Source organism: Rhinatrema bivittatum, chromosome 11 (assembly GCF_901001135.1).
Source record: "Rhinatrema bivittatum chromosome 11, aRhiBiv1.1, whole genome shotgun sequence".
In the NCBI taxonomy this organism is placed as follows: Eukaryota; Metazoa; Chordata; class Amphibia; order Gymnophiona; family Rhinatrematidae; genus Rhinatrema; species Rhinatrema bivittatum.
The window spans coordinates 45,004,917-46,127,592 of NC_042625.1; the positions used below are offsets into that span (position 1 = coordinate 45,004,917).

At 45.8% G+C, this 1,122,676-nt stretch overlaps 4 protein-coding genes and 1 long non-coding RNA gene across 18 annotated transcripts; 3 read left to right on the forward strand and 2 right to left on the reverse strand.

Annotated features, from left to right (window-relative positions):
- Positions 1–35,802: 35,802 nt before the first annotated feature.
- On the reverse strand, positions 35,803–52,967 carry LOC115100595. The gene is made up of 4 exons (XR_003859142.1): positions 52,851–52,967; positions 48,796–48,940; positions 38,806–38,905; positions 35,803–36,027 (listed from the first exon to the last, which is right to left on the reverse strand). It is a non-coding gene; the product is annotated as an uncharacterized LOC115100595 (long non-coding RNA).
- A 118,227-nt stretch (positions 52,968–171,194) lies between these two features.
- FBRSL1 (fibrosin like 1) lies at positions 171,195–865,680 on the forward strand. Of its 11 annotated transcripts, none has more exons than XM_029619457.1 (19): positions 171,195–171,314; positions 379,245–379,436; positions 473,133–473,228; positions 495,624–495,659; positions 665,417–665,446; positions 811,521–811,569; positions 836,586–836,967; positions 838,274–838,542; positions 841,294–841,508; positions 844,930–844,980; positions 846,099–846,194; positions 848,228–848,299; positions 848,629–848,658; positions 849,957–850,028; positions 857,952–858,084; positions 859,406–859,489; positions 860,808–860,891; positions 862,616–862,850; positions 864,327–865,680. In XM_029619457.1, the coding sequence occupies exons 3-19, from the start codon at positions 473,133–473,135 to the stop codon at positions 865,573–865,575; spliced, it is 3,183 nt and encodes a 1,060-aa protein (XP_029475317.1). In that variant the 5' UTR covers positions 171,195–171,314; positions 379,245–379,436; the 3' UTR covers positions 865,576–865,680. The 11 variants fall into 11 exon arrangements, with proteins under 11 accessions (XP_029475317.1, XP_029475307.1, XP_029475310.1 ...); XM_029619447.1 differs by lacking the exon at positions 171,195–171,314 and adding an exon at positions 194,364–195,448; XM_029619450.1 differs by lacking the exon at positions 171,195–171,314 and adding an exon at positions 194,364–195,448 and having other exon boundaries at positions 859,406–859,483.
- A 45,153-nt stretch (positions 865,681–910,833) lies between these two features.
- On the forward strand, positions 910,834–945,692 carry CHFR (checkpoint with forkhead and ring finger domains). Its single transcript, XM_029571085.1, has 17 exons — positions 910,834–911,187; positions 915,515–915,614; positions 916,344–916,453; positions 917,546–917,605; positions 920,570–920,773; positions 921,303–921,473; positions 922,618–922,759; positions 923,136–923,290; positions 924,207–924,369; positions 925,619–925,758; positions 926,098–926,217; positions 939,920–940,003; positions 940,540–940,610; positions 940,966–941,053; positions 942,190–942,297; positions 942,837–942,909; positions 943,284–945,692. Exons 1-17 carry the CDS (start codon positions 911,079–911,081, stop codon positions 943,324–943,326), a joined length of 1,941 nt encoding a protein of 646 aa, XP_029426945.1. The 5' UTR covers positions 910,834–911,078; the 3' UTR covers positions 943,327–945,692.
- Positions 945,693–946,667: 975 nt separating this feature from the next.
- LOC115073368 lies at positions 946,668–990,634 on the reverse strand. Its single transcript, XM_029571734.1, has 7 exons — positions 990,476–990,634; positions 959,233–960,260; positions 953,970–954,018; positions 953,754–953,847; positions 953,008–953,165; positions 950,190–950,435; positions 946,668–949,691 (listed from the first exon to the last, which is right to left on the reverse strand). The coding sequence occupies exons 1-7, from the start codon at positions 990,560–990,562 to the stop codon at positions 948,963–948,965; spliced, it is 2,391 nt and encodes a 796-aa protein (XP_029427594.1). The 5' UTR covers positions 990,563–990,634; the 3' UTR covers positions 946,668–948,962.
- A 34,067-nt stretch (positions 990,635–1,024,701) lies between these two features.
- GOLGA3 (golgin A3) lies at positions 1,024,702–1,111,987 on the forward strand. 4 transcript variants are annotated; one of them, XM_029619693.1, is made up of 24 exons: positions 1,024,702–1,025,001; positions 1,033,695–1,034,057; positions 1,043,157–1,043,405; positions 1,049,924–1,050,036; positions 1,059,678–1,060,366; positions 1,060,634–1,060,745; positions 1,067,119–1,067,425; positions 1,068,151–1,068,353; positions 1,069,383–1,069,520; positions 1,070,509–1,070,670; positions 1,071,563–1,071,931; positions 1,072,099–1,072,176; positions 1,085,136–1,085,399; positions 1,085,986–1,086,080; positions 1,099,136–1,099,352; positions 1,099,686–1,099,829; positions 1,100,431–1,100,628; positions 1,101,627–1,101,743; positions 1,102,158–1,102,297; positions 1,102,680–1,102,812; positions 1,103,283–1,103,405; positions 1,104,657–1,104,821; positions 1,105,735–1,105,898; positions 1,107,519–1,111,987. In XM_029619693.1, the coding sequence occupies exons 2-24, from the start codon at positions 1,033,925–1,033,927 to the stop codon at positions 1,107,691–1,107,693; spliced, it is 4,488 nt and encodes a 1,495-aa protein (XP_029475553.1). In that variant the 5' UTR covers positions 1,024,702–1,025,001; positions 1,033,695–1,033,924; the 3' UTR covers positions 1,107,694–1,111,987. The 4 variants fall into 4 exon arrangements, with proteins under 4 accessions (XP_029475553.1, XP_029475555.1, XP_029475556.1 ...); XM_029619695.1 differs by having other exon boundaries at positions 1,043,157–1,043,282; XM_029619694.1 differs by lacking the exon at positions 1,024,702–1,025,001 and adding an exon at positions 1,025,013–1,025,236.
- The last annotated feature ends 10,689 nt before the right edge of the window (positions 1,111,988–1,122,676 follow it).

A 1,122,676-nucleotide genomic window follows, 5' to 3' on the forward strand; every position in this document is an offset into this window, starting at 1 on the left:
CAGGCATAGCAGAGGTCTGGTCTGGAGATAGACTGAAGTTTAGTCAAGCAAAGCTAAGTCGATATCCATAGAGTCAGTCCAAAATATAGACAGGGCAGAAACGAAGAAGAAAGGAACTGGGAATAACGAAGGTCGGGAATGAAGAGTAGAGAGGATTCTCTAGCAGCAATGAGTACTTGAGTAGCGAGGAGACCTGTTGCAAAGGCAACACTATGGAGCGAGGCCTGAGCTTAAATACACTGAAGAGTTTGATGTCATCATCTGGGGCTGTGTCCAGATTCCCGCCGCAGGCCCTTCATAAGGATCAGTGATGCGTGCGCGTGTGCGTGCGCCTAGGGAGGGGCACAGTGTGGGTAGTGACATCTCTCCATGGACCATGTGGAGAGGCCCAACGAGCAATGGCATCTTGACCTGCAACACTGGGGCCCATGGCAGAGCTGGAGGCACTGGGGGTGGCCTGAGGTCGGAGCCGGCGGCCCACTGCCGCTAGCGAAGAGGAACCAGGAGCTGGAGTCTGTGTAAGGTGAGGGGGCCGCGCCGCGGGTCTGCCGTGGACGGCACGCATAACATTTAAAGTCTGCTGATCTGCAAATCTCAGCGGAGCCCATACAAACATACATAATAAAAGTATGGGGCATTGTTTCTGGGTTTGTGATGTCATCCAGGCTTTCTGGGAGAGGATTCACAAATATCTATCTTTCTTGCTTAAACAAACAGTGGTTTTTACGCCAGAGGGTGTAATTTTTGATATAGCTTCTTCTTTTCAGGACCGAAGCAAGGATAAGTGCCTTTTGATCCATAAGGCTTGTCTTGTTGCCAAGTGGACCATACTTATGCAATGGTGCGAGCAGGAGCCTCCTAGCTTTTGGCTGTGGAGGAACAAGATTCACATGGTAATGCAATTGGAGAATCAAACAAGATCGTTTAAAAGCAAATGCACTTTTATTAATGTTTGGCATCCCTACTACAAAAATTATCCCCTAGGGCTAGAAATGAATTGATTAATTATCCATGAACATATCAGTTGAGTGGGTTCCTCCGTTCTGGTCTCCTTTCTAGCTGTTGGGGGGGGGGGGGGGGGACTGGGGTAATTGTTCTGTTGCGTACTTGTAACATTTAGGGTGTATCAGAAACAAATGCACCCTGTTGTTTTTCCTGTATTGTTAATGACCTTTGAATCAATAAAATAGATTTGAAAAAAAAGTATAAAACATAAAACATCATTAAAACAAATTTTAAATCACACAAAAAATAAACACATATTGTTACCAATGGCCTTTCCAACATAATAAACTCTGCCATTGCTATTTATCCAACAACCATCCCCATGCGTATATAAAATTTGACAGCAATAAGCAAAGGCAGTAGAAAAAAGATAGGTTTTCAGAAGCTTCCTGAATTGTGTTAGCTCACATTTTAATTTTATTCTGGGAATTCATTCCAATAAATACACCCAACCACCTAAAAAAATGCACTCACGGGATTCCTTTAACCGAAGGAACAACAAGTAGATGCATAAAAAAAGAGTGCAGTGATCAAGAAGGGTGATATTAAATTTGGCAGCCAAACAGTCAGGAGCAAGACTGTTTAGAGTCTTGAAAACCAAGGTTAGAATCTTAAATTAAATATGCCATTGGATAGGCAGCCAGTGTTAGAGTGGAAGCATGCATGCATATTGTTTCTAGGCTGTCCCAAAGTTTGCTTGTTCCACGTGCAGGCTGCCAGTCACTCCTAATTTGGGTCAGATCACTTGCGGTGAAGTGGAGGTTTAAATGAAACAATGAAACTCCTTCCAATGTTGTGCATTTCTGCCTGGAAGTGGAATTTAATTACAAGCAAACTATGCCTTGCATGGGGCCCCACAGTTTGAAGAATGAGTTTAGCAAACGTTATAATAATCCAGATTATTGAGCCTGCCTCAGTCCCAATTTAAAAGCACAACTAATAATGCAACTGCTCTTCTTCTCTTCACCCCCAGCATAAATGGATCACAGTTTTTGCGTCCTTTGCAATCTTGTCTTGATGGCTTATTTTAAAAAAAGGCCAATATTCAAATACTGCTGAGTGCCTCAAGTTAGGCAATTATTTTCAAAAAAACCTAAGGCACTTTAAATTAGGACTGACTATAACCACCTATTTTTAAACCTTAGGTGCCTTAAACTGCGGTCCCCAAACTTAGGACAGCTATTGCCTAACCTTATTTTTCCCAGGAATATATCTGTGTTTATTAGAACAAAAATTATATTTATCTATAAAAATGGCAAGTCATTATTTTTCCTCTGATCTCCCATTTTTGTTCTCGTAATAAACAGATACATTCCCAGGAGAAATAATATAAAAACAGAAAACAAAGATCCCTATAAATAATACAGCAAACCATCTACTTACTGCAAAATAAACAAAAAAAAATTCCTTTACGTCTTCCCTGTATTTTTATGCCAAGCTATTATTCACATGATATATCCAGTTATTAAAAATTAACATCGCTTTGTCTTTGCTTCCAGGTCGGCCCTTCCTCTCTTGGCCTGTGCTTTTAGCACTGCCAATCTCCTGTAGATCTCAGTAGGAGGCTCTCAGCAGGCAGTAGAAGCCTGCTAGAAAGAAACAGTCACTCCCTGAAACTCACTTCCCAAACCCTTAGCAAGAGCCAACAATAAAACATGCAGGCTTGACTCTTGTATCAACTCTCCCTGCAACCCCTTACCCATGTCAGTAAATCACCTCTAGGTGTGGGTACAAGGCAATCACTAGACAAAGCAGTGCCAAGGGTTCCTTTCTGTACTCCCCTTCCCTATTGGGCTCACATGCTCGCAGATTCACAGACTGCCTCGAAAAGACGCACACACTTCATACCTCTCCAACCCGCTTGCAATGACCCTGCCTGGGTGCTGATATTGTATAGTAGACTTGGCTCAGAAGTAATATAGAGGGGCAAAGGAACACTAAGCAGATTGGCCTTTTCACAGATACATGCTCTTCAGATGTCAAAAGATAAATATTCATTCTTCTTTCGGTGACAAATGAGATGAGCAGAGGCTACAACATGCACTCCAGTATCAAGTGCATTGAACTTCACATCAGGAGAAATCTCGGGATTCAGATCCTCTTTATCTTATCACCACTGATTCTGTAGGTTATCTTGTGCATGCCAGTTTACCACCCAGTTCTGTGTTCATCACACCAACTTAGATCAATGCCTTCACACAGTTCTTTAATGGTGCTTAATTCGTCAACTGTGCACTGCTCCTCTAACAAGACAACCGTGACTAATGGGATAATAATAGCAAGACTGTTCCCTTTGCCCTTTCTCTTTTGATAAACTACTATGCAAGCTGAGCACCGCTAATGTAATCCACCCCAGAGATGGCTGCATGTAATTTACAATATCAAATATGATTGCAGGTTATGGGTCGCCCTGTTAGGTGTAGCAGAACTCTTCACTTGTAACAGGAGTCACTGCATGCTGAAAATACAAGCTTGTCTTAGATATTTTTCTCAACCTGGGACTTTATAGGTGACTTGTTAGTTTCTTCCTTCAGCCTGCACCACAACTTTTCTTTCAAGAAGAGATATTTCTTAACTTTTAAGGATTTGCACATGGACACTCGAAATTCACAGCATATTCCCTTAGTGCCACAGATGATGAGGGATAAAGGTCTCAGCCTTCCAGAGGAGGTTATATGGAGAGTGCATTGTTGCAAAGCTTCCAGCATGGGGAAGCCATCATAGAGCAATGCAAAAGCAGCAGCTGTCTGTACTCAGGATGGGGACACAATCCTGTGCCAGCACAGAAAGGAAGATATGCATCTGACAAGCCAGCTTGCTGCTTTCCAAAACACAGGAACTTGAGCATGCATTACAAATCCCCAGAGCTCGAAGACAGTCTTGAAGAGTGAAAGACTCCTAATGAATATCTCTAAGCCCCTTTACAAATCTGATATAGCCTCTATTCATATAACCTGAACATTCAAGACAAAGTGATTTTGGGGGACCTTCTGCCTATATTTTCTATGACACAATTCAGATCTAATAGTTTCTTTTATTTTCAATTGTTGTTTTAATCATTTAAAAGACAGCAGGCTAGCTCGGTCCCTGATTTGATCCCTGCATTGGCTGTGGATGCTGCAGAACAGTGTTCTCTCTAATTTTTTTGTGAGTGTGCACTGCTGCTGCCATCAGGAACCTAAGCTCTGGCTTTCTCTTCTAATCTTCCATCTCACGCCTCCTTAGCTTTTCTTACATCTTACAGCTCCCTTGCCTACCCCTCCTACACTTCCATTGCTTTTCTCTGTCTCCCATCCCCTCCACCTCGTCCCTCTTCCCTATAATGCATCCTTTCATCTCCCTCCACATTTCTTACACCTTCACTTACCCTCTATTTTTTCCCACCCTCAGCCCCAGTCAACCTGAAGAGCAGAAAACCCAATTTGTGGATCAAACCCGGGACCTTTCATACGAAAGTGCAGGGCACTTGCCACCCGAGCCACTGACCAACCTTATTCCCCACCTCCCTCTTAGCACTTAGGGCACTGCAATTCCTTTCCTATTCTACCCAATACCTGACAGAAAGAGGCACTTCGATTACATTCATGCAGCAAGCTCCACTGGCTTCCTCCCATCTTACTGCCCTGACTACTCCATATTCTACGGCAGAGACTTACCACTGGAGGGCCATTACAAGGGCCACGAATCAATTCTCACACTGCCATTCACTTGAGAACACGGAGCTACCTCTCAGTCTGCCATACATGTTTGAACTTGGACCTCTTTGGATCACAGTTTTTGCGTCCTTTGCAATCATGGCTTATTTTTTTAAAAAAAGGCCAATATTCAAATACTGCTGAGCGCCTCAAGTTAGGCATTTATTTTCAAAAAATTCTAAGGCACTTTAAATTAGGGATGAATATAACCACCTATTTTTAAACCTTAGGTGCCTTAAACTGAGGTCCCCAAACTTAGGACAGCTATTGCCTAACCTTAGTTAAGCAACCAGCATTGGATTTCAGCACCAAGTGCTGAACTTCGTTCCTCCTGGCTTGACCCACCTTTGGCCCTGTCCACTTTTAAGATGCATAAATTTAGATGCTGGGAAAAGAAGAATGTGTATTTAGGAAGATCTAGGCACTTTATCTTTTCCAAGTTTTCCTCTCCTCCTACAGTGTAATCTTTAGAGATTTTCTGGAGAACATCCCCTGGTTTTAGGATTCGCACAGTCAGATCATATCCAATTTCATGGCACCTGGGGACACTGCTGAGAAGAGACTGAAGGGTAAAGATTAAAAGGTAGATATTCAGACATTTTCAATTGAGTAAGTTAGCAAGATAAGTCTTATCCGGCAAACTTAAGCAGGATATTCAGTGGTGCAGTTGTGCCACTGAATATACCCAGATAAGTTTAAAATTAGCTGGATAAGATAACCAACTAACTTTAGACCAGCTCATTGGCTAACTTTAGACCTGCTAATGGCTTTTACCTTAGCCAGATAAGTTTGAATATCGCTACTTATCTAGCTAAGTTATCTGGATAAGTAGCTCCTCCCAGTTATGCCCTCAGAACACTTCTTTTTTATTCGGCTAGATTTGAGATGGATAATGACATCTGGCTACAATCTAGATGGATAAGAGACTGGATATACCAGAACTTGCCATTTTGAATATCTACCTCTAGGTGTTCTGTACTGTGGCATTTCCTTTTTATTTTGACAAATAACATTTGCCAGAAACAAGAAAAGCAAGTTTGCTTACCTTAAATGGTTTTTTCCGTAGATAGCAGGATGAATTAGCCATGCTGCATGGGTGACATTGTCAAATGGCACTAGACGGAGCTATCTCTCAAAGCTTATAACCTGCCTCCTACATACAGTGTCCGGTGTGGGTAACAAGTTTTATATTCATAATACATACAACAATACACTCATTACTTAAAATATTCTAAAACAGTACCTAGATTATTCATTAAAAGCAACAGTAAAATAGAATGCCTTGACCTGTTTCCTGTATAACTTGATGTCAGATAGTACTCGAAGGTCAAGGGGCAAGGCATTCCAAATAGCTGGAGCTATATACATAAATGCCCTTGATCTGGTAGCTTTTAATTTACATAAATGCACTGCTTTCAGCTACACATGAGCTTTCAGCTCTGCTGGGCTTGCAAGGTTCTTCCCACGCTAAACAGCATTCCAGAAGTCTCCTCAGTCCATATCCAAGCAATAGTATAGAAGATCTGATGTCCAGGAAGGAGGGTGAGAATGCATAGCTAATTCATCTCTCTATCTAAGGAAAACACCGTTTACGATAAGCAAACTTGCTTTTTTCTGTCGATAAGCAGTCTGAATTAACCATGCTGCATGGGAAGTGCCAAGCTAAGGGTTGCTGTAGAGAAATAGTTCCTCTTTAATGTTTTATTCTTTTTATTTATTTATTTATTTATTTATTTTGGGGGGTAACCCAGACTCCTCTGTGGTCAGCAGTCTACTTAGATGCAAAATGATTCAGTACCGCTTGGCCCACTGTGCTATCCGCACTCGCCAGTTCATCCAAGCAATAGTGCTATGTGAAGGTGTGAACAAATAATCAGGTCGCCACTTTACAGATGTCTCAATGGGCACTTTGTGTAAGTGGGCTATTGAAGCTGGAGTGGCTTACACTTGGTGTGCTTTTATTAGATGAGAAAGAGAGAGTGGTTTTGAAACCTTCTGTACAAAATGTAATCCAGTTTGAGAGAGTTTTTTTCACGACTGAGTTCCTAGTCTATTGGGATCATACGATACGAAAAGTTTTGATGAGCATCTATGCCGTTGTGTTATGCATTTGTAATAGGCTAAGGCTTTCTTGCAATCCAGGGAATGGAGTTGCTTTTCTCTGTCTTGTTTGTGTGGTTTTGGAAAATATGTTTGCAGCGTCATTGCTTGGTTAAGATGAAAAAAGGACACCACTTTTGGTAGGAATTTTAGATGTGTACATAGTACCACTTTGTCATGATAGAATTGGAGGTAGGGAGGAAAATGAACTAAGGCCTGTAGTCCACTGATTCTACGTGTGGAAGTAATTGCTATCAAAAGACTATTAAATATTTAAGTTCCGCTGTGTCCAAAGGCTCATATGGGGCTTCCATCAGGGCTGCTAGGACAACATTTATGTCCCAGGGAACCGGAGGTTTACAAGCAGGGGCACAGAGATTTAGAAAGCCCCTTATGAATTTTGAGATCAGCGGATGTACGGAGATTGGGGATCCTTTTTCTATTTGTGATAGGCTGCAATAGCACTGATATGTACTCTAATTGAAGAAGCTGTGAGACCCAGTTTAGCTAGGTAATATAAATATTCTCCTACCTGCTGTGGAGTACAGGTGATGGGATCAATTAGATGGTCCTTGTACCATTTGTTATATCGGTTCCATTTTAAGGAGTAATTTTTTCTTGATGAAGGCTTTTGAGCGGATAACAGTGCGCTATAGCTGTGTGTTCAATATCCATGCTGTGTAGTGGAGAGAAGCTTGTAGAGAATGTAGGAGAGAGCCGTCCTCTTGGATCCGGCGGGTTGGTCTGCTCCCCAAGATTTCTGGAGGACTTGCTAAAAATTGTATGAGATACATATACCATGGTTTTCTTGGCCAAGTTGGAGCTATTAGTATCATCTTAGCCTGATCCTGCATGTATTTCTGGATTGTTTTGGAGATCAATGGAATCAGGGAAAAGGCATAGAGAAGACCCTTGTTCCATGAAATTAAGAAGCTGCCCAGTGCTTCTCTGTATCGGCTGGGACAAATGGAGCAGAAAGTTCCACTTTTCTGTTGCCCTTTATCACAAAGAGATCTATCCATGGTCATCCCCATCGAAGGAAGAGACTGCCTGCAACTTCCTGTGTCAAGGCCCTATGAAAGGTGGCCTAAAGTGATAGTATATTACGACATAGAATACACACACACAATCTTGTAAAAGCAAAACTTAGTTTACTAAATATGGTAAAAATTGGTAGAAAATTGTATAATCAGCAAAGATAAACAATATCAATATCAATAACAATAACAATATCAATAATAATTACACAGCATCACAATAAGTATTACATAGATTAATCAAGGCAAATAGTTATTGCAATAACAAAGATAGAAATAAAGAAAAGAGTCTATTTAGGAAATACTTCCCTCATAGGCCTTCCTTTCTATGAGAGTATATTCTTGAAAATAAAAGGCTGTATGAGATCTGGAATTCCATAAACGAGCTGCATGCCCTTTGTCCATGGGCCATTCAAAGAACACTGTCAAATGCAGTTCTTTATATTCTCATTTTCTGGCTTCAATCCAGTATCTGCAAGTGTTAGGTGTTCTGACTTGCACTCATCTCTAATATTAGCCAGCCATAGCTCATTAAGCTATGGCTAATTAAAACTCATAGTTGCCATAAGATTTATGGACTGACTATGGCTATTAGGGAGGCATCCTAGCTCGACTCTGAATACTGGCCTTCACCAGCCCTATCTCTTAGAAAAACAGATGTCTCTTTCTTTATCTTTTAGCTCATTAGTACTAGGTAATCTAAAAAGAAAAACAAAAGACAGCATGCCACAGTTTCAGGCCTTCCTTATGCTCAAGCTATGTGCAATGTACATATAGGGGCGTGTCACGGCGGCGCATCATCGTGGGTGTTCCAGGGAGCTACCACCCAGGAAAAAGGTCTAGGCATCATAGTGGTTAATACATTGAAATCATCGGCTCAGTGTGCTACGGCAGTCAAAAAAGCAAGCAGAATGTTAGGAATTATTAGAAAGGGAATGGTGAATAAAATGGAAAATGCCATAATGCCTCTGTATCGCTCCATGGTGAGACCGCACCTTGAGTACTGTGTACAATTCTGGTCGCCGCATCTCAAAAAAGATATTATTGCTATAGAGAAGGTACAGAGAAGGGCAACCAAAATGATAAAGGGGCTAGAACAGCTCTCCTATGAGGAAAGGCTAAAGAGGTTAGGGCTGTTCAGCTTGGAAAAGAGACGGCTGAGGGGGGATATGATAGAGGTCTTTAAAATCATGAGCGGTCTAGAATGGGTAAATGTGAATTGGTTATTTACTCTTTCAGATAATAGAAGGACTAGGGGGCACTCCATGAAGTTAGCAAGTAGCACATTTAAAACTAATGAGAAAATTCTTTTTCACTCAATGTACAATTAAGCCCTGGAATTTGTTGCCAGAGGATGTGATTAGTGCAATTAGTGTAGCTGGGTTTAAAAAAGGTTTAGATAAGGGGGTGGGTTAAGAGTGGGGAGGAAGAAAAGGGAAGAACTGATAACGATGCACAACTCGAGAATATCTGGTAAAGTTATAATCATGTGTATTGGAAAACTTTGTACAGTGCTTGCTTTACTTTGAAATCTGAATGCTTGTAAAGTTTTTGGTGTTTAACATTGTGTATCAATAAAAATTACAATTTGGAAAAAAAATGCTTTAGATAAGTTCATGGATGAGAAGTCCATTAACTGCTATTAGAGAATAGCCACTGCTATTACTGGCATCAGTAGTATGGGATCTACTTAGTGTTTGGGTTCTTGCCAGGTACTTATAGTGTGGATTGGCCACTGTTGGAAACAGGATGCTGGGCTTGATGGAGCCTCAGTCTGACCCAGTATGGCAATTTCTTATGTTCTTATGAGCCGTTGCGGAGTTCTTGTGGCTCAATGTGTCGCCAAGCGATGGAGGAATATAGCTCTGTCTTTGGAGAGAAAAGCTCTGGCTTGAGCTATGTCTATTCAGGCTCCTATGAATTGCAGCATCTGAGCTGGTTGTAGGTTTGACTTTTCATAGTTTATCAGGAAACCTAGTTGCTCTAGGCACATTATGGTCTTTTATGTATCTGGCCATAGAGTTTCCTTTGAAGAAACTGGGAGTAACCAATTATCTAAGTTACAGGAATATCCATATTCCCGATTGTCACAAGTGTGCCACTGCCACCTATGCATTTGGCGAAGACTCTGGGGGCAGATGAGAGTTCGAATGGGAGAACATTGTATTGTTAATGTATGTCCCCTAGTTTGAAGCAGAGGTACCACCAACACAATGGGTGTATGGGAATGTGAGCATATGCATCCCTGAGGATCAGAAAGCACATCCAATGTTGAGGATGGATGAATGGTAATATTGTCTCCAGCAGGCCCGGTGTGACTGGGAGTATATACCGTCTTTCTGCACAAGGCGGCACTCCTGGGGGGAGGGGGAGCGGCGGTCCGGCAGCAACAGGAGAGGCCACGGAGCCACCGGCGGAGTTCAACCCATCCAGTGGACGGCCGGAAAAGGGAGGATTGAGCTGCCAGATTTTGGTGCCAGCGAGGGGTCCCTTGAAGGGACAAACAATGAAGGAAGTTTTTCTCTATTCTCTTCTGAAGGAGATGAAGGCAGAGGCCATGGTGCTCCCAGCATTGCTGCCTCTGTAGTTACTGGAAGGTTAAGATACGGTGGTGGAAAACTGGCGGTGGTATCTGCGGAAACAGAGAAGAGAAGAAATTCCTTCCAATATCAGTAATTTGTTCCCCTGCTGATTGTGATTTAACACTTGAAGAATGAGGTAGAGCATCTTCCTCTGGTACCAATATTTATTCCTGTTCCTTGGTTATCACAGTTCCTAATGGAAGAATGGAACAGATAGTGCCTGGAGACAAAGTCTTTGCTGCCACATGCTGGAGGCGTGAAATGAATTTGGACTTCTTGCTGATAGTTGAAAGGAAATCTCATAGGAAGCATAAATTCCATGAGGGAATCTTGGAGGAGGAATTGCTGCACCAACAATGTCATAAGCCAGGTGATCTGGAAGTCCCGGTATAGGTAATGGCCATTTGGGGATGCGGAGTATCCTTCCCTAGTAAGTGGGTCAGATGAACTTGATGTCCACTGGTTCTCAATGACTTTGATGGCGTTCAGGATTTATGTGCCCTTTAGTTAGTTTTGATTTTTCCTTAGAGATATGGTTTCTCTTTTTCTTTGCTTGTACCGTTGTGTCATCTGACACCGGTCTTTTTGCTTTTCTGTTTTGATCCTTTGCTCCGTTGGTATTGGATTGGTGCAACTCTTTCACTGTCAGTGCCTATTGCATCGTACTATGCACGGTTTGGGGAGTGCCATGCATCGTGTCGCATCTTCTACCATGAGATGTTGTGCCATGCAGAGCATTATTTTGTGCTCTGTGTGTCATTCGCAGTGCTTCGGATGCAACATGTGTCAGCTGTTTTTGCTTTGGCACAGACCTTTGCTTCTATGGCACCGATGTGGTTTTAAGTGATGCTTTCGATGTGTGCACCATTTTCACAGAGATTCTCCAAACCCATTAAACTCTCCAGGACAGAAATGAGAGGATCTCCTACCTTCGCAGCCTGTATTTGAGGACATACTGTCCAAGGCTGATGCCAAGGAGACTCCTGCTGGTGAAGAGGATGCACCTTCTGTCCGAAGGCATGCTATTTTCTCTGCTCTCTGACGCTGGGCCCTAAGTGACATTCTGTCACAGTCTCAGCAGTTTGCCTGGTCATGGTCTGGGTCTAAACACAAATAATGATTGTGGCCGTCGGTCACTGACTTGATGTGGCCACAGGAGCAGTACTTAAAGCCAGATATCTTTTTCTGGGCCATAGTAGCACTGAAAGTGCTTTTTGGGGAGTCACTTAAGTGAATCTTTTGAGGAGACAAAAAATTATCTCGAGAGAGACTGAATCCACCGTCCGTGCTGCACGCGGCAAAAACAGACAGAAGGGACTTCTGGAATGCTGATTAGTGTTTGAAGAACCGCACATCCCCAGTAGAGCTGAAAGCTCTACAAGCTTTGAGAGACAGCACCGCCTAGTGCCACTTGGTGATGTCACCCACACAGCATGGCTAATTCAGACTGCATATCAACGGAAGAAAGGGCGAGAAGGGACTGCCCCATGTACTATCTGTTTATCAAAGACTGAGTATACATGACTGGGCCTTTAAACATGACTCTGGTTACATAGCTGATGTTTTGAGCCCGTGAGCCTCATGGCCCCTTTATTTGTGTTCATTTTTCTCCCCAAAATATGTCCCTGAAACAATGTCACCATGAGAATTTTCTCTAAACAGCCCAAACAGCATCCAGAGGTTTAAGAAAGCTAAACTTAGCAGCTGGTGCTTTGGTTCTCCTCCCTATCCTTGCACAGCTTGGGATGTGAAACATTCCTGAACTGGTTTGTCATAGCTGCTTGTGTAATTTTATACAGCAGGCACTACTTTTATATTGGCTGGGAAGTAGGGGATAATTAATCTCTGACAATAAACAAGACTGCCAAAAGAATGTTGTGGTTTGGATTTGATGTGTGAAGAGTAGTTTGCCTTTTCTCAGTGGGATTCCTGGGTGTGGTACTTCACAGTGAAGCCACAGAGATTTCTTTCCTGTGCTTACATTCCTTTATCACATGTGGACATCTCTTTTGCGTTAGGATGGAAGGTAACAAGTGCTGATGCTTTGGTTTAGAAGAGGTTAGGGCTGTTCAGCTTGGAGAAGAGATGGCTGAGGGGGGATATGATAGAGGTCTTTAAGATCATGAGAGGTCTTGAATGAGTAGATGTGACTCGGTTCTTTTCACTTTCGAATAATAGAAGGACTAGGGGGCATTCCATGAAGTTAGCAAGTAGCACATTTAAGACTAGTCGGGAAGGGGGCGGGTCCGGGGGGCATGACAGCAGTTCGGGGGCAGGTCAGAGGCGGTCTGGGAGTGGGTCTGGGGGTGTGGCAGCAGTCCAGGGGCGGTCCAGGGGCGGTCCCGAGGCCTCCTTCGTTGCGGCCGTGACGGAGGTTCGCACGCCGGCAGCCAGCCAGCGCGCGCAAGATACGCGTAAGAAATAAAATAAGGTAGGGTGGATTTAGGTAAGGCTGGGGGGTGGGTTAGATAGGTGAAGGTGGGGGGAGACCAAAAAAAAAGTTCCCTCCAAGGCCGCTCCGATTTCGGATTTCGGTTTCGATTTCAGATTTCGGTTTCGATTTCGGAGCGGCCTCGGAGGGAATGGGGAAAGCCATCGGGGCTCCCCTAGGGCTCTGCGTGTGCAAGGTGCACAAGTGTGCACCCCCTTGCATGCGCTGACCCTGGATTTTATAACATGCGCACAGCTGCGCGCACATGTTATAAAATCGGGCGTAGATTTGTGCGCATCAGGTTGCACGCACAAATCTACGCCCACGCATACGTTTTAAAATCTGGCCCACAGGGAATAGCCACTGCTATTAATTGCATCAGTAGCATGGGATCTTCTTAGTGTTTGGGTAATTGCCAGATTCTTGTGGCCTGGTTTGGCCTCTGTTGGAAACAGGATGCTGGGCTTGATGGACCCTTGGTCTGACCCAGCATGGCAATTTCTTATGTTCTTATTGGCTTCCCCACTGTAGGCATGAAACTGCACTAAGTGGACCTTGGAACGGGGCATGGTCCCTCATGAAGGGCCAAACTTTATAAAGCTTGCATAGCCAATTAAATGCCTCACTGTGCAATAGAGATGTCCAGTGGGACCAGTTACATAACAGATAAACTTTCATAGCAGTCAGTTAGGCATCTAAGTGGAGATTAAATGTAGATATAAAATAGTGACTGATCTAGTACATTTTCAGTAAACTTAGATGTCTAAATCACCCATCCCTTTTTATCCCAGACATTTAGGCATCTAGTTAGAATGACCCCCGTTTTATTGTAACTTTTTCTTCCATGCACTTGTTTTACTGTATACTCTTATGTTATTAGTTATTTACGTTATAATGTATTTCTCACCCCTTGTTTTATGTAAACCGACATGATACGAACTCCGTGAATGCCGGTATAGAAAAATACAAATAAATAAAAATAAATAAATAAAATTTTGTAAGCCTATCGCACGCGAAAAGGGACTGATGATGTTACCCATGCAGCAACAATAGAAAATGCAGGCCTAAATGAGCACCATGTTTGGGCATTCAATTTGATCTTGAGATGCCATTTTAGGCATCTAATAGCCAATTCAAAATCTGCCTGATTTTATTTTATTAGTATTATTTTAAATATGTATAACCTACACCATCCAAAGTTCAGGGACGGGTACAAAATAATACACATGAAAGAATATACACAAATAAAAACAGACAATAAAACATCACGTATATGAGCTCAACAATAGACTGAAATAGACAAACCAAAACCTAACCCAAAAAGAACAAACGTTAAACATCTGACTTGAAGGCTGCTTTAAATAGGAAGTTCTTTAGGGTCTTCTTAAATGCTTTTGGATCTTTTAATTGTTGCAAGTAGAGAGGCAAAGAATTCCATATTGTCAGTCCTGCTATTGAAAAAGATCTTTTCTGCCTTTCATCTAAACGAGTATCTCATGGAGAAGGCATAATTAATAGCTCTTGAGAGGGGAGCAGCATGTCCAGATAGGAGCATAAACTCTGAGGACAGCATTGATCCAGGGCAAAGTGATATTATTTAAGATATAGGTGATGGTAGCTGTCTTGTACTCAATACGCCGTTGGACTGGAAGCCAGTGAAGTGATTTTAATACGGGGGTGATATGTTCCCAAACACACACATCGGTTAGGTCTCGTGCTGTGGCATTTTGAACTACTTGAAGTGATCTCAAATTATTAGATGGGAGACCGAGGTTAAGGGAATTGCAGTAATCTAGGCTAGTGAGGACTAGAGACTGCCAAACAATGTGAAAGTCCCTCGGCTCTAGTAAGGTCTTAATGCGCCTTAAAAATCATAATTTTGAGAATGAGCACTGGACTACCGACTTTATACGAGAGTACCCTGGCAGTGCAGAGCAGAGGATCACTCTTTGGGGCAGATTTTAAAACCTGCGCGCAGGCGCAGATTTGTTCGTGCAACCCGGCTCAAACAAATCTACGCCCGATTTTATAACACGCGCGCACAGCCGCTAGGGACGATTATAGGCCCCTAGCGCCTCCTTGGCCCAGGAGAGGTGTTTGTCGGCAGGTTTGGAAAACGGACGCTCCTAAAAATTGAGCATCTGTTTCCCTAACCTGACCCGCCGGCACATATTTAAAAAAAAAATTTTTTTAATCTTTTTTTTTTTTACCTTTTGGTTTCTCTGACAAACAAGACAGCTTTTCAGGATATCCACAATGAATATATATGAGATAGATCTGCTTACAATGAAAGCATACTTTGAAACATGATGCATTTCAATTTCGTGTTGATTTTCACCATTTCATTAGGAATCTCAAGACCAAGATATATTTTTCTGAGCATCCGTCATCCATTACCAATTTGTCATTAATTCAAAATCGCTCTACATGGGTACCACCTGGCCCGATATAACCCCTTATACATACATTTCAACAACTGGAATTGAAAGAAGTCACTGTTATAGAGCAAGATATCAAACTTCATAATAATTTGAATAGGGATGAGTGCAATATTATTTCTTTATTATCCGAGGATAAAAAAATAGTAATAAAACCTGCGGATAAAGGAGGTTCAAGTGTTATTATGAACAAGGAGGACTATATACAAAAAAATCACAAGACAATTAGACAACTGCACAAATTACAAACTTTTGCCTTTTGATCCTACATGTCAGTTACAAACCATCATTAAGAAAATCACCACAGTGGGAAAAGAACAACGATTTCTAACATCAAAAGAATTTATTTTCTTGAATCCGAAATTTCCACGTATCTTTACAATTTATGTGTTGCCTAAAGTACACAAGACACTTGAAAAACTGCAGAGGAGACCGATAATATCATCTAATGATTCTGTCTTTAAATCATTATCTCAATATGTAGATTGTTTTTTGCATGAATATGTTGTTAGATGTCCTTCATATGTTCAAGACTGCTCATTTTTTAAGGATGTTTAATTCCATTGCATATCAAATAAAAACGTTTTTTTCTAGAAACTATGGATATTACTTCTTTGTATACATCTATTCCACAAGACTCCGCGTTGGAGGTTATTTCAGAAATTTTGGAAGCAAAAGAACGTCCTCACATTGTTCCAACTGAGTTTATTTTACAACTAACTAGATTAGCTTTGAAAAGAAATTATTTTGTTTTTCAAAAACAAGTTTCCCAACAGATATCGGGTACAGCAATGGGTGCCACGATGACCCCCATTACTGATCAATTTATTTGAAGAACAATTGATTAGCTGCTCTCCCTTTTCTACATACATTTTCTTTTACAAGAGTTACATTGACGATATTTTTATAATATGGTCTGGCAAAGAAATCATGCTGAAAGAATTTGGTAAATGGATCAATACATGTGATGAAAATATACACTTTACGATGAAATATTTTCAAAATATTTCATTCTTGGATTTAGAGATCTATAAAACAAATCACGGTGAAACAGAAACTACAATCTTTCGGAAAAGATTAGCCAAGAACACCTTCCACATTTCAAGAGTGCACACCCAAAACCACTGAAGAAGAGTTTACCTGAAGTTTGGACTATTAAAGACCTGAAGGGATACATACATATGTAGGATCTTGCCCTAACAAGCTCCCATTTAGGCACATGTATAAACTGAATGCTAGCATATAATTGCCCTACAAATGATTACACTGAGTGGTTGCAGCTTTGGTTTATCATAGCTGGAGCTTCAAAGCACTTCAACAGTTTAATAACCATAGAGCTAGTCAGCCATGACAGCTCCTTAAGCTTCAGCTCAGCAGAAGTAAGTAATAATAACGGTGTTACATGCTTTCTGCCATTGGCATGTGCATTCTTGGCGCTTGATCTAAAATAAATTCCGCAGTTGTAAAGATGGATATTACATATGACTCATGTCATATACTTAATACAGTATTGGCCTGTGGATTTACCCACTCACATTTCATCCTTGGCATAGCTAATGCGATACCTAATTAATAGATATTATTAATAAAAGTAAGTACATTTATTAACTAACAGGTAAATTTTAAAAGGAGCATGTGTGCATCCATACAAAGATACATTTAATTTTATATCATGCAAGTACATATGTATCACTGAAAATATCCCTGCCTTAGTCCAGATTAGTAGCCGTATAACTTTAGCTGAATGTTCAGCAGGACAAGTCTCCTGCTGAATATACTCAGCTATAATTATCTGGATACAGGCTACATGCCTGAACCCCCACTTCCCAATCCCCCCCCCCCCCAAAAAAAATGTTTGGAGCATAGCACCTAATCCTCAACTCAGAGGTCCGAGGCCCTCTCTCACGTAAAATAAAAGGGCTGGCTCCAGGTCCCCTCATGCCCCCCCACCCACCCCACTCAGAACCCTTACTCTCCGGGCTCACTGGGACATCCCCAAGGCCAAACTGTGAGGCAGTATAGTCTCACTTTGCTCCTGGACACAGCTGTGCGAGTCTTACATTACAGCAACTTTAGTAGGGTGCACTAGTAACATTGCTTTTAGAGTAACACTGGATACAGCTGGGGGTGCAATAAAACTACCACCTCCTAGCTCGACTTTGGGGGCTTGGAGGTTTTCCAGGTGCAGCAGGGGGGCAGGAGGAGGTGGGATGTCAACCTTTTAAAATGTTAATATGTTGGGCTGATGTCCTTGGGCGACTATGGCCTGCAATTTCTTTAAAATATTTGAAGGGGTTGAAGGGAAGTTCAGGTACTATGCCTTGACATTTACTAAAGTATTTTGGGGGAGGGTGGAAGATTGGACCTGTTTCCTGCAAGTATTGTTATTGTTTTTTTTCTTAACCAGTTATATGTTGAATATAGCAAGTTAGGTTTAAAGTTACATTCTTCCTGTCCCCCCCTCATTCCTTTTAGAGTCACACTCATCCTCAGCACCCAGCCAGACAGTGCTGGATGGGGTAAGACAGGGCCACAGATTTATTGGTAATGAAATATCTGAACAGAGATATCATCAACTAGAAAGAAAAAATCTTATTAGGGACCCATGCAGATCAAGGCAGGAAAGCAAAAGACCGACAACTCAAGCGTTCCTTCCTTGAACTTGTACAAACAATCCTGACCCCGCTCCCACTACAGGCAGCAGGAAACCGTATCCAGTCCTCCGCCGTGCAATTTCAGTCCCTCTTGCGAGGGACCCTCGATGCAGATGCAACATTGTGGCAGGAAGCATTTTTAAGGTGACCCGCCTCCATTCAAGCTACCTGAAAATCAGCAGTAGGAGGTCTCAGAGTCTGAGAAAGCAGGGGTCAGGGCGCTGTCTCTGCTTTCCCAAGGACAGGCGTGCTTCTCTCACAGTACAGTTATATTTGAATACCATTAGTTTGCAGAAGGGCAATTACACAGACAAGGTATGCAGTATTTCTCTGAGATTCTGCCGCTTGGAAAAAAAGAAAAAGTTAAAGCTACTAATTGCTCTCTGGGTGATACTAGTGTTTTTGCTTAATTAAAGCCCTTTAGCATTTCCCCCCTTCTTTTCCCACTACAAGACACATTGGACTCAGAGATGGAAGATTAAACACATTTTTATAAGTGCTTTCGTGCTCCCCAGAATCAATGGAAAAGTAACTAAAATGTGGTTCCCGTGTAGCACAGTAGGCCACAGACAGCTGCACTGAGATGCATCTGGGATATGTATAGGGAGGGTAATTTTCAAAAACACTTCTGCTGGTAAACCCGCAAAAATGGCCTGTTATGTGGGTAAATTAATGCACGCATAGCCTGATCAGACTGATTGGAAGCCTTCCCAGGCGTGTGGCTGGAGAGGGATTTGCACTTACACGCATACTTTTGCATTTTCAAAAGAATCCGGGCATCATAGTGGGCAATATGTTAAAATTCTTGGCTTGGTGTGTGGTGGCGGTCAAAAAGTCGAGGCCCAGCATTGGCATCATCTGAATCCAAATTCCCTTTTTGCCCCCACCGTCAAAGTGGAGAGCAATGTTGCAGTTGCTTCAAAAGCATCAGGACTGGCTGGTTAAGGATAGTAATCCCCTCGTCTTCTGTTACAGATAGTAACTGCCGCTCTCTGCAGGTTACCCCCATGCATCCTTTTCTTCATTTCCAACCTCTAATCTTTAGGGATCCACAGCTTTTATCCCATGCTACTTTGAATTAGTTTACTGTTTTCATCTTCATCACCTCTTCTAGAAGGGCATTCCAAGCATCCACCACTCTCTCCGTGAAGAAATATTTCCTGAGGTTGGGTCTGAGTTGTCCTCTCTGGAGTTTCATTACGTGACCCCTGGTTCTACAGTTTCCTTTCCAACAGAAAAGGTTTGACGATTATGCATCATTAAAACCTTTCAGGTATCTGAGGGTCTGTATCATATCTTCCCTGCACCTCCTCTCTTCCAAGGTAATCATATTCAGATCCTTCAGCCTCTCCTCATAAATCTTCCGATACTGACTCCACACCATTTTGGTCTCCCTTCTTGGACCACCTCTATCCTGTCTTTATCTTTTTTGAGATACAGGCTCTAGAACTGAACACAGTGCAGGTGAGGCCTCACCAAGGACCTGTACAAGGGATTATCACCTCCTTTTTCCTACTGGTTATTCCTCTCTCTATGCAGCCCAGCATTCTTCTGGCTTTATACTATTGCCTTGTCACATTGCTTCGCTGCCTTCCGATCACTAGACACTATCACCCCAAGGTCCCTCTCTCAGTCAGTGCACAATCTTTCACCCCATCACATACAGCTCTTTTGGATTACCACACTCCAGATGCATGACTCTGCACTTCTTGGCATTGAATCCCAGCTGCCAACCACTCTTCCAGCTTTCTTAAATCACTTTTCATTCTCCCTACTCCTTCAGGCATGTCCACTCTGTTGCAGATCTTAGTATCATCTGCCAATAGACAAACTTTACCTTCTATCCCATCTGCAATGTTGCTTACAAAGATATTGAACAGAGTCAGTCCCAAAACTGATCCCTGTGGCACTCCACTTAACACGGTTCTCTCTTCAGAGTCGATTCAATTTACCATTAAACGCTGTCTCCTATCAGTCAACCAGTTTGTAATCCACTCCACCAGCTTTGCGCCCACTCCCAAGCTTCTCATTTTATTCACAAGCCTTCTATGTGGGACCGTATCAAAAGCTTTCCTGAAATCCAAGTAAATCACATTCAGCGCTCCTCCTTCAACCAGTTCTCTAGTTACCCAATCAAAAAAAATCAATCAGATTTCTCTGACAGGACTTTCTCCTGGTGAGTCCATGCTGCCTTGGGTCCAGCAATTTATGAGATTGTAGATACTGAACTATTCTTTAATGATGATCACAACCCCTGCTTCTTTCAGTTTTCTCCTGGTAACACTACGGTAAGCTTTGTCCTGACTGGGTAATATTTAGCTTATATTGTCTAACAGAAGCTTATATATCACTATATTATAAAGTGGTAGGTTCTATAATTCTGCTAGTCTGAGTTCTACTAGAATTAATTTCCTGACCGTGTGATTATTTCCTGGGGTCCTGACTCCTGTTTCCTTCTAAGGCAGACACCCTGTTACAGCAAAGGAGCAGGGAATGACAGCTATTATCGGAGTCTTGTGTAGACTGATGCTCGCCTCGCATTATATGTGAAGAAAGCACATCAGTCATGAATATGCCTTACCAAAATAGGATCTAAATCCCATTATTATTATTATGTCATATGCATCTGCTATTTTTTCATACAGAGACCCAGAGAAATGTGCTCTCTCTTGATAGTAGTCCAGAAAAAAATAGGCAATTAGAATAAAAAATTCTTACTTACTTTATATGAAAAAAAAAATCTGTGTTCTTCTAGCCATTCACTGGAGAATGAAAGATTGATTGATTAATCAATCTTTTTCCCCTGCAGTTTTTCAGTTTGTGTTCATTAATTTCTAAGTTGTTTCCACAATCACGTCCACAAGCTGACAGTCCATCATATACATAGATTTATTTATTTATGAACATTTGATAATCCACTTTTCCCATAGTTGGTCTCAAGGCGGATTACAATAAATTTAAATGAAGAGACACTAAAACCGCTTAAGGTCAAATTGGAATTTGCAATTAATGAAGCTTGGGGATCCAGCATAGGAAATCCCATTGTTAATAGTTTCAAGACCCAGTTGTGTATAATAGTCCTTTGTAGAGAACTTAAGAAGTTGGGCCAAAGACAGCGGCGGACTCACGATGGCGGACCGGCCCGGGTATTCGCCACCCAGGACACGTCACGTGGTCTGCCAAGCGCGGCTCTGTCACGGCCGCGCACGGCAGACCATGTGACTGGAGCAATCAGCCCACGGGGGGGATGCCCGATCCCCCAATAGGCCAATCCGCCCCTGGCCAAAGATATGGATCTTAGGTGAAGACCTGGCTGAAAAGATATGCCTTAGCTTTTTTCCTGAACTTAAGGGAACATAGCTCCAGGTGGAGGGCTTATGGTTCTTTGTTCCAAATTTTGAAGGCATAACTGCTGAAAGCACAGAGTCTCATGCAGGACAATCTGGCAGCAGTAAGGCGAGGAAAGAAGAGTTATTTTGGTGGACTGGCATTCCCTTGAGGGCATGTAAGGGGAGAGAAGTTGAGAGAAGTATTTAGCAGCTTGTTTATTCAAGCTTTTGCAGACAAAGCAGAGTTTTACATTTTAGCCTACTTTGTTTCTACTGGGAGCCAGTGAAGATGATGTAGAATAGGCTTGATACGATCAGTTGGTTTTGTACTTGCCAAAATTAGGGCAGCAGTACTTTGTAGGAGCTGGAGACACTTCAAACTTTATTGTGAGATGCCATCATATAATAATGAATTGCAGTAAGTGATTCAGATGGTGATTCACACATTGATTATATAGCAAGATTGCAATTATTAAGGAAATTTCATAGTTGGCAGATTTGATGCGGATACATGAAGGAGGACCTTCTATTTTTGAAATCTGGGTTTCCATTGTGAGATTTTGGTCAAGTTGAACCCCTAGGCTTCATATCGACTCCTTAGGATATAAGGCGCTACCTGCTAGTGAGGAAAACAATTTTAGGGGGTGACCTTGGTGGCTGAACCAGAGGAGTTTCAGTTTAGATGGACTTAATCTGAGTTTGTCTTTAGTAAGCCATTGGGCAAGCTCTGTAATACAGTTATTGAGATTAGTAATGGATGAAATTTGATAGTTTCCCTTTTTGATGCAGAATTGAATGACATCTGCAAATAGGTGGCTCTTGATATTGAAGGAATGGATAAGGTCACAGGATGCATATACATATTGAAAAGTATTGGGGAAAGGACCAAGCTCTGAGACACTCCACAGGTGAGCTCTCTAGGGCAAGACAGTTTCCTGGCCCACAAACGATTGCATTCTGTTGACAAGAAATTATTCAAATCACTTTAGCACAGTGCCATGAATGCCAATGTCCTGAACCCACTGGAAAAGGAGATGGTGATCAACTGTATCAAAGGCGGCTGAGACATCAAGTAGGAAAATAAGGGAGTCACTACCTTGATCCATATGGTGATTGGGTCCTGTTTGCGATGGTCAACAGAACGAATTTTGTTCTATGACCTTTCTTGAACCTGGATTGGTACTGATGTAGAATACTGTGCTCCTCTAGGAAATATATTATTTATTAAAATATTTATTATCTGCCTGTAGCAAGCAAACTGTGCTAGGTGAATTACAATGCATAAAATCATAATTCAAATTAAATAAAACAAGTCAGATAAAAAAATACCAATGGCTGAAGCAATATAAAACTCTTCTTTAACAACTTTAACCAAAAGCCTCTTGAACGAGAAAGACTTTTAGATGCTTTCTAAAGATTATAAGATCGTCCAATCTCCTCAGTACCTGAGGAAGACTATTCCAAGATGGAGGTAAACTTTTTCCATCACCTTGGATAAGAAGGAGAGTCTAGAGTCTGGGCAATAATTGTTGATTATTTTAGGATCAGTACCAGGATTTTTTTAGGATGGGTTTCATACAACCTTTAGGAGCAAGCTGGGTAGTAAGCCTTGGGTTAGAATACATTTATTATATTATTGGTTAGCTAGGGGGCTAGGTCATGTTTCAGGTTACAGATGAATCTTGAGGGAATTGGATCTAATGGGCTCGCAGACTGATTGATTCATTGGAGTATCGTTACTACTTCTCGTGGAGTGATTGTCCTGAAGTTGGACAACGGGATCAAATTTGGAGGGAATTGAACAGAATTTGCATGTGTGATTGTTGCATTAATGGGTTGGCTGGTGCCAGAAGTTTGTGAGGTGGAGGAGGAACACACAGTTTGTATTTTTTCAGTGAAGAATTTGGCAGGCTTCAGCTGTGTGGATTTCTGTGTTCATAGAAGGAGTTTGTGTTTCCAGTTTGGAGAGTTTCCGTACCAAGTCAAAAAGTTTACTTGAGTGGTTCATGAACTTTTCTTCCATTGCCCGAATACTGTTCCTTTTGCTGGACCTCTGAAAAACAGACTTCTTCATGAGTTTATTGGAAGACTCAACAAATGCTTTTAGTGTTGTCTAGCTTACCCAGATCCAGTCCATGGCCTGGTCTTGCCATAGTTGTAAGAGCATGTTTAATAACAAAACCAACTGGATCTTTATTCAAGAAAAAATGTGCAATGAGATGAGGAAATTGCACCTCCGACATTAATATCAGGACAGAATTTATTTAATGTATTTATTTAAACAGTAGCAGTGTTATACACTGTCTAGAGTAGAGTTCACTGTTAGAGGCACTCAAATTCAGTCTGCTCTGTCATTATCCAAGAATCCATTTTTTAGCTGTAGTCTGTCCTTGTCCCCCATATGTTGTATGGTGTAAATGTTTTATAGTATACGAGTGCTATTATGTGAATATTACTCTCCAATATGATTCAATGTTTTTCTGACTTCAGACTAATCTATCTATTCTTCTTATTAGTGTGTCTGGGTGAACTGGCCATCTCGACTGGTTGTATTATTTCTAAGAATACAAACATCTGGCAATTCGTTAAAACAATAGCATTTGTTCTAAATGTTTATTCAGGGCAAGCTGAGCATTGTTGGTGGTTTTACGGCCTTTGGGATCTGTGGAGTATGTAAACATTACAAGGACAATAGGCAGATAATGAGCCAAACCACTGACAATACATAAGTAGATAGGAAATACAAGTTCTGAGTGGCTGGCAAACCACAGTCTGACAGGCTAGAAAAGCCAAGTATTGGTTGGTCACAAAACCAAAACAATGCAAGGCTCTGTGATTTGTTTCTGATGTATTGGTGTATGTAGCGCAAGACATTTTTGCCCTTTAATTAATTGCTTTCACACAGGGAATGGTATCATCTACTTCACCCTATAACACATCTCATCCAGTAGGACTGGATGTGGATGCTCTGGGAAGAAAACTGTGACAGAAAAGGAAAAGCATTATAATAGACTGGAGAAATGTTGCCGATTATGGTGAAAGAATACCAGAGGAAGCCACCTATGCCTGTTTGCTAAATGGTATCCATCAAGGAATGACCCTTAAATGCAAGATCAGACATTAGATCTCTGGCCACAGACTCAGCTACGTGGTATAATGCATTCTATAGTATCTGCATCAGCGGATCACATGAGTAGAAGGAACGTGTATCTTGGCACCCCAGAACTACCTGAAAGAGTTCTGATATGGGACTATAGTGACTGCCCTAAACTGCCCTAAGATGTTGGCTTGGTGGGGATGGAACTGCAATTTACTTTTAGACCTTACCAAATGGGCCAGTAAATGCTGAGAATTATCTCTAGAAATATTCCCTGTAAGCTAAAAAGCTCTGTGGCCAAGCATCAATACAGAAATAAAGGTTAATAAATCAATACAGAAATAAAGGTTAACAAATAAAAACAAAACATGGATACATACCCATTAATTTCCTTTCCTTTAGTCCTAGCAGACCAGTCCATACAGGTGGGATGCGTCCCCTGGTCAGCAGATGGAGAAAGAGACAAAGTTTTCAAGAGTTGACTTCACTCTCTATAAAAGGCCTGGTGCTGCCTCAGTTCCTCAGTAAGTTTTGCCAAAGCTACAAACCAACCAGGAGCTATGGTTCTTCTGATTTCCCCAATTGCCATTATAACAAGAACTTACTCCCATCACTAGTGTCTCCTTCTTGGATACTAGCCCTAGAACCCAAATAGCAATTCCAAGTTCACAATCAGGACTACTACATTCCACATGGACAATGGTGTACTTGCCATTGGTTCTGCTGAGTGTAAGGTTCCCCTGGAACTGCAAAGAGAAAAGAAAACAGAACATTACTCTGCAAGAATAGTTTTCTTAGTCAAACCACAAAGGTCATGGACTGAGGATACCCTCATCTTCCCTTTCCCTGGACTAAATTTTTCTGCTGGAAGAAAGGCCCCCTTTTTGCTAAATTCTATCCGTATGTCTATGTATATCTATATGTATGTATGTGTATATGTATATATACACATACATACATACATATATGTATATGTCCACTCACCCCCTTTCTTTTCTTTATTTTACAACAGTTGTTTTCTTGGAGTGGGTCCTGGACTCGTCTGCTGGGACTAAAGGAAAGGAAATTAATGGGTAAGTATAAATTTCACCTTCCTTTTCATCCTGCAGACTAGTCCATACAGGTGGGATGTACCTGAGCAGTTCCTAGTCCAGGTGGGAAATACTTAGATCTACTTCCAGGATTCTCATAGTAAATGCCGTGTCTCCCCCCACCCCCCCTTTTAAAAGAACTAATCTCTAATATTCTGTCAATGTATACTGAGATGCCCTTGGAGCTGCCCTATAGATTTCTCCTAGAGTCACTGGTCTGCCCAGTGCAGAGAACCCCGCCTGGCTTTCGCCAAGTATACTTTTAGGCTCCAAACCCTGGCTTTGCACTTGCACTTGCTGCCTTTGAAGTCACTTCTTTTACTTGCAGGCCACTTTAGCCAAATATAACCATCCGCTTGAGTTCCTGCACTCATTAGTGAATTGCAGATAACCTTGAGGAGCCTTAAGCTATCTCGTGATCTGAGCTTCCAATTCTGACCTTATCTTTTCACATTCATAAAAAAAACTTGAATGACATGTCCAATTATTGTCAAAACAACAGGGGGGCATATTGGGCACTATGATCGCTTTTTTTTTTTTTTTTTTTTTAAGGATTGCTCAAGAACACTCAGGAGATGGACTCCCAACATGTCCATATGATGCTTCTCTACAGTGCTTGAAAGGAACTGATGGTACATCTCTTCCACAAAAAGCTCCTTACCAAGTTGAGGAGACTTCCCTCAGTGGGAAAATTGTGATCTTAACTCCTCAAAAGAACTATATTTTAACACGCAAGTGGAATGAGGTAGATTTACTTCATCTGTTCCTTGCAACAAACCTGCATTTTACAGAAAGTATTTTCCTTGTATTGCTCTTATGAGTTCACTCACTCAGCCACCCTGCACATCACTAATGTTTTCAGAAAGAAATGCTCAACTGAAATTTATCCTCCTAAGTCAGCCATCAGCCATCAGTTCTCCCAGGAAACTTGAACCTCCTGGTTCCTGCTCTCCCTTTTGTTAGCAAGTTGTTTGCTTGACCCAATACACCTCTCACAGGGGGTCAACTCACTTGCTTTCTCGTAGGGTCACAGCTCCTTCTGCAAGACCTTGCCCACTCAAGGCCTTGGGTATGTTCAATTTAATATACAATTGCAAGATACTGATGTTAGCCCTGGGCACTACTGGATTTCTACATCTGCATCGAACAACTACAGATCAGGCACTAGTTCCTGATTTTTAGAATGCCTAATTTGCAGCCAAATATTTGGAATTTTAGCCAGCTGGCCTTTGACATCTACCTGGACCCAGTCCCTTTGGTCCTCTATCAGGACTCCTAGCCAGTTTCTGTTGATCCTGACCCCACTCTCCTCTTGATCTATAAGGTTTATGCCAACAGACCAACTCTCTGAGGGACAGTCAAGATCTGTTCCTCCTTAGAGGCAAGGATGAGGCCTTCCCCATTCATAAAAAAAATAATGCTATCTAAAAACAGCATATGTTGGCATAGGGCTACTCTTCGAAACACCATTAAGCAGTTTGCTTAAAAGGAGGGGCCAGTTTTCCTCCCTGTATGGGGGATGGGGCTTATTGCTCCTTGCCCCACCAATTATCTGGAATGCCTGCTAACCCAAGGGGGGAGCCTCATTGCTGTCCTCGAGGGATCCAGAAACAGATGTTTGATCCATGTCTGGTCATAGAGCTTGGAGAAAATATGCAGAAATGCTTTTGAATTACAAATCCTGAGCTTTATTTATTTATCTATTTATTTGTAGGCAGCCCAATGCTTTGAACAGTCTTATAAAAGATTTTTTTTTTAACTGCACTTCAAATGAGCCAAATTTTGCTTGTATGGTGTGCCGGATCTACTGGCTGTCTGGGGCAGCGGAGATCAAGGTTACACCTCTGGGTGTTCAAAGCCTGGAGAATTTGCCATGGAGCCTCATAGATTCTGCTGGCCTGAACCGGGAGGGCCTTCTGCTAATCTCCCCTCTACTAGGACCAGGCCATACTACCATTCTCATCCAGAGGGAAAAAAAGAAACTGTACCACAAACCTAGATTGTACTGATCCCCCTGAAGAGAGAGTACCCAAGAGACTCTGTGTATACTCCATGGTCCGTCTTGAACTTGCAAGGACCAGCACAGATGGGGGCCCTCACCAAAGGGAATCCACCCCCTCCCCCTCCCCCTTGCTTACCTTACCTTCTTCTAACCTCACCAGCCACGAATCTGCCTGGGTCCTTATGTCCAGCAGATTCTTTACCTGTGAGAAACGGCCAGCATGGCCTCCACTGAGGGACGCTAGCCTCCCCAAGGAGGTCTTGAAACACAAGTGATCACACAGAGCAGCCTGGGAAAAGAAAGGAAAAACCTGAGCTGAGGCTTTCCTCCTCTTCGCCTGGGAGTTTTGAGCTATAGACTTCGTAGCTGAAGGCAACTCCCACTTATCTGCTCCAGTGTCCCACCCTGAGTAGTTCTTTTCCTTCCTATGGGAACATGACCACTATTTGGTTGTAGATGGGCTAACAGGCCAGAAGAGTTACCAATGCTATCTCACATTGCTTTAAGTAAGGTACATCCAAACTGATTACACTTTTTTTTGGGGGGGGGGGGAGGGAAACATTTTTATAATGGTCTGCCATCATCTTCAGCTTAACTTGTTTTTACCAACCGCATTGTAGAGTTAAAATTTAAATGAGGGAAAGGGAAGGGGTTAAGGTGAGGTTTGGGCAGGGTTTGGACGGGGATAGGACATTTTTTTCTCTGGTACCATTATCACCGGCAGTAGCACCAGAAATAACACCATCTTTCACGGTGGCGCTATGGGGGCAATAGTGTGTGTTGCAGCAGGCAAACCCGCATTGCCGCAGTGCGGCTGGGTGCACACTATTGCCCCCCCACACACACACACACACTCCTTTTTTCTTCATGAATCTCCCAATAGGAGATATTTTTTTTAAACAAAGTACTGAGCCTTCTAAAAACCAGAACCTGGCCAGCAGCTGGAGTAAGTAAGGGCACTGGAACTTGGATTTCACAACCAGGTTCCAGGATTATAATCTGCAGCTCTGCATCTGAGTCCAGCTCAGGGGGTTACTAGAGTTCCTGGGAGGTAATCAACTAACTGCAATCAACTGCCCAGCCTGCTCATTAGCACTTCTGCTACTCCTAATTGGCTTTGCCTGCTTGTTGATAAAACACCCTCACAGACATTTTTCACAGCTGAGAACTTGTTACTTCAATTACTGAGCATAGCTGCCCTTACCTGAAGCTGGCTCCCAAAGCTAGATGGGTACAATAGCCCAGGTAAAACATACCAGCATTCTCTCATTTAAGCAGACATGCTGATTTCCTCAGCCTTACCTATGGTGTCACCTTCTTCTTCGATTCCTGCTCATACCAGGGACAAATCAGGCCCTATGCCTGCTGTCCTGGGAGCCCACTCAACCAGGGAAATAAGGCCCTACGCCTGCCATCCTGGGAGTCTGTGTTTACCAGGACATTCAGGCCCCTTGCCTCTTATCTGGGAGCCTCCTTCCACAAAGACCCGTTTCCTCCTTCCAGCAGGAACCTTTACTTGAATTGAGGGCTCTTTGACTGTTCTCCTGGGTTTTTTGCTTCTACCAGGATATTTCATGGTTCTTGCCTGTTTTCGTGGAAGCCCGAATTACAGCTCCTGCTGCTGAAGACACCTGTTACGATCCTGTCCGCGGACCTCATCCCGCAGACAGGCTCTCACCTCTCCTCCTCATTGTAGCCCGGACCGCTGCTGAGCCGCACCTCTCTTCGCGGCCTTGCCGCCACTATCACTGCTCCTGCTGTCGCTCTCTCGCTTTGCAGCAGGGAGCTGTGCCATTGAGGCCATCCTCGGCGGGTGGGGAGGTCCCCGCTGGGATCCCCTGCCTGAGGCATGAAGCCGCTGTTGCTCTCCTCTTCTTCGGGTCTGGACTCCGCCCCAGCGTAGCTCCTCTTCACGGCAGGAAGCCGTCGCCAGCCTTCCTCCTTTTCCTCCATGCAGCAGAACGCTGCTGCAGGCCTCGGCTCCACCCACCTGCCTCCGGGGCTCCCTCTAGGCGTGGGCGCGCGCCTCTTCTCTTCTTTTAATGGGCCAGAGACAGGAAGCATTCTTCTGCCCTCTGGATAATGTCTTCAGGGCTCTTCCTGGTCCTGCCCTATTAAAAGGCCCTCCTTCAGTTCCTCAGGGCCTTCGGATGGAGTTACACACTCTATGAAGCTTCTCCTTCGTCCATGGAGTTCCACCCCTTCCATCGTGGTCCATCTTGCTGCTCCTGTCTGGAAGACTTCATGTTCCATGTCTTCTTGTTCCTGATGTCTCCGTCTGACGGTCCAAGTTTCGTCCCTCGTCGGATCATCCTCGTGGTATGTTCCAGCCCTCGGCTTCCCTTCCTGTCAGCCTCGGGGTTCCTCATCTATACCTAGATGTCCTAGATGTTCCTGATGTCCCAATGCCCAGATGTCCAGATGCCACTCATTCAGAGATCCAGATGTTCAGGTGTCCAGACGTCCTTCGTCCTGATGTCCGTTCATCCTCTTGTCCAAGACTTCCAGATCTTTCCTCGTCCAGAAGTTCACCCTTTCTGTTGTCCATCTGTCCAGATGCCCAGATGTCCAGATGTCTACTCGTTCTGAGATCCAGATGTCCAGGTTTCCAGATGTCTACTCGTTCTGAGATCCAGATGTCCAGGTTTCCAGATGTCCAGATGGCTTGCGCCTGAGGTACCTTCACTCCTCATCTCGATCTTGAAGAATCCGTCAGCAGCCTTGCCATCCACCCAGACTTCGTCTCCAGCTGACCTTCTAGGAGCAAATCCGTCTCACTCGGTGTCCGTCTTCGGGTGACTGGAATCCTCTTCTAGCTGGACTTCTCTCAAGCACTGCCTGCACTCTCTTCTCCATTTTGTGCATATCCCACTCTCTGTGTGGTCCGTGGCCAGCCTTCCAGGTTGTGTAGGGTGTGCAGCGGGACAGGGATGTTCCATGACCAGTCCACACTGGGCTGTGTAGGGCGCCCTGAGGGACAGCACCTTCCAACTCCAAGAGCCTCGTCTCTCCTACATATCCAAGAGTCTCGTCTCTTCTTTATCTCCAAGAGCCTAATCTCTCCTACATCTCCAAGAGTCTCATCTCTTCCTCGTCTCCAACAGTCTCGTCTCGTCCAAGTCTCCAAGAGTTTCATCTTGTCTAAGTCCCCAAGAGTTTCATCTCGTCTCATCCAAGTCCAGAAGTCCTTGTCTCGTCCAAGTTCCAGGAGTCCTCGTTTCCACTATGTGGTCTGACTCTTTTACACTCTTGGATCCAGAGTCCCATACTCCGGTTCCTTGCCTCATAGTTTCCAGCCCTCTGCCTCCGTTTGTCTTCATTGGTACGTGTTGGCTCAGCGAGAGGTTGACCCCGCTTTGTCCTCCTCCTGTGTTCTTGCTCTGCTCATGCCTGTACTTGCTCATCTCCCTCGGGGGGTGTCTTGGGGCTCCTCCCTGAGTCGCCTCATGGGCCAGGGGCTCACTCTCTCTCAGGAGCAAGTGATCACGCCTCCACGCCCCTTCCCAGGGCTCGCTGGGCATGTTTGTAACAACACCACAGGAATAAGTTATTAAGAATCCATCTATCTGTTACAACACCAGGCCACAAGTCTGCATATCTGCTGAGGCAGAGACATATTGAGGAGCTGAGGCAGCACCAAGCCTTTTATAGGGAGTGAAGTCAGCAAATTTTTGTCTCTGCCTCCAAATGCTGGCCAGGGGACACATACCACCTGTATGAACTAGTTTGCAAGACAAAAAGGAAAATATTTATGTGTGTGTGTGTGTGTGTGATAGTCCAATAAAAAATGTATCACCTTAGATATATATAGATATAGATATAGATATATACTTTTTTATTTGTTAATCTTTATTTTTCTGCATTCAAATGGACTATCTACTTCACCCATCAGTAGAAAGCCTGATACACCCCCACAGCAGAGGAACTGGAGGGGGAGGAAAGAAGAGAGAAAGGCATGACGATTGCACCAAATCTACCAAACCAGTAATCAAAAGCAATGTTAAAAGTCAAACTCTACATTTAGCTATCTACCTCAGAAGAAGACCTTTGAGAACAACCATCTGGTTTACTAAAGTGAATTTGTACTACCTCTCATTATTCCCTGCCATCAAGGGTCCATCTCACTAACTACAGTGACCCCTAAATGGGACTCACCCCTCCCATCCCTGTGGCTTGAACAAGGCAGCTTACATTAGTAATTGATGGCACTGTACTTATATTTGTTAAATCCTTTGTAAACAGATCTTGACTTCTCTGTTTAACTCTAACTGAATATATTTTCTTTTTCTAGGAAAAAGGCCAGTGTTTGTGTTTTTGCTTGCCAGAAGCAGCTATGGGGACAGTCCCATGGTTACTCCAGGTTCCCACTGCAGGACAGGATTATACTGGGCCAGACTCAAGAATTGTGACAGTCTGCATTGATTTTTTTTTTTCCATCTGCCTATCTGTAGATCTCTTTTTATCTTGTTTTGGCTGCTCCCTCCTGTATTTCCCACTCCTCTCTGTCTCACTTCCTTCTGTGATTTCATAAAACTTTCACTGGAAGCAAAAAAAGGACAAGAAAAAGGTTTGATTTGTAGCCCTTATCGCTCTTGTGAGCTGGCAGGCAATAGTTTTTGAAGCGCCGTTGCTTTACCCTGAAAGTCTCCTGTTAAGAGTGTTGTGAAAGGGAGGCGCTAGTTTCAGGAATTTCATTTTCAGGCAGGCTTCCCAGGTTTTCCTTTCTTTGCAGTTTGTTCTGAAAAGTGACAAGCTGTTGTGTCTCCTCTCCAAGTGCAGCTCTTGCTTTGACAAGCGACATATCAGCAGCGACACAAACACTAAAGGCTGTGCTATGATTCTCCAGTGGCCTTTCCCAAGTGAATGATGTCCATCAGCACCAGGCTTCCAAGTGTGACTTTGATTCTGGCCAAAAAAAAAAAACCATATAAATATATATCTACATTCAGCAGCTCGACTGCTCTACGATTGGCTAAACTTTTCAGCTGCTTTCTGGAGAATGATGTTCAAAAGGACTCCTGCAGGAACAGTGTTGCTTTAACTGCAGACATGGCCCTTTAGAAAATTGTGTCACCAAGTCTATTGCGTGTTGATAAGCTGTGTGCATGCACTTTTACACACAAGGGGAGAGAGGTGCAAGGGGGTGGAGTCTGTGCTAGGCTGGGAGTTATGCACATACCTTTTGATTCTAAAATGCATGCACATAAAGTCTCTTGGCAAAACTACGCACATTGAAGGTGTAATTGGGTGCACGCAACTTTGCCAGGATAATTTTCAAAGCGAACATATACCAGTTTTCAAGGTGAATTTGCATGTGTACTGGCCCACAAATGTATGCAGTCTGTTATAAAATGAGCCCCATAACGACCCATGGGAACCAATCAGCCAGGGAGGCACCAGAAAGAGAGAGATAAAATGAAAGGCCCCTGAGCTAGTCCAATTGAGGCGACCCACAGATTAGCAAATAATATTTATTCTTTGTTGAGCACTGTCACTATGCACAGTATGCTACTGCCCCATAGTTACAAGTTCATTTCCTTATTTCCCTATAAAGTCCACAATTAGATACACAGTAGGAGACAATCTTTGGTTTCATTACACATAGTACAAATTAAAAGAAGTATTTCAGTAATTGTATTTGCTTTCTGTACAGATATTTAGACACTGGGTATTAATTTTATAGAGAACCATGGTTTTAATAATCACAACAGCATAATAATAACAGATAAGGCTTCATGACCAGAATAATTATTAGGTCTTAGTAAATTGCACCTTTTCTTGACCACCTCCCTTTTGTTTCTGGTGCGGTTCCAGGCGTTCCAGAGGCCAGGATTTCTCCAGCTAGCCACATACGTTTAGTGAAGGTTGGAGATTTGATTGTGTCTACCAAGCATTGCGGGTAGATGAACTGAACTGCTTTAGGGATCTCCATGCACTCTGCAGAGCCCCAACAACAAATAGATCGGCCATCTTTAGTCCTTGCCTAGGGCATAACTCCACACCTCATCCAGTGTGACAAGAGCACTAAACTAACCCGGCCTACTCTAGCTTCAGTTTGTCCCTGGGGAGGGGAAGAAAAGAGAAAGAAAAATTACAAATGCTACAGTTTTTCACAACAAAGAAAAGAGAACCAGGAACAAGACCAAGAGAGAGCAGAAATAAGCCATGAAACAAGGTAACCAGATACAGTGGAAAGCTGGCAGCATTGCTGCTTTCAGAAACATGAACTTTGTTTCCTGAGGGGGCAGCTTTAGGGTGGTTCTCACAGCCTCCCAAGGGTATGGGGATACTCTCTGCACACGTTTCATGCTCCGTGGCACATGTGAAGGGAAGATGCAACTTTCAACAGTGAAAGGTTCAGATTTAACAAGAAGTTGTCAGGCTCCAATTGCAGTCAATAAAGCTAAGCCCACAGCAGAACAGCAAAAACTGCCACCTTACAGAGAGCCTGATGTAATTAGGCATGTGTGCTCAACTTCAGTGCACATTTGCTTTATTTGTGCACTAAAATTAAAAGAGTTCCCATGCAGTAAGCTATGGTATATTAATGGGTATATTAATGCATCAGAGTGTTAAAAAGCATGCTAACCCAAAAATGTGCATACCAAAATATGCTTAGTGCACATAAAACATGAATTATGCACTGAAAACACAATTTGTGCACAAAGCATGCTCTCTGCACATAAATCCTGAGTACAGGAGCTCCGCACCACAAACCTCAGGCTCAGCCCCATTGACTATAACACTAGGCCCAGAAACTCTTCTCTACTTGTAATATAGTAAATGACCCAAATGCTCTATCTTGGCTGCCCAGGAAATTGCTTAGGGTAGTAACTACTGCTCTGTGCAGGTTACCCCCATGCAGAAAAGTTGCACTTGAATTTAACTAGGTTACCCCATTCCTTCATTTCCATCCTCACCTCTAGGGATCCACGGTGTTTATGCTCTTTTGAATTAAATTAATGTTCTTGTCTTTACCACCTTTCCCAGGAGGATATTCCATGCATCCACCACCCTTTCCATGAAGAAATATTTCCTGACATTTGTTCTGAGGCAACCCCCTTGGAATTTCATATCATGACCCCCTACACTTTCTTTTCCATTGAAAAAGGCTTGATTCTTGTTCATCATTAATACCTTTCAGGTATTTAAAAGTCTGTATCATTTCTCCCCATCCTTCCTCCTCTTCAGGGTATACATATTTAGGTCCTCCAGCTGTTTCTAGAGATGTGAATCGGAACCGGACTCGGTTCTGATTCCGGTTCTGATTCACATCGTGTTTTTTTTTTTTCGTCCGGCCCGATCGCAGTTTTGTTTATCGGCTGCGCCCGAGCCGATAAACAAAAAACCCACCCCGACCCTTTAAAACTAATCCCTTAGCTTCTCCCACCCTTCCGACCTCCCCCCAAAAACTTTTTACAGGTACCTGGTGGTCCAGTGGGGGTCCTGGGAGCGATCTCCCGCTCTCGGGCCGTCGGCTGCCACTAATAAAAATGGCGCCGATGGCCTTTGCCCTTACCATGTGACAGGGTTTCCGTGCCAGTGGCCGGCCCCTGTCACATGGTAGGAGCACTGGATGGCCCGCGCCATTTTTAAAGATGGCGCCGGCCATCCAGTGCTCCCTCCATGTGACAGGGGCCGGCCTGTTGTGTGCCGTTTTTCCCGCCCTCCCCCAAAACGATAAGAGAACCCCCACGAACAATTTCGTGGGGTTTTCCTATCGTTTTGGGGGAGCCCCCGATTTCTGACTATTTTGAAAATATCGTACGATATTTTCAATCGTCCGAAGCCCAATTCACATCCCTAGTTGTTTCTCGTACTGCAGACCTCACACCATTATAGTTGCCTCTCTCTCTGGATTGCTTTCATCCTGTCTCTATCCTTTTTGAGATACGGTCTCCAGAACCAAAGACAGTCCTCCATATGAGGCCTCATCAAAGATCTGTATAGGGCATTCTTGCCTTTTTCCTGCTAGTTATGCTTTTCTCTGTGCAACCCATCATCCCTCTGGCCTTAACCACTGCCTTGTCACATTGCTTCGCTACCTTCGGATTATCGGATGCTATCACCCCAAGGTCTTGGTCCTTGCACATCAGTCTTTTGCTCCTCATCACATACAGCTCATTTGAATTTCAGCACCCCAAATGCATGACACTTCACTTCTTGGCATTGAATGGTAGCCCAGATAAATGAGTCAATTCAATAAACGCAACTTCTGTAAATATATCAAGATAAGCATTCATGAACTAATAAACAATTATTTATGTCACAAGTGAAGGACCATCATATCACTCATGCATGTAACACCAAAATTAGGCTTACATACGTTTATACAGGGTCACAAATAATCATCCGTCCAAAGTGTAGATTTGTGCTCAACTCTTTTTAAAATATTTTTCTCTTTGTTATGCATTTAAAATTATAATCCAGACATCAAGATTACTTCTCTTCACACAGCTTCAACTTGCTTGTTTGTGGGACATCTGACCTGACACAGTACTATGTTTTGTAGTCCTGCATCAGGGGTCTAAGCAGCACTTGATAGCACTTCTCCGGCTTACTTGCACTAAAAATAAAACACATGGTCAGGAACCTAGAGTCACAACAGCCATTTAAAAACAAGCATCAGCACTTACAGGCATCTTTGTTATCAATCCGAAATGTCCGTTACTTTCAAGACGTCCACTGCATGCTGGCATTGAATGCGTTTTAAAGTGATTGGTAGAGTGATTGCTCATGTGATTACGTAAAAGGTGTACAATCAAATGACAGCTGTCAGTGATGTCATTCAATGTGTCATCTAATGGACCTAATGAAGACATCTCTTAACAAATAAGTCAACAATTAGAAAAAATAACTCCATTCAATGTCTCCATTGAGATCGTTTGGTGTAACTACTTTTTCTCTGAGGCATAAAAGAAGACTGCAGTCTCTGTTCTTGTTAGATGCACCATTACGGTCACAGTAGTAAGGGAACAAAGAAAGCTATGCTATTTCTACCCATTCCTACTTCAATTAGGTCTATGAACTAGTGAAGTCTGTGCTGCATTATCTGCCTGTTTATAGCATAATCATTGTACTTTACATCTCCGGCAAAGAAAGGCCACTGCCAGAGGACATTATCTGACTATGGGTCGTACATCAGGGCAGATAACATCCTTACTCATGTCAAGAGGGATGATCAAGGTCTTCCTGTTGTATCAACGATTAGCTAGGAAAGAGCAACTTGTTTAGGGCTTGGCAGCATGCCAAGAGCTGTATGTGTATTACGGAATGAATGAGTGTGGTTAATGGAGGAGGGGCCGGGGAAGAAAGCAGAGCGCTGTTTGGACACAAACAGACCACTTCTAGCTGATCTTTCTGGTTTTTAAGACATTACAGCCCTGGCTGACAGGGAAAGCTGAAACATAATTAGATGACGATAGCACCAGATGCCCTCTTGTACTTCTGGCCTACCCTCCTAGATCTAATAATCTAACACAAACTGTAACGCAATAATATGCAAAGATAAAAAGGGCAGGAAGAACATTTTTATTGTACATGAATTATCCATAATGATGTAAGCTGTCTTGAGTATTATTTAGAAAGGCAGACTAAAATCCAATTATTATTATGCATCTCGCAGAAACTGCCTTAAGATTTGGCATATAGATAGATAAAGTCATATTAGACATAGTAGATCTATATTTCTCCAAGTCCCATCAAATGAATAAACTCATACCTGCCTAACCTAGACAAGATCCTGTTGCTGCTGCCGCTGCTGCCTCATGAACTTAGCTATCAGATCACCTTGGACATCTTAATCATGACCTAAAGTGCATTATATATATCATATCAGTACTGCTGCATGACCTCCCTATCACCCCCAATATCTCTCTTATTAGGGTGCTATCCTATTCTATTGACTTATGCACATTTTCTGTTTACAATACCGAGTAGGTTCTTGAGGGAACTGCAGTCTGTAATCCCCGGCCAAGGACTGTTGCTGCAATGGCAGGGTTGGGCGTGTGGAGACTTTCAAAAATATTGTAACAACTCCGGACAGTTTGAATACAAAAAAGCAATTCCATTAGCAAAATTCACAAAATCCTCCCTAGTGAATCAGCAGGCTGGTACATGTGGCTACACGCAATGGTAATCTATTAACAAAGGGGTTGTGGACACAATGCTGATTTTTAATTTGCTGCATAAATACTGAAATATAATTATTTTGCACTATGCTATTAAGTTAATTGACAGAGCTCCATAAATATTGCCTATCTAGTGCTTTATGTCAGTTTAGTTAAAAAAACACTTATGGTTCATTACAAAACTAAGCATTTCCACCAGTCACTGAATGTCACGCCGGGGTGGGGGAGGGAACCTTTTGCCTATCTTGCAAGCACAAGATAGGCCTTAACAGGTGGCAGCTGACACACCACGGGAGTAGGGCTTCTGTCTCGCCAACCACCTCCCTCTTGGGTTGAGTCCTCAGGTTCTGGCAGTCGGCAGGACTTTCCTTTTATGATGCAAAGGTGGTGACAGAGGCTACACAGCTGACCAAGCTAGGTCGAGACAAAAAAACACAGGAACAAGCACCAAGGCAGGTGAGGACAACCGAGAGTGGAACAGGGAACCACAGGACTCACAAGGAGGACACCAGGAGCAAGAGCAGGAACGCCAGGAATGCAGAAGAACATGCTGGGCAACTAGCACTGCTAAGGAAGCCAGGAGACCTATTACGAAGGCACTGAGTAGTAGTTCTGAGCCTCCCTTTATACTAGGCAAGATGTGACATCATCTAAGCATTTCACAGGAAGTTCTGCCATCAGGACTTATGAAAGGGCTCAAGAGCTGCAGAAAGTTCAGTCATGTTCTTTGGATGCAACACGCTACCGGAGGCTCTTCAGACCAGAGATGAAGCACGTTACACTCAATAACCAAACTCAACAGGCATTAATTAGAGTAGAAGATGGAATGTCAATGCTGGCCTTTCAGTGGCCACATTCCATGGGAGTTAACTTATAGTACAACAAGGAATGTTAATGGTTTCATGCTGCACATAACAGTGTGGCTCATTTTATTTATTATTTTAAAGAATTTGTTTTGTTAATTTAGTTTGGGAACATCCATTTTCTAACAGTGACATTGCTCTTGGCAGTAGGTATTATTGTTCTTGTTTATTTATTTGTCCTAATGGACACTTTGGGAGGAGATTGGAGGAGAAAAAAAGGCCTTTTAACTCCTCCTGGGAATGCACTGGAGTAGACAAATTTAATAGAAGCAAAGTCAGAAAATTAACATCTTGGGGGCCAGATGAGAGAACTGGGTCCCCTAAGGATTCACTCAACAGCTCCTCCGTCACCTGCTGGGTCCCTGCTCCTTTTGAACTTAGACTGGTTCGGTCTCCAGGAATGATTCAGAGGCTTTGGAATTCCAGCCAGACTGTCAAACGCACCATTACCCTGGAAATCAAAACAAGATACAGCATTGTAAAGCTCTGTATTATCTCAGCAGTCAGCATAAAATAAGAAAAGTTGCCAACAGTCCTAGTCCTTCATTACATGATTATTTGATCTCAATCATTAAAGATATCATGGTCCACACTGCTTGCACAACACAGCTCTCCTTGATGTGGCTGGTGATGGTGCCCAGTGATTTAATAAGTAATTGACCAAAATCTGAATGCTGAAGGTGCAGCAGCAAAGGCTGTGGTTCAAACAGCATAAAAGCAAAAGCTCTTAATCTGCTTCTGTGAAACAGGGGACAAAAAACGAAGAAGCTGTTCCAGTTCGACTCTATCAGCTGGGAGAATGCACAATGTCTTGGTAGTAAGACTGGTTGACCTATTCTGATTGCTTAATTTCTTATCTTTATGCTATTTGTTCCTCTTAATTGGTTTTTTTTTAAGTGCTTATATACCCCTTATTTTGAAAGTACAATCCTAAATAGTGTACAAAAAACATAGATAATATAGCAAACAATAAAGCAAAACATAAGTACATTGAATACAACATAAACACTTTACCAAGACAAAAAAATTGAGAGCCCTCTATGAAATAAAGGCTACAGCAATCTTGCTTCATTGCAGCCCATACCTATGATCCATTAATTTATTTGACCTGGCAGGTTCCTCCTGCTGCTTTGGGCTTTCAGGTCAATCAGAGCAAGCCTTTGTTGTACTATGATGCCAAGAGCCTTCAATCACAGCTACCTGGGATGTTTCCCTGAATTTATTTCCCACCCATCCATGCTTCAGCCCAGCCATCACAGCAAACCTGCTCAGCCAAGAGCCACAGGATACAGTTGACTCTGGAACCCTGCTAATGTGGACCCTAAGTCTGCCACTAGGTGTCACCACAGGGATCTAGCGAAGTTCCAGGAATGGTCTAAGGTCTGGCAGCTAAGATTTAATGCTAAAAAATGCAGAGTAATATATTTAGGATGCAAAAACCCAAGGGAAAGGTACAGTATTGGAGGTGAAATTCTTCTGAGCACAAAGGAAAAGCGGAATCTGGGAGTAATTGTATCTGATGATCTTAAGGTGGCCAAACAGGTGGATAAAGCGACAGTAAAAGCCAGAAAGATATTTGACTGCATAGGGAAAAAGCATGTTTGCTTACCGTAAACGGTGTTTCTGTAGATAGCAGGATGAATTAGCCATGTTGTCATGGGAACTGTCCATCAGGGCCCAGGAGGCGGAGCTTCTTAGTAGAATACAGAGCTTTGCTCTGTGCGGCTTCACGTGCCTTCCCGCGCAGAAAAACAGTCTCTCCTCAGTCTGTGATGTAGCAGTTCATGAATAATGTGCAGACTATCCAGGGAGGTGGGTGGGTCAGCATGGCTAATTCATCCTGCTATCTACGGAAACACCGTTTACGGTAAGCAAACTTGCTTTTTCCCGTTGATAGCAGAGCTGAATTAGCCATGCTGTCATGGGAGTCTTAAGCTCCCGATCACGCTTCAATAGTTTCTAGCTTGATTGGTTTGTTTGGGTTTTTTTTTGGGGGGGGGGGGGGGTTGCGTGATCAAAGGTGTGGATAGTCAGTTGTAACTCAGATGGATTTTGCTTGTAATACAACTCTTCCCAGCTTAGCATCTTACGATATCTGTTGGTCCAGACAGTATTGAGACATAAACGTATGTAAGGAAGACTACGTTGCTGCCTTACAGATGTCTATGGGTAGTACTTGAGAGAGGTGGGCTAGTGAGGTGGACACTGCCCTTACTTGGTGTGCATTCGGGCGAGAAGCTAAGGATAGTTCCTCTTAGTGTAGCAAAATTGAATACATTGGGTGATCCAGCTGGATATAGTCTGTTTTGCCACCAGAAGCCCAGGAGCGTTCGGGTTGAAAGAAACAAATAATTGGGACACCCATGTCTCCAAATGTGTACGTCACTTATAATACGCCAACGCTCTCTTGCAGTCTAATGTATGCAGTAATCGGTCCCTATCGTTCTGATGTGGTTTGGGAAAGAACGTTGGTAACTCGAGGGATTGGCTCAGGTGGAACTGGGTGACTACTTTTGGTAGGAAAGAGGGGTGTGTTTGCAACACTACTTTGTTATGGAAGAATTGTAGGTATGGACTGTAGTGCACCAACGCTTGAAGCTCACTGACGTCAGTGTGATGAGGAATACTACTTTCCATGTGAGATATTTGATGTGGGCCTCATCCATTGGCTCAAAGGGCGCCACCATCAATTGTTCCAGTACTAAATTGAGATTCCATGGCACCGGAGGCTTTGAGATTGGAGGTCGTAGATGAGTGAGGCCTTTCAGAAATCTTGAAATGAAAGGATGGACGGAGACGGGTTGTCCTTTATACGGTCGGTGGTAAGCGGCTATTGCACTGAGATGTACTCGAATCGACAAGGTTGCGAGTCCCGTAAGATACAAGGAATGCAGATAATCCAGTAACTTTTCAGATGAGCATTCCAAGGGATGTAGTCCCTCAGAGGAGCACCATGCTGTATACCGCTTCCATTTGAAGCTATAATTCCGATGGGTAGAGGGTTTTCTCGAGGCCAGGAGAACAGCCTGCATGGACAGTGATATTCCTTGTTCCGTCAAGAGGAGCCACTCAATTTCCATGCTGTCAAGTGTAGGGAGCTGTGCATGGGATGTAGCAGGGTTCCCTTGTCTTGTATCAAGAGATCTTCGTGACATGGTAGCAAGATTGGGTCCGCTACTGACAGGTATGGTAGATGAGTGTACCACAGTTGGCATGGCCACGCTGGTGCTATCAAGATTAATTGAGCTGCGTCTCTTATGCATTTCTGTAATGTCCTTATTATGAGGGGTATCAGAGGGAATGCATACATGAGAGGTTCTGTCCATGGTAGGAGGAACGCATCCTGTGTTGTCCGGCCTTGGCTGGGCCAAACTGAACAAAAACGAGGGAGTCTCGCATTGAATTCTGTCGTGAAGAGGTCCATGGTCGGCTGTCCCCAGTCTTCGAACAAAGTATCCACTACTTGTTGGTTGAGTGTCCATTCGTGAGGGTAAAATATCCTGCTGAGGTGGTCAGCTTGAGTGTTGATGGCTCCCAGCAGGTACATCGCTTGTAGGTGTATGGAGTGACGAGCTGATGATCTAGAATTTTCAGGGTTTCCCTGCACAAGGACCAGGAACCTGACCCTCCTTGCTTGTTGATGTAGAACATCACCACTTGATTGTCGGTGTAGACCATGGCCCTTTGGCCTTTTAAGTGCAGAAGGAACGTGTGGAGTTCCTTCCACACTCAAAGCATTCTTTATCGCTTTGAGTTCCAATAGGTTGATCTGCAGGCATTGTTCCTGGGTGGACCATAGTCCCTGGGTTTGCAGGTGGTCCAGATGTGACCCCTAGCCTATGCGGGAGGCATCTGTAGTCAGCACTGCATTGTGCATTGTGCGAGGGGGTGTAGAACAGCGCCCCTGTTTTTAGATTCTTGTTCTTGAGCCACCACTGTATATCCTGTAGCATTGCCTGAGTTAAAATTCACTCTTGTCGTTAATGGCTGTGAGTGCTGTTTCCATTGTCGTTTGAGTCCCCACTGTAGATGACACATGTGTAGTCTTGTATTGGGAACTGTATAAATGGCTGCCACCATGTGACCCACGATGGTGAGGATTTGTCTTGCCGAAGGCTTCTTGAGTACTCAGATGGCTCGAAAGAGACAGTGCATCTCTAGTCTCCTTTCTGTCGGTAGGAAAGCTCTGGCGCGGATGGTATCGAGATGCGCTCCAATGAATTGAAGGGATTGCGTTGGAGTGAGAATAGATTTCTGGTATGATTCCTAAACTGTTCAAACATTGAAAGATCTGGTGGATGCAGTCGTTGAGAATCTGTGGTTCAGATGCTACTATGAGCCAGTCGTCCAGATAGGGAAAGATTTTGATGCTCCGTTGACGGAGATGTGCCACCACCACTGCCATGCATTTGATGAAGACCCTGGGGGCTGCTGAAAGGCCAAAGGGTAGTACCTGGTATTGATAATGCTGTTTCTGAAAGTGGAAGGATAGGTACTGCCACGAAGAGTGGTGTATAGGAATGTGGGTGTAGGCATCTTTCAAATCTATTGAGCACATCCAGTCCTTGGGTTGGAGAAGTAGTAAGATAGTTTTTAGGGACACCATTTTGAATTTCTCTTTGACTAAATGTTTGTTCAACTCCCTGAGATCTAAGATCGGTCTCTGTCCTCCAGTTTTCTTGGGAATTAGGAAATACGGTGAGTAAAACCCCTTGTTGCGAGCATGTGATGGAATGTGACAGACCGCTCGCTGTTGGAGGAGGGATGCGATTTCCTGTTGCAATTGATTCTGCTGCCCTAGAGTTCGGTGGGGCAGTAGATGTGGCAGAGTGGGTTTGGTGTTGAAACGGAGTTGATATCCCTGTCTTACTATTTCTAGAACTCATAGATCTGTGGTGATGGCTTCCCAGTATGGTAGGCATAAGGAAATCATGCCTGGTGGGTACAGTGGCAGTGATGATGGCAGCTGTACTAAAAAGAGGGGGTTGATTTAGCTGCCGCTTGAGACTGCTATGTCGTCGGTCGCTGTCGTCTTAGTCTACCTCTTCTAGGTTGAAGAGGTTGAGGTGTCGCCCGCTGCGGTGGATTATAAGGAGCAGAGCAAAATTGTTGATAGTGTCGGAAAGGCCAACGGGTATATGGTTGCCTGCGGGTGGGTGTGTAATACCTACGTGGCATGCCGAAGGAGGGGTTTTGGGTCAGCGATTGAACCACAACTGCCTGGTCTTTCAAGTTGGTGACCGTCTCTTGGACTTTTTCGCCAAAGAGATTGTCCCCTTTGCATGGTATATTCCCTATCTGCTTGTGTAGCTCTTCCCGAATGGCACTGGATTGGAGCCAGGCCATTCTGCATGCGGCAATTGCCGAGGCTGATGTGTGAGCCGACTATTCAAACCCTTCGTACACCATGCAAAGGAGGTGTCTGATGCCCTCTTCCAGGTCCTGAATCGGTTGAGTTATTGAAGACGATGAGGAGTCTGGATTGGGCAGCGCGGTTTTCAGGGTTTGTAGAATTTCATATAAGTCCTTGACCAGATAGAACTGGTGTTGACTAATCCAGGAAGAAAGCATGGAGGACTGATATGCTCTTTTCCCAAAGTTATCTAGGAGTTGTTGCTCCTTCCCTGGAGGCGCCGATCCATGTAATTTAGACCATTTGGCTTTCTGCATCGCCGATTCTACAACTAGTGAAGAGTGTGGGAGTTGTGGCGTGGAGTAGAACTGAGATTTTTACATTCTAAATTTAAGATCCATTTTCCTGGACACCGGTGTGGTAGTGTAGGGAGACTCCCACATCTTTTCTAGGATGGAATCCAACACCTTGTGGGACGGAAGGGAGGAGGGTTCCGCTAGGATATCAAATATTTTAAGGATACCAAGTATTTCCGCCCGAGGATCCAGTAGCTTTTGAACCTCTAGGTTAAGAATAGCCCCCATCTTATCCAAGAATTTTGGATAAGAGAGATCTTCTGGGGGCAAGTAGGGTTCCGGTGTGTCCTCCGGCGGGTCGGAGGGATATCCAGTAGATGATGAGGAAGATGAAGAAGTTGAATCTGAATCTACCACTGTCGGGGACCTGTCCTTCCTCGGGGGTAGAGTCGCCAGCTGAGATGGACCTGGTGGGGAGAGATCCCTTGGATCCTGCGGGGAGGGTTCTCCCGGTCGTTCTGATAACAAGCGTGGTTGAGGCGAAGGTGATGTACTGCCCGTAGGAGACGGAGGGAGTTGAAACGTGGATTGTAATGTGTCAAATAATCCTGCTAGAGCAGATGAGAGCTGTGAAAACGCCTTTTGTGTCTTCGGAGACATCCTTGGTTTCCACGGCATCTCGCTAAGAAGTGGGGCAGTGTATTCCATATCTAACACTGATCTCCTTCTCTTCCAAACTGCTTCTCATAGATCTGTTCCCTCAGTCTCCTGGTTAGAACCAGGTGAATGAGGGGGAGATGTCTGACATGGGGAGGAGGAGGAAGACAATGTAATCCTTACATACTCCTCTTCCGAATGTGTTGTCGACCTAGCATACCCCTTACTCCTTGGGGATATGGATCGTTCGGAAACCCGAGGGCTAGGGAGATGTATGTCCCTATGGTGCGAGGCGTTGGCAGATCTCCCCTCGAGGGATGGGGACGACTGTGAATGGCTTTCCGTCACCCTTGCTTTTCTCTTCTCTTTCCATCTCCTATGTTCTGATTGGGCATCACTGGTATGAGGAGTCAACCCCTGCATCGACGGTATCTCGGCATGCGTCGAATATTTGGACCCAAACGTCGGTCCGGACGCAGCATGCGTCGGTTTTGACCTTCCCTGTGCCGGTTGTCCTGCCATGAATGATCTTGGTTGTCCATGCTTCGAGCTGTGTATTGAATGCGTCAACTTAGACGGTTCTTGCATTGTTCCCGACGCAGCCTGCGTCGTTTTTTGGCTTCATGGGTTCTCTTTGACACACCTTGCGTCACTATCAACGCTACGTGCGTTGAGATTGACGCTCCTTGCGTCATTACCGGCGCTCTTCCAGTCGATGCGTCGGCCCTCGACGCATGCGCTGTGGACTGCGCTGATCCCGTGCCGCTGAGGGGTTAGGACTCGGCGCCTTCAGCTTGTGCCTCGTTGGCATCAATGCTGACGATGCACCTGTGGAGCCTCTCAACACCGGCCGGTGCAAATCACCTCTGCCGTGCGTCTTGGCCTCTTTTTGCCGGTGCTGCCGCTTTGAGCAGTACCGTTCCTGGCTTCGACTCTGGGCGCGATGCCTCCAATGGATCCCCCAGTCCTGGAAGTGGAAGGGCCTACGGACACCACCCGTCTTACCGTCTGGGTCCTTGGCTGCTCCGGACCCGGCAATGAGTGAGCCTCGGATGGCAGGGCATACGTGCCCGATTGCTCCGCCTGGATGGCTTGGATTTTCTGGGCCCTCTGATGGCGGACCCGTGGCGACATCCTGCCGCAGTGCTTACAGGAGGCCTCCTGATGATCGGGTCTGAGGCACCGATAACAGCGATCATGTCCATCTGTGATGGACATGATCTTGCCGCAAGTGCAGGGTTTGAACCCTGAGGGCCTCGGTTCTGGCTAATTTGACATTTTTTCTTCTGTTTTTAAAACTTGGCTTAGGAGAAGCTCCCGTGTGCACTCCCACGCACAGAAAAACAGACTGAGGAGAGACTGTTTTTCTGCGCGGGAAGTGCGGCTGCACAGAGCAAAGCTCTGTATTCTACTAAGAAGCTCCGCCTCCTGGGCCCTGATGGACAGTTCCCATGACAGCATGGCTAATTCAGCCCTGTTATCAATGGGAAAAGAATGGTCATCAGAAAAAAGGAGGAGATATTGTCTCTGTATAAGTCACTGGTGAGACCTTACTTGGAATACTGTGTACAGTTCTGGAGACCACACCTTCAAAGGTCAGTGGTCTTTGTTCTAAAGCATATGGGAATAGACTGAAAAATATAAACATGTATACCTTGGAGGAAAGGCAAGACAGAGGAGATATAATAGAGACATTCAAATTTCTCAAGGGTTTCCATGCACAGGAGGGGAGCCTTTTTCCAATGGAAAGGAAGCTCTAGAACAAGGGGTCATGTGATGAGGTTGAAAGGAGGTAGATTCAGAAGTAATCTTCATGAAATATTTCTTTACAGAGAGGGTGGTGGATGTGAGGAACAGTCTCCCAGTGGAAGTGGTGGAGTCAAAAGCAGTATCTGAATTCAAGAGAGCATGGGATAATTTCAGGGGATCTCTAAGGAAGTGATGACAAATATAATGCTAAATTAGTTGGATGGATAGGCAGACTAGATGGGCCATATGGTCTTTTTCTGCTGTCATGTTTCTATGTTTCTATGTACGATGAACAAGACTCCCTGCTCTTAGATGCACATGACCCTACAACTAAGATTATTGTTATTGTACCTGTAAATTAAATTCTAAAATTGATTGTGATCTGCCTTGAGGCCTTTATTGGAAAAGGGAAGAATATCAAAGATTTGTAAATAAATAAATAATAGGAACTTGCCTCCACAGTATCCCCAGCCCCGCTCATCCCAGGGAAGCAGGGGACCTGACCAGCAAATTGAATTCAGGAGTCCTCTGCATGGCAGTGTACAGAACTGACAACGAGCTGGTCCCCTGGCATCAATTTTCCCCTACAATACCTCTCTTTCTTTCAGTCTCAGCTCCAGTCAGCCTCAGGAGCAGGAAGTAGATACTAAATCCATTTGTTAAGCCAAAGCAGGAAGCCCTAAACCAAAATGTTTGAGAGTTTCTTTACAGTTCTGCAAGTTGTGGATCATTGTTATTTTTATAAAATGCATTGCTTTCAATTGAATTGGGGCAATTAAAGTGTCTCTTTTCCAAGTGCAGAAGAATTGATTCTCACTGCACTCTACCTAAGTGCACTTATCCTCCATTATGAATCTTTCTCCGGAAGAATCAAGGGCATGCATTTTTTTTCCATTTTTTAAGAGCATAAGAATGTATTAATATAAGAGGTGCCAGGCTGGGTCAGACTGATGGTCCATCAAGTCTAGCATCTCTGACACTGGCCAGTCTGGATCACTTGGAAGCATCCAGAAAATCAGAACTGGAAAGACTGCCCCTATATGCTTCACTCCCAGAAGTGAGAGGTGGCGACAAAGTCTATCTGACTAATAATTATTTAGGTTTAGATTATTTATATACTGCTTATGCAAAATGCCCAAGTGGCTTGCATAAAGAACATTCATAATATTTTACAGATTAATAGGTACTCTAGGAGAACTGGAGATTTCACAGGGTAAGAGCTGCAGGGGATAATCTGAGGGGAACCTGACCATCACGGTAACAGTAGCCATGTGCCCAGATGAATAGTGAGGAGGCATGATGGATGGCTGCTAGATAAGGAATAGAGACTACATGGAAGTTAGCACCAACAGTCCAACGTTAAGTGGGATACAGCAGCAATCAAAAGGTTAAAACAATTGTGTTAGGAAACAAGGCCAAGGCATCAGAGGCATATGTTATAGTGAATGGGGCTTTCACAGATCCAGTAATTAGCTTTCGTTGTTTGAATATCTGATTTATCTGTTTTTTGGGTTGTTGTTTTTTTAATTTGGGAGAATTACATTAGTTGTATCCTAGCAACTATAATTCCACATTTCAGAATTTTTCAGTCTCAGGGCTGTGTATGTTTTGCAGTGAGTGAGACAGCCCCACTGCCCAGAGTTATAACCCAACAATTATTACTGCTCTTAGTCAAACGACAAGCCTGGGAGGTTACAGGATCACTGATGGAATTACTGAGGTTCTATTCAGGAGACCTGGTTTATTCAGAAACATATTGCCACTGTGTTCAAGTGTGTCTGTGTGTGGTAGAAATACAGCAGTTTGAAAAGCCCCAATCAAAAGGAGGTCCTGTATGATTTTCGTGAGACAGCTCAGCTATTCTTCCCCAGCATCCCACAAAGCATCACAGGAAGTGAGGTGCTCACGTCCCATAGCTTTCTGTGCCTTGTGGCATGAACATTGATTCCCCACTAGGAAACATCTAAATCGTGACTTACAAGATGCCAAGAAGAAAATGGCTGTCACTAATCCACAGTTTTCCTTCCTCAATGCCCTTCACTTTTGACCTGAGGCTTAATCATAAATACACCTCTCCCACATTCCCGAATGTGAATGTTATTCAATTTTTGGGGATTTTTTTGTCCAAGTCTCTTGACATAGTAAGGCCAGGATAATGTTGCCACTGTAACTGGATTTTCACCTATTCTTTGCCCAGTCACATGTGACTCCAAGTCATATGATAAAGCACACTAGTCCAAATTGGCTGCTTGGCTGTTTTCAAAACAGGCTTTCAGTTATGCTGACCTGTGTGCATGACAAATATTCACTATGGAATGGGAACTGGTATCTTCTCTTCCAAATATGACCATATCACTCTTCAAACATGGATAGGAAGTATGTCCCTTACAGTTTTGGCTTGATTTGTTTTTTTGTCTTTAATATTCAGTACCTGTAAACAAAAGAGAGAAAAAAAAACCCATTAAGGAGAATTCCCCACCTGCTAGCACTTGTTTTCTCAAATTTGTTTTACTACTGATGACAGAAACCTGATTCCATGCACCAGACTTTGAAGATAAAAGCATCATTTCCAAGATTACTGCCTCCTCCGGGTCTCTGGTATCTGCTGTGTTGAATGAACACTAGATTAAAAAGTTCCTTATTTATCTTTCCACCAATATAAAACAGGCAGAAATGGATTCTCCCTCCCACCAGGTACTCTGGGAAAACATATGGTTTCTCAGTTAATTGTGAACCGACATGATGTGTCCTACGAATGCCGGTATATAAAAATGTTAAATAAATAAATAAATAAATAAATATGGTCAGCTCAAACTGCATACAAGCAGGATGTGCTTAGCTTTTATCTGTAATAGCAGAGTAAGAGGAGGTTAGTCATCGGCCATATCTACCCTTCTTCAGGGTATTCCAAGATCTAGCCTTCTGGATCATATTGTGTCATATAGTTAAAATTAAATACAAAACAGTCATATTTTGGTAATCCACCATGAGTTGGACACCCTTGGAAGTGAAAAGTAGACTTATGGATTCAACCTATACTTCATAGTTCCCTAGATGATGAGTTAAAAGAAGAGGACCATCAAATTCAGCAGTCACCTCAATTGTAACTCTTTCTACACGATAATCTAGGGAAAGGCTAAAAAAAAACCCCACTGTGTATCTGTAGTCAATTTTGCAGCAATGAAAAAAAATCCCTGATGACCCCATTATCATGAACAGAGAAAATAAAAATACACCCTCATCTGTAGTATTTCAAAGATGGAAGAAGTCAATTGTCCCAATTCAGCATAAACATGTATACTGTATATAAAGAAAAAAAAAAACAATGGGCTGGAGGCACTAAGGAGTTTTGTTCTTTGGATGACTGAGAAAAACTAGATTTTTTAAAATATGTGCATATATATATATTCACTATGCATTCATGAAAACCCTGAGTGGGCCAATTGGACCTCATTGGCCATCATCTACCATGTTGCATATTCCTCCGACCCCAAGGTAATTAAAGATCCATACTGTGTTACAAGCCTTATTTCTCATTGGCATTGATTACTGCAATGTTGTTTAGCTGGGCCTTCCTTCATCATTTGCATGCTTTGCAGGTTATACAAAACTCTGCAGCTGGTATCTTGATTAGTACTTCTCAGTTTGATCATATTACACCTATTCTTGCTACACTTCATTGGTTACCAGTTGAGGCGAGGATTTCCTATAAAATCATAACTCTAATCCAAAAGGCAATGAACAACAAGGCCCTACAATATGCAAGTTCTCTTTTAAAAATCTATAGGCCACAAAGAAGTCTCCATTCATGTGGGCAATGTTTATTGGACATCCCGACAGTTTGCCAAGTTTGGCTTGCGGAGTCCCATAAAAAGTTGTTTGCTATAGTAGGGCCAGGTCTGTAGAATGGTTTGCCAGTTTTGTTAAGGAAAGTGTCTTGTTTTAAGACTTAAGAACTGAAGACCTTTCTTTGTATTTATTTTTTTAACTTTATTTTTATTTAGCATTTAAATTCATTTACATGAAATAATGCCAAGCAAAAATGAAGTATAACGAGAATAAATCTTGAAATACACTGCAGGAAATAACCATTATAATACATTACAAGTCCCCATAAAGAAGCAATCAAGAAAGGGGATAACAAAAGAAAATACAACAAAGGAAAAAACAATCATATTGTCAAATGCAACTCAAGCGTTAAACTAATTCCATACCCCATAGACCTTTCTTTTTAGGAGATCCTTTTGCCAGTACATGTCATAATGTCTGAGTAGGCAGTGTTTGTATTATTATTTGGTTTAAGCTGTGTTGATAACTGTCAAGATCCTCAATCTTGTGGAAAGTCTTTTTCAAATCCTACTAATAAATTCACTCAATCTTTTCAATTAATTCTCATGCACTCTTTAAAACAAGGGTAGGAACAACTTGATTTTGGCCAAAGTCCTATTTTATAATCGCAGTCCCATGCATTACCATAAATATAGATATAGTTTTCTTTAAGGGAGTCCTTCCTTCACCTCTCACACTTGAATTCAGAATTAACCCTGATTTTGAACTGGTTTCATCCAGTATCCCAAGTGGGAGGAACTGGAATTTATGCCTCTTGTCCTTATTTGATGTGAAGAACCCCAATTGCCACAAGTCAGAACATACTGCCACTTCTAAGTCAGGTGTTTGCAGATGAACCTGGGCACATATGGGATTTGCAGATTATATTGTCAAGACCCTGCTTGTGTTAAGGATGTGGAAAGGAACATTCAGTTTGAAGGATTTGAGACTCTTAGAATTAGACTATGCTGATAAGAAGGGTCCACCCATTCTGGCCATTTGTACCTTCTTGGTTAATCTTGTTGCGCCACTCGGCCCAGCTAGATGCGACAAGCTTGCTCACCTGCCGGCTGGCCATCTCCTTGGCCGCGCCACGGAGAGGAGGGGCACCTTCCGGCATTTTGCGGTGTTTCATGGCCTGTCCCGCGGACGGGAGGCCTGGTTGCGCCGCCACCGTCACTCTGAGCTCCACCCCCTGGACATCCCTATGTGCGCTATCGGCAAGGATTTAAAGAAGCCAGAGCGGGAAGCCCTGATCCCGCCCCGTGGATAATGTCAAGGCGGGATATTTAAGGCTTCTTCCGACCTTCACTCCCTGAGTTAGCTAGGAGCCGGTCTGCTGTTTCCTAGCTTCTCTGAATCTTCTTGTTTCACAGATTTTCTTTTCATTGGATCCTGCTCCTATTCCCTCCGGATAACCTACCCCTGGATACTGATCCTTCCTCCAGCTCATCGCTTCACCGAAGGATGATCAGCCTATCTTCTACCTCCAGCTGGTGACTTCCTCTTTTCCCAGTCCGGTCTAAGCTGCTCTGCTGCTTCCTAGCTGCTGCAGGAAGCTCTCGCTGCCCTTCGGGGTAATTCTACCTTAACTTGGGTACCCCTTCTCAGGGGCCCTTCTACTTTCTTTCAGGTGCCTATCCTGTGATACCAGGTACTCGCTCCTCGAGGGCCTGCTCTCCCTAATCTGGTGCCTGCCAGATTTCCAAAGATACAGCTTCTGTTTCAGTGAGTACTAACCTATCAGTCTATCTCACTCACAGCTGCAGCGCTCTACATCCGGGATTTGTTCCTATTCAATGCGCTGTCTTCACCAACTCAAGAGTGAGACGGGTCCTCTCTTTTGAGGATTCCTAGACTACTACTGCTGGAGCTACCTTTCACTGCTGTCCACTTCCCAGGCAGTGCCACCGTGCTGTACAATAAAGACATCTCCTCTATGTTTGCGTGTAGAGAGTCTAGCCTGGTACTGCGGTTCCTCACGAGGCTCCTCCCTGTGGGAGCGGCCATCACCGCAATATCTAAGAATCCACTCCAACACCTCATAACCACAACAAATCTGACTGCAAATATAATTTTTCTAGGAAAAATAGAGAAAATAAATGGGAGAAGTGTATGCTTCTAGAGTAACACATCCAGATATGTTTCATCATGTACTTGGCATTGCACTCCCAGAGCAACTCTCAGGAACCCTACCCATACATAGATGTGGCCCAGATTGATGGTGTACTGAAATACTGGTGATATACTTGTCTACAAAATTTCAGGCATATCTGTACGAGGGGACATCCTTGGATCTACAGTATGTATATGCTTGTATAGGCAGACATGGAACCACCATTCAATTATCATACTGCTAGAAGAACTTGAGGAATAGAAGGACAACATGTGGAGACAGGTGGTAAACTTACAAAATAACAGAATTATATTATGTAAGTCTATTAATTACAACACTGTAACATAGAGTAGATGAACTAAGCATTTCCCCATAGACATAAACTATATTTACCTACCATACACTGTACAATATTTCAAGAGTCCATAGGACAATAAAATCAAATCCTTACTGCTTGAATTGAAATAAATTACTTTTCAGCTGTTCTGTTTTTAATTCTTTAAGCTGCAGTGCCCCAGAAAGAATCTGAGAGCAGTATCAACACTAGCCTCACACACACACACACACACACACACACAGGATCCAATTGGTCAACAATGGGTATGAGCTCACAAATGACATCACACACACACACACATAGCATAAACCAATAAGACAGCTGCATTAAGGGTGATATCACTAGGGATATCCTTGCCAATGGTTACTCTCATCAGAACTGCAAAATAAAAGAAAAACGAACTAAAGAATTTCAAGAGCTGAGGGTGAGTCAGCAGGAAACAAAGCTCATTCCCCTTTCATTTCATCAATCCTTCTCTCGGGGTACTCCAAGCCATCATCCACTTTTCTGTTAAGGAAAATTGAAATAGAAATCAAAGATAAAAAAGCAACCCTTCCGTTTGTTAAAGTCCAACTGGGGCTGTCGCTCACAGCGCTTTAAATTGCAGTTCTGCCAGCACATGATTGCACCGGCAGAGAAAATCTTTTTCTCCAGTATGAAAACATATGTAATAAGGTGACTGGAAGGTACAGACAGTGCCAATGAAATCTGTGAGCTGCTGATTAAAGAGGAGTCCCTGTTCAGCCCAGCCCTGGGCAGCAAAGGCAGAAGCGACTGTGCAGGGATGGAGGAGTACCCAGGGCAATTAACTAGCCAGCAAGGAAAAGTGATTCTTGCAGGCACTGATAGGTAACAAATAAGGAGGTCAGTAACTTGTAAAATAACACAGAAATTGGTATAGACTTTGAACAATAATCAACTTTTTTCCTTATTCTGTTGAAGACATGCATACATATTATAATACTATAATAGCACAGGAGAATAAAGAAAGATTATAGATGCACATACACTTAATGGGGGAGGTAAGCAATAAGTACATTTAAACTGTTTTCATGCTGTGCTTAAATTCACCTTATTTATTTCCTCCTCTTTATAGATAAATATCTTAAGATTTCTGGCCTTCTGAATCTTATTGTTTCATCTAGCTATAGTGTCCCATTGTGTAATTCATTGTAATTTTCATTTGGTTTGTTAATCCACCATGAGCTGGGCACCCCTGCAGGTAAGAGGTAGACTTATGGGTACAACCTACATTTCATAAGGGTCATGAGTTCTTGTTCATTGTGGGAACAAGCGTTGATTCCCACAGGCCTGGAGACAAAGTAGTCTGATTCTAGCCTTGCTTAAAACAGTATATCTTTATTACAGCTTCACACATACACAGCAGTAGATTGTCTTCCCTTCAGAACAGTGAACTCTCTTACTTGCAGTTCAGTATTTCTTCCCTCGATACTCACAGTTCAGCTTCATCTCAGCTCAGTGTTAGGACAGTGGTACATTACAGGAGCTGCCTTCCTCCTGGAGACCTGGGTCTAGTCTAGTTATCTCCACCTGGACCCCAGCTCTTATTCCACAATCTCTGGTTACACCTTCTGAGTCTCACCTGCCCCATAGGATCCTGTCCTTAGAGCCTTCTCTCCTTAAGGAATTTAATGTGGACCAGGTGTCTAGCCTGGTCCTGCACAGGTAAATAGGGGTACAATAGGGGCATTGCCTCACATACCCCTCCCTTCCACTTGGACCTATTGGGTCAAGCATCCCTACATCCTCCTGGATCCCTTCCAGGAGAATCCAAGACATCCCATTCCTCTTCTGGTTTCTCACCAGCTGTGCTTGGGAATGAGGACCTAGTGATATCCTCATGCCCATCTCTTAGGGTTACCCTCAACAGAGTCATGATCATCACCCAGCGTGCCATTCGCACAGTGCACATCTCCAGATTTTAACTAAGTCCTTTGCTGGCTCTGGGTTCAAATTCCACCCCAATGGAGCTTTATGGACTGACTGGATAAACACTGTGGATCCATCAAGTCTAGAGGGCGTGAATAAAGTGGAGGCATTCAAACACTACACAGAGCGGCAGTAGCCACAGCGGCATTCAAACACTGCATGGAGCAGCAGTAGCCACAGAGGCATTCACGGAGCGGCAGTAGCCACAGAGGCATTCACGGAGCGGGATGCCAGTGGCCAGTAGTTGGTGTTCCACCTTCACGGAGCGGAAAGATGGAGGGCTGCTATTTCCAAAAAATAAATAAATAAATAAAACAAAACAAAAAAATAAAAACAGGGGTGGGTAAGAGTATGGGGCAAGGGGGTGGCCTGCTTGTTACAGCGGTTGCTACCCCTAATTGAGCTGGATGTCAATTGGATGCAGATACAGAGCTGCTCTCTAAATTGGGGGGGAGGGGAATTAGGGCTGGAGGGTACTGAAAGCCAATAGTAACAGGTGGGAGAGAGAAAAAGGGAAAAAAATGGATAAAGTGCGTAGATTGCTGGGCAGACTTGATGGGCCGTTTGGTCTTCTTCTGCCGTCATTTCTATGTTTCTTTGTTTCTATGACTGGGGAACCACCAGTGCTGGTTCCTCATAATCAGCAGTGCCTGCTTCCTGGCATCTGGTATCTCTAATGTAGAGCCCCTCCTTGGCTCCTCTGTATCCTCAGTTGATGGAGTCTCCACAGCGCCATCCTCTGGGCTCTCTGTGGACTCTTCCTCCAGGTTCTCTAAGCGCTTCCCTCTGGGATTTCTGCAGATTCCTCCTTTGTACACTCTACAACTCCTCCCCATGAGCTCTCCGCAGTTTCCACTTCAGTATACTCTGACCACTCACTCATGCTAGTCGCTGGCTCCTCGTCAGCCTCATTCACTGGGGTCTCTACATTGCCACCCTCTGGGCTCTCCATAAGAACATAAGAACATGCCATACTGGGTCAGACCAAGGGTCCATCAAGCCCAGCATCCTGTTTCCAACAGTGGCCAATCCAGGCCATAAGAACCTGGCAAGTACCCAAAAACTAAGTCTATTTCATGTTACCGTTGCTAGTAATAGCAGTGGCTATTTTCTAAGTCAACTTATCCAATCCTTTTTTAAACACAGCTATACTAACTGAACTAACCACATCCTCTGGCAACAAATTCCAGAGTTTAATTGTGCGTTGAGTGAAGAAGAACTTTCTCCATGGCATCTTTCGCTTGTCTTTCTGTGCCTTTTCTCGCTGGGCTTCTCACTGGAGTTATCTCTGGACTCCCGGTAATGCTTGGAAACCATACAGGGTCTTCTTGGGACCTCCTGTAGCGCTGACTTCCAACTTCTCAATACTGCCTCCTCCTGGCAGTCTGTGTTGCCCTCTCCAGGACTCTCTGTGACCCCCCATTCAGGGTTCTTTACTGCCCCCTTTTCAGGGCTTCTCAGGGAGTAGTCTCTGGACTCCCAATAGAGTTTGTGTACCCTATGAGGTCTTCCTCAGGACCACCTGTAGCGCCATCCTCTGGCTAATCAGTGTTGCAGTCCACTGGCCACTCTGTAGTGTTCCCTCTTGGGCACTCTGTGCTGCCACTTTTTGACAAGGCCACAAGGCTCCACTCCAAATAGAAATTAACCATGGCTCTGTGTGCTTCCTGGTTACATTTTTGCTCAGCCCAGGCCTGCTGACTCCTTGCAAGGCTCTCTTGTAACTTTCTTTCTCCCTCCTGGAGATTCTGGATCAGTGCTTGCCAGTTCCTTCAGTCATGCTTTCAGCTTGCTGCATGCTGGTTTTGCAATACCCTGGCTGCTTCACTACAAATTTTCTTGTGGCTGCACATCTTCCCTGCAGCGTGGCTTGCTTGCTGGAAGAGGGCCCTGCCCTGTTTCCATTCACCGCACTCACAGCCCACTCTGGCAGCTTTTCCAGGACCATACCCTGAATATCACAGCCCTGCTACTCCAGTATTCCTGTCTCTTTTCTTTTTTCAAGGCAAAAAAAAGTTTAATAAAAAGCCTGCATAGCCAGCAATAACTAAATCACTTTTAATTCCCTATATAACTCCAGCTGGGCTTCTCCCATTAGCCAGTACAAACCCACCACTTCCTGGCTGTCCCTGCAACCAGGCCCACTCACAGTTTCTTCTCTACCTGAAACATTTGAACTTGGGGGGGAGGGGTTCTTCAGTGCAGATGCTGAGCCACACCCTTTCACAAGCTACCGTGCTCTGTGCACCCCTGTACTCTGTACTTTGTTTTAGAGCCACAGGGCCCCTGGATTCAGTACTGGTCCTCTTCACAACCACAGGTCCTCTTCACAACTCTCTGTACTCCCAATGGACACTTTCTTGGAGGCTGGGTGTTTTTTTCTTTTTAGAAAATTTCCATGCATGACACCAGATGTGGGAAAGAGCTGTGATTCCTACAGGCCTGATTCCTACAGTCTGATTCCAGCCTTGCTTAAAACAGTATATCTTTATTACAGCTTCACAAATGCACAACAGTAGACTGCATTCCCTTCAGAACAGTGTACTCTCTTGCATACAGTTCAGTACTGCTTTCCTCAGTACTCATAGTTCAGTTTTATGTCAGCTCAGTGTTTGGACAGTGTTACATTACAGGAGCTGCCTTCCTCCTGGAGACCTGGGCCTGGTCAGGCAATCCCCACTTGGACCCCACCTCTTATTTCCTAGCCTCTGGTTATGCCCTCTGAGCCCCACCTGCCCTGCAATTTCCTGCCCATAGATCATAATCTTCTTAAGGAATTTAAGGTAGACCAGGCAAATAGGGGAACACTAGGGTCAGTACCTCACATTTGTTGTATCACAAGTTCAGTCATGGGATTTACTATGAACTTAGTTGTAGTTAGCAGACTTTGACCAAGAAAAGTCTCATTGCATAGCTACCTAAATGGTGAGATTAAAAGAAGATATCCATCAATTCTAGCTGCCACCTTTAAATATCTAGCAACTCTTTTTACATGGCAGAGGAAATTTTAAAAACATTTAACAATATCTCCCAGTGGTGCAGACATGATCACATGATCAAATAAACTAAAGCACTGATCATCAATGATATCATAAACTCTCTTTTTCTCAATTTGATGAGTAGTATCAGAAATAAAGCCTATACATGTGTCTCTGCTTGTTCAATAATGGAAGACATTGGCCTTCCAGAAGCAATGTTGACTTCAACCTACGGTTTCTAGTCTCTGTTCCCTCCCTTGCAGTTAATATTTTCCCATCCTGATGTCACTGGCAGCTCATATTTCTCAAAGGTTCTAAGATGAGATAACACCATTGTACAAGAGGTGCCCAACCCAGTCCTTGAGCCCTACCCAGCCTGTCTGATTTAAAAAAATATTCACAATAAATATGTATTAGATGTAATTATATGCACCGGGTCCCCAATATCCTGCAAACCAGAGTATCTAGCTAGGCCTCAAGGATGGGGAACTACTGTCGGTCCTGGTTTTACCACTTTGCATCTTTTTATGGACTTGTGGATCTGCTGGTTAAGAATAATTAGAACTACAAGTTCCTGCATGCAATGGAGCAAAAACCAGGATCAGCCTCTGCCTTATGAGTCAACAGGTCATTCTAATATATCCATATACCATGTCAAATGCTGAGATCTATTATTTTTAATAGTATAAATATTTAGGGCATTTCTGTACAAAGTGGCAGTGCAACAGCATATTCATGCAAATATATCTGTTATCCCATTGTAAGGTGATTAACAAACACCATCCACAAAATTATTCTCGAGTACCCAGAATTGCAAGAGAAGGTTGGGAGTGGTTTTAAAACTTATCAATGCATTTGTTTTATATACGCTACCACCCAGCAGGATGATGTCTGGATAAAGACATCTCAAGAGAACACATTTGAGAATTTGGAAGCATATAATGTGCAGAAGAATAGTTTGTATTTGAGTCCGAAAGGGGACAAATCAAGCTATTGTGAAGTCAAGAGCTAGGAGCTGAGGCCTGGAAAACAGAAGCAGCACAACTGATGCTTGCTAACAGAGGCTCTTCTCTAGCCCAAGAGGTAGATAGATTTTGTATCTTTTGACATCATCATTCAGGTTAAGATAATGTTTGTCCCTTGTGTTGGATAACCAGAGAAGCCAGGATTGAAATCCCACTGGTATTCCTTGTGATCTTGGACAAGTCACTTCACCCTCCATTGCCTCAGGTACAACTTAGGGTAAGAAAATAACACTACCTGTGGCCGGGGAGCAGCTGAATGAGGTGAGGGGATGACCCTGTGAAAGAAGAATCCCTTACTTCCCTCTTCCCTCACCTGAGGTTGTTTCTAAATTTAGTGCCTGTGAGTGCTAAAACCTTAAATCTGACCCTGTTCAGACTGCAAATCTGTGGGCCTCTCCCTTTCCCAGTTCAGTCCCTGCCATATCTGTGACTCGTCTAGGGCTCAGAGGTAGCCGCCTTTGATCAGCTGAATAACCTCGCAAGGTGCTTGATAATACAGTACAAGCATACAGAGATGGATATTGGGGTTTGGTGGAGCTTTACAGGAGACAGAGCCCTATAAAGAAGGCCCAGTGTATGTTTTAAAAGCGATGTGCCCCCAGTGTTGGCCCATGGAGGGGGAGGAAAGGGAGATGATTTCCACAGATGGGTCTAGAGAAATCAGGGGATGGAAAATCAATTCTGGCAGCCAGGATAGAAGCTCGGTCTGCAGGAAACGTACAGCAGAGGCGTTTGTAGGAGGGGACCCTTCCGTGCCTTTCAATCGATCATAGCAGCAACAAAATCTGAACCGTACATTGGAAAGCTGTGTTGCAGGAGCTCCTGGAGGACAGGAGCCTGGTATCTTTAAATCACGTGTAACAACCTCTGTTTTGCCTTTTCTCCAGCAGTGTGCTTGTAGATATATTGTCTGTGCTGGTACAGCTCCATCCCCAGTGGGTGCGAATGACTAATGTATTCATTACTATCCAATTCAGGCTCAAACAGCAGAGGAAGCAGGAGGGAGAGGTCAGGGGGAAATTATTTCTCCTGCCGCCGCTAACCTCCAGCATTTTGTAACATGTGCAGGTGTGGTGTTCCGGAATGGGCAATATCTTTAAAAATATATATATATATGCCATCATGTCCCGTGCATAAGTTTGCTGGGGCCTAAAGAAATATAGATTTGCCAAGAATAGATAAGTCTGGATCGTATTTGTAACCTGCTGATTATGATGCACTTGCATTGACCAGAGCTATAAACCCCAGCGGTGACAAAGACAAGCCTGCAGCAGCTATGGGTCCAATAAGAAGGAGCAGAGCCGCGGAGCAGGGCCCAGAGCTACTTAATACCAAAAGCCCGTTCATTGTCCTACATGGAGAATTTAATGTGCAAAGGAATTTGTGCAGCCATCCCTGAAAACAGCTTCTTTCAGTCCATCTGTCCAGAGATAATTGAGAAGGAGCTTGCACTTAAGTAAAGGAGTTTAATATATCCTAACGATATTAAGTCAGAGGAACCAAAAATGTTTTAAAAAATAATAATAAAAAATAATGTGCCGGCCAGTCAACGGATGCTCAGTTTTACCGGCGTCCATTTCCCTAACCCATGGCTGTCAGCTGGAAGCTTCGGTTTCCCGAACCCGCTGACAGCCACCTCTCCTGGGTTTCTGCTGATAAGGAGGTGCCAGGGACGCGCTATTGTCCCTAGCGCCTCCTTTTTAGCACAACCCCCGATTTAAATACAGGATTGAGCTCCCAGGAGAGGTGGCTGGGTGCGCGTTGGGAGTTTCCCCGCACACTTATGGTATCGGCCTGTGTCTGTGCGGAAACCCATCAGGGGAGCTCCACTTTGTGCAAACATACACACGTGCTCACAAACACATAGACACATGCTTTCTCTCACACACACTCCCTCTCGCTTGCACACACATGCTCTCACTCACATACTCCCTCTCACATACACACATGCTCAGTCACACACACATAGACACATGCTTTCTCTCACACTCACTCCCTCTCGCTTGCACACACATGTTCTTAATCACATACTCCCTCTCACACACACACACATGCTCACACACATAGGCAAATGCTTTCTCTCACACACACTCCTTCTCGCTTGCCCACATGCTCTCACTCACATACTAACTCTCACATACACACATGCTCTCACTCACATACTCTCTCTTGCACACATGCACACTCACACACACACACACATGCTCATGTTCTCTCTCTCGTACTGTGGGCCTCTCTCCTCATTTCTTCAGCCTTCAGTGGGATGGGCTTCACTGGTGGCCCTGCCAGGCCTCTGTTTCACCTTTCTTTGGCTACCGGTGGGATGTGCTCTGCCAGCGGCCCTACTAGGCCTCTTTTCTCAAATCTCTGGAATGATAGGCTCCACCAATAGCTGTACCAGCGATCCCACTGGACTTCTATTTCTCCTTTCTTTGGCTGATGGTGGAATGGGCTTTTCCAGTGATCCTGCTGGCCCCGTTCTCTCTTTTTTCCTTTGACTGCCGGTAAGATGGGCTCTGCCAGCATCCCTGCCAGGCCTCTCTCCTCATTTCTTTGGCTACCAGCGTGTTGCGGATCTTGCTAGGGAGTTATCAATCTGCTGAGGAACTGCTCCTGTGGAAGGAGGAGTTAGCATTCCTGTTATGTGCAAGCTCCTCTGGAGGGAGGAGCTAGCTATCTGTGATGGTCAATTCCTATGAAGGGGAGGAGTTAGCAATCTTGTTAGGAAAGCTCCGTGATAGAGCTAGGAGTAGCAATCTGTTGTGTACTAGCTCCAGAAGGAGGTGGAGTTAGCAAGCTGTTATGAATCCGTTGCTGAAGACTCCTGGTAGGAAATGAGTAGCCATCTGTACCAGCGGAGTGCTTGGAGAGGCCACTCAGCTGTAGAGGAATGTAGATAGGTGAATCCTTGGGCTGATGGCAGATGACAGCGACCCCAGGAGGATATCCTGAGAGGGACCACCGGCTAGGCTTGAGTATGGAGACAGACACAGAATTCTTTTATTAGACAGGTTAGTAGAACCACCAGAGGTGGCAGTAGTGAGCTGCTACGCCCGGCAGGGCTGAAGTTCCTCAGGTACTGGAACCACATCCCAGGGTAGCTGAGCTGTAGAGAAACTATAGATAATGAGTAGACAGGTATACTGTGTTCATAGCCAGAACTGGATGACAGATCTCACAAAAGGTCTTTAGAAAGCTCAGTAGCTGGAAAGGGTTAGGCCCTCGAGGAGCGAGTACCTGGTTCCAGGGAAAGCTCTGAGAGCACGATGGTAACTCACAAATGTCTGTATCTGCGATAGCTTCCAGGCAGTAGAGAATTTTTAGAGTGTTCAGGAACATGGGCCCTCGAGGAGCGAGTACCGGTTCCTATCGGCAATCTAAAATAGAGAAAAGAGAGCAAGGCCCCCAAGGAGCGGGCACCCCTGGTAAATCCGAGGAAGCAGAGTAGCATAGGTAGCGAAACCCTTTGCTAACTCAATCCATTAACAATTTCTGAGACCTTTTATAATGGAAGCAGATGACGTCAGTTCAGGGGAACGCCCCCGAGGTTCGCGCCCTTGCTGGTACATCATTCGGAGCGCAGGCGCACCCTACATCATCAGGAACATGGCAGATCCACAGCGTCGTGCCGCTCCGGGGACGCCGGAGGAAGACGGCAAGAAGACGCTGCGGCAGCAAACCGTCCATCAGGCCCAGAGGGAGTTGCCACAGTGGTAAGGAGGGCTGAGTGAGGGCATCGAGCAGCGACGGACGCAACACAGTGGATGGGTTTCACCGCCAGCCCTGCTCTCTCTCCTCTTTTCTTCTGCTGCTCGGCAGGATGGGCTATGCTGGCGGGCAGGAGCTTGCACGAGCAATTTTGCTGCCCCACAAGGGTGCGGCAGCATTGTTCACCTAATGGCAGCGCTGGCCCTCTCAGAAACGAAATAAAAATCTGAACTAAAGATGTTTCTCTTTGTTTAAAGGGGGTGTTTCATACCTGCAGGCCCTTGGCACTCACTGAATGCTCACTCACAGGGAAGATACCTTTTATTTTACAGTGCTTACATGTTAGTGCTCCAAACCCTCAGGGTGTGATCTGAAATGCTTCTAATTACCACAGCAACAGATAAAGATAATAATTTGCTAATACCACTGCATGAACTAAACAGAAGAACCAATACGTTACAAACACAACAAATTTTGTGTTTCTGGAAAAAAAAAAATAAGGCTCAGACGAGACAAAAATAATCCTACTTTAAAAATGATTTGCATTGGAAAGCTGGCCAAAAAATCTAGAAATGTGCCAGAAATCCTTCACTTTCAGTTTTAAAACAGCACAAGTGGTACCCAAGACATAACTCTCACTGTATGTTGTTCTTATGTTGCTGTTTTAGGTTAGTTGTGGACGTAAAGTTGTAACCCACTTAGCAATATAGATACGCGGGCTATAAGTATTTTAAATAAAATAAATAAACTAGGGCAAAAAGATTGTTACCTAGTTGGCTTCACAGTCCTGGTTTTTATCTGTGTTGAATCTATGGCTCTGTAGATTTAGTGGCCTAGTGACTGGAGCAGGGCTTCCCAGACCTGTTCACACATTGTGGATATCCCGAAAACCCAGGACAGGTTTGAGAAGCCTTGGATTAGGGAAATGGCCTTTGAATCAGAGAAACCAGGGTTCAAATCTTGCTTTTCCCAATGACATGCTCGTACTCATGGGAAAATCATTTTATTTCCTATTGTAAGCTCTTTGGGAGCAGGGTAAAATATTGGAAACCTCTTTGAACTAAAATTGGAAAGAGCCTTTAGAAACACAAAAATTATTATTGTTAAATTGTATTTATTAAAACTTGTCTCGCTTCCTCAAGCAGTACAGTGCTTGAGGTGAGTTGCAATGTCTAAAAATGAAAGCGTTGTGGGTATAGACCCTTAGGCCAAGGTGGAGTTGGCACAACCTGCAAGGAGGAGCCCTGTAGGTCCCCACCATTGGCAGGCAGGGCTGGCAGAAGAAGAGGCCCAACTGGAGCTTCACCAATACCAGCCCTCATTCCCTTTAGGTTGAGTCCTCGGGGGCCGGGGGCCGGCTGGACAGGTGCGGGCCTCTGCAGAGTTGAAGATCCATCGAGATGAAGATGTCCCAGGCCAGCACTAAGAAGAGAAGCGAAGTTTGAGTCTAGCAGCAATCAGGGCTGGCGGCAAGCGATCAATGTCAGGTTCAGGCTGTGGTCCAAGAGGCGGGCAGACTGCACTCGGAGTCGAGGTTCGGGCAGTGGTCGGTGATAGGTGGAGGTCAAGCAGTGTCAATGTCCAATCCATAGTCAAAGCCTGAAGTCCACCCACAGAGACGAAGAATGAAGGGAAGGATAAGAACATAAGAACATAAGAAAATGCCATACTGGGTCAGACCAAGGGTCCATCAAGCCCAGCATCCTGTTTCCAACAGTAGCCAATCCAGGCCATAAGAACCTGGCAAGTACCCAAAAACTAAGTCTATTCCATGTAACCATTGCTAAGTCTATTCCATGTAACCATTGCTAAGGATGGAGGTTGAGGAACCACATAGGAGGACGAAGACACTGAAGACTAACGAGGAGAAGACTGGCCATGAGGAAGATGAGAACTCGGGAACACGGACCAGATTGCCAACACAGGAACCAAGAACTGATACAGGAACTCAGGAACACAAGCAGGAACCAAGGAACGCTGAAACACTGAGGCGATGCCTACTTCCGGAGAAGACGACCTATTACTGAGGCAAGGAGCAAGTGCAGCACTGGCCTTTAAGTAGACCCCCAGGTAGAGATGTCACCAATCGACGCCGCTTGTCTGTTCCCACCACTGGCCCTTTAAGAAGGGCAAGGTCGGGCACGCGCGCACCTAGGGAGGGCCCAGGACAGTTGCGGCATCGGAGGCTGGCTGAGCGTGGCGGCTTGCCGCAAGCAAGGAGGAGGCAGTATCGGCATCCAGCAAAACGGCAGAAGCAGGGGGATTGCGGCGATCTACCGCATCTCTCTTTGGGGGTCTCCCCCAGCATCTGGCAGCGTCGGCATAGGCTCGGGGCCGGACCGCCGAACGCAACAGAAAGAACAATATTTAGAAACACAGATAGCTCCTAAACGCAGCCCTACAAGCCCATAGAAGCCATGTGATAAAACCAAGACTGGTTCAGCCCTTTCATGATGTCCTGCAGCTCTCTGGTCACCTGATGCTGCCAGCTCTACAGATAGCGCACTCCTACATTTGCCCTGGCCCTAGGAGAGCACTGCTTGCTTCGCTCCTGGCAGGCAGCTCTTTGTGGTCTCAGCTGTGGAAGACAGCCAGCTGCCACCTCCAGGCAGTGCAGAGAGCTTAGCGGGGTCCTCTCTCCTCCTCTGTGCCTGGAGGCAATGTTTCAGGCAGTCTGCTGAGCTGAGCCTCCTCCACAGGCATCCAAATAAAGGATGGGAGGAAACCAAGAGACACTTTTCTCAGCACAGAGTAAGGACTTTAAAATCTGACATGCACAAAAAGATGGAATCAGAGAGAAATTTAGGTCTGTATAATATGTTGTAGACATCTAATCAGATTACAATAAAATTTCCATCATCTTTACAAAAAAAAACCAAAACCCCAATGTATATAAATAACACAAATAAATAAAAGAAAAACCTTTCCAAAAAGACTGCAGAAGAACAATAGATCTATCCACCCTCCACATAGAAATCTAATGTAAACATGCTCTATCCTACTGCATCCTGGCCAGTTTACTACTGAGAATACCTGAATGAACAAATCTGCCTTCAGAGTTTCCGAAAGCACAGGAAATTCAACTCCTTGGTAGTTCCTGAAGCACCGAGTTCCAAAGAATCAGACCAAAATAGCCCAATGCCGACCTTCTCCAAAAGAGAAGGAATAACCAGAACTCCTGACCAGCAGATGAAGACTGCAGGGCCTGCTTAGGTTATCCCTTTCCCCTTCCTGCTTAGGGACAGCTCACCCTGAGGCAGCACGCTCAGCTCAGTGCACCCCCATAAGGGGTTCAGCGCGTCCAAAGCAAGTGTCCAACCCTCCCCCACCCCCCTGAAACTAATAGCACTCACTCATCACATGCAAATGCATGTTGATGAGGCTATTAACTATTCGCCCCAAATAAAAAAAAAAAAAAAGTGTGCCCGAACCGCACATTTGTACACTCAGAAATTAATGCCTGCCCAGAGCAGACGTTAATTTCTGAGAGGCCCAAAAATGTGTACAGAAAAGTAGAAAATACTGCTTTTCTGTACATCCTCCAACTTAATATCGTGGCGATATTAAGTCGGAGGAACCAAAAGGTTTAAAAAAAAAAAAGTGCCGGCAGTCAGGTTAGGAAAAGGGAGGCTGTGCACAGGTCAGGAAAACGGATGCTGGTAAAATCGCGTGCCCGTTTTCTTAACCCGCTGACAGCCACCTCTCCCGGGTGCCCGATGCCAAGGAGGTGCCAGGGGCGTGCAATTGTCCCTAGCGCCTCTTTTGAGCACGACCCCTCGTTTAAATATTGCATCGCGCGCCCAGGAGAGGTGGCCGGGTGCACGTTAGGAAGGCGGGCACTGAACACTGAGCACCTGTTTTCCGCGCGACTTTACTGTATCGGCCTGCCTACTCGGTATTGGCTCTACCCCTCTTCTTTCCTACCAGGTAATCTTCTCTGCTTGTTCCAGGCTTCCTTGAATTCCGCTATCGTTTTTGCCTGCTTTTTCTTTATTCACACTGAATCTCGAGCAGTTTTTTCAAATGTTTACATTCCCAGTGTGAACTTTGCCTTCCCCGTATTCATCCCCAGGGCCAGAATACCATGATTACCATTCATGTATTACGTTCCATGAGAAGTCAGTGCAGCAGGAGAATAGATGAGCAACACAAGTTGTCCAGGTTCCCTGGGGGGAGAGTAAGATTCCTTCCCCCGAGAGCTTACACTGTGCATGAGTGGAAAGAGGAACACAAGACACACAGCTGGAATGGTGCAGATCAACACTAGATCGTAGAGTTAGGTTACTGGAGCTTGTAGGCCCAACACAGGCTAATGATATAACAGAATTATAACGATATTAATTTGGGGCCCTCATTAAATCATTCTGAAATTTGCTCAGTAGATAAGTGGCTAGGTGTCATTTAACTTGTCTTGGTGGCATAGTTTGTGTCAACACTAACACAGTATGGGGTGGGTCAGGTCAGACGCCCTCTGCAGTAGTGGAGGAGAAGTTGCAGCACTCTGTGGAGACTTGCCCTGCAGCTCCCAGAGCATCCTCTCTCTCTCTCTCTGCATTTCATACCGGTTAGTGGCAGGCACTTCATTTCATTCTCTTGTTTTCCTAGTGATGGATGTGACTCTGTTGGCCCTTCTTCCTGCCCTGTTCTTCCAAGTCTGAAGAATCACTGGCGTGAGATAATTACGACAAGCTGTAAGTGTAGCAGCAGAAAGCAGAAGCTTTGCAGCACCCTCTAAACTCTCACTCTGTCTTCCCACCTTGCAGCCCAGGTGACCCTCTTTTCAGCTTTAAACCAAAGCTGCAGAAACAGGCTTCTGCCCAGGCTGCATCTTTCTGATCCTGAACAGCAGGAAAATAGCAAAATGTGCGACTTTTAGTTTATTGTATTGTTTTGCTTGGAAGACTAGCAGCCTCCCTGGACATCTGATCCAGGTTCTCTTTCTCCTGTCTCACAGCATTCTGGGGTTTAATGTTTCAGATTCCTGGTCCTAATAGTTTTGTTTTTTGTTCTTTCCCAATAACATATCCAGATGGCTCCATATCACCTAGGATAGGTGGAGCCCCTTGCATTCATTGAGATGTAGTTCCTTCTTTATCATGGAAGTCAGAAATACAACTCCATACACCCAGTGAGGGAATACCAGCACTGGCTGAGGTGTTATGGCATCATCAGGTGATCCGTAGCCATCTAAACCAGCGTCCACTCTTCCAAGCTTCTGGGTGAGTGTACTAATTTAAGCTGTTACAGGAAGGAAAGCTGATCTTATGCACAGCTGAGAACACGCTGACATGTGTGACTGTCAAAAAAACAGATTTACTTTATAGCTGTACTTAAGATAAACTAGTGTGGCTGTGGAAGGATAAGCTTAAAAAAAAAAAAAGAGTTGTAAACTCGAATTCCAATTTCAGGCAGATTCATATTTCATTTGTGAAAATCTATGTAGACATTTCTGTGAATTCCCCACAGGCAAACACTGTTGAAATAGATTTGTCAAGTGCATTGAATAGGATCTGGGAAAAGATTCAAAGGTGAAGAAAATCCACAAATTTCTGCAGCCATCGGAAGAAGCAAGTCCACATCATGGGGGAAGCCATTAGATGAGGTTTTTTTTAGGGCTGAATGGTGCCCTTATTCCATTTTCGTGGAACCAGTTGTCCAAACTTCAAGGAATTCGGTTGAAAAAAAAATTGTTTCCCATGTTTTGTGCCAGAAAAGGTTTCTGATGATGAACAGCATTACCATACCCCTCCCCTAAAAAAAAAAAAAAGAAACGTTTTTCTTAGCTCTTGACAGGAAGGGCTAAATTACAGGAGCTTGCTTAATGCATTTTGTACCTCGTTTACATTGCAGATCAAAACATAAAGACACAACCCAAATTCTCCCCCAGTTGCTCTAACCATTCGCTTTTCTCTACTCAGATGGGTGTGTTGGACATGCCTGGCTGAGCATGTGTGCACAGTGTGTGCATTATGCCACACTGCAGCTGCACAGACACTGCTCACTTAATCCTCTCATTTCCAGCCTGCCTAGCAGAATATGCCTGCCCACTCGCACGAACAAGGAGCAGACTCCGACCTGCAGTATCATGTGGCTCATTTATTACTGCTTTGAAGTATTATAACATTGAAGCATCAGCATGCGTAAGTGCACATGTGCCCCATGCTGCCAGATTTTATTTAATTACTGCTGTTCAATACATAAACATCTGCTGCCTTCTGATTGAGTCACACGTCTTCTCTCTGGGACCCTTGTTCTCTTCGGGTTACATTGGTGTTTTTTGTAAGAGTGGTCTATCCTGGAGGCTGGCAGAAGGGCCTATAAAAAACCCCAAAAAGTCATTCCAGATACAAGTTTGCCTCCTATAGTGCTCTCACTTGCCTTAGAACAAATCTTGGTTCCATTACAAACTTAAGTCCAGTGTAAATCTTGCCCATTCGTACTGGAAGAGTTGGATTCTGCTAACAAACCCGCTTTCTAACAATTTTGAGGGAACTGGAGCAGAGAGAGGCTGCTGAGGAGCTGGCGGGGGTGAAAGAAGCAGATTAAAGCAGTAATCCACGTGGTCGAGATGACATTTCAGCCAACATGGGCGCTACATTGAATCCTAAATCAGGAAGTACAGGTCAGATGGAGGCAGCCCAATTGCACAGAGAACTATCGGTCCTTACAATTTTTCCAAATGTTAGACGAAAAAACACCAAGAACAACTTTCTTATGGAAATAAGTTAAGACTTTTGTATAATAGTACTGTGGACTACCAGTCTCTTCTATGAACTTGGATTTTTACTCATCTTTCCAAATCCAAGTTCAAATTTCCCTGTTCCTAGAGAGCTGACCATCTAAGGGCCTCATTTACGAACCCCTTTTCCCCTAGACACAGAATGGGAGAAAAGCCTCAGTAAATCAGGCCCTACTTTTGTCCCTGAGGGAGTGAAGGGTGAAGTGACTTGCCCGAGCTCACAAGGAGCAGCCGTGGGATGTGAATGCTGGGCTCCCTTGCTGGTAGCCCGCTGCTCTAATCACTAGGCTACATCTCCACTCCAATTTAATAAGAAGAATGAGGCAAACGCCTCCTTTCTCTTGGCACAGCCTCTCCACCCCCGATTTGTTTTAAAGGGAGGAGAAACAGTGAGGAGAAGGGCACCACAGTGCCTTGCATCCCTGGCGTAAAGGCGTCCTTAATAAGGAGAAGCCGAAATGAACCACTGGCAAAGCTCTGTCCCCGGTACTCATGGGCTGAATAACAGAGCTTCAGGTCCCTGGGGTGGTGGGGCGGCAAGTAAAGAGAGAACACGTCAGGCAATTAGTATGTTGCAAATAAACGACAGCTCCATGTCTGTATCAATGCGCTTTTAGCACTGACAGATTTATTGCTGCCACCAAAGAGAATAAATAAGTATAAATGGATATGTCACCCATGTGATAAATTAATGCTAGTCATCTCTGACTAAATGCATATGTTCAACCTGCCTTCGTTGAATGTCTCCATTCAAATTAACGTAATCACCATGAAAACTCATGTAATTGTCAAACCCATTTACTCTTCTTCATCTTTCTTGTATCAGAAGGATCGTGACTAAGAGACTGAAGAGAGACTCCCAAGCTCTTGCAAGGAAACGAAAACAGTCACTCCCTTCTCCATCATAAGAACATAAGATATGCCATACTGGGTCAGACTGTCAAGCCCAGTATCCTGTTTCCAACAGTGACCAATCCAAGTCACAAGTCACATTAACTAGATCCCTCGCTACTAATGCTGGCAACAAGCAGTGGCTATTCCCTATTGATTAATAGCAGTTTAGGGACTTCTCCTCCAAGAACTTATCCAAACCTTTTTTAAACCCAGCTACAATAGCTGCCTTAACCACATACTCTGGCAATGAATTCCAGAGCATAATTGTGCACTGAATGAAAGAATTTTCTCTGATTTGTTTTAAATGTGCTACTTGCTAACTTCACGGAGTGCACCCTAGTCCTTGTAGTAAACAATTTCACATTTACTCATTCAAGTCCTTTCATAATTTTGTAGACATATCCCCCCTCCAAGATGAACAGTCATAACCTTTCTTCATAGGTGAGCCTTTCCATGACCTTTATCATTTTGGTCATCCTTCTCTGTACGTTCTCCAGTGCAGCTATATCTTTTTTGAGATGTGGTGACCAGAATTGCACACAGTATTCAAGGTATAGTCTACCCATTGAGCGATACAGAGGCATTATGATATCCTCCATTTTATTTGCCATTCCCTTCCTAATAATTCCTACATTCTGTTTGCTTTTTTGACCTCCACAGCATACTGAGCTGATGATTTCAATGTAATATCAACTTTGACACCAAAATCTTTTTCCTGGGTGGTAGCTCCTAAAATGGAACCTTACATCAATTAACTACAGCATGGGTTATTTTTCCCTATATGCATTACCTTGCACTTGTTCACATTATATTTCATCTGCCATATGGATGCCCAATTTTCCAGTCTCGGTCCTCCTGCAATTTATCACAATCTGCTTGTGATTTAACTACTCTATAAATGATCTGGAAAGGGGTATGATGAGTGAGATGATCAAATTTGCAGATGACACAAAAATATTCAAACATATTAAAAAGCACTGGTCCACTCTAAATCAACTTCAGCTGCCTTGGGAGGCAGGGGGCATGGCGTGTCCAAATTAATCACAATATATCTGTTATCATTTTGAGGTGTTGGAGTGGATTCTTGGGCACTGCGGTGATGGCCGCTTCCACGGGGAGGAGCCCCATGGGGAACCGCAGTACTAGGCTAGACTCTATACACGCAGACACAGAGAATTTGTATTTATTATACAGCTCGATGGTACTGCCCGGGTTGGACAGTAGTGAAGGCAACTCAGTAGAAGCAGTCCAGGGGTCCTCGGCAGAGGAGACCAGTCCCGCACTTAGGTAGCTGAAAGGCAGCGCAGGGTAGTAGGGGCAGAACCCGGATGTAGACTCCAAGCGCTGAAGCTGAAGGTGAGACAGACTGAGCTTGTTAGTACTCACTGAGCAGTTAGCTGTATTGATGAAGATCCTGGCAGGCAGAAGCAGATCGGATACAGGCATCATGTTAGGGAATGCAGGCCCTCGAGGAGTGAGTACCCGGTTTCCCAGATAGGCACCTGAAAGAGAGAAGAAGGGCCCCCGAGGAGCGGATATCCAGGTTAGTGATGAATTACCCCGAAGGGCAGAGAGAGAGCTTCCAGCGGCTGCTGGGAAGCGGCAGAGCAGCTTAGACCAGAGCAAATCCAATCCTTGCTAACTCGATTTGTTAGCAAACGAAGGGCAGGCTAAATACCAGGATGTGCTGACGTCACTCGGAGGGGACGCCCCCGAAGTTCCCACCATGACGTGGGATAAAGATGTGGGTGGCGTGTGCGCGCGCACCCTAGGAGGCCCTCAGGAGAAACATGGCGAACGCCATCACCGTTGCCGATCCGGGGATGCCGGAGAGAGCGGCATGAGGACGCGGTGGCAGCCATTTTCCCAAGGCTAGAGGAGAGAGAAGGAAGACAAGTGAGGCACAGAGGTCGAAGCCGTCTGAGACCAACGGACGCAACAATAACTTAGCTAGCTTACTGAGACATGATTTTGATTGGTTATATGTGTTTGAGTTGTACTCCCCCACATCCTCTTTGCAAAGCTGGTGCTACCCATTAAATTTGGGTAACTTGCTTCATGTTCCAAATAGTCAATTGCCTGGCTACATCCAATACAATCCCATGGTGACCTCCTTTTGCAAGCATGAAAGTCTCTTTGTCAAAAACTGGGCATATCCTGGGAAGTTTCTCCAGCTCTTGCCATGGTTGGCCATCCTAGATTCTCTCCTTTGAAAACAAGATCATTCAGGATTGGGCAAGGAAGGGCCTATTAACACTTAAGCAGTACTTAAGCAAAACTGTTGGAGAGATTCAGAGTTTTGCTGACTTATGGAATGAGTATAACCTTTTGCATAGTTTTATGTATATCTCCAAACTAGACATTTTATTGTGACCAATCTTTTCAAAAGATCTAGAACCAGCCTTTATGTCCTAGACAAATTCTTTGTCACGCCTCTGGGGAGGAGGTTATCTATGGCATCCATAACTAAAGCTCTTATAAAATTGGATCGTTCTAATGCCTGGTAGTTAGTGGCCGACTCATGGAATAAAAAGCTGGAGCACCCCATTACCCCTAGGATATTAAAAAGATGTTTTAGTAGCATAACAGGCATTTCTGAAAATATGATTTTACGTGAGACACAGTATATGTTTTTGCACAGGATGTATGTTCCTATTACTTGGGCTTATAAAGCAAAATTGGTAAATTCCAATCTGTGTTTGAAATGTAAACAAACCTCAGGTACGCTGTACCATGGATTTTGGGATTGTCCACAAATTAAAAGATGCTGGTAGAAGATTCTTGGCTTTTTAGGAAGGATCCTAAAATGCAAGATGCCCAGGTCCCATAAAGTCTGCCTTTTTGGTACAACAGAGGGCTTGGAGTGTGCGTTAAAGACCACGCAAAAGCCAGTTTTGGCCTACTGGATGAAAGCAGAGATGCTGTCAGTTACTTATTGGAGAATTAAACTTCAGAAGTTAGCAACTTTTGAACACTTGACAGTTTGCAGATCAAAGACACTGGACTTTCTAAATCCTATGCTAAATTTATGGCTTTATGGAGCGACTACCTTATGTCTTTGTCAACCAAAGCCCACAATGACATTTTAGCAATGCGTTAACCAATATTGGACAATAGTCTCGCTGGGTTAGAAGAAGACTTAAGTCCCTTGTAATAGGTGCCACTGTTCGGGTGTAACAGCGGGGAGGGATGGGGGGGGAGGGAGGGAGGGACTGGGAGTTAATTGTTGAGCAACACTTGTAATTTCATATGGTTGACTTATGTTTTCGTTGAAATTGATAAATAACATTTTTTAAAAAGCACTGGTCCATGTACAAATCCCTGAGGCACTTCACTGTTTCTTTTTCTACTGTGAAAACAGACCATTTAATCCTACTCTCTATTTCCTGGCTTTTAAGCAGCTTCCAATGCACAAAGGAACATCTCCTCTTATCCTATGACTTTTTAGTTTTCTTAGAAGCCTCTCATAAGGGACTTTATCAAACGCCTTCTGTAAATCCAAATATACTACATCTACAGGTTCACATTTATCTACATGTTTATTTGCTCCTTAAAAACAATGTAGCAGATTTGTGAGGAAAGACTTCCCTTGGGTAAATCCATGCTGGCTGTGTCCCATTAAATCATGTCTGTCTGTATGTTCTGTGATTTCATTCTTTATATTAGTTTCCATGAATTTTCCTGGCACTGAAGTCAGGCTCCCTGGTCTATAGTTTCCCAGATCACCTCTGGAGCCCTTTTTATATATCAGAGTTATATTGGTCACCTTCCAGTCGTCAGGGACAAAAGATGATTTTAATGATAGGTTGCAAATTATTTGTAATAGGTCTGACATTTCATTTTTTAATTCTTTCAGAACCCTGGAGTGTATACTATACGGTCTAAGGGATTTGCTACTCTTCAGTTTGTCAATCCGGCCTATTACATCTTCCAGGATCACCGTGATTTGGATCAGAAAATCTGAATTGTCACCCTTGAAAACTGTCTTCGGAACAGGTAATGTCCTCAACATCTTCAGTAAACCCTGAAGCAAAACTCAACTCCCCATGATTCCTTCAGTGGTCCTCATCTTTCCCCGGTGGTCCTAGGGCCCCCAGATCTCTCCCCCAATCCCTGGTGGTCCTTGAGCCACTCTCTTTTCAGAAAACAATCCTCTTTAACTCTCTTCTCCTTCCTTGAGCCAGAATCAGCTGCTCTGCCTTGGAAGGTGGGGCAGACTAGTATGCACCATCTACTCTCCTCAGCCTCTTCAGACAGGATGGGAGGGCCAAGAGTTCAAAAGTGCATCCTGCTATTTCTCTTCTCACTCACTCTCTCCTTGCTCCCTCCCTCAGCACACATCCTCCTACGTCTTTTCCTATTTTCATTCATTCTTTCCCTGACCCCTTTAATCGACTCACTCACAAACTACTCTCCCCACTTCTGTCTCACTCACACCTCACAGTCCCTCCAATCCTCTCTCTCACAACATTCAATGTCTTTGCTTCCCCTCACTTACTCCCTATCCCCATGCCCCTCCAATCTCCTCAAGTATTCTTTTGCCCCTGCAACTCTCCTCACTCACTTGCCTTCCCTTCTTTCTGATCCCCTCACTGACTTTCTTGCCCTTCCCCCTGTGCTCACTCTGCTTTCCTCTGATCCCTTCATTCAGTCCTTCACCCCTCACGCTCTTGCCCCTCTGCGGTCACCAGCAACAGAGGCGATGGGGCTGGGAAGCCGGCGTGGTAAGCAGCAACCTGGCCGCACCCAGAAAGCAGCACACCCCAAGAATCAGCAAAAGCAATGGAACTGACAGGCATTCACCTCATGTCTCTTGGGCCTGGGCCATTATCCCTCATGACTTCCTTCATTCTGCCAGTAAAGGGCATAAAAACAAAGGCCATATGGTTGCACTGTGCCATGTAAGCAGCTACAACACACAGTGTTCTGCTCTGTTTGCCTCCTCTGAGCCTGGGGCACCAGAAATGATACTTACGTGCTACCAGTGGCTCTGCTTCATTTCTGCTGGGGAGCTGGAAGACATTTACACCACCAGCTCTGCTTTCCTGCCTTGCGTCCTGGAAAAAGAAAGGTTGCAAAATGCCATGCTGGGTTGTTCCATCAGATTGAATTAGCACAAGTTTGAAACTTGTGAGCTGTAGTGATACATCAGGACTGAAGCCTGGATAACTGGCACTGCTGCTCATAAATCTCAGACGTGTGCTCATTCAAACCCTTTTTGTGCAGTGGGGGGGAAAAGGCTGAGTTAGGGAAGAGAGGGGTTGTTTTCTACTCCAACTGTTCCAGCTCCCCTGCACTCCTCCTTTTCCCTGCGGGCTGCCTGGAGGAGAGGGGCTGGAGCAGAATATCCGTGCTGCTCTGCCTCTTAAGTCTAAAAAAGAAATGGTGGAACTGCGCTCCGGGCCGTTCCCACACAAATTAAGGCTGGTCAGATCCCGTCCTTGTTTCAGATAGAGCTGGCAGTACAAAGCTGCAGGAGGAACCTGCAGGGTTCCAAAGAGAAAAAAATACAAGACAGGTTGGATGTCAGTGCTGACAAGCTGGGCTGCACCTTCCCTGGCCGACAAGGTTTTTTTTCTCATCAAGCAAGTGAAGATACGGTTTGGAATGAATCTGAGCCAGCTTTGATCTGAATAGGGCGGGAAGATCAACTGGGCTCTCCCAGCTTTGTCCTGGAGGCAGACCTAAACACAGGTTTTCAGGCTCCATGTAATGGATTTGCATGTGGTGTCATATTTACATATACTGAAGCTCCAGCGTATGCAAATGTGTCTAAATGCATGCTCATCGTGGTTCTCCAGAAAATCAGACTGCTTAGGTGTGCCACAGTAATTGGGCTGGGAGATACTTAATGTCTCACCCAGCAAACATCAGGAAAAACTATCACAAACCTCAGCTTCTGCTCGGAAGAATGAGGATGCCTGTCCCAGAATATGGGGTAATTTTATCCCCACTCCTACATACACGCACGCACACACATACACACACACACACACACACACACACACATGCATATAATTCCTCACCTCAGACACATCCTTGTAGAGCCGTAGTGTGCATATGGCCATGGCCATAGGCGCCACTACCAAAAGGCGCCATAGCACTGACATGATGTCATTCAGGCACCAGCAGCCGGAAGGGGAGAAGCAGCCCGCGCCGCAAGGCAGCAATCCTTCGATTGTTCAGGAGCAGGGAGGGTGAGTGAGGGGGATCGTGGTAGCACCACGGGGGTGAGCTGCATCCACTGAAATCATGCCACATGAGCTGAGTAAGAGGATTGTGGGAGAGAAGGTGTAGGAGGGGGGACAGACTGCTGGGGACTGGGAGGGGAGAGGAGACTACAGAACAAGATTTCTGGGGAGTAGGGGGGCTGGGAGGGGAAAGGGGGTTGGGGAGCAAGACTGCTGGGAAGTGGAGGACTGGCAGTGAGGGGGACTGTTGAGCAAGACTGCTGGGGAGTGGGGTTTCTGGGATGGGAGGGGGTCTGAAGAGCAAGACTGCTGAGGAGTGTGGGATCTGGAAAAAGAGAAGAGGCTGGGGAATAAGACTCCTGGAGAGTGAGGTGTCTGGGAGAGGAGAGAGGAGAGGAGAGGGGAGCAAGACTGTTGGGGGTCTAAGAGGGGAAAGGGGGTTGGGACCAAAGGTGCTGGGGGAGAAGGGGAGCAAAACTGTTGGGGAGAGGGGCTTGGGAGTAAGAATGCTAGGGAGTGGGGGTCTAAAAGGAGAAAGGGGACTTGGGAGAAAGACTGCTGAGGATTGGGGGTCCAGGAGGGAAGCAGGGGCTAGGGAATAAGTCTGCTGGGGGCTGATAAGCAAGACTGCTGAGGATGGGTGTATGAGAGCCAGAGAGTCTGTGCTTCTGTATATGCATATGAGAAGCAGAGAGCCTGTATGTGTGTGTGTGTATGAGAGCCAGAGAGTCTGTGCTTCTGTGTATGCGTATGAGAGGCAGAGAGCCTGTACGTGTGTGTGTCTATGCGAGCCAGAGAGTCTGTGCTTCTGTGTATGCATATGAGAGGCAGAAAGCCTGTACATGTGTGTGTGTATGAGAGCCAGAGAGTCTGTGCTTCTGTGTATGCGTATGAGAAGCAGAGAGCCTGTATGTGTGTGTGTGTGTGTATGCGAGCCAGAGAGTCTGTGCTTCTGTGTATGCATATGAGAGGCAGAAAGCCTGTACATGTGTGTGTGTGTATGAGAGCCAGAGAGTCTGTGCTTCTGTGTATGCGTATGAGAAGCAGAGAGCCTGTACATGTGTGTGTATGCGAGCCAGAGAGTCTGTGCTTCTGTGTATGCGTATGAGAGGCAGAAAGCCTGTACATGTGTGTGTGTATGAGAGCCAGAGAATCTGTGCTTCTGTGTAGGTGTATGAGAAGCAGAGAGCCTGTACATGTTTGTGTGTATGAGAGCCAGAGAGTCTGTGCTTCTGTGTATGCGTATGAGAGGCAGAGAGACTGCATGTGTGTGTGTGTATGAGAGCCAGAGAGTCTGTGCTTCTGTATATGCGTATGAGAGGCAGAGAGCCTGTACATGTGTGTGTGTGTGTGTATGAGAGCCAGAGAGTCTGTGCTTCTGTGTATGCGTATGAGAGGCAGAGAGCCTGCACGTGTGTGTGAGTGTGTGTATGAGAGCCAGAGAGTCTGTGCTTCTGTGAATGCGTATGAGAGGCAGAGAGCCTGCACGTGTGTGTGAGTGTGTGTATGAGAGCCAGAGAGTCTGTGCTTCTGTGTATGCATATGAGAGGCAGAGAGCCTGCACGTGTGTGTGAGTGTGCATGAGAGTCAGAGAGTCTGTGCTTCTGTGTATGCATATGAGAGGCAGAGAGCGTGTACATGTGTGTGTGTATGAGAGCCAGAGAGTGTGCTTCTGTGTATGTGTATGAGAAGCAGAGAGCCTGTACGTGTGTGTAAGAGAGCCAGAAGCCTGTGAGTGAGGAAGAGAGAGCTTATGTGTATGAAACAGAGCCTGTGTGTGTATGTGTGAGAGAGAAAGGGGGTATGAATGAGAGTCTGTGTGCGAGAAAGGGTCTGTGGAATTTCCATTTATTAAAGCTCCGCCGACCACGCTGTCAATTTCGGAGGAGCCAAGCTGCTTCAGAGGAAGAGAAGGTGCATGCCCTGCCCTGCCGGAAGGTGCCCAAAGTCAGAGCTAGGTCGGCCCCCATGGCTGGAAGTTGTTCCCTTGGCAGTGGAAGCTAAAGAAGGAAACTGCTGCTGCCTGCTGCTTCAGTGGAGAATGAGAGAAAGAGCATGTGTGTGGGAGAGTGAGTGAGCATGTGTGTGGGAGAGTGAGAGAGGGAGCATGTGTTTGGGAGACTGACTGACCCTACTTCCTCTCTGCTTGCTAATCCATGGCAATTTTAGGGCACCTGGAAATCAAAAGTTCCCAGGTATGAATAACGGGGAATTTTAAAAAATCCTTATTAGTTTTAGTTATTGGGTATTATTTGATGTGTTATTTAAAATATTTTATTGATGTTTGGCAGATTTTTATGTGATTTTAATTATTGAATGTTATTCTGTTCATTAATTGATTTGAATTCTTTTTTTTTGTATGATTTTACTAATTTTGTTTTATGAGGAATGGTAATGTTTGTTTTTTACATTTTTGCAGTGCATACAGAATTTGGCTTGTTGTGGTTTCCAGTTCAGTTTCTGTCTGTATATTTCTATTTATACTGTATGGTCTCTTTATTCTGTACTTGAGGGTCTGTTTGTGTTTTGCATATGTGACTGAAGTGAGTTATTCTGTTAGTGTGTAGTTTTTATACAGAGATTTATAGCAGCTTGAATTTGACTGTTTTCCTAATAGGGGGTTTATAACTATTGATGCCTGATGAAATATTTATAGTATTAACTTTCATAGCTGTTTGAGTGGCTCTCTGAGGGTCATACCCAAGCCCAAGATGCATTTACAGTAGGCCTAATCCCATATAGGTTCCAAGTGTCTCTTGCTTTTTTGCAGGGTTTTCTGGTTGGAATCAAAGCAGTGCACGTAAATATAGTATAATATATATATATTGTAAGTGATATTTTTACCCAGAAGAATGTGCTTTGAATGTTCTTTTTCATGTAAAATCTGTTATTATAGATGCATGTTTTAATTGTGAGTGAGGAGGGTGTGATGGGGTGGGAGTGCAAGGCTGTAAGGTTTTCCTGGGGCACCTAATACCCTTGCACTAGCCATGGGCACTGCTGTACAAACATTGAAGAGTCTCCCAACTCGCGGTGTCATGTGTTGCGTAATGGGCGAGGGCGCAGTTTTTCACTTGGCCATAGGTGCCACATTGCCTGGCTACAGCTCTGCATCCTTATGCCTTGTGATTTACTTCAGGATACCAAGTAGGTCCAAGCCATTAGGGGCAGGATAAACCAGCCCTGCCTTTGGCCCTGCTGTAGCTCCAATTTCCCTAAGAAAATCAGGTTTAAAAGTTTCCATACTGCGGTGTTTTTCCAGCCCCAGTGAATATACATGAGAGAGATTTGCATATGCTGCTGGGTCTCCAAAGTTATGCAAACATATCTTTCCGGATATCCTGAAAAGCAGACGGTTAGGCATTGCCTCCAGGGCAGAGCTGGGAAGCAGCAATTTACAGAAAGAGAGGGGGGGGGGGGGGGATGTTGACTGTGCTGTTTGTATGGCTGGGTGCGGATCCGTGACTTAGTATGAGTGGGGGGGCGGGGAGGTTGAAAGAGGGAGGGGAGGAGATGGTTTTTTTCAATTGGCCGAGAAGATTCTCATGTTTTGCTCTGTTTGATGGGGGGGGGGGGGGGGGGGTAATATGCAAATAAAGGGTTGCAGTGAAGCTGGGGGTGGGGATGAATGGGGGGATAAAATATTAAAATTATTGGACTGCAGCAAACTGTTGGTCTGTTTGATGCTTGGTAAGCAAAAGAAACAAATATACATTAGGCAATTGTTTTCTATTGGGGTTGTTTTTTTTTCCAATAAATAGTTTAAGCATAAAGGGAGTGGGATAAAACCCTTGGCTGTCACGAGACCAGGAGCCTGCCGGATCTAGAAGGGCACGGCCTAAGGTGTTCTGATGAATATTAGAAGACGCCAGGAGCAGAGGGGACAAAGATGTTTCCTGGTTCACTTGCTGCTCTCCCTTGTAAGCTCAGGTTTTGTGAAAGTGTGCGTAACCTGCTGAAGTATATTAAAACTCTCTTGACTAACCCCAGTTTATTGTAAATATTACAGCAAATCCATTGTAAACAGCAGCAAGAGGCCTTTGGGAGCCCATTAATCAAAATAAACTGCTCTGGAAACTGCTTGAGCTCAGCTTGTTTAAATAGCACCAGCGATGCACAGCACACAGCTACTTTCACACAATACGATTTATGGCCTTAGATGGCTGTGTTCTCAGCTGCATTGAAATTCCTTTGGGGTCCGCTACCATGTAGTTAATCAAAGCCCAACACCACTCCTATCATATTTACAGTCTGCCAGCCAATTAGTCAATAATAAAGAAAACGCCTTAGCAAGACAAATGACAAAACAAAATCCATATCAACAGGGCTTGGCGAGGGCTGGGAAGGATTTATCAGTGCGGGCCGGTGGTGAAAATAAAGATGTATAGAGGGGTATGTCACTCAGTCGCTCTAAAGGAGCTCTGATCATCCCAAAATAGATTAAAAAGGAGATTGGTTAATTAATAGATCATGGAAACTCAACAATCACTTCCCAAAGGTGTTTTTTTTTGTTAATTTTATTAAACACATCTTGAATATAGTCAAGTGGTTGTCATGTTAATCCATTAGAAGTGTAAAAACAAGGGATAACCAACAAGGTGTAGGCAACACCATTTTATTGGATTAACTGGATGTTGATTGACACTATTTAGACCTAAGGGGGTCATTTATCAAAATGTGATAAGGCATTTTTGCATGCGAAAAGCCCCCTTAATGCATCATATCGTAATTAATTTAATCTGTATTTTGTCTAACCAGTTAGACAAAATTAATTAATTAATCTGTATTTTGTCTAACCAGTTATTCTTTCCTATCTCTTCCTTCTCCTCCAAGTTCTGTGACCCTTGTTAATTGTAACTGTTTCCTTCGATCACCACAGTTTTAGTTTGATGTATTTAATGCACCCCGTTTCATGTAAACCAGCAAGATATGTCCTCATGATTGCCGGTATATAAAAACCTTAAATAAATAAATAAAATAAAATAAATAAATAAATGGTGCGATGCAAATAGGAGGAGTTAGGGGCGGAGAGTGGGCTGGGTTAGTGAAGAGCTATCGCACAGCCATAATTCTGATTTTAACTACACCTCTTGGGGAATTGAGAGAGAGAGAGAGAGAGAGAGAGCGAGCACCTGGCCATATTGTCATGGCCCATAGGTAGGTATTTGTACCCCTATGGTAGGCCCACCTAGTAACTCGAGGGGGTTAGGGGCCACTTTGACATTCTACGTGACGCCTACGAACAGAACAGTGGTCTCTTGTGAAGATTTGCTGGCCTTCGGAGTGAGGAAACTCACTCCAAGATGAGATTTGGGCAATGTTCTCTCAACCTAGCTTGATGGGTGGGCCTACCATAGGGATACAAATACCTACCTATGGGCCATGACAGTATGGCCAGGTGCTCGCTCTCTCTCTCTCTCTCTCCCTCCACAGAATCTAAAATGGTATTGCTCTTTACACAGGTAATTAGCACAAATTGTGATAAATGCTATATTAGCATAAAACACACCCCTTTTGCTATCGCATGCAGTACTTACCGCATTTTGATAAATCCACCCCTTAGTTTGAGGGTAGGCAGTGGAGTATGGATTGCAATATAAATATGTGGATCTGTGAGATTATTGTTCACTGATGCAATGTAGTAGATGTAGATTTATTTTATGAAATGACTGTAATTGGTTGTTTTAATATGTATGTGTGTTTAAATTGATGTGGGATTTTAATATTGTATTTTTGAGGAAATAGTGTTTATTTTATGTTGTGAATCACCATGAGCATTATTTTTGGATGACAGTAAATACATGACTACTACTACTACTTAACATTTCTTTAGCGCTACATGACATACGCAGCACTGTATAGACACACAAAAAAGACAGACCCTGCTTGATAAGAGTTTACAATCTAATAAGACAAACATACAGAACAAGACACCTGGGGCATTTCATAAAGTAAGACAATGGATAAAAATTAAAAGAAAAGAAGATTAGTTAATGAGGCTAAAAGCAGACAGTCAGGTCTAAGATTTAAAAGCATACTCAAAAAGGTTTATTTATTTGAAATAAATAAATTGTTCAGATAAAAAAGGCACTGTGTAGCCTACCAGCTACACTGGGGCCAGCTTAATGTTTTGATTAGTGTTAATTAAGACCCAAGCACTCCAATAAAATGGTCTCACCTGCAGCTTGTTCATGTTTATTTCAACGTAATAAATGCATTTAACAAGCACGAAAAGCCTCCTCTGGCAACAGCATATTGTAGCTGTCGTCCATATTTCGTACTCACATACACCTTTTCTAGCCCTGCATAAATTAAAGCTGCACTTACCACAGTGGCAGGCATGAAATGTAAAAATGTAAAGCTTGGATTTTTAGAATAGCATTTTAATATTTTTTGATAATGACAATGCTGATTAATCTGATTCTTAGTATAATGTAATTTTTATTGATTTTTGGTTACTATTTTCTGGTTTGGTATTTTATTTGTTATATGCTTTATGTTATTGTTGGCTTGTTTTATGTATGTCTTTATTGGAAATCTTATATTTGAATTGTAAATTGCTCATTTTAATCTGTAAGTGAGCATGCAAGAAATTGAAGTAAATAAATAAATGCTCCTCTGTGCCAGCAGAAGGTTATTTTATTGTACTGTAAACCAAGAGAAGAAAAATAACTTTTTAATAACGTTTTTTCCCTGTGATTGTGTTGGATTGTAGGAGTGCTGTGATGAATGGATGTTCTTTGAACCCTGTCTGACCCACAGCAGGGAACAGATCCTACAGTGAGCCCCGCCTCCGATTGGTCCAGCAAGGGATTACAATAATAGAGGTGGAATAATATGTTATCACACAGGTATGTATCCTATCTCCCTCCGCTCCCTAGCCTCAACTCTCCTTTTTCAAACAATTTGCTATTATAATCCATAAAATGGAGAAAAGTAGGAGGGTAATTAATGCACTTCAATAGTTTTTTGTTTGTTTGTTTACTAAGGGCAACAGACAGATGACTGGTTAAATCAACAAAAAGACAGCACCCCCCATGATTGTGGTGGTCATGCCATGGTCAGGATATAGGATTTCACGGGCTTTTGTACCTAATAACTAGTGCTATAATGCACAGGATTAAAATTGTGTGTTGAAAGACTTGCACTATGGAGTGAGTTCATGATGGCAGGAACTAAGAAACCTAGACATTAGTAATTTGTCCTATGTAGTCACTATCAAATTATTGTTGATTCATAGTGGTTACTGGTTATTGTTGGGTGCTATGGTGGTCATTGCTGATTGTTGTGTGTTGGTGGAGGTTGCTGTTTGTTGTTGGGTACCAGTAGTATGAGTTATTTCTTTTGGGTTAGTAGGTTGAGTGCTGCTCACTATTATTTGTTGTTGTTCTAGAGGTGAGTGATGGATGCTGTTTTTGTTTGGTGATGGTTTATAGTTGCTGCTTTTGGTTATTTGTAAGGTGCCAGTGATGATGATTTCTTGCTCTCGGTTATTAGGTGCTGTTGCTGGTGATGGTTGCTGTTTGTTGCTGGGTGCCATAGTTGGTTATTTGTTATTGAGTAGAGATGGTGTTGGCTGGTGGTTTTAATCTACTGGCATTTCCCAATTAGAAATCTCAGAATGATGCCACCTTGCAAACCAGTAATGAGCACACAATATTTTCTGTGCCAGTAAGCAGGAGGAATCAGCACAGGCAGGCAGCTTGATCATAATCCCCAGGAAGGAGAAAGCTTTCATTATGAAATGTTATTGGGGGTTCAGTGACAGATGGGAACCAAGACATAGAAATGATTGTTCAGTTAAAGTCTTCTCAACAGAGAATGACTGTTGAATAAACCAGTATCTGAATTCAGAAGGACATTTGAAGGAGCTGAATTCCTTTAGGTCTTGTTCTCTCCAGCTATTATTTTGTTTTTGCTTCGAACAGTGGAACAAAATTGCAAACAGCTGGTAGGTTGTTTGAAGATTTTTTTTTTAAACAACTCTCTGGAAGGTATTTTTTTTACCATTTAAAAAACAAACAATCTGTAAGTAGTGAACTTGCATTCTCACAGGTTTTTCACAAAACAAACTGAAGAAATGCAGAGATCTAGGAAAAATCTGCAGGAAAATTATTTAAGGAACTGGACAGAAAAGAACTGCAGACTATTATATGACAATATTATCATAACAATAACTCATTGTATATAATGTCAGACATTTACCCCACTGTACATCAGCAGCGCTTAAAGCAGAGGAACAGCAGGGATACAAGAGTTCAAGAAAGCACAGGGTAAGCACAGAGGATCTTCAGTGGTAAGAAAGTGAGGATAAAGCCAGAGGTCAAGTAGCATCAGCAATCTTGTTGTAGGCAGGGAAAATGAGAAGACAAGATAGGCCTGGTGGTCTTTACCTTCATTTTCCCTGTTTCTATATAGAGCAGTAAAAATTGACCTGTGGCTTCAGGGCCATGTGTGAAATCTTCAGTCTGGCTGTCTTTTATACCACAGCAGTTTAAATACAGAGCCGAAAAGAACGGATTTACACCTTACATTTTAAGCTTAAAAGAATAAGTATGTGACTTTTTGAGACAGTTTGCTGCCAGAATGTCTTGATGAATGATTTAAGATTGAGTATCACTTACAAATAACATGAAAATCTGCAAAATGCAACTCAAGGACAGTGTAGAAGAGATGAAAGATTAGTGAGCGCTAGGGTGCCAAATGTGGAAGGCATTGAAATGCCAGGCGTCCTCCGCCAGGACAGACACAAAAGGGTTGAGCAAGCAGGATGATTGCCCCAGGTGCCAAGCCAGAGAGGGGGGCGGGCAGGCCACCCTTTTGAATCAGTCTGCGAATCTACACTTTCGAGCCCCACTAGGGAAGGGGGAGTTGTTTTGTCTAAGCGACTGTCACCGAGGAGCGAATCCTGTGGGTTCTGAGAAAGCGGTAAACTCTCATGTGTGTCCCATTTCAAGAGATTTGTGGGGGGGGGGGGGAGTGCATTGAAGACTTGAGCAGGAAGAGAATATCTGAGTCCGGCTGCCCCACGTTCATGACTGTACTCAACAGTTAGGGGATCCTCCCGCCCCGTGGTGTGGTTCTCTGTGCAACCAATGCAGCTTAGAGAAGAATGGAATTAAAAATGGACTCCCCCGCTCCCCCCCCCAGGTACCTCCCCTGGGAAACCCTTGCATGTGATAAACTCAGGACACACCAACGCTTCAGGGACAGACCTAAAACACTGAACATTATTTTATGGAAGATGCAGGATATAAGAATTTATTAGGGGTGTGCATTCGTTTGCAACGTATTGGCAATCCGCAACGTATATGCCATATTTGTTGTATTGGTGGGAGTCACGAAACGTATGGCAAACCCCCACGAATACAATGTATCACTAACGAATAAACCCCCACCCTCCTGACCCCCCCAAGACTTGCCAAAAGTCCCTGGTGGACCAGCGGGGGTCCTGGCGCGATCTCCTGCACTCGGGCTGTCGGCTGCCGGTATTCAAAATGGCGCCGATAGCCTTTGCCCTTACTATATCACAGGGGCTACTGGTGTCATTGGTCGGCCCTTGTCACATGGTAGGAGCAATGGACGGCCGGCGCCATCTTGTGCTCCTACCATGTGACAGGGGCCGACCAATGGCACCGGTAGCCCTGTGATATAGTAAGGGCAAAGGCTATCGGCACCATTTTGAATACCGGCAGCCGACGGCCCGAGTGCACGAGATGGCTCCCGGACCACCAGGGAGTTTTGGCAAGTCTTGGGGGGGTCAGGAGGGTGGGGGGTTGTAGTAAATTAAATTTAAAGGGTTGGGATGGGGGTTTTTTTTGGGAAACGAATACATATGTAACTAATGAACGGATCGGGGTCCCCTGAGAATGGATGCAACGGATTTGGGTCCCGACGAATCCGAATACCGAATGGGACGAATCCGTCCCTGCTGCACATCCCTAGAATTTATAAAATAAAACATAACCAACTTTAAATTGCTACATTTGGGTATTTTGGCATTGCTTTACAAGGGACCACAATCAGCCAGTGATTCTTAGAGCATTTGTGCACCCCCATCCATCCCCCACAGCTGCTCCTCGCCTAATTCTCAGAAATACAGATTTCTCAGACTGTCAGGAAACTTGTGAGCGTAGCCACAGACCTTTCAGTTTCTTCTGCTGTCTGCACTGAAATACTGTAAATGACCTATTGCTTGTTCCCTATTCTGCTATACACGTTCTGCGTTGGAGAAGTCCAGGTTTCATTTCTACATAAATGTTTAAAGTTCTTTTGTAGAATTTGCATAAAAACATCTAATTAAAATGAAAGACGAGCCGCTGAAACTGATGGTTCAAGAAAAGGAAAAAAGTAACCGTAACTGACTTCAGAGAAATACATGAAGAAAGGCAGCATCTACGAAATGATTCATTTTTTTCATGGAAAAAGTGCTGCACCATATTAAAAACAAAGAATGTTTTTGCTCTAGGATGGAAATGAGTTTCTGTTTTAGAAGCAAGAAATACCTGAAGAGACAAATAAAGGGAAGGATGGTCTGAACAATTATTATTATTTTGTTTTTTTCTTTGCAGGATTACTCTTTCTGCTCTGACAATGGTCATAACATTGTCCTGTCCCCAGTGGAGTCAGGTGGCAGGGAATTAAACTCCAGCCTCCTCTGTCCATATTTTACAGGGGCTCCTTCTCAACCAAAAAAACCAGAGAAGGGAAGTCCTCAGCTCATAGCTCAGACCCTGCAGCTGATCTTAGTCAAAAAGAGAAATCCGCAGAGGAAAAGAAAGCTTCCGCTGCTGGCCCTCCATCCCTTGCCTTTCATCTACTATTCTCCGGCCCCCTCCACACCGTAAACCGAATCTTAAACCTATTCTATCTCCTTTCATGCTTTCCACCCCTTTGTGGCTGTATATTTTTTGATGTAGGATGCTCCCTTTCCCGTGAACATGTATGGCTTGTCTTGAACTTTGGATTGACGTCTCCAGATATTCTATGCTATTCCTTTAAAGATTACTCATAGAAAAATCATAGGAGAGGCAGAGAAAGATCAGAAGACAGGACAGAAGGAAGATGGGGGGGAGGCGAAGAGTGCGAGAAATGCGAGAGAAAGTAGAGGAGAACAGATGAGTCTTTGCCGTCATTTACAATATTTCTATGAGAATGAGAGGAATAAGAGAAGAATGAGAAATGAGCAAAGGAGCGGAAAAACAAGAGAGAGATTTAAAAATAAAGTGACGAGAAATAGGAAAGCAAATATTTATTTATTCACTTATTTTGTAACTCACGTTTTATGCTGCCCATTGTGTACAACACCATAAAACAGCAATATAAACATCACAATATACAAACAATAATAAAAACAGTTAAAAGCATTTAAAAAAAACACAGGAAAAGCCAAAACAGCAGTTGAAAACCAATATATGTATACTGTACCCCCCCAGCACATCTTCGGAGGGATAAACTAAAGAGAACATCCATGCTTCAAAAAGCATCCTAAATGACAAATAATTCAAGTCCTTTAAGCATGGTGTTCCAAAGTGTGCAGCTAACTACTGCAAAACTACTTTCTTCCAAGTTTCAGCTTAATCTCTGCCATAACTAGCAATTTTAATAAAAGCTCTTGGCTTGAACTCAGCAAACGCCCAGAAGAATAAACAGTCACTCAGTCAGCCAAGTAAGGCAGGTTCCCCTGATAAATAGCCTTATGGATTAAAACCAGTATTTTAAATATAAATCTATACTGTAAAGGCAGCTAATATAGGTTAGGAAGATGAGGGCTAATGTGATCACTGATTTTAACCCCTATTAGTAAATGAGCTGCAGTATATCATGGCAATGTAATAGAAGATGACGGATAAAGACCATTTGCCTTGGCCCATCTGGTCTACCCAGCTATTTGGGTGTACAGTTGCCAGCTGTAGAAAGTGTGGGTGATTGTAGGATCTCATTCCTAATCTAAGTCCTTGGTTCTCAATCACATGGTTTTCCAACCAGTGTGCCTTCAGACCTGATAAGTCACCATTGCTTGAAGCTCAGATCCAGGCCAGCACCTGGGCTCTGCTCTCAGAACCTCACAGCAAAAAGAGAAACCAGCAGTGGCTCTTTAAATGTGCAAGATCTACTTTCTGAGAACATGTGCAATTCTGCATGCCTCTACTTCCTAGCTACAGCATGAATCCCAGAGTGTGATAATTGTTATTCTATTTAAAAAGATATTTATACCGCTACTCAGTAAGTCATTACGGTTTATAAACATGCTATACATAACAAAAATATACTTATGAATATACAAAATCAAAGAAAAACAAAACAAGAAATAACAAAAACTTAGGGTGGGTAATATGATGTTATCTGCTTGTGGTTTACTCTTATGCCATTCTTCATTTTACAGCTGTGTTGTCTACTATAAATTCCTGTGTGTACAGCCAGGCTTTTACACCTCTCTTAAGTACCTTTGCATCACTTTGCATTCTAAGCTGCTCCGGTCCCACTTCATGCACAGTGTGCACAGAACCTCCTCATCATCCTCATTCTGAGCTTCCTCCTTTGAGTTCTTCCAGCCTCTGTCCTAGATCCAGGCTGAGTGAGATGGGGAGAGCGTACACAGAGCATGGGCTGTGACTTGCTCTGAGGGTTGAAAATTGCAGAAGTAAGTGAGCTCTGGCAGCCATATACAAAAGCCGAGGCAACTGAGTCAGCTGCCTGCACCACAGCAACATCTCCCTTATTCTGCACTTGTATATAGAGAGAGCTTCTCCATTGTGTCTTTGCCCCCTCTCTCCCTTTGTTTACATATCGGTAAGAGAGATTGGTGGGGCATTCAGTGTTTCTCTAGCTCTTCTTTTGCCCATATGAGTCCACACTGCCTACCACATGGAGGTTAATGTGCCACTAAATATTTTTCTTAGTGTATGCATGCCTCAGGCTTGAAAAGGTTGAGAAACGCTGCTCTATCATTTTGGATAGATGGACATGCAAGTTTCCATAAGAACATAAGGGTTGCCATAGTGGGTCAGACCAAGGGTCTATCAAGCCCAGTATCCTGTTTCCAACAGTGGCCAACCCAGTCACAAGTACCTGGCAGGATCCCAAGGGGTAGATAGATTCCAAGCTGCTTATCCCAAGAATAAGCAGCAGATTTCTGCAACTCTCCGTTAATGATTAATGTACTTTTCCTCCAGGAACTTGTCCAAACCTTTTTTTAAACAGCTATACTAATAGCTTTCACCACATCCTATGGCAATGAATTCCAGGGCTTAATTATTCCTTGAGCCAAAAAAATATTTCCTTTTATTAGTTTTAAAAGTATTACCCAGTAACTCTTTTGTGTGTCCCCTGGTCTTTGTACTTTTCAAAAGAGTAAACAACTGATTGACATTTACTTGTTCCACTGCACTCATTTTATAGACCTCTATCATATCTCCCCTCAGCCTTCTCTTCTCCAAACTGAAGAGTCCTAACCTCTTTAGGCTTTCTTCATAGGGGAATTGTACCATCCCCTTTATCATCTTGGTTACCCTTCTCTGTTCCTTTTCTAATTCTGCTATATCTTTTTTGGGATGTGACCAGAACTGCACACAATACTCAAGATGAGGTTGCACCATGGAGTGATACAGAGGCATTATGATATTCTCTGTTTTATTCTCCATTCCTTTTCTAATAATCCCTGGCATTCTATTTGCTTTCTTGGCTGCTGATGCACACTGAGCAGAATTTTTCAACTTATTTTCAACGATGGCACCTAGATCCTTTTCCTGAGTGGTGACTCCCAATGTGGAACCTTGCATTTTGTAGCTATACTTTGGGTTACTCTTCCCTAAGTGCATCACTTAGCACTTGTTTACATTAAATCTCATTTGCATGCCCAGTCTCCCAGTTTTGCAAGGTCCTCTTGCAATTTCTCACAATCCTCTTGCGATTTGACAACTTTAAATAATTTTGTGTCCTCGGCAAATTTGATCACCCCACTTGTTGTTCCCATTTCCAGGTCATTTATAAACATCTTTAAAAGCATCAGTCCCAGAACAGATACCTGGGGCACTCCACTATGCACCTTTTCCCATATTTAATGCAACACTCAGCCCCTACTTCTTACCACCAAACCTTTTCTAAAGAAAAGAGAAAAAGAAAGAGAGAGGTTTCAAGTACCACTGGAATTAGCAGGGCTGCCTTTCAACTGCTTGGTTCAGAGAGAGAATGAAGCATATCAAAATGACAGATTTGATGTGGCTTGTAGCTATTAACACAGAGCGACAACCCTGTGTTTTCCCCGAGGCGCGTACACAAGAGTTTCTTGATCTTATCTCTGTGTTTTGGGAAATCATCTGTAGAGAGCCTTACAGGGTATTTATGTTTTGAGAAAGGCACAAAACGGTTGGGGAGGAAAGAAAACCATAAAGAAGATTCAAAGGGTTTATCAGGATGCAGCCAGCCAGGCACGGCGAGCAAACTTGCATTGCAGCAACCTCCAGAATGTACAGATTGATCTTCTGATTTCCAGAGCAGCGTTGCACAGGAATGGAAGGAAGATGGATGTGCACAATAAGAAATGCCGTTGCTAATAATAATATGTAGATTCGTTGTAATTCAAAGTTAGGGTGAATTGAAACTTTAAAGCTTAGTTACAATAGATATTGACAGGAAAAAAAAAAAGATTATCTCTGGCCTATCTAGTCTGCCCAGGATATTTACCCCCATCTGCCGGCCATAGGTTGTGACTTGTGGGATATAGCTTCTTATCCAAGACAATTTTTGTCATTTTCCTCCTTGTGACTTAATGTTAAGTCAGTTCCGTATCCTATCAGAGTCCTGTCATTTGGCACTCATACATCAACGCATTGGGAACGCTCTTACAGTCACCACATCCAAGATATGTATGGAAAGTTTAAATATGCAAAGAATTAACATGGATATACACTTCAGTCTTGTCTGCGAGTAGCCTGCGGTTACTTATTTTAAGCAGCATTATAAATCTGCATGGCCTAGACAGCATCTGCCACTGGGCTACAACGCCATGCCACCAATTATTTATTTATTTATTTATTTATTTAAAATTTTTATATACCGACATTCATCCAGGATATCATATCGGTTCACATTGTAACGCAAAAAACAAACGCACGGCATGGCGCTTTACATTGAACAGTAAAAAACATGATAACAAGGCATTAACGAGAGGGGGGAACAATAATATGGGAAGTTTTGCAATAAAATTATATACAAGAATTGCAATTATATACATATGTACAAAAGAAAGAAAACTATGAGGTTAATTTTAATCAGGCTAGGAGATAAGATGGGGAAGAGAAGGGAGGAGAGCAAGGAAAGAGGGGGGCAGAGAGAAAGAAAAGAAGGTGGCGGAGAAGAGGGAGGGGAGAGTGGGGCGGTAGAATGGGAAACAGGGGAGGAGTGTGGAGAGTGGGAACAGTGGTGAGGTATAGTGAAAAATTAAGTGTATGCTTTTGCAAAGAGCCAGGTCTTGAGCTTCCGCTTGAAAGATTTGAGGCATTCTTCTTGCCGTAGTTCAACAGGCATTTTGTTCCAGAGGGTCGGCCCGGCTATCGATAGTGCACGGGCTCTTGTGGAAGTGAGTTTATAGAGTTTAGGAGAGGGGATAGGCATGGTTGCTAGATGTGCTAGTCTGGTGGGCTTATTAGACTGGTGTAAACGGAAGGATTCATTGAACCAGTTCAATTATGCCATGTGACCCGCATGCAAACTTCCAAAGGGCATCAGGGAGAAGGCACCATATTGTTTTTTTTTTTAACAATTACAGTTGGAGAGACTGAAGCATGGGGAGATTAAGTGTCTTGCCTAGGGTCACACAGCGGGCCAGTGGCAGAGCTGGGGATTATAACTGAGCCAGCAGTGTCTTTTTCTGAATTGCCAAAAAAAAAAAATCTCTCTGAGCAGTCTGAGGGAGAAAACCTGTCATATGATGCCAGTCGATCTCAGAGGCTCAATTTTAATTTTCCTTCTTTCTGTCTTAAGTAGGCTGGACAAGAAAAGTCTTGTCTGCTTTCTAAAGAGCGCAGGCAGTGCATCTGGCGAGGACACAGGGCTCTCTAAGCGCCTTGTTACTTTGGGTGGGGGGAGTGAAATACTACATGCAGTAACCAAAAAAAAAAAAGGAAAAACCCCCAAACCTGAAAACGTCCCCAGTGTTCTGTGTGCTCTTTGGCTCAAGATGGGCCATGATGGGTTTTAGCTGCGTTTACTCTACTGTTCCTGCCTTGTGTATATGTGCTCCCTGCCAACTGCAAGACTTTTCCTAGTCTCAGTTGGGTGATCTTTAAATGCAAATGGTTCTGTTTTCAAGGTATGAATACAGTTACAGTGGCAGACGACATAATGGCGGGATGTGCATTTACGAAAGTTTTGCTCAGGCACGAAAGCATGCACCAGGGCTTCGCCATTCCTTTCGCTCCTTGGGATATTTTCCGTTGTTTGGCCCTTGGCAATATTTTTACCTCCCCCCGTGCTAAACCCAGGGCAAACCCGTGACAGATCCCTCTGCTCTCACAGTGGCTTCTCGTCTCTAAGGTCCTGGGATCAAGTCAGGTTCAGCTCTCATCCAGGTGAAATGAATTGGCCAGTGATCTGATGTTCACTTCTTCTCACAGGAGTCTGGCAACTCTGCTGCACCGCCGAGATGCATCTCACTTTCAGAAACAAAGGGACCCCTGAGAGCCGCTCAGAGCCTCCTCCAGTACATCACTGGCATGGGCTTAGTCCATGCTGTCAGTCCCTGCTCATGAACAAATTAATGAAGGCTTTCTAGCTTCGATTGCTGGAGCTCCATGTGGCTATTTTTCACAAATACTGCCCCTTCAGATTAGTCTTTAGCGTATTAAAATATCTCTTTTTACAAACCACCCTCATGGGATCTAAACACCGCGCAGGTCACACCAGATTTTGCGTGTTTCTTCCCATCCCCCACCCCTTTCACCGACCCTTTAATTGCAGCTCTGTTTATGTGTTGAGAGGGGGGGGGGGGAGGTCCATTCACAACCATCTCCTGTCATAGCAGAAAGGCTGTTCCAGCCATGGCTTTACAGTCCTGCCCGAGAAAAGCAAAGATTCAGTCTTTCCCTCATGACTTGGGATTGTTGTGAATCCTACAGACTTAACTGTCTGTGGGTACCTAGATTCTTCTGCAGCTCCACGTTTTGTTTCTTTTCAACAGCTTCTATTTAAAAAAAATTGGCCCTTTTAACATTCAAATCCCATTCAGCCTTAGTCTGTAGGCAGAAGAAACTGGGACAAAGAGTACAGCAGGAAAGAGTCTGCCCTATATGTGATCAGAGAAAAAACAGCACAATATTCAAGTGGTAACCTTGAGATGCTATATTCCTGGACCCCATATCCGTTTTTATTTTTTGGTAAATAAAATGTGTCTGAATATTAGTTTCTGGTTTTACATAATGCCAGAGGTCCATCAAGCCCAGCATCCTGTCTGACATTGCCAGTCATAAGTCCTCAGCAGGATTCCAATCAACATGTTCAATCCTTTTTGCTCATAACCAGGGGAAAACAGTGACTTTCCCAAGTCTACATGACTAATAGTAGTTTATGCACTTTTCTCCAGGAGCTTGTCCAAACCCTTTTTAAAATCAGCTATGCTAACTGCTTTCATCACATCCTCTGGCAACGAATTCTATAGTTTAATTATGTATGGCATGAAAAAATACTTTCTTCAGTTTGTTTTAAATGTGCTACCTATTATTTTCATGGTGTCTACTAGTCTTGATGCTATTTAAAAGGGTAAGCAACTGTTCTCTGTTTTAACCTTACCACCCCACTAAAGATTTTATAGATCTCTATATCTCCTCTCAGCCGTCTCTTCTCCAGGCTGAAGAGCCCTAACCAGTTTACACTTTCTTCATAGGGCAATCATTCCACCCCCTTTATCATTTTGGTTGCCCTTCTCTGCCCCTTTTCTAGTTCTGCCATATCTTTTTTTTTAAATGGGGCAACCAGAATTGATAATCTGAATGTCCTTTTGAATCTTGCAGTTTTAGAATTCTGGCATTATGGGATGAAATATAATTTTATAAATGGCAAACGTGTTTTATGTGAGCTAAATAACTCAAATTGGGAATATTAATGGAAGTAAATAAGAAAAGAGAATAAATATAAGACATTTGTACTTTTCTCCTCCGAGTACAAGCAGGATGTTAGTCCTCACACATGGGTGACATCATTAGATGGAGGCCCAACACGGAAAATTTATGTCAAAGTTTCTAGAACTTCTAGGGAAGGATCACAGGGCAATGGATGCTCTTGAGAGAAAGGTGTTTCAGGGGGCCATGCTCACTGCCCACATAGTTTCCTTTCAGCTCTATATGAGCCAGTACTCGTGGGACATCTGGAAGCAGGTGCAAGAGGTGGCCGAGCAGCTGCCTCAGCAGCAAGACACCCTCATGTTGCTGATGAATAAGGGCCTGGAGTGCAGAAAACACAAGGTCTGAGTGTCCTATGATGTTTGAGACAGCAGCGAGGGACTCTGCAGTGGGAATCAGTGCCCACAGAATGGCATGGCTGCGGGTCTCAGATCTCCAACCATAGGTTCAGCAATGACTCACTGACGTGCCGTGTACTGGGGAGAATCTCTTCAGAGATTCATGGTGGCCCAACTCCAGAACTACCATGAAACCCTCCAACAACTCTCCACCAGCACTCCGGAACCAACCTCCTCCTCTACGAGGTCTGTGAAATCAGGGTAGAGGAAATCTTTCTTTCACCAAAGGAAGTACTATCCTCCACCCCCTCATTCCTGTCAACAGCATCAGGGTTCCCGTGGCCATCCCAGGCAGCAGAGAGCCCCTAAGCCCAGCTGGTGCCTCAGTCAACTCCAGGCACGGGGTTTTGACTGGGTCATAGGGAATGTAGACCAGTCGCCCATACCCGGAACATTGGACCTTTCGTTCGGATGCAGGCTGCTGTTCTTCGCTAACCAGTGGCCCAGTATAATATTGTACCAGTGGTTTCTTTTCATTGTCCATTAAGCGTACCAATTGAACCTATTGTGTATCCCAGCAAATTGCCCTTTGAGTCCGTTTTGGGGGCCAGTAGAGCATCAAGAGGTACTTTTAATGGAGTTCTCCTCCCTCTTAACAGCCAGAGTGATCTAGCCTGTCCCACCATGGCAAAGGGGACAGGGATATTACTCCAGGTACTTCCTGATTCCAAAGAAGTCCCAGCCTAGACCTAAGGGCCTTGAACAATTTATCAAAAAAAATTTCAAGATGGTTTCCTTGGGCACCATGATCCCCCTTTTGCAAAAAGGGAACTGGTTCAGCATACCCTCGTATCAAGATCTTCCCCAGTCACTGGACGTATCTCTGATTTTTGGTGTGAAAACAGTACTTCCAGTACAACTGTTGCCGTAATGGACTAGTGTCAGCCCCACGAGTCTTCACAAAATGTCTGGTCTTAGTGGCAGCGCACCTCCCCAAGCTGGGGATGCATGTTTTCCACACTTTCATATCTCACTATTGCTTGGTTAGGGATCGCCAACGCAACAGTAGGTTTGGCCAATCTGTCCTTCGAAATCTGTATGAGGTGTAGAATCTAACTTTCTCCCACCTAGGGCCCATTGTTTGGGTTCAGGCTGTCTCCCTCTCTGTTACAACAGCATCTTTGTTGTTTTGCCCGTTGGCACCTGGTTTGGGTGTCTATTGGTCCCCTTTTATGTTGGGGAGCAGCCTATAGCTAGGGATTAACCCATGTGTGAGGACTACCATCCTGCTTGTCCTCAGAGAATGCAGAGTTGCTTACTTGTAACAGGTGTTCTCAGAGGACAGCAGGATGTTAGTCCTCATGAAACCCACCCGCCACCCCGCAGAGTTGGATTTCTCCTATTTTTGTTTTTATATATAATTCTATATTATAAGACTGGAGAGGGAGCTCACATGGATGCATTGTATAGGGCATGCTCAATGTACCAAGTCAAAGTTCTAGAAACTCTGACATAAGTTTTCCATGTCGGGCTCCATCTGATGATGTCACTCATGTGTGAAGACTAACATCCTGCTGTCCTCAGAGAACACTTGTTACAGGTAAGTAGCTCTGTTTTCCATTTGAGTGATGTGAAAAAAGTATTGCATCTCACTGAGATTACATAGAAAATGTGCATTTAATGAGAAGAGCATGCATCAAGAACAAAGCATTAGAAGGACAAAAGGGTAACATTACAGGAATGGTCATAGAACAGGTGTCTTGGAGAGAAATCCACTATAACAAGCTTGAAGTCCTATAGTCTCTAAATTGTTCATTCTGTCCTTATGCTCTCTATAAAAGATGTACCCTAATTGGTATTTCTATGTGTGTTTAAAAACCGTTAAGAGTTTGCATGCCAAGTGAAGCTCCCTTGATAATAAAACTGGTATAAAGTGTTATGCTGGAGACAATCCGGATGTGGATCCTTGGGCCGACTGGCCCGAGGGAACAGTCGGTAGGCAGAACTCCCACTGGGCAACAGGATCTTCACCTGGAAACCCGAGACTCCTCCAGAGGAGCTGTGGGAGCCCGGGTTGCTAGGACTTAGGAGACTTCGCCCTGGAAGCCCGAGGTCCCCCCAGGAGGAGCCCGTAGGGACCCGGACCGCTGGGACTTAGGCGAGGCCGAAGAAACCCAGGAGTGGAATCCGGACCGGAGTCTGGGCCGGCAGCGGGCGAGCAGAAGTCGGTGTCACGAACCGAGGTCAGGGCAGGCTGAAGAAGCAGGAGTCGGAGTCACGAACCGGAGTCAAGGCAGGCTGAAGACAAGCAGGAGTCGGAGTCACGGACCGGAGTCAAGGCAGGCTGAAGACAAGCAGGAGTCAGGCAAACCGTGGTCAAGGCAGGTAGCAGGCAAGCGGAGTCAGGCGGAGCGGAGTCAGGCAGGTAGCAGGCAAGCGGAGTCAGGCGGAGCGGAGTCAGGCAGGTAACAGGCAATCCAGAACGCAACTTCGAACTACAGGAAGTAGTGAACCTCGTTGCAGGGCAAAGAAGGGAAGGGACTGCAGGGCTTAAATAGCCCTGCAGCGTCTGACGTCATAGAAGGGAGGAGCCGGGTTTTCCCGCGCTGGTCCCTTTAAAAGTGGAGGACAGTCGCGCGCGCCTGGGGGCGGGACTGGCCGTGAGGCCACGCCAGCGGCAGCGTGAGAGCCGGCGCATGGCGCCCGGAGGCACTGCAGGCCCGCGGAACGCGGCAGCTCCCCGGAAAGCAGCGGCCGGGGTCCTGAGGCCGCGGAACGCGGCAGCTCCCCGGGACTCGGGAGGAAGGTAAGGCCTCGGGCGCCAGCGTGGCGACCGAGACCGCAACATAAAGATGTTACTATACATGAAGAAATTTGGGATTTTTCTAGTGCAGTCATGTGAACTTTCCCTCGATAGCAGAAAGACTTTTCCTATTTTCCAAACTTACTCTCCGTCTAAATGTCTTTTTTTTTCATAAGTTCCCAGGTTCCAATGTGTTTCAATAGGGGGTTAGCACCCTCCCACTTTTCCTCCACAAATCTCACTTTTTGGAGCTGTTAAATACCAGCATTCATTTATGCTGGTAGGGTTGTGGGATGAGGGGAGATTATTTACATATGTGGTGGAATTACTTAATGATGGAGAGTTTCTGGGACCAAATTTTGAGTATTTTAGGTCAAATTTGTGGTCGGTCTCCCCTGAGAGACCCTAATATCTGTCTGTTGGGTCACTGGGAGGATAGCAGAAGTATGAGGTGATTCAAAAATTGAATAACTACTTCATGCTGCTCGACTTACCATAGCACATATGTGGAAACAAGAACTTACACTTGAATGTCGGGAGGCTAAAGTTATTAATACTGCAAGTTTGGAAAAAATGAGTTATTCGTTTAGAGAGCAGAGTGATGTCTATGAGGTAATATGGTCTCCATACTGGAAATGGCGTACCACGCGATCTGAGTGTTAATAAATGCTGAGATATTGGATTGTAACTTAGAGATATGGTATATTGTCTATGTTGTAATGTACCTGCATAATTTTCCCATGCCTTGTTAAATAAAGAGTTTTAAAAAAAAATACTGGCATTCAGGTTCCCAAACAATCCCTGCTCTGACTCTACCCCACTGCCCATGTAGTTTTGCATTCTGTGAGACCAGCAGGATTTCATGCCCATGCATGCAATGGAGTAAAACCAGGGCTGAAGTGACCTGTTGATAAAATAAGTAAAATAATATACAAAAATAAAAAAAATAGGGAGCCGGCTGGCAGCTGTAGTTGGTATACCTGCCAGCTCTAAATTAGACTCCGGGGTTCTTGGTGGTTTCCAGTCTCTCTCAAGCTCATTTCAAAACAACAGCATTCATTACTAGAGCAAACTGCAGCTCCATTGCAGGGACCAACATGGGACAGCTGCTCTGCCTCTGGAGAGAGGAAGCCATGCACTGCCTGTGCTGCACTGCATTCAGTCACCTCAGAAGAGTTACCACGGAGGCTAATTAAAAGAAAGAGGGTGCATTAGGCAGATTTAACACAGAGAAAGCAGACACCTTTGATTCCCAGCCCAGGACTTTAATCTCCTGCCTTACTCCGCCACCTAAAGTGCTCCTCCCCCTCAACCTGCCTCCTGCCCTGCTGATCTTCCCTGAAACCTGGGGTGGATCAAGCCGACTGGCAGCACAGGTCGTAGGGAAGACCTGGCCAGGATTCCATCTGCGCACTGCCCTTGCTGCACAGCAGAGAGATAAAGGTGCTGCCCTAAAGCAGAAGAGCAAAACATCCCTCCTGTTTCCCTGTGGATTCAGTACATGACGGAATTAAAAGAGAGCTGTCAGTCTGTTTCCCAACGGCATTTCTGCCCATTTAGAATAGAATTTTGCAAGGAAACAGTGCCTAATGTTGAAAACAATACAAAAACTGTAGCAGAGCTGACAAGCAGCTACAAGATGAGCAACACTGAGAGCCAGCCCTGGCATTATAGATTGCTCCTTCTCTAAGCATGTCCCTGTACAAAGGGTGGGAAAATCCCACAATGCTCAGGGAGAAGAGGGAGAATAAAAAACAAAAATTAGACTGGATCTATATGCCACTTGTGGCCGAGCTGTCCCGCTACCTAGTGATTGTCCCGCTACCTAGTGATGTGGCTGAGCTGTCCCACCACCTAGTGATTGTCCCGCTAACTAGTGATGACATTGTCCCACTACCTAGTGATGTGGCTGAGCTGTCCCGCTACCTAGTGATTGTCCTGCTACCTAGTGATGACATTGTCCCGCTACCTAGTGATTGTCCCGCCACCTAGTGATGACATTGTCCCGCTACCTAGTGATGTGGCTGAGCTGTCCCGCTACCTAGTGATTGTCCCGCCACCTAGTGATGACATTGTCCCGCTACCTAGTGATGTGGCTGAGCTGTCCCGCTACCTAGTGATTGTCCCGCCACCTAGTGATGACATTGTCCCGCTACCTAGTGATGTGGCTGAGCTGTCCCGCTACCTAGTGATTGTCCCGCCACCTAGTGATGACATTGTCCCGCTACCTAGTGATGTGGCTGAGCTGTCCCGCTACCTAGTGATTGTCCCGCTACCTAGTGATGACATTGTCCCGCTACCTAGTGATGTGGCTGAGCTGTCCCGCTACCTAGTGATTGTCCCGCCACCTAGTGATGCCATTGTCCCGCTACCTAGTGATGTGGCTGAGCTGTCCCGCTACCTAGTGATTGTCCCGCCACCTAGTGATGACATTGTCCCGCTACCTAGTGATGTGGCTGAGCTGTCCCGCTACCTAGTGATTGTCCCGCCACCTAGTGATGACATTGTCCCGCTACCTAGTGATGTGGCTGAGCTGTCCCGCTACCTAGTGATTGCCCCGCCACCTAGTGATGACATTGTCCCGCTACCTAGTGATGTGGCTGAGCTGTCCCGCTACCTAGTGATTGTCCCGCTACCTAGTGATGACATTGTCCCGCTACCTAGTGATGTGGCTGAGCTGTCTCGCCACCTAGTGATGACATTGTTTGCTTTCCTGCATGAAAACTGTGATGTCATGCTCTGTGTGAGTCTATCCAGTTATTACTGCGCGGGCATTCACCTATAAGATGTATCCAACTTTATGACTGACTCAGTGTGAGCTAGAGATAAAAAAAATACCAGTGTGATCTAGTCAATTTGTCATGTAGAGCTAAGCATCAGAAAGGCACTGGTTGCAGCAGTCCAGGTTAACTCCCATCATAAGGCACTCTGGAGATTAGTGGAGGAGTAGCCTAGTGGTTAGAGTAGCAGCCTTTAAGCTAGGGTTCAAATCCCAGTGCTGCTCCTTGTGACCTTGGGCAAGTCACTTCACCCTTTGTCCAAACTAAAGGTCCGATGCCCTGCCCATAGGGGAAAAAAAATAGGTCCAAAGACCTGGGTCTTATGTACTCATGGTTTCCCTTTGAAAATTAGGTTTCTTTCACTTCCTACAGACCAGTCCATGCATGTGGATGCATCCTCTGGCCAGCAGATGGAGACAGAGACAAAAATTCAAAAGCTGACTTCTCTCTCTATAAAAAGTCTGGTGCTGCTTCAGCTCCTCAGTATGCTATGCCGAAGCTAGAAACCAACCAGGAGCCATTGTCAGTTCTGGTTCACCAATTACCATTATAACAATAATCTACTACAATTGTGAGCATCTCCTTCCTGGGTACTAGCCCTGGGACCCGAAAACCAAGCCCAAGTTTGCACTCAGGGATGCCACATTCATTATGGACAACCTCACACTTGCTATTGGTTCTCCTGAATATAAGGTTCCCCTGGAACTACAGTGAGAGAAGAGGGAAAAAAGACATTAGGACACAAGAATAATTTTCTAATTAAACTGCAAAGGTCAGGGACTGAGGATGCCATCTGCTCCCCTCTCCCTGGGCTATGTTTTGCTGTTTGGCTACAGGTCATCGTTTCACTGGCTGTCCATATGTCTACCTATATCTATAGCATCTATGTGACTATAACTATCTTCCTATCTATATAATTGTATATTTTCTTATCTATAAGTCCATTTATCCCCTTTTTTTTATTGCTGTTTCCCTCTCAGAGTGGGTTCTGGACTGGTCTGTTAGGACTAAAGGAAAGGAAATTAAAGGACAAGTTTAAATTTCACCTTCCTGCTCATCCTACAAACCAATCCACATTTTATTTATTTATTTATTTAGAAGTTTTTATATACCGATGAACGTTGGGAACATCTCATCGGTTCACATTAGAACAAAACTCAGCATAAAGCACTTTACAGTGTAACAATGAACTGTTGTACATAAGATAAGGGGAATTTTCAACAATTTACACATAAAAAGGTGTAGCGTGTATAATATGAGGCTTAACAAAGTCATTAATTACAAGATGCCATTTTTACAAGAGAATCACTATTTACAAGCAGATCATGGAGGATAATGGTTAATGGGGAGAGGGTGTTAGTGATCTGAGCTCCTGCTTCGGACTTTAACCTTTCAGATTCATAAGCCCTCATCCCACATGGATTGCTCTAGTAAGACTAAAGGAAAGGAAATTAACGGGTAAGTATAAATTTCACAATGAGATCCACAGGTACAGTCTTCCATGTACTATTTGTAAATTACCCTATTTATATACAAATGTATTATAAATCTACAGCAGGAGGAAACATGAAAGAAACCGTCTCTCCTGGGGCTACCGCAGTCCACCTGGGGCTACCGCAGTCCTCCTGGGGCTACCGCAGTCCACCTGGGGCTACCGCAGTCCACCTCCAAAAAGCCACTTTGTAGTGACTCACATCATAGACACAGTAAATCAGGCCTTTAGATGGTTAATCCTCTGGGGATATGTGGGATGTACCAGGGCAGTCCCTATTCCAGGTGGGAGTTACTTAAACCTGCTTCTAGGATTCTCATATTAGATGCTGTGTCTTTTTTCTTAACTGTAATGACCCCTAGAATTCTATAAAAGTATACTGAGATGCCCTTGTAGCTGTCCTACAGATTTCCTCTAGGATCCCTGGTCTGCCCAGTGCCTAAGACATGGTCTGAGCCTTCTCCCATTGTACTTTTAGACTCACGAACTTTGGCCTTGCTTTAATTACACATGCTGCTGTAATTGCTTCCTTACTCCATTGCACCCTTGCTACCTTTGAGGTCACTTCCCTATTATAGGACTCTGCAGCCAAATACAACAGTCTGCTTGAGTTCCTTAACTCATTTGTGTATTCCAGATATCTTCAAAGGAATCTTATATCTATCTAGTGATCTGAGCTCTTGCTTCCGACTTTAACCTTTCAGATTCATAAGCCCTCATCCCACATGGACTGGTCTAGTAAGACTAAAGGAAAGGAAATTAACGGGTAAGTGTAAATTTCACAATGAGATCCACAGGTACAGACTTCCATGTGCTATTTGTGAATTACCCTATTTATATACAAATATATTATAAATCTACAGCAGGAGGAAACATGAAACCGTCTCTCTTGGGCCTACCGCAGTTTGCTGTTTTAAGTCTTTTTACTGTCCTCCTCCAAAAAGCCACTTTGTAGTGACTCACATCATAGACACAGTAAATCAGGCCTTTAGATGGTTAATCCTCTGGGGATAGGGAAACACCTATGGTACCTGAATGTAATCTGCTTTGAAGTGGCTGACCAGTCATGAAAGGCAGAATATAAATCAAAAATTAAATGAAATTTCCCAAAGCAGACATACAGTATGTACCAGGTAAAGTCATTCTCATTCTTACGGGTGACAGCTATAAGGTTTATCTTCTGCCTTGCACCATTCGCCTTAATGACATTCTACCTATGAAATCCCATGCCCCAACTACAATTTGCACAGTTTGCATCACCTGGATCCTGTTTGTGGGCAGATAAACCACAGAACTGTGTAATCTTGTGCACAGGCATAATTCCCCAGGCCAAACCACCATCTCCTTTGTGGCTCATGAGAAAGATAAATGCAGCTGCAACATGACTGACAGAGAACAGTAAACTTTGATGAGTAAGAATGAATGCATACAAATATAAGAAGGGCCATGCTGGATCAGACCAGCGGTCCAGCAAGCCCAGCATTTCGTCTCTGACAGAGGCCAATTGTGGATCACTTGGAAGTAGCCAGCAGATCCTACTAGGGGGAGCCATTCTCTGTTGATCATTCCCAGAAGTAAGACGTGGTGATCCCCACAGTTGTCCGCATAATAATTGTTAATGAGCCTTGTCTCCAGAAACTTGTGTAAAACATTTTAAACCAAGCTTTACTACTGGTCTTCACCACATCTTCTGGCAATAAATTCTACAGAGACAGGATAGAGGTGGTCCAGAGAAGGGCGACCAAAAAGGTGGATGGTCTTCATCGAATGACTTATGAGGAGAGATTGAAGAATCTAAATATGTACACCCTGGAGGAAAGGAGGAACAGAGATAATATGCTACAGACTTTCAGATACTTGAAAGGTTTTAATGATCCAAAGACAATGATAAACCTCTTCCATTGGAAAAAAATCAGCAGAACCAGGGGTCACGATTTGAAGCTCCAAGGAGGAAGACTCAGAACCAATGTCAGGAAGTATTTCTCACGGAGAGGGTGGTGGATGCCTGGAACGCCCTTCCGGAGGAAGTGGTGAAGACCAAAACTGTAAAGGACTTCAAAGGGGCTGGGATAAACACTGTGGATCCATAAAGTCTAGAGGATGCGAATGAAGAGAGGGTGGCTTGCGGGAAAGACGGCTACTACCTGGAGATAATACCCTTATTCAATAGACATACACACAGTTAATGCAACTCCGACAGTGCTCTATTCTTCAACGGCAAGAGGAAATGTGGAAAAAAGGATTTGTATTCACAAAAAAGCGGGGAGTAGCTTGCTTGTTACGGCAGTTACTACCCCAAAACAAACAAGTCTGATACTTCACTTTCAGTGCACATCCAGTGTAGCTCTCTGCTTCAACGGCAGGGAGGAATGAAAAATAAGATGATTTTATATTCAGACAACAACCAATAACGACTGAATTACACAGTCTGGGTAAACAAATAAGCACGGGTATAGGTTGCTTGTTATGGCGGTTACTACCCCGAATCAATTAAGCCTGATACTTCACTTTCAATACATATCCAGAGTAGCTCTCTGCTTCAACGGCAGGTGGAATGAAGAAAAGTGGATTTATATTCAGATAACAACCAACAAGGACTGAATTACACAGGCTCGGTAAACAAATAAGCATGGGAGTAGCTTGCTTATTATGTCGGTTACTACCCCTAACCAATTAAGCTAGATACTTCACTTAGAAGCAGTTCCAGCACTGCTCTCTACATTAATGGTGGAGGTGGAAAGGAAATAAAACCAAAAGGTTACATTAATGGTGAGGGTGGAAGGGAAATAGAACCAAAAGGTTACTAAAGGCCAAGAGTAACAGATAAGTATGAGAAAAAAAAAAGTGTGAAAGCTTGCTGGGCAGACTGGATAGGCCATTTGGTCTTCTTCTGCCCTCATTTCTATGTTTCTATATGTAATTGTGCGTTGACTGAAAAAAATATTTCTTTATATTATAAAAATATTAGGGGCTCCGGGTGATCACTTCAGCATGACAGCACGTATGCCCGCACGACTGCATGTATGGATCTGGAATAACAGTAACAGGGCAAAACCCAGTAGCAGAAACAGGCGCAAAAACCCAGAGGCTGCGATGTTGCAGTAGTTTTGAAATAAACACCCGCAAGTCACTGACCTGGCCAGCAGGGAGAGCAGGCACCAAGGTTACACAAGGAGCCAGAAAACAAACTCCAGCCCTGACTCTGCAACACCTGGGAAATCAGTAACAGGGCAGCTGGTTGGGAGAAGAAGCCTCATGAAAACTGCTGGTCACATGGTCAAGGGATTAGAGGGAGGGATGGAGCTGGAGAACAAGGGATTAGAGGGAGGGATGGAGCTGGAGAACAAGTGCAGCGGGTCTGCATGAGGCCTGCAGAAAAGGTGGGGAAGTAGAGGGACAGTAGGAAGGATGACAAAGTGGAGAGCAGGACAAGAAAGAGGTGTCTGCACCTCCAAGGCATGCAAGCCACAAATACACCTCTGCCCCCACCCAGCACTATTCTCTTAGACCCAGTGGGCTCAAGGCTCTGCATGGTCAGATCAGCATAAAGCAGAGCTCTATCAGAAGCTTCATTCTAGCCTGTCAGCCCAGATCCTTTCCTGTGTGTGGACCTGCTAAAGGGATGTTGGGGAGAGAAGGAGCAAATCATAATTTTCTACAAAAAAAAACCCACCACAACATAGGACAAGTTGGAACCTCAGAATAATTTGAAAAGAAAATACCTCTTGTCACCCCAGCTTGCATGAATCCCACACCAACGGGACACTAGCAGCAGCCAAGCATGGCTGTTTTTACCACTGCCTTCAGAATCAATGATTCCCTTCAGCCATAATTGTTAGGAGCCAAGCAGACTGATTTCCCGTGAATGAAGCAATCAAAGTCTATTGCCAAATGTTGCAGTGGAATTAACTGTAGGAATGCCTCTAGTCAAATTCTCAGATAGATATGTGCTTCTTCTGTCTGGCATCATTCAGGTACAAAAATACTCAAAGAAGGTGCCCTTGAACGCTCTTCTTTTGACCCCTATATATAATATGTCAGTATCCCTGTGCTGTCATTTTAAAATGTCATGCAAAAATCGATATTTGTTTTGTGCTGTTTCCCATCTGAAACGACATAAAAAAATAACATTCTGTTAGTGCATGCCCTATTCACAGAATTTAGTACAACAGAGCATGTTCTAAAAATAGAGCATACGCTATTCACAAGAAGTAGTTTGTTATAGTGCACGCTGTTTCTAAAATTTAGAAAATATAGGGGCAGATTTTCAAAGGGTTACATACGTAAGATACGCGTGTAACCCCCGTAAAGCTGCCCCTGCGCGCGCAAACCCCGGGACGCGCGTATGTCCCGAGGCTTGCAAAAATGGGCGGGGCCTGGGCAGTCCAGGGCGTGGCCTGAGCCTCCAGGCACAGCGGCCATTTGCCGCTGTGCCCGGGATCGCGGGCCGGCCGTCAGCCGGCACACGTAACTTCTTCAACAAAGGTGATGGGGGTTCTAGGTAGGGCTGGGGGGCGGCTTAGGTAGGGGAAGGGAGGGGAAGGTGCGGGGGGGCAGAAGGAAAGTTTCCTCCGAGGCCTCTCCGATTTTGGAGCGGCCTCAGAGGGAACAGAGGCAGGCTGCGCGGCTCGGCGCGCGGAAGTTGCACAATTGTGCACCCCCTTGCGCGCGCCGACCCTGGATTTTATAACATGCACGCGGCTGCGCGCGCATGTTATTAAATCGGGCGTAGATTTGTTCGCGCCGGGTTGCGCGAACAAATCTGCGCCCACGTGCAAGTTTTAAAATCTGCCCCCCCTGTGCGCACTAAAACGGAATGGATAAATGAGATCATATAAACAGCCTAAAAATGAAATGCAGTGACATAACCACATGAAACATTTTTTTCCCTCCCATGTAGAGTGTGCTACAGCACCCCTGGCATCCCTTTCCATCGTCCCTGGGTAAGTTTGATCTTGCTCACCTACCTGCACCGTGTCTGACAGCAGAGAGAGCTAGAACACGTTACATACATCTCTCCTTCATTAGAAGTTAATTCTAATTGTAACATAAACTGTTGTTTGCCTCCCATTGGATGTTAACGCATTAAATATTGACGTTTGTGAGCCTGTTATGTCATGCGCGGAGAGTACAATCTGCTATTAGGATGCCACCCACAGGTTTATAAGGAGCAAATGTGAAGTAAGACAACGCACAGAGAGCATATAGATGTTTGCTCCTAAAAGCTATCTAGTTCCATGTCACCCTGAAGTGCCAGGCAAGGTGTGCCGCACTAGACATGCTGCCAAGGCACATAAACCCCCCACAAAAGTGCCACAGTGTGAAATTAAAAGCCCGAGGGATAGTTCTGCTAGAGTATCTGCAACATATCCGTACATGATGTTGAATACACCTGAGGTTCCTAGGTTCAAATTCTGGCAGCTCTGTTTCTCTGAGGCAGCTAGGACTGGTTGTAACCAGATAATAATAAGAAAGCGTTTTGAGGCCTTCGGATACCGGGCACAATAGAAATACAGCATTACATAACATTGTATAATTATGTGGACATTATTTTGAGGAATATTTATATGGATTGTGGCAATTAAGGATGGAGATATTTTCACACCCATCAAAATTAGTTAGATGAAAAATAATTTCATGTTTAAACCTTTTTAGTATTATTGTTATTAATATTACAACAAATACAGAAGACATAGTAATGTATGGTTCTGTATCCACCATATAAAACTATCAATTAGTCATTATCAAATAACTCCCACTACCTCCCCCAACTCCATAATCTACTATCAACCAATAAGCGTAATAAAGCATCTTCAGATGCTCAACAAATAAAATGATCATAAACATTACTGAGAGACTGAACAACAATACAAAGAAAAAATAAAAACAGCTAAAGATCATTTAGAATGAAACTTCTGACTGAATGAGGCAGAGAGTCCAAATATGAGGTCCCTATCTTTAAAATCAGCAGATAGAAAGCTTTAGCACTTAGCTTTTCCATAAGAGCAAGATTATGGAGCATATTCCTCCAATGTATAAAAATAGTGGGTTCAGACTCCCTCCAGTGATGTAAAATTGCTTTCTTCCTAAGCAAAAACATTTTTTTTTTGTTTTAAGCAGAGTTTGATAAATTTATTTTGAAGCGGAAAAGTGGAAAAATCATTAAACAAAATGGTCTCTGGTATCTCAGGACTAACTATATCAGACATATATGATAATATTTTATGCCAAAACTGTAGAACTGGTGCACAGGACCGAAAAGAATGACCTAAAGTCCCCACTACAACTATAAATAATTATTTTGAAAGGGGAGAACATGAAAACGAGGAAAAATAGGTGGTGTATGTATCCAGAAATGAAGAACAATGCCTTGGAAGCAAATACAGTAGCAGAGTTTGAGAGGGAATGAGATAAGTGCAGAGGATCCTTAATCGTAAAGAGGTGAAGACAAAGCCAGAGATCAGCTGGGATCTGTGACCTTGCACCAGGAAGTGGCTTGAGTAGAGACTGCCCAGCTCACCTCATCTTCTGTCACATTCTTTGTTTCTCTGGTTGGCCTCACATAGGTGAAGTAGGTGATCTTGGAAACAAGCAAATCATTCACCCCTGACAGGGATTTATCCAAGAAAAAGGAGAGGGGGAGAGAGAGAGGAAAAGGTACCAAGAGAGAGAGAGAGTGGGCAGAGAATAAGAACTGATATAAAATCAGGAAGAAGAAAAGCCACCAGTATGTTTCATCTTCATGTAACTTTTATTCATTGTTACTTAAATGTATTTTGATGTGAAATTCGCCTCTGTTCATTTGACATTGATTAAATATTGTAGTGGGTTTGTTTTACATCGACAAAAAGAATTAAAGTCTGAATAAAAGGAGAGCGAGAAAATGCAATGAGAAAAAGGGTGCGGAGAATGAAAAGTGAGAGATCAAAGAATGAAAGAAAAGCGGGGGAAAAAACCCCAGAAAAGCGAGACCCAGAGGAAGAGCTGAAACAAGTGAGTTGCACGTGTCCTCGCTCCCAGGAGCACCCTCTTTTTTTTTTTTACCTTCTGAGAAATTGTTTCCAGCTCGTGTGACGATGCATCAGGATCTGCTTTTTGTTTAAATAGCTGTGAACAGCGATGTGTGTGTTCACCGTAGATCCATTACACGTGATTTAGGAGGACTGCTGGAGAGATGCATTGTACAGGGGGGGGGGGAGGGGGGACACGGCTGCAGCCCTCTCCTCACCACCAGGCAGCCCCATTCAGGAGAAAGATTAACTGCCCCCTGCAACTACCCTGCCAGCGGGGCAGCTGCTGGGCAAAACAGTGCCTGCTTTCCAGGCCTCCCTTTTGGGCCCGGGTGCTCGCAGACTCACAGATTGACTCAAAACGGCAGGCATGGCGCCCTTCCATGGCTTGATGCCATGGGCAGTCGCCCTGCTTGCCTACCCCTTGTGACGGCCCTGCCTGCCAGAATGCTTCATTGCAACAGTCACAAAACAAAGTAAACAGTGACATTAAACCAGTTGTTTCCAGATACATAATTGATTTCTTGTGTTGACTTTCTCTCTTTTTTTTTTTTCTTAAGTGCATGATTAATTTTCTAGCAGGGTTACTTTAGTTCCTTCCATCTTGCTGTTTCTTTTTAGGATAAATCACTACTGCTTAGAATCCTCGTGTAGAAAAGGCATGAAAAGGAGATTGGGTGAGTAGAAGTGGGGGGGACCGAGAGCTTCTGAATCTCCCATTGAAATTCACTAGGGTCGGGGAATTTTTCGGGGCAGGCAAGATGCCCTTTATTTAAGCGATAAGAAGAGAAGAGTTGATCCGGCTGATGTACTTGCATCGAAATCCCCACCATGACTTCTCACAGGGGATCTCTCCAGTGGTTTAGATGGATGAACTCTGATCATCCTTGCATCTTCCAGCTCTGTCCATCACATCCAATATATAATTATGTGCTAGGCTTGGCGCTGTTTGTGTCTGTTTTGGAGGTTCTGGGTGCCCCATTACTGTATCCAGCAAGGTCTAACTGTTTCTCCGTGACACTTCATAAGCGTCTGTTATCTTTTCACTAATTAAGGAGCTGATGTAATATGACAGTAGTCAAAAAAAAAAAATCTGTGCAAACATTTAAGGCATGTATTTTGTAACTGCCATGTGAAAAATTTGTTTTACTGCCACGCATGGTGGTTTAAAAAAGTGCACTAAAACGGAGTAAAATTTAAATGTGCACTACAACAATAGTTAATTTTAACTTTACTACTGTTTTTAACTTCAGTGATTAGAGATGGAATTCCAAACTCAAGATCTTCCAACTCAAGACCTCTGGACTCCAGGGCCTCCGTCCCAGAAACCCTCTAACTCGGGAGCCTTGAACCAGAGATGGTGCCCTTCCAGGCCAGAGATCCTCTGCCCTGAGATTGCCACAGGTCACAGGGCCTCACCCCACCCACTCTGCCCTCTTGCAGGGTTTCCAGGCGGGGGATGTTGATTCTAGAGCTCCTAAGATTTGAGAACCCTGGAGCCAACCCCCCTCAGGCCTGGGAATCCGGGGTCGCTGACTCAGGGCTCTGGGATCAGAGAGTATTTGAGCAAGGTTTCCCTGACCGTAAATGGAAGTAAAAAACTTAACTTCATTTAAAACCCTGAATGAAAAATGCTGCATTAAAGGGGAAGTAAAAAGTCAGCTAATTTTAGCACACTTCTCTGCACTTAATGCAGTCATTTAACATGCTATTTGCATGAAAAGTGTGCTGCAATTAGATCACTGTTTTAGTCCCCTTTTTACGCATATTCTTTGTGTATTTGAATGTGTGTCATATCGCCACCCCATCTCCTCTATCTCATCTCAGATGGCTTTTGATTAGGGCCTGTGCAAGGGTATTAGGTGCCCTAGGCAAAACTTTTGCCTTGCACAAGATCCAGCCCCCATAATTATCTTCACCCCCTCTCCCCACTCCATATTTATCACCAGCCCCACCTCCTCTAGCATCATTATCTCCACCAGCCCACCAGTGTAGTTAACTCCATCTCCCCATCCTCCCTCAGTGGGCTGAGACCCGGGGAAGCCAGGCTGCCAGTCCCACTGCCGCTCCTCGTGACACAAAACTGGAGAAAATCTTTAGTAAATGACCCCCTTAGATTGTGAGCCCTCTGGGAACAGAGAAATAACCTCCCTGTACCTGAATGTAATTTGCCTTCAGCTCCCAGTGAAAAGGCGAGAGCTAAATCTAAAAATTAAAAAAAACCCAAACAAACCACCTAAAATTCTCTCCCCCCCCCCATTCTGCCCAGCAGGAAGAATCTCAGGAGCTGCTGCCGCTGCTGCTACTTCCCTGAAAAGTTGGAACCAGGCTAGCAGGGCTGACCCTGGGCCTGTGTGGAGCCCCCAGGGAAAATCCTTTCCTCCTTGGGATGAAATGGCAAGGAGGGGAAGCCAGTCCACAACTGGGCCACCACTGGCCCTCCATGCAAGACACGGCAGACCCCAGCGAGCCCTCTCCCCTCCCCCGCAGGCCCCAGCAAGCATTATCCCCAGCCCCTAAACCGCTCGGGCATCTGCCTTCTGATGGCCCCCACCCTCCTCTTCAAGTCCTATGCTGGCTGTGAGGTTGCTTCAGGGCCATTGTGCTGCATGTTTTGAGGAGGGGGTGGGGGGAGGGAGAGAGAGAGAAGCGTGGCGCCATTTGATATTGCCACCTCTTCTGGGCAGACGTGAATAAGGGCATTTTTCTCCCTTCCTCCGCAGGGTCCCTCAAAGGGCAGGGTCTGGGGCATTTGCCTTGCACACAGGGCCCCATAGTCTTGTGAGATCTGCTGGCCCCATTGCTTTCCGACTTCAGAGGAGGAGGCAGCAGCATCAGCAGCAGGTAAGAAGCTCTGCCCGCTGACGCCTTCTGCTGGCCGGACAAGATGGTGCAAGGAGCAGGGAGGAAACACCTTGCTTCAGGTGGCAGCGCCGTAGGCCGCCTTCCCATGCTCATCTCTTCGCATTATCAGCTGTTTCCAAAGGTAGCTCCCCCTCTTCTGCACTTGCACTGCAATTAGCCTGCTCTTCGGGTCCTTCGTGCAGCAGGTAGGTAGGTGGGCCTGGCTTCTTGGGCAGCAGACATCCCAGTTATTTTCCAGTGGCTGCCGCTGCCCTAGATTTTGGCACTCTAGACAGCCGCCTGCTTCGTGTTTGCATGCAGACATTTCGGTAACCCTTCTGTGATTTATCTTCAGCCTGCTTCTGTCTTTTTCGGGGTTTGGACACAATGCTCCAGGTGAAGTCTCACCTGGAATATTCTTTCTTCCCTCAGCTCGGCAACCGGGCTGGAAGGTTGTAGTGATCAAATTTTGACTGAACAGCCAGCCGAAAAACACAGCACATGGACTGACACAGACATGCCTGGACAGAAAGGGATTTTCAGTGCTGTCCATAGCTTAGGTCTTCAAAGTAAGCTTTACTGTAGCCTGAAAAGGTCATTGTTTGCATGTTGTAGGGATATCACAAGGGAGGGGGAGGAAACAGAGTATATCTGAAAAGGTTAAGCTGCTGGTGCACATTGCAGTGAGCAAATACTTGAATTGCTTCTGCAAAAGAGGGCTGTAAGAAGCGAGTGGGGTGTTAAGTGACACCTGGGCTGGCCTCTTTGTGCAAGGCCATTAGAAGCCATTGATCAGCTGCTCTGCCCTGCATGTCTAGTGACAAGAAGGAAATAGGGAAGCTTTGTTAGGCTTAATAGAATAAGTAGGTTGCAGCCTTGTTCTGCTAGGGAGGCCCAAGCTCAGAATCAATCAATAGAAAGCTCTGATGGACTAGCATGTATCTATAATTGATGTTTAACTGTTATAATAAATACAATTTAGTGGCTGGACCGGGATGGCTGTGACAACAGAGTCTATCGAACAAAGTCACGGTCGGAGGCCAGACGCCTCCACTGTTTGAAGTCTTAATATCGAGTGAAGAGACACAGTCTGCTAGCAGCAGCACACAGAGGACCATGTGGCAATTTCCTTTCTGTGGCTTTGCTTGCTGGAAATTATGGAGGAGTCTGCCGTTTTGTGGAGCCTGTGATTTTCCCCCCTGTGTCCCAGTCCACAGATACCCAAAATTGCTCTCTCTTTTTTTTTCACAAGAAACAGCCAAGGTACCCGGAAGATGTGGGGAGAGGGTCTCGTCCTTGCCCATCAGCCAGCCCAGTTTCCTTGGTATCTTTTTCGACCTTGGCCTTGTGATAGGGCAGGAAGGCGCTGCTTGCCCTTTCTTTGCTGAGTAATGCTAAGCATTGAGAAGGTAGCTTAGATCAATTCGCCACTTCCTCTCTGCTACTCAACTTTTGCTGCTCATTGTAGAAACTAGTCAAAGCTTTAAAGAGCTGAATGTGACTTAGCCTTTTCTTTATGTTACAAAACAAACACATTAACGCCATTTTACTGGGCAGTCTGTTAAGGCGCTGTAGCACTTGTGGCTAGATTAGAGAAAAGGCTTTGTAATTATACAGGGTCCATGAAATGGAATAAGATAAGTAAGCAAAGGCTTTCCAATGCACCAGCGAAGAAAGGGAACCAGGCACATATCTTGTCTCTATGCTGCTACTGTCTTCAATGGTAAGAGCAGGGCTGGGGAGAGGTTGTATAAAGGTATCAAAGCCTATTTACTCATCTACCTGGAAAAGTAGAGGACCAAAAAGGAGAGATAACAAAACTGATTTGGATAAGGAATGATCTTGAAAAGGCTTCTTGCTTTCCGCTTAGGGTGCCAGTTCATATTGTAATTGCAATGCTCAAACAGGTCCTCTCCTTTCTCCCCCCATGATTAAGCCCCCTCACCCTGTTATTTCATGCTTCCCATTCTCAGTCATTAAAGCTCATGGTTATTGCCTCTAATGCATCCCCAAACAGATCTTTAGGCTAGGCTCCGAAGCATCAAATTGAATATTAAAGCTGCTTTGCCCTGCTGTAAGCATATCTTCTTGTTATGACCGCTACTACTCACTTCATGTCTCATTGCTTTCTCTCTCTCCGGAAGACTTGTGGCAGTAGCAAGCCGTCTCCGACCCTCAGGGCTCCATTCCAGGACTTCCCAGGTGTCGAGGATGCGCCGACCGCCATGTCCAACCCGGGCCCTCCTAGGCGCGCGCGTCACGACCCTTCTTCAGGACATCAGGGTGGGAACCTCAGGGGCGGCTCCCCTTGATGACATCACTAACCTTGGACTCTTAAGCACCATTGGGGCCTGTCACAAATCGACTTGGCAAAGAGTTCCCTTTGCTGAATCCTCCTCTCTCGCTTCGGATGTGTTCCCTGTTCCTGCTACAGCTGGCGTGAGACATTCTCGGGTACCTGCTCCTCGGGGGCCCTTCCCTGTCTCTGGCTATCCGCTCCTCGGAGGGCTTCCGCCTTGCTGTACTTTTGCTTCCTTGCAACTTGGGAATACCACCGCGCTTCTCTCCAGGGATTGCTACAATGGAACTTCACGCTGCGGACCTTACCGGGCTTCCCTCCACCAACCACCTCCATGGCGTACCCTGCTCCAAGGCCACTACCATGCCTCTCTCCAGGGATCGCAACCAAGGTACCTCACGCTATGGGCCTTCATCATGTTTCCTTCCAGCAACCACCGCCACGACGTACCCTGCTCCGTGGGCCACTACCATGTTTCTCTCCAAGGACTACTACCGCAGCGTGAGGTGAAGACCTCACGCTGCGGGTCTTCACCGCGCCTCCCTTCAGCAACTATCTCCACGGCGTACCCCACGCTGCGGGCCACTACTGTGCTTCTCTCCAAGGACTATGACGACGGTACCTCGTCCTACAGACTATCTCGTGCAACTCTCCCGATATTGCTGCTACCAAGCACCTCGCGGTACGGACCTCTGCTGTGCTACTCTCCTGTGCTCTCCACACAGATGTCCCCCATTCAGCGAACAGGCTCTGGCACGAGAGAGATAGACTGTGCTATACTTCCTCGCTCCTCGGGGTAGAGTCCTCCATCACTTCTTGTGACTCCCAGGCCTCCCCGATCCTCGGGCAGCCTACGCCCCTCTGTACTGGACTCTTGAGGTTCCCTTCCTTTAGGGGGCTCCCCTGCTCACTGAATCTCTCTCTGCTCTCCTACATTCCCTCCTTGGGAACTTCTAGTCCTCCACCTCTAGGGGGATCTCTCATCTCCTCAGTCTCTACTCCTCCTGGCTACTGGACTACTGCCAAGACCTCGCCTGCCGACGGCGAGTCGCTTGGGCTCCTCCCTGTGGGTGGTCTCATCTCTTGTCTCGTCCCAAAGGCCCACTAACCCACATATCCTAACACTTCTGAAGTGACTTCTTTATTCTATGTCCTGCCAGTTCTTCCTCGAAAATTCCAAGGGCAAAGTGACGTGTAGTGGCAGTCTCTGAGAAACGCCCTACCATCTCTGCCAATAACCACTCCATATCTCCGACCAGGTGCTGCATGACACCTTTCAGCCAAGGTTTGTTCCCTGTATTGATAGCTTGTCCATTCTTTTTTCATTAGAATTGAAAGCCTAAGGTATTTTTTAATTTCATTGGTAAAACTGAAAAAGGTGAGGAAGGAGGGAACATGGAGACAAGGAAAGAAGAAAAGACTGAAAACTACCCTTGTACACTTATGAAATCGAAAGGAAGAGAGAGGAGCATGCTGGAACCAGCTTTTGACTTGATGATAAGGAGAGGAAAAGAAGTGGTCCTTGCTGTTTCCTGTGGGGGATGTGACTGTTCAGTCAGCTCTAATACATCCACTATAGTGGAAGTCATCATTCAGTGTTAGTTCAGTGCTGGCTGTTATGACACTGATAAGGATGCAATGCAGCAATGCTCCTTAGTAGGGAATCCACAGTGCAGAGCACTGGGCTGACACTAAAACATCTGCTGGAGGGAGGAAAAGCTCACTCACTGATAAAACTGAAAAGGGGCTGATTTACCAAAGAAGGGAACACTGCACTGATAACACTGAAAAGAAGTCGATTCACAAATAATAATATATTCTCCATACAAGGGGGAATCCCTTTAACATCTGTCTGTTAGTCTCTCTCCTTGTCATTCAGCCTCACATCTGGCTGATCTTTCCATAATGACTGTATTAGGCTTGCTGACACAGACATTACATGAATGATGACGTCTTCTGATAATCACCCTAGACTGAGAAGACAGACTCCAAGGGCAGCCAGAGTTGTTACAGCTTTGCAAATAGAGCTTTAGGATTAAAATGTGGCATCGCCCATTCATTAGCAGGGTGTTTCAGTTCACTTAATTTTCTCTTGACACAAGTTGTATACATTTGGGAATGAGACATGAAGACAGGCGTATGCGTGTAAGAATTTGCTGTCTGTCTATAAGAGCCTACTTCTCTGAGCTCCTGGGGAGCCAAAGAGACATCCCAGTGCAAATCTAGCTCAGCATTCGGTGTGACTGCACTGCTAGCTGGAGGCACAGGCTGCTCTGGCGCTCAGAGAAAGTATTTTTTCTTCCCTACCCTCATTGTGCATCCACCTAATAATGTAACAAGGTTTTCTGCAGTCAGTCACACCGGTCTCAAAACAGCAGAAATCCTTGCCACCTAGTACAGTAAAAGTCTCTTCTCCGAGCACAGGCAGGATGGCAGTCCTTACATGGGTGACATCGGCTGGAACCCAGCATGGAAAACTTATAATAAAAATTCCTAGAACTTTGTCTGAGCATTACTGAGCTTGCTCACATAGGTGTACTCTGCCTTGGGGCATTAAACAACGTCATGGGTTGCACTTACAATTGGTGCTTTCACCTCTGACCAGGGATCAAGTGCTCAAGACCCCATCACCAATCGAAGGCACCTATTGAAGCCTGGGTGGGGGGGGGGGAGTGATTCCTCCGACATTTTTGACAACACTTTGGATAGTCTCCACTCAGAACCATAGCCCCAGAAGAGCGAAGGGAGTCTCCGCTAGAAGACCTCTCCTTCGCAGGATTTGTCCAGGTGATGGCGGAGGCCATCCCATTTCAATTGCAGACTGAAGAGAATACCAGATACAAAATGCTAGATATCCTCCAGTATGTGGAGCCTCCCAAGGAGATTGTGGCAGTCCCAGTGCACAAAATCCTTGTGGAGTCACTGATGAGGATGTAGAAACACCCCCTCATTGTGCCTCCTGTTAACAGGAATGCGGATGTGATTTATTTTGTCCAAAAGGCTCTTGGATTTGACAAACGTCAGCTGCCCCACCAAGCAGTGGTCATTGCATCTACTCTCAAGAAGACCAAGCGCTCTCTTGTACCTATTCTTTGGGGAAGGATCAGAGAGTGATGGATGCTCTTAGGAGGACGGTGTTCTAGAGCACTATGCTCATTGCCCACATAATGGCCTACCAGCTCTATATAAGCCAGTACATGTGTGACATCCTGAAGCAGGTGCAGGGGATTGCCGAGCAACTGCCTCAGTATCAGCAAGATATCTTTCAGTCGCTGGTGCATAATGGTGTAAAGTATGGAATGCACGGGGGTCCGTTCGACCCAGCTTGCAGACTCGCATGGCTGTGGGCCTCGAATCTCAGACCGCAGGTGCAGGAGCATGTACAGGGAGTATCTCTTTGGAGATAAAGTGAAGGACATGGTGGCCTAGATCAGGGATCACCTTGTGACACTCCAACAGCTCTCCACTGGTACTCAGGACCCACCCTCCTCAGCCAGGTTGTCGAGGTTTGGGCCCAGGAAGACTTTCTTCCATCCGAAGAAGTACTAGCCTCCACCCCCTCACTCCCATCAGCAACACCAGGCCCTTCATAACTGCCCCAGACAACTAGCCAGTGCCACAGTCTCTCTAGGGATGGGGTTTTGACTGAATCCAAGGATCATAGCCAAGTTGCCCGTATCCAGGGTGATGGGCCTGCCAGTCAGGGAAAAGCTACAATTCTCTGTGAACTGCTGGCCCAGGGTAACTTCAGACCAGTGGGTTCTTTCCATTGTTTGTGAAGGGTACAAAATAAACTTATTGGGTGCCCCACCAGATTGCCCCCGAGTCTATTTTGGGGCCCGGGAGCATATTAGGAGACAACTAGTAGTGGAGCTCTCCTCCCTCTTAATGGCCAGGGTGGTCAAGCCCATCCCATCAGGGCAATAAAGGTGGGGATTTTGCTCACAGTACTTCCTGATACCAAAAAAAAAAACACAAAAAAAGGAGGACTCAGTCCCATCCTAAACCTAAGGGCCTTAAACAGGTTCATCAAAAGAGAATAGTTCAAGTGGTTTCCCTGGGCACCCTGATCCCCTTCTTGTAGAAAGGGGACTAGTTATGCTCCCAAAAGACCCCTACACCCACATCAAGATCTTAGCAGGTCACCGGAAGTATCTCCAATTTGTGGAGGGAAACCAGCAGTTCCAGTATCATTTTCTGCCATTCGGGCTCGCGTCAGCCCTACATTTCTTTACAAAATACTTAGCTGTATGACGGCATACTTTTGCAGACTGGGAGTTCAAGTTTTCCTGAATATGGATGATTAGCTGGTCAAGAACACCTCTTGGATGGGTGCCAAAGAGTCCATATGCTCGACCATCTGAGTGCTGGAATTACTAGAATTCGTTGTCAACGACCCCAAATTCTAACTCAGCCTTTACCACAACTAAACTTCATTGGTGCCCTGCTAGACATGGCTCAGGCCAAAGCCTTCTTACCCCAGCAGCAGGCCATCAATCTGATGACCACTGCAGTGAGAATTCAACAGAGCCAGCAGGTATCAGCATGGCACATGTTGAGGCTGTTGGGCCACATGGCTGTTACAGTACATGTCTTTCTTGGCATGTTTGCATATGCAAAAATCCCAGTGGACCTTAAGGATACAGTGGAGTCTCAGGACCTCCAGGATCACATCTGAGTCACACCATCCCTCCATGCCTCTTTGTCATGGTGGCAGGACATCTCAAATCTGGAACGGGTAGGGGGTGACCTTCCAAAGTCCTCACCCAAATTGTCCTTACCATGGTTGTGTCCACTCTCGGCTGAGGAGCTCATATAGATGAACTAAGCACCCAGGGGTAGATTTAAAAAAAAAGCGCGATCGCGTACTTTTGTTCACACAGCAGGCGCAAACAAAAGTACGCTGGATTTATAAGATACGCGCATAGCTGCGCGTATCTTATAAAATCCTGGATCGGCGCGCGCAAGGCTGCCGATTTTGGGCAGCCTGCGCGCGCCGAGCCACGCAGCCTGCCTCCGTTCTCTCCGAGGCCGCTCCCAAATCGGAGCGGCCTCGGAGGGAACTTTCTTTCGCCCTCCCCTCCCCTCACCTTCCCCTCCCTTCCCCCCCCTAACCCCCCCCCCCCCCCCCCCCCGGCCCCTATCTAAACCCCCCCCTTACCTTTGTCCTCTGATTTACGCCTGCTAGAAGCAGACGTAAATCTACGCGCGCCAGCAGACTGCTGGCGCGCCGTCATCCGACCCGGGGGCTGGTCTGGAGGCCTGGACCACGCCCCCGGGCCGGCGCCATGCCCCCGGTCCCGCTCCCGAAACACCACATCCCGCCCCCGAAACGCCGCGTCATTCGGCCCCGCCCCCTTAAAAAAACCCCAGGACTTACGTGCGTCCTGGGGCTCTGCGCGCGCCGGCGGCCTATGCAAAATAGGCGCGCCGGTGCGCAAGGGCCCTGCTCGCGTAAATCCGGGCGGATTTACGCGAGCAGGGCTTTTAAAATCCGCCCGCCAGTGTTTATGGTCCGCCCAAGAACATCTCTGCCAAACTAATTTCCTGGAGCTCCAGGAGATCAAGTACCTGCTGTGGGCTTTCAGAGATCAGCTGTCCAACAAAATGGTGCTGATACAGACCGAAAACCAAGTAGCCATGTGGTATGTCAACAAGCTGGGGGGTACGGGATCATGCTTCCTGTGTCAGGAAACAGTCAAGATCTTGTGTTAGGCCATTTTCCATAGGATAGTGCTCAGGGCCCTGTATCTGGTTGGAACAGAGAATGTGATAGTGGACAGACTGAGTTGTGCCTTCAGACCCCACATATAGTCTTTAGACCAAGAGGTCGTGAATCAGATCTTCTGCCTCTGGGGAATCCCAGACATGGATTTCCTCTCCCTATACAGGACATGCGGCAAACCTGTCTCAGATGTCTTCATCTGTCATTGGGGCAAGGGTCTTCTGTATACATATCCTCCAGCTCCACTGGTAGCAAAGACTCTCTTGAAGCTTCATGAGGACAAAGGGACTATGATCCTCATAGCCCTACATTGGCCAAGACAAGTTTGGTTTCCAGTCCTCCAGGAGATGTTTATCTGGAAACCAATTAGGCTGGGGACTTTCCCAGATCTCATAACCCAGGATCGAGGCAGGTTGCACCATCCCAACTTCCAGACTCTGTTGCTCACAGCCTGGATGTTGAGAGGATGATTTTGAAACCACTCAATCTCTCCGAATATGTGTCTCTGGTCCTGGTGGCTTCTAGAAATTCTTCCACTAGGAAGTCCTATGGACTACAATGGAGGAGGTTTTCCATGTGGAGTGAGCAGAAGGCCCTAGATTTTTCTCATGCTCTCCACAAAAACTGCTTGACTACCTTCTATATCTTTTAGAAGCTAGTTTGAAGACCAACTCAATTAGAGTTCATCTGAGTGCGATTGGTGCATATCACTGTGGTGTAGATGGTAAGCCCATCTCTGTACAGCCTATAGTTGTATGTTTTATACGAGGCCTCCTTCAACTGAAGCCTCCCCTAAGGACTCCCACTGTGTCTTTGGACCTCAATGTGGCATTGACTCAGCTGATAAAAGCTCCTTTTGAGCCACTGCACTCCTGTGACCTGAAAGGTCATATTTTTGGTGGCGATCACTTCAGCATGCAGGGTCAGCGAACTCCAGGCCTTAGTGACTTATCCACCTTACACTAAGGGGCCAGTATTCAGCCGTGGGGCGGCTAGTTAAGTTAGTTGGATAAGATTCTGGTTCTGGAAAAGGTATGCAGTGGTAACCAATAGTTTCGTTAGGTGTAGATAAGAGGTTTGTGTAAAAGCAATGGCTCCTGCCTAACTTTGGGTATTTTTATTTCTTTTAAATGGTGCCCCTAATAGCGTATTCCCAGATGTGAACAAAAACCTGCCAACTCCAGCACATAGCGCTTACCATAGCAGCTAAAGAAGTGTTGACTAAGCTGTTTATTTTTTGAGGGCTTTGTGATGTGCTGCTGCAGAATTGGAGATAGAGAGAGATCGAGTGATGTAATCCCATGAAACCAGTTATTCTGAAGGCATGTCACGGCCAATTTCATCCGAGCCCTAGTCAACCTTCAGTCAGCTGATGTCTCTATAAAAGTTCTACGTCTGATTTCCTTTTCCAAGTTGTTGCTTTGCTAGCAATGCGAATTTGCTTAGAGTTAATTTTTTTTTTGCAAAACGGTTTTTATTAGTTTCCAATAACCACAGTACAAATAACAGGGGTATATCAGCAAACAGAGAATATCAGGAGAATTTTGATGTTTGTTTATTTTTTTCCACCATTTGTATTTTAGAAATATTTGTCAATAGGGTTTACAAATAGAGGTGGTAATATGTATCTTATCCATTTCCATAGTCCTTAATCACACACTCAAGCACAAGATTGCGGCTGGAGGATGCTGCAATGGTTTTGCCATCACCTTCTGTAGCCCACAGTATCTGCTTTTCCCCTCTGGCCTCCCAGCCAGATCTGAATCTTCTTAACTTCCAAGATGTGTGATGTTCAGTATCTCTCAGGGTAATGTAGGTGGGGTAGAAATAAGGTACCAAGAGGCTTATTTCTGAGGGGAAAAGCCAGGTGGCCAGTGAGGCGCCAATAATAAACAGCTCTGGCATTTTTATGAGGACGGAGGTATATAAGTTATTAAAGTAAATACAATTTTAAAAAAGAACACAAAATGGAACAGAGTTGGGGGGGGGGGGGGAGGAAAATTATTGACCAGAACAAGTAGGTTCTGCTTCAGGTTGGGCCAGAGTGCAAGGGCTGGATCTCAGTCATCTAGACAGGAAACTTGGAAGGGAGATGATAGAGATTTCAGCAGGGTCAGGGTTGCGATCTCTAATGAACTGCAAGTGGGGTGTCATTTGAGAGGTAGTTACTCTAACTAGGTTTATACCAGTGATGTCTCTCTCCCTTCTATGTATATAGGTAAATAGAGATAAGATGATACATATTTAGGGACTAACATCATCTATAACAACTGCAGTCTGGCTTTTGGAAAGGTGAGACTGACAGTCTTCGAGTGGTAATTAAATGAAACAGCCCAGAAAGATTGTCTGATCACATAACTTGTTTAGGAGATAAAAGAGGAATAATTGGTTTTGGTAAGGTTCTGGTTCTGAAAAAGCTATGCAGTGGTAACCAATAGTTTCTTTAGGTGTAGATAAGAGGTTTATGTAAATGAAATGGCTCCTGCCTAACTTTGGGGTTTTTTGTTGTTTTTTTTTAAATGCTGCCCCTAATAACATGCATCTGATTAATCCCACATTATTGTTGGAAGGCCTCAGCATACCAAGTATACATTTATGATCTAATCAATCAGCCATAGCCAATATTTTTAAGACTCTCTTTAGGTTTGGAACCCTTTATCATATCCGTGTATTCAGGTAAACATTCCTCTGACTGTGCACTCCACCCAGCTTGTAAACATTAGCTGCAGGCCCTCTTCCCCGGTTTCACCCAGACCAGCCTGCATCTGATGGCCTTGCAGTGCTGCAGGGGAGCAGTCTCTCTGTGACAGTGCAAGCACCACCTGCACTCCTTCAGCTCCTGGGGAAGGCTGCATGATTTACCCCTGCTCTGGGCAACCACACAGCAATAATCACTTGGGGCTGAGCTATCACCGCCCTCAGGATGCATTAACTGACTAAATATTGAAAGATAAACATTGCTGTGCAGTACTAACGTGTTTGGCACTTGCAGCCAACTGTTTCAGGAGTATGTGAAGGTCTCTGAATAGCAGATATTGAAATTAGATCTCCTTAACAAAAAAATGCATGCAATATATGGACTCCAGTCCATACAAACCTATACTGGAAATGCATTAAAAGGGAGTTAAAGAGTTTGGCCTAGTGACTCTGTACGAATGATCCTGGATTTGATTCCTGGGGCAGGCCCTCCACTGCTCGAAGCCCTGGGAAAGGGGAGGCAGGGGGAGTTGGTCATTGCACAGCGGTGACATCCAGTACCTGGATTCGGGGGCCTATGACCTCAGGAGTTGGGAGAGAATATAAAATAAAGGAAAAATCCCGGAGGAGTTGCAAACGAAGCCTCACAGTGCCAGATCCCAGCCCTGCTTCCAGCTGAGTTGAAAGCCCAGAGGAGGAGGAAGCTGCCCGGTGGATAAAAAGTGGCTTCCAGACAGTGCATGTGGGTGGATAAGCAATAATACATGTGCTGAATGCCAGATGTGCTCCCAAAATAAGGCTGCTTTAGACCTCACAGTGCAGCCCTCTGCCTGATCTGCAAACTCTAGTCATGTTCCATTCACTAAAACTCCTGCTTTTCCTCACCTTCCAGCAAGAAGGGCGTCCATTGGTCACATACACCAATGATCTCTCCCGCTAAAGCCTTAGGGCCTTCTTTTGAGCCTCCTTGGTCAGTTCAAAGAACATACTGGCACTTTGGTTCATGTGAGGCCTTTTTTCCAAAGCTGGTTTACAGTGACCAGGGGACTCCATTAAATACTGGGACAGAATCGCTCTGCCTGGGATTCCTTTCAGATTCTTTCCCAAAGCATTCTGGGATTCAGAGTCCTAGTTTACCTAATAAGAGGGGAAAAAAAACAAACAAGGAGGAGGTCAGAATGGATTAAACACAGAACGGTTTGAGAAGGGAGTTACACACCACAGGCTGTGCAAAACGTTCGTTCACTGGACTCTCCGGCAAGCCCCGAGGTCTCCCCATTTTTAGTAGGAAAAATTAACATCTGAAAAGATTGGGGGCCATTCACCTTGCCCATTTTGAGATTAAATAGTTTCCCACCCTCTCCCCCCAATGATTAAATATTTGTTCCCTCTGTTCTGTTAGTGTCGTGGACACAGTTCACAGCAGAGAAACAAAACAAAAAAAAAAAAAATATATATATATATTTAAGAAAATGTATTTTTTTATTTTTTTTGGTGGCAAAGACAAGGATGTCTTCATCTGGGCGTGCTGAACATCCCTTCTTATTTAATGAAGATCTGCAGCCCATAAAAAGAAAGGGAAATAGCTGTTTCAGCCTCAGGGTTTCCCTACATTAAGTTCACTCATTTTCACTCCTGTTAGGAAACATTTTGGTTCCTTTTGGATGCTTTGTTCCCTGCTATTCAATAATCTCTTTAAACTGTATTTCAAGGAGAAAAAATATTGCGAATAAAGTAATTTCTCCTCTTCCTTCCTCTCCCCCCCCCCCCCCCCCACTCGTAGGAATCACGGGAGTGCCAGCGGAAATTAAGTGGGGTTACCCGTTGGCTCCATTTCCCCAGCACAGACTGATCCAAGCCTACGAAAGTATTTTTGTTGGCCTTTCATACAAAGGAAGGTGAAGGTTAGCCTCAAAGCAGATTACATTCAGGTACTCAGAAATTAAATTAAATTTGAAAAATAATAAACCTGATAAAATAGCCCGATACCAGCACAGTACGCGTGTCGGCTGCTTTCCTAACGCTTCAGTGTCATTCCAGTCAGTTATAATATATATTTATTTCATTTCACCTTTACTGTGTGTTTTTTTTTTTGGGGGGGGGGGGTTATGGTTGCATGATCAGATTTTTTCTCAATTACCTCAACTGTTTTATTTTCAGAGAAGCTAATATATGTCAGGTCTACAGTGCTCACAAAATCCCCGCTGTTTGTGAGGTCAAAAATACCAATCCACAACAACTCAATTTACCCCACTCATAGAGAAAAAAATGTTTTAAGTAAGATGAGGAAGGTTTCATACGTATTTCTGCAACCTGCCCCCTCGGCCTTGTACAGAGAATTCTGTGTTTTATAATCATAAACCAACCTCCATCCTACCTTGGAATATTTTTTGAAAAATTCTTTGGTGGAAAACAAATTGTGTAAAATGTGTTCAAAAACGGCTAAAAAAGCTCAATGTTATTCAAATTCCATTCGAATTTTTAGTCTTCTTCAGATTGTTATAATGGGTGTTAACCTCTTCAATGCTTCCTGTGTCTAAATGGCAATTGGTCACTTCTGACCCTCTCAGCGTCTCTGTACTGATTTTTCTTGACAATTATTTTACACACCACTTACGCTTGCCACGTCTAAATCTTTATTTCTTGTAACACCCTCAATCACAATTCTTTTCTTTCTCAGCCACAGTTTTTTTTGTATATATATATATGCGCCACCTATGTGTTCTTTTACACGCCCCCTTATTCCTACCGTTGGGACCTCTCATCCCATTCGGCTGGCGTCTAAGGCTGGTTTATGATTATAAAACATAGAATTCTGTGTACAAGGCCGAGGGGGGCAGGTTGCAGAAATAAGTATGAAACCTTCCTCATCTTACTTAAAAAAAACTTTTTCCATATGAGTGGGGTAAATTGAGTTGTTGAGGTCTACAGTGCTGGCAGCTGGCTGGCATTGCAAGTCTTGGCAAACAGAGCTGGGCCACATAGGATCCTCGGGAAATCCAAGAGCATTCAGACCTTTAGAGTTCTCAATCTCTGTTTCTCTAGGGCCATAACATGTTCAGGTAATCACAAAATGCAAATCCCCCCGCCACCTGACCCAGGTATAAGCAAATGTATGTCATGAATATTCATTATGGATAATCTGAAGACTAGGACCAGTCTGCAGCCCTCCAGGTATAGTGTCCTTTTTTATTATTATTATTATTATTATTATTATTGTTCCTCAAAGCTCTCATGGCCCCTAATGATGTGGACATGGTAGCCAACTGCCAGTACATTTACTGACAATCAGTTAAAAGAAATCAAACAAAAATGGCTTGTCCATACTAATAGGTTAATTTCAGTAAAATCATCCTGAGTGACAGGGCCTGTGCTTCCAGTGCAGAGCCAGACTACAGCACTCCAGACTTGGGGACTGGGTCCCCAGTGTGCAAAGGGGTGAATCTTGGCAGAGCAACTCCAGCTGTGCACAAAATGACAACAAAAGAATGTGAATCCACGGGAAAAAAAAATGTTAGGCTGTCAGTAAACATATTTTCATGAGTTGGTGGCCATGGTTCTGCAGATATAGCCTTGGGAAAGGAGTGCAGTGCTATTTTCCCCTGCTAATTTAATCTCTTTGTTGAAGTCCAGCAAAGATGTCTTCAAGTGAATATAATCTGTGCTGCAGTAATGGTGATGTATACCCATGAATGAGTTTCAAAATGAACCACCACTGTTACTGTAAAAAAAAACAAAAAACACCCTCCAAAATTACTGGGGCATTCAGAGTATCTCATGGCACAGTGAACCGAAGCAACACGGATGTGGTTTTCCTCCATGTGAGAAGAGCCTGGTGGCATTCTAAAAAAAACCCCCAAAAAGCTGAAAAGGACTGGCAGCTAACTCTGCTTTATTCCTCGCCTGTGCAAACAAAGTGCTTGCATGGATAATCAGCTTGGTAAGCTTTCAGGCGAAAGTCATTCTACGGTGCAATGATTTAAGAGCGCAGAGCTGTGTGTGCAGACCCAGCCTGGGTCCGGTTCTGTTCTGGCGCCAGGACCTTGCTCAATCTAGCCTGAGCGCAAATTTACACGTGGGAGATTTCCAGCTGGAAAAAGTACTCCAACGGCGTGAATGACCACCTGCGGCACGGTGCACACTGACACTGCTGGCTTTGTAAAAAAAAACCAAAACAATGGAGCGTGAAATGTTTTGTTGAAAAACAAAAAAAAAAAAGGCGATGTAAACGAGTTTTATTTTCAATGATTGCACTGTTAGAGGAATGATGGATATTTGGCCAAGATCCTGTGTTTACTTTTTAAAGCACTCAGGAGTCTTCTAGCACTGGGTCACCTTTCAGATTTTTTATGTGCACGAACAACTTAGGGTAGGGGAGAGGAGGATTGCAGGAAATATTAGCCAAGCAGCTTGGGTGTCCACTGGTGACCTAAGGCTGCACTGGCGACTAGCCTTGGAAGGGCTGAAAGTTACTTAGAAATTGGCTACTGCAAACCTTCAAAAAGGGTGGGAGAAAAAAAAAAAAACCCAGTGGGTAAAAAAAGCAAGCTGCGGAGCACCACTTCCTCTGAGTCCATCTGTGATAACCACTAGGGACATTCTGTGCCAGCATGGGTACTTTGGCATTGCATCATGAATAGCCTTCTAACAGCACTTAGGCACTTGCTGGAAGGAGAAAAGGTGATCAGAGAGTACACACAGGTCCTGACTTAGCAAAGCTTTTTTTCCCCATATTTTGTCCATGGGAAAGAAGCTTAGGAAATCTGGCCCATAGTGAGAACGTGGAAGAAGCACCAAGTCCTGTAAAAACTGCAACACAGCAACAGCTGAGGCTCAGAACATTCTAGGGTGGGAGGCCTGGCCTACTACCGTGCTGGACAATGTGTGTCGGGGAGGAATGTGTTATTATCATCAATAACTTCTGACTCGTTCCACTACTGAAGTACTCAGAGCAAGGCACAGAATAATTAACTGTCACAGCAGCCCCACATCGGCAGGGATAAAATTAGATCCAAGGTAAGAGAAACTGACAAGTATATACCTACGCACCAATAAGAAGATAAGAGTGAAAGCATTATAGGATAAATACAAAAGTAGGCATTGTACAATAACAAAAAAAAAATGTAAGAGCAGATATCGGGATAAGGTGAGAGCATCACTAACACATCGATGGGGGTGCAGGCTGAGATGTACTGGAAGTAATATTGATTGAACAAAGCGGATTAGTAGATCCCTGAAAACAGAGGTTTATTAGAGCTTTTGTGGTCATATCAGGAAGATGTGCATATCCAGTGATACAGAGCCATATTTTTGCTATTTTATTTCTTAATACACTTAGGCAGTGGGGTCTGTCAGTAACCAGCAGGGTAAGCACGCACAGCCTGCTGAAGGGTTTTTACCATTTCAGTTCAGAAAACAAGGCAAACTGAAAATTTGTTTTAAAAACCCAAAACAAAAAATGTAATGGTTGCAAATCCCTATCTGATAGTACTAAGCTGTGTGATCTACTGTATTGTATCATCATAAGCTCACTTTATAACTCCTTTCCGATCATTACCCTTACACTTCTGAGCTGTATGATCTGAACTAGATTTGATAACCCAACTTTGTAACTCACTTTGAACTCCTTGCCTGAAAAAGCACGATAATGATGATGACGGAGTGCGAGGCTGCTGCGGCTGCTGCAGCATCCCCGCAGGCTGGAACACAAAGAGCGTGGCATGGTCCAAGCCAGCACAGCCACGGCAGGGGCGCGGTGGGTCAGGCGGGAAAGCACGGCTGGGTGGTCCTCACTGCAGGTATCCTCTAATAAGGGCGAGCTCTAAAGGGCGATGGTCAAAAAGGGCGCGCCACAAAAAGGCGCAGCGAAAAAAGGCACACCTTAATAGAGGGGAGGATTGATAAGAGCGTGCCCGTCACCCTTTACTGCTCTCCGCCTTTCCTGAAAGACCCCCTCCCCCCCCCCCCCCCCCGGCACTCCCTCTAGCAGCTCTGTGGCACACCCCCCCCCCCCCACCCTCTGCCACTCGGCCTTCCTGGATCCGGGAGTAGGGGGTGCGGGGGAGGGGGTGTCCTGGCTCGCTGAGTGGGGGTGTGGGTGTCCTGGCTCGCCGAGTTGGGGGGGGGGGTGTCGGGAATGGCGGCGAGCAGTGAAGGGGCGATGGGCGCACCCTTATCAATCCTCCCTTCTATTAAGGTGTACCTTTTTGTGGTGTGCCCTCATAAATCGTGCCCCTTTTTGACACGTCCTTATTGAAGTAAACCCTCACTGCACAGTTAGGAGGAGGGAAGGGGAAACAGGGCTGAGGTTGGGGGAGGAAGGGAGAATCTTTGGATCTGCGGGTGGATCAACAGGTGTTAGCTAGTGGATAGATATATATATATTTTTTTTTTTGGGGGGGGTTCTTTTTCTCCAGGAACTAGAAATTGATTCCCCCAGTGATGCAAAAGCCACCACACCATTTAAAATTCACTGTCCTCAGTATAAAACATCGAGGGTCATTTACCAATCATTTTTCCCATAAGGCACTTGGGTGACTGTGATGTCAGCCAACATGGGCCAAAGCCTTGCCTTGCCGTTGGCTGTCTCCATGATGGATATGTGAATGAGTTTCCCCATTGACTTTGCCAGCTCACCAGCCTGGATCGGTCCATGGGAATTTCTCTGTGTTGGTTTACAAATCAGAAGGCTCCAGCAGCCCACAAGGCTGAAAACTGAAGTCCTTGCGAGGCAGATTAGCTGCCACTTATCTGGGTGGGGAAGGGGATTTCAAGTAATTGTTACCAGAGCCTGAAATGATAAAAGATGAGCAGCAGAGCCAAACTGACAGAGGCACAGGAGAACCAAGTCAAAGCATGAGTCTAAATGAGATTTCTCCCACTGTTGAGATGCCAGGCTGTCGTCCAACAGGACCAAATGTACCTCTCTGGGCCCATTCATAAAGAAACAAGCTGTTAATATGATTCCACTACTTACCGTTCTATTGGGCACAAAGGCTCCCTAATGAAGTCTATGCAGCTGGGCGACCAGCTTTGAAAAGTCCCTGGCTTGCCGCAGCGCAGTCAACAGCTACAATGCTAGCCTTTTAATTCAAAAATGTTAATCCACAAATGTGGGGGTATATCCAATATTTAATGTGTCCAAAAACCCGCACACAAACCCAAACTTTCTTTTTTCTTTTTTATATATTCATTGTGAATGTTTTCTTTTTGTGCTAAAATATTCTACATTCAACCATGTGACTCTCACTTACATATATATGAACAATTTTGAAATTGCTATGTTTTTGTTTCTAAAATATTTAATAGGTGTATAGTGATGCTTCATAAAACTTCAAGAGCACCTAGCTTCAGTGCCTTGCTTAATTTATTGTTTAATCATGAGCACCACCGTCCACCCTTTAGTCCTTTAATCAATTGTTCAAAAACATATTTTATTATGTATTTTTTAATTTTTTAATTATTTAATATATATATATATTTTTTTTTTTTAAACGTGTTTTAAAAAGTAAGTGTAGAGCACTAATGTCAAACAGAGGATTGCAGGTCACCAATCATTTAAAACCGGAGCACAAAATCCAAAATGACACTTATCTTTCGATTGAGATCTTCAGGTTCCGGTGTAGTTTTTAAGCGGCACTTGCCCCAACAAGGCCAAGTTTCAAATACTCTTCATCAGGGGAAGCCACTCCAACACTGCACACCCCAGCTCTGTTTTATCCGTTCTTTTAAATCCATAAAAAGCTCGCAACGGCGCTGCTCACTCCTCCCCTGATGAAGAGTATTTGAAACTTGGCCTTGTTGGGGCAAGTGCCGCTTAAAAACTACACCGGAACCTGAAGATCTCAATCGAAAGATAAGTGTCATTTTGGATTTTGTGCTCCGGTTTTAAATGATTGGTGACCTGCAATCCTCTGTTTGACATTAGTGCCCTACACTTACTTTTTAAAACACGTTTTAAAAAAAATATATATATATATTAAATAATTAAAAAATACATAACAAAATATGTTTTTGAACAGTTGATTAAAGGACTAGAGGGTGGACGGTGGTGCTCATGATTAAACAATAAATTAAGCAAGGCACTGAGGCTAGGTGCTCTTGAAGTTTTATGAAGCATCACTATACACCTATTAAATATTTTAGAAACAAAAACATAGCAATTTCAAAATTGTTCATATATATGTAAGTGAGAGTCACATGGTTGAATGTAGAATATTTTAGCACAAAAAGAAAAAATTCACAATGAATATATAAAAAAGAAAAAAGAAAGTTTGGGTTTGTGTGCGGGTTTTTGGGCACATTAAGGGGCGGATTTTCAGAGCCCTGCTCGCCTAAATCCGCCCAAAACCGGGCGGATTTAGGCGAGCAGGGCCCTGCGCGCCGGTGAGCCTATTTTACATAGGCCTACCGGCGCGCGCAGAGCCCCGGGACTCGCGTAAGTCCCGGGGTTTTCGGAGGGGGGCGTGTCGGGGGCGTGACCGAGCGCAGCGGCGTTTTCGGGGCGTGTCGGAAGCGTTCCGGGGGCGGGCTCGGGGGCATGGCTACGGCCCGGGGCAGTCCGGGGGCGTGGCCGCGCCCTCCGGACCCGCCCCCAGGTCGCGTCCCGGCGCGCAACAGGCCCGCTGGCGCGCGGGGATTTACTTCTCCCTCCGGGAGGCGTAAATTCCCGGAGAAAGGTAAGGGGGGGGGGGGTGTAGACAGGGCCGGGCGGGGTGGGTTAGGTAGAGGAAGGGAGGGGAAGGTGAGGGGAGGGCGTTAGAGGATTCCCTCCAAGGCCACTCCGATTTCGGAGCGGCCTCGGAGGGAACGGGGGTAGGCTGCGCGGCTCGGCGCACGCCGGCTATACAAAATTGGCAGCCTTGCACGCGCCGATCCCGGATTTTAGCGGATACGCGCGGCTCCGCGCGTATCTACTAAAATCCAGCGTACTTTTGTTGGCGCCTGGAGCCTATTCGCGGTATTTGAAAATCTACCCCTAAGTCTTTTAATTCAGGCATTTGATTTTCAACGAACTGTGCTCCTTTTCGCAGCCAATGCCTGCTCACGACGACGCTGACTCCCTGCAAGCAACTTGGCAAATCCATTAAGGATATTACAGAGCTTTGCATATAATTAAGATGCTAGGTGTGGGATTTCTATGTTAATATGTGGAAAAAAAGTTCTATACACAAGTTGTAGGTGTCACCTTTTAACTAAACAAAGAACATAAGAAGTGCCAGTGGTCCGTCAAGCCCAGCATCCTGTCTCTGGTAGTGGCCAGTCCGGGTCACTTTATGGGAGATACATTCTGGGTTGTTCCCAGAAGTAGGCGGTGGAGATTCCCTGTGGCTGCCTGACTCATAACTGTTAATGGATTTGCCCTCTGAAATTGACCAAACCTTTTTAGAAACCCAACTGTACTAACTTGTACTATATCCTCCAGCAACAAATGACAGAGCTTATTTGTGTATTGACTGGAAACATACAGCACTTTCTTAATTTTAAAACTGCTACTTGTTAGTTTCATGGCATGTCCCCTAGTCTTATTTGAAGTGATAAATAATTGTTTCCTATTTGCATATTTCACCCCACTCATGATTAGATAAATCTCTATCATGTCCTCTCTGTCGCCTCTTCAAAACCCTTAGAGGCAGATTTTCAAAGGGTTACGTGTGTAACATACGCGTGTAACCCCTGAAAAGCTGCCCCTGCGCGTGCCGAGACTATCTTGCATAGGCTCGGCGGAGCGCGCTCAAGCCCCGGGATGCACATATGTCCTGGGGCTTGAAAAAGGGGGCGGGGTGGGGGCAGGGCCGGAACCTCCAGGCACAGCGGCCATTTGCTGCTGTGTCCGGGATCACGGGCTGGTCGGCGCTGGTGCACATAACCTACGCTTGCCTGGAGGCAGGCGCAACTTCGCAAACAAAGGTAAGGGGGTGGTTTTAGATAGGGCTGGGGGGCGGGTTAGGTAGGGGAAAGGATGGGAAGGTGGGGGGTGGCGGAAAGAAAGTTCCCTCCGAGGCCACTGAGGAAACAGGGAAAGCCATCGGGGCTCCCCTAGGGCTCGGCACGCGCAAGGTACACAAGTGTGCACCCCCTTGCGTGCGCTGACCCCGGATTTTATAACATGCGCGCGGCTGATGGTAGGTGACTTTGCCAATATGTTGAAGGACTGGGAATGGTCCCACGTAGCGAGGAGCAAACTGAGAGGAGGGTAGTTTAAGTCTGAGGTGCTTGGTTGACAACCAGACCTTGTCTCCTGGCTTGAAGACTGGAGCTTGCGAATGGTGCGCATCGTAGTACTTCTTAGCACAATCACTCGCTTTGATTAGCATGTCCTTTGTCTGAACCCACATATTATGGATATCATCAGCAGTGGATTGAGCTGCTGGGGACATCACTGAGAGCTTTAGTGGAAGTGGCAGTGTTGGGGAACGTCCAAAATCCACTTCAAAGGTGACAATCCAGTAGATGTTGCTGGATGAGAGTTGATGGCGAATTCAGCCCATAGAAGCAATTCGGTCCAGTTATTCTGTCGGGTCGTGACATAAGCTCGAATAAACTGCTTCATTGTTTGATTCATCCGTTCCGTCTGGCCATTCGACTGCGGGTGATAGGCTGAGGTGTAGTCTAGAGAGATGTCAAACAACTTGCACAAGGCCCTCCAGAATCGTGCCGTGAATTGGGATCCACAGTCGGATATGATGTGAGAAGGTAGTCCGTGGAGGCGGAATATGTGCGTTATGAAGAGCTTTGCAAGCTCCAAGGCTGAAGATATGCCAGGGAGTGCCACGAAGTGTGCCATCTTGCTAAATCGATCCACCGTCACCCAGATGGTATTCATTCCTCCGGAAGTGAGTAAATCAACTACAAAGTCAGTAGCCAATGATTTCAATGTATTTTCCACTATGACGCCCAGATCTTTTTCCTGAGTGGTAACTCCTAATACAAAACCTAACTGTATCTACAGCATGGGTTATTTTTCCCTATATACATCACTTTGCATTTATCCACATTAAATTTCATCTGCCATTTGAATGCCCAGTCTTCCAGTTTTGCAAAGTCCTCCTGCAATTTATCATAATTCGCTTGTGATTTAACTACTCTGAATAATTTGGTGTTATCTGAAAATTTGATCTCCTCACTCATGGTATCACTTTCCAGATCATTTATAAATATATTGAAAAGGACCGGTCCAAGTACAGATCCCTGAGGCACTCCACTGTTTACCCTTTTCCACTGAGAAAATTGACCATTTAATCCTACTCTCTGTTTCCTCTCTTTTAACCACTTTGCAAGCCACAAAAGGACATCACCTCCTATTCAATCATAGCCGGTGCAAGGGGGTTAGGCACCCTGGGCACCTTCTGCCTTGTACCCACCTTGTCACGCCACCCCCCCCCCCCCCGGTCACGCTGCCACCCCCATTAGGGGGTGCAAGCCATGTGGGGCTGCAAGCGGCAGTGCCAAAGAGGAGTGGAGATTCGGCTAGCGGCCCCACATGGCTTGCACCCCCTAATGGTCAGGACTCTAGGCCCGGGTCTAGTTCACCTAGTAGTTCCACTGGCCCTGTAGTCAATGACTTTTTAGTTTTCTTAGAAGCCTCTCAGGAGGGACTGTCAAATGCCTTCTGAAAATCCAAATGCACCACATCTACCGTAGGTTCACCTTTATCCCCATGTTTATTAACCCCCCTCAAAAACCTTTAGCAGATTTGTGAGGCAAGACTTCCCTTGGGTAAATCTCATTCTGACTCTGGCACACTGCCAGCCTATTTTTATTGCCTGGGCATTCCTGTTACCAAGTATTGGATCTCGGTGTTATAAACGTAATAGTGGAGTTTCCTGCCTTTGGGAAATGAAGTACCAACCTTTAGGGAGAGGACCAGAAAAGGTTTTGAATCCGGATTTACAGTCAGTTTGATGTCAACTGGGATAAAATTACAACCCACTTACAACCCACTTGTAGTGAAAGCCACCTCATCTGGACAACCCACTTACAACACACCTGTAGGGAAAGCCTCCCGCGTGGATGCACTAATTCTTTAGTTCATGCATTACTGATATCTAAACACATAAACATTGGTCACTGTTCAGCTCATCATTTATTTTTAGTTATCTCCACATGAATCCACGTTATTTGACAGCCCACCTGTTTGATTGTTCCACTTGTGGATGCATTAATTCTTTAGCCCATGCATTACTCATAACCAGGCCCATAAACATTGGTCCCTGATACCTGTATATCCCAAATTAACACATCATTTATTCTTAGTTATTCTCTACATGTTTCACGTATCATAACGAGTTACTGTTGTCTTTACATATATATTTTATACTATTCTATTTATTATTTATTTTATTTCAAGTTAGTTATTTACACCATTATCTATTTTATTACATGTTATTTACTATATAGATTCTCGTCATTTGATGAGTCACTGTTGTTTATTTAATATTTATTCTCATGTTCTGAAACTCCGTTTATTGTAACGCCTCACCGCGATTGTTTTGTTTTATGTAAACCAACCTGATTTGATATTTGTATCGAGAACGTCGGTATATAAAAATGCTAAATAAATAAATAAATAAATAAAATGTACCCCTGAGCTCACCACTCCTTAAAACAGTAGATAAACTGCTTGCTACGTTTGGCTCTGGAAGTATTTCTCATTAAGTTGATATGTGGTTAAGACAGGGTGAAGAAGAAATCAGGCAGAGGTCAAAGGTCTGCTTTTTGTGGTCAGCTACAGCCATGGGCTTTTGAATGAATGATTGGATTACACACAGCCTTAGCAGGAGAAGCCTAAAGAACAGGTTTCTAAAGGTTAAATGATAAGCTTTGTAGGATGTCCTTGTTAAAACAAATTACAATTTAAAAAAAAATGCAACAGAATCCACTTCTAGTGATCTAACTGCAATGGGTTCTTACTATTGCTTCTAACATCTGGATACGTAATAAACATATTTATTTAGTTAGTTTAAAACATATTTTATCCTAATAGCTTTTTAAAAATGTTGTTAGTGAGGGACTCCCTCCAGTCCCAGCAAGTGCAGAGATGCGAGAGGTTGTACCACGGGCTTCTGTTTAGGGTTGTGACTGCTGTTCCATGCAGGAAAGTTACCACAGATTACCCTGCTTCTTAACTTCCATTCTTTTGCCACCGGGGCTCCTCTGTATTTATCCCATGCCCTTCTAAATTCCGCTACCATTTTTGGTTTCATCACTTCCTCCGTGAAGGTGGGGAAAAACATCGCGCGCAGCAAGCCCTTGCCCTCCCTCCAGCCCCCTCCCTATACAAAAGGTGTCTTGGGTGGTAGTTTAGGAAACAGCCAGGGGGAGAAAGGAGGCAGGCTCTGGCTCTTCCTTACATGCAATTTGATTTACAAAAGCAGAAAAAAAATAAACCGCTTCCAAAAGCTGCTTACCTCGGTCATCCTTTCTTGCATATCCAAAAGGGATACGAATACTTAAGTTTTAGTGTGTTATTTATTGTGATTATTATTATGTAAAATTATATTTTAAATGAGATGTTTGGCACCTGATCTAATTTTTATTTCTTTTATACATGCTGCTGTGGCGTTCCGTTTCGGGTATCAGCGGAAAGGTGACATCAGTTTACATACTTTTTAAGGGACATGAGCTGTCAATCAAACGCCGACATGATAGACAACTGCTTGGTCGAAAAAAGTGAATAGTCCTCCTTTCATTATTTGTTTGATATTTTGTGCCTCTTGTGAACCGTTGTGAAGGAATTGCTCTAAATGACGGTATAGAAAAGTCACTAAATAAATCAATAAAAGCATCTAAGCATAAGTCATCTGGCTGTACTCTGGCTTCCTGCCTGTTCCCCGGGGTCTCTCTAACCCTTCTGGGCCCTGACTCCTTATAGTGGGGTAAGGGGGGGGGGGGGCCTCCCTTCATCCAGAGTCCCTTGCGGCAGGGTTGCCAACTGGCTCCAGATTTTCAGGACAGGTCGAGCCAGTCCTGGTTTTACTCCATTACACGCAGGTACTTATAGTCTTGATTTTTCTGAGAGAATGCAATAGGTGAATCAGAATAAGTCCCAGCATGCACTGGGGGTAAAACCAGGACTGGATCAACCTGTCCTGAAAATCTGGAGGCGGTTGGCAACCCTACCTTGTGGGGCTGACCTTAAAGAGGACCGGGCTAGATAACTGTGGCCAGTCCCTTCAGGTGGTTTGAGGGCGTTTCCTGTACACTCGCTCACGGTTTGCTTATGGAGATAGTGCAAATATTGTTATTTTATGCACAAAACATTATATGTTGTGTACAAAGCATGATTTATGCCAAAACATGCAAGAGGCCTTTATGCAAGAGGCTGAGTGCAAAATTGAGTAAGCGCCACAAACCTCAATATTGAAGATCCCAAATAGAGTAGATGAAGTGAGCAAAATCAGGGGACTGGGGAGGGAGAAGAGAAGAAGAGGAGAGAGTACAGAAATGCCCTTCCTATTCTCCAGAATACCCTCATGCATTTAAGAAAATACATTTTGCAAGGAGCACAACCTCGGAATTTACAGAACCTTCTAAGCCAAAGTCCTGTTGCTTGGCCCCATGACCTGTACCTGAGCGGCAGAAGCACTGCCAGGAGATCCCGATTGTCATGAAGGGTGCGGTGGTGAGGGGCGTGGCAGCAGCTCCTTCCCACAAGGACTCTGCAGTGGCAAATCCAGTACTCGGCTCACTTACCGATCATCCTCATGGCATGACAAGAGGTTTATGATTTGGGTAAGGCCTGGGGAACCATAAAACGTGGCGGCAGATGAAGACCGTTCGGCACATCTGTTCTGACTGAATGGTTTTATCTGTTCTTTATTCCCTGCAGCTGGCGGGTAAAAGGGTTGTACCCGATGGAGGTAGGGAGACCGCAAAAGCCCCAAGGAAGGTCTGTCCCTTGGCTGACTGCTTACGGTCTGCATCACTTGCGGCCGGATGGGAACACGGAACTGCACTTGCCTCTCACTCACTTCGGCAGATACCTGATCCATTTAATTAAATAACTGCTATGTGATCCAAAAATAAGCATGCTCAGCTCTTCGGCATGAGCTGTCGTGTGGTGGGGGGTATCATTTACGCCGATTTACATTCACATCATGTTGGTTTATTGCTGTGATGAACTACAGCAAGGTAAGCAGTGTAATGGGACCTGACAGCTGAAATGGAAGGGAGAGGGAGCTCACATTCAGCTCATCTCAGGCGGCAGCTCCTCAGCTGGAAGGGAATGGAGTGTGTCAGAGTGAAATATAAATTGCCCACGGCGTCTATCACGCAGCCGGAGCCCCAGGGCTGTCAGCGTTCAGAACTGTCAAACACCGAAGGCCCTAGCGCAGGCCTCAGTTCCAGGGCATTCTCTCCCTGGCTGCGGTTTTTCCTTTGGCAGAGCACCCTCCGATCCCCGAAGGATCGCCCTGCACTGAGATCTCAAATTAAATAATTAATGCACAGAAATAAAAAGGTTAACAAAAACAACAACAAAAATATATATATAAAAGGTGATGCTTTCTTATTAGACTAACTTAATAGATTTCTTGCCCAGCTCTCGAGAGTTGCCTGGTTTCCGAACTATAGTCTGACAGGGAGGTGGTTGGGAGGGAGAGATTGTGTTTTTGGGTTTCTGTCAGTAGACAGGTTAAAAATTGAAAGAATTGTTTTGGCCACTGCCATAAGAACATAAGAAGTTGCCATACTGGACCAGACCAAGGGTCCATCAAGCCCAGCATCCTGTTTCCAGGTTACAAGTACCTGGCAAATAACAAAACATGAAACAGGTCACATGCTACTAATGCCAGTAATATCCGTGGCTATTCACTAGGGGGCAGATTTTTAATCTTAAGTGCGCGGGGTACATTTGAGCGCGCTAAATGTTCACCCGCGTGCACGTTATAAAATCCAGGGTCGGCGCGCGCAAGGGGGTGCACACTTGTGCACCTTGCGCGCGTCGAGCCCTAGGGGAGGCCTCCTTTCGCTCCCCTCCACCTTCCCCTATCTACACACCCCCCTGCCCTATCTAAATCCCCCCCCCCTACCTTTATTGCAGGAGTTACGCCTGCCTCTGGCCAGCTGCTGGCGCGCCAACCCCCGGTACAGCCACTGTGCCGGAGGACTCGGGACCGCCCCGGGACCGCCGCCCCGCCCCCGGACTGCCCCTTTTTCAAAGCCCCGGGATATATGCGCGTCCCGGGGCTTGCGCACGCAGGGGTAGGTTCTAAAGGGTTACGCATGTAACTCTTTGAAAATCTACCCCTAAGACAACTAGATTAATAACAGTTTATGGACTTCTGCAAACCTATTTTAAACCCAGCTACACTAACTTCCCTAACCATATCCTCCGGCAACGAATTCCAGAGCTTAATTGTGAGTTGAGTGAAAAATAATTTTCTCCAATTTGGTTTAATTGTGCTACTTGCTAACTTCATGGAGTTCCCCCTAGTCGTTTTATCTGAAGAGTAAATAACCGATTCACATTTACCTGTTCTAGTCCTCTCATGATTTTATAGGCTTCTATTATATCCCCCCTCAGCTGTCTCTTCTCCAGACTGAACAGCCCTAACCTCTTCAGCCTTTCCTCATAGGGGAGCTGTTCCATTCCCCTTATCATTTTGGTTGCCCTTCTCTGTACCTTCTCCATCGCAACTATATCTTTTTTGAGATGTGGCGACCAGAATTGTACACAGGACTCAAGGTGCGGTCTCACCATGGAGTGATACAGAAGCATTATCATATTCTCTATTTTATTCACCATTCCCCTCCTAATAATTCCCAACATTCTGTTTGCTTTCTTGACTGCCGCAGCACACTGAGCCGTCGATGTCAGTGTGTTATCCACTATGGGGATAATACATTGAAACATTTAGAAAGAGTAATGTTCTCTCCTGACCAGTAATGTGATGCCTTTGTGAAAGAGGGGGAGGCAAGGGCAAGAGAATCTTCTCGGCCCTTGTAGTGTTACAACCACCGGCCGCGGCAACCTGCGGCTGGCACAACTCACTCCATGCCTTGCCTTGTTCCTTGCTCCTGGTGCTCTCGCGGCCACTGCCGCCGTGCCCCACCGCGCCTCCTGGACTCCACGTGGCGACCAGGACGCCGCCGAACCGCGCTCTGCCAGTCCTCCTTTTAAAGGGCCAATAGCGGGAACCTCTGGGCCGTCCCCTGCTGATGACATCAAACCCCCGGGATATTTAAGGACGACATCTCTCCTCCACTAACTGACTTGGCAACGAGGTCCTTGGTTCCTGCTTTGGTGCCTTTGCCTTAGCGTTCCTGACTTGTTGTTCCTGTTCTGCGGGTTCCTGCTTCTGCTTCCCGCTCTACGGAATCCAACTACTGCGCTCCTGCTCCACAGGGTCTGTGCTGCGCTCCTAAACCATGGGATCCTGCTACTGCACTCCTGCTCCACAGGGCCTGCCTCAGCGCTCCTAAACCATGGGATCCTGCTACTGCGCTCCTGCTCCACAGGGTCTGCCTCAGCGCTCCTAAACCATGGGATCCTGCTACTGCGCTCCTGCTCCACAGGGTCTGCCTCAGCGCTCCTAAACCATGGGATCCTGCTACTGCGCTCCTGCTCCACAGGATCTGTGCTGCGCTCCTAAACCATGGGATCCTGCTACTGCACTCCTGCTCCACAGGGTCTGTGCTGCGCTCCTAAACCATGGGATCCTGCTACTGCACTCCTGCTCCACAGGGTCTGCCTCAGTGCTCCTAAACCATGGGATCCTGCTACTGCGCTCCTGCTCCACAGGGTCTGCCTCAGCGCTCCTAAACCATGGGATCCTGCTACTGCGCTCCTGCTCCACAGGATCTGTGCTGCGCTCCTAAACCATGGGATCCTGCTACTGCGCTCCTGCTCCACAGGGTCTGCCTCAGTGCTCCTAAACCATGGGATCCTGCTACTGCGCTCCTGCTCCACAGGGTCTGCCTCAGTGCTCCTAAACCATGGGATCCTGCTACTGCGCTCCTGCTCCACAGGGTCTGCCTCAGTGCTCCTAAACCATGGGATCCTGCTACTGCACTCCTGCTCCACAGGGCCTGCCTCAGCGCTCCTAAACCATGGGATCCTGCTACTGCACTCCTGCTCCACAGGGTCTGCCTCAGTGCTCCTAAACCATGGGATCCTGCTACTGCACTCCTGCTCCACAGGGTCTGCCTCAGTGCTCCTAAACCATGGGATCCTGCTACTGCACTCCTGCTCCACAGGATCTGTGCTGCGCTCCTAAACCATGGGATCCTGCTACTGCACTCCTGCTCCACAGGGTCTGCCTCAGTGCTCCTAAACCATGGGATCCTGCTACTGCACTCCTGCTCCACAGGGTCTATGCTGCGCTCCTAAACCATGGGATCCTGCTACTGCACTCCTGCTCCACAGGGCCTGCCTCAGCGCTCCTAAACCATGGGATCCTGCTACTGCACTCCTGCTCCACAGGGTCTGCCTCAGCGCTCCTAAACCATGGGATCCTGCTACTGCGCTCCTGCTCCACAGGGTCTGCCTCAGCGCTCCTAAACCATGGGATCCTGCTACTGCACTCCTGCTCCACAGGGCCTGCCTCAGCGCTCCTAAACCATGGGATCCTGCTACTGCGCTCCTGCTCCACAGGGCCTGCCTCAGCGCTCCTAAACCATGGGATCCTGCTACTGCACTCCTGCTCCACAGGGTCTGCCTCAGCGCTCCTAAACCATGGGATCCTGCTACTGCACTCCTGCTCCACAGGGTCTGCCTCAGCGCTCCTAAACCATGGGATCCTGCTACTGCACTCCTGCTCCACAGGGCCTGCCTCAGCGCTCCTAAACCATGGGATCCTGCTACTGCGCTCCTGCTCCACAGGGTCTGCCTCAGCGCTCCTAAACCATGGGATCCTGCTACTGCGCTCCTGCTCCACAGGGTCTGCCTCAGCGCTCCTAAACCATGGGATCCTGCTACTGCGCTCCTGCTCCACAGGGTCTGCCTCAGCGCTCCTAAACCATGGGATCCTGCTACTGCGCTCCTGCTCCACAGGATCTGTGCTGCGCTCCTAAACCATGGGATCCTGCTACTGCACTCCTGCTCCACAGGGTCTGCCTCAGTGCTCCTAAACCATGGGATCCTGCTACTGCGCTCCTGCTCCACAGGGTCTGCCTCAGTGCTCCTAAACCATGGGATCCTGCTACTGCGCTCCTGCTCCACAGGGTCTGCCTCAGTGCTCCTAAACCATGGGATCCTGCTACTGCACTCCTGCTCCACAGGATCTGTGCTGCGCTCCTAAACCATGGGATCCTGCTACTGCACTCCTGCTCCACAGGGTCTGCCTCAGTGCTCCTAAACCATGGGATCCTGCTACTGCACTCCTGCTCCACAGGGTCTATGCTGCGCTCCTAAACCATGGGATCCTGCTACTGCACTCCTGCTCCACAGGGCCTGCCTCAGCGCTCCTAAACCATGGGATCCTGCTACTGCACTCCTGCTCCACAGGGTCTGCCTCAGCGCTCCTAAACCATGGGATCCTGCTACTGCACTCCTGCTCCACAGGGTCTGTGCTGCGCTCCTAAACCATGGGATCCTGCTACTGCGCTCCTGCTCCACAGGGCCTGCCTCAGCGCTCCTAAACCATGGGATCCGGCTACTGCACTCCTGCTCCACAGGGTCTGCCTCAGCGCTCCTAAACCATGGGATCCTGCTACTGCGCTCCTGCTCCACAGGGTCTGCCTCAGCGCTCCTAAACCATGGGATCCTGCTACTGCGCTCCTGCTCCACAGGGTCTGCCTCAGCGCTCCTAAACCATGGGATCCTGCTACTGCGCTCCTGCTCCACGGGGTCTGCCTCAGCGCTCCTAAACCATGGGATCCTGCTACTGCGCTCCTGCTCCACAGGGCCTGCCTCAGCGCTCCTAAACCATGGGATCCTGCTACTGCGCTCCTGCTCCACGGGGTCTGCCTCAGCGCTCCTAAACCATGGGATCCTGCTACTGCGCTCCTGCTCCACGGGGCCTGCCTCAGCGCTCCTAAACCATGGGATCCTGCTACTGCGCTCCTGCTCCACGGGGTCTGCCTCAGCGCTCCTAAACCATGGGATCCTGCTACTGCGCTCCTGCTCCATGGGGCCTGCCTCAGCGCTCCTAAACCATGGGATCCTGCTACTGCGCTCCTGCTCCACGGGGTCTGCCTCAGCGCTCCTAAACCATGGGATCCTGCTACTGCGCTCCTGCTCCACAGGGTCTGCCTCAGCGCTTCTACATCACGGGATCCTGCTTCTGCCCTCTTACTCCACGAGGCCTGTCTCATCGTGCCTACACCACGTGATCCTGCTACAGTACTCCTGCCCCATGGAGACCTCTTCAGCACTCTAACCCCCGGGGACTGCTGCAGCGCCCTTCTCCTCGGTGCCTGCTTCTCGTTCGCGAGGGCACCATGACCTCGGACTGAATTCAACCCTCGCTTCTTGCTGCCTGCCTTCGACCTCGGACCGGACCTGACTTCCCAGATTCTCCCTGCCTTCATCCGGGCCGTCTCTCCGGCACCTGCCACGCAGAGGCCCACCTAAGACCAGCCGGCCCCGGCACCCAAGGACTCGACCTGCGGGGGACGTGGGCTGGTACCGGCGAAGTTCCTGCCAGCCTGTGCTCCCAGGCCGGCCTCGCCTCTCGACGGTGGGCACCTGCGGGGCTCCAGCCCCGCAGATAGCGCCAACCCCACCTCAGGTCAAGGGTCCACAATTCCTAACTCGTAGAAAGGGAGCCACAGGATATGACCTATGTCATTGGTTCAGGTGCTACCAGGTTTAGTGCTCGTGCACTGGTGTCTGATGTCAAGGGCACGGGGCGGTTAAAGCGTGTGTGTGTGCGTGCGTGTGCGTGTGTGCACGCGTGGGCGTGTGCGTGGAGTGGAAAGGGGAGCATCATGAGAACCACTGGAGGAAGTCCAAGGTAAGCCACAGCAGCTATTAAATGATTCCTCGCTGCAGGAGTTCTACAGGAGAAGATTACTACAAAGCCAAACAAGGAACAAAGTGCATCCAATTGATTTTTCATTGGATTATAGAACCAGCAGCTCCTTAAAATATGGAACAAAGTGGCTGGGCTATACAGGAGCATCAGTGAATCCTTCAGCTTAACTGCACAATAGAGCTAAAAAAAAAACAAAACCCAACACCCCCCTCTGCGTGCCCTCTCTTGGGAAGAATTAAAATAAAAACAAAAAAACCCCTGTGGCTCTGTAAACTGAAAGTATAATAAAGGCAGGCCGGGGCGTGCAGAAAGTGTTCAGTTTGATCCCTGGGTTGTCTGGTGCCGGGGATGCTGTGGATGCAGCGTTCACAGCTCCTGGGAGGGGACTCCTGGTCATTTCTGAAGCGCGGCTGGATTCAGAGCCCCCCCCCGGTACATGGCTCACGGCCCAGCACTGTCACGTTAATGAGCAGATGAGATTTGTTGGGAATCAGATCCAGCCCTGGCTCTGACTGAGCTGGAAGCTCACAATTATTTTGCAGGAGCAGGCCTGGATTTAGGCACAGGCCTTCCCAAACTATGGCCCGCAGGCCACATCTGACCCACCAATCTAATCTTGCTGCCCGCCATGCTCTTCCTTAGCGTGGCCAGATCCAGCCTGTCAACAAAATGTTGTTGTTTTTTTTTTTGTTTAAGGCATCGCTGTGCAGAAAAGCTGAAGGAAACCGCACTGGCGGGGAAGCCAAGCCCTTCGAACAGGAGAACGAAGACCCACAGCTCCGAGAGCCGCTGGTAAGGAGGCCGGGCCCCCCACCAGCCAGAGAAGAAAACCGGGACCAGCGGCGTCGACGAGAGTCGCTGGCGGGGAAGCCGGGAAGAAGAAGTGGGAACCACGGTGTCAAGCAGAGCCACTGGCGGGGGTGGCCAGGCCCCGCCAGCCAGAGAAGAAGAGGTGGGAACCGAGGTGCCGAAGAAAGCTACTGGCGGGGAGGCAATAAAAACATTGTGCTAAAATCACTGCAGAGCTTTTACCTGAAAGTTGATTTTAAGAACCGGATTAAAGTTTATGCTGCCTTTTTTTTTTTTTTTCCTAATCTACAGTTTCCTCCTGGTCTTATGCACTTCCAGCTCAGTCAGAGCCAGGAGTGAGATCTGGCACAACCACCTAGAGATGTTTCTCCTTCACAGCCCCACTCAGAACAAGTTGTGGAAAGTAAATTACGTGGCAAAGTGGTCAGCAGTTTAAATACTGCAAGCAAACAGACGTGCAAAGCTTTTGCACTTCTCTTTTGCCTTGTTATTGCCCAAAACTTAAGTCTGGCACTTAAATGGTTATTTCTAAAGAGAAAAATGAAAGTAACACCTGGGCTAATGTCTCCTTATGAGACCCCAATGAGCACATCCCAATTATGGGCCTTATGTTTTTTATGTGCCCTGTCCTGATGTTAAGCCCCTCTGAAGTCCAAGATTTCCTACCCAGAGAAGGGGAGGGGAACAGCTCCACAGCCCTGAGCATTGTGTTCAGTAGCCACTCAAGCATCTCAGTCTCTTGTATACTGTGCTTATGAGCATGCAGGACACAAGGGATGGTTTCTAACTTAACTTTTACTGTTGGAATATGGAAAAATGATGAAAATGTCCAGTTACAAGGTCTTGTTCTCGCCAGTCCATCTCCAACTTTTAAAACATATGTGATTTAATACTTCCAATTAATGTATTCGGTTGATGATGTTAATTGGTGCTCTTGTTCCTGATCCTTCCCAATTAATGGGGTAGTTTTAATGCTTCCTCCCGATTTTGGTGGATCGGACGATTACTCACAATTTAGCTGTCTTAAAGTCCCATATCTCATACCCTTCGTCCAGTTGTTTAGAATACATATTCTTACTCCTGCTGCCCCTCACTTCCCTGTTGGTACCTGGAGAGGATCGTGGGTAACACCGTATGGCTGCCAAGGTCTCCTCTGTACTCCTCATTCTTCCTTCTTCCCTAGGAACGTTCCCCTACAAAACTTCCAATAGTCCATGGGACCTCTCTGGTTGTCAGACTCCAAACTCCTTAAGATGTCACTCCCCTCGGTCCCTGGTACCTAAGGTGGCAAAAAAAAAAAATCTTGAAAAAAAAACAGGAAAACCCAAAAGGGAGAAAGGAAAGATTGAAAACCTTCTTTTAGCTCAACTCAAAAGGACAAAAGTGATTTCTCTCAAAAGGGGAAAAAAAGGCACCCTTTCCTCTACTCCATACCCAGGCTTCATCCCTAGAAGCGCAAGGGTCCTTTCCCCAGGACACCAACAAAAACAGGAGCAGACACAGAGACATCCTACCTCCTGAACGGGCTAACTCTGTCCACACCCTAAAACAGTGGCTACGGGTTTTACAGTCTGCAGATTTCACCATTTCAGTCTCCCACATGGGGGAGCTAAACACGGCCATCTATTATTTCTATTCCCCCCCTACTCTAATGGGACTAACCTCTTATTAGAGATCCTTTCTGTTCTCTGCATGAAGAATACAGGGTTCAGTTTCCCAAACTACTTCACAAGGCTTGTGTCAAAACTCTTTTGATTACAGCATAGGTGTCGGAAAGGGGTTGGCCACAGGGGCCATGGTCCCACCAAAATCTGACCCTTCCTACACTATCATCACCTGAAGCTGGGTCAGCAGGCAGCAGCTGTTTGGCCACAGGAAAGGCAGAGTTGTGATGACCTCAGCTACATCTTTCACCTCCGCAGCTCTGGGTCCGACTGCTTTGAACTGCACTGGACTCTGTACAGTTGCATGGTTCAAAGCAGCAGTCAGGCCAGGCGGCATAGGAGGAGGAGGAGGATGTGGTTGAGGCACTACCACTCTCCTCTTCCTGGTGGTGATCAATGGGGAAGGGGGATCCTAGGTGGAGAGAGAAAAAGAGGTAGGGCAGGGCAAAAGAGAGACAGAGTGAGGAAGGTGGGCAGGGGGGGATTGCAGGAAAATATTGGCCCGGGGATTTTTTTCAAAGTTGGCTCATAGGGTATCTGACGCCCTCATGCACTTTTCCCGCAGCACGTGTGTCAACAGCTCCCAAAAGCACACCAAGTCAACCCTGGAACCTGGCAGAATTGAGTCAAAATATCTCCAAACTCTTTCTAAATAACTAGGAAGTTGAGGACATTCTAGGCCAGGGGTGAGCAGAGCCGCGACTCCCATTCCATCCATACAAACTGGTTGGGTGCCATGCACATTTGCTTATCTCTCTTACAGAGATACATCCTGGATCCCCGGTCTGGCTCTCAAACCAATTGCAAGTAATGACACTGCCAGCCAGTGTCAGTCACACACCCACATTTTTAGATCACAGAAACTTTATTGACACATTTACACTAACACACACAAAGACACATACTCTCTCTCAGACATAAAGACACACCCACACAGACTGAGAATGTGTGTGTGTGATTGTGTCAGAGATAAAGATACCCACATACATACTCTCTCTCACAGACAAAAGTGTGTATGGGTATATGTTCCTCACTCTGGCTAATACAGACCCACAAACACTCTTTCTGACATGCTACTGTTGTACTGCTGCTTATGTGCTCACAAAATGTGTACCCCAAGTTCAACACTGCTGCCTCATGCTGTAAAGTTCTTGCTTGCTGCCAACCCTTCCCCATTCTGCAACAGACCCTCCCTTTCCCAGTCCCTTTCTCTAGGACCTGGTTCCAGGGCCAGCTGCTTCTCTCAGAGCTCAGCACAGTCACCTGAGACAGAAGCCTCCCCAACACTGCACAGGCACTTCCTCCTGGCTTACTCCCTTCCTTCCTGTGCCTGTAGCTTGCCTCCACTTCTCCGCAACCCTCCCACCACTCCAGTGCATTCCCAGTTACTGCAGGCTACACAGTCTGCTGCTTTTACGGTTCTCCAGTCTCTGCTCTGCCTCCCGACTCCAGAAGTAAGCCATACTGTTCCCTGGGCTTATAAAAAGAAACACTTTAGCTCTGGCCAAGACTGGGGAGGGCCACTAACCCAAAGTAGCACAGCTCCAGATGGAATCCTGCTTTTTGTTGTGGAGCCAGTGCAGCCAGGGCTGGTGCAAGGGTATTAGGTGTCATAGGCGAGCCTTACAGCCTTGCACAGACTCCTAGCCCCACCCTTCCCACAAATAATTTAAAAACTTGCATTTATAGTAGCAGATTTTGCATGAAAAAGAGTATTCAGAGTTTTAAGGTAAAAATATCACTTACAATGTGTATTATTTATATGCACTGCTGTGCAAAAAAAAGAGACCTGCAGCCATGTTATTGGGACTATTGTAAAAGCATGTCGGCTCTCAGAAAGCTTTAAGCAAACTGAATTACAATATAGTAAACCTCCCTTATGAAAACAGCACTAACTGCCAGCAATCAAACAGTAACAACCGTACAGTCCCTGGTGTTCCCGGTCCTGCTACCACTTCTCGTCGGGCCTCTCTGTGTGGCCTGCGGAGAGACACTGCTACTTGCACCGTGCCCCTCCCTAGGCACGCGCACCATTGATTCTAAAGTAGGGACCGCGGCGGGAACCTAGATGTGGCCCCGGACGATGACGTCAACTTAACTACAGCATTTAAGCTCAGGCTCCGCTCCCTAGCATTGCCTTTGCAACAGGTCTCCTCGCTGGTCGAGTACTGGTTGCCTCCTAGAGATTCGTCTCACCCCTGCGTTCCTGTTCCTCGTTGTTCCTGTCTCTTCGTTCCTACCTCACTTCATTCCTCGGATTGACTACACAGACTTTGACTTCGCTTTGCCTGACCACGCCATTGACTCTCTCCAAGCCCGGACCTTCGCTTCACCTGTCTACACTACTGCCTATCTCCAGACCCAGATCTTTGCTTTGTCCGACTACGCTATTGCCTATCTCCAGACCCAGACCTCTGCTTCGACCGACTACGTTATTGCCTATCTCCAGACCCAGACCTCTGCTTTGTTTGACTACGCTTTGACTATCTCCGTGATCAGACCTCCGCCTTGCCTGACTATGCTCTTGACTACCTCTGTGATCAGACCTCCACCTTGCCTGACTACACTCTTGACTACCACCATGATCAGACCTCAGCCTTGCTTGCCACTGCCTTTGGATTGCCGCCAGCCCTGACTCAAGCCTGCCCTTGGATTCCTCTTCAGCTTACTCCTTGGATGTGTTTTTTTCAGGCTTCGGCCTGCTTTTGCTCAAGCGTCCTCTGTCTGCCCCCATTCCATTGGCGCCCGAGCTTCCAGGACATTACCCAGTCCAGAGTAAGACTGTACCATCTCTCACCTGCTGTCTCTGGGCTGAACCAACTCTTACTTCGACTACACACAGAGGCCCACCTAAATCCTGCAGGCCCCGGCACCCAAAGACTCAACCCACAGGGAAAGAGGGCTGGTATAGGTGAAGCTCCAGCGGCCTCTGTCTATCAGCCCACTCCGCCTGCCGACAGTGGGGACCTGTAGGTCCTTACCTACGGGTTGCGCCAACCCCACCTTGGCCCAAGGGTCCACCTCTGATGCAACATCAAGGATAGGAGGTTTGCACAAACTTTCTCCTCTCCTTCATATATATATATATATATATATATATACTCTCTAGCATACATTCTTACACAAATTCCCTTATGGTTCTGTCATACACATGCTCAATCTCACTCACTCTCGCTCACACATAAAGTCAAGAAATATAAAACATCATTCATAATACTAAAACTGTACTAATAAAAAGAATAAATGTCAAGCAGACAACAGCCAACAAACATCCAGTAATTAAAATGACTCCTATTTCACAAACATCAAATATTTCAAATATCAGACTCATGAAATAACACCCAAAATTTTCAAATAATAGGATTAAAAATCTCCAGCTTTCCATACTTGAGATCTTTTGATTTCCAGTCATCCACAGATTGTTGTGGATTGGGGGAGGGGGACCCCCTCAATCTTTATCCTCTCTCTTACTCACATAAGTGCTGGCACATACACAGGCTCTCTTGCTCTCACACACATGCAATCTCTCACATAAACAGACTCTCACAGACACATTCAAGCTCTCTCATACATACGCAGTCTCTCACGCATACGCAGGCTTACTCTCATACACAGTCTCTCACATATACACAGGCTCTATCGCTCTCTTATGCACACGCAGGCTCTGACACACACATGCAGACTCGCTCGCTCTCTCATGCACACATGCAGGCTCTCTCGCTGTCTTGTACAAATGCAGCCTCTCACATACACACACACATGCAGGCTGTCTCATACATACATGCAGGCTCTCTCTCTCTCACCCACACACACAGGCACATACACACGCTAGTATACACACCTACAGCTTTCAGGCCTTCCCCTTTCTTCTGGGCCTTATCTTTGACCGCTGTTGGATGGCAACACTGCTCCTCACTTTCGGAAGGGAGGTGGAAGGAAGCCACTTCTACTGCACTGCTCCTTCAAAGTTGGGGAGAGTGTTATGCAGCCTTACAGGCTACTCTCCCGGCTGGGGCAGAATAGGCTCTGCCATGGCCCTGCATGGCTGTCTTCAGACTGTGGCAATGACCTCGCGGGCCTCTCTGCTGTGGCCCCACATGACTGTCTTCAGACCACGGCAGTGGCCTCCCAGGCTTCTTTGCCGCAGACTCACATGGCTCTCTTCTGGCCGTAGTTTTGCAGGCCTCTCTGCCACAGCTCCGCAGCTCGGCAGATTCCTCTTCGGGCCGTAGTAGCCCCTCTTCTTTTCTTTGACCGGAATCTGGAAGCTAAAAAAAAACGTGATGGAGCAACCGGCCCACAAGGGGAAGCTCGATCCCCCGATAGGCCAATCCACCCCTGAAGGAGGGATAGAGAAAGACAGCAAGAAGGGATAGAACAGGAGAAAGAGAGAGGGAGTGGAAGTTGGTTGGCTTGCCCCTCCACCAAAAAGTCTTTCTGGTGCCCCTGGATTAGAGTCTCTGTGAAGATTCTCATCCTGTCGGTTCTAGATGCAGACATAGTATCCCATAGACTAGCTTGGGGAGCAGAAAGCAGGTTTATTGCCTCAGCCAACTGGACTGTGTAGATCCCTCTTCCCAGCTCTGGCAGTCCCTCTGACTATTTCTGATATAAAAATTTAAATCTTATTACAAAAAAAATAAATTAACATTCCAGAATACAAATTAATGTAACACAATCAGATGAACAGTGTACATATTTATCGGAAGGATCAAACGTTTTGAAAAAGAGTATTGTCTTTCATAGACCTGTAAAAATGTTTTTCAAAATGAATTTGGTTATCTTTTGAGTGTCTGAGAACTAGCTTTGCTTCGCTTTGAAAGCACTACCTGTCATGAAGTTTGACAAAGTGTAAGTGATTAATCTGACTGCACTGCAATAATGTTAAGTACCAAACCAAGTCAATAATGATTTACAGGGGTTGTGGGAATTCCGAACGCAGCAAGAGCCCCAGCGTTGTAGAGCAGGAGCATGGCAGTTCAATCGCATGTATTTTTAGGACTGACAGCAAAGGAAAATGCATTTCAGGGACCAAGGAACAAATGTTAACTAAATAATTAAGGGGAAATTAGATCATGCTGCTGGAATAGGCCTGACTGCTGCAGACTAACCAAGGAAATATAAGAGGGAAAGAAAGCAACCTTAAATACTATACAAATTACCAGAATGAATGGGATCGTGATTAAGTTCGATATTTTCATTTTGCACAATGGAACTCAGTTGATAAAAGTACATGTAGACAGCTTCTTTCTGGTTACCAGAATATTAATATACAAGGATGAAGAGGTCCACGTTGTTGTGCTAATGGGCTTTTATTTTGGAGGACAAAGAGCCTATTGCATTTTCCTTCAATCCGGGGGAGGTCCTTGTTTGCTCCCCCCATACATGCAGCAGGCACCTAGGGTTACCACCTACCCCAGGTCAATAAATCGCGCTGATCCAGGCCTGCTTTTGCCCCAGTGAATGGGGAGATTCGTGGTTCCGAAGTTCTCAGCGAAAGCAATGGGAAAAATCAGGGACATGTATTCGTGCTAGGAAGGAATGAGGTGGCGGAATTGGAGGTGCGGTAGTAAAGCGTTACATCCCTGCTCCTCCTCCGACTGCGCGGTGACGCGCGTGTGTGAGTGACTCTTCACCCGCCACGTGCGCGCACTGGGCCAGGAACCCTTTCCGCGCGCCAAGGAAGACGTGCGGCATGCCTACCGCGCGGACTTTGCGCCCTCCTCCCCCACGTTTCCAAATAATTTCGGACACGATTCACAGGTACATTAGTGCTTTGAAGTTCATGCTCTTTGTGCCTTGTTAAAGCCTTGGTAGACGAACGAGAGAATTGCTGCAGTGCGGGTTTACTGTACAAGTTTTGAATTGGCTCCCCTGCTCCGTCTCAGCCCAAGTCATCTTCAGATAAGAATGAGATAATTCCCGAAGTGGGAATTAACCTGTGAGCTTTTTTTAAGCCTCTCTCTCTCTCTCTCTATATATATATATACTTTTTTTTTAATATCTGTATAATGTGTTTTATTTTCTCTTTAGTTATATTTCAGGTAAAGTTGTATGAAGTGTAATGCAGTGCTTGTTCTTTTGTGAGTTATATGATTTTTCTTAAGTATGGTGATAGACTGACAGTAGTATTGCAGTCCATTTGTTCAAAATCTTGGGTGTTATTGGATTATAGTGGTACCAGTGCTCATTTAATTGATTTTCTAATATTGTTCTTACATGAACCAAGATTATGATATAGAAACTCGTGTCCGTCTGGTTAAGATTAAAATTTTAGGCCATCACAACATTTTGACTCACCTATATTTTATTGTACACATCATTTTCACCCAGCTGTAATGGGGTTCATTTCAGAATGGGAAACTGATGCTCGAGTGCAGAACTGTAGAGTGAGCCTGTTTTCCTGATTAATAGTTTGTATCCAATGTATTAAAAGAACAAATCCCAAAGAAATCAAGTGAAGCAGGACTGAGCATTTAATTGTGCAGATATCTCCAGTGGGCCATAGAACAGGTGCGTCTGTAAGACCGGAAGGCTCACCTGAATCCCTTACCCAGCAGTCGCAGGAGAGGAATCCAGAGGTCACCACAGCCCCGGCTTCCAGAGGCTGGGCATTCTTTGCATCAGAAGAGAACCGGAATGCACATGCTGTGCCTCAAAACCCCTTATTATAAATTTATTACAGATTTGATACAGAAGGAATTTAATTCAAAACAAGAGTCAATAAGGTGGGTGACTACGTAGTTAAAAGTAAATTAATTGTAGCATTTGGAGTGTCACTGTTAGACAAATATAAAACAAATCAGTAGACTAAAAGTACTTTAGATTAGTTTTATATTCCTAGTTCCTTAGAAATTTTAACTTGAAAAAATCAACAAAATTAAGATGCAGATAGTAGTCCAGCAGCGAGAAGGAGGCTACCCAGTCTTGCACTGAGTGCCACGTGTATGATTATCTCCCAATTGGCAACAGGTTGTATGTGTGCACTAGGTGCAAAGAGCTCCTAGGCGTCAGAGAACAAATCTAATCTCTGGAGGCTAGAGTGGCAGACCTGGAGTTGCTATGGGAGACAGAGGTATATAGAGGAGACACTTCAGGAATATAATAAAGCAGGTCCACCTCCAATCTGGCAGCCCCTGTGCTACCTTGAAAGAGAAAGGACACCTGGAATAAGGTAGGAAGCAGTCCTGTAGCTAGGACCTGCCCCCAAGGTGATGCACTGTCCTCCCACACCAAGGATAGGTCTCCAGGGGCACATGCCCAGGAGGGAAGGGTTAGGATGGCCATTCTAAGTGGTGATTCGATTATTAGCTGGGTGGCTTGTCGACGTGAGGATCGCTTGGTAACTTGCCTGCCTGGTGCAAAGGTGTCACATAGATAGGATTTTAGATGGTGCAGGGAAGAGGGTTTTAGGTTTGTTAGGAACTGGGCTTCATTTTGGGGAAGGGGATGCCTTTTCTGAAAGGATGAGCTCCACTTCAACCAGCGAGGAGCAGGCTGCTGGCACTAACTTTTAAAAAGAAGATAGCGCAGTTTTTAAACTAGATAATGGGGGAAAGCTGACAGTCACTCAGAAGCACATGGTTTGGAGGAATGTATCTTGGAAAGATAAAGAACAAAATTACCGAACATATAGAAAGGCATAGTTTAATGCAGTGGTCCCCAAACCTGTCCTGGAGGGCCACCAGCCAGTCAGGTTTTTGGGATATCCTCAATGAATATGCATGAGAGAAAATTTACATGTTATGGAGGCAGTGCATGCAAATTTTCTCTCATGCATATTCATTGAGGATATCCCAAAAACCCTCCAGGACAGGTTTGGGGACCACTGGTTTAATGGGACAAAGCCAACATGGATTTAGCCAAGGGAAGTCTTGCCTCACCAATCAGTTTTTTTGAGGGTGTAAATAAACGTGGGTAACGATGAGCCAGTTGATGTAGAGTATCTGGATTACAAAAAAGCATTTGACAGAGTCCCCCATGAGAGACTGCTTAGGAAACTAAAAAGTAGTTTTCTATTGTGGATTGGGAACTGGTTAAAAGATAGAAAACAGAGTAGGGCTAAATGGTAAATTTTCTCAATGAAGAAAAGGTGAATAGAGGAGTGCCCCGGGGATGTATTCTGAGACCACTGGCGTTTAACATATTTATAAATGTCTTGGAAATGGGAAGAACGAGTTAGGTGATCAGATTTGCCAATGACACAGAATTATTCAAAGTTGTTAAATCACAAGAGGATTGTAAGAAATTGCAAGATGACCTTGCAAAACTGGCAGATAGGCATGCAAATGGCAAATGAGATTTAATGAGGACAAGTGCAAAGTGATGCACTTAGGGAAGAGTAACCCAAATTATTGCTACAAAATGCAAGGTTCCACATTAGGAGTCCCCACTCATGGAAAGGATCTAGGTGCCATCATTGAAAATACTTTGAAATCTTCTGCTCAGTATGCAGTAGCAGCAGCAGCCAAAAAAGCAAATAGATTGCTAGGGATTATTAGAAAAGGAATGGAGAATAAAACAGAGAATATCATAATGCATCTGTATCGCTCCATGGTGCAACCTCATCTTGAGTATTGTGTGCAGTTCTGGTCACCACATCTCAAGAAAGATATAGCAGAATTAGAAAAGGCACAGAGAAGAGTGACTAAAATGATAAAGGGGATGGTACAATTCCCCTAGGAAGAAAGGATAAAGAGGTTAGGACTCTTCAGCTTGGAGAAGCAGTGGCTGAGGGGAGATATGATAGAGGTCTATATAATAACGAGTGGAGTGGAATGAGTAAAAGTTAATTGGTTGTTTACTCTTTCGAAAAGTACAAAGACCAGGGGACACACAATGAAGTTACTAAGTTGTATATTTAAAACTAATAAGAGAAAATATTTTTTTTACTCAACGCATAATTTTTGGAATTCATTGCCAGAGGATGTGGTGAAAGCTATTAGTGTAGCTGCATTTAAAAAAAGGTTTGGACAAGTTGCTGAAAGAAAAGTCCATTAACCATTATTACGGTAGAGTTGCAAAATCCACTGCTATTCTTGGGATAAGCAGCCTGGAATCTATCTATCCCTTGGGATCCTGCCAGGTACTTGTGACCTGGATTGGCCACTGCTGGAAACAGGATACTGGGCTTGATGGACCTTTGCCCTGACTCAGTGTGGTAAATGTTATGTTTTTATGCATCATTATTGGAAAGGTTCATTATTGGCTGAGACTCATATTTTATTCTGAAGCGGAGTCCTCCTTCTTCCTTCTGAGAGAGAGCAGTTTAAACTGGGCTAGCAGTTAGGACCATCGATATAACGTAACACATTCTCCCTATGCTGAACTCTCCTTAACCCTCAGAAGAGAACAGGACGCTTAACTCAAGCCCTCATGGCAGGGAGGAAAGAAAAATATATATCTGAAATGAATTATATCCCTGGAGGCTTTACAGGGAGCATCTGAAGTACTGAAATGACAATTTTTAAAGGTTACAAAGGCATCTGACTTATCTGGTCCTCAAGGATCACTGCGCCAGTCTTGGGCCAGCGGTGTAAGCTGCCCAGGGAGAGATGATTTGTAAGAAATAACTTGCAGTGAAGAGAAGGGGGGGTTCTCATATCTTGGTCCGTAAAGGCCATGAATAGTCCCAGAGAGCTTCGATTGATTATAGAGTGTTGCTCTGCTTGCAGCTCAGCCCCAGGAGCGAATCGGACCCGTTAGTGGCCCTTGAGGACCGGAGTTCAGCCTTGCACCCCTTTAAACATGTCTTCAACTAAAAAGGGACACTTCAGTTTTCTCTTCCCGATTTCCGATCAGACACATCCCTTCAGTGCTCAAAGGGCAACCCAGCCCTGTGTATGAGAATGACCTTGGCGCTGATGTAATATCCTCTTTGAAGTGTCAGAAAGCGGAATATAAATAAACACAGCTGCGCTAAAAGCCGCCGCAGGTTTTGGTTTTTTTTTTTGCACGCGCTTTCCCCGCACTAGTCTTACACGTGTATGGAGTAACGTGGCCAGTATAGGAAAAATGCGTGCATAAACCCGCTTAAAAACCCGCGGCCGTTTTTTTGCGAATGCATGCAAAGCAGACAGTTGGCCATTTACGGGCTCTGTAGGGAGCTGTGCGTCGGGTTAGTGCGGGTTATTTAACGCCATGGGTCAAGGCAGGAGTTAAGTTAAAGCGCTTGTCTAGAGGCTGGTCGTGTGTCCGTGCAGCTCTGGGATAATCATGGATTAACCTTCACTTTTTCCGGTCGCTATGGTACATTTTGGAGAAATCCGTGCTTACTGGTGTCCGACGGTGCAGCTGCCGCACGATCAGACACGGAGCAGGAAGGGCTAGACATTGCGCTGCTCGCTTTCAAGTCCCACTCCTGGACCACTAACTTCGCTGCTTTATGAAAGGGAAAGGCTTTCGCCCTGTGAAATCGCTCGCTGGGCACCACATTAATGCAGGTTTCGGTGGGGTTTATTACATAGGGCCTTGACCGTGCATATTTGCTTGTGCTTTCGCCCGCGTTATACTTTTGCACGGATTTTCTGCATGCACCTCATTTGCATACCTGTCCTTTATTACGTCTCGTGGAGGAGCCTGCTTTTGCCGCACGCGCTAAAAAAATATATACGTGCGGTAAACTAGCCACCAATTTCACCATGGGTCTTTTATGTAAAACTGTTTATTAAAGTACTCAAGCACTACCAGAGTGCAAGATACATGGTATGGAAACAGAGCAAGCAGTAAGTTGAGAACATTCAACAGGTAATCCGAAATGTTTGCGATTTTTTTTTTTTTAACATTTTCCCCCACTATGCCACATACTCCCCCCCCATTCCCCAGCCCGCTTGCCCAGGCAAGCAGGCTTATACTCTTGCAATGGTGTGAGCAGGAGCCTCCCCATCCTTTTGGTTATGGAAGAATCAGTTCACTGTGGGTCTTATTACCTCTGACCCCTTGAAAGGTCAAAGCACCTCCGAGCTCCTAAAATTGTATTCTACTTTGATGGAGGGATTCGTCCTTGCCCCCAAGAAATATCTCTTCTCTCCTTTGCATCTCGCCTCCCTCTTCTGTTTTGGGTAAAGATTGAGTAAATAGCAAACGCAATGAGCATTATTCCTGTTTATAAGGTATAATTTAAAAAAATCCAAACAAACCCCCCAGATCCTGTTTCTCTTTATTTTTTTTTTTAATGATGACATTGCTAGGTCATAGCAGCAGCAGCAGCAGCAGCAGTAAAGCTGTACCTGCGCCTGCCTTTCAGTCCAAGTTCTGTTTTGGGGCAGGAGATCCTTTTGTTAGGTTAAGTTCTGGCTATCCCTTCAGAGTGCAGGGGAAGGCAGGCAGGTATAAGTACCTGCACTGGACTTTATCCCAGATCCTTGCACAATAAAGACTGTGTTCTGCTTTTTTTTTTTTCACAGCCCTCCCAGGGGGTGAGGGCTGGGAAGCCGTTTTGCTGTGGTGTGCTGGAGTGCAGTTGAATGTGTGTGTGCTTTTTTTTTTTTGGTTTGTTTGTTTTGGCTGGGATCCCTGAGGGTGGTAGGAAGCCTATTGCGGTTCATGTTAGGATCTGCTTGTTTGTAGAAGACTGGCCTATTGTCTTTCCCCCCCCCCCGCAGAGCCCCTAGGTAGAAGTTCAGCATGGGGGAAGCAGATTGAAAGTATGTGCACTGGGGGGGGGGGGGGGGAGCTCTAAGGATGAGGAGGAGATGGAGAGGACTGGGGAGGGCGCCACCGATTCCCCCGGAGAAGAGCAAAGCTTGTACCTAGGCTTTGTGCGCAGCTCCCTCAGGGCTTTCTGCTGTGCGCCGTCCTGGAGCTGGGACATAAACTGGCTTTCAGCTGATGAAAGAAGCACATTATTATCCTTGCCAATGAGAAGATGAGTAAACAGACCCTCTGAAGCATTAATTTCATTATAAGGCAGTAGGGCAGTTAATCATTATGCCAGAGAGAGGTGGGGGCAGGGCTTAAAACTGTTTCTATCTAGTCAGATGATCATTTATATTTCTTATTTTTTACTTTTGTACAGAAAATCAATTCCTTGCTAGCTTGTGCTGCGCATTCCCTTGTCTTGTGATTATAATGCACACCAAATATTATTGCCCTGTTGCTTAATATCTGTGAGGCACAGGTTTTAACGTCAGCCAGCTATTCTATAAAAACTGTTTTCCAAATTGTAAAGCTCTACTGCCTAAAATAAAAGAACAAAAACATAAGATACCGCCATTAGCTGCTTCTTGGGACAAACTGGTGATAAAATGTGGAATGATTGAGAGACTGCTCTGTAAATTAAATTGACACCCTTACAGGCCATTAAACATTAGTGGGTAGTTGCCGATATATTTAAAGTTTTATGCAGAGGGAAGCTCCTCAATCACATTTTGCCTCGATGGTTGTGTGGTTTCCGGAGACGCCAGGCCTTCGAGTGTGGTTCCTTTTTCAATTGGTCTACAGTTTTGCAGCTGTTATGACCTGGGAGAAACTGAATTACAGACAGGTCTTCAAGGGCAAAGGGCGAGAAGGATGTGTCTTTTTTTTTTAATTCTGTCACGTTCACAGGTGTATCAGGAATTACATGCAGGAATAAATCTCCGTTGGATAGAGCCAAGTATTGCCCACTTCCCACCGCCAGCTTGGCCTGAATATCTCTTTCACAGCTTGAGAAAAAGTTCTGCGAAATGGACATCTCCGGATATTTTTGTCATGAATATGGTTTGGAAGCTTTGCATCCACTTTTCGAGACAAAATCGGCCAGCAGTGTCTGGGGCACCAGTGGTCACATACCCTGCTCTTGTACTAGTGCAGAGGCCCTGGGTGAATTCTGTGTTTGCACATCAGTAGCACTGTGGAATGCAGTGAGATTTTGCTGCAGTGTTCTTTCTGATGTGGCGATCTTTTATATTTTTCTGACATCCTCTCTCCCTATGTACCCTGATTTAGTAACATGGTAGATGACAGCAGATAAAGACCAATTAACCCAGCCAGTCTGCCCAGTTCCCTGCTGAAAACTGTTTGGCCAGTTCAGTTTGCTTTATTAAACTTGTCACCTTTGCTTTCATTTTGCGATGCAATAAAATGTCCAAGAATAACAAACACACCTTGATAAAAGCATAAGAAGTTATTATACAAGTGCCTAGACTATAATAGACTATAAACATGTAGCAACGATTCCCATACTCTTTTCGTAAGTATTTTTTAAAATTGCTTTCCTTTTACTCCATTTTACAAATAAACTTTCCAAAATATGAAAAATGAAATACAACAGGAGTCCCAAGAAAACAAATATTCATAATTATTAACAATTAATAAAACATCAACTGTTGTAAAATACCATCAGTTCCAGGGGGAATGAAATTAGCCCAAAAAGAAAAATCCTCAAAGAAAAGCAACAATACAGAACAGCTGCAAGCTATCAAACACATAATAATCCTAAACCACAAAACATTCAGAGGAAACTCCATCAGTAAGTAACAGAAAAAAACTAAAAGCTAAGGATATTAGAAAGAAAGCTGGAGTTTTGACTTCTGAATTATTCTGCAAGAAAAGCTATCAAATGTTCAGATTTGGTGAAAACATAAATCTTATCTTTCAGTGTTGTTAAAGCTTCTACAGAGGTATTTCAGCAGGCATGGTGTCCCAGATTGCAAAACCTCATCTTACTTAGGAATTGCTCTCGCCATGATTGTGTAGGATGCACAACATCTGGAAACATTCATGTTTTATGCTCTAAAAAATGATTTATCACACTTCTGCATACAGTTTCAAAACCCTGCTTCAATCTGGAGTTAATCTAAAAGGCACACAATCAACATTGTCTTGTCTCTATGTGCTCTTCCAGATTTCCTAATTGTTGCGTTTCACTCCAGATACACATCACCAGTTTGATTTTCATCTAGTTTCTATAAAGTAAGAAATATGGCAATAGTAACAGAGGAAATGCCTCTTTTAGAAATAGCGAGAATCTACATCTTATAATGTTTACACAGTTCAGTGGGAGACATTTTCTAATTGTTAAACCTTCACATTATTCTGCCAGGTATCTCCACCCTCTTTTGTATAACTATCTTCTTTAATGCTTTCTCTCATCACAGTCCCGGACATTGCAGATTTGTTTTCCAAAAAGACCATTCTCTTGTCTTGTTCCATGGTTTTCCTGTATTCTGTGACTTTAAAATACAATTTTTCCACTTAAACTTTAATCTGGTCCACTTTTGCTGAGACTACTGCCTCTATGCTATGTGTAACATTTTTCCAAATTTCCTACAGCATTTTGGGGCAGAGTAGTCTGATAATAAATCATTCCCAACCTGGAGATGAGCAACATCCAGACCAGAACCTAACTTCAAACCCCTTTCTTATTTATTTATTTGATTCATATTCCGCTTTTCGGCACTTTAAAGCGGATTACATTCAGGTACCGTAGGTATTTCCCTGTCCCCATACGGCTGACAAATCTAAGTTTGTACCTGAGGCAATGGAGGGTGAAGTGACTTGCCCAAGGTCACAAGGAGTGTCGGTGGAATTTGAGCACTGGTTTCCCTGGTTCACAGCCCCGCTGCTCTAACTACTAGGTTACTCCTCCTCCCCTCCTTCCTCTTCCCAAGCAAGGAACCTTAGGCTGTTCTCTGACACCACCTGGAAACCACAGGACAACAGCGGGCCCGAGTCTTCTGCATGCGACAAAGTTGCTGGAGTCTCCAATGGAACACCAATTGCTAAGATGCAGAACTCTACAAGGCAAAGGGGGTGATCGTAAAATTGCTTACGTTGACCGAAGCCGTTTGGAAGAGTGAGGGAGTTCATCGGGCTAAAGGATGCCTCATCCAAAGAGGAGGCTGGCCAGACATCTGGTGAAACTGAGCATGGGGCCGATGCAATGCCGCCTGGCTCCAGTACTGAGACGACAAAGCGCTCCATTAGGACCTATGCAAGCCCCACTTGCTTACTACACCGTAGGGTAAATATGAGCTTTCTAATTCCTTTTTCCCCAAAAGTACACTTGAAAAAAATTGGGCTGACTCGCACAGGCTGGATCCACAGAGGATCCAAAGAGCTCAGCCTTTTAAAGAATATATTTTATAATTACTAGCGGTCATCCTAATCTCATTTCTGTACATAAGATAGCATGTCTCCTCGCTGTCTCCTCGCTGTCTCCTCTGCTTCTCTTTCTAACTCCCGACCTGACTGCATATTGTTGAATGCGGCCTTTGGACGTAACACTTTAGAAGTACATAAATAATTATGATCCCGGCATGCCTGAACTTGGGACTGACTTACCTGCAGGAACTACCTTGTTGAGAATTATGCAATTACTGATAATAAGTATTTCTTATATCCCTGTTTTCTTCCTATAAAGCTGCATAACAAGAGGAGATGACAGCTGAGCAACAAGCAAGGGGAGGCCCAGCAGAGCCCCACTGATGTGTGGAGCCATTCATTTTTGCCCCATGTATAATTAATGTTTACAAATGCAGCATTGAATTTGTTCCTAATAGCTAGCAAACGAAACGTGTTTATGGTGAAATACTGAAGAGTAGCATCAATGGTATTTATGAGCCCATCACTTTAAATCTTTTTCACTATTTTCACAGGCTGATTATGCATGCAAAAAATGTTTATTTCAAAGATTTCCATGCAGCATTTTCCAATAATTCAGTTACATTATTAGCAAGTAAGAGAGAGGTGTCGCAACCGTCTTTCCTTTGGTGGCGAGTGAAGTAGAGCACATTATAATGCTATAAGAGGGTTTCCGTGCGCGGAATAGATTACATAACGGAGGGGGTGTGGTTAGAATGTTGAGACAGGAATCCCATAAGAGATTGGCTGAACGATTCAGAAAATAGGCTGAGATAATTATTGCAGTTCTGTGCAAGGGGAAGAGAGAGAAGAGTAGACACGTTCTGTAGGGAGACAGCTGAGGGAGACAGAGAGGTATATAGATGAGACCTTCAGGGACATAGTAGTCCAGTCCCAACTTCAGACTGGCAGCCCTGGTGCTGCCTTGGAGGAAGAAGGTCTCATAATGGGAGAGCACCAACCAGGTGTAGCAGGAAAGGATCCTGTAGCAAGGACCTGCTCTCTAGGTGATGCATTGTCCTTTCGCACTGAGGATATCTCCCCAAGGCCTACTGCCCAGGAGGGAAGGGTTAGGTCGGCCGTCATAGTTGGTGATTCGATTATTAGGAATGTAGATAGCTGGGTGGCGGGTGGGCGTGAGGATCGCTTGGTAACATGCCTACCTGGTGCGAAGGTGGCGGACCTCACGCGTCACCTAGATAGAATTTTAGACAGTGCTGGGGAGGAGCCGGCTGTCGTGGTACACGTGGGCACCAACGACATAGGAAAATGTGGGAGGGAGGTTCTGGAAGCCAAATTTAGGCTCTTAGGTAGAAAGATTAAATCCAGAACCTCCAGGGTAGCATTCTCTGAAATGCTCCCTGTTCCACGCGCAGGTCAGCAGAGGCAGGCAGAGCTCCGGAGTCTCAATGCGTGGATGAGACGATGGTGCAAGGAAGAGGGATTCAGTTTTGTTAGGAACTGGGGAACCTTTTGGGGAAGGGGGAGTCTCTTCCGAAGGGATGGGCTCCACCTTAACCAGGGTGGAACCAGACTGCTGGCGCTAACCTTTAAAAAGAAGATAGAGCAGCTTTTAAACTAGAACAAAGGGGAAAGCTGACAGTCGCTCAGCAGCGCATGGTTCGGAGAGATGTATCTTTAAAGGATACTAATGATGCATTAGAATTAGGGCATCCCGACAGTGAGGTTCCAATAATTAGAAAAGTGCCTGTAACTAAAAACTCACCTGAGCTAAAAAATTCTAACTTATCCCTATCAATTAAAAAGCAGAATAAAAATACAAACAAAAAACAAACTTTGAAATGTTTGTATGCTAATGCCAGAAGTCTAAGAAGTAAGATGGGAGAATTAGAATGTATAGCAGTAAATGATGACATAGACTTAATTGGCATCTCAGAGACATGGTGGAAAGAGGATAACCAATGGGACAGTGCTATACCGGGGTACAAATTATATCGCAATGACAGAGAGGAGCAGTCGGGAGGAGGTGTGGCGCTTTATGTCCGGGATGGCATAGAGTCCAACAGGATAAACATCCTGCATGAGACTAAATACAAAATTGAATCTTTATGGGTAGAAATCCCTTGTGTATCAGGGAAGACTACAGTGATAGGGGTATACTACCGTCCACCTGGTCAAGATGGTGAGATGGACAGTGAAATGCTAAGAGAAATTAGGGAAGCTAACCAAATTGGTAGTGCAGTAATAATGGGAGACTTCAATTACCCCAATATAGACTGGGTAAATGTATCATCGGGTCACGCTAGAGAGAGAACGTTCCTGGATGGAATAAATGATAGCTTTATGGAGCAATTGGTTCAGGAACCGACGAGAGAGGGAGCAATTTTAGATCTAATTCTCAGTGGAGCACAGGACTTGGTGAGAGAGGTAACGGTGGTGGGGCCGCTTGGCAATAGTGATCATAATATGATCAAATTTGGTTTAATGACTGGAAAAGGAACAGTGTGCAAATCCAAGGCTCTCGTGCTAAACTTTCAAAAGGGAAACTTTGATAAAATGAGAAAAATTGTTAGAAAAAAACTGAAAGGAGCAGCTACAAAAGTAAAAAATGTCCAAGAGGCGTGGTCATTGTTAAAAAATACCATTCTAGAAGCACAGTCCAGATGTATTCCACACATTAAGAAAGGTGGAAAGAAGGCAAAACGATTACCGGCATGGTTAAAAGGGGAGGTGAAAGAAGCTATTTTAGCCAAAAGATCTTTTTTTTTTATTTATTTATTTGTATTTTTCTATACCGGCATTCACGGAGTTCGTATCATGTCGGTTTACATAAAACAAGGGGTGAGAAATACATTATAACGTAAATAACTAATAACATAAGAGTATACATTAAAAGGTAAAACAAGTGCATGGAAGAAAAAAAGTTACAATAAAACGGGGTCATTCTAACTGGGATTAGAGTTAGAGGAAAGATAAACAGTTTAACGAGAAGTAAAACATTGTAATGATTGGTAGATAGAGACTTCATTCAAAAATTGGAAGAAGGATCCAACAGAAGAAAATAGGATAAAGCATAAACATTGGCAAGTTAAATGTAAGACATTGATAAGACAGGCTAAGAGAGAATTTGAAAAGAAGTTGGCTGTAGAGGCAAAAACTCACAGTAAAAACTTTTTTAAATATATCCGAAGCAGAAAGCCTGTGAGGGAGTCAGTTGGACCGTTAGATGATCGAGGGGTTAAAGGGGCACTTAGAGAAGATAAGGCCATCGCGGAAAGATTAAATGATTTCTTTGCTTCGGTGTTTACTGAAGAGGATGTTGGGGAGGTACCCGTAATGGAGAAGGTTTTCATGGGTAATGATTCAGATGGACTGAATCAAATCACGGTGAACCTAGAAGATGTGCTAGGCCTGATTGACAAACAGAAGAGTAGTAAATCACCTGGACCGGATGGTATACACCCCAGAGTTCTGAAGGAACTAAAAAATGAAATTTCAGACCTATTAGTAAAAATTTGTAACTTATCATTAAAATCATCCATTGTACCTGAAGACTGGAGGATAGCAAATGTAACCCCAATATTTAAAAAGGGCTCCAGGGGCGATCCGGGAAACTACAGACCGGTTAGCCTGACTTCAGTGCCAGGAAAAATAGTGGAAAGTGTTCTAAACATCAAAATCACAGAACATATAGAAAGACATGGTTTAATGGAACAAAGTCAGCATGGCTTTACCCAGGGCAAGTCTTGCCTCACAAATCTGCTTCACTTTTTTGAAGGAGTTAATAAACATGTGGATAAAGGTGAACCGGTAGATATAGTATACTTGGATTTTCAGAAGGCGTTTGACAGAGTTCCTCATGAGAGGCTTCTAGGAAAAGTAAAAAGTCATGGGATAGGTGGCGATGTCCTTTCGTGGATTGCAAACTGGCTAAAAGACAGGAAACAGAGAGTAGGATTAAATGGGCAATTTTCTCAGTGGAAGGGAGTGGACAGTGGAGTGCCTCAGGGATCTGTATTGGGACCCTTACTGTTCAATATATTTATAAATGATCTGGAAAGAAATACGACGAGTGAGATAATCAAATTTGCAGATGACACAAAATTGTTCAGAGTAGTTAAATCACAAGCAGATTGTGATAAATTGCAGGAAGACCTTGTGAGACTGGAAAATTGGGCATCCAAATGGCAGATGAAATTTAATGTGGATAAGTGCAAGGTGATGCATATAGGGAAAAATAACCCATGCTATAATTACACGATGTTGGGTTCCATATTAGGTGCTACAACCCAAGAAAGAGATCTAGGTGTCATAGTGGATAACACATTGAAATCGTCGGTTCAGTGTGCTGCAGCAGTCAAAAAAGCAAACAGAATGTTGGGAATTATTAGAAAAGGAATGATGAATAAAACGGAAAATGTCATAATGCCTCTGTATCGCTCCATGGTGAGACCGCACCTTGAATACTGTGTACAATTCTGGTCGCCACATCTCAAAAAAGATATAATTGCGATGGAGAAGGTACAGAGAAGGGCTACCAAAATGATAAGGGGAATGGAACAACTCCCCTATGAGGAAAGACTAAAGAGGTTAGGACTTTTCAGCTTGGAGAAGAGACGACTGAGGGGGGATATGATAGAGGTGTTTAAAATCATGAGAGGTCTAGAACGGGTAGATGTGAATCGGTTATTTACTCTTTCGGATAGTAGAAAGACTAGGGGACACTCCATGAAGTTAGCATGGGGCACATTTAAAACTAATCGGAGAAAGTTCTTTTTTACTCAACGCACAATTAAACTCTGGAATTTGTTGCCAGAGAATGTGGTTCGTGCAGTAAGTATACCTGTGTTTAAAAAAGGATTGGATAAGTTCTTGGAGGAGAAGTCCATTACCTGCTATTAAGTTCACTTAGAGAATAGCCACTGCCATTAGCAATGGTTACATGGAATAGACTTAGTTTTTGGGTACTTGCCAGGTTCTTATGGCCTGGATTGGCCACTGTTGGAAACAGGATGCTGGGCTTGATGGACCCTTGGTCTGACCCAGTATGGCATTTTCTTATGTTCTTATGTTCTTATGTAGACGGTGCAAGGATCACCAGAAAGGAATTTTTTTTTTTTTTAAACGCCCATTTTTTTTTTCTCTTGCAGAGCCTTAATTTTCCAGCCATAGATGAGATACATGAGGGTAGTGATGTGAAGTGAGGCAAGGGTTGGGGTAGAGGGGAGAAGTGTGTTAAATGTTGCAGGACCGGATATGCCCATTGCCCCTATAAGCTGATCTTTCTCTGAGGAGAAAAGAGCCCTGCTGTCTGAAGTGGATGGTTTTGGGGCGTTATACCCTGTTTTTATTTAACGATAGACACAGAACAGCTGTCACCACTTTGTGCAAACTCTGGCTGTGGTCTGCCATTTCTCTCTGTGCTCCACTTTTCCATTTACTTCCTGCTCTTGGCTGGTTTTTTTTGTTGTTGTTTTTTTTTAGGTCCTTTCCTTGGTCCGCTCTTTGTTTCCCTTTGTCTCTCTTGCCTCTATCCTGCCCTCCAGCTTTAAATTTACCAGTTTGCCACCAGAACCTCTGGTTGCATGATGCCACAAATTTCATTTTTCGGGTCTTCTCTTACAAATAATAATAAAAAAGATTTGTCTGTGTCCCTTCTAATGATTTAACCACAAGTTACTGGTGGCCTAATTAACTCTCAGGCTACAGTTCACAGTGTGGTTAGTGAAAGGGTTACATGTTTCCTGTAGTTCTACAATTGCACTGAACTCCTGCTTTCTCCCTTTTCCCCTAAAAAAAAAATAAAAAAATCCAAAACACAAACCCTCCATTTGTCCTCTTTTTTTTTTTTTTAATACACATTAAGGTTGTTCTTGGGCAGAGATCTGACAACAGATTACCCCCCCCCCCCCCCCCGGCTTGCCATAAGCAGGAACTCTGGGCTCTGCTGTATGGGTCAAAGGCCCATGGTGGACACGTTTGTCCCCCCCCCACCCCGTGTGTCATTACTCGTCACTAGTTTGGACGCAGTTTGTGGTGCAGCTTCGCTTTTTGGGGAGGGCTGTGCAGGAAAGAGATATTATTTGTGTCACTCAGTCAGCTTGGGGACTGTGTCCTTTTAGCCAAAACTGTGTGATCTGTGGGAGGTTGGTCAGCCTGTGATTTCATTCCTCCTGGGAGCTCTTATCTTGATAAGATTGTGGTATGTATGTGTGTGTTGTTTTTTTTAATGTTAATGTGTTCGATAAGATTGCTGTCTGCCGTGGCAGGAGAACATGCATGAAATACAAATCATGAAAAAAAAAATGTTGCTTTTCTAGGCAGCATGTCGGATCTGAAAATATTCTCCAGTTTCTGGGTGGAGGGAGGGCAGAGTTTTAGGAAATGTATTGTTCCTGGAGAGAAAAAAGGTCTTAGCAAGCTGCCCTATGTATTATAGGACCGGCATAAGAATTATTTGGAGAGGATATTGTACGTGAGCTTTTCAGACGCACAGGTCCCAGCTTCAGTAAAAGGTAACCAATAATATGATGATTTTGCACCACTGGAAGAGAGTCATGGCTACTGAAGCGCCCTATGAAATCTGGTACCGCTCGCTGTGGGAACTTAAACTACTGAATGCCCTTTTTGCTTAAAGACAGATTGTAAGTAAGCTCTGTGATGTACCTAGCGTGGCCCTGTGTGCACGTGACAGAGAGAGATTGGTCAGGAGGCTTTCTCAATATTATTCCGCCCGTGTAGTCAGCACTACTATTTTCTGCAGCATTTTAGGTCAGCATAGCATTTTATCTTGATTTGACATTTGTCTAGTTGCGATGGAGAAGGTACAAAGAAGGGCAACCAAAATGATAAGGGGGATGGAACAGCTCCCCTATGATGAAAGGTTGAAGAGGTTAGGGCTGTTCAGCTTGGAGAAGAGACGGCTGAGGGGGGATATGATAGAGGTCTTTAAGATCATGAGAGGTCTTGAACGAGTAGATGTGACTTGGTTATTTACACTTTCGAATAATAGAAGGACTAGGGGGCATTCCATGAAGTTAGCAAGTAGCACATTTAAGACTAATCGGAGAAAATTCTTTTTCACTCAATGCAGAATAAAGCTCTGGAATTTGTTGCCAGAGGATGTGGTTAGTGCAATTAGTGTAGCTGGGTTCAAAAAAGGTTTGGATAAGTTCTTGGAGGAGAAGTTCATTAATGGCTATTAATCAAGTTTACTTAGGGAATAGCCACTGCTATTAATTGCATCAGTAGCATGGGATCTTCTTAGTGTTTGGGTAATTGCCAGGTTCTTGTGGCCTGGTTTGGCCTCTGTTGGAAACAGGATGCTGGGCTTGATGGACCCTTGGTCTGACCCAGCATGGCAATTTCTTATGGTCTTATGTTCTTAAGAAGTGTGGCCAAGCTTACTTGGGTGACCAGCTCCATTGCACATTCACAGGATGCCTGCTGTCCAGTGCTGTGCTTCTGTCAGATCAAACGTGCAAAGGATTATTCACGTGCACTCACAGACTCGCTTACTTTTAGTGTGTTGTGCAGTAAGCATGGTTGGTTAAATCCTCTATAATCCTGTTACATCAAGGCTTTTCCCCTTTTGTTTGACTGTTTTTGCATCGATACAGAGTGCGTTAAACTTTCAAAGCGTGAAAAAGTATCATTTTATTCTGCTCTGGTCTGATGTATCCTGTAAATGCCATTCATTGGGACATGGACTCTGTATGTGGGACAACAGAAAAAAAAATCACCTGTTTCTCGTCTGCTAAATTATGGTAAGAGTAACAAAGAAGAGGATGCTTGGGTGACGCAGGTGGGGGGTTTATATGACAAGCGTACGTGGTTTACGCGTGCACTGATATTAAGAGGAACTAATTATGTTCAGGGTACAGGCTGGCAATAGATCCTCCTATCTATGGTAGTTTCGGCGACCTTTAATTGTTCTGCCGAGTTGAAGCCCGCACTGGGAAGCACGCTTGGCGGCACGGGACACTTTCACCTGTGTAGGGACTCCGAGCTATTTTTTTTTTCTCCCCCAAACATTGTCTGTGAGTGAAGGAGGGTGGGGTTTGAAAGGTCTGTGCTGCCACCTGCATGGTGTTTCCAGGAGACATTTCCACACGTCATGGGAAATGCCCACCTCTCCCCCTCCCCCCCCACCCTTTCCTGGTACATGACCCTTAATTATTTGTCAGGCTAAGCCTAGGCTTCATCCTTCTTTGTGGTTTTGCAGAGCAGAGTAAGAAGCTCCTTATCGAGAGTAAGTGGATGATAAACTGTAGGGATATGACTGAAGTGCACCTCGTTAAAGAATGGTATAATCCGATCTCCTCTATGGCATTATATGGACGCTTGTAGGCAAAAAAACCCGACTGATTTGGGTGAAACGTTTGAGAAGGTATGCGGATGAATGAAGTAACGATCTTGTGCGTATCATTGAAGGGGCTTGGTATGGAGCTGCTCCTGTGTATTGATGGGGGCTGTGCCTTCAACATTGGACAACATTTGCTTGGACTCTAGGGTGTACCGTTTCAGTGGTTTTCCTGTTCCAGGTAAATGCCGCTGAGATTGAAAGGAAAGCAGCTGCACTTACAGCGAGCCCTTGGTGCCTGGCCGCTATGCAGTCGGCTGCTTCCCACTGTTTCACTTTTAGTCCTCTAGGGCATCGGTGAATGAGGCGAAGGGAAAGAAAGGAAGGAAGGGGATTTAGCCTTGACCTGTCTGTGGAAGTGGGCAGTCGTTTTCTGCATGTAGCCTCTTATTTGGGAATAAGGAGTATTGCTGTCATTTTTCATCCATGGTACCCTGGTTTGTGGTGAACACAGTAACAGAAAGGATGACAGACAAAGACTGAATTGCCCATCCAGCCTGCTCCATTGAGATTCTTCCACTTTGTGTAGACGCGCCTACAAATTTCCATATTTAACCCAATGCCAGCTCCCCCCCCCCCCCCTCTCAACACGTTTCCTGTTACTGTCGTCCCTGTCTGTCCCAAGTATGCTCAAAATCTGTTACACGTGCTGGCCTTCACCACCTCCGTTGCTAGGCCATTGCAGGCTTTGTCATCTGCAGCTTTGATTCCTACAAGACCACTTCTTAATCCAACACCCAAGCCTCCCTAACATATCTTATTACCAAGGTGAGTTTACTTGATCTTTTCTTTTGCTACTTGGACTTTTGTTCCCCACCGTGCATGGCCCCGGGGATATGGGTCCCTTTTCCAATGGCCTGTAACTGGGAAGTTGGCTCATTTTGGAACGGGGGGGGCTCGGGAGGCAAGTACCACAGTCTCTCTCTGCTTCTTTGGCCAGAAGAGCATCAGTCCTAATGGTTGCAGGGCGACCCCCGGCTGAAGCCAGGGTCTGAACTCCAGCCCTCAGAGGCGGCGTCCTTGGCTTCAGAAAGTAACGGCATCCTGAAAGCCTAAGCATTCAGATCGGATCGTTCTTATCCAGAACGCTGTGGATTTATTTTTCCCTTGCATGCGTCTGTAAAAGAGAGCACACCTTTCAGCTGGTGTTATGCTGGCTACTGGAGAGAGACTGTAGGCTCTTGGTGGTTTTCTAGATTACATGCACACTTGTAAGAGTAATTCATGTTGGCCAACGGGCCGGCTTTCTAAGCCCTAGGATAAATAACCATCCTTCTGATACTAAGCCTTCTGTCTGAAGTTTCTTTCTGTCTCTAAGTCAAACAAAGCCTACCGCCTGGGTCCAGGTAATACCTTTTATTGGACTTAGTGTATAGAATTTGTAAACTGGCTTTCAGTCTGTAGAAATTTCTGCTGTCAGTGGAATAAAGCAGCATTTCTCTTTATGAAAGGCAGTTTATCAGATGTGCATGTTAGCTTGATAAAAGAGATAATTTGAATCTTGGCTGTGCTTGTTGTGCAAATGGATGCCTTACCAATTTATCGTTACCTTATGATGCAGTTATTGATCAGTTCCATTCCTGCTCGTCAGACTCATCCAGTCCAACTCCCCCTCCCCCCTTGCAGACTGGAACTTGCAGTGGTGATATTCCTAAGAGAAGCCCCTGTGCAAGGAGAAGACAACCAGGATTGGATTAAGCTGACTAAAAGTTATTAGGACATAGCTTATGATAGTTTGAGATGCATAAAATATCTCACTGTAGAAAGGATGCTACATTACTGTAAACATCTGTGCTGTCTCTCTGGCCATCTCTTTTCACACCTTGCCACTAAGAACCGGCCATCCTCTTCCGATATTGTCCTTGAATACACAGGTTGTGCGTTTACTTTTTATCACAAGACTGTGGCACTGAGTCTGACAGCACTAGTGTTTTCTGTTTTCAGAGACGGCAGTGCAGAATCGGTGGAATACAAGCATTTTCTTCTCCGCATGTGAAGGGGTGGATCACAGGTGAGGTTTGCACCAGCCTACCCCCTCCAGTTCCGGCTCCGAAGGGGACAGCCCCCTAGCTCAGGGACCCAGCTGCAGTCTGGAATCCCGGCGGTTTCTGCAAAGAGGAAATTCCTAGAAGAAGAAAACTGTGTATAAAGGCTACAGTAAGCATTCCCTTTGATTTTACTGTGACTGCCAAGAATTCCCCTCCTGTCTCAGTAGCTGAAATGAATTAAGAATGACTGTGATTTAAGAGCGTAATGAGTGGGCTGATTGCATGGCCCTCCCCAACCATTCCTTTTGTTCCCAGTCTCCTCAAAAGCAGGCAAAATATTTGTCCTGTGACTCCCAAAGCCTTGCCTCTTAAACGTGCTTTGGAGGGTTAAAACTTGTTAATCATGTCTAGAGTGTGTCTGCACTCTTGTTAGAGGGGGGTGCCCCTTAAATAATGCGGTTTCAGGACATGTTTGGAGGCAGCCACAAAAAAGGACCCATGGGGCTGTAGCATGGATGGGGCTGTTTCCCTTTCCAGCCGGATTTCATTCTGCTAAACTAGTTTAGATTTCAGGAAAAGCAATGGCAGATATACTAAATTGGGATTTTGAAAACAAACCCGATATTTTTTTAAACAGGTGCATGGATAACACTGAGCTGTGGGGGGACACGTTTGTCATTCCTACATCCCCCTTCTGATGCGCACTTCTGGCTCCATCTCTGAGTGAAAGGATTACACTGAAAGCAAGTGGATCTGGGAAAGGTGGAGTTCTGTGTTTGACAGAAATGTTGCCCTCCAACTTTGGAAATCTATGAAGCAGGGTTGGTATGCAGAAGAATTTTAAGGGAGATGAAAAAAGGAAGTACAATTGCTAGAGAGGAGATGGAGGAAAAATGGTTCACTTGTTGTTAGAAGTAAATGGAGGAAATTGGCAAATCAATATCACCGTGCTGTGTTAAAAGAGAAAAGAAAAGGTTATGCCGATAAGATCGGCAAGTTTTAATGTAAAATGGCTTTTCCAAGTGGTAAATAATTTATTGGGAGAAAAGGTGATGCATTCTTTTGATTCTAATTTAAGCCCCAATGATGATACATTTGCACTGTTTTTTTCATTCCAAAATCTTGAAAACGAGAATTGAATCACTGAGGGATGATGCTGGGAGTTTGAGTAGTGGTAGGTAGGATGATGAACAGTTTATTGAGCAGGACTGTCAAGTTATGGTTGCCTCTGAGCTCTCATGTTTAATAGAGCTCAAGCAAAGTATAACATAGAAACATAGAAACATAGAAATGACGGCAGAAGAAGACCAAATGGCCCATCCAGTCTGCCCAGCAAGCTTCACACATATTTTCTCTCATACTTATCTATACTTATATAAGTAGTATAAAGGCTACTTTTTCTATTCTGGACCCTTGTCCAGTGTATTTGATGACGTCTTTGACGGATGTTGGTTGTGAATATCTGAGACAGATGATTAATGATTTGTTAGATAAGGGTAGGGTACTAAATCTGTAATTACACCTATTTTAAAGAATTAGATGGGATAGAATGTAGTTATCAGCCCATTGCATCAATTCCTTTTGTAGCAAAAATGATAGAGAAAGTTGTGACCAATCCAGTTGTATCCTATTTGGAGGAAAATAATCTGCTGGATAGTTGTCAAAGTGGTTTTCGCAAACAGTATAGCATGGAGACCATTTTGGTCTTCAAGGAATGGTGTCATAGTGGCTGGCATCATTTTTTAATGGTAGATCCTATCAGGCGTAAATGAAAGGAAAATTTACAAATATGCAAAAACTTGATTGTGGAGTTCAGCAAGAATCTCCAGTTTTTGCTGGTGTTTAACTTTTTTTTGTAGCCTTTGGGATAGTTGATTTGCTTATTAGATATAGTTGGTTATCTATATGCAGACATTATTGATTTGGCGTAACTGAGAAGATCAGAGATTTGGGGGTATACTTCGATGGGAAATTTAATGGAGAGGTCCACGTTTCCAGGGTGATACAACAAGTATTTGGAAAGTTAAGAGTGGTTAGAAAATTAAAACCTTTCTTAGATACAGTTAGCTTTAAGACTATGATACTTTGGTTTGTAGAGTCCCACTTGGATTATTGTAATGGTGGATGACTGGGGTCCCTAAAAGGATACTTCAGAGCAGATCTGCCCAAACCTGTCCTGGGGACCCTCAGCCAATCGAGTTTTTGTGCTTTCCACGGTGAATATGTATAAGCAAATTTATCTTGCATATTCATTGTACATATTAGGAAGGTGCACTTGTTTCATTCATTTTGTTATTCATGCACATAAATCATGGACTTGATAGTATGCGTGTACTTCCAATAACTTGAGTTGTGTGCATTCTGTCCATTTTTACGTGTGTACTATAAAGTCCGTGAGTTATACGCTAACTCAGAAACAAATGCACGTTCTTACCGGATATCCTGAAAACCCGACTGACTGTGGGGTCCTCAGAGCAGTTTTGAGAATCCCTATTTCAGGGACTGCAACTGACACAGAATGCGATTGCAAGAACAGTTTTGGGCTGTTCTAGGAGGAACCTAGTTTTGAGGATGCACTAGCTACCTATAGAAGCGAGGGTTGGATTTAAAATTCTAATTTTGGCCTTTAAAGGGAAATGGGTTGGAATACCTCAAAGTAGTTATTAAGATCTAGCCAGGGAGCATTACTTAAGGTCTCATCAATTAAAGACATCAGAGAGGCTCAAATGTTCTCTGTGGTGGTGCCACTTTATTGGAATCAACTACCAGTGAAGTTGAAGTTAGAGCAAGATTTACGTTTCCCTAAACAGCTGAAAACATGGCTTTTCCCTGGCTAGTGGGATATTTGGAGGTTCTGTGCTACAGAAATGGATGCAGTATTGCATTTTTATGATTTGTGTTGTTTTAATATGATGTAATGTTTTTATGTATTGCACACCACTTTGACTGACCTTTGGCCAGAAGGTGGCTTATACATTTTTTATAAATACATAAAAATAAACTTTGCAATTAAATAATTTTTGCAGTGACGTTCTCACTGACCGGCTATCACACTGCAGCTGTTCCTTTCCCCCAGCACAAAGTAAGCAGAAGCGGCGGCAGCAGCCAAGCCTCTGCCTGTAGCTTGGAATGTCTGAACCAAGCTCCAGATGTTAAGCAGTGGCAATAGGTGCTGGGTCCAGTGGAGAGCAAACAGAATAGTGAAAGAACAAACAGGCCTGCCAAGACAGCAGAGATTTGCAGCGAGTGATGGCCCTGTGCTGTTAAGTTGCAGGTGCACACCGGGGGGTCACAGCAAGCAGGAAGTGAATGCCTGCCTTTATTGTGGGGAAAATAGCAGAACTAAACGTGAAGTATAAAGGCAGAAAGAGAGAGAGAGAGAGGCCTCGGGGACGTGTAGGATTAACTGTTTGGGGTTTTTGCAGGGTACAGGATTTGGGTTTGCCATCAATTCTGTATCATAAGGGACAACCTGGTTTTACCCCATTGAATGCAGGGAGGTGTAGTTCCTGCTTTTCTTAAGGAGATCAAGTAGTGGATGCCCTGAGAGAGAACCAGGAAAGGATTAACTTGTTTCCTGTTACCAGCTGATTCCATGTTTGGACAGGATGACGTTGTTTTATGCAGTGGGATAAAACCGGGCTTGACTCTCCAGGTGATACAGAGCCAGTTGGTAACCCCACTTGGGTGGCCTGTGGCGTTTTTACCTTTGGGCTCTGGGCTGCTAGGTCTGCATACCTGTTGTCGGCTGTAATGTTTCTGGATCTCCTCCTACTTGACCATTCATCACGTTTCACTCAGACTGCTGATACACGCAGAAGTGACCCGGGTCTTTGTCTTGCTGCTCATTTCATCAGATTCGGCATGGCTGGTGACGCTTTTTGAAACTGGAAAACTAAAAAAAATTGCAAAGCAAGCCCTGAAGTCCTTTTTAGGGAACAGCAGGAGGTTTCAAAGCTTCACGGGGACCTTTGTGTGGTCTCCAGAGCTCATTCACTACAGCAGTGTTTTAGTTGGTCTGATAAAAAGTGTGCACAGCCTCCTAAGGCACCGGTTTTCCTTCAGGAGCAATACAGTTAGGAGAGCGCCTCACTGTGCCACTGCTGCAAACAGGAGACACCCAAGAGAAAGAAAAAAAAAGAGACTGGACAGTGTGTCCCCAGCCTTCTGTCTGCTTCCATATGACAGATGATATAACACTGGTACATGCGTGTCGCACAGGGACAAGAAATGAAGGAAGACTTTAATCATATGAATGTCAAGGTCTTGGCTGCGGAATGAACATGAACCAACATGTATCGCTCTCAGGGATCTCCTAGACTTTTCTTTCCTGCTGTCTAAAAACAGTGACACTGGGCCATTTTTGTTTCTCTTCAGTGGACAGGTGAATCTCAAAGATCCACATTCAGATGCTGGTTGGGGGGGGGGGGGGGGGACCCAGGAACCCCCTTGTTAAATTGTTTTATGAAAGCAAGAGAAACAGAGCTGGTAGAGGCCCATGAATGAGAGACTGATGGTGCATCACTTCTCTTCTTTTTAATGTTCAGATGCAAGCATTATGTCCTGCTGATCCTGTGGTGTGAGATTGAGGACCAGTGGCCCAGCACGATGGACAGTTTCAGGACGATGCTAACAGGTTAGCAGCAGGTTGGCCGGCGTTCCTGCTAGGATAGTATAATGCTGTGTACATATAGCTGTGAAGTTGGGCATCATCGGTTCATCCCCTCTTTCTTTCTTTCCATTCACTGCTTAACCTTCAGCAAGCCTCTTCCCTCTATACTCGGATGTTGGTGGTCAGCTTTGTGTAAACCCTTTGGTGTTATTTTGTGCGACATGGAGGACATCATCAGTGCCGTGTGAGCGAGTCGAAGCCTCCCTTGTTCCGCAGCAAACGGAAGTCACTTGGTGAAGAATATTCACTGTAAAACAATAGTAAGCCTAAAATAAACCCCGTTGCCAAGTGCTATTAATCCAGCACAAGAGTTCCCTTCCTACAATATCGCGGGAAGGAAATGGGATGCCAGTAGAGGTTCTGTACTGGGAGCCACCCTGTGATGGGCTTCCCTGTGACAGTGTTGCACTGTGCTGCTGCACCTCACTCTTTGCTGACGCACGTTTTTGTGCGCCGGCACTGATGTTCCAATTTTCGTTGCACCAGAGATATGCAATATATCCAATCAGCCAGAGTGGCAGATTGTGCAGATGCCCCTGAGGATGAAGCAGTGTGGGGGTTGCAGGTGCTGAGGTTTGCTGTAGATTCAGAAGGCGTATTCACCTGTTTGGACTATAGCAGCTATATTTTTTTTCCTGCGTGTTTGAGTATGTTTTGAGCTAAATTTATTTAGCTTTTCTTGCCAAATGAACAGCAAGAATTTCTCTTCTAATAGAGGCTGTTCAAGTTTTGCACAAAAGAATATCTGGATTAAAATGTTTGTTGATGTACCGGTCCCAGGAAAGCGGGGATACTTTGGAGTGAGTGGAAATCCTTTCGTGACATACCCATAATTAATGAAACCTAAGAAGAAAGGGTCAGGATTTAACGTGTCAAGACTTTTGAATTCAGTGGCGCTGTTACCACCCAACTGTGTGGGAATGTGTGGTGCAGAACCAATAAAATCTATTGCAATGTTTTTAAGAGTTAAATGCAGACCTTGGCTTCATGCACTGCAGGTCAGGAAGGCCCAGATTATTATTGATCTAATTCTGTGGCAAACGTGTGCCGTAGAAAAACCCTTCAGAAGATTAATGTTGGAGCTAAGTACAGGATGATTCCAGGACAGAGCTTAGTAGGTAGATTTATCTGCCTCATTAGAATGAGGCATTGCTGGAATTACTCGTTTTGCTGTGTGAATTCCACCATCTTACCCTCTCTCATCCATAATTCCTTATATTTTTTGCCAGTTCTCCCCGTCTGTAAAAACTTGCAACAGTACTAACCTACTGAGGTAGCGCCTGTTGCTGTCTAATCTCAGAATGCACAATAATTACTACCCAATTACCTTACACTTATCTAGCTATTTGGGACAGACAGACATGTTTGGGTAGTGAGCCTGTGATTCTGGTGATTACAGAGTGTAAAGGTGGATGCCTGCACATTTCTATGATAACCTTCATTCAGACAGAATCCCGACATCCTTTGCGATCACACCGTGCAATGAGCTCTGGGTTTCTTCCTGCATGACCCTTGCTGCTTGCTGAAAGGGGAGCTGGGAGCAATGCAGTTGAGCGTAGCTAAGAGCACCGCTAGGATAGCTTGCATTTTGATTTTTGCTTAGTGGAAACAGTGGTTTTGTGACAGTGTTTTGGGGCATTCTAGGATATTTGTGTAACTAAATCTAATGTTCTTTGCTTTTATAAATGGAGGACTGCAGAAGCAAGCTCAGTTGACGGGTGCAATAAAAGACGCGACAAGATATGCATTCCTGGTTGGGTAACTAGATGCCCTGATTGCATTCTGAGGCATCCGAGAAAGCCAAGAACCTCAAGTTACCCAAGATGTGGTTATCCTAATATGAACATGCCACTGATCCTGCATTTTATTATTGCATTTATAAAATTACTCTTTCTACGTGATCCACCCTCTGGGAGAAGAAATAGTTACGGGCCTGATTGTCTTCATCTGGTCAGGTTGGAATGTTCATTTACATATCAGCTTTCTCCCTATCTCCAAGCTGCGTTTTAATTAAGCATTAAGACACAACACAGAAAGCTTCACCTGGCTACTATAACCTGCTTTTTCCTGCTCTTCCACTTGTGCGATTAGCTGAAGAGACTTTTTTTTTCATTTGCTGGATGAATGTTAACCATGTATTTTCCTTTTCTCCCCTCAATCTGCTTCTGCCCTGTATCTGCACATTTTTTTTTTTGCCAGTCTTTGACTGAGGCTTACGGAAACGAATAGAAATACAGGGAAGGAAGGCACCGTAAAGTTCACAAGTCTGTCCACCAGCAGCAGATCTTTTTCTAGGGTTCAGCACTTGATCCACTTGATCCCAAGATCATGGTCACTTTGAACATTTGGATGGAGAAGGGGAAGATTTCTTTCTGGAGCACTTTACAGGCAGCTGAAATGGCAAGCTGGTGGAGCAGCAGCCACGTGGTCAGAGCAGCAGCCTGAGAACCAGGAAAGCTAGGGTTCACATCTCACTAATGCTCCTTGTGACCTTGGGCAAGTCATTTCACCCTCCATTGCCTCAATTATGAACTTGTAAGGCCTCTGGGGCAGCAAACTATCTGATTTGTAATTTGCCTTGAGCTTGGATTTAGGAACATGAGTAATTAAATCCAAATGCCTTTCCAGTGGTGATCAGGGAAGAGGCTGATTATCTAGCGTGCAACATTATTTTTTCTCCAGGCTTTTAACTCTGAAATATAGTCTGTATTGTTTTAAGTTAACAGCTTGTACTAGTTTCATTGTCTAATGAGATTGTCAGGTAAAATTGAATTTCTAAGGGGACATGGGCTGGAATCATTGATTTTGTTTTATTTATTTCCTATTTTTGTTTTTAGATTGTTTGATACTTTTGTCCTCTTGTTTATTTTAATGGATTTATGTTGTTTATTTGTACTCTGCTTACAATAAAATCTTTGAATTAATGGACTGGAAGAAACTTGAAATAAATAAACAAATCCCAATGGGTAGCTGTTGACTTCTTCCTGCCACCCTAGTGCAGAGAAACATTAAATCACAGGAGACAATTGCTCAGGGTACCAGGGATTTAAAATTTGATATGACTGTTTTGTCTCCTGTGCCACTAAGCTTTTATATAAGATGGGGAGCAGGGGAGGGGGACCCTGACTTTTTCCCCCCTCAATCCTACCCTTCTACAGGCTTACTTAAAATAGGGGTAATCCTATCCTGTCAATGAGACTCCCAGAGGTTGCGGGATGGGCTAAGATGTAAAATGCCAAATAATCAAGTTGATATCTGATAAGAGAACTTAATTTTTAAAGTCACAAAATTACGGCTAAGGTAAAACAATTTTATTGTTGACAGGAACACTTCTTCAGTGTCTTAAAAGAAGTTTTGCAACATTAAACACAGGTAGATTTGAAACACCATTTCAGCACAATTTTCATACATTTATTTTTTGTATTAATGCTTTGTATTTCTTCCTTCCAGATTTGTTTAAAAGGCACAGACCAGAGCCATAGCTAGGCAACCGCGCCTATGGCCAAGTGAAAAATTGCACCCTCACCTTTTACAGGACACATGACACCAGAGTAGGGAGACTCTGTTAAATGTTTGCACAACGACGCCAAAGGCTGGTGCATGGGTGTTTTGTGCCCAAAGCAAACCTTAAGCCTTGTACCCTGACACACCCTTCCTACATACCATTAAAAGTTATGCATTTATAATAGATTTTATGTGAAAAAGGATATTCAAAGTATAGTCTTCTGAGGTAAAATTTTACTTACAATATGTATATTTACATGCAAAGCTTTGGTGCCAACCAGAAGACCCTGCAAAAAAGCAAAACAGACACTTGGAACCCATATCACATCAGGCCTACTGTACAGCACCATGGGCATGGGCATGGGCTTGGCCCTCAGAAAGCCAGGAGAAAACAGAATTTTCCTGCAGATAAGCAGGCTGAATTAGCCATGCTGTCTGGGGACGTCCTTTTGGGATGGCTCAGTGGAGCTTAACCAAGCTTACAGAGCTTTGCTCTGTGTACGGCTGTGCGTCCTTTCCCACACGGTGCCAACCTTCAGTCTTTTTCTTCCGTGCTGCAAGCGGAGCTTCGTTCTCTCCTCAGCGAATCGATTTTTTTAATGAAGAAATAAAAAAGAGATCGTGATCATGCTGCCGCGGCCACCTGGCTTTAAATTCTGCCAGTGCGGCAAAATAATGTCGGCAATGGATGAGCACAACCATTGTTACTTGTGCCTCGGCCTGGATTACGACCAGGCGGCCTGCCGGGACTGCGGCTGCATGTCCCGCTGCGCCCAGTGCCAATGTTTCGCCAAAATCCCGAAGGTAATTCAGGGTCCTATGCCCCCAGCTCGGAGCTGGGGGCATAGGAACCCCGAGGCCCGATCTGGACCGCCCCAAAATGTCAGAGGACCTCCTCCGTGGGACCACCGGAGAACCGGTGGAGCCAAGGGGGGAACCCCCCCCCCGACTCTCAGCACTTTCAGCCAGCGCAGAAGGCGTCAGAAGATGCATCGACGCATCCGCCACGGTGCTCTGAGTCGTCCGGTGCGGAACCACCAATGCACCCGCTCGATGCTTTATGCCGCCCCAGTGTGACGATGGGTATGAAGCAGCATACGCCTCAAGCTCAGTCAGCGCATACATCGAAATCGAAGCGCAAGGAGGATTTGGAGCTCGACGCTTCGACGCACCGTCATAGTAAAATGACGGTCTCTACTGAACTCGACTGATCAGCAAGAACGTCGACGCAAGCCCATGCTGCACCACGCAGCTCGACGCAAAAAACACCCATGCATCACAGGAATCCGAAATCATCCCAGGATCCAGCCCTGATGAGATCCACAAGGGGCCATCCTCCCTGACTTGGATCTGGTCTTCTCAGACGAGGAACAATTGTCAGTCTTGGTGTTCATGAGCTTCTCTCGCTCCTCAAACTGAGTGTACTCAGACTTATCTTTGGTCTCCAGGCACAAAAGATCAGCACCACGTCTGCAGGACCCACTCCGAAAGCGTCATAGACGAGCTGATTCATCGGAACAGGTAAAGGTCCAACTCCGAGGTCCTGATTTGGACATCCTTTTGGCAGCGCTGCCACCAAGGAACCCGCTGGCAGAGGATTCGTCACCGGTGCGGGGGAAAGGGACCTTGGTATCTCAAGCAAATTCACAGATTTCTAAGATCCTCACCCAGTTCCTCGCCTCTGTAGAGGATCAAGGGAGCGACAAGTCTCGCCCTCTTCCACAAGAGGACTCCTCCCACCCATGGCGGGCCAACTTTGCCTCTGCGAGAGGACATAAGTCCCGACCACTGGGGTCCAGCAGTCCAGCTCCGGGACACTCCCTCTCTTCCCCCATTTCACCTGGTTCCTCGACAAGGGTACCCATCAAACCCTCCGGAAGGGCAGCCTGAGCCTGCTTCCCTGCCAGAGGAACTCTTCTATTCAAAGTTTGTGGAAAAGGTGGGCTCCAAATTGAATATCGAAACATGAAAAATACCAGACCCCCATGCAGAGATCTTGGGAATTCTAAAGATCTTTGAAACATCGGCCGAGTCAACTGCCTTGCCTTCACACGCTGTTCTAGATGTGGTCATGACAAGGGCTTGGGAATTTCTGTTCTCGGGGCTGGCGATCTCTAACAAGACGGACTTTAAGTTCAGGATGAGGCAATCTCCATTCTACAGCACAGTCCAGTTTCCACATGTGTCCGTGGTGGTTGAATTGACCATGAAGATGGCCAAAAAAATCACACCTACTTTCCAGTACTTCTCCATGGTGCGACTCGATGTACCTGGTTGGTGATTTCGGCAGAAGGGCGTTCCAGGCGGGGATGCTGAACGTCAAAATCTACAGCATCAATTTTATATCACCCAGTATCTCTGAGTGTCTTTGGTTGCTCAAGTCTTTCGTTGCTGCTGCTGCTTCACTGGAAGAGGCCCTGCCACAACAGTTACACGACCTAGAGGAAGATCTAAGGCATTTGCTACATACCATCTACGAGGCCTTTGAGACATCAGCTCATACCACAGCAGGAGGCATAGCCGCTCGTCGAATGGTGTGGCTTAGGGCAGGGCCATCTGTGAAGATGTTCACGAAAAGTTGGCAGACCTCCCCTGTCTACCAGACAACCTCTTTGGGGACAAGCTCTGTGAGACGGTGGCACAGTTAAAGGAACAAAACATTGCGGTGTTGTCACTGGCGTTCCTGGAGGAGCAATCGGTGACAAAGTACTATCTGAACTACAGAAAGGCCTAATTCCAGAGATGGCCATATAGGCCATATTCTGCATACCGCTCGCCTGCTTACCCTCCAGCATGGCCTCAACCGCCAAAGCTGCAACAGACCCGAGGCAGGCACAGGAACCAAAGACAACAACGACTGCCGCTGACTAACAGCAGCACAAAACCCCAGCAGGGTTTTTAGGGACACCAGAATGCTTTTACCGCTACGTTTAGGGGGAGGATTTCCCATTTCTACCATTCTTCGGAAGCTATCACCTCTGACCGTTGGGTTCTCTCCATTGTCAATGAAGGCTATTCCCTCCATTTCAAGACCTTGCTGACTTCCCCACTGGGTGAGCCCACATCGGTCCAACTCAGGGGAACCTTTGCTTGCTGCAAGAGGAAGTCTCTACACTGCTTCAGCTCGCAGCAGAATCAGGGATTCTAGTCCCAGTACTTCCTCATTCCCAAAAAATTGGGAGGACTCCGCCCGATCTTGGACCTAAGAGCTCTCGACAAGTTCCTCGAGAAAGAGAAATTCAAGAATACATCCCTCAAGTCCATCCTTCCTTTCCTACAGCCCAATGATTGGATTTGCTTGCTGGACCTCAAGGATGCTTACTCCCAAATTCCTATGCACCATTCCTCTTAGCGGTACCTGTGCTTTCAGGTAAACAGTCGCCACTATCAGTACAGGGTACTCCCCTTTGGTCTCTTGTCTGCCCTGAGAGTCTTCACCAAATGCTTAGCGGTAGCAGTGGCCCACCTCAGGAAGCAGGGAATACCTCGACAACTGGTTGCTTGTGGCATCAACACCAACCACCCTTCAGAGCAACCTATGGACTACGATTCAGTGCCTGGAAGGGCTTGGATTAATAATCAACTACGAGAAATCCAGCTCCAACCAACTCAGAATCTGCAGTTCATCAGTGCCTGCATCAATACAGCTTAAGGAAGAACCTTCCTTCCAGTGGACAGGGCCCACATGCTGCTCACCCTGGCCATACAGCTGAAAGACTCTACGCACACTTCGACCCGCCAGCACTTGACCCTTCTGGGTCACATGGCAGCAGCCATCTACTGTACATGTTTGCACATACGTCACCTACAATGGGGGCTCAAGTCTCAATGGACACAGTACTTACACCTGCTGTCACGGAGACTATGTCTGACCCCAAGTATGATAACAGACCTGGACTGGTGGCTATGCCCCTCAGCTCTATCCGTTGGGGCCCCACTTCGCCCACCAGTTCATCAGCTGATCCTCACAACGGACACCTTGAGCAAAGGCTGGGGAGCCCATTTGCATCACATGCGTCACAAGGACTCTGGTCCTGCTGGGAGAGTTTCCAGCAGATAAATCTCCTGGACCTCTGGGCGATTGGAAATGCAGTGCACACGTTCAAGAGATTCCTACGAGGGAGAACCATCATGGTCCACATGGACAATCAGGTTACGATGTTCTACATAAGCAAAGGAGGAGGATCCGGGTCCTGGATGTTGTGCAGGGAAGCGGTGCACATCCTAGAGTGGGCAGAGGAGTGCTCCATCAGCCTTCAAGCAACCTACCTACCCAGAGTGAAGAACTCCACAGCGGATAGGTTGAGCAGGATTTTCCATTCGCACGAGTGGGAACTTCGCCAAGACCTAGTGGAGTCTCTCTTCCAAACCTGGGGCTTCCCATGCATAGATCTTTTTGTTACGGAGGACAACAGGAAGCTGCAGACATTCTGTTCAGTTTACCAGAAATGTCTAGCGCTGGATGTGTTTCTCATATCATGGGTGGCGGGGCTTCTCTACATTTATCCTCCGATTCCACTCATTTTGAGAACCATTCAGAAGTTGTTAATCTGGATTAACAAAGTGTATGGTGGACATCGCTGACCTCAACCTGATCACTCCTGCTTGGGCCAGACAACTGTGGTAAGCCTATTTTGTGTGTTTCTCCGTCGAATCACCCATTCCCGTAGGACACATTGCAGATCTACTGTCGTAGGATGGGGGCACCCTGCTTCACCTGATGCACTCCTCGCTGCATCTCACAGCGTGGAGGTTGAAAGGACAGTATTAAATCACCTGAGTTTGCCTTCAGAAGTCCAAGACGTGCTGTTATCTTCCAGAAAATTCTCCACCAGGTGTAACTATCAGGGCAAATGATTGAGAAATGTGGCATGGTGTGATATCAAGGGCATAGACCCCTTCTCCTGCTCACCAGAACAACTTTTGGATATCTCCACTCCCTTTATCAGGCGGGACTGGCGACGGCTTCGGTGAGGGTTCATGTAGTGCGATTGCTGCCTATCATCATCCCCCCCAATGGCCTACCTATATCCAGTCATCTCCTGGTCTCCAGCTTCATGAAAGGCATTCTGCAACTGCGACCACCGGTGCACAAGCCCCCAGTCTCGTGGGATCTAAACCTAGTTCTGGAGCAGCTAACGCTTCTGCCCTTCGAACTTCTGGAGACTACTCACATGAGATATCTCTCTTGGAAAGTTATTTTCTTGGTTGCCCTGACCTCTGCAAGAAGTCAGTGAGCTACAGGCGCTGGTTCACTACTCGCCATACCTGGAATTTCATCACGACAAAGTGACCTTACGGACTCACCCTTCATTCTTGTCCAAGGTGGTCTCCATTTTCCACATAAACCAAACTATCACCCTGCTGACTTTCCCGAAGCCACACAAAAATGAGGGGGAGAGAGGCGGCTCCACACACTGGACTGCAAATGAGCCTTGGCCTACTATAAATGTAGAATGCCCTCTGAGGCTAGAGCATCACAGCTGTTCATTTCCATCAACCCTTCAACTTGGATTTCACAATGCATTTAGTACTGTTACAGTAAAAGATCAGAGACTCTGGCCAGTCTGCCAAAGGCACATCAAGTAAGAGCGATGGCAGCATCAGTATCCCATCTATGTGAGGTTCCAAACATGGACACATGCAAGGCTGCCACATGGTCCTCGCTCCACACTTTCACTTCCCATTACTGTCTCGACCAGCAAGCAGCTGCTGATGCGGTGATGGGCAGGCCCATTCTCCAGTCTGGAACACAGTAAGGAGACTGTCTGCAGCTCTGGACCAGGTTGAAGCTGAGATCTCATTCATCCTTGGGAACTACGCAATGTTCTGGCAAGGACCCATCTTACTGTGCTTACAATATTGCACTTCAGCTGTGGCACACCTGTGATTACTGCAGTGCTGCGGTGCTCTTCCTCCTTCTCAGAGCAGCTCTGCCAGTGATTCCAGAGAGGCTGCAGCACTCCTCTTCCTCTTAAGGCCCTGCCAGTGATTCTGGCGAGGCCGTGTTGCTTCCAGTGACAGCGATAGTTTGCACTAGGGCACCCTTCCAGTAGCAGCGCCTATGGTCTGGCACAGACATTTAGGTAAGCATTCCTACATTTTATATGATTCAGTACTATACAGTGCTAACAACTAAATGACACTCTCCCCTTTTAAAAAAAAAAAAATCTAAACTAAATTGGCTCTGATGTGTTTCATACACAGAGTGCCTCAGTGTTCACGCATTTAAAGAGCCAACAATTAAAATAAATGGAAAGCTTTCATTAGAATATTCTAACAGGCCTGTCACACCGGGAGAGCAAGAAGGGTAGCTGCCCTGCCTGCTAAACCAGAAGGGAGGGAAGGCACCACGCTGCCCTTCTGAGCAGTTGGTGAACACATGAACCTGAAAGGAAAGGGAGGTGCAGAAAGCAGCCCTTACCCCGGGCTCTGTTTTGTCCAGCAACTTCCCTTGGGTATCTTTCTCCTCCTGCACATTTTAAACATATGAGTTCAGTGATTTCCTATTAGAAGTATTTACTGCAAATTATTTGAAACAGGTGAGCTTCGGTATACTCTCCCTGCTGTATTTTGCTTTTCTTTTTATGTAGTTTTTTTCCTCTTGTGGCACTAGGTATAGTGTAGCTTACTGTTCTCATTAATCAGTATAAGAGCTGGTGGCTCAGTCCTGGCCAGAACTGGATTTTGTGTTTGTGTTATAGAGTGCGCTGATGATAAAATGGACACGTTCACCTGTATGAGAGTCCAGATGTTCTAAACTAAGGTGATGCGATGACCTGAAGCAAGAGTTGTCCCCACCCCCGTGGTAGCTGTTCACTGGCCCTTTTGCCTCACATGCTAACCAGTTTGGAAGCTGCCGACTCTACAGGACTGTTTCTCAGTGTATAAATAAAAGGAAAACTTCTGTGAGGACAAACAGGATGGTAGTCCTCACACATGGGTGAAATCATCAGATGGAGCCTCGATGCGGAAAACATATTCAAAGTTTCTAGAACTTTGACTAGGCACACTGAGCATGCCCAGTACACCTTACACCATGCATTCACACAAGGTCCCTCTCCAGTCTCTTTTTTTGTGTGGAGCTGTAAGCACTGCGGTGTGCGTGAGCTCACTTTGGCTGTTTTTTGGCCTTGTGGAAAACTTCATTTCTCGTGCATTTTTCACAGGGTTTTTCTCGTTGTCCCATCGCCGGTTCCCTCTTGGTGCATTCCAGTAGTGTCTCCTAGTCAGTGTTTTTGGTGATACGGGTAAGTTTCCTAATAAGGTCGATTGATTGCATGCCGGCCATTGCCGCCCCGCCGCCATCGTCTTCCATAGTACCCTTTTGTTTCATCTGTCAAGGCCATGTCTGGTTTTCGGCGATGGCCCTGGTGCCAGAGGACCATGTCCATTATAGATCCACATGAGACATGTGTCCTCTGCTTAGGGGCATCGCATGACATCCGGGGTTGCCGCTTATGCACCCAGTGACCCTGAAGGGACGTCAACTTTGACTCGACAAGATGGAGCAACACTTCAGGTCAAAGAAGTTCAAACCATCGGCATCAAAGGACCAAGGAGCTGCACTGATGGATACCGAGCCATCGAAATCGGCAAGACTGTCCATTTCATTGATGTCACCGGCAGACAGGACCATCATCATTCACCTCCAGGCTGAGGACATCTGGTTCCTTGTTTTTGGCCTAGGCACTGGGTAAGGACCAGGCCTAGTATTGAGGGAAGCTGAAGAAGCATCGACACCGGTCTCTGTTAAGGCACAGTGCCGGGCATGGGGATGCACTGGCTTTTGCTGCGATACCCCTGATGTGACACCGTGGCAAGGAGTGCCACACCTCCATTGGTGCTGAAGGTCCACAACGGTCTCCACTGGTCCTGATGCCAGTCACTGATCCACCTTGAAGGTCCAAGGAAGATCTGGCTACTCCTCCTTCCTCCCAGTCGGTCTTGGCATTGGCAACGTTCGAGGAGGAGCTGGAGTGTCGAGTTCAGATAGTGGTGGTCTGGGCACTGCAGGGTTTCGGTCCTGTGACACCAATGGCACTGGACTCTGTGCCGCCCATCCTTGTAGTGCTTCTGGAGAAGCTCAGTGTGATCACTTGTTCAATACCGACCCAGTTGGTGCTGGTTCCCAGGACAGCAGGGTTGCCCAGCGGGACACCTAGGCCTCCTCCTACTGATTCAGTGGTCATCACTAGTTCCTCTGAGGAGGAAAATCCACAGAGGCTGGGGGAGACGCCGAGACCTGCCACTCCCTGACCAGTTCTACCAGTGCCTGCATCTCTGGACATAGGCCGAGCACCTAGGGACCTATCGCCTGTCGTTTTCAGTTAGGATAAGGAACCCTATGATCCCTGGGGGGATGATGTTTCAGAGTCCTCCTCAGATGGCTCCGAGGGTCTTCCTTCAGACTCTTCTCCTCCAGAGAACTGAAGGAACTTGCCGTCAGATGGCGGAAGCTATTCCGTTCCAGTTGTTGATGGAGGAGGATGCCAGGTACAAAATGCTTGGGATCCTCCAGTTCGTGAAGCTTCCTAAGGAGATCGTGGCGGTCCCGGTACATGAGATCTTTAAGGAGCTGCTGCTGAGGATATGGGAACACCTCTTTACAGTGCCTCCCATCAGTAAGAAGACAGACAGAAGGCTGCCGGATTCGATAAGCATCAGCTGCCTTACCAGTTGGTGGAGGTTGAATCCACCCTCAAGAGGACCAAGCACTCTCAGACTTATTCCTTGGCGCCCTCAGGGAAGGACCATAGAGAGATGGATGCTTTTGGGAGGAATTTTTTCAAAGCACATTGCTTATTGCCCACATTGCTGCCTACCAGCCCTACATGAGCCAGAACTCGTGGGACATCTGGAAGCAGGTGCAGGATGTGGCTGAGTAGGTGCCTCAACAGCAGCAGGACACCCTCATGTTGCTGGTGTATAAGGGCCCGGAGTATGGAAAACGTGAGGTCCGGCGACCTACAATGTTTTCAAAATGGTATCGAGAGTCTCTGCAGCGGGAATTGGCACCCGCAGAATGGCATGGCTGTGGGCCTTGGATCTCCATCCAGAGGTACAGAAATGATTCGCTGACGTGCCATGTACTGGGGATAATCTCTTTGGAATAGGGTGAGGGATGCTGTGGCCCAACTTTGGGCCCACCACAAGGTCTTCCAACGACTCTATGCCAGTACTCTGGACACGTCTTCCTCATAAGAACATAAGAAAATGCCATACTGGGTCAGACCAAGGGTCCATCAAGCCCAGCATCCTGTTTCCAACAGTGGCCAATCCAGGCCATAAGAACCTGGCAAGTACCCAAAAACTAAGTCTATTCCATGTAACCATTGCTAATGGCAGTGGCTATTCTCTAAGTGAACTTAATAGCAGGTAATGGACTTCTCCTCCAAGAACCTATCCAATCCTTTTTTAAACACAGCTATACTAACTGCACTAACTACATCCTCTGGCAACAAATTCCAGAGTTTAATTGTGCGTTGAGTAAAAAAGAACTTTCGACGATTAGTTTTAAATGTGCCCCATGCTAACTTCATGGAGTGCCCCCTAGTCTTTCTACTATCCGAAAGAGTAAATAACCGATTCACATCTACCCGTTCTAGACCTCTCATGATTTTAAACACCTCTATCATATCCCCCCTCAGTCGTCTCTTCTCCAAGCTGAAAAGTCCTAACCTCTTTAGTCTTTCCTCATAGGGGAGTTGTTCCATTCCCCTTATCATTTTGGTAACCCTTCTCTGTACCTTCTCCATCGCAATTATATCTTTTTTGAGATGCGGCGACCAGAATTGTACACAATATTCAAGGTGCGGTCTCACCATGGAGCGATACAGAGGCATTATGACATTTTCCATTTTATTCACCATTCCCTTTCTAATAATTCCCAACATTCTGTTTGCTTTTTTGACTGCCGCAGCACACTGTACCGACGATTTCAATGTGTTATCCACTATGACACCTAGGAGGCTGTTGAGACTGGGGCCAAGCAAGTCTTTCTTTCGCCAAAGGACGTACTATCCTCTGCCTCCTCGCTCCCATCAACACCATCAGGGCTCCCGCAGCAGGCCCAGGCAGCAGAGAGCCCCCAAACCCCAATCGGCTGCTCAGTCAACTCCGGGGATGTGGTTTTGACTGGGTCATAGGGAAGGTAAGCCAGTTGCCTGTTCCCGGGACAATGGACCCGCCAGTCGGGGAAAGGCTGTGGTTCTTTACGAGCTGGTGGCCCAATATAACCTTGGACCAGTGGGTTCTGTCCATTGTTTGTTAGGTGTACCAATTGAACCATTGGGTGTCCCTCCAAATTGCCTTCCCTGCCAGTTTTGGGGACCGGTAGCGCATAGGAGGTGCTAGTAGTGGAGCTTTCCTTCCTCTTAACAGCCAGAGCAGTGAAGTTTGTACCACCAGGGAAAAGAGGGTGGGGATTCTACTCCATGTACTTCCTGATTCCAAAGAGAACAGGAGGACTCCATCCCATCCTAGACCTAAGGGCCTTGAACAAGTTTCTAAAAAAAAGAAAAGTTCAAGATTGTTTCGCTGTGCATCTTGATCCCTCTTTTGCAAAAAGGGGACTGGCTATGCTCCCTCAGTCTAAAGGATGCATACACGCATATCGAGATCTTCCATGGTCACAGGAAGTATCTCCGATTTGTTATGGGGAAAACAGCACTTCCAGTACCAGGTGTTGCTGTTTGGGTTTGCTTCAGCCCCATGGATCTTTACAAAATGCCCAGCCATGGTGGCATGTTTTCCCATATCTGGACAATTGGCTGGTCAAGAGCATGTCTCAGGCAGGGGCCACCAGGTCCTTGTGTTTGACCATTTGGGGATGGAGTCACTAGGGTTCTTTCTCAACTACCCAAAGTCTCATCTCATCCGTCACTTCAATTGGACTTCATAGGAACCCTGCTAGACACAGCTCAGACCAAGGCCTTCCTGCCTTGCCAAAGGGCAGGCATATTTACGACCATCGAGGCAAAGATTCAACAAAGCCAGCAGGTGTCAGTTTTGCACATACTGAGGTTATTGGACTACATGACCACAACCGTCCATGTTACTCCCTTAACACATTTGCACATGTGCAGAACCCAGTGGACCATGAGGTCACAGTGGCGCCTGGCCATTCAGAGCCTCTAGGATTGCATTTGAATCAACCCATCTCTCCTGGACTCATTGTCCTGCTGGCGGGTACTTTCAAATCTGGAACGGGGGATCTCGTTTTGAAGTCCCCTTACCCAAATTGTCCTATGAACGCATCCATCCTGGGGTGGAGAGCTCATGTAGATGGGCTCAGTACCCAGGGTCTGTGTTCCGCTCAGGAATGCTCTTGTCAAACCAACTTCCTGGAGCTTCAGGCGAGCAGAGATCAGCTGTCCAACAAAGTTGTCTTGATCCACACCGACAACCAAGCAGCTACTTTATATGTCAACAAACTGGGAGGCACGAGATTGTACCTTCTGTGTCAGGAATCGGTCCAAATCTGGTCATGGGCCCTGTCCCACGGGATGTGTTCAGGGCCATGTACCTGGCCAGGAGAGAGAACGTGGTAGCGGACAGGCTGAGTCTTCATATCCCATGAGTGGTCCCTGAATCAAAGGGTAGCAAATCGGATATTTCGCCTCTGGGGGAGCCCGGACGAAGATCTGTTCATGTCCTCCTGCAACAGGAAGGTGCCTCGGTTCTGCTCCCTGTACAGGCCAGAAGGCAAACCAGCCTCGGCTGCCAATGCCCTTATCCATCATTGAGGCAAGGGTCTTCTGTATACGTATCCTGTGATTCCCTTAGTGGCGAAGACTTTCTTGAAGCTTCGTGAGGACAGGGAATCTGTGATCCTCATAGCCCTTCACTGGCCAAGACAGGTCTAGTTTCCACTCCTATGGGAGTTGTCTATCCGGAGACCACCTTAGGTGGGACTTCCCCAGATCTCATCACTCAAGATTTGATTCAAAATTTGAAATATTTTTCTAAACAGTTACCAACAAGGGCCCTGAACTTGGTGGTCAGTGAAACAGATAAGTATGGGAAAATAAGTGTGGGAGCTTGCTGAGCAGACTAGATGGGCCGTTTGGTCTTTTTCTGCCGTCATTTCTATGTTTCTATGTAAGATCAAGGCAGGTTGCAGCATTCCAACCTCCAGGCCCTGTCGCTCACAGCCTGGATGTAGAGAGGTTAATTCTGCAACCACTTGATCTCTCAGAGGATGTGTCTCAGGTCTTGGTAGCTTCTAGAAAGCCTTCCACTAGAAAGTCTTATGGACTGAAGTGGAGGAGGTTTCCCTGTGGTGTGAGCAGAAGACCCTAGATCCATTTTCCTGCCCCACAAAAACTGATTACCTTCTCCACACATCGGAAGCTGGCTTAAAACAAATACTCCGTTAGAGTTCATCTTAGTGCAATTGGCGCATACTCCCAAGATGTAGATGGTACACCCATCTCTGTACAGCCTACAGTTGTATGCTTCATTTGGGGCCTGCTTCAGTTGAAGCCTCCCCTAAAGCCTCCTGCTGTGTCTTGGGACCTCAACATGGTGTTAGCTCAGCTGCGCACCTGTGACCTGAAGTACCTGACCTGGAAGGTCATATTTTTGGTGGCGATCACTTCAGTGCGCAGGGTCAGTAAGCTCCAGGCCTTAGTGACTTAACCACCTTATACTAAGTTTTACCATGACAAGGTGGTCTTGCATATGCACCCTAAGTTCCTACCTAAGATGGTGACGGATTTCCATCTTACAATCAATCATTCTACCAATATTCTTTCCCAAGCCCCATTTGCACAAAGGTGAGCATGCACTGCACAGTTTGGACTGCAAACGAGCCTTAGCCTTCTACCTGGAGCAGACAGAAGCCCATAGACAGTCCACGCAATTTTTTTATTTGACAAGAATAGGTTAGGCATTGCCATTGCCAGACAATATCCAATTGACTAACAAATTGCATCTCCTTCTGTTATGCCCAGGCATCTTGGGGGTCATGTCAAGGCTCTTTCTGTCAGAGCCATGGCAGCATTGGTGGCCCACTTGCAAGCAGTTCCCATGGAGGAGATCTGCAAGGCTGCGATGTGGAGTTCTCTTCACACAATCACATCCCACGCATGGCCGATGCGACAGTACGTTTGGCTCATCTATTCTTCGGAACCTGTTTGAGGTGTAGAACCCAACTCTCCTGTCTAGGGCCTGTTGTTTGGGTTCAGGCTGTCTCCACCTCTATTACCAACAGCACTGTTTTTTGCCCGTTGGCACCTAGTTAGGTGTCTGTTAGTCCCCTTTTGTGTTGGGGAGCAGCCTGTAGCTAGGGATTCACCCATGTGTGAGGATTACCATCCTGCTTGTCCTTGGAGAAAGCAGAGTTGCTTACCTGTAATAGGTGTTCTCCAAGGACAGGAGGATGTTAATCCTCACCAAACCAGCCTGCCACCTTGTGGAGTTGGGTTCCTTCTATTTTTTTTTTTTTTTTAATTATAATTCTGTTACAAGACTGGAGAGGGACCCCGCGTGGACACGTGGTATAGGGCATGCATTGGGTTCCATCTGATGATGTCCTCCATGTATGAGGATTAACATCATACCGTCCTCGGAGAACACCTGTTACAGGTAAGCAACTCTGCTTTCTCACTGCAGCAGTGCACCCGTCCATCTTCAGTGATTTCACATAACCATCAGCCTAACCTGTGTATTTTAACTGAAAATAAATAGCAAATTAACCTGGCTACCTAGTTCTGAGTTCTATTAATTTTTTTTTCTTGGAATCTTAAGGCCCTGCCTCTATCTAGCATGAAATAGACTTAGTTTTTGGGTACTTGCCAAGTTCTTATGGCCTGGATTGGCCACTGTTGGAAATAGGATGCTGGGCTTGATGGACCCTTGGTCTGACCCAGTATGACATGTTCTTATCCTAGAGCGGCTGCTGCCTAAGTAGAGCGCAGTGAAGCATGTGTGTGTGTGTGAGTGAATCTTGTTATAGGTACCATAATCCCTAGACTCAAAGAAATCATTTATATTTAGATGTACAGTAATTACCGTACACATGCCTTACTTTTACTGATCTTGCACACTTGTCCCAGGCTGCTGATATACTGAAAAAGGGTACCTGTTTTCTGATTCACTTATTAGCCAGGTATAGCTGGGGAAAGTCACAGCTTATTTCTGGGAGTGGGTAACAAGAAATGGATCTACTCTTTGGGACGTGTTAGCATTCCCTAATTATCCAGATTGGCCACCACAGTCAGACAGACTACTGGGCTGAATAGACTCTTGGGTCTGATCCGGCAAGGGGCTTCTTGTGTTCCTCTGTTTTATATTCACATTCTAAAGAAAATCCTTTCAGCTCCACATATTTGCCCACAGACTTTAACAAAACTCTCTCTTACCTCATCGCACTCCCTTCTGTTAGCGCTACCTCATCCCACCTTCTGGAAGCATTTCTACAGTCCTAGCTTTCAGACTGTCACCTGTACAGCTCTTATTAATTTTAGGGTGCTTGCTTTATTTGTATTTGATTATTTTGTATATATATTTTACAATAGCTTCCTCCTTTTTGTTATGCCCCCCCCCCCCCCTTCCCTGTTCTGGGATAGCCGAAAGCACAGGACTCCAGTGCCACCAAAGTATCCGAAAGAGACAATGTCCCCTAAACAAAAAGTAACCCAAAAACCCCAAACCCTTGAAATCCTAACTTGCTCCATTAAGCTTGTCCTTCGTTTATTAAGTGAAGGGAGAGTCCACTTAAAATGAAAATAAAATTTAAAAAAAAATGACACGTACTCGTGCATCTCAGATAAAAATTAAAATGAAAGTAAAAAAAAATAAATGTTAACGTGAAAGCAGAGTTGATATATATATACTCCAGTATGCTGCTGCTTTCAGGGGGGATCCCTGGGCAGGATGCATCCCCTTCTCCGCTCCCTTCTGGTCCGATGCACTGGAGCAGGAGGGAGCGAGCCAAATGCAAACTCTTTAATAAAGTGGCTCACTTCCTCTGGTAATTACAGGCTGGCGGAAGTACGTCAGTTGTTATCTGCTTTGGGCTTTGCTGCACTGTACGATTCAGACAGCGAGCGGCTGCCCCCCCCCTCCCCCGCCCCCACCCTCTCCTCTCCTCCTGCTCCGGCTCTTTAAGAGCTCCGATCACGCCTCTAACCCCGCCGTTTTTCTGCCCTTTCAGGCTCGGACGGAGGATCGGGCACCGGAGGAAAGCTGGGCCGAGGATCGGGGCTGCGGGAGGAGGCGGCTGGGCTTCCCCAGTCATGGCAAAGAAGCCTGAAGGGAGCAGACTGGGAAGCGTCTAGTGCCTCTGCTCTCTGCTGGTGGGGAGATTGACAAGCTTCTCCCTGATGAAACTTACAAATATCTGAGGGTGGACCCCCTTCCCTTCTCCCCCCACCCCTCCCCGGGATTTTAATCTGCAAACATGCCAGGGATGTGCCTCGGAGCCAGGATGCAGCCGGGGGTTTGAACCCGCCGAGGTGGGCTTCGAAGCCATGCATTTGGGAAAATTGGCTCTCTTCATTGCAACAAAGTTGCAAAGCAAGTGATATTTTCTTGGAATTCGCTACCTTGGGGAGACAAACCCCCTCCCGATATTTCCTCTTTGGAATCGTGCAGTTCGGTTTTGTGGATTATTTTAAAGGGTCGGTTTCCTCTGGATTATTCCTTTTTACATTTTTTTTTCAGAAAGGTGGTTTTTAATTTCTTGATTTTGCTTTTTATAACATTATTTTGGGATTCAAGTCAAGGTCATTTTGTGGAATTTTCTGTGGATTTATAAATTTCCTGGATCAGAGGGCTTTTCCACGCCTCCCCCACCCTAGAAGGGTGGATTTTTAAAGGATTTGGAAATGGATGTGAAAATAAGGCAGAGCAGGAGATCAAGGTCCCAGAGGGACAGGGTGAGGAGAAGGGAAGCTTCAGCCAGGGATACCAGAAATCACAGCCCTTCCTCCGCTTCCGAGAGGGAAGGAAGCCCTGGGAAGGAAAATGCAAACCAAAACTGCACAAATTCTAAAAATCCTGCTGCTTCAGCCAGAAGTGCCAGACCTCCCAGGCGCAGGAGACGAGAATCCAGCTCCCAGGAAGAGGATTTAATTGATGGATTTGCTATAGCTAGTTTCAATTCCTTGGAAGCCTTAGAGGTAGGAATCAGATTTTTTTAATGTACTAATAATGATTATTTTTGTATTGGTTTTGGAGGAGCTGAGCAAGGTGTGGTACTATATGTTTTGACAGAGAGGGGAAATCCTTCTGGAGGCTAGACTTGCATTTATTTTTCTTGGGTTCCAGTTAATTAACTTTAAAACAAAATTTTAAATAACTAATACAATCTTTATCTATTTTTAATGCTGGCATTTAAATGGCAGAGATCCCCCAGGGGCTCATAAACAGTGCATTTATTTGACAGTTGAATATTGTACTGATATCAGGAAAAAAAAGATAAAATTGTGATTTTTGTTTGTTTTTTTTAAACATTCATGGCTTTAGTTGTAAGACTTGATGTTGACACATGGGCCTGTGAGGACATTGAAGGCATACAGGATGGGTTATCTGGCCGGGATGTTTCCTGGTCTACTGTAGCCAGACTTCAAACTATTGAAAATGTTTGTTTTTAAGTAATCCTACCTAACCTACATAATGCAAACTTTGTTACACTGGAAAGACATTTAATAGCTGCTGTTAAGTTTGTGAACATTTTGCAGGTATTTCTGCTTCTCAGCTGTTGGGATGTTGCCCTTTGTTTATTTACAAATGGAGTAGGCTGGTGTCCTCTGCAGGAATGCTGATCTAGTTTCAGATGATGCTCTTGGTGGTGGGAAACACCTGTGGTCATGGTACTTACTTGTAATCATTTTTTTTTTTTCTGTTTGAGGATGGGGCAAAGCAACACACAACCAGTTTCATTTCACACTGGCCTTTATACACATCCCCCCCCCCCTGTTATTATCACAGCATTACTGCATCTGTATGAAAAGGTAATTGGGGCAGTGGGTAATGTCTGACCCATGTTGTGATTCTATCTATGTTGTGTTCTGGAAAATGTCTCTGTCCTAGTGCTATTAGTCTGGCAGCAGCACTGCTGGTCTCAGTAACCCGGTGCAAATAATAGCTAAACAAGTACTAGATGGCACATGGAAGTTTTTCTTGAATGCAGAACATGTTTGATATTTCTGTGTGGTGGGGGCCTTGAACTGAAGTTTCTTTTCATTTCCTCAGTGTGAAATAATACTCCTAAATAAAGGGGTGTCTTTATTTGAGTCTCGTGCCGAAGAATCTTTTTAATGTTAACGGTGATCGTGTAGGGCATACTGCTGTCACCAAACCCGCTGCACATCTGTTGGACACTTTATTATTAAAATTTGCTAATCACTTAATGCACCGGCGTAAGTGATGTACATAACGTGCATATTTCGTTATTTATTTATTTACATACTTTTAATATACCAACGTTCAGGACAAAAGTCTTATAATACAAACATGGTACCGGAGACACACACAGAGCTTGCATCAGCACAAGCTTGAAACTTGACAGCAGTAGTGCCAGTCGTCAAGGCTTCAGTGCCAGCCTTGATGATCGGCGCTACTGCTCATGCGTTTTAGACATGTGCAGATTCACTTCTTTTTTTGGTGCTTGTTTTTCTGCCAAAAATACTGTAAAATGGGGGGAAAAACATCAAAACGCCCAACTCCCAGTTTTTCTTTCTGTCTTGTAAGGAGGGTGTGCATTGATCTTGGGGTGATTTTTCAGTGTTCCTTGCTCATGATAATAATTTGGCAAAAATCATCAAGGCTGTTCCAGTAAAACAGGAAGGTGCCAACCTCCTAAGCAGTGTTGTGTTTTTTTGTTTTTTTTTCTTTGGTTGACTCTGTGTTACTAGGCATAGTATGATCTGTGTTATTTCTGTAGGATGTGCCTTAAGGCGACCAGAAGCTGTCCACATGACCCTTCTCTCACCATGGCCCTTGCTACAGTAGGCGTTAAGGGTTCCTCGTGTCTAGAGACGTCAGCTTCCCCCCCCCCCCCCCCCCCCCAGGTAGAATGCTCAGTGTTCAGGAAGCCGGGGTCAACCACAAAAGTTATTGAGTCACCTGTGTTTTATTTGTGAGTGAACTGTGGGCCAGCCGGGATTTCCGAGAAGGCCGTACTCTGCCTTGCCCTGCCATGGTCTGCTGTTGGTCGGATCATAGCCAGCTTGGCATCAGGAGCACGGAGAGACAGCTTGTTTGGAAGCATTGAACTTGTATGGGCAGTTGGTTGCTTGCTTGCTTGAAGCTGGCCAAGACCTAGATCCGAGATCCCATTGCCATACCGGCATTGGTGACCCCATTGTCTTAAGTGTGTCGCCTTTAAAATTTGAAAGATGATTCATGGCATTTAATCCGACCTGATTGTTGGGTGGGGACTGCTATGAGCTGTGTTCTTTGGTCTGTGGTAAATCCTATTGAGGGGTGTCAGCTTGGCATCTGAGCAGACTAATAAGTCTTCCATAAAAAATGAGTGCGATTATATGTGGTATTTTTATATCTGCGTCCTGCTTCCTAACAGAGGCCATGCCTTGTCATTTAATTGTGTTGTTATTTTTGCTAAGGTTGGTGTTGTCGAGCACCCTTCATTGAGAAGGTTCCTCTGATCCGTCAGGGCAGAATTAGTCCCCTTTAGAGAGATTTTCTGCAATGATGGGTGCACAGTCAGCAAACACATACATACGCCTCCCTCCTCCCCCTAGCATGATCCCTGGAGGAGTGGGGGGGGGGGGAAAAGAAAAGGACATGAGGATCAGAAGCCCTAAGCTATTTTCCCATAGACACAAAGTGGCAGAAAACCTTTAGTACACAGGCCCTTAATCTGACCATTCTGAACCGGAGTAACTAAAAAGAAAAATATATTTTTGGTCATAAAATTCATGCAGGAGGGTTGCTGTAATTTTCAATAATAATTGCTCTGCATTGGGGGGGGAGGAAGGATAAGGGGCCAGATGTGCTGCAGCACTGGTCCCGTTAAAGTTAGAACTAATCACTTCTGAAAAATTGGGATGAAGTGACTTTCTGCAGCTCTGCTCCTGCGTTTTCCCTCGGATCATGAGAACAAGTGGCGTATGCAGAATTCTGCTGTCTCTTTTTTTTTTTTTGTAATCACGTTTTGGGTTTTTTTTTTATATAGATATGTTCTTTGACGAAAATCTCATCTGCTTTAGCTGCCTTTAGGAAAAGCCCGCAGAACGGGCATGATTGGTGACCACAGAACACGGGAGAACCTGTCCTGTTGCCATTGAATGCGATATTGTCTCCCACCTCCCTGAATCCCTCTGTGTTTCCGATACATCCTGGCAGGGCACCCTGATCCCCGTGCAGGAGTGTTCATGCTGGAGCACCGGTTCTGTACCCCTGATGCTGACGCGGGTCTCGGTGAGGGGGGAGCACTGGCTCGGGGTGTTGATTGCTCTACCATTTTCACCCCTGTGGCAGCAGAAGGAAGGCTGGAGAACCACGTCCCCCGGGCCGGTTAAAATTAGTATGTGCTAAAAGCAGGGCCTTACAGAATCTTTCCCAGGCCTTTGAGCACACACCACAAAATATTCACCCAAACTCCTGGACAGAAAAGAAAAACTTACCTGTTCAGTTCTGTGGTGAGCTGGCAGTGCGCTTCCTTTTTTTTTTTTTTTTGCTGTGTGTGTGCTCTGTCGTATTTCAGACCTATGCGGAGCGAATGCCTGTTGTGGCACTAGTGGTTGTTAAGTGTTCATTTCCAGCCGGCTGCTCTTCCTCGTGGTGCTTCATTCAGATTGAAGGTAACCTGTGATTTTAAAAGGAATGGGTTAGCTAGACTGAGGGCTTTCCCCACAATAATTAAACTGCTTTAAGTGTAGAAGAGAATTATGTGCTCAGAGACAAGTTACTTCTCCCCCCCATGATGATGGTTTTTTTTTTTTTTAAGATGAAGGCTGGTCTGATGATTCAGTGGCTGGTGCTGGGCACTGCCGCGAGGAACATCCCCCCCCCCAGTTCGATCACAGAGTCGGGTCTTCAGGGCTGGGGATGCCGCAGAGGTAGCCATCCAAAGGGCCAGGGTTGTATTTGCTTTTGTTTTTTTTAATTTTCATGTGCGTTTTATGGTTTACTGGTGAGGTGGAGGAACAGCAGATGTTGCTCGGTTCCCTCCTTTGTCAGAGACAACCACAGATCTGCCATCTCCATTGTCTCCTTGGTTCTTTTCTTTTGTAAACCAGGAAAATCCTATTTAGACAAATGCCTTGTTTTCAGTCGGATCCTGGAGGCACATGGAGAGAGGGGGCGTATTAGGGCAGCCTGAGGCCCTGAGCAGTGTCAACTTTAAGAGGTTACATGGCATTAACCAAAAAATATTAAATCTTGAAATAAAGTAATATTTTTGTATTTCGAGGCTTCTCCTACATACCTCCTGTAGCTTAGTTAGCTTGTGTCTAAATTTTGTCATGGGATGAAGTAACTTCCCAAGGTTACACAGAGGGAAGCCTTGAAGGCATGGACCAGCACTTCTCCTGACTCATAGTCCAGTACTCTCAGGAGTCGGACTGCTCCTCGTCCCTAGTTTACAGCAGCAGGGGCATACACTGGCTCTGATTCCTTTGGGTGCAAATCGTCCTTAGCTTTTGCAGTGGGGAATTCTCAGTTTGTGGTTTTGCCAACCATTTTATTAGTTATTTTATTTTGACTTGTAAAACGCACAGTAAAACATTAAAGGATCCCTTTTTTTGCGTGTGACCCAAGCCAGGTTATTCTTTCTTACTGAAAATGCAAGGAAAAGAGGAAGCGCCATGGCCAGCCTGACTGACTTGCTCATGGACGGGATCTGTGTCGGGGAGCCTGTGATATGACATGAAAAAAAAAAAAAAGTTGAGAACGTTTTGGACTACTTTTGAAAGTTTCTTGTGTTTTCTTTAGGAGGCAATTTAATGCCTGAGCGCTTCTGCTCCATTGTAATGTTCGCACTGGGCAGGAGCCAGGTACAGGGCCGAATCTGGCCTCTTTATCAGGTAAAACCACAAGATCCCGACACAACAGGTTTCAACTCTGAGACCTGTACGAGTTGCACCACAAATGAGAGAGCAAGGTTTTTTTTGTTTTTTAATTCACTCACCATGGGGAATTCTTGGCATGTAAAAAAGTGAGACAAGTCCACATGAGGAAAAAAAAATAAATATATATATATATATATATATATTTTTTTTTTTTTATGTCAGATATGGCACGTCTGATTAAGCCGGGACACTGCCTGAATAAGAGATGGTATTTGAAACCCTGTGAGCAAGCACAGAGTCTGAAACATCTGCTCTCTGCGGTGTCTCTCTTACATTCAGATGAAATTGGTAATTTGTCTTGGGGGCGGATAGTGAATCACCCAGCAATAAACAAAAGATCTCTCTGATGGTGTGTAAGATCTTGCTCATCCTGTGTCACGTATTAGAGCCCTGCACTCAGAAAGTGGAACCTGTAGCAAGATATTAAAGGGTCACGTCCAGTCTCTACCTCAAAGCTTTGTCACTTTTTTTTTTTTTTTTTAAATAGGTTCAGTCTGGGGTCTGTTTCTCAAGACTTCAGCAAGAATGCTAAAGGGTCAGTTTCCTACTCTGGTTTTTCCATGGCCGCGTAGAGAGCACCTTGGGTGTCAGAAATGCGGCTCTGCTTGGTCTTCCTGCCCCATGCACCCTTTTTCACCACCCCACCTTTCTAAAATTCTCCTTCCCTGGCTCCCTTTACTGGCTGCTGGGGCAGTAGCCTTGCCCTGTACCTGTGCGCTGCCTGGAAGGGGGTTCTGATGATGAACAGCGCAGCAGAACGCTCCCTCTCCACACTTCTTTACTTTTTTATTTGGTTGGATTCCGAATTATTTCCCCCAGAGATGTTTGAGGCAACGCGCAGCAGCAATCGAACATCAAATAAGTACGGATGCTTAATAAAACTAATACAACAAAAAAGGTTACACTAACATAATAAATGACGCTCACATCTGCCAATAAATAAACACGGATAAAACGAATCGCCAGAGTGAGGGATGTATTTAAAATCCTTTTTAAACACCAGAATTTCAGGAATTCAAGTGCATATTAGAACAAGAAAAGGGGAGCTTAGTGGATTTTGTTTATTTTAAAATTCACAACAAAGTAAGACATTCCAATACCAAGCAAGATGTGCCGTCTGTTTTTAGAATGCCACTGTTTCCATTACAGCTAATTTTATACAAATAAAGGCTGCTAAAATGAAGCTGCTAGACACAGTGCTATGAGCCACGTTTTCCAATGTTTCCTGAACGATAGATACTCTTGTGATTAGACCAGTCTCCTTGGGCAGAGAAGGCCTTTCACGGTGTTTCAACCCGCCTGACTTTGGAGAAGGCAATCTTCGCTCAAGCAGAGTGTGCTCCCTGGAATATATATCTAGAAGTGGTCAAACGATCACACAGATTTTCTTTCCCCCCCCCCCCCCCCCCCCCCTCCATAGATAGCTTTATGGACCTGAGCAAGGAATTTAAACTCAAGTCTATACTGTATTGGAAGCCAATGAAGGGTGGGTTTTTTTTTAATGTTGGAGTGACATGGTCCCTATGTTTCACCCCTATCAACACCAGAGCTCCTGTATTTAGCACTAATTGCAGCCAGTTTCCTGTTTTTTTTTTTTTTTAAATGCAAACCCACAAAGAATGAATTGCAGTAATCTTAAGAATGTAGTTACAGGGCATGGATTTCGTAGCCGAGTCATCTTTTCCTAAGGGTTGACAGGGCTACTGTATGGTTCTAGGCGTCCTGTCCAGGCTGCATTATCTTTTCTTGCTAGAGGGGAGTGTAAGAATGATCCTGAGTCAGGAGCTTTAAAAGAACACATTGCATACGTCTCTTCTGCCGATTGGAACCAGTGCTTCTCTCTGAGAATCCATACTGCTGGTGGTGTCACTTTGGGCCAGCTGTTGTCCGGTTTTGACACACTGTAGCTGGTTCTGTTAACTTCTCAACCTTTGGGAATAGATCTGTTTCAGCAGCAGCAGAAGACCAATGTAAGACACTAGAGCAGGTATATTTCTAGGCCCATACGGCTTTGTTTGCCCTCGGCCAGGGTTGTCACAGATAGAACACAAAGCTCTGATGATGGCTTAATAAGAGCCTGCAAAGGACTTCTAATTACCAGAACAACAGCTGAAGTGCAGCAACATACGGTATATACACTTAAGGACATCTTTTTTTTTTTTTTTAAATTAAAAAAACAACAACTTTCCTTTAAAAAAAAACCCCCCAGTTTTGTATTTTAATAGCCTTATTGCATTCTGTCCCGAAAATGTATCAGGAGAGAAAGGGACCTGAGGCCTCCAACTCCCAGGCTGAGGTGCTAAGGTTCAGCATGCTGATGTGTCCCTCAGCGACGATTGCTATAATTGATAATCGATATCTTGCGTCCCAGCATGTGAAAGCTCTTAAAAAAAAAAAAAAAAGAGAAGCCAGATTTAAAGAAACACCTTCTTTTCCCCTGGGTTCTGGAAGCTGATGGAAGTAAGGTGACTTGCCCCAGGGTCACACGCAGTCCCGGCGGCAGAGCCGGGGATTAGATCTGAGGCACAGGGAGAGGCAGCGGCTTGCCCAGAGAGTGGCACATTGGCGCGGGGGGGGGGGGGGGGGGGGGGGACGACACTCCATTGCCTCTCCTAGGACTTTCCAAGCCCTCCGCAAAAATGGAGACTTGAAGAGGGAGGGAGGATAAGATGGGGGGAAAAGGAAATATCTTCACCTATTCTTCTGCACACGCAGGGAATTTTATATGGGAGACAGTGGAAAGGAGCTTTTTTTATTATATTTTATATATATATATATATTTTCATTTTACATTTCATGATGCTAGTCTCAGATATATTAAGTTAGTCCATTGAAAAGGTCTCCCTGCCAATTTGTTTTGTTGAGCCTTATTTCTGCATAAAGCTAGGAGATGTGGTTGTTTTTTTTGTGTGTGGGCCTGTCATCTTGGTGTGCTGCCAGCAGGGCACAGCAGACAGACGTAGGCTCTGTATAGAGCCATAGCAGTATATTGCTAATCTTAAAAACGCGATTTCCCTGGGACAGTTTGCAGTGATCCGAGGGAGGGAGGCCTGCCAGTCTGTGTACATATAGTAGGGGGGGTGGGGGTGATCAGGGCACTGACTTAGCCCAGTACAGAAGTCCTCCCCATGCAGCTTGCTGGAGCCGTCCTTGCTTGGGACAGGTGGGTGGGCGAGCGAGTGAGTCTGGGAATGCTGGTGTTTTGTTGGTCCTAGAAACAGAAATCGCTGGATTTCAGGGGTGTGTGTGTCGCCTGATCCAGAATCTGCCGGTTGCTGGACCTCCCTCGCCTTGCTCTCTTCAGCCTGGCCCTGCCTGAACTTGCCCCATTGTTACTGTGGCTCTGATGTCTGATCTTTCTCTTGATAAGAAGCTTTAGGTTTACATTGCAGCTTCCTTTTGCAAAGGTTTGTGCTAGCTGACTGACTAGTCTACACCGTGGGGTCTTTGATTCACTGCTGTTAGCTTTGTTTTTATTTTATTTTAATATGTCATGTTCTTTAAGTAGGGAGTAAGGAGCTTTGGCACAAACAGGCCCGAAGAGGAATCAGAGGGGAGATGAGTAGAGGAAGAGATTTTGAATTTTGCACACATTTAACATCTTTAGTCCAAGTAATTCCTTCTCAACCCTTTCTCCTCTCCCTTTTTCTAGAAAAATTGCTGTTCACTAATTCTCCATATTTGCACGAGGCTCACCTGACATTAAAAGTGGGGAGGGCTGTGCATGCCCGGCCTGCGTTGGCTCTGAAGGCGCGGGCATTGCCGCCCATAACTGATACAGGGATAGTTGGTGAGCATTTTTGCCTTTGCCACACCCGATTTCACGCTTTCTTTCTGGTGCACGTGACGAGTCCGTCTCAGCGCCCACAAGCCGCTAAGTGAACCCCTCGAGATGGCTCCAGAGTTACCGCCTGCCAGCCCGAGCCCTTCAGAGAGGCTTTCTGCTCTCTGGAAGGGGAATTTTTCCCTTTTCCATCTGCATGGCAGCTTTTTGTGGAGGACAAAGCTTACTTTTTTTTTTTCAATTCTTTATTTTTCAAGTTTTTTCAAAACTAATTTCCAGGAAAACTCCTTACAGAAAATTCAATGTCATTACAAGAAAAAAAAAAAGAAATCTATCAAGTTATACATAATTCATCATATATATCACTGACATTTAAATTATAAGAAATACTTTAAGCAATTAGGAGGCAGAAGGAGCAACATTTTGTCAAAAGAAATTAAATTACATTTCCAGTAGTACAAATGGCACGACTTGGAATCCGCATCTTTTTTTTCTCTTTTCACACCAGTCCTGTTGGAGCTTCAATAGGGACTTTTCCAGCTAAGAATGTTTTCAATTGATCTGGTTCAAGAAAACTATAATTCATATTTTGATACCTGATGCAAGCTTTCTTTTTAAGGTGCATGAGAATTTGGCTCTCTGCTTCTTGATCCGGTGCGACAGCATGCCCCGCTAGAACAGCCTGGCAAAACAGTTTGCGTTCCTGTGAAAATGGAAGATCTGGGGATTGGGGCTCATCTGCCTCTCCAGTGGCTGCAGACTTTTGCAGGCCTGCACCTTTTTAGCGGCTCGCATGCCTACCACAAGAATAAGCAAAGCCGTTCCAGACACCTCAGAAACAGATCATTATGTTCAAAGTTTTAGGATTACACTTAAACAGAAAATACTTCAAACAGCGTCTGTACTTAGTGCACATTATCCTGGGCTGTACGTGTAAAGAGCATTAAAAAGCCGATAGACGGATTTGATGGATCCTTTTTGGTTTCTCAGAAGGAGGGACTCGCATGAGAAAAGGCAAGTAATTAAATCTAAAATCTAAAATCCACACCCCGAACACTGCGTTCCACCGCGGTTTGGTTTATGATTGAACAGCATTGGGTTTGTGCACCATTTGGAGGCTGAAAATATTTGATGAAAGTAAAGGTTATGAAATGTGGATAAAGCGGCTGTAAGCTCGTGTGTGTGGTTTGCTCTGTCAGAATGAAGCGTGACCCCGGCCTTGCAGGAACATGTTAGCCAGCATTATTTATTTTATTTATTTATTTAAAATTTTTATATACCGACATTCATCCAGGATATCATATCGGTTCACATTGTAACGCAAAAACAAACGCACGGCATGGCGCTTTACATTGAACAGTAAAAAACATGATAACAAGGCATTAACGAGAGGGGGGAACAATAATATGGGAAGTTTTGCAAAAAAATTATAAACAAAATTTGCAATTATATACATATGTACAAAAGAAAGAAAACTATGAGGTCAGGCACTGCCTGCCCCCTTCATGTACTGTAGCTTCCTTTTCCTGGCCTTCACTCACTGGGCGGTGATGGTGCACAGTGTACCGTGCTGTGGTATTAGCAGCTCCTGACGTCCTGTGACCATGCTCCTTCTAAAGTGGGCTGGGGGGGCGGGGGCGTCTCTTTACCCCTTGGTTGCTGGCCCGCATCTGTCTCTGATCGGCAGTGAGTAAAAGTCACAAGATGACTTCTAGTGGCCAGCCCGCTGCGAGTCCTTCTTCATTTGCCCACGTTTAATGGGGAAGTTGCCAAGCTGCTCGTCATTTCTACCTGGCAGGCTCAGCAGGAAGGTTAAACATTGACGGTGGACAGAAGTAATATGGAGGCAACGATGATAGAGCAGCATGAGGAGAGGCTGCACTGCTGCTGCCCACGCTGTGTCTGTTCTGTGTGTGTGTGTGTGTGTCGGGGGGGGGGTGACACGTTGTGTGTCTGCGGGAAGCTTGCCACTGCTGCTTCCCGTGCTAGGCCTGTTCTGTGTTGAACGTGTGCAAAGCTTTTTACTGCTGCTGCCTGTGCTGTGCCTGTTTTGTGGCCAGGATGTATGTGTGTGAGTGTGTGCAGCTTGCACTGCCTCTGCCCGTATGGTATCTGTTCTGGGAGGAGGCTTTCTGTGCAGGCGTAAGGGAAGATTGCACTTCTGCTTGTCTGGGGTGGGGGATGGGTGGGGGGAGAAGCAATGGCAAGGAAGCTGGAAAAGTTTATGGTAAAATGTTGAGATGTATGTTGTGGCCTTTGGCTAAGAGGCATCTTCTTTCTCCTCTTTTTGTCACCTAATTATCTGATTAGACAGGTTTTTACTGGCCCTGTTCCAGGGTAGTCAAGTGATTGCAGGTAATTAGTAAGGCTTTTCTTAAGTATCTATTGTTCAAGATGAATCATTTTCACGGGGATTTTTTTTAACATCTCAGCCAGCACCATATCCATCCTTCCTCAGCAAGATTTCGTGTTCAGTCCATTTAGCAAAGTCTGTGAGTCTGGTCTGGAAATCTGGATGAAGGCTGGTGGGAGAACTCCCCAGGAGCTCAAGGTGCTGCGGGATGTGGCCCAGTAGCTCAGAAGGGGGGGGGGGGTCACTCTCTTTTTTTTTTTTTTTTTATGTCCGAGCCAGTGCACTGCCCTGTGTGGAGCGATGCTGTGTTGCGAGCTCTGTCCCGGATAAGCTGGGAGACAGGTCGTACAGTGTGTGATACCCTGTGAAAAGAGGGAAGAGAAATGCATCACTCGAGTTCAGATCCTGCTGACGCTCCTTGTGACCTTGGGTACAAACAGGGCCGGTGGAAGCAATAGGCGGACTTGGGCGGCTGCCGAGAGAGCAAGAACTTCGTGGGCGGTGGGCTCTGCGCAGCATCTCCCCTTCGGGGTTGGGAGAGAGAGAACTGGAGACGGGCTGGTGCGATCTGAAGGAGTGTTGACTGGGGCCTTGGTGCTGGAAGGAGGCAGAGCAATGGTGACTGGGCCCATGCGTGCCGGCAGAGCAGCGTGGGCCAGAATGCCCCTCTCTATCTATGCCTAGGGTGCCTAATACGGAAGGGTATTAGGCGCCCTAGGCATAGTGGAAGGACTGGCCCTGGGTGCAAACTTAAGACTGTAAACCCTCTGGTGACACTGAAATGCCTTCTGTACCTGAATGCAACTCAACTTGAGCTACCAATGAAAAGCTGTGAGCTAAATGCACAAATAAATACAATAATGATTATGGCTGTGTTTAAGACACCTGGGCTGCTGTACTTTTTATGATATTTTTCCTTCTCTGGTCTACAAACTTGATGGAAATGCTAATCCTTCCACAGCAGCTCCCCGGGCCGCCCATGCATGTGTTGTGCATTCCTTTCAGTGGCTGTAAGTCTGTGACTGGCCGTCCTTCTTCTTCCAAAGACCCCCCCCCCCCCCCCCCCCCCCCGAGAGAAGCAGCTGGACTGACACTGAAGAGTTCAGTCCAGAAGGATCAGCGTGCAGCAGAGATTCAGTGGGTGCCGGGCGGTACTGAGAAAGCAAATGGCAGTAGCAGTTGTACTTCGGTTTTTATTTCATAATGCAGTCTCTTGTACTTTTTGGCAGAGGACGCTGGTACCGCGGAGATTTATTCTCTCTGTGGAGCTACGAGATCTTCTCTGCCGTTGCCATCTTGTCTCCTTTTTTTTTTCTTCCTCCATTCTAGGCTGCTTTACAGCCTTTGCAGTAGGTGGCTGAAATTTTCAGTATTATTTGAAAAAGAAGTTCTTACCATTTATTTAAAAAAAACAAAAAAAACAAACAAACTGAGACACTGTTTATGTCCGTTATTTGTTTGGGTTAGTGGTCCGTCGCGGTGGGACCTACACAAGAACCGGGCCCTAGAACTATTATGTTAAGAATGTTAACAACCTGCTGTTCAGAGAATGAATTGCATGTTTAACTTTGATATCAGATGGTGTTTACTTTTGATGACTGTATTTATTGACTTGGTTAAAAAAAAAAATGCGAAAATCATTTCCCACCTCCTTATCCTTGTGAATAATGACTTTGCACTGGTGTATGAAAGTATGTGCCTGTGTTTGTGGAAGGAGAGATGTTAGAAACTGAGAAACAGCAGATAGAGGCTAGGGGAGCATCGGAAGGTAAAGCACATTTTTTTTTTTCAGACCACAGGAGCTTAGTGGGACCACAGAAGGTGAAGCAGCCTTAGACTTCACAGTGGAGCAGTGGGAAGGGGTGAGTGCCAGCCTTGGGGTGCTGCTCCCACCCCACTCCGAGCATGCCTTCCAAGCTTCATTCTGCTACAAACTCCTGTCATCCTTCTGACAAGAAGGACAAACTGGAGCCCATAATCCTTGTGAGCTTTCTCGTTAGTGGGATGTAATTTTCGCTTTTTTTTTTTTCCAGTTTTTCTATGTTTCTATTGGACAGGACTGTGTGTGTGTGTGTGTGTGTATGTGTGTGTTTAGCATTGTAAACCCAGCCCCCGGGATTTTCAGATGAGAGGGTTGTGCATGTGTTAGTCAAAAGCTGAAACTTTCTGTGGAGGATCTCCCTGTGGTGCCTCTGGTGGGAAGGGTTCACCCTGGCAGAGACCAGTGCACCATACAGCAGCCAAGCCTTTAGCAAATGCATAGATCTCTACCTCTTGTCCTAACCGGTGAGGAAAGGGACCCTATGCAAAAGTCTGACAAAAATCATGTGACATGCCACAAGGATTTAGGCCAAATCAACAATTTATTAATAAATAGTTCAACTTCAGTGCTATTTATGGCACGAAAGCAGTTAACTAGAAACGCTCGGACATTCAGGTCATGCACGAAATTTTTGGCTGACAGATTACCTTGTTTCCAAGGCAGAATTGGGGTGCAGAAATGGCCATCTCACTTTCAACACCTCACCTCCCTAAGCAGGGGGGTTCACCCCCCCCCCCCCCACCACGGTTTTTGGTTGTTTTTTTTTGGGGGGGGGGTTTCACGTCGACCTTGACATCTGCATGCTGCTCTCCTTCATCTGGCACGAGACAAAGGCTAGAAAACTCTGCACTTTCAGGCCTTGTTGCTCCTGCCAGGCAGTTCTCCTCCCCCCCCCCCCCCCCCACAATACCACTCTGGGAACAGCGGTTTATTAAATCCAGACAAATAGATAAATAAACCAGTGGCTGGCCCTGTCTGAGCTGCAGTGTTGTCGGCATTTGTTATGTTCCCCCGAACTGCTGTAGAACAGAGAACACTTTCTTTGAACAGATTGAGGGCGGGAGGGTGCCGTCGACCTTGCGGGGCTTCTCAACGTTCCAGTCTTTTTTTTATTCGCCGCTGCCTCTCGCCCCGCAGCCGGGACGTTTGTCCGGGCCACTCGCCGGCGGGGGGGGGGGGGGGGCGCAGCAGGGCGCAGTGTTCAGCTGCCCTTTCTTCCCTGGGCATTGGCAGGATTGATCTGAGGGGAACTCTTTGCTAAGCTGGCTGATCAAGAAGAATTGAAAGTACCTCTGGGTGTTTAAATGCACGACGGCCCAGCGCTGTTGTCTTCTGATTTTTTACAGTCGACGGCAGTTCAAATGTTCCTTTTTAGAAAAATGTCCCTCTTGCCTGCCAAGTCACAGAGCCAAGTGAAAAGAGGGATCCTGCTGATACAAGAGGCTGCTGCAATGCAACATGAGCAGCAGAAGAGCATTTAAAAAGCTTCAGCTCTTTCTGAGCTCCGCGGAGCCCACTGGAACATGAATAGCAGGTTAAAAGAATTATTGCACTGCCATATTAATATCCCAGTGGGCAGGACCAGACACTCTCTACTCCTTGGTGTCTATTCAGACTACGGCGGTCAGTGATTGTTCTCTAGTGCATGTCTTTCTCCATGAGGAATAACATGCAGGGGTGGCTAAATGGAAACCTTACATGCCAGCCAAAACCTTTTTAGAAGCCAGGGAAAATGTATTGCTCTATGTGCAGTGCATCATTCCTGGCTAGATTTATCAAATGGGCTGCCTGACCCAGTTAAATCAGCATTTTAATGATCAACATGTTCCAGATCCTTGCCAGTCAAGGTTCTCTGTGGATCACAGAAGCAAACCTCTGCTTGTTGGACTAATGGATGAGCTCTTAAGGATCGTAGAGAGGGATCACTATGAGGTATTAGTGTTTCTTGATTTCTCAACGGCCTTTGACTTTGTGGATGATCAGATGCTCCTAGATGGGTTATCATGCTTGGGTTTATGAGGGACAGTACCAAACCAAGGTTGCCGCCTTTCTAGAGAACCAAGCTCAGAAAGTTATCATGGGTGATTTTTGCACTTCATCTGTCCCTTTGGTTTGTGGTGTTGGGGGGGGGTGTCCCAACAAAGGTTCTTGTTGTCCCCTGTATTATTTAACATGTTCTTGCAGCCGATAACCTTTGCCCCAAAATGCCAGATTATGGTGGCTAACATCTGTGCCGATGGCATGCAGTTAGTTGTGACGATGGAGTCAGATGATAGTAAGTTCAGGAATAGTTTTAATACAGCGATGCGGTACCAGGCTATGACCTACAAACTTAAGACTGAGGTTCTGCTAGCAGGTTTGTTCCTTTGGTTCAGCTCTTTAGGAAAGAGACCTGCCTTCCAGTTAAGGAGGAGATTCGTAATCTAGGCATGTTTCTTCAGGAGAATTTAAAGTTGCATTTGCACATATTAAAGGTTACCAGCTGTGCTTTCTCTTTTTTCCCCATCTGCACCTAATCTGGAAGTGGTAAACTTGGTTTAATAAGAACAATGTCGTCATGCCACATACATTTTAGATGGTTGCAGTTACTCCAGAATGTTGATGCTCGGTTTCTGCTAGATTATAGTCCCTAGGATCGCATTACTTCTCTTTTAAGATTGTTACCTTGGCTCCCCGTTTGCAGCAGAGTTAAAACTTTTAAGATTCTGTGTTTGACATACAGAACCTTGGAGGAGTCTGACCCAGTTTATTTTGGGGAGCAGCTAACCTTTAATGACCACTTGGGCCCCATGGAGAGCATCTGCTAAGATTTCCATTGTTTGGACAAGCCAGGCCAACTACCACAGGCAGGTAGCACTTTCTCCTGCATTGCTCCTCTCTTCTGGAACAAACTCTCCCGAGAGATACGCCTTGCTGACGATTACCTTCGCTTTCATAAGCAGCTTGAGGCATGGCTGTTCCAATAAATCTTAGCCCTGATTTACGATCCTTGAATTGTGGAGGGGTTTAATTCATCGTATACAGAGCCGGCTTTTTTGCTGTCAGCAGTGTGGTGTGCTGTTGTATGCACTATCTGGCGAATCAGTCTGAGGTATTTTCTGGATTTAATTTGGGACTGGGTTGTGATCAGTGTTTGTTTTGATGGTAGGTATAGTTTGGACAGATGCTGCATGCACACACTGGAATTCTGGAGTGTGGTCTTGGCCCAGGATGGTTCAGCAGCCCCTGCATTCTTTTATGTTTTTATTTTTATTGCTTGACTGCCCTGTGTTTAATTTGCTATTTATTTTATATTTGTATTTTGTGTGTATGTTATGATGTTACATTATTACCAGTTTGCGGAATTGTTTTTGATGTTATGATGAGCCTTATTGATCATTTACCCTGCCTATCAGATTAGGTTTTGAGGCTTAATTTTTATTGTTAACAGCTTTGGCTGCCTCTCTTTAGCCTGGGCCCCACCCGTCTCTCTTCCATTGGGCACCAGGTCCTGTATTTTAGGCCCCTGGGACATTTCTAGCCCTGAACACGCAGGACTGCCTCAGGTCCTGGAAATGCCTCCAGTGGCTGGCATGGGAAACCCAAGGTCAAAATCAAGCCAAGATCTCCCACGTGGCAGCTCAGACTCTCACCTTTTTATTTCTTTCATAACCTTGATAATTCCTATAATAATAACAACCACCAGACATGGCGCATTGCAAAGCCTTCCTCTTGGAAGTCCATCATGAACTCTTTCTCAGAAGAGCACCGTACGCTGATATCCTGCTTTCAACCCTAAACAGCAGCGTGCTATGATTTAATTTTAATAATGCCAGGCTACTTGAAAATAACAATGGGGTTTCCAAGCTGTTAGATCACAGAAACACACTTCCTTTCAGCCCCTTCATCCATCTGGACAGATGTCTGAAGGTTAATTGTGAGGAGCACTTGTTTGTGCTTTCTTGCCTGCATCAGACTGATTAATAACAACAAAACCCAAAACAATTTTTTAAATCACGAGTATTTCACAAAATGCTACAAAAATGTTTTATAAAATCCAAACTTCATCTTTAATAAAGAGCTATTCAGAATAATGCATATCTAAAGGACTGTAATACCAGTATTGATAATACTACTCTATATTGTACAAAATTGAAATTAAATACATACAATCAAAAAAACTTTCTTAGAAATACTAGAAGTAAATATATAGTTGTATACTATAGCACTACATTCACCCATTAAGTCTATCTGGTTCATATTTTTACTATATCTATATATATATATATAACATGGGACTGTGTGATGAGTGATTTTCACATATGACTGTCCCTTGATTTCATATTAGGAGTTACCACTTAAGAAAAGGATCTAGGCATCATTGTGGACAATACTTTGAAATCCTCTACTCAGTCTGTGGTGGTAGTCAAAAAAGCAAACTGTGTTATGAATTATTAGGAAAGGAATGGAGAATAAAATGGAGAATGTTATAATGCTTATGTATCGCTCTATGGTGAGACTGCACCTTGAGTACTGGGTGCAATTCTGGTCACCGCATCTCAAAAAAGATACAGCAGAACTGGAAAAGGTATAGAGAAGGGAGATCAAAATGATAAAGGGGAAGGTACGGCTAAAGAGGTTAGGGCTGTTCAGCTTGGAGAAGAGACAGCTGAAGGGAGATATGATAGAGGTCTATAAAAGATCTATAAAAGTGGAATTGAGCGGGTAAATGTGTATTGGTTATTTATGCTTTCAAATAATACAAAAACTAAGGGTCACTCTATGAATTTAATAAGTAGCGCATTTAAAACAAAATGGAAGAAAATTTCTTTTTCGCTGAACGCATAAATTCTAGAATTCATTGCTGGAGGATGTGCTAAAGGCAACTAATATAGCTGGATTTTAAAAAAAAGTTTTGGATACATTTTTGAAGGAGAAGTCCATAAATTGCTATTAACCAGGTTTGTGAAAAGCCACTATTTATCCCCGTGTTTTAGCAGCATGGGATTCATCTACTGTTTTTGGATCCTGCCAGGTACTGGTATCCTGGATTGGCCACTGTTGGAAAAAGGATATTGCGCTTGATGGACTCTGTCTGACCCAGTATGGAAATTCTTATGTTTAATGAATTTAAATGATTTAAATGAATTAGGTGGTGGTATTGTTTGTCTGTAGCTGGTTATAATTTCACTTAGCTGTTTGGGATTAATTTAGTGTATATGAATATTTGTACCATCTTTGCCAGTGAGAGAAGATGTTTGACTGAGAAATGGGATAAAAATGGAAGTGTGAAACATCTTTCATATTGGCAACTCGGGTGGCAGGCTGCTCTTCGGTGGTGAGATTCATCCTTACCCATTCCTCAGAGGCATTTATTTAAGATACTCTCATTGTGCATGCCCAAGAAGTGCAAAGGGGACATGAGGAGTAAATGGTCTTTTCCTTGGTGAGATTACAGTCTCAGCTTCCTGCTTCCCCTGGGAGCCAATAGTTGCAGTAACTCAAAGTAGAAAGTAATTTTAAATGTAATTCCAATTTGTGGAGGCCTTTTTACATTGTATTACATTTTAAAGTGCCATAGTGGCTAGTCCTGTAATAAATACAATACATTTTTCCCTTGTGTTGCTAGGTTTTGGAGTGAATGCACTCCCCACTGCAGACTTTTATAGGTTTACATTTTATGCTTGGATACAAGTCTCTCTTCTCAGGACAGAACCCACCTTCCCTTTGAACCCAATATTTTATTTGTTTAGAAATTCTATAAAACCATGGCTATTTTGAATGGCTTTTCCAGTAGGGTAACCAAACTGCAAAGAAAATGGATATTGAAAAATATATTTTTTAGACAATATTCTGTATCTTTTCAACAGCCATCATAATAGGCAAATTAGGCATTACCAATCAAAAGACCTTTATTTGCCTTACATGTAATCATTGGTCTTAATGTCTGTGTAAACTTTTTATGCATTTTTAAATTTTTTGCAAATAAACGTATTTGCGTATCTCTTGTCATCTTAAATATTTCTCTTATTAAATATCACAAAAAATCCCGACACAGGCCGTGTTTTGAAGCAGATTCTTAATCAGAAGAACCTTGTTGTAAACTTCATAATCGGTAATCTTTATCCTCCTTCAACATTGTATTAATATGCTGCATTAGAAGAAAGAGGAATTGCTATAATATATTCTTTAAGAAAAACAGCATATTGCACCTATGTTAGCTCAGTATAACAGACTTTTAGCTTGATTAGCGCTCTTGGCACCAAAATCGTATATGAAATGGAAGTGAGCACATAGCATATCTATAAAAAAATCTCCTCTGATGGACTTTACAACTGGCCAATCTGCCTTGGAGAGTCCTTTATCATAATGATGTTACATCTTTCACAAAATCCAATTAGATTACTGAGTACCACTCTCTCCTGATTTAAGCCTCTTGAGGCTACTGTTTTGTAACTTGTATTTCCAAAACTGTCCCCATAAGTTGAGAAAAGATTACCGGTCTCCAGCTTAACCTGATCAGTAATACACCAGTACAAATATATGAACAAATGAGAATGTTTGATGCAATGTTGTACAATCAGAGCCTGTGTTTTTCTTTATAGAAAGACAGCTCTAATGTTCTGTTAAGTGTGTCTTTATCATGCGCTTTTGCACATGGGTAGATAATAACTTATATCACTTCTTTAGAAGAGGAAGTGCAGTTAGTCATATTCATCAATTTGTATACAATTCCAGGTGATGGACCTTGCCATGTATCTCCATTAACCGTCAATATACAGAAATCACATTCACTGCGTGTAGAATGATCTGCAGAGAATGAACTGTTTGCCATCACAGAGGCAAATCTGATTTTACCAATAAGTCTTTTAGATTGTGGTCTTGGGTGTATGCAATTAGTGGCGGAATTTGAAACACAGAATGTTATAAACACTGGCATGTTTTTTTGAAATTACAAAGCCACCGCTTTTGCTTCTGCTGAGTATCTTAATGTGCATACTAAGCGTGTTGAAGACGAAGTCTCTACATCCATAAGCAACCAGTCTCTGTGTGCATTTGACGCACATTTGTATACTGTTTTTATTACTCTCACTAAATACATATTTTGTAACAGCCTGACGCAAAGATCTTTTATGTGAACCAAAAACTGTTCTTTTTCTGAACACAACTACCAAAGACGTAAAAATTGTCCTACTGCAAAGTTACTGCTCGGGGGAGAGGCAAGATGGCAGCATAGTGAGGCTGTGAGCATCTGCTGCCCTAGCTGTTTCTCTTCTAACCTGGTTTTTCACTTGAGATGCCTTCCAAGCATAAGGGAAAGGTTAGGGTCTTCCCTTTAGACCCCTCATTCGGACAACAGTCTTCTATTATCCGCTTCATGTCCTCGCTAGGGGTGAATTTGGGAATCGAGGACACTGATGAGCAGCGTGGGGAGGGAGAACCACAATCGCCTGCAGAAGAGGCATCCCTTAGCCCTGATTTTCACCAGCCTCCGGCACATACAGATCCCTTGGAGAGTGCCTCAGTAGCGTGCAGCGATGACGTGCCGTCTGCGCCCTTGGCGGAAGGAGCGCTTCTCCGAGATTCACCGGCAGGACTGGCTTCATCTTTCCTGCTTGATAGTAGTGAAGCCTTCCTTGAACAGGACGCGGCAGTCAGCTGGGTGATGGATTCATCAGGGTTAAGGCCGGTGTTAGGACCTTCTTTGCTTTCTTCACCTCCGGAAGCTCTGGTCATCGAACGCGGTGAGCTCTTTGTCGTTCTATCTCGCCCTGAGGTGGCGACACTTGAGGCTTTGTGGGACTTAGTTGGCTTCGAGAGCTCTCTTAAATTGCTTAACCCAAAGGTGGACCTTTTTTTCTTCTAATTTCCATCAAAAAGTGTCTGACTTTCAGGAACAAGTTAATTCTACTGTTTCCAGACTTTCCAAAGTTGAAGATATGCTTAAATCTACTCAGGAACTTAACGTTGTTACTGGGAAAGATTGTATGGCTCTTTCTAGATATATTGAATTCCTAGAAAGCAACGTAAAACGTCTTAATTTGCAATTTCTGAATTTCCCCAGGGTTGTCGGGGAAATTCGTTTCTCAACGTTGAAGAGGTTTCTTCAGGATGTTTTAGGATTTTCATCTGAAAATAAGCCATCTATTAATGCCTGCTATTTTCTTCTCAATAGGTCAGTTTCTGGATCAGTAGCTAATACTATTTTTCAAGACAATTTAGCTAATTTTCTTGAAAATTCCTCATTGGAAATGTTGGATAGGTCTACTTTATTAGTTTCTTTTATTTCTACTGCAGATTTAAATAATGTAATGCCAGTATATTTTAGGAAGTTTCCTACTTTGTTTTTCGGCCAGCCGATGTGGATTTTTCCAGATTTAGTGCAATAAATCACTTCCCTTGGGTTTGCCTTTGTGCTTCGTTACCCGTGTAAGTGTGTTATTAAAAAAGGGGATGAATGTTTTATCTTCTTTTTGCCTGAGCAATTAAAATCTTTTGTAGAGGCCCGTAGGCCACTTACTACTTCTCCCGCACCTCAGGTATTTTAGAGCTTTAATTGTTATACCGCTGGTTAATACTATGTTATTGCTCTTTCCTATGATTATGGTTTCCTTTGTATTCTCCATTAATTATTTCTCTCCTCTCTCCAGATAAATTTATCACAAGTGGATATTTTCATTGTAGTTCTCTAGTCCTATGTGTATTTTGATTGCTATGGCTGGAATCCATGTGTTTCTGTAACAAGCAATTTATTTTGTTTGTAATCTAAAATTCTCATAAATTAAAAAAAAAAATTGTCCTACTGCTAAATTTGCAGGGTAGGTTGTTTCTGTCCATCGATTTCCTGTACAACGATGTCTCTAACTTATACTTAGATCAAAATGTACAAAAATGTTGTATGAGAATCATGATGTTCCATCGAAAAATTCAGATAGCGATCAACAGAATTGAGCCATGTTATATAAATCTGTAAAGTATTCAATGTAGATGTCCCCAGAAAGAAGATGCCTTCTTTTCATCAGGACCACCATAACCATATATTTTGAAAAAAAAACTTGAAATGATTAAGTACATTTCCTCAAATTCAGTGAGGAAATGCTAGTTTCATAATGAATTCCATCGATATTCAATGAGGTCTGGGATTCGTCCACAACGTGGGTTTTATTATTTTTAAGGCTTCTTCTTATTTATTTATTTATTTATTTTAATTTTTATATACCAATGTTCCTGTAAAGAATACATATCGCACCGGTTTACAAGGAACTGAACAGTCGCCTCCAGGGCGGAAATACATTAAAACAGTCGCCTCAAGGCAGAATACATTAACACAAGTATACAGGAAAACTATTAAAAAAGAACTTTCATAAACTCAATTAAATGTAACTGTGAACCATAAATCAGGAACCATAAATCAGGAACATATGTACAGAGGTAGGTATGTTGGTATATAGAGACTGGATGTCAAGAGCCATCAAAATCAGACAATGTCAAAATGAACCTTTTCAGTTTTTCTCAACATGTGTTTTGTATACTGAATGTATGATCTAGCCAGTAGCACTATCGGTTTAAAATATTTGTCAACAAAAAGAGACTGTGGTTCTAAAACAGAGTTTAATTGAAGAAACAGATTAGTCTTCCTGGAGGGGGATTTATACTTTTATGAATTTTGGGAACCATGTATATTACAGGCGCTCTTGGATTTATTTGAACTAAAAAACTTAGTTGTCACCTTGTAAGAAAACCTTGTTCTTTCACTCCATCTAATTCTGTCTTGATTGATTGAGTCAATGCTGGAGGCTGTTTAATCTCTGCTATGTAATCTGTATCGTCTTTTAAAGCTACTGAGCCTGTTTTATCTGCAAGGCAGATTGGTCATTTATAAAGTCATTCAGATGAGATGTTTTATAGATGTATGAACCGGACGTGAGCACATAGCATAAGATTTTGGCGTCAAGAATATATAATGCCGATCAAGCTAAAGGTCTGTTATACTGCGTTTAACATAGATGCCATATGCTGTTTTTCTTAAAGAATATATTGTGGTAATTCCTCTTTCTTTTAATATAGCATATTAATACAAGGTTGAAGGGAGATAAAGATGTCCCTCTTGTTAAATATCACAAAACGTCCCGACATAAGCCATCTTTGGAAGCGGATTATGTATCAGGAGAATCTTATGTAAACCTTATAATCTGTATTTATTCAATACATGAAAAATATTTAAGAAAACAAGAGAGACACAGAATTTTCTTATTTGCAAAAAAAATTAACAAAAATAAAAAGTTTAAATAGACATTGAGAGCAGTGATTAAATACAAATGAAGGTCATTGAAAAGATACAGGATATTGTCTAAAAAATACATTTTTCAATACTCATTTTCTTTGCAGTTTGATTTAGTCCCTGGCAAATGAAACCCAATTTTTGTTGTATTTGTTTTCCAATAGGGTAATATTGGTATGTGAGCAAGAGATGTTTTTAGAGCGATGGAGGAGTGGATTTAGAATAGGATGGCTGTGGGACTGGAGGAGTGGATTTTTAAAATTGATTTACTATGTATGGTTTGATTTTGGTGTGTTTGTGTTGTTTTTGATATTATGATGCTGTTATTGATAGGCATTTTAAATATTGGTTTTTGTTTTGTTATGATTTGAGTGGCTGCTAGAAGCGATTAATAAATGTGATATATATTTGTCCTAGTCGCATTTATTATCTCCAGATACTTGATCATTTATAGAGCCCAGGAGTTCTGGAGAACTGTCACATTATAATGGGTTTCTCCCAACTCCCCCCACATCACGAAATATTCTCCCTATGGTACTGTGCAGTGATGTACTGTTGATAGGATAGAGACAGGCTGAAAACCAGCCTCACTCTACTGGTGTGAGGAGCAGGAATTCGGTAGGGCTCTAGTTGAATTTTCAAATGGTAAATATGCTGAGATATCTAATGAGATCTCAGAGGACCGTCCCTGAACTCTGCGTTTTAGAAGAAATCATTTATCCACATAACTTCCAATCTCTCCGTTTAGTATAAACGCCTCTCTGCTGCCTCTTTTTCTGCCAGCCAAGTGATAAATTCACAGTTTACAAGGTCCTCTCAAATGTTTACAATCCTTTGGGGTTTTTTTCCTGTTCTGAAGAATAGGAGCTGCCCTGCTTCCTGAGTCCCTCTTCTGGGCACTTGTTAGTGGCATAAGCAGGGTAGATTGTGCAGTTTTTACCACACGATGAACCTGAATTAAGTCACATTAGATCATCTTGCCTAGTGTGTGGAGCTAGGCAGGGACAATGTTTTCCCCATAAAACCTTTTCACAATGCTACTCCGTACACGATGTGGAATATATGATTTGCCTGAGATACAGAAGCCCGACTGGCGCATTCATGGGAATGCAATAAGGCAGCGGCATTCTGGCAAAATGCATTAGACGCCATCATCAAAATACTGAATGTGAGGTCCATGTCTCTCTTGAAATCTTAGTCCCGATAACAGATAAGGAGTTCATATAAGTATAAGAACATAAGACTTGCCATACTAAGCCAGGCCAAAGGTCCACCAAGCCCAGTATTCTGTTTTCAACAGAGGCCGATCCAGGTCACAAGTATTTGGCAGGATCCTGAAAAGACGATATATTCCAAACTGGTTAATCCTAGGGATAAGCATTGGATTTCCCCTCCACCTTAATAATGGTTTATGGATTTTTTTTCCCCAGGAACTTGCACTACTGGGGGTAAGAAACGTATTTGAGGTGGTATTTTATCATGCACGTGTTTAGCAGGGAAAAGTTTCATAGTGAATGACAAGAGCCTCTCCTCTGTCAGTGCATTTGAAACAGGTTTGAAGTCTGTTTTAAATGCATTTCATGATGATTGAAGACGGATTTTTGCAGACTAAAACATTTTTTAAAAACGTTTTAGGGGAAGGAAGTGACGCGAGGAGGATCCTGCGGATATGAATGGTGATGGCACAGAATTAAACTTCAAGGGTAGAAAGATGGTTACTGCTGATGGATATTCAGAGCTCTTTGACTAAAACGTGAAATGTCTTATTCCTTTGGATTGATGCTTCTAAAATCTGAGTTCGGAAGTGGAGCTTTTTTCAGTAAAATGTGCAGAAAAGGCTAACGTTGCAGGACTTGCATGTTTTGAGTTGTGCTTCATGCTGGATGCGAGGAGGAGAGAATAAAGGAGGTCAGAGGGGACTGTGATGCCTGGCAAGTGGCCGGGCAGGGCCAGCCTTCCGGTAGCTGGGGCAGCTTCTCTGCTGTGCAGGCTAGAAGCTTCCTTCCAGGCTGAAACTTGTAGCCGTGCCAGAGAGGGAACCTGCCCATAGTAAGCAGCCGATCGCTGTCTGTGAAACAGCAGATGTCCTCCCGTTCAGAAGCACCCAACCAGCAAATGGATGGAAACCCAGGAATAGCCTGTTGCAGAGAGGCTGCATGAATTCATGGCGATGGTGAGCAGAAACGAGGAATGCATTACAACTGGGGGCCAAGCAGGAACCAGGTTCTGCAGAGCAGGCATCAGCAAACCACCTTCTTCTTTTTTTTTTTTTTCTGTTCACAAACGGCACCAGAAGAAATGAGTGATTGGGATCATGGTGAGATGGCAGAAAATCATATACTTGCTGTACAATGAGGTTAGTACATTTTAAACAAATTTCTGCATTCTTTCTGGGTACTTCTCGCCTCCTTCTCACACCGGCCATGTCTGTGTAGTTATGTGGCTTTATAATAGCAATACTTATTTTTAATAGTGCTACTGGATGTGCAGTACTGTACAGTGGTGACAAGTATTCAGATGTGGTAAGTGCTTTCCCCAGAGAACGTGCATTCTAAGTGGGTACCTGAGGCAAATTGGAGTTAGTGACTTGCTTGAATTCATAGGGCGTGTCGGAGGAAGAAGTGGAATCTGACCCCCGGCTTCTCTGATTCTCAGCAAACTGGGAAAACAAAACAAGTTGGACTGCTACAGATCCCTATACTGAAAATGCACGCTAGCAGAATACCTTACCTCCGTCGCCCATGCAGAAAACAAGGAGACCCTCGCCAAAAACACAGGATAAGTGACTGGACTAGAAATAGAAAGAAGCAGACAAAAGCTGAACTGGAAACCCCATGAAGCCAGGCAAAGCATGCAACACTGGAGAAAGAGAACCAGAAATGTATTTCCTCCTGTGCTATTCAAAATACAAAGAGACCAGAGATAAATTTCTCAAAGATGACAGAGGAAAAAATCCAAGACTTCCCCCAAAAGAATGAGCAAGAAACACTCTTTATAATCCCGGGGGGAGGAAAGAGGCAAAACAGCGGCTATAGCAGCAGGATCTGTGGCAACCTGCCACCAGGCCAGAAATGAAACTGGACCAGCACCAGCACCTGAGGCATGACCCTGATGCTGCACTTCCTGCAGCCTGGACCTTTACTTGACTTATTACCAGTTTGTGACTTTTCTCCTTCTTTTCCTGCCCTTTTTATTTTCATGAGTCTGTCTATAACTTTGGCAACGCATGGAAAATTGCCCTGCCAATAGTGGGGCTGATGTAATATTTGAGCGCAGAAAATGGGCGCTCGGTGTTGAGCACCCGTATTCCTAACGCGCGCCCAGCCACCTCTCCTGGGCGCGTGATGCGATATTTAAATTAGTGGGGGGGGGGGGGGGGGGGGGGTCATGCAAACAAGGAGGCGCTAGGGAAAATGTGAGAGTCCCTAGCGCCTCCTCGGCATCGGGCGCCCAGGAGAGGTGACTGGAAAATGGACGCGCAATACCATGTATCTTGTTTGTGTATATTGGGCACCCCAGAATTTTCTTTTTTTTTTTTTCCCAAAAACGTTTTTTCTTTTTTCTAATTAAATCCTCTTTCCTCCTACTTAGTATTGCTAGGATACTAAGCAGGAGCTTTCTTTTTCTTTTTTCAATGCGCCCTTGAGGCTCAAAGACCTCCACTGGCTCCGCATCCCATCACACATCCTATTCAAAGCTCTCACTATCAGACACAAATCCATCCACATAAATAATTCCTCTTGGCTCAGCAAACCGCTCCGATCCACCCGCCCCACTAGAGCAAATCTCAAAGGCACCCTACAAGTCCCACCCCTCAAGAAGGCCCGACTCACAGCTTCTCTCAATTGCTGGCCCAACTCGCTGGAATGCCCTACCCACAAACCTGCGCCTGGAGCCCTGCCATACTAAATCCAGGAAAACGCTAAAGACTTGGCTCTTCCACCAGGCATTTCCAGACTAACTCCACGCACCTCTCTCACCCTCTTCTCCTGCTTCTCTGTTATCTTTGACTCGCTCCAAGTAATTTGCATCATGTAAATATGTTACCTCTCCAGTTATTGTGACTTCTCTAGTTCAATTTTCAGGCTCCCCCCCTAGAGCCTCCTGCCCTCGCGTTTCTACTGTTGTCCCTCTCCCGCCCCTGTTCATTGTATTTTTCCACCTACTGTTGAGATGTGAACCGATATGATGTGCATTCTAATGTCGGTACAGAAAAGCTGTTAAATAAATAAATAAAATAAAATAATACTTGCCGCATTGCAATGAGCGCGTTGGCCGCGCGGGAGATGTCTTTGCATTGCGGGATTAGCTAGTGGCGCTCATCACCTGTAAATTCCATGTAGACGAGGCCGTTGGCGACGCAATGACTTGGACGCGCGCCGATCCTGTGTTGCATCGGGGGTTATGGACGCGCCTCCAGTCGCCTGTTAAACCCTGTGCTAGCCGCTGTGCACGGCATTGCATCGGCCCCAGAGCGATCTGAATCTGCTCTACCCACTAGGATCCTCTCTCTCCCCCCCCCCCCCCCCCCAAGTTTTCCGGTCACTTTACCTGCGATTGCAGGATTCCCCTTCCCCTCTCCGAGGGCAGGAGCCTTCCACGTCTACCGCATCGTAAAACCTCACAGATCAGTTCTGCATGATATTTTTTGGTTTTATTCATTTATGGAGCCACTTTTAGAAATCCATAAAATCCAAAAGTGTTTGGGTACTTGCCAGGTTCTTGTGGCCTGGATTGGCCACTGTTGGAAACAGGATGCTGGGCTTGATGGACCCTTGGTCTGACCCAGCATGGCAATTTCTTATGTTCTTATGTTCTTAATCCTAAAAACACCGATGAGACACTACCTCAGTATATAAAATCAAAACCTTTATGCCTCTTCTGTCTGCAGTGGTCAGGGATGGTGGAGGTGCATTTGCACTTAGGTGACTGAAGATGCTTTTACCCCTGGTAGAAGCCGGTCTTACTCTTTCTTGAACGAGGGTGTGCTGACAGGAGAATGTGGCCATTAAACACCCAGATTTCCAATTTAGGGCAACCTTCTATCATGGAGCAAACATCTGGCCTCTCCTCTGTTGCGGGGCAGCTGTGTGCTGTTTACGTTTTATTTTTCCCGCCTCAGGTGTATGGGAAGAGGGAATCCTGCCTCAGGCAGTTGGGAGCTTTGATTTTTGTCAGCACGGAAACCGTTCTGCTTTGCTTGACTTAGCAGAGGTCACGGTTTAGCTTGCGATATCTGATAATATTTACGCCTGCTGAAAGCGTCGTGGGAGAATAGCAAAGCTGATTTTTATCTGCGTCTTTTTTTCTTTTTCTTTGTCCGAGTTTTGTGGAGCTGGAAACGTTTCTATTTAAGGGGGGGAGGGGGGGTCACAGATTTCCAGCGTGGCGTTCGTGGACCCGAACTTCTCTCACACTGGACATCAAATACGCTGCCGTTAGATGATAAGCACAGGAAAGAAGTTCGGATTAGCATGCAGCAGGAATCATATGCAGCCGAAAAGGCTGGCCAGGGGTTGTGCACGGCTAGAAACGCATCAGGGACTTACAGTAACCGGTCAGAAATCTGTTTTATTCCAGGTCCAATAGAGCTGCTGAAATTCTTGTTAAAGAAAGTATTTGGGGTTTTGTTTTTTTTGTTTCTTTTGGATGTTCAGGGTTTGTGTGCTCCATGGCTTTGCTTTGTTTTGTTTTGTTCCCCCCTTCTTCCTCCACGGACCTAGGCGGGGTCCCTGGTATTTGATTTAAGGTGCAGCAGGGGCCATGGAGCAGAGCGCCCATCACCGAATAAGCCCTCCGTATCCAAAGGAAAAAGATCTTTTCCAGAAACGAAGCTCTTTCTTCTTTTAATGGTGTATAGTGCTACACCCCCTCAGAAAACAGTTTCAGCATGGTCAGCCTCACTTTAAACTTTTATTCATGTGTAGAAGGCCTGGCTCCCCCCCCCCCCCCCCCCCCCCCCCGATTCTGCAAATCTGGCTTCCTCTGTGATTGCTAATATCACAGCTTTCAATTTCCCCTTCCTGCTGTTATCAGCGCGCAGCGAACAGAGACATTTCTCTTTTTACACTGAGCTGCTCTAATACCCTCTAACTCGTCTCCACTCATCCAAGCAGGCTTCGCTTTGCCAGTGCCCACTCTCGATGACTGGGGGTCTGCTCTGCTTAGCAGCGGAGTGGCTCCTCTCTGAAGGCCCTGGGGCTTATATGCTGAGCACATAGGGGAGGGAAGGTGGAAATGTAAGGGGGAAAGCCACATTTAAATACCCCCAGCCAGGAGGATTGTTTTTATTTGGTGTGGGTTTTTTTTTATTTGTTAGCATTTGCAGTAAATCTCCTGGGATCTAGTGCGACTTCCCCAGCTATTTCATGTTGTCTTGCAGGACTTGGCGGCCCGGGCCCTTTCTCTGACCACAGCCTCTGGCCTCTTGCAAGTGAGAGACACCCCTTGGTCTCCCGTGCCCCGTATGCCAGCTTTTCCATTGTCAGAGCCAGCTGAGACTAAAGAGGCAGAAATCTTGAGCTGTTCCTTCAGAGGTGAATGGGGACGTAAGATACTATACTATCGATTGTATTGTAAATTTTTCAGAATGATCGTTTCTCTGTCCCGGAGCTGTTTTGGGACAGAGAGGGCGAGGCAGATTCATCATGGTGCTGGACATCTGGCCTTATCAGGAGTCTCTTGATTGATTTATTTATTTAGAGATTTTTTTTATATACCGCGGCACGTTAAGAACATCACCTCGGTTTACAATAAATCAGCAACAAGCTTTACAATCTATTTACCATCGAACAGAACATGTATCAAAGTAACTCAATGCAAAATAGTAGAAACATATAACACAGTTAATACAAGCTTAACATGGAAGTTATATAAAACTAGGTATTATCAAATAACTATGATGCTTTCTCTTCAGCCCTGGGTTTGCAGGCTGTACTCGTCTCACAGTAATGCAAAGACGGAAGGAGAAGAGGGGGCTGGGTTCTCGCCTGCCTTGCTGCTTTGACTAGTGGGGGTTTATTTGACCTGCTCTTTGCTTAACCAGGGACAGCTGCAGGGATTATACTGTATGACCCTCCTAACCTCCAGCAATTACCTTGTAGATCTGTTCCTCCGAGTGGATCCCCTTGAGGGCTGTGGTTAGAGATGTGGATAGGTGGTATCCTCTCCGTGGGACCAGCGAGCTGCATTTTGAGATAATTTTGCTGGGAAGGCACTTGCAATTTGAAAATGGGACTGTTGAAGAGCAATTTCTGTTCAGGGGAGAATCCTTGCACGTATCTTGGACACAGAAAAGGGGAGTGGATCAGTGCCGCGACTCACAAAATGTGAACTTGCACTGATTTGCACCCTTTTTTTTTGCGTTGTTTCACAGGAGAAAGTTTAGACTTCATAGTATTAACAGGGTTTGTAATAAAGGGGGGAGGGGATCCTCACTGCTGTGCAATGTTTTCTCTTGGGGGGGGTCCCTTTTTGTCAAAGAGCCAGCATGTGATGTAATTACACTATTAACTGGCAGGGCCTGCCAGGCGCGACACTAACCTGAGATGCTGGGCCAGACGTTTAGCCCTGCGTTTTTTTTGACGCTTCGCTAGTAATTTTACAGATACACGCGCGCACACACATCAGGAACTGGTCGTTTGCTGGCGTCGCTCTCTGGCTCTTGTAATGTTGTTTACATATGGACAGGGAATAGAATTGCGTCTTTAATAGCATCTCTTTAAATTACTTAGACATCGCCTACAACTTCACAGAATTGTACTAAATAAGAGAGACAAATCAAAACCTTAGTAAAAGGAAAATGTTCCCAGGCTTGACTGGGTCGTATGTTTGAGGCTCAGCTAAGGGCTCCGAGTGCCCTTGCAGCTGCCCATGCACAATAGGGGGGGGTGGGTGTTGGAAAGGTGGGGAGCTGCATGTTAAAAGATTTACCCGTGTAGCCTGAATTTTTGTAAAGATCTGCAGGCTGGAATAAACCCTGGTGGTAGGTGACCGGGGTGCCTAGAATCCAGTGACAAATGCCTGCCAGCAGGAACAGGAGCTTAAGCTGGGAGGGGGGAGGCAACAGGAGAGAGAGAGGCTGAGGGGGGAGGAAAGAGAAAAGATCCAAAGAAAGCCGCAAAACCAAATAGATAACATGAGGATGGCCCCTCCCCCAGAATGGGTTTAAATTTAAAAAAAGAGAGATTTCCCCCTGGCACCTAAGTTTGCCTATAATCATTTTTCCGCCCCCGGCTGCTTTGTGTAAATAGCGTAGTGTTTTGTGTGCATAGCTCTGCACTTAGGCATGCTCTCCACTAAACATTTACCCCGGGGTGGCTGAAGCAGGAGGCAGCCTGTGGGATTCCTGCCCCAGCTCTTTCCTGTAAAAATTGAATCTCTGTGGCCGTTACCACTGGGACCTGTGCCATCGTGCGCTGCCCTAACATAATGGCAATCTCTTGCCTTCGAGGAGTCGCAGCCTGAGCACTGTTATTGCTAAATTACCCAGAGAACTGCTGATCCAGAGGCTCCTGCTGCAGAGCGGGCTGAAGACAGAGAGCGTGCAAGAGTTGGGGTTTTTTTTCGTGATTGGGTCCGTCTGTCGTCGTCCCCCCCCCCCTGTCATTTTTATCTTTCCTGGATCGCCATCAAGAGTTAGATGTCAAGCCATCGGAAGAAGGCTGGACTCGATGGGCCTCTGGCTTGACAACTAAACCAGTGACGATGTCAGGAAACAGCCGACCAGTGGGGGATGGCTGTGACTTTTTTTCTCAGGCCATCAGAATTCAGTGGCAGAGCTGAACCTAGACCTCATCACATTACATCCATCAAAAGATTTCTCCAGTGTTGTGCATGTGGGTAGAGCGCCCTGGAGCATGCATTGAAGGCCTGAGTCCCAGCACCCCCCCAGGTATGGCTGTGAGATCCTACATCTCTGATAACTTACACACTTGTCCGTGAAGTACTGAGCTCCAGCTTCCTGCCACGGCTCTGAGATTGTAACTCTCTTAACGCTTGCGCAGTGTCCACGAGCTTCGGATTCCTGATTTGGTAGGGTCACATCTTTCTGTTTATTTATATTCCACCATTCGGTTTCTGAAGGTCCGACCAATGTGCCTTCAGAGCCGGTCAGATGTGCAGCAGGAAAGTCACCACTGCCTGATGCTCCGATGCAGACTCAGATGCTCTCGGCACCTGACAGCAGAAAAGACGCACCAACAGTGGCTGTCAAATGTGTAGGAGCGCTTTTCTGAGAGAGTGGTTGTAATCGTGCACGGCTCTTCTTCCCAGCGATGGCATCAACTCTGGTGTGTGTGGCAATTAATGGGGAGCACGCAGGGCACGGATTGCTCACTTTCCCATTTTTTGCAGCACACACATTGCACAGTGCACCTCCTGGTCTTTCCTCTATTGAGCCTCCTTTGCGTCCTTCCAGGCTCTCTTATCCCCCGGCTGAGTGACATGGGGGACAGCGTGCACTGAGCATTAGACGTGGCTCACTCTGAGTACTGGGAGCAGCAGTGGTGGAGGAGATTTAGAGGCCAAGGTAACTAACTGAACCTGTTGCCCGCCCTGCCCTGACATCTCCCTTCTCCTGCACGTGTGAGTAGAGGGAGCTGGTCCCTTGTGAAGAATTCTTGTGCATCTCTAGCCCCTCTCCCCCTTTGTTTTACAGTTTGGGAGAGAGGCTGGTGGGGCTTTCAGTGTGTCCATAATGCTTCTTTTGCCCATATGAGGTCTCTCTTTTCTGTGCTGCTTGTTCGTGAAGGTTGTTTTTTGTTCGTATAGCTGTGCCTTGGGCTTGAAAAGGTTGGGGAAACACTGCTGTAGGTAAAACACCCTGGGAATGTGCATTTCCAAGGCATCAAGATTGCAATACCTAAAACAGAAGGTTGCTCCAACAAGGACAATGTTTCCATAAAACTATTAAAAGGAACGTACTCTATATGTACTTTTTATGTTATGAAGACGGTGGGAAAGAAAACTGAAAAGAAGATGAGGTTTGTGTTTCGTGTGGAACAGCCTCCCTCACACAGCTGCTGGAAGAACTGATTTACCCAGCCAGGATCATGGACCCTGAAGCTCGGGAGCTGGCTGGTGCGGGAATGAACCGTATCCTCTGCTGGGCTGTGGAAGTCCACTTCCCTGCAAGGCTTTGCACCCACGCCAGGGTCCCCCACTGCGTAACTTTGCTTCCGCTACGGACGGCGTTGTGAGATATAAAAAGAAGAAATAGGGTAGTCAGTGGGGTTTTAAGGATTAAGGTTAAATAGGGTTAGCTAGGGGGGTTAGGAAGTCCTCTCCTTTACTGGGAAAAGAGGTAATTGCGTTGGCGCACGCGTCCTAGTAAAATCCCCCCCCCCCCCCCCCCACTTATGTGAGTGAGGCAGTATTTGCGTGCACATCAGTATGAAATTATGCGCGCGTGTTACGCGTGAATAGCCGATTTTAAAACATGTGCACGTACGCGTGCATATATGTACGCGTACGTATTCATCGCTGCGTCCATGTACGCAAGCCAGCAGACGCGCGCACATGTGCACGCGGTTCTTAAAATGTACCTCGTAATGTTTTCACCTGACAGATCGGATTTCCATCTGCTAGATTCATCTGGCAAGGGAAATCCTCCTAGATCAAGCTTGGTCACATGATGCCATCCCAAGAGGGAGGGGGCCTGGTGCTGCCAGACCTCCAGGTGTAACCCTGCCACGGCCTGGTGGCCTTTGGAGAATGGCGCAACGGATGGTATAGACTTGGGCAGCTTGCTTCTTCTCCCTTCCACCTCTGTTAGGGTTTGGAAGGTGTCTTGTTCCAAACCGACTACAACGCATGCTTTGCGAGTGTGGAAGGAGGTATGAAGGAGTTTACAGCTCTCGTAGGGAGTGCTGTCGCCTTTGTCTCTGCTTTGTAATAACCCTGACCTCTCCATTCATACTTTTAATGCAGATGTGCTTGTCTGGTAGGATTTGGGACTGAGATATTTGGGGCCATTATGGGATGAAGATGGATGGGTCGGATTACGATATTAATCCTGTCTCTAGAACACTGAATGACTGGATACTGACAGTCGTCCAGCAACTAGAGGGCACGGGCTGGATGGACTAGGAGACTTCCTGCTAAATTGGAAAAGGCCCTTATGGATGAAGATGTGAAAAGAAAGACAAGTCAAGATTTTTTTTACAAGGCCATACAGGGTCATAGGTTTACCCCGCTCCCCCTGATAGCAAAATGAAATAATGACCTGGGACTTGATCTAGATCAGGTGACATGCAAAAAAAAAAATTTGGAAAAGAACGTCTAAGATATCTCCGTGCAGCAGGCAGGTGGAACTGATGTACAAACTCCTTCATAAGACTTACAGGTCCCTGGGTGTTTTTTTTGTTCGTTCTTCACCCTCTTCTTCGAGGGCCTGCTGGCGGGGCTGTGGCCAGGACTGCCCATACTCCCAGATGTGGTGGGCCTGTTCTTACGTACACATTTTCTGGAGGGAAGCACAAAGTGAGATTTCTAGATGCTTAGCTATGCCGGTACAGTTCACACAACGTGGGTGTTTATTAGGGGACGTGGGGGACTGCCACCTTAGCATTGCAACTTTTTTGGAAGACCGTCCCCTTGCTGTCGCACTGGTGCAAACAGCTCTAAGGTATTGCTGTAATGGAAAAGCTTACTTATTCATTGCCTCCAGGGTATGACAGAATTTGGGACCCCTACTTGGGCAACGCATCCTGTTCAGCGATGAACACAATGTTATATAGTTAAATAGACGTGTTGCTGTATAGATGGCTTATACACTTTGTGTTGTAATTGGATATATTTTCCTACATTAAATTGTATATATGCCTGTTATTTCTCAAAGTGTCTGTTCTTGACATAAACAGTTAAAAAAAGAAAAAAGAAAATCACCTGTAGTGTTGCCACTTAAAGCTAGGTTTTTACTGTTTTCTGAGGACTTCCATAGAGCCAAAGCCCTTCTAATTTTTTTTTTTTTTTTGTAGGACTACAAGGATGTCCTAGAATAGGCTGTGTTGGTGTCAATAGGGGCAGAGAAACAAGGGGTATCTGGTACTGATGGGGTTAGGAGCGGTACCAGAACTGAGGCTGGCAGAACCAGATGCTCTGCACGGGACCCCCTAGGATATGCCTGCTCCTTGATCCCAACAGCCACTTCAGCTAAGCAGGGCAAAGCTTTTTTTTTCTGCGGCTCCGACCATGATACTTAAACAGGTGGGGAGCCTTCCAAACAGAGGGTCTGGATTCACTCCGTGAGGTGGCTGTCCGCAGGCCCGGAAACACAGGACGGATAAATAGCAAAGAACCTCTGACAGATTGGTGCTGTGTGAGCCACCAGATAAAACTGGCGCAGGAGAGAGAAAGTCCCGGCAGTGTAAGTGGCTGCCTCCGCTGAATAACAAAACCCACTTATCTCCCTCAGTTCTCTTGTAAGACATCTTATGAAACAGGATTGTGTTCTCAGCTCTGATTGTGTTGTGAGTTCTTTCACAATCTCACGCCTTCTCCATCAAAGGAAGGTAAAGAGGGAGGTTGCAGAGATTTACGGCCGCCCACCCTACCCCCACTATCTGGTCCTGTGACCTTCATGTCACCTCTCTTGGTTCAGGAAGCTTCTGCCCAAGGCCTGCAGTCTTTCTGCTTTTTTTTTTGTAGAACAAAATAAAACAAGACCCTGCAGCAGCAACAGACCGTAAAGCGAGGAGTTCCTTCTGGATGGTCTCAGGTCTGTCCGTTAGTATAAAATCGGTGAACCGGAGGTAAATGCAAGGGAAAGGAGTGCTGGCCTGGTGCCGTTGTATCTGTGCACATTGCTTGTCTGCACTTGGGTTCCGAGCAGTGCAGCCCCATTCTGTATATTTGCGAAGTTGGGGAGCGGTGAGTGGTGCCTCCCTCGTTAGGGTGCACGCCGCGTGTTTGCGCCTGTCGCTGGTGGCTCTGATCGCTCACACTGTCGCACAGCTGGGACGCAGTCAGTGTCTTTTGTTGCATTGTTTGCTGCATGTTCTCATGACTGTGGTGTCATCTGTACGAGACAAATGAGAACCTGATGTGTGCTGGTGGCTTTTTTTTTTTTTTCAGTGTTAGAATAAGGAAGATTGGGCATCCAAATGACAGATTAAATTTAATGTGGATAAGTGCAAGGTGATGCATGTAGGGAAAAATAACCCTTGCTGTGGTTACACAATGTTAGGTTCTGGATGTCATAGTGGATAATACATTGAAATTGTCGGCTCAGTGTCCTGCAGCAGTCAAAGAAAGCAAACAATGTTAGGAATTATTAGGAAGGGAATGGTGAATAAAACAGAAATTGTCATAATGCCTCTGTATCGCTCCATGGTGAGACCGCACCTTGAATACTGTGTACGATTCTGGTCGCCGCATCTCAAAAAAGATATAGTTGCGATGGAGAAGGTACAGAGAAGGGCGACCAAAATGATAAAGGGGATGGAACAGCTTCTCTATAAGGAAAGGCTGAAGAGGTTAGGGCTGTTCAGCTTGGAGAAGAGACGGCTGAGGGGGGATATGATAGAGGTCTATAAACTCATGAGAGATCTAGAACGGTTAATTGTGAATCTGTTATTTACTCTTTCGGATAATAGATGGACTAAGGGGTACTTCATGAAGTTAGCAAGTACCATATTTAAAAGAATTTGGGAGAAAATTATTTTTCACTCAACACACAATTAAGTTCTGGAATTTGTTGTCAAACAATGTGGTTAGGGCAGTTACGGTAGTATAGCTGACTGCTATTAATCAAATTGACATTAGTAGCATGGGATCTACTTAGTGTTTGAGTACTTGCCAGGTACTTGTAACCTGGATTGGCCACTGTTGGAAACAGGATACTGGGCTTGATGGACCCTTGGTCTGACCCAGTATGGCAACTTCTTCTTATGTTCTTAAGGCTGTCTAAGAGCATTTGATAAGGTGTGTAAACAGCAATATATTTATTTAGAAAACGCAAAGAGAATCTGCATTTAACATCCATTAAAGGCTGTTATTGTTTTTAATTTTTATTTTATTTCGGGTATGTCGCATTTCATAAATGTGTTCTTTTGTAACTATTCTGATTTATTTTTAATGCTTTTTGTGTATGTTACTTTGTAGTTAGCTTTGATCTTTGGAATATATGAATTAAAATTTAAAAATACAAAACAAATTGTGATAATTAAAAGTCAGAAATGTGCTTTATCAATGAGACAGATACAAGAACATTTATGTATGAAATACACATGGGGCAGTATAGTTATGTATATACTTCTCTCAGATATTTATTTATTTATTTTATTTTATTTATTGTTTTTGTTATACCGAGTTTCATGATAGGCATCACATCAACCCGGTTTACAAATAACAAGGAGTGTAAAGCATAACGTAACGTAAAAAACAATATTTTCAATAAGAACCTTGAACTTTAAATACAGTGAATCAGAAAAAGGGAGAGGGAAAGTTACAAAAAAACAAGGAAAATAAACTTGGGATGGAAGGGGAGAAATTGAACAGCACAATATTTACATTTCAGCCTATTGATACATTAGAATAGCAAGTGAAAAAATAAGACTATGAAAAAGATATATATATAGAACATAGAGAGTGTGTATGTACATATAGATAGATGAGAACATACACACGGGCATGAGTGTCTGATGCTGTTCTCCCTTTGTTTATGGGAAGGAAGCTGAATGTGTCAGGCTGACAGATGGATATATAGGTGGGTACGGAGGCATATGGATAGCTGGATTATATAGGCAGATACGGAGGCCTATGGATAGCTGGATTATATAGGCAGATACGGAGGCCTATGGATAGCTGGATATACAGGTAGATACGGAGGCATATGGATAGCTGGATTATATAGGCAGATACGGAGGCCTATGGATAGCTGGATTTACAGGCAGATACGGAGGCCTATGGATAGCTGGATATACAGGTAGATACGGAGGCATATGGATAGCTGGATTATTTAGGCAGATACAGAGGCCTATGGATAGCTGGATATACAGGCAGATACGGAGGCCTATGGATAGCTGGATATACAGGTAGATACGGAGGCATATGGATAGCTGGATTATATAGGCACATACGGAGGCCTATGGATAGCTGGATATACAGGCAGATACGGAGGCCTATGGATAGCTGGATTATATAGGCAGATACAGAGGCATATGGATAGCTGGATTATATAGGCAGATACAGAGGCCTATGGATAGCTGGATATACAGGCAGATACGGAGGCCTATGGATAGCTGGATTATATAGGCAGATACGGAGGCCTGTGGATAGCTGGATGTAGAGGGAGGTTTATCTTTTTCATTTGATAGTGTCATGAAAGAAAACTAACAGAAAACGTAATCTCTGCGCAGGTCTGATCTTGGGGCCCTGGCGCAGGTATTTCTTGACCACAAAAACTGCTGTACTTTTGCCAAGAATTTATTTTTTGGCAAAAGTATGGTGCCAGGTCTTTGCTGTGTAAAAGCTTGAAAAATTCAGCCACGCTCAACAGGGGAGCGTCGCTGGTGACAGTGATCTGGACCCCCCCCCCCCCCCCCCCCCCGGGCAGTATGGGTCACTGACCCCCCCCCCCCAACCACCCATGCGAGACTAGGGGAGAGTGCTATAGGCCCTGGGGCACCGTCCTGTTGCAGGAATGGTCAGTCCACCCCTGCGCGTATGTGCGCACGTTTCCCGACAAAGAATGCATCTTTGCTTACCGCATTGAAGATTTACAGAGTCCATCAGGTAAGAAGCGGTACGGCATTCTCCCGCACGCCTGCTACCCTTCAGGCTTTATGCATTTAATCTTATTTTTCTTTTTACGCTTAGAGCAGAAGTGACTTCCCTCCGCCCTGGCACCGTTGTTGGATGTGAGCGCCTGTTTGCCGTTGGAGCTGATGGATTTGAGAGCTGTTTGATTGATCGCTTGGTGCTTTTGGAAAGATAAAGGAATAGACTGAAACCGAGGAAGTTCTTTGAGACAAAAACAAACAAAAAACCCCAACAACAAGTTTTAGAGTGCTTTCCGACTCGCACACCTGTGTTACGGCCAGCAGGACCTCTGTCCTGGGTGTGTTTGTGTATTCAAAGCACGAGTGTATTGAAATTACTATGGGAAGGAGAGAGAAACTTTGATCGAACAAATTTGGTGGGCGAGCTGGGAAAACTGAGTGCATGTGATTATTAAGAGGGCATGTGAGACCCAATCATATCACAGTGAAGAGGATCTCTTGGACTCCCTTCTACGACGCTGCCAATTATGGGAGGTAAAGAAATGGCAACGTTTTCTGGAAATGGGGAAGGAAGGGACAATTTCTCAAGTGAGTGACTAGTTGTGGCATCAGTAACCTGCATGTAGTGGAGCCAGCCTGTCTAATCGAAAACTGACAGTATGCGGCGTGCGCAGTGCGTCTAGCCTCCTCAGTCCCGTAATTCGCGTCTCTGGTGCATCACGCCCTGAAACTGAATCTTTCCCCCAGGTCTGGCTTATGATACGTGTTTTACGTTGAACAGGTTGGGGATGTGCATGATGGCTGTGTTGCAGGAATGAGGTGCATTTCAGCTTGTTCAGGATTTGTGCAATATCTTGCCCTCCTGGGTACATGCATTACTCCTGGACTTCATTGCATATATCTGTCCATCCATCCTTCTGTACACGTGTGCCTGATAATGTGTACGGTCGGACACTGTGAAGACTATGGGGCATTTCCATCAGTCTGAAACGCACCTAAAATAACCCAGACTTGAGGAGGGTGATGAGATCAGCAGTATCCTTGATGTACAGTGATGGATACTGTAAAGCAAAATATTCTTCTTTTTGAACCTTTTAGGTGTGGTAGGAGGATATCCTTGACGGCCTTTATTATTTTAAGGGAAGACGTGTGTATTCCAAATCATTCAAGTCTCTGGAAGGGGACATTTCGAGGAACCGATGTCTCTAGTTCTAGCTGAATGGATTGCTAGGAGTGAAGCCAGACATTTGATGTAGCTGTAATGGTCTATAAATAAAGAATTTGAGGTATCAGTTGACATAGTGGTAGATATATTCTGTAAGTTGTGGCTGGCTGCAGGTCAGTATATATCTTGAGCGCTGGGACTGAAACTTCTAAGTGTCTTGGCTTGATGAAGCGGGCCCAAGCTGTAGAACGTTCAGAGGGAAGGAGCTGAACTCGGCCTCCTGACTTGCGAGCATAATGCCGGGATAGCTGTCAACAGATAAAGAGCTCTCGTTCCCGCTGCCACTACTCCTGTCTCTGGCCATCTCCCTGCCTCCACCTTCTGTATTTTGTAATCATTTTTTATTGTTATTGATGAGTGGATTTTGCTAATGCTCTGGGTTGGAAAAATTATATTACACATGATTACATTGTAGCATACTCAGACTTTATTGTAAATTAAGCGTGTAATAAGTGTTTTAAATAAACATTTAGCACAATTCTCAATAATGGACTTTTCCTCCAGGAACTTGTCTAAACCCCATTTAAACCCTGCTATGCTAGATGCCTTGACGTGTCCGCTGGTAGCACATTCCACAGCTTGATTGTGCCTTGAGTGAAAACATTACTTTCTCCAATTTGTTTTAATTCTGTCTGCTGGTTTCATAGAGAATCCCCTAGTCCTAGTATGATTTGAAACAGTAAATAACCATTCCCTATTTATTGTTCCGCTCCACTCATTATTTTGTAGACCTCTATCATAGTTCTTCTCAGTTGTCTCTTCTCCAAATTTCAGAGCCCTAACTTGTTTAGCCTTTCCTCTTAGGGGAGCTCTTCCATCCACTTTAACAGTTTTATTTTTTGATAGCTTTAATAATGTTTTAATGATGATATTGACTTGAAGTATTGTTGGCTGTATTGCATCATTGTAAGATGTATTTAGTTCGCTAAGCATGATTCATTATAGGCAGATTATAAGCACTGTAAATAAATAAATAAATAAAATATTGCCCTTCTCTGCAGTTTTTCTAATCCGCTGCATCTTTCTTGAGATGGGGCAACCAATGTTAATCTGGTTGTGCCAAAGCACAGTCCTAAAGATATCTGGAAAATTTGGACTTTTTGAGGGTGCTTTTAAATTTTTATCCTGATTCTCATGATCACAGCCTTGTTGATTTTAACAAATAAAAAAATTATTCAAGTCCTGTATGTTTGCCTTGACGAGACTGTCAGCTCTATGGAGTGGGAATTGTCTCATGTATTTGTGCAGCGCTGATATGTCTAGAGGCATTATTGAAATGTTAAGTACTAGTAAATAGTAGTAGTAAAAAAAAAAATGGGCAAGCTAGAGGGCGCATGCAAAACCAGGCCCCCTGTCCCTGAGGCAGCTTCAGGCTTCACCGGGCCTCTTCTGCTCTTGGCTGCCTGCGTTCCATCTCCCCTCGGTCGGTCACTGCTTCTTTGCTTCTCCTTTAAGTAAGCTCTCCCAGCCCAGAGCTTCACCTGAAAGAAGAAATTGATTCTTCCCGGTCCCGCAGACAGGTTGCCTGCCCTGGATCACAAGCCCTGTTTCCTTTCTTCCACAGAACCTCACTTCCCTGTCACTAGGGATCTTCTCTGCCTGTCCCAGGCTTTCTTGAATTCTGATAACAGTTTTTTTTTTTTCCTTCCCTGGCAGAAGGAACATGCATCTTTTTCCCCCACCAGTGTGATTCTTGGATTTTATCCATAGTAGCAGCCATGGCTTCCTCTTAAGTTCTCTCTATAGCATTTTGTTGCATGACTGTCAGGTTTCTTGGTAGAAAATGGACCATTGTCATGGTGTTCTTTAGGAAGCTGTGCTTTTAAAAGTGCCTTAAGAAATCATGTTGATTTCTGCATCACTCGCATACAAATAGGATTCCATTATGCTTTTCAGTCATTCCACTGCATGCAGCCACCATTGTAGTGGATGTTTTGGCTAGCAGTTTTGTCTTCTGAACTGCTTTGTTTTAATTTGTTCTGCTTTATTTCTGTGGTGTTATGCTTGATGTGTTGCGTTTGTGCCTGTTCTCGCCCTCGCTCCACCCTCTCTACCTTAGTGGCGACTCCCTTCGGTTCTGACGGACAGATGCTGCCGCGGCTTCTCCTCGCCGTTCTTCCTGCAATCCCCGGGCTGGCCTGACGCTGCGGATCCGCCATGTTCCTGATGACATAAGGGCGCGTGCGCGTGCTCCAGAGATGTACCGGAAAGGGCGCGAACCTCGGGGGCGTCCCCCCCCCCCGTAGTGACGTCATCCGCTTCCAACTTAAAAGTTCTTCGTTTGCTACTTCGAATTGAGTTAGCAAGGAGGAAACTTCTCTGCTGCTCTGCCTCCACAAACTTACCAAGGGGTTCCCGCTCCTCGGGGGCCCTGCTCTCTCTTCTTGATTTCAGACTGCTAGACTGGATCTGGTACTCGCTCCTCAAGGGCCTACGTCCCTGAATGCTCAGAAGACTCCTTACTACCAGGAAGCGATCGCAGACGGGAACACTGTGAGTTCTATTACAGATAGGAACCGGTACTTGCTCCTCAAGGGCCTATGTTCCTAATCTCTGAAGACTCCCTTCTGTCTAAGACGTTATCGCAGGTATGGAGATAGTGAATTACTATTGCAGATAGGAACCAATACTACCTCCACGAGGGCCCATGTTCCTAAAACCCTTCACACACTCTCTTCTATCTCAGAAGCTATCGCATACCTATATCTGGTGCATTACTATTTCATATTGCAGATAGGAACCGGTACTCGCTCCACGAGGGCCTATGTTCCTAAGTCTCTCCAAAGACTTTCTTCTATTCCAGAAGCTATCGCATACACAGATACTGTGAGTTCTTATTCCAGACTGCATATAGGAACCAGAACTCGCCCACTGCTCCTTTTCCTGAATATACTGAAGACTCTCTGTTGCATAGAAGCCATTACAGATATCTACAATTGTGAGTGTATCATCTACTACTGGTTATGTATTCTGCATACCCTGTCTACTCACTACCTATAGTCTCTCTCTACAGCTCAGCAACCCAGAGACCGCAATTCCAGTATCTGAGGGACTTCAGCCCTGCCAGGCATATCAGCTCTCTACTGCCACCTCTGGTGGTTCTACTTCCTGTCTAATAAAGAACTATCTGTGTCTGTCTCCATACTCAAGCCTAGCCGGTGGTCCCTCTCAGGATATCCTCCTGGGGGCACTGTCATCTGCTATCGGCCCAAGGATTCACCAATTTCCACTAAGTGTTTATTCTTTATACTGCTAGAGCAGTATCATACAGACTGACACACTGTGGGAGCCAACCCACAAATGATCATTGACCCCGCCTACGGAGTATTACAGTTTGCTAGCTCCTCCCCTTGAGGGAGCAGCATTGATCAGATTACTCACTCCTCTCCTCTGGAGGATGTGATCCATTACAGATTTCTAACTCCGCCCCCCTGGCGGCGTGATCACTAACAGATTGCTAACTCCTCCCCTCGGGGGAGCTGGTCACTAACATGATGATGATATGCTGCTGGTTCGATTACGTTCACTGCTTTGGGCAGTCAAGTATTGACTGCGGAAGCAGTTAGTAAATATGTTAAAATAAATAACAGCCCCGTTTGGGAACTTTCTCTTGCCCCCCGCCCCCCCCCCCCCCCCCGGGGTGGGGGGAGGGAATTGGATTCCAATGATAGCTACTGCTGGGCCCTGACTTTCACAGTCCAGGGTACTGATATGCAAGTATTAGGGGGAAAAGCAAAATGTTGCAGGGTCCTTCCTTTTCCTCTCCCCCAGGTGCTCTGCATTGAATGGCCCTAATAATGCAAACAGAAAGACGGGATGTGTACTGCTATACTCCCTCCTCCACTCGTTTTTTGTTTTTTTTGCTTTTGGGTGTTTTATGTAAATATTTCAATTGACCAAAGAAGGCTTAAAATCATTTGCAATTGCTGAAGGTCTTGGGTTTTGTGAACTTTATTTTGTTAAAGCCATTTTATGAGTGGGTAACATTATACCAGCTAGAGGTTTGTGCCAGGCAATTCCAACAGAACGAGCTATTGGAAGGAGGATGATATAATGATTGCTTTGTTTGAGGAGGCATCATGTGAGTAGTGTAAGAAGTCACTGTAGAACTGAGGCCTGTACAGGATGTACATGGACTGCATCTGGGGTAAGGGGATGGGTTGGGGCCTCTTGAAAGTGCGCACAACAACACGGAATTTAGGTGATGGAAAGCTCCCATTGAAAGAAATTTCTCTGTCCAAGGACAGCAGGATGTTAGTCCTCACACATGGGTGACATCATTACATGGAGCTCCGACACAGAGAACTTTGACTTAGGCATGCCCAGCACGCATCCATGCAGGGTCCCTCTTCAGTGTCTCTTTTTCCATGGAGCTGCAGCATTGCAGTTGGTGAACTCGCTTTTGGCCTTTTTGGCCTCTTTTGGAAAACTTTCCAGTTTTCGCTTTAGCGCAATTTTTTTTTTTTCATCTGTGCTCGAAGCCAGGTCCCTCTTGGTCCTCCCCGTAGTCATGGGTCTCATCGTTTATTGGTAAGTTTCCTTTCATGGTCGATTCCCCACGGTGATGATGCCTCACTGCCTGCCGGCCTTCAGTGCCTGCTGCCATCGATTTTGATCTTGCTTCCCATTTATTTCATTCTCTCAAGGTCGCGTTTGGTTTCAACCAATGCCCTTGGTGCCTGAGGACCATGTCCATCACAGACCCACATGATGAATGTGTTCTGTGCCTGGGGGTGTCGCATGACATCAGGGTTGCCACAAATGCACCCAGATAACCCCAAAGGAACGTCATCTTCAGCTCATTAAGATGGAATATCTCTTCAGGTCAGAGAAGACTGAGCCTTCAGCATTGGTGACATCGGCATCAAAGGACCAAGGAGCAGCACCCATGTACACAGAGCCATCAACATCGGCAGAACCGTCAGTTCCGCTGGTGCCGGCGGCTGACAGGGGCACATGAGATCGGCCACCATTGAGCAACTCCAGACTGAGGACATTGGGTTCCTCATCATTGGTCTCTGCACTGGGGAAAGACCATGCCGAGAATCAAGGGAAGCCGAAGAAGCATCGGTCTCCATTGATGCATGGGGATGTGCCAGTTCATGCTGTGATATCCCTGAAGCGATCCTGCAATGAGGAGCGCCAGTCCTTCATCAGCACTCGGGGTCCACAACTGTCTCCACCGGTCCTGATGCCAGCCACCGATCTTCCTTTCAGTTCCGAAGAGGATCTGGCCACTCCTCTTTCCTCCCAGTCTGTGTTGGTATTGGCAGTATTTGAGGAGGAGCTTGAGTGGTGAGTTAAACTGGTGGTCGAGTGGGCGATGTGGGACATCTGAGCCAGCACCATCCATCTTAGAGCTGCTGTTGGAGAAGCTCCATAGCTCATTGGCGCATTACTGACCAAACTGGCATCTGTTCCCAGGTTGGCGTCTGTGCTCGTCGCTGTACCACAGCTTCCTCCTGCTAATACCCTGTCATTGCCGGTTCTTTGGAAGAGGAAGCTCCACCTAGGCCAGTTAGACACCGAGGCCTGCAGCCCCTGTTCAGCTCTGTCAGTGCCTGCATCTCTGGACGAAGGCCAAGCACATAGGGCTCGTTCCCCTGCTGATTTCAGTGAGGATGAAGGCACCTATGACCCCTGGTCGGATGACACCATGGAATTCTCCTGTGCTTCAGAAGAGCACAGGAAGTCTCCACCTTTGGACTTAACCTTTGCAGGGTTTGTGAGGGTGATGGCGGAGGCCAGCCTATTTCAGTTACTGACAGAGGAAGATACCAGGGACAAAATGCTTGAAATCCTCCAGTTTGTGGAGCCTCCTAAGGACAACATGGCGGTCCCTGTACATAATATCCTTAAGGACTTATGCTGAGGATATGGGCACACACCCTCACAGTGCCTCCTGTGAATAAGAAGGCTGACTGGGTTTACCTCGGCCAGAAGGCTCGCGTGTTCGATAAGCGACAGCTTCCCTACCAGTCGGTGGTGGTAGAATCTGTTTCAAGAGAACCAAGCGGTATTGGACCCATTCCTCGGAACCCCTAGGGAAGGATCACAGAGCAGTGGACGCTTTTGGGAGAGAGGTTATTCAGGGAGCCATGCTCATTACCCACATAACGTTCTACCAGCTCTACATGAGCCAGTACTCGCAGGACAGCTGGAAGTAGGTGCAGGAGGTGACTGAGCAGCAGGTCACCATCATGTCACTGGTGCATAAGGGCCTGGAGTATGGGAACCACTATGTCTGAGTGACCTATGATGTTTTCAAGACTGCATCCAGAGTCTCTCCATGCGGGAATTGGCACCTGCAGAAGGGCATAGCTGTGGGCTTTGGATCTTGGAGCAGAGGTACAGGAAAGACTTGCTAACATGCCGTGTACTGAGTAGAATGTCTTCGGAGATAGGGGAGGGATGCGGTGGCTCATCTCTGGGACCACCATGAAACTCTCCAACAAATCTCCGCCAACACTCTGGACCCGTCCTCCTCGGCCAGGAGGTCGGCAAGATTGGGACAGAGGAAGTCTTTCTTTTGTCAGAGGAAGTATTATCCTCTGACCCCTCACTCCTGTCAGCAGTATCAGGGCTCTGGCAGTCATCCCAGACAGCAGAGAGCCCCCAAAGCTCAGCCAGTGCCTCAGTCAACTCCAGGAACAGGGTTTTGACTTGGTCGTAGGGAGCATAGGTAGTTACCCGCACCCGGGGCGATGGACCCACTGGTTGGGGGCAGGCTGCAGTTATTTGCAAACCAGTGGTTCTTCCATTGTCCATCAAGGGTACCAATTGAAGCTCTTCAGTGTCCCGCCCTCCGAGCCCATTTTGGGGGCCGTAGCATATCAGCTCTCCACCCTCTTAATAGCCAGGGCAATCAAGCCTGTTCCACCAGGACAAAGAGGGCAGGGATTTTACTCCAGATACTTTCTGATTCTAAAGAAAACAAGAGGATTCTGTCCCATCCTAGATCTAAGGGCCTTGAACAGATTTATTGGAAAGGAAAAGTTCAAGATGGTTTCCCTGGGCACCTTGACACCCCCCCCCCCTTTTTTTTACAAAAAAGGGGACAGGCTATGATCACTCAATCTAAAGGACACGTACACACACCTCAAGATCTTCCCAAGTCACTGGAACTATCTCCGATTCATGGTGGAAAACAGCACTTCCAGTATTGGGTATTTGCAGTTAGGACTAGTGTCAGCCCCATGGGTCTTTAAAAAATGCCTGGCTGAGGTGGCAGCGCACCTCCACAGGCTGGGGGTGCATGTTTTCCTTTATATGGACAGTTGGCTGGTCAAGAGCACATCTCAGGCAGAGGCCGTCAGGTCCATGCGCTTGACCATCCACGTGTTGGAGTCACTAGGGTTCGTCATCAACTACCTGAAGTCCCATCTCAGCCCATCACTTCAGTTGGACTTCATTGGAACCCTGCAAGACATGGCTCAGGCCAAGGCCTTCCTGCCTCGTCAAAGGGCTATCACTTTAATGACCGTCACGGTAGAGATTCAGCAGAGCCAGCAGGGGTCAGCATGGCACATGTTGAAGTTGTTGGGCCATATGGCCGCAGGCTCCATATCACTCCCTTGGCATGATTACACATGCACAAGGCTCGTTGGTCTTTGAGGTCACAGTGCACCAGGCCAGGCAGAACCTCCAGGATCGCATTTGAGTCACCTCACCCTTCCAGGACTCATTGTCCGGGTGGCAGGTACTTTCAAATCTGGAACAGAGATCTCTTTCCAAAGACCTCCTACCCAAATTGTCATAACTATGGATGCGGCCACCCTAGGCTGGGGAGCTCATGTAGATGGGATCAGCACCCAGGGTCTCTGGTCTGCTCAAGAAAGTTTTGTCAAATCAATTTCCTGGAGCTCTGAATGATTGGGTACGTGCTGTAGGCTTTCAAAAATTGGCTGTTCAACAGAGTTGTCATGATCCAAACCGACAACCAGTCAGCGATGTGGTATGTCGTCAAGTAGGGAGGTATGGACTCGTGTCTCCTGTGTCAGGAACTGGTTCAGATCTGGTCATGGGCCCTGTCCCGTGGGATGGTGCTCAGGGCCATGTACCTGACTGGGACAGAGAAAGTGTTAGTGGACAGGCTGAGTCATGCCTTCAGACTTCATGAGTGTTCCCTGGACCAGGGAGTTACAAATCAGATATTCTGCCTCTGGGGGAGCCCAGACATGGATCTCTTTACATCCCCTTGCAATTGAAAGGTGCCTCTGTTTTGCTCCTTGTACAGGACAGATAGCAAACCAGCCTTGGACGCCATTGCAAAAGTTTTCTGTATGCTTATCCTCCAATTCCCTTAGTAGTGAAGACTCTCTTGAAGCTTTGCGAGGACAAAGGGACTGTAATCCTCATAGCCCCTTATTGGCCAAGACAGGTCTGGTTTCCACTCCTACAGGAGTTGTCCATCTGGAGAATGATCAGTCTGGGGACTTTCCAAGATCTCATCATGCAAGATTGAGGCAGGTTGAGACATCACAACCTCCAGGCCCTGTCGTTCGCAGCTTGGATGTTGAGAAGTTAGTTCTGCAACTACTCGATCTTTCAGAGGATGTGTCTCGGGTCCTTGTGGCTTCTAGAAAGTCTTCTACTAGAAAGACCTATTGGCTGAAGTGGAGGAGGTTTTCCATGTGGTGTGAGTAGAAGGCCCTAGATTTGTTCTCCTGCCTCACCCAAAAACTGCTTGAATACCTTCGACACCTATCTGAATCTGGCTTGAAAATCAATTCTGTTAGTTTATCTGAGTTCATTTGGCGCATACCACCATGGTGTAGATAGTACGCCCATCTCTGTACAGCCTATAGTTGTACGTTTCATCCAGGGCCTGCTTCAACTGAAGCCTCTCCTAATGCCTCCTGCTGTTTCTTGGGACGTGAACATGGTGTTAGCTCAGCTGATGAAAGGTCCTTTTGAGCCGTTGTGCAACGGTGACCTGAAGTACCTGTTCTGGAAGGTGATATTTTTGGTAGCAGTCACCTTAGCACGCAGGGTCAGTGAGCTCCAGGTCTTAGTGACTTATCTACCTTAACACTAAGTTTTAGCATGATGGGGTGGTCTTGTGTATGCACCCTAAGTTCCTGCTTAAGGTGGTGCTGGATTTCCATCTTAACCAGTCCATCGTCCTGCCAACATTCTTTCCCAGGCCCCATTGCACCAAGTTGAAAGAGGCCTGCACATTTTGGACTGCAAGTGAGCCTTAGACTTCTATCCGGAGTGGATAGAAGCCCATAGACAGTCCACCCAACTGCTTCTTTTGATAGGAATAGGTTGGTCAATGCCATTGCCAAACAGACATTATCGAATTGGCTAGCAGATTGAATCTCCTTCTGTTACGCACAGACGGGACTGCATCTTGGGGGGCCATGTTAAGGCTCATTCTGTCCGAGCCATGGCCCACTTGCCAGCAGTTCCCATGGAGGAGATCTGCAAGGCTGTGATGTGGAGTTCTCTCCTCATATTCTATTCACATCTCACTATTGCTTGGATAGGGATGGCCGACGCTACAGAATGTTTGGCCAATCTGTCCTTCAGAATCTGTTTGAGGTGTAGAACCCAACTGTCTCCCACCAAGGGCCCATTGTTTGGGTTCAGGCTGTCTCTCCTTCTGTTACCACAGTACTGTTGTGTTGGTACCTTGTTTGGGTGTCTCTTGGTCCCCTTTTATGTTGGGGAGCAGCCTATAGCTAGGAATTCACCCATGTGTGAGGACAGGCAGGATGGTAGTAGTTGATTCAGGGCTATAATAGTTGAGCATTGTTTAATTAAGCAGCCACCCAGTAGAGTTTTCAAGTCCGCATAGGTGAGTGGGATAGAAGCAGGCTTAGCCTGCCTGTGTTCTGAAGGGTGAGGACTCTCAGAGTGGTTGACCCAGTGAGAGAGGCAAAAGCAATGACTCCAGAGCCAGCTTAGAGCAGTCATCTCAGGGCTTTATGTGCAGATTTCCAGCAGGTAATAATCACCTGGTATGGGAAAGCAGAAGCAAAGCTCTCACCCAGGAGGAAACAAAAAAAAGCAAATAGCAACAGAGGAGATAAAACAATTAAAGCAGGGTCTGGGGAGAGCCCCTTTTTTGTTGGAGAAATTCAGGTTGTGCATATAAGAGAAGCAACATGCGGAAAGAGCTTCCCAAGTGGGATTGACCTCCATCCAGATACTCAAGATCTCCTCCCTGCATAGGAGAGAACAAGAAGTTCAGTGGTATGCGCAGTAAGGCTGGGTTCTGGATTTTGCCTGTGCAGCAGATGTTAACTCTTTAGTGGCGGCAGGCTGGACCTCTCACCATTGTAGATCTCTAATTTGTCATGGAACCTTTTTTGCCTTGAGAAAATGTGAACTCCTGGTTTGAAAATTGTTCTGTGTTATGGATCTTATCGTAGTGAAGTATCCCAGATTTAAAGGTCAAATACAGTCCTTAAAGAAAATAGTATTATCTCCACCTCCAGTGCAAAGCCATACAGCAGGAGGGTTTGGCTTGTGGTACATGTATGTTCCAAAAGCTTGTATGTGCTCTTCAGAGATGGCGAAAAGGCTATGAGAATTGATTGCATCAAACATTTAAAAAAAAAAAACCAAAAAACTTTGTCAAGAAGTTTTTTCCTTCTTTTGGGCTTCCAGCTGAATCAGAAATAGCCTCCGTCAGGCTACAGCATGATGAGCCTTTTACTCCCAGCTACCCCACCTAGCCCCAGCAATTGCAGTGACAGTTCTTGGCCAAGGGGCCGAGTCCGTGCATCCCCTACGTCCGGCCCGTAGATGGGTGACCATTGAGTGATGGATGAGACTCCTCTCTCTCCCCGTCCCCCAGGGGTCGTGAACACTGCCTGGCCCAGGAATTCAGCTGGAGCAGCATATGGCACTGGTCCGGCCCAACTGAACTCACTCTTCGGTGAGTTTGGTGGTAAAGCTGCTCCCTTACTGCTCTGTTCAGTTCTGTACTATCCTCTTATGAAGGCTTTGCATCCTTCTGCCCCCTCTAGCTTCTTTCTCCTTTTCTCTGGGTCAATAACCAGACTGCTCTTTGAGTCTCTAGAAGGAGAAAGGCAGGCAGTATCACACATCATCTCTGTGCTGTAGCCTGCTTTGTATTGCTTTTTAATTTTCTCAGTTGCTGCCTGCACTGAAGGCTTGTGTTAACAAGATGATGACTTATTACCAGTTTAATTAAATGTTATTGTGTGCAGTGGGAGGTTGTTCTGTCATGGGTAGTATTGTTACCAGTTTTCAATATGCTGTGATTATCTGATCAGCCTGTGTGCTTTACAATAGGTCAAGATTGATTTTTTTTTTTTTTTTTTTTTTGGCAGCTTAACATCAAAAGCAGCCTGCTATCCAACTTTGCCTGGATTTCCCTGGGGAAACCAAGCAGAGGCATTGCTAGATACCTAAAAGATCCAGGACACGAGCCCATAAGCTTTCTCCTTCCCTCCCCCCTGAGGTTTTGATAATTAACTCAACATGATAAACAGCTTCCCCAGAACAATCCTGTAACACTTTTTTAAATGTTCAATTTTAAGAGATCTCTGATCTACATTCCCATGCAGCTGTCATTAGGGAACCATCCTGTATGACCTGTGACAGGGAAATCACCCAGATCTAGTCAGGCGGGGATCCCATGTCTTTGCCCATACCTACCTCTTACCTCTGACCTTATGGACTATTGTACATTTCTCCATTGGGAGGAATGACCCGTTTCCTATCCTTTTTAGCCAGTTACCAGTCTACAATAGCACATTTCCTCCTATCCCCATGACTTTTTTTCATTTCCTGATGGGCCCTCTCATGAGGACTTAGTGAAATGCTATTTAAAAATCCAGGTACACTATATAAACAGATTCACCCTTGCAAATATGTTTAACTCCTCGTAACAGATTTGTAAGACAAAATCTCCTCCCTTTCCTAAATCCCTGTTGGCTCTGCCCCATTAAGCTGTGTTTATCCAGATGGCAAATAATTTTATTCAGAATGGTGTCTTCCATTTTTCCTGCATCAATGTTAGGTTCACTGGTTTCTAGTATCTGAGACTATCCTTGGAACCCCTTTTTAAAAATGGGCATTACATTGGCTACGCTCCAATCCTAAGATAAAGTAGCTGATTTGAATGAGAGGTTGGAGATGACTAGTTTGCTATTTATTGTATTTTTCTTATGTTTTGTGAACTGCTTTGTGTTGGACTATGTTCAAGGAAGGCGGAATGCGAGTATAACATATCAGGTAATAATTCTGCAATTTAATTTTACGTTCTTTCAGAACTGTGGGGTTTATACTATCTGGTCCCGGTGATTTGTTAGTCTTTAGTTTGTCGATTTTTTTTGCTCCATTACATCTTTATTTAATCATTTTATTTTCGGCACTTCAAAGTGGATTACATTCAGGTACTGTAGCTCTTTCTCTGTCCCCAGAGGGCTCGTAATCTTAAATTTGTACCTGAGGCAACGGAAGGTAAAGTGACTTGCCCAAAGTTTCCCAGGTTCAGAGCCCACTGCTCTAACCACTAGGCTGCTACTGCATTCTTCCTGGTTCGCTGTGATTTGATTCAGTTCTTCTGATTAGACGCCCTCCAAAAATGTTTCCAGAGTAGATATCGCCCCTAAACCCTTCTCAATAAAGACCAAAGCAAAGGATCAATTTAGTTATTTTGCTATGGCTTTGTCTTCCCTGAGTGCCCCTTTTTATGTACCCCTCGGTAATTTAGTGGTCCAGTTGACTCTTTCACAAGCTTTTTTTCTTCAAATATACTTAGTTTTTATTGTGATTTTTATTCCGTCTAAGGCAGTTTGCAGATAGGGGACAGGTGTTGGGAAGGAAACAGTCTGGTACAGCCCATTCATCTTGGAATCATTTCATGGTACTCTTGCTTGTTAGATGTAGTTATAGGTGGTAGAGGGAGCTGGGGGGGACCCTCAGTGCCCTTGAAAGAAATAGCAAACCATTTTGCTTGGGAAGGCCCTAGGCGAGGCAGGGCTCCTGAATGCTCACAGATTCCAGTCTGGACTCAATGCCACTCCCAGGAGAACTCAAAAGGACCATTTCTGTGTCCTGTGTAGAAAATGGAGGCTGAAGAGGTGTGCTGACGGCTGAGCCCACGGGCAGAATTGTCATCTGAAAATGGACTTGTCTTGGCAGTGGCGTGCACTAGTTCTGCACTGTATAGTGCCCAGCCTGGAGATTTTCCAGCACTGCCAGGCCAGTAAGTGAGCTACATAGGGGTCACTACATAAGGGGGACAGAGAGTACAGTGACTGTTGTGGTTTCCACAAATTAATGCCTCCATATCCCCAGACACCGCCCCCCCCCCCTGCCATGAACCAAAGGAAAAAAAAAATCCATAAGCAAACTCTCACACACAGCAGCCAGAAAAAGCGGGGTATGTTTATTCTTAGCAAGTGCTTCTGTTTATCGTTCAGGTCCTCTGTGGAAGCCGGGGGACAGGGGTCAGATTACAGCTCAGTCAATGGCCGCTTCTGTGTGGCTTTCCTTTTCATGGAACTGTGACCACAGACCTTTCCCACCCCCTCCCACCTTGGAATCTGCCCTCTGGCCCTGTCCCTATAAGCCCTGGAGAGCCAGGAGTAAGCATGAGCAGCAGCTTTTGTCAGGGCTGCTGGATGAAACAAGCACGCTGTTTCCAGAATCCGTCTCAATGCTTTCTCTCTTTCTCCCCTGCCTGTTTATTAAATTGTGCAGCGGTGTAGCTGGGCGATGTGCGGCACCCGTCTCTATGCCTGTACTACGCAGGACTTGGCACACAGCATGCTTGTTTCCTTTCCTGGTTTACCTGTGGAGAGGATAAGGGCTACGGCAAAATGAATTTTTCCTGTCCCCCCCCCTGGGGCAACGGAGGGTAGAGTGACTTGGCTTAAGGTCACAAGGAGCGGCAGTGGGATTTGTTCGTAGCCCCTAGGCTGCTCCTCCGCTCCATAGCGTTGGGTGTAGATAGAGCCACCTCTGGTGCAGATATCCTGATATCTCATTCTTGTTGCTCTGGCAGTGGTGCAGTCTTCCAAAGAGGAGTGGGCAAAACGCGTAACGCTACTAGAGTGCAATCAAAACCATGCAAACTGAGGTTCAGGAAAATAAAAACACGAGAGAGGATCCAGGGACCAAACACAACATTTTTAAAGAATCCATGCAGGAATAAATCACTGGTGAAACGCCAAGCGTATTTTATTTATGAGCATTTTAACTCTGCCTCTTCCTACTGTAAGTTAATCACAACTCTCTGTAAGGCAGCGGCAGGGCTGGGACTGGAAGTAGCCACAATTTCTCTTGAGAGTCCTGGCACGTGACTGAATACTGTAAGCCCTTGACGACACCTCTTCCTACCTCTGCGCTTACAGCAGTTTGGTTCCTGAGAGACCCGCACCTCTGCATGGCCCTACCAATCCTCCGTCATCCACTAAGCCAGCGGTTTAGGCCCCAGCAACTCCTGACATAACAGTGAGGGATATTCAGCATAATTTCGCTGTTGGTAAGACTTGGTATGACTGGCAGAAGCTGAATGATCACCCCAGGGATGCCCAAGACTGGGGGGAGAAAGACGATTTATTTTGAATGTAATATGCCTTGGGATTAACTTACAGTAGGAAAAGGCAGAAGTTAAAATGTTCATAAATAAAAAAAAAAAAAAGGTTTGTGCTTCACCAGTGATTTATTCCTGCATAGATTCTTTAAAAATGATGGTCTTGGTCACTGGATTATTTCTGCTGTTAACTGATAGGTTGATACTAAAGTTTTGAGCTGAAAATTCAACTACGTTTAGGCTCCTGAAACTTAGGCTGTGTGTGTGTGTGTGTGTGTGTGTGTGTGTGTGTGTGTGTGTGTGTGTAAGCGTGCATGCCTCCTCTTCCCAGCGATGGCGTGAGTTCTGCACGAGCTCCGGAGTGAACATAAGAACATAAAAAATTGCCATGCTGGGTCAGACCAAGGGTCCATCAAGCCCAGCATCCTGTTTCCAACAGAGGCCAAAAACCAGGCCACAAGAACCTGGCAATTACCCAAACACTAAGAAGATCCCATGCCACTGATGCAATTAATAGCAGTGGCTGTTCCCTAAGTAAAATTGATTAATAGCCATTAATGGACTTCTCCTCCAAGAACTTAACCAAACCTTTTTTGAACCCAACTGCACTAACCACATCCTCTGGCAACAAATTCCAGAGCTTTATTGTGCGTTGAGTGAAAAATAATTTTCTCCGATTAGTCTTAAATGTGCTACTTGCTAACTTCATGGAATGCCCCCTAGTCCTTCTATTATTCGAAAGTGAAAATAACCGAGTCACATCTACTCGTTCAAGACCTCTCATGATCTTAAAGACCTCTATCATATAGAGTGTGGCAGTTAATGGGTAGCATGCAGGCCACGGATAGCTGGGCAGTGCAGGAGACGTGGCAGCCAAGGCCACTAACCGAGCCGGTGCCTCGCACCACACTGTCTCCTTTCTCCTGCACTTGTGAATGGAGGGAGCTGGTCTGTCGTGACGAGTTCATGGGCACTACTTGGCCCCTCCTCTCCCTTTCTTTTAAAATCTGTTAAGAGAGGCTGCTGGGGCTTCTTGTGGTCACGAGTTCTCTCCTTTCCATGCTACTGCCTGTTGTACGGAGGTTGGTTTTTGTTCACGTAGCTGTGCCTTGGGCTTGAAAAGACGCAGGGGAGGCGCAGGCCTTGATGTAGAAACCTTAAGTTAGGATGAAGAAAACAAGCATTCAGCAGCAGGCACCTAACTCCACCCCCGTAGCCATCCACTTTGTAGGCCCTTAATTTGCAGAGAGAGAGAGAGCAAGAGTTAAAGGTTTTCCCTGGCAGATGTGGACGTTTGAGTGTTATGCCTTGGCCATGGTGTGAGGGCTGCAGTAATTAAGGCTCGTTCTTTTTCAGGCTGCACTTGCTTTTCTCCTGGCTGTGACTTCTAGCATTGGCATCTTTGCAGCAGGTGTGTTTTTCAGCCAAGCCCCCTTGCAACCTCCCTCTGTCATTGATCGGAAGGATTTGGATGTTTTCCTGAACAACACAGTCTTTGGAAGGGAGACTTTTTGGCCTTTCCTCTGTGATGGTAAGGGCTTGACCTGCTGCGCTGAAGCCTCTGGTGTCCGAGAGGCACGCTGCCTAACATTTCCAGCCGCCGAAGACGGCCGTTATTCTTACTTTGTGCTATATGAGAGGAGTGCGAGCCATTTAAGGTCCCTGAATGATGTGGGGGAAGAGACTTGTAAGTGAGGTGATGGTGTGCTCAAGGAGATGATTTGTTTTTCTATAAGGCTATGGCTCTTTACAGAGAAGGCAAGATGAGAAATGTAAAATATTGTGGTACCAACCTTTAGAATGAGATGTTAGGCCGAGGCTCCTCCTGCTCTTTCAGATTAAATATCCCATGGCATTTTCACAAGAGTACTGACCTTAAGGCCTCAGTCAGGGCTAATTTCAAATACAGGTGGTACCATGCGGTGCCTGCCATCATATCTCCTCTATTAAATCACTCTACAAATGAATAATAACTTTAATGTTAGTCTTCGCACACATAGAAACAGCAGTGCAGATCTAGCTGCAATCAACAGCTGTCTTCAAGAGACGGGCACTCCCCTTCCTCCTCCCACGGTCACCCGTTGCTGCTTTTCATCTCCTCATATTTACATGTTACTGCCTCTCAGCAGCCAGATTGTTCTTTTGTGTTTAATTAGACTCCATGGCCTCTCTCTAGTCTGTGAAATTCTGGTGTGTGCAAACAGTACTGCACAGAAGTAAACCTCTGCGGGACAGAGCTGACTAACACAGCCCCCACACCCCCGTGCCCTGAGCTGGCCTGGACATCTGTTTTGCAGTATGAGCAGAAATGTCGCAGGTTGAATATCTCCAGATGTTCGGCCCTTTTACGCAGCTTAGGAATGTTGCAGAGCGCAGAGGCTAATATTGCTGGTCTGTGTGTGGGCATATGGGTCTCAGAGTTGTGTGTGTGTGTGTGTGTGTGTGTGTATAAGCTGAGGCTGGAAGCTGCTCTGTCTCACTGACTCCAGCCAGCTGAAAAGCACATGTCACGCCCGAACTAGTAGGGGCCTGGCTTGGAGTAGTGATGAGCCCTTGGGAGTTCTTTAAGTGAGGATTGCTTATGCACTCTTCAGCTTTTTTTAAGTTTATTGCCTTGTTTGTCAGGCAGACAAGAGGCGACACAAGGATGATGAGTCTGAATGATCTGCCTGAAGAATGATGAAGTATCCCTGTGTTCTACCCTGGCTGAAGCACAGCACAGCTGGGCCCCTGCTTGGTTGCTTTATTTGTATAAAACCATGTTATTAACAGATACAATCAATACATTAACGTTCTAATACTAAGATTCAAACCACCCCACTCATTAGGGTTGAGAAGGCCATAATCCATTAAAAAATGAATATAACAAGCACAGCCAAGGCCACCCACGTTAATAAGCCCTCATAACCCATACTCAAATAATAAATCAACAGCCCCCGAGTCCTAGGTCCTCCGTTCTCCCTTCTTATTTTCTCCTCTGCTCGTTTTCCCACACCGAGGACTGCACACAGTATGCACTTGCCCTGGGGATGGCCATCCTTTTCCATTCTCTTGGTCTAGGCAAGTGTAGGAGATCCGTGCTCAGATGTTCTACGCTTTTGGCCGAGGATGGTCCCTTGAGGGTATCCGGCACAGTTTCATAGAGCTGTAGGGCACAGGGCGGCCTGGAATTCATTTTCACTGTTCCCCCTATCGTCCCCTAGGGCTGTGAAGTGCTGCTTGTCCCCCCTCACCTTGGCATTGTAGAAATTGGTTTTCTGACTGGGCTCAGCAGGGTCATTGGGGTAATGGTGGGGTTGGGTGAGCATTGCTTTTACAGGTTTGAAAGAACTATGATTTAAGAGAGCTTGAAGAGTGGCATGTGTATTGCACACATCCAGCTTGTTTAGTTCCTTCCAAGCACCCTAGAATAAGGTTTTCCTAGCAAGGTAACTGCACTATTAGATAATGATGAGTACAGGGAGCAATGATATTGACCAACACTGATGCTACACGGCGGAGGGAAGGGGAAGACAAATGGATACTGTAAGTTCAGAATCAGGAAGAACCCCTTTTAATGCACAGTGGACTCTGTCAATTTTTGGATATTGAGTTAATGGGAAATTAGAATTTAGGCTCTGTGCAATGAAAAGCAGCCTGTAGTTTCCTTACCTCTCTTGCATGGGGTTTTCTGGGACATCTTCCTGTTCCCCCCCCCCCCCCCCCACAAGAGAAACAGTAGTACTGGTGTCGGCAGTCAGCAGCTTGATGCATTTAAATTAAAGTGAAAAGCTAGGCAGTGCTTGGCGTGGCCTGGCCGGACCTGCAGCTTCCTGGTACCCTCTGTTTCTGGACACGATAGATCTTCTGCTGAAAACTGTGCATTGGCCGACAGGCTCTGTCCAGTCTTGATCAAGGGCCCTTCTTTCTTGTTTGTTCATAGGCTTTCAGGGTCTTGGTAAAAGCTGTGAAGTCTGTTTCCCAGGGTTCGGGTATTGGGTGTTGTTTAAGCTGAGTTACAGGAATTGTTAGGAGATGTGCATTTGGTTCACTATGGCATCGGCAGTTCTGGTTGTGGACTTGGATTTTCCTGCATTCACATTCCTGTATTGCAGGGTGGCCTCCTCCTTATACAGCTTTTACTCCTCCATAACCAAAAAACACCTCCGCAGACATTATAAATCAGAATTCAGCATTTCATAGCTTATTTTTTAAATAAAACTAGCTTTTTTTAAATTTTTTACAGGGAATAAATCTATCTATTCTGTAATCTTAATGAATGCAATCTGAAAATATAAGTTGGCTTTGTTATGGTATTATACTGGCCTCCCGCCTTTCCTGGAAGGGAGCAACAGTTAATGGTTTCTTTAGCAAAACCCTAACTGTGGTCACAGAGTCGGGCTGGCTCCATTTTTCTTCTGTTTTTATGTCCAGGCCATTTCTTCCTGTTCTCTTGCTCTTTCAGTTCAGTTGCAGCCGGGACTGGAATGCTGCACCATGAACGATAACTTCTCCCCGCCCACCCACCCCATTTTGTATTCTTCTCCAAACTCACTTAGCCCAGTCAGGGCACCGATGGCACTCAGCCAGGGGGCCACATGCCAGGGCTCCTTCCAAAGCCGGTGATCCATGGGCCCTAAATCCAGCTACTAGGTGTCACCGTTGTGCAGTGAGTTGGACTCCCCCCCCCCCCCCCCTTCCACCACAGGGCTGTGGGTGCTACCCACTAACAACCCCGGTCCCAACTGAGCCGGGGAGAAAAGTCTCGGCCCGGGAATAGAACCCTCTTCCCTCTTCCTAGCAGTGAGCAGCCTTGCTGCTGAGCCACTGGATCGGCCCAGTCCATCTTGATTCTGTTAACCTTTGTTGATTGGAAGACATGTTTGGAGTTCTTGTCTTGACAGGAGCTGCAGAGTCTCTTCTTTTTTTTTTTTTTTTTTTTGCTGGGCTTGAGCTGCAGTCTCTGAGGGTAGTGGGGCCCCTGTGACCTGCTCTCTGCACAGTCTGCTCGTTGGCCTGCTTTCTGTAGGCAGGGACTAACTGCATACACCCCCCACCTGCACTGTTAGGGGCTCTCCCTGTAAGAGGTCCTATCATGCCTGATCCTCTCTACCCGCAGGAATGTGCTGAGAGGGTGAAAAGAAGATGTCGTAACTATGGAAACAGACCTTGACCCAGCCGCAGGCGCTGATAAAACTGTCTCATGATGGTGTGCCGGGCTGGTGAGTGGTTTAAAGCCAGTGACTTGTTCAGGCTGTAAGGCGGCAGCACCTCCTATTGATTGCAAACATCAATTTTGCAGTGACAAGGAGGCTGGTTGGATAATGGGGAAATGAAAATAATTCCTGGTCCGGTTTTTTTTTGGGTTTTTTTTTTCCGTCCAAAAATGGACCAGTATAAGCAATCCATTAGACTCTGAGAAGGTGTTGACAGTGGATTTAATTCCTTTCACTTTGAGTTCATTGACTGCTCAAGGAGGCCATTGTTGGCTGTGTAAGTTGATATGAACTGGTGGGGGAAACATTTTAGGTTGAAGGTGTAACACTGATGGTGCTGTCCTGACATGAGGCCTTAAGAGTCTCTCTCTCTCTCTCTCTCTCTCTCATGCAGTCTTTCTGGCCCTCTGCTGCATTCCCTTCCCCTCATCAGGGGCCCATCTCTTAAGCAGAATCTCTGTAGATCAGCCAGACGGAGGGGGTGTGCTGGGGGGAAGGCCCTTTTGAAGCAGCAGTGTCACCTCATACAAACTGGATCACTGTCCCTGGGTTTCTCCTCCTTAGCTAATGAAATTGTGAAAAGCAGTGCAAGTCTTGAGAAAAGTCTGTCATAAAAGAAACCGGGATACACCGGGCACTTCTGGCTGAGGTTGCATTTTATAGGGTTGTGGAGCTGGTCTGTTTGGCCTGCAGTAATCTCTGTCCTCCTTCCCCTCATCCTGTGTGCTTCCGCTGTTCTCCTGGATGTCAGTAAAATACTATAAATAATACCTGCATACAGATATACAGACAGTTCATTTCTTTGAAGCGCTCTCTGCCTGTGTCTCCTGCTTCTGTTTTGTTACCTGTCTAGGTGCTCGCGTAGGTTATAAAAGTTGTATTTGCAGAAGAGGGGGGGTCACTTACGTTCTTTAAAGTTTTACCGTAGTGTGGTGGTGTTAGAAGAAATAAGAGTCAGAAGACGAGCTGTGTGACACCGCTTTATTGGAGTGACTCGGTAGATTTGCCACTATCTTCTTATTGCTATGTTTCTTTCATCATGTTCATGTTTAAAAAATAAATACATTTGAGCCTGGAGCAGAGAAGGTCCTTTCTTGGGCGTCTGACCCCAATGATATTGTAGTGTTTTTTTTTAAGGTGTAGTGTTTCTGGCCGGTTTCCCAGCTTTGGGAGCAGCCTGTTACGCTGACGTGTGTTTCACTGCTGCTAATATAAACCCTGTTAATGAGACAAAATGAGCAGCTGGAATGTAGTGGGTTATGTGGCGCAGGCTTGGTGGTTTCCTAGCGACGCTCTAGGACTGGGCCTACAGCGTCTTGCCATGTAGCTTTTGTCCTTTCTTTTGTCCATGTATCCTGCCTTCTCCATCCTTGCTGGTTTAGTTTGCAGCCTCTCACCTTCAAGATCTGGTCAAGGTCATGTGCAAATCCACCTTTGTCTCCCCCCCCCCTGTACTCTCAGCATGCGAAAGAGAAAAAAAAAAGTGGGAATGGCTTTGCCTTTCCAGCACTTGACTTGAGATGAGCGACCTAACCTCCAAACTCATCTGTCCAATATGCAGCAAGTGCAAGTCTTGCTTTCTCATCTTTGTAATGGCACCAGTATGGTGTCAGAAACTGGGATCCCATCGCCTCCTTGTCTCAGGTTTCATCTTAGTGAGTCAAACAACTGGCCCTTGGTTCACATTCTCACCCCCTCAGGCCAGAATACAGCATGGCTTCCCAAGCCTGTCCTGGGAACCCCTCCAGGATATCCACAATGAATATGCATGAGATTTATTCGTGGGGTTCCCAGGACAGGTTTGGGAAGCCATGCTGTATTCTGGCCTGAGGGGGTGAGAATGTGAACCAAGGGCCAGTTGTTTGGCTCACTAAGATGAAGCCTGAGACAAGGAGGCGATGGGATCCCAGTTTCTGACACCTTACTGGTGCCATTACAAAGATGAGAAAGCAAGACTTGCACTTGCTGCATATTGGACAGATGAGTTTGGAGGTTGGGTTGCTCATCTCAAGTCACGTGCTGGAAAGGCAAAGCCATTCCCACTTTTTCTTTTCCTCTTTCGCATGCTGAGAGTACAGGGGGGGGAGACAAAGGTGGATTGCACATGAATGTGAATATGTATGAGAAAAATGAATATGCATGCAAATTTTGACTAAACACTTATGCAAATCTCATGCATATTCATTGTGGATATCCTGCAAACCCGGCTGGCTGTAGGGTCCCCAGGACAGGTTTGGGAAGCCCTGGTATCCAGGGCTTCCCAAGACACCCTTTTTCCCAGGGTTCACACACATAATCCCCCGTTTCATTGGGTCATGCCTCTAGTGCAGGTGCATTCACCAGAGATTTAACAGCGCTCTATAATTGTGCCAGCTGGCGGTCTGGAGCAGGTATTCAGCTAATATCACTTGTGTGATAACAGGGATTAAAGGCCCCAGGATGTAGGATGAGTGATTTTTCTCATTACAACTGAATAAACCTTTTTGTAAAGAATGCTTAAAGAATCATCAGAATGTCACATTTTGACATTGTATGTGTGTGTTTATATAATGTTCTTTTTCCATGCTTCCTTTTGAAAGCTTTTGTGCATTCCTGAAGCCTGCCACCAGCTCATATCATGACTTTGTTTTTTTGTTTTTGTTTGCTGGGGAATAATTGCATTTTCCATTATTATCCTATTGTATTTCCTACCTGGAGTGCTGTAATCGCCCTGGGGATGGTGAGGATCATTTGCTGGTAACCAAAACGGTGAATGTAAGCACGTTTGAGATGGCTACAGAAGGCAGTGATATAAGAACTCCCTGCGATGCCATTCTGCTGAAATGATTAATTGATGACATCTGTACCCCCTTGGCCTATTTGGTTAACTTATCGCTTATTGAAGGTAATTTTCCAATGCCATTGACACAAGCGTCGGTTTGACTGGTACGGAAAAATACTGCAGCTGGACCAAACAGATCCCAGTAATTATCTAATCTCGATTTTCCTCCATTTCCTTTGTGGCAAAAGTCATTGAAACTGTAGTGTTTAAGCAATTACATGATTTCCTAGACAAATATAACATCTTAGGCCACTTTGTACATTCATCCCTTAACCAAAGTCTAGATATCAGACCTGCAAAAAAGTAAATTCCCTTTACTCAATAAACGGCAGCTGAAACAAAAAAATTCTTTAGGAAAATGATAAACATCTTTGTACACGTAAGAAAGATTCAGCACTTCCAATAGCGAGTTCCATAGACAAGGTCCAGCTACCGAGAACGCCCTTTCTCGAGTCTCTGCCGGACGCCCGTGGCGAATAGAAGGGACATCCAACAGCCCTTTCTGGGACAACTTAAATCTATATGTGGGATTATAGATGCGAAGCACTGAATTCATCCAAGTGCATGTGTCTTCACTAAGCCCGTTACGGAGAAGTGTGGTAGTCCTACATTTAACATGCTAGTCTGTAGGCAGCCAGTGTAGATCCTTCAGAACAGGAGTGATGTGCGATCTTATGTCTTTTCTTGAAATCAGATGTGGTGTGCAGCAGAATTCTGGAGAATCTGGAGAGCCCATACAGTAAGTAGTTCCTAGAAAGCCAATGAGAAACAAATTATAATAGTCTAGGGTAGTATTAATGCTTGCAGCACCGACTGAATGATCCAGCGAGGGTTTCAAAGGTTGCATTAAAAAAAACCAAACAACCTTCACAGTTGTTTTAATATGGTCTTGCATGTGCAGATTCTTTTACTCCTTGCACCTAGATTTCTAGAATGCATTCCCACTGGGATGTCTAGATTCTCAAAGCAAGAAAGGAATAGGAACAGTATCTAATTTCTGCAGCACAGCCATTTCAGGTTCAGTGCCAGCTTATTGTGTGGCATCCATTGCTTTATGGCACAAATATAGGTGGAAACTTCTTCAAAGATATCAGGCCATATTGATGAAACAGGGACAAAAAACTATGTATCGTCCATATATGATAGAACTGATATTTTTACCTCAGACAACTGTACTTTGAATGTCCTTTTCATGGAAAATCTATTATAAATGCATAATTTTTAATTGTGAATGAGTTAAGTAGGGGAGGGTGCAAGACTGAAGATTCGCCTAGGGTGCCTTAAATATCCTTGGACAGAGCTTTGTACTGAAAAGAGTGGCAGAGAGTGAGGAACCCCAGTAAAATGTGGGAAACCAATCTGAAACGCAGGAATTATAAAAGTGCCAGCTGCGAGACGTCAGACAGACCGGATTTAAACCAGACAAAGCAATCCCAAATTTCATTCAAATGGGCTAACAGAACATCATTATCGAAGGAACGGAAAGCGGACGAGATGTCAGATATTATTAAGATGAAACTGGTGCCAGAATCAAAACTTCAGCAAAAAATATGAAGAGTAGATAGGATATAGAATATATTATATTTACATGCACTGATGTATACCAACCAGCAGTTAAACAGTAAAAACCCCCACATATGAAAAGGGAACGCTGTAAATATTGAAACAAGCCCTAAAACGCCAGTATACTTCCTATTAGAAAAACAGAACAAGCCAGTCCTACACAGAAACAACACGCTAGCAGAATACCTCTCCTCAGTCACAGAACGTCACCAAATACAGAATAAATAGACCATAAAGTATAAATAGAAATGTGCAGACAAAAACTGAACTGGAAACCATAACAAGCCAGACTCCATATGCAGTGCAATAATAGATAAACAGAAACATCACAATTCTCCGAGGACAAGCAGGATGTTAGTCCTCCCACATGGGTGATATCATCAGATGGAGCCTGATGCGGAAAACGTATGTCAAAGTTTCTAGAAATTATTTCTAGGCACACTGAGCATGCCCAGCATGCTGTATACCATGTGTCCATGCGGGGTCCTTCTTCAGTCTCCTTTTTTCCAACGGAGCTGTGAGCCTTGTGGTTTGATTGAACTCCAGCAGGTTATCAGCCTGGCACATGTTAGGGCAGGTGGGCCATATGGCTGCGACCATCCATGAAACTCCCTTGGCTCGCTTCCACAAGCACAAAGCCCAATGGACCCTGAGGTCACAGTGGTGCCAGGCCACTCAGAGCCTCCAGGATTACATACGAGTCACCCCATCTTGCAGGGACTCCTTGTCCTGAACATAAGATATGCCATACTGGGTCAGACCAAGGGTCTATCAAGCCCAGTATCCTGTTTCCAACAGTGGCCAGTCCAAGTGACAAATACCTGGCAAGTACCCAAACATTAAATAAATCACAAGCTTCTATTGGTTATTAATTGCTGTAATAGCAGTTTATGGATTTTTCCTCTAGGTACTTATCCAAACCTTTTTTAAACACAGTTACACTAACTGCTGTAACTACATCCTCTGGCAATGAATTCCAGAGCTTAACTATGCGCTGAGTGAAAAAGAATTTTCTTCGATTTTGTTTTAATTGAGCTACTTGCTAACCTCATGGAGTGCCCCTTGGTCCTTCTATTATCTGAGAGAGTAAATAACAGATTTATATTAACTTGTTCAAGTTCTTTCATGATTTTGTAGACTTCTATAATATCCCCCCTCAGTCGTCTCTTCTCCAAACTGAACAGCCCTAATTTCTTTAGCCTTTCCTCATAGGACATCCTCTTCAGTAAACACCGAAGCAAAGAAATTGTTTAAACTTTCCGTGATGCCTTATCTTCTCTGGTGGCCGGGTACTCTCCAATATGAAATGGGGAATTTCCTTTCAGAGTCTCTCAACTCAAACTGCGTTAACTACGGATGCATCCACCCTAGGGAGGGGAGTTCATGTGGATGGCCTCGACTCCCAGAGTCTGTGGTCCGCTCAGGAACATTCTTGTCAAATCAACTTCCTGGAGCTCTGGATGATCAGGTACACACTATGGGATTTCAGAGTTCGGTTGTCCTGATTCAGACTGACAACTAAATAGCCATGTGGTATATCAGCAAGCAGGGAGGCACAGGATCATCGTACCTCCTGTGTCAGTAGGTGGTCCAGATTTGATCTTGGGCCCTGTCTCACAGGGTGATGCTCAGGGCCATGTACCTGGCCAGGACAGAGAACTTGGTGGCGGACAGGCTGAGTCAAGCCTTCCACTAGAAAGTTTTATGGAATGAAGTGGAAGAGGTTTTCCGTGAGGTGTAAGCAGAAGGCCCTAGATCCATTCTCCTGCCCCACACAAAAACTGCTTGATTACCTTCTACACCTTTTGGAGACTGGCTTAAAAACCAACTCCGTCAGAGTTCATCTTAGTGCAACTGGCACATATCACCACAGTGTAGATGGTACGTCCTTCTCTGTACATCCTATAGTTGTACGATTCATATGGGGCCTGCTTCAGCTGAAGCCTCCCCTAAGGCCTCCCGCTGTGTCTTGGGACCTCAACGTAGTATTAGCTCAGCTGATGAAAGCTCCTTTTGAGCTGCTGTACACACCTGTGACCTGAAGTACCTGACCTGGAAGTTCATATTTTTGCTGGGGTCACTTCAGCATGCAGGGTAAACGTGCTCCAGGTCTTAGTGACTTATCTACCTTACACTAAGTTTTATCATGACAGAGTGGTCTTACGTACGCACCCTAACTTCCTGTCTAATGTGGTGACGGATTTTAATCTTAACCAGTCCATCGTCCTACCAACATTCTTTCCCAGGCCCCATTCGCACCAAGGCAAATCAGCACTGCACAGTTTGGACTGCAAACGAGCCTTAGCCTTCTGTCTGGACTGGACAGAAGCCCATAGACAGTCCACCCATTTTTTTTTTTTTTTAATAAGAATAAGTTGGGCGTTGCCCTTGCCAAACAGACATTATCCAGTTGGCTAGCAGATTGCATCTCCTTCTGTTATGCCCAGGTGGGACTGCATCTTGGAGGTCATGTCAAGGCTCATTCTGTCAGAGCGTCAGTGGCCCAGTTGCCAGCAGTTCCCATGGAGGAGATCTGCAAGGCTGCGACGTGGAGTTCTCTCCACACATTCACATCACATTAGTGTCTGAATTGGGATGGCTGACGCAACAGTAGGTTTGGCCAGTCTATCCTTCGGAACCTGTTTGAGGTGTAGAACCCAACTTTCCCAACCTAGGGCCCGTTGTTTGGGTTCAAGCTGTCTCCCCCGCTGTTACCAACGGCATCAGTGTTGTGCCCATTGACACCTGGTTGGGTGTCTTTTGGTCCCCTTTTGTGTTGGGGAGCAGCCTGTAGCTAGGGATTCCACCCATATGTGAGGAGTGCCATCCTGCTTGTCTTAGAGAAAGCAGAGTTGCTTACCTGTAATAGGTATTCTCCGAGGACAGCAGGATGTTAGTCTTCACAAAACCCGCTCACCTCCCTGCGGATTGGGTTTCACCTATATTTATTATTGTAATTCTATGTTATGAGACTGAAGAGGGGACCCCATGTGGACGAGTGGTGTAGGGCATGCAGGGCACGTTCAGTGTGCCTAGTCAAAGCTTTGCATCAGGCTCCATCTGATGATGTCACCCATGTGTTTTTGTCTCTAGAACCTCGGTATATAAAAAATGTTAAATAATAAATAAATAATAAATGTGTAAGGCTAATATCCTTCTGCCCTCGGAGAACACCTGTTACAGGTAAACAACTCTGCTTTCCTCATAAAATATCAAACAAAATCAAGAAATGTAAACAATAATAGTATAATAAAAATATATTTCAAAATAGCTGACAAATAGAATAACATCCACTAATTAAAAACTCATAAATTTAAAATAAAATATCCCAAACACCAAAAAAATATTGCAAAGCAGCAGACACATCAAATAATACCCAGTGATTTAAAACTAAGAAGGATAAAAAAAAAAAAAAAATCACCCGCTCTCCATACTTGGAAACTTGATTTCCAGATGCCCTGATATTTTTGTGGATTAGCTGGTGGGGAGGGGAGGGCTGTTGTTGCACATACATTCCTTCTCACTTACACATAGTCGCACCCGCAGGTCCCTCTCTCTCTCTCTCTCTCACACACCCCCTCATACAGGCTCCCTCTCTCTTACATGTGCACACACATGTGCACATGTGCACAATCCCTCTTTCATACACACTGAAAGTCTCCCTCTCTCATATTCACTCCAAGTCCACCCTCACTCTCATACTCTTAGTCTTTCTCTCTCTCACACACCTACACACACACACACACACCCCTCTCACACCTATACACACACCTTCACACTCACAAACACACCCCCACACACATCTTCAGCTGTGGCCCCGCTGTGTCTTTCTCCTCCGCACCTTTGGCCAGGGGCAGGATGGTCTCCATCTCTGGCCCTGCTGAGCTTTACTCCACCATGTCTTCAGCTATGGGCAGGGGAGACTCCACTTGTGGCCCGCTGGTCCTTTCTGCTTTGTCTCTTTGGCCACTGGCTAGGAGCTTATGCTTGCAATTTTGCCACCTCCTAAGGGTTGTGATCTAGGTTACTACCTAGTTTGCCTAATGAGAGTTCCATACCTAAACTACTGTTAGGCCTTGGCCTGCAGTTTAGAATTTATTTATTTAATTAATTTATTTATTTATAAACACTTGATATTCCATCTTTTCCTAGGTTAGCTAATAACATCCAATTTTTTCTTTTCTGTAACATCTGTTACTAAAGCTACTTTGGGTCTGATCTCAATATATATTCACTCAAAGCTTGATTAACCAACAACAGTTTAGCTTTGAATATAAGGAAGACCCAAGATCATTAGACTGAGCAGATCTACTGATTTAGTTGGAAGTGCTAACCTACAGTTTGAGAGTTTTTCAATCCCAGTCATGAATGAAGTACAACATCTAGGAATTAGTTTTGATTGTGGCCTATCTTAAAAGCGCATGTCAAGTCTCTTGTATGGAGCTCTATTATTAAATTGCGAATGCTTTATAATTTTAAAGTCATTTTTAACACCAAATGATTTTCGTACCTTTCTCCAGGCCCTCGTGCTGTGACAGGATTGGATTTCTGTAATTCCAATTTATTTGGGCCTCCCGTTGTAAACTTTCTGAGCCTTTCAGGTAATCCAGTGCTTGGCTGCATGGATCCTCATGGGGGGGGGGTCATGTCAGTTTGACCACATAACTCCCATACTTTTTCTCTTGCACTGATTGCCAGTTAGATGGAGAATTATCTTTCAAAATGATAACATTGCTTCACAGAGCACTAAATGACTATACCCCTTCACGTATTAGCTCTCTTTAAAAAAAAATGTACAGATCGGAGAGGTTTTTTGTCGTCAGGTCAGTGCCTGCTAGATATTCCTTCAGTCTGGGCACTTTGTTTGACAGAGTCCAGAGATTGACTTTTTTTCCTGTCACTGGGCCTGGGTTATGGAACCGCCTCCCTGAGACCTGTGTAAAGAGGATTGCTTTAAATCATTTATAAAGAAAGTTCAAACTCACCTCTTTTGCCAGACTTTTCAGTAAAACAAGGAAAGGTTATTTTTTTTCCCTGGGGTTCTCTTTGAATAGGTATGAAGATGTGCTGTTCTCATCTTTTTAAGAGTTAAGTTGGCTTGTATTGTGAATGTGTGTTTTATTTGTACCTATGAATGCTTTTTTTGGAAGCTGCATAGAATTGTGGACAATGCAGGCTATAAATGTTTTAATAAATAAATAATGATCCGGGTGGGGAGAGGTTGAATAAAAGAAATAGAGGAGCTGGAGGGCTAGTTGTGGGTTTAGGTGCGGAAGCTTGCATGTTTCTTTGCCCATAACCGTCAAAGATCAAAGAGGCGAAAACAGATTTGGTTAAGGAGTGATATCCTGCAGGTGGTTAGGATTTTCCCGCTGGCAGATGACAGATATCCTTCGCTAGAGCAGATTGGGTGGACCAGTTGGTTCTTACTGATTGGACTTCTTTACCTAATGGTGACTTGGCTGGCATCTGTTGGGAGGAAAATCGAGGGGCATTTGCAGTAGGGAACTGTTCCAATGCTGTTTGCAAAGACACTCTGTAACTTTAAAAGCTCTGTGTGCAGAAATTAATCAGCATTAGCTAAGTGCCTGTGCTTTGCATGTAAAGCTGATTATTACTGATAACCATCCTTGCTGAGGGATATCTTTCTCAGCAACTCTTGGCAAATCCCTTGATTTACTCTCTTGGGTTGCAGTCTTTGGGGCCGATGGAGTACAGTGCACTCAGCCGAGCGCGCTATTTAACCCGCAGTTGGACGCAGGTTGTGTATGTGCTACCTAATCCCCTTATGCAATAAGGGGATTAGCGCCTCCACAACCCGCGTCCAACGCGCGGCGAAACTAATAGCGCTCATCACATGCAAATGCATGTTGATGAGGCTATTAGTTACCCGAAATTCAAAAAATAAAATGTACATCCAATACGCACGTGTACAGAAAAATACTCCTTTTCTGTACATCCTCCTACTTAATATTGTGCTGATATAACGTAGAAGGAATGAAAGATTAAAAGAAAAAGTTAAAAAAAAAAACCGTGCCGGTGGTCAGGTTCAGGAAATGGGCGCTCAGTTAACCAGCGTCCGTTTTCTGAACCTGTGGCTGTGCGCCAATTAAGAAAATGGATGCCGATAAATTCAGCGTCTGTTTTCTAAACCGGCAGACGGCCACGGACAGCCGGCCTCTCCCGGGCACACGCAGTCTACCCTATCGCCTCCTTGACAGCGCAACCCCCTAATTAGCATATTGCATGGCACCCCCATGTGCGTGTTTTAATTGCATCGGCCCCTTTGCACTTACAACAAGCTCCATCCATAAGGGTCAATGAATTTCAGGATCTTTTAGTTAAACCCTTGCTTCTAATAATTTTTTCCCCCCAATATTTGCGCCTGTGGTGCATGGAAGTAACCTGGCAAGGAGTGGCAGTTTGTACCCTTAATATAGAGCTTCCCAAACCTGTCCTGGGGTTGGGTTTTCAGGATATCCACAGTTGAATGTACATGAGAGAATTTGTATATCATAGCGACTCAGTGTATGCAAATGTATCTCATGCATAGTGAATATCCTGAAAATCTGACTGGAAGTGGGGTCTCCAGGATAGGTTTGGGAAGCTCTGGTATGGGGGATCACTAACCAATTAGCCTTGATGCTTTTGACCAAACTACAATATCGCTCCCCGCTTTGATGGCGGCGTGGAGGGTGAGGGAAGGTGTACTGGATTCTGTTGGGCTCCGACTTTTACGGTCTGGGGTACTGATAAGCCGACATAAGCGACAAAGCACGGGACTGCTTCTGCGGCCAAGTCCAAGAGCAAACATTGTTCAAGCAGCACTGTCTGAATTATCAGGAAAGCTGCTCACCACATAAAAATGTTGCTAGCAGTAATTTTGTCATGAGGTTGATAGTTGCTTGGTTTTGATTGCAAGTCTGACTATCCTTAATAGAAACATGGGGGTAACCTGCACGGAGCAGCTGTTTGTTACCATAAGAAACTTGCTGGGCAGGCTGGAGCACCGTTTGGTCTTTTTCTGCCCACAATTCTGTTTCTGTGTTTTTCTGAATGAGTGCCACAGCTTCTAGCACAACCCAAGGAAGGTGTGTTTAGTGTTCTAGACCTCCGTCCAATCCTCGACGGTCCGGCTCTCCCAGTACATGTTTCAGGGGCCTACGAATATGACTGAAATTTGGCAGTGGTGTTGGCACCTCAGTAAGAGACTCCCCTATTTAGATTTCAGCCAAATCTGTCCACGAAAATAGCCACGTCATGCTGTCGAAACCTGATGAAAACCCATCTTAAAGAGTATGGATAGGGGTAACCTCCATGTGAGAGTTCTCTTCTGGTAACTTTTACTGTTGAGCCAGAAAACTGAAAATTGTCTTCAGATTTAGGGGCGCCAGCTTCTTGGATCATGAAATACCCACATTTCCTGATATTTCTGGAGGGTCTCAAAAAGAGGCAGAAAGCAGTTTTGTCCCAGCCACTGGCAGTTGTCTCTTTAGGGGCAGCATTCACGATTTCCTTGTTTATGTGTTATACAATATATCAATAGTAGATATTTCTTGTATGGCCCGAGTCAGCTGTGACTATTTTTAGATAACGGGGCAGTCCTAGGGGCTGTGGCAGCTGCTGTACTGCTGGGAGGAACAGTGTCTGACTGAGCATGTCATTAGGCTCAAGGTGATTAATTATGGAGGATTAGACTGTTCTTTTTATTCCCTTAGTCAGTTTTGCTTAAAAATTTAGAAGTGTGCTTCAGGCTTCCTAAAAGGGTACCCCCCCCCCCCCAATGTGTGGCCTGGTGTTTTTTTTTTGTTAAATCAATTTTATTATTTTTGTGCTTATTTGTGCTTATTTTATTTTTCTTTCTAATGCATAGCATGTCTTTTTTTTTTTTCTTTCTTTAGAGTGTATTCTTGATTTAATTTGTACAGCTTTAATAAAATGAAAGCCCATCCTGGGGACCTCTGACCTGCCCAGGGAATGACCAGAAAACCAGTATTCTTTTGGGGGCGGGGATGTTTGGTAACGGTGTATATACCCAGCGAGGCAGCTGGCATGGGGTGGGTGGCTGTGTGTGTGTGTGTGTGTGTGTGTTTTGTTGTTGAATGAAGATGTTCTGCGACTGACTGTGGGGATGCATTGCCTGCGGTGAGCGTGCTTTCTCTCTCCTCTCTCTCGGCGTGCCAGGCCTCTCCCAGCAGTGGCACGGTGGGACGCGCTCAGCGCTTTACGTGTTTACAAACAACCTACTCACATCTCAGTATACAGCCTGCGTCCCCCAAGGGGGGGGGGGAGAGTCACACACACACACACTCTCTCTCCCTCTCCAATAAATTCACAGCTCACATTGTTATGATATAAAGAGGCTTGGAGTGAAATGTTTTACTGCCTTTATCTAATTGCCTGCTACTCCGACTGGCGGTCCCCTGCAGTGGAAAGCTGGCCCCCCCCTTTATACAGACACCAGAAATATGCTCCTAACTGTCTTGCTTTTTCCTTTTTGGAGAAGGATCAGCTACAGAGCTGTTACTTAAATAAACTGGTAAACACCCGAAGACATCTTTAATGTTGGCAATAAGACAGGTGAAAGCGGGGTGTCCTTTTGCACCAGATGTATCAAGTCCCCCCCCCCCCCCACCTTTTTTGTACACCCTGCTTTATAATACGGTCTTTTTCATGCCTCTCTCTGCCAGCAGATTTACTTAACCACTTCATCTGCTCTGCTCCCAGCCTGCGGGATAATAGTTAAACCCTTCTTAGAAGACAATAGTTGCTGGGCAGGAGGGTGCGCTGAACTCGTTTGGCTTTCCTTGATCATGTTTAGGACCTTGGGGCAGCAGAACCCCGTTTCCATGCTGGCAGGAGAGACCTGTGACTTTCTGTCACTGCTAGAGGAAAGAATGGCTACATTTTAAGGTGTCTAAATCGACTAGAAAGGGTGCGATTTATGTCAGGGGTGTGACCATGCTTCTCTCTTATTTCTGGTGTTTGTGTCTTATTTATTTATTTTTTTTTTGTGGGCAGTAGCCCCACACGTTCGCTGTGTTGGCCCCAGTGGTGACTTTCCTCTCTGCATCTGTGCCTTCCCTACGTGCTGCGATCTGCACAGCCCTGGGTTCAGCAGGTCGCCCTGTGCCTAACTGTAAAAGGATTCCTTTGCCTGCTAGGATATTGAGTTAGGGTGTGGGCTGACAGCGATTTTTATTGTGTTTACAAATCTCCTTAGTGCTTCCAGTGTTAAGTGTTCACATTTTTGTTCACAGTGAATTTAAGCTGAATGTTCGGAGCCAAAGTAGCAAGGTAAATCCTTAGATCTCTGTGTTTCTCGCCCTGCCCTGTGGCAGCGGAGTTGGTGAATAGGTTGGCTGTGCTGAGAATTAACAGCAGGCCCCATGTGTGCAGACAATTTAGCAGGTGCGAGAGTGCACTGGGAGATTTGCTGGGATCATTTTTAAAGTGGACACATGCATGACAAGTTGGCATTGAAAAGTCTGTATTTTCAGACCTCCATCATGCACAGTGTTAGCAGATTGACCTCCATGACATCTTGGATGTGGGCTGCATTGCTTGCTGGCTGTTCTTTTCTAAGAAGCAGATCCGTGCTTTAAACCGAGCTGCCTCACTAGCAGTGAGCACAGCAGCATGAGGGATACGGGTAAGAGCCTGGCCAGAGGGTCCTTTTGTCTTTTAATCGTGAACCTTTTGTAAACCTCAGGAAGATTCATCGGGGCCCCATTGGAAAAACTCTGGTAAAAGCGGAATTCTACTCCACCTTTTCATGGAGGGAAGGGTTTTTCCCAAGCAGTCTCTTGAGTGCTTTTACTTTTGAAGTGCGGTACCTGTTCTTTGACAGTGATGGGCAGGGCGAGATTTCGGAGCGCTAAACAGAAATTCTGTGGAAAGCCCTTCCAGCTTCAGCATTTGAGGTTTTTCTCCAGCCACGTCTGTGCTACTCTGACAAAAAGAGTTCCCTGGGGAGAAAGAGCCATGCCGAGGGCACTGAAAGGCCATGTGCAGAGTATTGCATCTGTAAAGTGAGCATCCTTGCTGCATCCCAAGTATCTTTGCTGTAAGATGCTTATTACAGCTATAAGTCAGTTCCAGCCTCCCTCCTCTTGGCAAATACTCCAGTTTGCCCTCCACGGACCTGGGTACATCGCCTGCCAGTGCAGGATACCTTGACTTGTATCGCGCTGTCCTAACGCTTTTTACATTTTTTTTTTTTTGAGAACCCAGTGGGTTTTTCCTTTCCCCTTGTGGATTTCCAGTTCAGTCAGAACCAGGACTGGCAGTCAGCGCTGTGCACCTTCATTTGCAGCTCTCCCGCGTGATTCACTTTAATCTCAGCGACAGTCCTCAGCTGAGGGCCATGCACCAAGGCTCCTAGTGCAGTGGCTCTGACTCCCTCATCCCCCCCCTTCCCCCCAGGGCCTTTGAACGCTGCCTCTGCAGCATCCCAGCCACAGAAGGGTCCAATCAGGAGTCGAACTGGCAATGTAGAGCACGTGGGCCCGAGCCACGGGACTGGCCCCTACTACTAGCAAATATTTTCTGCTGCTGTTTGTAGATCCATAAAGTATTATAATGTCAGTTTAATAAAATGTAAGCCGAGCATGTAAACGAGGTAGTTATAACTTGGTAAGTATATATTCTGATATTTAATTTTGGCCGCAATCAGTGGGTTATCAATTCCATTACCAGTGGATCACACAAAAATGTGGCTGCATCCTGTCCCCAGGCCACATGAAAGCGTTCCTCACAGCTCATCCTGCTACTCGGGGGGAATATTTTCTCTTTCCTTTTCTCTCTCCTGATGCAGCAGGTATGTAAATGGTGACAGGTGTAATAATTTAATAATCGTTTTTGGATTTCCAGCCTGCCTTGCCAAAGAATGATCAAAGTGTCTTAAAGCCCACTCCAGGGACATTCTAGTGGCTGCCTTGCCACGGATTTCCCTCTATCTCACCAGGAACCCCACTGTGTACCTTGACGCCTTCAACTACAGATACACTGCTGTGTCTGTGAAAGAAACGGTTTGATCGTTTTATGAGAGGTTTGTGATTATATATGCCGTTTTGTTGAAATATGAAAGCTGAATGGTAGCTTCCACGGACCACAGTGGGCAAGGTTTTGTGGCCTTTGCACTAAGGCATACAAACATCTGAGACTTCTCCAGGGTCGGCAAAGGGTTGCCAGTGATGCATTTGTTGTTGGTACTTAGCTGCTTAGGTCCTTATCCAGGCTGTTTTTACAGTTGGCAGACAGTGGTACACAAGAGTATTATTATTTGATTAGTTAAAGGTGAGATTATGGGGCGGGAGGGAAGAGAGGAACTGTTTTTCTTAGGTGTTTGCATTCATCGTGAGTTGTGTTGTGTCGTGCTGCCGAGCGAGCGCACCTGAAGCACGGTCGGCATTTAACTTTATTTCCTCAAGTTCCTATGAAATGCTCTTGAAGTGAGCTCTGAACTGCGGTGTGACTGCCTTCCTTGGAATGCTTTTGAAAGGCTGGTAGCAGACTAAGAGGCCTACCTACTAAAGGTTTTCTCACATTTTGTGCTTATGGGGGGGGGGGGGGAGGGAAGGAAGCTTCCTACATGTCATGCAGATTTTCTCTCATGCATATTCATGGTGGATATCCTGAAAACCCGACTGGCTGGCAGGCCCCCAGGACAGGGTTGGGGACCACTGACTTAACGCACTGTCTCCTCACCCCAGATGGAATTGCAGGCACTTGATCAAGATCCATCTGGAGGATTATCAAAGTCTGTGCCCTGTCTGTTTTGAAAAACATTGCTGAGGGAATTAAATAATATGTTTGGCTCTGTTGCACTTACAGGATTGGAAGTGGTGGACTCTAATTTTTTTTAATGTGGACATACAGGTTGCACTTATAAATGGAGCAACGATTAAATTACTTGATGAGAAAGATTGGTATCGTGCAAACATTGTTTAGGTGCTACTATATACACATATCAGTTTATTTGTTTATTTTATTAACGATCCTCGAGATTAATTCATTTGATATAAAATTAGATTGCTTTCACATTTTTGGGATGTTAATGTGATTTTGTATTTTTCATTATAGCATTACTTTGTACATCATCTTGAACGTTTTTTGGAAAAGTGTTACCAAAAGCTAAATAAATTAAAATATATTTTGTCTCCATCACGGACTGTGGGCACTTAGTAGTGTGATGTGCGTTTTATGAGCTTCTTGTACTGGTTTTTAGAAATACATTGATCTGGTTCTTAGACCTGGCACATGTGAATGTGTCTCATAAGTTTATTATGTTCACTTCGTGACCATTTTGGCTACGATCAAATGTGAAGCCTGAGCCAAGAGCTCGGGTTGTTCTCTTTTTGACCTTCTGGCTGAGAAGGGAGGTGGGAGGTGGTGGTTAATGCTTTGTCACCCGGCTCCTTTGGGGAGTGGGAGTAAACCATTTGGACAAAGATTGATCTTGGTGGGATTAAACTGCCGGTGAAAATAAAAGTTGCCAGCTCCCTCCCCCCACAATCATTATTGATAGCTTGAAACTACAAGGCTGGTTAGGATGCTGCCACCGAATTGTAATGTGTAGGGCACCCAGCCTTCAGGGTCGCCTGTCATCGTAAGGCCAAATAAATGCTGTAACAGATTGTAAGGGAATCTTCAGGGATCTTGTTCCCATGGCATTTTATCTTGAACAATCTAATGAAGTCTGTTCCTTATTTCCATGCTGGAGTCTCTCCTATGGATTGCGGTGAAAATAGCGCAGATTTTGCTCTTTGTGGAATTGGCCTTTTTGTGGGAAAATGTAAAAGGCTTACAAGAAAATTGATGGGTTTTTTTTTCGTTTTGATAATGTAACTGACCAGTGTGTAAGTGCGTCATGCTCACAGTGGGTGTTTTGTTTTTTTTTTTACACACCCGAGCAGTCGTCATAGCAAACATAGGTGTCAGCAGGTAAGGGCCATTTGACCCTCCCAGTCTGCCTCCTATGCCCTTCCTTGCAAGAGGGTTTAAATTCTGCCCCAATTTTGATTGGTACGGTCTCTGCTGGTAGGGCTATTGCAGGCATCCACCATCCTTCCCAGAAAGAAACCTTTTTCCTCTGAGCCCCCGCACTCCCTTGTCCTGCTAAAGATTCGACTGTTTTTATCCTATCTCGCTTATCCCTCAGTCTTCCAGTGAATGAAGCAAGCCTCTCTGAGTAAGCCTTAGCTTGCATGCCCCGTACTATTTGGAAGCCCTTCTGTTCATACAGTCGACTTATGGCTGGCTAGTTCAGCCATTTCTTGCCTCACAGAGCCTTAGTTACAAGGGTGATAAGCACTTATGGAAGTATTAAGATTAATGGATTGTTCTCTCCTTGTCTGGTACCAGCTGTGGCCCAGTCTACTTATTCAGGCTCAGAACTGGATGTGTGCGCAGCAGGGACCTTCACGCCTCCCAGGAGAATCGCTTACGAAGCAGAAATCAGTCCGAGTTTTTCTGTGGCAGCGAGCGCGGATTCTTTACTTGGGAGACAGGGAAACATACCGTGACATGGTTCCTGTACATGGGATTGTACTGGCATGTGACCAGCACAACAGGCAAGGGAGTAAGATGGTGACCGGACTCACTAGTACAGGTTACATCCTATCTAGATAGCCTTGCAGATCCCCCCACACACACACAATCAGGTGACTTGGTTAGGGGGTCATCCAACAAAGATTAAATTGGAATTGTCGTTCTGTGGCATTGATAACTTTCTTGAAAAATTTCTCTTGATATTTGAGCATTTGTTTGGTAATTTAGTGCAGTAGTTACTAACAGGCTGATACCGCGGACTTTACTGAATCGGCCCGTAAATTAGTTACTAGTGCAGATGTCGCCAGTTTTCCCCAAAGCGGTGGTTTCCCCTGATTGCCAGTAATGAATGACCATGGTGGCGACCATTAATCTTAACACCCATTGTCAGCATGACATCACATTTTGGAACATTACATTCTAGGTTTTGGGGGGGGGGAGAAAGCTTTTGGTATCTTCCTCCCAGGCTCGACCTGTAAATTTGTGGGTGACAGCTTACTTGCAGCCTTGGTTTTCTCATCTACAGAAATGAAAAAAAAAAAAAAAAAGTTTCTCTGACACTTTTATCCTTCCCTGCCACTTCAAAAAGCATGTGGTCGAATGTCTCAAAATATTGCGAAGAGCATTTTCTTTTTTTATCTTGGGGAATTGCATAATTACAGAAAGAGGTGGCGCCATCCTTTTATCTCAACTGCTGTCACTGGCAATTACAGAAATTTGATATTACATGAAACAGCAATTCATGAGCACAATTATTTAACAATAATGTGAACAGTAGCACCGATTGTGGCAAATCTGATTGATTGAACAAACAAATTGGCACAGTTTCCTCTCCCCAGCCTCCTCCTGTGATCGTCTATCAAAGTCTCTGGATTTCTTGATGTAGCCTAGCAGATGTTGAATCGTATCCTTAAACCTTTGCATTTCCTTTGGTAAGCAGGGCATGCATACATGCAGATTTTCTAACCATCGCTCTCAGGTTCCCTTGAGCACCACCTTGGTCCTGTCCGTCGTTTCTTGGGCCTCTCTCTGTGGCTAAGAACCAGGCTCAGAGTGTGAGCTATGGACTTAGGATGGTCCCTCTTGGACTTTTTAGCTGAGTTGAAGAAACTCAAGTCTATTTAATGTACCTATCCTTGGTACATCTTATCTGCTATGCTCAATGTGTTTATCCTTTGGGATATCTTGCCCTGTTCTTATGTTTGACATGACAGTTCTCAGATTGTTAATTGTTGTTTTCTCTTCAATGTCTTCAATTAGTTTTATGTAACATGTTGTTATAATCTGTAAACCGGAGTGAAGGCTACTCTGCTCTACCTCGGTATATAAAAAAAAAATGCTAAATAAATAAATAAATAAAATAAACCTGCCCCGCCACTTGGCTCCGCCATTGGAGGCGCAAATATAGCCAAAGCAGGAGGATTAAACTCCTGCTACACCCAACACCCCCAAAAAACCCCAAAAAAACTCCCCTCACTTTTAATATAAAACTTTCAGGCCAGCAGAGAGGAAAAAGTGATGAAATAAGAGCGGTGGTAAGCAGAAGATCCTTTCGTATCTCATTCTCTCTTTGCATTGGTTTGGCTTTTAGAGAGACTGAAGCTGGCTCTCATTCACCTGTACGAATGGAGTCTCTCTGGGACGGGAATGCTATTGACAGGCAGAGTAAGAGGCTGCTGCTTACAGCCATTTCACCATCTTTGGAAGGAAGGCTGCCTCTTTGGGGTCAGGAAACCTCTGCTGTTCCCTCCTCAGAATCCCAGTGCCCCAGGGCATTGCAGTTGAGTGTGTCTCCTGTGGTTTTTTTTTTTGTTTTTTTTTGTCTCATTTCCCGTTCGAGCTTACAGATGTTAGGATGCATCAGCATGAGATGGCGATTCACTCTTCCCTTCCCCTGTACATTCTGGTACTGGATAGTGGATTAGAGATGTCCTGATGACTGAGGCCGGGGTTGGCATCCTTCAGTTCGGATGGGCACCAAACAGATCTTGGTTTTCAGGGTAGGCAAGTTAGCCTGCTTCGTGGAGCGAGTGCACACGGATCCACCTCATGCAGGTTCATGATGGCCACCCTGAAAGCCCAGACCTGTTTGGGGAGGCCTTGGAGACCAGAGCTGAAAATCTCCAGATTTTAGAGTTAAGATTTAACTGTAAATTCTGGCTCAGTGATTTAAAGCAAGGTGCCTGTGCTCCTGATGCTGAGGCAGTCGAAGGCAGGCTTCATATTTAAATTGCCTGATGTCCGGTTTCTCTCATAATTTTTTGAGGAGAAATAAAACATATAAGGCTGGTAGTCAAAGAAGGGTGTGCTCCTAATTTAGGTCCCTAAGTTAGGCCCCTGTTTTCAGCTAAACTTAGGAGCCTAGGTTTTCAGCTGAAAATTCAACTAAATTTAAGGAGCTAAAACTTAGGACTCTAAATTCAGGTCTGCTATTCTTTTGCTTAGATTTGGGAGCCTAAGTTAGGTGCTTAATTCTGAAAATCAGTGGGGTAAACTCCTGACTTTTTCCCCACCCTAACTCCATCTCTGTAGCTGCTCACTCTCTAGGGTCCTAAATTCAGACCCTCATCCCTAGGGCCAGTTTGAGTCTCCCTGTAAGCGCCTACACCTTTTTGAAAATCTCACTTCTATAATATCCTTTTCCGTTTTCTTTCTGAACTTGGTGCACAGCTTTCCCGTAGCGCCTGATGATCCTGATGTAGGCTGCAGACAGGGTTGCACTGTGCCTTAGATGTGAGCTACTGGATGTTTTCACCACACACACACACACACAGCCTCCCGTGGGTTTGACACCAAAGCATTGGGATACCCCCTGGTAGGTGACAGGAAATCAAGAGGGGGGGGGGGGGGGGGGGGAGTCGATGGGGGCAGGCATGTGTTGTAGTGGTCCTGCCTCACCTGTTCCATCCTGAACGATCAGATCAGCACCACCGCGCTCAGCCTCTGCTTTTCGCCACTTAACAGAGCTGAAGCAAGTTGGCAAGGAGTGCTGCTAACTTTTATGGCCTTTGGCAAACAAGCTATTGAGATACTTCCTAAGAAAATATTAACTAAAAGTATTTTGCGGGCAGTGCTTGTGCACCTAGCAAGTGAAGGCATTAGAGCTTGTTTTGGGAGCCAGAAAAGAAAGAGAAATGTGTGTGACTTGAAGGAGGACTCTAAGGACAAACTGTTCCCTGCTTCTTAATGTGCATGCCAGCTTATCAGATGGAGCGCGAGCAGGGTTTTACTTTTAGTAACGACACATTATCCTTTCTTTCGCTTGAGCAGCGCTGCCAGATCAGAGCCAGTGATCCGTTTCGGCTTAGCTTAAAAATGCATAGTCAGAGCAGGGGGTGGGGACAGTGTTAAAAACGGATTACTTTAGAAAACGTAAGAAATGCAGGTGCAGTTTTCTCTTTATACGGCGGCGCACAGAAAAGCGCTCTCTCTCTCTCAAGGAATATGTTCCAGAGCACTCATCCAGTGCAATGTCACCATTAAAATGGCAGTCTTCATATAAATCTGTTCCCCCTTGTGCTTTCTCAGGGTACTTGCCAAACTCCCTATTTTTTTTTTTTTTGCCACACTCAGGTCTTGCAGAGCCAACCTAGCTGAAGAGAACCGAGCTGTATTCTCTCTTTCACCCAGTCTTGAATGGGAATCCTGCTTGATCGTTCATGAAGGCGGAAGTGCACAGCACCCAGCCTCCTTGACACCTCAGTATGGAAAACCTGCAAAATATTTTCTTTGGCTGTTTGCTGAGCATAATTGGCATGACAGTGCTGTGAAGGAGATGCACTTAGTACTCTGCCCTGGATCATCTGCCCTGGATCATTTCACCAGATGGGACATCCTATCACTTACAGGACTTCGCTGCTGGTGGCGGTGGTGGTATGCATTAGGTGTGCCACATTCGTTAGGGTCTGAGCGGAACGCCTTGCATTGAAAATGTTGACCAAGAAAACACTTTATAGCCCTGGCACCGGGGCTGGCAGCTTGTCTGACCTTAGTATGAAATTTATTGATACCAACTGTTGACCCCAGCATGAACCTTTGTTATTTTCTGCTTTAACTTCGGCAGAGCAGCGCCTTTGGTTCCTCTCTCTCTCCAGCAAACCAAATCTCCGGGTCTGAGTGAGTGCCATTGCCATTCTGCCGGTTAGAAGCTTTCGTGTAAGAGTCGACAGTAAGGTTGCCTCTTACACCAGCTCCCCGGAAGAGTCGCCTACGGCTGCCTGAGTCGCCTCTCTAAAGGGCAGAAAACTGCTGCCCCCCCAACCTCAGCAAAGCATAATACTGCTGTCCTGACATGAAAGGCCTCATTGTGCCGTGCTGCTGGGTACTGCCGAGCATCAGAAAACAAATCAAAGGGAGCAGGGAAACCAATTTAGAACTTCAAAGCAAGGGTTGACATCTCTCAGATGAAACCCCTTGCTGTCGGTTTAGAGCAGTTACAGGCTGTTGTTCAATCCAGCTGCAATTCATTTAAGTACCTTTTAATAATTTATAATTCCTGCATTAGGAGGAAGCCATAGATGAAGAAGACTGGAGAATGGCCGTGAGCTCCCCGGAGAGACACTCTCTAATTCACGGTATTTTGGGCCACATGTACCTGTGATGGCAGTGGGAAGATTGCTTAGTAGGTCTGAACCTTTGGTTCTTTAGAGAGCTGTTTTCTGCCTTTCTAGAGCAGGGGTAGGCAACTCCAGTTCTCGAGTGCCACAAACTGGTTCAGATTTCCCCCATTCAAGAGTACATATATTTTGGAGATCATACCTTTTGATACTTGTGGCCTTATCACAGAAGCCCTCAAAAAGAGAATTCTGTTTAACAAGAGCTGATTCCACTAAATGCTAGGGATACCTGTCCCAAGGAGTCAGATGGTACGTTTCCATGAGACCCTCCAAACTAAGCATTCCCCGTTGCCCCCAAATGTGTTCAGACTGGGCAATACTCTAGGCACTCACCTGCAAAAATCCAAACAGTTAAACCCTGGCTGGAAACCCAAATTTCGACATGAGGGGGACTTAAAAAAAAAAAAGCAATGTCTAGTACCCCTGAAAGAAACTTTCCAGGTGTTCCAAAGTTTAAATAACTGCATCTAGGGGGAAACAGAGGTCCAGCCATCTGTAACCTTCTGGGCACCCAAACCCAACAGTTTGAGAGATGCTTTTTCCATCATCTCTCGCTCAATTCTAGCCCATTGTTTGCTGCACTTCTCAATATGCCGACTATAGCCCTTCTAACAGGTTTGCTCGGTAAATACCAGATTAAACCTTGGGGGGGCCTTTGCCTCCAGATATAAGTTTAAAAACTCTTCTCTGCAGGCCTTTCAGCACTTTGATACCAAGCTTGGCAGAGTCTGGAATAAATATCGGAGGCAAGGCAGAATGCTCATCTGGATAGAAGCGAAGGCAAGTTGTGCTGCTCCCACTTCCCTAGATCCTGTGAAACTCGATGAGCTGCGCTTTACCCATTTCCCTCTCCTGCGTTGCCAAGTCTCCATTCTGTGCCTTGCCAGCTTGCTGCGCCAAGTGCCTGGGATTTTGGATGATGGTTGGGGATTGGGGGTTGGATTCTAGTTCCATGCCACGATGAAAGGTTGTATTTGAATGCTGCCGTACACGGAGATGGGCAGGTGGCAGTCGAATCTTTTTCCACAGCATGTGAGCAATGAATGAAGTGGAACGGCCATCCTGAAGTCATGCTCTGTGCTCCCTCTTACGAGGTTGAATTGCAGCCTAAAATCATAAGAACATAAGAAAATGCCATACTGGGTCAGACCAAGGGTCCATCAAGCCCAGCATCCTGTTTCCAACAGTGGCCAATCCAGGCCATAAGAACCTGGCAAGTACCCAAAAACTAAGTCTATTCCATGTAACCTTTGCTAATGGCAGTGGCTATTCTCTAAGTGAACTTAATAGCAGGTAATGGACTTCTCCTCCAAGAACTTATCCAATCCTTTTTTAAACACAGCTATACTAACTGCACGAACCACATTCTCTGGCAACAAATTCCAGAGTTTAATTGTGCGTTGAGTAAAAAAGAACTTTCTCCGATTAGTTTTAAATGTGCCCCATGCTAACTTCATGGAGTGTCCCCTAGTCTTTCTACTATCCGAAAGAGTAAATAACCGATTCACATCTACCCGTTCTAGACCTCTCATGATTTTAAACACCTCTATCATATCCCCCCTCAGTCGTCTCTTCTCCAAGCTGAAAAGTCCTAACCTCTTTAGTCTTTCCTCATAGGGGAGTTGTTCCATTCCCCTTATCATTTTGGTAGCCCTTCTCTGTACCTTCTCCATCACAATTATATCTTTTTTGAGATGCGGCGACCAGAATTGTACACAGTATTCAAGGTGCGGTCTCACCATGGAGCGATACAGAGGCATTATGACATTTTCCGTTTTATTCATCATTCCTTTTCTAATAATTCCCAACATTCTGTTTGCTTTTTTGACTGCCGCAGCACACTGAACCGACGATTTCAATGTGTTATCCACTATGACACCTAGATCTCTTTCTTGGGTTGTAGCACCTAATATGGAACCCAACATCGTGTAATTATAGCATGGGTTATTTTTCCCTATATGCATCACCTTGCACTTATCCACATTAAATTTCATCTGCCATTTGGATGCCCAATTTTCCAGTCTCACAAGGTCTTCCTGCAATTTATCACAATCTGCTTGTGATTTAACTACTCTGAACAATTTTGTGTCATCTGCAAATTTGATTATCTCACTCGTCGTATTTCTTTCCAGATCATTTATAAATATATTGAACAGTAAGGGTCCCAATACAGATCCCTGAGGCACTCCACTGTCCACTCCCTTCCACTGAGAAAATTGCCCATTTAATCCTACTCTCTGTTTCCTGTCTTTTAGCCAGTTTGCAATCCACGAAAGGACATCGCCACCTATCCCATGACTTTTTACTTTTCCTAGAAGCCTCTCATGAGGAACTTTGTCAAACGCCTTCTGAAAATCCAAGTATACTATATCTATCGGTTCACCTTTATCCACATGTTTATTAACTCCTTCTCTGAGGATGCTTTTAAAGTGGCCCCACTCTTTCTTGCTGGTCCTGCTGTTTTGACTCCAAGATCTCCTTCCCATATATTTTGTCTGTCTTTATTAGGTTGTAGGCACTGGGTGTCTGTACAGTGGGGTGTACACCTGACAATGCTGTGAAATAATTGTTTAGGCTTTCTACCTAAACAGCAGACACTTTAATTTGTTTTGTAGCTGGAAATGAAAAGTATTTCAGCTTTTTTGGCACATCATTTGCCACTTGCATTGATGCACTTTCTTCCCGTTGATTCTCTAGTCTGACATGGCCTTCTGATCCCTGAGGAATGGAGGGGCTGCAGAAGGGAAAACTGAATCTGCCAAGAAGTTTAAGTTCTACCCTTGGTCAGCATAAGAACTATTCTAGGTGGGTGGCTGTGATCTTGGCACATGCATCTAAATCCCATCACTAAGTTTCCCAGATCTCCACCGCTGAAGACTGCAAACACATGCTCCCTACCCAAAAGAGCAGCCTTGTGTCAGTTCTTTAAAAACCTAACCAAGCAGAGTCCCTTCCTCTGAAAGCATCTCCTTAAGCTGTGTGACTCTCTTATTACGTTTGAAGTGCAGCCTGTGATGGTTTTGCAGTATGTATATATTTATTTTTTTCCCCTCCTTTCCTGGCACGCTCATTACTGTCTCCATAATTGTGTTTTATGTCCTGGAGTGATGTTCCCCCATATCGTCTGGGAAATCTGGGTTAGTCAGAGGCTGCTTGTAGAGTCGGGCTGTGCTGTCCTGCTCGTTAAAGCCAACGTTGGCAAATTCAAGGTAGCAGGAAGTGCTGCTTGATTTGAAAGTCACACAATTTCTTCTCATACTCTCTGATATTAATTCTCTCTTGTTTGTATAGTAGCTGACATCTGATCAGGACCTTCTAGTGCCATACACTCAGCACTTCAAATACATACATTCAACCTTTTTCTGGGGTAGAATGACACTTTCAAACACCTTTTTATTTTATTTTTTTTTTCCGTACGGCATGACAGTTGCTGAAGTGGTAAGTCATTAGTGCAAAAGAGGGAAGAGCGAGCTGAGAACTGAAGAGCATTTTATGTAAGTGTTCCACAGGAAGGAAGGAAAAAAAAAAAAAAAAAGAACTCGGCAGAGCTATCCGTGCACAGTGCTGTCGGTGTACTTGGCACTGTACAGCCCTTGCTGGGGTGTGGAGTTACGATGACAGACCCGGAACAGAATCATCATGTCTTATAAAGTGAATGTGGGGAGGACTGTTCCCTGTAAGCTGTGCACACGCACACAAGAAAAGGAAGGAGAATGGGAATGAACACTGCATGCACATTTTTGCGCTGTTGCAGACCAACATTTTTGCGCACACAGCCCACAAACAATTAGAGGGAACCTTGGTTGGGAGGCCTACAGCTCTTGAATGTAGAGCCATGGAAGACTCTCCCCCAGTGCAGAAGCAGAAAGGTCCTTGGAAAAAGGTTTACCTTAGGAGAAGACATGACCGGGACGGGTGAGGCAGAAGTCTGTGGTGTGTGGATGTGGAGGGGGTGAGGCTTGGCATGGAGGAGTCGGAGGGAGGAAGGGTGGGAGGGCTGCTTAGGGTGTGGGTGAGGTGAGCTGGCAGGTATATGGTATAAGGAAGGAGGGTTGTGCAGGGGACAGAAGATGATAGCATTGAGCCGATAAAAAGACGGCAGAAAGCTCTGTGTTCAAGGTAGCTTTTATTTAATTTTTCAATACATAAGACACACACACCACACCACACCACACCACACACACTCACACCACACCACACCATACACCATGTAAACTGGAGATTCCGCAGGTGACTTTGGCTGTGCAAGTCAGGAAAGCCTCACAGCTCCAGATTTTCTTTGTCTTTCATGTGTGTTGTTTTTTGTTTTTTTTTAAAGACCTAACCAGAAAAGCTCCTTGACATTAAGTCCCACCTCCTCAAATTCCTTGCAGCCTAGATCAGTGTTTAAAAGGCTTTAAGATGTGCTGGTGGCGGTAGAGTGGGGAGGGGGGAAATGTTTCTTCCAGACCTGTGGGAGTGCTTGGCACGCTCAGCTGGATTTTTACTTTTGTTTTCTCATTCTGGAGATGCTCCAGCCAAGCCACCCTTTCCCCTGTACACACTATAACATGAACAGTATGGTTGCAGTGTCTTCATGGTTTAAAAAATGTGCAGAATTATAAAATAGTGCAGCCTTTTGTCACTAGGATTACGAGTCACAGTTTTATATGAGGGTAAGTCAGTGAGTAAGTAAGTCACAAATCTCTCTACTAAGGTAATAAAACATATATCTGTAATGTTGTCATATTCCATAGATGGCAGCACCTTAGAAGTGCTTATGTACATAAATAGTTATTTAAACTGTGCATGCGCAGGGGCTGTGTACACAAGGAAAATGGCTGCCGTGTTGACAGATTGTACGGTCGAAGAACAACGTGCTGTTGTCCGATTTTTATGGGCTAAGGGCTTAGTGGCAAAAGACATTCATAAAGAAATGTATCCAGTATATGGAGAGAAATGTCTCTCACGTAAAGCAATTTATAACTGGACCGATAAATTTGCACAAGGACGTGCCAGCTTGAACGACGAAACCAGACCTGGTCGATCTGTAGAGATTGCGACAGAGGCAACTGAGAAGCAGGTTGAAGAGATGGTTCGCGCTAACCGGAGGGTAACAATTGAAGAAGTTGCCAAAGAAATTGGGTGTTCTCCCGGATTAGCATATTCCTTAGTGCACGATGCATTGAACTTTCGCAAAGTCTGTGCAAGATGGGTTCCCGAACAGCTGACCGAAGACAATAAGAACAACCGGATGGGTGTCTGTTTGGAAAATATCTGCCGTTATGCAAACGAAGGTGAATCAATGATGGCACGTATTGTTACTGGTGACGAGTCGTGGGCGCACCACTATCAATCAGAAGCGGAATGAGATTCCATGCAGTGGAAGCATCCACTATCACCGACACCGAGAAAGATCAAGCTTGTGCCTTCTGCAGGAAAGGTGATGTTGACTGTGTTTTGGGACCGAGATGGGATACTCTTAACCAGTTTTCAGAAGCGTGGTGAATCTGTTAATTCGGCTTCCTACTGTGCTACTCTATTAAAGCTTAAAAGAGCCATTCGTAGAAAACGCCCAGATCTGGAAAAAAGAGGAGTGCTGATTCTTCACGATAATGCCAGACCACACACTTCGAATGAGACTCGTCAGACAATTGCGAGCCTGCACTGGGAAGTTCTTGAACATCCACCATACAGTCTGGATTTGGCACCCAGCGATTTTCACTTGTTTGGCAAACTGAAAAGCCATCTCTGTGGTAAACATTTCACCAGCGATGAAGAAGTGGAACAAGAGGTGAAGCGCTGGTTACGATGCTAGCCAAAAGACTTTTACGCAGAAGGTTTTGACGGACTTTTCAAACGGTGGGACAAATGTATAAATGTTCGCGGCAATTACGTTGAAAAGTAGTTGTTTTTTTCAGAAAAACTGTTTGTGACTATATTCTGTATATTTCACAGTAAATAATTCATCTTTTGCATTTAAATAAATTTCATGAATATTAATCCCATGTATGTTTGTGACTTACTTACTGACTTACCCTCGTACGTTTGTCAGGAACTGTGATGGAATCCACTGAAAATGACGTTCAATGGATAGCGAGCATGATAGAAGAAAAGGAGGAGGGTGAATAAGCCACCTCAATAATTTAATGCTTCCCTTTCTCTAGGAGATGTGAGTTCAAATCCCGGAAGGGACAACAAGGAAACGAGTTTGATGGTTACCACCAAAGTGGATGTTTGTGTAAAGCGTACCTCTCCCCCCACCTATTTAAATCCTATTAAACCACCACACACATGGCTGCTCTCAGGAGGCCCTAGAGTGGGATAATGGAGCAGTACCAGAACCAGTTATTTAATAAAGGAAGATGGAGGAGATGGCTTCTTTAGATGACCAACTAGAATGCGGCACTGGAAGAGGTGGGGATGCAAAACGTTAACTCTGTCTTGAAAGTTACTTTGCTGGCAGAGGAGGGAAGAGGTAAACAAGAAAATATTAACATTTTTGTATTCCACATATGAGATTTGTTTTCAGGATCCCAGGGAGCTGTAGGAGAAAGCCTTTGAAACGGTCGGTTGGCAAGTGTTACCTCAGTTGACTTTCAGGGGCATTGCCATGGGCGTTAGGGCCCTAACTCCTGTGATAACGACATAACACATGCGTTATTTATCGCATCACAAGATGTGAATGCAAATTTTAAAATTTTAGTCAAAGGGGGAGGAGTTTGGTCGGGGTTTATGAAAATGAGGGGCATTTAACGCCGCACGTGATAGCATAACGCATGTTATCGCATGTTTTAACACCAGAAATAACTGCACCTTTTTTCCTGGTATTAAGCTGTGCGATATGCCTGAAACGGAATTTACAATAAATATCACAAATTCCATTTCGGGCAGAGGGAGAGGGAGTTGTAGAGTGGAGTAGAGAGAGAGAGAGCCTCTGGGATGGCACACATCTATTTATGCCACTCTAGGAGGGTCATCTAGTATCTTTAGGTGAGGTTTTGGGGCCAGTTTTACATGCACAGGCAGACGTATGAGCAGCACAGTTCACATCAGTGAAGATTTGACGGGATTTAGAATGAGGAAAGGTTCACAAAGATGAGATTTCTACAATGTACTCTCACCCTAGGTTGATAGCACCCAGGGTATGTAAAACTGGCCCCAAAACCCTATGCCACCACCATAACTTAACCTTGAGTTACTAGATGGCCCTCCTATAGTGGTATAAATAGTTGACTAATATGAGAGACTTATAGTCTCCCTCTTCCTCACTCTCTCCTCCTCCTCTCTCTCTCTCCCTCTCCCTCTCCCCAGGAGCAGCCCAAAACAAGAAATTGCCTGTCTGGGCACTGCCAAGTGAAAACAAGCCTTAAAACTGATAACACTAGCCTGTAGGTTATTTTAAGAGCCTTCTGGCACTGTTCCATTGAAAATGTTGGGTGGTGGGGAATCTCCTTCCAGATACAGAAGCTTGATCATCTCAGTGACATGGCTGTTTGTTTTTCTAAGCAGCCATCTGCCAAATGAATATTCTTCCCCTCCTTAGCCAGGACTCTGTCCTTACAGAGTCTGCTGGAGATTAAATCATTACACAAGTGACTCCTTGCTGGGTCTGTTCTTGCCCTGGGAAGCAATAGCACCGTCTGGGAAGTGGGGAAGACTGAAGTGTAACAAAGGGATCAGTTCTCTTCCCCATCCCCTACCAGTTTTTGACAGAAGACAAATAATGCACTCATTGACTATTGGAAGCCTGGCAGCGGTGGGAGGACAGGTGAGGTTATCACAGAGGGTGCCAGGGAAGGCGGGGAGTCTGTGGGTGTGAGAGAGAAGTAGAGAAGCTCTTATATCTTTTAGAGATTCATTAAAAAAAAAAAAAAAAAAGAAATGAAAAGCAGACTGCTAATCTCCATCATTAGCAGTGAGGCCTGACAGAAGTGTGCGTTCTTGGCAAAATCGGGTATCATTGAGTGCATCTTTCCTTACATCACAGAAGAAGGAAGTTTCAGTTTTATAATCATGTAACCGTTCTGGTCCATTTTATAAAGTTGATCCAAATGTAAAGAATTACAGCACCTTGATTTCGGCGATCCTGTCCACCCTGCTAAGGATGCATCCCAGCTGCTCGCCACAGAGCACGACCCACCTGCAGGATTTCTCCTTATCCAGGCAGAGTTGTTTTGTCTTCCTGCTTTGTACTCCTCCATCTAGGGCAGATCTCCACTCAGTTCCCACCAGCACCCACCTTTCCCATGCCTAACCTCAAAACTCCTGTATTAATCTAACTAGCCAACAATACTAGTGCGATCATTGCCAGAACGCCTGGCCTCGTGAGTACCGTGCAGAGCCTGCCAGACCTGGCTGCATGAGCACCCCTGTTTCTATTGGGACACTTCCAGCCTGCCATTCTGCCATTACATCCTGATCTAAATAACTTTATTACTAGTAAGAACCATGAATATGATTAATGCTTTAGTGTATTTGAATGTTTGTGTGTCAGAAATGTATTTTATTAAGGGTGAATGTGTGGTACTCCTCATTGGACTCTTTGTAGATTAAAAGATTTTTAAAATACGTAAAATAAGACCCCTCATAGCCTGGCCAGACAGTTCCGGCTATGTGAGCATCTGCTGGAGCTGGTAGTGTTTTATATTAACCTTCTTTGCCATTTTATTCCAGCAGCCCTTGCATTCACTGTTGACTCACTCAAGTAGGCCACTTCAGACACATTTTGTTTATTTTGATTTAGCTCACGCCTTTTCATGGGTAGCTCAAGGCGGGTTGCATTCAGAAGGTATTTCCCTGTCCGCGGAGGGCTTACACTAGCACGTGTCGCTAGGTCGTACTTTTCTCTCGCTTCTTTTTTACAACTAAGGGGCCTCTATGCTTATCCCATACCCTCTTAGCTGCCACCACCCATCCCGGGAGGGACTTCCTCATTTCCATCACCCTTTCCGTGACCCCCCTTGTTTTAAAACATCCTTTTCACTGAAACAGGTTTGCTTCTTGTGTATTACTAATACCTTTTGGGTTTTTGACTTCCTCTATCATCTCTCCTCTCTCTTTCAGGGGAGCTTTGTCTGCTATGCCGAAAGTTCTTTCAGTGCATGCATGGTTTTGCTGGTTGTGTGAGTAGCTGGACTTCACTTTTGGATTTGTTCAGCAGCACATACTTCTCTCCCAGTGCGCGCACAGGCCGCTCTCCTGTGCACGCGATTCTCTATTCAAACGAGGTCCGGCAGTAAAAACAGGCAAAAGGAGGCGCTAGGGACACTAGCGCGTCCCTAGGCATCCTTTTGGACCAGAGCGGCGGCTGTCAGCGGGTTTGACAGCCGACGCTCAATTTTGCCGGCGTCTGTTCTTGAGCCCGCTGACAGCCACGGGCTCGGAAACCGGATGCCAGCAAAATTGAGCGTCCGGTTTTCAACCCGACAGCCGCCGGCTGACTTCAAATTTTTTTTTTTTTTTTTTTTTACTTTTGGAAACTTTTTTTCTGTGCATTTTCTGTGCACTTTCCCGGTGCCCGAAGAAATTAGCGCCTACTTTTGGATAGGCGCTAATTTCTGAAAGCAAAATGTGCGGCTTGGCTGCACATTTTGTTTTCTGAATCGTGCGGGAATACCTAATAGGGCCATCAACGTGCATTTGCATGTTGCGGGCGCTATTAGGTTCGGGGGGGGGGGGGGGGGGGGGGGGGTTGGACACATGTTTTCGGCCCCTTACTGAATAAGGGGTAATGCTAGCGCGTCGAAAACACACGTCCAATGGCAGGTTAACAGTGCGCTCCAACGGCCCGTTTGTTAGACGGTGCCTAAGTCTTTCATTTTGAAGTCACAGGTCATATTCATTGGGATGGGGGTGGTCAACAGGAGCCATGGCTTGACCAAATCTGACCCTCCTTGCAGGATCGCTGTGGAAGATGTGGGGCGGAGTCAAACAGGTGGGCGGCAGCAGTTCTGCCGCAGGAGAAGGCGAGCAGCCTTGCGATTCAAAGTAGTGGTTGGGCCAGGCAGCAGAGGAGGAGGAAGATGGCTGCCCTGAGGCCCTGCTGCTCTCCTCCTCCTGCCGCTGATAATGTAGGAGGAGGGAAGGTGTGTGGTGGGGGGGGGGAGGGTGGAGGAAGAGGAAGGGAGTGAGAGAGAGAGTGGATGTAGGGCAGGTAGAGAGAGAAGGAGTGAGAGGAACCGATGGGGGAGCAGGGGACAGAGGGAAGGGGTGGAGCTTTCTTGACGGACCGCCCTCTCCCCAACCACTACTTTTGACGACACCATATGGACTGGACTGAAGGGCAGAGGGGGTTGCAGTCCCAGTACCACATGATGGTGAATGACCAGCGTGCCCATGCTGGGATTTACATTGTCCATTTGAATGGATTTTGCTGTAGATCCATGTGAGCAGGACTTTTCTGTTTGGTAGCCCACTGGACTTTGTTAGTATCAAGAGGGAACTTTTTTGGACACCTTCTTTCTCCCCCCCACCTCTTTCTCGTAGTCCTGTTTGTGGTCTTGAGACGGGTCCCATGATGTCGTTTTGGTTTCCTGGACTTGCGCTTCTTCTCTCCCCATAAGTTAAACGCACTCTTGGACATCTCCTCAGTCAAGCTGGGGCTGCTGTCCGGAGCAGCTTGTGGGTAAGTCACAGAGTTCCTACTTTGTCAGGTTCAGGAGGCGGGAGGGAGGCTTCTCCAGTTTTTTGATGCGTGGAACCTAAAATTATAATGCAGTGCTGCTAAACGTGAAGCAGAGGAGAGCTGCACATCTATTGCAGAAAACCTGTCACCAGGCTCGGGGCAGGACTTGATCATCTCCGCTTCCTCCGGGGACATGGCTGGTCGCGCTCCGTGTCAACTCTCTTCCACCTTCCCTTTATGTACCTATAAGTTGCATGCGTGCAGATTCATTTGAGAGACGTCAAGAAAACAAGTGCAGTATTTTAAAAGCTGGTGCACTCCTGCTTCATGGTAGAAAGTGAATTCTTGGTTTATTTTTATAAGTCTAGCCTTTTGGTTTATGCATTTTGACAGTTTTTTGGTGCCTTGGCAGAAAATGTCATATTGCAAGCCCTGCGCTACTGTACCTGAAGGTAAGTTACCTTGAGCTACCAGCATAAAACTGTGAGCCAAATTGAAATAAAATACATTCGGCTCACAGGTGTCTTTTTTTTTTCTACTACAGTCAGCACAAGAAAACATTGACAATGGTGCTTCATGGCAATCAGCTGAGGGTAAAGCCTTGTTAAATCTTGCTGGAAACATGGAGCTTTCCCAAAATCATGAATGCAGCTTTCAGACTAGGGCTGGCTGAGACAGTGGCACAGTGTGCTGCAACACAGGGACTCGGGTTGGGATCCCTCAACCTTCAGGCTTGGTTGGGCCTGGGCAAGCCACAGAGGTGAGTGGGAGCACTGACAGGTGGTGCCAAGAGTGCACCTTGCAGGAGGTAGCCTTGTGGCCGTCAAGGGCTCCTGAAGTCACTTGCACATGGAAAGGAGGGAGGAGCAAAGATGGCGAGAGAAACGGTAGATAAAAACAAAAAACAAAAGAAAAATCAGTTCAGATTGATATTTATTTTCATTTATTTATTTTAACATGTTTTGTATACCGTATATTCGGTTTTGCCGTCATAACGCTTTACAGGGCAGGAAAATTAGGAGAGTAACAATATGATATGTTTCTCATTCAATTTTCCTACAGCGATAGTGCCCTTAGCAGCAAGCTTCATGAGATAATTGCCTTTGCCTACTCATTAGATGTGTTTGCTTTTAAACTTTGGGCATCTAACAGTTGGCACAGAGAGTCATCTCTTGGCGTGGGTGTGATCACTTGGTTATTATTAAGCATTAGTGAGCAGAGATGTAGCAGAGCAGTTTCGGAGATTTAAGTCTTCCTACTGAGGTTATTGCTGCCCGCTTTTAACTTGGTATTTATAATCTCATTATGATCAATTTCCTGCTATTCTGTCTGGCAGCCACAGTGGATCCTTTGTATTGTTTATCCCATCAAGCTTTTATCCCAAGCCCTGTCAGGGTTTGACATGGATCTTAAACTGTGAGGATTTCTTTTTTTTTTTTTGTCCTTTCCACCGCCCTTCCTCCCCACCCTAACACAGCAGGCCCTGTAGGGGCATCTTTCAGAGTGAGCTGGCAATTAATTTGTGGGGTATTTACACGCCGAATATCAGAAGTTAGTTTTGTCACTGCAGGCCTTCTTTTGATGTCGCAGATGGAGATGTAGTGATCAGGTTTGCCAGTGTCAGGTTTTTCCCCTGTTATTACAGGAAATATGTCTCATGTGGGTACAGAGAGCCCTAAATATTCAGAAAAGGTTGCATGAAGGAAGACCAGAGAGAATAGGAGCTTAGACATCTTGCACTTATACGGGTAAATTTTAAAAGGAGCGCGCGTGCGCCCATAAACGCACATACTGGTCATGTGAGCAAAGAGATGCTTAATTTTATATCGTGTGTGCAAGTACACGCGCATCATTTTAAAACATCCCTACCGCGCATATGTTACATGCTCGCATGAGTGACCATGGGGGGTGGGGTGGAAGAGAAAGAGAGACAATTTGAGACTCTCTATATCTCCCACTGTAAGAGGGGCACTTTCAACTTAGGGTGGGATTTTTTTTTTTTGGGGGGGGGGAGAGTGGTGTTACAAGGGTCTACAGACCGTTGTGCCCTAGGCAAACCAATGTAACAGCCCCCCCCCCCCCCCCAAACCCACCCTGAGTTGAAAGTGCCTCTCTTACAGTGGGAGATATACAGAGTGTCAAATTGTCTCTCTAAAAGAGTGTCTCTCTCGTTTCCCCTCCTTTGTTCAGGAACCCCCTCTGGCTCAAAATCTCTGGACTTGCACCTCATCAGGATCAGCAGTTAAGTTGTGCAACGCTCGCCATGATCAGCCTTTGCAAATTTGGGGTTATATGCTTGTAAGTCTTGGCCTTGCTTCTGCCCCTTTTCTGCACAATTCACGTTGCTTGCGAGCAGCCCACGCATGCGTGTATGGGGCTGTTTTTGCATGAGCAACGCTTTAAAATCTACCTGGAAGTGTTTTGCATGTTCTGAGACCTTGTTCTCCTAAGCAGGATGCTCTCAAACGTATTGTTTCAGTGTGAAAACTCCAATCTTTCCATGATGTGCTACTGTATCCTTCACTGGGCTAGAAGAAACATTTTCTTGCTGATAACAGGTTTTCTTTTTAAATAGATAAAATGCTTGTCTCCTATGAAAAATCTCAAATCTATAAAAACAACAAGGTGAGAGAAGAATAAACAAGGGGACCTTGGGAGGAATCTGGAACACAGTTGATGGGAAGCAGCATGAGTCAATGAAAACCTTGTGGGGGGGGGGACGGGGGACGACCACTGTGCTGTGCTGTGCTGTGCTGTTAATTTTAGTGTGAGAGGTAACAGTATTGGAAGCACAAGGCGATAGTGATCACAACATTATCAAATTTGACTTAACTGGAGGGGGCACAAAAAAAATCCTACTGTGACGGTATTTAAATTTTAAAAAGGTGACTATGATAAAATGAGGAAGATAGGAAAACAACTGAAAGAAGCAACTGCAAAGGTTAAGAGTTTAGCTTAAGCGTGGACATTGTTTAAAAATACCATCTTAGAAGCCCAGACCAGATGTATTCCATGTATTAGAGGTGGAAGGAAGGCTAAATGACTACCAGGATGGTTAATAGGTGAGGTGAGAGAGGCTGTAATATCTAAAAACATCTTACGAGAAATGGAAAAGGGATCCAAATGAAGAAAACAGGAAACAGCATAAGAACTGGCAAGTCAGATAAAGCATTGATAAGGAAGGCAAAGAGAATTTGAAAAGAAGCTTGCCATGAAAGAAAAAACTCAAAATAAAAACATTTTCAGGTACATTTGAGGTAAAAAGCCTGCAAGAGGGAGTCAGTTAAACCGTTATATCATCAAGGGGTAAAAGAGGCACTTAAGGATGACAAAGCTATTACAGAGAGAATACATTAATTCTTTGCTTTGGTATTCACTGAGGAAGATGCAAGATATATACCCATGCCAGAAATGATATTCAAAAGTGATGATTCAGAAGAAGTGAAACAAATCTCACAAAACCTGGAAGATGTACTAGGGGAAACTGACAAACTAAAGAGTAGCAAATCACCTGGACCAGGTGGTATACATCCCAGAGTGCTGAAAGAACTGAGAAATAAAATTGCGGACCTACTATAGGAATTTGTAAACTATCAGTAGCATCATTTGTGGTACCTGAAGACTGGAGGGTTGCCAGTGTAATGTCAATTTTAAAAAAGGGATGAAGGGGTGATCCAGGAAACTACAGACCAGTAAGCCTGACTCTGTGCCAGGCAAAATGGTGGTAGAAAATAACACAAAGAGCAAAATTGTTGAACATATAGATAAGATTAGTTTAATGGAACAAAGCCAACATGGATTTAGTCAAGGGAAGTCTTGCCTCACAAATTTGCTACATTTTTTTTTGAGGGTGCAAATAAACGTGGATAAAGATGAGCCAGTTGATATAGTGTATCTGGATTTCCAGAAAGCATTTGAGAGACATTTTAGGAAATTAAAAAGTCATGGGATGGGGGCAGTGGCCTATTGTGGATTGCCAACTGGTTAAAAGATAGAAAACATAGAGTAGGGCTAAATGGTAAATTTTCCCAAAGGCAAAAGGTGAATAGTAGAGTGCCCCAGGGATCTGTTCTGGAACCACTGCTTTTTAATATATTTATAAATGACCTGGAAATGGGAACAAGTGAGGTGTTCAGATTTGCCAATGACATAAAATTATTCAAAGTTGTTAAATTGAAAGAGGACCTTGCAAAACTGGGAGACTGGGCATGCAAATGAAAGCGAAATTTAATGTGGACAAGTACAAAGTGATGCACTTAGGGAAGAGTAACCCAAATTATAGTTATATAATGCAAGGGTCCATATTAGGAGTCACCACTCAGGAAAAGATCTAGGTGTCATCGTTGAAAATACGTTGAAATCTTCTGCTCAGTATGCAGCAGCCGCCAAGAAGCAAATAGAATGCTAGGGATTATTAGGAAAGGAATGGAGAATAAAACAGAGAATTTCATAATGCCTCTGTATCACTCCATGGTGTGACTTCATCTTGAATATTGTGTGTAGTTCTGGTCACCACATCTCAAAAAAGATATAGCAGAATTAGAAGAGGTACAGAGAAGAGCATCCAAAATGATAAAGGTGATGGAACAGTTCTCCTAGGACAAGTAGGATGGTAGTCCTCACACATGGGTTACATAATCAGATGGAGACTGGCACGGAAAACTTCTGACAAAGTTTCTAGAACTTTGACTGGCACGCTGGTTGTCACCTCTCCTCCCTCTCAGCTGGTCCTGGCATCAGTGACCTTTGAGGAGGAATTGGAGTGTAGGGTGCAGCTGTGGCAGTAAATCGGGTCCTGCGGGGCATCGAGCCAGTGCCTCTGCCAGCGCCGGTGGCCATGGCATCTCTGCTGGAGTTGCTGTTGGAACATCTCAATGTCCTCCTCTGTGTCCTCCCAACTCAGCTGGCTCTAGTGCTCCAGGGGCCATTGATGCCCTATGGGGCACAGTTGCTCCCTTGTGCATGACTCCTTGGATGAGGAAAGCCCCTTTGAGGCCGGCAGTACCATTACGCCCTCCTGCTTCCCAGCCAGCCCTACTGGGTACGTCCATGGGACCATCAGTGCTGTCGATGCCTGCAGTACCTAGGCTTCGAGGCACACCCAGGACTTCGTCCCCAGCTGATTTCAGTGAGGATGATGTCTCTTATGACCCCTGGGGAGATGACACCTCCGATTCCTCCTCGGAAGATTCCGAGGGCTTTCCCTTGGACCAATCTCCCCCATAGGAAAGACTAAGGTCCCTGCCGGAGGACTTAACCTTTGCAGGGTTTGTGCAGGTCATGGCAGAAGCCATTCCTTTCCAGCTGATGACTGAGGAAGACGCCAGGCACAATGCTGGAGATCCTCCAGTTTGTAGATGCTCCGAAGGAGGTTGTGGCTGTCCCAGTCCATGAAATCTTCAAGGAGCTGCTTCTGAGGATTTGGGAACACCCCCCTCACGGTACTGCCTGTGAATAGGAAGGCAGATGGGGTGTACCTGGTCCATCATGCCACTGGCTTCAAGAAACGTCAATTCCCACACCAGTTGGGAGTGGTGGAGTCCGCGCTTAAGAAGGCCAAATGCTCCTGGACCCATGCCTCGACTCCCCTGGGGAGGGAACACAGGGTGCTGGATGCACTGGGCAGAAAGGTCTTTCAGGGCACCATGCTGATAGCCCGAATTGCCTCCTACCAGCTCTATATGAGTCAGTACTCCTGTAACCTCTGGAAGCAGTTCAGGAGGTGGCAGACTGACTGCCCCAATAGAAGCAGCAGCAAGAGGCTTTGCTGGCGGTCGCACAACAGGGCCTTGAGTGTGGGAAGCATGAGGTGCATTCCAACTACGATGCATTTGAAATGGCGGCAAGAGTTGCAGCTGCTGGGATCAGCGCCCGCAGGATGGCTTGGCTCCGGGCCTTGGACCTCTGGCCAGAGGTGCAGGAGAGGCTTGCTGACTTGCCATATACTGGCAAAAATCTCTTTTGGCAATAAGGTGAGGGATGCGTGGCTCAGTTGTGAGACCGCCATAAGAGTCTCCAACATCGTTCTGCCAGTACTTCCGCAGTCGACATGGCATGGCCCAAGGCGCTCTTTCTATTGTGAGCCGGAAGTATTGCCTGCCTGCGTCTTGGTCCTGTCCACAGAGAGTGAGCTCTTGGGGCCGCTCCAGGCAGCAGCAGGCTCCCAAGCCTCAACCAGTGCCCCAGCCAAACCCCGCTACACGGTTTAGACTGGATGGGAAGGAGCAAAAGCCAGCCGCCCATCCCTGTGCTGGGGGACCCACCCGGTCAGAGGTTGGCTATGATTCTTTGCAGATCTGTCACCTAAGACCAGTGGGTTCTGTCCATCGTAAGACGGGGATACAGGCTAAATCTATTGGGTGTTCTTCCAGATTTTCCACCAAACCCCCTTTGGGGGCTAGCAACATGTCAGGAGATCCTCTTGGCAAAGCTCTCCGCCCTAGTAACAGCCAGGGTGTTCAAGTCTGTTCCACCAAGGCAATGGGGATAGGGTTTCTACTCCCGGTATTTTCTGATTCAAAAGAAAACTGAGGGACTCCGTCCCATCCTGGATCTGAGAGCCTTGAACAGATTTCTAAAAAGATAGAGGTTCAAGATGGTCTCTCTGGGCACCCTGATTCCCCTCCTGCAAAAAGGGGACTGGCTATGCTTCCTCGATTTAAAAGATGCCTACACCCACATCAAGATCTTCCGAGGTCACAGGAAGTATCTTAGGTTTGTGGTGGGCGAATGCCACTTTCAGTAAAGAGTGTTACCATTCGGTCTGGCCTGCTCACCACAGGTCTTTACCAAGTGTCTGGCCGAGGTGGAGGTATACCTGCGCAGGTTGGGAGTGTAGGTTTTCCCCTACCTGGACGATTGGCTGATCAAGAGTATTACCCAGGTGGGGGCAAGGCGATCCCTGCTCTTGACCATCTGGGTGCTGGAGTCATTGGGGTTCATTATCAACTACCCCAAGTCTCATCTCAGCCTGTTGCCTCAGCTGGACTTCATCGGAGCCCTGCTGGACACTACTCAGGCATTGGCTTTTCTACCCCAACCATAGCACTGACCTTGGTGTCCCTTGTGGGGGTAGTGTGGCGGTGCCAGCTGGTTTCTGTGAGGCAAACGTTGAGTCTGTTAGGGCACATGGCCTCTACCGTCCATGTTACCCCTTTGTGTGCCTGCACATGCGCAGGCTCCAGTGACCCTTGAGGGTAAGATCACCCAGAGCCTCTGGGTTTGCATCCAGGTTACACTGTCTCTCCGGGACTCCTTATCCTGGTGGGGGATTCTCTCCGATCTGAAGCGAGGGGTGTCATTTCAATCTCCCCCTGCTCAGGATGTCCTCTCCATGGTTGCATCCAACCTGGGGTGGGGGGGGCCCATGTGGAAGGACTCCACACCCAAGGACTGTGGTCCGCCCAGAAAGCACAATGCCAGATCAACTTCCTGGAGCTCCAGGTGATCAGGTACACTATCTGGGCTTTCAGAGATTGGCTGGAAGGCAAGATGGTCCTGATCCAAACTGATAATAAGGTTGTGATGTGGTATATTAACAAGCAGGGAGGCACGAGATTAAGAACATGGCGGCATCAGAAAGCCCAGGGGTGGGGTGGGAGGAATAGAAGTGTTGAACTCCGATGAAGCAAGGCCGCCACGAGAGCCCATTCCCGTGGCAGCAAAGAGGAAAACCTGATCCCGACGAAGCAAGGCCGTCACGGGAGCCCATTCCCATGGCGGTGAAGAGGAAAACCCAACCCCCGACCAAGCAAGGCCGCCACAGCCCGTGGCGGCACAGAGGAAACCCAACCAAGCAAGGCCGCCAAAGAGGAAACCCGACAAGCAAGGCTGCCACAGCCCGTGGCGGCAAAGAGGAAACCCAACCAAGCAAGGCCGCCACAGCCCGTGGAGGCAAAGAGGAAACCTGACCAAGCAAGGCCTCCACAGCCTGTGGCGGCAAAGAGGAAATCTGACCCCGACCGAGTCCGCTATGGGGGACCATTCCCGTGGTGGTGAAAAAAGAAGGCCCGCCAAAGTAAAGCCACGGCGAAACTGGAGCCCATCCCTGCAGTGAAGGAAGAATACATTTTTGGTGAGAGCTGGTGTGTCTGTGTGTGAATGAGTGCCTGGGTGAGAGCTGGTGTGAATGGATGCTTGGGTGAGAGCTTGTGTCTGTGGGTGTGAATGGATGTATGGGTGAGAGCTGGTGTGTGTGGGTGTGAATGGGTGCATGGGTGAGAGCTGGTGTGAATGGGTGCTTGGGTGAGAGCTTGTGGGTGTGAATGGAAGCCTGGGTGAGAGTTTGTGGGTGTGAATTGGTGCCTGGGTGAGAGCTGGTGTGAATGGGTGCAAGAGCATTTGTGTGTGATTGAGAGCTTGTATATAAGAGACCATTAGTGTGATTGAGAGAGAGAGACTGGTCAGGGAGGTGATGTGTTTCTGTGTGAGAGAGACCGAGACTGGTTGTGTGTGGGGGGGGGGGGGGGGGGGGGGGGCCTGGTTTAATAGTTGTAATTCTTAGGATTGTTACTGTTTGAGTGTGTTCCATAATACAGGTGTAACTATGTGCGGGTTAGTTTGTATGCATTATCCTGAGAGTCTGTTAGGTGCTATATTTCTCTTTCCATTTCTCCAGGTTCACACTGCATGCAGAGTGGCTTTTTCGGTTTTCCATTCCAGTTTCTGTCTCCATATTTATAATTTGTGGTTTTTCTGTACTTGGTGAAGGGTGTGTGACCGAGGTGAGGTATTTAACTAGCATGTAGGCATTTGTATCAATCTTATTTGTTGTGTTTTCTCAAAAGGATATGCATTAGTGGTAAATTACTGTCTTTTCATAAGGAAGGCTATTTTGGCTGGTAATAAAAGGTGTTTGTTTTGCTTTTACTGAGATGTCATCAGAACCAGAATATCTTTTTTTTTGTATGGCGAGTTGTACAGGGTAATGCCCTAGACCTGCTCTGCACTCATTGCTGGGGGTTGGGGGGATTCCTGTGGATGCAGAGTGCATGTTTACATTTAGCCCTATGAAGGTCATGTGGTCAGTGTGTCACGCATGTGAGAACCATCTGTCAGGTGTGTCCCGGCCAAAAAAAAGTTGAGAACCACTGTTCTAGTAAATCCTCTAGGCGTTCTTTTCATGCAGTGCAATAGCATTTTGTCTTCTAAAGCTTGAGACCTTCAAGCTATGTTCTTCCTAAAAGACAGCAAGTAAAGCAGTTCTTTGCCGTATAAGAGGCTTTCTCAGTGTGCCGTTGAAATGCAGAGAGCTTCAATTCCATCTTGTGGGATAGCCTGGAAGTGATGGGAGAAGTGCAGAGTCTAGGTTTTGGAGCCAGCAGCAGATCTGAGCAGCACTTCTGCTTGTGAATATGTGCACACTGGTGTCCGTGTGTCTCTAGGTCCTGGACTGTAACGGGACACCTTCAGCAGCTCTCCAGAGGATAGCGCTAACTCTCTGCAGCCTGTCTCCTTCAGACTCACTGGGTTCACTGAACAGATGTTTGTTAATCTCCGTGGGGAGTTACCTTGCCATTTTGTCAAGTGCACCATGAAGGACAGATGTGCGATGAAAAGCAGTGAAATGTTTAACCTTGAATACTATTTTATTTCTTTTGTGTTTTTTTGTAAAGGCTCTTTGTGTTGCTTATTAATCTTCTATGAGTCTTGCTTACCCCATAGCTGGCTGGTCACGGGCGGAGGGGCTAGGTGGGTGGAGGAGAGCTATGTGACCTGCTAAAAGAAAGAATAAAGACAGTATAGAGAGGGTATGCAAACATGCAGTAATGCAGCCTGAAGATGCAGCATGTTGCATTGGTAAACCGCTAGGTTGCCACATTCGTTCTTTCATTCAGGGGGAAAGAACGGCCTAGTGGTTAGACAAAGGGGCTCCAAACCAGAGAAAACAGCGTTCAGATCCCGCTTCTACTCCTAATACTGCTTGTGACATGGAGCAAGTCACTTTATCTCCCATCGCCTCAGGTACCCACTTTGGTTGTAAGCTCTTTGGGACAGAGACTTTATCATACCAAAAAAAAAACTATTGTAAGCAGCCATCTAGAAATAGAAAATGAATTTGGAAATGTGCCATGGAATTGTTAGAAGGAAGCAAACTTGCAGTATCGGATAACTCTGATTTGCCGTCATGCAATCTGCATTATCATTCATAAAATAGTTTAACTGTAAGATAGAAAAAAAAAATCCTCTAGAGCAGAGCAATTGGCGGTGGTTATTGCCCCAGTGAGGTTATCGAGTTCTTCCAGGCAGGGCTGTTATTGCCCTGCCCATATGGGGCACGTAATCCCTGACACGCCTCACCTCTTTGTTTTCGTAGTCCTGAGTCCCCGAGCTGTGTGGGGCTGGTTGGATCCTGTGCCTGACTAGCTGCTGCAGGGCCATTTGCTAATGTTTTATACTGTGGGATGGAGAGGCGGCTGTTGGTGGGGAGCGTGCTGCTTTGTATTCTCAGATGGTAACGTTGCCTTGCAGAGGTCTGTGTACCATCTGTTGTGTTCTGTGCTTTTTTTTTTTTTGGTTAATCTTCAGTCCCCTCACATCTGTGTCTTATCTGTAATCACCTATTCAACACCTGTACCCTTTTATACCTAAAACCCAGATAAAGACTGATGGAAAGTAAGTGTTTTTACCTTACATAATTATTCTAATTTCGTTCCTTGACTTTGAACACATTAGATCATATTTAATCCTCGTGCGCTAGTGCTGCAGTCACCCGCCATCCTCCCCTCCTGTACACCTTCACTTATTGGTGACTCCTGTGAGGCCTCGTCTGTCTTGCTCTTCAGGAAATGCGGGATTAGGAATCCCAGAAGACTTTAGGATGTGAGTGAATGAATGGAGCAATCCCTGATGAAACCTCAGACCCCCTCAGTATCTTGTGGCCTTAGTCAGTGGCATCTGTCACTCGGTGATTAATCTGTGGCTGATGGGACCCTTGCTGAAAGACCTTTGTTAAGAGAATCAAGGAAAATGCTGACGGGGGAAGCCGCTCTCCCGTGTCTTTGAAGTCGTGTGTCCGTCCCCCCCCCCCCCCCCCCCCTTCTCCTATAATCCTTTGTGCTCTTGAATGTAGCTCCCTCATTGCTGGATGACACGGTCGGAAAGTATCCTGCATACACACCGGCTGTAAGCGGGCCATGTGTTACACGGCTTCCTGTTTCACACTTTAAACCCAGATGATGATGAAGTCCAATGTTTAATGAGGCTTATGATACTGTATGTTCTGCAGAGCAGGGACAGCTGTACACAGAGTGTGTAATATCAGGATAAGACACCCGTCCATAACGTGAATGCTTGCAAATACACCAGCCCTGGGCAGCGGCAGAAAAAACATATTTTACAGAGCAGTTTCTATTTGTAATTCTTCTGTCGAATTTGCTGGTGCTGGAAAAAGCCAGCTGCATCTGTCTAGGGCCTGTAAGCTTCCCAGCGCCTCGTTCATCTCCATATAAACACAACAAATATGTCGTGTAACCAGGCAAACATTCTCTGCCCCGTATTTCTGCCTGGTGGAAAAAAAAAAGAAATAATGCCTTTTCTGTCCTTTTTGGCAAGAAGGTCATCCCTAGCTAGGTTGCTTGCGCTTGTGTAACATTAACGTTACGAATGTTTGTGCAGCACCTTGCTAGAAAGAGAACTGTCAGCGAAAGCTGAAAGGCTTCTGTAGAAGGGCTCTGGCATTCCATATCTCTCTCCTGCCGACCGCCGCCTGGATTTCTGTGCGTGCTGCTGCCGCCTCCCTCCCCTTCTCTGGCTGGGCTGAATTGGTGAGCTCTTGAGACCCTTTAGGTGTTCAGCTCTTGAGCCCGTCATCTACAGGTTTGCCCTGAGAATTGGCCCTAAACATACCGCCTCGTCCACTGAAAACTCTCTTTGGCAAAGACCAGTTGGAATAAGAGAGCAGTGACAATGATAAAATAAATGACAGTGAACTGGCCTCTTTATTCTACAAGTGTAAAGAATGCTAATGGTAATAGCTGTGCAGTGGACCGAGGAAAGGGCATTGGACTTCTTGTTCATGCCTAAAGCTTTAAATGGCACTACTTGTTGTATTTTTTTTTTTTTTTTTAATGTATATCATGCATTCATCCTAGGAAAATCTTTCTCTCTCCTTCCTCCTGCCCATAGTCTGACAGCAAAGGGTGTGTCCATTGTGAGGGGTTAGTGAGGCGGGCGGGAGTCCTGCTCACAGAGATTAAATGGAAGCCATATTTTCAGCAATGCCTCATTTGCAGTTGATTGTCTGGCCAAGTCTGTCAGCCTCATAGATCTGAGGACTGGAAGGGGGACTCTAATTGCAGTTAATAGGCCATGCTTATGCTGCAGAATTTATGGAGCTGCTACATTAAGCTCACCCACACAGTCGGTGTCTCCAGTGAAGCTCTCTTCAGCTGAAAGAATTGTAGGTCTGGCCCAGCAGTCCATGTGAGGGAGGGGAGTGGCCATTGGGACTGACCGGAATGTACAGGATTCCCAAAAGCTGTTCTGATCCCTTACCTCTCACCTCTTTTGCACATCATAAAAGCAGGAAATGCCAAAGTCCTTAACCTGTCCAATTTCATCCAAATGCATTCTCATACTTGCAGTAGTCTTTTTCTGATTCAGATTTTGACTCTGAAGTTTCTTCCTGCCCCTTTGAGTTTCCAGCTCCATTGGAACCAGGGCTGGGATCAGGCCCCCCATGAGCCTTCACTCACAACTACCTGGGGATTCCCCCCACCCCGTTTTAGATCTCCCTCTCCCACCCATGCACCATCTGGTCATTGCAGCGACGTTCCTGGGCTAGGGGCTGGGGACCATGCTTCTGGGTCCCTTCAATCCTGGGCCCTGAATGCCAGCCACAGGGTGTCATCGTTGAACAATGGCCAGAATGGCACAGTATTCCCAAATCTGGGGATCAAACCTAACAGCCCAAATTTTAGATTTTGTAATAAATTAGAATCTGGTTCAGCAAACTTAAGAACCTAGGAATGTTTATCCTATGATGGAATTTTGGAGAATATCTGCTTCCCCGATTTTATTCTCCTGCCACCCTTCTCCTCATCAGCTTGCCTTGACTGCCAGTTAAATTCCACCTCCAAAGTTATAAGGGCAGTGTTTCTTTCTCTGTAATCTCACTGTCGTTCTTCTACTCTTCTCATCAAACCCTTTTCTGTGTGCCTCCCACCAAGCAGACTTCTAATGGCTTTCAAGCCTTCCTTGGTCTTTGCACCATCTGTAAGGAACAAACTCCCTCCTGGCATCCGAGAGTCCCCCCCCACCTCACCTTCCTCCCCCTGCACTAATACTTACGTCTAGGTGAAAGATCCATTTTTTCCGGCTTGCAGTCAATGAACGCATCACGCATTTGTTCTGTTAATATCTACTGCTCGTCTGCGATCTAGATGGATCTCACTCAGTATCTCGTAAGCTGCTCGATAACTCTGAAAATTAAGTAACATAAATGAATAACTAGGATCTTCCCATCTTCTGGGGTTTCCTCAGATTAGCTTCATTAGTTACAGTTATGGAATGGAAACAGTCTCCTATTTCTTTCACAGCTAAAAAAAAAAACCAAACAAAAAAACCCCCCAAAACCCCCAGGTTGACAAATGGGTCATGAATTTGTTGTTGCTGTAGTTATTGCTATAGTTTCAGGCAGCTTGTTAGTGCCCACTGCCATCACCGCCTGCTGTGTTGTCTTGCTTAATTTCATGTATTTCTGCAATACATCTGAAAAGACATTTTGGCTTTGACCACATTGCACATTTAGCATGTGAGAGAAACCAAGCTTCAACTGGAAAATGCAAACCAAGTATTTTGATAGAATACCATGTGTGCTATATTACTGTGATACTCAGTGAAGCATAAAGCAAAGGACTAGGATTTTGTATAGTATGTACACTGTGTAGCCCATTGAGCCTCCCCCATCTTTATGACTTCATAATCTCTTTTGTAAGGGAGCTTAAAAAAAATTAGAAAAACCTCTGCATGGATAGAAATGGGGCACGGAGTAAAATATCCAGATCTTTGAGCTGCTTCCCCAAGAAGACTCGCCATGTGCTTGATCAAAGATCTGCACTGAGCAGAAAATAAAAGCGACACTGTGCGCATGTTATGAAATCGGGCGTAGATTTGTGTGCGCCGGGTTGCGCGCACAAATCTACGCCCACGCATACCTCTTAAAATCTGGCCCTTAGGGAATAGCCACTGCTATTAATTGCATCAGTAGCATGGGATCTTCTTAGTGTTTGGGTACTTGCCAGGTTCTTGTGGCCTGGTTTGGCTTCTGTTGGAAACAGGATGCTGGGCTTGATGGACCCTTGGTCTGACCCAGCATGGCAAATTTCTTATGTTCTTATATTTCTGTTTGCTGTGTGTTAGAAGGTGTTTGCATTGGCTCATGGGTGCGTCCAGTTTCCAAACCCATGGCTGTCAGCAGGCTCGAGACAGACGCTGGCAAAATTGAGCGTCGGCTGTCAAACCCGCTGACAGCCACCGCTCCTGTCCAAAAAGAGGCACTAGGGACGCGCTGATGTCCCTAGCGCCCCTTTTTACCGCGGACTCTAATTTAAATAAATTAATTTACTGTATCGCACGCACAGGAGAGCGGGCGCTCGCCCGCTCTCCCGCGATTTTTACTGTATCGGCCCGTTAGATTGTAAGCCCTCCGGGGATAGGGAAATACCTACAGTACCTGAATGTAATCCGCTTTGAAGCACTGAAAAAAAAAAAGTTTGAAAAGCAGAATATAAAAAAAATAATGTGGGGCAGGCAGCTGGCTTGGGCATTTACCCTGGCTGCTGCTGCCTCTTTTCCCACTACTGCTGTTCCCAGGACTCAGGCAGGCCGACGAGGTAAGATGCGCACTTGTATTGAGTGCCCGTTGTCCCAACGCGCGTGCAGCCACGTCCCCTGGGCGCTCGAGGCAGTGAGGGGAAAAAAAGGATGCACTAAGGCAGAACTGGGCATCTGTCGCGCTCGGAAGTAGTTTATTGCATCGGGTGCACTCTTCAGCGGGCGCTCAATACGAGGGTCCATTTTTGACCCGGCTTCTCCTTTATTTTGCTGAGGTTGCCGATGTATTATATTAGGCGCCCATTACTACTGGCGTATAAATTTGTGTGGCCGCAAGCAGTAAATTCAAGAGTCACGAGGACCGTATTTTTTAATGTTTCTCGTGAGCCTGCGAGGTCACTTTAATCCACCACCGGGGCTGGAGTTAAATTCCCAGCGTTAAAAAGTGTGCATTTGGGCACTCAGCCTTTGGGTGCACTTTCCTGCAATGGGCAGTAATAACTAATAGTCTCAACTACATGGAATTTAAATGCGGAAGGAGCTAGTTGGGACGCATTTGTTAGCCCGCGCGCTGTGGACGCATTAATTCCCTTATTACATTGGATGCTAGTCTAGTGCTCCAAAAAAGGTGTGTCCAGCCACGAGTAAACCTTTGCACTGGGCTGGGCCTGCTTTATTGCATCAGCCTGAGAATGAGCCAGTGCACGCTGTCCCCCCACCTCACTCAGCCGGGGGGGATAAGAGAGGCCGGAAGGAGGCTCAAGAGGAGATGCAGTGTGCAACGAGTGCTGCACAAAATGGGAACGTGAGGCCCAGCTGTCCGTGCCCTGCACGCTCCCCATTAATTGCCACACACTGGGAGTTTATGCCATCGCTGGGAAGAAGAGGCATGCATGATTACATACACTCTCTCAGAAAAGAGCTCCTACACATTTAACAGCTGCTGTCGGGTGCGGAGAGCAGGGTCCAGGTTCCAGTCTGCACCTGAGCATCAGGCGGTGGTGACTTTTCTGAAGGCACCCCAGTGAGTCACATCTCACTGGGTGGGAAACGCTGCTATGAGAAGTTGGTAGGTGCAAGTGAAAAGTGATTAATACTTGCCCCAGCGTGCAAAGAGTGTGAAAACAAGGCAGACGCACTGCAAACGTTCACCTTCTTTTCATTTCCTGAACGGTAAGCTCAATGTTCGTAGACCTCCAGTCTTGCAAAGCCCATTAGCTGGTCTACTCTTTCATTCTGATAAAACTTGGCCACGCTCAGTAGCGTTAGCAATATCCAGGTGGAATGGGCCATCACATTAAACTGTCTCTGGTACCGAGCCATTTATCAGTTGAAACCCTTTAGGATCGGTTCTTGTAAGTCCTGTCTTATACCAACCTTTGGCATGTGTTTTACATTCATTTTTTTTTTTCTTTGTGGAAGAAGGAAAAAATAGTTTTAAATCCATTTGTTTCACAGAGAGCCGCAGGACTACTTTAAAGCTGCTAATATCTCTCAACTCCCTTTATAAAAGATAATTAATTTAGAAGATGCCTAGAAGCCAAATAAGTATGATTTACACATCCCGTAAGACTGCAGCTTGGAATGCAGTAAGGGCTGTTATTTCTGTGTTTTCTTTATTGCACTGTCTTGAATAATTTTACTTTACTTTTCTTTTAGAGAAGAAGTGAATAAAAAAATTTCCTCTGGGCATTAAAAAAAAAAAAAAAAAAAAAAAAGTCCTTCTGAACAGATCATTTGGTACCCCGAGTCGTTTATTTAGTATTCCCAGCAAGACTAAGCAGAACCAGGCGCAATTGCCATGGACTTTGATTCTCACTGTTGCTCAGAACCATGGAGCTATCCCAAGTAGTTTTCTTTTTTTTTTTTAAACAAATAACATCCCTGCACACCTGACATAGAGCATGGCTGCCATTCTGCTCAGTGGAGTTTATTAACCTTTTTAAAATTATAATGCGATGGGTGTAATTTCCATGAACACGTGTAACCACTTCCATTTGAGAAAGTGCAAGCTGCCTGGCTTAGGTTTCCAAGAAGAAACAGCAATATGGCTTTGTGCGCTCCTTCCTGTCAAATATAAGGTTTCCCTTCGGCTAAGGAAGGTAGCTGTAAAGGGGGTGGTAGTGGAGGTAAGCCCATGTGACATGCAACTATTCTGGGCCTCTGACCTGCTGAAATTCCTGCCTGATACACAGGGCAGTTGCTAAAGCTGTTAAAGAGAGAATTGTTCACCAAGTGTATGGCCTCTGCCACCTCATGCGGACGCAGCACTCGCCAACATCCCTTGTCCCTGGCCCAGTACCAGGAGGGTGCTGCAACCATTGCCATCTCTGGACTTTTTAATCCTCACTCTCCCTGCTACTCTCACCCACCCTAGTCCCCCTTGAGCATTTTTATGGAAAGGTGATCCTAAAAGTTGAAGAAAAAAAATAAATAAGACCAAGAGAGTGTTGCAGCCTTTACCATCCCTGAACCAAGGCATGGAGGGTGTTGCAACCATGAAGTGTAAGCCGCCTAAACCTTTGCATTGAGTGACTTATACATTCTAATTAAATTAAAATTATCTCTATAGCCTCTTCCATCAATGGCCTAGGAGGGAACAAGGTTTGCTGTCATGTTTGTTTGGTTTACTGAATAAAACCTGGCTCTGCCCCCTTTTAAAATGATGCTTGTGCATTAACATCTGCTTAAAGCTAAGCTTTGCTTCTTGCAATAAGAAGAAAAAATATAAGAATATATGTAGTTTTGCATGTGTTGCCTGGAATGAGTTCAGCACTGGCAAAAAAAAACCCCCCAAAAAACTGGGCTCCAAATAACCTGGGCACTTAACATCCAGTGCCTGCCACTAATGCTGGTGTTTGATGGAGGACACTGCTGATGTGGTGGGGCCTGGCCTGAGAACTGCTGCCACCAGAGTTCAGAGCTGCCTGGGTTGCATGACAAATTAAACGGTAACAAATCACTGGCTCTGGATGGCATCCATCCCAGAGTTCTGAACGAATTAAAACATGAAATTGCTAACCTGTTACTAGTAAACCATAACCTGCCATTTAAAACAGCCGTGATATAGATGGGATAGAGGCAGTCTGGAAAAGGGCTACCGCCATGGTTCAGAGTCTGCACTGAAGAGCCTATGAAACAAGACGGGGGATGTGATAGAAATATTCAAATGCCTCAAAGGTAGCCCTGAGAAAACTTTTAGAAAACATGAGCATAAGTCAAAATATAGGAGCCAGGAGTAGGGCAGTTTTATTTTTGCTTTGCAGAGATTTAAAAAAAATGTTTTCCTCTTTTTTTCTTCCTTAAGGGTTTTTTTTGTTTGCCTATTTTTCATTCGTTTTCTGACATCTTTGCCACCTTCATTCTGCACAGGCAGGGAACACATCCAGTCGGTGGTGGCAATGGCTCCTCTTCCTCCCGTCGGACCTGGACCCATCTCGGCGATGACAAGTCTCTTCCGGCTGGGATTCCACCTCTGTGGTTTCTCCTGGGCCTAGGTCAGACGCCTGAGAATTTTCCCCCCAAGTGTCAATGTGCAAAAGGCAGTGATGGCTGTTTTCCATACACTGTATCAGTCCTCCTCTTCTCCTCACATCCCCAATGTTGTCCTATCATCAAAACTTGGGATGTGAGTATTTTGCGCTCATTGTAGAAGCAAGTAAGTTAATCTTGAGCCCGCTTAGCATTTACAAACGTGAAAGCTGTATTCTGCCAAAAAAAACAAAACAACCAGCTAGAATAATCTTATCAGGGCATTAAGTGCAAAACAAATTCTGTACTAACCTTTCTCTGCATCCATCGCCAGATTAAGTGCCCCCCCCCCCCATGTTCCAAATGTAGAAGACATGCAGGTCTGCCAGTAATAGAGAAGGGAAGGGATCTTCCTTAATTAAGAAAGTAAAGGTTGCAGGTGGGGAGCTTGGCTAAAACTGTGGGATGAGTTCAGCAGATTTTTGGCAGCACCTCTCGCCTGTTACGAGTGCAGAACACAACTTTTCCCAGTGATGAGTGGAACGGGCAGGAACTGCAGCCCAGCAGCAACGCTTCCAGTAGCTGTCATAATGTCATTCCTTTCAGCAGCCTTTTTTTTTTGTTTTATTAAGAAATTATTTCAAACATTTTGGCTCTAATCTTATGTGAGAAGGAATTAAAAGTTCTGGCAGCTGGACTATGTCAAATAACAGCAAGGAAGGTGGTGGAAAGGGGGTGGGGACGACAAAATTCACGACTGGTTAGATCTTAATTACTTTCAGCATCCTGAGGGCTAGTCCGCCCTGGAGAGGCCTAGACCGAGGGCCTTGTTTTCGCCTGCAGGCTGCTGAGTGATGTGCTAAGTAAGTGGAAATGATCATGCCATGTGACTAGGCAGCTGTAATAGACTTTTTCTGTTACGAGTATGGGAGCCTTTAATTAGAATTGAAGGTTATCCTTGCAGTGGGATATGGCTCAGAAGCCGACATGATTTGTCTACAAGTGTTGTGTGGTGAAATGCGGCTTGTGAGGATGCATGAGGTAATTACTTATGATAAGGAGAAGGAAATAAAGACACCTACGACCATTGCAGAGCATGTGATAGCTTCTACTTGAAAAGAAAAAAGATGAAAATTCTGCTAGCCTCTTATTTCTAGTGTGCAGTTGTCCCCGAATTTCTTTTGAAAGTCTCCAAAGGTTGTATGGCAGCTCGTTCAATAGTGTGTTTATCTTTCGAGAGAGACTGGCATAGTTTGCACACTGCATCGCTCTCTGCCTTTGCCAGCTAATCCTATGGGGACAATTTCTGAAAGGGTGCCAAATGCCTGAGTGTCTGCTAAATTAAACTGCTTTTCAGCTGAATTCAGCCAGCTATAGGCCCAATCTTACAGGCCGATACAGAAAGAAACACGGGAGAGCGGCGGAGCGCACTGTACTGTGTCGGCCTGTTAGCTTGTTAATGTTGAAAATCAGCACTGGCTAGTTAATTTGGGAGCCCATCCTGGGAGCACCTTCACAGCTGCCCAATTTTTTGGCCTGCCAGATTAAGCTGGCTAGTGAATCTTGCAGCTAAATTTGGCCACACTGCAGAATGATATTTTTACCTTGCAGGATCTAACCAGCTAAGTAAAGACTTAACTAGCTAGATTCCACTTATCTATAATCCACAAATCCATATACTGCCATAACTCCAATTGGCTTGATGAACCTCTCCTCCTTACACACTCGGACTGACCCACCAGGGTCATCAATAAAGGCACCCTCCAAATACCCTCCATCAAAAAGGCCCATCTCACCACCACAAGAGAAAGTGCCTTCTCTATCGCTGGACCTTAACACTGGAATTCCCTCCCGACAGCGATCCAGCTTGAACCGTGCTCCGCCAAATTTAGAAAGAAACTGAAAACTTGGCTGTTTAGACAAGCCTTCCCTGACTAGTCTCGGAGCTCAGCACCTACTGCAACCTATACCCACTCAGAGTCTCCTCCTTTTAAGAACCCGTGCTCTCTAGACCTGCACTCCCTTACCATATTATCCCTGTTACCCATTTCAATTGTTCTCACCTTAATCCTATCTCCCCAGTGCATATGTTAACACTAATTCCCTTAATACTGCACTCCCCTTGTACATATGTTAAATACCTAGCCCCATTGGGATCTCTTGTTTAAGTTAGAGTTGACCTATTTTTCCGATGCTCCTGCTGTCTACCTGTATCATTAGGACTCCAGTTTTTCCCCTGCCTCTGTTATTTGTACTTTCCACCTATCAGTTGTTAATGTAAACCGGCATGATGTTGTATAGTAATGTCGGTATATAAAAGTTTCAAATAATAATAATATTCTGCTGTAAATCAGCCTCTAGGTGTAAGGATTTCTTGGAAGGGGCTGTTAGCCATCTTGAATTGAGCTAGATGTTCATATCACTGCGCTGCAGCTACCTGTGGGGAAATGTGGAGCTGAGGCAAAGACTGGATTAGAGGAATAGACGGGCAAGCAGTCAGAAAAATCAGGTGAAAAATGAGAGCTTAGATTGAGATGGTTTGTCCTCCATCAAACGTACAATTGATGAAAGCATAGGGGCAGATTTTATAATCTGCGCGTGCAGCCTACATTTGTGCGCGCTACCTGGTGCGCACAAATGTACACCCAATTTTATAACATGCGCGCGCAGCTGCGTGCATGTTATAAAATCCAGGGTCAGCGCGTGCAAGGGGGTGCACCACGCGCGCCGAGCCCTAGGGGGAGCCCCAATGGCTTTCCCTGTTCCCTCCGCGGCCGCTCCAAAATCGGAGCGGCCTCGGAGGGAATTTTCCTTCCACTCCTCACCCCCCAGCCCTACCTAAATCCCCCCCACACACACACCTTTATTTCAGGAGGCAGGCATAACTTGCGTGCACTGGCACGGCCACTGTGCCAGAGGACTCGGGACCGCCCCTGGACCACTGCCCCGCCCCCTTCCCACCCCTTTTTCAAAGCCCCGGGACATAAGCGCGTCTCGGGGCTTGCGCGCGTTGCCGAGCCTATGCAAAATGGTTTTTCGGGGTTACGCGCGTAACCCTTTGAAAATCTGCCCCATAATGCTGTTGCCTGTGATGGTTGCAGTTGCCCTTAAAAATCACTGCAACCTAGGAAATTTATTTTGATTTTTAGATTTTATTCTTCCTGAAGGCAAATAGAGTGAGTCCGTTTTCAAAAGGATTTATCCATTTCTCTGCTTTTGGCCAAGCTCTTGGAAATTTGGCCCCTTAATTATTCACATGCCTGCTTTTCAGTAGATGAAATAGCTTTTGATATTCTCTGACTCTCTCTCTGTCTCTGGAGTTGACCTTGGAAGTTGCCCTTCTGGCTTCTGCATTGAAGCTCACTGTTAGCCGTTATTTGGACGCACGTTTTCGACGTGCTAGCTTTACCCCTTATTCAGCAAGGGGTAATAGCGCGTCGAAAATGCACGTCCAACCCCCCCAAGACTAATAGCGCCCGCAGCATGCAAATGCATGTTGATGGCCCTATTAGTCATTCCCGCGCGATACAGAAAGTAAAATGTGCAGCCAAGCCGCACATTTTACTTTAAGAAATTAGCGCCTACCCAAAGGTAGGCGCTAATTTCTCCGGGCACCGGGAAAATGCACAGAAAAGCAGTAAAAACTGCTTTTCTGTGCACCCTCTGACTTAATATCATGGCGATATTAAGTCGGAGGTCCCAAAAGTTAAAAAAAAAAAATAAAAATAAAAATAAAAAAATTTTAAAGCGGCTCGCGGGTTAAAAACCGGACGCTCAATTTTGCCGGCATCTGGTTTCCGAACCCGTGGCTGTCAGCGGGCTCGAGAACCGACGCCGGCAAAATTGAGCGCCGCCGCCGCTCCTGTCCAAAAAGAGACGCTAGGGACTCGCTAGTGTCCCTAGCGTCTCTTTTTATCGCGGGCCCTAATTTAAATATTTTGGTTTACTGAATCACGTGCACAGGACACTGGCCTCGCTCTCCCGCGAACTTTACTGTATCGGCCTGTATATCAGCAAATGTCCCAGGTTACTTTAAACCGCGTCCACAGCAGGCCGACTTGAAGTCCCTTGTAGGCTTTTATTCTTTGGTTTTTAACCTGCGTCCTGGAGGCAAGTTAGATGGGAATGGCCTGTGACACAGCCGCTCCTGCCTTCCTGTCAGAATTTATTGGGCTTCTCTGCATTAGCCTCAGGGAAATAGCTTTTTGTTAGCATACGTAGCAGTTAATGCCACATTGTATTTTTAATGTTGTCCCTGGAGTGAGTTTCAGATTAACTTGGGTGTGTTTGATCTTTGTGTAGTGTTGAGGGGTACTAACTGCAAGTACAATTGATTCCTCATGTAAGAACGTCTTCCTGACCAGATAAAAACGTTCTGATGTGCCATATGTTCTTAGAAACATTGTGTGTCTTTAAACCGTAGTTCTTAGAAATTGAACACCCAGCGTTTGCCTTAGGACTGGAGAGGTCGGTTCTTTCCTGCCGTCTGGCCAATTGTTCCTGTCCGTGGCAGTCATAGTGTTCGTCTGCTTAGCATGTTTCGGTTTAAGAAGAGGGGGGGGGTCCAGCTCGCCTCCCTGAATTGCTGCTGATAAGGTGGGTGAGAGGTGGAGGAAGAAAAAGGGGATATTACAGCTCGGAGAGGAAGAGAATAGCTCTGCTTCTGACCTTGTAGTTTTGGTCACAAAGTTGTAATTTATCATTAGGTTTTGTAGTGCCTGTCAGGGCCAGCAGAAGGTTAAGGGGATTAGTGACTGCAGTGCCGATGGAGGTGAGAGACCTCTGATCTTGGGATGCTCATTCACAAGGCACAATTGGACTGGTTTAAAAAAAAAAAAAAAAAAAAGCAGCAGATGTCTGGTTTTCAGACCATGATTTGTCAGAGGCAGTGTTAAAGTTCTTGCTTTTATGGCGCGTTGTCGGAGGGAGGGGGCCAAACAGACCCCAGCAGTAGTTCTCAGGCCCTGCCTGGATCAGCTTAAGCTGGAAGGAGAAGGGACTGCGTGGCCAGGTAAAGGAGGCAAGAGATGTGAGGTTAGTGCTCAGATAATCTGTGCACCCTGCTAGGTTTTATCATAGCGAAGGATGCAGGCAGGGGGGGGTTTCTGCCTACCTGTTGACTTAATTACTGTTGAGTTGGCTCCGCTCATCGCCATCCCTGGGAAGATGCAGAATGACTGGTGGCTGAATTCTGGCAGGGCTCTTGGATTATCGCTATACTGCATGCATGTGGGGGTGTGTGTGTGTTGGGAAGGGGTGGCTCTGAGAAGCCTGCTCAGAGCCATGTGGAAATACTCTCAGGATGTCATTTATTTACATATATGTATATATTGACCTGCCGAGACGATCAGCAAGATAAAAACATACATAATAAAATATGACAAATAAAATAAATGAGATATCCAGGGATGATAATCGTGAAGCCAGCTTGAATTAAAGAGAACAAGTCTAGATTTTTAATTTGAAAAGCGTACAACCCTGTGGGTTGAATGCAGCAGTAAGAGTCGTATTCTCTGATCTAATACTTAAGCTGATGACCTTTCTGTATTATTTTAAAGGATGGGCATTTTTGGGGCCATTTTGCTTAGTCGTTTTTTCAAACGAGGCAGCCATGGCGGGTGAGTTTATTTCCAGTTTCATGCGAGCGCAAAAATAGATTGTGCTACATTTTTGAAGTTGGGAATTGAGGTTTTCAAATAGTCTAATATGTTATAAATGTGTATTTTTTTCATGTCTATTTATAAATCGTGTGATACAAACTTCAGCAAGAGAAAACCCTTGCAACAATCCGAACCATGGTAATTGTATATATCACAATGTGCATTTTACAGTAAGAATAAACGAAAACAAAAATCACCGAAGTGGCATGGGACAAGACATCACTTGTATTCAGCCACCCACACCACACACATCTCTTCGTGCCAGAATAAGTATTCTAAGGTGCTGAGTGTTTTGATTTGCTTGTATTTGTGAAATATATTTGGCTAATGCCTTTGAAGATTTGTATACAAACACTTAGCTGAAGAAATGTTTTCCTGAAACAGAATGTTTTTCGAAACACAGACTTGTGTCAGGGTTACAAATTCTAATTAAAGTGAAGTGGAAAATTATTGACGTATTCACAGAGCATTGGACAAGCCAAGCTAAATATTTCAAGTATTTGCAACTTGAAATGTAAACAAAAATAAGAGGTGATGAATGTAATTAAAAAAAAAAAAAGACTGGATAATATATTGAGACAGATGATTGCATGAGAAGGCAAAAATAAGCATGTTATGACATTTATCTTCTCATACCATGGGGAATTGAGATATTCTGGAAGAGTGATACACTCTTCCAGAATATCTCATCACCTCATCACCTCAAGAGAGTAATTGTTTAAAGTGAAAACTACCGGTAAGTAGTTTTGTCCAAATTTTAGTTTTGTGTAACCTTAGGGGTGAATTGTAAAAGTGTTGCTCACGTTCTGGCCTGGCAGACCACTGTGGAGCGTCCCTCTGCTGTCTACATCTGGGAGTATGGCACCACAGTGGACGCAGTGTTTTGCTCCATGGTCCTGGGCGTGGCCTTCTCATGCTTCAGGGAACTCGTACATACCACCACAGCAGGTTTTCAGGGATGCAGCAATAACAAGCTCAATAAAGTGAATGTGTGCATAAGTACAGTTGTGTGCAAAAATGTAGGTACCTTAGGCTAAACTGTATCAGCGAACAGAGCTGACACAATCTCTACATTGCATAAAACGTGACTGCAAAAAGCTGTTTTTAATGCAAAATTGTTACTTATTTGCTGATTTTAACAGATTGAAAATAATAAAAGTGAATATAGCATGTGCAAAAGTTTGGACACTGTTCCATTCAGTACATAAGAAGTTGCCACACTGGGTCATACTGAGAATCCATCAAGCCCAGTATCCTGTTTTCAATAGTAGCCAAGCCAGGATAAAAGTACCTGGCAAGTCCCCAAACATTAAATAGATCCCATGCTACTAATAAGCAGTGGCTATTCCCTAAGTCAAGTTGATTAATAGTTTATGGACTTCTCCAGTAACTTATCCAAAACTTTTTAAAACCCAGCTAAGCTAACTGCCTTAACCATATCCTCTGGCAATGAATTCCAGAGCTTAATTGTGCGTTGAGTGAAAAAATTTTCTATTTTAAATGTGCTACTTGCTAACCTCATGGAGTGTCCTCTAGTCTTGTATTATCTGAAAGAGTAAAAAACCGATTCACATCTACTTGTTCTAGTCCTCTCGTGATTTTATAGACCTCTATCATATCCCCCCTCAGCCGTCTCTTCTCCAAGGTGTTACTTTGCAACACCTCCTTTGGCAGAACTAACAGTTTCCAAACATTTCCTGTAGCCAGCTCAGAGTCTGCTTTTGGAATTTTTGTTCCCACTCTTCCTTGCAGAATTCTTATTCCTCATATTTTTTAGGTCTCTTACATGCACTCCTCACAGTTTCTCAATAGTCTCTCAGTTTTTCCCCTTGGATTTTCCATAATAATCAATTTTAGGGACTGTGAAGGCCATTCTAAAACCTTTATCTTTCTTTCCCATAAGTATCCCATGGTTGATATTTGAGTATATTTTGGATTGTCTTGTTGAAATACCCAACCTCTCTTTAGCTTCAGTTTTTTCACTGACTGGGACATTAGCGTCTAGGATTTGTTCCAAAAGGTTTTGTTTTGCATATTTTGCATGTTGTCTTTTGTGATGGGGGCCATAGGAGAGGTATCCTTCTGAGAATTCTCCCATGCAAAATGTTGTTGTGTAAGCAATGCAGTACAGTAGACTACACCAGTGTCAGCTAAACATTTTCAGCAGATTGTTTCCAGTGATCTATGGGTTCTATTTTGTAGATCTGACTAGTTTTTGGTTAGTCCTTATCAGAGATTTTTCTTGCTTCTAGATCTTACCTTGACTTCAACAGTTCTATGTAACTTCCATTTCCTAATCATGTTTCTGACAGTTGAAATTGCTAGCTGGAAAAATGAATATAGAAGATAAAAAGAAAAATAATGGGACTGTGATTGAACAGAGTGGTTTTTCTGTTACTAAATTTGAGTTGTTACATATGACTGTTCTTCCATAGAACTGAAAGAAAATCAAATAATTTAGAGGGTGAATATTTTGTAATATATTTGGTTACTTTTCACTCCACTGGTTGGATTCTTTTTGGGTTTAACTTTGTACCATGTAGAAGTTGTCAATTTCTTTTCACTTGGAGTTTCACTGAAACATACAATTTGACCAGGGGTGCCTGAACCTTTGGACACAACTTATAGATGCCTTGAGTTGCAGAAGCAACATAGAAAGTGTAAGTGGCACTGAAGATACCAGTGAAGGTAAGAGAGAATGGAAAAGGAAATGAGACTAGACAGATTCTGCAGTGGCACAGGTGATGTGCCAGCTTAGACCTATCATGATCTATATCCAGAAAGAGACCCAATGGACAATTGAGTTCCCTAGACATATTTCTTTACAAAAGCTCCTCTTCGCCTATACTTTTGTATATGTGTTTTAATATGAATCTGTGCTGAGCAATGGGGTTGAGACTGGACTGGACTGGACTGGATTTGTATGAAACTTTATCATCACCATTTGCAATTTGTGATTTATAAGAAACCAAGAGCAAAGAATATTACAAAAAAAGAAATTATTGAAATTGGTGTGATTTTTATTACTGTCTTCCTGGTCTCTAGCATCTGTCTTTTCCCAATACTTTGTGGCTGACATTCAGGTGTGTCCCAGAGGATGAGAGCTCAGCACTGTGACACCTGGAGACCCTAAGTTCCATTCTCCACCTCAGCAAATCACTTGACTACAGTGTATGCAGGCTCTGATGATCTTCTTTTCTGGGAAGGGACTTAGAACCATGTGATTTTTATCTTGTACAGAGCCATGTACACTGGTATGTATAATGATGCATTTTAGCAGTACACACCTGTGGAAAGTATTTGACTCTTGCTGACCTGTGAGATTCTGGGCGGAGGTGTTGTGTTAATCAGTACTAGAATGACAATCATGGCTTCTCTCCCCGACATGCTTGCTCGCGCTCTCTCTCAAATTATATCAGATTAGCACCACAATTAAAGCATGAAGCCTTCTGGCAAGCAACCAATAATAACAGCGTAATGAGAGAGAACTGTCTGTCAAACTCTGAGCAGCTATGACTGATGGGCACCTGGATGAGCCTGGCCACCAAGAGATCTCAGGAACTGGTTTTTTAAGAACTAAGCCCAGCTGGGACTCTTTGACACTACATGGTTCTTGACGATACTTTTGTAGGGCTCAGTTCTGCACACAGGGGCTATCTAGCTATCTACTTTCTTCCCTCTTTAGCCTCATGGGAGTTCTGCGATACTGCGGAGTGCAGAATTCCCAAAGAAACTTCTTCTTGCACAGTTGTGCAGAATTTGGCAGGCCCCGGAGTACCTAAAGTGGGCTGGCCTCCGTGCGCAGGAGCCTGCTCCTTCACCGCTAGCGGGACGACCTCTGCTCGTGGCACGCCTGGGTCTGCTTTTTTTTGCCACAAGCGGGATGGCCTCCTCTCGCAGCGAAGGTGGAACAGGCCCCGGCATGCAGCGAGTGGAAGCCGGTCCACTCATGACAAAGGAGTAGGCCTCGGTGAGGGTGTGTGTGTAAGACCGTGAGCCTGGGGGATGAGAGAGAGCATGTGTGAGGGTGGGTGGGCGTGGGTGCCAGAGAGAAAGGAGCCTGAGTAAGGAGATTGTGAAGGAATGTGTATATGTATGAGAGATTGGGAGCTGGTGTATGTGAAAAAGAGATTGTGTGTATGTGAGGGTGCTTGTGAGAGAGGGAGCCTGTGTGAGGGTGTGTGTATGGTGTAAGAAAGAGAGGCTGTGTAAAAGGATTGTGTGTGTGAGAGGGAACCTATGTGTAGATGGGTGAGCCAGAGAGGGAATCGGTGTGCAGGGGTGTGTGAGAAAGAGACATAGGTAGCCTGTGTGAGGGTGTATGCGTGAGAGAGAAAGGGAGCCTGTATGATGAGGGGGTGTGTGTGTGAGAGAGAGAGAAGGGAGCTTGTATGAGGAGGGGGGGTGTGAGAGAGAGGGGGAGTCTGTATGAGGGGTGTGTGCATGAGAGAGAGAGAGTAGGGAGCCTGTATGAGGGGGAGAGAGTGAGTGGAGCCTTTGAGGGTGAGTGTATGTGTACTAGAGAGAAGGGAGCCTTTGTGTGTGTGTGTGTGTGTGTGTGTGTGTGTGTGTGTGAGAGGGACAGAAGGAGCCTGTGTAAGGGGCAGTATTGAGAGAGGGGTCAAACTCCTGGGAGTGGAGATAGAGTGGAAGGGATTGAGCTAGAGGAGGAAGGGAGAGAGAGTGGCAAGTAGTGGAGTTGGGCCCTGAGAGGGCAAAGTGAAAGGAGACTGGCCAGGGGAGTAGGGAGAGCGAGTGGAAGGGACACCCTTACAGTGAACTTCTAGGGAAATTCTACTCAAAATATTTAAAACTCTGCATCTTTAAGTAATAACTTTTTTCTGTATTACATTTTAAATTAATTACTTAAAGACTGTATGTATATTGTCATTTTGACCCAATATAAAGTTTGCAGAAGTTTACATTTTTTTGTGCAGAATTCCCTCAGGAGTACTATGAGCTGGGTTCAAAATGTGGGTGTGGTTTCTGTATGAAACAGAAACTGAAGAGAGTCGAGCTGCCATTTAGCAGGGGGAGGGTAAGGAAAGACCCTATAAGAAGCCACAGCACCAGAACTGGGTTCCGTCCAGTGAGGTACAGTAAGGGCACCCCGGTCAGATGCTCCAGAGGTCATCGGAGAGTGGAAGGATCCTGACCCAGCACCAGTGGGAGCAAAGAAACACAGTCCTGGCAGGAAAGTGAGGAAAATCTGCGGCCATTAAGAGTGTTCTGGTGTCTCCTGTGCCCATTCGCTTTCATCGCAGAAAGCCACAGATGGAGTGGCTGGAGTTTATATTTCATCCCGGGACCTGTAGATGTTTTGGAGGCTTTTGGCAAGTTTCTGGAACAGCTTCATCCAACCTTTACACGCTGTGCCCTGGCTCCTCAGACCCAAGAAGACCATTCGTCAGTTTGCAAAGCAAACTGACGAATGGTCCTTTTGTTTGGGAGACGAATGTTCCTTTTGTTTGGGAGAAGTTGGCAGGCACCAATTACACATCCTGCATTGGCCATGACATTGGGATTAGCAATCCTGCAGTGCAAGACGGTTTGACATATCTTTTGGAATACATCACCCTATGAAACATACCTAACCCCATGCTGGCTCAGAGGTAAGTGCCCCCTAGCTCCATACTACAGTACTATTGTCCTGTATTTCCATGCTGGGTCATTGGCTCATTGGTGGCTCAGAGAGAAGGGTGAACCCTAACGCCATGCTGGGACACTAGACCAGGGCTCACTCAGAGGATAGGAATGTCAGAAAGGGGTGGCAAGATGGGCACCCACCATGGCACCAGTGTGCCATACTGCCACTGCTATGCCTTTGATGGAAACAAATTCCAGCAAATTAAAGGAGTGGCCACATTATTTGTTGTGTGATCAGAGAGGAACCTGCCCCTTTACCCTTTGGACTGGTTGCAAGATAGGAGGGGACACCCCCCCCCCCCCATCTGTGTCTGTGTCAGAGGGACAATTCCCCCTTCCTGCTGCCCAAGGTGCCTTTTAGTTTCGCAGTGGTCCTGTCAGAAGGGAGAATGTACCCTATCACTTGTTGAAGTAGTGTGACGGCTGAAAGGGAAGACTGCTGCCCCCAATGGGGCCACCACTATTTCCTGAAATATTTCTTATTTCCTGGAAGTCTCACACCCAGGTTCTGCCCAGGCCAGTTCCTGCATATCTTCTGAAGTCCCATGCGATCGGCGCCCTCTGGACTGGAGGCATAAGATAGCACCAAGATGCTGCTGGTAGAAGGATCACCCAGTACTTAAATGCTGCCACCCCTAAACAGGTCTAGTTTTCAGTACCACCATAGTCCAGGCAATACCTTAAAAAGTGGACCTGGCTATGATTGAGGACTGGCACTGGGAACATCTGGCTTAGGGAGAGGGTAATTGTTAATTTGTGATGATCCTAGAAAGTGTAATAAGGCAAATGACCTCAGATAGCTGCGGTGACCTAACCTCCTGCTCCCATCCTCTCTCCTCCCTTTGTTTTTCTCTTCCTGTGTTTCCGTAGCACCGAGCTTCCTGAAGGCTGGTGTAAAACAGCAGTCTGCAAAGTTTAAAGCAATTTGTCATTAATTCAGCTAATAAATCACTGCATAAGAACAGGAGTCTCACAAGATTAACATCTACAATCAATTAGGAATTACAGCGTTGGCTTTCATAGCCAAAGTTGATCGTTAAGTCACACAAAATTCATTACTTTGCAAATCTGCTTATGCACGAGCGTGTTGATGTGAAACCTTTATTGATACTTGTGCTTATTATTGGCTAATCATAACTAATACTTATTCACAACTTGTTTCCCTGTAAAGTGGTGGTTTCAGAGTAGGGAATTCTTTGGATGTGAATGTGTGGCTGCTTTTCAAGCAAGGCCACATCTAATTATTTTTTCCAAGAGGGGAGAATCCTCATATCAGGGTGCAGACATCCCATCATTTTATATCCGTCTTGTTTAGATTTCTTTGTTTTCAGATTAGAGGGGAGCGAAATGAAAGGGCTTAAGGGCTGGACAGAGGAAGGGTTCGTTTTTCTCCCCCAATGTCTCTTACTCCCCATAGCGCCCCTTCTCTCAACCTGCTAAATGTCTGAACCCCTCGGGGACCAGCCTGTGGCAGAAGCAGGAGACTCTTCCCTGCTATATGATGCAGCAGTCCATAGAGGGTAACTCCAGACCTAAGAGTCACAGAAAGGTCTGGCTTTCAGCAACCCTACAATAAATATACATGAGTTGGCTTGCATGCACTGTTTCCCTTGCATGCCAATATACCTCATGCATATTCATTGTGGATATCCTGAAAACCAGGTCTGTTTCTGGCTGTTAAAGACTGACATGGGCCACGCGTGCAAGATTATTTTCCTTGTTTTACTGTAAGTGGATATTTATTTAATTTCTGTACCATCTCCCCGATGTATTATCATTTGGGGCCTACTCTCCTGGGTAGTTCAGTTTAAGCTCTGTGGTAAGAAAAGTTTTAAGACACAAAGTTCGGCGAAAGCCTGGTTACTCCCAGCCTCGCTGCTCAAAGTAAAATAAGTGCATGAGATTGTGCGAGTACGGATCCAGAAATGTTTCTCTGCTTGCACTGTCATGGCCAGGAGACGTTAAATTGTTCCTTAGACGTCCTACTTGGCTCCAGGGAGGCTCAGTACCTTTGAAGGCAGGGTTGCCAGGCTGCAGGCTCATGATCATAAAGGGGCTTCTCTACCATTATCACCTCCGGACCAGTTTCCCCTTTAACCTCAGTATGAGGCATTGGGGGGGGGGGGGGGATATTTGGTTTGACAGTGAAGTTCTGACAGAGGGTGGAATTGTCTGACCTCCAAAATATTAGGGGTATACTGTTATACTGAATTCCCCAAATTTGAAAATACTTTGCAGGCTTTGACTGTGAATATATATTTTTTAACGCTCTTTATTTATAAGACAGACAAATATAAAATGATGCAAAGCTCAGCATGTTACCGATACAGACACCATTTAAACACAGTGGAAATAACAACTAGAGTGGCAGACCTGGAGGAGCTGAGACAGACAAAAAGGTATATAGATGAGACCTTCAGGGACATAATAGCAAAGTCCCAACTCCTGTCTGGCAGCCCTGGTGCTGCCTTGGAGGAAGAAGGTCTCATGATCGGAGAACATCAACCAGGTGCAACAGGAAATGATCCTGTGTCAAGGACCTGCTCTCCAGGTGGTGCATTGTCCTTTCACACCGAAGATGTGTTTCCAAGGGCTACTGCCCAGAAGGGAAGGGTTAGGTCGGCCGGCCGTCATAGTTGGTGATTCGATTATTAGGAATATAGACAGCTGGGTGGCTGGTGGGCGTGAGGATCACCTGGTAACATACCTACCTGATGCGAAGGTAGCGGACCTCACGAGTCACCTACATGGAATTTTAGACTGTGTTGGGGAGGAGCTGGCTATCGTGGTACATGTGGGCAACAATGACATAGGAAATAGTGGGAGGGAGGTTCTGGAAGCCAAATTTAGCCTGTTAGGTAGAAAGCTGAAATCCATACCCTCCAGGGTATCATTCTCTGAAATGCTCCCTGTTCCACGCGCAGATCACCAGAGGCAGGCAGAGCTCCAGTCTTAATGTGTGGATGAGATGATGGTGCAAGGAAGAGGGATTCAGTTTTGTAAGGAACTGGGGAACCTTTTGGGGAAGGGGAGAGTCTTTACCAAAAGGGATGGGCTCCACCTTAACCAGGGTGGAACCAGGCTGCTGGCACTAACTTTTAAAAAGGAGATAGAGCAGCTTTTAAACTAGAACAAAGGGGAAAGCCGACAATCGCTCAGAATTGCATGGTTCGGAGGGAGGTATCTTCAAAGGATACTAATGATGCATTAGAATTAGGGCATCCCGACAGTGAGGTTCCAATAATTAGAAAAGTAGTCCAAGTGCCTGCAATTAAAAACTCACCTGAGCTAAAAGATTCTAATTTATCCCTGTCAGCTGAAAAGCAGAATGAAAATACAAACAAAAAGCACACTTTGAAATGTCTGTAATACCAGAAGTCTAAGAAGTAAGATAGAATTAAAGTGTATAGCAGTGAATGATGACATAAACTTAATTGGCATCTCAGAGACATGGTGGAAAGAGGATAACCAATGGGATAGTGCTATACTAGTGTACAAATTATATTGCAATGATAGAGAGGAGTATCTTGGTGGCAGGGTGGCGCTTTATGTCCATGTTGGCATAGAGTCCACCAGGATAAAGATCCTGCATGACACTAAATGCACAATTGAATCTTTATGGGTAGAAATCCCTTGTGTGTTGGGAAGAATATAGTGATAGGAGTATACTACCATCCACCTGGCCAAGATGTTGAGATGGACATTGAAATGCTAAGAGAAATTAGGGAAGCTAACCAAATTGGTAGTGCAGTAATAATGAGAGATTTAGATTTTATCCTTTGGAATTATTTTAGAACTTATTGTGGATCTGTATGGGAGTAAGTGTTTTGGTATGTATGTGTTTGTGATTTTTTGTATATTTTCATGACACTTCTTATGATTTGTATACATTTTTTTATATATAAATATAAGTTGTATATTTAATTGTTGATGTAAATGGATTTGTAAATTGTTTTAAAAGAATAAAAATTGTTTAAAAGAATAAAAACACTTTTTGATTAGTATGTTTAGGTTTATTTGAAATTGATTAATTACTTGCCATTATTTGATGAGATATTGTTTTAGGGAAGTAATTTTTGTTTAAGTCAATATATTTTTTTTCTACTGAGTTAAGATTTCAGTTACCCCAATATTGACTGGGTAAGTGAAACATCAGGACATGCTAGAGAGATAAAGTTCCTGGATGGAATAAATGACAGTTTTATGGAGCTATTGGTTCAGGAACCGATGAGCGAGGGAACAATTTTAGATTTAGTTCTCAGTGGAGCACAGATGTGGTGAGAGAGGTAACGGTGGTGGGGCCGCTTGGTAGTAGTGATCACAACATGATCAAATTTGAATTAAAGACTGGAAAGGGAACAGCATTAAATCCATGGCTCTCGTGCTAAATTTTCAAAGGGGAAACTTTGATAAAATGAGAAAAATAGTTAAAAAAAAAAAAAAATCCTGAAAGGTGCAGCTACAAAGATAAAAATTGTGCAACAGGCATGGGCATTGTTAAAAATACCATCCTAGACGCACAGTCCAGTTGTATTCCACGCATTAAGAAAGGTGGTAGGAAGGTCAAATGATTTCCAGCGTGGCTAAAAAGTGAGGTGAAAGAGGCTATTTTAGCCAAAAGATTTTCATTCAAAAATTGGAAGAAGGATCTGTCAGAAGAAAATAGGATAAAGCATTGGTAAGTTAAATGTAAGGCATTGATAAGACAGGCTAAGAGAGAATTTGAAAAGAAGTTGGCCGTAGAGGCAAAAACGCACAATAAAAACTTTTAAAAAATATATCCGAAGCAGAAAGCCTGCAAGAGAATCGGTTGGACTGTTAGATGATCGAGAGATTAAAGGGGCACTTAGGGAAGAAAAGGCCATTGTGAAAAGATTAAATGATTTCTTTGCTTCAGTGTTTACTGGAGAGGAAGTTGGAGATACTCATTCCACAGATGGTTTTCAAGGATAATGATTCAGATGAACTGAACCAAATCATAGTGAATATGGTAGATGTGGTAGGCCAGATTGACAAACTGAAGAGTAGTAAATCACCTGGACTGGATGGTATACACGCTAGGGCTCTGAAAGAACTAAAAAATGAAATTTCAGACCTATTTTAATTAATCTGTAACCTATCATTAAAATCATTCCTTGTACCTGGAGGCTGGAAAATGGCCAACGTAACTCTGATATTTATAAAGGGCTGCAGGAGTGATCTGGGAAACTGTAGACTGAGCATGACTTCAGTACCAGGAAAAATTGTGGAAACAGTTATAAAGAATAAAATCACAAAACATTTAGATAGACCTGGTTTAATGGGACACAGCCAACATGGATTTACCCAAAGGACATCTTGCCTCCGAAATCTCCTACATTTTTTGAAGGGGGGGGGGGTGGAATAAACATGTGGACAAAGGTGAACTGGTAGATGTGGTGTATTTGGATTTTCAGAAGGGGTTCGACAAGGTCACACATGAGACGTTTACAAGCAAACTAAAAAGTCATGGGATAGGAGGCGATGTCCTTTTGTGGATTGCAAGCTGGTTAAAAGACAGGAAACAGGGAATAGGATTAAATGGTCAATTTTCACAGTGGAAAAAGGTAAACAGTGGAGTGCCTGAGGGATCTGAACTTGGACCAGAGCTTTTTAATATATTTATAAATGATCTGGAAAGAGGTACGGTGAATGAGGTGATCAGATTTGCGGATGACACAAAATTATTTATTTATTTATTTAACAGTTTTTTATACCGACCTTCATAGTAAATAACCATATCGGATCGGTTTACATTTAACAATGGAATAACTGAAGTAACAATTCAAGTAAACGAAAGATAACAATGGGCAGGAATAAGTCAAAGTTACAATCAACAGGGAAAGAGAACTTGGAAGCTTGCAACAAGCTGGAAAGAAGATAAGGCAGGAAATAAATATAAAGTGTCACCATGGAGCGTACGGGTTAAAAGCTTAAAAGGTGCTTTAGCCTGGAAGTGTCGGAGTCCAATGTTCGTGAGAATACATGCCAGACCGGGTCAGAGTGAAGGACAACTAGTGATTGTCTGGTGGATCGGCGAAGGCTTGGTGAAAGAGCCAGGTTTTAAGTCTTTTTCTGAAGGTTAAAAGGCATGGCTCCAGTCTGAGATTTGAAGGGATGCTATTCCAGATAGATGGGCCCGCTATCGAAAAAGCTCTGTCTTTGGTCGTAGAGAGGCGTGAGGCTTTAGTGGGGGGATATTTCAGAGTGCCTTTGTGAATATCTCTAGTTGGTCTGTTAGAGGAATGGAGTTTGAGTGGGATTTCCAGGTCGAGTTGAAGTTGGTGGTGGATGGTTTTGTGAATTATGGTGATTGATTTGTATAGAATTCTGGAGTTCACTGGTAACCAATGTAGGTTCCTGAGGATGGGTGAGATGTGTTCGCCGCGGCTGGTACTGGTCAGCAATCTCGCTGCCGCATTTTGTATCATCTGCAGTGGTTTGGTAGTGGATTTGGGGAGGCCTAGGAAGAGGGCACTGCAGTAGTCTATTTTGGCGAACAGAAGCGCTTGGAGGACTGTCCTGAAGTCATGGAAGAATAAGAGTGGTTTAAGACGTTTTAGGATCTGTAGTCTGTAGAAGCAGTCTTTAGAGGTAGTATTGACCGTTTTCTTTAGATTTAGACGATTGTCTAGAATTACCCCAAGGTCTCTAACCTGCTTACAGGTAATGAGAGAATTGTGTGGTGATGGAGGGGAGATATTGTTTTCATTTGAGGAGATGTGGAGAAGCTCTGTCTTAGAGGCGTTGAGTACCAGGTTTAAGCTGTTGAGTAGATTAGTGATGGATAGAAGGCATTTATTCCAATGGGTGAGCGCTTTTGAGATGGATTCTGTTATGGGGATTAGGATCTGTACGTCGTCTGCGTACAGATAATAAGGTTGAGGTCTGTTAACAGTTGGCAGAGGGGGAGGAGGTATATGTTAAAGAGGGTTGGAGATGAGGATCCTTGTGGTACACCAAGAGTTGATTTTGTTAGGGGTGACTCTTTATTGTTGATTTTGACTTTAAAAGTCCTATTGCTGAGGAAGGACTTGAACCAGTTGTGGGCAGATCCAGAGATGCCGATATCTGTTAGGCGATCCAGCAATATGGAATGGTTGACGGTGTCAAATGCCGCCGAGATGTCTAACAGGACTAATAGAAAGGAGTGTCCTTTGTCTAACCCCATAATAATATGGTCTGTGAGTGAGATGAGGAGGGTTTCCGTGTTGCGTGATTTTCGGAAACCATATTGTGAAGGGTATAGGATCTTATGGTCTTCTAGGTATTCAGAAAGCTGGGTGTTTACCAGTTTCTCCGTTAGTTTGGCAACAAAAGGGAGGTTTGAGATGGGTCTGAAATTAGCTAGTACATTAGGGTCTAAGTTGTGTTTCTTGAGGAGGGGCTTGAGTGAGGCGGTTTTTAGACTGTCTGGGTAGCTTCCAAGGGTTAGGAGGCTGTTTATGATACTGGTCAGAGGTCCTGAGATCGCGTTTGGGATGAGAAGCAGGAGTCTCGATGGGATGTTATCAGCCGGATGGCTGGATGGTTTCTGATTTTTTTAGAAGGGATTCAATCTCTTTGGTGGAGATTGTTTCGAAACTGTCAAATTTGGGTCTAGTAAGAGAATTTGGATTCTCGTCTAACTTGAGAGGTGTTGTATTAGGAGGAAGGAGGGCGAGGGTATTTAAGATCTTCTGTTGAAAGAATGAGGCGAGCTCATTAGCCTTGGAAAGAGCTTGTTCGTCCGGAATAGGTGGGGGGGTAGATTTAGTAATTTGTGTTACGTAAGCGAATAGGGCCTATGCATCATACTGGAAATGGTGTATTTTGTTTGAATAGTATTCCTTTTTTTTCTGTAGAATGGCGGTCCTGTAGTGATGTAAGAATCCCTTGTATGTTGAAAGGGTAGATGAGTTAGGGGTTTTTCGCCATCTATTTTCTTTATGGCGTAAGTCCTGTTTCATCTGTTTAAGTTCCGTGTTGAACCAGGGTTGATTTCCCTTTTTTGTTGGGTTGATTGATTTGGAGACTATTGGGCACCATTTGTTTGCGACTGCTTCTGTAATCTTTTGCCAGGAGTATAGGGCTGAATCGGGGTTAGCTAGGTCTAAGTTAGAGAGTTCTTTGGAGAGCTGATCGCTGAGTATATCAGATGGACACGATTTCCTGAATTGGATGGAAGAAAGGTGTCGAGAGGGGTGTGTCTGTTTGAGTGTGGAGAAGGAGGATTCTATCAGGAAATGATCTGACCAAGGGATAGGGGTACAGGTGGGTTCTGTTGTGCAAGTGAAGTTAGAATTGATGAATATTAGATCCAGAGTGTGTCCAGCTTTATGTGTGGGGCTGTTGATGGTCTGCGTGAATCCCATAGCACCGAGGGTGGTGAGGAGGGCTTCGCAGTTTGCAGAGCGAGGTGTTACGTTTGTATGGAGGTTGAAATCCCCCATAATCATTGTTGGAAGGTCTGAGTTAATATATTTCACAATGGATTCTATGAGAGGTGAGGGGTCCGTTTCTAGAACTCCCGGGGGAGCGTATACTAACAGAATTTGTAGATGTTTAGACTTGACTAGACCCAATTCCAATTTGGACTCTGTCTTGATTGAGTGTGCGTTCAGTCTGAGTTCTTTCTTGGTGGCTAGAAGAAGTCCGCGCCTCTTTTTTTGAGTCTATGGAAGGTGAAGATCTGGAAAGAGGTACGATGAATGAGGTGATCAGATTTGCGGATGACACAAAATTATGCGGAGTAGTTAATTCTCAAGCATATTGTGATGAATTGCAGGAGAACCTTGCGAGACTGGAAGATTGGGCTTCCAAATGGCAGATGAAATTTAACGTGGAGAAGTGCAAAGTGATGCATATAGGGAAAATTAACCCTTGCTGTAGTTACACAATGTTAGGTTCTGTCTTAGTAGTTACCATCCAATAAAGAGATCTAGGCGTCACAGTGGATTATACATTGAAATTTTCAGCTCAGTGTACTGTGGTGATCAAAAAAGCAAAAAGAATGTTGGGAATTAATAGAAAGGGAATGGTGAATAAAACGGAAAATGTCATAATGTCTCTGTATCGCTCCATGGTGAGACCACATCTTGAATACTGTGTACAGTTCTGGTTGCCGCATCTCAAAAAAGATGTAGTTGCTCTGGAGAAAGTTCAGAGAAGGGCGACCAAAATGATAACGAGCATGGAACGACTCCCCTATTAGGAAGTCTAAGGAAGTTAGGGCTGTTCAGTTTGGAGAAGAGATCACTGAGGGGGGATATGATAGAGGTCTACAAAATCATGAAAGGACTTGAACAAGTTAATGTAAATCGGTTATTTACTCTCTCAGATAATAGAAGGACCAGGGGGCACTCCATGAGGTTAGCAAGTAGCTCATTTAAAACAAATGGAAGCAAATTCCTTTTCACTCGGCGCATAGTTAAGCTCGGAATTCATTGCCAGAGGATGTGGTTACAGCAGTTAGTGTAACTGGGTTTAAAAAAGGTTTGGATAAATTCCTAGAGGAAAAATCCATAAACTGCTATTAATCAATAAGCAATAGTAGCTTGCGATTTATTTAATATTTGGGTACTTGCCAAGTAATTGTGACCCGGACTGGCCACTGTTGGAGGCAGGATACTGGGCTTGATGGACCCTTGGTCCGACCCAGTATGGCAACTTCTTATGATCTTATAATTACAATTCTTAGTGGCCTCCACCATTGACATTCATATTTTAAATATCTGTGTAAAATAAGGTTTTCTTTGGGTTTTTTCCACAATGCCCACTCCCTCACCCCTTTCCTCCCTGGCTTTAATCCCTCTTGGTTCATTGCTCAGAGCAAATGAATCTTTGTGTCCTCTAAGGATTAGAATTTACATCCTACCCCTGCCCTCTTGTCTGAGGTGGAGTCGGGCTCTGTGAGCTCAGCATTCCCCCCTATAGCAGGGAATATTCTTAGGTTCAGAAGTGCTGGCAAGGAGCCGCGGGTTTGGAAGAGAGCTGTGTGCTGGAGCCGGACTCTGCCCCCATTGTGCTTGAGGATGCTGGAGGTTGCCAGCACAGCTTTCCCGGTGTCTTGGCTTGCTGGCTGCTATGGTAACTTGGTTTTTTCTGGGAGAATTAAAAGGCTGCATTTCTTGTCGGATTCTTTTTTTTTTTTTTGCTTCTGTTTTTGTGTTTGGTCTGATTTTGTTTTGGTCTTAACTCCTGATTCGTGGGGTCTGACAGGGCAGCGAGGGTCAGATCTGCTATGCAAAACTTGCTTTCTGACCTTGAGCAAACCCCCTTCCCTGCCAGTTCTCTCTTCAGGCTGCCGTCTCTCTTTGGACCCGTGACATTGCTGCCTCGTCTTCCTGTGAAAGATTGTCAAGTTCCTGGCCCGTTGGCTCAGCAGCACTGAAAGATCTGAGTTTCACCCCCCAGGCTGACAAGGGGCCGAGGTTGCCGAGGAGGCAGCGTTCACAGCCCCTACGGGTGGGGGCAAGGCTCGGCTGCCGCTCAGTGGCCCAGGTGCGTGAATTACCGGGCCACTGTGGCCCAGGGGCCAGTCTGTGGCCCCTGGGCCGAGGAAAGTTTGTTTTTTTTAAATTTTGGAAAGTCCCCAGGTAGTTGCCAATGAAGGCAGGTTCTGATTTTAGCTAAATACCCGAAAGAGGAGGAGGAGGAAACTGCAGGGTCCAAAATGAAAGAAAACGAAACGTTCTGGTGCTTAATCTGCTTCTGTCTTTCTCTTGCCCTTGTCCTTGCCTTGGCTGCTGGCCCTTCAGGGTTAATGGCCCTGGAGTGGCTCCTCGTTCAGCGTGGTAGGAGCGGCAGCAGCACTTAGCCTGGAGAGGCCCTCTCTTTGTGCTCCGAGTTCTGGGGCGAGCAGCAGGTCATCGAGCGAGCGGTTCCCCTTGGTCTGTCTGCTCTTTGAAACAAAACCAGTCCCGGGGAAGGCAGCAGGGCAAAGGAGAAAGCCTCTCTAATGCCTGCATCTCTGGGAACAGAGGAGTCTCTGCAGAGCTGGAGTCCCTTTTGTAATATTTATAGAACAGGATTTGTTAAAAATATATTAGCCTGTGATAGCTCAGTCCCTTTGAATTCCCTTCTTTTGAAGTTTAGAGAAGGGGAGGCAGGATCCGTGTGTTTTGTGCTTGGATCCATGCTGGTAAAAGGAATAACAATATTGAAAGCTTTTCTAGTTGAAGAATCCCATCAGATGTTCAAGATAGGGTTCAGAGACGCAGGAAATGTGCCCAGTGTTAGGTGACAGCATCCAATCTGTCTTTTTATTTGTGTTTATTTTAGGGAGAAACAATAATACTAAAAAAAAATCCATCTTTTTTTTTTTTCAGGCCCCCCTTCTCCCCACTTGTAGAGAAAATGGCCCTGTTTGCAAAACAATAACCTGACCGTGTTTTTTTTGGATAATGGTGGTTCCTGCCTTGGATAGAGAATTTTTATAGTGCTCCAGAAAAATGTATAGTATGCAGAGACTCCAGGGCACACAGGGCTGCCAGAAGCGTGCACTACGGGGCTTCCTCTTCTGTAGCGTAAAGAAAATTAAACCTTTTTTTTTCTTTATCTCACCCAGTGCAGCATGAGCTGCCAGCACTGGGTAAACAGTAACAATGAGAGTAATACTGATGTATGCAGCACCTTCCCTCCAAATGGAGTCTTGTCATATGGCGACATTTTAATGTTTCAGAAATGCACATACATTCACCCCCCAGAGTGCACGCCTTGGCAACACATTTCTTCCTGCCAGGCTGCACGGGTGTTCCAGCTGTTAGGGACAGAGTGATTCTGTTGCCCCAGTTACAGCCAGCTAAACCTAGGCGGGGGGGGGATATGAAGCAGCTCACGCCAAAACTCGCTGACTCTGTGGCACAGGAAGAAGTTTAACTTGAATCCGACTTGTGGGGGTCACTGAGCAAACTTCAAGTTCATGCCTTGCTAAACTGGAGCTGGTAAGAATTTAACAGGTGCCAGGCTGGGTCAGACCAGAGCATATTTGCCCTATCGTGATATTTGCCGGAAGCGCTTCTGTTGCTAGGCCTGCGTGCCAGGATTTCTCCGGTTTAGCACTGAGGCCAGTTGCTTTGACGGCGGAGGGATGGGTAAGTGCTGCTGTTTTGGCAGATGCGTGCCATGTGTTCTGCGTGTTGACAGTCCCGCAGCAAGTTGTTTGGAGAAGGATTAATAAAGGAGCCTCTTTGCTGTTAATGCACAACTCTGATCACTCTATATTTGTTCTTAATGGCCATATGACAGTAAGTACTGTAGCTAGAGATGACTTTTCAATTGCTTGCAAATATGGCTTTTTTTACTATTAATTTTGTAATCCCTTCAGCACCTGGTTTAAGTTATCTTGTATTTATTTATTTATATATTTAGCAATTAATTAATTAATTAACGTTTATATTCCACAAACTACATACAGGATAGATGTTCCTTGCTGAGCACACTGGTACATTCACAGTAGTTAACAGTGCATTCAAAATATTAACAAGCTCCATCCTGCATGTCCATTGTGAAAAACAATTGAACATTCACAATGTATCAATAATTAAAAACCAAGCAATATATGCAAAATAGTAGAATCTTGGCTAACACATTGAGGGAATACCTGGGCGAGTAACAAGAGTTTTCACTTCTTTACAAAATGTTAACCAATTAGATTCCATCCTTAAGCTTTCTGGCAGGGCCTTCCACAAAAAAGGGAGCATGCATGAGAAATCTTAGTAATTTCCAAACTGAATTCTTTTGGAAATGGAATACCTAATTGTATATTATTGAGTCTTTCCTAGTGTGCACTGCCATGGGGGAAATAGCATTCACACTTTCAAGATCTTAAGAGTTGGAATTTTATGCCCTGGTCATCCTAATTTTGTGCATGTTTGTTTATAAAGTGCAGCCCTGGATTAACTAAAATAAGGGGCATGGAACGGCTGCCCTATGAGGAAAGGCTAAAGAACTTAGGGCTGTTCAGTTTGGAGAAGATGACTGAGGGAGCATATGATAGTCTACAAAATCATGAAAGGACTTGAACAAGTTAATGTAAATCTAATGACTCCTCAAAACATTCAGCCCTTAACCATGCCTTTTGTATATAGCATTTAATTTGTATATTGTTCAACCATTTATTCTTTCCTCTTTCTTCCTCCTTTCTCCAAGTTCTGCTACCCTTGTTAAATGTAACTGTACCTTCGGTCACCTAGTTTGTTGTATATACTGCACTCCCGTTTTATGTAAACCAGCAAGATATGTTTTCATGATTGCCGGTATATAAAAACCTTAAATAAAATAAATAAATAAATAAAATAAATCAGTTATTTAATCTCTCAGATAATAGAAGGACCAGGGGGCACTCCATGAAGTTAGCAAGTAGCTCATTTAAAACAAATCGAGGTAAAATCTTTTTCACTCGGCGCATAGTTAAGCTCTGGAATTCATTGCCAGAGGATGTGGTTACAGCAGTTAGTATAATTGGGTTTAAAAAAGGTTTGGATAAGTTCCTAGAGGAAAAATCCATAAACTGCTATTATGGTAATTACCGTATTTTTCGCTCCATAAGACGCACTTTTTTTCCCCCAAAGGTGGGGGGAAAATGTATGTGCGTCTTATGGAGCGAATATAAAAAAAAAACCAAACAAAAATCTAACAAACCCCCCCCCCCCCCCGACTCCCCCAAGACCTGCCGACTTAATTTCCTGCAACCCCCCACCCTCCTGACCCCCCCCCCCCCAAGACCTGCCAAACGTCCCTGGTGGTCCAGCGGGGGTCCGGGAACGATCTCCTGGGTGTGGGCCGTCGGCTGCCAGTAAACAAAATGGCGCCGACGGCCCTATGCCCTCACTATGTCACTGAGACTGACCGCTGCTATTGGTCGGTCTCAGTGACATAGTGAGGGCATAGGGCCGTCGGCTGCCTGTAAACAAAATGGCGCCGACGGCCCTATGCCCTCACTATGTCACTGAGACCGACCAATAGCAGCGGTCAGTCTCAGTGACATAGTGAGGGCATAGGGCCGTCGGCGCCATTTTGTTTACTGGCAGCCGATGGCTCACGCCCAGGAGATCGTTCCCGGACCGCTCCTGGACCCCCGCTGGACCACCAGGGACGTTTGGCAGGTCTTGGGGGGGGTCAGGGGGGTGGGGGGTTGCAGGAAAATTAATTCGGCAGGTCTTGGGGGAGTCAGGAGGGTGGGGGGTTGCAGGAAATTAATTCGGCAGGTCTTGGGGGGGTCAGGGGGGTGGAGGTTGTTAATTTAAAGGGTTGGGATGGGGGGGTTTGGGGGTTCCCAGAGAAAGAAAAGTTTCTGATCTGGGGAGTGAGACCGAAATGGCCCTCCCCAGACCCGAAAACAAAATGGGGAGAAAAAAAAAAGCTATGCACTCCCCTAATTTGCTCCATAAGACGCCCAGACGCAGAGCCGGTTTAGCACAATTTTTTTTTTTTTAATTTCCCCCTCTGAATCCTAGGTGCGTCTTATGGTCAGGTGCGTCTTATGGAGCGAAAAATACGGTAATAAGCAATTGTAGCTTGTGATTTATCTAATGTTTAGGTACTTGTCAGGTACTTGTGACTTGGCTTGGCCTCTGTTGGAAACAGGATACTGGGCTTGATGGAGCCTTGGTCTGACCCAATATGACACATGTTATGCTCTAACCATTAAGCAAAATAAGCATATGTACAGGGCAACAAGGGAAGGGGGTGCCACAGAAGGTTGAAAATTTGCATTTTTTCTGTTGCCCCCTAGTTATAAGTAAATAATTTGCTTCTGTTGCTTACTGCTATTTAATGTTAAACAAAATTTGAAAAAAAAATGTATATTTAATATAGTTGTGGGGTCTGGCCAGGAAGAAAACTGATTTTTTTAATCTATTTCACCTTCAGCACTTACTGAACCTTAAAGTCTTGACCGTTGAGCAGTAGAAGGGTTGAGGTGGCAGCGTTGTTGGGCAGTGCATACGGCATCAGTTGGCCTTAATCCGGCCCTGATAAAATGTGCAGAAACGTGTGTGTCGCAGTGATCTTAGCCAGCCCCTTGGTAAGCAGTGCTTTCTGAATAGGATTTCTTCCAGGGTATTGTCGAGTACGTTCTCAGTCTCTCATATTCACAGCCAGGGCCCTTCTTAATTCCCGCATTGTACCAAAGAGAGCTGCCTTCCTCCAGTTTTTTTGGTGTGGTTTGTTTGTAGACCCTCTCAATTTAAATATAGGGTTTGTGGCATAAAAACAGCAGTACATGATCTCCTTGTCTTCAGGGCCCCATGTAACCGTATCTCTTCCTCTTAATTTTTTCATTAAACTCTGTGGCTTATCAAATATTACAGCAGGACCATGCACCCGTCCTCGTGGCCTGTAACTGGGCCAGGATTGTTATCGTTATCTGAAGAATCTGCACGGTCTTTCCTGCCATGGTTAGCTCTCCTGCCTAGGCTTAAGGGTAGGCCCCTTTCTATCTTCTGCACGGTACAGCAGTGTGAATTTTCCTTTGGTCTTTCCTGTTCTGCTTTGAGGGACTCCAGCTGGTGTGCTGCTGATGGCTTCTTCAGCATTACGAAACCTTACCTGGATTGACTGGGGGTGTCGTGCTAAGAACGGTACCTGGAACAGCCTCCAGGGCTGAGAGTGTGTCTCTCTCCAGAATTTCCCAGGAAGTGGGAACTTGTGCCAGGAGTCATTGACGGATCTCTAGAAAAGTAGGTGTGCAAAAGCAGCCTGTAAACCACCACTTGTCAGGACATCTGACCAGGCTTGATGCTACAGTAATCCAGGGAAGATACTTTTAGTAAAAAGTAGTTTACTTGCCACAGAGGTTTTACAGTAATCCGGACCCTCTAGAGCAGTGCTTCTCCACGCAGTCCGCAGGGCACACCTAACCAGTCAGGTTTTCAGGATATCCACAACGAGTATGCATCAGATTTGCATGCACTGCTTCCATTAATTCATCGTGCTACAATTCATAGTGGATATCCTGAAAACCTGACTGGTTAGGTGTGCCCCGCGGACTGCGTGGAGAAGCACTGCTCTAGGACCATAATGCAGAGCGCGTGTGATGTCTGGAGCTGGGACAGGACATTTTAACACCAGGAACTGATAATATTTGTACCTGTGAGAAGAATTTGTTTTTCACTGAGGCTATCTGTCATTGGAGTATTTATAAAGTTTGATTTGGGATGATAATTACCAGAAGGCTTTAAGCCTGAAACTCCCTTATCTTATCTGCTAGGTGCTCTTGTGTAAATCATCAGCAGCTCACCATTAAACCCTCCCCAGCTTTTCCATCAGCTGCTCCACTTTGAGATGTCTCTTGGACTCAGATGCATTGATAAGTTCCGTGCTCAGTGCCTTGTGACGCCTGGCATTTTCTTGCCCTGGTTGGTTTAAATTGCTTCACTTTGTAGTACTCTGGCAGATCACCTTGCAGTAAGACCCATCTGCTCCCCCCCCCCCCCAGCACACTGCCTCATTCTTTTCCCTAGATTTCAGTGGCATCGCTCGTGAATAGCAGAATTTTCCCTGTCACGACTGCACGCGAATGTAATATGCAGTCTCTTTTTTTTTTTTTATGGGCAAGGAAGAAATGTGTTTCCTGCAATGTTCTGACTGGTCCGTGCATCGCATGTTGTTTTTTTTTGCCTGAGTTGTGGCAAGGCCCAGAGTGATTGCTAGGTTCAGGCGGGATGAGCCCTGCTCCTTCCTTCCTTCCTCCCCTCACTGGGGTGCACTGGGCAGCTGTGACTGGAGTGAGAACTGCCCGTGCTGGGCTCCACAGCTGTGTGAAGAGGAAAAGGCTGCAAGGGGCCGTCCCACTGACTTGGCAAGAGAAAGCCTGGTGGTTTCCAAAATAAAGAACACTAAAAGTAACTGAATATTACATTTAAAGGAGTGTGATTTAAACTCATTTCTTGGCATGCGAGGCTCTGTAGTAACGTAGTAAATGATGGCAGATAAAGGCCAAATGGTCCATTCAGTGTGCCAAGCAAGGTGTTAAGAGTTGTAACTGTTGCTCCATGCAGGTTATTCCCTCACCACCTCATTCAGGGTTCTAATTGCCAATCAGTGCAGGTTACCCACTCACCGCCTCGTCCAGGGTTGTAACTGCTGCTCTGTGCAGGTTACCCACTCACCGCCTTGTCCAGGGTTGTAACTGCCGCTCTGTGCAGGTTACCCACTCACCGTCTCGTCCAGGGTTCTAATTGCCGCTCTGTGCAGGTTACCCACTCACCGTCTCGTTCAACGTTGTAACTGCCGCTCTGTGCAGGTTACCCACTCACCGTCTCGTTCAGGGTTGTAACTGCCGCTCTGTGCAGGTTACCCACTCACCACCTCGTTCAGGGTTGTAACTGCCGCTCTGTGCAGGTTACCCACTCACCGCCTCGTTCAGGGTTGTAACTGCCGTTCTGTGCAGGCTACCCACTCACCGCCTCGTTCAACGTTGTAACTGCTGCTCTGTGCAGGTTACCCATTCACCGCCTCATTCAGGATTGTAACTGCCGCTCTGTGCAGGCTACCCACTCACCGCCTCGTTCAACGTTGTAACTGCTGCTCTGTGCAGGTTACCCATTCACTGCCTCGTTCAGGATTGTAACTGCCGCTCTGTGCAGGTTACCCCACTCACCGCCTCGTTCAGGGTTGCAACTGCCGCTCTGTGCAGGTTACCCACTCACACCGCCTCGTTCAGGGTTGCAACTGCTGCTCTGTGCAGGTTACCCACTCACCGCCTCGTTCAGGGTTCTAATTGCTGCTCTGTGCAGGTTACCCACTCACCGCCTCGTTCAGGGTTGTAACTGCTGCTCTGTGCAGGTTACCCATTCACCGCCTCGTTCAGGGTTGCAACTGCTGCTCTGTGCAGGTTACCCACTCACCGCCTCGTTCAGGGTTGCAACTGCCGCTCTGTGCAGGTTACCCACTCACCGCCTTGTTCAGGGTTGCAACTGCTGCTCTGTGCAGGTTACCCACTCACCGCCTCGTTCAGGGTTGCAACTGCTGCTCTGTGCAGGTTACCCATTCACCGCCTCGTTCAGGGTTGCAACTGCTGCTCTGTGCAGGTTACCCACTCACCGCCTCGTTCAGGGTTGCAACTGCTGCTCTGTGCAGGTTACCCACTCACCGCCTCGTTCAGGGTTCTAATTGCTGCTCTGTGCAGGTTACCCACTCACCGCCTCGTTCAGGGTTGTAACTGCTGCTCTGTGCAGGTTACCCACTCACCGCCTCGTTCAGGGTTGTAACTGCTGCTCTGTGCAGGTTACCCACTCACCGCCTCGTTCAGGGTTCTAATTGCTGCTCTGTGCAGGTTACCCACTCACCGCCTCGTTCAGGGTTGTAACTGCCGCTCTGTGCAGGTTACCCACTCACCGCCTCGTTCAGGGTTCTAATTGCTGCTCTGTGCAGGTTACCCCACTCACCGCCTCGTTCAGGGTTGTAACTGCCGCTCTGTGCAGGTTACCCACTCACCGCCTCGTTCAGGGTTGTAACTGCTGCTCTGTGCAGGTTACCCATTCACCGCCTCGTTCAGGATTGTAACTGCCGCTCTGTGCAGGTTACCCACTCACCGCCTCGTTCAGGGTTGTAACTGCCGCTCTGTGCAGGTTACCCACTCACCGCCTCGTTCAGGGTTGTAACTGCCGCTCTGTGCAGGTTACCCACTCACTGCCTCGTTCAGGGTTGTAACTGCCGCTCTGTGCAGGTTACCCACTCACCGCCTCGTTCAGGGTTGTAACTGCCGCTCTGTGCAGGTTACCCACTCGCCGCCTCGTTCAGGGTTGTAACTGCCACTCTGTGCAGGTTACCCCCCAATACTGCCTCATTTAGAGTTGTAACAAGTTATGCCCCTTACAAAAAGTTATCTGTTACTCCAGTGTTTCATTTCTATCCTTTTTTCACTATTTTTATCCTCACCATCTCTTCCGAGAGAATATTCCAGGCATCCACCACTCTTTCCATGAAAAAATATTTACTGATGATGATCCTGAGTTTACCCCCCTGGAGTTTCAGGTCTTGCCCCCCAGACAGCTTCCTTTCCATTGGAAAAGGTTTGCCTCTTGTGCATTTTCAATACCTTTCACATATTTGAAAGTCTATATCCTATGCCATCATTTATGATGTTACTGTCTCTCCTCTCCTCCAGGGTGAATCTCTGTGGTGTAGACCCCACATCCTTTTGGTTGCCTTTCTCTGGCTGTAGTCGCTGCCTGGTCTCACTGCTTCGCTATCACCCCAAGGTCTCTTTCCTGCTCACCACTCTTACTCACCATCACACACAGTTACTATAGATTATTGTACCCCGAATGCACGACTCTTCACTTTTTGACATTGAATCTTAACAGCCAAGCCTTCGACTACTCTTCAAACCTATTAGATTTATTTTATTTTTCTCACTTTTTTGAAGGTTAGTGTCAGAAATTAAACTTAAATCTGCTTTTTTTTTCAGGCCCTCTTTCTCCTTAGCGCATCAAGCCTAATTGGAATTGGGTCTTACTGGCACTACAGTGCCATGAGCCTTCATTTACAGCCACCTGGATTGTTTCTTCCTCCCTCCCTCTCCCCCCCCCCCCATCCCCCCACCTCCATCTAGCGCTCAGCCATTGTAGAGGTTAGACCCATGATTTATAATCCGCTGATCTACAAATCTCAGTGGAGCACATGCAAACATACATAATAAAAGTATAAAACACAAAATATAAAACATCATTAAAACAAACAATTTCTAAATTACACAAAAAATAACCACATATTGTTTCCAATAGCCTTTCCAACATCATAAACTCTGCCATGGTTCCCTCCACAAACTGGCACAAGTGCATTCAGAAGTCATTGGTAGGGGTCCGCTCTGAGTGGTGGCTGGGACTTCCTTCCATCGGCTATGAATGTTGCTTTTCTAATGCCTCCAGTTCTTGCTGGCATGGAGCGCAGGGGCCAGAACTGGGAATTGAACCCCTGTCTCTGCACGTTGATGCTGGGACATTGTGCTTTTAAAGCTTTACACTGGGGAAAAAAAAGGAAAAAGAAAATTCAGTTACTAGACTAAACATTTGTACATGCATAGATTGGTCTAGAAGAGGAAAGCATGCCGAAAAAAGGAATAAATGGGTTATTTCTGTATGCAGCTGAGCCCTCCACAAAGTACGGTGGGTAGCCTGCTTGGAGACCTCTGATGGTGGTTACTTTTGTCTCTGGATGATGGAAAGTCTGGCACCACACAATAAATGCCCTTTATGTTGCCCTGCCAAGCACCTTGGCCCTTGCCCAACTAGTGTTGGTGTTCCAGTATACAAATTGAGATGTCTGTAAGTGGCAGTCCAAGGCCATTCTTCTCCTTGCCAGCTTTATGCAAGGAGGCCCTGATCCAGCACTAGAAAATGAGAAAGGGGGACGCTTGTCCTTCCGGCTCTTTTGTTTGCTTTGCTCAATGTATCAAGGTACTTAGCGCTCCACGTAGCCCCCTCTTCCTGTTCTTAAATCCTCTCTGAAAACTCTTCTGCTTCTAGGGCTGGCTCCGCTCTGCACCGGCCTTGGATAGTGATATGATCTTCACAAGCAGAATTCATTGAAGGCTGCTGGTTCTGGTCGTTATCCTCCCACAGTGTTTCCAGCTAGGTCCTCTGAGGAAGTGACAGATGGGTATTTCCCCTCGTGAAAGTCAGCTGCATAACACTGCTCCAGAAAAGAATTATTTCTGTTTAGCATCTACATGCTGAGGATGCAACATGGCAGGAATTCCCCGAGGAGAAGCAGGGTGGCCGTCCTCGCACCCAGGTGGCCTCATCAGATGGAGCCCAGCACAGAAACTTGACATCAAATCTTTGCGCATGCCCCACTGGGAAGGTGCAGTCTTGGCCACTCCCCTACATCCCACTTAGGGAACGTTTGATCTCTTTTCTGTGGAACCCACAGGTTTGCAGCTCATATCTCTCGCTCAGCTGCTGCAGTGAAAGTTTCTGGGGCCTCAGGAGCTATTCTTGCAGGGTCCTGTAGGTTGTTTTTCACTCTCTGGTCCTCCCGGTTTTTTTTGTTTGTTTAAGTTTCTTTCATTTTCTGTCGGTCACACTGGTTTTGGTGCCCCAGGCCAGCTCCAGTTGTTTTTTGTCCAGCCTTTTATTGGATGCCTCGGCTGTAGCTTAGATTCTGCCCCCTGTGCAGCTGGGTTAGGAGTATCATGCGCTTTGAGTGGGGGCAGACCATAGTGTCTCGTATTGCTTCCTGTGGGACTTTAACCCTGAGAGAATGTTGTTCCAGCTGAGAGCTATTAGAAGATTTTAGGGCATTTAGCCCAGCCAATGGCCATTGGCATTGGAGGCATTAACAATGAGGGATCTAGTACCACACCAACCGCCAGCAGTGCATCGATATTGGGGTGGTGTTGACCCTCTTCCCCTGACTGAGCATCGGGAAAGATTAAGATGCTTTGGCATCAGGTTGGTGCGCGATGCCTTGAGAAGGGAACATTCTGGCAGCAGTCGTTAATTCCTCCTGACATGTTCCTGTGGGGAGGAGAGCTCATCCTTGCCACAGTTCTGGGAATCGTATCAGTCTCAGAGGGTCCAGGTGACCCATTTACCTCTGGTGCCCCAGAAGGCATGGCCTCCACCTGCCTTCCAGCCTGTGCTAGCATCAGCAGTTTGGTGGAGGAGCTGGACAGAAATTCCAGGAAGCTCTGGAGCCCAGGAGCAGAGCAGTAGTGCAGGGACATGTTGAGTTTGTTGATCCTTATGACTTCAACTGTATGCGTTGATTCTGTAACATGTCTTTACAGTCGAAGAGTCCAATGACCGTAAGATCTCAGTGGATTCCACTCAGCATCTCCAGAAAAACAATCTACAGTACCTGAATGCAATCCACTTTGAAAGGCCTGAAAGGTGGAATCTAAAGCAATAAAATAAATAAACCTGCATCACCTAACCTTTTAATGAATTCTCTGGCCTAGTGGCTGATTCACTCCAAATTCCTCTGGTACAAATTGTCCTAAGCACTAATGCATCTGACCTGGGTCGGAGGGGTTTCATATAGAGAGGCCTTGCACTCAGGGTTGCTTATCTGCTTTGGAGAAATTTCATCCGAGAAACTTCCTTGAGCTGAGGGGAGGTAAGGCATGCTATAAAGAATTTCAGTGTGCGATTGTCCTTGTTCAAATAGATATTCAGGTAACTGGGTTCTGCTTCAGCAAGCAGGGGGGAACGGGATTATTTCTCCTATGGTAGGGAACTATCTGGATGTGGCACTGTGTCCTCTCTTATGGAATGGTCTACAGAGCAAAAGTTTCTGATGGGTGAGGTGACTGTCAAGGAACTCCTGGAATAGTCCCTGGATAGGAGAGTAGTAGACCAGATATTTTGTGTGTGGAGCACAACTGTGATAGCTACATTTGCCTCTCCTTTGAACAGAAAGGTCCCCAAACGTTTGTTACATGAGAGGAGCATGTGGCAACTAGCCTTGGATGCCTTTGTTCTGGTTTGGAGTTGTGGCCTTCTGTAAACATATCCTCCAATTCTTCTAGTCACAAGAGATGGAGGGAACTGTGATCCTCATAGCTTCCTTATTGACCAAAACAAATTTGGCTCTCACATCTTCAGGAGATTTCCATCAGGGATCCATTCAGGATGGAGAATTCTCTAATGCTGATCTCTCAGGATCAGGAGCTACCATGCCACCCCACCAACATTGGGAATCTGGTTCTCACAGACTGGATGTTGAAAGGCTAGTCCTGCAACCTCTGAATCTGTCCAGTGATGAGTCTGTCTTCCAAGAAGGATTTTTACCAGATAATCCAATGGTTTGGAGTAGAGGACTTTTGCGGTGTGGGGTAAGGAAAACACCCTGGATCTTTTCTCTGTTTCACCAAAAAAAAAAAGTCTTGAGTACCTTCTACATCTCCCTGAGTCTGGTTTGAAAACCAGCTCAGTTATGGATCACCCCTGCACAATTAATATTTATTACCATCTATTTTTGTCTGTTTTGTTGCGGGCTTACTTCAGTTGAAGCCTCCCGTGGTTTTGTGGTACCTCAATGTCAAACTCACCCAATTGATGAAAGCTCCTTTTAAGCCTCTGGACTCTTGTGAGCTGAAGTTCCTGACGAGGAAGGTCATATTTTAGGTATGGCAGTCATTTCGATATGTGGAGTCGGTGAGCTACAGACCCTAATGACTTTACCCACATTATACAAGTTTTTCACAATACATGATTCTACACACACGTACTGAGTCTGCCTGCATTTGTGTTGGAGTCCACAAAGATGAATGGACATTGCAGTTTATATTGCAAGGGAACCATAGCCTTCTTTCTGGACCAGACTGAATCCCTCAGATAGTCCTCCCAGCTTTTTGCTTCAATAAGCATGGAATTGCTGTAGCCAATTGCTCTAGTTCTGTTTGGTTAGAAGATTCTATACCACTTAGGAAGTCCTGTATCTGGTTGGATATGTCAAGGCTCGCAATGTTTGTAGCCCTCTTGAGGTTCATCTTCATGGAGGAGAGCTACAACGGAGTTCTCTCCACACATTTACATCTCACAACTGTTTTCGACAGGGGCTTCCGACTTTTGGCCAGTTTATCCTATGGAGGCTGTTTGAGGCGTAGAACCCAACACCATCCCTCATCGGGATTCTATACTAACTCTCAGACGTCTGATCATCCCAGCTCTCAACCGAACTCGCATCTATAATCCTCTTATTTCCTGCTCTCCTTATGAACCTCCTTACCCTCCCCATTCAACCCCTCCTTGCTCTCTGACTTGATACGTTTCATATTTGAAAATGTTCACCTTACTCTACTGTTACAAATCTTCTATGAAAATGTATATTGTTCACAAGGTTTTACTGTGCTCAACTGCTATGATAATTACATAATCTGTAAACCGTTATGATGGCTCTACCGAATAATGGTATATAAAACTCAATAAATAAATAAATAAATAAATAGGGCCCATTATTTTGGTTCCAAAAAAGAATGGTCTGTTGCTACCGAAAACAGTCATGCCCATTGGAACTGTTTTGAGTTTTCTTTTACCCTTTTTTTTTGTTTGGGGCATCATGTAACTAGTGATTCCCCATGTGTGAAGACCACCATCATGTTTGTCCTTGGAGAAAGTGGAGTTACTTATCTAACTTTCCCCTTGGAGCTGGTTCCTTCTATAACTATATCATGGATTGAGGGGCGCTGCATGGGATGTGAGGGGGTGGACAGGGCTGTACTTGCTCAGTGAGATATGCTCAAAGCTTCTAGGACTTTTATGTCAAAGAGCAGCGATCTATGAACCAGGGAAACCAGGGTTCAAATCCCACTGCCGCTCCTGCTGGCTTTGGGCAAGTCACTTTATCCTCCTTTGCCTCAGGTACAAAACATAGATTGTGAGCCCTCTGGGAATAGGGAAATAGCTACAGTACCTGAATGTAATCTGCTTTGAAGTGCCGAAAAGTGGAATATAAATTTAAAAAAAAAAAAAAAAAGGTCCATGCTGGGTTCTGTCTGATGTCACCCATGCATGAGGACTGACCACCTGTTGTCTCCAGAGAACCCCTGTTACAGGTAAGTAACTCTACTTTTCCCCTTTCAGTAGTGCTTTATCCCCCGCTGGGCCTGATAAAGGCTTTCAAACAGGCCCCTGCATGTTGATTGGGGCTGACACGAAGCAGAAGACCATGAAAAATCAAGGAAAATACCAGATGAAGTAGCGCTTAATTTGAAAGTTCTTTTTACCTCTGAAGACGGCCAGAGCAGCCCCGGATGCTTTTAGAGCACAGTGAAGTCCATTTGCCTGCCCTGAACTTGCTTTCTGCCATGATTCCGGCCTCTGCTCTTCATGCTGAAACTTAGCCGATTTCCCCTTGAATAAATAACTGGTGGTGGATTTGCAGAAGCCCAAACATTACAGGAAAGACGTGTGCATTTGCTGCAAAGCCCAGTGGCTGATCTCGCTCGCAGCATCTCATTAAGGATATGTGCCGTCTCATGCACATCCCAAGGAAATCAGCTTGTGGGAGTTGGGCCTGGCACGTTTTCCAGTGAATCTGCAAGCACTTTACTCCCCCCCCCCTGCAGCCTCTTTTACTGAAAATGCCTTTTATAGAAAAGTAGTGCAGCCATCTGTCCCTTCTGTTAAGCGCTGTCCCCTTCAAGGGAAAGGCCGTTGCGGTGACGCCTACAAATTGGCGATAGAATGGAGTAGGAGTGGCAGCTTGGGACAGAACAGACATCAGGAAATGCTATGCCAAGTGCATGGTTAAAAATAAAAAAAATCTAGGTTTTCTGCTTCTTTGCTGGTAGTTGAGCTGATCATCGGTCTTAAAGTATTAGTGCTTTCCATTTTTATTATGTGTTTTATGATAATAGCGACAAGGAAGGCTCCGCCCCCCCACCCAGGTGCGGTAATCCTAGATAAGGCATTACAATAGAGAAAAGAGTTCCTTGCCCCAGAGAGCTTACAAAGTAATGGCTTGCTTGTTCCTTCCTCAGTTCTGTCCTCCCTCTGTCTGCCTTGTGCTGGATTTGCCTTTCCTCTGTCTACTTTTCCAAAAACAGTTTAATTTCTAATACTTCTGCAGTTTGTTTGGCCAAACTCTCTCCTTTTATACAAAATAAAAAGGGGAGTATTTGTGTTGACTCGTGTCTTGCTTTTTTGTGGTTAAGTAACTCGGAAAGATGGCTTATAAGTTCTATTTTGAATTACATTAAACTGTTGGGTCCTTTTTGTTATAGGGGGGGGGGGAATGACATATTTCATGATGCCTAATGCCAATAAATAATAGATCAAAAGAATTTGCTACCACACTCACTCAGCAGAGCTCCGTCCCCCACGTTTGTTCTGCAATATATAAGGGCATCATGCTGGGGAGGGCCTGGAGTCCTGGCCCACCACGTTTTTATCTCAGCGTGTGACGTCCCTGTCACGCTTACAGCGCTGCGCCCTCGGAGGAGGAACCCAGCCCAGGAGAGCGCAGTCGTGCTGGAGGCCTGAAGCCCCCGTGTGCACCGCCTGCCTATCGAGATCCATGCAACATCCTCTTTCCTTCCATGGACCTTGGAGCAGGGAGAAAAATAATTCCCCTTTTGGGCAAATGAATGGGCGGCTGTAAATGGGCTGTTGTGCTATCAGTGTGCAGGGAAGCAGGAGTCAGGGTTGTGCACTGTGAGCCAGAGGCAATTAAAGGCCAGCGACTGCTTGGAGCAGGACCGGAGAGAAGCAGAAATTATGCCCCTCCTTTTCCTTTCACTGTCTTTTGCCAAACATATACTTTGCTGCTGGCTGCAGTCCAGGAGATCAACCTTAACCTCACAATCCAGCTAATTCTGTGGCTCAGCTGTTTCCCTATTATGGATAAACCGTCCTGTACTTTCACGAAGCATTGCATCTTAACCTCACCTTGCCTCCCCCCAACAACCTCCATAATTTAACTGTAAACAGGTCCTGTAGGGGTTGCCCCAGACTGGGAGGGGGCTGGCCGTGCCCCCAATTGCATTAACAAGTCCATCTACAGGCATCAATGGGACTAAACTTAAAATCTCCCCTCTCCCCTCCCAAAAAAAAAGCACATGAGGCCACTCTTATCTTTTTAGGGGAACAGAGAGTGCCCATCTTAGGTATCACCTGAATGCACAGAAAGAGTTTCCACACCCACCATGATGTGGTATTTGCAGACTCCAAAGGAAGCTCACACTGCAACAGCCTGAGCAATAAGCGGAGCATTTAACAGTAAATGTGAGATACTGAGCTTGTGCACCCTGCATCCTGACTGAAAGGGGACGTTTGTGCTCATCCTGGTATATACAAAGCAAACCCATTTGGGGACATTAACCTCAAGAGAGAAGAGACATAACCAGTAAGCGCTCAACTTATGACCCTCCCAGATCTGCCAAGGAGTATTATAAAATTCTGGGGTGGGGGGGGGGGGGAATCATTTTTTGGAATCACCAAAAGGAGTGACTGAATTTAGTGGATTCTGTTGTCAGATGGTGGTGCATGGAACTCGCTGCTGATCGGCTGGTGCACAAATTCAGTTTTGCAGCAGAAGACCTTCAGATTGTTTTCTGGTAAAGAAGAACTTAAGTGAGAGCCTAGAGGAAGCACAAGCTGAACTAGGTTAAATAGGGCCAGAGGCAAGACCTTCCTTTTGGATTATTTTGGTCTTCTAGCTCCTTGGCTATAATCTAACAATAGCTCTCAATGACTAACTTGGCCCTCTGCTGACTATCTTTAGTCTCCTCTCAGTAATGTCTGGGATGATTTCCCAGACAATACTGTCTGTCTCTCTCTGTCTGTCTTCATGCCTGTTGACTGTGTTGATCCTGGGTGGCTGGTGATTTGTCATCACCTTAGGCTCTGGCTTGTACAGTGTCTGTGACAGATGCTCCATCACTACCGGATGAGGAAGAGTGAATGAGTGGTGCTGGAGATAACAGAGGAGGCTGGGGAAAAGGAGAGCGCTGAGCTTGCTGAGGTTGGATTTGGCTCTGCCTTTGTTTTCTGGCAGACTTCCCTCTCTAGCCCCAGAAGAGGAATCCTCTGTCAGGCTGTTCCCTGAAGGCGAAGTCTTGTATCTCCAAGCCAGCTCATTCTCTGTGCGTGGTTTTTCCATGCAAGGGAGCTTCAACAAATCATCCTACTGCCTAAGATCAAGGGAACTTGTTCCCCTAGACTAGCCTCGGTTACATATTCTCAAGAAAGAGAAAGCAAAGAAACAAAGCAGAGTTGTGAGTTTACAGTAGGTTAGAACTACTAAATTATATGTACCGATTTTTGGTCTCTATAGATAGTGTTGCTGTCATAAAATGACAATAGATTATATTCCTGGATTCTGGTTTTGGCTGTGCCCCAGGTATGCAGTTAGTGCCTGGGAAATAGGGCAGGGGAAGAGTGTTTTTTGACTGTGGTGGCTGACGGTGCTCTCTCTGACACTTAATGAAGCCCTGATGGGAGCCGCCTCCAGAAACCCATGGACATCTCCTTGAGCAGCTGTCAGAGAGGACCTCAGTAGCACTCACTCACTACTACTTTTTGCAAGCCCTAGAGTTTAGTGCTGGGGTTAGATATAACCTCACAGCAGGGTCTGTATTGATAATTCACCCGTTAAAGCATTTACTAATTTAATTGTGAGGAAGCAAGGACTAATGTCAAGCGGAAGAGAGGATTGCCAAGGAGATAAAAAATGGTGACAAAACATTTTTCAGATACATCAGCGAAAAGAGGAAGGTCCAAAGTGGTATAGTGAAATTGAAAGGTGGTAATGATCAATGTGTAGAGAGAGACGAAGAAATGGCAGAAATATTAAACGAATACTTCAGCTCTGTGTTCACTAAAGAAGACCCTGGAGAAGGACCATCTCTAAACAACAAGAAACTGGAGGGAAGGGGAATAGATGAAAATCTTTTTACAGTAGAAAATGTGTGGGAAGAACTAAAGAACCTGAAAGTGGACAAAGCCATGGGGCCTGATGGGATTCATCCAAGGATATTGAGGGAGCTCAGAGATGTTCTGGCGGGTCCGCTGTGTGACCTGTTCAATAGATCCCTAGAAACGGGAGTGGTGCCGAGTGATTGGAGAAGAGCGGTGGTGGTCCCGCTTCACAAGAGTGGGAACAGGGAAGAGGCAGGCAACTACAGACCGGTTAGCCTCACTTCGGTGGTGGGAAAAGTAATGGAGTCACTGCTGAAAGAGAGAATAGTCAACTATCTACAGTCTGGAGAATTGATGGACCAGAGGCAGCATGGATTCACCAGGGGAAGATCCTGTCAGACAAATTTGATTGACTTTTTTGACTGGGTAACCAAGGAATTGGATCAAGGAAGAGCACTAGATGTCATCTACTTGGATTTCAGCAAAGCTTTTGATACGGTTCCGCACAGGAGACTGGTGAATAAAACGAGAAGCTTGGGAGTGAGTGCCGATGTGGTGACCTGGATTGCAAATTGGTTGACGGACAGAAAACAATGTGTGATGGTAAATGGAGCCTTCTCTGAAGAGAGAGCGGTTTTAAGTGGTGTGCCGCAAGGATCGGTGTTGGGACCGGTCCTGTTCAATATCTTTGTGAGCGACATTGCGGACGGGATAGAAGGTAAGGTTTGTCTTTTTGCGGATGACACTAAGATCTGCAACAGAGTGGACACGCCAGAAGGAGTGGAGAGAATGAGACGGGATCTAAGGAAACTGGAAGAGTGGTCGAAGATATGGCAGCTGAGATTCAATGCCAAGAAGTGCAAAGTCATGCATATGGGGAGTGGAAATCCGAATGAACTGTACTCGATGGGGGGGGGAAAGGCTGATGTACACGGAGCAGGAGAGGGACCTTGGGGTGATAGTGTCTAATGATGTGAAGACAGCGAAACAATGCGACAAGGCGATAGCAAAAGCCAGAAGAATGCTGGGCTGCATAGAGAGAGGAATATCAAGTAAGAAAAGGGAAGTGATTATTCCCTTGTACAGGTCCTTGGTGAGGCCTCACCTGGAGTACTGTGTTCAGTTCTGGAGACCGTATCTACAAAAAGACAAAGACAAGATGGAAGCAGTACAGAGAAGGGCGACCAGGAAGGTGAAGGATCTTCATAGGATGACGTACGAGGAGAGATTGAAGAATCTAAATATGTACACCCTAGAGGAGAGGAGGAGCAGAGGTGATATGATACAGACTTTCAGATACTTGAAAGATTTTAATGATCCAAAAACAACGACAAACCTCTTCCGTAGGAAAATAATCAGCAGAACCAGGGGTCACGATTTGAGGCTCCAGGGAGGAAGATTCAGAACCAATGTCAGGAAGTATTTCTTCACGGAGAGGGTGGTGGATGCCTGGAATGCCCTTCCGGAGGAAGTGGTGAAGACCAGAACTGTGAAAGACTTCAAAGGGGCGTGGGATAAACACTGCGGATCCATAAAGTCAAGAGGCCACCAATGAAGAGTGGGTGACTCGCCAGAATGATGGCTATTGACACAATACCCTTATTAAATAAACATACACATGCTTACTGTGACTCCTACATCGCTCTAAGCTTCAACAGCAAGAGGTAATGGAAAAAAGGATTTGCACTCACAAAGAGGGGAGTAGCTGGCTTGTTACGGCGGTTACTACCCCAAACCAAATATGCCTGATACTTCACTTTCAATGCATATACAGCATAGCTCTCTGCTTCAATGACAGGGGAGAAGAATAACTGATACTTCACACATCCAGCAGAGCTCTCTGCTACAACGGCAAAGGAGAAGAAAAAGGGTTCGCACTCAAAACGCGGGGAGTAGCTGGCTTGTTAACGGCAGTTACTACCCCAAACCAAATGTGCCTGATACTTCACTTTCCATGCATATCCAGCATGGTTCTCTGCTGCATCGGCATGGGAGAAAGACTGATACATCACGCATTTCCAGCATAGCTCTCTGCTTCAACGGCAGGGGGGAAAAAAAAAAAAAAAAAAAAAAAAAAAAAACAAAAAACTGATGCTTCACGCATATCCTGCATAGCTTCAACGACAGGGGTGAAGAAAAAAAAGGATTCGCAATCACAAAGCGAGGAGTAGCTGGCTTGTTACGGCGGTTACTACCCCAACCAAATGTGCCTGATACTTCACTTTCAATGCATATCCAGCATGGCTCTCTGCTTCTACAGCAGGGGAGAAGAAAAAAAAAAAACCAACAAGAGCTGTACAACATAGTCTAGGTAAAACAAATAAGCATGGGTGTAGCTTGCTTATCGCGGCGGTTACTGCCCCTACTACCCCTAACTAATCAAGCTAGATATTTCACTTGCATGCAGCTCCATCACTGCTCTCTACATTAATGGTGGGGGTGGAAGGGGAATAGAACAAGGAGCTAAGAGTAACAGATAAGAATGAGAGAAAAAATGTGTGAGGCTTGCTGGGCAGACTGGATGGGCCATTCGGTCTTCTTCTGCCGTCATTTCTATGTTTCTTCTATGTTTCTATGTAATGATTTGGAGCCCAGTGGATTGTGCTTCAGGAAAATACCTTGGGCAAGTCTCGTTATCTCCATGTGCCTCTGGGACTGAGTTGAAAACAAGGCATTTGATTTAATCTGACTTTCCTGGTCATCAAATGTAATTATTATCATCATCATCATCAAATGATTTCCCCATATGTATTAAACAGGAGGAAATACTTGAACATGGCAGACCCTATGTGTTATCCATACATGTCAACATAGTATCCTGCACGAAAAAGAGGGAACGGTAACGTAGGATTTGCAAAAAGTAATCCTTTCACAAATGAAAAGATGCTTCTAGCTGGGAGCCATGTAATATTTTGCACCGAAGGGCAGTGGGATCTTATGGGGACATCCTTTGAGCTGAGTTAGAATATTCTTATACCCAAAAACACCTTAAATAGGTGAGACGGCCCTAGGACAAGGAGACAAGCCACAGTTTTCTCTGTAAGAGGAATTCTTGTGTGCCCCGAAGGAGAAACACAGAGAGACTGAAAAAAAGACGCTCGTATAAAGCAGGCAGTACAGTAATTGCTTCCATATGAAGGAACACTTAGAGGCTATGGAACAAGGATCTTCTAAATGAAATGTATTCACAGGAAGGACATGCTTTGCTTCCATAAGAAGAGAGATGGGGGACCGAGAGGAAACCTCCTTAGAAACAGAACAAAGTAGCTCCAGTCGAGGAATGTGCTATGCCAGTGTTAGGGGAATGGGTCTGGGGCGGTCGCTGAAAGACGAGGGCTCCGCCTTGGCTCCGAGCCATCCTTCTGGCACTCTTCCTCCACCTGCCACCAGGCACAGTGTGTGTATCCCCATCAATAAACTTCAGTCTTTTGTTACCAGCTACAACTTCATTAGGCCATAAATTAGAGGGTTTCAGGCACCCACACCATGGCTTTGTGAAGGCTTCCAGGACTTTGGTTAGCACAAATGACAGAGAAGATAAATTGTTGTAGACCTGGAGACTGATTCCCTCAGAGCAGAGAGAGAATCGTACACACCACTGGAGTGGACGCTGGTGAATAGGGCAACCTGCAGGCGGTGCCCGATGCCTTTTGGATCTCCATCCCACCAGGATCCTGATAGATACTTATTTTCTTTAAACTTACAACTCTCCGTTTCCCAAAGGCCTAATATGAAAGTGCATAAAAGAAGACAAAATACCTTCCCGAGAGCATAAAGCATTCTGCTTTCCCCTTTTTTCTAGTTTAAAAGCTGCTCTATCTCCTTTTTAAAGGTTAGCACCAGCAGTCTGGTTCCACCCTGGTTAAGGTGGAGCCCATCCCTTCAGAAAAGACTCCCCCCTTCCCCAAAAGGTTCCCCAGTTCCTTACAAAACTGAATCCCTCTTCCTTGCACCATCGTCTCATCCACACATTGAGACTCCGGAGCTCTGCCTGCCTCTGGTGACCTACGCATGGTACAGGAAGCATTTCAGAGAATGCCACCCTGGAGGGTCTGGATTTAAGCTTTATACCTAAGAGCCTAAATTTGGCTTGCAGAACCTCCCTCCCACATTTTCCTATGTGGTTGGTGCCCACATGTACCACGACAGCCGGCTCCTCCCCAGCACCGTCTAAAATCCTATCTAGGTGACGCGTGAGGTCCGCCACCTTCACACCAAGTAGGCATGTTACCAGGCGATTCTCTCACCCACCAGCCACCCGGCTGTCTACATTCCTAAGAATCGAATCATGACTGGCGACCTAACCCTTCCCTCCTGGGCAGTAGCCCTGGGAGACACATCCTCTGTGCAAGAGGACAATGCATTACCTGGAGTGCAGGTCCTTGCTACAGGATCCTTTCCTGTTGCACCAGGTTGATTCTGTTCGATTATGAGACCTTCATCCTTAAAGGCAGCATCAGGGTTGCCAGACTGGAGTTGGGACTTTGCTATTATGTCCCTGAAGGTCTCATCTATAAACCTTTTTGTCTGTCTCAGCTCCTCCAGGTCTGCCACTCTAGCTTCCAGAGATGGAGTTGTTCTCTGAGAGACAGGAGCTCTTTGCATCACATGCAGGTATGATTTCTCACCGGCGGGTTAAACATCATACATGTGACACTCGATGCAAAAGACTGGGAAGGCCCCCCTCTTGCTGCTGGACTGCTGCCTTTTATCTTAAATTTGTTCAATTCCTAGTAATGTTTTAGGTTGCTATGGGAGTAGGAATGTGTTAGTGTATTCACTGTATATCTGGTAGTGACCTACAAGGGAATGATCAAACTCTTGATAAGATGTGGAGAATTTCTAAGTTAAAAGGCTGATTTTTTTTTTTTTTAAACTCAAAGTGTGAAAATGACACCTGCCTATAAAATACAGGACGAGCTAGGGGGTGGAAGGGTTGGGAAATACAAACACACAAACTTCTGTTTTTTGCCTGCCTTTCTGACTACCTATTTAAAACAAAACGTACAAGCACACTAAATAATATACCCCAATAGTTTACTTCTCCCCAGTACTTTTAAGTTTTAAACATTTCTCCAAGCAGTATTTGCTGATTGTTTCCAGCCACCAGCTAGGTGATCCTCTCCTCTCAGTGCAACCTTCCAGCCTCTCTGACCCCTGGGCTCCTAAAACCTAGGAATCTCCTGTTCTGCTGGGCTATAGCCGCTTAGGGATGTGCTTTCCTGCTTGGCTTCTGACATTCCCAAAACAACAGGTGGAAAGACATCTTAAAAAACAAAAATGTTGTCGTGAAGTCATTTGCCTCCTGCTTCAGTTTTGGGGGTTATGGATCTTCCCTAGGGGGACCAGTGATGAGCACAAGTCAGCATTTCAGCCCTCAGGTTTTGGGGTGGAAGCAGCTCCATTTTCTGAAGCAGTGGTCGTGAACTGCTCATCTCCAGACTTTTTCAAAAGCAGTTTGGCCCATTTCAGTGCACCAAAAGCAATAGGTTTTCTGGGTAATTGAAGCTGGCAGTTAAACAAGCAAACTCATTAAATCCCCTCGTGATTCAGGGCTTTGGATGTCTCAGGGAATTGGCACAGAGTTAGAGCCTTTCACCTTTTAGATCAGTGTTTCCCAGTCAGTGTGTTGTGACACGTTGGTGTGCCATCAGAGGTGCCACTGAAAAGTCACCACTGCCTGAATCTCACATGCAGACTGGAACCTGGACCCTGCTCTCAGCACCTCACAGTAAGAGGCACCAGCATTGTCCAATGTGTACTTCTGCATGCCTCCTCTTCCCAGAAATGGCATAAACTCTGGCGTGTGTGGCAGTTAATGGGGAGCACGCAGGGCACGGATTGCTGGGCCTCACTTTCCCATTTTTTGCAGTACACACATTGCACAGTGCACCTCCTCGTCTTTCCTCTGTTCAGCCTCCTTTGCGTCCTTCCAGCTTCTCTTATCTCCCGGCTCAGTGAGATGGGGGGGACGGGGGGGACAGCGTGCACTGAGCATTAGACGTGGCTCACTCTGAGTACTGGGAGCAGCAGTGGCGAAGTAGATGTGATATAGTAATGATGACAGATAAAAGACCAAATGGTCCATCCAATCTGCCCATCAAGTTGCTTGTGGTAGTAACTGCCTTATATTAAGGGCAGTAACAAAGGGCATGTGGCAACCAAGGTAACTAACGGAGCTGGCTGCCTGCATCACACGAGTGTCTCCTCTCTCCTGCACTTGTGAATAGAGGAAGCTAGACTGTCATGATGAGTTCATGTGCATTAGGGGCCCCTCTCTCACATTGTTTTAAATTTGGAAGAGAGACTGGCGGGGCTTTCAGTGCATCCATAGTCATTCTTATATGAGTTTTCTCCTTTCTGTGCTGCCTGCTCCGTGGAGGTTGCATGCTACACAGTTTTGTTCATGTAGGTGTGGCTTGGGCTTGAAAAGTTTGGGGAACGCTGCTCTAGATTACCAGTTCAAATCTGACCTAAAATGGTAGTGACTAAAAGTCATTGTTGTCTTAAAGCTACTTGGTGGCCTAACTAAAGCGAGCTGGTTTCAAGTCCGTTCTCGGCACCTCCATCACATATTGGCACTAATTGGCGCTCTTGTCTCAGCAGTGTGGTGAAAGATTGCACCGGCATGGAGACTGGACTACCCTCTCGCCCTTAGGGGTGGTCCCTGTAGGGCTCTAGTCATCAGCACTCAGAGAGAATTTTATCCTCTTCTTTCCTGAATTTCTTTCATTGTTAGTCTGCTACATTCTGCTATCTACAGTTTTTATTTTAATAGCCAAATAATACCAGTGTGCACAGAAATGCAATTTACAAACAAATTTCCTATAATTTCCCGTAGTAACAGACTGGTTCTTTTCAGGATACATCATGCTCTGATTTTGTGAGCTCATTTTCTTTGGTTTGCTTGTTTTTTTGTGCTTTGAGGGAGCTGTATTACGCGGTTTGCAGATTAGGGATGTCCTCTCTCTTTGCTGCTTCTGTGTTGTCCTAACATAGTCCTTACACTGTTCTGCACGGGCCCCTGGGGTGTTTCCCTAAAAGCTTTGATGTGATCCAGTTTTGCTCTCTCGCTCTGAGATGGACAGGTCTGTCCATCAGATTGCGTGCAGCAGGTCAGTGCATGTCATTTCCATTCAAATCTTCGTTTGCCAGGAGTCCAAAATGTTCGGTCTTGCATAGGGAGCAAAATGACCCACAGGGAATGCAGCGGTACTTCTCCCCAGAAAGGCGAGACAATTCAGGAAAGAATGCTTAAAATAAATTGCCAGGGTGGGCACCAGGACTTTGAGGGGAGCCTGGTGTGAGGGGTCCAGTGCCTTGTATGGGTGGTGATTTGCTTTGGAGTATAGAGATGATGGGAAACACATTTTAACCGAAATCTACTTGGTGGTAGCTTAATTTAAAATTTTCACTCTTTTTTTTTTTTTCTCCTCCTGGAGAGTGTTCAGAACTTAAGTCGCCCAAATCATAGTTTATCCAGTCTTAATGGCGGCCATAACATTTTCTGAGGGGAGGCAAGGCAACTCTGTTCATCTCTGGTAACAGCAAAGCAAAACCAGAGGTGTTTCAGCACCAGAAGAAAGCAAAATTCCCTGTTACCGCCAGGAAAGGTTTTTTGCCGAGCTGCAGAAGTTCACAAATCAAGGTGGTTTAAACATTATTGTCTCACCTGTCTTCCCCCAACGTCCCTGACCTGTACGATTACACTCTTTCTTTACTGTGACAAAATAATAAAAACAAATGGGGGAGGGGTGAGAGAGAAAAAAAAAAAAAAAAGCAACATCTTCCAGAATCGAGGGAAAGTTCCCACAGAGCTTTCAGTCTTAAATTTGTACCCGAGGCAATGGAAGGTCCCAAGCAGAGCCACAGTTGGACTTTGAACCCTGGCTTCCTCTGTTTGCAGCCCGCTGCTCTAATCTAATCCCCAGGCCGCTCCTCCAGCAAAGCTGTAAAAAGAAATCTTATGATTGTAGAATCTACAGAAAGCTTGGTTGGGCAGCAGAGCGAGTGGAAGCCAAGTTTATTTTTCCTTTCATCGAAATCATTAGCTTCTTTTCATTTAGCGACGCCTTTTACTGAAACAGCGTAGGGGATTATCCGGAGCGCGTGCGGCCCTCCTCTTCGGAGCACACCTGTTCCGTGCTCCTCGCGAGCCAGCGCCCTTGGCCCTCTCTTGCCGGTTGTCTGCGGAAGGTGTAGATCCCCCGAGCCCGCCTGGTCCCTGGTAAGCGGGGGGGGGAGGTGTGAAAGGACGGGAATGTAACGAGCAGTCAGCGTAACCGCATCCACGGGCTGCCTGGAATAACAGCGCCACGCCTGCTTCTCCGTTCCCCCAGCATCTGCTCCGAACAGCTGCGCAGAGGGAGGAGACCGCGCTGCCGGGATTGATTTCATCTTCAGTCCTGTCTCCCTCACCCACTCCCCACACACAGCTCCTGTCCTTGATGAAATTAAAAAAAAAAGGCACAGCAGTATGCCCAAATCCCTGATGATGGCCGGCTGCAGTCAAACAAGGCAGGCATCCCAGTGAGTATTACCAAGCGATCTGCTGCCCATGGAGACACAGAGACCCGCCCACCTCGGGGGGGTTACCTTCCTCTTGGACCCCTGTGCCAGTCAGATGGATCAAATATTCAGCAGCTAGGACTCCCAGGTTACAGAGACAGGTCATTCGCTGACTCTCCCTTCTCTCACTCCAGCGAGGGAATCGTGTAAAGAAGAAGAAAAAGTCAGGTTTATGAACTGAAACTTAACGTTCTTATGTACTTAAGAGACCGTCCCTGCTCAGCAGACTTTACATTCTAATATGGGGAGCCGAATACTGGAAATTAAAGAGCGGTCCACCCAAAGGCAGCTCAGGAGGCTCATTTTGACAGGGAGAGACCTGTCAGGGTTAGAGTAAAAGTGGGCGGGTGTGAACTGGAGCACGAAGCTCCTTTTTCACCACAGCGAACTGCAGAATGCACCAGGAGCCTAGATGTGCCGAAGAGGATTTTTCCATTTTGGGACCATGTTTGTCAGCGTTCGCACTCTTCTGAGAAACCAATATGACCTTTGACTGTTTGATGCCATCACCGGGTCCTAGACATCAATTCACTGGGCAACCCTAATGTATGCACACGTATTGAAGACAACAAAGAGATATACCATACTGGGTCAGACCAATGTTCCATCAAGCCCAGTATCTTGTCTTCAACAGTGGCCAATCCAAGTCACTAAGTACCTAGCAAGTACCCAAACATTAAATAGCAGTAGCTATTTCCTGTTGATTAATAGCAGTGAATGGACTTCTCCAGGAACTTATTCAAACTTTTTTTTAAACCCATTTACACTAGCTGCCTTAACCACATCCTCTGGCAATGAATTCAGAGCTTAATTGTGTGTTGTGTGAAAAAGAATGTTCTCAGATTTGTTTTAAATGTGCTACTTGCTAACTTCATGGAGTGCCCCCATGTTCTTGTATTATCATAAAGAGTAAATAACCATTTCACATTTACCCGTTCAAGTCCTTTCATGATTTTGTAGACCTCTATTATATCCACCCTCAGCCGTCTCTTCTCCAAGCTAAACAGCCCTAACCTCTTTAGCCTTTCTTTTATAGGGGAGTCATTCCATACCCTTTATTGTTTTGATCACCCTTCTTTGCACTTTCTTCAGTGCCACTATATCTTTTTTGAGATGCGGTGATCAGAATTGCACACAGTATTCAAGGTGCAGACAAAGAATTGAGTGATACAGAGGCATTATGACATCCTCAGTTTTATTTGCCAGTCCATTCCTAATAATTCCTAACATTCTGTTTGCTTTTTTGACAGCTACAGCACACTGAGCTGCCGATTTCAATGTAATAACTACTATGATACCCAGATCTTTTTCCTGGGTGATAACTTCTAAAATGGAATATAACATCATGTAGCTTCAGCATAGGTTATTTTTCCCTATATGCATTATCTTGCTCTTGTCCACATTATATTTCATCTGCCATATGGACACCCAATTCAGTCTTGCAAAGTGGTCCTGCAATTTATCACAATCAGCTTGTGATTTAACTACTCTGAATGATTTTATGTTATGTGCAAATGTGATCACCTTACTCATCATACCTCTTTCTAGATCATTTATAAATATATTAAAAAGTACCAGTCTAAGTACAGGCAATCCACTGTTTACATTTATCCACTGTGAAAACAGACTATTAAACCCTGCTTTCTGTTTCCTGTCTTTTAACCAGTTTGCAATCCATAAAAGGACATCTCCTCCTATCCCAGGACTTTTTAGCTTTCTTAGAAGCCTCTCTTGAGGGACTTTGTCAAATGCCTTCTGAAAATCCATATACACTACATCTACTGGTTCACTTTTGTCCACATGTTTATTAACCCCTTCAAAAATTGAAGCAGATTTTTGAGACAAGACTTGCCTTGGGTAAATCATGCTGGCTGTGTCCCATTAAACCATGTCTATCTAAATGGCTGAAGGGGGGTATGATAGAGGTGTTTAAAATCATGAGAGGTCTAGAACGGGTAGATGTGAATCGTTTTTTTACTCTTTCGGATAATAGACTAGGGGGCACTCCATGAAGTTAGCATGTGGCACATTTAAAACTAATCGGAGAAAGTTCTTTTTCACTCAACACACAATTAAACTCTGGAATTTGTTGCCAGAGGATGTGGTTAGTGCAGTTAGTATAGCTGTGTTTAAAAAAGGATTGGATAAGTTCTTGGACGAGAAGTCCATTACCTGCTATTAATTAAGTTGACTTAGATAATAACCACCGCTATTACTAGTAACGGTAACATGGAATAGACTTAGTTTTTGGGTACTTGCCAGGTTCTTATGGCCTGGATTGGCCACTGTTGGAAACAGGATGCTGGGCTTGATGGACCCTTGGTCTGACCCAGTATGGCGTGTTCTTATGGTCTTATGTTTGTAATTTTATTCCTTATAATAGTTTCCACAATTTTTCCCAGCACTGAATCAGGCTCACAGGTCTATAGTTTCCTGAATCACCTCTGGAACCCTTTTTATATATCCAGGTTACATTGGCTACCTTCCAGCTTTCAGGTATAACAGATGATTTTAATGATAGATTACAAATTACTTGTAATAAGTCTGAAATTTCATTTTTGAGTTCTTTCAGAACCCTGGGAAGTATACCATTTGTTCCAGGTGATTTGCTACTCTTCAGTTTGTCAATTTGGCCTACTACATCTTTCAGATTCACCGTGGTTTGGGTCAGTTCATCTGAATCGTTACCCCTTGAATACTGTCTCCCGAAGGGTATCTCCCCAATTTCCTCCTTAGTAAACACCGAAGCAAAGAATTCATTTAGTCTTTCCGCGATGGCCTTATCTTCTCTAAGTACCCCTTTAACCCTCAATCATTTAATGGTCCAACAGACTCCTTCACAGCCTTCCTGCTTTGGATATATTTAAAAATGTTTTTATTATGAGTTTTGCTTCCACGGCCAACTTTTCAACTTCTCTTTTAGCCTGCCTTATGAGTGTTTTACATTTAACTTGCCAGTGCTCATGGTTTTTCTTATTATTTTTTTTCAAATGGATCCCTCTTCCAATTTTTGAAGGAAGATCTTTTGGCTAAAATAGCCTCTTTCATCTCACCTTTTAACCATATCTGTAGTTTTTTGGCCTTCCTTTCTTAATGCATTAAATATATCTGGACTGAGCGTCTAAGATGGTATTTTTTAACAATGTCCATGCCTTTGTATACTCTTAGCTTTGTAACTGCACCTTTCAGTTTTTCTATTTTTTTTTTTCATTTTTTTCAGATTTCCTTTTGAAAGTTTAGTGCTACAGCTGTGGATTTACCCCCCCCCCCCCCCCCTTACAGTCAGTTCAGATTTGATCACATTATGATCACTATTGCCAAGGAGCCCTACCACCGTTACCTCTCTCACCAAATCCTGCACTCCACTAAGAATTAGATCTAAAATAGCTCCTCTCTTGTTGGTTCCTGAACCAGTTGCTCCATAAAACTGTCATTTATTCCATCCCGGAAATGTATCCTGAAGATACATTTACCAGGGTAAATGTAACATCAGGGTTATGGGGTGAGGATTTTAATATTTTATCTGATGGTGGAGTGCATGAGTATAAATGATGAGTGGTTGTGGAGTTGTGTTTTATGTGTGTGGAATGTGTGCCATGGGAGGATACATAGGTATTTAAATTGGTATATGCATGTGAAGTGGGCATATATTTTGGATTGTGTTACTGACTGTATTATTGAATTGTTCATATAAAAGGTTTTTTTTGGAAAATACATGAAATCTACTTTGAAGGTTGGATTATGCAAGGGTATCTACCCCGAGGATTTTGTGTATATAGTGAATAAGGAATTCAGTGGGTAGTTTTCACTTTCTGTGTTTGTACCTAAAGCGGTTAAATTTACCAAGCCATTAGGGTAGTAATTGAAATTTCCCATTATTACTGCACTACCATTTTGGTTAGCTTCCCTAATTTCTCTTAGCATTTCATAATCTGTCTCACCATCTTGGCCAAGTGGACGGTAGTATACTCCAAAGCACATGGGATTTCTACCCATAAAGAGTCTATTGTGCATTTAATCTCTTGCAGGATCCTTATCCTGGTAGACTTTATGCCATCCTGGACATAAAGTGCCCCCCCCCCCCCCTTGCCTCACTAAGTTGCTCCTCCCTATCATTGTGATGCGTTTTTGTACAGCTCTGTGTATATTGAATGGTGTGATAAAAGTGATAGGTAGTAGTAATAGCAGCAGTTTGCTTTTTTGCGTGCAAGCTCAGGATGTGCTCTTTCTTTGGAGAGATGCCCATCGCAAAAGGAGATGGATGGCTAGGATTCTCTTTTGCCAGGCTCCATAGCACGGAGGAAATGGCTGCTTATCGAAGACCAGCTTCTCTTCCCAGTGGCACGTAGTGCTGCGTTTTGGTGGCTGGTGTTATACCGGTATGTGGAACCAAGGCCGACGGCCGCTTACCTTGAGTAGAGGTTCTCGGAACTGGAGGCTCAGCGAGTACTTTGGGTAGAAGACTTCTGATAGTCCAGGTAGACCAACAGCGAGACTGAATCCAGGCAGGGTGATCCAAAGGTCAGGCTGAGGGTAGCGCAATCCAGTCACAGTCCGGGTCGGGGCAGGCGGCAAACAAGCAGGAACCAAGGCAACAAATCCGAAGGCAGGCGGCAGACAGAATAATCCAGTAACAGTCCAGGTCAAGGCAGGCAGCAAACAAGCAGGAACCAAGGCAACAAATCCAAAGGCAGGCGGCAGGCAGAGTAATCCAAGGGGCAGTCCGGGTCAGGCAATCAACAAGTAGCAGGAACACAGCAAAGAACTCTCCAAATGCAATAGTGGCCGAAGAAACGCAGAAGAGGAGAAGCTCCCTTAAATAGGCCAAATCTCCCGCGCTGCCCGGCGGCTCCGTTGGCATCTGACGTCAAAAGGGGGCGTGGCTAAAGCTCCGAATCGTGCCGCGGGAGACGCCAGCGTTAGGAGAACGCCGACTCAAACGGCAGGTAACAGCTGGACTTTAAGACTGAGCTGAAGTGCCTCCTTTAAATATTCAAAGACTGCTAGACCTCAGCTCAAATCTAGCCATAAAATTCTCATTAGAAAGGGGAGGGCTGGGGGGGATCTTGATCTATGATTGCCTTGTTGTTGTTTCTCCTTAAAAATAACAGCAGCTGTTAAAGAGCTGAATGACAGAGGTGTTTTGTGGGGTGCTGCAGCTGAGGAGTGCGTTTAGTGGTCTGACATGCTGGTCACAGGACGGCACTGTAGACTCGCTTTAATTACTTTCGGGTCTGTGATGTTCTTGAGGGGCCATTTTATTAAAATGTAAACCTATATTCCTTCCAGCAGCCCACTTAGCAAGTGCAAGCATTGGAAGGGCTGCAGCGGAGCCGATGGCCCTGTGGTCATTCTTCTTGCTTGTTTTGTTGATGGTTGTAGCATTGTCATGATAAGGGGCACAAGGTTGACACAAAGATGCCTAGCCCCGGATAAATGAGTACATTGGGAAAGAGCTCGGGATGGAGTTGTGCCGTTTGATTGGGACTTTCCATTCAGTTGTGGGGGTGGGGGAAACTAGGCCTGAGGGGGAGACATGCGGTGGATGGGATGAACAAGAGTGGATGTCCAGGTTGGGGCAAACACATGCGCAGAAGGGAGGGGGGAGGGCATTGATAACAGTGGTGGGGAGGGGGGATTTAAGAGTGGAGGCCATGTTTTAAGGTTACAGTGCCAGGACTTAGTACATGGTGTGTTATGGAGCCAGTCGAGGGTTTAAGAAAACTTCATTTGGGAGACCGCTTCACAAAAAGTACCTCCAAAACATCCCAAGAATCCTTATTAAGTATCCTCTAAGGAAGAGCCTCCCAAACCTTTAGTCAGTGTAACCCCATTTTAGCATTTGAAAATGTACATGACCCTGGAGGAGGATGAAAATAAATTAGCAGAGTTGTGGTCCCCTTACCAAGAATCACTCCTTATCCTCTTCACACTCAGCTGATCCCTCGCTCAACATCCACTTTATCCAGTTGATCCTCTTTCAGTTTCCACTCCCTCCAGAAGACCTCGTCCTCGTCCCTTTCCAATCTCTACTCCTCTCACCTCCCAAGCCCATCCCCTCTCTCTCGCCACCTCCACCCTTTTAAAATCCCCCCCAGCTGATCCTTGCTCACCCCCAAGCCAACTGATCCTTTGTCATCCCTGCTCACATTCCACAGCCAATCCCTCTTCACCTTATCCAACCCCCCTCCTCCCTCACATCCCTCCCTTCAAATAGCCCCGTCTCCAAGCACTCCCCTAGCCAGGGACCTGGGCCAAATGTGGATGGCAGCTGGTGGGAAAAGAGGCAGGCTGATGACAGAGGCAGTGTTTTTCCTCGAGGACAGGTTTAGTGGTGAGTGAGGAGAAGAGGAGCAGCAGCAATCTCCACCAGCCCATGCACATTCAGCCTTCCCTCCTCCTTATGGCTGGTCCCAAGTCCACCAATGATCTGCAGGCGGCGGTAACATTACTAATGAAAGTCACTAGGGGGCCTGTGGGCTAATGTAAGCTCATAAGCCCTGCAGTGGCCTTGAATCCTTCTCATGCAGGGCCTCCTATCACTACAGAAATGAATGAATGGGCAGGGTCACTGCAGGGCCTGTGAGTGCGTGCTGGCTCGCAGGCCCCACGCTGACTTCCACTACTAATGCTGCTGTTGCTGGTGCTGGAAGACTGCTGCCATGTGAGGCACTTCTGACCTCAGATGAAGGTTTTGTGACCCCCCTTTTGGGGTCTCAACCCACAGTTTGGGAAGGTGTGCTCTAAGGACCCTATTTCACTGAATTACACATCTGTTCATCAAGCTTTATTCCTCAGAAGACCCCAAATCTGCTTATGGTGAGGGCCGATTGAGGCTTTCCCAGTGAAGTAAGTCCCAGGGATTAGCTGCATATGGAATTTGCGTTAGGCCCTGTTGTTTGGCCTTTTTGATTATATGTCCCTGGAGTAATGGACTCGGGTGATGAGATTCCCTGCCATGTGTCGTTTGCTGCTTGTAAGGCCCTTGTAATCCAGGTGTGCATTGCGGATTCCTAGCACGTTGCCCCTTCTCCGGCTTGTATTGTTACCCTTGTTATTGCAGAGCACTGGTTAATGTGCAATCAGGACACGTGGGGTGAACGGAGAACAGAGTCTAACTTTGCTGTCACTCCGGGCCGGGAGGACGCAGGCAGGGTAAAACCTGCCAGAAGGGCCAGTTCAACGTTTTACCAGAGCAGGAATTCAGGGTATTTTTGTTCCTGTGTTGTTTAGGTGTTTCAGGTCCTGTCTTAAGGTGAAGAGTTGATCGGAATGCAGATGTCAGATTTTGGCCTCCCGGGCCAGCACTAAGTTCTAGACCCACACACCGCACCCCGTGACGGCTGCATGTCCCCTTCCACTCAGACAGCATGGTTCAGGCTTGGTGATTGGTTTTGCTTTATCCCTGACTGGCTGATCCAGTCCTGGTTTCTTACTGAAATCAGAACTTATAGGTTCATGCATGGGAATCAAGCGGAGCCAGCAGGCACCTGCAGACTGTGCTCAGTGATCCCTGGGTGCTTTGTGATAGAGCGTGAGTGGGGAACAAGCTCCAAGATGCTGCTACACTGTTTCTACTTAAAGCAACATCTCAGAAAAAATAGTTTTTCAACAAGCTTAAATTAAATTTTTTCCCCCTTGTCTACTGCAAGGTTCCTTTTTTTTTTAAACTTTTTTTCTCTCCTCCTTTTCCTTTTAGTTGAATTGGCAATGAGCGGGCTAAACAGCGGTCCCGGCTGCTTGTTGGATTTCACCGGGTCAGCTCTTCACCGAACAGAATGTAAACCCCCGACGACCCTCCCCCTTTCTTTCTTCCAGGAGCCCTGTGGCGTGGCTTTGACAGCAACCGCAGAAATTTCGGCTTCACCAGCCCAGCTTCTAATCTCGTTTATAAGCCATGCTCTCTTCTTCCTTCTCCTCTCACGATAATCTGCCTGACCTCATGAGGAGGCGCAGACGCACATCTAACACCCTCACCTGAGCGCAGGGACCTGCCTATCCCCTGCCCACCCGAATCCTCCACTCTTACTCGTCTGTGCTTAGTACTGCCCCTCCAGCTAGATCAGAGACAGTGGAAACTTCTTCATGTCTTGTGGTGCAAAGCTGCAGGACACTTCAGAAGAAGAAAGAAATGCTCACACCACTCACTGTCCGTTTCAAATTGTGCACCTGGCAATCTGTCGTGCTGGTGGCTTTTAAAGCAGGCATCCTGAGATCGGTCACTCGATACTGGTGAGCCCTTCAGCACGGGGCAGATCCGCTCCGTTTACTGCTTATAAAAACCCCTTTTATTTTAATGTGCTCAGCATACGCGCAGCAAGAGATGACCTCATGGGCAGGACCTTCCTGATGGAGGGGTTGTAACACCCCCCCCCCCCCATATGCAGTGTTTGATCTGGCAGAAGCAGTCAACCGAGGGAAGAGCCACCTCTCCGGGATATTTCTGCTGACCCCCTGAGCTCTCAGCTCACCCTTTCCCCCCTCCCTGGATTCCGCAGCTCAGGTGAAGGAAGGAAATTCAGTTTCCTGATCTCAGAACCTGTGGGAGGATTTGCTGCTGGCTTCCTGCTTCAGAAGGACCTCGTGTGATGGGCTCTGCATTAGTGGGAGGCTGGAGTTCAGCGATTCGCTTTTCTGGCCATGCGCTCCTGTGGCCTGCCGTGTTGGTTAAGACGCGCGCCTTCCTGTGGTTTTGGTTACATTAAGAGGTTTCGGGTAAGGCAGATGACTTAAAGCTGCACAAAGTGTACAAGCTCTTAAACCTCCTGCCTCAAGTCTGAGCTGCTTGGGGGATCTGCTGGTAGGAGACAGGAAAAGCAGGGATGGTGGGACATTTTGGAAGGAAATGGATTGTAACCTGGAAAATGAATTCTGACAGTATGGCCCCCTCCCCTTGCTTGGCTGGGACCTTTGCTTCTTTTTGGGACACCCCGGCTTGTTCTCTCAGGACCCTCTGCATGGATGCACTTCATTGTAAGGCGTTCTGACTGCATGAGGCCCTTCTTCCCTTCACCTCAGTATATCACTCGTCAGACCTGAGGTGACCCAAGTTTTATATCAACAAACTGCCCCAATATATAAAGAAAAACAACCCAAAACATAGTTCTTGCTTTAATTAAGAAAAAAAACAACTAAACAAAAGTTTCTTTCCTAGTTTGTTTCCATTATACATTGGCAAATCTTTTTTAGAAATATTTTTATTAAACGTTTTGCTAGTGCTGTAACACTATTGTCAGTTGCAGTCCTGGACGCACTCTCTAAGGCTATTAATAGCCTGCTGGCGTTTGTAAAATCATGCATGGAAGATATTTTAGTGGCAGGTGCAAGATTTGAAATGTGTCTTGTGCGTATTTCACGGTACTGGGGGGAATCTCAGTTTGTAATGTTGGAGTTGTTTGTGACCCCGGAGGGGTAGGTAGTGTATTATGTTGATCCATTATTTAGGAAATGCAATACGTAAGTTGAGTCAGTTACAGCACTTAACAATGGTTTTGTCTAGCAGAAGCACAGCTGATTGCTCTGCCGTTTCCAGAAGTGATCCGCAGCTGTCCCTGCTGCTATCGCCTTGCTTCCAGGGTTGGTCTTTGCAGAGTGACTTCGTGGAAGGGAGGGTCGGAGGGGAGACCTGGGTGCTTGCCAGAGGGCTGAGGAGTTGTTCGGGGAAGAGGATTGGAAGCCATCAGCCATCTGGCTATAGGGAATTTTCAGACATTGCACGGAGAGCTCCAGAGGCCAATCTGCTATTTTCAAAATAATCCCTAGGGCAGGGAGGAACTTGGAAAAAAGAGAGGGTATGATAGAGGTTCATAGGACCTTGTGTGGTGTGGAATGAGTTAATAGGGAGCAGCTTTTTACTCTTGCAAATAATACTAGGAGTAAGGAACACTTTATGAAAGTAAGTAGCAGATTGAAAACAAATTTAAGAAAGTGGGGTTTTTTTCAGTCAACTCTCAGTTGGAATTTGTTGCCGGAAGATGTGGTCAAGCTTATTAACACATCTGGGTTTAAAAAAAACGTTTGGGCAAGTTTCTGGAGGACATTAACAATTATTATCAGGAGGGTATGGAGGTCACCACCTCTTATTTTTTCTTTTTATTTCTTTGAATTTGATTATCCACTATATCATTACACACCCCATAGGTGTATAATAAAACAATTCTAAAATGCATAATAAAATATTAACACAGGACATTTCATTTAATTATTCCAAAACATGCCCTCCTCATCTTGCAGACATCAACACCTTAGATCCCTCAACTACATAATTAGTAGGAATTATACAAGGGAACCCAAGCTACCCGCAATGAAATGCCCATCTGAAAAAGCATCGCAGAGACATCATCATATAGTCCTAGTTGCCACCCACACTCATAACAAGCATCATCCAAATGCCTGTTTGAAAAGCCACGTTACAAGCTGTTTCCTGAGTGCTAGAGTGAGTGGCAGGAAAGAGATCTCCCCGTTAGGATCTGCTGGGTGTTGTTGCCAAGTGACCTGGACTGGCCACTGTCGTAGAAGGGATACTGGGCTCAATGGACCATTGGTGTGACCCTTATGGTCTTTAATTTCCCCTGTGTCACTCCGGTATCTCCTTCCACCCAGCATCGCATCCTGGATGGGGGGAGTTGCTGAGAGGCCTGGTGGAGAGGAAAGTCGTGTGAATGTAATCTCTGCCCTGCCATGATGGCGAGGGTTCAGCAATATGGGGGAGAGCAGGGACATGGATGAAGAGGATTGGCAGGGAGTCCTAGCAGTTGCTCAAGGAGAACACTTACCTTGCGGAAGATGGATTTCACTGTGTTTGCAATCTTAGCAGCAGTTTTAACATGTCTTCTCATCTGTTTCAATTAGCTGACATGAAAGATTAATCAGGACAGGGTCTCTGAGGTGCTTTGGAAAGAATTGGATGTTAAAAGAGGTTATGTGGAGAGAATGGCAGGTTACTGCTTTACTGGGAGCAGTGGAGTGAGGGGAGGATAGGATCGGGAGTGTTAATGTTTTGGAGGTGGTGGAGTTGTATCTTGTTGAATTGTTGCACTTGACATGTCTTAAAGCAGTTTGAAAAACAGGTTGACAGATAACTGGAGGCCCATCGAGCCCAGCCCTCTTCTAACTGCTCAACAGGTATTTCTCGTTCTCCAAAGACAGCAGGATGTTGGTCTTCACATGTGGGTGACATCATCAGATGGAGCCCGGCAAGGAAAACTTATGTCAGGTTTTCTGGAACTTTGACTAGGCACATGTCCGTCTTCAGTCCGTCTTCAACTTTGACTAGGCACATGTCCGTCTTCAGTCTCTTTTTTTTTTTCTGCAGAGCTTTCTCTCACTGTGAAGTGAGCTTGTGGCTTTAGTTTGAAATTGCCTTGGAAAACTTTTCCATGGAGAATTTTCACTTTTTTGCATGTTTTCAATGATATGGGTTCCCCTTAGCCTGTCAGGTTTTTCGGCGGTTCGGTAAGTTTATTTTCGTGTCCGTTCTCCCCGTGGCAGCAGTAACTCTGTGCCCTCTGCTGTCTGTCGCCCGCCGTCACCGTCCCTCTTTGTTCATATCGTCATGCCCTCGTCTGGTTTTCATTGATACCCCCAGTGCCCAAGGACCATGCCCATCACAGACCCACACGAGGTGGTATACTATGTCTGGGGTCATTGCATGATGTTCAGGGTTGCTGTTTGTGTGACCAGATGACCTTGAAGGCATTTCACTCTCAACTCGATAAAATGGAGAAGCTCTTCGGATAGAGAAAGTCTGAGCCATCGGCAGAATTGGCATCAAAGGACTTTAGAGTCACATTGATGGACATCAGCCATTGACATTGCCGGGACCATCGGCCCCATCGATCTCGCCGGCACCAGGGACCGACCCATGTCTGTATCTTCCAGGTCAAGGACATCGAGTTCGTCACAAACCTTGGCATGAGGGAAATACCGGGCCATGCATTGAGGGAAGCCTAGGAAGCATCGGCACCAGTCACCTTCAATTCACAGTGCCAGGCTTGGGATGGTACCCGGTACATGCCATGATGCCCCCGAAGCAACCCCGCGGCGAGGATTGCCCATCTTCCATCGATGCTGGGGGTCCACAATGGCCTCCATCGGTCCTGGTGTCAGTCGCCAATCCACCTTGGGGATCCGAGGAAGATCTGGCCACTCCTCCTGCCTCCCAGTCAGTTTTGGCATTGGCAGCTTTCGAGGAGGAGTTGGAGCACAGAGTCCAGCTGGCGGTTGAGCAGGTCCTGCGGGGCATCGAGCCAGTAGCACCAATGGTGCCGATATCTGCGCTTTTCCTGCTGGAACCACTGTTGGAACGGCTCAATGTGCTCATTAGTGTGTTATCAACCCAGTTGGTGTCCGATCCCAGGAGGCATCAATGCCTGGCAGGGGACTGATGCTTCCCTTGACCGATTTAGTACTCATTGCCGAGTCTTCCAAGGAGGAAGCTCCATCGAGACCGACAGGGGCACAGAGGCCGTCCCAGACAACAGGGAGTGCCCAACCTCCAGCCACTGCCCCAGCCAAATCCCGGGACAGGGTTTTGACTGGATCATAGGGAGCATGAGCCAAGTGCCTGTACCTGAGACTCTGGACTTCCCAGTTGGGGGCAGGCTGTGGTTCTTTGTGAATCAGTGGCCCAGTATAACCTTGGACCAGTGGGTTCTGTCCATCATCCATCAAGGGCACCAATTGAATCTGTTGGGTGTCCCGCCAAATTCTCCTCCATGCCCATTTTCGGGGCCAGTACTGTATCAGGAGGTACTGTTAAGGGAACTCTGCCCTCTTAATGGCCAAAGCGGTCAAACCTGTCCCACCAAGGCAAAGAGGGCAGGAATTTTACTTCCAGTACTTCCTGATTCCAAAGAGAACAGGGATACTCTGTTCCATCCTAGAGCTGAAGGCCTTGAACAATTTTCTAAAAAAAAGAGAAGTTCAAGATGGTTTTCCTGGGCACCCTGATTCCCCTCCTGCAAAAAGGAGATTGGCTAAGCTCCCTCGATTTGCAGGATGCTTACACTCACTTCCTGTGACTTGGGAAGATCTTGATATATCTGTTATAACTTGTAAGTGTGTGAACCCTGGGCCAAGGTGAAAGGTGTCTCCGCCCCCAGGGAGGAGCGCTGTCAGCCTCACCATTGGTAGGCGCGGTCTCAGTGGTGTCAGACACAGCTGTGGAATAGAGTCTTTATTAAGCGAAGAAAAAGGCACAGTCCGTGGAGTGGGAGGTGCAGTATAAGTATAGTTCTGAGCAGAGGGGTATACCCAAGGGTAATGGGTAATCTGATGTGAAGATCCGGTAGTGGCCTGCAGAGCCAGGAAGTCTCGCAGTAGTGTAGAAATGCCTCAGACATGCAGATCCGGTAGTGGCCTGCGGAGCGTGGTACGCCGGAGAGGTGTTTAGTCTGAGGTGCAGGAACCCCGATGAGGGTCCTGTAGCGGTGGCGCGGTAATGACCTGCAGCGCAGGGTATACCAGGGTGGTTCCTACTGGGACAGTGCGGTAGTGGTCCGAGGCACGGAGTACACCGAAGAGGATCCTACAGCGAGACTTGGTTATAGTTGAAGTCCGTAGTAGTAAGGTAATCACAGAAGGTAGTTCCAGGAGAGGTCCTGGGGAGCGGGGCAGATAGAAGTCCAAGGCAGGAAGGCCCTCCGAGTGTAGATTCTGGAACCGGACGTCCAAGGATGGAGTGGAATTCAGCAACGAGGGACCTCCTTGCTAACTCATCAAACCGAAGAGCCAGCCAGCTTTAGTACAACAGATGGATGACATCATCGGATGGGACGCCCACGAGGTTCCCACCATGAAGTGTACAAAGGTGGCCCGCGCGCGCAACTAGGTAATTCCTGAAGCAAGATGGCGGTCGGCAGCACCCACGCCGTCCCGGGAACGCCAGGCTGGTTGGCGGAGACTGCATTCTTCCAAGAGATGACAAAGCAGCAAAGAAAGAGGTGAGCATTAGTGGTTGCAACCGTCTGAGACCGATGTGCATAACAGTATCTATGATTTGTGGTGGGAAAACAGCACATCCAGTACAGAGTGTTTTCATTTGGGCTAGTGTCAGCCCCACATGTCTTTACAAAATGTCTGGCTGTGATGGGGGTGCAGCTCCGCAGGCTGGGCGTGCATGTTTTCCCTTACTTGGACGACTGGCTGATCAAGAGTGCCTCTCAGGCAGGGGCAGATTGGTCCATGGGCTTGACCATCCGGGTGTTGGATTCATAGGGTTCATCATCAACTACCCAAAGTCCCAACTCAGCCCGTCACCTCAATTGGCTTTCATAGGAGCCCTGCTAGACACGGCTCAGGCAAAAACCTTCCTGCCATGATTCAGGGCGGTCACCTTGGTGTCTCATAGCAGTGGTGATTCAACAGAGCCAGCAGGTGTTAGCTTGGCACATGTTGAAGCTGTTGGGCCACATGGCCACAACCATCCATGTTACTCCCCTGCACACTTACACATGCACAGAGCCCAGTGAACCCTGAGATCGCAGTGTCGCCAGACCACTTCCAGGCCCGCATCCGAATCACTCCTTCTCTCCGGAACTCTTTGTCCTGGTGACGGGTTCTTTCAAATTTAGAATGGGGAATATCTTTCCAAACACCCCCTACCCAAATTTTCCTAACTATAGATGCATCCACCCTGGGGTGGGGAGTTCATGTAGCGGGGCTCCACACCCAGGGCCTATGATCCACCCAGGAAGCACGGTGTCAAATCAACTTCCTGGAGCTTCGAGTGATCAAGTACGCTCTGTGGGCTTTCAAAGATCGGCTGACCAACAAAATTGTCCTGATCCAAACAGACAACCAAGTAATGATGTGGTCTGTCAACAAGCAGGGAGGCAGAGGATCGTACCTTCTGTATTAGGAAGCGGTTCAGATATGGTCCTGGGCCCTGTCCCATGGGATGGTACTCAGGGCTATGTATCTGGCAGGAACAGAGAACATGATAGCAGACAGACTGAATCAGGCCTTCAGACCCTATGAGTGGTCGCTGGACCAGGGGGTGGCGAATTTAATCTTCCACCTTTGGGGAAACTCAGATGTGGACTTGTTCACATTCCCCTATAACAGGAAGGTGACTCAGTTCTGCTCCCTGTACAGGTCAGATGGCGAGCCAGCCTTGGACGCCTTTGCTCTCCATTGGGGCAAAGGTCTCCTGTACACATATTCTCCGATTCCTCTGGTGATGAAGACTCTCCTGAAGCTTTGAGAGGATTGAGGGATTATGATCCTCATAGCTCCTTATTGGCCGAGACAGATCTGGTTTCCACTCCTTCGGGAGTTGTTCTTCCGGAGACCGATCGTCTGGGGACTTCCCCAGATCTCATCACGCAAGATTAGGGTAGACTGCGGCATGCCAACCTCCAAGCCCTATCACTCACAGCCTGGATGTTGAGAGGCTGATTCTGCAGCTACGTGAACTTTCAGAAGATGTCTCGAATCCTAGTGGTTTCTAGAAAGCCTTCCACTAGAAAGTCCTACGGGCTGAAGTGGAGGAGGTTTTCCTTGTGGTGTGAGCAGAAGGCCCTAGATCCGTTCTCCTGCCTCACACAAAAACTGCTTGATTATCTTCTACACCTATCAGAGGCTGGCTTGAAAACCAGCTCCGTTAATCTCAGTGCAGTTGGCGCATACCACCAAGGTGTAGATGGTAGGCCCATCTCTGTACAGCTGATAGTTGTAAGACTCATGCGGGGCCTGCTTCAGTTGAAGCCTCCCCTAAGGCCTCCCGCTGTGTCTTGGGACCTCAACGTGGTGCTAGCTCAGCTGATGAAAGCTTCCTTTGAGCTGCTGCACTCCTGAGACCTGACGTACCTGACCTGGAATGTCATATTTTTGGTGGCAGTCACTTCAGCATGGAGGGTCAGCGAGCTCCAGGCCTTAGTGACTTATCCACTTATACCAAGTTTTATCATGACAGGGTAGTCTTGCGTACGAACCCTAAGTTCCTGCCTAAGCTGATGATGGATTTCCATCTTAACCAGTTAATCGTCCTGCCAACATTTTTTCCCAGGCCCCATTCACACCAAGGAGAAAGAGCACTGCACAGTTTGGATTGCAAGAGAGCGTTAGCCTTCTATCTGGAGTGGACAGAAGCCCATAGACAGCCCATCCAACTTTTCATTTCTTTTAATAGGAATAGATTGTGAGTTGCCGTTGTCAGACATCATCTCCTTCTGTAATGCCCAAGTGAACTGCATCTTGGGGGTCATGTCAAGGCTCATTCTGTCAGCCATGGCAACATTGTGGCCCACTTGCAAGCAGTTCCCATGGGGGAGATCTGAAAGGCTGCGACGTGGAGTTCTCTCCACACTTTTGCATCGTACTACTGTCTGGATAGGGATGGTCGATGTGACAGTAGTTTTGGCCAGTCTGTTCTTTGGAATCTCTTTGAGATTTAGAACCCAACTTTCCCTGCCTAGGGCCCATTGTTTGGGTTCAGGTGGTCTCCCCCTCTGTTACCAACAGCTGTGGTTGTTGTGCCCGTTGGCACCTGGTTGGTGCTTGATGAGGGAGTCACTCATATGTGAGAACTACCATCCTGCTTGTCCTTGGAGAAAGTAGAATTGCTTACTTGTAACAGGTATTCTCCAAGAACAGCAGGATGTTAGTCTTCACCCCGCAGAGTTGGGTTTCTCCTGTTTTTTTATTTTTTATAGTAATTTTGTGTTACACGACTGAAGAGGAACCCCACATGGACACGTGGTATAGGGCATGCTGGGCATTCTCAGTGTGCCTAGTCTAGTTCTAGAAACGTTGACATAAGTTTTCCGTGCCGGGCTCCATCCAATGATGTCACCCACATGTGAGGACTAACATCCTGCTGTCCTTGGAGAACACCTGTTACAGGTAAGCATCTCTGCTTAATCAAAGAGAAGAAACCCTGCAAAATTCCACAGCACTCTGAGGGGGATTTCTTAATCATATCAAATACAGCGATTACCTCAGGTCCCTGGAGTCTATGCGCCTCACCCAACTTACTACTTTTTTCTCTTAAAAAAAAACAAACAAAAAAAACAGTCTAGTCTTCTTTTGCAGTTATTTTATGGTGGCTGCATCTTCCATATTTTTATTACTGAGTAAAGAGGGCCCTTCCTCTGAAACTGGTGGACTCTCACCACTGGCTTCCCACTGGATATCCACAGTGAATACATATTAGATACATGTGTATTTCTCACAGGACAAGCAGGATGGTAGTCCTCACATATGGGTGACATCATCAGGATGGAGCCCAATCACTGAAAACTTCTGTCAAAGTTTCCAGAACTTTGACTGGCCCCTACTGGGCATGCCCAGCATGGCACTAACCCTGCAGCCAGCAGGGGGCCTCCTTCAGTCTTCTTTTTTCCGCGCAGCAGTAGCCTCGCGGTTTAGGAGCTCTGAAGAGATTCCTGACAGGAATTTTCCTCACAGAGTTAATTAAACTTAAATTGCCGTCCCTCCTCTAACTTTTCTCAGGCCGCGGTACTCCAGTAAGTTTTTACCCATTTTCTGTCTATTACCGTCGAGTTTGGCCCTCGCGGCCTACTGGCCATCAACCGTACTGCGGCTCGATTTTTTTTCTATGGCCATGGCGTCGGGGTTTTGTCGGTGCCCAGACTGTACTCGTACCATGTCTATCACAGACCCTCATGGAGTCTGTGTAATATGTTTAGGCCTTGAGCATAATGTCCTGACTTGCACCAAATGTGCCCTCATGACACCAAAAGGTCACAAAGCCAGAATGGAGAGGATGGGACTCCTCTTCCGTGCTCACACCCCGACGCCGTCCATCACATCGACGTCATCGGAACCGGCACCGTCGAAGTCGCACCAGCATCGACCTCCGTCCGGTGACTGTCCGCCATCGACGTCTTCACGGCCATCGACTCCCGTTTCTCCCCCTCAAGATCGAGGGGATCGTAGAGAGAAACATCGCCATCGGCATCGTAAGTCTCGGACCGTCGAGGGAGCGAAATCATCAACCTCGCCACTGTCCGAGCCACCATCGAAGAAGCCCCGTCCAGAAATGGCACCGACCATTCCTGCGACCGGGACATAGAGGCCACCCTCACCCGATCGGGGTTTGGGAGTCGCGATTCCGCATGTAAAGGTGATCACTCCGAATGTGCCTCTGCCTCCCTCTTCCGTCACGGAGCTGGGGCCGCTTGCTTCAGGTCTCCGGGAAGAACTGGATCGGCTGGTCCAGGAGGCCATCAACAAGGCGATGCAACGGCTCCAGGTTCCTCCGGCACCGAGAGTGGAACCGGTCACCGACCCGATGACAGCAGCGCTGGCACCGCTGCTATCCCGGATGGAGGCGCTCATGACCGCCCTTCCACTGGTGATTCCTGGGTCTCCGATAGCTCCGGTGCGCTCACCGTTGACAGCTTCATCGGGAGAAAAAACACCGTTCCGCATTCCTCCTTTGGGTGTATTGCCTCAGCCATCGATGCCAATTCGTCCCGATTCATTCATCGGGAGCGATACGCACATCGGCGCCATTGATGCCTTCGATACCGGTACCGATGCCTTCCAGGCTGTCCACAGTGCCCCCGGCGATTCCTTCGATTTTCTCGGAGCCTCAGCCGGGGCCTTCGGGTATCCAACCCCCTTCTCGTCCTACAGGTCAGTCTGCGGATCCTTATGACACTTGGGGTGATGATATTATTTATTTATTTAAAAGCTCTTCTATACCATCATTAAGTTAGATAACCGTCACAACGGTTTACAGCAAGGCACGATAATGAATAAAGTAAGTGGTATAGATTACAATTAATCATGTGCCATCATAGTGCGGTAACAATTCACTTCAATAAACTATGTGTGTACATTAAGCTTGTCTGTAGGGCGCATATTAGACGGAAAAAATTTAACCACTTCCACAGACACTGATGACTTACCTTCACCTCCTTCTCCTACTGAAAGTAGAAAGCGTTCTCCTCCAGAGGACCTTTCTTTCATTAATTTTGTGAAGGAAATGTCTGAGTTGGTCCCTTTTCAGCTTCAGACGGAGCAGGATGATAGGCACCAGATGATGGAGCTCCTCCAATTCCTGGATGTCCCTAAAGTGATCACTTCTATTTCCGTTCATCAAGTTCTTCTTGACCTCCTCAAAAAGAACTGGAAAAACCCAGGATCCATTGCCCCATTCCACAGAAAAGCTGACACTACAGTCAGCCCTCGGCTTTCAAAAATCTCAGCTCGACCACCACTCAGTTGTGGTGGAATCGGCTCAAAAGAAAGCAAAAAGGACGAAGCCTCACTCATCTACCCCTCCTGTTAAGGAACACAAGTTCCTAGACAATATTGGTCGACGAGTGTTCCAAGGGGCCATGCTCATCTCCAGAATTGCTGCTTACCAGCTGTATATGACCCAATACAACAGGGTCATTTTCAAGCAGATACAGGACTTCTCTGAAACCCTGCCTGACCAATTCCAACAGCAGCTTCAAATCCTTGTCAACAAAGGGTTTGAGGCAGGAAAGCATGAGATCAGAACAGCTTACGATATCTTCAACACCTCTACTAGAGAGTGTGCAGCTGCCATTTCGGCAAGATGATGGGCCTGGCTCAAATCTTCTGACTTTCGGCCAGAAGTACAAGGCAGGCTATCTGACCTACCATGTGTAGGAGACAATCTGTTCGGTGAACAGATCCAGCAAATAGTGGCTGAATTAAAGGACCATCATGAGACCCTTAAACAGCTCTCATCGATACCTTCCGACTTCCCCTCAAGACAGCCCTTTAGGAAGGACTCTTAAGAAGTCATTCTTCTATCCAAGGAAGTACTATCCTCCACCAGAACTACGAGACCTTCTCAAAAACCTCAGCCTCGCCAGGCCCGATAGCAAAAACCGCAAGCAGCTCCCCAGCCGGGGCCTGCTTCAGGTTTTTTACTTTCACTTGGAGAGCAGCAGCCTGATTCCTCTGCCAAGCATACTAGTGGGAGGTCGATTGTGCCACTTTCACGGCATGTGGCAATCAATCACAACCGACCAATGGGTGCTGGCAATCATTGCTCAGGGTTACCACCTAAACTTTTTTGCTCTTCCACCAGACTCACCACCTCTGCAAGCATGGAGAGTATCCGACCATTCTGTCCTTCTAGAGCAGGAGGTTTCCCTTCTTCTCCAGTTAAGAGCAATAGAACCCGTCCCTCTCTCGCAGGAAGGCCTAGGGTTCTATTCCTGGTACTTTTTGATCCCCCAAAATTCCGGGGGAGTTCGTCCAATTCTGGACCTACGTGCTCTCAACAAGTACCTCCAGTGAGAAAAGTTCAAGATGGTAACCTTGGGCTCCCTTCTACCTCTTCTGCAAAGAGGAGACTGGCTCTGCTCTCTGGACCTTCAGGACGCATACACACACATTGCGATAGCTCCAGCTCATCGCAAGTACCTCAGGTTTTTAGTAGGCCCAAAGCACTATCAATACTACGTGCTTCCGTTCGGCCTAGCATCGGCACCACGAGTCTTTACCAAATGTCTCATGTTTGTCGCAGCTTTTCTCAGGAAAGAAGGTGTTCGCGTCTACCCCTATCTGGCCGACTGGTTAATCAGGGCTCCAATCCAGCAAGCCACTCGGTAGTCCCTCGATTTGACCCTATACACTCTAATTTCTCTAGGATTTCTCGTCAATTACGAAAAATCCTATTTAGTCCCATCTCAAACCTTGTCGTTCATTGGGGCAGACTTGGACACCTTGCAGGCAAAAGCCTTTCTACCTCAACAACGAGTGCTAACCCTCGTGTCCCTCGCTCACCAGTTGCAGTCTCAGCATACAGCAACAGCCCGCCAATTCCTCGTCCTGTTAGGACACATGGCGTCCTCAGTCCATGTCACACCGATGGCCCGCCTGGCCATGAGGCTCATGCATTGGACTCTGAGGTCACAATGGATTCAAGCTGTTCAGCCTCTGTCGACCATTGTCCACATCACCGACTCACTACGTCTGTCTCTCGCCTGGTGGAAAGATCACAACAATCTCCTCCAGGGACCACCCTTTCAAGTGCCAGATCCTCAACTCATTCTCACCACCGACGCTTCCAACCTCGGGTGGGGAGCCCACGCGGACAATCTACAGACACAAGGGTCTTGGTCTCCAGGGGAAGCCAAATATCAAATAAACTTCCTAGAACTTTGAGCAATGCGATATGCTCTCAGGGCTTTTCAGGAACACCTGTCAAATCACGTCATCCTGATTCAGACGGACAACCAGGTGGTACATCAACAAGCAGGGAGGCACAGGCTTCTTCCTTCTGTGTCAGGAAGCTGCGCAGATTTGGTCGGAAGAGCTCTCCCACTCGATGTACCTCAGGGCCACCTACTTACTGGGAGTGGACAATGTCTTAACAGACAAACTGAGTCGTGTCCTCCAACCGCACGAGTGGTCTCTCAACCCCTCGGTAGCGAATTTCATCTTCCAACAATGGGGTTATCCCCAGACAGACCTCTTTGCGTCCCCTCAGAACCACAAAGTCGACAATTTCTGCTCTCTCATTCGGAGCGAGCGCTCTCAGCCCAGAGATACATTCTCCCTCTCGTGGGCAACCGGTCTGCTCTATGCATTCCCTCCACTTCTTCTTCTTTCAAAGACTCTCGTGAAATTACGTCAGGACAAGGGAACCATGATCCTGATAGCACCTCACTGGCCACGCCAAGTATGGTTTCCAATACTTCAGGATCTCTCCATCTGCAGGCACATTCCCTTGGGAACGGACCCGCATCTGATCACTCAAAACAACGGATGCCTACGCCATCCCAATCTTCAGGCCTGTTCACTGATGGCATGGATGTTGAAAGGTTAATCCTTCAACCACTTAACCTTTCAGATTCGGTTTCTCATGTCCTGATTACTTCACGGAAGCCTTCCACAAGAAAATCTTATTCCTATAAATGGAAAAGGTACACATCATGGTGCACTTCGCAGTCCCTTGATCCCTTTTCCTGTCCAATCCCAAGGTTTTTGGACTATCTCTGGCATTTGTCAGAATCAGGTCTAAAGACCTCTTCCATCAGAATGCATGTCAGTGCGGTAGCCGCCTTCCATAAAGGTGTCGGGGATGTCCCTATATCAGTACAACCCCTCGTAACATGATTTTTAAAGGGCTTGCTCCATATCAAGCCACCTTTACGTCCTCCGGCCCCTTCTTGGGACCTTAATCTGGTTCTCGGTCGGCTCATGAAACCTCCATTCGAGCCTTTTCACTCCTGTGACCTAAAATATCTCACATGGAAAGTGATTTTCCTTTTAGCTATCACTTCAGCTCGCAGGGTTAGTGAATTACAGGCCCTAGTTACCTATCCGCCTTACACTAAACTCCTGCAGGACCGGGTGGTACTCCGCACTCACCCTAAATTTTTACCTAAGGTAGTTTCGGAGTTTCATATTAATCAATCCATCATACTACCTACCTTCTTTCCCAGGCCCCATTCCAATCCAGGGGAACAGGTTCTGCATACCCTTGACTGTAAAAGGGCTCTAGCATTCTACCTAGACAGTACGCTTGCCCACAGGAAGAGCACTCAGTTATTCGTCTCTTTCCATCCCAACAAATTAGGGCAACCTGTGGGTAAGCAGACTCTCTCCTCCTGGTTGGCAGACTGCATATCTTTTTGCTATCAGCAAGCAGGCATTCCTTTTCAAGACCGTGTTAAAGCACACTCTGTGAGGGCCATGGCGACTTCAGTAGCACACCTATGATCGGTGCCGCTTCCTGACATTTGCAGGGCTGCCACCTGGAGTTCTCTCCACACTTTCGCAGCCCACTATTGCTTGGACAAAGCTGGAAGACAAGATTCCATCTTCGGCCAGTCTGTCCTGCGTAACTTATTTCCAATGTGACGTACCTTCACCCTTCCGCCTGCCAGGTGGGGTTCAGGATGCCCTCTACCAAATTCCACCCCAGTTGTTGTGCCTGTTGCACGCCGTTGGGTACATTTGGTGCATGTTAGGACATCCTCAGCTCGGTACTCACCCATATGTGAGGACTACCATCCTGCTTGTCCTGTGAGAAAGCAAATGTTGCTTACCTGTAACAGGTGTTCTCACAGGACAGCAGGATGTTAGTCCTCACGAAACCCGCCCACCGGCCCGCGGTGTTGGGTTCGTAACGTTTTGTTATTTTATTTTTCGGCACTGCCTGTAGCTTTCAAATAAGACTGAAGGGGGACCCCTGCTGGCTGCAGGGTTAGTGCCATGCTGGGCATGCCCAGTAGGGGCCAGTCAAAGGTCTGGAAACTTTAACAGAAGTTTTCCGTGATTGGGCTCCATCCTGATGATGTCACCCATATGTGAGGATTAACATCCTGCTGTCCTGTGAGAACACCTGTTACAGGTAAGCAACATTTGCTATATACTAGGTAGGTCTTCAAGTTATGCAATTTTATCTCATGCATACTCATTGTGGATATGCTGAAAATCTGACTGGCTGGGGGGCAACCAGATGGCTTTGGGAAGCCCTGCTGTAGCTGTTAGCCTGGATTTAATTTAATATTCTATATCCAGTGCAATCTTTTGTTGTACAGAATCTCTCTTCTTTTGCACTTTTCCTAAAATTTTGCAGTTTGGTTGCAAGAAGAGCATGCAGAACTGACCCCCATATACTAAGTGTGTCCCAATAAATATCTTCTTCCAGGAGAGGGCAAGTATTGGTCTGCACATGCCAGGATGTGGCCTGCCTCGGCTGCTGCTGCTGCTACTTGGCCTCCTGCCCTTATTTTCAGCTGCTTATCAGTTAAAACACTTTAGCTGGTCTCCTGGTTAGTGTTAGCAAGTAACGACCCCACTGAAGACATTGCACCTTTCGATTCTTGTTACATTCAGATGCATGAGCCTCCACTCTTCCACATTAAATCTCATGTGCCAGGATATTTATATCTCTGTGTAGAGTCATTGATTCCTGCTGTGTGTTTATAGGTTGGTGTCTTGATGAAATGGAAGTTATCACCTCTAATTCCTTCCTCACTGGTGTAAATGTTAAAATAATAGCAACCAAGCAGTGACCCTTGTACAGCATTTTCTCAAGCCCTGCCTTAAAGTCGCAATGTCTGACTTGTGGCATAGAAGCTATATATGATCCTATAGGGTCTTCCAGGCTGTTAGTTATGGTAAAAATGTGGCTTTTTGGGATCTGACTTGCTGCTTAGGTGCTGTAAAGATTTATCAAAAAATGCCTCCCTCATCCCTCTGGTCCCCGGTAAGTTTCCTGTTCAGGCCACGTTTTTCCTTGATGGATCAAAAATTTTGGGTAGTAGAGACTTCGCCTGCTTGGCGTGAGGATCTGGAATCTGACTGTGAGGTCACGATCCGTGGGTTGTGGTGTCACTAAGTAAGATTAGTCAAGGAGGCATGCAGATAATGCAGAGTCCTGGGAGGATGGGAAAGGAGCGCAGTGTAAGAGCTTCATTTTTCTTTTTCATATTTTACCATGCAGAAGGACACAGCATTAAAGCCCCAGGAGCGGAAAGAGAAATGGGAGAGACACCCGAGCAAAAAGCCCAGAGAGGCGCAGAACTGCTTTTCAGCAGAGCCAGGTGAAAATGGGCACCGGAAAGAGAAGCGAAGCTTGGAGAGGGAGCTGGACCGGAGCAAGGACCGAAAGGTCCCCCTGAAGATCTCTAAACAGGTAAGGCTGGGAAAGCCATTTCTTTATAAGCTAATGATGTGGATAAGGAGACGTTCCCTGCTGTGTTCGTTCACCTAAAACACAAAAAAATATTTAATATCGAAACCTAGGAAATTGGTAAAACCATGGTGATACAGCGCCTTCCCACTGTTATTGGGTAGTGTGCGTTCCTTTGGTTAACCTGAACCCACAGTGGTTTACAAATCCTTAAAAACATTGATGTTATGGATGCACTCCTGTGGTAAATCCGCCCCTTTTCAGTGTTGTTGGCGCAGCGTGCACTCCTGTGGTGAATCCGCCCCTTTTCAGTGTTGTTGGCGCAGCGTGCGCTCCTGTGATGAATCCGCCCCTTTTCAGTGTTGTTGGCGCAGCGTGCGCTCCTGTGGTAAATCCGCCCCTTTTCAGTGTTGTTGGCGCAGCGTGCGCTCCTGTGGTAAATCCGCCCCTTTTCAGTGTTGTTGGCGCAGCGTGCGCTCCTGTGGTAAATCCACCCCTTTTCAGTGTTGTTGGCGCAGCGTGCGCTCCTATGGTAAATCCGCCCCTTTTCAGTGTTGTTGGCGCATCGTGCGCTCCTGTGGTGAATCCGCCCCTTTTCAGTGTTGTTGGCGCAGTGTGCACTCCTGTGGTAAATTAGCATTATTTCAGTATTGTTGTTGGACTCCTTTTTAACATCTGTACCTTTTCAGTGTTAGTGTGTTGCACAGTCATTGGTTGCTGAAGGCAGTGTCCATGTGAATTTAGTGCTAATACAGTGCTGGATTAGTTTAAATATAGTGTGAGCATTCCAATGCAGTCAGGTTTGGTTCTGGGTGGTATTTGTAAAATTATGTATGGATAATATTTCAGTGCCAAATGCAAAATTTGAAACATGTATCCTGTGTGCATTTCATGGTACTAGAGTGCATCGCCATTTGTAACTTTGGAGTTGTGAGGGTAGGCATCTCTCTCTGTTCTTATAATTAGTGGTAAGTCTTTGAGGTTGGTGGGTAAATTAAATGCAGATAAAGCATGTGACCTATTGGTTATCAAGAAAGTAAGACAAGGACATTGAAAACAAGAAATCTGCGAGAGAGTCTATTGGGCTATAAAATGATCAGAGGTTAAAAGGGCTGCTCAGGGCCATAGGAGAAAAACGAAAATAATTCTTTGCTTTTCTCTTTGCTGAGGAGGATTTTAGGGAGATACCCATAACTGAATGATTATTTTAGGTAATATTTCAAAGGAACTGAATCAAATTAAAGTGAAAAGGTGCTAAAGCAAACTGACAAACTAAATAGCAGCAAATCACTGGGTCCTAATGGTATTCAACCCAGAGCTCTAATTTGATCATAAGAACATACTGGGTCAGACCAAGGGTCCATCAAGCCCAGTATCCTGTGTCCAACAGTGGCCAGTCCAAGTCACAAGTACCTGGCAAGTACCCAAACATTAAATAAATGGGAATGGTCGGTTCCCTTTCAAATAGGACTAGGGAGGCTCCATGAAATTAGAAGAATGCAGATTTAAAGTATTTTTTTTCACAGTGCACGGTTAAATTGTGGAATTTCTGTGACTTGGATTGGCCACTGTTGGAAACAGGATACTGGGCTTGATGGACCCTTGGTCTGACCCAGTATGGCAAGTCTTACGTTCTTACAAAACATTTTATCTTTTTAATCGAGTGGACAGCTTTCCTTTCTCATAGCGTCTCAGCTCACTAGGCGCTGAGTGTCCACTCGATTAAAAAAGATAAAATGGGACTGAAAATAAAATACCTTAATTGAATACACATTGATTCCAGCCCCTGAAGCAGCAGTTTGCGAAACATGGTACCGTGTTGGGCCTGAAGTAACTTCAAAAAAACGGGGAAGTAGTGCACTTTTTATCCTCACAATTTTTGAAAAATGTTTGAAAAAAATGTTTAAAGATGGACCTATGATTAAAAATGTGCCCCTCTCACTTATCGATGGAGCATAACTTAAGGCTCTGAAAGATAATAACTAAGGGGTTTATATGATGGCGAATATGTCTATTTTGTGTGTAAGTCTTATGTTCTTGGCAGAGGATGTGATCAAGGCATCTAGCATAGCTGGATTTAAAAGGGGGGGTTGGAAAGGTTCCTGAAGGAAAAATCCATAAACTGTTATTAGCCAGGTGAACTTGGGTAAAGCCACTGCTTATCCCTGGGAGCGAGCAACAAGGATTGGGATCTGCCAGATGACCCAAATTGCCCACTGTCTGAGGCAGAAAACTAGGCACAATAGACCTTGGTCTGATCCACAATGGCACATCTTGGGTTCTTTAAAAAAAAAAACTATTTTTTTTCAGTTTTACCATCTGTGCAGGCAGTGATGAAAGCACCTAATTAACAAAAATATGTAAAAATGTAATGTGGTGTAAAGTTCCTTTTGGTTTTATGTAAGATAATTTAAATGAATCCTCCTAGATCCCCCCCCCCCCCCCCCCCCCCCCCCCCCCCCCGGGAGAGTGCATTAAGCCCTGAAAAGCTTAGCCCTGCTGAAAGAAGTCTGTGAGCTAAAGGCCCTGCTCTCTGTGGACTCTGCAGTCTTTTGCTGCCCCTGAAATAGCCCCACAGAGCCGACCCCATATACAGTAATTTCTATTTTCAAAAGAGATTTGCCATAGACACAAGCCAGGGAAAACCTTATGAAGACAGGGTCTTTTCTGTCAGAGGGGAGAAATGTGCAATTGTTTTGGACAAATAGAATTATTTTCAGTGGTTGGCAAGATTAAATATTTAATTTGTTTCAACTAACGTCAACTTGCTTCTATTTAAATCATTTTCTTTGGGATCGTATTTCACAATCTGCAGACATCTTTGTTCTCCTGCCCTCCCCTCTATTTTCCTCTGCAGTTTTGTGTAGAGATGGAGTAGACGAAACTGCGTTTACAGAAGAGAATGTATGGGAGGAACTAGGGAGGCTGAAAGTGGACAAGGCCATAGAGCTGGATGAGATACACCCCAGGATACTGAGAGAGCTCAGAGATGTGCTGGCGGGTCTGCTGAAAGACCTGTTCAATAGATCCCTGGAATCGGGAGTGTTGCCGCGGGATTGGAGAAGAGCAGTGGTGATCCCTCTTCACAAGAGTGGTAGCAGAGAGGAGGCCGGAAACTATAGGTCAGTTAGATTCACTTCGGTGGTGGGAAACTTAATGGAGACTTTACTGAAGGAAAGGATGGTGGACTATGTACAATCCGGTGGGTTGTTCGACCTGAGGCAGCATGGATTCACCAGAGGAAGGACCTGTCAGACAAGATTGATTTTTTTGATTGGGTGACTAGAGAATTAGATCGAGGAAGAGTGCTAGATGCTACTTGGATATCAGCAAAGCTTTTGATACGGTCCCACATAGGAGGCTTGTGAATAAAATGAGAAGCTTGGGAGTGAGCACCAAGGTGATGGCGTGGATTACAAACTGATTGACTGATAAGAGACAGCATGTAATGGTGAATGGAACCTACTCTGAATTGAGAACCATGTTAAGTGGAGTGCCAAAGGGATCGGTGTTGGGACCGGTTCTGTTCAGTATCTTTGTGAATGATATTATGGAAGGGATAGAAGGTAAAATGTGCCTATTTGCAGATGATACTAAGATCTGCAATAGAGTGGACACGCCTGAAGGAGTAGAGAGAATAAAAAGAGATTTAAGAAAGCTGGAAGAGTGGTTGAAGATTTGGCAGCTGGGATTCAATGCCAAGAAGTGCAGAGTCATGCATCTGGGGTGCGATAATCCAAAAGAGCTGTATGTGATGGGGGCTATAAGACTGATGTGCACAGACCAAGAGAGGGATCTTGGGGTAATAGTGTCTTGAGATCTGAATATGGCGAAACGATGTTACAAGGCGATAGCGAAAGCCAGAAGAATGCTGGGCTGCATAGAGAGAGAGGAATAACCTGTAAGAAAAAGGAGGTGATAATGCCCTTGTACAGGTTACTGGTGAGGCCTAATCTGGAGTACTGAGATCATATCTGAAGGGGGATAAAGACAGGATGGAGGTGGTGCAGAGAAATGACCAAAATGGTCTGGGGTCTATATGAGAAGACTTATGAGGAGAGGCTGAAGGATCTGAAAATGATTATCTTGGAACAGAGGAGGTGCAGGGGAGATATGATACAGACCTTCAGATACCTGAAAGGTTTTAATGATGCACAATCATCAAACCTTTTCTGTTGGAAAGAAATCAATAAAATTAGGAATCACAAAATGAAATTTCAAGGAGGGCGACTCAGAAACAATGTCAGGAAATATTTTTTCACGGAGAGGGTGGTGGATGCCTGGAATGCTCTTCTGGAGGAGGTGGTGAAGATGGTAACTGTGAAAGAATTCAAAGGGGCATGGGATAAACACTGTGGATCCCTAAAGGCTAAAGGATGGAAATGAAGAAAAGAGTGCATGGGGGTAATTTGCTGGTGCGGCAGTTACTACCCTTAACCAATAAGCCTACATAATGCAACTCCTGCATTGCTGTATGCTTCAACAGCAGGGGAAAAGGGGAATGGGATTCACAGAGCAACCAACGAGGGCCTCAACTTTTACAGTCTGGGGAAACAAATAAGCATGGGGGTAACTTGCTGGTGTGGCGGTTACTACCTTTAACCAATAAGCCTTGATACTTTTGATTCAGCTTCAACATTTGCTCTCTACTGCAACGGCAAGGGGTAAGAGGGAATTGGATTCATACAGTAACCAACAACGACCCTGAGTTTTAGGGTTTGGGAAATTGATAAGCATGGGGGTATCCTGCACGATGCAGCAGATAATACCATAAGCTTGCCTGGCAGACTGGATGGGCCATTTGGTCTTTTTCTGTATTTCAATGCTCCCCGCTCCTCCTTGCTGAGCTGATCTAAATAAATAAATCAAATTGAGCATTAAAATGAAGGCATTCTGCTAATCTTTGTCCAAGGTGACTGAAAGGGTGCTTAGGAGATTAGATCGAGGCATCATTCCTCTTCGGTGAAGAGAGGAGCAGTCCCAACAATTCTCCAGGCCTGTAATCCTTCCCTCGGTAGGGTGCTGCATTTGGCCTGTAAAAGGTTCCTTTTACTAATTGTGCTTTACTGCCGCTTTCTGTGCTGGGAAGAAAGATTTGCAGTGGATCTGACCTGAGACACTTGCTGATCTTTTAACTGTGGAGTTACCTCAGTCTCCACCATCTCTCAAACCTTTTTTTATGTGCCCCTTCCTCAGGCTGGTGTGCTGGCTGCACGAGAAGATTGAGGAGGTGAGATTTGCAAAGCCTCCCAGCCTTCTGAAGAGCAGATTTGGGCATAATGGAGGGTAGGCACAGAGGCAAGCGGCTCCGTGAAGCCAGAAAACACGTGTGGGTGCTGGGAGCAGAGAAACGCCCCTGCTTGCATGCATCTCATGAGACCTTGTTTACCGGATACTCCTGGTGCTTTATGAGAATAATTATCTCTGAATATTGCTTCATAAATAATTACATAGGAGCGTGGAGATGCAGCTATGTAGAAGGAAATTAGCTGAACAAGCTGGGAAGATGTATGGGAGGTACCAGAGTCTCATGTGTAAGTTAATGCTGGTCATAGGTGATCAGCAGGGATATAACCCGCCTCAGGGCATATGTTGACTCTTCTACTCTGCCTCCTACCTGCGAAGCGTTTAAGTCTCGTGCTCCCTTTTGGGATGTGGAGTGCCTGCAAGTCTCAGAGATCCCTTCTTACGGCGTGGCGCTGTTTGCAGGGTGGGTCTGAGTTACAGCGAGTAGTGCCCAGTGCTCGGCGTGCCCAGCTTCAGTTCAGGGGCGCAGATCTTGCTCTGGGTCTATAGAGGGTGCTAGTCAGGGATGGCACTTGATAGAGCCACTGAACGTTTTCACTTGGGCTGAGTTCTGAAGAGAGCTGCCATCTGTGTCCCTTGGCTGGGGTGCCCAGGTAGAGGGGTGTGGGGGTGAGAGGAGAAAATACATGGCTGCCTCTTGAACTTGGCTTTATGCTACCTCCTTATGGCTCAAAGAGGGGCCAGAAGCCCCTGGGCTCAGAACAGTTTGTGGATTTAGGCCATTATTGGCTATGAGGAAAAGATGAACCTTGAGACCACTCACGATTGAGCCTTTTCTGTGGCCGGCGTACTGTTTTGGAACTGTTTACCCGAATGGATACAAACCATGGTGTCCACCAAGTTATTCCTTAAAAACGTTTCTTTTCAAGCAAGCATTTGATCTGGCTAGTCTGTCATCTAGTATTTAGCAAGTGGCACAAGATGTGTCTGCATTGTTTATTATTGCGTCTGCCTTGAGCTGCTAGAGCACGGGTGGCAAAATGTTCCTCTTAGGCAGTGGTGATTGTCTGCCAGCTCACTGGCCTGGCACCTTGCTTCCTTTTCTCCACTGTGGCTGGTGTGGAAGTAGAGGCCACCGCTGGCCTCATCTTGGTACTTTTCTATTTTTATTTTATTTTATTTTTTTAGAAAATTACGCTGCTCGGAGCAGCGTGCTTGTTGCTTCTGCTCCTGGTTTTAAACCGATGGACTTCTAGTTCCTGCTTTCTTGAGACAGAACTGCTACAGAGTCTGTGGATGCAGTGGGGGGGGGGGGGAGGGGGTTAAAACCAGGGCTGGCTCAGCCTTCCCTGCTGACATGAGTCCTCTGGTCACCTTCGTTTATTTATTTCTGTTTGCTTTATTTAAAACAATTTATAAGCTGCACTCATTCAAAGGATGTTAGTGGCAGATAAAATAATGCATACACAGTAAAAGCTTGAATAAAAATAATCACACGCTGGGGGACGCAGGTAATGCACTGATGACCCTGGCTTTGGTGCCTGTGAAGGCCTAAATGACAATGCCCCTTCTCCTCCCGCACAGATCTGTGATGGCACGGACTGCAGCTGTCTGAAAACCCACCAGGGAGGCCCCGGAACAAAATGCTCAAATAGGCAGTGTTGGCGTGCAGTCCTTCCTCAGCTCTGCTAATCCAAGCCCTAGAAAATCAGCCTTGTTCCAATCAATACCAATCTGATTGCACTGTCGGGAGCCAATTTAAAAAAACGCTGCCGTAAGCCCGGGCACGGTTCCTCGGATTCTGCACCGGTAAGCAGCGCGCCACAGCATTTGCACCAGGAAAGGACGGGGCTGGATCCATAACGGGAGCCTTCAGCGCAACTTCCGAACTGGCTCGGGGTCTGTGCAAATGTTCCTCCGTGAGTGCCCTCGTGTTTCCAAGCTGAACTGCCATAGTCTCCCTGGCACAAACCAGCACAGCCTCTGCCAGTCTTATTATGCAGAGTAAGGTCTTGAGAACAACATCGGTGCCGTGGTGCATCTCTCATGGCAGCAAGCAGTTAGTGCTGCAGGAAGCTTAAGGAGCAGGATGGTGTGCAGAGTCATCAGTCCCCGGTACTGGTTTAGGGATCCCTTGAACCCAGAGTGACATACCTGACACTCTCTTGAATCGTGTTTCATGCTGTATAAGCAGACAGGTAGGATGGCATACTTTAGGGAACACCGCCTGAATACATAGACTACAGGAACAATTCAATGAACAAAATCACTAATGGGGGAGGCAGGGGAGATGAATTCTTGTTCCTCCAAGGCAGCAGCTTGACCGTGCTAGGTATAACACCCCCCCCCCCCCCAATGACCTGGACAAAACATTTGAGTGCCATGCCAGCCCAGCTAAGAGATCTTTGCTGTTGCTGGAGGCATCCTTTGAGTACCAGCATCAGCAGAGCAGTCTGTGATGTCATCATGTCATGGGGTGGGATGTGCTGATGTCACTACCCAGCCACTGCAGGTCAAAATGGCCGCCCCCAGCAGCATGTTCTGAGCCTGGGCTGTGATGGCTTCACTTGAATCATAATCCTGTAACTACGGCCTGAAGAGAGTTTTTTTTTTAGGTTTAACAATTTTTATTGATGCATATAACGGTAAGGTACATCAACAACCTTAAGATACAGAAAAAATATAGAATGCATCACAGGTTTATGTCCCCCTTCTGCCCCCTCCACCCTTCCCCCCCCCCCTCAAAGATCCTCTGCTAAATGAGTCCGCAACAGATTAAGTAAGGTAGAGCCCTCACCATCACCACCATTAACAACAGTATGCAGAATCAATGTTACAGTGAAACGAGTTGGATAGAAGTGTCATGTATGGATAGAATAACATTGGATCCACACCCAGCCCTGCAAAGGCAAACCACCAGAATTCGCAGGGATAAACTGCTACAGACAAAGAGAACACATCAACAATGGTCAGGTACAACAGATATGACAGTCACACTTGAGATATGGATGTCCAGGAAGTCCGCCAGGCCAGATAAGGGTTCCAAATGCGGTGAAAGGATTTCAGCCTCCCGTGGCCTGAAGAGAGTTTGATAGGAATGAGGAATGAATCGTCTTTCCTGCCAGTGAAATAAATCAAATGTTCAGCAGAATCCGTTAAGATCCATGTAGGAGTTTGAAGAGTCTTTTTGTTGTGTTGATTAGGGGCTGGCTGTTGCTTTAAAGACATTTTAACAACATTTTGCCATCTCTGTTGGCTTTCCTTGGGAAAACATATCAAAGATTATGTTGTTTCCCATTGTTCAGCAGCAGTACCCTCACAGAGAGCCGCCTGCGGCTGTCGCACAGCTCTGGCTCACACGCGCTCTCCATGAAATCTTCCGGGAGCTAATTTTCTTACCTTGGACTGATTGATGGCCTACATGAAGTGCTGTGATTACACAGGGCTTGGGGAAGCACATCTCAGTCTCTTAGGTAAAGTGTGTGCCGGCGAGGGAGCGAGGGGAGCAGAGTGTCTAGGGGCTGTTTATTTCAATGACTTATCATGTGTATGGCTTTCTTTTAGTATGAGCTGAAGTTTTGCCCATGAAGGAAAGGTGGGAATTAATGATGTCTGGGAGTGGGGGAAGCTGTTTACTTATAGCTCAGGGCTGAGAAATGCTGATGGAGACTGATGTTTGAATTCATCTGTTTCTGCTGAGGCACTGGAAGCTAAGGAGGAAATTTTTTTAAAAAGGATTTATGGGTATAAAACTGGATTTTATGCACCAAAATGGGCTTTTGAAAACTGGTACTTTTGCACATGTAGCTTCTTTGAAAATTCAGCCCTATGGAGTGAATTTTCAAAGGTTTTCCGCCTGTAAATGGACTTTTGAAAGCAGCCCAGTTTTATGCTGCTTTTACATGCAGAACTCCTTTGAAAATGAACTCCTAAAGCGCTCTCGTCTGCGTCAGTATTCTGGAACCCACAAATCCCTGGAGTCTGGTCCTAGGTACTAACCACCCCACCCATGCCCCTCCTCCATGTCGGGGACAATGAGACCCCCTTATCTAGGGTTGCCCATGGTTGTGGAGTGGGAGAGAATGCTGACCTGGTGCAGGGTTTGCATTGGACCCCTGGCAGATTAAGGCATTCCTTGAGCTTGCACAGTATCGGACAGGATTACAGAAGAGTTAAAAAAAAAAAAAAAACCTTCATGCCTGGCACTGGAGATCCCTCAGCTGCTGCAACGGGAACCAACTCACATTGGACCTGTCAGATTTTTGAGTGACTGTTGGACCGCGTACCATTCTTGAATCACCTTCCTCAGCGGCTGAATCTGTCAAGGGAGGGTCACCAAAATGGTGCATGGACTGCACAGTAACCTATACACAGAGAGACTGAAGAAACCGAGATGCATTCTCTAGAAGAAAGAAGGAAAGGGGAAATACGATACAAGCATTCGAATATCTTGCAGGTTTATATAAGGGTGGCATTTTCCATAGAATGAGCCATTCAAGGACAGGGAGGAAAGCTGAGAATGCGCTCTCAGTGCGAAGAGTGGTGGACGCCTGCAACAGACTCACAGCCAAAGCAATGGCAGAAATCAAACCTGCATGGGCTGGAAAGAAAAGACCACAGATTGAGTAAGGTCTGTGACAGCACAGGAGGCAGGTGCAAATGGCAGACTGGGTGGGCCCAAGTGGGCCTTTTCTGCTGACATCGTCTCTGTTTCTGTATTCCCGGCATATTGAGATGTTTTCAGACTTCTAGCACCGTGCCGTCTTGTCTCTCTTTGAAAGCTGTGTCTGTGTTTATAAGCAGATAATTGCTGTTCTCCAGACTGGTGAAACCTGTTTGCAGCCCGCCTCTCATGCACACTCTCTTCCTGGCTCGCTTTCTAGCTTATTTTTATTTTTTTCTTACCTCCCACGCAGCAGCTGATTTGGACTTGACTTGCCACAAGCCGTAGGTGCCTTTTATGTTTCCTTTTCCTGTTTGTGATGGGGAGGCTTTAAAAATAGGAAAGAGTAGAAAAGAGGCACTGCTACCTACAATATATCTGTTTGCTGCAGACGCTGTGCGACTGCAGATTTCGGGGCATTTGCCAACATCAAAATACTTCTGGTTTAACCTCTTCCTCCCACTCTCCTCTCTGAAAACTCACCGACTGCCACTTTGTAAGCACACGGACTTCTGTAAGAGACAACATTTTATGTGCCTAGCGTGTGTTCCCTGCATTCACCCGGTATCGAGCAGGATGGATGAGACGTTTTCAACTGGCTATAGAGAGGTCCTCTCACAAATCATAACTGGTGCTGCTTCAGCCTTCTTTCAGAAATATTGCCACTATCGCCTAGAAACGTAGACTGTGGCGGCAGATCAGAATCACAAGGACCTTCTTCTCATCCACCTGTTCTCCCTTCCTTCATCTCTGGCTTCACGCCCCCCACGACGAAGGATCCTCTGTGGTTGTGCCATGCTTTCTGGATCTCTAATACCCTTTTTGCCTCCACCACCTCTATGCTTCTTAGAAGTGTATTGCGATGTTTTTTTTCCAGGTTAGAAAAAAGTAGCACACTACCTGGACAGTACAGCTTCATCTCTCTCCACCACGGTTCCAGTTATAAATCCCGCTGTACAATAGAGGCCCCTGGGTTTGCCTGTGCCTTGCAGATGCAGACCGAACAGAAGAGAAATGTCATGCTGGCTGAGATCTGGGAACACCACCTCAGGAGCTGTGCAGGACCACTGGGCCGGACTGAGAGGGTTATCCTTTGTCTAGCAAGCCCCCTCCCCTGCAGGTCGAGCCCTTGGGTTCTGGGGCTTCCTTGGGTTCTGGTAGGACTTGCCTTCGGCATCTGAACAACATGATGAGAGTCTAGGCAGGCTGGACGAGGCTAGGCAAGCTTCATGAAGCTTAGAACGGTGGGATGAGACTGGACAGGCAGGTCAGGCACAGGCTGGACGTTGGGGGCAGAGTCAGACTGGAAGTAGAGGTCTGGGTACTGGATCAGGCAAGGAGCTGAGGACTGGATACTGGAACAGGAGGGTAGCGAGCTACTGAACAAGGGCTGGAACTGGATACAGATATAGGCAGGGCAGGATACTGACCAGGGACTGGGACTGAATACAGATTCAGGCTTGGGCAAGGGAAAGCAGGGAATGGATGTTAGGTACTGGACTGAGCAGGGCATGCCAAGACCAGACAAAGACAGGACTAGACAAGGACTACACAAAACAGAATACACTGAGGCCCGAAGGCAGCAGTACAGGCCGCTAAGCATAAGGCCTGGAGGCCACAAGGCAAGGTAAGGTCTGAGTAAGCCACAGAGGAAAGTACAAAGTAATAGAAGGCCACAAGGCAAGGAGAGGCCTAGATAGGCCGCAGAACAAGATGTAAGATACAAGAAGGCCTGGAGGCCACAAGGCATGGAGCAGGGTAAGAGAGACCAGGTCAGAGAGCCAAGGGTGATTACATGAAGAGGCACCCAGGTACTGGCAAGGCTGGGTTAAATAGTGCAAAGATTCCTTAGTCAGATGGTCAGTGAGGAGGTGGCTCAGAGAGCTAGAAGCAGAGCTTGCTGGAGGCCTCTGCTGGTGGGGAAGTGTCATTGCAGGCAGAAGCAGGGCATAGTGAGGCTGCACAGCTGGTGAACCATGACAAGAAGCCCATGTAGACCTGGAGGCAAGGGATGAATTGTTTGAGGTTTAGGTTTATTTATTTATTTATTTATTTTATTTAGAGATTCTTATATACCGTGGTATGTATAGATATACATCACCACGGTTTACAGAAAACAATAAATTAGCAACAGGCTTTACATACAACAGGTTATACAGGAAGTAAACAAATAGCCACAGGCTTTACATAAATAACAGGTTTCAGGAGTACATACTATAACTCCTTTAACTATAAATATAAATATAAGTATAAATTTATAAATATAAATATAACTATAAAAAATCCTTTAACTATATATGCTTCAGATTTTTAAGTGGTTACAATAAAATTTAACATTTGTAAAAATAAACACCAAAATATGTATCAACACAAATAAATTACAAACCTCCTGAAAAATCACCAGAAAACCCTCCTTTCTGTATGAAAGCTTATCAGTATTGTATTAGTATTTCCTTTCCTACTGCACCCTGATCGATTGCTCTGGTGTTCTCAGCAGGCAAACAGCCATACTCTAAAACTATTTTGAAAGCGCAGATTATTCAGGTTATCCTGCAGTTCCCAAGTCATCAAATCCCAGACAGTTGGAACAAAATAACGAATGCCGACCTTCTGGTACATATGAGATAGATCTTCCTGCTGTATTGGGGGTTCAAGGGCTTTTCCAGCCTGACACCACTGGTGCGATTGGCCACCTATTGTGGGAAAACCTCTACTCAAACATTATAAAGGTTAAGCACAGAACTTTTACATTTAGTTGTTGCTTCAACTGGCAACCCATGCAAATCCCCGCAAAATAGGAGAGATGTAATTGCACCTGCTTGTCCCAGTCCGTAATCTAGCTGTAGGTTTTTTGCGTTGGTTTTTCATCATTCTTGTGTTTTTATTGTGGGAACTGGAATGCATTCTGGACACCCCAGATCACAGGAGAGCATTTTATGCTTCTGGCAAAGGCAGTGGGGGGGGCAGCAGTCCTGCTCCTGCTCCTGCTGAAGATTTCTCCGATACAGATAAGACATTTCTCCTCTGCCTTGGCTGGACCTTCCATACCTGACACTGGTTCTGTGGAGTCTCCATCACATCTTGAAATGGGTATCAGCAGATCTGGACATTATTGCCAGTGGGGGTCTCTCTGCCCACCAGTGTAACCTAATAGACACTAAGACAGAATGGCCCATAAGCTGGATAGCTCTTCATGGGTGTATAGCACTGTTCACCTACAGAAAGTAAAAAATCTTTCAAATTACAAATTTTGGGTCCTCCAGGAGAATATTTGTGCTCTCCCCATGGAGCTGCAAACGATGCCCTCTCCAGCACAAGGTTAAATGAATGCTGGATGGGACACACCTTTTAGTCACCCCAAGGGGGTGGCTGTGGTTTAATTGAGGAGGGCATATCGTGCATGGCTGTCTTGTTTCTCAGGCATCCTGCTGCCTGCTGATCTCAGACTTTAAAAAAAAACAAAAACCCTCAATTGCAGCACTGCTCAGAAGCCAGGGCGGCTTCGCTTTGGCTTACAGAGGAATTAATTACCGTCTTAATAGATTTCAAATTGGTACAAGGTGTCCCATTACGCCACACGGAAGAATGGATACACAGTACACTGCCCAGTTGCAGAGGGCTTCGGCTTGTGCGCGGGGACTGTTCGCGTCGTCACGGGCTGTGTGCTTAATTGATATTTCAATAACTGTAATTTATTATTCCGGGCAGGTCAGCCTGTGCCTGGGCCTGGAGATGTGGCTGTTACTGAGCGCCAGTCGTGATCCGTCCCTGGAATAAGTGGGGATTTTGGGTGGGGGAGGGGGGGCCACCATGGGAGTCTCCTTTCAGTGCAGGGGTGGGGGTGGGGGGGGGGCAGGAAAAGATTATTCCAGCTGCAAGGTGACCCCTGCCGGTGCACAATGGACCCTGATGGAGGTGGTTTCTTCTCCAGCTCTTAACCAGGAGAGGCAGCTGAATCTTCCTGTTTGGCCTTCCTGAAGAGGTGGTGTTAAAGCGGGTAAAATATCCAGAACAAATGTTTAAAAAAACAAACAAACAAAAAAAAAGGCTCTCAGGCTCATGTGTGTATTGCGGCTTTTCCTCGGTTAATAAAAGGAACCTGTCAGCACAAGGGCCACAAACAGCCATCCTTAAGGGCCACAAGGAACAGAACCAAAATGTGCAAATCAGCTGGGTTCTTAGATCAGAGGTTTGTTTCCAAATCTACTGCAAATGGGTCTATTTTTCTGCATATCCACAGTGAATATACATGAGTTATAGTTGCATAGGCATGGTAGTTAAAAATAAATAAATAAATAACCCCACAAAAACAAAAAACACATTTTCTTATAAGGCCACTCTGAAAGCGAGATCTATTGTGGGTTCTCGAGGTCCAGATTTGGGAACCCATGACCTAGAGTGTATCATCGTGCAACAGAAGTGAAATGAAAATGGCATCCTTGTGCTGTCATGCAGCAGTGCCTTGTTTTCCAGGTACCCCTGGGGAGGTCTGGGATTTGCAGGTGCAGTGTCTTAGGGTCAGCCTTGTAAGCCTGCAGGAAGAAGAAAGTCCTGCATCCAGAATTGCTTTTGGAGGGTAAAAATTGCTGCATCGTCTGACTGACAGAGCGCATGAAACCATTTCATTGCGCTGCTAATTTAAACTGCACCACGGTTATACATTCCATGCTCGCCGCCTGGCGTGCAGGAATTCAAGCTATATTCAGTACCTCGTTATCAGACATGTTTATCGAATGTGCCACACACCCGAGAGGATGCCACGTGCCCTGTGAAGGCATCGCATGGCCTCGACACACCGTACATAGACCATTCAGGGATATTTCGTGATTGAAACAAAGTCACGTTATTCTGTTAGCGGAGACCGGATTGTGGTGAGCTAGAGCATACATAATCTAACTTAAAACGATTTCTAATTGAAATGGAGTGCATTGCTTCACACGGGTTGTGCTGACTGTGTGCTACTAAAAATAGATTTGTCAGAGTAGCTGCTACAGGGAGTTATTTATTCCAGCAGGGACTGAAAGATCTCTGCCCCTTGGCAGGTCTGATGCTGGGATGTGGTCTCTTGTAGTGTTGTAGCTTGTGCTATTCCGATTTAAAACGAGGTCAGGGGTTGGGAAGGCTGACGTGGAGCCTGGTGTTCAGGGTTAGGTGGCTTAGGAGAGTCTTGTGACACTCGTGTCTCGATTTTCTCCAGGCATCCCCCCGCCATAGATGCCCGGTCAGTTAAAGGAAAAGACGCAGTGGGCCCTGTCGGAGTGGCTGCTGATAGCCATTCAAAGACCGATTTAATCACCTGCTGCTCCTTGACGTCCTTATACCACTTCTAGCTTCTACACACTGCTGCTGCTGCACCTCGGCCAAATTCTCAGGCACTGCTGCCAGGATTCCCTACATCATCACTGCCAACCAGCGCTGAGGAGGTGGAATCATTACCCAGGACTCCCACACTCAGCAGGACTGCTGGAGTGTAGAACTGGATAAAACCCTTGCCAGTTTACTTCAGGCATGTGTCTTGGCTGACACTTGTCTAGCAGCCTTTTTCTCTTTCAGTCAGCATGAAAAGGTTGTGTCATTGTTTTATTTCTGGGCCTCCTGGCTTCAGCAAGGCTGATTCCTTCTTAAGTCCCCTCTCTTTTTAAGTTCTCTAAGGTAGAGTGAATTATTCCAGGGGCTTTTTGAGAAGTTTGTTACCTAACTCTGTAGTGTGTGATGGCTCAGCCCTGAGCGCTGATATTTTAGTAAATAAAATCCTAGACCAGATCGATGCTGGATATGTAGACTAACTTCTCCCTCCCAAGGGGAGCCCAGTCCCTCTGCAGTGTTCCAGGGAGCTCAGTAACCATTTCTAATCTGAGTACATAGTTACCTAATTACATTGCTGCAGGTTCATCCTGAACGTATAAATTACTGCTTGAAATTAGGTGGCTAAACAAATTTAAATAAACACCGGCCAACATGCGTTCACGTGAGCCTGCTCCAACAGGAACTCAGCGTGTTTAAATCTCTGCACACGTTCGCCATACATCCAACCCTGACAAGCACTCAATGTATGCAAAGCACAACATTTTGTTCACCGTACATCCTCCCCCCAAAAGCAGCGCCCTACTTATAAACCCCAGCTTGCTTTCACCGTACATTCTCTCCAACCACATCATGCATGGAGCCACTCCAGGCTTATCTTCTAAACACAAACTCAGTGGCCATTATTATACTCGTCCCATCGCATTTCTCCAGAGCACGTGCATTCCGAAACAGAAAAATGTGTTGACTTTGCTACCATACCAACAACAGGCATCACTCCCAAAGAGGCTGTAGATCAGCCGTTTCAGAAGAGACAGAGAGAAAGCAGAAGGGCTACGGCACGGCATAAAGTGAAGACCCAGGCGAGTAGCGGCAACGCTCCCGAGGTGATCAGATTGTTGGTGTTATTCTTGATACTTGCTCGTGAGAAGGACGCCCTGCCCTCTGTAGCATGGAGACGTTAAGGCATTGAAACAGGAGCAGCGATCAAGTTTGGGCTCTGTAATAAACACAAATTGATTTGCTGGACTTCTGTGACATTGAGAAGCTGCATTCCCCATGTGAACTAGTCCTTGGTGGGTCCCTTCCAAAGGGGCCACATTTATTGAAGGTCCCCCGTGCCTCATCCCATGGCACAGCGGCAGTTACTCTCCTGAATACAAACTGGAGATTTTGTAATGGGGGAAACATCCTTTGTCTGGAAATGAAGCATTTTTGTCTCTGGTTGGCTTGTCTTAAAAAAGTATGCTGCCAGTGTGAGGAAGGGCGGACAGGCCGCTTGTCTGTCTCTGATAAAAGGGGAATGGGAGCGGAAAAGACTGATCCTGCTGAAAGTGCTTAACCGCGGCCGAAGACCCCTGATTTAGGTTGGACAGAGTAGTTTGCTGTTGTGATATGTGAGGACTTCGAACCATGGGCCCATTGCGTGGAAGGATTGTCGTGGGGGAAACAGCACCTCATTCCTCTCCCGCCTGACTCTAAAGGCACCCCATGCTTTGTCTCCTACACCTCCCCTAGAGGAAGCCAGGAGAAGGAAGACTCTAGAAAAGAGCAACAGAAGCAAATAAAACTTTACTAATGCTCGTGACTTGTAATAAGAAACGTTAGGGACGCAGCATGGCGGGACCCAGCCTTGCTGGGTGGCAGGAGTAGCGCCAGCTAAGTCCAGTCCAAATCATGCCTAGTATAAGTAGCATTCCTTCCCCCACCCAACAAAATAAAAGCCAGCAGAATCTGGTCATATCTCCGTGGCAGAATTGAAACCGAGGTGAGAGGGTTTGCAGGCTCTCCGAGTCCCAGTATTGGAGGAACCTGTGCCCTGGTTTGTTTTATAAATAGCAGCTCATGTATCCTGGAGACCGTCTGCTCCCGAGGAAGCGGTTTAATGCATCTCTCCAGACTCACCTCGCCTGGCTGCTGTACCTTGATAGGAGGTTGAATAGTGTCAGGCTCAGGAGTAATCAAGGGAAATGTGTTTTCACAGAAGGAATGGGTGAACGCATGCAGCGGCCTCCCATTGAAGGGTGACAGAGGCAGAATTCAGGAAAGGATTAAGTTTAAACTGTTGCCGTTCCATGCAGATTATCCCCATTCAGAAATGTTACACCTAAAATTAGCAATAGGTTACCCCTTTTCTTCATTTCCATCCTCCAGCGATTAAGAACAGAAATGGAATTCAAAAAGAGCATGGAATAAACACATTTTTCACAATTAAAGAGATCACTAGAGAAGGTTTAAACTTGTGATGAATTTGAATCAAATTCAAAAAATTAATATTTAAAAGTGACCATCATGTATGTGGACCTCTGATTGCCAAATCAGATGCGCTTCCGAGATGCGTTCAGATTGGAGGTTATAAGGTATAGTCACAGGTCACTATTTTTGTTTACGTAAATTTTACATATGCAAACAAAATAACTTATTTTGAAGATAATCGGGCAGTAACAGCGCTGAGGATTTATCACAGTATTACATCCGTGCTTTTTTAGAACTTTTATCAACGTTCATCCAGCCTAAGCAGTTCTTGGCTTTGAGCCTTACCTGCCAAACCTTCAACCACTTCTTGAGCTTTTTTAATTGCTTCTCATTCTCTTTACTCCTTCAGGGGTGTCTACTCTGTTGTAGATCTTAGTGTCATCTGCAAAAGATAAACTTTTCCTTCTAACCCCTCTGCAATATTGTTCCCAAAGATATTGAAAGAACGGGTCCCAGAACGTACCCTTGAGGCACTCCACTTATCACCATTCTCTCTTCAGAGTAGGTTCCATTTACCACTACTCGCTGATGTCTGTTAGTCAACCAGTTTGCAATCCATTTCACCACTTTGGGACCCACTCCCAGTCTTCTTATTTTATTCTTGAACCTCCTATGCAGGACCATATCAGAAGCTTTGCTGAAATCCAACTGAACCATATAAAGTGCTTTTTCTTGCTCTAATTGTGTAGTCGCCCAATTGAAAAAAATCCATCGGATTTGTTTCACATGACCTTTCCTCTGGTGAAAACCATGTTGCCTCGGATCTTATTTATTTATTTAAAAGTGCTTATATTCCTCAAGCTGCATTAATTATGTAGAATGTGGATTGCAAATCAACATACATAAAATTGTAGACAGTGCAATAAAATAAAATCTGAGTCCCCCATCATGAAACTTTAAAACTGAATTGGATGATCAAGATAAAAAAGCTTTCCTAAATGACATTGCTTTATAAATACCTCTTGCAACCTACTGGATTGTAGAGAGTTGGCTATCCTTTCCTTTAGCAGAGTCTCCATTAATTTTCCCAGGACTGGTCTGTAGTTTCCAAGCTGCCTCCCTGCTACCATAACCTTTCAGTTTTCCTAGTTCTACCCAATCGCTCTCCTCTGTAAATGGGTGGTATTATCTACCCCTCCCCACCCCCACGTCTGTACTCTTCCGAGCCAGCATTGGCCCTTCTCCAGGGTCATCTTTAGTGAACACTGAACTGAAGTACTTATTTAATATTTCAGCTGTTTCCTCATCTTTCTCCACACATGGCTCCTTGTCTCCTTTCGGTCTTACAATATCATCAGCGAGCTTTCTCCTTTCTTCAGTATATCTGAAAAATGTTTGCTTTGCCTCTTTGGCAATCCTTCCTTTGCTCTCCTGATTTCTTTCTTCATTTCTTTAAGCTTCACCAGATACTCTTTCTTGTCTTCCTCTTTCTGAGGTCCTTTATACTTTTTGAATGCTGCTTTTTTTTGCCTTTAGTTTTGTAGCCCCCTCCTTGGAGGACCACGTTGGTTTCCTTTTCCTCTTACTTCTGTTTCCTTTGACTACCTACAGATTTGTTGCCTTTATTATAGCTCCTTTGATCTGGCCCACTGCTGTTCCACTCCTCCCAGCCTTCTCGCTCCTCCTCAAGGTACATTCCCCATTTTACCAAAATCAGTATTTTTGGAAATCCAGAACCTTGGTCTTCGTGTGTCTTTTGGTTTGTTTTTTTTCTGTCTTGGCTGCTGTGTGAAGCCACGCCATCTGATGATCACCTACCCGGACATTAGAAATACTTCCAGAATCGTTCCTCCCCTCCAGGGTTCCATCTCCATTTGTCTGAGCGAGGCCCTCTAAGAGCATCCATAATCTCTCTACTCCTTTCAGACTGCGCAGCAGGGATACTCCAATTCACATCACCAATCAGCAACATTTCTCCCTCCTTTCCCACCTTTTGGACGTCTTCAGCCAGATCTCTGTCCAGTTCTTCTGCCATCGTCTTTTTTTTTTGACAGCTCACATCGCTTCTTCCTTATCCCACATCCCCATGCATTTCAGTTGATTGGATATCGTTCATGACATAAAGAGCAGCTCCTCCCCCTTTTTCTGTCATCTCTCTCTCTCTTGGCTTGGTGAGCCTCATGAATGAGATGTGGCCATACCAGGCTATATTCTGTTGAGCAATGTCCTCTGTAATTGCAATTATGTCCAATCCATCGCCACCATTAGGGCTTGCGGGTCTGGAACTTTATTGCCCAGAGTATGAGCTTTGGTGCCCATGACTTGGATGGATCTGGTTATTTAACAGATATCCTCATGTGGTACATGCTGTTATGAGAACTCTGTTCCTCACAAGAAGCTTTGCTGGAAATACAACCAGGAAAGAAGATTCACTGATGGCATACAAGAGCCATCAGAGGATAGTGCCTATTCGACGGAATAGGCTCCTGAGAGAGTTGAGACTGGAAACAAATCATCAGATGTTCAAACCCTCCCCCCCCCCCTCTCTCTAAAATGTGGCTATTCACTTATATCTGAGCAAGGCAGACCTGGCTGCTTTGTCCTGCTGAGATAAGTAGCTAAGTAGGGGCAAGAGAGGGAGAGGTTATGGGATGACCTGGGTGTCCTCTCTTTTCCACATTAAGAGGGCAAGTGGCTTTATTAGATAGGATCAAGTAATAATGGGTGATATGACTTCGTATTATGCATTTTGTTTTAATCAGATGTGTCTGTATTTTGTAATTGCTTTTATTGCTTGTACAACTGCTTTGGAGTCATCTTATGATGCAGAAAGGCAATTTATAAGTACTTAAACTAAGAAAGACCGTGATAAGCACAGAAGATGCTTAGAGGAGAGGGCATGAAGGTAAATCCAGCAATAAAGCAGACCAGTGGTTCCTAAACCAGTCGGATTTCAAAATATCCACAGGGAATCTGCAAGAGAAGCTTGATATATGTAAATATATCTCTGATGTGTTCATTCTGGATCTCATGTGACTGACTGCCTGGGGTGCCTAGAACAGGATGGGGAACCACTGAAGTACACTGTGCAGCATTACACCAGGTTTTTGGGCAGGCACAATGGGCATGACAGTTTTTGTCTGCCCTCATACTCTGTGCTCCTCTTGGGAGGCTCATGGTATCAGCAATGGTTCAGTGAATGTTCTCTTGGGATGCTTTCTCTTCATGTGCACTGAACCATTTTTCTCTCTCTGTGATTCACTCCTGATGTTGTTTGTTCTATGGTATCTATGAATAAGCCCTAAGTGTGCTTTATTTATTTATTTTTGTAATATGCTGAGAACAGGACCTGTGTCAGGGTGCCAGATCCTGTTCCCTGTAGATTTCTCTGCTCCAGCGGAGTAGATTGCTGGGGGCAGCTTGTATAGAGCACAAACACATCAGTAGAGGGGGCAGTCTGACCCCCTGACCTCTGTTCCCAATGGCTGTGAGCAAAAAAGTAAGTGTGTGTGTGTGTGTGTGTGTACGTGTCAGCTCAGGCCCGTGATCCAAAGGATAACATTATTACCAGGACAGACAGCACTCACCCAGCTCCTCTGAGGAGAACGTGGGCCCAGAAAGGGCTTCACTATGCCAGTGTGGTGCAATTAATTCCAGATATTCTCGGCTTCCTATCTGGAACACCTGCATATCATATCGATATCTTGTAAATAATGCTGAGAATTTGAATTTGTAGAACATGTTTAATCCACGCGGTGTCTCAAGCCTATTTTATAGTTGTTGTAGCTTAGAGAGAGAGATGCAGCCACCCCTAGTGTGGGAGGAGTGCCAGCATGTTTTTGAAACCTGTGATACATGGAGCCTTTCCGAAGGAGATTGGAAGAAGGAATGCTGTACATATTGGTGGACACAGATCCATATTGTGCTTGACCACTGACCTCTTGTAACTTTATCCCAGTTCTGCCGAGCCGAGTTCTCCTTTGCTCTGGAGTGCTTCAGGGTCATTTCCTGTCCCCAAGCTCCATGCTGCTCTCGTCACCTCTCTCCCATCATCCATAGCCTCCAGAGATCAGCTCGGGGTGATGTCCTCTCAGTCCGTATTCCCTGATGGTGTCTCAGGCTGCTCGGATGTATTGAGGTGGACGGCAAAGTTTATTTTCAACCTGTGTAGCCTTGAAAGCTCCTGCACTGCGTTGACCCTTTTTTTAAAAAAGTTCCACAATCCATTAAGACTTTTTTCCTGCAGGATCTGCCCTACAGAGTTTACTTGGGAGGGCTCCGGGTTTCCTGCAAAATGGCAGCAGCTGACACCTTTCCCCTCCCCCCATGTCCTGTTCAGTGCCACTGCCGTATCCCTCACTTCTGCAGCTGACGCCCTGGTTCACACAGTCTCTAACCCACCCCGCCTGCCTCCTCCATGAGCTGGGGTAGAGGAGGGAAGGAGAGAGGAGAGGATGCATCGCAGGCGGGGTAGGGAGTAAAGGAGGAACACTAAGTGCGGCATGGAAGTGAGGGAGGTGGAGAAGAGACTCACAGGTCAATACAGTAAAGTGCGGCCGCGGTTACCCTGCTCCTAACCCGCTTTCTACCCACTTTTCGGCCGCGTTAGCCCTTCCTGCGATACACAATCCCCTTTAACCTACTCTTACCGCGTCCTTTAATCACCGGGTAACCCCTTCCGCCCACGGCATGTATATTACATGTAAACGATCGAATTAGCTATTCCCTCCCATACAGTAACGCGCGCCCCGACTATCGCTATTTTACCCTGCCGTTTTGCCGCGCGTTTAACCTGCTAACTTACCGCCTACCCTTACCCCTGAGTTAGAGGCAGGGGTAAGGGTAGGTGGCAAACTTTCCCCCGGCCCCCGCTCACCTGCCCTGGCCGCGTCCATGGGTGCTGGTCTCCGGGGCAGCCCCAGTACTCTCCCCTCCTCCCGAAGCAACGAAAGCGGAAAAAAATCGAAAAAGCGAAAAAAAAAAGTTGCAAGAGAGAGAGGGGAGAGAGGACGGGCAATCCTATGCTCGGGATTGCCAGTCCTCTCTCCCCTCCTTCCGAAGCAAGGCACGAAAAGCAGCCTTGCTTCGGGAGGAGGGGAGAGGGGACTGGCAGTGTAAAGCAACGAAGCGACTTACTTTTTTTGCAGCCCCCCTCCGGAGATGCACATCGGCGAAGACGACCGCGGCTCCCCTGCCTCCAGCTGCCCGCGAAGACGGACGCATCGCACGGGCGAAAGCGGCCCCTGTGCGTGCAATTGGGCTGCTCGTTTTGTGACGTCACGCCTTGAGCGGCCCAATTGCACGCACAGGGGCCGCTTTCGCCCGTGCGATGCGTCCGTCTTCGCGGGCAGCTGGAGGCAGGGGAGCCGCGGTCGTCTTCGCTGATGTCCGTCTCCGGAGGGGGGCTGCAAAAAAAGTAAGTCGCTTTGTTGCTTTACACTGCCAGTCCTCTCCTCCCCTCCTCCTGAAGCAAGGCTGCTTTTTGTGCCTTGCTTCAGGAGGAGGGGAGAGAGGACTGGCAATCCCGAGCGTCGAGAACCGTCCACTTCCTGGTACCTGTCATTTCAAATGTCATTTGAAATGACAGGTACCAGCGTGTCCGTGAAGCGTTAGGCCAGCGCACCCAGGATACTGTATAGCGCTCTATACAGTAAAATGGGTTGCGCGGGCCTAACGCTTCACGGATGCTTCTTGGATGCAGCTTGCATTTGCAAGCTATTTACATACAGTATCGAGCGGTAGGTGAGCTGGACTGTGCGTGCGGCAACCGCGGGTGCGCCCGGCACTAACGCAGCTCTTCCTACCGCTCCTTACTGTATCGGCCCGATAGTAAGTAGGCTGAGGGGAAGGATGAGTTAGCAGGAGGGAGGAGAGTTACCTTTGAGAAGGTGGGAGACAGATTGTAGTGAGACAATGAGGTGAGAAAAAAATGACTGAAAGATAAAAAAAAAAAAAAAAAAGAAATGAGGGTGTAAAAAGTGAAATAAAAAGGAAGCTGTAATGAAGAAGAACACAAAATAATCCTGACACAGAAAAGGTGGAAAACTTGTATTTTTTTTAAATGAAAACGTTTAAAAAGTGAAAGGTGCTGCAGAATAAGAAATTGCTTATTGAGTGCATATAAACAAATATAAAATGCATGCTAGTTCATGCAAATATGCCACAGAATCTACGTGGAACCCCAGGGGTGTTGGGTATGCTGCATAACTGGATCCTGTGGGCCCCCCCCCCCCCCCCCCGGTTCTGCTTTTATTTTGGGGATGCAGGGGTTGGGTGTGAGAAGACATGCCCTTGTATACAGTGCATTTTTTAAGCAGACAACGTCACCCCTGTCTGCCCGGGAGCCGTGTGCAGTGCCAGGAAGATGGAGAGTTAACCGACGGTCTGTGAGTCACGGGTGCCCTCTGCTGGCCTGCTGCTGTGAGTGACAGGCACAGACCTGGAAACCTGCAGGACGCTTCCTGGGCTCGCTCCTCCAGGGAGCGGGAGGCACCTTCCATTCCTGGGTCTGGAACAACTCGTGCTTTCTAAGGGCCGGTCGTACGTGTGTGAGGGTTCCCGGGTGCCTGTCTAACCCCACAGGTAAACCTCACTGTAACAGCCCTGCCTGCGAAGTCACGATGGAAATGAATTATGTCGTCTGTGTGTCTCGACGTGGGGGGGGGGGGGTGGGGGGGGGGGGGGGGGGGGGGGAGTCTTCACCTCTGTGACACCAGGTTTCCCAGAATCCACCTCCGAGAAGATCCGTGACACAGTTCTGCTGTCTCTTTAAAAAGAGCTGTGTCTTTTTAAAAGTAACTCATTCATTCATTCCTGTTTGCTTAAGGCAAGCTTTCTGGAACTGCTTTAATGCAGAAACGTTTGCTTGGTTGGTGCTGCCTGTCAGAGGGGTGTTTAAATGTACATTAGCGTATGCGCTTCCTTAACACAGCCAGGCAAGTTTGTCTGTTCAGTGTGTAGGCGTGAAGGGAGCTTGCCAGTCTACGCTGTCACGGTCTGTTAGAATTTTTTGAAGGCATAAATAAACATGTGGATAAGGGCAGGACGGTTGCTGTAGCGTATCTGGATTTTCGGAAGGCATTTGATAAAGTCTCTCATGAGCGACTCCTCGGGATTGGTAACTGGTTAAAAGATGGGAAAACAAAGTAGGACTAAATGGTCAGTTTTCCCAGTGGAGTGTCCCAGGGGTCTGGACCGGAACCAATGTTGTTTAATGTATTCATTAATGATCTGGAAAAGGGAGCAACAAATGAGGTGATCCACTTGGCAGATGAGACAAAATGATTCAAAGTTGTTAAAACACGAGCAGACTATGAGGACTTGTAGGATGACCTTGCCAGACTGGGGAACTGGGCATCTACAGTAAATGGCAGATGAAATTTAATGTGAACAAGTCCAAAATGAGATATATATATATATATATATATATATATATATATATATGTATAGGGAAAAATTATCCTTATTATAAGTACACAATTCTGAGTTCATATTAGGAGTCCCCATCCTGGAAAAGGATCTTGGAATCATTGTAGACATTGGAGGAGTAGAGCCGCAAGCTGTGAACCAGATAAATCGGTGTTCAGATCCTGCTGTCGCTCCTTGTTACCTTGGGGCAAGTCACTTCACATCCCATTGCCTCCGGTACAACCTCAGGGCCTCATTTACCAGGCACTTCTCCTGTAGGCACAGAATGGGAGAAAAGCCTTAGTAAATCAGGACCTTAGATTGTGAGCCCTCTGAGGACAGGGAAATACCTCCAGTACCTGAATACAATCTGCTTTGAAATGTCACTAAAGGCGGATTATAAATAGACAAAAGAGAAAAAAGGTTGAAATCCTCCGCTCAGTTTGTGGTGGTGGTGGTGGTGGTGATCAATAAAGCAAATGGAATGCCAGGAGTTCTTCGGAAAGGAATGGAGAATGAATAGACCGGAATGCCTCTGGATCAGTCCATTGTGTGCAGTTCTGGTCACCACATCTCATAGCGGAACTAGAAAAGGTGCAGAGAAGGGCAGCCGAAATGATAAGGGAGATGGAATAGCTCCCAAACAGGTTAGGGCGCTTCAGTTAGGAAAAGAGGCTTATAAAATCATGAGTGGGGGTGGAACAGGGAACAGTTATTTACAGCTTCACGTGCTAGGACTAAGGGACACTTCATGAAACAAGCAAGTAGCAGATTTAAAATAAATTTAAGGAACTATGGGCCCAGTATTCAAAGCGTATTCGGTGCTATTTAGCCAGAGGAGCGAGACTTATGTGGCTAAGTAACGACTGCTGAATATGTACCTGCCTTCAGTGGTCACCACTTAAGCCATCTAAATCCCTTATATGGCTAAACGTTACATGCGCAAAACATAGGCATGCACTGAGCGGATCGAGGGCGGAGCGAGTTAGCCGTAGAAGTTTCTGTCTAAGTTTAGACGCCTGATTAGAGTAGGTCTAAATTTAGCCGGGTAGACATATCTGGTAAAGCGTGCACATACACACATATATTCAGCAGCTTTGCTGTGCCGTTGAATATATATTGTAATTTAGCCAGATTAGTCATACTCGGCTAAGTTACTTAAATGGCCAGCATTGAATATCGGGCCCTATGTTTTTAGTCAATGGATAATTAAGCTATGGAATTTGTTGCCAGAGGTTGTGGTCAAGGTTAGTGGGGGGTTGCCACCTCTTTTATCTGGGAGTGGGCAAGAGGGAGGGTATCTTCCCATATGGGACCTGATTGGCCACTGTCAGAGATAGGATGCTGGGTTCGATAGACCATTAATCTGATCAGCTCGACATTTCTTGTGTTCTTATGGGTAAATTGGAAGACGGGACCCATTGCTTTCCATTGACCCTTGGGGCTGCTGTTCAATGGGTGGGCAGGCAGGCATAGGCTGACTAAGCTACCGACCAGAGAGTGGGGAGAGGTTACAGACAGCCCTGACAGCAGTTAAGTAACCAATCTACTTACTCATGCAAACTGGCACCTCACATGCTATAAACTCCATTATATGTTCGATTTGCTAGCATTCCTAAAGGCTTTTAGATCTCTTGGAAATCTGTCCATGCCTCTCGACCAATAAGTCCTCCAGTTTCTGCTCTTCCAGACTACTTTATTTGTTGCAGCTGTGCCATCATGTTGCAGCAAATGGAAAAATAGCAGCATGAACTTTCTCACTGGCTGTTCGCTTGTTCTGCACTGCAGAATGTGACGGGTGTTTTAGATTTGTTTACATTATGGTCCCCGCTCCCACAATATATTTAGTTACTATTTCCCTTGGTTGGTTTTTAATTCAAGGTCAGTTACAGTGTGTTGAGCAGATCCAGGTCAGGCTGTCTGGTGGTTGCCTTTCCCACCCTAGATATGAAGTATTCTTGGACACCAGAGGATAACTCAGTCCTAGAAGAGCCAGAAAACCAGGACTAATCCCCTGCCCCTGATGGCTGGCACACGTTGGGATCCATGATTTGTAAACTTGCTCCCCTTTGTGACCTGTGCAAGGTAGCAAATGATTCTTATGGGACCCTGCCCGTGTTCTGATCCGTTCTACTACTACTACTAATTTATTTATTTATTTAGCCATTTTTATGTACCGTCATTCCAAGTGAAGGTCACAACGGTTTACATCGTGACATAAATATTATAGGTAGCCAGTTACATTCAGTTGATGCATTCATATGTCATACATTTTAGAGAGAGACACGTATGGTCGAGGGAGGGGAGATGTACAGGGTCGGGGGATGAGGGAGCATTTTTAACAAGGTGAGGTGGGGATATAACGAAAGGGGGTTGAGAGAAGAAGTTTCAGACACATATATTTGTGCTGGGTTGGAAAGTGGTAAAGAGATCTATAGGGTAGGTTCATCATGAGTGTGCTCGTGTAGGAGCAAGTGATGATTTCAGAGGGGTTAAGTAAGATTGTAGGCATTTTGAAATAACCATGTTTTGAGGTCAGTACTGCTGCTGCTACTACTACTCAACGTTTCTATAGCGCTACACGACATATGCAGCGCTGACCTGGAAGGGTTATTAACATTTATAGAGTTTAACCTTTTTATTTCTCTTTTATCCTCTGCCATCTCTCTCAAATTCTCTGCCAGTGCAGTCTATCTGACCAGTTCTGGCAACTCCTTCCTAGGCCTGCTGTCCGTGCCGCTTGGTTGCAGGGCCTCCCACCCATAAATTTCAGAGGCTCCTCCTTCCTGAACCCTGTGGCTGCTGAGAGACGACATTAATGCCGTGTAACGTTATTATATTTGATCAGATAGAGCTGGACTCTTGCATTGTCTCTGTTAGGCAAGAGCCAAGGCCAGTAATTCAAAATAGCAAATGTCTTGCGATTCCCTTGTTAGCGGCTGTTAGGCCGCTCGCCTTGGATTATTGATGGTGGGAGCTGCATTCAGCAGCCTAATTTAATTTTTATTTTATTTTCTTCCAGTACAGCTCCCTCTTTTCCTAATTATCTTTAATCCACTCAGATCTCCTCCCCACTGCTCTCTCTCTCTCTCTGTCTATGCACCTGAACACAGCTCCTAAAGGTTTTAGCACTTCTTGCTGAAGGCGAATTCCTCCTCCCACCAGCTCATGAAAATGACTCTGAGGATAGGATGTTAAGAAGGCCCCTGAGGGACCCACTCCACTGGAGACGGTGCTGAAATGGTTTCACGCATGAGAAGGGGATGTGGGAACCGTGTGTCCATGGAGCCCTCTCTCAGGGTTAACAGCAGATTTGCTTCTGGTCACGGCAGAGGCCTCCACCTGCTCCAGGAAAGCGGTTGCAAAGCCAGCTAGCAAAAGGGCACTTAGTGAGAATTTCAGCTGGCACCGCTGGGGCGCAGAGGAGCATTGTAAATAATTGGGCTGCTGAGCTGCAGTGTTTGTAGCATCTCCCTGCCCCAGCCCCTCACCCCTCACCCCCAGCTCTCAGATAGCCAGCACCAGAATGCCGGGTCCCATACTGGGCACTTGGGGGCTTGCTAGTAGGGGTGGAGGGATGGATAAGTGACGGTGCCAGAAACTAACACATGCTGCAGTGTAGCCTTGAGAGTTAAGTAAGACTCGTAGCGTAGGTAAGACCAGCTCAGTACAGATGGCCTCATGGTCCAGCGGAAACTCTGCTATGCAGGAGACCCAGACATGAGCTTTGGGGCTGGCTCTTGATCCTTGGTCTGGTGGAGTCTGGGATTTTGCAGACTGGAACCTACAGGAGATGCAAGAGTGGCCATGTAAATTGCAGGGCTTGCAGTTTCAGTAGCTTGATAAGGCAGATCTTGCTCAAACACGAAGGGGAGGAATTTAGGGAGTGGGCAGAGCAAGACCCTTGTTCAGCAGCAAACAGACCGGTCTCCTTTAACACCTTTCTTCCCAGCCTCTGGCTCTATGTCTGTTGAGTAAGTACAAGGGCAAGTGATGTCACCCCCCCCATCTCCTTGGCAGGGGACCCCACCTTTCTCCTTTTTCATCTTTCTTCTGTCCACTGGTTAAAAGTGATCTGCACAGGGGAAAGGTTACAGGTGGGTCAAGGTGGGGCTGGCAGATAGGAGTTCAGAGGGGGCAAACCAAGTGGCTCATCTTCTTCCTGCAAAGACACCCCCCCACCCTCAGGGGTAGGTAGGGCAGCAGCTGGCAGGGCGGTGAAGGGGATGGGTGGAAGTGGGTACCCAAGCCAAAAAAAGCCATTGGAGGGAAGGGTTAGTACGAAGTTGCGTGGTGACAGTGAGAGGAAGGAAGGCGGTGATGCATCTGTTGACTAGGCTGCTGACCAGAAACATGATAAGAGTAGGGGTGCGGCTGACCTGGATGTCTGCTGTTGGCTGGGAGGAATGGAGCATAGGGATAACAGGTAGAGAGGATGGAACTGGCTTGGGTATTTGTATGCAGAATAAAATCACAGCTGTATAGTTTATTGTGTGGGGAGGATGGGAATCTGGGGTGGATGTATGGCGTTAGTAGTACTATGGGGACAGGCTGCACAGTGCAGAACTTGTTGAAACTTCTCATTGCTTCATCTCCACTCGTTTTTGTTTTGTTTTTTTTTTTTAATAGAAATAATTTAAAAAAATGTATTTTGTTTAAATTTTAAATCACCATGGACACCACATCTAATAACTGTCTCTTTGCTGGGGGTTGGATATACTAGAGGTGGCAAACTCTGGTCCTCCAGAGCCACAAACAAGGCCCTGGTTTTTTGGGTTTTTTTTTTCCCCATCCACAATGAATATACACGAGAGAGATTTTGATGCACTGCCTCCATTGTATGCAAATCTATCTCATGCGTATTCATTATAGATGTCCTGAAAATTAAGCCTATTTGTAGCCCTTGAGGACTGGAGTTGGCCACTCCTGTGATATTCTACTTGGCTCATATGTAATAGCAACTAGGCAGATGACAGAACTGTTATATAATTAAAAAAAAAGAAATGACCATCACTGATCTGCCGAATTATGAGCTGAGCATATTAAAATGGGGAAGGGGATATAAGTGGTGGCCGACATGCATCTTGGAGTCTCAGTCTTCATTGGCATGACGTATAAATTGGATGCAGAGTGCACACCTTAGCAAGTCACCTCGCAAGATGCCAGGTCATGCGGCTCTGTTTCCCTGTATGTTGAATATGTAAATGAGTGGAGACCTGCAATGCATGCTCTGGCTCTTTCTTTATTGTGACTTGCAGAAAATTAACCAGGCTCCTTCTGCCCCTTCCTCGGGGCCATAGTGTCTGACACCTGGAATTAGCAGATCTTGGGGTGACCTTATTGTAGGTTGAGGGGCTGCTGCTTTTCCAGGGACTCTGCCTCGGGCGCTGACCCGCTCCTTGTTTTCACAAATTGATGTAACACATGACTTCCAGGAGCTCCCAGGCACCCCCGTTCTTCAGCCCATTCATTGCTGGAGCTGTTCCTTTGGGGTGCCCTTCACCCTATTGTGTCACCACTACAATGAGCCGTGATATTTTCATGATAAATCCTGCCATCAAAGTGCTAAACTATCAGTATCAGAGTGGTGGGGTGTTTTAGGAGTCATGATTTGCTCTTAGCAGCTCTGTTTTGGATGCGTAGATGGGACTGATGAAATGTTACGGATTTGCTTTGTTGAGGGGGGGGGGAGCGCCCGCCGCACTCTCCGGTTACTCCGCTCCCCCTTTCTCCTTCCCTTCTCTGCACTTTGAGCCAGGCACGCTATCTTTAGTGAGTTCTTAATAGCACCTGCTGGGTTAATCACTTTAACCTGCATGATGGGATTTAATTATGGTTATTTGGCAAGGCAGATTATTTTGTGCACTCCCTGCTCCCTCCACTTCTTGCCAGAGGAATTAAATGGTTTTGGGCAGCTGAGGGCAGGTGGCGCTTTTGAGTTTTCGTCTGCCTTTGCTTTCTGTCATCCCAGCAGCAATTAGTGCTCTAAAGGTGTTTATAATTGGATTCACTATAGCTGACAAACACAATCAAATCGTCTGTGGTAGACGTGGAGCAGAAGGTACCACGCTTTAATGTGTGCAGGCAAGCAGCGCCACGCCGGCTTTTTACCTCTCCTTTCTTTTCAAATCCTTTTCTCCCCTCCTGTAGCATTGCTGTGCTCTTGACCCCCGCCCGCCCCACTGTAGTGCTGCCCTGTGCCATTGCTCTGCCCCCCTTCCCCACAGATCATTGCTATGCTCTTAGCTCTGCTCTCCTCCTCCCCACTCTTCTTATGGTGCTGCTCTATTCCTTATCCCCTCCGCCCGTGGAGCTGCTCTGCCCTGCCCTGCCCTTTGCTTCTATGTAGTATTGCTCTGCTCTTCTCCCCCCCCCCCCCCCCCCCCCCAGCCATTCAAACTCCTCTCCCTCCTGCCCCCTCTGGTGATGGTGCCCTGCCCTGTAGGATTGCTCAGCCCTTTTTTTTTCCCCCCCTGTAGCAGTCGTGTGCTCTTTGGCTTCTGCCACCCTTGCCTCTGGTACTCCTTTGCCCTCCCCTGCTATAACATTGCTGTTCTCTTTCCCCCCCTCCCGCCCATGACGCTGCTCTGTCTTTTGCCTTCCTGTGGCCGTGCCTTGCCTGCTCTCTCTCCGTTCGCTTTGTCGCTGTCTTGTGCTTTGCCCCGTGTCACGGGTGGGTTTCCCCTTTCTTTCTTTCTTCCTTCTTTCTTTCTTTCTTTCTTCCTTCCTTCCTTCCTTCCTTCCATAACACTGCTCCCTTCCAATCCCCGTCCTAATCCTAACAGGGAGCAGTGGCCGCAGCGCCCCCTTTTCTCCACACACCCAGACCAACAGAACGCAATTAGCAGGGGTCTGCCCTGTGAAAGAGGAGGATAATTCTTCCCCTGCCACTTTAAAAGATGAAGTAGCAAATAATGTAATCACAGATGGCAGACAGAAGACCTACCGCAAAGGAAAAGAGTCCTGAAACGGTGCAGAGTCAAATTAGGAGAGATGAGGTAAGGAGAAGGCTGCCCTGAGGCTTAGAGCAATGTGAAGACTCAAAATCCAATATCTCGTTACTACAATTTATCAAACTAATAGACCTGTTGTATCCCACAATAAGCAATCCCCCAGCTTTTATCTGACAATTATATTTCCCAGATTATTCTATCACACAGGTCATTACCCATTGCATTTACACCAGCTCTCGCATCTAATGTAGCCATTAAGCTCATTCGGAAAGTTTGAGACAGAGAAGTGCTGGCTGGGGGGGGGGGGAGGAGAGGCGAGGACCCAGGAGGGAGGGAGGGGTGGACTCATCCCAAAGAGAGGCAGCAGCTCAGGGGAGGGAGGGGAGGATTGGTCCCAGTAGATGGAGGAAGGAAGGGAGGGAGGGGAGGACTGGTCCCAGTGAGAGGCAGCAGCTCAGGGGAGGGAGGGGAGAGGAGGACTGGTCCCAGTGAGAGGCAGCAGCTCAGGGGAGGGAGGGGAGAGGAGGACTGGTCCCAGTGAGAGGCAGCAGCTCAGGGGAGGGAGGGGAGAGGAGGCTTGGTCCCAGTGGAAGGGAGGGGGAGGAGGAGGAGGACCGGTCCCAGTGAGAGGCTGCTCTTTGCTCCTCCTTGAGGTATTTGATATTCAGGTGAGCACAAATGATCATCAGCAGAGGTCTTTAGGTTGAGGATGTGCATGGGACTTATATCTGTAAGTGAGTTTGCACATTTTTATGGTAATTTTGTTTATTAGTTATCCTCCATTACATAGTAAGGTAATAGATAATGGCAGCAAAAGACCCACGTCTTACTTATTCCTGCCCTCACTGCAAGGATCTACCCCAGCTGCCAGCCTTAGAGGCTTGGCTGCTAGTAGGAGATCCCTCCTTATACCAACCAGGTTTTGTTTCCTTCCTTGTTGGTTCTTTACCATCCTGGGTAGATGAGCTCTCAGGATCCAAAACTTAATCCATCACCAAGCCTCCCCCTGTCTTACCGCCAAGCTTTGAATTAATCTAAACAGCTATCAAAAATAGCAAGGCAGTTGTCAAAAATATCCTTTGCTGGGGAGCATCCACCCTGCCAGCATTGACCCAGTTGGGTTCCTGGGAGTGTAGCCTCTTGGTACCAACCTGGCTACCCCATGGCCTGCATTGTCACTATTTCTATCTATTTTCTGTTCGAAAATGTATTTCCTGCCAGTCTAGATTTGCTTGCTTTTGGTGGGTTATAATCAATAAACTAATGAATTTCAAAAACTTGCAGCAGAACACAACCAAACAACAAATAACATCACTAACAAATAATAGAATTGCTATTAAAACCACGGACCATATCAGTTTTATCCATCCTCCTGATCCTGAAGCCTGCAAGCAATTACAAAATCAATTTAGTATACCAAATGCCTGAGCAAATCAAAACCAAACCAGGTTATACGTACAGAGGATCCCTAATGGCGAAGACGTGAAGGGGAAGCCGGGCTTCAGTGGCACTGCAGCAGAATTGAATTTGGGCGGACTGGATGAGGCTAGCAGTCCTCACCTGCTGCCATGTTCCACGACAGTGATAGGAACAGGGTCAGGGGGCTCCACTGTTCCCTTAGGAGCATGTGTAAGATCCCCACCTATTGATGCCATGCTGTATGGCATACTCTCCCTCCTAACCCGGCTTTGATCCAGATCAGACTATCTTTGCTTCTGCAGAAAGGGTAACCCAGGCTTTCTTGACTTAAGCTCCTGCTTTTGTCTCTGCCACCCCCACTGGTAGGGTATTCCATTCGTCTGCCATTTATTCAGTGAAGAAATATTTTCTGTTGCTATTGCGTCTACCTGCCTGGAGTCGTAGATTGTAACATAATTTTGTAGAGCAAAAGGTTTGCTTTGGTGGCTGATTCATACCTTTCAGGTACCTGAATGTCTTTATCGCATCTCTTCTCTGGAGCACACATACTTAAGTTCTAATATGTCTGTTGGTGCAGGCTGCGCATCATTTTCTTAGGATTTCTCTGGACTGCCTCCAGTTTGTCTGTATCCTTTCAGAGATATGGCCTCCAGAATACGTGAAGTTTTGCAGTATCCCTCTGGCTCTGGTCACTGCCTCCTCATGTTCCTTTGCCACCACTTTGAGATCAGGCACAGTCACTCAGAAACCTTCCTGGTCAGTGCACACCAAATTCTCATCCCTCCTCGTATACTGTCCCCTTGGATTTCTGCACCCCAAAAGAAGGAGATGCAACTTTTTTGGTGCTTTTTTTGTTAAAAAAAAAAAAAATTGCTTATGTCGTTGCTTTATCTTTCTCTGTGCACGAGCCATTCAACCTATAGCGACCAGATTTTGAGGATAGCTAGACCTATACAAAACATAGAAACTGGAATAATAATGTCCCAGATAACTTAGGGATCTAGCCAAACAGTGGGAACCATCACTTTTTCAGCTGGAGTACTAGCACAGGTCCAAAGGAAGCAGTATCCTATTATTATAATAGATAATACTGACAGCCTGTGGCCAGTGTGAATAGTGCTGCCTGCACAGGCATGGATAACACGCATTCCCAAGAAAGCAGTGCCTCCATGAGAACTGCTGTGCAATTCAGTCCTGGCGTGTTTGCATTGATTCTTAACTCTCCAGCACTTAATCACTCCTCATTCTGTCAGAGGTGTCCACTCTGGTGAAGATCCTTTCCTCTAACCCCTCTGCAGTATCAGCCTGAAAATTGAACCATCTCAGCCCCCAGGACAGATTCCTCTGAGGCATGCCTTTCCCTCAGGATGAATTCAGTTTACCACTACCCTCTGTCGTACCTCACTCAGTCGATTTCTGATCCGGCTCACCACCTTAGGGTCCTATCCCTAGACTGCTCAGTTTATTTATGAGCCTCCTATATTGGATGATATCAAAGGCTTTGCTGAAAATCCCAAGTCCACCACATCCAGGGCATGTTGTTGATGTCATGTTGGAAGGCATTATATATCTGGTGGCCCCATATTTCAAGTGAGGCTTGAGTTTGTGCTATGACCGCCTCTCATGTATGGATTTATTTTGCATTTTCTTTCTAAAGCTTCTTCTGACAATTTTTTTTTTCTGATTAGCAATAGTTTACTGGATTCATTTACCATCCAGAGATCCCTGGAAATAAACCATCTAGCCATTGTGGCTATTTTGAGGAAGTCCTACCGCCCTGTAAAAATAACTCATAATCTTCCTGGATCTTGAAGGCTTGTATTTTAAGTTGGTACATTTTTCTATGGCTGTTCACAGGCTCTCAGCCCCAGTCTTTGAGGCCATAAATCAGTCTGATTTTATTATTTATTTTTTTTTAACAATTGTACTAACCTTGTTTCATAAGGCCAAATGTATGCAAATATATCTGATAAATATTCATTGTGGTTGTCCTTTAAACTGTGGCCCTCAAGGATGGGTGCCGAGAACCAGTAAAAGTTGTTTGTACGCTCTGCACCTGCTAACTCTCCCAGGTCTTAAAAAAAATATTGCGTGCTTTTTTGTGCTAAGTGGTTGTACATGTTACTCCTATAGGCTTCTTGTTAACCATTTACAAAAGCCTTGGGACACTCTCTCCCATCTTTCTCTCTAATTTTTTTTTTTTTTTGGTTCCCTAGCAATTCTGTCTCTGGGTTTTATTTACAGCCTCTTGCTCAGGGCTCACATAGTCAGGGAGCGTTAACTGCACTGAACTGACATAGCTCTTCATAGCCATACATTCCTGACACAGCGGCCCGAGGCAGCAGCAAATACAGTTGCTGACAAAACGTAGTCAATTTCTTTCCCCTTTCAGAACAGATGAAGCCTGGTGCTAAATCTTTCTCCCGGGGTAGAGGCGGTACAGTCTGCAGCTGAACAGTTATTTCCCTGCTATTAGTATTTGTGGTTTGCGCTGGGCTGTCCTTCGGGTGCAGAGATATCACAGCATGCATCCTTCCCATAAAACATTGTAACGCATCACATGTCCAAGAGATGCATCTAACAAAGGGAAAGCTGTGGGCCAGGCAGAGTTGGGAGAGAAGCATTGTGCCGCGGTCCCACGGCTAACCCTGGGGACTCGCTGGAAACCGCTGGTGCTCCTTAAGATGTTAGTCTGCCATTACGTCTCCTTTCTTTGTTCAGAGATGCTCCATTTCTTACATTTTGGTGGAGGGTTTATTAAAAGGCTAGTAACGTTGTCCATGGCTTCTCCCCTGAACTGACTCTTCGGCTGGTTGTGCCTCAGGCTTGCTGTTGCAGATAAGGCGACAGTGTCATGATTTGCTTGTTGTGTCGTGGTAGATGGAGCTAAGCAAGCAAAGATCTCTCAGAGCTTATGTAGAATGCGTTCTAAATGAGCGGTCCCAGATGCAGGAGCATCAGCTGCCGAGCCAGAATGCATTGGAGCTCTTGTAAATACGCACCTGATAAATTGATAAGTCATTTGACTTGAGGCTTAAAATTGTTTCTTAGCTTTAGTTGCGGGATATTCGTTTGCTTCAGATTTGTTAAGCCTGCGTGCAAGACTTAATAAGAACACCAGTCCCACAATGCAGCAACCAAAATGGCTACTGGAGAGCATCCCTTTTGGTGGAAAGTAAACCAGGCTTATGTTAAAATTACAATTTTTTTTTAGCTCGTAAATGCCAGTGAAAATAGGATGAAACATTACAGTCAAAACTCTTCACAGACATAGTTATTACGTTTAGCAATGTAGTCAGAAAGTTGTTTTCCCCCCTGCTACAGATCTTCCCATACCTGTTCTGGTGAACCAGTTGGGATTTCAGGACATCCATTATGAATATGTATGAAATAAATTTGCAAGCTGCATAGGCACATTTTCTTCCTGAAAACCTAATTGCGCGTGGGTCCCCAGGACAGGTTTGGGGAAGGGAAGCTGAACAGATCTCTGGGTGTGTGACCTTCCTTAATTAGTCTGCTCTGTGGAAAGGTCATAAGGATCTGGAATAAAGTGAATCAAGCTGGTTAATGTTACACTAGCAGAGATAAGAGACACCATCAAAATGTCAATGAATTTCTCCACTTACCAGGAAAATAATGTGTGTATGCGCTGGACACGTGGTAACCACCAAGCATAAACGTGGGTTGTGCTAATTTCAGTCCTGTTCTGCCTCTTCCAAACTTATGCATGTAGAGTTGCATGATTGTGGGTGACCTATCTGTTAAAGGGCAGCGGGCATGATGGGCTGAGCCCTCGGGGAGGGGTGCGCATGGTCCTATCCTGGCAGGAGAAAGCTTGTGAAGCTGCCTCCCTTCCAAGTCTCCTGGCCACTGGTGTATCTTGGTTGTGCCATGGCAGTAGCTATGGATGAAAGGATGACTTCGTATCCGGATTTCACCCTGAAGCTCAGGAAAATTGTATCCGTTGCAGGATCTATGGGGAAAAACTAGAAAGCTCTGATTTTACTGCTCCAGCCACTCATTTTTTACAGAAAACCTGCACTGCAGGCAGCATGAGGGGAGAAACAGAGAGGGGCTGCAACCCACCCAGCTCAAACTGCTGCTGTGATTGACTTGGTACTCAGCTGAGGAGGAGAGTGCGGATGCACAAGTCGGGGAGCCGCAGCGTATAGGGGTTGGGGGCAAAGAGAGGAAGGGGAAGAATGGCCACTGTTGGAGACAGGATGCTGGGCTTGATGGACCCTTGGTCTGACCCAGTATGGCGTGTTCTTATGTTCTAATGCTGGAGTCATCCCTGGAAGGGGGGGGGGGGGGGATTACGTGTTTGGGAGAGAGAGTGTGTGTGGATTAATTTGGGGGAGGGGGGAGGAATGGTGATAGTGGAATAGAGGAAGTTGAGATGCAATATTTCTGTCCCTCCTAGCAAACCGACAGCAATCGCAGGATGACCACAGCTCTAGTTCCCTCTTGTGAAGTGCATTTTCTTGTTTTAAGGCAGGAGGAAGAGTGTATGTTGTGGTGGAGGGGAGTTAGGATTTCAAAAACTCACATTCCAAAACATTCTGGGTTTTCTAGCCCTGAATTTTCAGCATTGAGAATCTTATCCTAAGCTGGTCTCAGCTACCGGTTTACTTCTGAGCCCGTTTTACTGCAGTAATTTGAACTCACAGTTAAGGAAAGAAAATATCCCGAAATAATAACAGATATCTAAGAAGTGTGAATTACTTTAGCCACAATAAAAGGCTGCTTTTATGGCCATCTTATCTAAGAGCTGTGTTTAAAGAAATGCTTGTAACTCTCAACTAAGAGAGCTAAATTTCACCTGCTCAGATAATGACTGCAAACAGAGATAAGGCAGCTGCACAAAGCCAGTACAGGGCTGGCCCACAAGAGAATGAGCTGCAAACTCTGTCCACAGTCGGGTAGTAAAATGAGCACAGCCTGGGGTGCGGTAGAGGGGGGGGAGGGAAGAGGATTGTTTGCCAAAGTGTGAAGGAGACCGCCGAGAGATGTCTCGTCCATCCGAGAGGGGGACGGACAGGGGCTTTCCTGGTGATGCGGAGAGGCTTTGGGAGTGTGACGTGCCTGGGCAGGTATGACTGGATTGCAGATGCCACGTAAAGCAGCACCCTAGCTTTTAGTCATCCTTTGCAATGGCCTACCATTTTGGTAAGGTATATGTATTCCTTTTCTTACATCAGGGATCGTCAAAAACATTTTTTTTTAACATTATAAACTTTTAGCATATATTATACAGCCTCTATAAGGGCTGGGAATTTATCTGAGCTGATGGCTAGGCTTTTTCACCCAGTGAAGATTGATATTTCATTTGAACAGAAGTGATGTTGACATATTTGTAAGTACTTCAGAGGAGAGACAGCTCCTCCTGGTACCATCTGTTTTGTTGTTGTTGTGTATTTTTTTTTTTTTATAAGAACTCCCTCTTCTTTGATGCTAGCCGTGCGCCCCAGACTTTGCTCTGCAAAGTCTCCAGTGACAGAGATTATTATGTTGTGGTTCATACACCGTAGCTGGGGCTCATGGGGCTGGTATTATTTCTACTAAGCCCCCTCATCCTCTGTCTGTTACTTATAACTCAGCAATGAAGACCACTTTGGCGCCATACATTTCTGTCCATTTATAAATATGTCGTAATATAGTAGATGACAGCAGAAAAAGACCAAGCGGCATGAGCACGCTGCACGTATATATCCCATGTTAACCATAGAACATGACTGTTTGTACCTTGGACAATTTTTTGTTGTCATCCACCACGTCAGACAGATGTGCTTAAGGGTTCAGTTCATGGACTGTCGCACTATTTTATACCACATCAAGCATAGTATTGGTATTGATTCATGCACTTCTTTCTTATTTATTTATTTTTTGTTTTTATATACCGGAAGTTCCTGTATACAATACATATCACTCCGGTTCACATTTAACATGGATAACTATCGCCAGGGAGGCGGTTTACATGGAACATATTGTGAATAATGAACGGGTAATCTATAATAAACTACAAGCTATTGTGAAAACAACTAAGAACAACTTAGAAAGAAAACGACATGGAACATAAAACTGAAGTAATATAAACATAAAATTATTGCTGTAAAAAAATGATGGTTGTTGATCTTATTGCTCTTAGCTCTCTGGGAAAGCTTGATGGAATAACCAAGTCTTGAGTTTCACTTTAAAAGTGGTATGGCACGACTCAAGGCGGAGGTCCGGTGGTAACGAGTTCCAGAGAGACGGGCCCGCTGTGGATAGAGCGCGTTTCCTCAGGGAAGATTTTGCAGGTTGGGTGTTCATTCTGTTCTGGTATGCCCTTCTGGTTGGTTTGTTAGAGGAGTGTAGTTGAAGCTTGAAGGTTAAGTTGAGTGGAGAGATATTATGTAGGGCCTTATGAATCATCATACAGGTTTTGAACTGAATCCTGTATTTTATGGGAAGCCAATGGAGTTGTTGGAGGATCGGGGTGATATGGTCCCTTTTTTGGCATTGGTAAGGATCCTTGCAGTAGCATTCAGTACCATCTGGAGTGGTTTGGTAGTGTATGCGGGAAGGCCTTGCAGGAGAGAGTTGCAGTAATCTACTTTTGGGAGAATGATGGCTTGAAGAACTGTGCGGAAATCCCTATAGAGTAGAAGGGGCTTTAGTTTCTTTAGCACTTGTAGTTTAAAGAAGCATTCTTTTGTAGTGTTATTTATGAATTTATTGAGGCAGAGTCTGTTGTCTAGTAGTACTCCCAGATCTCTGACTTGAGGTGCAGTGGCATATCCTGAGGTATCTGGAGGGTTGTTGGATGTTGGCAAGGCAGAATGATCCGGTTCTATTATGAGGATTTCTGTTTTATTGGTGTTTAGAACCAGGTTAAGGCTGGTTAGAAGATCGTTGATGGATGAGAGGCATTTTTTCCAGTATGCCATGGTTTCGTGTATGGTCTCCGTGATAGGGATGAGAATTTGTATGTCATCCGCGTATAAGAAATGGGTGAGTTTGAGGTTAGTAAGTAGATGACAGAGTGGAAGAAGGTAAATGTTAAAGAGGGTGGGGGAGAGTGATGATCCTTGTGGTACCCCCATCTTGGCTTGGATGGGGTGAGATTCCTTGTTGTTTATCTTAACTTTGTATGTTCTGTTCTCTAGGAAGGACTTAAACCAGTTGAAAGCTGCTCCTGTGATGCCGATGTCTGTTAGTTGTTGTAGTAAGCTGGGATGGTTCACGGTGTCGAACGCTGAGGAAAGATCCAAAAGCGCGAGGAGACAAGGTTGGCCTTTTTCGAGATTGAAGATAATGGTGTCCATTAGGGTGGCTAATAAAGATTCTGTGCTTTTTTTCTTCCGGAATCCATATTGGTTAGAGGTGAGGATATTGTTGTCGTCAAGGAATTCAGAAAGTTGTCTGTTGACAATTTTCTCCATAATTTTAGCTATCATGGGGAGGTTAGCTATAGGTCTATAATTCGCCGGATCTGTAATAGGAAGGTTGGGTTTTTTGAGGAGAGGTTTGAGCAATGCTAACTTAAGTTGGTCCGGAACTTGGCCTTGGGCGAGGGAGCAGTTAATGATCTCTGCAATCGGCTTGGCAATGATGTCATGGATTGAGCTCAGCAGGTTTGATGGTATATGGTCTAAGGGGTGAGAGGATGGTTTAATCTTCTTGAGGATATTGGCTATTTCTAAGGTGGAGGATCTGCTAAAGTTTCTCACTTAGGTGACCCTCACTATATTTTTTTTCTGTCGTTCTACAATAAGTGTGAACACCATTTACTGTGGCTTCCCTTTGTGTTCAGGCAGATGAGCACACAAAATCTCCAACTTAGTTCACACCCAGCTTTGTTATAACTACAACCACTAGCGTGGCTGTTGCCCTCAATATCCAGCCTGAAACGTCCCTGCGTAGCTTGCTAGGCACCCCGGCTATGCAAGTGCCTGCGTTTCTGCTAGGACTTCTGCTAATTATTATCTTTACAGCCTGCTGCACAGTCTTAGCCGCTAATTTAATGCTATCATCATAGCCTAAATAAAAATAGTGGTAATGTAGTAGTTTAGTTTATTAAAAATTTGTATACCGCGAGCATCATGAAATTTCGAATTGTGGATATGCATAATAAAATACAAATCAAAACTCGATATTCACAGAGAAAAAAAATACAGAAAATGTGAAGGACCAGAGGGTCGCTCTCATTGCTCAGTAAAGGATTTCTTGAATAGTTTTTACCCACGGTTCTGCCCTGATTTCATCGGGAAGAGAGTTCCATAATGTCGGAGCTGCTGCAGAGAAAAAAGCCCTGGCCCTGGTAATGTTAAGAAGGGACTTGCGGAAGCAAATGATAGTGGTTAGCCCTGATGCTTTTCTCTGGCGCTTCAAAGCGGATTACGTTCCGGTTCTGTAGGTATTTGCTGTGTTAGGTGGGACAGGGTGTCTCGCCTTGAATCCCGTTAGCCTGCCACACAGGCACCCCCCAAAGCAACTTTGACTGGGAGCTGGTTCTGCAGGGCAGGGATATGAAGGGGGAAGCAGCTGGGCCCTTCCCATGCATGTCCCGCTCTCCTGCTCATTACTGATGGTAGCCCCTGGGCTGGTGTCCCCTTGCAGAACCCCAAGGACCCCACACCTCAAGCACAGTTTTAGATGTCGCAGTTCTTCTCCTGATGTCATTGTAATTCTGAGTGCCCAGAGTTCCCCTGGTGAGGAATTCTAGGCCCTGTGTGCTGGGTTAATTTCTTAACCAAGCATTAGCGTCCTTTGTTAACAGCACTGATAAGCACGCTGGAAGATGATGTGGTTTCTGACTTAAGCTATTACTGATTAAAATGGGAAAAATGAATAAGCAACTTCTTTAGAGCTCTTTATATTTGCAGAGCCCTTTTTACACTTTAGATCTTCAGTACATTTGTGACCTTTTACTTCCATCAAATTTATTCAGATATTAAAGCCAATTTTCAATTAATAATGCTTGGTCTTTCTCCATGTCAAGTACTGAGGTAGTTTTTTAAACTTCCTCCCAATAATTGGTGGATAGGACAGTCAATTTTTGGGTGTTAAGGTGCTCCCAATTAATCATTCCTTAAGTGCAGATTCTCCTCCTCCCTTTATTTTGTGCCTGGATGGTACCTTTAGGCTTCTCTCTTCCCTTGCTGAACGGCCAATCCAAAAAAAAGTGCGCTGAAAGCGGGTGCTGAGTGTTCAGCCCCGGCTTTCCTAATGCGCCCCCAGGCACCTCTCCTGGGGGCACGATGTAATATTTAAATTAGGGCTTGTGCTGTCAAGGTGGCACTAGGGACAATTGCGCGCCCCTGGCGTCCTCTTGACAGCGGGCACCCAAGAGAGGTTCGTTGTCGGCGGCTGTCTGCCTGTTAGGAAAACTGACGCTGAATTTATCAGCGTCCGTTTTCTTAACCAGCGCACATCCACGGGTTACAAAAACGGATGTTGATGAATTCAGTGTCCGTTTTCCCGAACGTGACTGCTGGCATCGTGCCTGACCTGCCCTAAGCTCCCTCCCCCTGAGGGCACTTAGGGCAGGTCAGAAGGAGTGAATAAATCAATATTAAAGTGTCGGGCACTTAATATTAATCTATTCACTCCTTCACTTATTGTCCATTGGTCCTTTTCACTGTCATTTGTCATAGAAAGGAACAATCCATAGAAATTCTCTCAACAGTGGACACAGGAATTTCCCCTTACAACTCACCATACAAAAAAATTAATAAATAAATTATACATATATATATATATATATATATATATATATATATATATATATATATATAATTCAGATTCTAGTTTCACCTCTGTAATAGCAACATAAACACCTTCCAATTCCAGACGCTTTTTGAAGTAACACAAAATCCTGCAAAAAAACAGAGAACCTATGTAGCAAACCTGCTCTACTATAACAGCACTAACTCCCAGGAGCTGAGCCTCGTCCTACAGAAAGGAGGCTCTAGAACCAGGGGGGGTCATTGATTTGATTTATATTCCGCTTTTCAGCACTTCAAAGTGGATTGCATTCAAGTACTGTAGGTATTTCCCTATCCCCAGAGGGCTCACGATCTGTGTTTCGTATCTGAGGCAACGGAGGGTAAAGCGACTTGCCCAAGGTGACAAGCAGCAGCAGTGGGATATGAAATCTGGTTTCGCTGGTTCACAGCCAGCTGCTCTGACTGCTAGGCTACTCCATTACATGTAACGAGAGCGAGAGGGGATAGACTCTGGCGTAATCTAAGGAAATATTTCTTTACAGAGAAGGTGCTAGAGGCATGGAGCAGTGTCTCAGTGGAGATGGTGGAGAAAGACACAGTATCTGAATTCAAGAATGCATTGGGATAAATGCAGGGGATCTCTGAGGGAGTGATGAGAACAGTGAAGCTAAATTAATTGGTCGGATGGGGATATTAAATAGACCATACGGCAAGAACCCCTATGGTTCACACAGCTTCTGTTTCCACCATGGGGGTTGCAGAAAGGAAGAGACCCACCCCCCGAGGTTGTAGGAGGAACTGCAGCTGGGCCTGCTTATAGGTGCTGGCTGCAGGTTTGAGAGAAGGGGGTAGAGAAGGGACTGGGAAAATGGTTTGGGAGGGAGCAAAAACGCAGGAGAAAACTGGGACTCCCAGTGTGCGTTTTCCTAAGAACTTCTGATTCTTGGAGCTCTGCTGGAGAAGCTCAGAAGATATATCTGCACATACTGATGACACTGGAACACAGTCCAGAACCCGCAGCGCTATTCTGTAATTAGTCCTGACACCAGGCTTTGCCAGAATTATCAGAATCACTCGAGAATTGTACAGAAAATCGAGCACTCGGGGTGGGGGGGGGGGGGGGGGAGGAGGAGAAGCAATCACTTTTATTAATGAAGCAACAGGATCAGCAAATGGTAATGCAGTTAGGATGGTGAGGATTCAGTGACCTCTACCTTCACACCACCATTGCCGCCTGCATTGCACTGGGCCAGGAGCATTTTGGAATAGGGTAGAACTTACCACCATAAAAAACAAAACATAAAAAGATAATGAAACGAATCGCTCATGAAAATAAAAATAAGAACAGGCACTGTATTCTTAAATACTGAATTGTTGTTGGATCTGAGAAAGTCTTTGCTACCTCGATGATGGCAGTCCTGAAGGAGCAATTGTCAGGGACTGGCCCGAATGCTGGACTTGAGTAGGGAGAGTGGTCAGCGAGGAGGGAGATGTCATCTTATTTGCTTCTGGGGTCCCTGGGAGCAGAGGGTTTGAAGGGGTGCAGTATTTATTGCGCTGTTGGCAGTTTTGCAGGATACAGTTGTCCTGGGCTATTCAGACTTATTTATGACTCTTGATAAACATCTCGAGTGCCAGCACTCAGTAGATTGATTGGGGCACTCAAAGGGCTGACTGCACAGATCATAGCTGCATTCTTCATTCAGTGTGCGAGGGGGGGAGAAGGTGTTGTTTAATTATTCGTTCTATGCAAAAACTCCATAAACTACCACCCCAACCCCCAACCAGATGTGAGGCTCAGATTTGTTATTTAGAAAGAAATATATTGTATTATAGAAATTATTTTTTTAATTAATTGAGACACTAAAGCCTGTTGGGGGAATTATTTTACAGTGCGGGCATGTATTATTACTTTTGCATAGACAATGAGTGGCCTCTTTCTGTACCTTGTATTTAATCTCAACGTGAAATATTCTTACGATAATGATTCAACACCATCACACCCACCTGCTGCATTTCCAACTCCCAGCCTGACCGAGTGCCTGGGGATAAGAAGCATCAGCATGAATAGGGATGGGGGAGGGGAAAACCCCCCCAGGCTGCAGCTAGTCTGGGCTCTTTGCACCTGATGGAGTCAGCCAGGCCGCATTTCTCTGTCCTCGCCTCTTTCTTGGATCTCTTGAAAGCTGGCAGCATTTCCTTCCGCTTGTGCATACGTGTTGTACATTTTATTCAAGATCAGAAGTATGTTTCATAATAAAACCAGGACTGGGCTACAATTGCCAGTGGAAATTGGAATTGTGGACAGCAGCCAACTTCCTTAAAGAGTAAGCGAGCCGTGCACTTTATTTTGTTAAGAGAGAAGGCAGGGGCCGTGCTGGTGTGACAGTAGCGGTGCTGTGCATCGCCAGGCAGGCGACTAGACTGGAAAAGCTGCAGACCTGAGCAGTGGCTGGATTCAGGACCCGTGACTGGGAGGGTTCCAGAAGGAGGATTCTGGCTGCAGGGACTCCGTGCATGTAAATTGGGGAGGCAGTATAGGACAGGTGAAACCTTCCTGGATAGCTGCAAATGAAGGCTCAGGATTGCAGATCCTAGCCCTGGTTTCCGATTTCAGCTGGAAGTCCAAAAGGAGGAAATTGTGTGTGGGCAAGGCCCCCCCCCCCCCCCCCCCCCCCAGAAACAAATGGTTAAGAAGGGTGAAAGGTTCATAGATGTAGGATGCCTGCAGTTCTGGAGTTTTAATTGCTGAAAGTACCTTGTCAGGCAGCCTTATCAGCTGTTCTGCTAGTGATTGTTTGATTTAGATAAATGTTGGAGTAGGATGAAGCCTTGATAACATTCTGTAGCTCACTGCTCTAGGCCAAGGACTCCCTCCCATGGCAGAGAGCCAGTGCTGGACTCTGCTTTTCTGCAAGCCTGTCAGGATTTTGGTGTGTGTGTGTGTGTGTGTGTGCGTGTGTGTGCGTGCGCGTGTGTGTGTGTGTCTCTATGCAGGTGGAGCCAACGGCTTTTACAACATCGTGTTAAGTTTATGAAAGGACAGACCGTGTTGAGCCAGCAGCTTTATGGGAATGCGGCGTGCGTGTGGCCACTTAAAAACCAAGCAGGCGCAAATCGGCACGGATGTAAAAAGAGAGAAAACAGGTAGGTGTAGGTGTGAGCCCCTGTCTTGGGTTATCCTGGCAGAGAAGTGAGATTGCATTAGAAAGACTGAATCTTTTATGACACAGCAGCAAGCTTTTCTTTATTTTATTTTTTCTGTGTGTGTGTGTGGGTGTAGTCAGGAGGATACTGTATTAGAAGGTTACTCTTTGAGATATGGTGAAAATATCTTAAGTCAGCTGTGTTTGTACCATTCCAGCATGCCAAACATAAATATATATATATTTGCTGCTTTCAAACCCTCATTGTGGATGTGCACAAATGCTCTCCCCGTTACCCTTATGGAAGGAACTGTTTCCCAGCAGCTACATGTGGTATTGCGTGCCTGTATCTGTTGATGTAAAAGTAGGGCTGGCGCGCATTGTGTTACATAAACAAATGGATGCATCGCTGCCACGGTCTTGGTCCTCCAGTGTGGATGCAAGCGGAGGAGGCCTGACCAAATTTAAGTAAGAACTTTAAAAGAGAATATGTGGTGCTCGCCAACAGTGAAGTGAACAACAATTTCAGATGTTAACAGGAAGGCGAGGGACAGTGGTACCCCGGGCTCTCGCGTACGGCGGGGAGCCCTGCCCAAGAATGTGCTGTGATGTGACGTGATCGGGGCCATCCAAACTGAGGTTTCCACAGCCAGGAAGCGGCAAAGTCTGCCCTGAACCAGGCTCACTCCTTCCTGCCCATCCCTGCAGCAGCTTATTTTAAACGGTTAAATGGAAGCTTGAATGGTTAAGACTTTCACATCCTTATTCCCTGGTGGAGGCTTCTAATGACCGCAAACACACACAGGGATATTATCTGAGCACATGAGGTCAGTCTGACATGCAGTTGTTGGCTTGTGTTTCAGGATGTAATAAATGTGTGTGTGTGTATGCAGGGCGGGGAATGGGTTTTAACTCCCAGCTACTTTCTGATGCTGCTTCTGCGTGAATTGACTGAGTGATCTCGATCGGAGGTGCTGCTGCCGAATATGTGACCTTCCCTGCTGTGCATGTAAGTGTGAATTGGTGTATGGTCCATTATCAGCTGAGCTGCATGTTGGCTTAATACTACTACTCCCAGAGTTTAAATAGCAAGGGCCAGCTTGAATTCTACACTAAGACTGGGGTCACAGAAAGGAGTTGTCGTGTTATCCACCAGGAACGGGTGCCACCTTTAATTAAAGGGGAGGACTATCTGCATTGTAAACCCAGGAATCTCTTGTGTAGTTAGTGGGAGGGAATAACATGATGTACCCAATAAGTAAATGGTAGATATCGTCTGCAAATATATGTGGGAAGATTTCCATCTCAGGTTACTGGTGAGATTTTCAATTAGAAGAGCACTGCTATTCAGATAGAACTACAAAGTCTAGCACGCATTGGGAGTCAAAATAGCCCAGTGGCTCTTTGTGACCATCTGGTTATCCTTTCTACCTTGTATGCATTTTCTTTTTTTTTTTTTTTTTTTTAAATCAAGCATGAGAAAACAATTTGGATATAGCAGGGTGCTTTTCTGTCCAAGGTAGACAAACTCAGAGTTGAGTGTTAGGCATTGTTGGATTTCCCACCATTGTTGTATGGTGTTAGATGCTCCCTCCAGGGTGCATCAGAATTGTAGAAATGGGTCTCCTAGATGCAGCTGTCAAACTGGGTGATGCATCAAGCCACGGTTGTGCTCTAATGCATGTTAAACAGCGTATACCATGCGATATATGTGATATGCATGGCCCCACCCAGGTGGCCTCCCCTATTACAGTGACTTTCTTTGCATGCAGTTTGCCTGCAAGAATAATGCAAATGCAAGCAAATGAGGTCATTAATAGGAAACTTGATGTTAATATTTTATCACGGCTGACCGTGGAAGTGGTCAGCTGTGATAGAGTAGCACCTTTTAAAAAGCAGTAAATGTGATGCAGGAGCCCTGGGTCCCTAATGTGGGTCCCGAGGCTTGCTGTGTCACATTTAAAGTGCCAGGGGCCTAAAATACTCAATGCCTATTAAATGACCCACGGAGACACTTAATTGGGTACTTACCCACCCCGATTCATAGTAACATAGTATTGAAAGCAGATAAGAACCAAAATGGTCCATCCAGTCTGCCCAGCAAGCTTCTTATTGTAGCATCTGCCATGCTGTGCAGGTTACTCCCATGTTTCTCTTTTACTGGGTGATGAGCCTTCTTGAAAATTTAGATAGTGCTGCTTGATGTGCTTTGCTTATGGACTTGACCATAGAAGCAGTCTCTTATGTCTGTGAATCAGTACCCCAGACTGTAAACGTCAGGGTCTGTGTTGGATGTTGTCTGAATCCAAAATCTCTTTCCCTTACCTACCGTCAAAGCAGAGAGAGATGTTGCATTGCATCAAAGGATTCCAGGCTTATTGGTTAAGGGTAGTAATCCCATGCCTTATGTTAAGGGTAGTAACTGCCGCTCCATGCAAGTTATCCCCATGGTTCCCCAGACCGTAAAGTCGGGCCCTCGTTGCTTGTTGTCTGAATCCAATTCCCTTTTTCCCCCTCTATTGAAGCGGAGAGCAATGTTGCAGTTGGATCAAAGCAACAAGGCTTATTTCCTAGCGTGTAGCAGATGGACTCTGGACCAATGGGTATAGTGTACTCGTGGTAGCAGTTGGAGACGGATCAGATTTCAATCTGATGTCAGCCCTAGTACATATACCCCTGCAGGAAGTGCAGCTCTTCAGTATTTTCTGTCTCCATAGCAGTTAGGGACTCTATGCACGCTCGCACAGCGTTAGAGTAATTTTACCAAAGAAAACCAAAATAAGAAGAAATCTTACCTCTACAGAAGAGCCCCGCTCTCCTACGGTGACACCCATAGGGTCCCTCCCCCAGTTGAGAATTCCCGAGGTGATTTCCGCGATCCCTCGGAGGTAAGCCTTGGTCCGGTGGCCGACCCTTGTCGGTCACCTAGCCCCCGACATCGGGTGAGGCTGAGAGGCAGCGGGTGCAACTTTGAGCGTGGCGGTGAAGGTATTTTCCCTCTCCCCCCGCAGCCAGAGACCACCCGGAACGAGACCAGGAAGTGCCGAGACAAGATAAGGTAGAAATCTATTTAAAAGTTTCTGAAGCTCAAGGAGTCACACAGGTCGCCAGCCGGCACCAGTGCCACCGGGTTGATCTGCCCTAGCAGGGCTAGACCCCAGTCAGATCAGAGGGTCCTCCCACGTGGAGACTCTCCGAGGTGGTCGCCATATTGTCCGCGTGGTCGCCGTCACCATTTTGATCTGTTCGCCGCCCTGTCCGCCGTTCCGATCCGTGTGCACAGAGGCGAGCCGTGTGCACAAATACCTTGTGCGCACAACATCGCGCGCCTAAGTACCATGCGCACAAGCGATGCGCATAACCATGCGCTTACTGTGCCGGGCGCATAACTTTGATCTGTGCGTACAGCAGCGCGCACATCTCCCTGAGCACGCACCAAACCTATGCGCACAACTGTATTTTACGTGCACAAGCCATGGCAACACCGGAAAAGAAGCTCAGGGCCTTTGCCCAGCATGCCACATTAGAGCTGCACAGCATGAGGAGGCCACGGCCCTGTGTATACAGTGCAAAGAGGCCCTAGGGGATCCAACTCCATGGCCCTCCCCAGCCGGTACCGGGTTCCAGCCTCTCGAGCAGTACGCTGGACCTAGCATTGCACAGCGGGACCCCCCTCAAACGGGGCTCCCCAGGGACATGGCACCTCTTAGTCTAGACCCAGCATCTATCTCCTGGGTGAAATTCTTCAAAGGTCTGCATACCTTTGTCCACATGCAACCGGGGCCTCCTATAATACGGCCACAAGCTCCACCAGAGGACTTCAACATCCCGGGACCCTCTATGCCCAGGGAAGTGATCCCACCGCCCAGAAGCCCCACCTTCGGGGACACGGACAACTCTGAGGATTCAGAACCCCTGGAGGAAGGGGAACTCCCTCTGGGGACAGAGCCCCACCGAACCATGAGACGCTTCTTCACCATGGATGAGCTTCCAGACCTGGTCACACACAGCTTAAAAGAGCTTGCTATCCCGATCACAAGTGCCTCGGGGGAACCTAAGACGAACCCCCTACTAGAGGGACTCCATCAGACCTTCCACTATTTCCCGCTACTACAAGCCGTCAAGCAACTATTTGACCTGGAATGGGATGCCCCGGAAACTGCGTTCAAAGGGTGGCGGGCTCTGGCAGCCATGTATCCTCTGGACTAGCCGCCAAAAATCTCCTGGCATGTCCGAAAGTGGATGCCATGGTCTGTGCGGTCTCGAAGCGCACTACTATCCCAGTGGAGGGAGGAGCAGCACGCAAGGATGCTCAAGGCAGACATCTGGAATCTATCCTCAAACAGTCCTTTGACGTCTCCGCTATGTCTTTACAGATCGTGGCCTGCTGTGCCGTGGTGACACGTGCCTGCTTATCACAGACCAGGAACAACACTCCTGGGGAGTCCTGGAACCAGCAGTATCATTCTCGCGGATGCCGCTTCTGATCTGGTGCGCATCGCAGCTAGAGGAGTGTCATCTGCCGTGGCAGCCAGAAGACAACTCTGGCTCCGAAACTGGTCGGCCGACGCATCCTCCAAAACGAGACTCACAAGAATGCCTTTCAAGGGAACACTCCTGTTCGGAAGCAAACCAGAGAAACTAGCCAACAAATGGGGCGAGTCCCCACTGCCGTGGCTATCGGAGGACAGGAATAAGAGAAACCAGCGATCCTTCCCCCGAATGGAGGCTGTCGACCACAGCATTCCAATTGATAGTAAACCGTTGGGGAACACCAACCATGAACCTCCTGGCAAACTGGTCCAACGCTCAAGTGTCCAGTTTTTTCAGGAATCGATACCATGGTACAGACCTGGCCACAGGAGACTCTGTTATACGCCTTCCCATTGTGGCCCCTATTGGGCGCAATCATCCACAAGATAGAACACCACAGGGGACCAGTACTTCTAGTCGCCCCGCACTGGCCAAGAAGACTGTGGTATGCAGACATGCGAAGACTGCTGACAGGGAGCCCCCTTCCACTACCTCCACACAGAGACCTGCTCCAACAGGGACCGATCCTCCATGAGGATCCAGCTCGATTCTTTCTTACGGTCTGGCCATTGAGAGGACTCGCCTAAGGAAGAGCAAATACTCGGGTGCAGTAATTGACACCCTACTCCGAGCACGCAAGTTCTCCACATCCCTAACATACATAAGGATTTGGAGAGTATTCGAAGCCTGGTGCGAGGACTGTGGCATCATACCACGCTCAGTCAAAATTCTTGCGATTTTGGAATTCCTGCAGAACGGCCTACAGAAGGGATTGTCTCTCAACTCCATCAAGGTACAGGTGGCCGCATTGTCATGCTACGGAACCAAGAGCGAGAGCATCAGCATAGCCTCTCACCCGGATGTCTCCTGCTTTCTGAAAGGAGTCAAGCAGATCTGACCACCCCTAAAGTGGCCGATGCCTCTTTGGAACCTCAACCTGGTCCTAGATTTCCTAGCAGGAACCTCCTTCAGACCTCTCCGTGGCCTGTCTCTCCGACTATTAACATTGAAGACAGCCTTCCTGCTGGAAGTCTGTTCGGCCCGCAGTATATCTGAGCTACAAGCACTGTCCTGCCGAGAGCCGTTCCTCAGACTCACCCCGGGAACCATCCAGTTACGCACAGTTCCGTCGTTCCTCCCCAAAGTGGTGTCTCACTTCCATCTCAACCAAACCATCTTGCTACAATCGCCAGATGAGCATAAGAATTTGGAAGAGGCTCTAAGTCTTCGCCATCTCAACGTCGGCAGGCTCCTAGTCAGATACCTGGAAAGATTGGAATCCGTACGAAAGACGGACCATCTATTCGTCCTTCACAGCGGGAAGAAGCAAGGGGAAGCGGCCTCGCAAGCAACCATAGCCTGCTGGATCAAAAGAGTCATCAAGGCAGCCTATGTAGAAGCAGGCAAGTCACCGCCTTTACAAGTCAAGGACCATTCCACTAGAGCCCAGGCAGTCTTCTGGGCAGAAACTAAGATGCTGTCACCTGCCGAGATCTGCAGGGCGGCGACATGGTCCTCCATCCACACCTTCTCCAGGTTTTACTGCCTGGATGTTCAGGCTTGGGAGGACACAGCATTTGCAAGGGCAGTACTAAGTGGGTCACGGGAAGCCTCCCACCCGGTTCGGGAGTAGCTTTTATACATCCCATTGGTCCTGAGTCCATCTGCTACACGCTAGGAAATGGAGAAATTGCTTACCTGATAATTTCGTTTTCCTTAGTGTAGACAGATGGACTCAGCATCCCATCCACGGCTGCTGTTACTCATGGAATTCTTGGGTGACATCCCCGGGAGCGAGTGTTTCATGGGTAAGCCATGCTTTCCTTCAGCTAGGACACCCATCCTACCGGGTGTCGACGTTTCTCGATTGAGGGCACTGGCGGTCTCCAGCTATAACCAATTCAACCGGTTCAAATTAATTAAGTTAACCAAGTTATAAAGTTAATCAAGTTATCCAAGTTATAAAGTTAATCAAGTTATTCAAATTATTCAGTCATGCATATATCCACAATGCTTTTCAAGGAGAATACTGAAGAGCTGCACTTCCTGCAGGGGTATATATACTAGGGCTGACGTCAGATTGAAATCTGATCCATCTCCAACTGCTATCAGGAGTACCCTATACCCATTGATCCTGAGTCCATCTGTCTGCACTAAGGAAAACGAAATTATCAGGTAATTTCTCCATTAGTTAAAGGTAGAAAGCCCCATACCTACTGTTAAGGGTAATAACTGCCACACCAACAGGTTACCCCATACATGCTTTTCTTCATTTCCATCCTCTAGCCTTTAGGGATCCACAGTGTTTATCCCATACCTCTTTGAATTCTTTGACTGATTTTGTCTTCACCACCTCCTCTGGAAGGGCATTCCGGGAATCCACCACCCTCTCCATGAAGAAATGTTTCCTGATGCTGGTTCTGAATTGTCCCACTGGAGTTTCGTTTCATGACTTTTTGTGTTTCCGATTTCATTATAACGGAAAAGGGCTGAAGTTCGTGCATCATTAAAACCTTTCAGGTATCTGAAGGTCTGTATCATATCTCCCCTGCACCTCCTTTCTTATAGGGTGTACATATTCAGATCCTTCAGCCTCTCCTCATAAGTCTTCCGATTCTGATCCCACACCTTCTCTGGACCACCTCCATCCTGTGTCTATCCTTTTTGAAATATGGTCTCCAAAACTGAACACAGTATTCCGGGTGAAGCTTCACCAAGGACATGTACAGAGGCATCACCACCTCCATTTTCTTACTGGTTATTTCTCTCTCTATGCAGCTCAGAATTCTTCTACCATTAGCTATCACCTTCTCACATTTCGTCACCATCTTCAGATTGCCAGACACTATTACCCCAAGATTGCTGTCTTAGTCCGTGCACATTAGTCCTCCTCCCCCCCCCCCCCCCCCCATCACATACAGCTGTTTTGGATTACTGCATCCCAGATGCATCACTCTGCAGTTCATTGCATTTGGTTTGTATTGCTCTACAACAGTCAAAACCCCAACATTTTTCATGAGTCAACACTTGATGGCTTAACCCCACAATCAGAAACCTCAAGAAGCTGCAACATTATGCCACGTGGCCAGGTGAACAGCTCCAGTGAAGAGAACTGTAATTTTTGCTGATTTTTAGTTCCTGTAACTTGGCAACAAGGTTTCATGTTGGATTTTTTTGTCAATTTTTCCACCTGAAATCCTAAAGCGCAGTGGCCAGCTCCCTCCCTTCTATGAATGACTCCGTGAGGAGTCACTGCTAACTTTTTGCGCTGTGGGAAACACTGCTGAGCCTTTCTCTCTGTTCTAGTGGGAGAATTGAAGCTACTACCACACAGCTGGTGTTTCTAATCGGTCACAGATGTGCAGTGGGATGTCTCCCATATCCTGCAGCATTTAAACAGAGATAAATAGGACATAATCAGCTATAAATAACCGTGTGTCATGTCTGCGGATCACTAACCCTCTGGGCAGCTCCCCCAGGACTAGGGTTAGGCTTAATTATTTAAGCTAAACAATCAGCTGCTGCATAGCACATGATGAGGAGAGGAATTGGTAGACAACAGACAAGTACCTTGGGGGCTATAGATAGATGCCGGAAATGCATTCTGGTCCTCTCCACAAGAGTGTGGGCTTCCTCTGAATTCTTGGCACTTTGCAGGTACCTTGTGGCCTTTGAATGCAAGACTTGCAGGTAGGGAAGAGGGTCTGAAAGGAATTGGTTCCAGATAACCCAGTTTTAATGCTTGCCTTGTCTGGAAGGCGAAATGAACGGCTTCGCAGAATTTTCTGCAGCTTTGCCTCTTTCTGTCTGCTCTCTCTCTCGCTCCCACATACACTCACTACTAGCCCTCAGAGCCACGGCTGTCCTTACAGTGTGAATCTGCTACAGTCGATGTGCTGCAGAGTTCCTGCTCTCTCTTCCACAAGGGGAAACAGTTTTGCTTTCATAAGATTAGGTAACATTGGGTGGAAATGGGAAAATGCTGAACCAATATTGATTGGGTAAATGTAAAATCAGGACATTCTAGAGACCTAAAATTCTTGGATGGAATAAACAACTGCTTCATGAAGCAATTGGTTCAGGAACCAATGAGAGAGGGAGCTATTTTAGATTTAATTCTTAGTGAAATGCAGGATTTGGTGAGAGAGGGAACGGTGGTGGGGCCACTTGGCAACAGTGATCATAACATAATCAAATTTGATCTAATGACTGGAAGGGGGACAATAAGTAAATCTGCAGCTCTAACACTAAATTTTCAAAACGGAAACTTTGATAAAATGAGGAAAATAGAAAAATCTGAAAGGTGCAGCTGCAAATGTTAAGTGTACAACAGGCATGGACATTGTTTACAAATACAGGCTTAGAAATGAAGTCCAGATGTGTTCTATGCATTAAGAAAGGTGGGAGGAAAGCAAAACGATTACCGGCATGGATAAAAGGTGAGGTGAAAGTGGCTATTTTAGCCAGAAAAAATCCTTCAAAAATTGGAAGAAGGATCCATCTGAAGAAAATAGGAAAAAGCATAAGCTTTGTCAAGTTAAGCGTAAAACATTGATAAGGCAGGCTAAGAGAGAATTTGAAATGAAGTTGGCCGTAGAGGCAAAAACTCATAATAAAACCTTTTAAAAAATATATTTGAAGCAAGAAACCTGTGAGGGAGTTGGTTGGATCGTTAGATGACTGAAGGGTTAAAGAGGCTCTTAGGGAAAATAAGGCCATTGCAGAAAGATTTAATTAATTCTTTGCTTCTGTGTTTACTAATGAGGATGTTGGAGAGATACTGGTTCTGGAGATCATTTTCAAGGGTGATGATTCAGATGAACTGAACCAAATCACTGTGAACCTAGAAGATGTAGTAGGCCAGATTGAAAAACTAAAGAGTAGCAAATCTCCTGGACCGAATGGTATGCACCCCAGCATTCTGAAGGAACTAAAAAATGAAATTTCAGGTCTATTAGTTAAAATTTGTAACCTATCATTAAAAAAAAAATCATCCTTTGTACCTGAAGTCTCGAGGGTGGCCAATGTAACCCCAATATTTAAAAAGGGTTCCAGGGGCGATCCAGGAAACTATAGACCAGTGAGCCTGACTTCAGTGCTCGGAAAAATAGTAGAAACTATTCTAAAGATCAAAATCACTGAACATATAGAAAGACATGGTTTAATGGAACACAGCATGGATTTACCCAAGGCAAGTCTTGTCTCACAAATCTGCTTCATTTGTTTGAAGCGGTTAATAAACATGTGAATAAAGATGAGCCAGTAGATGTAGTGTATTTGGATTTTCAGAAGGCATTTTACAAAGTCCCTCATGAGAGGCTTCTAAGGAAACTAAAAAGTCATGGGATAGGAGGGCGGTGTCCTTTCGTGGATTACAAACTGGTTAAAAGATAGGAAACAGAGAGTAGGATTAAATGGTCAATTTTCTCAGTGGAAAAGGGTAAACAGTGGAATGCCTCAGGGATCTGTAGTTGGACCGGTGCTTTTCAATATATTTATAAATGATCTGGAAAGAAATACGAGTTAGGTAATCAGATTTGCAGATGATACAAAATTGTTCAGAGTAGTTAAATCACAAGCGGATTGTGATAAATTGCAGGCGGACCTTGCAAGACTGGAAGATTGGCCATCCAAATGGCAGATGAAATTTAATGTGGACAAGTGCAAGGTGATGCATATAGGGAAAAATAATCCATGCTGTAATTACATGATGTTAGGTTCCATATTAGGAGCTCCCACCCAGGAAAAAGATCTAGGTGTCATAATAGAAAATACATTGAAATCATCAGCTCAGTGTGCTGCTGCAGTCAAAAAAGAAAACAAAATGTTAGGAATTATTAGGAAAGGAATGGTGAATAAAATGGAAAATGTCATAATGCCTCAGTATCAATCCATGGTGAGACTGCACCTTGAGTACTGAGTACGATTCTGGTCGCCGCATCTCAAAAAAGATATAATTGCGATGGAAAAGGTACAGAGAAGGTCTACCAAAATGATAAAGGGGATGAAACAGCTCCCCTATGAGGAAAGGCTGAAGAGGTTAGGGCTGGCCAGCTTGGAGAAGAGACACCTGAGGGGGGATATAATAGAGGTCTTTAAGATCATGAGAGGTCTTGAATGGATAAATGTGAATCAGTTATTTACTCTCTTGGATAATAGAAGAACTAGGGGGCATTCCATGAAGTTAGCAATTAGCTCATTTAAAACTAATTGGAGAAAATTCTTTTTTACTCAAAGCACAATTAAGCTCTGGAATTTGTTGCCAGAAGATGTGTTAAGTGCAGTTAGTGTAGCTGGGTTTAAAAAAGGTTTGGATAAGTTCTTGGAGAAGTCCATTAACTGCTATTAATCAAGTTGTCTTAGAGAATAGTCACTGCTATTACTGACATCAGTAGCATAGGATCTACTTAGTTTTTGGGTACTTGCCAGGTACTTGTAGCCTGGATTGGCCACTGTTGGAAACAGGATGCTGGGCTTGATGGACCCTTGTCTGACCCAGTATGGCAATTTCAACCTGGTTCGTCAGTTGGGATGTGTTCTCATGCCCGAGTGGAGGTCTGCTTTTCCTTCTATTTGCAAGGTCTTGTCGGGCTGTAATGGTAATGCCATTCCTATTAAAGCACCATAATAGTGTTATCCATCACTGGCGTTCTAAACTGACTCTTTATTGCAGCATTGTATCTTTTTCAGACTGCATATTTTTCATTAAAATATATCAATTGTAGACTCTCCAAGTTTCATCTTGTTTAAGGATATTACATAGTAACATATAGTAACAAAGAAATGATGGCAGAAAAGGACCAAATGGTCCATCCAGTCTGCCCAGTAAGCTTCTTATGGTAATATCTGTTGTGCCGTGCAGGTTACCCCCAAGTTTCTTTTAAGGGTAAATCCATGCAGTTACCCCCAAGCCTTATGATAAGGGTAGTAATATTTACAATCAAAGAATAAGCAACTGTCAACCCATAAAAAATTATTGCTAGCAACATTTTACTGGGTGAGGAGCCCTCTTGAAAATTCAGACAATGCTGCTTGACTTGCTTTACCTTTGGACTTGGCCATAGAAGCAGTCCTGTGCTTTTTCCCTTATGTTTGCATCTCATTACCCCAGTCCATAAAAGTCGGAGCAGGTGTTGGTTGCCTCTGTATCCAATCCCCCCCCCCCATCAGAGCAGAGCGTAATGATGCAGTTGTGTCAAAAGCATCAAAGCTTATTGTTGAGGGTAGTAATCGTCGCACCAAGCGGGTTACCCCCATGTACCCTTTTCTTCATTTCTGTCTTCTAGCCTTTAGGGACCAACAGTATTTATCTCATGACCCTTTGAATTTTTTGTCTGTTTTCGGCTTCACCCACCTCCTCCGGAAGAAATATTTCCTGAGGTTGGGTCTGAGTCGTCCCCCCTGGAGTTTTATTTTGTGACCTCTAGTTCTACTGTTTCCTTTCCAATGGAAAAGGTTCAAAGTTTGTGCATTAGGTATCTGAAGGTATCTGAAGGTCTATATCATATCTCCCTTGTGCCGCCTCTCTTCCAGGCCTGCATATTTAGATCCTTCAGCCTCTCCTTATAAGTCAGTCAATGGAGATCCCACACCATTTTGGTTGTCATTCTGGACCGCCTCCATCCTGTCTCTATTGTTTTTGAGATACGGACTCCAGAACTCAACACAGTACTCCATGTGAGACCTCACCAATGACCTGTACAAGGGGATTATTGCCTCCTTTTTCATACTGCTTATTCCTTTCTTTGTGCAGCCCAGCATTCTTCTGGCTTTAGGTATGGCCTTGTCACATTGCTTCGCCGTCTTCAGATCGCCAGACGCTATCACCCCAAGATCCCTTTCTTGATCCGTGCACATCAGTCTTCCCCCCCCCCCCCCCGCCCCCCAACCCCATCACATATACAGCTCTTTTGGATTACCTCACCCCAGATGCAGGACTCTGCACGTCTTGGGCATTGAATCCCAGCTGCCTAATCTTAGACCACTCTTAAAACTTTCTGGGTTCATCTGTTGTAGTAGATTTATTTATTTATTTATGTAAGGCTTTTATACTAGTACATATCACGTCGTTTTACATAGAACCAAAGTTGGAAATTACATCAAACAAGAGGGTACAGATAACAGGGCTAACTTCGTATGAACTTATAGATAAAGCAGCGAACGACTTAAAATAAATTAAATTATTATAAATATAAGAATAAATATACAAAATATAAATAAACATAAACATTCAACAAACTTGGATTTACAGCAGACTTGAAAAGCATGAGTGCATTATAACATACAGCTTGCGGGGAAATAATGAGATTAAATTATAAGATTAAATGGTTACGGCGTCGGACATCTCGCATGAACCCATGATGAACCCAGAAGTCCACATTAATCTTTTCTTCAGATGGAACCTATGTACCACCAGTGCTAAAGGACAGAGTGACCTGTGTGGACTTCAGGGATCATGTACTGCAACACCTATGGATGTTTTTTTCTGTTGGACGAATGAAAGCATTGCAACTTATCTACAGGGCCGGTATGAGTACTAGAGTTACATGCCATTTAAAGAGTGAGACTTGGGTGTGCAATCAGACCCTGCTTTCTCCACTTCTTTTTGTTGTAGGCTTGAGTGGCGTCTTCATTAGTGCTAACTGACTGGGCCAGCATATTTCATCTCTTGCACCAATCTCTATGCTACCTCCTCAGTTTGGCACATGGGTATTAACAGCCTGCACCAGATTACCTGATATATTTTTCCTAAAATTGTCAATATCCCCAGACGGGACTCATTGAAAGTTAGGATTAGAGGCAAGTTATAGAATTCTTGAGGATTTTGTGTTTTTAAGGTGAATACCTCTAAAATGCTCCACGGAACATATACTGACTGCTTATTTGTTTAGTGAGTAGAATTTTGTGGGATAAATTGGGTATTTAGCAAGGTGATAGTGGTAGTATCTTTGGAAGGGAATAAGTTGATTGTCCTTGCAGTAAGGGTAGAGTGGGTGGTGCGTGCATCGGCTCCATTCTTGCAGAGTACAAGCCAGGGACAGTTCTGGATTCAGGAGCAGGGATTGCATTGCAGGGGCTTGTTAGCTGAGCTACTCCTGCAGGATCCTAGCATCTGTTGGAGAGCATTTAATCACCCAGGCTCTGATGGTTTTGATTCACACCGGCTGGGCAAGGCTCAGACATCGCAGGACTTCCTTTTATGTTTTGTTTTTTTTTGCAAGCTCCCCTTACTGAAACCTTCCTGACGGTTTGTGGTACATTGGTGCCACTTAGTGGGGGGAGAATAGAATTGAATTGAGAGTTTCTAGCACTCCAAGGGAAATCTGTTACCCTGCTTTTCTCTCTTCTTATCCATTTTAGCATTGGCATTACACTGTGCGAAAACAGATCTTCACGTCAGACGATGCTCCATTGAACATTAAAGTAAAGGAATTTAAGTTGGTTTAAAGGCAGCTGAAGCATCTCACAGTAATTTCAGCTGGCCAGACATGCTCGTGCAGTGTCATTTAAGACAGGAAGAGAGACATAACAGGTCTTCATCTGTTCACATTTTTTAAAATGTTGAGTGCTAGTGGAGAGTGAAAAAACAGTGTGTTTAGTGGAGCGGGAAAGATGAACTGAATTTACCATTTTAGGGTTTGATTTATGAAGTGGGTTTTTTTAATCCCCCCCTTAGAATGAGGCCCTAAGTTAGAATGATGGAATCCTAACAGTAATTCCAGTCGCAGGACCTAGCTTGGCTTTCTTACTTGTGATGCTTTCCTGCAACTAAAAAAAAAAAAAAAATTCTCCTTCAGATCAGTGCAGCTTTGTTTCCTTGCCATGGTTCTGCAGCTTTTGAAGACTACGAGATGATGAAGTTCCTGAACTAATAATGGAGACATCAATCTTGAAATCTCCAGCCCTCTCACACTGTCCCATCTCCAAGCTCTCCAGCGACAAGAGTATGATAACCTCTTGTTCTCATCCTGGTGCCCAGGTCCTTCTGCATCCATAGAGTTTGCTGGGTGAGAATCTGATTATTTTATTTTTATTTTAGCCTACAGTAGTCCAAGATTTCTTATTTAGGCATTTCTACAGTGCCTTAATCTAGGGCACCTCCAGAGAGGTGTTTCACCTCTCTGGAGGTCAGGATGACCTCTTAGCCCTCTGAGCTGCTTGGCATTGGTGTTCCTTGACTTACTGGTTGCCATAGTAACTTGACGTAGTATCTTCCCTCTATGTGTGCGTTGTGCAAATGGAGACTCACCAACTAACTCCGAAACCCCCGAAGACCCTTTCATGCAGAATTGGCTTTTAATTTTAATGTTTTGGCCCGGCACTTTCCTCATGCGCTTTTGAGTTTCTACTTCAACTGAAGCCGTCTTCTGTTGGGCTTTGGTGCCAAAAGCCTTCATTCACAACTCTCCAGAGGATTTCCCCCTATTTTTATCTCCTCCTAACTCAGTCCAGACCTCAGTTGGGAGCCATTCACCAAGGCTCCCTCCAGAACCCTGCGATCTCAGGGCCGTAAATCCGGCCACTAGGTGTCACTACTGATTGATTGCAAAGGCTCCCCTCTCCTCAGGGGCTGAAAACGCTGCTTTCACAGCATCCCCAACGTCAGCCACTCTAGGGAACACAGTTTTGGTCCAGGAATCAAACCTGGTTTTCCAAATGTTAGTGCAAGGCACCACCACTGAGCCATCTGGCTGGCCCAATTAGGGTTTGTTTGTGTTTTCAGCCTTGTCCTTAAGCATTCTAGGAGTTGAGATCCTGCTGAGATAACTATAAAATGTAGGGCTACAAATCCCCAATTACTTTCAGGTGGAAGCTTCAAACAAAAAGAGGAAAAAAGGCCCTGCCTCCGTGTGGGAGATCCAAATACAATTCCTGAGCTCAGCTTCTGTTCCTTGGGCATGTCCAGGGCTTGGGGTGCTACATTCACAGCCATGGGGGAGGCATTCCGTCCAATGCTCTAAAGAGCCTCCTACTGGTCAGGATTCATATGCACATCCTAGATTCTAAGAAATGCATGCTCTGTATCTCCCCAGAGAGGGAAGGAAAGCCACTCAACCCCCAAGAGGTTGAGTGGCTTTCCTTAGGACATCCTGTGATTAAGCTTTGTGCTCTACATGTCCCACTGTAGGCCTCATTCTTAGTGTTTTACATCATTTAAGAATCTACCTGAGCATGCTTAAAAGAATTGCATTAGCTGTGAGTGTCTCTGAAGGCAACACGCTTGTAAAGAGACAGATGAAGATGGGGAAATGGGGTTGATGTTGGACCTCAGGCTTGGGATACTCTTCTGCCTGCCTGGAATGAGGCTCAGGAAGAGCCTACAGACAGCAGAGTAATCTTTTATTTCTGGGCATAATGATTCATTTCATATTCAGCATTTGTATCTCATTAACATGTGACATCTTTTGTTTTATCATTTTTTGGACCTAAGTAAGCCACGTCTTATGTCAGCACATTTTAACTTACTTTTTGAAAAGCCTGTTCCCTTAACTTTTTTAAGCATGGCAGAAAGACCTCAAATTGAGGATTTCATGAATGTAAAATACAGAAGGAGTATTTAGGGGAGCTGGATGGGTGCTATGGTCAGAAAAGGCAGCTGGGAATTACAGGTTTCTGAATTCTTACCACTGCTAACCTCATGGGACCAGGGTGTCCCTTAGGCACTCTCTATAGAGCTGCGCTTCATAGGTTCACAAAGACAATATATGTCTTAATTGGTTTTTCTTCTGGAAATAAAGTAATCAACAAGTCAGAGTGAGAGAGAGAGTCTTTCTCACCTCCTTGTATCTCAATCCATTGTTGGACCATGAGTGTGAGTTTTAGGAAGACGGACATGGATTGGCCCCACCCAGTTCTTATACAATCTAAAGACAAAATTAAAGAGGTGAACATTGGCATCCAGCATTCCCAGGTAATGAGTGATTGTACAGGAACAGATCAGCATAGGAGCCAGCAGGGCTTTCAGTGGACCTCCAAGAAGAGCAGCCTGCTCAGCGCCAGCTGCTTGCCTTTATCAGCACCATGATAGCCACGGTTTATGCTCTCTAGTAGTTCCTGGCCACTCGGTTGTTCTACCCAACAAGTCCAGCTACCTGAAGGCTTTCAATGGCCCGAACAGTAAAAACAGTGGCCATGAATTTCAAACCCTGCAGAGAATAAGGGGATACATACTTGTTATAAGGGCCAACATCGCATTGGTGTCATTCTTTGTCCATACTTCCTAAATGCTTGAATGTTTTTAAGTTCAAACATAAGTTGTTTGGTTTTTTTTTTGTTATAAATTAGAATGCATTCAGTATTTCCAATTGTCAAAGATCAGTTATGATTAGAGCAGGGACTTTCCCATGGCAACCTATTCCCAGGACATATTGAACCTGTCAGATGTAAATAGGAGCATCAAAGAGCAATTGACGCAGGGTTAGAAGCCTGCTTTATGGGCATATTACTCTGCATTTTTCTCTGTTTAGTGCCAAACACAAATTATGCTAGGAAGGCAATATTTGAATTGGCTTGTCTGTGTTGATTTAACTGTACTCAGCAGCTGTGAGGTTAAATTCTGGATTTTCCAGTTAGTGAGTAGTCAGTGTGGAGAAAGAGAGACAGCAGCTCCACAGAACCACATGGAAAGGTGAGCGAGGGGAAAAGTCTTGGCGTTGCAGTGATTTGATTTATGCTATTTCATAACCCTTCCACCTTAGTTGCATGTGTGGTTTTGGTGTGGATCTTTCTTACTTTCTTTTGGCTCTGGTTTGCATCCAGATTTTTCCTTTAGTTCTTGTCTACCTTCAAAATTTAAAACAAAATTTAAAAGAGAGAAAATTGGGCAACGATTCAAGTTCTGCCACCAGACCATGCTTTCCAATTCTGCTGGTACTGGGGAACATTGGTCAATCCGGAGAAGGCGAGGACAAGAGAAGTCTGTTTGCAGGATGCTCGCTCATCTCTTACTGCCTGGGAATGGCTGTGCAACCTCCCTTGAATCTATACTGCCATCTGCTGGGCAGGCTCAAAAACCTGTGGCCGTGATACGGCAACTGGAAATGGAACTCCTGCTGCCGTGTGCTTGCAATAATGTCATCTTTGTAAACTTGTAAGGGCAAGCAGGGCCAGTGCAACCATTAGGCAGGACTAGGCGGCCACCTGAAAAAAAGAAATGGAGAGAGAGAGAGGGGAACTGTAACAGGGTGACCATAAATCTATATATATCTACCACTATCAGAGTGTACATTCAACTCAGGATGGGTTTCGGGGGGGCGGTGTTACGTTGGCCTACCTAGGGCACTACAGACCCTTGCACTGGTCCTGAGGTCAAGGGAGGAAAATGACTGGAGATTGAGAAGAGTCTGCGTTGACAGTATATGTAGGTGCTAACTGGGCAAACTTGGTAGTGAAGTCTTTATCTGCACATTACTATGTTATGTTAAAATGAAATGTATATATGAGGATCTTTTGAGGAAGCCGTTCTCTTGTAACTGTCTGGTTCTTGCCATTTTGTTTAGACAAGACATTTCTGAGAAGGGTTACCAAAACGGTATAGGGCCTGCAACAGAAACCCTACATAGAGAGGCTTAAGGAAGTGTAAAGTGTACTCATTGGAAGCGAGAAGGTAGGAGTATGATAGCAACTTATTTATTTAGCAGATGTCAACAAAGTACAAGAAGGTGGCATTTCCACTGCAAAAAAAATAAATAAATAAAAAAAGAGAATTTCAAGGACAAAGGATCATCATGTGAAGCTGGAGGAAGAAGGGCTCGGAAGAAACATGATGAAACATTTCCGTACTAGGAGTGTGGTGGATGCCTATCAGCAGAGGTAATAGTAACCAAATCATGACAGAATTAAAACATTCTTGGGACGTTCTAGAGGGCGGTGGTCAGAGCAGGTGGGAGAGAGGTAGGTAAATGAAATAGGGTAGGAGGAGTGGAATTGGGTTATAGACTGGAATTATGTGGAACATTATGGCAGTGTTTCCCAACCCTCCCCTGGAGGCACACCTAGCCAGTTGGGTTTTCAGGATATCCACAATAAATACGTTTGAGAGCAATCTGCATACTGTGGGTATCCAATCCATGCAGATCTGTCTCATGCACATTCATTGTGGCTATCCTGAAGACCTGTCTGCAGGAGAGGGCTGGGAAACACTGCATTAGAGGCCCAAAAGGGGAGAAGGCAAAGCTGACATCCACAGAGCCTCAGTATGGCTGCTTCAAGCTCCCAAGAAAAAGAGGCAGGGTCCACCAGCATGAAATGGTGGCAGGACTTTGGATAATTTTGGCGAAATTGGCAAGATTCCTGGCATGGGTTGCAGGCTGACCCTGGCTACAGATCCCATCTAAGGACAAAATATGAAGGAGTGAGATCCTTCAGTGCAACTGACAACTGAGCAGTACCTTTACAGTAAATGAGGGCGAGAATAAGGAAGGGTGATGGCTACAGGTCTTACATTTAACTTGCCAACGTTTATGCATTTTCCTATTTTCTTCTGTTGGATCCTTCTTCCAATTTTTGAATGAAGATCTTTTGGCTAAAATAGCTTCTTTCACCTCCCCTTTTAACCATGCCGGTAATTGTTTTGCCTTCTTTCCACCTTTCTTAATGTGTGGAATACATCTGGACTGTGCTTCTAGGATGGTATTTTTTAACAATGACCACGCCTCTTGCACACTTTTTACTTTTGTAGCTGCTCCTTTCAGTTTTTTCTAACTATTTTTCTCATTTTATCAAAGTTTCCCTTTTGAAAGTGTAGCACGAGAGCCACGGATTTGCTTACTGTCCCCCTTCCAGTCATTAATTCAAATTTGATCATATTATGATCACTATTGCCAAGCGGCCCCACCACCATTACCTCTCTTACCAAATCCTGTGCTCCACTGAGAATTAGATCTAAAATTGCTCCCTCTCTCGTCGGTTCCTGAACCAATTGCTCCATAAAGCTATCATTTATTCCATCCAGGAACGTTATCTCTCTAGCGTGACCCGATGATACATTTACCCAGTCAATATTGGGGTAATTGAAGTCTTCCATTATTACCGCACTACCAATTTGGTTAGCTTCCCTAATTTCTCTTAGCATTTCACTGTCAGTCTCATCATCTTGACCAGGTGGACGGTAGTATACTCCTATCACTATAGTCTTCCCCGACACACAAGGGATTTCTACCCATAAAAATTCAATTGTGCATTTAGTCTCATGCAGAATGTTTTATCCTGTTGGACTCTAAGCCATCCCGGACATAAAGCGCCACACCCTTCTCTGTCATTGCGATATAATTTGTACCCCGTTATAGCACTGTCCCATTGGTTGTCCTCCTTCCACCATGTCTCTGAGATGCCAATTAAGTCTGTGTCATCATTCACTGCTATACATTCTAATTCTCCCATCTTACTTCTTAGACTTCTGGCATTAGCATACAAACATTTCAAAGTTTGTTTTTTGTTTGTATTTTCATTCTGCTTTTTAGTTGATAGGGATAAGTTAGAATTTTTTAGCTCAGGTGAGTTTTTAGTTACAGGCACTTGGACTACTTTTCTTATTATTGGAACCTCACTGTCGGAATGCCCTAATTCTAATGCATTTGAAGATACCTCTCTCCGAACCATGCGCTGCTGAGCGACTGTCGGCTTTCCCCTTTGTTTCTCCTGAAGCGCCAATTGGACCAGAGGACCATGATTCTACTGGCGCCATACTGGCCCAGGCACATCTGGTTCCCTCTCCTCCAAGATCTATCTATAAGGTTTCCCGTCAGCCTGGGGACTGCGCCCAACCTGATAACTCCGGATTGGGGCAGGCTGTGCCATCCAAACCTCTGGGCATTGGCCTTGATGGCTTGGATGTTGAGCACCTAGTCCTTCAGCACGTGAACCTGTTTGATAACAAGTCCCAGGTGCTGGTGGCCTCCAGGAAGCCTTCCATCAGGAAATCTAAGTTGAAGTTGTTGAGGTTCTCAGCCTGGTGTGGGGAACAAGGCTTAAATCTGTTCACATGCCGTTCTGGACTACCTGTGGCACCTTTCCGAGACTGAACTCAAAACCACCTTGGTTAGGGTCCATTTGAGTGCAGTCAGTGCTTATCATAGTGGGGTTGCTGATGCATTCATCTTGGTTCAGCCCATAGTAGGTCATTTTATGCGGGGCCTGCTTCGGCTAAAGCCCCCTCTGTGACCCCCTGTTTTGTTCTGGCATCTCAACATAGTGTTGGCGTGGCTCATGCCAACCTCCTTTTGAACCTATGCGCTCCTGTGAGTTGAAGTTCCTCACCTGGAAAATCATTTTCTTGGTGGCGGTTACTTCGTCTCATAGGGTAAGTGAGCTTCAGGCCTTGGTTACGTACCCACCCTGCACGAAATTCTTTCATGATCAGGTGGTCCTGTGTTCACATCCCAAGTTCCTGCCGAAGGTCGTGACTGCTTTTCACATCAATCAGTCCATTGTGTTGCCCACTTTTTTTCCAAGGCCCCATTCCCACCAAGGGGAACGGGCTCTACATACGTTGGATTGCAAAAGAGCTCTGACCTTTTACTTAGAATACTCATCATGCCATAGGCAGTCCACCCAACTTTTCATATCTTTTGACAAGAACAGAATAGGGGGGGGGTTGAGGTGGGCAAATAGACCTTATCCAACTGGCTAACAGACTGCATCTCATTCTGCTATGCACAAACAAGCCTTCATCTAGACTGTCGAGTTAATGCTCACTCTGTGAGGGCTATGGCGGTGTTGGTGGGCCACTTACGGGCACAAGTTTGCCGCCCATTACTGCTTGAACAAGGATGGTCGACAAGACGGTAAATTCGGCCAATCTGTCCTACGTAATCTCTTTCAAACTCAAATCCAATTTTTCCTACCAGAAGCCTCCTGGAAGTTGAAACTCAGCTGTTTCCCTACTGCCCAGCCATTACCCCTGTTGGCACCTTGTTCAGTACTGGTTGGTCTTAGTTCTTGCTGGGAACAGCCTGTGAGGACTAATATCCTGCTTACCCTATGAGAAAGCGCAGTTGCTTATCCATAACAGGTGTTCTCCAAGGACAGGAGGATATTAGTCCTCAGGAAACTCGCCCACCACCCCACAGAGTTGGTTTCTCCTTCATTTTTATTTTATATTTTTTTTGCTCATATTTTTTCTGTTATGAGTCTGAAGGGGGACCTCGCGTGAACACATGGATAAGTGGCATGCTTGGCATGCTCAGTGTGCCAGTCAAAGTTTCTAGAAACTTTGACAAAAGTTTTCTGTGCTGGGCTCCATCTGATGATGTCACCCATCTGTGAGGACTAACATCCTGGTGTCCTAAGAGAAACACCTGTTAGGGGTAAGCAACTCTAGTAAACCCTCAGAGGAGGGTTAAACCAGGACAACTGGGTAGGCTGGGTGGGCCAGGTGGTCTTTGATGAAGGATATCCACTGTGTTAGAATCTTTGTTCAACAAAGGAGCCACTCCTGCCATGCCAAGCCTGGCCTTAAGAATGTGCACTACCTTCTATCAAAGAATGCTGTAGAGCTGCATACAAAACCAGATTTGTAGGTAGGGATTAGAAAGGAAGAAAAGCATATTTTTTTCACCTCTTTCCCTGTTTTGTGACTTAAGACTAGAAGGTGGCTTGGTTCTCTTTGAAATGGTAAATTATTTATTTATTTGGTGGGGGGGGGGGGGGGGGGGGGAGCAGAACTAGAACTGGAGCTGTGGATTTTTTTGTGTTGCTGCACTTCCTTAACTAACAATTAAAATGTTGACACCTGGTTTGGATGTGCAGATTAAACCTAGATTTTCTTTAATTATATGTTATCACTCATATTCACTGGCAATTTTACCTTCTGTACTCTTTGATAACGCTTATTAATTCAATAAAAGAAATCAATTCACAGGCAATTTCAAAATGTAACACCTTGGCAACAGAGCGCTAGCCAATCAGATTAGACACCCAACACCATTCCCTGTCATTTAATCAGTAATGGCTGATTACAAAAGCAGATATTTGTCAGATGTTAATTAAGAATAACGCATTTTGGGACCATAAGTTTAACAGAGCCCATTTTTTGTTATGGTGCTGTGTTGAAATTGGCCAATATTTGATTTGCACTTAATATTATCTACAGTAAATAAAAAGATAAGAATATTTATTTAGTTTTCTCAGCCTAACAATGCATTTTGACTTTTTTTTTTTTTTTTTTTAAATCAGTGGGAGACGCACAGCGTGATACAGGCTGTGTTTAATGTCTATGAATAGGGGGCCCCCCTTCCCCTCTATAATAAAAGCTTGGCTGCCTATCTTTCTCACTGCCAGATATTTGTTCTTGTTTTCCAGGGTAGTTTATCTTCTCCCTCAGTGCTTCTGACCAGGTGTACCAGTTGCCCCTCCAGTTTCCAGGTCACTTTTGCACTGTTGTGATTAAAAAGCTAATATCATGCGCGAGTTAGGCCTATGAATGCGGTCAGGTTGCCAGAAAGCTACAGTAAAGAATCTGACGTTCTTGGAGCTCCAAGACAGGTGAAGGTGGTGAAGCTTGCACCTCCGAAGGGATGGGGGTACAAATAGTACAGTTTACTGCTTTTTAGAAATGTATTTTTAGGAGATTGATAGAGCAATTGTAGGGAAGGGCAGTGGAGGCTTAGAAGAGTAATAGGAGCACCATAAAGACTCAACATTGTTCACCTTGTTTCCCAAGGTAACTCCAGAATATTTTAATCTTAGATTCTTTCAATCCATATATCATTGAAAATTACTACAATCTGCCAAGTGACTTGCATCCTAGGTGCTGTGACTGTCATGCAGTTGAAGTGTTTGTAGCATGGACATTTGTAAGCTGAAGGTTCAGCCTTATTACTCCTTATCTTGCTCCCTAGTAATAATGCAGAAGTCTCCTTTCTTCCCCACTATTGATGCTCTTGTTTCCTCCTCTATTCCTCTTAAGCCATCCTTGATCCAGTTCTCACACTATCCTGAAATTCAACAAGGAATTTTAAGGTTACCATTGACTGGTAAATACTGATAAACATTCTACTTCTTTTAGATTTGCTAAAACTTCTGATGACATTATAAAGGCATCTTTTGTATGTTTTAGCATTAAATTATGACTCCCTGTGGCCTCCTGCCTGGGATCAGAGTCAGACCACATCCATTGTGTAATGAGTATCTGACAAAAGAACACATGAGTTACTGTGCAGAAGTCTCTGTGGATCATGGTTTGCACTCGGATTCTTTTCAGAGTGCTCCAGCGCTGGTTGGTGATTTATGACTGCTGGGGTTGTAGAAGCCTTAGTTCTACATAGATAGACAAAACCTATTTTGCCTTTACTAAAGTTAGCCACCAGGGATGCGTAACCAAGTGGGGATGGAGAACCTTTTGTTCTGGAAAGCTTTTGGTAATCCTGTGTAATCCTGTATTTGCAGGGAGCTCACAATCTTGTTTGAACACAGGGAGGTTATTTGACTTGCTCAGGGTCACACAGTGAATGATGGATATGGAAACTCTGTGCTCTCAGCACTGTGCCACGCTGCATGAAGAATTCCTTCAGAGTAATGTACATCTAATTGTGGAGGCCATTCAGAAGATGGACATCTGTACTTTATCCCTTTCCAGAGTCTGGTTTTCTTTAAAGGGGGGGGGGGGTTTCCCTCCTGCTTCTCCCCTACTGGGGCCACAGCACCATTAATGTTCATTTGCAACTCCTTGGGGGCTGCTCCCTTCCCCGCCATTTTGAACCCCCCCCCCCATCACAGTGTGACTGTCCTTGGCCGGGGGCTACAGAGGGCAGTTCTCTCTGGCAGTCAGCCTGCGTGCACTTTCAATATGGCCATCAGGTGTGGTGGCTTTGCCTGCTTCCCGCGGATTATCTGGAATGCTCTCGCTGCAGAATCCATAACGTCAGCCAGCTCAAAGCACAAAAGCCCAGCTTAGGAATCAAAGCAAGGTTTCTCACTCGGCTGCACGGCCTCGGGGTCTTTGGGCATAAGATGTGTGTTCTGAACGGCGTGCAACCACTGCAAGTCAAGATCATAACAACTTCCCGTAACGACAGCAGTGATTATAACTTTATGGAAGTATTTGTAAGGGATTCGTTGGAAGGTAAAAGAAAGAGCAGATACCTCTCGGAAGCGTTCATTGCTGTTATCAGAATATGTCCCACTGAGTCTCACATCTGAGAATCTTTGCTCCTTTGAAGGCCTCTGATTTGCTTTCCTTGGTGAGTTATCATTTTGATGCCCTTTTCTCCCCTTGTCCAGTTATGAGTTGGCGACATCTTTGGACAGCCGCTGCCAGATACTCCCTTCCTCCCTCAGTGAAACACCATTTTTAGTCTTCTTTGTCACATTACTACTGGACGCAGAAGGGAGTAAAAAAGATCCAAAATCTATTAGACTGTCCTCATTGAAGCATAGAAAGAACTTGTATGTAATTTGGGAGTAAATTGTTCTCTTAATTGCCATAAAAGCCTAAGTAGTGTCCATTGATTTGCAGTCACTTTAGAGGCTAATAAAGCCCTGACCTGCTGTAAACAATAACATTGCACATAATGTTTCCAGAGCTCGGTGTTTCTGAAGTAGATTTGGACTGGGGCGATCCCGCTGCAGTATGGATCTTAAAATGAACAGCCCAAAGCTGTGATATCTAAAGAGGCTCTTCAGCCTCGCTGTCTCAAAGAAACCCGGCAGGTTTTGGCAGATAAAGGAACCTTTGGCTTACCCCAGTGCCTCCTCTTGCCTGTCCCTGCTCCCTCTCTGGATATCTTGCCTTCCTTGCCCTTACCTCTGCATCCGTCCCAAGCCTCAGCCTGAACTCACCTCCCCGTCAGTAAAATATTTCCTCACCTTTCCTTCATATTCTTGAAAATCCTCCAGCTTTGTCCTTGAAAATCTTCTGGGGAGAAGGCCCCCACCTCGTAATGTTATGGAAGCCAGTCCGGGAACGCGGTGCTTCTGGCGGATCCTTCCTTTTTTTTTTTTTTTGCAGCGGAAAATACTGAAGTGATCAACTTGGGTGCACAGCTTATATTTTTGGATTGGGTGGGGAGAGCAACTTTTGAGACAGCCTGGAGACGAGGAGGAGAGACTGCTCTGGAGATGAGAGGAAAGATGATTAGAAAGGGGAGGGAGCATTTTGGATGCGCAAGCAAATATGTGTGGATTAAATAAGAGAGTGACTGAGAGAGCCAGGCTGGAGATGAGAAGAGAGTGCCTTTACAGAGCAAAATGAAAACTGGATTGGATAGGGGGGAGAGCAGAGTTGGATTGGATTGGGGGGGGGGGGGGGGGCACGCAGAGGCTGGGAGGCTGGAGGTAAGAGAGATAAAGCAATTTGCAGAGGAGGGGGAAAAGAGACCTGGACCGGCTGGAGAGGAGTGCTTTAGAGAGGATCAGTAGAGGTGAGCCGGACTGAAGGGGGCAGGAGGAGAGGCGAGAGATGCAGGGAGAACGTTTTGAAGAAGAGAGGTAGAAGTGAGCTCGACTGGACACAGTGGGTGGGAGGGAGAGAGAGCTTTGGAAGAGGAGCGGGACAGGTGAGCTGGATTGAAGGGAAGGCAAGAGGAAAGAGTGCTTTGGAGAGGAGGGGAGAAGTGGGTTGGATGGGAGCAGCAGAGAAGGCTTTGGAGAAGAGTGGGAGGGGAGAGAGTTTGGAGATGGAGAAGATACTTTGGAGAGCAGTGGGAAAGGTGAGCTGGACTGGATGTACTCCAGAGGTTGGAGGTGAGAAGAGGGGGGAGAGCATTTTGGAGAGAAGGGGGAAAGAGATTGAGCTGTATAGGGCCTAGGGATCTGCTCAGTATTAAGCCTGTAGTTGGCCTTATAGTAGTGCTTTGATCTGGGCATTCTTACGCCCTGCAGCATTATAGAGCTCATTGTTTCACAGTTGTGGAGGGTAATTGTCTTCCTCTTGTAAACTTGTGCACTTCTGAAAACCTCCTTTTATTTAATGCCACGTCGGGCTGAATGGGAGCCTTTCTGTCCGAGAACCAGTGCGGAATAATGAAATGTAACATTTTCTTCTTGAAGGTAAAATTGTTGCTTTTGCACGCAGCACCATTAAAGCATAAAGCTTTAATTATACCCTAAATCCACTCCTTTTAGCCGTGGGGCTCACATGATTAGCAACAGGAAAAAGCATCTGGAGAGGCTCGTTGCTTTAGTGTTTTCCCATATGTGAAATTTTATACAGTACAAATTATTAAACGCCAAACCTCGGGAGAAGAATTGTAATGAAAAATTTAACACTCCCTTATCAAGCGTCTGATTATTCCCTTCTCAACTAGATGTAGAGGAGGAGAAAAAAAAATATCCTGGTCCTTGATAAATTGCTTGCAACGGAAATGGCTCATTATAATGCAAGAGGAAATAGAAGGCTTCTTGCATTTTTTTGTTTTGGGCTTAGCTGAATGGAGACATACCTAATGAAACACTTCAGTCCTCTGTAAAGTGACTGCATTTTTATAGGAAGCATACCAGCATTTTTTAAATTTAATTTGGTTTTTTGTTTGTTTTTTTTTTTTAGAAAATTATATTCTGGATCATTAAAAATAATTGTCGTCTTATGTATCTTTATGAGTCCTCTGTAATGAAGACTGGTCCAGGAATCGGGCTAGATCCAGGGACACGAGTTCAAATCCCCCCCACTCCCTTCACGTGTAACCGCGGACAAGTCCCTTTTCATGTCCCTGTGCATAAGTACAGCCAGCTGTGTTTTGGGAGTGAGAAGGATGGGGATCGTTCTTCCTCCCCTCCCCAGCTGTAATGCAGTGTCCACGTGCTGGACACGTGTTTCCCAGGCTATCCCCAGAAGTGGCCGAAAGTATGTTTCGCAAACTTGTTAAGATCTGGGTGGGTCAGAGTGTCATATTGCCAGCCTTGAGTTTATATGATTTGTGGATTTGTGGTCAGTTTGCTTTCGCCCCCCACTCTCCCCCCTCTTTATCATTTATATGTTAAAGTGAGGAATTTATGAACACTACCCCCACCCTTGGATGTTTATGTTAATCTTCATATAGTTCAACTATTCATTTTGGCCATAATATATACACATTGCCTTAAAATTATTTATTTTTCAATATGAAAAATAGATAAAATAACATAAGAAGCTGCCATACTGGGTCAGACTGAGGGTCCATCAAGCCCAGCATCCTGTTTCCAATCCAGGCTTACAAGCACCTGGCAAAGTACTCAAACACTAAGTAGATCCCGTGCTACTAATGCCAGTAATAGCAGTGGCTATTCCCTAAGTCAACTTGATTGATTACATTGTATGGACTTCTCCTCCAGGAGCTTGTCCAAACCTTTTTTTAAAATCCAGCCTCATTAACAGGCCGCAGCAGTATCACCTCGCGTAAAATGGGCGCCCAATCATGAGCGCCCGCTGTCCCTAACACGCGCCCAGCCCACCTCTCCTGGGCGCGCGATCCATTACTTAAACGCGGGGTCGCGCTAGGGGAAATTGTGCGTCCCTAGCGCCTCCCTGGCATTGTGCTCACAGGAGAGGTGGCTGTCGGTGCGGGCTGGAAAAACGTACGCTCAAAGCAAGCGTCCGTTCTCCCTCACTACCGGCACAAGATACTCGTGAAAAATTTGCCACAACGATTGGCCATGTGGGGAATTTTTTGAATTGCGGGGATTGGCTCCTAGCCTCATCTATGTGGAATGTCCATGCGATGAGCGCTATTAGCTACGCACTCGATTGGACGCGCGTTTTGGATGAGCCGATCCCCCAAATTGCATTGAGAGTTATGAAAACGCATCCAAAACGCGCGTCCAATTGTGTGTTAAGCCATGTGCTGGCCGCAGCTCACGGTATTGCATCGGCCTGTAACTGCCTTAACCACATCCTCCGGCAATGAATTCCAGAGCTTAATTGTATGTTGAGTGAAAAAGTATTTTCTCCAATTTGTTTTATTTACTTATTTAAAAAGACATTTATTATTTTACCTTCTTGATTTTTATTCCAGCATTTTAGATTATTTTAGCTAGTTCTATTTATGTTTATTGTTTACAGTATGTTCTTGTATATTTAATATGTATGTTTGAATTGTAAGCTGCTGCTGGCCTTGGTATCAGAGGCCTATAAATACCAATAAATAAAAATAATATGCTGCTTGATATCTTCATGGAGTGCCCCCTAGTCCTTGAATTATCTGAAAGAGTAAATAAGCATTTCACATTTACCTGTTCAAGTCCTTTCATGATTTGTAGTCCTGTCATATCACCCCTAAAAGCTGAACAGCCCTAATCTCTTTAGCCTTTCCTCATAGGGAAGCTGTTCCACCCCATTTATCATTTTGGTCGCCCTTCTCTGAACCTTCTCCTTTGCAACTATATCTTTTTTGAGATGTGGTGACCAGAACTGCACTCAGTACTCGAGATACACAGATCATGAATAAACAGATCCTAAACCCAATGAGGGGGCAGTTTTGAAAGGGATTCTCAGCAGGTAAACAGGATTGTCCTCCCTCCATCTGTGCAGAAAACGGGCAGAGCCAGGCTGAGGTGCATGTGGAAATTTCATTGTTACCCTTCACCCCCCACCCCCTGTGCCCGTTTACCCTGTGCACGTTGCACCTGGAAAGCGTACAGATTGAAAATGCCACGGGGAATGTTTTTAAGGTAAACTCCGTACTGCATTTCTCTTTGTACCTACAGGTCTGCAAGCACCACAGGCTATCTCCAGATTACCCTCTGAGTCATCTGAAATGGTAGAGATCATAACTTTATTTTTAAAATGTCAGAATCTGGGGATTATTAGGATTATTCAAAGAAATTCTCAGCTAGTCTGAAAAGTGATTGCGGGATCCTGTGGAAAGGAAACTGTAATACAATTAGATAGCATTTGTCATAGGCATAGAATTAGTCTTTGTGCTCACCTCACTGGGAGAAACCTGGCCTCTGACAAAAAATAAATAGTGTAATCGTGGGAAAGATTTTGTAAGTGCCCTCGTGTAATATGCAGCAGCCACTGGCTTCAGCACTCACTAACTTAATTTTGCACCTTCTTCACCTCTTAATGTACACTCGGTGCTCTCTCTCACACACGTACACTGCTGCATTTTCCGGCTGGCCAGTTGAAGTGAAGAAAAGTATTTGTCTTTGTTCAGTGAGCTAAAACAAATGAAGGTTGAGCCTCTGAATTTAGGAGAGATTATATTGATGGCTTCATGACACTTCTGGCATTTACATTGCCAGGCTTAGAGGGTGGTCTCTGAGGATGTAGGTGTCATTCAGCCACAGGCCACAGCTACTGCAAAGCTGCCTAGAGTTTCTGTTTACAGAATCTAGGATCACCGAGGCCTTCATGGGGTTCTAGCTCTTGTAGTGCTGTCCCAGTGCACTCTGAAGAAGGGTCTGGCAGATCGGAGTGCATGGAGATAGGAGCTGGCAGTCAGGAGATGTATTTCTCCTCCTTTCACGATAGTCTTCACCGCCAACTTGGGTCTTCCTGAGTGTCACCTAAATAGTTGCCCCAGGAGGTGGCAGAAAGAAGGAAAGGAATGACCCGGGTCTGGCGGCTGCTTTTGTTTTTGTTTTTCAGCCGGAGCCTCATCTTAAAATGCCATGACTATTCTTCATGCACAGGGGCCGGCCTCCTTCCTACGGCAAATTTGGTGATGTCGCCGCTTTAAAAGTTAACACGTATCGTTGGGGGGTTTCTGTTAATATTTGCCATGGGTATTCAGGCACAGTAGCATTCAAGGTAGGGTTTTGTAGGCATAGTGGAACGTCCATGCCCCTACAGCTTCCCTGTGCAATGATTTTATCACAGGGCTGCTAGCTTGTGCTGGTTGTTTCCCATGGTGGTACATCAGGCCCTCTGAGAGGACTTTCTGCAGGCATTTGCTTCTTATCAATGTAAATTTAAACTGAAAGATATTAAAGGTGATTCTTAAAGTGCTTTATTTCTTTGTAAATCTGTGCACAGCCTCTTAACTGTGGCTTTCCTTGGGGCAATAAAGCATGTCTGGATTTTGTATTTTAATGTCCTTTGCCTGCTATGTTGTAAACTTCAACAGAGGGACTTCAAGCACTCCGCCAGCTTTTAAAACACAGATGGTGTTGTAATCCCAAGTGGGAAGCAGCCTTCTATTTCAGACTCGGGTTCTCTTCCTGTGTGCTTTAGCTCATGGCAGGTTTTGACAGATCAGAGGAGATTTTCACAGCTTGATGCAGCTGGATTCTGCTCCGGCATGAAAGAAAACATCTGGCCTGGAAGCGGCGGATTTTTACCAAAGGGCCAAAATAAATGCATACGCATCTGTTGTACTAACACACATTTCCCTGTAAACTCAGCTGTTAATTGCTTTGTTTGTATGGAGGACATTGTTGGTTCACTGAATTGGATTGTTTCCTTCCCCTCCACTCCCCGCCCTTCCCTCCCTCTCTCCCATCCATCCATGCTGTTTTGAATTGCAAATTCTCAGGCACCATGTGGCCCCGTGCTGAGTAAACTCAAGGCAGGATTATTCCCTAAAATCTAAATCTGTTTTGTAGGCCGCGTCAGGAAAGTAAGGAACCAGAAATAATTGTTAGGTTGTGTACCCAGTGGCTTCCGGTTCAGCAAGTTTTCAACACATTTTATGCCTATAGCGGGTTGATTATCAAGTAACTGATTTTGGTGGTTAGATACTGTTCGGACGAGCAAGAACTGGTGCCTCATAATTGCTGACCTTCATATCAAAGAGGGCAAGCTTTGATGATGATGATGATAAGAATACTGACCATTGGCAGAGACCTTGAAGGAAGACGCCACCAGCAGTTCTTTATTGCCTGCAGGAAGGTAGAGACTGTTCGTCAAGGAGTTTGGACGGCAGCATGTCACACTGACCTTAGGGATACCAGATCAGTGTAGCAGCTGATCCTTGCTCAAAGACCTTCTGGAGCCGATGAGTAATTCACCAACGCCACCTGTTCCATGATGAGGAAGAGCTGCGGTACATGAATGGCCATACAAGGAACCATAACAGCATTCATGCAGGCAACGTGGCCTCTGTGGTTGCAGGTATTACCCAAGGGTGGCACAGCAGAAGCAACAGCTCTTCATCTGTTCTAGCAGTGCCTTTTTACACAGGACTGACATGAGGTGATGGACAATGAATTCAAGTTCTGCTTTCCTAAGGAAGAGCTTACCCCACCGGTGGTTTCTTTGTAGGCACACACGTGGGGGGGGGGGGGGGGGGAATCCAGGATGCGTGGGAGCTTCTGTGTTGCATCAGAGGCATCCTTCTCTGTGCTAGGATCTGCATATACTGCAAAAGGAGGAGCTCTCCACCCAGGCCTGTCACAAATGGATCCCACTCGACAGACCTGAGGAGGACACAGAATGAACATTTCTATAGTAAGTTTAAATTTACAGTGCGCAAATGTTACCCGTTCTGCGTGGCAGACTACATGAATGTAATCTGACATTTTGTAAACGCAATAAAGTATATTTTTGAATGAAAGGGAGCTGCTTTTTTTTTTTTTTAATTGCCTTAGTGTTCCTGGATTTTTGTCCCTCTTCCTGTTTTGTCTCTGATTTCTTTACAGCCTTGCCCTGTGCCAGCAACCTTCTGTCCCAGGCCAGAATATACACACAGCCCTGCCCTGTGCTTGTCGCTCTGCTGTCCCAGCTCAGATAGACACACACAGTTTTTTTTGCCAGCATGCCTCTGTTATTGTGTCTTTCCTCTTCTAGTCTGTCCTCTCTCCTGATGTGCTGCAACTTGCAATGGATTCACGATGTCAAAAAAAAAAGTCCACATAGGAGTAAGCTGAGATCATCCTCATTATTTTTCCTTCAGGTATGGGCTGGGATTTGAACCCAGGCCAGAGAGTTGCACATGTTCCCCGGAGCAGCGGATTTGCATGTGGCCTGCAGGAGCTTGGCCAAGAGCCATAGGTATTTCTTCTTGTATCGGGAGTTTCGATTGCACTTTTCACATGTATGTTTGCATGCACGTAGGTACATTCAGTAAGTTCTGCCTCTTGTACGTATCGTGCCATATGCATATTTTTTTTTTTAACAAACTTATTTCCTTTCTCCTATTTTTGTTGTAAATATGATGCACACCAGTTTCTCCTTATGTAAAATACATGTGCATCTTAAATGAAGGTAAAATAACCCGCCCTTTCTTTGCCCTCACTTGTCATGCAGGGTATTCTGTTCCTCCATTCAGTTTAAATATTTAACTCCCAGGTTTATGTGCACAAGAAGTACCTACAGAGCGGCGTCAGGACTCTGCTCACTTAAGAGGCAGAGAGTCCACCTCGTCTCATTTTCAAGTTTGACCCAAACTTCCCTGGCCACCACAGGATTCCCAGTCCACACCGGAAGTATTTCCCTGCCGTGAATGGGGCTGTGGAAGGGTCTGGTGTGAACAGTCTTCCTCTTTGTCTCTTGTAACCACAGTAAGGAGGAGCGGTGTCCGTCCTGCACACACAGACTTTACTCGCTGGTTTTGTGACCCCCTTCATCATAGGGGAAGCAGACAGGGTTCACGGGCAGCTGGGAACAGTGACTATGGCGGTCCTAGAGCGGACTTCAGATGAAGGATTTCCGCAAAATTTTATCTTAAGCCTAATTCGGGAGTCAGCTGGGCTGGAATAGTCCACAGATGTTCAGCACTAAAACATAGCAGTTGTGTCTGTTTCCAAGGAAATAAGGATCTTTAATATAAAAGTCTTCCCCGTGTAATTTGTCTAGTATATACCGGGGGCTCCACTGTTTTGCTGGGTGTTGAGGTGTCCAGGTATGGGTCTGAAAGGGCAGTACTTGGAGGGCAGGCCTCCAGAGCTGACCTGGTCAGTGTCCCCTCCTGCCAGTAGGGTTACTCCTGCACCCCACTATGGCTTTTCCTTCTCCAGTCTTAAGTGCACTGCCCCAACAGATGGACTGGGCCCTAGCACAGCTCTCTGGTGTGGCTCTCCAAGCTAAAGACAGGCTACATCTTCACACCAGAATAGGAGAGTTGGGTGAGATTTGCTCTGCACCTGTTCAGCATTTCTCCTGAAGACTAAGACCTTCATTTTAAGGATATACATGAATTTATCTCAGGCCTTTTCACCGATTGCTCAAGGCAAGCTGCATTCAGGTACAGGAGCTCTTCCCCTGTCCCCAGCAGGCTTCAGTCTAAGGTGGTCAATTTACTAAGCTGCGTTAGGTGTTTCCAGAGCAATGAAGTTAATTCTGTAAACTCCCGAGTTATAGCTGACTTTCTGCAGGAGGAATGAGACACTTACACTGTGCTCCATTGCTCCTAGGGCATGATCTAAAGGGGTTGAGGGATGACCCGACCCCCAATCACTCCCCCATCAGCCCTTACCTAAGTAGCCCTGATAAGTCTAGAGAGGGCCCAGAGCATCCCCAGGGCTCCAGACTTGGCATGGCCATTTCCAAAATGGCGCTGGCTAGCTGATGATATGCCTTTGCCCTGCTTAAAAATCAGTTTTGTAAGGTTACAGAAAATGCCCGTTGGCTGCCCTGGTGATGCTTTTCAGTCCTGCTTGCCCTGCTGCCCTCATGGGCCAACACAAATTGCCAGTTGTCCTTTTAGTGAATCCTTAACTGAGACTGAGAAAGGAGCCCAGGAAGCAGTCTCTTCCTTTTGCATGTTTCCTTCATAACGCCAGTATCATACAGCTGTGTCCCCAAAGAGACAATCCCATAATCCATACTTTCTATATAACCCCATCCCAGTCCTGCATCCCCCCCCCCCCCCAGAACATGACGTTAGTATCAAAACTATCAACCATCAGAACATGTATAGTTGTTTTAAACACGGCAAGATTTCTAGCATAGTAATAGTGATATGCATGAAACATATGACACCTGTATTCACAATATAATAATGCAGGCGCTGCTATTTTTAAAGGTCGGTCTGCACATTCGCTTTCCTGTAGGGTGGAAGGCAAGGCCTTACTAGAGCAGGTCAAACCTAAAAAAAATATTATTATAAATAAATATTTTACTGCAATCTGTAGTTTAAATATGAGCTTTTGGGTTTGTTTTTCTAGCATTCATGTAATGTGTGCGAACGTCTTTACTCGCTGCTTGCTGACTTTGTGCTATGATCTCACGTTACCAACCGTGAAAACGTTAGTGCACGTGTTACCTTGGAAACTCATCGTGGGGTCATGGGTCCTGTGGCGCCGTGGATCGAGTGCCAGGGTGGGGGGGGGGGAGAGACGTGTGAACAGCGAAAACTATTAAGAAACCTGCAAAGTTCATTTCAGCAAAAGGAAGCAGAGGCTGTTGATTGCTCAGAGAATACCTGGGGACATCCTGTTTATCACTTCACATATCCTGAAAAAAATAAACAGAACCCGAGGCGTAATTAAAGCCACAGTGTAGGCGAAACCACACAGTAACTTATCACCTCGAATAGCTAGGGAAAAAATAAGCAACAATTATTTCAAGTAATTATCCCAATATTTTGCTTTCCGATTAATGTACATAAATAAATAGGGGCTGCCTCTTTGGGCTGTGCAGCCTGTCACTGGGAGGTATTAGGTGACAAAAGAGGGCTCCTTGGGACATGCTGTTTTCCCTAATCACAGCTCTCACTTCAAACCACTGCTGTGGAAGAAACACGAGAGACGTATTAGGTGTTTACCTACAGAGGCAAATATTAAGAAAAAATTAAAGTGTATGTTAGGGCTTATGGAGTCGACCTCTCCAGTGTTTAGAGGGAATGGATTTCAAACTCTCGTATTCCGGCATTTATGATGGGCAGTCTTCTAGTTGCCACAATATTCATGTGCCAGTTTCTTCCTTCCTGAGATCAAAGTCCATGAACTGAAAGTCCTGAAACAGTGGCTTCCCATGCAAGCAAGCTTACATCTGTTTAAAAAAAAAAAAAAAATCTAGTTTTGCTCTCAACAAGTATTTTCCTCCCTCTGAATTGTCTCTCTCATCTGGGATCCATTAAAAAACAAAACAAAACAAACATTATAGAGAATGCGGCAGAGAATTTTCAGGTATCCTTTGACCTGGTGGACATACAGTGACATTTTAGAGGGAGGTTCTGTTCTGAGCAGAGAGTAATCATCTTAGTTTAACAGCACTTTCTGTAGTTAAGATGAATTCCCAAACAAACTGGCTGTGCAGACACTGCCTATTGTCGGGAGATCTTCCTATCCATCTGGACGAAATGGAGTTGTCCCTATGTGCGTATGTTACACTTGTAAGCATTTCATAAAACAGGAAAAAAAAGATTATTTGGCTTAAACCTTCTTTGGAAGGCGCTGATGAAGCTGCCTTTTTGAACCATTGGCCTCAATTTTCACATATTTCTTGACAATCAAAAAGCTTTCCTGGTGCCGAGCTGTTTGGCGGGAAGCTTCGGTGAACTGCGGGCTCTGTCTTCCATTTCTCGCTCCCTTCTGTTCTTGTACAGACAGGCAACAGTGAGCATAGCGTTTGGAAGAAGAGTTTTGCAAGCCATATAAAACCTACCCAAGTAGGGCACTGTTGTGTTGAGATCCTATGTGGCAGAGTTGTAGCAAACAAGGAATTTTTCTTACGTGCTGCTTCTCTTTCTGTCAGACTCCTGCCATTCTGGACGCAATCTACCCTAGTAAAGGTAAGTGTATGAAGGAGTTGAGAGTGATGAGGATTTATACACATGTTGTAGCTTTTCTCGTTTTTGTTTTTTTTTTCTCTCGGTATTCTTATGCCTACGTCACTTTTGGGGAAGTGCCAGGACTCAGGGAGGGAGGGTTGCAGGAGGGATACAGGGAGGAAGGAGTAGTCCTGGGATTTCTTCCTAAGAAGACTGGCATTGGACCGCCGAGGCACTAGGTGGTGCTACACCTTACATGGTCTAAGCTTATAGAGGCTAAGAGAATTGCCAGGTGAGAGAAAGTCCTCTTATGCTTGTGGGAGTAGCTGTGTAGCCTGATGGATTATATGATCCTGTCATGTTATGGACAAGTGCATTACAATGACACAGTGTGATTAGCAGCTTCTATCAAAGAGAATTATTCAGTGAATCTGCAGAGCAAGGATTTCAGAAAGACAGTTTTGACATGTCCGGATACTTCAGACTAGAATTCTGCATTGGGGAAATATATCACGCCTGTGTATTTTTTGCACATGTCCCGAATTACAGCATTGCTTTAGTAAATTATTTGCCCATGGAAAAGAATTAGAATGCTCATGGCGCATACACAAGGGTAAAAAGAAGTCCCAGAAGTGCAATAAAAGCATTTACCATTTACTTCAGTTAGAATGGACTTGGCTTCAGCAGTAAGATCTCAGCTCCAAGATCTGTCACAAGTCTGCACACGATGTGTAAGATTTAATCAAGCCAGACAGATTAAATGTTTTCTTTTTTGCCAACAATAATTTTCCATTCTGGCTTCGTTGCACTGCAGTGTTAGAAGTGTTTTCTGCTACCTGCTATTTGACAATTTGATTGCTGTTTGAAAGCATAAATTCTGTATTTCAAAGTCAAACCAAGTTTACCCTAATAGAGCCTCTGCTGTGTATCTGATATTTGAGATGTCTGTGACCCCAGAATTTTAACTGGCTTTCTGGATTTACAAAACTGCATTGTTTAAATATTGTTTAATAACTGTGGGGATCTGTAGCATGCAGGAGAGAACACAGGTGGCCTAGTTGTTAGAGTAATGGACGGAGCCTAGGGTTCAAAACCCACTTTTGTGCATGGAAAGCAAAATGTCAGCGGCTTGGAAAAGGCATGCAAAGGTAGTTTTAGCAACAGACCAGGATGGTTTTTAAGTACATAAGAAATTGCCAAGCATCCTGTTTCCAACAGAGACCAAACCAGGCCATAAGAACCTGGCAAGAACCCAAACACTAAGAAGATCCCATGCTACTGATGCAATTAATAGCAGTGGCTATTCCCTAAGTAAACTTGATTAATAGCCGTTAATGGACTTCTCCTCCAAGAACCCATCCAAACCTTTTTTAAACCCAGCTATAGTAACTGCACTGACCACATCCTCTGGCAACAAATTCCAGAGCTTAATTGTGCGTTGAGTAAAAAAGAACTTTCTCCGATTAGTTTTAAATGTGCCACATGCTAACTTCATGGAGTGCCCCCTACTCTTTCTATTATCCGAAAGAGTAAAAAACCGATTCACATCTACCCGTTCGAGACCTCTCATGATTTTAAACACCTCTATCATATCCCCCCTCAGCCATCTCTTCTCCAAGCTGAAAAGTCCTAACCCCTTTAGTCTTTCCTCATAGGGGAGCTGTTCCATTCCCCTTATCATTTTGGTAGCCCTTCTCTGTACCTTCTCCATCGCAATTATATCTTTTTTGAGATGCGGCGACCAGAATTGTACACAGTATTCAAGGTGCGGTCTCACCATGGAGCGATACAGAGGCATTATGACATTTTCTGTTTTATTCACCATTCCCTTTCTAATAATTCCCAACATTCTGTTTGTTTTTTTGACTGCTGCAACATACTGAGCCGACAATTTCAAAGTATTATCCACTATGATGCCTAGATCTTTTTCCTGGGTGGTAGCTCCTGTTGTGCTTGTGGCATTGTGGACCCTTAGTTGCAGTGGAGATGACTCCTCCCATGGGGAGGGACCCCGTGGGGAACCACAGCGATAGGCTAAACGCAGAGAGCGGACACTTGTAGGTGGAAAGCTTTATTGTACTGCTGTAGATAGATGGTATGAGGCAGGAAGGAAAAGCACTGGAGTCCGACAAGCTGCCAATACATTCTTACAGTCTCAGATGTCGATATCTCACCCGGATGTTCAAGGTAGTTAGGATCCCATGGTGTGGGATAAGCCGAGCCTAGTGGGTGGCGTTGGAGAACCGGATCATATAGTTATTCACTGGAACGTAGTGCAGGCTTCTTCCTGGTAGTGAAGATGGTGGGACCGAAGATCCGTGGTGCAGGATACTAGACCGGTAGGCCCTCGAGGAGCGAGTACGTGATAGTCCTGAGATCCTGAAATGAATAAGAGAGATAGACGCCCGAGGAGCGGTTGTCTAATTAGTAGAGGCTCCGAAAGGTGGATGGAAGCAAGAGACCCCCGAGGAGCAGGTGCCTAGAGCTTCTAACGGAGCGAGGCCCTGGAGTGAATAGCAGCGTCTAAGCGTGCAGCTTAGAGCGGTCAGAAAAGCTAACTCAAAGGTGGAAGCATAGCGGAGACTTTAAATACCCAGAGGTATTGACGTCATGTGGTGGGGATGCCCCCGAGGTTCCCGCCATGACGTGTATTTGAGCATAGGAGATGTGTGCGCGCGCCCTAGGAGGCCACAGGAGTGAGCATGGCGGACTGGGACGCCCCTACTGAGCTGGAGACACCAAGACCCTCGGCAGTGGAAGTAGCCATCTTGCCCAAGGAGGAGGAAAAGGGAAGAAACGAAGTAAGGCAGAGCGGTCTCAGCCGTCTGCGACCGGACGCAACAGCTCCTAATATGGAACCTAACATTGTGTAACTACAGCAAGGATTATTTTTCCCTATATGCAACACCTTTCATTTGTCCACATTAAATTTAATCTGCTATTTGGACACCCAATCTTCCAGTCTCGCAAGGTCCTCCTGCAATTTATCACAATCCGCTTGTGATTTAACTAATCTAATAATTTTGTGTCATCTGCAAATTTGATAACTTCACTCTTTGTATTCCTTTCCAGATCATTTTTATATATATTGAAAAGCCCACGTCCAAGTACAGATCCCTGAGATACTCCACTGTTTACCCTTTTCCACTGAGAAAATTGATCATTTAATCTTTTAGGATTACGGTTATGCTGCAAAGAAAGATAGTATACATCTCCAGTAGCCTTTGTATAAGATGCTTGACAGATGTAGACATGGCAGCCAAAACACAATGGCTGCCATGTCTACATCAACAGCTATGCACTGATGAAGCTATTTCACCAGCATAGGCTCACTGGCTATCTCCTGTTCTAGGTCCAGAGACCACATCTTACCAAGAGCAATGTTTTTTGAATGAGTAATAAACTGCTGACACTGCTCTATATATAAACAGTGAACATGCTGATATATAGGAAATATTTCAAGGCCTGAGGATACTTTCGTTGGTCCTCCTGAGGTAGTGGTGGCCCAGTGCCTTGCTTCTACTAATGTAGGTTGGGTGGAGACACTCATACTGAACATAAGTTAGTATCTGTAGCATTACTTCATCACAGCATGCTTGAATTTGAGATAAAAAAAAAAATTGAACAGAAAATATAGCAATTCTGCCGAATCTGGTCAAGACTGAACAGGGACGTGACTAGTCTAAACATTCTAATAGGTCCCCAAAATAATCACACTAAGAACAATGCAAATATTCCCACAAAATGATAAGATTTCATTATTGTTTACACAGATAGGGCCTGAGACAGCAAACTGCATATTGCTGTAACGTGTCCCTTCCCCAAGGAGCTTAGAATGTAAGTGGGCAGCTGGACAAGCCACTGTCGCTCTTAAGACCACAACAGATATCAGTGACAGAGCCAAATATTTTAGCTGGGCTCTTTAAAGTTGCCTTTTAAGGTCTTCAGCTTCCAGTGCTTGTGTTGTTTCAGGCAAACAACTATTCTCTGAAGGACAAATTACATTTTGTCTGAGTTTTTGGTGTATTATCATCTGTCTCTTGTAGCTGTGGACAATTTAATATGTGTATCAAATTTACTGTTGCTATGCACAGCGCATCTGTTTACGTTAGCTTGTAATAGATGGTATTTCTATGCTTCGATGACAGCGAAGTTAAAACTGTCAGATCTTATGTTTAAAAGCATTGTGTAGGCTCAGCCTAATTTACTCTGGTGGTATCAGCACAACGCGCCTTGGCAGGATTCAGAGCTTGCTCAGTTTTGTTCAGCATTGTGCAGGGCGACGCCACGCAAGCACTGATGACCATCTTGTACAACACAAATGTAATTTTGGTTAGCAAGCATGCTGCCACTACCGTCGTCATCACCACCACCACCACCGCTAATCATTTCCCTAGCGCTTCTAGGTATACATGGCATTGACTTAAGCCCCCAGATGACATCCCAGGATGTCTCATGCCATGTCTCATGCCATGACTGGGAACCCTGAAGAGAGGAGGTCATAATGATGTTTTTAACTCTGCTCCCGCAGTACTTCTGGGTATTGAACCTGACCGCACAATGTTCCATCTTTTACTAACCCCATAGGTGATGAAAGACCGGTGCATGTAAAGAAAAGTGATGGCCATGCCTGGAGAGGACTGTGGCATCAAATTAGATGAACTAAGTGGGTTTTAAAAAATATACATATATATTTTTTTTTGTTTAATTTAACAAGCTCTACCTTAACCGTAAAATCCTTAAGACCTTAATGTCACTCTTTATGCTGTATCCCCTTATTTTGAGAAAATGATTGCACCCTTAATTCAAAGGGAATGTTTCCTCGTGAGCCAGAACTCGATAAAATGTATTATTAAAAAAAAAAAAAAGTGGAAAAAGGGGAGGCAAAGAAAATCAAATTGTGGTGTGTGAAGCGATTTAAGGAGAAACCTGGGGAATGCGTAATCTCCAAACTGCCAAATTAGAGCGCACGCCGGAGGTTTTTCCCAGCCGATCTCATTATCAGGTATGCTTGGGATAGATAAATTCTGTTAGAATGCATTAACCCTCAATTTGCAAAGAAACGAGTCAGCCATAATGTATTTTAGCTGATTTGGGGCTCTGGTTGGACATGTAGGCTTTTTTGGCTAGGCCCCTTTTTTTTATTCTTTGGAAGAAGAGACTTGCACAGTGTGAGCTGACCGCGTGAATCGCAGGTGGGGAGGTCTCTCTTCTCTGTAGTGTTCCTTAAGGCACAGCTAAGTAGCTTGCATTGCTGTGCTGGGCTTTATGGAGGATGGGCTGCCCTTGAAAACTCAGTTTTTCTAATCTCTCATATATTTTTAATTAAAATGTCCATTTGTATTTAATCAGTGCATTTATTGCCTTCTAATTCAGACGATGCTATTACATGGTTGCAGCGGAGGAGGGAATGTAACACCAGCACTAGCTAACTCGCACACAAACTGAAGTGTAGTTTAAAGTTTCTTAGTATATGAATTTCCTAATTACAGGTAATTAGACTAGGCAACTGGGCCTGACTGTTTCTAATTCAGCCCACTCTCTCCACGCAGAAATTCATTTTAAGCCTGTTTTTTTTTGTGTCTTTCTTGTTCAACTTTGTTTTCTGCAGAATAAAATGGCCTCTCTTCCCTGATGGGAGTCATGTTACATTCTTGATTTTGACTGCAGTTCTTATTATTGTTAGATTTTCATATTAATTTGCTATGTACCTCACCCTGTTTTACTAATGTATTCATCAAAAAAACAATAACATAATCTTTGGTACAGCTAGCCTGAGTCCATGTCTTTTTGAAACCCAACTTGCCTCCACGCCGACTAACAGGCACCGCCTTTCTCTTACAGCCAAGCCAAAATATTTCTCTAGTGACCTCGTGGGGTATCACAGCCCTCCTGGACGCAGGAATCTTGTTGATAAAGCCAGGGGCTTGATGTTGACAATCAAGAGTGGATAAGCCCCTTACTTTCAATTCTTCTCTGCCACCAAAGCATTGTTTTCCCTTTTGCTTGTAGTCATTGGAAAGCAGAAATCTCATGGGGTGAGATGTCCTTGACACGTGCGATCTGGAAATAGTCTGAAATACTCTGGGGCTCAAATTTAAAATGTTAAGCCATTGATATCCCAAAATCCTTTATCCCTGTTGTTCCACCCCTGAGAAATTGACCCAAGTTGCAACTCAACAGACATATGTCTATCACGTTTTGCACAAGGTCATCAACATTTTCCCTGCTCTTGGGTCGGTTTCTCATTTAGGGTTAAAGATGCCTACAAACTGCTGTGTTTTGCCTTTTCTGCATACTCTCTGTGCCTAACTTCTAGCCCATTATTTATTTTTCAGGCACTGTTGTAATTTCTAGTATAATGGTAATAAATATCCATCCTCCTCCCCGAGGGCTGCCTTCTTCATGGTTAGACAGGACACAGGCTGGCACTTGGATCTCATGTCATGGGTTGCCCTAAGTCACTACCTTGGTTACCTATTTTGCCTGCAAATGGTACCAGGCTGGTGTTGATGTTGTTGTGAACCTGCCCGAGAGGAGCGCAGGCAGGCCCTTACCTCCTGCAGCCAGTTGGGCCACTGGCGCTGTTTCCTGCACGGAGGTGTGCCGCCGTCACCGGGCTCCTCCCCGGCTGCCTCCAGCCCTGCGCGGCGGGGTCGAGCCGCCGGGAGTGCTCCCTCGCGGCCGGGACAGCCGCTGCTGCTCCTGTTCCTCCTGACGCAGCTAGGACCATCCTTGGGGTCCTTGGATGGCAGGGAGCCGTCCTCACCGATGCCGGGGTCTTCAGCTGGCAGGGAAGCCGTCCCTTCCGGTGCCTGCTGCTGCCTGGGTCCTTGCCCAACAGGGAAGCCATCCCTGCCGGTGCCTGCAGCTTCCTGCAGCCTGCCATCTCCCCACCTTCATGGCAGAACTACTCCGCTGCCTACCTTGCTTCTCCTTAGGCCTTCCACGTGGCTGGGGATGCCACCAGCCTGTCCTCTCTTCTCCCAGCTCTCCTTAGGCGCAGGCACGCGCCTCTCTCCTGCTCTTCAAGGACCAGCCAGGTGTGGCCCCCTGCTGGCTTCTCCCTGGGTGTTGTCCTCTTCAGCCCTACAAAAGGGCTCAGCAACCATTCCAGCGTTGCCTTCGCAAGGAGTTAGACGCTCCTGGGATCTTCCTGTCCTTCGCTCCAGGAGTCATCCCTGTTCCAGCTCTTCTTCAAGGTCCTGTGTCTCCTGTTCTTCATTGGAGCTCCTCGTCTTGTCCAGTTGTCCATGTTCCAGTCCAGATGTCCGCCTGCTGTTTCCGATACCCTTGGTCAGTCTTGTTGTCTGTCTTCCAGTTCCTGATTTCCGTGATCCAGTCCAGATGTTCGTCTCGTGTTCCTGATGTCCGTGATATTCTTCTCCTGTTCCTGAAGTCCGCGTTCCAGTCCAGATGTCCTGAACCCCAGGTTCCTCATTGTCACCCTTCTTGGTGTGCCATGTCGTGGTCCGCAACCAGACCCTCAGGCGGGCTGTGTAGGGCGCCTCGTGGTGCAATGCCTTCCTGACTTCTGCAGCACAAGCCTCTGGGAGACTTCCGCTTGTATCCTTGTCCCTGGTCTACGGAGTCCCTTGTGCTTGCTCCATCCATGCCAAAGACTGCTAATACCTGTGCCATCCCAGCATGGTCCACGACCAGCCACTGGCAGCTGTGTAGGGCGCGCCTCGGTGCAGGCCTCTACAGCTTCTGAGACATACTCCGTTCATTACTCCACTTCTCGTCTAGAGGCTACTTCGAGTCCAGCGTGGTCCGCGACCAGTCCCGCGGGTGGGCTGTGTAGGGCGCGCTGCGTCGTAGTTTCAAACCAGTACTTTACTTGACTCTCTTGAATACCTTGAACTTTGCTTGACTCTCCTGAATACCTTGAACTTAGCTTGAGTCTTCTGAGTACCTTGTTCCTGAGTCTTCATCTGTGCATCCAAGTACCTTGTTCCTGAGTCTTCGTCTGTGCATCCAAGTCCTTGCTCCTGAGTCTTCGTCTGTGCATCCAAGTACCTCGTTCCTGAGTCTTTGTCTGAATCTCCATATTCCGGTCTTTTTTGCCCTGGCCTCCATCCGGCCTGCCGCTTCTTGCCGTTAACCAGCGGCAGGTCCGAAAGGGCTTGGAACGGTCGGAGGACTGTTCATAAGACCACCATTGCATTGATGGTCTTCCCGAAGCGTGCAGGTCTGGAGGAGGGTCAGTATCTTCAGCCGTCCTTGTCTCCGGTCCAGCCTCGCTCCTGTCCAGCCCATGCTCGGGCATGCCTCGCCTGCCGCAGCACCTCTTCGGAGTTCCTCTGGGGTCGAGCCGTGGTCTAAGAACACACAAACCTCTGGAAAGTGGAACCACTCTCCTAGTGCTTCCTAACAGATGTAGCTACAATAGAGTTGTATTTTTCTTTTCAGCTGGTTCCTCACCATTGTATCCCCTCACCCTTCTTTAAGCCAATAAAAATGTGTTTGCCATGAAAAAGTGGTACACGTCTTTTCATGCCTACCAGACAGTAATTGTATAAATTACTAATGAAATTGATGTTTATTCCAGGAAACAGAATCTTTTTTGTAGAGCACCATCCTTCCCGTCCTTTCCCCATCCCAGGCCTGCACAAGCAAATTTCACTTACAAAGGAGGGCGTGCAAAAGTTGGACGTACACTCAAACACAGAAAGGCACACTTAGCACTGTCTCCACGTTGTGAGGAAAAGGCTGATGCAGTCCCGGTTCTGTTCTGGTTTTCCCATGGATTTCCCAATGAAAATCCAAGTTACAAATCCTTTTCATAGTTGGGGGTTAAAGTTGGGATTGGATTAGCCCGTTCTTATGATCTGGAGCCAGCTAGTAACCCTAGACATGCTCATGCATGTAACACAGGCGGGTAATGAATGGGCACATAGGCGCTCGGGCGCATACAATCAGAATTGGAAACGGGGGAGGGGGGGGGAAGCAAGCTTTGGCTTTAAGATAGAAAAAAGTGTTTAAAAAAAAATAAAAAAGCATACTGGCACAGCCTGTTTGTAGCAGCTGTAGCTTCAGATCCTGTGGAAAATGAAGGCAGATGATTCAATTTGGCCTGTGCCCCGAGTATATTTCAAAATGCTTCTGTGTGTGCGCAGGGTAATGAACAAATATATCGAGATGGCACAAGATCAGTCTGCGTTTGCCGCTGTGTAAGCCGCGGCGCTCCCAGTAGGAGCGAACTAGCTTTGCCAGGTTAATGGGGGTGAGGGGCTCCGGGCCCCCACCACCACCTTTCAGAACAAGTTAAGAAAAGAATTTGTCTCCTTTTGCCCCGTTGCTCCCTGCGGCGCTCAGACGGAGCCTGTGATAAATGGAAGTGTATTTATTAATAGTGAGTGGGGGCAATGTGCCTCTGATTTGAAAAGTGATGCGGGGTGTAAAAGTGGGCCGTTCTGTGGAAAGCTTATATAAATGAAGTTCACTGCTCCATTATGATTAAAAAGCAGGGCCAGGAACTGTAGCAGCTGTAATGAACAAGCCTTTTTTTTTTTTTGTGCAGGGAAGAATCTCCTTTTCGTGGGAAGGCGACGATCGTGATTATTAATAACAATAATGGTTTCATGGGGGACTGCACTGAGGAGAGAGGCTTTACCTGTCTCCTGCCTCAGCTTTTTGGGGGTTGATGCCTGGAGAGAGGAGGCCCAGGAGACAGGATATTACGTTTGGTGAGGGAGGGAAGCTGGTCTAAAGTTCGGGTTCTTTCAGGACCTCCCCAGGCGAGAAAATATTGTCCCTGCAGGCTCTCTCTCTCTCTCTCGCAGTGAAAGAGGAGCTTTTTCTTCTGCCGCTACTCGTAATGCAAGGACAGGAAGCAAGGGACCCCAGTTTAAAGCAGGCACATTTTGAGCGATGCAAAATGCGAGACAATTGTGCAGCAGCCGATTTTAAGCTTTTTATTGCTGCATGACAAATTGTCTCCCTTTACAATGGTATTTTCGGGTCATTTTACAAGATTTTGGGTGGCTCTGTACATGCTCTTCTGTAAACTGGTGAATTTCATAAACAGCTAATCAGGTCTCTCAACCTCACGGCTTCCTGTTATCCTTCTTTATTCTCTATATGTTTGTATTAACTACATTTTATTTTGTTAAAAAAAAACAAAAAACCCAGCCCCTCCTCTCCGTTGCATGTAAGAGCCACTCTGAGAACCCCATGGAGACCCATTTGCCTCCCCAGCCGCTGGTCAGTCACATTAACTGTTTATCTAATCAGATTTCCACATGTAGGGGGCCGAGGCCCTGTGCCTGGGAAAGCTCCAGCTTTCATTTAGCAAAACAACTTTTCCTGGTAGTCCTGCTTTTGTGGCTCATTAGGGTAATTACTGATGAATTAAGGCAGCTTGGCTTAGCACTCTGGCTGCGGGGTGTGTGGGTCCTCCCCTGCTGGCAGGCAGCAGGTGTAAGTGAACAAGATTTGTCAAAGAGGCTGCTGACCCTTTTAAAAACACAGCAGCAGAAAAGGGGCGGCATAAGTAACGGTGCTCATTTAACAATTGGTATTTACTCGGAAAGGTTAATGGCTACCAGCTCTGCTTTTAATCTGCTCGTCCGAATGGGGCCTGACTAGGCCCCCCGCTCCCCGCTCGTCGCAGTTCGTTGTTGTGTGACGCTGTATCCGCCACTTCACAGTGTGAGGAGCAGGCGAGGACTTCCTTTTCATGTTGACACAGCCTTGCCTTCGGGTGGACCAAAGTGGAAACCGCACTACTTTATCTACATTGGCACAAGAAAAACTGTAGTCAAGTAATCCTGCATTTTGTTACATTAGAAGCATGTTCGTTTAGTTAGACTGGGTTCCAGACTTGAAATTAGGGTAAGGGGCTGGGGGGGTGTGGGTTTTATTTATTTTTTTTGTTTGTTTTACATAAGAACATAAGAAGTTGCCATACTGGGTCAGACCAAGGGTCCATCAAGCCCAGCATCCTGTTTCCAACAGTGGCCAATCCAGGCCATGAGAACCTGGCAAGTACCCAAAAACTAAGTTTTGGGTTTGTTTTTTTAGCAAGCAGTGCTCCCCAGGGTATTAGATGCTGTTGTGGGTGGCGGGTGTCATTGAGAACATTATACTGGAATACTGGATGCTTTGCATTGTGGGTGTTGGTCTTAATACTGGGATAGAAGGGAGTGCTGGAGGGGGCAGGATTGGGGTGCATTGGCAGAGTTGCTTGTGGGTCCTCAGTACTGGAGCAGCAGGGAGGTCTGCAATGCTCGATTGAGGTACATTAGCAGAAGTGATTTTCCTTCTGCCCTCTGTCTTCACCGCCACACGAACACAGGAATTGCCTTGGCAGAGATTCTGTAACTGACCCCACACAAAAAAAAAAAATGCCTGGAGCTGAAACTTTTTTTTTTTTCTCTTCCCTGTATCCAGATGAAGTTCTCTGCGAGCAAAGGCAGCAAAAACAGTGAGGAAGACCGGGAGGCCACCAGCTCTCAGCGCAGCAGCTCCAGGGACCGTCTCAGTGATGTAAGTATGCCAAAAGTGGGTGGGGGGGAGGAAATGAGCCTGGTTATGCAGCACCCTACGACGACTCTGATCACAGAGTGAATCGCTTGATAAGCGAGAGAGCAGAAGCCTAGGAGTGTGAGAAATGGAATAGACTGGGGGCGATCTACCTGTGGCGGGAACCTGTCCTCCTAAACCAGGACTTGTTCCAAAACGAGAGCGTACAGGATGGTGTCCAGGGGGGGCTGGGGGAGCAGAATCTGAGGACCGCATTCTTATGGTATCGGTGCATCTCTGTGATGCGCTGCGTAAAGAATGGGGGAGCGGTCAAGGCCACAGTAAACGGATTCGGGGCGGACTGCCCCGTTCGCCCAGCAGGACAGTGCCCAGGGGCCCACGGCACTCTCCCCTAGTCTCGGATGAGTGGTTGGGGGGGGGGGGGCCCAGGTCACTGTCACTTTTTTTTGGCGATGTAAAAACATTTTCTCTTATTCTCTTCCTGCCACACGACCTCGTCTTTCAGAAATAAAATGCTTCTCATGCAGGGAGGTTGAGCTCTCGGGACAGTCCTCCTTCTCCTGCTCCACGCTATGGCGAGAGAAGTAAATGAATAAACGTCTATAAATCAACACCGCTGTGGGGAAATGCAGAAACGAGCTGTTGGATCGGAAGAGAGACCTCTTCCCCCTCCCCCCCCCTCCCCCCCCCCCACCGCAGTCCTTGACAATGGGGCTAATAGTAAAACGCCAAGGCTTTTGTGATACTAATTAGCATTTCTGGGTCATTAAAACAGGATTGGTTTTTTTTTTTATTTTTTGTTGATTAGGACCCCCTCAACGCCGCTTCTTTTGTCACCCTAGGAGAGATCTAAATGACAGGCGCACACCTCCCTTCCACAACCCCCCCCCCTAGAAATTGCCTCAAACGCCTTCGCAAGTCTGTCTAAAATATTAGATTTATCATTTCATTGGTGAGCCCGAGAAATCCCCATGCGCACAGTTTTCATGTTGAGTCCTATTAATGCAAAATATGCTTTCTATAAAGCAAAACCTGTCACAGAAAACATTGCAGGCCAACCAAATTCAATTGGACAGTTAATTTAGCTTTAAAATTGAAAACACTACCTCTGCTTCAGGATAGGGATGGCGGGGGGGGGGGGGGGGGGAGGAGGGAAAAAACCCATTTGATAAGTGTAATGTATTTGCTATTAAGGCTTTCAGAGTCCATTCTGCATCAAGAGAGAGAAAAGGAAGGGGGGAGGGGGGTGTTGGGAGACGGCTCTCACAAATGTGTTTAAAAGCTGAAAGTATTTATTAAAAATGTCAGCAGAAAAGTGCTTTTGGCAGATTAAAGCGGGAGTCGGCTTGATGGCTCTGACAGTGAAATGCAATGAGGGTGGGGGAGACCTGGGGAGGAGAGGGTGGGAGGGATTCATGCTACATGTTCAGTGTGCCAATGGGGTGCTGGGGAGAGCGTGCCATGGCAAGAGAAAGACTGGTCACCCTTGCCCCCCCCTCCGGATCTGCATTCTGTCAGCACACCACAGGCAAAATAAAAGGCCGTCCCCTGCCGGACAAATGGGGCGGCTTATTTTTCTCTTTGTTTCTCTCTACCTTTGACTCCGTTTAAGTCGCAGTGGCCTCCTTTTGGTTCTGTTAATGTCTTTCCCTTCTTGGACATTTAGTCTGTCCTGCCACACGTGCAGTGGTAAAGAGCAACAACAACAGGCTTCTTATAAAGCATCTTCCATACAAAAGTATCCCCCAAGGCGCTTCACAACCCTCTGTGAGAAGTGCAACCCAATAATGCAGTAAAGGCTAGGGAGGGGAGAAAAGAACTGGGTTGGGGGGGAGAGAGTGCAGTAGGGCTTGCTAAGAGATTGAATGCTAGCCTGGGCAAAGATTTGGATTTTGACCAAGAGGAAGAATTCAAAGGCAAGGGAAGATAGCTTGCCATCTAGGATTTAATCCCGGAGAGAGGATCATGTGGACGAGCTGGAGGAAAGATCCCGGGCATAAGAAGCTAAACATCCTATACCATGAGCGGCAAGGCAACGGGGCGGTGCAGTAAGGAAGGGTAAGAGCCCGATAGGCCAATGATGCAGCAAGCCATGAGCCTGAAGCCAGATGAGGACTCCTCCCTGGGAGGATGAAGTCATTGGGGATGACATAATTTAAATCTAGAGCAGAGGTGGGGAACCTGTAGTCCTTGAGGGCTGCACACCGGTTGGGCTATCAAGTTATTCCTAATGAATATGCGTGAGAGAGGTTTTGCCCAGAGCCGTCGCCAGGCAACTTGGTGCCTATGGCCGAGTGAAAAACTGCACCCTCACCCATTACACACAGCATGACACCACGAGTTGGGGGAGACTAGAAAATGTTTGTACAGCAATGTCCAAGGCCGGCGCTAAGAGTATTAGGCGCCCTAGGGGAACCTTACGGGCTTTCGTTCTCCCCCCCCCCCCTTCCTTTACACTTTCCTCACACACAATTAAAAACTATGCATTTATAATAGATTTTACATGAAAAGGGATATTCAAAGTACAGTCTTCTGAGGTAAAAATATCACTTACAATGTGAATATTATGAGCACTGCTGTGGTGTCAACCAGAAAACCCTGCAAAAAAAAAAGCAAATGACCCATGTGGTATTAGGCCTACTTTAATGTGTCTTGGGTATGGACTTGGCCCTAAGAAAGCTGCAAGAAAACAGTTACAATACAATAAGAACATAAGGCTTGCCATACTGGGTCAGACCAAAGGTCCATCAAATCCAGTATCCTGTTTCCAACAGTGGCCAACTCAGGTCACAGGTACCTGGCAGGATCCCAAGGGGTAGATAGATTCCAAGCTGCTTATCCCAGGAATAAGTAGTGGATTTCCACCTTAACAATGGTTTATGGACCTTTCCTCCAGAAAATTGTTCAAACGTTTTTTTAAACGCAGCTACACTAATAGCTTTCACCACATCCTCTGGCAACGAATTCTAGAGCTTAAGTATGTGTTGAGTAAAAAAAATATTTTCTCTTATTGGTTTTAAATTCAGAAGTTCGAAATCTTGGTGTGCTACATGATAAGTTATCTTTTGAAGCTCATATTTCTCTGATGGTGCGGAAGGTATTTTTGAAATTGAGGCAGTTGAAGAAAATTCGAGGTTGGGTGAACATAGAGGTATTTCAGATAATATTACGAGCCTTGCTTATGCTGGTATTTCATTATTGTAATGGGGTTTTGTTGGTGGGGTAACTATAAAGAACATACAGCGGCTTCAGGGGATGCAGGATAGGGCAGCCAGATTGGTGTTTGGTGCTAGACCACTCTTAATGGAATTACATTGGCTCCCTATTAGGGAAAGGGTCACATTTTAAGATCATGACTCTGATGTATAAGGCAAACTGGGCTGAGGACACGGTTATTTAACAAGTCAGATGCAGAGATATATTCCAAGGCGTAATTTACGTTCGGCTGATGGTCCTTTGTTTGTTTTGCTTGGGATTAAAATGATTAAAAAAAGAGGGGTTTCAGAGGAAGATATTTCGGTTTATAGCCCAGTGATTTGGAATTAAGGCATGGCTTTACCCATCATTGTAACAGGCATGTCTGATGTATTTTTTATTTAATGTACTCCTGATTTGATTGATATAAACCGCCTTGATCAGCCTGCTGTATGTGCGGTATAGAAAAGTAATAAATAAATGTATCACCCAGTAACTTCACTGTGTGTCCCCTGGTCGTTGTACTTTTTGAAAGAGTAAACTAATTAACGTTTACACATTCCATTCCATTCATTATTTTATAGACCTCTGTCATATCTCCCCTCAGCCATTTCTTCTCCAAGCTTTTCCTCATAGGGGTATTCTTCCATCCCCTTTATCATTTTGGTGCCCTTCTCTGTACCTTTTCTAATCCTGGTATATCTTTTTTTGGTAGATGTGATGACCAGAACTGCACACAATTTTTTTTTTTAATTATTTATTTATAATTTTCAAGTTACATAAACTTTGATTAACTTTTCAATATACATTGTATTGCAACAATATAATTCAACAGTTATTACTATATAATTAAGGCAATCAAACCCACATTAATAATTTCCCCTGTTGAAAGCAATATAATAATTCAACTCATTTGATTCAGAAAAATTTCACCATAAATCTGAGACTCATTGGCTAAATTCAAGAGAAGAATAATTTAAAGAAAAAATTCTAAATTTAGAAAATTAGCACTCATACAGTTGAATTTAATTTCTAATTCCTGCACATCAAGGTTCAACTGGGGACGAGGTTGCAGGTCCTCGTGAATCAACAAATTGTCGTAAATGTTCCAACTGTGTGAAAACAAATACTTCAGTCCCTCTTTTTACTATACAACGACAGGGGTACTTTAGCAAGAAAGAAAAACCTAAAGATAACACTCTTTGTCTCATTTCAAGAAATTGACGTCGTCTATTACGAGTAATTGGAGGTAGGTCTGGGAATATCTTCACATTTTGACCACAGTATAATATAGGAAATTTCTGAAAATATACTCTCATTAAGTTACTTATATCAGCCATTGATATTAATGAAACAATTAGAGTTTCTCTGTCTAACACTTGTACGGCTGAATTTTCCAAAATACTAGTGAGATTAGCTGGGATAGAGACTCCTATATCAGAGGTTTTTTTCTTAATAAGGAAACAAGAATTAATAGAGATCATATTATTATCAGAAAAACCAAGAACTTCTGTTAGAAATCTTTTAAAAGAAACATAAGGAATTTCCCCAGCTATTCTAGGAAAATTAACAACTCTAACATTTAAATGTCTATTTTCTATTATTTCTAACCTTCTAGAAACAAGTGAGTGATCTTTTATCATTGTAGTATTCACATCTTGTATAGATTTAATATTCCCTTCAACTACATCCATTCTTGTATCAATTACATTTACTTGTTGCTGTATACCCAAATATTTTTTAGATAAATTAGAGGATACTGTATCAATCTTCCTTTCCAATCTGTTGACAGTCACATTTAACCCGCTAACCAAGTCCCATAGTGCCCCCAATGTTACTGTTTCAGGCCTTGTTGTTTTAGGCCTTACGTCTTCCAGTTGTTCAGAAGAGGGAGACTCTCGTTGTTCCTTAGCAGACATTACTGCTGCCTCCTCTTCCTCCAATTCCAGTACGGAGATAGCTCCTCCAGAAGCTAGCGATTGCCCAACCTCTTCGGTGGGTATCGCCGCTGCTTCTTTGTCTGCGCCTCGTTGGGCCGGAGGTGGACACAAGTCAGGACTAAGGGAGGCCTCATCGTGGGGAGCCTCTCGTTCTTCTGCCAGGAGGCTACCAATAGATTCATTGGGTCCCTGCTTTTCAAACTGTGTCATAAAGCGATCTATTTCTAGCTGTAAAAGGGGAGGTAGAGGTTCTTAAGGAAATACCCTCACCTTCCCCTTTCTTTTGGCCGGCATATCAGTCAAGGAAACGTATCTAGCTACGAAGTAGAAAGTTTTAATGGTGCTGTCCTTTAGCCAAGAACTCAGTATATGGGGGTGGCTTACCTTCTCTTGATCCGACCTAATCCGGACTAAGCCGGACCAAGCCGTGCGCACCCCTTAGGCGCGCACGGCTTTGGCGGCGCGCACGGCTTTGGCGGCGCGCCGGCGGCGATGGGGCGCCACGACCGCACAGGTTTTATGTGCGATTCGGCTCCTCCCCTCACGTGTGGGGCCTTGGCAAAGAGATGTTCTGGGCCTGATTCAGGAGGGCTGCAAGCCGGTCTCCCCCCTGCACACAATTTTAATATGAAGTCACACCATGGAGTGATACAGAGGCATTACGATATTCTCTGTTTTATTCACCATTCCTTTCCTAATCCCTAGCATTCTGTTTGCTTTCTTGGCTGCTGATGCACACTGAGCAGAAGATTTCAACGTATTATCTACGATGACGCCTAGATCCTTTTCCTGAATGGTGATTCCTAATGTGGAACCTTGCATTGTGAGCTGTAATTTGGGTTTCTCTTCCCTAAGTGCATCATTTTGCACTTATCCACATTAAATTTCATTTGCCATTTGCATGCCCAGTCTCCCAGTTTTGCAAGGGTCCTCTTGCCGTTTCTCACAATCCTCTTGTGATTTAACAACTTTGAATAATTAGGTGTCATCGGCAAATTTGTTCACTTCACTCGTTGTCCTCATTTCTAGGTTATACACTACATATATTAAAAAGCAATGGTCCCAGAACAGAAATACATTTTCTATGACAAAACAGCACTAAGTGCCAGCACTCAAAGAGCAACAACCCTACCTATGAAAAGGCAACACTGCAAGAACTACACCAGGCCATAAAACACCAATGCACTCCCTATTAGGAAAACAGAAAAAGCCAAGCTGCTATAGACCCCTCCATAGAAACTGCACACTATTAGAATACTTCACTTCAGTTACACAGCTAGACTGAAAATACAGAATAAAGAGACCATAAAGTATAAATAGAAATGTGCAGACAAAAACTGAACTAGAAACTACAACAAGCAAAATTCTATATGCAGTGCAACAATGGATCAACAGAAATATCACCATTCCTCATAAAACAATAAAAGCAAGAAATATAAATATCATTAATAGTAGTAAAGCCATACCAATAAAAAGAATAATTAAATACAGTTAAGGCACAGAATGATATGCAAAAATTAAAAAAGCATAAAAAAAAAATTCCCCCCTCTCCATACCTGGGAACTTTTAATTTCCAGATGCCCTGAAATTGTCATGGATTAGTGGGCAGAGGGGAAGGGTGGTTGTTTTGCATAGACTTTCTTCTCGCTCTCGCACACGTATATACTCTCTCTCCTCTCTCTCTCTCTCTCACACACATATACACGCTCTCACACATACAAAGGTGCTCTCTCTCTCTCTCACACACAATCTCCCTCTTTCTTTCATAAACACACGTGCTCTCTCCCTCTTTCTCTCACACACATGCTCGCTCTTTCTCACACACACACACGCTCTCACACATGCTTTTTTTCTCTCTCACAAACATGCATGCTTTCATGCACATACACGTGCTCACATCACTCTCACTCTTGCACATGTACAAAACATATATGCTCACACACACACGGATTCTTTTACTCTCTCCCCCACACATACATGCTCTCATCCATGTGCACTCTCTTGCGCTCTCATACACACACACACGTACGCACAGGCATTCTCATACACACACACATATTTATGCAGATGCTTTCTCTCTCACCCCCATGCTCACAGCCCCGCTTCTGTCATTCATTTGAAGCAGGAGCAATAGTCTCTTTCAGCACCCCCCCCCCCCACACACACACACATGTATCTGACAGGACTACTACTTTGGGCCATGAGGTCTAATCTTGCTGTGTCCATGTGTTCTTTCCTGCAGGGCAGTTCGCTCATCTCCTCCTCTTCCTAGGCCCTGCTGGCCATGCTGCTTCTGGTGGGGCAGCTCAGCTCCTCCTCCTCTTCTTAGGCCCCACTGGTGACGCTGCTGCTTTCGGTGGGGCAGCACAGCACAGTGCAGCTCCTCCTCTCCCCCCCCCCCCTTCCCCCGTGTTTGCTCTTCTTCCTAGGCCGTGCCGGCTATGCTGCCAATTCCGGTGGGACCATGCTGCTTTTAAAGGCTGCAACAGGCAGCATCTTCCCTTCTGCACCGGCGGCACTATGGCACCCTTCGGATAGCAGCACCTAAGGCCATATTGGCCACAGACATGCTACGGCTCTGGGTTTGCATACATGATGTGTCAATTGTATGCAAAGTGCATTAGGGATTTCCTGAAACCCTGATCAGTGTGTTGGACTCGAGGACTGGAAGTTCCCCATCTCTGGGCTAGAGAGTTAAGACATGGGAATGCCTTAAAATGAAGAGTAGCTAAAGTGAGAAACCATTAAAAGCACTGAAGAGAATTAATGGAGGAATCTGGCTGCTCAGGAACCCAGACATTTGGACACTGGTCAAGATGGCAACTTTATCAGATGGATCAGCTTGCTCTACATTTGGAGCCGACCTCATCTCTTAGATGCCACAAATGCTCTGATTTTCAAAATTGCCACAGTGAATACTTGAGATGTTATTTGCATATAGTTGTTATGGTTTATTGTTAATTTACTTATTTTGGTTGACTTGGAAACCAGTCTTGTTTGTGGCTCACAAACAAGACCTGCTTTAGGTCCCTAAGAGATCAATATTGAAAGCTTTTACGTGGGTAACGTTTTGAGTTCACGTGCACAAAAACCCTGCTTTCAGTTTTATCCCCCGTGACCACCGACTGCATACATTTTGCGTACACAACTTTTTTTGTGCGTGCAAAATTTATTCGCACCAAAGTGGATGTCAGTGCAGGCATTCCAGGGCCAGAGCGAATCTTTAGCCAGTGAAGGGTGCACGTATTGAGAGACCGCTCTAGCTAAAGTTATATGCACAAGTCTGGTCAGAACAAAATCACAGTCCTAACTTTATCTGGATAAAGTTACACATGCAACTATCCAAGTATATTAAACAGGAGACTTGTGCATGTGCGTCCTGCTGAATATCTGTGAAAAGTTATGCGCATAATTTTCTCCACATAAAATTGCCACTCTTGCTCTCTAAATATTGACATCTGAGAGAGAGGCTTTGTTATTACTGTTTATAGAGGGGATTTTCTTAATAGTGAAAGAAGGGCTTCAAGAAACAGTGGAATTATATCCCAGTCTGTGAATTTTCAGCTTCCCTACAGCTTCTACTGTGATGCCTAGAAATATACTTAATAAAGATATGACTGAGGTTTTACAGCTGAGACGATGGCTCCTATTTCCAAGCGGGGAAGCGTAAAAAATTCTGGTGATGGAGATGTGGAAGAAGGGCAATTGTCCTAGGATAGTATGGACCTTCCTGGAGTACCCTTGATGAGACAGTGGCTAGAGCCACTCTTGGTGACCTTTTGACTGGAACTTGATTGAGAATGGATGGATACTGAGGCTTTATTTTTTGTTATAAAAATGCTTTGTTTCTGGGTCGGAAGGTATAGATTTTTCCCTCATCTATCTAGTTACACCAAAGCAGCGTAAACTTTTTTTTTTTTTTTTTTTAACAGATATGCCAAAAAGTTTTAAGTATTGTTGCTGAATTTTTCTTAATAAGATTTCTTTGCTAGTGCCTTGCAAAATTTGAGAATAATGAATACAGCTTTTTTGACCTAACCGTGTAGAGATCACCAATAGCACGCACTCCTGTGACCTGAGCTCGTAGTAATAGGATAATGCTGTAAACCTAGGGGCTATATTTTCCTCTTTTCCTTATCAGACCCCCCTCAAGTATATTTTTGGGCTATATAGTTGGATTACAAATCTTTTTGCTTTTCTTTGTGGGTTCCTTCATGTTTATATTTTTTGTGGTATGTTTTCCAAAGTTCTTGTTCAATTTGAAATTGAATTTGTAATGAAAACTATTAAGAAAAAGTTAAGAAAAAAGAAAGGAACAGCAGAACTGAATCAACCTATTCCGGTGACCCGTGGTAGCCCAAGCCGCTCTGTCATTGAGCTTTTCAACAGCTTAGAAGTTGGATCCAGGAGGCTGCATTTCTCTTACTGGGGCCTTATTGGAAAAGGGCTTTTTTTTCCCCCCCATTCTGTGATTGTGGAAAAGAATCCTGGATGAAGCTCACTGAATCTTGCGGCCAAGTCTGCACATTTGTTTTGTATGATTCACAAATGGAATCGACCCACAAGATGTTCACAGCATCCCAGTTGGCAAACTGACAGGGTCGAGGCATTTTATTAAGAGGAGTAGGAGTCGCGGGCCCCTGGGATGTGGTTCAGCAGCAGTCCTAGGACATGACTTGACCCTACCACAGACTTTCTCCAAGTCACTCTAGCTCCCTGCACCTTTGGAACTCAGTTTCAACTAAGGCATTTGAATTCAACGGACTTCCCTGCCCAGCAAGCTGAATTATTTGTTTATATTGACCATTTTCTGCTTTGACAGGATTGGGTGATGAACTTGAAAGGCAGGAATAATGCCTTTGTGTGGTTTTTTTGGTTTTTTTTTTTCCATGATCATGCCTAGAGAGCGTTTTTTTTGTATTTTTACCATCCCTGACTTTGAAAAATGGTTGCCACGCCGTGCTTCTGCCAGAAAAATCTTCCGGGGAAGGGTGGGAGGTAGGGAGAAAATAATTTGACTGTCATTGTGTTTATTCATGTCCACACGGGTAAGCTTGAAGGAAAATTTGTCCTTAATCCATTTCAGTCTCTCGCTTAGCCAAGGCCGCTGTAGGACTTCCATTTCCACATGCCCCTGCAGGGTCTTGTTGGCTGCCTGCAGCACCAACACAAAATCCAGAAGCCTTTAACTAAAATGGAACTTTCTCCTCCTATCTTTCATTGGGAGGTAATTGGAAGTTAGCAGAGACTTTAGAGGCGAATAAATGACCACTGCTATTTTGCAAGGTTGACCCAAGTGAAAGTGGGGAGTATTTTTCTTTTTTCCCTTTTTTCTGCTTGGTTGTGTAATTGTCCTGTTAATCTTTTTGATGTCCTGAGATGTGTAAAAATCCATATAGAGCCTTGTATAATGGCTTTAAAAAAAGGGTTTTATCTGTTTCTTGACCCGTCAGCTTAAAAACTGCCTGCCTTTTAATGGATTTTCTCCCTCACTAAATTGAATGGATCGTCCCTCATTATCATTTAAATAGAAGCCTCACTCCCTGTGAACATGGAAAATTTGAATGTGGTTGTAGAGCTGTGATAATTTGAAATATTTTGAAGGTGAGGGGTTGGGGGAGGAAGAATCAGTAAAGTAAGGAATTGCTGAATGTAATTGTCATAGATTCTCAATTTTTTTTTTTTTGCCACAGGATGGGAAAATAGACTAATAATTGTCTTCCAAGCCCAGCAGAATAGGTTGCCCTAGTTAACTGAAGCTAACACTCTAATTGTCATGGGGCAAGCAGATGAATGAAGACGTATGCAGGGCACAGCAAGGGCTAAATTGAGTGATATACTAAGGCAAGGAGCAAATTGGCAATTATTGGGCCAGCTGAAAAGGTTGGCAGGTGCGATGCTTTTGCTGAGACTTCAGGAGAAAATTGGAAATATAAAGAATTGACCATAAAACAAGCTGATTGGGAAATATATTGCAAGAGGTGCTATCTATTTTAGAGATAAAATGCCCCCCCCCCCCCTGTTGTTTTGGAAGGATTATCTACACTGTGGGCTTTGAACTCTTGCAAATTAAACTCCTTTGGGATCCTCTTGCCATTTTTAAAGACTTTGGGGAAGATTTATTTTGTATCTTTGTTGTGTTTGGAAGAAGTTTGAAAGTTAGACTGGGGGAGTAGCCAGCCCGACGGCCTGGTGGTTTAATGCCACGTGGAAGACCTGATTTCTGCTTGCAGGATGGGTGACAAGAAAAGAGCCACTACTATAGATGCTCCTTGATGCCTTCCCAGTGATGTGTTGGAGAGGAAAGTGGAAATTTACAATAGATGGTCACCAGAAAAACTGTTGGAATGGCAACTTCCAGTTATGCGCTGAGTGTGGAAGTCTCATACGAGCTGAGCTACTGCCTGCCTCGTGTTTTATTTCATATGAAAGGAGCTTTTTTTCTACTCCTTTTAAGTACGGCTCCTACCCAAGAAGCAAATAAAGGATCTTTGCCCTTTCTTTGGGCGGATAACGCCCCTTACGGGGAGAAAAACGGGTGTTCAGGCGATTGCTGATAAGCGGAGCGCTGAGGAGGAGATGGCCTCAGAGGACGAGGAGTCGTTTAGAGCTGTGGAACCGGGTGAGCACTTTAACTACGTACAGGAGCTCATGGAAAAATTTGCTGATCATATTTCAGCAAAACCTGATGCCTGCTTAAGTGTTCATTGTAGATAAGGTGGTCCAAATTGTGCAATCCGTGACAGAGCACGCGGAGCGGATAGAGGAGCAAGATCAGCAAATTGTCGACTTGGAAATAGTCTCTACATCGCTGATGGCAAAAATAGAGGAGTTGGAAAGGACCGTTACTTCTGACTGGGACAAACTCGATGATCTGGAAAACCGACCTCATCGGTGCAATATATGTATTTTGGGTGTTCCTGAGGAGGCTGAGGGTGTGAACGTTGCAGCTTTCCTTTCAAAATGGCTGCCAGAGATCCTACAGCTGAATAGGGCTAAGGGCTTTATGAAAATTGATTGTGTGCATCGTACTTGCGCTCCATCTCCTGTATCTAATGGTCAGCCCTGTGCTCTGATTGTTAAGTTGCATAATTTTGCAGATAAACAACTTATATTAAATGCCACCAGAGAGCAACGGGAGATTAAATATGGGGGAATCATATCTTCGTTTTCCAGCAATTTCCATATGAGGTGCAGAGAAAGTGCCAGGCTTTCACTAACGTCAAGCGGGAACTGCAGAAGTTGAATGTTAAATATTCCATGTTGAATCCCGCCAAACTGAAAATCATGGTGCATGGCAAATCTCTTGTTTTTGAACCAAGTAAAAGATGCAGAGAAATGGCTGCGGGGGCATGGAGCTGAACACGAGGCTGAGGCATTTTTTATTTTTGCTTCGCAAGGGTTCCTTTTGGACAGGAGTTATGGCAGACGCTTTGCCAAGAGTAGAGACTGAGTCTGTTTGGGTGCCTCATGAGTTCGGATAAACCTTGGACCGTTCAGTGATTTTGTGGGTTCAGTACATCCCATTTATTTGTTGTACATTTTCATCTAAACTACTTTTGGGCAGTGCTTGCAATTTTCTTTGTCTTAATGCTTTTTTTTTTTCCTTCCTACAGTCTGGCTTATGCGATTCCTCCATTTCAGGGTGTTAGGACATGTTTTCTTTTCTCCGGAGAATACGTATGTGGGGGGGCTTTGGTTTTACAATTGACCCGGATGCCGTAGTAGACCAAGTCTTGGTACTGACATGTCTGCTTGAGGAGTCGCATGCTGCCATTTTGCTAACGGCCTTGGCGGTTTTGAAGATTACTGCGGATTATCCTGCACTGGGATGGAGCGATCAGTGTAGCCTTTTGTCAAGCAGTGGCTATCATCAGTCTTTATTTAATTTGGCATGGCTCATGCTGACTAAGATATTGTGCTGTCTCTTTTGGTCATGTTTTTCATTTCTTGTTGTTCCAATGAGTATTACAAATTGCTTTTCCTTTTTCTTACTGTGCTGGACTTACCTATGCATACTTCTCTCGGGCTCTGCTAGGGTGGATTTTTGGGGGGTTGGAGGACCCTTTTCTCTGGGGGGTTTCTGTGAGGTTTTGGTTTTTACAGTTTGGTTATTGGGTGGGGTGGCTGGAGGATACCTTAGGATGGTTATGCTCAGGGTACTGCAGCACATGATCAGAAGATGTCCGCCTCTTGGGTCCTGTATTATCCACCTGAAGGGAGACGGGCTTGTCATTTGTGGGCTGCAGGGGGGTGATGGCTTTTAGGTTTAGGGATGGGCTTAGCTATTGGGATGGGTTTTATAGTGGTTTGTATAGGATGGTTTGGTTGGTTGGTTCACTTTGTGTTTAAGGGTTTTATGGATTGAGAGTAAATGACATACAGAGAGAGTGTATTTTGCTTGGAACCTTTTTATGCTTGCCACTGATTTTTATATGGCTTCCATTGTATAATCCTTTTTCTTTTCTCTCTTTATTATGGGTTGTGTGTGCTTCTCTACTTTGGGACATATATATGTTTGCAATTGTGTCTCCATGCTTTCTTCTTTTATATTATTGATTACACTTAGAAGGCTTCTCTAATCAATATTATGTCTCTAAATGTTCGGGGAATCTTGACCCCAATTAAGAGGAAGCGTCTCCTCCAGTTGGCACATAAAAATCAGCTGCAAATTTTCCTGCTCCAAGAAACCCATGTTACTGATCAAGAACATGAAAAGTTGAAGGTTGGGTGGGTTGGTCAAATTTTTATGCTTCTTATAACTCTAAAAGTAGAGAGTTTGATACTAGTTGATAAAAATTGGCCCTTGCAGGTTGAGAGGACTCTGGGGAATGGGGATGGGCGCTTTGTCATCCTGTGGTGTTCTTTGTATGGTATAACCTTCAAGCTTGTTAATGTATGTGGTCCTAATGCTGATCAGTCCCTGTTCTTTGGACTTTACTGAACACTGTTAATACCTGTGGCTATCAACATCTTTGTATGGGTGGGGATTGAAATGTGTGCCCTTATTTGGCTATTGATAAGACCTCTTTACCTAAATCAGGGCTGGCAGGTCCAACCTGTATTCAGGGGATGTTGGATTCGTGGTCCCTTGAGCCAGCTGAGACAGATGAAGACTCACCGTGGGGAGGCCCACTGTGGATGTCGAAGCCGGGAGACCGGAGGGATCTTCACCACTGGAAGCCTGAGGTCCCTCCAGAAGGAGCCTGTGAGGACCTGAGCCGCTTGGACTTAGGAGGGGCCTCCTGGACGAGAGCAGGAGTCAGGAACCAGTGGAGCAAAGCCGGAATCAGAAGCTGTGGACGAGCCGAGGTCAGAAGCCAGTAGTCAGAAGTTCAGGTCGATAGCCAGAAGACGAAGGTAGCAACTAGTAGCTCTCAAAGAGAGTGAACCTTGTTGCAAGGCAAGGACCCAGGCCTAACTGCAGGGTTTAACTATCCCTGCAGCGTCTGACGTCATCTAGGGCCGTCCTGCCTGTTCCCGCGCTGGCCCCTTTAACTCTGGAGCTCTTGCGCGCACGCCTAGGGGCGGGGCCAGCCACAACGGATCGGCGGCGTCTCCCTCGAGGAGGGAGCGCCGTGGGAGAGGCCCCGACGGGCCCTGCCGTCCGGAACGGAGCAACAGCGGGCCGGGCCTGCCCCGAGGTGAGTAGAGGAACCGGGGCATGGCCCGATACCGTAACAGGGGTTTATGGCTGAATTTAACCTGGTGGATATTTGGAGATTTTTGCACCCGGGAGAGAAAGACTATAATGTATTATTAACCTTGTCATAATATGTATAGTAGGCTGGACACTTTTTTTATGCTCCCTGTCGATGGTCCTTTATTTTCCTGAAAGTAGTTTTTTAGCGAGTGAGTTGTCAGATCATTTTCCTGGGTAGATTTCTTTGTCCATGGAGCATGGAAAACCCAAAGTTCTCTTCTGGAGGTTGAACACGTCTCTGCTGGGTGATAAAGCTTTTCCTATCTTGCTTAAAGAATCAATTGAGGAATATGACTTGCATAACCCCCCAGATGAGTATGCTTCTGCTCTTCATTGGGAGGCCTTTAAGGCCTTTTTTAGAGGAAGACTTATTAGTTTCACCAGCTACCGGCAAAAGGAAAAGAAAAAAGCAGGCTCTTTTGCTTCTCAGATTAAGAGACTGGAAACTTTGCATAAGTGCATTTGTTCTGTTAAAACATTACGATTGTTGGAAGCGAAGAGGGTGGAGTTGAAGGCTCTGGAAGTTTGGAGAATCTATAAGGCTTTAAAGTATACAAGACTGAAATATTACGAGCATGGGGATAGACCTAGTACTTTACTGGCTTGTTTGGTAAAGAAAAAAGCTGGTAAGTCCTTTATTTTGAAACTTAGGATGCCTACTGGTACTATCACGACCAAACAAGCCAAGATTGAATCTCTGTTTGTGCAGTATTATTCTATATTATATGGACAATGGTGTGTCTGATGTAGATAAAATTAAGGGTTTTCTTGCCAAATTGCAGTCACCTTAGATATCAGATGAGCAGAGGGTGCTGCTGGCTGCGCCTGTGTCTTTGCTTGAGATGCAGGAAGCAGTTGGGGCACTTCCTGGCAGTAAATGCCCAGGGCCAGATGGGTTCCCTATTGAGTTCTTTAAAATGTACTTTCAGGAGTTGTCACCTTTTCTTTTATCTGTATTCTTGGATGCAGGTAACAGTGGTCAGGGGCTTGGTGGTTTGGTTGACGCCAGTATTTCTCTGATTCACAAGCCTGGGAAAGCCACTATGGAGTATAGTTCGTATAGACCTATCTCATTGTTAAATATGGAGTTCAAGATCTTTGCTAAAATTTTACAATAGAGATTGGAAAAGGTACTGCCTAGTCTTGTCTATAGAGATCAGACAGAATTTGTTAACGGTAGGCTGTCTACTTCCAACACTAGGCGCCTTTTTAATATTTTGCATCTGACCAAATACAGGGGAATTAACAGTCTGATAGTTTCTTTAGATGCGGAAAAGGCCTTTGATAGGCTTTCTTGGCCTTTTTTATTTGAAGTACTTAAGAATGTAGATATCCCAGACAGATTTATTGGGTGTATTAGAGCCACGTATTCGAACCCCAGGATGTGAATTGTTATTAATGGCTCTCTTTCTCCTTTTTTTAGTATTGGTTGTGGCACAAGGCATGGGTGTGCCCTTTATCCCCATTGCTTTTTGACTTAGCTATTGAACCTTTGGTGGCAGCTATAAAACAGCACCCTGGTCGTCATGGCTTTTGGTTTGGAGGCCGAAAACACAAAATCTCATTATATACTGATAATGTGCTGATATATTTAACCAATTTTTCAGTCTTTAGGGCCAGGACTGTTGGAGGTGTTGTCTTCCTATGGGGAGTTGTCAGGTTACAAAGTAAATCTGAATAAGTCTGAATTACTTTGGGTTGTTTCTCATGTGCTATTCCCAACTGTCTGTCGGTCTTTCAGGTGGTGGGGGATGGCTCTAAATATTTGGGCATTTTTATTCCCAAAGATCTCAAAGACCTCTACAGAACAAACTGCAGTATGTTGATTAGTAAAATAAAACAAGATCTGCGGGACAGGAAGTCCCTTTCAGTCTCCTGGGTTGGGCGCGTTAATCTTTGAAAATGAATATTCTGCCCAAACTCCTTTATGTTTTTCAACATGTTGCTGTAACGTACCTGCTAGTGTCTTTGAAGACCTCCATAGGAGCATGTCTAAATTTATTTGGTAGCATAAACAGCCACGGATCAGGCTTAGTAGCTTGTGGCTGCCAAAAAATCAGGGTGGTTTGGCTTTTCCTAATCTTAGATTATACTTCTGGGGCAGCTAGGTTGGCTTGTTTAAAGGTGTGGATTCACAATATAGCCACCGCATATGTGGCTGCCTCTCGAACGGGAACAGGTTTATTTATTTATTTTTATTTAAGGTTTTTATATACCGGCATTCATGAAATGATCACATCATGCTGGTTTACAAATAAACAGGGGTGCAATAAATACATCAAAAACAGGTTGATGTATTGAGTCTTACTGTACCTCCTTTCTTACCTTCCTGTTCGCCACATGTGCGTCGTATCTCTAGATCTAGTCCAATAATTGCATACACACTGGGGAATGGAGATAGGGTGCTCAGATGGTTAGGTGGGGAGAGGGAATTTGTCCCCCTTCTAGCTCCTATATATGGCAATCCTGTTTTGTCAGGTTGCACATTCTCCCTCGATTTTAAAGCTTGATGGGATAATGGGTTGTGTTTTGTTTGCCAGTGTTAAGATGAGGATGATACTTTCATGTCCTTTCAACAGTTGCAGGAGCAGTATGACCTGGGTCCCTACTCTCTGGCATCATATATGCAGTTGAGGAGGGCTATGGAACTATGTTTTGACTTAGCCAAACCAATAGTTTAAGGATAGGACAGCTGAGATTCGAGCCACAGAGCAAACATTTTAAATAAAATGTTATATGGAAGCCTTATTATCAATATTATAATCTAATATCTTGAAAATTAGCTGTATTACTTTATGAAGCATTGAGTTTTACTTTTGGTTTACCGACACGTTCTTTTTACGATGCTGGATATTGTGCCTTACATGATATGTGCTTCGTTATTCGTGTGTTAATGCCTGAAGATGTTTAAATAAAGAATTAAAAAAAAAGAAAAACTGTTGGAACACCGAATATGTTTTTTGGGTGCATGGGCAAGCTCCTTAGCTTAGTGGAGCTCACGTGTGCACAAATGCAGTAACTGTGCTACCATGCCCTGAGGGATGGAACATCCTCACTCCACCATGTTATCTTGGTTCCACCTCAAGTTACAGCATCTCCAAGAGGGAGCACAAGTAGCAGTGCGGAGGTCGAGTATGCTGCCAGGCCCCAGGGGGTTTCTTTATGGCCACTAACGCCTCCCAGAGTTAGCACCTTCAGGGCACCACTAATAAGTGCTTCTTAAGGCAGTGCTAATGAGCCTGAGATTCTACCTCCAGAGAATGCTCTTTAGATCCCTTGCACCAAAGTTTTGAAAATGCCAGACTAGAGTGGAGCTGATATTTATATTTATAAGGTTAATAGTAAAGACTATACATATGTAACTGTTACATGGTAATAATGCGACAGATAAAGACCCAAATGGTCCATCCAGTCTGCCCAGCAAGTTGCTAAGGGTAGTAACTGCCGCTCTGTGCAGGTTACTCCCATGCAGACGTGCACTAAAGGAGTAGCCTAGTGGTTAGAGCAGTTGGCTACAAATCGGGGACGCCAGTGTTCAAATCCCACTGCTGCTCCTTGTGACCTTGGGCAAGTCACTTCGCCCTGGGTTAGCTCAGTTAAAAGTTTAGATTGTAAACCCTGTGGGGATAGGGAAATAACCTACAGTACCTGAATATAATCCTCTTTGAAGTGCTGCAAAAAAGTGTAATATTAAATAAGTAAATAAATAAATAATAAAACCTTATTTCTTCATTTCCATCCTCAGGCCACTGAGGATCCCCAGTTCTTATCCCATTCTTGTCCCCACCACCTCTTCCGGGAGGGTATTCCAGGCATCCAACACCCTGTCCGTGAAGAAGTATTTCCTGGCATTGGTCCTGAGGCAGCCCTTTTGAAGTTTCAAACCATGACCCTAGTTCTGCAGTTTCTTTTCCATTGGAAAAAGTTTGATTTTTTTTTTGTGCATCCTTAATACCTTTCACCTATTTAAGAGTCTGTATCCTAACTACCCAGTTCCTCCTCTCCTGCAGGGTATACATATTTAGGTTTTCATAGTTGCTCTGGTGCAGATCCCACACCATTTTGGTTGCGTATCTCTGGACTGCCTCCGTCCTGTCTCTATCCTTTTTGAGTGATGATCTCCAGAACTGAACACAGTACTGTGGGTGAGGCCTTACCAAGGACCTGTACAGGGGCATCTCCACCTCCCTTTTTTCTGCTAGTTATGTCTCCCTGTGCAGCACAGCACCCCCCCCCCCCCCCTGGCAGAGGCAGACTGACAGCAATCCATGCCCCCAAGGCAAGAAGGGTCATTGGCTCTTAACCACCCATATGAAGTTAGGGGAGAATGCTGTGGGCCCTTGGGCACTGCCCTGTGGCATGAACAGTCAGTTCTCCTCTGGCCTGAGCCACTGCCACCTCATACTGATTTTCTACCTTCGGATCATCAGACACTTCCACCCTGAGGACTTGTTCTTGGACCGTGCACATCAGTCTTTTGCCCCATCGCATGCAGCTCCTTTGGATTACTGCGTCCCAAATGCACGATACTACACCGCTTGTCACCGAGCCCTAGCTGCTTAATCTTTGACCGCTTTTTGAGTTTTCTTAAATCGCTCCTCATTCTCTCTGTTCGTTCAGGTATGGCCCGCTCTGTTGCAGATCTTAGTGTCATCCGCAGAAGGACAAACTTTTCAGGTGCTGTTTCTCGGGGGGGGGGGGGGGAACGGCTCACGGCGTAGCAATGCGGGTTGGGCCAGTTCACGTTTTGCATTTTAGTCTAATGCTCGGATATAATAGAATTGCTTTTTCCTTCAGTGGAACCGGGGTCGTAAATCGTGCAACGTTTTCATTATTAACCAATGCGTCTGTGTCACCTGCTCCCACTTCCCTATTCATTTCCAAGAGTGTGAAGCTGTTGGGAGGGAGTAGCCTGAACCAACCTCTGCTTTTCCAGAGAAGGCAATACAATATGTCCTGTGGGATCTTTGGAGGGATCAAAGGGGACTAGAATTAGCTTAATTGGTCCCTAGAGTTCAACCCTACTTCACATAAATATATGCGCACATATAGCTGTCAGGCAGTGAATAGCCGAGGAGCTGAGAGTGTGCATTTTTAAGCATTTATTATCCTAATAAATGTATTCTCTCTACTAGGGCTGTCCTGTGAGGCGCCTAGGGGGGGGGAGCAAATTATGGGCAGCTGCCAGGGGGCCCCCACACTTTAGGGATGCTCCAAATCACCATGGTAGCCCCATTCTCAACACTACAATTTCCTGCCATGTGCATCAGCTTTCCAGGTCCTCACTGTGGTTGACTCACCCCGGGCTCTGTGCCCTCCAGGGTTGTATTTAAAATTCTGGCACCCATAGGCAGAGGACCGAGGGTGAGTGGTTTCATCCCCAGAAATCAGAGAGCAGCTTTTTGCCAGCTTCAGAATTTGCTGCCCTAGGGTTAAATCTGGCCCTGGCAGCCTCCTAAGGGCAGCCCTGCTTGTACATGACACAAGGTATAGAAATCCTCCTGGGGGAGGGGGAGTGGGGGGGGGGGGGGTGCAAGCAATTTGTAGTCAAACTTGGACCAAAGAGATTTCAACCTGGATCAATGGAATTTTTTTTATTTCATTCAGATATGCTGGGGGGATTCACCTGGCTTTTCCTTAGTTGATCTGGGTTGGAATTGGAAAGAGATCTGAAAAAAAAAAAAATCCACTTCTGATTTTCTGAAAACATGAAGTGCATCTAACATCTGATTTGCTTCAGATTTTTTTTTTTTTATGTTAGGTGTGGTGGGGGGAACAAAGGATATTCCTTGAAACAAATGTTCAATGAACAATCTGCTAAATGTTCAGATCCGTGGAATTATTTATTCAGCTTATTTTGAAGAAGAGTGCACATGAGATCAGAAATTCAAAGAGGCTACAGGAAGGCTAAACTGGGGTTATAACAAGCCAGCTAGCCATGGACAGAACCCACAAGCTCTCCTTTGAGCAGGGCTAGTAGAGATTTTGATTGAGCTTAAAGGGAAATAGACTTTCCACCTCCTTCAGAACACAATAAAAGAAAGATACGCACAGGCATGGAAAGGCCAATATAGGTCTTCCTGTATATACATTGCATGACAGCTTCCCAAAACAGGAGGGGAGAGCAGGTAGGGGTCTACAGACTAAACGGAATAGGGCTGGTTCACAGAGAGAGGCCTTGGCCAAGCGTCCCTCAGCTCATGCTCATGCTCTAGCTCTCATCACAAGCCCAGTTTCCCTTCACAGGCCTTCTGAGCTGCAGAGTTTGTTGGTATATTTTGGAGCTAACTGAATGCATATACAAAATCTCTGTAGTTATTTGTAAATGTTATCAGCATTCTGAGCAGACTGTATTCTGTGATCTCTAAAACCAAATGATTGGTAGATCAGATGAGGTCAAAACAATCTCTGCATGCCAGTGAGTGCTATAGGCATAATTCTCCAGAATCTCCTATTCTAGGAGACCTTTCCTTGCCTGTTTCTGGCCAGGCACGGATTTTGTCCTTTCTTCTCCCTGCCCTTCATGGTTCTCAGTGCCTCGGAGTCTCCTGATATCAAAAAGTTTGTTGATGCCGAAGAGTTAACAATAGTCAATGAGGGCAGAAAAAAGACAAAAATTGGCCCTTCCAGTCTGCCCCATTTGTGATTCATGCACTTGTGGTAGATAAAGCATAAATAATAAATTCCCATCCTCAACCCAACACCAGCTCCCCAGCCTCATGCTGTCTGCCTGAACTTTCATATCCTTTCCCACCGCTGTCCTCCGTGTCAGTCCCAAGCATTCCCCAGATGTTTTTAAAAGTACTGCCTTGCCTCCACCACCTCCACTGGGAGGCCATTTCAGGCCGCATTTCCTCTGTGATTCTTGCAAGAGCAACACTTCCAAGGCACCCTTCAATGTATCCTTACCAAGTTTTCCAATCTACACGGCTCCCAAAACCAGCAAAGCCGCTGTCCAAAACATCTGCCCTCCCATGCTCATTGGCCACTTCCCGTAAACATGACCTCTAGAAAGAGGGGGCAACACGCAGTGTCTGCTGCCTGTGATGTAAGCAGTGTCCGACAGCGCAGGTTCCTGAGTGAGTTGCACACGACTGGAAGAAAACAGCTTGTTTACATGCAGTTGCTTGCGTCGTTTGCTTTTACCTTTCTAATGACTTGGTACTAGGGCACTAGAAGTAAACAAACCTGCAGCTAATTATTAGACTTTGAGAGCTCTGCTGGGTAGGAGATGGTGAAGGCATCCCTGAAATGAGATCCAACCTGCTGGCTGCAGGCTCTGTTAGTGCAGCGCTTCCCAGCACCTTCTCCATCTGGGGACGGTGACAACTCTCCTTGTGCTCGCGTCCCCCTCCCAGCCAGAGAACCACTGCGGACCTCGCAGACGGGGGGGCTTGCTGTAGTACAGCCATCGTTGGCTTTTCGGCTAATGTCACCTACCAGAGCTGGAAGCTTGGAAAGCTATAAATAATTTCCAAAGTAGTAAAAGGCCTGCGGTATTTCTTGCCTTTTCCTTTGTTTCTTGCATGACTGATTGTGGTGCGTCTTCTCTTCCCACAGAGTTCTGCCCAGTCGTTTTCAGGAAGAGGCTACTCGGTAAGTCTTTCCCTGCTTTTTTTTTTTAGTTCTCCGTTTTCCACTTGTGGTGGGGTGTTGTTTTGCAGAGGGTGGCTTACCTGTTGGTGGATGCAGGGCAAATAGAGAAGCAAGGGATAAAGTGCAGGAAGCTGATGGCGAGTGACGGCTCAGGACTGTCTCTTCCCTGCAGCTCGCCGAAGCTCAGGGCGGGGAACGCTTATACCCTGGGTCCTGAGCCTCCGAAGTTCAGGGGTGCAGGAAAAAAAAAAAGGAAGCACAGGAGTTCATCTTTGCCAGACAGAGCCAAATATCCCCTTCAGATGCCCCTCCCCCCAGTTTATTTATTTTTACAGCCTGAGAAAAAAATGTCATGGGATGAATATTATTGGAATCTTGCAAAGAGAAAGCTATGTGTTTATTTGTATATAATCATTGGTTTTAATTGTGTTGTACATGGCTATGAAGAATTCTGGAATGGAGATTAATACGGTTTTAAGTTAAATGCAAGAGAGAGGCATAAATACACATGAAAACATACATCACTCCCAACCTTTGCCCATTAACTAAAGGGCAAACGTCTTCCTGCTCCTGAGTGAGAAGAGGCCTTTCTAGCTGCGAGCTGGTTACAGAAAGTCTTCGCCTCTTGAGCCCTGAGACGCGCCGTTCTGCTTCTAGCAAACGTGAGCGCCTCTTAAAGTGACGACGTGAACCCCTGGAGCTCTTTTTTTAAATAGTTTTGGTGCGGGCGTCACTGTCGGAGGACTTTAGCCCGACACCCACCTGGCCGTGCTCAGAGCAGTGCCCAAACCTCTGAAAACAAGTGAAACCCTAGCAGACGGAAGTGAACCCTTCCTGCCAGTATTTTTAGCAGCCAGATGTGTGCAATCGGTGATGTGAATGTGTACCACTTTCTATAATGACACAACACTAGCCTTATCTTTTGGGCTTAACACAGGAGGAGACAGTAAAAGCTGGCATTTAAATGTTGGCAGGGCAGCTAATGTTGAGAAAGCCAAGGAGGGAGCAAATGTGTCTTGTCTGAGCATCCGAGGACGTGGCCTCCTTTTGGCTTTCGGTGATAGATAATTCGGCTGTGAGTGCCCCGTGCAATGGCAGTTCCGAAAGCCAAATCTGGCAGCACCTCACCAGCCTGATGGTGGAGTGGAAAGGTATCCAGCAGTACTCTGAGCTGCCGGCAGCCAGAACAGCTGTAATGAAATGTAGTTACTGCTTGTCTGGTTTTGGCTTTGGTTTTCGGTCCACTTTCTCCCCCCCACCCTAGATATAGATAAATTAAACCTTACAGAACTGGGGAAACTTTTATAAAGGAGTCTGCAACATTTTCCAAAAGCATCCTGTTCCCAAAGGGTTCAATAAGGGTAATTAATTTACAAAGTAAGGGGAAAATAAACAAATGAAAACTGTTTTATTAGTTTTGCATTTAAGATAAGCGTGAGAAAGAGCTGAGTAATAGCTTGGCTAAAAGTGGCCTGTCTGCGGCTTATGAAGCAAAGTCCAGGCCAGATCCATTTAGGCTGGTATGGGACCCATACTGGGACGTAGCTCCCAGCCTGCAAGTTGTCTCTGGCCGGGATCCTCACTTCTGTGTTAATCTCTGGCTTTCTCAGTGACAGCTGTGATACTTCCAGTCTTATCTTCTGTTGTAACAGGACAAGGTTTAAAAAAAAAAAAAAAGACTTATCAATCTATATTTATGTCACATAAAAAATAATTCAGGAAAAGTATCTCGTATCATGTCAGTGCATCATTTTGCATGTAAAAGGCCAGCAAGTCTTTTTATCCATTCATCTCCTCCCCACCCCAAAACACATGTTCAGCAGATAAGCAGCCCGGAGGTTAATGAAAATGACGATATGACAAGGAGCTGTTTCTATGTTGAACCCTGTAGAAGTAAAATGTCCCTCTTGGGATGATTTGTAGGCTGAGCTCAGTCCTTCCTCCCCCCCCCCCCCCCCCCGCAGCTTCAAAAGCTGGCGATCTCCCCTCCACTCCTCCCCGCCCTCTCCTGACACCCTCCATCTGCTGTCCAGCTCTTGCCTTTCCCCGGCCTTCAAGCACAAATTTCATGAAAACAAACTGGTTAAGGGTCATACTGTGGGGGTCAGCATGTGACTGGCTGCCCCGAACCCTGCATACGGAGCAGGATTTATGGATGCATAGCATAAAGTGGAGAAGGTGTTCACATGCAGATTATATAAATATTTATATGGAGACATCTATTTATCTGTGGGGTGATAAATGAGGAGCGTTGCACTCGGGAGGTAAATCTGTTGAGCGTCTGCATGGCACTGCACTGCTGCAAACTCCTAGGTGTGGTGCCACCAGCCAAGCTGCTGCCAGAACCAGCCAATCCACTCTGGGGGGGGGGGGGGGGGGGGGGGTTTCCCCTGTGGAGGCCCAGAAATCAATGTGTTTGATAATTTATAGCTTAAATGGCAGAGAGCAGGAAGGGCTAGAATGTGTACTGTTCTGTTTGCAAAGATTACCTAAGCCTGCTCTCAATAATGAATGAAGGTCTGTTCCCCCGGGGGAGCAATCCAGACCAGTGGTTAATGTGCATAGTGACAGGATTGGTGGGCTGGGGAGGGGAGGGGACGGACGGGAGGAGAAGCATTGTGCTGGGGCATTAGGATCCCAGCAAGATGGATGAATTTGACTGGATGTATCTTCATCTTAAAGAAACCCTTCTGCAGAGTCCGTGCCCTTTCATGGCAGTTGTGTTACACCAGAGGTGGGGAAACCTCCAGTCCTCCAGGGCCACATACCAGATGGGTTTCCAGGCAATCCCTAATGAATATGCATGAAATAGATTTGCATACATCAGAAGAAAGCATTGTAAAACGGTTTTTGACTAGTTAGGGGGTAATTTTGTAATATATTGTGCACATGTTATCCTGCACATTTCAAGCATGTAGTACACAAATCTTCTAAGCAAACTTGAAAATTCTTCCACCACATCTTCCTGTGTAAGTTTGCACCTGTGCTCTTTTCTTGAAATTTAAAGCTTATGCTTTTGAAAAGCCAAACACCACCTCCGATCAGTCTGGATAAACGTACATGCATACGTTCTGTGTCCTTTACCAGGCGGTGTCCGATGAGTGGGTGCCCCAGTCACCAGCGTGACCTACCAAAATTGAATGCGGTCTGGGTGTATTTATACTTATCCAGAACATACTTGCAAAGTTTACCTGCAAATCAGGCAGGCAGTTTTGTAAAAGACCATTTCTGCGTGCAAAACACTGTTTTATAAACAGAAGTCCCTTTGAAAATTACCCTCCTTATGATTATCATTTCTATACAATTTTTAAATTGTTTAAGTCTTGGTGACATGAGCTTAGGATTGATTCCTTTATTCTTGCAATCTGAAAAGGAAAGTTCTGATTCACTTTCTTCTCCTTGGCACAGAGAAGGACTCTATGTATTAGGGAGGACCAAGCCAAGTTCTCCCTTGGAGATGCTTAGGCAGGGCTGATGGAAGAGTATTTGGTGCCCTAGACAAACCTGGCAGAATCTCAAACAGTAGACAGATCCTATACTACTAACACGTGGCTATTCCTAAGTCTGATTATTAACAGTTTATGGACTTTCCTCCAAGAACTTGTCCAAACCTTTTTTTTAAACCCGCAATGCAGGCTGCCCTTACCACATCCTCCGGCAGTGAATTCCACAGCTTACTTGTGGTGGATTGAAAAATACTTTTTTCCAATTTGTTTTAAATGTGCTATTTACTAACTTTGAGAGTCCTCTAGTTTTTGTATTATTTGAAAGAGTAAATAACCAATTCAATTTACCCATTCTATTCTACTCATTATTTTATAGACCTCTGTCATATTCCTCCTCAGCCATTTCATCTCCAAGCTGATTAGCCGTAACCTCTCTAGCCTTTCCTCATAGGGAAGCTGTTTCATTCCTTTTATCATTGTGGTCGCCCTTCTCTGTACCTTTTCTAGTTCAGCTATATCATTTTTTTGAGATGCAGCAACTAGAATTGCACACCGCTCCCTCCTGCCAGTGACAGTGGCTCCATCACAGCACTCTCTTCTTCTGTGGTGGTATTGGCTGTGGCACATCACCCCTTCTGGGCCTCATGCTGGTGGGATTTTGGCACTGTAGGTCACTGCCTAGTTTGCCTAGTGGAAGCTCTGGCCCTGCCCTTAGGGATGGATGTACTAAAGTGCAGTCATTTTTGTGAGTCACTCACTGTGTGCAAAAAAAGAACCGGCCAATAGACGATGGAGAAAAATATTACATGGTGTTTTTATAGCATTGCCACTTCTCTCCTTCAAAATGTCTTTGTCTTCTTTTCTGTAGCAATGGTTCCCTACAGTGGACTGTGATGATTGTACCATCAGCTGATTGCACCCTGTACCTGCTTTTTTACACCTGACCTCTTGTACGCAATGTAGAATTAATTTCTTTGATCCTCTTTTACATTCATGTTGTGCCTAGGATTTAAGATAGCAGGGGCTTGAAATATTTTTAAATAAATAATAGAAGACATGAATGTGGAAGGTCATACATTAGCCAATTGTTCTTGCAGTCTGGGTGCCCCAAAATGAATAGACATCCCTCCTCAACCCCATAAATTGGTTTAACATTAGGAACTTCATTAGTCATGTTTTGGCTTTCCAACAAGAAGTCATGACTTCTGGTCCGTCCCCCCCCCCCCCCCCCCCCCCCACTCACTAACTGAAGTGCCCAGTTGAATGGTCCTGGAGCAGAGCATGCAGGCTCTGTGCTGGCTGCCTGATCTCCTCTGCAGTGGGGCTTGTTAAGCCTCGGTTTCTGTTTCCCTTGTTGTTCCTGGCTTCTCTTTTCCTCCCTTTGCCTCTGTTGCTGCAGCCAGAGAAAAGTAAGAGCAGGACTGTTGCTGGGCTAAACCACTCCCCGGGCGGTCGATGAGAGGAAGGTACCCCCTCTGATTTCCCGACTGGGGAGGGTGCGAGGGGCTCCTCTGATGGCTGTTGCTGCTGCACTGGCAGCATGGCTGTCTCCCCCCAGTCTGGTACCCTGAGCAGTTGCCCATCTCGCTTACCCCTTCCAACGGTCCTGAATAGGAGACTCCACGGTCGTGAAACAAGTCGTCCTGTCAAGTGTGGGCTCATCTTCCTCATGTGATCAGCACTTAACGCCACCTTCTAGATGTAGAGCTTTCCCCCCAACTTCAATATCCCCTAATCACTACAGTGCCAGTCATCGCACTTTTTAATGCACACTGGTGGAATGTCTGATCATCTCATTATCCGTCATTTTCATGCCCCAGCCAGCTGAGATAAGTCATCGAGGCTGCAACCATCCCATTTATCACACCTTAAGAGGCACGATTGATGGTTAATACCCAACGCGGTAAAGACCTTGTTTCATTTTAGAGCCTCTACCCCTTAGTGTCCAGTCTAGAGAGCACACTGTTCTTTCGGCTGCAGGAAGGCAGTGTAGTATTCGAAGCATCCCCGTGTTCAGGGGGAATTACAATCGGGTACAGTAGGGTAGGTCCCTGCCCCAGAGGGCTTGAGGTAACTGAGGGGGGACATGATCGGCCCAAAGTCACAAGGAGAAGCGAGATCTGACCCTTGCCCTTCCTGATTCTCAGCCCCACTGCTCGTAACTGCTGTGCCACCCCTTCGCGCCAGTCACATCCCATCACTCGTTGCTCCACCCACTGTGCCTGATTTTCTTGGCAGAAACTACTTCCGTTTTTTCAGTTAAGAATGGAAAGTACCCAACATTTGCACTCATGCCCCCGTAGACCATCAATGAGCTGAATAGACTGACTGGGTTTCCCTCAGCCCGAGGCACCGGCTTTGGGAGCACAGCTCTCTGATGTTGAGGCTTTACTTATCTCATCCGTGTGCGTTTGCACAACATCACAACAGCTGTTGTTAAACTGCAGACTCACATGGATGATATTGGCCTAGAACAAGATGTAAGTCTTAGGCAAAGAAAGCAAATGAGACCTTGGGATATGGAGGCCCCGGAGGGAATTAGACGCAGAGCTTGAATCAAGTTCAGAACACACACAAAGTACATTTATTTGGTTTCTTTTTAATGAAAGAAGAAACCATATATACACACCGATTCAATTTTTATCTGGAAAATCTTTTTGTTTCCAATTGCCACAAATGTTGCTGGAGAGCCTTGTCTGATGGGAGAGCACCTTGGATTATTTTGATGGGTTTCCTCCTCTTTGCATCACAGCTCCTCTGGTCTCCAGTCCGTGGACTTAGTAGGTTCAAATCGTAAAAGGAATGATTAAAAACCAGTGATCTAGGTTGCCAAAATCTCATTTTGCCATTCTGATCCGTGTACTGTATCTGCTCTGAAGTGGCAGGAGGAATCTGTAGTTGAGCTGCAGCCTGTGGCATTCTTACAGCTCGCTCCCCTTCCAGGACAGCTCGTTGTTCAGGATGTGGGCTGATAGCTGGTGGAACCCGTTCACATGGACCTCGCAGAGAGCCCAGCCACTGCTTCCCTCCACCCACCCTATCCGTCTTGCAGCGTTTCCTGCTAGGGCCTAGTTTGAGCAGCTTGCAGTGGCAGTGGACGTGCTGCTTGGCGTGGTTATCGTCTCTGCATGCCTGCACTGACACGCACACCTGCGTGACGGCATGAAAAATATCCCCAACTGGGTCAGGTGCCAGAGGTACGGGGAAAATGCTAATGGAGTCTCCCATTGTCATAAAAAGAGGCAGTTTGCAGACAGTCTGCATTGGGACGACATCCCTGGGTGCTTTTCAAATTTCAAAGAGGAAGTCCATATGTACTTTTCCTTTGGATCTTGGGCAGGTAGATTTGCCGTGTGAAATTACAATCTGTGCATGCCATTTTCCAATCTCCCCCTCCCTGGGAATGCCTCCCGTGAATGCAGCTAAAAGCATTCGCCTCATGGGATGTCACATTTAGCTGTGCTGAGGGGAGGACAGGCCAACTTACAATCGTAATTCGCTCTTTCCCCTATTCTCCAAGCATCGTGAAGATGGATGATGAGACCCAGTGCGTGAGCTGAGAACGGGCTGGCAGAAGGGTGGTCGGGAAGAGTTGCGTTCTGGAGGATGTTTCTCTCAAAAGCCCAAATCTGCTAGGAGATTTTTGGACCGCCTGCTGCCCGCTCCAGCTTCAGAAAAATTACAGGTCAGAAAGAATTGTTAGCAAGTGCCGTGGCAGTGGAGGTTGAGCGCACATGTGAGTGTCTTATGACCTCTCCGTGGCAGCCCTACCCCCAGGCCAGGGTGACTGCTTCAATTTTAATAAGGAATTGCCACTGGAAGGAAAGTGCAGGCAATGACTTTTCTTGAGAGCCACAAATCTGAGGATGCAGTGTGTGGCAGAACCAGGACTGGATCCCACTGTCCCGAGAGGGAGGCGAGTTGGTGAATTCCTTTGCATGGTTCATGTTTTTCTTGGAGGCCTCTGGAGATTTCAGTGTTGGGGTAAGAGGCAGAGCGGCCGAACACTGCCTAGGCTAGCAGGCGGAGAGGACCGGAAGAACCCTTCCAATGGTTAAGGTGTCACATGACAAGCTGGATGGGAACTGGGAATCGGAGCTGAGGTAGGATTCTCTCAGAATATGTTGAATTGACTGATTCAGTCCAAGTTGTCACTGAAATGTGTTTTATTTTTTTTTTTCTTCTTCTTTGTAAATTGACAGGCACTTTTCTCCTGTTCCTTTGGAACCACTGCTTGGGATCTGGTACAACCAGCCTTCATTCTCTGCTGCCTAGAGTTTCTTTTCCCCTATATTATATCACAACTTACTTTAGTTCAGTCCTTGCAGTCAGAACACCATGGTCCCTAAATCCAACCACTGGGTGTTGCAATTGCACACGACTATGACCACCCCCCCCCGGGGGGCTGTAAGCATGACCCTGGCAGCACGTACAGCCTCGGTGGAGAATCCACAGCACTGGCGCTGAGTCAGCGGGCTGGCCACTATGTGGGGAACTGGGGAGACTTTTTTTTTTTTTTTCTCGCTCATCTGCTACAAAAGTGCTGGACAGACTTGCCCTAACTGGCGGGAGCAGACCACATCTTTGTGCGCGCCGCTCTCAGGAGCTTACGTAACCAAGCTGCACCAAGGCTGCTCCTTTTTGGCATGACCTCCTCCTCTGCCCCTGGTCCCACAGCACAGGCACGTTTTCCACTCACAGCTCACCTCTCCAAGAAAAGCACAAGGTGCAGCATGAAGCCGTGCATCAGATAGAGCAGCAAGCCAGATGTGACAGCTGTGTGAGGCTTCCTATTAACACTTAAAAGATTTAGCCCTGTGTTAGCAAAACTGCAAATTGGGAGAATGAAAAGAAAAAAAAGTGGCGTATGTTGAGTGCAGTTTAACAAGCTATTAATAAGGTGTATAACACCGCCCGTATTTTGTGAAATGATACCTTTGTGACAAACGCATCGCTTCCTTCTCAAGCGCTGAACCCGACGAGTGAAGTGCCGCCATCTCAGACTCCAGGAGGAAAGATTAGTGTTAAAATATACCAATGAGCTGTTGCTGCAGCTGGTTTTTTTTTGTTTTTGTTTTTTTAAACTCCTGTGCCTTGTTGTGGGAAGGAAATGATTGTGATTTTTGAATATAGGTAGAAATCCAGCATCGCGAGACCCAGCTCATCTCAGATCTGCAGGCACGATGCCCTCCTGCTCATAGGTGAGGGTAATCCTCAAAAGCACGTCTCCGGGTAAGATGGTGCTTCACTTGCGGAAATGGGCTTTTACAAAAATCACCCTGTACGTGGTGGGGGGAGGGGGGAAGTCCGCACATTTCTTTGACCCACAGTCAGAGGAGGTGTTTCCCAGGCTGGCGTTGGCTTGCATTTGCACACTTTTTAATATTTTTTTAGAGAAGGCGTTGCATGCATGGAATGTTTGGAACAGGACGCATGAATAATTTCTGCACAAGTCAGCAGGTGGAAGAGCGTGCCTGTAGCTGTGCCCTTTCCCTTTTGCATAAAGTCTGTTGCCCCAGTGCAGGCAGGTATAAAAATTACCCTCCCAGAGAGGGCCAGTGACTGCCCAGGGAAAGGGGCTGTTTGAACATTGCCCACCCTCCCTGTGAGCAAAAGGATGAGCCTCCTTTCACTCCCATTGACTGGAGATGTTCCTAGGGGGTAGGGAATAGAGCAGCCGTGCACTGTTTGGAAGGGAAAAAGTGAGTAGAAGTCTCTGCCAGGACTTTTCTCTCGGGCATCCTGCTTGCGCACTCTCCCTCTGAAAACCAGTACTAAGTCAGCTGGGAACAATGCCCGTGGACTTCGTTGCCACGTGCCGACGTTCTGAAAATTGCGCCCACGTTTTCTGCCGCAGACCGTAGCGGCAGCAGCAGCAGCATCCCTCATCTGTGACACTTTGTGTTAAAATCCATAAGGTTTCCTCATGAATAAATCCACAGCGTGGAAGTGCTGCCGCCCTTACTGGTTCCCAGGTTGTGCTGGGAGAAATGTGCCACCCTATCGCAGCAGGAGGTCGGAGTGGGGAAAGAGCAAGGCCTGATTTCTGGTGCCCGTGGGCAGGAATGGAGAGTGATTTTGGGGGGGGGGGAGGGATGGAGCCGCCTTAGGCAGGCAGGAGCAGGTCGCGCTTTGGTCAGGGTATTTATTTGGCATCTTCAAAATTTGGTGCCCTTTTAATGCAGCTTTATGACCCGCTTGGATGTGTGGAGCGCTAGGAGCCCTAACCGGTCGCAATCACACACACATTTTTCTCCCAGACACCAGACTTATAATCGGATAGACTGTTTTGTATGTAACAGAGGAATGGCGGCAGTGGTGATAGGTGCGGATATTTTAGCAAGTACCATATCGGGCCATCACACGGTGATGGTGCGTTTTGGTCTAGGCGGAGGGGTGAGCGTGCAGATTGAATGGATCTTTGTTGGGCCAGAAGGAATTAAGGGGGGGGAAAAATAGCGGAGGCTACAGCTGATTTCCACGTCCATAATCCCTCCACGGATTATGATGAAATGGTGGGAAACTTTGAAGGCGGCCGTCAGAGGGCATGTAGCTATAAAAAATAGGCAGAGGAAGGCTCAGCAAAATGAGATAGAAAAGCAAATTGTTTATTTAGGGAATAAACAAAAGTCAAATTGTTCAGCGAGGGTTCTTAGGAAACTTTGCGTGGCAAGGGACAATTATAACATTGAAAAAGCCATGTGTTTTTCAAAGCAAAAATACTATGAATGGGGGGGGGGGGAGCTGGTTCATTGATGGCTACAATGACTCGGGCCAGAAGAGAGGGTTCAGTTATATTTGGTGTACGGGATGAGAAGGGGGGGTGTTAAACAATTACTATCTGATATTAGTAGATTGCTGCCCACTTTGCCCGGTTTTATAAAGCTCAGCCAGTTCCAGATGAGGTATTTAAAATCATGAGAGGTCTAGAACGGGTAGATGTAAATCGGTTATTTACTCTTTCGGATAATAGAAGGGACTAAGGGGCACTCCATGAAGTTAGCATGTGGCACATTTAAAACTAATCGGAGAAAGTTCTTTTTCACTCAACACACAATTAAGCTCTGGAATTTGTTGCCTGAGGATGTGGTTAGTGCGGTTAGTGTAGCTGGTTTAAAAAAGTTGACTTAGAAACTAGCCACTGCTATTACTAGCATCAGTAACATGGGATTGACTTAGTTTTTGGGTACTTGTCAGGTACTTATAGCCTGGATTGGCCACTGTTGGAAACAGGATGCTGGGCTTGATGGACCCTTGTCTGACCCAGTATGGCATGTTCTTATGAGGAGCAGGTTAAGGCCTTTTTTAGATTTTTGGGGCTTCCTAAATTAGAGGGGGACGAGGCACAGAGGTTCTCAGATGAGATATCTTTAGATGAAGTGACAAGAGCAATCAAAGCCCTGGCTGGGGGGGAGAGTCTGGGTCCAGATGGTTTCCTCTTAGAGTACTCTAAGGTATTTTTGGAACAGTTGGCCCCTCAACGTTTCATTGTTTAATTACCTGCACACGCCGGGAGCTAGAGTAGGTACTCTTACAGAGGTGAAGAAGGTGCTTATTCCTAAACCTGCCAAGGATCCTCTGGATTGTGCCTCTTACAGGCCTATTTCCCTTATCAACATGGATATGAAGATCTTAGCAAAAGTGTTGCAGTCTCAGTTAGAGGAGGTAATGCCCGTTTGGTACATATTGACCAGACAGGGTTCATAAAGGGACTGTCTTCGGTTAATAATACCAGGTGGTTATTTAATGTGTTCATAATGCCAAAACTCTAGAATGCCCTACCATGCTACCTCACCAATATCATCGATAATAAATCATTCAAAAAAGAACTGAAAACCTGGATCTTCAGCCAGACTTTCAATGATGATTTAAGCAAATTACAATTGTGATGCCTTAAGCCTCCACCTCCTTCTCCCCTCTTCTCTTTTCCGCAGATATTTACCCCTTCCTCCTCCCACTGCCTCCCCCTCTATCCCCCCGACCCCTACCTCCCACCCATTCCCCCCCCTTCTTTCCTTCATTTCCCACTCATACTTTCTTGTATTTGGAGCATGAGTTTGTATATACCTTCCTCGTTTTTCGTTTCTATATTCATTTTCGTTATTTGGCTTAAACTATTTTAGTTATTTCCTGTTACAACCTGCTCCATGACCTGTTATATGCATATACTTTTGTTTCACTACTTGTTCTATGTATCATTGTTTCGTTTCAATGTAAACCGGGGTGAAGGCATGCGCTAAACCTCGGTATATAAAAGCTTCAAATAAATAAATAAATAAATTTAGCCTCTGAAAAAGCACTCGCCAGAGCTGTCATATCAATGGATGCGGATAAGGCTTTTGGTTGGGTTTCTTGGCCTTATTTTTTTTTGTTGTGCAGCACTTTGGGCTGCCAGAGCGGTTTATACCCTGGCTGAGAGCCTTGTATGATGCGCCAATGGCAAGGATGGAGTCAGGTGGTGTGTTGTCTGCTCCTTTTTGCAACAGAGAGAAGGACAAGGCAGGGATGCCCCCTCTTCTTTTTGATCTCGCAATTGAACCATTGGCCCAGGCAATAAGGCATTCTGAAGAGACTGCCAGTTTTAGTTATAATGGTTCCCACCACAAAAGTTTCGCTATATGCAGATTAATCAAATATATTATATATATATATATATATATATATGACTCACAAAGTCCTTGCCAGCATTGATGGAGTTAATAGAAAGGTTTGAGGACATTTCGGGGTACGTTAACTATTCCAAATCAGAATTGATGTTGGGGGGTCCAAATAAAAAAAAACCTCCTGATGGAGGTGGGGCAATTTCAGAAAACTAGGCAGGAGTTTAAATATTTAGGCATCTGAATCTCCAGGAATTATTTTAGCTTTATATAAAGACACTTATACTCTCACAGTTACAAAAATTAAGCTAGATTTGAAAAACTGGTCCTCTTCGTCTATTTCTTTATTAGGTAGGGTGAATTTGATCAAAATGGCTATATTACCAAGATTGATGTACCCTTTTTTATGCACTTGCCATATGATGTCCCAGTATCAGTTTTGAATGCATTGCAAAATGCAGTCATCAGCTTCATTTGGAAAGGAAGACCACCTAGAGAAAAGTGTGTTACTCCAATAAGACGAAGGGAGTCGGGAGGGCTTGGTCTCCCAATGGTATTATTGGGCGTGTAGATTGACTTGTCTGCGGGAGTGGTTGGGGAATGATCCGGCACAATCATGGGCATCGTTGGAGGAGAGTTGGACAAGGGGATGTAGCCTAGTTTCATTTCTGCATATGCCCAGGGAGACTCAAACGATGAGATTAATTACTTGGAATCACCCATTGTTGTTCACACTCTTTTGGGTGTGGAATCAGTACAGCGTTTGTGGTACACTGGGGAGGAAATTGACGTCCTTGCTCCAGAACCCACACCTTGGCCAGTACTTGCTATCCCCGGACATTACGTATTGGAAGATGAATAATTTGAGATTTCTAGGGAGATTAAAAACCTTTACTGAATTAATGGGAGAGTTTCATATCCCTGCTAGTACTAGATATTTATTCTTGCAACTGGGTAAGGTTCTGTCTCCCTTCACTACCAGAGCGGATTCTTTGGAAGAGAGTGAGGGGATTGAAGGGGTGCTCAGCTGTAAGGTTAGGGCATGGCACCCGATTTCTGTGATTTACCAAACAATAAGATTAGCCATATGTGGAAAAGATACTCCAAATAAGTTGAATCAAATGTAGGAGACAGATCTGGGGTATGAGTGTTATAAGCATGACTGGAAATCCATTTAGAAATGGTACAGAAGTGTTCAATATGCAATAAAGGTCAAGATTTATTATATAAGCTGCTGCATAGAATGTACCGCACTCCAGTATTGTTTGCCAAGTTCAGCAATATGGGTAGCCTCTGCTGGAGACGGTGTGGGCAACCTGGAACCTATATACATAAGTGGTGGGGGGTAGGGAAATTCTGAGGCGACTGTATTTCACGGATCTGTGGTCAGCAACTTGAGGAGAGTATGGATCGTATCTGCTGGATCATTGGCCCCACAGTGGGTCTATGAGGCGTTACCAGAAGCTGGTTGGCCATTTTCTTAATGCTGCATGACTGAGGATTGCTCATCAGTGGATGTATACTCCCGATTTGTGTGATTGGAATAATAAGGTTGCTGAGATCGCCATTATGGAAAGGCTGACCTTTTTCCTGCGGGACCAGACAGAGTTGAAAGTATTTGGGGTCTGTATTGGACATGGAGAGGGGAGGACTTGGATATATAAGAATGAGGGTTTGAGATTTTTTTAGGAAATGTTTCAAAACAAGGTATAGAAACATAGAAACATAGAAATGACGGCAGAAGAAGACCAATCGGCCCATCCAGTCTGCCCAGCAAGCTTCACACTTCTTTTTTCTCATACTAATCTGTTTCTCCCGGCCCCCAGCAACCCTAGGCTCCACCTCCCGTTCACCCCTATCGGGATGCTTGAGTTTGATTATGATTCTCACGGATGCACTGTGTCTTTGGAGTAATATGTTTTGAAGGATGTTATGATATCTGATTGAAAAATAAAAAGTTACAAGAAAAAATAATTTGGTGCCCTTAGGCAGTTGCTGTTGCCTGCATCTAAATTTGAACCTGGGAATCCTTTGTAGTGTGTGAGGTCAGAGATTGGAGGAATGAGGGAAAGTCCATTGTGGTATAGGAGGAATGACTGAGACTCCATCCAATTGTTGAGGTCCATCACACTATGCATGTCAGTATTGAGCGCCCATTGCAATGTACAGGTCTAGCGAGGACAGGAGTGAATGGAACCTGGTTGAAGCCTATGAGTGCTGTCAGGACCAGGAGTGAGGGGGACCTGGTTGAAGCGATGGAGAAGGTACAGAGAAGGGCTACCAAAATAAGGGGAATGGAACAGCTCCCCTATGAGGAAAGACTAAAGAGGTTAGGGCTGTTCAGCTTGGAGAAGAGACAGCTGAGGGGGGATATGATAGAGGTGTTTAAAATCATGGGTAGATGTGAATCGGTTATTTACTCTTTCGGATAATAGAAAGACTAGGGGGCACTCCATGAAGTTAGCATGTGGCACATTTAAAACTAATCGGAGAAAGTTCTTTTTTACTCAACGCACAATTAAACTCTGGAATTTGTTGCCAGAGGATGTGGTTAGTGCAGTTGGTATAGCGATGTTTAAAAAAGGATTGGATAAGTTCTTGGAGGAGAAGTCCATTACCTGCTTTTAATTAAGAAGACTTAGAAAATAGCCACTGCTATTATTAGCAACTGTATAATGGAATAGACTTAGTTTTTGGGTACTTGCCAGGTTCTTTTGGCCTGGTTCGGCCACTGTTGGAAACAGGATGCTGGGCTTGATGGACCCTTGGTCTGACCCAGTATGGCATGTTCTTATGTTCCAAGCCTATGAGTGCCATCAGGACCAGGAGTGAGTGGGACTTGGCTGAAGCCTATGAGTGCTATCAGGACCAGGAGTGAGTGGGGCCTGGTTGAAGCCTATGAGTGCTGTCAGGACCAGGAGTGAGTGGGACCTGGTTGAAGCCTATGAGTGCTGTCAGGACCAGGAGTGAGTGGGACCTGGTTGAAGCCTACTTGTGCTGTCAGGACCAGGAGTGAGTGGGACCTGGTTGAAGCCTACGGGTGCTGTCAGAACCAGGAGAGAGTGGGACTTGGCTGAAGCCTGTGAGTGGGACCTGCTTGAAGCCTACGGGTGCTGTCAGGACCAGGAGTGAGAGGGACTTGGCTGAAGCCTGTGAGTGGGACCTGCTTGAAGCCTACGGGTGCTGTCAGGACCAGGAGTGAGAGATATCATTTTAGCTGGCACTGATGTGCGTGAAGCATGGGTGCATGTGCTTGCAGCGAGTGAGGCTCTGTTGTAATAAGGGAGACATGAGACTTTCTGCAAAAAAACAAAACGGCAAGTTGAGAATGTATGCCTTACACTCTGGAGCAGCGTGATTGCCTGTTGGGTGTAGCGTGCCTTGAGCAAGAAATCCAGTCTGAGAAATAGTGTCATTTATTGCAAGAGCCTTCTTGACAGGAAGCTGCCACGTCACCCCAGCTCGGTCTTGTTATCAGCGCGATATCTGCGGGCAGGCCCCTGTGTAGCCTGCGGCCGGCTCTTGGTTAGCAGAGAGAGAAGCCAGGAACTGAGCCTGCCCGAGTTCCCACTTGCCTCATCTGTTGGGGCTTGGGGCTGCGGTCGTGCTGAGACCCAGCTTGTCTCGGTGCGGTTTCTCTGGGGGCAGGGAGCTGGAGACTTGAGACAGGAGTAGGTCAGCTATCTGACGATCGCGCTGCAGCCCGGTAGAATCGGGAGCGCTCTTTCTGAGAAGGCACCACAAGCAGAAGCTGCTATCGCTAACCGCTTGGAGATATTACAACGTCAAAGGAAACTTTACTTATCTGTTTGGGGCTGAGAAACTGTTAACCCATATTCTCCGGTGCTGGCTGCAATATCCTCTCCACTCAAATTACATTTAGCAGCAATTCAACCTACTCAACCTTGTGGGTGTACAGCTAGAGGAAAAAATAACTTTCTCATGAATAGTGTTTTTGGGGGAGGGGCTAGCAGGTCCCCTTTTTCATTTTTTTTTTAACGTGCACGCCAAGCCACAGAAAGGGATTAGAGAGTCTTGAATAAGCCTGCAAATGTAAAAGTTTATTTTATTAAGAATTACTCAGTAGTTCATGTCACTGTCTGACGAGGGTTGACCTTTATGTCTTTTACTGTTGCCCAGGTAGTTCCTCCTTTTTCTTCTAGCTCAGTCGGACCTAGGGCTGGGAATCTGGCACCATGAGGCTTCATGCACAGCTGCCCTGTGTTAATAGACCCCCCCATCCTCCCACTGTTACTAGTCTGGTCATGGCAGCAATGCTCTTGAGGCCGGGAGCCGTGCACTGAGGCTCCTGCCGGAGCTCTCTATCACGGGCTCTAAAATCCATCTACCAGGTGTCGCTCCGTCCCTAGCTGAACCCGGGGACCCTCTGCATGGCAGGGCACAGCATTGCCTCTGAGGCACCGGCCCGGTCTGGGGTTGATATTGAGTTTCAAAAATGCGCAATGCGAGGTCAAACCCGTCCCCGTCCTTGCAGTGTGTTTTAGCTCTGGACTTCCTTCATCGCTAGCCTCTCTCTTAGTTCATTGGGTCATTTTATCTACTCAGTTCAGCATGTTGCGATCTCTTTTCAGGTTTGTGGTGGATGGAGGAGGTGCCGTCCCTCTGAGACTCATCCATCCTCCTTACTAAGGACATCTTGCTTTTAAAAGTGGTAAAGTTGCTTCTCTTCGAGCCCTCAATAAACTAGTGACATGGTTTGAGCTCCAGGCAGGGTGGTGCCTCTGCATTCAGATGTGTGTTGCTGTTTATCATGTGGTTCAACCATGACAGCGAGAGCAGCGAGCAAGCCTTTGGCGTCAAGCGTGAGCTCCTCTTCCTGGTACAGATTGCGCCCGGTTTTCATAACATGGCAATTTAACAAAGCAGCTCTTTCAAGCCTGCTTTAATTTTTTAACAGCAGCTCAGAGTCAGTGATGGTACAGCCCAATATAGTGTCAGTTTCTGAATTAAAGTTTGACAAAAACGTGCTTCAAGCTTGCTCTGAATACTTTTCTTCCGGTACTTGTGCCAATGAAAACAGTACTAGAGCAAAGGCATCCGTTTGAAACCCTGAAATATTTATCACGGCCATGCTGCGCCTGTTGAAGCAGAAATGTTCCTGCAGGCTTGTTGATGTCTGTCAAATGCATATATTTGGTAATCTTATATCTTGGCTTTTTGTTCTGCAGGAAAAATGACTAGATGTTAAGCATTCATTTTGCAGCTGTGATGGAATCCTGTCCAGTGTAACTCTTGGGTTTTTGGGGGGTTTTTTTCTGCGTGCCATCATGGAGATAAGGTTGCCATTAATTATATTGTAGCTAAGCAAAAGGATGATGGGCTCATCCTATGTGTGTTCGGACATGTTGGAGACTGGCTGCTTCGCTGCTTGACTTCCCCCATGGATTGGGCAGTTCATCCATTGTGCTGTCTGCTCACCGCATGGGTAAGTGGATGCTGCAGGCATGGTAATGGTTACAGGCGCCGATATTGTACTGGAGCTCCATGACTGGGCTGGGCATGCGGTGTGGCCATTATGGGTACTGCAAAACCCCTTGCTACTGCCCAGAACACACCCAAAACTTGAGTTGTCACTGAAGTGCCCGTAGGAAGAGATGCATGCCATCTCCAGGGGAAGTAGATTTCTTGGCTACCGGTGATGGCCCCACCGCTGTCAGGTGAAATCTGCTGACCTTGGACATGCCTTATGCTTAGCAGTCTAATGGCCTTGAGCGTTTCGAGCGTAGAGGGCAGCCATTTGGCTCTGTTTGCAGTGCTTTGTGATGTTGCTTCTAGGAATGTAACCGTTTTCATTGGGTTGCCCATCTTTTCCAGGTGGAAGCCACATTGCTGGTAATCTCGCTCAATTTAGAATAGCTCTGAAGGTTTTATACCTGTGTTTCCTTATTTACATACCCATTTGCAAGCTTGGTTTTGCTCTGTGTATTTTGACTACAATTCAATTCCTTTGTTTGTTTTTATTGTAGGAGATGCCCTATCTTTATTTCTGCATTTATAATTCAGGACAAACAAAAGAAAAATGCAAAAGTTTTAAAGAACATATGTTTCCTTCAGATATTTTCCTTAAATGCAAAGTACAGCAGTACCTGCCAAATTCATCATCCTTATCTCTACCTAGATCTCTGCTGTTCCCTTTAAACTGAGAAGTGAAAGGTGCTGTTTTCAATAAAGAATTCATTCATTGAGATGGGGAGATAAGGTAAGAATTGCTTAGTACCTTCAGGAAACTTGAGATGGAACAAGTCCCCGTGAGAATGAGAACGTTTTGGTACACAGACAGGCAGACTCAGGTTAAACTTTACAATGCAGCTAAGGTACCTTGTGCTGATGGCTTCATGAGTTTCTTTCAGGCACTGCGGAAAACAAAAGAAAGTATGGTCCTGCAGTGTTTGGTAAAAGCAGAGAGAATTCTGGAATCCAGCTGAAATGTTGGAGTCTTAAGGATGATACCTACACTGCACCAGGATCTCAAAACAGTGCACCCAGAATATTCCGATTTTGAGACAAGGCACCCAGAATATTCTGATTTTGAGACAAGGCACCCAGCATGTCCTGATTTTGACAACAAGGCACCCAGAATGTTCTGATTTTGGCAACAAGGCACCCAGCATGTTCCGATTTTGGCAACAAGGCACCCAGCATTTTCTGATTTTGACAACAAGGCACCCAGCATTTTCTGATTTTGACAACAAGGCACCCAGCATGTTCCGATTTTGACAACAAGGCACCCAGAATGTTCTGTTTTTGAGAACAATACAGATAGAATGTGGGTTTTTTTTAAATTTTAGCTTATTTCTAATTACCTCTTAAGTCTCGTGGTCACTGTCAGCTTCATAGTGCATTGACTGAGATAACACCATAAGTGCAAATCATAGTCAGCATTGTCGAAAGCAAATTGACATCGGATGGGTGAAATTAAAGAGTATGAAATAATCAACTAAGTTTTATAAGACTGTCATAAAATATATTTTCATTAAATGTATTGCCTCTTGCTGCTGTGGTGGTCTTCTCATCTATTCTGCCTGCAGTGGGAGTGATTAGGTTATAAGAATAGCCAGGAGGTATTGTATATGGTGTGATACTATTCCATTACCACTTCCAACTTTAAGCTGAACAATCCCCTTCAAAGCAGAACTAGAAACTGACAGTAAAGAAACAAGCTGGATTAAGGCTGGCTTCCATAGGCCTGTTGATATTTACTGACACACCCTCGAAAAAGCTTTCATCCTTTTATTTTTATTTTTTTAAAGGAAGCATTACTCCTTTTACATGCAGACTTTGTGTTCTAAGCGTTACAAGTCACATTTACGTCAAATGACCCTTAAATTCTTATTCTTTGTTCATTTGAAATCTAATAATGCTGTCTCTTTTTTTCCATTGAGGGGAAGGGCTGTGGGCAGTCCTTTTATGCCCAAATCCAGCCCTTCCCAGAATGCCGTGCAGTCGCTTGCAGGTGTTCGATTCGCTCTCCCCCTTTCAGCATGCACTGCAAATTAGTAACAGAAGCTAATGGCCCAGCGTGACACCATCAAAGGACTGACAATTCCAGCTTTTCCAAAGGGCCCTTTATGTCAAAAACCCCCATGAGACCTGTCCAGCATGAAAAGGCTGTTTGTCTGTCCCTGTGTGCGGGCCTGCTCCTGCAACGAGGCCTGCTGCTGGCCTCATGCTGAGACCCTGACTGTTGCTGCTAGCAACAGATAAAAATCACTGTTAAGCCCAGCAGGGCCCACAGCACATCAATCATAAGACCCAGATAAAGGCCTCTGGACCTTTGGCCCTCCCCTTCAGTTGTCTCTAAATAATTTCCAGTGGCTGAGCATGCTATGGTGTAGACTCTGTAATTCAGTCCAGAAAACTTCATTTTACGAATAATTCTTTGATATTTCTTTCTCCAGCCTTTCTTTTTTTTTTTTTTTTTTTTTCTTTTTTATTCAGATAGAAGTTTTTTCCCACACACACAAAAAAAAAAAAAAATTCTCTTCTCTCTTAACAGATGGAAAGGATGCTGCCCTGGAAAGCTGGATGGAGTAGTAATACATAAAACGGAATGGTTGAATGCAAAGTGCGGCTTAAATGCTCTCCAGAGCACCTCGTGTGGATGGGCGCTTTTGCAAATTTGTTTATTCCAGGAAACCATTTTCTGTGCAGAAAGACCGTGCTGCTTTCCTCCCTTACTTTGCCACGATCATTTCCTTAATTTGTCATCTTTCTTCACATCTGCTGATGTCTGCACTAAAACTGATTCATCGTTGGGTATCAAACTGAAAATGTAATAGCTCGGAGTGGAGTTTGGCGGAAGATGCTATTTGCAGCTCTGCATGGCTAAATGCCTTTGACCAGTAAGCAGATTCTCTGCTTGGTACACTTTTTTTTTTTTTTCCTTCCTGCTATCTTTAATGTACCACAGTGATGCCCTGGGGGGAGCATCCACCCACTTTTCTTCTTTGAGGGTTTTGTGTTTCCCCCGAGGGACCATTTCTGCTGATGGTGCTTCATTGCTCCCCAGAAGAACAAGCTGCCTCTGAGCCTGGGGTGTCTTGGATGTTATCTTGCTGGTGCTTCCCATTTTCCTTCACTCATCCTTTCTCTCCCCAAGTAGGGGACTGTCAGTGGCTCTCTACAACCCAGCCTTTTTTTTTTTTTCTCTGTGGTCCTCAATCTCTCTGCTAGGTCCTGGGAGTGCAGGAAACACCCAGGCCAACATTCCAAGCTGGGAAAGCTTGCTGGGCAGACTGGATGGGCCGTTTGGTCTCCCTCTGCCGTCATATCTACGTTTCTATGTTCTTCATGAACTCTTAATATTTAATGCCGCACTGAAATGTACTAGATTCGGGAAACTCTGGGAGGAGGAGAGTGAAAAAATGGCCACATATCTGGTATCTCTAGTGGTTTTTGGGTGAGAGGAATGTGGCTAAGAGGGAGGTCTCCCTCTTCAGCTCCAGAAGGTTGGGGCACAGGTAGAGCCCAAAGGCCACTACAGTTGAATAAATGGAAGATTTCAGTTTCCAGGGTATTTCCTTTTGAAGGTTAAAAAGATCCCTTAAGTTGTTGCACCTGTCCATGGTATTGCTTGCAGACAGCACTTAACTTGTAGCTGTTCCTACACGTTTAATTCTACATTCAATGACAAAAGCTCAAGATGTTTGGAAGAAAAGGACATTTTAGTGATGATTAAAAAAAAAAAAAAAAAAGTTATTGGCTCTGCCTGAAAAAGTAAAAGATGTGAATACTACAACTCTGCTCACAGAGCTTTATGCATTCAAACACCTGTAAATGAGGGCCTGCACCAGGCAGTGAACATAACTATCTCAATGACTGCTTTCCCATTACCTAAAATTGAACTCAGGTAGCTCAGCCTGCGGGGCACACCAATTGTTCACAGGAAACGCTCTGCGCAGCCCATTCAAGTAATGAATGTGGATGTGAAGTTAATGCTAAGCAAGATAAACAGCTAACATGTTCTCTTCTCCTGCAGCACCTCCTTGCATTGCTCCCCTGGTGCGGGATTGGTTGAGCAGCAGAATTTAATGTATAGAAACAAATCCATATAATACTAGTGAACTTGGCCCTGTTTGTTGCTGCACTTCCCATTGCCCCCCCCCCCCCCCCCCCTGTACATGGTTGAGGTGTTTTTGGAAAGAGTAGGAGGTGTACGTTGGCTGGAAAATAGTGTTTTTAAGAAAAAAATGTTATGGTTAAACCTCACGCCAGCATGTGACGGTATCTGACAGGCACCGGGTCAGTGCGGGATGTTCTTGGGAGCAGCGGATTATTCCGTTCTTGGGAGCAGCGGATTATTCCTATACCTGGAAGTTTGAAAGTTGCAATTAGTATGGGAGAATGGAGGCGAAAGCCGTCGTAAGCGGTGGTTTTATGAACCAAATCCATTATGTAAAACTTAATGGTGGAAGATGTAAATACTGTTTAGGAAAATAAAAAAACATCATGTCTCTTACATTATCTTGAGGGGTCGCGGGGGTTTGCAGGGCCAAACTGTATTGAATTACACAGCATTTGGCATTGACTTTTTCATTTTGGATGTTGGATTTACTTTTCTGCCTTTTTCATGCTTTATGATGATTGAGCGGTTTCACCTTAAATGAGAGTGGGGGGGAGGGGAGGAGAGATTTTAAATTGCTTTTTGGACAAAGACTACCCTTATTTTTTTCCCACTGGCTAGTGCAGCAGACCTGTGTTTCAGAACCCCCCTCTCCCCCCCCCCCCCCCCATCCCCTTCCCGAGGATTGTTGCTGCTGCTGGCCTAGTTGGGGGTAGGGAGAGAAGCTGTAAAATATGAACATTTCCTGGCACCGTAACCCACTGGATGCCGGCTCTTATTGAGCTGGAAACCACCAGGCTCAAAAATAAAGGTGTTGGAGAAGGCACAAGGACACCAGATGGACATCCCAGTGGAGATCCTGCAAACTCCATAAATCTTCCTTCTCCTCCTGCAAGCCTGGAGGAGAGAACATTCCTGCATGGGAGCTTCTGCATCACATGTGCCTTCTAATAAATAGGAGCAGTGTTTGTAACGTATTTTCCTTCCCTCTTCCAGAGGTTTTCAAGTCCATCCTGATAATGATCTGGAATTTGATTTAATGGACTACATTAAAAAAAACAAAAAAACCGGCTACTGAAGCGTTTTAATTTGCATGGTCTGGAACTCAGTGTGCTAGCCTGATGTCAGATATGTGTACCAGAGCTTGTGAAATATAAAAAGTTTCAAGCAGCTCCATCTCCAGACGGTGCCATTGCAACATGTTTCCTGACAACTATTTCCACGTTTGCATGGCTTAGGGAACTGGGCTATGGTCAGCTAAACAGCTTTCATTTTGCATACCACACAATTGATTTTTCAGCCTATATTTTTGGTTGTAGGTAGTTTTCATCCCCTCTTTAAGTGTTTTGTATTATATTGGATTTCCTTTTATAAATGGGTTTTGAAATGGAGTACAACTCAGTGCTGTGTTTTTTCCTCTTTATGATTGTGTCAGGTAGTAAAAAAATATTAATCACAATTGCTGTGTACGTGAATGTCCATCACAGACTATTAGTTTTATGTAAGAGGTGAGTGTAGCGATCCAAGCAGAGCGCCAAATGTCAAGCCATGGCTGAGGTTTGCAAGATTGATCTGAATTTTTGTCCTGTGGGCAGGCTTCCAAGTCATAAACAAGCATCTGGACTGCACTCCGCATTTCAGCCCAAGGTGAGCTGCTCTCTGATCAACCACTCACTTGGAGGTTGCTGATAGATTGGGGAGCAGCAGGGTAGGGACAGCAAGAGATACATGCAAGCTCCTGACATGTTTTACTGAAGCACGTCTTACCTGGTATCTGATAATGTGCTGTTCTGTAGGCACACAGCAGCCAGACTTTCTCATAGCCATTCATTGGTATCTTAGTGCAGGATTGGGCAACTCCATTCCTCGAGGGCACCTAAGTGGTTTGGTTTTCAGTGTGTATATATATTACAAATATGTATGAAATAAATTTCTCCATTATCAAGGAGGCACGAAAGTCATTACTCGTGGGTGACATCATCCGATGGTGCAGACACGGATCCAGCTCTCAGAACTCAGTAAATCTTTATTGAGCATGTGTGAGAGTTCAGAATCTCCCAGACCCCTGGGATGATAGCATCCCTTCAGTGGTGGATGAATCTGAAAGTTCTGAAGGTGTTCCACATTCCACAGACAGTTCTAAGATTTCTGTTCTATTCATCTGATCACCTACAAATCAGCTCCCGGTGCTTTTGTGTTAGACTGGAACATCAGTCTATGCATATCCCCCAATTCCCTTAATCACCAGAACCATCCAAAAGGTGCTTTGGGACAAAGCAAGGATAAGCCTTGTAACATCACCCTGAACACCCAAGTGTGGTAACCATTTCTCACCCGTCTGTCAGTTCAATCTCCATTTCCTTTGGAAATGTCACATAGGAGGGAGGCAGGCTCTCCCATTCGAACCCACCACTGCTGGCCCTCATGGCAAAGATGTTAAACATAAGGTAGCCTCCTCCTTTTTTCTTTCCAAAGAGATGGAAGATATTCTGATTTATGCCAAGAAACCTTCAACCAGAAAATCCTTAAACGGTGTAGGACCGGCCAGGTGGACGTCTTCTCCTGTGGTCCACGGGACTTGCTTCAGTATCTAACCTGCCTCTCATCCTCAGACCTTAGCACTTCTTCAGTCAAAGGTCACCTCAATGCTATTATGGCATATCATCAGGAAGTGAGGCTCCACTTTCTCTCCATGTCTAGTATCAAAATTCATGAAAGGGCTGTAGCATTCCAAGCTTCCTTAAGTAAACATCCAGTGCCTTGAGACCTCAGCATGGTCTTAACTCATTTCAGTGAGCTTGAAGTTTCTCACTGGGAAAGTGCCACTTTGGCACAAAGAGTATGTGAACTACAGGTTCTTGTTCCATACCTGCAGGTTTTTCACAATAGAGTAGTTCTACAAACTCATCCAGGTTCCTTCCAGAAGTGGTATCTGAGTTTCACATTAATCAAGCCATTGTGCTACCTATATTCTTTCTAACACCACATTCACACAATTGAGAATGTGCTCTTCGCTCCTTGGATTGCAAGAGTGCCCTGGCATATTACCTGAAGAGGACTCAGCCTCACAGTCAAGCTTCTCAGCTGTTTGTGTTCTTTGATCCCAATAAATTAGGAAGGGCAACAGTTGCCAAGTGAACTCTGTCCAGTTGACTAGCAAACTGTATAGCACGCTGTTATGCACAGGCTGGCTTACAGATTAAAGACACCTTGTCAAGGCTGATCAAGAGAGAGCCATGTTGACTTCAGTGGCTCATCTCAGGCCACTTCTATTGAAGATATTTATAAAGCTGCCACTTGGTTATCTGTTCACACCTTCATGACCCACTGCTGTCTGAACAGCATGTCCCAAGGAGATAGTAATTTTGGGCAAGCAGTTCTGTGCAGCCTATGCTCCCAGTAGTCCACGCCCCACTTGGTGGAGCCACATTGTCTTTAAATAATTGCTTTCACAGTACAATGTGAGACTCCCCATGCATAATGGCTAATCCCTGCCTGCTTGTTGAAGGATAAAGCAAGTTTGATTACCTGTAATCAGGGTTCTCTGTAAACAGCAAGATGAATTAGCCATTCTTACTACCCATCTGCTTCTCTTTAGAATCAACCAGCTTGCTAAAGATTAAGGTGTAGAAGAGGCTGAGGAGCTCCCAAGGCCGCATGCTCAGGAGCTCCCATGCATGTCCTGAGAGCTGGGTCCATGTCTGTACTATTGGATGATATACTCCGCACTGAGCATGTTGAGGAATCATGGCGTATGTTTGATAAATAAACGAATTAATCTTGTCTATGGAGAACCCTGTTTACAGTTAAGCAAACTTGCTTTGCATGCACACTGCCTCAAATGAATACAAATCAATTTGATGCATATTCATTAGGGTTGTCCTGAAAACCCAACTGGTTAGGAGCCCTCGAGGATCAGAGATGCCCATTCCTGTCGTATGATGACCTACCATTGGGCCTGATGGAATGCTGTGATCCTCCCCTACAGGCTGGCTGTCGTAGCACCACACCAAAGTGTATTACAGTGTTGCAAAGGTTGTGAGCTTGAGCCCCTTTTGCCGTGGCACAATTGTTGGGTGAGCGAGTCCTAGCATGGGCCAGAGTATAACAAAATCCAAGAGTCTATGCCTAGACAAAGCTGGGGCTGAAGACTTGGGACAGGCTGAAGCGGAGCTGACGATGTGTCACAGGCTGAAGACTGAAATGGAGTTGAAGACTGGAACAGGCTGATGGCTTGAGCAAGACTAGATACTGGAACCAGGATGAGACAGAAGACCTTGCTTGAGGCAAAGGCTGAATGTCTGAAGAGCTCTTTTATAGGGCAAGAGCAATTATGTCATTTGAGGGCGCTGCGAGCTTTTCCCACCTCGGGCCCTTTAAAAGAAACCGCGCATGCCTAGGGTAGTGCATAGCAGGAGTGGCATGGTCTCTTGTGAGTCGACGGCATCCAGTCGCATAAGATCGCTGGCGATGTCTCCCTGCCGCATGGAGCAGTAGTGTCTGGCCAGTGTCAGGGTAAGTGAATCCACTCGCGGGGGCACTGTTATGCTTGCCTTGAGTGGCAAGCATAATAGTGCCCCCTCCTCAAGCCTATTCTCTTCGGCTTCTGAGGAGATAAAAGCACTTTATTAACTGGGGGCTCGGAGTCCAGACACAAAATCTAGAGATTCTTTGGTTTTGGAACTGGACTGAAGAACCATTCAAGGCTGAAGGCTTGGATGAAGACAAGACTGAAGACCTGAATGAAGATAAGGCTGAAAACGTGGACAAGGACTGAGGTTGGTTCTGATCAATGGACAAAGGAGAAAACATTTCAGAATTCATGTAGGAACAGGATGTACATTGGAGCAACAAGACTGGCACTTCAGGCGGCGAGGTAATTCGGAGCGAAGTGCCCGAAGACAAGGATGACATGATACAATACTTCTGGCAGTATGACCCACTGTCAATCCGTAGGGTGCTCCAGTCAATGGACAGTTAATAGAGTCTAAGCCAAGGTAGTCCAAGTACAACAGGGCTGGATGCTTTAGATAACACATAGAGTTGAAGGTTCTCTTGGTGAGGTCCAGTCTTCATCATAATAGGCATATGGAGGCTGTGGTCATATGATCGGGTAAAGTTCTCCGTAGACGGATGAAATATCTCAAGGGTGATTAAGCTGGTAGTAGGGCACCCACATTGGCGTAACAGGGATTCTTGCATAAAATTACATCTGGCTCCAGAATCTACTAAGGTTTCGGTCTGAACTGAGTATTCCTGTAGGTGAGTCACACCGGTATCATTAATTGTGGAGAGGGAGCAGGATGGTGAATTGCTACCCTCCCAACGAGGCTTCCTTTTACTGAATTTTCTGGTCTCACAGCACCCCAACTGACGAAATGGTCTTGTGCAACACAGTAAAGTCGGTGTTTGTGTGATCTTCGCCTTTGTTTCTCATCGAGCGAGAGTCTGGTATTACCCAATTGCATGGGTTCTATGGTAACCAGCATCGGGGTAAGTGAAGCCACTTGCAGGGCCATCCCACGAGCAGCGAGTGTAACATAAGATAGTCACAAAACTAACTTATCTCTATATATTTTTGTTCTTTGGCTTGTTAACAAGTCAAAAGAATAATTTTCAACATAGCACTGTAAGACCAACAATTTCAAATTGCATTAATCTCATAATTCAGAGGAGATTACCTGGTGATATCACTAGACATTGTGGATGCTTTCTTTAAACTGGTTGGTAGGGATGTGCATTTGTGCACCCATTCATTTGATTTGTTTTGCCACTAAGCGCATATCTAACAAGTAGATGCTAGGCGCACAAAACAAATGGTATGCACTTACGCCTATGAGTGATCACATACACGCACACCATTTGTTTTGTGTGTCAATTCTTCCATTCGTTAGTTACACGCTTAGCCGCGAATCTGATGAATGGACGCACAAATGCAGAGTAGCGAGTAGTTAAGATCACAGGATACCCCCTGTTCACGCCAATGAGTATTAGAAGTAACAGACTGTAACTTCACAGGTCCATGCCCCATACAGTTCATTGCAGCATATTTATTTATTTATTTATAAGCATTTGATAGTCTGCCCTAGGCAGTGCAGATTTTGTGGTCTCCCTGCCAACCCCTTTTCCTGGAAATGTTCAAGAGATCCAGTGAGCAGTGCCAGTTTCTATGTGGCTGTTTCAAACAGCCCTGCACGGGTTCATCCTTTGATCCCTCCTTATGACTTTAATTCATTATTCTTTAAGTATAAGGAGGAAAGTTAATGACATCATAAAAGCAAGAACTCTATAAAAGATGATGTTTCTGCTGATTTACTGCCCGTGTACTAGCAGCATGTCATATAACTGCCCATTAAAGCTGGTGAGCCGCTCTCCTGCCTGCAGTACTCCTCGTCACTCCTTTTATTTATGGTCACATTATAGACATTGGGTGTGCAGTGTAAATCATTAAAAAAAAACATATTTTTATAGTCATGTAATTAACCCTTTCATTTTCTAAAACTTTTTTAGATTTTAAAGGTGTATCTCGGTTCATAGGTATAAAGTTTGTTTGTTTTTTTTTCTAATCTATATAGAAAAAGAAATTCTTGGACACAGTTATTCCTGAGCCATCTCTTTTTTTTTTGCTTCTTAAAGTTTCCTTGACTAGTGTTGAAGATACAGCTACGTGAACTTGTGGTGAATGTTGGTAGAAGGTCCATAGTTGTCCAGGTAAACCCTTCACCCTCCTTAGCTAGCATACGGGCCGATACAGTACAGTGAGCTCCATCGCACTGTACTGTATTGGATGTGCGTTTTCCCTTACCCCTTATTCAGTAAGGGGCGGAAAACGCGCGTCCAACCCGCCGAACCTAATAGTGCCCTATTTGGTATTCGCGCACGATTCAGAAAGTAAAATGTGCAGCCAAGCCGCACATTTTACTTTCAGAAATTAGCGCCTACCCAAAGGTAGGCGCTAATTTCTTCCGGCACTGGGAAAGTGCACAGAAAAGCAGTAAAAACTGCTTTTCTATGCACCCTCCGACTTAATATCATGGCCATATTAAGTCGGAGGTCCCGAAGAGTAAACAAAAGTTTAAAAAAAAAAAAGACAAAAAAAATTGGAAGTCGGCCCGCGGCTGTCGGTTCGAAAACTGGACGCTCAATTTTGCTGGTGTCCGGTTTCCGAGCCCGGGGCTGTCAGCGGGCTCGAGAACAGACACCGGCAAAATTGAGCGTCGGCTGTCAAATCCGCTGACAGCCGCCGCTCCTGTCAAAAAGGAGGCGCTAGGGACGCGCTAGTGTCCCTAGCGCCTCCTTTTGCCCGTTTCTACTGCCGAGCCTAATTTAAATACTGTATCATGCACACAGGCGAGCGGGCATTCACCCGCTCTCCCGCGGACTTTACTGAATCAGCCTGCTTCTCTGTACGTAGTCTGCAAGTGATAGGACACGCTCCTCTGAAACTGCCACCATGTGCATTTTACCTGTGTGCCTGCCTTGCACTCCAAGCAAACCGGAACCACCATTAGCAGGAAAGTTGCTCTACTGAACCAGGGTAGTTATGTTATGTTATTGGGAGCTGGATTTCCCACAACAACTGGTCTCCTTAACAAAGATTCTGTGTCCCAAGAAAGAACTGGATTCAGGAAGTTTGTACAAATGTTAAAGGCCAAATGCTGAACGGGGACTTTATATCCAACCTCTTCCTTATAACCTTGGGCATTAGAATTTATGGATCAATGTCCTCTATTAAAAATCCAGACTCAAAGATAAGTTTAAAGCAAAACTATATGGAAGTCCATATTTGTTTAGCTCAAGGGTGAGCAATCTTGGGGGGGGGGGGGGGGGGAAGGCTTGAACAATCCTGAAGGGGGAGAGGCACACAGGCTGCCCAATCAGGGAAGAAAACAATGGCTATGCTATGGAGTCTCTGTGCCGTGGAGGCGCTGCAAGCTCAGGAGGGGAGGGAACTGCCAGCACATAGTGATGGCATTGTGAGCATGCCACAGCTTAGCCATGCCCGTCTTTCACTGGGGCCAGGGAAAGGAGCTGCTGCTGCTGTGCTGGACCCAGGTGGAGAGCTATTTACTTTGCTACAGAACTGGATATGGGCACAACCACTGTGTGTGGTGATCCACAGCCCAGAAAGACTCACTGTGATGATCCTCAGACCAGGAGGAAATTCTGCTGCTGTTGGATCTCTACCCAGAGAGAGAGAGAGAGAGAGAGCACAGCTGTTGCCTGCCAGGAGAAAAGGTGAGCTAGAGGAGGGGAACCGTCAAAGAGACTAGAGGGAATGAGGAAGTGGAGGGGAGAGAGGGAGGAGATGGGGAAGGGAGAATAAAGGTTAAAAAGTGTAAAAAGTTAAATAAGCAAGTCAAAACATGAGAACATAAAGATGAGCAAACTACGAAAAAATAGAAATGTAGGGAAAAAAATTAGTGAAAACAGTAAAACCAAAAAAAAGTTTGGTAGGGCAAGATGGCGTTTTTCTTAGCTCCTAAAACAATGTTGGCTGGCACCTAAACATTTCCAGCCCTTGCCATTCTGGTATGTGGCCTGTGTATCAGAGTGTAGAATGTGTGCCTCTGTCTGTGATCTACATTTCTGTGTGTGAAGTGGTCTGTCTGCCTAGGTCTCTCTGTGTCTGGTGTCCATATGTCTGCCTGGGGTTGTGTGTGTGTATATGTTGTTTCTATGCCTCTCTCTGGGGATGGTGTGTCTGTGTTTTTCTCTAGAGGTGTGATATGTCTGTATCTCTGTGCCTGTCTGGACATTGGATTTCTGTCTCTCTGTGTGGTGTATGTCTGTCTTAGTACGGGGGTCTTTGTGTCTGTCTATATCTGTCTGGGTGCGGGGTGTCTGCCTCTCTGTGCCCATGTATGTCGGTCTGGGTATGGGATCTTAGTGTCTGTCTATGTCTGTCTGGGTATCTTTCACTCTTTTGGGTCCGGGTGTGGTGTGTCTGGGTCTGAGGTATCTGTTTCTCTCTGTGTCTGTTTGGGTATGGGGTAACAGTGTCTGTCTGCGCGTGGGGGTCTCTGTGTCTGTCTGGGTATCTTTCACTCTGTTGGGTCCGGGTGTGGTGTGTCTGGGTATGACGTATCTATTTCTCTCCGTGTCTGTCTGCGTATGGGGTATCTGGCTCTCTCCATACCCAGTGTGTGTTTGCATGAGCTTACTCTTATCAGCAATTCAAAGAGAAACAAAACGGGAGCTTTGAGCCACTGGTTGGCAGTGTGGCTGCCCGGTGAATACCCTTTAAATTTGTATGATTGTAGTAACCCAAAATTTATTTATTTATTTATTTAGCATTCGTTTATATACCGAGGTATAGCAGACATTGCCTTCACTCCGGTTTACATTATAACAAACCAGTTACATTTAAATCCATAACAGTATAACAGTAAAAAAATGGAATCAGAACAATAACTTAGTAATAGTCAATAAAAACATTATATATTAGAAATATGACTGTATAAAAATCTTGTAGGGGGACGGTTGATACCGTAACAAAAGCGAGAAAGGTTTCTGTGAGTCAGGGCGGTCGTCGTAGGAGGGGGATTGCTCACGTAGAATGGAACGCGCAGAGGATGAAATCAAAGATTTATGTTCTGCTGTCATTGGGTGAGCAACCATTGCAGGACTGTGAGAGTAGCCAGGCTTTAAGTTCTTTTTTAAAAGATTTAACGTTTACTTGCGAATTGAGGTGATGAGGTAATGAGTTCCATAATTTTGGGCCGACGATGGAGATGGCTCTATTTCTTGTGGAGGATAGTTTGGCTTGTGGTAATGAAGGAACATCCAGCTGAATTTTATATGTTGACCTTGTTGTACGTGATGATTTATGTAAATGTATAATATTGTCCAGGGCAGTGTAATCTGCATTATGAATTGTCTTGTGTAGGATTGTGAGGATTTTGTACTCTATTCTTTTTTCAACCGATAGCCATTGTAAATTGTGAAATGAGGGGGCTCAACCAATTGCATGAATGAAAGGGGAGCTGTGGCTCAAAATGTTTGCTCACCCCTGGTTTAGCGCACAGTGAAGGCATTAATAATCCATTTGAGCATGTTTGAGTCATGAAGCCTCAAGAATGCAGTGGCCAATCGAGTGAGTCAGGAGAAATGCTTAAATCTTTACCATCCAGGAGCAGATGACGGTGAGTAACAAAAGAGAGAGAGAGTCACTTTTTATTTATTTATTTAACGCATTTATATACCGTTTTACCAATACATGATTGAACAAAGCGGTTTGCAATACTTATCCCCCCATGAGAGAGACTGGTGTGGGGGAGAGCAGTTCTGTTCAGTGACACTTATTCGACATGGTATAATATACAGAGATCAGTGGATGGGCCACATATGGGTCTCTTTTCTGCCGTCTTGATTCTGTGTTCACCATGAACAGCCCTCTCAATTCCTCTCTCTTCACTCACGTCCGACTTCTTTGGTCTGCGTAATGCCATTCCTTCCCTCCTGATTGCACAAGCCAGATTGGGGTTCCAGAAGTCACTGAACTATAATATCCGAGTTTCTGGGCCGGCTTCTGCCTGCAACAGGATGGGCTCAAAGCTGGCTAGTAAACTTAGGGAAGAAAAACGAGAGAAACAAAACAAATTATCATCCATTCCCCTGCCTTCAGGTCATTTATGATTAAGAGCTTACCAAGAGAATTATTTTCCAATGCTGAAGGGTAGTTGTTGCAGTGAGAACAATATTCAAAGCCTTCCCCCGCCCCCTTCAAGGAAGCTCTGCTGATGCTGCAGCACAAAGCGCATTCAAAGGCATTAAGAATGGACTCCCAAGTTCTTGTGGTAAAAAGGGCAGGGGAGCAAAACACTTTTTCAAATTTCTCAATATGACATTGATAAGAAACACGAAAAATTGCATCATATCTACAGGCATTACCGGTTTTGCTTCATGTTATGGCGTCCTTCTTGACCACTTGCCACAGAAACCTTCTGTGATTTGTTTTATGGCCTCTCTTATCCTGTACCCGGAGACTTCTGCGGGAAATCAAATGTTCCTGTGCAGAAACACATCCCATTATTAGTTTACAGATAGGAGAAATTAGCACATCTGACTCAGGAGTTGAATTTGATTGAGGTAAATGTCCCGCGTTTTAGATAGAATGTTTATACCTGCTGATCAGGGAGATTGGATTGATAAAGAGAATCCTTTGGTAAGAGCTCTTAATGCCATGCACATCCACTGTAGGGTTTCCAGCAGCTCTTCCTTACCAAGAATCTCGCTCTCTTCCCATTCCATACGGAGCTCTGTCCTTTGTTTTGCAGTCACAGTGTTGGGAATCCTAATCCAGCCACTCAGTTCAGTCACTAGAACCTTATTCCCTTGAGGTCGGGCATATCCCAACTGGATAATCACTAACCCTTCAATATATGGGACTGCTTCCTTTTACAGGGAAGTGTGCCTTTGCAACTGAAAGATCAATAGAGCCAAGATGTAAATCTGTTAAGGGGCCAGGTGGCCTAATGGATGCAGATTATTAGGGGATCTTGATGTTTTAAGGAAAATGAATCTTAATTTCTATATTCTGAAACTACTAATCCAGGCAAGTGTGCCTTGGTTCAACTTCCCTGTTTATCCGTGGTGGTCTTCATGAAGAATGCATTACCCATTATCTTCCAGCCTGTCTTTGCAATCTCTTCCAATAACTCAATGGGAACAGCACAAGGAATCACTTCCTCCTTGCTGTGATTAGACAAACTCTACAAAAATGTTTTTAAATAAATAGAATGTGTGTAGAAGACTAAGAACTTGCATAACTATACGTGCTGTTGTAATAAGATATCATCCACACAGTCTATTCTGCTTTCTTACCTTGAGAAACTGTGTACTCCGGGTAAGAGTTTGCATACCAGTGGACTGGTAAAAGGGTCATATTGTATTTTACGAAACAGGATCTAGTTTCCTGGACTCTGTTATTTCGGCCACTAATGTACACAGAGAAAGGGAAATGAAAATGATTTGTCAATAACATAAAGACTTCTCTCTAAACTAAAAAAAGTCAGCAGCTAATACCAGTTCTGGGATAAAACATAGCCCTAATTTGCCCACTCACTCATTAAACCTGAAACTCACAATGTTTGTTTTCTAATAAATAAAATAAATATTTGAACCAAAGAAATCCTGGAGCTCCCAGATTTGAGAGAGCGGCTTTGGGTTATTTTGTTGCAGTATTCTGATCATGTACAAGAAAGTTGTTATTGACGAGCTACCCCAAGGCCAAGTTGGAATCACAGTAGAAATATGAAAATATAGAATAAAGCTTGAAATATTTATTTATTTTACTTTTGCCTGCTTTTCGAATGCCCTCAGAAGATTTGCCATTGAGCCCTATTAGAGTCATTGAGGTCACTCAGCCAGGAAATTCAAGAGTACAAATCAAAACAGACAATGTTTAAAACAGTATCCCATCTATAGCAGAAAATGTGAAAAGCGCCATATATTTTCTTATTTAATTTTCAGGGTGGTGCTATGATTTTCTAATAGATCAAAAGCAGGTCTTCAATAAGAAAGTATGAAAACTCCTGAGACAATGATCACCTTGATCGGTGTTAGTGACGCCTTGGTATTAGTGCCCAAGGTGGTTCTTGTGATAAATTCTACTGTGTGATGGTGTAATCTGCCATTGATGTGACAACCCCCCCCCCCCCAAAGTCAAGAGCAGGCACTGCACAGACAGAGCAAGACTGGCGGGCTCTAACTGGAGGAGGGGCGCAGGATATTTTCTGCCTATGACAGCCACCTTCCCCTTGGCTTAAACCTGCAGGTGCTGGCAGCAGGCAGAACCCGGACAGGAACAACAGGAAACTCAAGGCACCCACAAAGCAATGCAGAACCCAAACCTGGAGACACCGGTCATCCACAGAAGCAGAGCAGGGAATACTGTGGGAAATCCTGGAAACATGAAAGCTCCCATAGAAGCAGTGAGGGACCCCTGCAGAAGATACCCGAAGTAAACTAGGAATAAACAGGAAACACGAAACGTAAGACCATGAAGACCAGACATGGGACCAAGCTCTGGCAGACTGTGAGCCTGGACTATAACTGACCAAACAGGAACAAGAAGGCCGCCAGCCAGAAATGTGGGTCACAGAACTAGGAGGGCTGACCAGAGAGTCCAAGCCCACCGAGGCCCTCTGCTGGTGGGAAGTAAGAACTGTCCAATAAGGCTAACATACTGGCACTTCAGAGGCCCAGTTGCTAATTGATAATGAATAAAGGCCTACTGGCATTGGTATCCATTTGGTATTTATTTTGTTTTGTATTGTATGGCACCAACGTCAAAAGGATTTTGCCATCCATGACCAAGGACTTCTGAACCTCCATATCTACTCACCAGACTCTTTATTCTTGAACAAGTTCTTCAGAGCCCTTCTTGACCAGTTTTTTGATACATTAAACCTTAGAACTACTATGGGGGTTCCAGATGTAATATGCACATATTTTGTCAGTTCTGATTTTCAGCTCTGTCCCAAAGCATTCTGAGATTTTAAATCATGCTGTTCCTGCAGCTGCAAGTGACAGTAACTGCACCATTATTCCAGCCTCGAGAGACCTCTTGTCGCAAGCTAGCAGCTCCCTCTTTATATAGACCCTCACAATAGGCCAAACCGGTATTCCAGCCTGAGAAAACACTGATGCAATTTGACTCCCTTAATAACTTGCCCATCTCTCCTCTGCTGGGTGAATGAGCAGTGGCCACCGAAAATCTGTAAGCAAATTCCAATCTTTTTTGAATTTCCCCTTTCCAGGCAGTCGAGGGATTTGTGCACCGCTGTAACTTAAATCACAGCTGGCAGATGGGGTGTGGATTAGATTTTGAAATTCCCCGGTTAGAACTCTAATGGCTTTTGTTTTCATCTGCACAGAGCGTTATTGCATCTCGATGCATCACCTCAGCGACCTGCTGCAGTTAAGTGCCTTGCCCTTGAGCAGCAGGAGCCGTTTGCATAGTCTGTCGAAATAAAATTACCGCCAGTAATGGTTTGGCGCGCCTAGAAATTATCGGCTGTAAAGGCACTCGCTAAAGATTTCAAGCACCAAGATACTACTATTTCTTCCTCTCCACTACTCTATTCTCGCTCTTCTGCCCTAAAAGCGATGCAGCTGCATAGCCTCTTTGTAAGACACTGTAAATCTCACTATTTTATTAAAATTATTTCAGTTTGAAAAACTATTACAGCAAAATATATTTTTTTATTTTCACAAAAGCAGAATTCAGTATAATCCAAAAGTGTTTCCAGGCATAGACTGGATGAAAAACGTGCTGTGTGTGTCTGTGTGCAACTGAAAAGTGTTAGGCGTTAAAGGAGAACGTGTAGAAAAGAAATAGATAAAATAAATCCAATTGTTTTTGTCAACCTTTCCTGGCTGCCAATCGGAGAGCAGCCCCGCAAAGGGCATTGAGCAGATGAACTACATACCGTGGACATTTGTGGATTTAGAGATGACCACTTTGGATTCTGGTTTATATACATACAATGATATATTTTATGAGTAGTTCCAGCGATTATAATTCCCATGGATGTTCAGAAGTACTTTGTGGAGAAGGAGGACTTGGCAGAACCTTGTTTCTTTTCGTATTCCAAATTTTGCTAATACCCAGCTCTTTCCGATGCAGAAAGGTAGCATCGCAGAGGATATAAAACATCCTGGCTTCTTAGTACTTCGCCCGTCATTAAAGCAGTGGGAATGCCTCCTGCAAAATTCCATTTTTACAGCATCTAGAAAAGGGGGGAACAAGGAAGGGAGGGGAAAGTAGTGGGCTTTAGGGGAATTATTTTTTTTAAACTTAAAAGAGAAAAAATCTGTTTTACAAAAAATGAGAAGATGCCAGGCTGTAGAGCCAGGACTTTCCATGAACACCACCGCACAAGCAATGTTAAATGGTTACACAGCCTCCTTAGCAATTTTAAGTTTGCTTTAAGCAGAGCTGTCCTTAGCGGAGGAGCAAATAGGGGTGACTGCCCTGGGCCCTGCATCGCCATGGCAGCCCCATCCTCAGTGCTGTAATTTCCCGCCAGCTTGCAGGTGGACCCATGCACATCAGCAGGTGGACCCATGCACATCAGCAGGTGGACCCATGCACATCAGCAGGTGGACCCATGCACATCACATCAGCGTTCCAGGGCCCACGGGACACTGCACCTTTCTAGCAGAATATTGTGCTTGCTATTTTAATCCACTTGGATACATAGAAATAAGAGTGAAGAAACAAGTAGTAGGTAACTTTTTATTGGACTTCCTGGCTGGTGACCCTTGTTTCTACAAGTTTGCTTTAATAACCAGCATATATGATCTCTTACAATTGTTTAGGATAAGTATTGGAATTAATAAAAACTTATTTACCTTTCATTTACAAACCTAGTGATATTGCAAAAAAAGTGTGAAAAATTGGTATGTAAAAATCCAGCTATCCTAGCAGTATCACCTAGCACAATATTCCTAGCAGTATCACCTAGCACAATATTGGTAAAAGCTGCTTCCTTGTAGCTCAAACTCGCCACTATTTCCACTCCTGAAATGTTACCTTTCTGTTAAGCATAGTGGACAGTGGATTCACCTTTGAAAGAGTTAGTTAGGTAATTTCCCACTGCTGCATTCCTGGCCAGCAGTGATGCAGCAGATTCAGCCCTTGGATACAGGAAATTTGTGGCATCTTTCATTTGCTAATTGCAGGAGTAGCAGGCCCTGCATGACCGTGTGTGCACACCATGGATTTGCACAGGGCAGCACACCCAGGGGAGGTAGCGGGCCAGCGGCAGCAGAGGAGAGACCACATGGCCGCCAGCAGCCAAGGAAGAGAGGCTGCAAGCTGCCGCCGGCCGTTGGAGAGGAGAGTGTGTGAGTGACTGAGAGCTTGTGTGTGTCAGAGCCTGTATGTTTGTGCATGTATGTTTGTGAAAGCCTATGTGCCTGTAAATGTGTCTGTGTGAGAGCCTGTGTTTATGTTTGTGTGCCTGTGAGGGAGAGGGAGTGTGTGTGTGTGAGAGAATGAATGTGTTATCGTGCGTGTGTGTGTGTGTGAGAGAGAAGATAAAGTTTGTGCGGCCCTACCTCCCCCAATCCACAACAATCTCAGGGTGACTGGAAATCAGATCACAGGTATGGAGAGTAGGAGATTTTTTATCATCCTTAGTTTTAATTATTGGGTATAATTTGATAATTCTGCTCTTTCGAAATATTTATTTTTGGGGGGGGGGGGATAGAACATTTTTTAATTATTTGATTTTTTTATTAGATATTTTGAAATATTTTCTTGATGTTTGGGAAATTTTGTATATTCTGTTCATTAATGGACAGATTTTAAATCATGTGCGCCCATACAAAACGGGAGCTACGCGTGTGGCTGGGCCTTGCGCGCATCTTCAAAGGGGCCCAACCACGCGCATAACCCCTGTTACGCGCAGAACCCCCCGGGCCTCTTGGAAGGGGCGGGCCCAGGGGTGTGTCCTGGGTAGCGAGGGGTGGGACAGGATAGCGGCATTCATCGCTGTCCCGGAGCCTCGCGTGTCGGCTGGCTGCCGGCACACACAACTTACTTAGGTCGGACCCTGAAGGAAAAAAAAAAAAGGAATTAGGGGTTGGGGAGGGGAAAGGAAGGGGGTAGGGAAGTTCCCTCCCAGTCCGCTCCTTAATTGGAGAACTGGAGAAGGCTGAGATGCATCACTGCGTGAATTTGCAAAACTTATACCCCCCCCCCACCCTTGCTTGCGTGGAATACAAAATTCGGAGTGTGCAGCCCAACGATTTTATAACATGTGCGCGCCAGGAAGCGCGCGCACCTATGAAAATCTACCCCTAACTGTTTGAAATATTTTTAATGAATATGATTTTACTGTTATGTTTTATATTTCTTGATTTTATTATTTAAAGTTTTATGAAGAATGGTACTGTCTCTGTTTTTCCATCGTTGCTCTGCATGTAGAGGCTGGCTTGTTGTGGGTTGCAGTTCAGTTCTTCTCAGCACATTTCCGTGCATACTTTCTGATCTCTTTATTCTGTATTTGGTGAGGGTCTATCTGTGTTCTCCATATGTGACTGAGGTGAGGTATTTTGCTGGCATGTAATTTCTGTGTGGGGATCCATTGCAGCCTGGTTTCCTAATAAGAGCTTTTATTGGTGTTCTAGGGCCTGGTGTAATATGTGCAGTGTTGCCTTTTCATAGATAAGGTTGTTAGGGTTGTTTTGGTATGGGATGTTTACTACATTGTAATGGTAATTCTGTTTATTCATGGCTTTCTGAGGGCCAAGCTCATACCCAATACACACTACAAAAAGTCTAATTCCATAGGAGCTCCAAGTGTCTTTTTTGCAGTTTTCTGGTAGACACCACAGGGAGTGCATGTAAATATAATTTGCATCTTGTAAGTGTTAAATTGCCTCAGCAGACTGTATTTTTGAATGTTTTTTTCATGTAAAATGTATTATAAATGCATAATTTAATTGTGTGTGTCTGGAAATGATGTGGGGGTGTGGGGTGGCATGTGTGCAAGGCTATAAGGTTTGCCTAGGGTACCTAATACACTTCCCCATCCATGGGTTTGGGGGGGGGGGGGAGGCATGTCAGTTTAAAAAAAATATATATAGATTGCAGGACGGAGCTGGGCTTTATTTGATGGGCCCGGGACAGACACTGAATGAATCGGGGGGGAGGGAACGCAGTAATTTTTCACACAGGACAGTAAAAAAGCTAGCACTGGCCCTGAGGAGCAGAGTGGTAAGATTGCTCCCTGTAACTGTTTTGAGTTGGCTCCCATTCTACGACTGTGTTTTCCTCATTGGAAATAGTGGGATGTTTTTCATGGGAGCAAAACTGATGCAAGGCATTAATAAACCATTCCTCCTCATTATCCCCACCATGAATGATATCCACCCCCCCCCCCCCCCCCCACTGCTTGTTCAGTTGAGAAACCAAAGCTTAAAACCAGGAGGTCTTTGGGATGAGTGTTCAAAAAAAAAAACAACAACAAAACCCCTTTTGATTATAAAAAAAAAAAAAAAATGTTCTTAAAAGTAAATTAGGGATGTGATTGTGGATCCATCTCTTCTTATTCCCAGCAGGATCATGGGCTTGCTTTAAGGCAAGGAAAAAAGTATTCTTTTTCATCATCTAATTTTAATTACTCACATCATCGACTTCATTGTGTTAAAACACCCGTAACATTACTGCTAGGTAGAACAGTGATTGTCAGAGAAAGGAAAGTATATTTGGATCTGAATCTGCTGGGGTTTTATTGCTTTAATTAAAACTAGGCACGCGATGATCCAGAGAAGTTGGCTTATTACCTGCTTTGGGGGTGTGTGGGGTTTTTTTTTGTTTTTCAGGGAAGGGAAGGATTTTCATGAAGTTGGTCAGGGCACCTCTGCTTTTGCCTGCTTGTGAATTTAACTCAAAGAATGGGAAAGGGCTGAACTTCTTGTCTCTCCTGTCTTTAGTTCACAAGGCCAGACTCAGCTCAGGTGAAGGAGGGCAGGGGGTTTGAGAGGTGGGAGGGCCTGCGCTAAAAAAAAAAAAAAAAAAAGTGTGTGCCAGCCCTTGTACACCCATCCAGCCAGATAGTGGTTCAGCTTGTAGACAGCTCATAGTTGTGGGTGGGCTGCTTATCACTTGCTATTGTATGAAATTTTCGAGCAGTCGCATTAGCGGCTCTGCCTTTCTGGTGAGAGTGGGATACATTCAAGTTATGTTTCGTGACGGTTAATGTACTTAGATTTTTTTTTTTTATTTTATTTTATTTCTGTTTTATTTTATGATTTGTTATAAACTGCTTTGGGTTTACTTTTTTCGTTCAAAGAAAGCGTTATATAAATATAACTTCTTCATTCATCCCCAGACAGAGCCTGCATGCCTGCCCCAGAGATTGCATCTCCCTGTTTTTACTTTTTAATATTTTATTGTGATCTGGGAGTTTAAAAAAAAACAAAAACAAAAAAACATTTATTACTCATTGGTGGCCAGTGTTTACCACTTGTAAGGAGCTGAAGATCTCATGACTACCGCAGCAGGGCAGGTTCAGGGTTCAACTGGGCTAGCAGTTAAGAGCTATCCCAGATAAGTTTATCTGGCTAACTTAGCTGGGTTATTTAGCAGCACAGGCATGCCAATGAATATTCCCAGCTATCTTAAAAGTTAGCTGGCTAACTTTAGGCCTGCTCTTAAGCGCTCCTAAAATTATCTGGCTGTGTTAGCCAAATAACATTGAAAATCAGTGTTTATCTTATTAATGTAGCCAGATAACCGGCTCCACCTCATCTTGCACTAGCCAGATAACACAAGGGCCCAGCTCTGCTCCTCTCTGTAAAATCTGATGTTCTTGGTTTTTGTTGAATAATTTAACAAGGTGCTTCAAGAGCCTCCTCCAACATTATCATTGCTCCCACCCCCTCAGCTATAATACACAGTAGTAATAAACAGTGAAAAGATACTCCATCCAGGCCCATGCTATTTAAATGTTTTGTTTGCTCTTCAGCTCTGTCCTAATGTCATCAAGCCAGATTAAAGTTACTGCACCATTATGTAGGTTTGATAATGGTGCAGGAACCATGTCCTCAATACAATGCTGCTGCAATCTGTCTAGCTGTGATAGGAGTGACGTTGTGTTGCCTTTTCATTAAATAATTTTATTTTTAAGCAGGTGACTCTCACTTGCATATGATTGATAAAATGGTTTCTGAGTTATGACATAAAAGGCCTTTGGTGAGCCTGTATCTTCAAATTATTTGAAATCGGTTTTCGTGTCATTGGCATCCCTGTCACATGGTGTGCTTTCCTTCCATTTACTGTGTTATCTCACATATGGAGAGAAAAATAATAGGTTTTATTGTTGAGGGTTAGCTTACCAGAAAACTGGCATAGATAACGAATCTTAATAGAAGCATGTGGAGGTCATACCCCTGAAGAGCTATCCATCTCGCTGCTGTGGAAGTGAAATGTCAAAAGCAATATCAGCACATCAACCCTAAGACATCGAGTATCCTTCACGCGCACACACACACACACACCCTGGTAATCCAATATTTTAAATACTGTAATCCCTACCATTCCAATTCATTTAAAGAACTGATGAATTGGTATATACACTGGCTTGCAAAAGTATTCAACACCTAAAAAGACAGCAGATTTGTCTGGATTATAAATGACACTTACACAGATTGTTCTAGACAGTATGTTTATTGCAAACCAGTATGCCCTTAAAGTAAATTTTCAGTCACAATTCATTATTTCTCTGCTTTTTTTGTAAGATGAAATTTAAAACTGAAAAATGCTGCTTGTATAAGTATTCAACCCCTTCAGACTAGTACTTGGTAGAATCACTTTTTGCTGAAATAACAGCTTTTAAGTCTGTTGGGGGTAAGCTTCTGCCAGCTTTGCACACTGGGGCCAATGTAATATTTGTGTACAGAAAACAGGCACTCGGTGTTGAGCACCCATTTTCCTAACGCGCGCCCAGCCACTTCTCCTGGGCGTGCGATGCAATATTTAAATTAGGGGTTGCGCTAAAAAGGAGGCGCTAGGGAAAATTGTGTGTCCCTAGCGCCTCCTCAACATCTGGTGCACAGGAGAGGTGGCTGTCAGTGCAGGTTGGGAAAATGGATGCTCAATCTATGAGCGTCTGTTTTCTCCCACTACCAGAATATACATGCACAAGATTCACGGCCTAGACCGTGTATGTTGTGTGTGTGTGTGTATATTGGGCGTCCAGAATTTTTCCCCAAAAAAATTTTCTTTTTATTTTTTTACCTAAATCAGCTTTCTTTGGTTTTCCCTGCTTAGTATCGCGATGATACTATTAGGAGGAATCACAGAAACGCTCGTCCAATCGCATGTAAATCCGTGCGCTAGCCGCTGCGCATGGTATTGCATTGGCCCCACTGTTTGGGGATGATTTTTGCCCATTGAGATCTGGACTTTGACTTGGCCATTGTAGAACATTCACCTTTTTGTTCAACCACTCCTGTGTTGCTTTGACCTTGTGCTCTGGATCATTGTCCTGCTGAAAGATGAACTTTCTCCCAAGTTTTAGTTTTTTAGCAGACTGAAGCAGGTTATCTTGTAGTATCTCCCTGTATGTTGCACCATCCATCCGTCCTTCAATTTTAACAAGTTGCCCAGTCCTTGCTGAGGAAAAGCATCCCCACAGCACAGAAACATATAGAAACATAGACATGACAGCAGAAGACCAAACGGCCCATCCAGTCTGCCCAGCAAGCTTTCACACTTATTTTTTCTCATGCTTATCTGTTACTCTTGGCCCTTATTAGTAACTTTTTGGTTCTAGTTACCTTACACCCCCGCCATTGATGTAGAGAGCAATGCAGAGCTGCATCTAAGTGAAGTATCAAGCTTAATTGGTTAGGGGTAGTAACTGCCGCAATAAGCAAGCTACTCCCACGCCTATTTGTTTACCCAGCCTGTGCGATTCAGTCCTTGTTGGTTGTTGTCTGAATGTAAATCCTCTTTTCTTCATTTCCCCCTGCCGTTGAAGCAGAGAGCTATGCTGGATATGCATTGAAAGTGAAGTATCAGGCTTATTTGGTTTGGGGCAGTAACCGCCGCAACAAGCAAGCTACTCCCCTGCTTTTTTGTGAATCCTTTTTTCCACATTTCCTCTTGCCGTTGAAGCATAGAGCAATGTTGAAGTCGCATTAACCGTGTGTATGTTTATTGAATAAGGGTATTAATCACCAGGTAAAGAAAGATCACTTAAGTTCAGCGCTTTAGACCACTCAGCCATCATGACAACTGACAACATGATGCTGCCACCCCCATACTTTACTGTTGGGATGATGTTTGCAGAGGAATGGGCAGTGTTAGGTTTGTGCCACACGTAGCCTTTTGAATTTTGGCCAAAAAGCTCTATTTTTGTCTCATCTGACCACAAAACCTTATCCCACATTTTTGCTAGGTCACTCTGATGCTTTCCAGCAAACTCCATACATGCTTTGATGTGTGTTTTCTTCAATAATGGCTTCTTTCTAGCCACCTCCCTTGAAGGTCAGTTGTATACAGAGTTCTTGATATGGTTGACTGGTGCACCTCCACTCCAATCTCAGCCACTGAACAACTTCAAAGTGATTGTTGACCTCTCTGTGGCTTCCTTCTCAAATCTCCTCCTTTCTCTGGTGCGGAGTGTTAAGGGATGGTTTGGTCTAGGTACGTTGCAGTTTCCATTTCCTCACAATTTATCCAACAGTGCTCACTGGGATATCCAAGCAACTGGATATTATTTTGCTGCCTTTTCCTATCTTGTGCATGATTATAACTTTGTTTAATTTCCTTAGAATGCTCTTTGGTCTTCATTTTCACAGCTTTCCTTCAGATTCACAGTCTGATCAATGGTACTGGAATTAGTGGGGCTTTTATACAGAAAAGCTGACCTTTTTTAATGATTACATAGAAACATAGAAACATAGAAATGACGGCAGAAGAAGACCGAATGGCCCATCCAGTCTGCCCAGCAAGCCTCACACATTTTTTCTCTCATTCTTATCTGTTACTCTTAGCTCCTTGTTCTATTCCCCTTCCACCCCCACCATTAATGTAGAGAGCAGTGATGGAGCTGCATGCAAGTGAAATATCTAGCTTGATTAGTTAGGGGTAGTAGGGGCAGTAACCGCCGCGATAAGCAAGCTACACCCATGCTTATTTGTTTTACCTAGACTATGTTGTACAGCTCTTGTTGGTTTTGTTTTTTTTTTCTTCTCCCCTGCTGTAGAAGCAGAGAGCCATGCTGGATATGCATTGAAAGTGAAGTATCAGGCACATTTGGTTGGGGTAGTAACCGCCGTAACAAGCCAGCTACTCCTCGCTTTGTGATTGCGAATCCTTTTTTTTCTTCACCCCTGTCGTTGAAGCTATGCAGGATATGCGTGAAGCATCAGGTTTTTTGTTTTTTTTTTTTTCCCCCTGCCCTTGAAGCAGAGAGCTATGCTGGAAATGCGTGATGTATCAGTCTTTCTCCCATGCCGATGCAGGAGAGAACCATGCTGGATATGCATGGAAAGTGAAGTATCAGGCACATTTGGTTTGGGGTAGTAACCGCCGTAACAAGCCAGCTACTCCCCGCGTTTTGAGTGCGAACCCTTTTTCTTCTCCTTTGCCGTTGTAGCAGAGAGCTCTGCTGGATGTGTGAAGTATCAGTTATTCTTCTCCCCTGTCATTGAAGCAGAGAGCTATGCTGTATATGCATTGAAAGTGAAGTATCAGGCATATTTGGTTTGGGGTAGTAACCGCCGTAACAAGCCAGCTACTCCCCTCTTTATGAGTGCAAATCCTTTTTTCCATTACCTCTTGCTGTTGAAGCTTAGAGCGATGTAGGAGTCACAGTAAGCATGTGTATGTTTATTTAGTAAGGGTATTGTGTCAATAGCCATCATTCTGGCGAGTCACCCACTCTTCATTGGTGGCCTCTTGACTTTATGGATCCGCAGTGTTTATCCCACGCCCCTTTGAAGTCTTTCACAGTTCTGGTCTTCACCACTTCCTCCGGAAGGGCATTCCAGGCATTCCAGGCATTCCAGGCATCCACCACCCTCTCCACAGGTAGAGGTCAATTGTAAACCAATTGCTAGGGCAATATCTTTCATCTATATAAACTTGGAGCTTCCACAGCACAGGGGTTGAATACTTATGCAAACAGCATTTTTCATTGTGTTATTTTACAAAAAATGCAGAGAAATAATGAATTGTGACTTTGAAAATTTACTTTGAGCTTACTGGCTTGCAGTAAACATACTGCCTGGAACAAACTGTGTGTCATTTGTAATCCACACAAATCTGTTGACTGTTTTAGGGGGTCAAATTCTTTTGCAGGCCCACTGTATCTGTATTTACATTTATGTAGACAGGAATTTATATTATATATCATTTCATATCTCTCTGTATATGTGTGTGTGCATAGAGAGAGAGAAAGCCTTAGGGATGTACAAGCACTTCGAATGTTCATTGGTGATTTTTATGACCCCTATGTTTAACTCTCTACTGAGCTGTTTCACTCTCAAATTGGCATTCTTTCTAGAGAATTATTTGTGAGGGATAATAAATTTTCTCCTAAAATGTTTTTGACTTCAGATTGAAATATTTCAAGCAATTCATCCGCGAAATTGAGGAGGTGTAAGACCTCACATCTCCAACTAATCTGCATTTTCTGGTCTGTCTTGTACCAGAGCGCATAATGGTTCCACTCAATCTTTTGAGGGTTGGGGTTTTTGTGTGTGTTTGTGTGTGTGTATTTGTGTGTGTGTGTGTGTTGTGTTGTGTTGTTGTTGTGTGTGTGTATGTATGTATGAAGTCAGTGGTGGGCTGTTAAAAGTAATCTGTAGCCACTATTTACTGAGTCTGATCTATCAAAACTTCTTACCCATTGGGCACAGAATAGAACACATTATTTGATAAATCAAATCCACTACCTAAAGTTTCAAAGGCCATGTGACACTAGATGTTAAATTAAGCATCATCACGGGCTGGAGGCCGGTGCCTGAACCCCCTTCCAGTCCACATATACTACAGGCCATGGGCACACACCATGGCTCCTCCAGCCCGTGCAACTGGAAGGCAGGGAGGAATTTGTGGTGCAGTTTGGATCAGCCCACATGGGCCAGAGGGAGGGATGCAGTGGCAAGAAGGGGGAAATGGGACAAGCAGGGCATGAAATGGTCAGGCATGAACAGGGGTTATTGGCATCCTTGTCCCCACAAATGTTTTGCAGGTGTAGGCTAGTTTTATAAATGAACTTCTTTAAACATGGGTGTGAAGATATCATTTTCAAGTCTTCGCGCACATTTTGCACCCGTGCATGGGCAACGTACATGGCACAAATGTACCCACGTTGTGCACCCTGCCCTGCATTCTCAAAGGGAAACTCTGCAGTTGGTTTCTCTTTGAAGATGAGCTGCAGTTTGTACCTGTTGGACTGAAAGCTCTGCAAGAAAATTCAGAATTGCTGCTTAGCGTTTAGATAGCTGTAGAGAATACGCAATCTTCGAGTAATGTTTGTGAATGGTTGGTTCTGCTAAAGATAAAAATACCTCAATGGGTGGGCGCAAGGACATTGAAGAATAGATAATGAATAATTTAGGGGAATCTACCTTCATAATTTTTTTGTAATGTATGTGTTCTGTACTTTTAGATATTTTGTTGATTGGTTGTATTTTGCTGATTTTATTATGTGTGTTTTTTGGATTAGTGGAATACAGATTTTTTTTAAATAAAGTGTTAGTGATTTCAGTCTGTTGGCAAAAGCCATTTCTGCTGCTTTACACAACTTCATCGTCTAAAAAATTAAAAGTCGTTTATAATCCAGTCAGCTGGTGGCCTAGAGTCCGAACAGTAGGTTCTAGGCCTGAGATGAGCTTGCGCTAGCTTGGAGGGCGCTTGCTGATGCTGGGGTGGGGGGAGGGTTATATTTTTAGCGCCGGCAGCAGCAACAACACAGTCAATGATGTCACACACTCACACACACCCCCTATTTTGCGTTTTGCAGCGAGGGCTTGTGCGATGCTGGCGCAGGCACAGAATGGATGCTTCTTGTGGCCGTTTGGAATATCCTTCAAGGTGAACTAAATTCCCAAACTACCTGAGCTGCACGCGCACCTCTGCAGAGATGTTGCAGTCAACTGTTGTCCTTCGTTTCCAAATGCACAAGTGTGAACGCTGGAAGAAAAGGGAAAGGCAGCAGGGCCATCTGCTGCGTTAATAGTTCTGTTATGGCTTCCTTTCCAGGCTTTGGCCAGCTGGAGAGGCTCATTACACAAACAGAACCGGGGCCATCTCTCCTTCAGAGGGGAGTGACTGACCGAAGGAAAGCCTGTATGTTTTTTAAACTAACTTGGCACCGACCTCCCAGCAGACCCTAGGCTCCTACATGTCATCTAGGATCTGCGGTGGTGTACTGAAATCCAATAGCTGTCATGAGACAGGTGAGCAGCAGTCTTAATTGGGCTGAGAGCCCAGGACACAACTCCCCCCCCCCCCCCTCCCTTTTGAGGCTACGAGAGCTACTTCAGCAGTACTCCTATCCCCCAGCCTGCCCCCAGGAGCAAGAGCCAAATTTAGAAAAAGATGCCAGGTCTCGACTGCTTGGCATTGCAGACTTCTGCCCACCTGAGCCCTGGGTCTGGCCTTTTCACCCCTATCATGCTTGTTGAAATGTTGAGGTGCATGCTCTTTCCCAGCAAGAGGAGGGAAGGATGTGTCAGATTTACTGCTGCAATCCTTGGGTTTAGCTTTCCTGCCTGTATATTTGTGCGGTTGCTTGCTAGCACACTCTTGTTTCTGGAACTGTAAAGCTAAAATCTAGCTTCAGGTTTGAGTAATTGCTGCAAGGAGGGGAAGCACTTATTCTCTGCCCAGCTTGTAAACCTGTTTTGTGTTATCAGTCTGCTTGGAAAGAATTACCCGCTCATCCTGTTTCCATCCACCACCTTGACTGTCATGTGCTCCATAAACATTCAGTCGTGTGCAGGTTTCATTGATGCTTCTGGCCTAGCTGCACCCTGCCTATTTAACTCCTAATTGGCTGATCCAGATCCTAACACTCAGGTGCTGATATTAAATTATTGCATGGATGTAAGAGAAGAAGATAACTGTACAAGCAGAGAACCGTAGCCCATCAGAGAGGGGTGACAGATGGTACCCCCACAATTTACAAGGCTTTAACCTGAGAATAAGATCGGCTGATCCCTGATTTGTGATTGGACAAGGATCTCAGCTGATTAGCAGTCCAGCTCTCTCTCTCTCTTGCTATCTTTCCCCTCCTTGTGTCTCCTACCCCCTCTTGCTCCTACTAAGTAATTGAGGGATCTCTGAAGTGGATTTAAGAGGCAGCGGGTTCATCACTGGTTTTAGTAAAGTTCAACATAGCTGTTCCCTTCCACACCTGAGCTGGATTCCATGGAGCAGGTGGAGTAGCTGGGTTGTTATTAAAGGTTACACACAGCAGAGAATAATTGTGAAAGGTTTAATTGGCTAGGGTTTTCTTGGATATTCTTCTAAAGTATCCCGTATACAGTAATGAGAAGGGCTAGATATGGCACTTACAGGCCCTGCAGTTTCCCCATCCCCTCCTCACAATGGCTTCCTGTTACTATGGAAACCCAGGCATGGGGGGGGGGGGGGAGGAGGTGCTGCTGAGTGTGTGCAACTACTCCCAGGCCACATGCTAATTTATTTCCAGTGCTGCCATCTGAGTCCCCTCTGCCAGCACTGGAGATGGGATCAGCATACCTGGGAATTATTGAGCTGTGATTGCCATGAGATTGCTGTTGCTTAACAGAGTAGTGGAGGGAATTCGCCTCAACTTTCTTTTCTACCCCTCCTCTACCTGCTAATCCCCCTCCATCTCCCTCCAGGGATGACCCCCAGTACTCTCCTTCCCCCATTCCCAGGTCCCTGACTTGTGCTCCGGTTGTCTCCTTCCTCCTTCTTCCCCAGTTTGCTGTCAGCTGAATCTCAGGCCTGGCATCTCAGAAAACTGCAAGCTGAGCTGAGTCTTACTCCAGCCTCTCCTGTATTTCCCCACATGCTACCTGTTGACACAGGAAGGGAGGGGCTGAAGTGGAGTTGACCAACTAGAAAGCAATTGTTCTCCTCCCTTTTCTGCCCCCTTAATTCTGGTCTGCCTGCAACATCTTCTCCAGCTTCCCCCTGCTACTTTCGTGGGCTCAGACAGGCAGGGGGGTGAAGCTGAAGCAGAGCGTGCAGAGCAGAAAATAGTTGCTTTCTTCTCCAGCCTTCCCCTCTGGTTTCCTGCACCCTGCCAGAAAAATAAGGAATGGAGCAGTAAACAGCGGTGCCCAGGTGTCGGGATGAGATGGTACCTTCAAAATTTGGCTGAAGGCAACTGCCCAGTTGCCTATACATAGGGCCTGGTATTGAGCCCTCTCTGCGATTGCTTCATAGAGATCTTTTAGACGTGCCTTCTGTTCGTATGGCACGCTTGGCGGACGCAAGTGAACAGACATTCTCTGTTGCTGCACCCACTTTTTGGATCACTCTCCTAAGACATATCTTTCGTCAGCCTTTTCTGTAAGCTGGTTCAGTTACTTTCACTGAAATGCTGATCTGTTGTGTTATGTTTTTAGTTGGTTTTATTGTTGTTATTGTCCATGCAATATGATTGTTTTTATTGTAAGTCGTTTAGAGCCTAGGTGACTAATAAATAAATAAACAGAAGGAGCAGAGAAGGATGGGGGCTTCTGGAGTCTGTTAGGAGTTTTGGAACTTTTGATTAAAGGTGAATATTTGGGGGGTTTTTTCCCCCCATTCAAACTGATGGGGAAACTCAAAGGCCATCCCTCGCACCCAGGCCACAGAGACGTAACTTTGTAATGTGTTCCGGAAGACCTTACTCGCTCTTACCTCAGTGGAATGATGGCCCTAATTACAGAGATCGTTCATGAAAAACCATGTTAGGTAGGGAAATGACGCCTGGTATTACATTTATTTATTTTATTTATTTGAAATCTTTTCTATACCATCGTTAAGTTATTTACCATCACAACGGTTTACAAAAAGGCACATAAAGTAACATTAAATATTTAAAATAGATAAAACTTTATAGAAGTGCCAACAATGATCGGTTACAGAGTGTAATCTAATATAAAACTATTTGCTGAATTTCGTTTACATGTAGGATAAAATGTCCCCTACCTCTTAAGATGTGGCTGATACACAGTTTCCTTCTGAGAATGCCTGAAACTAGGGAGGGATGGGGAGGAGGAGAGCTGGGTCTGAGGGTGGAGCAAAGAAGGAGATGGGATGGAGAAGAGCTGGCAGGGAAGGACCGAGGAAGGGCTGGGATATGGAGTGGACGGGATGGAGAGCAGCTGAGAGATGATGGGGACAAAGAATGCGTGGAGGGGAAGCCCTGCATGACAGCAGGAAATTCTGTAGCTGAAGTGTACAGACCTTGCTTACCTTTGATTTGAATGCTGAAGTGTAGTTAATTTTCACGATGTTATCCCCCTTATGGGATATAATTATCTGATTTACTTGATTGCCTTCTGGGATCTTTTTTTAAATTGACTTAAAATTGTTTATACAGTTGCAAACTGATAATTTCATCAAGTGCCTTGTAATCTCCTTCAAGGTGTTTCTCATGTTTTGGTTTTTCTTTTAACCTTTCATATTGTTTTCTCCCTCAATATGCATGATTATTATGGCCCCTCATCTCCGTGTTTCTTCTCCTGCATATTTTCCTTTTACATGCAGTACATTTTGTGGACGGTAATTTGAAACATATTCCATTTGAGCTTCAATCTCCATTCAGAGATTGCTGAGGCCGGGCAATCCCCATGTGCTCTCCACTCTTCCATCTACTCGCTTGGCAGCGAGTGAAATGTTGGTCTAGCACAAAGGTTTACACAAATCCCACTGTGATTTCTAACATTTCTTCAGTCCATGGTAACATCTTCATAAGGTGACACTATTTGCATTCCGAACACCTTCTTTTTTTATGTTTTTTTTCCAGAGTGCTGCTGCATGTATGTTTGGGTGACATTGCCACCAAGTTAGCGAGGGAGATGAATGATACTTTCATCCTAAACTTGTGTAAACCTTCAAACAGTAGCAGGAACTACCACTCCATACAAACAGGCTGATGCAATATCGGGCACTCGGTTCAGCGCGCCACTAAACACGCTGTTGGACGCACGTTTTGGACGTGCTAAGACTTACACCCGATGCAATACTGGGATCAGCACGTCCAAAACGCGCATCCAAGCTAGCACATAGCTAATAGCGCGCTTCACGTGTAAATTCCATGTAGATGAGGCTATTGGCTATTACCCCACGATGCCAAAAATTGCCACGTGGCCAAGCGCCCATTTTATCGCGGCAAATTTAACGCCTGCCCGGGAGCTGGTGTTAAAGCATGCTGCACTCGAGGGCTCACCCAAAAAAGCAAAAATTACGGTTTTCTGTGACTCCTCCTATTAATCTTGTCATGATACTAAGTAGGGGGAACCACAGAAAGTAGAATCCTGCCCCGCTCAAGAGCTCAAAAAATAATCCTGCTTTCTGTGGTTCCTCATAGGGGGAACCACAGAAAGCAGCATCCCCAAGGTCTGGCCCAATTGGAACGCCTGCCGGCAGTGAGTGAAGGAATGAATAAATTAATATTAAGTGTAAGGCACTTACTTGATTGGTCCATTTGCTGTCACATGTCAGCGAAAGGACCAATCGCCTGTCAGAAGGCTGTCCTGAAAAAGGACCAACCTGGAATAGCCCTGCCCCGGGGATAAGGAGGGAGCTCTGGCCAAGCTGCTGTGGGCGCACAACCATATCTCCTGGGCACCCGATGCAGAGCGCTAGGGGCACAAATTAACCATTGGGTGTCCCTTTTAGCGCTGCAGCTCATTTGCCTATTGCATCAAGCACCCAGGAGCGGTGCACGTGTGTGCATTCAATACAAACATGCACCCAGTTTGGATGTATGTTTTTTACGTGATATTGCATCGGTCTGAAAATGTGTTAGTTAAGGCAGGGGTGCTCAAACCAGTCCTTGAGGCCCCCTCAGCCAGTCAGGTTTTCAGGATATCTCTAATGAATATGCATGAGAAATATTTGCGTACATAGTGAGTGCATGCAAATACATTTATACATATTCTTTAGAGGTATCCTGAAAATTTGACTGACTGGGGGAGGGCCTCGAGGACTGGCTTGAGCAGCCCTGAATTAAGGCACATATGAGTTTCATATATATGAAATCCAGTCTGGGTGCCTAGGTACAAACTCTTGAGTACTTTTTACCTGCAGGATATGCTCCATAATCAAAGCAAAAGTGCCAGCTACTTGTGCTTCAGTTATTGTCCAATAAAAAATTGCCTGCAGAGATTTGCACCCACTTCTCTGTGGAATAATTTTTCTGCACAAAGCAACATGCGTAGGTTTGAATGATCAACTCTGTGTGATTCCTCTCTCTGCTCCCAGGGAACACTTCAAGAGCCTGCAGATAAGAGTATGGCCATACTTTTACCCTCAGACAGGTTGGGCAAGCTTTACAGCCCTCATGAACATTCTTAGCCACTGCTTATCCCTGGAAGTGAGCAGGAAGGACTCCATATACGCTTTGAAATCTGCAGGGTACTTATGACCTGGATTGGCCATTGTCTGAGAGAGGATACTTCCCTCGATGTCTTATGCTCATGTTCAGCTCAGCCTCTCAGCTACCAAGTTCACAGCTTAGGATTTGTTCTAGACTCCATGCTCACTATTGAAGCTATCCTAGAAGTACCTGAATCGGTTCCCCCTCCCCCCAACTATCCATTTCCGTCTTCCCTTGATGGCCCAGCTTTTGCCTCAATCGTGCAGGCCTGTTTGATTCCCCCCCCCCCCCCCCCCCCCACCCCCACCCCCCCCCCCTGGGCTGCTGCAGCTTTCTTTGCGTATGGATTCCAGAAAAATGTAATTGGTGCCTGCAGCTTATTCGAACGCTGCAGCTTGAATGCTGAGTGCAGAAAATTTCGGCAGATCATCCCTATTCTAAAATCTGTGCACTAGCTCGCAGTACTCTTATCCTCCCAAGTTCAAGATCCTGGTTCTGGTCTTTAAATCTCTCAAAAATGATGCACTGGCCTACCTCAGCCTTAATCTAAACCACTATATGTTGTCCCACTCACTGCGCTTTCTACCTCAGGCCCGCCCGCCCGCCCAGCCTTCCTGACAAGTACCAGAGAGAGGCTGTGCGCTGGTTCACTTCCAGTCCAGTGGAACTTGCACCCTCTGGCTCTTTGAGGCAGCTTTTGGACCTGAAGGTGATATGTGGTCTGCTTCCCGAGACGCACCCCCAAGCACAGCAGAACTCCTGATACGCAGCAGAAAGTGCCGCAGTCTGAGCTACGGCTACGCCCCTGCCATTCTTTGCCAGCCTCTCTCATTGCTTCTATCTGGATGAAACCCAAACTACCAATTTGCACATTACTTTGTCACCAAAAAGATTACTTGACTATTTTTATTTATTTAAAAATTCTTATATTCCGCATGCAGCCTTCATTCGCAGTGGATTACAAAAACAAACAAAAAAATTTTTATTTTTTTTTTTAAATATGAAGAAAAAATTAAACATACCTAACAGAACTAGACAGAGCTAAAAATAGAAAGATCAAGAAATACAATTAATATCTGCCTTTAATTGCCATCAAATGCCTTTTTAAAGATATAGGGTTTTAAAGATTATTTTTTAAGTTTTGCCACTTGCAATTATAAGTAATGTTTCAGGAAGAGAATTCCATATAACTAGGGCAGCCACCAAGAAGACTCTTTCTTGGGTTATTTCCAACCTTGCCAATTTAATCGCTGGTACCTCAAGGAGGGTCTTGTTCTCCGATCTAAGGGAACGAGTGGGCTTATAAATGCGAAGAATGGTATTGGACCATAAGTTGAAATCATATTGTAGAGTGTTAAGCTGATCTGTGTATAATTGTAAGTATTTTGGTATTGGATTCCGTATTGAACCGGTAGCCAATGCAAGTCTGCTAGTGTAGGCATAATATATTCATGATCTTTTGTACCAGTAAGTAAACGAGCTGCAGAATTTTGTACTATCTGTAAAGATCTTAATGAGTTGTTAGAGCCAGTGTTCCCTTACAGTAATCTATTCCAGATAAGACCAGAATTTGTAAAACTGTTCACAATTCTTGTGGAGCTAATAATGGTTTTAAATATCTTAATATATAAAGTTTGAAAAAATAATTTTTTACTGGGTTACTTATTTGAGATTTCATTGATAGAGAGCTATTAATGATGATTCCAAGATTACGGGCCTCTTCTTTAATGGGGCTATCCTGTCCTTTAAATGATTTTGCGAAATCAAAATTAGTACATTTCAAAGAGGAGAGAATTAGGATTTCTGTCTTTTTGATGTTTAATTGTAATTTATTATGAGAGAGCCACAAAAAAAAATGGGTTTAAGAATATTTCAAGCAAGTTCAATGTAAATGTCCAAGTGTGTTGATAGGGAAAGAAAAACTGAATGATGACTGCAGACACTCTATAACGTACACCGAGGTCAGCAAGCAACTTACATAGTGGGACCAGGTATATGTTAAAGAGTGTAGTGGACAGTGCTGATGTAAGTAAGTTTTAGGGTGCAGGGAATTGTCTGCTACAGGACACTTTCAGTTCCTCTCCCACTTCACCTCATGATCCTAAGTTCAGGAAAAAAAATAACACATTCTCCTCAGAATTATACTTCTATTTATCAAATTTGGCAGGATTTAGCATTTAGAAGATAACAACAATTCCTGCCTCTAACTTCCTGGCCACTAAGCATCAGTTTACCCTAAACAAAGTTCTGTACCATGGGTGGTTTCAAACTTGCCATAAACCTTAGCCTGCCTAATATTTTAATACTTGTGGCTAACTTACTTACCCCTGGTCCCAACTTCAGGCAATTTCCCTGTTTACCTCTGAAGTAGGCTCTGGCTGGAGGTCTGGAGAATGTGGGCAGAGGAGGAGGCTTGCATCTGGGTCTGGTACTGGCAAAGCTGCTGGGCTGCTCTCAGCTCCTCACCGCCTCAGACTCTGCACTTCCATCTGACCCCAGGCAGGGTGTCTCCTTTCTCTGGTCTTCTGGCCACACCTAGTCTTCTCCATCCTCGATAGCAGGGGATGCTGGGGCTGCTTTGGGTCCATTCCCTCTCTCCTTATTTGCACCGTCTTATACTTTCCAGCTGATAAATATGCATAAGCTTGTGCATAATAATGTAGTGGGTGGAGGATCTTTGTTGCATTGCAGGTCTTTTTCCCCCTCCCCTGTTCTTTGGGGGGGTACCAAGGCTGTCAACCACCATCAATGTTTCTCCATTTCAGAGTGCTCCCCTTTCATCCAAGGGTGGGACCTCTGGACTTCCCTTGGCTGGTCAGTGACATCTGCTTATGAGCTTAAATTGCTGCATTGTTCCTCTGCCTTGGTTTTTTTTACATAGGAGCTTACAAACGGGCAGATCTTGATAAGTATCCTTCAGTTCTGGTTTAGAGTTCTCATCTGGGCAAAGTTTCTTTTCTCTAGCTGTGACAGTGTTTTGGCCTGTCAGCATACTTGTCTGTATCCCTCTTTGGCTATTATGATTCATATTAGGTGCTTTCAGTGGTTAAACATAGGATATCTCCCTACACTGATCCTTGAGGTACCACAGCAGATTTACTGAACCATGAGGAGTGAGAAGATCCGATTCTAACTTGGAAGGTTCTTTTGGAGAGATTTGAGGTGAACCATTTCAAAAGATTGCCCTCAATACTGAGGGTACGTAATCAGTGTAACAGTAAATAATCTAAAATATCAAATGCTGTAATGTCTAAGAAGGACTAAAATATAGGGGTAGATTTTCAAATAGCGCGATTTGGCGTACTTTTGTTGGCGCATCAGGCGCAAACAAAAGTACGCTGGATTTTAGTAGATACGCGCGTAGCCGCTAAAATCCAGGATCAGCGCGCGCAGGGCTATCGATTCCGTATAGCCGGCGCGTGCCGAGCCGCGCAGCCTACCTCCGTTCCCTCCGAGGCCGCTCCGAAATCGGAGCGGCCTCGGAGGGAACTTTCTTTTGCCCTCCCCTCACCTTCCCCCCCCCCCCCCTTACCTTTATCAGGGGATTTACGCCTCCCGGAGGGAGACGTAAATCCCCGCGCGCCAGCAGGCCGCTAGCGCGCCGGGTCGCAACCTGGGGGCAGGTCCGGAGGGCGCGGCCACGCCCCCGGGCCCGCCCCCGAAACGCTACGGCCCGCCCCGAAAACGCCATGCGGATCGGGCCCGCCCCCTCGACACGCCCCCCTCGGAAAACCCCAGGACTTATGCGAGTCCCGGGGTCTGCGCGTGCCGGTAGGCCTATTGAACATAGGCGCACCAGCGCGCAGGGCCCTGCTCGCCTAAATCCGCCCGGATTTAGGCGGATTTAGGCGAGCAGGGCTCTGAAAATCCGCCCCATAATTTGTACCTTGGTCAAAACTCCAAATGATTGAGTCAACTGAAGAAATTAATAAAGTCTCTGTGCTCATATTTTTGCGGAAGCCGAATTGATATATCAGCAAATGATCATCCAAGTATTCTGTCAGTTGTTTAAGAATAATGGATTCTATTAATTTTGAATTGAAATGGAGAGATGAGATTGGTCAGTAGTTTGTTATAATTGCAGGGTCTGTTTGTTTTATAAATTGGGTGAATGGCATCTTGTTTAAGGCTAGGTGGTAGTGAACCATTGGTAAGGGATAAGTTAATTTTACAAGTCATTATCATAGATATATCATATTTTACATTTTTTTAATAATCATTTTTTAACAGTCATGAAACAACATCTTACAGAATTCATCTTTTGGATGATTTTCGTTAACTGTGAATTGACTTACTGAATCAAAATTTTCCCATTTTTGTTCGACTGTCAGTGTCTCTTGATTGGGTTCATACTTTAGATGACTAAAATTAGCATGAATATCTGTTGTTTTTGTATTATAGCAGCAGCAAAGTTATCACATTGCTCATTAGTGAATAAATCAGATTTTGAAGAATTATCAGCAGTAGATGTTAAATTTCTTACAGTCATGAATAATTCTCTAGAGTTATTAATTATAGCTTGTATTTTTTATGCATAAAATTGTTTTTTAGCATTCATTTGATCTCTGTATGAGAAGTACAAGATATTTTTCTTTAAGAACTGTAGATTTATGTTTTCATCATTGGTGTTCAACTTTTCTCTAATCTTGTTTTGACTAAACAGGATTGCTGTCAGATACCCAGAAATACTTTGCATCTTCTTAAAAAAAAAAAAAAAACAACAAAAAAAGCTACTTTGACACCAATCAGAACTGCTGTCAGCCACCTATAATTTAGATTCATTTTCAATAACTTAAGACACAACAATTTTACATGTTGCCAAAGTGATATTGAGTTCAGTATTCAGAAATATCCAGCTATGGGCCTGATTCACTAAGGCATTTCTCCCATTCTATGTCTTTGGGAAAATGCCTTACATATACATAGAAACATAGAAATGACGGCAGAAAAGGACCAGACGGTCCATCCAGTCTACCCAGCAAGCCCATGGTAGTATCAAAGGTATCAGGCTTATTGCTTAAGGGTAGTAACAGCCACATCAGCACGTTAACCCCCAATCTTATTTGTGTTCCTTAGTGTCCTTGTTGGTTGTTGTCTGAGTCTGATTCCCCTTTTTTATTTTCCCTCTCCAGTTGGAGCAGAGAGCAGTATTGGAATTGTATCAACAGTATAAAGGCTTATTGCTTAAGGGTAGTAACTGACACATCAGCAAGTTACCCCATGCACTTCATTTCCATCCTTTAGTCTTTAGGGATCCACAGCGTTTTTGTCTTCACCACCTCCTCCAGAAGGGCATTCCAAGCATCCACTACCCTGTCCGTGAAGAAATATTTCCTGATGTTGGCTCTGATGAATCAGGCCCTAAGTGAGTTAACTGGATAAGACATTTCTGGCTGACTTGCATGGCTATGCTGCTGAATATCCCCATAAAAACCACCAGTGAGCCGGGTAAGTCTTATATGGCTAACTTTAGACTTGCTATTGAGCAGGTCTAACTTATCCAGTTAAGTTAACCAAATAAGTCGGCCCAGTGAACTGGATAAGTAGCTTCTTCCCAAAATTCCTATTTCCCGCCCACCACTTAGCTGGCTGAGTACTTAAATGGATAAATGGCGGCTACTAAATGCAGCCAGATATTCAGCCACCTCCACTTAGCCAAATAAGTGACGATAAGTACTTACTTATATGGCTAAATGGCACTGAATATCGACCTCATTCAGAATAATTAAAATAAAATGGTAGGAAAAGAAAGGAAAAAGTCACAGATTATAATAAGTCAAGTAAAGGTCCAGGCTGCAGGAAGTACAGCATCAGGGTCAGGCCTCAGGTGCTGGTGCTGGTCCATTTTCATTTCTGCATACCATAGATCCTGCTGCTATAGCCACTGTTTCTTCTCTTCCCCCAGGATCATAAAGAGTGTTTCTTGCTCATTCTTTTGTTGGAAGTCTTGGATTTTCTCAGTCAGCTTTGGGTAATATGTATTTCTTATATCTTTGTATTTTGTGCCACACAAAAGGAAATGCATTTCTGTTTCTATTTCTCTAATATTCATTGCATACAAAGTCTGACTTCTTGAGGTTTCCAGTTTAGCTTTTGTCTGCATCTTTCTGTTTGCAGTCTGTGATTACTTATCCTGTATTTGGTGAGGGTCTGCCTGGTTTGGGTTTTTTTGCATTTCTGATTGAGGTAAGGTAGTCTGCTAGCATGCATCTTCTCTGCAGGGATTTGTAGCAATCCAGCTTGTTCTGTTTTCCAATTTTCACCTCCCAATATATGTATTGGTGTTCTAGAGCACATTGCAATATTTGCATTGTCGTCTTTTTGTATGCCAGGTTGTAGATGTTTGAATTCCAGGTGTTAGTGCCTTAAGACTCCCTTGATGTACACCATAACTGTACCTAGTCTGTCTGTCCCCTATTGCTACCTCTACCTCCCTACGCCTCCTGAGTGGTAACCCTGTTACACCTTTTTTACCCCACCTTCTGTGCCTCACTTGACTGTCACCCTGCTCCAATATCTTATTGGTCTTTATCAGAAATGCTTATAAATACTGTAAGGCTGAATTTGCTGTATCTCTTCTGTTGCAAAAGCTTACATTTAATAAATGATAAAGATGATGTATTCATGGCAATGGCTTTGAATATTGCCCTCAGAATTATTTTTTAAAATTTGACTCCTGGGGGAAGGCTTCTGCCATAGTTCAGCCTGCTGTTCTACATGTATCAGCATGTAGGGGGAAAAGGGGCAAGGGGTATGCCAGCCCACCCCAACACACAAACACACACACACAACCTGTGATTTATAACCTGGCATGTGTTGACACAGATCCAAATTCCTTCTCATGTCAGCGCAGGAGCAAAGGAGAACTGCAGAGCGTTAGAGAGAGAGATCAGACATGCTGGCTTTCTTTGGTTCCTTTTGGCACCTCAGATTTTGGTTTGTGAGTTCATACAGTTGGGGTGGGGGGGGGGGAGAGATGTACACAATTAAGAAATAGGTTAGCAGCCCACATCAAGAGCCTCTAGGGGTGGTGACAAAAAAAAAGAGCGCAAGGAATAATTAGGGTTTTATATAGCCTCCATAAATACAGGGTAGGATGCAACCAGAGGATACATTTCCCATCTTATTATCATATTGTGAATACGGGAGCGAGTTCTGTGAGTGTGTGTGTGTGTGTTTTCTCCTCTTGCTGTGTTTACAGTTACTGTGTGTGTATATCCCAGGCGCCTGCGGTTGTGGCACTTGGGTTGCTGAAATAATAGGTTGCCTAGGCACTCCCAAGATGGTATCTGCTGCCTTCAGGCCACATGCTCCTCCCTTCCAGCAATTTCACACTCTGCACCTAGCTATTATACTGGCATGATATAAATTAGCCACAAATTGACAACTGGATTGCAAAACAAAGAGAGATGACCCAGTAATTAACAGAATATTTCAAGAAAGCATTAATTACCATTGCAAATACTGTCTTTGTACTTTCTTTTATCCCACTTCAGCAGTGCAGTTCATTCTCTCTCACTTGCTAAAGCATGCACCACTTTGGCATTATCCCCGAGAGGTTGCTCCATCTGTGCCTTGGTGTGAAGATGTCCACAGATGCCTGGGATGGTGGCTACAGGCCTGGGGGAGACCCTTGCGTGCCTGTCGCTCTGCAGTTGGGTACGGCACCCTGCTGGGTTTCGGTGCACGCACTACAGGACTGCTGCGTTAATGCAAACCTCTCTTCAGCATGGATCCCCCAGAGTGCCCTGGAAAGCGTATCAGAATCGTGTAATGAGTGCTTGCCAAGTTTTGATTTCTGCTGCTGCCAGTCCTTTCTGGGCTTAGACCTCATTGCGGCCCAGAAATAAAGTACTAGCCACACCCAGGCCAGTCGCAGGACAGTGGTGGCACAGTGCTTTTCACAACCATTTTTGGCTGATTTCTAGCAAGGGTGCCACGGTCTTTTTGCAGCAGCATCATGAAGCACTCATCCATTAACCGTGCATTGAGAAAACTGTGGAGAAATATATGTTCTGAGCAGGGCAGGAAAAGTTCTCCTCTGCACCTCACCTCAGTCACTAGAGGTGTCACAGCACCAGCAAAAGTAAACATTCCGGGGAAGAGCACCGCTTCCAGCTCCTACCACTTCTCCGTTTTCATTCAGGGATACCACCAGAAGAGGCTCGCCGAGCTTTGCTACAGACGGATGATGGCTGGGGGTTTTTTTGCATCTTTCTTTGTGGCTCCCCACCCACCTCATAACCCCCCATCCATAATGGCAGTAATGCTCTCTTATCATTTTGTCACAATCCTGCCAGCATGCTAGACAAATTGATTTATGTATGCGGTATCCCGCTCCTGATAGCGCCAATAATTTACCACTAAATATTGCTTTGACACAATAGTTTTGTAGCAAATACATAATGCATATTGCATGCCTTCCTCCCCGCCTCTTCAGAAGGCTTTCGAATTAATGGACTGAGACTCCCTCAGATCAGAAGACTCTCGTGCCCGGTGACTGCCGGCAGCCTTGTAGAATACCAATCTGCTGCGCGGTCTCTTTCTTTCGCTCTCTGCTTAGTGTCACCTTGAAGTGAAGCTGACTCCCCCCCCCCCCCTTCTTTTGCATTGTCAAGTGAGGCGGTTCTTCACTCCTTCAGCAGAAGCCATTCTTTACTCGGAGAGCCTTGCCGTGATTTATTGGGTAAGGAAAGAGGAGAAAAGCCTTTCTGGTACCCTTGTAAACAACGTGCTCCTCGGGAGAGTGGCATCCCTCCTTCCTGAAGCTCAGGGCAACGAACGCGCGCTATGCAAATATTCTTAAGGAGAAGACTTTTAAAAGGCATGCACTGTGTCTTTTGGCCACTTTGCTTTGTGAGTCCTTGATGCTCCTGTTTTCATGCAGGTACTAAAGTAAGATCCCTAATACTATGCCGTAATGGAAAGCAAAATGGTTCTGGTCAGGGCGATTGTTGTGTTGTGGCTTGTATCCCACAGTTACCTTCTCATAACCCTGTGAATTGTCCTCTGTTTCTTTGCCACGCATGTCTCTCCCCTTCTTTTTCCTTTCTTTGTAAATGTTCTCTTGTTCTGCACTATTCTCACCTATCCCTTTCTCTTCTGCCCTTGCTTTTCCCCTCGCTGTAGTGTTTCTCTAGGTCTCGGGGCATTCACACCCAAGCTCTGATTTCTGGCCATCTCTGTGGCATTTGCTCTATGCCCCATTGGCCATAGTCTCTTGGGTTAAGTGGCTCTAATGTTTCATGCAGCAACACTGATCACCCTTTGTCCTCTCATTCCAAGAGATCAAATGCATCACCCACACCAAATACCAAATCATCTGTGGTCGGGCAAAAAAGAAGCCAGAGTTTTCTCTTGTTCGTTCTTGTGCTGCCTTATGACATCATGTTCCTCCTCCATAAACACCTGTCTTATGCCGTTGGCTTACTTAATTAGAAGGCTTTATTCAGGTCTGCCAGGCTGTGGGGATTTTTAGGGGGGGGGGTTTCTCCCAGGACAAGCAGGATGGCAGTCCTCACATGTGGGTGACGTCACTGGACGGAGCCCTATCACGGAAAACTTTTCTGTCAAAGTTTCTGGAACTTTTGACTGGCACACTGAGCATGCCCAGCATGCCATAATCCCTGTAGCCACAGGGGTCTCCCTTCAGTCTCTTTTTTTCCGCGCTGCAGTTTGCCTTGCGGTTAGTTCTGTGAGATTTCTCACAAAAATTTTCCTCACGGAATACTTGAAGTTTACTTCTCCAAAAACTTCCCTCACACGGGTCTCCCATCGCGACATCGATTTTCGTCACTCGGTGAGTGAGTTCTCCTGACTTCGGTCGATTTCTGCCTCCCCCTTTTTTCGGTGTTTGCAGACCATCGATCATTTTTGGGCCTCCAATTTTTCTATCATGGCAACAGGTTTTAGAAAATGCCCGGAGTGTCCCCGTACCAAGTCGATTACCGACCCACATGATGTCTGTGTGCTTTGCCTTGGCTCATCACACAATGTTTCTCACTGCCCAAATTGTGCCCAGATGACCCTGAAGGGTATGCGGGCTAGCCTTGACAAGATGGAGTCCCTTTTTAAAATCAGGTTGACTCCATCGACGTCCACCTAGTCGTCACCGGCAGGAGCATCGAAAAAACTTGTCATCAAACCTCACTAGGAGCACCAGGGCACCGGTGACCATCCGTCACCAACTCCATCCAAAGCATCCGCATCGTCTTCCTTGGTGCCGGAGAAAGACCGGACCGAGCACTGAGGGAAGCACAAACACCTGCACTGACGTGAGTCTACTCCCGGTGCCGACACCGCATTGACCTCGATGGCTATCAAGCTTATTGCGAAGAGGGCATGGGTAGAGGAGCCTCCAACCCCCCTCTCCACCTGAGAAATCAAGGCGATCCCTACCGATATCGGTGCTGAGTACTGAGCCCCTACAAATTCCTGTGGAGGTGCCAGTAGCGCCTAGCCTGCCTCCCCTCTAGCTGCGATAACTACACTAGCTTTCAGGGAGGAACTGGACGGTCTCATCCACCAGGCAGTGCTCGATGCTCTCCGAGACTTACAGCCATCGATGCCCCATACCGACACAGACATTGGAGCCATCGATGTTTACACCCCTGCTAAACCAACTGGATATGCTCATCGATGCCCTTCCAACACAACCTAGGCCACCGATGCCAAAGCAACCTGCAAAGTCTCTGAAATCCCCAATATCCATTCCAGGGTCCTCAGAAGATGAAGGCACGGACTCCAGTCCTCTCTCAACATCGATTCCACCGATGCCTGGTCCATCGGGACTCTCGGGACCGAGATGCCCACGTTTCCCCTCGATGCCTTTGGTAAAGCCGAAATCCACATCGGTGCCACCGCATCTTCCATCCAGACCATCGAAGGATCCATGGGTGCCAACAAGTCCTACGGTACCAACCTTCTTCCCTCTTTCAGGATCTCGGCTAGAGACCTTTTCTGACACTTGGGAAGATGTTGACACCGACACATCCACGGAGGACATCTTATCAGAACCATCTCCTCTGGAAGAAAGGAGAAAATCTCCCCCAGAAGACCTCTCCTTTGCAAATTTTATAAAGGAAATGTCAGAGACAATCCCCTTTGACCTGATTACAGAGGAGGACACACGCCATAAAACATTGGAAGTTCTCCAATTTGTTGATGCTCCAAAGGAAATTATGGCTATCCCTGTTCACAAGGTGCTTGTGGATCTCCAACATCGTCTCTGGGAGCATCCTTGTACTGTCCAACCAGTTAATAGGAGGACAGATGCAACTTATCTGGTCCAACATATTCCTGGATTCCAAAAGCCACAACTACCTCATCAGTCAGTGGTAATTGAATCCGCACAGAAAAAGGCAGGCGACTGAGCCTTCTTCAACACCCCCTGGCAAAGACCAAACGTTCTTGGATATTTTGGGTCGCAAGATGTTTCAGGGCTCTATGCTAGTGTCATGCATAGCTACATACCAACTTTACATGACACAATATCAAAGGAATCTCTGGAAGCAGGTTTAGGGAATAGCTGACTCTCTCCCCCAACAACAACAAGATAGTCTCAATGCCATACTACAGAAAGGCCTTGAGGCTGGGAAGCAGGAGGTTCGGGCTGTTTATTACTCCTTTGAAACTGCTTCTTGCTTGTTGGCAACGGGAATCAGTGCCAGGAGGTGGGCCTGGCTGAAAGCATCTGACTTGAGACCTGAAGTCCAAGACAAACTCGCTGATTTGCCATCTACCGGTGACAACCTATTCGGTGACAAGATACAGGACGCAGTGGCTCAATTAAAAGACCATAACAAGACCCTGCGTCAATTGTCCACGATTACTACCGAGGGCCCTTCATCTGCAAGAAGACCCACGAGAAGGGACCCTAGAAAACCATTTTATCACCCACGCAGATACTCCCCACCTACATCTCGCGTGAGGCCAACCAAGCCATCTCAGAGAGGACATCCTCGACAGCCTAAGCCATCCAGGCCTCAGCCACCACCGCAAACAGGCCAAGACTCTGGATTTTGAAATCTAACTAGAGAACAGCAGCCACTCCACAAATCCAAAACCAGATTTGCCAGTAGGAGGTCAAATTCACCACTTCATAACCAACTGGCTCAGCATTACCACAGACTAATGGGTCATATCCATTATAACCCAAGGATACCATCTAAACTTCCTCACGGTACCCCTGGATTCACCACCCAATCCGCTGTGGATCCAAAAAGATCACACAACCCTTCTAGAGTCAGAACTCTCCACCTTTCTGGGCACCAGGGCTGTGGAAGCCGTTCCCTGGGCACAGCAGAGCAGAGGATTCTACTCCCTCTGTTTTCTTATTCCAAAGAAATCAGGCGGCCTCCACCCCATCCTAGATCTCCACAATCTCAACAAATTTCTACAAAAAGAAAAATTCAGGATGGTGTCCCTGGGCACCATGCTTCCCCTTCTGCAAAAAGGAGATTGGCTCTGTTCTCTGGATATTCAGGACGCTTATGCTCACATTCCCATATCCCCACATCTCCACAAATACCTGCATTTCCTAGTGGGATATCAACATTATCAGTACCAGGTTCTGCCTTTCGGACTTGCCTCGGCACCCCGTGTATTTACAAAGTGCCTAGCAGTGGCTGTGGCCCATCTGCACAAGAAAAGCATACATGTGTTTCCTTACCTGGATGACTGGCTGATCAAAAGCCATTCCAAGCAAGGAGCTCTCGAAGCTCTCAATCTCACTATCAATCTGCTACACTTGTTGGGATTTCTCATAAACTACCAAAAATCCCACCTGACTCCATCTCACCTCCTTACTTTCATCAGAGCAGATCTAGACACCACAGTCGCAAAGGCCTTCCTGCCCAACGACCGTGCAGAGACACTCTCCAAGCTAGCTACGTCTCTGTGTACAAAGAAAACAGCCTCAGCCCATCAATTCTTAAGGTTGCTGGGCCACATGGCTTCCACGGTCCATGTCACTCCTATGGCCAGACTGGCCATGAGAATCACTCAATGGACTTTGAAATCTCAGTGGCTCCAAGCCACTCAACCGCTTTCATCCCAGATTCAAGTAACCACCAGCTACGATTATCGCTTCTCAGATGGATGAACAAAGCCAACTTGCTAATAGGTCTACCCTTCCAGCAACCAGTTCCGCAAGTAACTTTAAACACAGACGCATCCAACTTGGGTTGGAGAGCTCATGTGAACAACCTCCAAACTCAAGGTACTTGGACACAGATCGAAACAATGTTTCAGATCTACTTCCTAGAGCTTCGAGCTATACGTTATGCTCCATATGCATTCAAGGACTGCCTTTCACACAAGACTGTTCTCATACAAACAGACAACACAGTTGCAATGTGGTACTTGAACAAGCAGGGCGGCACAGGCTCTTATCTCCTCTGCCAAGAAGCCGCACAGATCTGGGCCCTTGCACACTCCATGTATCTCCAGGCCACTTATCTAGCAGGCATACAGAACATAGTGGCAGATCGCCTCAGCCAACAGTTCCATCCCCACAAGTGGTCTCTGGATCCTGTGGTAATGACCAGAATCTTCCAACGCTGGGGTCAACCAACAATAGCCTCTTTGCATCCGAACTGAATATCAGAGTGGACAGATTCTGCTCTCTGCACAGGCAACAAAACAAGTTAGCCATGGACGCCTTCGCTCGCCCCTAGAACCCAGGCCTCCTATACGCGTATCCCCCAATACCGCTGATAGCCAAAACTCTCGTGAAGCTACAACAGGAAAAAGGGTCAATGATACTCATAGCCCCCTACTGGTCTCGACATGTGTGGTTTTCCATGCTTCTCGATCTCTCGATCAGAGAACCCATTCACCTGGACACAGCGCCCACTCTCATAACTCAGAACCTAGACATGTTACGCCATCCAAACCTTCAGACCCTATCCCTCACAGCTTGGATGTTGAAAGCTTGATCCTGCAACCGCTCAACTTTTCAACTGATGTCTCTCAAGTGCTTGTGGCTTCACGAAAGCCTTCCATGTGAAAATTCTATTGTTCTAAGTGGAATAGGTTTACCATATAGTGCACGCAAAAAGGTTTCAACCCTTTTTCCTGCCCCACTCCATCTCTATTAGACTATCTCTGGCACCTTTCAGACTCTGGTCTCCAGACTTGTTTGGTGAAGATACACCTGAGTGCTATCTCAGTGTACCACAAAGGAGTTGGGAATACCCCGGTAACAGCACAACCCCTTGTGAGTAGGTTTATGAGGGACCTATTACAACTCAAGCCCCCTCTACGGCCACCAGTCACTGAATGGGACTTGAATGTAATACTTACAAGGCTCATGCGCTCCCTGCTTGAGCCTTTGCACTCCTGCGATGTTAAATTTCTTACATGGAAAGTTCTCTTCCTAGTAGCCATTACATCTGCTCGAAGGGTTAGTGAGTTACAAGCACTTGTCACATACTCACCCTATACAAGGTTCCTACATGACCGAGTGGTCCTCCGTACTCACCCTAAATTCCTTCCCAAGGTGGTTACTGACTTCCACTTGAATCAGTCTATAGTCTTGCCCACATTCTTCCCAAGGCCCCACTCTCACGACTGTAAACGGCACTTGCATTTTACCTAAACCGCACTGCAGTCCATAGGAAATCCACCCAACTCTTTGTTTCTTTTGATAAAAACAAACCAGGAGTTGCAGTGGGCAAACAAACTCTCTCCAACTGGCTAGCAGACTGTATTGAATTCTGCTATGACAAAGCAGGCCTTCCTCTCCAGGACGAGTGAAGGCGCACTCAGTGAGAGCCATGGCAACCTCAGTAGCACACTATCATTCAGTACTGATTGCTGAGATCTGTAAAGCTGCAACATGGAGCTCTCTTCATACATTTGCAGCACATTACTGCCTGGACAAGGAAGGATGCTAAGACTCTGCCTTTGGCCAATCCGTCTTAAAGAACTTATTTCCAGTATAATCCCTCCTTCATCCATCTGCTGTGATTTTCAGGCTGCCTCTTTTTTTCCCAACAGTATGCCAATTGTTGTGCCTGTTACACAAGTTGTACTCTGTTGGTCCAAAACAAATGAGTCAGCCTGTAGATTGCTAATCACCCACATGTGAGGACTACCATCCTGCTTGTCCTGGGAGAAAGCAGAGTTGCTTACCTGTAACAGGTGTTCTCCCTGGACAGCCAGCAGGATGTAGTCCTCACGAAACCCACCCGCCATCCCACAGAGTTGGGTCCGAAACGTTTTGTTGTTTTATTTTTTCGCTCGTACCTTTTGCTACAAACGAGACTGAAGGGAGACCCCTGTGGCTACAGGGATTATGGCATGCTGGGCATGCTCAGTGTGCCAGTCAAAAGTTCTAGAAACTTTGACAGAAAAGTTTTCCGTGAAAGGGTTCCGACCAGTGACGTTACCCACATTAAAGGACTACATCCTGCTGTCATAGAAACATAGAAATGATGGCAGAAGACCAAACGGCCCATCCAATCTGCCCAGCAAGCTTTCACACTATTTTTTTTCTATACTTATCTGTTACTCTTGGCCCTTATTAGTAACTTTTTGACTCTAGTTACTTTCCACCCCCGCCATTGATGTAGAGAGCAGTGCTGGAGCTGCATCTAAGTGAAGTATCTAGCTTAATTGGATAGGGGTAGGAACTGCTGCAATAAGCAAGCTACTCCCACGCTTATTTGTTTACCCAGCCTGTGCCATTCAGTCCTTGTTGGTTGTTGTCTGAATATAATTCCTCTTTTCTTTATTCCTCCCTGCCATTGAAGCAGTGAGTTGCGCTGGATATGTATTCCAAGTGAAGTATCAGGCTTAATTGATTCGGGGTAGTATCCGCCGTAGCAAGCAAGCTACACCCATAATTATTTGTTTACCCAGACTATGTAATTCAGTCCTTGTTGGTTGTTGCCTGAATATAAATCCTCTTTTCCTCTTTCCCCCCTGCCGTTGAAGCAGAGAGGGGAAAGAGGAAAAGAGGATTTATATTCTGTCCTGGGAGAACACCTATTACAGGTAAGCAACTCTGCTTTCATACGGATAGAATGACATGGGTGTCAGCTGACTGCTTTCTGATATATTCATGTTATTAATGTTTCTGGAGGCAAAACGTACGGGAAGAGAGACTGCCTTAAAATGATGGTGGCACTCCTGATGTGAGAGGGAGGGGAAGAGACTGCTCTTCATCCTTGTAGATGCAAAATGGTTATCCTTCCAGCTACTATAATAGAAGGTATCTTCTTATGGCAGGATGAAATAATAGGAGAAAAGAAAGCAATTTGCCACATAATAGGGAGTGGCCTTCAGCTGTAGTGGTAGGGTCTCTAATTGCCACCAGAAAACCGCAGATTGGCGTCACTGGTGCCCTCTTTGGTAACGTGCAGGATGCAGCCAAATGTGGAGTCCTTAAGCTTATAAATTAACTCTATAACTGCGCGCACAGACATCCACATGAATGGTTAGCGTGCATTCATTATTGTTGTGTTTTACTGATCATACTGCTAATACAGATAATTTTTCCATCCTAAGCAGTGTACATAGATCAGCCCCAAAATGGATTCTTGACACTGTCGAGCATGACCTGAGCTGTTCTCTGTAAGAAGTTGGTTTGTGCATTTTTAAATTGTCTTTTAAAGGTTGCCTCCCCCCCCCCCCCCCCCCCCCAAACACCGTTTTAAACATCACCCCTTCCCCATCCACCAGCCCTTCACTCCTGGAGCAAATGCTCAGCTGACAGAATGAAAGGGAACATCTCTTCCAGTTCCCTCTGCTATCGTGGCTTACCCAGAATTCCGTACGGGTGGGGGAAGGGAGATCATTAGTCCAAGGAGATAGCGTGCTTGATCCTGCTTGTGCAGCTGGCACTGTAGAGAAATTGCATAAAAGGAAGAAAACTTAAAAAATTGAAGTTACATGCTGCATATTGGGCATTGGAAAAAATATCTTCTACATTTGCATTCCATTAAGATTCAGTGTTGACAGTCTGAAACCGTTTTGATTTTTTTTTTTTTTTTTATAGCTCAGGAAAAGAGGTAGCTCTGACATCAGTTTTAAAACTTAAATCTGTAAGGTGACCTCTGAAGAGAGTCTGACAAATCACTAGGTATCTCATAAACTTTTGTAGGGAGATTGCGGCACAAAGAAATCTGCAGTCACATGGAAATAATTACGAGACCTTAACAACAGGAAACCATTTCCAATTGGGCTATCATTTATCAAACCTTCAAACGTTGGCTGGATGGAGCTGAACGCAGTTTTTTTGCTTCCTTTTCGGAAACTAATCTCTGAGATGAAAATGCTGAAGGAGAGAGGTGGGGTGGGGGCAGGTGTTAAGGAAGAATGGCAGTAACACTTGGCCTGGTGCCAAGGGATCCTTGGCATCTTTTAAAGTTTCACAAAGGCAATGGTGGACTTCAGTGCTTCATGAACATCTCTTAGACGCTGGGTTGTTCCACCACAAGGAAAAAAAAACCCCAACGTCATCTCTTCTGCCATTGGTCACACGGAACCTCAAGACCTAGATTGACTTTATCTTTCTTCCTTTGCCCCAGTCGGAAGTGCGCCCACACACACAGGGGTGCAAGGTTTTAGAGCAGCAGTAGGTTTCTTTTTCGAAGAGATCGAGTAAGAAATGTGAATAAAGTTGCACTTCACGTGTGTCCTGATTTACAAAGGGGTTTCTCCCATGCTGTACCCTGTGCAAAAAAAAAAAAAATCCCAAAAGGCGTTGAAAAAACTCAAGTCCCTAAATTTCCATTTGGAATTACCGGGGGTTTCCGTTGTCATGTCTTCGAAGCTTCCATTATTTCAGCCCATTTATCGTATCCTTTGGTTGCATTTTTCAGCATTTGACCTTTTGCTGCACTTTTGCCCACGAGCAGGAGCGTCTCATATACCCCAAAACCCCCAGCTTCATCTGAAGCAAAGTAATTAAAGCCTAGGGAGGCAGGAGTCCTTACTAAACTCCTGAATTTCGTAATCCGTTGGATTCTTGATTCCCCGCTCCCCCTCCATTTGGACGATAGGTTTGATCTAGCCCAGTGGAGGGAAAGAGATTCGTTCAATTCACAGGACATGCGGGAATGCCAGAGGGAATGGTCAATATCATAAAGTCATTTTTATCTTCTTAACCCTTTAAGCAGCACCCCTCCCCCTCAACTATACACAAAGAAAGGCTTTGTGTCTTTGAGAAACCATTTTGTAACTCAAGCAGCAAGATACATTGCAGCTTTGCAGAGAGAAAGGTATCAAGAACGTTTGTTTTTCTGTAACTCGTATTTGGGTGTGCTTGTTCTTTTGACTTGGCAGTTTCCTTCTGGTCCTTTGAGTTACCAGGTGAGCTGGGACTTGGCACCATGAGCCATCCTTTGCAGCTACCTGGGCGTGGTTCCTGTTATTTCATTTCCCCTCCCACCTCCGTCCCAGTCATTGCAATGACAGTCCCTCCGCTGGAGGCCTTCCACCCTGCAATCTCGGGGACCTCAGTCCGGCCACTTCTATGGCGCCGTAATGCAATGACCGTGCACGCCCTTCTCCCAGGGGCTGGGAATGTTGCCTCCAGGGCATCATTCCCAGTCCCGCTTGGCTCAGGTTGCAGAGTGCACGGCCCAGGAATCAACCCCTAGAAAATCATTCAGGGCATGGCAGATGAGCCTGTATCACTGCCAAAAAATAAATATTAAAGAAAGGTTCGAAAGTGTGGTGCATCGGTTGCCACGATTCATTTTCCCGTAACATGCATTAAAGGAGGTGGGTGTGGGGAGGGAAGCGGTGTTAATACTTTCAGCAGGAGAGATATCCCATGCCTCTTAGGTGAGATGACAGCATGTGATCCAGTATTTAAAGTGTCTGGAATGAAGGAGGCATTGGATCCTTTACTCCTGGGGAGCAGTGTTCAGCCTAGCATATTATATGCAATTTTTGGCAAGAAGTATGTGCTTTTAAATGAGCTTAATACGTTTAATTCAACATTATTCAGAGCTAAAGTATAATGTATTCACAGCTAATAATATTCAGAGGAACTACTTCAAATGCAGGCTCATTAGTACAATTTTTGTGCGGAGACAGGGCAAGCGGAAGGGAATCAACAATATTAGAGCAGGCAATAAATGAGCACATTTCAAGCTAGGGTTTTGGGAAGGGAAAACCGATTTTTCATTTGCTTTGGTCAGGCAAAAGAATTTTTAAAATGAGAATCTGATTTTTTCTGGAATGTTCCTGCTCAGTATTGAGGCAGAGGTAGGAAGAGCTTTCTCTGTCTGTCCCGGTTTTCACAGGGGAAATTTTAGGAAGGCCAATGTGGCAAGAGGTGGCTGGCACCTTATAGACTAATCAGTTTATTGAGGCATGAACGTTCAAGGACTGAGTCCTCTTTGTCGGCTGCATGCCTCAATAAACTGGCCAGACTGTGTGCCACTCACCTCTTGTCAGCTTTGCTACACCGGACTAACACGGCTATCCCCCTGAAAATTAGGAAGTCCAGACTGCTTCATCAGTTTTGGATCTGGCAGAGCGCTAGAATTAACATTTCCCCCCCCCCTTACAGTTGCACTTCACCAGAAAGTCTTTCGTCTCAAGGGGTATGGCACGACCAGCGCTTGGGCATTGCTGGGACGTGAACTCAGAAGGGAGCATCCTGCTGGCCTAATGTGCAGTGGGACAGCAGTTTGGTTGGGACTCGCAACAGAGTACGTCCCTGACGGAATCGCCAGTGCCACCCTGAGGCACGCTTTGCTCCTCTCCCCCAGCCGTAGGGTAGAGGTCGGTTTGTTCAAATGTTGAGGCAGTTTTGTTGACCCAGGAGTACCTGTCTGCCCTTATCTTCAAATTGTAGTGTGGGTGAGAGGGGAAACAGTTCAATCTCTTAAAACTTCAAAATTCACCATGCCGCCTTTACACAGAGAAAAAAAAACCCCAAATAAAACTAAAAACAGCTGGGTGCCTGTGCAGAGATTAGTCCTTGCAGTACTGTTATAATTAAGAGTTTTCCTGGAAATTATAACTTTGTCTGGCTTTCAGGTGCTCCTTAATTAGGAAGCCTAGAAAGGTGTTGGTACATAATAAACCTTATTGTCTGCCCTGCCTTATTTACTGCCCAAGTCTGTAGATCACAGACAAGCCTCAGAAAAAGAGGATCCAGGCAACTGGGAATAACCGGGAGGTATTTTTAAGATGGAATGCTTTAATGAGGTCAGATTGGCGATTCATCTTTAAGAGCATGTTAACATTGGATTTGAGTCTTCCATTTTGATTCCGAGCTTTGCCAGTCATTGCCATTAGATTACTTCAATTTGATGGAACGAGGCAGTTTATAAGCGCGTACTTTTAATTTTAACCTTTTTCCTGTGGAAGATTAGACTTCATTGCATCTTCTCGTTGACCTCTGGTTCATGGGGGGGTTAATGTCTGGAGATTGGGATTATGGGAGTATTCGTTTTTACAACGCCAAAAAAAGAGAAGTTTATTGGCGAAACACTCAGCCTGATTTACCCATGGTTTTCTCCCTTCTTGCTTAAGAGGTAAAGCTCTCATAAATCAGCCCCACCGCCTGTTTGTAAGAAACATTTTGATTTCTGTATTGACTATGTGACTGTAACTCAAAACACGATTGTAGATGGCTCCCATTGAGGCTTTCTTTTCAACTTTGTGAAACAAATCTTTAGCTCAGTGCCTCAATTAATTAAAGGGCAAACTGGATACATTATTTAAAAAAAAAATTTTTTTAATTTAAACAGTTTGAAAATCTGTATCCAGGCTGAACTCTTTATGCTAGATATCAGACCAGGGCCATGTTATAGAGTCGTGCTCTAATCCTCTAATTTAAATAAATGAAAAGACAGATTTAATTTGAATTTAAAAAATTCCAAGCACCAGAGCCGTAATAGTATGAAATAGAAATTTCAGGATGGCAATGCTGTGCTGGAGCAGACTTGGAAAATGCAAATATTTAAATGGAAACAGTTTGGTTTTGCCTCTGTTCCTCTTGTTCTTTTTGCGATTTATTTGAAGATCTGGGTTCCATTTTTTATGTATGTGCTCTCTCTTTCCCCTTTGTAACATCCTCTGGCCACCCCAAAACTGCAGTGACATCTGAGTCCTGCGCTGGCATGGGCTATTGCCTTACTCATAACTGATGTGATCATGAATTTGGCGCTCTTAATTCTGCTCCAAGATAGAAAAAATAGTATAAGGACACGAGAGGGAAACTCGGCCAGTGCAGATATGAGCAAAGTGTTGCTGTACATGTCTCTGTAGGCCCCACTGGTATAATTTATCTGCTTTGCAATATGGCCCCAGATTGTCCAGTTCTGGAGCCCGCCGAGCGGCGTAAGGATATCCCCAACATGAAGTATCTTTAGGGGGATATGTTAATTTCAAAGGAGCAATTGAGAGCTGCCTGGTTAGACCCCTTTGAAAATTATTCTCTTATTGTATCACTGTCCTCACTTGTGTATCTTTGCCTTATACAGTTATTCCTAAACTGTAAGTGCTACATACAGAAGATAATAAGAGAGGAGCTTCTGTGGCATTATACTAATGTGTTTATATTCATGAGATGCTCTTGCTATGACTTCACAAACTTCTATGATCAAAATCAGTTAAGAAAATCACCATTCTGCTTGTTTATATCAAGTAGACATTCCAGGGCCTGAAGGTTACTGGTAGCAATACTTTCTAGAAGTTTGCGTTGCTCATACTTCAACCTCATAGCTCACGGCATACAATTAAATACTTTTGTCTGAGATCCGAATCCAGCAGTTAACACATTATACATAAAACTGGTCCTGAATGGACCGCTTGGCTTGACTGAAACAGTCTGTGTGGATGCATAATGAACATTATTTAACTAAGATCTCTTTTCTCTGCAGGCTTAACGTGGGTTTATGGATAAGAATTTGCCCATCTTTTTCAAATGGCTATAATATTTCTGAAGTTAGTTCAAATTCTAACACAGAAATCTGACTAGAAGAATCCACGGTATCTTTCTTGGAAAGATATATAAAGATCTACCCTTTCATTCTCTTGTACTTCACTGATTGGTCCAGAGTAGTCACATGTCAGTGAGCTTCCCTGCCATGGACTAACAGTATGTAAAGCTTTTATACCTTTGACCTTGGCCACTGTTCCTATTTTCCATGCGGGTTCCTGACAGTTCAAGTACAATACAGCCAAGTGCACTGTCTAATAAGGTTGTATAATTTTGGTATAACAGCCTAGCTCTGTTGTACTATTAAAGCTTTAAAATATTAATGCTCATTAATGGTGTCACTCAGCCATTTTATATGATTAGTTTTAAGCCTCTCTTGGGCAAGGAAGAAGGGGAATTTTTAATGAAATGTTCCCTGCTCATCTGACCTGCTGTATTGCTGCATGAATGCCATTTTTATGAGGCAGGTTTATGGCATTCATTACTCTGCTCCTTCAGTCACTTCATGGCTGCTCTAATTTTTAAAGAAGAGATAAAAAATAAGTCAGTTCCTTCTTTGCAGTCAAGAAGCACCATATTCTCACTTTGACCTTTAAGCTGTCATGCACGGATTAATCACATCTCTTCTGGAGATTTAGACTTAATACTAGCTATGGAGTGATTAGCCGAACTGCCGCACTGGCTACATTTTAAGGAGGTTTGTCAGTGATGACAGGAGCCGTGTACCATCCAGTTCTGTACGACCACTGATATAGGTCCCACTCCACAGAAGGTCCTTATCAGCTGTTTCCAATAGCCACAAATCACACTGAAAGCCACAATTGTTCTTTGTATACAGACATGCCTGAAAGTTCCCAGGACTCTACTGACCCATGATTCTTGGACGGCATGGCCAAGCAGCTTCAGTATTTGTAGTGCAAAAGCTACTGCATTTTGTAAGTGCAATGTTTTTCCCCAACCCTGTCCTGGGGGCGCACACCTAGCCAGTCAGAATTTCAGGATTGCCACAATGAATAGGCATGAGAGAGATTTGCATACCGTGCCTGTTCATTGTGGCAATTCTGAAAACCCAACGGGTTAGGTGTGTGCCTTCAGAGCAGGGCTGGGAGAGCACTGGCTTATTGTGCAGCACAGGGCTTACCCAGTGAATCATAGTCCTGTGAAGCCAGACTGCCGCAGATTCTAGCAAATTTATACCTGGCGCTTTCTGTCAATATTCAAGTTTTATTGAGAAAGACAAGAGTAAATTACAGCATCAGAAGACATCTCTTCTCCTCCTCCTCCCAGCCGCCCTGCATTTGCAGGCTGGATGCCGTGTGCATGGATTTGCATGAGCCCTCTATGTATTTCACAGCCAGACGCTTGATGTGAGAGATTTGTCCCCCTGCGGTGGAACACATTTACAACCTTTTCTGCTGCACCAAGGGATGCTGTCAGCCTTTCTGCCTGGCCCTGCAGGCACATTTATGGCTGTATGAAACAGAGACAGTGGGGGGGGGGGGGGGGGGGGGGTGACCATTTCAATCTCCCTATCTTTCTAGAGCTAGAGCAAACTTTATTTTCCTGCTTTCATGACTGGATTGTAGTGTAACTCCAAAGGTAAAGAGGAAGGCAAGCCATTTCCTCTTGTCTCCCTCTCCATCTATGTATTAAGAATGGGTGCTTGCGTCGTTTCTATTTATTTCTCTAATGGTATTCTATTTAGGCAATCAGATTGTGAATGTCCCGTTCATTGACTCACAGCCTAACAAAAAAAAAAAAATAATTACCTGTTCAGCTGGGTCTTGGGCCTTGGAACCCCATAGGATCTTATTATTCTGCGATGGAAGCAACCTCTCCCGCGGTTCCTTTATTTCTGCAATATTATTTCTTTTTTATCTCATTTCAAGTCGTGTATTATTTAAGCAAATTGCTTTGATCTTTGGAATCTCTGTTGATGGTAGAATTTGCCACCTCAGTTCCAGAGATGGTGATCCTCCGCCGGACACCTATAAAAGCCCTGAACAAATCAAGTCATGACGCATGTATAAGTTGCACGAGTGAGAGGTGGTATTTGTGAGCAAAACCAAGCAAGGGCACCATATGGTGCCCCAACGCTACTGTTTAATGACCTTAACGACATTCTCCAGATCAACCTTCAAACTCAATTTTCCATTACCAGCATAAACAAATGCAGTAATAAAAAAAAAAATGTTATTGCTGCAATTGAAGAATTAAAAAAGTGATTGGAAAATATTAGCTCAATTATGGCATACAAACACGAGAATATATCTGTTTTTTTCTGCCTTTAATATTGTAGTCTGCTGTTAAATTAAGCAGGAAGCGGAGAGGTCCCTTTGAACTGTACTGCAGCAGATGGATAGACTCTGGGTCTATCCCTTGTATGGGGGGAGGGGGGGGGGCAATTAGGCATTGCCCGCCCTTGATGTTGAAAAAATGATGCACGGTGTTCTGCAACACACTTAATTGTACTGCATCGTCTGGAGGTTTCTCATGGGTATGTGGGGGGTGGAGAAAGATCACGCACGTATAGATGATTATTTTCAAATCTATGTTCTGTTTTCAAGGGGAAAAAAAATGTACCCACAGAAAAAGCAAGTGCAAATCCTTGCAGGAAATGTTTCCCTGCCTAATAATCAAAGCAAATCTATGCCCTTAGTTTTTCTTTGATTATTGCTGCAAAGCCCATGGGTAGTAAAGTACCTGTGGTGTTTGCAGCAGTGCAAGCAGTTGGATTATTGCCCACCATTTCAGTGCACATGCAGAAAATCTTTTACTTCCCTACTTGTAAACCCACAGAGACTTTAAATAATCCTCTAAAAGTAAAAAGTGAATTAAAAGACTTCACCCAGTGACAGATGGAACAGCAGGAAGGGAATTGTTTTGTGTAGGTCGGTGACTGTAGTAGCACGTGTTTAGTATACCTTTTATTCTAAAATTACAAAATTACTTTCCCTAGAGATCTGGTGCACATGAAAAAAAAAGGCTTTTATTTATGGGGTTCCTGCTCAAGTTAATTCAGTTCTGAGTTCAGACTGATTATTTCATTTGTAAGGTCTGGATTCCTGACTCACAGGTCAATACAGTAAAGTGCGGCCATGGTTACCCTGCTCCTAACCCGCTTTCTACTCACTTTTCGGCCGCGTTAGTCCAACCCGCGATACACTATCCCCTTTAACCCATTCTTACCGCCTCTTTAAATCACCGGGTAACCCCTTCCGCCCGCGGCATGTATATTACATGTAAACGATCGAATTAGCTATTCCCTCCCATACAGTAACGTGCGCCCCGACTATCGCTTTTTTAACCTGCCGTTTTGCCGCGCGTTTAACCTGCTAACTTACCGCCTACCCTTACCCCTGCGTTAGAGGCAGGGGTAAGGGTAGGTGGCAAACTTTCCCCCAGCCCCCGCTCACCTGCCCTGGCTGCGTCCATGGGTGCTGGTCTCCGGGGCAGCCCCAGTCCTCTCCCCTCCTCCCGAAGCAACGAAAGCGGAAAAAATAAAAAAATCAAAAAAAAAAAGTAGCAATGAAGTGGCCGGTCTCCTACGCTCGGGATTGCCAGTCCTCTCTCCCCTCCTCCCGAAGCAAGGCGCGAAAAGCAGCCTTGCTTCGGGAGGAGGGGAGAGAGGACTGGCAGTGTAAAGCAATGAAGCGACTTACTCTTCTTGTAACCCCCCTCCGGAGACAGACATCGGTGGAGACGGACCGCAGCTCCCCTGCCTCCCGGAGCTGCAGGCGAAGATGGATGCCTGCACGGGTGAAAGCGGCCCCTATATGTGCAATTGGGCCGCTCAAGGCGTGACGTCACAACGTTTGGCGTCACAGCATGTGACGTCACGTCTTGAGCAGCCCAATTGCACGCACAGGGGCCGCTTTCGCCCATGCAGACATCCATCTTCGCCGGCAGCTCCGGGAGGCAGGGGAGCCGCGGTCCGCCGATGTCCGTCTCCGAAGGGGGGCTGCAAGAAGAGTAAGTTGCTTCGTTGCTTTACACTGCCAGTCCTCTCTCCCCTCCTCCCAAAGCAAGGCTGCTTTATGCGCCTTGCTTTGGGAGGAGGAGAACCGTCCACTTCCTGGTACCTGTCATTTGAAATGACAGATACCAGCATGTCCGTGAAGTGTTAGGCCAGCGCACCCAGGATACTGTATAGCGCTCTATACAGTAAAATGGGTTGCGCGGGCCTAACACTTCACGGACGCTTCTTGGATGCAGCTTGCATTTGCAAGCTATTTAAATACAGTATCGAGCGGTAGGTGAGCTGGACTGTGCGTGCGGCAACCGCGGGTGCGCCCGGCACTAACGCAGCTCTTCCTACCGCTCCTTACTGTATCGGCCTGTAAGTAAAGTTGTCATGCCAGTAAAGTTATCCGCGTCTGATTTAATTGATCTGAATTCGGGTTTAGTGAATGTGTGGTTTTTGCCTTGCTGGAATTCGTCTTTTCTTTTGTAGCAGAGTACATGAAAGCGGGCCACTGCTGCAGATTAGTAATTTATTTATTTTCTACTTTTTGGCACTTCAAAGCAGATTACATTCATGCACTGTAGGTAATTTTTTATTATCCCCAGAGGGCTTACAATCTAAGTTATTGATTCACTAAGGGTTTTTCCCGTAGACACAAAATGGGAGAAGAGCTTTAATGAATCTGGCCTGGAGATTGTTCCTGAGGGAATGGAGGGTGAAGGAGCAGCAGTGGGATTTGAACTCTGGTTTCCTACCCTGGGTCATAACCCACTGGGCTACTCTTCCACTCAGTTGTGAAACCCGGATTCTGATTGGGTTATTTTGTTCTTAGAAAGTTTGCCAATTTACTACCATCAGATATTTTCAGCTGTTGCTCCTGAGCCTATTTCCTTGGGGCCCAATACTGCAACCTCTTGTTGAAGACGAGCATTCTTTGAAGATTGCTTCTTGTACCTTACTTCTACCTTTGAGGTGTCTGAATGTTTTGATCATATCGCCTCCTCTCATAGGGGTTTTGGTACAGACCCTACACTGTTCTCTCTGCACTCTGTCTATATTCATTCAGAGGCATGGCTGCAAGAGTTGACACATTATTATAGCTGAGGTCTTACCAATGATTTGTCCACAGGCATCGTCACCTCCCTTGTTTTTTTCCTGCTGCCTAAGCACCCTAACTTCCCTCTGGCTTGGGTCACTGTTTCACCATATAGAGTCTGCCTAATTCCATTGGGAAGGGAAGATCAGGAGAGCGATGAGAATTAAATGTGAGCATCCAATCAGAGAATCTTACACATGATGTTTCATCTCCAGTACAAGCAGCTTTTTGGTCTGTCTCCCGAAGTACTTGTTAATTACAACTCCAGGAGTACAGAGCCTGTTATTATTGTAATGGAAGGAGCTGAGACAGAGAAGTCTGAGTTGGGCAAATGTCTTTTCTTAGCAACTTGTAATTTCATGGATGGAAAAAACACCTGTTCAGAGGGGAATCCTAATCATTATAGATTTAAGGGATTTTTGAAAAATATTTCTCTATTAATTTGACAGCGCTGCAGAATATCCATGTGAAAAGGGAAGCTCTGCTGCTCATGGTTGCTCCTCACAGTATATCTGGTGGCCTATTCAGCATGTTCTGCTTTCTGTCCATGAGGGCTGACATGTGCTAGCTTGAGGGAGGGATGAAAAGCTCCTCGGACATGTTCCTGCATTGGTTACAGCAAAATGCACAGTGATTGACAGCTTCTTGTGTTGAGCTTAGGTGTGTGTATCTTTAATAATCAGTAGGAAAATAGATTGCATGACCTCATCAAACATCTACTGTGATGAAAATGGTCTGCCAGGGGTATATAGTGCTCTGTTACTGAAGTTTGCTGAACAAGTTTGGATGTGAGTGAATTTACTTTTACTTCTTTTGATCCTTTTTTAGCATTGAATTTCCTCCTTTTTTAGCATTGAATTTCCTCCTTTTTTGAAATTAGTATTCCCAAGCAGTGCTCCTTAGTATCAGCAAACTTGAAATGGCAATGTCACTTTTGCTGCATTTCCCTGCTAACACCTCTAGAAGTTGCTCTGGAGAAGTATGTATGATCAACCAATTAACTATTCACATAAGCGGTAATTTTTTAAAGGATTTATGTGCATGAACAAGGCATATATCGTAGCAGTTTTCAAAAGCCCATTTATGCACTTAAAGTGCATTTATGTGCATAAAACCCAGCATGATGTCATGGCATGGGTGTAGTATAAGGGGTACCCCCCCAGTGCAGGAGCAGGCTGATCCCAGGAATAGGACTGGCAGGAGCAGGCTAAGACATAAGAACATAAGATATGCCACACTGGGTCAGACCAGGGTTCTTCAAGCTCAGCATCCTGTTTTCAAGTCATAAATACCTGGAAAGTACCCAAACATTAAATAGATCTCAAGCTACTATTGCTTATTAATTAATAGCAGTTTATGGAGTTTTCCTCTAGGAACTTATCCAAACCTTTTTTAAACCCAGTTACACTAACTGTGTAACCACATCCTCTGGCAATGAATTGCAGGGCTTAACTGTGCGCTGAGTGAAAAAAAATTTTCTGGCCAGGTACAGAATCTTCACCTGTACCAGCCACCTCCCGCTCAGGTTGAGTCTTTGGGTTCTGATGGCCAGCAGGATTTAGCTCGTGGTGCATAGAAACAGGGCAGGGGTACCCACAAAGGCAGAGCAAGGCTACAAAATAAAACAGAACAGAAAGGTGCCCACACAGAAACACAAGACAAGGGAGTGCACCAACAAAGGAGGAACAAATAAAATACTAGAACACACAAAGACAGACAAACAAAAGGCCACTTACTATACCGGGCCAGTTCAAAGAAGAAACAGACTAAATTAAAACAGGAGTAAACAAACAGACAAGACTAGAATACAAACAGAGACTTGAAAGGCCACCATATATTAGGTCCTAAGCAGGACACAGAACAAGGCAGAGTACAAGACCACAGCGACCATAACAAGGAGACGAGGGACTCCAAGCTGAGGCAAGGAGCCAGCTTATAAGGGAGTGGAATTGCTGCAAACATGGCTGCTAGCAGGATCTCTGTGTCATGGATGCTTGCAGGACTGAGGCAGCATGAAGACCGAGGACCTCTACTGGCAGGAGTGCAGCATAACAGCCAGATCCCTTACAGTAACCCATCTTAATATTTTGTCTTTTATTGGGGCTTTTAATACAGTGAAAACTAAATACATAATTAATTGATATGAATCTTACTGTAAAAGTGTGAAATGTTAAGTCCACAGCCTGGCAGTGAAGTGATGCAGGGTCCTTCAGTTTATCATTTACAATTATAAAGAAATCTCATGAAAAGGAAACTGCCAACAGAAGCTAAAAGTATTGTATGTGTTTTTAATGTTTTCAGTTATTTCAATGATTGGGAAATCTGGGTTCAGATCACTTGTTCACCCAGGCTGATTGGGTCTGAATGAACCATGGATGTGGTGCAATGGGGCCCAGGAAGTCGGGGAAGAGAGCAGTGGCTGCTACTATGATAACCCTTGCTGGGGCCAGTGAGCTGCACTGAAAACGCATTTCGAAGGAGGTGCCCCGTGGGATAAGCGAGGTTTCCGTAATCCACCTGGGCAATGCCAGCTATGACACAAGAACATGCCATCAAGCCCAGGATCCTGTTTCCAACAGTGGCCGATCCAGGCCAGTGGGGAGGAGGGGGCAGCAGAAGCTCATCCAGAGAGAAAATAGTGAAAACAAAAAATATTACAGTGATTAGTATTAGATTTCCCAGTCTGCGGATCACTCTACCCTTCATTAGGAAAAATTGGATTAGAGAAAAATGTTGTTGAGACTCTGGCTCTGGCCTCTTCATGTCAATAAGGCACAGACAAAAATATCTGCTCTGGGGGGGGGGCAGGGGGGGGGTCCGGAATGGCAATTTGGAGCTCCATCTTAACCCGTTTTTTCATCTTTTTATTCATTTCCTAGCTATTAGTTCGCTATTGCAGTGTCTTTACTTCCTCCAGTTGTCACCCAAGAAAGCTGCATTTTCCATGTGTGAACAGATCAGTGCAGTCTTATTTGAGAGCAGTGGCAGATATAATTCTCTGCCTGAAGAATTAGTAGCTTTTATCATAGTTTAAGCAAATGTTTCCACAAAGTAAATTAATGTCCCACTGGGCGGACCAGAAATAGCTGCGCCCAGTGATGACGGAAACGCTAAGCTCCTCTAAAACCAGCCTTCTGAAAGATACACTGTGGTTCCAGATGTTGTGTGTAGCTATTTATTTGGCTTGTAAACAAGCCACCACAAACATTCCACATAATGACAGAGAAACCGCAATTATATTGTTGTGGGGCTCTACAAAGAACTTGGCATTCTTTTCTGATTTAGAGAAGAGAGATCATTCATTCCTTTTGAGAGCTGATTTCCAGATTTATGTCTGCACAAAGGGATGAAATGTTCTGGAAATCATTAAAACAGTGACAAAGAAATGTGATTTTTTTTTTTTTTTAATGGGGGTGGTTAGTAGGATTCTGATTTATTGCACATAAGAAAGAGAAGAGGTGAGTAAGTGCTTTGCTTTGAGTAGTAGCAGTGCTTTGTTTTGTATGCAAAAAGTTGTTGATCTAATCTTGTGATTGGCAGTCGGTTATGAGCCCATGCACAGCTCTGAATTGAGCTGTGCATGGACACTGTGGTGGACTTTAATATGTACTAATCTGTGTATATTGTATTATTGTATTGGTAAATCTTACAGTCTGGGTTATTGTTTACCTTCAGTAAATTCCAGAATAGCAGTAGTGATCTTTACAGGAGCACAGATCTGCTGACTGTGTTCAAAGGCTGGAGTCACTGTGTTTTACTATTCATTCTTGTGCTGATAGCCAGAAATGAGGCGCAGGTGAAGGACCTTCAGTATTTGGCGTAACGGAAACCAGCAGCAAGGTTCGTGGCTCCTCTTTTCTGCCCGGCATTATGGCAGCAGGAACTTTAACCAAGGTTGAGTTTGCTTTGATACTGAAAACTGAATCTATCCTCCTTGAAGAATGAGTGGATCTTTTTCTATAGCAGAATCAAAGTAAAGGTTTTTTGTTTCTGCACAAAGTTCAGAAGCGAAGAAAACCTATAGTCATGGAAAATGGAGAGTTGATATATAAAAAGAAGCTGAAAGATATGAAATGTAATATCAGATTCTTGCAGAGGAGCTCTGTATTTAAGTCAGATGAGAAGCATACTTTGTCCAGGAGGACTAGATAGTATCCAAATTTACTACAAAGAAGTTAGACCAACCCGTTGGCTTGAATACTGAATAGCAGACTTAAGCCCAGATTTTAAAAGGGCTGTGCACGTAAATTTCGGGGGTTATGCACGTTCCACGCACGTAACCCCCATTACGCGCCAAAGTGCCAGGCCTGCTGAAAGGGGCAGCCCGGGGGGGGGGGGGGGCATGGTCTGGGCAGGGGTCGGCCGGGACAGCACCATTTGTCACTGTCCCAGGGAAGCGCGCGCCAGCAGCTGGCCGGCACGCGAAGTTTACTTCTGCTCCGGAGAAGCAATAAGTATGGACAAAATAACGTGAGCAGCTAGGAAGGGGTTACAGGTCTGGGAGGAAAGGGGAAAGGGTAGGAAGGTTAGGAGCGGACTGGAAGGGACCTGGGGAAGCCCTATGCGCATCGCCGTGCATTGCTTTTAATATTCCGCCCGTAGATGCACGGACATTAAAATCCGGCGCATATGTACACGCGGGAAACGTATTTTATAACATGTGTGCGTGCTCCTTTTAAAATCTACCTCTTAGTGTTGTTGCCTTCCTCTGCGGAATGAACTGTTCTCGCACGGAGAGACTCCATAGTTGTTAAGTTCATTTTATGGAAACTCCTGAATTCTGTCCTCTGCCCCCACATATTTAAATTTAGGAGTTAATCATTCTACTAGAAAAAAAAATTGCAAGGTGCTATTAGTGTGGGATGCTGGATGGTCACTAGAGTTCTTGTGACGGAGTTGCTTCATATATCATAATTATTCTCATATTATTTCCAGATTGTTGCACGTTCTAGTTATGAGGTAGGAAAATTTTGCACCGGAGTCCATCCATGGACCCAGATGCCTTCATCAAGACAATTGTAGATGGCACTAAAGAGATGACTGTACATTGACCCATAGGGGCCAACTAATCATCTTGCAGAAGAGATTCAACCTTTGTGAGAACCTGAAAACGGAACTGGGACGTGGTTGATATTCACGAGTGTGCGTGACCAGCAATGTCATTTAGAGATGTTCCATGAACACGAATCAAAGTTTTTATTCATTTATTCCTTGATCCTGTTACCCTAAGAGCCAGGCCAAGATGAATAAATATGGAAATTGTTTCTGGACATCCATCACTAACTGGTGAGAAAGAGATGCAGGCAAAAATGTTTGAACTTGTTGCTCTCCTGCCTTGCCTGGCGCAGTCACTTGGTAGTGAAGACCTTGCGGTTTCCAGATAGAAAGAGCAGTGGAGTTTCCCAGCTCTTTTTTCAGAGGGCTACTGGGGATTTTTGAAAATCTGAATTTGCTAGCAGCGGCCAGTGCTGAACAGAGTGCAAGATTTCCTGTAGTTTGCCATGTCCGGGTTTTATGGAGGCCTTGTGCACTTGTCAGAAGAAAACAATTGTCTACATGTACCACAGTTTCACCCCGTGTGCCTTCCTAAAGCTGTCATAAAAAACGTCCCAAGGTGGTTGTTTCCAAGCTCCCCTCCTAAGAGATAATTAAAGCCAGATGAGACAGGGCCCCTGAAACACAGTCCCTTTGTTAGTGAAAACAAAATCCTTGGTAATTGGATTCACATTGAGTGAGGCAGTTAAAACAGCACAGTAACAAGAAAAGTCTGCAGGGTTATGTCATAACTGCCAGGGTGGGTGTTTCGTTATTGTAAAAGAGCGTGACCGTCTCAGTTTTAGAAACCTAGTCTGGGATATTGACGTTAGGGATGTGAAAAGGCACGTAAACTGCACAGAGCTTACCAGTAGCGAGAGACCTTTCTGTGCAGCAGACACGGAGGGGCTGGACACAGGAAAACAATGGAAAGTCAGGCAGGTTACCATATGTGTGGAAGAGCCATAAACCAAACCTCAGTTTCTAGCCTGACAGGTGGAATATGTCTTCCATGGGTCTCGGGTGGTGACCGTCAACCTCTGTGTCTCTGCCATGCCTGCGGCTCACGTACTTGGCTGGAACATGAACCCCTCAGCTTCCAGTTGGCTTCTGCTGTCATTTTCCATGGTGCTGCTGTGTCTGCAGTAAAGGCAAGGCTGGTTGTTACTCAGTTTTTCAGGGTCTGGAAGGGTCTGAGAAGAAGAGCGAAGGTACTTTCCTTGGTCTTCCAGAGCATTTGAATGTGCCGGACTGCAGGATCCTTTCTGCCTTAGTGCAAAAAGGTTATACCCTCCTCCTTTATTGATTGATATATTTCCAGATTTCTTAACTACCTCTCCCATTAGGCTACAAAGTGGTGTACAAAAAGCAACATGAATGCATTAAAAAAACATTACTGAGCACATAAACAAAGCCTTACTCAGGGTTAACGTGGTAAAGAAAGGTGTTGTGGAACCCATCCTTAGGTGAGGGAGTAGCTTCTGATTCTGTTTGCATTTTGTAGTCTTTGGGAAGATAATTGAGCATGCTGGGTGTTTGTTCTGAATATAAAAGTGGAGTGGGAGGGGGGGATAACAGCACCCTTCAGAATTAAGTACTTCAAGAATGCCAGTGAATTCATTTCTGTCGGTCTTTGCACTTGGGAAAAGCCCAGGATGAGTTGAGCCTAGTGCGTCATCCAGCCCTGGATATACATACAGGCCCTACCAGGCAAGGCCTGTGTCTGGGGCGGGGGTGGGGAGAGTAGGGAGGTTGTGCGCGGCAAATTTCCTGCCCCACGCCGCTCCTCCTCCAGACCCCTGAATCTTGGGTCCAGTGGCAGTCCTCGTAGGCCAGCGAGCATCGGGTCTAACTTGCTGTTACGGATCCCGTCCCCTCTGGGCTTGCGTATAGGGGAGCGCAGGGCCTGTGAGTTCAGGCTTAGCCCCCCCCCCACACTCGCTGATCTGAGTGGATCGCCATTGGAGCTGGGGTCGGGAGGCAGTGCCCGCAGCTCAGACGTCTGCCAGCGTGGGAGGTGCCATGCTCAATGCACTGAATCGGGTACCTCCGTGGGGCAGCAGTCAAAATCCATGCCTGTCGTCATCGGAGAGGGGCAGGCTGTGAGCACCTTTTCAGCTGAGGTTTGAGCAGTTTCCACTGGAGAACGTCTCCTGGACACATAATTGCCATCACCAGCCATCTGCCCTCCCCTTCCTACCCCCCCAGTTTCTCTCCAGCATCCCTTGCGTTCCATTCTTGTCGATGCCAGGATTTTGGGGTAGTAAGAACAAAATGAGCAGACCTGCAGATCTTATGGTTTGAATTTGTTCACCAGTGAGCACCTTCAGACGTGTGTGTCAGGACTTGTGTTTGAATAGATGTTATGCTGCTCATGTAAGAGCAGTCTGCTTTGCTCTATTTTCCTTTCCTTTCTCACTATAGATAACGCCGAGTAGATGGCAAATCCCTTCCTTAAGCCTATCGGAAGATTAATCCTCTCTTCAGAGGGATGGTTTATTCACTTGGGAGATGGATCCTCATTCCCCGCAGATTAAATATAATCGGCTGACATTCTAGATGAATCTTTTGATCTTAGAGGCTACAGCACAATCCAGATTTTCCATGCTGCTTCTCTTGTGTGACTCTGGATATCCATCAGCTGACCGTGGGAAGGACTGGAAAAGTCTCATGGCAGCCTAAATAAATCCAGGTAGAATAATGCATTATACTGCAAACAATTAAACTTAGTTACCTGATGTATATTTCTTGAAAATGTTTATAATTAGTGCTGTATATCACACAGGGAAAAAAGCACAAAAGGAAGCTGCTGCAAATTACTACATCACCATTAATTAGAAATGGAATGACAATAACAGTTTAATCATTGCAAGAAAATGCAAAGCCATTGTACAGGCAACACAGAGGAAAAACTGAATTGCCACAGCCTGTGTTGTCTCCATTTGGGCGCTAGATCAGGTAGCAGGGGTTCTAGATTCATCATGTGTGCTAGATCCCTCAGCTGGTAGGTTAGTTCCATCATGTCTTTATCAGCAGGTGTCGTGGCTAGAAGGAATCAGTTGTGCACCTTCACCTATAGCCTAAGCTTACTGAAACACGGGAGACTTAACTCTGTGACTCCTGTTTGAGATGATCATGGTGACCTGCTGTCTGGGCCTGGGGTAGGAGATGTGCAAGATGATCGCAGGCAATTTGGTTTCCACCCACATCCTAACTGTCAGTATTAAATAACTGGGATGCGTGCAAATTGGGGCTTGGCAGCTGCGGTAAGTCGCTGGTCAGGGAAGAGAGGAGGGAAAGAGTATTCAGACAAACAAAAGACATTGAGATGAATGAATGGGACGAGATTTGGTAGGAGAGCTGCTAACTCCCACCGTGACCATTACTGATCCCTCGCCCAGCTTCGGTCCCCACCCCTCACGGCAGTGGCTCCTTCTGCTCCGGCTGCTTGTCTAAACCTGAAATTCAATTATGCAGTGCAGGCAGGCTTTGCTGTGACACAGAGGGTTAGAAATTAATGTTAACACTGTTTCTGGTTAAGACTTTTTATGTTGATAAATAATTCATAAGGCAGTTAGCTGTTTGAGGCCTGACAACAGTGGAATATATTAATACAGTAGACTATGCGAAAGGTCAACCCTGTACAGTGAAACATCTCAGCCATCTTTTATTCATTTTCTGACACGGACTCATTAATTATTAGCGCATTTGAAGGTCTACATGGGAAAAGCACTAATGAGAAAGAGGATATTGGATTTGATATCTCACACTTTACCTTTCAGTATGACTTAAAAAAAAAAACAAAAAACAGAACCCTGTAAATCTGATAGGCCACTAGGTATTCCTGTATATATCTAAAATGCATAGCATTTTGTATTGATAAAGCGATTAAAATGTATAGATTGATATTTAAAGTGCCATGCACGTAAAATAGCACGCACCTGTGGGAACCTGCGGACCATCACGGCAGCACTTGGGTTCAGGGTGTTTGACCGATCTCCTTCGTTCCAGGTGGAGAGGACTGGGGGACAAACATTTTACCCATGCACCGATGGGCCACTGTGCTCCGGCAGCTGAAAATTGCCAAGCTGCTCTTGTTTCCTGCCAGCTCGAGAAGTGCAGAGCAGCCATGATGACTGCTTCTCAGCAGCCGTTTTCTGATTGGGCTGCACTTTATCCGTGCAAGAGCCAGGATCAGAGGAAGGAATAACAAATCCATGCCTGGAATTTGGTTGCATTGATTTATTTCCTGGGTTTGATTTTTATTATGTACATTAAGATCATGTGCATATGTCGTACTACAGAACAACACTGATACCACTGGTTTGGTGAGTTTTCACTCACTTCCCCTTTCTTGCGTTTCGCCATCGTGTTCCTCATCTGGCCATGTGCCATGGCCTGCTTAGAAGACAGCCCCCACCAGTTTCTGGCCGTTCAGTAGCCCGCTGCGTTCTACGCTACACAAGCGCAGTGCGAAGAGGGAGGCGAAGGCAGCTCCAGCCTAGCCCCTTCCATGAACCTATCAATTGCTGTTAAAGCTGTCTACACAAAAAGGCAAGATAAACAAAACCCGTTGTTGATGCCGAAGGCTCCCTGTGCCCACGGTATGCAAATGTGATGTAGCCACCTTTTCTGAGTCTTCAGACTCTCAGAGCAGACTAGAAGAAACTTAATTCCTCCCTTACTTTGAAGGAGCAAAGGTTCAGCTCTCACCGCTGATGGTGCCCAGAAACAGCACTATTACCACGCGTCCTCTGAAATTTAGGGGCTCCTGTGAATTTAGCACAGGATCTAATGAATCAAATGGGTTTGTCTCCTCTAGATCTTTTCAAGGCTTAAAGCCTGGACGTTGGGGTTTTATGATCCCATTTTAATTTAAGTTTTTGACTTAACGTTCCGCCTTTCATGAGACAGTCGGCTACTTCAACCCAGATTACATTCAAGTTCACAGAGGGCTCTCACAATCTAAGGGGTTCACTTACTAAGCATTTTTCCCATAGGCCCAGGACAGGAAAGCCTTAGTAAATGAGGCAATGGAGGGTGAAGTGACTTGCCCAAGGTCACAAAGAGAGTCAGTGGGATCTGAACCCTGCCTTTCCTGGTTTTCGCCCACTGCTGTTCCCAATAGGCTTCTCCTCCTCCTCCTCTCCTTTTCTGTATCAGAGGCTGTTGGCGTCACAGAAGGGTTTGGATTTTGGTTTCAACATATGGAGAGCCCAGCCGAGTTATTTCTTCGTACGTTTTCTCCCACCAGGACCCTTCCACCACACCTCTTCAAATTCATTAAGCCCTCGCTCATTCCCTCCTCTCCTCGTTGTGTGTGACAGTGGAAGTGCGCTGCTTCAGCTGGCCCCTTTTTGCGGTGTCCTACAGCAGCTGCCTAGCACAGCAGAAAGCCAGAGACCTGTGAGCCACTTAGCCCATCATGTGTGCTTCTTGGGATATTTGTTTCTCTTGCACTTCTCTCCCCCTCCCGTTTCCTGTTCAACTCGGGCATCTTGGCAGCACCGTGCGGCCGACAAGACCGGCCGAAGCTTCGCAGGTGACCCATTCACTGTCATCCTTTTGGTTCCTTTAGGTGTCACGATTGAGATTGATTTGGTAAAGGTGAAATAGCAAACGTTTAGAAAAAAAATAAAGACTAAACGGCGTCCAAAAGCCTAAAATCCTGGTACAGTGGCTGCTGTTTCTGCCGCCACGGCTCGGCCCCTATTTCAGGAGCTGGGTTTGGGAATCCAGCCTTGTCCACCTTGCATAGTCATGTTTTGTGCTACCCATGATCTGTGCTGGGGGTTTGTTTATGGTAACTTGAGAATAATTCAGCTGTGCTATGCGGGGGATAAAAAGAAAAAAAAAAAGCTGGAAATTGTCCCCAGTGTCATCAAGCATTTTGTAAGGAAAGAATAATGAAACAGCAAATGCTCTGTTTGTTTGTCCTCCTTGGGCAGAGCGTGACCCACAAAAGTACACAAACTAGAAAGAGGAAAATGTCTGTAAAAAAAAGAGACTAGGAGAGATGTTTGTGGATGTCTGTTTATTCTTTATCCACAAAGACAGCAAGTGAGACAGTGCTATGGAAATATTAACATGTAATGCAACATCTCCGAATGTGTAGTGTTTGCTACAGCTGTGTATAAATTTGTTTAATGGGTCTCTAACTCACCATCAGACTCATAAAGGCAGTCACTGTACAGGCTATTAGGCTGCAGTAACTTAATTGCTCGTTAATTGGGTAATTAGTGCTTTGTTTTGCTTTAAAGCCTAAACACTCATAAAAAGTGAATTAGCTGAGTAAACAAGAATGGAATTTTCATGATATGCGGTCCCAGTTATTGTGCATAATTAATCAACCTTTTATTATTTTTTTCCTTTCCTGGTGATGGTAGAGAGGATTGGGGGGGGGGGGGGGGGGGGGGAGGGGGCAGGGAAGGGATGGTATCCCAGTACATGTTTACTAAAGCAGATCAGGAAATGCGCCCACATTGTGATTAATTAAAGGTAGGACCAAGTGGCTGAGTGACCAGTGGGTGACCAGGCAGTGCAGTGAAAGGAAGGTTGTGTAGGACTGTAATGGTTTTCCGTTCTATCTCTGCTGCTTTCTTCTGGCCACACTAGCTCAGGGCCTCTGTTCTAGAGCACGTGCTCCCGCGAGCTGTGGGGTGAAAAATATGTCTGTGATACAGTGGAAATAGGCGGTCAAGGAGGATTTCTAAATTGAGCCATGCACACGTAAAGATGACGCACATGAACGTAAATGAAACGGTATTCACTGCAAAGCTAACACCCCACAGACACGCTAAATGCTCAGTGCACAAGGGTCCAGTCCCACAATAAATGTGGGTTTTGCCAGAGTTTCTTATGCATATCTGAGTCCCAAATCAGCTAGTGCTGTTAATAAGCTAAGAATCATTATGGAGAGCTTTGCTGTCGCTTTGGGGGGTCTTCACCCACCCTCTTTCTGGTCCTCCCTGGAATGTCAGTGAGATGAGGGCTCCTCCACCGTACGTTTTCCCTTTACCATTTCTTCATTTTGCTTTGGGGGCTACGTGAAGAGGCCTCGTGTGACGTTCTTCCTTTCTTCTTACGTTTTCTTTCCGGTTATCTCACCAGCAGCTGCTGTTTCCTGCCTTGGGTTCCTGAGGGCAGCTCAGAAGGGCCGACTTCACCAGGGGTGCGAGGGGAGCCTGTTTGCCTTGTCTGTGCTTGTCCTTGGGCCTTGCTGCTGAGGCATGGGGTAGTGACACACATGGGGACGGATTTCTTGCTCTCCATTGCCTGCTCATTTCACATTAGGCATTGAATGGCCATCAAATTGCAAAACCCTTTGATCCCTGAAGTTTAGATGTAAAAGGCTTGATATCTCTGTGCTAGTCCATGGAATTATTCAGTCCCTATGACCGCTACTGTTGTGATTATGCCAGCAAAAAGGTAAAGAAATATTATGGGCGCTGTCAGAAGGCTTTTGTACTTTTGTGCGAGTCCACTGAGCCATTACAGCTTCCCACTGGAGGTGAATGGAGAGAAACCAGTTTTTGGAATTCAGGCAAACACAGAGAACCCTCAGTTGCTGGGAAGCAAGGGTAAAGCCTGAGGTCAGTTAAATCTGAACAAATTAGATGGGACCTTGTAGCCTTATCCTGTTTCTTTTCTCACGTTATAGCTGTGTAAAAAAAAAAGGGCCAGTTGCTTCTACTCTTTATCTATAGTCAGCAGTTTTAAGTCTTTGTGGCGCTGTTTTATGCAAGTTTTATGAGATGACAAATACGTAACTAAGGAGGAATATGCAGAGCTCATCATTGTGATTTTTGGTTTATTTTAATGTTTTTATTTTTTATAGTCTACCTGTGTATTTTAATTTTATGTTTTAATTGGATGTTTTATGTTTTATTGTTGATTTTATGGATGTAATTATGGAAAGTGCTTAGAAATTTTGATTTACAGTATATAAAGATTTTAAATAAGTAGTGGCTCAATGAGGTTCCTTCCATTATTTCCTCTGATTGTTTGCAGCCTGTCATGTTACATCTGGCAGCCTATCACAGTGGCACTGAGTAAAAGGGGGAGTAGGGTGTGAGTTCTCTCTCTGCAGAAAACCACTGTTAATAATCCAAGGCACATCTTATCACTGCTTTTCACCAGACTCTTGCAGTGTGTGATCTCCTTCCACTTTCTGGTCTTGTTTTTAAATAAAATTGTGTTTTTAGCTCAGATTTTTCCAAAACCAAAGTATTGTGTGATTGCTATTTGGTAGATCTGGTGGGGATGGAGCTGGAGCACAAATTTGGTTTTTTTTGGGAGGGGGTTGTAAGTTTGCAGATGTTTCTCTAATAAGCTGTAACATATGGGCTTCTCTGAAGAATGTTTTTCATTGTCTGAAGTGTTGAATACCTGAGCCAGAGCCATAGCGTGCCTATGGCCAATATAGCCATGGCCATAGGCACCGCTATCGAAAGGCGCCATAGCCCCGCTGCCATGAGGGGCTTCTGTAAAGTGGAAAAGCAGCGCGGCCCCCTGGCCACCCTGACAATTCTGGCAGAGCCGCGCTGCTTTTCCACTCGAAGGCATCAGAATCGGGGTGCAGCCAAAAACGGAAGAAGCCTCACTGGTGGCAGTGGGAAGAGGCACGATTTCCTTAATGCTGCTCACCCCTGCGGGGTGCTACCGCGCTTCCCTCATTCACCCTCCCTGCTCCTGAAGCATGGAAGGATTACGCCTTGCAGCATGGGCTGCTTCCTCCACCTGATGATTCAGGCACCGGCAGCCGGGAGGGAGGAAGCCCGCGCTGCAAGGCTGTGACCTTCCATTATTAAGCAGGATTGAGGGTGAATGAAGGAATTGCGGTAGCATCCCACGGGGGTGAGCAGCGTTAAGGAAATCATGCACCTGCCACCTGCAGTGAGTGAAGGGATTGTGGGTGAAGGGTGGGAGGGGAACAAGATTTCTGGGGAGTAGGGGGCTCAGAGGGAAAAGGAGGCTGGGGAGCAAGACTGCTGGGACGTGGAGGTCTGGGAGAGGATGGCCTATTGAGCAAGACTTCTGGGGAGTGGGATTTCTGGGATGGAAGAGGCATCTGGAAAGCAAGACTGCTGGGGAGTGGGGGCTGGGGATTAAGAGTCCTGGGGAGTGGGGTGTCAGAGAGGAGAGGGGACCAAGAGTGCTGGGGAGTGGGGGAAAGGGGAGCAAGACTGTGTGGGAGACAGAGAGAGGTGTGTATTCATGTGGGAGAGAGAAAGAGAGCGAGTATGTGTGTGGGAGACTGACCCCACTTCCTCTCTGCCTGCTAATCCATGACAATTTTAGGGTTTCTGGAAATCAAAAGTTCCCAGATATGGATAACGGGCAATTTTTTCAAATCCTTATTAGTTCTAATTATTGGATGTTATTTGATTTATTTGAAATATTTTTTTGTTTGGAAAATTTGTGTGTGTTTTTAAATACTGAATACTATTCTATTCATTAGTTTTGAATTATTCTTTTTATTGGTATGGTTTTACTAATTTTGTTTTATGAGAAATAGTAATGCTGCTTTTTATGGTTGCAGTTCATACAGAATTTGGCTTGTTGTGGTTTATTAAAAATGTTTTTGAGAAATAGACGGGCCCTATTTTATGGGGCAAAGCTTTGGATATATCCCGATGTTACTAAAATGACACAGTTACGCAGGAAGGAATTCCTTGATATGAAAGAAAGGGTTATCAGTATGGGAGCACGATTCGTCTTAAAGTTTCCCTGCAAAGGATGTGTTAGATATCAGGGAAATAATTATGTGTTTTTTGATCCTAAGCAATTGAAGGATTTCTTGTTGGGTGACACTAATGTAACTCCTGAAGTGTGATCGACTTAATTAAGAAGTGGAGTAACTCTCCTATCTAATTTGAGCATATGGAAAGTGTTTGTTATTCGCTCTTATTTTTCTCTTGCCTCCAACAATACCTATATCAAGGTACATATTTACTAGACTTGTTTTTCATCCTAGAGATGTTAATGTGGGTTTTTTGATGTATTCGTACCAAATTTCTTTTGCAATATTTCATGTAATAAATGTGAAAACTTTGAAAATTAAAAATTAAAAAAAAAAAAAAATATGGCATACTGGGTCAGACCCACGGGTTCATCAAGCCCAGTATCCTGTTTCCAGCAATGGCTAATCTAAGTCACAAGTACCTGGCAAGTACCCAAACATTAAATAAATCTCAAGCTACTATTGCTTATTAATTAATAGCAGTTTATGGATTTTTCCTCTAGGAACTTATCCAAATCTTTTTTAAACCCAGTTACACTAACTGCTGTAACCACAACCTCTGGCAATGAATTCCAGAGCTTAGCTATGCGCTAAGTGAAAAAGAATTTTCTTCGATTTGTTTTAAATGAGCTACTTGCTAACTTCACGGAGTTTCGCCTAGTCCTTCTATTTTCTGAGAGAGTAAATAACCGATTTACATTAACTTGTTCAAGTCCTTTCATGATTTTGTAGACTTCTATCATATCCCCCCTCAGTCTTCTTTTCTCCAAATTGAACAGCCCTAACTTCCTTAGCCTTACCTCATAGGGGAGCCGTTCCACATCTCTTATCATTTTGGTCGCCCTTCTCTGCACTTTCTCCAGTGCAACTATATCTTTTTTCAGATGTGGCAACCAGGATTGCACACAATATTCAAGATGCAGACTCACCATGGAGTGACACAGAAGCATTATGACATCCATCATTTTATTTGCCATTCCCTTCTTAATAATTCCTAATCTTTGTTTGCTTTTTTGATTGCCAAGGCACACTGAGCCAATGCTTTCAATGTATTATCCACTTTGACGCCTAGATCTCTTTCTTGAGAGTAACTCTTAAGACAGAACCTAACATCGTGTAACTACAGGAAGGGTTATTTTTCTCTATATGCATCACTTTGCACTTGTCTGCATTAAATTTCATCTGCCATTTGGAAGCCCAGTCTACCAGTCTCGCAGGGTCCTCCTGCAATTTATCACAATTGCTTGAGATTTAACTACTTTTAATTTTATCACCTCACTTGTTGTACCCCTTTCCAGAACATTTATAAATATATTAAAAAGCACTGGTCAAAGTACAGATCCCTGAGGCACTCCACTGTTTACCTTTTTCCACTGTGAAAACAGACCATTTAATCCTACTCTCTGTTTCCTGTCTTTTAATCAGCTTGTAATCCCCAAAAGGACATCGCCTCCTATGCTATGGCTTTTTAGTTTTCGTAGAAATCTCTCATACGGGACTTTGTCGAATGCCTTCAGAAAATCTAAATACACCACATGTACCAGTTCACTGTTGTCCACATGTTTATTCACCCCTTCAAAAAAATGTAGATTTGTGAGGCTAAATCCATGGCATCCTCTTTTTGAGTGCAAGGTGCATGCGAAAATTTACATCTTAAAATCTCCTCTGCCTTGATGAATTTGTGCTCGTACCCTCTGGGGTGAATTTCTGTTGCAGCTACGAAACATATTTCAGACCAGGTCTTCCCAAACCTGTCCTGAAGACCCCACAGTCAGCTGGTTTTCGTCACGAATATACTTGAGATACATTTGCATATATAGGGGCTGCATATTCACGGTGGATTTCCTGAAAACCCAGCTAGCTGTATGGTCAAGCCCTGGTTCAGATTTGCTGAGGACTTCCTGAAAGCAGTCATAAGGTTAGCGGAATAAATTTATCCAGCTATCTTCTTTCTCACACTGCTGAATATCCAGTATAAATTAGCTGGATAATTTATCCTTTCTCTGCCTGGCTGAGTATTTTCCTCACGATTTGAATATTTTTATGTGTATTGTTATTTTTTGTATGTATGTGGAGGAGAGTTAGAACAAAAGGTTATTGATCTTGTAAAACTATCTCAGGATTTGGTGGTTTATGCCACATACATTGTTCAGATGTATCTGGATGATAGGGGCTGAACTTTTCAGCGATGATCAGCACAGTGCCACATGAAGAAATCAAAGCATCTATTTCTACTCAGAAATGCAATAGAAATCAGAAATAAATATTGTTTATTTTAGTTCCTGATGAGGTTATTTAAAATGTGCTTTTGGTACTGCTATTGCCCACGCTGTAGTGCATGCACACACTACAAAAGGGTGGCCAACTCTGGTCCTCGGGAGCTACAAACAGGCCCTGGTATTCCAGATCTCCATAATGAATATGCATGAGCTAGATTGACGTGCACTGCCTCTGTTGTATGCAACTATATTGCATGCATATTCAATGTGGATATCCTGAAAACCAGGCCTGTTTGTGGCTCCTGAGGACCGAAGTAGGCCGGCCCATCACTACAGTGTCTTCGGTGGTGGACGTTGGAGAGGAGAGCCCCCTTTTGAGGTCAAAAGCAAGGCAGCTGTGAGAACTTTGTGATGCTCTCTGTTCATTAAAAAAAAAAATAATAATCTTATGGTGCTTTCTTAACGACTTGTGAAAAGAGAGATCCCTGCACAGATTACTCTAGCTTGAATGTAATAGATTGACTGTTAGGGCTGCCTGATGATCATGAATAAGGAAACAGAATCACCTGCCTAAACTGCTACATGGCCTGTCTCAAAAAAGCAGGCCATTGTTGATTTGAAAAGTTTAATATAAAATCCATTAAAATCAATAATGATACAACAATTATTATTATTTTTATGTTATCGCTGCACCTTTTGGACAGCTTTTTTAAAGTAAAGATAAATACAAGATAGGAAGGGGTCACCTTAAATGTGGCCTTCGGTCACAAAGTTTTGACAGTGGGGGGGGGGAGATGAGTTTGTGAAGGTCAGATTTATACTGTAGACTGAAGCAAGAGTAGTTTTATAGAAAAGGTTAAGGTGGTCCTGTTTGCTTAGTAACCCTCTTTTCTCTTCTTTTCCTTCATCCAATAAACAGTAAAAACAAAAAAAATCCCTGTTTGCCTGCAAATCCTTCCCTGTGCATGTTTGAGTAGCTCTGATTTACATGACCGTGGGAGGCGTGAAAGATGAGGAATGACCTTTCCAACATGACTCCAGATATTAAAACGATCTTACAATCTTATTATCATGAGAACATTTCGCAGAGTATTAAGCTCAATAAATTACCTTTTTCCCCAAGCTGATAACCCTCGACTCCTCAGGGGCAATTGCAAAAGCTATGCTGGTTCACGGCCTTCTTATTTTAGCTGAATTGCTTAATTGGTATGTGTTCTACATCCCCGATTGAGTATTTGGAGCCCAAATGAAGGTTAGAACCTTTGCGCTAGTTATCGACTAAAAGAAAATTGATTCACGCTTAGGAGTGCAGTCAGGAGAGGGCTTTTGCAATTCTCTCATGGAATGAAAGAATCTATTCTCTCTATTTTTATTTCTGTATTTCTCTCAAAGGTCGCTCCAGCTGAACGCAATTTTAAAGCTCTTAACCCACCGTTCATGAGGGGTGCTGTTTTGTTGCTTGACGGTTCGGAGGCTGAATTAACCTGCTGGTAATGCTCGATGCACAGGTATCCCCGGTACTGCTGCGTTCTTTTCCTGCCCTTATTTGCTGCATTATGAGGCTCACCTCACGAAGAGTATGACAGTGGATAAAGACAGGAAGGCTTATCTAGTCTGGACATTTTCCCCTGCCTGCTTCAACATTGCATTCCCTACTTCATCCTCATTTCCTCATCTGTAAGCATCTGGATTCCAAATCGCATTCTTTTTTTTTTTTTTTTAAAACATGACTTGCCAAAAATAGATATGTGTTAGATTAGCCTTTACTGTAGTATTGCCAACCAATACAAGTGGCACCGGGAACTGAAGTTTCAGGACTTGAGCAGGTCCAGTGGGAACCCTCTGTGTAAGCTGTGCACTTGCACAGGACGGCAGCTCAAAAGAGGTGGTGGCCCGACTCCCAGCGGCCCAAGCTTAAGAAGAGAGGCCCAGCACCGAAGAACAGTAGAAGCCCTGCAGCCACCAAAGAAGAGAAAAGGCCGTGGGCTGCCGACGAAGCCCAAGCCGCTGGCGGCTGAAGAAGAGGAAAGGCTGTTGGCAGAGCCCAACCAGATTGCGGATGTAAAATGAGAGGCTACGTGCCGTCGGCAGAGTCCAACCAGCCAATGGGCAAAGGGGAGTGTTTGTCTGTGTTCTGCATGTGTGACCAAGATGAGGTATCTGCTAGTGTGTGGTTTCTGTGCTTGGCTTGCTTTATTTCCCTAAAAGAAGATGTATTAGTGTTTTAGGGTCTGGTATAATTTTTGTTGTGTTTCGTTTTCAATAGTTGTTGCTGTTTGAGTGCTGACAGTTAGTGCTTTTTTGGTATGTAAGGTTTAATATCTTGTAATTGTAATTGCTTACTGATGGTTTTCTGAGGACCAAGCCCACACCCAGCATACATTGCAATAGGCCTAATACCATATAGGTTCCAAGTGCTTTTTTTTTCTTTTTTGCAGGGTTTTCTGGTTGGCACCACAGCTGTATGTGTAAATATAGTATTAAGTGATATACTTAGCTCAGAAGACTAAACTTTGAATGTCCTTTTTCATTTAAAATCTGTTATTATAAATACATGACTTTTTAATTGTTTATGGTGGGGCTCAGGGCAGAGGAGGGCAGCACAAGGCTGTAAGGTTCACCTAGGCCGCCTAAGACCCTTGCAGCAGCCATGGGGTAAAAATATCCTGGTACCCAGTTCAAAGTCTCCGACTGGGACACGGCTCCCACACAGAATTTACATTGTTTAGGGGGGTGGGGGGTTTTGGTCAATTAGTCTTGATTTTGAAAAATAATTTACATGTTGAATTTTTCTGGTGCATAATTAATTTTCTCGTATGTATTTGTATTAGGGGTTCAGATATTTAGTGCAGGGGTAGCCAACATCAGTCCCAGAGTGCCACCACCAGATCTGGTTTTCAGGATATCCACAGTGAATACGCAGGAGGTATATTTGCTTGCACTGCCTCCATTATTTGTAAATATATCTCCTGCAAATTCATTGTGGATGTCCTGAAAGCCAGACCTGTTTGTGGAACTCCAGGACTGGAGCTGCCTATTTATTTTTATTTTATTTATTTAGCTTTTTATATTCTACTTTTCGCACTTTTTTTCAGCACTTCAAAGTGGATTACATTCAGGTACTGTAGGTATTTCCCTGTCCCCAGAGGGCTCACAATCTAAGTTTGTACCTGAGGCAATGGAGAGTGACTTGCCCAAGGTCACAAGGAGCAGCAGTGGGACTTGAACCTGCTCTAACCACTAGGCTACTCCATTTAGTGATTTCAAAACTCAAAGAATGTGCTGCTAGGTATATTTTGAGAGTAGATTACTACGATTTTCCATAGGAACTGTCCACTAGACTAGATAACCACTCCTTTCTGCTTACTGTTGGCTCTGCAGGGTCGAAGTGTCCCAGATATTCCCACCATTCTGGTATCCTTAGTAGCCCATGACTGGCACCATTAAAATCCACAGGGCTTCGGGGAGGAGAGAGTGGTGGGAGGGGGAGAGCAGCATAGTAATTGTTGGCACAAGGCAGCCACAGGGGTAGCACCAGCCCTGGTCTTGAATTGCTCTGAAAAGGGAAAAGGAGCTTGCCTGATATCAGGCAGTAGCTGACTGGATGCCAGGCCCAAGGCCAGCACAGTGACGACAGTGATGCCTTGTGACAATCCTCTAAAGGAAGGAGGGGGGCCAGCCACCATTTACCGGGCCACAGCAGTAGCAGCAAAGGTGGTCATGAGGGGTGGTTGAAAATTAAAGACTTGTAGAGGTTGCCAAGGTACAAACAGAATTACCAAGGAAAAGGACAAATAAGTGACCCTGAGACCTCAGATTGTCAAGTTTGATGGCTGTTCTTGAACGCTTCCCACCCAACCCCATTTAGGATTTCAAAATGTGAAGGTGAGGAATGTAGGTAAAAAGATGTCCCTTAAATGAAAGGGATATGCATGCTGTCAGGGGGCTCCAAACTGTCTCTTCGTGTTCCCTTGCTGAATGTCCAGCAGTAAGATCCAGATTAAAGTTCATGTCCATTAGTTTCAGGTGTTTGTTGACTTGGTCTGCATCCTTTTTTTTTTTTATTGTTTATTTTTTTATAGAAGTTCTAATCTTAAGATATGCAAGTAGAGGATTCTTTTTCATTTGATATGGGAAATTGTTTCTGTGTTTCTTTGAAAGATGAAGAAAAAGCAGATGTTATTTTTCAAAGCAGGAACTGAGAAAACTTTATTAGGCTTCACTTACTAAAATAATGTGATAAGCATTATAAGAACGTACCACAAAAGGATATTTGACTTATCAGCAAAAGCACTGTGCTTTTAGTATTTCTCTTTTAAAGAATTGGCTGAATCAAATGGAAACTGACACATGTCAGGTTAATGTTTCCTACAAATGAAAGCACAGCTTCTAGCCGAGTTTGTGTTTTTGCAACTCTCTCTTCTCTCCCACTGACTCTCAATTTACCTCTTTGTTTTCAAGGTTTTGGGGTGGGGGGGGGGGGTTGGCTAAATTTTACAGTTTAGTTGAAAGAAGACATTATGCCGTCAAGTTTCATCTTCCTTGGATATCCATGGGCATGCAGTTGTTTGTCAGGGAGATCTAGAGAGAGACTTGTGTGGAAGTCAACAAATTCCTTTCTGATGCCAGAGAGTGGATTGGAGCAAACCCCTGGATCAAGACCTTTCAATTCAACTCAGAAGGCTTCTGAACATCCAACAAATAATACCGTTCACCTCCAGGAACTCATTCAGTTTAATCCAACATGGGTCAAGAGTTGTGCAAGGTCACAAATCGAGCCTGACTTGACTGTTTCTATCCAGCATGCATGTGGAGTTTGGTCTTCTCCAGTTTCTTTGTGGTGGCTTGTGCTTCAGTCATTGAAGCGTTGAGCAGCCATCACAAAGACCAACAAATGCATTATGGGCATTAGTTTGTGGTTGAGAGTCTCTTTGCTTCTTTCTCAAGAAAGATGCAGGGCAAGGTTCTAGCTAAATTTCTATGGGTTCTCAAGAGCAAAATTAGTATAGTATTTTTTTCCCATTTGTTCCCTAGTTTTCGGTCCTACTTTGTCACTTTTCTACCTTTCCTCTCCTTCCCCCCTCCCTTCCATATTAATAGCAAGTTCCACGGCAACAGTTTTATTTTTATTTACTTTAGTAAATATTTGTTTATTTCTAGCTAGAATTTGTTCCAGCTATTAATTAATTTTATGGACTTTTAATTTTATTTATTTATTACCTTTTCTTTATAATTTTATTTTATTCTTTTTATTTTATTACTCTTTCCAATGTAAACCACTTTGACAAAAACTAATTTTATAAAGTGGTATATAAATTCTTTTAAATAAATAAATAAATAAATAAATAAATAAAGTGCATATTGATGTAGAATGTGGTAGGATCTACTTGGGAGGAAGCCTTGAAGATTAAAAAAAAAAAAAAAGCACAGTACATATGAAACACCCCCACCCTCCGAAATGAATTTGTGATGGTTAAATTATAATTGCTAAATATAAAAGAAAACTACCTTTGAGAAAGAGGTACCAGGAAATCAAACTCATGACGCCTGTGAAATATAAGGATGCTCAGCTTGCTAAACATACTTAAAGGAAAATAACTTGCCAAAACCAAGGGACAAGGATTTGTAGTTTGTATGCATGATTGCGTGACTGGCAACACTCATGCAAAGGTCCTGACGCTATGCAAAATCCTTAGGGAGATAAAGTAAATCCATCCTGAGAGCATTTCCACTTAATAATTATGCATATAGGGGATCAAACAAATGAAAGCACAGACCAGCACCATGCACGTGCTCAAATAATGCTTTGGATATGGTGTTCCTGTTTGTGCCAGGGATGGGACTTAAGTAAAATTCCATTTTTTTGTTGTCAGTGTAATTATATGGCTCTTTCCTGTTCAATCTCTCTTAATTAATGCAAGACAAGATGCTTTGTTTCTTAGTATGCTCTCCCAGTAATAAATAGCATCAAACTAGTGTTTTACATAATTCATTTGAACATTACGTCATATCTGGACATTTGGATCAATAATATTGCTGTTGTAGAACTCCTTCATGCCTTCAATTTCCAAGAACCAATTTTATAACTCAGTAAACAGGAAGCACCATTGAAAGTCATTTAGGTGTCTATAAGAAGCTGCATCCATTTGTCATTGGCGGCACAGTTGAAACTTGTCTTGATTAAAAAGCTTGGTTGCATAGAAAATGTTGCATCACCAGAATGTTGTCCTCTTCCAAAGGGTTAATATTACTGCATCTAGCTGTCAGAATTAAATGCATTTCCCAGAATCTGTTCCAGAATACCCAAGTTTAACAAAATCCTAATTTAGTGGCTCCAACTACACATTATACAGTTGGCATAAGTTGTTTAGTGGTAGGTTACCCAAGAGATCTGTATGTTTGAAAAGTTGCCATGTTCCCATAGTGCCGTGATTGCCAAGTTTGTTGAGAAATGACTCTAGAGTGTTGGCAGTTCTGCCCTTTCACAAAAGGGCAGAACATAAGAATATATTGCTTTGAATTTAAAGCCTGCACTCCCTTGCTTGACACCAATAGTATATTTTGTTTATGAAAGTTTTTTAGTAGAATTTGCAGATTTGAACTTAAATAATGTGTTACGCCTGTCGGTCGCAGACGACTGCGACCACTAATGCTCACCTTTTTCTTTCCTGCCTTGTCAGTATTGGGGAGAACGGCGACCTCTGCCAGTGATTGCCGACCTGCCTGGCGTTCCTGGGTCAGGGTGGGCGCTGCCAACCGCCATCTTGCCCAAGGAATCACATAAGTGCACGCGCGCAAGGGCCACTCTTGTGCACGTCATGGCAGGAACCTCGGGGGTGTCCCCTCCTGATGATGTCTTTGCTCTGCTGTACTTAACCTGACTGGCCCTGCCTATCGACAAGTTAGCAAGGAGTTCCCTCGTTGCTGAATCTGCTCTCGCTCACGGACTTCCTGTTCCTGCTTTCGGCGTAGACGCCTTGGGTACCCGCTCCTTGGGGGCCCTTCCTTGTCTCTGGCTATCCGCTCCTCGGAGGGCCTTCTGCCTTGGACTGCTGTCTGTCCCGCTCCTCGGGACCCTTCCTGGAACTACCCTTCAGTGAGTTCTTAACTCCACGGATCTACTCTACCTACTCTTGTGGGATCCTCTCCGTTCCTCGGGCCACTACCATATTCTCTCTAGTAGGAGCTACTCCGGTGTACCCTGTGCTGCAGGCCATTACTGCTTCATCTCCAGGGCTCTCTCCGTATTCCAATGCCACAGACCTCCACCATATCACCTCTGTGGGGAATCCCTCGGTGTACCCTGCGCTGCAGGCCACTACCATACCATCACTACGGAGAGACTACCTGGTTATTTCCTGTGCTACAGGTCACTATACCATATCGTCACTACTGAGAGACTCCTTCGGTGTACCTGCGCTGCAGGTCACGACCTATCATCACTACGAAGAGACTTCCTCTGCATACCCCGCCCTGCGGGCCACTACCGGATCTCCTTCTCTGAGGTATTCCCTCCGGGTATACTCCTCTACTCTGACATCACCACTTCTCCTGTACTCCCGCTCTGCGGGCTGTTTTCTTCTATCTATCTAATAAAGACTCTATTCCACAGCTGTCTCTGACATTTGCTGGGACCATGCCTCTCGACGGTGAGGCTCACAGGGCTCCTCCCTGTGGGTGGTGACACCTCTCACCTCAGCCCAGGGTCCACACACTAACAAACCATAACATAATGTGCTTTGCAAAGTCAAAAAATCTTGACTCCAGTTGATTTCCAAACACTATTCATCAGTTGGGTATATGATACAACAGTATGTCTACCAAACCAGCATATTTTGGAAATCGTATACTAAGAGTGGATCTGAAAACCTTTGAGAATGTATATCAGGAAAAATCTTCATCATGAACACAGGTTGCTCTTTACACTGTGAGAGATGAAGCTCTGGGGACAGGACTCATCACTTCAGGCACCTCGAGAGGTTATTGGTATTCTTGGCTGTTTTATTGAAAACATTGTATTAATGAATGCTGATTCAGGGACTTGCTCTGACCACTAACTTGGGATCAGAAAGGAACTTACCTATGTGAAATTCCACAGGGATTTTTGCCTTGTATTGGAACAGCACAAAACAAATGATTGTCCAAGCATGAGCAGTGTGTGACAGGCTAATCTCTGTGCATTCATACTTGCAAAAAGGTTTTGCCTGTTGTCAAACACAGAACATATTATACCTTTGATGAGGGATAAGAATGGTACTTCCCATGGTAGGTCTTACCCTTCATTTTCTGAATAGCATTCAGCAGGTATAATGCCACACTTTTTTTTTGTCTTGAAGTGCATATTGAAGCTCAAGTAATTACTTTCATGAATCACTTTCTTAGCAACCAGTCAGATGAATCCAGAACAAGTAGTTTTGCACCTCTACCAGCAGACAGAGACTGAGCAACTGACATCACAGTATATATACCCCTGCAGTGACAGCCTGCCAGTATTCTCCGTCTCCAGCAGATGATGGATGTGCATCTACCCACTGGGGATTGCTTCGAATTGAAAAGGAGAAATAAGGAAAATTAATTCACACCACTCTCGTGCAGTGATACCAAATGGTCCCTCCCCCATTTGAGAATTCCTGCGGTAATTTCTGTGGTCCCTCAGATGAGTGCCTTGGACCAGTTGCTGGTTTTTCAGCAGGCGTGGGCTTAGATGTTTAACAGCTGAAAGGCAGCAGGTGTAGGAAGCTGAACGTGGCGGTGACAGCATTTGCCCTCTCCCCCACCCCCCCCCCCCGCAGCCAGGGACTGTCTCTACTCAGCCAGAAGCCTGAGCTCAGACAGAGTAAAGGAGTTTTTGGTGTAGGGCTTCCTCCTTCCCCTGTTCCAACATTCGTCCCGCTCCATGGGAGGTTAAGGGACATGGGCAGCCTGGCGGGTTAAGCAGCCTCTGTAGGCTAGGCCCCGCCCTAAGGCCTTTTTGCCTCAACAGCTTTTTGCGTGCCTTGTCTATATGTTAGGCTGTCCTCTTCAGGATTTTTGGTTCGGCTTGTGCGTCCAGCTGTGCATCAAGGTTGGGAATCCAGTTTTTGGACGCTTAATTAGGCATCCCAAACCTGGGCATCCCAGCACCAAGGCATCCTTAAGGATAGGTGCCACAAAAAAAAACAACTTAAGCGCACAGCAAACGACCAACCTGTGCACACAGGTAAGCAGGATAGGTACTAAGGCACAGCTTATCTTGGACGCACAAACCAAGTGCGTCCAAGTGCGCTTAATTGTGAGATCACATCAAATCATATGGCCAGGAGGTGATACGAGAAGGATATGCGCTAGAGTTTCACAGTGTTCCTCAGGACATGTTCATGGTCTCTCCCTGCCACTCCCAGCAGAAGAAGCAGGCAGTGGAGGGTACATTGGCAAGGCTTCTCAGTCTGAAGGTTGTGATTACAGTGCCCTCGTTTCAAGAAAATACTGGGCGATATTCAATTTATTTTATTGTGCCCAAGAAACAGGGATCCTTTCATCCCATCCTGGATCTCAAAGGTGTCAATTGTCATCTGCAGGTGACACATTTTTGCATGAAAACTGCGCTCGGTGATAATGGCCATGCAATTGGGGGGGAAATTTCTGACCTCTTTGGACCTGTCCAAGGTGTATCTTCACATTCCCTTTTGGCTAGAGCATTAACACTTTCTGCATTTTGCAGTTCTGGGATGCCATTATCAGTTTTGAGCACTGCCTTTTGGTCTGGCCACTGCTTCCAGGACCTTTTCCAAGGTAATGATGATAGTTAAGGTAGAATTAAGAAAGGATGGAAGCCTAGTACATCCGTATTTGGACACCTGGCTGATTCGAGCTAAGTTACTGGAAGAGAGCCGTCTGGTGCCTCACAAGGTAATCTCCCTTTTGCAGGAGCTTGACTGGGTAGTGAACCTGTCCAAGAACAGTCTTCAGCCTGCTCAGTCATTGGAATACCTTGGGGTTTGGTTCAACATGAAAAAGGGCAAGGTTTTTCTGCCTGAAGCTCATATTCAGAAGTTGATGGTGCATCTGTCTATTGATGAACACTCTGCACCCGATATATTGTCCTACCTGTAGGTACTTTGTTTAATGGCGGCAACCCTGGAAGTCGTACCATGGGCAAAGGTTCATATGTATCCTCTTCAGTGTTCCTTAGTGTCTTGGTGGAATCTGCAGTCTCTGGACTATACGATTCAGCTCCATTTGCCGATGGAGGTTTCCTCCAGACTGCAGTGGTGGTTACAGCCGGACCATCTAAGAAAGGGAATTTCCCTAGCACCACCAGACTAGATAATACTGATGACAGATGTGAGCCTCCGTGGTTGGGGAGCTTACTGTTAGTAGCTGACAGCTTAAGGATGCAGAAGAGTCTCTCTGGAACATCAATCATTTGGAAGCCAGGGCAGTCCGATTAGCATGTTTGCAGTTCAGTGACAGGCTGCAGAGTCAAGCAGTCCGGATAATGTTGGACAATGCAACAACTGTGGCTTACATAAATCAGCAGGGAGGACCCAAGAGCCAATAAGTGTTGCAAGAAATAAGTCAACTTATGGAATGTGCAAACTACATCTCCAGATGATCTCAGCCTCACACATAGCAGGAAAAGACAATGTAAGAACATACTTTCTCAGGAGGGAGAGTCTGAACCCAGGAGCCATGGGTGCTATCAAAGGAGGCAATTCAGCTGATTCTAGATCACTAGGGTCTCCTGTTTCTAGATCTGCTGGCCACTTCTCACAATGCAAAATTCTGCTATTCTTCATTTGCAGGAGAGATCTGAAGTTTTTGGGTATCAATGCCTTGGTGCAGAAGTGGCCAGAAGGCAAGTTGCTATATGCCTTTCCTCCATGGCCCATGTTGGGCAGATTAGTCCGAAGGTTCGAGTGCCTCAAAAGGATGGAGCTCTTGGTTGCTCTGGATTGGCCCAGGAGAACGAGGTATGCAGATCTGCAGCAGCTCCTGGCAGAATCGCCTCTTCGACATCCGGCTCACAGGGTTCTGTTGTGGCAGGGTCCTGTTCTCTTGAAGCTCCGACTCAATTTTGTCCCCTTGAAAGGGCTCGCTTGCTGAAACATGGATACTCTGCGACAGTGATTTCCACCTTGCTAAGAGCTAGAAAGTTCTCCACATCCTTAGCCTGTGTGAGGGTTTGGAGAGTGTTTGATGTGAGAATCAAGGTTCTCTTCCTTTTTCGGTCAAGATCCCGCTCATTTTGGAATTTTTGCAGGATGGCTTGAATAAAGGTTTGGCTCTTAATTCCTTAAAGGTACAAATAGTGGCTCTCTCCTGTTTCAGAGGTCAAGTGAATGGTGGATCCTTATCGGCTCATCCTGATGTGGCTAGTTTCCTGAAAGGAGTGAAACATCTTCGTCTTCCTTTGTGGTTTCCGTTGCCCTTATGGAGTCTTAATTTGGTATTGGACTTCTTAGCGGGCCCTGTGTTTAGACCAAAAATAACCTGACCTTGCGGTTACTGACCTTGAAAACGATATTTCTTGTGGTAGTTTGTTCTACATGTAGTGTTTCCGAACTGCAGGCCTTGTCTTGCCAGGAACCATTCTTCCAGGTGAGTCCAGGGGCAGTACAGCTGTGTGCTATTCCTTCTTTTCTACCAAAGGTGATCACTGACTTTCACTTGAATCAGTCCATCGTCCTGCCATCTGTGGACAGAGAGAAAGATGTAGAGGAGTATCGTCTGTTGCGACTGTTGGATATCAAGAGACGTATCTGGAGTTACTAAGTCTTTACGGAAGACGGATTGCCTGTTTGTCCTTCAAGGCGGTACTAGACATTGAGAGCTGGCCTCGCGGGCTACGATAGCTTGTTGGATTAAGGAGGTAGTCACGGCTGCATACGTTGATGCTGAGAAGCTGTTACCTAGTCAGGTCAAGGCTCATTCCACCAGGGCTCGGGCAGTGTCATGGGCAGAAGTGAAATTTTGTCTCCTGTTGACATTTGCTGAGCCGTGACACTGTCCTCGTTACACACTTTTTCCAGGTATTATCATCTGGATGTGCAAGCCTGGGAGGATGCAGCCTTTTGTATGTGTGGTTTTGAATGGACTGCAGGCAGCTTCCTGCCCTATTTGGGAGTAACTTGGGTACATCCCACTTGTTCTGGATTCATCTGATTGGATGCTAAGAAATGAGAAATTACTACTTACCTCATAATTTCCTTCTCTTTAGAACAGATGAATCCAGCTTCCTTCCCTTGGCTGCCGAATGATTGTATTATGGTCTGCAGGGCTACGTGTTACAGGGATTCCTGGTAAATGTAGTCCAGTCTCTAGACTACTGTTAATACATACTTGTCTGAGCTCAGTGTTGCCTGTTGGCTGAGTATTGAAATGGTTATGTGTTTTTAATCAAGTTTTGCTAGTCTGTAACAGTTGCTTTTGAAGAGAATACTGGCAGGCTGATGTCACTGCCGGGGTGTATGTACTATGACATAAGTTTGATCTGCTGGTAGAGGTGCATAACCACTTGTTCTGGATTCATCTGACTGTCCTAAAGAAAAGGACATTATCAGGTAATTAGTAATTTCTCATTTGGTATTAGAGAAATTTGCATTTTTGCTGACCTTTCTAGCCCAGTGACGATATCAATCAGTATCAGACGCAGGCGGGGAAGCTCCAAAATATTAGTCATTTGAACAGTAAACAGACTCATAGCATTGGTTTGTTCTGCTGTATATAAGGGTGGGCAGGATGTCCTTCATTAACAATGACTTTGTAATGGCCTGTACTCATGCATTGCACTGCCTGTTCTCCGAAGTACAGTTAAATCTATACACAATACATAAGAACATAAGAACATGCCATACTGGGTCAGACCAAGGGTCCATCAAGCCCAGCATCCTGCTTCCAACAGTGGCCAATCCAAGTCACAAGTACCTGGCAAGTACCCAAACATTACATCTCAAGCTCCTATTGCTTATTAATTAATAGCTATGGATTTTTCCTTTGGGAACTTATCCAAACCTTTTTTTAAACCCAGTTACACTAACTGCTGTAACCACATCTTCTGGCAGTGAATTCCAGAGCTGTAGTATTGGAGGTCATGATAATAAGAAAGTGTGGTGGATGCCTTAATTTGAGTTACTGTTCACAAGTTTCAAACTTGTGCTAATTCAATCCCATTTTTGCACATAGTTAACTATGCAGTAACTCAAATTAAGGCATCCACCACACTTTCTGTGAAAAATATTTCCTGACATTGTTCCTGAGTGTTTCGTCTGGAATTTATTATCATGACCTGCAATACTACAGCTTCCTTTCAATTTGTCTATTGTGTATTTTTGTTATACATTTCAGGTGTTTCAAAGTCTGCATCTCCTCTCCTCTAGGGTATACATATTTAGGTCTTCAAGTATCATCTCATGTCTTTTGGTGCAGACCCCACACCATTTTAGTTGCCTCTCTCTGGACTGCTTCCATTCTGTCTCTACCTTTTTTGAGATACAGCCTCCAAAACTGAACACAGTACTCCAGGTGAGGCCTCACTAAATATATAGTAACATAGTAATGATGGCAGAAAAGGACCATCCAGTCTGCCCAGCAAACTTCTTATGAAAGTATCTGCCGCGCTATGCAGGTTACTCCCATGTTTCTCTTTTATTGGGTGATGAGCCTCCTTGAAAATTCAGACAGTGTTGCTTGATGTGATTTGCTTATGGACTTGGCTGTAGAAGCAGTCCTGTGCTTTTTCCCTTATGTCTGCATATCAGTACCTCTGACCGCAAATGTCAGGGCCCGGGTTGGTTGTCGTCTGAATCCAATTCCTCTTTCTCCCCTCCCCCCCCACACACACACTGTCAAAGCGGGGAGAGATATTGCAGTTGTGTTAAATGCATCAAGGCTTATTGGTAAGGGTGGTAATCCCATGCTTTATGTTAAGGGTATTAACTGCCTCTCGGTACAGGTTATCTCCATGCTTATTAGTTCCCCCGACCGTAAACGTCTGGGTCCTCATTGGTTGTTGTCTGAATCCAATTTCCTTTTTTCCCCCTCTGCCGTTGAATTGGAGAGCAATATTACAGTTGCATCAAAGCATCTCGGCTTATTGGTTAAGGATCATAATCACCGTATTGTCTGTTAAGGGTAGTAACCGCACACCAGCAAGTTACCCCCATGCACCCTTTCCTTCATTTCCATCCTCTAGCCTTTAGGAATCCAGTGTTTATCCCATGCCCCTTTGAATTCTTTGCCTGTTTTTGTCTTCACCACCTCCTCCGGAATGGCATTCCAGGCATCCACCACCCTCTCCATGAAGAAATATTTCCTAACGTTGATTCTGAGTCGACTCCCCTGGAGTTTCATGTCATGATTTCTTTCCAACGGAAAAGGTTCAAAGTTCGTGCATCATTAAAACCTTTCCAGTATCTGAAGGTCTGTATCATATCTCCCCTGCACCTCCTCTCTTCCAGGGTGTACATATTCACATCCTTCAGCCTCTCCTCATAAGTCTTCCGATACTGACTCCACACCATTTTGGTCGCCCTTCTCTGGACCGCTTCCTTCCTGCCTCTATCCTTTTTACATACAAACATCGAAATATAGATGATGACGGCAGAAAAGGACACAGTTGCCCATCTCGTCGGCCCAGCAAGCTTACAGCCTATATGATTCACAGACTGTCAGGGTCTGGGCCATGTAGATTACTTGTTTGAGTTGTGTCATGGTTAATTGGTTAAGGGGTAATATGTGTCACATCAATAAGTCTCCTCCCCCCCCCCCCCCCCCCCCCTTGATTATTTGTATCCCTAGACTTCCTCCTGTGCTGTTTGATTTACAGGTCACACTGGCACATCTCTCCAATTTTTACTTGATTTCCCAGACTGCTCCCCCTTTTTTTTCTTCCTTTTATTTTTCTTTCCCAGACTCTAGTTCATGTTTTTAGGTTTTTTTGCTGTCATTTTTTACTGTATGAAGGATCTTGCCTCTTTCCTTATTTCACTTCTCTCGCCTCTAGAGATCCACAATGTTTATCTTCTTTCCTTATTTTACTTTTCTCACCTCTAGGGATCCGCAGTGTTTATTCCATGCTCTCTTGAATTCCTTCGCTGTCCTGGTCCTTATGACATCCTCCAGTAGGGCTTTCCATGCATCCACCACCCTTGCCATGAAGAAATATTTCCTGACATTCAATCTGAAATGTCCTCCTTGGAGCTTCATTTTGTGACCCCTAGTTCTCCTTAATTTTTTCCAACAGAAGAGGTTTGAAATTAAAGTTGCGTCATTTATGCCTTCTAAGTATCTGAAGGTCTGTGTCGTGTCTCCCCTGCTCCTCCTCTCTTCCAGGGTATACATATTTAGGACCTTCGACCACGCCTCGTAAGACTTTTGGTATAGAACCCCACCATTCTGGTCGCCTTTCTCTGGACCACCTCCATCCCATCTCTATCCGCTTTGAGTTACAGTCTCCAGAACTTTACACAATACTCCAGGTGAGGCCTCATCAAGGACCTGTATAGGGAATTATCACCTTCTTTTTCCTACTGGATATTCCTCTTTCTATGCAGCCCAGCATTCTTCTGGCCTTGGTTATCGCTTTGTCACATTGATTTTTCATCTTTAGATCGTTAGGCATTATCATCCCTAGGTCTCACTCTTGCTCCGTTCACATCAGCCCTTCTCCCCCCAGCTTGTATAGCTCCTTTGGGTTGCCACTCCCCAGATGCACGACTCTGCACTTCTTGGCATTAAACTTCAGCTGCCACGTTTCAGACCACTTCTCGAGTTTCTATAAATCTCTTTTCATTCTGTCCACACCTTCCGGAGTGTCCACCTTGTTGCAGATCTTAGTGTCATCCGCGAATAGGCAGACTTTACCCTCTTTTCCCTCTGCAATGTCACTCACAAAGATATTAAATAAAACTGGTCCTAACACCAAACCCTGCAGCACACCACTCAGTACCGTTTTTTCTTCTGAGTAAACACGCTGTCTTCTATCCGACAACCAATTTGTAATCCACACCGCCGTCTTGTCAGTCCTAAATTTCTCATTTTGCTCATGAGTCTTCTGTGCGGGACTGTATCAAAAGCTTTATTGAAGCCCAAGTAGATCACGTCTAGCGCTTTTCCCTGATCCAGTTCCTTAGTCACCCAATCAAAGAAGTCAATCAGATTTGTCTGACACAACCTTCCCTTGGTGAATCCATGCTGTCTCAGATCAAGCACCCCCCCCCCCCCCCCCCCCCCCCCCCCCCCCCCCCCCCCCCCCCCCCCCCCCTGGATTGTAGATAGTTCACTATCCTTTCTTTCAACAGCTCCTCCATTTGTTTGCCTACCACTAAGGTGATGCTAACCGGCCTGTAATTTCCAGCCTCCTCCCTACTCCCATGCTTGTGTAGCGGTACCACCTTCGCACTTCTCCAATCTCTAGGCACCACTCCCATATCTGGTGATCTATTGAACAGGACACATAGAGGACCTGCCAGCACGTCATTAAGTTCTTTCAGTATCCTGGGGTGGATCTCATCCGGCCCCATGGCTTTTGTATACTTTCATTTTACCTAGCTCTTCCCAAATATTTTCTTCCGCGAAAGGCATATCTTTTATTTCACCCCCTTGTAAAGTCTTTTTAACCAACAGAGGACCTTCTCCTGGGTCTTCTATGGTGAACACTGAGCTGAAGAATTTGTTTAATATTTCTGCCATCTCTTTGGTCCCCTCCACACAATGCTCCTTGTCATCTTTTAGTTTCAGTATGCCTCTTTGGACTTTTCTCTTTTCGCTGAGGTATCTGAAAAATGTTTTGTTACCTCTCTTAACTTTTTTTTCAAAGTAAACGCTTCGGACCCCCAGGACACTCAGGCAGGGGCTGGGACAGGCGGTAGCTCGCCTCGCGGCGGACCGCAGAGCAATTGTTTGCTCTGCCTGACTTTTTGCTTTCCTGATTACTTTTTTTTGTTTCTCTGTTTCCTCCGATATTCTTCCCTTTGTTCTACATTTTGGGAACCCTTGTATTTCCTGAATGCTAGGTTTTTTTGCTCTTATAATATCAGCCACTTCCTTTGTATACCAGATTGGGTTTTTTTTTCTTATTTTGCTCTTGCTTACTTGTTTACAAATATATTTGTTGCCTTTTTGATTATTCCTCTTAAATTGGCCCACAGTTGTTCTACCCCCTCCTTTTCCTCCCAGTCCCATAATTGTATCTCCAGGTACTTCCCCCATTACGTCAAAGTCTGTATTTTTGAAATTCAGCTCTCTAGTGTTTGAGTGATATCTCTGTGACATGTTTGTGATATCAAACTATACTGAATTGTGATCACTAGTGCCGAGGTGAGCTCCCACCCAGACATTTGAGACATAATTTTCATTTGTGAGCACAAAGTCAAGTGTGGCCTCGCCTCTCGTGCGTTCCTTTATCATTTGCTTGAACAGGGCCTCTTGGAGGGCATCCACTATCTCTCTACTTCTGTTAGAATCTGCAGAGGGGATTTCCCAGCCTACGTCCGGCAGATTAAAATCGCCAACAATCAGCACTTCTTTTTTTCCCACCTTTTGAATGTCTTCAGTGTGGTCTCTGTCTGTTTCCTCTGTTTGATTGGGAGGTCTGTAAATCACTCCAGTAAGAATGGATGTACCGTCTTTTTGAGATACAGGCTCCAGACGTGGAGCCTCACCAAAGACCTGTACAAGGGCATTATTACCTCCTTTTTCTTACTGGTTATTCCTCTTTCTTTGCAACCCAGCATTCTTCTGGCTTTGGCTATCACCTTGTCTCATTGCTTTGTCATCTTCAAATCACCAGACACTATCAGCCTACGGTCTCTCTCTTAGTCCGTGCACATTGGTCAATTACCTCCCATCACATACAGCTCTTTTGGATTACCGCATCCCAGATGCATGATTCTGCACTTCTTGGTATTGAATCCCAGCTGCCAAATCTTTGACCACACTTCAAGCTTTCTTAAATCACTTTTCATTCTCTCTACTTCTTCAGACGTGTCCACTCTGTTGCAGATCTTAGTATCATCCACAAATAGACAAACTTTACCTTCTATCCCTTCTGCAATGTCGTTCACAAAGATATTGAACAGAACTGGTCCTAACATCAATACCTGTGGCACTCCACTTAACATGATTCTCTCTTCCATTTACTATTACACGTTGTCGCCTATTAATCAACCAGTTTGGAATCCAAGCCCCCACCTTGGTGCTCACTCGCAAGCTTCTCATTTTATGCACAAGTCTCCTATGCGGGACTGTATCAAAAGCTTTGCTGAAATCCAAGTAGATCAAATCAAGTGCTCTTCCTATATCCAATTCTCTAGTCACCTAATCAAAAACATTAATCAGATTTGTCTGACAAGACCTTTCCCTGGTGAATCCATGCTGTCATTGGTCCAGCAACTGACCCAATTGTAGATAGTTCACAATCCTTTCCTACAGTAGGGTCTCCATTAATTTTCCCACCACCAAGGTGAGGCTAACTGGCCTGTAGCTTCCAGCTTCCTCTCTGCTATCACTCTGTGAAGTGGGACCACCACCGCTTTTCTCCAATCACGTGGCACCACTCTCATTTCCAGGGATCTATTGAACAGGTCATTCAGCAGACCTGCCAGCACATCTCTGAGCTCCCTCAGTATTCTGGGATGTACCTCATCTAGCCTCATGCCCGGCCTTGTCCAATTTCAGTTTGCCTATCTCTTCCTATACATTGAGTTCTGTAAATGGAGTTTTGTCTACCCAGTCCCCATCTATGAGCTTCTCAACCAGCAATGGTCCTCCTCCAGGGTCTTCTTTAGTGAACACCGAACTGAAATATTTGTTTAATATTTCCACTATTTCTTTGTCTCTGTCCACACATTGCTCCTCATCACCTTTCAATTTTACTATACCACTTCTGGCTTCCCTTCTTTCTTTGATAGATCTGAAAAATGTTTTGTAACCTCCCTTTAACTCTTTGGCAAGCCTTTCTTTGCTAGAACTTTTGTTTTCCGTATTTTCTTCTTTGTCTCACTCAATTTTAACAGATATTCATCTCTCTGTTCCCTGTTTTTGGAATCCTTTATACTTCTTGAATGCTGGTTTGGTTTGTTTTTTTTCAAACAATCACCAATCGGAGAACTATATTATTACAATGTACACTGGTGTCGCACTAATATGAGCTAGAACCATACATTGGTTATAACTTATAACTTCTGTGTATACCGCTTTTAATTTAATTTAATACTTGTGAAATGTAAGTGCTCCCAAATGGAATATTTTTAAATGTTTTATATTGTAAAGATTTTAGCTTTTTAAACAATGTGTTGAACAATAACTTGGATCATTTTTCTAAAGACAACTCTCTCTGCTTAACGGTCAATAAAGCCATTGTCCTGCAATCTAACAAGATAAATCGGAGACTTTCTCTAAAAACAGGCGAATTGCACATTATTTACTTACATCTTATTACATCGGACACTCAGACTGTAAGAGTACCTTTCCCAAGACACATTAATTTACAGAACAGGAGGCCCTAGAATTGTACATGAATGGTTTGTTTTCTAGCTCATATCCTTTGTCTTATCCATACAACGAAGCAGAGGCCGGGCAACTGGTTCCCCGGCTCTACCACACGCGATACTGGCACATCGCAAAATAATGAATGACCCTGTATGTTTGTCAAATTTTACATGCACTGTTTACCATTTTTATTTGCACAATTTTGCATTTGTGAAGCCATTCTCAAAAGTTATACTAAATTGCTAATGAGCTAAAAAAAAAAATCATGCAAATCAGCTTAGTAGAGATTCAGCAGTAGCAAGTGTTATGCTTCTGGGAGGTGTAATTCAGTTTTTCATGTACATTTTGGGCTGCAAAGTCATTTTTGATATTTAAATATTAGTAATGCGCAAAGTTTTTTTGAATGTTACTGGCCCATTTCCATGGAAAACTCCCCAGTTTAGAGCATTCGTCTCTCAGTATTCTTTTAGAATAAAATGAATTTTTAGGCTAGGCAATATTGCTTTGTTTTTTTTCCCATTTATAAATTATATTTACTCCCCAGACCCAAAGCTATGTCCAACATAAAAATCAAGATATTAAAGCTGTAAAATCTGCTATGATTCAAGGTACAAATACTGTCCCGGCTGTGTATGTATCTCAGCTGAGATGGATTGCTGTTTAACCAGGGCCGTGTGAATGGCTCTGCGTGGAAAGTGTAGTTAATAGCAGAACAGGAAGGATGTGCAGTAGAAAGCCCTCCTGCTCCTCGTGGAAACTGGAGCAAGTGCTGCAGGAGAGCAAAGGAAGCACTTGAAAAAAAAAAGACTCAAGCAGAGAAGTGAAGGATTAGTTTTAATGTAGTTTAAAAAAAAACCAAAAACCCAGTGGCTTTTCTCTTTCCCTTCCAAAGTGCAGTGGAATAAACAAGTTATAGCAAAATGTGAAAGGATCTTAAGAGGGAAAGAGATGAAATTGCCACCTGTCTGGGTGGATGTAATGTTGTCTCTGTGGGAACCGCTGTTCCATCTCTTGGAGCACTGGCTCTTTCCAGCTAAACTTCCTAGCACCCACTAGCTCAGAAAAATCTGGGAAGCTCATGTTCACGGGTTACGCAGCTGATCACTATAGGAGGACGGTGCATTTTTTATGGGAGATCCCCGTTCACTTCTCCCTCTTGGTGCTTTGCAAGGGTAGCCTTTGACCATAACGTAGACCTGTTAAGTCCTGGGCTACTTACTCTAGCCGTTTCGCAATCTGTAAAATCTAACCTTCATATAAAGTACCATGAAATGTCAGTTTTTGCCTTGAAATCTTGCCTGTGTTAGCAGAGAATTGCATAAAAGTTGGCAGATTTTACAGCAATGGATGTTTTATAAAACTTAGATCTTTTGGGTTGCCTTCATGAGGCCGCTTCATGACCTGTAGCTCACATGCACAAGATTTACTGATTGATTATTTCTGATAAAAAAAAAAAAAGTCTTTAATTAGGCTTCCATTTTCTGCATGCTAGGACTTACGATGACTCTTCCAGGAGCTGAAAGGGGTTATTGTATTACCTGGAAGGGTAGGCAGAAGTTGAGTGTCCAGCATGTGAGCAGGTGCCCTTTCAAGTTCCCCTTCACACAATGATCCATTTCATCTGTTGACTTATTTGCAAACTGATTGCTTCCATTTCATGTCACGAGCCAAACTCTTTGAAAGCAGGGAGTCCTGGAGTTAAGTTTACTAGTCTGAGAATTAGATTTGACCGGTGTGATATATCGTGTGGAGCGACAGAGTAGTCTGGTAGTTAGAGCAGCAGGTCTGAGAGAGAACCAGCGAAGCCTGGGTTTAAATCCTGCTGGCCACGCCTTGGCACTTTACCCTCTATTGTCTCAGATACAAATTTAGGGCCAGATATACCTAGCATTTTTCCCCAGAGAAACCGAATGGCAGAAAAGGCTTAGTAAATATGCAGCTCCAAATGAGTATAAAACAATTCTTAAAATTATAACAGCACTTTGTAAGAAAGGACCTGATGTTCAGCGTTTCTTAGTAAAGCAGTAGATTCCAGGTAAATCAAGTGAGGGCTTGTTTTAAGCACTCCGTGAAATTTGGCAATTATAGCAACAAAAAGCCCTTGTAGCACAGCTTTGCTGCTGCAAACCAGTAGTTACCATTTGCAAACCATTTGCGTATCCTTTTGAAGTCCTTTGCTCCTTCTCTTTTCCCTTGTGTAGACATTTAAACCACAGCAGATGATGGGTGGCAAATACTTTAAAGAGGACTGAAGTATTCACTCTACACATGGCCCTGTGAGACCCCCAAGGCAAGGAGACCTTAATGAGGCTAAGCGAGAATGAGAAATAGCTTCAGGGAAAGGCCTTGTGCTTTCTGTATCTTTAGACATGCAAGTTATATAAATTGGCAGCATAGCTGGGGAAAATGGTGGTGGAAGAGACAGGAGAGCCCGGGGGGGGGGGGGGGGGTAACTCTTGCCTATTATGGCAAGTACTTTCAGGACACATTTAGCTTAGTTCCTACTGATCGTCGCATAAAAGTGGCCAAAATAATCTTGTAAACTCTCAGGGCACTGTGTACTAAGCATCTTTCTAAAGGCGCAGAATGGGAGATTGAGGACCCCGAAATTGAGCACTGTCTGCTTGGAAGAACATAAGAACATAAGAAAATGCCATACTGGGTCAGACCAAGGGTCCATCAAGCCCAGCATCCTGTTTCCAACAGTGGCCAATCCAGGCCATAAGAACCTGGCAAGTACCCAAAAACTAAGTCTATTCCATGTAACCATTCTCTAAGTGAACTTAATAGCAGGTAATGGACTTCTCCTCCAAGAACTTATCCAATCCTTTTTTAAACACAGCTATACTAACTGCACGAACCACATTCTCTGGCAACAAATTCCAGAGTTTAATTGTGCGTTGAGTAAAAAAGAACTTTCTCCGATTAGTTTTAAATGTGCCCCATGCTAACTTCATGGAGTGTCCCCTAGTCTTTCTATTATCCGAAAGAGTAAATAACCGATTCACATTTACCCGTTCTAGACCTCTCATGATTTTAAACACCTCTATCATATCCCCTCTCAGTCGTCTCTTCTCCAAGCTGAAAAGTCCTAACCTCTTTAGTCTTTCCTCAGAGGGGAGTTGTTCCATTTCCCTTATCATTTTGGTAGCCCTTCTCTGTACCTTCTGCATCGCAATTATATCTTTTTTGAGATGCGGCGACCAGAATTGTACACAGTATTCAAGGTGTGGTCTCACCATGGAGCGATACAGAGGCATTATGACAGAGAAGGCTTATGTACTGGGCAGCGCCAGATGTCACAGCTGCAGATGTGGAGAGGAAAAAGTGACGTGTAGCTGTCAGTCTGAGAGTCCAGGGCTTCAGCTTGCCATGCTAATACAGTGATCAGCTAGGTAGTCATTTTCTTGCTCTGCCACGTGATTGCATGCTCTGCTTTTTTTTGTTTGTTTGTTTGTTTGTCACATGGCCTTCTGGCAGACTGCCCCATGGACTCTAACCTCCTGATGTCCTCTTCCCCCTTAGGCCTCTTTGCCTATCCCAGGTTATCACTGGTCTTCCCCAGATCGAGTAATGCTGTGTGGTTCTTTCACGGGGGTCCGTCCCGATAAGAATTCCTACTCCTGCTTCTTTTTGCCTCACTGTAAGGCTAATGAAAAATGAAAGGGAGCTGTGGTTCTGCTCAAAGCGTGTGCCGCATAGCGCATCGAGCCTCGATTTGAATCACCATAAATTAAAGACTTATCGGTTTGTATCTTGGACTCCTGCAGGACTGAAATAAAATACAGATTTTGCCGCCTACTGTGCCGTATTGTATGTATGCTATGTAATTGAATCAAAAGAGGTGAAAAGGAGGTTAATTACCATGTGTCAGTGCCTGAAACCCGAGTGAGGCCAAGTGCAGTTTTCAGGAAATAGAATGCTGGCATGCAGGCATCGCAGGAGAGAGCCAAAGGCAAACGTTTACCACCCATCACCACCGCTGAAAGGTTGAGAAAGGCGCCAGCCCCCCTTGTGAATAGGATGAGAGATTGCGCGCTGCCTGTTACAGTCCCCTTACGGGCAGCATTGTGTGAAAGTGAGAGAGGAAACAGGCGGTGGGAGGAGGAGAGCCAAGTGTTTATCCTGGGAAGCCCTTGGGGTACTTCCCAGCTCTCAGACTCTGTGCCGTCACTCAGATGAGAACTGAAAGTTGTTGTTTTTTTAAATTCGCATGGCCACTGAAGCCTCACTTGTTAGGTGGCCAAGGGGGAAGACAGCCGGACCACTGGGCGAACAACAGGAAGGATCTTCTGTGATGTGTGTATGCTGTTTTAAGAAATAATGGGGTCTGGGAGGGGAATTGAGGATATGGCCTTCCCCCTCCCTCCCTCCCCCGACCCATTCAGAAAGGTGTCTTATTCCACGCTGAGCATGAAAAATGAATGGACTAAGTGTAACTGACACAGCAGCAGTTATGTCTGTGCAGTACACTGCTTTAATTGTGCTCGGCCTACTCCCTTGAGGACATTTGTCCTCATCACAAGAACTATTAGATGTGTGTGTGTGTTTGCTTCAGTTCCTAAAACCCTGCTTCTGTGGTTGGGATCATCTCTGTATGGATTGATTTGGAGTGAGCAGCAGAGGCATAAGGCCGGAGGATCCTTCTCTTGTTTCCTAGTTGAGCTCAGCAGTCCATAGAGTTGCCAGCCCTCCCAAGCCAGCCTGAAGATGTTGATCCAGTCCTGCTGTGCCACTATTGCATGCATGCAGTGGTGCTGCTTCTGATTTCCCCAAGAAACGTAGGAATTACAACTAGATCGACTGGTAAACACCACCGGAACTTACACCAAGGAGGCATTGTGAAGGGACTGTATAATATCACCAAGTAAGCAGAAGCACTATACTGGGCTCTCTAATCTGTGTAAAGTATAGTAGGAGAAGATTCATTTGCCTAGAAGACTGTATTTACTTCCTAAACCAGCTAAAACCCTCCCAGAGGCTAAGATGAGAAGAGGAGGCACTCCTAGAAGCTCGCTGCTCCTAAAGACTGCAGAATAGTCCTAACCCGTAAGTGTTCGTCCTGCTCCATCATCCCTGGGCTCTGGAATTCCTTCCCAACAGAGGCCAGCCTAGCCACTGGGCCCAGTGACATTGCACCGTAAGGTAAAGATCTGGCTCTCTAGCAAAAACAATCACAGGACGCCGCCTCATCTCTGCGGCCAGCTGACCAAACATCCCCATGGTCGCTCCAATAATGTTAAAACGTCACCCCATGACCTCTTATTACCACCTCTTTTGTTTCTTGTCACATATATCTGTATGATGCACTGAGAGCCCAATATTCGAAAGCTACTTAGCTGGATAAGTAGGATAGCCAGATAACTCGGGGGCAGGCAATGGGTGTAACAGGCCAGCACTGCTTGACTGGTTAACTTAGCTGGATAAGTGCCGATATTTGGATTAAGTTAACTGGACATATTAGACCTGCCATAGAGCAGGTATAATTTAGCTGGATAAGACTTATCCGTCTAAGTAGCGATTTGATTATGGATATGCAGCAGCATGGCCGTGCTGCTGAATATCCCATGTAAGGTAGCCAGATAAATATTATCCGGTTAACTTACATGGGCAGACATTTTTTCAATATTAAGGCCCTTGTGCTTTGTCTTATATGCATCTTGCTTACTGCAGTATGTGCCATGCTTGTTTATTATGCCTTGTGTATGTAAATTACTCATCAATCCTCTACCTTGGTCTGAGTACTCTGGTAGCAGAGTAAGTAACAAAACCTTGTAAGAAATAACGTACATCATAAAAATAACATAAAACAGGGTACCACAAAGATGCCAGACGCCAATACCTTCAGGGAGCTGTGTATCCCATTGTACTTCCCTAACATAAGCTGGAGGCTTCCTTTGCCTTGCCCCTTCCAGAGAAGTCAACCTGAGCCGTTCCAAAACTACTTTTCATTTTCGTCAGGAAATGTATTTTGTTGACACGTTTTCTCTTGTGAATCCAAAAAAACCCAAATAGGCAAAGAAACTGCTTGTTAGACCTGTTTAGTCAAAGCCTCCATCAAGAAGCACAATATTGCCAGATGAGTTTGCACCGAGGATGGCTTAGGCTCAAATTTGAAACTGCAATGGAATAATTTTTGAGGTAGTAAGAGTGAGATCTCAGTGAAGTGTTTAAAGTTAATGATGTGAACAATGAGTGAGATTACTTTAAATTGCACAAGATGTACTCTTAATGAGTGGGACTTGACACATCCGTTTAAAATGGTGTATTTTTATATGACACTTACTTTTTCAGAGCTCTCTGAAGATGTTTCTGTTAAGTTCATCACCCCTTGTACTTTTCCCCACTATCCATATGAAATGTTCAGTCTAAATCTGCTTTACATTAACTTTTCACCTTGAAAATTGGCATTCCCTGAGGTCCTATATGGAGATCCATAAATTCATCCTTGCCTAATATCCTGTTCAGTTATTGGAGATTTGGTGACTGCCATGAGGCCTTTTGTCATAAAGGGCTGGATATGCACAATCGCTGTAAAAATGCTGTATCTTATAAATTGCATTTAGGCTACAACTGGTAAAAAGGTATAATCACACATGTAAAGGACATCCCCAGAGAGCTGTTGCAAGCCACCTTCATAGTCCACATCTTCTGACAGATGAAGAGAAGGCAATCCAGGTGTATGTGGCAGGCACTTTTATCACTGGGAAGAGAGAAACCAACGCAGTTACTGCTGTAGAAGGATTGTGGAACAGACGTTCACAGTGAGGGCTGCCCATTGGAAGGAAACACTTTACGTGTAACTCCTGACTATGAATATATGCCCAATGCTGGCATTTTTCTCCGATACAGGGGCAGCTGGTTGTCTTTTTTCCTACCTTTCAGGTGTTAGAATCGTTTTGTGCTGCCAGTGAAGGGGTTTTTTGGGTTTTGTTTTTTTTTTTTACAACCTACAGGTATCCCATGATTCCAAATCATAAGGGAGAGACATTCATCCTGGATTTGGCTCTGTGTAGTGGAGAGGGGGTAAAAGCTGGACTGACTGAGTCTTCCCCTGTGATCTAGAATCATCTATTACCCCCCTAACTGTGAAACTGACCAATGGAAAAGGTGGGTTTTAGGACTCGCCATTGGGAATGGGGGCACGGAGGTTCTCAGCCTGATCTCTTAGCACATCTGTGTGCCTCGCTCTGCTTAAGCGTGGGCGAGCTCCGATGCTGTTGCTGACAGGTTCTGAGATGGTCAGCAGCACCCAAGTACTGAAAGTATGTGTTGTTGTATCCACAAAGCTCGGTGGCCTCATAACCTTGTACTTCAAGGGCGATGAAGCACTGTTTAACCATTAGTAAGGCAATAAAAACAGATAATAGTATTCGTTTGGATTTTATTAAATGCTTTTGATTCAGGCAAATTCCAGTCAGACTTTACAGCGGAATATTTCATTCCCACAGCCACCACTTGGGTGGAGAGGAGAAATTTTACAGAGCTCTAGAGCACATAACCCCTGCTGCTGCTGCTGCTGCTCCTCATATCAATTTAGAGAGATTTTATTTATTTATTTATTTAAGGGTTTCTTATATACCGAGGCACGTTTGCAAAACATCACTTCGGTTCACAATGTAACATAACCTAGCAACAAGCTTTACAATAATATAAATTTTTTTTAACAAGGAGTCGGTTAACAGGGGCTGGAGGAGATAATACGTGGATTATATACATATGTACATTTTTTTTTTTGTTTTTAACAATAGAGTTAATAACAATAAATTGCAGGCTCCACCCCTGGCCTGACTCCTACAGGCCCCAGGCTGGAAGGGAGTCAGTCTACCAGATTATGCAGATGACGTGCAGGTTTATCTTCCTTCTGGTATTAATGGTCAGGGTCCATTAGAAACATTGTTAGGTTGCTTTAAAAAAAAAAAAAATTGGTTTTCTACTAAAGGTTTGATGCTTAAATTGGGCAAGACATCTGTTGTGTGGATAAGTCAAATAGGAACTCCTGAAATGTTACGTTAGAGTTAAAGCAGGAGGCTCGCATTATTGGGGTAATGTTAAACCCCAAATTGGATTTCAGATTGCATGTAAGTAATGTTGCAAGGATAGCTTTTTATAAAATTTGCGTGATCAGGCCATTAAAGAAGTTAACAGACCGATGGATTTTCATCTTTCTGTACAATTAGACTAGTGTAATTCTCCGTGTTTGGGTTTACTGAAAAAGTTGGTACAAGTCTTGCAATTGGTTCAATATATATTCTGTTTGATTTTTTTCAAAAATGAAAGTGCTTCATTGCTTACTGAATTTTGAAAGAAGACAGTTCAAAATTTTGACTATAATGCATAATAAGGCTGTTAATCTGAAAATATATTCTCACAGTTGTGAGCCCTTGGGCTGTGACCTGATTGACGCAGCCTAGCAGGTGAACTACTAGGCCCACACTAACAGCAGGTGGACTCGCTCTTACTAAGACCGTTACTGTGGCTTCACCTGCACCAGCCCCATTCCCAGCAGTTTGAGCCCTCGAGTTCCAGGGGCCGGCAAGGCTTAGGCGAGAGTCCTGTAAGGAGCAGTCAAAGGAAGAGGAGTAGTGGGCAGAGGTCAAAGTAGGTAGCGAGCAACCGGTGTCAAGGACCAGGTGGCAATCGGGCAGCATCAAGGTCGGGGCAGGCGGCGGGCAGGAAGGATCAAGGTCCAAGCTAAGATAAGGGAAGATGGCAATCCAGCAGGCCAGGGTCAAAACCAGGAATCAGACACAGACAGTCAGATACGGGGGGTGGGGGGGAACCAGGGAATGGTAGGGACTAGCTGGACAAGGCAGAGACAACAAGAGGGCAAGACAAGACAAAAGGCACAGCAACAAGTAGCAACATGCACTGCAACACAGAAGGACCTGTTGCTGAGGCAAGATATGGAACGTGGCTGGGGTTTAAATACCCAGCCACGTGACATCATCACCCAGCGCCAGTGGGCCAGTCTCCTGCCATGGAGCTCTCAGAAGCTGCTGCACTGCGCATGTCTGTTGGCATCTGAGGGAGAGGCAGCAAGATGGCGTGCTGGCCATATCGGTGACGTTCTGGGTGAGTGCGGCTGGTGGCGGGACATCTCATGGCTGGCCAAAACGTTACAAATATTGTTTGGCAAAGAAGAAATCTTTATAATCTAGTGCATGCACTGTGCACATCTAGCCAAAATTATATTGAAATTCCTACACTTCCTCAATATGTTTGCAAGAACCTAGACCCGGGGTTTGTTTTTTTATTGCAGGGTCTCAATTGTGGAACAGTTTGCCTATAGAAATTTGTGAAGAGCGTGATTATCTTAAATTTAGAAAGAAAATGAAGGCTTCTTTGATTATCAGTGAATATTATAATTTTGGCCATTGTTAGTTAATGCAGCTGTTTATTTTTAAATATTATTTTATCATTTTATTGTATTGTTTTAATTTATGAATGTGAAATTATCTACATTGATTGTCTGGAAACTGTGGAATATAAGAGTAATTAAATAAATTATAACTGTACCTAAAACATGGAAGATGACACCACAAACTATTCAGCTATTTGCGTTTTTAAGCTTCTGAAGCTTACAGGCTGGGAAACAGGAACTTGTGAATGGTAATATAAGACTGACTTGCTAAAAGCCACCATGCAGAAGCTTATTACAGTGTCCTGCAGGAAGACAGCACGGAGGGGATGGCCCTGACCTGCTCGGTGAATGGGGCCACGTGCTGCAGTGAACCTATGCTGTCCCTTCACTGTGCTTCCTGAAAGGTCTCTCTCTAGAGAACCCAGTTCCCTCTTTGTTTAAAAGGTCAGTCTTATTGATTCTTAGGATGAATGGCTCAACAGGGTCATTTTATCCTGGCTGGTGGAACAAAGAGTCTTGTTGTATTTCTCCTTGTCAAGATATGAACTTATGATCTCCCCATAAAGTGTCAGCTGCTAGGCTTGCCTGTGGTCTCCTGGGCTGCAATGTGCCGACCACCTGCTGATATCCATCCAGAGAAATATGGGAAAATTATACGCAGCTGCCCTTTGTGTGGCATTATCATGGGCAGAGTCGGTGACTGCCTCTCTCTGCTCATATGTTTGGTGTCGGCACATAGCAGGTTTACAGTTTAATGCACGTGCAAGCTACAGTTCACCGAGGCCCGGCCAATACACCCTGCTCAAAGCAACAAACGAGAAACCAAGAGGCTCCTGGGTTCAAATCTCCATTCAACCATCAGTCCCGTTGCAAAAGTGGGCTAATGGGAGCAATTTACTGGAAAAAGTGCATGATGTATTGTATAAGCTGAGCGAGGCTATGTTAAAAGAAATAAATATTGGCCCTGTTAAGCTAAATATTCCATGTGGACCAAAACGATTGAGAAACTCCAGGTAGCAGAGGAAAGGTAACTTTCAGAAGGACCTCTGCAGGTAAGGAAGGGCTTTATGCTCAGATATGGCCCTTTAGAAAAAGTTGCGATGATACAGACTTGCACAACTACTCACATAGGAGAGGGGCGTTCCCTGGGGGGGCACAGTCTGGGCCAGGCTGATTTTAAAAAGTGTGCGTGATTTCTCTTGTTGAATTGTCTGCATGTAGTTTTGCCAGGAGACTCAATATGTGTCTGTCCACTTTGAAAGTGGGCGTAATCTAGGTGCAGATGGTAGAGAATTACCCCTAAAAGCAGATAACAGGATGCCTGTGGCTGAACCGGCTCGCCAACTTACTGCTGGTGTGCTTTGTTGCCCATTGAGTGCGAAGCGAGCCAGAAAACGTCTGCAGCGTTGACCTTGCATTTGGAAACGCCTCTCTTCAAAAGAAATCTAGATTCATAATCGTTGAGGGGGCAATTCCCTGTGGAAAAACCCCTTTGAAAATTCCCCTCCCCCCCCCCCCCCCCCTACGCGGGAAGCAAGGGCAGAGCTGAGCCCAGTAAAGTATGGGACTTCCTTTTGAAATCCCTGTGCATGCTTTACCCCATGTGGCACCAGCCCACAGTGGGAATTTCACAGGGAGTACCCCCCCCCCCCCCCGGGCCTGCAAACAACATGAGGACTATCAGAACTGGGCCCTCATTGAGTTTCTTGAGTAGTAGAGTCTGAGTAAGACGGGCTCCTCATTTTTATCTGTGTGCTGGAAGCACAGGGAGATAGAACGCCAGGGTTACAGACCAGGCTGGGGAGACAGTGCTTTGCCCACAGTCCCACAAAGAGATGGACCTTAAACTGTTCTGCCTCTCCTTGAGCAGTTTTAGTGTTAAGGCCCGTTACAGGCTTTAATTAGTATCCCTAAACATCTCCTGAATTAGAGGCTGGTGTTGCACCTTCTAGGTTGCTGCTTCTCCCGATGAAACGGAACCAGCACCCATCCTTTGAGGCAGGAACTTGTTCAGGTAAATGTTTATTCCTCCTGTCTAAAATCCATCATAGTTATTAGATATGCAGGAGCAGAACTGAATTGCTCTTGGCCGGACTCCCAGCGATGTCCCTGCTCCTGTCTCCAGTGAGCTTCTCTTGCTGTAATGCCCAGGTGTTCCCTGTCGTTTAACTTGGCAGCTCAAGCTAGTTCACTGAAATAGTGCACCCGTTTGAGGTGAAATCCTAAACCTGCAGGCATGTAACTTTAGCTGCAGAAAGTTGTAGACATGGGATAGTGCGATGCTCGGTCTCATTTTGAGTGCACGGAGAAAATCACCCTGGAGGTTTTCATGAAAGTGTTTTTATTTTGCTAAAAGCGTCTTCATTTTGTAGTTAATACCGAAAAAGAAAAAAGCAGCAGCCGAAAGGTTAAATCCTTCAGCGGTCGAAGAAGAACCATAAGTGACTCAGACTGAAAGTGACTGTGGGAGGACAGAAGTGACTCAGCCCATGAGGAAGTGAACGGGGATCTCAGTAACTCCCCTGCTGCGCTTCTGAAGCCTAACGGCAGCATTGCTGAGGCCGCTGTGCAGGGCATGGCACCTGCTCCGCTACCTGCCACTTACTGGAACTGACGAGCTGTGGAGAGGTTTGGCACTCGGCTCCTTCCCTAACCTTGAGTGAAGGCATGCCGGAGGTATGTAGCAGTTTGCGTGCAGTTTCTCTGCTTAATCCTCCGAGCCCCCCGCTGCGTTTGGTACAGCTTTCCTGACGCGTTGCGTGCTGTGAATAGACAGTGATTTTTGAACTGCATGAATTGCTAGTGTAAGGGGAAGAGCTTCTTTAACTTCTGAGAATGACAGAGCATGAAACCAGCACTTCAACAGAATTCATCCTGCACTTGTGCACGGTGCAGGTGGGTGCGAGAGAATTCTTCGGTGTTCGCAGGTGAGGGCTCGGTAGAAGTGAGTAATGCCATCTCTTGATTTGGGGCTCAGTCTCTCTCTTCTGAGATAGCACATTGGGACCATAGTTAATCCCGTTGTGTCTTGACTCACTGCCAGATATTCAGTATTGTAAAGCTGCCCGAGGCATGCCCATCTTCTCTCTTGTTATTTTCTTGCATTAAGTGATTATCTTTTGCTTCTTGAGGCCTTTCTCCTTGTCCTTTTCTTTTTTTTTTTTTTTTGATAGAGTATAACTACTCTTAATGGTGTATGTATAAACTTTTTCTTCAGTGTTTATGGTGGTATTGCAATTTTGGTTTTAGTGGTTTGCTATCTCTCAGTTACTGTAAACTATATAATTAAAATAAATATTCTAAACCTAACTGAGCAAAGATGCAAAACTTGAATAGCGCATGTAGCTATAAGGTGCAGTGTCAGTGGGTTCTACTTCCCAGTTTTATTGGTGAGAAACACACTGAGCAGCAGCACATGGCTTAAGATCACATATTTGTCTTCCCTTTGTTTCTTCATTGTCCTCCGCTAGCTGCATGCAATGAGCAGTCTTGGACCAGAGCAATAAAAAGTGAGATTATTGAAAGACTTGAAGTTTTTCCAGGAATTTATTAGACTAGAATTCCTATCCAGGGGGTAAGCAACTCCAGTCCTGGAGTGCCGCAAACAGGTCTGGTTTTCAGGATATCCATAATGAATATACATGGGACATATTTGCATATAATGGAGGTATTGCATGCATATTCATTATGGCTACCCTGAAATCCAGACCTGTTTGTAGCACCCCTTGTCCTAATCTTTGCTGGTTAGTATACTTGCTGGTAAATGCTCATCAATCTTTGTGCAAATGAATTACAGATCTGTGGAAACCAAGCCATTCCAGACCAAGTAGCACACTCTGTACAAGGAAGGCATTCACGGTCTGTAGTGTGTGTCGTTTTGAAAATACACAAGGAAAGTAGTGATGTTTACCGTCAATTTAAAAAAATAAAATTACTTCTGAGTTATTCATTTTGAAAATGTTTAAACTGATCCTATGCAGTTCTCCTGAACCACTGGGAGCAGCGTCACAAATTATCTCACCGGGAAATTAGTTTTGATTGAGTTTGTGCAATGTATGAACACTGCTGTTGTGACATCATATCCAGAATGGTCCTGTGCAAGGCAATTTGTGACTCTCTGGAGGACATGGCTGCTCCCAGAGGCTCAGGAGGACTGCCCCAAGAGCTTCTAAGATAACAAATTACAGGAAAACGTTGATTTGATAATGGGGGAGAGGGTATAATCACTGCTATGATGTGTACTTTGGAAATACTACGCAGAGGATACAGTTTCCAAACATGGAAACAAAAACTTTATAGATGGAAAAAAGGGAGGAATAGAAGAGCACTATTGTAATATAAATCATAAATACCGCTGATTATTTTGGCAGTGCTGGAAGTGCCACACGTGAGGCTTCCTTTCTTTCAACATATTTTCTGTCTTTCAAGGATTTCCAAACAGCCAGAGGGTTTTCTGGTGGTCTATAAAAGTAGTATTGTGACGTTTTGCCCTGCAGGTGTGCTCTTAAGCTTCCGGACGTCGGATGTTTGTTGGAATGATGACAGCTACAACAGCTCTGATACAGTGCAAAGGCAAAGTGTAGTCCTGCTAAGACATGATCTTAGTTGGGTGTTTGGGGAGATTGCAGAAATGTAAATCATAAATGTCTATGTCTATATAAGGCACCCCCCCTGCTATCCTTGGATCTGGAACTCCAGTTAGCCTGGCAACCATCCTGGCAACAGCTAGTGACCATTTCTAGGCCTGTGACTGCAGGGTTCCAAAAGAAATGCCGGTGCATGGCTCCTGGCCAAAGACCATCACTGTGTTGACTGGATGAGGTGGGAGGGGATTATAAAATAGGGAAATAATCCTCAGGTACTTGCGAATGAAGGCTCATGGAGCCAGAATCCATGACACAGACCCTGGTGGTTGTGATTGAACTGGAAGCCCAGAGGAGGAAACTGCAAAAAAAACCCCAAAAACCTATATTTTATTTGTTTAGCCATTTTACATGATGATCACAACGGTTTACATTATGACATAAATATAATCGGTAGACAATTACATTAATTTGATGAGTTCTTATAACATACATTTCAGCGATAGATGCATACATTGCCTAAGGTGATCAGGGGTGGAAAGATATACAGGGATGAGGTGGAAGGAAGTACACTTTTTAATGCATGGTGCTGGAGGAATATAAAGTTGGGGGTAGAGAGAAGATGTTTCAAATATATGTAATTGTGCAGGGTTGGAAAGTACAATGGCAATGAGATCTTTAGTTAGGTTCTTAATTAATTCGTCCATGCGGGAACAAGTACTGATTTCATAAAGGATTAAGTTAGGCTATAGGCACATACAAATATCTGTACAAGAGAATGCAGAGCGGCTGGGGAAGCACTGCTCTGACTTGCCACACCTTGGAGGTGTGAAGGACTGTTGATGAAGAATGTTTTGTAGTCACACCACGTTCCATGCTCATGTGTGACAATGAGCCACTTATTGTTTCTGTGGTTATGGCTTGCACAAACAGGCACCGTTCAGATGCGAAAGAGAAACAAGGTTGAGGTCAGATGGTGTTTGCTTGTGGCCTGCGTTCACCCTTGGGTTAGAACTTAGGAAAAACAGTCAATTACATTCTTCTTATCTTGCTGTTTTTTTTAACTTCCTGTTTCCTCTTCACACCACAAAAAATGGTACAAGTTGAATATTGATCTGCATGGAAGGGTCTGTCAACCTGTTTGCCTCTCGGGGCCATTTGGACATTTTAAAGGAACTTCTCAGCTTACCGAACTCAACTTGTATTGACCAAGAGGACTTTACTATACAAGAAAAATCTCTTCCCCTTCCCTCCCCAGTACTGTGCCATGCAGGTAGCAACCTCAGTGCAAGACATATAAGACAAGCTTGCCAGCAGGGTCCTTCAACCCTTAATAATAAGAGGCCCGGAACTATGACAGCAGATGCAGACCTCCAGGAGCCTCAGTTTCCACAGGGCTTGAAGGCTGCAACATAAGAAATGCCATACTGGGTCAGACCAAGGGTCCACCAAGCCCAGCATCCTGTTTCCAACAGTGGCCAGTCCAGGTCACAACTATCTGGCAAGTACCCAAACATTGATAGATCACAATCTACTATTGCTTATTAATTACTGTAATAGCGGTTTATGGATTTAACCTCTAGGAACTTATCCAAACCTCTTTTAAACCCAGTAAGACTAACTGCAGAAACCACAACCCCTGGCAATGGATTCCAGAGTTTATGCACTGAGTGAAAAAGAATTTTCGATTTGTTTTAAATGAGCTACTTGCTAACTTCATGGAGTGCCCCCCCCCCCCGGTCAGCAGTATGAGAAAGGAGCTTACATGTATCTTGTATACCCCCAGAGGGTGAAACTTCCTGACTTATGTTGTGTTCCTTGTCAGGGTGACACATAAATAGCTCACGTGCCACTGTCTGGCTCTGTTGTGCTGGCATTTTCCAGTCCATCACTAGGACAGAATAAGCATTCCAGAAGTCAGACAAGGGGGGAAGAGATCTAAATAAGGTTTTGTGTTTCTGGTTTAATGATATCTGGGACATTAAGATGGTAGAGGAATGCTAGCTGATGTTAAGTTGCAAGGGGGAATCCAAGATGGCGGCCGCAGTGCTCACAACGTGTAGCTCTGTCTGATTTCTTTTGTTAAATTTCTTCTTCAGCAATGCTGTATTCAAGCCGAAAGCGAAGGGCGAAGGAGAGGATTTACCCTGCAGCCTCCGTGGATCCCTTCGCTACTGGCCCAAGGGATGCACATGTTAAGCATGGGGAGGGATTGGGACTACAGCCGTTGGGAGATGGGGCTGGAGAAGTGTTGCTTTCCATCTCCCTGTCCCCGGTCCTGAGGATTGCCCAGCCACCAACTCCCAAGACCCAGAAGCACTGATGGAGGGGGCGCAGGCAGACGATGTTGATACCCCGGGACTGGAGGCAGGAGCTGTGCTTCAGTGGAGAAACAGAGTTGATGCCGGAGAAGGCTCTTCTGAAGAGTCTGCTGGCTCGCCAACTGAGGGAAGTTTTAAGAACCAGGCTGACTTAATTTCTGCTCCTGCTGTTGAAGCACTGCCGAATTTCAAGCAATTTCTGCTGGTAATTAGAGACTGGGAAGCCATTGAAAAACTGGTTGCCTCTATCGCTATGCAATTAAATCCTTTGGTGCTGAAAGCTAAGGAAAATGAGAATAGAATACTTCTTTTGAATCCTCCAATGTGACTCACAGAAGTTTGAGGATGTTAAACATGAAATTGGTTGTTTAAAACTGACTCCGGAGCTCTTGGTAAAAGAGAATCAATTTTATTCGTGGGAAAAATCTTCAACTTATACATTTTCTGAAAGCTCCAAGTGCGTCCACTAAAGACATGTTTAAGAAATATTTAATGGAGGTACTTTAAGGTGCTGGAGCAAGTGGTTCCTCCTTTATCTGTCTTATTATTTGCCCTCTTTCAAGAAGGGCAGTGAGGAATTTATTGCCAGAGGATGTGGTTAGTGCAGTTGGGTTCAAAAAAGGAAAAAGCCCATTAATGGCTATTAATGAAGTTTACTTAGGGAATAGCCACTGCTATTAATTGCATCAGTAGCATGGGATCTTCTTAGTGTTTGGGTACTTGCCAGGTTCTTGTGGCCTGGTTTGGCCTCTGTTGGAAACAGGATGCTGGGCTTGATGGACCCTTGGTCTGACCCAGCATGGCAATTTCTTATGTTCTTGTGTTCAAATTGATTCTCAAGGCATGGAACCCTTAACACCATCAAATTTGGATATTTCAAAGTTTTTTGAGACATCTGAAACTGCATTGATTGAGCCAGCTATGATGTTAGTCTCATGTGTTTGGAGCCTGATCGTGATTGGGTCTTAAGGCTATATTTCAAGCATCGCTTTGAAACTTTTTTACATCTTAAGGTTAGGATCTATCCGGATGTTTCAAGACAAACGCAGAAGAAGAGGAACAAGTTTTTACTGATGAGATCTAGAATACTTCAAATAGGGGCCTTTTTTTCTTTTGAAGTTTCTGTGTAAATGTTCTATTACATTTAAAGGTCTCTCATATATGCCTTCTCAGCTATCTCTTTTTCTCAGTGATAAGATGGTTCAACAGTCACGGATAATTGAATTACCTTTGCCTGATTCCCAGGTAGATGGCTGAGTATCCTCAATTTATAAATACTTCGGCATTATTTATCACTGCCTTTCCTATTTTGTTTTCCCATTGGAAATTTCTTGGAGAAGTGTTATTGGATCCTCTTTTTTTGTAGACGTTTGGAAAAATTGAAATAACTTGTATTTCCTATCATCTTTTTCTTTTTCTGATTGAACTTTTTGTATATTTTTTCTTTTTTTCCTTTTCTCAGTCAAGTTTGTTCTTGTAATAATATTTTAAAATGCATAAAGAAAAAGTAAAAAAAAAAAAAATGATGGTAAGGGGAATGCTGTATAAGCTTCCTGGATACCTGAAACACCCAACTACAAGTGCAACGGATTTGATAAAATAATTTACCTTCCCTCTGAGATCTCTGCCGTACCCCAAACTTGTGATCTGAAAAATAATGATGGCATTAATTTTATGGACTTCGTACATGTTAGACTGAGGAATATCTCTGTCATTTCAAATTGGTTTGATTGTTCTCCCGTTTTGAATGTTAGTATTTGGTCTGCTTTTGAAATAGTATCCACCACTGAGATAGCATCTCCAGTTGTATACTTAACATCTGTAAACCTGCGACCTTAAGGGCTGTTAGAGATACCATTTCTCCTTATCTGTCCTCTTTGACAAACCTTTCTTTGTCTAGAGGGTTTCTCCCTGAGGTGTTGAAATGTGCTACAGGAAGGCTACTATTGACAAAGCCCCATTTAGACACATCTGATTTAGCCAACTTCAGGCAAATTTCATCGCCATCTTTTGGCGATAGCATCTGTGGTGCATGGGTCAATCATCTGACTTTGTGGAGGATCATCAAATTCTGCACATTTGCCTGATTGATTTGTCTGATTGCATGCAGTAGCACTCCCTTTCTGTTTTTTGGATCATCAAATTTTACATCTTGTCCAATTTGGTTTCAGAAAGTTTGATGATCCAAAAAACAGAAAAGGGAGCGCTACTGCACACAATCAGATAAATCAATCAGGCAAATGTGTAGGCCTGCTCCTTTCACTTTTTGACTCTATTCGAAGTCAAAAAGTGTCAAAGAGGACAGATAAGGAGCCAAACCTTTGCCCGCACTTTGTTGGATATTTCATCTGCGTTCAATACAGTTGACCATAAGATCTTGCTGTATCAACTTAAAGAAGCAGGCATGCATACTTGGCAGTGTTCTCAATTGGTTTGAATCCTATCTTACTGAGAGGAAACAACAGGTTGTGTTTGGAGATTCAATATCCAGCTGGTATCCCAGGCAGTCTTGGGTCCCACGGGGGATAGCCCTTTCAGCACTCTTGTTTAATATCTATTTAGCCCTGCTAGGTAAGCTTTTGACTGGCCTCTGTGACTTTTGACTGTATGGGGACGACATCCAGTTTTACATCCTGCTAAGTAAGTCATGGTCAGATACCTTCACTAGGATTGCCTTATGCATTTCTTCTATATTTTGGTGGCTTCACCATAATAAACTCGCGTTAAATCTTGTGCAGACTGAAATTGTTGTCATTCAGAGTAGAGAAAATCTGACAATCGCTCTATTAAGATTGAGAATGAAGAGCTCAAAATTGCTACCCACACATAAAGCTTCGGGGTAACTATTGATCCTGAGTTTCTGTGGTCCCCCAGGTTAAAATATTGATTAAATCTGGCTTTTATAGACTTCCTTTGTTGCATGGCATTAAGTCTGTACTACAACCTGCTGACTTCCAGTCAGTTGTCCAAGCTCTGCTGCTGCCCTCATTGGATTACTGGGATTTGCTTTATTTGGAATTCCTTCAGTATCATCAGAAGCACTTCAGCTATTACAGACATCTGATTTCTGGTCGCTCATCTGATTTGCTGGCCGACCTGCACTGGTTACCCATCCAGTGGAGAATAAAATATAAAATGACTCTCCTGGTTCATAGACTGCTGGCTCCTAATGCCCTATCCTGGGCAAATACCCTTTTGCAGATCTATAACAGTGCTCTTCGCAAAGGGGCTTACTTGTCATTCTCTCGATCCACCAGGCGAGGCTAATGGATACTAGAGAGCGGGCCTTCTTTGTCGCTGCTCCCATCTTGTGGAGCACATTACTGCAGGACCTACATCTTGCTGAATGCACTAAATCATTTAAGACTTTAGCCAAGACAATTTTCTTCCAGCAAGCCTTTCTTTCAACTTAATAACTGCTGAGCTTTACTATTGCCTGTCTTGAAGTTTCATTCATTCCCCATATTTTATTTCTAATTTTGTCTTATAATGTTTGTTTTATTTTTTAGGTATGTTCTATTGTACGCCGCCTAGGGCTTCGGCTTAGGAGACATATAAATAAATAAATGAGTGAGACTTGGTAGCATCTTGGGAGTGTCTGCGCTGTATTTCACCACAGTTTTATTACTCTAATGTAAGAATCACCCTAGAAAAGCTACAGCTGGCAACTGCAGCACCCAGGCTACCCAGCTTCTGGTTTCTCTCTATTTTTAGCACAAATTGAATAGACTACAATAGTCTTACACTGGGCTTCCTATAGCCATGTGTAACTATGAAAGATGTTGATATAAAGAGTGTGGCAGGAAGTGTGGATTATCTACTGGGCCCTATCTACTTCCTGAATAATAAGCAGAGGCATAAGAACAATTAGGTACAAGGCGGAGTCATCTCAATTGAGTGGAATGGAAAGGGAGGAGTGGTTAGAAATGGTACCTCCACCTTCATTGCTAACCCCATGGCTTCTCTCCTACCTGCTGTCTACACCAACAAGGGTGTGCGTAAGATGTGCAACAAGAGATTGGCAGATTCTGTCAGGAGACGTCATAGTTGTTCAAGTTCACGGTGTAGAAGAGAAAAGCGATTAACAGGGCATTGCATCCTCTCTAACTTTTGTTTTCATTAACTGGTTAAAGTGGCCCTTCCTGCACTACTGCCACTCATCAGAGTGTGTCATGGGGATAAGTCTAACATTACATTGTTATCTCAGATGGCCATAGAAAGGGGTTCCTAATATTATTCTCATTCAGGTAAATGCTGTGCCCAGTTTAAGGTGCTGTTGGCCTCACTGGACTGAGGGCCAAATGGGGAGCGCACAGCCACACACGAGAAAGACTTATTCAATTTTTTCACCTGGTTTCTAATCCCTGGGCTGCCTGAGGATGGGATGTGCTGCAGAAGCAACAGCCCAAGTGTCGGGAGAGGGCGAGATGCTACAGTGAAACTCACTGATCGAAATGGAATACATTTGCATGGCGTGATGGCCAAGTTGGGAGCGGGGAACAGGAGGAGTATAGCGAGAGGAGCCTCCCCGGTCCTCACAATATTCTTGCAACTGAAGACTTTCCTGGGTTTGGGGGCGGTTGAGCCAGATGCCCAACATTAAACAGCAGGGAGCTTCCAGGCGAATTAACAGGCCGATGCAATATTGGCACGCGTAAAACAGGCGCTCGATCATGAGCACCCACTCTCCTAATGCGTGCCGATCCACCTCTCCTGGGCGCCTGATTTAAGAGTAAAATTAGCTGCCGCGGTAAAAAGGAGATGCTAGGGGAAATTGTGCGCACTTAGCGCCTGCTCTGCATCGGGCTCTCAGGAAAGGTCAGTGCATGTTAGAAAATGGACACTCGAGCACTATACACGGCCTAGACTGTGTATATTGTGGGTGTATATTGGGCACCCAGAAATTATTATTTTTTTTTTTTTTACATGATTCTGTTTTCTGTTGTCTCTCCTACTTAGTATCTCAACGATAATAGTAGGAGGGATCACAGAAAGCAGGAATTTATTTTATTTATTTATTTATTTATTTCTTTTTTACATTGAGTCTTGAGTGCAGCGTAAAATTTGCCATGTTGCAAGGGCACATTGGCCGCGGGGGAAATTTTTTGCATCGCGGGGATTAGTTAATAGCCTCATCTACATGTTCTTTACATGTGATGATCGCTATTAGCTACACACTCGATTGGACGCGCATATCCCTATTTTGCATTGGAGGTTATAGGCGTGCATCTAAAACGCGTGTCCAGTTGCGTGTTGAGTTATGCGCTGGACGCAGCACATGTATTGCATTGGCCTGAAAGAGAATTTAATACAGTAGTGTACTTTCATCCAGAATGGTTGGGATGAGACTGGTTCTGCATAATAGATTTTTTTTTTCTCCAGATAATGAGTTTTCTGATAAAAAAAAAAAAAAAGAGTATCAGATGATGAGTTTTTTCTGAATAAGCCAGGCAGCATTTGAAGCTGACCAATTTTCAGATAACAGAAGTTCTTCCGAATAATGGAACATGGGCTGAAGCCCATGATTTTTTTTTTTTTTTGGATAGTTGGATTCCAGATATAAGATGCTGCATTGTAATAGAAAAAAGAAGCAATTGGTCAACAGCATGCATGCTTTAGGATCAGTTGACCTTCCTCTCTTAAGTTTCAATATTCCTCTGCAACCTTCACAGGACTTCCTGAGCTGGAATACTCGACAAGGAAGCTGAAGCTCAACTTCAAAGTCTCTTTCCTCATGAATTTTTCATGTCTTTGTTAGCAAAATGCCATGCTGTAAAACCCTCTTGTTATCTCTGCTGTAAAGCACAGTAATTAACATTCACATTGTAAAAAAGAGTCTTGTTTTTGTTGAAGCTTAATTGCTTTGTTGATTTTTATCTTGTGGATTTGTGTATGCCAGTGATTCGTCCTCCCTCCCTTTCTGCTAGTCTCTCTCTTACAGATCTCATCTCTCTTCCCTCCTTCCCTCTTACAGGCCTTCTCCCCTCTTCCCTCCCTCCCTGCTGGTCTCTCTCTGACAAGTTTCCACCTCTCCCCGCTCTGATTCTCTCTGCTAGTCTCATTCTTAGGGGTCTCCTTCCTCTCAGATTCATATTCAAGAAATGGTATCAGCATGACAATTAGTGTACATTTGTTGCCAAAGAAATACATAAACATCCCATTCACAAAGGAGTGTTGTGCGTTAACATGGAAAACAGCACGTTTTTCCACTAGTAACTTGAGCAGGTGAGACCTGACCTTCCTAAGACAGTCACACATGCAACCCACAGCCTGACATCTCTAGAAGATCCCTTTTAACACTGCAAAAGGATTTGGGTTCATGAGTAGCATTCCAGGGTCCTGATAGCAATCCTAGTGTCCACCACAGCCAGCCACGTTTAAAGGATATCCACAATGAATATGCATGAGATAGATTTGCATATACCGAGTCTCCAATATATGCAAATATATTTCATGCATACTCATTGTGGATATCTAGGGACCTTCGTTTTCAGTTTTTATTTTATTTTTCTTAAGAATTTCAATGCTAAAACAAAGAAAAAAATCACTGAAAAAATGACTTTTGTTATAACAAACAGAAGAAAAATCAGTGGCAAGATAATTTTTCCACTGTTTTTTTTTTTTTTTACATTGAAATTTCCAGGAAAAATAAAATAAAAACTGAAAACAAAGGTCCCTATGGATATCCTGAGTTTCTGTGGGATCACCGGGGCAGCTTTGGGAGCCACGGCACTTCAGGAGGTGGTTATGTCAGTTTAACTTTTCTAAATTTTCCTGTTGCTCTGATGATGCCACAAACATGTTCAATACCATTTATTACAAGGCTGCCCCCATTTAAAAAAAATAATAAAAATCCCTATGCATTCTGCTTTTCTAAATCCCACCGTATACTTGGGTTTTGAGGAGCTCTGATTCACCTTGATTGGCAGAGCAATTTCCTCATCAGAGCTCATCACATTTTAACTGAAAATGGTTTGAAAGACACTACCCAATTTGCTGCCACTGTTATAAAATGCTAATTCATTTTAAATATCTAAATCAACTGAGCAACCACCATTGGGAAAAAATAGCACGATAAGACCCAGAGGAGCCTGTTTTCAACAGCATCTCTGAGTGGTAGACAATGGGGGGAGAGGGGAGCAGAACTGAAAAAGGTGAATGTAAGACCTGTGCGTGGGAGCAGCTCGCGCACATGGACACGACGATTTTATAACACGCTCGCGTGTTACCGAATCGGCTGTACGCCTGTACATGCGTGCACGATTTTACATCGACGCGCGCAAATGCCGCTTTGATGGTGTAAGTGGGGGGGGGGATGTTTAGTAGATTCGAGCGCTGACGCAATTACATGTTTCCCCGGTTCATTCCCCACTTCGCCCCAGTAAAGGGGGAGGACTTCCTAAATCCCCCTAGCTACCTTGCCTCACTTTTACCCTATTAGCCCCGACCCTTAAAACCTCGCTGATTAGCCTTGGGTTGGTTTTTTTTTGTTTGTTTCATGAATTACACGCCGTGCGTAGAAGAAGTTACGCAGATAGGAACCCAAGCGCACAATGGTGTGTGTAAATACCTACATGCTGGTTTCATTCACGTTTCCTGCAAGGCTATGCCCTGCCCCTTTTATGGAAAACATTTTTTACTCGGGGGACCGGGAGATACGCGCGTTCCCGGGGGCCTCTTAAAATCCACGCCGCGCTTGCTGGGCCAATACACCCGCGTATCTCCCGGCTTTGTCGCATGCAGGGCTTTTAACATTCACCCTTAAGTGCGGCTGACCAGCAGTCAGTCAGTCAGTGGCGTTGCACTGGTAGTAAATCTGGGTAACAATAATTGGGAAGTTGGGAATGATTTAATGCTTTCAGTTGAAAGCTTTGTATCCTGGATGAATTGTGATTGGTGGGGTGTTTTTGGTTTTTTTTTTTTTTTTTTTGTTCATGCTCCTCGGAGAATACTCGTATAGTTTGTGCAGCGTCATCCGTGTACAGGATAAGCCCCACAACAAAGGAGCTCACACCTTGAGTTTCAGAAGATTAACCGCTTGAATTTCGTAAAGATTTACACAGGTTACATGGGCTTTTCAGAATTGCCTCAGGGGATGGGGGTGGAGGAGGGAGTCATGTGTGTACAAGCTCGCTCAAAGGTGATTTCAGGTGTACTTTTATACATGCTAGAAAGAGGCGTGTCTGAGGCGTTTATGCACATACTTTCACTTTTCAAAAGTATGCAGGTAAATCTACCTTTACATATTTGCATCTGCTAAGAAGTGCGCGTGTACATGACACTGGGTTCCACTGAAAGTTGTCCTCCCTATGATTTGTTCAAAGTCACAAAGCAAGTGGCAGATTGATAGATTAAACTGGAGTCTCCTGGCTTGAAGCTCCATTTTATCTACCTGCCCACCTACCCAGGTTGACTTACAAACAAAGGAAAATACAAGTTTACCCCTTGTTGGGACCACCTCAATGCATGTCTGCTCATCTTCAGAAAGTCTATGGAAATGAGAAATGTGCTAGGAAGGTCCGCCCAGAGCTAGTCTGAGCCATTAAGGTGGGAACAAGTCCATTAAAAGAAAAGTATTTCTCTTCCTCTAACTCAGTGTCTAAACTGGCCCGACACGGGTGTGTTGGTCTTGTGTCTCAGAAGTCAGTCGTATGAAGGAACACACTGTTTGAAACAAAAATGTAGAAGTTTCATGTTTTGTAGTAAATACAAAGAGCTTATGTATGCAGAATCAACAGGAGAGCCGCACAGGACCCAAAGCTTCAACTGCCAGTCATCGGGAATAAAAGTCCCTCACTTGGGATCCAAAACGTTTTACTTTTCAAAATTGCCCCCAAGCCACTGAGAATTTCTACCAAACACCAGACCCTCAAGTCATAAAGTCAACAGAACTGCTAAAAACTGGAAAGAATGTTTCATGTTCAGTTCAAAATGCAACACACACACACAATAATAATAATAATAATTATCAAAAGACTGTAAGTAAAGTTGTATATGGTGTTGTACAAATACGGTAGCAGCTCTGGGGGTGGAAACCAGAGTTCAGGTGTTTGTGTGGTCAGGTGACTGCTATTGGATAAAGAGGGAACACAGAAACCCAAAGCACTTAGCGCTGAAAATGATTTGACTCCAGCACCAACCTTTACCGCTAGTCCTCCAAACATCTTTATTCTCGCACATACTAACAAGGAGCCCTGATTGCCAAGTATTAGCCATTATTAAAGGCATAGGGATGCACATAAGTAGTGGCACAGTCTCATCTATCAAAGCAATATGGCATATCAGCACCTGAATGCAAATGAAAACATTTAACAATACTAACTAATTGCCAGCATAACTAATTGACCCGACTGCCAAAGGGTAGAGGGGAGACGGTGAGAGAGAGATGATTATTGCAACTTATCACATCTACAGCGCTACTGGAAGTACCCAACACAGTCACCTAGTAATGGAGGAGTAGGCTAGCCAGAGAGAGCAACAAAATAAGTTGTTTCCTGCCATCAGGCCCAAAATGTAATTTGACTGGAGACGATACTAGCCAGCCTAACACCCTGGAAACTGTCTTTGCTATTGTCTTTCCTGTGCTTGGTAATTTTACTGTGCAGAATTTGTTCTTTTATTCTAATCACCTGCGCTCCTATCCACAAAGGTGTGTTACCATTTTAACGCACATTAGTGGAGAGGCCCTATTGGAACTAATTGACCTGCGGTAAATAACATTGTGTTACACACTTGGCAATTTTTCCGTGCTCAGGATATGTTCTCATCATTCAGCATCTCTCCTATTGCCTGACAGCATTTCTCAGGAAGGAACAGAACTGAAGGGTTTTCCTGTGAATCCTGCTCATCCCCCTCTATAGGAGACAGCCCAGGTTCTCCCTGGCTGACATCCACTATTGGGATCCTGGTTTGTGCCGTATTTCACTGTGATACGCCTGCCGTTGTAAGAAGGCCCTTGTAGAGCAGACACAGCACGTTCTTTGCATCCCATTGATCATGACAACTGTTTTCCTGTGTGGAAGCGTATCAGCAGGGTTGCTGTAACTCCCTGTTTCCTCCATCCTGTCTGCAGATGTAGGTCAGTTGTTTACATGGCTCACCTGACTACGTCTGCCTTTTCATATTTTAGTGTCTAGAAACCTTCAAGATGCAGCATTTTATTCTCCTGCATGCGACTTGCGCTGAGAAGCCCTACCTGTTCTGGTGACTAAATCTTCCCCTTCCTCGCAGCTCTGGGACTGTGTGACCGGCAGGCAGCGGGCTCTGATTGGCAGCTCTGCTCTGAAGGTCATGGCACCCAACGCATTCCAAGTAGGGCAGAATCAAATAAGCCTTCTTTTCCTTCACTTCTTGCTCTGATTAATTGCCTCATTCAATTTAGACTCTATTGCAGTTAAACATTAATTCAGTAGGACTTAATCATGTATTCATTTATGATCTTGCTTGTGCATTAATGACAATGATTTTCTTTTTTTAATTATAGGGATCTCTGCATAACATGCTTTACATCCACTTAGTGAAAACTACTCTGCAACCTTGTGCTTTTATGTCAGGCAAATTAAATACTCCAGGAGCTGCTGAAGTACCTGGTGAAATATTTCATTCTGAATATTTGCACTTTGGAACGTACAATTCAGCAGATGTTAGATGGCTTGGAGGGGAGTCAGACAGTGGTCGGTGATTCTTACTCCTCTCTGGTATTGTGCAGGCTCTCGTTTGGGCAAGTAATGCACGGCACATTCATCAAGCCACAAAGCAGGCCTTTCAGCTTCTTAAGATTCCTGGATTACAAAACAGCAAGTCACGTGTTGCAGGGGATTATTTTGCTTAGCCATTAACATGGTTCTTTGGAGAAAGATGGAGCCCCTCCTTTCAATTTGAAAGGAAAAAAGCTCCCCCCCCCCTCCCCACTCCCCCAAGCCTACAAAAGCAAAAACTCACCCTGTTCAATTCATTTCCCGACCACCCTTTGATTTCGGGAGGCTTATATTTCTTTTTGGATTGGAAGTCAAAATTCCCTGGTCTTGGCCTAAAAATCTTTGCTGAAAGAGGAATCCCATGGTTGGGCATGCTCAGGTCAAGTTGAGGAAGGGTTTAAAATTAAGACGGTGCTATCCTACATAAGAAGGGCATGCTGGGATCCCTGCGAAGGTGTGGCCCCTATAGAATGTTCCTGCACTTGGAGAAGGAGAAGGGCGTGCACCATGTCTTTTACATCACTCCCATGTGAGGCTGATCCTCCCGCTATAAAAGAAAGTGCCCCCTAGTGGTCTGTGTGGCTTTTTAATTTGCTTTTGAGAAGGACCTGTTCATTTGTAAAAGTAAGGCACTAAGCCTTAGGATAAGGAGCCCTAAAAGAAGAAGAAGTTTTTAAACTCACACCTGGTGACTCCTAAGGGATTCTGAGTATCTTTTCTGAGAAATAGATTTTGTTTTGGAAGGAAGTTTATAGCCTCCCCATCCTTCCCAGTTGAAATAAGAGATGAGTTGTTTGTTCAGCTGCGATTCCCCTAATCCAGGAGATCGAGTTGCTCAACCAGTTCCAAAGTCTGGGAGGGGAAAAGGAGAAGGAAGTCACCCAGCAGGTGCTCGGCCTCAGCCACTCACTATGAAGGCGCCCATCTGGTACCAGAGGAAAGAGGAGGGATTCCAGGATGAGCTGTGGATCTCGGGTATTTCAAGGGTGGTCCTTAAGGAAAAGGAATATCCATAGTCCAAGCTGCCCAGGGAAGCTTCATTTTCAGTTCAAGGATAAGGAAGATACCCTAAGGGATGGAGCAGAGGATCACAGTTTTGCCTAGGCACAGAATCACAGGTTTACAAATTTCAGTACCTGGTTGTATATTCTCAGAGTAACTGGAAGAATTTGCCATTTTTTGTGTTTGAATGATTTCCTCAATAAAGTTTTGTTGAAATACCAGTACCTTGTCTACCTTCATCACTGGCAGATGGCTTTTTATTCAACGTATTGGATGAATCTATTATTCTCCCATGGACAGAGGACTCTTCACTGGGGAAGAAGGACATCGTGGAACCATAGATTTACCCCTGGAATTTAAAGTGTACCCTGTATCTTATTGAGGAGGCCTCTAGCTCAGGGACTACACCAATGTTCCATTGAACCCAGCTTCCTGGCTCCAAACATAGCCAGTCTGGATCACGCAAAGTACCTGAAAGATCCCTTTTCTGTTGCTCACTGCCAGAGTGAGGTAGAAGTGTGTGATGCTTGTCTCAAGTCAATAGTTTCCATCCGTGCATTGCATGTGCATTCAAATAAAATCCTGAAATTCACTGAAAAAGCAATAGGAACACATTAGCAAATAACTATGAGATACATTGTTTCATAATAACAAAGGGAACTGTCCAAGCCCCTTTGTCACATCACCATCCTGAAAAATGTACGACCCACTTAATGATACTTAATGAGAAAGGGTCTTTGTTCCTTTTGAGCACTAATTAGAACATTTCATTTGTTTTGTCATTATCATGTAAGTTTCGTTTCAGCGATGCATGGATTCTTGGAAGAATGCTTAAATAGGGTTTTGGTTCCAGATGTGTTTGAGAATGAGACGCATATATAAGGCACCCCCAGCCTCTGGCCTCTGTGCTTACATCTCTGAACGATTCCCTTTGAACATCAGAACTCTTCTATCTTACCCCACTCCTATAGTAACTCCTTCAGCTGACCTTGCCAGAATAAGGGGGAACTGGGTAGAACAGGGCAAGGGTCACATCATTACAGAGCTTTCATCTCTAGGCCACTGTTTCAGATCCCAAACAAAGGTGGCTTATGTGAAATGAAATGGTGGTCTCAGTCCAGTTCCAGGGGCCATAGCAAAAGTGTTAGCATCATGGCTGAAGTCAGATTCCTATGAATCTGTGAATTCTGCTGCACACCTTGTCAATGACTTGTAACAAGAACACGATGAGAGAGAGAGCTGGAATAATTGCCTCATACCCCAATCTCTTGTTCAGCCGTTTGGTTTTTTGGTTTTTTTTATGGCCTTAACCATGCTATTGCTTTTTGGTTTTACATATACTGATTAGTTGATAGCACTCTGGTTATATTGGGGCTATAAAAAGAAACTCAACAGAACGTGTTTCTGCAGTGGTCAAGATCTCTTATGTTTACACTAGACTGGTTAGACAGCTGTGTCCTTTCTTGAATTTCCAGGCTTTAAAATCTGTGACCTATGCCTTGGTAGTAGCAGTAACTGATTATTGCAACACAGTTTATTGGGGATTGCCAGGAGTAATTACTTGGCGTTTACCAGTGATCCAGAACATGGCTGCCAGAGTTGGTTTGGGTAGTCTGAGAAGAACACCAGCAATTCCACTTCTCCGGAAACTTCATTGTTTGCCCATTAAATTGAGCTGCAAGTTTATAGTTTTAGCACTGGCATTTAATATTCTGAGAGGCCCATGCCCTCCACATTTACGTAATCGAGTATATTGGTCTAGATCCAAAAGAATGTTGCGATCACAGTATCAATGCCAACTTCAGCCCCCTTCAGTGAAGGCATTTTGCCATCTTAAATTTTAGAATAGAGTTTTTTTCTATGGTAGTACCAAAGTTATGGAATGATTTAGCCTTGGATTTGATAAGGAAACAGAGCTAATGCATTTCAGGAAGAAACTAAAAATCTGGCTGATTATGTCAGAAATGAGGAATATGTTAGATGGAACATGCAGTTATATCTTTTGATGCACAGTTAAGTTTGTTTGAAGTGGGCAGAGAGGAGATTTTTTTCTTTGTCTTGTGTTTGTTATTATTGATTTTATTGTATGCTATGTTTTAAGTACTGTACATGTTATGTTTTAAGTACTGTACATTGGGCAATTCTTTGGAATCTGGAAGGCGATTCATAAATTTTATTAAATAAAATTAACTTTTAAACTTGGGGGCATGAAGGAAATTCTGTGTGTTTTTAAGGACTTGTTCTTATGCATTCAGTTTTGTACTGTTGATCCATTTTTGGGGGAAACATCTTATTTCTAATGACATGGGAAAGATATAAAACCATAGGTGCCAACTCTTTAGTGCAGGGGGTGCTTGAGCACCCCCAATATTAAACAAACTCTTTCACTGTGGCTAGGGGAGGGCAAAATTTGTGTTTATTTATTTAAGGCATTTATAAGTTGCCTACTGCAGGAGCTGTAGGCAATGTACAGAAAAAGTTAAAACATTCATATTCATCATCAAAGAAACAAAACCATCAACAATCAAAAACAATAAAATCATAAACAAAAAAATACAGCAGCAGAATACTAAATCCATAAATATATTCTCACTCACATAAATCCCTTGCTGGATTAGAAAAGTCTTTACCATTGACTTGAAGGTCTTAGTGTTGAATTTAGCACTCCCAATCATTTTGAAAATGTGGCTCTCAAGAATAAAACCAAGCGAAAGTGTGTAGCCAATCTGTTCTTCTGTTGTGCCACTAATGACCTGCATTAATAATGTAATACAGAGCCATGACTGGAAATGCTTCAGTCCCACTGCCTAGTATCATGCCTAGGACTGTCAATGAAAGGCATCTGGCTTTTATACAACGTATTGGATGAACCTGTTATTCTCCAGCTGGCACAGGATTAGATATGAGAAATCTACATAAGAAAACCAGATGTTTGTAAAGATCAGAAATGTATGGCCCAAGGGTGATCTTTATAGACAAGGTTTACCGTGCATACCGTTAATGGAATCCCATCAGTTCTGCATAAAGCAAGTTGATTGCAAATGATACTAATATAGCTGCTGTTCCGCAGAGTTTACAGTTTGCAGGGAAAAGGGAGCACTGAGCATTTGTTTTGCTAGCATCATTTGCTTTTATGCATCTTATGTTTGTTTTATACTGTTAGCCGCCACGATCTTAGGAGTGTGCAGATGACAAATAATTTTAAACAAATAAACGATGACAAGGGTGTTGAGGAATAGTGTTCCTCCAGGGAGTTTAGTCAAATTCCATATTTGGGGGTCAGGAAAGGAATTTCTTTTTCCCCACTATTGACTGCAGAGTCGGTGTTTTTTTTGTCGTGTTCTGGATTATGCTGCAAAGAGAAGGAATTTGTACTGGGTAGATCAGCTAACCAGCTGTATCGCTCTGATTTTCATAAAGCTGTTGTAATTTATTACTGTTATTATCAAAATTAATAGTTGCCTAAGGGGACACAAAGAGTCTGTGGGTAAAGGAGTGGAGGAGTAGCCTAGTGGTTAGAGCAGTGGGTTACGAACCAGGAGACCAGGGTTCGAGTCCTGTTGTCGCTCCTTGTGACCTTGGGCAAGGTACAAACTTAGATTGTGAGCTCTCTGGGGATAGGGATATACCTACAGTACCTGAATGTAATCTGCTTTGAAGCGCTGAAAAAACAGTGCAAAAAGTGGAATATAAAAAATCTAAATAGATAGATAAAGTCTGAATTAGAACTGTAGCACAGGGAGGTAAACTGACTTTCCCAAGGTCACCATATCAGCATGAGAACAAAAGTTAACCTGAGATTTCTGACTCCCACTTCAGAAAGTAGAATGTGTTAGCCCACTAATATAAAATAAGCCGAGCACTAACAAAGGTAGTTGTGTAAATAATTCTAAGATGCAATGTTTTGGAAAGCTATGGCTCCTTCCTCTGTTATGTCCTTGCTCCAAAGTCTTGCCACTAAACAATCGGCCAAATTTTAAATCAGCCATGCGCATAAAAATAGTCACCTAGGCACATGGCTGGACCCTGCACGTGCCATGCGCATTTTCAAAGGGGCCCAGCTGCGCACATAAGTGGCGATACGTGCACGAGCGCTGGGCCCTGAGAAAGCGGCGGGATGGAGGCCGACCGGGACAGCGGCCATTAGCCGCTGTCCCAGGGAATCGCGTGCCGGCAGCCAGCCAGCACGCATAAATTACTTCTGCTCCCAAGGAGCAGCGAGTAATAAAATTTAAAAATTCAGGCAAGGTAGGTTAGCTTTAGGGGGTGGGGAAGGGTAAGGAAGGTTAGGCAGGTTAAGGAGCAGACTGGGAGGAACTGGGGAAGGCCCGATTGCGTCGCTGCGCTGACTTTGCAAAAATTCACCTCCTCCCCCCCCCCCCCCCCCCCCCCCATGCACGTGGCCAACAGATTTTATAACATGCGCACATTGGCGCATGCATATTATAAAATCGGTGCGTCCGTACGCATGCGCCAGGAACCACGCACCTGGATGCACGCACGTATGTTTAAAAATCTACCCCAGTGTTTTCATCAGTCACTCTCATACCAGCATAGAAATAGTGCATAACTTATTCTTGATGTGGAATTGGCCTGGGTGGGGCTTAAGTTGAGACTACAGTAGCTCATAGCTCAGTTGTCCATCTGTGCTCTGATTTAACATGGATGGCACTCACTCCTACGTGTTTGTGACTTTCCTTCACTAGCATTCAGATGATGAACAATCCCTGCTAGTATAATTACTCATTGTAGCTTGAAAGGTCTGATCACCTACAGCTAAAATGACAGTTTAATGGAGGATTACAGTTTTCCAGCTCAAATGTTCAGCAGTGTTAATTAAGCGGGAAAAGGCCAGAATGGGCGCAGGCTGAACATATATCTCTTAAATGACACATGATCTAGAAATGTGCATTTGGCAGTGTAGGGAAGGGTATTGTAGGTAGTATGGTGTATTTTTGTCTTCCCAACATTCGAATTAAGATATTTTGATGATGTGCAATTGGGTTCAACTGCATTCCAATTATGGGAACCTATGTCTTTATAAAGAACATACAAGTCAACATTAGAAAACATTAAGAGGGATATTTAAAAGAGAAAATGATAACTAAGGAAATGTATTATCTCTTGAAAAGCATTGGAATAAGGAAACATTTTGAAAGACTGAATCTTTTTAAATTAAAATGTTAACTTGGCTAGGTTAAGAATGAAGATCTGAACAACCTTGAGAGATGATGCACCTCATTTAGATCTCTGTTGAAAAAAAAACTTCTTTGAACAAGGACTGATCTTTTACCTTGTGCAACCTACATGGGAGGTGAAGATGCTCTGCTATGTAATTAACTAATCTGGTACTTAACCTACCTATACCAAGGATATACACTTACGATAATGGGTATTATGTTATCTTATATGTGTAGACTGCTGTAACCCCACCTTCTTGACATGCTTCAAAATTAGGGGGTCACAAAGTTCCCCAGGCTGCTCTATTTTCTCTCTGACCTCTCTTTTTCTCATACTCACCTTGCCAGAGCCCCTGGAGACAGTGGAGTTCATCCAGTGGGATCTGGGGGAGGTGTAACCTCCTGAATCCCTGGTGCAGTCGTAGACACAGTCATTAGATTCACACACACTGGTCAGGGGTATTCTCGAGTGGGAAGTATATCCACAGGGGATTCAGATAGCAAATAACCACGAAATCCAAGTATGGTGTTTAACCACAATTTACTTAAAGTTTGAAAATAAGAATCTAGGCTAGAATTGAGAAAATAAAAAATAGATCAGGTAAATCATAATCAAAAAGGTAATAGTCTTTTTGTCCATGGTAAATCCCTTAGCAGTTCTTCTCTCAAATGAACCAGTGTCCAACTCAAGAATTCCATCCTCTTGGAGAGCAAGATAACCTCTCTCGAGTACCAGCATGAAACAAAGGGCGAAAAAAGGAAAAACCCTTTGTTCAAAAATAGCTCTTCCAACAACAGATATCTCCAACTTTCTTTATCCAAAATTTCAAAGTAACACAAATTTCCAGCCTCTTTAACCTCTGCTATATACTGGTCGCAAAGGCAAAAGATCAAGAACGCAGCCCTTCAAAATCAAGGGGTTTGCCCTTCCATCAGGAACCTGGTTCCAAATCCAAAACGTTTTCAAAAACTCAAAATCTCCAACATGCAGCTCTCAAAATCGTCAACTCTTCTCAGTCAGAGGAAAGACCAACCACACCGTAGAGTCTTCACTCACAGGGAAATTTATACCTCTGAGCCACAATCCACAAGTGAGGATAAAGTAGAGGGAGTACCCCAAAATGCAAACACTCTTAGATAAATTCGGGGCAAAACATTAGTGACAGGCAAAACTGGGTTACACTGCATTGCTTAGATGTAGTCCAACCCAAAGCTGTTTACAAACCACAAAAAAATTACCTCAAAATACAATAAATATCAGTAGCTAGAGGCATAGCTTGAACATAAATTGCTATGCTGGGTCAGACAAAGGGTCCATCAAGCTCTGCATCCTGTTTCCAACAGAGGCCAAACCAGGCCACAAGAACCTGGCAATTACTCAAACACTAAGAAGATCCCATGCTACTGATGCAATTAATAGCAATGGCTATTCACTAACAGGCCGATACAGTACAGTGCGCTCCGACGGAGCGCACTGTTAGCCTCCTCTTGGAAGCGCGTTTTCCCTTACCCCTTATTCAGTAAGGGGAGGAAAACGCGCGTCCAACCCGCGGCACTTAATAGCGCCCTCAACATGCAAATGCATGTTGATGGCCCTATTAGGCATGCGCGCGGGATACAGAAAGTAAAATGTGCAGCCAAGCTGCACATTTTACTTTCAGAAATTAGCGCCGACCCAAAGGTCGCCGCTAATTTCTTCCGGCACCGGGAAAGTGCACAGAAAAGCAGTAAAAACTGCTTTTCTGTGCACCCTCCGACTTAATATCATGGCGATATTAAGTCGGAGGTCCCGAAGAGTAAAAAAAAAGTTAAAAAAAAAAATTGAATTCGGCCCGCGGCTGTCAGGCCGAAAACCGGACTCTCAATTTTGCCGACGTCCGGTTTCCAAGCCCGTCATCGGGCTCGAGAACCGACGCCGGCAAAATTGAGCGTCGGCTGTCAAACCTGCGCCGCTCCTGTCAAAAAGGAGCTAGGGGCGCGCTAGTGTCCCTAGCACCTCCTTTTGCCCGTTTTTACCGCCGGGCCTAATTTAAATACAGAATTGCGCGCACCAGCGAGTGGCCGGTGCGCGCGCCGGGAGAGCAGGCGTTCGCCCGCTCTCCCGCGGACTTTACTGTATCAGCCCGTAAGTAAACTTGATTAATAGCCGTTAATGGACTTCTCCAAGAACTTATCCAAACCTTTTTTGAACCCAGCTACACTAACTGCACTAACCACATCCTCTGGCAACAAATTCCAGAGCTTTATTGTGCGTTGAGTGAAAAAGAATTTTCTCCGATTAGTCTTAAATGTGCTACTTGCTAACTTCATGGAATGCCCCCTAATCCTATTATTCGAAAGTGTAAATAACCGAATCACATCTACTCGTTCAAGACCTCTCATGATCTTAAAGACCTCTATCATATCCCCCCTCAGCCGTCTCTTCTCCAAGCTGAACAGCCCTAACCTCTTCAGCCTTTCCTCATAGGGGAGCTGTTCCATCCCCTTTATCATTTTGGTTGCCCTTCTCTGTACCTTCTCCATCGCAACTATATCTTTTTTGAGATGCAGCGACCAGAATTGTACACAATATTCAATGTGCGGTCTCACCATGGAGCGATATAAGGCATTATGACATTTTCCGTTCTATTAACCATTCCCTTCCTAATAATTCCTAACATTCTGTTTGCTTTTTTGACTGCAGCAGCACACTGAGCCGACGATTTTAAAGTATTATCCACTATGATGCCTAGATCTTTTTCCTAGGTGGTAGCTCCTAATATGGAACCTAACATCGTGTAACTACAACAAGAGTTATTTTTCCCTAAATGCAACACCTTGCACTTGTCCACATTAAATTTCATCTGCCATTTGGAAGCCCAATCTTCCATTCTTGCAAGGTCCTCCTGTAATGTATCACAGTCTGCTTGTGATTTAAATACTCTGAATAATTTTGTATCATCCTCAAATTTTATAACCTCACTCGTTGTATTCCTTTCCAGATCATTTATATATACATTGAAAAGCACCGGTCCAAGTACAGATGATCCCTGAGGCACTCCACTGTTTACCCTTTTCCACTGAGAAAATTGACCATTTAATCCTACTATCTGTTTCCTATCTTTTAACCAGTTTGTAATCCACGAAAGGCCAACGCCTCCTATCCCATGACTTTTTTTTAGTTTTCGTAGAAGACTTTCATGAGGGACTTTGTCAAATGCCTTCTGAAAATCCAAGTACACTACATCTACCGGTTAACCTTTATCCACATGTTTATTAACCCCTTCAAAAAAATGAAGCAGATTTGTTAGGCAAGACTTCCCTTGGGTAAATCCATGTTGACTGAGTTCCATTAAATCATGTCTTTCTATATGCTCTATGATTTTGATCTTGAGAATAGTTTCCACTATTTTTCCCGGCACTGAAGTCAGGCTCACTGGTCTATAGTTACCCGGATCACCCATGGAGCCATTTTTAAATATTGGGGTTACATTGGCCACACTCCAGTCTTCAGGTACAGTGAATGATTTTAATGATAGGTTACAAATTTTAACTAATAGATCAGAAATTTCATTTCTGTGTTCCTTTAATACCCTAGGATGCATACCATCCTGTCCAGTTGATTTGCTACTCTTTAGTTTGTCAATCTGGCCTACTACGTCTTCCAGGTTCACAGTAATTTCGTTCAGTTCTTCTGACTCTGTATCTGCCTCTGTATCGATCCATGGTGAGACCGCACCTTGAATACTGTGTATAATTCTGGTCGCCGCATCTCAAAAAAGATATAGTTGCGATGGAGAAGGTACAGAGAAGGGCAACCAAAATGATAAAGGGGATGGAACAGCTTCCCTATGAGGAAAGGCTGAAGAGGTTAGGGCTGTTCAGCTTGGAGAAGAGACGGCTGAGGGGGGATATGATAGAGGTCTTTAAGATCATGAGAGGTCTTGAACGAGTAGATGTGACTCGGTTATTTACACTTTCGAATAATAGAAGGACTAGGGGGCATTCCATGAAGTTAGCAAGTAGCACATTTAAGACCAATCAGAGAAAATTCTTTTTCACTCAACGCACAATAAAGCTCTGGAATTTGTTGCCAGAGGATGTGGTTAGTACAGTTAGTGTAGCTGGGTTCAAAAAAGGTTTGGATAAGTTCTTGGAGGAGAAGTCCATTAATGGCTATTAATCAATTATACTTAGGGAATAGCCACTGCTATTAATTTTATCAGTAGCATGGGTTCTTCTTAGTGTTTGGGTAATTGCCAGGTTCTTGTGGCCTGGTTTTGGCCTCTGTTGGAAACAGAATGCTGGGCTTGATGGACCCTTGGTCTGACCCAGCATGGCAATTTCTTATGTTCTTATGACTCATTACCCCTGAAAACCATCTCCGGAACTGGTATCTCCCCAACATCCTCATTAGTAAACATGGAAGCAAAGAATTCATTTAGTCTTTCTGCAATGGCCTTATCTTCCCTAAGAGCCCCTTTAACCCCTTGGTCATCTAGTGGTCCAACCGACTCCCTCACAGGTTTCTTGCTTTGGATATATTTTAAAAAGTTTTTATTATGAGTTTTTGCCTCTATGGCCAACTTCATTTCAAATTCTCTCTTTGCCTGTCTTATCAATGTTTTACACTTAACTTGACAATGCTTATGTTTAATCCTATTTTCTTCAGATGGATCGTTCTTCCAATTTTTGAAGGATTTTTTTTTGGCTAAAATAGCCTCTTTCACCTCACCTTTTAACCATGACGGTAATCGTTTTGCCTTCCTTCCACCTTTCTTAATGCATCACTCTCACTGAGAGCTACTACGCTAACCATTTAAACAGCAATCAATTAAAAAAAAAAACCCCTCTTAATACCTCCAAACTTACCCTACATTGCTAGACAATTAACCAAAAATAACCAAGACTTAGGGAAGAATGCAGGTAATCTTGTACCCTTACATGGTAGGATGTTTGCTCTCAGTGTGGTCTTTTACTGCACTCTTAGCAGTCTTCCTACCATATTTCTGTAGGAGATTTTAAGAGCTGTTAATCATCAGGGCAAAACAATGAATGAAACAGATAACCTAAGATTCTTCCAGCAAGGCTCTCCATAACTTTTCTCCAGTATGCAATCTGTGAACTTGTAAATACCCAAGTTTCTTGATTTTACCATAGATAATCATATGCAGTCATTTATCTGCCTTTTGGGCAGAAATAATTTATTATAGTAGTGGGTGGAAATCATTCCAAAAGTCACCCAAAATCTTGATCATACAGCAGCCTAGTAATTTATTTTCCCAGCAGCCACTCACTGTAGTGCTACGTTGTATGGCTAACGTTTGCCCTTGCTAGTTGCTGGAGCTGCCTTGTGTGTGTGTGGGGGGGGGGGGGGGGATCATTTTAGGCCCAGGCAACCATGAGAGACTGTATGACAGGACATCGTCATAACATCAAAACTAGACAAGGCAAAGTTTGTCATTGGCTGTGTACCGCATCATATCGTGACTGCTACTTTTAGGCTATGACCAGTTTCAGCCTTCTCTGTTGTCTGAGCTCTGATTTGTTCTCCTGTACTTTGAGTGTGAGTGCACCTGCAATCTTATTTATTCTAGACTGTAGTCCCAGGTCTTCGTTTAGTGTTTCTCCTTTATCCTGTGCTTTTATTCAGCTGCTTGCTCCTGCCTCCTTATGACGTGGCAGTGCCCTAGCTTGAACCTCCTCTGGTGCAGGGCCCATCATTAAGAGTTACATATTCTCTGCAAGGCCATTTCAATTTGGTTTAATATCAGTGGATCATTTAATATGAAGACATTAATTCCCCTTCCTGCGGCATGACCACATTCAAGAGATTTATTTTTAATCAAAAGATTAGTGGGACATGATATGACAGAGTTATGTTACTATTTTCTGTTGTTTTCAAGACCTTGTGTGAGGTCACTTTGCCAAGGGAACAAAAATGTGATTGTAGCATTCCAGGTCTCTTTGTTATAGGATGATGGTGCATTTGCCAGCTCAAAATGCTTGTTTCATGCACAGACTTAGAAAATATAGCAGTGGTGGTCACAGATGAATGGTAGTCACATAGATTTGTTCAGTACCATTTTCTCAAATAGGATTTTAGCTGTAGAGGCAGACATGGGGGGGCGCGGCTGTAGGTTGAGTGCATGACCAGGCAGAAGACAGATCACGCCTCCTATATATTCAGCCCTCTCTTGGTTTACTACCAGAACCTTTTCCTATATCTTGAATGCAAATGGATTTACTTATTTTTGGTCACACAACTACAAATTAAGATTAAGACTGCAATGCCTCTTGCAAGCTAGAAAGTACTTCAGGTATAAGGTCACAGACTGTGGCAGCCTGTGGTCCTTTCGGGCATCCTGCTGCCCCAGAAATCCTTGCAGGCACTCTTGGGGGGGTCTCCAGGTCATAGAGCTGTCTCTTCTAAATACTATTTTGAAAGATATAGCAGAATAAGAGAGAAGAAAGAAGGGCAACACAAATGATAAAGGGGGATGGAGCGGCTCCCCTGTGATGAGAGGCTACACAGATTAGGGCTGTTCAGTTTGGAAAAGAGGCAGCCGAGAGGGGACAGGATACAGTAGAAGTTTATAGAAACACCGAAACCTGATGGCAGAACAAGACCATATGTCCCAGTCAGTCTGTCCATCCTTCCAATTAATTTAGCTTTAGAATTCCCATCACTTCCTTAGAGATCCTCTGTATTTATCCCAGGCTTTCTTGAATGTCCTAAGATTACTCCTGTCTGAACCCTTTCACCCTCATCTCATGACCCCTTGTTCTGCAGCCTCCTTTCCATTGAAAAAGGCTCACCTCCTGTGCATGGGGAAACTATCTCGCCTTTCCTCCAGGGTGTGCATGTTTAGATCTTTAAGTCTAACCCCATGAGATATCTCAGATTGAATGTCGGTATATAAAAAAAATAAATAAATAAATAAATAAAATATACTTCAGAACGAAGACCACTGATCATTTTAGTAGCCACCCTCTGGACCGACTCCATCCTGTTTATATCCTTTTGAAGGTGCGGTCTCCAGAGTTGTACACAGTATTCTCAGTGAGGTCTCGCCAGGGTGAGTGGTGTGGAATGGACAGTTATTTACCCTTTCAATAATACTAAAACAAGGGACACTCCACGAAACAAACAACCAGAAGATTTAAAATAAATCATAGAACATATTTTTTCACTCAGCGCACAATCAGACCGTGGAATCTGCTGCCAGAGAGGATGTGGTGAAGGCAACCCGCATAGGGAGGTCTAAAACGGTTTTCAGCAAGCTCTGCAGGGAAAGTCCGTAAACAGTTATTAACCAGGTAAACTTGGGGAAGCCAACGCTTATCCCTAGGAGTCAGCAACAGAAAACAGATCTGCTTTCTAGGATCTGCCAGGTACTTGTGATCCGAACTGGCCACTGACCGAGACAGGGCCCCGGGCTCGGTCCGACTTCAACGCTGGGTCAGAAATTGTAAGCAGAAAAAAAAGTCTGATTATTCCGGGGTTCTTGGGGAATGCCTGGAAGGAGATTACTTAGGTCAGGCCTCCCTGCACTATCTCATTGTCCCAGGGTAGGATACAGGTTGTCCTTATTTTTCCGCCTGAAAGAAAATAGCGTGGTGTATCCTGCTCTGCCAATCAGGGTACTCTGTTTTATATCACTTATTACTAAATTGAAAAGGGTGTTTTACTGCTGCAATAAAGGGCTGGTATGGCATGAGGTACTTTTTTGTAATGCAACTCTATGAACTTTGCCATTGAAAACATTATAGCCTTGAATTGAGAGCACAGTGGAAGGCAATATAATTTGATTACCTATATTAATCAAGTAGAGTATAACATATAAAACCAGTAATGCATAAGCCTGACTGGAGCCAGATAGCCCTCTTCTGCATCTTAGCAAGATTTATTTCCTGTAATATAATTCATTTGACATAAAAGTATCATAATTGTAGTTGCTAGGCAATTTTTATTTTTTTTTTGTGTGGCCCAGGAAAAAAAGATTAAAAATCAGCATGGCGATTCCAAGAGCAATGTTCATTCTTAAAGCTCATCTTACTGAAAACAGAATACTTCTTTCTCTAACAGTGACCATATTTCATGAAGCAGTGGAGCCAGTGTCCCTCCTGATCCACCCCCCTCCTGCTTTTCAGTGATGCTTCTGCTGGATAAATGTAATGGGGGAGGAAGCGTCTGTTGTACATTCTGAAATTTAAAAAAAATTGTACAAATTCTGTCTTATTTATTTATTGTGTTTATGTACCGCTGTTCTGTAGTCAATCACAGTGGTTTACAAAGTAAAATAAATAGAAACACAGTGGCAGGTACATAAAATCGGGCAAGAATAAATAAATAATATCAATAATAAAACAAGCAGATACATGTAAAACATAAGGTCAAAAAGATGAAAAAGAAAAACATTAAAATAAATTAAAATCACATAATTAAAATAGGATAAAACAAAATCATATAAAATAAAAGAACGTGATGGCAGATAAAGACCGTGCGGTTCATCCAGTCTGCTCATCACATCTCCTGCTCAGCTTTAGAGTCCCTTTCCTCTCCCTCAGTGCTTGTCCCATGCTCTCTTGAATTCTGATACTGGAACACATGGAAGGAGAATGGGCCAAACACCAGAGGATCTCTGAGGGAGAAAAGAGGGCTATAAATCTGAGCAGGAGATGTGGATGGACCGTATGATCTTCACCTGCCATCATGTTCTGGGTTCTTGTCTCCACCACCTTCACAGGGAAGGCCGTTCCACACATCCACCACCCTCGCTGTAAAGAAATATTTCCTAAGATTACTGCTGAGTCTACGCCCTTTCACCCTCATCCATTACTTAAGGAAGCCAGGGCTCCATCCTTCCTGCGTTTTTTTTTTGGTTCATGGCTCGGCCACAAAGGGGACTGTACTTGTGCTACCTCTCAGATTCTTTTGGGGGCTGCGGGGACAAGGGGTTTCTCTTGAAATGCCTTCAGCATGCTTGTTGCAATAGGCTGAACTTGTGCGTCCACCAAACGATTCCCCGCTGCCAGGCTCGCAGTGGTGCCTGGGTCCTGTGGTGTTCTGGTGACCATGTGGCCAGCCTTGTGTGTCCTCCACACGGGCCCTTCCCTCTGGATTGTGAGCTGTGCATCCCCCCTGGTGAGAAGGGAGGAGGAGCATGGGTGCCCCCCCCTGTCCTCCTCTCTAGCAGAGGTTCAGACTTTGCCCCCGTGGATGCGCAGAAGTGCGGAGCCCCTCCTGGAGGTGTGAGGGATCCCGTCTGTAGGAAGGAAACCTTCCTAGTGAAAGCTTTCAGTAGCTCAAGGCACTTCCGCTCCTTGCTGCTCTGTGGATCCTTCTTCAGCCAAACCAAGAGCAACTCCGTAGAGTGGGGGGAGAGCAACTTTCTGAGCTGCTTCTCCCCCCCTTCCATTTATTCGTTTGGTTGGGACCCCTCCCTCAAAAGTAGCTGAAAGGAGCAAGCTGACACATAAACACACAGGGGCACAGGGAGCGAGGTACCCCCTACCCAGACAGACACAGAGGGAAACAAATACCTCACACCAAGACTGACAGAGAGCAAAACCCATACCCAGACAGACACACAGACGACATACCACATCCAGACAGGAAAGCACAGACACACACAGGCAGGCACATCGCACAGGCAGACAGATGGACTCGCGCTCAACCATAGCTACACAAACTCCACCGCACAGGCACGCAGGCCGCACACCACTAAGGTAAGAGCTGGACATTTAAAACAGAAACAAATTAGGTGCCATGAGCTGAGGGAATACTCCAACTCACCCTGCACAACTATTTTACTGTTTTCACTCATTTTTCCTGTGTATCCCTCTGTTTTTGTATTTTTCTTAGTTTGCTCATCTTTTTTTTTTTTTATTCTCTCATGTTTTCTTTTGCTTGTTTAATACTCTTTGCCCTTATTCTCCCTTCCCCCACCTCTCTCTGGCCTCATTGCCCATTCCCTTTCCCATTCCTTCCCCCTCCCCCCCTCCCCGGTGGGCAACAGCTGTGATCTCTCTCCCTAGCTAGGGACCTGGCAACAGCAGGACCTCCTTCCAGGCTGAGACCTGAGGGGGGGACACGTCACTTCACTGGCTGTCGCCATGTCCGGGTCTCCTCTGGGAGAGCCGGGCGTGGCTAAGCCGTGGCATGCTTGCGATCTCCTCACTACCTCCTGGCAGCCCCCTCCCTCCCGAGCTTGCAGTGCTGCCATGGCACACAGACTGGACGGCGGCGGAGCCATTTTCTTCTTTCCTGATTGAGCACCCATTGTGCCCCCCTCCCCCCCGGGGGGGGGCCTGCCTCTTGGTTTGCTCACCCCCCCTGCATAGAGCATAGGCTTAGTGATTGTCCCTAGCGAGAGGGGCAGAGGCCAAGTAACCATTGGAAGGTAGGACTTTAAAGAACAGTTGTGTGGTTCCCCAATATTTCCACTTCAGTTCTCCCCCCCCCCCCATGAAAATTAAAGTCTCAGTTTAGGGTTCTCCCCCCTTCCTCAGAGGAAGGACGCCTCTTCTCTAGCCGCAGATCGATAGCGCGGATGTCGAGGTGTTAGCAGCTTGTCAGAAAAGTTGAATTTTGAGCTATCTGATTCTATATACGAAGGTTGGCGGGAGAGGGATTGTAGAAGGGAGCAGGAGGTGGAGAGGCAGGACCTCAGATCGGGATTTGTGTAAGTTGACATGTTGTTTTGTAAAGGAGCAGGCATGCTCAGGGCTTCTCCTCCCCTGACAAGGCTGCGCCTTGTCTTGGGCTGTAAAACCCGAGTATCCGGGGCAGCCCAGCATGCTGCATTCTCTCCTTTCTGAATTATTGAAGGAGCTTTGATGTCAGCTAGAATTTGGAACAGAGTCCTCCAGCTTTTAACCTAAATAATGGTTAAAAAAAGAAAAATCAGGAAGACTGAGTTGGGTTTCCCCCCTCCCCCACCCGCTCTATCCATTCTCCTCCCCCCGCTTCCACCCTTTCTCACTTTTAATAGATCTGTGCTTGGATTATCAAGGGATTGTATTTTATCTTTTGCAGCATGAAATGACTTAGCCAGGGCCTTCCTGACTAATTGATGAGCAGGAGAGAAATCCAGTCCTTCAGGGACTAAACTGAATTTTTGCAGATGTACTCTGTTTTGTGCGGAACAAAAAGACATTTAATCAGAACGTTTGAGTCTTATTCCCCTTGCCTTATGGAGGGAGAGGGGTGCAGTAACTCAGCCTTCATTCCAGTTCTCCAGGAGATGACTCGACCATGTGGTGCTCCACTTGAGTATGCCAATGGGACTGGTCAATTTTGGGTTTCCGAACATCTGATAGCACAGGGGTAGGCAACTCCGATCCTTCAGTGCTACAAATGGGTCTGGATTTCAGGACATTTAGAAAAGAATATGCATGAGATATACTTGCATACAGTGGAGGCAACACCTGAATGTAATCTGCTTTGAAGTGTCAAAAAAGCAGAATATATATCAAATAAATACATCTCATGCATATTAATTGTGGCTCTCCTGAAGAGCAGACTTGTTAGTGGCACTCCAGGACCAGGGCTGCCGCCTCCTGTGATAGTGAGTATATGTGGTACTATATAGAATACTAGTATAAGAAGAGGAGGCTATAATTTCCATTAAACCTACCGTCCCCTTTCAATGTGCTTGGAGCTGTTGGCCTGTAAGGGGTTACTGCCGGCTTGCAGAGACAGTACTAGGCTGTCTGAATGTCTGAGCAGGGCTTGCTGGCTTGTTCAGATTACAAACTGAGGTGCAGATTGCTGGAATTATTTGATCTGCCTGTGAGGGACTAATACTCGTGTTTTTATATCCTCACCCCCTCTCGGCTGGAAAATGACAGTTCCTGTTTGCATGATGGAAAGTTATCTCAGTTGCTGCTTCGCAACAGTCGTAACCCCCCCCCCCCCCCCCCCCCCCCCCGACCAAGCAGCGAGCAGGGCCCGTAAGATGCATCATTGCCCCTCAAAATTAGCTATAGCGCCCGGGGCTCTACTTGGCTACCACCACTAATACTCTCTGCCTCTCTGCAATTCCTTCCTCCCCCAACTCCACCAAGCCCCTGCGAGTCCCCTAGAGAAGCCCCTGCAACGTGCATCTGCAGTACGCGTTTCCTCCTCCCTCCTGCTGCCTCGCCTCCTGAAAAAGCAAAAAAAAACCACAAAGCAAAAGGTAAGTCCTCGCCCTGGGGCTGAATCAGTTTCTCACAGCTTTTCCCTGGCACTGGAAGCCTGGCTGGTCAGGCCGCAGGGAGGTCCTGACTCATTTCATCAAACTGTCAAGGAGCCAGTGGAGCTAAGAGAACTCTCTCCTGCCTGGGGCAAGTTCAAATCCGCTTTCAATTTCCTTCCTTCCTTTTTTTTTTTTTTTTTTCCCCTTGGCCAGTTTCTCTGTTGTGTGTCTAAATTCCTTCTTCTCTCTCCCCTTAAACTGCAACAGCGTCTGGCTCCTCGCCAGGAGGAAGGGGCTTGTGGGACCTTAGAAAGGACACAGTGGCAAAATTGCTGCAATAAATCAGTGGCCCCTTCTGACTCCTGGCAGTAGCTTAATGTTTTGGCACTTTCTTTCCTGCCTGTGCCCCAAGTCCCATCAGCAGGTTTTTCTGTCAGCTTGGCTTCTGATGGAAGTTCCCTGTCCTATCATCTTCTTGTGCACACCCCAGCAGGTGTGAACTTGATGCCAGATTTAATAAGAAGTAACCTTTTACAACTCTTCCCTCCCTTCAGCTCCCCGATGATTTTATTTTTTTGGGGGGGGGGGAGGGGGGAGGCAGTGTTGGGAGGAAAGAGCAAATTTTGAAGCAAAAGCCAAGAGGGAATAATTTTACTTTAGCTTCTAAGCTCTAGCCCGACGCCTTGCCAAGTGAAAATGATACCAAAAAAATATAGGTTTAAATAAAAGGCCATTTAAATAAAATGAGAGTGGCACAGCCAGGCTCCCTCTCTCCATGTTTTATTTTTACAAAGCAGCAGGCAGAAGCTTTAGGCGCAGTTAGGTGAACAGGAGCAGTGTGACAACGGTGTCCCCAGTACCACTGGTGCACTGGGCCTGGCATGGTGGTGGGTGGCATTCTCTATGGCATCGCACCCCTCCCCCGCAGTACCCGAGAACGCTCCAAGAGGCTGGACACAGCCCTTGAAACTGCATCAGGAGTGGCTCACCTTCGTTTCCCTCGTGGAACGACAGCCTCAAGTCCCCTTGGCACACAATCGAATCCAGCTCAGTCGCCAGAAAAACGAATCGAGTACAAGGCCTCTCCGTTTCCCCCTCCGTGATAGGAATACCAAAACTGGCAGCTATCCCCTGAAAGTATCACAGCACATAAGCACAAGCACTTGAACCCACCCAGCCCACAAACAACAAATTATCTAAATAATGAGCAATATTCCACGACCCAGACTGTTGTTCCACAATCCAGTAAACAAAGGTACTGAATGCCTCGAAGTATGCACTCACCCAAAGGCATACATTTGTCAAAATAATAAGTCATTGAAGCGAAAACCCAAAAGCAGAAAACTCTCCGGATGCACCAGCAAAAGCCGAAAGGCAGACTCAATATCCACCTTAGCCATCAAAGCACCCGGACCGCTACGCTGAACCAATCAAACTGCCTAACCAAAAGAAGCATATTGCACCGTACAATGCTCTCGCGGGATAAAATCATTCACGGAAATAGCCTCAGGGAATGACAAATTATATCAATCGAAATTTCCCAGGCTCCATTTTAGGGACCACCACCAAAGGTGATAAAATCATCCCTTGAAAAGGTGGTTTCACAAAAGGACTCACAATTCACCCCAACCCAATTTCACCCTGCAACTTATCCAGAACCACATTTGCCATTTTCTGTACCAAAGGACAATTTCTCCCCCCCCTTCATCCGGATCCATAGAAGGAATCCGAAAACCATACTCAAACCCATGGAGCAAAAGAAGTGCAACATCCACCTTTGGGTAAACCTCCAACCAAGGCAACAATGCAGCCACCCAGACCGGAGGTAGGAGCCCAGTCGAAGGACTAACTTTGAAGCACCCTTCGCTGCAGCAACCCCAACGGTTCCATTACCCAGTCACTTGACATATTTGGAGAGTGGGTGACCAACCCCGCAACTAGAGCACATATGCCATAATTTGCAATCTGGGAAGTTACAAGTGGATCAATTGAAGCACCAGCAAACGTCAAGTGGACTGGTTCCAGTTCGACCCGCACCAACCAGCCCGGGACCCGCTCAAACGGGGCACCCACCTGATCCACCAGCTACCCCACCCACATTTCCTGCCAAAGAGGCAGGGACCTTGCTATTCATCTGTGTCAGCCAGAGGCAAACATCCTGTGTATCCCAAGACATGAACTTGTTCTTTTCCATAGGGTCACAAAAATGTTCATCATAATTGAGCCAAGACCCTTGTACTCCTTGCTAGCAGCCAGAATAGCATCAGCATAAGCCAACAAAGGCCCATACTGAGTACTATTGTGAGGTCCCACAACACTAGCTAAGCACAAGAAGGACCAAATCCAATTGAGAATTTTACGTGCCACCTTTTTCTGAGCCCCAGGAAAACACTCACTCCCCCCCCCCCCTTCTTCTTCTTCTCTTTTCTCCTTCTTCTCTGACCTTTTAACAATTGAAAGATATCAGTATACTTCCTCTGATTAATCTTCTTCCTAAGGAACCTAGGTACCTCCTCCTACAATTCTGAGAAAGTTACCAACACCGGCACCCCTCTATCAACCCCTTTTTCTCCTGACCCTGTACCACCAGCTGACGAATCATGCAAAGAGCTTGAAGAGGAAGACGACGAGGAATCATAAGAACTTGACCCACCCAAGTCTCTTAACCCTGGAAGGAATCATCTGACTTATCTACAAGGAAGGAGATTCACCCACGACTGCCATATCCCCTGACAGACTAGCAGTAATAGGGGCCGAGTCAGACTGAGTCAAACCCACTTCCGCCCAAAGGAGTTAACTTCACCCTGTCGCTCAGTGCTCGGTTCTGCCTCCCTCATAGTCTGTATTGAAGGACAGGTAACATTAACCACCGAAGATACTGGATCATTCCGTCATCCTTCTTCCTGTGAGGGACCTAGACTATCAGCAGATTCCCGCACAGTCTGAGCCTGTGAAGAAAAAGGCGGAGCTGAAACAACCAGACCAGGCAATCCCCGCTGATCCAAGACACCCAATAGGTGCCCTCGAAGCGTCAGAAAAGGAACCCCAGCCCAAAGGATAGCCGGGAGAAGACTGCCATAGATCCTGGCCCAAGAGGCCAATTGGAACCCGCATATCAAAACCAGACGGCCAATAACCAGCCGGGCTACCCCTGACCAAGGCACTGTGGGACCCTCCCCAGGAAGATGGCCCAGATTGTCCCAAAGACCCCTACCATTCACGCTCTGATCCCCAATCTGCAGCAAATTCAGCCCCAAGAAAAACATCCCATCCCTCCCCCATCATCGCATCAACATTGGGACGCAAAGCTGCCCATTCAGGCCGCACACTACCCAGCCTCCCTTGTCCCATACCAGCAACACTACCCACACAAACCCCGGGAGCCCATCCCTCTGTCGGGGTAGGCACAGAGACACCAGGCCCAACAGAAAGAGGTAATCCTGTCTAACCCACAGCAGAGGCAGCAACCCCAGATTGCTGCAACTCCACAGCCACACTGAGAAATCCCACCTCAACAGTCCCGTCCCGCCCTCCCCCCCCCCCTGCCGAGGAGGAAAAGAGCAGGCCCGGACACAGCTCATGCCATGTCTGTGGTTGCAGCCTGCCCCCCACCCCCGAGGAAGGAAAGAGAAGACCGTGGCTACGAGTGTGTGAATGCGCTCCCCGACGTCACGACATGCTGCAGGAACCCTCCACACTCCCCACCCCAATGCGCCGGCAAGATCGACTCCCCTTCCGGCAGCAGGAACAGACACGCCATCTGGCACACTCACCAAAAGGAGCCCAGACTCAGCGACAGGCCCCAATTGGTCGCCTGTGCCAGCACTTGCCAGGCTGCTCCCACCAGCATCAGCCGCCACCACCACTAGACCCGCACCGACCTCCAGATCCACCATCACCGCCTCTTCAGACTCCATTACGTGCCACTGGCAAGAAAAGGACCCCGCTCAGCCACCAAATGCAGCGAAGGCAAAAGTATGCGACGGCCGAAAATGCCAGCAGGCAAGTGCGCGTGACTACCACGTCTGACCAGCAAACACCCGACTCCTCCCCTTCCCTGCAAGCCCTGTGCCCCAGGAGCCAATAGGCTCCCAAAGCCCTGAGTGGTTTGAATTCAAACCACAACATCCCACTAACCTAACAGACTGGAGGTTCCAGTCAACCGCCCACCTCCCATAGCCCCCCCCCCCCCCCCCAGCCTGCTCACAAAGTGAGCCTGGCCCCATATTACTACAGGCAAGCCAGCTACAAGACCTGCCTGCCCATCCAGGTATCAAAAGGACAGTTCCCATGTTCTTTCAAAGTGAATCTCTCTAGGAGAGGAAACCCTTAATTCCTGTTGGAAGACCAAAGACAGTGGCCTGGAAGATACACAGTCACAAGACTGGAAAGAAAAACTGGAGTGTCCCAACGTAAAGCTTTATACGTGAGATATCCAATTTTAAACTGAATTTGCAGTAAAACAGGCAGCCAATGAAATTGCTGAAAAGCAGTATAGCATAATCAATTTTTTTCTTTCCAAATATGAGTTTGGCAGTGGTCTTTTGAAACCCCTGAAGCCTACATAACACCTGAGATGAAAGACCATGATAAAGGGCATTACAGTAGTCTAATCTGCTCAATACCAGAGAGTAGGTTAATGATTTGAAATCTTCAATGTCGAGGCAGAATCTCAACCACCTGATGATGTGGAGAAGGTAATAATGTTAGAATTGTAAAAACATCTTTGAGCTGTATGACAGAACCTAACATCTTGTTGCTCTTCTGTGTACCTTTTGTAGATGCACGATGTCCTTTTTTGAGATGAGATGACATAACGATGTGCATTCCAAAGCAGATATTGTAATCTAGCCTGCAGGGGAATATGATGGAGCTCTAGGGGGATATAATAAAGGTCTGGAATTCATTGCCAGAGGATGTGGTAAATGCAGCTAGCGTAGCTGGGTTTAAAAAAAGGTTTGGGCAAGTTCTTGGAGGAGAAGTCCATAGACTTGGGGAAAGCCAGTGGACATAGCTACATGGGATCCGTCTACTGTTTGGGATTCTGTCAGGTACTTGTGACCTGGATTTGCCCCTGTTGGAAACAGGGTACTCAATCTGACCCAGTATGGTAATTCTTATGTTCTTTCAGTTTACTTGTATATTAAAACATCATTTTTAGTTCATTTTGTATTAATGTGATGAAGGGAGCAGAGCTGTTGACAGCTAGTCAGGAATATATGGAGTTAGTGCAATAAAAACAGTTTATCACCTATAGCATTGTCTATTGACCTTTATTCCTGTGTATTTAACTGGACTCACATAGCAATCACACTACATTATTCTTGAGAATGGGTGATCAGCCATGCTCCAGGTACTCTTGCCTCAGTGCTGCTACTGTTTTATTTATCTGTATAAATAATGGATTGTTAGGGTGAGAGGGACAAATCGCTCCGAAGTCACTAGTGATCTACAGAGAAACAGGTCTCCTACAACTTCATCCATGCCTGCAGTTTGCCTCTTCTCTCTAATCCCTTTCCAGTTCTTGGTCTGCTTCTTTTGGGAATGATTGATTTATCTGATGTGTCAGGGCAGGTCTTTTTCTTTCTTTTGATTTTTATTTTTTTTTTTTTTTTTGTGGAGGTGGGGGGGGCTTTTTTGTGGTGTGGGGTTTTTTTTTTGTTTTGTTTTGTTTTTTATTGTTAACATTTTTCACATCCTGAAAAGTCACAACTTGAACCTGTCATGGGAAGAAACTGTTTACAAAATGTTAGGGGGTGCAATTAGGGTCTGCTTTGCAAACATTCCTGGTGGAATTAAAAGGCAATTGGCACAACTTGGCAAATAATCCTTTTACAAGCCTTTCTGAGCGCAGCACAATGGGCTGTGCACAGCTTTACTCGTGCACCAGGAGTGTTAACAGGCCCTTTAGGAAAATCCAGGTAATTCAGGCGCTTGTCTTTCACCCAGAGCCCCCATAGCTGTCAACAGTTGCCATTCTTGAAGTTTCTTGAAGGCTGTATTTTGACAAGAGCTTTTGTCCCGTTGACAACAGCTGCGTGGGAGGCGAAGCTGGAGTGCTTTTTTTTTTTTCTTCTTCTTTTTTTTTTTTTTTGTTCTTTCCCTACTGTTGACATTCCTTAAGGCAAAAAAAAAAGAAAAAAAAAAGCCTGTGTGCAAAGGAGTAGTGTGACTCAACACCATCTTAGCCTTAGCGTTTTTACTCCTCTTAACAATGTTAACAGGAACGTCTCCTTCCACCGCTCCCTCCCAAGCTCCCTGCTTTTCAAAATAATCTTTTCTCTAGAGGTCACAGAGAGTCTTGCCGGGTCAACCTGAAGTTTCTCCTTCTTGCTTAATTATGCATTTGGGCTATCTCTGGGCACAAAAACACCAGCCGCCTCTTTTCCTTTCTTGACCCAAAGATCTTTCTTTTGTATGTGAGCAAGACGAGACCAAAGAGTAGGGGCCCGAACTACAAGAGGTTACTGCAGAAAAGAAGCTGACCCATTGAAATCTACTTTAGCAAAAAGGGGTTTCTTTGTTGTTGTAAGTTTTCAAATGTATCTTAAGACAAAAATGCCTTTATTATTTTTTCTTTTCCCCTGTCAGTTGCTTCTTTGTCAGCCTTGTGTGTCAAACAGCCAGCGAGGGTTCCTGCTCCTTTGTATGTACAAGAAAGTGCCTGAAATACAGAGTGAACTGGCCAGCTCAGGCACTTTTGTCAGAACTGGTTATTGATTTTTTTTTTTTTTCAAGAGATTGTTGTATTAGATTTTTTTTTTTTTCCATTTCTATTATCTTTATTGGTGCATGTTGAGATTTTGTGTAGTCTGTTCTAGTACAGGCAAAGGATCTACCAGACCAAGGGAACCGCTTTATTATACCCAAAACACACCCACATACCAGTATTAAATCAGCCTTGAGAATTACAGTGCTATCCTCCAGCCACGTTCTGTTCTCTGCCCTCGTCTGTCCAGGTGTTCTCTGACCCTCGAGAACCGGCATGATTCAGCAGGAGGAGGTTTTTCTCTTTTTCCATATTGGTTTCTCTCAGCTAACGGATTGAATATGGACATCCCCCCCCCCCCCCCCCCCCCATATTCAAGTCTGTTGTTATCAGATGGTCCTGTTATGGTCTCTGCATCAGTTGAAATTGCTCCTGGATGCTTCAGTTTAGAAACCAAATTGCTAGGAAAGCAAGAGGTGTTTAATCTGCAGGATTACACTCTTCCAAAACTAGGGGTGTTTATCTGTTGGATTATACTCCTCCTTCAGTGGATTCATGATGAGGCACCGTATGCCAAATTATTGATATCTAGGTTAATTTTTTTTTTCACTTTTAACAGATACAAGAAGCATACTGAAATAAAGGAAATATTATATCATGTACATTTACAACATAAAAACACAAGAGGTTTTCTTTTTTTTGAGTATGAGTATAAATATTGCTCGTGGTAGAAGAATACACATTGACCAGTCAAACCGGTCAACAAGTGTTGAACACTCATACAGTGTATCCTGTTCATGCAACACACATACTGACATACGTTCCCTGTGCCTGCACTACGTTTCAGGGACTTGGAACATCATGTTCTGACTTACAGTTCTATAAACTAACTCAACGTTAGAGATGGATGTCTGCAAACTGCAGCGCCCTGTTTGTAAGCTATGGTAACTCCAGAAACCCTTGCAGCATTTCCAGCCAGCTCTGAATTTTGTTTTTATTGATTTTCATAAAATATGCAGACTTACTATTTAGGATACAGTGAACGTTATTTTCACTCGGTCAGAATGAAACAGAAAATTGCAAAATGAAATTAGTGTTCACAGACTTGAGAATAGACACGCATCCCCAGAGTGCAGCCACATCACGGAAAGTTCTCAACTCTTGTGTTTGTACCAATTGGGCAGAGATGGACTTGGCGTGTCGGAGTGCTGGGAAAGATTGATGGTGGGCACAGACTATTTTAGATACAGTTGAGTAATATTATCGGTAGAATTTCAGAATGGTGGCCAACCGATATGTATTTAAAAAGCAAAACAAAAAAAATAGATCTAAGAGTTGTCCCTTTCTTTCTTGAAAGGTATGATTTCAAATATTATTTTGACTGGTATAAGTTTTATATACTAAAGCAAGAGGGCTGCATCTACTGATTATCTTGCAAATGTTAAGCTTTTAACTGAAGCCCCACGGGTCTGCTTTATTGCATTGGAGTGCTGCTGTGATCTGCACTAGCACAAGTATGCCAGGGCTGTTTTGCAGAAGAATATTCATTACTTGAGAGGGGAATATTTACCTGAACTTTAATTTATGCATGTTTTTTTTTTTTTTCTTTCTGCAGTGTGACAGCGAGAGTGATATTGATGATAAGGTAAGCCCCAGCATTCTAGTCCTGTTTGCCTCTCCATGGCTTAGAGAAAAGAAATGTGCATGAAAGAATTTAAAATTGTCCTCCGTCATCACGTTGCATTGTTGAAAATATTCTGGACTGTGTTATAATTACTAGGACATAGTCCTCAACCTTTCCAGGGTTGCACATAACTCATGCATAGGGCTCTGTCGCCTATGGCCTCCATCCCTGATGCTCTCTATTCTGCGGGCAGGGAAGAGAATCCCAGCCAACATCTTGAACAAGAGCCCACCTAATAACCTTTGAACATGTCATCCCTATAAAAGGATAGAAGATGGTCAATAGCGAGTGATGGAGATAGATATTTATCAGTACTGCAATATCACAGATATTTCTTTTCCCTGACCATTTGTTCTACATGTTAGATTATTCAGGGAACTTGGCAATAGCATGGGTATCACATTAGTTTTGCTTTTATTGGATTTTCGCTTAATACATGTTTTGCTTTAGACCCTCTGCCCAGAAAACTATTGAATTTTGAACAGTTTACTAGAATTGTATGTGCAGATAATAACACATAATAGTTGTGTACATGCATAAAATGACGACAAAATTCAGATACAAAGAAACAGATCCATCTCCCTTCTTCCACAGTGAATGCTTACAAGGATAAAGCATGTTATAAAGCCAGGGTGCGCAAACATGCCGCTTCCTGCTAGGTTCAGGGAGTGCAGAGCACTACAATAACCCTGTCTTATATGAGCATCTAACTGCAAATTTCAGAATAGTTGTCCAAGTTTACGTGTGCTATTGGCGTTGCGGTTACATTGCAAACATTCAGGGACGCTCCTCCCAGATCTCTCCCAGGGCCATATGTATGCCAGTTACAAATTTATGCCAAGAGTTTTAGGCAGCTGAAAATCCACTTAAATGCACTCAGCAAGTCTACACACACAATTCCTTATTTTAAATACGTAGGCCTTGAAGAAGCTTTTGGGGGATGACCAATATTGTATGTTAGATTCTTTACCCAATCCCAAACCCCATAAGGGGGCATTTTAATTTGGCTGACTTCTGACTCAGGGAAATGGAGATCTTAAAGCTGACAATTCTGGCGCTTCTCCAGTTCCCAGCATATCTGAATGTCATGTGTTCATTTGATTTATGTGTTGCTCCCCAAAGTGAAAACTCCTGAGAGAAAACCCCAGCTGTGGCTGAATCATTTGATGCAGTCAAGTAGAAATTGGAAAACTAATGTAGTATTGCTATATAATTGATGCACAAGGAAAAAGAGATACAGTATGCAGAACGAACAAAAAAATAAAAAAGAGGAAAAAGAGACCAATATGGTTTTCAAAAGAGGTGGCTGAAATAAGGTCAAGAAGATCAGCATTCACAATGTACAAAGGATCTCAGAAGGAGGAGCACAGGAGGGGAATATCTAGTAAAACTGAAAGCAATGGGGAAAGTAGGCTGGCAAAGATAGGGAAAGAAAAAGTTAGAGGAGAACAGGGTGTAAGACTCTTCTCAAGTAAAGGAATGAAGAGCAGAGGTGGGATTGAGAGACTGAGAGGAGAAAAGGAGAAATGTGTGGAAGGGGACAAGGAAAAAGCAAAAAATGCCAAACAAATACTTCTGTTGAGTATTAACAGAAGAAAAGATTGGAAAAGACGTAAGGTTGTTTACAAGGTAGGGTGGATGATAGGGTAGATATCGTGCCATTTACGGAAAAGAATGTTTGTTGCTAGAAAAACTGGAAGTAGGCAAAGCTATGGGGCCAGATGGTAATATATGCTGGAATATGAAGGAAAATCAGAGATGTTCTGGTGGGTCCACTGAAGGACCTGTTCCATAGAGTTTTAGATAAAGGAGGGCAGATGATGTCCCTCAGTGCTGATGGGGGAAGGTTGGAAATTACAGAACGGTTTAGTCAGGAAATTTAATGGAAACTCTTCTGAAGTATCTTGCCTCCAGTGGGTTACAGGATCTGAGGCTGCATGGTTTTACTAGAAGGAGATCTTGTCAGACGATTCTAATCAGTTTCTTTGGTAAGGTGACCAGAGCTCTACATGGGAGGGCAGGCACTGGAATATCCTATGCTTTTAAATCAGCAAAGCTTTGATACTGTCCCAGAAAAGAGGCTCATAAATAAACTGTGTGGTTTGGAACTGGGATTTTAAGGTTGTGGTGGACTTGATTAGAAACTAATTGAGGGTGGTACACCCTATGCTTGGAACAGACAGGCTTAAGATTTAAAAGCAGCCTAAAAAAAGGTGAGTTTTTAGATAGGATTTAAACAAAGTGACAGAGGGAGCATGACTTCCTGAGCAAGGCACTATCCAGAAAGGCCACGAGGACATAGGAGGCTGGATGTTCAAGCAATGGCCCTGCTAGTATTGGTAGAAATTTCGATTACTGCAAAGCTTGGTTAGAAATAGGAAGGGAGATGTGCTGACAAATCTTACATGTTCATCTTCCCAAGATGATGGAGTAGAAAAAAGGAAGACGACACAACCAGTCCTAGATAAGGAGTGATATCGTTCAAGCAGTTATGGTCTGTGGCCAGCAGCTAGGATATATTCTTAAAGGAGTGGACAGAAAATAGTTTTGATAGATTGCATGTTACTGTGCATACACATGGCATTGACGTGTTGTGAATTGCTTAGTGATAATCCAGTTACACTCTGAGATTGTTAATTTTAGGCTGAATAATGATGCTACAATTTTATCAAATGTGTGGCTGCAAGCAGGAGCCCCATAGGAAAATGTCATAGGACAGAGTCAGACGTGAAGATGTTGAGTGTTTGTACATGGAGAGCAATAGGCAAAAGCCAGCGATTAGTTATGAATAAAGAGTACTTCTGTAAGAGATGTGACACCAAATGCTGAAACATTCTGTTGAAATATATTTTGTAACTTCTTCCCTGAATGAGTCACCCAACGTAATTTGATTAAATCTTCTGGCGTAGACATGGAGGTTCCTCGTTTTCAAGTGGAGTGGAGTTTATACATTGTGCATGTTGTATCGGGGTCTGTGTATGATGCACCTGGATGCAACTCATGAAGGGTAGAATATCACACGCTAAACTTTTCCATGTTGTGCAGCCGGAAGAGAGTTAGACAGGCCCATCAAACGTTGAGATGAAGCTATGAGTGGCGTGCTCTTATATTATACAATTATGCTATTAATGATTATCTAAATTACACAACTAGCCCCTGCCGGCTGCATTGCTTCCCAGACTGACATTTCATAGATTAGGTTTGACTTCACTTTGTAGAGAAGAAATTGACTAATGTTGATTTAATTTTCTGAATATGGGTTCTGAGGTGGTCACATGAGGCAATATGTTTTTCTTTTGATGTCCCTCATTTTTTTGTGTGTGTGGCCTTGTATTGTGCAGTAACTATGTATACTACTTAACATTTCTGAGAGCAGTAATTTTACCTGTTCTGTGGTTATCTGGCTAAACGTGCTGCTGGATAGAGCCTGCTATATGTCGGGCCAGACTTAGCCGGTACTGAATATCATTGCTGCCCCAACAAAGTGAAACCATGCCTTGAAGTGCACCTAGTCCCACCACATTTTCTCTGGCTTGGGAGAACTTCAAACCTAAGGGTTCATCTGGTTAACTCCAAAAGTTAGCCAGACAAATCCTTTGAATAGTGAACTTTCTGTCTGGGAAACTTGGTGGATCATGACCTTTTCTTTGAGATTGCAAATATTAGTTATGTTTTTGAATAAGGACATGTTTATTTGTTTGGGTTGTTTGTTTGTTTTTTAAATGAGAATCCACAGAAAGCCCATGTGCATTACTTATTTATTTATGTATTTATTTTAAAGAAAAGTGCGTTTTGATTTTTTAAAGACTGTTTTTAAATTTAAAATAAAAACAACTTATGAATGACCCCCGTTTCATTCATTTCTATTTATTTATCGCAAGCAGACTGCCCACGGAAGTTTAATTATTGTTTTAAAATTTGCAGCCAAGATAAAATGTGACGCAGCCACAGACTGAAAAGGTTGCTAGAGCTAGCACCTGGGCTCAGCAGTATCCATTAAGTGAAACTAGTTTCATTTCAGAAACCAATTTATAAAGCTCTGTAAACACGGCCTTCTGGTTTAACTATGCACTGAGAAAGAACTTTGCAAAGTTCACCAGTCTGGCGGTGATGTTTGTTGCTGCACGAATTAGATGATTCCACTTTCTTTTGGTGGTGTCATGCAACGGCGTCATTCTCCATGGAGGGCCCTGTAAAACTGGATCTGTGGAAGGAACAGGCCGTGCAAGTGTGTGTGCGTGGTGGGGGTGAGGTTTTTCCTTCCCCCCCCCCTGGGGTGCTTGGATTATAGTGACACAAGCCATTCTTCCACCTCATTATACAGAGCCTGCTGGCCAGGAATTGCCAAACAATAAATCTGAGTCCCTCGTAAAGGAGGGGGAAGGTGGGGGGGGGGGGGGGGGATGAGCGCCTGTGTAGCTTGTATTCCCTCTTCTATACTGAGATGATGTAACGCTCATGGTCCGTAGACATCGTCACTGAAAATATATACTTCTCTTAAATAGCAACAACAGCATTAACTGATAGCAATTACCCTTCATTTTCAGGAACTATAAAGTCTCCATTAATTCAAGATTTATGTAGTTATAGCATTTAGCCCAGGAATAACACCATTGAGAATTGGTTTCTACACATGTAATGAGAGAAGCTTATGGCAGACTTTAGTGAACATTAACATAACAGAGTAATATAAGCCATCAACATTCCCACTTATTGTCTCTTACCTGCTGGATCATCGGGATGAAAAGTGACTAGCAGCTTGATAATGTGTTTTGTTAAATAGCCAAAAAAGTCAAATCGTGCACAATCAGGGAATGACTAATGGGCTGCTTGGTACTGCAGTCTGGCCCTTGGAAGGCTGCCTTCTCCTCTCTCGGTAACCGCACTGAAAGATTTTCAGTCCGATTTCTTCTGCTTTTCCTTCCACGTTCAGCTTTTGCTGGCTGGAATTGCAGGTGGCTCTTTTTAAGCCATTTTAGTTTCCTGTGTGTAGCTGGCGGTGGCACTTCCAGTAGGTGATTGGTTTCTTTCTTTAGTTATTGTGTTTATGCCACATTAACATTTTGATGAGCTTTGAGAGTGAGCGCTGGAGTTCTGCTTAACCCAAGGTGAGAGTCCCGCAGTAACAGTAATCATGATGATCTGGGATTTAAAAAAAAAATACCTTCCCCCCCCCCCCCTCAGCCGGACCCCGACATACGTTTCACAGTCTGATACTACAGAAGAATGGAGGCAGTCACCTCCGGCAGAGGAAGCCCAGCGAGCTTCTTAAGGAGGTAGAAGAGAAAGTCACAAGGCTGTTGCCCAGTTACATCTAGGGGGACGTTGCAACAGCAAACAATTTGCCTAGGTTCTCGCAGTGAGTCAGTGGAGGGCAGCAGGATTTGGGTCTTGGGAAACATCTGACTCGTATTTTGTCCATCCTAAGAGGTAGATAGAGGATATCCTCTTGCCTCAGCAGCTGCTGAAGTGATCCAGTTAAATAAAGGCCCCAGGCAGGTAATCGGTGCAACTCCAGCGTTCTGCGGGGGCAGAAAAGGTCCACAGCCAATCTGAAAAACATATGATTTAATTTCTTTTAATGCCTATGGTTCCTGGAGGGACAAATGTGGATCCAGAGACTGGTGTGGGAAGGGCAGAAGTTGAACAGTTCAGACGTATGCCAGTGGGACTCAGATTACAGGCTTTTAAAGAAAGCTGATGTCAAGGTCATGAAAGACACCCCTGCCCTTAAATTTCTGTAAAAATATAGAACATGGGGTTTGCGGGCAGGTTGGGGAGAATAAAATAGAATCCATGATCAGTCTGAGGCTTCAGCCAGGATGGGGCCTGTATTGTTATCCTGGGATGATGATATGAGTCAGGATAAATTGCCTTCTAGTGTTGATCACAGTCTGCCCCAAGTTGCATTTGCAGTGACTGAAATGTTTGGTACTTCAATGTTGTAGAGTGGCATCAGAAAACTCTGAAATAAGGTAAAATTGAACAAGATAATGAAGATTTGTGTGGTATAAACAGTTATTTATTTAAATTTTCTTGTTGTTTCGCATGTATTCAACAACATTGTCCTAAGCGGAGCACAGCAGTTACTTGGCCCATGCCAAGTTCAACGCCTTGGCTGCATTGGCATGTCTTCAGGCATTTTTTAAATTGCCTTGCCATTGGTTAGGTCTGATGATGCTATAGACACTGTGCTGATGACTGTTGGCTTCAGGGCATGATCAGATAGACTGACTGACTCTTTAATTTAATAATGAATCATTCAGCATTCCTTGGGAGCTTTCTGTCCTGAAATCCAAGCAGTGTTGTTGTACTTAAAGCTAGGTGCAGTCCCAAGCCTTGGATGCATTTGTGTCTACACTGATGAGGCAGGCACCAAGGAAGGTCTATCCTCCCCCTGCGGGCTACAGACTCTCCGACTCCTGAAGACGGAAAAAGTCAAGGACCTGGAGATATTTATTTCAGGAGTCAGAAAACTTAGCATCTGTTTAATAATGCAGAGGATAAAGGTGGTTAGGTATGTTAATTGAAATAAATTCTTGATTTGACAGCTGAACTCCAGAATCATTGTTAAATGCAGAGCTGCTTTTTAAACAGCTTGTCAGAACATGAAGTTTAGTGTAACTTTCAAGCCTGGGAAGGTGCAGCAGGGTAAACTTGGCAACTTTCAGCAAATTCTGATTAGCAGACTTGGCTACAGCCACCATTAAAGGCCAGCATCTCATAACCTGGTTTACTTTGTATTTGTAGATGATCTACCATAATTTTTCCCTACCAGAATCTTGACCTATTAAGATCCTTCCTGTTGTGGGCAAAAATAAGACCTGTACCCATGTTAGGCCTGGGGGGGTTTCCCCCCACTCAGATTAAATTCTTCCAGTGGGATGTGCGCAGTGCCATTACGTGCACTCTGTGGAAGGAGGAAGCAAAATCCAGGAATTTCTTAATGCTAATAATATTAAAACGAGACAAAACAAGCTCCTCTTCCTGTCAACTGAAGTTTGAAACCACTCAGAAAACAGCTGCGGTCTGGACTCGCTGGTCAAAAACGCTGCTCGCACAACCGCTGGGTTGTGGTTGGTTGCTTATCATTGCGCAGGTTAAGAAGCTAAAATTTGAATTTGTACCTTACACTTTTTGTTTGTTTTATCTACCCAGCAGTTTCTTCCTGCTCCTCAGGTTCCGGTTTAAATCAGGACCAGGATTGGGATCTGGTGCCCAGCTGCCTTTATTCACAGCTTCCTGTGAATAAAGCTGCACTTGCTCTGTAGATTTTACTGTGTTCTGGGTTTTTTTTTTTGTTGTATTTTTTTTTTCAGTGCATGCCAACAGAATTTCTGGAATTCAAAGAAGATTCACCAAGGCTGCATACTCTTGATTTGCAGCAAAACCTATTGGTTATCTTGCTCTTCTCCGGCCAGCACCCTCAAGCTTCTGTGTCCTGGAGTGCCCATGATAAAGCTGAAACACAAGGCCAAAGAGTGGCGGGCTTCCCATGACGCCAGCACCTCCTTAAAGCAGAGTTTGTATGTCTGAGAAGAAGGTACCCTGCCAGACTGTGTCTGCGCTACTAAAATCAGCCGTGGACAGTGGGGCAGCAGAGCACAGCTTGGCCCATTGTTCAGAAATATCAGCGGCACTAATGATACCAGACCCGGTGCTAATCACTCTGTTTCCATCTAACGCAGTTCTTTATCACTGTCTGAGGTCAGTAAGGGTCCATGTGATAGCTTGAAGGCCTTGGGTTTCACTGGATCCTGCTTCTGTGACTAAAAAGCAAAGGACAAAAAAAAAACAAGGCCCGTGCATAAATGCTGTTTCTGGCAAAGAACCTTGGAGAATTCAGGAAATTCAGCCTTGTTCCAAATGAAGAGCACACTTTCGCCATGAGATGAGACAATAGATCCTAGTCTGAAAAAACCATTCAAGCTTCATGATGCTGTATTTGAAAACATGATTGAAAATCAAGGACTTTTATTTTTCTTGTTCCTTTATAGCTGCCAGCTGTGATTTCCATGTCTGTGTTATATAGTTGTACCTTTGCATGGAGCTCTAATATCCTTCTCACCACTGTGAAAAGGCTGAGAGCATGGAATTGGTTTTAATGGGGTCCCCTGTGACAGGTCTCGGTGTGTCATATTGATGTTGTGGGTTTAAAGGCCCAAGTTTACCGATAGCATCTTAGCTGGAAAGAAAGAGCACAGCCCCACTCAGATTCCAGTGCCCCGCATCTCTACAGCCGAACCTGAACTCATGGCTTTGCTGCAGTGATTTTAACATATAGCAACTTCACTTTCTCTCAGGCTGAGGTCATATATGTAATTGTCAAAGAGAACTGTTAAAAGGCAATCAGCCATGTGGTTCCTCAGGCTACAGGCGGTGTGTGGTGCAGGATGACGGTGAAACAACTTAGCAAGAAGATTCCAGCTATTTTTCAGCATCCATTGGAGCTTTATTCTCCGAGGACAAGTAGGATGATAGTCCTCTCATATGGTGACATCATTGGATGGAGCTCGGTACGGAAAACATATCAAAGTTTCTAAAACTTTGACAGAGCCTCACTGAGCATGCTCAGAATGCATTACACCACACGTCCACTTGGGGTCCACATCAGTCTCTTCTTTTCCGTGGAGCCTGTCGTTTTGCGGTTGGGTGAGAGCCTCAATTTCTTAAGTATTTGGCCTTTGGGGCCTAATTTTGGAAAACTTTGTTTAGCGAGATTTTTTCTTTACTGCCTCATGCAGTCGACTCTGGGTATTCCCCCCCCCCCCCCCCAATGGTTCTCCCTTTAGTGTCCTAGATAGGGTTTTTGGTGCTTTATCAGTAAATTTCTTTTTGCTTCAATAACCCCAGGGCAGCGGTGCGTTCAGTTCCCACCTGCCATCAGTTTCAACATCTCATCCCTTTTATTTCGTGATGAACTGTTCACCTTGGGATTTAAGCGATGCTTCCCCCCCCCCCCCCCCCCCACCAGTTCATGAGGACCCATATCTATACAGCAGGTGCGCCCAGATGACCCCAAAAGGACGTAAGATACAGCTTAATAAGATGGAGCGCCTCTTTGGGCTAGAGCAGACCAAGCCATCAGCATCGAGGGACCTTGGAGCTGCACCAAAGGACACTGAGCCATTAACATTGGTGTGGCCATCTGTTCTGTCGACCCCCGTTGGCTAGAACGGATGCCGGAGATCGGCCATTGTCTGGTTCCTCCAGGTCAAGGATATCGGATTCCTCGTCGTCAACCTCAGCACCGGGGAAGGACCATGTCGAGCATCAAGGGAAGCTGAAGAAGCATTGGTCCTTGTCGATGCACGGTGCTGGGCACAAGGATGCACCAGTTCAGGCTGTGATGCCCCCAAAGCAACCCCCTGGCGAGGAGAGCAAGTCCTCCATTAGTGCTGGGGGTGCACCACAGACTCCATTGGTCCCGTTGCCAGCCATTGATCCTCCTTTCAGTTACCAAGAGGATCTGGTCACACCTTCTCTGTCCCAACCCCTCTTGGCATCAACTATGTTGAAGGAGGAACTTGAGGCATGTGCAGCTGGCCATCGAGAAGGCGATGCGAAGCATTGGTGCTGCAGCACAGTCTGCACTGGCACAGGCAGTTCCTTGAGATACTGCTGAAATCTTTGTACATGCTCATTGGTGTGTTACCAACCCAGCCAGCACTGGATCCTGGGTTAGCTTCGATGCCCTTTGGGGCACCACCACCTCCCCTTGCAGATCCAGTCGTCATTGCCAGTTCCTCGGAGGAGGAAGCTCCCCCCCCCCCCAAAAAAAAAACTGCAAAGGCACCGGGGCCTATGGACCCCCATCCAGTTCCGTCTGTGCCTGCACCATTGGGCAAAAGCCAAGTGCCCAAGGCCCCATCCCCGGTTGATGACAGTGGGGATGAGGTACTTATGAACCCTGGGGGGATGACTCATCAGTGGCCTCCACCAGTGCTTCTGATGGTTTCCCCCTCAGATCCATCTCCTCCAGAGGAACGAAGGAAGTCCCTGCCAGAGGACCACTCCTTCGCAGGATTTGTTAGGTTGATGCCAAAGGCCATCCCCTTTCAGTTGATGACTGAAGAGGATACCTGGCACAAAATGCTAGATATCCTCCAGTTCATGGAACCTCCCAAGGAAATCGTGGCAGTCCCAGATTACAAGATCCTTGTGAAGTTACTGTTGAGAATGTGGGAACACCCCTCACATTGCCTTCCATGAATGAGAAGGTGGACGCTGTATATCTCATCCAGAAGGCTCTCAGATTCAACAAGCGATAGCTATCCCAACAATCAGTGGTAGGCATTTTCGAATATCACCAATTGTTGCCAAGCATTTTTGGACCCATTCCTTGGCACCCCCAGGGAAGGATCACAGAACAATGGACGATCTTGGGAGGAAGGTGTTCCAGAGGGCTATGCTTACTGCCTGCATAGCTGCCTATCAGCGCTATATGAGCCAGTATGCGTGGGACATCAGAAAGCAGGTGCAGGATGTTGTCGAGCAGTTGCTTCAGCAGCAGCAAGACACACGCCTGACGCTGGTGCATAAGGCCTAGAGTTCAGAAAGCACAAGGTCCGCTCGATCCAGAATGTTTTCAAATGGCATTGAGGGTCTCCGCAGTGGGAATCGGCACCCGCAGAATTGCATGTCAATGTGCCTCGGTTCTTTTCCTACTGGTTTGGTACCACTACTTGCTGTTCCAAATGTTCTGTTCCTTTGTCAGAGAAATGCAAAGCAATAATTGGAACCACCAAGCTCCCAGAGACACTTCAAAGTCCAGTAGTTTATCCCTTATTAATTCATATTCAACGTAGTTTCCCTCTTTAGCATCTCACAGGTCAGTAGCAGTAGTAATGGAAAGAACACATTGTATTGGGTTTTGATCCCTGATTCTTATCAAATATTCACTTGTTTCAGCTTGTGCTTCTTGATATCATAGTTGATGGGATAAACTGTTGAGGATGGATGAACTGTTGGCCTGAAGTGATTCCCCCCTCTCACTCTCCTCTGTCTTCCCATGTACTTGGTCACAAATCAGTGACAGGGTCTGCAGCAGAATTCACAGATCTTTAGGGAAAGTTGGTCCTGGGAACCTAGGAAGTTTTAATCTCACTTTTTTGTTTGGCTGTGCCACCTCAGTGTATGGGTTGCATTGGCTTGCACACAGTGCATATAGTACCCTGGATATCCCCCACCCCCTGCGAAACCTATCACCCCATCCCAGATGAGCCTTGCCCTTCATACTTCCACGTGGGAAATGATGTTAGGGCCTGGGGAGAGATCTTCACCTAAACCTTTGGCAGCCAACTTAATTTGTGGTTTAGTGCTCCTGAAGGTTTATTGGGGGATGCAATGTGTACTCTTCATCTCTCCAATAACAAACAGCCCACCCGTCGACACTTTTGACAGACTTAATGGGTTTTCATACAGAAATGGACAGACTTAATGTTTCGATTGTGGCGATCATCCGTCCTGATTTCCTTAATGAAATTAGATTAAGCGCACCTGGGAAAATGCTGAGACGGCACATTGCCTTCATCACTTCCTTTCATTTAAAACCAATTTGTGAGGAAAATATCCTCTGATGCTGGGGGATGTGAATACGGGAGAGAGAGACAAGAGTGCTACCAGCCTTCTCAAGCTTCTAATCTGTCTCCAGTTTTCTTAATCTCAGTTGATTTTCATTAGCCTCCTCCTTTGATTGTATGTAGTCCTGCTCCTGTCACACAATCTGCGGCTCAGAGTGCTTTACAAATGCAGACGGGTTCTTGAGAAGGCCAGAAGCGGCTGTTCTGTGCCTGACAGCACACTGCACTTGGCACTGTAGTTAATAGTGCTGTTGTGGTATAATTAGTGTCTTCGTTCAGTACTTTTGACCAAAGTCCTATGTAGTTTCCAGCAAGGGGGTGTAGACATTCAACACTCACAGCACCACTGATCTCTACAGCTGTAACAAGTAGCCGTGTGTTGGTAAATCGCTGGTGAATACCTGCCAGATGATCAGAGTGAAAATGAAGAAAGAAATGTTCTTTTGCTACCTATTGAGGTCAGAGTAAAGGTTTTCAGTAGGGACCTGGGAGGGGGGGTGGTGGTGGGAGAGCAAGCATCCCCCAAGCAATGCCAGAAGACGAGTGAGGCAGCAAAGCTTGGGCAATTATCGTCCTCTTCACTTTATCTGGAGGTCAGATTTCTTGAAGTGAGGCAGCCCCATTCTTTTGTCAAAAGCCAGCCTGTAATGCGCTTAGTCAGTGGTTTTGCTTCTTAAAATGAGACCTGCAGAATGTTTTTATGGGTCTGGAGTTCTTGTTGAAAATACCAATGTGAGTTAAAAAAAAAAAAAAAAAATAGAGAAAGCCAGGAGCAGTAACCTGACACAGACATGTCAGATGATAAATTCCTCCAGTAGCACAGACAGTGATCTTAACTTAATGGGGCCGAGAATCTCTGTATCTGGTCACATTTGTACAGTTCCATTACCTCCGGTTTTTCTAAAGAGAAATAGAGAAGCAGATCAGATGTGAAAACCACCTGCATTTTCTCACCAGATACTGGATCGACTTTAATGTATGTACAGAGCAACACAAAGGCCATGGTAGCGCTAGCCGTGCACACACACACACACCCCTTTAAGAGCATTATAAATCCGCTTCTGCCTCTCAGCCAGTCTTAGAGCTGCTTCTCGGGGGTTTAAAGGTATCCCTAATCAGTTCAACGGACTTCTCACGCTGCCTCCATTTGGGATTTTCCATTGCTGCACTAGCCGCAGTGAATTAGTGTTCTTTTATGTTTAGTAAACAGGGTCTGTTTCTTTTTGTTTTCTATGGATGACTGATTATTAAAATATTAATAAAAAGTGTTATACATGTAAACACAGACAGCCACACACACACATAACAGGGCAGCCAGGAGGCGAGCAATGGTAAGACCAGTGTCGCACTGAATTGAAAGTTTGCATTTGCTGACGTTCTTTATTGAAGACCCCCGGCCTTTTGAGAAAGTTTCTGTCCTATTTAACTGAGGCAAAAACAGCAGTCTTTATCCCTTATTTCAGGGCATTGAAGTCCAAACAATAACCCCATAAAGGCCTCACCCTAGCAATGGGGCAGTGGTTTTCCTTCCATGAGTAGGAACATACTAACATAGTACTGTCAGCAGGGAAAGGCCAAATGGTCCATCCAGTCTACCCAGCAAGTTTGCTATGGCAGCAACTGCCGCTCCAGGCAGGTTACCTCCAAGTGTTCGCCAAGGGCAGTAACTGCCGCTCCATGCAGGTTACCCCCAAGCCTTATTTTAAGAACTGTATACTTACAAGTAAGACCAAGCAACTATCAAACCCATATCAAAATGACTGCAACATTTTTACGTAGTGAGCAGCCTTCTTGATAATTCCGATAATACTGCCTTAGCTTTCTTCGCTTTTGGACTTGACCGTAGAACCTCAGAAGGGAATCAGCTGCTTCTCCTCTGCAGCTTTTGTCATGCTCTCATCTCCCAGCCCAGTCAAACAGAAGCCTGGCAGGAGATTTTTCACCTTGGCTGCAAGGTTCTGGAGTCCGTTGCTGTGCTCGCTACTCTTAACAAAAGCAAATTCTTTCTCCAGCCCTCTGCTTCCTGAGGTTTCCCTGTCCCAAAACTGAACCCATCCAGCTGCTTCAGGGAGACCCGTTCAGACTGTGCAACTCCCCTCAGCCAGGATTACTAATAAAATGATTCCTGCTTTGGTGGATTTCACTTCCCTTCTGTTGCATCTCCACAGAGACTTTGTGGTGTAACAGCTTGGGCTCCAGATCTCCTAGTATAAACTAGATGGGCCGTATGGTCTCTTTCTGCCCTCATGTCTACCCATCCACCTAATTTAGCTTTGCAATTCCCACCACTTCTTCAAAGATCCCCCTGTGTTTATCCCATGCCTTCTTAAGTTTCTGATACTGTTTTTGTCATCTCCATCTCCACTGGGAGGCCGTTCCACACATCCACCACCCTCTCTGTAAAGAAATATTTCCTAAGATTACTCCTGAGTAATCACCCTCAACTCATGACCCCTCATTCTAGATCTTTCTTTCCATTGAAAGAGGCTCACCTCCTGTGCATGGAAACCTTGCAGATATTTAAATGAGTCTCTCATAGCTCCCCTGTTTTCTCTTTACTGGAAGGGTATACATGTTTAGATCTTTAAGTCTGTTCCCATATGCTTTAGAATGAAGACCATTGATCATTTTAGTAGCCACCTCCTAGACCACCTCCAGCCAGTTTATATCCTTTTGAAGGTGCGGTCTTTGTAATTTTGCACAGTATTCCATATGAGGTCTCACCAGAGACCTCCCTTTTTCTATTGACCATTCCTCTTCCTATACAGCCAAGCATTTTTTTTGGCCTCCTTAAGATCCTCAGATAAAATCATCCCCTGATCCTACTCTTCTTTCTTGATTAGAAAAATGTTACCCCTAATATAGTACCTCTCCTTTTGATGTTTGCAGCCTAAATGCATAACTTTGCATTTTTATTAGGATTAAATCTTAGCTTCCTGACCCTAGATCAGTGATGGTGAGCGCCAGTCCTCAAATTCTACAAACAGGCCAGGTTTTCAGGATATCTACAATGAATATGCATAAGAAAGATTTGCATGTACTGCCTCCATTGTATGCAGATCTATCTCATGCATATTTATGATGGATATCCTGAAAACCTGGCCTGTTTGGGGCGCTCGAGGACTGGAGTTTGCCATCACTATCCTAGACAATTCTTTGAGCTTGGCTAGATCCCTTCTCATGTTTCCCATACCTTCCTAGTTATCTACCCTGTTGTAGATTTTGGTATCATTGGCAAAAAGACAAATCTTTCCCAACAATCTGTCTGCAATGTCATTCACAAAAATATTGAAAAGAACCGATCCAAGGACACCACTAGTAACACCCCCCACCTCAGTGTAAACTATTTACTACTCCCCTTTGTCGCCTCCCACTCACCCAGTTTCTAACTCATTCAGTCACTCTATAGTCTATAGCAAGGGTGCTCAGTTTATTTATAAGTCGCTTATGTGAAACTGTTTCAAAGGCCTTACTGAAATCCACTACATCTAACGCTCTCCCTTGATCCAGCTCTCTGGTTAACCAGTCAGAGAAATTGATTAGGTTCATCTGACAAGATCTTCTTCGGATAAAACCATTCTGCCTCAGATCTTGCAATCCATTGGATTCCAGAAACTGCACTATCCTCTGTTTTAGTAACAATTTCATTAATTTGCTCACCACAGAGGTCAGACTACCAGCCTGTAGTTCCCAACCTCCTCCCAATCACTCTGTCTGTTTGTATCTAAATATTTAGAGACTGAACAAAAGTGTGAAAATCCTAGAGTTTCCTATCTTGATGCATTGCACTGTAACATCCACAGTTATGTTTTTAGAACATAAGAACTTAAGATATGCCATATTGAGTCAGACCAAGGGTCCATCAAGCCCAGTATCCTGTTTCCAACAGTGGGCAATCCAGGTCACAGGTACCTGGCAGGATTCCAAGAGGTAGATAGATTCCAAGCTGCTTATCCCAAGAATAAGCAGTGGATTTCTGCATCTCTCCCTTAATAATGGTTTTCCTCCAGGAGCTTGTCTAAACCATTTTTAAACACAGCTACTCTAATAGCTTTCACGACATCCTGTGGCAACGAATTCCAGAACTTAATTATGCGTTGAGTAAAAAGAATATTTTCTTATTAGTTTTAAATGTATCACCTAGTAACTTCATTGTGTGTCCCCTGGTCTTTGTACTTCTTGAAAGAGTAAACAACTGATTAATGTTCTCTTGTTCCATCCCACTCATTATTTTATAGACTTCTATCATATTGCCCCTCAGCCATCTCTGCTCCAAGCTGAAGAGTCCTTACCTTTTTAGCCTTTCCTCACAGAGAAATTGTTCCATCCCCTTTATCATTTTGGTCGCCCTTCTCTGTATCTTTTCTAATTCTGCTATATCTTTTTTGAAATGTGGTGACCAGAACTGCACCCAGTACTCAAGATGAGGTCACACCATGGAATGATACAGAGGCATTATAATATTCTTTGTTTTAGTCTCCTTTCCTAATAATCCCTAGCAATCTATTTGCTTTCTTAGCTGCTGCTGCACACTGAGCAGAAGATTTCAACACATCAACGATGACGCCTAGATCCTTTTCCTGAGTGGAGACTCCTAATGTGGAACCTTGCATTGTGAGCTATAATTGGGTTTCTCTTCCCTAAGTGCATCACTTTGCACTTGTCCACATTAAATTTCATTTGCATGCCCAGTCTTTCAGTTTTGCAAGGTCATCTTGCAGTTTCTCACAATCCTCTTGTGATTTAATAACTTAGAATAATATAGTGTCATCGGCAAATTTGATTACCTCACTTGTTGTTGCCATTTCCAGGTCATTTATAAATATATTAAAAACAATGGACCCAGAACATATTCCGGTGGCAGTCCCCTATTTACCTTTCTCCAGGGCCGGTGCAAGGAATTAGGCGCCATAGGCACGTTCTGCCTTGCGCCATCTCCCCCCGGTCACACTGATATCTCCACCCCACCCCCAGTTGCAGCCCCGACTCCTATCTCCAGGGGAAGCTCAAGGCAATGTGCCACCACTCCCCCACCCGCTGTACTGCCCCCCAAATTTAAATAAATGAAACCCCCACCCTCTAGACCCCCCCCCCAAGAGTCACGAAAACCCGTGGGGGGGGCCTGGGCGCGATCTGCCACTCCCGGGCTGTCGGCTGCCACTAATCAAAATGGCCACCGGTGATGGCAGATTGCTCCTGGGCCCCCCACTGGATCACCAGGAGTTTTCGTGAGTCTTGGGGGGTCGGGAGGATGGCGTGACGGGGGGGGAGGCAGGGTGAGGCAGAGGCTAGGCAGAATTTTGAGGGGGTACTTCTTGCTGCTTCAAAATTCTGCCACCTGAAGCAGCCACCTCACCCTACCTCATTGGCATGCGAGCAGCGGCAGCACCCCCTAATGGTCAGTGCCCTTGGCCCAGACCTAACTCCCCTTTCTCTATTGGGAAAATTTACCATTTAGCCCTACACTGTCACCTATCCGATGACATTTTAGTTTCCTAAGAAGTCTCTTATAAGGGACTTTGTCAAATGTTTTCTGAAAATCCAGATACACTATATCAATTGGCTCACCCTTTATCCACATATTTATTTACATTCTCAAAAAATGTAGCAAATTGATGAAGCAAGACTTCCTGGCTTTGACCCATTAAACTATGTTTATCTGTATGTTCAGGAATTTTGTTCTTTATGATAGTTTCTACTGTTTTACCTGGCATGGACATCAGATTCACTATTCTGTAGTTTCCTAGATCACTCCTTGATCCCTTTTAAAACATTGGTGTTACCTTGGCAGCTCTCCAGTCTTCAGGTACCATAGATGAGGTTAATGATAGTTTACAAAATTCCAATAGCAAGTCCTCAATTTAATTTCTCAGTTCTTTCAGCACTCTGGGATCTATACCATCTGGTGCAGGTGATTTGCTACTCTTTAATTTGTCAATTTGCTATAGTACATCCTCAAAGTTCACTGAGATTTTTCATTTCCTCTGAGTCATCACCTTTGAATAACATTTCTGGCATGGGTATCTCTCACATCTTCCTGAGTGAATATTGAAGCAATAGTCTCTCTCCTATGCCTTTGTTATCCTTAAGTGCCCCTTCTACTCCTTGATCATGTAATGGTCCAGCTGACTCCATCACAGGCTCTTTATCTGAAAAACTTTGAGTTTTTGCTTCCATGGCAAGCTTTTTTTCAAATTCTTTCTTTATCTTCCTTATCAATGCTTTGCATCTAACGTGCTTATGCTGTTTCCTATTTTCTTCATTTGGATCCATTTTCTGTTTCTTGAAAGATGTTCTTTAATAGATAAAAGTTTCTTTCACCTCACCTTTTAAACATGCCGGTAGTCATTTAGACTTCTTTTGTAATGTATATGTATATACATTACAATGTATATACATTAGTATATGTAATACCTATTAATAATGTCAATGTAAAGCCTGTTGCTAAGTTATTGTTAAATGTAAACCGCGGTGATGTATCTCTTTACGTACTGCGGTATATAAAAACCCTTAAATAAATAAATAAATAAATAAATGTGTGGAATACATCTGGTCTGGGCTTCCAAAATGGTATTTTTAAACAATGTCTATACTTGATCTAAACTTGTAACCTTTGCAGTTGCCGCTTTCAGTTTTTTCCTAACCATTTTCCTCCGTCTATCATAGTCACCTTTTTGAAAGTTAAATGCTGTCGCAGTAGATTTCTTTAGTGCCCTTTAAATCCCAGAATGCTTTGACTTGATTAGGTGTTTTCTTTTACCTGAAGAGATAGTCACAAAGTCTTAGTATGTGTCTTACTGTATCAGTTCAAAGTTCATTCTGGCACTTAGGAATGCGCTCCCTTCTCTGTGCTTTACCTATAGGGAAATTAAAATTAATTAAAGTAGGAATTTTAGAACTTGCTAGCTTCAAAAGATTCAGTAGGAGTCTGTTGTGACTCGAGCAGTCAGTGGCTTGGGTTCAGCTAGAGAAAACTACCAGAAAACTCTGGCTGTGTTTCAGTGGTCTTTATTTACAGTGTATTCAAATAAACAAAATGATACTTCACTTCAGATATTTCAGGACAAGAAGTGCAAACAAAAGCAACAGTGCAGCAGTTCACCGTAATCTCAGGAGAGTTGCAGGCATTACACATTCTTTTTATAAGAGCAGCAACAAGCGACAGCTCAGCCTAAGTACAGGTCTCAAAACAGTATTACAGCTCACCTTAGCTTCAGGGAATAGTTAGTCTTCAGGCATAGCAAGTCTTAGCATATGGGAACTCTCTCCATGCACCCCGGGACCACCCTAAGCCTTCTGGGCCCTGAGGTCTTATGCTCCTCCCTTCATCCAAGATTCCCTGCAGTTTCACCCTTAAGGAGGACCGGGCGAGGAAGCCTTCTCAGTCCCTTAAGGCAGTCTGAGGGAGTTTCCTATACATTCCCTCACAGGATCCCTCTGGACGCAGCATGGTCCATTGAATGCAGCAAGCTGGAAGGAGCCCTGTGAATTACACATCACTGCTTCTGATCTTGCTGAAACAGGAAAAACATGAGCTATTAGCAGCTCTAGAGACCACAGCTGGTGGCAGCCACGTTCCTCCACCCCATCCTCTGGTACTGTGCCGGATCCAGGGGAATGAAGGAGATGTGAAGCATCAAGCCTGGGTGCAAGAAGTGATGTGAACCCAAAGTGGGAAGATGTACATAAGAGCATAAGACCTGGTGTGGCGTATTATGCTAATTAGAAACCATGCATGTAAATTAAGCATTGCAGTGACTGAGGCTTGTACAGGTCTTTACTTTCAATGCATCCAGAATCTGTCCCTGTGTGCAGTGATAAGACTTTATGAGGGTAGGAGAGCCATCTGTCCTCTCACCACTGCTGGGACAGTCTACATTAGAGAGGGTGAGATACTGGACCACAGTCTTGTGTTGAATTATTGCTTCACTGTTTGCCACTGGAGATACAGGAGGAGTGTTCTTTATATGCATTTTATAGTGTGTGCTCTGTTAGTTAAAGCTCTAGCACTAATTAGTCTTCAAAATAGCAACTTACTCCTTTCTGCTTATCTGCTTTCTTTTAATCCTAATTAATTTAATTTCTCTTATTTTTACAAATATACTTTTTTTGGGAGCAGAGGGACATTTGAGGGCACAAAAGGTTGTGTACCTGTTATGACCACATCCCATTTCATGAATTCACTCTCCAGCTGTTCATACTGTAATTATTCTTTAGGTTAGTCAGGAAGGACTGGCACAAGGGCTCTCCATGTGCCATGGGCATAGCTGAGTAATTTAATATCTGTAGTAATCTGTCACTATTTGCACATTACTCCACGTGTGACACGCATCATGTATGTATTGTACTGTACTGCCTCTATGCAGAGATATACTCTGAAGGTTACAATCATTACCCCTTTACATACAGGCTGATGCAATATCGTGCACTTAGCGCACAAGTGAACCCGCATTTTGGATGCGCATCCATAACCTCTGATGCAATAAGGGGATCAGCGCCTCCAAAACGCGCGTCCAAACCAGTTTGTAGCCAATTGCACTCATCACATGTAAATGCCATGTTGATGAGGCTATTAGCTAGTACCCCCAATGTAAAAAATCACCATGCACCCGACATGCACATTTCAACCCTCAGAAACGAATGCCAGCCCCGGAGCTGGTGTCAAGTCTTGAGTTGTCCCGAGCCCTGAACAGAAAAGCAGAAAATGCAGCTTTTCTGTGGTTCCTCCGACAATATTGTCGTGATACTAAGTGGGAGGAACCACAGAAAGCAGCAACATGAAAGAGAAAATAAAAGCCTTGACGGCGGTCAGGTTAGGAAAACGGATGCTCGGTTTACAAGCGTCCATTTTCCTAACCTGTGGCTGTGCACGTAAAATTGAGCGCCTGTTTCCCTAACTCGCGCGCAGCCACCTCTCCTGGGCTCCTGATGCCATGGCCGCGCTGAGGGCGCACAATTTATCCCTAGCGCGTCCCTTTTAATCGTGGCGGCTCGTTTGCCTATTGCATCGGGCACCCAAGGGAGGTGAATGCACGCGCAGTAAAAAAAAAAAAAAAAAAAATGGACGTCCAGTTTGGACGCACGGTTTTTTTATGCACCCTTTATTTGGAGATCATTTGGATATCAAATACACTGCTGTAGGACTTCCCATTCTCATTTAATGCTACTTTATAGACATTTAGAATACAGTGCGACCACCACACTTTATGACTTTTCCTCCGGTGCAGGGTGTAGATTGTGTTCTTTCCAGGAGCCGAGCGCATCAACCCTTCTTTCCTACAAGCCCTAAAATAGTTGGCAAGGAGTCCGCGCCGAGACCATAAAACGTCCAGGAGTGAGGGAGGCAGTCGGGCAGTGACTGAGCGGTAGCTTCGTGCTAGGAGGGACCCCCTTGCACCAAAAGCAATGAGCGACTTCCATCCAGAGGAGGAACTTGCTGAATTGCCAGAACAGTTCCTTCCCTAGCAGGTGCCATCTTCCATTCGTAGTGACCAGGAGTCCGGCAGAACCGTGCCGCCCAACTTCAGGTGGCTTCGATAAGGGGGTGGACGCTGGTCCCGTCTTCATGCAGCTTAGCCTGCTGAGTCAGCAGGAGGTGGAACCCTGTACCATTTTCTCCGTTGCCCACTCCCAGTCTTTAAGTTTGCACACACAGACAGACAGACACACACACACACAATGTTCGTGCTGGGGTCACTGGAGGGGGTGCTGCTGATTAACATGGCCAGGCATTAAAGTCGCAACGCGGTTTTGCAGAATACCCCAGAGCAAAGGTCTTGTGACCCGCTCCCGATGAGTTTGGGCCTTCTCGCAAGCGACCAGCCAGGTGTAACCCATCAGTTTTGCTGCTTGTAGGTGTACGTTTGAAAGGACTAGTTCTTCTCTGGCTCTTTATGGCTTTCATTGAATGGCTGCTGTTCTCATTAGGGGACGTGGTTTGGGGAAAACTTCACCAGCGATGCGATGATGGCTGTTCCCCACTTTAGCAAGAAATTTGAAATGCACACGTAAACAGAAATCAATTACCACCATCCCCTTAAGAAAAAAAAAACCCAGAAACTGTATTGCTTGCAGATGTAGTTCATAGAAGAAAAATATATATAATTATTTGTTTCTGGATTTTCATGTTTTAAAGTCGTTCGTAAACAGAATGGCTAAGTGCTTTTATTGAATAAACACAGCCCTGTCTGTAATTGCTTGCACATTGGCAGTGCCAGAAATGAAAAGCAGCGTTCTCTTGCCCCTCTGATTTCCCTGCTGCATTTTTTTTTGTCTGCAGCCTGGGGTTATAACCGTGGCCAGCCGCAGCAGGACTGATGCCCCGGCAGTGGGCTTTGTGAAATTCTCTCCTTCCCATTTAATTAGAGGGACCTCCTCTTAAAAGCATCAGGCTTTTACTTACTGTTCTGCGTACTCCTGAAAACCTTAATCTCTACGCGCCCCGCCCGCCCCCCCAACCTTGGTCCATTTCTGCCAGAAACGTTTTTCTGAAATGTTAGTTGGCTTTTGGAGGAGAAGAGGGGGAGAAGCCAGAACAGCAGAAGCCTGAAGGATGTGTATGTTGTTTTTTGGTTTGTTTTTTTTTATTTACTTTGGCTTTACAAGTATTTGATTTTGTGTATTTAAAAACATTGACGCAACTAAACCTCATTCAGCTAAAAAGGAAAAAAAAAAACGCCCTGTCTGTTTATTTAAACACAAGCCCTATGGCGTTGGCTGGCACAAGTTGGGCACACGAGCAATCAAGAGTTTGTGGGCGATAAACAGAAATCTGAGGAAGAGCAGAATACGTGCATGTCCTAATAGCAGGGGACATACATGACTCCCACCCCCAGATCACCGACACTCATAAACGTTAGTAAGTATCGCCCCCTTTCAGACTATTGAAAGTTACATCAATATTACTCCGTGGCGCCACGGGGTTGAGAAGTACATAAAGGAAAGTGGACCTATCCTTACTTTTCAGCGCACCCAGCTATGTGACTCTGGGTTTGCTAATGACTATCAGGCCGAGCGCACCGTTAGCCCCCGTTTGGATGCGCGTTTTCCATGCGCTATTATTACCGGTAATAGCGTGTGGAAAACGCGCGTCCAACCCCCCTAAAACTAATAGCTATTAGGTAGTCCTGCGCGATACAGAAAGTAAAATGTGCAGCCAAGCCGCACATTTTACTCTCAGAAATTAACGCCTGCCCCGGGAAAGTGTACAGAAAAGCAGAAAAAACTGCTTTTCTGTACACCCTCCGACTTAATATCATAACGATATTAAGTCGGATGCCCCAAAAATTAAAAAAAAAATCTGCCCACGGGTTGGAAGACGGATGCTCAGTTTTGCCGGCATCTGTTTTCCGAACCCGTGGGTGTCAGCGGGTTCGACAACTGACGCCGGTAAAATTAAGCAATCGGCTGTCAAACCCACTGACAGCCGCCGCTTCCGCCAATAAGGAGGTGCTAGGGATGCGCTAGTGTCCCTAGTGCCTCCTTTTTACTGCGGGCCCTCATTTGCATAGAGAATCGCTCGCCTCTGAGCGCCAGCTCTCGGCCCATATGTGTTGCAGGAACGCCCTGTGTTCATTCTGTGGGTACATGCATGGACTGTCCAAGTAGAAGTCCCTGCTGTGCTTCTGTGGCAGTGCTCCCATTACCCTACCCCTTATATCCCCTTCCAGCAAGACAGTCTGTCCCGGCAGGCCTTTCCAGGCTTACCCCCTGCAGATCATGTGCAGAAATGTAACATTTCAGGCTATTTGAGGGGAGTGAGAGTTGGGAAGGCGGAGTTTGAAAGAAAATACCCAGGGCTAAAGAATTTTTGCTCAGTTTACCTGAGGTTTTAAGACATCAGTGGGGCCAATATTCACTGAAATTATACACGGAAGTCATAACTGCCCATAATTGCAGGACATCTGGAGCAAGGAAAAATCGTGGAAACTGTTATAAAGAATAAAATCACAGAACATTTAGATAGACCTGGTTTGATGGGACTCAGCCAGCATGGATTTACCCAAGGCAAGTCTTGCCTCACAAATCTGCTTCACTTTTTTGAAGGGGTTAATAAACATGTGGATAAAGGTGAACTGGTAGATGTAGTGAATTTGGATTTTCAGAAGGCATTTGACAAAGTCCCTCATGCGAAGATTCTAAGAAAACTAAAAAGTAATGGGATAGGAGGCGATGTCTTTTCGTGGATTACAAACTGATTAAAAGACAGGAAACAGAGAGTAGGATTAAATGGACAATTTTCTCAGTGGAAAAGAGTAAACAGTGGAGTGCCTCAGGGATCTGTACTTGGACCTGTGCTTTTTAATATATTTATAAATGATCTGGAAAGGGTTACGATGAGTGAGGTGATCAAATTTGCGGATGAGACAAAATTATGAAGAGTAGTTGAATCTCAAGCGGATTGTGATAGATTGCAGGAGGACCTTGCGAGATTGGAAGATTGGGCATCCAAATGGCAGATGAAATTTAACATGGACAAGTGCAAAGTGAAAGAGATCTAGGCATCAAAGTGAATAATACATTGAAATCGTCAGCCCAGTGTGCTGGGGCAATTAAAAAAGCAAACAGAATGTTAGGAATTATTAGGAAGGGAATGGAAAATAAAACGATGGATGTCATAATGCCTCTGTATCGCTCCATGGTGAGACCACACCTTGAATACTGTGCGTAGTTCTGGTCACCACATCTCAAAAAGGATATAGCTACACTGGAGAAAGGGTGACCAAACTGATAAGGGGCAAGGAATGTCTGCATATGACGAAAGGCTAAAGAAGTTAGGCTGTTCAGTTTGGAGAAGAGACGACTGAGGGGGGAATATGATAGAAGTCTACAAAATCATGAAAGGACTTGAACAAGTTAATGTAAATCGATTGTTTACTCTGTCAAACAATAGAAGGACCAGGGGGCACTCTATGAAGTTAGCAAGTAGCTCATTTAAAACAAATCAAAGAAAATTATTTTTAACTCAGCGCATATAAGCTCTGGAATTCATTGCCAGAGGATGTGGTTACAGCAGTTAGTGTAACTGGATTTAAAAAAGGTTTGGATAGAGGAAAAATCCATAAAATGCTATTACGGTAATTAATAAGCAATAGTAGCTTGTTATTTTCTAATGTTTGCCAGGTACTTGTGACTTGGATAAGCTACTGTTGGAGACAGGATACTGGGCTTGAAGGACCCTTGGTCTGACCCAGTAAGGCATATTTTGTTTTTATGTAAGGTTTTATGATCAGAATTATTGATATTCTGCAGATGAAAGTATAGTGTTGAATATTGAAAAGGCGTTTGGTTCCTTACCCTCGCCCTTTGCATCTGAGACTTTAAAAATATTTTAATTCTGGCCCTTTGTTTTCACGCTGCCAACTGTTCAGTATCCTCTCAGATAGCCCCAGATTGTGCTGTGATGAGAGGAAGCCACCAAGGATGGCCTTTTGTATGCGGTTGCTATGGAAGCCCTGCCTGCTAGTCTGAGGATTCCTTATGCCTGTGATGATAGAAAGGCTGGGTCACAGCAGCATGGGGGTCATTTTCAGAAGCCGTTTTCTTTTTGAAAGTTTCCTGACCCCCCCTTCCCTGGGTAAAAATGCACGTGGGGGATTCTTGTACCTGGGCGAACAGGTGAGCTGAGAGGCCTGGTTAGAGGGAGGGGGGGGGAAGGAACAGAAAAGGAGGATACCTAGGATGGGTTTCAGAGGGGAGGGAGGCTCTGAGAACTGATGCAAAGTCCATTCTGCAGGGTAGACCTGAGCATTGCCCCCCCCTCCCCTGACACGCCTGCCGAAGATAATTCACGTCTTGGGAAGACTGGTTATGTTTCTGCCCTCAAAGCAACATGGTCTTTGCTCAAAAGCCATTGGCAGTGTCAAGAGAGGCGGATTCCAATTTTGGGAGAGCCTTATATAAAGTAATTGATTTCTTAAGAAAAGCTGAAGAAACATGCAAATTAACATCTCCTGCATATTGGGAAAAATCTGTTAAAAAAAAAAAAAAAGTTCTTGCACAATTTGAGCAGGAGCCTGTCAGAAGGATCCAAGAGGGTTTTGGGGTGGTTGGGTTTTTTTTTTGGGGGGGGGGGAGTTAATCTTCCATTTCAAAGTCTGAGTGTGGGGATAAGGGAGGTGTTGGTGTCCTGCTTCAAAGCGAATCCTTAAGAACTTAAGAAGTTGCCATACTGGGTCCATCAAGCCCAGCATCCTGTTTCCAACAGTGGCCAATCCAGGCTACAAGTACCTGGAAAGTACCCAAACACTAAGAAGATCCCATGCTACTGATGCCAGTAATAGCAGTGGCTATTCCCTAAGTAAACTTGATTAATAGCAGGTAATGGACTTCTCCTCCAAGAATTTATGCAAACCTTTTTTAAACCCAGCTACACTAACTGCACTAACCACATCCTCTGAGAACAAATTCCAGAGCTTAATTGTGCGTTGAGTGCAATGATTTTAATGATTTTACATTCTTTTTCAGACATGGGTTGCTGGGGCCTGGCTGCAGCGGGGGTGGTAAGGCATGCGTGCCTCCTGCTTCCAGGCTCCAAAGCAATGCTGCTGCTCACCTTTTATCTAATCTTGCCCACCGGTGATCCACAAAGAAACACCAGCATGTTTTCAGCCCCTTACAAGAAGTCAGGTTTGATAGCACATGGCTGCGTCTTCCACAGCCGTTCCTTTATTTTTGTGACAGATGAGTGACCTGCGGCAGGATTGCACCTGAGCACCAGTTATTTGTCTTGATTTCTTTCTGCTTCTGCTGTGTCCTGGCTGCCCTGTTGTTGCATTTTCATGGCAAGAGATGCAGCACCAGTTTTGGGACCTGCGGTATAGTCTGGGCTGTAAATTAGATGAGGAGGAGTTGTGAAGAGAAGGGGGGTGCTATTTTAAAGTTTCTAATGTTACCTTCCACTCCTTATAGTAGCGATCATAATCCTGGTTTGTCCATTTAATTGATTGATTTAATTTACTCTATGGCAGCCATTCCCAAACCTGCCCTGGTGACCCCAGAGCCAGACAGGTTTTCAGGATATCCACAATGAGTGCGCAGGAGATAAACTTCCAGTGTGAACAGATATATTGCAGGCATAGTCATTATAAGATAACCTAAAAACCCAACTAGCTGTTGAGGGGTCAGTTGGACAGGTTTAGGAACCACTGTTGTACGGGTGGATGCCATCAACAGCCTCTGTTAGTAATGACATCTGGTAGGCAAAAGAGACATTGCACTTTTTCAACCCGGCTGCCAAACAAGAATTGTCTGCACCTCAAGGGATTCTGGGAAATTTGAATTGCAGTTGACTGGAGCCTTAGCTTGCTGTATTGCTTTTTCTTCTTCTTTTGTGATCCTGTATTAGTAGGAAAGATGTTTGAAGGAGATGATGAAACTTTCATCTTGAACACCATTTCTCAAGATATTGTTTTTGGTCCTGCAGGGTGAGGTTGGTAGTGTTATGTTTTTATTTCACTTTAACCAAAGCACAATCCACTAATATCAACCCTCCAATGGAAAATCGCAAAGATCGCTGGTTTAAGCCAGGAAGAGATCCTAAACCAAGAGAGAGCAGCAGCAGAATGAATGGAGGAAGAATGACTGTTCCGAAGGGTAAGTAAGAAGAGATTGGGAAGGAAAGACATGAGAGAAGGCGGACAGTGAAATGAAGGCTTATAAATGGTACAATGAGATGCTAAATAAGGGAAATAAAGAATTTGGCCATGTTCAAATTCAGCTCCGTGTGATAGGATGTCCAGTTAGAAAAATCTCAGTGTGGATGATAGATGCATGAAGGGAGGAGATGGAGCCAGCAAGCTGGGAGTTATCCGTTTGTAGACGATGGAAAAAACTAAAATGCAAAAACCCAAGGCATAGGAAGGGCAGAGCTGGCTCTAGTTGCCTGGGTGTCGGTTTTGCAGCCTCCTCCGTAATGCCACAACTCTTTTTTTTTTCTTCACAGGAGCCCAATGCCCTGAGATTATGCCCAAAGCTAGAGTAGGAGGAGGAAGGCGTCTCTCCTGTTGAAATGCATCAGGCAAAGTGGGCTTTTAGGAGGAAGGCGACGGAAAATTGTGACATTTTTTGGCCAGAAAATAGAGAGACTTGGCAACTAAATGCCAAAAGTGGCAGTCAAATGTGAGCTGAAGGGGGAGCTGCTCTGGCCCTGTGAGGACGGTGGCACTGTAGTAGCAGAAACAGGAAGCGGGTGCAAAGGTTTTATATTTTCCTGTGTCTCCATGGGCTCTGCATCTGCAGCTGGGTGTGCCCCCGTGCGTGGAACCCTGGGTTTCCATTCCTACGCTTTTTTTTTTTTTTTGTCACCCATGGCTGGTGCTCTGGCAGCCACCGTGACTTGTTTTGCGATGCTGCATTGTTTAACGACTCATGTGTTGGTGCTTCACGCTCTTTGCATTCCGTCTGTAAATACTAATATACAGCATTGTGTAAACCTAAGGCACCGTGTGAGAAATAAAACAGTAATTATAAGGTGCCTGACGCCAGTACGAAGGGGAGGGGGGCTGTCGAGGAGTGATTGCCAACGAAACCCCAGAAGTACTTGCATGCAAACACACACTCACACTCTCATGGAAGGAAAAACAACCATTTACCTCTAAACCTTGAGAAATCTCATAGCTCAGAAATTGTGTTGCATGCTAGAAACACATTCACTCCGAATGTGGCGTTTGAACTTTCCAAGGTTCCAGGTCAGGGTTGGATGAATTTTCCCTCCCATTGCATCTCCCCCTTACATTGTAGAAGGCTCCTGTTTATACCGCATGTACTGTTAGCGTGAGTAATCTGAGGGCAGCACGAGGCATTCAGATGGACTATCACTTCTGAGGAAACCTTCACCTGTACTCTCTTGTAGAAAGAACAGAAGTGCTCCTACGTGCAGTGCAGCAAAGTGCAAGCCAGGCTGGCACATGGACTGCATTCCTGGGACCTCTGATGATTTGCAAATGTTTGACACAGATTAGAGGATAATCGCTGCCCTTTGATAGAGGAATTATAAAGGAATTATCTTCTATAGGGAAATATTCCCATGCAAAATGCAAGTAAGCTGTAAAAGTGATTTGTACTGTGTGTGTATGTATGTGTATAACTATCTATGTAGATATAGATCACTATATATAATCTCTCTCTCTCTCTCTCTCTCTCTCTCCATATTTAGATAGATAGCTACACGCACACGCTCTTTAGTTTTAGCTGGATGTGGGCTGCATGCAAGAGACTTGCATGCAGTCCAAGATGTGCTGTGTGTGACGGAGCAGGCTAGAGTGTGGATGAGATGGTGGGAACAGTGATTATTGTTAATGGCTGGAAAGCTGCCTCACGCTGAGGGAAGCCAATATGGCACTGGCTGCTGTCAGAGCTAAGAGGAAAAAAAAGGGGAAAGCATACCCTGGAACTGTTAGCTTCTCCCCTGTGGCTCCCATTACTGTGGAAGCAAATAGCTGTTTAAGCTTTCAGCTTTGTGTCCTAGTGTTTGCCGTGCCACGTGCACACAGCCACACTGCATGCGTGGAGCCCGGACTGTTCTGTGCTGGATGTTCAGGCAGAACCCAAGTGGTGCTGTTGGAGTAAAGATGGACATTCAATCTGGAAAGGGGGATGGGTAGAGCTGAATAAGGCCGGACGGGCATGGATTAGATCAGGGGTCAGGAACCTTTTTGGCTGAGAGAGCCATAAACGCCACATATTTTAAAATGTAATTCCATGAGAGCCATACAATATGTTTAAAACTAAATACAAGTAAATGTGTGCATTTTATGTAAGATCACACTTTTAAAGTACAATAAGTCTCTGAAAATATTACACCAGGCCTTAAGACACCAATACATCTCCTATTAGGAAAACGGACCAAGTCAGGCTGCTATAGAGTCCTACACAGAAACTACACGCCAGCAGAAAACCTCACCTGAATCACGTGCTGTCCCTCACCTAACATAGAATAAAGAGACCAAAACGCATAACAAGAAGCATGCAGACAAAAACTGAATTGGAAACTGCAACAAGCCAGAGTCTCTGTATGCAGTGTAACAAAGGAAAAAAGAAACATCACACATCCTTATAAAACAAATCAAGAAATATAAAATCATCAGCAGTAAAACTGTACTAACAAAAAGAACATATTTCGAAACAGCTGATGAGTGGAATATCCAATAATTAAAAACTCATATAAAACATTTCCAGATACCAACAAAATATTTCAAAATAGCAGACACAAAGATCCAGTAATGAAAAATAATAAGGATACAAAAATTTTTTTGCTCTGCATACCTGGGAACGTTTGATATCCAGGTGTCCTGAGATTGTTCTGAATTAGCAGGAGGTGGGGTGGTTTGCTTGGAACTTTCTCCTCTCTCAGTCACATACCAGCGCTCTCTCTCACACTGGCTCTCAATGACACACCTATACACACATGCTCTCAGTCACTCACATATACAAATGTTTTTTCTCTCTCACTTATATAGGCTCTTAATTACACATTTACACACATGCTGTCTATCTTTTCACGCTTACACACACACAGGCTTTCAATCACATAAATACATGCTGTCTTTTTCTCTCATACACAGACTCTCATTCACATGCTTACAAACATGTCCTCTCTTTCTCTCATTTACACACAGGCTCTCAATCACATACTCACATGCTCCCTCACCTAAATCAGCTCTCAATCACACACAGACACACATGGTCTCTCTCTCTCATTTAAACACAGGCTCTCAATCACATACTCACATGCTCCCTCACCTAAATCAGCTCTCAATCACACAGACACACATGGTCTCTCTCTCTCTCATTTAAACACAGGCTCTCAATCACATACTCACATGCTCCATCACCTAAACCAGCTGTCAATCAGACACAGACACACATGATCTCTCTCTTACTTATACACACAGGCTCTTAATCATACATACACATGATCTCTCTCACACACAAAGGATCTCAATCATACACACATACTCTTTCAAACAAACAGGTTTTCAATTACAAACTTACACATACAGGGTCCCAATGGTAAACTTACATTCATGCTCTCTCTCTCACAGGCAGGATCTCAATCACAGACATACTCTCTTTCACATATACAGGCTCTCAATCATTCACATACATGCAATCTCTCACTCACACACACAGGATCTCAAACACACATGCTTGCTCGCTCATTCACTCTCTCTCTCCCCCTTCCCCCCCCCCGGGAACTCGCGGCGGCAGCAGCAGCAGCCACCTCCCAACGCTAACCTCCTTCATTTTCAGCCCTCGCGGAGGCGAAGGCGGAGTCCCATCGGCCGCGGTTGAAGATTTTCATTTTCCTCCGAGCCGCGGTGCAGTCACCGGCGTGTTCTCTTCTTCCCGCGGCCCGGAAGAGGAAGTGGAGAGCATCGGGTGCCTGCGCGGGAAGACCCGCGCAGGCACCCGATGACTCCCGCGCAGGCACCCGGATGACTCCAGTCGGCGTGCTCTCTTCTCCTCCCCCCCGCGGCCCGGAAGAGGAAGTGGTGAGCATCGGGTGCCTGCGCGGAAGAAGAGACCACGCTAGTGTGGTCTCTTCTTCCCGCGCAGGCACCCGATGCTCTCCACTTCCTCTTCCGGGCCGCGGGGGGGGGGAGGAGAAGAGAGCATGCCGGTGCCGCTGACTCCAGCTGTCCTGCCGCGTTCCGCCCGGGCTGACAGCATTTTAAGCCCGGGCGGCGGAGGACCGGGGAGCAGCTGGGTCAGCGGGGAACCGCGAAGTATGGCGACACTTGTCTGCGAGCCAGATGCAGCCCTCAAAAGAGCCATATCTGGCTCGCGAGCCATGGGTTCCCGACCCCTGGATTAGATGAATACGCAGTACGTGCGAGCGAGCAGTGCATGGACGGACCTGGGGTCCTCTGATGTCAAAGATTAGACTAGCAGTCAGGCATACCAAAACACTCAAATGAAACGTACGAATACAGAATTACTATCTGGGCTGTATTATATCCCAGGGGTATAGACAATTTCAGTCCTTGAGTACCACAAACAGGTCTAGGTTTTATGATATCCACAATGAATATGTATGAGATATATTGGCATGCACTGATTCCAAAGCATGCAAATATATCTCCTGGAAATTCGATGTGGATATCTTAAAAAAAAAAAAAAAACCAAACTAGACCTGTTTGTAGGCACTTGAGAACCAGACTTGCTTACCCCACTTATAATCTAAGCTAAGCACAGTTTTCCCTCGCATGGGGTATGCTGCATTTTTTTTTTCTGATCTTCTGCTACTAATCACAAGCATTCGAATTCCTTCTAGATATTTAAAAATGTTTTAGAAACATAATGGCAGAAAAAGACCATATGGCCTATCTAGTCTGCCCATCCACACCATTCAACTTTACAATCCCTACCACTCCCTCGGAGATCCCCTAGCTTGTCACTAGTTTTCTTGAGGGTCTGTTCCATGCAGCTACCACCCTCTCTGTAAAGAAATATTTCCTAAGATTACTCCTGATTCTACCCCCTTTCAACCTCATCTCATGACCTCTTTCTTGTTCTAGAGCCTCCTTTCAATTGAACAAGGCTTAAATCCTGTGCGTGTAAACCTTTGAAATATTTGAATGTCTCTATCATATCTCTCCTATCTCACGTTTCCTCCAGGGTGTGCATGTTTAGATCTTTAAGTCTGTTCCCATATGCTTAAGAACGAAGACCACCTACCATTTTAGTAGCCACCCTCTGGACCGACTCCATCCTGTTTATATCCTTTTGAAGGTGCAATTCCAGAATTGTACCTAATATTCCAAGTGAGGTCTCACCAGGGCCTATACAGGAGCAATATCACCTCCCTTTTTCGGCTGACCATTCCTCTCCCTATGCAGCCAAGCATTTTTGTTTAGCTTTGGTCATTGCCTTAGCAACCTGTTTGGCCAAATTAAGATCATCAAGTATGTTCACCCCCAGATCCTGCTCTTTTTTTTTTTTTCATGCTTAAAAGAACTTCACCTGCTATACTGTACTACTCCCTTGGGTTTTCGCAGCCATACAGGCCGATGCAATATCGTGCACTGAGCCTAGCGCACAGGTTAACGAGCGCTTGGACGTGCGTTTGGAACGCGCGGCCATGACCCCTTATGCAATAAGGGGATAAGTGCGTCCAAAACGCACGTCCAAATCAGCACGTAGCTAATAGCACTCGTCACATGTATATTCATGTTGATGAGGCCATTAGGTGTTACCCACTTATGTAAAAAATAAATGTGCGCCTGACGCCACATTCTTACTCTCAAAAATTAACGCCAGCCCTGGAGCAGGCATTAAGTCTTGAGGAGCCCCTAAAGTTAACAGAAAAGCAGAAAATACTGCTTTTCTGTAGTTCCTCCAACAATATCATGCCGATATTAAGTTGGAGGAACCGAAAAAAGGAGAAAGGTTAAAAAAAAAAAAAAAAAAAAAAAAAGGTCTTGCCGGCAGTCATAGGTAGCTGTGAACAGCTTAGGAATAGGGACACTCCTAAAATTGAGGGTCCGCCGTCCTAACCCGCACACAGCCACTTCTTCTGGGTGCCCGAGGCCAGGGAGGCGCTATGGATGCACAGTTTCCCCTAGCGCCTCCATTTTAACGCAGCGGCTAATTTTCCTATTGCATTGCGTGCCTGGGTGTGCGTTAGGAAAGCAAATGCCCAGTTTGGACTCACGGTTTTAGCGCATCCGTATTGCGTCGGCCTGTAAATGCATAACTCTGCAGATCCTAGACCAGCAATGGCCAACTCCAGTCAAAGAACCATAAAGAGGCCAGGTTTTCAGGATATCTGTAATGAATATGCATGAAATAGATTTGCATACAGATGAGGCTGTGCACACAAATCTATTTCGTGCATATTCACTGTGGATATCCTGGGCATGTTTGTTGCTGTTGAGGACTGGAGATGGCCAAGACCATTCCTCGAGCTTGGCTAGATCCTGCCTCATGTTTTCCGCACCTTCCTGGCTGTCTACCCTATTGCCGATTTCAGTATCATCATCAAAAAGACACACTTCAAGGACCAAGGACAGGTTGGGTTTATAGGATATCCCTAATGAATATGCATGAGATAGAGTTGCATCCACACTGCCTCCATTGTGTGCAAATATCTCTCATGCATATTTATTAGAGAGATCCTGAAAACTTGACCTGTTCGTGGCTCTTGAGGACTGGTAGTGAATGCTACAGCATTAGGGTGGATTTCCATATGGTCAGTACTGAGATCTTATTGTCCACATTCTGTCTGCAAAAGTCAACACACTCACCCAGTAAAATCAAGATCTCACTTTCAGAAGTAGTCAGGGCTGCATAGAAGATGGACGCTCTACATCCTAGGAGATTAAGGGAGCTTGGAGAGAGAGGGTCTGGTAGTTCTACTGATGGATCTGTTCAATTGCTCTTTGGAGATGGGAGTGGTTCCAGAGGGCTGGAGAAGGGCAGACGAGGTCCCTCTCCATAAAAGCAGAAAATATGGAGGAGGCTGGTAGCTACAGCAGGGTTTCCCAACCCTCTCCTGGAGGCGCACCTAACGAGTTGGGTTTTCAGGATATCCATAATGAATATGCATGAGATAGATTTGCATGCACCAGAGACTCGGAATACGCAAATCAATCTCATGCACATCCATTTCTGGTAATTCTAAAAACCCGACTGACCTATAGGCTGATAGCTAAAGGCCAGTCAGTCTGAATTCAGCAGTACTGGGTCAGTTAATGGAGTCACCACTTACGGAAAGGAAGGTGGAATATATCGAATCCAATAGGTTGCAGAATCCAAGACAGCATGCATTTACCAAAGAGAGACCCTGTCAAACAAACCTGATCAGTTTCTTTGATCGGATGAACATTGAATTAAAGCAGAGGCATGCTGTTATTACGGCATACTGAGATTTCAGTTAAACTTTAGGCCAGGGGTGGCCATCTCCGGTCCTCAAGAGCCACAAACAGGCCTACTTTTCAGGACATCCACATGGAATATGCATGAGATAGATCTGCCTGCACTGCTTCTATTGTATGCATGTTCCTTGTGGATATCCTGGAGATCAGGCCTGTCTATGTCTCTTGAGGACTGGAGCTGGTCACCCCTGCTTTAGCCGCGGTTCCACAAGTGAGCTGAGCAGGTGGGGGTGGGTCCTTAGCCCCCTCCCCTTTCCATGGAGTGAACTCATTATCACTTTAACCAGTCCTGGCTTTTCTCTGTGGCATCTGTGCACTTTTGACTCCAATAGTGGGAGTAGGTAGAAAGGAGGAGCTTTAAAAAAGAAAGGCAAAACAGGAATCTCGGAATGTAAAAGGTGGGTGTGAACAATTTCCCTTTGACTAAGCTGCCAGCTGAAAAGCATTTTTTTTTTTTGCCTTGCCATTGCTGCTGCTTTAAAGACTGTTTGTTTGAAAAAGCAAGTTCACACCAGGTGATGCTGGTACCTGGGATGTTCGTTCAGTGGCTGGGGCTTTACCTGGCAGAAGCTGAGCCTATCTCAGGGTGCTGGCCAATTGCGGGGGGGGAGGAGTTGGACCTATGAATACTGAGAGTTTTAGCTGCTGGGAGTCACATTTTCCCTCAGTTATGTTTTAAGATTCTGGGGGGGGACGGGGGGTTTTGAGATGGAGTTAGTTTATTTTTGCCCCATCAGTTGACTTATAGCTTGCATTCTACAGATTGACGGGGGTGCATGAGATATTCAGCTCTTGTGTGGGGCTGGTGCACTCTCTAACTGTTGCCCCTGCAGAGAGGACACGAGTATCCCACTCCAGTCTAAAACAAAAAAAAATCTAGCACCAGCCCCACCACCGGGGCTACTCCGGGAGGAAGCTCCTCTTAGCTCCCAGCCTGCTGTGTCAGCGGGGCAGGGGGATTCGGTGGCTTTCAGCAGCTGTAATGGAATAACTCGGATATTAATGAGAAATCCTGTTAAAGTCTGTGCGGGGGAGGAGAGAATGACACGGGGAAGAGGATAATAACCAGACTGCATAAAAGACTTCCAAGGGGGAGATGGAATAGCATTATTAGCATTTTTGTTACAGTTTCATCCAATTAGGACTGGATACGGAGACATAGAGGAAGCAGCGGGGGAGGGGGGAGACAGGGTCACGGACTAACTTGCCCACGGACATGCAGGGTCGGGACAACGTGTTCTCCCTGTTGTGTGCCATATAGCCTGCAGGACCATACCTTATCTGGGGGGTCCATCTCTGCCTTGTATAGAATTAGGATCATGCTGGGAGGGGCCAGGAGCCTTAATAGGCGAGATCATCTTTCTTGGCACTGTCTGGCCATTAATAAATAAATCAAAACATGACCCCTGAAATACCCTCTTATTAAACTAATATGCCAGGGTTATTTGTCTTCTCTGTGTGTCTCAGCTATACACGGTAAGCTCCACGGAGCAGGGACTCTCTCTCTCTCCTGTGCGTCTGTAGTGCTACGGCAGTGGTTTGCAGGATGGAGGGGTTCCTCTTTCATCCTTTAGTTGTGGCTTCGCTCCTCCTCCTCCCAAGGAGACTTTCCCCTCTGTCTTTCCTGCAGCACCCTGGATTTTCCTGTGTGTGCCCTCCGAAAAAGGTTCTCGGCCCAGCTTTGTGCCGCCCTGGCGGCCGGACCGGAGCCCTCTCACTCTTCACAGCGCTGTTGCCGCCGGTCTCTCCCCCGAGCACAGGCAGAAGAATCCGGCCCAGAGGTTTGGTGGTTAATTCTGCAAAGCTGGGTTAGACGTGTCCCCCCCCTCCCCATCACCCGCCTCATCCAAAGCCTTGTCAGAAAATTTGTTGCACATCTGCCCTGAGAAAGGAGGTGTGAACTGCCAAGAGTCATTTTAATGACGACTGGAGAAAGAGGCAGCCAGATGGTATCGGCTCTGCTGTGGCTGTGGTTGGTATTTAACTGCTTTTTTATTGGAAAAATATGGGGTGAAAATTTGTGTGGGACTCATTAGACAGCCTGCCGCGATTCTGATCAGCCTGCCAATCTGTTCTGTATGGCAGCCATCCAAACAGCCATAAATTTTTAGCAGCGGCTTATAATCTACGACCTGGAGCTTGTTAAACCTTTATTTCTCTCTCTCTCTCTCTCCTGCTCGCTCCCCCCTCCCCTTTCATGCACATTTTTTTTTTTCTTTTTCACTTTAAAGCTTGAGGGCTCAAGCTGTGCCGAGGAAAGAGGGGAGGGTGTGGGGGGAGAGATTGAGAGAATCTCATAAAAGACGGCGCTGAATGGAAATCTCCCCTGCTCCTTCTCGGAGCAGGCTCTGTAACCCACTTTTGATTTTCCTCGTCCTGCTGGGAAGACAGGATGGAGCGTTGCGGCTCGCCTGGGCCTTGGAAGTAACGCTCTCGCCGTGCAGCTGCACGGTCCCTCCAAAAAAAAAAAGACCCTGACCCAATATGAGTTTTCTGCCTGCCCAGAGGATGCTTGGCCTGTTCCCCCCCCCCCCCCCCCCCCCTTTTCGTTTCTATGCTCCTCCTGGTTCCCGCACTCTCTTACTTGCTTCCAAATGGGGGACCCAGGAGGGGTACCGAGGCCCACCCAGGGGGTGAATAACTCCCCGGCCCGTGGACAGGCAAGCGTGGAGAAAGATTCCTGATGTTCTCCAAAGGAGAATAGTCCTGTGGCCCCCGGGGGCCGGTGCTGTCAGAATAACCTGCTGGTCTGTTGGTGGTGCTAAGACTCTGCTCCCAGAGCCCCCTGGCAGGGTGGCAGAAGCGTCTGATGAGGCTTGGCTGCAGCACACACACCACTGCTGTGTTTCCAGGCGTTTGCAGCAGCCTTGGAGCTGAAGGAAAATGCCAAACTGGGAGCGTCGTCGTCGTGGCTTGGCACAGGCGAAGGACCAGATCAGAGCGGGCTAGTGGCTGAGGGGGAAAGCAGCTGCTGGCTGGCTTTCATTCATTTTCCAATCTAATGGTGTCTGGGCCACAAAGGATTCTCAGAGTAACTTCCAGCTTCCTTTTCTTGTATATTAAAATGATGCCCAAGAAAATGAAAAGCAGTCTGCCCTTTAAAGCTGCAGTGTTTCCAGCCTGCTCTGAACAGCCGTTTGCCGGTTTCTCAGCTCTGTTCATTCCTCTTATGGTCTTTATGACTAGGTGCTCTTTCCTTTTTGTCCTAATAGACATTGATTATCTTACACTTTTGCCTTTTTTTTTTTTTCTTTTTCTTTTTCTTATCCATGCCCTTATTTTTAAAAGTCTAGTCTTCGGTTATGTTGCATCATTGTGATGTATGCTGCAAGGAGTTCTGATGACAATCAGCACAGTAGCACCTTTATTTACCTAGACAGTGCATGTTCAAACCCAGTAAATTTTAACCTCTGCTCAGGAATGAGATTAAAATCGGAAGAAAACGTAGGAATTCTACTGACACTTGCTTTGGCCTCCAAAATAAATAATTTTATGGTTCGTTGTAACTGCCGCACGCATTATCTGAAGAAATGCCGATCGTGCTGCAGCTTCCGGAGAACTTAGCACTCCTTGAACGCTGCTGGATTGATTGCATGGGAGCCTTGACACCTTCATGGGTCCAACCGATGCAGGGCAGGGCCTTCCCCTGCTGGAGCTGCAGGGACCTTCTCCAAGGATGAGCCGTGACCCTCCCTCAGGGTGTTGCTGGTAAATGGTAGGTGGGCTAAAAGAGTTCAGAGAACGATATCTGCGACCAGAAAAGGATCTCGATTTCGGCTTTGGTTCTGTCCGGAACCAGGACCAGCTTTATCTGAGCCTGGGGCAGATACTACAGAATTACATGCCGCACCTTCCCCATCCCCTTTCACCTTGCAGTGTCTGCTCTGGCACAGGGCAAAGGCACAGCTGCCCTTAGAGTGGTGGCAGCTTCAGCAAAGCACCCCCCCCCCCCTCCTACCCAGGGCCAGCGGAACCACTGGGCCAAGGGCGCCGAACATTAGGGAGCGCCAGCCATGTGGGGTCGATCTTTGCCCCTCATTTTACGCTTCCTCCTGTGGCAGTGAAGCTTATGGCTTATTTTTTGGTTTGTTTGGGTTTTTTTTTTTTTGGAGCGGTGATGACCCCTACTAGGTCATCTTCTCCCTTCCAAGGACATGACCTGAAGTAAACGTTGTCCAAATGCCATGTTCTCAGTGCTTACAGAGACTTACGTTTTGGAGGACAGTCCAGATTCTGTCTCTGTCTTGGCGTTACCCTTCAGAAAGGGGTTTCATCACTTTTGAAGGAACATTTTATTTCTCTGTGCTGTTTCCCACCAGTGAAATTCCACCCCACTTTCTCCGGCTTGGCTTTTCACGCTTTCTGCCTAAATGCTTATCTGTTTTATTGTGATTGGGAATATGCTTCCCACACTGCTTGTAACCATAAACACTTTTTTTTTTTTCTGTTGAGTCATTAGGGTAAGCTCCATTTGTAGGACACTACTGCAGCAATCTGAGAACATGATGCAGCTCACTTTGGAGCTGCTTCCAGCACTGCTCTATAGCTTGACAGCAGGTAATATTTTAAGATTATCGATGTGCAGCAGTTTACGTGCAAAATAAAATCTGGTAGAGTTCAATCAGGAAAACCTGAGTTTCTCAACCTGCAAAGGAACAAGCTATGTGCTTCTTACCTGTGCATTACTCACCTGGCAAAAGCTGGCATAGCTCAAACTGCAGCGCAGTGGGAGCCTTAAAATCTTCTGTTTGCAGCTTCAGAGCAGCACTTCATGCACCATTTCTGGATGTGAGAAGAGTCCCTTCTGTCAGAGAGGGCAGAGAATTGTGAAGTTGCATTTATTTTTTTACAGGCCGAATAGGGGAGATATTTATTTATTTAGTCACATTTAATATTCCATCTTATTTTCTTAAACCTCATAGCAGATCACAAGTTAAAAGTCCAGAGTGACTTTGTAGGGTAGGCCATAGCCCCTACTGGTTAGACCCTTACCACCACTGTTGTCTGTGTTGTCTTTCCCAGAACCTTGCTCCAGTGTACAGGGTACTCATGCAAATACTAGAATCACTGCCAGGAGATAAAGTAAGACCCCTAAAACATGCATGATCTTGCAGGTAGGTTTCATTCCCTTTGACGCTGGTCTTGGTTGCAAGAAACGATATCGTGGTTTGCGCAGAATGCTGCTGAACTCATCCAGCCCTAAAGAAAGGGAACTCTTGATTCATCTTTCAGAAATATCTGAAGTTGCCTTCCTAAGCTGAGTGTTTCTGGAGACATCCGGGGAAGCTTGGCCCGCAAAAAAAAAAAAAGCAAATCCTTATTTTTAAAATACTTTTGGAGCAGGAGGTTTTTTGTCTGGCCCCATGCAGTTCAAACAGTGAAGGAGCTGGAGCATGCCTGCAGGGGGAGACATTTGGTGGCAGTCCCTCCCACACCCCCCTGTACCAAGAGGGACCGTCGGTGAGGCCCTTCCGATTAAACTGGGACCTGCCAGGTCAAAAAGCGCCCCGACATCTACCTGTGAGGACATTCTCTTTTCCCTTTTTGTAAATGAAGATTATTCGATGTGGATGCATTAATTAGCCTGATGAACTCCCGCTTTTATTCTGCCCCACCACCACCACCACCATTTCATTCTCCCTTCCTGGAGAGAGGAGGGAAGAGACCATGGATAAAAGAATAGCTGTTGATGTTGCGAGGATGCCCTCCTGGTGCGTTGCAGGGAGGAGATGAAGCCTGCCTGCCTGCGTGCACCGCAGTGATATAAATGTAGGAAGAAGGCCATGCCCAGCACGCCGTGTCATTAAGAAGTGTGCCTTGAGTTGCCCAGGAGCTGCTCCATCTGCTCTCCCCGGGCATCCCAGGAGGACGTTGCGATTATGAAGGAATTCTCTGAGGCCATTACTGGGAGAGAGGAAGAAAAGGCTTGCAGCAGACAGCCTAATGGACTAATTTGTAACCGTGAGAGCAGGAGAAATGAGTTGTTGGCTGTGTTTTAATTTGACAGCGAGCGGCAGAACAAAAACGGTAAATGTGATGAGTGAGCAGGCACGGACACCGTGTGCTATGCCAGAGATTGGGGGGGGGGGCTCCTCGGCCCTCTCAAGGGCATCCTCGTCATTACAACAACCCCCTCCCCACAACTTCCCCCCTCCTGTGTGCGGGGGGAGGGAGGGAAGGAGGAGAACCCACGGCATGCCCGGAGAATTCGGCTTACAAATCCTACTGCACATCCAAAGAAGGGATCTGGGTGTGAGCCGGAAACGTCATGTATCCCATGCAAAGAAAAATACTGACCCGCCACCCCCAGGAAGCCTGGGCGGGAGGAAAGGGAGCCCTTGCAGCCTCCCTCTTTAGGTGCTGGGGATGGCACTGGGATCCAGAGGAGAGAAACCACTGCACGATAGCAGTGGCCTCTTCACTGGGGAAATGCTGAGCCAGTCCTGGGCGTTTAACCTCCTCCCCCCCACCCCCCAAAACCATCCCCTCTCTAAACTTTCTGGGCCTGTTCAGCTTCCTCTGCGGATACAAAATGGAGGAAAAGGGATCCCAGAACTGCAAAAGGCGGGGACCGACTCAGTGTCCCTGACGGGCTGGAGCCAGGCGATTGGTGTTTGAGTGGGAGGAAGAGTTTCATCCAGGAAAGATTTGCAGGGCAATGCCCAGTTTTGGCGCTGACCCCTGTTGACCCTGGTTAGATTACATGTCTGGCCTGGTGGCAGGATACAGCACAGTTTGCTGCCCTAGCTGCTGTTTCTCCTGTTCCTCCCCCTGATTATATGGCATTTTCGCGCATCTTTGAAGCTTAATATTCAGAAAAGCAGAGAGCAGATAACTTATGCGGCTTAAGTTATCCAGGATATTGAGTGGGATAAGTGTCCTTCAGCCGGATACCTTTAAACCTAGCAGGCTATGTTTGACTATAACTTTAGCCTTAATCGACTATATTAAAGAAATAGACAGTTATTTAAAAAAAAAAAAATTGGTTGGTGGCCCTTCGGCCCCCAACCCCACAAAACATCATCAAATAAATGCAGATTCCCCCCCCCGCAAGCCTCCCATTATTTGTAGAGAAATCACTGGGGACCCCCTCCTACCTCCCTATAACCTCTGGCGCACCCTCAGGACCCCCTCCGAACCTCGGCCAGACGTGCAGCCGTGTCTCTGCCATCGCAGGCTGCTTCCAGCACTGCCCTGAGAGCAGCATTATCATCGCATGCGTCCAGTGGCACCGTCGGAGCTGCCGAGAGCGCTGCCGGCTGGGATTTCATGGGGATCTGGGGTGGGGGGTGGGAAGGGGCTTGGTGGGCTTTTCTAAAACTATTGGAAGAATTGGGGGGGGGTGCTATTATTGAGCTAAATTAACTCCTCCCTGGGATGCCCCCAGAGCATCTCCTGTTCATCCAGATAAATGACTTGGCCAGATAAAACGTATTCAGTTACAGGAGCCAGATGCTCAAACCTCTGGGTTTATCCGGCTGACACAGAATTTTTATCCGGGCAAAACCCTTCCAGTATCGCCCTCTTAGTATTTTGCACAACACAGGAGTGAAATGCATTTCTGTTTCTGTTTCTCTAGTGCTGCATTACAATACAGAGCCTGGCTTCTTGGAGTTTCCAGTGCATTTTATTGTCTGTGTATTTCTGTTTCTAGTCTATGATCACTTATTCTATGTTTGGTGAGGGTCTGCATGTAATTTTCATGTGGGACCGAGGGGGAAGTATTCTGCTAGCGTGTAGTTCCAGTGTAGGGATTTGTACCGTCCAGCTTGTTCCTTTTTTCCAGCCTGCATCTTCCAATAGGAGGTGTATTGGTGTTCTAGGACCTGTTGCAGTTCTTGCACTGCTTCAGTTCTTGGTGTTCGTGCAGGTCTGGTACGGTGGGTTTGCTACCCGTAGATGCTGAGTGTATATTTTTTGTTTTTATCAGGGTTTGAGGTTAAGTCACAGAGTGCCTGGTAGTGGAGGGAGCTTGTGTCGCTGACACCAGAATTAGAATATTCATTTTTGAATGGCGAATAAGTGGGGGGAGCGTCCAGGTTCTGCTCTGCACCCATTATTAGGGATTTTTCTGTGGACACGGCGTGTTTGCAGAGATTTCTTCTGGGGGTCTGCCCATTCTCTGTAGTTTGGGGTTAATGGTACGCTGCAGAGGGATGCTATCAAATCATTTTCATAGTGGTTTTACCGCAGGGATTGTATTTTGTCGAGTTTTCCTCCCCTTCCTCTCTCTTCTGGTTCTCTCCCTTTGTATGTTTCCCTCTCTTGTCTTCGGTTGGCTGCCCCGTGTCTGTTCCTGGAGGGGGAAGGGGGGGCCCCAGGGGGCTGTAAGGAGGGATAGATTGTTAGTGACAGTCAGACACTTTAACACTTAAAGCAGGGGTTTTGATTTAATCGCCAGGCTGTCATTTGTTATTTGTCTGCTGTGTTCCGCTGGGGCGCCCGCTGATCAACTTGCAGCTCCCAGGAGGGCCCTGCTTGTGCATGTTATGTCTAAATCCTCAGTGCAGGTCACGGTGCTCCCGGATTCCCCACAGGGACCCATTACCGTCTGCAGGGCATTAAGAATCATTAATAGTATTGTCAGCAAGCCAGCCAGTTGGTTAGCTTCCCATAAATAGGAAATTAATCCATCCACTTCATTAATAATGCTATTTTGTTGCACTGGTGTAAAGGGGGCCCTGTGTTTGTCTGCAACGCGAGAAGACAGCGTTCCAAATTAGCCCTGAAGGTCTGATTCCAGATTGCCAGATACATTTCTTGGAGAAGAGGGTGAAGGGAGGATTTTATTCCTGGAACAGTGAAAGGAAGAGAGGGGAGGACAGCACCGGGTTGCTTCCTTGTTAATGTTTTAATTGGTGGAAAGACTGGACAGGTGCTGGGTCCCTTCTTTCTCCCCCCCCGTCTCAGACAGCAGAGGAGAGAGCCTGGGGGCTCCGGTTCAGGTTACCCAGCAGGCATGGCCAGGCACTGGGGTTTGATTTTGTGTACAATACGGGTAGTCAGTCATGAAGGATTAACGTTGAGGAGGGGGGAGATTTATTTTTACTCTCCTTGGAAGGACAGCTGAAAGCTACAAAACAGTTGCCCACATTCCCAAGGTATTACCTGCCTTTTTCTTCCGACAGGGTTCAAGTTCCCCTCCCCCCCCCCCCCCCCCCCCGGATTTGTGCCAAGGAGCCGACATGAGGAACAGCCTTCCTTTAGAAGCGGTGTCATCTGCCACACGCCTCTCGTCGATATCGGATTCGGTCCTTGTTCTCCAGCACCCTTCCCAGTGCGTTCAGTGTGCGGCATCCAGCAATGAGATGAGGGGGGAGGAGAGTCACAGAGTAGCAGGTTAACAGGGCTTCATCAGGTGCCTTCCCGCACAGCCTTGCTTACAAAGGCAATGGAAATTAAAAAAACAAAAACAAAAACCCACCACCAGTCTTGGGCATAAAACCCCTAAGAACATAAGATCTTCCCATACTGGGTCAGACCAAGGGTCCACCAAACCCAATTTCGCATTTTCAGCATTGGCCAATCCAGCAAGATCCCAAACAGTAAAAAGATCCCTTGCTACTATTGCATAGTGATAAGTAGTGGCTATTTCTTAAGTCTACTTGGTTAATAAAAGTTTATTGACTTCTTCAGGAATTTGTTCAAACCTTTTTTAAACACAGCTACACTACCTGCCTTAACCACATCCTTTAACCAAATCCTCCAGTAATGAATTCCAGAGTTTAATTGTGCGTTGAGTGAAAGAGAATTTTCTCCAATTTGTTTTGAATGTGCTAGTTGCTAACTTCAATGAGTAACCCTTAATTTTTTCATTTTTTGAAAGAGCAAATAACCGATTCACATTATCCGTTCTAGACCTTACATGATTTTATAGACCTCCATCATATCCCCCCCTCAGTCATCTCTTCTCCAAGCTGAACAGACACAACCTCTTTAACCTTTCCTCGAAAGGGGCCCGTTCCTTCCCCTTTATCATTTTGGTCGCCCTTCTCTGTACCTTTTCCAATGCAACTATTTATTTTTTGAGATGTGGCAATCAGAACAGCACACAGTACTGTTTAAATGTGGCCTCACCATGGAGTGATACAGAGGCATTATGATATTTGCTGTTTTATTTTCCATTCCTTTTCTAATAATTCCTAAAATTCTGTTTGCTTTTATAAACTCAGGATTTCAATGTGTTGTCCACTATGATACCCAGGTCCTTTTCCTTAATATGGAACCTAACATCGTGTAACTACAGCATGGGTTACTTTTCCCTATGTGCATCACTTTGCACTTGTCCACATTAAATTTCATCTGCCATTTGGACGCCCAGTCTTCCACTCTCACAAGATCCTCCTGCAAGTTTTCACAATCCGCTTGTGATTTAACAACTCTTAATAATTTTGTATCATCTACAAATTTGGCCACCTCACTCACTGTCCCCTTTACCAGATCATTTATAAATATATTAAATAGCATTGGTCCCAGTACAGATCCCTGAGGCTCTCCACCTTTCATGTCAGAAATAAAGGTTAACCAATAAAAAACAAAAAAAAAAAACACTTTTTATTGGACTAACTTAATGTTTTTTGACTCGCTATGTTTTGGTTTTTTTTGTTCTTATTTGTTAACCTATATTTCCACGTATTCAAGTGGATTAACACTGCAGCAACGCTACTTTTATACATATTTCATTTTGGTCACCAGACGTGGCATCCAGTTTCTTCCTCCCCTTCATGTTACCAGGAGACTCCGGCCCGACTTCCCATGAAAAGCAGAGCTGCGGGGGCCTGTGGTGCACTTGGTGTGTTCGTTGGAAAGTCGATGTCCTGTTTTCATGTTGTCCCTCTTCTCCTTTCTCTCCGCTCTCTGGGCTGGCTTCCTCGGTGTATTAAATGACAGCAGGGCTTTCTTTTTCAGACGTCAGCACTCCCGGCTTCTCGGCAGCATTGCACAGAATTCCAGGCCACAGCAATAGAGGCTTCCTTTGTGAAAGTGCAGGGGAAAAAAAATCCCTGCTTCATGTTGAAATATTTAGATCAAAGCATTCCCCCCACCCCTCTGTTTTGTTGTTAAAAACCCAACACGGCTGTAAACAATTTATAGCTTAGTTGAAGGAAGTCAGATAATCCTAGTGATTTGTGCCACTTCCTTTATTGTTCTGCCAAACTATTATTTTACATTTTGGATTTGCAGAACAGACGCGCGTCCACATGCACGCATACACACAAATGCACACATCTGTTCTGGGGAAAGAGGGAACAGTTGATTTTCTTTTGACAGATTAGAAATGAGCAGACATGGTTTTTTGTTTTTGTTTTTTTTTTTGAAAAGCAAAGAGTACAGTTTCCAGTTACAAATTTAAAAATGTGGCATGTCATATGTCCATTGTTAATAGCTCTGTATCCACTGCGCTTGACTGGCTGACTAGCCAGCCCGTCCCAGAAACTGCCACTTCTGGGAGGGATCTAAGGCTGTCCTTTTGGGTCACCACATGTGTTCTGATCCATAAACCATTGTTAAGATGGAGCCGGGGATAAGCAGCTTGGAATTTATCGACCTTTTCTGACCCTGCCAGGTACTTGTGATCTGGATTGGCGACTTTGGTATGATGCATTATGGCGAATTTTATGTTCGTGGTTTCAAGCCATCGTCATCCAGTCCTGGATTTGCCCTCATTGCATGCTGGGACTTGTGGTTTTGATTTTAGCATATCCTGAAATCTTGGTTCCAGCGGGTAGCCCTCCTTGCGAGATGAGAAAAACATACCCATACATTTTTCTCTCTCTCTCTGTTTTCCTATCCTGTTTCACAAACGTAACATTCCTCTAGGGACAGCAGTACAATAATTTATACCAGTGTCCTTCCTTTTCTCTTTCAATCCAGGCATATGCTGAGAGAGGAAGTAAACCCAATGGGGACGAGAAGTCCCAGACTGCTGGGCTCAGTAGTGTAATTCCTGACCAGAAATGAAAACCCGCCAGAGCCCGTGAAGAATGGCTGATGAGTTAGGGGTTCTGTTGTCGGAAAGGTGGGGGGATGGAGCTTGCGTTAACTTATTTGAGACAGTGATACAGGGAAGTAGGCTTTGGATTAATTGTCAGCTAGGAACACTTTTGGAGAATGGAGGAGGCTATTTCAACGGGGATGGGCTTCAGCGTAGTCGGAGTGGGACTCAGCTGCTGTTGCTTAACAATTAAAGACGAGAACTTTTAAACTAGATTACGGGAGAAAGCCAACAGTCACACAGGAGCACGTGGTTCAGATCGAGATAACCTCAAAGGCTACTGTTAAACAGAGAAATCAGAATTTCCTAATAGAGAGGAGCTAGTAAAACTGATGCAGATCAGGTGGATTTTAATAAAGAGCAGACAAATATGAATGCTTCAAAATTACCGGAATCAACTGCTAACAATAAGCAGACTGTGATTAGGGTAAACGATTTACTTGCCTGTATGCTAGAAGTCTAAAAATAAGATTGGAGAGTAAGAATATGACTCTACATGAAGATATGGACAAAATAAGTGCCTCAGGGACATGATGAAAAGAGGGTAACCAATGGTTCCCTGCGATATCAGGGTACAAAATATATCAAAATGGCAGGGAAGATCAGATTGGAAATGGAGTGGCACCATAGGTTAAGAATGGAATACAGTCAAGTAGTATAAAAGTTTAACAGGAAACTAACTGCGTTTTGGAATCTGTATGAGTTTTGGAATCTGAAGGAGTGACCAGTGTTGAAACTCTAGTAGAGATTGGATAATCTTCTAAGAGTTGGAAAGACAATAATGGGAGATCTCGCAATTAGTCCAATATTAATTGGGGGAATGTCTCATCAGGGCGTGTGGGGGAAGTGAAGATTCTAGACACCAGAAATGACGATCCTAGAACCAACTTCAGGTCTCGTTCTCACTGAAATGAAGGATCTGGCGCAGGGAGAGGGGTAAAGCGGTGTAGCTGCTTAGTAACAGGGGTCATAATGAAATCAAATTTGAGGGAGTTGCATGGACCGTTAGATGACCGAGGGGTAAAAGGGACCCTCGCAGAAGACAAGGCCATAGCATGGTTTTACCAGAGCTAGGTCTTCTCAGCTAAATCTAATCATTTCTTTGGCTGGGTGATGAGAAAGTTGGACAACATAGAGTGCTAGATGTAGTGTACTCTGATTTTTGTAAGGCCTTTGACACAGTTCAGTATAGGCAGCATAAATAAACTGAGTGCCCTTGGTATGGGGTCTAAAGTGACTGAGTTAGAAACTGGTCGAGTTGGAGACTACAAGAGTAGTAGTAGGGGAGTGCTTCTAGTGGTGTGCCACAGGGACTGCTCCTTAGACCATTCTTTGACATTTTTGTGAGCAACATTGTGAGAGGATTATTGGGAAAGATTTGTCGTTTAGCAGATGTTACCAAAATCTGCAACTGGGTAGACAGCCAGGAAGGTATGGAAAACGTGAGAAAAGATCTAGTGAAGCTCAAGGAATGGACTAGGGTCTGGCAGCTAAGATTTAATGCTAAAACATGAAGTAATATATATATATTAGTTGGCGTGTGCAAATATCAGGAGATACATGCATGGCCGGGCCTTGCACGCGCCAAGCGCATTTTAGAAACAGCTCGGCCACGTGCCTATCTCCCAGTATGCGCAGAAGTGCCCGGCCATTAAAAAGGGGCGAGCCAGGGGAGGGGTCTGGGCCAGCCGGGACAATTCCATTTTGCGCTGTGAGTCAAGCGCAGTTCCATTTTGATAGTGAGTCTAGCACTGGCAGCCAGTCGGCGTGCACAACTTACTTCTACTCCAAAGAGGAAGTAAGTTAAAGGATAGGGTAGCTTTAGGGGTTGAGGTGGAGAGGGGAAAAGGGTGGAAGGTTAGGTAGGGGGTAGGGAAGTTCCCACCCAGTCCACTCCCCCCCTCGCGAGTGGGTACCCATGTGCCGATACAAAATCAGCATGTCCGTGTGCGCGCACCAGGAACCGCATGTTTTAAATCTACCCCTCAGGTTGCAAAAACCCAAGAGAGAAAGGTACAACATAGGGGATGAAATTCTTCTAAGCCCAAAAAAAGAGCAGGATCTGAGGGTGATCACATCTGATGATCTTAAGGTGGATAAGGCAATGGCAAAAGCCAGATATATGCTTGGCTACATAGGAAGAGGCATAGTAAGCAGAATAAAAGGAAATGATATTGCCCCTGCATAAGTCTGTGCTGAGTCCGCATCTTCAAAAGGATATAAACCAGTTAGAGAAGGTTCGAAGGCTGGCTATTAAAATTATTAGTGGTCTTTGTTCTAAGGCATATGAGGATAGATTTACATATGTATCCTTAGAGCAGTGGTTCTCAACCCTGTCCTGGGGACCCCTCCAGCCAGTCGGGTTTTCAGGATATCCACAATGAATATGCATGAGAGAAAATTTGCATACACTGCCTCCATAACATGCAAATTTTCTCTCATGCATATTCATTGTGGATATCCTGAAAACCCGACTGGCTGGGGGGGTCCCCAGGACAGGGTTGAGAACCACTGCCTTAGAGGAAAAGCAGAATGGGGAGATATAATAGAGACATTTAAATACTGCCAAGATTTCCCTGCAGGTAGGCCTTTTTCAGAGGAGAGGAGGCTCTAGAACAAGAGGTCATGGGATCAGGATGAAAGAGAGTATTCTCAGATAGGGGAGTGGATGCATGCAACAACCTCCCTGTGGAGGTGGTAGAGACAAAAGGACAGTATCTGAATTCACCTTTACAAATTCTGTGAAGGTCAAGTCCTCAGGCGGGGACTTCCTTCACTCATTTGGAGGAGAAGGGTATGACAGGAGACCATCAGAGTCTTCGGAGGAGGACTCTGTTGGATCATCTCCCAGGGGGGTCATAGGGACCCCATCCTCACTGTATGCTACAGGGGATGGGGCCCTACGTGCTTGGCCTTCATCCAGAGGTGCAAGCACTGGTAGAACTGGACGAGGGGCTACAGTACTCGGCATCTCCATTGGCCTCAGTGGAGCTTCCTCCTCAAAGGAAACTGGCAGTGACTACCGTATCGTTAGGGGGAGGCCTCGGTGTGCCGTCTGGGAACTGGCGCCAGCTTAGTCAGTAATGCACCGATGAGCACACTGAGCTTCTCCAGCAGCAGTAGGATGAGGGGCAGCACCGGCTCCTGTGCCTTCGGTGCCACAGGCCCGCCCTGTAGTGCCCGATCCACCACCAGCTGGACTCGACGCTCCAGCTCCTCTTCAAATCTTGCCAATGCCAACACCAACTGGGATGAAGGAGGGGGTGGCCAGATCTTCTTTGGACCTGCGAGGGGGGATCAGTGACCTGCACCGGGACCGGAGGAGACTGTTGTGGACCCCCAGCACTGACAGAGGATGGGTTGTCCTAGCCGCAGGGTCACTTTGGGGGCATCACGGCAAAAGCTGGTGCATCCCCACATCCGGCACCATGCATCGATGGGGACCAGTGCAACCAGAAGGCAGACTCTATGCAGTGCAACAATGGAAAAACAGAAGCATCACTATTGCTCATAAAACAAAATAATAAAATCAAGAAATATAACACATCAATCCTAAGTGAAACCATACTAATAAAAAGAATAAATATGTCAAAACAGCTGATAAATAGAACATCAAGCAATAATTAAACTCATAAAAAAAATTAAAAAGTGCTCTAAAATCAATAAAATATTTTGAAACATCAGATGCTTCAAACACCACCCAACAATGAAAACCAATAAGCATTTTAAAAAATTCCCTCCTCTCCATGCCTGAGAACTTTTGATTTCCAGTCACCCTGAGATGGTTATGGATTAGTAGGGGAGAGGGGGGGTTGCACACAAACCTTGCCCCTCTTATAGACACACACTCTCTAATGCCCACACGCATGTTCGCTCAAACTCTCTCAGATGTTTGCTCACACTCACTCACTCACTCCTCTCCCCCTCCAGAACTCGCAAGCAGTAGCAGCAGCTTAAACCTTCAGCACACACAGCTGATGCAGCCCCTGCTCCTTCCTTCTGGCCAGCACTGCTTCTGTTCCATATAAGCTGCAGCAATTGCAACTCCTTCCCCCTTGGGCAGGCCCATACAACATAACTTCCCTTAATGGCCCCTCGCAGGCGGGAAGATCAAGGGGGCGCAGTCATTTCAGACCTGGCACAGCCGTGCTACCCCCAGAACTGTAGCACCCTAGGTAGCCCCTGCTCTCGCTCTCCCGCTCACACACCTCCATACATTGTTTCCTCTCACATTCCCATCCTTTCCTATATTTTCCTCTCACTCATATCCTCTTCTCTTTCCACTCACTCACCTTTTCCTCCCCTCCCTCCCCACTTAACCACCTTCTCTCTCCTCTCACTCACCCTTTTCCTATCCCTTCCTCTTTCACCACTCTTCCCTCCACTCCCTCTCACACACCCCACTCCCCCCTCCTCCCCACCTCCTCTCACTCACCCCCTTTCCCTTTGCTGTTACTCACTCACCCACCCCATCCCCTTCTTTCTCCATCAGCCCCTTTTCTCTCGCTTAGCCCCCTTCCGTTGGGATTTCCTTTTCTTCCTGCTGGTGGGGTATGAAAGTCTCATTGGCACGACATTGGCGGCCCTAAGGTTCTTCTGCTGGCTTGTGAGTGGTGGGAACTCTGTGGGCGCATCGTTCGGGTGCGCCGCCTCGATGTTCCTCTGCAGGTCCGCGGGGGGGACCCCATTACTGTGCAACACCCACGGGATGTGGGAACCTCGCGGGTACTTGTCTCATGGCAAGGTGAGGCAGCAGCCACCTCAGGAGCGTTTTCAGAGGCACTTTTGCAGCTCCCAAAATGTTGCTGCCTGAGGTGGTTGCCTCACTCTGCCTCACCTTGCCATGAGACAAGTACCCGCAAGGTTCCCACATCCCGCGGGTGTTGCACAGCAATGGGACTCGGGTATGGTCGCACCATGGATCGATACAGAGGTGTTATGATATCCTCCATTTTATTTTCCATTCCTTGCCGTATAATATCTAATATTCCATTTGCTTTTTTGATTGTACACTGAGCCAAGGATTACAAAATATTGTCTAAAGAAACTCCAAGATCCTTTTCCTGTGTGGTGATGCCTATTATGGAGCCCCTATAGCTTGGATTATTCTTCCCTATAATTTCCCTATATCCATCACTTTGCACTTGTCCACATTAAATTCCATTGCCATTTAGACCTCCAGTACCCCTGTTTTACAAGGTCTTCTTCTAATTTCTATTAATTGGCTTGTGATTTAACTACTTTGAATACTTTTGTGTCATCTGCAAATTGATCACCTCTATCATTGCTCCTTTTTCCAAATCATTTATAAATATATTAAAAAGCACCAGTCCCAGTACATATCTGTGGGACATTCCACTATTTACCTTTCTCAATTGAGAGGAATGATTAGTCCAACTCTGTTTTCTGTTTTTCAGCCAGTTGCCAAACCTGGTTATGAGCAAAAAAAATTGGACCTATGCTTTGAGATCTTGGATTGGCCACTGTCTGAGACAGGATGCTGGGCTCGATGGACCTTTGGTCTGACCCAGAGTGGCATTTTTTATGTTCCTTTGAGATTGGAAGCCCAGATAAATGTATTCCATGCTTTAAAAGGAAGACCAAATGACTACCAGCATTGTTAAATTGTGCTTGGAAAGAGATTATTAAAGTCAAAAGGCATCTTTTAAAAAATGGAAAGCAAGCCCAAAATGAAGAGAAGAGGGAAGAGCATAGACACTGACTAGGTGGATTATAAAACATCAATAAGGCAGGCCAAAAAAGAATTTGAGAAGAAGCAAAAGCTAATAAAACTTTAAGTGTATCCAAAGCAAGAAGCTTGAAAAGGGGTCAGTTGGACCACTTAATGATCAGGGGATAGAAAAAAAAAAGGGCTCAGAGAGGGAAAAGCCATTGTAAACAGATTAAATTGGGTTTTTTTTCTGTCTTTACTGAAGAGGATGTTGGAGAAATTCTCACACTGGACCCATTCTTTGAAGCTGTTGAGCAGAGGAGCCGAAGCAAGTCACTTTTAAACTGGAGGAGCAAATTGACAGGCTAAATAGTAACAAATCCCCAGGACCTGAGGGAATTCACTGCAGAGTTCTGAAAGAACTTCAGTATGAAGTTGCAGATATGCTCCTGTTTGATCTGTAATGTATCATTACAACCTGCCACTGTTCCTAAAGACTAGAGGGTAACACATTTAATACCATTGTTTATAAAAAGGACCCCGGGGGTGATCCAGTAAACTGCAGACCACTAAGCCTGACTTCTGTACCAAGCAAAATGGTATAAACCTTAGAACAGAATTACTGGGCATATGGATAGAAACATGATGGTAGTCCAGTCTGGCCATCTCTACCTGCCCTACCACTCCCTTAGAGACCCCTGAGTTTAACCCATGCTGACTTGAATTTGGATCCTGTCCTTGTCTCCATCTCCTGCACTGGGAGCCTGTTCCATGTATCCACCACCCTCTCTGTAAAGAGAGGCATGGCTTATGGGGGGAAAAGAAGCCATTGTGGTATTAGCAAAGGCAAATCATACCTTACCAACCTATTACATGCATAAACTACCAAACTGGTATCATTCTTGAGACGGATGTGGGGGTCTTTGTGGACAACATTGAAATCTTTAGTCCAACGTCCTGTGACAGCCCAGAAAGCAAATAGAATGTTAGGAATGATTGGGAAAGTTAGAAAACAAAACAGCCACTTCTTAAATATTGTGTGCAATTATGGTCACGCACACACCTCAAGACAGATGTGTGTGCAATTATGGTCGCGCACACACCTCAAGACAGATATAGCAGAACTAGAAAACTTGCCGAGAAGGGCAACTGTATTGGTTATGGGATGGACTGGCTCCCTTACTGAGAGAGGCTAAACAGGTTAGGACTGCTCAGCTTAGAAAAGAGACCGTGGTAGAGGTTTATGAAACTGTTGTATTACAGCAGGTTACTAATCAGTGGTTATTTACATCATCAATTAGTACTTGGACTAGGGGATACATCCTGGAAACTAACAGACAGCAGATTTAAAACAAATGTAAGGGAGAAATTTTTTTCACTCAGTGCACAAGCTAAGGACCTTGTTGCTAGAAAATGGCTAATACCGTAGTATACCTGAGTTTAAAGAAGGTTTGGGCAACTTTCTGGAGGGCAGGCCCATAAATAAGTATTAGCCAGGCAGGCTTTGGTTTCTCCACCTCGGAAGCCTTAGGGAGAGCAGTATGAAACACTTTTTCATATTAGGTTTTGCTGGGTACTTCCAGGCGACCTTTTCTGGCCACTGCTGGAGACAGGACGCTGGCCTCCATGGACCCATTAGTCTGAGCCAGCCTGGCACCTCTCGAGGTTGCAGGCGGCTCGCAGCCAATAAGACTGTGAGGTCTGGCATGAGGAGGGCACATCTGAAGGACTGTTTCCTGGAGCCGGGTGCGCCTCTGTAAACGCTCGCAGCAGATAAGCTCCGGCAGCTACTCTCATCGTTAAACAGCGCATGTAGGTGGGATTCGCAAACCTATGCACACTGTTTTCAAGCAAAAATCTGTCCATAGGAAAAAAAAAAAAAAAACGGGAGCAAAATCCACAGATCTTTTGAACCCTTGGAGAGTTTCAACATTTCCCTCTCTTCTATTACTTCTTCGAGCCGTGGTGTCTCTTAGAGGCATTTTAAGAAAAGGTTCTCAGTGCATCTGCCTTCGGCCCAAGAAAGTTGCTGGTAATGCCTTTTTGGTTGGATGCCTCTTGCAGTAACCCCACCCTTCCCTCCCCCGCCTACTCATCCCTCCCAGCAAAAGAAATCTAATGATAGTATTGAGAAATATATCCACCTGTCAAGGGCAAAAACATAGCAGAAAGTGGATGAATGTGCAAATGCCAGCAGTTTGTCATTTAAGAACTGGAGGGTAATGTACCATAAGAGCTGGGACTAGATCTGCTCACGCTTCTCCCTATTAGAGGCATCTGCTAGTTGACTTGGAAACTTGAAAATGAGGATTTGTTGCTGTGAGCTGAACATTTTGGTCACATGGGAAATGTTTAAGTGAAGATCGATCTGTCTAAGGAAGGAATCTGCCTTGTAATGCTAAAGTACTGGGACGCCAGCTGTGCTGCCAAAAGCTTAGAGCCAGCCTGTGCCAGGCTGACCCATGGGATGCCCCGATATCCTGGATAGAAAATACCGCATAGACAGCAGAACATGAACATCCAGGTAACAGCCAGTGAATCCCGAAACTGATTGCTATCAGATGTCTCCAGAAGCACAGCTGATTTACAGCCTGGTGCCGCCTCATCCGCTCCTGGTGTTTCTGGCCAGGCAGAACCACCTGCCAGTTAATGCAGATACTAAATTGAGTTTATAATGGACTAGTGCAACAGACCTCAGAATTATACAACTTTTACTTTGAATTCCCTGTTCTTCTGTGAGCTTTTTATAATTGTCTAACAAAGAAGGGAGCCTATTACTTAAATTTATGTTTTAAAAAGTCATATTTTTTATTATTATTACCTTTGAATTATGCATCACCTCTTCTACAAATACTTAGGGCAATTTAAAATTTGTAATCTTCAAAATGTTGTTCATACAATTCCACATGATGCTAAAATTTATATACAGAAAGAACGCCCAACAGTAAATAAACAATGCCTTAAACTCAGAGTGTCTAGCTTGTAGAAGCTCAGGGTCCCTGTTTTCCACATATGGAGATACATCTGGTAATCATGATTTTATATGGCACATCCTCTGATGTTCTGAGTATCCAATTGTGATGTCAAAACTATGCCATCTAGTTTGGATGTTAATGGGTTTGTTTACATATGTTTGCTGTATATAATGACTAGCTATACTACTTTACAATGCTGAGTGAAGGAGTGGTTAGAGATGCAGGTTGAGCACCAGAGAAGCCACTGATGCTCCTTGTGACCTCATGCAAGTCCCTTTATGCTCTACTGCCTCAGGTGCTGTTTGGGGATCAGAGAGATACCTGATGGTATCCCACCTAAACCATCTCACGCTGATCCAGCATTATCACAACTCCACCCTCTCCTCTGTGGAGTACCATCAAAAACTACCATATTACCTACTACTCTATGGAGATTACATTCAGTGCGGATCCCCTCAGCCCATATCCAAATCCAGATGAAACAATCGCAAACCTTAATACCTGCCTAAAGAAAGTATCAACCTGTGCCAAAATAAACCCACAAAAGAGAGAGGCAGTGTGCATTGGGACAAAAGAACCCAGTGACATACACGTAAAAGTGACCTTTAAAGGACAGAACTTCCCTTTGCTGTCCAAACCTGGAGTCTGGGCATCATATTAAAGTCTCTGCTTGCCATGGAAGCGCAATATCTTCCACCTTCTGATGCCCCGGCCTTCACTACGGTCATCCAGGGCTGCATCATCACCTGCCTAGATAATTCACTCTACACTGGAATTCCAGTAATACTAAACTGGTGCCTGCAGCTCATCCAAAATTACAGCCGCGTGAACAGTGCACAATGTAAGTAAGTTAATCAGGATAACTCCAGTCCCAAAATTCCTGTACTGGCTCCCTACTATCTGCCAAGATCAAACTGGTAATCCTGCTCTACAAGACTCTCAGAGGCTGAGCCACGCCATAGGTACTTTCCTGCCCTCTACGCCCACTGCAGCAAGCCCTCATCTTCATGCCCTCGTCCAGTGAAATACACCTCGCCAGCACTCAGGAGCAGCCCCAGCCCTCTGAAATATCACCGACCAGCCCCTGATCTCCTAGCATTCGGAAACCTACTAAAAACCTGGCTTTTTGAAACATCTTTGGACCCGAGAAACGGACCTTCTCAAAGTCCACGAGTGATCAGCCTTCCCTAAATAGAAAGGCTCATGCAAAACTCCCAAAGCTGCACCAGCTAAACCCGGTTTATATTACTCTGAAATGTATGTTACGCATGCACGTTAACAACGAGCACCTATTACATGCCTAATATCTCACGTGTCAAACCAAATTCCAAACTGTATTTATTTATTTTAGCCACTCTTTGTAGTTCCCTGCCCGTCTTGTCTAAATATTAATGCTACACTTGTACTATTATTTATGTTAAGTACCTACCCTAACCAGACCACAGTATTTTAACTCTTTATTTAGAAATACAAATCAGAAAATATATCCAAAAAAAAAAAGCCCCAGATTTAGAAATCACACCAAAACAAGAGGTATCTGAACCACATCAAATAAAATTAAAGACTGTATTACTGATTCGCAACCAAATAAAAGAAGGAATTAGATTCCAGAGGGGGAAGAAAAGAGAAGCATAAACATATCCTAGTTTGTGAATTAAGTTGAGTATGTGTTTCTTATATTATCAGTGTATAAAATGATATGTTTCTCATATATTATATACACAGTTTTCCCTCTGTTTATGCTTTTATTCTCTTTTATTCCCCCTTTGCAATGCTTAATTCTTCTGATTCCTTTATTTATTTGGTAGTGCATCACTAATATGTTATTTTGCCAGGTTCAGAAATGACAACTCAGACCCAGTTAAGTAAAAGAATTAAGACACATTACCAGACCGCAACCCAGATAATCAGTTATTACATAAAGTCTTTCGCCAAGTCCAGTTCATAGTTTTCTCCATTGTGGCTATTTCCAACCCCACATCCTTCCCGTACTCAGCACTTCTTCTATCCTTGCCTCGTGGAGCAGGTGGGCTAGCAGCTTCCTACCTCGTGAGGATAGCTGCAGTGTCTCCCATCTGCTCAACAAACCCAGTTGTGCAGTTATATTAAAAAAAAAGACTTTACAGAGGAGAAGTTAATGATGGCTGTATGAATACTATTAACTGATGTACGATAGAAGAAAGTTCCACGCGGTCACGCTTCATGGCGTTTGCTTTCCACTGGGGGCTTGGCACCCACACAAAGTCTGAGGCCAGGAGCATTTTTCATTCGCCCTCTCAGCAGGAGCCACCCATTGCCCCTAAATCTGTTCACCTAACAGAAAGAATCGGCTGTCTTAATCCATTTAGTAAAGCTGCTTTCCATGAATGGCTTTTCCAAAACTGCCTTCTTTCTCTGCTCAAAGTCTGTCTCTCTCCACCTTGCTTATTCTCCCTCTCTCCCAGCCTCCCACTCCCTCTTCTTCTCTGCTACCCTCTCTCTGTCTCCAGCTTGCTCGCCATTCCTCTCTGCCACCTTCTCTCTCCGATCTGCTCAGTATCTTTCATCCTCTTCCTTTTTCTCTGCCTCCCGCTTGTTCATTATCCCTCTCTGCCACCACTTCTCTCCACCCTGCATGCCTCCCGTTTTATCACTCACTTTCTCTTTTTCCAGCTGTCAGAGAAACTTGAGGAGGCATTCAAATGAGAGACACATGGATGTTTATAATTCACAGCTTTGCCATTCTTGTCACTAGAGATTTGTTCTTCCTGCTTGGTGAGGGAGAGAGAAGGAAGGATAAAATTGGTACCATAACCAAGCCAGACATAACTTGTTTGAAAGATGGGCCTTCAATTATTTACTTAAGGAAATAGAGGGAGATTTATTAATAACCTCTGGCGACTTAAATAGCCATAGTGATTTCCATATGTGACCCGGGGCCTGGGTCTTCCCTGCTGATTAAACATAAAACTCAACTAAAGAACTGACATTGCTGGTTTCAAGTGTTTTACTGGTTAAGTCCCAGATGTGAGGCCCAAGAAAAACAAGACTGTGAGAGCTATTAGGAAGCATCACAGTGCAACAGGTTTAATCTTACCTCTGATTTAGAGGAAATGAGTAAGGAATGAGTCTGGAACTGTAATGCATATTTAATAAAAACTGCAAAAAATAAAAAAAATCCAAGCAATCTTGAAACAGTCTACAGCATAGGTGAGCAAACAGAAAGTCATTCAAAGGTTTTTGTTGACATTTTGCATAGTTTTTTGGTTGTGATTAATAGAGGACTGTATTGTGGATGATAAACCTTTCCAAATTTGGATATCTCAAACAGTCATTGACCTGTAGTTGGATACCTGTTTATTACATGTCATTATCACAGATCAGGTCTTGTCTTTGACCTTTAGCTAGGTGCCTGTTCATGACAGGTCATTATCACAGAGGAGCTCCTGTCTTTGACCTATAGTTGGATACCTGCTCATGACATGTCGTTATCATCACAGAGCAGGTCTTGTCTTTGACCTTTAGCTGGGAGCTTGTTCATGACTGGTCATTGTCATCACAGAAGAGCTCCGGTCTTTGACCTGTAGTTGGATTCCTGCTCATGACATGTCATTATCACAGAGGAGCTCCTGTCTTTGACCTTTAGCTGGGTGCCTGTTCATGACAGGTCATTATCACAGAAGGCCTCCGGTCTTTGACCTGTAGTTGGATACCTGCACATGACATGTCATTATCATCACAGAGAAGCTCCTGTCTTTGACCTGTAGTTGGATACCTGTTCATTATATATTATTGTCATCACAGAGGAGCTCCTATCTTGGACCTGTGGTTGGATGCCTGCTCATGACATGTTGTTGAGAGCCAAATAAGCTGCTTCTGAACCAGGAGGTGGTTAGTGTTTGTCATGGTGCCAGTGATGTCATGACCAGGGCACCAAAATCTGGGAACAGAAACATCATCTTTGTATTGTGGATTCACAACTGTGGATATAAATGATCATAAACTGACTTGGCAAGAACTGAGTGTTATATTCTTCCGTTATCAAGGCCTTTGGTCTTCCAAGCAAGACCTGTCTGTCATTTGTGAAGACCCGTGTTCTGGCCAGGGCTAGAATAAGTGTCTTCAGGTTTCCAAAACAATCTAACATTGAACCTCTGTTATTTGAAATGCTAGTAGTATTATAACCCCCTGCCACAGGGAACCTAATTTGATACTACCCTCTTTTCTTAGCATGTAGTTCACCACCAAGCACACAAAATCAGGCTGTTTGCATGCTGACTGCACCACTTTTCACTTCTGGGCTTTTACAGCCTTGCTGCACAGTGAACCCAAAATGGGAGTATCGAGTCACAATCCCCAGCTGGTCATTGCAGCAGTGTGCAGTGGCAAGAGCCAGATGATCTCCACCCCTGCTGCCAGCACTAGAGCCAAAGGGGGACTCTGAGCTAGTTACACTGTCTGCTTGCTTTTAAGGTCACAAGTGAGGCTTCGGTACAGATTGTCAGGATGAGACTGCAGAGCATATTCTGGAGTTGAAAGCCCAGGAAAACAAATTAAGAAGGCATAAAAAGACATAGAAGTCTGTGCGTACTGTACTGTTGAGCAGCAGCTCTCTGATTGGAGATAACTGTGTGGCCATTTAAGAGTCAGCTGCTGATATGTGACCCGAGAGTAACCAAAATCTGATGCAACAAATTGAATAAAACCTGCCAGAGAAAGTACTAGTAATTGAAATCTATTTAGACCCTGTACTTACGGCCCAGAATTAGAGATTTTTGATTTGTGCACATTATAATCTCCGTGTGTGTTTGTTTAATGTCACTCAGAATTATGCTTGATTAGAATGAGTTTCAAAAATAATAATAATGCAGAAAAGGACTGAGATCTTTGATGGGAGCGCATGTTTTAGGAAACAGGCACGAGGAGAGTTTGCTCGCAAGGGTTTATGAAAGGATTGTGGGAAGTCCGATTCCTGGACAATTGATGTCGATTATGAAAATTAATTTCCTTGTTTCTGGCCCTGAATTCTGCAGATGCTGTTTCTCCGGAATGTATAGCTTCAGTAGTCAAACATACAATTTAAAAAAAAAAAAAGAGGTTTTAGTTAGAAACAAAAAAGAAAAAAAATTCACCCTCCCCCCCCCCCCCCCCCCCCCCCCCCTGCGTTTTGTCTGTTTTGGTTTCAGGACATTTTCGGTCCCGGGGCATCCTATGGCTGCACAGTGCATTGATGCCCACTGTAGCGAATTTTGTTGTGGGATGCCATCAGCCAAATGCCCGGTCCTCTAACAGTACTGCTATTGCCCTTAGCAGAGGGCATTGCTAAAAAAAAAATGAAATAAAAGTGTTAAGCAAACACATGAGTGTGACTTTCTTAAAATGTATTTTTAAGCAGTGACATAGGCAGAAAGAAAGATGCTGTGATTTGCTGCCAGGTGTAATGCCTGTCGAATTTGGCTGCTGGTGTTTTACTCCTAGCGACCGTACTTTTGGTGGATGAACTCTCGACTTCTGGAAATTTCTGTTTAATCTGTTAAGAGATGAATCCTTCTTGCTCCCTATTTCTTGACCTCCGGCTGTTCTCTGAGCCCATTAGGGGAGTGGCTCACCCGGCCCAGGTATCTGAAAACCACTGGGGAAGAGAGAGACTGCTGCACAACCGTTTTAGCGGCTTTCGTTTTCTGTTCGTTCCCCTCTTGGTCCTGGAGAGAGAAGTTTCCTTCCAGCGACAAGTCTGTCAACACGTTGGGCTAACACCTTAAAGCTTGGGTGCCACTGAGTTGTTGCTGTACAAAGGGCCCTGCAATTCTCTTATCAGTACCATCCAGAAAATTCCCAGACCTGCATTTGCCCCTCCACTTATCCCACCCACTTGGCCATGCTTCATAAGTGCCTGTTACATGATACCTGCTGAATCTGCAGCCCCCCCACCCCCCCTCCCACCTTACAAGGACCAGCACTATATTATGACATTGGCGCTGCTCTGCTAATGATGAGAAATGGAGTTATAACAGTGCTTGTTGAACCATAAGCTGAAGATAAATGCGCTGCTGAGAACCGCCATTAGGTCCCTAAATGGATTATATATATTTGGTTTAGAAACCTAATATTTAATATTAGTGTACTCTCTTGCGGCCTGGCCTTATTCCTCAAGTAATCTATTCCCACTCCATTTCCTTTTAGATTTCTAACCACATTAAGTGTTTCAGATCATAGTTATTTTCTGTGTTAAACAAAATTAAGGGCACGCCATGCTAGCCTTTTAAGCTCTAACTTTAGCCTCTCGGGGGAAAGGAGAGCGACATTCCTTAGAGGACTGAATTTTACCAGCCAGGCGTCTAGCCCTGTCGAGAGCTGCGAGAGGTCTTGGAAACGAGGCCTGACGTGGTGTTTGCCGAGCTGGGGACAGGACACGTCATTGCTGCTTGTCCTCAGGGACTGCTATGGAGAAAGGAAACGCCTCATTTCCGGCATCTCTGCTGGCTGAGGGCTGATTACTGTTGCCTCTGTAACGAATGGATGGCTGAGAGAGAAAAGGGGGTTCCATAGCCCGACCGTAACAAAATGGAGCCTTCCCCCAAATCTGCAGGGGGCTAACAACTCACAGATCGCAGCGCGTTCTAATGGCCGCATGGGTCCTGCAGAAGATTGGGCGTGACCCCTCGTACCAGATCAATTGAAGGATCAAAAGATGTATGGTACTTGAATCTTATTTCAAAAGTGACCTGGAGAAAAGGGCTCCTGTGTGTACAGCAAGATCTTTGATTCATTCTCCTGTTGGTCCGGTACCCTACCTCTCTGCCTATGCACATTCTCACCCTCCTTCCAGCGCGCTCTGCTTCTCACACATCTCTCTTGGCCTTCCTCGTTTAGTACTGCTGCTTGCAATCATGCACATTTTCACTGAATGTGAAAACCTTGGAGTTTGAATGATTCCTGCCACTCCTAAAACATAAACCAGGTGGCCTGATCAATGGAGCAGGAGCTCCCAGGCCAGGGATAACATAGTGCAACTCCAGAACTTACTGGCATTGTACCTTTCCTGTGCTTTTCAGCCCCTGGAGGTCCATTTTATATCCCTGTTGTGTGTGTTTCCCCTCTCCCCCATTCTTCTTACATCACAAATAGGCCAGTTGTAAAGAGATGTGCTCAGCTGAGCCCGAGCACATGCTAACATGTGGTTTTTGTGCGCCCAGTGACAACGGGTTTGACGCACAAAGAAAAGATGTGCATGCAAATTAACGTGCGTCCATGCAAATTTCCTGTTAACCAAAGCATTAGCTATTACTCTCTTAATGTAAGGCGGTAAGGTGACTTAATTCAGGTTTTCTTAATGCTGGATCTTTAACCCCTGGCCAAAGCTGCAGGAATGTTTCTGGGGCTAGCATTAGTCTGGAGGGGCTCTGGTATATGGGGGTCCTGTACTCAGAATTGATATGAAGACATTGTGTTTTACGTGCCCTAAGCATGTCTTTCTGCACACATTTTTGGGTTAGTGTTATGTATTAGCATAGCATTTGCTTACTGTATTGGGAGTTAATTCATTTTTTTTTTTTTTGGACATGAATAAAAAAGATATCCTGAAGTTTAGTGCACAATTTTTCACTCAGGTCTTATTGCATCGGGTTCTGATTCATTCATCCTAATTAGGGACGGAAAAGCAAGGCTCTTTCTTCAGAGAGAAAATGCTTTCTTCATGCTATGTGGTTTGTTTGTTTTTTTGGTGTTTTTAATTAGAATGACATTTGGCGGCGCAGCGTAGCCAAAACTTAGCTGTCATCTCTAGAGACTTGAGCTTGGCGAAACGGGATGCTACCTAAGTCTACAGTCTGCATGACGCTGGGATTTACTAATCCAATCTTCCTGCAGCCTGGGAGCACTGCTGTCCATTAGCTGTGGCTTAGGTCACAAGTAAAGCCTGTTTTGTCGCAGCCCAGGGTCTCTTCTGGACCTCTGTTTACATTACATACACTACCAGGTAGTGCCTGTTCCAGATAATTTTGTTAAGGGGACAGCAGTGTGAGAAGTCAGCATTAAAGTGCACCTGCAGAGCTACGTGTGGGGTCTCCGTACTGGAACCGCAAGGAGTGCTACAGAACAGAAGCAAGATAGATTGAGTGAACTGCAGGTAGGGCTCCCAGGACTGGAAGAGGGGGCATGCTGAAGATTGGGAGCAAAGGGCATGGATAGAGCTGTGGAGGTGGAATAGCGAGGGGATGCTACAGATCAGCAGTGAGGTGGCGCATTAAGAGAATTGGATGGAGGGGTCTCGACAATGGAATGTGGGAGGGTGCTGCAAGGAAGGAGTCAGGGGCACTGGCAGAGTTGTGTGTCTGGATGTTGAGGAGGGTTTACAACTGAAATACCAGAGATGCTGCAGGGCAGGATTGAGGTCCATTGGCAGAACCTTGTGTGGTGGGTATCGGAAGACATGGGGATGCTGCAGGGCAGGATTGAGGTCCATTGGCAGAACCTTGTGTGGTGGGTATCGGAAGACATGGGGATGCTGCAGGGCAGGATTGAGGTCCATTGGCAGAACCTTGTGTGGTGGGTATCTCAGTATCAGAAGACATGGGGATGCTGCAGGGCAGGATTGAGGTCCATTGGCAGAACCTTGTGTGGTGGGTATCTCAGTATCAGAAGACATGGGGATGCTGCAGGGCAGGATTGAGGTCCATTGGCAGAACCTTGTGTGGTGGATATCGGAAGACATGGGGATGCTGCAGGGCAGGATTGAGGTCCATTGGCAGAACCTTGTGTGGTGGGTATCTCAGTATCGGAAGACATGGGGATGCTGCAGGGCAGGATTGAGGTCCATTGGCAGAACCTTGTGTGGTGGGTATCTCAGTATCGGAAGACATGGGGATGCTGCAGGGCAGGATTGAGGTCCATTGGCAGAACCTTGTGTGGTGGGTATCTCAGTATCGGAAGACTAGGGGATGCTGCAGGGCAGGATTGAGGTCCATTGGCAGAACCTTGTGTGGTGGGTATCTCAGTATCAGAAGACATGGGGATGCTGCAGGGCAGGATTGAGGTCCATTGGCAGAACCTTGTGTGGTGGATATCGGAAGACATGGGGATGCTGCAGAGCAGGATTGAGGTCCATTGGCAGAACCTTGTGTGGTGGGTATCTCAGTATCGGAAGACATGGGGATGCTGCAGGGCAGGATTGAGGTCCATTGGCAGAACCTTGTGTGGTGGGTATCTCAGTATCGGAAGACTAGGGGATGCTGCAGGGCAGGATTGAGATGCATTGGTAAAGCTGTGTCTTAGGGGTGTCTCAGGAGCAGGAAGTGAGGTGGAGGGTGGGATTGAGGTGCATTGGCTGAGTTTGAGAGAAGCACACATGGCATATCATAAGTCTCCTTTTTTTCATGCACTTTTATCGTTACAGAACAGGATGTTGTTATGGTAATAGGGCGCTTTGCTTGCACCCCACCGGTAAAGAATTCAAGATTGCTGCAGGGCTATTTTAAGCTAAACTTCCATCAAGGTTATTGCTGCTTTGTGAATTCTTTATATTGCTCCTCACCTATGTGGGTGTGTTTGATGGCACGCACTGCCCCCTTCCAGCACAGAAGTAAGGATTAGTCACTTGTCAGAGAACCAACAAACTTCTAGGTGGTGCAGGACCACTCGTCCTAGCAAAGAGGGATCTTCAGGCCACTAAGGTGGGCATAATGTCCTGCCACTGTCTTCCAAGTCTAACATTTCCAGCCTGCAGATTGTGCTAGCAGCACCCTTCTGGCTGGTGGTCTGTGGGAGAAGCTTTCTTTGCATTTGGTCATTGACTTTTGATGGCTGACACCCCCCCCCCAATTCTGATCTTGATCCCGCCACCAACTGGGAGGACACATCCAGTCTCCTCTCCTCTGGCAAACAGGTGTTTCTTCGGTAGGAGGTCACTGGAATCCAGTAAATGCAGCAGGGTTTAATAGCCAAACTAGCCCCTTGCAAACACAGAATCCCACACTAACAAATCGATGACTATGTGGGGTAGACGATGCACTTAAATGCCACAGGAAACAGCAGCTTTCCTTTTTTGTTTTCCAGGAATGCTTTATAGGAAAGGGAGTTCTTTAATTCTGCTTTTACCTGAACGTGCTAAAAGATATTTCAGATCTTCTCGTCTCCATCCCCTCTTGGGGGCAGTCTGCTGTTCAGTTTTTGTGTTGCGATTATGGAGAGTGGATGGGTGCCCCCGTCTGGATCTCGTATTCCAGCAGTGTTTTCCCACGACCCCAACTTGAAATTCCGCACGCGTGGGGAGGCTGGAGGCCAAGTGACGCCTCGCTCGGTGCGGGAGGACAGGTTCAGAAATGAGCCAGCTGCCTTCTATAAGCCAGGCCAGTGGTTCTCGACCTTGTGTGCTCTGCAAGACCTAATCAGTAAGGAAAACGCATGAGATTAGCACACGCTGGAGACCTGGTGTATGCACTGTGGCCATCCTGAAAGCCTGACTGGTTAGGTGTACATCACAGGGACAGAGTCGAGAGCCTCTGAGCACGGGAGCTTTCTTTTTCTCAAGACTATAGGAGGATTATTCTTTTTCCAAAGTGACTGGTGAAAAATGATTTCATTTTGCTAATGCATCATAGAAGCACCAGATTAATTAAGCCAAATATGTTTTGTTTTTAACTGGAGCTGGGTGTCCTCATTTCCTGCATGTCACTAAGTGTCGAAGTAGGATCTTAATTTAAACCAGACGTTTGTTCCATGCAAAAGCAGCGGAGCTAGGACCGCGGAATGCGGCATGTGCCCTCACATCCGAGCAGGTATCTGGATTAATAAAATGAAAAAAGCCCGTTGGGATCCTCTTGGACCCCTTGACGTATCCTGAAACTCTGCTGTAAATTGGGCACTAAACACGATGCTAGGTTCCATATTAGGTGCTACCACCCAGGAAAAAGATCTAGGCATCATAGTGGATAATACTTTAAAATCGTCGGCTCAGTGTGCTGCAGCAGTCAAAAAAGCAAACAGAATGTTGGGAATTAAGAAGGGAATGGTGAATAGAACGGAAAATGTCATAATGCCTCTGTATCGCTCCATGGTGAGACTGCACCTTGAATACTGTGTACAATTCTGGTCGCCGCATCTCAAAAAAGATATAGTTGCAATGGAGAAGGTACAGAGAAGGGTGACCAAAATGATAAAGGGGATGGAACAGCTCCCCTATGAGGAAAGGCTGAAGAGGTTAGGGCTGTTCAGCTTGGAGAAGAGACGGCTGAGGGGGGATATGATAGAGGTCTTTAAGATCATGAGAGGTCTTGAACGAGTAGATGTGACTCTGTTATTTACACTTTTGAATAATAGAAGGACTAGGGGGAATTCCATGAAGTTAGCAAGTAGCACATTTAAGACTAATCGGAGAAAATTCTTTTTCACTCAACGCACAATAAAGCTCTGGAATTTGTTGCCAGAGGATGTGGTTAGTGCAGTTAGTGTAGCTGGGTTCAAAAAAGGTTTGGATAAGTTCTTGGAGGAGAAGTCCATTAATGGCTATTAATCAATTATACTTAGGGAATAGCCACTGCTATTAATTGCATCAGTAGCATGGGTTCTTCTTAGTGTTTGGGTAATTGCCAGGTTCTTGTGGCCTGGTTTTGGCCTCTGTTGGAAACAGGATGCTGGGCTTGATGGACCCTTGGTCTGACCCAGCATGGCAATTTCTTATGTTTTTATGTTCTTAAACACAAAAGTTATTAGGGGTTGGGAGACACACAGGGAGCTCATAAAACTTTGCTGCAAAGGAATGCCTAATCCTACCAAGTCACCAATTTGGCCCACAAAGGCATGAATTTGGCACATTAGCTGGGGATGGGGAAATGCCAGGTAGCCAGTTTCTTGAGATCTGCTAATAGAGCTGGTTTTCAAAATTATGAAAATATGCTAATTAGTGAAGTTAGACGACGCCGTGTTTGCAGATACACTTGATGAATCTCCACAATGACAAACCCATTTCATGGATCTTGAATTAGCATTGGTCACTCCAGTACTGTCGCGCCGCACATCAGAGTCATCTTATATTTATTTCTGTGCTCCAGGCAGGATGCTTTACAGCAAATTATATACAAGTGCAAGAAGTCCCTTCCCCCAAAGAGGCAGCAGGAACTGAAATAAGTTTTCTAAGGTCAGAAGGCGTGGCCATGGAGGAAGAGGGATTTGAATCCAGTTCTGCCGATACCCAGTCCATTGCTCTAAGCACTAGGTCACTCGCTCTCCTACCGTAATAACCCTTGTGTTTGGGAGGATAGTCCTGCCCTGCCACCCACCACACACGCTCCTCAGGGCTGGAGAGGCTGGATCCCTACCTACTTGGAGGATTGCAAGTAGTGCCACCTTCCAGTCCCCTCTCTCGTTCTTCATTTTAACCAAGAATAGGGCTGATGAAAGAGTATTTGGTGCCCTAGGCAACCCTTTCACTCATGCACTACCCTTCCCCCCACTTACCTCCAGTACAGGGCCTTCCTGTTAATGGCAGAAGTAGCTCCAGCACTGGTGGTATAACCAGCCAGCACGACCCCTTTCGGGCTCGTGCTGGCTGGACTTTGCCATCCCCAAAACGTTGGTGCCTACTTTTTCCTAAGGAAAGCACCGACCCTGACCAAGAAAAGGGCACACACTCTCTTTCCTTTTGTTTCCCTTTATGTGCCTGTCTTCTGTCCTGTTGGATTGGTTTTCATCACATCCTGAAAGTTAAGTGAAAAGCAACCAGACAGGTAGCTTTCCCCCTGCAGTGGGGAAATGAAAGTAGTGTTACGTGTAAGTGGCTGCTGTGACCCAGGCTGTAGCTGTGTAGCATGGTGGGGCATCACTGCTTTCTGCTCCCTTGATCACCAGTGCTGGAAGAGGCAAGATTAACCAGGCTTGACCGGATTCAGGCTGTTCTATCATCAATGGAGAGTAATTATCCCTGGCTGCGCCAATACTGGATAGTGAAACCCCAGGATAACGCAGAAGGTAAAGGCATTTAGAAGGCAGCCTACTTCTGGGACCTGTGATGGATAGAGTGAGAAGAAGGATTGCTGAGCTTGTAGCCTCAGGGGAGGGGTGGACAGATGCTCAAGGTGGGAGGGCGTGCAGTTTATAATCCTCATGGAGCATAAAGCCGATGCCGCAGAGTGGTGGAGGGGGAAGGCAGCTGGAGGGTAGTGATTTACCTTTTCAGATGACTCCCTGCAAACAGGGATCTGGGAGAAGATGCAGGGAACATAGATTCCTGCAGTTAGACACGTCTTAGGGTCTCTGCCACGTAGTGTGAAGGGGGCAGTTGTATGTGTCAAGGCTATAATGCTGTGTCCTATTTCTGATGGCAGCAGGAGAGTCTGTGGAATGGGAGATACAACACCAGACTCAAACATGGAGTGGTAACCACCCCCCTTCTCTTATAGGAGGACGATCAGATGGGTCCATCCGTGCTATGGCCCTGTAACTGACTCTTGCATAGCTTTTGTACTTTGAGCTCCCAAGCAAAGTATTCTTGAGTTTGGGATGGGAGTTTATATTTTCTTATGTAAACACGTTGGAACACTTTATTTAACCATTTATCATCCACCTGTATCTAGGTGAAGTAAAAAAGGTAAAACACTGGGTTAAAACAGTTATTTATTTATTTACGTTTGTATATACCGCTCTCTCCAGAGAATTGTTCATAGCGGTTTACACCATTATATATTACATATAACATATAAAATAGATTAAAACAAACATTATATTAAAATAAAAATTAATACAACATAAAATGGATTCTGCAATCTATACAATCTAATAGTGGGAGGTTACTCTTTAGTGCTAGCATTCTAACCTCTGTCATAGGGCCTTGTTCTATTTTGCTTCAGTGTCTAGTGCCTTCTTAAACAAGCGTGTTTTTAAATTACTTTTGAATTCCTTTAGGTCTGTTCAGATGCCTAAGGTATCAGGCAGGGCTTTCCAGAGAGTAACAGAAAATGCCCTCTCCCTTGTTATATCAAGCCTTGTGATTTTTATTGTGGGAACATCTAAAAATATAAGAAATTGCCATACAGGATCAGACCGAGGGTCCATCAAGCCCAGCATCCCGTTTCCAACAGTAGCCAATCCAGGTTTCAAGTACCTGGCAAACACCCAGACCTTAAATAGATCCTGTGTTACTAATGCTGGTAATAAGCAGTGGCTATTCCCCAAGTTAACTTGATTAATAGCAGTTTGACTTGTCCAAACCTTTTTTTAAACCCAGCTACACTTACTGCCTTAACCACTTCCTCTGGCAACAAATTGCAAAGCTTAATTGTGCGCTGAATGAAAATGGATTTGTTTTAAATGTGCTACTTGCTAACTTCATGGAATGCTCCCTAGTTCTTCTATTATCTAAAAGAGTAAATAGCCGATTCACATTTACCCATTCAGATCCTTTTATGATTTTATAGACCTCTATCACATCCCTCCTCAGCCGTCTCTTCTCCAAGCTGAACAGCCCCAACCTTTGTAGCCTTTCCTCATAGGGGAGCCATTCCATCCCCTTTATCATTTTGTTCGCTCTTCTCTGTATCTGCTAACCTGTATTGTTCTCATAGTGATGTCATTTCTCCCATCCCAGCAGGAGTGACATAAGAACATAAGAAATTGCATACTGGGTCAGACCACGAGTCCATTGAGCCCAGGCTATAAGTACCTGGCAAGTACCCAAAAACGAAGTCTATACCATGCTACTGATGCTAGTAATAACACTGGCTATTTTCTAAGTCAGCTTGATTAATAACAGTTAATGGACTTCTCCTCCAAGAACTTATCCAAACCTTTTTTAAACCCAGCTACGCTAACTGCACTAACCACATCCTCTGGCAACAAATTCCAGAGCTTAATTGTGAGTTGAGTGAAAAATAATTTTCTCAGATTAGTTTTAAATGTGCTACTTGCTAACTTCATGGAGTGCCCCCTAGTCCTTCTATTATCCGAAAGAGTAAATACAGTTATTTATTCACATTTACTTGTTCCAGACCTCTCATGATTTTAAAGACCTCTATCATATCCCTCCCTCAGCCGTCTCTTCTCCAAGTTGAACAGCCCTAACCTCTTTAGCCTTTCCTCATAGAGGAGCTGTTCCATCCTCTTTAATCATTTTGGTCACCTTTCCCTGTACCTTATCCATCACAAAACGTTTTTGAGATGTGACGACCAGAATTGTACACGTACTCAAGGTGCAGTCTCACCATGGAGCGATATAGAGGCATTATGACATTTTCTGTTTTATTCACCATTCCCTTCCTATTAATTCTTAACATTTTGTTTGCTTTTTTGACTGTCACAGCACATAGAGCTGATTATTTCAATGTATTATCCACTATGATACCTAGATCTTTTTCCTGGGTGGTAGCTCATAATATGGAACCTAACATCATGTAACTACAGTATTGATTATTTTTCCTTATATGCATCACCTTGCACTTGTCCACATTAAATTTCATCTGCCATTTGGATGCCCAATCTTGCAGTCTCACAAGGTTCTCCTGCAATTTATCACAATCCGCTTATGATTTAACTACTCTGAATAATTTTGTATCATCTGCAAATTTGATTACCTCACTCGTCTTATTCCTTTCCAGATCATTTATAAATATATTGAAAGTACCGGTCCAAGTACATATCCCTTAGGCACTCCACTGTTTACCCTTTTCCACTGAGAAAATTGACCATTTAATCCTACTCTCTGTTTCCTTTTAACCAGTTTGTAATCCACGAAAGGACATGGCCTTCTATCCCATGATGTTTTAGTTTTCTTAGAAGCCTCTCATGAGGAACTTTATCAGAAGCCTTCGGAAAATCCAAATACACTATATCTACTAGTTTACCTTTATCTACATGTTTAATAACCCCTTCAAAAAAAATGAAGCAGATTTCTGTGGCAAGACTTGCCTTGGGTAAAGCCATGCTGACTGTGTTCCATTAAACCATGTCTTTCTATATGTTCTGTGATTTTGATGTTTAGAACAATGAGGACTGCAGGTGCCATACTTGATTATATAGCAGTTTCAATAAAACCTTATCTGTCTCCATCTGCTGGCAGGGTACAAAACCCCAGGAGACTGGACTGATCTGGGTACATACTGGAACATACAATAGAGCACTATTGCGGTGATATTGTGCAATATACATGACATTTTGCATGGCCATGCCAAGGGTGTCTTCCCAATTACAGTGAGCTGCTTTGCATGCGATAGTGGGACCCTCTCATGAAAAAACATTGAGACTTAGGGACCCTAGACCCTAGGAGCTTGCATTTAGGGGCTCAGCTTTTTTGGAATATCAGCCTCTATGTGTACTATTTCATGGCATTGTACCTTTGTATATAACATGACTGTACTCGTGTATATATTACCGTACCCTTGTATCTACTGTATATACCTGATCCCGTTAATACTGTACAAGTTATACCCCCCAAGTTCCGATCTCCCCTGTTTTTTGTACTTTAACTGTTCAGTTCCATGTAAACCGATATGAATTTTCGACGAATACCGGTCTATAAAAACGTTTAAATAAATAAATAAATATATGCTCTGTGATTTTGATCTTTAGAATAGTTTCCACTATTTTTCCCAGCACTGAAGTCAGGCTCACTGGTCTATAGGTTCCTGGATTGCCCCTGGAGCCTTTTTTAAATATTGGGGTTACATTGACCAATCTCCAGTCTTCAGGTACAATGGATTTTAATGATAGATTACAAATTTTAACTAATAGATCTGAAATTTCATTTTTTAGTTCCTTCAGAACCCTGGGGTGCATACCATCTGGTCCAGGTGATTTGCTACTCTTTAGTTTGTCAATCTGGCCTACTACTTCTTCCAGGTTCACAGTGATTTGGTTCAGTTCATCTGACTCATCACCCTTGAAAATCATCTGCAGAACTGGTATGTCCCCAACATCCTCATTAGTAAACACGGAAGCAAAGAATTAATTTAGTCTTTCTGCAATGGCCTTATCATCCCTAAGAGCCCCTTGGTCATCTAACAGTCCATCCAACTCCCTCACAGGTTTCTTGCTTCGGATATATTTAAAAAATTGTATTAGGAGCTTTTGTTCTACGGCCAACTTCATTTCAAATTCTTTCTTATGCTAAGTGTAAAACATTGATAAGACAGGCTAAGCATTGTCAAATTATTTCCTATTTCCTTCAGATGGATCCTTCTTCCAATTTTTGAAGGATTTTTTTTTTTTTTTGGTTAAAATAGTCTCTTTCACCTTTTAACCATGCCCATAATTGTTTTGCCTTCCTCACACCTTTCTTAATGCATAAAATACATCTGGACTGTGCTTCTAAGATTGTATTTTTAAACAATGTCCACACCTCTTGTACACTTTTAATCTTTGCAGCTGGACCTTTCAGTTTTTTTCTATTTTCCTCATTTTATCAAAGTTTCCCTTTTGAAAATTTAGTGTTATAGCTATAGATTTACATATTGTCCCCCTTCCAGTCATTAGTTCAAATTTGATCATGTTATGATCTCTATTGCCAAGTGGCCCCCCATCACTGTTACCTCTCTTCCAAATCCTGCATTCCACTAAGAATTAAATCTAAAATAGCTCCCTCTCTCATTGGTTTCTGAACCAATTGCTCCATCAAGCAGTCGTTTATTCCATCCAGGAATTTTATGTCTCTAGCAATGTTACATTTATCCAGTCAATATTAGGGTAATTGAAATCTCCCATTATTACTGCACTGCCAAATTGATTAGCTTCCCTGATCTCCTTTAGCATTTCATCATCTGTTTGATCATTTTGGCCAGGTGAACGGTAAAATAGTCCTGTCGCTATTCTCTTACCCAACACATATGGTATCTCTACCCATATAGATTCTACTGAGCATTTAGTCTCTTGTATGATCTTTATCCTGTTGGACTCTATATCCTCCCGGACATAAAGTGCTACATCCCCACCAAATTGATCCTCCCTATCATTGTGATATAATTTGTACCCTAATATAGCACTGTCCCATTGGTTATCTTCCTTCCACTAAGTCTCTGTGATGCCAATTATTTCAATCTCATCATTCACTGCTAAACACTCTAACTCTCCCATCTTACTTCTTAGACTTCTGGCAGTGGCATACAGACATTTCAAAGTGTGTTTTTTGTTTGTATTAACAACCTGCTTTTCAGTTGATATGAATAATTTGGAATTCTTTAGCTCAGGTGATTCTTTACTTATAGGCACATGGACTAACTTTTGCTTTGATTGGAACTTTTCTATTGGGATGCCCTAACTCTGTTTCATTAGTATCCTTCAAAGATATATTCCTCCAAACTATGCACTGCTGAGTGACTGTCAGCTTTCCCCCTTGTTCTAGTATAAAAGCTGATCTATCTCTTTTTTTAAAGTTAGTGCCAGCAGCTTGGTTCCACTCTGGTTAAGGTGGAGCCCATCCTTTTGAAAAAGTCTCCCCCTTCCCCAAAAGTTTTCCCAGTTCCTTACAAAGCTGAATCCCTCTTCCCTGCACCATCATCTCATCCACTCATTGAAACTCTGGAGCTCTGCCTGCCTCTGGGGACCTGCACGTGGAACAGGAAGCATTTCAGAGAATGCTACCCTGGAGGTTCTGGATTTCAGCTTCCTACCTAAAATCCTAAATTTAGCTTCCAGAACCTCCCTCCCACATTTTCCTGTGCTGTTGGTGTCCATGTGTACCATGACAGCTGGCACTGTCCATGTGTACCACGACTCCCCAGCACTGTCTGTAATCTTATCTAGGTGACAAGTGCGGTCCATTACCTTCCCACCAGGCAGGCAAGTTACCAGGCAGTCTTTATGTCCACCAGCCACCCAGCTATCTACATTTCTAATAATCGAATCACCAGCTATGATGGCTGACCTAACCCTTCCCTCCTGGGCAGTAGCCCTCGGAGACTTGTCCTCAGTGAAAGAGGATAGTGCATCGCTTGGAGAGCAGATCCTTGCTACAGGATCACTTCCTGCTAAACCAGGGTGATGCTCTTCAACTGGGAAACCTTTCTGATCCAAAGCAGCACCAGGGCTGCCAGACTGGATTTGGGACTTGGCTACTATGTCCCTGAAGGTCTCATCAATGTAGCTCTCTGCCTCAGCTCCTCCAAGTCTGCCACTCTAGCCTCCAGAGATCGGACTCGTTCTCTGAGAGCCAGGAGCTCTCTGCACCAGGTGCACACATACAATCTCTCACCAGCGGGTAAAAAAATCAAACATGTGACACTTGATGCAAAAGACTGGAAAGCCCCCTCTTGCTGCTGGACTGCTGCCTTCATCTTAATTTTGTTGAGTTCCTAGTTAAGTTTAGGTTGCTAAGGGAGTTGGAATTAGAGTACTTTAAATTTATAGATGTATTCACTAATTATTTTATTTATTTATTTAGCATTTTTATATACCGACTTTCCAATAACAGAATTACTGATCAATTTGGTTTACATTTTAACAGAACAATAACATTGACAAGTAAATGTCTTACAAAGAAGAGGTCGATATAACTTGGATAAGTAAATATGGGGTTTTAATTAATCTGCTAATGACAATATGACAAGTAAATATGGGTTTTTAATTAATATGGGTTTTTAATTAATATGGGTTTTTAATTAATTAATTAATTAATTGGGTTTTTAATTAATATGGGTTTTTAATTAATATGGGTTTAAAAATATGGGTTTTTAATGACAAGTAAATATGGGTTTTTAATTAATCTGCTAATGACATACAAGGGGATGATTAAACTCTCAATAAGAACTTGTGCAATAGTATGATTTAGATAAGAACATAATTGATTTTTACTGAGAAAGTGTCTCTTGCCTAAAAATCAAGGGTGGAGCTAAGGGTGGGTGGAAGGGAGGGAAATACAGACACTAGAATTAAGTCCCTCTGGCTTACTTATTATCTCAGACACACACACAAACTCTAAAGAATATATCCCACTATTAAACCTCTCTTCAAACTTTTTTAAGTCCTATGAATTTCCAAAGCTATACTTACCAATCCTCTTCAACCACCATTAAGTTGATCTTCACTGAAAGGATTGAGAGTTTTGAGGTTTGGCGTGTGCTTCCGGTCCTGTTCTACTACAAAGGGTGTGGGGCCTCCGGAAGCTGGGGCTGTGGAGCTCTAAGCCTGGTTCGCTCGCAGTGACCTCTGGAGTCCTCTCCCGGGGGATGCCGGGAGCAATATGCAGATGAGCCTTCCAGTCTTCTTCTACTGCAACAGGTGCGGGGAGCTGTGGAGTTCAAAGCCTGGATCGCTTGCAGTGTCATCCTCACTAGAGTTGCATTGCATAGATTAATTGCGATGATAATTCACCTCCCTTTATTCCCCAAGGCAGAGTCTACAAGCTGAAATGGTACATTCAAACAGAATATATGTGCATGGGTACCCCACCCACCCACACACACACACACACACTCACACTCACACATTGTGTAAAGCTATTCTAAAAAGGCAAATACGAAAATAAAATGTAGTGGCCTTAGATAGACTAGGAAAATGATCTATCTGCTTACAGGGCAATGAGTGGCTCTTATAATAACATCATGTACTGTTGAGATTGCCAGTTGGAAGACTTTTTACAAAATCTGTTGGGCACACAAGTGTATGTATTCACTGGGTTGTCTACTGCAGTGGTTATATTTTTATTGGGGAAAATTGTTAGATTCAGTGGTGGTATATAATTAGTAGACTGTCAGCAGTAATTACAAGGTTTTGCTCCATAAGAAATTATGTATCATTCCTGTGTCTATAAGATGGGATACCACAAAATGCTCTTAGAAGCTTGTAGCACTGCTGCTTCGTCATATATCAGACAGGCTCTCGTGGGTTCTGAGAAATAATGAGTATGCTGCTTGGGCCTTCCAGAAGACTCTTTCTTTGTTAGGATAACCACAATTACAGCCTTACAAACTGCAGCCTTTTAAGCTTAGTCAAAACTTTGGGTAAATAATGGCTCTCAGCAGTTCCCGCAGAGGGAAATGTATGAAAAGAGAGGCCAAGAATTAAAGCCGTAAGCTAATCAATAGTTTGTGAGTGGCTGGGAGCATAGTCAGGTCTTTCTCGGCCTTACTTAAACTGAGATGGAAAAGGGTGCAAGGGCGAGTAACTTCAGCCTCCCCACACTGATCAGACTTCAGCTCATACCTACCAAATTGGGGCATTTAAATCTCAGGCTCTTCTAGACTGGACTTCAGTAAACAAATTTGCATGCCTTGCTGGGGGCATTCCCTGCTTTTCAGTTTACAGTTTGAACTGCTGGGTGAAATGCTTTTCAGGGAAGGGGAAAAGGTCCCCCTAATGCATCTGTAGTGCTCTCTTGTGCCCTTTAAAAGTGGTCATCTTAACCCAGGGATAGGCAGCTCCAGTCCCTGAGTGCCACAGATAGGTTCAGTTTTCAGGATATCCACATGCCCTGCCTCCAGTACATGCAAATCTATCTCATACATCATGGTAGATATTCTGAAAACCTGGCCTGATTGCAGCACTGTAGGATTGGAGTTGTTTACCCCTGTTAGCCAGAACGTCAATAAGAATAGAAATTGAGCAAAATGGGCTTTTACCAGCTCTTTGCTGCCAGTGTGGATCTCATGCTGCCTCCAGATTTCAGGAAAAAGCTTTTAGTGCAGAAAAGAGGGGTCTAAATGAGCTGTCCTGACTGTTGCACCTTAGTTCTCACTTCTGGACTGTGAGGAACTAGAATGCAATAAAAGGTGCACATGGAAGTATTTCAAGCTAGTAGAATCATCATCTATTCTTAATCCTGCTACTTGCACTGTGGCACACAAAACTTGGAAGCCCAAGTTTGCTAGCCAGTAGGGCTAAGATAATGTTTTCTAATCCCAACCGGTAGGGTTTCCATGAGAGCGCTGTATGTTTGGTTACAAAACTTTGCTGCCCCCAGGCACTGAGCTTGTGAGCCTGAGAAGCAGTCTTCTGAACTAAACCTGCTATTGTTCAGGGATGTAGAGAGATGTAATGTGTCCTTTTGGTATGACAGTTTAAGACTTTACTCCTCTCTCTCTGGTTTTCCTATTATAGTGAGTGAGAATTATGAGCGTAAAGCTGTTGGGCTGGAAATATCAGTGGATATTGTGCAAGGCACAGCTATTCATGGTGATTTAAATACGTGCACATGTGACTCCATGTTTGCATGTGTGGTTGCTTATTCTTTTTCCCCTCTTCCTGGGTAATCTCACTTGTGTTTGCCAGCTGCTGCATTGATAGTGTGTGTATCGCCAGTAACTGGGGGATGCTTAGAGCTCCCCGTTCATAGTGTAATGTGAAAGAAAAAGTATGCCAATAAACTGGAAAAATGAGATTGAAAACTGGCTGGCTGGGGAGGGGGTACCATTGACCCGATTCTGAACACATTCATGCATGCTGAGCTAGCTGTGATTGACACAGATCACGGTGGAGTTAGACCTGGAAGGGGTTAAACTGGAGAAAACCCTTCCCCCAGGTTCATGCTCATGGTGCTGTAGGCCCAGTAGAGTTGTGAAAGGAAAGTCCAAAACAAGCAGGAGAAAGATGATATTGTTGACGATGGATTCTGGATAAATTTCCTTTGGTGATGGCTTAGACAAAGGTACATAGCAGAAAGAAGTTAATCATTAAGATACTGGTTTGACAAAGAGCTGTTTATTTAAATGCTTATTTGAAAATTTGAAGTGATGTATAAGTTAGTGGAATAAAATGTTCTAAAAAGTAAAAGTACCAGGCCCAAAGAGGGAAAAACCTTCCATCAGAAGGACTGCAGTGCAAAATCCACTGCCGCTTTTTCCCTCTTGACTGATCTGGAGCGGTTTGGACGACATCCGAGCCCAAGGCTTGCTGTAACTGGCCCCGGCTGTGGAGTTGCAGCCCCCGACTCCCGGTGGGAGGGGCTGGCTTCTTGCAGCTCTCGTGGCTGCCCCGCCGAGCGTGCAGGGCTGGGCCCGCCGGCCGGGGCGCTCTCTCTCTCTTGGCTGGATTGGTCGGGTCTGGCTCCCTCCCGGCCCCGGGGCTCTGCACCTTTTAGCAGCCGGAGCGCTGCAGATCGCGGCAGTCGCCAGGGAGCGAGCGGCCGGAGAAGGAGAGTCCGTGCCCCGGCTGTCAAGCCTGCGGGGGCGCTCGTCACTCCCCCACCACCACCTTTTTTGTGTGCTTTTTTTCCTTGCTCGGGATTAATGGATCCGGAGACTTGAAGGAGAAGGAGCGCATCTTGCAGCCTGGGAAAGTCAGCAGATGGTGTGTGTGCGCTGAGCCGCTCCGTGCTGGGGGAGGGGAGGGGTGCAGCCTCCTCCTCCTCCATTTTTTTTAATACAATCGGAGATTTATTTTAATTTTTGGTTTCTTTCCTTGCGATGACCCCACCATCTGCGGCTCTCTCCTCCCGGATGCTGAGGGGTGGCCGGGTACTGCTGGATGTCTGAGCCGAGACTCGGTTGAGAGGGGTGCGGAGGGAGCGCAAACAAATTAGCTGGTGTGTTGTTGGGGGGGGTGGAGAGAAGACCTTTGTTGGGGTGGGGGGGGGGGAGAAGAAAAATAACTAAATTAAACAAAGCAAGACAAGTAATAAAGAAGATGGAAGGGCAGCGATGTGCCCTGCAGCTGTGAGAGGAGAGGAGAGGCGCAGATCTGGCATTTCACCCTCTCTCCCTTCTTCCTGCGTCTTTGTGCTTGGGGCTGGACAATCTTCTGCTTGGATTTAAACAGGTTTATTCCTCCTGGATTTCCAGCGCTTGCTGTTCCCGCTGGGGTTTTTTTTCTTTTTGCTGATTTTTTTGTTGTTGTTGTTTTATTTTTTTCCCTTTGCCCCCTATTGTTTTGTGGATTATCTCTGCTGAACTTGTGCCTTGGTTTGGGCTTGTATTGGATGGACGTGCTGGCGGGTCTGGGTAAGTTTCGGATCCTTCCTTGCCTGATTTCGCTTTTGCCCTTTTCCTGGGGGAGGGGGGAGCTTTCAGGGTGAAGTCAGACCGGACCACACCGAGCTTTGTGCGCTTCGGACGAAATCATAAATGCTGGATGTTTTGGGGTTTTTTTCTATTTAGATCCGAGGAATCGGTAAGGACTTGGGGGTTCTTTTGTGCATGTGTAAATGATCCTTGGCTTCTTCCCATTTCCTGTTAAAATTCAGCAACTAAAAAAACAAAACAACCAAAAAACCCCTTTTCCGATGCACCCTGGAGAAAAGGGCTGCAAGGAGCAGCCTGGCTGCTGTTTCCTTTCTGAAGATGGATCAGTTAACAGAATAAGCCATTTTCTGAGGGGCTTGCACGGGGAAGCCGCTTCTTCTGCCAGCAAACTTGCTTTTATTTGGCCGTGCTTTCTCTTCCCCCCCCTCCCCCCCCAAAAAAAAAAAAAGTAAAGGCGGCGATCCGAGCCCTGCATCCTAATCCCGGGTGGGAGGCAAAAGAGAGCCTGGACCGAGGCAGACGTCGAAACTTGCGCTTGTGGGATTTCTAGCCGGCTCCAAAGAGGCAGAGAGAGAGAGAGAGAGGTGCCGTGGGGCTGCTGCAGAAACCCTCTCTAGGGCCGCATGTGTGGGTGCACACAAAGGGAGCGGCACCCTTAACTTTAGAGCTCTGGCCTAATTCTATTTTGGACTCTTTCATGAGACAGTCCGGTGCAAGATCATGAAAAGGCCGCATTTGTGATGGTGAAAGCCCTTAGTGCCGCAGTTCTTAACTGTGCATGAATCCAGGGCACCAAGAGCTGCTGCATTTCCTCCCTGGATTTTAGTTTTGTGTAGATTATGCCAGGCAAAGTACATTCATTTTTTTTCCCCCCCCCAACCTGTCAAAAAATAAAGGTGGGGAGAGAGAGAGAGTCTGTCTGGAAATCTTCAAGAGAAGAAATTCAGAAAGAAAGAAGGATGGACAGGGAAGTAATTAGTTGGAATGGTTTGCCGAAGGTGTAAGTCTGAAGCTGTATTCAAAATAAGGCAGACACATGATTTCTGCGTAAAATTATATATATATATATGTATTACTAATATAGAAATGCAGTAAAACACCACCTGAATACAGGTATGGCGCTGTGAAGTCGCAGCCTGTGAATATGCCATGTTTTTTTTTCTGCATTCAGTGGGAGTTTTTTGCTGTTGTTTTTTTTTGTAAGCGACTATTTTAGCTGCAGAAGGGGCTCGGCAATGCTTCAGAGCTGCTCACTTCCTAGAGCTGTTTAACTGGGCTTTCTTTAAACCATTCAAGGTTTCTGGCAGTCACAAGGATACAAAGGAGGGGGAGGGGGGGGGAACAGTCTTGCATATTTAATGTGATGCCAGTTGGCGTAAGAAATAGCCCAGCAGCATTCCAGAGGTGAAGGAATAGGATTTTGTTAGTACCGACATTATAGAGGTCTTGTGTCATCTGTTGGAAGAACAGTCTTGTCACTTAATCTGCTTTTGTTCACGTCCTCTTCATTTAGAAGGCGTTGCTGGTGGAATTAGAAAGAAGGGATAACATGCAAGCACTCAGCTCTGTCATATCAGTTTGTATATAAAATAGCTTGTTTGGGAAATCCATCTATTACTTTTTCCATTGGAAATAGGAAACAAATGCTTGAAACCATAAAGTTGTTTGTGTTTTGGGTTGGGTTTGTTTTTTTAACTAATAAAAGGAAAACCTGGTCCATTATGAAGAGGAGGTGTCTTCTCAGATCTTTGGAATTGATGATGCCGTGTATATGGGAAAGCATCAGATTCTGGGACTCTTGTGTGTGCTCTCCCCTGTCCCTGTCACTTCTCTGATTATCTCAGTTCAGTGGGAAGCAGCCACACAGGATTGTTTCTCAGCCACCTTCCGTTCGGGCCGGAGCCTGCACGCCCTGGCTCCTTCCAGAGCCCATTACCTCTACACCCCAAGTCTGTCCAGCAGATGCCTGCTGTTGAACAATGCCTGGGAGCGTTTTTTTCCTGTGACATTGCAGGTCAGCATTTGAACCCCCGTCTCCCGCAGTGCAAGCCGCCCTCTGAGCATCCAGGCAGGGTGGCGGGGGATGAAAATCCTGCCGAGCTCCAGAGCTGAAATTTGCAGGTCAATGTAAATTATTCGCGTTCTGCTGCGATTATGGAATATCTGTGTGAGGAAATGGTGGAAGCTGGAAATTGTGTCTGCGTGCTCTTTCCTCTGCCATAGCTGCCCTGAAAAGCAGCAGCTGGGATTGTACCTGCAGCTGATAGTCCCACTCCTGCTGGAAGTAAAGAGTAGAGGTAGGGACAGCTCCATTTCCAGCCTTTCATTTCTTTGCTCTTCCTGAAGTTAGTGTTGTGTTTGGGTTTTTGGAGTCTGATAGGTTCCTTCTGCTGCTTCTGGATTTCCAGCTCAAAGGAACCAGGACTGGGGCCTAGCACTATAAGCCTTTCATTCACCACAATCCAGGCTTTTTTCTGTGCCTTGCAAGCATAGGTGTAGTCCAGTCGTTGCAGCAACGGTCCTCGGTTGGGGCCCCTAAATCCAGGAATTCATTGTTCAGCGATGACTGGGTTTCATCTTACCTTCCCCACCTCCCAACCATCATCGGGGGTTCTGGGCTGACTGTGCTGCATCTCCAGCCAGCCCAGGATTTCAGCCTGGCTCTGCTACCGAGTTCCCAGACCCCGGTCAGCATATTGTCCATGTTGTTTTTACCATGTTTAAATTATACCTCTCCTACGCAAACCCTACTGACCCACCGGAATCCTCGGGAAGACTAGATGTGTCCTACACAAGGTTATCCAAAAGGAAAAGCATGTGTGCACGCCTGCACGTGAATACACACGCGTATAATTCACTCGGATCCAGTAAAATATTTATGCAGTAGAGCCGCTTTTATCTAGAATGACTGGGACCAAGGTCATTTCTGGATAATGGGAGTCTTTTCTGCTGCCTCCTCCCCATGTTATCAAGTGTAACTACTATTTGAGCACCAAACAATAAACAAGGAGTCAACTTACACATAATCCCAGTAGCAGTAACTGGTTTCTAGTTTAAGGGAGGGGAAACCCTTGCAGCCACCTCCAAAAGCAATCCAGTTTCCTCTGTGTTGTAGGCTTGGGGATGCGTCCTTCTCTGCAGCCCTCCTGCCCTCAGACAGCTTTTTTGCACTCGCCCTCAGGGGGGGACACAGGCCATGGCGACTCTTAAACTTCTGAAGAAAGCGAGTGGACTGACTACAATCAATCTTCATTTTGGTGTGAAAATAAAAGTGGCTTTCTCTTGTCACCATAGGCCGGACAGAGGCACACCTGATGCTGATGGAGCCACTGAGATGGCACATGGTCCAGATCCAAATTCTGAGGCCCACAAAATGTCATTCCCAGTGACTTCCAGGCTAAAGCTGTCGAAATCTTACTTTTCTGTGCCTTTGCATCAGAGATTGTTGTTTGCCCATCGTCGTCATGTTCTTGCTGGAGTTTGGCAAGGCACGCTTTCTGATAGTGCACGCCTGGACTTTTTCTCTGAAGCTGCTGCTTTGAAATCAGACTCTCTCCTGGACTAGATTTTCGCGTACTCTTCGATGTTTGTCTGTTAAAAGTTCTTATAGTCCGCAGCTTCCTCGTTGTTCAGTGCGGTACAGTTTTTAACATACATAATTGATTAAAACAGAACAATTAGTAAATCAAAACAACACAATGCAGTAAAAACAGGGTTAAAACAAATTACAAATTTCACATATTTCTGTGAGCTTCAGTAAACAATTTGTTTTTCACATGCTTCCGAAATTTTTCCCATCTCTTTCCATGTGCAAATCGGGTGGCAGCACATTCCAGCATACTGGACCATAATACGAAAAAGCCCGAGAATGAGGTGAGTTCCAGCACTCGCCTCCACACTTGCTTGACTGTCTTTTGAGGGCCCTTTTCTGACCAGCTCACCTCTGCTGGAAACACTGGGAACAGAAGAGGAACAATGCTGCAGATCTGCGGTGGCTTTACATGAATGGCCTGTGAGGCTGAGGCACTGGCTTATGTGTCTACATGGCATCAAATACTGAATAACAGAAGTTTGTTTTCTAATAATGGAACAGGACTGTGATTTTTTTTTTTTCTTTGTTCTGGCAATTGAGAGTATTCGGATCGTGTGTGTTTGGATAAATGGTGCAGTATTGTATATAGGATTGTGAGGAATTACATGATTGTGCATTTGGAAATATATATATATACACAGTGCCTGCTGTTTAGAAAAATACAAATCAAAATGTATTTATTTAAAATCGCTTATATTCTGCTACTTCCAATTACAATGTATATACACAGAAAATCAAACATTTAAACATACAAGCTCCACGGTAACATAAAAACAGATGACAATTATAGAAGTATTCCAAAAATAATTACAAGAAGAATAACTAAAGGCCTTGAGTGCATAACTCTTCACACCCTTTGTCATAGCAAATTCCAATTCAAAATAATTTCCTTAACAAGACCCATAAATAGATCCCACCCGTGTCCAATCACAGTAGCTGAGCTGCTTCAAATACTTTCTGGATAAAGAACCAAGCTGTTTCTGTTGCATGACGTGAATTTGAAGCACAGATCAAATGCTACCTAAAGAACTGTCGGGTCCATCCCTGTAAAGTGGAAACAGTTTGGATGCCGCGATCAGGCCATCCCTCCAAAGTCAGTAGCCACGGGTTAGGGAAACGGCTGGATTACTTTAAATGAACTACAGAGGTCTCTGGCTGAGACTGGGGGGAAATGTTGACTGTTAAAATAATTTCAAGATTACTCCACAAACATGGCCTGTATGGGAGGGTGGCAAGAAGGAAGCCACTGCTGAAGAAAAGCCATGCGACGTGCCACATAATGTTTGCAGCAAAACACTTGGACACTGCACATTTGTAGGAGGTTTTAAGCTCTCATGAGACCAAAGTGGAACTCTTTGGACTGAATGTTAAGCGATTATGTGTGGCATAAAACACATCACCCTGCTAACACCCATCCCTGCAGAAAAACTTGATGGCAGCAGCAGGGGCGAGGGGAGGGTTATGAAGATTTTGAGTGAAAGAGGGATGATGCAAAGTACAGGCAGCAGATCCTGGAGGAAAACTTGTTCCATAGCCCTGGGACCAAGGAGAAGATTCTCCTTTCAGCAAGGACGGTGGTCCTAATGCACAAAACTAAAGCAGCCATGGAAGCATCTCAGCAAGAAAACATGAATGTCCTCAAGTGGTCCAGACCTGAACTGAATAGAAAATCTGTGGCAAGACTGCAGTCCATAGAAGATCCCTGCCAACGTGAAAGAGCTTGAGCTCTTCTGCCGAGAATGGGCAAAAACTGCACCATCCCGCTGTGCAAAGTCAGTAGACGCTTATCTTAAATGACTCTCGGGGCTGTTAATGCTGCAAAAGAGGCCTCCACCATGTATTGAGTCAAGGAGGGTGAATACTTGTGAAAAAATGTCTTTAAATTCTTAATTACTTTTGGAATATTTCTGTAATTGTTCTTTCACTATAGACGTGTAGAGTATGTTGTGTGGATCTGTGGAACAAACTCCTCTCTTAATGCATTTTGCTTTGTATATTTTGAGACAGCAGAATGTGAAACATGTACAAAGGTGTGAAGACTTTTACAAGTCACTGTGTGTGCATTTATTTATATGCTCAAAGACATTTGTACTCATCTCTAGATTGTACAAATGCTAATTGTAATCCTCATTTTGAAAGGAAAAAGACCCTTCGCAAAGTTTTACTTTCAGCATATCTCCTAAACAAAAAGAAAAACATTTTGCATTTGTTTAACTGATTTCTTATCAAGGAACATTAACATAAAATTAGTCAAATCATTATCTGCAAAGCAGCTACTGAGTATTAACAACTCCCCCTCCCCAAAATGCCCAGTTGTCTTATTCTTCAAGTTGTTTACCTTATCTCTTGTTGGAGACCTGTGGGGACATTATTACAGTAAGGAGGAGAGATAAATGATTGAAGAGGGGGTCACTAGAAGGTGTTGAGACTTGTTCAGCTGGACCGGCTGTATAAACTTGTATATTCTGTCAGTTGTAGAGCAAATCGGAGGAGGCGAGGATCTGATTACCTGATTCCCTCTATAAAGATGTAGAACTAGCCATGCAGTCTTGTGAATGTGTTATCGCTACCTCCTGCGCAGACCTCGGAGGCCCCTGGCCTCAGTCGTTGAAGGCAGATCGATGGGAATTAGAATTTACTGATGATCTAAAAGAAACTCATCAAATTGGAAGCAGCAGAATTCTGGTGATGTTTTGTCCTTGGTGTGGGATGGCATAACTGTCACTTTCTGGCATCCTGAGCTGCTGAAGCATAGGGTGGATGGAGAACTGTTGTTTTTTTTTTGGGGGGGGGGTTGGTATGGAAACAAATGCCTCCATCTCCTGCCAGGGAAGGGTGAGGCAGGCAATGCACTGATGCACAGAGGGTCTGAGTTCCATTTCCGGGTTGGGGTTTCTACTTCTCTGGTCAGCCAAGGCTAGAGGAGCTCACACCCCTGAGTGGGACGAGCCATCATGCAATGGTACCACCTTGTTCTAGGAGTTTAGGGCCCATAACTGCAGGATCTGGAAGGAGTCTTGATGCATAGATCCCGGACAAGGATAGTCCCCCCTTCGGGGTTCATGAACATCATGATGATCCCAGTGCAGGTAAATGCCTGCCCAACCCCCCAAGAAAAAAAATAATGGAGTGGGGCCCACCTGTTTTGAACTCATGGCTATGACCTTCAAATGCCCTTGGATCACAGGAAGAAGAATAACCAAATAGATGAATTCCTGCCCTCACAGGACAAGCAAACATCTGAAATGGGCTGTGCAGAACAGGTGTTCACGCTGACAGAAGTGTAATCCAGTTCCCCCTCAGTACCAGGAAGGCATGCATACTTATATTTATTCTTTATGTGACTGGTCATGGAGATGCACCAGCACAAATTAATTCATGTTGATAGAGAACTCCTGCTTACCATTACAAAAAAATCAGCATACGGAAAAAGCTGTTCTCCCCCACCCGCCAGAGGTCATGAAACAATGGGCATGCACTTTTATAATGGAGAGGTGGGGTAAAGAAGCAAAATCAGTCCAGTGCCTTCAGGCCAGTGAGGCGGTCCAAGTGCCTGCAGCACTCCTGACCTCTGGCGGGGCATGCCCTGCCCTATTGCTCTTAAGGCTCATTTACAATAATTTCTATTCCGTCTAATTGCCAGACTCAGTTCTGTGTGAATTACAAAACATAAAACACATGATATCAAACAAAATCAAATAACAAAACAATATAAAACAATAAAATAAATATCCATATCGAATTGCAGCTAAAAATGCTTCCTGAAATAAATGTTTTAAGGAGTGTGTGACTTGCGAGCTGGCTGGGTTGCACTTGTTTTGTATTCTCTGGAGAAGACACAGAAGACAAATAATTTTTGTTTTGGTCATGAGCCTGATTGGATGTTGAATATAATTATGAGTACGCTGATTGTTTGACACAGAGGATGTTAATCCCTGGACATGCCCTGCCTCATTGATTTTAACTGACCCTGAATGTGGATGCCTAAGAGATTTTTCCTACTTTAGCAAATGACAATAAAGCCATTTATAATGGCGATAATCTCCGCTCAGAGGTCACTCCTAAAGCAGGCCCCAGAAGTTTGTCTTCCTTCTAGTACTGAATGTGAAAGTTAGAAATGTTCATGGCCCCACTTCTGCTGTGGGCACCATGGGGCTGATGCAGGAAGGTGCGTGCAGGTTCACGTGCGGTTGGACGTGCTAGCATAACACCCCATGCAATAAGGGTATAAAGATTAGTGCGTCCAAACAAATGAGTAGCCACTAGCCCTCATCCTGTCTAAATTCCGGGTAGATTACTCCCTGGGGCAGAAAGTCGCCGGTCGCCCAGCAACACGCCCTTTCTAACGTGGCAAATTTAGCGTCAGCCCTGGAGCTGGCGTTGTCATACCAAAAACCAAGGGCTCATACAATAAAATGCTGCTTTTAAAACAAAACAGATTTTTTTTATTTAAATACATTTAAAGCTGGTTGTTGATGGAGGGCGAGGAGAATACGGTACCTCCAAGAGGATGTGTACACAACCACGGCTCCTAGGCGCCCAAGGCTTTTGAGTGCCTAGGGATGCACAATTTTTTACCTAGTGCGACCTTTTTAAGGCGGCAGCTCGTTGAAATATAGCACCGGGCGCCCGCTTTACCCTGCACCGGCCTGCACGTGTCGGGAATGGGTTTCAGCGGGAGAGTGTGGAGCATCCCTCTTCCCTCTCCTGTTCTCTGCCGGGGAAGTGGAGACGGGCATCTCTCTGCGGAGCTGAAATTCCTGCTGGACACCACCTCCGTGTGCATCCTGCAGCTGGCTGTGACCAGCTCTGAAGAAAATCCTTTCATACTGAGCGCCCTGTAAGCCTTTAATGTTACTTCTCTAGTGCAGATTACACAGCAAGAAATAATTAGGAGATTAATTTTCACCTGTCACTGCCAATTATAGATAACCTTGATAAAGTGACAGCGCCATGAGGATTTTTTTTTTTTTATTTTGTGTTTTTTTTTCTGTAGCAAGAGGGAGGTGCAGGGTTGCTTGTTCTAAGGGGTGGAGGGGGGACAAGAGAGGGTGGTAGGAGGGAGGTGCAGGGTTGCTCGTTCTGAGGGGTGGAGGGGGCAGGAGAGGGAGGTGGTACGAGGGAGGTGCAGGGTTGCTTGTTCTAAGGGTGGAGGGGGGGCAGGAGAGGGAGGTGGTGGTAGGAGGGAGGTGCAGGGTTGCTCGTTCTGAGGGGTGGAGGGGGCAGGAGAGGGAGGTGGTACGAGGGAGGTGCAGGGTTGCTTGTTCTAAGGGGTGGAGGGGGGGCAGGAGAGGGAGGTGGTGGTAGGAGGGAGGTGCAGGGTTGCTCGTTCTGAGGGGTGGAGGGGGCAGGAGAGGGAGGTGGTACGAGGGAGGTGCAGGGTTGCTCGTTCTGAGGGGTGGAGGGGGCAGGAGAGGGAGGTGGTACGAGGGAGGTGCAGGGTTGCTCGTTCTGAGGGGTGGAGGGGGGGGACAGGAGAGGGAGGTGGTAGGAGGGAGGTGCAGGGTTGCTTGTTCTAAGGGGTGGAGGGGGGACAAGAGAGGGAGGTGGTGGTAGGAGGGAGGTGCAGGGTTGCTCGTTCTGAGGGGTGGAGGGGGCAGGAGAGGGAGGTGGTACGAGGGAGGTGCAGGGTTGCTTGTTCTAAGGGGTGGAGGGGGGACAAGAGAGGGTGGTAGGAGGGAGGTGCAGGGTTGCTCGTTCTGAGGTGTGGAGAGGTGGTAGGAGGGAGGTGCAGGGTTGCTCGTTCTGAGGTGTGGAGGGGGGGACAGGAGAGGGAGGTGGTGGAGGGAGGTGCAGGGTTGCTCGTTCTGAGGTGTGGAGGGGGGGCAGGAGAGGGAGGTGGTAGGAGGGAGGTGCAGGGTTGCTCGTTCTGAGGTGTGGAGGGGGGGACAGGAGAGGGAGGTGGTAGGAGGGAGGTGCAGGGTTGCTCGTTCTGAGGTGTGGAGGGGGGGGCAGGAGAAGGGAGGTGGTAGGAGGGAGGTGCAGGGTTGCTCGTTCTGAGGTGTGGAGGGGGGGACAGGAGAGGGAGGTGGTGGAGGGAGGTGCAGGGTTGCTCGTTCTGAGGTGTGGAGGGGGGCAGGAGAGGGAGGTGGTAGGAGGGAGGTGCAGGGTTGCTCGTTCTGAGGTGTGGAGGGGGGGACAGGAGAGGGAGGTGGTGGTAGGAGGGAGGCGCAGGGTTGCTCGTTCTGAGGTGTGGAGGGGGGGGACAGGAGAGGGAGGTGGTGGTAGGAGGGAGGTGCAGGGTTGCTCATTCTGGGGGGGGGGGGTATGAGGGGGTGGGAGAGGGTATGGTAGGAGGAGGGTGTATAGTTGCTTGTCCTTGTGTGAGGAGGGGGGAACATCTTTAGAGTGGGTCTTCTTTTGCTGTTTGTTCTTTATTTTTTCCCAATTTAAACGGCCGCAGCCAAGGGCACTCGGCAGGCACAGGCCTGTGGCAAAGGCTGCTGCATCCCCTGCAGCTCATGCTCTTCTTTCCTGTTTGTGGTGCATTTGTTCGTACATTCAGGTCGATACAGTAAAGTGCGCTCCAGCGGAGCTCACTGTTAGCCCAAGTTTGGACGCGCGTTTTCGACGCGCTAGCTTTACCCCTTATTCAGTAAGGGGTAATAGCGCGTCGAAAACGTGCGTCCAACCCCCCCCAAACTAATAGCGCCCGCAACATGCAAATGCATGTTGCGGGCGCTATTAGGTATTCTCATGCGATTCACTAAATAAAATGTACAGCCAAGCCGCACATTTTACTTTCAGAAATTTAACGCCTACCCAAAGGCTGACATTAATTTTGGCCGGTACCAGGGAAGTGTACAGAAAAGCAGAAAAAACTGCTTTTCTGTACATCCTCCGACTTAATATCATAGCGATATTAAGTTGGAGGCCCCAAAAGTTAAAAAAAAATAAATTAAAAAAAATTAAAAATCGGCCTGCAGGTCGGAAGACAGACGCTCAATTATGCTGGCGTCCGTTTTCCAAACCTGTGGCTGTCAGCGGGTTTGAGAACCGACACCAGTAAAACTGACCTTCGGCTGTCAAACCCGCTGACAGCCGCCGCTTCTGTCAAAAAGGAGGCGCTAGGGACGCGCCTAATTTGCATAGGCCACCCTCCTGAATCGCCAGCTCTCCCGCGCGTTTTTCTGTATCGGCCTGATTATTTGTAAGACGCTCTCAGTAGCTACTTGGCTGTTTGGTCGCACCACTTCTGATCTTCATGCTTGTGTGGCTCAGTCCTTTCTGGGAACCTCTTTCCCTGATTCTCTCCACCTCTCTGCGCCACTCTTTCTCTCTACTACCTCTCTTCTGCTTCTCCTCTTTGTGTCTTTGCTCTCCCTCCATGCGTTTCTCTGCCCCTCATTCTCTCCCCCCACCCCCGGATGTCACTCTCTCTATGTACTTCTCTCCCCCAATTGTCTCAAAAAAAAAAAGTGAACCATACCAGGCTTTACTTGCACACGTGCTGTTGTACTTTTCAAAGCCACAGATGAGAGGCCCCTTGTACTGTATTTCATTGTTTGTGCTAACCCATGTCTCCAGGAAGATACCTTCTTTTAAGCAGGGTGAAAATATCCCCTCCCTCTTTATTATCCTTCCCCTGTCACAAACCCTGCCTGGCTCCTCTTGTCCCTCCACTCTGTCCCTCTCTTGTCCCTCCACTCTGTCCCTCTCTTGTATTCTCTCCCTATCTATCTTTCTCTCTCTCTCTCTCTCTCTGCGTCTCTGTGTGGCGTTGAACTTTTTAGATTTGCAGTGTGCTGGAAATGGGCTGGGAAAAGCAGCCTAGAGAAAAAGCCATATTTCATATCTGTGGTGAGGCCATTTATTTTATCTGTTGTAGTAATGATAAGACAGGCTGCTTGGCAGTGCTGATAAGTTCTGTAATATCTTAGAGCTATTTGTTAAAAAGAAAAAAACTAAAGGCAGATCTTGGTACTGAGAGATAGGAGAGCTGACAAGCCTTCTGGCAGCTCACTGAGCTGGGAGCTAATAAAGATTTTAATAGGAATGGCTCATTAGAATTAGGAAAAGATCTATTATCTTGCAGTTGCACGGCACAAATGGTTTTTCAGCAGATTTTTTGTTGCTACTGTTGTCTGTCATTAAATAGACCATTTTTGGAAGAGAGAGAAGGGGGTACGTGAATCCCGGAAGCGGATTGTAGGTAGTTAAATAGTGCACAATAAATTCACTTTTGCCTCCAGTATTCTTGAATGCGTTTTGGATGTCCACAACGAGAGCATGGAGCATGCTTTGCCACGCGTGACCAGCAAGCATAGTGCGTTCAGTGATGCCAGCAGGGTGCGCCATAGAGATGCTGACAGAACACTAGCCAGTGACTGAGGGGCTTGCACAAAGGCTGCTGACATCACAAGCCACATGACCTGTCAGATCAGTACAAAAGAGGTGGGACTTTGTTGTCCGTTATAGTAGAGCCACTGGTGACACCTGAAAACCACACAGCTGGTTAAAACTCAAACTCCTCCCTTCCTCTTGATGGGGTCTGCTTGGAAACACTTTGATAATGCCATCCGATAGGTAGATGGGGGCAGAATGATGTCCTGGCAGTAAACCGGCTCATGCTTTATTTCAGTGGTTGCGTGCTTTGCCTCCGGCAGCCTAGAGACTGAGCCACTAATGTAAGAGGGGTGAGGAGCAGAGCTGCTTTTCCTGCTTGAGGGGTGGGGGTGGAGGCATTTATGGATTCTATCAGCCAAGGATATTTGTTGCTTGTGGATAGCGGTGATGAAAGAGCACATTGATCATGATGGCTGTATGGGGGTTTAGTTTATTCTGCATCTCTTTCTTTTATCTGTGCAGTTTGTCAGCTGTGTTATGTCTGCACTAGAGCCAGTCAGGAAAACAGACAAAGCATGTGAGGAAAAATGCAGCTACATGCGTTGAGTATTCTCAGCACAGTTGTTGTTAATTTTTCTCTCTAATTATGAGTCTTGCAGATGAAGGCTTATGGAAGGCTTACTATTTTGACTTCTGAGGGTCTTTGATATGCCTGTGTGAGATTTAGTTTCTGCTATGACAGTTCAGAGGGAGAAGGGAGACAGGTACCTTGGGACATCCATGAGGGCCCTCTGATAGATGGGCTCTGGGTGGGATTGGGGCGGATTCTGACAAGGCTGGAAAAGCAAGGCAGCTCAAGAATTGGTGGTGAATTAGAGCAGGGTAGGCGGTGTCCTGGAACGACATCCCAGGAGCTGCCTCCCTTGTCAGGAGTTGTGGGTGGGTGCATCACGCACAGGCCGTCCCAGTAACCTGCTGCCCTTCTGTGCAGTGTCACTGGGTGCTGGAGGGAGGGAGGACGTTATTGGACGATAAGGTCTCTAGTGCAAGCAGATTACATGGCCTTACCCAAACTAGTCAAGCGCCCAGAGCTGCCACAGTTTGGAATAGATGAACACTTAATATTTTGTAAAGTAAGTGGTCTGTATTAGAGAGTTTTTGCTGATTTTTTTTTTTTTTTTCCCTAAACCTCATAATTAAAAGTGAATGGAGATGTGATGATGATGGAAGCAGGATTTACCTGAGGTTATTGATTTTGCTAGTGTTGTATGCCTGAGTCACTGGCAGACTAGTTCGGACTTCCCAGGCCACAGTCCTGTCCCACGGCTGCATCCCACTGTGCATCTGTGGCTAAAGAAGATTTCGTGGGGGGAAGACTCCATTTTTCATTCAGTGGAGGCTTTGAAAGACCTGTGGAAAGCTGAAAACTTCAGAGACTTGGCCGATAGTGTGACTCGGATCCACTTGCCAGGGGATGGGAGGGCTGAAGTTCCAGGATCTGATGTCGGATCCAGTGCCTGTCAGAAAGCATTAGAATTGCGGAAGAGGGGGGTGGTCATTTTTAAGTTGAAGCCCAACCATCCGTAATCCATAAGGCCAAAGGACTTTGTTCAGCTTTTCTTCTACTCACTGATTGGTTATGCAAGGGATTTTGAGGGCAGCTGAATATTCAATAGCAAACCTCAAAATATGGAGAGAATAGCTTTCATGTAACTACTCTGTTAGCTTTTGGAGGGCAGTGTTGATGCTACATCCCCTCAGGGGGGTGTTCCTAGCTCATTGTATTTGGGTTGGAGGGGCTGAAATACCTCCTGAAAGGGCTGGGCTGCTAAACTGCTCCCATAGTAGTGTTACTACGTAGTGCTTAGAAAATGTCATCTTTGTTGTTGTTTTGACGTCCAAAAAAAAAACACAGGACAGTTTCTAAATTTATATCTATATCTGGAATAATTTGACTTCCAAAACTTAAAATGTAAGCGATCCTCCTGCTGTCAGGCCCAGGTGAGTGCTCTCAAAGGTCCATCCGACAGCATCAGGTCAATGAATAAATTCGTCACCCTCCGTGTTTTTCTTCCTAATCATTCATTGCTTTTGACAGTGATTTTACTTTTCTTGACCCCCTCTCTTCACCTCCACACCAGTTAGACACCAGCCTGAGGAACAGTTTGTCAGGATGGGATTTCATATTTGAAGATGCAGGGAAATCTGGATGCTTTTCGGAGATGCTGAAAGAGGGTTGGCATTGTGTGAAGAGCATGGTACTGCCTAGTGAGAGAGGAGAAGGGGGTGCTCCTGCGTTGTGGAAGGATAGCTTGGGCGCTGTGTGGGGGAGGCGAAATGGGAAGACCAAGGGATAGGCCTGGGGAAAAGCCTAGGGCAGCACCAGAATTGCCTGGATGCAGGACTCCAGCCCTTGAGGGCTGTAAACACCTCTAATGTGGAGGTAAAGAAAACCAGAACCAATAAATGTAACATTCTTAAAGCAAATGTATCTCATGAATAAGCATTGTGGGTATCCAGAAACCCAAACTTGTTGGTGGCTCTTGATGACTGCTCTGAAAGCTACATCATTCTTAGGCTGTGCACTAATCATCAGGAGAGTAACCCGATTACAGATAGTCTGCTGCCATGGCTTGTCCCTCTAACAGCTCTTTTTGCCTCTCAAGCAGCGTGTGATGATGCCCCTTCGTAACGATTCCCCTCTATTACTGCTCCTGAACAGCCTGGTTGTCTCCCAAAAATTATGTGCTAATGAGGTTTTGGTTTATGTATTTTCCCCTCTCTCCTCATTAAAGTGCTATCTTTTAGGAAGAGGCGCCTGGTAAGTTGAAATATTGTGTGGTTAAAATGCAGGCAGCTTTATAAGGATTTAATGTCCTCGGGAGCTGAGGTGCGAAGCTTTACAGCAAGCTCTCGTAATAAAAGGCTTTATGGGGAGGGGAAGGCGGTATTTCACTCAGGCAGTGGCTTGGGAGAAAATTGTTCCTTAAAAGCCAGCAGCTTTAGATGAACTTTAAAGACACAGCCGTTTCCAGATAATCCTGTCGGCAACCTGCCTAATGTTACAAGCAGTTCTTCTCCACTGACCTCCGGTCCTTAATCTCCTGGTCAGTCCCAACAGCCACCCACATCAGTATGGAGGTCCATATTCAAAAGTTATCCGTCTAAATAGCAAATATGGCATGTTCAGCTACTTATCCTGGTAAATTATAGCTGAATTTTTAAAAAAGGCATTTGAGAGGTGTTATGGGGAGGGGCTGAGCGATCTGGCTAATCTGGCCCTATATCCATGTCTAACACTTGGAAGCATAAACTGAGCGCGGTTTATGCAGCGCTGGAGCCGCCAGGAGTGGGTGGGTGAGTGGGACCCTCGCTCCTGGCTGGAGTGATTTTTTTTGGTCACCGGAGGAGGAGGATGGGATGCGGTCTGAGGTGGGATCAGATGGGGATTCGGGGGGGGGGGGGGGGGCTACCATGGTTTGCGACTGTGGGAGGCGGGTCCCAAAGTCCAGGAGATTGCAATATCTTTTTTTTTTTTTTTTTTTTTACTGCTACAGCACTACTTACCTGGATATCTTTTAAAAACATCAGATAAGTAGTAAGTTATCCGGCTAACTGTAAAATCTAGCTGTCTGTATTCAAACAAGGCCAGTTAGGTTTTAAAGTTAGCCAGATAATTTTAAACACATATATTCAGTGGGACGTTTATGCTCCTGGATAACTTGTTCACTAAAAGGCCTACTGAGTATTGGCCTCGTGGTTTATAAATCTGAGCACAGTAACATGGCTTGCATATTTTTGCCCTGTGTCTTGGGGATTCCTGTGCTTCAGTATATGCACGGTGGACTGTGTTCTGCATTATGAAGGTTGGGCAGGCAGAGGGGGGAATCTATGAGGCACTGAGGGATGCTCCCAGATACATGCAAACACCCAAAGAAGAAGAATCAAAATGTAATTGGTTTTCCTTTCGGTTCTGACCCTGTAGCATTATGTGGTACTGGTACATTTTCTGGGGAATCTTCCCAGCCAGAGTTCAGAATTGATAAAGGTTGTTCCATAACATAAAAATATATAATTTGGGCAAGCTGTGGAACATCGATCCCTGCAAAGTCAATGAAGTCACCGCCCAGGAGAGTGTGAGATGAGGGGTGTGACTTCAGTAGCGCCATAGTGACGGAAGGTTTTCACGAGTGTGACAAGTGAGTGAGAAGAGGGTGGTTCTTTGCTTTATCTGTCCATGCTACCTAGGTTTTCTTCCAGCTGGGATCCTGCCAGCCGACACGTTCAGGATTATAAGTGAGGTCATGATTTTGGAAGAGATTGGGTATGTTTCACCGGAGGAGAGGATCGAGACTCCCACTCTACTCACCATCGGTACAGAAAGCAGATGTGGGAGAGGCCAGACACGATGACCTCCAAATTTTAGCATAGGGCCACATCTCATGCTTCCCGAATCTGGTCATGGTTTCCTCAGTAAGACTGGAGTACCCAGTTGTACCTTTTCCATGCTTTTCTTAGCAAGAAGAAGCAGGGCCTCAGGTCATAACCCATGGCGTGACTGAAAACCCGCCGAATCTCCTGGATGAAATGTCATCACTGGCTGCCTGGGAAAGTGAGGGTATGGTTTAAGACATGAGGAGAAGTTTGTTTATTTGGATTTTAAGTGAAAACCCTTCCTTTTTAAGATTTGCATGTGTTATTCAGAGGGGATTGTCCTAATTCCCAGGACATCCATACTATAAACAAATTGTGGCTCTTGGGATTGTGTGCTGCAGGTCAGTAATCAGACCGGGGAGTCCCTCACTGATGACGCCCGTGAGAGGTGGCCAAATCCATCATTTAGAATTAGATTGTGATAAACCATGACTTTGTACTCTGGAAGAATGAACACAACATTGGCCTCTAACCAGATTGTTTGACACCCCCCCCCCCCCCCCCCCCACTTCTCCCCTGCCCAGTGCCTCTGGAACCATGAGGATGGACAGGTAACTTTTTTGGATACTTGGGAGATGTACAGAGTGACCAGAGAGGAAGTATCTGCTTTGTTGGTTAAAGGAATAAAATGGGAAGGAGATTACAATGCCCCAGTCTTACTAAGTGATAATGGGATTCCTTCCTCCCATGTGCACTCGCTTCAAGCCATGACTCCAGTTTTATGGATGTTGGAGTGCATTCAACTAGCAAACCTGTTTCTGTATTAGTTAAAATTCCAACCAGTCACACCGCAGCATTACCAGTATTCTGTGAGAGTATAGTGCAAACGTGTCGTACCCCAACATCTCAGACTGGTTCCTTGCTATACTGGGGAGCACCTTCCACTGCTAGGTTTGTGCTGCAGATGTATTTTAGCTCGTATATCTTTCAGGAAGGTAGGGGGATATTTGATAAATTCTGCTGTATTGCCCTTTCTACCGAACGGGTGGGTAACCTAGTGTTTAGATTAATGAATTAAGGACCTGGAAACTTGCATTCAAATCTGCTTCTACTGCTAACGCTCCTTGTGACCTTGGGCAAGTCACTTTATCTCCATTGACCTCAGGTATCGGGTTAGACTGGAAGCCTTCTGGATCAAGGGTTCATTGAGCCTGCATGTAATTTTTATAAAGTGCATAACCAAATGCCAAAGAGAGGAAACCTCATACTCCAAAATATAGGGAGGAAGATAATTAGTGTCACTGTCACAGCTAATGTTTTTTGCCCCCCCTATTTACAGCAAGAAAGATGTGTGATGCCTGTGTCTCTGTATGGCTGCTTTGCAGGCAGTGAGAGAGCCGGCCTTTAGGGAGCGAATAACAGGTTTTGTAAAGCGGTAATAGTGGCTGGAAGGGATCCAGGCTGCTGTAAGCTTGAACTTTCATGAATATTCCCCAGGCTGCCATGGACTCAGGAGTGGGCTTTTCTGCTTTATTAGCTGAAGGTCGTCCCATTGTATTCCCCAAGTCTCCTGAGGCCCTGCAGTACCTTGCTGAAAGAACGACCCGTTATCCCAGAGCTTTACAAGCCAGCTTTCCCTTCAGCGGTGCTGAAGCCCGATAAGCTTCATAAAAGAAATTTTCATCCCCCCCCCCACTGCTGCTTCCACAAGGCAAACTGGGCTATCATTCCTAACCAACTCCAACTGAATGCAAACAAAAAATGTTAGATACATGATGGTTCATCTCCGGTTAGAAGCAAGAACCAAGAATTGAGATCATGTTGAATAATCATTGTATTATCATTCCAGGAACCTACACCTAACCGATAATACCTGCAGAACCGGCCGACAATTGTTTAGATTGTGATGGGGGCTTGCCATCTGTCTTGTTGCATTTGGGTTTTTAAATTGATGATCAAAGTATCAAGCAGATAAGGAAATGTCAGGAAATCTTCAGGAAAAATCTCAAGTTCTTTTCTGTTAGGATTTTGTTATATTCAAACAAGCTAAGTTCTGTTGCTGTTTTTAGCCTGCAGTTCAGTGGGGGTGGATGGGGGGAGAGGGGACTTTTCACTAGATGTAAAAAAAAAAATGAGTTCTTCAGATTATTAACAAATAGATTCTCTCTCTCTCCTCCTCTCTCTCTCTCTGTTTATATTTTTTTTGTCTTGACTTCATGAAGAAAGTTTGAGATCCAAACAATGCACAAAATTGGTACTTGCCAGAAAACCTAATTTGGAAAAATTAAACTGTGGCTTTGTGAAGATTATGGAAATCCCCCCCCCCCCCCCCCCTCACGTCCCTCTTTTGTTGTTTTCATAGCTCCAACCTTCAGTATGGGTCTGGTGGACGCTCTTCCTTTCACAACCTGCCAACAGCTACCACCCATGTTGGACCTCACCGTAGCGTTGCCTTTAAAGTTCTTTGTGGTCTCATTTTGTCACGTGGGTCTCAGCATGCTGAGAGGAAGCTCTCTCTGAGCTGAGGTGGAATTGGGCTTGCATGGCAGAGCCAAAAGGGAAAGTTAATTTCACGGTCTGGGAATGGCTGGCGGGCTCCAGGCCAGGAAGGGTTGATGCTTGAATGAGAAACAGAAGTGGAGAAAAGCCATTACAAAGAGCAGTAGGGAGGAGAGATTGCTTGGGGGTCTCTGTGACAGCATCTCTAGGGCTCCAGTCTGTTTGCTGCAGAGAACTGATAGCCCGCCTTCCTTCCAGTCTCTTATAGTTGCCATTAGTATTTGGGTATTACTGCATTACAGTGCCATTATGTTACCACCTGAATCACTGCCCGACTGAAAATCAGAATATTGTCTCCTACCAGAAATATACTGAATCTTATTTGGAAGACTTTCTCTATGGCATGATATGACGACTTCACTATGAAGTCCCTACCTAAAACTCTCAGGTTTGAGAAGAGCCATAGGGAGAAGAGTGCATAAGGAAGAGCTTGTGAGGAAGTGTTTCAGAGCTGGAGCACGGAAGTCCTGGGCAACCAAAGCAGGTTCTCCTAGAGGGAAAACAGAAAATGTCGGAAAAGGATCACTTGGTCCTCCTAATCTGAGCATTTGTGTCTGCCTACTGTACTTTCACTGGTTTTAATTAATCTGTGGTCCTCTCCCTTCCCTCTTCCACCAACCCAGTCACTAAGATCCCTTTTTGTTTCCCTTGCATGTGTAGGGGGGGGGGGGGCGTACCTCCGCAGGTTAGGGGTGCATGTGTTCTCCTACCTGGCTGATTGGCTCTTCAAGAGCCCTACCCAAGAGGGAGTAGTACAGTCTCGGGTGTTAGAGTTCCTGGGGTTTATTATCAACTACCCAAAGTCTCATCTTGACCTGTCGCCTCAGGTGGACTTCATTGATGCCAGGTTGGACACAGCTCAGGGCCGAGTGTATCTTCCCCGCGAATAGGCACTCATGTTGAGGTCCATTGCAGGAGTGATCCACCAGAGCTGGCAGGTCTCGGCATGCCACATGCTGTGACTCTTGGGACCCATGGCTGTGACTGTCCGTTCTACTCCCTTGGCTCGCTTGCATATGTGCAGAGCTCAATGAACCTTGCGGTTCCAGTGGCGGCAGGCCACACAGGGCCTCCATGTCCACATCCAGGTTACTCTGCCTCTCCAGAACTCTTTGTCTTGGTGGGATAGTCTGACCAACTTAGAACAGGAGATGCCTTTTCAAGTCTCCCTGCCCAAATTGTTCTATGGATGCGTACAGGCTGAGTCTAGCCTTCCGGCCCCACAAGTGGTCCCTGAAGCAAGAAGCAGCGGATCAGATATTCCACCTCGGGGGGACAAGGGTTTTGGATCTGTTCGCATCCCCTGCAACAAGAAGGTGGATCAGTTCTACTCCCTGTCCAGGAGGGACGGCAAACTAGCTTCAGATGCCTTTGTCCACCATTGGGGCAAGGGCCTTCTGTATGCGTATCCTCCCCCTGGTGATGAAGACTCTCCTGAAGCTCTGACAGGAAAACTGGGATCCTCATAGCCCCTCATTGGCCAAGGCAGATCTGGGTCCTGATCTTGTGGGATCTCTCCCTCTGGGAGCCAATCAGTCTGGGAACTTCCCCAGACCTCACCACGTAGGATCAGGGTAGGCTGTTCTATCCCAACCCCCAGCCTTGTCCCTGTTGGTCTGGATGTTGAGAAGTTGATTCTGCAGCCCCTCGACCTCTCTGATTATGTCTCAAATCCTGGTGGCTTCCAGGAAGTCTTCCACTAGGAAGTCTTATGGCCTGAGATGAGGTTTTCCATCTGGTTTGAGCACCACGGCCTGGATCCATTGTCCTGCTCTACACCGAAGCTGCTTGATTACCTCGTGCACCTTTCGGATACTGGCTTAAAGACCAACTCTGTTAGGGTGCAGCTGAGTGCTATCAATGCCTACCACTAGAGTATGGATGGTTTGCCAGTTCTGTGCATCCCATTGTAGGTCGCTTTATGCATGGTCTGCTTCAGTTGAAGCCTGTCCTGGGATCTTAATGTGGTGTTGGCTCAGCTCATGAAAGCTCCTTTCGAGCTGCTGTGTTCTTGTGACCTCATGTACCTGACCTGGAAGGTCATATTTTTGGTTGCGGTCACATCAGCATGCAGAGTCAGTGAGCTTCAGGCCTTAGTGATGTATTCACCCTACACGAAGTTCTTCCATGATAGGGTGGTTCTGCATATGCACCCTAAGTTTCTACCTAAGGTGGTAACGGATTTCCATCTTAACTAGTCAGTCATTCTACCCACCTTTTTTCCCAGGTCTCATTCGCACCAGGGCAAATGGGCTCTGCACAGTCTGGATTGCAAAAGAGCCTTAGCCGCCGTCTTGGAGCAAACAGCAGGCCATAGGCGGTCTACGCAACTCTTTATCTCTTTTGACAGGAATAGATCAGGAGTTACGGTTGCTAAGCAGACCCTGTCCAGTTGGCTGGCAGATTGCATCTCCTTCTGCTATGCTCAGGTGGAACTGCAGCTTGGGGGCCATATCAAGGCTCATTCTGTCAGAGCCATGGCAACTTCTGTGGCCCACTTGATAGAGGTTCTCATGGGCGAAATCTGCAAGGCTGCAATGTGGAGTTCTCTTCACACTTTCGCCTCTCACTGCTGTCTGGACAGGGTTGGCTGACAAGATAGCAGCTTTGGCCAGTCTCTTCTCAGGAATCTCTTTCAGCTGTAAAACCCAACTCTTCCTACCTACGGCCTATTTTTGGGTTCAGGCTGACTCCCTCTGTTACCAACGTGCCCTGTGGCACGTGTTAAATGGCTGTTGGTCTTTCTGTCTTCAGGGACAGCCTGTAGCTAGGGAGTCACCCATGTGTGAGGACTACCATCCTGCTTGTCCTAGGAGAAAGCAGAGTTGCTTACCTGTAACTTGTGTTCTCTTAAGACAGCAGGATGTTAGTCCTCATAAAACCCACCCGCCACCCCGCAGAGTTGGGTTTTGTTATGTTTGTTGTTTTATTTTATTATGTTACGAGACTGAAGAGGGATCCCGCATGGATATGTTCAGTGTGCTAGTCAAATGTTCTAGACGTTTTGACAAATTTTCCATGCCAGGCTCCATCCGATGATGTCACCCATGTGCAAGGGCTAACATCCTGCTGTTCTTCGAACACCTGTTACCGTGTTTCCCCGAAAATAAGACAGCGTCTTACTTTCTTTTTACCCCCAAAAGTCCCACTATGTCTTACTTTCAGGGTATGTCTTATATTGGAAAAAAAGTCGAATTTGGTTTTAACGGTGTAGCTCTTCCTTTTACCACTGGAACCGGAAGCGCTCATGTCTAGGGGCAAAAATATAGCGTACGGTAAAAGCACTGCTTATGGTTCCATATCACAGTCTCCCATAGGGTTACAGCCTCATACAGTATCCCAAACAGGGATAGTATATGTGTTATGCGAACAGGGGACATAGGCAATATACTATAGGTGTTATGTGAACAACAGGGGGCAATATTACCCCCTGCTATGCACACAGGACACAGAACAAGTACTGTATGGCGATATCTCACCGCTGCAACAGCTACCGTACCTCTCTATCCTGTCTTCGCAGACAGCGCGATATCAGTGCGGGAGATCGCGCGGGGCACATCCAATGAGAGCTGCCGGAGACACATGACGCTATGTCTCTGACAGCTCTCATTGGCTGTGCCCATGTGACCTCCTGCTCTGCTACACAATTCAATGAAGCCGGCGCCACCGTCCTCCTCCGCGCTATGCCGTGGCTACCTTTTACTTTACTACGTCTTACTTTCGGGGGATGTGTTACATTAGCCGACCCCCCTAAAATTCCCACTACGTCTTACTATCAGGGGTGTCTTACTATCGGGGAAACACGGTACAGATAAGCAACTCTGCTTTCTTCTTCACCAGATCTGGCAATGCATCAGGGTTGCAGAAGCTAATGGCTGGAAATCACCCAATATTATCTACCTGTTGAAAAGTGAAAGCGAATTTAGGTTCCAGGACGGCACCATAATCCTCGGCCATCGGGGCACTGGGAAATAGAATAGGGGTGTGAGGTGTTTTGTAGGGGACTTCCACTTGAGCACACCTTAACTGTATGAGTGCACCACACCAGCCCAGGTAAACTTTCTTTTAAAAGACAGATAACTCGATATTGTGGGAAAACGTGAAACTTTGGGTGAATTTGTGGTTATGTAGATAACAGGTCGTTCATAATTTCGGTCTTAGGGAAAAAAGGGGATTTGTGCACTCAGGTGAGATTAGAAGATGTCTCCAGCTCAAGAGCACTTTAATGGTGCTTCAGGGGGAAGATGTGAAGCCTTCTTCATGGAGCCCGTGAGAATCTCCTCACAAAAATCTCTGCATCCTTCATGTTGAGATGTCTTCTCTTTCTGCTTAGAGAAAAGTGGTTGAGTCAGCACAAGTTTAAGATTTGTGAATTGCAGTGTTAATTGTCCAGGTTTGTGTTACCTGCCCGTCTACGTTTCTTTTTGGAGAATAACTCTGGTCACTCTGGGCTTCGGCCCCCAGGAGTAGAAACCGCAGATTTCACATTCCAAAACAGAAAAGATGTTTTACAGCTCTTCACAAATGGACTGAAAATGTCGTAAAAGCTCCAACATTTTGTGGTGCTAAGCAATTAGTTTAATACCTTTTTAATGAGTATAGACCCTTAAAATAAACATTGTATAAGCAGCCTGGGAGGCTGGTTGAGGGTTTTAAACCTCCAAGATATGATGTGGCCCAAAGGCAGGATTTTATTTAAATGCTGTGGTGGGGAGAGAGGAGTTGGCCATATCTTGGGAAGGTGTGCTTTTTATGAGACCTGATGGGCTGGCAGATTAGCCTAGGGGTGGCAACACCAGATGGTTCCAGTTTCATCTTCGTGGGTCATAGACCACGGGCAAGTCCCTCATGAATGGCATTCACAAACTGAAATGTTAAACTCTGTGGGAATTATACGTGATAACTGCTTAAGCAGTATACCAATGAATCACACTGTATCAGTGTTTAAAAATATTTAGTTCAGAAAAACGTTATGACATTTTCCAAGCATTGTCTGCCATCAGCAAGTAACAGCAAGCTCTATATTTGGTGAGCTTAAAGTAGTGTGGTTGCTGTGATAATCCACTTGAAAACTCAAAAATAAAGGTTAACAAACAAAAAAAGTTAAAAAATATATATATACATAGGGTGATCCCTTTTTATTGAATTAAGTTAATTTATTTCTTGACTAGAGTTCAGGAGCTTAAACTATCTTCTCCAAGTCAGAGTGGAATGATGAGGAAAAGATGACATTAGCAGGAAATACAAGTGAATCATAAAAGGCCTTCCATTGATAAGAGGAAGTAGGGAGAAGGGGTGTGAGTGATCAGAAGGTGACAGGCACTATCGTTTTATGGCTCATAATGTGATAAGAAACCCAGGTCTCTGAGTCCTTTCTTGTCAGTTCCAAAGTGTCTGATCATTTTAACTTCAAGTGTTGTGCATTCCTGGATTGTTTTAAATTTCTCTTTAATTATCCTGATTATAAGGTCATTGATGCAGTGGTCTGTTTCTCAGAAGCGCTTCCCCATGGAAGTGCCTCCTTCCTCTTCCCTGTGCTGCTTAATCTTGTGTTTGTGTGACTTGACTCTTGCCTTTTAGTGTGTGGCCTGGCTCACCAGGGTAACATGCTGTTACACGTTTTCTGCATCGAATAATATACACTACATGAGAGGAGGAATAGAAAGGGGGCCCTACTCGTGTCTCATGTTGCCTTCGATATGAAGATTGACAACCTCGTGACCTTAGTGTCTGAAAGAGAACTTGAAATCAGGTCTTGGGCTTCATGGAGAGAGAAGGGGGTTTTAAGGTCAAATTGAGCATCATAATCGCATGCAGTGTCCTCCCCCTTTTTGTGTGGTTAGGTTTTTTTTTCCCTGGGGGGGGGGGAAGCCCCCGAGTCGAAGTGTAAAAATGTAGCCCATCATTCTGGTAGCCAGAGCCATGCAAGGAGCATTTTCTGCACAACATGTCAGAACTGCGTGCCATTTGGTAGCTTCCAAGCCCTCCTTGGACAAATTGTGTACACTGCAGATGTGCCAGGCCCAGGATAAAATCTGCTGGAAGGTGGCAGGGACAAATGACAGCAAAAGTCAGGTTCATGTCCTCAGCCGAAAGAAGCTACCATGGAGGTAAAAACAAAGGCCAGTAATAGCTGAATCACTGGCAAGTGAATCAGGTGATGAACTGGCCAGCAGTGGACGCTGCTGGTCACAAGTTAATTCCCCTTATGTAAACAGATAATTAGGTTTGCCATTTTGTATGATTTAATTATTGGTTCTCAGAATCGGGGATCAGATGCTCCTGTTACTGAGTTTGGGAAAACCTCACAAGACACAGCACTGAAGAAAATGGTTTAGGTTTCTTTTTTTTTTTTTTTCTATACTCTGTGCACAATTAAACTGTGGAATCTGTTGCCAGAGGATATGGTGAAAGCAGTTAGATTAGCTGGGTTTAAAAAGGCTTTGGACAAGCTCCTGAAGGAAAAGTCCATAAATCTCTATTAGCCATGTAGACTTGGGAAAGGCAATGCTTATCTCTGGTTATGAACGAGAGTTTTGGATCTATTTTGTTTTGGGGATCCGCCCAGGTACTTGTCACCTGGATGGGCCACTGTTGGAGACAGGATGCGGAGCTTGATGGATCCTCATTCTGACCCAGTTATGGCAGTTCTTATGACATGCCGCCAGCAAAGTCCAGGTTCAGCAAGCAGCACTAGGAGGTGGGAAATGTGCAGCTAAAGTAACACATAGCAAATCTTCGGCAAGCCCTGTTCCTCTAGCTCAGCGGTAGCATCCCTGCTCCTGGTTGGAAGTCGGAAGTTATGGAGGATGTTTTGACCCCCTGACGCAGTGAAAGCAGCATGTTTCCCTTTGTCTCAACCGTAGGCTTCAGTTGTATCGTTTGAAACTTTTTTTAGTTTGTATGCAATTTATATTTTATATAGAAAAAACAAATTTTAATATTACAAAATATACAGAACTGTGTGATTACCCAAAATCTATTAAAAATGCATGCTAAATATTATCAGTGCAAAACTACCGTGTTTCAAAAGAAACAATGAAATCATAGCATGTTTCAAATGAAATTATTCATAATACAAATTTAAAATAGGTATGACTCCACTGTATCAGTTCTCAACTTAAATATATGTCTTGCATAGTTCATATTTTATTCTCTTTTTTAAATATAGAGAGGCATGTCCTTGCTGTTCGATGGAAAGGGCTGGCCAGAGCATAGGAGTGGTTATGCTAGAGTTTTTTCAAAAGCGAGCAAAAATATACACTTCAGCATTTTGCCAACTTGTGCACTTTTCCCAGCCAGTCAGATCAGCACAGACACTAACAGGCCCATACAGTACAGTGCGCTCCGGCGGCGCGCACTGTTAACTCACGATTGGACGTGCTTTTTTGACGCGCAAGCTTTACCCCTTATTCAGAAAGGGGTAATAGCGTGTCGAAAAAGCGCATCCAACCCCCCCCCCCCCCCCGAACTGAATAGCGCCCGCAACATGCAAATGCATGTTGATGGCCCTATTAGGTATTCCCACGCGATACAGTAAGTAAAATGTGCAGCCAAGCTGCACATTTTACTTTAAGAAATTAGCACCTACCCAATTTCTGCCGGCGCCGGGGAAGTGCACAGAAAAGCAGTAAACACTGCTTTTCTGTGCACCCTCCGATTTAATATCATGGCGAAAGTTAAAAAAAAGTAAAGAAAAAAAAATTTGAAATAGGCCCACGGCTCATGGGTTGAAAACGGGACTCTCAATTTTGCCGGCGTCAGGTTTCCGAACCCATGGCTGTCAGCAGGCTCGAGAACCGACGCCAGCAAAATTGAGCGTCGGCTGTCAAACCCGCTGACAGCCGCCGCTCATGTCCGAAAAGAGGCGCTAGGGACGTAAGAGAGTTTACTTAGCAAAAAGTCAGTATAAAAATGCAGCAGGCAGGTGTGCCTTTGGCTTCCCTTGAGGATCTGCCTTTCTGCAGGCTTCATTAAAGGATGTTCGCCAGCCTCTTTTCCAAAGTATACTCCCGCAGAGGTGCCACCCACCACTGTTCAACCTATGGACATTCTTTGTGAAATACTGGATGTTCGAGATCAGCACCCCCCCCCCCCCCCCCCCTTGTCGATTATGTACGTTAAAATGTAAGGGTTGGGCTCTGGCCACTTTTGCAAGCTGTGGCTACATCCCATTGGCTGCCGGTCACAGATAGGATTGACCTGGCTCCTTCAGTGACGGCGCAGCGCACAGTACCTATCCTGCAGGAAATCCAGAGCTGTTCCATGCTAAGCGAGAGGAGGCGGGGAAGGGCCTCAGAGGAGAAACCTGCTGTTCTGAACACAGATGTCTTCAATTAGCAGCAGTAATGAGACGGGAAACACAGAAAATTATATTAAAACCGTAATGGAATTTGTTTTTCTTTCCTTTTCATGGGGGATGGGGAGGCAGGTGGGATGACGGCAGAGCTGGTTAGCAGCGATGTTAAAATGCTTTGTATGCTGGGTCCTCCTCATGGCTAGTAGCAGAGATCTGGATTAAGCAAGGACATCCACGCAGCGTTCAGGAGAGAGAAACCAGCAGGCGTGGCGTGCAGGGTTCACCAGGGCTGGGAGGCGGGACCTGGAAATGCTGGCCTCTCTGTCCGGAGAGGGATGTCACCCGCTGTGACCATTTGTGTTATATTTAATTTTCATTAGCAAACAGATACTTACAGTTCCAATGGTAATTACCATATCTCGTTAGCAAGTGCGAACATATTCTACATTTTTACAAATATAAACAATCGAGCTATGAAATCCACCATGTCTGATATTTTCCCCCATAAACCCCCCTTCCACCCATCCCCTTTTCATCCCTCTCCAGCATTTAAATCACAAAATCACAAAGACAGAATTCCCCTAATGTTTGTCCTGGTGGCCGTTTCAATGAGGGGTAATCTTACAGGTCAAGCCCATCAAAGCAAAAGGTTTATTCCAAGTACCTTAGTCTAGTCTAGCACGGTTCATGAATCCAGAGAGACCTTTGCCAGCTTTTGCACTCCAAAGAGATGAAGTTGTCAGGTGAACTTCCTGACTCTTCTTCACTTTTTTTCAGTCTCTCTAAAAAAAACCAGTTTGCTTACTGTAGAGAAGGAGCAGTAAGACATCTCGTGGTCTAGATTACCACATGATTTTGTGTCATAAGAAACAAAGGGGCTCTCTCCATTTTGTATGTGCATTTGTAGTCCTCAAGGAAGTCTAGGTTACAGTCTGTACCTGCAGGACTGGTTCAGCTTGTTCCTTAAGCCCTGCACTTACCTAGTAAGCCTGTTCTCTCTCTCTCTCTCTCTCTCTCTCCCCCCCTCCACCTAGTTTCCGCCTCCAGGGGAAAAATGACTTAGAACTATTGGGACTGGCATACAGATGCTCCATTCTTAAACTGGTTGGTCTTCATGCAAGTTTTCTCTCTTTCCCCTCTCACCCCCTCTATGCATTCAGACCCCTAGAATTGCCCCATGTAAGCCAATCTGAGGGGGGCATCAGAATGGAGCAGAGAAGGCACAAGCTGCCCTTTAATCCCATGCCAGCTTCATCTGTTGAGCGTCATTCCCCTCTGTATGCATTGTTTGCAGCTCGTTGGCTGTCTCTTTCCAGTTACAAGGGGAAGAGCAGGTTAAAAAGAGTTTTTCAACAAACCTAAGTGTCCCTTGACCCTTTCTGCCGAGGAGTGGCTGGGAAGCTGTTGAGACAGTTGGACCTTTCTTGTTTGCTGGCCTAAGCCATCTTGTTATGAAGCCAGCTGTGTTCTGATCTTGGGGGTGCCATTTGAAGATTAAATTGAGATATCTTCTGCTGCTATTAAGTGCAGTAACTAAATCAGCTCAGTGCTATTTAACCACAGAAAATGTCATTTTACTGACCCATGGGTGCTTCAAGTTGCCATTTGCCAGCTGTTCTGCTCCCAGCATTGCCGATGACGAGGTAGCCCGAAAGACGCCAGAGGGCTCTCCAAAGCATTTTCCGCTTTCTTCTACATCTCACAGCCCCTTTCTAGCCCCACTCCTGTCCCCTCCCCTCTTCTCATATGATGCCTAATTTCATAAGAATGGAAAATGTTTGTGGTGGTCTTTTTAAATGGATAAATTAAAGATGATTGAAAAAAGGATTATTCTTCAGATACATGACTGTTTCCGTGACTCATTCCCGGAGCATGCAGAGGTGTCTCTCAGCGTGGCTAAGGTGAGCCATCTGTGTGTGGTATGTGTGTGTTTTTTTTTTGTTTTTTAAACAAGCTTGCCAATTTTGCTAGCTCATGATGTCCTTCAGAGCAGAAATAGACCAGAAGATGGAGCCTAATACCGGGATTTGGAAGATCTCCCAACAATTGTTTATCTTTTAATGCCTGCATTACCTTGAGCAAGTTACTGTATCTTCTCGTACCTGGGTAATGGGCGCCAGCAGTGTGAGTCCTTCTCCTACGCAAAGCGCAAGGAAGAGGGTACAGAGGCGAGATTGTGGGCCAGAGGGGAAGCAGAAATACCGAACAGACCTCTTTCTGCGCCATCAAAGCGGTGACTACCTGCACAAAGAAAAAGGAGGTAGACACCCCTCCCCCACCCCCCAGTATGGAATTGGGGAAAACTCTGCATGGAGAAAGGGGCCACATGAGATACGTTCTGAAAATGAGGGGACCTGAAGAGGTGCTGGCTATGAGATTCCCCTGAAGGAAAAGGGGAGAGCGGCACATATGGAAACATTCATATATAAGAAGTACCATAAATTGTTTTCAGTAGAAAATGTTTTAGAAATAGGGGTGATGGTGGGGGGGGGGGGGGTGCACTCGGGGGAACATGGATGCATGGAACAGCCTAAAACATCATCAGCATCAAGGCGGCCTAGGAGAGGCACCAAGAGGTGGGAAAGCGAGGTTGAAGCCAGCGACCACATAGGATCTAAGATGGGAAACTGGGTGGACCTGCCAGCCTTCATATGCTACCAGTTTCCATGAAAATTGTTTTTCATGCCCAAGGTTGCTAGAGGAATGCAGTGCAACTTGTTAACTACTGCAGCCCATGCTGCATCATCTGCAGGAGATCAAACCGTGAGGATTATTCCAGGTTCTATAGGAAGGGACCCCCGTTTATTACAAACGCAGTAAATCAAAACGTAATGCAAAATAACCATAATCTTTCAGCATAACGCAAAAATTATCAGCTGCAGTTGCAGATCAGGGCCTGGGAGGGAAGAGGAGGCGGCAGATCCGGGACCCAGAAGAAAACACGTGGCGGCGGCAGTAGATCAATGAGCGGGAGAGAGGAGGCAGTTCCTGCAGGAGCAGGGCCAAGGAAGGTAAAAGCCATAAAAAGTAAAATGGAGGAATGGCAAAATGCCCTTTTTTTTTCTTTTGATGAAATTGCTAGAAGAGAAATGCAGGAAAATTGGGTTCTTGGTCATAAGTATGATAGGGTAGCTGAGAAGCGTTGAAGCACTGAAGTTGCTTGTTGTGGAAAAATATCTGAGAAGAGAGCATTGTATCCCATCGTATTGTCAGAATTCCTTCTGGGTTATATCTGTGGTTTTCACACACACACATGAATCTGTAAAAAAAACAACAAAAACCCCCCCCCCCCCCACTATGGTCAGAATCCTCATGTCCCCTTTGACTTGTCCTCCAAATTTCCTGTCAAATAGACGCCACACAGAAAAGTTATTAATGGGAGGGAGACTCAGACACACAGCTACGGTGATCTCATCAGTCGTCTTTCCTTTCAGAAAGCAGGCTAAAATTGGAAGCTTACGTTTGTTAGATCAAGTCAACCAGAGGAGCATCCGAGAAACGTCCATGATGGCATCACATTGACTACTGCATGCGTCACAGGTGGCGGGAAATAGCCAGGCGGTCTGGTCAAAGCAAGTGCAAAGTGCTGTTGATGGTGAAGGTTTTGTAAGGGGGAAATCTTGCTATTTTTTTTCTTTTTTTTTCTTTTTGGCCTGGGCCAGCAGAGTTCAGCCCTCCAACCGCACGCGGCTACCCAAGATCCAGCTCGCTCGGCAACACGGCAGCTTGCATTGTTACTTTGCTCACGGCCCCCCCAACATCTGCTCCCTGGAAATAAATTAAAAAAATTTCTGCTAACAAGAATTCAGCAGTTGCTGTTGTGATCGTCTTAATGACGACGTCCTCGTGCCTGCGCAGTCCTCGCTCTCCTATTCATGTAAGGGGGGGGGGGGGCGAAGAAATGGGGAAAAAAAGAGAAGGGAATAGAAAAAAAATCTGGCAACACTGTGACAATGAAACATACGGTAGTCACACTGGAAAACTTTCTCCTTCATTAGCAAAGATCTGTTGAGTTTCTGCTCACATTAGGGTAATTAACACGAGTACAGATTGTTGAACATCTGTGCAGTTTAACTACATGGCCGGTTCCCAGGCTTTTTTTTTTTTTTTTTTTGCCGTTTTGTAGGAGCCAAATGCAAAACAGAATGAAAAACCCCACGCAGTCTGCACCGGACTGGAATTAGCATTTCTGGATCAGAGTTGATATATGCAGCACATTGTAGCCATAAATTTGCTCTGGTTTGTCGCCAAGTTGGCCAGCGATCTGAGATCTCGCAGCATTTGTTAATAATTCCGTTTCAAAAGGAAAAAGAAATCAGACTTTGTTATTTTAAATATTCTGGAGGGTGTGTTTGGGCTCCCCCTTTAAATATCTGCGAGCACTGCAGACGATTCCTGGAATAACCCTGGGCTTTGGTGAGCAGTAACAGAGGAGCCTCCATTGCTGGGCTCAGTTGGGTCTTGGCTTGCTTGCTGATCAGTAATGGAACAGGGGGCTGCCTTCGCCTTTCTTGCTTGGGTTTTGGATTACTGAATGTAGCAATTTTCTCTCCTTTTTTTTTAACTAAAGCCTAGTTCTTGCATTCTAATGCAGAACCGTAGAGGGGAAAACCTCTGGGCTGAGACATCTGTATGTGGAGATGTTTGCTCTGAATTAAGAGCAAGGCAGAAATGGGATTGTCCTCGGGCTCTGTACCTCTGAAGTGCCTTCCTCATTTAGCACTGCTAATATTTAACATTTGCCTTTCAGCCAGACTTGTAAAATACTGCACTATCAGCACACTTCCAGAATGCATGTGGCCAGCCATCTGGTGGAGGGCCTGACGAGACAGGGGCTATCGGGTAGCTTTGGTGTAATCACCAAGAGTTGGCAAACAGGCCATACCATTGGTTAGTGCCCAGAACAGATGTTAATGAGCTGATCGGACACTGGAGAATATGCTGTCAGACCGTGTGCAAATAACTAAAATTCCAGTGCATACAAGAGAAACCCAGTGCATTGTGTGATTATAAGGAATATCTGAGAGTCTGGAGTGTGGGGTATGTTGTCAAGTTTTCACAAATGTGTGTGTATATGGAATGTCATCAAGCTGAAAAAAGTAAATTGTGTTCTTACGTGCTGTAGCCAGAACAAGCTGCAGTATTCTGACAGAAATTATATTGGTAGTTGATGTTTATATATGCCTTTCCACAGAGTGGATTCCAGAAAGCTTTACAATTACAACTGCCTCCACTCTAGTGTGTTCATGGAATGGATACCTACTGTACCAGAAATGTAGCGTGCCAAATTCTCATTGCGTTTATGGGATGAGGCTTTCCCAAAGGGAAGAGGAAAGTTGAAAAGCCTTAGAATCATCCAATTACAGATGGAGATGGCAGTTTGTTTTTTTTCAAGGGCATGCAGGGTGTCCGTGATAGAAGAGATTAGACTCAATATCTCAAGAGTCTACTTGCCTGTTCTGCAGTGGGGCTCAGAATGTTCCAAAGACCTGGGCTAGTTTTGCAGGAAAAGTTCTCACAGTGCATGCAATATTCCAGACAAGATACCTCGAGGCCAATATTCAGAAGCCATTTAGATGGATAACTGGAAAGTTTCCAACAGTGGCCAATCCAGGTCACAAGTATCTGGCAGGATCCCAAAGGGTAGATAGATTCCAGGCTGTGTCCCAGGGATAAGCAATGGATTCCTGCAAGTATTTCGTCGAGTATTTTTGTCGTTGTGAAACGCAAAGGTAGAGTTAAAACGTACCCTGCAGAACCTCTGACTCCAGTTCAAGGGAACGTAAACTCTTGAGAGTTCCCGGTGCAACAAGATCTGACTGCTTCATTCGTAGGGGAGCCAAGTGAATCTGGTGATAACTCTGAGCATCGACCTAGGAATCCACTGCTGCCTCCAGAAGGTAATCAGAATCTCCTCTTCTGCTTCTATCCCAGTTGACTAAGGTGTTTGTGGGGGAAGCACCAATTACTGGAGGAGAGGAATGCAATAGTGCTAATGCTAGAGCCTGGGAAGGCTCGGAAATGTGAGCTCTTGGAGGTGGTTCTGGTGGGACTCTATATGATAATGCGCTCTGTAGTTTCATCAGGCAGCTCTTTCAGCAAGGGAGAGGTGACCACAGGGTCCCACTCCTGTTCCATTCCCAGGTAGCACTGGGGAAAACGTCAGTGACTCCTAGCAGTGGACAGTAGTTTAATGCACTTGGGGGCGTATTCTTTAGGAATGTGTTTCAATTATGCTAGTCTAGCACTGATGCAGCAAATATGTTTCAGTTGCTTTAGGAGCATTGTGTCAAGCTGAGTGACTTGGGGTTCATTTGAAACTCATATATTTTGCTATCTCTGCTTTGGTTAAAGTCAGTTTTGCTCAGGCTTTAGAAAATGTTATGAGATTATAAACATTTATGTTTGATCAGTTTAATAAGATCTAGAACAGTTTGGTTTTTGGACGTGTTTAGAAAGTATTTAATGGAAGTTTTCAAAGTCTTCCTCCAATCTGTGGCCCCTGTCTCTTAGGTCTTATTGAGGACAATGTTCAAAAGAATTTACGTGCAGAAACCCCAATCTCTGCCATAAATCTCCATCTGGAATTCAGTTTAGGGTGTATGCGCCTAAAAGTGCCTGCACAACACGGTTTCACGTGCGTCTTTACACACACGGTCAGTAGGAGTTCCAGAGGACAGGGAAAGGATTTATTTGCACACGTTAGATTTTTTTTTAAAGTACGCACACGAGTCCACACACACACAGCTGGTCTGTGTGTGGTGCAAAGAGTGGGGTTTTCACATTCACCCGCAAATTTTCAAATCCTTGAATAAAGAAACAGTGTATTTTGTTGCACATAAAACAGCTCTGAAAATTGTAAAGCCTGCTCCCCGCACACCTCAGCCCCCTGCGGGCTCTTTGCTAGTTACCTTCATTATCTGCCAGTAGCTAGCTAGACGCCAAGTCCGTTCAAGCAGATGGAGGAATGGGCATGTTGATTGCATCTGACAGTCCTGACGCCTCAGCATTGTTAGACATCTCAAGAGGGGTAACTTCCTTGGTCCACGACTCACATAACAAGTGGATAACACTGCACCTTTTCTTTAAGAATAAGAATTCAGTGTTTTATGGCCATAAATTCAGAATATCTCCTGACATTTCTAAAGTGACCCAATATAAAGGAAGAGCTTTCCTTGACGTGCACCAAGCGACATCTGTTGGTGCAGAGTTTTGTGTTTTGGTTTTTTTTGGAGCCTGTTTACCCGAAATCCTTCCTTAAGGATAAGACCAGGCCTATTCCTCAGGGCAGGGCTGGTGGATAGTCATGTGCCCTAACGTTTTCCAGCCAAGTTTGAAACAGCAATATAGTTATGAGTTAATTTAAGAATTTTGCTGGGTATTTTGCTTGTATTATTTTCTGCTTTTTCTCTTCCTTGGTTTCCCCCTTTATACATGGACTAAGAGGTCACATCATGGCACATGTTTTTCCAAGAGGATATGTGGGAGGGGCCCAGGGACATATTCCGCCAGTTGTCTTGCAAACATCTTATTAGGGATTTCTCTAAAGTGTTAATAAATAGGACATTTTAGAAATGGATTGGTAATCGGCTATAAGATAGGAAACAGAGAGTAGGACTGAATAGTCATTTTTCTTAAAGGTAAATGATAGAGTCTCAGGGATCTGTATCGGGACTGGTGCATTTTAATATATTGATAAATGATCTCAGATGAGACACAATTATCCAACGTAATGAAATCACAAGCCAATTGTAAGGAATTGCAAGAGGACTTTGCGAGACTGGGGGACCGGATGGCTAAATGGCAGATGTCATTTAATGTGGGCAAATGGGATCTTCCCAGGTGTTTGTGACCTGGCTTGGCCACTTTGGGGAAACAGGAAATGATGGAGCACCTTCATTCTGTCCCAGTATGGCGTTTCTTATGATCTTAAAATATCTTTTAGGATGACCAGCTACCCCATTTCATGCTGAGAGATATCGTCCTAGAAAATCTGGAAATTTCCATGCATGTCCCGTTGCCATGGAGCTGTGTGGTCACTCTGTGTAATGGACGGCGGGTGGATGGTCCTGGAGAAGAGGCGGTGTATGCTTCCAGCTCCTTGCATGAATCCAAGCCTCCTTGCGTCATGGTGACGAAGGAGCAGTTTGTGACATCTCCTGACTTGCAAACGGAGCTGGGAAGTGGGACCACGTTGTAGAGGGAAGCTGGTGCTGTTAGTGGTGTCCATCAAGCCTCATGCCAGCTGCCCCATTTGCATTCTCCTGTAAGGCACTTTAAGCCAGCACAGAACAGTTTATTCCAGCCTGTGATGGCCTTGAATTATGTATGACCAATTTATGAGGCCCCCAGCTGGAAAACTAATTGCGTCCCTGGGATCTATTTGCTAGAAAGCTCTGTGTGCTGTGCTGGGTTCCCCTGAGTGTCCAGTACAGCAGCTGCTTGCACGTTACAACATCGCTGACTCCACTTAAACCTGGAAGACATTGAGTTCATTTTTGCTCTTTCAGTTTGTTATTTACTCTCTATTTTTTACTCATGGACTGTTGAAAAGATGATATGGGACATCCGTTTTGTAAATTCAGAATCCTAGCAGTATGTCTCATAAGAACAAGATTTTGTAGGAAAAATGGAACGTGGCTTTAGTCTTGAATGTGGGGTTTTTGGGGTTTTTTTTTAACTCTCCCTCCTTGTGGTGCACTAAAAGATGATTCTGTTATGAACAGTAAGCAGTAATTTTCAGAACTGTTCTCTCAGAGCTGGATTACAGGTACAGTATAAGTTTAAATTACCGTTCTTAACAATAATCTTTTAGTACATCATCATCTTGTTGAACTTCATAACTTATTGACAATCCTGAATAATTTTTCTTTTGAAATAAAGGTTAGGGTTGGTCCTGTGACTTTGGCCACCGTGCTGCACACTGCAGAGCAGGGAATCCGGGGTCTGGCAGGGGTGACCAGGCCTGGGCCTGCCACGATGGTGGTGGATGCAGGCCCAGGGAAGGTGGCGGCCACATCAGTAGCATCTCCTGGGCATTAGAAGTGTGGGATCTATTTACTGTTTGGGATGCTGCCAAATACTTATGACCTGGATTGGCCACTGTTAGAATCGGAGCACTGGGCCTGCTGAACTCTCGCTCTGACCCCATATGGCGGTTATGATGTACTAACCTTGGAGGAGATGTCTCTCAGGCTGAGGTGAGTCTCAGTTCCCCTGCCCTGCTATCGCTGAAGTGCGATAGAAGGGACAGGTCTGGAGAAAGGACCACAGTAATTGCCAGAAAGAAAGTAAAAATTTGACCCGGTTGATTTGGTGGTGGTATTAGCAACAGTAGCTTGGGATAGACTTAGTTTTTGGGTACTTGCCAGGTACTTGTATCCTGGATTGGCCACTGTTGGAAACAGGTTGCTGGGCTTGATGGACCCTTGGTCTGACCCAGTATGGCGTGTTCTTAGTTGAATGAAGGGGAAGGATTCAGAATGCAGCTTTTCCTTTGATGGTGATGTCAGGGTAGCTAGATAGATGTCTTGTGGATTCCAGTTATCATTGTGAATGAGACATGCAGTATTACCAAAGCGAGCTTGGTACTTTTCTTCTTGAGTGTGGCCTATTAGCAAGCTGCTCTGCCATGGCTTAAGAGGGAGTATTGCCCAGTCGCAAAGTACATGAATTAAAAAACACGTCTTGGGACAGGTATTGTTTTGCTCTGTATGTTGACTACATCTAGGAATAATATGACTTTTATACCTGCTTTGATAGAATACTCTTATGATATAAAAGATGTTATCTCACCCTAGTTGGGTGTACAAAACCTGAGTGACTCCATCTTCCTCAGACTGCACGCGACAATGTGTCTTGTCCTATGTGAGTCATTATTTCTAATAAGGATTCATGGGAAATGTCTTCTGTATGTAGTCCACTCTATAAACATTTTTTAAAAATCAGAACTGTTAAAAAATGACAGCCACATTACTGCACAGTGGAACAGCCTTATTCTGGACAAGAGAATAACCGTAGTTGAGGAAGAGGCAGAGGACTGGTAGCTAGTGGAGCCATCTGAACACAGCCACATTTTCGACCTGCTTTCCAGAGGGATGCTCCTTGCATGGTGCACGTGGCTACAAGTCTGTGCAGATGGTACTGGGCTGTAGTGCACGTTCCCCCTATAGTTAAGACACCTCAAAGGGGATTTTTCCTAGCAGTGAGAATTACTCCTTTTCCCTAAGCTGCTTTTTTTCCCAAAACGCCGTAGGGTCTCTTCCACGTGCACCAGCGGTAGTGGAACATTAGCTTTTGCTCCCAGGCGTCTTACGTACCTGATGTGCAGTGGCAAGGACAGAGAGATGCTGCTGGAGATGAGCATCCTATGGCATACGTTTGCACTGGAGCTAGAAATGTAGGTCCCAGCACAACTATGCTTGTACGTGCCGAGGACAGTCCTCAGTCCAGTGACCCTTCTCCACAGGGACAGCAAAGATACTTTTTTTTTTTTTTAGGGTAAATTAATCCTTGGCGTTCAGAGTCTCAAAGCATCCATCAGAGATGCTGTCTGGAGAGGGAGGGGTCTTTTGTCTCTCTCCACTGCAGGCGCTGCGATTTCTCAGCTTCACGCTGTCCTCGCAATCTGCCTGCATGCAGTGGAGTGTGGAGGCTTGTAATTATGAGGTTGAGCCGCCTGGCGGGAGTGGAGGCGTGCTGAGCCCCGGAGCCGCGCGGCTGATTATCCACTCTTGAGGTCGTTAGAAGGGTACTGCAGAGTTTGAGCCTGCTCCCCAAGATCTCTAATTGTATGCTGCTCAGCCAGTTACGTTAGGAAATTGCCGTAAAAGACAATGGATGGAATAGTGCCTCCTCCTCCTCCCAGCCTATGGCACGCACACCCTCGCGCTCCTTTCTCTGCGGGCTCTAGGGCTGCCCGTTGCGCCTGAGCTGGTGCGAGCTCTGAGGAAGCCACTGAAGGATGGCAGCCATGAGAGAGCACCCCCAGGGACCGAGGGCAGTCGGTCTCGGAAGAAGTCCCTCCCATGGAGTGAGATTAGAGAAGAGATTAGCCACCCTTTATTCTCCCGTCTCACTTCCTGGGGAGTGGTGTAATGTTGTTTCTTCCATAGTGGGGAGGGAGGGAGAGAGGATAAAGACTTTTTTGCTTCTTTCATCCTTGGTTGAAGGGACAGAACACCTGAGTCACTATTACCAGGGCCCCCATCTTGCAGTAGAATTCACCTGACGACGGGCTTTCTCATTTTTGCCAGTGTAATATTCTAAAATACACTTTTCACCTTAATAACCGAATGAAAAGAAAGGATGCTGCATAAACTCCATATTGTCGGAGACCAAAGACACTGACCAAGCACATCAGCTGTGATCATCCTAAGGAGGTGCAAACTTCCTTTTTCATATATAATAACTTAGCAGTTACGGCAGAAAAGGACCAAACGGTCCATCCATTCTTTTCCTCTTCTGCGGAGGCATTTGTCCGAGAGAAGGCTAATGAATTTACAAATGTTAAAAGAAGCAGATTGCCTGCAAAATAGGATTTCAGATTAAGTATTGTTTAAAATGTGCACCTGTACCACTAAATGAATGTGGGCAGGTCAAGACATTCTGCCCTTACTGGGGATTTGCATGTTTAATATAGGATAATGCTAAGCGAACTTCTGCCCTACCAAACAAGAAAAGCGTTTAAGGAAAATCCAGTGATTAAATTACCCAGAAATGAGGAGCTGTAAGCATGGTTTTCAATGCCTAATTACTAAAAGAAACATTTTCTCTTCCTTGTACAATCATTTTTCTGTGTGCAATGGACAATAGTCTTATTAAAAAGTATAGCAGCCCCTCTCCAGTTGCACTCAACAGTCCAATATTTGCTGCTGCATTAAGCTGTTGGCCGTGGCACCATATCCCCATGTCTTTGGGAACACATAGACATTGGGATGCCTGGAGAGGAGGCTGCGACATGGAATGTGCTGCTTGCCTATGCCTGCCAGCTTGGGGGGTGCAAAGTTGGCATCATATGAACAGTGCCACCCTGGCATTGCTAGTCCTGCCAGGTGCAAAAGAGCCAGATGGTAGATCATGATGTGTCTCACCAGCCTGGCACAAGTGCTCACCCCCTTGTGGAATGCTGTAAAGGCATCATCAAGCCCCGCCCCTCCATCTTTAGCATCTAGGGCACTGGACAGCGCCCTGAACAACTTTCTCCAGTGCCCTGGATGACTGCATGGAGCTCTCAGGCACCTCCATCATAGCAGCTTTGTACTGAAAATGGGCACCAAATACTTCCCTATAGTATGACCTGCGTGCAGAAAAATTATCTTCTCTTGTAATCTCATGTGAAGAACCATTGAACATCCGAAGCAGGGCGGGGGTATGAGATCAAGACTCTGCTTTGCCAAGGACTTTATAAGACCTGGGCAAGTCATTTTGTATCCTTCTGTCTCAGTTTATTTTTATTTATTTTTTTTTTATTTAAAAGTCTTTCTGTGCTGATTTATCCCAGGTCTAAGCAACTCACAAAAATCCATTCATAATAAATAGACACTTATATAAACAAAAGCAAAACTTTTCAGTTAGCAGTTATATAGTTTACCCTATACTCAAAAAAAGGAAGGCACCCCGAGCACAGATGTGCGGGCGCCATGAATAATCGGATGCCCGCTGCATCCCTGGGTCGCTGCCTCCGCCACACTGACTTGCCTTACCTGTGGGCGTGGAGAAGGGGATCCATTCTCCTTCCCCCCCCCCCTTCCTTCCTTCGCCGCTGTGCAGCCTTTGTTCATGTATCTTGATACCATTTTGGACGCTTACAAGGAGCACAGTGTTTGCATAGCTGAACTATGATGAAGCCTTTTGGGAAACAATGGCCAGCAAGCCCGCCAGGTCTTGGGAAAGACAGGACATCAGCTTATGAAAATGACTGCTCACGGTCTTTTCGCAGCAAACAGGCGGGGGATGGACAAGCCAAGCGCCTGCAAATCCCCAACGATCTCTACTGGAGATTCAGCCGGGGAGCCTGCTCCATCACCAATTGCAGGTACAAGCACATCTGTAATCGATGTGCAGCACAGCACTAGAGGAACAAATGTCCACACAAGGATAAGTAAAGGGCGGGCTCAGGCTATCGTTTCTACCCCTGTAAAGTTGCAGGCCATGCTTCCATGGTTTGCACGCTTCCCAGTCAGGCGAATACTCTGCTGAGTGGTTTCCGAGATGGTTTTCCCATCCCCCATGCAGGTTGGCCGTAAACCGGCAGGGTCATTAATGCCCCTTTGGCGCGCAATATGGCCTGCGTCATCAGGGAGAAACTTGGGAAGGAGGTTCGACTTGGGTGGATTGCCAGTCAATTCACTGAGGCCCTGCTTGAAACATCTTGTCTTGTCTCCCCTGGCAGTCATACCAAAGAAGGAGCCGGGAAAGTATAGGTTGAATCACAATCTGTCCCATCCGGTGGGGGATTCCATAAATGACCATATCCCCTCGGAGTTCTGCTCGGTAAAGTATTCATCCTTTGTCACTAAAAACATGCCATACTGGGTCAGACCAAGGGTCCATCAAGCCCAGCATCCTGTTTCCAACAGTGGCCAATCCAGGCCATAAGAACCTAGCAAGTACCCAAACACTAAGTCTATTCCATGTTACCGTTGCTAGTAATAGCAGTGGCTATTTTCTAAGGCAACTTAATTAATAGAAGGTAATGGACTTCTCCAAGAACTTATCCAATCCTTTTTTAAACACAGCTATACTAACTGCACTAACCACATCCTCTGGCAACAAATTCCAGAGTTTCATTGGGAGTTGAGTGAAAAAAGAACTTTCTCCGATTAGTTTTAAATGTGCCACATGCTAACTTCATGGAGTGCCCCCTAGTCTTTCTATTATCTGAAAGAGTAAATAACTGATTCACATCTACCCGTTCTAGACCTCTCATGATTTTAAACATCTCTATCATATCCCCCCCTCAGCTGTGTCTTCTCCAAGCTGAAAAGTCCTAACCTCTTTAGTCTTTCCTCATAGGGGAGCTGTTCCATTTCCCTTATCATTTTGGTAGCCCTTCTCTGTACCTTCTCCATCGCTATTATATCTTTTTTGAGATGTGGCGACCAGAATTGTAGACAGTATTCAAGGTGCGGTCTCACCATGAAGCGAAGCAGAGGCATTATGACATTTTCCATTTTATTCACCATTCCCTTTTTAATAATTCCCAACATTGTTTGCTTTTTTGACTGCCACAGAACACTGAACCGACGATTTCAATGTGTTATCCACTATGACACCTAGATCTCTTTCTTGGGTGGTAGCACCTAATATGGAACCTAACATTGTGTAACTATAGCATGGGTTGTTTTTTTTTTCCCTATATGCATCACCTTGCACTTATCCACATTAAATTTCATCTGCCATTTCGATGCCCAATTTTCCAGTCTCACAAGGGCTTCCTCTAATTTATTACAATCTACTTGTGATTAAACTACTCGGAACAATTTTGTATCATCTGCAAATTTGATTAACACACTCGTATTTTTTTCCAGATCATTTATAAATATATTGAAAAGTAAGGGTCCCAATACAGATCCCTGAGGCACTCCACTACCCACTCCCTTCCACTGAGAAAATTGTCCATTTAATCCTACTCTGTTTCCTTTTAGCCAGTTTGTAATCCACGAAAGGACATTGCCACCTAACCCATGACTTTTTACTTTTCCTAGAAGCCTCTCATGAGGAACTTTGTCAAACGCCTTCTGAAAATCCAAGTACACTACATCTACCGGTTCACCTTTATCCACATGTTTATTAACTCCTTCAAAAAAGTGAAGCAGATTTGTGAAGCAAGACTTGCCTTGGGTAAAGCCATGCTGACTTTGTTCCATTAAACCATGTCTTTCTATATGTTCTGTGATTTTGATGTTTAGAACACTTTCCATTATTTTTCCTGGCACTGAAGTCAGGCTAACCGGTCTGTAGTTTCCCGGGTCGCCCCTGGAGCCCTTTTTAAATATTGGGGTTACATTAGCTATCCTCCAGTCTTCAGGTACAATGGATGATTTTAATGATAGGTTACAAATTTTTACTAATAGGTCTGAAATGTCACTTTTTAGTTCCTTCAGAACTCTGAGGTGTATACCATCCGGTACAGGTGATTTACTACTCTTCAGTTTGTCAGTCAGGTCTACCACATCTTCTTAGGATCACTTTGATTTGGTTCAGTCCATCTGAATCATTACCCATGAAAATCTTCTCCAGTACGGGTACCTCCCCAACATCCTCATTAGTAAACACCGAAGAAAAGAAATCATTTAATCTTTCTGCAATGGCCTTATCTTCTCTAAGTGCCCCTTTAACCCCTCGATCATCTAATGGTCCAACTGACTCCCTCACAGGCTTTCTGCTTCGGATATATTTTAAAAAGTTTTTACTGTGATTTTTTGCCTCTACAGCCAACTTCTTTTCAAATTCTCTCTTAGCCTGTCTTATCAATGTCTTACATTTAACTTGCCAACGTTTATGCATTATCCTATTTTCTTCTCTTGGATCCTTCTTCCAATTTTTGAATGAAGATCTTTTGGCTAAAATAGCTTCTTTCACCTCCCCTTTTAACCATGCCGGTAATCATTTTGCCTTCTTTCCACCTTTCTTAATGTGTGGAATACATCTGGACTGTGCTTCTAGAATGGTATTTTTTAACAATGACCACGCCTCTTGCACACTTTTTATCTTTGTAGCTGCTCCTTTCAGTTTTTTTCTAACGATTTTTCTCATTTTATCAAAGTTTCCCTTTTGAAGAGCCGTGGATTTGCTTACTATCTCCCCACCCCATTAGAGCTGCTGAGGTCATGCAGACAAGGCACCCTTATGCCAAAGGCGGATATCAAATCTGCATTTCGGTTACTTCCAGTTCACCCGAGCAGTTTCCCACTTCTTAGTTTCACTTTTGAAGGGGGCTTTTATTATGACAGATGTCTGCCGATGGGATGCCTCGATCTCTTGCGCCTACTTTGAAACGTTCAGTACTTTCCTTCATTTGGGCTACCGCAGGAGCCGCCGGGCTGGCCTTGCTAGTCCATCACCTTGATGATTTCCTGTTCATAGGAAGAGGGTGTACAGCCGAACGTGGCAGGTTAATTCAACACGTTTCACAGTCTGGCGTGGAGGTTTGGCATCCTGTTGGCAGGAGACAAGTCACAAGCTCCAATGACGGTGCTTATATTCCTGGGGATCGAGCTCAATTGCACACGGATGGAATCTAGACTCCCCAGAGACAAGCTGGCGCGAGACTGGCCAATAACAGGTTAAACCTAAAAGCATTCATAAATCAAACTACTAAGGACTGCTTCTATAAAATCCAAGTCTTAAAAAGAATAAGACCACTCTTCCATTTTCATGACTACAGAACTATTCTACAATCAATAATTTTTTCGAAACTAGATTACTGCAACTCTTTGCTATTAGGTCTTCCTTCATCTCACACCAACCCCTTCAGATGGTCCAAAACACGGCTGCTAGAATATTAACTAACACACGGAGAAGAGACCACATATCACCAATCCTCAAAGATCTGCACTGGCTGCCAATTCATTACAGAATCATATATAAGTCCATAACCATTATTTACAAAGCTATACATCAACACTCTCAGCTCACCCTTCAAATTCCTCTCAAAAAATTCACGTCCAAAAGACCAATCAGAGAGTCCTATAGAGAAACCCTACAAGTACCACCCTCCAAATCCATGAGGCACATAACCGCCAGAGACAGGGCTTTCTCCACTGCAGGACCAACATTGTGGAACTCCATCCCACCAGATTTGCGACAGGAACCCTGCCTTCCTACATTTAGGAAAAGACTTAAAACGTGGCTATTCACGAAAGCCTTTCCTGAACTAAACTAAACCTATTCCATTATTACCTATTCGCTCAGACTTTGCCTTAATCATAGTAATTAATATCCCTACCTCATAAGGGCAATTCTTCAACGCTATAAGCACATTGACTGGCATATATGTTATATATATTTAAACCCCTGCTTCTTTTCTCTGATCCAAGTTATATTACTCCCTTGTTTTATTGTAACTGCATTCCTTAGCCTTCTCTTGTTTAACGTTTTTTACTACTATCACTATTATTTTATTATTATTATTACTTAGATCAATGTTATTTATTGCCTTTTGTTCCCTATCTACTTGTTAATTGTAAACCGACATGATGCGATTTTTATCGCGAATGCCGGTATAGAAAAACTTAAATAAATAAATAAATAAATAAATAAATATGGTGGCGGTCACCATGAGAAGTAAGAAAGTCACGCTGAAGCACATGAGGTCCCTCATAGGCAGTCTGGCCTTCGCAGTGCGAGTTATTCCCATGGGCAGGATCTTTCTGCGCCGCTTAATCCGGGACCACCACTGCCTGTGTATAGGCAAGGCAATCAAAGAGGACTTTGCCCTGTGGTCTGAATTCCTCAGGGTCTTCAATGGTGTCTCAGCATGGCTTCCAAGGCTGATTAGCAGCGACAAACGTCAGCTATACTCTGACGCATCAGGAGGCATCAGTTTTGGCATGTATTTCAAAGGCGCCTGGTGCGCAGTGCAATGGCCGGACCATTGGGCAGTGACCGGCTTAACCAGGAATATCACATTTTTTGAGCTATTCCCTATTGTAGTTGCGTTACACATCTGGGGCGAGGTCCTTAGTTGCCAATGGGTGGTTTTATGGTGCGACAACGCAGCAGTAGTACAGTCGATGAAACAATCAGAACTCCAAGTGCCTCCTGGTGTCAGAGATGCTGAGGGAGTTCATATTATGCTGTTTGCAAATGAACATTGTGGTTCGAGCAAAGCATGTTCCTGGTGTGCACAATGAGATTATAGATTCTCTCTCTCTCATTGCAAGTGGTCCCTGTTCAGGAAGCTGCATCACAAGCAGAGCTGATTGGCAGAGAGGTTCCAGAGCAGTTATGGCCCTTCAGAACCGGACGGCATACGAGATGCTGTGAAGATCACTCGTTCCATCCACCTGGAACATCTATATCTATAACTACAATAAAGTGAAGGTGTTCCTCACTGCTAGCGGTTGGTCCAGTCGCTGGGTTCCTGAGGACCTATTGATCCTTCTCCTCCCCCTTCCTTCTCCAGCAGCAGCCAACAATGGCGCCGGCCGCGTGCAACCAGCACGCCAAGTGTGCCGGCAGCCTGGTGCGCCGGGGGCAGTGCTTGTGACATCGTGCCCTCAGGTTGGCATGGCATTGGGCGCGGTGATGTCAGGGGAACGTGCCCTAATGCTGGGCCACACAATTGACTGGGGAAGGATGCAGCGAAGCTGGCCAGGGAGGAGGGACTGGCGGGAGCGCCCCCTCATTCGGCCTCTTCCTCCTTGGCCTGGCGCAGCATGGCACGTTTCCCCTCCCAACCCACCCTTTTGTTAGTTTCAAGTGTTAGCAAATCAAGATGGTTCACTGTCACTTGATGATTCAATGGCCTGGCACATCTGCAAGGGGCCCCGTTGGGACCTGCTGCATGGCGGCCTGATGGGGCCCTTCCGGTAGCAGTGCTCCGCCTCTGGACGGGGGGCTCACAGGGAGAGCAATTCTCCCCCCCCCCCCTTTCGCCCCTTCAGGTTCTGCTAGGGTGGAAGGGGTGGAGTCATCGGCACCTCCCCTGCGGTTAATAGTAGAAGTCTGTGCCTAACTTAGATTCCCCTGTTAGGGTCATCTAATGAACGGCTGCAGCCAATTTGCATCCCAATTCTGACTGAGGCTCTCATAGTGTCTGTGTGAAATTGCGGAGTGGCCGACCCGGCTGGGCAGGGGCGGGATCGAGCCCAGGGTGTCGGGGCTGCCTGGGTATTTACCATCTGTGCTTCCTCACCCAGGATACTAAACCATAATACTAGACAAAGCACCAGTATTCTGCCATCAGTCTGGAGAAGGAGTGGGGAGGGTATGTCCCATACATTCCCAGAATATGAAATAATAAATCTGGTTGCGATCCTGTCTGCCAGAGAAGTGCTGTATATGAATCCTGTGCGCTCTGTTCTTAGTCCAGGAGAGCAGGTGCTGTAATGATGGGAGCCTGCTTTTTTGGTTTATCATTCCTTTAGGTGCCTGTTTTAGAGCCAGCTCCTGTCAGCTGGTGACTGCTCCCCAAAATTGATCTCTGAACTCATACCGAGTTAAATTGGAAAAATGTCAGTCTCCCTTCCTCCTTCAACCTGTTCTCCTGTACTTCCTCAACCTCCTGTATCAATTGATATGACAAGATAAATGCCTCTTTTTTTTTTTTTTTTTTTTTTACACAAAGACAACAGCTAATTGAACTAATTATCTGGTTTAATTGCCTGCTTAAGGAAGAACTGAGGAGCTGTATAAACTGATATTGCAGTTGGGGGTCCTGCTTTCACAGTCTGTCTTCCCTTCTTGCCACCTTCGGTGACATGTTAGCGGGGAGGTGGCAGGGCTTACATTAGCAGGCGTTGATGGAAGGATAGAACCAGATGAAAATCCTGGCTCCTTCAGTGCTGAGCTTTCTCCCGCTGGCTGATAGGCAAGGGCCAGGCTGGAGCTGCCGCCAGGAGTCCTGCAGCCACTTTTTCAGGGGGCTGTTCTTTGCGCAGTGTGTGCTTGCCATGTTATAACTTCTCTCCCTTTTTGGGTAAGAGATAAGAGGATGCATTTTTTAGATGCCCGCACCTTTGTAAGAGGATCACTGAAGCAGAGGAACAAAAGGACAGAAGCTCTGTGGATCCACTTGCTTTCTTTTCCTGGTGTGGGTGCTGTGGATTCTGCTCGATTTCTGGCTTTCCGATTACTTCCTCCCACCTATGGGGAGCCTCTGTGTTCAGGATGGGAAGAACGTTCTGAAAACCTAGGACACCAGCCGAAAGTTTTTAGTAGCTACGCTAAAAAATGTTCTTCCTCTACCATTTATGTAATTATTTAAGCAATTTTATTCCACCAATCCATGGATCTTAGTGGATTACAGTTCCACATACACAATCATAGATCAACAGACAGTTTAATACAAATAAATTTAAAGTACCAGGAATTGAACAGTGGCTACCTATGTCTCCACAGATGCCTTTCCCTAGGGAGGGGTCCAGTAAGGGAATGCTAGTGTGAAAAAATAAGTTTTAAGAGCTTTCTTCTAATGGAGCAGGTCCTTCTTTCCCCTGATATCCTCGAGCAGGTTGTTCCACAGTGTAGGGTCTGCTATTTTAAACATCCTGTTTCTGGTTTCTGTCAGTCTGTCTTCTCTCCATGAAGGACTCTCCAGCAAGTGTTGGGTAGATGAAGGGGAGTGGGCGCTTTGGCTGGTATCATTGAGTGGATGACTTGATGCAGGGTGGGGCCAGTTTTGCTTGCGCTTTAAATACCAAATTTAAGGCCTTGAATTTGATGCTCCATGAAACTGCAGCCAATGCAGAGCAGCAAGAGTAGGCGTGATATGGTCCCGTAAAGATAACCCATATAGCTTGGTCTAGCAGCTGAATTCTGTATTAACTGTAATGCAATTACGTAAGAATTGAGGAGACCCAGGAAAAAGGACGTTACAATAATCGAGTTCAGATAAATTATAGATTGCATTATTAGGCAAAAATCTGCCTCGTCGAGGAGAGGCTTTAAAGACCGTAAAAGATGTAATTTATAGTAAGATCCCTGGATCAAGGAACTGAAATGTGGTCTCAGTGTCACAGAGGAGTCTATTTGAACCCCCAAGTTTCAAGCCTGATTCTTTATAGGTAGAAAGGTTCCCTTGAAGGAAACGCTTAGAGAAATAGTGGCCGGCTCTTCTGGTTTTTTGTTTTGTGACCAGCTTGTTGGCTGATAGCCAATCTTCAATCCTTGCTCAGCACTTGTTTACCTTTTCCAAGGTTAACTCAATTGGCGACTGAATTGGGGAAAAAAAAAACTGAATGTCGTCTTCATAGTTTGAATGAGATATCCAAACTGGAGAGAAGTGAGTAGAGGGGAATAAGATAAATATTAAACAGAACTGGGGAAAGTGAAGAGCCTTGAGGGATTCCTGCAAGAAGGTGATATGAATCTGAGAAGACATCTCCAGTTTTCTCGCTATAAGATCAGTTTGTAAAAAATGTGGAAAACCAAGAGAGAACAGATGTACTTATTCCTATTGCCCTTAAGCGGTCAAGGAGGATTGCATGGTTTAGAGTGTCAAAAGCTGAAGATAAGACCAGTAGGACTAGGAGATATTTAGTACCCGAATTAAAGCTTGACAGCAACGGTGATTCAGTGCTATGCTGAAGGCAGAACCCAAATTGGGCACTGCCTAAAGGTTATGGTCTGTAAGATAGTCTTGCAGCTGTGTGAATACTTTTTCAATAATTTTAGCAATAATGTAGAAACTGGGAAGTAATGTGGGTAGGCTGTTGCCATTTTTAATTGAGATAGAAATTGGAAATGCTTTACTTTTTAGTTTTGTCTAAATGTATTGCTTATTTACTATTCTTTATGTTTATATTTTTTAAGAAGCAGGCTGTGGAGTATACACTGTTAAGGCTCCTCAGTCCGAGGGCTGTGGTTCCAGTACCCATGTCTCAAGAAAATATGGGTCAATATTCCATTTATTTCATTGTGCCCAAGAAGGTGGGCTCCTTTCGTCCCCTCCTGGATCTCAAAGGAGTCATTTGCAGGTGACTCATTTTCGCATGGAAACCTTGCGCTCAGTGATAATGGCCTTGTAGTCTGGGGAATTCTGATCTCCTTAGATCTGTCAGAGGTGTACTTCCATATTCCCATGTGATTGGAGCTCCAAAGTTAACTGTGTTTCACGGAGTTGGGGTGCCATTATCAGTGTTGGGCGCTGCCTTTTGGTCTGGCCACTGCTCCCAGAAAGTTTTCCAAGGTTGTGGTGGTGGTGATGACGGCAGAGTTGAGAAAAGATGGGATATTAGTATACCCGTATTTGGACGACTGGCTGATTCGGACCAAGTCTCTGGAAGAGAGCCGCCTGGTGACCCGCAAGGTAATCTCCCTGTTGCAGGAGATCAGTTGGGCGGTGTACCTGGCCAAGAGCAGTCTTCAGCCATCTCAGTCGTTGGAGTATCCAGGTGTTCGGTTCGACACAAGGCAAGGCAAAGTTTTCCTGCCAGAAGTTCGTATTCAGAAGTTGATGACATAGGTGCGTCTCGAGGTGAATTCTATATGCCCGACAGTGTGGTCCTATCTACAGGTACTCAGTTTGATGGCGGCAACCCTGGAAGTGGTGCTGTGGGCGAGGGCACATATGCGTCCTCTTCAGCGCTCCCTGCTGTCTCGTTGGAACCCGCAGTCTCAGGACTCTTCGATTTGGCTCCACCTGCCGATGGAAGTCTGCTTTCACCTCCAGTGGTGGTTGCAAGCAGATCATCTGAGAGAGGGAGTTTCCCAAATATTAGGAAACGAATGGAGAATAAAATGAAGAATGCCATAATGCCTCTGTATCGCTCCATATCTTGGCTGCTACTGCACTTAGAGTACAGTTTGCAGTTCTGGTCGCCGCATCTCAAAACAGATGTAGTTGAACTGGAAAGGTATAGAGAAGGGAGATAAAAAAAAAATGTTAAAGAGGCTTGAATGACTCCCCTCTGAGGGAAAGGCTAAAGGAAGACTGTTCAGCTTGGAGAAGATGGCTGGGGTGGGGATATGATAGATCTACAAAATCATGAGTGGAATAGAATGTGCATTCTATCAGTTTAATTTATTACAACCACCCTCTCTCTCCCCAAGTCCGTCCTTAAGCTCTGTGATATATTCATGCTTTACATGTACCACTGCAGTGCATGGGGGAGCTCTGATGATGAGTAGTACAGTGGCAGCGTCCCTCTTCCCCCCTCCCCCCCCCCCACTCCATTCTACTCACATTGGTGATAGTGGGAGCAGTTGCATAGGAGCCTTGTTCAGAATCATTAACCATTAATAAGCTGTCCTTGGCAATGAAGTCAGAGGTGGATTTACCAATACATGGAATAGGCAGGTGTCCTGCATCTCATCCTCTGCGACACCCCACCATCTCGTTTGGGGGGGGGGGGGATGCAGCCAGCTGGCCAGAGTCCAGATGTCCAAGGGCAGCCAGGGTTATAAATACACTGCTGAATGATATACAAAATCAAAACAAGAAGCTATTGGTGACTGTCATTGTAAACCGAAATAATTTCAAATACGGCTTTAACTTTTATTAACGTTCACTAAAAGAAACATTTCTGCTCCTGCATTTTGCCACCTCTTGTAAGGAGTCAAAAGAAAAAGAAAAATCTTAGTTCAGGGAATTTATCTCAAAGCCACTGGGACAACTTACTTCTGAATCCTCCAAAAGCTTGCCAGAAAGCCTGCAGCTTTGCATTTGCAGGTGCTTCTGGTCACCCTTTAATGTTAAAGTTGCTGTTTTCCTCACAAATGAGGGAGGTTGCATTACCTTTTCCCTGCAGCTACTTCAGTTCTCAGCAGCGTGGTGGGGGAACAGGTGGGCAGAGCCCACTCCTTGAGCTCAGTCTTGGGTCTTCTAAGGGAAACGTAGCAGAGCCCAGAAAGGCAGGCGCATCTGTGCCTTATCTCTGCAGATGCCCACACGCATGCACCAAATAATGCATGTGTGCCACAAGGTCAGCCATCAGATTTGTTTGGAGTGCTTTAGTGCTGGCTTATTAAGGAGTGGTGTGCTTTCAAAAGCAAAATAATCCTTCAAGAGAATGGATTGGAAAAACAAAAGTCCAGCAGTCCTCTGAGTGTCCTGGACCTTTTGCCATGGAATGGAGGAGTAGCCTAGTAGTTAGAGCAGTGGGCTGGAACCCAGAGTTCAAATCCCACTGCCGCTCCTTGTGACCTTGGGCAAGTCACTTTACCCTCCATTACCTCAGGTACAATCTTAGATTGTAAGCCCTCTGGGGATAGGGAAATACCTACAGTACCTGAATGTAATCCACTTTTGAAATAAAATAAATCTGTCTTCCTGTGGCCTAAGGAGCCTTGGAAAGTCACTCTGAGTTGGTCATTCTAGCCCAAATTATTTTGTTAAAGAAGGATGTTTGAAATAAAAATCTCTGCACCCTGTGTATACTGTTCAGTATTTCAGGTACACTCCCAACACGTAAAACTGTAAGTTAAACATTTGACTGCCAAGTCTTTCTCTTGGAGCCACCAAGTTTGGAAGAGGAGTACAAATCAGCTCACATGGAAAGAGATCTGATTGGTTGCTGAAGCATGTGCTCTCGTTTGTGACAGGGCCAACATGGGCCTGGCCAACAAATGTTAATGAGTTTGTGGCCCTTGCTAAGATGGCGGCCCCCAGGGGAGCAGCTCAAGAAACTTTAAAAATGATCACCAAACAGCAACATTTTTTAAACAACCCGAGATGCTTATGGTTAACTGTATTTTTTTTACAATACCATGCCTTACACAGAGGACATCACTTTCTTTGAATTCATACAGAGAGGGCAGTGCCAAGAAGGCAGCATGCACCGTCTGTGCTAAAGCGCACTACCAGCCATCGCTCTGGGAATATGTATGCCTGTTGGTCTTGGCTGTTAACCTAGAACAAACGAATGTGTCCCAGCCTCATTATTAATACCAGTGTTTGACTTGGACAGGCGCTCGGAGCTGAACGTTAGCAGATGCCTCCAGGCCAACAAGGAGAGGCTGAGCCAGAAATCATTTTAAACTCCCATCTCATCACTAATGTGATCTTGTTGTGCGGCTTTTCTTAGCAGCACCAGAACTACAGATCCCATGATGCCATTGAACCAAACCAGGGCAGGACCTAGAGCCATTTGATGATCTTTATTTTGGACTGTTGGGGATGAAGGGGTGTGGATGAATGAAATCTGAATCCGGTGGATTTGTAACTCCACTGTGCTTGTTCCTTATTTGTCCCTTAGACCTTCAGTGAGAGGTTAGGATGGGGAGATGTGGCCCATGCAAGGCAGGAGCTGCACCACGTTGTACCAGAGCAGAGGGACAGCTGCGTTTTCTAACGTGTGCTATGTATGATGAACCTAGGAGGAATATGTATTGCTAGAGGTTGGGGGGGAAGGGAAGAGATTTGGTGGGAGGGCACATGAAAGGTTTTATCCCCTTATCCCATGGGCATCATCTTAATTACAGACATCACTTGCCATTGGTTGCGTCATTCTTGCCTATTTCAGGTTTCATCGTTTAATCTGAAGGCATGGCGTTTTCCTGCCCTCCTGCGTTGTCCATGCTGCCCTGTGTTTCCATTGCCCTGCTTGTCTTGATTATGGCTTCCTCGGCCTCTAGCTAGAAGCTGTAATAAGGGATCTTGGACCCTTAGGTAAAGCTCTCTCTGGACAGTGGAAGATCAGCTTAAATTCTTCATAAAAATAAAAGCATTGCACCATTTTGAGTTTGAGCTTCCTAAAGAACGGAAAAGAGAAGTGACTCAATTGTTGTCCCCTCCCCCACCTTGCTCTTGAGTACTAATCACTTTAGCTCTGGGTTGTACCCATCTGGGATGAGGTGATGGCTGCTAGGCCTCCTCTCCTCCCTCACAGTAATAGGGCATCTCTCCAGCATTAAGTGCAAAGAAATCTGTCAGGAAGCCCTTGGGATATGCAGCGAGAAGGGGTTTACCTCCAGCCTCGCCATCTTCAGGAATGCATCAGGATCGCAACTGGGAATGGGCGCCGGGCCCCCTTTGACCCCCTAGAGCCGGGTCTCCTTTGACCCCCTAGAGCCAGTGAGCTCCATCACTGTCTTTAATCTTAGATTTCTCACCGTGTCACTGTCACTGTGTTTGAAGAAATAAACAAGTCTGGAAGGACAGTGTCTGCTTTTCTTCTTTCTGTTTGCAACCCGGAAGTTAGTGTTATGTGACTTGTTACTGATCCTGGCCTCCTACCTGCCTTTCTCCTGGTACAGACACAGTGAAGCTGACCCCTGAATGGCAGCCACACAAAAGGTACCTTTAAAAAAAAACACAGGATAAAGAAGCAAATCTCTTCTGCCTGTAAAACCTTCCCTACATCTACTGTGTGCTATAAATTTAAAAAAACCCTACCCCGCCCTTACAGCAGTATACCTCATGGCCAAGCCAGGAACAAGCCAGGTTTTGTGTTCATAGAGGCCCCCACCACCTTCATTTCTACTCACCCGAGAGTGCTTTCCATAGTAACCAGTTCTTGTTAGCAAGCCCAGCCATTTGCCCCCTGCTTACTGAGATCTGACCTCTGGCCTTCTCTCTTCCTGTTCTTTACACCCTCTGAGTCTGTCCCACCATGCTCCGCTGCGGGCTGAGCTGTCCCTTTTCACACTTGCGGACACTTCTGCTAAGGGAGCTTCTTGGGATTCTTATTGGCAGTGACACCAGCGAGAGCTGCAGGCCCAGCAGAGTTTGGTAGATGCAGCATGTGACGTAGTGAGCAGCCTACGATGGGGGAGGTCAAGGTTCGCTCTTGCCTCCACCTAAGGTCTTGGCTGCTACTGCCCTCCGAAGCCAAATGGGGACGGACCCCTCTGAAACTTTACCACCGCTTTGCCTAGCAACCATATTCAGAGCACCATCGTGTTTTGACATTCGGTTGACTTTTCCCCTTAATGCTTTAAACAGAATTATGTCTTTACCAGTTGTTTGTTTAAGCGTTGCTTTGAAGGCATCTTCTCACAGCCTGCTGGCACAGGCCCTCCGCTGAGAGGGGGTATCGGCGGATGAGCGAGGGGCGCACAAGTGGTACTTCAGTCGGCTGGCAGCAGTGGATGCCTGCGGGTATCCCCTCCCCACCCGGTATTAAATCAGCTCAGCTCTCCACGTCCTGCACCTAAAGCCCCTCTCACTTGGCAGTTAGTGTTGTAATTTTCTGGTGCTCTTTTGATTTACAGCTGTATTTACGACCACTGAGACAGCCACAAATGGAAGAAATCTCATAAAAGGGAGAGTAAACGTCTCCCTCGCAGCTCCGGCAGTGTTCTGGCCTCAGCACTTTAGTTCCATGGAGCTGAACGTGTAAACAATATTGTGAGCATGCGCCCCCCCCCCCCCCCCCCATAGCTGGTATCGGTGCACTTTAAAGGGGTAACAGCTTGGTAAAACCTGAAATGAGCCCCCAGGCTGAAATAAATAGGTGACATTTTGCAGGAGGAGGAAAAGGAAAAGTCATTTTCAGAAGGGGGGAGCCAAGAGCTGAATCCATGATGGGGGCCAGTGTTGGCGGCTTTGGGATCCAACCCAGCGCCTGGCGAATCTACGCCGTTCCAGGCTGGTTAAAGGGGAAAGAGCCCAGGCCTCACGCCCCCACGAGACGGCAGGGAAACTGTCTAGGTATTGCATCTCACAGAATCAGCCTTGCCACAGGGCTGTGGGGTTTTTGGAACAGTACAGACGAGGGAGTAGTAAATCTGGATTCTGATTGGTGTGGTCTGGATAATACGTGGCGCTGACGGCATGCGATGATTTTTGGAGCGCGCTGAAGAAGATACCTTAATATCCTTTCAGTGCTGTCCTGTGAATGTGGTACCATACTTAATGAATGTTCTTGAATAACAAATAATCCGTTTGCTTCTGAAAGAAAAGGTGAGGGTCAGGAGATCGTGCTGTGTTGGAAGTGACGCTGGGCCTCAGGGCTCAGGCAAACTACAGAGGCAGTCGGGGGAGATTCAAAAGGAGGGAAAAACTGGCTGCTACTTACTGCAGTTACCCCTGCCAGGAAAGGCGTTGAGGCTCGGCCCTGGAGGAGACATCCTAGGCGATGTCTGAGACGGGGGTGGGAGGCAGCTGAAGCATTTAATCCTGTCTTACTGTATAGTGAATGTGACGTTGGAAATTTTAGCAAGGCCAGAGCACGAGCACTGTTAAATTCAGATGAACTGATAATTTTAATCGCGCAGCTCTCAATCCCAGGCGAGGGAACTGGTAGTGATTAAGAGATTTTTGAATCGGTTGCTCTTTTCGGCTTATGTGTTTTGCTTGGTATTCCATGGTGTGCTGTCCTGAGTTGCACTAACCAGAAGTCATTGATCCCATGGAAAATAGTGCATGCACGCGCACCAGTTTATGTGAACTTAAAGAGTATCTCACTTCCTTGAGGTAAGAGAAGAATAATCCATTGATGTTGCAGTTCAGCTTTCAAGACCACAAAGGTCCCCTTAGACTTCTACGGTATATAGTAATGTAGCAGATGAGAGCAGAAAAATACCCACTGCCCAGTTGTTATTGTCTGCACTGCAAAGGATAGATCCCAGCTGCCAGCCACAGAGCGTGACTGCCTCTAAGATATCGCACTTTATCAAAGATCGTTATTGTTGTCTTCCCCCTTTCTCTCTCTACCCTCCTCACACACACACACACACAACTGCTGTCTTCCTCCCCCTGGATCATGCAGGCGGCAGCAGCAGCTTCTCCTTTGGCCCGTGCAGCACCAGGATTCCTCCTTTCTCCTGTTTCTCTTTGGCCAGGCAGGCCCGGCTACCACTGATGCTCCGCTCCTCTCTTTGGCCGGGATGGCCAGACCACCACTGCACCCCCCGCACCCCCCACTCTTGCTTCTCTTGTGGCACTCAATTCAAATGTGAACTGGTTGCACAGGCTACAGAGCCTTGGACAGTTCAAACAGCTGCAAGAGAGATAGACGAGGCTGTGGCCTTTTGCAGCAGAATTAACCAAGTTGAAGGCACCAGTTCTGGGCAGGGAGGGGGGAGGAGGAGCAGTGCATCTCGGTCAGCTTAGATGGCAGATGTTTGGCCGAAGGACTTGGATGGCTAAAATCCGGACATTTTCCAAACATTTTAGCTTCTGGACATTTCCCCTGATATCTTTACTGTCCAGAGGAAATCCAGATACGAGCTACAGTGAATGCCTGCATTTCTTCTAGGACTTTTACACGTTACTATACTTTAAGCTTGGCAGGCAGACCTGGCTGTGGGGTTGCCTGCGTTTTCCGCTAGCGCCTCTTAACATTTCGTATTACCTACTGTCCCATTCATTCTTGCAGTCTCAACACTTGTTGAATCGTTCAAGTGGAGTGTTTTAAACACATGCCACTAGGTTCTGCCTCTGCTATTGCAACATGCCTTCCTGAAATCTGTGTTAGCCTCCACCACCTGCTCCCAATATATGTCTACATAAGGGATATTCAGTCAAGCCTTGTCCTAGATTCCACAGCAGAAACTTCCCCTTCTCCTACCGACTTCTGGAACACTTTCTTCACTGAGCCTACAACTTTGTCCACCACAGGCCTAATTCTGTTTCCGCTGAGTCTTCCTGTCCCTGCATCAAGAGACTTCACTTATCTAGGTATGCACCAGTTGCTTAAAATGTGCATTATACTCTTTCTGCCCATTTTTATGTATTTTATACTTTTATAGCAACCTTAATGTACCAAACATCCAAGACACCTACTCAAAATCTACCTCAGGTCTGTCTCTATTTATGCATTATCTCATGCTGAATGTTCTTTATTTTTTTATGTAATCCACCTTGAAACCAACTTGGGAAAAGGCAAACTATCAAACTCAGGGATCTGTACTTGGACCAGTGCTTTTGAATATATTTATAAATGATCTGGAAAAGAATACGACGAGTGAGGTTATCAAATTTGCAGAAAGTACAAAATTATTCAGAGTAGTTAAATCACAAGCGGATTGTGATACATTACAGGAGGACATTGGAAGATTGGGCATCCAAATGGCAGATGAAATTTAATGTGGACAAGTGCAAGGTGTTGCATATAGGGAAAAATAACCCTTGCTGTAGTTACACAATGTTAGGTTCCATATTAGGAGCTACCACCCAAGAAAGAGATCTAGGCATCATAGTGGATAACACATTGAAATCGTCTGTTCAGTGTGCTGCGGCAGTCAAAAAAGCAAACAGAATGTTAGGAATTATTAGGAAGGGAATGGTTAATAAAACGGAAAATGTCATAATGCCTCTGTATCGCTCCATGATGAGACCGCACCTTGAATTTTGTGTACAGTTCTGGTCGCCGCATCTCAAAAAAGATATAGTTGCGATTGAGAAGGTACAGAGAAGTGCAACCAAAATGATAAAGGGGATGAAACAGCTCCCCTATGAGGAAAGGCTGACGAGGTTAGGGCTGTTCAGCTTGGAGAAGAGATGGCTGAGGGGGGACATGATAGAGGTCTTTAAGATCATGAGAGGTCTTGAACGAGTAGATGTGAATCGGTTATTTACACTTTCGGATAATAGAAGGACTAGGGGGCATTCCATGAAGTTAGCAAGTTCATTTAAGACTAATCGGAGAAAATTCTTTTTCACTCAACGCACAATAAAGCTCTGGAATTTGTTGCCAGAGGATGTGGTTAGTGCAGTTAGTGTAGCTGGGTTCAAAAAAGGATTGGATAAGTTCTTGAAGGAGAAGTCCATTAATGGTTATTAATCAAGTTTACTTAGGGAATAGCCACTGCCATTAGCAACGGTAACATGAAATAGATTTAGTTTTTGGGTACTTGCCAGGTTCTTATGGCCTGGATTGGCCACTGTTGGAGACAGGATGCTGGGCTTGATGGACCCTTGGTCTGACCCAGTATGGCATGTTCTTATGTTCCTAAATAAATACATTGGGGGGGGAATGGCAGTTTTCAAACTTTGCAAGGAAAATCTCTATGGAAAATAAAGGCGAAATATAAATTGGATAAATGTACATCAGTCTGAAAATATACTCTCCTCCTGCTTCGTTTCCGGCCCCTGCCCCCTGTGTGTTTGTGGAAGAGTCACGCGCTCGTTGAATCGGGGGGGAAGTGAAGCAGTCTCCCACAGCACTGGCTCTCTTCTCGTGTCTCAGCCTTTGGAAATGACCCCGAAACTCCCCAGGATCATGCCAAGAGTCGGTGGTAGAGGAGTCTTCAAGCCCAGTAATGTGAGCTGATTGAAATGAACGCTTACCACTTAGTTAGGCACTGGAAATGTCGTGGCACTGCTGCGAGGAGTAAGCCTGCAGCTGACTTCCAGTTCCTCCTTTCTGGCAGCTCTTGGCAACAGTGCTTATATCCTTTTATGTATGTAAAATGTGTGTCCAGGGGGAATTGGTTGTTTTTGGTCACTGAGTTTAATGGCTGGGATTACAGCGCCTGCAGCAGGGTTCACCTGTGTAACTGTCTGATGTTAGTCTGGTGCTAGGAGGAAATTCTTTTATTATCTTCAGGATTTTTTTTTTTTTTAAGGCTGCTGCTTTTTTCCTTTTTTCCACTCCATCATGGCTTGGCTGACTGGGATCACAGCTTCCCTCCTCCTCTTCTCTGGCTGTTTTGGCATCTCTGGCCCCAGGAGAGATTTGTGGTGACTCTTCCAGCAGCCGCTGTAGGTGATAAAGGCCTCCTGACTGCCTCTGTCTGATTAATCAGCGCTCTGCAGCCTCCATAGGGTGTTAATTTGTAAACTCGGTGGACAGGCAGCCATGATAAACCCCAGCAGCTGCTCCGCGCCTGCTGTAGGGGATGGGCAGATAGGGCTGCGGCTATGGGAGGCAGCCAGGGAACGTTTCAGAACTGTGCATTCAAAACAGTGTGTGTGTGCAGACACACAGTCCCTGGATGGGGGTGGGATAAAATCCCCTTCATGTTAGGTACTTCGCTCTCTATATCGACCTCTTTCTTCCTTCTGCTGATTCTGTTATTTCTGGGCCTTCTCTGCGCTCTACCAAAATATGGAGCATAGCTCCGAAACTTGGGTCCGATCTGCACAGATTCAGGCGTTCCCAGATAGTGCTGGAATGTGTATTTTTCACTAGTGGGAAAGCGTGTACAAACCAAAACGCATAGTTCCTGCTTTAATGCACGATGAAGATCTAAAGACCTGACTTCTAAGAGAAAACGTTTATTTGGGAAGCTCAGTGTAGGGTTTGAGATGTCTTTGCAAAATTCACAAGACACTGGAGTTGTCGGTACTCCATGGTTTCTGAAGAACACTGAAGGCTGTGCGGGTTTGGCCTCTGTGATGTTGTGTTCATAATTTCGGCACCTATTTTCAGCTGGAAGGCCCGCTATTCATGTGCCTAGATTTAGGCTCCTAAATTAGATGCTTGTGCTGAAAATTGGTGCTGAGCACTTAACTGTTCATCCCACCTCCACCCTTATAGCTACCTGCTTTTTAGACTCCTAGAATTAGGAGCTCAACCCTAGTACATTTTCTAAAAGGTTAATTTAGGACATTCACTCTCAAAGTTAGACAGCTAATCCCGTTGAAAAGTGCGATCCATATGCATATGGTTGTTTGGAAAGAGGATGTTGGTGATCCATACTTTTGTCCCAGGGTTTCTGGTTGACACCAAGTCAGCAGCAGCGAGTATAAGTACCGCAATGCCTCCATTGCTTGTGTGAGACTGGGCGGACATGTGTCTAACATTTGGTGTTGCAGTTACTGCATGGTCGACCCTGCCAAGGAAATGGGGCTTCTTGATTGGGTGAATGGGATCACATGAGCATGGGGTAAGAAGGACCTTTCTGTCGTGTCCCCCATATATTACCCCATTGCCTCATAACTGCCAGCTTATGAAACAGTTGGATTTTGAGATTGTTTGTAGACAACAGATCTTAAAACAGATTCTCAGTGTACTCTTCCTTATGGTTTTTGGATTTTCATGGAGACTAGCCTTACTGCACTTCCTGTGGTGCACAAGGGCTTCTGGATCCTGCACTGCTCTGTGTCGTGCCATGCACCTGATCACCTAACTGCAGCATAGGAAATCTGCCCATAGCCTCTAATCCCTGCCCTCATCCCTACCCCCCCCCCCCCCCCTGCTTGGACACACCTTGAGCCAGTGGCAGGGCAAGGTTAGATGCTTCCTCGTCTTGCGGCCTGTTGTCCTCCTTCACCCATGTGTAAGCACTGGGGTTCCCTGGCCAGCACTTGACGAGCACATCTTGACACAATGAATACATCTTGGGCCTAGGTGGGAATTGTGCATATTCTCCAGCAAGTTTTTGTGGTCACATCCTCCCTGCTGCTCAGACAATAGCGACAGACCTTATCTTTGTTTAGAGACTGGCAAAAGTTTCCAGTGGAGTTTGTGTTGCCCTGCAGTGATTAATCTGAGCAGTTACCTTGTAGCTCCAGAAATGGATTGCCTGACAGTGAAACCCTGACACTTCCATTCCTCCCCCTCCCTTCCCTTACCCCCTTGCTGCCAAGTGCCTTTCTGGCAGTCCTCTGCATTGACAAATGTAGACTATGGGCCAGCCGCACAGTTGGGACTCTGCTGTGTGTTGTGCCAAGGCCCTGCTTGGCATTCTCCGACGGTGCCAGCATTTGCTCGCTGACTCGGAGCCGATGGAAACCAGGATGCGAGGTTTTGAATATTTATGATCGTGGCCTTGCAAGGGAGAAGGCGGAATTAAAGTGCCAAGGCCTGCGGCAGGCTTAACACCATAATCTAGTGGTTAGCAAGTGACAACCTACCACCTGCCTCTTTTTACTGGAAATTGCATCTTCTCCCTCTCAGCCCTGCTTCCCCACATCTCTGTCACCTAGGACTCTGCCCCAGCCCAGCTTCAGGCCGTTCTGGTCTGCTCTGGCCAGCAGAGTCTGTCTTCTCTTCCAGACCTTCTGCCTGTGAAGCTGGGTGACGATGACACATGATCGCACGAGAAATCTTCTGAAACCCAGGGAGACTCTGGATCGGTGCTGCTGCCTTTATAGATGGAGTATTCCGGGCAAGGCCCCTGGGCATGTCTGATAATTTTATAGCTTCTGCTTAAATGGCTGAAATACGGCATCTGTGCTCTTTTTTTCCATGGCATGGAATGATTTGGCTTTTGATGTGAGGTTTCAATCATGACCCCTAGTAGTTATGGGGGAGGGCAGTACAGCAGTGAGGCACATTCTGCTTGTCTTGTACTCACTCCCATATGCTGCCCTGTTTGTTTTCTGTGGGTAGAAGGAACTGGATGCAGTGTGCACGATGAGGTGGTAAAGAGAGGGGAAGATGAGAAAGATCTCTGACAGTGAGGATAATCCTGGAGGTGTGTAACACTAGTGTGGCAAATGGAGACTTGCTGTTGGAGGTGTATGAAGCAGCGACGGAGGTGATCACTGTGTTTGATTTCATTAGTGCCAGCTTTCAATCAGAGTGGAGGTGGTTTTCCGGCTGCTGAGCCAGCCCTTTCCTTTCTGTATGTGATTCATTTTAGAATAGTAGAGTGGCAAAATAATGTTTGTACGGGTCCATCATTGTACACAGCACCGTACAGGATTGGACTCTTTGCTTTCCATGAAGTTCTGAATTGGAGCTGAACCATGAGAAATGGGGAAGGAGTTCTGGAGGTCGCAACCTTTTGTAAGGCCATTCGGCATATGGCTACTAAAATGGTAACAGGGCCTGCAGCCCAAACCCTACACAGACTTAAAATGCAGCAAATGTACTCGCTGGAGGAAGAGAAGGGATGGGGGGAGGGGGAGGGGGGGATTGTGATAGAAATCTTCCGGTATCTAGCAGGCTTCAATTGAGAAGAAGGTTAGAGGGCGGGAAGCCCTGCTAGACGTGGGCGTGACAGGATTGCAGAGGGAGGTGGTAAGGGATGAGGGAGGGAGATCTGTCTTTATCTGCTGCCAATGGCCGAGGCAGGAGACAAGGTGGGCAGGTTCTCTCTGAGGTCACTGTACCTGAGATTTCCAACGGCTTTGTGATGTCACAGAATAATGGTCACTGGCTTCTCCGTAGATTTAATATTTGCTTTATTTACTTAGTGCAAGGCAAATACTGGAATCAGACACTGCAGTATTGTTTTTGCTTGATTCCTGTCTGGCACACACTGCTGCCCCTGGCAGAATCCAGTTGTAATGTCCTTTTTTTGTGAGCTTATATGCGGTGGGCCCGGGCCAACCTCTGGAAGGCCGTTAATAACCTGCCAGAGGCAGCGCTGGCAGCTGCCTTTCATGTTCCCAGTGCCAAGCTGCTGCAGGAACTCATCAAGTCCTGGCGTCTTGGGTTTGTCTCCAGGTGAAGGACGGCACTGCTGGCGACTCGGGGTGACTCTGTTGACTTTAGTACTGCACAGAAAATGGAAAAAAAAGTAATTTATTTCTGAAAATCTGGAATGCTCTTGCGGCTGCTGTCCAGACGATTGGCCTCTGACTTGCAGCGTCTTAGGCAGCAGCTAGGAGGGGGCACGTATCCCCTTGCAGGAGGGGACAGCATTGCCAGGGAGGGAACAGGTTCTGGCACACCAGGCCCCAGGTTTCAGAAGACATGGCTTTGTTTTTGAGCTGTTTTCTGCTTCTGCAGGCATTTAGCGCTGCTGGTCCCTGGGTAGCATTTTTTACATAGCCAGCTTGGCTGAAGTGCCCTGGAACGTCTCCCGCAATCACAGTAAATCCTCGGAAGCAGTGAAAATGAGAGAGGCACCTGCCGCCGCTCCCCCCAGACACACACAACAGCTTTCTTGTTGTTGCACCCTGCTTCTTCTGAATGTTGCCAAGGGCCGCTGTGAAGGACAGGTGGAGATGGTTACCAAAATACGCAGAATGAGGCAAAGGATATGAGCCTGAGTGAGTGAGAAATGCATGGAGCAGGCACCATGGGCAGCCTGGGGCCCCTGTGCATTTCCCCTTGAAAGCTGCCTGGCTGGCCAGAGCACCCATAGTGTTAGGGGTGTGACTCTTCTTCCTTGCTGCTAATGATCGTCTCCCAGTGCCTGGGATTCCAGAAAAACTGCCGCCTCCTCTCTCCGCTGCTCCCAGAGCAGTTTAGAAAGGCAAACCTGTCACTGGTGAGAGCTGCTGGTAGTGTCAGGAGTACCCCCCCTCGAGCTTTGTGGCCGACCCTTACCTCCGATTCCTTGTAATATTGCCTGGACTGTGCATGTTTCCCTGGCATCTCCCTTATTCCTAAAGCTGTCCTCTCATTGTGCTTGGACAGTGGGGTGATTTGGCCCCATCGACCCGCCAGATATGTGCTTATGATTTCTGTGATTCCTAATGTACATCACCTTGAGCAGATCCACACTGGTGAGTGCAATTAAATGCAAATAGATACAATTTGCATGCAGGTTACTATAGATGGAGCAGTTCTGTTATAAGAGAGATCGCCGGTAACTGAAAATGAAGCCGCCTTCTTTATGTTAAGTAATACTCCTGGGGTTGGATTCCTGAGCTTAGGCTATCTACTTTGGCTGGTATGGGGTGCTGAGCAGATAGCATGCACAACTTCAGAGGGCCTGAGGGAGGACGTCTTAGCCATCATCCAACAGTGGACCCCTACTGACCGGACTTGGGGTGCACACACAGAGGGAGCTGGGCTCTGTAGCCCCTGGCCCAGGACATTCAATGCAATGGTTGGGCTTAGGAAAGTTTATAAACTTGGGGGGAAACTCTGGGGAGTTGCTGGTGGATGACCACAATGGTCATCGCCCACCCCACCTCCATCATCCTTCCTTGTGACCTTTTATATCTGTCTGGCCTCTTTACTTTTTAATGGTGCTAGTCGCACCCCTGCAGCTGCACCTGAGTTGCCATTGCTAGCGGTGAATGAAGGCTCAGTGCACTGTCGCCCTGGCAAAGCTTGTTCCAATTGAACAGGAATTCATTATATTAAATTAAAAAAAAAAAAAGAATCTCTTTGGGAACATATCCCCCAAGTCCATCTTTAGCACCAGGCATGAGAGGCGATGACGCTAATTGTTGTCGGGCTGCTTAGACATTGAGCTTTATTGGATTTCTTAAATGTATCACAGAGTGCTGGAGCAGCGTATGGCAGGGGTCGGGCGGGTGTAGCAGGCAAGAGAGGGAAAAGCTTCATCTGTGGTGTGAAAGCTGAAACTCATAACATCTGTCAGTGCGTACATCATCAGGACCGTGGCACTTACAAACGGCCAGAAAACAAGCTGATAGTGCTCAACGGGGCATGTCCGTAATATCCTATAAAGAAGATAGAACGGGAGCTGCTGCCGGAGGAGGGAGGGTGTCGGGGACTTTAGAAGAATGTTCTTAAAGCAGAAATTATTTCCACGGCCAGGAATGTGGAGCGAGAAACAGGAAGGCCCTCGCACAAAACAATCTCTGAGCAAAGAGAGCCCGAAATCTGCATACCTAGTCCTGTCCTCACCCATTAGCCCATGCCAAGCCCTGCTTCTGTTATTCATATATACATACATACAAGGATGCAGACGTTACACCAGTGAGAGGTCCTACGTGTGCTGTGTTCCATACCCACCCACCCTGTGCAAGTGTGCAGCCAGCTCTGCATTAGTCCCCCAGGCTTAGCCTCTGATAGATTGCACAGAGCCTGCCATCGCACAATGCAAATTCCAGTAATTCCATAGGGAGTCTGGGAGTCGCACCTGTCCACGGTTTGCCTGTTTAAATCATTCCCCTTGTATCGTGTTACTTTTAGTTTGAGTTTCCAGCTGTAATTTGGAATATATATTATATGGGCGGGGGGTGGGGAGGTTATATATAGATATATAACCAGAGCTTAATTTGTAGACAGGAAGAGATATTGTGGAATGGGAGGGAGAGGGGCCAGAACCAGGTGTGAACTGTCTTAGGGGTAGGGACCGTGTAAACCCTTTCCTACACACGTGTGAGTAACAGCAGAAGCAGTGGGACTGACAGGCATTCACCTCCAGTCTCTTTGTTATTTTCTCATGACCTGTCAGGTGTGCCAGATCTGATCTACTTTCTCTGGGGCCTGGTGGGCCAGAAATGATCTTGCCTCCACTGGGCTCTGCTCCATTTCTGCAGAGAGCCCCACCAGCCCCGGTCTCTTTCCATGGGGGAGCTGTCGCCAGGTGTCAGACCACCATTCTGGGTTGTAGCAGATACAAAATGGAGTTGAATTAGCAGAAGTTCGTGAACTGTAGTCCTTAATAAAGGCCAGGGTTGAAGCCTTGACAACTGGCATTATTGCACATAAGTTTCAGACTTGTACTAATTCACCCCCCTTTTTGTGTCTGCCTGTTGCTCTGCAGTATTTACTTCAGTATCACCCTTTCTCCTCATGTCCCCTGTAAGGGGGAGGAAGGGGCTGGATTCTCAGCTCTGTCTGCTGCAGGCTCATCCACTCTTCTCCTCTTCCCTGCAGGCTGACTGGAGCAGAACACCCCTGCTGCTCTACCTCTTAAGTCCAGGCCGTATAAAACTTTAGACAAAATTCCAGATTCTCTCCTCTGCAGGAAGGAATGCTGAAATTGATGTTCATGTCATTTACGAGCAACGTCGGGAACGACCGTGTGTGTGTGTATCACATTATCTGTTAGGGGTCAGTACACATCGGTGAATGTTTACCCCTAGCAGGGTTAGAATTTGCTGACTGCCATTTCAATATCATCCTCAGGTTTTACATGAAACCACCCTGTCATTACCATAACGCTCAAAGCAAGTTTACAGGAAACCATGGAACAATTTAACAAAATAAAATTCAATAAGAATCAAAACTAACCCTCAAAACCCAGTCCTGTTGTTTTCATAAGCATTTCATCAACAGGGTAAATGTTAGAATTACTGGTCAAAGCTATTATTCCTTATTGATTAATAGCAGTTTATGGATTTTTCCTCTAGGAACTTATCCAAACCTTTTTTAAACCCAGTTACACCAACTGCCGTAACCACATCCTCTGGCAATGAATTCCAGAGCTTAACTATGCGCTGAGTGAAAAAGAATTTTCTTCAATTTGTTTTAAATAAACTACTTACAAACTTCATGGAGTGCCCCCTGGTCTTTCTATTATCTGAGAGAGTAAATAACTGATTTACATTAAAGGACTTGTACAGGTTAATGTAGATCGGTTATTTACTCTGTCAGATAATAGAAGGACCAGGGGGCACTCCATGAAACATTTTTTCACTCATTGCCTCGTTAAGCTCTAGAATTCATTGCCAGTGGATGTGGTTACAGCAGTTAGTGTAAGTGGGTTTAAAAAAAAGTTTGGATAAGTTCCTAGAGGAAAAATCCATAAACTGCTATTAATTAATAAGGATTAGTAGCTTGAGATCTATTTACTGTTTTGGTTCCAGGTACATGTGACCTGGATTGGCCTCTGTTGGAAACAGGATGCTGGGCTTGATGGACCCTTGGTCTGACCCAGTATGCCACATCTTATGTTCTTATGTAAAGCCAACTGATAGGTGGTCAAGAAATATTGTACATAAATAAGTAAGCAAGCAGGTCATCTGAAAACAAATTGCCATGGGAGCAGATTGCATCTTATGGGGCTAAAGCTGGGAAAAGCCCATTCCCTGTACTTATAGTCTCAGATGACCCAAGAACGTATAAACCGATCATTGGATGAACATAAACGGCACAGTGGTCCATAGGCACCAAATGATCTTTTTCAATAAAACCTTAGACCACATTTCATAAGGGAAGCAGTGCAAGCTAGGGGTTATCCTCTCATAGTACAGTTCATGCAGCCCCACATACAAAGAATTGTGCTGAGGATGGAGTATCGAAGCCAAGTAAGGACTCAAATGTCCAATTTGTGAAAGATTAAAAACACAGTTTTCACCACTGCCTTGTTCAAAAGAGAGGAACGCATCGGGCAGTTACCCCCAAGCTTTTCTCAGTTTATGAGAAAAATCTAAAATCTGGTTTAAGGTGCTCTTGCCTCTGAGGCACAGTTTTGTCCCATTCAAATATTGTTTTTCCAAATGTTAAGGGGTCTCCTTTTCCCCCCCCCCCCCTCCCATCCCTGTACAATCCCCAAATTAAAAATGTGTGGTTTTTCAGACTCTTATGTTTCCTGTTAATTTGAATACTAGATTATTAATGTGTAAAGTGTCTGCCTCCAGCCTGCTCTAGGAGTCAGTTGGAATTTACATAGATGCTAGCAGACGTGCGTATACACACATGATATATAAATACATAGATAAGGAAACATTTGCCCACAGCTGTGGAAGACAAGAGTGAGAATGGGAGGCTGTGTGTATCGGCCCCCAGCGGTGTCCCTCAGGCTCAGGCACAGCTCAAGACTGCCCCCTCCTGGTCCTCCACGTGACCACAGCACGGCCCAGCTGGCGCTTGACGGAGACCAGCTCTGCGTTTCCTCCCAGTAACCTTTTTTTTTTTACTCTTTTTGCTTTCAGGGTTCGGACTTGGGCTCCGAGAAGCTGTTCTCCCTGGCAGCAGTGAAAGGTAAGCGCTGTGCGTCTCGTTCGAGCTACCTGCAGAACAGGGAATTTCAGGGCACGAATGGGAGGGGATTGCGATGTGACAGGATCCCCCATCCCCCACCCGGTGGGCTTCAGTTCCAGTGTGCTGCTTCATTGCCAGGAAGAGATGTGGGTGGGTGGGGGATTGTAGGTTTCCCCTGTCACCAGCAGTGAATGGAAAAGTTCCAGCACGCTGCAGGTTAATCTTGCGTGCGTGTGTGTGTGTGTGTGTGTGTGTGTGTGTGTTCGTTCCACTTGAGTGTTTCCTGAGTGAGATATTTGGACAGCAGTTCCCACCGCAGGTGATGGGGTGAGAGAAGGGCTGAGGTGAAACCAGGGAGGGCATTAGGTTGGAAAGATATTGTCAGAACCTAGCATAAAAGATGGGCATTGAATGAAAACTTTTTCACTCAAGAGCAACAGGATTAAATCCTAACAGACGTTATTTTCTGGCTAAAATAAGCAGTGCTGCTGCTTCCCTGCCACACGCTCTCAGCCGTCCTCCCGTCACTACATGATGTAGTGTGCGCTCTTAGATTGAGGGTGGTTTGCGGCCTGACGCAGGGTGACCCCGCAGCCTCAGAATAATGATTATCCAGGAGTCCAGGTCTCTCTGTTGTGTTTCCTTGCTGAACGGTGTGTGTGTCTGTGTGTGTATATACACATGTGCGCTTTGCTCTTACCCGCTACAAAGCTCACATCATCCTTTTTCAACAAAAGGCCAGTGTGTGTGCTGCCACTCCCCTTGCCCATCTGGTTGGACCTGGCAGGAGTGATGAGAAGATGGATCCCACCAAGGTGAAGGAGGTGAGCACATAAGCGTCAAGCGGTGTGTCCTATAAAGTTGATGAGCCAGCGCTGGCCAGGAGCAGGCACATCAGGGCAACCGTTTTTGACATTCTGTGCTGCGGCTGGTCATTGCTGTTACGGCAAGTGCAGATTTTTGCTAGTGTGTGTTCGAAGGGAACTTGTCCATCCTGTAGCCAAACTGTGTTGTGTCCAATGTTTAAAATATCCAGGGGGGGGGGGGGGGGGGGGGTGCAGCCACCAGTAGTGTCCAAGACCTGGAAATCCTGCTGCTTAGCAAGGTGGAGGTTTTTTCCATTTAAGCAAACACAGGATGAGATTTTGCTAGAATCCGGCACGGTAGCCATTTGGCGTGGGAGTGCACAAGCTGAATAATAATGGTCCATAACCGTGCTTCAGGTCGGACCTTTTTTTGGATTAGCCCAGTACCTTGGGTTTCTCCCTTCGTCAGGTCAGTGGTGACACGTACTACGTCTCACTAGTTGCCTAGCAGTGGCTCCCAGACTCCACCTGTCCTGCACAAACGCTGACCAGGCCTTCATTTTGTGTGAGTCCTTCCCCCCTAAGATGAAAACGTATTTCTTCCAGAGCAAGATGCTCCCTTTAACTGAGAGAAGTCACGTGGCTGGGAAATCTCCTTTCCTGTTGTTTTCCTAGGCTGTAGGTTTAATGTTTGTTTCTCCTCTGCCAATGGGATTAAATGAATAGATGCGATTCTGCCTGGAATGAAGGCTCTTTAATTATTTACACGACTGTTAGACTGAAATTGCCTTTTGATTTAAACCCCCAAAACCTGTGGCTCTGAGATTTGAGGAGAGGGGAAGAGACCCACAGTTATTGAGGGCTCAGTTGGAAATCTCACCCCCCCCCCCCCCCCCACCCCTGTCACTCACTCCTTTGAAAACAGTTTGTTGTCTTAAATGCCGTGTGCCACGTCTGCCACGGAAGATCACAAGATGGCTGTAACCGTGGTTCAGCAGGTGAATCCTGTACAGCGTGTCAGAGAAATCGTCGTCAGGGGAACATCGCTGAAGGAATGTCGTGAATAGTTTATAAGTCAGACTCATTTATTATTAAGCTAATGACGCCCCATGTGTGTTAGACCCTCTTATACTGATAACATGCGCTCTCCATTACATTCTTTGACTGGGAGAGATGCCGAGCTGAGTGCTCAGGGTCATTCAGGGAAAACAAGTGGCTGCCACGGTAGAACCTGACTCTGTGCCGAACAAGAGGATCCCCATCCCAGGAAAACTCATCCTGCGGCTGGCCCAGTGTCCCGTTGCTAGATTGGCACACAGCCACACTACATGCATGCCTCAAAGTAAAAAAAAAAAAAAAAGTCTCAAGTATTGCCCTATCGTGGCACCTACTAGCCAACCTCGAGGCACTCTTTTAATGAACTCTGCAGCCGTGAGCCGTAAAGCCAGTGATTGGGGTTGGGAGCATGGTGAGACATGCAAATATGAACAAGAGCAATTGGGGTGTCTGCCTTTCTGCCATCACCTACAGCTGCCTGTAGTTGGGTGCAGAAAGGCAACTTGTTAAACCAGCAAAATAGTCCTAGTGAAAGTGCCTACGTGTGTGCTGAATGCCAGTTGTACCGGGAATGTTTTTTGTTGTTTTGCTAGGTTTGAGGGTCACTGGCACTTTTGCATTTCTGATATTGTTACCATCCTCTCCGTTCCCCCTTCCTGATTCCCTGCACGTCTGTTCTTTGAAAGTCAGTCGCTAAGGAGAACAGCCAGCCATCTGAGGCCAGCCAGCGCTCCGCTGGGGACTCCTGGAGACGGATACAGTGACATTGTTTCCTGTGCCAGGCAGGCCTACAATCGACAAGCAATTTGGCAGGTCAGGAGGAAGTAACCCAGGGGTCAGCTTTGTGTTTCCATGCGAGCGGTTATTAAACCCGGGGTCGGTAAGGCTACAGCATCTCTTTGATCAGGGATGGCTTCCTCTGCCCTTTGGATCAGTCATTTGAAGTTACCAGCAAGATTTCACACACCACTGGTGGGGGGTGATCCTTCCAGAGCAGGAAGGGACAGGGAGCATACGATTGCTCACCGCCACAGCCTTCCAACTCAGCAAGCAGTGATGGACAGTAATAGCTTATTCCCTGCTGTAATCAAAGCATCGATGTGCACCACAGGTCAATAATTGATTTTTGTATTAGCTGCCCATTGAAAAGTGTAAACCTCTGCAGCTCTTGCAGGTGAACTGCAGCAGCACCGGTGCTTTGCTCCCCTCTCAGCTCAGATTTCACGGTGAGAAATTCTGCACAGTTTGGAAGAGAGCACAAGTGTTCAAAGTATAAATCCACCCAGTCGCTCAGAGCCATGACTGCCAAACCTCTGCAGCAGAGCTCATGGGAACAGGGAATGGTTTCACTATATTAGATATGCACCGGGAAGTTGCTAACACAATTGCCTGTTGATAATCGGAGCTGCAGCACCTGAAGGGTGTTCCGTGGCTTCTTGAAAACGTCAGAACATTTATTTTTGCTCAGTAATAAAATTACATAGAAATGATGGCAGAAGAGGACCGATGGTCCATCCAGGCTGCCCAGCAAGCTTCCCATGGTGGTATCTGCCACGCCGTGCAGGTTACCCCCATGTATCGGGTCAGTTTGGCTTGACGTGCTTTGATGTCTGAGCATCAGTACCCCAGACTGTAAAAAAGAGTCATGGCTTGTGTTGGTTGTCTCTGAACCTAAATGTCTTTTTCCTTTCAACCCCCACCTCCCTCCTTCGAAGCAGAGAGCGATGTTGCAATTGCATTAGAAGCATCAAGGCTTATTGGTTAAGGGTAGTAATCCCATGCTTCTATTAAGGGCAGTAACCGCTGCTCTGTGCTGGTTACCCCCATGCTCATCAGTTCCGCAGACCACAAAAGTCAGGGTCCTCTATGGTTGCAGTCTAAATCCAATTCCCCTTTTCCCCTGCCGTTGAAGCAAAGAGCAAAGTTGGAGTTGCATCAAAAGTATCAAGGTTTATTTGGTTAAGGGTAGTAACCGCCGCACCAGCAAATTACCCCCATGCACTCTTTCTTCGTTTCCTTTAGGGCTTGGCCATACAAGCAGTCTTGTGCTTTTTCCCTTATGTCCACATAACAGTATCCCAGATCATGGATGTCGAAGACCTCAGTTGATGTCTGAATCAAAAGCCTCTTATCCCCCTGCCGTTTAAGCAGGGAACAATGTTGCAGTTGCATTAAAAGCATCAAAGCATATTGGTTAAGGGTAGTAATCATCATGTCTTCTGCTAAGGGTTGTTACCACCGTACCAGCAAATTACCCCCCTGTACGCATCTCATTTTCATCCTCTAGCCTTTAGAGATCCACGGTGTTTATCTCATGCCCCTTTTCTTCTTCACCACCTCCTCCAAAAGGGCATTCCAGGCCTCCACCACCCTCTCTGTGAAGAAATATTTCCTGGCGTTGGTTCTGAGTTTCATTTCGTGACTCCTAGTTTTGTTTTCTTTCCAACAGAAAAGGTTCAAAGTCCATACATCATTGAAACCTTTTAGGTATCTGAAGGTCTGTATCATAGCTCCCCTGCATATCCTCTCTTCCAAGGTAATCATATTCAGATCCTTCAGCCTTTCCTCAGTTCTTCCAATACAGACCCTACACCAATTTTGTTGCCCTTCTCTGGACTGCCTTCATCCTGTCTCTATCCTTTTTGAAATATGGGCTCCAGAACTGAACACAATACTCCAGGTGAAGCCTCACCAAGGTTCTGGTTACTCCTCTCTCTCTGCAGCCCAGCATTCTTCTGTCTTTAGCTATGGCCTTGTCACATTGCTTCACCATCTTCAGATCCCCAGACACTATCACCCCAAGATCCCTCTCTTGGTCTGTGCACATCAGTCTTTCACCCCCCCCCCCCTATCACATTCAGCTCTTTTGGAATACCGCATCCCAGATGCATGACTCTGCACTTCTCGGCAATGAATCCCAGCTGCCAAATCTTTGACCACTCTTCAAGCTTTCTTAAATCTTTCTTCATTCTCTGTACTCGTTCAGGCGTGTCTACTCTATTTGTGGATGATACTTAGATCTGCAACAGACATACTTTACCTTCTGCCCTTCCGCAATGTCGCTCAGAAAGATGTTGATAAAAAAAAAAACAAACCCAGGAATAAAAATAATTCTGGGTTTGCTTCTTTATTTTATTATTGCTAGCACTGTGGAAAGCCTTGTGCTCTAAAAGGACACACAGCTTGTTGGCATCTCAGGTTCACATCAAAGCCCAGGGAGTGGTTGACATCACTGCTTCCACTTCTCCAAAAGTATTTTGGTTTGGTGACACTGTCGGGGAATGAACCCACGAGGAGAGGGCACAGGTAGGCTGCGATGGTCGTGTCCTGCAACTGCAGCGCCCTCTGCAAAGACCTTCCATTCAGAGGTCACCTCACTGTGATGGACACATTTCAGCTTCATTGAGGGTGGCTGGGGACAGAAGTCACTCTTGGAGGAAGGAGGGGATGTGGAACTTGTCGCCGAGTTTTATTTGTTTCTCTGGAAGACACTTTCCAGGTTTCATGTCTCCTTGGTCTGAGAACTAAAAGAAAGTTTGTCAGTACACTTCAGTCCCTGGCCTAGCTGAACTGATAACCCAGACTTAATCTGATCTTTTTGTCACACAGGAGACCCGGGCTTGATTCGCTGGCTAGGGCTGGGGATACTGCAGAGCCAGCATTCACAACCCTTGCTGGGAGGGACCCCAGCCATGGTGCAATGGCGACAGCTAGTGGCCAGTCTTGGGGGTCTGCATTAGCCAGGTTCCTGGTCAAAGGAGCTACACTGTCGCTGCACTATCTGGGCTGAGGTAGAAGGAAAGGATATAAAGATAGCAGGGGAAATCCCTGAGCAGGTGCAAATGGAAACTTATTGGACCAGATTCCAACCCCAGTTCTTATTGAGCTGGACGCCCAAAAGAGCAGACACAGCCGGTGAGAAGGCTCCCTCTATTATTTTCTTCCCGGCAGTAAAGATTGCTTTAAACACATAGCAAGTTAAAGTGATGTCTTAAAAGTCATTGCAGTGTTGCGCTCCAACCTCGTATGCTGAACCATGAGGGGGTAGCTGATTGATTGTGGATTGGATTGGATTGGATCTTGGCTGGCCAGCGTCTCTCTCCCATGCTCACTAATGCTCTTCTTCCTCCCCCCCCCCCCCCCCCCCTCTCCAGCTAGCAGGCTTCCCATTCCCACTTTCATCCATTACCCTCCTTTTGCACCCCCACCTCCTTGTTCAATTGTCTACAAGTTAAACCTTTGGCGAGCTTCTGTTCAATTTCAAGAAAAAAATGGTTTTAAGCATGCACCTACAGCCCCAGACAATTTTCGGTTTAATTATTAATTGCTATCAACGGTAATCACTCCTAATTGTTCTATTTTTTGAGACCCACTGTTTAATGGTTATATGTATAGTTTTGGAAACTCAGGTTTACTGTTTTATGCTAATAGCCTTGTTTACTGTTTTATGTAAAAGCCCTGGTCAGGTATGTAAGCCCCGGGCGATCTGCGGTTCTTTGTAAACCGGATTGATTTGTATCTCATACAGGAATTTCGGTATATAAAAATAAATAAATAAAGAAAGAAAGAATGCCCATGCAGGATTCTCTTGCTGTAGGAGAACTGCATGTGTAAGTCAGCTACTGTCTGTACCCCCGGGGCCATCGTTAGGGAGAGGGGAGTGATGAATGGGACGATTGCCCCCCCAGCCTGGCACTTCAGAGGGCCCCCGCACTGCTGTGGTAACCCAGCTCCCTCTGACTGCTGGCAATATTTCCATGGGAGTGCCAGCGGGCTAGACGTTATGGTGACCTGTACGGCAGAGATACAGGTGCCAGCCCCCCCCCCCCCCACACACACACACACACACACACTCTCTCTCTCTAATCTCAAGGCTGAGGGGGGGCCTGCTCCAGTTGAATTGCCCTGGACCCTACATTCCCCTAGGGTCAACCCTGAGTACCCTCATCAAAGCCAGGATAGTACAATCACAGAGTTCTCCTCCAAAAAAACCCAAGTCCCAGGGGAGGAGGCAGAATTGCCCTCTCCTATCCGTAATCGAGCATTAAATAATTAGTACAGCCTCTGGGAGTGAGAGTGTCAGAAGCCGGAGTGTTGCAGGGGTTTCTCTGGCAGGAGCTGGCTGAGCAGGCTGTGTATTCTGGCTCCCTCCTTCCCTCCCTTGTTATTCTGCCTGCCCATGGGATGTACAAGTGGCATTCCCGGCCACGCTCTGAGGACTGTTATTCCAGACAAGTTAACAGGGGGAAAAGGAGCTGCCTGTTGCCGTCCTGCTGTTTGTTTTCTCTGGATGGACCCCAGGCCGTGTTCAGAGAAGGAGGGATGGAGGAGGCTTAAGGGAGTCCATTGTACTCCGAGGAGAGAGCAGCTGCACTTCCCTTGACCTCACCGAATGGCTCAGCTGTACCACTAGGGCCCTAGTGGCCTAGAAAAAATATACACTCCCAAGAAAATTTCAATGGAGGCTTTGAAAAGAAGAGACGAGAAAGCAAACAATCCTGTTCGGTTTTACAGTAATTAATTTAAAATGTGTGCCGCCTCCTGTGTCCTTCCTGCCCTCGGGCTCCGTGCTCCAGGCTGCTCTCTAGGCTCAGGCTCCAGGCTGCCCTGCGCTGCTCACGTCTAGTACTTAATTTATCTTCCTAGCAAAGCTGGGAGCCCTGTGCCAGGTCTGTGTTGCTGGGACGGTGTGACCTTATGAAATGTAATCTCTTGCTTTTTTTTGAGCACGGTGCTTGGCAGAGGGGAGGTAAAATTAGCGCCATAAAAGTAAATTTAGGAGCCATTAAAACAGTGGGCTCTCATCTTGGTAGGTGGGATGTGTATCCTGCTACTTTCAGGGCGTGCCCACAGATCTTGTCCCTGTGCCTATGTGGTCAGTAGTTATAGTACTTCAGTGTCTGCATTGAATTAGAAAAAAAAAAAAACTCCAAGCCTTGGCTGGACGCCTTCGCAAGGGGACACTTATTAGACCCAAGGGTACTGGGAGGTTTCTCATCAGACCCAGACATCCGGAACAGTTAGTGTGACTGGCAGCATGATATGTCCTTTGCCAAAGCAGTAAGGACCCATCGTGTCCCGTCCACAAGCTGCTGTTTCCAGGGTTTGAGGCAGTTTTGAATGCACTGCCTGTGTGACAAGGGTCAGGTCAGAGCAGCAGGCGCCTACGCAGTACAAGAAATACCCTAACTTTCCTTTCAAATACTGAGCCACTGGGAATTTCTCCCTTTCTAAAATCTGTAGTCCCAACGTGGCATGCACTGGGCGTGGTTACATAGCCGGGCAGTAGTAATGGTTAGGTAGGTAGAAAAGTCATTGGCAGCTGTGTCTGAATCCTGATTTAATAATTTGTTTTAAAAGCTGTCATCTTGTGCAGCTCATCAGTGAAATGAGGAGGAGGGAACCCAGACTCCCTTACCCTCCAGAGATCAGTCTCTTCTTTCGGGGGCTCCAGCTCAATGAAACCTGGCCTCTGGTGTCTTCATTCACAGCCACCTGAGATTTCCCCCATTTTTAAACCCCCGAACCCCATCTAGCACATGCCCTCTAGCAACTCTCCTAGGGCCAGGACCAGCCTGAGTCTGGCCGTTAGGTGTTGCTGTTATCCAGTGAGGAGGCCTTCCCTCCCCGAGGGGCTGTAAGCACAAGGTTGGCTTCTAATTAGATGTCTTCCAATGATCCTTACTGCGAAGGAGATTACACTAAGCCCTTTAACTTAATTATCCTGGGAGGTTTTTCTTGTGCCAGCAAAGTAGGAAAAAAAGTTCACGGATAGATAAAATGGAAAGGTTATTTGACAAGGCTTTCTGCACCAATATTATATTCAGAACAAAAAAATCCTTTATATAACTTAAAAGGGAGGGCTCTGTGCCGAAATGTGTGTTTTGGATTCAGGGGAGGACAAGCAGGGAAGAGGAATACCAAAGGGGGGAACTATGCAAGCAGAGGCTTTCTTCTGCCTTGTGCACAGTAAAACTGCCCAAGGCGTGCAATGCAGATACATTAAATGTCTGCTCTGTGAGATTAGGGAGGTAAAAGCAAAGCAAATCCTTGGCACTTAAGAAAACCCTGGTTGTAAACTGCCCGGGTTTCAGCTCGGGAATCTGCAAGGGAAATGCGCATTTCTTTTGGTCTCTCTGGAAGCAGTCATGTGCTTATTGAGCCGGAGGTTTGGAGCTTTTAATATTATCTGCCCTGTGGATCTTCAGAGCATAAAACCTATCCCTGCCCTGTAACTTCTGTGACAGTCAGCCTTGTATATTGTGCAGCCTGCTCAGAAACTTAGGAGTCATCCTTTCTAATGCACATGTAAAGCATCTCCCTCCCTGGCCACATTTCACAAGTAATGATTTTCAGGGGTCAGTATATTGTGCAAAGTCAGCTGTAAAAGACGCAGGTGTATTGCATATTTCTGACTTCAGTGCACCAGTTCCTTTCCAGACAGGTGCTATTAAGAGGTAAAAAGCTCCCTTAATTATGATACTAGGACGGCAGATGAAAACATTCATGACAGTACACGGAAAGCTCTGCATTGCCTGGGTATACCGACAGCTCTGCGGTGCAGTAAATGCTGAGACCCTAGGATTATTTGAAATAAACTCACATCTCACAGGAGTGCCCCTGAGCAGCTCTGTTGATTGAGGGCCATAGTGCCCTGTGCAGAAGTCTGCAGAGGAGAGGAGTCCTTGGCTCTTTCTCTGCCTCGGAATTGGGAGCCATCTTCAGGGATCACGGTTTTAGCGTTTATGCAGAATCTTTTAAATCACTTTATTCATTTCAGCTCACAAAGAAAATCTTTGTTAGTACAGAGACATAAATGGATTCCTAATATATATTCAATAGAAACAAAAGAAAAAAAAGTAAAATGATACAGCAAATCAGGATTCACACTAACTTAGACCTCAATAGAGAATTTAGCATTTAAGAGCGTGGAGGTAATAGCACAGGAGATTTAAAAGAAATAATATTTACAACTTGGACAAAATCCTAAGTATGGTATAGCCCATCAGTTGGTTAATTAGATCAATTCGGCATCTTCCCTTTCCTACTGCTGGACCAACACTAGACAGCATTTGAGCATCCAAGAAAAATCTCAGGTCCTTGGGGGCAAAGAAGACATTTAATGCCATTATCTTTTTTTCAAACATTTACAAGGATAATATTAAATAGAGGAAGCACCTAGAGCTCAAGTCTCATGTTGTATTCTCATAAATATTTTCCTACGCTGTTGAGTAACGCTCTCCAAATTGGGGTAAATACAAATCCTTTGCCCTAAAAATAACTCGTTAACTTTATGGAAATACAAGTGCATTACCATACTTGAGTCGAGTTCAAACACAAGGGAAACTATTTAGCTCTTCCACACAAGATTTCTCCAAGAAGACTATCAGGTCCCGACTATGGATTGATAATTGGGCTGCAGCTCTCTCATCCCCTTCCTCTGGCACCTCCCAAGGGGAAGAAAAAAGATTTATTTACAGGTGGAACCACATCAGCTGATATATGTAGTACTTACAATCAATTTTTTTTTCAAATCTCCCAGGGCATAATCCCAAAGACTTTAGGGACAGTTAATAACCGTAAATTTAAATGTTTAATATATTTCTCAACATGCTCCATTTTCCCCTGTATAACCTCTCTATCTTGCATTATTGCAGCGTTCACAGCTTTAAATTTCTTTAGTGACTCTTTCCAAATTTTCAGTCCTCCCCAACTGTTCTTGATGAAGACTTCAGACTATGAGCCAGTATTTCCACTTTTAAAGCCAAAGAACTGATTTGAGAAGAAGATTTGACCAGCACGAACCACGGGGAGTGCAGCGTGACAACAGGAGGCTCTGCAGGCAAAGCTTGAGACTCGCCCGAAGCAGCAGCAGCTGTCACCATGCTTTGGGATACGTCGATCTGACTCCCCACAGGGCTCTGAGGCAACGGCATAAGGAGGTCTTTTCCTCCTTATGCCGATTTCTGCTCTGCCTCTTCCCCAATTACAGACCAGAATTTGGGTCCATCTCCTGGTGCTGCTCCCATCACAAACAGAGAGCAGCTGAAGCCTGGCTCCTGTGCCAGCGACATCATCCGGCACGCCTTCACCCCCCCCCCCCCCTCCCCTTAAATCCAGCGCACACCTCTCCAGCAGCAGGAGCTGCTGTTGTAGGGTTTTCAGGGATGCTTCCTCCCCAGGCAAGTCCAGGGCTCTTCTGTCGGCAATGAGGGACCAATGAGCCCTCCATCACAAGTCCACAGGTCAACAAACCAGTCCATCCTCTGCTGGAAGTCTCTGAGCTTCGGAAAGAAAATCTCTTATTTTTCCTCCTTCCTTTTCGCCAGCATTGCAAAAAGTAATAACAAGAAACAAATCACCCAGCAGAGGTTTGGCGGTGCAGCCACTCGAAACCCCACCATCTCCATGCCATTCCTGCCCGCCTCCCCCGCCACGGCGTATTTTAAACAGAGAACAAAGTGGAAATAGGGGGGAAAAAAAATTCTTGCTGATTTCTGTCTGGGACTGAGACTCAGGACATTTTGAAGTGGCAAAAGCTGGGGGGACCGTACAAGGGAAATACTGGCCCTCTGAAGAAAGGCGAGACCATCCCCACTAAATGGGGTGATATCTGTGATTACTCATCTGGCAAGGGGAGACGCGCCAAAGAAACTCCTGAGCAGGTGGGCAGCCGTGGCGTGGCACGCGGGCACATTTAGTAGGGAAGTGCAGCGGGTCCGGGCTCCCCAGCGCTGGCCGGTGGCTTTTTTTCTCGGCACCCGTCTCCTTCCCGTGCAAGGCATCCTCACGGAGCCCGGGAGCTGGTTGCCATGGGAACGGAAGGCAGAGGGCAGGCTCTGATCTGCGTCGCTCGATTTAACAGCTCGCAGGCATCCGCTCCTCTTGGGGGCCCCCCCCAAAACAAATCCAAGCAAAGGCGCAGCATGGGGGCTTCGTGCCCTCCGCATTCCCGCTCCTGTGCTGCCTGGAGTTTTTGGGGTCTCAGCAAACCAGAAGATCCCAGATTCAGGGACACCCCCCCCCCCCCCCCCCCCAGCATGTTCAGCTGTTGTCTCTGGCTGAGAGCTTTGCATACGGGGACCTGTGCAGGAGCGCAGTTTTTGTGCACTGTTTATTTTTACTGTACCCCCACTTCAAGGTTTCTTTTGAAAGGCCAACCAGGTAATTAAATAAATCACCGGTGGGGGGAGATGTTCAAGCCATTTATTTAATTGTCAAAATGCTCAAACAGTTGAGCCTTTGCTGCCAACACAATTAAATCTTTACTGACTCAGACGAGATTGATTTAGAAGTAATAAAAGGACAAAAAAAAAAAAACCCAGAGGAGAGAGAGAGAGAGAAATGGTGACGTTTTTTGATGGCGATTGTTAACAGGATTGGCCTGAGGCTCCCACAACAACACAAAGAGCTGCGGCTTTATAATCCCAGCTGTGAGGAGGAGGAGGAGGATTATATCTGCATGTTGAATTCTTATTTAAAGAAGCATAAACAGTGGTAAATAATAATAAAAATAAATAAATAAATGCAAGCAGAAGTAGAGCTTGCCATGGGGGAGGGTGAGAATTATCTTGATTTTCAGTCTTTAACATTAAAAAAAGGAAAATATTCCACCACCGCCTATTACCAGCTCCCAGCTCCCCCTCCCCAGTGCAGGCCTAGGGCCTTGGGGGCGGCAGACTCAGTGTCAGTGTCAGGAGAGGGGGGGGGGGCATAGTTTGTTTCCATAGAGTTTTTAGTGCAGGAAAATGACAGCCTTCCTTCCCTGCCCCCCATGTCCCTTCCTCCTCTTGTTTTGTTTGGGGGTTTTTTACCCCTGTAATCAAAGCCTGCTTGTGCCGCCTGCTCCCTTTATGTGTAATGGGGGGGGGGGGGGAGAGAGTTGCCAGGGCTTAGAAGATGAGCTCAGTTTTACTTAATGTGAGAGGATAGATGCTGGGTGGGGCATAGGACTGTGAGGCAGCCTTCTTCAAATGGCCAGGCTGTGAGATAGCAAGGTGAGGATGATTGACCCCGGACTAGAGGTTTGCTTCTGTTCTGGAGAACGCTATTTGCTTTGGTTAAGTCAGAAGGTAAATGACTTTGATCATAGGCAGTGACATCCTCCATCCACCCGTTCTTCCCCTGCCCTGTTTGGGAGGTCACCAACGAGACTGCTTCTGGGCTCCTTGACACCAGATTCTTCCTCCTGGTCACAAGTGTGTAATGGGGAAATAGAAACAAAGCAAGGCCAGTTGTCTTTCATGCAGGCAAGAGTGAGAATAGGGGGCTAAAAAGCTATAATTACAACTGGGAAGCTGGGGCAAGGGTCTTCAGGACTACATGCACATCCAATTTGATCTGCAGAGCTCCCTGTCGGCCCCTGCAGCTGAAGAAAAAGAAGGAGATGTGATGTCTGCCATGGTGGGGAAGGAGGATGTTGTTACTGAACATGTGGCAGAGCAGGGCGGGAGAAAGAATTAGCATGTGAGTCTGAGAGATAGTGTGAAAGGGCATGTGAGTGTGTATGTGAGGGAATGTGTGTGTGTGTGTGTGTGAATGAGCATGTATGTCTGTGAGTGGACGTGTATGTGTAAGAGTTTGTGTGTGAGGGAGTATGTAAGATAGTGTGTGTGTGTGAATGAGCATGTAAATCTGTGAGATTGAACATTGTGTGTATGAGAGTGTGTATATGTGAGAGTGGCTGTGTGTGTGAGAGCATGTATGTCTGTGAGATTGAATATTATGTGTATGAGAGTGTGGAGTGTGTAAGAGAGTTTGTGTGTGAATGAGCATGGAAATCTGTGAGATTGAACATTGTATGAGAGTGTGGAGTGTGTAAGAGAGTGTGTGTGAATGAGCATGTAAATCTGTGAGATTGAACAGTGTGTGTATGTGAGGGAGTGGCTGTGTGTGTGAGAGCATGTATGTTGTCTGTGAGATTGAACATTATGTGTATGAGAGTGTGGAGTGTGTAAGAGAGTTTGTGTGTGAATGAGCATGGAAATCTGTGAGATTGAACATTGTATGAGAGTGTGGAGTGTGTAAGAGAGTGTGTGTGAATGAGCATGGAAATCTGTGAGATTGAACATTGTGTGTATGAGAGTGTGTGTATGTGAGGGAGTGGCATGTGTGTGTGAGAGCATGTATGTCTGTGAGAATGAACATTGTGTGTAAGAGAGTGTGCATGCGAGGGAGTGTAAGTGGGCGTGTGTGAGCATTTGAATGAGCATGTATGTCTGTGAGAGTGAACGGGCGTGTGTATATGTGTATGAAAGAGAAAAATGGGTTTTTTTGCATATCGTCCCCCCCACCCCCACCCCACCTCTGCTAATCTACGCAATCCCAGGGTGACTCCACATCAGAAGTTCCCAGGTATGAATGTAATGTAAAGTAAGATCACAGTGTCATAATTGTTATATAAAAGAATAAGCAGCATGCACAGCAGTAAAAAGGGAGCAAATTAGAAAAAAAAAGGTAGAACCAAACCATAAAATAGATTCAGATGTCAATATACCATGGGGGGGCGCAGATCATCAGTCAGCTTGAAGTTCTCCCCAGTGATTGTGGGGTGGTTTTTCGCAGGGGAGGACAGCGGTAGCGACACGCCGGTTCTGTGCCTGCTTCTGCTAAAGGAAAGGACGAGCCACTCCCCACCGCCTCTTTCCCTAAGACCAGTTAAAGCTTGGACACTAGGTTTTGTGGCCAGGATTTTGTTTGATTTTATTTTCTAATATGTTTTACGAGTATTGCCAAAATAAATAATGAACCTGCTTACGGCTGTCCAGAAACAGCAAACTCCTTGCTTGACACTGCTAGAATTTCTCCCATCTGGTTAAGTAGATTTCCCATAGCAGTAAGAAAAGGATTTAGCATTTTAATGTTTCAGAAGTGTAAGCCTGCGTGTTATCTGCAATTGTCATATTATGAGACTTCAATAACCATTAGAAGAGTTTGCTTTTATGTTGTGAGAGATCAGATGATGCAAAGAATCCCCCTCCTAATGCCTTCCCCACATCCCTGGTGCAAGCTCAAGGTATCTCTTGACATTGGTTAGCTGTTTCTTTTAGGACAGATTTTAAGAATCTTAGATTAGATGGACTGGCTCCAGAATATTTAACAAATCGCCTCTGTTTATCTCTCTTCAAAAAACTTGGAACTTAAAGAGAGAAAACTAATTGATGCTGGGAAAACTTCCCTCCCCCCCCCCCCCCCCCCCATTTTGTGGCATTCAATATCTAATGAAATTTGTAGAATCACAGACTGCTTCAGTTTCCAAAAACAATACAAAGCCTGATTTTTTTCTTTAGTTTGAGTGACCAAGTGAGAGTCTGTAGACCTTGTAGATTTCGCAAGTTTTTCTAATCTATGTTTTAGTTTTTATTTTTATATTTTCTTAATTCCATGGTATTTTTTTAATGTTTCTATTTTAATGTTTTAGTTAGGTTGTAATGGTATTGTTTGTTTTGGTTTGGTTTTGATTATTTATTTTTATGTTAAATATTATTGTAAACCTGCCCCAGAGTTTCTGTGAATCGAAGAAGTAAATAAACTCTGATGTCACTGAGGTTCACCTCAAGGTTAAGCCCTTCATCCGCTCATAATAGGAAAATGCTTTTCCAAATAATTTTGGAGACCATGTGTTATGTATGGCTCTCTGCTGGTAGCCACAGCCCCTCACCCTTTCCACCCCCTCCCACATTGAAACATCAGCTCCCAGCAGGTGGGGGGGGGGTCCAAGAGGCACAAGGACAGACAGAAATGGAAAGCCTGGATCATAGCAGGACTAATCAAGAAGAGACAAAATCGACCTTTTTGTGTGCAAGAAAAAGTACAACGTGTTCTGGGGAGAGAGCAAAGATGGCGTCACATTTTTTTCAGTATGAGCCGCCATGAGCAGCTCCTGCTTTATATAGGAAGTATGGGGTGGGAGGAGAACAGATTTTCTTCTCTCCGTGAATGTATGTGAGCTGCGAGCGGGTGACAGTGCAACAGGGCCATGGTAATAACAAATGGACTGCTGTGGAATAGTGTGGAGGCGTCCTCTCTCCAGGGGGCTAGAAGGTCCCATTTCATTTAGTGATTAATAACTTGTTTAGAGGGTAAATGAGAGTCAGTATAGATCTCAAATGGCAGAGACATTCCCAGGTGCCCTCTTCCTGCCTCCCACACCATGTAGCTGGAAACATGAATTCTTTGCATGTCTGCCAGAAATAGTCCAAGGTGAAGAAGTTTCCTTGTTCCTTACTGGGTCTGTTTTATATCTCCAGACTGGGCAGATAATAGCACAGACCTGAATTGGATTGAATATGTTTGGAAGGATTAAAAAAAAAAGACATAAACACCGTTGAATGAGGCAGTTTGTGACTATTACAGTGCTGAGAAGAAATTTGTGGACCCCTAGGGTGATCTGCATTTTAGCACAATTTATACCTAAAACAGGATTAGATCCTAATCTAAACCCAGAAAGATAACCTCATTGCATAAATATCTCAGGCAAAAAGGACATATTTTGATTATTTAGTCAACAATAAGTATCCTTGTGTGAAAAAGTATGCAAACTCTTCAACCAGTAACTCCTAACACCGCCTTGAACAGCAATAACTTCAACTCAATGTTCCTTGAGTCTCTCAGATCTTATTCCTTGAGGAACCGTGGCCCACTCTTCCACTGTTTAAACTCTGTGACATTTCAGGGCTTCCTTGCATGAATAGCTCACTTTAGCTCTTTCCACAATATTTCAGTAGGGTTTTAAGTCAGAACTTTGACTTGACTAATCAAAAACACAATATCTCCTCTTCAGCCCTTCAGCCTTGACTTTGAGGGCTTTGGGTGTTTTGATGCATTTCCAAGTTTAGGCTCCTTGTCTCGCTCCGTGGCCCACTTTTGGCTCAACTTCAGCTTGCAGATTGATGGCCTGACGTTCTCCTCCAGACTTGTTGTTTTTGGGTTTGCCTGTAGCAAATCTGTGATGTGCAGGGGGGTAGTAGAATGCAGGGTCCCTGGAAGGTAGGCTGCAGTGTCTTGGGTTAATGATGTGCACTGATGAAGGCTATTAGTGCAATTTATAGAAATCCCAGCTGGCTAGGACCCATGAGATGAGAAAGAAAACATTAATCTCGATGTGCCTGTAAGCAAAAATAAATCTGTGTATATATGTTTTATTTTGAGGTAAATTAGATTTTACCCAAAAGAACTGCCAAAGGTGCATGCAATTGCTGCAGGACAGAGTTTTAGCAACTGAACTGGTCCAGGAGAAGGGAGGCCTTCTCTGCAGGCTGCGATGCCTTTTTACTACCAGAGATGATTTCTTTAAGCTTTCCAGACTTGGGACCCACATCGCCTTCAAAACACACGGATGTTGCCTCTTTGGCTCATTCTAGTATTGGTCCAGTAAAAGGTATCGCAGTCTGGTTAAAAACAAAGGACTGGTTGCAGGCACTGTTGCAAAACATTAAAATTTTGGGATCGCTAAAATCAATTTTTGGCCAGTTTGGTGGCCATGTGCATGTGGGAGGGAACCTGGTAGCTCCATTTCCAGGTCAGATGTTCTGCTCCTCAAGCCAACCAGGGCTGGGGTCATTAGAGAAGCAACATTGAGAACCCATAGGGGGATGGAGGTTGGAGGAGGAAATCATTGTTCGGTGGCGACACCAATGGCCAGATTCAGGACCCCTGATTTCAGAGCTCCAAAGGGGGGAGCCCTGGGTGGTGGCCCCCGGCCGAGGATTGTCACTGTAGTGACTGGGGTTGGGAGGCAAAATAAAAAAAAAAAAAAAATCCCAGGTTGCAAATGAAGGCTCGCCTTGGTCCAGATCCCACCCCATGTCTCATTGAGCTGGAAGCCCAAAGGAGCAAAAAAGAAATTTACCAAATCCAGAAAAAAAAACCCCCCAGAAACTCCAATTTAAAAAAAGAAACTGCTAGCATTACAAAACCTTAGTACTTAGCAGTGGCAGAGTCAGAAAACCTCAGCCACACAAAGTGAGTCTTGGGTCTGGGCCGGAGATGCTGTCACTGGCAAGTCCAGGCAGGCATGGGATGGGAGTGCCGCTAATTTCTGAATAAATGAAACTTGGAGCAATTCTCAAGTGAAAGAGAGAACCAATGAAGCTGTTGTTACATTCAAGGGTTGAGTTATCGGTATCATTTCCCTCCCCCCTCCCCAGGGCAGGCCATGCATCCAAAGCCAGGCTGGCTCCAGGTCACATCATGTCAGCCCTCGGGTGCTTCAGAAGCGGGCGAGCATGAGAGAGGCATCCCTTGGAGCCTGCCTGCTGGTTGCTGCTTCCTCACGGCTTGAGAAGTGCCCCCAGCAGGGTAAATGAGTCGAGCAGCTCAGTTTATTAAAAGTGGCAGGCAGGTGCTCGTGCCTGCCAGCCAGGGCTGTCCTCCAGGGCTGATTGATGGTGGCAGCTGCTCCGTCACGTGGTGCGGGATGATTTGAGGTGATAGACGGCTCTGTTCAAACAGAGCCAGCGACAGGAGAGGAATCCAAGCTGCTGCCTGCAGAAGGGCTCCTTTATTCCACGGTTTCAGGAGATGGTCTGAGAAAGCTATACTTAAGAACGCACAGATCGGAATGACACTGCCTGCTGCGCCATACAATTAACCACAAAGTTTGCCTTAACCTACATTCCATGTGGAGGCAGTGTCTGCATGGCGTGCAGTGCATTCAGTTTTATTGATATCTAATTCATGGTACGTATTAAGGAGGTCAACGGGAGCAGCCTATTGGTGGTGCCAGGCTGACCTTCCTAATCTGGATTTCTCCTAGAATAGCAGGGCTGCAGTCTGAGAGCTGACCAGCTGAGGGTTAAAAATTTAGGACTGGCATGTTCATCCTCATCCCAGGGCTTGGAGTTTCAGGGAAGGCAAGTTTTGGTTTCCTGTCTGTTATAACTGGTAGTGTGTAGAGAGGACAGGATTGGTCCCTGGGGTTGAAAGGGGTTGAGTATTGCTGCAATGGAGACCCCTCCTGGCATATGAAAAGCATGGAGGTGTTGAGCCTTGGAGGAGGTTCACTTGCAGCCGGACACCGATTAGTCTGGGGACTTCCCCAGATCTCATTATACAAGATCAAGGCAGGTTGTGACGTCCCAATCTCCAGACCCTGTCGCTCACAGCCTGGATTTTGAGAAGTTAATTCTGCAACTACTCAGTCTCTCAGAGGATGTGTCTCGAGTCCTGGTGGCTTCTAGAAAGCCTTCCAGTAGAAAGTCCAATGGACTGAAGTGGAGGACGTTTTCCATGTGGTGTGAGCAGAAGTCCCTAGTTCCATTCTCCTACTTCACATAAAGACTGCTTGATTACCTACTTCACTTATCGGAGGCTGGCTTAAAAACCAACTCCGTTAGAGTCCATATCGGTGCAATTGGCACATACCATCATGGTATAGATGGTACACCCATCTCTGTACAGCTTATAGTCATATGATTTATGCAGGTCCTGCTTCAACTGAAGCCTCCCCTAAGGCCTCCCATGTGTCTTGGGACCTCAATGTGGTGTTAGCTCAGCTGATGAAAGCTCCTTTTGAGCCACTGCGCACCTGTGGCCTGAAGTACCTCACCTGGAAGGTCATATTTTTGGTGGTGGTCACCTCAGCATGCAGGGTCAGCGAGCTTCAGACCTTAAATGACTTTTCCACCTTACATTAAGTTTTATCATGACAGAGTCGTCTTGCGCACGTACCCTAAGTTCCTGCCTAAGATGGTGACTGACTTCCACCTTAACCAGTCCCTTGGCCTACCAACATTCTTTTCCAGGCCCCATTTGCACCAGGGCGAATGAGCACTGCACAGTTTGGACTGCAAGTGAGCCTTGGCCTTCTATCTGGACAGAAGCCCATAAACAGTCCACCCAACTTTTTATTTCTTTTGATAGAAATAGGTTGAGTGTTGCTATTGCCAAACATACGTTATCCAGTTGGCTAGCAGATTGCATCTCCTTCTGATATGCCCAGGTTGGGACTGCATCTTGGGGTCATGTCAAGGCTCATTCTGTCGGAGCCATAGCAGAGTCGGTAGCCCACTTGAGAGCAGTTCCCATGGAGGAGATCTGCAAGGTTATGATGTGGATTTCTCTCCACACATTGACATCTCACTATTGTCTGAATAGAGATGGTCGACACGACAGCAGATTCGTCCAGCCTATCCTTTGGAATCTGTTTGAGGTGTAGAACTCAACTCTCCCCGCCTAGGGCCCCCAAACAATGGGGTTCAGGCTGTCTCCCCCCTCTGTTACCAACAGCATATTGCTGTGCCCATTGGCACTTGATTGGGTGTCTTTTGGTCTCCTTTTGTGTTAGGGAGTAGTCTGTATCTAGGGATTCACCCATGTATGAGGACTGCCATTCTGCTGTCCTCAGAGAACTCCTGTTACAGGTAAGCAGTTGTGCTTTATGCATTGTCATGTACTACTTATCAGGTCAATACAGTAAAGTGCGGCCGCGGTTACCCTGCTCCTAACCCGCTTTCTACCCACTTTTCGGCCGTGTTAGTCTAACCCGCGATACACTATCCCCTTTAACCTACTCTTACCGCGTCCTTAAATCACCGGGTAACCCCTTCCGCCCGCGGCATGTATATTACATGTGATCGAATTAGCTATTCCCTCCCATACAGTAACGTGCGCACCGACTATCGCTTTTTTACCCTGCCATTTTGCCGCGCATTTAACCTGCTAACTTACGACCTACCCTTACCCCTGCGTTAGAGGTAGGGGTAAGGGTAGGTGGCAAACTTTCCCCAGCCCCCGCTCACCTGCCCTGGCCGCGTCCATGGGTGCTGGTCTCCGGGGCAGCCCCAGTCCTCTCCCCTCCTCCCGAAGCAACGAAAGCGGAAAAAATCGAAAAAGCGGAAAAATAAAAAAGCGAAAAAAAAAAGTTGCAAGAGAGAGAGAGGGGAGAGAGACGGGCAATCCTATGCTCGGGATTGCCAGTCCTCTCTCCCCTCCTCCCGAAGCAAGACGCGAAAAGCAGCCTTGCTCCGGGAGGAGGGGAGGGAGGACTGGCAGTGTAAAGCAACGAAGCGACTTACTTTTTTTGCAGCCCCCCTCCGGAGACGGACATCGGCGAGGACGACCACGGCTCCCCTGCCTCCAGCTGCCCGCGAAGATGGATGCCTGCACGGGCGAAAGCGGCCTCTGTGCGTGCAATTGGGCCACTCAAGGCGTGACGTCACGACGTTTGGCGTCACGGCATGTGACGTCACGTCTTGAGCGGCCCAATTGCACGCACAGGGGCCACTTTCGCCTGTGCGATGCTTTGTGTTTTCTGAACCAACATGGCAGAGACCTTGAGGCCCAGCCAGTCTGCCCATCCACATCTCTTGCGTCCACCACCCTCTTTGTGAAGAAATATTGCCAGATTACTCCTGAGTCCTACCCCATTTCATTCTCATCCCATGACCCCTCTTTCCAGAGCCTCCTTTCCCTTGAAAAAGAGGCTCACATGGAGGTATTTAAATGTCTGTATCATATCTCCCCTTTTCTACAGGGCATAAATGTCATGAAACAAAAAGAACAAGAAGGATAATTACAGATGAATGGAATGTGTGTGTGATACTTAAGTGCAGTTATGGCTCAGCCTTTGACTGAGCATCTGTGAAAGCACAGACTCCCCTTTCTGCATCTGGAACAATCCCTGGTAGTCTGGAAACTTCTCCCACTTCAAAGCAATGCCCAAGAAAGACTTCTTTTCATTTTTTTTTGTGTTTCTTTGTATTTGTTTTTGGCTAACAGGGTTTTGTTTAAATTGGGTTTGTCCCATGTCATGGTGTCATTTCCTGATTTAAAAATTAAAAAAAAAAATCTATGTATACTAGGAGCCATGTTTGCTTTTATTTTTTATAGCTTGCTTTGGGTGATCTAAGCCTGGCTACCTTAATGAAATATTATATGGGTGGCTTAATTTTTGTTAGAGAGAAAAAGGCATAGGATGCAAAATGAGGGTACCATAATTAGAGGAAAACCAGCAAAACCAGCTTCCCCTCCAAGAAGAAGGCTGTCCACACTGGTGCATCTGTAGCTTTCATCTGGAGTGGGATTACTGGAGTGGGCCATCCAATCTCTTGTACTCCAGTTTGAGAAGGAGCAGCGCTGTCCCAGGGCCTGGCACACGGAAAGGAGGCAGGTGAGCACGGAGTAGCCCTGTAAAAGAAAAGAGAGCGTGCTCGTCGAGAAGAAATGAGTCTTACAGATGGGAGACAGAATGTATGTTGTGAGAGCATCTGCTCCAGAGGTGGCTGCATGTCTGCTTTCTAAAGGCCTGGGAACAGAACGCTCACCGAATGACCTTGAGTGCAGCCACTTGACTAGTTCAAAGAGGGGACAGACCCCGAGACCACCCCGGTCCTTGGGTTTGAATCTGTTCTCTGCCTTCCTGTAATAGGGTCGGTACCTTGCCCACCTACCGTCAGCTGAAACATCATTGTCAGCATCTCAGGATGTATGTGACCAGATGTAACCAAATCCAGCTTTTCTAAGCGGCACTTGCAACAGTGCTGTGGGCCAGAATGATGACAACCTCCGGGCACTGTGGGATGTCTTCGCATGAAGACCCCCCCCCCCAGCTAGTGCCCTAACTCGTTTACTCACTTGATCTTGGTGTAATGTGAATCCAGTCAAAAGCAATTTAAGGGACAGTTTGCGGTAATTTATGCTGTTAAAATGCCCGTCCTAGCAGCAGAATTCAGTATCTCTGGGGTTTTAGTATCCCATGCAGGCAGATGTGCGGGTTAATGGTGAATACTCTTTATCCAGGTCTGCACTGCCTGATGAAGGGGACAGGGCTCTCAAAACCTAGCCACGAATGTAACACAGCATCTCCTTCAGCTTGTTTGCTGGCCTTCGTCTCTGCGACTCCATGAGAACCTAACAGGGCAACCACGCAGCTTTCTTCAGTGGTATGAATTGTGCAATGAATTTTCTGCTCTTATCATCCAAAACCCCTTGGTTGGGGGGGCGGAAGGAAGGAGGCGCGTTGAATTGGGGGAGGGGGGGTATAGCACTTATCGATTTACTTCGAATCTTGTTTGCTTTTCCTTCTGTAATTCTAGTCTTGGTCCTTTGTTTTTACCACACAGCCTGTAATTACACTGTTGCGGAGGTTTAGCTGAACTGGAATGGGTTTCTTGCATGGGGGGGAACTAATTGGATTTCATGGAACCCAAGAAAGCGAATGGGGTCCATTTGTTTTAATGAAAAGCCGTGGGATTAAATGGGAGGTCTAGGACTGTGTGCACGTTTTCCCTGAAAACACATTGGACTTAACTGCAATAATAGAAATTAATTGAATGCTGGAAGAATGAAAATTGAATTAAATTGAAGAGTAAACTGGCAATCAATGTAAATGAATTGAAATACATGTATTACCACGTTGCTGGGTAATTACAGGGACTTTGATCATTGATATGTAATAAAGTGCAATGAGGAAAGACCAGGGATGAGGAAAAAAAGAAGGGACGCGTACAGCTGCCGGACGCAGAGCTGGTCTTCTGCGCAGCAAGGTTGGCGCTGTGGAAGGCTTTATTCATCCCTCTGAAACTTAACATTGCAATTTTCCCTTTGTTGTGGCTGAGATTGCCCCTTTCCGTCCTGAATTCCCATCCTGCCTTGTAGAGGCCCGTTCCCTAGGAAATCCGACTGGAACGCCATCCTGACACTCTGTACATCTAATGCCAAGGTTTTCCTGCCCTTCCTGGCTTGTTGTACTAATGTGTCCTGGTAGCATTGTGAGCTGGGCAGGCAGGATACGGATAACGCTGGTACAGCTCAGCACTTGCGTGCACAAGCAGTGTAGGAGCCTGCATAGATAAATCTGGCTGTGGAACAAATTACCATTACCCGGAAACAATATACCATATGTAGACTTGACTTAAGTGTGGAAGCCCATACTGGATGCCCAAATAGACATTCTTGGCAAAGATAGATATACAGTGTGTATGTGTATGAAACACGTTTTCATGCACAGAATTGCACATTATAAGGGTGTAATCTCAACAATCCTTCTACATAAAATGGTGCTGCCTGACTTGTGAAACATTCATCCGTCATCCAGGTATAGATGAAGATTTTGGTTGTCATCTCAATTTTTATCTTACCCGGCCAGGCAAGCCGCTGTGCAGGAGCCTTGTGCATGTACATCTATCTTCTTCTATGTAATAAAAGCAGAACCTAAAGTGACCTGAAAATGTGCATCTCTGGAGCCATTAGTGTACGTATAGGAGCCCCCCCCCCCCCCCCCCCGGACATGCTGAGCTGGGCTCCTCCTCTTCATGAATTATGTATTGCGCTGTACTCCAAGGAGAGACCTATCGTGCCCTTTCCCTTTCCTGCATTCGGCATGTGGTTTCCATTTTCCTGTCCTCGGCACTGTGGGATATTTCTAATAAGAAGCATTTCATTTGCTGTCTGCTGGCTCAAACTGTTCCTGAACTCCCCACGGAGTTATTGTTAAAGCAGGGGAAGGACCTTGGCCATAGTGGGTGGGTAAACTGCAGGCCCCCCTGAAGGAAACCCTCCTTCCTGAGCCCAGTACGCTAGCAGAGACCTCACTTTTGCAGGCTTTCATGAGAAGACGTCAGAAAGGAACAGGCTTGCCTCAACATCTCCACAGGAGTTGTGCTGGTGACAGTGGTGCATTGGTGTTGCTGGATACATTTTCATTTTTTGGAAATTCCATTTTTGAAAGGTGGCTGAAGCAGCAAGGACGCGGCGACTTGGTCAGCTTGGCTGTAGAAACTGTGACTGGAGGTTGCACGTTCAGATGGCCAAGGAGGGAGAAGACGGGGCTGTAGGCAATTGACTGTGCGCCTGTTAACACATTAAAGGCCAGTTTTAAGGCCCAAAAGCATCAGTCTGGGTGTGTTTGCCAGCTTGTGAGGTCCTCCTGGGATTTCTCAGGGGATTCCGAATAATAGTATAGTTTACATTTAAATTTCTCTCATGCTTTCATTGTGAGAAGTGACCCAATGCACAGCATTTAATGTTTTACCTTTTTAAAAGCAACAAACATATGGTTCATTCAATTCATGCTTTTGTTCTCCATTATTTTTTTTTTTTTTGCATACTAAACTGGATGCTTTTCTCCCATCAGATCAGTGGTGGAAAAAATAAAAAAATATGCCATCATGTCTAAAAGCTTTAGGGAATAATGAATGTATTGATGTTTTCTAGGTCTACCCACGAATGATAAGTGTGAAGCAAAAGCCGTCGTCATCGCCAAGGTGTCCGGGCTGGAGCGCAGCCAGGAGCTGAGCACCGAAGTGTGCTTCGTACGGCCAGTCCACAGCCCTGCCCAGACTGCCGCCATCGTGACTTCTGCCTCATCTGTGCCCGCCGCCAGTGCCCGGGCTAGCCCGTCGGTGAAAAAGGAGCCAGCAATCCTAGCACCAACGCCACCACGGCTGACACCACAGCCGCAGCCTCGGCCTCAGTCTCAGCCCCCGTCTCAGCTACTGCTCCCCGAGCTTCGGCCTCAGCCTTCAAGTCACATCCTCCCTCACCTCACTTACCCAGGGCATCACCAGGTGCCGCACAACGGGTTCAACAGCATCAGGTATGGTAACACCGCAGCCAGGTCATGTGCCACAGGCCAAGGCGGCCCTGGAATAGATAGGATACAAGGTCAGGCTGCCTAAAAGGCACAGCTCCGGAAAATTAAGCCACTTTGACTTAGCAGCTTGTTGCTGCTCCATTCTGTGCCTTAGTAAATCGAATCTCTGACCCCCTCCTTGATGGGCTTGAAGCACTGATTTTGAGTTTGGGGTTCCTGGAGTTTCCTGATGGGATGATGAAGCAGGCACACATCTCCGCTTGCATCCTTCCTGCTTAACTCAGTGTTTGGGGGTTAAGATTTTCAAGTTGGCAAAGCACCAAAGAATTCTCTCTCTCATTAATAGAGCAAGGAGATGGAAACCTTTGTCCTCCGTTCAGAGGCCATACACACACTGAGGTTAGCAAAGTTGTGCTGGTGACACTCTGTCTTCTGGTGCCTATGATAATAGGCACCAGTGCACCTTTTCTGCAGGTAGCTGTCAACAATAAGCAGAAGGAGATGGGTGAAGACTTGTTCCGGGGGTGGCCTCATTGAGCCGACACAATGATCTTTGACGATACTGTGTGTCCCAGCATCATGCTGAGCCATGCCCCGCTTCCTCACCTGTATTTTTACTACCCTCTGCCTTCCCTTGTTCTTTTTTTTTTTTTTTTTTGCGGCATCTCCCCCGCTCTGCTCCTCCTGCGTCGGCACAGGGCCGTCGCTCCCGTTCCCATGTGCTCTTTTTTTTTCTATCCGCCCTCCTTTACATTCCTTCTCTTGCTGTCTCTCTCATCCCTGCTCCCATGGCCAATTGAAAAATAGTGCTGTACTCAGATGGCAATACAGCGTGAGAAGGTAGGAAGTACTGTGCTGCTCCAGGCCGTCTCTTGAATCATGCCAAAGACCAATAGGCTGTGGGATGGGGTGGGAATGACAGCGCGGGACAGAGAAGCATTTCCTGACCCCCTTGTGGCTGTTGGCGTGGAACTGTTGCGTCCTGCCACCGGATTTTGACAAGTAAGCCACACCAGAGTCACTGAGGGCAGTTTGGCTCAGGGGCTGCAAGAGTCACCCTAGAGGGCTATATGTGGCCCGTAGGCCATGGGTTTAGACCCCTTTGGACGAGAGGTTAGTGGCAAGTGAAAGTACCCAATAAATTTGTGTGTTCCTCCTAATCATCAAAGCTTGAGAGCCTGTGCAAAAAAGGCCCAGTTTTACCATTTCTGGAGCTATTGTTCTAGGTCTTTGTTGCTGTGTCTTTATCTGACCCTTTTTTTTTTTTTAACTAATGAGTTTCTTATTCTCTCCTTTTTACTCTTTAAAGCAGGAGCAGCAGCGCCAGCAGCACAGCAAGCATTGGCCTCCCCAAACACCTCCCACCTTCCCCCCAGATCCCACCACATCCCTCCACTGGTCCTGCCCTACCCCTCTCCATCTCTAACCTTACTACCTCACCGTTCTCTCTCAGATCTCAGACTCAGCACCCGCACCATCCGGCCATGTTTGCTCCCCCTCCCACACTACCGCCCCCGCCAGCGTTACCCACCAACAGCCTTGTGATTCCTGGCCACCCGGCAGGGACAGGCTACTCAGGTAAGTCCCATCCTAATGCAGAGATTGTTCCACCTGTCCAAGGGGGAGAGGGAAGGAAGGGCAGGGACAATCCAGGTGCTTTGTCTGAATCCCTAGGATCTCTCTAAGCTGTTATCCAATCTAGGTGAGTGACAGCAGCTCCTTCTTTACCGATTAAGGTCGAGAAGGATGTGTCCTCTGAACACTCCAAGTTGGACTCTGTTGCCAAGTAGAAAGCTCATGAAGGTCTCATGTGAGCCAAAATGTTGGTTTTGTGGAGCAAAAAGCCTTTTCTACTTGATTAAAGTGCCTATTTTGGGTTTTTCTAATGAACATGATGCAACTCTTTGACTCGCTACATTTTTCAACAACACATAGAATAATTTATGGAGCTTGTGATATTTGTGATGTAGAGTTCCACAGCTCTCTATGCTGGCACTAAAAGGAACAGTGGTAATCTAGGTCACCAGTACAATGGATGCGCAAAAGCCAGGAAAAGCCTAGCATATCTAGGGCTCTAGCAATATAAAATCCATTTTAGCATTTTGCACCACAGGTATAGAGTCGCAGGCACAGTTTCACTATATATTGATCAGCTCTCCAGTTGGTAATCCTATATGGTGCTTCAGAGAATGTATGTATGGGTATATAGTAAACATACGCCCATCCATCCTATGCCCTTAAATCTCCACAACACGTGTTTGCAGTAAAAGGCGTGTCACCTCAGCACACTGAAGACCCTTATTTGATGCTTTCGCATTCCTGAGCCTTGGATACTCTGGGACCTGCAGCAGTCCCATTGTTTGTGTTTTGAGGGGCTGTGAGTGGAAAGTTTTGGAAGGACTCTGTCGTTCCAATAAAACCTTTGGGGTGTTTCTGGTCGGTGGTGGTATCAGGTTTCCAAGCCAGCCCTGGGGCGCAGACAACCTGACTCGGAGATCAGACTGGGAACCTTCCACATGGCAATAACACAGCACTCGCCACTGGCCGGGCCCATCTCTCATTAACACTTTGCTGGGACTCAGTCTGGTACTTGTGCTGGCAGTGGCGCTACCAGCACGCAAGGGGTTAATAATGGATCCGTCTCAGGGAAAGGAAGGGAAGGCGCCACCCTTTACACATTATTCAAACCTGAAACGGTCAAATGGAATAGAAGGGTTCGGCCTTGGAGGAAGCTCCCCTTCTAGTAATCAGCAAAAGGGATGGGCCCAAAGTGGGAATGGAACCAAGGCTTCTTCATCTGTGCTAAGGATTTCAGAAGGGCAGTGTAACTCCAGAAACAGAGAAAGAGGTGTGACATCCCAGACTGTGACACTGAACTTACCGGGGACAGCAGACAGGTCAGCATGCATTCTTCATGTGACATTTTTTTCCTCAGGTAGCCTGGGTTGTGAAGTTATTCAGTAAAGCCCATGGAATGTTCTAGAGAGTAAATTTATAACAAATTTTAGGAAAGTTTGGTGTAAGCACAGAGAGGATTCTTGGATGTGAGTTAGTGAGGGTAAGGCCTGCGACGGGGCGGGCCCTGCAGAAGTCTGCCAGTAACGGGCAGTCTGTGGTGGGCCTGCTTTACAGCAGCTGGCAGAGTGCCATGCACCACGGCCTTCCCTGCCCTAACCCCATCCCTCTATCCCAACAGCAAAAGATATGCAACTGTGAAACATGAGAGGAGGCCAGTTTACCCAGGTAGCTCCTTAGTTACCCAGGCAAATTCTTAGAAAAACTGTCCTCTCTTACATCCGTCACTTTCTGTTTCTAAGACTCATGACCTTCAGATGTATCCATACTGAAATTCATGCAGTACCAGCTATACTGTTCATTTTATACAGTTAAAAATATATATATATATAATCTGTTTGTGGGATGGGTGTTACTAATTAAAGACAGGTACATCAGCCATGTCTGAGCACTCCCAGTTTTTCCCAGGGGAACTTTGCTTTCTCCTGCTCTCCTTGGTAGCTTTAGCTTCCCCATTTGAGCCTCGACTGTATACTAATAATGTAGTCATGAATGGAGATGGAGAAGAGGTTTTGCTTGGGGTCATTGCTGCTGCCTGAGCTTGCTGACGTTGGGGGCCCCGTGTTTCATTTCCTGGGACAGTTCAGAAAGCTTTGAGTTGGTTGGAAGGGGAATATAATAGATAATTAGACATAGGGCATATCCTTCCTTAGAGTGCTGTGGTGGCAGCTAGAAATGCGTACACCCAGAGGGGACCCGAGTGTGATGGGGAGCAGCAGATTCAGTCACACTTAATTTAGAAAAGATGCCCCTTGTTCTGCGTATCAGAGTAACTTTAATTACCCCTTCACCCCCCCAAACAGATAGTGAAAGTAATCTGTTGTGGTGTTTGGTTTTTTTTTGTTTTTTTTTTTGTTAATCTTGAGCTGTTTAAAATGTTGTATTTGAATAGTGGTGTGGGGATGGGAGGGGGTGATATCCTGTTTTTGCATTGTGAAGGTCCCTCTGTGTTTTCTGCTGGGATGACTCATGGTGTTCTCTCTTGTCTTTAGATACCAGCCTGTTGATATCATTCAACCAACCAATCATGTATTGCCAGCCTCATTCGGGGATTCTGATTGGTACTTTGTCACAGGCATCACTCTTACCTCCACCAATGAGTCCTCACGTAGAAAACCACCACAGCATGACCTGCAGAAACAGGGAATGCCAGGTGACTATCTGATACTTTCTTCTCAATGTTTGGTCGCCACTGACAGGCCTGCGTGCCTCTGTGTCTTTTTTTTTTTTTTTTCTCCCCCTTTTCTCTCCTAGATCACGAACTTCTGAGGCAGGAGCTGAACAACCGGTTTTTGGTTCAGACTTCGGACCGGGCCAGTGCCTCCCTTGGCTCGGTGCCGCTGCTGAGGGCGGAGTTTCACCAGCACCAACACACGCACCAGCACCAACACACGCACCAGCACACATTCACCCCTTTTCCACCGATGCCGCCCACTGCACCTCCTATGGTGCGTAACCCGGCCCGAAATGTGAGGATAAGTAGAGCATCTCTGTTCACGACACTAACCTTTCCCCCCCACCCTCCCGCCCTACCAACCCAGCACAGTCAAAGCCCCCTTCTCTCCTGCTCAGCCCACGTCATAACAGAGCCAGTCCTGGTTTTAGACTTATAGTGACTGCCTTAAAGAAATTGGAATAACAAGTCCCTAGATGCAGTGGAGCTAAAACCAGCACTGGATTATCCCATCAGTTGTGACATGGAGCATTTTTGGGAGCTCTGGTTGGGTTAGTGCTAGTTATTTTTGTTTGGTTGAGGGTTTCTTTAGTCACTTGCTTTCTCTCTCTCTCTAAATGCAGTTGTAAAGTCATATTTTTTGTTTTTGAAAATAAGGATACAGAAACACCAAAATCCAGTGCCCCTTTACCCAGCAAAAGAGCAAACCTGATGGATAAATGCTGGCATCGTAGCTTGATCTGAAAAGTAGAGCAGTAAAGGGAACGTAACTTCCTCCAGCTGCTGAGCCAGGGGAGCAGCAGTTTTGATCAAGTTAACTATTCCACATCATTGTGGAATCAGCAGGCTTACTTGTCAAGTTGAAGCCATAGGCCTACAAAACCCAGAGTGCTTTGCAGAGGGAAAGAGAGCCTGGATTTTGCAGTCTCGGCTGGGTGTTCGTGGAGCTGTGTTGCTTGGCTTGCCAAAGCGCACATGTCCTGCCATTCCTTTAACCGTCTGGTCTGCAACATGTCCCATACCAGAGAGAGGTCACTGTGTGAAAACTGAGACCATTGGTGGCTTCTAACTAATGTTGTCCCAGCCCCTCTGGCTTATTTCACGCCTTGCACCCGCCATTCCTCTGCAGAAGAGATACTGAACGCAGTGCCTTACCCTGCCGCCTGTTCTGTGCTGACAGCATTAACCAGTCTGAGGACGAAAGCATCAGAAAATATTTATCCTGAGTTTTGTGTCCCATTTTCATGGCCAATAGCAGAGCAAGAAAGATTTTAAGCACTCGACAGATATGATCGTCACAGTTCCATGCCTGCATCACATACACTGCATACTTTAATAATGTGTGTCCTGTGCGGGACGGCATTTAGAAAAATGCCTCGGTTACTCAAAAGCTAGGACTCCCCTGCTGCTGTCTGATTTCCAGAGTGTGAAACCCCCTATCCCCAGGCCTCTACCTATGGGCACTGTAATCTTAAATCCAGCCCCTGGTCCTGTGATCCGCACACATGGGACTGCAGGTCATACACTATGCAATACATGTATCTTATTTTTACCAAATGACTTCCAGCACCAGAGGAATGCCTTAACCAAAATAGCTTTTTCATTCAGAGAAAGATCCAGAGCCGAAGAAGTTGTCACTGATGTGTTGTGCTATTCCAGAAAACCAGCTTGACCTTTTTCAGTCGGTCTGTGATATTGGCGCATTCCCTCTGTGTCCCCAATAAACAATTGTGTTACAGATTGTCCCTAATAAGAAAACAGCCCTGCTGTGGGACACCTACAAAAAACGTGCGGGGAGGTAGCTCTAAAATGCTAGCTAGGATTTCCCTGCAAAGTTTGGATAGTATGCACATCGGTGATATGAGTACCTTGGATGTCCAAGTCATATAACACTTGAGGATGTCTTGCTAAAAGACTGGGATAATGTCACTTTGCTTCCTCTACCAATAATTCCAAGAACAGAAACCAGACGCCTTTCAACCAACCTTTCAATATGTCCACGCAGACTTGTGAAGACACCGGTCTGCAGCTAACTAGTTGCAGCACTTCTGAGGTCTTTGTGCACTGCTCACTGTGCCCTGGAATGGAACAAGTTTTCTAGTTCTGCAGTGCATTTTATTCTGGCAGCTTTTCTTTGATTAATATTTTTGTTACCTTCTTGTACAGTTTGCCGCATTTAGCCTAATTGCAAACTCTGTTGTTTTTTTGTTCTGTTGAAGCAGCACTTCTCAAAGTTTTGACCAATATTTTTTTTTCTCCAAATTATAGCTAATCAAAAGTCAAAACTGGGGAGAGGGGAAGGCTTCTGAAACACACTCACTCACATGAAAGAAGTTCTGTGGATGTATTTATAACTTTATAGGTACAAGTAGCAATGAGTGTACAGTCAACCACTTGTAGGACGCCTTTCCTTATAAGCAACATCTGGCTCCCAGTTTGTTACTAACATGCATCAAAGTGAGAACCTTTTCACCTTTCTGCTCTTAGAAAGGCCCAGCTGGTGTTTCAAACGGGTTCTTATAAAAAAAGAGAAACCCATCCTGCTATGGCTTTTGATAATCCCACACATCTGCCCCTCCCACTCTGTCCTCTGTTTGAATCCCCTGAATAGCCACTCTTTCAGCTCTTGAGGCAGCCTGGCCCTATCTGCTCAGTGCATTGGGATTATTAATCATGGCGGCTGAGCAGAGCAGTGCATTCTGCAGCTGCATGTGGTAGCGATTGATGGTGTTTACTCTGGGAGAGACGCGCCGCCAGTAATCATTGTAATTAATGAAATTCCCATCTCAGCGACTCTCCATGTGCCTTCCTGCAATGCACCGCAGCAGCTGGTATGACAAGCGGACCATTTCCTTCTCCACTGTAGACAGAAGTTCTGAAGAATGTGATAGCTTTGCTCTCTGTATTGGGAGGGTTTTTTTGGCCTTTGCTCTTGCCATCCGGATAGTAAATTTTCTTGTGCGTCACATGATATTCTTCTGCATTAATGCGTCCTGCAGGGACTAACATTGTGTGTTGTACAATATCGTCCACTGTTTCAAAATAGAAATATAGGCTTTCCTTTTCCAAGCAGTTTTTGGCAAACAGTAGTGAAAGCTGAAGTCTTTGTGCTGTGATGACATTTAGTAAAAGTCACCAGGAATGCACTAATTCCAAAAGAGCGGAGATTGGGGATTGCATGGCTTGAGCATCCTTATTAATCTGAGAGTGCTAGCTCTTCAGTAGACATCCAGCACGTTGACCTCATGGTATTAAGACAGAGCGGTCTTTGAGTGTAGCAAGTTATAAAATTTATTACCAGTATAACCATTTGATTTATTTATTCTGATGCTATTTGGACCTGCAGCATTAATAATTTGTTACTATTAAAGTGTATACTGAGTGAGCTGGACAGTGGCAGGGGGGGATACTGCCTGCACAAGAGTTGGAAGGCATTGGGGAGGAGGGGAAAGAGTGATTTGAAAGGTGATATCCAAATGCACAAAATATGGTGGAATGATGGAAGATAGTAACGGTCTGTGTGCCAGCATTAACAGAGCAAGGTGCCCAGCTAGAAAAGGCTGCAGCACTCCTGTGCAGTGGTATAAAATGATACATCTGAAAGGAACTGCAGCATCCACTGCAAAGTATTGTAACAATATTATTACTGACGGGTAGAGTGTGTTGCTATGTTCCCTGGACTCATCGCTCCAACCTTCTTTCTCCCTCTCTTCCAGTTCGACAAGTATGCAGCCAAGTTGGACAACTCTTTCTTTCGACCTTCCAGCGTAAGTATGACCACCAACCTTAGAGCGCTGGCATTGCACGTTTTCATTCTCCTGGCCCTTCCCTTCCACATCTGGCTTTGTCTCTCTCCGTTCTCCCGGTCCCCGCCCCCCCCTTCCATTTCTGGCACTGCATGCTCCCATTCTCCTCCCCCCGTGCCGCCAGTGGCTTTGCCCACTTCCATTGTCGTGGCCCCTCCCCATTCTGGTATCCCAGGCTTCACTTCTCAAGGGCCATCTCCCATCTTTGCTCTCCCCCTCCCACTGCCTCGCATGCTTTCGGTTCTCACAGCTGCTGCTTTTGTAACTTAATTCTTATTGGATTATTGCAGAACAAAACAATGTTAAATAGGTTTTCATTCTTTAATCTTTTGTATTTTTGGATATGTTGGGTTTTTTTACGTTTCACCAGTTTGGTTTTCTGCCTCTTCCGTGCTCGGGTTATAATAGTACGTATAGCACAAAGAGGAACTGCCTTTTACTGGGGTCCCAGTTCTCTGCCAACAATACTAAAGCATACTTTGTAAATACAAGAACCTCATCAAAACAGCTTGCCCTCACCTTCCAGTTCAATTCATTTTTTGTCATTACAGCCTGAGTGAGGCAAGTCTTGTGTAATTCTGATATCCTTATGAACCTTTTCATACAAAGTCAAAACCCTTCTGCAGATCTGAGGGTGGAGGTGGTCTACTAATGCCCATAGGATGTGGGGAGGCTTCTGCCAGTCAGCTAAGGGATACTGGGGGTGCGTCTTGGCAGAGGCATCTCTGCAGCCCTTGGACCGATGAGGTGCGGTAGTTTTGCCTGGGCCTGCTGTCTTGGGAGGAGGGATGAAGGGCAGAAAGTGGGATAAGCCAATAAAACGATCTCCCCCACCGACCCCCTGCCACCCCGCTGTTTCTTGGTTTCCATTTGAAACGGCTTCCTGTATACTAAGCTGCTGCTTGACACTTTGTGCCAGACTCTTTCTGTCATGTCCTGGCTTCACATTTTCTCTTGTACCTGAGCCTCCTGCTAGGTGTCCTGTCGCACCCCCATTGTCACTTCATGCCTCCTGTCAGCTCTCTTGCAGCATCTTTAGTGACACTGGATCTTGTTTTGCCCTCTCTCCCTCTCTGCAGTTCTTTCCTTCATATCCTCCAACAATGCCTGGTATGCCTCCTGTGCTTCCACATTCGGGGCCCTTCAGCTCACTCCAGGGGGCCTTTCAGCCGAAGGTACAGTGTAAACTCTTCCTTGCTACATTACAGGACCAGGGCTCTGTGGGTCCTGGTTTTCTCCTCACTGTCTCTGCTCTCCTATACGTGTCCCTCAGAGGGTTGAATCGGAATTATCATTCCTGTCAAATCTTGCCACTCACATCGCAACACACAAGTGCGGTAGCTCATCAGTAACATCTGTAACAAGGCACAAGATAGCTAGGGTACACAATTTAATTATGTGTGAAGCCTGCAAGCATGTCACCTTGGGCTTTTGTCTGTAACAGTCAGTATCTGTGATTCCAAAATAGTTGCATCATAGCATCAAGTCAACCAAACAAAGAAAATTCAGGAATTCTGGGAACAGATATGCCTGCAGAAGCTGTGCAATTGAGAGTATAAACCCACAGTGGATACAAAAGTTTCTGTAAGTTTTCAAAATGCCCAGCTGCCCTGGATTACTGGAAAGCACAGGAAACCAAAAGGGTACAAGCTGGAGAAAAGGGCAGTGGAAAAGTAGCAGGAGAATGTTAGGTCAGACGTGTAATGGCGCTACCAGCATATGGTCAACCACTCACCCTCCACAATGAGGACAAAGGCCTATATGATATGAACAGAGTGTAGGACTATGACATTAATTTAGTGTGAGAGTCGGCTGATTCTGTAACACTGCAGGATCAAAATAGGGTTGAGTCTGTCCAGTACTCTGAGGGGAGAGCTGCAGCGTGGTCGTAGCGCTCTGTAGTAAGTACCATTTCTTCTAGGCCAGTGCATCAACATGGTTCAGAGGGACACTAGTCTTTCATATGAATCATCAAACCATGCTCTTGTCCATTTTTCACAAAAATAAGGGTCTTAATCCAAGATGTGACTAAATTCCAAGTTTATGTTGCCCAGGAATAGTTTCCACAGGGACAGAATTCCCTCTGTTAGGTGGAAAGCAGACAGGCACATCTGACCATGTATTTCAGGAAACTGAACATGAAATATAATTAGGTTTTAATTGATTGCAGAATTGAGAAAAGCAATTTCACCTCCCTTGATTATATTTTTTAATTTAACCCTTACAATTATCTGGATCTTCCCCTGGGAGCTGTGAACATGATGAATGTTGGTGGAAGGTTTAAACACTTTGAAGTCACAAGCTGTGGAAGTGCTTAATATGTAGTCAGCAGGGTGGAGGAGGACCTCACTTCCTCGGGATGTAATGTCTTGGGAAGCAGGAGGGAGGGGGGGGGGGAACTGATCAAATTGATTCTCCATTTGTGACATTATTTTTCCAGTCCTCTGAAAGTGGTGGGGATTAGGTTGGAGAGAGGTCTGACCTCCAGAGAAAACTGTATAGGCCAATACTTCTCTTTTTTTTACCTCCTTTCCTCATCCTCGTAAACTGCAGTTGTCACACAGAAGCAGAGACTATGAAGGGTAAATTTAAGCCTGCCCATTACCCCTTCCTTCTGCAGTACTGCAGACCCTGTTTTGCCCCCTGGCTTTGCCCCTGCCCTCCCTTTATCGCCAAGGTCACTCTGTGCCGGGCCTTCCCTGTTAATCTGACTTATCTTCATAAGATTTTTGGGCTGCTACTGATGTTCTGATTCCTTTCCTCTTGTTGAGGCAGAAGACATTAGGATAGAATAAGAGTTAGGGAAACCAGGACTGGATGAAAATATTGTGGGGAAAGTGAGCTATGTCCAGTGAGATGGAAAGGGATGGTGAATGGCAAAGTCTAAACCAAAATCTCAAGATGACATGGCTTTGGAAGGACAATACTACTCTGAGTCTTGTATCAAAATCTCTGCTCCTTGTCCAAGGAACAAGAAATGCTTTACTCTGTCTTTTGATGCCTTTAAAAAGCTCTTGTGTGGAGCAGCTTTGATTCTGCTGGGGACAGGCTGGCAGCAGAAATAGCTTGATCGGGCTGCTCTTGCTAGAGGAAGGTTTTCTAGAAGTCAGTTCAAGTTTTGCCCAGATCCGAGGTGATGTAAACCAGTTTGAGAGTTTGGGTAGATGTAGCATATGCCACATGTAGATTATCCGCCTTTCTCTTTCAGACCTCAAACCCTATCGATGTTGCAGGCAGGCCCAGTGCTGTCCATCACAGTCTCCTACAGAAAACGTCAGGGGTATGTAAAGGTGCTGCCTTCTCTGCCAACACCCCAAAATAATTCACCAACAACCTGTGAGATATGACAGTCACAAAATCTCACCACTTTCCCTGTAAGATATATAGAGATACATATATATAAAAAAAATAAATAAAACCTCCCAACATTTATAATACAGCATAAAATCTCACCAGCACAATCTTAGTTCTTAGTCAGAGATGTTAAAACCCAGTGATGGGCTTTCCACACATCATGATGTTTGCCTTGCAGCTTCTAGATAAACTTGTGTTCTCCCTCTATATGTAATTCATTTATAACATGCCTTTTAACTCTGCTTTTCCCCACAGGTATCGGATCCTTATAGGGCATCAGTACGGGTAAGTTTAGGGTTTTTGGTTTTGGTTTTTTTTTTTTTGCTTGTTTTGGGAAAGGGGAGATCTCATCTCACCAAAGTTTTGGTTAAAGAGATGTCCCTGATTAGTTATACATTCCTTTAAATAACCCATTAGGACATTTTTAGCCTGTTTTCCAATAAATAGGCTCCATTAGTTCTGCACGGAACATCTTCTGTTAGCAATAGGAAATAAAGTTTAACAAAATAAAATGTGTGCGTGTATATATAGTGATACCTTCTTATTGGACTAACAATTTTTGCCTGGTTTTCAGAAGCTAATATGCTTTACCTCAGGTCAGAATAGCACATTAGCTCCCAAAACCTAATCAAGAAATGTATTGTTACTCCAGTAAAAAAAGATCTCTTCTTCTATAGTTCTTGTTTTTATTTGTTAATCTTTATTTGTGTGCATTCAGATGGACTAACACAGTGGCCGCATCACGTTATCAAATATTGTTAAGGGAGGGATAGCAAACTCTTGCTTCTTTAGTGTCCCAACCAGGCATTTCCAGATCAGCTAAATATATGCAAACTAATCATAAATTCCTCCTGGACACCTTCAAATAATTTCATAAATATTCATTGAGCGTGTCCTGAAAGCCAGACCTGTTTCAAATAGTGCCCAGCTTGTTCAGCAGTGAAGTCGTTTCCATCCAATCAAGTGCTCTTCCTCCCACTCATGTCTGCAAATGAAAGACATCATCAAGGAAATGGCTCTCGGAGCAGAGGTGCCAGACAGAGTCAGTTCCTACAGGCCGTGGCCACTGCAGATCCCAAAGAACAAGCTTCAGGGGCAGCTTCTACTGAGCAAAAATAGCTTTCTTACATAATGCAAGCATCGTGACTGAACTGCTGATCCGTTTAGCTCTGTCCATCATCCACTCAGGATCTAGAACTTTCTTCCCCCCTCCCCTCATGCTAACCATGTTATAACCAGGGTGCATTACAGCAGGTTGCAGGCAGGCACAGTGAATTTAATCCTAAGCAGGTACCTGCAGGGAATGTGAAAAAGTGACTTCCCAAGGTCGCAGCAAGGGTCAGTGGCGCAAACAGTATCTGAACCTGTTCCCAGCTGATTGCTTAACTCATGAGGGTACAAACCAACATTTCTTTTTTAAAAGACTACCCATAGTGGTCCAGCTTTGTAAAGGTTTGGGGACTGGGCCAGAGTGAGAGGATAGGTACTAAAAGTGGGACTTCTGTGCAGAAAGGCTGGATGGGTGACTGATATTCCCAAGGGCCTTGCTCCTTCCCCTCACTGCTGTGTGGTTGGATTTACAGAAACCTGGGAAGTGGTGTGCTGTGCATGTCCAGATCGCTTGGCAGATCTATCACCACCAACAGAAGATGAAGGTAAAGACCTTTCTTTAAAAAAAAAAAAAAAAAGCCAATTGCTGAGTTTACCATTTAGTAACCATCAGAAATATCAGGTAAATTTTTTGCTATTTAAAGTGACTCTGATATTTAAAAATAATCTTTATGCATGAGTATTAAAACTAAAGGACATACCATGAAACTAACTAAAAGCAAATTTAAAACAAATGTAAGAGAATTTTTTTTTCCATCAATGAATAGTGAAACTGAGCCATTTGTTTCCAGAGGATGTAGTCAAGGCCAGTAGTGTAGCTGAGTTTAAAAAAGATTTGGACAAGTTCCCGAAAGAAAATTCATTAACAGTTATTAGCCAGGTAGACATGAGGTTCTCCAGCTCCACCTACAGGGAATGGATCTCCTCATTAAGATCTGCTGGATTGGCCACTGTCAGAAACAGGTTAGGCTTGATAAAATATTGATCTGACCTAGCATGACACTTCTTATGGTCTTTGGCCATCCTTAGAAAAGGCTCTTTTTCGCCTAGGACAAGTAGGATGGTAGTTCTCAAATATGGGTGACATCATCAGATAGAGCTAGGCATGGATAACTTGTGTCAAAGTTTCTAGAACTTTGACTGGCACACTGAGCATGCCCTAATCCACGCAAGATCCCTCTTCAGTCTCTTTTGTTCTGTGGAGCTTTCGTCTTATGGTTTGGAGCTCATGCTCTTTTCTTCTGGAAAACTTTCTACTGTGGGATTTTTTCGTCCTTTTCCTGCACCGGGTCCCTCTCGGGTCCCCCTGCCTTAGTCAGTCCCTGTGGTGCAGTAAGTTTTTTTTCTTTTCGTGGTCAGTTCCCACAGCGGTGGTGTTTCGGTGCCTGCTGGTTATCGACTGTTTCACCGCTATCTTTATGGTGTTGTTGGGTTTTCGTAGGTGCTCCCAGTGCCCCCAGACTATGTCCATCTTGGATCCACACAATGTGTGCAAACCTTGCCTGGGGGCATCCCACGATGTTCAGGGGTGTCCTTTTTGTGACCAAATGACTCGCAAGGGCTGGCGTGCCCACCTTGATAAGATGGAGAAACTGTTCGGCTCAAAGAAACCCGAGCCTTCGATATGTGCATTGTTGTCATCGACGCCGAGGGATCGGGGGGAAACCAATAGACACCGATGCCTTGACATCGGCCTCTCCACCAGTACCACCGGAAGGAGAGGAGTGGGGGATCGGCTATCCTCTGTATTCTCTAGGTTGAGGATGTCTGGATCTTCAATTTCCACCTTGGCGCTGGGGAAAGACCAGGCCAAGCACCGAGAGAAAGCTCGTAAATATTGCCACTGGTCTCCTTTGCATGGAACCGGGCTCAGGTTGGCACCGGTTCTTGCCGCGATACCCCCAAGCATCCCCACGACAAGGAGGTTGTACCCTCCATCGATGTTGGGGGTCCGAGGTGGTCCCCACCTATCCAGGTGTCTGACTCCGACCTCCCTCGTGGCTCAAAGAAGGATCGGACTATTCCTCCTCCTCATCCCAGCTGGTCCTGGCATCGGCAGCCTTCAAGGAGGAGTTGGAGCGCAGGGTGCAACTGGCCGTGGATGGAACCCTACGAGGTATCGAGCCAGTGCTACCACCTGGGCTGGCACCCACAGTATCTCTGCTGGAGCCACTGTTGGAGTGCCTTGATGTCTTCCTGGGCATTCTCCTGACTCAGCTGGCATCAGTGCCCTGTGGAGCACTGTTGCTTCCTCCGCCCGATGCCATCCTCGTTTATGGCTCCTCCGATGAGGAAAGTCAATCGGTGCCAGCAGCACCGTTGTGCACCTCCCCCCCCATAGCCAGCGTTGCTGCGTTTGCCTGCAGAACACCCAGGCCTTCATCCCTAGCGGCTTTTAGTGAGGATGTCACCCCTTATGACCCCTGGTGGGATGATGCCACCTCTGACTCCTCTTCAGGGGACTCCGATGGCCTCCCCTTGGACCCGTCTCCTCCAGAGGAATGTTGGAGGACCCCGCCCGAGGACTTAACCTTTACAGGGTTTGTTCAGATGATGGCAGAGGCTATTCCATTCCAACTGCTGATGGAAGATGATGCTAGACATAAAATGCTGGAGATTCTCTAGTTTGTGGATGCTCTGAAGGAGATTGTGGCCATTCTGGTTCACAAAATCTTCAAGGAGCTGCTCCTGAGGATTTGGGACCACTCTCTCACTGTGCCTCCTGTGAACAGGAAGGCGGATGGGGTCTACTTAGTCTAGCATATCACTAGCTTTGAGAGGTGCCAGCTCCCACACCAGTCTGTGGTGGACGAGTCCGTGCTTAAGAGGTCCAAGCGCTCCTGAACTCCTGCTTCGGTTCCTCTGGGGAAGGAGCACAAAGCATCGGATGCGCAGGGGAGGAAGGACTTTCAGGGTACCATGCTGATAACCCAAATTGGCCCTACCAGCTCTATATGACTCAGTACTCTCATAACCTGTGGAAACAGGTTCAGGATAGGGCCGATAGACTGCCGCAGCAGCAGTAAGAGGCCTTCTGGGCAGTCGCGCAACTAAGGCCTTGAGTGCGGGAAGCATGAGGTGCGTTCCACCCTCGATGTGTTTGAGACAGTGGCGAGGGTCGCTGCTGCGAGGATTGGTGCCCACTGGATGGCCTGTCTCTGGACCAGAGGTGCAGGAGAGGCTCACTGATTTGCCATGTATGGGCAAGAACCTCTTTGGCGATATGGTGGGAGATGCGGTGGCCCAGCTACGGGATCACCACGAGCCCCCTCCAGCATCTATCGGCCAGTACTTCCGACCCACCATCCTCGGCCAGAAGGTCAGTGGGGCAGGGTCCAAGGAGTTCTTTCTGTCGTCAGAGGAAATATTACCCACCTGCCTCTTGCTCCCCTTCACAGAGGATAGGCTCTCAAGGCTACTCCAGATAGCAGTAGTTCCCAAGCCCCAGCCAGCGACCCAGCCATGCCCCGCTACAGAGTTTTGACTGGTTAAGAGGAAGCATAAGTCAGCCCCCTGTTCCCATGACATGGGATCCCCCTGGTCAGAGGTCGGCTGCGGTTCTTCGTGAATTGATGGCCCAATGTCACCACGGACCAGTGGGTCCTGTCCATCGTCTGTCAGGGGTATAGGCTGAATCTTCTGGGTCTCCCAGCAGATTATTCTTCAAGCCCCTGTTGGGGGCAAGCAGCGTGTCAGGAAATCCTTTTGGCGGAGCTCTCCACCCCTGTTATGGCCAGGGTGGTCAAGCCTGTTCCTCTAGGACAATGAGACGAGTTTTTTACTCCCGGTATTTTCTAATTCAAAAGAAAACAGGGAGCCTCCGTCCCTTCCTGGACCTGAGAGCCTTGAACAAGTTTCTAAAAAGAGAAAAGTTCAAGATAGTTTCTCTGGGCACCCTGATTCCCCTCTTGCAAAAAGGGGACTGGCTATGCTCCCTCGATTTAAAAGACGCCTACACCCACATCGAGATCTTTCACGATCACAGGAAGTATCTCAGGTTTGTGGTGGGTGAGCGCCACTTCCAGTGCAGAGTGTTGCCCTTCAGTCTGGCCTTCGCATCACACGTCTTCACTAAGTGTCTGGCTGTGGTGGGGGTGCACCTTTGCCAGTTGAGAGTGCAGGTCTTACCCTATTTGGACGACTGGTTGGTCAAGAGTACTACCTGACTATCCGGGCGGGGGCAACACGGTCCCTGAGTTTAACCATCTGGGTGTTGGAATTACTGGGGTTCGTTATCAACTTCATGAAACCTCATCTCTGCCCGTAACCTCAACTGGACTTCATTGGCACTTTGCTGGATACAGCTCAGGTGAAGACCTTTCTACCCCGCGCCAGGGCACTTACCTTGGCATCCATTGCAGGAGAAGTGCAACGGAGTCAGCAGGTCTCAGTGCAGCAAATGTTGCGACTGTTGGGCATTATGGCCACAACAATCCATGTCACTCCTTGGGCGCACTTGTACATGCGCAGAGCCCAATGGACCCTGAGGTCCCAGTGGTGGCAAGCCACCCAGATTCTCCAGGTGCGCATTCGGATTACTCCGTACCTCCAGAACTCCATGTTGTGGAGTGGGAGTCTCTCCAATTTGGTGCGTGGAGAGATGTTTCAGTCTCCCCCACCCCAAATTGTTCTCACTACGAATGTGTCCAACTTGGGGTGGGGCGCCCATGTGGAAGGGCTCTCTACCCAGGACCGGATGTCCAACCAGGAAGCACAATGCCAAATCAACTTCCTAGAGCGATCAGATACACTCTCTGGGCCTTCAGGGATTGGCTAGCCAACAAGGTAGTTCTGATCCAAACCGACAACCAGGTGGCGATATGCTATCTCAACAAACAGGGGGACACGAGATCATTCCTACTATGCCAGGAAGTGGTCCCTATCCCAAGGGATGATGCTCTGAGCCACAAATCTGGCGGGGACATAGAACGTGGTAGCAGACCACTTAAGTCGAACCTTCAGGCCCCACGAGTGGCCCCTGAGCCAGTGGCAAATCGGATCTTTGGCCTCTTGGTCTTCCAGTTGTGGATCTGTTCACATCTCCCTGCAACAGGAAGGTGGCCCAGGTGTGCTTCCAGTACAGGGGGGATGGCTTACTGGCTTTGGGCGCTTTTGCCTGTGATTGGAGCCAGGGTCTCCTGTATGCGTATCCTTCAATTCCTCTGATGACGAAGACTCTTTTGAAGCTTCGTCAGACCACAGGACTATGATCCTCATGCACCTCATTAGCCGAGGCAGGTCTGGTTCCCACTCCTATGGGATCTCTCCCTCTCCCCAGATCTCATCACTCAGGCCAGAGCAGGCTGCAGCATCCCAACCTCCGGGCCCTGTCACTTATGGCCAGGATGTCGAGCAGTTAATTCTGCAGCCTCTTGTCCTTTCTGAAGATGTGTCTTGGGTCCTAGTGGCTTCCAGGAAGCTTTCCACTAGGAAGTCTTATGGGCTCAAGTGGAGATTTTCTGTGTGGTGTGGGCAACATGGTCTAGACCCCTTCTCTTGCTCCACTCCAAAACTTCTTGATTACCTCCTGCGCTTTTCAGATGCTGGTCTGAAAACCAACCCCGTTAGGGTGCATTTGAGTACAATTGGTGCCTACCACTATGGTGTGGATGGTTTGCCCATCTCTGTCCAGCCTATAGTGGGTTGGTTTATGTGTGGGCAGCTTCAGTTGAAACCTCCCCTGAAGCCTCCCACAATGTCTTGGGGACCTCAGTGTGGTTTTGACTCAGCTGATGAAAGCTCCTTTCAAACCACTGAGGTCCTGCAACCTGAAGTACCTGACCTGGAAGGTCTTATTTTTGATGGCAGTCACTCCAGCGTGCAGTCGGTAAGCTTCAGGCATTAGTGACCTACCCGCCATACATGAAGTTTTTTCATGATTGGGTGGTTCTCACACACACTCTAAGTTCGTTCCAAGGTGGTGACAGACTTCCTCCTTAATCAGTTGTCCTGCCTACCTTCTTTCCCAAGCCTCACTTGCACCAGGGCGAGTGGACTCTGCACAGTTTGGATCCTATCTAGAGCAGACAGAAGAACATAGGCGGTCCATGCAACTCTGTCTCCTTTGACTGGAATAGATTGGGAGTTGCTGTTACTAAGCAGACTCTGTCCAATTGACTGGCAGATTGTATCTCCTTCTGCTATGCTCAGACGGGTCTGCGGCTTGGGGGCCATGTCAAGGCTCACTCTATCAGAGCCATGGCAACATCGGTGGCCCACTTGCATGGAGTTCCTCTGGTGGAGATCTGCAAGGCTGCAACATGGAGGTCTCTTCACACGTTTGCCTCTCATTATTGCCTGGATAGGGATGGTCGGCGCAACAGTAGTTTCAGCCTTCGGAATCTCTTTCAGCTGTAAAACGCAACTCTTCCTGCCTTGGGCCCTTTTTTCAGATTCAGGCTGTCTCCCTATGTTACCAACAGCACCAGTGTTGTGCTCGTTGGCAACTGGTTAGATGTCTGTTGGTCCTTTTGTTGGGAACAGCCTGCAGCTAGGGATTCACCCATATGTGAGGACTACCATCTTGTCCTAGGGGAAAGCAGAGTTGCTTACCTGTAACAGGTGTTCTCCTAAGTCAGCAGGATGTTAGTCCTCATGAAACCCGCCGGCCTCTCCATGGAGTTGGGTTTCTCTTCCTTTATTTTTTTTTGTCATAATTCTATTTTATGAGACTGGAGAGGGTCCCTGCATGGATATGTGGATTAGGGCATGCTGGACATGCTCAGTGTGCCAGTCTCCTTCTGATGATGTCACCCATGTGTGAGGACTAGCAACTCTGCTTTCTCCTACTCCCTACTTCCAGCACATAACTAGAATGATTTCACTAGATGCTGAAATGCCTCTCCCACTCCCTTACACAGAGAGACCTGTCCCAATGAACAGATCCACAGCACTGTGAGGCTTAAGGGACATTGTGGGTTCTGGGACGAGTAGGGGAAGTGTCTGGTAAGCGAGGGGAAAGTGAGCGGTGAGCCTGACTTCAGTGCCAGGAATAATCATAGCAACTAGTCTAAAGAACAAAATCAAGGAACACATACATAGGCATGGTTTAATGGGACACAGCCAGCATGGATTTACCCAAGAGAAGTCTTGCCTCACAAATCTACATTTTTTTTTGAACGGGTTAATAAACATGTGGATAAAGGTGAGTCAGTAGATTTAGTGTATTTGAATTTTCAAAAGGCGTTTGACAAAGGTTCCCAAGAGAGACTCCTAAGAAAATTAAAAAGTCATGGGATAAGAGGCAATGTCCTTTCGTGGATTACAAACTGGTTAAAAGACAGGAAACAGAGAGTAGGATTAAATGGACAATGTTCTCAGTGGAAAAGGGTAAACAGTAGAGTGCCTCAGGGATCTGTACTTGGACTGGTGCTTTTCAATATATTTATAAATGATCTGGAAAGGGATACAAGTGAGGTGATCAAATTTGCAAATGACACACAATTATTCAGCATAGTTAAATAGTTAAATCACAAGCGGATTGAGAGAGATTGCAGGAGGATCTTGCAAGACTGGAAGATTAGGCATCCAGATGGCAGATGAAATTTACTGTGGACAAGTGCAAGATGATGCATATAGGGAAAAATAACCCTTGCTATAGTTATACTAACAGGCTGATTCAGTACAGTGCGCTCCAGTGGAGCGCATTGTTAACCCGCGATTGGACGCGCATTTTAGCGCACTGTTAACCCGCGATTGGACGCGCGTTTTAGCGCACTGTTAACCCGCGATTGGACGCGCGTTTTCAACCGCTAGCTTTACCCCTTATTCAGTAAGGAGTAATAGCGCGTTGAAAATGCGCGTCCAACTCCCCCGAACCTAATAGCGCCCGCAACATGCAAATGCATGTTGATGGCCCTAATAGGTATTCCCACGCGATTCCGAAAGCAAAATGTGTAGCCAAGAAAACAAAAAAACAGCGTTTGTTGGGAAAGAGTAAATGAGGTGACTGTGTGTGCTATATACACGATACTGGTTGCAGCCCTATGTGGGCAAGAGCCAGGCAACTGTGAAAGCACATTTATTCTGATGGAATTTCCCAAAAAAATTTCTTTGAGATAATATTGGTAAAACATAATTCCTCTTTGATTGGGATTTATTGGATTGATAGTTTTTATATGAGGAGGGTTTGGAAGCCTTATAGAACTAATTTTGTGTGAGTTCATTACTTAAACATTTAATGCCATCTCTGTCTAATCAGGGTTTCCCGTCTCATAAGCTCTGACTGGAAAGGGCATTTTAGCAAGGTGGGGGTGCAACTAAAGTCAAAGTCTTATGATGTTTATCCCAGATGCAAGCTTTTTCTGTCATATGTTGGGGATAAGTGAGCCCCTTGGCTTTGGGAATGAGGTTCAACAGCTGCTATTATCTGATGGGTATCACACTCCTTGGGGTAACTCCCTGGTAATAAGGCCAGGCTGCAGTCTTATCCCTTCCTGACAAGAGTTACTTTTCCCTTCTTTCCGCAGCAGATGCACTTAGATCCTCACAAGCTAGACATCTGTGGGAAACTGGACCTCTTTAGCAGACCTCCAGCACCAGGCGTGTTCCCAGGATTCCCGTACCCACACGACCTAGCCAGACCTCTCTTCTCGAGCACAGGTGAGGATTCACAGGACATGGGAGAGGCCAGTGCCGCGCTTCTGCAGCCAGACACAAAGAACAACACTCCCTATGGGAGATACAGGCAATCACATGAAGAATGAGGCAGAACAAGACGGAGAGAGAAAATACACGGAACATGCCATCTAATACTATTGTAACCTTTTTTAAAATTTATTGATAGCCATTCATGGTGAGAAGCAGAGTTATCAAATACCAATCAATAATTAAAGAAAAAAAATCCTTCAAATTCTGTAATAATGTAATAAAAAGGAAAATGGGAAATTGGAGGCCTACAACTGAACATTTTAGTAGAATTTTCTCTATTCTGTGATAATTCAATGGTGTTTTGTTAAAATTAATTCCCTGTGAAATGGTGACTCCCATGCACGATCCTCAGAAGCAAGACATCTGGAGATTTGATGGCAAATGTGCCTCTTAGGAAAACAGAATTAGAAGAGGCTTTACTCCAGTCGTAGACAAATAACCACGTAGCAGCTAGCACATGTCAGCTGCGCCGACAGACTATCACAACTCTGATCTACAAGGAGATAAATCCGCTCCTCTGCACTGTCTCCAAACAGTTCTCTCTAGACAGCAGGACAAATCAGTTACACAAGTCACACAAGAGCCCCTCCGAAAGTGCCAGGTCTTTCTGAGCACACAGCAGCCGCCACAACATGAACCTCCTCAGCTTTTACAGCAAGCTAATCTTCAACTCCAAGGAGAGGAGGGGTGAGATTTTGTGGCTGATTTTATCCTGCTGTCTACAGAGAGCACCCGTTGCACATCAGCTTTACTGTGCTTTCTGGCTGCTTGCAGAGGGTCAGCGATGGCAGGAAATATTTTTTTTTCTGCCTGGCACTTCCCATGCCTATCTCAGAAAGTTTGCTAGGGTTTTGGGTTTTTTTGGGAGTTGGGGGGGTCATTTAGTATTGCCCACCCCCAAGTTATTTGTAAGCTCATCTCCTTTGAAGGAATCTCTCATTTATGCATCTCTGAAAGTCTTAGTGGCTTGGAAAGATGAGATTCTCCATCTGTCTGGAAGTAGCAGTGTAGGCTGAAGATTTCCTCTCTTTCGGTCTTCTTGATTTATGTTCTACCTTCTTAGTGTTGTTGTAGGTCAGTTTGCACTCATTTAAAGAACAGAGACCTCCATGAGCTAGCTACAGATCTGCCAGCCTTGTTGTGTTTGTGTACCGTGGTAGATGACACGTGTGAGGGGCAGCTGTCGCAGGCTATAAACATGGGACCTGCAGCAGGCAGCAGTAGGATCTCCTCGAGGCCGGGATTCAGGGTTCTGGCTGTTGTGTTTCCACAGGTGCTACTCATCCTGGTGCCACCCCCTTTGGAGCCTCCCCCCACCACAGCAGCTTCCTGCCCACGAGCCACTTGGCAGGTAAGTGTAAGTAAGCCTCTCTCTCATGATTACTCTCTGAATGTAATTCTGAACAGAGACCTCTGGCGGAACTGGAAGAGAGAGGAGGGTTGGAGTGAGGCCAGCCTATGATAGACACATGCACAAATGTTAATCCAAGAACAGTTTTCTTAATAGGTTGTAAGTGCAGTACATATTTGCCCCTGAATTCTGGAATGGATTTCACATGCGGATACTCTGAAGATTGTGACTTATCTTTTTGAATTGAACTAACCAAAATAAATTAGACACACAATTGTTCCAACAGCTCTCAGAGCCTCAGGAGGTCTTCAGAAATGTCAGGCTGGACAAAATTAGCTGTTCGTTTCTAATTCATGCAGAGATGTGGGGAATAAATTACAGTGTGCGGGTCTCTCTCCTCTCGGCAATAGCGAGAGCTACTGGTGGATGCAGAACCTTTGTCTTGTTGCTAGCAGTTCATCTTAGACTTTGTGGTTGTCTTGGCATGTGGATTTTCTGGAAGGGGTGGGGGATAGAGAGCAGTGTTGTAGGCAGATGTGCCTTCAAGAAATGTAAGGCCCATGGGTTCTTGCGGTCCATTTGCAACTCTGTATAATGAGTAGTGGTACACAACCTGTAGACATTGGCATTCAAATTGGTTATTTTTGTAAGTCATTTTCTGTATGATCATCTGCATGCCATGCTCCCCAAACCCCCCTCCACCAGAAGCAGCCAAGTCTGGTGAGTGTGTGACGGATGGTATCACAAAGGCGCTGCATGTAATGAAATTGTGACTTAAGTTTCTATATGGACTGGTCCATTACCTGCGTGTGCAGGGTCACTAGGGACACCCATGCCAGTGTGGCCGCTGCAGGGAATGAGAAGGGCAGTTGGACAGGGGAGGGAGGGGGCACAATCAGAACCCAAAAGTAAAGAATGCCAGGCTTGTACTGCTGGTCAGCTTATATGTGCACAGTGCACACAAGACAACTGTATTTATCCAGCCCATCCTGGAAACGTACTTCCTGCCAAGCTCCAACTCCTTCTGTGACTGCTGGAGTTTGTTAGCATTCCCGTATCGCAGCCCGATCTCTCCTTCCTCTTTCTCCTTGTCCCCACTATAGCTGGAGCCTCCGTATGTGGAACCCCTCCCCCTTTCCAGACAGTACATATTACCCGTGCAGAGAGCTTTGCACTGCTTCCAAAGTCTGCTGTAATTCAGTTCAGACCCCAGACCACTGGAGCACTGGAGGGGGGAGGGGGGGAGTTTGGGGGTGGCGGGGCTGGTTTCACTCTCCACTCCTCTTGGCTAAATGCCTCCCTAAATCCCTGTTTGCCTTTCCAGATCCATTTAGCAGGTCAAGCACCTTCAGCGGCCTTGGGAGCTTAGGCAGCAATGCCTTTGGAGGATTAGGCAGTCCTGCGCTGAGTAAGTACTGGCTGGGCTTTCTAGACAAACCTCACTTTGGAAAATAATGTTTGCAGCAGCTCTCCAGCGATGCACTTTAAATTATTTTCTGAAAACAATGCGAACCTCTCACTGCAAGGAGCAGAGCTGGCGAGATCTCCCTGATATCTCCTTGTCTAACTCCAAACAGTGCATCTAATCTCAGCCCATAGCTTAAGGGGACTAAACAGCCACATGTCAGAAGGGAGAGGCTGAGTCACTGCATCTGGGGACGTCTAGTACTGATGTTCTTAGAAAATTGCAGTGGCATAAAATCAGGACTGGCTCAGTCTGTCCCTGATGACTTGGTGACATCTGGTCACCTTATCCCTAAGCTGCAGGTCACTACCAATTGCTTCTTCCCAGACCATAGCTTTTTAGTTGGTTTTTTTTTAACCAGCTCCCATACCTGAGTGTTGTGGGATTTGCAGCCATGTTTTTCACCAGGTAGTTGTTAATCCTTTCTCCTTTAGGAAAATACTACTACAAATCCCATAATCCTTTGAGATTGGAGTTGAAAGGAAAAAGCAGGCTGGTGCCCCTAATCCTTAAAGGCCTGGACTTCTGTGGTCACCTGGCTGGCACCTGAGCTTTTTAGGTTTCTGTCGCAAGGGGGTTTTCTTGTTCTCATTTTTATGTCCCTTTCCAAGTGGGCACCTTTCATTGTTGCAAGCATTCTTTGTGTTCATCTCTCACTTCTGGAAAAGGACGAGGCTTGTTTCTCTGGCTAGGAGAAGCCAGGTTGTGTCCACACTGCCTAAAATCATTTGCTGGTATGAGATCATCCTTTGGTTTGCCAGTGTGTATGGCTGATGTATGACTTCCAGCTCACATCTGCTCTGCTTATTTTTTTTTTTTTTTAGTGGTTTTTAATTTTATTATAAATATGCTTCACTGCCTAATCAGTGGAAATGGATTGTCCAGCTCAGGCTTTGTTCTCCCTGCTGGTGACGGCATAAGCTGGTGGGGCTAGGAAGTATTTGTGATGTTATGCAGGGGAAAACACAGCCAGAACTTGGCCCATCCACCGTACACTGGTCTACAACCAGGAGAGTGAAATGGTGACGCCAACCAGGAAATTGAGCTGATACATCCGGTTCATTTTCACCAGCTTTTTAGGCAGCAGAGAAACTATAGAGGGGTGAGACAGTGGGAATGGGTTTAGGATTCGTAAAGGGAGGGGAGTTACTGCAGACCTCAAAGAATCGGTGGTCAGCTGACCATATTGATTCTGATCTTCAGTTACACATTTTCTTGCTCAAGAAAAAAACAGCTGATCTGCTGTCATACGTTCATCCACATGGTTTTTGAAGACCAGAGAAGGCAGCATGTCAGCAGCCATGGATGGATGGCTTCAGCTGGGCTTGGAATGGCACACATCATTTGGGATGCTTAGATCAGGGATGGTGAATTGCCGTTCTCAAGAGCCACAAATAAGCCAGGTTTTCAGGATATCCACAATGAATATGCAGGAGGTACAGCTGCACACAGTGGAGGGCGGTGCATGCAAGTGTTTCTCATACATATATTCATTGTGGATATCCTGAAAACTTGGCTTATTTGTGTCTACCGAGGACTGGAGTTGGCCACCCCTGGCTTAGATAGAGATATAAAATACACTTGGTTTTACTTTACATTTTTTTTTTTTTTTTTAACAGTGCAATTGAAAATAACATTTTTTTTCCTTTTTTCCCATCCCTTTCCAGCTCACAACAGCATATTTGATCACAAAGAGGGTGCAAATCTACAAACCTTTAACAGCCCCCATGAGCCTTGGAACCGGCTCCATAGGACCCCGCCTTCCTTTCCAACGCCGCCACAGTGGCCCAAGCCTAGCGATCCCGAGCGGTGCTCCTCCGTAACTAATCATGACAGGGACAGAGAGAGAGAGCCAGAAAAGAGGGATCTCTCATCCGGCAAGGATGAGCGGGACAAGGAAAGGTATGTGAGACATGCGCTTCCTCGGACCGCCCCACTGTTCTCCGGCCGCTGGCGCGTGCTCGGCTCGCACGTGCTGAGCGCGGTGCCTGTCAGCTTTTCAGTTTCACAGCTCTTGTTGTAGTCACAAAGATGGTAACTTTAAACAGCCGCGCGGGCGTACATGCACGTGTCTCGTGCCCAGAGACATGGCCGTTTTATAACATACGCGCACATATGCTCGTATGACATAAAATCGGCTGTGTGCACATACATAGGCATGTGATTTTATATGGATGTGCCCACAAATGCCTGCTCTTCCCGTGTAAGTGCAGGGGGGAGGGGGATTTTATTAGATAACGGGCGCCGACGCGATAACCCTTTTTCTCGGTTCGCTCCCAGTTCGCCCAGTTAACGGATTGTATTTCCAAATCTCCCATGTTAGTTAGCCTCCCTTTTAACCCTGCCCCTTAAACCCCACCGACTCACCTAATTTTTTTATATTTTAATACTGACAGGCCGTCCATAGCAGAAGTAAAGTTACGCAGTAGGGGACTCCGGCATACACTTGTGCGCATAAATACTTACAACTTCAGAGTAACTTCCGGAACATCCACCTCCTGCCCATGCTCTGCCCAGACCACGCCCACACCCTGCCCGTTTTTTGGGTGGTTTTTTTTTTTTAAGTTTTTGATTTGTGCGTGTACCGTGAGATACGTGTGTACTCGTGCACTTTTTAAAACCCGTACAGCGCGTGCCAGCCTGAGACGCACATCTCTCCCAGCTTTGGCGCACAACCTTATAGGTTGCAGCAGTGGGTATTCACTTCCAGTTCTCGAGGGCTGCAAATGGGCCAGTTTTTCTGCATATCCCTAATGAATATGCATGAGAGAGATTTGCATACAGTTTGAGGCAGTGTGGTGCAGACCTTTCATAGATATATATTCATTAGGGATATCCTGAAACCCTGGCCTGCTGGCAGCCCTTGAGTATCGGGTTAGAGAGTTGGCGGCAGTGTTGGGGTGGTTTGCTAGTTCAGAGAAGAAAGATAATGAGCTGAGTTCTGCTTTTGAGAAATGCAGTGGTATGGGGGGGAGGGGGCAACATCCCTCTTCCCTCCCCTCACTTTGAGGCACCACTCCAGGGTCCAGCAAGTGAATGTGCTTCTGTTGCCTGGGAGTCTTCACAAAACTCAGTCAGACTACCAGGATAAAGCTGTGAATAGTAATGTGCAAAGCAAAGACGCACACTTCCTGAAATCAATGCAAGAATCAGGACTGCTGAGGCATATCTGGCTAATGAGGGACTAACAGTATTAGCAGGAGCAGATTGTATTTATTGATTGCTGCCACCATAATTACTCCGTAGCTTGATGTCTGCTGCTGTTGAAAAAAATTAAAGCAAGATCTTGAATGACTAGAATGCTATGTTGCTTAGACCACTGCTACTATGTTTGTGTCTTTTTTTTTGGCTGAAAAGTACAATTTTGTGTTTCCGCAGAGAGATCCTGGACAAAAGCCGTCATCACTCAAACCGATCTTCACCGGCCTTGGCTCCAGTGAGCCATCAGATCAGCAACCTCATCCGCAGCGGTAGTGGAAACTCCAGTGACTCGGTGAGGCATACCAGCCTCGGTGAGAGGGAGAGAGCCAAGGAGCCAGAGAGAGAGCAGCACCCTGATCGGCTCAGAGACCCCCCTCCAGTGGAACACAAAATCAAGGACAGTCGCTCCCCAGTGAAGGAACCTCCAAGCCATGAGAAGAGACCCTTAGAGGACAACATCAAGCCGGTAATTCAGTCCGTATCACCCTACAGCAAACCTGCACTAAGTGAAAGTCTGAAACTTAGCAATTTAGTGAACAATAAGACTGGAGAGAGGAAGCCAGAGCTTCCCGGTGACCTACAGAAGATAAAAAACGACATCAAGGTGAAAGAGGAGCGCAAAGAGGATGCTGATGTCCTACTGGTGGGCTCTGAGCCCTCACCACATTCCAGGACGGTAGAGCAGCCCCCGCCTTCCACTTTGCATGGTTTACAGCTGCACCATTCCATGACTGCCACCATGCCTCTTACCATGAGCAACGTGCATCAGATGAACAATATGAACGTTCTGGACCGCACACGGATGATGACGCCACTCATAGGCATGAACCCATTGGCAGGAAGGGAGAGATTACCACACCCTGGATTCACCTGGGACCCAATGAGAGATCCTCTGAGGGACCCCTACCGGAGTCTAGATCTTCACCGTCGCATGGACCTCCAGTTGCGAGCAGATGCTATGCACAGGTTCCCTACCACCTCAAGCTTCTATGACCATGAGCGTTCTTATCGGGACAGGGAGCCCCATGACTACACTCATGAGCACCTCCTCGAGGTTCGCCGTGAGCAGGAGAGATTGCGGCAGGCAGATGAGAGAGAGCGGGAGCGCTTACACTTGCGGGAAGAGATTGAACGCGCAAGGTTGCATCACATACACTCGTCCCCTCTTGAAACCCACTTGGCGCACATGCCCTCCTTTATGCCGCATCTGAGTGGGATCCACTACCCCAGACTGAGTCCCTCCACGGCCATGCACAACGGCATGTTAAACCGGACCCCGCCCACGGCAGCTTTGAGCGCCCCGCCCCCTTTGGTGCCAGCAAGCAGCACGAGACCTGTGTCTCCACGAAGGACTACTCCACTTACAAACTCAGAGCCCAGGGACTATTCACCCTCTAGGAACCCAAAGGAAGTAGAGGCACGATAATCCTCCCCACTCCTCCCCCCGTATAAAAAAAAAACACAGCTAAATTTTAAAAACTCTTCTGGATATACAAAAAAATTCTTTTACAAAAAGGCACTGCTCAGAGCGTTTTTTAATGTAAATTTGTAGAACTTAAGCACATTTCCATAAGTAAATGGAGGAGGTGGATGTCTGGCAGATTAAAGACTTTTAAGTACAGAAATTGGAATTTAATATATAGGTATTAATTTAGAAAACTTCTGGACCTTTCTGTGCTAAAAATGGGTGGTTGTTATAAAAACAAATCAAGTTTGTACATTTTTTCCCTAATGTGAGAAGCATTTATAATGGATTTGTATATATATTTTTTTTAATTTTATGCTCTTTATTCACTTTCAAAATTTTTTTTCTTCCTTTTTTTTGTTTTTACTTAAATTTGCATTTGCAAAAAAAAAAAAAAGAAAAAAAAGAAAAAAAAAAAGAGAGAGAGACTTGGGGCTTTCTTCAGAAGAGGCCTGGGGGGTTCCTTGAAGTATTATTTATGGGGGGTGAGTTGGAATTGTCTCACTCTAAGACCAAACACATCACCTCTCTTAGTTTGGTACTTTCGAAACCGAAGTTCCAGATATATATATGATTAAAACGAATAATAATAATAATAACGTACAAAACTTTGGTTTTTGCCTTATTATATTATGCAGAAATCTTAAAAGGATTTTTCTTTTGATTTATTAAAGACAAATGAATTGTACGTATTCCTGTGAATGCCAGCAGATGCGAAATTCCTAGCCTAGGTAGGACTTCATAAAAGACGGTTTCTAGCGCCATCCGCCACCTTTTTAACACTGATGTGCTCCTGATTTGGATGTGCACTCCAAGCTCACTGTGGGGGGGGGGATTCTACACTTCAGCTATGCAAGAACTGGGCAGACAGGGCTTTCTCAGTGGTGGGGGGCGGGGGAGGACCCCCAAGAACCCCTTCCTTCTGTCCCTCTCCCCATGCACCAAAACAAAAAAATAAATAAAAGTAAAGAACTACGCACTACTTCACAGATCCCATGAAACCAAGAGGCACCCACACACCCATAAGAGTAATCCTGGCAAGAATAATTGTATTTTTGTTGAGGGAGGGGGGAGGGAAGGGTAAGAGAATAAAGCTTCTGTGTGCATGTTACCCACCAGAACGGTTCTGCAGTGGAAAAGGATCATGGATCTCACACAAGACTGGGCATGAATCAATTCCATGCAGCAACCCCCACAGCACAGCACCGCCTTTGTTGGAGGCGGACAAGGACAGATGCGCGTGGACCCCCCCGTCCCCCGTGTGCTTTCATGGTGCAGTGTTCTTATTGGGATCTGTATACCAGGCAAAGTAGAATTTTAGGAGTGCAAAAAAAAAAAAAACCCCACAAAAAAAGGAAATTCTGATGATATTCTCTCTCTCTCTCTCTCTGAGACCATGCGCAATGTTCGTCTTGGTGTGGTTCGCCCTAGAACTACGTTTCATTTACCTTTGTTTTGGGCATGGGGTTTTTTTTTTTCACTCATGTAAATTGTCATTTTAACTTGCTGTAACCCCCTGCTTCTGTCTCTCTCTCTCCTCATTTCTGCTTTATTTTTCATTCTCTTTGGTTTATACATCATGGGCTTTTTACTCTCTGCTTAATTCACCATCAGTTCTGTTTTGTTTTTTGGTCTGTTCTGTATTCTTGTCCACTCACGCCACCTCCTCTCCCTCCCTCCTTTAATTTTAAACATTCGGTTTCCTTGTAGATCAATGAAGATAAATACACCATTGATTTTGGATGAAAAAAAAGTAGTTGAGTGTTTGTGTGCATCGCTGCTGCTCTTCTCTCGGAGGCTAATGACTTATTGACAGAAGTTGCAAGCCCATTAAAAGCAGTGGTTTGTTCAGTGGCAAGGCTAGAAAGACTTTCTTCTACCCTTGGCTTTATCGTTCCTCTGCCCTTACTAATCTCCTGGGGAATGGTCAGTATTAAACAGAACCATCCCACAAACTGAGCTCCACAAATTCACTGGAAGGGGATTTTGTGAATTTTTGTTTTCCAGTCCCCTATCACAGTGCAGCCGTAATCTAAACTGGGGAATCTTGATCAGCTTTAACATCACAAAACCCCACAAAATCATGAATTGTGGCTTGGCCCATCACTAAGTCTCTTGCCTTGTAGTTCCAAGGCTTTAAAGCCACCAGCATTTCATGAATGTAGAAAGAAAGCTTGAAAAATGTGATTGAGCAAATGTTAAAGCAGCACTTCCTCAGCATTAACTCAGGACACTGGCGGTTTTAAAGTGCTCCACCCCTGCCACACCCATGAATATCACTATATTACGTGGCCCTGGCTTGTGAGCACATATCTGCATATTATGATATTTTGGTAGTTCTGGTTTTTTGATTAAGAAAACTAATCTCCAAACCCCCGTCCTTCTAATAAGAATTAATGAAACTAGAATGGCTCAGATCTGTACAAGTCACCTGGAATCAGCTGGCAGGTATGCATTAGAACAAAGATAGAAAATGCTCAATTTCTGGACCAGATTAGTGGGTGAGACAAAATTAGTAACTGTGCAGCCGTTGGAAAAAGCAGAGATTGACATGAGCTGGCCAGTATCAACAGTTTTACTGATGGACTCATCAAATAACCATAATTACAAGTGCAAGATGCCCATTTCCTCATCATGCCAAAATGGAGCAACTCTCTCCTAGACAAATGTTTGTCTATCCTGGCCTTAAAAGCCTCCGGTGATGGAGATTCCATCACCTCCCTATCTCAACACATAAGCAGGGAACATGAAATTACTTCCAAGGCAATAGGATATGGAAAGATTTATTATGAACACTGGGGCCATTCATGCTGTCTGCACAGCCACTCACCTTGGTTATACTCGTGGGAAGCAACTTGGTCAGACAAATCCAGTTCATGGAATCCACCACTTTCAGCCAATATTGCCGAGATGCTTGGCTTATAAAGTCATAAGTAGCAGTAAATATTCCCATAATCTTTACCTCGTCGTTAAGCCCTAAATGTCCTAATTAAAAATAGCAGAGTGCAAAAGCAGCAGCCAGGAGCTTCCACCAGCAGGACCCAGACAGGTACTGCATGCGGACAAGCAAATAATATTGCATGGAAACAGATCAAAATAATTGAACTGTCAGTTCAGGTATATTAAATACACATTGCAAGAGCACAGGATGGAATCTGGCACAGGTTACAAGTGGAATTCCTATACCTGCAAAAGTAAAGCATATGCTCAAAATAATTTCATGTATCTTTCCATTTGTAACCAGCACCCTAGCAGTGCCTGACCTTTTTTTTTTGGGGGGGGGGGGCAGTTTCCTCCTCCTCTTCCTTTGACCTTGCAGCTTAATGGGAACTAGAGCTGGGATTCAGCACCATGAGCTGCCATTTTGCATCTATCCAGAGAACTGCTTCTCCTCGTTTATAGCCTCTCCCAGCTCACGTGGCTAGGGGTCCCTTCTAGAACCTTGTGACCTTGGGCCCTAAATCTGCCACTGGCTGTCACCGTCGCACAATTACTGGGACTCCCTCCCCCTCCGGGGCTGTGAGCATGGCTTCCACGGGTCTGGTGAGCAGAAGGACCTGACCCAGGCATCAAACCACGTGCACCACACTGCCACCGGGTCAGCCCTTTCACACTGCCATATCTCTTGTTTATTTTGTCTTGGGAAGCCACAGGACACAGCCACAGTCCCCATCCACCATAGTATCATCATTTCTCTTACCTCCCACCCCCCCATTACATCGCTCCTCTCCCTGGCAGCACCACCATCCCTCCCTTCTCCCCACATTGTGCACCATAATTTTTCTTCCTTCCCCCCCCCCCTTTAGTATCACCACCTTCCCCTAGCTTCACTGCCTCCCCTTCCCATGCAACACCTTTCCAACTTCCTGGCATCACTAACTTCCCTCCTCAACATCACCACCATCTCATCCCACCCTCTCCCTCCTCTCCTGGCATCATCTTCCCCTTCCATCCCACTCCTGACATCATCATCTTCCATTCCCTACCTCCACCTCCTGGCAGCACCACTTTTCTTTCCCTCCCTTTCCTCTTAGCATCACTACTTTCCCACCCCTCCCCCAGAAGTACTAGCATCCCTTCCATTGCTCCCAGCCCTGGTATTACTACCTCCCCTCCTCCTCCCTCTAGCATCCCCACTTGCTTTCCCATTCCTCCCCTCCTCCCAGCTTCTTTGCCCATAAGAACATAAGAGCATGCCATACTGGATCAGACCAAGGGTCCATCAAGCCCAGCATCCTGTTTCCAACAAAGGCCAAAACCAGGCCATAAGAACCTGGCAATTATCCAAACATGAAGTAGATCCCATGGTAGTAATATCAGTGGCTATTTTCTAAGTCAACTTGCTTAATAGCAGGTAATGGACTTCTCCTCCAAGAACTTATCCAAACCTTTTTTAAACCCAGCTACACTAACTGCACTAACCACATCCCCTGGCAACAAATTCCAGAGTTTAATTGTGCATTGAGTGAAAAAGAATTTTCTCTAATTAGTTTTACATGTGCTACTTGCTAACTTCATGGAGTGCCCCCTATTCCTTCTATTATCTGAAAGAGTAAATAACTGATTCACATTTACCTGTTCTAGACCTTTCATGATTTTAAATAACTCTATCATATCCCCTCTCAGCCGTCTCTTCTCCAGGCTGAACAATCCTAACCTCTTTAGTCTTTCCTCATAGGGGAGCTGTTCCATCCCCTTTATCATTTTCGTCGCCGTTCTCTGTACCTTCTCCATCGCAACTATATCTTTTTTGAGATGCGGTGACCAGAATTGTACACAGTATTCAAGGTGCTGTCTCACCATGGAGCGAATCAGAGGCATTCTGACATTTTCCACTTTATTCAACTTTCCCTTCCTAATAATTCCTAACATTCTGTTTGCTTTTTTGACTGCTGCAGCACACTGAGCAGACGATTTCAATGTGTTATCCTCTTTCCTGGGTTGTAGCTCCTAATATGGAACCTAATATCATGTAACTATAGCATGGGTTATTTTTCTCTATATGCATCACCTTGCACTTATCCACATTAGATTTCATCTGCCATTTGGATGCCCAATTTTCTAGTCTCTCAAGGTGCTCCTGCAATTTATCACAATCCACTTGTGATTTACCTACTCTGAATAATTTTGTATCATCTGCAAATTTGATTACCTCACTCGTCATATTCCTTTCCAGATTATTTATAACTATATTGAAAAGGACCAGTCCAAGAACAGATCCCTGAGGCACTCCACTGTTTACCCTTTTCCACTGAGAAAATTGTCCATTTAATCCTACTCTCTTGTTTCCTGTCTTTTAGCCGGTTTGTAATCCACGAAAGGACATTGCCACCTATCCCATGACTTTTTACTTTTCCTAGAAGCCTCTCATGAGGAACTTTGTCAAATGCCTTCTGAAACAACTCACCTCAACTCAGAAGAGAGCCATATCCCTAGGAAGTCCCGAACTATGGAAATATCCTCCCAACCGAACTGAGAACACAGCAAAATCTAAAAATCTTCCAAAAAGAACTAAAAGCTTGGATGTTCACCAAAGCCTACCAAAACACCCAATGACTCTATGCTATAACTTCTCTCCCTACCGGCCCATAGTAACACGCAGAACCAATGCAAGAACGTAATATAACCACTACAATTTGACTACCGAACTACATTTATAATGCCCTCTAACTATCTCAACAAGTGCATGAAGTTTTGAACACTCTGTTAAACATCGAAACTTTGTAAACCGTTGTGATGGCGAAACCGAACGACGGTATATAAAACTCGATAAATAAAATACGCTTCATCTACCAGTTCACCTTTATCTACATGTTTATTAACCCCTTCAAAAAAGTGAAGATTTGTGAGGCAAGACTTACCTTGGGTAAAGCCATGCTGACTTTGTTCCATTAAACCATGTCTTTCTAGATGTTCTGTGATTTTGATCTTTAGAACACTTTCCACTATTTTTCCTGGCACTGAAGTCAGGTTAGCTGTAATATAGGTGTTACATTAGCCACCCATCAGTCTTCAAGTACATTGGATGATTTTAATGATAGGTTACAAATTTTAACTAATAGATCTGAAATTTCATTTTTTAGTTCCTTCAGAACTCTGGGGTGTATATCATCCGGTCCAGGTGATTTACTACTCTTCAATCTGTCAGTCAGGCCTACCACATCTTCTAGGTTCACCATGATTTGGGTCAGTTCATCTGAATCATTACCCATGAAAACCTTCTCCGGAACTGGTACCTCCCCAACATCTTCTTCAGTAAACACCGAAGCGAAGAAATCGTTTAATCTTTCTGTGACGGCCTTATCGTCTCTAAGTGCTCCTTTAACCCCTCGATCATCTAACAGTCCAACCGACTCCCTCGCAGGCTTTCTGCTTTGGATATATTTTTTAAAGTTTTTACTGTGTATTTTTGCCTCTGTGGCCAACTTCTTTTCAAATTCTCTCTTAGCCTGGTTTATCAATGTCTTACATTTAACTTGCCAACGCTTATGCTTTATCTTCTTTTCTACTGTTGGATCCTTCTGCAAATTTTTGAATGAAGACCTTTTGGCTAAAATAGCCTCTTTCACCTCCCCTTTTAACCATGCCGGTAATCGTTTTCCCTTCCTTCCACCTTTCTTAATGTGTGGAATACATCTGGACTGTGCTTCTAGGATGATATTTTTTAACAATGTCAACACCTCTTGCACACTTTTTACCTTTGTAGCTGCTCCTTTCAGTTTTTTTCAAACTATTTTTCTCATTTTCTCAAAGTTCCCCTTTTGAAAGTTTAGCGCTAGAGCCATGGATTTGCTTAATGTCTCCCTTCCAGTCATTAAATCAAATTTGATCATATTGTGATTACTATTGCCAAGCGGCCCCACCACCGTTACCTCTCCCACCACATCCTGTGCTCCACTGAGAACTAGATCTAGAATAGCTCCCTCTCTCGTCAGCTCCTGAACCAATTGCTCCATAAAACTGTCATTTATTCCATCCAGGAACCAGCCCTGATATCACCACCTTCCCTCCACCACCCCTTAGAATCACCACTGTCCCACCCCCTAGCATCCCCACTTGCCTTCCCATTCTTCCCATTCTTCCCCTCCTCCCAGCTTCCTTGCCCTTCCCCCATCTGGTATCACCACCTTTCTTCTTGTACCCCCACCGCCTAACATCATACCTTTCCTTCCCTCCCACACTCTCTACTATTATCACCTCCCCACTCTTTGGAACTACACCATCCCTCTCCTCTCCCCGCCAGCATCATTACTTTCCCTCCTCCCCATCACCTGGCATTATAATCTTCCCCTTCCCCTCAGCATCATTGGGCAAACAGTGCTCCTTACTGCACCATCTTCTTTGCTGACTTCCTACTGAAGTTAGAATCACATGGGGCCCCTTTGTCTCACAAGATCTACTGGCCCTATGCAGTTCTGACTTCATTAGGAAGCTGGCGAGAGGTAAGGAGTGCTGCTAGTTAACTCCTGCTAGTTGGAGGCCATGTGAAGAGGGAAGGGACAGGAAGATTTTGCTTCTGCTCCCGCTTCACCTCTTTTCTCACAGGGTGGGGAAGGATGCAAAATTTCACAGCATCCCACCTGGGAACCTCTGTAGTAGATGATGGTAGATGAATAGTAATTGGCCCATCCAGTCTGCTCGGTTATTCTGCTATGGAGATATCCCCAGTTATGAGCTTGTGTGACGGAGACCTCACAGAGCAGACCCCCCAAGGGCAGCAGAGGAAACGCTAGAAGTATCTGACGAAGAAAGAAACCCCCAGAACAAAGCAAAGTAAGAGGGGGGGGGAACTGCACTGCAAAACACAATAGGGACTGGGATTGGGTGTCGGAAGGGAGTTCTGGGCGTGGGACTTTAGGGAGTTGGGTGGGTCAAGGTTCCTCCCACCTTAGTGCAGGTGGAGTAGATAAAGACAGGAAGGGAAGTGTGGTTCTCCCCTTTAGAGGGACCACAAAGAAGCAGCCGGAGGAAGGAAGCTCAGAAGCCAGAGGAGCCAGGGGGGGGCGATCAGCCTGAGCAGAGCTGAAAAGGAGCTGGGAGAAGGAATGCCATGCCAGCGACTAGCAGAAGTTATCAAGCATCATTTTTCCTTAACTGCAGTGGGGGGGTGGGGGTGGAGGGGAAACTGCAGGGTTGCTAGGGTGGGAGAAATACCCACAACAGTTAAGCAACTTCAGTGTTTGTGACTGTGTAAAGCTGCCGCATGGGAGGTTGGCAGCACGCTCTATGCAAGGTCGAAGCCTTGCCAGGGCCTTAAACTTGTTTTCCTGCTGGGGAGGTTGCGACGTAGACAACCAAAGTATTACGAGAGATTGGAACATCGGATGCCAGGCCCTAGGCCTGTCGTGGTGGCCAGGGGCGGCTGGCTTTCACCCGCACCTGGGTGGGGACTGGTCTCTCGGAGCCAGATGAACTCTAGTCACGCTGGCAGACTCGCAGCTTGACCCAGGGATGATTTGGACATTGTCGCACATGAACTGTAATGGGCTTAAGGCAAGCATGAACAACCAAGTTATCCTCCCATCCCTCATGGGCTTTTGGAGTGAGAAAATTGACATGGGGAAAGGAGAAAGAATTGCTGGACAGCGAGGGGTAGAGCTGTGGATGAGGATACTGGAGCATCCCAAGCGAAGTGTGCTAATAATTTGAGTTTCATAGGGCTCAGGAATCCAGATACTGCAGCGGGGAACCAACAGCTGAGTGCAAGCTGTGTTCTGAGACCCAAGATATCACACTTGATCAGTTGTAGGATTTTCCTCCCATATTTAATCCAGCACCAGCTATGTCTTACCACAAGCTTTAACAGCTACTAAACTAATGGAAGCTGGTGCCTGAATATCTAGCCATTCATGTCCATATTACCTTGCTGGATGCTACCAACCTGCTGGTATCAACCAGATTGGTTTCTGGGGCGTTGTGACCTGCTGGTTTCCACCCTTCTATCCCATGTCACTAGCTTGTGCTTACTTTATACTTCATCCTGTGTTCGTGCGATAACTGCACAGGAGTATGGCGAGAGCCAGAATGTGATCATTCCACATTGCTTCCATTATTGCTAAAATAAAGGGACTTTTCACTGCGTCAGATATGGTTCCTCTCACAAATATAAAGGTTAGAAGGGGATCTTGATTTTCTTTGCTTATTAAACTACCATCAGGATTATCTTTAAAAAAAAAATTATTTTACAAAATTGCTAGTATGACCACAACTGACCAACTGGAGCTTCATGCCCAGGTATCCTCCAAGTTTAGCATCTTATTTGTTAATCCACTGCCCTGTAAGAATATACCACTTGTCAAGAGAGGCAAAATCTAGTCACAACCACCACCATGTTAATTTAAATAAGGAAGAAAGGATGACACCTTAACTTAAAAATACAGAACTTGCTCATCTTTCGCAGGCCAAAAGAGATCTAAAAATGTCAGCCAACTGCTGCAAGGAAGGAATGCAACTCTGTTTCCTGCAAGAGTTAGGCAGTGGGGCAGTCTGGGGCAGACTGATGAGTCTCCATGGTGCTGGCCTGGAGGCTGCCAAAGCACTCAGAATCTAGCAAAGGAGCCTTCCTAATTACCTTAATGAGTTCAGAGGAGGCTGCAGAACATGCTTATGCCAGGGGAGATCAAGTAACGAAGATTTACCAATTCAGTCAAGTTACAAAGGCAGCCCAGTTTTTTTAGGATCTATGGTACCATGTTCTGTTCCAAGAGGGGTTTTTTTGGGCAGCCCACCTCCTGTAAAGTTTAAAATATATATATATATTTTTTTTTTCAGGATGTGGAAGAGGGAAGGGAAGAGGCAGGGGCATATTTAGGGGTTGGTAAGAGGAAATCTAGCTTGGTCTTAAGTTTTGCTTCTGGGATAGGACGTGTATCTGGCAGAGAGAGGTCTTCCGCTTCTGGATGCCATATGAGGAATCGAGACACAGTCAGCTAGTGAAATAATCTCTCTGACCGAGAGGACACGTGAAACGCTTTTTACTGCCTGGCCTGTCTTTCTGAAAGATTTTGGTTGTGAGTGTCCTGTAGTCACTCTAAAAGAAGATAAAAAGATAAAAATGGTTTTGTAAAATCTTGATTCTCCCAATATCACAAAGCTTAACTACTTCTATCAGCTGCACATTACCATTTAGGATTAAATAAACCTCTTTCAATCTAAGCACATAGTATATATACAGTAGCATAAGAGATGACAGAGAAAAGACCAAGTGGCCCACCCTGTCTGACCAGGATTATTCCAGCCTGTATATATGCCAACTGCCAGCCATACAAGCCACAGGAAGCAGCATGAAAAAAAATGTTGACGGCAATCAGGTTAGGGAAATGATGCCCGTTAACTGAGCATCTGTTTTCCTAACCCGTGCCTGTGAGCAGGTTAGGAAAACGGACGCTCATTCTTTATTTATCAATTTTTAAATTCTTTTACAAACCTTAATTTGCAAATATGATAAACAAGGAGAACTATACATTCATTTCCTAAGCAATATAATAATCATAATTGTCCAAAGAAATAATAAAATATAGGAATTAACATATGATCTCCAAATATCCATAAATCAATATAGTTTTAACCAGGTATTTGAGGATCCAAAATAAAGGGAGTAATCCAATGAAAAATAATAAAAATATCTGCACATCTAAGCTTCCAAATAACTCTATGTTATGGGGGATGAAGTAATGGGGGATTTGGTTTGAAGAAATTCTCTCACTTGCTCAACAGTAAAGAAAACATTCATTTCTGCCCCCCTCTTCAATACACACTTACATGGAAACTTTAACATGAAATTATAACCAAGGGTAACAATCTCAGGGCGTAGAGCTAAAAATTTCCTACGCCGCTCTTGTGTTATTGGTGAGAGGTCAGGAAAAATCTTTATATTTGCATTCATAAAGGTAATTGGAAATTTCCTAAAGTATACTCTCATAATACTTTGCATATCTGCTGAAGTTAACAAAGAAACTAGAAGGGTGGCTCTATCTAACTCTAGATTTGAGCTCTCTAAGATTTCTGTTAGGTTTTCTTGCAAGTTTAACCTATTAGGGTTTACAGAGGTTTTAGGTAAAAAATAACATCTGTTAACTTCAGGTAAACTGCCTTCTTCAAACCCTAGGACTTCTTGCAAGAACCTTTTGAAGGAAACAAATGGGATTTCTCCCAATATACGTGGAAAATTTAAAACTCTTATATTAAGGTGTCTATTAGAGTTTTCAAGTGCCTCCACCCTTCTAGTAAGATAATGTCTGTCTTTCGCAACTGCAGCCTTAAAAGCAATATTTTCATGGTCTTTTTGTTGTAAATCCGTAACCTGTTTGGTTAATACATCCACTTTTTGTTGAATTTCATTTGAATTTTGACTGTTTTGAGAAGCGAGGTGTTCTACCTAAGAGTTTAAATTATTCAAAGTTGTCGCTACCCCCACCATCAAGTCCCATAAGGCCACCATTGTAACAACCTCCGGGCGTTCAGGAATCCTTAGGGGAACAACTTCGGGGTTTGTCTCAGTCCGTAATTGCAGGATATTACCCGTTGGACTTACCCCTACTGCTCCTACTGCTGCTGTAACATTCGATGTCTCCGCGTCGTTTAGCACTCCCGCTGCTGACTCTTGCTCAGCGGCAACCCGAAGAGCAGGAGATTCAGATGGTTTCTCTGCCAACAAACCGGGAGGGAGTTCCTCTTTTTTCGCGCCGTGTAGAAACATCAGCCCGGAGCATTGTTGAGGGACTGACCTGAGTTCTGGACTCAGCGTTGTCTCTTCCGGAGCTTCTCCCTCAGTTCCATGCTCCAAGGGTTCCTCGACCGCTGGTTCAAAAGAAGCTTGCGAGGTAAGGAACCAAATTATTTCCTGCTGCATAACCGAAGATGGTGGGGGTGTTGAGGGATAAACCCTTGTCTTCCCCTTCCTTTTCGGGGGCATGAGAGATTGATTGTAGGAGAAAGAAACCACGAAAAAGCAGGGCCTGCCTCGGCTCCTACACGCAGTGTGCAGCCATCTTGGATCACGGACGCTCATTAATTTATCCCTAGTGCGTCCTTTTTAGCGCAACGCCCCTCCTCCCATTTAAATAATGCATCGCATACCCAGGAGAGGTGGCTGGGTGTGCATTAGGAGACGGGCGCTCGATCATGAGCACCTGGTTTTAGCAAGACCAATATCGCATCGGCCCAATAGAGCGTAGTCATTCACAGTGTATCTCTCCTTCTCCAGGTCAGGTTTTTAATGATGTTCTCATGCTTTGTGCTTCCAGGAATGCTCTGGAATAACCCGCACAGAGCAGTCATTACAACCCTTAACTGAACTGGGCAGACTAGATGAACCGTTTCTGGTCTTTATCTGCTGTCATTCACTATGTTACTATGAGTCTTTACCATCCTGCCAAGATATATATATATTTTACACAGACACATATATCCTATGGTACCTGAATGTAATCTGCTTTGAAGTGGCTGAAAGGTGAAATATAAAATAAATCCTGGATAAAGCAACATACAAATCCCCCATACTTAATCCAACACTCAGGCTTTGCAATAATCTAAACAACTAGCAAGGCTCGTGCCCAAACATTCAGCCACTTACTTTCCCATGCCCATACTGGCCTGCATTCAGCCAATGCTGACCCAGTTGATTCTGGAGAGTTGTAACCTGTTGGTACCAAGTTACCATTCTGGCTTCTCCGTGGATTGTAGTTATCACTAGTTCATGTCTCCTTTCTCTGCCCTTTGTCCTCATCATCTTGCTGGCTGATACCCAGCCACAATCAATCTGTCAGCATCGGCCCAGTTGATTTGTAAGCTGCTAGTACCAACTCATCCACTCCATGGCCTACAGTGTTGCTAGTTTGTGCTTCCTTTTATCACCTCTCCCCTTGCCTCTATTCATGAGGGAATGAAGGGGAGACACACTGGGTGTTCACTTCAGACTCGGAGGCTAGGAAATCAGCCACCACAAAATTACTGAATCAACCAAGTATTTTCACCTTTTTAGAGGTAACAATTATAAAATCTCAATTTACAAAAAAAAATAAGATTGTGAAAGACAAGGTGTTTACCCACTTTTCATATGTGTGTGTGTGGGGGGGGGGGGGTCATTTTACAGCAGGAAAGCAATGACGGGGGATAAATGAAGCTTTGTGTGAATCCTTCCACCCAGAAGCAGAGCTGGAAGACAGGATGCTGGACTATAAATGGACTGCTGCTCTGCCATAGTTTGGAAGTTCTTAGCATAGGGGACAGGGCTAAGACTGTACAAAGATGAAATGCGCACAGTAATGCAGCAAAAATAATTTTTTTTTAATAAGTTGCCAATTCACTACCCCATTGTTGCTTCAGTTTTATTTCACACCTAATGAGATATTTGTGGTCATGTCTATGACAGTTCTTACTGCTTAGCTACAATCCCCCATGTTGACGCGAAGTAAAATCAGGGCTCTGCTCTACTGATTGTCATCAGAACCCCATGTAGGCATTACACCAACTCAGCAGTAACAGGATGTGTGGACTCAGGAAAGAGGAGTTTTAAAAACAGGAAGCATGGCCGTAACAAAAGAGACAAATTGTATTCCCCAAATCTATAAAGAATATAAGAAATATATTATGACAAAAAGAATATAAGAAATAAAATCTGATTTAAAAAAAAGAAAGATGACTTGGTAATAACAATCAAAGAGTAAATAAATATAATTGAAGGATCTAGCTAGTACTACTGCTTTTAAAGACTCTCATACCCCACTGCCTAGCATTTTTCGTCATCCCTTCCCCCAATATGAAAACACACTCTCTCGCTGATGCAAATGGCAGCCTACACATCATCATGAATCCAAAGTAGACAATTTCAGTCCATTTGGAAACGACACTCGCTAGTCACCCACCCATTGCAGAGAATGGAGGTCTTATGATAGCTCTTTTCAACTCATGGGAAAAGCCAGAGCGCACGCATGGAAACCATTGACTTGCTTATTACATGTAATTGCTGGATTTGTATTCCTGCTATTGCTACCTGTGTCCATGGATTGAGTTTCTGTCAGCAAACGCCTAGTCAAGGTTCCTTCCTGTCAAATCCTCCCTACAGGTTGGTTGAGAACAGGATAAGCACATACTGGAGTGGCAGAGAGGTTTTCGGGCCCCTCCCACCATCCACATGCATAATGTTGTCAACTTGACTCTTTGTCAGATTTGGATGCAGTCCTGGCTTTCTTTTTACAGTACAACATGTTTTAACTGTGAGTATTATTCTCCATGTGAGAAAGTAAAAAGCGAGACCACTAACCAACAAAGAGCATGCGGCCCACTACCTTGCCCAGGGCTTCCCAAAGCTTGGAGACCCAGTGCATGAACACTTACCTGTTACACATTCATTGTGGAGCTTCTGAAGCCTGGCTATGCAGGGAACCACTGACCTACCAGCTTCATCCTCCTGGGCCTCTCAGATCTAGGTGATGTGCTCCCAATAGAAAGGTCCACTTATGTTTAATGATCTGGAATGTAAAGATCGTCAGACGCATTGTTGGGGGAAGAGGACACAATTTAGTATATCTGTAAAAGAGCTAGGTGTGGAGGGTAAGCAAATGAACAGTACACAAGGGTACACAAGATAATTGCACAACAGTACAGAGAGCAGATACATGGAAGATATAGTCCATTTATTTCCCTAGTTCCCTCACTATCTAAATAGCCCCTAGCTTAAGTCCTAGGCTAGGATGCAGTATTTTGCAGACCATCCCTTGCAGTGTGGCCAGTACCACCCGGTCTGGAAGAGGAGTTTTGGGAGTGCTGTTTTATTTTTCTGGGAGCCTGGTCCTGCCTAAGGAGGATTTGCACCCCTGCCTTGGAAGGGCAGGATAAGGTGCTGGGATTCCCTGCCACTCAAGGAGGGATAGCCGTGAGGAAGAAGGCAGTATGTTTGCAGAGAAGAATTTTTGCCAGCAGTTTAGTCCAGTGAAAAGCAGGAAAGATTGTGAATTTTGAATATTTTTTGTGAGTCCAAGTATACCAGCAGTGAGAGAGAGAGGTAAGGCGATCAAGACCAGCTGAGAGCCCACATTCTAACATCTGCAGGGTTGGGTTTTGCCTAGCGTTTGCCACCTAAGGGACCCTGACTCAGCTCTTAGAACTGAGAAACGAGGCACCCTTGGACTGTTTATTTTCAGGAGATCAATTTTGTTTTGAATATGATGTAAAGTATTTTTTGGTTGCAGTACATTGTTATTGAATACCCACCATGAAGGTGTCCAGCGCCTTCGTTCAGAGTCAGAGGAACCCAAAAGCAAAGGCATCAAAATAGTGATTACAGCTGAGAGAGCAACCAAAGAGAGAGTGAAAGACTGTGTCTTGGTCCCCACCCCATGCGAGCCTAGGGCCCTGGAGGTTGGATCCTCCTCCCTGCCAGACAGAACTCACAGGACCAGCGGTCTGTGTTTGGTGTGAGGAGATCTGGGAGAAAGTGGCCCCAGGGACATAAGAACTTGCCATGCTGGGTCAGACCAAGGGTCCATCAAGCCCAGCATCCTGTTTCCAACAGTGGCCAATCCAGGCCACAAGAACCTGGCAAGTACCCAAACACTAAGAAGATCCCATGCTACTGATGCAATTAATAGCAGTGGCTATTCTCTAAGTACAATTGATTAATAGCCATTAATGGACTTCTCCTCCAAGAACTTATTCAAACCTTTTTTGAACCCCAGCTACACTAACTGCACTAACCACATCCTCTAGCAACAAATTCCAGAGCTTTATTGTGCGTTGAGTGAAAAAGAATTTTCTCTGATTAGTCTTAAATGTGCTACTTGCTAACTTCATGGAATGCCCCCTAGTCCTTCTATTATTCGAAAGTGTAAATAACCGATTCACATCTACTCATTCAAGACCTCTCATGATCTTAAAGACTTCTATCATATCCCCCCTCAGCTGTCTCTTCTCCAAGCTGAACAGCCCTAACCTCTTCAGCCTTTCCTCATAGGCGAGCTGTTCCATCCCCTTTATCATTTTGGTTGTCCTTCTCTGTACCTTCTCCATCGCAACTATATCTTTTTTAGATGTGGCGACCAGAATTGTACACAGTATTCAAGGTGCGGTTTCACCATGGAGCGATACAGAGGAATTATGACATTTTCCATTTTATTAACCGTTCCCTTCCTAATAATTCTTAACATTGCTTTTTTGACTGCTGCAGCACACTGAACTGACTATTTTAAAGTATTATCCACTATGATGCCTAGATCTTTTTCCTGGGTGGTAGCGCCTAATATGGAACCTAACATCGTGTAACTACAGCATTTGATTATTTTTCCTTATACGCATCACCTTGCACTTGTCCACATTAAATTTCATCTGCCATTTGGATGCCCAATCTTCCAGTCTTGCAAGGTCCTCCTGTAATGTATCACAATTTGCTTGTGTTTTAAGTACTCTGAATAATTTTGTAACATCTGCAAATTTGATCACCTCATTTGTTGTACTCCTTTCCAGATCATTTATAAATATATTGAAAAGCACCGGTCCAAGTACAGATCCCTGAGGCACTCCACTCTTTGTGTCAGAGATGCTCGGCATCCTGAGGCACACTGGGACACAGTTTCTGAAGTGTGAGGCAATAAGTAAATTTGGGGGTGGAATCCATGATTTTCTCGAATCAATAACGGGGCAAAATATTGTATTTGCTTTGGAAGGGGTTCTGTTTGATGAACCTACGGCCTTTCAGGTAAGGGGAAAAGGAGAAAGTCTGTAGAGGCTCCACCTTTTTGGATGAGGAGAAATGCATTTCATACCTTGAAGCTAATGGAAAAAGAAGGAACAGGCTGCTCCTTTTGTTATGATTTGGTGGTGTTGTGGGCCCTTGGTCGTAGCAAGAGATGGAACCTCCCACAGGGAGGAGTCCTGTGGGGACTTGCTGCGATAGGCTGGCTCTAATGGTACACACAGGAGGTAAGAGAGTCTTTATTATACAGCCGATGATGGAAATAACCCGAGGAGCGGGCAGAGAGGGCCTCTGCCCAGCGGAGGATGATCCCAGAGGAATAGTGTCGCTGATACTTCGCAGTATGATCCGCAGAGATAAACTCTCACCAATAGGTTGTAGATCCGGTAGTGGTCCGCAAAGCAGGGTACGCCGTGAATCCACACTGTAGATGGCAGGCCTATAAGGTAGGTCCAGTAGTGGTCCGCAGAGCGGGGTACGCCGTGAATCCACACTGTAGATGGCAGGCCTATAAGGTAGGTCCAGTAGTGGTCCGCAGAGCAGGGTACGCAGTGAATCCACGTTGTAGATGGTAAGCCTGTAAGGTAGATCTGGTAGTGGTCCGCAGGGCAGGGTACGCCGTGAATCCACACTGTAGAAAGGTGAGAGAGTGACAAGCAGGAAAGCTGGGGTACTCACTCTGTGGAGATAGGCTTGAAGAAGAGAGGGACCTCCGAGGAGCAGAGGCCCAGGACGAGGCAAGGCCCCCGAGGAGCGGGTACCAGGGCGTCCGAGCTGGAACAAGCTGACCCCAAAGGATAAAGCAGGAATGTAGCAAGGCCCCCGAGGAGCGGGTACCTGGGTCGTCTGAATAGCGTACAGAGCGAAGGCGTTTGTAACCTGAGCGAAATCAGCAGGAAGGAATCCTTGCTAACTCGCAGCTGAAAGATCGAGTTTAAATACCCGGAAGTAGTGTCGTCATGTGGAGGGTACGCCCCCGAGGTTCCCGCCCTGATGTACGTAAAAGGAGGGCCACCGTGCGCGCGTGTGCCCTAGGTGATGCCAGAAGGAAAATGGCGAACGCAATCGCCCTTGCTGGTCCGGGGACGCCGGAGCAGTCAGCAAGTGGAAGTGGAGAAAGGCAGAAAAGAGGTAAGACAGAGGCCGCAACACATTTAAACAGAAACATTTTTTCTTCTAAGTTTGGCAAGATCACCTGCATAAATTGGGAGCTCTCTGGTGAAAGATATCCATTGGCAGAAAATCCACATTCTGGAGGAGTAGTCTGGTGGTTAGAGGAGCGGGTTAGGAACTAGAATGCCAGGGTTTAAGTCCGACTGTCACTCGTTGTGACCTTGGGTAAGTCGCTTTACCCTCCATTGCCTCAGGTACAAACTTAGGGGCCAATGCAATATTAAATGCGGAAAGCGGGGACTGACTTTTCAGCGCCCGCTTTCTTAATGCGTGCATTCTGCTCCAGGATGGATGTGTGTGTGTGTGTGTGAATGGGAACCTGCCCTTGGGGGGATGGATATACATACGTGTGTGTGTGTGTGAATGGGAACCTGCCCTTGGGGAGATGGATATACATACGTGTGTGTGTGTGTGTGTGTGTGAATGGGAACCTGCCTTTGGGGGGATGGATATACATACGTGTGTGTGTGTGAATGGGAACCTGCCCTTGGGGGGATGGATATACATACGTGTGTGTGTGTATGAGAATGGGAATGAGTGGCTGTGAATGGGAGTCTGCCTGCCTGGGATGGGTGAGTAAGTTAGTTGGTTGTGAATGGCAGCTTTCCATGCGCCGTCCACCCAAATCAGCAGCCTTGCCAGATAAATCAGCTGAAACCTGAGCTGTTTTTCATGCAACTGTTTCATCGCCCCAAAGAACTCGGCCCTGCGTCTCAGGGTGGCTCCACTGTAGTCAGAGAAGACCGCGACCCGACTACCTCGGTACGTGAGAGGCCCCAATTCTCGCGCCCACCTAGCATCTACTCTTTCGCTTGATAGTAGTAGCACCGTTAGAAGTACGTGCAGAACACGGGCATCCACAGCGAATGCGCGCAAAATGCGCGTGCAGAGCTAAAGTTTTGGTTCTCTGACTCCATCTGCTGGTAGGGATTCACATCACAACCCACTTCTCTGGACTGAGCTGGGTATGTTCAGGAAATGTACAACTCTTCCCCATGTGCAAAAATGAACCCTCTGAAAATGAACAGAAGGTTGGCAACCCCCTTCCCCAAGTACTCACCCACTCACACAATGAACTCTCATCCTGGCCAACAAGAGCAGAGGAACCAGCCTCCCTCCCTCCCTCTATTCAAATCTTTCCACCAGTAGAAGCAGCAGGAGGGAGCCAAGGTGCTCTGTTCTTCTCGTGCTGGCTGGAAAGTGGGATACGTAAAGGAACCGTGAGTGCATCTGGGTGGAGGCAGGAGAAGGAGGAGTAGATGGGGGAAGGGCATATATCAGAAGGTGTTCCCCCCTCCCATCACTCTGTGCTTTACCGAGGTTGCCCCAGCTTCTCCTTGTGTCATCAGAGCCCTGCTGCCTGGCTCTCCACTCAACTGCTGCTGCTTCTAGGGCTCCTCAGCAAGCGCCAGCCTCCTGGTGCCTGGATTCCTGCGCTGTTAACCATTTTAACAAGATAAGTATTAGGATTGGCTGGCAAAATCCCAAACTAGCCAAATAAGTGTTGTGTGAATATGATACTGTGGGAGATTTTTGGTCTTGTGATATTTTTATTTCCCATAGTTCTGGGTTTATTCTGTGTTGTTTGTGTTGTTTCCTACTTGGCTAGTGAACGCCATGGTGTGCAAGTGCACTGCTGCTCGCCATGGAGCTCAACCCCTCGCACTACCCGGCCGCCAGAGTGGTCAAGAACTACATCAAGTACCGGGAGGTGAGGGTGGCACTGCCGATCGTGCCGGCCCCGAGCAATCGCAGGAGGCCCTTCCTTACTGCAAAAGGAAATAACCCCAGCTCCTTACTGGCATGGTGAACGTGACATTTTGGCTACCTGCCAAAGTACCCCATTCAACAGATGATTCACTGTTAACTGATCCCAGTGCATTGAAGACCACAGCAACTATGTGGTGGTGCACAATAACCTGCTTTGCTAAAAAGAGTTTACAAAATTACAAATCAGGAGTCAGCTCCCTGCCTAGGAACACAAGCAGCACAGCAGAAGATTTCTAGTCACTGCTGCACAAGGTGTATAAATTGTCAAGGCTACCAGAAAAATGCTGGCTGGATTAAATTGGATTAAGCATATTCACGCCTGATGACGCCTATCATCTATATATTTGATGCATATATGTACTACAGTGAGAGGAGTATTTTTCTGGTGTAGATTGTAAACATCCTTTCACTGCATCAAAATTTATTTTGATATAAATTATAAATATAAAAATGGGCCAAACACATTTTTTTGTTTGTTCAAAGGACGCTATCCTTCAATATAGAAAAAAAAGATCCAGAGAACTTGAAGGATACAGGCAGTGCAAAAATCTAGAAATGGATGAAGCCGTTTTTACTAATCCTAAAAGCAAGTGAATATGTTGGAAAGGTAAATATGCCTTTTCCGATGGAGAATCCCTTTGAAATTTGCCCCTTTAATTAGCATGAGCCGATGGAATAACCCAGAGTTGGATGCCCGGAAGTTGGACGTCCTGCGGGTGGACGCCCTGAAGTTGGACGCCCGGAAGGTGGACGTTTCACAGTTGGACGCCAGGAAGTTGGACGTCTCCAACTTGGATGTCCCGTGGTTGGACGCCCGGAAGTTGGACATCCCACAGGAAGTTGGACGGCCTGCGGTTGGACGCCCGGAAGGTGGACGTCCTGCCTCATGCTTTGCCGCGAGCCGGCATGTATCAACAGCGCAGGAGGAGCTAACGCAGCCGCCTCAATAGTCCCCCCCCCCGAGCCGCCCACAATGTAAACCCCCCCCGAGGTGAACAGGCCCCCCAACGCGCAGCCCACTATTTATAAAAGTACCTCACCGCGAATGTTTACAGACATCTTCACCTCCCGTATCGATCTGATCAGGCTGGCTGCGCACTTCAAAAAGGGACAACAGTGAACCCCTTTAATCCAGGAGATCCCCGAAGAGGGATTTGCACGTACTTCAAATTCCATATCAAATATAACTGCTTGATTTATATCAGAGTGCAAAGCACACCACGAGAATAAATGAGCAACGTTTTAGCCTAGAAGGCTACAATCAACCTACCGTAAGCCAGCCCATTGTCTCACTGGCAGGTGTGCGCACTGCCATCCAGATTCCTGGGTCAGCTCTTCCACTCCCCCCACTGGCCAGGACTTAGGACTGCTGCAGAGGGAGTATTTACTTAGGCCCCTTTTGGAGGGTCCCTCACAATCCTCATGCAATGGTGAGGCCTGGTGGTTGGATTTAGGACCCATAATTGCTGGATTCCACAAAAAGCCCTAATGCATGGAGGATTGTTGTTGGAATGCCAATACTAAAAAAGAAGTTGGGGATGGAAAGCAAAGGCATAAAGTGGAGGAAAATCCATCCAAGCCCTAGTTCTGATTGAACTGGAAGTGCAAATGAATAGGAAAAAAAAACTGTTGGGTCAAAAAAAAATATATTTGCTTCTGGACAATACTCTCTCTTTGATCACATTAAGGGGCAGATTTTCAAAGGGGTACGTGCGTACCCCCCGAAAACCTGCCCCAAGCTCCCCCTATGCGCGCCGAACCTATGTTGAATAGGCTCGACGGCGCGCGCAAGCCCTGAGATGCGCGTTAGTCCTGGGGATTTCCTGGGGGCATGTCGGGGGGTGTGTCGCGGCGGCGCATCATCCGGGGGCGGGGCCATGGGCATGGTTCCAGCCCAGGGGTGTGGCCGAGGCCTCCGAAACTGCTCCTTTCTGATTCACCTCGGCGAGCGCAGGCTGCCGATTTTGCGCAGCCTTGTGCGCGCCAATCCCGGATTTTAAAAGATAGGCGTGGCTACGTGCGTTATCTATTAAAATCCGGCGTACTCTTGTTTGCGCCGGTTGCAATCCCAGTCCTGCACAAGAAAACCCAAACCCTTCTATGGTTCCCTCTGGATATCTTTATGGGGTCCTCTCCAGTCCTGTTTTTCAATAATTCTAAATAAAGCAGGGAGTTGCTGCGCTGATCCTTACGAGAACCTCAAGCAGATCTCTTGCTAATATGTGTAACCTGTGAATACAGCATGTGTTTCACTGAGGAGGTACAACACCACATGCCTTTCCTCCACAGTCACTCAAGTGAAGGCCATTTTTGTAATTTACATTTTGCATTTTTTTTTTAATTTGTTAATCACTTAGCACTAAAAAGACTTAAGTGATGTACAATAAAACATACATAATAAAATGTGCCAGGACAATAAACAACATTTAAACTAAAAACTTGAAACACTACAAAATTCACAAAACTTTATCATAAAATAAAATGTTTTCCAGATATGACAAAAAGGAAGTAACTCCAACCTGGATCTGGACATGGCAACTTCAGGAAATTTCAAGGTGCCAAACATCAAGGATGTCTGAGTGGAGGACATGCAGTTAAATGTGTGCCAACTTAAATAAAAACGTTTTCAGAAATGTTTTCAAACTATCACGTAACTCTAAGAGAAACAAGTTACAGGTAATAGGAGCTGCAGCGGAAAAAGCACATTCACCAGTTACATGAAGACGTGCTATTTTTTTAAAATGGAAGGTCACGCTGGGAAGTGCGCCGCTCTCTGTACAACAGGGTCCCTCCTGAGGGCTACTAATGAGCTGCCTAACTATCCCCGGTGTCCCTGGGATGGTAGTCTGTGTGCAGGGCCCTTGGAGAACAGAGAGTTAATCAGGGCCCTGATCTCCCACGAGATGCCTCTGCAAATTGACCCTTTCCTGTGGAATTGCATGAAATCAGCCATCCTGCGCCTACCACCTCCTCCCTCCAGTGTGGGTGCTGGCCAGCTGCCCCCAATGTACCACCCAAGCTGAGCATCACTTCATTTCGGTTCGTAGAGACACTGAATCCTCTTTATCAGTTCCACGCAGAGCCCGCCACGGCACTCACCGAGCAGTGAACCCTGGAGTGGGGAGGGGATGAAGGGGGTGAGGTCAGGATGGAGGGATTAGATGAAAGGGTGAAAGCAGAGGGAAGTGTGAGGTTAGATGGGAGAGAAATGAGGAAGGGCTGGGGGGAGTAGGAAAAAAAAAACTGTGAAAAATAAATAGAAAAAGGGAAAATGGTTGCCAGCAGGTTAGATCAGTGCTTCTCAACCTTTTTCCTGTCGTGACGCACCTGATGGACGATGCTCGCGTGTGTGATGCACCGCTCACAACAGTCCACAGCTAACTAAACAAAAAAAAAAAAAGCCTCAGTATTACTTTTATTGTTAAGAACAACCCAAGGGAAAGATAGGAGTGCTCTCTCTGAACAGAAATTACTTCAATTTTTGAACAAGCTGTGTTCTCTATCCCCCGCGGGGGCCACCAAACCCTCCTTCTGCTGTCACTTTTGGGCCCAGCAGGGGAAGATAGAATCAGTTATCACTGGCCTGGAAAAGAAAGAAAATTGCCATTTCTCGATAGGCTCCAGCAGGAATGGAGGACAAGAGCTGAAAAAGCCTGCCTTGTGAACCTGTACAGCCTTGCGCACCCTCCCCGCCCCCCCACACGATTAAAAATTACACATTCATAATAGATTTAACATGAAACATGACATTAAAAGTACAGTATGAGGTAAAATCACTTACATAATGTACAGCATATTATTTTTACATGCACGTTGTAATGCCAACCAGAAAACCCTACAAAAAAGTAAAAAAAAAAAAAAAAGACACTTGAAATCCATATGGTATTAGGCCTATTATAACATGTTCAGTGTGGGCTTAGCACTCAGAAAGCCAAGATTAAAGTCTTTTATAACAATATAGAAAACCTCCATACCACAACAACACTAAATGCCAGCATGCAAACAATAAGAACTCTACCTATGCAAAGGCAGCAGTGCTAATGTTACACAGGGCTCTAAAACACCAATACGTCTTATGTTAGGAACTCAGAACATATAGATCCCTACACAGAACTACACGCTGGCAGAATTCCTCACCTCAGTCATACATGCAGAATACAGACAGCCCCTCACCAAATACAGAATAAAAAGAGCATAAATATAAATAGAAACATGCAGACAAAATCAACTGCAAAACACAAGCCAGACTTTATATTCAGTACCACAATGGAAAAACAGAATCACCATTCCTCAGAATAAAATCAAGAAATATAAAATCAATAGTAATACAATTATAACAGCTGAAGAAGAGAATAGCATCCAAAAACTCATAAAAATGTTCTAAACACCAATAAAACATTTCAAAACAGACACAAACATCCAATATTTAAAACTAATAAGGATAAAAAAAAATCCCCAAATCTTCACACCTTTGAAAGTTTGATTTCCGGGTGCCCTGAGATTATCTTGGATTAGCAAGAGAGGAATGAGGTTTTTGCTCATAAACTTTCTTCTTGTTCACTCATATATGCACATACATTCTCCCACACTCTCACATGTTCAGTCTCACACAGACACAAACCCACAGGCTGTATCTCAGTCTCACACAGGCATGCACACACTGGCTGACTCTCACTTTCGCATGCTCAGACTCACAAAAGCAACACACATACAGCTGTCTCACTCTCACATGCTCAGTCTCACAATGGCACAAATCCACAGGCTGTCTCAAAACGGCACATAGAGACTATTTCTCACGTGCTCAGTCACACAATGGCACCCAGAGACTGTCTCTCACTCGTGCTCAGTCACACACAGGCTGTCTCTCACTTTCATGTGCTCAGTCTCACACAGACACACACAGGATGTCTCTCACTCTCACATGCTCAGTCTCTCCAGGGCTTTTCTATAATGAGGCAAGGTGAGGCGGCCGCTTCAGGCAGCAGGATTTTGAGGCAGCAAAAAATGCCCCTCTCATAACACCACTGTGGCATCTGCCTCATCCTGGCTGCCCCTGCTACCAACCCAGACTGGCAGCGGCAGAAAAGAGGAGGATCCTGCAGCAGGCCGCCACCATCAGAGGCCAGGCTGGCGGCATGGAGGAGGGATGCTGCCAATGGAGGCCAGGCCAGCCAGCAGCTGAAGGGAGGAGGGATGGGGCAGAGCAAGCGGTGAGTGGAGCGAGAGGGGGCGCCATCTCATCCCTCACCTCAGGCGGCAGATTGTCTTGAGCCACCCCTGAGTCTCTCACAGGTACACACTCACAGGCTGTCTCATCACTATATCATGCTTAGTCTCACATAGGCACACACACATACAAGCTCTCACTCACACGCTCAATCTCAGACACAAACCCACAGGCTGTCTCTCACTCATATGCTCAGACTCACACAGGCACACAAGCAAGCTGTCTCTCACTCTCACATGCTCAGACTCACACAGGCACACAAACAAGCTGTCTCTCACTCTCACATGCTCAGACTCACACAGGCACACATACAAGCTGTCTCTCACTCTCACATGCTCAGATTCACACAGGCACACAAGCAAGCTGTCTCTCACTCTCACATGCTCAAACTCATACAGGCACACATACAAGCTGTCTCTCACTCTCACATGCTCAGATTCACACAGGCACACACACATACAAGCTCTCACTCACATGCTCAATCTCAGACACAAACCCACAGGCTGTCTCTCACTCATATGCTCGGTCTCACACAGGCACACACAGAGGCTCTTTCTTGTACTCGGTCTCACAAAGGCACACACAAAGGCTGTCTTTCATGTTCAGGTTTACACAGAAAGACTGTCTCTCATTCTCAAATAGTTTCACAAAGGCATACACACACACAGAGGCTGTCTCTCACTTTCTCATGCTCAATCTCACACAGAAATACAGAGACAATCTCTCATTCTCACGTACTCAATTTCACAAAGAAACATACATATAGAGGCTGTGTCTCACTTTCTCATGCTCAATCTTACACAGAGACTGTCTCTCATTCTCATGTACTCAGTTTCACAAAGGCACATACAGAGGCTGTCTCTCACTTTCTCATGCTCAAATTCACAGACTATCTCTCATTATCACCTACTCAATCTCACCCAGGCAAACACACCCACAGGCTGTCTCTCACTCTCCATGCTCAGTCACAAGCAAGCACACACACCCATAGTCTGTCACTCACTCACATGCTGTCTCACACAGATACAAACCCACTGGCTGACTCTCACTCTCATATGCTGTCTTCCACAGGCACACACACACACACAGGCTGTCACTCACTCACATGCTCAGTCTCACACAGGCCCACACACACAGGCTGTCACTCACTCACATGCTCAGTTTCACCCAGACACAAACCCACTCACTCACATGCTCAGTCTCACACAGACACAAATCCACTGGCTGACTCTCACTCTCATATGCTGTCTTCCAAAGGCACACACACACAGGCTGTCTCTCACTCTCACATGCTCAGTCTCAAAAAGGCACACACACAAAGCTGTCTCTCATTCATATGCTGTTTCACACAGGCAAACACACACACACGGGATATCTCTAACTCACATGCTCACAGGCACACACCCACAGGCTCAGTCTCACAAAAGCACACATACACTGTTTCTCTTCTCCCAGCAGCGCAGTGACAGCAGCAGCTTCGGCCGGTCGGGGCTCGTTCTCTTTCTTGGGGCTGTTGCTGTGCCTCTTCAAATTTGGCTCGCAATGTTCCTTCTCCTCAGTCAGTCCTCGCGTTTTTGCCTGCTTACGACAGCAACATGCCTTCTTGTTCCCATGCAGTTCTAGCTCATTTCATCTTCCAGCCACCCAAATAAGGAGAGCCCAGACTGCGCGCGAGGCCTCCCACTGCTGCATGTTCTTTCTAGGAGGCCGCTTACTGCTGCAACCGGCTTTGCTGCACGGTTCTCCTGGGGTTGAAAATGCTGACAGCCAGGGCGGAAGAGCAGGGGCAGGGAAGAGCAGTCGCGACAGGAGGCCGGGGAACACAGTAATCTGGCCACGGCGGTGGCGGCACATCGGTTGAGAATCGCTGGATTAGAGAATGAGTTTAATGGAACATATTTAGCTTGAAGGATTTTCAACTACACTTGCTTTTTATGCTTGCAGGAACATTTCTGCCAGTGTGCCGCAGAATCTCAATAACTGCACTGCAGAATTTTACAGCCCCTTGGCCTTGCTCCTTTCCCCTCCTGTCAGGCCGATACAGTAAAAGTCGTGGGAGAGCGGGCGAATATGCTAATGAGGGCCCACGGTAAAAAGAGGCTGTCAGCGAGTTTTACAGCCGATGCTCAATTTTGCCAGCATCGATTCTCAAGCCCGCTGACAACCACGGGTTTGGAAAACAGACGCCGGCATAATTGAGCATCCATCTTCCGACCCGCGAGCCACGGGCCAATTTTACATTTTTTGTTTATTTTTTTATTTTATTTCTGGATCGTGCGGGAATAACTAATAAGACCATCAACATGCATTTGCATGTTGCAGGTGCTATTAGTTTCAGGGGGGGTTGGACGCACATTTTCGACGCGCTATAACCCCTTACTGTAAAAGGGGTAAAGCTAGCGTGTCGAAAACACGCATCCAAAAGCGGGCTAACCTCCTGACCACCGGAGTGCACGGTACTGTATCGGCCCGACACTCTACCCCTTTCCTCTAGCCCGCCTTTTTTGCTATCAGCACTTCCCTCCCCTCTAGCAACTTCCACCTTTGACTCTTTGCCGCTCTGTCCCGTTCACCATCTCTCCCGTTTTCTCTCCTTCCTGCCCACAAACAATTCTCTGACCTATGTACTGAATGCCCTCAACACAGAATCGGGCCCTCTTGTTAGGCATAACAGTGGTTTGATAAGCAGCCTTATCTTATCACTACATATTTATGTCAAGGTTTAAAAGACTTAAGGCTGTTGTGTTACACAGAGCAGAACTCCCAGCTGAGATAAGGGCTGATAAGAGTCTAACACTGCCCTTCCCCCAATACAAATTGCTCCTGACCACATGGAGATCCTCCTGGAGTATGGGGCTATAGGGCCTCCATAGGATTAACAAACATAAATATTAGTTCTATCAAGTGAGGGACAGAAAGTGCTTTCTATGAGGCATTCACTTCTTTTGCTTTTGTTTTACTATTTTAAAAGCAAAAAAGTCTAAAGCCCAACTTTATTTTCATGGCATACTATTTCTTAGTATTCAGCTTTATACAATTGTGTGTCTGGTACTCAGATTTAAAGGACTGCTATTAAAAGAACCTATACTGCTCAGATAATGTGGGGGTGGGTTCATTGACATTCAGTGAAATAATCAGGAATGTGGGAACTCTTCACTGTATGCAGTGGTTTCCTACCAGAAGATTTCTTTACATTTCAATGCATGCACAGCAGTGATTATGAATGAAATGCCACCAGTGTACACTGTGCTTACAGTCAGTTATTTCCAAAATGCTATTAGTAAACGCAGTGTCTTAACTGTATCAACACAGATGTGGGCAAATAAGGGCCACTAGACCCATGTCCCAGCAGTCTGCTGCCCACAGCTCCTCTCCTCTTCTATCATCCTGCCCTTGCCCTGCCATTACAATCCCTTTAAGTCTGTCCCATTCAAGCTTGAATTCTACCACTATTCTGGCACCAGTGACCTCTGGTAGAAGTCTGTCCAAGTGCCCACCACTCTCCCACTGAAAATGTATTTGATCACAATTGCTCCTGAGTCTTTCTCCAGTTTCATATGATGACCCTCTTGTCCAGCTAGATATTTAAATGTCTATCACCTCTTCCATTCTTTCTCCTAACAAAGTACATATTTAGCTCCTTACATCTCTCCATGTAAGGCTTATAGTTCAAGTCATACACAAGAGGAAATATTACTTCCCTTTTCCTACTAATTGTCGCCCTATTTTAAGACATGTGGAACTGCACAATGCATGTATGTATGCCTGCAAATGCACAATAAGGATCTAGAATGCACAGCACACTGCATAACGTGTTGTCTCACTGCTCAAGCTCTCTTCAGTTAGTCCATGGCAGTGCTCCGTTAAGAGGAAGGTATCAGGCCCTTCAGATCAGTTCACCCTCTGACAATGATCTGATGCGCAATTTACCACTGCACAGAGGGACAATCTGGGTCATTGCATTGCTATTGGGTCAAAGACCTTTATTGCCTACTGCCTTCAATAAACACTAGCCAGTAAGTTTCCTAGTTGGAGGTGCAGAGAGACTTGTTCACAAATAAAATTAATACAAGACATCACAGCATATTTGTGGGAGAACATCTCCTTTCCTATGAATTCAGTGTGAAAAAAAAATGGGCAAGAATATCTACCTTCATTAGGGAAGATGTTGAACATCATCAAAAATTGGGTGTCTTGTCTCAACTCAGCTGTTTCGTAGAGGGGGAAGATAAAGACAGTTTTATATGTTGGGTAGCGAAGACTGGAGGAAAGGAGAAGCAGAATATTCCTAAGGGAGAAAGATACTACTAAGAAGATGTGAGATGATCCACATCTAGATGCATGTGAAACTACATTTATACAGTACTGTGTATTGTATGGTGAGGAAATGAGATTACTGTATGACAGGTTTTAGTATTTGTGAATTAGAAAGGAAAGAGACATTTCAACACGTGAAAGCAGCGTGAAGGTCATTTGAATGTCTAATCTCCCACAGTAAGATACTGAACTAGATTAGTTTTCCTGAGCTTTGGAACAGAAAGAAAGTCTGCAAAAATGAATGATTGGTGACTAGGGAGGAAAAAAAGAGAAATAAACACACTGTAGTGTATCTATATCTGCTTCTAATCACTCTCCAGCATCCAGGGCTGGGAAATTGCAAGAGGATGTACACTATAACCTCTGCACTGCACCCTTGTCCAGCTGCGAGCCCCCAGGACCACCGCTCTGTGTTCACAACCCAGTAAAAACCAATCTGAAGAGAGAAGGAGAGAGTCTGCTAGTGTTAGAGAGGTGTGAGAATGCAAGACACTTGACAGATTGCTGTGGGCTCTCTTTTAAATTTTATCTGCGAAACTGCCTGAGGGCGTACAAAGAGTTTAAAAAGTGAGCGAGTGTGTGTGGGAGGGAGGGCGGGGAGGGAAGAAAGGATTGAAGCGTAAAGTGCTGAGTGATATTCCCAGACCTGTCAACCAAAGGAAGACGCACTGCCAGGTAGTTTAGGACATGGCAACAGTGCCATCTAGTGTTACAAGAGTGCATCAGCCCAGTCCAACTTGCACTTCCTGAGCTTAGGACTCCCAAACAGGGCTGGTATTCACCAGCAGCCTCGGGTTGCATGGCTCCGACCCAGGCAGCCTTCACGTCTCAGAAAAATAAATCTTGCGGATCCATACTACTTCTCACAGGTTTCAGATCTGGGCTAATTCAAACCTGTTTATACCATTCTCTGAATCATTTATAATTAAAATACCAAAACAGCAGTAAATCAGTTTTAACGAGACATTTTTGAAGTTCTCTGAAGTTGTCTTTCCTTGCTGTTCTACAGGAGGGCAAAGCAAGAGTCCCAAGGTTGCATTTTGTTTTGTTGGGTAGCTAATGAGAATGATGTGTCTCAGCAATCGTGCACCATGGATGACTTGCAAGTCCCAAGGCCTGCAGATGAATGCATTAAAGAACCGGGGATGATACTTACAGCAAAGGCTGTGCCTTTCTGAAATTATGGAATGATTTCGGAGCACAGTGGGTGAGGATGTGGCTGTTTGCTTTTCATCTTTATTAACAGAATTTCAGATTCTCTTCTTGGGAAGCAAGAGCCTGGGACTGGGAAGCAGGAGCTGGTTTTTCCTGTGAGTTTAGGTAAATCCCTTTTACTTCTCTGAGCGCACAGTGCATTCCACAAACTCCAGAGGAAGGCAATAATGGTAAGAATACTGAACTATGCCTCACTTTCACTTAGTGTCCTTGTGTGGAACCAGACTACAGTGGCTTCCCATCCAGAGGTGCTTCTAGATACAAGGCACAGGTGCAACCCTAAACACCTGGCTGGGAAGACTGAATGTGCCATTTTGGCATTTATCTGCCATAAGTTACTGCGTTACTTTATTATGTCAGTTTAAAAGCAACCAATGGAGGTGGGAGGTAAGCGACAAAAAGCAGCAGCAGAGGAGAGAGAAACCACGAGTATTTTGTCAGCATTTGCTTAAGGAGTACTCCGTGCTCAGAGCTGAAGGTGGCTGATCCTTTCGGCAGGGGAGGAGATGACTGCCCCCACCCCCACTAACCAATAAGGATTTTATATTGGGGGTCAGTTGCCATGAGGGGGTTAAGCTTAATAATAGCTGATATATCTGCATAATAGGTTTCACATTTACATTTTGAGCTCTGCATCAGTGGCTGAGCCTCTCCATTTTGCTAACAGACTGCCAAAATGGAGACAATAACTACAGCACTGCCCTGGACAACAAGCGAAGCCGCAGCCAGCTCGGGGGTCGAATGTGACTAGAGTGAGGCACAGTGCAGCTTTGTAATGCAGAGGAGAAAATGAGAGAGTAAAATCCAAATTACATCCTGAAGAAAGAGGACTTGGGCTTTAAATGAAGCTGACTTTTTATCTCCTGTTGTCTGCTTGCTGATTCTACATTAAGGTGTTTGACATCAAATATCCCCCTGAGAACCAAATCCAATTCTAAAGCAAACACAAAGGACTAGCTTGTGACGACTGGGAATGAATTGGTTTTGCCAGAAGAAAAATTAGCCCAGAAACAAATGTATCTCTAGCCAATCTTTCCAAGTAAGTGCCTCTAGACATTTAATTAAGCTTGTCTTGAACTGCTGTACTTTTATTTATTTATTTATAGAATTTAGTGTGTGTCCATGTCCAGCACATGAAATGACCAATCAGTATGATGCATCAGTCTCCCCTACACACATTTGCATACAAATGATTCCCTCTGAATACTGCTTAACTAGGATCAAGCACAGATTGTTTCTGATGCACGATTGTTAATGCACCACCTAATTTGGCTATTACACGTAGGTGCTCTCTGCTGTGCCTCTTCAATCTCTGGGAAGGTAAATATTGCTATTACCAGAAACAACACCCAGTTGAACCGGTTTAATGAGTAGCCCAAAGCTATCCTTCAGTGTAACTTTCATATCAGCCTCGCAAACAACATAAGAACCCTTTATTTTGGTCTCCAAAGAAAATCTTGTCAACATAACAAACGTGCACTGCTCCCAATTGACCTCTACCGATCTCTGAACGAACTAATTCAGCCCGGAGGAGATCTTATTTGGGGGGAGGCGGGGGACTGCTTCGGTGAAAGATAAAATTTTATAGTTATAAAGTAGCAATTTCAAATTCTGTAGGGGGATTGGGCCGCAATATCTGAAGCAGAAACTGTGGTTAGTGCTCTCCCACTCAAGTCCTTGTGCCTCCCTGGCTCCCCTAGCAATGGATCTTCATTAGGGAAACTGGGAGATGAAGAGGATGGGCAAGGATGTTCTTTTTTTATGGGGCTTTTACCGTGGAACAAACTGCCTTTGAATATTAAGGCTGGAAATGAGGAACTTGACTTGCAGCAAAAAAGGAAATCCTGGCTTTTCTCATTAAGTGGGTAATGGGATGCTGGGCGTGGTAGTTATTGTAAATTTTTGTTGATTATTACCTAAAGTTCTGATCTTAAATTGAGCTCTCTGGTCAATCAGTAGCCAGTGTAAGTCCTGCAATAGGGAAGATGTTGAAATTCCCTTCCCTACACTCCCTTATCAGCGGGGCTGCCACATTTTGGAATATTTGCAGCCTGCGCATTAGTCTCATAGGAAGGCAGAGAAGCAGGCTATTGCAGTAGTACAGCTGCGGGAGTTTAAATGCCTGAGCTGGAGGGGAGGTCACGTGATGTGGTAGCTGGGAGGACGCATTTCTTCCCGGCTCCAGGCCCGCCTCACCAATCGCGAGCCATCCCACCACGTTAAGACCTAAATTGCAGAGATGGACAATCCAGGGGACAGGGCTTATGTCCGTGGTCCGAATCCGGAGCAAGACGCCGCTCTCGATGATGACCAAAAACAGCAAAAAAAGACAAAGAGAAATCGAGGGCTCTGGATTCCAAGATGATGGCCGCGTCAGAAAGTGAGTCTCCCCCCCCCCCCGTTCCGCTTACCATCGCTGATATTAAAGACGCAATTTGGGAGGCTTTAGAGGAGAAATGGACTGTAATTACGGCACAGTTGGGGGAGGACTGCGATTCTTTAGCCGCGCTGCCTCCGAGGCTCAAGACGGCTGAAGCGAGGATATCTGAGTTAGAAGATGCCGCGAGTGTTAACACATCCAAGATGGCCGCCCGCGATAAAGCATTGCAGGCCCTGCAACTTAAAGCTGATGAACTCGAAAACCGTGCATGCCGGGATAACCTGCGGTTCCTAGGGTTTCCTGAAAATATTGAGGAACGCTTCACTGTGCTCTCTTTTGGAAACCTGGCTTCCAGATGTGTTATCTTCGCTTCACTTACAAGGAAAGCTGGTTATGGAGCGTGCCCACAGGTTAGGGGTGAGAAATATGCCATCGGGGCGCCCATGGCTTGTTATAGCTAAAGTCCTAAATTCAGTCCACAAGGCAGAGATCTGGCGAGCCTCCCGGGCGAAATCAGAGCTGCTCTACCAATCTCACCCCATCAGAGTCTTCCAAGACTTTTCTGCTTCAGTGTCGGAGGCGCGGTGAGGCTTTTCAACTATCTGCTCTTCTCTGCACAATCGCGGCATTAAGTTTGCCCTAATGTTCCCAGCTCGTCTGCAGATTTGGCATGCGGATAAAGTCCATAATTTCGAATCTGCAGAGCTAGCCAAGGCTTTTTGTGGGCTCCCTGGTCACATGAAACGGTAATCCCTGGAGGATAGCATTGCAATGGCCCAGCTCTCTGTCCTCTGCTGTGTGTGCGCAGAAGTTAGGTTGTTTATCTCAGCTTGACAGGGCCATGTGGGATAGAAAATGTTTTTGCCCACTACCCAGGGCCTAAAGGAGTTTTTTTTGTTTTAGAGCACCTACATTACATTGCCCTGGATGGATTGGATCTCATAATTTTTCTGGGTCTCTAACTACTGTTTGGAAGCGCGTTTAGCCACATTTGGTCTGGACATGAGTTGCTGATTTTCTGTGGCATTTTTTTTTTTTATTTGCGCCTATTGCGTGTGAACACTGTCAGCAGTTTGGAATAGCTATGGTGCACCTGGAAAGTCTGGAAGTCGGCCGGCATATATCCATCGTGAACACTCAAGCTCCCCAAATGCTGCGAGGTTACATGACTTCGAGGTTTACATTTGGAACCTAATTTGCAATAACTCCTCTAAGATTGTTCCCAGAGTTTTGTTTTTTTTGGGGGGGGGGGAGACTTTGGTGGCGTACTCACACGGTTTGAGAGTGACCGAACATGCCAGGGATCATTTGGCTGGAAAGTTCTGTACATTTAGCATGATTGGCAGACATCTATGGTTTATCGACTTGTGGGGAAAAAGGTGTTCCTCTGTGTGTCACTGGGAGTCTTTCTCTGATGCTGTTTTTTTTTTTTTTTGTTACGCTTACAGAACTTGGCACCTTTAGCCCTTGTTTAACGGGGGAGGTGAGGCGTGGTCATGGACACATCTAAGCGTGATCTCCATACTTCCTTTATGGAAGGTTTGAGGGGCTGGAAGTTGAGGATTCCAGGGGGAAACAGTCTAAGTGACTTGGGGTGGGTAGGGAGGGAGAGATGGGAGGGTGCTGGGTGGGGGGGAAAAGGGGAAGGTAAGGAGGGAGTTGGGAGGGGTTGATTGTATGCTGCAGAGGGTGAGTTACCTTGCCATGTTGTTCCTTAACTTTCTATTTTCACAGTCCTTTTGGAGAGGGAACATGTCAGGGGGAGCCTCAGCTGGGAGGGCTCCCTTCGGAAAATGTTTGGGAAACCAAGCAATTGAATTTTTTCTTCTGATTAGATCTGAGTAATCACACACGATTTGTTTCTTGGAATGTTTGTGGGATACACTCCCCGGTCAAGCGCTCTAAAGTACTTTCCCTGTGAAAAAAAAGTCGACTCTGGTGGCCTATTTACAGGAGACACACCTCTCCACGGCAGAACACACTAAACTGTGCCGTGATTGGGTAGGGGAGGTACGGTTTGCTTCTGCTTCCTTGAAATTAGCGGGGGTTGCAATCCTGATACAAAAGCAGCTTCCTCTTAAAATTAATAAAGAAATTGTAGATCCACACAGCCACTATCTCATTTTGGTTACTGAATTATATGGTCAAACTGTTATGCTATGTAATGTATATGCCCATAATACATATAGCCCTAGTTTTTTCAGAGGACTTTATTCTCATTTGATCCCATTTATAAATGACACCCTGGTAATTGGGGGTGACTTCAATACAGTACGCAACTTGGCCTTGGATGCTTCTAAGTTGAGCCGAAGGGAATGGGGCATGGGATGGGGCCCTCAGTTGTCGGAAAACACGTTACATTTACTAGACGCATGGCGCACTCTACGTCCCATGGATCGTGATTTTACTCATGTTTCTCGTGCCCATGCCTCGATCTCGAGGCTAGATTACTTTCTTGTCAGTTGCCGCGCGTTCCCTCTTATACAAGATGCGGGAATAGATAATATCGTTATATCCGATCATGCCCCCGTTTGGGTTGACTTTCAATTTTCAGGTTGCCAGCCTTCGGTTAAGCTTTGGCGGTATCCATATTTTTTAGCCACTGACACGAAGTTTCGAGATTATTTGCGAGCTAAATGGGAGGACTACGTGACCTTAAATCAATCCCATGTTTCCCAGCCTGCCCTGTTCTGGTATACGACGAAAGCAGTATTAAGGGGGGATATTATATCCTATGTTTCCCATCGTTGAAAGGTTCTTGATAAACGTATTCTGGCGCTGAGTGCGCAGTTGTCTAAAGTCAGGACTCGGTTGGCTGCTGTTGAGAATGAGGAGACACGGGGTGTATATCTTTCGCTGCAGTCAGCTCTTAATTCACTCCTACACCAGTGGGCGAAGAAAAGTTTCACATATCAGTTTCATCTTTATCAATATAGTAATAAAACCGGGCGGATGATGGCTAATTTGATTAGGTCAGCTAGGACGAATCAGTTTATCCCGGCGTTGAAGACCTCGAACACTATGGTAGTTCGGGACACCCCCTCCATTTTAAAAGGCTTTTGAGACTTTTATTCCAATTTATATGCTTCTGACGGCAGGAATGAGGAGGTGGGTGCACGGTTTTGCTCTGAGTTGCCTCTTCCGTGTTTATCCAGGGACCAACAGGAGATGCTTAATCAGCCCATAACGGAGCAGGAGGTTAGTCTGGTTATAGGTCGACTGCAAAATTTTAAAGCTCCTGGACCAGATGGCTATATGGCAGAGTTTTTTAAGCTTCTGGTTGATCGGATAGTGGGTCCCCTGGCCGCGGGATTCTCGGAGTTGATAACTCGTGGATCTTTCCCCATGATAATTTAACCTTAATTACCCTTGTTCTTAAAGCGGGCAAGGACCCTCTTTTACCTGAGTCATATCGCTCGATATCTCTGTTAAATATGGACCATAAAATAGTGGCTAAAATACTGGCAGACTGGCTGGCCACTATTTTACCGTCTCTGGTTGGTGATCATCAGGTGGGTTTTGTATGTCAGCGTTATGCTTTAGCTAATATCCGCCGTGTATTGACTGCCATGATGATGTGCCGGCAGATGGACACCCCTTATCTGGTTATCAGTTTCGAGGCCGAAAAGGCATTCGATAGGTGGAATGGTGTTATTTATTTTACATTTTGGCCAAAATGGGGTTTAAGGGTTCTTTTCTCCAGGCCGTGCATTTATTGTATTCAGATCCTCGAGCAGCCATTCTTGCAAATGGCGCAGTCGGAGCCTTTTGTGGTGGCGAGGGGCACTCGGCAGGGTTGCCCGTTATTGCTCTTACTATTTATTCTGCAACTAGAGCCCCTTCTGCTAGCTATTCATCAAAGTCGTGAGATCAGAGGAGTTTGGTTTGGCTTGCGCCTTTTTAAAGGGGTGGCCTTTGCGGATGACTTGTTAGTCTTTGTTACAGACCCTCAGGCGTCTGTCCCCATTATTGCGTTTAATATGGGCTTTTGGTGTGTTCTCTGGGCTACGATTAAATGAGTCTAAATCCTCTGTGTTGGCTTATCCACTTACCCTGCCAGCTAGCTGACCGGATTCCTTCCCACTACAATGGGCTGCTGACCACTTATGTTATTTGGGGGTGTACCTCCCGGCAGATCCAGCTCTCATATACCAGGCCAATATTCCCCGGCAATTACAAGTCACAGTTGACAGTTTGGCAAACTGGAGTAAACTACCTCTTTCCTTAAGTGGCCATGTCAATTTATTTAAAATGATCATTCTGTCCAAATGGCTCTACCTTCTTCAAAATTTACTAGTTATATTGAAGCGGACAGATCTCCATCGGCTGGATAGCGCGCTTCGGCGGTTCATTTGGAGGGGGGGGGAATCCCATATCCCATTATCTCGGTTGAAGGTGCGATGGGGGGAGGGGTGGTTTGGGGATGCCAGACCTGGCTGCTTATAATTTGGCATGCAATTTAAGGATTATTAGAAATTGGCTGACAGATAAACCAGTCTATACCCCGTTGTATGCCGATGGTGCCTTAATGGCTCCGGTGGCTCCTGCTTATGCTGTCCAATCTAGCTCTGCTCATCTCCCGTCCTTTCTCATACACACAGTCTTGGTGCGCCTGCTTCAGCAGACGTGGCGGAGGCTGACAAAGTTATTAAAGATACCCACCCTATGCGCATATTTTTTGCCAGTATGGGGGAATGCCGAATTTACCCCAGGCTCTCAGTCCTCTAGCTTTGAGGTTTGGGAGTCCAGGGGTGTTACTCGCCTGGGTCACTTGCTGACACAGGAGGGGGTGATTCTCTCTTTTAAGGACTTCCAGGCGATTTATGGCTTGGGGGTCACACACACCTTCCCTTAGTTACAAATTAGGCATTACATACGGGCAATACAGGACATACATAAGAATCCCTCGGTGTTCCACGCCCCAGTATCAGGTGTTTCGTTTTGAGAAACCTACGACCCCCGTCTTTGTCAGCCTATTATAAGCACATACAAAAGCGCTCTGAGGTAGACCTGTGTTCGATCTTAGAATCCCGCTGGTATAGAGATAGAGAATTTGTTGTTACTCAGTCCATTTTAAGGGTGTGCTTTCGGTGCATAGCCAGGATCTTGATCAATATGTATTATAGAGAGCTGCAATTTAAATTCTTAAGTCGGGCGTATGTGTCGCCCCAAGTGGCCTTTCATTTAACTATAGCCCCTTCGGCGGGATGTACCCGTTGTGGGCACGCCACAGGTACTTTGTCATGTTTTTTGGACCTGCCCTCCCATACAGCGCTTTTGGCGCCGTGTGGCAGATTACATGGCTGATCTATTAGATGTAGCTTTCCCAGCCACCCCTCTCTGGATATTATTTGGGTGTATATCCCTGATTCAGATTCGAGATCCTGGCTCACGCATGCTTTTATGCAAAGCTTGTCTTGTGGGTAAAAAGGTGATCTTATCAGTTTGGCGGTCTCCTGCTACCCCGTCCTTGTGGGCCTGGAGAAATTGTCTATATGTCATGATGAATATGGAATGACTGGCATCCCGGAAATCCCCACGCTGTGGGCAGTGATTTCTTACGTATGGCAGGCCTATCTTCAGTCCCTCCCGCATTGTGCTCGTAGCCTTGTAGTGAATGATTAACCGCAATGCTTTATACTGTGCGCTGTACCCAGAGGACATATATTGTTTTGGCAGAATGTAACTCACCTGATTATTAATTACTTTTTTTTTCTGTGGGATGGGGGAGGGGATAGGGTGGAGGAAACTTGCTGATTGTTTACTGTTGGCGTTTAGTTCTGAGGAGGGTTCAGGATCCCACCCTACTCAGTGTGGTACTATTGTTGCTGTCAAAAATTTAATAAAAAATGTTTAAACATAAATGCCTGAGCTGCGAGAGTATAAATGTCTGAGCAGAAAGAACCTTCATCCCACAAGGGATGCGAGGTGCAGACCATTCACTGCCTGAGCCCTAGAGGAATGAGCCCTAACCTGACTAGGTAACAGCTACCAAGCATCCACGTATGCAGCCATGACTACCTTCTTAATCCAGCGAGCTATTGTAGCCCGTGAGGCTGGCTCTCCCTGTCTACTACTACCGTGAAGGACAAACATGGTCCAATTTCCGCAAGGGTTCATTAACCTTAAGATAATCTGACAATATGTCTTCTGACATCCAAGGGTCACAATAAACGATACTCCTCTACATCTCACTCTCTGTCTAAGGACAGCAGGGAGATGGACTAATTCAAGTGAAACTCAGTAACCACCTTTTATAAAAAGGAAGGAACAGTACACAGCTGTACCGCCCCTGGAGTCACCTGGAGAAATGGTTCCCAGCAAGACAGGGCCTGCAGTTCAGAAACCCTACACACAGAACAAATGACCACCAGAAATACCATCTTCAAGGTCAACAACTGCAAGGAGAGAGTATGCAGCAGTCTAAATATAGGGCCTGCCAAGAAGTCCATTACCAAATTCAGACTCGATAAGGGCACCAGAAACCGCAAGGGAAGCAGAAGATGTTTCACGCCTCAGAAAACGGGCCACATCAGGATGAGCCGACAAGGATCTACCATTTACCTGACCCCTAAAACAGGAGAGTGCCGCCACTTCTACCTTCAAGGAATTGAGAGCCAAGCCTTTATGCAAGCCATCCTGCAAAAATTCCAAGATAAACGGAAAATTGACCAAGGAAGGAAGTGTACCTTGATCCTCACACCAGGCCTCTCAAACACTCTCCAGACCTGCACATAGGCCAAGGAAATGGAGAACTTTCTCACTCTTAGTAAGGTGGAAATCACTGCCACAAAATATCCACGTTTCAGCAAGTGAGCCCTTTCAAGGGCCAAACCGTAAGTCAAAATCGATTTGGATCTTCGTGAACACAGGTCCCTGTGCGCTGGAAGTCAAAGAGGCAAGTCCACCAGGAGCCTCTGCAGATCTGCCTACTACAGTCTCCTGGACCAATCCGGAGTGACCAAGAGCACCATCCCTCTGTGGTGCTCGATCCTTCAAATCAATCTGCCCAATATGGGCCATGGAGGAAAGGCATATAGCAACTTGTCTTCCAGCCACTCCTGCACTGGCATCAATCCCCAAGGACTTCGGATCTTTCTGCGACTGAAGAAGCACAGAAGCTTTGCATTGCGCAAGGTCACCAACAGGTCTAAGAATAGAAGACCCCAGCGATCTCGAATGGGTTGAAACGCCTCGTCTGACCATGTTCACTCTCCTGGCTGAGAAAGTCTGCTCTTATGTTGTCTTTGCCTGCGATGTGCGAGGCCGAGAATATCTGGAGATGCACTTCTGCCCATTCCATAAGTTGATCTATTTCCTGCAATACTTGTTGGCGCTTGGCACCTCTCTGCTGATTGATGTAAGCCACAGTTGTAGCATTGTCCGACATTATGCAGACCGAACGACCCTATAGTCTGTTGCTGAACTGTAAACATGCCAATCAGACTGCTCTGGCTTCCAGGTGATTGATGTTCCAGAGAGACTCCTCCGCATTCCAGTGGCCTTGTGCTGTTAGCTCCTGACAGTGAGCTTCCCAACCAAGGAGACTCGCATCCGTCGTCAGCACTAGCCAGTCCAGAAGGATCAGGGAAACTCCCTTCCTTAGATGTTCCGCCTGCACCCACCACGGCAGTTGGGAGGAAACATCCATTGGCAAATAAATAATCTTGAGACTGCGGGTTCCATCAAGTCAGCAGGAAGTGCTGAAGAGGACATATATGCGCTCTCGCTGACAGTACTACTTCCAGGGTTGCTGCCATTAAGCCAAGTACCTGCAGGTAAGACCATTCAGTCAGGCGCAGAGTGCTCATCTGCAGACAGAGCTGTGCTAGCAGCTTCTGAATTCGAGCTTCTGGCAGGAACACCTTGCCCTGCTTCATGTTGAAACAAACCCGAGGTAGTCCAGCGTCTGAGTAGGTTGAAGACTGATTTTGGCCAGGCTCACCACCCAGCCGAGTTCCTGCAGCAGGGAAATCACCTTGAGAGTCACCAGGGGGCTCTCTTCCGGCGACTTGGCTCAGATCAGCCAGTCATCCAAGTACGGGTATACATGGATTCCAGCCTTCCTGAATTCTGCCGCACCCACCACCATTACCTTGGAGAAGGTTCTTGGAGTGGTGGCTAAACCAAAGGGCAATGTCCAAAACTGAAAATGGCACCCCAAAACTGTGACCCGCAGAAAACACTGATGTTCCGGCCAGATGGGAAGGTGAAGGTATTCCTTTGATAGATCCAGGGAGGTCAGAAATTCCCCTGACTGCACAGCCATTATCACTGAGCGTAAAGTTTCCATGTGGAAATGTTTCACCAGCAGATGACAGCTGACACTTTTGAGATCCAGGTGGGATGAAAGAAGCCCTCCTTCTTTGGCACGCCGAAATAAATGGAATATCACCCTGTATCTTCCTGAGACATGGGAACTGGGACCACAGCCCTCAGAGTGAGGGAGACTCCATGAAAACATCCCGAGCAACACAGCAGAACTCCATTGGATATCCTTCTTGTATCACTTCCAGGACCCAGTGAACTGATATGATTTCGACCCACCTCTGATAAAAGAGAGAAGCGTCCCCCCATCTCCTGTTCTCGAAGGCGGGTCAGCAAATCTTCATTGGGAGGCTCAGAAGGTTCCACTACCTGAGCCTGCACCCCTGAGGAGTTTGGGGCGAAAGGAGTGAGACCACCAAAAGGCCGAGTCCTCTGAAAGGTCGCTCCTCTATAGGGCCTAAAACGCCTGGATCCTCTAGCACGACCCCTCATAATAAAAGAGTGCTGCACCTGCTTCTTATCCTCCAGCAAATGAGGAACCGGAGATTCGCCCCACTCGCAAATAAAAGCGAACCATTAAAGGGCAACAGTGAGGTTAACCTTGGAAGTTGCATCCGCTGACAAATTTCGCAACTAAATGCTGCTTGGCTGCTATCAAAGCCACCCCTCTGGCTGAAGTGCGAACCAAATCACTGCCCGGATCAGCCAGAATGAACATAAGAACATAAGAAAATGCCATACTGGGTCAGACCAAGGGTCCATCAAGCCCAGCATCCTGTTTCCAACAGTGGCCAATCCAGGCCATAAGAACCTGGCAAGTACCCAAAAACTAAGTCTATTCCATGTAACCATTGCTAATGGCAGTGGCTATTCTCTAAGTGAACTTAATAGCAGGTAATGGACTTCTCCTCCAAGAACTTATCCAATCCTTTTTTAAACACAGCTATACTAACTGCACTAACCACATTCTCTGGCAACAAATTCCAGAGTTTAATTGTGCGTTGAGTAAAAAGAACTTTTCTCCGATTAGTTTTAAATGTGCCCCATGCTAACTTCATGGAGTGTCCCCTAGTCCTTCTACTATCCGAAAGAGTAAATAACCGATTCACATCTACCCGTTCTAGACCTCTCATGATTTTAAACACCTCTATCATATCCCCCCTCAGTCGTCTCTTCTCCAAGCTGAAAAGTCCTAACCTCTTTAGTCTTTCCTCATAGGGGAGTTGTTCCATTCCCCTTATCATTTTGGTAGCCCTTCTCTGTACCTTCTCCATCGCAATTATATCTTTTTTGAGATGCGGCGACCAGAATTGTACACAGTATTCAAGGTGCGGTCTCACCATGGAGTGATACAGAGGCATTATGACATTTTCCGTTTTATTCATCATTCCTTTTCTAATAATTCCCAACATTCTGTTTGCTTTTTTGACTGCCGCAGCACACTGAACCGACGATTTCAATGTGTTATCCACTATGACACCTAGATCTCTTTCTTGGGTTGTAGCACCTAATAAGGAACCCAACATCGTGTAATTATAGCATGGGTTATTTTTCCCTATATGCATCACCTTGCACTTATCCACATTAAATTTCATCTGCCATTTGGATGCCCAATTTTTCCAGTCTCACGAGGTCTTCCTGCAGCAGCTGGTTCCATAACTGCCCTGGAACTAACCTCAGAGTCATCAATCTCCTGGGAGATAAGCAAACAAGGTTGAGCCACCAAGGAACAACAAGAAGCAATCTGCAAGGTCATTACCAGTGCTTCAAATGCCTGCTTGAGGATAGTATCAATCTTTCTATCACAAACATCCATCAAGGCTGCTCTTCCTTCCATGGGAATACTGGTCTGCTTGGCAACTGCACACACACAAGCACTCTCTTACTACTGGATCCAGAGGATGCAAGCCTTGCAAAACCCAACTCTTTGAAATTAGCCTCTGGGGCACCCCACTCAAGATCAATCAATCCTTGAATGGCCTCCAAAACTGGGAAAAAACAAGAGGTTTTATGCAAGGAAACCAAAATGGGATTTTTCTTTGGCTCAGACACAGGATTCATGCCAGAAATCCTGAGCATTTCCAAGGTCTGTGAGGATCAGAGTTAAAGGTTGATCTCTATGAAAGAACTGTTACATAGGTCTATATGGGTCTAGACCTGGAGGGATTTCACCATCCTCCAGAGAATCAGGATCAGCGTCATCATCCGTGCCATCTGGGTCTCTTAATAGGACCAGCTGCTGCTTTAGGAGTACTCCGGCACTTAAGAGAAGGTCCAGGCAAGGCTCCCATCTGCTCTTCCATTCTAGGAGCAGTGGACAGAGATGAGGATTGTGCCTGAAGAAAAGATTGCAACCCCTGGAAAAAGTGGAAGTAACCAAACCAGGAGGATGAAAGAAAAGAAATAGATGCCTGTAGTCTTAAAACAATCCTTTATTGCAGTGGAGACACAAGGGCTACCCTTGTGTCTCCACTGCAATAAAGGATTGTTTTAAGACTACAGGCATCTATTTCTTTTCTTTCATCCTGACGGCTATTATAGATCGCCTTCCTTCGTGCTTTTTGGGACCAAACCAGGAGGTACCTGGGGCATACTCACAGAGCTACCATCCCCTGCTGAGGAACATAAGAACATGCCATACTGGGTCAGACCAAGGGTCCATCAAGCCCAGCATCCTGTTTCCAAGTGGCCAATCCAGGCCATAAGAACCTGGCAAGTACCCAAAAACAAAGTCTATTCCATGTTACCGTTGCTAATAATAGCAGTGGCTATTTTCTAAGTCAACTTAATTAATAGCAGGTAATGGACTTCTCCTCCAAGAACTTATCCAATCCTTTTATAAACACAGCTATACTAACTGCACTAACCACATCCTCTGGCAACAAATTCCAGAGTTTAATTGTGCGTTGAGTAAAAAAGAACTTTCTCCGATTAGTTTTAAATGTGCCACATGCTAACTTCATGGAGTGCCCCCTAGTCTTTCTATTATCCGAAAGAGTAAATAATCGATTCACATCTACCCGTTCAAGACCTCTCATGATTTTAAACACCTCTATCATATCCCCCCTCAGCCATCTCTTCTCCAAGCTGAAAAGTCCTAACCTCTTTAGTCTTTCCTCATAGGGGAGCTGTTCCATTCCCCTTATCATTTTGGTAGCCCTTCTCTGTACCTTCTCCATTGCACTTATATCTTTTTTGAGATACGGTGACTAGAACTGTACACAGTATTCAAGGTGCGGTCTCACCATGGAGTGATACAGAGGCATTATGACATATCATAGAGATATTAAGTTGGAGGCCTCAAAATTTAAAAAGAATAAAAAAAATTTAAATCAGCTGGGGGCCCGCAGGTCGGAAGACGGACGATCAATTATCCCAGCGTCTGTTTTCCGAACCGTAGCTGTCAGCGGGCTCGAGAACCGACACCGGCAAAATTGAGCGTCGGCTGTCAAACCCGCTGACAGCCTGCGCTCCTGTCAAAAAGGAGGTGCCCTCATTAGCATTTTCTTCCCCCCTGAATCGCACACACAGGAGAGTGGCCTGTGCGCCCGCTCTCTCGTGACTTTTACTGAATCGGCCTGAAACAGAACACAGGCCCTTATCTCTGAGGCAAAATAAACAAGTTAAGATTAAAGATACTTAAAAAAAAAAATCAAAATACGAGACCTCTGCGGAGCCTGAAAACCATATTCCTGACAGAATGGCAAAAGTTTACGTTACAGTTTTGTAACTAGCAGGAATGCAGTTAGTCTCGTAGCAGAGGCATCTCATAATTGCCTTATTTTCAGGAACAAGGTCGACTCCTGGTACATCCAGGCAGCGTTTTGCCCCACCGCACATGTGTAGTTCCGCCTTTTTTTTTTTTTTAGGGCCTTTCATAGGAAAAATCAGAATTACTCTATGCATGCAATGGAGCAAAAGCAGGAGTGGCTCGGCCTGGTCGTTTGCCCTGATAGGGGGAGGGGCGCTCCTATTCTTCACGCAGGTAAGACACAGCCGTGCACATGAAAAAGTCCAGAAGCTTAGACAACAAGGCTCACGAGTTTGCGATAACCCCCCTCCCCCCGAAGGCCAGTCTTGTCATCACCGACGGGCGAAAGACACTCGCCACCGCCTTCTTCCTGAAGAATGAAACCACGCGCCGCCGGATGCCTGCGTGCAGCCAGAGCGAGGCTTGGCACGCAGGGGCCACGTCTCACGCGCCCCCCGCATGACGTCAAGCGGAGCCCCCGCCTCCCGATCAGCTGCTGCTTGGCAGGGCTTCGGTGACAGGGCGCTGCCGAAGTAAGGGGGAGGCGGCAGGGGCAGGAAACCCGGCAGGCAGCCGAGGACGGGAGCGTGCACCCTGTGGCGGGGCCCTACTCCTGCCTGGTTACTCACTGCAGTTCCTCTCCCTCTCTGGGGCTCAGCAGGGACTCCCGGCCATGGATGGCTCAGACGAGAGGAGGCCCTGGGGGAAGCTGATTCGCCTGGGGGGCGCCGAGCCCGAGCTGCTGCTCCGGAAAAGAGAGTGCACCATCGGGAGGAGGAAAGGTGAGGAGACGGGGGGCACTGCCAAGACTTCCTGTTTCCCACTCAAAGGGCCCCAGTGTTTGAAAAGCAACAGAATGGGAAGGGGGGAGCCTGTTGGGAACTTCGCACTTATTCTTATGGAAGTGGGTTTGTCCCTGCCTGTACATCTTGGGTTTTGGCCTTTGGCTTGGATATATGATGTTATATCAGATTATCTATCTATACACAAATAAATATAGGTAATACTCTTAGCCCTCCAGCGGGTGTTTTGTCTATTGGCAATTGTTGCATGCACTCCCCCCCCCCCACTGGAGGACAGCACGTTAATCTTAAGTGCCAGTGGGATCCCCATGCTAGCATGCATACACACCCTACCAGCCATGGACGAGCACCTGCATCAGGTAGGAAAGCACTGGGGAAGCTGGGTGGCAGGCCCAGGTTTAGGTATAAGCAATTGCCTTGTGCACCAAGTAACCAGGCCAAAGAGGAGTGCAACTAACTATGCCATGGAGGAGTCTGCTCCAGCAGTCCACTTCAGAGGGGCACTACTATGGCACTTTAAGAGGTGGTGGGGGAATGGGACATCCCTCCACTTTCCAATCTCCAGGATCTCCCACTTCCCCACTTTTCTACTCTGCCTATGGCTCCAAACTCTTAAATCTGGCCCTAGGTGGATGGGGTTAGCTTGAGAACAGAGTGCTGAGCATTTCTTCTAGTTTATTATAATTTCCTTCCTTGTACAAGCTGGGGGGTGGGGGGTGAACACTTTTCTTAAAATCTCACTCTACCACAACCCCTGAAGCCACTCTGAGGGGCCGATGCAATACAGTGTGCTCAGCTGAGCACACTGTTAACCCACAGTTGGATGCGGGTTGTAAAGGCCCCTTATGCAATAAGGGAATTAGCGCCTCCAACCCAGAGTGAATCTAATGGTGCTCATCATATGCAAATGCATGTGAATGAGGCTATTAGCAGTTCACTCCCTATACAAAAAATAAATTGTGCGTCAGGGACACACATTTAGCGATCAGAAATTAATGCCTGCCTGGAGCAGGCGTTAATAGCCGAGCGCTCCTTAAACCAGTACAGAAAAGCAGAAAAAACTCTTTTCCCTACTGCCTCCTACTTAATATCGGAGGAAAAACTAAAGTAATTTAATTAAAAAAAAAAAAAAAAAGCGTCGGCAGTCGGGTGCAGGAAACAGTTGACTGACTGTTCAGCGCCCGCTTTGTGCGCCAAAATATTGCATCGGCACTTGAGTGTTGTGGGTTTTTTTTGTTTGTTTGGTTTTTTTTTACAGTTCTGTTATTAATTCTGTTAAATAGAAAGTGAGCTATTTTCAGTATAATAGGTTTGTTTTCCTGTTGAACAATACTAATAGAATTCAGGGCTGGTGCAAGAGAATTAAGCGCTCTAGGCACCTTCTGCCTCGTGCCACTCCCTCCCCTAGTTGCACCGCTGCCACCCCCATTAGGGAGCATGAGCCATGTGGGGCTGTAAGTGGCGGCACCAAAGAGGAGTGCCACCACCCCCATTAGGGGGGTGCAAGTCATGTGGGGCCGTGAGCGGTGGCGCCACATGGCTCGTGCCCCCCAATGGGCCCAGGCCTAGTTCACCTAGTGGTTCCACCAGCCTGATAGAATTCTTGGTCATGGATTCTGATTAAATGTGTTTCTGTAGTTGGGGAAATGAGTGCACTTAAGGTGGCATAGGACCAAGATAACATGAGAAATGGTTTCCTGTTCTTCTCACAAAGACTCAGTGGCTTACAATTAAAAAAACCAAAAAACAACACCTTCATGAAAACCTTCTGCTCCTCAGTGAGGAAAGCACGCTTGATTCTGTTGCAGATACATTTAGCACACATGAAACCATCATAAGCTCCATCAGAACTTTAGATCTAAGAGTACAAACACCATGCAGTCTTCCTGGGCATATGCTACATCCTGACTTGGGTGCTTTACCTTTACGCTAAAAAGGTTGGCAGGCCATTCTATTAACCCCAGGTTGATTACAGTTTGAGGTTGTATGGTAGGATATGTCATGTGCTGCACCATGATTTTTATCTGCGAATGCTGTAACCGGAAGAGGTGTCTGCTTGCCAAGAGTGAAGTCAGATCAAGTGGGATCTTGGAAGGAATTTGGCATCTTAACCAGAAGCAGAGGCAGTATTTGGGCTGAGTGTTCAGATTTCTGCATGAGGACTACAACTTTTTTTTTTTTTTACGTTCATAACCTTGGCAAACTTAAGATTTGCCTGCTGTAAGCAAGTGATGGCTCATCCAGTGTTTTTCTTTTCTGCAGTGTCTCTTTGTGAATCATTTTTCTAGATGAGTTTCACAGATTTTCAGTGATGAAACCTGAACTGCACCCTCAAAATTATTTTCCCCAGTTACACTAAGTAAGAGGTTCTATCCCCTGCCCAGTACTTACTAAAGAAGGCCTCCTGCTTCAGGGAGAACATATCCGCCTTTCAAACTTTAGGGGATTTCCTGCTTAACAGCTATGCTAAATGTCTTTACATTTTCTTATGTACAGCCCCCTTGAATCCGGATTTCTGGTCTGCCAGGACTTTACATTTCCTGTCTGTTTAGCTGGGTTGGGGAACAGGGTTTCTTCAGTGAATGTAGCTATGCTGATCCAGTAGCAGACCTATGATAAAATGTTTACACCTTAGTAGCTTTTTTTTAATGCAAAAACCCCCAGAATCTTGTCTGTGTTAGAGAAAGTTGATGTATATGAAAAATAAGTGGCTGCTCATATCTAACAAAGGTTAGGGTTACCTTGCACTGCCTTCCTCTTCCCACATACTGGGCTTGGTGGTAAGTTTAACCAATCCATATCTTTCAGTGCATTTGGAAGATAATTCCTGGAGAATATAATTTTTTCTCTTATGCTTTTCTACTGGGAGGAAAGAAACACACACCCCTCACCTCGCTGGAAGGCCTGAGTATGCAGCTGTTGGAAAGACAGTTTTTAAACTATTCTTTAGCGCTGCAGCTGGAAATTCAACCCATTTCTAATCTTTTCCAGAATTTTGGTTTCTAGACACTGTAACCAGTATGTAATGTTAAACATGCAGTCTCTTTTTTTCTGTAAAAGTATTTGCTTGCTTTTCATTGTATGTGCATGAACAGAATTGTATAATCCCATGCAAACTACTTAACATACAGAACGTATTCTATGGCACTCCTTAGCCCTGTGCTTTAGGAGTTACCTGCATTAGAAGAGCAGTGAGTGCCTAGCAGCCTTTGAAAGTGCTGGGGGCTGCTCTCCTGAATGCTCATATTTAAGGAAAACCAATGATCACAGCACACTTTGTTCCAAGCAAGTAACAGGAGTTCATCCCTCAGATTCAGAACTAATCCTTCTACCAAGCGGAAAGGTGAAAAATGTTTCATTGTTTAAACCGCAGACTGAGGGGCTGATGCAACAAGCCGCGCGCTGAAAACGTGAGTGCAGCCACATCCCCTGGGCGCCCGATGGAATAATTAAATGAGAGGCCGCGCTAACAGAGAGCTGAGTGACCGTAGCGCTCAATGGTTTATTGCATCGGGCGCTCAATACAAGCATCCATTTTGATCCTGCTTTTTTTTTTTTTTGCTATAATTCATTTTAGCAACCTTGGCAAAATATTAGGCACCTCTTGCTATGGGCGTCCAAATTGTATAGCGATAAGAAAAGTGGATTTTTTTTTTTTTTTTAAATGAAGTGAAAATATACAATTATCTTTCTTCACCAAAAGCAGTAAGGGCCGGATTTTCAAAGCTCTACGCACGCCGGGCCTATTTTATAAAGGCCCGGCGACACACGTAAAGCCCTGGGATGCGTCTAAGTCCTGGGGCTTTAAAAAAGGGGAGGACAGGAGCAGGGCCAGAGGCCTCCGGCACAGCAGCCATTTGCCACTGTGTCGGAGGATCGCGTGCCGGCAGGCTGCCAGCGTGCGCAATTTGCGCCTGCCACCATCCAAGCTCAGCCACCTTTGCATGGATTCAGGGGTTCAGTTTTAAGTCTCCTGCTGAATCTCCTGTGGTTACAAATGTAGGCTTCTGTTCCCAGGTAAGGCAATGCCCCACCCTCTTGTATCTTAGTAATAACATCTGCCTGGTTCACAGCTGGGCTACAGTCTGATGGCTTAATGCTGTGCAGGGGTCAATGACCCGATTCCCAGAAATGGGGAGTTTGAGCAGAAAAATGAGTTGGAATAAATTGCAGTTTACAGTACTTTAACCTTGCACGGTTATATTCTAGTAAGAAATAATGCACCTTATAAACACTTTTCGATAACTAATTCTTTTGAAGTGTATGCTTGTAAGTCATGTCATAGTTCTGCTTTCTCTCTCCACAGGCTGTGATCTGTCCTTGCCTGGCAACAAGCTGGTGTCTGGGGATCACTGTACAATTACAGTGGATGAAGATTCTGGCCAAGTGTCATTAGAAGACACCAGGTGAAAGCATCTCTGTGCCCTCCAAAGGGCTCTAGTCACCCAGTCCAATTTTCCTGTGCTCTGTGCAACTATGGCCATATCTTTATAATCTTGATAAGTATTGAGGTGGCTGTGTCAGTCCACGTGAATGCAGAGAAACAAGGGTTGACGGAGAAGTTGTAGGCGAAACCTTTTCATTAGATTCCGTACCGCCAATAAGTCCAAGAAAAAGCTATCGCCTACAACTTGTTTATTCACCCTTATTTGTACAGTGTTAAGGTGGTGTTAGATTTCATGTATGATCTTATCTTGCAAAGTAAGAACCTCAGTGCTGAAAGCATTTTCCCTATTCTGATTTAATGATGCTTTTTTAAAAAAAATGTTCATTGACCTTTCTAATTAACATGACGAATAGTTATTCATAACCAGAAACAACTGACACTGTGAGGAGTGGCAGTATGTGTAGGTTATTACATACAAAACACATCTGTGCCGCCTTAAAACTACCTATTAATAAATAGCTGAGCAATCTGTGAAGCCACTAGAAAGTAATTCTTGATGTCTCTCTTTCAAATTATCTGCTTTGTAACTGTAACCCCTCCAGCATATTGGAATCCCAACTCGCATAAACTCTGTGTCCTAATGCTCTGTGTCTGTGTTTCCAGCCACTAAGCTGCCTGCCATGTTGATGTAGAAGGGCCATTTTCATGTAATGTAATGCTACTTAACGTTTCTGCCATCTCTCCACAGCACCAATGGAACAGTTATTAATAAGCTGAAGGTGGTGAAAAGGCAGATGTGTCCCTTACAGACCGGAGACGTCATCTACATTGTCTACAGGAAGAATGAACCAGAGCAGAGTAAGGAGGAGGAGAGGTGTGCACAGTCCGGGTCAGAGCTGGGGTTGGTACCCAGCTGGCTTGACTGCTGGCCGCAAGCACTTTCTTTGGCTGACGTAAAGTTGCACCGATAGCCGCACAGTATTGCGAGTTCTCCATTTTAGTGCTGAACTTCATAAAGACCCTGGGAGTGCTGGGCACATAGGCCTTCTGCACTTCCTGTTACAGAATTTGCATCCCCATTTTGGCCAGTTTCAGCTTTTAAAGACCTGGGGATGAGCAAACGAAACAGATGTGTACTGATTTATGAAGATACCCCACAGAAGGAATGGATTTTATACTTCTTGGCAATTCTGGGTTCAATTAGATCACCCGTTCATGTACTGACCAAGTACTAGCTGATCTTCATGCAGGAAAGGAGCCACCTTGCTGCATTACTAACTGCAGGGTGGCTGATGGCTCTATTTCATTGATCTGACAGAATATCAGATTCCAGTTGTCATTTCAGGAATTGCATTTCCTCCCAGTACTTTATCCCAGGTGCATGTATGGCTCATTCATTTATTCACATAGGCCTCAATTCTGCCAGAGACTGAATAAATTAATTCTGTATGCCCAGACCATGAGCAGAGTATGCCTGGAACTAGCTAGATTAGCTGTTCTGCAGCATAAGAAACAATTGAGTGGATATGACTAAGGAATTGTAAATCTGATCCATGGACGTGGAAATGCTTATGAAACACTGGGCACAGTCTCCTTGGAGCTGCGATTCTTTGAAGGGGGAGGGGGAAAGGAGATTATGCACTTTGCTTTTCAATGACTTTTTACTAGTTTGATATATGCATGCAATTTTAATGTGCTTTGCAGGCAGATGTTAATCATAATTAACCCCCTGATATCTACTACTGAATTAGGAGCTAAACTCGTGAGTGCCAAGGCAAAATGCAAGAGAAATGTATTTGCTATAATGCTGGCCCTACTAGGGTTGTTGTCACTTTCTGTGTGCAAGCAGGGCCTGTGACCACCATGCGCCACGGTGTATGGGGATAGTACAGAGACCTGGGTGAGGGGGGAAATAACATTTGACTGAAAATACTTGATCTGTCTCAACAGATGTTGCTTATCTCTATAACACCTTGCTCATGGACCAGGCAGCCTTGGAAGAGCCAGTTGGTAAGTGAGACATAAAACTGAAGCCCATTGCTGATGCGAGGAGAGAAAAGTAGGACTGATGGCTTACAAACCAATTATCAGGCAGGGCGGAAGAGGGACTTTCATTTTTTTGGATTTTTTTTTGGACTCAGGAATTTTCTTTATTGGGGACCACTGCCATAAGCCACCATTTACAACTGCCCAAGGATTTTTCCTCATTTTTCAAGCCCCTCCTCTAAGCAGTGAATCCTTAGCCAGGGGCCACAGACTGCAGCTGCCTCCAGACCCTGGAGTGTGCCATTCAGACCTGAGACTGTGAGGTTCTAAGTTTGAGCCTTGAGGTCCCTCCCAACGCAGTTATCCTAAAACATAGCCCATGGCTAGGGGACCGGGAATTTGTCGGAAGACACCTGTTGTCTTTGGGACACTTCATAAGGAATAACAAATTCTTCCACTTAAATTGGTTAAGACATCCGGCCATTCCTCCTCTATCATGTACTGAATCTGATGGATTGGTATTTTCTCCGAATGTTTATTTGCTTCCTGCTGTCCCCATTCCATGAAAGATTTCTACTTGCAGAGTACTCAAAAGCCCTGAGACTTGGCTTTTTGGAGTTTTGCCTCATGTCCACAAGTTTATATGCACATTTTCCCCTAAGGATATCAGAATTATAATTCTACATATGCAACACAGACAGAGGACAGTACTTGCTATTTACATTTTAACAGAATTACGAATCTGGACAAAGTATGTCCCTTGTTGAGCTCTGTATTGTAAATCAGATGTGTTACTGGTGAGCTCTTAGAAGGTGATTATAGAACTTCCTGTAGAACGGGGTACTTTGTGCATTCAAGTGAACCTATGTGCATGATTGCTTTGAAAATATGCAGGCAAGTAGGCGAGCAACCACACAAGTAACATTCCATAAAGCTTCTACTCCTCTTCGGAAGGCACTGCGTACACATGTATACTTGTGCACATATTACTCCTGGGGGAATTCTGCGCACAAAAAAAAAAATTCTGCAAACTTTATATTGGTCAAAGTAACACAATTTACATGACAGTCTTTAAGTAATTACATTTTAAATTATTACAGAAAAATGTTGTTACTTAAAGTTGCAGAATTTTAAATATTTTGAGCAGAATTTCCCTAGAAATTCACTGTAAGAGTGTCCTTTCCACTCGCTCTCCCTACTCCCCTGGCCAGTTTTCCCTCTCAGGCCCCAATTCCTCCACCTGCCAGTATCTCTCCCCTCCACCTCTAGGCTCAAGCCCTTCCACTCTATTGCCAGTCCCAGAGTTTGACCCTGTTCTCAGTACTGCTCCTCACACAGGCTCCCTCTCTCTAATACACATACACACACCCTCATACAGGCGTTCTCATATACACAATCTCTTCACACAGGCTAGCACCCTCACATACACACAATCCCTTTTTCATACTCACGAACTCCCAATCTCTCATACACATACACACTCCTTCACAATCTCCTCATATTGTCTCCCTCTCTCTGAAACCCACCCTCTCTTACCTTCCATGCTCTCTCTCACACCCTCCTGCTCTCTGTCACCCTCCCCTCTCTCACCGGCATGCTGCGGGACTGGGGCCTTCCCTTTTTGCTGTGAACGGCGCGTTGGGCCTTCATCTTTGCCACGAACGGAGCGCGTCCCGTGTGCCGCGGGACGCGCTCCGTTCGCGGCACGCCAGGGTCTCCTCTGCTATTTTCTGACGTGCTGCGATGCCCCTACTCTCGCGATGGCCGCTGTCTGTTCACTTCTGGTTTTGCATCCTCTTCCGGCGAGGGAGGAAATCGGCGAGGCAACGGTGGAAATCTGCGGGAAGGGCGACGAGGGAGGAAATCTGCGGGAAGGGGGAATTCTGCGCAAATTCTGCATTCCGAGTAGCGCAGAATTCCCGCAGGAGTAACATATGCTCCAACTGTAGCCCTGGAATGCCTCTCTACAGTTTGCCTAAAAATACGAGTGTAACAAAGTTACACACACAGAACCTCAGACTATTGTAGTCAAGTCATTTGCACACATAGGGATGGTAACTTTGAAACAGCTGCGCGGGCACACATGTATGCGCGTATGCCGGCTCGCACCAAAGGACGTGGCCATTTTATAACATAGGCGCATATATATGTGCATGGTATAAAATAAGCTGTATGCACGTACATGCGCGTACAAGTTTATATGGACGCGCGCAAACGCCATCTCTACCAAGTAAGCACGGGGATTTTAGTAGATGCATGTGTTGACACAATTACCAGTTTCCCCAGTTCGTTCCCAGTTAGCCCAGGTAAAGGATAGGACTTCCTACACCCCCCCCCCAGTTAATTAGCCTCTCTTTTACCCTGTTAGCCCCTACCCTTAAAACCCCGCTGTCTAGCCTATTTTTTTTTGTTCCTGGATTTACACGCCATCCACAGCAGAAGTAAAGTTATGCGGTAGGGGTCCCTGGCGCGCGCTTGTGCGCGTGAATATTTGCGTGCTCATTTCATGTTAAAGTCCGGAATGCCCACGCCCGTGCCCCGCCCCTTTTTTTCAACTTATTTGTGCATGTACTTGGGCGCCGCTTAAAATCTGTGCGATGCACGCCGGCCCAACTTCTGTGCACTTCGCCCGGCTTTGGCATGTGCCGGGCTTTTAAGATTCACCCCAAAACTGGGTTCTCTGAGCGTAAACGGCTTTGTAACTTGGGCCCTTAAACTAGAACGTCCATCCACCTTTTCACCAATGTATACTGAAATCTGTACATAGAGAGGATAATGTTCGGCCTTGGACGTTACACTCATTTGCAAAGGGGCCATTCCTGCAGGGAAAGCAGAATCCCTCCCTAACTCATTAACTGGTACAGCTTTTCACATAATCCTTCCATACCGATTTCATTTGAGTTTCCCAAAGACAGGGCTGTGTTGTCTGTGCTGCCTGCTGTGTGCAGTGAAACAAATCCCGTTTCTTTGCCTCTTTTTTTTTTCCAGAAGCTGATGCTGACAGTTCATGCCATGTGACCAAAGATGCCTCGGATACAGAAGGAGCTGATATAAGCCAGGTTTCATTATCACTGCCACCACCATCTTATGAGGAGGCACAGCCATCTACTTCTACTTCTGATCCCTTGATTACCTCTCCTGCTTCCCATAGTGAGCCCGCATCTACTGTCCAGCCCACTTACTCGGTATCGGGTAAGAATTCTGTGAATTCACGATTAAAGAGTCATTAGCGAGCCCTTCCGGTGGTACATTCCCAGACACTAAACCTTACCCGCTGTAAACAGAAGAACTGCATAAAAGGAGTATCCGTTATCTGCAAGACTGCTACACCCCTGGGGGAAACTCCCTGGGAATCGTAAGAGACCAGCCCTCCCCTTCTCATTGCATACAGACTGTGCATTGCTCCTTTTATTGGAGTCACTAGTAACATGTACTGTTCTGTCTCCACAATTTGCCTGCGGTGGTACTTCTGTCATACGATGCTACAAAATCCCTGTTCTGAGCCAAGCTCAAGAATCCTCGGGTCCCCAGTTTAAGTCTCTTGCATGTGCGCCCTTCTCCTGGAGCTCATCAGGAGCCACTGTATTTAGGATTTGTTTGCCTCAGAGAGAAAGCCGAGGGAAATGCCACCTGGCGGATTCCTGTCTCCCCTCACCTCTGCCTCAGGCTCGCTACATCTGAATCTCTTGCTAACCACTTCTGTCTTCCTTTTCCTCACCAGGAACCAAATGTGCAGCGGTCTCAGGACTGCCTTCAGATGGTGGACCGATGAATGCCATTACGGAAACTTCTAGCATGTCTTCAGAGGGCGCTGAGCTCTCTCCTTCAATCGCATCCATAGCACAAGAGTCTGAGGAGGACTTGGAGCCCAAGAGAAAGAAAATGAAAAGAGGTTAGCATTTCCCAGCACTGCATCGGGAGAGAAATGGCTGATTCTGCATTACAAAGTGTGATTGTGAAAGAAAGTAGAGGGGGGGGGGGGTATCTTCTGGGTGTCTGACTATGATTTATCATAAGACAGATGCCCCCAGGGAGTAGCCTATGGCTATTATGGTGACAGCTTTGGGAGCTTGGATCAGGTCTCTTGTTCTCCCAGCCTGGTGAATTTACACGCGTGCTGTAGGGGTGATAAATAGGCTCCTTTGCCCGTTTTGACACTCAGCGAGCAGCATGGAGGACCTCTACTTTTCTGGGGACCCTACCTGAGAGGACGTCAGGGGTGGGAAGAACAGGATAAACCTAGCGCTCTTTAGTGAACAGTGAACATCCCTGGGAACTCTACAGATTTTGCCCAGAGACTCTGGGAATTTGCATCAATTGCTGGGTTTCTGCAGAAACACTGAGAAGCTCTTGGCTTCTCAGTTTACAGTTCCAGCCACTCCCATTTCAGGAAACCTCTAGGGAGCCAGGAGCCCAGCAGTAAGTCTGGATTGGACATATTGCAGGCAGCATGTGGAGGGGGGCTGCAGCACACCCAGCTCAGTCTGCAGCTGTGCTTGCAGGATTTGTGACACAGCTGAGGGTTGGGTGAGGGTGCAGAAGTCAGGGAAGGGGAAGAATGCGAAGGCCATCCCTGGAGGGGGGAAAAGTGATGGGGTTGGGTGGGGGGAGAGAGAGTGAGGATTAGCAGGGTGGGGTGGAACAGAGGAAGCTGATACGCATTATTTTCCCCTCCCCCACCCCTGCAAATCAACAGCAGTCTTAGGGTGATCACAACGCAAAGGTTCCCAGGTATGGTGATGAAGTGGGGTCCTGAGGGCATGGTATAGAGGTCTCTTGCTTGGAATGTGTACAGGAAACCACAGTTTAAAAAAAAAAAAAAAGTGAGCCTTGAAATGAGTAAGAACATGGCATGGCGGCGCATTCTAATTGTACCTGCAGAGAAGTCGCAACTTTCCACGTTTGATTTAAAAATGTTACAATTAGTGCTCACTGGTAGCCTCTTGGCTCTGCTCCCATGTAATGAACTTGAAGCCTTGCTTGCCCTCCCTTCCGTGTCCCATCTCTTGCTGACGGCTGTGCGCTCTGTGCTGCAGATGATCCTACGCCAATGCCCAGGTCCAGCAAAAGCAGCCAAGGCCTTCCAGAAGAAGCAAAGCCCACAAACATCAAACCCGACAAAATGGAAGAAACACTGACCTGCATCATCTGTCAGGAACTGCTGCACGACTGTGTGAGGTACGCAGCGGCACGCCAGCCATTATGTAATCACAGGCTGCTCGTGTGCTGCTGCTGCAGGCGCTGCTGTGTTTATTCTACAGCCTCAAGAAACTGAAGCCAGCTTTTTGGGGTGGTTTTTTTTTTCCTTCTCTTGGTGCCATATTCAAAACTTTGAAAAAATTCAGTTGTAAATAGTTCAGACACCTCTTTAAACAGCTGAATACACATGCCCTTTTGGAATTTGCCAGTGTACAGCAGAGCAGATAGACACAACAGACTGTGCATCCTTTAGTTCTCTGGCATTGTGTAGCTGTCAGTCTGTTCCTTGTGCATGCAGCCTCGCATGTGTGCGTTGTCAGTGCCCCCAGGCTCTAACTCTGTTGTGTGCTTGCAGTTTGCAGCCATGCATGCACACATTCTGTGCTGCCTGCTACTCCGGCTGGATGGAACGGTCTTCTCTCTGTCCAACCTGTCGTTGTCCGGTCGAGCGCATCTGTAAAAATCACATCCTGAACAATTTGGTAGAAGCGTATCTGCTCCAGCATCCAGGTAAGTGATGACATCGCTGCAATCTACCATCAGCGATAAAACAAAAGTGAGCCGCCTATGGCGTGGACTCTAGAAAGAGCCCTCAGCAAAGTGAATTTTCAGCACTGCACAATTGCACAGTGGCCACGGCTGACATTTTCAAAGCAACTGAGTGCCTTAAGATATATTCCTAGAAACACAGGCTCGGTAAAACATTTTCCTATTTGCAAAGGGGACTTTTTCTTTTTTTGAGATGGCAGTTTCTGCCTGCTCCTTACATACTTCCATTTGCAATTATTCAGTGATTTTTTATTTTTTTTTTCCCCCCCTGTTTTATATCCGGTCGCCTCCACCCCCAGTCTGGTCATGGCAGTGATGGGCTGGGGACCAGAAATCTGCAGTCATGGACCTTGGAGCCGGTGTTACCTTAGGCAGTGCCCATGACTCACTCCCCTTCCCCTTCCTGCCCTCTGCAAGTGTTGCTTCCCCAGCCAAGTCGGGGATCAGACTAGGGACCTTCCACATGGCAGTTCATCATATTGCCACCGGGCCGGACTGTGTAACTTTTTTTTTTTTTTTTTTTAATTTTTGACTTTGACAATTTTCTGACCTGGCCACCAATCATAATCATTGTATCAAACATGTAAGATGGTTCTTCTCAGCCATTCTCACTGTGTCAACAAATTGGGGCCAACTAACAGTTGGTGATTGGTTGAATACTAAAAGTGTGTGCGATCCTGAAAACTAGCAAATTTCACAAGTATGTAATGTGTGCATTTGCTTTCCAAGACTTGCAGTTATTCCAAACAGCAAAAATATCTGAATGAGCCAGTACATTATGCGGTGGATGATGGATCAGAGGGTGCGTGGGTCCTTGTGGTCCAGGCAGGTTGGTGTCTGCTACCTCTGAGTGTTGGCTTATGTCATTGACCTGTAGATAAGTGCCGGAGCGAGGAGGATGTGCGCAGCATGGACGCCCGAAACAAGATCACCCAGGATATGCTCCAACCCAAAGTGCGCCGCTCCTTCTCAGACGAGGAAGGAAGTTCGGAGGAGTTGCTGGAGCTGTCGGATGCAGACAGTGAATCCTCAGATACTGGGTAACATTGTTCATCCATAAAAAAATAAAGTGTGTGCGAATTGGTATAATAATCTGGGGCGGGCAGCACATCCGACAAAGGCAAAATGTCACTAAAGCTCAGATCCAGGGAGTGTAATCTGATAATCAGAATCTGTTAGATCTTGCAAGCAGTCTAGCGTGTGAAAAGAAATTAGGAAATTGCATTTTGCTTTTCCTCGAAGTGATAGCCCCATGTTGGTGGAATCTGCAGAGATAATTGCCCTATCTTGACATCTCACTGCTGTGAGATGTCATGCACGGATGTGCACTGGATGTGCATGCACGTCTTGGGAGCAGAAGTATCTAAGACCTGCAGAAAAGGGCCACTCTTCCAGTTCAGTTTTACGCATACTGGGTGTGGAAATGCTCTCTCTGACCTTGCTGATCCGGATCCCCTGGAATGGTGCTGATCAGCATGTCCTCAAAGATAAGCGATGTGTTGCGCATTCATTTAAGATGACAGAAAATCCCAGCATGCCGAATCAGCACTCAGTTTTATGGGACTCCTCTCCCCCACCTCTAGTAATGTAGCCTGCACAGTAGACTTTTATAGTCTTTCTGATCACTTGAAAAAGATTATTTTGGTTCTCACTATTTGCCAATTCAGGGAACTCTGTTGGCTTGGCTCTTCACTTACACTAAGGATTCTGTTTCCTGCTCTCTCTGCTCATAATGGGGGCAGAGTTTGAAAAGCCCCTCAGCAGTATAAGGTGCCTGGGCACATTTGTAGCTAATTCTCAAAGGGAACCTTCCCCCAAGGGTCGCACATACCAAGTGGCTGCGTGCACCTATACCTGTTTTGTGTGTGTGACCAGGGCTAAAACAGTGCACATAGCAGTGATAATCAAATCCACAATTTCCATTCTGGCCTGAACATCCTCCCCCTCTGTTTAACACACATGCTAAAGCCTGCAGGGATAACTTTCAACCAAAGCAATCAGCCTGGGAAAATCCTTATTTGTGTGTAAATCCCTTTTGATGATTGTCATCCTCATGCATATAGGGTATTTAAATGATTGAGATCTGAAGCCTTACTGTATCTTTTTTTGTTACTTGTTTTATTAATTTTAATGTGCATCACTTTGATTTCAATATAGGAACAGCAATCACTGAGTTGAATCAACTGTGATGTCTTTCTGTATGCACAGAATAGGAAAATGCAATTTTTGATTGTCTACAGGAGAAGTTTCCTATTTTTAATACCAGTGAATGTGGTTTTCATCTTGCAGTCAGCCTTACATAGTGTGCAGGCAGTGTCCGGGCTACCGGAGACCAATCGCTCAGCCCGTGGTGTGTGCGGGCCTGCAGGGCGATGCTGCGGTCCGAGCTCCTGGTGACGCACCCTCCACCTCGGCTGACTTTCCCACAGGTTAGTCCCAGCAATGCATAGTGTGTGGGACTGAGGGGGGGGGGGAGGGAGTGAGAGGGAGGTTGGCCCTGAAGTTCTCCCCCCCCCCCCCCCCGAATAAATCAAAGCCAGCTGCTATTGTGCTATGGCACCTTGAGCTTCGATTCATAACAGCCTGGGGTTTTCCTCGTTTTATACCACACAGAGACAGACTTTTATCATCCGCAGCCCTGGCCGGCCTCAATGAATGCAGCCAGCTCGGGATGCTGGTTTTTTTTTTCTTTTTTGCACTGTTGTACTATTAGAAAAGTACCAACGTATATTAATGACAGTGTAAATAACTCTGACTCTTTAATCCAGCTGTCCAGGAGTACATGTGCCTGCCTCGAGGGAGCCATGTGATTTGCGCCTGCTGCTTCCAGCCAATGCCAGACCGGAGAGCAGAACGGGAGCGGAGCCCGCATATTGGCCCCCAGCAATGTGAGCAAAGATCATTACTGGCTTTTATTTAGGGGTATTTGAAATCTCGCTGTGTCCCGAAGCGGTTAAGCACGCCCGAACATGTTAGTATGTCACTGCTATTGGTTAGGATGATGTGAGAAAAGTGACACTCAAGGAAGAGAATAGCAAGAACCACAAGGCCTGGCAACCTCCAGCCCATAGGAGGCTCCACACTCCACCCTTAGTACAGTATAAAGAAAGGGTGCAGAACTGTAGGATTGTGTATTTACTGTGTCGCCCAAAGCAAATGAAACCGATAGCTACAGGGAGATTAAGAAAAGATGAGGGTCTCTTTTTTTTTTATAACTTTGTGGTAGTTCCTGCTTGTAATGCTGGGGCTGTGTGCTCTGTCTATAGCGGTGATGGCAAACTCCAGTCCTCAAGTGCCATAAACGGGTCAGGTTTTCAGGATATCTATAATGAATGTGCATGAGATAGATTTGCATGCATGGATTGGCCACTGTTGGAAACAGGATGCTGGGCTTGATGGACCCTTGGTCTGACCCAGTATGGCAGCTTCCTATGTTCTTATCTCATGCTTCCTTTTCGTCCTGCAAATTAATCCACACCTGCGGGATTCCCCTGGATACCAGGAGGTGAAGGCAGAGAACTTTTTTTTTTCTTCTTACGTTGTCTTATATCTTTGCCGCTATAGACTCTGGGATAGCTGGGTGATTCTCCAGCAGTTCTCTGCCTCCAGCTAGGTGTTGGTAGTCGGGGATAGCTGGGAGCTATTTAAAAAAACAAACAAAAACCGGTAGAGTCAGACCATTAGGGTGGACGCCCAGATCGGATCTGATTTCGTGGAACGCCGGGGGCCCACCTCGCCAGCAAAAAAAAAACAAAAACAAAAAACTTGTGTTTGTTGCGTTATCCCGCGGGCTGAGGGCAGGTCTGGGAGGGGGAGGGGCATGCTCAGAGAGGGAGCGGTAGGCGGATACGTTGGCGGGAAACTTCCTCCCCCTCCAGCGGCACGGAGCCTGGCCGAAAGGGGCCGGAAATGCGCCCAATGCGGCAGGAGGAGGCAAAGCTCCACTGCAGGCTCCTTTTGCCCCATTGCGATGGTCGCGAGACCCTGGAAACCAAGCAGCGAAAAGATAAGGAGGGGAAGAATGGCCCACAAGGAGATGGAACGCCGACTCCTCCAGCTCAGAGGGAGCCCCGGGAACAGGCAGAATGGAGCACAGGGCTAGCATGGGAGGAGGCCACGCTGGAGAGAGAGGCCCTGGGAACGAGGGTTGGTACAGTGGAGGAGATAGAGCTCTCCACAGAGTTTGTCATGTTCCCAGTACGTACCAGGATCAGTCCAGACCGTGGGTTATGTCCCCCTTGCAGCAGATGGAGTCAGAGCAAAAACCGAGAGTGCAGTCCCTCATGACTGGTGCACCCTCTGTAAACGTTCTGTATTTCTCTGACTCCAGCAGATTCGGGTTGCACCTTCGGTGAGAATAGTCTTTGATTTTATTTCTCCTGTTTTCTTATTAATACTTTTTACTGGGATGGATCTTATTAAAAAAAAAAAAAAGAAAGGCAAAGGCTTTTCATTGTAGCTTTGCTCTACTTTCCATGGGCTGTCCTGCTGCAGGCTTGTAGGCAGAGCTTTCATTCAGTGACGGACCTGTCATCTTTTTTCTTTATTGCTGTATCGTTTTGGGGGTAAGTTTTTTGTTAACTTTCCTTTTACAGGGCTGTCATTTGCTGCCTTTAGGGGTGAAGTTGGTGGTCCAACCTCTCCCCCTTGATATCGACCCGCTGCCCGGAGATGTCGTTTCCTCAGGGCAGCCCCTAAGCTTCAGAGACGCGACATCCCTCTGGCTTGGAAAAATAAAAATGGAACAGGTCGTTAAAGTTAGGCAGGCAGCGCAGGACTGATTTTGTTCCTGCTATCGAAGGTTTTCGGAGGTCTGGGTTCCAAGCCCTTCTTTACTTGCCTCCATGCCGTGGCTGACGCGATGCAGCGCCTGCGGGGAGCCCGGATCGCGGCTCTCCCAGGAAGGCCTGTGCGCTCGGTGCCTCCCCAGCGGGGAGGGCACCTCGAGCCCTAGAGGGTGGTCTGTTTCGCACGCAAATGCGCGCCAGGCTCTGAAGAGGTTGGCCCCGTACCCGTCCAACGCAGGAACGGTGGCCATCTTGGAGCCACTACTTGCTGCTCCAGCGCTGCCTCCTGGGGATTCAGACCTGGATGGACCTCATTCTCCTCCGCTTCTCTTTCCGGTGCACCTCCCCGACACAGAGCTGCCCTCAGAAGACCCTCTGGCCCCCCCCTCCGGCCATCCCTCCCCTGGAGCCTTTTTCCACAGAATTTATTCTGCTGATGCATGGGGCTTATTTGGCAAGGCTCAGCCAGCACCAGGATGTGGTTTTGGCTCCCCCTCCTCCTAAAGTGGTCAGTCTGGGGGAACTCCCGGACGTGTCAGGGGGGCCTCGGGGATCGGTACCATCATGGCCCGGTACAGCACCAGTATTTCTGGCCCGGCCGTTCCAGTGGGCCCCTTCGGCATTCTCTAGGGTTCAGCCAGTTGCCCATCCAACCGGTCCTGACCCTACACCCCTGACGGACCCTGCAGTGGACCCTGATCTAGATGCCCTAAGCGCAAGTCGAAGGGGATGTTCCTCAGGTTCTACACCTTTTCCAGAGCGATGAGATGGTTTCGCTTATCTCACATGTCCTGGCCAGATTAGATATTGAGGCCCCCCCAGGAGGCTCCTTCCGCCAGCACTGCACCGAAGAGAGGGGATCCCGTCCTACTAGGGCTCAAGCCACCTTCGAAGACTTTCCTTTACATCCTATGCTCCTCCAATTGCTGTCCAGGGGGTGGGAGACTCCGGAGGCCTCTCTGCGGGTTGGCAGACTGATGGACAGACTGTAACCACTCCCCAAGGCGTCCTTGGAACTACTTAAGGTACCGAAGGTGGATGCATCGGTATCCGCAGTCACAGCTAGGACACCTATTCCTGTGACTGGAGGAGCAGCCTTCAGGGATTTGCAGGACCTCAAACTTGGGATGTATTTGAAGAGAGTGTTTGAGGCGTCCGCCTTGGGAGTTTCGGGCTGCTGTTTGTAGCTCCCTGATGCAGCGTGCATGACTCCGGTGGGTCCAACAACTACTCGGGACTCAGGACCTGCCTCCAGGGGAGGCTCAACAAGCGAAAAGGTTAGAAGCCATCATAGCATATGGCGCGGACGCGCTGTATGATCTTCTCCGGGTGCTGGCCAGATCTATGGTTTCCGTAGTCTCAGCTCAGCGCCTCCTCTGGCTCAGGACCTGGTCTGCGGATTCCTCCTCCTAGTCTCAACTCGGCTTCCTTCCCTTCAAGGGTAAGTTGTTGTTTGGAGAGGAGATGGAGCAACTTATTAAGTCGCTCGGGGAGCATAAGGTACTTAAGTTTCCGGAAGATTGTCCTCTGAGATCCAGAATGCACAGCTCCGTGCGGAACTGTTTCAGAGGACAACGGCGCTTCCGCCAGGTGTGGCCAGGGTCCCACAGGCCTCCCTCGTCTAGATCGCAGTCCTGGTCTCATTCCTTTCGGGGATTAAGATCAGCCCGAGACACCCTCGCCCAAGGGACTGCCACTATATCTTCACAATGAAACATTGCCGGCCCACTCTTCGATTTCCCGGATAGGAGGACGCCTGTCACTCTTCTACGAGGAGTGGGTCATAATCACCTCAGACCAGGGCGTCCTGGATATTCTACAGCGCGGTTACACTTTAGAATTTGCTCGACCTCTCAGAGACAGGTTTGTCTTTTCTTCTATGCGGACTAAGGAAACAGGACGCAGTACATCAGACGCTAGACCACTTCCTGGATCTGAGAGCCATTCTTCCGGTGCCACTATCGGAACAAGGACTCAGCCATTATTCCGTCTACTTCATAGCCCCCAAGCAAGAAGACTCCTTCCGACCGATCCTGGATCTCAAGATGGTCAACAGGACACTCAAGATACCACACTTCAGGATGGAAACTCTGCGCTCAGGGATTGCTGCGGTGCACCGGAGAGAATTCCTGGCGTCCTTGGACTTGACGGAGGTTTATCTTCATATCCCCATCCTGAAGGAGCATCAGTGCCTCCTTCGCTTCAAGATTTTGGGGCAGCACTTCAAGTTCCAGGACCCTGCCATTCGGCCTGGCAACCGCTCCTCGCACCTTTTACCAAGGTGATGGTAGTGGTGGCGGCGGCCCTGAGGAAGGAACGGAACCTGGTCCCTCGACTTTCTGGGAGCTCTTTTCGACATCAAAGTAGGCACAGGCTCTCTTCGTCTGGAGCGGGCCCAATTGCTCCTTGCTCAGGTTCATCGTTTCGGGACCTCCGACTTCCCACAGCCTGGAACTATCTCCAGTTGCTAGGTTCCATGGCCTCCACGACAGATGTTGTGCCTTGGGCCTTTGCCCACATGCGTCCCTTACAAAGAGCATTACTCTCCCGTTGGAAGCCGATATCTCAGGAATTTAAGGCTCCTCTGCCAATACCGCCCCTACCCAAGGACAGCCTGACCTGGTGACTCAACCTGTATCATCTCCACAGAGTTTGTCATGATAATGCACCAAGCCTTATAAGGCTCTGAAAGCCAGAGGGGCTGATACACAGGGGACCTTAGAGTTAAATCCCCCCCCCCTCCCATGGAGACAGGGGACAGTGACTCGGGGGTTTGAGCTCTCTGAGGGTTTAATGGTGGAAAAGAAGGGGGATGAAGGGAGAGATTTAGCAGTGAGGCTATTTGAAGAAAGGAGTTTAACCTCTTGATGCAAAATGTGATGCAAGCCTTAAGCTTGCAAAATGCAGCCAAGGAAATGGAGAAGGACAGGGATCCAATCTTCAGAGGGATAAGAAAGCTGTCAAGAGTTTTTCTTCTCCACCCAGCCATAAAGGAAATGATTGAGGGGGAATCGTCCACACCAGATGCAACCCTTAAGTTTAGACACTTAATGAACTCGCTCTTCCCCCTTCTACCAGAAAGAGAGAGATGATCTCCTGAAGGTGCCAAAGATAGATGCCCCGGAAGGCAGCAGTGTTGAAAAAGACAACTATTCCTGTAGAGAGGGGCCCATTCCTAAGGGATGCACAGGATAGAAAAACAGAAGGCTTTCTGAAGAGGGCATTCGTAACAGCCAGCCTGTCTCTGCAGGCAGCGGGATGTGGAGGCTATGTAGCTAGAGCTCTTGCCAAGTGGCTTCAGCAGCTGCAGGAAGAGTCCCCGGGCATGGCCAAAATCGAGTTAGGGGCAGTTTCCTGGCAGATACACTTTGTGAGCTAATCAGGTCCTCAGCCAAGCAGGTGGCCTCTGTGGCAGTGGCAAGGAGATTCTTATGGCTCAGGCACTGGGCGGCAGATGCTCCGTTGAAGGCGAGGCTTAGTGACTTGGCCTTTTAAAGGGTGTGTCTTATTTGGACAGGAACTGGACACCTTAATGAAAAGTCTGGTGGACGCTAAACTACAGAGGCTTCCAGATGATAGAGCGAGGAGACCAAGTAGATCATTTAAATCAAAGACCAGAAAATTCAGGGGGCTTAGACAGTCTGGGGCGTCAGGCTCTCAGGGTTTCAGACCACAGCAATGTCAGCCCTTTCGAGGGGCCCAGGGTTGGTCAGAGATAAAGGCCCCAGAGCCCCTGGGGGGTTTAAGGGGGCAAAGTGATAGTTTAGGGAGCCACTCCAGGCTTCCCCCAGTGAGCAGTGGGCCCTAGAGGTGATCTGTCTAAGGTATGCCCTAGAGCTGGCCGCCCCAGTACCAGAATGTTTTCTAAGTTCACCATGCAAGTCTCAGGAAAAGAGGGAAAAGCGATCAAGGACATTTTGGACAAACTGATAGTTTAAGAGCGTTCCTGTTCGTATCCTGGATCAGTCCAGATGAGTGGGTTTATGCATCCCTACCAGCAGATGGCGGCAGAGAACAAAACTTTGGGCACTGCTTACATAAGCGAGAGCGCCACCTGCAGTCCCTCAGTATTTCTCTGTCTCCAGCAATGGTAGTGGTGCATACCTGCAGTCTGGAGTGTTTGATGGGAAGAAGATCAAGAAAATTCGGCTCCCTGAGGTGTGAGGTTCCTTCGAGGGCTATCCCTCGGGTGGAGCAGGGTGAGAGGGGGGGGGGGGGGAGGGTTGATAGCCAGGTGTCCTGGTTCCCTCACCCCTTCTGGGCCCTTCACTCCCTCTCTGTCCCTGGCTCTCCTTCAGCACTTGGCCTCCAGAAGCAGGAAAGTGTTTTATCTGTCTTTTGGCTGAGCTGTGACTTAAAAAAAAAAAGTGAGAAGTCAACTACATTTGAAAAGGAGCAGGGTTGAGGCAGCTGTAAGTTCCTGAGTTGTTTTCCTGCTGAATTTGGCCGTGTCAGTCGGGGCCGGGTGCTGCTGTCCTTCAGCACTGGACATCTGCGGACAGCATCCTTCAGCGTTTTTCTGACTATAGAGCCTATTTTTAGGTCTGACCGCATGTGCAGGCCCGACCGAGCTGGCATACCAACTCCTACACAGCACAGCAAGGTTTGTTGCGGCTGTGAGTTGAGGCAGGGACAACTGGATTCAGCGTCCTTTTGTAGGGAGTGTGCCTCGGGGGGTGTTGGAATGTCCGCGAGAGCCCCAGAAGCGGCAAGGACATGAAGGCGGCGGGGCCGGCTCTGGAGACCTGGGGGGAGGGGGAGCCGACGGCCATTTTGTCAGCACATGCAGGGGGTCAGGCTGCCGTTATGGAGCCTGTAGACTTTCCTCCCATGCTTTTTTCCCGCTGTGCAGGATCCTGCTGGTGGCAGGGGAAGGGCAGAAGCTCGGGGAGTGGCTGCTCAGGACTCTTCCTCCTCTGATCTGGAGGAGTTTTCTGCACATTTTGTTCTACTCCTTCATAAGGCTTATTTAGCCAGGAAGGGGTTAGGGTCCAAGCAGCCATTATCTAGGAAGCCCCAGGCGGCCAAGAAGGCAAGGGATTGGGAGCCAGTGGATACAGGTGGGATCCTGCGTTCGTTGAATCTCGGGCGAGCTGCGTTGGAAGATCCGTCCTAGGAGGGGAGTGGGAGTTGTCGGCAGAGGCCTTCACTTTGCTGCAGGCAAGGTGAGGAGAATCAGCGATCGACCTCATGGTGACTCTAACAGATTCAAAGACGGGTCGGTTTTTCAGTCGCAGAAAAGAGATCTGATGCTCTAGTTCAACCTTGGCTGACACATCTGTTGCTGTACTTGTTCTCACCGTGGCCTCTCATAGGTCGAGTGCTGCGGTGCATCAGGCTTCATCTGGGCAGGGTGATTCAGGTGGCTCGCCAGCCGTGGCTTACAGACCACCTGCATCTGGTGGTGGACAGGCCCGTTCGCTTGGCTCATCTGTCCGGGTTTATTTGACTGGTTGTCCGTATTTTCAGACCGGGAGGATCGCTTCTCTCTAGTGGCTTGGCTTTTGAGAGGCGCAGACTCCGTTTGAAAGGCTATTCGGAGCCTGTGATTACGACTTTGCTTCAGGCACGGAGGCCTTCCATGTCTTTGGCTTATCTCTGAGTGTGGAGAGTGTTCGAATCGTGGTGGTCTGCAGAACAAGCTGCAACCTTTGAAGGTGGATGTTCCGCAGATCCTGGCCTTTTTGCAGAGTGGTTTGGCTAAGGGTTTGGCCTATAATTCCCTTCGTGTCAGGTAGCAGCCTTGGGTTCCCTTCGCTGTAGAATTCGGGGAAGACATTTGGCGTCTCATCTGGATGTGGTTCATTTCTTAAAAGGGGCAAAATATTTATGCCCTCCTGTTCGGAAGATCTGTCCAGCATGGAATCTAAATTTGGTTCTTCGGGTGCTGTGGGGTCCTCCTTTCGAGCCAATGCAGAGAGCATCTTTGAAGGATTTAACCCTGAAGGCTGTTTTCCTGATGGCTATCTGTTCAGCTTGGCGAATATCTGAGCTTCAGGCAGTTTTCGGATTGTGTATGGTTCCTTCTTTTTGTCCTAAAGTGGTATCTTTCTTTCACCTTAAGCAGGTTGTCGAGCTGCCGACCTTTCCAAATTTGCCCACTGATAATCCGATGGCAAGGGAGCTTCCCTTACTGGCTGTGTATTGGATTCTTTTGCGATATCTCAAAATGACGAATGCCTTCCGGAGGTCTGATCATCTATTTATCCTGGTCAGTGGGCAAGGAAAGGAAATAAGGCTTCCAAGGGCACTATTGCACGATGGTTGAAGGAGACGATAGCTTCCGCTTATATCTGTAAAGGCCGGTCAGTGCCAGATGGTTTGAGAACGCACTCCACTAGGATGCAGGCAACCTCGTGGGCAGAGTGTTAGTTACTTTCCCCCCAGGAGATTTGTCGAGCAGCGATGTGGTCTTCTCGTCACACTTTTACCAGACGTTATCATTTTGATGTGTGGGCGTCAGAGGAGGCAGCTTTTGGGGAAAGTGTGTTGCGCGTGGGCCTTTCGAGTTCCGCTTAGAATAGAAGGGCTTGGGTACATCCCATTCGTCTGGACTGAACCAGGGTACAAACAGGAAAGGAAAATTGGTTCTTACCTGCTAATGTTTGACCCTGAAGTACCACGGATCAGTCCAGAGACCCATCCCCTTCTGTTCGAAAGACTTCCTCGCTTCTGGATGTTGCAGTGCTGCTGGTTGATATGCTCAGAATAAGGAATAGTTGTACATAGTTGTGTATGTGTTATCTGTTCAGTCAAGGGGCCTAGTTTTTTTGTAGGGGGCTCCAACTTTATTCTCCGTTTGCCCTATCCTTTATTTGGGCGGGGGGGGGGGCGGGTTTGCTTACATGGTCATCTTGGCTTGGGTACAGGTCAATACTGAGGGACTGCAGGTGGCACTCTCGGTTATGTAGCAGTGCCTCAAAGTTTTGTTCTCTGCCTCCATCTGCTGGTAGAGATGCATAAACCCACTGGTCTGGACTGACCTGTGGTACTTCAAGAATGAAAATTAGCAGGTAAGAACCAATCCTATTGCACCAGTGCCAGTAGCAGAGAGGGGGACAGGATGTTACTCCCTATATTTTGTAGTTCCCAGGAAAGAAGGGACACCGCCCGATACTAGATTTGAAAAGAGCAAACAAGGTTCTCAGAATCCAAAGGTTCAAAATGGAGTTTCTGAGGTCGGTCATAGGGGTGGTCAGGAAAGGGGAATTCCTGACTGCCTTGGATCTGGCAGAGGTCTACTTGCACATTCCCATCAGGGAGTCACATTGAAGGTTATTGAGGTTCGTGGCATTGGGGAACCACTATCAATTCAGGGCGCGGCCGTTTTGGGCTAGCCTTGCCACCAATGATCTTCACGATGGTGATGGTAGTTGTGGCAGCGGCGTTGAGAAGGGAAAAGATCCCAGTAAACCCGTATTTGAACGATTGGCTGATCAGAGCCAAGTCAGAGGAGGAGAGCAGAAACTTCACAACTTCACAAGGAGAGTGAGGACCCTCCTCGAGGCATTAGGGTAGATAGTGAATGAGCCGAAGAGCAGCTTAAGGCCTGCCCAAAGGTTGGTCTACCTAGGACTCCTATTCGATACTGAACAGGCAAAAAGGTGTTCTTGACCTAGGAAAGGGCAGACAAATTAAGATGTCAGGTGAGGAATTTTGCAGCATCCAGGAATCCCACAGTCATGGAATACTTACAGGTGCTGGGGACTATCGCCGCAACCATAGAAATTGTTCCTTGGGCAAGGGCACACATGCACCTGCTGCAGAGAGCAGCGCTCTCCCGATGGAATCCCAGCAGTCATAAATATGGTATAAGGCTGACTGCCCAATTTGATGTGGGGATCAGCCTGATTCTGCCAGAATGGATGCCAGCAGGTTAGGCTGAGGAGCGCACTGCAAAGGACAGGTGATACAGGGAAAATGGTCGGCCAGAGAGAGGCAGGTCTCAACGAACCTGTTGGAGCTGAAAGCTGTAAGGTTAGCACTCAAAGCCTGAGGATAAGAGCAAGGCAGGTAAGGGTCCTGTCAGACAGCACCACAGCAGTGTCCTATATAAACAGGCAAGGGGGCACATACAATTGGCAGCTGAAGAAGGAGGTGGACTAGCTAATGAACTGGGTGGAGGTAAACCTGGTAGGGTTGACTGCCATTACGTAGCAAGGGAGGAGAATACACAAGTGGATTACCTCAGCTGACGCACGCTAGACCAGGGGGAATGGGAGCTACCAGATGAGGCGTTCTCAAGAGTGGTAGAAAGATGGTGGAGTCCAGAATGGGACTTGATGGCAATTCAGATGAATGCCAAGGCAAAAAGCTTTTTCAGCAGATGTCAGGAAAAGGCATAGATGCCCTAGTCCAGCCATGGCCACTAGATCAGCTATTAAATGTTTCCCCTCCATGGCCTTTGATAGCAAGGATACTGAGGAAAGTGGCAAGTCACGAGGGATGGATTATTCTGCTAGTGCTGGACTGGCCCAGAAGGGCTTGGTAAGCAGACTAAGTGAGACTAAGCAGGGGCGCACCTTTGAGATGAGGGAAGGCCAGGAATCTGCTCAGGCAGGGCCCAGTCTTCTGGGAAGTGTTTAGAGAAGGGGCTAACCCTGAACTCCCTTAAAGTGCAGGTGGCAGCATTAGCTGCTTTTAGAGCCCGGGTGCAGAGGAACTCTCTTGGGGCTCACCCAGACATAGGACATTTTTTTTGAAGGACAGAATAATCATCCACCCTGCCCCGTCCTTCCTCCCTAAAGTGCTGTCAGAGTTTCACTCCAGCTAAGAAATCATCCTACCAGCCTTAATGAGGACAGAGAAAGGAGATGGAGGGGGAAACTGCACCCGCTAGATGTCCAAAGGGTGCTCCTGCGTTACTTAAAAGTCACCAATGCATTTAGGAAGACAGACAGGTTGTTTGTCCTGATGCAAGGCCAAAGAAGGGGCCAGGCAGCTTCTAAGCCCTCAGTTGCACGCTGGATTAAGTAAGCAATAGTAGCAGCATACATTGCACAGGGCAAATGGGCCCCAAGAGCTTTGTGCACGCATTTAACAAGGGCATATGCAGCCTCATGGGCAGAAAGTGGGGCAGCAACTCCTCAAAGCAGCGATTTTGGTTCTCCTGGGGTGCATTCACAAAACATTACAAGCTAGACCTGTAAGCAGATTGGGAGCTGAGTTTCAGCAAGATCATGTTGGGGGCCACACACGTCCCACCCAAACTAGGCACTACTTGGGTACATCCCGCAGGTGTGGACTAGTTTGCAGGATGAAAAGGAAGGTGAAATTTGTACTTACCAGATAATTTCCTTTCCTTTAGTTCTAGCAGACTAGCCCAAGTACACTCCCCAAGAGAAAAAAGAATAGGGGGGTGCTAACAAAAGCAGATCATTAACCTAACAGGCTAGGGCAAAAGGCAAATGGAGAATCACCTGGCAATCCCAGAGTATATAGCAGCAAGGACGTAAGAGAATGTAAGAAAAAAAAAGTCATCTGCCTCCACCCACTGGTATACAGCGGAATCCCGCAGGTGTGGACTAGTCTGCTAGGACTAAAGGAAAGGAAATTATCCGGTAAGTACAAATTTCACCATATTCATTGTGGATATTTTTAAAACCTGGCCTTTTTGTGGCACTCGAGGACTGGAGTTCGTTGTCACTGGTCTAGAGTCAGCATCTATGTGTGATGTGCACTAAATTGGAAAAAGCTGTAAAGAGGTGTTCTCTATGGAGACAGACCAGTTGGTGGTGGTAAATCGGTTATTTACTCCTTCAGATAGTAGAAAGACTAGGGGGCACTCCATGAAGTTAGCATGGGGCACATTTAAAAATAATCGGAGAAAGTTCTTTTTTACTCAACGCACAATTAAACTCTGGAATTTGTTGCCAGAGGATGTGGTTAGTGCAGTTAGTATAGCGGTGTTTAAAAAAGGATTGGATAAGTTCTTGGAGGAGAAGTCCATTACCTGCTATTAAGTTCACTTAGGGGCGGATTTTCAGAGCCCTGCTCGCGTAAATCCGCCCAAAACCGGGCGGATTTACGCGAGCAGGGCCCTGCGTGCCGGTAAGCCTATTTTACATAGGCCTACCGGCGCGCGCAGAGCCCCGGGACTCGCGTAAGTCCCGGGGTTTTCGGAGGGGGCGTGTCGGGAGCGTTCCAGGGGCGGGCCCGGGGACGTGGCTACGGCCCGGGGCCGTGGCCGCGCCCTCCGGACCCGCCCCCAGGTCGCGTCCCGGCGCGCAGGAGGCCCGCTGACGCGCGGGGATTTACGCCTCCCTCCAGGAGGCGTAAATCCCCCGACAAAGGTAAGGGGGGGGGTTTAGACAGGGCCGGGCGGGTGGGTTAGGTAGGGGAAGGGAGGGGAAGGTGAGGGGAGGGCAAAGGAAAGTTCCCTCCGAGGCCGCTCCGATTTCGGAGCGGCCTTGGAGGGAACGGGGGTAGGCTGCGCGGCTCGGCGCGCGCCGGCTATACAAAATCCATAGCCTTGCGTGCGCCGATCCAGGTTTTTAGCAGATACGCGCGGCTCCGCGCGTATCTACTAAAATCCAGCGTACTTTTGTTTGCGCCTGGAGCACAAACAAAAGTAGGCTATTCGCGCTCCTTTTAAAATCCGCCCCTTAGAGAATAGCCACTGCCATTAGCAATGGTAACATGGAATAGACTTAGTTTTTGGGTACTTGTCAGGTTCTTATGGCCTGGATTGGCCACTGTTGGAAAAAGGATGCTGGGCTTGATGGACCCTTGGTCTGACCCAGTATGGCATTTTATTATGTTCTTATTTTCTTAAAGAATCAGAAAGATAATAAGACTGAAGTGATCAGACTTGTGAAAATAGCCAATACTGTTATGTAATTACTACTTGATCATTTTATGTTGATTTTAGTATGGCTTGTTCTGTTGAATATAGCATGTTTTATTTGCATATAATGAATGTGTATATTTTTATTGTAACCCATCAAGTACATTAGAATGTGAGGGATAAAATCATTGTAAATAAATAAAATATCTACAGTACTTGAATATAATCCGCTTTGAAGTGTTAAAAAGCAGAATATAAATCAAATAAATAAATGAAAATGTTAAAGTATGTCAAAGGTCAACCAGCATGTTAAAGTATGTTAAAAGTCAGCATTAAGGTTTTCCTCTACCTCCTGGGCTCAACTTACAGGAATGCAGTATTAGCATATATGAGTTAAGATAATAGTACTAACCAGTTGAAAAATGTTTATGCTAACCCATAGATGTGCAGGTTTGGAGGAGATGACATATATAACCTATGAACAACTTTAGATGAGCGAGCTTTGCATTTGCATTACTCTGCACTGCTCCTTATTATATCTTACTAATACTAAAAAAAAATATTTCTCTTTACTGATTGTTAGTGCTTATTTCCAACAGTGGGGATCACCCACACCAGGCCTTTATCTCAAGGCAGGAGAAATGATCTGATGAAGAGGTCATTGAACTACAAGTCAGGAGAACTCATAGGATAGAAAATCAAATCCTCTCATCCCCTGATATTGTGACTTTAGGCAAGCTATTGTTATTCTCCATACCATAATTTATCCATGCTACAGTTAGTCATTAAGATCAGTCTTTTTCTCCTCTTACCCCTTTGGAATTTCATTATGCACATCTGCCACCACAAATGCCCCGCCAGGCGTAACTGCATGTTGAGGTGCTATTGGGGTTCAAAAGGCAGTTTAATGAAATGTCACGTGGTATATCCAGGCCCTTCCATAGAAAGGTAGTGGGCACGATGCCCTACTGTATTCCATGGTTAAATGTGGCTTGCTTGTTTCTCCTGTGTTCACAGGTGCTGTGTGTTTCCAGTCCTTCTGCCACATGTACTGGGGCTGTGCTCGAATGGGATGCTTCGGCTGCCTGGCACCATTCTGTGGTAGGGCACACTAGTCTGTTTCCTAGCCTCCTTACCATCGTTCGCCAAGGTTTAACTTTTATCTTTTGGCTCTTTCTCTAGATGTGTGTAAATCGTCTCGTGCCTTTTTTCTCCCTTTCCTTACTCTTCCAAAGTTGTCCCTCTCTCTCGTCTCTGGCTGTGAATTGGTGGTGGACTCTCAGATTGCTAGAGCACTGCTATGCAGTGACTGCGGGCTGAATGACCTGATCCATCCCTGTCAGACACCAGAGCCCCTGCTGTGGGTGTGTCCAGGAGATTAGAGATGGAATCTTTGCAATCACATTTACATTTTTCTCTTTAGTGTTTTTTGGTTTTTTTTAATAACTTACGTATTCACGCAATTATCTCCTGAACCATTTTAACCCACAGTGAACACATTTTCAACTTGAGCTAGAAAGAGAAATAACCTTTCTAAAACGCCTTGATCTAGGCCAGAATGGAAAAAAGACCTATTCTATAAAACCGGGAAAAAGTGCTCATGGGAATTGCTCTTCAATTCTTTTGTTCCTTTACAGAGTTAAATCTCGGGGAAAAATGTTTAGATGGAGTGGTGAATGACAACAACTATGAGTCGGATATTCTGAAGGTATTGTTTTTTTTTCTCCAGGTTGACATGTATCTATTTTTGCCACACCCTTGTTTTAACAAATGTTCTCTCCTGTAAGCTCATTCTTCAGCCATTTGTCCTTTCAAAAGCATTAATGGCTGTGTTCAAACAGAATGAAATGAATGACAATGTAGCCACCTTTTTGGCAATGAAGCCCATCCTGTTTCTCCTAGAGTATGCGTGGCCTTGATAAACTCCAAATTGCTCAGTATGAGAGGGGTCTCGCAGCAGATTGCTCCAATCCAAGGAGAAGGGAAAGTTTTATGCTTTCCAGGTGGGAGAGAGTTTTAGTCTATAAATGTGTGGTAAAACCCCCTCCCTTCTTCTGTTTCAGAATTACCTGGCATTCAGGGGTCTTACCTGGAAAGATGTGCTCAACGAAAGTCTCCTGGCTCTTCAGAGGGGAGTGTTCGTGCTCTCAGGTGGGACATGTCCTGTGTGCCTCCTGCTTTTAGCTAGAGATGCTGGAAGATTTCTCTCGTTTTGCGTTCGTGTCTGACTGCACACACGGGGTGGGTTTCTGCATTCCACCAGCACCAGCCTTCAACTGAGTGCAGGACCAAAACTTTAAAACCTTTTTTTTTTTTAAATTAAAAATTGTAACCAGTTTTTTCTAATTCTAGTTTTCATAGACTCAAACCCAAATTGAATCCCTTCCACCTCCACCCCTAGAGAAAGCTTGCAAGCCTGCCGGGCATTTGAAAGCTGGTAGGTGAGAGTGCCGGGGATGTCAAGAGGGTGTGCCATCCTCTCCCAGAGAAGTGCCCTGGAGTTAGAACCTGTTAGAAGGAAACCTGAGAGAAGCAAGCATTTCTTTTCTTGCCATAGGCTGAGATTGCAAGCAGAGCCAGAAAGCGTTTCTATATAGGGGGATACCCTGGGGCTGCTTGTCTTCTGAGTGCTCCATTGAACTCTGTGCTGCCAAAGAGCCCAATAATCAAAGCTGACCATGTAAGCAACTTAGCTGGTTAGAACTTATCCGGCGAAGTTACGATGTATATTCAACGGCACGGCAAAGCCTCTGAATATACAGGTGTATATATACACACTTAGCTGGATAAGTCTACCCGGCTATGTTTTAACCTGCTGTATGGCACATCTAAACTTACACGTATACTTTATGCGGCTAACTCCGAATATCAGTAGCTAGCCGTATAGGTTATGCAGCTAACTTGCTCTGCCCCGATCCACCCAGTACGCACCTGTTTTCTGTGTATATAACTTTTAGCAGTATAAGGTAGTTATGTGGCTAAACGGCAGCCATTGATCATAGGTGCATGTTCAGTGGCTGCTACTTAGCTGCACAAGTCCCTCTTGTCCAGCTAAATAGCGCTGAACGCGCTCTGAATATTGGGCCCAAAATATTTACAAGATGAGCTACTAGGAGATAGCATGATTTACCCAGGGTCATGCAGAGAAAGATTAGAACCTCATTGCATGTGCTGATCAGAGAACCACACTGCTGTGAATATTTCCAGTCTCCTGGGTTGTGTATGAAATGTGTCTGTAATGGGATTTGTGCTGTTTGTGTGATGTTTCTGCGGCTGTTTCTCTGCAGATTACAGAATTACTGGGAGCACGGTCCTCTGTTACTGTTGTGGTCTCCGCAGCTTCCGAGAGCTCACTTATCAGTATCGGCAAAATATTCCTTCCTCTGAACTCCCAGGTAAATTCAAGCAGCTTAAAGGGAGGAACTGTGTGCACAAGGATGGATTCCCGATAGATCCCCTATTAGACATTTTAATTCTTATTTTCATAAACACAATTACAGCAAGAGAGTGCATGTGCACTTCCCCTATAATAAATCTGAGACAAGATATATCATTTAATAATTTCCTCAGACACTATCCTGCTGTCAAAGACCCTCTTACTGTACAGGTTAATTAACCCCTTAAGTGCTCAGGGCCTAGCAATCAGAGCCTCTCACAATATCTTAAATATTGATGTCTCTGGAACTGTTTGTCCCACATCACTGGAAAGCCGGAGCCGATACGTGTATCTTTCCAGGTGAAAATGATCTTTGTGGGTTGTATAGACTGAGAGATTGCACAATATTAATCCTTTTAAATGTGGATGGAGTGGTAAAAAAAAAAAAAATTGTAACCAAATAAAACAGTTCAAAAATTCCTATAAAAATGGGGACCTGCTACATTTAAGCTCTTATCCTTGCATGTGTGTTAATGTGGTATCTTCTCTTTCTTACAGTCTCAGTAACCTCCCGTCCAAACTGCTATTGGGGACGTAACTGCCGAACTCAGGTTAAAGCACACCATGCCATGTGAGTGAGCTTCCTGCTTATTAAAAACTAATTCAAGCTCTTGAAAGCACTTGGGGTCCAGCCCTGTGACCGGCAGCGTTGCTATGCCAGGGTCCTCTGGGATCGGGAGCATAGCAGAGAGAGATGAGGCTTTCAGGGGTAGGGAAGAGCACCCGGAGCCCATGACACTGCCCTCCTCTCCCCGGAGGAGCAGCAGAGGATTTCCTTCCAGCAAGCAAAATTGAGTCAAATTCATCACTAGTCAGGGTTTCAACTGTTGAGCTTAAGGATTGCCAGAAGCATTTGAAGATATTAAAAAAAATGACTGCAAGATGGCATAGAATGAGTCTGCTACCTCTAACACTTTTCTTTTTTTTTCTTTTTGTTTGCTTTAGGAAATTAAATCATATTTGTGAGCAAACCCGTTTCAAGAACTGAGCTTTGTGCTGGGCTGCTCAGGATGTTCTCCCGAGCGCGCTCACGGCTTGGAGAGCGAATACCTCTGCATCAGGTGCTTTGATGTAACCTCAGAAAGCTTTATCATTACTGGCAAAGCGAGACCTTGTAAGCAAGCCTTTCCCACCCTACTCATTGTGCTGCCCACGGAAGCCAAAAATGCTACCAGACACTAACCGAGGGGGTTAATGGCTCACTATGAATTTACACAAATGAACGCTTGCCATGTTGCGGGTTGTGAGCAAGTTCTGCTGCAGTAGGCTCCTAAGTATTAAACTGGTACCCACTAGGTCACAAGTTTGTGATTAATGGTAATCCTTCACTGTGTTTCACCCATTCCCATTCTAGACATTTGAAATACCAAGTACTGACTGACGAACAGTTAATGCTGTCAGCGCAACGAACGCCGGCACTGGTGTGCGCGTGCAAGCAGGACCGTTGGTCTTTTCCAAACCAGCCCCTCAGATTATTTTAGTGTCCTGAAGAGATGAAGCTGGATTGGACGTGGTCCCCTGGTCTCTTCTCTGTTATAGCCCTGATCTCCCACCATTCCCTAGTCCAGTAATACAGCCTTAAAGCCATAAATGATTTTGTACTGAGCCATTAATATATTCTAAATTGCTGGAGGGAAGAAAGGAATCGCAGTATATTTTATCATGTTGGGGCTGAATAGAAGGATTTGTTGTTGGTTTCCCCTGCAGCATCAGCTTCTGTTTATATGAAATTATATAAAGTGGTCCTTGGCAGATCCAGGATATGAAATAGATGTTGTGGATTCGTTCTGTAAGATGGTTCTCCTTCTGGTATGAACACTGGGCAAGAGGCGTGGCACTGGCTGAACACTTGCAGATCCCTGTATTCTGCAGATTCAAATCTGTTATCAAAATGGGTTGGGGCTTAGGTGTGGCACGGGGTTTGATGGGTTGGGGCTTCAATAAAGTTAACAAACCTTTTTTTTTTTTTCTTTCCTATTGGCAGGCTAGAGGAGGCCTAGACAGTCAGGCTCTCTGACCTATACTGTGCTCCCCCCCCCCCCCCAATGCTGGCTTCAAGGCCACCAAACTTTCAGGAGGGAGTGAAATTTAGTAAAAGTTTATACACATCCTGAAAACCTTAAACAGGCGCACACACACACAAGGGTCACAGGAGCATTTATTTCTTGTAGCCCTTTGACCCTGTTGCCACTTCAAGGACTGTTTGGAAAGCCAGTATGAGGAGGGAGAAACAGCTAGCTGGCCATGCTGTGGCCCCAGGGCCTGCCTACACCCACTGTTGATCATCTCGCTGAAAGTTGGGGAGATTTTCTTTTCTTTGCCTGGATCATACTTCTCAAAACATGTTTCCCGGGGTTTGTTTTTTTTTAGTTTGGTCAGAATAATTTTTGTTTAATAAAATATTTGGGCAGTGTAAAAGAGGGCGTGTCGGCTGAAGGGCAAACTAGGGTAGCTGTTCTCTTGGATAGAGCTGTAGGGGATGGAGAAGAGCTTTGGGTTTTTTAATTATTAAATACAACGTCAGAAATCATTACTACAAGGCATGGGATTTACAAACCAACTTCTTCTAAAGTGTGTGCCCTCCTCTAAATTACTGCTCACATCTATAGCACTATTGCACCCATTGAGCTGGTGGAAAGTCCAGAGATGCCAGGACATGGTGGAGCCCAGAGATGCCAGGACAATAGCGCATGGTGGAGAGACCAAGGGAGGAATAAAAACCAAATCAATTCCTGCACTTCAAAACTAGAACACTAGGGGGCAGCAAAACTCCATGACAGATACTGCTAGAGCCTTTGACAAACCAAGTCCTTTTTTTTTTCTATAGAGCAGCGACCCCTGCATGCTCATTTCATACAAAGGGTTTTGAGTGGAAAGGCAGTGTTGTTTGCCCGGTTTGCAGAGGTGCCATGCTGCTGGTGTCAGGCTGCTTCATCAGGATGCTGGAGGGGCTGTAACACCGCAGTGCCCCTGCCGCATAGTATCCAGGCCCCCTCCTGACCAGCTCAGAGAAGTTTTCTTCCTTCCTCCACCCCCTCCATTAGGAAGTTGCATTGCTTGGAAATCAAATCCGCTGTACTCCTTTTCAGAAGCTTTGCCATGTTGGGTAATTAAAGCAAATCTTTCAGATAATGCAGTTTTAAGGGTTTGTGGAGGCCATGGGGCAGAGTCCTCTATTCCAGAAGCAGCTGGAGCAGGGAGCATGCAGTGGCCAGTTACCTCTTTCTGTTCATGTGCTTTACTCCTGCTCTGTAACATAGCATCTAGGGTGCGCAGGCAGATTTTGTAATGGCTTTCTTTTTGTATTGGAATAACCGTATCTCAGTTATGTTCATATTAAAATTACACATCTGATTTAGTGGAAGTTGTCATAATTACGCACTGCACTATGTATCTTTGCAATAAGGTAGTACAGAGCAAGGAATATACAGCCAGGTGCAGTGGCTAATGGTGCCCGCTTCATAGTGCTTTTCCCACTGTCAAACATTTGAGCTCCAAGGTCCAGCCATTCATTGTACCATAGCCTTTCCATGTCTCAAATTTAACAACATGGCTATCTTGCTAACGATAACCAGCTGCTTGTCTTGAAGCGATTACCGTATGGTGATAGAAGGGAAAAGAGACCGTTCCTGGGTCTAACACTAAACTAGATGCAATTGGCTTCAGGCCACCGGAGCAGCAGATTAAACAGGGGGACACTTGCTGAATCTTATGCAGTAAAGTGACTGCGTTCTCTGCAGAGCTGATGGGGAAGGTTCCTCTCTGTCCATGCACTGGCTTTGACCAATACCTCTCTTGCTTTCTCTTTGTTTTAATGATTATAGGAGTGTACCCAGTGCAGATGGTAGAATGTGGCAATAGCCATTCTGTGGTGGTGGGTGGGGGGAAATACATTTTTAGTTAACACACACACACTTGCTCACTCACACGCTGGAGCCGATGGTATAAAAAATGCGGAAAGCGGGCGCTGGAAAGTCGGCGCCCACTTTCTTAACGTGCGCTTGCGTGACCTTAGCGACACCGTGGTTACCGGCAGTCTGCTGGTTATGAACACAGACGCTGAGCATATCGGCGTCTGTCTTCAATGCGGCGGCTGAGGGTTTTTTGGAGGTTTGTTTTTTTTTTAAACTTTTAAAGAAGTACAGAAAAGCAGTTTCAATGCGCTCAGCTATTAACGCCTGAGATTCACATTTATTTTTTTTTTGCATTGGAGTGAATGAGTAATAGCCTCATTCACATGCATTTGCATGTGATGAGCGCTATCTCATTCACTCCACGTCGGACGTGCGTTAAATAGGCACTAATTCACCTATTGCATTAGGGGGTGGATCAGCGCCTATTTAACCCACGTCCAACAGCAGGTTAAACAGTGCGCCCGGCTGAGCGCACTGTCTTTCATCGGCCCCTCTGACAGCCTGGGATAGGGTAAGGCAGGATCCTGTACTTGCTGGGAGGCAATTTACAAAGGTAGTTCTCCAGGTAAACACAGTTAACCATATAGAAAGGGCTTTTGTAAATTGAATCCCAGCCACTCTTCCCTCTAAGCTGTGCACATGAAATGCTGATGATGATTGCATTTCACTGACCAGTAGCAAATTTGAACTCAGCTTTATAAAACAATTGCACAAAAGAAAATGTTTGCACATGCAGTCTTTCAAAAATTAGAAGTAGCATTGTTCCTAACCTTCCCCAGGCCTGTAGGTAAAATATATATTTACTGCTTTCACACGTGGGAAGGGAATGTGCACACGGAGCTTTCATTTTTAAATCACTACACCTGCTTTTGGGTGTATATTTTGTGTCTAGATTTTCAAAGGAAAACTTGGGGTGAGGGGGAGTTATTTGGAGAATGTGCTTGCAGGATTGGACCTGCAGACCCAGTGATTTGTCCAGGCGGTTTGATTATTGCTTCCTTGATGAAGAACCATTGATTATGGGTAGGAACTGACATTGGCTGATTTAGAGCACCAGGAAATCTTCCCACTGTTCTGACTTCAGGGATTCAAGAGTGAGCCAGAATACCAAACCACCTGTTTTTCCAACTTGGCAAAACAATACAACTGTAGCAAAGTTTTTACTTAACTTTTGTATAGCTGGGGAGGTCAGCCCCCTGCCACATTGTCAGGCACAAGACCAAGTCTGAGTTGTAGCCCTGGGTCCTGTTCCTCGAGCATGATGGGGGAGAGAGAGCACCTGCTGAGCCTGTACCTTTCTGCTGAGCTGCTTGGCAGGGAAAGAACCTCCATGTGGCTGGCTCGGAAGGCTCATGGTACCGTAGCCTGGGTTGGACGGGTTCTGACTGAGCTGGAAACCCCAAGGATCCTCAGCCAAAAAAATAAGAAACAACTGCTAGAGAACAGAAAAAGAATTTGGGTTTTTGAAGAAATTAAGAGGCCAGTTCAAGTCAATAAACCAAAGCATGCGCTGAGCCTGACCTTCTGCTTTTATTGAAGAATGTTTCCTCCCTGCAGGAAGTACTTTACTTAAACTATTTAACTTTCAAATGTTTTTTTTTTCATGTTGAGCACATGATCCTCTGAAGAACAAACCAGGGTGAGACAAACATCAGTGTGGAAGGATGCAGACTATTCGCATCAAATAGCTTTACTTTCTCTCAATATAAAATCTTGTCTTCCCTTATTTCCCCTTCTTGTTGCCAGATTCAGATGTCAGAAGGTGCTGTTTAATACAGTGGCGTGTGCTTCACAGCAGTAGTGCCACAGCGAGATGTGGTCAGAAAACGTCCTCTAAATAAAAACATGTTTGATAGGGGATTCTCTCTCTTGGTCCACCTGACTCGCTGCTGTCTGCTTAGTTTCTGCAGCGCCCGTTGGAGCTTGTGTGCTGTAGCATGTCTGGCCGTAAAGAACTAGGAAGTGGGGAAAGCAGAGTGTGGTGCTGAGGCACTTAGAAGACCTTGGATTGATCACTTAGGAAGAGGCTGCAGGTTATAGGAAGCAAGCACGACCTCCCTCCCGGACACGGGATGAGAAGAGTTCAGAGCTTACAAATCCATGCTCTGACCTCGGCTTCTCCTCAAAGGCGGGAAACCAGGCCTCGCTGTTATTTCACAACTTAAGTGATTTTTTTTTTTCCCCACTGGCAATTTTAAATAAAAAATTGTCTAAGAGCACAATCCTGTCTAGAAACACTGACGATCAGGGCCCATACTTAAAATCCTGTACCCTCCCACCACTTGAACGGGTGCAGGATTCCTCTAGCAAAAGGGCGGTGTGTCCTGAACCCTTGTGCGAAAGCCAGAAAGGTGAGATGGGAGGCATTCCCGCCTTTGCCCAAAGCTATCATGCAGAGAGGCTGGCAGACGCCTTGGTGATCTTTGGGAAAATAACACACCTTGTGCCTTTCTGCTTCACTTGCTCCACAGCTCCATGGTGGCAATGCATCTCACCCTGAAGCCGTGACTCTCTTTGGCACAATGCAAACACTAAGAAGAGCACGCGCAGTAAGTCTTACCCCCCATACCCTGGCATTCCTGTCTTGGTATGTGCAGAACAAACACATGAGGAGTCATTACCCCTGCTGAAGTCTTACATATGTCCTAAGGCACACATGAACGCAAACCCAGGGAGAAGAATAGTGTTAGTCTTTCCAACCCAGAGTGTCTTAAACATGTTCACAGGGTTCACGACTTGTGCTAGTTAGGGCTCCTGCTGCAGACACAGGGCAGAGTTTTGGAAATGGAGAGTGTATGTTAAGGGGTGACCTAGCTTGACTGCTGTCCCTAGCACTTGGACTGCTCAGGTTTCTGGGAGACTGCAAGGCTTGCGCGTGAATGTGGTATTGAAGTCTTTGTGCAGTTGGAGATCTTGTGCAGAAGCCTTGTAATGACTGCTGGGTGGTTGCCGTAGCTTTGACTGGACCATGAATATTATCTTGCTCTGCAGGCAAACATTCACCAGCTTGGCTTAGCTGCTCAGCTAGGACCAAGGGAAGCTGGTCATCACCTTCCTCAGAAATCACAAAGACTGGTTTTAACTTTTCCATTTCTACAGTCAGCTCTTTTGACCTAGAGCTATTGGCTGAGTTACTTATGTAGGGTTTGGAAGCCTCCATAGTGTTGTCTGGACCTAGATTTTGGTTCTGTGGATGGTAAGAACCTACCCCAGTGCTCTGTCTGTCCGCAGCATGGTTACTATTGGTTAAACATCCAAAATAAGGGCTCCCAAAGCGAGACCTTTTTAGTTGGCATGAGCCAAGCCCAGGTTGACGCGGTGCAGACTGGAATAGTTGACCTGAGGCATTGCTGTCGGATGCTGCTGCCTCTATTTGCATGGCTGACCTGCTAGGCCTGTGCTGTTCCCCATTCAGATTCTTTGCATCCATGGAGGTGCCCTGCAATGAAATCAAGAAATCTGTGAATGTCAGGACAGCAAGGTGAAAATCTTCCAGCCTCTGATGCCTAGCCGCTGCTGTGGGCCAAGAATGTTGCCTCTTTCTGCCCCCCTGCCTCCTCTACCTCACCCCCATACCTGTTTTAGGTGGGAGCACTGTGTGAAGGGAATGTGCCTCCAGCTCTAGGAAGAAGAGTGTCGGGTACAACCCCCATCACCACTTCCCTCAGCTGTAGGATAAGTCATCCATAAGTATTACCCAATCTTGAGATGTACAGTAAAGGCCAGGGATCGCTGTGCTACCCTACGTAGCCAGATACTGCTACCGACAATGTGAAGTTCAGAAGAAAAAGGTCCAATAGCGAGGGTGGCTTACATACTAGAAAGCTGTAAAGGGGTGTGGTGTTATAATGTAGAGCTTTGGTAGTGGGTGCTAGTGTATGTTTGGGAGCAAAGACAGGTAAGGAAGAAGGTGCGTTCCCTTCTCATCGTTACTCACGCTGTCCACCAGTTTGATGAAAGGGCTGTTCATGGTCCAGCTGCTGCACCTTTTTCTCTGTAGTTGGGGGAGTGGTGGCAGCAGATCATGGAACGTCCGAACACTCCATGTTCTTTGTCTGGGGTGGTTGGGAGCAATTCTTTCATTCCCTTTGTCCGCAGCCGCCTCATCAGGAGTCATGTGGCCTTCTGCCAGCCACTCCGAAACTGAGGCTGGGCTTGTAACACTTCTCTTCAGGTTTTTGTCCTGTAAGCCAAATGAAAATACCGCCTCGTAAGAGCTTTGCCGATAGGGGGCCCTCAACTGTACTGCTACGGCTATTCCCTTATTTTACTCATAGATCATCCTGTTATCGCATGATGGTTTTCTACAATTGCACTTAGAGGAAAAGGGGCAAGGTGAAGTGCATTTCTTTTATATTGAACCACCAGACCCATGGAGAGCAAGACACATCAACAGAGGAGTCCAAATAATACAGGGGTGTATCAAATCAGATGAATCATCTACGGGCACAGAAACCGTAAGAGAGCAGGAAAGGTATTTATTCACTCAGAATAATTAGCAGGCAGACGTATCTTGCATTTGAAAGCAATGAGGTAATTCATTGTAGCAACGCTGTTGGTCCCTCGGCATGGCCGTGTTTCGTAAAGGCTGCATCTGGAGGGACAGAGCAGGAGATCAAAGCCGATCTTCACCAAGGTGGTTAACAGACAGATCTTCACAGACGTGGACAAAGATACAGAGTTTCGAGGTTGCCGTACAGGCGGTTTAAGGAAACACAAGGGCGAGCGGCTTATACAAAAATGCCATCCAGCGTGACCAATAGTGTTACTACAGTTAATTACCTCATTGCTTCCAAATGCAAGATACGTCTGCCTGCTAATTATTCTGAGTGAATAAATACCTTTCCTGCTCTACCACAGTTTCTGTGCCTGTAGATGATTCCTCTGATTTGACACACCCCTGTTTCTTTTATATTGCACATGGACATTTTTTGAAAAAAATATAGAAAACCATTGGCCAATACTAGGATGGCGTAAAGGACCAGCACTAGCAGTACAATCTGCGGCCCCTGTGTGTGAGGTTTCTTTAGCTAAGATGCTCTTTATTTTTTAAACGGTGAGATGTGTACATAGGGCTAGCTCGATTATAGCTCCCTTGGCTTTTTCTTCCTTTAGTGTGGACTGGTTTTGTTGGTAATTCACAAAATCAAAATCCTTTTCTAAAAGTGTACTTTGCAAAATCCCCGAATGTATCTTGTGCCAAGCTGACCCAGATGTTACTCTATACACAGATGTGTACAAATACAGTGATGAACTGTATTACATTTGTGACTAACAGGGGGGTAGAGATTGTGGCTGTCTGTCCATCTGTCTCCGACTTAGTAGCAGCAGCCAAACTGCCTTCACTTAGAACTGCAATCTTTATTGTAGAGATTCTTGGTTCCATTGGTTTCCGTTTGGGTTGATGCTAACAGATTTTTATGCCCCACCTAACATTTTGCATCCATTAAAACAGAGACATTCACCTGAAAAGTGATGCAGTGCACGGTACCTGCAGCCCACAGGACCACCACTGCCACGTGTGTGCTCTGAGCCGTGATGCATTGCCCTGGAGAGCGCACAGACAGAAAGCCCTGCTGTGAGGTACAGCGCCCCCAGCCTGTGTAAGGAGCACTTTCTGTTGTCTGATCTTTAGTTCAGTAATGGGAGCAGCAGCGAGGATGAGCCCTGGGGGCAGGTGGAGACGAATGGAGCCCTGGACCTGGCCCACCGTGGCCTTTTCAAACTGGCCCTCCTCACTTTCTGTTGCAGTGTTCAGAAGCAGTGTGTAGCTGAAAATTACTGAAATGCCAGCAAACAAAAATGATGGCGCCATTACACACACAAAAAAATAAATAAATAAAAAAGCTGTCAAAGTGTTTATCGGGGCTCAAGTCATTGTTAGTCTAAGCCTGAAAAATGGTGGTGGCAAGAACGAGCCAGGTCAGCTGGTAGGAGTGTGGGGTCTGACTTCTCTTAGGGGGCTCACTCCTAAAATATTTCCAGCTAGGAGGTCACCCAGTAACTGTCCTGCAAGCTGAAGCGCTGTTGTTAAACGCAGGTCTCTGGTGGAGGATTAGCCCAGGACTACGGGGAATGGCGCTGCTGTCACCAGGCTTGCATACAGATGGTCTCAAGGCCAGAGGCAAGCTGAGCCTGCACTGTGCAAATGGCCCAACTGGCAGTGCCAGTGTTCCCATCACGTGCGCAAAAATGTTCATCGGCGCAATTGTTTTATAAGCAAATGTGTGTGCTACCGGCCACTCTAATGACCATAGTATTGGGATTTCTTGTGTGGGCAAAGTTTTGCCCTGTGCATGGGCTTCACGTCCTGTGCCAGGCACGCAGTGGGGGTAACCCACTGATGTAGGACTGCCTTCTGAGTTGAGGACAGGAGATGGGTTTGCTCATTGCTGTATGCTGCTATCTCTCCATTTCTCTTTACTGTTTCATAGAGGCCATCTGAAGCCATAGATGTGATTTGGGGGGGGGGGAGGAGGGTAGTGCCCCCACCCAAGTGCTCCAGATGTTAATGCTGAATTAGGCCTCTCTTGCCACCCTCCCACCAATATGGCCTCCCCACTCCTTGCCCTCACCCCCAAACTAAGCAAGCACATGCCACATTAGGCCTATGTCTGTGAGCAAGCCGGCTACTGCTTTGCGGCCACAAACTACTTCCCCCCACTGTTCTTGCGGTAGCCACTGGGTCTCATTATAAAATAGCACTTCCCTTGGGTGAGTGTTGATCCCACCCACCCTCAACCAAAAATACTGACCTGCAGTCTGTGGCTAGTAAAGCTCAGCTCGCTGGCACCTTCCCCAGATAAAACAACAAAGACCTCGTCACTTCCAGAGGCACTCACTGCTGAGGCGAACGAGGGATCTTCCTTGTGTGGCTGGTGAGAGGGTGCTCGCTCTTGAACCCCTGCGCAGCCTATTAAGAGAACAGAATAAAGCATGCCACATCGGTTTCACATGGAGCCATTTTCTATAAACCCAGCCTAGTCTCCTCCCTCCCCAAAGCAAATATCATTCATGTCCTCTAGAAGACCCATCTGGAAATCCCGCTTCTGACTCCTGTTTTAAACCTATGTGAAAAGGGCCCCTTGGCTGCAAGGCCAGTGCGCAGGTAACAGGTAAGATCAGATGTCCTGGCTGGCAGAATGGATGGGAGGTGCAGGGTAGGGCACTCTGGGGGAATGTGAATTTAAGACCCAGGGTCCACTGAAAGGAAGTGGAAAGGTGGAACAAAGAAAGCCAGATTCCTCCCTAGAGGCTGATGCAGAAAAGTATGAGGAAGAAAGTAGCTTTTTAAATCTTCCTTCATGCTATAACCAAGAGGCTAATCCAGTCCTGGCTGTACAGCATTGCAAGCAGGGATTTTTCCCTAGAAAATCTGAACTACAAATCCAGGTAATGCACAGCACGAGCCTCTTCCTTTTTTTCTAGCTCCCATTCCCAAGCCTTCCTGCTGTGGACTGGGATGGGAGCAGTCTGCGGCTGAGCTGGAGGCCAGGCTTACCTGCAGGGTCTGGGCTCCTGTCGGTCTCACTCTCCCAGCTCGGCACCACAAGCCGCAGCTCACTGATATCGACGGCTGCATTTTGGATCCCATTCTACAACTCGGAACAGAACAGGCCCCAGTCAGCGCCTGATGAACTCGGCCAAGGAAAATCACACACCCACATACACACACTCAAGAAAACATAAAGACGGAAAGGTGCACACTGCACGCTACCTCTTGCTCACTGAAGGCGCTTGTCTGTCTCTTGGAGCACATTTTCTGCCTAAAGAGAAAACAAGAAATACTTCAGTGCTTTTTAGCCCTTTCAAAGAAAGTCATGTAGTCTGCATCCATGTAGTATGGCCAAAGTACACACTGCAGGCACCTTCTATTAGTTGAGGCATCTCCTAAGCAGCCATGACAGGCACAGAGTCAAGAATTGCCTGCCCCTGAATGCAAACAGGAGTGGGTGATGGTGTATGTGTTGCCATTTGTGATGACACAGTCAAGATGGAGCAGCTTCTGTCTTATGCTAAGATAGCCGCTTCCATGGGTGTAAGCAAAGAGCTCTACAGAGAAGGGAGTCACAAGTTTAAGGTTCAAGAAGAGGCAGAGCACAAAGAATGTGTAAACTGCTGCTTGGTTTACATGATTTTCAAACAGATCTTCCTTTGCCCAAAGATGCAACTGCAGGAAGGGGAAAAACTCCACAGAGAGAACTGCAAGCATGCTTGCATTTCTGCAGAACTCGCTGTTGGAGATTTTTGCCCAAAAGCACTAAATTTAAATCAGGCTGATCTCTCCAAATGCTTATTGCACAAGTTCCTTAACATAGCACCATGGGTTATTAGAACAAAATAAATTAGAGGAAATGTCTTTCTCCAACCAGTAAGTAGGGGTTACTCAAAGTTACATTCAAGAAAGAAACTGAGAAGCAATTACTTCTGGCCCTTTCCCAAGTGACCACCAAACAGAAATATTTGTTAAACAATTCTTTTTCTTCATCCGCATGTACATATTCCTCCCCTTCATTTCTGCACCTCTTCCTATCACTAACCTATCTAAAATACAGTCTGTCTTGGCCCCTGGTTTTACCATGTGAGCTATTTTTCCCTCCTTTTGCATCTTTGTTCTTCTGACTACTTTCCCAGCTTCTCTTAGCTTTTCCAGATACTGTTGCCTGTCTTCCTTTTTCTGTGATTATTTTTTATAATTTAGGACCTTTTTCACAGCAGCTTAAGGCAAACTTTAACCCACCCTGTGGGATGGAAATTGTAGGTAAGAGGATTACTGGAAGCTTGTCAGAAGTTTTATAACAATAGATATAGCCAGTGCTTCTGGGAAAGAGATTGCTATTTCTCTAGAACAGATTTGGATTCTTGGACTTCCTCAGGTAAGTGACCAATGTCGAGCTGCAGCTGTCAGAGTGCTAACTCTCCCACATCTTCTTGACTCTTCAGAGGACTCTAAACACTGGTTTGTCTGTGAAGAAAGTGCTCTCTAGGGAACAGAAAAGCTATTAACCAGTGCTGCTGACTGATGAGCATGACTAGGAAGGTTGGCTTTGTATTATTATGTACAGGATCGACAAATGTACCAACTCCCGTCCCCAAAGAGGTGAGGTGTACGTTTGAACATTGCTTAAGGATGGAGGATGAGTGCTGCAGGTGGTATAAGAACCTGGAGCATTGGTCCCTCACATCCGTGTGCTACGGGGCCAGGTGTTTTGGAGATTTGTTCTTATTTTTCAGATATAGTGCAGCAGGAGAGAAGTGGCTGTGGTTGGGAAGTGCTTGCTTGCTGCACTACATCCATAGTTCTGCATTCCCCAATGGCCTGGACAGGTGTGCTCTGCTGTGTCTGGTGAGTTCTAATGGTTCCTTCCTCTGCACCATTTTAGGGCTTCCTGAGGTGCCTGTATTTTCGCCCACAAACCCACCCAACACGAAAAGGACACGGCAGGGGGGGGTCCCATAAAGGTACCCATCTCCTGCTTCTAGCAGGCTTGCTAAGAAGATTTCAAGCCAGGGCTTGGCATCCAACAGCAGAATTATTGGCCAGCTAACAAGTGCCACCCTCCCCCTCCTCCACTACTGCTTACCCAAATCATAAACAAAGCATCGGTGCAACGGAAACTTGGAATCTCCCTAGAAACCTTTACTCTGGCTGCATGGCTTGGACCTGGGCAGACCCTGCTGGCTACTGTCATTGCAGCGGTCATCGGTGCCAACCTGGAGTCAGCGGTGCCATCCACACCTCCTGGACAATCTGCCTTAAAGAAACACAGACACTACTGGGCCTGCCGGGGCAAGTTCCTCTCTTTTCCCCTTCCAGTTGTGCTGCACTGCTACCAGCTAAAATCTTTTGGTTTCAAGGCAGGGTGCAATTTACAGGATCTCGTCGTAATATATTCAGTAGAGAAAAGACAAGATGTCCAGAAGCACAGGAGCCATTTCCCTAGAGATTCACATCCTGTGTTTGATTTAGAATACAAGGAATGTGAGAGCCTTGCTTTCTGAATTAATCTATATGAAGTCATGCGAATTAATCAGAGAATTCCTCATGGGTTAGTTTTATTCTCTTGAGTCATGAGGAAAGTTGTTCCCAGGTAGCCTCTAATAATCCTGTTTAGCAGCTTTTAATGAAAAAAAAAAAAGTGACTGCCTATTTGGCATTTGCCTAACAATTACTGGGGTATCATTTTGGTATGACAGACCAAAAATGCTAGAATGTTACAAATATGTAATTGACAAATCAGGCAGAGCACTGGCCAATGGCAGTTAAGTAGCTGTCACAAAAAGCTTATTATGGCCTCACTGTGCCCATGATAATGGTGATGAATCATAACCTTTGGGCTTAACTCTGTGTCAGAACGCAGACATCAGCTTTCAACATGAGTTGCCATGCCCTGTGGCAGAGCTTGCAAACGCTCATCTAATTTCAGAGCATGTGCTACTCTCCCTGCCTATAGTACAAACATATTCATATTAGCATGAAAATAAAGTTAATAAAAACAAAATCTATGTAGAAGGCGATACCTTTTTATGTCTTGACTAGATTTTGGGATAGAATGAGCAAAAGATGGCATCAGGAGATATAAATGACTCCTAAAAGGCCTTCTAGTGCTAGTGTGATGGCTGACCAGAAGGTGACAGGCAGTACAACTGTATTGCTCACAATGTGAATGGAAACCCAAATCTCCATCAAGTCCTTTCGTGTCGGTTCTGAAGTGTCTGATCACTTTAACTTCAAAAGCTTTGTATTCCTGGATTGTTTTAAATGTTCCTCTAGTTATGCTGATCATAAGGCCACTGAGGCAGTGGGTCTACTTCCATCTCCCACAGAGGTGTCACCTTTGTCTTCCCTGTGGTATTTGAGCTTGTGTCTGGTTGAATTGTTACTTGCCCTTAACATCTGGTCCGTCCCACCAGTGTAGCATGCGTCTTCACATTTTCTGCACCAAACAATACTCTACATGAGAGGAGAAGCATGAGTAGGATCGCCTTGTGTTGAATGCTCCTCCTGTCCCACGATGTATATTATATGGAGAAGAAAATGTGAAGTTGCACTCTACATAAGATTATACTGCCTGTCACCTTCAGATCAGCCATCAAAGCCACACTGCCTCACCATGCTTCCCCTTCACCCTTATAGGATTCACTTATATTTTCTGCTTAGTTCAATAGAAAGGTATGATCTTATAAATATATATATATATATATATATATATATATATATACACATACTATATCTTTGTTAACCTTTCTTTCCGTGCATTCAGTTGGACTAACACAGCAGCCATGCTATGTGATATCAATATTTTGATTTGATGCTAACACATTACTCTCTGACTGGTTCTAAAGTTCCATGAATGCCCCACGTTTGATTAGAAATTGGTATTTGCCAGTGCTATCACTTGCATTTACGTACATACACAGGCTATATGGAGACTAAGTGACCTTTAGCAGAGACATAACATAAACACTTTACGTACGGAAGGGAATGACTTCCAACTTTACAGAGATCAGAGCAGCACTAAAGCCGCAGCTCTGCTGAACTGAAAGGAGCTGATGTGTCCAGTCTATGGTTTTTCACAAGAATGGAAATGTGGGCAGCCCGGTGGCTCATGAGGCAAGTGGTGAGCACTGTCATTTGAAAGGTCCCTGGCTTGATCACAGAGTTGAGGGTTTTGGGCCTCAGGTCAGTCCGTGGCTGGGGATGTTGTGGAGGCAACATTCAAAGCCTCGGGGGGGGGGGGGGAAAGGGAGGAAAGAGAGTCATGGTCATTGCGAAAGGGTGACCCCTGGTGGCCGGATTCAGGGCCCATGATTGCAGATCCTGAAAGAAGCCCTTGTGCTTGACCCAGACTAGGGGGAGGGGGGGAGAATCCCCAGGTAGTTGTAAACGAAAGCTCTTGGGGTCAGATCCAATTGAGCTGGAAGCCCAAAAGAGCACAAGGAAACTGCTAGGGGGAAACCAAGAAATGTTCCTGAGAGAAGCGCTTGTTTTCAAGGAAGAAGGAAACTTTGCATCCAATGCACCCTGTCGGGTTTTCTTTTCAGTGTGGCTGCGCTGCAATGAAAACATCTTAGAGGCCACACAATCCCAATGTGAAGGTTTCTGCTGCATAGCTGGAGGTTCTGGTGAGAGGCCTGTACCAGAATGATGGGGGAAGAGCAAGGTCTGGCACTGGAGACGGCCTGGCGTTATCTCCCAGCATGCACTTTAACCACTTCCCTGAGTTTTTGTTCCGGGTGGAGGTTCGGTAATGGCAGGTTCACTTCATAGGTCAATGCACACGACAGAGAAAATTCCTTATTGCAAAGGTGCATTACAAAATTCAAAACACTTTACAGCTTTAAAAGTGGGAGAAAGGTCCAGGGATGCACTACAGACCCTGCACTCTCTGCTGTTGGGCTTTTGCATAGGTAATGACCCAGCAGTTTTTTCCTGCTCCTTTGGACTTCCAATTCAATCTGAACCAGGGCTGGGATCTGGTACCAGGATTCCTCATTCCCAATAACTCGGTCCCCCCTTCCATCCTATATCTCCTCCCAACACTCACCTCACCCAATTACTGCAGTGACGGTCCCGGGCTGGGGGCTCCTTCAGGAGCCCTGCAATACTGAGTCTGGCTGCAGGGTGTTTCTGTCTCTCCCCCCCCAGTGGCTCTGAATGCTGAAAATCCACAGGTGTGCAGCAGGGGCTCGTGCAGAACAGCACGTGCTGTCATTTTCAAAATAAATCCCCCATCCCCCCACCCAAATGCAACCCCCTTATTCCACACCTAACAACCTGAAAAACTGACCTCGGTGGCTAAAAGTCAAACCTTTTAGATATTTTATCCAAATGATGGTAATTCTAGATACCTGGTTGAGCATGAAGCACCCTCTCCCACATACACTTCTTGCCCGAAGCATCCTTAATGTTACTAACAACCTGAATTTACTTCCAGGACAGGGAAATAATAATAACTTATAGAAAGACGCATTCTTACCTGTACACCATGCACAGTATGGTGAGAAGAAGCAAGGCAAAGAAGATTGTCCCAGCACTTACTGCCAGTGTTGTTATATTTTCCCCATGCCTCTGTAGGTCCGTAGTGGGGATGTCTGTGTCATTTTTATATTCAAACAGCATAACAAAACCCCGCCCTCGATCTGTGGTCGTGATGAGCTCCATAATGACCTCCACCAGTCCTACTGAAGACCCAAAGACCATGGTCTTGTTTAAGGGCAAGTTTGTTCCACAAAAGCGCGAGGAAAAGGTAATAAGGTCAGAAATGTACAAGACGTCATGAGGACACATATCTACTGGTAAGGGCGGGGTCGAGGAGCTGTCCCTTAAGAAAGCCACTACAGACTCTGTCACTCCTTTACTTGTGGTTGGCTCATGCAGATACGCGTTAGCCTTGTTCCATCTCTTCTTCCTACCAGGGAGGTGAGCAAACTTGCTTTTACCAATCAGATCTTGACCTATATCTTGGCCACTGATGTCTTGCCTTGGAGTTGCATAGTTTGCTGGAGCTGCAGGTGAAGCTTCTTCTGTAGACATTTTTTCATCAGGCAGATCTTTGGCTGAATTTTCTCGCTGAAACCGCTTTTGTTCGTTCGTCTGTTTGGCCTCATCTGGTATTTTGGTATTGTGGAAGGCTCCATCCTGAAAGCCTTCAAGACTCTTTGAGGGGGAGGCTTTGCTGTGATTGTACAGGGCCTTCAAAGATCTTGCTTGAAGAACGGGTTGCACCGTGGGCAGGCTGTGAAGGTCACTGAATGAACTTTCCTCTGTGAAAGGCATATTTGTACTGTCCCTTTTGAAAGAGGAGGAATAACTATCAGTGGAGTCTTTGTCACTTGTGTTCTCAAATACATCAAAGTCAAAGATTTCCATCACGAGCTGGTATCCAGCAGGGACAAAGAACTGCCACACACAGTGAGTCCTTGGGTGGTAGCTATTTGGGAAACCCGGGGATAAAATGAGACCCCTCTCCATGGAGTTCAGCACTGCTCCACAGGAAATATAGACCTGCAACACACAGACGTTTTCATTATAATTACAGTTGTGTGGGTTTCTAGGAGAACATCTTAGTAGCAAAGAAAATCTTGCTTATCTCAAATGGTTCAATGATATCATCTCTGGCTGGAAACAAGGTACCTTTTGGAGCAGTGGTATATAAGTGATAAAAATAAATCAACTATGCTTAGCAGAAAATGTCCCAAATACTAAAATCCCACTTCAGATGCTTCAAAGTAATATAGAGGTCAATATTCAAAGGGTTTTTCTGGGTAACTTTTAGCTGGTCTCTGGCTAAATTATGTCCAAGCAACATGTTGCTTTCACAAAATTTAGCCGGGTACAACAAGGTGGTACTGGGGGCCATTCCTGAACTACAATTTCTCTTTTGTCCAGGCAACGCTGATATTCAGACAAAGTTAGCTGTGAAGGCCTAGTTCAAAAATATACCTGAAGTTTACTTGGATGACTTCAGCTGAGTGACTTTATCCATGCATCTGCAGTGGAAAACTTATCTGGATATGTGCTGCTGAAAATCCAGATAAGTTTGCCCAGATAACTTTCCCACTCACCAGGGTTACTCAATATTGATCTCATAATAGATAACAGAAAAAGTCCAAATGGCCCATCCAGTCTGCCCAATTATTTCTGTCTAAGCTGGACTATACAGCTGCCATGTAGTATGACCATTTGTGAGATATCACTCCTTATTCCAGGCAGTTTTAGTCCTCTTCCTCCTGAGTAGCTGAGCATGCAAGATCCACTCTTGAGTTCATGCCCAACGCTCTTCCCCTCTCATGCACAACCCTCTAGGTCCCATAGTCATCCAAACAGCTACCAATCTCAGCCCTTCCCTGAAAATCTGGCATCCTAGGTCCCCATGACCTTTCCAGAAGGTGCCCCACCATCACCAGCCCACTGTGCTGACCCAATCAACACAAGGAGCATGTAGCCTGCAGACAGAGCATCTCTGTTTCCAGTAGGATTTCTAGATTTTACTGCACTTGCAGCACTTTCTCTCCCCTCCTCTGGATAAAGTAGTTTATCCAAGATGGAAGAAGGAATAGAAGAAAGGTAGAGGAAGACGAGAAAGAGGAGGGAAGGATGAGAGAGGAAAATGGAGTGTGAGTGTAGGTGACGGAGCAGAGGAGGCGTGAGAAGAGATGGCAGTGAAAGGAAGCTGAGAAGAGAAAGGAGGATAAAGCCAGAGCTCAGTTCTCTGGTGGCGGCGGCGGGTGGTGCTACCTCCGAGCACGTGGGAGGGATGGCAATGAGGAGGGCCTCCTGTGCCCTCCCCCATCCCCACTGTTCATGGCCAAAATTGGGTATTATTTGCCCAATAGCAGCCCACACGCCCACAAGCAACTTAGAGGTAACACTGCTTGAAAAAGATGTTATTTCCGCAATTGGCTATTAACACAATGTGTTATTCAAAAGGTTTTCTTCCAAACGGGAAAATTCCCCAGAAAAGCAAAATTAGATGTGTTGTCTTCTAATTAGATTTAAAAAAAATAAATGACAAAGCTAACTAAGCATCATGTAAGGGCATTGCCCTAGTCTTAGCTCCCGCCCCTGTCACCACTGCTGACATTTCTTCTCTGCAATCTTCAGGACCAGGAACCCAACTCCACCTGCGGAAGAGCTGTGTAAGGAGGGAGACTCCCTATTGTTGCATCATCTCCTTGTCAAAAGCCCCCCTGACTTCATTACGGTTCATTGGGAGGTTGTGACGCCTCTCTCTCTCTCGTTCTCTTACTACATTTCCCGCTTTAAATGCTTTTTCACGCGTCCGCTGCCCTCTCCCTGTACGGTGCATCTCTCTGGTCTTTGATTCTCGTGCTGCCACATAATCCAGATCCAAGACTTCTGCAAAGCTGAGCGGAGGGGAAATGGAGCAAACACCCAGAGGGCAGCGACAGGACGGGGGCTCCACATCTGGCATGTTTGTTGGAGAACAACGGTTTATCTGAACGGACCTCTGCAACATCTCTAGCACATTTTAAGAAGATGAAGTCCCTAAGCCATGCTGCTGTCATTCAAATTATTTGCGGTAAGTTCATGAGTTTACTCTCTCTGGCTGACAACCATCATCAATGCGGGCCCCTGAAATAGTGGGGGAAAAAAAAAATAAGTTGAAAAGCTGTCTGTGGAGCTTACAAGAATGACTCTTTGAAGTGCTTGAGGCAGGCAGCCTGAGCCTGACTCGGAAAACGAAAGGTCAGACATCCTCCATTAGCAGGAATGCTTCTCCCACCGGGAATCCCTTCTCGGGGCTCCGATATACTGGAAGGCAGCACGTCAGGCCCTGTCTGCTGGACCTCCAGACCATTTCCTTGACAGCTGCAGGAGAGCAGGGTTTGCTTTGTTCCTAGCACCACATTCATCAAGGGCAGGGAAGCAAGTCTCTGACGGAAGGTTGTGGTGAATTTCACGGCTAAGTCAAGACTACAAAAATCCGAGGGTCACTGCAAGGTCAGTGGGGCTTCTGCTTGCCAGCCCTGGGCTCTTCAGAGCAGAACCTCATTCTCTCCCGCTCTCTGGCTGACCACGCTCGTTGGTTGGAGCTGTTTCTCTGAGAAATAACAAGATTGTTAAGGCCAGTTTCTATCCTGGTATGAATACGCACGTGCTTGGCACTGTCTGAAAGCTACAAACTGCTGGGAGCCTAAATTCTCAAAGGATAGAAAACTCTTCCAGCACAGAAGCCTGCATCTGGTAGCAAGGATACCGTCATGAGTCTCTTATTCCTAGGACAGAAACCAAGGACTTCAGCCTCCAAATACTTGAGGCCTATCCACTGAGCTAAAGGAGAATCCTGGGTGGCTGTTTGCACAGATATTCTTATGAAGAAAGCATGCGGTGGGGGGGGGGGGGGGAGGGGAAGGGGAGGGAGAGAATGTGTAAGGGTCAACCAGGAGAACGCAGAAATGCTTAACAAATATCTCGTCCATGTTACTGAGAAAGGTCTTGGAGCGTGACCACCGATACCTGGAGGATGCACTGCCACTGGAGGATTCCCCTACACAAGCCAAGGTGCTAGAAGATCAAGCAGAGGAGACACAAGAAATTTAAGGAGGCCATTTTCAAAAGGTTTTTTACATGCGTAAATGGGCTTTTGAAAATTGCTATTTTTACGTGCGCAACTCCTTCGAAACTTCATTCCGAAGAGTCCACCAAGGAGGCGAAGAAGAAGAGCGGCAGCAAACCCCGTGATGCAGCCAACACCAGGGAGAAAGAGGAGCACCATGAAAGCTTGCTGAAAAGAGCAAAGATCGCAAGGAGAGGTGCCTGAGAAGGGGGGCAGAGAAGCTGGAGAGCTAGAAAAGGAACAGACAAACGATCAAGGGGGTGGAAGGCTGAACAGGTCAGGGCTCTTCGGCATGGAGGTTTATAAAGTCATGAGTGGGGTGGAACAGGTAAATACCTACTTTTAGTTTTGCTAACTCCTCTCAAACACAGTCTGCTAAAAATAGTTTGAGGTCCACCTCACTTCCATTCCTATTTGTGGCAGTTTTCTGTGGTCCTCCTACTCCGGGTCCTTCCTTGGTGAACACCGAACTGAAATATTCGTTGGGAAATTCTGCTTTTTTCCTTGTCAGCCTCTGCATATTTCCCCCGTCACCTTTATTTATTTATTTCAAATACTTCTATTCTGCCCATTTCGGATCACTCTGCTGAGCAGATTACAATAAAATAGTTATAAAAATCACAATATACAATTCAGACACAAAACACATCACATACTGTACCTCTGAGTCTTACAATCCCACTTTTCAGTTCATTTACATTTATATGTGGCCTCAAAAAAAGACCCAAGGTGGCTTGAAACAAAGAAAACACAAATATAAAACACAATACAATTCACAAGTCTAAAATATGAGGTAATAAAACAACATCATTTCCTTCTGTCTCGTCTTGTCCCCCATTTTACTGTATTGGCTAGTTTTTCTTCTATTTCCATTGTGCTCTCCTGACTGCTTTCTCAGCTTCTCTCAACTTTCCCAGATACTATTGCCTGTCTTCCTCTTTCTGCAGACTCTTGTACATGCATATAGAGCACTGAAATTCCTGCTCTTTCCTCTTCTTACTTCCATAATTGCACCAAGAAGCATGCAGCACTGATAATCCTCAGCCTTTCTGCCCTTACTTTCCACAGCAAGGATGGGGAGCACTCAGCATCGATGAGCCTCATCCTATCCACAAAGATGTCTTCTCTTCATCCGCTCTCTTATTATGCAGCAGGGAACACAGCATCAATGAGCTCACTCCTTTGCAAAAGTTCTCATTTAATACTGTCATGATAAACCCATCACGTGCTTTAGATCAAAATGGATATAATATGCACATTCTGAAGAAATCAAACATAAAACATTAAAACTGGGTGGTTCAAATGATTTCCTTAATTAATTAATTTCATGCATACTGAGTATGGAAGGGCAAACTGTTAGACCTGGTGGCAAGGTTTCTCAATAAGCTCAGAGGACACCTCTCCCTCCCACCGCCATCAGGACCCACATTCTTCCATCAGCTGGCAAAGGAGGTGTTTCCTCATGATAGAACCTCAAAGAGACACAGTCCTGCAGCTCCACACCCCACATCATGCTGTAAGACCAAGGCAAGTTCAGCCTCACACAATCCAGCCTCAGGTGAGCTTAGCCAAATGAGGTCCTGCTACTGTTTTCAGAGGTGCTGTGCTGTTCATCATCAGAATCCTCTGTTAGCAAACCGTGGTGCAACCAAACTGTGAATACACAGCTGAAAATGGGTTATACTGTGACCAAGATTGGCGGTGATCATGCCCAAGGAAGACAGGATTCAGAAATCTAGCTGCCATCTTAAAACTGCCAGAAATAGCTCAATTAGTTACAAAACTAAAGGAACAGAACATAAGTTAAAGGGAACTCCCAACACCTGTCATGGGGAAGCAAGTAAGAAGTGAACTCAGGAATATTTCATGCAGGCAAGTGTCATCTTAGTCGAGCACAATGGGAACAACATGGCACATGGTCAACTCTGATCTTAATATAGCTGTGAGGCCCTGTCCCCATATTCCTAGACAAGGGACCCATGTGGTCCTGCAAGCTGGTATACAGCAATATATTATGGATAATTCTTGTGTTGATGCTAAAAAGGGATCAGAACCTAAAGTTACTCAAGTTTGGACCGGTGATAATTCCAAAATTCCTATAGAGGAATTCCAACAAGCTCCTCTCCCAGCACACACACACACTCACCCACACACCAGCTTCCAAAGATTAGTTTGGCTCTGGAGTGTCATCGTCTGCTGCTGTTGCTTTAAGACCTGGAGAAGCTTGCCTTCCAGCCTTTGCAGCTGCAGTGTATTTTGATCCCCAGTCTTGAGCAAACTGCATAATTGAACTGTGATGTCAATATCCCCATGGCTCTGTTTTCTCAAAGATTGGAAGCAGGGATGTGGGAGGGGGGGAGAGAACACACATGGGCATGATAACAGGATACAGCCTCACAAACAGAGACTCAGAGCTTGTCAGGCCTGGCAGAGAACTGAAGGGTCTGTCCTAGAGTGCGAGTTTACTCAGACACAGAACGGACAGAGGGACAGCTGTTGCTTTGGACACGGGGAGGTCCATATTCAGATAACACTGAAGTTATCCGGCTAAATATATATCTGGGCACTTATCTGGCTAACTTCTAGCCGGATACTGTATCATCTGGCCAAAATTTGGCTGGATAAGTTAGGAGCATGCCAGATAAGTTAGGGGAGGAGCTGAGTTAGCCCGATACGTTATCCGGCTAAGCCTGGTAGGCCCCCACACTAGGGCCTGGATTTAGGAATATTCCAAAGGGCTTCTCCCACTTACTTTAGGGCCTGCGTCACTGCCACTTCAAAGAAGGACCCCACCTTGGCACTCTGGCTGAACAACTCTCCCCTGCTTGGAAATCTCCAGTGGTGAAATCCCTGCTGTCCAAGCTCCATGGGGAACCCTGACCTCATCCTACAGTCCTGCCAATGGGCGCCAAAATCTTAAATCAGGCCTTGTGGGCACTAGTTTTAAAGTTAGCCGGATAGATTTATCAGGCTAGCTTTAGGATAACTGGATATATTCAGCAGCACCGCCACGCCACTGAATATATAGGCTACGTGTATCCGGCGCAGTTGCCAAGCCGCACAGCAGCTCAATATGGACCTCTTTATTTATTACTTGGATTTATAATCCTGTAACACATCAAGCGAAAGAGTCAATACGAGGCGGATGGAATTAACATCTCGGGGTGTTACACCCCCTTCTGATTTCTGATACATTCTGCAGCCACTGGGGGTAATCACTAAGGCACCCGGTTTCCACAGGGACACTTCCGCTTCCCCCTCCCCAATATATTCTTGTACCCCAGTATATTCCTGATTTCACATGGGACTGAGTACAACAGAATGCATTGGGAATATAAATAGCATCAGAAGTTCAACCCAGGGCACGCGCACATCCACGGTCCGCACATTCGTATGCATCCCAAAACCACCCCTGTCGGTGTCCTCCTGTCCGCCTCCCCCCCCCCCCCCCCCCCCCCCCCATTATGTCCTGAGAATTGGGTGTGGAACGGACACCAAACAGAAAAGTTACTAGGGCGGCACACCCAAGCTTCTGTAGGGGAAATATTTAGATGAGATCTGATTCCCTGCCTGCCTATCCACGCCCCTAATCACCCCCCCCCCCAGCTATCAGTGACAGTGTACTGACATATCTGTCATCACACTGATCAATCTACTTAATAGATACAGTTCTGCTAAATGGAGTTTATGAGCAGGTCTTGGAAGGTATCCAGGTCTGTTTGAAGAGATGAGCCAGTGTGTAAGAGCTAACTGGGCTACAGTTCTGCAGCTACCTGAGACCCTCCTGGGGACTTCATGTCGCTTGCTGCATTTATTGCCCTGCAGTAATGTTCTCCTCGCCTCAGATGTGTCAGAGCTGAGGGGGATGTGCACCGGGTTTATTTCTCTTCATATCCCACCAGACTGCGGACACTGGGATTCAGACGGGGTAATCTTCATGAGGCCGATGCAATACCATGCGCAGCAGCTAGTGCGCGGTTTAACATGCGATTGGACGTGCATTTTGGACGTGCGTCCATAACCCCGATGCAATACAGGGATTAACAAGTCCAAAACACGCATCCAGATCACCGCGTAGCTGATAGCGCTCATCACATGTAAATTCACGTAGATGAGGCTATTAGCTAATCCCCCGCAATGCAAAACATTTCCCGAGCGGCCAATGCACCCATTGCAATGTGGCAAATTTTATGACGGCCTAGGGCTGGTGGAAAGCTCTGCCAACTCAAGGGCGCATTGAAAAAAAAGAAAAATCAGATTTAGTTTAAAAAAAAAAAAAAAAAAGGTTTTGAAAAAAATTTAAAAATTCTGGACGCCCAATAGACACACACAAATACATGGCCCAGGCTGGGTATCTTGTGCGTTTCTATGCCGGTAGCGCGAGAAAATGGACGCTCATACATTTTCCCAACCCGCTTGACAGCCACTTCTCCTGGGAGCCCGATGCCAAGGAGGCAGTAGGGATGTACAAATTTTCCCTAGCGCCTCCTTATTTGTGCGACCCCTAATTTAAATATTGCATCGCATGTCCCGGAGAGGTGGCTGGGTGCTCAACACTGAGGGCCCGTTTTCTGCGCACAAATATTGCATTAGCCCCTATAGTCTGCATCAATGCAGGGGTTGCAAAACACCGCAGAATGTTTCTCAGCTCAATTGACTGTGTAGTAGGAAATGCATGCTTTGGTTAATAAGCCATCTGTGTGCTGAGGAGGTAATAAATCTTTGCAAGCTGAAGATTATGATTTTGTGAGTCAATTATTTTATCAGATGTTTGCCCCTGGCAAATAATATTTTTTTCCCACAAATACTGCAGCCTTTATTTATTTATTTATTTATTAAATGTGCTTCATGCCTCATCAGATTAATGCTCCAGGCATGGCACCATATAACATTTCCTTTTCAGGAATCACAACTACATAAACCAATAATAAGCACACAAATAAAAACACATTGTGCAATACATACAAACGATCTACTAAATTGTTACTGGAATCAGAGACAGTAAAAGAGACCACAGAGATGCCAAAGATCTCAGATTCAAGAAACACAATGAGCATAATATACATGCATAAAATGAAACCTAATTAAATAATCTTACCAAATTCTGCAAACAAATCTGTAGAAGTCCAACACTTGTCCTGCTCTCTTCTCATGTAAGAAAAGACCTTTTATCCCTTTCTGAACGATTCCTCCACTCCAGAAGGACACTAAAGGTTCACATCCTCCAAGACTTCCTTCCCTGTAAGGATCTCAATGGTCGCACAGGAATGTACAGCTCTGGTCGTTTTTGGTTTTTTTTTAATTACAACGGTCCCTGTTCCTGAAAAGTTTTATTCACAAGGTTCAGGAGTTTATTACATGGGAGGCCAATGCAGGCTGGAAATCTATGATTCTCTTATAATTCAGGCATTCGGAGGCCCTGGTATAATAAAATGCGTTCGGCTGTGCACATACTTTTGTGCATAGAACTGTACTCCTGATGTAGCAAGGAGTTTTACACACAACCCTGAGTAAAAAGGTGCACACATAAGAGCTCCTCCATACAAAGCTCATTTTCATCAAGCCTTTAACTAATAGCTATTACTCCCCAATGCAGACAGATGCATAGGTTTAATTCGTGTTTTCCGAATGCTGGAAATGTAACTCCTGGTCAGAGGTGGAATAAGGTTTACATAGTAACACAGTAAGTGAGGGCAGGAGCTAGTGTTAGCCTATGGGACTGAAGGTGGAGTTCATGGTGTCAGGGATTTACACACATAAAACACGTAGGTGCAGTTCTGAAGAGCCAACTTAGGGGGTCATTTTCTATCGGTATCGCATGCGTGCGATAGCTTGATAGGGGTGGAGTCGAGACCGGAAGAGGAGGAGTCGGGGTGGATGTGGCGGTAACTTCGCTGGTGGCGATAAGATAAGACCCGTTATCGCCACCAGTAGCGCGCCCAATGGCGCCACCTTTCATGGTGGCGCCATTGGGTGCGAAAGCCGACAGCGATAACACCACGGTGGTGCGATCGCTGCCGGCTTTCGAAGGCCCGCCCCCCCCGCTACCACAGAATTCAGAAAGCCCTGCGATCTTAGAAAATCCAGCCCTTAGACTCCTAATTCCTTTGCTGTGCACAGCATTTTAGGAGCATAATTTTTGTGCCTGTAACTCATATTGAATCCCTTAACTCATTTGTATTCTTAACTTTTAGGGCCACAATTTTTATGTGCAGAACTCACATTTTGTGCATGCAATGTTTACTGTCTAGGAGCACAACTTTCATGCACAGAATTAATGTTTTGTGCACACAAGTTTTAGGGCCACACAAGTATTGTGTGCAGAAATCCTGCTGGCTGCACCCAACGCACATAAACCATGGTTTATGCTCCAAAAAAATCATATTTTATGCACATTAGCTCTGACATATGCATGGAAAACATTGTGCACATAAAATATGCTTTGTGTTCCTAAATCATGTTTTTTGCACATTAAGCGTGATTTACATGCACTGTTAATTTTTGGTACATATTTTTAACTTTATGTATTTGTTTTAACTCCCGATGCATTTGCATACTATTAGCTGATTGGGTAAATAAAATGTGCACTGAAGTTTAGTGCACTTTTTTTTATTACTCAAGCCTTATTACATCAGGGCCTGAATAAGCTGGGAACAATAGTGCTGTTTCCTTGGAATCTGTATTAACACCACATTACAGCAGTCTAGGTGAACTGTCATGCTCACCTTCCTTGCCATGTCTCGATGCAGAGAAGCCTCCTCGACGCACCACGCCACCGCCAGCAATGCCTTCCCGTGTGTCTCTGGACAGAATTTAAATTGTATTTTCCTCCAACTTTTATTTATTTTATTTTATTATATTATTTTTTCGTTTTGTCTTTTGCTCAAACAATATAAGCTATATAATGTTGTTATTCTTAGTTATGTTCTCTTATTTTAGTTCTATTTTATTTTATGATTTTATTTTAATACTATTGTAAACCGTTTTGGTCAATTGTTAAGATGGTATAGAAATATCTTAAATAAATAAATAAATAAATAAATAGAGGGACCACACGGGAACCCTCCCCACATGGCCCCTATTGATGACATCAGCCTGAGATCATATAAGAGGACAGTGCTGCTGTCACAACTTGCCTTCACTGCTTCTCAACGTTGTTCAATAAACCTTCACTGCTTCTCAAGAAGCAGTGAAGGTTTATTGAACAACGTTTTGGGAGTGGATAGTACCCTTATTTAAGGGTTTGAACACCATAAAGATATGGAGCATATGATTGCATTTGAATAGATTGGAAACTCCATGAAAAAAACTCCATGAAAAAAAGTGTTCCTATATTATAAATAGTTTTTTATTTTATTTATTATTTATTTTATTTGCAAATTTTTGTATACCGACATTCGTTAGGCAAACATCACATCGGTTTCCATGTAACATAAAACTGGCCAACATGGCTTTACAATGAAACTGATAATGGAACTGGGTGGAGGGAAGGTGGGGGAAAACACAGGGAATTACTGAACGAAAAGAATATAGGCTATAAACATGACGATATATAAGCAATAAAATTATATACAGGGATTATTTACAAGTAAATTATTTGCAGTGGATGAGTTTAGGGTTAGGGGTTAGGGGTTTGAGGTTTTGAGGCATTTGAGGCATTTGTGCACTTTAAGGTGAAAAATTGTAGAAGTTATATGGTGTCATTAGTGTGTTGGTTTTTAAGATATGAATGGTTGAGTGATTGATCTTTATCAATTTTAATTGTGTATATGTTTACATGTTTAATAATAAACAATATTGCACATTAATTGTACATGTTATATATTTCTCTATGTGTGTGTACATAATTGCATTTTGAAGTAGCCATGCGAGGCTGAGATCCAAGGGGCCTACCCAAAGACCTCTGCTGGGACAAAAGGGGGCTTTCAACTCCCTTTGCCTTATTTCCTACAGAGACTGTAAGCTTTCCCTAAATCACCGTCCGCCTCCTCCGATCCAGTCCCAGTACGGAGTTCACATTCCGCGTGTAAAGTAGCTACAACGTGTGGGCTTCCTAAATCATTTCAAATGTCTTATCTTCTGCACTAATTTTGTCCATAAAAACCATACAGGAGACACAGATAAAGAACTCACTCCAAGGGGGGGGGGGAGCCCTGACCAATGGCGCTTACAGAGTGACACATGAAAGACGAGGAGGGACCTTCGGGTTCCTTTTTCATTTCAATTTTCTTGGAAAGTTTAATGTTACAACAACAGCAAAATAAATCCGTGGAAAATGACTTTGTTCTAACAATCGTTGAAAAGGTAATATTTCCTCTGGTTTTTTGTTTTTTTTTTTTGTTATTACATTGAAATTCCCAGGAAAAATAAAATTAAAAACTAAAAATGAAGTTCCCTAAAGATGATAAAAGCGGGCCGAACTCCGGGTTACGTATCTCTAGCTAATTTTATCATTTCACAAGTTCCAGGGCCGGCATGAGGCACGCTGGGGCCCTCGGGGCAGGAGCTAAGGATGGCCTGACGCTCTGCCTCAGCTTCGTCACGGAGCGGCCTCGTGGCGCTTGGGCCCAGGCAATTGGCTTCTTGTCTCTCCCCCCCCCCCCTCCCAAACCAGCCCTGAAGGTATTACAAACGACCGCCATTTCTCTTTAAGAGATGCCCATCCCAGCAGTGGGGGCAGGGGGAAGGTGATCTGCCTGGCCCAGTCTGGGTCCTCTGCTTCCTAGCAGCCTCTTCTCTGCCGTGAGGTCTTTGACTTGGTGGGAGAGGAACAGGCTGCATTTTAAGGTGGTGCGAGCGGAATGCCCTTCTGCCCCCCCCCCTCCCCCAGGCCCCACCTGCAAAGTCAAAGCCAAGTGCCCTCATTCTAAAATATCTTAACTAATTAATACAAATTAATTCCTTTCCCCATTCTATAAGCACAGCATTAAAAAAAAAACCAAAAAAGACATCAGTGAGAGCATCTCCTCAGGCAAATAATTGTAAATCTGACTGGGAGCAAAATGCAGCAGAATGAGTTTGGGGTGCCAGGGCCTCTGGCTGGGGGGGCTGCGGGTTAGAGTTCAGGAGGCAGATCCAGGGCAGCCCAACAGGACCCCATGAGGGCGCCAGGATCTCTGGCTGCGGGTTAGAGTTCAGGAGGCAGATCCAGGGCAGTCCAACAGGACCCCATGAGGGCGCCAGGATCTCTGGCTGCGGGTTAGAGTTCAGCAGGCAGATCCAGGGCAGCCCAACAGGACCCCATGAGGGCGCCAGGATCTCTGGCTGCGGGTTAGAGTTCAGGAGGCAGATCCAGGGCAGCCCAACAGGACCCCATGAGGGCGCCAGGATCTCTGGCTGCGAGTTAGAGTTCAGGAGGCCGCAGTGCGGAACCGGATCCAGCACAGCTCACGAGGAGAGCTTTTCTGTGCAGAATCTGGTTTTCATTACACTGGAAGTAAAACAGAGCCAGGCTGTGGACAGGCTGTGCTGAACTGCTTAGGGGGGCAGAGTGTAGTGAGCAGGAAAACATCAATTGATAGGTGACTTGCTGGCCAGGACGCAGGCATTTCAACTTTTGCAGCTCAAAAATGGCCCAGCATCCTGGAACGCCTGTAGCACTAAAATGTAGTGCTATGGATCCTTAACAGGGGAGAAAAGAACTTTTGAATGAAATTTGTTGCTGAACTCTGTGAGCATCGGCAGGGCAGGAATAAGCGTCTTCCTGGTGTGCACCGATCCCCTGGGTCTGGCAGAGAAACGAGCTTTCCATTTCAAAGCTGAGACCCAGGGGATCGGTGCACACCAGGAAGACGCTTATTCCTGCCCTGCCGATGCTCACAGATTTCAGCAACGAATTTTGGTCAAGTTATTTTCTCCTGAGGTGGGTTACAGTGCTGTCATTTCTCTTAGCCTCGGGCACTTTTGTAAGGAGCACTGACTGAGTCATCCAGGCTGAAATGCAGCAGTACTGAGTCATTTCTTCCTATTCCTTCCTCCTTCAATCCTACACCTAAAGCGCAGGACCAAGTGCTTGTGGAAGGAGCTCCGGCTGATCCTGTGTAACAGAGGACCGAAAATAAGAAGCAATCAGAAGGGTTCTTCTGGCATGATCCAATCGCCAAAAGATCTCTGAAAGTGGTTCTCGAGCTTTCCCCATAGAGCTTCCTAAGGGCTCTCTGAGGCCAGTGCCCCTTACTCCCCCCTCCCCCTGCTTTGTTTGGTGAAATGTAATTTAATTATTTCAACAGTCCTAATGAATTCCCCTTGCCCACCCAAAGGAACGCACCAGGTACACAAATGTAGCAAATCTTTCTGCTTCCGCGCGCTCCTTTGGCAGCAGCAGGGCCGCTGCTTCTGTTAGGAAACCTCAGTGGTCACCTACAGGCCGATGTAATAAGACCCGCAATGAAATTGGCGCTGGTTGTCAGCGCGTATTTGTTTGGGTTTTTTGTTTTTTTTTGTAGCGTGCGTGGCAAAAGCAGGCGGCTCCGCGGGATCTAGTAAGGGGACGGCATATAAATGAGACAGCACAGAAAATCCGTGTAAAACAAATCTCCACGCAGATGTATGTATGCTAACACACGCGCTGAAGGCCCTACAATAAGCCCGCATTAATGTGGTAACCTGTGATGGATTCTCGGTTGAAAGCCAAGACAGTAGAGAGTTAGTGGGACTGAGGGTGGCCAGAGCAATGTCTAACCCCTTCATGATCCATCAACGACCGCGTGGCAGCTATAATGGCGGATGCTGGTGAGCGGGGGAAATGCAGCAGAGATTTTGGAAGGGGCTGCCAAAGCATTCAGCATTTCTGACATGTGCCTGTTCCCTCTCTGACCTCTCTTCTGGCTTCTGCTGCTTAATTGTTTGACCTCCAGACAGGCGCTTAAACTTAACTCCTGCACTAACACCAGCGCGGCTTTCTGCATTGCCTATGAATAGTTCATTGCCTCCTTTGCATGGCATTAGCATGGAGTCACATTAAGCCAGCCACGGCTTTCTGAGCGCCACATCTTGGTGGGAGGCGTCAAACTCATAGGAGGAGGCCCAGGGCTGCCAGCAAAAACCCATGCCGTTGGCAGCTGGAGAGCGCAGGTGAAGCTCAGGGGGGAGGGGCGGGGTGCAAGATGCTGGTTGCCTGTCAGCGGGTGGGTGGGGAGGAGGAGACAAATGCTCCACTCATTCCTGGCTTCTTTCTCCATCAAGTGGGTCAGGAAGAGAAGAAAGACAGCCCTGCTTATATCCCACGCTCCTCACTGCTGGTGGAGTGAACAGGGAGGAGGAGGCAGGTGGCCCTGCTCCATCCCGACTTCTCTTTGTTTTGATGGCCACAGGGGCGGGGACTCGGAGGAGGCCTGCCTTCTGCCTGCTGGCACCCAGGCAGTGCGGGCTTTCATGCGCCCTCCCCCACCACCAGCTCCTCCTGACATGTCCCCGCCTCACGGGCCGAGAGCCACCTCCCCAGCTGCACTCCCAGCACCTGCAATTGAAGCAAGACTTTTCCACCTGCCCCTGTAGGGATAATAATCCCACTTCCACCTCATTATATCTCTCGTCTCCATCATCTCCAATGACATCATCACCTTTATTACCACTGGAACCAGTCCATTAAAACAACACATTTCATGTCTGTCCTCCCGCTGCCCTCCTAATGACTCAACAACTCTGAAAGGATCCAGGTGCTTAAACCTGGCACGGAGAGGGTGCCCAAGAGAGATGGCATAGGGGAGTGCAGGGTGTGTTCTGCTGGGCACCGGGCCAATGGAAAATTAATCTGCTGTAGAGATCCCCGTTCATGTGCTGGGCAAGAATGTGGATAAAGGTGCCTGGCAGTGCCTCCTTCCCTCCCTCCCTCCCTGGTTACCCCAGCAATCAGTCCTCAGACAGACAATGGTCAGGCCCTGGAAAAGCAGCAGCTTTTAGCTGCTTTGCTTCATCCTCAGCTTAACTGGCAACTGAAGAACAGAAAGTTGCAGGGGTGGCAGTGGTGTCGGTGGTGGGGAGGAAGATGATCACCAATTCAGATATTCTGATGCCCAGACCAAGAGGCCCATTGCCAGCCTTGCCTCAAACCGCACGCACACACACATTTCCCAGCAGAGGGCTATGAATTGGGGCGCAGTCAGAACCCCACTTTGAGCCGACCACGCCCACAAATAAGAAAGCCTGGGAAACTCCATTAGGGATCCTTAGTTCAAACTGCATAAGACAGGGCCTACACCTGGGGACTAGGACTAGTGCCACAGTAACATTCCCAGCCCCGGGCAAACCCCAACCAGCCTCAAGGAAACTAGGAACATAAGAACATAAGCAATTGCCATGCTGGGTCAGACCAAGGGTCCATCAACTGTTTCCAACAGAGGCCAAACCAAGTCACAAACACCTGGCAGGATCCCAAGCATTAAATAGATCCCATGCTACTGTTGCCAGTAATAGCAGAGGCCATTCCCTAAGTCAGCTTGATTAATAGCAGTTAATGGACTTCTCCTCCAAGAACCCATCCAAACCTTTTTTAAACCCAGCTACACTAACTGCACTGACCACATCCTCTGGCAGCAAATTCCAGAGCTTAACTGTGCGTTGAATGAAACTAGAGACTGAACATCTTCTTCAGCAACTTACATGAAAGGGTGGGGTCCATGAACAAGCCAAATATTAACAAGGCTGTTTTCAGCTGAAAACTACAGAAGCTCCTGTTTTCATAGATTGAATGCAGTTTCCGATGTTCCCTGATAAACATCAAAATCACAGAACATATAGAAAGATATGGTTTAATGGAACAAAGTCAGCATGGCCTCACAAATCTGCTTCACTTTTTTGAAGGAGTTAATAAACATGTGGATAAAGGTGAACCGGTAGATGTAGTGTACTTGGATTTTCAGAAGGCGTTTGACAAAGTTCCTCATGAGAGGCTTCTAGGAAAAGAAAAAGGTCATGGGATAGGTGGTGAGGTCCTTTCGTGGATTACAAACTGGCTAAAAGACAGGAAACAGAGAGTAGGATTAAATGGACAATTTTCTCAGTGGAGAAGGGTAAATAGTGGGATCTGTATTGGGACCCTTACTTTTCAATATATTTATAAATGATCTGGAAATAAATACGACGAGTGAGGTAATCAAATTTGCAGATGATACAAAATTATTCAGAGTAGTTAAATCACAAGCAGATTGTGATAAATTGCAGAAAGACCTTGTGAGACTGGAAAATTGGGCATCGAAATGGCAGATGAAATTTAATGTGGATAAGTGCAAGGTGATGCATATAGGGAAACATAACCCATGCTATAGTTACACAATGATGGGTTCCATATTAGGTGCTACCACCCAAGAAAGAGATCTAGGCGTCATAGTGGATAACACATTGAAATTGTCGGTTCAGTGTGCTGCGGCAGTCAAAAATGCAAACAGAATGTTGGGAATTATTAGAAAGGGAATGGTGAATAAAACGGAAAATGTCATAATGCCTCTATATCACTCCATGGTGAGACCGCACCTTGAATACTGTGTACAATTCTGGTCACCGCTTCTCAAAAAAGATATAGTTGCAATGGAGAAGGTACAGAGAAGGGCGACCAAAATGATAAAGGGGATGGAACGACTCGCCTATGAGGAAAGACTAAAGAGGTTAGGGCTGTTCAGCTTGGAGAAGAGATGGCTGAGACGGGATATGATAGAGGTCTTTAAAATCATGAAAGGTCTAGAACAGATAATGTGAATCGGATAATTAGAAGGACTAGGGGGCATTTCATGAAGTTAGCAAGTAACACATTTAAGACTAATCAGAGAAAATTCTTTTTCACTCAACGCACAATAAAGCTCTGGAATTTGTTGCTAGAGGATGTGGTTAGTGCAGTTAGTGTAGCTGGGTTCAAAAAAGGTTTGGATAAGTTCTTGGAGGAGAAGCCCATTAATGGCTATTAATCAATTTTACTTAGGGAATAGCCACTGCTATTAATTGCATCAGTAGCATGGGATCTTCTTAGTGTTTGGGTAATTGCCAGGTTCTTGTGGCCTGGTTTTGGCCTCTGTTGGAACAGGATGCTGGGCTTGATGGACCCTTGGTCTGACCCAGCATGGCAATTTCTTATGTTCTTATGCTCTTAATGCAAAGATTCAGATGGAAGTAAAAACAGCAAATACGGTAAAACAGGGGGAGAATTCTTTTTCAGATATGTTAGTGGCATTGTGAGACTCAGAGGTGAAAGGAAGGAATATCTAGAGGCTGAGGAAAAAGTGGAATTCCTTCAATTTTTCTGTTCAGCGTTCACTGAAGAAGGGCCAGAATTAGATCACAGAAAGAGGGCACAAATGAGATTGGAAGTGAGGTAAACCTCAAATAATTTTCAGAAAATTCTGTTCGTGAGGAAGTAGTTAAACTAAAAGTACATAAAGTGATGGGGCTGGACAGGATACATCCAAGGGTATTAAGGGAATTTACAGAAGTCCTGACAACTCTGCTGTCTGACCTTTTCAATGCTTCCTTAGAGCCGGGAGTAGTTCCAGAGAACTGGAGACAGGCAGATGTGGCTCCTATTCATAAAAGTGAAAGTAAGCAGGAAACTGGGAACTACAGACCAGTTAATCGGATCTCTCTGTTGAGTAAATGAATAGACTCGCTGCTAAAACAGAGGCTAAATGCACTTTCTGGAATACAATAATTGCAAGATCCGAGGCAGCAAGATTTTACCAGGGGTAGTTCCTGTCAGATGAATTTGATCCATTTCTTTTGACTTGGTGATCAGAATGTTGGCTCAGGGGAGAGGGCTAGATTTAGTGAACTTAGATTTCAGTAAGGCCTTTGTCACGGTTCTGCATAGACAACTTATAAATACACTAAGCGCCCTTAAGTGACCGTTTGGGTTAGAAACTGATTCCGTGGAAGGTGACAAAAGGTAGTGGTAAGTGGAGCTCACTCCGAGGAGAGGGGCATTACTAGCGGAGTGTTGCTGGGATCTGTCCTTGAATTTGGTTCTTGTCAACATTTTCATAGGTGATATTGTGGAACGTTTATCAGGAAACTTTTGTCTTCTTGTGGATGAGAGCAAAATCTGCAACAGGGTGGACACCCAGGAAGGTATGAAAAACATGAGGGGGAACTAGTGAAGCTTGTGAAATGGTCTAGAGACTGGTAGCTAAGAGAAGAACATGTCATACTGAGTCAAATCAAATAGCCATCAAGCTCAGTATACTGTTTTCAATAGTGGCCAATCCAGGTCACAAGTACCTGACAGGCTCCCAGGGGAGTGGTACGGTGTAAGAGGTGAAAATCTTCTATGCAAGAAGCAAGAGTGGGACCTGGGAATGGTCATAGCTGTTGATCTCAAGGTGACCAAGCACATGGATAAAGCAGCAGGGAAAGCCAGAAAGATGCTTGGCTGCACAGGGAGAGGAACAGTAGGCAGAAAAAGGGAGATGATATTGCCCCTGTGTACAGGGCCGGAGAATGAACTTTCAAAAGGATATAAACAGGATGGAGTTGGTCCAGAGGGTGGCTACTAACATAGTCTGTGGTCTTTATTCTGAAGCATATATGGACAGACTTAGAGTTCTAAACATGTACACCTTAGAGAGAAAAGGTGAGATAGGGGAGACATGATTGAGACATTTAAATATCCCCCGTGCACAGGAGGTGAGCTTCTTTCAAACAGTGGCATAGCCAGTACTGAGTTTGTTTTTTTTTGGGGGGGGGGGCAAGGTTAACATGGATAGGCAGTAGGCATACAGGTCTAGACCCTACTAGTTGTAGTCTTATTGATAAATAATGCCTTAGAATGCACCTGACAATAGATTTCTAAGTACTCTGCAACAGCCATCATTCATTATGAGTGACGCTTTAAAATATTTTAATTCTATTATTTCAAGCACGTACCAATATGAAAAATGCCTTATTAATCTGTATTTATTTTATATTTGCAGTTTATAAATACACAATATCATGTAAAAATTAAGCAAACACTTAACAAAAACATAAGAATATGCCGTACTGGGTCAGACCAAGGGTCCATCAAGCCCAGCATCCTGTCTCCAACAGTGGCCAATCCAGGCCATAAGAACCTGGCAAGTACCCAAAAACTGTCTATTCCATGTTACCATTGCTAATGGCAGTGGCTATTCTCTAAGTGAACTTAATAGCAGGTAATGGACTTCTCCAAGAACTTATCCAATCCTTTTTTAAACACCGCTATACTAACTGCACTAACCACATCCTCTGGCAACAAATTCCAGAGTTTAATTGTGCGTTGAGTAAAAAAGAACTTCCTCCGATTAATTTTAAATGTGCCACATGCTAACTTCATGGAATGCCCCCTAGTCTTTCTACTATCTGAAAGAGTAAATAGCCGATTCACATCTACCCGTTCTAGACCTCTCATGATTTTAAACACCTCTATCATATCTCCCCTCAGCCGTCTCTTCTCCAAACTGAAAAGTCCTAACTTCTTTAGCCTTTCCTCATAGGGGAGCTGTTCCATTCCCCTTATCATTTCGGTAGCCCTTCTCTGTACCTTCTCCATCACAATTATATCTTTTTATACATTGATATTAATTTTAATAAAATTAATATCAATGTATTACTTTATGAATACTCTTTCCAAAAACACATAGTATATCATAACTACTATAAAACAACAATAATTATAAGAACTTAAGATTTGCAATGGACGCACAACAGAACTCGAACAGTTCATATTACGACCCAACATGCAAAACAAATATTTAAATTCTGATGACACCTCAGTAACAGTAAAATAAACTTTCTCCACTTCCAAACACTGTGAAGTAACACAAACTCTTACAAAAATGTAATAAAAAGCCACCTAGAACCTTGCCATACCATACCATACCAGCAGTAGCTCTCAGGATTCAAACAGCAGCAACTTTATCTATGAAAAGGCAGCAAAACAAACATTGCACCAGGCCCTAGAATACTAGTACACCACCTACTGGGCAAACAACAAGCTGAACTGCTATAAATCCCTACAAAAAAACCCACCTCTGTCACACATGCAGAGCACAGACCGATCCTTACATAATACAGAATAAGGGACTACAAATTAGAAACAGAAACATGCAGATAAGATTGAAATGGAAAGCCCAATAAACCAGTCACTATGAACACTAGAATACTGAAGAAAAAGCAAAATACAAATATAGAAGAAATGCAGATTCCCAAAGATGGCAGATTCCAATCAATGGAAGTCAAAATGTATGTATTTGTTTACCTTTGTTGTCGGATCTTATTTTTCTAATCGGTTGGTCCTAGTCTCTTTTTTCCCCTTGTCTGTCTTTTCCTAATTCCTTTTTCAGGGGCTCTTTTATTATTTCTATTTCTTCTCTCTCCTCCTGCCCTTTCCTTCCTCCCTGATACACACACACACACCGACTCTGTCTCACACACACATACTTTCTCTCACACAAGCTCTGATTCTCGCATGCTCTGTCTCTCACAAACAGGCTCCCACTCTCACACACTCTCTTTTACCCAGGCTTCCACTCACACACACAGGTTCCCACTCTCACACAAAGGTTTCTACTCTCACACACACAAGCTCTAACTCTTACATGCTCTCTCCCACATGCAGGCTTCCACTCCCACATGCTATCTCTCTCACACCAACTGTCTCTCACACCCACATGCTTTCTTTCATACATACACACACAGGCTCTCCACGCCCATGCTCTCTCTTATACATACACACATAGGCTTCTCACACACAGGCTTCTCAGCCCTCCCATGCTATCTCTCTCTCTCACACACACACACAGATACACACACAGGCTTCTCATACCGATGAGCTCGCTCCATACGTACACACACAGGCTTCTCACTCCCATGCTCTCTCTCTCATACATACACAGACAGGCTTCTCACGCCCATGCTCTCTCTTACACAACACACACACACAGGCTTCTCACTCCCATGCTATCTTTCATACACACACACACACAAATTCCCCCCACATACATACTCTGATGTTCTCTCTCATACAAATACACACCGGTTTCACACTCCCATGCTTTTTTACATGCACGCACATGCTTCTCACTCATATATACATATAGAGGCTTCTCACTCCCATTGCTCTCTTTCATACAAACACACCCAGACTTCTCACTCCCATGCTCTCTCTCATATATACACAGACAGGCTTCTCACTCCCATACTCTCATTCATACACACACAGACACAGGCTTCTCACTCCCATTCTGTCTCTCTCTCTCATACATACACACACACACACGCTCTATCAGGGCCTCTCCCTCTCTTCTGGGCCTCCTTACTGCAAGGCTTCTTCTCGGGCAGGGCGTGTTGAGTTCCGCGACAGCACTAAGACGGTTGGGCCTCTCTTCTTGGCCCATGTGGGATAAGCTCCGTGACAGTCCAGCTTCGCTCAGGCCTCTCTTCTCGGGCCACGTGGGATAATCTCTGCGACGGCCCTGAGACAGTTGGGCCTCTTTCTCAGGCCGTGCAGGATGAGCTCCATGTCGACCCTGTGAAGGTCGTGCCTCTCTTCTCAGGCTGCGTGGGATGAGTTCCAATACAGCCCTGAGTCTGTCAGGCCTTCTCTCTGGAGCCGCACAGGATGGATGAGCTTCACGATGGCCCTGTATTGAGCCTCTCTTCTCAAGCGTGGTGGCTACATCACTGCTTTCAAAAGAGGGTCTAGAACAAGGGGGTCATGGGATGAAGGTGAAATGGGGTAGATTCAAGAGTAATCTCAGGAAAAAATTCTTTATAGAGAGGGTGGTGGATGTGTGGAACAGCCTTCCTGTAGAAGTGGTGGAGACAATAACAGTATCTGAATTCAAGAAAGCAAGAGATAAATACAGGGGTCTCTGAAGGAATGGTAGGGATCATAGAGAGAACAGTTGGTGTGAATGGGCAGAATGGATTGGCCACATGGTCTTTTTCTACCATCCTGTTTCTATGGTGCCTTCAATGTTTTGCACCGAAGGCCGTTACCTATCTTGCCTATGCATAAATCCAGGCCTGATAATTGCTAACACTAGTGTTCTCCTAAAGTGCAGAGTTCTGGTAGTGGAGAAACCTGAATTCCTTTATCAGACTAACCCTTGAATTATCTGCACATGAACTCTAGAGGCCACACAGGGCCCTGCTTCAGGTATCACATTTTAGCACATTTACTCCAAGAGCTGGACAATGCGTCATTAGGGATACATACAGCAACTAAAAGCAAAGAAGCTTTGCTGAACCAAATTGGGTTGTTTTTATTTTTTCTGAAGAAATTTGGTGGATGCCAGATTGTTTGACCTCAACTGGAATTTGACAATGAAAATGGGATTAGTGCCCCAATAGTGGCCTGAGAGCTCTACTGTCCACAGACTGCACAGCTCCTGGCTCTAGAAGGTGATGTGTGTCTCTCTCAGCAGCGTCGTGCCCTCCCGACACCATTTATTTATTTATTTATTTAAAATTTTTATATACCGGCATTCATGATACAATCACATCATGCCGGTTTACATAGAACAGGGGTGTACAAAGAACAAATGAGTAACCTATTAGTGAGGAGGAAGCAGTTACAAATAACAAGGTACTAGAACTGGGAGTAGAGAAGAAAGGGAGAGGATAACATTAGATAAAGATATTTACATTAAATTAACATTTTTACAATGGGAGGTAGTTCAACAGGCTGCAAGGGTTAATCAGTGTCCGGGAATGCTTTTTTGAACAGCCAGGTCTTAAGTCTTTTCCTGAAGATTGGGAGGCTGGGTTCTTGTCTGAGGTCTGGTGGGATTGGAGTTCCATAAACCATATTGGCTCAGAAGCACGTAGGTCTGCGGTCCAGCTACTAGCTAGACCTGACCCAGCTGGACTTCAAGGTCATGGTGATACGATTGCAGGCCAGAGACAAACTCGCATTACTTGTCACATACACGGTTTGTGGGGTTTTTTTACCATTACTATCAAGTTCAAGTAACTGTGAGTATTATTAAAGATCTAGTTATTTTATCCTACCAAATACCCTGCATGGTTTCAGCCCCTTCACACCAGAATCCCCTCTGGATCTGTTTTATTTGCTGAAGGCTGTAGACTGTGGCTCCTGTATCCCAGCAGAACTGGCCATAGTGGCCACCTTGAGTGTGCCACACTGTCGTAGTCCTGCCTCAGCAGAAGATTTCAAGACGTGTAAAAGGTCAACCGATTTAACCTGTAACTGTCTTCCTCAGCAAAAAATACATTGACCAATTAGTGCACCGCTCACTTGAAGGTAATCAGGCCAAACAAGGTTTCAGGAAGCTCCAACTGGAGGTTTTTTTAACTTTGCAGAAAAATAGATTAGAGAAAGCAGATTCCAAAAAGCTTCAGAAAACTGAATACCCAAACTGTTATGTAACAGAAATGACTATCTAACTGAATCTCATACTCTGAGCCTTTTAACCTAAAACAAAACAAAAAAAGATTTAAACAAGCAGGGAGATGCCAAGTCAATGCACTTTTGCCCTGTACAATTCCTCCAGCCAGGGCCCTGGCAGAAGCTGAATCAGCATTAGCCATCTCTTATGAAAATGCAGCTCCTTGAAGACTGCCAGCAGTTTAATCAGCTAAGTGTGAATAATAATTAAGTCACTGAAGTATGCAGCTCAATCCAGATTTTCCACAGAGCTGCTAGATCTGACAAGAAAGCATCCTATTCCCTGACACAGTCCGCGTATGCAGCAGCAAGTTATGTAAGGAATTAGGCAGCATGATTTAGTAGCCAAGAGAAGGGACAGAAAAACACTAGCATAAAGAAGTACCTGGAGGTGGCCCAGTGGAGGACCAGGAGCAACCTTTAAAGTGCCCATGAGAGGAGGAAACAAGAACAAGACAAACTCCAAGTCCCAGCAACATCTGCCTTGGCAAAGGCTAGTGGCAGACAGGGCAGGAGGGCAAGGACATGGGGGCACCTGAGGATCTGTCTCCCCTCTCTGGGGCATGGACAAATGGATGGGCCAGGAGTAGCCAAGGATCTTTGTTCTCTACCCTTGCCCCTGGAGAACAAGACATAGATAGATGGAGGGAGAGCGAGCAGCCAAAGATCCTTGGCCACTTTCCCTTCCCCGAGATGTGAAAAAAAAATGGACAAATTGTGAGAAGCTGAAGGGACTTGGGTTTGATCCTAACTGAGGTTTCTGCTCTCCCGGTCAGCTGTGGAGGTAGCACTCAGCACTCATAGTGGGGGGAGTGGGGACTGGGGGGAAGAGGAGGGAGTCATAAGGCAGCAGTGACGCTCAGTGTCCGGATTTAGCACCCGTGATTGCAGGGTTCCAGAAGGAGCTCTGGTGCATGGCCCAGGAACCTCACAGTAATGAGGTGGGGGGAGGGGAAGAGATAAAATAATAGTCACAAATTAAGGCTCATGGGGCCTAATCCCAACACTGGTGTTCATGGAACTGGAAGCCCACAAGAGCACAAGAAAAGTAACAGGTCCAAATCCCCCCCCCCCAGGTGTAAGGATAGTGAGGATATAAGGGCATTGCTCCTCCCAGGTGCAGGGAAATAAGAACATAAGAAATTGCCATACTAGGTCAGACCAAGGGTCCATCAAGCCCAGCATCCTGTTTCCAACAGTGGCCAATCCAGGCCATAAGAACCTGGCAAGTACCCAAAAACTAAGTCTATTCCATGCTACTGATGCCAGTGGCTATTCCCTAAGTAATCTTGATTAATAGCAGTTAATGGACTTCTCCTCCAAGAACTTATCCAATCCTTTTTTAAACCCAGCTACACTAACTGCACTAACCACATCCTCGGGCAACAAATTCCAGAGTTTAATTGTGCGTTGAGTGAAGAAGAACTTTCTCAGATTAGTTTTAAATGTGCCTCATGCTAACTTCATGGAGTGCCCCCTAGTCCTTCTATTATCTGAAAGAGTAAATAACCGAGTCACATCTACCCGTTCTAGACCTCTCATGATCTTAAACACCTCTATCATATCCCGTCTCAGCCGTCTCTTCTCCAAGCTGAACAGCCCTAACCTCTTCAGCCTTTCCTCATAGGGGAGCTGTTCCATCCCCTTTATCATTTTGGTAGCCCTTCTCTGCACTTTCTCCATTGCAACTATATCTTTTTTGAGATGCGGCGACCAGAATTGTACACAGTATTCAAGGTGCGGTCTCACCATGGAGCAATAGAGTGGCATTAAGACATTTTCGTTTTATTCACCATTCCCTTCCTAATAATTCCTGACATTCTGTTTGCTTTTTTGACTGCCAGAGCACACTGAGCCGACAATTTCAATGTATTATCCACTATGATGCCTTCTTCTTTTTCCTGGGTGGTAATATGGCATCTAATATCATGTAACTACAGCAAGTGTTATTTTTCCCTGTATGCATCACCTTGCACTTATCCACATTAAATTTCATCTGCCATTTGGATGCCCAATCTTCCAGTCTCGCAAGGTCCTTCTGCAATTTATCACAATTCGCTTGTGATTTAACTACTCTGAATAATTTTGTATCATCTGCAATTTTGATCACCTCACTTGTACTCCTTTCCAGATCATTTATAAATATATTGAAAAGCACTGGTCCAAGTACAGATCCCTGAGGCACTCCACTATTTACCCTTTTCCACTGAGAAAATTGACCATTTAATCCTACTTTCTGTTTCCTGTCTTTTAACCAGTTTGTAATCCATTAAATTACTTTCATTGCACCCTACCCCCCCCCCAACCCGGTGCAGGGATAGTGCGGGTATAAAGGTATTGTCCTCCCCAGGTGTAAAGATAGTGAGGGTATAAGGGTATTTCCCCCCTCCAGGTGCAGGAACAGTGAGGGTATAAACGTATTGCCCCCCTCCAGTTGCAGGGATAGTTCGGGTATAAGAGTATTGCCCCTCCCCCTCCAGGTGCAGGGATAGTGCGGGTATAAGGGTATTGCCCCCCTCCAGGTCCAGGGATAGTGAGGGTATAAGGGTATTGCCCTCCTCCATGTGCAGGAATAGTGAGGGTATAAGGGTATTGCCCCCCTCCAGGTCCAGGGATAGTGAGGGTATAAGGGTATTGCCCTCCCCAGGTGTAAATATAGTTAGAGTATAAGGGTATTGCCCCCCTCCAGGTGCAGGGATAGTGAGGGTATAAGAGTATTGCCCCCCTCCAAGTGCAGGGATAGTGAGGGTATAAAAGTATTGCCCCCCTCCAAGTGCAGGGATAGTGAGGGTATAAGAGTATTGCCCCCCTCCAAGTGCAGGGATAGTGCGGGTATAAGGGTATTGCCCCCCTCCAGGTGCAGGGATAGTGAGGGTATAAGGGTATTGCCCCCCTCCAGGTGCAGGGATAGTGCGGGTATAAGGGTATTGCCCCCCTCCAGGTGCAGGGATAGTGCGGGTATAAGGGTATTGCCCTCCCCAGGTGTAAAGATAGTGAGAGTATAAGGGTATTGCCCCCCTCCAGGTGCAGGGATAGTGAGGGTATAAAAGTATTGCCCCCCTCCAAGTGCAGGGATAGTGAGGGTATAAGGGTATTGCCCCCCTCCAGGTGCAGGGATAGTGAGGGTATAAGGGTATTGCCCCCCTCCAGGTGCAGGGATAGTGCGGGTATAAGGGTATTGCCCCTCTCCAGGTGCAGGGATAGTGAGGGTATAAAAGTATTGCCCCCCCTCCAAGTGCAGGGATAGTGAGGGTATAAGGGTATTGCCCCCCTCCAGGTGCAGGGATAGTGAGGGTATAAGGGTATTGCCCCCCTCCAGGTGCAGGGATAGTGCGGGTATAAGGGTATTGCCCCTCTCCAGGTGCAGGGATAGTGAGGGTATAAAAGTATTGCCCCCCTCCAGGTGCAGGGATAGTGAGGGTATAAGGGTATTGCCCCCCTCCAGGTGCAGGGATAGTGAGGGTATAAGGGTATTGCCCCCCTCCAGGTGCAGGGATAGTGAGGGTATAAAGGTATTGCCCCCTCCAGGTGCAGGGATAGTGTGGGTATAAGGGTATTGCCCCCCCTCCAGGTGCAGGGATAGTGAGGGTATAAGGGTATTGCCCCCCCTCCAGGTGCAGGGATAGTGCGGGTATAAGGGTATTGCCCCCCTCCAAGTGCAGGGATAGTGAGGGTATAAGGGTATTGCCCCCCTCCAGGTGCAGGGATAGTGAGGGTATAAGGGTATTGCCCCCCTCCAGGTGCAGGGATAGTGCGGGTATAAAAGTATTGCCCCCCTCCAAGTGCAGGGATAATGAGGGTATAAGGGTATTGCCCCCCTCCAGGTGCAGGGATAGTGCGGGTATAAGGGTATTGCCCCCCTCCAGGTGCAGGGATAGTGAGGGTATAAAGGTATTGCCCCCCTCCAGGTGCAGGGATAGTGCGGGTATAAGGGTATTGCCCCCCTCCAGGTGCAGGGATAGTGAGGGTATAAGGGTATTGCCCCCCTCCAGGTGCAGGGATAGTGCGGGTATAAGGGTATTGCCCCCCTCCAAGTGCAGGGATAGTGAGGGTATAAGGGTATTGCCCCCCTCCAGGTGCAGGGATAGTGAGGGTATAAGGGTATTGCCCCCCTCCAGGTGCAGGGATAGTGCGGGTATAAGGGTATTGCCCCTCTCCAGGTGCAGGGATAGTGAGGGTATAAAAGTATTGCCCCCCTCCAGGTGCAGGGATAGTGAGGGTATAAGGGTATTGCCCCCCTCCAGGTGCAGGGATAGTGAGGGTATAAAGGTATTGCCCCCTCCAGGTGCAGGGATAGTGCGGGTATAAGGGTATTGCCCCCCTCCAGGTGCAGGGATAGTGAGGGTATAAGGGTATTGCCCCCCTCCAGGTGCAGGGATAGTGCGGGTATAAGGGTATTGCCCCCCTCCAAGTGCAGGGATAGTGAGGGTATAAGGGTATTGCCCCCCTCCAGGTGCAGGGATAGTGAGGGTATAAGGGTATTGCCCCCCTCCAGGTGCAGGGATAGTGCAGGTATAAAAGTATTGCCCCCCTCCAAGTGCAGGGATAATGAGGGTATAAGGGTATTGCCCCCCTCCAGGTGCAGGGATAGTGCGGGTATAAGGGTATTGCCCCCCTCCAGGTGCAGGGATAGTGAGGGTATAAAGGTATTGCCCCCCTCCAGGTGCAGGGATAGTGCGGGTATAAGGGTATTGCCCCCCTCCAGGTGCAGGGATAGTGAGGGTATAAGGGTATTGCCCCCCTCCAGGTGCAGGGATAGTGCGGGTATAAGGGTATTGCCCCCCTCCAAGTGCAGGGATAGTGAGGGTATAAGGGTATTGCCCCCCTCCAGGTGCAGGGATAGTGAGGGTATAAGGGTATTGCCCCCCTCCAGGTGCAGGGATAGTGCGGGTATAAAAGTATTGCCCCCCTCCAAGTGCAGGGATAATGAGGGTATAAGGGTATTGCCCCCCTCCAGGTGCAGGGATAGTGCGAGTATAAGGGTATTGCCCCCCTCCAGGTGCAGGGATAGTGCGGGTATAAGGGTATTGCCCCCCTCCAGGTGCAGGGATAGTGAGGGTATAAAGGTATTGCCCCCCTCCAGGTGCAGGGATAGTGCGGGTATAAGGGTATTGCCCCCCTCCAGGTGCAGGGATAGTGCGGGTATAAGGGTATTGCCCCCCTCCAGGTGCAGGGATAGTGAGGGTATAAGGGTATTGCCCCCCTCCAGGTGCAGGGATAGTGCGGGTATAAGGGTATTGCCCCCTTCCAGGTGCAGGGATAGTGAGGGTATAAAGGTATTGCCCCCCTCCAGGTGCAGGGATAGTGCGGGTATAAGGGTATTGCCCCCCTCCAGGTGCAGGGATAGTGCGGGTATAAGGGTATTGCCCCCCTCCAGGTGCAGGGATAGTGAGGGTATAAGGGTATTGCCCCCCTCCAGGTGCAGGGATAGTGCGGGTATAAGGGTATTGCCCCCCTCCAGGTGCAAGGATAGTGAGGGTATAAGGGTATTATCCCCTTCAGGTGAGGGTATGAGTACCCCCCCCCCCCCCCCCCCCAGATGCAGGGCTAGTGAGAGGATAAGGGCATTGCCCCTGGGTAGGACTGCACGCCTGTTTCATTTTGTTACCGGGTAATCAGTGGACAAACGATGCAGCCCGAGACTGAAGCTGGCCAGGAGGCCACTCGCCTGCCTCTGAGGTTCCTGGCCGGCTCTTGTCCCCCAGCCCTGGGGCCTGCCCTCTCCAACTTTGGGCAAGAAAAAGTCGGAAAGCTTGCAAAGTTTAAAGCTGAGCCACCCTGTACTCGGCTACCTGGGAAAGGGCCAGGAGCAGACCCCGGCAGGATAGAGGGAGAGCCCAGGACCCCCTCCCGAGACAGGGGCAGGCAGACAGACGGACGGACAGCCCCTAAACCCGGACACGGACAGACGGCGAACCCATGACCCGGCGCACGGTCAGACGGAGAGCCCAGGACCCCTCTCGGGACAGGGGCAGACAGACAGACATATGGACGGACAGACGTAGAGCCCATGACCCTCTCCTCTATCCTCCCCCACTCCCGGGGCACGGTCAGACGGAGAGCCCAGGACCCCTCTCGGGACAGGGGCAGACAGACAGACAGACGGACGGTCAGACGGCGAACCCATGACCCGGCGCACGGTCAGACGGAGAGCCCAGGACCCCTCTCGGGACAGGGGCAGACAGACAGACAGACGGACGGACAGACGTAGAGCCCATGACCCTCTCCTCTATCCTCCCCCACTCCCGGGGCACGGTCAGACGGAGAGCCCAGGACCCCTCTCGGGACAGGGGCAGACAGACAGACAGACGGACGGTCAGACGGCGAACCCATGACCCGGGGCACGGTCAGACGGAGAACCCAGGACCCCTCTCGGGACAGGGGCAGACAGACAGACAGACGGACGGACAGACGTAGAGCCCATGACCCTCTCTTCTATCCTCCCCCACTCCTGGGGCACGGTCAGACGGAGAGCCCAGGACCCCTCTCGGGACAGGGGCAGGCAGACAGACAGACGGACGGACAGACGTAGAGCCCATGACCCTCTCTTCTATCCTCCCCCACTCCTGGGGCACGGTCAGACGGAGAGGCCAGGACCCCTCTCGGGACAGGGGCAGGCAGACAGACAGACGGACAGCCCCTAAACCCGGGCACTGACAGACAGAGCGCCCAGGATCCTCTCCTCTATCCTCCCCCACCCCCGGGGCATGGAAAGGTTAGGACCGTCCCTCCCGGGGGGGTTCAGAGGCTGAGCCGGGGCTCGCCGCCCGCCTGCCCGGGGCACGTTACCTTGCCTTCTCCCGGCTCGCAGGTCCACAGGCACAGGGCTGTCAGGAAGATCCAGCGCTGGGGATCGGTGGGCGAAAGGCTCCCCATGCTCGCTGCTCCCGACCCGGATCCACTGAATGGATGTGAGGTACACGAGCACTGACCGTGCAGTTGCTCTTCCCCTGCCTGGACCCCTCTCACCCTCCCTTCCTCCCTGTGTGTGTCCCTCCTACTCTCCCTCTGTGTCTGCCTTTGTGTGTCCCTCCCTCCTACTCTCTCCCCTGTGTATGACTCTCCCTCTGTGTGTGCCTCTGTGTCCCTCCCTTCCACTCTCTCCTCTGTGTGAGACTCTCCCTCTGTGTGTGTTCCTCCTACTCTCTCCTATGTGTGTAATTTATATGTAATTCTCCCTCTGTGTGTACCTTTGTGTGTCCCTCCCTCCCACGCTCTCCTCTGAATATGACTGTCCCTCTGTGTGTGTGCCTTAGTGTGTCCCTCCCTCCTACCCTTTTCCTCTTTGTGTGTCCCTCCTCCTCTACTCTCTCCTCTGTTTATGACTGTCCCTCTGTGTGTGCCTTTGTGTGTCCCTCCCTCCTACTCTCTCCTCTGTTTATGACTGTCCCTCTGTGTGTGCCTTAGTGTGTCCCTACCTTCTACTCTCTCTTCTGTATTTGACTGCCCCTCTGTGTGTGCCTTAGTGTGTCCCTACCTCCTACCCTCTCCCTCTGTGTGTGTCTCTCCCTCCCTCTCTCTCCTCTGTATATGACTGTCCCTCTGTGTGTGCCTTAGTGTGTCCCTACCTCCTACTCTCTTCCTCTGTGTGTGCCTTTGTGTGTCCCTCCCTCCTACTCTCTCCTCTGTTTATGACTGCCCCTCTGTGGGTGCCTTAGTGTATCCTTACCTCCTACCCTCTCCCTCTGTGTGTGTCTTTGTGTGTCCCTCCCTCCTACTCTCTCCTCTGTATATGACTGCCCCTCTGTGTGTGTCTTTGTGTGTCCCTCCCTCCCTCTCTCTCCTCTGTATATAACTGTCCTTCTGTGTGTGCTTTGTGTGTCCCTCCCTCCTACTCTCTCCTCTGTTTATGACTGTCCCTCTGTGTGTGCCTTAGTGTGTCCCTACCTCCTACTCTCTTCCTCTGTATGTGCCTTTGTGTGTCCCTCCCTCCTACTCTCTCCTCTGTTTATGACTGCCCCTCTGTGGGTGCCTTAGTGTATCCTTACCTCCTACCCTCTCCCTCTGTGTGTGTCTTTGTGTGTCCCTCCCTCCTACTCTCTCCTCTGTATATGACTGCCTCTCTTTGTGTGCCTTTGTGTGTCCCTCCCTCCTACTCTCTCCTCTGTATATGACTGCCCCTCTGTGTGTGTCTTTGTGTGTCCCTCCCTCCCTCTCTCTCCTCTGTATATAACTGTCCCTCTGTGTGTGCTTTGTGTGTCCCTCCCTCCTACTCTCTCCTCTGTTTATGACTGTCCCTTTGTGTGTGCCTCAGTGTGTCCCTATCTCCTACTCTCTTCCTCTGTGTGTGCCTTTGTGTGTCCCTCCCTCCTACTCTTTCTGTGCATTACTCTCCTTCTGTGTGTGTGTTCCTCCTAATCTATCCTATGTGTGTAACTCTCCTTTTTTGTGTTCCTCCCTTCTACTCTCTCCAGTGTGTAACTCTACCTCTCTGTGCGTGTATGTTCCCCCTACCCTATACTGTACGTGCAACTCTCCCTCTGTGTGTGTGTGTGTGTGTGTGTGTGTTCCTGTTACCCTGTCCCTTCTGTATAACTCTCCCTTGGTGTATGACTTTGCGTCCCTCCCTCCTCTGTCTCCTGTGTGCTCTACCTCTGTGTGTGTGCCCCGTTTTACTCTCTTCTATGTGGGTAACTCTCTCTGTGTGCCTTTGTGTGTCCCTCATTCCTACTCTTTTCCCTGTGTGTAACTCTCCCTCTGTATGTGCCTTTGTGTGTCCCTCCTACACTGTCTCCTATGTGTAACTTATCATGTACTCTCTTCTCTTTGTAATCCTCCATCTGTATATATCCATTTCCTATCTTTACCTGTCCCTGTATCCAGCTCCAGCTACTTTCCTCACTATCAGACCGGCGGAACGCACTGTTAGCCCGCGTTTGGCCACGCGTTTTCGACGCGCTATTTTTACCCCTTATTCAGTAAGGGGTAATAGCGCGTCGAAAACACGTGACCAACCCCCCCCCGAAACTAATAGCGCCCGCAACATGCAAATGCATGTTGATGGGCCTATTAGTTATTCCCGCGCGATTCAGAAAGTAAAATGTGCAGCCAAGCCACACATTTTAATTTCGGCGGGCACCAGGGAAGTGTACAGAGAAGCAGAAAAATCTGCTTTTCTGTACACCCTCCGACTTAATATCATAACGATATTAAGTCGGAGGCTACAAAAATTTAAAAAAAATTAAAATTAAAAAAAACAAAATTAAAAATCTTCCCGCGGCCTGCGGGTTGGAAGACGGACGCTCAATTATGTCGGCGTTCGTTTTCTGAACCCATGGCTGTCAGCGGGTTTGAGAACCGACGCCGGTAAAATTGAGCGTCGGCTATCAAACCCGCTGAAGGCTGCCGCTCCTGTCAAAAAGTGCCTCTTTTTACCGCAGTCCCTCATTTGCATGCGGGCTGATACTAAATTGCGCGCACAGGGGAGTGGCCTGTGTGCGCGTCGGGAGAGCGGGCGCTCGCCGACTCTCCCGCACTTTTTTCTGTATCTGCCCGTATCTGAGTTATTTTGTTTTCCTTCACCCGGGTATGATTAGCGATTTATTATATCACCTCCTTTTCTTGCTCATTCCCTGTGTTTTTCTCTCTTCACTTCACTTCCCTGTCTCTGTCTCTCCTTTTCTCCGGCTGGGTCCTTTATGCTCTCCATAGAGTCACCTGCAGCATTTGGACAGGTGCAAGGGTAAAGCACTGACCTTTCCTGCCATCCCTATCCCTCGTTCCCCTAAAGAAAAAAAAACAGACCACAAGGAAGATCCTTTTTGGCAAATGAAAGTGAGTTTTATAATTAAACATTATTTACTGCATTTTCTTCTCAATTACTAACATTTTGTTTTTTCTTTCCAAAAATAGTTCATTCTCATTTCGAGTTTCTACTAAGTAGGAGAAAGCTGTTTTTCTGCTTGTGTGATCTGCTCCGCCTGGATGTATTTTGCTTTTCAATATGGGGGTCTAGAATGGGAGCTGCGGTAAATATCGCGCGCTGCCGTGTGTATCCGCTTTGTTCAGCCACCAGCTCTTCCCCGTTGGTGTCTTGCCCTTCTCCTCAGCTGTGCCCTGTTTGCATGCTTCATGCTCCGGGGGGGGGGGGGGGGGGGGATGTTCTGTGAGACACCTCTGCAGCCCAGGCTCTTTCCTGTTCAGTGTGCTGTGTTAGTCCACGTAGATAATAAATAGAAAAAAAAAAAAAAAGGTACTTTGCAAACGCAGAGGTTCAGATGCCAAACATCTGCCATGTTCAGAGTAAGCGATGGCCTGGGGCGTGCCCCAGCAGTGTGTGCAAACGGAGAGCAAGAGGGGCCAGGAGCAGGGGCACAAGCAAAGCTCACGTGCCCCTCCAAGAAAACCCGGCAGAAGTGGAGATGAAGAAAAGTTCCGCTTAATTACCTGCACGCGTACAGAACTTGCTCAGAAGCAGCACAACCTATATTATGCATACAAAATCTTCATTGCCCCTGAATAGTGGTGGCAAGGCAAAGAATGAGTGTAGGCTTAGAAGTCTGCTTTCTGAGGCGATGGCTTTGACCTTCCAGATAAGAGGGTGCTGGAAACGAAGGACCTGCCGCTAGGCTTCCCTCCTGCGCAGCCGGGTGAAGGCAGGGCTCTGCCGAGGATCCAGCTTGTGCAAACAAGCCCTTCAGACTCTTTCTTGGGCCCAAGCGGAAAGAACATTCCCTTGCATCTGAAGGGACTGGTGCAGTGCGCATTTCTTCCAAACACACAAAGTGGAAGAATTTTGTTTTCCTAAGGAGCTTAACTCCAGAGTTGCCCATCGCCAGTCCTCAAGGGCTGCATCCAGCTCTGGTTTCAACATAAAGAAAATGCATAAAGATCAACTCAAAGTACAGAATTTAAATTACTCTTGTAGATCAGTTGTTCTCAACCCTATCCTCGGAATTAGCCAGGTTGTCAGGATATCCACAATGAATATGCATGAGATAGATTTGCATGCACTCCTGAAAACCCGACTGGCTAAGTGGGCCCCGAGGACTGGGTTAAGAACTCCTGCTATAGATAGCCTGAAGTCCAGATGTTTGAAACCCCTGCCTTTAATCGGTGCTTCTCAACCCAGTCCTCCGGGCACACCTAACCGGTCAGGTTTTCAAGATATCCACAATGAATATGCATGAGATCGATTTGCATACCATGGAAGGTGTGAAACATAAAAATGACGGCAGAAGAAGACCAAACGGTCCATCCAGTCTGCCCAGCAAGCTTTCACTTTTTTTTTTAATTTCCCCCCATACTTATCTGTTACTCTTGTACCTTGTAAGTGACTTTTTGGTTCTATTTCCCTTCCACCTCCGCCATTGATCTATTTCCCTTCCACCCCCATCATCGATCTATTTCCCTTCCACCTCCGCCATCGATCTATTTCCCTTCCACCCCCACCATCGATCTATTTCCCTTCCACCCCCGCCATTGATCTATTTCCCTTCCACCCCTGCCATCGATCTATTTCCCTTCCACCCCCGCCATTGATCTATTTCCCTTCCACCCCCACCATCGATCTATTTCCCTTCCACCCCCGCCATCGATCTATTTCCCTTCCACCCCCACCATCGATCTATTTTCCTTCCACCCCCACCATCGATCTATTTCCCTTCCACCCCTGCCATCGATCTATTTCCCTTCCACCCCCGCCATCGATCTATTTCCCTTCCACCCCCACCATTGATCTATTTCCCTTCCACCCCTGCCATCGATCTAGGACTGGGTTGAGAACCTCTGTTGTAGATAGCCTGAAGCTCAGCTATTTGACTCCCCTTCCTAAAATCGAAATTCCCTTTTCTTATTAATGTTACAGTATTTATATATCAGAGTGAGGGCAGGCCAGAAGGACCAGGTGAATCTGTTCAGCTATTGCCATCCTCTTACGAAGCTTTCTGACAATTTATGTGTAAAAGTCTGAAACAGGTGTTGAAAAGCCTGGATCAGCTCAACTTCTGACTCGAAGTCAGCTGGTCTCTAACCTGGCAATCTCAAAACACCGGATAACAGAAATATATGACCTTAAAACTAGAGCTGCCTCGAACAAATGAATGTAGCAGCTCATCATTGTGGGCGTCCTGATAATCCAGCCAGTTGTGGCCTCCGGGACCCTGCGTTTCACTGTTCTTAATGAGGCTGGGGGGGGGGGGGGGGGGGGGCTGTAAAACTGAAATGGCAACTGTGCAGACAGGCCGTATCACCATCCCGAAATGGGACTCAGCATTGGTAAATCGGCGTGTGGCGACTGTTTAATGAGCAGATTCCCTGCACACTGCAAGGGATTGGTATTCTCTGCCGTCCTTCACTGTGTCACGTTGCCACCGACAGGGTGAATGAGAGGGCCTGAGCTACATGTGAGGGCGCGCACTTTCAGCTATGGCCGCATCCCTGTTTTAAAAGAAACTTCATCCTGAGGTCACGCTTCGCCTGCATTCTAGGTGTGCCATGGTGGTATTGGCATAAAATAGTGGCCTCGAGCAGCACTATGGTTTACTTATGCCCATCATTTTGGGAGTAATAGCATAGGAAGCCCTGCAATATGCCTTTGCTAGGGGGGGGGGGGGATCTCAAGAGCCCTTAGCTGCATGAGCAATCCTACTTTACGGGAGCAGAGTAGGCCAGAGCTGCTTTCTAAGCGCCCGGCAGCTCCTCACAGGGCTGGCGACATATTTCTCCTTGGAAATGAGGCAGAAATCAGAACAGAAGAGGAGACTTTCTTCTAAACCCTCTGCCAGCTTGCAAAGTTTTCTTTGAAGCTGCCGTGCGATATGTGGAAGGGATGTGTTCCATTCCCTGCCCAGCAGTGAAAGGGTTAAAACAAAGAGCGGGTTTCATCATATTAGTTTTCACTGCACACTTTTCAGCTTGCTTTCGGCACACACCTGCTCTTTATTAATTTGGCACGAAACATGGCTGGTTGATTTAACAGGAAAAAAAAAAACCCTAACATATATTGTGCGCCAGGATACCTCTCAAATGACAAAAAAATTCCTAAACTCCTAAAGCCGTTTACAAGTTAGGCTTCCTTTGCGTTTTAACCACAGAAATGCAGCAGAGTGAAAGCCTCTCTGGGCTACAAAACAGGTGAGTAGAGAAACTGCTCCACACATCTACGATCGGGAATGTGGAAAGATTAAAGGAAGGCCTCTCCGTAGGTTAACCCAGCAAACTTTTATTTAGAGAAATTCACCATAGCTTGGTGCTAATGGAAAGTGAACTCACTAAGGCGTTTATAATGAGACTTTCTCCTGCCTGGTGCGTTTGCCCTTGAAGGAATGAAAATACAAGCCACCCCATGGCGCTATAACCAAAGCCATTGATAGTCACCTGCTTCTCAGCCTGATGTGTCAATGATGTGTATTTCGGTGGTCATAGTCAGGGTCATGAAAAGGGTGAGCAAGCGGGGTGAACACCCGCGGGGTGAACACACCCTTTCATGATGAAGCAGGATTTCCCCGCTTCATCAGCGGGGAAATCCTGATAGGAAAGATGGGAGAGGTTGTTAAAGTCCCTGGGGGCGAGAAGGTGACAGTCTTCCTGGAGGAGAAGTTAATAAACTGTTATTAGCCAAGCAGCCCTAAGAAATAGCCACTAATTATCACTGCACAACAGCAATATGGGATCTGTTTAGTGTTCGGGTTCTTGCCAGGTACTTGTGACCTGGACTGGCCACTGTTGGAAATAGGATATTGGGCTTGATGGAACATCGGTCTGACCCAGTATGGCAAGTTCTTATGTTTTTAATGAGGGAGCCTCCCTGGAAATGAGGGCTAGTTGAATGGTATACACAGCGGCGGATTCCCGAGGAAGACCAGCCCGGGGATTTGCCGTCCAGGCCGGCCCAGGACGCATCACGTGGTCTGCCGAGCGCGGCTCCGTCACGGCCGCCCATGGCAGACCACGTGACTGGAGCGACCGGCCCACCGGGGGATGCCCGATCCCCCGATAGGCCAATCCTCTCCTGGGCATACAGTCGCATATATTGCATCCCACATAGCCAGACTGGCAGAGGAGAGGTAAAGCTGCTTCCTACTGCCCCTATCACCACTGGCCTGAATGATATTTAGATCATCTGAATGACCTGCGGCCTTCATACCCATTCAGAGTACAAACAAAAACCCTCCTACAGCCAAGCTCTCATCCCCTCCCTAATACTGTATCGGAAAACTCTGCCCCTTGCTCCCCAGAGCCCTGGTTGCGTTTTAAGTGTTTGTTCATCTGGCTCTGCTGTACTACAAAAGAAAGTTTCTTCACCTGTGTCAGAAGTTAGACTTCAGAGTTTCAAAGGTCTTCTAGGTTATTCTAGAAATCTATGTACAAAGGCACCTTCAGCCTGCCTGTATGGAACATAATCGCGTATCACTTTCCCTGCCCCTCAGAGGGAAAGGAGCATTGTGAGAGGCATGAAGGACTTCTGAGTCACACATGCAGCAACCTTCACACCCAAGAAGGATCAGTTGCCGCTGTGTTACAGAATACCTCCATTGCTATTTTCATATTTGGCTCTGTCAAGACCTTGAATCCCTGTTTCTGTCTCTGAGCAATTGTGGAGTGTTGGGGGAGCTTTCCTTTTCAAATAACTTCTGAGTTTGTGAGCTTAAGTAGTTCACCTGGTCCTCTGATTAGGGCAAGGATGGACAAACTATGGCCCGTGGGCCAGAACTGGCCTGCCTCCCCCCTAGCGACTCTCTATTATGCCTGGCCCACCGCTGCGCTGCTGTTATAACTCCTGCAGCCTGCTCGGATGTCATCAGTGACTGCCTGATGTTGCATGCGTCGTCACGGGCCAGTGGTGATGTTGTCAGCTGGGTTGCTGGAAGGTGGCAGCAGAGTGTTGGCGGGCCAGAGACAGAAATACAGGTACATAGATGTGAATTGGCAGCTGAAAAGCGGAAGAGCCTACCAACAGAGACCCATCGAGAGGGAGAGAGCTCCAAGGGGGATCCACCCCAGCTTTTGGTATAGATGAGAGCTAGTAATATGGTCCATCCCTGGATTAGGGAGACAAGGACAAGATGCGCCAGTCCTAGTTTTGTCTCCCTACATCTATGAATTTCTAATCACGTTTTACTTACTGTACATATAAATATTCTGTATATTTATTGAAAACATTTGACAAGCCGGAACATCAACGGCCAAAGGTAGTTCCAACATTATGCTTTTATTTTGAGAATTCGGAACAACAGCTCCTGGCATTCAGTTGAGGAAGAAGAAAAAAACTGGACTGGCTCTCCCTGCCTCTGATGACTCAGAGCCATGTGATAGCCCTGACTTGATTTAGGTGCCTTTGCTTCAGGCACACAGGGGCCGATGCAATAAAAGTGCGCCGAAAGCAGGCACTCAGTGTTGCGCGCTCGCTTTCCTAATGTGCACCCAGGCACCTCTCCTGGGGGCGCCATGCAATATTTAAATTAGGGGTCACACTGCCAAGGAGGCGCTAGAGTCGACTGCGCGCCCCTAGCGCCTCCTTGGCAGTGGGCACCCAGGAGAGGTCAGCTGTCCGCGGGTTAGGAAAACGGGCACTCAATTTTACGAGCGTCTGTTTTCCTAACCGGCGCATAGTCACGGGTTAGGAAAATGGATGCTTATTAACTGAGCGTTCGTTTCCCTAACTTGACCACTGGCACTCTTTTTAAAAAATATTTTTTAACTTTTTAAACTTTTGGTTCCTCCGACTTAATATTGCCACGATATGAATTCAGAGGATGTACAGAAAAGCAGTATTTTCTGCTTTTCTGTACAACTGTTTGGGGTGCTCTGAGCAGGTCTCTCAGCCCCTTTGCTGCATGGCCCACACTTTATGGTGGCGCTAGCGTGAGCAACTGACAATATAACACATATTGAATACGTGGGGAGTGTCAACAGTTGTTGAAGAATTAAAGAACTGTATTAAAAGGAAATATTGACATTGGATATGTGTAGAAATATTGTATGAGGGTTGACTGACTTGTAATTCTTGTACTGAATCTTCCTGTATGTAAAATATGTTTTTGGGAAAAGTGCAATATGGTGGGTATTTTAAGTAAATGTATGGTTGGTGTGAGTGAATGGTTAGTATATTTTATGGGATAGTGTGATATATGTATTTATGGAAAATATTTTGGGAGTTTTGGGTATCCACACAATGTTAAAAAATGTTAAAAAATAGAAGAAAAAATTAAAATTAAGAAAGAAAATATATTATCTTTATTATACATGTTTTGGATGGGATGATGTTTAATTAACATGCTGATATTACAGTTATATGGAATATGGTAATTTATGATAAGATGTATCTGTAATAAATCATATAATTTTAAAGAAAAATTGTGATTGATCAAATAACTATAATTAATGAACATATTATGTTTTATATAATATCAATTTATGTCCTTATTTTGTTGTTGGGTGTTATTAAGTTAAGGACTGATATATTACCCTTGTTGTAGTTACCGTATGGCGTTAGCATGAGGTCATGATGGGGGTGGGAGGAGACAAAGACAAGGCAAGACGCAATGAATGCCCGGAGCACTAAGAAAGCTGAGCAACCTATTTATTTATTTATTAGATTTATATACCGCTAATCTGTTTGACAATCACAACGGCTGCTTATAACCCTGAACTATTGTTTTCAGGAGATTATATGCACTTGTCTTTTCACATTTTTGCTGTAGTAGAGGGATTTTGGACATCAAAGTCCACTTGTCGCAGACGCACACAACCGCACGCAGACATCAAGTTAGGTTTGAATTTATGGTGCTTCCTCCTCCCCGTTCTCCTGTGTGCTTCTGAGGCTGCTGGCGGTCTAAAAACCACAAGGCATTGTTTTATTTCCTGAGGGACATTTGGCAGCCTGATGCTGGGCTAAGACCGCAGGCCGCCAAATCTGACTGAGACTGCCTTCTGCTCCTGGTAGCGCCCAGCAGAGCACCCGGCGGTGCTGGTGTGGCCCACCAGGAATGAGGGGATCCTGTTTCCTAAACACTTGCTTTTTTTTTTTTATTTTACTGAAATAAAAAAAAAATAGCTGAAAGAGTAACCAGTGAGTATCCTGCACAGTATTTTGTTTCACAGAATTAGTGTAATATTGCAGAAGCTGAGTGACTCAGGGCCTGATTCCCTGCGGTTTTTCTCCTGTTCTGTGTCTATGGGGAATCCGGCCCTAGGAGAGAACACGTACAATGTGTATAATGTGTCCTTTGTTTTTTTTTCCTCATCCAGTTCCTTTCTAAGAGGTTATCTGAGTGCAAAGAGCCCCAGTCCCTGCTAGAGTTAGCAGCTGCTGCGTGTGCTCTTTGACTGTTCTGCTGTTCAGATCCTCAGATCTCAGTCAGGCTCTTCCTCCCCCCTTCTTGCCTGGACTGCATTCAGGCCTTGCACTCTCTGTGCCTGCCTTCATACATTCTTACTATACATCAAAATAATCTGAAAGTCACAGTGCATCCCCTCTCTGCCAAAATATCAGGTTACCCAGTTCCAGTGGTGGTGGTGGAGGAAGAGGGGATATGCCATAGTTCATGCCCGGCTTTTGAAGTTACACCTCATTGCATTGTGGGATTTGTAGTTCCTGCTTCATCCGTGTAAACTCAGCCCTTACAGGTACCAAAAAGCATTAGGAAGGGATGTCAAAAAATGCAGTACTGGCCTGCAGCACACTTAGGTTCCTTTGCAGCTCTGGAATAGGGAACTTGTATGACAAGAAACTGGAGCTGACTGAAGCAGTCTTTCATTGTGCTGAGCTGGGCCCTATGAGCACCTGGGTTTGCTGGAGTCCTATAAATAAGCAGCCATATGAATCTAAGGAAAGGCTAAAAAAAAAAAAAAGCATAAGAATGCCTAATCTAGAGCAGAAAGACAACCTCTTTCAAAGCAAACCTTGTAAGAGGTTAAAGCGTTTATGAAGAGGGTTTTATTTTCGGCATTTAATCCAAAACAAATGTGCTTCCCCTTTTATTTCCTTGAGTGAGGTCTGCACTGGATGCCTGGGGCTGATTCCAGCATACCAGGCCAGTTAGTAATTTAACCATTTCTGCTTCCTATGTGGTCACAGCAACCTCTCCTTTAAAGAGGGAGCATGTGGTAGACTGGAAGGCGCCAGGGTTTGAGGCATGGACTAGTGAGGAAACAAAAATAAAAAATGGGGCAGTATGAGCAGAATAATAATAAAATGTAAAATGTAAAATGTGTGTAAGTGTCCATGAAGACAGATAAAGACCTATTGGCCCATCCAATTTGCACAGTTGAGCTTGTCCTCTGGTTTTCTACCACCCTGGATAAACAAGTATACAAACTCCCTATATGCAAACCAACACCCACCTACTTCCAGTATGTGTGTGTGTGTATAGTATGTAGAGAGAGAATGTGTATGTGTATGTATTGAATATGGAGAGAGAGTGTGTGTGTATAGTATGTAAAGTGTGTGTGTGTGTGTATAAATGTATAGAATGTAGAGAGAGAGAGTGTGTGTGTGTGTGTGTGTGTGTGCATAGTAAGTAGAAAGTGTGTGTGTGTTTGTGTGTGTGTGTGTGTATATTATGTAGCAAGAGAAAGTGGTGTACTATAAAGGCATCATGGAATAACTCTGTTTGAAATACTGATGTTATTTTATCAGTGACTCACTGATAGTATTGCTATTCATTTTATATAGCACTGATTGTGTACAGCCCTCCATAAGCAATGTTTCTTCTAATTTTTAACAGGTTACATGTGCAGAAATTTTCTTTTGTCCAACTTTTTATAAGCTGAGTTCATATTTGTGCACTATAAGCACAATAATATCAGAATTTCTTAAGTGCGCTGTTTTGCCATGTGTGCAGGGTTCAAGACCTGTGTGCATGAGCATAGCTTAGAAGTAACAATGTATACAAGGTAAACATTGCTTCATCAGTACAAGGATACCATGGCTAATTAACATAAGTCAACCAGATATAAGGAGTCTCTGGTCTGCAGGCTAGCCCCCAAGGACTGCAGCTCTCACCTTTACCCTAGTTCAGTAGACGAAGCCGCCATTCAATACGGCTGAGTTGCTGCCAACACTTCATGCTCAGGTGTGACCTTAGGCATGCGCCTCCTGCCTGAATTAAAGGGACCGTGGCAGGAAAGGCCCCATGGCCCTAGTCAACCTCATTAGTCTTGGCCATAAAAGACCCTTGCTCCCTGTAACCTGCGCCTTGGCAAAAGGTCAACTACTGGATAGTAGAACAAGTTGTCTCAGTGTTCCTGGTCTTCGTTCCTGTGTTCATGGTCTTTGTCTTTGTCCGTGGTCAGCCTTCAGTTCTTCGTTTGGCCTTTGTCTTGTGGCCTTCGTTCTTCAGTTCATCACCTGCCCACCTGTGCTGTTCCTTGCTTTCCTACCTGGCTATCCATCCTGCTTTCCCTCAGATGGTTCTAACTTCTAGTTGCTTGACACTCTACCATGCCTGAAAGACACCTGCCTCTTGCCACTGCCGGACCAAAGACCTTGCTTTAACTCTGCCTGCTACTGACCTCAGCTCAACTAACGACCATGTCTGAACTCTGCCTGCCACTGACCAGTGCCTGACTCCTGACCACGTCTGAACGCAGCCTGCTCTCGAGCCTCAGCTGTGACCTGACCATCTCCATGGACTTTCAGTTCGTCTGCAGAGGCCTCCGTCTAAGACCTGTCAGCCCCTGCACCCGAGGGCTCAACCTAAGGGGAACAAGGACTAGTATAGGAGAAGCTCCAGTTGGGCCTCTGCCACAGCCAGCTCTGCCAGCTGATGAGAGGTACTTGCAAGGCTTCTCCCTGCAGGTTGTGCCAACCCCACCTCGATCCAAGGGTTCACGCCAGCAACGGTCCCCATGTCAGGGTTTCCATATTCCTAGAAGTAAAATAAAGGGATACGTTAGAAGATAGCACAGTGAGCACTACAGCATTGGGATGGGTAAACTCAGAAACCTGCCTGTACTAAGGGGATGAGCTGAGCAGCACTAAAGGGAGCACAAGCTGGTAGGGCAGCGCCACTGAGCCAGAGCGGCACAAACAAGGAGAAGGAGGATTTTTCTGGCTATTCCTCAGGCTGACAGAGGGCACAGCCAAAAGCAGGATCCTATAGGGATGTGAAATGTAGAGAGCAAAATCAGGATCATGCAAGGAAATCTGGGTCATATGGTAACCCTGCCTCGGCTCTTACAATCCCACAGATTAAGTGAATGCAGCCATGAACAAGCCTACAACATGGGGTTGGGGTTTAGACTATAGATGAGGTTTTCTCTACTTTGTATTTTTATAATGATATTGTATTGCATTTTAATGGTATTTTAAGTGCCGTAAACTACATTGAGCTGTGTATTTGCATAAGGTGATCTATAAAAGCAAATATGAAATGAAAACCAGTGACTTTCAGGCCGATAGTTTATGCAGCTTTGGTGTCTTCCTGGGCAGGTTTTATATTTTAATCTGTGGAACATATTTGACTGTGATTTAACAGGGCTTTTGGCCTTACCTTGGATCACCACAAACAGGTATTATGATTTATCAGAGAACATTGTGTTATCATGCAGTCGGGAATCCCTTAGTGCTGGGGCACCAATCAATGGCAAGGCAAAGCAGAGTTTCTGTGGCTCTGTTACTGACACTTAGGCAGAGAGCTGGAGCGATGTCATGAGCCCATTGTTCTTAAACTTGACTCTTTTTTTTTCCACTGATATTTTAAAAGATTACATAAACAGGAAGAGAGGACACAGAGCCGTATCAGATTTCAATTCAGTTCAGAAGTACATTTTCCTTTTTCTTTTTTTTTTATCAGCCTTGATCTTTGCTCCTGACTGACAGCCACTCACTTAAACTTGAGCCAACCCTGAAGCGTTATGCGACGGTGTACCCAGGGGTGGATTGGCCTATCGGGGCTTCGGGCATGCCCCGGTGGGCCGGTCACCCAATCACGTGATAGGTGCGACCAACAGCAGCCATCCGCTTAAGTGCTGCTTTTGTATTTTCCCAGCGGCACCAGCCTCGGTTTCATGGGCCTATTCGCCGCACTTCTCCCATGCCCCATCATCACCGAGGCCCCGCCGCCTCCATTCGCGCCTGCCCCGCTTGCGTTTTTGCCGGCAGCCAGCACACTTCCTGCCGCTGCCTGACCGCGGGCTGAATGCCTGCCGCCCAGCTCCCACAGCTTTCCTCTGCGGCAGGCTCCTTTCATTCTCAAGCCGCAGCAAAACTGCATCTAAAAACAAACAGCTTCAGGGCTCACGTGGCTTAACAGACCTCGGGCCTTCCCACACCAAATGGCCACCCCCTCCCTCTAAAGCAGCGCTTCTCAACCGGTGTGTCGCGTGCTACCGGTCTCCCGCTGCTCTTCCCTCACCGAGCGAGAGGGACAATCTTCCACTGCTGCCGTTGCCGCCCGGGCTATCAGCACGTTCAAGCCTGGATGGGAACGGTGGCAGTGTTAGTGGAGGCTGGCAACTGTGGCTGGGCCTTTTCTTCTTCCCGCACCTGACCCCCTACCTCAGAACAGGAAGTGATGTGCAGTGGGGTGCGCGGGAAGAAGAAAGAGCCATGCCGCACCAAAAAGAAGCGTCGGGCAGCGTTGGCCCTGGTCAATAGTGTGAGCCCGAAGCAAAATCAGAAGCAGCCAGAAATCGGCACAGGAGACAGCAGAATTAGCCTCCCGTGGCCGATGGGATTCTTCTTTCTTGGCATGCGGGGACTAGAGGAGGAGGCTGCTGCAGCTACTATTTGTGTTCGGGGGGGGGGGGGGGGGGGCAGGAAGTGAGAGAGAAAGAGCAGCCAGCCTGTCTAAGTGAGAGAATGTATATGGGATTGAGAGCCTGTGTGTAAATGAGAGTATTTGATTGAGATCATCTATGTAAAGTGTGTGAGAGAGAACATGTGTGTGTGATTGAGAAAGGTGATGTGTGTGTGTGTGTGTGTGTGTGCATGAAAGAGAGAGACTGTTCGGGAAGGTGACTGGTGTGTGTGTGTGTGTGTGTGTGTGTGTGTAAGAGAAAGATTGGTCAGGAGATGATTGGTGTGTGAGAGACAGAAACTGGTATGTGAGTGTGACTGGTATGTGTTTGTGAGAGAGAGAAAGTGATTATGGGAATGAGAAGCCTGTGCATGTGGCGAGAGCTAGCATAGGAGTAAGAAACCTGGGTGTGTGTGAGACACAGCATGGGAGTGAGAAGCCTGTATATGTAAGATAGAATATGGAAGTGGGAAGCCTGTGTGTGTGTGTGTGTGTGTGTGCATGAGAGAGAAACTGATCGGGAAGGTGACTGGTGTGCATGTAAGAGAAAGACTGGTCGGGAGATGATTGGTGTGTGAAAGACAGAAACTGGTCATGGGGGTGTAACTGGTATGTGTGTGTGTGAGAGACAAAGAGACTAGTCGTGGGCACTAAGGAAGAGGACCATGAGTACAGAGCTTCAGCCACTACTGCTTCCGGTGTGTGCTACTGGCCTGCATGGAAGGAGTAGGAGAGTTGCTGGAGGGGGTTAGTAAAGGTGGCTTTTTATTTTTCTTGATTGACTGCCATTTTAATTACTGAATATTATGTTATGTATCTGCTGTTTTGAAATATTTTATTGGTGTTTGGAGAATTTTAAATAATTTTTATGAGTTTTTAATTGTTGGATATTATTCTGTTCATAGTTGTAGTGAAACGTTTATTCTGCTTATTAGTTTAGTTATACAGTTATTTCTGCGTTGGGATCTATAGCTGCTTGGCTAGTTCTGTTTTCCTAATAGGAGGTGTATTGGTGTTTAGGGCCTGATTTAATATTTGAAGTGTTGCCTTTTCATAGGTAGGGTTGTTACTGTTTGAGTGTGTTCCATAATACAAGTGTAACTGTGTGCGGATTAGTTTATGTGCATTACTGCAGATCCTAGTAGTATGTTAGGTCGGTTCTGTGTATGTGATCAAGGTGAGGTATTTTACTGTATCAGTCTTATTTGTTGTATTTTCTCAAGAGGACATGCATTAGTGATAAACTGCTGTCTTTTCATAAGTAGAGCTATTGAGCCTGGTAGTTTGTGTTGCTGTTACTGAGATGACACTAGAACCAGAATATATTTTTTGTAAGGTGAGTTGTACAGGGAATGTCATAATTCTGCTTTACATCCATAATTGTGGGTCAGGGGGCTTCATGTGGATGCAAACTGTACTTTTACATTTAGCCCTATGATGGTCATGTGTTCAGTGTGTCACGCATATGAGAACCATCTGTCAGTTGTGTCCCGACAGAAAAAAGATTGAGAACCACTGCTCTAAAGCCCACTCAGACTCTCCTCTCTTGGGCCCTGCCTGGATTTTCCCTGATCACCAATGTAAGTAAAAATGTTTTTTTACTTATTCACAGACAGAGGGGGAGAAAAGCAAACATAAGTGAGCATGACTGAATGTATGAGGCAGTGAGGGTATGTATGTCAGCATGTGTGAGCGTTAAGAGTGCAAGGGAATGGTTAATAAAATGAAAAATGTCATAATGCCTCTATATCGCTCCATGGTGAGACTGTACCTGGAATACTGTGTACAATTCTGGTCACCGCATCTCAAAAAAGATATAGTTGCGATGGAGAAGATACAAAGAAGGGCAACCAAAATGATAAAGGGGATAGAACGGCTCCCCTATGAGGAAATGCTGAAGAGGTTAGGGCGGTTAAGCTTGGAGAAGAGATGGCTGAGAGGGGATATGATAGAGGTTTTTAAGATCATGAGAGGTCTTGAACTCGTAGATGTGAATCGGTTATTTACACTTTCAAATAATAGAAGGACTAGGGGGCATTCCATGAAGTTAGCAGGTAGCACATTAAAATGGTTCAGTTCATATCTAAAAAACAGGTTTTTCCAAGTTCAGATCAACAACACTTTATCAGAAAAAATTAATCTCAAAACAGGAGTTCCACAGGGATCAGCTCTATCTGCGACCCTTTTTAACATATACATGCTCCCATTATGCCACCTACTTGCAGGACTAGGAATTATACACTAATTTATGCCGACGACATTCAAATTCTACTCATAGAGGACACCTTAGAGAAAACATTAAACCTAGCCAACATGTACCTAAGCATTATAAAACAACTACTGACACAAATGGAACTTGTAATTAATATTGATAAAACAGAATTTCTACAATTAGAACGAAAAAATTCGGAAATCAGTCAAACCTCAATAATACTCAAAGGCAAACAGAAAATTGAACTAGCTGGAAAAGTACGTAACTTGGGAATAATTATAGACCCTGAAATCAAACTGAAACAACACATATCACTAAAAGTAAAGGAAGGGTATGCAAAGCTCATGGTACTCAGAAAACTTAAACCACTACTAACTCAAAATGACTTCCGAACAATACTACAGGAACTAATTTTCTCCAGCACGGACTACTGCAATGCCCTTATGCTAAGACTACTTAATACAACATTAAGACCACTGCAAATACTTCAGAACACAGCAGCTAGAATACTAACCGAAAAAAGAAGGAGGGACCATATAACTGAAACCCTAGCAGAGTTACATTGGCTACCAATTGAACACAGAATTAAATACAAAATCCTATGTATCATTCACAAACTAATTTATGATGAGAAATCAGATTGGTTAAACAGAGCAGTACGGGTACACACTCCACACAGGAACCTCCGATCAGCAAATAAAGCCCTCCTAACCATTCCATCAGTTAAAACAGCAAGACTGACCCAAGTGAGAGAAAGAGCCCTATCACTAGTGGGACCCATAATCTGGAACACAATGCCTCCATAGATCAGACTACAAAGTGATCTCAAGGCATTCAAGAAAAGTTTAAAAACATGGCTTTTTATACAAGCATTTTACAAAGAGACAGGAGAATAGAGAGAAATTATTCAGGAAAAGACAGAGAGGCACCGACACACAGTACTTAGGACTTTACAGTAGATTAGTCTATGAACTCTACACCACATTAAGCATAACTATAATACTATGTGTGATAAAACTACCCGTGTACGTACCTTGGTACAATTGGTCATGAACTACTTTTCTAAATGACTATGTATAATGATATATTGTAACCGAACCTTTAACGGCACCTGTTAGAATGTACTATAGTACGCTTTTACCCTCATTAAATATGTGCCTACATGTAAACCGTTGCGACGGTATTTAACTTAGCAACGGTATAGAAAAGTTTTTAAATAAATACATTTAAGACTAATTGGAGAAAATTCTTTTTCACTCAACGCACAATAAAGCTATGGAATTTGTTGCCAGAGGATGTGGTTAGTGCAGTTAGTGTAGCTGGGTTCAAAAAAGGTTGGGATAAGTTCTTGGAGGAGTAGTCCATTAACATCTATTAATCAAATTTACTTAGGGAATAGCCACTGCTATTAATTGCATCAGTGGCATGGGATCTTCTTAGTGTTTGGGTAATTGCCAGGTTCTTGTGGCCTGGTTTGGCCTCTGTTAGAAACAGGATGCTGGGCTTGATGGACCCTTGGTCTGACCCAGCATGGCAATTTCTTATGTTCTTATGTTCTTATGTTCTTAAGTTTGTCAGTGAGCATGTGTGCAAGGGAGAGAATGACAGCATGTGTGAGTGTGCATAAGTCTGAGCATGAGCGTGATTGGACGGATGAATCAGAGTTTGTGTACCACTGAACATGTGTGAGTGAGACAGGGCAAGTGTGTCAGTGAGCATGTGTGTGAGGGAGAGTGAATGAGTCAGCATGTGTGTGAAAGCATGCATAAGGCCGTGAGTGAGAGCATGTATGTCAGTAAGCATCTGTGTCAGAGCAAGCAAGCACATCAGTGAGAGAGGGAGACTGTGTGTATGCATGAGTGAGCATATGAGGGTGATGTGTGCTAGAGAACAATAATAAATGACCATCTCAAGGTGACTGGAATTAAAAGTTCTCAGGTATGGAGAACTGGGGATTTTTTTCTATCCTTATTAGTTTTAATTATTGAATATTATTTGATGTCTGCTGTTTTTTAAATATTTTATTGGTGTTAGGGAAATTTTCAAAAATGTGTATATGAGTTAAATTACTGGAGGTTCTATTTATCAGCAGTTTTGAAATATATATTTTTAGTATGATTTTCCTATTGTGATTGATGTTTTATAGTTCTTGATTTTATTGTTTGTTGTTTTATGAGGAATGATTGTATTTTCTGTTTTTCCATTGCTGCATTACATACAGTCTAACTTGTTGTGATTTCCAGTTCAGTTTGTCTGTGCATTTCTGTGTATATTTTATGGTCCCTTTATTCTGTATTTGGTGACTCACCAAATTTTATGTGTAATTGGGTACCCATGGGCCAGTATGGAGAAAAATCCCCCGGGCCACTATTTTCCCACAATCCGTTCCTGGGTGTACCATATGAACTCCTGCAGAAAAGAGGTCCATAATAGCCCAGGACAAGCCCTGTTCCATGGTTCTGCTGGAGAAAAGCAAACAGATCTGCTAGCAGTTTCAACATGTTAGAATACGTGGGCCCACCACCCGCCCCCTTCTGTGAAAGTACACAAGGAAGGGAGGATGCATTAGTGATGTTTGATGACATCCCAATGTGTTTTCTTTGGCTCTCAGGTTACCGTCTGCTTCCATATCATTAGGAAATGGCTAATGCAATCCTGGCTTTAATCCAGTGCAAGCAATTCTGATTTTCTTAGGGATATCAATGGGATTACAAACCCATGCAAGCACTAGGCCAGGGGTTCTCAAACCTTGGCTAGCACAGCAATTTTTTTCTGGCCTTCCAAACACTTCCCTGCCTATGGCTGAATCAGCTCATGGAGAAGGATGTAATGCTGATGGGATCCCTCACCCTTGCCAGAAAAGAGGAAGCCCTATTAGAGGTGAGGAGAGGAGGGTGATATAAGGGAAGAGGAGAGTGAGAGAGGAGGGAAGTGGGGAGTATGAGTGAGAGGAAAGGGAGGCAGTGAAAGGAAAGAAGAGGAGTGAGGGGAAGAAGCAGAAAGGAGTAAGAAAGAGGCATGGAGAGAGTGTAGGGGAGGTGTGAGTGTGCTACAAACTCATCACCCTCCATTCACCCACCTCCCACTCTCCCAGACCCTATAGAAGGGGAAGGAAGAGGTAGGGGTTCTGGGGGTATATCAGGGTTGCCAACTTTCTAGAAATCCTATTACTGACACCTTATCTGCCATATCTTTGTGAGAACCCTGCCTCCCTTCTGCAGCATTTCGAATCATGGAAAGCACAAGATGCGAAGAAACAAACTCCCCCTTCTTATCAAAACGCCAAGGGGTCCCCCAGCATTCTAGGTGATCTGAAATGTCATGCAGCTCTTGTTTTTGTTTTTGTTTTTTATAATTAATATTTTTATGAGCAGGTATTATATCCACAACATCTTAGCCACAACATTTACTTTGAGGGTATTATACCTAAATAGACTACAAAATCCAGATCCTAACAACAGACCCCTTCCATAAAAACACTGCAATAGCCTGAAATCAATAAATAACAACTGATACCCTCTCTTGAACCATTTCATATGTAACTCCTGTCCCACCAGCCCCAATTACCTTCCCCTCATCCTCCCATTCATATTGTATACATTATAATTATAATACATATTTTTGTCCCTACAAACCCAGACCTCCACCTCCTATTCCCCTTCCCCCTCTTAATCCCAATCCCATTATATACCCCTCCATTGTATGTCTTAATCTGGTTTTGGATTTCGTAGCAGGCCCTACCTTTCAACCAATGCATGACCTTTCCTAACTTGTGAAAAGAAATCACATCCTGACCATCCCAAATCTGCTCCAGTCTGGTTACCCTCCTTTCCCTCCAATGCACTATTTCCCTCCTCTCTCCCGGGACAAAAATTTCTATTGAACAAAAAAGTTGAGCATTGAAAAGCCCATCTATTGTCCACTAGCTGTGATTTCTTGCAGTTCTTTTTTTTTTAAAGTTTGGAGAACTGCACTAAGGTAAAGCCAGGTAGCACAACTGAAATTTTTACAGTATTGTTTTAAATTAGAAAACGAGAACAAAAATCAAGTTAACGACATCTCTGTGGGAATGTGGACATTTTATGGGGGCAGTAACTCACTACTGGATGTGCACTAAAGGACGATGATGCAGGCCCTGGATTTGATGACACTTGACCTTTGGCCCCATGGTTGTCACAGCTCACTCAAGACATGTGTTAACATCTTTTGCACACAGCTTGTCGTTTACTATCACTGCTAATTACAGGATTTTGAATCTGGCTTTCAGATCAACTCAATGAGGAGGGGCTTGCAGAAAGAGGCCTGGCAGCACTGTACAAGCAGAAGTTGCAAGTCATCTGGTGAGGGATGAAACACCACACACTATACACATCAGTTTAACCCTGGCCATCCCTAAAACTTAAACTGTAAAGAAAAAGATGGAGAAACTTGCATGGAGCCGGGAGAGTAAGCTTGTCTGCTGGCTAAGGACCAAAGAAAGCTATGGTGGTAGCTGCTCTGTGATGTTGGTGGTGGGTAATTTTTTTGTAGTTTTCTTCCCTCTCGCCAGAAGGCAGGTCCAAGCTGCTCAGGTTATCCTCATTGGGCCAAAGGCTGGTGTGGTGCCTCCTCTGAGGTCCATTCCTAGCACCATGTCTGGGACAACAGAAGCTGCCACAGTGTTGGGTTTCCTTTTCTCCATCTTTGCAGTGTGCCTGGAGTCGCTGCGCAGTTGTAGAACATCTTACAGGGACTGGAATATTTTATAGCACAGTTTGAAAGTTATCAATGGTAAATATATATGAACTCCAAGAGCCCAGAAAAATCCTCTAGTCTTCTTTTCTTTTCCTCGTTGTCTGACTTTCATTCTTGCCCTATCCCTTGCTTGTTTCCTTCTGTGCTTCCCAACATCCTCCTAGCAAAAGGGCCAGACTCACTTTCAGTGTTGTGGAGTTAATGTGGTTTGTGAGCGCAGTCCTAGAGCTTATTAAAAGCGGGAAGGGGTGGGGATTTAACAATGCTTTGCTCAACTTTTCCATTGGGATAGTTTTACTGATAAATCTGGAGTATATATTTGTTATGGCAAAAAACTTTGATAAATCGACTCCATCGTGTTATTTTTTTCTGATTAAAAAATCCCATAATTGAAAGTTAATGAGCTTCATATAATAGGTTTGCCAAAGTGAATGAATCTATTTACTTATATTTGGAGATGAGTTCAACTTCCAGTGACACGCTATGTTGCGTCTAGCAGCTACTGAAAAATGATTTATTAAACATTTACCCTTTTGTGAGCAGGGACTGATTAGCAAACCACCACGTAAAATCCTTCCCCAAGTTACATAAATCATTGCTTTAGCAGGATGGGCTCTGCATATTGTACAGAATAGGCCATGTGCAGGTCATCCTGCTTTGGTGAGAGAGCTCCCCCTATGGGTTTCCTAAGGACACTTTCAATTCTCCAAGTCCTGGGGAGGACTTGGAGGTCAAGTGGCTCAGAACAGGCATCACTCTGGCATCAACCAGTGGTTAGCACAAACCAGGTGATTATCCAGGGTCCCCAAATGTTTCAGCAAATGATGTTTTTGCAAACACTTGGTAAATGTATCTTTTTGCCCCAAAGAAGATTTAAAAGATCCATAATACAAATATGGTGGGTTCATAGTTAGCTGAGTATGTGCACCTTGCTTCCAGCTTTGAATACTCTTTAATATTAATTGTATAGGAATATGCTTTAATATTTATAATGTTATCTGCAAATATTTCCTAACAAAAATATTATGACTGAAACATGTTTTAAACACTTTTATTTGTTTAAATGTTGCATTTATAGCAAGAAAATTGGAAAAATACCACTTTATTAAAATGTGTCAGAATATGAATATAAAGGCATATAAAAATGTAAAACAGAAAATATTTAAAAGAGCGTTATTGGAATGTCTCTCGCCTGCATTCCTACTTGTAGATGTTGCACGTGATAAGCTTATCAGTCAGGAAAATTAATATTTGTGTGAAATGCTGCTTCTCCAGCAGAGCTTTATAGTTACACTAAACTTTCAGTAGGGCTTTTTTTTTTTATAATTTAAATTTTTTTATTGAAAGTGTAAACAGCAAGCAACATTTATGGACAACAATGTTTGTCATTGTGAAACACAAACAAAAAGTACAATAAAGGCATAGACTTTTACATGAATTTTGTGGCTTAATTACTCCCCAACCTCCCCTCCCTCCCTCCCTCCCCCCAGGGTAGAGCTGGCAGCTGCAGGTAAGAACAATAGCCAAACCTCTCCCAAAGAGAAATGCTCATATCCCCAGTGTATAATACTACGTATGTAGGTCTGCTGCCCAGTCATGTGGTGATGGTACTAAGCGATATCAAGTTCCTTTCTCCTGATTCAGCCAGGTGCGAATAGGGTGCCAAATCTGCTTATGGCGGAGACTCATATGTTTAGGTACTGCAACACGTTCGTGAAAACAGCATAGCCTGGACAGTCTCGCTCTTACATTCAGCTCTGTGGGCATGGTACAAGCCCTCCATAGAAGTGCTAGTTCACAACGTGCTGCCATTATAATATAATGTGTGGTCTTGCCCTTTATTGAGGAGACCTCTAAGGGTAAATTCAATAATGCCGTTTCCGGCGTGAGCAACACTCCTTCTCCAATGATAGACTGAATAATAAGGGAAATGCAATTCAAAATGTAGTTACTCATGGGCAGGCCCAGCACATGTGGAAATAAGTTCCAAGATGACCACAACCTTTCCAACAATGTGGATCGTGCATCTGCTGGAATTTATGTAAACGTGCTGGTGTATAATACCACCTAAACAGAAGCTTATAACTATTCTCAGCTAGCGTAGTGTATGGTGAACTCTTTTTGGTGTGAAGAAAAATGGAGTCCCAAGAGTCCTCCGATAGCTCGCTATTTAAATCCCGCTCCCATGCTTTCATATATGCCGGCTTTTCTTGAGGGTCTTTATTTATATAGTTGTACAAATGGGAGATCGCCCTTTTGAAGTTGGCAGCTTGGTCGCACCAATGTTCAAGTTGTGTCTTCCCCAGGGCGAAATCACATCCCACTTGTTCCGCCACTAAAAAGTGCCTAAGTTGTAAATAAGCAAGTTTGCTTACCGTAAACGGTGTTTCCGTAGATAGCAGGATGAATTAGCCATGCTGTATGGGAACTGTCCATCAGGGCCCAGGAGGCGGAGCTTTGTAGCAGAGTGTAGATCTTTGATCCTCTGCGGCTGCGCGTGGGTTCCCGCGCAGCATCAACGGTTCTCCTCAGTCTGTATTTAAGCAAGCGCGTATCGCGGACCTATCGACTGCCAGGGAGGCGGGTGGGTCAGCATGGCTAATTCATCCTGCTATCTACGGAAACACCGTTTACGGTAAGCAAACTTGCTTTTTCCCGTCGATAGCAGGGCTGAATTAGCCATGCTGTATGGGAGTCCCAAGCCCCCGTACACGCTGTTGTCCTCCGGTAGCGTGAGTTGTTGTGGCAGTCGTAGATCACTTAGCTACTGCGTGTAAAATTGTGTGTCCCAGAATTGCATCTCCCGCTGACTGTTTATCTATGCAGTAGTGAGATGTGAAGGTGTGTAGGGAAGACCACGTGGCTGCTTTGCATATATCTACTGGCTGCACGTTGCGGAGATGTGCTACCGATGTCGCCACGGCTCTTAATTGATGAGCCTTGGGTTGCGCAAGCAGCGGGGCTCCTTTTTTAGAATAGCAAAACTTGATGCATTGAACTATCCAGCTGGCTATGGTGCGTTTGGTTACCGCTAAGCCTGGAGCATTTGGATTAAATGACACAAACAGTTGTGATGTCCTGTTTGGGGAATGTGTCCTCCTTTTATAGTATGCCAATGCTCTTTTACAATCTAATGTGTGTAACAAGCGTTCCCTGTCGTTAGCGTGTGGTTTGGGAAAAAATATCGGCAAATCTATAGTTTGATTGAGATGAAATGTGGAAATCACCTTTGGTAGGAACGAAGGGTGAGTGCGCAGGACAACTTTGTCATGATGAAATTGTAAATACGGTTCATAGTGTACCAGTGCTTGTAGCTCACTGACTCGTCGTGCTGACGTGATGGCTACCAGAAACACTACCTTCCAGGTGAGGAACTTCAGGTGTGCCGACTCCAAGGGTTCGAATGGCGGCTGGGTTAGTTGTTCTAGAAGTACATTTAGATTCCACGGTATCGGTGGTTTCACGATCGGTGGGCGTAAACGTAAAAGACCTTTAAAGAATCTGGACAGTAACGGGTGTTCCGCCACCGAGTGGTTGTGCAGTGGTTTATGATATGCCGCTATTGCACTGAGATGCACTCTGATCGACGAGGTTGCTAATCCAGAGTCATAGAGAGACTGTAGGTAATCCAGTAACGTTGCTGGGGGACAGTCCGTAGGTGAAACACGCCTTTCGCTGCACCAGTTGTAGTAACGTTTCCATTTGAACGAGTAACACTTCCTTGTTGACGGTTTCCGGGATTCGAGAAGAATGGTTTGTACCGTCTGAGATACCCCTTGCTCCGTTAAAGATGCCCGCTCAATCTCCATGCAGTTAGATGGAGGGAGGATAGGAGTGGGTGAATGAGTACTCCGTCGTCTTGCAGGAGAAGGTCTGGCCTGTCCGGAAAGCGGATTGGGGTCATCACCGATAGCCGTAACAGATAACTGTACCACGGCTGTCGAGGCCACGCTGGTGCGATGAGTATAAGTTGACCGTGATCTGCCATACATTTTTGTATGGTTCTCGTTATTAATGGGATTGGCGGAAAGGCGTATAGGAGACTTGCCGACCAAGGGATTAGGAAGGCGTCCTGCGATAAGCGGGACGGGCTGGGTCGGACTGAGCAGAATTGCGGTAGTTGGGCATTTTCTTCCGTGGCAAAGAGGTCTATGGTTGGTTTTCCCCAACTGTTGAAGATCTCTTGTAGTACATCGGGATTCAATTGCCATTCGTGTGGGTAGAAGATGCGGCTCAATCTGTCCGCTCTGGTGTTTACTATGCCCGGAAGATAGGTCGCTTGAAGATGAATGGAATGTCTGTGAGCATGAGAAAAAATCTGAAGCGTCTCCCTGCACAGGGGCCATGATCCCGATCCCCCTTGTTTGTTTATGTAGAACATCGCCACCTGGTTGTCCGTGTAAATCATCACTCTTCTTCCCTGCAGATAGTTTTGGAACGTGAGTAGGGCATTCCGGATTGCCCGGAGTTCTAGGAGGTTGATCTGCAGCTCCTGTTCTGACAGGGACCAGAGGCCTTGTGTCTCTAGGTGGTCTAAATGTGCCCCCCATCCCTTCCGTGAAGCGTCCGTCGTGAGGACTGCATTGTGAGGTGGGGGGTTTAACGGTGCTCCTTTTTCGAGAGTGGGTTTCCTGAGCCACCAATCGATATCCTGTCGCATCGGATTGGTTACCTGAACTCGTTTGTGTAATGGTTGGGAGTGTTGTGTCCATTGCCTCTTGAGACCCCACTGGAGGAGCCGCATGTGGAGTCTGGTATTCGGGACCGTAAATATCGCCGCTGCCATATGCCCTAGAATTTTCAAGATGGACCTGGCTGTGGTACATCTCGTGTGTTGTAGAACCCTGAGTAAGGAGCACATCTGAAACTTCCTGTCCTCTGGTAGGAAAGCCCTGACTCGAATTGTGTCCAGTCGAGCTCCTATGAATTGCAGGATCTGCGAGGGCTGTAAATGTGACTTTGGAAAATTGATCATTAATCCTAGGCGTTGTAAGCATGCTATCGTTATGCTGAGATGCGACTGTAGGACGTTCGGGTCCGATGCTATTATTAACCAGTCGTCGAGGTAAGGAAATATGGTCAGACCTTGTAGACGAAGGTGGGCCACCACCACCACCATGCACTTGGTGAATACCCTGGGGGCTGCTGACAGTCCAAACGGCAGGACCTTGTATTGGTAATGTTTGTTGCGATACTGGAAACAGAGGTACTGCCAACAGGATTTGTGGATAGGAATGTGCGTGTACGCATCCTTTAGGTCTATAGAGCACATCCAATCCCTGGGTTGAATTAAAGGTAGGATGGATTTCAGAGATACCATCTTGAACTTCTCTCGTACCAAGCACTTGTTGAGCTCTCTGAGGTCGAGGATGGGTCGATCGCCCCCCGTTTTCTTTGGAATGAGGAAGTATGGAGAATAGAAACCCTGGCCTCTCAGCGCCCGCGGGATTATGCGGATTGCGTTCTGATGGAGAAGATTGGTTAACTCCCGGGCCAGTTGTGGATGTTCTAGGTGTCTCTGATTTAGGGGGAAATGAGGTGTGACCGGTTGGGATAGGAAATGTAACCGATACCCTTCCTTTACGATGTCGAGTACCCACTGATCTGTCGTGATGGCCTGCCATTCGGTCAGGCAAGCCGTTAACCTGCCCGGGGGATATTCCGGTAAATGGGGTGTTGGTGGTGGCCGGGAGTTCAAAAAGACTGCGTGGTCTTTGCTGGAACTGTCGACTGTTGTGGCTGTTGTTGGCGTTGAGCGCGAGGCCGTCCCCTCCTCTGCTGTTGCTGCTGCGGAGGGTTGTTGTTTGGCTGCCGGTTATACGGTAGGTAGTTCTGCTGTCTAAAATTTTGATAGCTCCTGTACTGTTTCCTGGGAAACTGTGGTCGGCGCGTCGAGGAGAAGTATCGTTTCGCTGGCACTGGGGCCGCGAGTGACTGGACCGCTATCGCTTGATCTTTTAGCTTACTGACCGTATCTTGGAGGCGGTCTCCAAAAAGGTTCTCCCCCGTGCATGGCAAATTTGCGAGCTTCTCATGAAGGTCTTCTCTAATAGCACTAGCTTTGAGCCAGGCCAGACGTCTAGCTGCTATTGCCATGGCGGAAGCCCTGGACGAGTTTTCGAATCCCTCGTATACCGCCCTCAGCATATGTCGGGTGCACTCCTCCATATCCGAAATTACCGCCGGTGTGGAGTCTCCTAAGGACGTGAACAGACCCTTAGTGGCTTGTAGGCACTCATACATATATTGTACCATATAAAAATTATGGTGTTGGATTCTCGCTGTCAGCATAGCGTTTTGGTAGACGCGTTTGGCAAAATCGTCTAAGGACTTATTGTCCTTTCCTGGTGGGGCGGACGCATGCGTCTTCGCTTTTTTAGACTTTTGTAAGGCGGATTCCACCACTATGGAGTCATGTGGTAGTTGTGGCGTCGCATACATTGAAGGCTTTTGGAGCTTAAATTTTAAATCAGTCTTTCGGGATACCGACTGTAAGTTAAAGGGGGTCTCCCATGACTTTTGCAGGACACCATGGAGTATTGCATGAGGTGGGAGAGCAGCCGGCTCTCCGGGCGCATCAAAAATTTTGAGCAATCCCAAGGTTTCTGCTCTTGGTTCCGGTAGCTTTTGCACCTCTAACTTTAGTATATTTCCCATCTTTGCAATGAATTTGGGATATGTGAGATCCTCCGGAGGGGAATAGGGTTCCGCTGGTTGTTCCGGAGGATCCGACGGGTATCCCGTTGAAGATGTAGGCGAGGAATGCGTAGATTCTATAGTCCTTGCCGGAGACGGTGAGTGGACGGCCGATCCCTGCGGAGATGGGGATCGGGAAATTGGTAAATCCCTTTGTGGGCCCGGGCTAGCAGTGTCTGCCGGGCTCGCAGCCTCCGGTGGTAGGGTGTATGTCGACTGCAGTGTCTCAAAAAACCCGGCTAGGGAATGTGTCAAGTCCCAAAAAGCTTTCGATGTGTGGGGCGGCATCGATGGTGGCTTTTCCCTCTGTGTGGAGTGATATGGTACCTCTACTGGTGGAGGAACAGAAGTACCTTCCCCCTCCGAATCTTCACTCCATCCCATTCCTTCTCGAGGAGTGGATTTTATACTCCTCGAGTTGTTGGATGATGAGGATGAAATCGGGATAATCCCTTGAGAAATCGAGCCCGATCTCTGAGATGTACTCTTATGTTGTGACGACGAAGAAGAGGAGGATCTCCTTTCTTTACGATGAGAGGCATGATGCCTTTTTGCACTGTGCTCCCTAGTGGTGGATCTGGAAGAGCCCGAATGATGTCGATGCCTTTTTTGCGTTGAAGGCCGAGTACTTTCTCGAGATTTCCTGTCTGACTGTGTTTGTAAACGGTGTCGACCACCTTGCTTTGAAGTGTGGCCCGAGTGTTCATGGTGAGTACCTGTGGTACTCCGCAGGTCCCCCTCTGGATCTTTAAACTGTCGATCCCTTTGGGAATTTTTATCCTCTGTCAGGGATTCTGACCAGGGGTCCCGTTGTTCGGGTGCCCCGGATGCTTCGGTGTCCGCTGCCGCGGTATGGCGAGATGTAGGCCTTGGTGCTGCCGTTGATCTGGAGTGGGATGGTTTCGGCTCCCTTTGTAGTTGAGATTGCAGCCCCGATTGAGTTGACGGCGCCGACTTAGGCTCCCGTGCCGACTGAGTCTCCGGCGCCGAACGAGGTTTCGGCGCCGATTGAGGTTTCGGCGCCGACTGAGACTTCGGAGCCGGGGGAGGTTTCGGCGCCGATTTCGACTCCGCATGGGTCTTCGACGCCGGGCGGGTTGTCTGCGCCGAGTGGGTCTCTGGCGCCGAGTGGGTCTTCTGCGCCGAGTGGGTCTTCGGCGCCGAGTGGGTCTTCGGAGCCGAGTGAGGTGACGGCGCCGAGAGAGGTTTCGGCGCCGAGAGGGTTTTGGGCTTCGATTGTGCCTTCATGGACTGCGTCGGCGCCGCCTGTGACTTCTTCGGCGTCCTTTCAGTCCTTTTAGGAACCTTTACCGGAGGTTCCCTGTCTCTATATGGGTCCTCCTTTCGTGATAATAGTAAGGATCGGACCGGGTTGTCTTTAGTATGCGTTAGGGTACTAGGCTCAGTCAACCTGAAAGGCCTTTGTGTCCCCACGTGCAGCGGCTCGGAATTGAGACCAGGGCCCTGGTCTCCCTTCTCCTTGGGTTTCCGCTTTGCGTCTCGGACCTTTGGCGATTGAGGGTCCCACGAAGTTGCTCTCTTACCCGCTTTCGTCTTGGATTTTGGGGCCGGAGAGGAGTGAGTTGTGGACGCCTTGTCCTCCGTCGAGAGCGCCAGCCACCGGTAGCTCCTGTGTCGCCTGGCCCTCGGGGACATTTTCGCGCAGTGTTCGCAGTCGGACTGGTCATGGTCGCGTCCCAAGCAGCGGTAGCAGCTATCATGTCCGTCTGTGACGGACATGATCTTACCGCACGGACACGGCTTGAAACCCGACTTCTGCGCTGACATTCTTTTTTTTTTTTTTCTGAGGAGAAAAGGCTCCGCGTGCTCTCCAGCGCGCGGAAAAAAACAGACTGAGGAGAACCGTTGATGCTGCGCGGGAACCCACGCGCAGCCGCAGAGGATCAAAGATCTACACTCTGCTACAAAGCTCCGCCTCCTGGGCCCTGATGGACAGTTCCCATACAGCATGGCTAATTCAGCCCTGCTATCGACGGGAAAATGGAAAAACATCACCTGCCGATAAGTGATAGGACTCCTGTAAAATGGAGAATGAGGATAGCCCACCTCCCACCCATACATGTTAAACCTAACTCCTTCCATGTATGAAACCAGTAGGGCTTTTAAGAGATGAGAAAATAATTCAAGAATGAAAACAGACATAATACAAAGCGCTGCTGCGATCATCATTAGTCAGAGGTGGAAGAGAGCTCCCACTTTATGGAATGTCCTAAACTGGCTGCCCACTAGTCTTTGTTTCCAGTTTCAGATATATAGAGTTTTGACACCATATGGTTCCATCTTATTTGACTAGTAAGGTCAGTTGATATAGTCTGACTCTAACAAGACTCTAACATTCAAGCCAGGAAAAGTGGTTGGTGGGCCCAGCGCCTGGGGAATTGCAAACACTCAAGAACACAATCTAGGTCTTTCTCTGGTATGGCTCTTTCTCTTGGAACCTTTTGCCTTTGATACTCAAAAAAATAAATGATTATATGCTTTTCTGTAAGGTTTTAAAAACTAGCCTATTTGGTCAAATTTGGAAGAATGAATTAAATAGTGGAGGGACTGAAGCATACTTGGGATGGATGAATTTAGTTTGGGACTGATGGACAGAACTGGATATGGGGGATTATGAATGTAAATATGCATTGTAATGATTTTATGAGTGTAAGTATTTTTAATGTAATTTTACTTGTTGATGTTTCATTGTTGTGTAGTGATAAGGTAAGGTGCAATCCACTTTGTTTGAGCATGACATGAAATATGGAATATAAATTTTAAATTAAATTACACAATTAGCCTGCATAATTTTTAGCATCGCCTTAAAATGCATCCGAGCTGTTTTATGTGCTCCAGCGGAAGGAATTGTACTTTAAACAAAAGTCCTCTAGGTGGTACTGCAGCACAATCATTTTGTGCCACGTATGCATGAACCACACACACAGACCAGGTAGGTCAAGGATCATGAGCTCCGTCTTGCAACTGCAAAGAAGTGGGCCATCAGGGAAACAGAAGCAGATTCTACATTAGAACAATGCTTACATTGCACAGGTACGGATGCAGACTTGCTAGGGTTTAGAGCCATGGTTCTGACACTGTTCTATTTTTTCTAGCATGATGGTTCCCAAACCTATCCTATTGATACCATAGCTAATTTGGTTTTCATGAGATCCATTATAGCTCATACATGGGGGTCAGTAAGACAGGTATGAGAAGTCCTTCTCTAGCGCTTACTAAGTGATCAAGCACATTTATTTATCCTTGATATACCACTTTTAAAACAATTTTTAACAACGTGGCTTACATTACTAAAAGCAACAAACAGAATAAAGAAACAAAACATAAAAGACCTTAACACATAAAATATAAAAAACACATACCATAACAAGACATGACAAAATATCAAATTACTTTAATAAAATACTAAAAACAATTGATATACTACTACTACTTATAATTTCTATAACACTATATAACATATGCAGGGCTGTACAAAAACACAAAAAGACAGTCCCTGCTCAATAGGGCTTACAATCTAATAAGACAAACGTACAGGGCAAGAGACTTGGGGCATTTCATAAGGTAAGATGGTTAAAAAATTTAAAGAAAAAGAAAAAGAAAGTTAGTTGATGAGGCTAAAAGCAGACAATCGGGCCTAAGATTTAAAAGCAGCCTCAAAAAGGTGGATCTTTAGAGAGGGAGAGGATGTTCTAGAGCAAGAGGCCACAATATGAGGCTCAAAGGGGGCAGACTCAGGAAAATATTTCTTTATGGAAAAGGTGGTGAATCCGTAGAATAGTTTCCAGGGCCTAATTATGAAGAAGTGAAGGGAAACACAGAGACCACCAGGGGAAAATGAGATGGTCTTACAGTCTTCATTGGCCATTATATTATATATGTCACCTGGATGTGGTTAGTGCAGTTAGTATAGCTGTGTTTAAAAAAGGATTGGATAAGTTCTTGGAGGAGAAGTCTATTACCTGCTATTAAGTTCACTTAGAGAATAGCCACTGCCATTAGCAATGGTAACATGGAATAGACTTAGCTTTTGGGTACTTGCCAGGTTCTTATGGCCTGGATTGGCCACTGTTGGAAACAGGATGCTGGGCTTGATGGACCCTTGGTCTGACCCAGTATGGCATTTTCTTAACACTGCATAGCTTCCAACCTGCTGATTCAACAGCGTGTGTGATTCTGAGACTATAATACATGGAGTAAGTTGCCACTTTAGCCTGTAGAGAATAGTTTGCTTTAGATGAGGCAGCTGCTGTACATGAGCGCCTAGCTAGGACTCCCTTCTGCCAGAATGATGTAAGTATCGTTATTCGTCAGATGCATCTCCATAGGCACATATCTCAGTTTATCAGGATGATAGGCCATGGTGAACACATTACAGTATTGGTTCTCAAACAGGAGTACTTAAAAACCTCTCAGAGGATTCAGTCAGTCCACTACTGCTGCACAAGAAAGGGGAGCCCAAACTGCAAGAGACAGCCATCTGTGCAGGAAGAGTCAACCTCATTGCTCTTAGTAATCCATTGTCAGAAGCCATATCAGAATACACCATATACTAGTTTGGGCATTATTTTTTAGATGGGGAAAAGTAAGGTGGTTAGAGAAGTGTCCACTTGTAATAATGATTCCATTTCCCTAAAATAAGGAGTGAAAACTTGGGGTGATACTCCATCCCTCCAACTGCAGCTTCCTCTATTTTTCCCCCAGGCTTCAAATTGGTGCCAATTTGTAGCACCACCCGCTCTGCCACACTGGCACTTTCTGCTAGACTTGGTTTGAATTCAGTGATGCCAGTATTTGCTGGGCATGCTTGCTATCTAATAATTAAATGCCAATTGAAAAACAGGCCAAATAAACAGCATTTCTGACTGTTTGTTACCCTTTGGGGTTACATAAGTCATTTCAAACTCTGGGAAGGGGACAGTGGCCTTGGAAGGTTGCGAGCCACTTCATTAAAATGATGAGACAAGGATAGGGTTGCCAACTGTCTAGTTTTGGACTGGACAGCTAGGTTTTTGGGCATTCTGCTCAGCGCCCAGTCAGAAGTACTGACCGGACGCTAAATGTCCAGTTTTGCAGGTGGATCCTTCTTTTTTCCACAGCCTCAGAGGAAGAGAAAGGCAGGTTGGAGCCTATGGGAGGAAAGCTGTTCTGTATCCCTGACCCTTTTCCCATGCTGTGATTGGACAACATAGGGAGAGGAGGTGGTGCACAGCACAAGCTTCAGCTCCCAGTGGTTCTGCAGATACATAGATACACTGTTTAAGCAATTCACTGGCAGGATCTAAAATGTATGCAGATGAGGGGGTACCATTCCTCCATCCCCCCGGTCCTCACGTGTCCAGTTCTGGTCTATGGTAAAGTTGGCAACCCTAGACAAGGAGTGCGATGTAAGCATTACAGCAGTTTGTAAGTACAGCTGTACTAAACTAATATGAAATATTACTAATATGAACTAATGGAACCCGAATTATAACCACTGACACCGGAAATGACAATTAACAACACTAATACTAAATGACATGAGATCATCCAGCAGCTTTAACGTCAGAAAGAGCTCTGGAATTCTTTTTTTCTATTACTGGCCCCGCCTCCTCCTTCCCCCCCTCCCGGTCTATTGACACATGTCATATCCGTCTCTTTCCATCTGTAGTCTGCGGAAGTTCCGGGTTCCTGAGGGATCCCGTCCGGTGGGAAACATGCCAATCACTGACTGTTCCTAGGCGTGGAGAGGAGGCTGCCTGCTCCCCCCCTCCCCGACTACTTCTGAACAAGGGCAGGATGCAGCCCGGCAAGGGAAGGCCGTGGCTGGAGCTCAGCCTCCAGTAGGGCGGGGGTCTAGTGGTGGAGAAATCAGCTCCGCAGCGCGTGTTTCCTGCCGGATCGGTGAGAGGTGCGGACCCGGGCTTCCAGAGCCACGTCTAGGGAGGGAGTGGAGAAGCCGAGCCGGGAGGAGAAAACGGTGAAGCGAGGTAATGGGGTAGCGTTGTCCTGAAGGAGCCGGGGAGAATAGGGGTGTGGTGACCTCAGGCAATGGGCAGGACTGCAGTGACCTCGGGTAGCAGAGGTGACCCGGGGGAGCTCGAGGGTCATCTGTGGTGAGGGGAAGCGCTGGCCCCTGTCGGTGGGACTCCCCGCCTCTCGGGGAGAATAGTGAAGAGCTGCTGCAGGAGTCCCCACCCCGGCTGAACGTCCTTAGCGCTGCGGGTAGGTGTCCACTGCGGCCATACTATGCCTGAAGAAACCTGAAGTCTTGTATTGGGTCTGAAGAACATAAGAAGGGCCATGAAGCCCAGAATCCTGTATATCCTCAGTGGCCAGTCCGAAGTGTCCGGGAGCTCCATTCCCTGTCAGTGTGGGGGATCTCCTATCTTATATTAATGAATCTGCCCTCCAGAAGTTTGTCCATAGCATTCTGCTAGCTGTACTTCATTAACTCTTTTGAGGCCAGATGGGTCCCTGCTTCAGGTGCTCCAAATGGTGAAAGGATCTGTGCAGGCTTGAAAGCTCCTGTACAGCCTGTTTGAATACTTTTTATGTTGGTCCTTTAAAAGGTATTCCATCCTGCTAAGTGTCCAAGAGAGTTATAAAACGTTAATTTGACTATTTTCAGGTCTTACTTTACTAAGGTTTTTTCCAAATTCTTTATCTATGGGGGGGGGGGGGGGAGTTTAGTGAATTATACCTTCAGCGCTGGTGAAATAGTATTCTTTTTGTCAGTGGGTGATTTTTGTTACAGTCTTAAGGATAGATTCACTAAGGCATTTCTCCTATTCTGTGCCTATGGAAAAATGACTTTATGAATCAGGCCTTTAGCCTGGTTTCCACAGGGCAGTTTTATGCTGTTTGGGGTTTTTTTCAGTGTTGGTTGCTGTCTTGCTCTTTGCACAGGGATGTCATTTAGTCCTGCAGTGCCCAGGGGAATGCATAGTGGAATCCTGACAAGATAAATATCAGGGTTTCCTTCTTATCTTGTGACTGAAGTCTTGGGTATACATGCTGCATGGAAAAAAAACAATACAAACTATTTTATTGCCTTTAATCAGATTTTACTATGCAGTTTTATGTTTTGTGCATTTATAATAAAAATGGAGTTCACTGGGAAAGACTTCTTGAAAGTGATGCAAGCATTATCGTGGCCTCGGCTGTTCAGTGATTAGTTTTAATAACATGAGCATACAATAAGTGTATACTTTGTTTTAAATCACTTTACCAACTTCTCTCTCCCCTGTTTTATTTAACTTGGCCAAATGAGCTTGCAATAAGTTGACCTTATTCCATTACGTATATATGTTTACTGCCAAAAGGCAGCATCAAAAGAAAACTACAAAGTAAACATTAATTTGGCAATAAAGAAAGAAAGAGAGTACTGCATTAGACTTTCTAGCCTGAGGTGTTCTGCTAGGGATGAGGAGTAGCAGATGACTTCCAGTAGCTGAACAGTAAACTGAGAAACCTAAAAAAGCAGAGAAATAATGGACGATTTGGGCCACCCAATACATTTTAGATTCAGAGGCAATGTATTTTGTGCTTGAAATAAAATGTAATGCATAAGAAATAGCCGCCTATTTGCTTTGGGACACATTAAATGTTACAGGAAATGGAGCAAAACAGGATCTAATTATTCAAATTACATTATGAGGTGACACAAAGATGGGTAACTCTTAGGGATTGTAAACAGGACAGGCACTGTTTAAAGCCAACTACGGCATGTCTCTACAGGAAAATTAAATTTAAAATAAGCATGGTCACACCCTATAAAACTAATCCAAGACTAAAATTAGACTGTTAGGTCATATTCTCCTAACAGAATCATATATTGAATAAAAATACACTCAGAAATGCATGCCCTGATTCCCCAGTAAGCATCAGCCAATCAGTATAAATATGGACACAGTCAATTTTCCCAGGAAATGGAAGGTGTCTTTGGGGGAGGGAGGGGCAGCTGGCTCCAAATCAGAATGACTGCATAGAAGTGAAAAAGACATGTTACCCTGACTATCAATTCCTTATTGACAGTATTATTTTAGTTTCTTAATATTAAAAACTCTGGAAAAACAGCACTGAACCTATCTGTTTTTATGACCTGGAGGTCATCCTAGTCTCTATCTACTTGATCATGCCAATTCACATTCCCTGTATGTACCCAGATCAGTCTAGACTCCTGGGTTTTGCCTCCCTGCCAGCAGATGGAGACAGAAAGTTTCACTGACACTGTAATTAACCCAGGGTGCCACTGGCAGATGGTAGATGGTATAAAACCTGCAGTCTGGAGAGAAAAAAAAAAGATTAAGACAACATTTTTGGATCCTCCCAGGGGGTTGTGAGATCCTGGTGGGGCCATCTCCCCTGGTTTGAGGCGGACTAGCAGGGAGTTGGTGACCCTTCTGAAAGCTTGGTCTGGAGATCTGTGGGGTGGGAATCTGGTGGTCCAGATCTTCATTCCCCATGAGATAGTGGTGGAACCTGCTGTCAGTTCTGCACTGCAAGCCCAGTGAAGCAGGGAAGTATCTGTTTTATATGGTTTGTCTTGGGCTGGGTCGATTAAAGTTTGGCGATAGATGGTTGTAGACAGTGATCTGGCTCTTTTCTGATCCAGCACTCTTGGAACTGGAACCTTTGCACAAAAGGAAATTATTGGTTTCTATGTATCTTTTTGTTTTTGGTTAAAAAAAAAAAAAAAAGGAACCAGTTGGAGGGAATCTGTGCAGCAGCGGGATTCTGGGGTGGGGAGCTATTTTAGCATCTCGGGGAGCTCAGCTATGGGATTTTTTCAGCAGCTTCTCTACCTGTGGAGAAGCCTGGGTGTTGGCTTCAGGGTGTTGATGGACTGTTTCTCCCCCCCTCCCCCCCGCTTGCCATTGAGGTGCTGATGGTACCGCAGGTGCAGGCAAGAATTGTGTGCGCATGCGGCAAAAGTGGCGTGGCATTTGAGGATCTGCGTCGAACATGGCCGCACCGGTAAAATGAGCCTTGCAGGTGACTGGTCTAGCGGTGAGGCTTTCCCCATCAACGCGGAAATGGCAGCCACTTTCGATTCGCTAGCAGCGTCTGCAGGAGAGGCAGGGGAATCCGTCCTCAGCTATTGTCGGCGGTTCTCTTTCCTGCGGAGATGCAGAAAGTTACTTGCACCGAGGAGGAGTTTCTGGTTCTAGTAGAGGTATTCTGCTGATTTTAATTTGCTTCTGGGCAAAGCTTGTTTAGTGATACAGGCAGCGGAGGATGTTGGCTCTCGGTCCCAGTCTCCATGGATTCTTGGCCATTCAGGAGGCCTGAGCTTTTGAGAAGCTCTTCAGGCCTTCGATGATTGATTTTCGGTGCCGGATATTGAATGGATCCAGGCCTAAACACGCTGAAGGTGCAGGCAGACTTTGCTTAGCTGTCAGTAGACTGCGGCAGCGTTTCTTTTCCTGCTTGTGTAGGCGTTTGCACACATTCTTGCCATGTGGCAGTTGCATGTGCAGGGACCTGTGTGTGTAAGGCCGTGGCTTAGATTTGAGCGCGTATTTGCGCAGGTACTTGTGTGCATAAGGCCGCGACCTAGACTGGAGTGCATATTGAGCGGGTACTTGTGCACATAAGATTGCAACCTAACTTGAATGCGTATTTGTGCAGGTACTTGTGCAAGTACGACCACGACCTAGTCTTGAGTGCGTATTTGCACGCATCCTGGAGGAGTGTCCATGTCCGCCCGGGTGGTATTGGTGTGCCCACAGGAGGCTGCATGCTGGGGAGGAACAGGTCCAAGTGTCTTGCTGTCTGTGAGGCTTGCTGTCTTGATAGCATTTCAGGCCTCACTCTCTCTGTTTGTGTCAGCGATGTTTAGATGCTCAAAGCGATTTGACTGCTACAGCTTTTGCCCATGTTGGGGCATCCTTTTCGCCTATAGTGTCTCGGGAGGGGAGTAGGAGGCAAGGCAATGGTCAGTTATCCTCCTCCCTTGTTCCTGAGGGCAGAAGCTTTCCAGAGAGAGGTTGGACAGAGCAAGGTTGGGCCTATGGACTCTGGTATAGATCCAGGCATCCTTCTCCTGGCTGGAATGTTTTCAGGGCCAGCAGATCTTTCTGTAGGGGTGCCCAGTGAAGGTGAAGCAACCTACTATATTGGGATCACGTGGTTAGGCCTTCCATTTGTCAGTCACGGTGGGAAAATGCTGCAGGGAGGCTGTCCCTGGTAATGTTCAAGGGGATGTGGATCATGAGACAATGGAGGATTTTGATGGGGAATTGTCTTTCTGATGTGCTCGAAGTCTCTAGGATGGGTGATGAACTTAGCAACGAGCCATTTAATCCTCTTTCAAACTCTGGAGTATCTGGGAGCTCAGTTCAACACACTAGCGGAGAGAGTGTTTCTTACAGAGATAGATTGCTGAAATTGCAGAGTTGTATTAGGCTTCTGCTAGAGCTTTTGGTGCACAGGGTCTGGGACTATTTACAGGTCCTGGGTTCTATGGCATCAGCATTGTAATTAATGCACTGGGCATTCGTGCATATGCAGCCTCTGCAGGGAGCTCTTCTCTTCTGCTGAAATCCGTTATTGGAAGAGTTTCATCTTCTTCTTCCGTTAGAGGGGGAAGCCAGGGGCAGTCTTTCATGGTGGCTTACTAGCATCAGTCTTGAGTGTGATGCAGAATTGGAGATTCCGAATTGAGTAATAGTCACTACTGATGCAAGCCTCTATGGATAGAGGGCATCGTGGCAAGATGAATCTGTGCAGGACCAGTGGTCGAAATAGGAGGTCTCATGGTCTATCAGTCGATTAGAGATGAGAGCAGTTCATTTTGCGCTGCTTGCCTGTCTGCCAAGGTTATGCGGCCATCCAGTATGGATCCTATCAGACAATGTGACGATGGAGGCCTACATCACAAGGTGGAACCAAGAATCAGGCAGTGGCTCGAGAGGCCCAGGAGTTAATTTTCTTGTCAGAGCAGTGGCTGGCAGTGTCTTACATCACTGGAGTGAACAACATTAAGGCAGATTTTCTCAATTGGAGAAAGTTAGATCCTGGGGAATGGAAGCTGTCGGAGGCAGCGATGTCTCATTCACGGAAGATGGGGGTATCCCGACCAAAGAGAACACAAAGGTGTCGTGGTTTTACAGCCACAAAATACGGTACGGAAGGAATCAGAGTTCTGGTGCTGCCATGAACTTGAGGGATTTTTCTTTGTCTTCCCTCCTTGTCTTGCCTCTGGTGGACAAGGGATTACGGGAAATAGAGAAACATCTGGGCAACGTGATCCTGATAGCTCCAGAGTGGCCACATCGACCATGCTTCCCAGATCTGATCCTTGATGTGTGAAAACTGTGAAGGACTTCAAAGGGGCGTGGGATAAATACTGTGGATCCATAAAATCTAGGGGATGTGAATGAAGAGAAGAGGCATGGGGGTATCTTGCGGGAATAATGGCTACTACCTGGAGATTAATACCCTTATTCAATAAAAATACTCACTGTCAACGCAACTCCAGCATTGCTCTGCTTCAACGGCAAGAGGAAATGTGGTAAAAAGGATTTGCATTCACAAAAAACCGGGGAGTAGCTTGCTTGTTGCAGCTGTTACTACCCCAAACCAAATAAGTCTGATACTTTACTTTCAATGCATATCCAGCATAGCTCTCTGCTTCAACGGCAGGGGGGAAAGAGGAAAAGAGGATTTATATTCAGGCAACAACCAACAAGGACTGAATTATAGTCTGGGTAAACAAATAATTATGGGTGTAGCTTGCTTGTTACAGCGGTTACTACCCCGAATCAATTAAGCCTGATACTTCACTTGGAATACATATCCAGCGCAACTCACTGCTTCAACGGCAGGGAGGATTAAAGAAAAGAGGAATTATATTCAGAGAACAACCAACAAGGACTGAATGGCACAGGCTGGGTAAACAAATAAGCATGGGAGTAGCTGGCTTATTGTGGCAGTTACTACCCCTAACCAATTAAGCTAGATACTTCACTTAGATGCAGCTCCGGCACTGCTCTCTACATCAATGGCGGGGGTGGAAGGTAACTAGAACCAAAAAGTTACTAATAAGGGCCAAGAGTAACAGATAAGTATGAGAAAAAAAAAGTGTGAAAGTTTGCTGGGCAGACTGGATGGGCTGTTTGGTCTTCTTCTGCCATCATTTCTATGTTTCTATGTAACAAGGCTGTAGATGAGCCCCTGAGGTTCGGACATCGGTCGACACTTTTCCAGCAGGGCCCAATATTTTCAGGTCAGACGGCTCACTTCTGTCTTGTGGTTTCGCTTTTGAGTGGAGATGACTGAGATGAAGTGGTTATTTCCACCTTATTGCAGGCTAGGTGATCTTCTACATCCTTGATGTGTGAATTTGGAGGCCCTTCCAGTCCTGGTCTGCTGTTGATGAAGTACAGCCTCATGATGAAGTACAGCCTCAGCCTGTTCAGGCTATGGTGTTGTATATTTTGGCTTTTTTGCAGAAAGGTTCTGGTCAAGGGACTGGCCTTTAACTCTCTGAGAGTCCAGGTAGTGACATTTGGGTTGTCTCCGGGGTAAGGTGCAAGGGTATCCACTGTCCGCACATCCAGAAGTTATACGGTTCCTTCGTGGAGCTAAGAACTTGCATCCTCAGGCATGGAACATTTGTCCATCTTAGAATCAGAGGATTGTGTGAGGCTCGGTTTGAGCCACTAAAAAGAGCTACAGTTAAGGACTTGATTCTTAAAGTGGTTTTCTTGGTGGCTATTAGTTTAGCCAGGAAAATTTGGAGTTCTAGGCGCTGGCGTGTTGAGAGCCCTTCCTACAGATTATTAAGTCGGGGGTATCTTTAATCATGGTACCTTCTTTTCTGCTGGATGTAGTCTCAGCGTTCCATCTTAGCCAGTGGAGCTTCCAGCTTTTCCAGATTTGGATTCCTCTGTGCCTCACACGGGGGAGCTTAGGCTCTTTAAACGAGAGGTATGCACTGTTGAGGTATCTAAAGGTCACTTATGGTTTCCGTAGATCGGGTCATCTCTTTTTACTATAGAGTAGTCCAAAGAAGAGAAGTAAGATGTCTAGGGCTATATTTGTGTGGTGGCTGAAGGAAGCGATTGAGTCAATTTTTATTTCTAAAGGGTACCCACTGCTGAGGGATTTAGGGGCGCACTTGATGCGTTCTCAGGCGACTTCCTGGGCTGAGTCATAACAGATGTCTCCGCATGAAATTTAGGCGGTTACTGGGAAGTCATTGCACACTTTTGCTAGGTAGTATCGCTTGGATGTTGGGATTTCGGTTTCCATTTGCTTTGGTGAGAGTGTTCTACGAGCGGAACTCTCCATGTCCCACCCAAGTTAAGGGGAGTTTAGGTGCATTTCAGGAGTCTGGACTGATCTGGGTATGTACAAGGAAAGGAAAATTGTTTTTTACCTGTTCATTTTCATTCCTGTAGTACTACAGATCAGTCCAGAGACCTGCTCATTTACTAAATGTGAGTCTGCCACTCATACTGTTGCTTTGTAAATAGTGTGGAGTTGTTGGAGGTTTTCAATGCTGGTCGCTTATGTTTTCCATTGTCTTTTTGGGAAACTTCATCTTCTTCCGTCTCATTGGAGGGGAGAGAGTTTGCTTAGAAATTTATGGTTGTTACTGTTATCTTGGATATAGGTCAATACTGAGGGGCTGCAGGTGGCACACTGGGTTATGTACAGTGTCAGTGAAACTTTCTCTGTTTCCATCTGCTGGCATGGAGGCAAAACCCAGGAGTCTGGACTGATCTGTGATACTACAGGAACGAAAATTAGCAGGTAAGAAATGAACCAGAAAATCAAAGAGATGTGACCCTGCAAATAGCATGAAAAGATGAGAGCCCTCCTAGATAAACCTGATGTATTCTGTAATCACGGGATAGTGAATTCTCATACAGTAAACATCTGTGCATGTCTTATTTCTTTTTCCAATGTATATCAATAGAGCAAAACAAAATTATTCATTCAAAAAGCCACTTATTAACAGCAAAGAATGTATAAATATTTAAGGAAAAAGAAGCATTAAAAAGTAATTTTGAGTGCCGGTCCTATGACTCAGGTTGGATTCCTGGCGTCTGCTCCCCACCAGTGGAGCTGGAAAAGCTATAAAGGGATGGGGAATAAGATTCTTTTATCAGGACTGCTCTCAATTTACTGTCTTATGAAGTAAGTTAATTTGGTATAATATTTTGGCTCAAGGCAGGACACTTTACAAAGGGAAGAGGTTTAGGAGAGAGAGATTATTTTTATTCCCATTTATAACTGTATAAAGCAGTAGACTGATTTGACAGAAGTCATAGGGGCCCAGGCCCTAGATTCAGAAGCCTGGCTTCCAAGCCTTTGTTGAAGTAACCATTTACTTTTTTTTTTTTTTTTTTTTTTTTTAATCCATGAAGTGTATGCAGTTATCAGGGCTTTGTTGTGATTAGATTTTTTTCACTTGTCTGCGAATTTATTGTGCTTTAAGCAAATAACTGTTATCTCCCTTCCCTCCCCAGCAAAGTACTGTAAGGGCTTGCTATTGATTTTTTTTTTTTTTTTTGTAAGATAAATGTGAGAGAGCATCTATGGCAAACATCTGCCAGTGACTAGATGTGTGAGATGAATGATTGGAAAGGGCTGGAGCAGTCTACCTTGTTGGCCCTGCTGTTTTCTTCACAAGAATGACCTTTCTCAAATGACTTGTGTTCGTTTGCAGACAATGTAGCCTCTCCGTAATTGCCTGCTTGGCCGTTGGCTAACTTGATGATTTGGAATTTCTCTGCTACAAGCAACAGTGTGAACTGACAAGTGATCCACCCAGCAATTGTGCAGGCTTGGTGACAAGGCATGCTGCACTGACATGGAGAGAAACCGCCCCTAGCTATTGACTGGGAAACCAATCCATTGACAGCTCGCTGAGATTTTTCTGTCCAAATCACTTTCATCATGTATTCTTCAGCAGAGCAGCAAGATGTGCTCTTGGAGAACGGCGCTGGGAATGGGACTGTTGGTCTTCGTGAGAGTATCACTGATCACAAAGCCAAATCAAGTCTGCCTGTGGCAGGAGACAGACTTGCTAGTAAGTTATCACATCTGCAGTTGTTTTGGTCACTTTCTTGGTTATAATTGTGCTTCTGTCTGTACTTTTAAGAAATTAAGTAGACCTTGTTTTGGATTGAGTGGTTCCTTTTTAGCGTACGTTCTTCTTAATGAGCAGTGCTTTCCTCGAACGAGTTGTGTAGCTGATCAGAGGCTCAGCAGCACTGCTTATCATAGGGGAGAGTTCAGGGACAGCAGTACACGAGATAAAAGAACAAAATTCTGGGTTGGGAGGTGCCAGTGATTCCACAGCAGCACGAGTACAAATTAGATTAAGATTAATATGCATACCAGAAATAAATGCTCATTTTTGTTGCTATAAGGATCCTTGCTTATCCTGACACCTTGGATGTGAAGGCTGATTCAAGGGTCTCCTCTGCTCTGCAGATGCCTCTTTTTGAGGTCGGGAAATGCAGCAACATGTGGAGTTGGTGGCCAGAAGAAGCAGGTGCCGGTCTCTGCAATAATGTTTTATTAGGCAATTTTCAAACTGGGGAACAAAATCTGCAGGTGAAAGTACCCATGCATCTTTCACTGTTCCCCTGCCCCCCATGTGACAGTGTAAAATGTTTGTCTGTTTTAGTAGCTCCCTTTATACCTAGATATGAAGTTGGCAGTTCTGGGCTCTTTCAACTTGTAGTATGCTTACGGTTCTGTCCTCATAGTCACCAGACAAGTATGTTGAGGGGAGTCATGATCCCACCTGCTCACCTTGACTTTCACACAATTTAAAAAACAATGGCCCTTCTTCAGAAAGGATTTTTCCCTTTCTGGGCTTAGAGAAACAGTTTCTGGTGATAAAGGCTCAAGTGGGCTGATGCAGTACTCTGTGCTGGCTGCAGTGCACGGTTAACCTGCGATTGGACGCACATCCATATACCACAATGCAAAATGGGGGTTCTTGAACATACCAGATCAGTCCAGACAAGCGGGTTTTATTCATCCCTACCAGCAGATGGAGGTAGAGAACAAAACTTTGGGCACTGCCACATATACAAGTGCCACCTGCAGTCCCTCAGTATTTCTCTATCTCCAGCAGATGGTAGAGGTGCTAACTTATAGTCCTGACTGATTAGATATTTTAAGGAAAATTGCTCCCCGAAGTGACAGGCTCCTGCAGAAGGGTCGTCCCTCGGGTTGAGCCGGGCGAACGGGGGGTTGGATGCCCCCGGCCAGCTTCAGCCTGCGACTCCGGGACCCCTGACAGCCAGTGGTCTGGTTCCCTCGGTAGGCCCGAAGCCCCTCTGCCGGCCCAGGAGCAGGGAAGTACTCTTACTTTTGTTTTGTGCTTTCCTGTGTATCTGGGCCTTTTAAGTTTAAAGTTTTATTGTTTAAAAAAAAAAAAAAAAAAAAAAAAGTCACCAGCAGCTGTCTGCTTTTGCATGTGGCAGGCTGTGCGGCCTAGCAGGCTGAAATCCTCGGCGAGATCGTTGGGTGCAGGCCGGGCTGTAAGTGGGCTCATTTGGAAGAGGGTGGTCCCAGTTGGGGCAGATTCACGCCGGTGGGGGCTGGCTGTACTCCCGATCGAGCCGTGCAGTTTTCAGTCGCGGCAGCGGGCCTGTTCACCGGGCCAGTGGGAAATTCTTGGGGCAGTGCGCCTTCTTCAGGGTTTGACAGCTGGTGCGTGGTGCGCCCCTTCCCCTCGCGATCCGTGCCGCGGGAAAGCACGACAAGCATAGGATTGCCTGTTTAGATTTTTATTTTGCCTTGCTTTATTTCTTGGTGCTTGTTATGACAGACAAGCAGCTCAGAGAGACCTGCAGGGCCTGTGGTAACCCGTTGGTCAGCCTGAATGACCACCTCCTCTGCACGGAGTGTGCTGGAGGGGGGGGGGGGGGGCTCTGAAAGGCAAGCAAAGCCGCGGAGGCATTTGCGGACCGCAGCGGTGGTGCTGGGATCACAGGAGGGGAGTGACTGTGGCCGCAGAAGCAGAGCCAGATAGGGGGGCTTTGGTCCAGGGGGTCCCCGCTGCTCCTGTCTCCCATGGTTCGACCTAGGGAAAAAGGTCCGGATGTCTCAGGCCCTAGCAGCCCCAAGCACCCTTCGGGGGCCCCAGCTGGGGGGAGGGGGGGGGTTCACCCGAATTCGTACTTTTCCTGCATGAGACCTTCCTGGCTAGGCAGGCAGGTAAGTGCGGTGTCGCAGTCGGCCCAATGGGTTCGGCAAAGCAGGGTAAGGTCCCCCCTAAAGGTTCCACGGGCCCGTGAACTCTGTCTCCCGAGGGATGGCTATCGCAATTGGAATCTGTCTCGGAAGATTCCGACGAGTCTAAGCAGGAGGATGAGGTCTCGGAGGCCGATCAGGATGGGGACCCGATTGGCGGTCTCGCTCTGGAGGGTCCGGAGGCTGAAGGCGATGATCCGCGGGTGATCCGGCTTTTCAAGAAGGGAGCTTTGCCCGCTTATACCTCAGGTGTTGAAGGAGCTGAGGATCAAGCTCACCCTGGAGGATTAAGATGCTGAAGGAGTTAACCTGGTTCTGGATGGCCTATGGAGCCCCCCCCCCCCCACCAACGCTTTCCCAATTCTGAAGAAAATCCAGAAATTGATCAACCGAGACTGGGATTCCCCCGACTTGGGTCTGCGAATTGGTAGAGCGATGTCCAAGCGTTGTCCGCTTCTGCAGGACCATTTGGATGTTCTCAAGGTCCCGAAGGTGGATGCGGCAGTTTTGGCAGTCACTAAGAAGACCACTATTCCGGTGGCTGGAGCTTCTGCTCTGAAGGATGTTCAGGATCGGAAGTTGGAAGTGCAACTTAAGCGAGCTTTTGAGGTCCTGGGGTTCGACCTGTGGGTGGCGGTATGTGCAAGTCTGATGCAGCGGGCCTTTTTGTGTTGGATCCAGAAGCCACAGAAGCAGTCGGCCTCTGGGACTCTTTCCCCAGTCCAGGCATCCCAGCTAGAGGCAGGGGTTGCCTATGGCGCGGATGCCTTGTATGACCTGGGGGGAAACTGCTGTTTGACGTCCTCAATCGTCTGATGAAGTCACTGGGAGAGACAAAGGGCAATAGGCTGCCAGAGGATCGAAAGTCTGGCCGGAAACCTTTCTCTTCTCTGCCTCGCTTTCGGGAGTCCAGACGTTTTCATCAGATGAGGCCCTTGGGGGCCTCGGCCCCAAGACAGTCCTCGTATAGGCAACAGTCCTTTCGAGGGGCTGGAAGATCATCTAGAGGCGGATCCACCCAGGGTGCGGGTGGCAATAAATCCTCACAGTGAGATCCGGCAGGTCCACTCCTCGTCTCTGGTAATCTGAGGCAGGCTGGTCCGGTTCTACGGGGAGTGGACCAAGATCACTTCCGACCGGTGGGTGTTGAGCATGGTGAGAATCGGCTACGCTTTAGAATTTTCTCACCCACTGCGGTCGGTCTTTCTGGAGTCAGGTTGTCTTTCCCGAAGTAAGCGGACAGCGGTCCAGGAAACGCTTCAGTGGTTGTTAAGTCTGGAAGCGGTTGTACTGGTACCAGTGTCCAAACAGGGACAAGGCAGATATTCCATCTATTTCGTGGTGCCCAAGAAGGAGGGCAGGTTCCGACCTATCCTAGACCTGAGGAAAGTCAACCAGAGTTTGAAGGTACCATGTGTTTGTATGGAGACATTGCGCACCATAATTGCGGCGGTACGGGGAGGAGAGTTTTTGGCGTCTCTGGATCTCACCAAGGCTTATCTGCATATCCCCATCCATCAGGAGCACCAGAAGTTTCTCAGATTCATGGTTTTGGGACAGCACTATCAGTTTCAAGCGCTGCCTTTCGGGCTGGCCACCGCCCCACGGACCTTTACAAAGGTGATGGTGGTAGTGGCGAGGCGCTGCCACAGGAGGGATTGCTGGTGCACCCGTACTTGGATGATTGGCTGATACGGGCAAAGTCACTAGAGGAATGTGTGCGGTCCATGGACCAAGTTCAGTCACTCCTGGAATCTCTAGGTTGGGTTATCAATGTGCAGAAGAGCCATCTGGTCCCCTCCCGTTCCCTCGAATACTTTGGAGCCTGCTTCACACCCAGCGGAGCAAAGTGTTTTCTTTCAGACGACAGGGTGAACAAAATTCAGGGGCAGATAGTGCGTTTGCTTCGTCTACAGGTGCTGAAAGTCTGGGATTACTTATAGTTCCTGGGCTCGATGGTGTCCACCTTGGAACTGGTGCCCTGGGCGTTTGCCCATTTGAGGTCTCTGCATAAGCCTTGTTGTCCTGTTGGAATCCTCTGTCGCAACAATATTTCCTACCCCTGGATCCGATGAAGTCAGCCAGGGCCAGTCTGGCCTGGTGGATGACGCAGAACAATCTGGAGAAGGGGATGCCTCTCGAGGACCTGGATTGGCTGGTGGTCACCACAGATGCAAGTCTTCGGGGCTGGAGGGCAGTTTGTCTGGGCAGGTCTGCTCAGGGCCTTTGGTCGACGTCGGAACAGACATGGTCCATCAATCGCCTGGAGACTAGAATGGTGCACCGAGCTCTGGAGCAGTTTCTACTCTTGGTCCGTGATCGGATGGTGCGAGTTTTCTCGGACAATTTGACCACGGTGGCTTACATCAACCACCAGGGGGGTTCCCACGGTAGCGCAGAAGGCTCAGCTGCTGTTTGAGTGGGCAGAGCTTCATCTCAAAGGAATCGCCGCCTCCCATGTGGCAGAAGTTAACAACGCCCAGGTGGATTACCTCAGCCGGCAGCAGTTGGATTCGGGGGAGTGGGAACTCTCTTAAAGGGCCTGGGAGTTTCTCTGCGAACGGTGGGGAACCCCGCAGTTTGATCTCATGGCAACGAGTCTCAATACCAAGACGCAAAGGTTCTTCAGCCGCCGGAGGGAGTCCGGGGCAGTGGGGCTCGATGCAGTCGTATGTCCGTGGCCGACTGGAGTTCTCCTTTACGTCTTTCCTCCTTGGCCACTGATAGCAAAGGTACTCAGGCGTGTAGAGGGCCATGCGGGGTCAGTGATTCTGGTGGCTCTGGAATGGCCTCGCCGTTCGTGGTTCACGGATCTGATGCGGCTGGCACTGTACGGACCGCTACGCCTGATCCATTTACCGGATCTCGTGCATCAGGAACCTATATTTTCCGATCGGGAGGATCGCTTTTGTCTCGTGGCCTGGCTTTTGAGAGGAGGCGATTGCGCGTGAGTGGATATTCGGAACCAGTAATTACCACGCTGCTCCAAGCGAGACGCCCTGCTACCTCTTTAGCCTATTCCAGGGTATGGAAAGTATTTGAGACCTGGTGTGGACAACAGGGATTGGATCCTCTTCAGGTGTCGGTGTCCCATATTTTGTCTTTTTTGCAGGTGGGTTTATCCTTTGTGAGGAGCCGTTCGAGCCTCTGAATCAGGTATCTTTGAAGATCCTGGCTCTGAAGACGGTCTTTTTGGTAGCTATCTGTTCGGCTAGAAGGATTTCGGAATTGCAGGCGCTTTCGTGCCGTGATCAGTTTCTCCGGATATCGTCCGATACGGTGCCTTGCGTTCAGTATCTTTGTTTCTTCCTAAGGTGGTGTTGGTTTTTCATGTAAACCAATTACTGTAGTTGCCCGGGTTTCCGGATTGGGCTCGGGATCCCTCGATGGGACGAGAGCTTCATCTTTTGGATGGGAGACGGCTGGTATTACGTTACTTGAAAGTCACTAACGCTTTTTGTCGTTCTGATCATTTGTTCGTCCTGTTCGGGGGAGCAAAAAAGGGTGAAAAGGCATTTAAGACTTCTTTGTCTCATTGGTTGAAAGAGACGATCTCTGCAGCTTATGTATCAAAAGGAAGAGCGGTTCCAGGGGGTCTTAGAGCACATTTGATTCGAGCTCAGGCGACGTCCTGGGCTGAGTGTCAGCTGGTGTCTCCCCAAGAGATCTGTAGAGCCGCGGTGTGGACTTCATTGCACACTTTTTTACCAAGCATTACCGTTTGGATGTGCGGGCCCTGGAGGCGGCCCCTTTTGGAGAGAGTGTTCTTCGAGCGGGTCTTCCGGGTTCCCGTCCAGTATCTGGACCGATCTGGGTATGTACAGGAAGGAAAATTGGTTCTTATCTGCTAATTTTCGTTCTTGTAATACCACAGATCAGTCCAGAAGCTTGCCCTGAGGATCTTTGCCGAAAGACTGCTTGGTCTACTGCTGTATTTATTTGCAAAGCAGATTTGCCATTTTCTGGCTTTAATTTCTAGGTTTAGCGTTGCTACATGGTTATCTAGTTGGTCAGGGCTATCCATGTTGGGAGCCTTGTTCGCTCTTTATTTTTTCTTATCTTGGCTTGGGTATCGATTAATACTGAGGGGACTACAGGTGGCACTCTCGTATATGTGGCAGTGCCCAAAGTTTTGTTCTCTACCTCCATCTGCTGGTAGGGATGAATAAAACCCGCTTGTTTGGACTGATCTGTGGTATTACAGGAACGAAAATTAGCAGGTAAGAACCAATTTTCCTTTAGCATGTCCAAAACGCGTGTCCTATTGCGCGCATAGGTAATAGCGTTCGTCACGTGCAAATGCATGTTGATGAGGCTATTATTGATTTCCCCTCCATGCAAAAAAAAAAGTCTACTCTCTGGAGCTAGCGTTAAGTCTTGAGGAGCCCAAAAAGTGTGCAGAAAAGCAGAAAATACTGCTTGTCTATACTTCCTCCGACTTAATATAGTGGCATTAAAAAGCTAGAAATGTTCCCCAAAAAATGTTTAAAAAAAGTGTGCCAGCTGACAGCCACCTCTCCCAGGCGCCCGCTGCCAAAGAGGTGCAAGGGGCGCGCAGTTTCCCTTAGTGTCTCCTTTTTACCGCGGCTGCCCATTTGCATGGGCGTCCCGGAGAGGTGGATGGGCACGTGTTAAGGGAGCGGGCGCTCAATCATGAGTGCCCCTTTAACGCGCGCCGATATCACATGGGTCCGAAAGTGTCTATGGCTTCACAGGGCGCGGTCAGCTTTTCATGCTGAGCATTTTCTTGACTTTCTCATTTGAAAGACTCCAACTGAGCCAAGCTGAATGTTCCTGCCCTTCATAGGAAGGAACCGCAGATCAGAATTTTCTTTACTATTGATTTCTGTTTACAAGTTCTCTGAGTTTCAGGTTTCCTGAGGCTTTTTTTCAAGTAATGTTGCCTTGTTTCAATTTAGGGAGGGGAGTGGAACTTCATCCTATCTGTGAACTTGTGCCTGCTGAGCAGGCGTACGCTCAGCCTCCTATCTGCTTTCGCAGTTTGTGTTTCTACAGTTTGAGCTTTTAAAGAGTGCATGTATTTTCCTTTTCTTGCCATCTCCTTGCCCGTTAGGTTCTACTGTCACTGATGGCGTTGAAGGACGAGAGAATGCTCATATTCTGCAGGATTTACACAAAAGCCGTTAGGATTTCGATGCCATTTTGCTGCCACAGTGACACTTGAAACCCCCCAAAACTCACCGATGACAGTTATTGGCAAAGAATCCCCTGCCAGTTTTCAGCTGCCGAGCAGTGTATCCGATGAGCTGGGAGATTTTATTTTTCTCCTGTTTTTTATTAATCCCCTTTCTAATTTATTTTAGTCCTCTCGTTGCAGTCGTCAACCAGGGAGCATGCTCCAGTGGTCCCCAGGCCCTTCTGCAAGAATCCCCTGATGCTTAGGAATTCGAAGGCGTGTTGTTACCGTGTACACGAGCATCATGGGATAACTCCTGGTTTTAAAGTCTTGTCTTGCTTCCCTAAATCTTCTTGTTTCAAAATCCCAAACTATTTCCTATCAAGCTAACATCAGGACCTGCAATAACAAATCCCACTGGCTACACTACTAATAGTGATTCTTGTGGTTAAATATGATTGTACTTTTCAACTAAAAGCTTTGACTTCAAAGCAAGTATGAATTGAGAAGTAAAGGGAAAGCCAGGGATGAGCTGTGAGCTGTGGCATTGCAAAAGGAAGTGACTTGGACAGACTGGATGGACCCCCCTCTGTCCTTATTTGCCTGCATATTTTTTGTTTTATGAATGACAATTGTATACATTTTTTTTTCAGTCCCCTGTAGTAAGTTTGGTCTAGATCAGCCATGGTGGCTCTTGGCCTGTAAGCAATAAAACCTACCCACTGCATGAGGCTGGAGAAGATCAATGTCTGTCGCACCCTTTGGGGTTTGTTATGAGAGAGATGCCCAGATGTAATCATTTCTTGAACTTTAAGCAGCATGTTTTGTAAACTTAGCGGCAATCCCCATCCCCAGACTTTTTTTCCCCCTTGGGCAGGTTTCTAGCTTAAATATTTCCGAAGCTGCTATTGTGTAATGTCCTTCTGCTGTTACCTCTGTGTGGGGGCAAAGCGTTCAGTCTGGGTTGTCCATTAATCCAAGCAACAGTGCTGACCATTTTAAACAATGCATTTGCATGTTTCTCTGGAGGAAAGCAGTGTGTCCAAAAGATGTACACCCCTCTTAATCACCTCACTTACACAATACCCTGTTAGAAAAGCAATGCTAAGGCAGCTCCTGGATCTGTTCCAGAAGAAGGTTATTGTGTTTAACTTCTTATAGGCACCAACCAGCTACACTGCAAGATGTTTGCTGTGGCTGATCTGGCAAGCTTAAAAGTTAAGCACAATAAAACTCTTCCTTGAATGGGTGGATGAGTGCTCTGGTTCCCGTGTGTTATCTTCTCTGCAGCGAACAGGAGCACTTGGAATAAATAAATAAAGCCCTTTGAGTTTGTATCTATTGTGTTGTCTTTTGTGCTGCTCTTTCTCTATACCTAAAATTAGTAAAAGAAAAGAATTAGAGATGTCATGTGATACCTCCTCAATACGAGAGGAGCGAGAAGGGAAGGACGTGGTGTGCCTTCGGGTGTCACATCTTCTCTTAGATTAAGCAGGAAGACAAATTTTCTCTTCTGCAAAAGGGGATAAACTGCCTGGCTGGGAAATTGTGCCCAAAGACATCACCAATGTTCTCATGTTTACAGTGCCAGCTTCTGTCTCTGCAGGGGCTGAGGGTGGTGCCATTTCTTTATTGCACCACTTTCACTCTGTCTGACCTGTCTGCTTGCTTTCTCTTTCCAGGTCCCATAGTGCCCCTTCTAGTTTTGGCATGCATCCATGTGCGAGAGCCTGTTGCTATCAAGATTAGAGCATGTTACAACCCCCTTGTCTCTTCCAGATATTAATGCTGACAAGGTGCCGAACGAAGGAGAGCAATTGGAGCAGATGAACTCCTGCCAGAATGGTCCCGTTTCTCAGTACCCAGACCCTCCTGACACTACTTGCTGCCCAGAGCCATCTCCAGGTGTGCCTGGTTTCCATGACACCCTAATGGCGTCTCAGGGATCTAGCGCTGAAAGCATAGTTTGTAGGAAAGAAGCTTTGCAGTCTCTCAAGCTAAGCCTTCATATGCAAGAAACTGAATTATGTAAGCATAAAAGAGCCCCTTCTTTCTGCCTGTTATATTTTTTTGCCATCTTAAACCTTTTTGTTAACTATTTTCTCTCCAGTCTGTAAAGCTGAGACTAAGTTCTAGTCAGCCATAAATCCACAATGTACTTGTGTAATCTCAGAGCCTATCTACCAATGTTTAAATAAAACACAGCTTTCCTAGAGTGTAGCCACGTGGACTCAAGACCCCAATGGGTTATGCTCCTCTGCCAGCAGATGGAGACGGAGTCAGATTTCAAAGCTGACGTCACCCTAGATACACCCCTGCAGTGACTTCATCCGTTCAGTATTTCTCCGTCTCCAGCAGATGGTGGATGTACCTCTCCTAAGCGGATTGCTGTATTTTTTGGAAGGAGAAATTCTGCATTTAAACTGGAGAAAAAATTTAACCCTGCTCTCATGTGGTGATAGCTAAAGGTCTCTCTCCCAATTGAGAATTCCTGAGGAGATTTCCGAGATCCCTCAGAGGTTTGCCTTGGTCCGGTAGCCGGTTTCCGGCATGGACTTTGCTGCTTAAGCAGCTGAAAGGCAGTGGGTGCAGGAAGACAAGCTCGGCGGTGATGGCTAAAGCCCTCTTCTTCCCCCCCGCCCCCCCCCTGCAGCCAGAGCCATCTCTGTACTCAGCTGGTATGCGCTGAGTCCAGATAAGTTAAAAAAAAAAAAAAAAGAGAGAGAGCAGATTATCTCCAGATTCAGAGACATGTGGAGGGGTTTTGGTAAAACTTCCTCAGGTCTCCTAGTTCGGTGCGCTGTACCAACATTGTTCCTGATCCCATTGGGGTAAGGAGAAATGGGCTGCCGAGTGGGTTGAGCGGCCCCTCTGTGGGCTAGGCCCCGCTTAAGGCATGGTAGGCCTGTTCATCTTTGTGTGTGCCCTGTTGCCCTCCTTAGAATGTTGGTACGTGAAGTGTGTTGGCTCTGCACACGTGCTGTGTGCATAACGTCACACATGTACATACACGCACAAACTACTAAGCACAGTATACAGGTAAAGCCAGGCGCACGGACTGTGTGCACCTTGCCGTGTCCTGCCTAGGTGCCCAAAATCTGTGTGCATAAAAATTTTAAGCACAAGCCAATAGAATACATAGTTACTGCCGCCAATGGCTCAGGCAGCCATGAAACATAAGTGCCTTTCTCTCTGCGCTGCTTGTCATATTAGGGCTTCACAGTCTGACCTGGATTCCAACTTATGTCAGCACTGTGAGGAAGCCCAGGCTGAGTTGTCCTCCCCAGACTTTGCTAAGCCCGGCTCCTCCCATTCAGAGGATGGGTTAGCCACAGCCTTAACTGGAAGTACCCCGGATCAGAGTACCCCCGGGACTGGGTCATCTATGGGAGAGGGAAATTCAGCGGCACCTACCCCAGTACCTCGTGGACTTGCTGCCTTCCCTTGGGTGGAATTTTTCCAGGGCCTTCAAGCCTTTGTACAGGCACAGTCTGCTACATCACTTGCCCCTGTCCGGATGGAACCTTAGCCGGTAAGCCCTCCCTCTCCAGTCCTATTGGCAGATCATGCCTTGCCTCACCAAGGGTATTCCTGGCACGGATGAAGAGGAGAATACAGATTCCTTGGAAAATGGGGAAATTCCCTTGGTATAGAACCTTATCTGACCATGTTATGGTTTTCCCATAGAGATGAATTGCCAGCCCTGATTTCCCAGAACCTAAAGATGCTGGGAGTTCCGGGGGGGGGGGGGGGGCGCTCTATGATGGAACAAAAGAAGAATCCCATTCTTATTTCCCTACAGAAAGCCTCTTGTTACTTTCCAGTACAGGAAGCCATCCAGGAGTTACTTGACCTAGAATGGGATGCCCCAGAAGCAAGTTTTAAAAGTGGACAAGCATTAGAAGCTCTATATGCACTGGATCAGGCAGCGAGAGTGTTTGCGTTTCCCTAAAGTGGATGTGCTGGTCTGTGTCGTCTCTGAGTGAACAAATATCCCAGTGGAGGGAGGAGTGGCATTAAAGGATGAGCACAATAGACAGATGGTCCATCCTTAAATCCCCGAATGAAGTTTTGCCAATCCACTCTCGGAACGAGGAGATAGGGGATCGACTGTCCCTTTTCTATGAGAGGTGAGTCGAGATCACTTTGGACAAATGGGTACTGGAGTGAATGATATGCACTGGAATTTCACAGCACTCATTGGGACATCTTCATGATGTCTCCTTGCCACTCCCAGATCAAGAAGCAGGCAGTGGAGACTATTCTTTTAAGGCTCCTCAGGATGAGGGCTATAATCCCAGTATCTGCGGCCCAGGAAAATACATCTATTTCATTGTACCCAAGAAGGAAGGTTCCTTTCGCCCCATCCTGGTCTTCAAGAGTGTCAACCAACATCTACGAGAGAATCATTTCCGCATGAAAACCCTATGCTCCATGATAATGTCCATACAATTGGGAGAGTTCTTAACCTCCCTGGACCTATCCGAGGCCTGCCTACATATTACAATCCGTCAAGAAAACCAATGTTTCCTACGCTTTGCAGTACTGGGTCGCCATTATCAGTTCCAGGCTCTGCCCTTTGGCCTAGCCACCACCCCCAGAACATTTTCCAAGATTATGGTGGTCATAGCAGCAGCATTGAGAAAAGAGGTAACCTGGTGCACCTATACCCGGATGACTGATTGATCCTGGCCAAGTCTGTGGAAGAGTTTCCAGGTGACCAACAGGTTGACCTCCTTGCTTCAGGAACTTGGTTGGGTCCTCCCAGTCCTTGGAATATCTGGGAGTCTGGGTTGACACCAAGCAGGCCAATGTCTTCCTTCCGACCATGCGTTTAATGAAGTTGATGTCCCAAATGTGTAAGTTGATGAGCATGATACCCCAATGGTGTGGAGCTATCTCCAAGTTATCTGTCTGATGAAGGCAACCCTGGAGGTAGTGCTGTGGGCGAGGTCACACATGTGACACTTCCAACACTCGCTACTGTCATGTTCCAACCCACAGTCTCAAGACTATTCGATTCACCTCCACTTACTGATGGGCGTAAGCTCTCGGCTCCAGTAGTGGCTACAGGAAGATCATCTAAGCAGGGGTGTACCCCTGTTCCTCTCTGAACTTGCTGGTCCTCACAACAGATGTGAGCCTTCAGGGCTGGGGAGCTCACTGTCGGGAACTGACAGCCCAGGGACGTTGGACCGAGAAAGAGGCCCTCTGGAACATTAACCGCTTGGAAGCCCAGGCAGTCAGATTTGGTGTGTCTACAATTCAGCCACAGACTCCAGGGTCAAGCAGTCTGTGTAATGTCAGACAACGCAACGATGGTAGCCTACATCAACCACCAGGATGGAACCAAGAGCCAGCAAGTGTCACATGAGATAGATCTCCTTATAGAATGGGCTGAAATACATCTACAAATGATTTCAGCCTCCCACATCACAGGAAAAGACAACGTCAGAGCTGACTTTCTAAGCAAGGAGAGTCTGGATCCAGGAGAGTGGGTGTTGTCGGCCAAAGCCTTTTAGCTGATAGTAAATCGCTGGGGTCTCCCGTCCATAGACTGCTGGCCGCATCTCACAATGCAAATGTTACCCAATTCTTCAGTTGCAGAAGAGATCAGTGATCCCTGGGGATTGATGCTCTTGTTCAGATCGGGCTGGAAGAACAGTTGCTATGTGTTTTCCCTTTGTGGCCCCTACTGGACAGGGTCATTCATAGAATCAAGTCCTACTAGTAGATCCAGATTAGCCCAGGCATCTGTGATATGCGGACATGTGAAGACTCCTGGTGGAGACCCTCCTGTGCCTCCCACCACACAGGGACATGCTACAGTAGGGACTGGTCCTTCATGAGGATCCGACTCTATTCTGTCTTGCGGTCTGACCCTTGAGAGGGCTTACCTGATGAAGCAAGGATATTCTGTGGCAGTGATTGCCACCTCACTCTGTGCTCTGTAGTTCTCTGTCCCTAGCGTATGTGCGGGTCTGGAGAGTATTTGAGGCCTGGTGCGAGGAATGCGGTATGTGTCCCCCTCGGGTGGTCAAAATCCCACTTAGTTTGGAATTTTTGCAGGACGGCTTGAATAAAAGTTTGACCCTTAACTGCTTAAAGGTCCAGGTAGCGGCTCTCCCCTGTTTCAGGGGTAAGGTGAACGGAACCCACCTGTCAGCTCATCCGGACGTGGCCCTTTTTCTGAAAGGGGTGAAGCACCTCCGGCCACCCTTATGGTGGGGTTCCCTTGTGGAATCTTAATCTGGTATTAGAATTTTTGACAGGGCCCTCCTTTCGGCTGCTGTGCAGTCTTTCCTTGCATTTATTAACCTTGAAAACGGTGTTCCTGATGGCTATATGCTCTGCATGTCGCATCTTTGAACTACAGGCATTGTCGTGTTGGGAACCATTCCTCCGAATGACTCCAGAAGCATTACAGCTTCGTATCATTTCATCCTTCTTGCTCAAGATAGTCTTTGGAGTCTAATTTGAATCAGTCCATTTCATTGCCATCCCTAGATAAGCACAAGGATATGGAAGAATACCGGCTCCTCCGTCATTTGAATGTCAGTAGACATTTGGTGCAGTATCTGGAAGTTTTAGAACCAGTCCGAAAGACGGACAGCTTGTTTGTCCTTCACGGTGGAAGGATGCGGGGCAAACTAGCTTCGCGGGCTAACTTAGCTTGCTGGATTAAGGAGGTGGACTCAGGAGCCTATTTGGAGGCAGGAAAGCCACTACCTTCTCAGGTTAAAGCTCATTCCATCAGGTGGTCTCATGGGTGGAAGATGGTCTGATGTCTCCCGTTGATACCTGCCGAGTGGCGACGTGGTCCTCCTTACACACCTTCTCCAGGTTCTATGGCCTGAGAGGATTCAGCCTTTGCAAGGGCAGTGTTAACTGGACCGCAGGCAGCCTCCTGCCCCAATTGAGAGTAACTTTTGTACATCCCATTGGTCCTGAGTTCATCTGGCTACATGCTAGGAAATGGAAAAATTATTCACCTGATAATTTCATTTTCCATAGTGTAGACAGATGGACTCAGCATCCCGCCCATGGCTGCCCAAGAACGGTGCCAAGGATTCGCTCATGGAGTGGATATCGATTCCAAGAGATTATGAGTAAGCCGTCATCCAATCCCTAGATCAGGGCATCTATATTCTTACTGGGGTTCAGTGTTTATGATTGGTGGAGTAGAGTTATGGTTATCCAAATGTAATCATATTTTAAATCAGGTTTTTTCAATAGCATGTTCACAGTGGCTTTTGAAGAGAATGCTGAAGGGCTGAGGTCACTGCAAGGGTATATCTAGGGTGAGGTCAGCTTTGAAATCTGACTCCATCTCCATCTGCTAGCAGCGGAGCATAAACCCATTGGTTCTGAGTCCATCTGTCTACACTAAGGAAAACAAAATTATCAGGTAAGTAATTTCTCCATTCAGTATCTTCACTGGGACAAAGAGAAAGTTTATTTAGTATCTAGGAGGAGTCTAAGCATGGAATAGAGGCTTGTTTCACAGACCTTTCCTTATCACATCTTCAGTTCTGCATGCACTCTTCTTCCATTTGGGATGTGATTTCTAGTAGTGTTTATGCCAGTCTTTCAGCCTACATTTTTCTCATTTTTCTGTCCCACTCCCTAGATGTCCTGCCTGGATAACACTACACTCTTACTGGCTATGAGGCTAGAGGGAAGTCTCCCCTGAGATTAATCCTAAATGCTTCTGTAGTTCCTGAAGGGCTGCGCCAGTAGCAAGGCGTCCTATTGGCTTGTTAACTTGCCATGCTTGCATGCTTCTTGCTGCTGCTTCAAAGCTTGTCATTCAGCCTGGGCTAAACTTCTCCATACAGTAAATGATTGAAATTAAATTACTTAATATATTTATTTCATTGTTAACTCCCTTGACTATTAAAAAGTTCTAAGTGAATCATAGCAAAATTTAAAAGAATATTACATACATAGTGCAACAAACGGAACAAAACTTCCATGATAAATATTTTGTTTATAACAGTGTTTGCCTGGCATTGATGGGAGTGCATGTTTTTGAATGGAGTGGAGGAGTAGACTAGAGGTTAGAACAGCAGACAGAGCTAAGGAAGCCAGGGTTCAAATCCCACTTGTTCCACTGATTCTCCTTGTGAACTTGGGCAAGTGACTTCACCTTTTATTGCCTTGGGTACAAACGTGGGGCCTTCTGTCTGTCTGTCTATCTATCATGTTGCTATAGCCTCCTGTTCTGTTCTGCTGGAGCAAATTTGGTTTAAAGTTGTAACATAGTGACGGCATCAGTTAATTTCAAAGCTTGATTATGAATTTTTTAGGAAAATCATGTAGTCCAAGGTAAAGAGAGGATTTGCAGCAATGCTTGTCCCTTACTGGAGAAAGCACAATGGGGCTGCACGATGTCTGAGACACGATCTCCCTCCTACACTGCACTGGGCTTTTCCTTTTCCTATCTGACATTGCAGACTCTTGCTTTCCTGCCTTTTCATGAAGAGGTTTTGATTCCATGCTTTTGAACATTTGATTTCATCAGCAGATCTTTTTTTCTGCTGCAGGTTCAGGAGATTCTTCCCTCCTTCTGGAGCGAGAAGAACAGATCCGACTCCAAGCAAGACGCCGTCTGGAAGAACAGCTAAAGCAATACCGAGTGAAGCGCCATCAGGAGAGGGTGAGTCCCCTTCAGCTCTGAGCACTGTCCCCAAGGTTGCTGGAATCTGAGGGTTTGGGTAAACCGCCTGAGTCATAAAACCTAACCCAAGGAGTTGAGGAGCTCCGTATAGGAGAGCAGCTGCATCATTGTTCCTGAACCTGAGATGCCATCTCAGACCATCAGGGATCTGATTTTATACCACAGAATATTCGAAAGAATGCAGAGTATTTTGTATTTTCCTAGCATATAGCCAGAAGGTCTTAGGACCAATGAGTTGTGCTTCCCTGCCAGCAGATGGAGATGGAATCATCCTAGATACATCCCTGAAGTGACATCAGCCCTTCGGTATTTCCCTGTCTCCAGCAGATGTGGACGTGCTTTCCCTCTGGGGATCGCTGCACCTTTTGGAAGAAGAAATTCTACTTTTAAATTGGAATAAAGATTGAGCCCCGCTCTCCTGCGGTGATACCTAAAGGTCCCCCGTCCCCCCCCCCTCCCCAAGTGAAGAATTCCTGAGGTGATTTCCGAGATCCCCTCACAGGTGGTCCTCGGTCTGGTTCCCGGCGTGGACTTTGCTGCTCAAGTAGCTGAAAGGCAGTGGATGCAGGAAGCTGAGCTCAGTGGTGACGGCCAAAGCCCTCTCCCCCCTTCAACCGGAGACTGTCTCTGTACTCAGCCGGTATGCACTGAGACCAGGTAAGTTTAAAAAAAAAAAAAAAAAGAATGATTTACCTTCAGAGAAGAGGGGTTTCGGTAGGATTTCCTCCGGTCTCCTTGCTCAGTGCACTGTTCTGACATCGTTCCTGATCCCATTGGGGCATAAGGAAGTGGGCTTACAAGCGGGTTGAGCGGCCCCCCCAATGGTCTAGGCCCTGCTTTAAACTTGGTCAGCATACCGTGTGGTAGGCCGCGGCGGCACCATCTTACACGCGTCTTTGTGAGTTTCATATTGCCTGCTATAGGACGTCGATAAGCGCACAATAAAGTAAGCACAGGATACAGGAAAGCCGGGTGCACGGGCTGTGCTTGTGCTGCGCCCCGATTAGGCGCTTAAAATTTGTGTACACAAATTTTTAAGCACGAGCCAATCCAGTGCACGGTTACTGCAGCCAAGAAACATAAGCGCCTTGCTCTCTTGCACTGCTTGTCATATTAGGGGTTCCCAGCCTGACCTGGATTCCAGCTTGTGTCATCAGTGAGGAAGCCCAAGGGGATCTGGCCTCCCCAGACTTTGCTGAGTCCAGCTCCTCCCATTCAGATGATGGATTGGCAGCCTTAACTGGAAGTACTCTGGATCTGAGTAACCTCTTGGCTGGGTCTTCCATGGGAGAGGGAAACTTGGCTGGGCCCACCCCAGTTTCCCCCCAGGCTAGGCATGGATCCGGCAGCCGTGAGTGGAACTTTTCCAGGTTCTACAAGCCTTTGTACAGGCGCAGTCTACTTCCTCGCTTCCTCCTGTCTGGACGGAACCCCAGCCAGCCCCCTCTCCCTCTCCCATGCCTGTTGGCAGACCTCAAGGCATGACGCGCCTGACCAAGGGTATCCCTAGTGGGGACCCTGATGGCACAGATGAAGAGCAAGATCCCTTGGAAGAAGGGGAAATTCCTCCGGGATTAGTACTGGCATTTTATTTATAGGCATTTTATTTTAAGCTCAGCTTATGTATGAATTTTATTATGATTTGATTGTATTTTTCTCCAACTTTATTTTATTTCTAGATAATTATTTTGCATGATATATATATATTTATTTATTTTTTTATTACTATTAATTGTAAACCGTTTTGGTCAATTTGCATTGTTAAGACAGTATATAAATACTTTTAAATAAATAAATAAAACCGTATCGAGCCATGTTACGGTTCCTTCATAGAGATGAATTGCCGGGCTTGGTTTCCCAGACCCTGAAAATGCTGGGAGTTCCTGGAGTGGAATCTGACGGAACCAAAGAAGAATCCCATTCTGATTTCCTTGCGCAAAGCCTCTTGCTACTTCCCAGTACTGGAAGCTATCCAGGAGTTAATTAATCTGGAATGGGATGCCCCAGAAGCAAGTTTTGAAGGGGTCCAGGTGTTAAAAGCTCTATACCCGCTGGATCCAGCAGTGAGATATTGTTTGCGTTTCCCTAAAGTGAATGTACTGGTCTGCGTTGTATCTAAGTGAACAACTATCCCAGTGGAGGGAGGAGCAGCCTTAAAGGATGCACATGATAGGCGGATGGAGTCCATCCTTAAACAGTCCTTTGATGCAATAGCAATGACCTTACAGATTGCTTCTTGTTGTGCCCTGGTAGCATGTTCGTGCCTACTTCTCTCTCAGGAGGTGGATGACTTGGGGGTGAACCACAGAGCGGCTATGGAACCCAATGCTGCCTTTTTAGCAGATGTGGGCTCAGATTTAGTCTATACTTCAGCCAGAAGACAGCTATGGCTGCAGAATTGGTCAGCCGACGCAACCTCCAAGGCCAGCCTTATAAATATGCCCTTTATTGGATTACTCCTATTCAGAAACAAATTGGAAAAACTGGCCAGTAAATGGGGCGAATCTCCAGTCCCCCGACTACCAGAAGATAAGAGGAAGCAATTGCAGCGCCCCTCAGCTACGAGGGGCTGGTCCAGGGAATCTCAACATTTCCGTCCCTACAAAAACCCGACATTTCAGAGGTCTCGGCCCTTTGGAAGAACTAAGCCCTTTTATAGTTGACAGCCTAAGAGAGGGGCAGGTTTGGATTCAGAATCGTCCCAAACCTCTGAATGAAATTTTACTGACCCATCTTCAGAACGAGGAGATAGGGGGTCGACTGTCTGTCTTTTACCAAAGGTGGGTCAAGATGACTTCGGACAAGTGGGTACTGGAGGTCATACGAGAAGGATATGCGCTGGAATTTCGCAGCACTCCACGGGACATATTCATGATGTCTCCTTGCCACTCCCAGCACAAAAAGCAGGCAGTGGAGATTACTCTTTTAAGGCTTCTCAGAATGAGAGCTGTAATCCCAGTACCTACACCCCAGGAAAATATGGGGCATTATTCTATCTATTTTATCGTACCCAAGAAGGAAGTTTCCTTTCGCCCCATCCTGGTCCTCAATGGTGTCAACAGTCACCTATGAGTGAGTCATTTCTGCATAGAAACCTTATGATCCGTCATAATAGCCGTACAACCAGGAGAGTTCCTAACCTCCCTGGACCTATCCGAGGCCTACCTACATATTTCAGTCCGTCAAGAACGTCAACATATCTTACGCCTTGCTGTACTGGGTCGCCATTATCAGTTCCAGGCACTGCCCTTTAGCCTAGCCACTGCCCCAAGAAAATTTTCCAAGATTATGGTTGTCATGGCAGCAGTGTTGAGAAGAGAAGGAATCCTGGTACACTCGTACTTGGACGATTGGTTGATCCGGGCCAAGTCTGTGGAAGAAAGTCTACGGGTGACCAACAGGATGACTTCCTTGCTTCAGGAACTCGGTTGGGTAGTAAACCTGGACAAGAGCAGTCTCAAGCCTTCCCAGTCGTTGGAGTATCTGGGAGTCCAATTCGATACCAGGTAGGGCAAGATCTTCCTCTAAACCACACGGATATGGAAGTTGATGTCCCAGGTGTGTCAGTTGATGAGCATAATATGCCCGATAGTGTAGAGCTATCTCCAAGTTCTCAGTTTGATAGCGGCAACCTTGGAAGTAGTGCCGTGGGCAAGAGCACACATGCACCCACTTCAGTGCTCGCTGCTATTACGTTGAAACATGCAGTCTCAAGACTATTCAATTCAGCTCCACTTACCGATAGGGGTCTGCTCATCTGAGCAGGGGGGGTGTCCCTGTCTTCCACGAACTGGCTGGTTCTTACAACAGATGTGAGTCTCTGGGGCTGGGGAGCTCACTGTCAGGAACTCGCGGCCCAGGGACGTTGGCTAGAGGAAGAGACGCCAATCCTCAATGACCTGCTCACGGACTGCACACCAGACATCTGTGCAGTCACTGAAACATGGTTCAAAGACTCAGACACCGTCCATATAAACCAACTCCCAACCACCCTTTATGACATCTTCCCCATCCACCGACCCAAAAAAAGAGGAGGTGGAATCCTCTTAGCAGCTAAAAAATTCCTCAACCTCAAACCCATCAGCATAGCCACTCCACCCAAACTTGAAATAGGTCTATTTAGGGCAGATGCCCTGCAAATCTGTCTTGTCTACGCCCCCCCCCACCATCCTTGAGTCCGACCCGTCTCCCTTAATTGAATTTTTTGTAGAATGGATAAAAACTGACACCCCCTCCATCATCCTCGGAGATTTTAATCTCCACGTTGACTCTCTCCCCCCCCACTGCATCCTGCGACACCTTCATTCAATCCCTCCTTGCCATAGGCTTCCGACAAATCATAGTAACCCCAACCCACAAAGCTGGCCATACGCTAGACCTGATGTTTATCAACTCTAGCTTCCAAACTACCACCACACCCACCTGCACCCCAGTGCCCTGGTCCGACCACTGCCTCATTGAAAGCCGACTCTCTGCCATGAGACCTCTTCCTAGTAACCATACACATCACACTACCATAATTTCCAGAAAAACTTGCCCCAGCGACAAACTTACAGATGCATTAGCCTCGTCCTTACCAAACCTAATCTGCTCTGACCCCGACACAGCCTTAGCGTCCTGGAATAGCCTTACAGAAGACATAGCCAATAAACTATGCCCCCTCTCTAAACGAGTCATAAACACCTCTGCGAAACCCTCCAAGCCCTGGTACACCCAAGAGCTAAAAATCCTAAAAAATAATCTCAGACAGAAAGAGAGAATATGGCGCAAGGACCCTACCCCGCAACACTCCTCTAGCTACAAAACAGCATTACACGAATACAGACTATCTACACTCAAACACAAACGTGACTTCTACTCAAAAAAAAATCCATGACTATAAATTCAACCCCAAAGTGCTTTTCTCCTATGTCGCCAGCCTCACCACCCCCATCCCTCCTACCATACCAGACTCTGAGGCAGCCGCCAAATGTGAGGAACTGGCCATCTACTTTCAGAGTAAAATCGCCAACCTCCTCTCCAGATTTCCGTTCTCCAATCTCTGTGCCCCCACCACCCTTACTCCTATCCCCGCCTCATCCCAACCCACAATGGCCATTCTTGACTTCACTTCCTCTAAGGAAATCATTAGCCTCCTTCGTAAACTTAAGCCAGCTTCTCACCCTAGCGACACCATCCCCACCAAAGCGCTAATAGCCATCCCAAACAGCATAGCTAGAGCCATAGCAGACATTATCAACTGCTCCCTCACCCATGGGATGGTCCCAGACTCACTTAAGCACGCTGTCGTCAAACCCCTTCTTAAAAAACCCTCCCTAGACCCTAAAGACCCCTCCAATTTCCGCCCCATCTCCAACCTCCCTCTTATTTCCAAGCTAATGGAAAAAGTTGTTAATTCGCAACTCATGGATTACCTTGAAGATCACGCTATCCTCCATGTTTCCCAATTTGGCTTCAGAAAACATTTTAATACCGAATCCCTACTCCTCTCCCTAGCCGACTACCTCCTCAGAGGTCTGGGCCAAGGCCACAGCTACCTCCTTGCCCTCCTTGACATTTCGGCGGCTTTTGATACCATCAGCCACCACCGCCTCCTGACACGGCTAGAAAGCATCGGCATCTCAGGAATAGCTCTCGCCTGGTTCAAATCCTATCTTTCAAACAGAAAGTTCTCTGTCAAAATTGGAAACAACCTCTCTGCTTCACACCCTTTACAACAAGGAGTCCCGCAAGGCTCATCTCTTTCCTCAACCCTCTTCAATATTTATATCACCCCCCTCTGCCAGCTCCTCACTGACCTTAAACTCAAATTCTATCTCTATGCTGATGATGTTCAGATCATCATTCCCATTCATAGCTCTATATCTGACGCCCTGGAGCACTGGGAAAATTGCCTTGCAGCCATCAACTCCCTCCTCACCAACCTTCAGCTTGCCCTCAACGCAAACAAAACGGAACTCCTCCACATCTCCTCGCAACCGCCTGACCTCATACCTAATGACCCTAAACTTAACCTCCTCTCAGGTCAACCAGCTGTTAGGGACCTCGGAGTTCTCCTTGATCCCAACCTTAGCATGAAACCACAAATCAAATCTATCCTCAAAGCAGGCTTCTTCAAACTCAACGTTCTTAAGAAACTCCGACCCCTGCTGTACACCCAAGATCTCCGCACAGTGATCCAAGCCACCCTTACCTCCAAACTGGACTATTGTAATGCCCTCCTCCTAGGGCTCCCCTTATCTTCAATAAAACCCCTTCAACTTTGCAAAACGCCACTGCAAGGCTCATTACCAACACACGCATACACGAACATATTACCCCTGTCCTCAAGGATCTACATTGGCTTCCCATCCTTTTCCGTATACACTACAAGACCCTGACCATAGTACACAAATCTATCCACACACACAACTCCAACTGGCTTGACCTCCCTTTCACTGCGCCCCTGTCCTCCCGAGCCACCAGATCTGCCAACAAAGGTAATCTACATGTACCGTCCTTGAAGGCAGCTCATCTCTCATCCACCCGTGACCGCTCCATATCCATTGCCGGCCCCGCCCTCTGGAACTCCCTACCCGTCCACTTGCGCCTTGAACCCTGCGCCATCAAATTCAAAAAGAAACTAAAAACATTCCTGTTCAACCAAGCCTACACAGAATAGACCCTCCCTTCCCTCTATTGCTCATACCCCCGAGGTGACCGCCCTTTTCCTTATATTAAGGAATCTAATCACAATGTACATTGTTGTCTTCTTGTTATGACCTCTTATTGATTTCTTGTTGTTTAATCTATTTTCCCTACTGCTCTAGGTTAACCCCCTGCCCAGTTCGCCTCCCCTGTTGAAATGTACTTCTAAATCTTTTGTTAATATGTGAACCGGTATGATGTCCCCACTAATACCGGTATATAAAAGTTTCTAAATAAATAAAATAAATAAATAAAGAGGGCCTCTGGAACATCAACTGCCTGGAAGCCCGGGCAGTGAAGCTGGCATGCTTGCAATTCAGCCACAGTCTCCAGGGTCAAGTGCTCCGCATAATGTCGGGCAACGCAATGACTATAGCCTACATCAACCACCAGGGAGGAACCGAGAATCAGCTGGTTCTTCCTCCTTATGCAATGGGCAGAAATATATCTACAGATGATCTTAGCCTCAGACATCACAGAAAAAGACGACATCAGAGCAGACTTTCTAAGCAGGGAGAGTCTGGATCCAGGAGAGTGGGTGTTAGCTGAAGCCTTTCAACTGATCGTAGAACGCTGGGGCATCCCGTCTATCGACTTGCTGGCTGCATCGCACTATGTGAAGGTTCCCCAATTCTTCAGTCACAGAAGAGATCTGTGGTCCCTGGGGATCGACACTCTCATTCAGAATGGCCGGAAGAAGAGTTGCTATATGCCTTCCCTCTGTGTCCCCTGCTGGGCAGCATCATTTGCCGAATTGAGCACCACAAGGGATTATTCCAACTAGTAGCACCAGACATGCGGTATGCGGACATGAGGAGTATGCGGACATGCGGAGTCTCCAGGTGGAGAGCCCCCTGTGCCTCCCACTGAACAGAGACCTGCTACAGCAGGGGCCTCCTTTTTCCCACTCTGTGGTCTTCCTTGCATTTATTAAACTTAAAAACAGTGTTTCTGATGGCTGTATGCTCGGCATGTCACATCTCTGAACTGCAAGCATTGTTGTGTCAGGAACCGTTTCTCTGGATGACTCCAGGAGCCTTACAGCTTCATACTGTTCCATCATTCTTGCCCAAGGTAGTCTCTGAGTTTCATTTGAATCGATCCATTTCGTTGCCTTCCCTAGATAAGCACAGGGATGCGGAGGAATACCGCCTCCTCCGTCATTTGAATGTCTGTAGACTTTTGGTGCGGTATCTGAAAGTTTCAGAACTGGTCCAAAAGACAGACCACTTATTGGTCCTTCTTGGTTGAAGGAGGCAGGGTGAACCAGCTTTGTGGGCTACCATAGTTTGATGGATTAAGGAGGTGGTCACGGGAGCCTATGTGGAGGCAGGAAAGCCATTTTCTTCTCAGGTTAAAGCTCATTCCACAAGGGCTCAGGTGGTTTCATGGGTGGAAGTTAGACTGTTGTCCCCATCGATATCTGCCAAGCGGCAACGTGGTCCTCCTTGCACACCTTCTCCAGGTTCTATCGCCTGGACCTACAGGCCTGAGAAGACGCAGCCTTTGCAAGGGTGGTGCTAATTAGACCTCGGGCAGTCTCCCACCCCAATCGTGGTTAGCTTTTGTACATCCCATTTGGTCCTGAGTCCATCTGGCTACACGCTAGGAAATGGAGAAATTACTTACCTGATGATTTCGTTTTCCTTAGTGTAGACAGATGGACTCAGCATCCTGCCCCCGGCTGCCAAGGATTCGCCCGTGAAGTGGATTTTGGTTCCAAGAGATTATGGGTGAGCCTTCATCCAGTCCCTAGATCAGGGCATCCATAATCTTGCTGGGGTTCAGTTTGGTTGAGTACAGTTTTTTTGAAGGTATGTCCACAGTGGTTTTTGAAGAGAATACTGAAGGGCTGAGGTCACTGCAGGGGTGTGTCTAGGGTGACGTCAGCTTTGAAATCTGACTTCATCTGCTGGCCAGGGGAGCACAACCCATTGGTCCTGAGTCCATCTGTCTTCATTAAGGAAAACAAAATTATCAGGTATGTAATTTCTCCATTTTATATTACAAGAGGTTAGTGCCTGAATGTGATTCTTTGAGCTTCACTGTGTGGGTGTGGAAAAAAAAACCCAACCCAAAGACACAAAAGGCAGATATCTCCCTGGTCAACACTTTCAGCAAGATCCGCCTCTTCAAGACACAAAGCAATATCCTTCAGGCTTCCCTTCCCGACTGCATCCGTGACACAAGGAAACACAAAGCTACACTCACTCACACTCTGAGCCAGTATACAATTGACACTAGGATAAGCAGTGTTCATTATTAATGCACAGTTATGTTCCCAAAAGCAAGGCAGAATGCACAAATATAGCAAAGGCAATAGTTGCAATGACAGTAGAAATACTTTCTTGCAGTTATTAGGGCAGCTGCTTCTGTTGATGAGGATTGACTCTCTCACTGTCTGCCCCTCTACCATCTCCCTCCCCTGCCTCTGTTTGTTAGTTATATCCTTTCCGTCCTTTTATCTGAAAACATGATTTGAGGAACATACGGGGTTTCCCAAAACATGCTCCTGGGTAGGATCTCCCTCTCTGTGTCTGTTACAGTCCACTGGTTTTCTTTTCTTATTCCGTGAAGCCTCTGAGTAATTGAGGGGTAAGGAAAGGGGCCTTTCTTTCCCCCTGAAATCACAGCACACGGAGCAACACAGAATGCTCTCTCACCGAGCTAATTCTGCACGTCCAGTTCCTATTCTCACAGTTGCTACACTTGTGGTTTGTGTTAGTGTGAGAACGCCAAGTCCACTAAGGCCTAGCTCCTAAACATATCCTTAGCTAGGGTAGTCACACTCATGCTAATCAATTCCATTACAGGATGGGCAGGCAAAAATATTTCGTAATGGAATTTTTGTTGTTTCTTTCTTTCTTTTTTACATTGGATTATGCTACTTTTTTTTTTTTTTTTAAAGTTGTTGATTTCTCCTTTCTTTTCAGTCCAATCAGTCTACACCCAAAATTCGTCCAAGTAGTACATTAGACCCAGAGCTTATGATGAATCCAGAAACCTTGCCTAGAGCCAGTGCAGTTGCTATGACAAAGGAATATACTTTCCTGCGGACCAGTGTTCCCCGGGGACCTAAACTGGGCAGCCTAGGGCTTCCCCTATCCTCCAAAGAGAAGAAAAGCTCAAAGTCTTCCAAGCCAAGCAAGATCCGATCCCTCGCAGACTATAGAACGGAGGAATCTGAGCCTGGGAAGGGCAGCAGGAATTTCCTGGCTGTGGAGCCCTCCACAGGGTCGCTGAAACCCAACCGAGGCAGTTTCACATCTGTGGTGTCTGAGATCAGCTTCACCTCAGAAACAGATGAGCAACTGGAGAATTCGTCCCTCGTGGGAGACAACAGTTCAGAGATTGATGGGCATGAAGCAGGAGCACGGCAGGACGGGAATGAGAGCGACAGTTCCACTTATAGCAGTATGTCGGCCGGGATGGGTGTCTACGATGGCATTAAACGGGGAGCTCCGTACACTGTGAATGGCCAGGAGATTAGCCAGGATGCGATGGGACACTTTCCCTCCATTAGTGAGGTGCTGCAGGCAGCAGCTGCTGAGCATTGTGCCCAGGACCCGGAGCAGGAAGCTGATGGGGAGATGCTGAGCCGAAGAGGGAGCATTTCCAGCAGGTAGGTTCTGCTGAAGTGAACTTCCATGAGAATGAATGGGGGTTACTAGTGCAAGAAGCAGGCGGGCGTTCTCCTCCTTCACAAGCAAGGGGCAGCTTTTTTTTTTTTTTCATATTTTGTAACTTTATTTGTTGCAGAGATCAGTACAGAAAACAATGTGTGTCTGGTGCTACCAGCTGCCCTTTTTGGGCAGTCAAATAAGTTGTTCCTTTGCATGAAACAGGAGGTGTTCGCCAAACCTAACAGTCCATGCCTTTGTCTCTTCAGTGTGTCCATGGAAAGCTCGATCGCAGGAACTCATGATGAGCTCTTGCAGGTCCTAAAGGAGAAAATGAGACTTGAGGGACAGTTGGAAACGTTGTCATCGGAAGCCAGCCAGGTACAGTGCTGTTTTAATGGAAATGGGAGCATGGCCATCAGTTCGTTAACTGCCAGTCTTTGCAGTACTTGGTGTGCTGTTGTGGCTACATCAAATGAGTTGAGGAACTCATATTTGTACTGTGGATTTTTGGGTTTTGCCAACTTTTCTTCCCTTCTCTTGGCAGCGCACTTTAACCAGATTGGGCCCCTGCTGGTGGAACTGGTATTAGAGAGAGCCTCTCTAATACCAGCTTCCTGGTATTATCTGAGCTGTACAGGAAGACCTGGCAGTATCTGAGCTGTACAGGAAGACCTTTCTTATAATTTCAAATGCCAGGCTTCTTAGGAGACTAGAATTTGATTTTCTCACAGGACAAGCAGGATAGTAGTCCTCACATATGAGTGACATGACAGGATGGAGTCCAATCACGGAACACTTCTGTCAAAGTTTCCAGAACTTTGACTGGCCCCTACTGGGCATGCCCAGCATGGCACTAACCCTGCAGCCAGCAGGGGTCCCCCTTCAGTCTTCTTTTTTCTGCGCAGCAGTAGCCACGCGGTTAAGGAGCTCTGCAGAGATTCCTGACAGGAATTTTCCTCACGGAATTACTAAAATTTAATTTACCCCACAGGGGTCCCTCCAACTTTTTCAAGCCGCGGTACTCCGGTAAGTTTTTTACCCGTTTTCCGTTGATTACCGTCGAGTTTGGCCCTTGCGGCCTACTGGCCATCGACCGTACCGCGGCTCAATTTTTTCAAGGCCATGGCGTCTGGGTTCCGCTGGTGCCCGGACTGTAATCGCACCATGTCCATCACAGACCCTCCACAAAGTCTGTGTAATGTGTCTCGGATGTGAGCACAATGTCCTAACCTGCACCAAACGTGCCCTAATGACACCAAAAGGTCGCAAGGCTAGAATGGAGAAAATCGAACTTCTCTTTCGTGCTCAAACCCCGACACCGTCTATTTCATCGACGTCATCAGAACTGGCACCGTCGACTTCACGCCAGTATCGACCTCTGGCCGGTGACCGTCCGGCATCGACTACTTCTTGGCCTTTAACACCCTCTACTCCCCCTCAGGACTGTGGGGATCGTAGAGATAAACATCACCACCGGCATCGAAAGTCTCGGGCCAACGAGGGAGCGAAATCATCGACCTCGCCATCGTCCGAGCTGCTGTCGAAGAAACCCCATCCAGAAAAGGCACCGACCTTTTCGGCGACCGGGTCACCGAGGCAATCCTCACCCGACAGGGTATCAGGAACCACGACTCTGCCTTTAACGGTGGTCCCTCAGACTATGCCTCTGCCTCCTTCTTCTGTTCCGGAGCCGGGGCTGCTTGCTTCAGGTCTCCGAGAAGAACTGGACCGGATGGTTCAGGAGGCCATCGACAAGGCAATGCATCGACTCCAAGTTCCTCCAACACCGGTACCGATTGCGGAACCGACCACCGACCCGATTCCAGCAGCGTTGGCACCTCTGCTGTCGAGGATGGAAGCGCTCATGGCCGCTTTTCCATCGATGAACCCTGGGTCACCGATGGCTCCGGTGCCCTCCCCGCTTACTTTGTTATCGGGAGGAGAAACACCGTTCCGCATCCCTCCATCGGGAGTTCTGTCGATGCCTTAGCCATCGATGTTGATACGTTTGTCGGTGCCGATACGTCCGGCGCCACCGAGCCATCCATCGGTGCCTTTGATGCCTTCATCGGTGCCTCCAGTGAGTCCTTCGGAGCCTAGACCAGGACCTTCAGGGATCCCACCGCCTCGTCCTCCTCTACTCCCTAGAGGAGCAGGTGCTGATCCCTATGATACCTGGACTGATGATTCTTCATCAGACACCGATGATTTGCCTTCACCACCTTCACCTACTGAAAGCAGAAAGTGTTCTCCTCCAGAGGACCTTTCCTTTATAAATTTTGTGAAGGAGATGTCTGAATTGGTTCCTTTCCAATTACAGACGGAACAGAAGATAGGCATCAAATAATGGAGTTGCTGCAATTCCTGGATGCTCCCAAGGAAATAACCTCCATCCCTATCCACCAGGTGGTTCTGGATCTCCTCAAAAAGAACTGGGAACATCTTGGCTTTGTTGCTCCAGTCAACAGGAAAGCTGACACCACCTATCTCATACAGTCAGCTCCAGGCTTTCACAAACCTCAACTGGATCACCAATCTGTGGTTGTAGAATCTGCCCAGAAAAGAGCAAGGAGATCAAAACCTCACACTTCCTTTCCCCCAGGCAAGGAACAGAAATTTCTAGATGCCATTGGTCGCCGTGTCTTCCAGGGATCAATGCTCATCTCCAGAATTGCCTCTTATCAGCTCTATATGACCCAATATAATAAGGTCTTATTTAAGCAGATACAAGACTTGACAGACTCCCTGCCTCAGCAATTTCAAGATCAACTCCAAACCCTAGTAAACAAGGGTTTTGAGGCAGGCAAGCATGAGATCAGATCATCTTATCATATCGTTGACACTGCTACCAGGGTATCTGCAGCTGCTATCTCGGCAAGACGATGGGCCTGGCTCAAGTCTTCCGACCTTCGCCCTGAAGTACAAGACAGATTATCCGACCTGCCCTTGTGTAGGAGATAATCTGTTTGGCGAGCAGATTCAACGAACGGTGGAGGAACTCAAGGGCTATCATGAGACCTTAAGACAGCTCTCTCTGATGCCTTCTGAGTACTCTTCAAAACAGCCCTTCCGAAAAGACTCTAACAAGTCATTCTTCCGCCCGAAGAAATCCTACCGCCACAGCTAGAACCCGTTCTACGAGACCGTTTCAAAAAACTCAGTCTCGTCAGATATGAAAACAAAAACCGCAAGCAGCTCCTCAACCAGCTCCTGCTTCTGGTTTTTGACTCCTGCATAGAGAGCAGCAGCCAGCTTCCATTGCCCCACATACCAGTGGGAGGTCGATTGTGCCATTTCAACAGGTGGCACTCAATCACCTCAGACCAGTGGGTCCTGGCGATTAATTGCTCAGGGTTATCATCTGAACTTTCTCTCCATTCCACCGGACTCCTCACCACTACCGACGTGGAGAACATCCAATCACTCCATCCTTCTGAAACAGGAGGTCTTCCTTCTCCTCCAGTCCAAGGCAATAGAACCAGTACCCTACTCTCAGCCCTGCCTAGGGTTCTATTCCTGGTACTTTCTAATCCCCCAAAAATCGGGGGGGTGTTCGTCCAATTCTGGACCTACATGCCCTCAACAAGTACCTCCCTGAGAGAAGTTCAAAATGGTAACCTTGGGCTCTCTTCTTCCTCTTCTACAAAGAGGAAACTGGCTCTGCTCTCTAGACCTCCAGGACGCATACACTCATATCGTGATAATTCCATCCCATCGCAAATACCTGAGGTTTTTAGTAGGCCCCAAGCACTATCAGTACAGAGTGCTTCCATTCTGCCTCGCGTCTGCACCACGAGTCTTCACAAAATGCCTTGTCGTGGTTGCAGCCTTCCTCAGGACTCAAGGTGTTCATGTCTACCCCTATCTAGACGATTGGTTAATCAGGGCTCCCACTCAGCAAGCTGCTCTGTCGTCCCTACATCTTACCTTACACACTCTAATTTCGCTCGGATTTCTCGTTAACTACAACAAATCCTACTTAGTCCCATCTCAAACCTTATCGTTCATTGGGGCAAACTTGGACACCTTGCAGGCAAAGGCTTTTCTGCCTTGACAGCGAGCTCTCAATCTCGTGTTTCTTGTACACCAGCTGCAGTCTCAGCACTCCACTACTGCACACCACTTTCTATTCCTCCTGGGACACATGGCGTCCTCAGTTCAGGTCACCCCAATGGCCCGCTTGGCCATGAGAGTCATGCAGTGGACTCTAAGGTCACAATGGACTCAATCCATTCAGCCCCTGTCAACCATTGTCCACGTAACCAACTCACTCCGTCAGTCTCTCGCCTGGTGGAGAAATCAGGTCAATCTCCTCCAAGGCTTGCCCTTCCAGGCTCCAGACCCTCAAATAACTCTCACCACTGATGCTTCCAACTTCGGCTGGGGAGCCCACGTGGCCAATCTGCAGACACAAGGATCTTGGTCTCCAGAGGAAGCCAAACACCAAATAAATTTCCTGGAGCTTCGAGCAATCAGATATGCTCTCAGGGTGTTTCAGGATCGCCTCTCCAATCGAGTCATCCTGATCCAGATGGACAACCAGGTGGTGGCCATGTGGTACATCAACAAACAGGGAGGGACGGGCTCCTACCTTCTGTGTCAGGAAGCTGTGCAGATCTGGGCGGAGGCCCTCTCCCACTCGATGTACCTCAGGGCCACCTACTTGCCGGGAGTGGACAATGTGTTGGCAGACAAGCTGAGTCGCACCTTTCAACCGCACGAGTGGTCTCTCAACCCCTCAGTAGCGAACTCGATCTTCCAACAATGGGATTATCCTCAAATAGACCTCTTTGCATCACCTCAAAATCGCAAAGTAGACAACTTCTGCTCTCTCACTCGCAGCCAACACTATCAGCCAAGAGACGCGTTCTCCCTCTCATGGGCAACCGGTCTCCTATATGCATTCCCTCCACTTCCACTTCTCTCGAAGACTATCGTGAAGTTATGTTAGGACGAGGGAACCATGATCCTGATAGCACCTCACTGGCCGCACCAAGTGTGGTTTCCAATACTTCAGGATCTCTCCATTCGCAGGCACATTCCCTTGGGAAAGGATCTGCTTCTAATCACTCAAAACAGCGGGTGCCTACGCCACCCCAATCTTCAAGCCTTGTCCCTGACGGCATGGATGTTGAAAGGTTAATCCTTCAGCCACTTAACCTTTCTGAACCAGTTTTCCGTATCCTGATTGCTTCACGCAAGCCTTCCACGAGAAAATCGTATTCTTACAAAAAGACCAGGTTTTCGTCATGGTGCTCTTCTCAGTCCCTTGACCCTTTTACCTGTCCAATCACGAAGTTTCTGGACTATCTCTGGCACTTGTCAGAGTCTGGTCTAAAAACTTCCTCCATCAAGGATGCATGTCAGTGCGGTAGCTGCCTTCCACAAAGGTGTCAGGGATGTTCCCATATCAGTACAACCCCTTGTGACGCGATTTTGAAGGGCTTGCTTCACCTCAAGCCTCCTCTGCGTCCTCTGGCCCCTTCTTGGGACCTCAACCTAGTTTTGGGTCGGCTCATGAAACAACCATTCGAGCCTCTTCAATCCTGTGACCTTCGATATCTCACATGGAAAGTGATTTTCCTTTTGGCAATCACTTCCGCTCGTAGAATTAGTGAATTACAGGCTCTAGTTACCTATCCGCCTTACACTAAACTTCTTAGGGACTGGGCAGTACTCCGCACTCACCCTAAATTCTTGCCTAAGGTAGTTTCAGAGTTTCATCTCAATCAATCCATTATACTACCTACCTTTTTTCCCATACCCCATTCCAATCCAGGAGAACAGGCTCTGCATACCCTTGACTGCGAAATGGCTCTAGCATTCTACCTAGACCGTACAGCTGCCCATAGGGCAAGCACTCAATTGTTTGTCTCTTTCCATCCTATCAAATTGGGGTAGCCTGTGGGTAAACAGACTCTCAAGACCGTGTTAAAGCACACTCTGTGAGGGCCATGGCAACTTCAGTAGCACACCTACGCTCTGTGCCGCTTCCTGACATTTGCAGGGCTGCCACCTGGAGTTCTCTCCATACCTTTACAGCCCATTATTGCTTAGACAAAGCTGGAAGACAAGATTCCATCTTCGGCCAGTCTGTCTTGCGCAACCTATTTACAACGTGGCGTACCAACACCCTTCCGCCTGCCCGGTGGGGTTCAGGTTGCCCTTGGCCAAATTTCATCTCAGGCCTAGTGCTTTGCACGCCTGAGTACATTTGGTGCATACTCTGACATCCTCAGCTCAGTACTCACCCATATGTGAGGACTACCATCCTGCTTGTCCTGTGAGAAAGCAAATGTTGCTTACCTGTAACAGGTGTTCTCACAGGACAGCAGGATGTTAGTCCTCACGAAACCCGCCTGCCGCCCCGCGGTGTTGGGTTCGTAACGTTTTCTTATTTTATTTTTGGCACTACCTGTAGCTTTTTAACGAGACTGAAGGGGGACCCCTGCTGGCTGCAGGGTTAGTGCCATGCTGGGCATGCCCAGTAGGGGCCAGTCAAAGTTCTGGAAACTTTGACAGAAGTGTTTCGTGATTGGGCTCCATCCTGTGATGTCACCCATATGTGAGGATTAACATCCTGCTGTCCTTCGAGAACCCCTGTTACAGGTAAGCAACATTTGCTTTCTTGCTTCCCACTCAGGTCCTTACCTGATTCCTTCAGACCCTATTATGAATGAGGGATCATAGGAAAATAAAGAGAGAATCTCCTTTTAATGTTAAATTTTATGTCATCATTTTGATCTTGAAGGCCTTGAAGGAAAAGACTGAGCTTCAAGCTCAGCTGGCAGCATTGAACACCAGGCTGCAGGCCCAGGCGGAACACACCCAAAGCAGCCAGAAAAAGCAAGATCTGCTCAATTCCGAAGTGGTCACATTAAAGCAATCATGCTGGGATTTGGAACGGGCCATGGCTGACCTGCAAACAAATCTGGAAGCCAAGAACGCCAGCTTGGTTTCACTAAACAATGATCTGCAGGTGGCAGAGGAACAGTACCAGAGACTCATGGGAAAGGTGGAAGATATGCAGAAGATGATGGTCAGTAAGGATAATGCAGGTGAGGGAATGCCATCTGATGCTCGGTCATTTTCTGTCCTACCCACCATATTTATTTTTAAATCTTTTCTATACCATCATATGCTGGAAGTAGTCACAACCTGATTCCCAGGTACAGAAAAAGGGACTCAAATTGTCCTCCATACCCCCCATTCTTCTCTGCCCCTCCCAGCCCAGCAGTTCTTGGCCAGGTACCAGGCACCGGGACTCCCTCCAGAACGTGGCCACTAGGTGTCATCACTGGTCATTTCCTCCTGCTGCTTCAGGCTTCCAGCTCAGTCAGAGGCACTGTCAGCCTTCATTCACAGTTATCTGGGGATTTTTCCCCCGTTTTTATTTTGCCCCCAGTGTACCTGGTCTGTCATTGCAATCATGGATCCTGAATCTGGCCACCAGGTGTTTCCCATACACAATGATCCTGACTCCTCCCATGGAGCTGTGAATGTGGCCTTCATGGCATCCTTAGTCCCAGCTGAGCCAGGGGAGCAGAAGACCCAACTTGGGGGTTCAAACCAGGGACCTCTTGTTTGGCAGTATCCAGCACTTACCACCTGAACCACCAGGCTGACCCATTTTAACACATCTGCTTTCAAGAAGAAAAGCTGAGTTGGCATTTTTCAAAGTTTGTTTTTTTTTTTTCCCAAGATTCAAATGGTGGTTTAAAATATGTTTTGCTAGTTATATTAAAGCATCTTTATTTTGCCTTGTCTCCTGTCTTTTGTGCAGTTCTCGATCTACGACAGCAGGTGCTCCTTTTACAGAGCCAACTGCAGCAGATTCAGCTAGACCGAACTACTCTGACCAACAGACTGAAGGCATCGCAGGCGGAAATCACTTCCCTGCAGCAAGTTCGGCAGTGGTACCAGCAGCAGCTAGTACTGGCACAAGAGGCCCGAGTGCGACTACAGAGCGAGATGGCCAACATACAGGTATAAAGTTATAGCCTGTTACAGATTTGAGTCCCGGTAGCTATCGGATGCCTCACGGTGTCCCACAAAAACCCACTGCAGTACGAGGGAGTGAGATCTCTTCTGTTTTCCTTATTGAATTTACCACTTGGGCAAATCTTTTCTCTTATAGGCCTTTCAGCACGTAATCTCAGTTAAATGTTTTATTCAGTTTGTAGGATGAAGAAGACTGATGAAAATCCAGTATCCAGCTTCAAATTAATTGGATTGGTATGGAAATTGGATACTGTATTTGGATAGGTTTCATAGGAACACAGAGCATACGGCTCATCCACATCTCCTGCTCAGTTTTATAGTCCCTTCCTCTCCCTCAGAGACCTTCTGTGCTTGTCCCATGTTTTCTTTAATTCTTCTGCACCTCCCACAGAAGGCTGTTCCATGTATCCACCACCTTTTCTGTAATAAAATGTTTCCTAAGATTAATCCTGAGCCTACCCGCTTTCACCTCCTTTTTCTAGAGCCTCCTTTCTGTTGAAAGATCCTTGCCTCCTGTGCATTTAAATACCGCCAATAAATAAAATGTCTCCATCATATTTCCCCTTTCTCTCTCTCTTTTCCTCCAGGATATACACGTCTAGGTTTTTCAGTCTGTCCCCATATGTTTCCAATGTTAGATTTAGGTTTCTAAGAAGCTCATGTGGTGACGAGCCTGATTTGTAGAGGTATGGGCGGGACCAATGCTATTGCTATTGGTTTATTCAATGTCTATGGCCGGTTTCTGGTTTTCTCATACCGCAGTCTCCAAATTTTAAGTTTTGATATCTATTGCTGTTATTTTGTACACATTATATCTATGTACCAAATCAGTGCCAAGGGAAGTGACCCAAGGGGCGGAGAAGTATGTAAGACAGAAAGCTTCCAGAATCTGTCAAGGTCTTAGTGAGGCCAGCGAGAGCCTTGGCAATGGATTACTGTGAAGTGAGGAGTGTCTTCATCTATAGATTGTGTGTTTGGTTTTTTTTCTCCCCTTTTCCTCCTTTTGTTTTTCAGGCTGGGCAGATGACCCAGGTGGGGGTACTAGAGCATCTCAAAATAGAGAATGTGTCGCTGTCTCATCAGCTGACAGAAACTCAGCACCGCTCCATGAAGGAGAAAGAACGAATCGCAACACAGCTCCAAAGCATTGAGGTGCAGATTTCCAAAGCTTGCTGGGATTCCTTTCTTTATAATGGCTGGGCTGGGAGTCAGCGTGATAAAGCGAAATTGTGCTTTATTTATTTGTAAAGAGGAACTGCCCAAGTGCTCTTAATATAGAAGCAAGATGGTCGTCTTTTCAGAATTGACCTCCTTCTCTTTCAATGTGCCCAGTCCACACAGGGCTCTGGGAAATCCCTGTGTGTATCGGCGATGGATAAATCTATCAGTCAGAGATGAGAACTGATCAGCAGGCTTGGAAGGAGTAACCTAGAGAGCTGACTCACAACCTCCTGAGGCTAATTCTTGTCTCTTTGGTTGCTTTTCAAAGGGTTTAGGAGCCCAACTTTGGGACTTAGGATTCTACATTTTTTAAAATTTACTACAGCTAAATTTAGAGACCTAAAAAGAGGGTGTCCATGGGGTCAGAGTTAGGGTGAGGGAAAAAGGGAGGAGCTTAGCACGGATTTTCAGCCTAGCTCTAGGAAAATGAATAGGCCTTCGTTTTAGGATCCTAGGTGAATTTTCAGCTGAAAATAGGGGTCTGGATTTAAGTGCTTAGCTTTTTGTGAATATTGGCCTCTCTATGTCCAGCATGTATATAATCTGCCCTTTACTGCCAACTGCTCCCACACTGATGGCTCTGTTTGTAAGTCCTTGGTTCTCTTGACTGAATGACTAACTTTGTAGAAATGTTTTGCATTCTCAGATAATTTTATAAAGCAACTGTCCAGACCAGTGTCATCAGAAAACTTATCTCTAAGGCACTGGAAGATTTTAATTACGGTACTCAGTAGACCCCTAATACATAGCACAGGGCAGGTCACTATACATATTCTTTGCCCAGTTTACATGTGTATTACAAAGCTCGTGTGTTAGGTAGCAAAGACTGAAAATGACATGGTTTTTTTTCTATTCTTTTCTATTTTTAATATATATATTAAATTTGACATCCTAACTATTTACTGATGTTCCTGAGCAGGCTGACATGCTGGACCAAGAAGCTGCATTCCTCCAGATTCAACAAGCCAAGACCATGGTGGAGGAGGATCTGCAGAGGAAGCTAGAGGAGTTTGAGGATGAGAAAGAACAGCTGCAGAAGATGGCCAGCTGTGCTGCTGTGCTGGAGCAGGAGCTGGAGCAGGTAAGGACAAGGGGTGGAGGAGTTCCAATCCTGGTCTGGGGCAGACGAGTGGGAGCAATGGAGCTGTGGCCCCTGCCTCAGCTGCAGTGAGTGCTGCATAATTTTGGAAGCTGCTGAATGTTTACTGGCGGTTAGCCGTACCCTTATAGATTTTCAGAATGGATGAGCTCTGCTGTTAGATTTTAAAAAGCAGCTGAAATGTATTATGTTGACTGATATCAGAGTATTTCATTCTGCTTGTGTGCTCATCTGTGACTCGCTCCTCGCTGTCGGGGGTAATTTCTGATGGGACTTCTGTACATAATACAGCATTTTACACGCAGGAGTGGCCTTTTATAAAATTGCCCACTCGATATGTGGGTGAACTTGCGTGCCTGTATCATGTTTGCTTATAGGTTTACCCTGACTGAGTTGGAGGCATTGCTGGGAGGGTGGAGTTGGAGGGTGGGGTCTGGACTGACATGTACGCCTACATTTTCAGGAAAAGTTTGTGCGTACCAAGTATCAGGTGTGCAAAGTTGGTTTGGTGGGATAATTTTCAAAGAGGGACCTATGTGCGTAAGTCTGCTTTAAAAATTAGTGGAACTTGTATACTTTTTTTCCAACTTTCCTATGCAGGCTGTTTGAGAATTACACACTGTATGTTTTTTTGTTAATGCTGTTGGTCAGCAGTGTCCAGAACTGTAATGTTCCCTTAAAACATTATGATATCTTTATTGGGTCAATCAAAATAAATGCTCTGTAAATGTTATTATACATTGGGTCCCTCGCATGTCTTTCATGCCACTGCAAATCTAGCCGATAAGATCTGCTACCAAAACCAGTCAGAGCAAGGCACATTATATGGCCAACTCCATGTTTTGAACATCTTTATTAAACTGTTTTACTTTAGACAAAGGTTATTTTGCACCAGCGAGATCTGCAGCTGGAAGTCCTACAGCAGGAACAGCTGGATGTCCTGAAGCAGCTCACGCTGACCCAGGAAGCTCTGCACACCAAGGAGCAGTCACTGAGTGAGCTGCAGACCCGATATGATGAACTTGCAGCCAGGCTGGAGGAGCTGCAGAGTGAGGCCACCTCCAAAGATGACTCCATCCAGTACTTGCAGAATGAGAAGATTGTATTGGAGGTAGCACTGCAGGCTGCCAAAGCAGAGAAGGAAGGCCTGGACGAGGGGGCGAGACGCTTGGAAGAAGGTACCGAGGCAGCATCAGAAATCCTGGAGGCTCTCCGGCAAGAGGTTGCTGTGAAATCCAGCAAGGTAATCCATCCCCTGATTAAAATGTCTTGTTTGAATAGGAGGGCAGGAACAGGTAGTAGGGCTGATTTAGGAAAGCAAGCATCTCATTTTATGTACTTTGGGGATAGTATGTTGGGATCTGAGCTTAGGAACCTCAGAATCTTACCCTTTTGTTCTCTCTGTGATAGGTGGAAGCCCTGCAGAAGGAGAACGCTGTTCTGAGGAGGCAAACCCAGAAAGTGAAGGAACAGTTCATACAGCAAAAGGTAAAAAAAAAATTAAAAAGCCAAGGGTCAGTCTAGTGGTCAAGAGGTTAGGGCTTTGCTGACTCTGATGTGTATGTTAACAACTACCCAGCTCAGTACACCTTGAGGCCAATATTCAATAGGCTGTTTCCTGAACATACCCAGATCAGTCCATACAAGCGGGTTTTATTCATCCCTACCAGCAGATGGAGGTAGAAAACAAAACTTTGGGCACTGCCACATATACGAGAGTGCCACCTGCAGTCCCTCAGTATTTCTCTACCTCCAGCAGATGGTAGAGGTGCTAAACCTGCAGTCCTGACTGACTGGATATTTTGAGGAAATTTGCTCCCCGATGTGCCAGGTTCCTGTGAAGGGCCATCCCTGTGCAGTTTCAGCCCGTAACCCTGGGATCCCTGACAGCCAGTGGTCTGGTTCCCTCAGTGGAACCCGAAGCCCCTCCGCCGGCCCAGGAGCTCAGGAAAGTATCCTTCCTTACTTTGCTTTGGAGGTTTAACTGTTTTTAGGTGTTTGGGCCTTTAAGAAAGTTAAAAAAAAAAAAAAAAAAAAGTCACAGCAAAGGGAGTGCCTGTTTTGTTAGCAGCGGCAGCTTGGACTTAGTGTCTGGGCTGCCTGCCAGGCAGCCAGCCTGGCGCGATCGTCGGGGGGGGGGGGGGGGCGCTCTTGAAGTGCTGAGGCGGTTCAGGGGAGCCTAGGAGGCCGCCGGCAGAGGAGGGTGGCCCCGGTCGGGGAAAAGGTGCCCTACTGTAAGTTGGGCTTTGCAGCCGGTTTGATCGTGCGGTTTTCAGCCGTGCCGGAGTTTCGCTTTCGCGGAGCGCCCTCGCCTGTTTTCAGCAGTGGCTGCGTGGTGCGCCCCTCCCCCTCGAGCCTAACCGTGTTGCCCGCATTTGCTGTTTTTGGCCCTATGTTTCACAGACATCTAGGGGAGGCCTGCCGGGCCTGCAGGCTTCGGGCAGCCACCCTTAATGACCTCCTCCTCTGCGCGGAGTGTGCAGGAGGGGATGAGGGGGCGTTGGCGAAGCGGACTAAGCCTCGGAGAGCCTCGCGGCACTTGGTTCCCAAGAGGGGGTGGTTATGGGCGCTGAAGCAGAGCCGGATAAGGGGGATTTCTCTCCGGGGCTCTGGGGATACCTGCCGCTTCTCTCCCCTGTTGCTCAACCAAGAGAGGAGGACCCAGATGGTTCGGGGCCTAGCAGCCCCAAGAGACCTTCGGGAACCTCGGGGGGGGGGGGGGGGGGGTTCTCTCCCGAGTTTGTGCTTTTGCTGCATGAGGCCTTCCTGGCAAGGCAGGCCGGCAAGCTCGGTTTTGGAGACAGCCCGGCAGGTTCGGCTGAACGGGTGACGGTTCCTCCTCAGGGAGCCGCGGGGTCGCGGAAGCTGTCCCAAGAAGGTCACTCTGTGTGTTTTGGATGCCGATTTGGAAGATTCGGATGAACCTTGAGAGGATGAGGATCATTCCTGTATATATTACCTGACTGTGTAAATGGCGCTTCTCTGCTACAGGACACACAAGGATATCGCAAGGAATTTAGTTGAAGCAAATATAAATTTATTATTGCATATCCTTGGGAGACACCGCCAGGCTTTCGACAAAGGGGAAAGCACTTCAGCTTGTCTCTCCCAGTATCTTGTAAAAGCTGTATTATATAGGTTTAAACCATACACAGAATGCCTGTGACGAGGATCACTTACGCAATATGACAGTAAAACTACTTTAACCTGAAAACACTCCCCCCTGAGGCCACTTTGTTTCTGGCCTTGCTTTTGATGTGCCCTGTTTCTCCTGGGTTCCTTTGTTCTGTCGATGGATCAATCATTTCATCTACAGGGGGGGCAGGGAGAAACTTCTGATATCAGTTGAGCCTCTCAGTTGATTACAGATAATTCAAGAATGTAGTTTGGAATGTGGCCTGGCCATTTGCTATCTGTAATCTCATGACCTTTGAGCATAGGCTTTGCAGAGCCTAACTATATTCCAGATGTCTTTCCAAAGTCTTGAATCTGAGGTCAGTTAAAAGTTTTTCTCTATGACCAACATTGCAAGCAGGCCACATCCTGAAGGATTCTGGGAACTGAGTGAGCAATAGTCTTAGCATTAGGCTCCATATATCATTCCTCGCTGGGCGATCGGGATGAGGACTGGGCGGTACCTCCCCCCAGGACCCAGGAGACACTAGGACGGATCAGGGGGTTTCTGAGGGTACGGAAGCTGAGGGCGATGATCCGCGAGTGATCCGTCTCTTTAAGAGAGAGGAACTTTGCCCGCTTATCCCCTAGGTGTTGGAGGAATTGGGGATCAAGCTCACTCTGGAGGACTCTGATGCCGAAGGGGTTAATCTGGTGCTGGATGGCCTTAGGAGACCTCCCAGTGCCTTTCCCCATTCCGAAGAAGATCCAGAAGCTGATTAACCGGGAGTGGGACTCCCCAGACTCGGGGCTGCGAGTAGGCAGAGCCATGTCAAAGGTTTATCCGCTGTTGCAGGAGCATTTAGATGTTCTCAAGGTTCCAAAGGTGGATGCGCGGTTTTGGAGGTTACCAAGAAGACAACTTTCCCGGTTGCGGGAGCGCACGCTCTGAAGGACGTTCAGGATCAGAAGCTGGAAGTGCACCTCAAGCGAACTTTTGAGATTCTGGGTCTGGGCCTGCGGGCTGCAGTCTGTGCCAGTCTGATGCAGCGGGCCTGTTTGTGTTGGATCCAGAAGCCGAAGGAGCAGACAGCCTCCGGGACTCTTTCCCCAATCCAGGCTGCACATCTGGAAGCGGGAGTTGCCTATGGAGCCGATGCCCAAATGACCTAGTAAGAACCACGGCACTTGGTATGGTATCGGTGGTAGCAGCCAGACGTCACTTGTGGCTGCGTGATTGGCCGGCGGATCTTTCATCAAAATCGCAGCTGTGTAATCTGCCTTTTCAGGGCAAATTGTTGTTTGGTGAGGACCTCAACCGTCTTTTGAAGTCTTTAGGGGAAATGAAGGGCACTGGACTGCCGGAGGATAGGAAGTCTGTCTGGAAGCCTTTCTCCTCTCGACCTCGTTTTCGGGAGTCGAGGAGGTTTTGTCCTGCTTAGGCCCTCTGGGTCCTCGGTGCCATGACAGTCCTCACATAGACAGCAGTCCTTTCGGGGAGCTGGAAGGGCATCTAGAGGTGGATCCACCCAGGCAACGGGTGGCATTAAGTCCTCCCAGTGAGATCCGGCAGGTCCACTCACTTGTCCCTGGTGATCGGGGGCAGGTTGGCCCAGTTTTACAGGGAGCGGACCAAGATTACCTCTGACCAGTGGGTGCTGGGCATGGTCAGGGAAGGTTATGCCTTAGAATTTTCTCGTCCTCTAAGGTCGCGCTGTCTTTCCCGAAGCAAGCGGGGAGCTGGCCAGAAGACGCTTCAGCGGTTATTAATTCTGGAGGCGATGGTGCCGGTACCGTTATCCAAACAGGGACGAGGCAGATACTTCATCTATTAAGTGGTACCAGAAAAGGAGGGCACCTTTCGGCCCATCTTAGACCTGAAGAAGGTCAACCAGAGTTTGAAGGTGCCGCGCTTTCGGATGGAGACGTTGCGCACCGTAATTGCAGCGGTCTGAAAAGGAGAATTCCCTGTACGTACCTGGATCAGTCCAGACCGTGGGTTGAGCCTCCTGTCCAGCAGGTGGAGACAGACCAAAACTGTGAGGGTATCCTATATCAGGACAGAGCCTACCCTGCAGCCCTTCAGTATTTTCTCTGTCTCCAGCAGATGCGACAGCTCATCCTGCAGTTCCCTGATCTCGGCTAGTCAACCCTTTTCCCTGTTGGGTACTTTTCTTTCTTAAGGATCAAGCAAGTAGTAATTTATTTTGAGTTATAAAAAAAAAAAAAGGGAAATTAGAGACTTGGGCTCTGTCTGTTTTTTTTTCTATCAGGAGACAGTTCTGTCTCCTGGCTCTTGCAGGGCTTAGGGGGGCTTGGGCCCTTATGTTTGGCATTGCCTAAACCCTGTTTTTTCCCGGTGATCCTTTGGTGGGGTGAAACTGGTGGTCCAGTCACTCCCCACTCCTTACCTGGCTGCCTTGGGGCTCAGAGGCTTTTCTTCCCCTGCACTTGGGAGGCACTTTCCCTGTGTCTCAGTTTTTGAAAAAAAAAAGAAAAAGAATCCACAAGCTGGCAGCCAGGGTATTGTGTACAGAGGAGCGTGCAGGGTTCGTTCCTCTGCCTCAGCTCCTGCCGGCAGCTAAGTTTTTGGAATCAGCTGTTATTTGCTGAAGATCGTGATCACAGCATACTTCACAGAGTATGCTGTGATCACATTGCTTGTGGTGAGCCCTTGATGCCCCTCTCGCGCGAGGGATTCTGCTCTTCATGGTTGCCGGGTGAGGAGGGTCCCTCCTCGGCAGCGCTAACAAAACCAGCCCGGGGTCGCGCTTCTCACCGCATGGCAAGGCCGTTCCCGGGTCGGCAAACCGCAGGAATGGTGGCCATTTTGGGGGTTTCAGCAGCTCCCGATTCGGAGCTGCTCGGCGCTGAGGAGTCAATTTTTGTTGAGTCTCCCCCTGATTTGAGCCCCGTGCGGCCCCAGGACGTGGTCCCTGACCCCCCCCTCTCCGGCAAGGCTAGGCCTCGTTTTTCATCAGAATTTGTGCTTCTCATGCACAAATCCTACCTGGCCAGCTTGCAGGAGGAGGAGGAGGCCCCTTCCCCAGGTCCCCTACCGGCCAAACTCCCGCGGCCAGCCCCTCCGCCCGCTCCTACAACTCCGGAGGTGCAGGGGTCTGTATGGGTGGTGCCGGGGGTCCCTCCCCTTCCTGATCCTCAGACTCCCTTGGTCACTCCAGATCCGGATCCAAGTATGGATTTGGTGGGGATGATCCCCGGGTTCTCCGTATGTTTCAGAGGGAGGAATTGGAACCCCTCATTCTCTTTGTTCTTCAGGAGTTAGGAATTGAGGGGCCCCCAGCAGATACTCTTGACTGCTGCGCTGCCAAAGCACATGGACCCGGTCCTGGCGGGTCTCGGGGCTCCAGCTTCTGCTTTTCCCTTTCACCCTATGCACAAATTGCTGCTGCTTCGAGAATGGGAAGCTCCTGAAACGGGGCTGCGTGTCAGGAGGGCTATGGACAAGCTTTATCCCCTCCCGGAGGACTGCCTGGACATGCTGAGAATTCCCACAGTGGATTCCTCCATCTCCGCTGTTACCAAGCACAGCACTAATCCAGTTGTGGGAGCTATGGCCTTGAAGGATGTACAGGATCATAAGCTCGAATTCCAACTTAAGCGTATCTTCGAGGTTCTGGCCTTGGGAGTTCGGGCGACTATCTGCAGCAGTCTCATGCAGCGGGCAAGCCTTAGGTGGGTTCAACAATTGCTCGGCACCCAGGACCCTCCCGTCTGCAGAGGCGGAGCAGGCTGAACAGTTGGAAGGTGCCATTGCATATGGGGCAGATGCCCTGTACGACCTCCTCCGCGTCCAGGCGAAAGTGATGGTCTCGGCGGTTTCCGCCAGAAGGCTCCTCTGGTTGCGCAATTGGTCAGCGGTCCCGTCATCCAAGGCGCGGTTGGGCACACACTGCCTTTTAAGGGTAAGTTGCTCTTCGGAGAGGACCTTGAGCAGCTTATTAATTCCTTGGGGGAAAAACAAGGTCCATAAGCTGCCTGAGGACCGACCAAAACAATGTCGGGCGTTTGTGCCCTCCCGTTCCTGGTTCCGGGGTCAACGTAGATATACTCCTCGAGGGCGAGGTGGCTCCTCTAGAGGTTATTCTTCCTGGTCTCAATCTTGGTCCCAGCCCTTTCGAGGTCGCAGGCCCTTCCGCGAGGGGGCCTCCCAGCGTTACCACCCCAAAGCCCGCTTCCCGATGTTATTCGGCCGACCCATTCCTCGGTTCCCAATCTAGGTGGTCGTCTCTCCCTGTTTCTCAAGGAATGGGTCAAAAACATATCGGACCAGTGGGTTCTCGAGATTATCCGAGACGGTTACGCTTTAGAATTTCTGGAGATCTACCGGACCTCTTCGTAGTCTCTCCTTGCGGCCGTCTGAAGAGGCACGTGGTGGACCAAACGCTCACCAGGCTCCTGAGACTGGGCGCCATTGTCCCAATTCCGGAGGAGGAACTTGGCGCAGGCCAGTATTCCATCTACTTCATAGTGCCAAAGAAAGAGGGTGCTTTTCGTCCAGTCTTGGGCCTCAGAAGTGTCAATCGGGCCCTCAAGGTGCCCCATTTTCTCATGGAGACTCTGAGAGCGGTCATTGCAGCGGTTCATCCCGGCGAATACCTTGCCTCTCTCGATCTGACAGAGGCCTACTTACACATTCCGATTCGCCACGACCACCAGAAGTATCTTCGCTTCCACATCCTGAACTAGGATTTTCAGTTCCGGGCGTTACCCTTCGGTCTGGCCACCGCGCCAGGCACCTTCACCAGGGTCATGGTGATGGTGGCGGCTTCTCTCCGCCGAGAAGGAGTCCTGGTCCATCCTTATCTGGATGACTGGCTCATGGGGGCCAAGTCGTAGACTCATTGCCGGCAGGCTGTCGATCGGGTCCTAGCTCTCCTCACCTCTCTCGGGTTGATAGTCAACTTTCCCAAAAGCAATCTTCAGCCTTCCCAGGTGTTGGAATTTCTGGGGGCACGCTTCAATACTCGGATCGGCAAGATGTCCCTACCTCGCGCTTGGGCTCTCAAACTTATCGACCAGGTGTGCAATCTTCTCTCGCTTCTGATGGCGTGGAACTACCTCCAGGTTCTGGGATCTATGGCCTCCACCATCGACCTAGTCCCCTGGGCGTTTGCGCATATGCGACCGTTACAGAGAGCTTTGCTATCCCGCTGGCAGCCGGTGTCGGAACAGTTTCACACGGTTCTCCCACTTTCGGCCTCTACCATCGCCAACTTGAAGTGGTGGCTTTTGCTTCCTCATCTTCTGCGAGGAATGCCTCTTCAGACCCCACAGTGGATGGTAGTCACTATGGATGCCAGTCTCTCCAGCTGGGGAGCAGTCTGCCAGTCTCAGACCACGCAAGGAGTCTGGTCCCCAGGTCAGTCCCGCTGGCACATCAATCGGCTGGGGGCCTGGGCGGTGTGTCTGGCTCTTCAAATGTTTCTGCCCCTGATCTGCGGCAAGGCGGTGAGGGTCTTCTCCGACAACTCCACCACGGTCGCTTATATCAACCGGCAGGGGGGCACTCGGAGTCGCGTGGCCCTGGAAGCCAGCTGGCTTTTTGCCTGGGCAGAACATCATCTGGATTGCCTGGCGGCCTCCCACATAGCGGGCAAGGAGAATGGGCAAGCTGATTTTCTCAGTAGCCAGCGTCTCGATCCAGGAGAGTGGGAACTCTCGGACGAAGCCATGGAGTTGATCATCAGCAGGTGGGGTCCCCCTCACATGGACCTCATGGCGACCTTGCGCAATGCCAAGGCCAACAGATTCTTCAGCTGCTGGAGGGAGCACTGTTTGGAGGGAGTGGATGCTCTAGCTCTCCCCTGGCCCGAAGACGTCCTTCTCTACGTGTTTCCTCCATGGCCTCTGGTGGGAAAAGTTTTCTCAGGAGAATAGAACTCCACAAGGGGTCGGTTATTCTGGTGGCACCCAAATGGCCTCGCAGGCCGTGGTTCGCGGATCTCGTCAACCTGTCGACAGACGGGCCTCTTCGTCTCAGCCATCTTCCTTGTCTGCTTTGGCAGGGGCTCGTATTTTTTGACCAGGCAGATCGCTTTTGTCTAGTGGCCTGGCTTTTGAACGGAGACGCCTGAGGCGTAAAGGCTATAAGGAGGACGTTATCTCCACTCTCCTGCGGGCTCGTAAGCCGTCTACTTCTTTGGCTTATGTACGCATTTGGAAAGTTTTTGAGACCGTCTGTGTGGAATTGGGTGTTTCAGCGCACTCCGCTCCGATTTTGTTGGTGCTTTCTTTTCTCCAGAAGGGTCTCTCCAAGGATCTCCCCTTCAGTTCATTGTGTGTGCAAGTGTCCACTCTCGGCTCTCTCCTCTGTAGAGTAGAAGGTCATACCTTGGCGTCTCACCTGGACGTAGTTCGGTTCTTGAAGGGCGTCAAACACTTGCGGCTGCCCGTCTGCTCCACTTGTCCATCCTGGAGTCTTAATCTCATCCTTCAGGCTCTCTGTGCGGCTCTGTTCGAGCCCATCCATCGGGCTATGGTAAAGGATCTCACGCTTAAGGTGGTTTTCCTCGTTTCTATCTGTTCCGCTCGGCGGGTTTCAGAGATTCAAGTGTTGTCCTGTCAGGGACCTTTTCTGCGTTTTTCTGATTCAGTTCTTTCCTTCTTGCCAAAGGTCATTTCCGCTTTTCATGTCAACCAGTCGGTGGAGCTTCCCGCGTTCTCTCCAGCAGATGTTGCGGTTCCCGCTGGTGGCGATCTTTGCCTGCTTGATGTGAAGCGCGTGTTACTACGGTACCTCCATGTTACCAATGAGTTTCGGGTCTCCGATCATCTTTTTGTCCTCTGGAGTAGTCCAAATCGGGGCAAACTGGCTTCTAAGACTCGGTGGTTGAAGGAGGCAATTTCCTCAGCTTATCTTTGCCAAGGCCAGGCGGTTCCTGAGGGCCTAAAGGCTCATTCGTTGCATTCTCAAGCTACTTCATGGGCAGAGAGTCAGTCAGTTTCTCTGCAAGAAATCTGCAGTGCTGCTACATGGACATTCCTGCACACTTTTGCTCGACACTACCGTCTGGATGTGCAAGCACCGGTTTTTGGTTCCTTTGGTCGGCAGGTGCTTCGAGCGGGACTGTCTCGGTCCCACCCGGTTTAGGGAAGCTTTGGTACATCCCACGGTCTGGACTGATCCGTGTATGTACAGGGAAAGGAAAATTAGTTATTACCTGTTAATTTTCGTTCCTGTAGTACCACGGATCAGTCCAGATGCCCTTCCCTGTTTTCTTTCATGTCATCCACTCGAAGCTTTTCCTACAGGTCTCTGGATGACAGTTATCTATCTCTATCTTCAGGACACCGGAAGCATCTGTGTTGATGACCAAGAATATGCAAGAGCGTTCTTATACAGAGTTCCTTCATCTGCTGGTAGGGATGTTACTCAGTTGAGTTTTCTGGTTACTTGCTTGATCTTTCTCTTCGGGGGGTTTTCTTTGTTCTTATCTGCTTTGACAATGGCTATCTCCATCTGCTGGACAGGAGGCTCAACCCACTGTCTGGACTGATCCGTGGTACTATAGGAACGAAAATTTAACAGGTAAGAACTAATTTTCCTTTCTTGGCGTCCCTGGACCTCACCGAGGCTTATCTTCATATTCCCATTTGACGGGAGCACCAGAAGTTCCTCATTTTCATAGTCTTGGGGCAGCACTTCCAGTTTCGGGCTCTTCCCTTCGGTCTGGCCACTGCCCCTCAGACTTTCAGGAAGGTGATGGTGGTAGTGGCTGCGGCTCTGCAACAGGAGGGAATTTTGGTGCACCCTTATTTGGACAACTGGCTGATCAGGGTGAAGTGCAGGAGGACAGTGTGCAGTCCGTAGACCGAGTGTGGTCGCTCCTGGAATCTCTGGGCTGGATCATCAATTTGCAGAAGAGTCGTTTGATTCGTCTGCCGCTGCCAAAGGTCTGGGATTATTTACAGGTCCTGGGATCGATGGCGTCCACATTGGAGCTGGTGCCTTGGGCGTTTGCTCATTTGAGGCCTCTGCAGAGAGCGTTGTTATCCCTCTGGAGTCCTTGGTTGCAGCAATACTTTCTGTCCCTATCTCTGCCGGCCAGGTCCAGTCTGGCCTGGTGGATGTCGCGGAGCAATCTGGAGAAAGGAATGCCCCTCGAGGTCCCGAATTGGGTGGTGTTACTATGGATGCCAGTCTTCGGGGTTGGGGGGGCGGTCTGTCTGGGCAAGTCCGCTCAGGGCCTCTGGTCGACATCTGAGCAGACATAGTCCATCAATCAGCTGGAGACATGGGCGGTGCGCAGAGCCCTAGTGGCGTTCCTGCCATTAGTCCACGCTCAGATGGTGTATGTTTTCTCAGACAACTCGACCACAGTGGCTTATATCAACCACCAGGGGGGAACCAAGAGTCCCGCGGTAGCTCAGGAGGCTCAGCTGTTGTTTGCGTGGGCAGCGTTTCATCTCGAAGGGATCGCAGCCTCACACGTCGCAGGAGTGGACAACATCCAGGCGGATTATCTCAGCTGTCAACAGTTGGATCCAAGGGAGTGAGAGCTGTCCCCAGAAGCCTGAGGTCTCCTCTGCGATTGATGGGGGACTCCTCAATTGGATCTCATGGCGACAAATCTCAATGCCAAGATGGAGAGGCTCTTCAGCCGCCGGAGGGAGTCAAGGGCGGTGGGGCTCGATGCCCTAGTATGCCCGTGGCCAACCAGAATCCTCCTGTATGTCTTCTCTCCATGGCCTCTCATAGCGAGGATTCTCAGAAGAATAGAGGGTCACCCAGGGTCAGTAGTGCTTGTGACCCCAGAGTGGCCTCATCATCCATGGTTCGCAGATCTGCTGCGTCTGGTTGTGGACGGACCACAACGTCTGACCCACTTGCAGGACTTACTTCATCAGTGTCCCATATTTTCGGATCGGGAGGATTGTTTCTGTCTAGCGGCCTGGGTTTTGAGAGGCGGCGATTGGGTGTGAAGGGGTATTCTGAACCGGTGATTGCTACCCTTCTTCAGGCGCGGTGCCCTTCTACCTCCTTGGCCTGTTCCAGAGTCTGGAAGGTTTTTGAGACCTGGTGTGGACAACAGGGGCTGGAGCCTCTTAGGGTTTCTGTCTCTCATATTTTGTCCTATTTTGCAATTGGGCTTATCCAAAGGGTTGGCCCATAGTTCTCTTCGAGTCCAGGTTTCGGCCTTAGGTTGTCTCAGGGGGGAGAGTACAGGGTAAGGCCTTGGCTTCCCATCCAGATGTGGTGCGTTTTCTTCATGGGGTTAAGCATTTCCGTCTGCCTCTGCGCAGTGTTCATGTGAACCAGACAGTGGAGTTGCCCATGTTTCCGGATTGGGCTCGGGATCCCTCGTTGGGAAGGGAACTCCATCTTTTGGATGTGCGACGCGTTTTGTTGCAATCCTTGAAGGTCACCAATTAGTTCCGTCGCTTTAATCATTTGTTAATCCTCTTTGAGGGAGCAAAAAAGGGGAGAGAAGGCGTCTAATTCGTCTTTGTCTCGCTGGTTAAAAGAGACTATCTCCACCGCTTATGTTTCCAAGGGCTGGGCAGTTCCATTGGGTCTTAGGGGCCCTCGCGACTTGAGCTCAGGCGGCTTCTTGGGCTGAGTGTCAGCTGGTATCTCCCCAGGAGATATGTAGGACCGCAGTGTGGTCTTCACTGAACACTTTCACAAAACATTACCGTTTGGATGTGTGGACCCCGGAGACGGCTCCTTTTGGGAAGAGTGTTCTACGAGCGGGTCTTTCGGGTTCCCGCCCAGTATAGGAGGGCTTTGGTACATCCCACTTGTCTGGACTGATCTGGGTATGTTCAGGAAAAGAAAATTTGGTTCTTACCTACTAATTTTCGTTCCTGTAATAGCACAGATTAGTCCAGAGGCCCACCCTGCTGTATTTTGCTTACTAAGCAGGGATTCCATACTTGGTTAACAATTATAGCAAGTTTTGCAGTTTAATGTTTTTTAAATTGGTTATCCAGTTTGTCAGGGGTATCCATTTTAGGGGGTCTCGTTCGCCCTCTAGTTTTTGATTATCTTGGCTTGGGTATCGGTTAATACTGAGGGACTGCAGGTGGCGCACTCGTATATGTGGCAGTGCCCAAAGTTTTGTTCTCTACCTCCATCTGCTGGTAGGGATGAATAAAACCCACTTGTCTGGACTGATCTGTGGCAGGAATGAAAATTAGCTGGTAAGAACTAATTTCCTTTAGTTGAGAAGTTATTCGGCTAATGATAACTGGATAACTTGCTCCGTATATTCAGCTAGACAAATGTCCAGCTGAATATACCTACTTAGTTATCTAGCTGGTAAAGTTTCTAAGTTATCTGGCCTTGTGTGGCCGGATAACTCGTTACTTATCCAGCGCTCCCGGGAGTGTAGTTTACGCTTCCAGCGCTGCCTATCAGAAGCAGCGAGGTCCTCACTCCTGGCAGAGATGGTTTTTTTGTCATTATTGAGGTATCTAAAAGTTACTTATGATTTCCATATATCACATCTCCTCTTTGTAGATTGTATCACCTCTTTTTACTGTGGAGTGGTCCAGAGAAGGGAAGTAAATTGTCTAAGGCTACAATTGTGCAGTGGCAGAAGGAAGCGATCGAGTCGGCCTACATTTCTAAAGGGTGCCCGCTGCTGGGGGGGGGGGGGGGGTAGGGGTGCACTTGACACTTTCTCAGGTGATTTCCTGTACTGAGACACATCAGGTGTCTATGAAATTTGCTGGGTGGCTAGTGGGAAGTCATTGCCCACTTTTGCTAGGCATTATCGCTTGGATGTTAGGGCTCTGGCTTCCATGTGCTATGGTGAGTGTGTTCTATGAGCAGAACTCTCCACGTCCCACCCGAGTTAAGGGAAGCTTAGATACATCCTAGGAGTCTTGACTGATCTAGATTTGTACAGGAAAAGGAAAATTTGGTTCTTACCTGCTAATTTTCATTCCTGTAGTACCACAGATCAGTCTAGAGACCTGCTCATTTACTAGGGGGGAAGAGTCTGCCGCTTGTACTGTTGATTTGTACATAGTGTGGAATTGTTGGAGGTTTTCAATGCTTATCACTTATGTTAAATTTGGGAACGAGTTTTCCATTGTCTCTTTGGGCAACTTCATCTTCTTCCGGCGTGTTGGAGGGGAGAGAGTTTGCTTAGAAGCTTGCTTAGAAATTTATGGTTGCTGTCATCTTGGCTTGGGTACAGGTCAATACTGAGGGGCTGCAGGTGGCACACTGGGTTATGTACAGTGTCTGTGAAATTTTCTCTGTCTCCATCTGCTGGCAGGGAGGCAAAACCCAAGAGTCTGGACTGATCTGTGATAATACAGGAATGAAAATTGTCCTATAATTCTGTTTTATTTGCTAGGTGATGGTAGAAGCTTATCGGAGAGATGCCAGCTCTAAGGACCAGCTGATCAGTGAGCTGAAGTCCACAAAGAAGAAGCTGGACTCTGAAGTGAAAGAGTCAAAACGAGAATTTGTGAAGCTTCAGGGTGAAAAGAAGTCGGTGGAGGTGGAACATGCTCGGCTCCAGAAAGAGGCAAACCAGGTTCAGCAGCAGATGGAGGAGCTGGAATCCCATCTCCAGCTGGCACTGAAGGAGCGGGATGAGATGGAGGCAAAGCTGCAGGTTTGCTTCAGTAATGTGGTGGGCCTGGGACTTCTTCTCAAGACAGTAAAATGGTGTGCATGAGAACCAGTTCTGCTGTTCACTGCAAAACTTTGAGATGGTGCGGTGTAATTTCCTCAGCCATTAACCTGTTCCTACATAGTGGAAGGAGAGGATTTAGTGTTTGTGCTCTGTAATCTTTTAAAAATTAATTTGCTATTGGATGAAAGCAAAACTTAAGTTTCACAACCACAGTGAAATTGTGCTTACAAGTGCTGCCAGGATCAGACGTTGGTTCTGGGACCACCTCTGTGGGGATTCGGTTATGGTCGGCATCTGACTGGCAGGTGCTATGGTGGGCTTTATTGCTTTATCACAAAGCGCAAACAGATTGTTGAAGGAGTTTAAAAAAAGTCACAGAAAACACTGAACATAATCTTTAGCTGTTTAGAGGGAGCGAGACTCTGGTCAAACTCTGACCTGGAACAATGTAAATGTTTTCTTTTGTTTCAAAGTATTGCAGCTCTGCAACCTGTGGGTGTGTTAAATTTGGGTTTACTTCATTCATTTAATCTTTTATTTTGTCTGCCTTCTCCCCCCTCCTAAGTCTTTGCAGTTTGACAGAGATCAGCTGGCCTCCCTTACTCAGGATAACAGCACCTTAAGGCAGCAAGTAGAGCAAATGCAGGAGGAGGCCAAAAAGTAAGTGAATACTGTTATCTCCCAGCTGTAACAACACATAGGCTGAAGTGACTCGCAGCATCTACAGGTGCTGCAGGCCCTTAGAAGGAGAAAGGAAGGTTTATGCTGGAAAAAGAGAAAGTTGTAACACATTCTCTTCAGGAGAAGACAGGCTGTGTGTGTTTAGGCCATGCATGCTGTAGGAATGATTCAGGTACTCAGTTACAACCACGTGGAATACAGCTGTGCATGAAAATGAACTATTATAAATAATATATAGCTTTTAATGTAAAGCATAATGCAACATATCATTGTGAAATGACAACACGGGGCCAATTTTAAAAGCGTTGCTCATGCTAAAAGGCCGCTAATATGTGGGCTGTGCGTGAGTGACGTGGATTTTAAAAACCTCTAATTATTTGCATATATGCAGGAGTGCGAGCTAAAAAAATAACAAGGGATGGAAAAGGGGCGGGACATGGGTGTTCCAGGGAGGGGCAAACAGTTATGTCCGTAAATCCATATTTTAAAACCAGAGACTGCGGCGTGCAGCAGCTTGTTGCCACTCCTGGTGAACTGTGTAAGTCTGCAGAAATTGCGTTTTAGGCCTAACATGACAGGGTGAGGGGTCGGGGTCAACTGAGGGATGAAGAGCCAGAGGGGTCTGCATGACCTCGAGATTAACTGGGTAAACTGGTGAACTAATTGGGAAAACTAGGAATGTCCTAGCATTAGCATGTTTTAATATACATTTCCCTGTACATACTCAGATCAGTCCAGAGCGTGGGTTGAGCCTCCTGTCTAGCAAGTGGAGACAGACCAAAAATGAAAGGGTATCCTATATCAGGACAGAGCCTACCCTGCAGCCCCCCCAGGAAGTCTAAGTCTTGTTTCTCCAAAGAGTTTGTGCTTCTTATGCACAAGTCCTATTTAGCCAGCTTACAGCAGGAGGAAGATCCATCCCTGGGCCCCCCCCCCCATCCCCACACACAGAAAAACCTGCAAATTTCTCCTCCGAAGGCACCGGAGGGCCAGGGCTCGGTTAGGGTGGTTCCGGGGTCCCGCCGCAGCTGCCACCAGTCCCAATTCCAGATCTGTATGTTGACCCGCTGCTTCATAACCCCCCCCCCCCTCGAGGGGGACGATCCTCGGGTGCTACGCTTATTTCAAAAGGAGGAACTAGAACCGCTCATTCCCTTCATTTTGCAGAAACTGGGAATTGAGTTGCCCCCGGCAGATACAGTTACGGCCGCAATGCCTGCCAACATGGACCCAGTCCTGGCGGGACTTGGGGCTCTTCCATGCACTTTTTTTTTCACCCTATGCATAAGCTGATGTTCCTTAGGGAATGGGAGTCCCCTGAGGTGGGACTCCGAGTGGGGAGGGCTATGGACAAGCTCAAGCCCCTTCCTGAGGACTGCTTGAATCTACTTAAGATGCCCAAGGTAGATTCCTCTGTCACGGCCACCACCATCCCGGTGGTTGGGGCTACGGCTCTAAAGGATGTCCAGGACCGCAACTTGGAATTTTACCTCAAAAACATATTTGAGGTCCTGTCCTTGGGAGTTTGGGTAACAATCTGCGGCAGTCTCATGCAGCGGGCAAGCCTCGGGTGGGTTCAACAATTACTCAGCACCCAAGACCTCCCGTCTGCAGAGACGGAGCAGGCAGATCGCTTGGAGGGAGCAATTGCGTATGGGGCGGACGCCCTGTACAATTTTCTGTGAGTGCAAGCCAAGGCAATGGTCTTCGCGGACTCGGCCAGGCGCCTCCTCTGGCTGAGAAATTGGTCTGCGGTCGCCTCTTCCAAAGCGCAGTTGGGAACCCTTCCCTTCAAGGGCCAGTTGCTTTTTGGTGAGGACCTAGAGCAACTTATCAAATCCCTGGGAGAAAATAAGGTTCATAAGTTGCCGGAGGACTGCCCGAAACAGTCTAAGTCCTTCTTACCCTCTCGCACTAGATTTAGGGGCAACGCCATTTTTCCACCAGGGCAAGGGGCTCGTTCCCGAGCGGTAATGCTTCTCGATCTCAATCCTGGCCTCATTCCTTTCGGGGATGTCGGCCTTTCAGGAATAGTAGCCAGCAACACTTGGTCACCAAGTCCTCCTCTCAATGAGATGGGGCCGGCTCATTTCTCCGTTCGAGACCTAGGTGGACGACTGTCCCAGTTTCTCGGGGAATGGGCCACCATAACGACGGACCAGTGGGTCCTAGAGGTGATAGAAAAAGGCTACGCATTAGAATTTGCTCGAGACCTACCGGATCTTCACCTGGTGTACCCCTGCGGAAGTCAAAAGAGGCCTGCGGTCGAATAAACCCTGCGCAGGCTGCTGGAACTGGGGGCCATGGTCCCAGTCCCAGTGGAAGAACAAGGGTCCGGCCAATATTCCATCTACTTCGTCGTGCCCAAAAAGGAGGGCTCCTTTCATCCAATTTTGGATCTCAAGCGCATCAACCGGGCTCTCGAGGTTCCCCATTTTCAGATGGAAACCTTGAGGGCGGTGATAGTGGCAGTTCGATCCAGAGAATTCTTGACCTCGCTCGATCTGACGGAGGCCTACTTACACATCCCGATTCGCTGCGATCACCAGCAGTATCTTCGGTTCGAGTTACTGGGCCAACATTTTCACTTTCGAGCACTCCCCTTCGGTCTTGCCACGGCACCGCACACTTTCACCAAGGTAATGGTGGTAGTGGCGGCCACCCTGCTTCGAGACGGCGTCCTAGTCTATCCTTAGCTGGACGATTGGCTCATCCGGGCCAAATCAAAGTCTTTTTGCCAGCTGGCGGTCAGCAAGGTCCTGTCGTGTCTGACGTCTCTGGGGTGGGTCATCAACTTTCCCAAGAGCAAGCTTCAACCCTCCCAGACATTGGAATTCCTGGGGGCGCGATTTGACACTCGAGTAGGCAGGGTGTTTCTTCCGGAGGACTGTTCACTCAAACTCGGGCCAAGTGCGCAATTTTCGCTCTCATGCCCTGCCAGTGGCCTGGGATTATCTCCAGGTTCTGGGGTCCATGGCCTCCACTATCGGTCTGGTCCCCTGGGCTTTTGCGCATATGTGCCCGTTACAGAAAGCCTTGCTATCCCGCTGAAAACCGGTATCGGAACAGTTTCAGACACCCCTGCCGCTCTCCGAGTCTACCGTCGCAGAACTGCAGTGGTGGCTATCGCCTGCCCATCTTCAGAAGGGAATGTCCCTTCTGACACCGCAGTGGATCGTGGTAACAACGGATGCCAACCTCTCCAGCTGGGGAGCTGTATGCCAGACCCAGTCTGCTCAGGGGTATTGGTCTCCGACCCAATCTCGCTGGCACATCAATCGACTGGAAGTTTGAGCAGTCTGACTGGCTCTCAAGGCCTTCCTTCCCCCTACTTCTCCACAAGGCAGTGCGGGTCCTGTCGGACAATTCCACCACTGTAGCCTACATCAGTCGACAAGGGGGCACCAGGAGGCGCCTAGTATCTCTGGAAGCCAGCAGGCTCTTCGCATGGGCGGAACGTCACCTAGAGCGTTTAGCGGCGTCCCATATTCGGGGAAGGAGAACGTTCAAGCGGATTTCCTCAGTCACCAGAGGTTAGACACAGGTGAGTGGGAATTGTCAGATGCAGCGATGAACCTGATCATCCGCAGGTGGGGTCCCCCTCACTTGGATTTGATGGCCACCATGACCAATTCGAAAGCTCCTCAATTCTTCAGTCACAGACGGGAACATTGCGCGGAAGGGGTGGATGCCCTGGTCCTTCCCTGGCCCTGCAAAATTCTTCTGTACGTGTTCCCTCCCTGGCCGTTAGTGGGCAAAGTACTCCGAAGAATCGAGCTTCATTGCGGGCCTGTCATTCTAGTGGCTCCGGAATGGCCTCGCAGACCGTGGTTTGCAGACCTCGTGAATCTAGCCATCTGCGGTCCCCTATGCCTCTGTCATCTTTCCCATCTTCTTCGGCAGGGTCCCGTATTTTTCGATCAGGTGGATCACTTCTGTCTAGCGGCCTGGTTTTTGAATGGAGGAGATTGAGAAAGAAGGGATATAAAGAAGAGGTTATATCCACTCTATTGCGGGCCAGGAAGCAGACTACCTCGCTTGCTTATGTCAGAGTATGGAAAGTTTTTGAAAATGCGTGTGTCACCTCTGGTATCTCGGCTTGTAAGGCTCCGGTTTCCCAGGACCTTTCTTTTCTCCAGAACGGTCTCACCAAGGGGTTGTCGCCCAGTTCCTTGCGAGTGCAGGCCTCCGCTCTCGGTTCCCTCTTAGACACCATTGACTGTTATTCAGTGGCGGATCATCCGGATGTCTGTTTCCTCAAGGGAGCCAAGCACTTGAATCCTCCGGTCCGGATTACTTGTCCCTCATGGAGTCTTAACTTGGTTCTCCGGGTTCTTTGCGAAGCTCCTTTTGAGCCCTTAAGGAGGGCTACGTTCAAGGATTTGACTCTCAAAATCGTCTTCTTGGTGTCCATTTGTTCAGCCAGAAGAATCTCAGAGCTCCAAGTGTTGTCATGCAGAGAGCCTTTTCTACGTTTCTCAGATTCAGGGGCATCCCTTAAGACGGTACCCTCTTTCTTGCCAAAGGTCGTGTCTTCTTTTCATGTCAATCAGTTCGTGGAACTTCCGGCTCTTTCTTCGTCAGAAGTAGCAAATACAGCTGGGGGTGATCTGCTGCGCCTCGATGTGAAATGGGTCTTGCTGCGTTACCTTCAGGTTACAAATGAGTCCCGGGTCTCTGACCACTTGTTTGTTCTGTGGAGTGGGCCAAATAAAGGTAATAAAGCTTCCAAGGCCACTATCGCACGTTGGCTAAAGGAGGCCTTTGCGTCGGCTTAAATCTGTAAGGGTCGGCTCGTGCCGGAAGGCTTAAAAGCTCATTCCTGGGGGGCGCTCTCGCTGCGGAGCAAGATGGCCGCATGACCTCGAGCTCCCGCCCACCCCGAGCCTTTTTGCAGCTTTTTCGCAGCGTTTAACCCGGCGAACCTGATTAAAATTAGCAGCGATCATTCTCCGCAGCATTAGCGATGGCTCAGAAAAAAAAGGGGCCGGATCTGAAGCAGTTTGCCTATGTTACAGACGACGATGCTGCTGGCGGGCCTAGTGATGTTTCTGAAGCCCCGGACACGAGCAAACGCCATTCTGGTGAGGAGCGGGATCCGGGCGAGACAGACGCAGCGCCCTCTACTCACCCGACACGGGAGGAATTCCGATGCTGGTTCGGGGACCTGCGCCGCGAAATTAAAGAATATAAACAGGAACTGCAGCAGGCTATGGCGGAGATTCGAGAGGAGATGGCAGAGATCGGGCGGCGTACGGATGAATGTGATGTGAGGCTGGAGGGGCATGCCATCAAGCTTAAGGAGTTGCAACACAATTCGGCCCAAACCCAGGCAGATTATTCTGCACTTGCTGCAAAATTAGAAGATCTTGATAACCGCGGGAGGCGTCATAATCTGCGGTTTCGAGGTATCCCCGAAGATGAGAAGTACGCTGATTGTGGGGCCACGATTCAGAGATTTTGCTCCTTTTTATCTGCTCAAGATGGCGGCGGCACTGCAGAGTTATCAGCAGATACTATTGAATTGGACCGGGCTCACCGCTCCCTGGGACAAAAATTACCCGGTAAGCCTAGGGACATAATCGTCTGTTTCACTAAATATACTATTAAAGACAGCATTTTTCAAATCGCTAGAAAGCGCAATTCCTGGGCGTGGGAGAATAACAACATACAAATATATGCCGACTTGTCCCCCATGACTCTCAAAAAACGGATGGAATTTAAGGAAGTCACGGCGGTGCTGCGCAAGGAGGGTTTCCGGTACCGCTGGTTATTTCCTTTAGGTATTGCGATTACCATAGATGGTTCGACAACGAAAACGGAGACCGTGGATGGAGCGGTGGCAGTACTAAAAGCAGCCGGGCATCAGGTGCAGCATACTGTTCCTGCAAAGAAGCCATCCAATTCTCTGATGGAAACTCCCCGCTGGCAAAGGGTGAGACATGGAGGCAAACGTCTGAGGAGACAATCAGGAGACCGTGTTCCTGCCCAGGATAAAGGAGCGGGATGAGCGGTATATCCCAGTTCCAGGGATGTACATACTTGGCTGGACTCGTGTTGCGGAGTGTGAGAATGTCTCATATTTTGGGACTGAGCTTGATAACATTTCTTGTTAATTTGATTGTTGGTTATATATATATATATATACAGGTTGCCTGGTAATGATTGAGGCTCGGGGGTGGGTAGGGGTGGGCTCTGCAGATGATACTGCCCTTCATAGCTTTCACAGGGGTGTTTTTAGCACATATCTGTGGAGTGCACTGGGAATTGGGGGGGAGGGGGGGGGAGTGGGGGGGGGGGGAGGGCAAGTGGGAACAGAAAACACAACAACGTTTCAGTTGCACGTGTATACAGAGCGCTTGGGAGTTACTGTTCTATCTGTTTCTGATCCACTGCATTATTCTAATGATGTTTTCACCCCGCAGGGTCCCCATGGGGAGAGTGCGGGATTTCGCGATGCCAGTAGATGCCCAGTCAGAGTTTTTTTCGGGGGGGATGGCCGAGTGGAGCCGCTTTTATTTTTTATCTCATGGCCAAACTAACCATATGGTCTCTCAATGTTAAGGGGCTGAATAATCCTCACAAGCGGCGGATTTTCCGCAATGATGTACAGCGGATGGGAGCTGATATCTTGTTTCTTCAAGAAACTCATCTTAGGAAAAGATATGAGCATTTACTCTCTTGGGCTCAATACCCACATCAGTTTCATGCTGCTGCCTCTAAATCTGCGAAATACTCAGGAGTGAGTATCTTACTCCACAAAGATATCCAGGGCACGGTTACTAAATCGGTGGCTGACCCTTTGGGGCGATATGTGGTTTTACAATTGTTGGTGGAGAAGACCACCTACACCTTTTTCAATCTCTACGCTCCCAATACTAACCAACACGCTTTTATAGCTAAGCTCGGAGAGGTTTTGAATAACCTAGCCCCTGAGTACCTCATATTAGGGGGTGATTTCAATCTCACTTTACAACCTCATGTAGATAACTCAGCGGGTGGGGGAGGAGGTACATCGCACGATCGTAAATCCCTCCGCAAGTTCCTTCGCGATAGAGATTTGATAGACATCTGGAGGCACCGAAATATTAATGTGAGGGATTACACTTTTTATTCTTCTCCCCACAAAACTTATTCTCGTATAGACTACTTCTTAATAGATAAGGTATTGAGTCTACAGGCTGTGAAGCCAACGATAGGTCCTATCACTTGGTCCGATCATGCCCCTATAGGTTTAACATTGCATCTACATAATAAAAAGGCGGGCCTCCGATTTTGGCGCCTGAATGACACCCTGCTAGCTGATGAACCGTTTTGTCAAACCTTAAAGGATGCTATAGCGGATTATCAGCAATTTAATTCTCCACATTCTCATTCACCGCCAGTATTGTGGGACTGTTTAAAAGTGGTGTTGCGCGGCAGATTAATATCACAAGCTTCCTATCAGAAAAGGGTGAAGGGCGAAAAAATTGATGCGCTGTTGTCTGAAATTGCATGTCTCGAAAAACAACATAAAGCCACGTTATCCACCAGGGTCTATGCTTCCCTTCAACAAGCTCGTAACGCTTTAGACCTGTTGCGAGCTGGAGAAATAGCGCACCAGTTGCAACTAGCTCGTCAGGAACATTTTGAGTGGGGCAATAAGGCGGGACGACTGTTGGCTCGGAAATTAAAACGCCAAGTTGCACAATGCCAAATTACACGCATTAAAGCGTTAGATGGCTCTATGTTGGATTCTGCTGAAGCTATTCAACATAGATTTCAACAATTTTATGGTACCCTATATTCAGCGGATACTCAAATAGTAGACGCTAATATTGATGCTTACTTAGCGGATACCGACCTCCCGACACTTTCTGAGGCTGAGAGGTTGAGGTTTGAAAGTCTTGTTACACCCATGGAAATATTACATGCTATCAAGGATCTTAAACCTAATAAGGCCCCAGGGTTGGACGGATATACTGGTTCTTTTTATAAAAAGTTTGTTTCTCAGATTACCCCTTATTTACTGGACGCTTTTAACGCCCTGCAGGGGGAGGCAGTACTGCCATCTGAGGCGAATGTAGCGGGTATTACCATATTGGCCAAACCTGGGAGGGATCCTGCGGATTGTGGGTCATACCGACCGATCTCTTTGATCAACATAGATTTAAAAATACTTGCGAAAATTTTAGCCAATCGCCTCAACTCAGTTATGAATAAATTGGTTCACCAGGATCAGGCTGGCTTTATTCCAGGGCGGAAAGCGGCAGATAATGTACGGAAAATTATGGATCTCATTGAGCAAGTCACTCGGACTGAGTCTCCAGCGCTTTTGTTGGCAGTCGATGCTGAAAAAGCATTCGACATGGTCCATTGGCAATTTTTGTTTAAAACATTAAAGAAAATGAATTTTGGCCCAAAATTTCTCAATTGGCTTCTTAAACTCTATGATCGGCCGAGAGCCAGAGTTAAGGTTAATGGAGTATATTCTGATCCTTTCCCAATTGAGAGAGGAACAAGACAAGGATGTCCGTTATCCCCCTTATTATTCGCTTTGTTTTTAGAGCCTTTCACCTCTAAAGTTCGGGAAGCAGGGACTATTATGGGAGTCCGTGTAGGAACAATGGATCATAAGTTGTCACTTTTTGCGGACGACATTTTATTTACCTTAACTAGCCCGGCACAGTCATTACACGGGGTGGTGGCTCATCTTCAGGAATTTAGTTTGGTTTCTGGCTTTCGACTGAACCTTGCTAAATCGGAGGTGTTGAATGTTTCTATGCCCCCAGACCAAGTGGTCCCGTTGAAACAACAGTTTCCTTTTAAGTGGGCGGGTGCCAAGATAAAATATTTAGGAATTTTTATCGGACCTAAGCTGACTGACTTGTTTCGCTTGAATTATACTCCCTTGGTGGCTAAAGTGTTTCGGGATTTAGATATATGGGATAGTCTCCCAGTCACTTGGACGGGACGCATAGCTATTTTAAAGATGTCCGTTCTACCCAAATTTAATTATCTATTTCAATCCTTACCTATACCCATTCCGACAGCCCTACTAAAAAGATGGCAGAGACGTTTCTTTGCATTCCTCTGGAAGCGGAGGCCCCCTCGGGTAGCGAGGGCGACATTATACAGACACAGATTGAGAGGAGGGATGGGGGTACCAAATCTACAGTGGTACCATGCCGCTGCTCAAATTAGTTGTATTCTGTCTTGGTATAAAAAAGCTGAGCGGCCTGGATGGGTGGCCATCGAGCAATCCTTATTGGGCACCATACCCCTACAAGCCCTTCTTTGGCAACCTAGATCGACCTTGAGGATAAGGGGCAGTATTATTACTACTCCTCTGCAAACGACTCTTCAGTGCTGGGGGAAGTGGAAACCTCTTATTATAGGACGCAGACAATATTCTTGCCACACTCATTTCTATTACCACACTCGATTCTCTCCCGGTTGGGATTCGACCTCTGCTCATTATTGGAGGGAGAGGGGTCTGCATACTGTGGGGCAGATATGTGGGGGGGATGGTGTACTATCTTTCTCACACCTTCAGGAGACATACTCTATTCCACTTTCTACCCTTTATTATTACTACCAAATTCGACACTTCCTGACTAAGGAACAAATCCTGGTAGAACTTCAAAGGGGGAAGTCCCAATTTGAGGGTTGGTGTGACCTAGCTGACCGTATCAAGGGTGGACTGTCCAAGATATACATGATTTTGCAGGGTGCATTGCCAGGGAAACCCGCATATACTCACAAGTGGGAGGTGGAGCTCTGTCGGCCATTGGCAAATGAGGAGTGGGATCAGATATTTTCAAATACTAAACGTAGTTCCGTTGCAACCTCCCTTACAGAAAACGGATATAAAGTTCTATTTCGCTGGCATCTAACACCTTACAGATTGCATAAAGCAGGTCTTAGTTCTGATGCCCACTGTTGGAAGGGGTGTGGCTCAATAGGAACTTTTTTTCATTTATGGTGGGAATGTGTTCATGTCCAGAGACTGTGGAAGGATGTTATGGATACCATTTTCTATACTTTGCATAAAGAGGTCACTCTAACCCCTGTTCAGGGATTACTCAATATGTCCGTTGATGGTTCCAAATATGAGTGTCTGTTAATTAATCAATTTTGTATAGCAGCGCGATGTACCTTGGCGGCTTCCTGGAAACAGGACAGAGTCCCTGATAGAGAAGTTCTTTATCAGAAACTTGATGCTATGTGTTCCCTGTACAAGATCACAGCTCAAAAGCGGAGTCAGTTGCTACAGTTTTATCGGTTGTGGCAACCGTATCTTACTTGGAGGGAGGACATGCTGACGAAGGTTGGGTCTCATGCCTCTTAATGTTGATTTTTGTCCCCCAGCTGTGTTAACCTAATTTCAATGCCGATTTGTTGTATTTTGCTTATTTCTTTTTTCTTTTTTGTAACAGAGTATTATGTACATTTCTGGGATATCAGTATTTGGGTATTAATGATGGGAGTCACTCACACATCACTGCGATCTGGTATGATACGTAGTTGCCTAATCCAACTGCACATACTCCCCTTTGCACTTTATACCTGGGGTCTGGTATGTAGCGTAAACTACGCATTCGACATATGTTTGGTTTTCTAATGTACAGTGGACTACCTTTAATGGGTTCTTGATGAGATCTTATCAGTGACTGCCTTTCGAGTAAGATATACGATTGTATATGTATGTGCTTTCACTAGCGTTGTTTGTATACACACTTGTACTGGTTGTATTGCTGTTCGCATTGTTCAATAAACTTTACATTACAAAAAAAAAAGCTCATTCCTTACGGTCTCAGGCTACTTCTTGGGCGGAGAGTCAATCGGTCTCTCCACAGGAAATATGTAGGACAGCTACTTGGAAATCCCTACATACTTTTGCTCGTCATTACCGTCTGGATGTGCAGGCTCCAGTTTTTGGCTCCTTCGGGCAGCAGGTTCTTCGAGCGGGACTATCTCGGTCCCACCCTGTTTAGGGAAGCTTTGGTAATTTCCACGGTCTGGACTGATCCAGGTACGTACAGGGAAAGGAAAATTGGTTCTTACCTGCTAATTTTCGTTCCTGTAGTACCATGGATCAGTCCAGACACCCGCCTGTACTAGATCTGATACGTCCACTCGAATGATCTGTCTTTTTCTACAGGTTTTTTTCAATTATCTGATTTGTTGTCTACTATTACTAAAGGCACCGGAAGCATCTAACAGATGAAAATAAAATTGTATGCAAGAGCGTTTTTCTTCATACAGAATCCTTTCAATTGTTCACTTGTTCAATTTGTTAGTTTTTTCTTATTGCTTGCTTGATCTTTGGGAAGTTATATCTGCTTTGAAAGTACTTTATACTGAAGGGGTGTACGGTAGGCTCTGTCCTGATATAGGATACTCTCACTGTTTTGGTCTGTCTCCACCTGCTGGACAGGAGGCTCAACCCATGGTCTGGACTGATCCGTGGTACTACAGGAACGAAAATTAGCAGGTAAGAACCAATTTTCCTTTCCTACTGTTAGCCAGATGGACTCAGGACCAATGGGTTATGCTCCCCTGCCAGCAGATGGAGGAGTCAAGTTTCAAAACTGATGTCACCCTAGATACACCCCTGCAGTGACCTCAGCCCTTCAGTATTTCTCCATCTCCAGCAGATGGTGGATATACTTCTCCCTATGGGGATCGCTTGGAAGAAGGAATTCAACTTTTAAACTGGAGAAAAAATTGAGCCCCGCTCTCCTGTGATGATACCTAAAGGTCCCTCCCCCAGTTGAGAATTCCTGAGGTGATTTCCACGATCCCTCAGAGGTGTGCCTTGGTCCAGTAGCCGGTTCCCGGCATGGACTTTGCTGCTGAAGCAGTTTGAAAGGCAGCGGGTACAAAAAGCTGAGGGCAGCGATGACGGCCAAAGACCTCTCCCCCCGCAGCCGGAGACCGTCTCTGTACTCTGCCGGTAAGTGCTGAGTCCAGGTAAGTTTAAAAAAAAAAAGAAGATTACCTCCCGATTCAGAGACGTTTGGAAGGGTTTTGCTAAGACTTCCTCCGGTCTCCTTACTCAGCATGCCGTACCGACGTTTTTCTCGATCCCATTGGGATAACGGGAAGTAAGCTGCCAAGCAGGTTGAGCAATCTCCTGGTGGGCTAGGCCCCGCTTTAGGCTTGGTCGGCACGCCGCATGGTAGCCCGTGGTGGCGCCATCTTGCGCTTGTCTTTGTGCGTGCTGTACTGCCTTCCATAGTGCGTTGGTATGCCCAGTGCGCTACTCCCTGATCGGAAGTAGCTTTTGTACATCCCATTGGTCCTCAGTCCATTTCTCTACATGCTAGGAAATGGAGAAAACTAAATTATCAGGTAAGTAATTTCTCCATTTGCTTCAGAAATGGCTTAAAATTAGGAGCATTCTTACGTGGGGTAAGTGAATTTTAAATCATGCATGAGCAAGTGCGCACATGATTTAAAATCCCAGCATATGTCTGCTCACACGTCCAAATGTGTGTGTATGCGCCTGCGTGCTCATTTTAAAATTAGCCTGTAAGGTTTTACTGTATGCAGCGCCTAGTGAAATGTCTCTCAAGCTTTTCTTTCAGCTCTTAGTATAACAGCTGAAGAATAGATTTTCTGTACTTTATCCCAGACTTTTCCTTCATGGGCCAGTCTGTCCTGGGGATGCTGTTAGGGGAAGCTACAAACACTGCTCCTGCCTGGCTGGCCAGGCAGCAACATGACAGGCAGTCCTGGGGTAGGTGGGCATCTTGTTAGGATGTCATTACAGGAGCAAAAGGCTATACCTTCTAGCCTCTGGAAGAGCGAAAGTGGGAGGAAAGTGACTTTGCAGGGAACAATCTCCAGATAAGCAACTTAGAGTGAAATGTTCTGCATGTCCTGTAAGGAAAGGAAAGCAATTTAGATACAGCATGTTTGAAGCATTCTCTTAAGTCTCTGCTATCGTAGATGTGGTTTGAGGTGTGGTACTCAGTATCGCCTTTTTGATCCTGGAAAACCATGTCCCAAATGTTTTAACCCTCCTCCTTATTTTTGTTCCTGTTCAGAGCCATCAGTGAACAGAAGCAGAGAATGAAGCGTCTGGGTTCAGACCTGACCAGCGCGCAAAAGGAGATGAAAGCCAAGCACAAGTCGTACGAGAATGCAGTTGGGATCCTGAGTCGCCGGCTGCAGGAAGCGCTTACTGCTAAAGAGTCTGCTGAGGCCGAGCTGAGCAAGCTGAAAGCGCAGGTCACCGATGGAGGATATGACCAGGCCTTACATGTAGGTAGACATCGGTGCATCGTCCCAGGATGCACCCTGCATCACACAGACAAAAGATTGCTACAGATTGCATATGCCTGAGCTAAATATTCATTTAACTATGACAATTTGCGGTTCAAATAATTAAAAGTCAGATTCCAGGTTCAGAATCCGATGCAGTGAATTGTTATAGGACTACCTTTTAAAAGTTCAAATATGCATCTTCCAGTTGAAATGCCATGGAACATAATTAAAAAGGACATTGCATATTCATGATGACTCTTTCTGTCTTAAGTATGTGCCTAGTTCCTTATAATCTCGCTCATTCCTTGCCGCCATGTTTGTGTCCCACAGGATAAGCTGCACGGCCTGGAGAGTGAGTTGAAAGCAGTCGTGCACAGTAAGAAGATGCTGGAAAAGGAGCTACAGGAAGTGATCACTCTCACCAGTCAAGAGTTGGAGGAGAATAGGGAAAAAGTGCTGGAGCTGGAGGATGAGGTAAACCCCCTCCACACACACACACTATGCTCTGCTACTTTTTTTGCTGGGAAGGGGGAGGAGCTCTTCTGGGAAAGCTTGCTTTACCGTGTACATGATGTGCATTATTCACAAGGGTCGTGCAAGCGGCAGGTGTGCCTAGGTTTATATTTCTCGACAGGGTAGAATAGAAGTTGTCCTATTGCCTACACATCTCTGACCTATTTTTATTTTCTTTTTACAAGGCATGTTCTTTAGCTAAAAAAGTCTGTTCTTGTTCATTGTTTCCCCTGGAAAACTGATGAGGTTTTGGTGAGCTTGCCCTAGTGCAGTACAGAGTTAGGAATCCCCACATTTTCCTCCTAGACCCCATGTGGGAGACACTCCTGTTTGTATCCCCAGGTCAGTCCAGACAGGTGGGTTTTGCATCCCTACCAGCAGATGGAGGCAGAGAACCAAAAGCTTTGAGGCACTGAATTGGTTTATGTTGCATAGGAACCCCCATCTCCTCCTGTCAGTGCTGAAGTGCAGTCCTGTGTTGCAACCGCAGGGCAGCTTATTGAACTGTGTTGTGAAGTGTTTTATTCTAAAAGGGTGAAACAACTTGTGCGATTCGCTGTAGCTTCAGGAATCGAGAGGCTTCAGGAGGAAGATAAAGCGTTTGGAAGAAATCAATAAGAAGCTGGCCCTTGAGCTTGAGCACGAGCGAGGGAGACTCGCCGGCCTGGGGCAGACTAATGCTGTGCTGCGGGAGCACAATAATATCCTGGAGACTGCAGTGGCGAAGAGGGAAGCGGACCTGGTGCAGCTGAATCTGCAGGTACCTCTGTCCTGGAACAGCAAAGCTGTACCACAGAGTGTTGCGGGGACACGTGAATATACTGGGTGGAAACGTGTCGGCCCGCTGCTTCACAGGGGAAAGGATTCTGTAAAGCTTGCTGAGGTGAAGGACAGGAGCTCAAAGGTCGCAGTAGTGATGACTGGGGGTACCACAGGTTACACTGCCAGTCCGTTACAAGCAGCCCAGATCTGAAATAAACCCGTCTCTGGATATAGTGGCATTAGTGTGTAATTCTCTGGTCTCCATAAATATTCTCTCTCGCTGTGTAAATTCGCCCCTAATTTTCTGCACCCCCAATCCTGTATCCTTATCCATCCCAAGAGAGACATTATTATTGCATGCTGCGTTGCAGATGGCTGGGACGGGGAAGAGATGGACAGACCCTGTGTACAGGGAGCACACGCTCGTGGCCTGCGTGCATAGTTAGGCTACAGCTGCAGCACAGATGGCTGCCATTGCCAGGGCCTGGGATGCAGCACTGTCCAGAGAACTGGAAGTTCATTTCTTGTGCAGCTAATTGTCATGGATAAGAGGGGCTATGTTTTTCTTCTTCCATGATGTACATGGAACAGGAAATATGTTTAGCAGGATTTTAGGGGGTAATTTAGACCAGCCTGCATTGTTTGCAGTGTACGTAGCAAGGATTTTTTCAAAGCAAAAAGCAACCTGCGTGGTTTCCTTTTTAAAATTCATGTGATGTCTGTGTGCTGAAAGCACCTGCAGGCTTTGCAGCTGCTCTTTATGTGGGTGAAAAGCAACCGTTCCTTCCCCTGCCTAAACATGCTCAGAGGAATGCCTCTTTGTAGCTTGGCTAGAAGTACTGGGGCCCTGGAAGCCTGCACGGATTTTCAGCTGGGCAGAGGAGGAGACTTCCCTCTTGAAGCTGTTAGTTCCCCGTATGTATCCGGATCAGTGAAGCTGTTAGGTGGGAGAGCTGAGTGTGGAGAATTAATCCGCAGAATGTGCACTCTGCTTAGGTGCAAGCAGTCTTAAAACGCAAAGAAGAGGAGGATCAGCAGATGAAGCAAATTGTGCAAGCCTTACAAGTGGCCTTAGAGAAAGAGAAGGTGAAAGTCCACAGTCTCAAGGAGCAGGTAAGGACAATTTGTATGACCCAGTTATTGCTTTCTGACTCTGGAATAGATGTGATGGTGGTTTTCCTTTGGTGAGATGGATGAGTGGTGGAAGCGAGGAAGGCTTATGTCTAGAGGCCCTACAGAAATCATTCGCAGACTTGTCGGACTCTGAGGATGCGGGAGGGAAGGGTTTTCTGGGATAAAGTAACTTTTTTTTTTTTTTTGTGTTGCACCAAAGATACAGGGGAAATAGGTTCTTATTTGTGAACGTAAGGATGGAAACATTTATGTCCAGGTTTACGTCCTGGATTTAGCATCCTCCTGTCCCCAGAGATGCAGTCTGCATTTGTACTCTGTTGTGCCAGATTGTCTGGCATCCTGTAACTCTGTGTGCCCCTCCGGCAGATAAAGATTCCCCTCTGCTTTCTCTAGGTCGCAACAGGGAAAGCGGAAGCGGCACACAGCCGTCGCCATTACAGAGCCGCGGCCCTGGAGCTGAGCGAGGTGAAGAAAGAACTGCAAGCCAAAGAAGATCTTGTGAAAGCCCTGCAGGTGGAGGCTGACAAGCTGCAGTGAGTACCGCGGGCAGGGCTGGAGATGCTGAATATAGAGGGAGCCAGGTCTTGAAAGGCTGGCTCCCAGAATTAACCTGAGCTATAGGAAGTTACGGTAATTTGCACAGAGGGGAGGGGCTGGGATTAGCCGTTGAGCTATCAGAAGATACAGTGACTTGACCAAATCGCACAAAAGTCTGCAGCAGAACAAGATTTGAACATTACTCCAGAAAGTAATTTATTGATTTAAGCACAGCCTCTCCTGAATTGTATTAAACAAAGATTATCTCCCTAGTGTGTGGCGTTCAGCTTATTAGTGGACATTTGGGCTTTCTAGGGAGCCAAAGTTTAATCTTTTTAGAATATCCATGTGGATAATGGAGTCCCTCCTGTTTTGTAGGGCCCAGGACCAGGCACGTTTGCGGGAAGTGTCTCTGTTCCAGCAGGAGCTAGCAGAGGCTCGATCCCAGCTTCAGCTCTTGCAGAAGCAATTGGATGAGCATCTCAGCAAGAAGCCTGTGGTCAGCCAGGAGGTAAGAGCACCTCTTCCCTTCCCACTGTGACCAAATGTCAGCCTCTGCTGCAGGTGTTGCTGGGGGCTGGGACAGTTGACAGTCAAGTTTTTGTGTTGTCCAAAATGAGTATCCAAAGCTGTGGAATATACTTTTGCCTGCCATCAAAGAGGTAATCTGAAGGAAAAATGTTAAAACATTTTTATTTGAAAAGGCTCAGCTCAGTACAATAATAATATAAGATTGTAGGATATTACTTTTCATGTCCAGAAATTGTTTGATGTAGTCCTGCTACACAGAGAATGTTAGCCATAGTTTTGGTTCCTTGTTTATGTTCCTCATGTTTAAAATTGTTTTGTGATGTTTGTGATTGACGTCCTATATTTTAGCTATAATCTGCTTAGAATAACTGTGGCTGCATAGGCGGAATATAACTGCTGTCTGATCTGCTGTCCACTCAGATATGCCGTATGGATGTGCTTTGTCCTTAGGTGGAAGACCTGAAGTGGGCGGGAGAGCAGAAGGAGCGCGAAATCCAGTCCCTGAAACAGCAGCTGGACATGAGCCAACAGCGCGGTGACAGGGAGCTGGAAAGTGTTCAATCATTATTGCAGGTACAGCAGGCTGTGGAAGGAGCTGGTGATTTCATGGCAGTTCCCTCACAAGAAAACAAATGTTTTACTGGGGCCAAATAACCTTGGTAAAGAGATCAAAGCCCAAATGAACTGGAAACGGAGTCCTACCCTCAGCCCTGAGGACAGTCTATGAAGCAGGCCCTGCTACCACTGGGGAATTCTGTAGGTATTTCCAACAAAAAAGCCCTAAAAATAGAAATCCAGAGACCCGTTAAGTGCACATTAATTAACAGAGCAAAATGGTCCACTGGTCCATATATTTCAACGAATTAAAAATACTAATCAATTTGATTAATTACCGGTATTTAGTTTGTAGGACCGACACTGAAGCAGCTCATCAACCTACAGGCTGTTCATTAGCTTAAGTCCCCTTTAATTTATTAATAGTTTTTAAATGAATTTTTAAAAGGGTATTACTACAAACCCATCAAAAAATAGGGTGAACGATAAACTTATAAATTCCTTAAAGTCCCACAGGTATTTGTAATTGCATGAGCATTTATGAATTGAAACAGTACTTATCTTGCAAAGAGTATGTAAAACTCAACCCTGACATGAATTCATGTGCTTCAGGGGGCGTAGTCTTTGTTCGCCATAGCTCACGGAACGACATTCTTAACAAAAGTCATATCGCTCACTCGAAAGCACTCCTTTCTCCTTTTTATTCTGCACGCGTCGATCCTCTTGTTTTTTATTTTGGATGGGTTTGTAGAAATACCCTTTTAAAAAAAAAAAAAATGTTAAAATGCATCTAAAAACAAATAAATAAATTAAAGGGGACAAGCTAATGAGCAGTCTGTAGGTTGACGGGCTGCTTCAGTGTCTGTCCTACAAACTAAATACTAATCCATTTGATTAATTATTTCAAATTCTGTAGGTAAACAGGGGACTTGCATTTCCAGAGTTTTCAGTCTCATGCCTTTAGTAAGAACCTTAAAGACTGATTTTTCCTCACCAGCAGACTGGAGGCTTGGTCATTGGACCTATTAGCATCGAGTCTTGTGGTATCTCAGGAGTACATGTGCGACTGGTCTGGGTCCAGAGCCGCTCCTCTCTCGGTACAGCAGCAGAACGGGCACCAGTCTTTGCATGAGAGGGCAGCAGCAAAGGCTTGAAACATTCAGGCACTCATTTTTCAGTTTTGAGTTGATAGTGTCTCACTTCCTGAGATTAGTAAAATGAATGAACCTGTCCATAACACTAAAGGACGTAAAAATCATTTGTGTCTAGAATGTCAAGACAGAGCTGGAGGTGGCACGGGATGATCTGTCCATGACCCAGAAGGCTAAGTTTATGCTGCAGGCCAAAGTAACAGAGCTGAAGAACAGCTTGAAGACACTACTGCAGCAGAACCAACAGCTGAAGCTGGACCTGAAGCTTGGCAGGATGAAGAAGGTGGGTCAGCACCGGGCAGATCCCACTGCACAATACACTGCTAAAGCTATTAGACCAGAGCAGATGCTTATTTACGATTGTAAATGAAATCATGGGCTGTATTTATTTTTCATGCCTCTGCTCTCTCTCTGTCCTGCCTGCCTCTCCTTTCTACCATGCAGATGCAGTGATGAGCTTATAGTTCCTGAACATACTCAGATCAGCCCAGACCAATAGGTTTTTGCAGATGGAGGCAGAGAACAAAATTTTGGGCACTGCTACATAACCGAGAGTGCCACCTGCAGTCCCTCAGTATTTCTCTGACTCCAGCAGATGGTAGAGGGTGCACCACTGTTTCTCCAGATGAGAAAAATACAACTAGGCTCGGCAGGATATGGTGGTCTGCAAAGGAAGGAAAACCAGGCCTGGGTTGTCCTGAATCTGCTGACCCAAAGAAAGCAGAGTTTTGGTCTCCAGCTCTGGGATTCTTTGCTTTTTAAATGTCATTTACGATTGGTAGGGAATTCCTGCAGTGACATTGCTTACAAATTCACACCCTTTCCTGATCATTAACTATACCAACATTCCTACCAAAGCAATGTATGGAAGAATCCTTGCCCCATTTTGTGTTCAGTTACGTTAGAGAGAGAGTTTCAGAGATACCAATGACATCAGATAGCAAGTAACCCAACGTGTACCTGCTTCTGTCCTGCCTGCTTTAAAAGGTTTCTGTTCTCTTAGTAGTGTACAGTCCACTGATGTCACTGTATGGAGAAAGCTTTTAGGGTGTCTTAGTTTTCAGTATTATTGAGGTGTATTCTCCTTGTGTGCTGTCCACACACCTAAAAGCTCTCACCTTACCTGGAACATAGCAAACACACACAGTCACCCAGCCAGACACTTTAGTAACCCAAGAGTGTCTGTCTTTAAACAGAGGAAGGAACTGAAAGGAGACAACAATCCTTCCAATCCTGTGACTCCGGTGAAGATTCCTGACTGCCCAGTCCCCGCCTCACTGCTGGAGGAGCTCCTGAAACCATCAACAGCTGGCAGTAAGGAGCCCTTAAACAACCTGAACAGCTGCCTCCAGCAACTGAAGTATGTTTACCATACATGTGCAGTTTTTCTTTCTGTGTACTGATGTCAGGGGCAAATCTCTTAAACCAGGCTAAATGGAAGTGTAACCTTTGCAACCTGTTAGCAACGCAAAATTCTGTGATGCTCTAGAAGCTATCAACGTTTCTCTGATTTCACAAATTACCATAGCGGCTTGATGTGAATTGGTCTTTTGGTGGAAGAGAAAGCCCGTTCCTCTGTTGTCTTCAGTTCTTTAATGTGCCAAACGAGTCCACTAGTTAGGAAAACAAACTGCTTGTAAAAAGAATACTTTGTGGCAATGTGAAAAGATTTGGAGCTCCTTCATATTTTGTTTGCAAGGGCAGAATCCTGAGCCCATGGTGGGGTATAGTCCTGACCTGTTGGCCATATGATTATGCTCTTTTTTTTTTCTATTGTTTGGTGGGGTGGTAGACTTGTATGTATATTGAGGTTTTGATTGGGCTGAGTTCTGTATGTATTTGTTGTTTGAAAATGGAATTGGAAAAAAAAATCTGTGCTGCTGTCACAGGAAGCAGCTCAGAAAATTGTGAACCAAGCAAAGAATGGCCATAGGGTGTTCGCTTTTAAGAAGCGACTTGCCTCTCCAGTTTTCAGGCTGTTTTCCTTTGTTTCTGTAACTCCTATCACAGAGCATAGGCACCCTTTTAATGCTCCACATGGGTTTAGAAATCCACTGGGGAGCAGGAGAATGAGTTCATGAGAAGAACCAATTATTGAGGTGGTAACATTTTTAAGCCTTGAACTTTTTTTGGCCTCTGTAGGGTGATTAACACGGGATTTATTTATTTATAATAATTTATATTCCGCCAGTTGCCAGGGCCAGTACAGACTTATAGCTTGTGCTGAGCATTGTGATAGTGTTGTGGTTCAATAAACGCTTAGAACCAACAGCATTTATTAAATGCTACAAATAATATAACAAGGCATACCTTATGGAGAGTGAGAGAGAGTGCCACGCAAGACACCCCAGTATAAAGCTCTTAAATGATTTTACTGATAATAAGGCATTATATAGGGTTTACACATCTCCAATTCCTAAACCAATAACTGGGTTATACAATTGTCAAAATATTTCTCTGACTGGCCTTTTATTATAAACAATCCAAACGCAAATGCTCTCTATGGGCTTGCAGCTAAGCTAAAATGCCAAATGACCTTGGTGTGTTTTCTAAACATAATGCTATAACACTGTAGCCTTGTAACTTTTTTCCAGGTAGTACAGCACTTATATTTAACTTTTCCCCTTCTTCAGTGTCTGTCTGTCTGTCACAAGCAAAGCACAAAACTGAAGCATAAATGCTATAGAATACTTATTAGTAATTATAAAGCTATTTATGATCAAAAAATCTTAGAATAAGAATAATAACTTCTTGTGTGACGTCAAAAAGTGTTTCACTGCCTCTTCACCGCTCTTGATCACAAGTCATGTCTGCAGTAGGGGCTCTGTGTACCCACATCAATAGAGTCAACTTGCCAGCCAATGATTTTTTTTTAAATTTCACATGAGCGTATTTTCTCTTGATCTGTTCCTCATTTTTACTGTATGCATGTTTGAATCTGCTTTTGGAGCTCATATTCCTCATTGTCTCCTCCCTGCAGGCATGAGATGGACAGCCTGCAGCGTCAGATGGAGGAGCACACTGTAACTGTGCACGAGTCTATGTCCTCCTGGACTCAGATAGAGGAACGGTTGATGGACCTCAGCCTTCCTTCGGGAACTCAGAAGGAAACAAAGGACAACAGTCACTGTGCTGATGAGCTGTTGAATCAGTGATGAATTCCCAAACACATCAGGCTCTTTTAAACAAAGTTGTCTTTTTCTAATATTTATTTGTTCAAGAAAAAAAGGTATAAGTTTTGAATCTGCGTTGACTATAGTAACCATATCAAAAATAGCAGGAGCACCGAGGAGTGAGCAAAAGCTTTCCTCACAGGTACAAATTTCGTTTCTATGTGATTTTTCTCTCTTATAAAGAAAAGTGGTGTTGGAAAAGTAGAAAGCGCCACCAGTTGAAGATGCCATGAAACCTCCTAGCAGGATCAGTTGCTGATCTGATGACGGGTGTGCCTCTAGACCTGTGTGAAAGGAAATCCTTGGCAGCATGCTGATCAGAGGTTCTTCGCACCAACAGGGCAAAATTTGCACAAGGTGCTTCCTGGAGGTCTGTGACCTTGCACTCATGGATCCGGTGAATGTGTGTGTGTTTTGGGGGGAGGGGGGGGAGATCTGCCTTCAGCGCCAGAGATGGGGCAGCACTTTAGCAGAGCCTTTATGTAGCCCAAATCACAGGTATTAAAATAAGCGGAGTGGGCTGAGGCAGGGGAGCTGGTGTGTTTAATGTCCGTGAGTAGGGAGAATTCTTATTTCTGTTTACAACCTTATTTCTGTTGCCTTTTGTTTGATGTGTTTAATGTTCTCTAAAATTTGTGGCTGGAAAATATTGTAAATATACAGTAGGTCGGGAAGCTAGCTGCGGGAATTTTAAACCTTTTAGTAACTTAATTTTGAGTATATTTCAAAGATAAAATGCAATGCCTATGAAGATGATTTATTTTTGTTATCTACGTTCTTTTTCCTTCTATATTAGTTGTAGAAAATGCTCAGTGATGTCTGCAAAATATAAAATACTACTAGTCTGCATGCAGCTGGAACTGACTCATTTTACAGCTGGAGCTATTCCAGTTCATACCATCAGCTGCATTTTTACATGTGAGAAGCCCTTTGCTGTTCCTGTGCAGCTAAGAAACCCAAGTGTGCTTCATTTAAGCTCTTGAGGGACAGTGCAATGACTTGGAGCTGCTACATGATGGCAGTATTTCTGATAACCAAAAATAGGCTGAGTTAGTGAAAGGGACCCCCGGTGCCCCAAGGCCATATCACAGTACTGAGCGCCTGTCCCGAAGCTGCTTTGAATACAGCTATCTTGCATATTACTGTGGAGCCTCAAATTAAACTTTAAACAGAGAGGATTTTTTTTGTTCTTTACCCTGAGATTTCACTTTCCTGCACCTTCATGGGTTCCTGCACTCAAGCCCCAGCCCAACCCACCTCAGGTTTGTGAACTACATTGGGAATGCTGCTTTTTACTTTAACTTCTCCCCCAACCTGTATCTTACACGTTTTTGCACTGACACCTTTGCAACTTTGTCCCCATGTTTTTCTGATAAGAAATAGGAAATGCATGAAGCTAATCTTTTGTATTAGCAAATAACTAGGACAGAATGCGCTCACGTCCTCTGTAAGCTGTGTGCTAAAAACAATCAATTGTGGTACTGTATAAATACATTTACCCAATCCCTGTCTGCAATGTCATACCTGACCAGTTTTATAGACCTAGCTGCAGAAAACTCCCCTTGTACATCACCGCCAAATCATAGAGCTTGGACAGTAAGAATTGTGCTTTTCATCGATTTGATGGTGCATATAGGAGCTTACTATTCCCCATCAGGCTGGTCGTTCAGTCCTAAGGGCCACTGTCAATCCAGTTTGTATCTCCCAAAAGGATTCTGTCTCCTCCTCCTCCTCTTGCGTTTGACTCACATCAGCATACTTACACTGTAAGAGCCAGCCCTGCAGTCGCATTGGCATTATGTACTGCCGCACAGAAAGCCCTTGTTGGCATTTGCTGGCTGCTAGGGCTCAGGCTGTAGGAGGAGGAAGGATATTTCCATTGGGTGATGCTGTTCCATCTCCGAAGAAGTTTCCCTTAAATGGCCAGCAAGAGATTTCAATTCAGGTGCAACTGGAGTGGAAGGGATATTTCATCTAAATTGTTGGGTTATTTTTTTAATTAATTGGGCTTATATTTCATCTTTTTTTTTTTTTTTTTTTTTTTTAACATTTCTCCTGTTTAAGCCCTACAAATATATTTCATGTGACTTATTTCTCTAGTGATTCCCTGGGAATCTCACGGTTAGAGCAATCTCTGAATGTAATGCAGAGAAATGAAAATGCTATCGTCATTTTTCTGCATGTACACACAAATGATGGGCAGTTGTAGTTTGCTTTATTGTGCCCCCAAGAAAAAAGTAAAATGAGTTGCACCAAATTTAGGAAAACATCGACTATCATTTTTGCATGATGAAAAAAAAAAGTCTGCTGCTTGGGTACATTTGAGGATGAGAAATCAGTGAAATGAAAATATTCCTTTAATAGACTGGGCAGACAAATTGAAGGCAGCTTCTTTTATGACATGCCCTGCCATCACCAATACCTGGTTTCAGAGGGAGTAACATTGTGTTACGCTGAGGAGCAGCAGTTTATTAAAGCGGACTTGGCTGCATCTGCCGATCTGCACCTTGTACTACTAATTTCCCTTCTCCTGTTGTTCATGTTCGGAAAGTTGCCTGCTTTTAAACAAAATAATATAGTATTGTTACCAGAGAAGTTTAAAAATCCATAGGTGCTCTCTCAAGAAAACTCATACATGCACAGACTTCCAAACTTGCAGCTGCCCTAGAGACAATTAGCTCAGACCAGAGAATCACTCTTGCACGTTCCACCTTCCCTTTCTAAGATTGCTTCAGTCATCCCACAGGCTTCAATCCAGTTTAGCTGCTGTTGGGGAACACTCAAAAATGGGGAATGTAGATAGCAAGGATAGCTCAGACTAGCCCCAGAGCTGTATTCCTCGCACTGCTGCTTTAAAGGGATCCTGCTACTGAAGTTTGTCAAGGTAAATGTCTTGGTTAGAAGGGTGAGCGCTGGCCTGAGATATGTTTCTGCAGTTTGTTCAAATAGGAGTGTCAATAACAAGCAGACTGATGTGTAGGAGGAATCTAGGACTTCCAGAGAGCACCAAAATAGCATCCTTTTGTAATTAATTTAAATATGTTGAAAGGAGCGTCCTTTTAAAAGATGTTTTATTTAATGGAAATGTACTCGTGTAATTTTTTTTTTCAAAATAATTCACTGCCTACTGAGACAGGTCTTCCAGTAGGGGAGAGCTCCTTTGTAAACATGGAACATTTTAATTGACTGCGCACATCTGACCTGACTGGTCAGGTTTGTTCAGTGTTTAATAACTAGTGAAATATTTTACCTGGCTCTGTTACTGCACATTGAAACTGGCTACAGTACTCAAGCTATGAGCTTCCTTTTTATGATGTTGTCATTATTACAAAATATGCTGGCAGTGGCGAAAACATGGCTTATGTTTTATCTTAGTCATTTTCAATGCTTGGTAGGCGAGTGTAAAATGTGTGTGCAGCAAGCAAGCTGAGCCAGTGTGATTTAGAAGTCAGTGAGCAGATTTTCACGTTTTACAGAATGTCACTGAAAGAATTGTTTGCAGGAGGAAGCAGAACTGCTGACTTACTGACAGAAGCTGGTGAGTGAGAGTGAAGAGTGATGACTAGCAGTGCTTTTCAAACCTGTCTTTCTCCCCCTATGTAAGTTATGAAACATTTTACATGTAAAAAGGAGTCTGTTTTCCATCAAGATGATATCATCCCACTTGACTGTTGTCCATGTTCATAGTTGATATGACAACTGCCTTCATTTAATTGTATTTTTCAAGTTCCATGAAGGCAGATAAAGATTATTGCTTTCATCATAGTGAAAAAAATATTGACTCTCCTGCAGAAGGTAACAAAGATTTCATGTGGCAATATAGTAATATGGACCTGCTATATCCATAGTATTTTTTCATTGGCTGTCCACCTTTGCCATAAACATTAATCCTTACAATTACTCTGTTTTATGTTGTGGAAATCGGATGGGAATTCAACTGGTGCCCCTTAGGATATCCCTAAGGGGCACCAATAGTTGTTACTAAAGTTAATAACTGACAGCTTAAAAATGTATTGCTGCTGATCAGATTCCGAAATGTTGTATCTCAAAACTGCTGCTTGGTCACCAGTTCCCTGAGAGAAATATGGTACTTGTATTCTATAAATACCTGCCAGTACATAAAGTTTAAAAAGTTTGCTTTGGGGAGATATCATAAAAGAAACAACATTGATATTAGAAAAAATGTATACTGTATAAAATTAAAGATTACAGTACAAAGCATGTTCATAAGTTTAATACACAAGTTTTGTGCAATAAACTATTTTTGGTAAAGGAATCCATGTTTTTCTGTTTTGTGTAGTTAACTGTTTCTTTAAGAAGTTTTTTTGTTTTTTTTTATAGTAAACATTCTCATTTTATATAGAAGTCAGCTTCTTTTGCATGATTTTATCTTATGTTACAATTCATTTAGAGTTTCATTAACCAATCTCTGAGTAACACTGCCCATAGCCAAAGTGTGACAGCATAGAAGGGGACATAGGTTATAGTGCAGACTTCTTTCTGATGAGCTAGGGGAGAACCAGAAATACTTGTACCCAGTCTTTACTGAGACATGGGGCCTATTTAAACACCTCACAGTAAGCAAAACTAGCACTGAAAGACAACAGATTCTCCTAGGACAAGCAGGATGGTAGTCCTCACGTATGGGTGACATCATCTGATGAAGCCCAGCATGGAAAACTTTTGTCAAAGCTTCTAGAAGCATGCCCAACCTGCTACTATCCGCGCATCCATGCGAGGTCCCCGTTCAGTCTCTTCTTTTCCGTGGTGCAGTTGCCTCGCGGTCGTGGAGCTCTCCATTTTTCTTGTTTTTCTCGATAAGTTTTGGGTTTCTGCTTATCTCCTCGTCGGGTCCCCCTTCGCGGTCTGTGCCTCCTCGATGTGGTAGGTTTTTCTATTGCCTTTTTTTCAACTTTGCAGTCGATTCCTGACTCTTGGCTTGCAGTGATCGCTGGTCATGGACCGCACGCCATTTTTCATGGCATAAACTGGTTTTCATCGGTGCCCCCAGTTCCCATGGACCATGTCTATCATGGATGCGCATGAGGTTTGATCTTTGCCTGGGAGCCTTGCATGACATTCTAGGTGCAGTCTGTGTGATCAGATGACCCCCAAAGGGCATCAGGCATGCCTTGATAAGATGGAGAAACTTTTTGGGGCCCCGAAGTCTGCTCCTTCTACTCCTACATCGGAACTATGGATACTGAGAGGTCAAAGGGAGCCTTCTGACACGCTTCCCCTGGATGTTTCTCTCGCCAGTTCCTCCAAGGATCAAGGGAACAGTGATAGATCCCCAATGGTCTCACGGATCTCCCAGACATCGGGATCTTCCACTTCCTTGGCACCGGGGAAAGACCAAGCCAAGCATTGAAAGAGATCTCGCAAGCAACGCCACCAGTTGCCGTCTACACATCGCTCCAGTTCTGGGGTGACATCGGCAGCTGCCAAGCTGCCACTGAAGCGACACCAGCTGTTGGAGGCCCCATCCTCTGATGCCCCTGGTAGTCCTAGGGGTTCCCCACCGACACCAGTGCTGGGCACCATGCCACCTCAGAGACCTGAGGAAGAGCAGGTGACGTCTCATCCCCCTCCATCAGTCCTGGCCACTCCGGACTTTCAGGGTGAAGTTCAGGATGCTTAAGGCTTTCCAGAGCGTTGAACTACCGGTGCCACAGGCTCCCATACCGGTGCCTGAGCCTCCACCCTCGATGCTAGCACCCCTGCTAGAGCATCTGGACATCCTTTTGGGTGCCTTTCCAACACAGCTGGTGCCTGAGGGACCATCAGTTTCCCAGCGGCCACTGATGCCCTCCAACGGAGCGATCCTGATTCTCGGGTCCTTCGAGGAAGATACAGCTGGTACCGTGTTTCCCAGACCACAGTTTCCTGAGCCCTTTCCGGATCCTTCTGGTCTCTTATGACCTCCGGTCCCAATGCCAGGGGAACTGTAGATTCCCATGGTGCCCTTGAGGCCTCCGAAGCCTTTGGAACCTAGGGCTGTTGCCCCTCACGGACCTTGCCCAAGGCACGCTGGTCCTAGTGAGGAGGGAAGGGCCTTACTACCCTTGGGGCAATGAGTCCATGGACTATTCAGACGACCCCCTCTTGGAGCCCTCTCCACCAGAGGAACGGCACTGGTTGCTCCCCGAGGACTTGTCATTTGTGAGGTTTGTCAGGGTCATGGCTGAAGCCATTCCCTTTCAGCTGCTGATGGAGGAGGATGCGCAACATAAGATGCTGGATCTACTCCAGTTCATTGACGTTCCTAAGGAGATTGTGGCGGTTCCTATCCATGATATTTTCAAGGACCTTCTCCTCCTCATGTGGGAGCACCTATCTCCCCTGTCAATAGAAAGGCCGACGCCACCTACTTGGTGCTGCAGGCCATGGGGTTTGAAAAGGGGCATCTCCCCCACCAGTCTGTGGTAGTGGAGTCCACCTTGACAAAGGCCTGGCGCTCTCTCCCGTGCCTCCGCCCCTCCATGGCTTGAGTACAGGGAGCTTGATGCCCTGGGCAGGAAAGTCTTCCAAGGCGCCATGCTGGTGGCCTGCATCGCCACCTACCAGCATTATATAACCCAATATAACCGCAATCTCTGGAAATAGGTCCAGGACTTTGCTGAGGGCCTACCTCAACAGCAGCAAGAGGCCTTCTCGGCCATTACCCTGGTGGGTCTTGAAGCAGGAAAGCATGAGGTGCATTCCACCTATGATGATTGAGACAGCGGCAGTGGGGATCAGCGCCAGGAGAATGGCATGCCTCCGGGCCTCTGACCTCTGGCAGGAGGTCCAAGATAGGCTAGCTGATCTCCTCCTGCACAGGAGAAAACCTTTTTAGGGATAAGGTCCAGGATATGGTAATGCAATTGAGAGACCATCATGATATCTTTCAACAGTTGTCCACTAGCACCTCTGAAGGCCTGTCCTCAGCCAGGAAATCATCCAGGCCGGGTTCCCAGAAGCCCTTTTACCGGTAGAGGAAATATTAACCTCCGGGCTCATATGCCACGTGCCGGTTCTAAAGGCCATCCTCGCCAACAGCAAGCGCCTAGACCCCAACTGGCGCCCCAGCCATGGGCTTTTGACTGGCAGCGAGAGAGCAGAAGTCAGTTGACCGTACCCCTGGTGTCAGATCCCCCAATTGGAGGCAGGCTCACAAGCTTGGCCCATCGCTGGGAAGAGATCACGTCGTACCGCTGGGTCCTCTCTATCATCTGTCACGGGTATGTCTAAATTTCAGCCGACTTCCAGAGACCTCTCCCCCATCGTGGGATTTAACCGCCCAACTGGTCATTCTTCAGACAGAACTCTCTGCCCTCCTTGTAGCGGGCACAGTGGAACTGGTCCCTTGCCATCTGCAGAGCCGAGGGTTCTATTTGAGGTATTTCCTTATTCCAAAGAGGAATGGCGGCTTGCATCCTATTCTCTACCTCTGGCGTTGAACAATTTTCTCGTAAGAGAAAAGTTCAAGATGAGCTCTCTGGGCACGCTGATCCCGCTCTTCAGAGGGGAGGAGACTGGCTTTGCTCCCTTGATCTCAAGGAGGCTTATGCACACATTGCAATTATCCCCAACCACCAAAAGTACCTCCGCTTCATGGTGGGGAAGGCACATTACCAGTAAAAAGTGCTGCCCTTCGGGCTGGCATCGGGCCCCCCTGCGTTTTTACCAAATGCCTAGCTGTGGTGGCTGCCCACGTCGGGTGTCGCTCAGTGCATGTGTTCCCCTATCTGGACAACTGGTTGGTCAAGAGCGACTCCCACTCTGGAGCCTTGCATGCTCTAGCCTTGACGGTGCAGATGCTGCAGACTGTGGGGTTTGTTGTAAACTTTCCCCAAGTCTCATCTCTGCCTGTCTCCTCAGCTGGACTTCCCAGGCGCCAGAATGAACATGGCGCAGGCAAAAGCTTTTTTGCCCAGAGACCGGGCAATCACCCTTGCCTTGCTGGCTACCCTTGTCCAAAACAGCCGGAGGGTGCCAGCCCGCCTTCTGCTCCGCCTGCTGGGCCACATGGTGGCCTCCAACCATGTGACCCCTCTGGCTCGCCTCTGCATGAGGAGAACCCAATGGACTCTACAGTCCCAGTGGCCACAGGCTTCCCAGGATCTTGAGGCTCCTGTCACAATTATGGACCCTCTGAAAGTTTCTATCCTGGTGGGAAGATCTTTCAAACCTGGAAAAAGGACTTCCCTTCCAGCCCTCTCCACCTTAGGTGATTCTCACCACCGATGCTTCCCCTCAAGGCTGGGGAGCTCATGTGAACAGTATCTACACGCAAGGTCTCTGGACTGCTTCTGAAGCCCGCTCTCAGATAAACTTCCTGGAACTTCGAGCAATTCGGTATGCTCTGTGGGCATTCAGATACCAGTTGACGTTCAAGAACGTCCTAATTCGGATGGACAACCAAGTTGCAATGTGGTAAATCAACAAAAGTAGGGCGGCACGGGTTCGATCCTCCTCTGCCACGAGGCAGTACAAGTGTGGACCTGGGCCCTTTCACAGGGAATGTCTCTGTGAGCGACCTACATGCCAGGCCATCTCAACATGCTAGCGGACCGCTTAAGCTGCTTCTTCCAGCCTCATGAGTGGTCCCTCAACGGGGAGGTACTGGCTGAGCTATTTCGCCAATGGGGTACGCCAGATGTGGATCTCTTCGCCTCCCCACACAACCACAAGGAGAGCAGGTTTTGCTCCCTGGTATTGGGGGCAGCCATCCGACCTGTGCTGCCTTCTCCCTCCAGTGGGGGAGGGGGCCTGTTGTACGCGTGCCCCCCCTCTACTGCTCTTCTTGAGAACTCTGCTGAAACTGCAGCAGGACAGAGGGACCATGATACTTGTGGCACCTTCTTGGCCCCGACAGGTCTGGTTCCCGCTTCTGTAGAACCTGTTGGTGTGGGCATTCATTCAGCTGGGACGGTGCCTGATCTCATCTCACAGAATCAGGGCACCTTGCGCCATCTAAGCCTCCAGACGCTGGCCCTCATGGCTTGGATGTTGAGCGCATAGTCCTCCAGCCCTTGAAACTCTCAGACTGTGTCTCCTAGGTCCTGGTGGCATCTTGAAAGCCCTCTACCAGGAAGTCCTACAGCTTGAAGTTGAAAAGGTTTTCCATCTGGTGTGTGGGTCATGATTTAGATCCTTTCTCATGCCCCCTCCTCCAGCTTTTGGACTACCTGTGGCATCTGTCAGAGTCTGGGCTTCAGCCTAGCTCAGTCAGGGTGCACCTCAGTGCTGTCAGCGCGTACCATTGAGGTGTAGCATGCCCATTTTGGTCCAACCTTTAGTGGGCCATTTCATGCAGGGCCTCCTTCAGCTGAAGCCCCCTCTTCGGCCTCCAATTGTGTCTTGGGACCTCAATGTTGTCCTGGCATGGCTCACATGCCCTCCTTTTGAGCTGCTGCAATCCTGCAACCTGAAGTTCCTCACCTGGAAAGTCATATTTGTGGTGGCTATTACTTTAGCTCGTAGGGTCAGTGAGCTTCAGGCTCTGGTTACATTCGCACCATAAATGAAGTTCTTTCATGATCGTGTGGTCTTGCGAATGCATCTGAAGTTTCTGCCCAAGGTTGTAACTGATTTTCATATCAATCAGTCCATTGTTTTACCCACCTTTCCGTGGTCTCATTCCCACCGAGGGAACAGACTCTTCATGCCTTGGGACTGTAAAAGGGTCTTGACTTTCTACCTTGATCGCACTGCTGGCCACAGATAGTCCACCCTTTGATTCCAACAGGCTGGGTGTGGCAGTGGGTAAACAGACCTTGTCGAACTGGCTGGCGGATTGCATCGCCTTCTGCTATGTGCAGGCAGGCCTTCCTCTAGCTGGCAGAATAAAGGCTCGTTCTGTGCAGGCTATGGTGATGATGGTACATTTGCATGCAGTCCCCTTCATCCAGATCTGCTGGGCCACAACCTGGACTTCTCTTCACACATTTGCAGCTCATTATTGCTTGGATAAAGGGCGTCAGGACAGTGCCTTTGGTCAATCTGTCCTCCGCAACCTGTTCCAGACCTAACCCAACTCTTCATGCTTTTGTGGGAACCAGAGTCCTCTGCTAGTCCACAGCACTGCAGTTGTATTGTGCCCGTTGGCACCTTGTTCAATTGCTGTTGGTCTCCCATTAGCAGGGGCAGGCTGGAGCTTGGTATTCACCCACATATGAGGACTACCATTCTGCTTGTCCTAAGAGAAAGTGCAGTTACTTACCTGTAACAGGTGTTCTCCTAGTACAGCAGGATGTTAGACCTCAGGAATCCTGCCCATCTCCCCATGGAGTTTGGTTCTCCTTTCGGTTTGTTTTATTATTTTCGCTCATATTTTGCTATATTATGAGACTGAAGGGGGACCTGGTGTGGACTCGCAGATAGTAGCAGGCTGGGCATAGCTTCTAGAAACTTAGACAAAAGTTTTCCGTGCTGGGCTCCATTGGATGATTCACCTACATATGAGGGAGGACTAACATCCTGCTGTCCTAGGAGAACACCTGTTGCAGGTAAGCAACTGCCTGTTCCAATTACACATACCACAAAAAAAATAGGAACATTAACTGCAACAGTAATGACATGATCCAAATTTCAGGGATGATTTTTAAATCTGCCTAGTGTGTAGCCCGTAAGACTCAGGACCAATGAGTTATATGTTCCCCTGCTAGCAGTTGGAGACTGAGTCAGGTATCAAAGCTGCCATCACCTTAGCTATTCCCCTGCAGTGACTGTAGCCCTCCAGTATCTCTCCATCTCCTAGCAGATGTGGACATGCTTTCCCTACACCAGCATTCATGGTGTAGTGGGATTGCAGTACTTGTTAGAAAAGGAAAATTTACCTTTAAATTGGAGAAAGATTTAACCCCACCCTCCTGCGGTGATATCTTAAGGTCCCTCCCCTAGTTGAGAATTCCTGAGGTGATTTCTGAGATCCCTCAGCAGTGTGCCTTGGTCCAGAAGCCAGTTCCTGGCATGGACATTGCTGCTGAAGCAGCTGAAAGGCAGCAGGTGCAGGAAGCTAAGTGCGGTGGTGACTGCCAAAACCCTCTCCCCCGACAGCTGCAGACTGTCTCTGTACTCAGCTGGTAAGCGCTGAACCCGGAAACATGGGTGGGAGAAGAGGATTTCCTCCTACTTCAGAGATGGTAGAGGAGTTTTTGTGAGAATTCCTCCAGTCTCCTTGCTCGGCGTGCCATACCGATGATATTCCAGATCCCGCAGGTTGAGTGCCCACACCCCCCCTTTCGTGGGCTAGCTAGGCCGCGGTGGCACCATCTTGCGCGGTTTTGTTCCTGTAGTACCCACCATAGAGCTTTGGTAGATGCAGTGTGTGGTAGCTCTGCGCAGATGCTGTGCATAACACCGCGCACATACAAGTAAAGAAGGGCGTATGGGCTGTGTGTGTGCGCCTTGCTGTGGGCTGCATAGGCACCCGAAATCTGTGCCCATAATATTTTAAGTGGAAGCCGTCTGAAAACGCAGTTACCATCGCCAATGACTCTGGCAGCAAAGAAACATAAGTGCCTTTCTCTCTGTGCTACTTGTCATATTAGGACTGCACAGTCTGACCTGAATTCTTGCTTATGTCAGCACTGTGAGGAAGCCCAGGACGAGTGGGCCTGCCCGGACTTTGCTAAGCCTGGATCCTCCCATTCAGAGGATCGGTCAGCCACAGCCTTAACCGGAAGTACACTGGATCTGAGTAACCCTGGGACTGGGTCATTCATGGGAGAGGGAAATTTAGCAGCATATACCCCAGTACCACCTCAGCTAGGCATGGACCTGGCTGCCTTCTCTTGGGTGGAATTCTTTCAAGCCTTCATACAGGTGCAGTCTGCTACCTCACTTGCCCCTGTCTGGATGGAACCTCAGCCAGTAAGCTCTCCCACTCCTATTAGCAGAACTCGAGGCATGCCTTGCTTCACTAAGGGACAGCACGGATGAAGAAGAGGATCTAGATTCCTTGGAAGATAGGGAAATTCCCCCCTGGTTTAGAACCATATCAGACTGTATTATGTTTTTTCCATAGAGACTAATTGCTGGCCCTGGTTTCCCAGACTCTGAAGATGCTGGGAGTCCCCAGGGCGAACACCATGACGGAACCAAAGAACAATCCCATCACGATCTCCCCACGGAAAGCCTCTTGCCACTTTCCAGTAATGGAAGCCATCCAGTTGTTGATTGACCTGGAATGGGATGCCCCCAAAGCAAGTTTTAAAGGTGGACGAGCATTAGAAGCTCAATACTCACTAGATTCGATAGCGAGAGAATATCTGTTTTTCCCTAAAGTGGATGTGTTGGTCTGTGCCTTCTCTAGGGGAACAACTATCCCAGTGGAAGGAGGAGCAGCCTTCAAGGATGTGCACAATGGGGTAGATTTTATAAAAGTATGCCCACCAGGCGCAAACAAAAGCATGCCGGATTTTAATAGATACGCACGTAGCCGCACTTATCCTTTAAAATCCGGGGTCGGCGCACGCAAGGCTGCCCAAAATCGGCAGCCTCCGAGGCTGCTCTGAAATCGGAGCAGCCTCGGAGGGAACTTTCCTTCCACCACCCCCCCCCCCCCCCCCCCACCTTTGTTTTAAAAGTTACGCCTGCACCGGCCCGGGAGTTGTTTTGGAGGCCTCGGCCACGCCCCCAAAATGCCCCCGTGCTGGAACCATGCCTGCGACCCCACCCCCGACACGCCGCTGTGACCCCCCCCCCCCAGGAAAGCCCCGGGACTTACGCGCATCCCGGGGCTTGTGTGCGCCACCGAGCCTATTCAACATAGACTCGGCGTGCACAGGGGGAACTTGGGGCAGGTTTTCGGGGGGTACGTGCGTATCTTACATGCATACCCCTTTGAAAATCTGCCCCAATAAGCAGATGGAATCCATCCTTAAAAAGGCCTTTGACACAATAGCAATGACCTTACAGATTGCATCTTGTTGTGCCTTGGTAGCTCGTTCATGCCTGCTCCTTTCTCAGGAGTAGGATGACTCAGGGACGAATTCCAGAGTGGTTAAGGAACCTGCCGCCACCTTTTTGCTGATGTGGGCTTGGACCTAGTCCATACTTCGGCCAGAGGAATGGCCTCAGTAGTGGTGGCCAGAAGACAGCTATGGCTGCGGAATTGGTCAGCAGACAGCATCCTATAAGGCAAATTTCACAAAAATGCCCTTTAAAGGATCAGCAGGCAGTAGAGACTATTCTGTTAAGGCTCCTCAGAATAAGGGCTACAATCCCAGTACCTGCGCCCCATGAAAAGATAGGGCATTATTCTACCTATTTTATTGTACCCAAGAAGGAAAGTTCCTTTTGCCCCATCCTTGACCTCAAGAGTGTCAACCAACATCTACGAGTGATTAATTTCTGCACGGAAACCCTACTCTCTGTGATAATGGCCATACAATCAGGAGAGTTCTTTACCTCCCTGGACATATCTGTCGCCTACCTACATATTCCAATCTGGCAAGAACATCAATGTTTCCTATGCTTTGCGGTACTGGGTCGCAATTATCGGTTCCCTGCCACTGCCCTTTGGCCTGGCCTCTGCCCCCAGAACATTTTCCAAGATTTTGGTGGTCGTAGCAGCAGTGTTGAGAAAACAGGGAATCCTGGTGCACCCATACTTGGACAACTGGTTGATCAGAGCAAACTCTGTGGAAGAGAGTCTCCAGGTGACCAACAGGGTGACCTCGAACTTGGTTGGGCCGTAAACTTGGACAAAAGCCATCTGAGTCACTGGAATATCTGGGAGTCCTGTTCGACAGCAAGCAGGGAAGGTCTTCCTCCCGACCACACGAATAAGGAAGTTGATGACTCAAGTGTGTCGGTTGATGAACACGATATGCCGATGGTGTGGAGCTATCTTCAAGTCCTCAGTTTGATGGTGGCAACCCTGGAAGTAGTGCCGTAGGTGAAGGCACATATGCAACCACTTCAACACTCCCTGCTGTCACAATGGAACCCACTGTCTCAAAACTATTCGATTTGCCTCCACTTACCGATGGAAGTATGCTCTTGGCTCCAGTGGTGGCAGCAAGAAGCTCATCTGGGCAGGGGTGTACCCCTGTCCCCTCCAAACTGGTTGGTCCTCACAATAGGTCTCCTGGACTGGGGAGCTCACTGTCAGGAACTCCGGCCCAGGGACACTGGACCAAGTAAGAGGCCCTCTGAAACAAACTGCCTGGAAGCCTGGGCAGTCAGGTTGGCATGTCTACAATTCAGCCACATACTGTAGGGTCAAGCAGTCCACGTAATGACAGGCAACGCAACAACGGTAGACTACATCAACCGCCAGGGTGGAACCAAAAGCCAGCAAGTGTCAAAGGAGAGAGCACTCCTTATGGAATGAGAGGAAATACATCTACAAATGATAGACTCCCACATCGCAGGAAATGACAACATCAGAGCAGACTTTCTAAGCAGGGAGAGGCTAGATCCAGGAGAGTAGGCGTTGTCAGCCAAAGCCTCTCAGCTGGTAGTAGATCGCTGGGGTCTCCCATTCATCAACCTGTTGGCCGTATCTCACAATGCGAAGGTTCCATGATTCTTCAGTCGCAGAAGAGATCAGTTGACCCTGGGGATCGACGCTCTCATTCGGACCTGGCCGGAAGAGGAGCTGCTATACGCCTTCCCTCCTTGTCAGGATCATTCACAGAATCTAGCACCACGGGGATCAGTCCTACTAGTAGCTCCAGACTAGCCCAGACATCCGTGGTATGCAGACATGCGGAGACTCCTGGTGGAGACCCCCTGTGCCTCCCACCTCACAAGGACCTGCTACAGTTGGGACCGGCTCTTCACGAGGATCAGACTCTATTCTGTCTTATGGTCTGGTCCTTGAGAGAGCTAACCTGATGAAGCACACGGAAATTCTCTACGGCCCTAGCATATATGTGGGTCTGGAGAGTATATGAGGCCTGGTGCGTGGAATGCAGTGTTTCCCCCTTGAACGGTCAAAACCCCACTAACTGAAATTTTTGTAGGACAG

What these genes read in the sequence shown, in the direction of transcription:
- FBRSL1 (XM_029619447.1), top strand. Translation starts at nt 195,155, where the DNA reads ATGGATGTGAAAATAAGGCAGAGCAGGAGATCAAGGTCCCAGAGGGAC. An exon ending in AGGGGGCCTTTCAGCCGAAG is followed by an intron (nt 846,195 to 848,227) that starts GTACAGTGTAAA and finishes TTTCTCTTTCAG; the next exon opens with ACCTCAAACCCTATCGATGT. An exon ending in TCCTACAGAAAACGTCAGGG is followed by an intron (nt 848,300 to 848,628) that starts GTATGTAAAGGT and finishes TTTTCCCCACAG; the next exon opens with GTATCGGATCCTTATAGGGC.
- CHFR (XM_029571085.1), top strand. Translation starts at nt 911,079, where the DNA reads ATGGATGGCTCAGACGAGAGGAGGCCCTGGGGGAAGCTGATTCGCCTG. An exon ending in GAAGAATGAACCAGAGCAGA is followed by an intron (nt 916,454 to 917,545) that starts GTAAGGAGGAGG and finishes CTGTCTCAACAG; the next exon opens with ATGTTGCTTATCTCTATAAC. An exon ending in GGGAGTGTTCGTGCTCTCAG is followed by an intron (nt 941,054 to 942,189) that starts GTGGGACATGTC and finishes GTTTCTCTGCAG; the next exon opens with ATTACAGAATTACTGGGAGC.
- LOC115073368 (XM_029571734.1), bottom strand. Translation starts at nt 990,562, where the DNA reads ATGGGGAGCCTTTCGCCCACCGATCCCCAGCGCTGGATCTTCCTGACA. An exon ending in GCGCCTTCAGTGAGCAAGAG is followed by an intron (nt 953,848 to 953,969) that starts GTAGCGTGCAGT and finishes TCCGAGTTGTAG; the next exon opens with AATGGGATCCAAAATGCAGC. An exon ending in TCATCAAACTGGTGGACAGC is followed by an intron (nt 949,692 to 950,189) that starts GTGAGTAACGAT and finishes ATTTCATTGCAG; the next exon opens with GGCACCTCCATGGATGCAAA.
- GOLGA3 (XM_029619693.1), top strand. Translation starts at nt 1,033,925, where the DNA reads ATGTATTCTTCAGCAGAGCAGCAAGATGTGCTCTTGGAGAACGGCGCT. An exon ending in GCGAGATGGCCAACATACAG is followed by an intron (nt 1,068,354 to 1,069,382) that starts GTATAAAGTTAT and finishes TTTGTTTTTCAG; the next exon opens with GCTGGGCAGATGACCCAGGT. An exon ending in TGGTGCAGCTGAATCTGCAG is followed by an intron (nt 1,100,629 to 1,101,626) that starts GTACCTCTGTCC and finishes CACTCTGCTTAG; the next exon opens with GTGCAAGCAGTCTTAAAACG.